At 46.8% G+C, this 1,153,433-nt stretch overlaps 2 protein-coding genes across 5 annotated transcripts; both read left to right on the forward strand.

Moving 5' to 3' along the window:
• The first annotated feature begins 14,237 nt into the window (after window positions 1-14,237).
• FHIP1B (FHF complex subunit HOOK interacting protein 1B) lies at window positions 14,238-904,228 on the forward strand. 4 transcript variants are annotated; one of them, XM_069640430.1, is made up of 14 exons: window positions 14,238-14,425; window positions 166,279-166,447; window positions 208,541-208,601; window positions 416,099-416,503; window positions 462,235-462,849; window positions 582,229-582,387; window positions 623,718-623,804; window positions 627,093-627,260; window positions 664,894-664,973; window positions 762,702-762,871; window positions 797,114-798,415; window positions 805,722-805,900; window positions 855,945-856,107; window positions 895,107-904,228. In XM_069640430.1, exons 4-14 carry the CDS (start codon window positions 416,375-416,377, stop codon window positions 895,400-895,402), a joined length of 3,348 nt encoding a protein of 1,115 aa, XP_069496531.1. In that variant the 5' UTR covers window positions 14,238-14,425; window positions 166,279-166,447; window positions 208,541-208,601; window positions 416,099-416,374; the 3' UTR covers window positions 895,403-904,228. The 4 variants fall into 4 exon arrangements, with proteins under 4 accessions (XP_069496531.1, XP_069496530.1, XP_069496532.1 ...); XM_069640429.1 differs by lacking the exon at window positions 166,279-166,447; XM_069640431.1 differs by lacking the exons at window positions 14,238-14,425; window positions 166,279-166,447 and adding an exon at window positions 17,854-18,041.
• Window positions 904,229-950,278: 46,050 nt separating this feature from the next.
• C7QH17orf50 (chromosome 7q C17orf50 homolog) lies at window positions 950,279-1,114,952 on the forward strand. Its single transcript, XM_069640433.1, has 4 exons — window positions 950,279-950,420; window positions 1,030,552-1,030,804; window positions 1,113,261-1,113,466; window positions 1,114,634-1,114,952. Exons 2-4 carry the CDS (start codon window positions 1,030,557-1,030,559, stop codon window positions 1,114,750-1,114,752), a joined length of 573 nt encoding a protein of 190 aa, XP_069496534.1. The 5' UTR covers window positions 950,279-950,420; window positions 1,030,552-1,030,556; the 3' UTR covers window positions 1,114,753-1,114,952.
• The last annotated feature ends 38,481 nt before the right edge of the window (window positions 1,114,953-1,153,433 follow it).

Genomic DNA, 1,153,433 nt, shown 5'->3' on the forward strand with positions numbered 1-1,153,433 from the left:
GGGGCCCACGCCTGCCTGACCCAAGGGAGCATGGCCCTTGCTGTGATGCCACTGTCTGTGGGTGCCGGACTGCATCCCTCCTTTGGACATCTGGGCCAGGACCAGAAACCAATATTTGGGAGCGTGGCTTTGCAGCTGTAACAACACAGACGGCGGGACACCACTGAGTGGCCTTGTGAGGGCACCTGACCCCCTGCTGACTCACAGGCAACATCAGCTCCAACACTTGGTACACTCACCTCCGACAGCATTGAGTATTGGACATCACGTTCAGCACCAGAGCTACTGGATTCATCGGAGTTGGTGTCAAACCTAGATATTCCCCGGATGGACTGTAGCACCAGTGGATTATCATGGGCTGCCACACCACGTCCTCCACTGGTGGTTTGGTCTGGCTCAGACTCCCGTTCCTCCTCTACCTCCTCCCCTGCATTTAGTGCCTAATCACCTGCACAAGGACATATGAAAATATATGTTAATTGCGTTGAAAATATACACCTGTATCACAATGCTGTCCTGCAACACATTGCTGTGCATGTTACCATGCGAGAAATCACATACACACACTATGTTCAAGAATCCGTCTGATCATGACGTATGCAGACTTGCAACAACATTCTATGTATCTGACCATGTAGCCAGTGGACACATTGACATCAGACATGGTTGTATGAAGGCACATTCTGGCCCATGCCACAGTAAACTATTGACAATTACATGCTAAATGAACATTGTCATGTGGCTATGTAACATGCTATTACATTACATGTGTACATGTACACACATATTCACAGCCAAGTGCACATCAATTACATGCCACACCAGTGTAGAACTGGCACAGGGAGTGCACAGAATGTGGACATGGCCTGGTGTCGAGTCCCAGGTGATGTGGTGCGAGTAATTACATGCACTGGGAGATAGGAGGAAGGGACAGTGACACACAAGAGGGACAGGTCCATGGACCCATGGAGTGTGTGCTGAGTGTGGGAGGTTATCAGAGATTAATTCTGACTAATATTTGACAACGGGGTCAGTGCCATAGTTGCAGCGAGGATGTGCACAGTGTTGAGAAAGGCAATGTCACTCATGTCACACTGTGAGGCCAGCTGGTAGTCTTCATGGAAGATATATGTACCATGGAACCACCTACGTACATGTGTGGGTGGACTATCTACACCATGCAGTGCATGATGTGTAACACGTGCTTCAGACAGAAGCACTTGTCTAGGAGAGCAGCGTCACTGACATCACTGATGCAACTAACCAGATGCCACGTTGTGGTAGCATGTTGAAAATGTTGTTTGTGTATGCTGGTGGGTAATGACTACTGTCACAATGCCATGTGCAATGGATGTACGACACATGGGTTGTATCCACTCTAGAGTACACTGTGCATGAGTCAGTACACCATGACATGGTTCACCCAGTGCAGTCATTCAAATGCAGGCACAAGTGCAACACAATCATACTTCTTGTATTTTTATGAAATCAACATACTCGGGATGCACAAGCTTGGTCACTCATCGTACGTGGCCTCGTAATATTCTAGGCCTCACAGCTGATCCGTATGAATGAACTGACTCACAACATGTTCATGTGGGGTGAGCATCTGCTCCTCTGGTGCCCCCCCTCCAGTTGCCAGAGCAGAGGCGTGGTTGGCACCCATCTTGGATTTGGTGCAACGGTTGATGTCATGCCACAGCTTCATGACCTGAGAAGCAGTGCGCCTCTCATACCTTAAGCCGTTAATGTCATCCGTGACAGACTGCCAATGCACCATACGCTGATCAGGTGTAAGTGTGCTCCCTTGTTGCTGGCACATGTCACGGTGGTAGTCCACGAGGATTTGGAGTTCCTCATAATTGAAGCTCCTCTTACTCGACGTGGCAGTGTCCTGTGCTGTGCCATGAGGTTGAGCCTCTTCTTGCTGTGCAGTCTTTGCCTTCTTGGCATGTGATGCAGAACCTGTGTGGCTGGGACCACTCAGGGCACCAGATGATGGACTACTAGTGGCCTGGACCATGGCATCACCCACTGATGCTGGGACAGCTGCTTCCCCTGCAGTTCCCTGACCCTGGAGTTTCGGGACAGGAGCTTTCCCTGCACATCCCTTGCCCTTTGAGAGATGGACAGCAGCTGCCCCTGCATGTCCGTGTACCTGAGGGTGGATGTCAGCAGCTACCCCTGCAGCTCCTTGACCCAGGGGGGTGGGGGCAGGAGCTTCCCCTGCAGGTCCCTGACCCTGGGAGGTAGACAACAGCTGCCCCAGCAGATCCTTGACGCTGAGGTGTGGGGACAGGAGCTTTCCCTGCATGTCCCTTACCCTTCGGAAGACGGACAGCAGCTGCCCTTGCATGTGCGTGTACCTGGGGGTGGACGTCAGCAGCTACGGCTGCAGGTCCATGACCCGGGGTTTCAGTGACAGGAGCTTCCCCTGCCGGGCCCTGACCCTGAGGGTGGGGTGGGTGGACAGCAGCTGCCCCTGAAGATCCTTGACCCTGGGGGTGGAGACCGGAGCTTTCCCTGCGGTATTACCCAAATTGTTTGTTTACAATTGTTCGAATGAACAATTGACCGAATTGAAAGGGTCACAATTGACCGAATATATATATATATATATATATATATATATATATATATATATATATATATATATATATATATATATATATATATATCAGTTTGGTAATATATATATATATATATATATGGGTTTTGGGGGGTTTGGCGTTGGGTGGGGGGTTGTGGGGGGTTTCCCCCCACATATATGGTACAATTGACCTTCACAATTCGGTCAATTGTGAAAAGGTCAATTGTCATTCGAGCAGTTGTAAAACGAACAATTCGTATACAACCTTCCCTGCACGTCCCTTACCCTTCGAGAGATGGACAGCAGCTGCCCCTGTATGTCCGTGTACCTGGGGGTGGATGTCAGTAGCTACTGCTGCAGGTCCCTGAACCGGGGGGTGGGGACAGGAGCTTCCACTGCAGATCCCTGGCCCTGGGGGGGAGGAGACAGCAGTTGCCCCTGCAGATCCCTAACCCTGGGGTGTGGGGACAGGAGCTTTCCCTGCACGTCCCTTACCCTTCGAGAGACGGACAGCAGCTGCCCCTGCATGTCCGTGTACCTGGGGGTGGATGTCAGCAGCTACCGCTGCAGGTCCCTGAACCGGGGGGTGGGGACAGGAGCTTCCCCTGCAGGTCTCTGACCCTGGGGTGGTGAGGTAGACAGCAGTTGACCCTGCAGATCCTTGACCCTGGGGTGTGAGGACAGGAGCTTCCTCTGCAAATCCCTGACCCTGGTGGGGAGGACCACAGCTGCCCCTGCAGATCCTTGATCCTGGGGGGTGGGTAAAGGACCTTCCCCTGCATGCCCCCTAGCCCTGGAGGGGGTGTCAGCAGCTTCTGCTGCACGCAGCAGTTGGCCCTGCAGATCCTTGAACCTGGGGGTGGGGGAAGACCTTCCCCTGCATGCCCCCTACACCTGGAGGGGCAGTCAGTAGCTTCTGCTGCACGTCCCCGACTTTGGCCACCTCTGCTATCTTTCCCTCTTGGGGCCTTTCCACTCATGGTACAGGTGGACTTGTACAAGGGAAGGCACGCCAAGCAATTGTCCTGGCCAATTAGAGTCAGGGGGCAGTGTACGTGATGTAGAACATACTTCTGTGGTCCAGCAAGGCTCAATATTACACTTGGTGAAAAGAAATACAGGACGCGTAACGCACAGGCAACCCACAAATCTAAAATATGTGTATGTGACACCTCGATAGCTCCTGTAAAAAAGAGAAAGCATTACGCAATACACTGGGACACTCAGCAACACTAAAAATGCATATGCGAAGCCCGGAAAGCTACTGTAATTGTAATAATAGAGGTACGCGAGACACAGCTGCACCCAAAGTATGATAAATGTGTACGCGACTCAGCATTAGCCTCTGTAAAAAGAAAAGTAGAGGTGCGTATGCGCAGAGGCAAATCTCCCACCAAAATAAGAAGTTTGTACTCTCCCAGAAGTAAACAAATTGCGTGGCACCCCAAAATTTGCAGTAATCCACTTGTCCGTCTACTGGCACGTACAGTCTGATTTGCTTCAACATGTACTTCTATGGTCCCGATTCTGGCATACTGAATGCCAGCACACAGCATGTGTCACATATGTTACACGCAGATGGCCTTTCCTCGGATTTCACGTGTCTGCGCTAATTTCAAACGTGCAAAGTAACCGTCACTCTGTATCTGGCTGCCCACGCAATAGACACGGAAGACCCACGCTTCTGCCTATGAGCCTTTAAACCTGCCTCCTACTGCCCTGAGTTGCCTCCGACCAAGCAATCTGCTGCTGCCTGCCCACTGTGTGTGCCTGTTGCCCACCTGCCCTGCATTTTGAGTACCTGCTGTCCAGCCATTGCCAGTGCCCCCGTCCTTGGCCCTGTGACCACCTCAGCTGATTCACCAGACTCCCAACGTGCCATACCACCACCAACGCTCCACAACCCATCCCCAGGACCACCTTGCCCACCCACACCTGCCTCTGGGGTTCCCATGTCTCAACCATCATCTTCTGGGGTAAGTGGCAACCCTTTGGCAGCGAGGAAGAGGGCTGTCAACTTCACTGCCAAGGAAGTTGACATTCTGGTGGAGCATGTCCTCTGGAATTATGATGCCCTCTTCAATGCACCGATGTAAAGCGGCAAGGAAGGACGTAAGCTGATCTGGGACGGGATTGTGGATGCCATCAATGCAGATGGGGTGGCATCCCGCACCTTCAAGCATGTGCACAAGCATTGGGAGGACCTCAAATCCAGCAGCCATAGCAAGGCCCTGCACTTCCTCGATGCCGGTACCACCGTAGAGAGGTGCAGGTGCCGGGTAAACATCACAAACATGCAGGTCCTGGAGAAGTTTTACCCGATGCTGCACACCCAGGTCAGCGAGTTGTGCCAATGTCTGGAGTCATCAGGTGAACATCCATGTGTTGCTAGGCTCCACAGTGCAATTGCATGTAGCTGCATGTTGTGAGTGAGCACCTTAGGTTTACAGCAAGTATGGCTCTGGTACGGATGTCTGTGTGCATGCCCCAGACAGTGCTCTCCATGTGTGCAGTGAACCATATGTGATTTCAATGAGATGCCATTTGCATTGTGTGTTGTACTGTTGACTTTCAGACTGTGCATGTGTTTTGTTAATTGTGTCTGAGAAGTGCCCGTGTAACAAGTATGACGGTTGAGGTAGTGTTGGCCACATCATGTGCATGCATGGTGTTAATGTGTATGTGTCAAAGATGGGAATATGTGACTGGCCATCACTCATGGCTGGATGCAAAATGTGCATTTCAATGTGTGACATATTCATGTTATGGGATTACAGTTGACAGGACTCTGATGTAATTGCTCATCACACTACTTGTGGACTCTCAGTTGATGTGTATGCATGACATGTGCATGGACACATGATGCATGTGTGTGTAGCATACACAATTGATTTGTGGGGAGAGTAGCATGTACCCTGATGTGAATGTCTGTTGTTCTGGACAAGCATGTATGTGCATGTATGTGGATTGCATGTATATGTGTGTGGTGGTGTAGGATGACGCTTGTTCCCGTGACTAGTGAACTTCATGTGAATGTTGATATTGCCATGCACACATTGGTGCAGTACACTGATGTTTGTGTTCTGTGTCTCCTTTTCCACAGTTGCGTCGAAAGAAGAGGGCGGAACTGCTGTGGAGCATGGCAGCAGGAATGCCTCCACGGGACAGAAGTACAAGGACCAGTCACGCCCCCAAGACAGCACATAGTCGGGAGCGAGATGGCTGTTAGTGCGCCGGTAACAACAGGCCATGCTGCTGGGGTCAAGTCCAAGAGGGTGAAAGTGGTAGTGGACTCCTCAGCAGCGTGGGGGACAGGTGAGGCAACACAGGGGCCATCCAGTGTAGAAGACGCTCTGGAGTCATCCCGGTTGGCTGGGGTGGAGGGGGAGGAGGTGGCCGTAGAAACACAGCCCACAGGGTCAGGTAGGGGTGATGAAGTGTGTGTGACTGCTGCAGTTCTGCCCCTCGGGCAGGAGGCTGTGCAGGCCACCTATGTGGTGCCTGTGCAAATTCCTGTCTGTGGGCCAGCAGATGGCACTGTATGCACCTGCCGGCATGACTTAACCCGGACCCAGCTCCAGGTGTTGGATGTTTCGACAGACCAACACCCCAATGCCATCGGCTGTTGCCATTCGGGACACTGTGGTATCCCTGCTGATCGGTGTTAGGAGGCCGAGCGGCGTCATATGTGATAAAGTGCAGGTTTGCTGTAGAGTGCTTGCACGTCATCACGATGACGTATGGCGTCTCCTCACGTGGCTAGCAACTTTCCTGGTCCAGATTGTGTTGCGTGGGCTGTCCAGTAATGCAACCCCCTCCTCGTCTTCCTCCTCTGTGCCCCAGTGGTCCTCCTGGATGCCTTCTGGCCCAGATACCACCAAGGCCCCCTGTGCACCAATCCCACCCATATTGCCACGTCCAGTGGAGCCAACATCCCTGCCTGAGTTGGGAGTCAATCGGCTGAGGTGGTCACTGTGCCGATCCAGGCACCGAAAGGAGCACCGGCAATGGAGGGAGAGCAGGCACTCATGAGCAGGGCACGGGCCTTACACCCCCGGGTAACAGCATCAGCCTGGAAGGTGTCCAAACGAAGCAGGCACCAGGTGCTATGGCAGCAGCAGGCTCTAAGAGGAGGCTCTTTTACTCAGGGCGTACCATCACAAGGCGGCAAGTACACAGCTTCAGGCAGGATGCTAATGTGGAACTGCGCAGCAGAATGTCTTCCGTGTTCGTGCACTACGGGCAGCATATAGGAGCAGAGAGGCAGCGGGCTCGGGAGGCAAGAGTGACGATGGCCAGGGCGGAGGTTGCACTGCATCAGGCATGGAGGCGGGCTGCCGCCCTGGAGACAACTTGCAGGGAACCAGAGGGGCTGGAGAGGAACATGCTGGAGGCCCTGCAAGCCCTTCAGGATACAACTGGGGCCCGTCTGGGGGTAATGGACGCAGTGCTCATTGATGCTCTGGTGCAGAGTTTGAGTGAAATCGGAGATGAGGAGATGAACTAGCCCATTGCCTATCTATAGAGTTATTATGCATGACAATGTTTTTGTTTCTTTTTTTATTTACATGGACAACTTGATTATTTATTTTTATTTCAAAGTATGATGTTAATACTTTATGATAATATATATTTTTTATTACATTCCTCGCTTCTTCGCGTTCTTTAGGGTGTGGTCTGGTTTGCTAGTTCTATTTTTAGGCTGTGCTTCTCTCGATTGCTAGTCATGTGTCTGGTTGCGTACATGCTTGTGTATTGTTGTGGCTGGAATGTTTTGAGAGTGCAGGATCCACAAGCGCGTGACAGGTGGTGGGGTGTCAACTAGACTGATGACTGTGCAGTGTAAAATGGTATTTGCTTTCACCTGTGCTGCATCACACTGCGTTTGTCTTCACTGTGTTCGCAGTGGAGGGAGGTAGGTTGACTGTGGGAGTGTTCCATGGGCAAAATCAGGGCACATGACCTAGTTAACGATGTGTGACACACATGTTGTGCATACACCTTCAGCAGCATGTGGTATCACAGATTTCCTTCTCTCAGGTGTTGGTCTACCTCTACCACTGGGTTACAGTACTGTCAGTTTTTGAATATTCCACATTGGCTGCACAATTCACCAGTGTCTGTGAGTCATGTACTCTCTGAGTGCCCTATTCTTCGCCCATGCACAGACCAGTCATGTGATAGTTCACTGACAGCTTTTCTTGCACCCAGCACACTCAGGCTGTGACACACCTGCCCATAGTTTGTGTATGTAGGTCACATTGTTGGTATGTTTGCTTCTGTCGTGGGCACACATTTGGTCACTGTGCTTTGATGACATGCCATTGTGGCATGGCCAGCAAGGCCCACTTTTAACATTCACTTGTCACGTGTGTATGTTGGAGGATGATTAAGGACATGACGTGTGTGTATGGACAGATGCTTCACTCGTGGATGTAGCTCCAGTGAATGTATATAATTATGCTGCACTCACACCACGGAGGTTCAGGTGAACAGAAATCGATGTCTGCAGTGGTTATGTGTCACACTGTCAGGGTATTCTCTGCAGGGGGTGTCCCAGGTGGTGGGTGCAGGGGTGTGTGGTCCCTTCTGGGGGGGGCTGTTAGGCAGAATCACCATTCAGTACCCTTTGGGAACACTACAAGCAATTAGGACTACAAGTGCAAGCACAATTTCACCCTTGGTACAAGCCTGTACTACACAGTAAAGTGGTAGCGATGGCTGAGCAGCGAGACTTATCTCAAGAGTTTAAGTGAGCAGTAGAACAAGTTACACAAAGGACCAACCAATACAGTGATTCAAGAAAACACTTACTCAAGGTTTCTTGGTAAAAGAATATACATTTATTTACCCAGTCAGTTAGAAAACATTACACTAGCACAAGCAGCTCAATATCACACACTAATACACCACAAAAATCCAACCGGTAATAAATTAACAAGTTTAGCTCCAAAATGAAGTGGTAGCAAAATGGCACTTCAGATACTTAATAAAGGAGGGAAAAGACAAGGTTATAAGAATAGACAGCCCAAATACATTCCTAGGCAGGGCAAAGGGTTTCAGTTAAATACAACCAGCAATTCTTCTCAATAGGCCTGGGCCAAAGTCAATAGTTCAAAGTCTTTTGTATAGGAGAGCACAATTCTGGTAAGTAACAGTTAAGTCTATGCCACAGATTTTATAAGGATTTGGATAGGCGAAAAGTTTGACGAATGTTTAGGAAAGGACAAGCCTTCATAGTTGGGGAGTTTCATGCACTTTCTCGATGGCCGAAAAGATTTCCGGACCGCGTTTGCACAGTACCTTGTCAATGAAGAAAGCTTAGCTGAGGCAGTTGTTCCTGGCAGTTCGAACAGATCTCGCTGTTCCTGAGCTTCAGTCATGGGGACAAGAAGGAGGATATTGGGAGGTTCCTGCAGGGCCCAGGGAAGAGGCTAAAAGCTGTAGCAAGACGTTGGTTTAAGGTGTGAGTGCCTTAAAGTAAACTAGCTTGTTTCCTTCCCTCAGGCTATCCAGTTTTCAACAGCACTCTGATGAAAATTCGACCAGAATAGGACGCTGTCCAGGTGGCTTGCGAGTTGGTTGTTCCCACCAAACTCAAGTGAAGAAGTTAACCTTGAAGGGCTTCTCTGTTGCCGGAGTTTCAGGCAATTCAGCCCTGCAGCATGCCTTCACCGGTCGTCCAGGCGTTGCAGCAGTCCTCTTCCTTCCTCTTCTCTTCGGTTCTTTCGTTTCAGTGGTCGACTCAGCTTTCCATGTCCCAGAGACCTGCTTTTAAACAGTTTTCCCTCATTCATTCCAGCCTGTCTGTCACTCACACAGCAGGGTGACTGTCCTTGCCGGACAGCCGGCCAATCACGCCAGAGTGCATTCAGGTCTCCTAGGAGACTAAGCACAGGGAGTTTCGGGCACCTCCCTCACATCCTGTCCACCCCAGACACTCAGGCGCCAGAGGAGGGCTTCAGCACTGAAGCCTGCCAAAGGTCAACGAACAAAGGGACCAAACCTGGTTTGGCACGCAGTGACAAACACAAGAAGGACCTTTCCTAAAAGAAATAGCGAAAAAAGATGACCAGGGTTTGTTTTTACAGATAGGTCTTGGGCGCCATATTGAAAAACATGGCTGACCCGATTTTTAGCTACCGTTGTTAGCGGTCGGGAAAAATCACGGTAGTTGATCTAAATCACTGCCACCAGCCATTTAAAGTAGCAAAGGGTAGCATTTTACTGTTACATGAGAGTTTTGACTAATGGGAAGCTAGGCAACCCCTCCAGCACTCTATAGTAAGATAGGGTGGGCTGGGTCAGTAAATTTAAAGAGACTAGTAAAGTCAATTTAACTTTACAGGCTCTGGGAGACAGTAGCCAGTCTCAGAGAAGGTATTTAAACCTTGGTGAGTCTGAAAGACAACCCTGTGCCAATGCACTAAAGGTGCTGTGTGACACACAGAAAAATATGATGCCATGGAGTTTGTTTAAAACACCATATCCAAAGAACACAAAAGTAAAACACACATCAAAATACATGAAAGAGTGGGAAAAAAAGGCTCTCACACTTTCCAGGTAAAAAATAAAATCCTAGAAATCCAGCAAAGTTGCTGCGGTTCTCAAAAGGTAAGGGAAATTAGCACATATTGAGAATTCTCCCTAACAGGGGCTGCCTGTGGGGTTGTCCCAGTGAGGTGATGGGTGCTGGCGGGTGGTGTCCCTTCTGGAGGGGGCTGCCTGCGTGGGTTGTCCCAGGTGATGGGTGCTGGGATTCCTCCTGGAAATGGCTGCCTGCGGGGGTGTCCCAGGTGGTGGGTGCTGGGGGGTGGTGTCCCTTCTGGAGGGGGCTGCCTGCGGGGAGTGTCCCTTCTGGAGGGGGCTGCCTGCGTGGGGTGACCCTTCTAGTGGGTGCTGCCTGCGGGGGGTGTCCCTTCTGGAGGGAGCTGCTTGCGCGGGTTGCCCAGATGATGGGTGCTGGGGTCCCTTCTGGAAGTGGCTGCCTGCGGCGGGTGCCCCAGGTGGTGGGTTCTGGGGGGTTGTCCCTTCTGTAGGGGGCTGCCTGCGGGAGTTGTCCCAGGTGATGGGTGTTGGGGTCCCTTCTGGAAGGGGCTGCCTGTGGAGAGTGTCCCAGTTGGTGGGTGCTTGGGGGTGGGTGGTGTCCCTTCTGGAGGGGGCTGCCTGCGGGGGATGTCCCTTCTGGAGGGGGCTGTCTGCAGGGGATGTCTCTTCTGGAGGGGGCTGCCTGCGTGGGATGTCCCTTCTGGTGCGGTGTGCCGGCGGGGGGTGTCGCTTCTTGAGGAGTCTGCCTGAAGGGGTTGTCTTAGGTGATGGGTGCTGGTGTACCTTCTGGAGGGGACTGCCTGCGAGGGGGACCCTTCTGGAGGGGGCTGCCTGCGGGAGTTGTCCCAGGTGATGGGGTCCCTTCTGGAAGGGGCTGCGTGTGGGGGGTGTCCCAGGTGGTGGGTGCTCGAGGTGGTATCCCTTCCTGAGGGGGCTGCCTGTGGGGGGTGTCCCTTCTGGAGGGGGTTGCCTGTGTGGAGTGTCCCTTCTGGAGGGGGCTGTCTGTGGGGGTTGTCCCAGGTGATGGGTGCTGGTATCCCTTCCTGAGGGGGCTGCCTGCGTGGGGTGTCCCTTCGGGTGGGATGTGCCAGCCGGGGGTGTCCCTTCTTGAGGAGGCTGCCTGAGGGGGTTGTCCTAGGTGATGGGTGCTGGGGTCCCTTCTGGAGGGGGCTGCCTGCGGGAGGTGTCCCTTCTGGAGGGGAGTGCCTGCAGGGGTTGTCCCAGGTGATGGGTGCTGGTGTCCTTTCTGGAGGCAGCTGCCTGCGGGGGGTGCCCTTTCTGGAGGGGGCTGCCTGCGGGGCTTGTCCCAGGTGATGGGTGCTGGGGTGCCTTCTGGAGGGGGCTGCCTGTGGGGGGTGTCCCTTCTGAAGGGGGCTGCCTGCAGGGGGTGTCCCTTCTGGAGGGGGATGCCTGCGTGGGGTGTCCCTTCCGGTGGGGTGTGCCAGCGGGGGGTGTCCCTTCTTGAGGAGGCTGCCTGAAGGGGTTGTCCTAGGTGATGGGTGCTGGTGTCCCTTCTGGAGAGGGCTTCCTGCGTGGGCGGACCCTTCTGGAGGGGGCTGCTTGTGGGGCTTGTCCCAGGTGATGGGTGCTGGTATTCCTTCCTGAGGGGGCTGCCTGCGGGGGTGTCCCTTCTGGAGGGGGCTGCCTGCGTGGGGTGTCCCTTCTGGTGGGGTGTGCCAGCGGGGGGTGTGGATGATGGGTGCTGGTATCCCTTCCTGAGGGGGCTGCCTGCGGGGGTGTCCCTTCTGGTGGGGTGTGCCAGCGGGGGGTGTCAAGGTGATGGGTGCTGGGGTCCCTTCTGGAGGGGGCTGCCTGCGGGAGGTGTCCCTTTTGGAGGGGAGTGCCTGCAGGGGTTGTCCCAGGTGATGGGTGCTGGTGTCCTTTCTGGAGGCAGCTGCCTGCGGGGGGTGTCCCTTCTGGAGGGGGCTGCCTGCGGGGCTTGTCCCAGGTGATGGGTGCTGGGGTGCCTTCTTGAGGGGGCTGCCCTTTCTGGAGGGGGCTGCCTGCAGGGGGTGTCCCTTCTCGAGGGGGCTGCCTGAGTGGGGTGTCCCTTCTGGTGGGATGTGCCAGCCGGGGATGTCCCTTCTTGAGGAGGCTGCCTGAGGGGGTTGTCCTAGGTGATGGGTGCTGGTGTCCCTTCTGGAGAGGGCTGCCTGCGTGGGGGGTCCCTTCTGGAGGGGGCTGCTTGTGGGGCTTGTCCCAGGTGATGGGTGCTGGTATCCCTTCCTGAGGGGGCTGCCTGCGGGGGTGTCCCTTCTGGAGGAGGTTGCCTGCGTGGGGTGTCCCTTCGGGTGGGATGTGCCAGCCGGGGGTGTCCCTTCTTGAGGAGGCTGCCTGAGGGGGTTGTCCTAGGTGATGGGTGCTGGTGTCCCTTCTGGAGAGGGCTTCCTGCGTGGGCGGACCCTTCTGGAGGGGGCTGCTTGTGGGGCTTGTCCCAGGTGATGGGTGCTGGTATTCCTTCCTGAGGGGGCTGCCTGCGGGGGTGTCCCTTCTGGAGGAGGTTGCCTGCGTGGGGTGTCCCTTCGGGTGGGATGTGCCTGCGGGGGGTGTCCCTTCTGGAGGGGGCTGCCTGCGGGGCTTGTCCCAGGTGATGGGTGCTGGGGTGCCTTCTTGAGGGGGCTGCCCCTTCTGGAGGGGGCTGCCTGCAGGGGGTGTCCCTTCTCGAGGGGGCTGCCTGAGTGGGGTGTCCCTTCTGGTGGGATGTGCCAGCCGGGGATGTCCCTTCTTGAGGAGGCTGCCTGAGGGGGTTGTCCTAGGTGATGGGTGCTGGTGTCCCTTCTGGAGAGGGCTGCCTGCGTGGGGGGTCCCTTCTGGAGGGGGCTGCTTGTGGGGCTTGTCCCAGGTGATGGGTGCTGGTATCCCTTCCTGAGGGGGCTGCCTGCGGGGGTGTCCCTTCTGGAGGAGGTTGCCTGCGTGGGGTGTCCCTTCGGGTGGGATGTGCCAGCCGGGGGTGTCCCTTCTTGAGGAGGCTGCCTGAGGGGGTTGTCCTAGGTGATGGGTGCTGGTGTCCCTTCTGGAGAGGGCTGCCTGCGTGGGGGGTCCCTTCTGGAGGGGGCTGCTTGTGGGGCTTGTCCCAGGTGATGGGTGCTGGTATCCCTTCCTGAGGGGGCTGCCTGCGGGGGTGTCCCTTCTGGAGGGGGCTGCCTGCGTGGGGTGTCCCTTCTGGAGGGGGCTGCTGCGGGGGTTGTCCCAGGTGATGGCTGCTGGGGTCCCTTCTGGAAGGGGCAACCTGCATGGGGTGTCCTTTCTGGTGGGTGCTGTGTGCGGGGAGCATCTGTCCCGCCTGAAAGGGACTGCTTGAGGGGGGAGTCCCTTCCGGTGGGGGCTGCCTGCATAGGGTGTCCCTTCTGGAGGGGGCTGCCTGTGGGGGTTGCCCAGGTGATGGGTGCTGGGGTACCTTCTGGAGGGGCTGCCTGCAGGGGGTGTCCCTTTTGGAGGGGGCTCCCTATTGGGGTTGTCCCAGGTGATGGGTGCTGGTGGGGTGTCCCAGGTGGTGGGTGCTGGTGTCTCTTCTGGGGCTGCCTGCAGGGAGGGTCCCTTCTGGAGGGGGCTGCCTATGGGTGTTTTCCCAGGTGATGGGTGCTGGGAGGGGGGCGGTGTCCCAGGTGGTGGATGCTGGGGGGTGGTGTCCCATCTGGCGGTGGCTGCCTGCGCGTGTGTCCCTTCTGGAGGGGGCTGCCTACGGGGGTTGTCCCAGGTGGATGGTACTGGGGGGTGTCCCTTCTGGAGGAGGCTGCCTGTGGGGGTGTCCCTTCTGGAGGGGGCTGCCTGCTGCCATCGTCCCAGGTGATGGGTGGTGGGGTCCCTCCTATATCAAGAAAGAGAGTAGCTTTGAGCTCGGGGATCATATTGTTCTGTTCAGCGCCAAGAAACAGGAGAACGGAGCCTTACTTTGCGCATGTGTTTGTTCATTCATGCATGCACGTTTATCCATGAATTCCTCCCCCACCCCCTGCCCCTCACTCCCTGCCAGGTGCCTCTCCCCTGTCCCTGCTTGGGTCTGAGCAGCAGCACTGAGCCCAGCATGGCGCCACGCAGCAGCGAGACGCAGAGCGTGCCCGCCGCGTGACGTCACGCCGCCGCGGGTCCGCTCCTCTAATGGGAACTGGTCGCTACTGTGAGGAACTGACAGGGGGCAGGAGAGGATGCAGCGCACTGGTACCTGGAGTAACACCGCCCCCTCCTAGGAGCCTGCGCCCCCTGCACCCCCCGCCACCTCCCTGGACTGGAACCAGCGCCCCTCCCCAGGAGCGAGCCCCCCGGAAAGCCACACGAGCCGAGCGCACTGTGAGTAACGGGGCCAGGGTGCCTGTGCTGGGAGTGCTGGAAATGCAGCTCCTCCCCCTTCTGTCAGGGACCACCCACGCGGGGGCAGCGGCACTGCCACCTGCTATGCCACCGCGGCCGAGCACTGCATCCTCCTGCACTGCCACTTCCAGCAGCGAGCCTGATCTCCACCGCAGGCACTTCCAGCCATATGTCTCCTGCTGGCTCTGCGCTGTGCTATTCAGGGCTGCATCCTCTAGTGCCAGTCCCGCACTCTGCTCTTCCATACTGCATCTCCAGCACTCCGCCCCATACTGCCACCCCTGCACCTTGCTAACCTGTCATCTCCAGCACTGCACCCTTCACTACCAGCACTGAACCCTCCTAACCTGTCATCTCCGGCACTGCACCCTTCACTACCAGCACTGATCCCTCCTAACCTGTCATCTCAAGCACTGCACCCTTCACTACCAGCACTGATCCCTCCTAACCTGTCATCTCAATCACTGCACCCTTCACTGCCACCTCTGCACCCTTCTAACCTGTCATCTCCAGCACTGCACCCTGCTAACCTGTCATCTCCAGCACTACGCCCCATACTGCCACCCCTGCACCCTGCTAACCTGACATCTCAGCACTGCACCCTGCTAACCTGTCATCTCCAGCACTGCACCCTTCACTACCAGCACTGATCCCTGCCATCTCCAGCACTGTCACCTCTTCACCCTGCTAACCTGTCATCTCAAGCACTGCACCCTTCACTGCCACCTCTGTACCCTTCTAACCCGTCCTCTCCAGCACTGCACCCTGCTAACCTGTCATCTCCAGCACTACGCCCCATACTGCCACCCCTGCACCCTGCTAACCTGACATCTCAGCACTGCACCCTGCTAACCTGTCATCTCCAGCACTGCACCCTTCACTACCAGCACTGACCCCTGCTAACCTGTCATCTCCAGCACTGTTACCTCTGCACCCTGCTAACCTGTCATCTCAAGCACTGCACCCTTCACTGCCACCTCTGCACCCTCCTAACCTGTCATCTCCAGCACTGCACCCTGCTAACCTGTCTTCTCCAGCACTGCACCCTTCACTGCCACCTCTGCACCCTCCTAACCTGTCATCTCCAGCACTGAACCCTCCTAACCTGTCATCTCCAGCACTGCACCCTTCACTGCCACCTCTGCACCCTGCTAACCTGTCATCTGCATCCTGCTAACCTGTCATCTCCACCACTGCACCCTTCACTGCCACCTATGCACCCTCCTAACTTGTCGTCTCAAGCACTGCACCCTTCACTGCCACCTCTGCACCCTCCTAACCTGTCATCTCCAGTACTGCACCCTGCTAACCTGTCATCGCCAGCACTGCATCCACCTAAAATGTAATCACAATCAGTGCACCCTTCACTGCCACCTCTGCACCCTCCTAACCTGTCATCTCCAGCACTGCACCCTTCACTGCCACCTCTGCACCCTCCTAACCTGTCATCTCAAGCACTGCACCCTTCACTGCCACCTTTGCACCCTCCTAACATGTCATCTCAAGCACTGCACCCCTCACTGCCACCTCTGCACCCCCCTAACCTGTCATCTCCAGCACTGCACCCTTCACTGCCACCTTTGCACCCTGCTAACCTGTCATCTCCAGCACGGCACCCTTCACTGCCACCTTTGCACCCTGCTAACCTGTCATCTCCAGCACGGCACCCTTCACTGCCACCTTTGCACCCTGCTAACCTGTCATCTCCAGCACGGCACCCTTCACTGCCACCTCTGCACCCTCCTAACCTGCCATCTCCAGCACTGCATCCTTCAGTGCCACCTCTGCACCCTCGAGTACTGCCACTTCTGGCATCGCCAACTTGACTGTGGTATCCACCACTATCACTTACCGCCCTAACATATTCCAGTACTGCCTCCGCACTGCTAACTATGGGGCTGTATCTTGCACTGCCACTTCGGCATATCCAGCACTCCACCCTTTGCTGCCACATCTGCGCCCTCCTGACATATCTCCAGCGCTGCACCCTCCAGCACTTCCACTAGTGCATCCTTTTAGTGTGATATCTACCACTGTCCCTTCCAGCCCTACATCTCCCACTACTGCATCATCAGCTGCCAGTTCTGCACGCTGCTGCGCTGCCACCCGTATGCTCTCCAGCTCCATCACCACCAGCATTGTACCGCTGATTGGGACATCCTACCCTACAGCACTGCATGTTTCCCTGCCTGCTCTGCATCCCTCTACGCTATCCCCTTCAGCACTAGATACTCCACTGTCAGCACTGCATCCTTGAATGTGCCATCCATCCGTCTGGCACTGTGTGCACTGCAACCAACCTGTACCCTTCAGCACTATTGCCTCCAACAAGGCACGTTCCACTGTGCACCCGCCTGCACCGCCCATCGTTCAATATCGGATATAACGGTGTCACGTTTAGCATCTAACTGGCCAGTACTGCACCACGCTGCACTGCATCTACCACTGGCCGCTTTTCATTCTCCGGCAGCGTTCCCGCTAGTCAGCACCTCCTATCAATTACTTGCTGTACTCTTAATTGTCACATTGAAGACTCTGCCTCGAGCGCCTCGCTCCCTAGAATGGGAGCCTTGGCACTGCATCTTCCACCGACAGCTCTGTGCCTTCCTATTCTGCATATTTAGCACGGCTTCTTTTCACTGTCACGTGCAATGTCTCCTTCATCACCACACAGCACTATATCTTCCTTTGCCACAATTGTAACCACCATCTGCACTGCAAATCTAGGTACCTTGAGTTTCGCAACAAATACCATGATTTCACCCTCCAACACTGCATATGTCACTCTCCTTCACAGCCTAACCCCGCATCCCACAGGACTGCACCATTCCGTGGCATAGCCAAGACTCATTCTACTGCCTAATATTGTAGCCTTCCAACTTGAAACTTCCACTGACAGATCTACACCTGCCTGTATCACTCTAGCACAGTCCTGCCTTGCACTGTGCCCCCAACACTCCTCCCTCTTGTCTCCTCGCATCAAGCACTGCTCCTTCCGGTGCCGCCTACAGCCTTACAGGGTCACACCTACACTCATTTCCAAGCCCCGCACCGCAGTGCCGTGCACCCTCCCCCCACCCCCCGACCTGCACAGCTTTACGGTACCAATCTTGCTCCATCCATGCCATCCCCTCCCCAGGCGGCAGAGCTGTAGTTCGTGGAGTGTGGCTCACTAGCATTAAACGCTGAAAGATGTTATGAGGCGGGGGTGCCCCCATAGTTTCCGCGGCCCCTGCCTCCCAGGTGGAGGGTGCGGACCAGTACTCGGGCCTGCCTTTGGATGGCAGCCTTGTGCTGTGCCACCACCCCCACCGTCCGTTCCCCTTCACGTCTCCTCTCCTTCCTGGTCACCTGCTTCCCCGTGTGCCTGTTGTGTTTGGGAAACGGGGAGGGGGCGCGCTGAGCGCAGGCAGCCCGTCGGGCTGTAATGGCGTGGCGCCGCAATCGGGTAGAGAGCGCTGTGTTTGGGGGGATGTCTATGGGCTCCGCCAGTGTCCAGTGTCCGGTGAGGCTGTGCTCGCGGGGGTGGCCGGAAGATTAGGCATTCTCTGTTCGGCGGAATTGCTGGGATCCAAGGATGCGCTGCTCGCTGGGGGTGAGCCCAAGATGATGCACTAAAGGGGTGCTGTGTTCGGTGGTGGGAGCACAGAGAATGCTGTATTCCGTGCTATGTCCGAGGGACACAAAGGCCAGGTGTCGGTGGAGCGGAGACATTCGGCGTGGGAACCCTCTGGTGCTGCATTTTGCGGGGCGCTGTGCTCGTGGACAGGTGGCTGTGTTTGATCGGATATCGGGGCGTGCGCGTTGGTGGGGCGGCAAAGGATGCCGATTTTAGTGGGGGCAATCGACGTTGCGATTGCTGGAAGCCGTGTTTGGTGGTGGGGGAGAAGATATTGTGACGGCTGGGGGAGGTCAAATGGCCGATGCGTGTGCTGCTCTGCTGGGGACGGGCCAGGACACACTGGCTCGGACGGAGAAGCAATGTGCAAGTCGTGTGAGTCCTCCCAGAGCCGCTGTGCCTCAGTGGGGACCGCGGCGGCCGGCCGGCCGGCCGGCCTAGGCGCCTGTACCCCGGAGTAGAATCACACCCAAGCAGCGCTGCTCAATGTGTAGCCCCATGAAGCCCGCCGCTTTGTGTTGCTGGTTTTTTTAAATTTTATTTTTTTAATCAAGCGCTCTATGCACAGCCACAGAACACATTACATTCCCTTCGGTTATATTTGCGCGCTTTGTATAATTTAAGCAAATATAAACGACGATTCGGGATTCAATCTGCACAGCCACAGAGCGCCAGGGAGGTATTCAGCATTGCAAGAGTGGGGGGCGGGGGGATATGGTCTCATTCGCGCCCACAAACCTCCCACCCCTGTCCCAATCTACTTTTTTTGGTAGGATTAGTGATAGATGGCATTTTAACACATAGCACAAATAATTAAAACTGCAGAATTATTGCAGATGCAGGAAACTCGTCTGTCAGAACTCTGCCCAGGCTCTTGGGGGCAAAATACATGCTAACCTCCTAATTTGCATGTGGATTGCACCAACAGAAATGGCTTGAGAACCTCCCAAGGAGCATCATCAGTCTTTGATACTTGGAGGCACCATGGAATTGACTTTAGAATACGTTGCCATAAGTAAGCCAAGTGGCAAATAACTTTGTGGTGCAAAATACCTAAATTGCGCTATTGTTATTTATGGAGCTACTCTATAGTCATACTTGTTTTTAAATAACAGCATGATATATTAACATAACCTCTGAAGTGAATCACAGAGCTGCAGATAAGACACAGTGTGATTAAATGATCTGCCCAGGATCACACACTTTGGTGAAACCGGGATGGGGACAATTTAAGCAACTGAGCACATCTTCACAGGTTTATTTGATATAGACATTAATTACGGTTTGCCTTTCATGTGCTTAAATAATACTTTATTTAAAGCAATGCCTTGGAAGCAAAGCACATTACATAAGAAACAACCCTTTCATAATTCACTTTTCACTATATACATTATTCTAGAAATATATTGCGCAATAAGAGGATGGCCCTCCCCATCCTTCATGCAAAGTTACACCCGCATCGTACAGATTAATGTTAGCCTAACAAATTCCCCTTGGTTAAAACCCTAGTCATTATTTCATGAAGTCTGAAGCATGATGCACCCTTCACACTGCTGATCACTCCCTCCCATGCACGCTTCTAAAGGGACAAAAGTCCCTACTAATAGCCCCCCCCCCCCTCCCATCAGTGCCTATTGGTTCCCATAACTCCTTGGGACATTGTCCTGGCAGCCGGGCGCCTCTCCTGTTCATAAAGGGTAAGGGTGTCCGGCTGCCAGGACAATGGCCGTGCTGAGCAGGAATTGCTCAGCACACATTGTCCTCCCAGCAGGACACCTTTCCCGTTGGGTACCTTGAGGTGCCCAACGGGAGAGGTGTCCCAATGACAAAGTCCCCGCTAGGCTCTCAAAAGAGCCCGTGGGGGAGGCAGCGTGCCCCCCCGGCCCACTTCTACAGAGTGTTAAACCATGTACTATACTTAACCTTTTTTTTTCTTTATCGTCACCTAGCTAAGTGACCTGTTTAGCTAGGTGCTTATCAGGAAATGCTAGAGTTCACCATCGTTTAGCGGCAAACTCTAGTATTTACCTAGGGTGCTGCTTGGAGACTTGGGATGGGAAGTAGACGTTTGTGTTTATTCTAAGGTCGCGGTATGAATAGTTTGGAAAAGGAGCAGCATGCCGTTTTAAAGCTATTATTTTGAACATTTCCTTTGATCGGAGTTCAACTGTCAGCTCCACCCACCTCTGGACTCTGCCCCCTCCAAACTTCGCCCCCCACCCAGTCCTTGTGGGATCCCCTGCCAAATTTTTCCCATTTTCACCACTGCACCCAAGCACACACCGTTATCCTCCCACGAACAATGCAAAGAGGTTGATGTTGCATTCGCCTTGGTGGGAAAGTATTTCCTTTACGGCATATCTGAAGAGTAACTCACAAGGCGTGGCGCTAGAACATTTACTTTCACTACGAGTATCGTGAACAGTGTGGCAGGCCTCGCCTGTCTTGCCCAGTATGTATAACCTGCGCACTTGGCCACTTTCTGGAACATACCCCATACTTTCTATGCATCCCATACCTACACCTTTATAATACACAGAATTGTCAGAGACAGTTGCTTCTTTGTGGCAGAAAAGGCTGCAGGTTTATTACAATTCCACAGTAATCAGCCACTTCATATCTACTACATGCTTGTCTTCACTGCAAAACATATTTTGGCAAGATTGTTTTTATTGCTCGGCAACCAGCCAACTAAATCACACATTCCTTGCTTTCCCCCTTATTTCCAACCAACTGCACTTTATTTCTTAGGCCAAAGCTCCCCCAACTGCAAATGTCCTCTATCCGCCTTATCTCGCAGGAGATCCTGGGCTGTAGGAGTGCCGTTCATGACTGGGGAAGCTGAGCTCTCTTCCTTTGCTCAAGCCCCCTCGTCGCTGGGCCTCAGAGGGGGCTGATCCCGGGAGAAGCAAAAATCCCTCCTGATTCTTACCAAGCTCACTTTATAGTCTTTACAGTCCAACTGGTCGCTAACATATCGCCACGACACAGATGGGTCGCCACCCATCTCTGGCTCCCCCCATTTGCGATATCATTCCATCAGTTTTGAGCTTGTGTTTGAAAAGATCTATGCCACTCTTTGACAGATGCACCCCATCGCCTTCATAATATTCTGGTGAATTCAAAATTGACCAGCCCGTGGTGGATCTGCATGAACTCCCTGCCGTTGCAAAGCTTTGCCATTGCTCCATTCAACTTCCTTTGCAACTTCTCGAACGCTGGAGAAGACTCTGCCCATCTCCGCATTTTTCTTGGTATAATCTCTGACCGCGTAATTTCGGTCCCGCCCAGGCCGTCACCCAAACTTTGGAAGCATCGCATCATTTCTCTAAGTAAGATTCCTCTCCCCGGGCTTGTAAGGTTGTTGCCACCCAGGTGTATACGCAAGACTTTAGGTTTGGAGTACCTCTGTAATAGCTTCTCAACATGATCTTCCAGATTTGCCCATTCAATCCTGGAATTCCCCACCATTCGACTTGTGTTTTGTGGTCACTTGCTCCCTTTGTGTTGTCCAACTTGACATTCTAACATAATGCTCCTGGATCAAGCCTTCCCCCTATGCTAATAGGCTATTGCTGCCACATGGTATGCCGTCCATGCTCTGGTCTTGTCATTGCGCCATGCCCACCCGAAGAAGGATCACACTGGCGCCCTTCTATGCTCTCCTTGTAGTCCTTTTCTGAAATTAGTAAATGTGACCCAACAGGCCATGTATCTCTTTGCCCTGTTTGGAGCGAGGGCTGAAGGGCCTTATGCTTTCGCTGCTTGCCCATTGATCTCTGCAAAGAAGCACACCGTTAAATTTGTCCAGAAACGTGTCCCACATTTTTAAATCCACTTTTGTGTCTGAGCCAAGTTGTACATGCTGTGCTGCATGATGTAGCCCTGCCATTTTGATCGAAACGCTCCTTGCGAACACCATTCCAGCAGGTATGACTTTTCCGGCAAAAATTCTGTTTTCCTGCTAAGGACTGCAGTCCTCTCAGCGTTGCTTTGTTCCTCCTCAGCAAAAATGCAATGGCTTCTTTTAAGTCTGTGATCTTGTCCCTAGGTAGTCTGGTCTTGCCCTCGACCATATCTATTTCTATCCCCAAAACATGTTAACCTTTTGAGGGGACCCACTGTTTTCCCTTCTGCCAAAGGCACTCCAAGCTCCTTTAGATAATAGCATCTGTTCCATTAGCTCCCTGCACTCCTTTGCCCCCTTTCTACCGATGAATAGAAAGTCATCTAGTTTATGCACAACTCTCTCCACATTTGTCCTCTGTTTCAGCATCCATTCCAGGAAGGCGCTACATTTTTCAAACAGAGCGCAAGATATTGACCATTCCTTTGGCAGTTACTTATCATAATGGTACTTTCCCTCAAATTGGAAACCTAGCAGGTTGTAACTATCTTGGCTGATGGTGCAAGAGTTTAAAGGCTGACTCTGACTGCTTTTCCTAGCAGAGCCTCCTTACCGGTGGCCCTAACCATTTCAACCACGTCATCAAATGATGCGTAGGTCATTTGGTGACGCGTCAAAATCCTCCTCCAACCCATCATTTACTGAATCCCCAGCCAGGAAAGAAAGATGGTGGATGAGGCCAAAATGCCCTTCCCCCTTCTTTGGTACTACGCCAAGAGAAGACACTTTCAAATTCTTCATGAGAGGGATGGAAAATGAACCAGCTACTCTGCCTAGTAACAACTCCTTATCAATTTTTTGTCTCGCCACTTTTGGTTGTGCTTTTGCTGACTTAAAGTTCTCACCTTCGCTGGGCCCTTTGGTCCCGGAGTAAGCATATGGAAACCTTGTGAAAACCCTTCCCACATTATCGTAGCGTCTGTGGAGTTGTGATAAAAATGTATCAGTGGGAGTATTCTGTTCATCGGGGATGGCAGTGCCGTGATGCCACCTAATGTGGTCAGATTAATTACGCTTGAGTGACTCCTTTTGCTTTGTGCCAGAGATTTTCTTCGCTCCACAAAACCCTGTGCTGTATGCGCCTGAACACTTGGAACATGCATGTTTGAATCTACACGTCTTGCCAAAGGGGCAAGACCCTTGTTCGAATTTCCAGCATATAACTTGCTCCCCCTGCTGATGGCTGGACCTCTATTCCTGGAGAAGCGTCCACTAAAGGATACTGTAATAATCAAAGATCCTTAGTCATCTTGTGTAGGTTCCATAAGTAGGCTTTATTCCATATTACACAATGTCTCTTTAAGATGGTAAGCATGAACCACTGGGTCCCATCACCCAGACTGGGCCTCTCCAACTGACATACTCTGGAACCTTCATGACAGGCATTCCTACACTCACAACCAAACATTCTCTCAGCCACACCAACATTCTGTCATGCATTCCCTAGTACCTGCATTCACACCAAGCACGTTACAACACATCCCCTTTTTATATTTCCATATGCCAATTTCTCCTTTTTATAATAAGGCTTTTCAGTCTCTGTTCTGCTCCCAAATTCCTGAGCAGCCACCATTTTTTCTATAAATCTAATGACGTCCACCTCGTCCCAGGCATTTGCGGGCCACATCTGTATTTTTAGCCTGAACCCTCTGTCGTACTTCAGCCATGCCCACACCCCCACAAGTTAAAAAAGCATCATGTATGTATTGCTCATATGCCCACAGTGCTCCAGTGTCCACAAGGGATTTTTCCACAATGATAGATGCCAACATCCTGAAACCTGCTAGCCAGTTCTGTACGGTTTCCTTCTTCTTTACCCTATCTCTCTCTTTTTTTTCTTCTTTTCCTTATTCTTCTCTGACAACTACCTTATATCTAAGACAGTTTCCTCGAGCTCAAAGAGGGTGAAACTGTTAGTGAACACTTTCTGCCAAATCCTTTCTTTAATGTGAATCGGGATATGCCACACCAATGAGTTCCCTTTCGCCCTTTGGGGTGCGAACCCTGCCATACACCTCACATTAACAGTGCTGCTGTTGACGTTGCCCCCTTGACATTGCCTGTTGCCTGGCATCATTTGACTTGACTGTAGGAGTGGCACCTCCCCCTGTGAAAATGTATTTGATTGCTGACTCGCTGTAGTGGCGCAGCCCCACAGACTGGCCCCATTCTTCTCTGCCCCCAATGGTGCCTGCCCCTGATGGTTAACTGACACTGTGTTTTCCCCAAAATTCATAAAAGTATTAACATTGCCACACAGCAGTTGTCCACTACTACCCCCACCCTATGCTTGCGAGCACTGCATTTCAATACATTTCATTTGCTCCAAGGAAGCAGGTCCCTCTGATACTTACGCTGCTGTGATGGCTGCACTCGTGATGGGCTCACTGCTGCTCTCCCTTGGGCCTTCCCTCTATGGTGCCGCTGTGGTGCCTGTAAGACCTTGTTTTCCTCCTTTGCCTTCTTCGCAGCCTCTTTCTTTTCACTGCTTCTGGCCTTCTGATAACAAAGGCATCATTGACATGGCCTTTGCTGTCAAAGTCTTCCTGTTTTTTGGCCACTGGCTGTGTTAGTGAGAATTCTAATTTCTGTGCTAATTCCCTTAAACCTTAGAGACCCCAGCTCTTTTGCTGGACTTTAGGACGTAACATTTTATTATCCTGGAATGAGGTAGGCTCTTTTCTCACTCTCATGTATTTTGATCTGATTTGGATTATCTGTTTCCTTTGTTTTTGGAGTCTGACAAACTCCATAGGCATCTCCATTTTGTATGATGACACACAGCACCTTCAGTGCAGTGTCACAGAGAAATCCTTTAGATTTCTCTTAAGGTTTAAATACCTTTTCTTGTGAGAACGACTGTTCCCAAGACTAGTAAAGTGAAATTGACTTTACTTAACTTTCTCTCTGTAGATCAAGCACACCCCATCTTATGTGGAGTACTGGGGTGTTACTTAGTAGCCCCTTTTTCTACTTACTCACATAACATTTTTTATTTTATTTATTTGCATTTATAAAGTGCGCAAATAGCTCAGAGGCATTGTGGCTCTGAATGTTATCCTTACTACTTCAAAAGGCTGATGGCAGTGGTTTAATTTTCCTACCATTGTGCTTTCCTACCGCAGGCTGAATCCTCAGCTGCGGTATAGCACCCGTGGGTGACCATTGTGTCAAAAGTGCCCCGGTCTTCTTTTTTCACCATTTCTTGTTTGTGAGGTCTCTCTTGGGTTTTACTCTGCGTGCCAAACCAGTTTAAACCCTTTTTTTTGTTTGTTTTGCCTTTGGCAGGCATCCATACTGAAACCAGCCTCTGGCTCCAGTGTGTCTGGCAGTGCAGGAAGTGAGGGAGGTGCCTGAAACTCCCTGTCCTTGGTCTGCTTGGTTACCTGAATGCACCCAGTCCTGACTGGCTGGCTGTCCTTGTAGGACAGCCACCCTGCTGTGTGAGTAACAGCTACGCTGTGCATGAATGGGACGAACCTGCATAAAAGGCAAGGCTTCTTGAACTGAGGGCAGAGTCAACCACTGGACGAAACATTGGATGAAGGAATTGTGAAGAAAAGCTTGCTGCATCCTCCTGGACCTTTAAACTGCCCGGTGAAGCCCTGCTACTGTGCTGAAACTCCTTTTCCGAATCGACAAGAGAAGCTCCAGCGAGGACGACTTCTTCCCTTGGGTTAGTGGGACCAACTAACCCTGAGACGAGTTCTTCTTTGCTGCCAGGGGTCGAGAAATCCGTAGTCTAGTGCAACGTCTGTAAGCCGGTCAAAAGCTCCAGTAGTCTCCTGAGGACCCTCCCGAAGCTGGAGGACTCAAGCTCGAGTCACCTCACCAGAGTGCTGGACTGAAGGAGTAAAGGAAGCCCAACCGGTGTCCAACATCCGCGGTGGTGCTGTTTACCGCGCGCTGAAACTGTGAAGTGTCGCTGAATTAAAAAGACCTTGTAGCTGCCGCCGACCTCCGAACTGCTGTGCAGGATTCCTCCAGACGTCCTCCCTCTTGTCCCTACGACTAAGGCCCAGGAACACAGGATCTGCAGCACTGCGGCTAGGACAGTAGCCAGCTGGATCCTCTTCTTCTAACCTAAGGTACTATTCTGACTAAGGGGTACTTACCTCTTTGTCTGTAGCTTGCTTTTCTCAGTTGAGACTTGCATTAGATGCTTTTCTAGAGTTGATCCCAGCTCTAACTTTTCACAAGTGTAACAGCTTGTGGCCCAACAGTGATTTTCTATCACAAACTCTCTAACTTTGTGCAAGACATTTTGCTATCTAGTGCCTCAGCTCCATAGACTTTGTTCCAAATTGACTTTGGCTGTCTTGGCTCCCAGCAGACTCTTCTAACCCATTGACCTTGATTCTTACTGTCCCTCATAGGTGATAGATTGATTTTGCACTAATAATGATTAGACAGGTTTTTATCTAGACTTCATTGGGGATTTAAAAGTGCTCACATGCTCTGAGAACCTTTTTAACCCTTTTCCTTCCCTTAACCTTTCCTTTTCACAACCTCAGAATCTAACAAACTACACAAGTGATATATAAATGCCAATACTGTCCTAGTAATCGAAGTCACTTCCGGGTGTAGGAAGTGTGTATGAAGCATCTCCAAAGAGTATCTACTTGCTTTACATTGATTCTGAGAAAGTGTTTTTGAATTGTTGCACATTGTCCTTTTTAAAGAGTGCTTATTTAAAACGGACTGTTAAATAATTATTTTACTAGAAAACCTTGAGTGTAAGTGTTATCTGGATACTTGTATGTATGGATTTCGATGCTACAGCTCACATTTACCCCTCTTGAGAAAAGTCTGGCTGCTCAGTCACTCTACCAGCTTGTGTAGTACAGACCGATACCAATAGGTGGGTTACCTAATACCAAGAGGACAAGACTGGTGTAGTCTCCCATAGGGTTACTGCATCAAATCTTGCCTAACACTGGTGGCAGGCGGTGAGGATTTGTGTAGAGTGGTTACATTGACTATTTGCTGTACGTGTGCCCAACTAAACCAGCAACAAGGCTACGCTCATTCAAAATGTCATGGTCATGAAGTCAGGGGCACAGGCATGCAGGGGTCGCATGCACAGGATACCTGGGCGGATACTGTCCTGGCGGCTTTGGCGCCAGGCTCATGTTCAAAAGTAAACAAGAACATCCATTTAACACCAAAAGGCTTTTATTATGGACATAGCACTTCAGATGCATTAACCTTGAACATTCCATCCATTAAGCAGGATGCATTAATCTTGAACATTCCATACATTAAGCAGCCCCAAGTATATTCTTGGGTGGGGCTGCTAATGGATTGCCTTCGCACGTGCTCACTCTCTCGGAGTGGCCGGGTGTGGCTGGTAAGCCGGCCCTAATGGGCGTGCCCATGATCTCAGCTATATAAGCTGCCCCGATCCTCAAGACAGACGCTTCGCGTTATTCTGCACTTGCAAGCAGCGTAACGCTCACCGTCGCCTGAGGTCAGACTTACCTTTGAAGATCCTACTTCCTGGACACCCTGCTTCCTGCCAGAATACTTAACAACTGGGGGAAGCTGTTCTTATCTGTACATCTCTTTGGCGAACCAAGTATTCATCTTTACGCCGAAATCTTCATCTTGGCACCGCAGCACGACACGCTCCATTGTCGACAGCAGCGCCTGCAAGGAAAAACAGAAGACAAGGTTACACATTGAAAAAACAATCGGTTTAAGTTTGCGGTTCGCCATACTTCACGCTTTCCCTTAAACCATCACTTACCTGCTGTCGAACATTGCGGTAGCATTCATCTTCCATCCAGCCACCCCTTGCGTCTCACAGCTGCATTGAGGCCGCATTTCCATCTAAGGGAAGAAAACGGAAGAGAGACATTATTGCGGGCATAAATAGGAGCAACACATAAAGACATTAAATTGAACGAACAGCATCAAAGGAGCTCAAGAAAGAGTTACCAATCATAAGGAGAAGCATAGTCACAGCTGGACTGGACTAATCCTTATCAGGGATCAGTGAAGGAACTAGATTCCATTCGATGCGCTCCTTCCAGAAGCAGCAGGACGGAGAGCTTATCTTCCATAATTCACAGGAGCAGTATCGCCACGTACCATCGCTCACAGCTTTTCTACTGAGGAAGAGGCCTGAAAGGGGTGATTCAAGTTCAGGGAGGGCTGCAACCATGCCCCCACGCCTTTGCAGAGACCAGGTGAGCGTAATAGAATGCGAAGCCTCTAATACAATACTCTCTGCCTGGGCGTTATGGAAACTTCAGAAACAGATCAGTTAGCCCTCTTACTAGGGGAATTACAGGCAGAAGTACATGTTTCAAGACAGGAAATCAATGCATTATGGAGGGATTTTATTGTAACTCGAGAAATAACTGACAAATTGGCAAGACAAATGCTACAAGCACGAGCAGGACAGGGTCCACTGCCTGGAGTGACCCATTCTTCTCATTCTTCCACACCACAACAATCAACACCGGTTCAGGTGGTTCTTCCAGGAGCACTGCCTCTAGCCCCTCCCGAACGCTTCGGCGACACAAACCAGCTCGCTGTATTTATGAACCAATGTTGCCTTAATTTCTTGTGCAGACCAGGAGCCTTTCCTAGTGACCAAGCCAAAGTGGCGTTTGTACTCTCGTATTTAGGAGGTAGTGCGGCGGACTGGTCTATACCTTTGGTAAATCAAGATGACCCTTTACTCCGGAAATTTGGGAATTTCCAACATGAGATGGAGAAATTGTTTGCCCGTCATACTTATGCACAAGCTCTGGACAACAAGTTGTTGTCACTCAGACAAGGGAGTCAAGATCTATCAACCTATATTGCAACCTTCAATCGTCTTATAGCCCAGACCAACTGGCCAGAAGAGAAGAGGGCTACACTCTTTTACCGAAGGTTACGTGGAGAATTTAAGGATGTGTTGGGGCAAGCGGTGAATCCCCCTGAGAGGTGTGCGGACTACATAGACCTGACGGTGCAACTCGATCATAGGTTGCAGAATCGGAAAATGGATTGAGCTAGATCAGGACGGTCAGTTTACGTACGACCTCGTGAGAATCAGACTAAACCACATGAACAGTCTGAGCCAATGCAAATTGGTGGATTACGGTCCCCTTACCAAAGCAGAAAGGGAAAAAAGGAGACAACAACAGCTTTGCTTATATTGTGGACAAGCAGGTCACTTCCTCCGTGACTGCACAGTAAAACCACCCAAGAAACCGGTTGGGGCAATAGACAAAACTGATGAAGAAGAAGAACAGAACTCTGGAAACACCAATGCCCGACAAGTGTAGGGGTCTGCTTATCGAGCATGAAAAAGGAATCCGTACAGACCTAACCTCTAGTCCTTCCAGTGCTTTTGGTGAATCACAAGCAACCATCAAAAATACATGCCTTGCAGGCATATATTGATTGTGGAGCTGTGGGTAACTACATTGACAAAGATTTGGCTCTCCGAATAGGCCTTCCTCTCCGACAGAAGCAGAAATCGGAAAACGTCACTGCTGTGGATGGTTCTCAGCTATCATGTGGCCCGGTGACACAATACACTGAGAAAGTCAAGCTTCTGTGTCAGGACGGGCATCAAGAGGACATTTCTATCTCATGGGTGCTCTTCAGTTCCAGATGATATTGGGAATGCCCTGGCTGGAGACCCACCATCCTAGGATCGACTGGCGAAAACGAGTTCTGACATTTCCTCATGATTGTGCCGACACATGTTACAAAAAAGATGGCACCAATCTGAAACCGAGAAAAGGAATCGTGTTGGGCCTCATCAGCTCCTTACCGCTTGAATACCAATATTACCAGGATGTCTTAAAAAAAGAGCAAGACAACTTTCTGTCCCCGCACAGACCCTACGATTGTCAAATAGATCTTGTACCCGGAGCCCATATCCCTTGCAGCTGAATGTATGACAGAACAGGAAAATCAGCATCTTAGAACTTACCCGGAGAAAGGTTTCATTCGCCTGTCCAAGTCACCTGCCTCCTTGCTTATTCTTCGTGCCTAAAAAGGAGGGGGACTCAAGAAGTTGCATCGACTATAGAGCCATCAATCAGATCACAGTAAAAAATCGATATCCTTTACCACTTATACCAGAGCTCCTGGACCAAGTGAAACATGCTGAAATCTACACAAAACTGGATTTAAGACGAGCATACCATCTTGTAAGAATAAAAGAGGGAGACGAGTGGAAAACGGCCTTCCACACGAAGTACTTTGAATACCACGTCATGCCCTTCGGGCTATGCAATGCCCCAGCGGCGTTCCAATTCTTTATGAATGATGTACTCTGTGAACTACTGGACATTTGCGCTCTTGCTTACATTGATGATATTCTTATCTACTCAAATTCCATGGTAGAAGAACATGTAGGCCTTGTCCGGGTAGTCTTAGAGAAGCTTCGACAACACCAATTGTATGCCAAGTTGGAAAAATGTTTTTTCCATGTAACATAGGTCGAGTTTCTCAGTTTCATGCTCACACCACAAGGCGTACAGATGGATACACGAAAGGTGGATGCAATCCTCCAATGGCCCTCACCAACATCCATGAAAGGAGTGCAAAGCATGCTCGGTTTCGCCAACTTTTATCGTCGGTTTATACCTGGGTTTTCACAAATTGTACATCCAATTACCTCCTTGTTAAAGAAAAATCAAAAGTTCAATTGGTCGATCAAAGCTGAAGAAGCCTTCGAGAAGTTGAAACTAGCATTTGCTACAGCACCAGTCCTTCGACACCCACGACCAGACCTACCTTACATAGTTGAGACCAGTGCTCCAGATAAGATTTTGAGGCGGGAGTATTTTACGCATGATTTTTCATATTGGAGAGCAAATGCAATTTCAAGAGAGTAAATATGAGTTTTGTCCTCTGAAAGAGAGTAAAACTTATCCAACACATGCACCCAATGCATACGCAAAATCAGACCCATCGACCAAAAGCTTTGTAGATCAAAGTTGTCTGGCTTGTGCAGAGCCCTTCACTCCACAGGCAAACGGCACATCCCGTCTGGGCACATAGTAACTGCACATCACTCCACTTGATAATGGCATATATCCTCCCTGAATATGCTAGCTACTCTTGACACATACTAACTAGTATGCCACGTACTCTGTGCACATGGTAAAGGCACATCTACTTTCAGCATTTTCAGAGATGTGCTGTTAGTATTTGAAGAGCAAATTTCTGTCATTTGCATGTGTAAATTGCACATTTAAACCGTGCGCATGTTAACAGCACATCTCTATGCATATGCTAATGGCAGACATTGTTTTCACATATTGATAGAACATGTTCTGTTTAGCAAGCCTGATATTTGTACATGTTGAAAGGACATATCTCTACCCATAGTGACCTCCAATCCCTTCTCTGCGCATGCTATTGGCACATCTCTTCTTGTCTGCTAATGTTGCGTCTTCTCTGCGCGCATACTAGTGGGACAACTCTCTGTACATGTGTGATAACTGTGTGCATGTGCACAGAGGAGATGTGAAAGCTAACAACATGCCTTCTACGCACATGCTAATGGGACATATCCTCTCTGCACATGCTAACTGCACATCCCATCCCTGCACGTACTAACTGCACATCCTGTGCAGCGACGGGATGTGCAGTTAGCATGTGCAAACTCCACATCCTGTCTATGCACGTGGCACATCTCAGCTCTGCATGCTAACGGCACATCTCGGCGCTGTATGCTAATTGCCCTTCTGTTCCATGGCATGTGCAAATGACACATCTTTACTAATTACGTACTATGGGGACATTTCTTCTCTGTGAGTGCTAACGTAGCATCTCCTCTGCCCATGCTATAACAGCACATCTCCTCTCTGCCAGTCTTAACGGCAGGGCACCCTGCTGCACAAGCTAAAATGTTGCATCTAAAGAAAGGGTGGAAAGCTAATGGGCAGGATGGCGGCCTGCACTTCCCAAGTTCCAATTACGTGACGCAGCCTTGATGGGTGTGGTGCAGAGGGAAGACTGCAGAGGAGTCGCTTCTTTCTTACAAGAAATGCAATAATGAAGAATGACCGTTCACACAATTTACTATCAGTGCTGGAAATTGACTAAATGTACTGGGGATAGATGTACCTGATTTTATTTATTTATTTCCCCCTCCCCTTTCCTTATTTAGCCTGACTCAAACATGTCCTTGCCAGCCCCCACCACAATGCCCAACAGTGCTCCCCTGGCATTCTGCTCTGTTTTGCTATAATAAATCAAGTACCGTTCGCGCTATGTAAGACCACATACTCCCTTTCAACCTGTTATTGGCATAGCCTCCGTACACATGCAGCAGCACATTTCCTCTCTGCACATGCTAACTGAGCATCTCTTTTCTGCATGCACCAGTGGCACACGGCCTCCCTGCATGTGTTATTGGCAAATATATTCAGCTCAGGCTAATGAAACCGTTCATCCCTGCACGGGGTAATGGCCCATCCCTCATGGTATAGCCCAACAGCAAGCACACGTCTTACTGCAGCCAGCATAACTTTATAAATTATACATTACAGAGCAGGCTTACAACATCCAGCAAGTAAAGGAATAATTGCAGATGTGTTGGCTCCCACCCCTTTATTTCAACACTTTGAGGGGAGAGGTGGGGGTGGCTGGTGGCTTGTGAGAGTAAGCCGACCTACGGGACCTCTCTCCCATGCAGGGGCACAACAAAACCTACATTTCGGAGGTCGGAGGGGGGGGATTAAGTCGTGATGGGAGGGGCCACTTCAGAAAATAGGCAGGGCAAACTTGGAGTCTCTGCCCCCACTGTTCTACCCAACTCCTTCCATGGTCTGATGTGGGGAACAACTATTGAATAGTATATTTTAAAGCGCAATATGCAGAGAGGTGATGGAAGACTTTCTTGAAAGTACCAGGTTTAAAGTTTTACTGCATTTGTTCAAGTACATTGTTCTGAGTACACACAGTAAAACTTTATCACTGCCAGTTTGGGGGAAAGACTTCCCTCACCTCTCTACCTATCAAAATGCAAGTGCGGACATCCAGGGGTGCACCTAGGCTAAAATGTAGGCTGAGGCTAACCCTTAAAATGTTGGGAGAGGCACTAACTTCAGAGACTGTGGAGGAATGGCAACTTACTTGTGTAGGGGCATCTCACTTCATTACTCATTGTAATAAGAATATTCTAGTGCAGCTTCAATGTTACAATCAGTTAACTGCTCTCTCCTTATAGTTTGAAACACCCACTTCTTGCAGAACCTGAAGGTCCTAGAAAGTGTGAAAATGACAGATGGTGTGCAATGGAAGACTCAATATCCTAGCATAACAGGGCATTGCAGACTGTGGGGCAGTACTGTGGACGGCCCAAGCAGCTTCAGTGGCTGGGAGCAACAGGGGAGCAAATGTAATGTTGGTTCTACCACAGTCCGCTTTACTAGAATCTCTGGTGCACTGACTGGCTGGTGACCCTATGTCTGCCTTTCAAATCAAGGGGAGGGTCAGTGCAGCAATAATGGAATTCTCTGCAGCAGTATTGGAGCCACTAGCAGAGGAACACCATTATACACCAATGTGTCCCTACACTTATTAAAACTGTCCTTTTGTAAGAGTGTAAACTTATAAGCACTCCAATTTTTGCAATTGAAGTCAGAGTGAGATTACATTATTTGCCCAGCATCACACACTTACACTAAACAGCGAAGCTGGGATTTTAACCCACTCTTTCAATTTGGGCATGGCCACCTTCTTCCGTGCTTTACTTGTAACAAAACATTTTGTTTTGGGTGTCAAGGCCTACAATAATACTGTCCTATAGAGTTTACTTGCATAGTAAAGCATCATAACATGTAAATACTTATAGCAGCATTTTGTGCCAAAATAATATCACTGTACCTTTTTATTTTCCACATCCTGCATGGAAAACTAGAAGATGCAAAAGGCAAAACATCCTGGATTTACCCACTTCATTTTCAGTGCTTTAAAAACATCCCAAAAAATAAGTTGTGCCTTAAACTCACTTAGGTTTGGAGATTTGTCACAAACTTCCAGAGTGTTCTGTATGGTTATTAAAGAATATTCAACTGACATCAAAGCAAACTTTACTTTTTGGCATATCAAGCTATTAGACGTTATGGGTATGAACACATTTTAAAAGGGTGCATGCTTTATTGTGTTGCTCGCTTAGCTGTCACAGATTTGGTCTTTCAGTTGGAAATTCACCATCATGTGTAAGAAAGGCTATGCTGCTGACAAAAGAAATGCTACAGTTCCATCTAGTGGTGGAAAGTTATGTTTTTTTTAATGAATAAATCAAAGCGTACACAGTACGCAGTAGAAAATGAAATCCTCCATATTTGCCATAATTACATGCGTAAAAGGGCAGGATACGCATGTTATCTGCAGGGCTGGTTGAGACAGATGCCTCAAAGATAGCCATGGGAGCAGTATTGTCACAACGAGACCCCGAAACGGGACAACTACACGCCGTCGCATTCTGGTCCCGCACATTTTCAGCCACCGAGCTGAACTACGCCATCACAGATAAGGAATTACTGGCGATTAAAGCAGCATTCAAGGCCTGGAGAAATTACCTTGTTGGGGCGAGACATACGGTCACTGTCATCACTGACCACCGTAACTTGCAATAGGTGAAAAGCGCCAAAGCACAATCCTCCCGTCAACTTCGTTGGGCTTTCTTTTTCATGGGATACGATTTTATTATCACTTAATGACCTGGAGTACGCAATCGGAAAGCAGACGCTCTGTCACGCATGAGTGAAGAAAAGAGACTTTTACAGCATCCGACCCCGTGGCCATAATTCCTGAGGAAAGGATTCAAACCAGAATAGCTGCCACCACGTGTGTGGATGACCAGAGAACCAGTTTGCCATCGCCGATGGATCAATCGACACTACAGGAATGGCTGTTAAAAGGTGACCAATACACCATCGAAGACAATCTACCGTATTTCCAAGGACGATTGTATGTCCAAGACCAAGAACTGCAAAAGCAAATCATCACAAATGACCACGATTCATTAGTGGAAGGACACCCAGGAATAGCCAAAACTCAGGTAAAACAAAACTACTGGTGGCCAACCTCGCAAAAAGACATTGCCCAATTTATTGAAACCTACGGTGTCTGTGCATAACACAAGTCTCAGAAACAGAACCTCGCTGGATTACTACATCCCCTAACAGTTCCACCAGCACCTTAGCATACCTTGTCGATGGACTTGATCACAGATCTTCCACCCTGCAATGGATACAACACCATATTAGTCGTTGTGGATTTATTCTCCAAAATGGCCCATTTCATCCCTTTGAAGGGACTCCCGACTGCGTTAACTCTCGCTTCTGTGTTCCTAGAGCAAATTGTTCGATTGCATGGATTTCCATCAATATTAGTATCTGATCGCGGAACTCAATTTGTTTTTGCCTTTTGGAGAAAGTGTGGTACGATTGCCAAAATCGATCTCCGGTTGTCCAAAAGCCATCACCCTCAAACTGATGGGCAAACTGAACGAACCAACCAAACTTTAGAGCAATATCTCAGATGTATGTTGCAACAGTCTGAGGATTCTTGGAAAAATATACTCTGGATATCTGAGTATGCATACAACAACTCGGTTCACAGAAGCACAGGGCAAACTCCATTCTACACTGTGCACGGAGGACATCTGAGGACATCAGTATTTGATCCACCCGATACCCTGGAAATGCCAGCCATAAAAAACTTGCATAAAACTATCACTCAGGCTCTTAAGGAGGCGACAGAGCATCTGACCAAGGCTAAGGAAAGACAAAAACTGTTTGCTGATCGACATCGGAAGGAAGCTCCCGCCTACCAGATTAGAGAAAAGGTGTGGTTAGCATCCAAATATATTCCCCTGAAGGGGCCAAGAGCTTTCCGCCCAAGATACCTGGGTCCCTATACTATAAAGTCCATAATCAATCCTGTCGCCATGAAATTGGAGTTACCATCTCACATGAAAATTGACCCCGTATTTCATGTCTCTCTCCTCAAACCAATGAAATCCAATATACGTCTTAGTTCTCCGCCAGAGCCCGAAGTAATAGATAGAGAACCAGAATATGAAGTCGAATCCATCCTGGACTCCAAGGTGGTTTGATCAAAATTGTATTACCTAATTGACTGATAAGGTTACTGACCTCAAGACCGAACTTGGGAACCCAGTGAACATGTCCATGCTCCGTGTTTAATCAGACAGTTCCATCACAATAATCCTACCAAACCAGGACCGGGAGGAGAACCACCCTTGAGAGGGGCCTTGAGGCGGAGTGCTGTCATGGTCATGAAGTCAGGGGCACATGCATGCAGGGGTCGCATGCACAGGAAACCTGGGTGGACACTGTCCTGGCGGCTTTGGCGACAGGCTCATGAACAAAGGTAAACAAGAACATCCATTTAACACCAAACGGCTTTTATTATGGACATAGCACTTCAGATGCATTAACCTTGAACATTCCATCCAATAAGCGGCCCCAAGTGTATTCTTGGGTGTGGCTAGTAATGGAATGCTTTTGCACGTGCTCACTCTCTAGGAATGGCAGGGTGTGGCTGGTAAGCCGGCCCTAATGGGCGTGCCCACGATCTCAGCTATATAAGCTGCCCGATCCTCAAGACAGACTCTTCGCGTTATTCTGCACTTGCAAGCAGCATAATGCTCACCGTCACCTGAGGTCAGACTTACCTTTGAAGGTCCTGCTTCCAGGACATCCTGCTTCCTGCCAGCATACTTACCAACTGGGGGAAGCTGTTCTTACCTGTACATCTCTTCGGCGAACCAAGTAGTCCTCTTTACACTTTCCGGAACGCCGAATTCTTCATCTTGGCAATGCAGCACAACACGCTCCATCGTCGACAGCAGCGCCTACAAGGAAAAACAGAAGACCTGGCTAGACATTGAAAAAACAGTCAGTTTGAGGTTGCGCTTTGCCATCCTTCGCGCTTTCCCTTAAACCATCACTTGCCTGCTGTCGAACATTGCGGTAGCATCCATCTTCTGGCCGCGTCTCGTGTCTCACAGCTGCATTGAGGCTGCATTTCCATCTAAGGGAAGAAAACAGAAGAGAGACATTTTTGTGGCCATAAATAGGAGCAACATATGAAGACATTAAAAAGAACGAACAGCATCACAAGAGCTCAAGAAAGACTTACCAATCATAAGGAGAAGCATAGTCGCAGCTGGACTGGACTAATCCTTATCAGGGATCAGTAAAGGAACTAGATCCCATTTGACGCCCCCCTGCTAGAAGTAGGAGGATGGAGCGCTTATCTTCCATAATTCACAGGAGCAGTATCACCATTTACCACCGCTCACAGATTTTCTACAGAGGGAGAGGCCTGAAGGGGGTGATTCAAGTTCAGGGAGGGCTGCAACCGTGCCCCAACACCTCCACAGAGACCAGGTGAGCGTAACACAAAAGTGAAGCAATTGTAACATGCCAAATATGGATAACTTCAATGGGACAGCCCTGATTGTTCTGACAGTAGATTAACTGAAAGATATGTGCAAAGCCAGGGGTCTGCCAGTAAAAGGAAAGAAATGTGAATTAATGGCAAGCTTGTTGAATCACCAAAGTTTGGGTAGTAGGCCTGTAACACCTATTATCCCAAGTAATGTGGACAATGAGGATGACAATTTAGAGTCTATCTCCAATCTGCAAGAGGAGTCCATGGAGGTAGAGGAGGCTTGTGAGCGAGCCCCTCTCTGCCTCTGCCTGCCCTTTTGCCTCAATCTATTTCCATTGGGACCCCAGAAGGTCCAACATTAAGCCCAGAATATGTTTCTCTTCAAAGACTGAGATTAGAGTTGAAGTTCAAAAAGTTGAATGCTCAAGCTTAAGCCAGGCATCAAGATATTAAACACAGGGGGAGGGAAATGCAACATGAAATGTATATGAAAAGGATGTCCCTTGATTCTGCTTCCCTTCCAGGGTCCTCTAGGTCTGCTAGCCCCAAGAGGCCTCCCCTCCCCAAAGAAGCAGTGAGTATGTATGAATCTAAACTTGATGTGTTGGATTGGCTGGGTACATTAGACTACACATATGGTTGTCAAGGAATCGGGGGGACTGATTTGGTCCCTTGGCTAATGTCTAGGCTTCCCCTGAATGGCTGTGTTGCTGTAACAGAGTTTGGTGCCGTTGAGAGAAAGGATTTTGAATCCGTGAAGCTGGCATTTATAGCCAGATTTGGGGAAAGTCCTTCCCAGTACCTTAAGAGGTTAAGGACCTTCAAAAAAATTGATGTACTCCTTGGGGTACCTGGGTATGTGAGTGTTTAAAGAACTTAGATGGGTGGGCTAAGGGTTACAGAGTGAACACTTTTGAAGGAATGTGAAATCTGTTTTTGTAGAATCTATTTTTGATACCTGCTCTCCTGAGCCGAGACAGCACTTGGCTGACTCAAAAGTGATTGATCCCAAAAAGTTAGCACAGGCTGCTGACTTGGGTAGCCACCAGAGCCACTCACAAGGACTCTGGGGCCACTCATAAAAAGGAAGAGGGAAAGCAGCACAAGAAAGAGGGAAAAGAGAATTCTAATTCCAACCACCCAAAAGAGGGCCACAAGCATAGGAAGGGTAAGTCCCATGGGAAACATATTAGGTCTAGTGAAACCTCTGGTGCTAAACAAGAGGTAGGGCAGCAGAATCCCCCATTCCAGAGAACATTTGGGAAATGTTTTATGTGGGTCTACTGATGATGTGAAAGGGGATTCCAGATGTAAGGGTAAACCTTCAGGGGCCCATACTGCCTCCTTAGCCTTCGTCCCTGAGGGAGAAGTTCATATGGCAAGTGGTAATTTTCAATTACTGGCTGAAGACCCCTTTGGAGTTCAAGCCAGTGTTTCCTTAGTGTCCCTGGGAACAACAGAATGTGGATGTGTACAACTCCATACCAGATAACACAAAAGAATATTATAAGGACAGTGTACTTGTAAATCGTCAGAAGACCCCTGCCATTAGAGACACTGGGGCAAGCATTACAGTGGTTGATTAATGTTTTTTCAAACCTGAGGATGGTTCCACTAAACTTGCCGGAGGCCCTATCCAAATCGTTCCTATTATGCCAGCCTTCATCCAGTGCAATAATATGACTGTTAGAATACCTGTCAGTGTACAGAATGAAGTGCCTGGGAGGGTCCTATTGGGGAATGATTTGAAAACTCTTGGAGTTGTATCTAGCAACCCCAGGCCTTCCAGTAAAAGGAAGCGGAAGCAAACACGATTGGCCAGAGAGGCAACCTCATGAGACTCTCGATGGGAGGTTTAGGAGATTCCTCTTACCCCCAGTCCACAGGAAGGCCACCCTTCTATTTCCATGAAAAAGAAAGAGACAAAGAAGAAATCTAAAGTCTCTGGAAGAAACAAAGGTTGAACACCTAAACCTGTTCACAGGACAAGGCCATCCCCGAGAGGACAGTCCCAGGTCACCCCAGTGACCCCCTTCCCCAGCTGAGATTGGGTGGGAAGACCAACCTAACTCGGAAGAGTCAGCTACTGGTGACACAGAGCTGGAAGTAAACCTTCCCTATGTTGGAAATCTGGATCCTAAGGACCATCCTCAGCTGCAAACTTTACTTGCAGAAGGTGGACCCTCTAGGGCAGACTTCAGCAGAGGTCAGAGAGAGTGTCGCTCTCTAGAAGGTCTTCACCAACAGACAGCTTCCCAGCTGGAAGGGCAAGAGCCAGGGAAGCATATGCTTTACTGGGAGGATGGCTCCTCTACAGTGAACCTACTGAGTCTACCCCAGGAGACTATAGGAGACTTACAAAAAAAATGAATACTTCATTTTTGCATTTAATGACATCAACAAACAGCAAAGAAAAAACATGAAGTCCGGTTCACCCCCCGCCCCCTGTTCCCCTGAGAAGCACACAGTTCCAATCAATGCATGGAATTATAGTCTCCGACATATGAGGCATGGATGACCTACCCGCATGCAGCATTTTAGCAGTCTGCAACAGTTATCGTATAATTAATGTAGGGGCCCCAGATTTCTGGCGGGCGCTCGTGCAGTGGCAAAGTCCTAGTAAACGCTGTTTCCATATCGTGACAATAAGTGACATCTTGAAGCCATAATTGTGCGTTGGGTGGGTGGCCCCCTTCCCCATGTTATGGCTATCCTTCTGCATGCCAGCACCAAAAGTAGTCCTGCGAGTTGTCTCATGGCGGGCTGTAGGTGTTTCATACAAACAAGTAGTGCAACAAGGGGACTTGCCTCAAGAAGTTATGTTCTGTTATGTTATAGGACATTTGTAAAGTGCACAGTCACCCTAAGGTATCTTGGCGCTAGAGGGCAAGGTGCACAGCTGGAACATTAAGAGCCTAAAACATGTACGTTTAAACGACTTTTCTAAAGGCCAGATGGTTGGGAAGCTTTTTGCGACGCGAGCTGCCAGGCTTTGTAGACGTTGCAGTCACTCAACCAGCCCCTTTGGCTGCGCTAGGTATAAAGAGTTACAATAGTCCAGCTGGGATAGCACCAGAGCTGCCACCACCGGTGGACGCAGAGGGGAGGAGATCAAAGGAAGCACTTTCTTAAGGACTTTGAGCTGAAAGTGGCCAGTGGCCGGCATGACAGACGGCGGCAATTTGGCTATCCATCGATGGAGATGCCAACAGAACCACACCCATTCTTTACCTTGACCGTTGGAGTAGGGGCCAAGAGAAGAGAACCTGAAGAGGTCACCCAAAGTGAGGGGTCAGGAGGACAGCCCACCACCAACACCTCAGTCTTGTCTCCGTTCAATTTTAGCCAGTTGTGGTTCATCTAATCTCCCACGGCTGCCAGGCCCCCCTGAAGGCACGACAACACCTCGACCTGATCAAGGTCTAAACGGATCAGGATCTGGGTGTTGTCGGCATAGGAGTACCACCTGACGCTGAAGGAGCGGATGAGACACAGAAGTGCCCAGATTTAAATATTAAAAAGAATCATAGACAAGGAGAAACCCTGCAGTACCCCACAGCTGAGATTGCAGGGGGGCAGAAAAAGAAGGGGGCACAGCGAGAGTCTGCGTATGATCACCATGAACGACGCAAGCCAGGCAAGCACCTGCCCAGATATACCCATCTGGGCACAGCAGGACAGTAGAATGGGGTGGTCGACCGTCCATTCTCCAACCATCTGTGATATCTTGGGCAAAACCTGCGTCCAGAACTGATGGACTCGCAGGCATTTTCATGCCAGGTGTAGGAAGTCTGCTGGGGTACCACCACATCTAAAGCATGCCTCGGTTATGGACTGAAAGTGTCTATGGAGTCTGGCCAGAGTCTGGTACATCTGGTGTACATAATTAAAATGAATAAGTTTGTACCTGAAATTAAGGGAGACCTTCTGATGTCTATGTAGTCCCAGTCCTCTTCAGCCATGCCAACTCCCATGTTTGTTTCCTAGGGTTTTCCACCCCCCCCGCCCGTCCGCCATCAGCTCGTTGTGTATTTGTGAGATCAGCCGGCCCTCTCCTTGCATCTGAATCACCCTGTGTAGCAGCTGCCAAAGTGGCGGTTGCGTCGGGAATGAGGGAAAGAAGGAATTTAACGTGTAGCATAGACAGAAATACAGAAATATATCAAGGGTAGAGTCCGCCCCACGCTCTTTCGCCTGTTGGATTGTAAGCAATTCCCTGTTGACAAATAAGTTGCCTAAGGTCTCAATGTGTAGTTTGTCCACCCATTGCAGATATACCTGCTCACTTGTCATGGGTAGCCCAGAGATGTATTTAGCTGACAGTAGGGGTGAATATCTATAGTTAATGCCATTTTTCGCTGATATCTACCGCCATATCGCGTATGTGATCAGGACCACACACAGTGTGTATGGGGAGACACGGAGTTCCACACAATTACTGCTCTCAGGAGGTTGGGGGTCATCGGAGCTCGCTCGATTTGGAGGTGTGGTAGTATTAGGTGAGTGGCGTACCAGTGTCCCAGGAATTGTGCTTGTGCTGCCCAGTAATAGCGTTCTAACTTGGGTAAGGCTAGGCCTCCCTTCTTTGTTGGTTGCACGAGCGTTGTGTATGCTACTCTTGCTGGTTTTCCAGTCCATAGTAAATCTAGAATCAGGCCGCGCAAGTGCCGAAAGAAGCCCCCTGGAAGTAGCAGGGGAACTTTTACAAATAGATACAGAAGTTTGGGTAATATAATCATTTTAACAATGGATATGCGCCCAAGTAGAGTGAGTGGCTATCTTCTCCCGCAGTGATTCTATGGCCTTCCCATAATTGTCCCGGAAAAGTTATTCACGGTTCTGTGATAGCATCACCACTAGGTACCTTACCCCCGTGGATACCCATTTGAGGGAGAACACCACGGACTTGCTGTGGTTGATTTTAAGGCCGGAGAAAACGCCAAATGTAAGAACCTCCCGCATCACTGGGTTTAAATTGGCATCTGGATCGCTGATAAAAAGGGCCACGTCATCGGCATACAGTGATATTAATTTATGCGGTCCCAGGCTAAGCCCTCTCTCGATTTGTCTTTCTCTTAGACCCGCCGCGAATGGCAAACAAAGTGAACAGTATTGCAGATAGGGGGCAGCCTTGTCTAGACTCTCTCACCATGGTAAATTTGGCTGATCTTTCTCTCCCCATTTATAATTCTTGCTGAATGGTTCTTATAGAGAAGAGATACCAGAGTGATCAAGTGGGTCCCAAGCCCTAGCTTTTGTTGAACCGCAAAGAGAAATGGCCATGCAACTGAATCAACTGCTCTTCAGCATCCAGGAGTACCGCGACTGCCTGGGATGAGGGTGCCAAAGCCTCCATTACACCAAAGTGCCGTCGAAGGCCGAACGAGGTGCTTCGTCCTGGTATGAAGCCAGCCTGGTCCGCCAGCACCAGTCCGGGCATCACCGGAAGTAGTCTTCTGGCCAGGATTTTTGCAAAAATCCTATTGTCGAGGTTTATTAGCGAGATTGACCTATATGAGGCACAGTCCTCGGGCGGCTTTCCGGGTTTATGAAGCAGTATCATGCTGGCCTTACACATCATGGGGGTAATGTTCCTTTTTTGATCGCCTCCTCGTCCACGTCTAGGAGGAGTGGTGTGCTATGGTAGAGGCGAACACCATATAAAATTCTACGGTTCACCCATCTGGACCTGGAGATTTAGACCCAGGTAGATCTCTAATTGTTGCTAGTATTTCCTCGAGGGTGATTGGTTCATTGAGAGATCCCGCAGGGCACCCTCCACCCAGTATAATTCTGTTTCTTTGAGGTAGCTGTTCATGGCTGATGGGTCCCTTGGGGATTTGGAACTATGCAGCTCCTGGTAGAAGGCTCTGAATACTTTTGCTGTACCTTTTTCGGAATGGACCAGTTCCCCACATGTGTCCTATATACATTCCACAACCACAAAGGGAGGGCGTCTATCAGCGGCAAGTAGTTGTGCCAGGATCGCTCTTGGTTCTGACCTTCACTGTATTGTCGGACTTGGTCCCCCGGGATAGAAATTGGATTTCTCTGTCGGCATTCGTCCTGAACTTATCAAATTCCTTGCAGAGATGGGCTATTGTCTGAGGTTCTCATTTGTCTGCGTACTCCCCTTCTAATGTTTTAAGCCATGTCTCCCCCACTGTGAGATCTCTTCTGATAGCCTGCAGAATACCATTTTCTTTGGGCATGCAGACTCTCTGCACATAACATTTGAGGGTCTCCCATAGAACTCAAGTAGACTTAACTGTTCCCTCATTATGTAGCATAAAGGACTGGATTTCGTCTTGCAGTTCATGGGCAAACACCGGGTCTTGGAGTGCGTTTGATTTGAATCGCTGGAGGTACCTCCCCTCTCCCACCTGTCTCGGGTGCACATTCTAGTAGTACTGGAGAGTGGTCTGAAAGTGTTCTAGGGAGGATGCAGCTATCCCTCCCCCAATGGAACCCCCCCTTCTCGGGACACTAGCAGATAATCTAACCAGGAGGTGGAGCTATTGACCCATGGACCCAGGAGTGATATGTAAAGTCACGACTTTCAAGTGACGTTGTCGCCACACGTCAACGACATTGTACGACTTGCAGATTTCCCGAATTTGCCTGCTTGCTTTGGATACCTTGCTCGAGGCCCCACCTGACTTGTTCCAGGTGGGGTCTAGCGTGGTGTTGAGATCTCCCCACACAATCGTGGCAGTTTGGAACCTGGTTAGTTGGGTCATGACCCAGTCGAATGCATTTGTGCTGTCAATGTTCGGACCATAAGAGTTAATCAGGACTACCTGCACCCCCTTGAGCACTCTGTGGACCAGTAGTGCCCTAACAACCCAATGTCATCTCTAGACATGGATATAATTCGACGTGTCACCGCTTTGCTTATCAGCATTGCCACCCCTCTGGCGTAGGATGAATAGGAGGACAAATATCTGTGGCAACCCCAATTCACACCCCACCTGCCCTGAGAGGAAGTGGCGAGATGAGTCTCCTGGATAAATGCCACGTCGATGTGGTGTCTTTTGAGGTACTGGGAGATTCTTTGAATCTTAGCCGGGTTGTCCCCCCCGCCCCAACCCCCACGTATATTCCATGTTACTATATTGAACCCCATTAGTTCATTGTATGTCTAAGATTCAGATCTTCTCCCCCATTGCCTCTATTATGGACCTGAGTGGTGCTCATTTCCTCAAATATGCCAATGAAATGGAATGGCGAAAGCCAGACTCCTTGCAACCATAACTACCCTTAACCCCCCTTCACTCCCCTCCCCCAATTCTGACCTTCCCTCCCCCACGGGCAACCCCCAACCCGCCCGTTGACATTTTCCTCCCTCTTAACCAATTCCCATTTGTGGTGCAGTGCTTGTGGCCCTAGTGTCTGGCTGAGTCTGCGAGCTCCCCTTTAGTGTAGGATAATTATGCGTCTGAGATGCTATATCAACTGGTTGAGTTTTGGATGGCCCATTCATTACTTGCAACATTGTACATTTTCGAGTTACAGACCACCCCACCTCATCCCGGGTCCCTCCTGTCCTGATCTTCTCTTTGAGGTCTTGGGGCATCTCGAGGGGAGCGCTCTCCAATCCCGTCTAGGTAGGACGGGATTGGAGAGCGCTCCAATCCTGTCCTCCGGCGAGGTTAAGAATTGAGTCCTGCCTGCATGTTGTATCCTCAGCTTTGCTGGAAATAGCATGGAATATCAGATGTTATAGACTTGCAGGTGCTTCTTTTCTCCTGTGAATGATCGTCTGGACGCTTCCACCGCTGCCGAGAAGTCTTGAGTATATTTGGATTTTGTCACTGTTGTGTTGGAGGTCTCCTTTTTCTCTTACCAGTGGAAGGATCGTGTTGCGGTCCCTGTCATTGAGAAATCGCGCATTGATGGGCCGTGGAGTTGCTCCTGGCACTGGGTGGATTGCCGGTATACAGTGTGCTCTTTCCACTACGAACAGCAGATTCTCCAAACAGGTCCTTACACAGCACCTCTACGAATTCTTCCATTTTAGGTGTGTCCTGTCGCTCTCTGATGGCACTCAAGCGGTATTGTTGCGGCAGGCTCTCCTTTCGAGATCTTCGTTTTTGGCAGTCACAGCCTTGACCAGGACCTCGAGCAAGGACACTCTGGCGGTGAGGGAGGTACTCCTATCTTCTAGCCCGGATACTCTGTGTTCCACCTCGTCAAGGCGGTCTCCATTTTTGTCAAGTCGGTGTGTTACAGCACGTTGACTTTGGAGGATAAAGAGTCCAGCTTGGGAGTCGAGCCCACTGATGCCCGCTTTGAGTTCCAATAGGATTTCTCTGATGTCCACCTCTGGAGCCTGGGCACCGTCCGTTTCTGACTACCCCGTTGGGTTGTTTGACTCCATCTGGAGTTGTGGTCTGGGTGTTCTGGTCGACCATCTGCTTTCAAAGTTGAGTTTCCGTTGGGTTTTGTTCGATTTCCCCATGCTCTCCCATTGTCTCGTTCAGGGCCAGTCTAATCGGTTCAGGGCAGGTTTTGATAGCTGTTGGTGAACATCCTCTTACGCCATGCAGGTGCGAGGTTACGGTTGTGTGTTGCGGCCCAAGTTGGCATGCAGGTATTGTTGTGCGCAGGGTCACTGTATTCGCCAGTCGTTCAGTGCACACCCTCAACTGAACTAATTTGCCATAATGTTTAGCTCCTATTCCATGCAACCGGGTTCAGGAGGGGCACTACGTTGTAGTAGACAGTCTGGGAGTAGAGCTGACCTGTATTTGTTTCTCACCGTGGGTTCTGGTCACACTGCACTCTGTCCTGTTGCAAGGATTGTGCTAGGCTTTTTCCTGATTCGGGCGCTCTGACTGCAGCAATGTTCGAAGGGCGTTGTTTGGGCACCTTCCTGCAAAGTTCAGCCTGTTCGGTCTCTCGCTCGGGGCGTGGGGGAATTTGGAGTGCTGCCTGCGTGGTCTTATGGCTGCTATGGGTCACGTACCTAGTCGCTGTAGTTTCCAGCAAGCGGTCTGTTCCTGTAGCTCGACGAGGGTTGGAGGGCGATTTCCCCCATCCCCCCACCACCTCAGCACTCTCTGGGGCAAGTGTATAGCTCAGAGGGTCTGTCGACCTTGGTTTCCTAGTCTTGTTCTGGCTAGGCAGTTGGCTCTCCCCGTGTTTTTGCCTGGTCATCTGCTGATGAGACTGGGGCAACCGGGCACTTTTGCCTGCTAGTAGGTGTTTAGGTTTTTTCTCAGAAGAGGAGTAGGCACTTTACCGTTTCTGTTATCTAGTCTGTCATGGGCCAGTGGGTGGTGTGCCAGTTTGTCGGTGTAGCCGGCTAATGGCTTCTTTGGGCGAATAGCGAGGATCTCCTCCGCCCCACATCCTGTTGTGTACCGCGTTGATAGGGGGACGGCCAGGCTCACCTGTCAGTCGGTTCCCCTGCTGCCAGCGTTTACTATTTCGTAGTTGCTGTCCGATGGTCAGCAGGGCTCTGCACTGCCTCCAGCCCCTAACTGGTGCTGGCGAGGTGGATGGTCGGTACAGGCAGCTGAGCCGATTAGTCAAGTATCTTTGGCTGAAGCGTGTGGGCTAAAGGTGTGCCCCTGTCCCTCACTGTCTTTTGGCCTGAGGCCGCAGTCCTCGCAGCTCACTGTGCAGTTGTCCCCCTCTCCAGGCCCTACACTAGGTCCAGCAGGGGAAGGGGAGAGGAGGAGGAGAGGCGGCCTGGTGTTGTAGTGGGGGAGTTTCCGCACTTCCCTCCGGTTCTGCAGTGGCAACTCTGAGCTGGCCGCAGTGTCCTCGGTTTCTGAGACGGATGGCGCTGTTTCGGTGTTCAGTATTCCTTCAGCTGCCCGCCTTTCCCCGCCGCCCTAAGTGCTCTCCTGACTGTCGGAGGAAGGCGCTGCGGAACAAGGACTCAGAGCGGGCTCCTTGATGCCTCCCCTCCTAGCAGCACCACGTCCTTGTTTGGGTATTTTGAGAGTATGGGGGGTGGCAGCCTATATTTCCACGGTGGTGGGGTTGTGTTCTCCTCCCACACTCTTGTTGTTTTCTTCCCACCAGCCCGATCGTTCATCAGGATGTCGGGTGAAGATGGCGGCCCTGGTATTGTTGTATGGGCTCTCCCAGTCCCTCGGTGCCTGAGGAGTCCTCATTCACCGGTTGTTCTGCTGTCTTCTCAGCAGCGCGGGGCATAGCTCTCCATGATCCAGGGGCACATCGTTCCGCACTTCGAGTGCACTCCACTGATTCCACAGGGGGTGGGGGCTTACTATGGTGGTGTTTCTGCTGGTATGCGGGTCGCCCTCCTCTGCGGGGCGCCCAGCTTCAGGTACCGTCACTAATACTGTGAGCACGCTGTGGCTATGGGGTCTTGACCTGGTTGGTCTTCAACTGTTCGTGCCTTTGCCTGGGCACCCTGGTTGGCTTGTGGGCCTGCTCGTCTGATCCCCGCCGGACATTGGCTCTCCACAGCACCCACTCCCACCAGCCTGCTCCGGTGCTGCAGCCGTTCCCCTGACGTTGGGATGGTTCGCGGGTGATCTTGCTCCGTTGGCTATGTCTGGGGACACTTAAGAAGCTCTGGGCACCTTTAAAGTGTTGTTATCCTCGTCTCGGGTGCGTTTATTTTCAGGATTGTGGGGAGCTAAGCACAGAGCTCAAAGCAGAGCCGCCATCTGGGTCAGGATCACTAGTGCCACCTCGACTACAGGGGATTTGTAGTGCCCCAGGAGGTGAGACAGAAGTTCTTACAGTTAGCCCATGAGATTCCTCTGGCTGGCCACGTGAGTTTCAAGAGGACCAAAGAGAGGCCATCTCTGTATTTCTACTGGCCCAACATGGGGTCTGATGTAGAAAATGTTCTGTAAGAGCTGACACACTTGTCAGACTTCTAGCAAGCATGGAGCCAAGAATGTGGCACCTTTAGTGCCCCTCCCAGTAGTGGGAGTCCCTTTTGAGAGGGTGGGGATTGACATTGTTGGTCCCCTAGACCCTCCAACATCTTCAGGCAACCAATTTATGTTGGTTGTGGTAGACATGCTACCAGGTATCCTGAATCCATACCTATGAAAACTCTTCCTGCTCAGGCAGTCTTTAAGGTCTTTCAGTCACATTTAATGTCTGAAAAACTGGAGTGATCTACACAGTCGCAACAGCCTACCATCCCCAAACCAATGGGTTGGAGGCGAGGTTTATGGAGAGCGTGATAGGTGCTTTAGAGGAATTCCTTAGGAGAAAGTGGGATTTTCTACTGCCATGCCTTCCCTTTGCTTATAGAGAAGTCCCTCAGGCAGGGGTTGGGTGCAGCCCCTTTGAACTGCTATATGGTCATCCTGTCAGAGGCTCTTTGGCCTTGATCAAGGAATGGTTGGAGAGTGCTCCTTACCTCAAGCCAGTCACTGACTACGTGCTAGTCCTCAGGAAGAGGATGGCACTCATGATGACAGAAGCTTCTGATAACCTAAAAGCAGGTCAGGCTCTGTTCAGGATTGGCATGACCAGAAGGCCAACATGGTGGAGTTCACTCCAGTCTAGCTAGTTTTGGTTATGGTACCTACAAGGCAGACACATGGATTGGACTTTCAATGTTGTGGGTGAACCTGGAGAGGTCAATTAGTTACTGGACTTGGGCAATCCCAAGGAGTCCCCTAGGCTCTATCACCCTAACCGTCTGAAGGCTTCTGTTTCCAGACCAGAACTAGGAGCTTTGCTTCTAGGCTCTGATCAAGAGGAGGAGGAGAGGGAGCCTCTCCCTGATCTCCTCAGTGGACAACCCTCAGATGAGACAATTGAAGGAGTAAACCTCTCTTCAGATCTGACACTGCAACAACAGGATGAGTGCAAGGCTCTGTTAAAACAGTTTGCCTCCCTGTGTTCACTGACACCAGGCTTGACCCCTTTGGGCCAGCATGATATTCTCATGGGTGACAGTCTTCCTGTCAAAAGCAGGGGTTATAGGATGTCAGACCATGTAATATCCCATATAAAGCAAGAGGCCGAGAAGATGCTTGATTTTGAGGTTATTAAGCCATCTACAATTCCATGGTCTAGTCCTGTTGTACTAGTGCCAAAGGCAGGAACCAAGGAACTGAGATTCTGTGTGGACTATAGAGCTCTTAATGCAGTTACCACGACTGATGCCCATCCTTTACCCAGGACAGGTGAGCTGGTGGACAAACTTGGTTCAGCCAAGTTCCTCAGTACAATTGACCTGACCTCGGCAACTCTGCATCTGCTGTTAGGTTGTCCTGCCTTGTTACAAGCACGGACTAAATATTTGTATACATTTTTAGGAGAAAGAACTGAGAGAGAGGATTTACTTTGGCACCGTTGCTTGTCCGGGAACCTCACATCGATTGTTAATGCAGTGGTGGCATTCCTGGACTCTCTTAAGCTTGAGGAGTGGATAGCTGTAAAATGGTTGCCTCCTTATTAGTTGTTAAGATCTGTCCGTTATACTTGAGACTCCGTTTGGGAGTATGGAAAAATATGTGCTTCCTTTTATACTTTTTAATGCTCTTTTAGGTCTTAATTTGTATTATTCTTGTTTTTTCTTTGTGTTTTAATCTTTGTTGATTGATTGTATTTTCTCTGAAAATGTTAAAGGTTGACTTGATTAACCAATAAAACAAAAAAAAAGTACCAAGAAGAGAGACTGGAGTATGCATTGCATGCTATGTATATCCTTCCCAGGCCAAATGGGGAAATTGACCTGGGTGAGCTGACCATCAGTACTGCGGCAGGCACTGGGGAATGGCCCTGCAGGGTTGTCTTTTCAGAATTCCACCAGGACCCTTCCCACCTTCCCAGGGCATGCAAGGGTGCGTGACAAAATGTGCCTCCACCCCTCCCCCATTTAGAACAGTTTCACCAATAGTCCAAGGTCTACAGAAAGATTTGTTATTGGATGTTCAGTGTTGTTTTAAGTAGATTTTTTGTTGTTGTGTTTGTTTAAGCTGTCATTAGTTATTGTCGTGTTGTTTTCTAATAAATGTGGGTAAATGCTTTCCAATAATAATGGGGGGTTGTTGTTCGGTCTTTCCCCCTTTACCTCCCAAGAGCAGGGTGTGCACTTAGTGGGCGTAGGTGCACAGCCACTTTGAAGGTAGTTTCATTTCGTAGCCCACTGCACGTTATGTGGCTAATACTGTATATGATGACTAAAGCGAAATCCTGCCAAACTTTGCTCGGCTCCATAAATTGCCCAGAGTAGCAGGCAATAATGCTTAATTATTGTCAGCGTAGGAAATGGGCCGGAACTAGATGGAGCAGCGCACCAGCAAAGTGTGTCTTGCTGGAGCGCTGCCGGAACTCTGCTCCTCCTGAAGCCCGCGGCTAACCCAGGAAACTCCATGGGCTGTTCCCAAGCTGAGCTCTCACGACGAACACCCAGTGCTTTTGAAGGCATTGCAGGCACGCAAGACTGAATGCAACAGCTTTGAGTCTTACATCCCATTCAGAGGCTGTCCACATTTGTGTATATGTCTTGCAATTTACAGACCTATTTTTGTTAGGGTGGGTGTTGTGACTAATAACAAACGCAGAACATAACTTCTATTACTTAGTCAAAGGGTTTCTTGCAGAATCATTAGCACAGACATATTTAAAACAGGTGTGATTTCTTTTGTTCCCAAATGCCACTTTGCTTTATCCAAATCGCCAGTCTTGGGTTCCATGAAGAGATGGTATTTCGTGATGTGCCTCGGCCACGCCTTCTGGCCTCACCCCTCCTCACAAGGAGGGAGGCGTTCCCAGAGTAATTTATTTCCATTTCCCGCACTGATTATTGTACTCCATAGTATGGCCCTTTATTGCGCACCACTCCTCTGTGTTAGTTAGGTTTGTGCTCTTTAAAAAAGCATTGAGAATGCCAGCAGTTTTTTGCTTTTCTGTAGGCATGGGAGATGCACAAGCATAATGGTACTGTGACTGGTAGCAGCTGCAAAATGGTGCAAGTACCTGGGCATATGATAGCAGTGTCTGGCAAATGCCTTTTACCATACCTATACAAAAGCCAAAACAGTTGCCTTTGCCAATGCTTGTTTTTAATAGGACTTCAGGGCATGGGTACTGTTAATACACCAGTAGCTCATGTAAAGCTCCAGTAAAACCGTTTACTCCTAGGAGACTTCTTTGAAGTAATTGTGGCGTGCACGTGCAGCACATCATTTGATGTTACAGCTTGATAAAGGGAGCCCTAAGAAGATGCATTGTTGGCGTGGGTGGGAAAGGCCAAAGGGATTAACGTGACAATGGGCAGTCAATGGGTGGATAAATAAGCAAACAACACCCACAATCCGTGTGTCCCTTCTGATATCCCATCTCCCTCCTAGCTGTAATCCAACACAATAGTTTTGGTTAACAGCCCAAACTAACCAGCACATACATACAAAGCTTGTACAAAAGACAACATTATTGCCTTTGCTTGTTTTTTTTCTTGAACTCAGGGTTGGAGACTGTATGCTGTATAACTGCACTTGCTTCATCACATGTTAAGCCTTCCAGTTCTCATTGTGCCTTCTCTATATCAGAACGCTCAAATCCTGCATCACATTGGCTTGACCATACACAAACGTGCAAAACCCACACAGTTCGCTGTAATCCGCTAGCTCACTGTGTGCACGATTTTCACCATCCTACAAACACATTCTGCACAACGCTCTCTGTTTCGGACGACAATGCAACTCTGAAACATGACCTGTTTAAACATCAGGTGAAACTCTTTCCTTCAGGAAATTCTAGCATACTCCTGTTTTCTGTGGCTTACATTAGTGGGAATTGTCCTCCCCTTGTACTCCGCTTAGATTCAGAAGGAATACTTCCCCATAAAGTTCTGACATGGCTGAAAACCTGATATTCTATTATTTGTACATGGCTTCTAGATCATCAATGTGTTATGTTATTGGGAATTTTCCAGCATACTTCTAACATTTCCATGGTCACAAAACAGTTACACGGATGGGGAGTGTAAACGGTTAGGGGAAGAAGAGGGAAAAGACAGCGTTGTGCTTAACTGTTGGTGTGTGTAGTACCAGGAGCAACTTACATCTGTGAGGGTGTGGTTTTTTTTAGGATGATAGTGATTTGTACTCCAAATGCGTTTTGTTTCCACGTGGGAGACCTCAAGTGCCGACTTGGCAGGATGCTTGGCTATTGAGTGAGTTTTAAGTTGATTTGAGAGATGTAGAGTTATGACTATTGTGGTGTGGGGGTTTTTGTAAGCAGTTTGTGTTGGCTTGGCTGGTGAGTATGTGGTGAGTGAGGGTATTTGACGGTGTGGTTGTTTGAGGGTTGTGTTATTCCTGGCAATTTCCAACATTTTTTTTGAGGTGCCAAGATCAGCTTCCCTTGTTTTGGCTGCTGGGTATTTTTTAATGAGATTGAAAAAAACATTTTTTTACCTTTTTGTTCTGGTTTGGGTGGCGTTGCAAAAATATTAGTTGACAGACTTAATGTATGATATGATAGGATATTTATAACACGCTTAATATCCTGAGGTTTCTAAGCCTGGACCCTAGGATCGAACCTGTGTTGCTCAGTGTCATCTTGCTTTCAAGGGGCGCCCATTGCCCCTGAGCTAGCCTCCCGAAACTGGCATGCTAGCAAAAAACATCATTATGAGTAAATTCCTTTTGAGATTTCCTGCAGGTTTGTTCTTCGTTTCCTGTTTGTTCCTTCTGATCTTCCTGGTGGGAATTTTGCCTGTTGGGTGGGTGTCAGGACTTCCGAAGACCGATGATGCTACATGGCCTGCACATGCATGGTATCTGTAGAAATGACCGAATGCAAAAAAACAGGTAGAAATTGCCATGCTTTTTTGATCCAATTTGGTAGGCATTTTTGTATATTTTAAGTAAATAATAGGTGGCGGAAGGGTATAAGTTAAGGTATTGGGGTGAGTGGAGGCATGGGTGTTGGCAGTCTCCCCCCCGCATTATTAAAAAAAAAAAAACAGTGAAAAAAGCAATTTTTGTTTCTCGGCCCAAAAAATTGTGTAATTTCTCCTTTTAGTTTTTTATTTTCGGTTACTTCATGGACAACCTGCGTGTATGGCATTCTAGCCCAAATCCATTAGAGTTAATGGAATTTGGATTATTTGAAAGGTTTGTTATTTGTGGAATGTTTGTTCTGCTGTGTCGTTTGTTGGGCAGGTTCCAGATAATCCGATGGAATTGTTTTATGGCAGCCTGCTGTAATTCATTTTTCTCTAGCTCAGTAACGACTTGTGCTTGAATGGCCTGCTAGTCCAAAAGGTTGTTTTCAAAAAAATCCTTTTGAGTTTTTCTGTAGGTTTATGTTTTGTTCACTGTTCCTGGTGGTGTGTGTTTTTATTTTATTTATTTTTTGGTTGTGTGCGGGGTCATCCGTCTGGTAGTGAACATTATGTTAGAAGGGTTGTGCCCGTATGGCATGCTAGTTCGAGGCAGTTCGAGTAAATGCATGTAGGTTTGTTGCTTATGTTCATTCAGGTGGGACGTTTGTTGATCAGGTGGCAGGTCATCTGATCGTGATGCTATTTTGGATTTTTCTGAACGCTCGTTAGTCTTTTGTTGTGCAGATTTCTTTAGGGACAGAGTTCCACAATTCTTCTATGAGGGGGGATAAAGCTGCATCTCCATATTTGTCTCTCTCGTAGCGTCGTTTGGATTCTATTTAACAGTCCCCTGATAAATCTGAGGATCCTTTGTGGTGGGCAAGAGGGGATTTTGAAACAAAGGAATTCCACTTGCTGACCATGCAGTGGTCTGTGTTTGATGAGAAGGCTATAAACTCAATTATATTCTTCACCAGTAGCCAGTGTAGGCTTCTCCGGCATGAGTGATGTGTTCCCTGCTTCCAATTCTTAATAGAAGTCTTTCAAAAGTGTTTTGGATAGGTTTTCTTAGTGAATTAATTTGGAATGTCTAGGTACAGGCTGTTTAAATAGTCAATTCTTGAGGGTATCAGTAGATGATGGCACATGTCCTGTGCGGGAAGCTCAGATATGGCATGATATGTCTGCTTGAACATTGGGGTCAAAGCATGTTTGTACTATTTTGTTGACTTGTAGTTCTAGAGTGAGACCACGGTCCATGCCAATTCCAAGATTGCTTTTTTGTAATCACTTTTTTTTTTTATAAAGTATTTTATTATTATCATAGTATTACAACAATCACAAAAATCAAAAACAAATCAACATAAGGACTATCATGGTCAGTCTCAATCAACAAAGGCAGTACACATATCAGCTGTGGTCAAGAGTCTTCCTTAGTACATATATCGGCGTGTAGTATATAATACCCATTGCACGCTCCCCAGCATGCAGGAGGGAGTCTTAGATCGCTTCTTCTTCCCACCTACCCCAAATTTTCGAGGCTTTGTTGGGACAACCCCTTGCCAAATAGATCCTATGCTCCATCATGGCGCACACGTCCATATCCAGTTTCCATTGATCCATTGTCGGGGGCTCCCCATTTCTGCGCTATATTACGCTTGATCAGCCCTGCTGCCGTGTGTAAGAGCAATCTCTCCCATTTGTTAGCTTCGATTTCAATAGGTATTCCCAGAGTAGGGCTTTTGGGTCCAGTGGTATGGTCTGGCCCAGGACCCTGGAGAGCTCCCCACAGCATGCATTCCAAAAGGCTTGTATCCGGGGACATGCCCACAAGATGTGAAAGAAGGTTCCCTCCTCCTCCTCCCCGCAGCGGAGACAGTTTGGGTTTGGGGCCCTTTTCCAGCCGTATAGTCGCGTCCTATGGTAGTATACCCGGTGCAGTATCTTCAACTGCACCAGTCGGAGCCTAGAGGAGATAGCAATTTCACGAGGGTGCATGAGGACTTGTATCCAGTCCTCCGGATCTATCTCTCCCACATCCGCTTCCCATTTCGCCTTGAGCTCATTCAGTTCGGGGGTAGCAAAGGAGGATATGGCGTTATATAAGATGGAAGTGCGTTTGGTGGGGATATACGCTGGTAGGATGTTACGCTCTATGGGGGTGTAGTCCAGTAGCCTTGTGTCAGCTGTTAAGTGGGTTCTTAAAGCGTGGGCTAGTTGTATGTAGTGATACCGTTCCGTATTTGGGATCTGGAAGTGTGCCTGTAGATCTTCAAATGAGGCCAGTTTCCCATTTGTGAGCATATCCCCCACTCGCGTGACCCCTGCTTTTATCCAGTTGGGCCATGGCTTTAGTTCACGGGACGCAGCTAGATTATTATTTTGCCAGAGAGGTTGTGCGATGTGGTGACTTTATTATCCCACCCAACGAACCGGTGTGCCTGTCTCCAGACCATAGTGAGGTGCGTTGTAGTTGTGGGTGGGGGGGTTCTCGGGAGGGGTTGATAAAGGATGGCCAGCGGGTCTGCATTCTGTATAGTGGCCATCTCAGCGCGTATGTGAGGTAGGTCCCGATGCCCGTGAAGCAGATCGTTAACCACAGCCAATTGTGATGCCCAATAGTAGGTTTGGAGACGGGGGACTCCCACTCCCCCCTCCAAGATCGATCTCTGAAGGGTGGTTAACGCTATTCGTGGTTGACCTCCCCCCCCATATAAGGTCCCTAAGAAGTGTCTCTGCTAGGTGAAACTCTGAGTCTGGAATTCTGTGTGGGGCATTTTGAAGGACATAGAGGTATCTGGGAAGGGTCATCATTTTAAAGAGTGCCGCTATACCCATAAGGGTCAGGGGGAGAGGTTTCCAGTGTTGGACATCGATAATGAACCGGTCTGTGATCGGTCGGAGATTGTGTTGTACATAGCTTGTCAGGTCCCCGGATATCCAGATTCCCAGGTATCGAAAGCCTTGTCGTTCAACTCGGTACGGGCATTCCTGGGGGATGGCCTGCTCTCCATCCTTCACAGGGAAGAAAACTGATTTATCCCAATTGATTCTGAGTCCGCAAAATTTACCAAAGCGGATGAGCAGCTGTGTTACGATGGGACAGGATCGAGGCGGGTCTCCCAGGTATATAAGGAGGTCATCTGCGTAAAGAGATGTACGGTCCTCATAGCCCTCTGGCCAACTAAACCCCGTCCAGGCTGTGTTTTGGCAAAGCCAAATAGCGAGTGGTTCGATTGCAAGGGCAAACAAAATGGGGGAGAGCGGGCATCCTTGCCGCGTACCTCGGCCCAAGGGAAAGGATTGAGAGGACCATCCATTTACCTTTACCTCCGCTTGGATGTTAGTATAAAGTAATTGTACCCATCCTATAAAGACTTCACCGAATCCCATACGGCGCATAATCTCCCAAAGGCTATCCCATCGAATTGAATCGAACGCTTTTTCAAAATCAATTGCCAGCAGGGCCAAAGGTCCGATTATGATCGGAGATCTCTCCATTGCCAAATGGAGACGGCGTAGATTCATCCGGGTCGATTTGTGGGGCAGAAATCCGCATTGGTCCGGGTGAATCAGGGTGGATGTAACCAGTTGTAACCGGTTCGCCAGGAGTTTTGCGAGGACCTTGGCCTCTCCATTAATCAATGATATAGGTCTGTAGGAAGCACATTTGTGTGGGGGTTTGTCAGGTTTGGGTAGGACCACGATGGTCGCTTTACATAGGTCTGGTGGGAGGGTCCCTTGTTCCCGGGCGGCAAGGTACATTCTGTGCAGGGGGGCCGCCATCTTGTCTGCTCCTAGCTTTTGCCAGGTTTCAACGGGGAATCCGTTCGGGCCCGGTGTTTTCCCCGACTGGAGCTGAGATAGTGCCTCTGAAATCTCGGCCTCTGATACGGCGGAGTCCAGATGCTCCCTCTGCTGCACGGAGAGCGTCGGCAACGATAGCTCGGCTAAGAGGGATGGGTCTAGTGGAGAGGCTGGGGCTCGGTACAAGTCTGTGTAGAACATCGAGAAGGCCTCAGCAATCTCAGCGTCAGAGTGATAGCTGTCGCCCTGTGGTGCGACTATTTCCCGGACATAGCGTTGTCCTTCGTCTCTCTTCTGCAGCCAGGCGAGCATTTTGTCCGCTTTGTCCCCTAGTTCGTATATTCTCGCTTTAGCCTGCCAGTGGGCCTGCTTAGCGTCATCCATCGCTCTGTTCCGAAGACGCTCTTGGGCGCGTTGGAGGGAACGATGGGTGTCAGGCGTGGGGTCGGAAATATGTTTAGCCTCCCTGTCGCTCACTTCCTTCTCGGCCTCTAGTATCTTTTGGAGCCGGGTGTTCCTTTTATGTGTCGTCCAGGAGAGGATTTCGCCCCTAAGCACTGCTTTGTATGCCTCCCATACAGTCACGGGGTTATCTACCGATCCTTCATTAATTTCGAAGTATTCGGCAGATATTTCCTCTAGGCAATCTATCAGCTCTGGGAACCCCAGGTAGTAGCTATTAAGTCTCCATGTTCTGGGGGGGAGGGCGCCCTGCATACATATTTCCATCGAAAGCGGTGAATGGTCCGAGATGCCCCGAGGGAGCAGTTCTGCGGACATTGCCCTATAGAGGTCAGTGTGCGATAGAAGAAAATAATCCAGTCTGGACATAGAACCGTGGGCACCAGAGTGGAATGAATATTCCCTAACATCGGGGTGTAGCTCCCTCCATACATCCCGGAACCCAAGGGCAGATGTAAAGTTGGCTAATTTGGTTGGGGTATCTGGGTTACGATTTCGGAGGTGGGAGCGGTCAGTGTTGTTGTTCATGGTGTCATTGAAATCCCCCCCTAGGATGTATATGTCAGGATGATGTTTACCTATAAGGGTGATGAGGTCATCCAGTAATTCCTGTCCCAGACCCGGTGGAGAATAGATCGAGACAATTGCCACCTTTTGACCCCAGATCGTTCCCAGGATGAACACGTATCGGCCCCTGGGATCTTGTTCTACGGTATGCTGAATAAATGGTATACGTTTGTGTATCAGAATAAGGGTGCCCCTGGAGCCCATTGTGTATCCCGCATGAAAGGCAAGGCGATAGTTAGTTCTTTGGAAGAAGGCACAGTTTACCCCAGCCAAGCCCCAGCCAAGTGGGTTTCCGTAAGGAGGGCCACATCAGGGGAATGTCTATTTAGGAATTGCATGATAAGGCGCCGTTTAATTCCTGACCCCATCCCATTCACATTCCAAGTAAGGAGTTTCAAGGACTTAGTGTGCTGCATGAGGGTATGTGAGTTTGCATAGAGGATATTTACTACGTATGATGGGGATATTCGGGGTATAGCGATTCATAAGAGATGGCGGTGTTATCTTCGCCTGTACTAAGGAAGCAGGGTTGCTTCGTGGAACAGTGCAAGACGCCCCTAACAGGGGACAGTGAGTAGTTCGGCTCATGAGCAAGTGGCAGTCCTGAAGAAACCAACAAACAATTTTAAAACTTTCCCAACACACCCCCACCCCATACTCCACCCCAACACGAAGTACCTGTCGCCCAAACATGCTGATCCTTCAACTTAAGGTGTCAGCTCAAAAACCAGACCCTTAGATAGGGTCGAAACCAACAAGAAAAAGAGAGGGGGGGAGAGGTCTAACCAGGGGAGAGTTCAGACCTTTCCCTGGAGTTCCCACCTTGCGCCCATCGTCGACTTCTTCCATGGTGGGTAACTTGCGCGTCAGTATCTGAGGCGCGGTCGGTACACCCTTGTGTGTCCCAGCAGTGCTCCAAGGTCCTCATAGGGGACTATAGTTAGTTCATTCCTCTTCTTGTTGTGCCGGTGGCTCCGGGATCTCCTGTCCTCCCTGTTCTGGGTGTCTCCTCGGGGAGGTCCGCCTCGGCCCGGGTCGGGGTCGTCCTCTCGGTCTCCTTGGTCTTGCAGTCCAATCGCCCTCTATGTGAGCCTCTGCCCACTTCCAGGCGTCTTGTGGGTCGGTGAAGTGGACAGTAGTGCCTTTATGATAGATCTTAAGTTGGGCCGGGAAGAGCAGGCCGTATTTCACGTTCATCTGAGCAAGTTGTTTCTTGAGTGGTTCAAAGGATTGTCGTGCCCTCTGCACTTCTCGGGTATAGTCCGGGAAGAAGGCGATTCGGGAGCCGTTATGGGTGATCGTCCCCTGCGAGCGTGACAATTGCAGAAGGGCATCCCTGTCACGGTAGTTGAGCAAGCGAGCGATGATAGTCCGGGGCGGAGCGCCCGGGAGCGGCTTGCCCGAAGGTATTCTATGAGCCCTCTCCACCGAAAAGAATTTTGAGAAGGATTGGGGTTCGAAGATGTCCACGAGCCACTCCTCCAGGAACAATTTCGTGCATTGTCCCTCTTCCCCCTCCGGCAGGCCCAGGATGCGAACGTTGTTGCGGCGGGACCTTCCCTCTCCATCATCCACTCTCGCCTCCAAGGCTTTCAGGCGGTTTAAGGCTTGGGACAGCTGACGGTAGATCCCGCCGATGCTGTCCTCCGCTTCGGAGATGCAGTGTTCCACGATTCCTGTTCTGGAAGTCAGCTTCTGCAGATCGTGGCGTAGGAAGGAGACATCCGCCGCCATGCTGTCTATTTTGGTCTCCATGGAGGAGCGAGAGTTGGCGATGGCCGCCATTACGTCCCGTAAGGAGAGGGATTCATCTCCCGTGGGGGAGTTTGGTCGCGTTGCAGGGTCCGCCGGGGCCGGGGTGGTAGCGACGGCAAACTGGTCCATGCTGCTCTGTGTAGATGGTTTCTTCTGCCTGTCCTTCCCCATGTTCTCGGGAGTAGTAGGGTGTCTGCTACGACGGGGCTGGAATTATTGTATGAACGTCGTTGGAGTGGTCGTACCCCCGATATATGGGATGGTGGCCGAGCAGCGAGTCAAGTGAGGGGGTATGAGTTCCAAAAGCCTTCTCCACCAGGGCCTGGGGCTTATGTGACGAGAGTACTCTAAGGCCCAGCGCCCTTTAGTGGGCCTCCATAATACGCATGGACCTCCGGCGCTTCTAGCTGTTCCCCCAAGCGGGTGGCGGTCCCCCCTTCGCTGGTACGGTACAGTCCTCAGCGGGCCCGGTCACTTACTTCTGACGTGGCTGCAGTCGCGGCGTGGTGTCCCAAAGTAGATATGAGTCAGGAGGCAGGAGCCGCACACCACCGGGACCTCAGGAGGGCCGTCATTTTCCCCCGCACCTCTCTCGCGGATCAGATCCGTTCGGGCGTCCTCCGGGTGTCAGCGAGGCTCAGCCGGTGAATAATCTCAGGTTCGGCGGTGGAGGAAGAGAGGTCCCGGGCGTCCGCCTCACGTTCTGTCTCGTGCCCCGCCGTGTCAGGTCGTCTCGGGCCTCTCGATCAGGTGGAAGAAGTCCATCCCCAGACACCGGCGGCCATCTTGGTCGCGTAGCTTCGCTGCCGGGCCTCGGCAAAATGTGGGTTTATCTCCGTCGTCTGGGCAGGCAGGTGCCACCACCTCCGTCAATCCGAGCCCGCAGCTTTATGGGCTCGGTCGCAGTGTTTATTTCGCATGAAATCCCCAGGAATCAGGATGAAAATGCAGGATTATTTTGGCGCCAGCGGGAGCTCACTCGGCTCACGTCTGCATCGTCCGCGTGCTGGCCACGCCCCCTTTTGTAATCACTTTTGAGGTTTCTTGGGGTCATTCCATTTCTAAATGCCATGGAAGCAGTTGGTGTGGCCCGTTGTTGTAGGGGGTGTGGGGCATTTGATGGTTGTTGCTGGGCACGTGAGACTGCTAGTGGCAATAAGAAGCCACACCTATTTGTAGGGTCCAAATATGATTTTGGAGTGGGAGTATTTAACTTCCTTTTTTTGTTTTTTTTAAGTTGTGACTTAAATTATTTTTTAGGGAGTAAAAAGTAATTCCCTTTCAAATTGGGGGTGTTTTTTTGGTGAGTAAATATATTTTTTAACTCTTAAAATAGCTATCCTTTTGTAATGAATACTTCATTGTACCTGGTCATTCATGCATATTTAGAGATGCATGTTCATCTTAATGTTCGGATTGAGATAAGGTAGTAATAGTATTAGCGATCCTTCCTGTGCCACTGATCGTCACATATCTGTGGAGCTGTTTGTGTGGTAGCAGGATGCCGGCTCCAATGTGTGTTTCATGTTTTCTGCAGTCCGTTTTTTACTCCCCATTTTTTAGTTGGATGTATTTGCCTGTTTTTTAGGGATTAAAAGAGACTGGTAAGGCGCTTATCTATAGCCGTGCCAATTTGCTTTGCAGATGCTTGTTGCTTTCATTCTCTGAATTCATAATGTCTTTGCCCCAGCATGCAGCTGAAACTGTTTTCACAAGTGTTAAATGACATGCTTGCCCTTTTATTCTTAAAATACTCTTAGTTGGAGAGCAACTCGGGAGGAATTAGGGTTGCTAATGTTGTATCCCCTTGACGGACAACTGTTAAGTAGCAAGCCATGGCACGCATGTTAAACTATTGCCTTGGTCAAAACAGGCAAAGTATCAGGAACTTAACGTCAAATACTATTAATTCTTTATGAAAAAGCACTTTATATTGCTTTTCAGGTTCATCAGAATTCTTTCTGGAGTCAAAATGAAGAGATCATTCAAACGGGTATTAGACCATGTGCAGCGTAGACTGTTTTAAAACCAAACGGAGTAATCAGATAGCACTTCTTCATTGCGTCTGTGGACTTTCTGCTGCAGAAGGCATATTTCCAATGAAAAGCCAAGCTTGTATAGTAGCCATGTGTTTGTGTGGCCATACCTGGGCATCCATTAATCCGATGCTAGTTTAACTCCAAAACAGTGGGGGTAGTGTGGTTCTTCTTTCCCACAATCCTTTCTTTGTGTGCTTTTGATTAGCCAAACTAAGTCCTTTTTTCACATATTAAATTCAAAGCTAATTTGGTGGTTGTGTTTGGAATGTGGTGGTGGGTGGTAGATGTTTATGTTGATATAGTGGTGATCAGAATGTGAATGCAGGGGTTTTCCTATTTGTGGTAATAGGAATGTGGTGGTGATTTTGAAGTTTATGCACTAAGGCTGATAATAATGTGAGTAGGGTGGTATGCAGTATGGCTTGAATGTGGTAGCAGTAATATGATTTTGTTAGCGAAAGTGCAGTGTGAGGGTAGTGGTGGTGATTGCAATGTAAATGGGGTGTGTAGTAATATAATGTGAATTTGGTGATTGTTGTGTGGTATCCGGTGTGTGCACTTTAAGATGCGTGTGTCGAAATGTTGTGTGCATATGTTTGTTTTGTGTGGTCCTTTAGTGGCATGGTGTTTTGGGTTCATCTATGTCTTAGGTTGGAGTGTGCATTTGTGGTGTTGGTTTAGGGTGTTGGTATGTGCATTTTGTGTGTATGTGTGATTTTATTTGAATGCCTGAGTTATTGGTGTGTCCTTGTGCTGTGTGGATTTACAGTGGCCTAGTGCGTTGAGATTCATGTATGCTTGAGGTTGGAGTATGCTTTGGTGAAGTGTATGTGCAATGGGAGTTGATATGCTATGGGAGTAGGCGTAATGTGCAGTATTGCATGTGGTTGATTTAGAGCTGCAAATGATGTGTCATGAAGAGGGGGATTGTTCAATCATTACTGTAGGATGTTTTAATCAGGCGATATCTAATACAGGGGTTCTTTCCACCCACCCCAAATCAGGCGTGCACCATTTTCCTTTATTTAATCAAGTTCTTTTTATGAATCTGGGATGCCCAATTTAATAACATCGAATCCTTGCCGGTTTCCTACCCTTTTTGGACAAGAAATACACAGGGTTGCACAGAATGTCCTATTTATCAACAACATAGAACTAATTGATTCCAATTAAATTGTTCTTCATAAAAGGCCAATGGCAAGAAATAACATACAAGGCACTTCAGTTGTCAATGCTACAGTTATGGAAATAGAGACTTTTGTAATAAATACATCACCATAGGTATCTATGCATTTAATTCACCTTGAGCGCGCATGCACCATGTAAAGAACGCACACCAGTTTAAGATGACATTTTCATTTTTTTAAAAGCACATGGACTTTCCCTGCCTATCCAATTCTCACTACTTCACCTTCCTTCAAAATACCAACCCCCTTACTCAATAGAGATGACAGAATTTCAACAGCATTTTAAATTCAATTGCAACAAACTACTGTACCATTGGGTGTGTAAATGTTCAACGTGTATGGAGACTAGATCCCTTCAGTGCTGTTTCTATTTAATTATCCTGTAAAAGTGTACTTTTCTCACGTTCAATGGGAAACTTTAAACAGCGGGTGAATGGGTAGCAAATACTCACCCTCTCCCTTTTGTCTGGAACACTTAGATTTAACAGCAGTATTCTGCTTGATGGCATATCCAGGAAGTGACTTTACTTTATTTTTCTAGGTATGCACACCTTGAGATGTCCTTTGCTCTTCTTTGCTTGCTCTAAGCATAGCGAAGGAGTCGGTGGATCTTACTATATAAAAACCATAGGTACTATTTCATTGATCTATAATTACAGAAGCACATACGCTTATGAAATATTTACTTATTTCCCCGTATATACAGTCAGTTTTTAAATGCCCGCCCTTCAGTACTTAACAGGGCCAGGATTTATTTCCCTATATGGTATCACCCCCCTCTGGATGGTTTCACCCTTAGATCATACTTGCATATGAATTTCTTTTTGGCTCGATAACAGACAGGTGGGCACCCTCTTAAGGACTGGATCAATTCTCACCCACCTGTTCCCAGAGGGGATCAGTCCGTAAGATACTATCTGCTTTCCTCCATAGCCTGCTGGGGCTTTAACTCCTACTAGGCCTCACTTTGAGGACAATGGTAATAATCTAAAATGGGTCCAATGGAGAGTAATCTATTCCTTCTTCCTTTTGTTATCAATCCTTCTTTCTCTCCATTAGTCAGTGAGTGAGTGAGCGAGTCTGTCAGTGTCTCTCCTGAGGGGAGGCTGTGTTGAATTGTATAGAACAGTAACCCCACCTTTTTGAGGTGTGTATACTTTCCCCAATATAATTGGTCAACGTATGTGATTGGTCAGTGTTCAAAAGTGGCATCACAGTGATCCTACCCCTCCACAGTCATTGGACATATTAATGAAGAAGGCAATCTGATGGGAGTAACCCTGTTTCCCTCCCATTTAATGTGATGTCATCTCAGGGATTTCTGGCATTAAATATTGCCACATTCTAAGATCATGAATTCCACACATTTGACCACTTTACTAATTTGCTCACCCGATTTCTCTCTCTGGCATGATTATCATAATAGCAAAAATAGTTACAGTTTTATAGATTTTTTCCATTTAACTCACTATTGTATTTATATTCAAATTATTTTCCCGTCTCAAAGTGACAGGCTTTGTGCAGATGTTATGACCTATGAGACACTAGCCTGAAGCATTACTTTGTGGCAAAATGTTAATTTGCATACTGAAAATGACCTTGCACAAATTTCGTTTTTTGAGCACCTAATAGAACATGTCATGCTGAACATTGCAAAAGTGAAATTTACTTTCTACAAGTTTCTGTTCAAGAATTGTGGGCTAAGTAGTGAATCTTGCTTTTCTCGAATACAAATATTAAATCAGCTCGGAGTCCATGTGCTCACCTTGGAAACAAGACGGCGCGAAGTAACACAGGTTCGATCCCCGGGTCTGTGCTTAAACCTCTGGGTATTAAGCACGTTACAAATACGCAACTAAGAATACGCAACTAAGACATATTCCGGTAACAGCGCCTCGATGCCCCCGGGCTGTGTGAGCGCTTTAAAAATGCTAAATGAAGAATAAAGAAAGAAATCACACCTGCAATTGAGTCGGTCACCGACAGAACATCTGGAGTTTTCAGTTCTTTGACTGTTAGTTCAGGCTAATCTTTACAACCCAGCGGCATGTCAGTGATAAGGCCTTTGACGTTTGGTTCTTCAGGGATTTATGACTTTTGCCACTGCCCCCCATGGACAATGTTTCAATCTGTAGATTCTTCAGATTGACCTTTTTGTTTTCCACATATTTTCTTTTCTTCCTTCCTTCATGAGGGCCAGAGGGATCAGATTAGGCACCTCAGATTTGCTGAACTCCCATTAGTTCATTATCTGAAACCCACTAGACACAGATGCAACCCATACAAATACCAGCTCAGGACGGATATCCATTTCGGCATCTCTGTGACTAAGTTGCAGGCCATTCATTATCATTATGGGTCAAGCCCCATTAATTGTTCCTTGTCTGTGAGAAGGCATGGGACCTGTTTTGCCATTTTGGGGGAGGTGGCATGAGCAGAATACAGATGCCAAGAGTTTGATGCTGGCTTCCATTAATGTGGTCCCAATCGCACTTTCAGCTTTTAAAAGGTACATTTTCCTTTTGCCCTTGATTTTACATTCCCCCCCCCCAAAATGCAGCAGCATAAAATGCAAATTCGTTTTTCATTCTTGGCACTCCTTCTCTTTCTTCTCAGGTTAAGTAGTTCCCCATTTTAACAAAAATTGCAGTTTATTTTCTGGTATTTGAAATGTTCATCTTGGGCCTCAGTCAGTGACTGCATAGCATTTCACGTGTGTTTTCACCAGTGTTTCCCAACTGCTGTGTGCAGGACGCAGCTTGTGTGTTGTTTTTAAAACAATGCCTTGCTCTGCATCTTTTCTTATGAGTTAGACTTCCCTACATTACGTAGAAATATTTAGCTCGAATGAGTAAGGTTTATTTGGTACTTTCTTACAGTCAAAAGAGGGCAAAATAAGACATGGGGTAAAGATGTAAACTTAGAGTCTGGAAAGCTCCACCTCTGATACAGACATTGGGCCTCATTACGACCCAGGCGCTAATGGGTTAACGGCGCCGTAAAAGGCTGCGGCGCCGTTAACCTATTAGCGCCTAATTACGAGGTCCCTTTGCGGGACCCGACCTTAACGGCGGGAGTAGACCAGCCGTTAAAGTAGGGACCCGCGAAGGTACCTTGGTGCTAATTACGGTGCCGCAATTTGCGGCACCGTACTTAGTGCCTTCCCCATTCCTATTGAGCGCTATGGGGCAAAAATGGGAATGGGGAAGGGCCATGGAGGAAGGGGGAATTACCGCCCCGCCAACCTTGTAATGGAGTGGTAATTCCCCCTTTCTCCATAGCGGAGTCGGTAACTTACCGGCATGGAGCATGGTGCTAATAGCACCATGGTCTTCCGCCTGGGTCGTAATGAGGCCCATTGTCCCATAGTTCTCTCATTGTGTTACAAAAGGGCCCAAGGAAAGCTCTTCTCATTATTGTCAGATCAACAAAAATAACCAAAGAACATCCAATAGTCTCAAAATCGGGACCCTCCTCCATGCAGTCCACAGTGATTTGTCTCATTCTGGTTTGGCTTTTCAGTCCATTTGACACTTCTTATCCTTTTCCCTTTCCCAAAGTTGCTACCTTACAGAGTTTGTACGACATTAATACACAAATCAGGATGACCATTGGGATCAGGGTGTAGGCCACCGAGCTTGGAGTTCTTCCGCTAGTCTCAGGCTGCAGACTGGTTTGGATGGAGGGACCCCTAACCTAGGGTCATTTCTAATGTACACCAAGCACCCTTTTCTGAGTAGCCTCCTTGTGCACAAGGCACACTCTTTCCTTAGGAACCCTTTTTTATTTCTCTCTTTCCTCCTTGTACTCCACTCCTGCTTCCTCCTCATAGCCATACTCTTGTAGCACCTACTGTCCACACTGGTTCTCCAGATGTGTAACGTATCCAACGTGCCCCCCCTTTCTGGCTCGGCCTGCTTAGACCACTTTTCCCCCTCTTGTCCACACCTGTATTAGCATGTTATGTTTTGTATATATTTATTACATCCTGAAGCCTGCATGTGTTGTCTTGTGGTATGTTGTATTGTATGGGCATTCTGTGTCGTGTTCTTTTGTATGCTTTTTATGTGTTGTGTTGCGATGTGTGTATAGGGGTATGTGCTTGCTTTTATCTTGGTATGTTGTGTTAGGAGTATTTTATGGTTTGTATGCATTGTTTGCATAGTGTGTTCAGATGGGATATCCAAATTGTATGAGTGTGACATTGCTGAATATCTCATTATGTAATTGACTCTTGGCCTAGCCTTGGTGGGAGGGAGATGAGAAGACAGGAAAGATAGCAGAGGATTAGAGAAGTAGATGAGGTGAGGTGGTTGCTGGGTGACGCTCGGAGTGTGTGGTATGTATGTTGTGGTATGTATCATGTGCAGTGTGTTAAGGTTTGCGCATTGTGTTGTGGCATGTTTGTTTGTGATATGTGATATTGTGCCTGGCAAGCGCACCTCAGATCAAGAATATTGATGCATCTAGGGCTGTGCACAGATATCTTTAGATGGCATTTACTTAGCACAAGCAAGCTAAAGAGCTCTCAATAAACAACTGACTTTCTCTTTGTAGTGTGGGCCTGTTGCAAAGCTTCTCTTCAGAAAAATGCCATTTCAGAACATGAACATACTATGTTTCCAATTACAACAATAGTTATGGATGGATGGGGTATAGGTATAGGATTAAATACCTGTGTGATATCTGGTTTTATCAAGATGCAGAGCATTTCTTCGAACTCATTTTGGATGGTTTTAGGATTGTAGGGCATGTATCGCTGCCAAGGGCATTGCAGGGGAGCAGTAAATAAAATGTTGTATTCTTTGAGGAAGATTTATGTGAACCTTTTCTAGTTGTTGCATTTTGTTTTGATTTAAATGCGACCAAAATATGTAAAACAATCAAAGGTGCATTTGGTCTTCCTTGTGGGCCTTGACTCCTGAGCAACACATACAAGCCCGGCAGTTCTTCCGATGTGGCCAGATGGGATTGGCATCAGGCTGGCGGGAAGGTGAGCGGGCAGCAGCATTTGGTGGGCTCTTTGGTGGGCGTGTGCCGCTCCTCCGTGGGGGGGATTTGGTGGATATAAACCACTCTGGGAGAGAGGTTGTCATCTCCCTTCTTCCTACTGTGGCTTAGTCGTCCACCTGTTTCACTGACACTGGACCCTAAGAGGATTTTCCCACTCATCCACCCTGTTTTATGGCATTGATGTTTACTGCAGTTGGTGGGGGCAATCACAGTTGGGGGTGGACTGTCGGGACGGCACTTTGCCCCTGGTGAGTTCAAGGTCGGCCGGTGGATTGGTTAGACGGGCATGCACCAGATGGCTTTGGGATGGTAGGGGCCCCATGGACCGGAGCATTGAGATCAAGTGGCACTTGTTACAGGTGCAGCGTGTCTGGCTTTTGCTCCCAAGGGCGTGGCAGGTATACAGGTCCACTCCCTACCATGCTACTTGTAAATGGGGGTAAGAAGAAAATGTTGAATTCTTTGAAGTACATTTTTGATGTAAACGTTTTATACTTGGTGAATTTTGTTTTGCATTCCTTCTTCATTCAATCTTTACATTAACACGCATCCGCATACAGCATTCCTTTTTCACTCACTTAGAAACTCGTATTCACCCTCGCACCCGTACAGCATTCATACGGTCACACCGTTAGACGCAGGCACCCAAACATACACTCTCTCATTCATGCACCCACAAAACAGATAGAAACTCTTACATACACGCACACACAAATACATTTATTTTATCTTCCTACATGTAGCCCTGGTCTGCATTCCGGTCCTCTCGGTCTTGTGCTCCCTTGACAAAGACTGGCCGACTTTGTAGTGCCAGTCTGGATATATTTTTTATTGTGCCATATTAAAGAATACATCCAGACTGGGCCACCAACATAAACCAGTCTTGCCATGTAAAAACAAAATGGGCATCATGAGTAAAGCAAACATGAGTTATGTTTGCTTTACTCTTGATGGTGTAAGGAACTGATGGTGGCAACAGTAAAGACAGATATACAAGTGATCTGCGTTCAAGGGTGTTTATTAACCTATATAGGTAGGTTGGAAAAATGCCTAATCTAAAATGGGAGCAAACTACGACCATCAAAACCTAATAAGGCAGTTCTACTGGCGTCTTGTCAAATAAAAGGGCCTATACTGAAAAGCAACTATTGCCAATCCTTACAACTAAATACAAAAGAGTGTGGGATATTGGTCACATGAGTGTTCACAAATGATAAGTCAGGATGTTACAGCCAGGGGTCTCCCATCCCCACATTTTGAGCACAGAACACTCTCAAGCATTCCCAGCAGGAGACTACAGTTCCATTCTCGGGTTTTAGGACGTGGTTAAGTATCTTTAGACAGAAAAGTCTCTTGCCTCCGAGGACCTGATGCGTTCAAAATAACAACATAAAAAGTTCCTTTCCGTATGTACGTTGGATGATAACTTTTCACCCCTGCACCCCCTCTTCCGGGTTCAAATCCCTCTCGAATAGCAGCCTCCCTCTGTCGGGTTCACTACGGCTTATATTCACAAGATTTCATCTATTCTGTTACATTGAGTGATGGCTTTTACCTCTGGGTCCCCCTCTTCCAGGCACAGTCCCTTCTGGAAATGTAGCCTGCCTCCGTCGGGTTCACTACGGCTTTTATTCCAAAAGATATCTCCTTTTGCATTCACAAATCTTAATGACTTTTTACACTATCCCTTGTGGACATCCCTCTGTTGGGTTCACTCTGGTCAACACAATGTTCATTGGGGCATCGCACTTCGCTCCGTTCTGCAGGCATTCCTCAGCCGGCTTTACGTTTGTCAACCACACAGTTCCTTCTGTTTTCTCACTATGCAGGATTAATTTCCCTTAGTTTTCCAATTACATGCCGGTCAAAGATTTTTGACTGTACAATGGGTTTTGCAAGACCCTTGTATGACCACTTCGACCTTTTCCTTTTGGCTCTCCTAAGGCCTTCTGGTATCGGTAGTTTCAACAATAGGGAAATCAACCAGAGTCTATTGAGTGAGCACCCACGTGGTGCCAGACCCATCTGCAACTGGTTTTCCCCTTATTTCGCAAATTGCAACTTTTGTTCAACACAGTTCAGTTTCTTATCGGTTCTCCCTTCGACTCACTGACTGTGGTGAACTGCTTGGCTTTTCTTATTTCTGGAGTCAAAGATGGTACCACGGTAGCAAGCGTCTCTCCCTGTCCTTATCAGTGTAACAGGGCTCTGTGTACCGTTGACATCTGCTGCAACACACCCTGGCTATTGTTCGCGGTCTTATGATTCCATTCACTGAGGTTTCGAAGGTCTGGATCGAAATGGGCAAGGTTGCTTCTCTCCTTGTCGCCCCTTCGATTCTCGCCACCTTTCGCCTCCTCTTGAACTGCCGAACTGTGATAGCTGTCTCGTTGTGCGGTTTGCCTTGCTCGCAGTGTGCTCTCATGCTCCACCTTTTATCCCTGTGGGGAAGGGACAGGGCCCTCGGGTGTGTGTGGTTCTGGTCAATTGCCTGACTTTGCCTGGCTATTATGTTAGTCCATTTTCTTTTGTGGTGTGCAAAAGTGTTTGTGTCGGAAATGGTGGGGTAGAGTTTCTGAGTAGCCTATGTGGTAGGCTGGGGAAAGGTGTTATAAGAAGGGGGATAGCGCGTCTCGCCGGTCGGTGTCCCCTTTCCACTCCCCGAGAACCCCCCATCCAGGTGATCCTACGTACTGGTCCACCCCCAGGAACTGGATCCAATAGTGATGGCTGTGTCCTAGCCACCTGGATGACAGATCCCAGGGCACTAGTCAGGGAGACACCTTCAGGTTTCTCATAATGACCATACAAATATGCAGTGACATGTCCTGGCATGCCCCCTCACCCACACCATGAGGGTGAGAGGGGGGAGGTGCCAGAACATCAGAACATGACATTACAGTCTCAGTTCCCCCATACCACTCCCTACCCTGCGCAGACGCGCACGCATTCATTCATTTCTTTCATTCTAACATGTATTCAAACATCCATCCAACGCATTCAAACATCCAACCATTTCTCCATTCACTTACGCACACACATACAACACTCATTCACTTGTGCACACTTACATATCCAAGCACTCGCATGCATGCATACACACAGTAATAAAAAAATAAAAAATTCTCCCTACCTTTCTGTCTAACGCTGTCTTCCACAGTGGCCCTCTGGCTCCTGCGCAGCATTAATGGGAATCCTGAATCGGAGAGAGCTTCCTGGTTCCTGAAGGCATGCGTGGGGAACCACAGTATCACTCAAACAACACCCATGGAGTTCTAAATGTGCTGGGAGGTACAGGAGATCCCCTTAGGCACATATAGGCCTGCATTCCTCAGCTTGCGTGCCCAACGGGCCATGCTAGGCTGGGGAAGCTATAATGCCCCTATCCCTTGCACAGCCCATTGGGCATGAGCGGTGGGGAACTTAACTGTCAATGTGAAGCCATGTTTCCCTTTGACAGTTATAGCCAGCCCAGGAACCCTTGTGAGTGCTTTCCCTGGACTGGCTTTGTGGCTCATTCACAAATGGTGGGTTGGCGCCCGATCACCCATTAAGGAAGAGTCGCCCCTGTGTATGATACCACAAAAACGAATGCATTACATGGTTTGAAATTAAGATTGAGAAGTAGAAGCTAAAATCAGCTCCTCTGTTTCCGGCATTGCCCAGTAGACAGAAGCTACCGCTAGGGAACAGAAGTAAGTACACAGCACAATGCGAATGTGCTTCCACATGAGAAGCACACTTTAACTTTTTGCTCATTATGTATGATCCATTATATTTAAAGGTGCCCTACTTTTCTTAATTTCCATTTTAAAACACTCAATGTTAATTTCACATATGCATGTTTTTAAAGCACGCTGGCCTAGCGAGTCAAAAGTAGATCCTGGTAACTGTTGGTGTTAAATTAACCAAACTCTCCTAGGGTAGAAGCGGGAGCAAAATGGCGATTTTTGAACCCTCGCATCCCTTAGCTCTCAAAGTCCAATTGAAGTTTAAGGCCACAAACTGCTGGCTAGACACAGACATTGCAAACATTCTTACTTTTCCTCAACTTTGGAATTCTATTTTTCATCTTGTACCTTTTGAAATATTTTTCTGGATATTGTGATTAAATATATATCAATCCAAATCATACTCTATAGAGTCGGTAGGGTCCAACAGGAAGGTGGAGTAGGGAAGGTATTGCGATGTCATAGCAGTGCCATTATAAGATTGTATTACTCGTATGATGCCATTACATTTGCGAAGAAATGATCACTGTTCTGCTGGATTACTGGGATGATTAGTGGCTAAACTTCCCACTTATACCATTATTACTTCTAAACTAGCAGTGATGCCAATCATAAAGGTAAACCAGGCGCAGCTTGGCAGATAAACATCCTTTGCCTCTTTTGGTAACCTCGACAGAGGGCAGGCTGTAGCTTCCGGAGGACTGTGCGGTCATACAGATGCAACACATGAAATTATATTACAGTGGTAACCAACCAAGGTTCTAGAAAAACAGGAACTTTAATAAAAACTAGCAATGCACACAACTAATTAAAAACACCAAAGACCCACCCCTGTAAAGGAAACACAGAGAATGCATACTTTGAGAATAAATGGCACTATGGTGTCCTAGGGAAGGGTATTCAGGCAAAAGATTTCAACAGCAGTGTACAAGAATATGTCTTTAAAAATGCAGAAAAGAGTCACTATGGTTCTTTAAGGCAGACCAGGGGTACAGGTCCTCTTCAGATACCTTTGTGTCTGCTCTTTGGGGCTCAACAGCATCAAGCCAGGCTTCTAGCCACTTTGCTGCCGTCAAGTCATGCTTTCCCAATGGCGAGTCAGTTTGAGGCACAGTCTCCCTAGTGGATCATGTCGGCATGTGAGATGGTCGAGATGATGTCTTTCTGCAGTTTGGCCCAGCCATTTAGTCAGCGGTGAGATTATGCTTTGTCTGGGTTGAGTCCGCTTTTTAGTCTGTTGCTTCCACAAAGACAAGTAAGAGATCAGGTTGAGCCGGTGCAGTCTTCTTCAATGGGTGCAGCGGGCATGTGGCGGCTCTAACAGCAGGTAAGTGATTAGAAGACCTTAGAGTGGCAAAAGCTTCACCTTGGGTCTTGTTGCATCTTGAAGTGCATTGAGCGTAGTCAAACTGGCTCGGAAAATGTCTCAAGGTGGTAAGCAGGGTTCCAAGCTTCTTCTGGACTTCATAGTTGCTGGGCTGCCCTGCCCAATCTAGGGTCTCCAAGGATAAAGCGAGTGCTTTGTTCTGCTCTTCCACTCCAGGAAGATTTCCTGGTACCCAGGGGGGGATTATTCACCATCACTGAGCAGGATTCTGGTTCTAGAGTACAGGCAACAGAGAGAACTTTGTCCAATAGCATTGTCCCCCAAAATGTACCGTTGGGATGGTTAGTGAACAGAGCTTTTCCGTGCCTTGGAGCTCTCCGTCTTCCCGTCTGTGGCAGAGGATGTGGAATAGACTGTATCTCCAACAGAGTTCCAGATGAATCCTTCTTCCTCCGGAGTCCAAAGACGAATTGACTAAGGAGAGGGGTTCCTGTCCTCGTAAAGTTCTGTTGCAGATGTGTCCAAAGCGTGCATGGTGTCCGGAGTCCAATCAGGCTGCTGGAACAAGTGTTGTTTGCCATCATACCCCTAGTGTCTTGTTGCCAGGAAGTGGTTAGGGGCAGGAGGTTAAGGAAGCCCTAACTGAAAACAAGTTGGTGGAACATCTCTCTCAGCCTACACTTCCCCTCTGGCTGATATGAGGTGGCTGCTCTAACCCCACCCCTTACTATGTCTGCCTACTTCAAAACAACCCCATTAATTAGCACCCTGGTGTGAGAATGTTCTTGTCATGTCAGGGCTGTCTTTGAAACACTGGTTTCCAGGGGACCTCCCAGATAGGGTTCCCATGCCCTGGGAGGAAGGTGTGGCCTTCCTCAGAGGGATCAAAGAAGCAGCTTCTTGGGCATTGTCCAACGTGGCTGTTGTGGAGACATCCAGGCCAGAGAGGTAATATACACCAGCTATATCATGACTGGATCACTGTTCACCATGCTGACACTACAATGACAACCTAATGCTGTGGCTCTATAATTGTGTGACACCAGTAACCACCATGCCATAACTGCACATGGCTTGTTTGTATAGTTTAGCATGCCACTGGGCTGACAAAGACTTGCAATAATAATAATATTTTAAGTCAGAGTTGCAGATGTCTAAAAAGCCATCTCTACATGTAGAACTTCGTTTCTGCAACTGTCAGTGATGCACATTGTAACGGTTGAACCTGCCCTGTTGCCACTGCAATACAGTTTCTGGAGATATCGGGAGATTGGTCAAGCAAAGGCACATGAGTGCATTATTCTTTTGTCATGTAGTATTATGAAAAGAGGGGTCTGATGATGAGCAGGCCTCCATTTGAGAAACCAGATCAGTTCCCTGTGTCATGTTAGTGCTAAACATACAAAAAGGTGCAGGCTCTCCTGCCCTCACCAGATGTCATTGTGTCACAACATTACTGTTGTGATGTCCTGACTATTTTACTATTAGTTAAACAGATGACAAGGTATATAACTGACAGGGTCTATAATGTACTAAGGTCTTCCAGTCAATAATCCTGCATATAATCAAAGCAGTCAAAGCAAGTACCTAGAAAATGGGGACATTACAGATTTTGTTACTGGGGAGTTCACTTTTGAGGCATGCCTACTGAATGGCCTTAAAGTGATGGCATGTATGCAGGAATGTCTCTGGCTGAGGTAATGGGGAGCAATTACTTTGAATTCTAGGTCTTCCCACCAAGGTTCAGTTGATGATTTGTTGAATAATCCCCATATTTTTTGCACCTGCAGAAACCATTGAGGTTTCTTGTAAAGGTGCAGTTGAGCGGTCGAACTCTTGTCTGCCTGGTTTTCTGTGTTGAATTAACACCCGTTGGTAAAGTCTCGCAATACTGCACAGAGAGGACTGCTTTCGCATTAGTGCATACGGAAGCAGTCTTCTCTATACAATATACATGTATGACGAAAATGAACCCCTTGCTATGCATCTCTCTTTGCTATAATTAGAATTGTTTTTTTTTTTTATAACGCCCTTAAAACCGAAGATGCAAGGTCGGACTGGGGCATAAAATTGTCTCTGGCACCAATGAGAAAGTGGCCCACAGTTGCAAATGGGAATTCATTCCTTTTGTGACGCTGTTTGCGTAGTAGCCAAGGGGGAGGTTTTTGATAAGATGTGATACAACTTGTGCATTTTAAAGAATATTTATTCAGTAATACTGGTCAAAACGACTAGCCCTGGTAAAGTAACTTATCAAACTGGCCCACATGGGCCAGAAAAGTGGTCAATTTTGACCAAAAAAAACTGTCCCACACTAGCATGTTGTGTTTTTGGTTCGGGCATTGCCCTATTTGCCAAGTCGGAGCCTGCAAAGAGGTTTCTAAGCATGGACCCAGGATTCGAACCCGTGCGTCGTTTTACTTCCAAGACGAGCGTATTGCCACCCATGTACCACCTGAATGAAATTTCTTGGGACGGTTGATGGAATCTATTCTGTCCACAATAATGCCATGCCTTGGTACGAGAAAGACTGCACTGAACACCTGGAGATATCTTCTGGACATTTAATAACCTATTGCGTAGGCAGTTGGCAAGTAATTTCTACGCTGGCACCCATCACGTGCCTTCTCATGTTCACACGACATGCATCGCACATGCGAGCACTCAATCATTAACCGCGTCACCTACCACCGACTCCGACCATCTCCTAATGCTGTCTATATTTGCCCGCACACAGGCAGTGAGTGGGTGGGCTTTGGACTGATGAAAAAGAAGACCCAGAAAAACTCAATTCCACACCCGCACAGCACATGCTCGCCTGCAAACCGACAACCATACCTGCTGGTCTGTCTTGCACAGCCAATCGTCTCACTAACTCGTCGCTCTCACTCCAAGCACGTGCAGGTGCCAGAATTGTACAATATGTCCTAATATAAGTCATAAAGATAAATGATGCCACCACTGAAACAATAAGGATGACCTTCTTCTGCAATATAATTTTCAGATAACAGATTGACTCCTGGGTGCAAGGGATGTGCCCTCATAGAAGTCAAAATGTAGGCAAACTGTAAACAGGCCCTGGCAAAGCCAGCTTTGGCTTTTTTGTAGGCAAGGGATAGGCATTTGCCAGGCATTGCCATGATGGTACCACCTGGCTATAAGATTCGAATAGCTGGAAAATCGTGCGAATTCCTTAACATGTGATAGTAGTGCTTGGTAAATGCTTAGTACCTTTTTACACAGGCCAAAACTATTGACTTTGCCAGTGCTTGTTTTTAACAGGGCTTCAATGGAAGGACACTCATACTGCTTATAAATCTAGTGCCTGAAGGTACACTTGGTTAAAACATGTTTTTCACGAGTAGCACTTTCACAACTGCAATTTAGCCATTAACTCTCGAATGTTTTGAAATAACACTTGCGGTTACTGCTTATTAAATCTAAAAAAATATATGTATATTAAATCTACCTCTAAAAATATCCTAGGGGGTTTGTTTAGGCTGGAGAGGGGCCGGTAGTGGGTGGGAATGGCCATAGGGGTTACCATGGCCATGAGCAGTCGATGGGTGGGTAAATAAGCAGGCAAATCTGTGTGTCCCTCCTCAGGTCTTATCTCCCTTCTAGCTGTATTCCAAAGCAACAGTTTCGGTTTATAGCACCACATAATTGCCACAACAACAAAAAACACTGGTGTTTATAGTGCTTTAGCCCCACCCAATCGCCAAGCTAAAAAGCAAATGCTGACGTTTATTGGTGGCTAAATGGATTTTACACACCTTCCGTTGTTTAGGTCTTCAGTGGGGGAAAAAGTCCATCGACAGTAAGCCTGTGCTTCAGGTCAAGGGGAATCTAACCTTTCACACCACCGGTACCATGCCTATAGAGGTTCTAGCAGGCTTTGAGAACTTCAGGAAGCCTGGTCCAGGGCCTTGCTCCCAGTGGGGAGACAGACCAAAAGCCACCCTCATTTAAGAGTGTCCATGTTTCCTCCCAGCTTTCCTGTCTATATAGAACCTGGCTGTTCGGGCCTAGGGGTGTAAGTGGAAGAGTGTGTGCTAACGTGCTCCTTTGGGCATCACTTGAATGCACCTAGGCAGTGACTGTAAGTCTCAAAGCCTGTGCTTAAGTGCCAGAGAGCCTCTGTATGCCAGCCTTCTAACGGACACTGGCGTAGCCTTCCCAGAACCCGCTAAGGCTATCAGCAGAAGAGAATGCAATGTGAACCCCCACGCCTCCTCTGAACTATTGAGTACACTTCAAGGCCATCGCACATCCACACCACGACGCAACCTATTACCACCACCATACTAGTAACGGTGTCCATGAAAGGAAAGCACTGGTCTCTTCTTACATTTTCTTCTGGTGAAACCACTGAACACTATACGTTCATCCCAACGATCACTATCACTGCTTTTTTGGGTCCTTGACTTTTCTCTTTCCCCTTTCCTGCTGCCGTTAGCTTGTTTCTTTTTTCACCCCAGACCACGGACTGGCTGCCACTCTGGTGGGCCTTACAATGTGCCTGCATATTAGGGCAAGAGCCTTAAAAAAAATTAATTGGTGCACGCATTAACATATTTAACGACAAGTGTGATCACAGATAATTAACACAGATAATTAACAGATGTTAAAGTGTAATATGCACATTTCACTCAACAGTTTTTTTTTACCCAATCAAAGAAGGTGCCCAGTACATATTTGCATCTCCCAAGAATAATCATGAACACCCCAAAAATAAACCAAGAGAGAAGCGATTCCTATAACGTTGCTGCCAACGTGTGCCCCTTTTAGTCCAGAAAAGCTGGCAAAATTCTAACGATATTCCCCAGCTTTTATCAACAGACATGCATGTGCTCTTGTGGTTCAATATCTTGCCCCCTAATGCTAGGGATCCTAGTTCACAACTCGGCTTTGGTACCGTTTGTAATGTGCAGAATGCACCAGATTAGTTGAAGAATATTCATGTTTTACTTCATGATGTGATAATGTTTTATTTATGTAGTGCTTTTGCCAAAGCACTTTACATGAAACATATTTACATACAATATCACCCAACCGAAGTTGGTACTCATTTATAGACAGTGGAAGGATGAAAGGCTGAGATGTTCTTGCCCGGGATTCGAACCTGCAGATCGTAGTAGCAAGTGCTCAACCCACTAAGCTATCTTACTGGCTAACACCCATTGGGTTGGGGAGGTGGAGCATACGCCCTCTAAAAAAAAGTGGTGGATGCTGTCCCCTACTGGGTTCCCTGGACTTGAGCCTCTACATGGGCATAGGTGCTTTAAGGACACTCTGGTGTTAAAGTGCAAAGTATAAAAAGACAACATAAAAAATAACTGAACAGTAGGTAGCTACTATTAGGTACGAATTGGTGTAGTCACACTGTGCGAGACTACACAACACTTATCTGCTTGGTATTGGGTAACCCACCTTTAGGTATAGGTCTGTACTACACAAGTTGGTAGTGTGACTGATCAGCCAGGCCGATCTAAAGAGGGGTAAATGTGAGCTGTAGAGCTATAGCAATGAAATCAGTCAATACAAGTAGTCTAGTAACACTTGCACTCATGGTTTTAGTTATAAATCATTATTTATTTAACATCAATTTTTAAATGAGCTTTCTTTAAAAAGGCAATTCATTTAACAATGTAAATATACTTTTCAGATTCAAAACTAGTTAGTAGATAATCTTTGGATATGCTTCTTACACAATTCCTACACCCTGAGGTGACTTCATTCACAAGGACAGTAATGGCATTTATATATCATCACACTAGAGGTAGCAGAAAGAATTGGTTTAGGGAAGGAAAAAGGTTAAACGGGTTCTCAGTAAATGTGAGGACACTTAAATCTTCCAATGAAATCTAGACTATCCTTTCCCAGAAATAACAGTCTAAAACAAGTTACCACCTATGAGGGAGAAACAATATCAAAGTCACTGGCCTACAAGAGTCTGTAGGGAGCCTGGCCAGCCAAAGTCAATTTGAGTCTATGGAGCTGAGGCACTTCTTAGAATCAAAGTCTTGCACAAACTTAGAGAGTTTGTTAGACAATCACTTGTAGGGCCACAAGCTGTTAAGCCTGTGGAAGGAGAGTTGGAATCAACTCTAAAAGTAAGCTACTGCAATTCCCAACTGAGAAAAACACAGCTAAAAGACAATGGGCCTCATTACGACCCCGGCGCTAAACCATGGTGCTATTAGCACCATGGTCCATGCCGTGGTCCGCCATGGTGAATGGCGGAATTACCGACCCATTCCAAGGTTGGCGGGGCGGTAATTCCCCATTCACCATGGCCCCTTCCCCATTCCCCTTTTTAAAAGCAGGCATTAAAGTGCAACCTGCAAAGGGACCTCGTAATCAGGCGTTAAGGGTTTAACAGCGCCGACACCTTTTACCGCGCCGTTAACCCCTTAACGCCTGTGTAATGAGGCCCAATGTGGTAAGTACCCCAAGTCTAAACAGAACCTCTGGTTTGAAGAAGAGTAATCCAGCTGGATTCGGTCTTGCTACAGCGGTGCAGACCCTGTGTTCCTGAGCCTCAGTCGTGGGGACAAGACTGAGGAGCTCTGGAGGGCTCCTGTGGCGGTACTTGGTAGGTCGTCAGTAGCTACAGGTTTGTTTCGGTTCAGCGGCACTTTGCGGTTTCAGTGCTTAGTAAACAGCGCCTTTGCGGTTCTCGGATACCAGTTGGGCTTCCTTCACTCCTTGGGTCCTGCACTCTGGTGAGGGGACTCAAGCTCTGGTCGTCCTGCTTCTCGACGGTCCTTCGGAGACTTCGGAGACTCTTCGAACTTCTGGCTGGATTTCTCGACCCCCTGGCACTCGGTTCTTGCAGCAGCAAAGAAGTACAGCCAGTCGGGCAAGATGGTGCAGTGGAGTTCCTCTTGGGGTTAGTTGGTCCCACTAACCCAAGGGAAGAAGTCGTCCCTTCCGGAGCTTCTCTGTTGTATTCAAAAAGGTGTTTCAGCACAGCAGCAGGGCTTCACTGGGCTATTCAAAGGTCCGGGAGGATGCAGAAAGCTTTGATCATGGTTTATTTGTTGGGTATTTCTCCCAGTGGTCGACTCTGCCTCTAGTCCCAAAACCCTCACCTTTTACGTAGGTTTCTATCATTCATACACAGCCTAGGCTGTCAGTCACACAACAGGGTGGGCCAGCCAGCCAGCCATCCAATCAGGATGGGTTGCATTCAGGCACTCCTAGAGACAAAGGACGGGGGAGTTTCGGGAACCTCCCTCACATCCTGCTTTTCCAGACACACTGGAGCCAGAGGCGGTCCTCAGGGCTGAAGCCCGCCAAAGGCAAAACGAACAAATGGCTCAAACCTGGCTCACAGCGCAGAGTAAAACCCAAGAAAGACCTCACAAACAGAAAATGGGGGGAAAAAAGAAGATGGGGGGCATTTTGACGAAATGGTTACCCATGGGTGCTGTACTGCAACTGAGGATTCAGCTGTGGTAGAATGGCACAATGTTAGGAAAATTAAACCACTCCCACTACCCATTTAAAGTAGTGAGGGTAACATAAATATGTTATGAGAATGTAGGATAAGGGGCTACTAGGTAACCCCCAGCACTCCACATAAGATGGTGTGTGCTGGACCTACAAAGAGAAAAGGTAAGTAAAGTCAATTTCACTTTACTAGTCTTGGGAACGGTAGTTCACACAAGAAAAGGTATTTAAACCTTATGAGAAATCTAAAGGATTTCTCTGTGACACTGCACTGAAGGTGCTTTGTGTCACCATACAAGTAGATGCCTATGGAGTTTGTCAGACTCCAAAAACAGTGAAAACACACCATCCAAATCAAGTCAAAACACATGAGTGAGAAAAGTGTCTCACTCACTCCAGGGTTAACATTAAAAGTCCTATAGTCCAGCAAAAGAGCTGGGGGTCTCTAAGGTTGAAGGGAAATAGCACACAAATGAGAATTCTCCTTGACAGCTGCGTAGCTTGCATGCAGCAGATTCAGGACACGGTGGTGGGGGCAGAGTGTTGCCTTGCAGGTTAGTAGCAAAGAGACTTTCCCACCAATTGGAAGCGAGCGTAGACTGTAGGCCGCCTGTTATACACTCTGCCCCACTCACGGAAGGGAGAGATGATTGGGATAGTGCCGTGGGCAATTCTCGGGCGGTATTGGGGGGGGGGCTTGCTGCAAGAAGAGCCCGCCCGGCTGCTTGCTCCCTGAGAGGTCTGGTGTAGGCAGCTGGGAAGCAGCTCGCATGCTCGTGTCCCTGCTGCCTACCAGCCAGCGCTCCTCGTGGCCCACCGGGAGGGGAGGGAGGAGGAAAGGATAACGTATTCCATCAGACACAGGGGCCTTGTTGACTTTCTCTGTTGCCGTCTATTGTGTCCCAGCCTCCCCGAGTGTAAAGAGCGATTAGGACACAATGCGGCCCATGAGTGCTCCGGTTGCGGAGGGAGGGAGGGAGGGCTGGTAAATAGACTCTTCATGAGTCTTCAAAGGCGGCCAGCGCGAATGAAGAAGTGTCTTCCTGGGGGCTGGCTCCTCTCTCACTGGCCCTGGAGCTGCACTTTGCCACCGGCGTGCGTGTGCCTTACGCTCACATCCGACCATGCTCAGTCTTCTCTTTATATCGAACGTCTGATGAATGGGCACTTACGGTATGCAAAGCCCTAATGGACATCTCTCCTAGGAGGTTCCCGGCATGCATCCATGAAGCTAGCTCAGTGGGCTGGGCGCCACACGCCGAGTTCTGTTTATAGTCTATAGGTCTCAGTGGGGATTCCAGCGGCAAGTGCGCAGCTTTCCTTCTTTCTGAGATTGCTCAGCTGTATGGACAGTGGTGAAAATGGGGAAAAGAGTATTGGGGGAACCCTCTCGTCCTTGGAGGGGTGGGGCGTGGGGGAGGAGAGGCTGTGGCTTGGAGGGGTGGTCCCAGGTCAGGCCGCAATACAGTATCACTTCTTAGAACCCAATCCTGGTGATTTTCATAAAAGCAAAGAACATTATGGGTACATAGGTATGTCCAGAATTTGAAATTTGAAACATGGCTTATTGTGTTTCAGTAAGAAACACATTTGAGAGAATAATTGAAGTTCGGATATGCAGTTTTAATTGATCACACTACTTACTCGCCCTAAGACAAAAATGTCTCTCCATTGCAGGACATATACACCAGTCTGGACTGCTACAAGTATGTCAGGCTTTGGCTGGGAAAAACCCACAGAACAGGTTATTATGCCATGTCCTTTCTAGAGAGGGGCGCCTGCTACCTTTTAAAATAAATAAATAATAATTTGCAAGGAACTTGGATTTGGTCACCCTAAGTTACCCAGACGTGGACCCCCTGCTCACTGTGCTCAGAGAGGCACAGCTTCACCTGACTGATGAGGCCCAACAAGCCTGAAACACGTGTATGGGGTTGCTGTTGGTACTTTTGTTCAGAAGGGAATTGCCATAGCATTTCGGTGTTGGACTGCCCTTGTGGTTGGGACAAAGACTGATATGCAAATGGTTTTTCCCATCTGTGGAAGGTACAGTGAGCAAAAACCGATGGCTGCAGATTCTCAAATTGGGAAAAAAACACAGAACAGGTAATCCTGCCCTGTTCTTTCTAGCGAGGGGCACCTGCTACCTTTTAAAAAAAATTTCTGTTTGTGTTCAGTTACCCATGCGGAGTCTACAGAAAGTGTCTGTTGTAACGTGGGCTGCTCACGCATGTTCAGGTCTCGCTGTTCTAAAGCAGAGTTGTCAGACACTTGCACCAGCAACCCACTGTAGAGTCTTCTGAAGCTTGCTCGTTAAAGCCGGAGTGTTGTGGGGGATGTCCCTGAGTCTGGGTCTGCGCATGTTTTGCCGGAGCTCCGCTCCAGCCCATTCCCTGCGCTGTCTATGCAGTACCATTGAGAAGGGTGACCATACGTTTCGGTGATCTTCATGATTTAATTGAGATGTACCAGTCAGTGTGCTCCCTTCCATGGACGAGTCCATGCCGCAAGGGAGGAAGGCACAAGAGAAAGCCAACAATGTACCTCCCGAATGGCAGGTCACCTACTCCTTCCTTTTCTGAACGTGTGTTTCTTTCGGGAGCAATCCCTGTCCCTCGCCTCCCTCAAACCCTCCCACAGTCCTGAAGCAGTGAGATTGTGAGTGGGCCCATGGAAAGCATAAGAGGGGCTGCAGGAGGCACTGTTCACCATCCTCCCACTGAGCCAGGTGCACTATGGGACATGTAGGATGAATGCATTGAGTAGGGCAGAATGAATTCTGGGCTATAGCTACATAAGCGTGTTAGCATTAGTGTCAGTGGCCAGCAGAGGGTGGGGACGTTTGGTAGTTCAGCATGGAAAGTCAACGTTATTTCCCACCAAGAAGCCTTCAAAAAAATAAAAACATTATACCTCCTAAAACACGCCCATCTGGCCTCCTGGAAGAGCTGGAACCGTAGTATGTATTATTCATCACAACCCTCCTAATACGCTTTGCTGGTCTCATGGAAGTCCTTGTACTGAAACCACCATTTTCATTGGCACTGGAAGACATGGAAGATGAATATGCAGTTTTCTGAACTACGTCACTCAATGTTCTCTTCTCGTCTTATCCTACTTGACCTTGCAGCTGCTTTTGATATGGTTGACCACTCTCCTCTCCTCTCTACTTTACATTCCTTGGGCTTTTCTGGTACTGCTCTTTGCTGGTTCAAATCGTATCTGTCTGACCGTTCCTTTTCTGTCTTGTGGGAGGAGCGGGGGCGGGGAAGGGTTTAAAGTCTCCTACTTTTCCACTGACCCATGCCCTCCCCCATGCCCGGTCCTGGACCCTCTCCTCTTTTACCTTTACACTTCTCCCTTGTCTTCTATTGTTACCTCCTTTGGACTTTCTTCACATTTTTACACAGATGATTCTCAGCTCTTTGTCTCGTTCTCCTTTTCTGATACCCTACACACTACCATCTCTAACTGTCTTCTTGCCATCAAATTCTGGATGAACTTGCACTTTTTACATCTTAATGCTTCAAAGACTGAAATCCTGTTCTTTCCGGCTACTACCATTCCACCTCTCATCCCTTATTTTCTCCCCTAGCGCTCTTCCTCTCTCTACATCTGCTTAGAACTTGAGTGTCCTCTTTGATTTCTCTCTCTCCTTTTAACCACACATCTCTAACATTGCCCTTTCCTGCTGTTTCCAGCTCTTTGTAAAGCCCATCGCTTTCTCTTGTTTCATGCCACTCATTGTTTTATTACTGCTTTACTTTTTTCTTGTCTCCACTATTGTTCCTGTCTTCTTGTTGGCCTTTCTGCCTTTCATCTTTCTTCTCTTTCTTCTGTCTTTAATTCTGCTATTCCCACTCTATGTGGAACCTCTGCTTGTGCTTTGATTACTTTTTCCCGACACGCTCTCCATTGGCTATCCTTTGAATCTCGACTACTGTTTTGCTTTCTTTGCATCAACAATTTGAAAATTGAACCTCATTTAAAAAAAGGATTGAAATGAAGTTTAAATTATCAAATTGTTGAAACTGTCTCTTGCTTTTAAATACCTAGGCATTTCCATGGATAACCAACTAAAATGGACTTCACAACTTGACTCTACCAAGCTTGCCGTTTTATTTATTCATATCAAACTTATAGAGTGCAACTTACGCCCAGAGGCATCTTGGCACTGCCTAAACAAGTGAAAGAAGAATGCTAGAAAAGATAGGCCAAGATAGGCCTTCAGGGATCTCCTAAAGGGCAAGTAGTCATCCACCCTCCGGAGGCCCAGGGGGAGCGAATTCCACAATATTTCCGCCCGACTGAAAAAGACTGACACCCAGCCCAGGTCAACCTAAAGCGGGGGACCTCCACCAGAAAAGCTTCCGCTGAGCGGAAGGACTAGCGGGGCACATAGAACCGGAACTAAGCATGCAAGATAAGCCACGCTGACCTATTCAGGGTACGGAAGACCAGACAGAGTGCCTTGAATTGCACTTGTTTCGTCTCCGGTAACCAGTGGAGACTTCGTAAAAACGGAAATGTGTAGCGGGGTGATCTTCCAACGCACTTTATAGGGGGACAGGTGTAGGCAGGCACACAATATACAACTAGACCCTTCACTAATAACTTGACCCACCTCTTACCTGTCTCCAAACCCACACTCTTGGGTTCGAGATTACCCTGGTGTACTTTGATAGGAAGAAGGTAAGGGTAGGGAAGATCAAGAGGTTGGGGCAGGTCGGTTCCCCGAAATACCCCTAAGGAGGAAACATAAGGTTAGAGTAACTGGAGCACAAAAAGAGAGTCGGACAAAAGGAATGCTGGTGTACGGTTCTCTTTAGTTAAACGCTTTCTTATATACTTTTCCAGTACACCAGTAGGGTTTTGTGAGGGTTTTACAAAAGGGGCAGAGCAATAAATTATGTACAGATTAATCTAAACCTACCAGCTGCGTTACTAAAAAAAAAAAAAAAAAACAAACACATAAAGAGTCCTTTAAAAATATAAAATGTCTTCAAAAATATATACAAAGTCTCTACAGTGCACTGTATTAAAAATGATTTAAAAAGACCTTACTTGCAAGACAACCTGGCCATGGCTGTCTCAAGGTCTCTGGCTGCTGTTCTCCTGATCTTCTGTCTTCCTGCGCTCCTCTGTGATGACTTTTGGGGCAGATGAAGGCAGCAGACAGTAGCTGCAGGCAGCTACAGCGACAGGCAGCAGCGGCAACAGTATGGGGGACCCCCAAAGTCTTTAAATGAGCAGGACTACGTCTGTCAGATACAGCCCAGCACTCTGAGGCAGCATGGGGGGCCACACACTACTGACTCCACCTGGGCCACGTCCGTCAGGTGTGGCCAAGGGAGTTCTGGTGGGCCACCTGTAAGGGAGGTGACACTTATTTTAAAATTAAGCCCCCAGGAGGGCAAAAACACATTAAAGGTACTCCCCTGCTATGGGGAGCGCCAGTAATTAAATGTGCCCGGGAATAAGGCCAGCTGGGGGGCAGAAGCAGTGGTTGGGGCGCTCCCGTGTCTATCAGGGGAGCGCTTACAATGCCCAAGAAGTGGTGGCCAGAGGTGCTGAGCGGAGCGTCATCAACCCTGTTGCAGTTTTTATTTTCCATTGTCCCTTGTGCTCTGCTCGCGTGGCAATGCTGTTTTTAGAGTAAAGGGACCCTTGCATGCACACGCACAAGGGTCCCTTACTCTAATATATTTGTTTTACTTTCTGATCCGCGGTGTGGCACTCGCGCCAGGGAACCGAGTTTCGTTTTTCCCATTTCTGGATCACCGGCGCAGCTTCGCGCGTCGGGGATCCTTTCATGTATTCCCAGGCCGGTGGTCACAAATTGATGAAAGGATCAAATCTAAAATGCCAAATGCACTTTTCGGTATAGTAGATTAGATCGAAGCCCATAATACCGAACAGGGGATTGGGGGTTGCAGGGGTGTCCTCCTATTCCCCACTTCAGTATTATGGGCTGCAGGGGGGTCCTCGCACATACATCAAAGGCAGTGCAGGGGACAAACCAGCAAAATCCCAAAAGATCGAATTACAAAATGCGGGCAAGTGGGCTCCTTGATTTTGTAATTCATTCTTTTTGGGATACGTTCTTTTTATGTATTTCTTCATTTTGATCATTATTGAACATTTTCCATTAGGCAATACAATGTGTTCCAAACAACAGTATAAACAATAACGAACCCTTTTATCCCCACCCTTCTTCCCCTCACACTCCCCCCACACATGAGCTACCATGACTGGCTGTCCAGTCGGTCCTTAAGACTAGTGAGTGAGTCCAAACCATGAATTATTTTCCATAATATCGTGCCTGTGCACTACACGTGCCTCCTTCGGCCCCGAGACCAGTGGCTACACCAAAACCTGAATCCACCATTCGGCTTAGAGCTTGAGACCCCCACATCCCTCTTTGAGTAACACAGCGCCCCACTCATTCAGAAAACTTTCCATGTTATCATTTACAATCGCTCTCAACTTCTCATACATAAAGATATCCCACAGTTTCCTTATTGGATGGGGCAGTTTTGCTTTTCCATTTTTGGCCCGATGCTGTCCTTCCGGCCCTTAGCATGCCTTCCACAATTTTTGGGAATCTGGAGGTTTTGGAATCAGGGGGCGGAATACCGAACAAGATCTTGAGGGGGCGTAAAGGAGGAGACACACCGACCAGGTCAATGATCCACCTCAAGATTTCCGTCCAGTAAACCTGAACGGACGGGCGCTCCCACCACATATGGTACCACATTCCTCTGTGTCCACATTCCCTTGGGCACAATGGGGAGGAGCCCACAAACATTTTGGAGAGCTTCTTCGGGGGGAGGTGCCAAGAGTGAGGGATTTTAAAGTTGTGTTTTATTGCCGCTGTGTAAAGGGAGCCCGCAAGCATTAATTTATAAACCATCCACCAGGTTTCGTCTGTTATTTCTGCACCAACCCTTGCCTCCCAGCATCATCTAAAATCCTGCCGTAACCAATACTCTATAAATCCTCGACAGAGCTCCCTTCCTTGTAGTAGCTTCACAGAGAATTTTTTCGAATGGCGTAAAGTCCCGGGAACCATCAACATGGGTCTATCAAGATACTTTTCTGACTCAGGTATTCAAAGACACTCAAGGCATTCGTCCCCAGGGCATCTGATAATGCCTCATACTCGATAAAGCTATTCCCCCTGAACAATTGAGCAACTCTCTCCAGACCTATGTCTGACCACTGCTGCGTGTTACGGTAGCCCTTGGTACCCAGGTCCAGCGGGGGGCCCACAGCGAAGTCGGGGGCGAAGACCAGGAAGAGAGGCGAGAGTTTGCTTTATTACATTTTCACAGATCCCAGAGCAAAGTCAGAGTGGGGTGAGTTCTAATGTGGGGCGGGATCTCCTTGACATGTGTCCAAAGGAGGTCTATGACGTTTTTAGGATGGGTATGCGTGTCTTCAATGAATGTCCAGTAAGTACCCATGTCATCCCGCAGGTGCTCCAACATTACCCTTTGCCTCGCTGGCTTTTAATAAAGTAATAGTCTGAAGTCAGGGAGGCCAAAGCCCCCAAAATCGCTAGGGATTCATTGTAAAGTATTTAATTCTAGGCCTCTTCCCGTTCCATATGAACTGGTGCACCATGGCCTGTAATCTCACAAAGAAGGTCTCTGGAAAGGGTGAGGGGAGAGCCGTGAACAAATCTAAAAGATCTGATCTTATTCTCTCTAGGAAAGGAGTATAATTGGCCTCTACTAATTTTTTCACATCTGTAGGGGGGAGAATACCCAAGTACGGAGAGGACGTGTTCTCAACTCTCATACTGCCTACTACCTTCCTACCTCTGGTTTCCCCATCATCTTACCCCCATATCCATAACACTTGATTTGGAGAAATTTATTTTTAGGCCCGAAAAACTGCCAAAAAACTATCTGGTTTAGGAGTTTAAGAAGCAATGTTGATAGATTTGTCAGATAGAAGAGAACATCATCGGCAAACAAGGGCAACTTAAAGTCTACCTCCCCACATTGAGTTCCCATAATCCCCTGGTGCAATCTAATGGCAATAGCTAGGGGTTCCATAACCAACGCGTACAGCAAGGGGGAAATGGAACAGCCCTGCATCGTTCCTTTGGAGATGCATGGGGAAGGAGACAACACCATTGATCACCACTTTTGCTGTGGGACCGTTATATAGCGTTGCTATACACCGCTTAACATTGACACCAAGCCCTATTCTCTGCAAAACTTTACCCATATACTGCCATTCAACGCAGCCAAAGGCTTCAGGTATGTTCCTAGGCCCCTGCGTCCGGCTTCTTGCATTAAGTTTATGGTCTTCCTTATGTTATCTGCTCTCTGGCCACCCGAGATAAATCCCACCTGATCCTCATGCACCAGTGAGGTCATCTGACGAGGCAATCTATTGGCCAACAGTTTTTCCAGTATTTTAACATCAATGTTCAGCAGGAAAATAGGTCTGTAAGACTGACACAAGGCTGGGTCTTTCCCCTCCTTGGGTATCACTACAATTAGGGCCGCTAGCATGGATTGTGGGAGGAAATCCGCCTCCAGGGCGCCATTGAACAGTTTGGCCGTGAACGGCACCAGTGTGGAATGACATTTCTTGTAGAAAAACACTGTAAAACCATCCTCCATGGGAAATGTCCCACCTTTCATACCACTAATAGTATCTATCACCTCCTGGGCGGTAATAAGCGCTTCCAGGGGTTCAGCCTTTTCCGGCGGGAGATACGGAATTGGGAGAGAGCCAAGAAAACCATCAACCTCAGACCCATCCCCATCATATTCCGAGGTGTACAGTGTCTCGTAAAACACTCAAACTCCTCCTCTATCTACGATCCTCGAGGATCCTTCCACCCTTGCTTGAACGGATCACGTCCACCCTCTGGCTATTTTTCAGCTCTCTCAACCTCCATGCCAGTATTCTGTCTGCTTTCTCACCTTTCTTCATATATTTTTTTTTCAGGAAGGATAGTTTTCTTTCAGTTTCACTGACCAAGAGAGCTTTCAGCTTTGCTCTATGCTCTTGCAGTTCAGTCCATTTCCCTGGGAACATTTGGGTTTTCAGTTTACCTCCTGGCTGAATAGCCTCAATTTTCTCTCTATGGACCTTCTCCTCACAAGCCCTTTCCCTTTTTCTCCTTGACCCCATTCCTATTAGAACTCCCCTTATTGGGCCTTGAATGCCTCCCAGACCCCAGCTGTCCCTACATCCCCGTTGTCATTACTTTCAAAGAATTCACTGATCGCTATGCGTGGGTGCGTGGGCCAGCTCTTTGTCTAGCAGCAGCAGGTCGTTGCATGAACACCTAGTATTGTGCTGGTCCCTCTGGGGCACGCCAATGCTGACCCTCTTCAGATCATGATCTGACCACAGGATTATCTCAGCAGCTCACTCGTTCCAACAAGGGAATTTACCAAGATCTAATGTATCCTCGAGAAAGTATCATGTACCTTTGAATAATATGTAAATAAAGGATCCCGACCCTGTCCCCTCGTGTGGGTGTCTGACAATCCCAGCTCTGTGTTAACCTTCTGGTAACGAGCAGAGTACCGCCGCTGTGCCATGGTTTCGCACTAGGAGCCCTCTCTCTTTCTATTACTCTCTCGGTGCAGAACCATATTAAAGTCACCTCCTATTATTAAAGAGCCCTTGGCAAAGGTTTGAATTTTACCCCTAACTGATTCCCAAAACTGGTCTTGGGCTTCATTTGGACAGTAAATGGAGACCACCGTGAGGGTACAGCCCTTTTTCTCCCCCTTAGCTATCACAAAACTGCCCTCTGGGTCTTTGAGCTGTGCCTTTGGCACGAACGGTAGCCTACTGGATACCAGGAGGGCAACTCCTTATTTTTTTTGGTTGGGCCTGCCATGATATACTTCCCTGATTGACCTGGCTTTCAAAGCCGGTTCCCTTCCCCTTAGCCAGTGGGTCTCCTATAGGAACATGAAGTGCAGTTTTAACCAATAGAATTCCCTCACCACTAGGGGCCTTTTATGAGGGGAGTTCAATCCTCTTACATATAGTGAACCCAACGCCAGAGTGTACTTTGCGTCAACCATTGTGGGGGGGGCACACAAATCTCATGTACCCCTCTGGTTTGGGGGCCTAGTGTACACTCCCCCCTGGCCTTGGTCTCTTACCTCTCTCTAATTGCATGGGTATTCTCCACTGGACTAGCCTGGATATTGGTAGTGTACGACAGTTGAATTTTGCATTAAGTAGCAACAACCTCCTAACTTACCCCTCTTCCCCCTCAGGCGACTGGATTACCTGCAACATTGATCTTGTCGCTGGACCAGTCCACCAACTACTACCCCCCCGCAGGGCGTAAGTAAAGCAAAATACCGCCTCTGAGCCCCGCCACCTAGCCCCACTCCAATAGAAAAACCACAATCCTCCCCAAATTCCCCTCCCCCCCGATGCAGGAAACTCAACCGTGCCCCCACTTTGGAGAGCTAAACAGCACAAAGGGGCAGTGCCCCGCCGTCGGGGATATGGACCGGGGTCAAAAGAATCAGAAGATAGAGTGGGAAAAAAAGGAAACAGCTAAACAGCATTACCCTCGGGCCCATCTCTCGGTCAACTTCGTTTGATCCGCTGTGTCAAATCCAGAGCACTTCTGAAGAAGCATGTTGAAACAGTTCCTCTGTGCACTCCTAAGAGGTAAGCCTCGGCCATCATTGAGTTAGTCGGGGAAGCCAGATTCAGTTTCTTAAATTTCCTGTGGCCACGGGCTCGACGCCTGTCCACAAACCTGTTTGCCTTCTGGGATTCAGTCAGCTCTCCCCCTCGGAGCTCTGGGGCGTTGACCAGAGTAGTTTCGCCCAACTGTTCCTGTGTCACCCTCTGGATATCATCCACCTATCACAAACTCCTTTAGCATTTAGCCATTTTGTTAGGGGTCAGCACAGACTTCTTCTTGTCAGGATGAATGCTGAAAAATCTTGGTAAAACGTAATGTGCAAATTTCCCCACTCTATCGGGCCCCATTTTCTCGCCAGCTCCAAGATCCTTGACTTCTCAGAGAAGTAGTGGAACCTTGCAAGAACAGACCTTGGCCGATGGTCGGTTCATTGGTGTTTCCCTCGTCGAAGAGCTGACTGACCACTGCATTGATGGCTTTCGTGATGTCACTTTGAATTTCACCTTCACCCTCCGGGAAGCCGAAGAACCTCAGGTTATTGCGGCACTCTCGATTTTCAAAATCATGCATCTTAAGGGCACACTTTTACTCTCTCCTCGCCAATTCCGAAAGCCACATGTTCATTTGGGTTTCCAAAAGGTCTACCGAGGTTTGGTTGGCTTCCAGTTCTTGTATTCAATCATTCATACTGTCCACTCTTTTGTCCCGGCCATCCAGACGATTGCTACTGACAGCCCGAAAGCCCCTGATTTCGTCCAGTAAGGCTGCCATGCTTTGACTCACTGATTGGGTCCATGTCGGATGGTGGTGTGGCGGGCATGGTTGCTTGCACCGGGGGGAGCTCTGGTCGTGGCGGAATTTTTGGAGAGAGTCAATCCAGCTCATGGGTGGTTACAGGGCAAGCAAAATTCCTGACTGCCAACTTGTGCTCTACGGCGAGAGATCTCTGGAGGCCAGTTACAAGCACCGTAGTAGTGCGGAGGCACAAACAGCGGCAGACTCTTTCCCCAAACTCTCCTGAGGGGTGCACTCAGGTAGGCGGTGGGTTGGTGGGTACAACGAGGTAGCCGGCCGTCCTCCCCTATAACCAAGCAACTTGGACAAGATGACGTGCGCAGATACCCTAGGCTTGCCACAGATTCCCGAGCCCACAAGGGATCTTGGTTCAGGGAACTCTGTATAAGCCTGGGTTGGGGCGGCCTCTCCGATTGCCGGGGTGTTAAACGTTCAAATGAACTTGCAGAGCAATCATCAAGAGAATCGGGGCCCTAGCGCCAAGAGGTGGGCCCGCCTGTATTCACCTAGGGCTGGGGTAAGGGCCAGTCGTTCCCCACTGGGTCCTCAGGGGTTGGGGGGGGGGCAGGCTGTGCTACTGTTAACTTTAACCAGAGTCCGCCGATGCTCCTGGAAGATCTACACTGGACCTTTACCACGTGGGGGTGAGAAGGCTAGAAGACTGGCTGTCCAACACCGCTCTGATGTGTCCCTGGGCTGAAGATGAGATGAGTGGGGTTAGCCTATGCAGGGCACTCCGAGAAGGTTCAGAAACAGGGCACAGGTCCGACCAGTATTGGGCTTCCCCGAAGTCAAGAGCAAGCCGTGTGGGCCTCCAGGCTGTGCTCAGGAGAGCTCGATGGCCGGAGCCCTGTGAGCTGGAGAAACTGCTCACACAAGCTGTACTGAAGGGAGGAGTGTCCCACTGCTGGCCTTGTCTGGGACCTGGGGCCTCCCTGTGCTCCCTAGGCTTAGGCAACTCTCTTCCCTGGGCTCCCCACTGTGGCTGTGTGGTATGGAGAGGAGGGGCTCTCGCACCCTCTCACCAGGGGTGCCGTTTGTTTCAGGGGTTAGTTGTCCACCCCCCTCCCTCGGGTGGTCCAGTCAGCGGGTCTGCTCCCGTCCGGTTCTTCTGGTATGTGAGGTAAGTAGGGGGAAGGGGCCCCTGACGGCTAGAAGTGTCCAATGGGGTAGGTTGCAGGGCACCACACCTGGATGTCTCCCGCACCACGCCAACTTCCTCACCTTCAGTGTGGGCACAAGGGATGGGCAGCGGTGAAGCTGCCCTCCACACTGATGGGAACTGCGTTGCTAGCTGGACCGGGGAAGATGCCGTACACACTCCTCACAACAGTTCTGTAGTTCCTGCTGCGGGGGGAGGATTGTCTCCCTCACTCCTACAAAGAGCTCCAGAGTGCACAGTGCTGGGGGTCTGACCCGCACCTTCCTGCAGGGGAGCGCGGCCTGGCTCCCTATGTCACAACCACAATGGCGCTGCCTCGTTTCCACAGACTCTTGCGGTTTAATCCTGGAACTGCTGGGTGGCTCGCCTATATGCTAAGCCCTGCCTCCTCTTCACAGCGCTGTATCTCTGTCGTTACATGGGCTACAGCTCCCGTTTCTTCACCCCCACACTGCGTCGTGGTGCAGCTTAGCCAGGGATAGGGGGATGGTCTGTCAATCTCTCTGGGGGATATCAGGGGGGACTCCACTCCCTTTAGTAGCTGCTAAGGAGGGGACAGACACAGATGTGTTACCACATCTCTGCGCCCCTGGTGGCCTCCGGGGATACGTTCTTTTAACGTACATCCTGTAAAAACCAGGGAAATATGGGCACTGCGAGGAGTAGATGTGGCCCAGAGATTTGTAGGTATCGAATCAGATAGGCTGGGTGTGCCAAGAAAAGCGCATTACAAGAATCTAAAGAGGACAGCACTAAGGAGGCGACCATCAATGCTTAAAAATGGGAAGGCAAAAATTGTAGAATTTTTCACAGTATCTTAAGATTGAAGCATGCAAAGCATGTTAGCGCACTCTTATAAACACAGTGGCTACTCTGCCCTCTCGATTTGTAAGGTGTATATAAAGCCAAAATCTTCCCTGTCTTACCCTACGGGGCAGAAATGTACGCTCCTATATTCAGTCATGAATTGGACCTAATTGAAAGCAAATCATTACAATCTTTATTTAGGTTACCGACTCGCTCTCCTGTGGAATATATTTTGTCTGAATTCAACCTATGCAGGGATAGCTGTACACTTGTGACTAGATATCTTAATTGCCATTGTAAAATGTCTGGTGGCCCCTGACTCTTCTCTGTTACAATGGATTGTGTATGGGATCTTGGCCTTAGCTCCATATATGGGAGGTAGTATTGTGGAGCAGTTATTTAGCACTGCAAATGAGTGGAACATCAGGCTGTGAAATATCCCAGCTAATGTGTGTCATATGCTATGTGAAAATTTGCTAACCTCAAATATCTAGTTAACCAAGTTAATTCTATAGAAGTACCATTTCCTCAAACTGGTATACCCAGATCTTTGCGTTTGTGCAGATTTTGTGGTAACTAATCTTTGGAAAGTGCAAAGCACTTATCGAATGTGAAAGTTTCAGCCACTTGCACAGAAGCACCTGGTTGACTCCTGGAAATGTGAATCTGTTAATTGCTCTGATATTTGGGACCACTACATGTCGGGCAACAACATGAACTTCATCTATCATGGAAGAAGGGACTTACTTTCAGAATTAATTGATGAAATGTAATTGAATGCTAATTGATTGGTAAAGGTATACATAAAAGTATGACTATATTATACCAATAAAACACCCTTATTTGCATCACTTTCAAATGCCTTTATGGCCTTACACCTACCTTTGCTCTCTAGTCTCTTTATTACCACCTCACCTCTTAGATCTCATTCTCAGTTTCTGCTGACTGTCCCTAGGTCATCCTGTGCCCAATCTAGTTTTTGCTCTTCCTCTCTCTTAGCCCCAAAACTTTTGAGTTCTCTGCCGCTCCACATTAGCTGTACCACTACCCATTACCTCTTTCGAAAACCTCTCTAACATTACTTGCTTTTGTAGAGAAGCCCCTCAACGCTCACACCAGGAAAAAATACAACCGACTAGGGAAAGAAACCCAGCACACCTCTTGCAAGGAGAGCGTTTTATTTCTACAAAAATAGAAATGCACCAGCAGAGCTCTGCTGCCACCGAATGTTCTGCCAACAGTAGTACGAGCAACATTTTATAAAGACATACAGCGTCATCAGTGACGTAATTTTACATAGGGTGCAAATCCGAATGGCTGGTTGGTGCAACCCTCTACATAGGCTACCTGCTCCATATGGGATGCCAGGCCATTGGTCCCAGCCCTTTCTGTCAATCTTCTTCCATGTGGGCTCCTCCTCACATGTCAGAATGCACGAAGTTACAATTAATTGCTCGTCAGGCAAAGAAAAAACAATACGTTCTCTTTCTCTGGCCTAACGTGCACCTGGTATTGCAGATATGGCTAATAAGAGACCTTGGGGCCATTGCTTCTAAGTAACTACAACTCGATTGAAGACACTTTGGCGCCCTCCCAAAGCTACCCACCCTCGTTTTAGCTACGTTTGTTTTATCCCTCTCGGCACCTTGCAGCGCAAATCACATTACCTATGGTGAAAGCAACTGGTCCCTGCTTTCTGATCGATCGTGGGTCTCAGAGTTTTTTGGATTGTGCCCTCTTTTTTGTGGGATAGCTTTTTACAAAGAGCTCTCAACCCCTCGTGTCCTTGCAGGGCTCATTCTTTCTGGGATATGAACACTGGCAACATGAGGCAAAGGAAGGTCTGTGAATCTCTACAGCTCTGGCCTTTCTCGCCGGTGCACATGCTACGACATGCTACGACCTATTCTCGTATGCAATCACCTACTTCCCCATGTGTGCCTTGGGGCCTGTGGTCCAAACTGCAGTGCAATGTTAGGCGTCTATTTTAATATGGCTGCTGTTATCCAAGATGGCATTTGGTTCCTCATGTATACCAGAGTAAAAAGGTACACTACCCTCCCTGCATAATAGTCCATAGTGACCCCCAACGCCTTTACCCTCCCCAAGCTCCTACTGCACAGACCTAGGTCTCTTCCTCATCCAAAGGCGCTGGGGGACTTGGGGCGTACGTCCATCCTTCCCAATATTCCCCCCTTTTGTTAATACATTAACCAACTCCAATGCAAGTCCGTTGTCCTCCTCACCCCTTCCTTCCTTTTCTAATCTTTCAGCTTCTAAATATGGGGGTGACCCTTTCTTTGGTACCCATGCCCTGCACATGTGTCACAAACTTTCCCCTGCTTGTGCATATTGCTTGGGAGTACATGTCATATAAATACACCCTAACTCCCCTGCTAAATCTACCCAATGTTCAGTGTAGTTCTCTGGATTGAGTGGAGGGACTATGGTGGTGCCTGGGGGTGATGAAGGCGGTGTTCTGTGAAAACCAAGCTACGTGAGTGGCCCCACACATTACCAAACTGCGCCACACTTGGTAGATGAAAAAAGGCTTTTTTAGTTTTGAAAATCATGTTCATTTGAACAGCTTAATTATAAACAAACAGTTCCCTATTGGATTACACGTGTTTCAACACATCAGTGTCCTTTTCAAATGAGGGCAAATAAGCTCTAAACAATGATCAATTTGCATCATATACGTAAAAAGCAAAGAAAAGTACCACATAGGTAAACACAGTAAATAAACCACAAAAATAAGGGATTTTTTTGTGAGAAAAATTATATCATCCAATTGTGTAGTTGCGAGATGACAGACATTCAGGAGGGGTGAAAGTGGTGGAGGGTTAAGGTGTCATGAAAGAAACAAGAGAAAAGCCATAATTAATACATTTGCTTAGTTCCAAATTACAGTTCATACGCGCTTGTCACAGCTATAGCATGTTTTGTGACCTATTAATACCCAGCAAATCTGCTCGAGTAGAGCCTTACCTAAAATTCATATATCTTGTTCAAATTCGAGCAGCCAAAATTCATGGGATCAATCCCCCTACAAAGTAAATTTGTGAAAATCATGTATTTTGTACTTAAATACTCCCTGTCCGGTCAGTCATGTCTTGTCCTAGTGAAGTGAGCTTGTTGCATTTAAAGAGTAGAAGCAGCTTTGGGCTGATTGTTGCGTGCCAGATGGTGCAAAAAGTCCATTCATAATGCCGTGCTGTCATGATCTCTGCTTCCAAAAGGTCAGGGTTTTCCCAACTCCCTTGGAAGCAGATCCATAACCCAGGTTCCGAGTGCCAACCAGTCCCAATTGGGACCTTTTGGACCCAGTCCTGGCGCCAGTGGCACCAGGCTCATAAATATGCCCAGTCCCAGCGCTGGAAGCGCCGGGCTCATAATGCTTCGGTGGACTTACCTTCAGCAGACCATGCTGCTTACTTGCCTGCCAGTTGAGCCTCTGATCCTCTTCTGTTTGGAACTACCTTTCCTGTTGGGTGGGGCTGGAGCCACTCCCTAGATTCAGAACACTGGAACTCTTCTGGAAGGCAGGAACTCTTTTCTTACCAGGAACTCTTTTCTTACTTAGGCGTGGCTGTGGAAGGAGACACCTAAGCACTACAGGAGGCTATTTAAACCACACCCGGTGGATGAATCTTGCTTTGCGTTATTCTGCAACCTCTGCAGCAGAACGCTCATCGTGTCTTCTGCATCCGGTCGTGGGCCTAAGGAAAAAGGCTTACCATCCTGAATCCAGTCTTCAGCAACACCTATAAAGACAAGAAAGAACAGGTTAGCTTTCCGGCATCTGAAAGGCAAAGGCTTACCATCCTGAATCCAGTCTTCAGCAACACCTATAAAGACAAGAAAGAACAGGTTAGCATTCCGGCATCTGAAAGGCAAAGGCTTACCTACTCTTCGGCGCTGCATCCCGCATCTGAAAGACAAAACAAGGTGCGTTTAAAGACATTGGGGAACTTTAATACTCACGTGCCATTACTCCTTTCCACATCTAATCCAGTGGGTATTCCGGCACCCTGCAGCCGCTCCGAACTCGTACCTGCAAAATAAAAAGACAGTTAGAGCGCATAGTGAAGCAGGCAACAAGCGCTTACTTACGTGCTTCCAGGCGCTTCTATTCATCACACGGGTTCCATCTTCAACTCACTTCAGCCCGTCATCCGCCATCGCTGGAACCCTGCAAAACAAGAGACATCATTACTAAAGACTTTAAAGACATTTGAATGACTCGAAACTTACCGTTCGTGCAGTAAACGACGGACAGCAGTCCTCTGAAGTCAAGAGGCCTGCGCTACCTATCCAGTGAAGAAACTGGTTACAGCACCCTGCCCCGAGGCAGAAGGAGAGCTTGGCATTCACTTACCTAAGACATCTTACTCTACACGTCAGGCATACAGTGCACAGAGGTCCAGCCCAAAGAGCCAACCGGGTGCTACACATCACCTTTGAAGATACGGTAGTCGCCCAGTCAAGACCGGCGCCTCTGCGAGAATCAGGTGAGCGTTACAGAACGCAAAGCCTACCGCAAAACTCTCGCCCAGGCGCTATGGAAACCTCGGATACTGACCCCCTAGCCCGGTTACTTGGGGAACTAAGGGCAGAAGTGCATGCAGCTCGTCAGGAAACGAATGCTCTAAGAAGGGAACTAATTATTTCCAAGGAGAGAACAGACCATCTTGCTAGACAAGTGCTAAAGTCACAAGCCGGACAGACCCCGTTACCCGCATCAGGGGCAAATCTTCCTTCAACATCCTCTATGAATCCAGTGCAGATCAACCTACCTGGGAATGTACCTCTGGCTCCGCCCGAACGATTTTCTGGTGACCCAAAGAGGTTTGTAGTATTTATCAATCAGTGCCGGTTGCACTTCTTATGCCGGCCAGCAGCCTTTCCAACTGATCAAGCAAAAGTAGCTTTTGTACTTTCGTACCTTAGTGGCAATGCGGCAGACTGGTCGATCCCTCTAGTTAATCAAGATGATCCGGTTCTCCATGATTTTCAAGCCTTTCAGCTTAGTATGGAAAAACTGTTCGCAAGACATTCACAGGGGCAGGCCTTGGACAATGAGCTTCTTTCGTTGCGACAGGGTAATCAAGACCTTTTGGCTTATATTGCATCTTTCAATAGACTAATAGTGGAAACTCAATGGCCTGAGAACAAAAGGATTACGCTGTTTTATAGAGGTCTACGTGGAGAGCTCAAAGACGTTTTAGCCCAAGTAGTGAATCCCCCACAAGACTGTTCGGATTATATAGACTTGGTCGTTCAAATAGATCACAGGCTGCAGAACAGGAAGGCCGATCGTTCCAAGTTTGATGCTCGAGTATTTTCCAAACCGCCAACTCCTTCCAAAGGAGTAGACTCCGGGGAACCCATGCAAATAGGGGGTCTGAAAGGTCCTCTAACACAAAGGGAGCGGGAAAGGAGGAAACAGTTGCAATTATGCCTATATTGCGGAAACTCAGGGCACTTTCTTCGAGACTGTCCGGTGAAACCTGCCAAGAAGGCAGTAGGAACTGCAGTTACCAAAGTTACAAACTCTGAGCAGGGAAACGACCTCGCCCGACAAGAATAGAGGTCCTCTTGCCGAGCGTGAAAACCAGTTCCGTGACCTCGCATTTCGTGATACCTATGGTCCTCATTAGCCCTGATAATCCGGATCGATTACATGCAATTGAAGCTTACGTCGACAGCGGTGCCATCAGCAATTATGTGGATCATGAAATGGTTTTGAGGATGAATCTAACTCTTTGTCCCAAGGCTGTAAAGGACGTCATTACTACGGTGGATGGTACGGAGATAGCCTCCGGGCCAGTAACGCATACCACTCAAGAGGTGACGCTAGTAAGTCAAGATGGACACCATGAGAAGATCGTGTTCGATGTGATCAAGGCCCCTCAGTTTCAGATTATTCTAGGAATACCTTGGTTAGAGAAACACAATCCTCTGATCGATTGGCGAGCAAGAACGGTCCAGTTTCCAGAATGTGTCTCTACTTGTCACCCTCCACCTGGTGTTGCACTGGCCGCAATTTCTTCAGAGACTCCCCAGTTACCTCCCGAATACCTAGAATACCAAGATGTTTTCCGGAAGGATCAGGCTAACTCTCTACCTCCTCATAGGTCTTATGACTGCCAGATAGACCTGATACCTGGATCTACTCCTCCTTGTAGTAGAATTTATGCCCTCACCGAGCCTGAGAACCTTCACCTTCGACAATACCTGGATCAATACCTGGCAAATGGGTTTATTCGTCCTTCCAAGTCCCCTGCTTCTTCAGCTTTGTTCTTCGTTCCAAAAAAGGAAGGAGACCTTAGAACTTGTATCGATTATCGCTCCCTGAACCAGATCACCGTTAAGAATAGATATCCGTTACCTTTGATCCCTGAACTCCTGGACCAAGTCAGAAAAGCATGCATATATACAAAGCTGGATCTTAGAGGAGCTTACCACTTGGTACGAGTAAAAGAGGGCGATGAATGGAAGACGGCCTTCCGCACCAAGTATGGGCTATTTGAATATCAGGTCATGCCCTTCGGACTTTGCAATGCCCCGGCCGCCTTTCAATATTTTATGAACGATGTCCTCAGAGAGCTCATAGATGTATGTGTTGTTGTTTACATTGACAACATCCTCGTTTATTCTTCATCGGAATCTGAACATCGGAAACACGTGAAAATGGTCCTCGAAAGATTGCGTCAACACAAACATTTCGCTAAGTTGGAAAAATGTGTTTTCAACGTGACTGAAGTTGAATTCTTGGGATTCATATTATCACCTGGCGGAGTGCGTATGGATTCAAAGAAGGTTGATGCAGTTCTCAAATGGCCATCACCATCCTCCGTAAAAGGTGTGCAAAGCATGTTAGGCTTCGCTAACTTTTACCGCAGGTTTATCCCCGAATTCTCTCGAATAGTCCAGCCCATCACTGCCTTGTTAAAGAAAAACAAACGTTTTGAATGGTCTACCGAGGCGGAACAAGCTTTCCAGGATTTGAAGACTAAATTTATCTCTGCACCAATCTTAAAACACCCTCGCCCCGAACTCCCCTACATCGTGGAAACTGATGCTTCAAGCCTTGCCATGGGGGCAGTTCTATCACAAAAGGACCCGGTAACCAATCAGTTGCATCCCGTGGCATTTTGGTCCCGCAAATTCTCGCCTCCTGAAATCAATTACACGATTACTGACAAGGAACTTCTGGCTATCAAGTCTGCCTTTAAGGCTTGGCGGCATTATCTGCTGGGGGCCCGACACACCGTTACTGTGATTACGGATCACCGAAACCTGCAATATTTGAAGACCGCAAAAGCCCAATCCTCTAGACAACTCCGTTGGGCATTATTCTTTGCCGAGTTTGACTTCATAATTACCTATCGACCTGGTACAAAGAACGGTAAAGCCGATGCCCTTTCTCGGATGGGAGTGGAAGAACACTTGGTCAACCCTAAACCTGTACCAATCATTCCCGAACAAAGAATTCTGGGTGTAATCGCCACAGAATCCATAGAGAAAGTTAAGGATATAGCCAGGCAACTTGTAACTCCAGCAGACATACAGAATTGGCATCTGCAGGGAAAGGACTTTGCAGTAAAGGACAACTTATTGTATTTCCAAGAACGATTATACCTACCCAGCACAGATTTACAGAAAAAAGTAATCTCTTGTTATCACGACTCTTTAATGGAAGGTCATCCCGGTATAGCCAAGACCTCAGAAAAGATCAAGCGCTACTTCTGGTGGCCGTCTTGGAAAAAAGATATCAGAGACTTTATAATGTCCTGTGGAGTATGCGCCCAAAACAAGAGTCAAAAGGAAAGACCAGCAGGCCTCTTACGCCCTATTGACATCCCACCTCGCCCTTGGCATACGCTTTCTATGGACTTCATCACCGATCTACCTCCATGCTCCGGATACAATACGATTCTAGTAATCGTGGACTTATTCTCCAAGATGGCGCATTTCATTCCGCTCAAAGGCTTGCCAACAGCAGCAACTCTGGCCCGAGAATTTCTCGAAAACATCGTCCGACTGCACGGTTTTCCTTCGGTTCTAATTTCGGATCGAGGTAGTCAATTTATTTCTCATTTTTGGCGAAGTTGCTGTCGGTCGGCTCAAATTGATGTGAGACTATCGGCCAGTCACCACCCTCAGACCGACGGACAAACCGAGAGGACCAATCAAACTCTGGAACAGTATTTACGCTGCATGCTGCAACAAACTGAAAAAACTTGGAAAGATATCCTTTGGATAGCCGAGTATGCCTACAATAACTCTGTCCATTCGGGAACTGGGAAAACCCCGTTTTTTCTTTTGTACGGCAGTCACCCTCGAACCTCGGAGTTGGATCCCCTCCAAGATCTTGAAACACCAGCAGTAGACTACCTGCATTCTACAATCACCCAAGCCTTTAAGGAAGCTGTTTCTCACCTTCAAAGGGCTAAAGAACAATACAAGAAAGGAGCAGATCAACATCGGAAGGAAGCCCCTCACTATCAAGTAGGGGATCAAGTCTGGTTATCCACCAAATATCTATCTCTAAAAGGGCCACGCACATTCACCCCAAGATACCTTGGTCCGTATTCCATCACTACCATAGTAAACCCAGTAGCGGTCAAGTTGGACTTGCCCCCGCACATGAAGATACATCCGGTCTTCCACGTCTCTCTATTAAAACCCGTGCAACCTCAAACCCGACTAACCAAATCTCCAAAACCTATCCTAGTGGATGGAGAACTCGAGTTTGAAGTCAAAAGCATTCTGGACTCCAAGATCTCCAAATCTAAACTATTCTACCTAATTGACTGGAAAGGCTACGGCCCCCAAGAGAGATCCTGGGAACCTGCTGAATATGTCCACGCTCCTCGCCTAATCAAAAGATTTCACCGAACATTTCCTGACAAGCCAAAACCCCCGGAGAAGCCCGGTTTGGGAGGGGCCTTGAGGGGGGGTACTGTCATGATCTCTGCTTCCAAAAGGTCAGGGTTTTCCCAACTCCCTTGGAAGCAGATCCATAACCCAGGTTCCGAGTGCCAACCAGTCCCAATTGGGACCTTTTGGACCCAGTCCTGGCGCCAGTGGCACCAGGCTCATAAATATGCCCAGTCCCAGCGGTGGAAGCGCCGGGCTCATAATGCTTGGGTGGACTTACCTTCAGCAGACCATGCTGCTTACTTGCCTGCCAGTTGAGCCTCTGATCCTCTTCTGTTTGGAACTACTTTTCCTGTTGGGTGGGGCTGGAGCCACTCCCTAGATTCAGAACACTGGAACTCTTCTGGAAGGCAGGAACTCTTTTCTTACCAGGAACTCTTTTCTTACTTAGGCGTGGCTGTGGAAGGAGACACCTAAGCACTACAGGAGGCTATTTAAACCACACCCGGTGGATGAATCTTGCTTTGCGTTATTCTGCAACCTCTGCAGCAGAACGCTCATCGTGTCTTCTGCATCCGGTCCTGGGCCTAAGGAAAAAGGCTTACCATCCTGAATCCAGTCTTCAGCAACACCTATAAAGACAAGAAAGAACAGGTTAGCTTTCCGGCATCTGAAAGGCAAAGGCTTACCATCCTGAATCCAGTCTTCAGCAACACCTATAAAGACAAGAAAGAACAGGTTAGCATTCCGGCATCTGAAAGGCAAAGGCTTACCTACTCTTCAGCGCTGCATCCCGCATCTGAAAGACAAAACAAGGTGCGTTTAAAGACATTGGGGAACTTTAATACTCACGTGCCATTACTCCTTTCCACATCTAATCCAGTGGGTATTCCGGCACCCTGCAGCCGCTCCGAACTCGTACCTGCAAAATAAAAAGACAGTTAGAGCGCATAGTGAAGCAGGCAACAAGCGCTTACTTACGTGCTTCCAGGCGCTTCTATTCATCACACGGGTTCCATCTTCAACTCACTTCAGCCCGTCATCCGCCATCGCCGGAACCCTGCAAAACAAGAGACATCATTACTAAAGACTTTAAAGACATTTGAATGACTCGAAACTTACCGTTCGTGCAGTAAACGACGGACAGCAGTCCTCTGAAGTCAAGAGGCCTGCGCTACCTATCCAGTGAAGAAACTGGTTACAGCACCCTGCCCCGAGGCAGATGGAGAGCTCGGCATTCACTTACCTAAGACATCTTACTCTACACGTCAGGCATACAGTGCACAGAGGTCCATCCCAAAGAGCCAACCGGGTGCTACACATCACCTTTGAAGATACGGTAGTCGCCCAGTCAAGACCGGCGCCTCTGCGAGAATCAGGTGAGCGTTACACGTGCCATGGTTTGCGGTTAGGAATCTATTGTCAAAGTATTTCCTCTATAGGAAATACAGTGTGTGCATATATTATGCCCGCGCATGGTAAAAATCAAATGTCGCGTCTGTTACTGTACATTTAAATCACTTGTCCATTGAGCTTAATGTTTAAAATATATTCGATCCCCGTGGAGGATGAAATCCATGTTGTGGTTTGTATGGGGTGTAAATAGAAGATTCCGAGTATTAAGGTCCCGTGTTGCATTTGCACACGAGGGTTCTCGTTCGTCTTGTGTGACGCTAGGAAGCCCGCTTAGTCGGGCGGTCCCTACCTTAGTGACTTACCTGCAATATCAGCATTCAGTCTCCGTGCGTCGGCGGGGGTCCCAAATCGCGTTGTTTAGTTATAGCGAGCATTGTCAAAACAACGATAGTCCTTCTACAGTTTCTCTTTCCCCCGGCACGTAACAGAACTGCCGGGCCCCATATTTTGGGCTCAGTGTCTACAGAGTGTATTGTGTTCAATGGGGAGTACCCCAAACTGCTTATATCTAATACTGGTTATAAATGTAGGATGTAAGAGATAACGTGAAGTCCTAATTGCCACATTTGTTTGACCAAATATATAGAGCTCAATTGCGTGCTTACTTGCAATAATAAAACCGCGTGTGGTAAAAAGCACCTCCTTACTGTGGTCATGTCTAAGAATACGAATCCCTATTTCCATGGTACTATGCTGCACTCCACACTGCCAATGTTATCTATGTCATCACATATACTCATGTCTAAAGTATGATGCAAATTGATCATTGTTTAGAGCTTATTTGCCCTGATTTGAAAAGGACACTGATGTGTTGATACACGTGTAATCCAATAGGGCACTGTTTATTTATAATTAAGCTTTTCAAATGAACATGATTTCAAAACTAAAAAAGCCTTTTTTCACCTACCAAGTGTGGTGCAGTTTGTTAATGTGTGGAGCCACTCACGTAACTTGGTTATCTCGAGAGGTGGGGTTCTTTGCCTCTTTTTACCTCGCACACCTGTGACACCACTTTGAGACCTAAAAGAGAAGACAGGAGCATAGATCACTAGGGTTGGTATCGAAATAACCCCAAAACGTGCCTTGTTTATACAGGGCTTGTTTGGGTCATCAGTTTGTACTGCACTACCTTTTGTTCCATGAGGTGCCTCTTGTACCCCAATTGAAACCATCATCATTGCGCTGCTAGGCACTACCTTGCCACAGCACTGAAGTCCCAGCTGGCACATGCAGAATATCATCACCAATACAAACATGATTACGGGGATCAACATCTTCACGATAGCCCCATCCAAGATGGTGCCCAAGATAAAACCAATCAGTCCCACAGATGCCAAAATCTGTTGGCATGTGATTGCCGAGGACGTGCAGGACCCCTATAATGTTGACGAGAGACCCGTTTTCTGTATCATTAGGGGGTATGTAAGTACAACATGGGTCCCCTATCTTTTTGCAGACCCCTCACTCCATGGCCGTGAGGAGGTCTAGTACGCAGCCCTCTAGATAAGGTGCGTATTAGATCTTTTGCGCACAGAAATCTTGTCAATACAGCCCTTTTAATTCTTCCTTGCGCACCACTTAACGCAGGCTATTTATGGCAGCACAGATATTTCAGATTTGTTCCATGTACATGCGCTGGCATAAAGTAATGATAATAGCATGGAAAATATAGTCCGCATGAGTAAAATATAATATTTATTCCATGGTCATTGCTGCTTGTGCCATTGCGGCTTATGCCGACATGTGTTTCAACCACAAGTCTTTTTCGAGGCATAAAATACAGTTTGCTATGTGCACTGGTCCTGGCTAAGTTAGCCCATAAAGTAGTTTGCAATTAGGGTAACGGGTCTGTTGCAAATTAGCTGGCGTTTGTTTTTCGTAAGTACGATTGCTGGGTTGAATTATTGTGTGGTTTCCCTCATTCAAAGTGCATTATCCAGGAGTCTATATTCAATTCGGGTCCATCCTGTAAACGCCTCTGCCTTTGTCTGGCCACAAACCGGAAAGCACATCGCGCATCAGCGGGTTGCTCAGGGATACAGATATGTGAATTGGTCAGGTGACATTAGCCCGATCACTTTTTGTGTAATGACATGTTTGGGTGGAGCAACAGCCCCGTATCCTTGAACAACCCGCTGATGAGCGGTTTGCTTTCCAGTTTGTGGCCAGGCGAAGGTAGGGACGGTTACAGGACGGACCCAAAATGAATAAATCATGGAGTTCACTGGTGACAGTCTGGGCAGCAGCAGCTTGCAAATCCACTCTTTACTTTAGCAATCCGCACAGTTTCTTGAAAGAAGCAACTGGGATGAGTCCTGGCCTGTTTTTTTTAACACTGCTCTGTTAACGATTCTATCAAGATAATACCTCCTGAGTAATGTAGAACAGTTTGTTTTGTTCACTTTGTTCAACTACTTGCAATTTGTTTAGGTTTGTATGTTGGTGTCATTAAAGCATTTTGAATCGTGAACAAGCTTTTCACGTTGCTGTAGGACACGTAGTATTGTATAAAATGAAAATTGTCTGAAACAAGGGTTGCATTTGTGCTTAATTTTCCTCTGTTTTAATAGGGGCAGCACAGTTGCAGCAGCATGGGCATTTCATACTTTCTCTGTTCTTCGAAGAAGCACATAAATTGCATTCAATGGCTTGGGGTTCTTGATATCTTGAACACTTCTGGTGTTCTATATGAAGATGTATGTTTTTGTCTCAAGATTGCATGTGTTTGCGTTTATGAAAGGGCACTATACATAGTTGGTTTTCTTAGAGAGCAAGGAATAGCCAAGCATGTGGTCTGAACTTTACTTTAACTCGCTTTCTGATCACCCACCACAATCGGGTATAATGGATACAGGTAAAAGCAGTGCTGCATATATTTTCAGTGGCACAGATTGTACCGTTACCTCTCAACAGGACTGCTATATAGTCATGCAAAGAAGCCAAAATTGATCAGCATAGCTGCTATAGGCATGTCAAGGCACAATGCCAATTATTCACAGCCGTGCTGATTGCAGCATGCCCACAATTCTTAGCTGGACTGCTATATTTTGGGACTGTACCTGCATTTCTTAATAGAGCTGTTGTAATGAGATAGCACCAACAATTGTTGGGGTTTTCTGCTGCGAGCTAAATTACTGAGCAAGAACAGTGTCTAAGCTCTTCCACCATCCTCCCCAGCTTGTAGGATCCATACTGGCAGACAGAGTTAGAAGATGGCATTGCTGTCATATACTTCAATCCCTCCTACTCCATCTTGCGCTTTTCAAATATTCTCTGCTTCTCCCATGTCTGATTACTGAGTCCCACTGTCAAAAATCTAGCACATTTCAAAGCAAAGCCTCATTATGAATCTCCTGGCTCACATGTAGGATAGTCCAAACAGGTTTAGCCTCACATGGAACTGCCAGTGCCCTAACCATATGTGTCTTTCTTAGTTAACAGCCTGTTGGGAAAGGTAGTTTAGTTGGTTAGTAATCCTGCTGCAGATATCATTGTGTAACCTGTTAGTTCAAATCCTGTAGATAGGTGAATTAATGCGTCTGCATCAGAGGTATGTGTTTAAGATGCAGGTAACGTCCAATTGTAACAGAACTGATCTGGCTTTCGACTTATTATCAAAAGGACTACTAATGATTCAGAACACACACATTTCATTGGGGATGCTATACCAGTAATGGCTCAGAACCCACACCTCATCAGGGCTGCTATACCTGTAATGGCTCAGAACCCACACATCATCAGGGCTGCTATACCTGTAATGACTCAGAACTCACACCTCATCAGGGCTGCTATACCTGTAATGGCTCAGAACCCACACATCATCAGGGCTGCTATACCTGTAATGACTCAGAACTCACACCTCATCAGGGCTGCTATACCTGTAATGGGTCAAAACAAACACCCATCATCTGCGCTGCTATACAATAATTACCAGGCTAATGGCCAAAGAAGGTTTGCACACATCTAAACGTGGCATCCAAAAGTAAAGCTGTACTAGATTTTTATCTAGAAATGGCATTTTCAACTTTTTGGATATATGATATGATATGAAAGTTTATTTATATCGCACCCATACACAAGTGACGAGGCAAGGGAGGGGTACAAGGGAGGAAAAACAACAATGTTACTAGGCCCAGTGACATTGAGAACACGCAAGTAAAGGGGAGAGGGGAGGGGGAAAGTGCAAGGGGCAGGGAAGGAGTGGAAAGTGCTGAACACATGATGAAATAACACAGGTAGTGCAGACAGCAGATGACAATTGTAGTAATTAAGTGCAGAGAATGGGTATCCGATAAGTGCAGGTAGGAGGACTGTGGGGTTGCAGATACAGACCCAAGTGCAAGGGTTGCTGGGAGGCAGTGTGGGGATGCAGATGGGTGGGCAGGGATCTGGGCCTGGATACAGAGGGTAGCCAGGAACCCAGTGCAGAAACAGACAGATCAGCAGGGTAGAGGAAGAGAGAAGGCAGAAGCAAAGGGAAGGTCTTGAGGTGCTTCCGAATCTGATGATGGTTCTCGAGTTTCAGAGAGGCAGGTAGAGTTCTACCACCAACCTGTTGCTTGGAGAAGCGACTGATCCTGAGGGAGTTAGAGGTAGGGGAGCGAAGAGCTCGTGTAGGAGGGTATTTCCAGAGGGAGAGTTGAAGGTATTGAGGACCCAGGCCCCAGAAGGCCTTGTGGATTATGCAGAGGGTCTTGAACTTAATCATTGCAGCCACTGGCAGTCAATGAAGAGATTTCAGGGCTGGTCAGATACGATCCCTGGGCTTGCACTCCTGTTCTGGATAAGTTGCATAGAGCGGAGAGTAGTAGCAGGCAGATTTCGAAAGCGGCTGTTGCACTAGTCCAGCCTCATGAGAACCAGAGCTCTAGAGACAGTGAGCCTCTGGGGAAAGGAGAGGAAAGAAAGAATACCCCTGAGGAGGTGCAGTTGGTAGTTTGACTTCTTAGAGACGTCAGAGATGTGTGGAGAAAAGGAAAGCATGGAGTCGAAGATGACCCAGAGGTTCTTAGCCCCACAGGTGGGAGCAGGAAGATGGCCAAGGGAGGCAATGAAAACAAGAGAGGAAGAGCAACTCTGAGCCTAAGCAATACAGGAGAACAAAGTTGGGCGGGGGAGAATGGGAGAACATACTAGACAATCCAAAACAGGAATTCGAGCAACAGGAAGAGAGACTAATGAGCTAAATGAGAGGGCAACAAAGGACGTCAGATGGGAAACCGAGGTAAATAATAGGACACACAGCAGGAGTGAGGGATAGAAGCAGCACAAAAGAGACATTTGGAGACCGTAAAATAAGAAACCACAGATCAACAGGAGGCAGGGAGACCTGAAAATAGAAAATGAAGACTAGAGAAAGGCAGGTCAATAACAAGAGGCACTCCAAGAAAGATAATTAAAGGATTATCAACCACAACAGAGAAAATGTAAAATCAAATATAGCCAGAGTAATGACATGAGAGAGAAAAAGGAGTTATATAAACCGATACAGCAAGATATAGGAGGCATACGGCAATAAAAGAATGCAGAGATGGGAAAGACAGAGTGACAGAGCAAAAGACTGCAAAACGTGACATGGCAACACTTAAGAGTGAGAGGCATAGCATCAGAAAGTGAAAGGCTGGGGAAACCAAGAAGGGAAGGAGAGATGGAGCAAAAACATGGAGTGGCTGTCGTGCAGGTAGTGCCAGGCAGTAAAAGTAGGCCTGAGATGCAAAGAAGTGATGCTGCTATAATGAGGCACTTGGTTTATGATGCAACTAGCTGGCATCTGTAGTAGTTGAAGCTGGGTAGTACGCACCTACAAGTTCTTTGTCACTAATGTTTTCAAACAGTTTTAATTTTACAGAAAAATTGGATAGTTGTCAGACACTTTTTACTCTCTTGCGAAGGATGAAACTCATGTTTACTCTCTCGAAATTGGGTTTACTCTCTAATTCTAAAACTTGGGAGTAAAATACTCTCACGCCAAAATCCTATCTCGAGCACTGCTAGCATGTATCTGTTCTGCAGCATCATCAGCCTGATTGCACGCCTTTCCATTTTGATCATGTTGAGGCCCTGTTCAGTGTCGTTGGCCAGCTGGATCACTTCCCACCTCACAATTTACAGCCATTTGGCATTTGCGGCAGTCTGCACCGGTAACAGTAGGGAAGCAAAAAATGTCTCTTTTCTGTAGAGTCGATTTTCATCTGGCATCTCTTTAAGCAACTCTGAAGAATCTTACAGCAGGTAGTTCAACCTCCTTCTCCGCAATGTTTCTTTTTTCACCTTTCCTGGGAGAATACAGAATATCAGTTACAGCCGTGGCATTGCAGTGGGTGTGTTGGGCACCTGTGTAGATGTCAGGATTGATAAGCCACCTCGTCCCACTATCAGATGTTCTTCAGGGACACGCAGGAGTGCTGAGTGTAGCGATGCCAGCTAGCTGGTGCCCCTCCATGATGGTAGGAGGTGCAAGAAGGCCTGCTGGCCGCACACCCAGTAATTGTCCATCACAGCTGCTGTCCCTTTCTTGAGGTCAGGAATATATAAAGTCTTGTTACACCTACTATTGGATCCCACAGAGGCTCTTCCTTCGTTATAAAAACATAGTTCATGTTCTAGGTGCTTTTGCACTTTCGCTGGTTCCTCCATTGCCTCGATCCACGTGAGATTTGCCATTTGCTCGTTCCAGTATCCGCTACATACACTGTTCATTTTGTCTATCACTTATTTTCTGATTCGTACCAGTCCTCTGGCCATACAGCTCATTGTAGTTTCCTGCCATCTGTTTGCCACGAACTTGCCACCTTCCAACTGTACATACAGTTTTTGGAAGCACTGCACACTTTTGGGGTTTTGATCAGGGGCCACCACTTCTAACCGCACTCTTCGTGCCTGGAACGTGCTTTGCAGCCTACAAAATGTTAGATGGAGTGAATATTGCGCATCTACCACAGTGATTTCCTGCGGCATTAATACCTTGGGGGGCCCCCCCCGACGCGTGTGAAATCAAGGAACACACGTAACAACTTCCATTAACTTTAGTTTTCCCCACTGAGCTCAAGCTTGCCTACAACGTGTTACTCAACTCTGGATGGAGAACATCCTCTGTTATATCTAATCCTAGCCCTCAATATTGGTCATACTGGACACTTCTAATTTGTCTTTTCACACGTTTTGAGTCATTAAAATGTGAAACGCCAGGCAGAAAACTATTATATACAAGTATGTCATAGAGCACAGGAAGAAGTGATGACGGCATCAGTGTATCTGTGAGCTTTCCCATACGCTGGTGGGATACATTGGGCAGCATGTTATGGACTGTGGTCTCAGTATAATTCACTTCACTTGGTTTAGTTAATACAGGTACATTTGCAGCAGCGAGGTGCGTAAAAAAAGAAAAACCCAAAGGAACCATTCACTACAGTGGCATTTGTTGTGTTTACATTTATGGTGTTATTTGCAGTATTTGTTCCCACCCCCTTTTTATATGCCCACCCCAAATAAAATCACATCCCAAATATATTCCTAATCCTATCATAGAAATAGCAAGAATAAAAGCTACACAGTGCATAGCACATGTATATGTAGAAGAGTACACTGTTATAAGAGAATACTGATACCAGTGAGCATTTTTCTTTTTATAAATGGAGTTGTTGTACCCTTGCATTTCTATTAGAAAAAGGAGGAAAAGGGAGAGAAAAGGAGAGAGCGAAAGAGAGACAGAGAGAGTTTGGAACTAATCCTAACATCTGGCATTACTCTGGGCAACCCTCCAGACCATCGTTCTTCACTTGCCAAGCCATTACAGAATGGGAAAGACCATATACAAATGAGGCTTAAGTGGCAGTGCAGCCCGAGCTGCTAGGCCACATCCCTTCTTCACAAGACCACAAGCATCCCATGACATGTTTTTGCCTCATTAGGCATCATTAGTGAGTATGTTGGGTCTCTAGGCCCAGCAGGCACGGGACCCCTATCTGAGCATACCCGTCCCACTCGGGGTGATTTATGCAAAACAAAGAGATGGCGGTAAGGTTTAGAATGAATCTTAAACCTCTGGAAATTGCTCTGTTCAACCCTCCACACCATCGTTCGTCACCTGCCAAGCCATTACAGAACCGGTAAAACCATATGCAAATCGGGCTTGGTCCCACCCCAAAAGGGTCAGTCCAGCCCAATCTGCTAGGCCACATCCCTTCTGCAGGAGACTGCAAGCATCCCATACCATGTTTCGGCCTCAATGGGCGTCATCAGTGAGGAGTAGTTTGGGTCCAGTGCTTTGGAGAAAGGGCCTTATAAATGAATACATACAAATGGGTTCATCGCAGCGCATCTCTGCTTTTTGACCTTCTTGCTACTGTGATGTTGGATGCCATGCAGCGAAAACCTCAGCTCTCACCATGCATTGTATTGATCCACTGGAGAGCTTGGAACCTGAATGTGAAATGTTCAGCCTCATTCCGAGGCAATATCTTGCAGATGTGTTAAACATCTGTGAAAATGGCCGTGCTGAGCTGGGCACAGTGCATTCTGCCACATGAGCTGGTGGGATCCTTTCCTATTCCTTCAGTTTCTTCCACTTATAGCCTTCTCTCAGCTGTTCACACTGAATATCATCAGACGCTTTCAATCAGTCCAAACAACCCCCACTCGCTACTCACACGCCCTCGCTGTAGGAATACAGCAAAGTGTTTCAAATACATAATCTGACACTTGGCAGTAGGGCCCTGTCTGCAAATACACACATCCAGAAAGTTTGCAGGGAGCAAATGAAATTATGGCGATTGACAGGGAGTGATGTTGAGAGTTGGATAAAGTCAGATATCTCAAGTTTCCCCTTGCCATGTGTGGGAACGCCATCCATTTCTGGGACTTGTAGGTTACCGGGAATAACAATGGAAAAGGAAAAAACAAGTCCCAGAATGCCGAAGAAAAAACTGTACTGGATCGTAGAGCATGGCAAGCAGTAAACGAGGCACGTCTTTGAGATGTGGGGACATTATTTGGACGGGACATTCATTTTGAAAATACAATCATGGAGATGCATTACTTTAATGAGTTGAATGTCAACTTTAAGGTCAACTTTAAGGTTTGTGGTGTGAGTTTGGCACATGACACCTGGAGGTTACGTTTGATAGAGTACCTTTAGTTCACTAACTTGTTTTTCACAGCAAAATGGCAAAATGTTCATTGAATCGCGAGAATTGTAATATTGTGAGTGGTCTTGTGTACGGAAGCAGTGTTTATTTTGAAACCTGTAGTGCATTGTGGGGCCCTCCATACAGTTGGACACTGTGGCGTTTCCCGTTGGAGGGGGGTTGCATGCGTACTGAGGCAGGTGGCATCGTTCTGTGGTTGTATTTCTGCTGGGGCATCTGTTGTAAGAGAGCTACACTGTACTGTAATGTGTGTAATGCAATAGGGACTTTTCTCAGGTGCAAGACAGATAACATTCTGGGATGGCAAGACTATGGGGGCATGTGCACTCGCCTCTTGGGGCATGTAGACTGTATTTGCACTGTGATTATGGGGGCATGTGCACTCGCCTCTTGGGCCATGTAGACTGTATTTGCACTGTGTGATTATGGGGGCATGTGCACTCGCCTCTTGGGGCATGTAGACTGTATTTGCACTGTGTGATTATGGGGGCATGTGCACTCGCCTCTTGGGGCGTGTATACTGTATTTGCACTGTGTGATTATGGGGGCATGTGCACTCGCCTCTTGGGGCGTGTAGACTGTATTTGCACTGTGTGATTATGGGGGCATGTGCACTCGCCTCTTGGGGCGTGTAGACTGTATTTGCACTGTGTGATTATGGGGGCATGTGCACTCGCCTCTTGGGGAATGTTGACTGTATTTGCACTGTGTGATTATGGGGGCATGTGCACTCGCCTCTTGGGGCGTGTAGACTGTATTTGCACTGTGTGATTATGGGGGCATGTGCACTCGCCTCTTGGGGCGTGTAGACTCTATTTGCACTGTGTGATTATGGACAGTGTGTTCTACGGGGGCATGTGCACTCACCTCTTGGGGCGTGTAGACTCTATTTGAACTGTGTGATTATGCACAATAAGTCCTGTGGGGCATGTGCATTTGCATCTTGGGGTGAGAAGACTGTATTTGAACTATGTGATTATGGGGGCATGTACACCCGCCACTTGGGGCGTGTAGACCTCTGTACTTTGAGGCAAGGTGCAAATGTAGTCTTTCGATACTGAGTGGAGAAATGTGCGTTTCTTGACAAGCAGTCCTGCATGTGTAGTTGAACTAAGGGAAGCAGAGTGCCTCCTGCAACATGTACCTGTAGACACATCTGCACTGAGGGAGGCTGTCTATTTTATGGGACACGCAATCACGTGGAGGCATTTTGGAATTCATGAAGTAAGGAGTGCAACACTATATTTCTCTCCAGTGTACAGTTCTACTGCATTTACTCAATGTTAGAGGGAAGTGAACATGCGTTGAATGTATCTTTGACATATCTGACGAATGTGCATGCAATTAGCATGTGACTGTATATTATATAGTGCTCATGTGTTGTGCATGTAAATTACAGCAGAGCCCTCAACTGAACACAGTTGCCTTTTGAGGTCGTGTAAGGAACTCATGGTGACAACAATAAAGACAGACACAAGTGATCACAGTTCAAGGGTGTTTATTAAACTGTAAGTGTAGGATAGAAGAACACCTAACCTAAATATAAGATGGGAGCAAGTGTCAACTATCAAATGAAAAATAAGGCAGTCCTTGTTGCGTCTTGTGAAAGTAAAAAGCCTATACTAAATGAAATCTATTGCCAATTCCTTACAACTTATTACAGAATGAGTGTGGGATAGGGTATTCAAATGAAGGAAACAGTGTTCAAATAATAAGTCAGGATGTGATTACCTTGAGGTCTCCATTCCCTGCATTTTTAGCACGGGACAAGGTGGAACTTCCCAGCTGAAGCTAACCGTTCCATATCAGCTATCGGGATCTTCGATCTAAGTCTCTTTTCAATAAAAGTCTCTCACCTTCGAGGCCTGATGCTCTCGACAAACAAACACAAAAGTTCTGTTCTACGAACACTTTGGGTGATGGTTTCACCTCTTGTCCCTCTCTTCTGGGCGCAGAGCCCTCAGAAATTGTATTCAACAAATTCACAAGACAGTTCCCTTCTCAGTGAACTTTGGGTGATGGCTCTCAACCCCTGAATCTCCCTCGGCCGGGCTCGGATCCAAAATGACAAGGGGGACACTTCTCTTCCACAATACTTCTTGCTTTCACAAATCTTAATGTCTTTTTAAACAGGTTTCTGGGCTTTGTCCTTCGTTGCTGGTTTCCCTCTGCCAGGTTCACTCTCGCCGACCTTTGGTTGTCGTCTTCCCTCTACCGGGTTCACTCTGGCCGACTGTTACAGACAATTCATCACAGGACTTTATACTTCGCCTCTTCTCATTAGCATCCCTCTGCCGGGTTCACTCTTTGCTAATCTTTACGAAACATAGTTCAAATACTAATTTTCACCATGCAGGATTCTCTTCCCTTAGCTTTTGCAATAATCAAAGACTTTCGACGGTACAAAGGATTTTACAAGAGCCCTGTAGGACCACATTGACCTTTCTTCGCCTCTTCCCAAGGCCTTCTGGTTATGGTAGTCTTTATCGTTGGGTAATCGCCCGAGTTTCCTGAGTGAGCAGCCACGTGGTGTCAGACTCCTCTGTCTCTAGTTTTCCCCCTCCTTCGTTACTAGTATCGCTTGCTTTTCAAAGTTCAATTTAGCCTTTGGCTACTTTTCAGTCAGGGTTTCTTATCGGCACTCCCCTCGACTCACCGGGTGTGATGAACTGCTTGGCTTTCTTCCTCTTTGGAGTCAAGGTTGGTACCACAGAGATGAGCGTCTCTCCCCGGCTTGGTAATCAGCGGAAGAGGGTCTTGTGTACCGTTGCCATCTGCTACAACACATGTTGGCTATTGTTTGCGGACTTATCATTCCCTTTGCAGCGGTTCCACAGGCCTTGGTTGGAAAGGGCAAGGTTGACTCTCTCATTGTCACCTTCTCAGTCTGCGCCGTCTTTCTCCTGCTCTTGAAATGCTGTGCTGAGTTAGTTCCTATGTCGTGCAGTCTGCCTTGCTCGTATTGTGCTCTCTAGCTCCACCTTTTATCCCTGTGGGGAAAGGAAAGGGCTGTCAGGTGTGTGCGATTTTGGTCACTTGCCTGACTTTGCCTGACTCTTAGGTTGGGACATGTCAGGGGAACAGCTATGGACTTAGTCCGTGATCTTTCGTGGTGTATGAAAGTGCTTGTGTCAGAAAAGGGGGACAGATGTAGAGTATCCTACATGATAAGATGGGGAAAAGGTATTATAATACAGGGGTTGGTTGGGTAACTCAGAAGGATGGGATGGATAGGGTTTGTGGAATGAACGAACATCACCAGAGTTTTTATTGTGGCCTGGACAGGAGGAATTGTGGGACTGGTAGTGTGTTGTTAATTTAGTATACTGGGGTTTCAGGAAAGAATAATCAGAGTGACGAGAAGAAGGGTTGGTAGTATTCGGGTAGAAAACGGGAATGCAGAGATTCTGGGAGATGTGGTTTTCGTGTCTAATGGGGTCTGTGCTCATAGTTGGTTTACCGTAGGGGTGGTTGGATTTTATTATGGGAGCTTCTTCTGGTGGAAGGGAGGTAGATGTGAAAATCTCAGGGACTTCGTCCTCCTCTCCGTCTTCTGTGATGTAGTACCATGTCTCATCTGGGGCATTTCCACAAGCATAACCCTGGGCTCACCTACCCAGGTGATCCTCCCTCGCTCATCGACCCCCAGGGTTGGGATCTGAGAGTGCCAGCCCTCCCCTTGCCACCTGAATAAGGGTTTCCCTAGGTTTACTTGGGAGAATACCCTCGGGGTTCTCACAGTGGATAGACTAATTTATTTTAGCCTGTTCCCCCCCCCCTTAGCACTGCAACTCACATAATACGGCCTAGTCCCTTGACAAATTCAGCCCAGCTGCTACATAGTCACTGACATAGCAAGCTACGCTCTGCACTGCAAGACTATTATAATTGTGTAAGATTGTCCCTCTCTGCTAGTAATTGAACAGTTGGATACATTCTAATTACTTGTCACAAGCAATGCAATACTCTTTTCCTTTCATGTTTTTTCATCCTGCGGTCTGCCGAAGGGCCATTCACCCCATAGGGATTCAAATCAATAACAATGGGAGTAGGTGCTATACAAATATCCAGTAACATAACCTAACAAACATATTCCAGTATAGTATTCTACACTAGAAAGGCAGAACACTAGGAAAGCAGAAAGCATTCTGGCCCCAGTAGTTCTCTGAAGGCAGTTGCTCTGTGACAAGTGCACTCACTATAATGCATCCTTGTATATGTTGCTCAATGTTGAAATTTCTACAAAGTGATTCATGTGTGATATATGACATGCAGTCATGTGGGGGAACCTATAGTGAGTGTGACTACATGAATACCTGCGATGGTTTGCGTAATTAGCAGCCATAATTCATATTGTGACATGTAGTCCTGTCCGTATAGCTGTACTGAGTGATGCAGAATGCGTGCTTGGAAATTAAATACTTTGAAGCTTCTGCACTACATAAGTCTGCAATGGGGGGCATGTTTTAGTTTTGGCGATTCTACGTGTAGCAAAATGTATTAAATAACATGTTTGCACTGCTGCACTGAATAAGGAGTGTGCATTTTGGGAAGTGTAGTCCTCTAGTGCCAGTGTACCTTGTGTTGGAGCAAGCATTGTGGCATGTGTTTTGGGCACTTGCGCATTTGATGCAAACCTTGAAATGTTATTGGAGGATCTGGGCATGTGAAGCTGTGCCTAGTTTATCAGGTTGTATTTTGCATATGAGCTGCACCTGGATATATGACGGCCAGGCAAAGCAGAACCTTAGTACAGGCTGATTGGATATTTTGTATATTTGGCTGCAGTTTCGCAATTGATGCGGCATCTCTTATATAATAGCAGTATTTCATCATATGAGGCTGGTGTGCAGTCAAAATATCGAGAAAAAAAATATTTTTTATTTATATTTATTTTTTGGCTCTCGTATATAAAAAAAAAAGGTAAAAAAAAAAGGGAGGGTTGGGGGGAAACCCCCGATTTCGAATAAAAAACGTATTAAAAAAGAAATTCGACTTTATTTTGTTTTTCAATATTTTTTTTCGATATGACTTTTGACTTTTTTTTCTCGATGTTATGACTATGAACCTATGAGGCTGCCCCGGGCTTACGGTTCCAGGACTTATGCTTGGGCGGCTGTCCTTGGGTGTATGGGAACACTTTTTAGACATATGAGATTGCGATTGATATTAATATCTTTGGGTTTTGTCAATGCTTGTTTAAACCTTACCCTGTGTTTTAGTTGTTGAACATTTAATTGGAGAGACATGGCTATTCGTGATTATGGAGCATAGTAATATTGAAATCCTTCCCGTCTGAGGTGGTACAGACAAAATTAGGTGGGCCACCGACCAACAAGGACCTACAACCAAGAGCAGAGGATTTATCTGTATTGTAAACAAACACGCTGTCTATTCATTTGGATATATTAAACTATTTACATCCATGCGCTGTATATATTCACAAAAAGAAGCAGTAACAGCAAAGATGAGCAAAAGAAAAAGCAAACCACATGTCGTTCATAGTCTCGCCGCTGGAGGAATAGCAAAAGGACAGCTTTAATAAAAGGTTGCAATGATGCAAAAGGACGGGCAGAACATAGGGGGGTAATTAATTACTATGGACCAGTCTCTAATCGCGGGACTGGGATTCGAACCTCTATTGCTCTCGGTTGTCTTGCTTCCAAGACAAGCGTGTTGCTCCTGAGCTATCTGCCCAGAACCTGGTAAGAAGGGAGAAAGAGCAAAAGCACTTTTGGGTAGATGGAGGACGAGGAACAGCAAATAGAAAGATGAGAACTCAAGATGGTGAGGGGGAGTGTAGACCAAGAAAATGGACAAAAGATTGATAAGGGCAAGGCCATCAGAAGAAAGTCAATGCATGAATACCCAAACTAGAGACCACACAGTAGGAAAGCCATTGGAGAATAGCTAGAGAAGGAGATATGTGGCAAGGGGAGGAAGCAGCAATAATATCTGCATAGCTGAATTAAAAATAGAATGGAGAGGAGAAAGAACGTAGACTGTCAGGCCAAGCAGTGAAGAGCAATAGACAAGAAAAGATCAGTGCAAGAACAAGTGTCTTGGTGACAGAGAAAGTGGGGAAAGGACATATTTCCAGCTGTTATAAAGTTGATAGCACCCGGCAAAGACCAGAGAAGAGATTTAAAAATTAAATGAGTGAAGGGCTTAAAATGACACGAAAATTATGAGCTGAAGAATAAAGAGGAAGTGACCTAGAAGGGAAGAAGATGGGATAACGGGGAAAGGACAGTTATGAGGAGACCTGTAGGGAAGAAGTGAATTTCCATGTTAGAGGAGTTACGATGACGAGAATAGCCAAGCATTCAGATCTTGATAGCAGAGAGTGGGAGTCAAGTTGACCAGTGGAGTCAAGTTGATCAGTGAAGAAGTAAGAGACGGAATGGACGATTTGATCATTATCAGCATAACCGTGACATTTTGGACTATAGGCTTGAATAATTGAGTAGAGGACAATGGTGAGTAGGGAGAATACAAGTGGTCCCTGGACTGAACTTTGTGCAACCCTGAAACCTAGAGGAAAGTTACTGTAGTAGTCGTGGCACAGTGTACAGCTGTTTGGAAAGTTAAGGAAAAAAATAGAAAGGAACATAACCAGAGATGCCCAAAGAGGAAAAGAGAAGAACAATAAATAGCGATCCGCCATGTCAAAAGCCCCAGATAGATACAAAAGAACGAAGAGAAGACTGCTTAGAGCGATCAGTAGTAGTAGGGAAATTGGAAGCATGTACAAGAGCAGTTTGTTATCTGAGTAGGGCAGAATCCAAATTGAAGAGGGGGCAGAAGTGAATTTGACTAAGAAGAAAATAAGGAATGAGAGAAGGTGGCGAATGATCAAGGGGCAGAAATTGGGTTAGTTTGGAGCAGGAGGATAAGAGCAGCATCGGAAAGGGGAGAAAAGCAAGACAGATTGAGATGAGATCCAGCAGTAGAGGAGGGCAAAAGAGAGGAGAAAGACGAGTTTAGCAGGAACGTAAGAAGCAAAGTTAAAAACAGAGTGAGTAATCGTACAAGCATGTGCTCAGGGAAACAAAAGTTCATTAAGAAGAGTAACCTGATGCCATGGATTAGGAAAAGTGAGATAATAGGAAGGGTTCAAAATTACTGGGCAGTTTAGTGCCTGCTTGTAGCCTAGACAAGCCTGGGTAGCTTGAGACTGACAGAAACCCAGAGTCACCATTTAATCCCCAGGCCAACTAGTGCCATAGAAACATACTTATGTGACGTTAAATGTGGGTGTTTTGGAATGTGTGTGAAGGTGCATTAGGACAAATTAAATCTTAATATGTCATACATAATGAACAAACGTTTAAAGTTTGTCATTCATTTTAAGTTCAAATTTGCAACTCTCTATTTACTAACTCCTTGTTCTCCAGAGATAGCTCCTGCTTACTGGGTGATGCTGGATACACTTGCTGATTTTTTGCTCCTGCTTTTTTATCGCAACCAAATGTCAATTATAATATTATGGAGTGTACATATCTACTACGATTGTTCTTCAGGGCTCTGAGTATATGAACTTTAGGGTATATGACCAGACTACCCCAAAAGCATTCTTATGTAATGAAGAAGGCTGTAAAAAATGTATTAAATAAAGCTAAAAACGGGTAGACCTTGATTTGAAGAGAAAGCCGTCTATAATTTGAGTGCTTCTCCTAACTAAAAATATATATTTCTTTTTAAATGTTTCCTGTGTGATGAGTTGGTTGAACACCCCGTCCTTTCATGCGAGGGTGCGAGCTGCTGGGGACTAGGCTGGTCCAGCTGCTACTTGATGGGCTTCCCAAAGGGGGTGGAGGGAGTGGAAGATTGCAGGCTCGCCACCCCCGCCATGGCACGGTATGGGGAGGTTGGAAACTTTTATTTGACATTCACTACAAGCAAACTTTGTTTGTAGTAAAATACAAATACGTTTCACTGTGCATTGCTGGCATTTGAGTGGCAGCATTGCACCAAATATGTGTGATTATAGTGAGATGAAAATAAAGGACCTGATGAGTGGGCACCACTTAGAATTATTAAGTATTAAATAATGAACATGCATTACCCAAAGTAGGTATGTGGTCCTGTCGCCAAAACGACCCCCATTGCACTATGAGACCAAATAACTACTTTTCTCAACTGATCTTTGGTGAAGTCATCAAATAAATTGGAAGGACCTCCTGCCTCTATAAACGCACCAATGTAAACAAAATTGCTTATTTTTTCATAATCTGGTCAATTCATTAGTCCATTAACTGGTAAGTATGCTTTGTGAAGGCATCATGAATCAAGACGCAGACAACCGATTCAAAGTTCAAGCAAAAGATATTTATTAACTCAAATGTCAGAATTGTGTAATGCCTAACTTGCTCTATACCAAGGTGGGATTTCCCAAGCTAAATAAATTAAGGATAGTCAGTAAGTTCAACTTAAATGTCTGTCTGTGTCAAAAACCTATGCTTGCCCTCACAACTAAAAGCTAAACAATGTGTAGGGATGTCAACAACAAAAGAAATAGTGTTCAAACTAAGGTTCTGAGCATCTTCCGGCTCCAGGCTTGTACTTGGCTCCCTTCCCCAAGTTCAAGACAGTTCCAACTAAATAGTCTTGGGGTTCCCTTCCACAAGATCAACACATTTCCACCAAATGATCTCGAGCTTCCCTTCCCCAATTTCAGCACAGTTTCACAAAATGGTCTTGGGCTTCCATTCCCCAAGTAAGATGCTCCTCAGGCTTCAAATTCACAGTCAAATCAACTTGTTTAGTTTGCCTTCTCTTTTATCACTTGAACAACGTTTAGGCCAACCAGCCTCAGCCTCTTGTTTCCTCCAAGGAAGGTTTCCTCTGTCTAGGCGCAGTTGTTGGACCACACGGTCCAGCCATCACAGTTCACGCAGCCGTTAACTCTTGGCACTTCATAACAGTTAATTCTTTCTCATAGGACTTCCTTGACAACATAGGTTACCTTTCTGCACCTGTGTTGTAAGTCCACTTATTCCTCTGATTCACTTTAACTGCTTCTTGCCTTTATCAACATGTGATTTTCACACAATATCCTGCGTGGTATTATTCCTGGTTTCCACCTTGCTTTCACACTATCCAATAGTGTTTTGCTTTTTGCTCTTTTCACTTTGTTTGCAAATGCTGTCTCTTTAAATTCATCTTGTTCGCAAATGCACATCACTTTGTTTCATTCGTGCAGTGTCTCATATCTTTTCCTCTGTTCAGCATTTATAACTTCTTACACGCTTGACAACTTGTTCAATATTCAATAGTTCATTTTCGGTATCCAGACCTCTTTATCGTATGTTCATGCTTTACCGCATTCGCCGTTACCCATACAATGCCCTGGAGCGCCCCAGCCTGAGTGAACCTTCCCCGTCACTCGCTGGTGTGCGGCCGCTCCTCCTTGTGCTATAGTTTCGTTTTCGGGTTCTCGCTTGCTCCTCTCTCATTCCCAGGGAGCTTCGGTGAGCTGTGCTCGCTCTCTCCAGACCTTCCAGCAGTCAGAGGCATCGACTTGTTTCCCACTCCAAACGGGGAACTCACAGCAATGGGCTCTGCTCGGCACCAGACCCTCTTGTGACCCGTTCTGGCCTGTGCATCTTTCTGGCTGCTCTGCAGTCCGTGTCCTTTTCACCGTTATCTGAACTTGTCATACTGTGGAAATGAAGAAGGCTGCTGTTATGTCATTTTGACTTGTGCGTAGTTTGCACTGATGAAGTTTGGATAGTTAGTTTACTCCCTGTAGGTGGTAACTAGCTCTTTTAGTTTATTCTCTACTTTATCGATTCATAGGTGGGTGAAGGAGGCTTTCCTTTTGATTTACATTGAGTCTGTAGTTGCTGGCTTGTTGGGTATATTTCTTTTTGCCTGCTAAGTTTTGCCATTTGATCCAAGTGCACTAAAGTGTGCAGCCCTTCGCGTTTCATGTGGGGTAGTTACAGGTCAGCCCATTTATTCTAAGCTTTTTATGTACTGTTTTGGTAGTTTGGACATGGGATGGACTGGGGTATCCAGAGTGCCAGTGATGGCCTTCTTCAGGTTGTAGAGAATGCTTTCTTAGTCTTTTGCGTGGCTATAATCTAGTGGGTTGAAGACAAACAGATTGGCAAAGGCTTTAAGAGAGAGTTTCTTCCCGTAGTCTGAAGTTAATGGGAACTGGAACTTGCTGTGGGGTGCGTTGAATTCATGACCCTGGTGTATGGAGATGAACTTCGATTTAAGGAATGATCGGACCAGAACATGTTGGAGAGGATGTATTTATGATGGATGAAACCAGACATTCTGTGTTTGACTAAGAGAGTGTGTGGGACTCTGGCTTCAGTTGTTTGTAACCTAACATTCCATTGTGTAAAGCATCTCTGGAGCTAGGATTTTACACTGTGCGTTGGTCCAGGTGTTAAGATCCCCCTTTGCCAGGATATTTCTGGATATTTTTCTAATGTTACAGTTGTATCCATCCATCCTGGGAAGGAAGCTGGGGTCCTCACCTGGGGATAGACAGGTTGAAGTTATTTGTGCTAGGGTTGGCCTTAAGAACAAGGTTTTTGAAGAAAACTGTTAAAGATGTGGACTATGACGACATTCGGGTATATCTGTGCAATATCTGTTTAATATACCACTTTTTTGTGTTGATGGTTGGTGCGTGTATGTCCACGGAAGAAGTATATTCATCCAGCAACCAGGTTTCCTTTATGGCCAAGCAGCTTTTCATATTCTATTCTATTTTTAAGATTGGATGCATGCTTACTTTCACCTGATGGTTCAGAGTTGCAAGACGCAGCTTCCAACTATGGCTTTAATTTAGCATTTGAGTATGAGGGCACCGTGTATGAAGAGTCTGAGCAGGGGGTAAAAAATTAAGCTGCAAGCTGTTAGGCAGGCATAAAGTCTCAGAAGCACAGAGTAAACCATTTCACACTCGCTAGGAGTCAATTATCACTGACCAAAGGCTAGAGGCGCGTGCAAAAGTTTTGTTTTGATTTAGTTTTAGTTAAATTGTCTTCATCCTTGAGACAATACATGAAAGATTGGTACCACGGTCTGGTTGATAAGTGGTTGAAGTGTGGATCAGTTTGTAGATGATTTCACTAATCCTGCTCGTCCCACCCAGGGAAGACACAACCACTGGCTTTTCCACTCCCTCATCTACTTTCTACCCACTCTCCACTCAAGAATATCTCTCAATAATCGGTTCCAGTGACTCAACAGGCTCCTCAGAGGCCTCTTGCAAACCCAGCATATACAATAACCTAACGCCCAAGCTGAGTAGCTACTTTCCTAAGCCTTCTAAAAATGTGCATCGAATAATGGACGGTCTCGCTTCAAAACTGCTTTCTTTAAAATCTTCATCAAAAAACCCACGGAAAACTAAGCGACCCAGACAGCTACTGCCCTATATCTCTAATATAACTTACATCTCCAAAATCATTAAAGGTAAGTTACCATAACTCCATGAACATTTTGAGACCAAAAACCTCCTCCATGAATTCCAACATTGATTCCGGACAGTGAGGGAATAGAATCCATCCTTTCTTCAATTTGGGGGATGCTAAAGAATAACATGAACAATAACAAAACTAGTGCGCTCATACTGGCTACCTCCAGAGGATTCAACACCATCACTCATGAGATCCTACTTAGGAGACGAGCAGACATGGAGATAAAAGGCATTTCCCTACACTGGATCGCAGGCTTCCTGACTGGGAGAACAGAAACACTGATCCCATTTTGGATAATCTCATCGCAACTTGACTTCTGGAGTACTCTACGGCTCCAGCCTCTTACCTCTTCTGTTCAATCTATACATACTTCTGGATGTAATGGGGCTTACTATGCACTTAGAGTGGGGGACCTAGGAATCGCAGTGGATGCAGACCGTACACTAGAACCACAGTTCAAGACCCTCATAAGAGGTTGTTTCTCCCAACTCTGCATCTTACAAAGTATCATGTTTTACCTAACCTTCACTCGGAAAGCAATGTCAGTTATCTCTCTGATACTATCTAGACTGGGTTCGCCATTACTGTGGAATATCGGATTATCTACTGCTACTGAACACACTACAAATAGTCTAAAACACAGCTTACATGTTACTATATTGATTGAAAAGACACTAAAATATCACCCCAGTACTTTGCACACTCCACTGGCTCCCACCCCGAAACGAGATCCACTTCCAAACATTATGCATTGCACACCACCCACAATATGGCAAGGGCCCAGAATCCTTCAGAAGCAAATTCTTGTTTCACCTCCTCAGAATGTCATAATTGTCTTCATTTCGATCAATGATTTTTGCAAAACGTTTTACAGTTATACAGAGAGCATCCTACCATTAACATGCTCCCGAATTGCTCCACAATCCAATCCAACTCCTTAAATCTACTACAGATGCTCGACCCCTAGACCTTGAGAAAGGCACGTATCAGGCTTATTCCAACACAGACTCCTGTCTTCTCTAGAACAATGAACGTTATTGTCTCAAGGGAGTAGTTCACCCTGTATGTCCATAAAGCATCATGCAGGGAACCTCTTCTGGGGTCAACATGGCAGTGCTTATGCTCTTTCAGGCACATGCTCCTTAGGCAAGGGGCGTAGGGTACCCAACCCCATGACAACCTTCCATGTTGGGGAACAGTCCTTTTTTTGTGGCAGTTTCAGGCCGGAGTGATCAATTGGCACAAGGTCCACGACCTTGCCCATGTCAATTGAGGCCGGCCGAATGATCACACTCGGCAAGTTTGAGCACACATGCTGATTTAGGAAGTTTCCAGTTGAAAATCTACCCTTGCACAGCTCCTAGACATATTCTTACTGATTTCCATCTGCAATCCAGGAGGGAATACATGCTTGGAACAATATTTGCACAACTGCTATTTAACTTCAAAAATGACCATCCTTCCACCACCACCTGGAGGGCCTCCACAACGGAAAAAGCACAATCATGCACAAAACAATCAAGACGACCAGGAAGATGAGATACAGGAAATGCCTACCTCTAGCACCCACAGAGAATCGTGTGGCGGTTTTTATACCACCGTTGGGGATGTACCGATGGCTAAGGCTACAAAGGTTAAATGCACTACTCAGTCGCAGACAACCTGGGCAGTACTCGTACTGGACCACCTCCATGCAACGTCACACCAAATCCAATCACCGGGATGCTTTTAGAAAGGCTGTTGCTTTGTCAAGAAGTAAAAGACTCTCTACCTCATCTTCCTCAACCGCTGCCGTCACCACACAGGCCACTCCTGTGGGGCAGAAGATCCCACTAGCTACCTTGCAAGCCATAAAATAGGCTGTTGATCCATATCTTTCCAAGAAAACAGTACTCTGTATATACTACAACATACCAGTCTCCGGTGGGGGCAGTTCCAAAGTGCTTTCGAGGCTGTAATCAAGGAGCATGAGAAATACTGCCCCCTACCTTACATTGAACTCAGACCCAACATCTTGCCCTATGCACCTGCCCCATATTATCTGTGGTTGGTTCCCCTTCCCTCCCCACCTTACTTCCTGGCCTCACCTACAAAAAAAAGCACAGTAAAAAGAATACAAATCAAAAAACACCAAAAATAAAGGTTCCTTTAGGAACCACCTTTCACAGTTAAAAAATAGAACTAAATAGAATCATATAGACTCCATCTACTTTACATTTCTCAGTAAAGTAGTTGGACTCAATATGATTATCCAACATTTCCATTAGCATTTTGCATTATGCTAATGGGAATACTGAACAATTGTATACTGGAGAAAAATGGTAAAGAACAGAAATATTTTTCTGTCCCAAATACTATTCTCTAGCATACAATAAGGATCATAATCCATGGACCTTCATAACTAGCCACGGTATCCGCAGTCCCCTTTCCAGGCCATGCATCATTAAAATAATGGCATGTGCACACCATTGTTCAGGACCGCCCTTCTGACCTTTTTACTTTTATATTTGTAACACTCCCTCATTGCCTACTTTCGGACAGTCATACGCTCATCCACGAATCACTTCCAAAAACTCTACATATAACCCTATCAACATATTAAAATTCCACACACTAACTGCCACTTAACAAATGCACATATGCATTGTGCAGTGAAAGAAGTGCATAAATAGAAGGGGCAACACGGATGGGCAAGTGCTCATGGGAGCCCAGGAGGCAAGTGCCAAGGGATGCCAAGGTGGGAGGCCACTGGCTAACTACTGGGGCGGAGGAGTCCCAAGGGTGGGATGCATCTTACCCGTAACATCCCTTTTAACACATTTTTGTCTCTCAATTTAATAGATTTTTATAAGTGAAAATGTTTCATGATGTTACATCACTGTATATAAGTTATTAGTAATTCCTCTTTTAATATATATGAAAACTATAAACCCCTTTAACATATATTTTTTGCAACTCATACTCCTGTCCATCGTTGGCAGCACATGCTGCTTATGCAAATCATCATTGAAATGCCTACTGTATGAGGCTCAACCATGAACCCAGCTCCACCAAACCACCCCTATTATTCACTGCACCTACCCGGCATCCCAGCTCGGTGTCCACTATACCCTAATAATGTGACCAATGTCCAGTGCTCATGGCTTGTAGCCATGGCCAGTCTCCAAATACATGGGGCATGGGCTTCGGCCATGCAGCAGTCCCCAATAAGCAAATCAGAGCACACATTGGTGTTTGCCGAAGGCCAGACCTACTACCTAGACACCAAATTTAATCACTAGTTTTTCCACTTACATTCTGACACTTTGGCAAAATAAAACACAAGTCAGATTTCCAAAACCTTCTTTAGGTCCTTGCTGAAACTCATCACGCAAGTTCGTTCTAACAACTGGCAAACTTTTGTGGGTTTTCGGTTATTAAACGGGAGTAAGTCAACCCACTTCATTCCTCGCATTCCATACCATAGAACATCAAATTCATGGAATCCAAGATTTTCACCCAATCCACAGTGCTCAGAATAGACATTCAGCCAATGGATCCAAGAGTCCCCCAAAATTCATACACTCTGCCTCCTCAAATACATAGCCATCCTCTGTGCTCTCACCAGACAAAACTCCTGCTACCCTCTCTTTCTGTACACCACACCCAGGATTGATTGGCTGATCCCCCGATATCCACGTACACACACGACACACACGACTGTTCCCGTGTATCTGCAGCCCCCTTTCCATGCCAGGCATCCTTAAATGACCCTGATGGCATGTCTGGTGTCCGGGGACAGATCGTCAAATCGAAGGGGCTGCAGGGAGTTTTAACTCAATTTCAGTTATTTATTCTTTAGGGTTGGCTCTGAAAAGAATCTTTGTTTTTTTTGGGTTTGTCAACAAACACCTTTTTTTCCTTGTCTTGCTTTTATGTAAATGTGAAGCAGCAGCGCCTCGGATGGTGCCGCGGCAGCCGCGGCGTGAAGCCGGCCCACACGAGTCGGGAGGCGCTGCCGAGTCCGCGGCCAGTGAGGGGAAAGGAAAACCCGCGGAGGCTAGCCGCGCGACTAAAGCCGCTACGGGAGGACCCGGCGGGGCCGCGGAGGAAGCCGCTATGTGCAGCCGCGGCGGGGCCGCTCGTCACTCACCTGTTCGCCCCAGACACGGGGGAGCAGCGCCCGGCTCGCTGGTCCCGTGCTGCTCATGACGCTGCTGGAGCTGCACGTTGCAGGGGGGGAGGGCCCAGCCTCAGGACGCGTCCCTACGCGTCGCGGCCACAACCGCATGGCCAACACCACCGCCCTCCACCAGCAGGGGAACGGGGCCTACACCACCGCCCTCCACCACCAGGGGATCGGGAAGAGCAACACACTGGGATGGCAACCCTTAAGAGAGGTGGGACCATGTCCCAGGAACCAATAAAAAGGGGGCTAACTCAAACCCTCAGGGATTGGTGGGGGCTTGATACCTCCGGCTGTGATAAAAGAGCGACCAGGATGACTAATGGGTGGTTCTCATTACACAGGACACGGGGAGGAGAGAGGAGAGCGAACCAGAGTGGTGGGCCTATCCGGACAGCGGCTCGAGATAGGACCAAGCCAGGCCCAACGCCGTTGTATTACAGGAGGACAAGATACCGGTGAAGATAACCGGGAGGACTTAACAGTTTTTCTTTCAGCATCTGCTGCCTTAAGCCAAAAATAAATATTATTTTAGCACTAGTCTGTCTCCGACTATAAATCCACCCTTCACACTGGCGACGAAGGTGGGATTTTAGACAGCGCGATGGAGTCATTGATAAAGACCTTGTCTGAGGGCCAACAACAATTGCAACAGATGCTACAACTGCAGTCCCAACAAGCAGCTGCGGATCGGCAAGCCTTTCAACAAGCCATACAGCTGCAAGGCTCTATATTGACCACCGCACAGGACAACCAGCATGAGGCCATGTCCCGTCTCACCGATGCAGTGGCCAGCACTAGAAACCAACCACTGGTGCCCTCGGCCCTCCTACAAAAGTATAAGGACGGAGAGGATCCCGCCTTCTTCTTTACGAGCTTTGAACGTATAGCCAGAAACGCACAGTGGCCTCCTGACCGGTGGGGTCAGTACGTCGCCCCCCTACTGTCCGGGGTGATGCAGGGCGCCTATCAGGCGGTAAACCCCAACGGCAACACGCCGTACGGGGAGATCAAGGCTGCCGTACTAGACCGCTTGGGCCTGGACGACGAGGCCTACCGGATCCGACTGAGGGAAACCAGGCTCAGGACCGGGGAGAATCCACGCCAGCTGTACTATAGGATAAAGGACCTAGCAGAGAAGTGGTTGTCGGCTCCAAACCCCGCTAACCAACTCCTAATCGATAAAGTCATTCTGGAACAATTCATCGAAGCCCTGCCCGGCCAGATGCAGAAATGGGTTAGGCAACACCATCAACCCACCCTGACCGAAGCCGTGGATATTGCATCGGCATACCAGAAGGCAGGCCACTTCCGACTACCAGCTACAGGGGTATCGGCCCGCACCGCCATCCCGATATCCGACCCCCATATGATTAGGGGTAACCGAGCCTTACCCATAAGATGGAGACCTCCCGATGAGAACAACAGGAGACCCGAAGACAAGAGACCAGGAAACGAGGAGAAGGCCCCAGCACCGACCTCTGGTTACAAGCAACCGCAGTGCTATGAGTGCAACGAGTGGGGCCACATAGCCCGGTTTTGTCCCAGGAGAAGAACAGTCGACCCCATGGACATCGGCTATCTGACCCCGATAGACGAGAACGGTGTCCCAGGACCATATGTGGTGGACGTTCGAGTCGACGGCCGACCATCACGTGCCCTTTTGGACAGCGGCAGCAGGCAGACCGCCATATCACCAACTGTGAGTAACGCTCCCTGCTTACCTAATGTAACCGTACCTATCCGATGCATTCATGGGGACACCAAATGTTATCCGATGAAGGATGTAGTAATTGACTTGAATGAAACCTCCTCTCCCTTGAGGGTTGCCGTCCTACCTTGTCTCCCAACCCCGGTGGTAATTGGGACCGACCTCCCCGGTTTCGGTCAGACATTAAGGGATGCCAGGGAGGGGCAGTCCCCGTCCAAATCCGATGTTACAGGAGCCGACCCCGTCTCCCAGGAACCCCCACCCGGGCGAAAGAGGAGGACCCGGATGGCATGGTGTCAGGCCAGTTATATGACCCGGCCTATCGACTGGAAGCTAGAAGACAACGAAGACACCATAAGGGGGGAGACCCTAACTGACCCCACCCTACGAGTGGCCAGAGAAAGGGCCGCCCGGGAAGGGGAACCCAACATCGCCAGAGGCCCAGGGTTTCTACTGCGACAAGGTCTCCTATACCGAAGGTATAAGGGTGACGACGACGCCATGAAGGAACAACTGGTGCTACCAAAGAGCCATCGACTTATAGTGATACAATTGGCCCACAACCATCCCTGTGGAGGTCACATGGCCTCTCTTAAAACCCAACAAAACCTACTAAAGAGGTTTTACTGGCCCGGCATATATGGGGAGGTCGCCCAACACTGCAAGAACTGCCCCACCTGCCAGTTGACTAGCGGGGTTCTACCCGCAAGGGCACCACTACAGAAAATGCCCCTCATTTCAATCCCATTCCAGAGGATCGGCATGGACATAGTGGGGCCCCTGGAACCAGCCAGCCGTGGTTATAGATACTTACTGGTCGTAGTCGACTACGCCACTCGATACCCCGAGGCCTTTCCTCTAAAGGGAACATCGGCCCGGTTGTTATGCGACCAGCTAATTCCATTCTTTGCCCGAGTAGGGATTCCCTCCGAGATAATCACCGACCAGGGGACCAATTTTATGTCGACCCTCTTAAAACAGGTATGTGGACAGTTCCAGATCAACCAGTTGAGAACCTCAGTATATCATCCCCAGACTGATGGGCTGGTAGAACGTTATAATCAAACAATCAAGAAGATGTTAAGAAGGGTGACGGGACCAGACGGAAAAAACTGGGATCGGGTGATTCCCCTAGTGTTAATGGTGTTAAGAGACACCCCCCAGTCGTCCACCGGTTTTTCTCCCTTCGAGCTCTTGTTTGGGAGACAACCTCGAACAATACTAGACCTGGTTAAAGAGGAATGGGAAACCACAGAAGAAGTGTCTTTAACCGAGTATACAGAGGAATTAAAGGAACACCTAACCGCACTTCGTACCCTGGCCCAAGATAACCTTGGACGTGCACAGACAACACAAGAAAGAAACTATAACAAGGGGAGCCGTATGAGAACCTTTAACCCAGGGGACCAGGTATTGGTACTCCTGCCCACTAGCACCAATAAACTGTTGGCTAGATGGAGAGGGCCGTACAAGGTCACGGAAGTACTAAGCCCAGTAACCTACCGGGTACACCAGCCTGATCGTACCACCCCTGAAAAGGTCTATCATATCAACCTTCTAAAAAAATGGAATGAACCTCTTCTGGGCGCCTTTGTATGCATAGAGGAAGCCAAACCGGACGAGATCCCGAACACCGTTCCTGATACCCTAGATTCAGTCAATTGGGGAGACACCCTTACCCTCGAAATGAAGACGGACATCAGGAACCGGTTGTCCCCTTATGCTGACGCCTTTTCCGCATTACCTGGAAGAACAGATGTGCTTGAGCATGTCATCAAAACAGATCCCGGACCACCTGTGAGGCTTAGACCCTACCGGATACCCGAAGCCAGGCGAACCATCATCAATTCCGAAGTGGACGAGATGCTAAGGATGGACATCATCGAGCCTTCGGTCAGCGTTTGGTCATCACCCATAGTGCTTGTCCCTAAGCCGGATGGCTCGGTTCGTTTCTGTATGGACTACAGACAATTGAACGCGGTGTCCCGATACGAAGCCTATCCGATGCCTCGGATGGACGAACTCCTGGAGGGCCTTGGAGCAGCCTGTTTCTTAAGCACTCTCGATTTAACCAAGGGCTATTGGCAAATACCCCTTCGCTCCCAGGACAGGGAGAAAACTGCCTTTTCCACCCCACGAGGCTTATATCAGTATAAAGTCCTACCCTTCGGTCTCCACGGGGCTCCCGCCACATTCCAGAGATTGATGGACATCATACTGAGACCACATACTGGATACGCCGCTGCCTACCTGGACGATATTGTGGTATACAGCCAATCCTGGGAATCGCATCTGAACCATCTGGAACAAGTAGTGGCTGAATTACAGAAGGCAGGCCTACATATCAACCCCAGGAAGACCACGATGGGAACCAACGAAACCAAATATCTGGGCCACATAGTGGGTGGGGGAGTGCTGAAACCGCAGTTGTCCAAAACACAGGCTATCCAAGATATACCGACTCCTACCAACAGGAAACAAATACGAGCTTTCCTGGGATTGATCGGGTATTACAGAAGATTTATCCCTGACTTCTCCTCGATAGCCGCTCCCTTAACGGACGCATTGAGACTCAAGGGGAATCCCAACCTGACCAACGACCCGAAGGCCTTGAACGCCATAGCACACCTAAAACAAAGGATCACGTCCAACCCGGTCCTCTGTTGCCCGGACTTCCAGAAACATTTCTTTTTACAAACGGACGCCTCAAACCAGGGCCTGGGAGCTGTGTTATCGCAGAAGAATGGGGAGGGCCTGCAACCGGTGTGCTTCATCAGTCGGAAATTGTTACCCCATGAAGCGGCTTACTCAACCATTGAGAAGGAGTGTTTGGCCATCAAGTGGGCTGTTGACTCGCTCCGGTACTATCTGTTGGGTCGCCGGTTCACTCTGTACACCGACCATGCACCCCTCCAGTGGCTGGCCCAACATAAGGACACGAACCAGAGGGTCCTCCGCTGGTTTCTCTCCCTTCAGCCATTTGATTTCGTCACATTGCACAGACCTGCCAGGTTTCAGCTGGTGGCTGACTATCTGTCTAGGTGTTCACCCTGGCCCGAACGGCCTGGGATTGGGGTGGGGATGTGTGAAGCAGCAGCGCCTCGGATGGTGCCGCGGCAGCCGCGGCGTGAAGCCGGCCCACACGAGTCGGGAGGCGCTGCCGAGTCCGCGGCCAGTGAGGGGAAAGGAAAACCCGCGGAGGCTAGCCGCGCGACTAAAGCCGCTACGGGAGGACCCGGCGGGGCCGCGGAGGAAGCCGCTATGTGCAGCCGCGGCGGGGCCGCTCGTCACTCACCTGTTCGCCCCAGTCCGGGGGGTGGGGAGCAGTGTTCACGACGGCGCCGGGACACGGGGGAGCAGCGCCCGGCTCGCTGGTCCCGTGCTGCTCATGACGCTGCTGGAGCTGCACGTTGCAGGGGGGGAGGGCCCAGCCTCAGGACGCGTCCCTACGCGTCGCGGCCACAACCGCATGGCCAACACCACCGCCCTCCACCAGCAGGGGAACGGGGCCTACACCACCGCCCTCCACCACCAGGGGATCGGGAAGAGCAACACACTGGGATGGCAACCCTTAAGAGAGGTGGGACCATGTCCCAGGAACCAATAAAAAGGGGGCTAACTCAAACCCTCAGGGATTGGTGGGGGCTTGATACCTCCGGCTGTGATAAAAGAGCGACCAGGATGACTAATGGGTGGTTCTCATTACACAGGACATGGGGAGGAGAGAGGAGAGCGAACCAGAGTGGTGGGCCTATCCGGACAGCGGCTCGAGATAGGACCAAGCCAGGCCCAACGCCGTTGTATTACAGGCGGACAAGATACCGGTGAAGATAACCGGGAGGACTTAACAGTTTTTCTTTCAGCATCTGCTGCCTTAAGCCAAAAATAAATATTATTTTAGCACTAGTCTGTCTCCGACTATAAATCCACCCTTCACAGTAAAGTAGTACTGTACCCTCTACATCTTCCCTTCCAATTTTCTTACAGGAACTGTTTCAATGCATTCCTAACATTGTAAAGAAAAATTGCATTTCCAACATCTGTGAAATGAACCTCATCTTCATGAAAAATATTCACTCTATCAGACCTTATATTGTCATTCTCAAAACATTTCATTCCTGCAGCCTATTAAAAAGCAGATACAGCTTTATTGACAAGCTTCCGCGATTCTACCATTTGTACACTGAAAAGGTGTACACATGTACATGTTTGCCTGCAGGAAACAGTTTCATTAGACTTTTGAAAAACTCCTTCAGGGCAACCTGCAAATACATTGCAGTCATAGAACGCAAACTGGTCCCTCCAAAATGTACAACTAGTATGTCTGGACATTTAAAGTGTGTACTCTGACAGAACGACATCAAGCTTGCCCAGTTCAACCCACAAATTGCATGCCACAACACTTCACTTCTTGTAATCCAATACTTTCACAGATTCCATGATTTTCAGCATACACCTTCAATGACTGGACCGAAGAATCTTCCAAAATCCATACAGTCTGCCTCCTCAAAGACATAGCCACCTTCAGTGCTCTCACCAAACAACTTCTGCCACCCTCTCTTCCTTACACCACACCCAGGAAACCTGATGTCCGCGGACATCCACGACTGTCCGCCGTCTCTGTAGTCCCCTTTCCATGCCAGGCATCCTCAAAAGACCCAGATGTGGCACGTGGCATCCACGGACTACCGCGCTGTCCGCAAACAGAACTTCCAATTGAAGAGGGTGGGGAGCTGTACACTCGGTTAGCACAGGGCAGCTCTTTTTACTTTTATGTTTGTAGCACTCCCTCATTGCCTGCTTTCAAACAGTCACACATCCATCCCCCAATCGCATCCAAAAACTCTACATGTAACAACCATGTCATCTCAGTTCAACACTTAAGGTATACTCTTGAACTCTGAGAGTACATTTCTCCTGTTTATCACAGCCATCCGCATCAAAAACTACTGTAAAACTCTCCAAAGTTTCTGTTTGCAGATTCAACAACATTTACATCTAACAAGACATAGTACAGGTATGCTTATATTTTTTTTAAGTATTTTCTCAACTCTTTTGCAAAAATATACGAATACAGGGTTCCTGCCACTTACCCTGTAATAAGCTTCTCAATAAGCATAGTCTCTTTTTTAACCACTCTAGCAATTGCCATGCATTGCAGCATTTAGCACCTCCTCGCATCAAGTACCAAATACTTACAAAGCGGCTCGTAAGAAATATTTTTTTTGGGAGCACTTTCATAAAAGTAAAAAAAAAATACCCTTTATTGCAATGCAATTGAAATACACCATCACAATTCTTATTGCTACAAAACTTCTAAAGTTTAATGTAGTTAAAAAAGGTATCTAACTACTTTAAACATTCCCTTAACGACAACACGCTTCAAACAAACATACTATCACACTTTCACGGACATAATTGTAGTAGGTTTTTTGTTTTCCCCAATAATTATTCAAGTCAATGCAACAACAGTGTAGCCCACACTAATGTTGTACCAAACATAGTACATAGAATGTACTGTTTGCGAGGGTCAAAAAAAGTAAATGTTTATGTAAATCCTACTTAACAAATTATACTGTTTTTTTTCACAGAAAACTAGCCAGACATTTCAGCTTCACTACATTATACAACTAAGTAACTGCACCAAGTGTAAACAAATACATATTCCATAAGCACTAACCTCAATTGTACTACAATCATAAATGCCACATACTTTCTACTCCCCCTACCGTACCTATAATTACCATACACATATTACTTTAATGGCTGTGGCCAGTGGCCATGCACCCAGGAATCTGGCCATGTGGGATGTATTTACCCATGCATCCAAGCCCTACCTCAAAACTGTGCAGTACTGACATGAAAACATCATGATGGCCAGAGCTTCCCAGAAAATGCACAGGGAAATGCATGAAGAATAGGCTGCCACTCATTTTTGCCGATGTTATGGGCACAGAAGGAAACTGCCTAAAACCACCATGGGAATACCCACACAGTAGTCTGAAACCATTGGGAGTGGCAATGCTGATTGCCAAAAGCAAACCCATAACTGTTGGGAATTCATTTTCTTAAATCCCAAAAAGGGGTGCAGTACCAGTACTCACCACTATCAGAAAGCCGGCGTTTTAAAACCACCAGATTTTACTTTTTGTAGAAAACTGAATAAATGAACCCAAAACATGCCAAAGAAAGACTTACTGAGAGGTGGATCCAATGTAAAGTTATATTCTGAAGTGACTTGAAGGTTTATAACAAGACTGGCTGAGCTGTGGATTTCAGCAATTTAAGTAAATTTGGACTGAAAGACACTAAAAATCTAAGTGTTTAAATTGACTGAGTGACCTACTTTGAGTGTCACATAGGTTTCAATTGTTTAAATGTCATAGTTTTAAACTTAGAATCAGCATTCTAGCTGCATATGTAAAAATGTTTAGTTTTATTTGAATGCAGGAAACTGGGGAACAGAAATGACATGTAGCTAAAAACTGGCTTAAAGAGATTCCAATTTTGCCTGGCAACTACCCCCCATCAGAAGTGAAACTTGAGTCACAGCTGTGTTCCCAGGCCTATCTGCCTTTTGCTGGCCACACTAAGGATATGCCATCTCTCTGATAATTGAATTAAGGGGAGCCCCACAGAATACAGGAGCTCTGAGCAAAGCCCTGTCCTGACCCAGGCAGATGGGTTATTGCAGACGTCGTAAATGTAGCTTCCTCTTGGCAGAAGCTGGGAGGGGCAGGGTCTCTGAGCTTGGAAGAAACTGGAAAGACTGGTTTCTGTACCATGTGACATGAAAAGACACACCTCTATAGCCAGAATATGGTTTTAGAAAAAGATGAATAACTCATAGTACGGACATGTGAAAATTATTTAAATGACACCATAATTCTTGTGATTTTTCTGCCCACATTTTAAGAGGTTTTTAGAACCGGTGGCATGTTCAGGGGGGTTTTAGCGGAAAAGAGGATATTACTCAAAATGTGTGCATGTGAAAAATCTGACACTTCATCAACTAATGTCCATACTCCTTACGCACATGTGTGTAAATTTGGGGTAATGTCCGGGATTGCAAACCAGTTAAAAAGTGCAAAATATCGCTATTTCTGAATGTAAGCCCCCAGGAAGAGCAGAGTTTGAACAGGGTATACCTCCTGTGATATGTGATGGGTGCATGTAATTTCAAACCACTGTGTAGCTATGAAATATGTATTTGGTTCAAATCTAGATTTGTGTGCAAGTTGACAGGAGGAGTGGACTTTCTGCAGGCTGTAAAATGACATCACTCTGACACAATTTAGCTCCCCCAATCAGCGGAGAAATGAAAGCTTGGCCAATGATAAGTGGAGAGGGGCTGGCTAGTGATGCTGCTCACACACACCCATTTTCAAAACACATAAAAGCAGAGAGACAGGACAGATAGGGACCTTCAAATCCATTTGCAGCTGGAAGCTCTGCCGGGAAAATCCATACTTTACCTCCATCAATCTCCAGAGAAAGCTGTGCAGAAAGATCCAGACTTTAAATCCCTCAATCTTCAGAATCCAGAGAGAGAGCAGACCCAGATCACTGTGAAGTGCAGAGACCAGAGTCCCGTCTAAAACCTGACCAGATCCATGGCGAGGCCCATTTCACTCAAGAATATAGTGTGAGTACCTAGAAAACTGTGCAGAACCAATCTTTTAGTTAAAATAATATAATCCAAGCTATTTTAATCTAAGTAGAACTGCCTCCTAACTGTCAACTGTCATTTGTAAAACTGTCACCTGTCATTTGTAAAGCTGTCACTTGTCATTTTCTAGTTGCAAGCTGCACTTGTATTTGTGAACTTTAAAATTTCAATCTGAAAAACTACCTTTATTTAATCGCTCATATCTCCGTGACCGTTTGTGCTAGAGACTTGCAGTAACTTCCATCTGGAAGCTGAGATCCTAGGCTTTCTTAGGACCCCAAAATGATAGTGATAGTCCTTGTAGTTCCTCTGTAATCGCCCCAGACGCATTCGCGAATTTTGCCGCGATTTGCAAATTTCTCCACGTGTGAAAACAGAAGCTTCTTGCTTCCATTTGCCAGAAATTCGTTTAACCTGCTAGTTACACCCTAGATCCTTGCTAAAGTGAGCCTGGACTAATATTAACTAGATACCACTCACCCTGAACCTCTAGAGGGAATTAAAAGCATTTTAACATATTTTCACTCCATTGCCAGCACCTATCAAAGCATTTTGCCTGTGTTTTAAACTTCTGTAGTCTAAGCTTGCTGGGGTGAACTGAATTACATTTAATTGCATTTCTGAGAACTGTGTGCCTTCCTCCATTTCCTTGCATTGCATAAAGGGGGGGGTGAATTGTCCAAGAAAGTGATTACATTGTCTTTTGCTGAAATCCTATCAAGTTATTTTCTGTACTGCATTTCATTCCACATTGCATCCATTGGAAACCATAAAAGTATTGTTGCTATCTTATCCATTTCATGTCAATTCCTTAGTGATTATAAAGAAGTGTGCTAGCGCCAGATTCTCCGTTGTTAATCTTTATCATATCAGATTAAGTGTGCTATTCAATTATTCATTTATTCTAAAGTGTGATATATATATATATCTATTGTTTAAATTATCAATTAAACCTTTTAACTTGCAAAACAGAACTCCTTCTTGGCTCAGTGGGGTCAGGAGCATTCCAAGAGAGGGGTGTTATATAGGGGTAGTCATCCAGAACGCATGAACTGGACATAAGGATATATCAATAAGGGTTTTCATTCAGTATTATAGACTAGGCGTTGACTTAGCTGTAGTGTTGAATTGAATCCTCTTACAAATTGGGGGCTCGTCCGGGATGTTTGGGTTAGATCTATCACTTGTGCAGATTAATACAGTGTGCCAGCTGACCAGATACACATATCCGGTCGGATCACCACGCTGTGTTACGCTGTAAAGCACTCCTCAAAGCAACGCTCTAAGGAAAAGGTCTGTTTTGCAAAAATAAAATACAAACTTCTGTAAGTCAGGACAGAGACCAATCTCTAGAATGACGACCTTAGTAGACATGAAAATAGCCAGAGAGCACCTCTTACATAAGCTATTTGTGAGAGGTGAATGGACCGAACAGGGCCAGGAGGTGTGGTTGCAGGCAATCACACCCCAAATCACGGAAACAGGGTCAGATATATGGAGAGACCAGGGTCCCTTACATGTGGCCCTGAGTGAACTATATATGTCCTCTAAGGCCAAGGATGAGCACAACAAGATGGCCAGGGTAGCGGCATATTTATATTTACATATGGGAGCCATGCAGGACAAATGTGCTGAAGGCCAAGATCTGGCGAGTAGGCAACTGCTGGCATTACAGAAGGCCCAATCTGAGCTGGACTCTTCTGAGCAGAGGCTGCTCAGGAGCCAGGAGTCAGAAAATGACAGTAGGCAGTATATCATTAAAATAAAAGAGGACATGGATATACTGCAACAGGAAAAGGCTGACCAGGATACTAGATTTCTGGCCCTGCAGAAGGAGCACCGAGACAGTTTGGACTCCTTACTGCAGAGCCAGAAAAAGCTGGAGCAACAATTAGACTTTAACAGGGCATGCACGGAGCAGGTAGCCACCCTGCAAAGTCATCTAGATAGAGTGAAGGTAGAGAGCAACAAGCTGATTATGAAAGACCTGGATACCCAGGCAGAGTTTGATGAAGAACGCCAGAAAGCTGGTGCCTTCCAAAGGCAAAGGGACGACCTGGCGGCACAAATGCAGGCTCTTAGTCAGGAAAGAGACGCCTTAGGCCAGGAAGTCTGCCATTTAAAAAGAAAAATGGAAGAAAATCACCTGGCCCACCAGGGACTGGGTGACCTCCAAAAAGAACACCAGAACTTGTTAGAGCACACCAGGAGGGTGGAGGATGCTCTAGCAAGAAAGGAGCAGGCCAATAGGGACACAGCTCAGGAGGTAACCCTCCTGCAGCAAAGACTGGCCCAGTGCTCCAGGACCAATCAGGAAACACAGAGAGAGAATGAGGCTCTCTGCCAGCACAATGATAGGCTCCAGCAACAGGTAGCGATGCAGGAGAGACTGATAGAGTCTAGTAAGGCCTTAACTGAGGAACTGAAGGCACAAATGCAGGCTCTTGCATTGCAACAGGGAGCAGGGGCGGATAGAGATGAGGTTCGCTGGGAAAGGGAAGCTCCGGAGCATAACCTCAGGAGCCCTAGTACCAGAGGCCCTCATACCTCTCAGTCACTGGACTCTGCCACCCCCATATTCCCTGGCGCACATGAGCACCGGGCCACAGGGATGGCAGACTACTATCCAGACAAAAGTATGGGGCTCATAGGCCAGTACCACCCAGGTATGGAGGGGCGGGCATCCGGGTATGGGCACCCCAGCACAGTGCAATTTAATGGGGAACCCCAGGAGAGTAGGCCCATTAAGGGCATCCTGAAAACCTCTGCCCAGTTAGGTCAGTGGGGGGGGTACCCATCAAATCCTGGCAGCAAGGAGGAATCTGAAGACTCCTCTGAACTGCGCAGGACACAGGAGACCAGGTCCCCACATTCGGCCAGCCATTCCCAGGCTCGCAGAATCCGGGAAAACCTGGAAGAGCAGACAGGAACCTCTGGGAGCAGTGCCTCTGAGTCAGAGGAGGAATGGACAAGGGTTACCCGAACCAAAAAGGCCAATAAGGCAAAAAGGGCCTTGCTTAAGGACCCCTTAAAGCAGATTAAGGCGATCAGGAGCGTCATCACGCCTTACCATAAGAACGCTAAGTATTCTGTTTGGGAGCACTTAGAGTTGTTTGAGCAAATGATGGAGACTTTCCATTTGAAGGACAGCCAAAGCTGTATTCAATATGTAAAGTGGACCTTCTCCCCGGAATACTTCAGTTTCTTTGCGGGGCTGGAGGACCAAAATCATTTAAGATGGTCCACCTATAAGGCGGCCATCTTGAAAAAAATTTCTGTTCACAGAAATCCTCAAGAGGCTCGCAAGGCAGCCTACAATTTGCAATGTGGGGAGGATCAGGCCCCACAAGAATGTGTGCAAGAACTGAAACGTGCTTTTGCGCAGACCACCAGAAGGGTGCGCACAGACAGTAGAGAATTCATTAATACATTTTTTCATGCCTTGCCCAAATACATAATGACCCAACTCGTGAGGGATTTTCACGAGAAAAGATCTTTAGACTGGGTCATTGAACAGGCTACCCGGATCTATGAGGTGCAGAAACCGGTAGATAGCAAAAATAATGCCCAGAAAAACCCCAAAGCCAACAGCACCCCTGCTGCTGCCAAGGTGGCAGAGGTAAAGGTCACCCCCGTTTTAGAGTTGGAGATGGGGGGGCCTAAAAACCTACCTGCACCTAATAATGCTAGGCCCAGAAGGTCCTCGGGCCAGTCACAGACAGGGAGCCAGGGAGGCAGCCCCACAAATGGGGTCCCTCGCTCTCATGATTATGTAAGCCCCCGTTACAAGGGAAACAGACCCATCCTGGGTTATGTGTGGACTCCTCCAGCCCAAGGGGGGGGATCCAGCCAAGCACCTAACCCAGGGAACTTCCCTCCCAACTTCCCACAGGAGGGCAGAAATTCTCCAAACCCTGGGCAGAACTTTTTCCCCAGGTATCCACCCAATTTCCAGCCCCAAAATCCTCCACCCTTCTTTCCCCAATTCCCTGAGCCCAGACAACCTAATCCGGGAGAGGGGAGGCCAAGGGTGGAGGGGTACCCAAATCTTCCCAACCAGGGGTACTACCAAAGAAGGGATAGCTACCCTTCCCGGGATCAGCCCAGGGGAGAAAACAGGGCCCCGTATCAGCCTGAGCGGGTTTCCCAGTTAGAGCGCCAGGTTCAAAACATGGCGCGGGATCTGGGTCACATACTGAGGGCTCAGCAGAGCCCTCAGATCGGCATGCCGGCGCAGAACGCACCCAACTCTGGACCTGGTGCTCCAGAACAATGACGGGGGCAGCACCCCGATAACTCACCGGTTCCCAGGGAGGAGGCACAAGGGGAAGGGGGGTGTAAAGCCTTGGAGGAAGCTTCCTTCCTCACTTGTAAACAGCCCCTGGAAACCCAGGAACCGGAAACAAAATCTCTTGCCCCTGAAAGCCTGCCTCCTAAGGAGCAGAGGGGGGGAAGGAGAAACAAAAGACCCAAACAGACTCAGTTTAAAAAGGAGGTACAGATCTTTCAATTTGAGGGAGAGGGATCCTCAGAGGATCCTGGGAAAAGGATCTTCTCCTTCAGAGAGGGGGGAACTCCTCTCAAAGAAAAATGGGTCCCTAGGGATGCAAATCCAGACTGGGGAGATGTGAAGACTGAGCTACCGCCGCCCACCATCTCATCCCAGAACCAACAGCAAGAAACTCCCCTGGTTCAAACCCATCCTGGTGACTGCCTCCAAAAAGGGGGGGGGCGGCCCAGAACCGGAGCCAGGGGAACCCACAATGGCTCTGATCTCCAGTTGCCAACTTTTTCTTTCAGATTCCCAAGGCTCTCCGCAGAATTCCGCCCAAATCTCTTCGCTAGCGATGTCCAAAACCAGAAAATTAGCCCACCAGTTGTCCAAAAATGTACATTATCTGTGCCCCCTTGAGGAGAAGGAGGGAAGATACTATGCCCCGGTACAAGTACAGGTGCAGGGTACAATTTTGGCACTCGTGGACACTGGATCTCAAGCTACCCTTCTGTCCAGAAGGGCCTTTGACGAACTGAATGCAGGAAGCGGAGAGAATTACCAAATTCCTCTCACCTCACTTCCTGGACAACTCCAGAACTTTGACGGGAAGGAAATTCCCGTTGAGGGGACTGCAGATTTGGACATTAAAATTGGGCGACACAAGTTGAAACACCCGGTCATAGTTGTGACCCCAGAGGGCACCCCTTGTTTACTAGGGAATGACCTCCTGAGAAGGTTGTCACCCCTAATAGAATGCGTAAACAAGGTCCTCTGGACCCAGACTAGCCGACCAATAAAATTAAAACAGAGTGTCAACCATGTTAGTTTAAATGGCACCTGCCACATGGTTGAACAAAAATCTGACCAAGCAGAATTTCACTTCCAGAACAACCAGATTCCAGACGTGACAGTAATAGCAGTAGGACAACAGACTGGTGATGGGGGGTCCTCTCTATTTCTGAAAATCAACCTTCCTTCCAGTCTAAAGTGGTACTCCACGCTGGAAGGAAACACTCTGAAATTCTATACTAATCCACAATCAGAAACTCCCACTCCTATAGTCCAGAAAGATGTGAAATCAGCTCAGAGCCTGGCTGATATTCAGCAAATTGGAGAGCAGTTGTTCATCCCTGTCCAATTAAATGGTGGGAAGGACTCTGTTCTCGCTCGAGTGTGTGTGAACAACGGGAAGAGCTTCATCAGCGAAGCCATGTTCCGCCAACTCCCAAAAGATCCAGCCATTCCCACATTCAAACTGATAGACAAATGGGAAATGGTCCTGGAAGCGCCTAATTCCAAACATCTCCTGCCAAGCAGGTGTATGCTCAAAATCTCCATTGGCAACAAGAGCATAGTCCACAATTGTTGGGTCGTGCGAGACGTCCCTGCCGCCTTTTACTTAGGCAGTGACATTCTCAATCGCTTTGCCATTAGTTTGGACCTAATAAACTTCAAAGCTTGGTCCCGATTAGCAGATAATCCCATGGGTTTTGATGATCCAGAAAAAGCATTTAGGTCAGCTCAATTGCTACCTTATGCAGTTGAAATTCAGATCAAAGAGGAAGTCACCATCCCAGAAAGGACCCGACAATTCTCCCTGTGAAAGCTAAAAGGGGACAAGAGTTGAAAAACCCTGATGCTTACATACATCTAAATGCTTCTCTCCAACAGCAAGGGTTGGGGGTAAACCCAACTCCATTAGTCAACATAGAACATGACACCATTCCAATAGGGGTGGATAACAGCGACTTAAAGAGTATTACTCTAGCCGCAGGCACCATTATTGGAATGGCGGTTGATGACCGACATTTTTCCATCGACTTAGTAAATGAACTGTTAGGACCAATCCCCAAGGACTGTTTTGACAGTGACAGTGATGACAATACAACACCAGACAGGATTTTTACCCGGCATGGGGGGAACTTCCTGGTGTACACTTCTTGCCCTTATGGTAAGGAAGATGTGACTTGTGACTTCAGGAGGGATGAGGTGATTTTCCAGGTCCATGAGGGCTGCCTTTCCCACCTGAAGCCTCCAGTCCAAATCAGCACTCTGATCAGGGACTTCTCCACCCAGCTGGAGGAGGCCGCTGAATTAGCCAAACCAGAAGTCTTTCAAGGCTTCAGGCAGATGGTGGAAGAGAGAGTCAACCTAGCTGATGCCTGTGTGACTCTGGAACAAAAGCAAAAGTTGAAACAAGTTTTCTTGGATTTCCAAGATCTCTTTGCGGTAGACTCATATGACTGTGGTCGCACCGACATCCACACAACAACAATCCCCACGGACCCTGGCATGACTCCTGTGTTTGTGAAGCAATATCGCTTGCCTCTCGCATCAATGGAGTCCCTTACTGAAATAATTAAGAACCTTGAGTCCAGGGGAATAATCCGTCCCATCCACAGCACCTTCAATAATCCGGTGCTGGGAATATTAAAGCCAAACGGCCAGTGGAGACTCTGCGCCGACCTCAGGGAGCTCAACAAACGGGTCCATACTTGAAATCCTATCAAGTTATTTTCTGTACTGCATTTCATTCCACATTGCATCCATTGGAAACCATAAAAGTATTGTTGCTATCTTATCCATTTCATGTCAATTCCTTAGTGATTATAAAGAAGTGTGCTAGCGCCAGATTCTCCGTTGTTAATCTTTATCATATCAGATTAAGTGTGCTATTCAATTATTAATTTATTCTAAAGTGTGATATATATATCTATTGTTTAAATTATCAATTAAACCTTTTAACTTGCAAAACAGAACTCCTTCTTGGCTCAGTGGGGTCAGGAGGATTCCAAGAGAGGGGTGTTATATAGGGGTAGTCATCCAGAACGCATGAACTGGACATAAAGATATATCAATAAGGGTTTTCATTCAGTATTATAGACTAGGCGTTGACTTAGCTGTAGTGTTGAATTGAATCCTCTTACAGCCACAACCACCACAATATAATTAAACCATATAACAAGTACAGAACAGAACTCGCCCTGAACTCCCTGTCATTGAAATGTTGTCCGTGGGCTCCAAAATTGACCGCGGACAGCGCGGCACCTGAACGTCCTTTTTTCGAACCTACAAAAACAGCCCCAGATCATCTTCATTCCACTCTCCCACCCTTTCTAGGACCTCTTTTGGCCTGCAAATAACCCAAAATGTGTTTTCCATACCTTTCCCCCACTGCCCTATTCGCAGACAAAGGCTGCTGTCCGCAAATCTAACATGGCGGCCGTTTCAAATGTTTTGATGCACCTCACGTTTTTTACCATCCAATTAGCGGGGGCGTGTGTCCGCGGATATCAGGTTGCCCCTGATTGGCTCAGAGGCCTGTCCGCGGAGTGAATAGGGAAGTGAGTCAGCGGACCGAACCCTGAATTCACAAATCTTTCTGTACCTACTTTTTGGCCATTTTGAAAAAACTACTGGATGGATTTACAACAAATTTATAAAAGCACGCCTTTGGGACCAAGCCACCCCTCCTGCCGCAAATATGGTGAAAAGCCATCCAGCAGTTTGGGCTGTGGGCGTGAGCAACATTTTTTTTTTCCATTTCGTCTATGAGGAAAACCAAACATTTTGGGACCCCCCTATAACCTTGCCCCTCTGGGTGAAACCTCACCAAACTTTGCAGGATCAATCTGAGGGGGCCATATAGGTTTTTTGCAAAGTTTGGTGAGCATTCGTCCCTGGAGGCAGGGGGGGTGGAAAACTTATAAGCCGCCCAAAAAGTGCTCTTCCCAATGGGTTGAGCAACTTAACCATAATTACACAGCCCCTACCCCAGGCCGTGTAATATACACACAAAGATTCAGTCAGTGAGTAAATAGGCCTCGTTCTAAAAATGAAATCACCAAAGTGAAAGGGTAGGGAGGCCCTGCCCACTTTGTATGAACGCCAAGAGCATATTTCGGAGCATAAGAATGAAATCCTTTTGAGCATTGGGCATATAAAGCACACTGGGCTTGGTGCTCAATTCACTGTCAGGCACAGCACCCACATTAGCAATAAAAGGTCTCCTAACCATGAGCCATAATTACTCCTCTGGAGACCCTCGCCTTCCGTGTGTGGCTTGGGATGCTCTGAAGGGAGAACTTTTCACTCCCCTAAATGCGTTCATGGCTTCTTAAAACAGTTCCTGAATGCTGATCCCACGTCACCTGAAGCGCAACTCGTGCACAATGAAAACAGCCCCTGGTGCTTAGTAAGTAGCGGCAGAGGGACCGCCGGCTCGAGAGAAGATTTTTGAGACTGCCCGGGCTATGCCCTGTTTAGGCCCAGCTCACTTAAAGCCTTGTGTGTAAGGCTGAGTCTGCCCCGACAGGGTTTAAACTTTCTACCTGCATTGGACAGTTTACTCATGGAGAGAAGTGTGGGATTAACAATGTAACCAATTTATCAGTCAACAACTTTATTTTGACCAAAATAGAAGTCACACACCATAAAACATTCAAATTTGAATAAAATGGTAATGAATTATAAAATAAACAAATACAATGAGAATAAAAACAGCTAAAACAAAGAAAGTGTAAAATGACCTCTTACACACGCAGTGCTAATAAATCTTTCACTGCGGCCATTACGTGCTTACATCTCGTCCTCCATGCCTGCACCAAAAAATTCCCCATACAGTACATTATTTCACAATCTCCTGCCAAGCAAAAAACAGTGTCATTTTGACCTTATTAACCTTAAATTGCTTAAAAAGTGGTATTGGGTATTTCCTCCTAGCGTAAAGATACACTGGGCAGAACAGGATAAAAATGCACAGTGCTTTCCACTTTATTAGGACAGAAGGGACAGGCAGGCGAATAGCTTGAATTCTATTTGTGCTTTACGCTGACTAAAGGTAAAATTCCAATACGCAGCTTCATATGAAGAGCCCTCGTCAGTTTGACCTGCATGCTATCTATGTAGCATTCAAAATCAGGTGCTGCTTTCATAGATACATAAGAAACTAAGCTAGCTGACCATACACGTTTTGCTCGAGTTTCTCTCATCCATCTATCCGTGCAGGCCTTCTTGATTAATGGTTTGAAATTTCCTGGAAATAATTCAGGCTGCAACAAGTAACCCTCCAGCCCCATGGTGGTCAGTTCCCTTCTTATGGCCTTGAACCATGGCAGACTTGAGCCACCCGGATGGGTTAGCACATCCCGAACAGCTCTACTATAATGACCCAGTTTACCTATGGTTCACAATCTAGCCCAAAGGAACACTGGCCTCATGTTAGCTTTATGTTATAGGAATTTGTAGAGTGCAGCGTTCACCTGAGGGTATCTTGGCCCTGACCAGAAAGGAGAGCCGAAAGGGAACAGACTAAGTAGCTGAAAGATTAGAAAAGATAAGTTTTTAACGCACAACGAAAAGAAAAATGATCCTCCCTTTCACGTGAAACATATAAGGTAGGGCATTACAAGCTTTTGATGCAGCCACAGAGAAAGCGTGGGAGAGCTTCGTCCAGGGAATTTGGATAGTCAGAGAGGTTTGAGAGCCGAGTGCTCTAACTGGAGTATAGGGGAGAAATGTAGCCTGAAATTATGCAGCACCCTGTTTGTAGAACGCTTTATGCACAATACAGAGAGACTTGAACAACATCCTTTTCTCAACCGGAAGCCAGTGCAGTTGACAAAGAATATGAGACATGTGCTCACCATAGGGAGGGTGGGTGAAGGCTCTAGCAGCCATTTTTATAGTAACTGAAGTCGGCATTATAGATAGGCAGGTTGTGCCAAATAGAGCACATTGCAGTACTCAATGCCGCTCATTACCAAAGAAAAGTCTACAGGAGCGTGAAAATGTGCAGGGATATATAAAAGAACCTTACGGAGGACCATCAGCTTAAAATGACCGTATTTGCAGATCTCTGGTCGGACATTGATATGGTGTTAGAAATGTTAGCACCTAAATCCTTCACCGACGAGACAGGAGAACGAAAAGGGCCCAAACTAGATGGCCAAAATTCAGAGGTCCAGTCACGCGAGGGATCTGTTGTACCCACAACCAGTACCTCAGTTTTATCAACGTTTAACTTCAGCCAATTCCTGAACGATCCATTCACCCACATCCACCAAGGAACCCCTAAGCCGAATGGCAGTATCGGAGCAGGAGAGATTGAGCCGAAGGAGAATGTGTGTGTAGTCAGCGAAGGTGTAGCATAGGAAGCCATGAGACTGGATGATACCTTCTGACAGATGAAGCCAATGCTCGGCAGGTCCAAGTCCCACAATCCCGGGACATTGGGCGCATTGACGGGCAATCCCAGGACAGATTTAAGACATTTCTGCTCCACAACCTGCTGCATACCTAGATATCGCATGCCCCAGAGTTCAACCCCGTAGAGCGCGGCCTGCCTGGCCTGACTCTTATAAATATGAAAAGTTAACACTAGCCGGCCCCACCCAATGGGCCTGAATAAATCTAGATTCAGCCACACAGCTGCTGGACCATTTTAACCCAGCCCGCCTCACCTGGTCGCTCCACGCACAGTTAGCCATTAGGCGGACCCCCAGATAATCATAGCTCACAACGTGTTCGATAGAGCTGCCTCTCAATCCAACATTGAGCCGAGGGGATTTTCTGGCCTGTGATTTACTAAACACCATTGACTGTGTTTTCAGCACATACATTGCTAGTCCATTAGCCTTGCAGAAGCCCTCAAATATTGCCAACTGCCTCCATAAACCCTTTGGAGTCGATGAAAGAAGCACTGCATTGTCAGCAAACAATAGATAGGGATTCTCTTGAATGCCAGCGAAGGGGCATCTGTCTGCTCAGCCACCAACAAATCGATGACCCTATTAATAAAGAGACTAAACGGGGTTGGGGCAAGGGCGCAGCCCTGCTAAACTCTTTTGACTCTTGAAGAGTCTTGGCCATCTGCAGAATACCTAATCATGGCCCCATTGTTTTACAATGACTGAATTGCTCTCAAGATGCCTATGGGCAAGCCCAAGGTAATTACCGCCGCCCCCAGGCCCACTCTGGGTATGCGGTCATAAACAGTCTTTAAATAAATGAAGACCGCGTAAATATTCATAGATTTTAGTACAACATACACCTGTAGGGTCAGTGAGAGCCTCAAAATTTGGTCGACGGTGCTGACCTCACTCTGAGAGCCGGCCTGTAGGTGGTGCACCGCCCCCATATCCAAGCTCCATTCATCCAGGCGACCCAGCACCGTTTTAGCGAAAACCTTTCCCCCTGCATCGACAAGGGAGATGGGCCGATAATTGGGCACGCAGCTCCTATCACCCTTCTTGTAGATGGGGACAAGGATGGCTCGAGTCCACGAATAAGGGAGTTTATTTGCTGCCAGCAAGGCATTAAAAAGCTTGAACGGATAAGGGAGCCAAATAGTCATCTCCTGCCTATGCCAGTCGATGGGGACCATATCGGGGCCCGGCGCTTTCCCAAGCTTCTGCGACAATATCCAATTAATCTAATCTTCTGAAGGGAAATCTTTGGTGGGCACCTCACATTCGTTATGCGAGCGCTTTGGATGCCCTATTAGCCAAGGCGAGCTTTGTGCCCAACATGGGGATGCCCAACCCAGAACTTGCTAGCCTTCCCTGCCTGGTCCTCCCAACTAAGGACATCAACCCTTTTATGGCCCATTTCTTGGAGCTGCGGCAAGGGTAATTGGCGCTGAGCTGCCACTTTTTTGCAGGTGGGTGAACCTCTCAATGCATACGATTCTTTAATCTGCACTCGCCCTCATCCAGTGCCCCTCCAGCCAGATGCCATGCCATTGTGATATGCGCAATGTGAATCTGGCTTTCTGCAGGGGTTTCACGTTCTGGTTTTCTTTATCTTTATGCATTGCCAGATATAGAATTTTGAATAATTTTAAATATGGAGGTTGGTATGTTAACATCTTTCTCGCCCTTGACCCAGGGCCCTACACCCCACCCACGCTCTCTCTGCACTTAACCCAGTCTTAACCGACCGGGTGCCCTTGATTATCCCCCTGCCTGTCACCCTCTCTGCACTTGCGCGATCCGTACGCACTGCGCCTGAAGATCGTCTGTCTGTCCTCCCTTGTCTTCACCGCTAAATTGCACTGGTAAAACTGCAGAAGCGCCTTCAGCCCTATTTGCTGTCTCCCAAATTATTTAATGTATTTTTTACATGCTTACTCTGCCTGTGCAGGCTATTATCATCTCAGAATTTCATGGGCTCTGAGCGACTGTTTGTTTTTCCCCCCCTTGTTCCCACCCTCCTAGAGCGTTTTGAAACACGTGCCTGTGTGTATGCGCTATATAAATAAACAATACCATACCATACCATACCGTAGGGGTGTTTTACTGCTGTTGTTTCTAAAGCCTGGCTTCAAATAGACGTATTTATTCCAACCATATGTTTTAACCCTACTCTCGAGCTCCCAAATCCCCCACCAACACATTTTTTTCTGAAACCTGTTTCTCATATGGGGTGTTTGGGCTTGCAGATTGCACACGTCGATGAACGTCCATTTAGGGTAATGGAATCCTGCAGAGAGTTCGCGTGGCTTTTCCTGCTTTTAACCAAAACTAGAGGGCTCTGTTTGCTTGGAGATCCGCGAAGACTTTGACTTAACGTTTGTCTTAAGTCTTGACTCATTTCAGAACAGCATGATGGTTAATAATACATAGACCCGCGGGTGCCGTCTCTTCCGCGTAGCCTGTGCTCTGTCGAGCTGACATTTTACATGTGTGCTGGGTGTGACGTGACTCCTACTGGTTTATAATCCCCAACGTTGAGCTTGAGAGCCACAGTGTGGTGAGCATGTTTGGAGCCCTGCTAGGAATTCTATGATTCTGTGGTGGCATGCAGCCACCTTTGAACCCTACCCAGCGGGTTGCTAAACGCTGATGAACTCGGATCTTTCAATATTACCCTACGCAGCAGGAAAGTATGCGGTTCCGCTGGTTTGGCTATTATTGGTCCATTGTGGCAAGAATGTAAACATCCCTGCCAAGCGTCAAGGGAAACAAAGTGGTGGGTGGTCACCTTAGTGTTCACTCCAGACATGAGTCCCCTCTTTGTTTTGTTTGCCCGGCTTCATTCTGTGTTCCCGCCTTCACTGTGTGAAGATAGAACAGATGAGGGGGGTGCCTTGCATGAGTTCCCACTGTGCCTCTTTTGCGGTCCAAATGTGAGAACCCCCTTGGCCCCCCACACTCCATCCTCAGCAATTTCAGGATTGTCGGACACTGCACCCCTACCACGCTCGCTATCTGGCATCGCAGATCCTGAATGGTGAGTTACATGGAATGCCCAAGCAAAAGTTAGCAGCTACCGCAACGAAATAAGAGGGTGCTAGCTCTAGACCCGAACACAGGCACCGCAGCATCGCCACGACCGCTGTCCTCAGCAAGAACAGGACTGCATTTCATCCCTGAAAGAGAGCGCAGCCCAGAGCACTCCTGCACAGCTCTTGCACCCCTGTCCAATGCCGCCTACCTATGCACATGCCTCATGTGTCTCACGCTCAACTGGTATCGGGTAATCAAATTGCGGCAAAAATGACGCCAGTTAAAAAAATTGCGGCAAAAATGCTGTGGTTTGATCCGGTAAAGCTGTACCCCATTATACCATTTAAGGGGAGCGGAAGTTGCAGGGCTGTCCCCCGCATCATTTACATGATTGTGGCAGCAAAACCAAAGCATTTTTGCCGCAATATTTTGTATCCACGGCCATTTTTGCCACGATTTTCAGACATGGAACCGCTCAACTTGGGTCTGCGATTTATGTATGTATTGGTGATTTCTTAAGTGATGCCCGCCACTTGCCAGCATCATCTGGGTAATACGAGGGGAAAGGGAAAGGCGGCTAGAGGAAGGGGGGAACTTGCATGAGAGAGCAAGAGATATCTTAGCAACTAGACCAAATGTTGCTTTCCGGGTCCGTCACTTGTACATTCAAGGCATGTCGAAAGATACCTTGGTGTTAAGCATGCTGATGGGACTCAGTGGCACAGTGACAAACAGAACGTGGTGGTGGCAAGCTCCATGTAGTCCGTACCCCTAAACAAACATCGCAGTTGTTCCATGGATTGGTGCGGCTGCTAGGTCGGGGCAGTTTGTATTGCTGCAAGTGCAGAACACCCTCTGTCTGCCTGGTTCACCTCTACCCCTTCGTCAGTCGTGCCCCCTTTCCTTAAGACCTGCCCCTTTCTGAAATGACCACCCTTCTCGTTAAGGCCCAACCCCTCATAACATTACTACGTCTTCAATTCTCCACCACCCCTTTGCATCACCACTTCATCCTTGAGTGCCTACTCCCTAAATCTCTTCTGAGCAAACGCTTACATTGTAGTGTGGTCTGGGGGGCTCATCGATTACATTGATTACGTGCCTACACATTTTGGCAATATTTGTCCTATTTAATGCAGGGTTCTTCTCTGCATCGAAGTCTATTCACAGTGTATAAGGAAAAGTTGGTGAGACTAAAAGAAGAGCATTCAAAATTCTGGAAGAACCTTGAGACTACCCTCTTCCATCCAGACGTCTTGTTTTAGCAACATTTGTATTTTTATTTGTGATTTTGTTAATAGCACGGACCGCCCGCCCCTACATGGGCATCAGAGTGCTTCACAAAAGTGAAGTAATTACATGTTTAATGAAAAATCATGACCTTGTTGAAATCAGATACACATGTATCGTGGTTCGTGTTCGATACTTGACAAAAGTCAAATTAATGTAATTTCCCTCAAAAGAATTGTGACTACATATCTTGATAGAAGGTTCCACTGTTGCAACATAACATATTGCATCTTATAAGGACGCTTTTGGCGAATCACAAGGTGATAACAGTGCAGACATACTCTAGAAATGGGGGCATGAAATGGTTATGGCTGTGTGGGTCGCTCAATGAGGTGACTGGGCGCCTCTGACAATGGCAAGTTTGAATGCCAGTGGGCCTAGTGAGGTTATTAGGCTTCCGAACGCCACATATTGAGTACCAATACATTGGGTAATAAGGCCCAGCATTACATTGCCTAGAAGAGCGAGAAAGGCGGCATTAAGCACCCTCTAAACCTTGATGATGATGCTAGTATCATTATTAGTAAGTGCTTTTTCACATAATGTGTTAACAAATAGCCATGCTCATAACACGAGGGGCAAATTGTGAACTCTTAACCCGAGAGGAAACAAAAGAGATGGAAACTTTTTTTTCTTCTTTTTTTAGATTTTTTGAGCAGGTAAATGAATGGAGGCGACAGTGTAAGAGTAAAGCAGCTGAGAGAAGTCGATAAGTAATGGAATAGCTGAGGGAGGCCGCAGGCAAGAGAGATAGCGCTAGGACACAGGTACAAAAAAAGTACAGGTGTGGGCGTGTTCAAAAGCTTGGACAAAGTGTTGGTGAGAAATGTCTTGAATAAAAATGTTATCATCAACAGCCATCCAGTAGCCACCTCTTTACTCTTTATTGAGGACCCATAGTGGGGCTAGGCGGCCCCTGCTAAGGCCCCCTCTTGCGTGGGGTCAAACCAGGCCACTTTGTTACAGTCATCTTGAAGGTGATCCCAGCAGTTAAAGGCATGGTCTAGTAAAAAATGTTATTGTCCCTACGGGTCGGCCATGTTTTTTTAAGCCTAAGTGGCTCGATTTTAGAAAACTTTCCTATGGACCTTACCCGAGTTTTCGTCCATTAAACGCACGCGAAAACAAGCACTAGGGAGCCGCCATTTTCTGATAATCCTATCTTTTCCCCGATCGCCCTGGCTGACCTGCTTTTGCGGCACTAAATCAATTCCCCCGCCCCTGAGCCTGTCATCAGCAGACTCGTACCGCCCATTTCCCAACGCCAAAGCACGTCTTGTGTCAACATTAGCTGCGCTTCAGCTAATGACGTGTCGCCATGGAAATGGCAGGATGCCTCTTTCCTCAATAAGTATAAACAGACCGTTTCACAACACACAGCAGCAGATTTTCGATTCCATTCCTCTCTCTGTGTTACTTTGAGTATTCTGTGACTCGTTTCAGTGCTCTGGTCAGCTACCTTTGCCGCTTGTAGCCCGTGTGAACAGATACCAGTACCACAGCTATAAATTATTTTAGTTTGTTTAACACACAATGGCTACAATAATGCCCTACATGTACGAGCCCGAGTATACCGAGGAGGAACTACTGGAAAGGGAAGCACGCGAAAACGATGGGGATTCGGACGGCAGTTGGCAGGACGAATCAACAGATGAAGAGCCTGGGCCTAGTCGAATGGATGGCGTCTCCACCTGGTGCACATGCAATCGGTGCGAGCTAATGCCAACTGAGGACGAGAACTGCTGCTGCCGAGAAAACTCGGGATGCCTGGCCTACATTTCGGAAGGCGAGCCACGACCGCAATGCATCACCGAGCTGCCAGACTTCAGGGCAGCCTGCCTCACACGGGCCGTGTTGAGAATAATGATGGTGCTTATGCACAAACTTCGCGCAACTGTTCGTCCTCGTAATCCGAGTAACGAGTAAGTATACTCTGCTTGTCATGCCACTCCTATTTCATGTTGTTCTACTATATCCAAAATTACATCTACATATCATTGTAACGCATGTAAGTCGTTCAATAGTGTGCATTGTCTAGATAGCATTTGTCCGTGCAGAATGCCATTAGTTACAAGAATTGTCATTGACAACAAACGTTTATCTTGGTCATTTAAAAACAGTTTGTTATATTCCTTTTCACAGGTGGTACAGGCTGGTGGCCTATCGTTCCTTTACATGGTGGCTCCACGGGAGGCTTGGACACCGCGTTCGAAGAGTGATACCCGCCTGTGCCGTTCGTGCCATTAGAGAAACGTTCCTGAGTGACAGCGGTCAGTACAGGGGATTTTCTCTCGCTGTGCTGCAACCTGACCTGTATAATCTTTAAAGTCTTGTATTTTTGTGTCATGAAAATAAGATACAACATAAAACACCACATATATTTTAACAACGGTTGTTTCGATTTTTTAAATGAATCAAGTGTGTCTCCATTCAAGGATGGACGTCCGACATCTGTGCTCCGAATGGGTGAAGGTCTGGTCGCTGTGAAGCAGGGTGGTCACTATCTATCTAAGCTAACATAACATATTCTCTATAATGCATGCACTAAATAACACTTGTTTAAAGTCTTTCAGTGGGTTATGTCTCTATAAAAGTCACACATATGTCTATACTAACAATTACCATTGGATTATACAGGCCTTAGGTTCTTGACCACTATAATACACCGGTTGAAGTGTGGGTCTGTGCTCACAAGAATCTCCGGTATGTGGCATTTGTTATTGATAAGCAACGATATACTGATATAAAGGCGGTTCGCGCCAGTGGATGCGCGCTGGCATGGGGGGCTGTCAGCGGCGCGAAAGGCCAAGGTGCCAAACTACATGTACACTTCAAAAAGTATCCCACGCCAAGGGGCCATCGGTCACATGGCCTCCTCAGACCCTGTGTCTCCAGCCAGGCCTCCCCTTGAAGCAGGCCGCCCCCCTGCAATCCACATAAGTGTGTCTCCATTCAGCAGTCTTCCTGTGCCTTATCTGCAAGCCCCAGGCCCATCCATCCCACCCCCCTCTATCAAAGGCGGTTCGCGCCGGTGGATGCGCGCTGGCATGGGGAGCTGTCAGGGGCGCGAAAGGCCAAGGTGCCAAACTACATGTGCACTTCAAAAGGTGTCCCACGCCAAGAGGCCATCGGTCACATGGCCTCCTAAGACCCTGTGTCTCCAGCCAGGCCTCCCCTTGAAGCAGGCCGCCCCCCTGCAATCCACATAAGTGTCTACATTCAGCAGCCTTCCTGTGCCTTATCTGCACGCCCCAGGCCCATCCATCCCACCCCCCTGTATCAAAGGCGGTTCGCGCCGGTGGATGCGCGCTGGCATGGGGGGCTGTCGGGGGCGCGAAAGACCAAGGTGCCAAACTACATGTACACTTCAAAAGGTGTCCCACGCCAAGAGGCCATCAGTCACATGGCCTCCTCAGACCCCGTGTCTCCAGCCAGGCCTCCCCTTGAAGCAGGCTGCCCCCCTAAGACCACGACATACATATGTCATTCATTCACAAACACACCCCTGTTTCTAATACTTTATAAACCACTTGATATGTCTCATGAGAACATCTTTGTGCTTTGCAAGTCAACTCCTGAACGTGTTACCTGGCAACCACTGAGATCTACGCTAATCTGCTAGTCGTCGTGCTATCCGTGAACTTCTGTGACTGCTTAGAGCAAACCCATCAGTGTGCTACCTGTGGCCACCCACCTATTCTCCTGCAACATACTGCTCTGCTTGCTGAATCCAACTTTTTGTTGGTCAAGGTAAGGCCATGTATCCTAGTCATATTTCGCAGATTTTTGAATTTCTATCTATTTGCGAGTTGAGTACACAATAGTGCTAGCTTCATTGGTATCATTGCTATTGACTTGAGTTTCCATTGCTATGCTATCAATAGATCTATTTATTTTCATCTGTGTCTATTGTCATCGAATTGCACCCTTCGGGGGTCCAGTCTATAATGTAAGCATGTTTCCTTTTCGTGCAAGACAGAACATCCAAGGGACGAGTCACATGTTCAGATTTTAGTCACATCATTTATACATTTCTGCAACTTGTGCAAATACTAAGCCGCACATAATGAACTGGTATAGTTCCTGCGACCAAAACGAACCTTGCATTGATCATTGTATGATTCATTTACTTTTGTATCAAATCTTTATTCTTGAAGATTGTATAATAATGTCGATATTTACTTTTCAGATTTATCAACAATGCCTGCCTGTTCGATTAGCGGTTGCCCTTCGAAGACCCATGCTAAATCTGAAGGCACTACAATGCATGTATTCCCGAAAACTGTTGATCGAATAAGAGAATGGGTCAGACATTGCGGATATCCACTGGATGAGCTGGAAAGTAGAGTCCAACAAGTCTTACAGGACAAGAGGGGTGATCGATACCGCATCTGCAGCCGGCACCTTTCCTTGGACATGTACACAACATCTTGGGGAACAAAGAAGAATAAACGGCGAACGACACGGAAATTGCTCGAAAACGCTATTCCCACTCTATTTGTCCACATTCCGCCACCGGTGAGTCAAGTGTCCGGATTTAGCTTTAGGCCTTGCGGTAGTGTGTAGGTATCCGAACGGATTAATTGATATTGTAGGTGTTCTATCCCTTGTAATAATTTCGATATTGATATGAGTATAGTTTTTTGAATAATGACATTTACCAATATACTCTTTTTCGATTTCATAACCCACAAACGCAATGTATATATATGGGAACAGGGAACTGTGCTGTATTGAGCATTTTACAAGTATTCTGTCGACTTACATGGCTATTTTTAATATTGGCATTTCATTATCAATCATTAATTTACCTTTACAACTTCTTGACTATCCCTTGAATCTGAAGCAAGAACATTCTACATCCTTGACGTGGTCGCAGTTATCAACCACTTCTAGCGCGTATCAGGTAATCTTAGTAGGCTAAACCCGCTACAGACCTATTTTATGCATGTCAAGTAATATTTTTATTTTATTGTGTAATCATTTTACCAAATGTTTGGTTAGTGCTTTCCAATTGATATACACCTTAGTTATCGTCCACTGGTGTTTGTTTTCAGTTATAATTAGTGTTATCCATACTAATGCAAGTACTGTCTTTCGGGGAGATGCTGAAGCGTCCGCCACATCTACAACATTTCTAGATGTTCAACAGCTGGAGGTATGGATACTGACCGCTCCATCGAGCGTCATCATCAGAGCTGGAATTCTTGTCGTTTGATTGTTCTACACAATGTTTCATTCGTGGTTAGCCATTGATATGTACCTGTGCTGTCGACCCCAGGTGTGTGTTATGTTTTCACTATTGTAATCCTCACTAATGCAAGTACTATGTTTCAGGCAGTTGATGGAGCGTCAACCCCTGCACTTGATGCAGAGCCTGAAATTCAAGTAATTCCAGGGGAAGTGGAAGCGGGACCATGCGTATACGAATCGGCGCAACAGCTTTCGGAAGTGCGCACTACATTTGCAACATCCATAGATATTCTTCAGCAGCACGAGGTATGGATAATGACAGCTCCATCATGCGTGATCATATAACGTGATTCCATTTGCTATACTTTCTTCCCTATTAACGCAAGTGCTGTGTTTCAGGGATACGACGAAGCTTCCACTACAATCACAACATCCAATTTAGATGATGCAGATGTAAATAAATCGGAGAAATAAGTCGATGAAATGTGATCATATTTAGATTTTCCTTGATTCTTTTGGACAAGGCATCATTTGCGGTTATCTCTTTATATGTACCTGTGCGTTCGACCCCAAGTGTGTGTTGTGTTTCCAATATTGAAAACCATACTAATCCAAGTACTGTGTTTCAGGGAGACGACGGAGCTTCCACCACAATCACAACATCTCATTTAGATGATGCAGATATAAAGGAATCGTTGAAATAATTCGATGAAATGTGATCATATTTGGATTTTCCTTGATTCTTTTGGACAATGCATCATTTGTGGTTATCTCTTTATATGTACCTGTGCCGTCGACCCCAAGTGTGTGTTGTGTTTCCAATATTGAAAAGCATGCTAATGCAAGTACTGTGTTTCAGGGAGATGCGGATGCCTCCTCTCCAATACAACCATTCATGGCAGTCCATGCAGAACAAGAGGTATGGATACTGACAGTTCCATCGAAATAGATCATCACTGGTCGAATACTTGTCGTTTGATTGTTGCACACAATGTTTAAATCGTGTTTGGCTATTGAGATGTACCTGTTTGTTTGTCCTCACGTGTGTTTTATGCTAACAATAATTTGATACATAGTAATGAAAGTACTATGTTTCAGGGAGACGATGGAGCCTCATTCCGTGCTGTCTGTGCGGATACAGAAAATATAGTCGTTGCAGCGCAAGAGGAAGGGAGGACATGCGGAAACGAATCGGAGCGTGCAGATGTTGAAGGTCGAGTCAAAAAAGTTGCAAAGAAAAAAAACCAAAAAAAGGTTAGTTACAAACAGTTCATAACTTTAAAAAAATGTTTGTGCTGGGGACTATTTTATGTTTTTTTCCAGTCAATTCTACTACACTCCATCTTGTGTTTAAACTGAACATCCCTTTTCCAATCTCTCCTCCAGTTACCCGTGGGTGTCAGAACTATACACACACAGACAGTGAAGCGAATGAGAGATGTGGCTTGCCAGACCGTGTACACTATGGAGGAACTGTTAATTGAGGCGAGGCGTGTTCAGGCTCGAGATGCTCATGTCCAATGGCCAGAACATGAATTAACTGTGTTTGGAGACTACAGCAAAGTTGCATTGGACCATAGCTACAGTGCGACCGCACCACCACAAGAAGATGTTATTGAATGTATTGAAGATAGCTCTGAAGTAGTTGCAGATCGATTTACACAATCTACACCCGCCAAATATTTGCCACCAAAAAACCTGTCGACATTGTTGTGTTCTCCCATCAATGTTGAAGTAATATATGTCGAAATGACAGAGAATGAACCAGCCGCAGTGTCCATAGACGCAGTGTCCATAGACGCATCAGAACTTGATATCAGCCATATTACTTTCCAATGTGTTGAAATCTCCACAACGTCACAGGCCGAAACAACGTTGACGCAGGATGACAGTCTAATGAAAGACAGTTGTTTGATGGAAATCATAAGTATGCTGAAATGTGTGCATTCCATTAGAGGGAAAGTATGTGGGAAGCCATTGATTAATGTGACTCGTCAAATAAAAGGCAGTAACGTCAAAATAAATGCCGCCTGTAGATTAAATCATAGGTTCTCATGGTCTGCACAACTGATGCTGGGGAAACTGCCAGCAGGCAATCTACTGTGTGCAGCTGCATCACTTTTTAGTGGCTCCAGTTTTAGAAAGTTAAGAGGCTTTCTTTCAGTTTGTGGGACTCCATTTCATTTCTAAAGCGCTGTACTACATATACCAACGTGATTATCTGTTTCCGGCCATTAGTGATGCTTGGAAAATTGAACAATTGTCTCTAGCAAGTACATTCGAAGGCAAACGATTCAGGCTAGCCGGCGATGGACAGTGCAACAGCCCTGGATTTTCTGCCAAGTACTGCACCTACCACTTTCAGGACATGGATAGTAAGAAAATTGTGAGTTTGGTGGTCGTGCAGGTAACACAATGTACATCGTCAGTGGCCATGGAGAAACTAGGATTTATAAAATCAGTGGAATATCTACAATCAAGGGGAATGCACATCGACCTCATAGCCACGGATAGACACGTTTCAATTGCCAAGACAATGAGAGAGCAGTTCCCACATATTAAACATCAATTTGACGTATGGCATCTTGCTAAATCAATCAATAAGAAAATCTCGGCTGCAGGGAAAAAAAAAGGTTTTGAAAGTATTTTGCAGTGGTCACATTCTATCACCAACCATCTTTGGTGGAGCTCAAGAACTTGTGAGGGGTCAGTGGAAATACTACTTGAAAAATGGCGGTCACTGATGCACCACTGTACCAACGTTCACCGCTGGACAGCAAATGAACATTTCCACCAATGTGAACATGGCCCTTTGTCCCCAGAGGAGGCACAGAAGAAGAAGTGGTTGATTCCATCTTCACCGACACACAAAGCCATTGAGAAGATTGTTTTCGACAAAACTCTATCAAGAGATTTGAGAGGACTGACAGAATTCTGTCACACAGGAGATTTGGAGGTGTTCCACAATATGTGCCTAAATTACAGGCCAAAGCGCTTGCATTTTAGCTTTCGGGGCATGAAACATCGCACTCTACTAGCGGTCTTGGCCCATAACAGCAATGTCGGACGTGAACAATCTAGGACTAGGGGTAAAGTAAGGATGCCTCGCTACACTAAGGTGTTTTCAAAACAAAGATAGCAATGGGTGATCAAACCAGTCTATGATGAAATGCAGTTCGACTTTGTGAAAGGCCTTATTGTTGCTGTGTTAGAGAAGCACAGATATGGAATTTTGGACGTTTCTGTGCAGAGCAGTGATCCATTGCCACCGAACATTGCGACTGTGCCATGCCCACCGAAGCACAGCTGATTGTGAAGTACAAATCCTGGTTTAAATAATTGCAATACGATTGTCTTTTTGTAAATAAATGTTATTGTACAGTGTACCTGTAAACCTAACCCCTACCTTCACCATCATGGGTGGCGAACAAGCTGGGTGTTATCTTTGAATTCTCTCTATTCACCTCACATATGTGTATGTATATATTTTTCTCATGTCTCATCTCATGTAAATGTAAATGCTGCGCCCTATTAACGGAGGGGAGGCTTGCGTATTGCAAATAATAAAACAAACAAACAATAAATCTCACTTTTAACTCAACTCCTGTGGTACTTTATACTTTCCCTGACCTTCCGCCAAAAATTAAATGTCTCAATTTGGGCTGCAAAGCTTGCAGACAACGGGGACAAAATTGGGGCACTTAGAACGCGCCAGCCAAGCGGGCCGTGGCATTTGGGAGAGAAGCCAGTTCGCATTTGCACATTGAGGCGCACTACATAGACGGATTCTAAACTTCAAGTTCTCACAGATTCCTATACTACGTGATGTTGCAAATAAAGAATGCAAAGGACAGCGCCCAGATGAGGCCCATAAGTCGCACTGGAAGTATAAGGGTCTATTGTTTTTTGACCTTGAGACAGGGACCATGCCGAAAGAACTACATTTGAAGGGAGTGCGCATTAACGTAAGAGACGATAAGGCAGATAAGGCTGAAAATTCAGAAACTAGACCGAGTTTCATTTTAGTTCAGTATACAAAAAATCGTTGTCAAGAGCACGGTCCGTTTTACAGACTGCATTACGAAGAGACACAATGGAAATTTCAAATATAATGTAAGTAAATCTTTACACGCTTTTATACCGGAATGAAGATTTAATGAATAGATGCATGAATAAATGAATGAATGAAGAGGTGGAAAAGCAAGTAAAACGTGTTCGTAGTGGGCACATGGGCATGCAGGTCCACTGGTCTCACCGATCTCGGTCCTTGCCCAGCCACTTTTCCCTGCACTGCCTACCTGCACTACGGGAGTGTCTCTGTATCCTTCAGCCCCTTCTCCCGGCATTTACCTTGCACTTGCCACCAGCTGGCCCTATTATTTAATTTGTATTCAACTAACCATGTACAGCCCTTCCGCATGCGCGATCAGAAAGACACCTGGCCTAGTAGGATCGTTGTCTGTCTGCCCTTGTTCCCCACCTACCTCGTCACGCCTAGAAACACTTGAGTATAGACGCGTTACAAATGCCATATCATATATCATATCATTCCTCACGCATGTAGACTAACTGTCGTTTATCATTGCGTGTTGGCCTCGATTTATCTCGTTACTTTTCGCATTGATTTTAGAGCCGAACATACTCCATTGAACTATCCTTGCAAGCAAATAGTTTCTGATCGGGCGTAATAAATAAAATGAGTAATATTAATGAAGTTCGGCTAGCGAGACTAATTATAATTTTTTTGTTTTCATAACAGGTATTTGATCCCATTCTGCCACTGCCATCTGTTTGAGACACCGGCGGATGGATTCTTCAGCAGACACCTGCAGCTTCGTGTCAACAACTGGAGCACGATCACCATATTATGGGACGATCGCCAAGGGCCTACATGCCCTTACGCTGTACTAGTGGCTAGAAGCAACATATCAACCTTTAGGCTGGACTAGTGCCTAGTTGGTGGAACAGCCTTGCGGTTCACCATGCTTCCAAAGTGATTCTTTTTACGAAAATGAACACCCTGTGTACCATAAAGGAACAGCGCGTGACTCAAGATGAAACGGAACAGTTATTGCGGATACAGATAAAAGTAAATAAATGGCTTTCGGAGTTCATATGGCAATTGCTGAATATTCTCTAAACATTTAATGTCAAATAAATGTACTTTACCAAATGTACCGCGTTGCTGTTTCATTTTAAAGTACAGTTTCATATTCCGAATTGTGGCGCGCTGTCTTGTGAGTTGATTTGTGTTGGTTTCCGGGTTCTGTGTGGAGTCGCGCAGAAGACGACTGGGCGCGTTTGCCTACGCAGCACAGTAACGTCACGGAGAGAGGCGGGGAATATGAATGTTTTGATAATGTCAGGCTCAGGGGCGGGGGAATTGATTAAGTGCCGCAAAAGCAGGTCAGCCAGGGCGATGGGGGGAAAAGATAGGATTATCATAAAATGGCGGCTCCCTGGTGCTTGTTTTCGCATGCGTTTAATGGACGAAAACTCGGGTAAGGTCCATAGGAAAGTTTTCTAAAATCGAGCCCCTTAGGCTTAAAAAAACATGGCCGACCCGTAGGGACAATAACATTTTTTACTAGACCATGCCTTTAACTGATTCCAAGTGAGCAAGGGTTGGAAGCATTAAACTCTGGGTGGCCTGCCACCATTCTGCAGACCCATGCCACTTCTGGTATAGTTCACTCGCTTTACATCACTTCCGGGTCGCAAGTGCGTGCGGGTTACCACCCACCTCCGTTATCATTTTCTACCAGGAACAGTCTGTTGTTCACTCCCATACACCATTGGAGTAAAGACCAGGCCTTTCAGAAGTCGTTGAGGACCCTAACTCTCCATTAGGGTGAGGACGCCTGTCGCACCTGCCCCAGCTTTAGCAGCTGGCAGTTAATCTTTGCGCATCCCGGTCAGCTAGGCTCGTCCCGAAACTCTGCCTAACCAACCGACACTTCCTGACTAATCTCCCTTCCCGATCTATTAAACCTTAATTTCAAATCTACATTCTGGTGTGGGTAGATAGATGAACCTTCACTGCTACCAGCAAACAAGGCTCTCTTTGTGGTGCCTAGGCACCTTAAGGGGCCACCACCTGGAAGTAACTGAGTTGCCCAGGCTGCGTCTCTCAAGCCTCCACTCCTGTAGGAGCAGAGGCGACTTGCGGCCAGCAGAGCAGCCTGCCTTGGTGAAAGCACCTCGATGGCCGCTTTGGGACAGGCCTGCAGGTTCTCACGCAGGGAGCCGCAGTGCATCCGTGTCTAGCTGTGAGTTTCTTGCTTCCTCTGAACCGCTTCCCTCCCCACTTTCCACTATGTTGCCCTATATAGAGCTCTTCAGTCGCTGTTTAGAACGCCAATAATATTTTAAAAAGTGATCCTGATTTAGTGATCATTTCTGTATCCAATATCGCACAGTGACTCTTGTGGAGAAACTCCTATTAGTATTTAAATCGCCTGCTTTTGATTTAGGCGGTCTACCTGTGCCTGTAGAACAGACCCGTTCCTCCCTTGTGCTCCATTGTTTGTCCTGAAAAACATTTTTTCATCATAAATGCCTAACAACATAGGCCCTGATTCATGGATGATGTGCGCCAAAGTTTAACAAATGGGTATTTGCGGGCAGAATGGCGCACAAATCCCGTTTTTATTTTTGGCGCAAATAATCCACGAATCTGGGCAATAATGTTTCTCCTGCTTTGAAGCGCTACAATAATAGCCACCATTACCCAATTTAATATTGCTCAGTTTATTGATCATGAAGGGATGGATCCCGAGTTGCCCTTGCTGATTCACTACAGTTGAGTGGCTTATTTTTTTCAGAATTATTAATGATCCGTTTACTTACCGGTAATCTCCATTACTCCTAGTCCTGCTCTTTGTTGTGTCAGTACTTACTTATGAGGGTAGCACACTTCCTGACAGGAACCCCTTTTCTGTTTATTTTATTTCCCATTGTCCCTCCCCTTTTCCTTGGAGTAGAACACTCCCTACACCCCAGCATGCATTCGTTTTCCTCATATTTCCAACTAAGATACCAAGACCCATTGCATCCCATATGGGGAGGGAGGGGCAGGTCGTAAGTACTGAGACGATGAACTAGGAGTAATTAAGATCACCGGTATGTAATCGGATCATTACATCCACATCCCACTCCCTTGTCCAGTACTTACTGATGAGGTATACCAAAGACTATGACGAAAGGTATGCTGTGTGCACACCCCGCCACCACTTAGTCAGAAAGTCTGTTTACAAAGTTCCCGCACTCTCAGAGCACCTACCAAACGAGGACGCCCTTTCTGAGTGCAAATTCACACGATAATGTCTCGTAAAATTGTTGGGATCTGCGACGGTTGCAGCCCTGTACCATAGATCAGAGTGTCTTCTGGTCTTCACGGGCAACAGCCGACTACCCGTCTGACATGCTGGTACTGCTTTTTATTTACATTTTTCCGGGTGCATCCCCATAGCAACAAAGGTACCCCCCCCTTTACGTTACGGGTGCCATGTACCGGTTTTATACCAGTATCATTGCATTGCTTCGGTCCATCTGCACACTTGTTGTGAAGCTGTATGTGCATGCGGATATTAGACTGCAACCTTGAAGCCAAGTGTGTGTGAAACTGCGCTTTGTGGAAAATATCTTTTGTATCCTTTAAATATAATTTTCTGGCTCTCGCTGATTAGTGTGCCTTGCTTTCATTTACTACTAATTCCAGGCTGGGAGCCCATTTGCTGCAACGACTTGTGTGCGCCGTAGTTCGTGTGAACTACACTTTCCAGCAACAGCAGGGATTATAGCACGTCGGCGGCGCGTTTTGAAGAGGCTGTTTTCGCTGGTTCGTACAAGATGCGCGCTCTGTGGTGTGGACATCGGTCTTAGAGCAGGTAAAAGCGTGGATCTTAATGTCTCCTGTCTCAGAACTAATATTTAAACTTCGCACCAGAAGTAGTAATATGGCTACTTTGGAACCTAATTCATATCACAAGAGACATGCAGAAATAGTTGCCCGCTATCAATCACTGGATCTTCTATCCAGAGTGACTAATATGGTACCCCGATTACCACAATTCACCACCCCCTATGACAATAACAATCAAACAAACTGAGGCACCTGATCTGATAACTCCTAAAGGAACAATGACTCCCATAAAACATTGTGAAGATACCTATATCGAGAACCCAATGCCTGGACAAATACAAAATATACCAAACACCCAACCCACTGAACATAGGGCCCTTGGCATCGAGGTGATGACTGAGCCTGATACTCATAGACCTGAACGTACCAAGATGAACGCGCCTATAGATGCTGACATTGATGCTATTAATGTCTCCTCAGACTCTCATTTCAGTATCTCCCTCCTGACCACGCACTCTTGAGTTCAACATAGGGTTGAGGTGGCAGATCACCTCGCCATATCTAAACCTGATATGCTAGCTGTCACAGAAACCTGGCTACATGAGGCAGCCCGTATGGCAGCCCTACAATCCTTTCCCACTGGGTGTAAGATCTTCAGATCCGATCGTCTATAACAAAGAGGTGGAGCGGTGGCCCTTATTGTAAAGGATCTTTTAGACTGCTACCTCGCCATACCCTTTAATCTGGAGGGCTGTGAAAACCTTATTAAAATGAAAGTCAACCCCAATCCATCCAGGAATATTTTGACTTTATATAAGCCACCCAAAAAAGTCCATCAATTTGAAAAAAAATTCCTTGCTCTCTTTAACAATATCACCAAGCCTCAATCACCAGGAATCATTCTGAGTGATTTTAATCTTTGGACCGAAAATTAACAGGAGACATGGGTTTCATCTCTTTTCTCAGCTCTTGGGACCGTTGGTTAAACACAGTTGGTCAAGGAACAGACCCACAGAGACGGTCACACCCTTGGTTGGATCTTGACACACAATCTGCATGTTGCACACATCTCCACACTTTAGTGCCCATAGTCTGATCATTTAATGGTCAACACTATAGTGTGACTACCGACAGCACCACTCAGGCTGGATAAACAGCCCACAACCCCCAAAAAGTGTAGGCATTTTAAGAACGTTACAGTCATGAAATCCTCGGCATCCTTAGCATCCAGATTACACCCTCTAGAATTGTTTGATACTGCCACAAACCTAGTTTCACATCTCTCTTCTGCCATGTCCTGTACTATAGAGGCTTTATTTCTGGAAAAGACGAAGATGATTAAACCAGAGAATATAAAGAACTCTTGGTTTAATGATATCAAACAAGCTAGAAGAGATTGTTAGAAAGGAAGTAGCGAATAAACCCCTGTAACACTCTTAAAACATATAAGGACTTCGTGAAAAAATTCAAACTTACAATCATGGAGGCAAAAAACAAGAACTATAACCTAACAACAATCAACAATGCTAAATCCAGCTCTAGTGAACATCTTAAGGAGTTTGAGGGAAACACCTCTACCTTCCCACCCATTACCAGGGATTCAGCCTGGTTTCAGGAAGTGCAAAATGAGGTTACCAACAAAATCACAGGCCATCAACGAGCCATCTTTGATAGGCAAACCAGTCTCGGGGGTTTTACTGAGGATAACAAAGTACCCCAGACACCGGCAGCTGCTCGCCAGTGCCCAAATTCGACTTTAGACACTATACAGAAGCTGAGATTCATGTCGTAGTCTCCAATTTAAAACCTACATCTTGTTTGGGAGACACCGGTCCAGCCGATATCTTTAAAGAGTCCCTTGAGTTATTGGTCCCATGGCTCACAAAGATGGTAAACATCTCCTTCAGGGGCAGTATGGTTCCATTGTCACTTAACGAGTCGTGGATCACGCCGTTATTGATGAACACCATGGATACAGCTTTGGTAAATAACTATCACCCTATAACAACATACTGTGGCGAATCAACTTCCGGGGCACCAGTGGTTCAGGGATAGATATCAGTTTCTAAACCATCAATGAGCCCCACACCTCGAGTACACCAGAAGGGATCCAAACAGATTGGAAACGCATGTAATTTATATACCTCCTTGTCTAATTTTGGTAACGTGGACAGAGCAGCAGGCTCATCTCCGCAAGGTCGTGGGTCGTTGGTTAGTTGCAGCGAAAATACAATTATTACCCATGATAAAAGGGACTGTCCTGTCAAGGTTGTATTACAACAGACTGTTCTATCATACTACATACTACTATCATACTACAAAATACAACCCACCCTGTAAAGGAACAGTGAGGACAGACAGCATCACAAAGGAATGGGATGCGCTCTAGATATTGACGGGAGGGTAGCAGGTAAAGCAATTGGTCTTAACTGTTCAAAGTTACTTGGTTTCCGGACAAACAGAGCAATGTGTCGTAAAATGTCACTAAGGGCCTTCGGGGAAGGACAAGGGGGACAGAACCACAATGTACCTTGTGCTTGTAGAAGTTCATGGTGCTCGACAGCGTTGTCGGTTCCAGGGTGCTTTGCAGCTTCTGCGACAGATTTCAAGACGGGAGACAGCTGCGGGTATCAGGCGGCAGGCAGTTCGGGGAGCGAGGCTGGACGGACTGCTGCAAGCTGGCCTATACACAGCGGCTAAGGGTCAGGAATCGTCTAGGTACTGGTTGGTGGGTCTGATGCACTGGTCGAGGCGTCTCGGATGGAGTGAGCGACTGCAGCGTGATAACAGCAGTGCAGCCTGATACAGCTTGAGGGGGCCTTGAAAATGTCCTTAAAAGTAGAACATGGTTGATGCTTGTTGGTGCACTCCTCCTAGCTTCTTCGCTGGGCTCCTGTCCTCCTTCAAGGTGGACGTCCCAAAGCTGAGGCAACGGCCTTGTCCTTTGTTCAGAGACTCTCTGGCACTTCCCACCTAGAAAGCTTTCTGGCAGAACCTAGCAGGGCATGCTGTTTGTTGGCTGGATACCTGTTCTGGAGCTGCTGGACTCGTTCTCTAAGGTCGGTATCTCCCTCTGTTCCTTGGGAGATGTTTAGGGGAGGGATCCTGCTTCCCTCTTAGAAATCCTGGGCTTCCATCACTGGTGGAAGCTATAAGGCAGACTGTACCTTCAGCCAGGGACCAAATGAGTCCTTCTTCTTACTCCTTTCGAAGTCGTTGGATGATCTGCTAAGAGATGGGCTCAGCCCTCTTTTAAAGCCAAATGGGCCCCAGTGATTGGTGCAGACTAAGCCTATCTTAATGAACCAATCCTGGGTCCCCACTGACTATCTTCTATTATGCGTGAGGTCATAACCAGAGTGCTTTGCAACAAGGAAGGTAAAGAGGAGACAACATGTACTACTAGGCCCTACCCATCTTCCTGTCTGTTGTGGATCGAAGTGTCTCTCTGCTTAATTGAGCGCTCTGTGGCTCCTGATCAAAGTGCAGGTCTCCCTTGAAGTTATGGCGAGAACAAACTTTCTGTCTCCAACAAATCACATACTCGTACCTTCCTGACGGGGTCACACTGCCGGGATGACCACTGTAAACAGATGTTTCAGACATGACATTCACAGTGTAACGGTTTTATAACACGGCACACTCCAGCCAGGGCCTCCTTCCCCTGACAATGAATGTGGCGCACAACAAAAAAAAGCTTTCTATCTTTAATCGACCACAGGTTCTTTTATTTGAGTAGGCCCCCAACCCGTCTCGTACCCACCTTCACAAACACCCCGTGTCACAATGGACTAGGAACCAGGCCGTTGTGTATGAATGAGATATTTATTAATGTTATGGTTTAATGAAATGAAATGCAAAATCAAACAATTTGACAACAGCCACAACATTGTGGCAATACAAATGCAAAGATTCCTACAACAGTTAGTTCAAAATCTCCACAATTCTCATGAATCTTTAATGGCAAACAGGAAAAATGAATTTAGAGCCATAGATAGCATTAAAGTTAAGCGCTCCCGCTGCAACACTCACTCCCAAACATTAGCTAACTTAATTCCCTTTGGATGGAAAGCAGTGGCAAGGAGTAAAAATAAAGGGAGAAAAATCGAGTTTAGAATACAGCCCACCACCGCAAGATGAGAAGTCAGAAAATAAAATGAAAACCCGATTTATGAGCAAAACGGCAGGATCAGATTTACTTATTATTCGCACAGCAGCTCACAACCACGGCGGGACAGCTAAAAAGGATATTCGGGTTGCTACACTTTTAGAAGATAAGGAAGCCTAAAGACTACTACTCAGCATTGCAGGGCAATGTGAACACAATGTAGGAAAGTCGATTTTGGGACAAAAAACAAATGCAAAAGAAAAACACACATGGCAGAAGGGAAATTCGTTTTACACAGGACGTGTGATGACAGGCAGCCATGAAAAGGGCTTGGCTGTCAAAATTGGAAATTGGTTTTACGGACAAGGAATAGAGGCACATAACAGATAGGATTCTAACAGAAAGGGGTTGCTCTCAATGGGACTACGGTTTGGGTTTTTCAATGGGACAGATGCAAATTAGGAATTCGTAGGAAAACGCACAATACACGGGCAAATTCGGTTTTTGTTACACCAAGACTAATTCTGTTGAGGCTATACTTTAATGGCTATAGTTATTAAAGAAAGGCACTTAGCACAATGTGGTTAATTTCGAATTTCAACCAGCTCAACACTGTGAATCTTTTTTATAGGTGAATTAATTGATTTACTTGAAAATAATGCTAAGGATTTATACAGACTATTGAAAGATTTATCAAAGGAATACCCTAACATACACAGGCTAATACAGATTCTTCTATTAAAAGGTGAATTAATTTTACTGGCAATTTGGGGACCTTCAATGGGATTTTCAATGCGATACAAGATTCAAAAGAGAGGGTTGTGGAATTTGGGACTGGGGTTATTTGCTGCTTACAATGTAATCTTGGGTTTGTAGGAAAACAAATTGGCAGAGAAAGTCACAAGTCCACAACGCTTGTGTCCAGACAATTAAGAAAGAGGCAACAAGGCTGCAGGTGTCTGGGAAGTGTGGATATACTGCTAGTATAATTCCACTGAGGTAAGTTCAAATTTAACACGAGCAGGTCCCAGTTACACTGCGCCAAGGACGTATGCAAATGAGGGCTTGTAGTCCAAAAGATTTATTCAATACAGGAACAGCCTGACACGTGTTACGAGCCTGAACCAGCTCTTCATCTGAGGTTTGACTACAATTAAGGAACTTATTGGTGTACCACAAATAAAAGAATTACAACATACATTGTATGTTGATTGGTGTGCAATGGGTGCAAGCTTTGCACCAGCACTTGCGAATGCCTTCATGCACTTTTTTGAACAGTCATTTGTATTTGCTAACTCTGTCTATCTTCCATTTATACATCTATGGAAACGTTATATAGATGACGTCATTTTGATTTGGACTGGTACACAAGATTTACTTCTCAAATTTGTCTGCTTCTTGAACAACAATGATTGGGGCTTACAATTACCTTTAGTCAAACTCACATTGATTTTTTGGATCTTTTCATTTATTTAACCCCAAATGGCTTGGTAACCAAAACCTTTCGTAAATCTACCTCTGTTAATTCAACACTGCATGCAGAAAGTTGCCACAAAAATCTAATAGCGAATATCCCTAAATGAGAGTTTATTCATGCCAAGAGAAATTGCTCTAATTTGCAGGATTTTGACCATGAAAGTACTCCTTATTAAATCTCGATTCCTTGAGAGAGGCTATCATAATACCTGCCTTGATAAAGCATTGGCTACAGTACGCCAGCTTAAGAGAAAGGATTTGTTAGTGCCCAAAAATAGTGATAAGTCATTAGTCACTCAGAAAATTAGGTTGATTACAAGGTTTAATTTGGACAGCCATAAAATCCATAATATTTTGAGGAAACTTTGGCACCTGTTACATCTTGACTCAGATATAGCCAATTGGCTTGACCCTCATGTCAGTATAACGTTCAGTAAAGGAAAGACTCTCAAAAATAAACTTTGTCCTTCATTCATGAGCATGCCAACTCCGACTACTACCTGGTTGAACGTGTTACAGGCTTTCACAAATGTGGATGCTGTAATATGTGCAAATTTACATTTGAAACATCACAGGTCTCCTTTGGAACAAGAGGTGATCATAAAATCAAGTTGTTCATCAATTGTAATTCTAAATTTGTAGTTTATTGTATCATTTGTACGTGTGGCCTCAAATATATTGGTAGTACTATTAGACCACTGAAGATACGTATCCGTGAACATCTATCTACAATTGGCAGTCAAGATGCGAAATACCCTCTCGCCAATCATTGGCAAAAATCACATCAACTGGACTGTAAAGATGATATTATTTTTGTGGGTTTATGTAAAGTTACACTGCCCCCTAGAGTTGGCAATCTAACCTTGAAATTACGCCAATTAGAAGCCTTATTAATATGCAAATATCATACTGTATGTCTTGGATTAAATTCGGACCATGAATTTGCTACTTTCTTGTAAATCATTTTTGTTTCATTGCTGATGTTCACTGGTGTCAGTGTAATCACTGTATTTGGGTTTCCTATGCACATAATTTGTTTGGCTCTTAGCAGCGCACTCATAAACAGTGCCTCTGTTTTAGCTAAGGTTATTATAACCCCACCCACCTCGCTTTCCCCTTCAAATTGGACTTCCTTATCATTATCCTTCTTCCTGCGGGTTCACACCCTTCTAACCATCTTGGCTAGTCTTAAATTTATCTTCTTCTTTAAATAAGGTCTTTCTTTGGCAATCTTATGCGCGTGTAAGTACAATTGTAATTGTTAACGTTTTTTCTAATTTCTCTTCTTTAATTATTAAGGTTTCAATTTCATTAGAACTTTCATCTAATTCGGCTCTCCACTTCCCGTTCATGTAAGCAAATTGGGCTTCACATTGGCACCAGCCTTTGAATTTGATGCAAAACCTGATTGACCTCTGCTTTTTGTTATACCCAACATGGCGGCCAAATTTAGTTACTATGTGGCCACGGACGGCCCATTCCTTACTGCCTCCCCTTCAGAGGCTTTACCTTTTAAGTCCCTTTTCCATGTTCGTGGTCGCGCGTTATACTCCTTGCTGTCTATCCCTCACGGCCGTCTAGGTAAGACGTTTTTCTACGATCCCTGTGTTCTTTCCATGCTTAATTTACTTCACATGCTATATTCCCTTCACTCAATCAAGCAATTGAAACCTGGTACTCTACACGTATTGAATTTACACGCATTGTAGTTACGAGCCTTGATCTATTCAATTTATGACATTTTCATTTAGTCTCCTACGATGCGGTGACTCTCATTTTAATTCTTACCTAATTACATATCACAATTCAATGGGCTTTTTCAAGCATATTGACATCGATATTGTGTTCTTTTTATTTTTCCTATTCTCATTCTAGCACTTCCGCAATTGCAAAGCATTGAGGTATGCTTTTGTATTATTTTTTGTGTTACTTCATTTTACTTTACTTCAATTTGGTAATTTCCTTATGGCATTTTTACTTCTGCAGAGGTTTCTTGGCACTGTCCTCACATCACAATTACCAGGTCCTTAATTCAAGTCAAGGTAGTACCATTGGGCTCATGTTATTTTCAATATAAGTTGAAATTCATAGACTTACAGAGTTCTTGTTTTCTGATTGCGCTGCTACAGTCACCTACAATGAAATTTAGCAATTTGTTTTCCTCTTTTTTCTGCTTCCTTCGGTTCTTGAACACCTACCAACCAATGAACTCCGACTAAATGCGGTATTGAATTTTTTTTGTTTTTTCTTGTTTACTGGTTATGTTTTATGTCTTTGCACTAATTTATGTGGAAAATGTATTTATGCAATTTGGCAAACTTACTCCTTGGTCTTGCCCCTGTATGTTATGACACCCGTTTGTCTGTTTATTTTATTTCTTTTTAATTGGTACTTCCTTTCAACAACATATATTGTAATTCTTTTATTTGTGGTACACCAATAAGTTCCTTAATTGTAGTCAAGCCTCAGATGAAGAACTGGTTCAGGCTCGAAACACGTGTCAGGCTGTTGCTGTGTTGAATAAATCTTTTGGACTACAAGTCCTCATTTGCATACTTCCTTGGCGCAGTGTTACTGGGACCCGCTCATGTTTAATCTTGGGTTTGTAATTCTGGAAAGCCATCAAGGTTTCTGGTCACTCTGGACAGCTCGGGCAATGGATCTGGTCACTGCGCTCTCCTGGATGGGGCCAGCTAGGCAAGGATCTAGTCACTGCACTATCTTGGATGGGATCACCTGCCTCCTCTCCTGTCTCCCCCGGATTTGTGTGTCTGTCTGGATCTGGAATCTATGTATCTTGCTGTGGATGGATGGATCTTGCTGTGGATGGATGGATGCCTTGTGTCTCTCTGTGTCCCCCTTCTATATTTCCCAAATGACATCATTGATTTTACAATCTTGGGGGGGGTGGGGAGTAGTCTGGATTTACTCCTATCCTGGGACAGGACAGTCTGTCGTTCCTCTCTCCGCCCCCCCGGGCCTATTGGTTCAGGGGAGAAAGCATCATTTGTCTATGACACTTCTTTGTTTCTTATGTCTACTTTTCAGCAAAAATGAGTTATGGATCATAACTCCAAACTTATAATTGCCACCGCCATAAGAAGTGAATATGCGGTTTCAGTGTGTCGCAGGGAATTAGACAAGCCGACCGCCAACCCCATGCGAGGTAGAATAGCCCTTGGCAAATGTTTGCCCTTTTCTTGAAATGCATAACAGCTCAAATTCTGCCAAAGATTACACAAGTTCATAACGTCACTTTCCATCTAGTTTTATATTTGTTCCATTTATGAATCGGCCAGCAATGCATCTTTCCTGTTCATTTCAGTTCTCAAAGTGCTAGAAACATGCACTTGGTCTCTTTACATCAGCTGAAAAATCACATGGAAAACTAGCATCACAACAAAATTATTACTTATTCAGAGTGCTGGGAAAAATGTCTTAAATTAAGAAGTCCTTTAATGTCAATCTGGAGGATCAGTCACATGTGGGGGCGATGCTGCATCCCCCACAGCAAACTCCCTCCTCCTGGCTCGGCTTGCAACAATGGACTTTTATGATGCCCTTTGAAGTTGGACAGTTCGTCTTTCAGAGGGGTTCCTGGGGGAAATCACACTTCTTGGTCGTGTACTAGCCACACTGACATTCTTTGTTCCCTCTTCCAGTTCTGCCTGCTAGTCTGGCAGGGCAGAGAATCCTCACACTCTCGGCCACCTCACATGCCATTGCTAAATAGTTCACTTACAAGCGTGACTTCCAGGTGATGCAGGACTTCCAATTGAGGTTTTTTTTCTGCCTGAGCCAAACTGGTTTTACTGGTTCTCAAGGTAGCTGAAGTCCTGTGGGGAAGAATATCATGTACATGTGTAGCCAAACCCCCCCTCCCACACATATTCACTGACATTTCTGTGCAAGCAAAAGCTGACATTTCACGACGACTTTTAAACGTAATTTTCCCTTATTTCCCTTCACATGTGTGCAAGCAATATTTCATTTACTGTTCAGATGCAGTTCTGTCGGTTTTTGAGTGAGTTTGCTTGTACTGTTGGTTCATGGACACAGAGGGGTCCTGCACACATGTGATTGGACACAGAATAAAGAGGGTAAACCATGCTGTTTATTTCATTTACAATGTTTTGAGCGCAGTGGTTCACATAAAAGGGAAACAAAAGCATTGTCGGGTTGCAATGTAGACATCTTTGCCCCTCATGTGATTTATCAGTAAGACAATGCTGTTTCTGCGATATATTGCCTAACTTTTACAGGCATGAAAGTCTGTGAAAGCGTGAAAGTCTGCTAATAAGAGTGCGGACCGCAAAGTTGAGGACTTTGTCCACAGGTGAAAAAGCATATTTGGGAAGGCCATAGAGGAGACTGGCACAGTAGTCTGATCTAGAAAGGACTAAGGAGGAGATTGCCTGTTTAGCAGTATTGAAAGGAAGAAGAAGACAGATGTTTCTGATATTCAGGAGCTTAAGTCATTGGCAGATTTGGAGATGACGAACAAAAAGTGTGATGGGCTGAAGATGACACCAAGGTTATGAGCGGAAGCAGAGTAAGGAAGGTAGTCGGGAGAGAAGAGAAGAAGAGATGGCCTGTTTGGCTGAGAAGTCGAGAACTTTTACATATTTATACATTTTCACGAAGCCCAACCCTTTTCCTATGAGATTATTTGAAAATTAAATAAGTTAACACTCAAAAGGGTCACAGGGTGCAGAGGCCAATCAGGAAATCTTTAGAGTTCCCCATAGGCCAGTCCACCCACTGGTCCCTGCCTTCAGGCAGGAATTCTGTTTTAAAGTGAATGCATTTTGGGGTGTGTTCAATGTTCCAGGAATTAGTGTGTGGGGGGGAGGTGGCATGGGAAAGAAAATGCGTTCCTGTTAGGGATGTTGCTACCCACATAATAAGTACTGGACGATGAAGGGGAACGTGGATATAAGGTGCATTTTCTATCACAATTCAACTTTTGTGTTCACTCTGGCAAATTCTTAGTGTTCTTTTTTTATTTAATTTTTTACACGCCCACAGTAATGAGACGTGTTTGTGGCACTATGTCAGGCGGGCAGGCAGTCTACTCTGCATAACAGAAATGTGAACAAGGGTCACGTTTGGAAAAGAGCGTATGCCCAGATCGAGTTGGCATGGCAAACGAGGGTATTGTTATGTTGGTGTGTTTTGTGAACTAGAGCGTGGGCAGTGTGGTGAGGCAGACTGCCAGTGCCATTGCATAGGAGAGGGGGACGATCACTGTGCTTTTCTGACACACGCAACTCAAGAATGACTAATACAAACGTTAACACTTCAATGTGTTTATTTGAGCCCCGAAGAACACCCGCGTCTCAAACACGCCACCACAAAACACTTGCAAAGAACGGCTCATGTGTCTTGCACGCGCACAACTAAAATCTCTCCCGCAAAACTGTCCTAGGACCTGCACGCCAGTCACGCACCGTGCCCACTCACGCACCGTCCCCAGGCCCCCTCCACTTTCTCCTATGAACTACTAATAGGGAGACAGTTACTGGCTTGAGGTCCAGAAGACATGTCTCGTGCTTTTCACCCCATCCAGGATACTAAAGGACTGGGCGATTGGCGATGGAGAAGAGCTCATACGCCGTGTGTGCTGAAGGGTTTTTACTGAACTAGCTAATTGTGTCTATGTAATGTTAGCGGCTTGTATAGCGCCTCACGCCACTGTCGAAGCGCGTATATCAGAACGAAGTAGACTGCATAGCGTTTTCTCCTGTTAGTCGTTTTTGTAGCGCTGCATAGCGCTGCTGGAGAAGAGAGAAGCAGCAGGAGGTTATCGCAGGCAGAGGGAATTACAACGCGTACATATTAGGTCCGTGTTCAGACAGGCGATTTCGACTTGACGAACTCGAGGCCACAAAGACAGGAGCAGGGGATGGATTGCGCGTTGGTGGGGGGCGGGGCACGGTGGGAGCCAGCGAACTAAGAGGCGCTACAGATGGCGGTTAACAAAAATGTCTCCAAAGTGAAATGAACGTTTCTTTTGTAATCCTACAAAGTACGATTTATTTCATGCAACTCAACCCGCATCCTCCGCGCTATCTTTCCCCCGGGCTTATTAGAAGCGTTCCAACAAACCGTTGAATCCATTGCCCGTGAACTGATTGCACCAGCACCTTGAGCTAGGAGGGCGGAGGGTCCAGTGACTTCTGTGAGAGAAGGGGAGGCTGGCAGCAGCCACATGCAGGCAGCCTTGGATTACAGAAATAGCCCGCAGTGACTGATGCCGCCCTGGCATGTCGTTCCAGACGAATGCTATGCCCAAAATAAAACTTCAGGGAGCACAGCTTGTCAACACTGGCGGCGGTTGCATCCAAAAAGGAAGGAAGGACACGCTCCTCCACTATGGCTAGGATCCACTTCCTGAAACAGGGGGCATGCATCATTATTTCCCCGGCTAGTAATAACCCTGGTAGAGTTCCTGTTATTGCATTATCCGCATTATACCAAGACTTTTAGTGTCCAGATCAATTTATAATTGAAGTGCCTATTGCAGTTTTGATTTATAAGAAAACAACTTCAATGTGTAAAGAGTGCTTAACAAATATACATGTTGTATAAGTCAACAGTCAAAATAGCGTTAGATTCATGTGTCATGAGCCAAGTTCATACATCAAATAACAAAATAAGTACTTCATAACTATATTAGTATTTTTTTAAAACGCTCTTTATTAGCATTTTTATAACAACCCCAAAAAAGAACCCACAACTCCCCCTCCTCCATCCCACCTGACCCCCTGATACCCTCCCCCACTTTCTTAACACTTTATTTCCAACAGTGACAACAAATTTCTACCCCCATCAACCCCCACCTCACCCTACCTTCCACCATCCAGTGTCCAGAATCGCCTACCCGGCTTCCATTCGGTCCAATGGTCACAACATGCAATTCTACTTCATCCGTCATTTCTTTGGAGATTAGGCTGGCCTACAGCCAGTTCCCAAGTTCATATCATCCCCATTCATCTCTACCCCCCCCCCTCCCTTCCCCTCTACCTGCGCCCCTTCACGGCAGGCGTAGATCATTATCCTTTGACAGGTCATTTAGCAATGGGGACCAGTGGATTGTCACATCCTCTCTTTCTGTCAACTAGATTAGTATTTAAACTAGTCCGACGTAGTGTGTCTTGCAATCTATGGATTACCTGAATCCAACATGACAGCTTTCTCTCCTTTTATGCTTCTAATGCTGGACATTCTTCAGGGGTTTGCTTATTTACATCTATTGTCTTCCAATGTATGTGGTCTAGATGGTTGTACATCTGTAGTGCACTAATCGCTTTGTCATTATTCAGTACATCTCCCCGATAATGGGCATATTCGTCACATATTTGTTCAATAAGTGTGAAACGCTTCTTTAATTTTCTGTTGCTAGGGGACGTAAAGGTTCATTATTCAGCACCCTTCTAGATGTACAACCTCAGTTGGGGGTCCTATTTCTCGTGCCAGATATATTTCAATGAGTTCTTATTGTTGAGTACCAGAGGTTATGATTCATTCCAAACCTTCCTGCCATCACCTCTTGTTTTGCATAAGTCACCCGAGTGGGATGGGTATGCCCAGACGTGGGTCCTGTGCCTGCTGGGCCTAGAGACCCAAGCTACTCCTCACTGATGAGCCCCAGCAAGGCCGAAACATTCTTGGGGATGCTTGTGGTCTTGTGCAGAAAGGATGTGACCAAGCAGTTCGGGCTGGACTGCCCCTTTTGGGGTGGCACCAAGTCTGGTTTGCATACAGCCTTTCTCCTTCTGTAATGGCTTTGCAGGCGAAGAACGAGGGTCTGGAAGGTTGCCCAGAGCTCTGCCAGAGTTTAGGATTAATTCCAGGCTTTCCACGCAATCACATCTTTTGTTTTGCGTTGTTGTTGAGTGTGACCTATGTTTTCACCTTGATGCGGGTTCACATTTAGTATCCATCATTTTCGTTTGGAAGAGAAGATGTCGAGGCCCCAATATGTTGTTATTCTTTATTTTATCTTATCGTCCCCTGATATTATTTAATGTTCCTTTAAAAGTTCTTTCGGTGGGGCGAATAGTCTAATTGACATTTACCAGCCAAAGGCTTTGATGAATTCACTAATCGCTCCTCAGATGAGCAAGAGCCGGAACAGCTCTTGGTAAAGCAGTATCCGAGCACAGGTGATTGGTCCACATGGGTGGAACAGACGGCGTTATAGTTTGGTACTGGAGTGCCTAGGGATGCCATCCTAGGCCAGGATTCCTTTATACCCCTCACCCTTATCCATCTGTACTACCTCCAAAGCGGCACAACTGTGCTTTTAATTGTATCCTGGCGAATGCTGGTGCTTTCTACTTAAACACTTTAAATTTATTTTTATAATTGTGAAAAGAAACGGATTGCCAGCACTTCATACTTCAATATAATATTTTCATGCAGAGCTGGCACAATAGTAGCAGCGAGAGCTTGGCCATACGTCTTTGCAAGATGTGCAGAGTGTACCGTGCTGGTTCAGTCCAAATGCGCATTACCAACTTGCCTGAAGCTATAAACAAGAGTGGTTGCCTGTCGGAATGGGGCAAGCTGCTGCCCCACTATGGCTTCCACCCAGATCCTAGGCCACATTGGCAATTTGCCATTGGTGTACGAAAGGTGTCAGGAATGGCTCGCAACTTGAAGACTTATTGCTCGTTTCTCTAGAAGGACTGCCATTCTGTAAGTTCTTTACAGGTTATTTAATACCATCTTGAAACATAGACTTCTACGAGGTTGACTCGTACAAATCACACTTCCACTTCATTGTTTTGAATGAACACTGTGATGTAATCTACGTCAGCACATCGATGACATTCTAAAATAGACGACCATTTTAAAAACAATGTGTTATTGTGATTTCGTTTTAATAATATTTTACACAACAGTTCAACATAAAAAGAGAAAATTTACACTTCATCCAACCAAAATATAAAAAGTTAAAAAGTCAATCAATTAAAGATTATAGATTGTTTTTGTCTCAGAAAGTATGCACTCCAAGGTTCAACCGTTTCAAGTCAAACATATGCCTGAAAGTGATCATAACCTATTAATCACATCCATTGCAGTGCTAATTTGGAAAAAAGAAGAGAAATGGGACTATGATTTAATGGTTGAATGTAACCGAATTCGCCTAAGACTAACTGAGGAAGAGGTTAAAACAATAAACTGTATTTACCAAAATGGACCCTGTCAGCTGGAATACCAACACATTCTCGAGAATTCTAAAGAAAAAAAACAAGGACTCAAAAACCGTCATTTTTCAAACACTCATGTATTTGATCTTGAAGTCCTTCAAAAAAAGCGAAAACTGAGAAGTGAAGTTAGGGCGCGTAGCAAAAATAACAGCTGTGAATATCTGAAGAAATGCAACTGGTTTAAGACACACAAAAGTATGATGATACAAAAAGACGCGGAAGTAATGCTTGCAAAAATGACAAATAACAACACATGCGAGTTCTGGTCTTTAATTAACAACATATCTGGTTCCCAATCTGCCTTGCAAACAAATATGGTAACCGAAACGGATTGGGTAACTCATTACAAGTTGTTGTATATGAAGAAAAGCGCATCACAAGATCTGCCTACCCAGAAACTAAAACACTGGGACTTGATGTTTGCAAAGGAAGACATCTACGACATAATTACTAAACTAAGTAGATCTCGTGCTCATGGCCCGGATGGGCTCACAAACTTTACTTTAAAGGAAAGCCCAGCAACATGGACTGATTTTTGTTACACCCCGTTTCTTAAAGTTACCATCGACTGTGCCACACCAGCCGGTTGGAAAAATGCAATCATTGTTCCGGTGTTTAAAAAAGGAAATAGGTGCAACCCCAAGGATTATCGACCGATTGCCTTACTTGATGTTCTGAGTAAAGTGTACGCTACACTACTGAAAAACAAACTCCTTACCTGGAGTGTGAACAATAATCGTGTTGACCAGAGGTAATCTGGGTTTGTCAAAGGGGTCGGATGCAGTTTGAATCTTTTTATTGTTGACATTTTAAAAATGGAAGCAATTAGAATGGGGCAGCGGATCTACTTAGCAATAATTGACTTATCACATGCGTTTTGATAGCATAAATCGCAAACTGTTATGGGTCAAATTAACCAAGTGGAAGTGTCCTCCGAGTCTTCTTGCTGCGATCAAAGTACTTCATACCACGACAACTATCAGAATTAGATTTGATCGATCTGGAAAATTCTCCGCTCCCATACAAACGCAATGTGGTGTCAAGCAAGACTGCCCCCTTGCTGCCTGCACCTTCAGCCTATTTATTTCGGACATTGATCTAACAATCAATAGTACGTTATCCTTTTCACCAAAGATAAACGGCCGGAATGTAAGTCATTTGCTCTATGCCAACGATCTTATCTTGTTAGATTTACCCCCAGTTGGCCTGCAGAGGAAGTTAAACGCCTTAGCAACATATGTGAGCATGGATGGATTAAGTATCAACGTAGCCAAATCAGAAATTATGGTGCTCGGAGATCTGCGAGGCCAAAAAAAAGCTATGTTGAACTTTCATTGGCACATAGACAATATACAGCTGAAACCAATAATGCTTACAAGGTACCTAGGGATGCAAATTAGTGCTAGTATGAATGACGATCCATGGGTACAATTGACAAAAACAAAATGCCGCCAACTTGCCAGTTAGGCCCTAGTGTTAAACAGGAAATATGGAAAATATTCACTTCTTCCTGCCCTGGCTTACTTTACACAAAAGGCTGTTCCGGCTATGATATATGGAGCCGAATGTGCACAAGGCTGTCCTGCTGAGCTATGGGACACGCTAGAAAATATCTTCTGGTCTAGAGTTCTCGGAATACCAAGAAACACCCCATCAGCATGTACACGATACGAGCTCAGCTTGATTTCTATAAATGCGAGAGTATGTTGGAATACACTCTCACTTTATCGGAAAATTACTATGAAACCAATCATGCCACAGTATAAAGTCTTGGAAAATCCAGGAAAACAAAATACGAATTCAGTACTAGCCCAATGGGTCCTATTGCCTGATTTGAACTCTGGTTCTGACATGCTTCACACAAATCTTGACTGCGTGAAAAAAAGACTATGGTAAAGAGACTGGTGCGAGACAACCGCCCGCAGAAGAATGTATACTCTTATGAAACATACCTAGCGAAGGCCTAAATAAGATCCTTAGTGCCTGGAAACTATTCCCAGACAGGAAGAGAAGGCGTCTTTATATGATGTTCCGTTTTAACACGTTTAAAACAAGAGAAAGAAATCAACTGTGGTCAACAAACAAGGATGCATCAAATGAATGTCGGCTGTGTCATACTGCGGACGAAACATTAAAACACCTTGTTTTATTTTGCACAGCCCTTCGTGACGAAAGAGAACTTCACTTTTGTAAACATATGATGGAAAGGACAACAATATGCGTTGAAGACTGGTGGCAGTTATTGTTCGATGAAACAGATCGCAAACTAACCATTGCATTAACTTTTTTTTAGAAGCAATGGTCATACGTCTAGAAAAGCAAGACAATGTGGGATGAGACATTATTATTAATTGGTTTTATACTTATCATCGTTTTTATTTTCCCACTGTCGCCTAGAATTCTGTGTTTAAGTGTGTTTGGGCGACCTCTTGTGTTTGAATCTGTTCTATCCAACATTGATTAAAATTTCTTCTTTTTAAAGGTTTGTAAAAACCAAAAAAAAAAATAAGTCAAACATGATTTTGTACTTCGTAAATCATAGAAAGAATTCTACTATTCATGTGCAATTAATAGAAGTTAAAAAACAAACAAGTGCAAGAACTAGAGACAGAGTCTGTCCCCACATGAGTCTTTACCACACGATCTCCTTTGAGCGCTCCAAGGAGAAACTGTCACCTTCTTTATCAAAAGAAGCCATTCTGATCGGGGTTAGAATGTGTCAATCCAAAGTCCAATGTTTGAGTGTTTGCATGTGGCAGCTCGAGGTACAGAAACAGGACATAGATTGCTGTTCTTCACCCCAGTGTAAATCCTCTCTTTGGATTTGATTTGGTGTAACCTAAATCGCATATATATCGTGCAAACTTTAGCACATGGGAAGCACTTAAGCTATACAGAAAGATTGCCCAGCCTTAGCGGAAACCTTGCATATTCCTTTTAAGATGAATAAGCCCAAGGCCTCCTAGGTCAATCGCCAATCATCTCTAAACATTTTTGTTTTCACAGCCTCTGGGTTTTCCATCAATTTTAACTCGGAGGATGCAATACGATCCAGCAGAATGCCCATTGAGCCTCAAAATAGATTAACAGATTTTACAGAACATGTAGTCCGAACTTTTTTTGCAAATCCTCAAAAATGGAATTATGAGGGGGGAGAGAAATCTATGTAGAATCAATAACTTGTTTCCACTGAAATCGGGCATTACAGGGAATCAGATTTAATTTGTGACAAACAATTGCACCAGGAATAGCACTAGATAGGAATCCAGGCTATGTCCGAGATTTACTGATGCAATGTCTAGGCCAAATAATAACATAGGCTCAATCTTTCCTTGGTAGTACCTTACAACTGGGAGGCAAGAGTATCTACATAGCTTCCTATAAATTGTCTTCATATGGGACGGACGGGGCACCATTTTATCTTTCAGCATTTTCATCCACATGTTCATAGATGATGTATTGGTTAAATTATAACCTAGATATTGTAGAGAAGCCACCTGTTCAACCCTTTCAGTCCCCAAGTACCACCACCTTAGATTTTTGTCCGTTTACCTTTAGATTATTTTTTAGGGTGGATGTGCAGTTTCTTTTGAAGGCCCAGTTGAGTCCTATCGAAGATGATAATGTCGTCCGTAAAGGCCATCCACTGAAGTTGTAGGTGACCCAATTTAACAGGAATCACTTGTTGGGTAGCCACAGCTCTTCAATATCTCTGCGATATAGTTTAAAAGGGGTCGGAGCCAGAGTGCACACCTGTCAAAGCCCTAGGTTAGTCAAAATAGGCATAGCTACCACACCTTCCTTTGTAAGCAGTACCCTCAACCTAGAGTTTTTGCACAGCAATGCAATCAACTGCACCGTTTCCTCAGTACCTTGAGTCTCAACAATTTGTTCCAAAGCAACTGCCGTTGCACACAGTCAAAGGCAGAAGACAGATCCAGGGAGGCCATATATATATATTACCTCTCTGGAATCCCTTCACAGTGTGCAACAGATGTTTCGGTATCGTGGCATTTAGAGAGGTTCCAATATGTCTATAAAATCCCACCTGAAAGCGTGACAGGATATCCTTTTCAGAACAGAAAGGTGTTGCGATCTCTTAGTAGGAGAATCTAAAAAAACCTTACTAGACAAATGGATTAAGGTGATAGGCTTGTAGTTCCCAGGATCACTAGGATCGCCTTTTTTTAAAATAGGAATAATAATGGACTCAGCCCAAGAAGCAGGAAGAATATGTGAAACATAAGTAGCATCGAAATGGGGTTTTAGAAAATAAGCCCAGGCTATGGGGTCCTTTTTCAATACAAATGGAGGAAGCCCATCTGGGCCAGGTGCCCTGGAAGGTTTCAGTTGCATAGTAGCCCATATAATGCCCTCCACTGCCCAAGGACACATACCCTCTGGATCCTTGTTAAACAACCAGTCTGAAGAATGCACATGTTCTATGGCACTATTGAATTTTTTTGGAAAAAAGGACCTCCAAGTATCTTCCTGAATAGCATGCTCTATGCTATTTACTTTATCTCCCGAATTGGGACCAAAATTCCCTGGTATTGGCCCTAATCAAAGACCTCAAAATTGCTTGGTTGTCTCTTAAGGAAAGTTGAATTTTCAGGGATTTAACCAAATGTCTGTGGCACTGACATTCCTTCTTCTCGAGTCTGAGGAACTTGTTGATAGGTAACTCCCTTTTCTTCAATAGAAAATGGAAATTCTGTCAACAACAAGGCACCTCCAGTCTATGAACGCAGGGTCGCAAGACATCTCCTAGAGGAGGCACGATTTGACCATAGAAAGCAGGGCTCATTCTGTTATTAAAAGTAAGGGTAAGCTTCTAAGAACTTTTGCCATATTTAATGGGCGTCTGTAATTGTTTTAACAGATCCCGCGATTTTCATATAAACCAGCCAGAAATAAGGCCAAGATTTGGTGGTGAATGGTGAATCACTTCCTTCACCAGTTAAATGTGTTAACAAAGTAAAGGTTACCTTGTAAGAACTTAATGAGTGCGCACAGTTATCCTGACAGATCCCGTGATTTTCACATAAACAATCCAGTAGTATGATCGAACTTTGGCGGTGGATGGTGACTTATTTTCTTCACCGGTTTAACTCATTAACATTATATTTACGGTATGCATGAACGCAGGATCTCAATTGATCCTATTATTATACTTTCAGATTGATAGTGAAAATGATCCAATTTCGTTTTCTGAAGCAAGCTATCTCGACAACTAGATTGAAATAAAGAGGACCTTTCTCAGCTTCAACCTCTGCCATAGAGGTAAGCATTTAGGATGATCTTCCATGTATGTATCTAATGAGATTTAGAACTAGGGCAACAGCATAGATTTACCTGTTTAAAAAAAAAAAGAATGTACTAATAGGTTTGGAAAAACGGAAATATTAAGGATATTGAAGCAAATGCCAGTCTCAATAGGATTTATCTTGAGGATTCTTAGCGCAAAAGTCAGCCAGGTGAATGAAAATTGAATTCTATGCGAGATAAAGATTTAGTAACTGTTGTGTTTAAGTTTTAACAAAATGGTGATACTGACTGCATCCTTTACCTATTCTTTAGATGACTCGTGAATATTTATTTATTAAAACTTTACTTCTGATGATGGGATTTACCTGAAACACGCTGAGCTATTTATTTTAAATTAATTAAAAAAGGAATGTGTATAGACACTTTACAAAACTGACCCAAGTTTATTTTGAGACTTTGGTCATGATACATGTAATTTAACACAAACGTTTGACTGTGTTTTAATCAGTAACAACGGTGTGCAGGAGATGGGGGTGTCCACTACTAAAGGAAACTATATTCTTTTTGTGATATTAGCAACCTTTTGTGCCAGGGTTGCATTTCTATCCTCCGAAGCCTAAATGCAATTAAATTTGAGAATACCTGAAATCTACACATCATAAGATCGGTGTGCACTCTGCACTAAAACCTTTGCTAGGGTAAAAGACTCCCTGCCTAATTTAGCTTGGATGCATTCTTGATGTTCAGGCAAACACACCTTCCCATTGAAAGGCATGTTTGCTGGCTGTCCTACAGTCTTGTTTTGCGCTGCTTTGCAATTCACGGCGGATTGGCTCATGCTCTTATTTATCATCAAGCACGGTGCTCCTGCAACACCATCGCAGAAGTATTGAGACTCCAAATTATGCTCCGAGTGCCCTAGCTTTTATGTGGGATGGGTCTTGCATTTTTCTTTCACTGGGATTTTATTTCAGTTCTGTGGTGAATGATTGCCTTTGTCTGCATACAGTTAACAATATCTTGTCATTCTTTTGACTCTGGGATCTTTTTCTCCCCTGTGTCTCAGCACTGGTGGAAAGGAGGTGTTTTTGGTTGGTAACATGTCTCCATGTTACTATTGTGTAAGCCATCGAAAAGATAACGGTGTAAGGCCCCTGGATTTCCCCTTCTGTCTGTGGTCAGATGCACATATTTGTTCTTACCTCTCTCGTTTGGTGAATCATTGCTTACTGTGCTGCTAACCTGATAACACCCAGGAGCCACAGCGGTGACTGTTGGGCTAGACGCCGTTATTGCAGTATATACCTTCTTCAGGGACACTGAAGCTCTGCACAAGCGGCGTGACAGCAATGCATGCGGCGCGCAGCGCCTTCACGTCGTCGTCCGGTGGCAAAGAGGCTGGAGATGCTTTCAAAATCTAACATGGTGGACTGATCGTTAGTTGCCGCTCTCCGTCTGAGCACTTGGATGACGGTGCAGAGGCCTATGCAACCTCCACTACACAGACGGTGAGCTCTGGAGCCTCTCACAGGTCTGATCTGAGACAGAACAAAATGTGTCCTGCAAATGTTATTAAGTCTCCCTTTGCACATGGACCGGAGGTGAAAAAGATTACCTGCTTCTTTACGGCGCGTGTTCTGAGTGATTCATCTATATCAACATGATTGGAATCGTATCTTTCCATATCACTCAAATCCCTAGGCTCAAAAATGATTGGATCAGTGATCCTTTCCTTGGTATCAGACTCGAACTACGATCTAGGCCCCTCTGACCAGACCTTGTTGGACGCGACAGCTGATGCTACCACTTCATGAACGCAAGAGACTGTTCTTCTTACTTCTCTTGTTCCGGTAATCACCCCAGCAATAGTGGAAGTGACTTGTGTGCCTGTAACAGTAGAAGTCTTATTGCATGGTAATCCTGATGGTCCTTTCAACAGCAGCCTCTCAGGCACTCCAGTCCTTCCACCATTGAATTCTTCACTTGATTACAATGTCACTCAATCAATCTATCAACCACCTCTATACGTATGGGAGAGGGGGTTATAGCCGCATCAACTGAAGCATCTGTTGTTCATCTAATGATTCCTCCCATTCTACTTCTTTGTGCACTACATTTTCAATACTTGAGCAATTGCTAAGTTTGTTGATTGAAAAGTGTGATGCTGGCAGTGCTACCACGAATGCTCATACTGTGATTGGATGCAACTACTAACCTCGGCCAAATCTACTAGGCCGCTGTCGAACGTAGCTTGTCTACAAGATCTCGCCATAAAAATTATGAAAGTTGAAGGTTGCGTATCTACCCTGAGAACTAGTCCTTCGCAGTGCGACTCTGTGAGCACCTCTCTCGATTCTTGTAAAGTGATTACAGTGTGCAGCTTAACAACGAGATTGGGGTAGATATGGCTTCTAATGAAGTGGTTTCTGAAGTAGTTACTCAGGTTTGTTGTAATTATGAGTCAGTGATAAACATTGCTTTCAATTTAATTGGCTGGGAAAAAGCGCAAAAAAGTAGCGTTCACTTGTGATCGATTAGACCCTGATAACAATCCCTGGCTAAGATCCCTGCTAACTTCGACTGCGGTCGAGTCGATAGAGGAAATGAGTAACGATGAAACCTAGGACTCTCGGAGCACAGCAACCTGCTTAATGGGGATTCAAGTATTTGATAAGAAGGTGGGGGGGGGGAACGGGAGCTAAGGGTACTGAATGCAAATAAATGCTCCCCAACGTGACATTCGCTCTGATGTTTAATTCCATTCATACCCGGGGCACCACTACCTTCTATAAACCGCATAGCCATAAAACTGGGCCGCAAGATAATACCTCTTCACAATAAGTTACAGAGGATTTTTGTGTAATGGAGGTACATTGTCTGTTTGAGCCTGACTCAGTGCCATTATCCACCTATCGCATATCACCTAATCCGGATAACGGACGCTTTTTGCAAAAGCAGTTTACCTATGGGAAATGTGATTGTCAAGTAGTGCATGGAGCAACTCCATCCTCCACTAACTTAACCGGGACTACAGTGTTGCCAATCGGATCCATCACCCGCTCTTTTTCAAGTGCCTTTCTGCAAAATAATAATAAGGCTGTATTAACTAGACCAGTAAAGTCTGAATCCTTACCACGCAAAAGGATACTGAAGGCCCAAAGCATGTTTCACAGGCCTAGTGTCTTTATTCAACTTGGATTGTCATTTTTGGACATTTGTAGTTATATTCTGCAATTAGAGGTAATCTCTAGCAAAAATATTAGATTTGTTGAGATACCAGATATCCAGGATTTAGCTACAACACGTGTTAATTTCTACAGTGAGACTACTATTGACTTCTTGCTAATTAATGAAGTCTATATTTATAGACTTGGGTGTGAGTAATCTTTTGTATTGGTGCCAAGGCAGTGACAGTGCCATGCCCAGTGATGCATACCTGGGAGATGAAATGGGGGCCGATCTACTGAATAGCCACAACATTAGAATTGCTACAAAAACAGATGGTACTAGAGAGATCCAGATCCCTACACACCCGGTTCATGGTGTAACAGATGATACAGCTGATTGGACATGGTTGTGTTCATGTTTACCCCGCAACTCTGGGAAAGCGTTCCTAATACTGATCAGCTGTTGTTATCCTGGAACACTCTGGGGTTTAGTCATCTGGATTAGGAAGATGGTTTATTTAATGATCTTTACTTGTTTAGTGTTATGCCATTACAAGAGACTTGGCTGATGGAGGAAGTTGTGCTACGAAATAGTTACTATTCAGAAACCTGTGGCAGTCTTTTAATAAGCTTTTAATAAGCTGTATGTTCGTTTTTTATCTGTATGAATTGGAGGTAGTCTGAGTATTTGCAGGCAAGCATCCTATCCTGTGCTACTCTCGTGGGGGAATTCGTTTAAATGTTTGGTTATTAACATTTACGACCAGCCGGGTGTGGAGGTGACAAGTATTTTGGTTCATGCTCTTGTTGATAAGTATGGCCACAACTGTTGGGTGCTTCTTCTAGGGGACTTTAATGCAAAAATACTTAGGAAAAATACAGCAGTAGGAATAGTTCCGGAGTCATGGGTATAACTAAGACCATTTGGCTTGGTTATGCCGATGAATTGGTCATCCTGGACCTTACACCCGGGGGTTTTCATCGTTCCCTGGATAATGTACAGCTCTGCTCGACTGAAAACCGTCTAAACATTAATGCTGCTAAAGCTATGGCTTTTACATTGACTATGGCACAAGAAAAGGCATACACTTAACTTGAAACTGGGATCTTTGGCCATTGAACTGCTACATTCCTCTGACTATCTAGGTGTTACTGTTGATGAGTCGTTGACTTGGGCCTCGCACTAAGCGCTTTGGAGTAAAGCACTATATAAACTCAATAAACATAAACTATCCTAAGGTTGAGTGCAAAAGTAGGCAGAGAACATAAGTGACTCATGCAGGATATTCATTTTTCGGTTTAGTCTAGTTTTATAAAACAAAAGATCTACCGGTTTTCTTTTATGGTGCAGAGATCTGGGCCAGTAAGCTTGTTAATAATCTTGAATTAATCGAAAGGCGTTGTCTGAAATGTTACTTGGCCTTCCAAGCTCTACCCCTACTGAGTAGATTTACCTTGAAAGCAAGTTGAATTCTATATGCAGCTCTAATTATACGCAGACTAAATTTATTTCTGAAGATACTGAATTCAGTAGAGGGTTCTCTGCTTGACTTGAACAGTAAGCTTATGACAACTGATCATTTGAGCAGTAATGTTGTTACTGCCTACAAATTGAATGTAGAGTCTGGTTTTTGGACACATGAACTTGGTCTATACATTTGTTGTTATCGGCATACAAAATTAAGACAGATGGACAAAAGAACAGTTCATGGAATTGATTCTGATCAATTATTGGTGGATTTGGCAGTTAAGAGCTTGACCAAGGGTTATGTTGTTTATCATCAAGCGAACAGTGGCAGTAATGGTTATCATTACGCTTAACCACATAATTACGTTGCTAAATTGTATATGCATATTAAGTTTAAACAGGCATGTTTCTTGAGAGTAGCTGGTGGTACTATATGGGAGAGGTTCAGCCAATTAAGCTGTAGACTGTGGTGATTGGGTGAGAGAAACGTACAGGCATTTGCTGACCGAGTGCCTGGATCTTAACAATGTATGTGATGCATCTCTTAAGGCTTATGGCCAAGATGTTGGATCCTTGGACTCTGATTTTAGAAGGTGATGATGTAAACTTAATCTATTGCATTATCAAAATGTGGGGAAATATTGAGGAAATATAACAAAATGTACTTGGAATGTGAGGGGATATTAGTTGATAATCCTAGTTGTTACTCCTGTTTTATTCCATACTTCTGAAGTATAAATGACACAAGACTCTGTATTTCAGAATGTTAGTTATTTGAGCCTTATTCCAAGATAGGTGTGATGAATCAACTTCCGGGGCACCAGCGGTCCAGGGATGAATATCGGTTTCTAAACAATCAATCAGCCCCACACCACTATTATACCAGAAGGGACCTGAACAGATTGGAATTGCAAGTCAATTATAAACCTTGTTGTCCAATTTTGGTAACGTGGATGTAACGGCAGGCTTCTCTCCGCAGGGTCGTGGATCGTTGGTTAGTTGCAACACAGCGAAAATACAATTATTACCCAATGATAAAAGGGACTGTTCACTCAAGGTTGTATAAGAATATCTACTTTATTATTATTACAACAGACAGTTCTAGCACACTACAAAATACAACCCACCCTGTAAAGCAGGGGTGCACAACTGATTTTGGCAAATGTACCTTATATGCTGCCTATAAAGTAAATGTGGGTGGGGCTAGAGGTGGGCGGGGCAGGAGGCCTTTTCAATCCACAATTTTTATTAAACCCATGGAAAAAGAATACTTTTTGGAAGTGTACCGGTCTTTATTTGTATTTCAAACTTACATTTTGTAGTACACATTTTCCATTCCACTGTTATCATTTCTTTCTCTGCAAAGGTCATTAGAATAAATATGCAGATCATACAGAATGAAAAGACTGCGCTCAAACATTTCACAAGTTATGTTGGTTTAGATTTGGAAGGCACAAACTCTGCCATTTTGCACAGCAACTGGCACGACTGTAAGTGAGCAATTAACCATGAGTATTTGGGAGATGAACTGTGAACCAGACATACTTGATCAGTGAGAAGCATTGCAGTGTTTCTCAGCTGTCCGTTTCTGGATCTCTGGCACCAGTGATGTTGTTCCTACTCCCAGAATAGCATGGAGATGTTGGTCAGTGAGTCTTGTCATTAGACTGGATTTATGTAGTTTCATTTGCGAAAAAATTTGCTCACAAATGTAAGTACTGCCAAACATAGATACCATCTTTAATGCTTCCCGCAACAGGTTTGGGAATTGAGCAGTGTTCAGAGACTGATAAAAGGCTAATAAAGGCATCTCTCTTTGCTTATTTTTGAGGACACTACAGCACTGAAGTTCAATCACTTCCAGTTGAAGTTCAGGTGGCACATAAGGGGCTCGCTGTGATTTGAATTGTGTGAAACGATTATCAAACATTTTGCAGTTTATTCAGGACCTTCACATGCCGATTTCATCCTACATACTTGTCATGGGGAAAACCTCTGCACATGTGGGGAAGTGTACAAGCATCCCTTTCTCCAGTTGGGCTGTCAGAAGTCTTAACTTTATTTCAAAGGCACAAACTGCCTCAGACTTCTGTGAATTTCAAATGTTTTGTACATAATGCCTCCTGGCGTCTGTTGCAGGGATAATATTTTTAATGGACAGCCTTCTCGCCCAAGTGTCTTTTCAAGCAGCCAGTAAAACCATTTTGCTCCCCAACCATGGCTGGTGACCCCATCAGTGGTCATGCCTACCAGAGTATCCAATGGCAAATTTAAATCATTGATGACTTTTTGAAAGGCATTAAAAATGTCAGCACCAGTAGTCGTGCCATGCAAAGACACCAGGGAAGCCAGTTCCTGAAATACTTTGCATTCTTTATTGAACTCCCCGAATGAAAGTTAAGAGTTGGGCTGTGTCACTTGCATCTGTGCTCTCATCAAGGGCAGCTGAAAAGAATTTGATATCCTTAAATTGCATTTTCAGTTGGCTGTAACAATTGTCAGCCATGTCTACAATATGCCGCTGGATACTCAACCGTGAAAGAGGAACATTTGTTAAAGCATATTTTTTTTCTTTACACACCGTCTCGCAAATCTCCATCAGGCAGTCTTTTACGAAATTAGCATCTGTGAAAGGCCGTGCTGACCTTGCAATAAGCTGTGCAACCTTATAACTCGCAAAGGTGGCACATTGACATTCTTTTTTTTTCTGTGCAAAAACACCCTGTTTCTTAGTCGGCTGTGTTTTTAGCTCCCCAGCTTTCTTAATTCTCGCTTCTGCCTGCAAATCCTTATATTGTGAAAGGTTTTGTTTCCAATGGCAGCGAATATTATATTCCTTGGGGACTGCTATGCGCTCGAGACAAATGAGACACGGGTACACATTCGGTTTGGACTCGATTGGAAAAAAAACTTCACTCATCCTTAAATTGAGGGTGCTCCTGATCAAGCTTTCTTTTTTTAACTGCACTGGACATTGGCTGGGGCATCTTTGAAACACAAACAGTGATGCAATGGACCCTGGGCCTGTGTACCGAGATGGAGTACCAATGGTAAAGGGCAAGTTCAATGGTACTTCGGGTAAGATACGCACTCCACTGTTAAGCTCCCACTATGACGGTCCAAGTCTAGAGTATATGCAAATTATATACTTTTTTAGAAAAGCCTTGAAGCGACAAAATAACAAGATCAGATAAAGAACATAGCCTTGCTGGCATACCTTTTCATGCACCTATTCATGGATACTTCCTTCAAGAATAGCGGGCTGCATAGCATATCAAACTGCTATATTTGCTATTCAGGTGGTGAATGCAGAGATTGGCTCTCCCTACTACAGAAGCCATTTGAAATTGTGGCAGAGCTGCGCTGCACAAATCCCACCTTTGAAACAAACATTGAGCCAGAGCACAAAATGTAGAAACCGGCACAAATTCACTGTCGGAAGCCTCAACGTTCGAGAAAAGTCATTTTTGCAAAACTACAACTGCCATAAGATGTACATGCCCTGGAAAGTTAGTTCTCAATATAGGAGGGCAGTGGCGGGGACAGTGTGGAACAGCACTACAGCAACCTTTTCAATAAAAACGACTGTGGCGTTGGGAGTGACCCTTAAGGGGAGGGGGCGTCAGGTGCACCTGCAGAATGTTGCCTTTAAGCAGGAAAAATATAAAGTTTGGCGTTTGTCTTTCTCTCCTAGAACCTACAGTAAAAGGCAAGAGGACAGGATTTTAAGTTGGCCAATTTCTATGTTTTCTACGGGATCCAGTTATGGCATGTGTTTTTGTACATGTTGAACTATGCCACTCCAAAGAAAAAAGGGGGAATGCGCCAGGAGGGTGGTTGGAGACCAGAACGTAGAATGGTGAAGGTGGCAACAGGGGAGGGAGATATGCCAGACTTAATCTGACTGCTGAGGGTGTGAAATGCATCACGTCACATTTAGTCAGAACATCGAGGGTAGTCCATGTATAGTACCCATTGTAACCATACCTCTACAGCACCACAAACCACATGTGCTTCACAACACCCTGACAACGAAATCTCACCCATCACCACAAGATGGCTACCAAACGAAAATGCACCTACGCCAAGTGACCGGTTTCTCTGAACTGATGAGGCTAATGGCAATTCACAGCTCTCTTGCTCTTTTCCGCTCAGTCCTACTAACAAACCCTGCAACCCTTCTTGCATTACAGATCCGCCAGACCGCCAACAGCCCACACAGGTGGCAACAGTGTTGGCTACTGTCATGCTCCACTTTCCTAATTGCCTCCCTTTCTAGACCCTGACTTACCCTTCATCCCGCGTGGTGCCCTATATAATGTAACACTGACGACCAGAGGCGTAAAGCGTTCCCCATAATCTAAATCCCCATTTGTCTCACCATCCTCACCCTGAAGGAATTTGTAAAATGGAGTACTGGTAGCTTGTGCAAATGGGGTACTTTATGCCCCATTGTGGTGCATGCTGGTCCCTCCAACCAGTAGCGATTTTGTGCTTGTAATAGAAAATGCAAAATTTTGAACTTTCGAACGTGCCGCAACATTTTTTGTATTTACACAAAAAGGGCCCAAAAATGTGCATGTTTTGTAATTTTCTGTATTTTGCTTAGTCAGAAAGACAAAGGAATTTCAGCTTTTGGGTATCTTGTCAAGCCTTGCCAGTGTCCGCAGGACATCATTATTATGTACTATGTCAAATGCAAAATGTACTAATTAGGGCTGTAAAATGATTATATATAGCAATAGCACCAGTGTAGCGCTTCAATGCATCAGGGTGGTAGTATATTAAACAAAGATGCACTGGGTTTTAATTTTAACAAGGACATAGTTTTATAGTCTATTTTAGATTAAGAAATGTGCACATTTAGACACGTTATTATCTCGCCATTTGAGTGATGGTTGTTGCATAGTAATTGCTATTTCATTACTTTTGAACTTAGTGAAAGATCCGAGGAAGGCACTTTTGATGGCAATGCCGGTTCAGCTCATTGATTTTCTCCTGTCTTGCATTCCAAGGGTCAAATGCTAAAGAAGGACACAGCCACAGCCCTGGTATGTAGTGAGGCCAACAGGGCTGCTTGATAGCACAGAGGCAACACATGTATGCTAAAGACGCATGCTTTGGGATGCAGGGCACCCATCAGGGTTCTCTGAAAGCTGTCATTGAATTGTAATGCGACGCCTTTAGTATTTCACCCCGGGTCAAGCATCCGAAAGGGCCCTTTGAATATGCAAGCCTATCCTTTATTTAACAGTAAACGATGCGCTTGTATTTTATGCCCGGGCACACAGATGAAAATATAGTGAAAGCCGCACCTTCCTTTACAATGTAAATGAACAAAGACTTTCCTAATGGAGGGCGGCCGATGCTGCTTGCAGGCCACACTCCATTAGGAAATTTCTGAAGCCTGGCGGGCCGGATCAAACAGCATGGCGGGCCGCACTTGGCCCGCAGGCCGTAAGTTGTGCACCCGTGCTGTAAAGGAACACAGAGGACAAGACAGTTTCACAAAGGAAAGGGATGCACTCTCGATGCACTCTCGATACTGACAGGAGGGTAGTTAGTAATGCAATCAACTGGTCAAGGTTATTTGATTTCAGCACCAAGGGAGCAAGGGGTCGTAAATGTCACCAAGGGCCTTCGGAGAAGGACCCGGTGGACAGAACCACAATGTACCTTGTGCTTGAGATGATCTTGATGCTCAACAGCGTTGAGTCGGTTCCAGGATGCTTTGCAGCTCCAACAGCTGCGGGTATCAGGCGGCAGGCAGTTTGGCAAACGAAGCTGGATGGACGGCTGCAGACTGGCCTACAGGGTCAAGAATCAATGTCATTTTGTTGGTTGGCGGATCTGGAACACTGGTCGAGGCGTCTCGGACGGGTTTAGTGACTGCAGCATGACAAGTCAGTGGCGGTTCAAGAGCTCGGCTGCCTCAAAAATGTCCTTAAAAAGAGGGACGCTGGATGATGCTTGTGTGGCACTACTCTTAGCTTCTTTGCATGGCTTTGTCCTTTCAAGGCGGATGGCCCAAAGCTCAGGAGGGTGTAAGCAGCCAACGGCCATGTCCTTTATCCAGAGACTCTCCGGCACTTCCCACCTAGGAAGCTTGACATCAGAACCTAGCTGGGCACGCTGTGCGCTGGCTGTGTACCGGTTCTGGAGCTGCTGGATGGATGCTCTGAGTCCGGTATCTCCCTCTGTTCCCTGGGTGATGTTTAGGGGAGGGATCTTGCTTCCCTCTTGGAAATCCTGGCCTTCCTACACTGGCAGAAGATGTAAGGCAGACTGTACCTTCAGCCATGGTCCAAATGACTCCTTCTTCTTACTCCTTTTGAGGTTGTTGGATGATCTGCTAAGTGAGGAGCTCAGCCCTCTTTTAAAGCTAAATGGGCGCCAATGATTGGTGCAGGCTAAGCCTACCTTAAGGAGCCAATCCTGGGTCCTTACCAACAATCTTCTGTTATGCGTGAGGCCAGGACCAGAGTGCTTTGCAACAGGAAAGGTAAGAGGTGACAACATGTACTCCTAAGTCCCACCCATCTTCTTGTCTGGTGTAGATCAAAGTGTCTCTCTGGTTAACTGAGCCCTCTGTGGCTTTTGATCAAAGCGTAGGCGTCCCTTGAGGTTTGTGGTCAGAACACACTTCGATCTCCCTCAAATCACATACATCGTCCCTCTGAAAGGGGATCCGCTGTGCAGGGGCTGCCTACGGTAAATAGTGGAGCCAGACATGCCATTCACTGTCCTTCATACAGAGGGGTGGGAACTAGCTTCAAGTTGGCACATTGCATATCCAAGAGGTGTGAGTACTACCCTCCTCTTGTCCATTCTGCGATTGAGCCCGATGCAGGCCTATTCCAATTAACTCCTATTAGTATGCGCTGCCACCAGCAGTTTAGACAATAGGAACGCAGATCCATGGAGCATTTGATATTTTAATTAGGCTGCCCATGACCGGAGGAAGGTGTTGCCTTCCCCCTTCTTGAGATGCTTTGATGTACCTCTGGCTTTCAGATTCCAGCTGAACCTGACAGGGGAGGATGGTGCCTGTGGCTGTGTCGTAGCAGACTATGCGTTTGTTGTGCGTGAGCAGGGAAAATGTGTGTGGAATGGCCATACACATTCAGAGGCTGCTCTCCCATCATTCATTTTCATTTCAAAAATCAAAAAAGCCCAGGCGACTACAAATCTTTTTATTAAATTACTCTGATTCTACAACCATATATTTTTGATGGATCACATATGGAATATTTTATTCCGAATGTGCTAGAGATGAAATTGCATCTTTTTTTATTTTTCTGCATGCTTTGCATAATGTAGATCTCTTTAAAATGTATTTGTTTTTTTGGTCAACTGTTTTGCTCATGAGATTTTTGTAATGTATAAAAAGCCTTATTGGGCTATATTATACTTACAAATAAATTAACAAAAATGAACATATTTGTACCAAAGTTCTGGGGTCTTGGTAGTCTGGTGCACTCCATGGACCAAGGATCCACTCTCCACCTCCGTTTTGACATCTAGCTAGGGTTCACTCTCCACCTCAGTTTTGACATCTAGCTAGGGTTCACTCTCCACCTCCGTTTTGACATCTAGCTAGGGTTCACTCTCCACCTCCGTCTTGACAATTAGCTACTTATTGCAGACAATCAGGCGAGCAGTTCAGCAGGACACAGTCTTTGACTACAGTTTTTTCAGTTGTGCTCCTTCCTCAATATGCCTCACTGATTACGGTGTGTCCTTCCAGGACCGGGTGCTCACTAAGACCTAGTGCTGCTTAGTCCATGCCTTGGTGTAAGGGTCTCCTGGGATCTCTTCAAAGTCACTGTCTTTACGAAACGTGCATGCTGGGATTGCTTGGCTAAGCTGCATCTTTTCCATCTTCTGAAGTCCTTGCACATATTCCCTATCGGGAACATTTTAGAGAGATGGATCAAATGTACCATGGTTTTCGTTCATGGCATGTGCTTCATCTTCTCTGAGAGGTTCAAGGGCTGGTTAACACTGCTTAGGAATGTAGGTCTTCCACGCAAGTGCGTTCCCTTCCTAAACGTTTAACATGGCTATATCATGCCACTAGCTCTGAAGTAGCTTCTACCTTTGCATCTTTGAAATCTGTTTTGGGATGGGGGTAAATCAGACTTCAGGGCCAAGGTTTCCCTTTCGATTGACCCAGCAATTCCAGACTCTACTCTGCCTGCATTGGTGAGGCATTTGGGTACCTGTTAATCTTTGCTGATTTTTTGGGGGGGATCCTTTAGGGTTTATAGTGATTTTTTCGAAAAAAAAAAGTTTCGAATGACAAAACATTCGAAAACAAAGTTTCGAAAACAAAGCTCTGACAACCTATATTTAACCTAAAAAAAATGCTTTTCTTTCTAAACCAATCCATCGACAATAGACATGGACTGGTTTCAACTGAAATGCACTTTCACATGTTTAAAAGTAGCACTTCAATGTTTTTTTGTAACGTTAAAACGTTACATGGAGCTGTCCAGTGCTGAAATTTCACCACTGGCCAGCCCCTTGTAACGTTTTAATGTCTTGTGTATATTGGTAGGGGGTTCCTCCCCAGAGCCCCCCCTAACCCCACGCCACCCCACCCCCCACACCCATCCCCCAACCCTAACCCAAGCCCTGGCCCCAACACTAAACCCCAACCCTAACCACTAATCCTAGCCCCAACCCTAGTCATTTGTTTTAAACCGATTCGGTATGATAATCAAATTTTTTTCAAAAAAATGACTTCGAAAAAAATGTCTTTTTGACAAAGTATTCACAAAGTTTGTATTCGAAACTTTGTGTTTCGAAAAAATGACTGGATACCATTCTTTAGCAATTGCATTCATGGTTTATGATGTTTGCCCTCGGTTCCAACCCCTCCCCCACCTGGAAGGGTCCACTATTGAGTCATTCTGGAGGCCAGGGGGGGGGGCTTGGCAGCTGATGAGTCTAAAGCAGTCAGGCACCCTCCATGTTTTCTATTTAAGCAATAAGCCCCAGGCTCGGGGTGCATTACCTGAAGCAGTAATTACAGGCCTGAGCAATGCAAGGGCCCTATCGCAGGCCCCAGAGCATAACCTAAAGCAGTGATGCTCCCCCCCCCCAGCGAGGGGCTTATTGCACTACGCGTAGCCCCTTCTCCGTTTCCATGACGGCCATTCAAAATTGAAAAAAAAATAAACAAAACAAGATGGGCACCATGGAATGGAAGAAGAGACTACATGTAGTCCCTTGTCCATTGCCATGGCGTCCATTGCCGGGTCTGAAACGCGCGGAAGGACAGAACCGCAGCTAAAGGGGTGGTGGGAGAGGAGATGTGGAAATGGGGGTGGAAGGAAGGGGAGCGATCCCTTACCGGTGATCCGCTGGGGGAAGATGACCGTCTCCAGCGTTGAGCAGGCACGGAGCGACGGCTATACCGTGTGATAAAGCCACCGCTCCGAACCTCATCATTGGCTGGGAGATCTAAGCCATCCCCCGCTGGCTACTAATTAACATTCTTCTCCTGTGTCTCCTATTCACCTAGTAAGGTGGGGGGGGTCTTTAGTGTTCTGCTCCTTGCACTAGCCACCTTTGAGATTTTGGAGATTGTCGATTTAATCCCTCCTATTTTAAAATACTATTTCAACTATTTATTACTTTCTAGCAACCAAGATGTGCCACTTTCCTAGCGCTGTGATATCGCCGGGTCTGAGCACTATTTACAAATTCAATAAATAATTAAAATAAAGATGGATTGCCGTTTTAATTCATAGGAAGCCTTTCATGGTCTTAATGATGGCTTTCTAAGTTTCACTTCATCTTTCCAATAGGAACAGTTTCTACTATGCTTGAGGCTTTCAGACTAACTTCGTATTAGCTGAAAATGGTTCCTTGAGAATTCAGAAAATTGTTGTTCCGTTTGGTTAGTCTAGCTCCTGGCCTGTTGGCTGCTGATTGGGCCAGACAACGTTTTCTCATGCTCGTTCTTGTATAGAGGCTTTCTTTCTGGTTAGCGGGTGGATGGTTTATTTATATACAGGGAAGAACAATGCTCTTTTGATCACAAGAGAACGTACAGTAGATATCAGATTTCACAGGAAGCTGTGAGCTTCTTACAATGGGGTGAGTTCGAGTGACATTCTGACCAGGTTGTGGAGGGGAGTAAATGGAAAAGTCACCTGGGTCAATACATGGGTGGACTACATAGATTAAAGAAAATCAACATTTAACAATTTATTTAACCAAATTAGCCCTTTACCAACCGAACACTGAGATTTCACCCGGACCCAAAACGATATACAAGGAAAAACTTGGTGGACCCTCTTTCTCTCACCTGGCAGCAAAAATTTGGAACACCCTCCAAAAACAAATACAAAATAAAAAGGACCATCTAAAATTCAGGAAACATAGCTCTTCAACCCAGAACCAAACGAAATAATCTATAAAAAGAAAAAGGATTGACGGCACCCAAGCCAAACCCCTTCACTAGGCAAAGCCCAAGAGACAGGGACCATAGCTGGAGACGAAGGAGCATTAATCACGAACTAGCACCTGACAGGACAGGGACCACTTAGAATTTTCAGGGAGGGGAGCGTGCTCTAAGAGCTGTGGGAAGTGATGCCAGGCAGTGCCCACTTACAACCAAAGAGCAACTCACAACCTTAGCAATCTCAACCCAGGGCGGTGGAGGCCCACACCGCTGTCCAGTGTCACCTGTCACCACAGATCACTAGACAACCACAGCGACATACCACCACCTTGCACAGAACCCGGCGAATGAACCACATAGGAACGATCCAGCAGACAGCAAGGGCAAAGACATCCAACGTAGATGTCCAAAATAACGAGTTAACCCCACTAACCCATCTGCTAAAACTTCAACTCTCTGCACACACCTCTTAAACCCTAAACAAACACAACCACTTCTTGCACAGCAAACCACAAGCACTTCACTACATTGCAACAACAAACAAACCGCAAATAATCTCGCACAACAAAATATGGGAGCCAACAGATCCGTAAACCGCACCCATGCTCAGTGAACGGTGCTAACCGAACTGAAGCTGCCAACGGGACATCACAAATCTCGCTCTACCTTTATCCCGCTACACCCTACTAACCGACCCCACCCTCTTACCTTTCAGATCCGCCAAAGCGCCCGGGGCCCACACCGGTGATGATAGTGTGCAGTATAAATATCCTTTAACATAATTTAACATTAGACATTTTTAAGTACAGGTAGTTGGCACGGCCCCCTGTGTCAGGGTAGTGGCCATGATGGATGAAGTGCTAGGGTGTAGGCAGAGAAATTCAGGGACAGAGGTGGGTTAGAGTCAAGGGAAACCTTTTAGCTTGAAGGCAGATGAGAGGGTAGGTAGGTCAGGAGTGTAACTCTGAGGTGAGGAGGGAGGCTTTCCGTTTTTATTATGATCACCGTTATTGCAGCTTTGCAACCCTGTGTCTTTATTTCTACTTGGATGGTCCGAAGCTGGTCCTTCTGCTTTGGTATTCTCCTCTTATGGACTGCGATGAGGAAGAGGGATATTGGGGCAGTGGCTAGATTACTTATCGGAATCCCCATTCTCCCTACTCTTAACTCTTCCTCGAGACAGCCGTTATAATTATCCCCCATAGGGTCAGTGGTTTAGCCCCGACTGTGCAGGTTTGGGCAATATTCCGGCGGTTTCTGGGTAATCCAGCCCCTTCATACCTAAACGGGAGATCTGGGCAGGACTGACCTTGAAAAGCGTTGCACACATTTAAAGCACTCTGGGTTCTTCTCAAGAATTGGGATCCCCCTCACTTGATAATGATATATGATATGATGAGGCATTTATAACGCGCCTATACACAAGTGTTTCAAGAGCTGTGTGAAGGTAGAGTAGGACTGTGATTAATAAGGATTAGCTGTAAGTAATCCAGGCATTTTGTGCTGTGAGCCCGTGTGGACTCCATTTCTACATGGCGCCGCGTCCTGTCCCCTGGTGCGCCCTATTCCTCGTGTCGGTGAAATGTTCCACTCTGCGCTGTCTCCGATGTGCCTGGGGCCCCCCAGGGAAGCAGTTTGTTTTTAGAGCCTTCTTTTTCCTTCCTTGCAAGAAAAGGTCCCTCCCTTCCTTATGATTTCTGTTCGGGCCATAGAGAGGGAAAGATGTTTGATGGACAGCTTTAGGCCTGTAATAATGTGAGCATCGGTGTAACCTTCACCAGGACCTGATGGGGCGGCGAAGGCGCAAAGGCCAGGGATGGAGACATAACGCCAGTTTCTTTTTGGAAGGCATTCGGGTGCATTTAGTCACAAAATGCAACAGCAAAAAGGTGCATGCCATCAAAGTATATGGAATGCACCATATTGTTGTCAAAATGACTAATTTGAGCAAGGGTTGTCCCAATGACTAAATTGGGCAAGGTGTGGCTGTGGCCATCTCCCCCATGTCCTGGGAAAGGCACTGAGGGAACCAAGGTGATCCCAGTGCACTGACCAGACGCCCAGTCCTGTTCGCCCCCGCTGCTTTGCACCCACCAGAGCAGCACCTGCAATAACAACTTCACAATTCTATGCGCTACCTCAGAAGGAAAATCTCTCTGCCAGTGTCGGTAATTGTTCAGCCCAGTATGCAAATCATGCAATGTACCCCAACATACCAGCACAGTGCCGAGGATCGACCCCTAAGGGGTACCGCCCCCTTCTCCTTGCATTACACTCCATGGCACCAATACCTAATAGTCGATGACTCCTCACATCGTTCCATGGCCATTTATAGCGAAAACAATATCTGGCGGGTGCCTGCAGATTCCCAGGGCAGAGTCTAGCTTGGGCGCGATTATTCACTCCTCCTCCAGTCCGTCGCCCCTCTTTGCACTCTACTTCTTCTTTCACCTTCTGCTTTTCTAACACATGGACGGATGGCCAACGATGATGCCATCAACCTGCACCTGGTCATCTACAGGTAAAACCATGACGTGTTCTTAGTGAACCCCTTGATACACCCACTGCGTCTGCTACGCTGATGAGGGGGACGCGTTCCCGCTCCCCCTCAGCACCTCGCTCGTCCCGAGGGGTCATGTGTCCAAAACCACTGCGCAGCCAATCACGCAGACCGAAATCACGACCCACGCCGTGTGAAGGCCCGCCAAATACCTGTGCTCCCACGCCATGATGGCCCAGGACTGAGTGCTACCCCTGTTCTCCACCATGCGTAGGCTTATTATGCCTCATGCCATCAGAACCCCTGCATTCAGTGTCGCCCCAGCTCTGCCATCGCCCTGTGCGAGATTGTGCCCCCTCCCCCCCCCCACTTCCCGCCCACGGCAAGCGCAGAACAGCAGGGGGCGCAGTTCTGTTGTTCGGCTGAGCTGGGCAATATAACAGAGCCCCCTGATGTTCTTGTAAAGTGTTTAAGGACGCCTTGACGCCAGCTCAGGGTTGGGTAAATGGCGTCTGTTAAAGAATCACTTCTTTAAGGCACTGTTTACAGGATATTGAGCTGGAGGCAATGCGCTCTTCTTTGGCTGAGCCCTGGGGGCGCCCTTGGGCGGCTGCACCCTCTGAGCGCACCTTCAGCCAGCGCTGCCTACACTTGTAATTACCCAATACTCATTTTGATTACATGCACTGCTGTAATAGCTGACGACCTAATGCACCCATAAATCTATCCCTCACTCGTCAGTACGTGTTCCTATGCAGAGGCATTTTCTAGAACTGTGATCAATGCATCAGCGCCCCCTATATCCTCCCCACCATTAAGAGTTACTTCTCTCAATGCTCTTGTCATGACCACTCCTTCCCTCAATATGAGCCCCACACATCTGCCTTCCAAGCCCACACCTCCGCCTTCTGTCATATACTGCATCTGTACTCAATCAGACCTTGGTACCTTGATCCCGCCACAAAAATCATCTGCTACATTATGTCGAGCTTGTGCACTCAATTCATGGGCCCTATGTCCTGCACTTGAAGAATGCCCGCCACGTAATATCACGGGGCACACCTTTGCTTTGGTTTCGGCCCTCACTCATGTGTACGCCATGGATACGGGGAGAAACCCCTCTCCAACCGCCATCAGCTCCTAACCGACCCCCACTCTGTGATTGTGTGCCATGGTTACCAGGAGAAACCCTTCTCCAAGTGCCATCAGCCCCCCACACACCACCTTAAGGCTCCATCACTTCCCGATCCCTACTGGGCACTCCAACTCTTTTTGCCCACATGTTCTGCCATCTAGCCCGCAGTACCCCTCCAACCATCGCTTCATAATCGTGTCCGACGGGTATGGAAATTATACCTTATCACCCAAGCCTGCTCCTCCCTTCTCCTACACACCTACAGGGGCTGAACTGGTCAGCAAGCACCTCAACTCATTTAATCTGCAGCTTGTGATTCGCCTCTTGGGCAGTCTGCTCTGTCATAGACCACATCCTTGCTATGAAGGACCTGTCTAGGCTCCTCCAGCGACTGCCTTTCAGACTATGAGGACATAGCATCTAGATGCGCAAGCAGATCGAGATCAGTGCTCCTCGCGTATCATGCATCAGTGTTCCGATATCGGAGTTAGGTTGAAAAGTGGGTGAATTAATTTGTTAATTTACACTTTGTGAGGAACCTGAGGGCGTCCTCACTTCTTTTTCCCTGGGATCCTCCTCTCAGGTGGCCAGGGAAAGCCTATTGTTTTTGGATCCCGACCCTGGGGGGGGTATGCGACGGAGGATCACCTGGGTGGAAGGACCTTGGGGAGTGGGGAGAGGACATCCTTCGATGAAACATGGTATTCCCCGTTCACTTTTCACACTGAACCCACTAACCCTAAAGCCTTTGTAGGTTTCTATCAGCCCTTTCCCTTTTCTTCCCTCTGAACTGTCCCCCAGAAACACAACTTTAGGACTGGGACAAGGAAGAGACGCTCTGGGAGTACACATCCTCATGTGACTAATACACAGGCATATAACAGACGAAACAGAATTATACATGCTCCTTTTATTAAACCAGAAAGTTCCAAACACCACTCTGGTACTGAGACAATGGAGAGGGCTATGGAGAAATAGTGATGTAACAACAAGGCATGTCCAACTAATGGGCTCCTCCATAGTCATGAAATTGAGCTCAATGACCCCCACCGGAGGTCACTTAACACATCTGATGGATATAAACATGCCCGCAGCACTGAGAGAAGGAGAACGGGCGGGAGAGAAGAGAGCCGGAGACCCAGGTGCCGGAAGCTGTTGGGCAGGAGAAAGAGACGCCGGGGCCGTGGTCGGTCATGAGACGGTCTGGAGGTCCTGGTATCCTCCTGAACGGGACCACGCAGCAGGAGCTGTGAAAGTCCCATTGACCTCAGCCACCGCTGGAAGCCAGGAGGGCGAGTGGTGCTCTCTATGGATGCTGCAAGGGAGAGGCAGAGATTGGGGAAGCCGGAAAGCTGAAGGAGCATTGAGAAGCCCGTTGCGAGGGACGCCAAGCACAAGGAAGCTGCCGTGTGCGACCAGTGACTGTAAAGCAGGGAAACACTCATACCAGGGTGCTTAGGTAACTTATAATGAAATCCTTTTTGAACTGAAACAAGTACTTTGAAATACTGAGTGTACTGAAAGTCATTGAAAGCACTTTTGAATGCTGCACAGAGTGAAAAGGAAGTTGAACACTCGTGAATGGAGTGAAAGCAAAGTATTACACGTGGCAGATACACAGAATGTATTGTTTGAAACAAGTATTGGCAAAGTCAAGAGAATACCAAGAATGGTATGAAAAGGAGAAACCAAGTGTTGGCCCAAAGCTATGAGGCGCCCAAGAAGTACAGGGTAAGAGGAAGTCTGTGTTGGCAAGAGCCAGAGGAATACATAAAGGTTTAACGAAGTGTATGGTGACTAAACAAGTCACGGTACAGTGTCTAAGGAAGGTGACACTGGGGAATCTACTAAACATCACTGTCAGATGGAAGCAGTGGATGATTATTGGTGAAAGCAGTAAGAAGGGGTATCAGTTGTGTGACCTGTAATGGGTGGACTGTGTGGTCCGACAACTGCGCCTAGACCTGCACGGAAAAGCAAATATAAGTATGTATAAAGAAACAGGTGTTCGGCAACAGTCTTGTATGTGAATTCGAAGTTAAGAAACAGAACTGTCTAAGTGAACTGGTGAAAGTATTGATATCAAAGGAGCTGGGAAGTGTCCCAAGGAACTGTTGTTTTTTTTAAAAGCTGGAAGAATTGAACTCTTGGGGAAGGGAGCCCCGATACTTTGTGAACTATTTTGAACTTGGGGAAGGGGAAGCTGATCCCAAGCCAAGAGCTGGAAGAAGCTCTGAACTTTCTTTTGGAGGCTATTGTTTTTGATGCTGACATCCCTACACATTGCATACAGTTAGTTGTGAGGGCAAGCATAGATTTTGGACACAGCCAGACATTTGATTTAAACTTCCGGACACAGACTATCCTTAGTTTTCTTTAGGTAGGGAAATCCCACCTTAGCATATGGCAAGTTAGGCCTCAGTCCATCCTGTATTTTAAGTTAAATAAAGCTTTTGAGAACACATTTGAATCTTTTGTCTGTGTTTACTCCATGATGCCTTCACAACTTCTAAAGGAAATCTTAACTAATACTGCTTGACTGCATGTTCAGAGAGTGCACATGGACCCCAGCTGGAAGATCCTCCACAGGGTGCATCATGGGTAATCAGTCCCAGCGCGTGATTGTGATGTATCCGCAGCACTTGGGATGGGAATTCTAGGTATAAGGAAGTGCTACTGAATTGCAGTGCTACCTCTAAATGTTGGCACTTCTCTGCCCTCAACTTGACCTTTTTCCGGTTCCTTTCTTCATTCACCTTCCTTCTGCTACAAACGATATGCAACTTTTTCTCATTTTGTGTATCTCCTGAGTAGTTTGTCCCCTGGGGGCACTCGTAAGCCAGTACAGCATTGCAATTGTGCAATAATGAGGTAAAACAAGGCTTGTGGGGGAAGTCAGTCAGAAAATGCACCCTGAGGCTTTGGACATTTCATTGAAAGTGAAGTGCAGACCCTCTGAGGCTCATCGTCTGAAAAGGCCTGGTTGTCCCACCAGCTGTGCTGGATAAAGGAACATTAGCTGGAGGGGTCTTGTTGAGCCCTTAATCTGTGGTGGTTCTTGTGTTCGGGAAGGAACATTGGTCTGAAAAACATTACCTGGATCATTGGCTATACAACATTGTTGGTCATTGGGACTAGAGTAGAGTTGCTTTCTCTCAGGATGCCATTGTAAATCACATAGTATGGCTAACCCCTATTAAGGAAAACAAAAGGGGTGATGGCTGGAAGGTTTAAAATTAAGGATCAGGTAAATGAGTCAGTCCTTGTAATGTTCCTGTATGTCATTGATTTTTGTTTGAGTTTACCCAGCACTGTTATTATCCAATGGGAGTAAATAATTCCCCCCTCCTATTTGTATTTTCAGAAATGTCACAAGTAAACGTGAAGAATTACAGCTCAAGACTCGTACGAGAGGTGCTGCACAGGTAATAAAACTGAAGTTCTCCTTACTTTTACGATAGTCCATACCGAATTTTCAGATAAATATATGTTTCATTATGTTGTAGTTTGTGGAATCTGACCTTGAAGAAGAGGCTTTTTTATGGCTCTTCGTCTTAACTTGGTTGCCCACAATGCATGCATGGGTGTAGAATTACATCGTCGCTCTGCCGCCGGTGATTGGGCTTTCCATGTCTTCAACCAATGTTATATCAGCCCCATGATTCATCACGTCTGGTTAGCCATTATATCACATTTTTAAATGTAGACTAGTCGGGTGTGCTACCGATTGCAACCACACTTTCCTCCTAGCCACCAACATTGGTGTCCACATTGCATTTTAATAGCCCGAGAGGCCCTTTAGTAATGTATTACATGGTTTCACTTTATAGGTCTATTTGCAAGTTGTATATGAATTTGTTGTGCTGTAGTTTTCTGTGGAGTAGAATATTTTTCTTGTCAATAATGCCATCTTGTTTGTACTAAGTGAATTATTTATGTCTTTGACCAATGAAATGTTTTCCTTTACGTACCCAGCCTTGCTGAAAGTGTGCTTATGCGCGCCACCTTTTATTTTCACAGGGAGTCTTAATAAGTGACAGGTGTACATTATTAGAGCCACATTTCTGACTCTGCCTGACCTAATTACAGGGACAAGGCCAATGCAAGTCAGGGGAGGTAATCCTTCTGACCTCATTCCTCATCTTCCTTGGTGTGCAGTACTTTTGTCAAAAATTACTGTGGAGGAATTATGGGATTTGTAGTTTCTCACAAAATAAACATGGATATGGGTTAGATGGGTTGTGGAAAAAGGGGGATACCATGTCTTGCCATTGGGGGATTCTCCCCCACTCCCCGAGGACCCCCAACCCAGATGATCCTCCCTCGCTTGTCCACCCCCAGGGTCAGGATCCCTTTCCCTGGCCACTTGAGTACAGGATTTGCGGGGACTAGGTTGTGAAACACCTTCTGGTTTTGTACAGTGACCATGTGCAAGAGTGTGTGTGTGTGACAGGCCGAGTTCATGCATGCATGCATGCATTTGTAATGTGCATCACACCGCGCGCGGTGTACAGTTGACATTCCGCCATACATTGTAGGTGCAACCGTGATTTACACTGACAGTGCCTGTATATTACACATGCAGCATCATGAAAATGATTGACAGCATGAATGTTACCCCATATTTTTGTGTAGCATCTTGAAGGTGATTCACACTGGCAAGGTTGACCGTATGAATGCAGTTATATATTGTGGGCCCAGCATCATGAAATTGATTTTCTGTGCCAATGCTTGCAAACAGAGAGGCAATGTTCACATATTTGTTACTGCTGCTTTAAAGAAACTGGTTTTCAGTGCCAATATCTGCATGCATTGTGGGCGTACCTTCATGATAGTGATTTCCAGTGAGAATACTCTAAAATACTGTGGTGGCTGCATCATGAAAGTGATTTGCATTGGGAATGTTGCCCTGTATTGTGAGTGCAACATCATGAAACAGATTTATAATAGTGACTCATAAATGTTTGCACTATACAGCTGCTTGATGTTACCAGTGATGAGAATCCTTGAGGCAGTATTGTTTCCTCTGTGGACATTACTGTGATATGGGCATGCTGTTAAGGTGTTGTGATGGCCCTGCTCACCAGAACAACAGAGGGCTGCTCCGCAGCTAATGAAGAAAGACATAGACACCAGCTATTCACGTGCAACCTACTTTATTCAGTATCTTAACCTAACTGCCTGTGCCCCGGAGCCCCGACCTAGCCCAGTGTCTCTTCCAGTTTCTTGGACCAAAAGGTGGCCCCTCCCCTAGCACACCGACTTGCTGGGCTGTCCCCCCTGTGCATCACAGGTGTGTTACTAATATATCTGTTCGTTTCTGAGCTCAGTCAGTTGTACAGGCTGCTCCGGGATGTTCAGTCTGTTGTACATACAGCTCTTGGCAATCAGTTCGTTGTAAATATAACTCAAGAAAATTAAGTTGTTGGCGCATGCAACTCTGGATGGTATGGTATGGTATGTCATGGTATGCCTATACAGTTCCGAGCAGCGCAGTTCATTTGTACACGTCTCTGAGTGGTGGAGTTCAGTTGTGTTTGCTGATGTGTTTGCTCCAGCTCTGAGTGGCAGGGCTGTGTCATCCGCACACACGGCTCTGTGCTGAACGGTGGAGTGCAGTCAGTGCAGAGTGAGCTTCACTCCCGCAGCCGCCCTCCCGTGCTTGGTTGGTTCCCTTGGGGGTGCGTGCATGGCATGCAGCGCGCGTGTGGTGCTCGGGCCCCAGGCCCCTCGCCACGCGGAGCAGCGAGTGTGGATCGCCTGGCTTTCCAGTGCGCTGAATAGCGGGCCCGGGAAACGAGACGCAGGGGAGCGCCGGCCGGCGCCCACGGTGTCCCCTTCCACTGGCACGGAAACACGAGCCCTCTCTTTCCACACACGGCGGCCGGGCGGAGGCACCCGACGTGAGAGCCGCCGCCCTCCGCCGCCCAGGGCAGCTGCTAGATATTGAACATCAACACCAACGTAGAATTCCACAAGACACTGGATCTCTTTTTTTTTTTACATCTTAATTGAAAAGGTTTTTACTTAAAACGTTTCGTGCATTTCATGTAAACAAACACCATTCCCACCATCACTTATAGAGGCAACATTGCACTTTTAAAGGTGTTTGGCATCAAAACTGTCAGTCTTGTGCTATTAAGAACGGTGTACAGTCAGGGTTCCTGAAGGAGAACGCGCAGCCTTGCCCAGAGTATGGACACCACTGTGTAAGCCATATTTTCACCAAGAGTGACCAACAGTGGCATATTCCCAAAGGCAGCAGTTAGTAATGTGAGTATGAAAAACTAAAATCGATTAACCACTAAAAAGAACATAGGATAGCATTCAGTGACCAACATTCTCGGCACACAAAATAAGCCGGTTTGCACAATGCTTCCTAGCAGGATAGAGATATGTGCAACACAAACGCATGGTCAAAGATGTTGAAATACCCAGAATGCTATATGGACATCGCTTAGAAGTGGCCCCTCAACCTCCACAGCATTGGAATTGAGTTCTCTTGTTAACAGGAACATATTACAATCTGATCTGCCCGAGTATATTAATAGAATAAGAATAACCTTCCCACCCCCCAGTGACTCCTATACTTGACTCTACCACACTTCTACCTTATGACTAGAACTTCAGCCCTGCAGAGCTGGACTTAGAAAGGGGCAAAGGCCAAGCGTGCCCTTCTCGCAGAGCCAGAAAACATGCGCCAAGGCCCCGACGGGATTCGAACCTGCAGTGTGTAAAGGGGCGTTGAATCGGCTGAGCTGGCTTGCTGTGGTGCTAGCATGTTATGTGCTGTTTTCTTCAACCTTGCCCTTACCAGCCTCTGCCTCTTGGTGTCACGATTTCAAAGTGACATAGAGACGAAGGTTGTTTCACACATAACTATTCTGTACACACTTAGCCCTTACTACCTTTAACTGTCCAAAAGAGCATAGTTCAGAGGATTCATGTTGCTACGGACACACATAACATCATCTTCCAATCAAGATAGGGTAGAGGCGGAAAATGTTACACATATACTCGTTTTTGTTTAAACTATTTCTATAAAGGTTCATATATTTGTCAAGTTATTTATTATGATTCGTGTACCTTATAAGTCACCTCTTTACATCTTTTAAAGCAAAACATGAACACATTTGTGCCAACTAGACTAGGAAGATGTGGTCAAGTCCCTAAGTTCTCAACTGGTCTTACATCCCATTAAACTAAAGTGTGTGATCCTGGGCAATTTGTTTTGAAGGTGACGACGGAGAAAACCCCAAAAAATGGAGAAGGCGCCCCAATAACTTTAGAAAAACAGAAAGTTGATGGCTGGAAGGTTTTGAATTACTCATAACCACGGGCAAAGCTCTGGGCAACCCTCCAGACCATCGTTTTTCAGCCTGCCAAGCCACCACAGAAGGGGAAAAACCATATGCAAATCAGGCTTGGTCCTACCCCAAAAGGGGCAGTCCAGCCCAAACTGCTAAGTCACATCCCTTCTGCACGAGACCACAAGCATCCCCAGACATGTTTCAGCCTTGCTGGGCGTCATCAGTGAGGAGTAGCTTGGGTCTCTAGGCCCGGCAGACTCGGGACCCACCTCTGGGCATACCCGTCCCACTCGGGATGACTTTAGAAAAACAGAAAGTTGATGGCTGGAAGGTTTTGAATTAATCATAACCACGGGCAAAGCTCTGGGCAACCCTCCAGACCATCGTTTTTGGTCTGGAGGGTTGCCCCGAGCAATGCCAGTGGTTAAGATTCAGTCTAAACCTTCCAGCCATCACCTCTTTGTTTTTGCTTTGTCACCCCGAGTGGGACGGGTATGCCCAGACATGGGTCCCGTGCCTGCTGGGCCTAGAGACCCAAGCTACTCCTCACTGATGAGCCCCAACAAGGGTGAAACGTGTTTGGGGATGCTTGTGGTCTCGTGCAGAAGGGATGTGACCTAGCAGTTCGGGCTGGACTTCCCCTTTTGGGGTGGGGCCAAGCCTGATTTGCATATGGTCTTTCCCTTTCTGTAATGGCTTGGCAGGCGAAGAACGATGGTCTGGAGGGTTGCCCCGAGCAATCCCAGTGGTTAAGATTCAGTCTAAACCTTCCAGCCATCACCTCTTTGTTTTTGCCCCAATAACTTGGGCAGGGTCCTCCTCGACTTCCTCCCCCCTGGGTAAGGGGGAGGAACAAAGAGAAGTGTGCCAAGTGCCGGAAAAGCCTGCGAAGAGCGAACAAAGAAAGGGGGCGGGCTAACCCCCATATAAGCGGCGGGCATCGAAGGCAGGAAGTATCCAGCCCCTCCGGCAGAAGGATGTCGCCCGCCGCAGCAGAAAGGAGTAATTCGTTTTCCCCCCACCCTACAGGAAGGACAGCTACGGCAAGGCCTGGTCGTTGACGTCGCAGGACGGCAAGGCAGTGTGGCGGTGTTTTTGCAACCAGTGACAAGACACAGACTGCGAATGAGCCATGGGAAAGCCGGAAGGGTCTTCGCTCTTCTCGGACCAGCGCCTAACGGCAGGGGCGTCTGGTGGTAACAATGAGAGGCTCAGCTTCCCCCGAACAAACGGCGCTCTCCCAGCCCAGAAACACCTGTAGGGGCAGGCGGGTCTCTGGCACGAAGGGATGGGGGAGTTGTGCCTACTATAGACTGTGTTAGGAAAATGGGGAATCAAGTTCTTGGACACGGAGCAGTCGCCGCACCTTCTGAGCTATTTTCACAAATGTTGGCTGTGTTTTATTATATGTGCGAAAATAAAATCTGCTGCCTTTTATGCCAAAAAGAAAGCATGTCTCATTCTGCACCTTACTGGGTGGGGAAAGTAAGGGGTAAAGAGAAATGAACAAGAGTAATGTATGTTGGCATAATAATGGACAAATGGCCGGGCTATGTCTCACTGTGCCTTATCTGCAGACGTTCTAATTCGAGCTATGCAAGTCCTATTTGTACATCAAACGCAGTAGCATCTAATAATTAAACCGCAATGTGTTGCGTCATGAACAAAACAGCAATATTAATATTCGTCCAGATAGAGATAGATATGGCAATACTAAGCAGCTGTAATCACTAGAAAGTTTTTTGGGAAGGCCGCTGGCACATGCACATCCACATCCCCTTCCCCCCCTTCCCTACCTTGCCCTGGGGTGGAGCACTGGCGGAGAATGAAATATGTAAGGGCAATGTTACGATGTGTGCCGTGGATGGCAATCGATCTCAGGCAGGTTTGGTGGTTTCCTACAGCAGCCCCTCTTGTAATTTGGGTGCAGCCAGTCAGGCAAGATAACAGCAGCAGGCAGCACAGCACATGCTATACTGGGCCTAGGAGCACCACAACGAGTTTGAGAGTGAATAACAAAAATTATTTTCCGACTAGATGCCCCTATATTACCACTCTTACTAGCTACACCTGGTGAGGCGACCCAGCGGTTTCCAGCCACTCGGACCCCCAAAACACAACTCCAACAGTAAAAAAAAAGTCACTTAAAAAACATCACCGTTGGCCCTAAAGTTGATCATTATCACATTTCCTGCAATGATAATTCTGCCTACTCCAAGCTCCGCCAACTCTGTCAGTTCTGCCCATGGGGCCCTTTGCTTTAAATCTGCCACTGACGTCCACGTGTCTTTTTTGAAAAAAAACTTTGTTTGCTTGACGTGTACAACACATTCCAACTGCTCCACTTTTCACAGTACAAAGTATTACCACAAACAATCGCGTTGTGTGATCCCCCTTTCATTCCCCAGTGCTGACGTCCACATGTCTTGCAAGCAGCAGAATTTCTGTAAACCATGGTGCCTTGGCATAAGCGTCACTTCCAATGTGTAATAATAGAACTGTCCGATTAAATCATGGCTACTGTCTGTAACTAAGGAGACTATTTGGGCATGTGGCCTCCTCCTATGCTTCCTATTTCTTGTATAAATACCTCACCTATGTGCTATACCCAGTGCCCTTTTTTGTTTCTCTAAGGTGCCTTGAAGTGATACCCACGCAATTTAGCACACTTTAAAACAAATAAATAAATACACACTGAAATAGTAAAATGTTGCCAAATGCATCAATGGAGCCTTTGGTATTCAAGCACTGGAATACCAGATTGTGCTATTACCAGATATAAGGATACTTACTTTACCGGCCTGGGTGCTGGAGTTCATTTCTGCATTCAGCTGGGTGGTAGACGTCAGTAGTGCATGCGCCCCTGGTTAGACAGGGTGGGGAGACCTCAGATGTACACCTTTCTTTTAGTGGGACGAGAAACGGGATGGCATTGCCTAAGTGCTGGGCATAGTGAAAAGAATAATGGGCATGGCCTGCGGGGGAGGGGCAAGCAGCTTAGCAAGGTTGTCGCCCCCCCAACAGTACATATTGCCATGCCTGCAAATCTGTATTTTGGGTCACTGAGCATGGCTTCAGGTGGTTTTATTTGCACTCTTTCGGTTTGTTGTAAATAAATCTCTCTCTGGCTCGGCTTGTAAATATATCACACTATCTTACTCTTGTGGGATGTTTTTACCCATGCATCCAAGCCCTACCACAAAACTGTGCATTACTGGCATTGAAAACATCATGATGGCCAGAACTCCCCAGAAAGTGCACAGGGAAACATGAAGAATAGGCTGCCACCCATTTGTGCCTATGTTTGTGAGCACAGGAGGGCACTGCCTAAAATCACCATTGGGCTACACACACAGTAGCCTGAAACCATTGGGAATGGCAATGCTGATTGCCAAAAGCAACCCAGAGCTGTTGGGAATTCATTTTCTTGATTTCAAAAATTTGCTAAAATCATGGCTCACAAGACCACTCTAAAGATTCAACATTCTTGTGGGGTATTCCACCTCACCACTCTACTGTAAGGATTCCCATCAAAACAATGTTGAGCAAGGATCATATACTATCAAGTAAAATCCCCTTTTTGAAATGGAATTAATTCAAGACAGATCCCAAAAATGGGTGCAGTACCGGCATTGGACACAAACCGGGGCTAGCGGTCTAAACTCTGACTGGGGACCTGTATTGCAGAAGCTAAACAGCATCCTGAGCTAGCTGGGACTTCAAAGGTTTGTTCACAGGAGGCAGTCTGATTCAATTAAAACAGTTCAAAGGGCCTCTGTCCATGGGAAGCATTCACACCAGCCCTTATCAGCAACAGCTCAGGAGATCACATGGTCATGCTAACCAAATGCAGAGTGGCCCCCTGGTCTGCTGACCTCAGTCAACACAATAGACTCTTTCCATTGAATAGGGTATGCAGATTTTAGGTGTTTATTGTCAACACACTGCTCTGGGAGAAGCCAGACATGTGATCTCTGACTCACCAAGCTTCTGGGGGCAGACCCAAACACTGAAGTGAAGTGAATTGAAGGCAAATATATGTTTTATAAGAATACTGATAACTAATTGTAACCAGATGACAGAAATGTACAACTTTGGGACCTTTAAAATGACACATTCACTCCCAGTTCAAGACTAGGCTGGTCGCTCTGTGATGTTCTGAGGCAAAACCCCGGGAATTATGAATGCTGCAAACACTGTATTTATGCTAGAGACACGATAACTTAGATTAATATGCTCAGGAAGAGGGTACAGGTCTGTGTAAAAATTTGATGAATAACCAATGTTGCAAAAGCTACCAAAAACGAAAATAAGTTGTCATTTTTGAATGCAAGCTCTTAGAAACATCAGAGTTGGAACAGAGACTACCTTATGCGATTATATGATATGTACATGTAATGTCAACGTCGTGTGTATCTGGGAAACCTGTTAGTTATGAAAAATTAATTTTCTAAGTAAAAGCAAAGGGGCGTTTCTTCAATAGACTGTAAGACTCTGACTCACTCTGACTCACTGCTCCCTTCTAAAATCAGGTCAAAGAGAAATCCTTGACCTATCAGATCATGAGTGGGTTGGGCATAGAAATTTAGCATCCACACCCATTTTCAAAAGACATAAAAAGAGCCACTGGAAGCCAGACAGGGACATTCATTTTCCAACCTTCAACTGAATTCCTACGCAGCACGCTGACGGAGAACTCCAGAATCCAGAACTCCAGAGATCCAGACTAACTCCAGAACAAAAACTCCAAAGAGCTGAACTCTTCAGCAGGCCTCAAAATCTTTTGCAAACTATTCAACCGCCGGGCTGTGCGGTTTGCTGCTTGCTAAGAGTCCCGTGTATCCAGAACCAGTACCTAGAAAGCAGTGCGGTATCCAGAACCCGAGATCCAGAACCAGAGAACCAGTACCAGAAACCGCCCGGAGTCCAGTCCCAACCAGACCAGACCGCTGTGAACAGAACCGGTGCCTGATTGACTCGCCGAGCAGAGAGATCCGCAGCTAAACTTGTTGACCAGATCCGTGACGAGGCCATTCCTTTCAAATTTATAGTGTGAGTACCCAGCTAGAACTGTGGAGAACCCATCTCTTAGCTTAAAATAATCTGATTCAAAACATTTGAACCTGTTTAGAACTGCATCATAAGAAATCGTGTGTTCCTCATGTTGATTCAAACCTTTCAAAGCACATCTGTCATTCCGAAACTGTAATTTCATTTCTGAAAAACTACCTTTACAAAATCATCTGTATCATTGGAACCGTGCATCCTAGGAACTAAGGTTAACTTTTATTGTAAAGCTAAGATTCCCAGCTTTCCAACAAGCTCTAAACCGACTTACTACTCCTTATAGCGCCTCCGTAATTGCGCTCGACGCACTCGAAAAAAAGTGCAGCGATTTGACATTTTGCTTCATTTCAACCACGTGTAGAAAGATCTGTCCTTTGCTTCCATTACTGAAATCCGTTTTCAACCTGATAATCCCTCATTAATCATTGTTAGTGTGGACCTGAACTGATTTAAAGTATCTCTCACTCACCCTGAACCTCTACAGTGAATTAAAATCAATTTTAGCATATTTCACTCCCTTGCAAATCACCTGAAAGTCTTTCGCCTGTGTTTCAAAATCATCCCTGGTGCTATATGCTTGCTAGGGGGGAACTGAATTCGTATTGTACTGTGATTGTATTCCTGAAGACTGTGTGTGTTACTTCCATCTCCTTACATTGCATAGGGGGGGGAGTGAATTGTCAGAGAAAAAGTGATCATATTATCTTTTGCTGAAATCATATCAAGTTTATTTCTGTACTGCCTTTTATTTATCTTTGCATCTCCTTGAAACCATAAAGCATTCTCAGCTACCTTATCCTCTATACTACTCCTAAATTATTAAACCAGTGTGCTAGTATAACATCATCCATTGTTGATCACTGTCATATGTCTAAGTGTCATATCAAATATGAATTTATTATAAAAGTGTGATATATATCTATTATTTAATTTTTCAAATAAACCTTTTTAATTTGCAAAACAAACCTACTTCTTGGCTCAGTGGGGTCAGGGGGATTCTAAGAGAGGGGTGCTATACAAGGGTTCATCATCCAGATTATAACTTGTCATAAAAATATATAAATAAGGGCTTCCCTTGAGCAATCCCAGACAAGGCACTGACTTAGTGGGAATGCTTGATTGGAGTCATTAACAGAGTGGCGGCTAGTAGCCGGGGATTCTGGATTAGATCTACCACTTGTGCAGCTTAATACAGTGTACTAACTGATAGGATACATAAATCGTGTTGGATCACCACGCTGTGCTACGCTGTGAAAACACCTCTCAAAAAGGAACGCTCTCAAGAAACGGTCTGTTTTGCAAAATAAAATACTAACTTCGGTAAGTCAGGAAGGAAATCAATTTCCAGAATGACGACACTGGTAGACATCAAAATAGCAAGAGAGCACCTCTTACATAAACTTTTTGTGAGAAGTGAATGGTCTGAACAGGACCAAAACGTATGGTTGCAGGCGATCGCACAACAGGTCACTACAACTGGGTCAGATATCTGGAGAGATCAGGGTCCCTTACATGTGGCCCTAATTAAACTATATATGGCTCCTAAAGCTAAAGATGAACACGACAAGATTGTCAGGATGGCGGCATATTTGTATCTGTATATGGGAGCCATGCAGGACAAATGTGCTGAAGGCCAAGATCTGGCAAGTAGACAACTGTTGGCATTAGAGAAGGCCCAATCTGATCTGGACTCTTCTGAGCAGAGGCTGCACAGGAGCCAGGAGTCAGAAAATGATAGTAGACAGTATATCATTAAAATAAAGGAGGATATGGATATCCTGCAACAGGAAAAGGCTGACCAGGATACCAGAATTCTGGCTTTGCAGAAGGAGCAGCAGGACAGTTTGGACTCCTTACTGCAGTGCCAGAATAAGCTGGAGCAACAGATCAATTTCAATAGGTCATGCACAGAGCAGGTAGCCACCCTGCAAATCCAACTAGACAGAGAGAAAGAGGAAAGCAATAAATTGATTTTGAAAGAGCTGGATACCTAGGCAGAGTTTGATGAAGAGCGCCAGAAAGCTGGTGCCCTTCAATGGCAGAGGGACGACCTGGCGGCACAGATGCAGGCTCTTGCTCAGGAAAGGGACACCTTAGGCCAGGAAGTCTGCCACTTAAAAAGAAAAATTCTAGAAAATCACTTCGCCCTCCAGGGTGACCTCCAAAAAGGGCATCAGAACTTGTTAGAGCACACCAGGAGGGTGGAAGATGCTCTGATAAGAAAGGAGCAGGCCAGTAGGGACGGTGCCCAGGAGGTAACCACCCTGCAGCAAAGACTGACCCAGTGCTCCAGGACCAATCAGGAAGCACAGAGGGAAAATGAGGCTCTCTGTCAGCACAATGATAGGCTCTAGCAACAGGTAGCCATGCAGGAGAGACTGATAGTCTAATAAGGCCTTGGTTGAGGAACTGAAAGCCCAGGCTCTTGCATTGCAACAGGGAGCAGGGGCTGATCGAGATGAAGTTCGCTGGGAAAGGGAAACCCCTGAGCATAACCTCAGGAGCCCTAGTTCCAGAGGCCTCCACCTCTCCCAGTCCCTGGACTCTGCCACCCCCATGTCCCCTGGCGCACATGAGCACAGGGCCACAGGGATGGCAGATTACTATCCAGCGAAAAGTTTGGGGCTCATAGGCCAGTACCACCCAGGAATGGAGGGGCGGGCATCCGGATATGGGCACCCCAGCACAGTGCAATTAAGTGGGAAACCCCAGGAGAGTAGGCCCACTAAGGGCATCCTGAAAACCTCTGCCCAGGTAGGTCAGTGGGGGGGTACCCATCAAATCCTGGCAGCAAGGAGGGATCTGAAGACTCGTCTGAGCGTCACAGGAGACCAGGTCCCCACATTCTGCTAGCCATTCCCAGGCTCGCAGAATCCGGGAAAACCTGGAAGATCAGAGGGGCACCTCTGGGAGCAGTGCTTCTGAGTCAGAGGATGAATGGACCAGGGTTACCCGAACCAAAAGGGCCAATAAGGCAAAAAGGGCCTTACTTAAGGACCCCTTAAAACTGATTAAGGCAATCAGGAGTGTCATCACGCCTTATCACAAGAACTCCAAGTATTCTGTTTGGGAACACTTGGAGCTCTTTGAGCAAATGATGGAGACTTTCTATTTGAAGGACAGCAGTAGCTGCATCCAGTACGTCAAATGGACATTCTCCCCAGAATACTCCAGTTTCTTTGCGGGGCTGGACGACCAAAATCACTCAAGATGGTCCACCTATAGGGCGGCCATCTTGAAACATTTTTCTGTTCATAGAAATCCTCAAGAGGCTCGCAAGGTAGCCTACAATTTGCAGTGTGGGGAGGATCAGGCCCCACAAGAATTTGTGCAGGAGTTAAAGCGTGCTTTTGCGCAGACTACAAAAAGGGTGCGCACGGACAGTAAAGAGTTTTTTAATACGTTTTTCCATGCCTTACCCAAATACATAATGACCCAGCTCGTGAGAGATTTTCACGAGAAAAGATCTTTAGACTGGGTCATTGAACAAGCCACCCGCATCTATGAGGTGCAGAAACCAGTGGAAAATAAGAATCGGCCCAAAAACCCCAAAACCAACAGCACCCCTGCTGCTGCCAAGGTGTGGCAGAGGTAAAGGTTGCCCCCGTTTTAGATTTGGAGATGGGGGGGGGGCCTAAAAACCTGCCTGCACCAAATAATTCGAAGCCCAGAAGGCCCTCGGGCCAGTTCAAGACAGGGAGTCAAGGAGGTAGTCCCACAAATGGGGTCCCTCGCTCCCCTGACTATGTAAGTCCCCGCTATAAGGGAAACATTCCAATCCTGGGTTATGTGTGGACTCCTCCTGCCCAAGGGGGGGATCCAACCAAGCGCCCAACCCAGGGAACTTCCCTCCACACTTCCCTCAGGAGGGCAGAAATTCACCAAAACCTGGGCAGAACTTTTCCCCCAGGTATCCACCCAACTTCCAGCCCCAAAATCATCCATCCTTCTTTCCCACTTCTCTGAGCCCAGACTACCTAATCCGGGAGAGGGGAGGCCAAGGGTGGAGGGGTACCCAAATCTTCCCAACCCGGGGTATTACCAGAGAAGGGATAGCTACCCTTCCCGGGATCAGCCCATGGGAGAAAACAGAACCCCGTATCAGCCTGAGCGGGTTTCACAGTTAGAGCGCCAGGTCCAAAATATGGCATGGGATCTGGGTCACATACTGAGGGCTCAACAGAACCCTCAGATGAGCATGCCACCGCAGAATGCCCCAAACTCAAAACAATGACGGGGGCAGCACCCCGATAACCCACTGGTTCCCTGGGAGGAGGCACAGGGGTAAGGGGAGTGTAAAGCCTTGGAGGAAGCTTCCTTCCCCACTTGTAAACAGCCCCTGGAAACCCAGGAACCGGAAACAAAATCTCCTGCCCCTGAAAGTCTGCCTCCCAAGGAGCAGGGGGTGAGGGGTACGAGAAACAAAGTACCCAAACAGACCCACTTTGTGGAGGAGATGCAGATCTTCCAATTTGAGGGAGAGGGATCCCAAGAGGATCCTAGGGAAAGGATCTTCTCCTTCAGAGATGGGGAACTCCTCCCAAGGAAAATTGGGTCCCAAGGGATTCCAATCTAGACTGGGTAGATGTGGGGATTGAGCTGTCGACGCCCATCATTCTATCCCAGAACCAACAATACCGAAAACCCCTGGTTCAAACCCATCCTGGTGACTGCCTCCAAAAAGGGGGGGGCGACCCAAAACCGGAACCAGGGGAACCTAAAACCGGATCAATAGACTGGGTAGATGTGGGGATCGAGCTGTCGCCGCCCATCATCCTATTCCAGAACCAACAATACCAAAAAACCCTAGTCCAAACCCATCCTGGTGACTGCCTCCAAAAAGGGGGGGGGCGGCCCAGAACCGGAACCAGGGGAACCCAAATCCATTTCAAGTTACCAACTTTTTCTTGCAGATTCCCATGACTCTCCACAGAATTCTGCCCAAATCTCTTCTCTCGGAATGTCCAAAACCAGAAAATTAGCCCACCAGTTGTCCAAAAATGTGCATTATCTGTGCCCCCTTGAGGAGAAGGAGGGAAGATACTATGCCCCGGTACAAGTACAGGGGCAGGGTACAAATTTGGCACTGGTGGACACTGGATCCCAAGCTACCGCTCTGTCCAAAAGGGCCTTTGATGAACTAAATGCAGGAAGGGGGGAGAATTACCATATTCCTTTCACCTCTCTTCCTGGACAATTCCAGAACTTTGACGGGAAGGAAATTCCCGTCGAGGGGATTGCAGATTTGGACATCAAAATTGGGCGACACAAGGTGAAACACCCGGTCATAGTAGTGACTCCAGAGGGCACCCCTTGTTTACTAGGGAATGACCTCCTGAGAAGGTTGTCACCCCTAATAGATTGCGTAAACAAGGTCCTCTGGACCCAGACTAGCCGACCAATAAAATTAAAACAGAGCGTCAACCATGTTAGTTTAAACAGCACCTGCCACATGATTGAACAAAAATCTGACCAAGTAGAATTTAACTTCCAGAACAACCAAATTCCAGACGTGACAGTAATAGCAGTAGCACAACAGACTGGTGATGGGGGGGTTCCTCTCTATTTCTGAAAATCAACCTTCCTTCCAGTTTAAGGTGGTATTCCACACTGGAAGGAAATACTCTGAAATTCTTTACTAATCCACAATCAGAAACTCCCACTCCTATAGTCCAGAAAGATGTGAAATCAGCTCAGAGCCTGGCTGATGTTCAGCAAATTGGAGAGCAGTTGTTCATCCCTGTTCAGTTAAATGATGGGAAGGACTCTGTTCTCGCCCGAGTGTGTGGGAACAACGGTAAGAGCTTCATCAGCGAAGCCATGTTCTGCCAACTCCCAAAAGATCCAGCCATTCCCACATTCAAACTGATAGACAAATGGGAAATGGATCTGGAAACACCCAATTCCAAACATCTCCTGCCAAGCAGGTGTATGCTCAAAATCTCCATTGGCAACAAGAGCATAGTCCATAATTGTTGGGTCTTGCGAGACATCACTGCCGCTTTTTACCTAGGCAGTGACATTCTCAATCGCTTTGCCGTTAGTTTGGACCTAATAAACTTCAAAGCTTGGTTCCAATTAGCGGATAACCCCATGGGCTTTGATGATCCAGAAAAAGCATTTAGGTCAGCTCAATTGCTACCTTATGCAGTTGAAATTCAGGTTAAAGAGGAAGTCACCATCCCAGAAAGGACCCAACTATTCTCCCTGGAAGTGAAAGTTAAGAGGACAAAAATTGAAAAACTCTGATGCTTATATTCATCTAAATGCTTCTCTCCAACAGCAAGGGTTAGGGGTAAACCCAACACAATTAGTCAACATAGAACATGACACCATTCCAATAGAGGTGGATAACAGCAACTTAAAGAGTATTACTCTAGCCGCAGGCACCATTATTGGAATGGCGGTTGATGACCGCCATTTCTCCATTGATTTAGGAAATTAACTGTTAGGAGCAATCCCCAAAGACTGTTTTGACAGTGACAGTGATGACAATACAACACCAGACAGGATCTTTACCCGGCATGGGGTGGATCATCCTGGTGTACACTTCTTGCCCTTATGGTAAGGAAGATGTGACTTGTGACTTCAGAGGGGGATAAGGTGATTTTCCAGGTCCATCAGGGCTGCCTTTCTCACCTGAAGCCTCCGGTCCAAATCAGCACTCTGACCAGGGACTTCTCCACCCAGCTGGAGGAGGCCGCTGAGATAGCAAAACCAGAAGTCTTTCCAGGCTTCAGGCAGATGGTGGAAGAGAGAGTCAACCTAGCTGATGCCTGTGTGACTCTGGAACAGAAACAAAAGTTGAAACAAGTTTTCTTGGATTTCCAAGATCTCTTTGTGGTAGACTCATATGACTGTGGTCGCACCGACATCCACACAACAACAATTCCCACGGACCCTGGCATGACTCCAGTGTCCAGTTTGTGAAGCAATATCGCTTGCCTCTTGCATCGATGGAGTCCTTTACTGAAATAATTAAGAACCTTGAGTCCCGGGGAATAATCCGTCCAGTACACAGCACCTTCAATAATCCGGTGCTGGGAATATTGAAGCCAAACGGCCAGTGGAGACTCTGCGCTGACCTTAGGGAGCTCAACAAACGGGTCCATACTTCCCGATGGCCTCTGCCCTACATTGACCAAGGGCTGGCCCAGATTCAGGGGTCACAGGTATTCACTGCAATAGACCTGACCAATGGATACTGGACCGTGCCTGTCAGTAGGGAGGACCAATACAAACTGGCTTTTACCTTTGGGGGCCAGCAGTACACATGGACCCGGACTCCCTTCGGATACCTCAACTCCGGCAATGAATTCAACATTTTCCTACACAAGGCCATGCCCGACCTGGGTGCGAGGGGTAACCTGGCTTATGTAGATGATGTCCTCATCAAAAGTTCAACTGTGGAGGAACATATAGCAGAGATCCGTTATGTTCTGACCCAGTTGAGGGCCGCCGGAGCAAAACTTTCCTTTCAGAAAGCACAGTGGTGTAGAACCCGTGTTCATTTCTTGGGGCATGAGATTACTCCTCAGGGTCTCTGTCCCCAAGAAAAGAAAGTGGAAGCAGTTCAGAAACTGAAAGACCCCACAACTCTGCGGGAAGTAAGGAGCCTCCTTGGACTGACTAATTACAGCAGAAAGTTAATTGAGGGCTACGCAGTGATCACTAGACCCCTGATTCATCTTTTGAAGGGAGAGGTCAAGTGGGAATGGGGTCCAGAACAATCCGAGACAGTAAGACAACTCAAAAGAAGCCTCTCGCAAGCGCCTTGCCTAGCTTACCCCGTCAGAAACAAGGAGTTCTTCCTGGAGACAGGGTTCTCTAATACGTGCTTGACGGCAGTATTATACCAAAAGCATGACAAGGTCAATAAAGTAATCTCTTATGCGAGCAAAACTTTATCCTCTGTGGAGGAAAAATTCAACGATTGTGAGAAGGCACTCCTGGCAACGGTGTGGGTATTGAAGAATTACCGCCCGTTCATCCAGGGGGAACACATCATAGTGGAGACTCCACACCAGCCTCTGCAATATCTCCAAAGTGACAGAATCCGAGCCGGAAATGTGAGTAATTCCAGAATTACTTCCTGGATTCTGTCAATGCAAGGCTTTCCTGTGGAGGTCCGATATGGCCAAAACAAGAAGAGTCCCCTCACGCAAGGTCTGGCTGACTTGCATGATTGTGCCAGAGAAAACTGTCTCGAGAACGAAAGTCTAAAAATCAAGGACAACATGGAGGCATACCTTAATTCCCCACACAAAGTCTTTGAAGAAGAAAGATCTGTCCTTTGCTTCCATTACTGAAATCTGTTTTCAACCTGATAATCCCTCATTAATCATTGCTAGTGTGGACCTGAACTGATTTAAAGTATCTCTCACTCACCCTGAACCTCTAGAGGGAATTCAAATCAATTTTAGCATATTTCACTCCCTTGCAAATCACCTGAACGTCTTTCGCCTGTGTTTCAAAATCATCCCTGTTGCTATAAGCTTGCTAGGGGAGAACTGAATTCGTATTGTACTGTGATTGTATTCCTGAAGACTGTGTGTGTTACTTCCATCTCCTTACATTGCATAGGGGGGGGGGGAGTGAATTGTCAGAGAAAAAGTGATCATATTATCTTTTGCTGAAATCATATCAAGTTTATTTCTGTACTGCCTTTTATTCATCTTTGCATCTCCTTGAAACCATAAAGCATTCTCAGCTACCTTATCCTCTATACTACTCCTAAGTTATTAAACCAGTGTGCTAGTATAACATCATCCATTGTTGATCACTGTCATATGTCTAAGTGTCATATCAAATATTAATTTATTATAAAAGTGTGATATATATCTATTGTTTAATTTTTCAAATAAACCTTTTTAATTTGCTAAACAAACCTACTTCTTGACTCTGTGGGGTCAGGAGGATTCTAAGAGAGGGGCGTTATACAAGGGTTCATCATCCAGATTATAACTTGTCATAAAAATATTTAAATAAGGGCTTCCCTTGAGCAATCCCAGACAAGGCACTGACTTAGTGGGAATGCTTGATTGGAGTCATTAACACTCTGCATATCAACAAGCTCATTCTGTAGAAACATCACCTATAAGAAACGGGCGGCGGAAAACAGCATTAATGTGTGAGGCTTTTTTGGATTAGCTCACAGTGTGAGCTGAATTTCATCTAGAGACTTCTAATATTGCCAGTGATGGCACAGTGAGCTAGAAAGATTTGCCCAGGAGAACACACTTTGCTTAAGTGGTAAAGCAAGACTACATACCAGTTTACAATTTAGGTACTTTCGAATCTGTAGTTTGTATAAATATTCTTTGCCACAGGTATTTTTGAACATTTGGTTTTAAAACACTCTCTCACTTTGGAGTACAGCGCACATATATTCCAATTGTGTTTTGCTAGCTGACCGTAACTGTTGTTTTTGCAGCGGTTTCTTAATTGCTTTTATTTGTATGGTGTATGTATTTGGCCAGATTGTCCAAACTAACACGGTATACCTAAAAATTATCCAGAGAAAAAATACAACCCGACAGAAGAAAATGCTTAATAGGGCATTCAAAGAAAAACAAAATCCAAAAGTGTTGATCAAGGCGAGCGGGGGTGTGAACAAATTGTGGTGAACCAACTAGCAACATGCTCTTAATTCAGAAGCTATGGATGAGGATTATGTTGACGGTCAAATGAATCTCCAAGCAGTGCTTCTGTTATTTTTTTAAACATAAGGCGAGCTACAGACCTAAAGAATGTCTCTTGCTGTGACCGCAGGTTCCAAGCTCTTCATGGTATGGATTGGGATTCGGTCAGACCATGCAAAGCGCCTCTACTGTGGAATTGTCTTATAGAATTATCAGAGTAGAGCCTATAGACCTATAAGAGCCAGGGAATTCATGGGTAGGGTCGAGCCTGGGGTTCTGGCCTGGCTCTTAGTGCCAATAACCAGTGGACCCATATGCAGGCAGAGTGGTAACCTAACCTGGATGTGACAAACACACCCCCCATACCGTTTCCCCCCCAGGTAGTACGCAAAAACATTGGTAGAGTGTTGGCAATAAAAAAGGCTGTGGGATTTTATTGCACGCTTATGGTCCTAACAAAACATAATCATAATTACAGTAAGCATAATATGCTGTACTTTTGAGCATCAGGTCCCGAGGTTGCGCCCATCTGGCCTGTGCCACCTTTCTTGTCCCACAACCGTGTGTGGTCACCGTTCAGTGACCTGTTTTCTATTCTCTTTCTTCTCGCCCTTTTTCTAGGGTGGGAAGGTTCTCGCAGAGAACTCTGTTGTTTGGGTCCCCGTGCAGGGACCCAAACTGGATCGCTTGGGTCCCCGTGCAGGGACCGCAAGCTGATTGTGGATTATTGCTGCCAATGCAGCTCCTTATATTAGACCCAGGGCTGCCCCAGGGTCTTTGTTGTGCCTGTGTTGCTGCCACCCGGCCGGTTGATGCCGACGGCAATAAACACACTATGTGGTGCCTGCTAACCAGACTTTTTCCTGCCCATACTTCCTGACATTGGTGCTTGGCACCTCTTGGGGAGGAAGGGCGAGGTGTTGTTTAACACCTTTCCCTTCTCTTCCTGGGCCGGTGGTGACTGTGTGTCGCTTTGTAGTGTGCTGGGGGAGAGGGAGGAGCACCACCCACCCTTTTGTTGGGCTGTTGTTCGTCCCTCTCCCCTGCCTGGCTGCCATGGGGCACAGGTTACCTTGCCTCGCCTGGTGCCTGCGGCATTGCCCAACACGAGCTGAGCCTGGAAAATGACTGCACAAAATGGGAGAGGGGTTAGGGGAGGGGCTGTGTCAGTGGCTGCGGGGGCAAGTAAATGGGCTAGAGCATCTAGGGACAAAAAAGGGGCTTGGGGAAACAAAAGGGGCCTGATTAAAAAAGGGGCTAAAGTTGTGTAGGGGCAAGAAAAGGGGTTATACAGGAGTTAGGGCAACAGAAATGACTAAAGGGGCAAGAACAGGGGCTAAAGGGGGCTGGGGCAACAAAGGAGGCAAGAAGACGGGCTAGGGTCATGAAAAGGGGCTAACGGGACAGGGGCAAGACAATTGGTTAAAGGGGCTGGGGCTAGAAAAGGGATTGAGGGGTCTGGGGAACAAAAAGGGGAAAACGACTGGGGGAAGAAAAGGGGCTAAATGGGACTTGGGGTAACGGGGGTTGGGGGCAAGAAAAGGCTCTGGGTTGAGGAAAGCGGGTAATGGTACTGGGGAGGAGGGTGAACCATTATTTTGTTGATGGCGGGGAGGAAGGGGACTGGTGGCACTCATGCGAGGGGGTGTGAATTGTGGATGGGAGAGCATGTGTGAGGGTAAGAAGGGTGGAGAACAGGGACAAAATGGGGGTGGAGCTTTGGCGGCGCTGGTGGGGACGAGGGTGTGTGGAAAACAAAAGGCTGAGGCACTTACCTGCTTCAATCTCGCTGTGCCCCTCCGCTCCCAGGAAATGCATAGACTCTCTATCCTGCCCCTGCCAGGGAATGAGGAGGGGTAGGACAGGACATCAGGCAACACTGCTTTTTCCCCCAACTTTTTTTGTTTTTGCTTGTCATTGCGGGCAGCAGGCGGGGCTCGTCGGAGCTGGCCCCTACTTTGGGCAGGCACAGACCTGAGAGGAGGGTCAGGCCAGACCCCAATTTGTGACCCCGACTGAGCCTCGCTGGAATCGCCCAGCTCCAAGAGTCTATTTACCGGAGAGGTATTGAGAAAGTGAGAGTTTATCAATTTCACAGGTCTTCAAAAGTTTTTTTTTTTTTTAAATCGGCACTGGGGCATGCTTCGGGATGTAAGTGATTTCAATCCGGCACACACCCAAGTCAACGCCTAGCATGTAGTGCACAACTGAAATCCTTATTTATTTTTGTCTAAAAGTCTTTTATTTTGAATGATATACCACATGTATCACACCCTTCTCCTGGAACACATCCCCACCCCTCCCCGGTCACACTGAACCAGGAATCGGGCTCTATTTATGTATTTCAAATTTTATTACAATATGTTTGAAAAGGTACACAACAATCACCAATGGGGCGAGGTAACACTGAATCTCTTTATACACGAGGAGTCAGTAATTCAGCACAGAAAATAATACTTTTGTGTTGGTTCAGATCAAATAGCAATGTAGTTAGAAGTTCCCCCTGCACACCCCTCAACCCCCAATAGGTAATGTAAAGAGATAGGAGAAGAGAGCAGATATTCAGGAATGGCGGAATTCAACCAGAATAACAATTCCACTTTCCCCCTTTCAACACAAGAGAAAAAACGGAATTGACTGTCAAGCTGTCAGAATGGCTTTTAAAGTTATCTTGAGAATGGACTAGGCAAAAACACCAAATATGGTCACAAGTGCTGAATTTGTTCCAAATTCGTGTGGGAGCTGTTTTGGATAGTTGCACACAAACACAAGCAATGATTTAATCCTAAGAAAACATTTGAAATCTTAAAATTCAAGTCAGAAGCAATTAAAAGCTGTTTTACATGTGTAAAATCTTGCTAAAATGAAATTTCGCGGCAAACTTTTCACTGCGCGATAATCGCGATAACGGGATAATTGCATTGATTTGGAGATATGAATGTTTGCTACAAGCTGAAGTTGAAATTGTGTTTCTAGCACAAAAACTGAGGGAGTTACAGACGTTTTAGTAGAGGTCGTTTTTTCCGAGATAGGCGCAAGAAAGGAAAACAGGAATGCGCTTTTAAATTGACAAATGGGTTTCTTACACTAGAGGATGACTATGAACAAAACCAGTACCACACAGGAACACAGTCATTTGATCAGGTGTGACTGCCCGCTGAGGAAACTCGCCTTCTTCAGATGGGAAAAGATCAGCGCAAAGATAGTTTTAACAATATGGGTTCTGGAGAAAAGATAGAATGGTTTGGAGAGAGGTTCAGACAATGCAAAGATACTCCTAACACTAAAGGTTCTGAATACAAGATAGGATGGGTCTAAGATAGGGATAAGACTATGCAAAGTACATATTCTAGTGACACAATTCTTCCTATTTATACTCACTGGATAGGTTTTCAAATGTGACCGTCAGTTCTGGTCAGGGGATGGGATCTGGTTTAGGACAGACGGCTGGGCTCATCGGACTGGAGTGTCAGCAAGGCGCTCTGGTCACGGCACGGCACAGGACTGGACTGGATCTGCAATGCACTCTGGTTACGGCACAGGACTGGACTGGATCTGCCCCTTCTGGTTCTGAGGATATTTATTTTCAGCAGGCAAGCAGTAACAGCACAGCCCGGCTGTATTATGATGCTTCCCCTTTGGTTTGTGGGGTTCTTGTTCTGGAATTTGAGGCCTAGTTGAGAATGCTTCAGCTATGAAATGGGACTTTTGCTTTGCCAAGTTTCTGGAGTCTGGAGCAAGGAAGATGTAGACTTCAGCAGCAGGGTGCTCTACCAGCATCAGGATAGTGAGTGAATCTGTCTGCCTTTATGTGTGCTGAGCTGTCTCTATGAAATGATATCATAATGGTGTGTGTGTGGGCTGGGTTAGCCTAAGCTTGCCCCTTTGACAGGTGATTGGGTCAGAGTCTGCTCTCTGTCTTGATGGGAGGAGAGAAACAGAGAGTCATCTTTATGGTGTGATTTTATGAGGCTGAGAATCCACCCCTAGCCTCTGGAACACAAAATCTACTTTTGGCAAAATACATATTTCCACACGTGCAACCTCTCTAAAAATCACATATACAGATTACATATTTTACATAGCAGCTATTCCTCAAAACCCCGTAGCTGTGGGATCTTGTCTCTGCTTTTCACAAAATTTTGCCCTTTTCACTCGGAGCACAATATCCAATTTCTAAGCAAATCTCTACAAGTGTGCCTTTTTAACATGGGAATAAGTGTATAAAGTTTCACACTTCTAGCGGAAATACATTTCGCGTATAATCATATTTCTTGCCATTTCTGTCCAGAACATGTCAGAGGTCTGGTGCCTTTTCACCCGTGCATCCAGAAATTACATTAACAATTTTAAATAGTAAGTTATCAGTCTTTTTAAAATGTGCTCTTTGTCCTTCTTAAGCAGCAAATGGTTGTTTGGCTCCACCCCTTGATCGCTCCCTGGAAGCCGAGGAGCCATCCCCCATGTTTGATCTTTGCGAAGGCCATTTACGACTGTCTTCGCCCTTCGAATTTCCTGAGCTGCAGCTGGCCATTGTTCCCTTTGCCTCTGTAGACCAGGTTCTTTCCTGCCCTGTTATTAACAGCTGGAGGAGCCTGAGAAACCTGGAAAGAAAAACCGCAGCGTTTTCCAACACAATAACGTTGTATTTATGTTTGCGGTCGCTTCAAAAGCGACTGCAAACATAAATGCAACGTTTTTAAAGCTGCGGTTTTATTTCTATGTTTTCCGGGCACCTCCAGCCCGGAAAACTTAGAAAAAAACCCGCAGCTAGTGCTTATTTAAAAAAAAAAATAAATAGCACTTACCGAGATTCAGCTGCAGCTTTCCTGCTCTGGTCTCCGGTCCCCGTCCTCCGCGTACAGCACTAATGAAGGGAAAGCCACCGAGCGGTAGCTTTTGTTTACTACAGCTGGCTGGCTTTTCCTTCATTAGTGCCGCAAAAGCAAAAGCCAGCACAGGAGGGCCTCCATTTCAAAAAATGGATGCGCCCATGTGCTTGCTTTTGCGAATTTTGAGCTTGAATAGCTCAAAATTTTACATAGGAAGTTTTAAAAAAGAGAATGCTAGTATTTTTTTTTATGTTGCCTATCTATTTTTTAAATAACATTTTTTACTAGACCATGCCTTTAAATATTCCCTCGAAAACAAAGTATCAAAATCTGAGACACTTGCTTTAATGCCAATTTTGTGTGGTCTTGTGGGTAAGCATCAACAGTGAGAACGTGCAACCAGAGAGAAAACCTGGTAGCCAAACACTTTAGCAAGATTGCTGGCCTCAAAAACACCCAGAGGGGATGGTGTGTCTACCCTCTGAAAAAAGCAGACGCTGTCCACTCGCATGTATCCTTTCCTTGTGCCCTGAAAAGCAGCACAGTCCCACAATCGGGGAAAATAACTGCTCCGGGCTCCAGGATTGTAAACTCTCTTGCCAAATGACATCCTGGGCAAATATTCATGACTCACGTCACTTGCACTTTCATCTCCCCTCCTCCGCCCCCTGTGTGGCTTTCAACAATGCTTTGCTTAATAAAAGATGGCCTTAAAAGTGCACAAACCATTGTAAAGGTACGCAAACAAATATATTTAAGGATTTATATATTTGCGTGGGTACCTTACCCTGGTTTCTCTACTTTTCAAGCCATCTTTTATAAATATAAGGAGAAATACGGTAGGCGAAACGTGTGCAATTGTGGCATTCCCCCCATTTTGATTGAGAGACTACAAATACCAGAATCCTTGCTGACCTATTTCACAGAGCCCCCAGTTTCACGTGTGTTACCTTTGGGAAGCTGGGGGCTGGGTAACTTGGTAATGTCATCTGCCTTGAGTGCCTTTGCACAGAGCGGAGCAGACTTGATCACCGAGCTGCCAGGCCGTGGCTAAGGTAGGCCGTGTCTCTAGATCCGGACAGATATTTGATGCCAGCACTGAACATAAATGTATGAACTCGTTGTTAAGTCGTGTCTCGGCCGATGCGTAGGCGGGGGACAGGAAGGCTGGGCCCGCGCTGCCAGGCCTCACATGCGCAGCTCCGGCAGGAGCATAAAACAGACACGCTCGGCTTGGTGATGTGCCCCGGAACTGCCTGCGCTTAGTGGGGGTGGGGCTTTTATTGGACGCCGTGCGTCACCGCGTAGCGGGACGCAAGGTGGACATAACATTCCTCCTTTATTTTAACTGAACAATTAAACAAAACATACATTTCTCAGCCAATGGGCTGCCCCCTCTTTATCGAGTCAGTTGTGGGGATAATTTACCACTCATAGTTTCTGAGCCTGGCTGGAGGCCGGGTGGCGGTTCTTAACCCATATCGTCCACCCCTGGAACTGGGCCCCAGTGTCCCCTCGGGCTGCTCAACTTCATTGTCCTGCTCGCCCGGTTCTGGTTCGCTCAGTAGTTCCTCGGCTCCTCCATCCCTGCTTTCTCCGCCGTGTGGGTCCTCTGGTCCCTCGTCCCTCGGCGGCTCCTCTTCTTCTTCTGGGGGACACTTGCCGTCTGTCCACAGTCTCCTTGGCACTGCTTTAAACCATGACGCATTTCTCGTCACTTGCTTCTTGCCCCTTTTTGCGGTTGACATCATGCCTTGCCGTTTGCTGATTGTCCACAGGGCTGCGTCATAGCGGGTGTCCAGTTTGGATTTGGACGGATTCCTCATCATGACCACTTGATCGCCCACTCTGTGATCGGACTGCTTGGCACGCCTCTTGACGCTCATGTGTGCGTTGGCTCCTGTCCTTCTTGACTCGGTTCGCTCATTGTTGAGCGTGTCTGGGCTCCTACTCGGGTGGTGTGGTATGGAGGACTTTATGATGGTGCCGAACATCAGGTCTGCCGGCGGTATGCCTGCCGTGCTGTGCGGTGTGACCCTGTAGTTCCGCAGGAATTGGTAGAGGTCGACCTGCCATGGGCTGGCGTTGACACGTGACGGGTGCATTACCTTGTTGATTGTCCTCGTGAAGCGCTCCACATCGCCATTTGCCTGCGGCCATCTCGGCATGATGTGGTGATAGCGGATGTTGAGCTCTTTGAGATATTGTTTGAACTTTTCCCCTTGGAAAGGTGGGCCATTGTCGCTCCTGATTCTTCTTGGTAGTCCGTGCGTCGCAAAAATGTTTTCAATCGCGGGTATGACGGCCTCCGCTGCAGTGGAGTTGACAACCTTGACTTCCGGGTACCGGGAGTGGTCGTCAATGGCCACCAGTAGGTAGAGGCCTTCCTGTAACTTGCAGAAGTCTATGCTTATTGCATCCCATCTGCCGGACCCTCGCACTGCCGATTAGATGGGCTCCGGGTTGGGCGGAGGCCCTGTTATCTGGCATGGGAGGCAGGTGCTGACCAGCCGCTCGACTTTGTCGTCTATCTGGGGGAACCATACGCTGTGTCTGATCCGGGCTTTGGTTCGTACTATCTCTTGGTGGCCCTTGTGTGCCAACGCCACGATTTTGTCTTGAAGGCTCAGGGGGACGATGATTCGAGTTCCACGGAGGATGAGTCCTTCTTCCGTGATGGAGAGGTCCTGGTGGATCGTGAAGACCCCTGTGAGGAAATCTTTCGCCTCTGCTGTCTTGTTGTGGATGTTCCGCAGGAACGACCTCCAGTCCCCTGAGATGATTGTATCCTTTATCAAATTGCAGCAGGGGTCTCTTTGTGTGGCCTCAACTATTTCGTCCAGACTGATTGCTCGAGGCATCATGGTGTGTATCATCTGGTAGATATGTTCTTCCGTCTCCTCTTCCACGTTGATTTCCTTAGGTGTTGCCGCTCTCGGGTGTCTTGACAGGAAGTCTGCCGGGTTTCCTCTGCCAGGCTGGTATGCCAGTTCGAGATTGTATTGTTGGAGGTGCAATAGCCATTTGGCGATCCGGGCCAGAGAGTGAGAGGACGTGCCCATGAATATGGGGAGCAGTGGTTTGTGGTCTGTATAAATTGTAAATTTTCAGCTGTACAGATATAGGTGGAAGTGTCGGCAACCCCATAGCACGGCTATTGCCTCTTTTTCGATGTGGGAATATCGTTGTTCCGTCGGTGTTAGTGCCCTGGAGGCATAGGCAATCGGCCTCTGTTCACCCGTTTTTGTCACCTGTGTGAGGATGGCCCCTAGGCCCACGGGGCTTGCGTCCACATACAGTTCAGTTGGAAGAGCTGTGTTGTAATAGGCCATTGTGGTGTCGGCTGACAATAATGCTTTTATGTGCTCGAACGCCTCTTGGCAGGCAGGTCCCCACTCCCACTTTGTGCTGGCCTTTGAGTTCACGAAGGGGCTCCGAGAGCGTGGGCAGATTTGGGATGAACCTCCCGCAGTAGGTGGCCATTCCTAGGAAACTGCGCACTTCCGTTGGCGTGGTGGGGGGGTGGCAGCTTGGATGTCCGCCACTTTTTGTGGGTCCGCTGATATGCCTGTGCTATTGAACGTGTACCCAAAGAATGATATTTCGTCCTTTAGGAATTCACATTTTTCTTTATGAATCGTCAGTCCTGCGCTTTCTAACCTGCCAAGGAGCATGTGGAGTCTTTTCATGTGTTCCTCTCTGTTGCTGGCATGAATTAGAATGTCGTTGCTGACATTTAGGACCCCCGGTATGTCACGGATCACCTCCTGTATTGTTTGCTGGAAGACCTCGGCGGCCGAGGAGATTCCAAAACTCAGGCGCTTGTACCTGCGTAGGCAATGTGCGTTGAGAAAGTTGTTATGTACCGGGATTCCCGGTGTAGCTTTAACTGGTGATAGCCAGCGTTCAGGTCTACCTTGGAGAATATCGTGGACCCGGAGAGGTCTGCCACTATCTCGTCCAGTATCGGGGTGATATGGTGCTCCCGTTTGATTGCTGCGTTTGGTAGGCGCATGTCTATGCATATTCTGGCTTCTTCGTGACCACCATGGGGGAGACCCAAGGCGTGGGTCCCGTCACTTCTTCGATAATGCCAGCTTTCTCCAGTGCCCTTAGTTCCTTCTCTACTTGATCATGCATGTGGAATGGCGTTCTTCTGTGCCGTACTGCTCTTGGTTGGACTGACTCGTCAATGTGTAGCCTGATCGATTTCCCCTTCAGGCATCCTATTCCCTTGAGTAGGTTGGGGTATTTTCCTAACACGTTCTTGACCTCTCGTGAGTTAGTCACTTCGCAGATGAAACTCACCAGCCCCAGGTCTTCAGCTGAGTCTCCACTCAGGAGGCATTCAATGCCTGCATTCACTACGTATATTTTTGATTGTAGAGCCTTCTCGACGTGGTTGATGGTGGTACGGAACCTGCCTACTATGGGTAGTGGGGTCTTGCACCCGTATGCAAATAGTAGCCTGTCCGTCGCTTTCAGCTCAGGTTGGGGCTGGAGTTTCCTGAACATGGTAAGTGGCATTACGTTTACGGAGGCCCCGGTGTCTATTGTCATCAGTACCTTCTGGTTCTGGATTGCCACCTGGCATTTTTGTCTTCTGAGCTTCTTCCTTGGCGTGGCGTTTCCATGATTGAGGGCTGACACCAGGTAGACTTTTCTCCCTTTCTTCCACTGTTCGTTCACAGAGTCTTGTTGGGCACATACTGCGTCGTCACCTTCTTCCTCCGTGGAGGAGTTTGTGGTTTCGATTCGCCGAGCGTTGGCCTGTTTCTTTTTCTTTCCCCCACTCCTTTCCTGGGGTGCTTGCGGAGTCTGTTGCTGTGCGCCTGACGACCTGCATACCTTGGCAGAATGGTCTTTCCTGCCATGTGGTCCCCTGGGCCGGGCAGTTACGTCTTCCGTGGCGAGGGCCTCTGCACCACCCACATTCCGTGGTTCCCGGGGATCTGTGCTGCCACCTGGAGTGCGTGTAGTTACCACCAGTCTCCTCCCTCGTGGGTTGGCGATTTGTGATCTGGGCCACCGTGGCCGATGTGAGGGCTGGCTGTAGTTTCTGAAGGGTTGTGCCCATGTGTGCTGCTCTGGCGTGAGCTAGTCCCTCTGGCGGCCCAGCTCAAGGATTCGGGTCAACGAGATGCCCTTTTCACTCAGTACCATCCTTCTCAGTTTCTCTGATTGGATACCGTTGATGAGTTGTCTTCGGATTTCCCTCTCGATGTCTGTGAATTCACACGATATCGCCAGCTTCCAGAGTCTGGTGTGGTATGCATCTAGCGTCTCCTCTTCCAGCTGGATTGTTGTACAGAATATGAAAGTCTTGTAATCTGGGTTGAGCTGTGGGAGAAAATGGGCCGTGAGGGCATCCTTCGCTTGCTGGTAGACATCCAGGCTGTCATCAATTGTCAGGGGAATGAAAATGCGTAGCACTTCATCCCCCACGTTCAACAATAGGTGCAATCTCATCTTTCTTGCAGTGGTAATGTCCTTACACTCCACAGCCATTTCAAACTTTTGTAGCCACAGTTGCCATCTTGGGCCAACCGATGAAGGGTCAGTGTAGGGGTCAAAAGGCTGGATCATCACTGAGGAGCCACCTTGTGGGCGGGCTTGCGGTGTGGACCCCGACAGGTTTGCGGCCAGTCTGGATGGCGTGCCGGGCCTGGGGGTGGATGTGCCGGTCGCCATGGGGAATGAGTGTAGTGCCTTCTCCCCAGCCAGGATCCTGTTGTTCAGTGTCGATGGCTCCTGGTGCTGTGCAGTTGCGAGTTGTGGCTGAATCCAGCGTTGTGAGTGGATCAGGAGATGATTTTGAGTTCCAGCAGTGGAGGAACGGATTTCCAGGAAAGAAGAGAAAAAAAATTATTTTATTTATTTATTGGGGTGGGTGAGGTTTGTGTGCCCCCCAGCCCCACTGTGTTTCCAAAAATGTGCTGAAGGTGCGCTCAGCTGTTATGCATCGGCACGCGTGCCGTTTTGTTTCACGTCTCTCGTCGCCAGTGTTAAGTCCTGTCCAGGCCGATGCGTCGGCGGGGGACAGGCGGGGGACAGGAAGGCTGGGCCCGCGCAGGCAGGCCTCACTTGCGCAGCTCCGGCAGGAGCATAAAACACACAGACACGCTCGGCTTGGTGATGTGCCCTAGAACTGCCACCGCGGAGCGGGGCATTTATTGGATGCCTTGCGTCACCGCGTAGCAGGACGCAAGGCGGACATAACTCGTAAAAGTTAATAGTTGGGCGTGTGACTTCAGCCTATTGCCACCAGACCCGCTTTGAAGAACCGGAAATAACCTTTTGCAAATTCTTGTGTAGAGGTACTTCAGTCACCTTGCTAACCCTCTTACCCCACCATCACCCTTCAGGGGACGGCCCTGGGCTCTATGCTCCCCGAGTCCTTCCAGCCAGGTGCCGGCCCCATTACACTCCTAGGCTGGAGTGCCACTGGTGTGTGACGGGTGCTTGCAGGTATAGCGCCTGCCAAATGAGCCTTAGGCCGCTTTCCCAGTTTACATTTCTTCACAGCATCGGATGTCAATAAAATCCTTCAATCCGTTTTCTCACGACCCATGTCAACGTAACCCTCTACAGCAAAAAAACACTCATCGCTTATTCGTGCCCCCGCACCAAACAGTCCCAGTAAAATCTTTCATGTACGCAATAAACCAGTTCATGCCCCTTTTGGATAAATGCACCCCATCCGTGTAGTACAACATTTCCATCTTCCACTGTTGTATTTCCAGGCAGTTTTCCTCTCCTTCTGATGCTGGGGGGATGTTTCTAGAAGAAGTGAAAGAAGACCGGCAGGCAACTCCCAGAGGCATGGCATGAGTGTGCAGTGCTCTACAGACATGCACCTCTGCACAAGAGGGGGGACCAGGAATTGGGACGCTCTCTGTTGCTACTGTCCACCCCAGGGGTAAGGCTGGCTCCAGATTTCACCCTACACCTTCCACTGCCCGTGACAATGGGGTCCCAACCCCTTTTGACAAGGACAAGGTTTGTACCTTGTAACAGCTTCCTCACTAAAACATTGAATGCTTTTGCAGTTCCTACTGCACATCAGTCCCTTTGTGGAATCATTTGTAAACCGTCAATCGCAGTTTTAGGAAACATCTTTGACCACCATGCCGATTCTGTAAGCAGCAGTTCTTTTACTCTCCTTTTACCCAAAGCGGTTAAATAGTTCATTCTGTAGTGCAAAACAGTTGCCTCCTGCATCAGAATCTTGTCGCTATCGATCATGTGGTTCACCACTCCTCTCATCTGGGACAAATCTAATCCCTGAATTCTTTCAAGGAATCAGCCCCATGGTAATCACAGTTGTTCAGCCTTGCTCCCGCCCGTCTCACAAAGGAGTGCCCCGCTATCCACACCACATGAATACCTACAGAATCCTTCAGGACAAAGGGGGCAGTTACACAGATATCATTGACCTTGCATCCACACAGCTAATCGCTTGCAACTATGCTAAGGCAGCAGGGAAGCAGTCTGATCACATTCAGATTCCCTACTCCATAGCTTATGATCTGTCACTGTGAACCAGCACTCAGAATCTGACTCAAGGGGAACCCTCCAGGAGTTTTCCCACGAGGAATGGAGCTCCACCGACTTGTCTTTGGTCAGGTAGGGAGTCACCCTGAAAGGCATTGGGGTAAATCTGTACTGATACAGATGGACAGCTATATCTCCATGTTTTATATAAACAAACATGGGGGCACCATATGCTCCCTTCTGTCATCTGACCGTTTCGATCTGGGATTGGGTTCTGAGCTACGGGCTCATCCTCAAGGCAATCCATCTCTCGGGGGTCCTCAGCACTGAGGCTGATTAGCTCAGCAGTTTGAATCATTTGAATAATAATTGGGAGATAAAGCAGTCTGTGCCCCTTCATGTTTTGTTATCTCTTGGTCAGCAGACAGCAATCTCTTTGAGACTTCTCAGAACAGCCAATGTTACCTCTTCGTCTTCCACTGGGGGATCCGAGGGAATTTGTTTGGGACACACCGACTATTCAGTGAGATTCAACGTTCCTCCGGACTTTCCCTCCGATTCTCTGCTTTCAGAGCCCTAAGAGAACCAAGAATGCAACTCTCTTTTTGGTAGTGTCACAATCGGCAGTATGCTTCTGGTCCTCCCGCCGGATGAAACTTTGCATATACGGACCCATTCCTTTCCTAGATTGTCACAACCTCCTTCAGACACAACAGGGCTATGTTCTCCACCCCTAACCTTGATGGATGAGGAGCTAATTCTGGCGCACCTTGGTTTGTCCACAGGTAGCCTGATGGTAATTCAGGCTGCAAGTAACTATTTTAACTAATACAGAAGCAAATTGGTTAGGTGTTGCCACGGTTTGGGTATGCTTTACCTTTTGCAAATTGCCCTCGGCAATTTGACCTAAAAATGTTTCACCTTTTGACTAAATTGACCTCCATTGTTAAGAATGCGGGGGACACCCCTGCAACCCCCCTTTGACCTACTTACATGTACATGAGGAGCAGGGGACACCCCCACAAACCCTGCACCTCATGTTCAGGTAAGTAGGTATTAGCCTATTTGACCTAAAACAAAAAGGTCAATTTGGACCAGATGCAAAAAAAGGTCAATTTGGACCAGTCAGAAAAGGTCCATTTGGTTGAAAGGTCAAATGTTTTAGGTCAAATAGACTAATACCATTGCCACTGGCCCCTGCATAATCACATAAACCCTCTTTCACAATTAATGATGATCGCTCTTCCATGTTATTTTTGGCTTCATTGGGTACTTTGTAAAATCCTGTCGCTCTAATTAGCAGCGATTGGACCTTGCCTTGACTCAGAAGAGTCTTCTTATTCTTCCTTGAACCCTGTTGGTTGTAGGCAAATGTGTTTTAAGACGTTACCCTCCTGTTCAGATGACACCAGGTAGTGGGACTTTAACATTGTGTTATCTGCTTTGATCTAGAAGCCCTTTGAGCCAATGGCTTAGCTAGAATTGAAACGCCTTTCTTGGAAGTTTGCCCTTTTGGCCTTTATATCGGTTAGTTAAATTTATACGATTTTTCACAAGGACAAGGTTGGTTTGAGAATCCAACAAGCCTTTCTATCTAAATTGGCTTCTTCCTTTAACATTAATGAATTGGTGGTTCTTCCAGCCTTCCAATTCCTCAGTCCTCGGCCAATGTCACTCTTCATTGTATTGATGTTCGAAGAGGGCTTAAGTTTTACTTAAACGGAACCAAGCAGTTCAGGAAATCTGACAGCTTATTTGTTGCCATTTGTGGGGTACATTTACCCACCCAGCATAATTCCCATCAATCTGCACTTCGGCAGCTACCAGCAGAATGGCGCCACTGGCTCCTTTGAGCGCCATTCCCTTGCATCAAAACTGCGTTTGCAGCTACAAAAATGATGGCTGCGCTGTCTTTGCCAAGCACCTAACAAAGCATCAAAAGATGACACAGTCTAATGAGCTTCCTGGTGGTCACTCATTGGCCTTTCAGGATTTTTAGCTACTCCCTGGCTTCCGAGAACCGTTAGTAATTTTATCTAAGGAAATGCACTATGCTTTTGTAAAGGTTTTCTTGTAAAACCAAAAACAAATAAATAAATAAAGATGGACCAGGGAACACACTGAGAAAGGCTTCCAGTGTGTTTCCTTATGCGCACCAAAGAAAGAATTGAAAAGCAGCGCTGCTTGGCTGCTCGCTCAAAATTTCCAAATGAAAAAGGAAATATTTTGCATTCAAATGATGGAGCCTGATGGCCTTTTTCATCTGTTCAATAATACACAGTCCTGATCCAGTGGGACCCAGCTATGCCCAGCCATATTCAGGTTGTGCTCCAGCTAAAGAAAGCATTTCCCACTGAATGAAAGGCTGTGTCAGGCAAAATCTGTGAGATCACAAACAACTTTACTCCCAGCCGTACCAGAAAAAGGCCTCACTTAGCAACAAAATATCATAGCTGAATTTTTCAAAAGAAGCCCTATTCCTCTGTACCTATGTTAATATCAGTGGACCTTTGCCTTGAACAGATTTCTGTGTAAGAGAAACTGACTAGGGCTGCAAACAATGTTTAGCATCTAGATGGAAGAGAAAACTGCATTGGGAGGTGACAGAAAAAGGGAAAATCACCACGTGTAAAAAGGGTTGCTTTTGCAAACAAGAAATAATTCTGTTTCAAAAGTGTAATGTTGAATAAGGCCCTGTCCTTGCCTAGAAATGTAAGGGGGATTTTGTTTGAAAACGTATATGGGATGTTTTATTTCAACAGACTTGCTTCTGATTCAGAAAAAAAAAATAAGTAAATAAATAAGTGCATTTACTGTGGAAGCCACAGAACAGGTTTTCCTGCTTGGCTTCAAAGGACATTTGTTTGCTGGGAACAGGATTTGCCTTCCGCCAAGGGGGCCGGCCCCTTGAAAACTATGAATGGACCAAGAGGAAGCATCTCACATGCTCGTCAGATTTTGTGGCTGGGCTCGAGACTGGTACAATAGAGATCCAGGACACTTAAGTGTGAAAGTGCAAATAACACCTCCCCTCAACTTCAACTGGGGGTCTTCACAGCCAACTCCAGAGCAGCCTTGAAGGTTATGCCCTTATTTGAGAGACAATGCTGGCCATCTGGCTCAAAAGACTTATTTTAATTAATAAACGTTAAGGTTGTTATTGCTGAAACCGGACAACGCAGTAATGCAAGAGTTTTACAGTTTAAATGCAATTTTTGTGGCTTTAAATTAAGACCTGGTAGCCTTCACTAGCATGTTGGGGACGGAACTGATGGAAAATTGTATATTCTTAGGAAAGTGTATATGGTGCCACTTTGAAATGCAATACTTACATGCCTTATGGCAATATGTACACATGTATTAAGTTCTAGAATTGTAAGTGAAATATTTCCCACCAAAAAGTGTGAAAGATTATTAGAAGGACGAAACAATGCCGTGCAGACCTGGGAGTCGGACTGCCATGCTCTGTGTGGAATATGTCATTTGCCTATGTGATTTGCACAAGTGCCACAACTGTAAAAATGTGTGATTTATGGCATAACTGATTTTTGTCAAAAATGACTGGGGGATGGCTCAGTACCTCATAAAAACACACCCTATAAAACTCAGTCCCCCCTTCCAGCCCAATCCGCTTCCAGGGAGGAGGCGACATGACATAGGCTGATTTATCCTATTCTTAGGGATAGGTCTAACTTAGTTCTGCCCCACAGTAAATCTTGTGATGTCAACCGTAGGGATGTAACGGTATAACGGTATACCGTTAAAGATACCGTGAACCACTTAATTGAACAATAATAACCGTCACATTGTTTATACCATTATACCGTTCATAACGTTAAGTGTGCTTTTCAACCTGATTTGGAAAGGCTGCAGTAAGCAATTGCTGCGCAGTCTTGGTTTTGCACTGTTGGATGTGCCGTCTGCCAAGTAGTTTCAGTTGGAGCAGTTTTTAATGCCATTCCATAAACCACACGTGCCTTACACAAAAACAATATGTTAGCAATAGGAAGAATAGATACAGTGTCAAGAAGGAAAAGGGTTTACTTTGGGGTGCCGGCTTTGGGGTTTATATATTTATAATGGATAATGTTCTCTAAACATATGGCAATTGGGGATTTCGCTGGTTCTATCATTGAATTTACATATAATAAGTCACACTGCGAAATTCACTCATCTCTGTGGGTATTCCTTGCTGCCATACCAAAGGGTAACATGTCAGTGATTACTGAACACCTTTTGGCTTGCAAGTAAACTAAAGGGAGAGGGAGAGGGGGAGAGAGAGGGAGAGAGAGAGAGAGAGAGAGAGAGAGAGAGAGAGAGAGGGAGAAGAAGAAAAAAAAAAAGCGTATACTACCATCGCCCTCCATTGATCTGTGGCATGCAGGTTATGAAGATGGCAACATGTTCATCTTCACCAGTAGCCAGTGGGGGAGCAAAGAGCCTAAATGAGCACTTAAGAAAAGCTATTCAGTTTGGTTTGCCAGTTGCAGCAGGCCTCCACCCCACCCACTCCTCTCCACACGTGTGTTTGTGTTTGGTGGAAGCAAGGCATTTCAGTGGAAAGTATGTTGAAAAGCCCAATTCTGGCCCTGGGTGCCTGGTTTTGTTTGTGATGATACATCTGTCAATTTATGACCTTTTAGAAAATATTTGTTAAGATTAGTTAACTCCACCTGCCATACCGCGATAACCATGATATACCGTAATTTGGCAAGAAGGTTATCGTACCGTCATAAAACGAATACCGTGACACCCCTAGTCAACCGCCTTATACAAGGGGGAAGCTCACACAGACAAAGGACACACACTCTTCTGATTTTTCCAGCTGCTGCGTATCCAGACATTTCATCTTCATCCTGCAGATTCCAGATCCACTGCCAGGCCAGAGCATAGCTGTCCCTATCCAGGCAGAACCACCCATCAGAACTATACCCCATGCCCAAAATCCCACTAACTCGGGGAGAAATGAGGAAACGCTGTGGTACCCTTTTGGAAAGTATCCTTTTGGGTGCACTGCTTGATTTGGAAAAGATGGATTTGGAAAGCATAGCTTCCTCAGAGACAGAAGGAAACAAATAGTGGATCAGACAAGAGACAGAGGTTAACAGCAGGTTAGATGCCTTTTGTAAACTGGCAGCAGTGATCGTAGACTGGTTTACTTTTGAATATATGATCCACAAAGCATATAGGGATTAAAGAGTGGTTGTTGTAGAAATAATAAAATAATGGAGTTATGTCGAACTGAAGCCTCATGTGACGTATCATTTTATTTTGCCTTGATTTTACTTCACTATGAGTAAGGAGGTGGTTTATGTAAATCAAAAGACTTGCTCAAACAAATTGTTGCACGTAGTTTAGAAGCAATTCGAAATTGTCAAGAGAATTCACCTTTCTGAAACCTCTGCTCAGGAATGCAGAATACAAAACCATGAAAAAGCTACACAAATGCATGGTTTATCAAGTTTAAGCTGGTTCCAAACATTATACAAATAAAGACACTTTCAGATGGTCTTGGGCTCTGGGCTTCAAAGAGACCGGTTACCATTTGTCAAAACATAGGCCTCATTAAAGAAATCCTATGGCCGAATCCACATTATAGTTTTATCTGATTTTTATGGGACACCAATGAAATCCTGTCTGGACACATATTGATATAATGGAAAAAGGAGTATGCAGGAGCTGTATCAATGCTACCTTCTATAGGGTGAAGCCAACATTTCTTCACTTCCAAACTGCATAGGAACATCCATGTTATCTGTTAAAATCCCAAATTGTAATTATTAAGCATGTTTTATCTCTGTGACGCGAGGTCTGATCAAGACAAAATAAATTGCATTTTGTAGCTTGAAATTATATCTATCAAACCATGTAAATATTCACAGATGCTGCCATGTAATGATTAGGAGGAATATTGGAAACACACATGAACACTGAAGTATTTGAGGCACAGCGATGTTCTGTATCTTCAATCGTGTGTGCTGATATCTAAATTACACTGATCTATATTTTATTAATCTCACTCGTTCACATCCAAATCAAGGTCCTAAGTACACAATTGCCTTTTTTCATCAGGTGTTAGCTTTCCCCTTCCATCTCTGTCATGAGACTGGTAAAGACCACACTTAGGCGCAATGCTGGATAGGAGTCAAGAGATAATTGCTGGCACACAGAACATAGAGATGATTGGATGGAAGATTAATATGGGGAGATGAACAACAACCAGATTGGGTGGATACAGCTGGAGGGAGAGACTGATCCCTATGCTGTCAGAAGACAGAAGTCATTGAGGGAGGGATGGCCAGCCCAGCTTGGAAATTGGTTTTCATATATCGAGCTGAAATTAGAGCTTGCTGATAGTAGATCCGGTTGACTGCTTCCCTGTTGATTCGCTAAGAATGAAAAGACACATTTAAAAAGGTAATTGAATTAAATTCATCTCAGTTTTAATAGAGTGCTATATATTACAATTCGATTACATGTGTTTCTGGTGGCTGAGTATACCGAAAGATGTCCACTCCCCTAAACAATGTCCTTTTTGTTCTCTATCAGAAGAAACAATTATTCATTTCTTGAGGTCATAGTTATAGTTTCAAATTATTTGTAAAAGCCCTGGCAAATAAGGCTGACATTTTTTTAGCCTTGATTTTTTAGAAATGTTATCTTCTAGTTTGACATTTGCTTCCATTTTATCTTTTTTAAATGTCGAATACTTTTTTGCTTTAAGTGTATACATTATTATATTATGATGTTTATGAATTGTGATGAACTGTTTTTTATCTTGTGATGCACTTTATTGGGCTAGCACCCGAAATAAGTTTTTTTCTGACTTGTGACATTGAGTCCTCTTTCAGTTTGTTGCCTGTTCATCTGAACAGTTTCCATCTACTGGGTTTCATCTTTGAGGGGAAATTCTAGTTCGACAGATGTATACCCATGGGGTGATCTTTATCTTGCTCCCCGAGACATTCAGTACATTTCTGAAATTGGCACTGGTCAGTTCAGACAGAGGCCACTGAGCCATGCACTTTATCTTGAGGATTCCCTTTTTGTGGGCAAGGCATGGATGGACCAGTGTGAGACCACCTTGAAGCCGTTTGAAAGATTAACTCAGATGTTAGGTGGCCCCTGGCCAAAGACAAAACAGTCTCACATTCCTGGGAATGGATATGTACGCAGGAAAGGGCCAATGCAGGCTTCTCAATTACAAAATACACAAAGTTGCAAATAAGGAGGTGACTATGGTTGAGATTCAGACACTCCTAGAGCAATTGAATTTTGTTGTGAGGATCTTTGCAACATGATGGGTATTTGCCCAATATTTGGCCAGAGTTGACGCCAGCATCATATCTAACCACGTGGACAATTGGGGTAGGCACTGGAGTGAAAGCTAAGGAAGATATGTCATTAACAGCAATACAGACACAAGTGACAACAGTTCAAGGGTGTTTATTGAACTTCAAAAAGGGTATGATAAACGCCTATCTAAACCTAAATCTGCAGATGGGAGCAAGCTACGACCATCAAATAATAACGCAGTCCTAGTGGTGTCTTATCAAAATAAAGGGGCCTATACTAAAAAACATATTGCCAATCCTTACCTCGAAATACAAATAGTGAGGGGAATAATGTTATGAAAAAGATAGAAGTGTTCAAAAATTATATGTCCGGTTTTACAAGCTGATGGCCTCCCTTTCCCACTTTTTCAGCATGGTATAAGGCTGTTCACTCGAGCGTAGCACAGTCTCTCGCTTCTTTAGCACGATGTTACAGTTCAATCATCAGGGCTTTCGGAGCGTAAGTCTCCTTGCTTCTCAAAGTCTCTTCACTCAAAGGGCCTGACCTAACCAAATAAACAAGTTCTTTTCCTCTTCAGATTTTTACAAGTATTCACATTGATTGAGTCATTCTCCACCCCGGATGCCCGTCAGCCCGGCTCAGATCCTTTTAGCATAACGTTCTGCACAGGCTTCCCTCTGCCAGGCTCGAGACGGTCTTTCACCTTTCACTTTATCACACAATGTTCATAGGTTATTCTTTTGGGGGTTACTCACGGTTCACCCCGGATCTCCTCAGCCAGACTCGGATCCCTTCAGCACAAGTAGTCTCCCTCAGCCGGGCTCAGAGCAATGTCAATTTTACATCAATTATCAAAGACTTTCGAATGTGCACAGAGTTTGGCTTAACCCGTTGCAGGACCACTTCGAATTCACAATTCTCTTTCTTTTAACATTCACACCCTTTTGTTTGGATACCTAACAGAGACTTTCGAATGAGCACCCACGTGATGCTGGGTCTACGGTATCACACCTTAGCTTCAAAGTTCATTCACTTATCTGCTGTTTTAATCTTCTTTATATAATGTTGCTGCTTGCACCCTTGGTTTCCACAGACCGGTCTGGTATCGGTCTCCCCTACTCACCGGCTGTGCCGACTTAACTGGTGCTGCTTTGTTGTAGGAGCCAAGGACAGTACCACAGCGGCAAACTCTTCTCCCCGCCTTGACTATCGACGCGGGAGAACCCCGGGTACCTCTGACACACAATGCAGGATTATTTAGCTTCAATTCCAGGTCTTACGTTTCCTATTCTCGAAGGCTCATAGAAGATGCAGTCTTTCGGTGAAAAGGTCAAGGGCACTTCCCTCCATGCAAGACGGGCAAGAGACTGGTCCTGTGGTCAGACAAACAGGATGTAATAAGAATTATAAACTGGTACTCCACACTTTTCCCATTTACCTTGAGCTTGCTGGGGAGTTTCACTGCAGTATTGATGGACAGAAATGGTAAGGTTAGAGTTAGGCACATTTCCTGGTATCAAGAATAATGTTGCGCGTGCCACCCAAGGACATGTCCCCCTTCCTGGCCTGGAGCACCTTTGGGGGATGATCATGCATCAGTGAACATGTTTGTTTATTTATTTGTTCACATTTTGGTCAGTGCTGGCCCTACCAAGAGCCTTCCATGGTTCAAAGGTTGAAAATGTTTTCACTATACGGTAGGAAGATTAGGCTAGCAAGTGGTAGCAGGGGAGATGGAGGGTTGCAGTTGTGAGGGGAAATGGGTATGTTTTGAGGTTTTTTCTAAAAGTGGTGATGGCGGGTGTTAGGCAGAATCCTGTGCAGTTCCCTTAGGTAGCACTACAGAAGATTAGGACTACAGGTGAGGGCAATAAATCCCTTTTGGTATCAGTCTGTACCACAAAGATTTAGTTGGTAGCTGTGGCTGAACAGTTAGACTTATCTGAAGAGGGAGATGAGCAGTATTCAGGGTTTAAACAATAGGCCTTCAGTACCTTGGAATAAGGAAACACTGACCAAAGCTTTGTATTAAAAAGGAATATATATTTATTCTATACACTTCTAGTAGAACACATTTATCACAGTTCTTAAGCAAGTAAAATTCACTCAAAGAAAGTATACACAACTCCCTAGTTAAATTGTAGACAAGTTTGAGCAGGAGTGAAAACTGAGCAAAACGGCACAGTGGAGACCAAACACAAATGGCACTCTAGCAATTTTTTTCAAGGGAGGGAAAACACAAGTCATATAGAAATATCTTCTTACAGGCCCCAGCAACACTTTCCATGAGTTTGTGAACCAGTTTAGGCAAGGCAGTACATCAGTATAGCAAATACTTAAATGAAAACTGAGCAAAATGGCACTTCACAAGGTTGAAAAGTGGGAGGAAAGGGGTGGTTGTAAGAGTAGGTACACCAACACAGTTCTAGTTGAGAAGCAATCTAGTGAATGCAGTTCTAACAAATTTAGCCAAAGTCAGTAGGCCTGTGCCAGAGTCAGTAGTACAGGGAAAGGGCCCAGGAGCAAAATGTTCTTGTAGCTGCAGTCAAGTCTTTGGTTAACGATTTTGAAAAGGTGGATGCAGAAGGTGAAAGACAATGTTAAGAGAGAGAGGCGGCCAACCCAACAGGTAGGTAAAGGATTTAAAACACCTTTAGTTCTACCACGCGGAAAGGGAAGCCTGGCGGAAAAATTTACCTTTAAAATGAAGAAGTGGCTCCTGCGGTGGTGGTTGTTCCTGGTAGTTCCTGCAGTTCGGGGGATCCAACAGAGGAAGAGAGACTCTCGTCGTGGAGGAAGGTTCGAGTTACTGCACTACCCAGGGATGAAACCAGCTGCGGTGCTGCCTGACGAATAAAGGTACGCTCCTTTAAATCCCGGTCCGGGTGGACGGGTGCCTGGCTATCCGGTCTTCGAGTACAGGGTACTGGTGATTCGACCAGGGCAGGTCCAGGAAGGGGATTGGCAAACTGGTTGGCCCCACCAGCTCAAGGGAAGAAGGCTATTTCAGATGAAGATCTTCTCTCGTTGTGTGGAGAAAAGTGTGAGACGCTGCAGCAGGGCTTTACCGGGGGTTCACTTGTTGCAGATGTCTTTGGCTTCTCTCCTCTTCGGCTTCTTAGTTCCAGTGGCAACGTCTTGCTCTTCCAGTCCTCAGGACCCTGCTTTTATGCAAAAAGATCCCCATTCATACTGCCTGGCTGTCACTCACACAGTGGAGTGGTCATCTTGGCGGCAGAACCTCCAGCCTATCAGGATAGAGTGCGACATGGGTTGCTGAGGCAACCCTGTCCAGGGGTCCTACTCCCCCTCCCACACAATGGACCCACCCCAGACTCAGTGGCGCCGAAAGGAGGGCTTCTTGGCAGAAGCCCGCCAAAAGGACGAACAAAGCATCCCCGACCTGGGTTAGGAGTTTAGAGGAAGACACGAGAAAGAGGTTATATTAAAGTGTGAAAACAGAAACAAAATATCGAGGCTGAGTACCCCAAAAGAAAATACACCGAACACGGGTTACAAAGGAACACACAAAGTGCTTTATTCTCTACTGAATTCAAATACAAAAACAGTGCAAAGTCAAATAGCTATCGGCCCTCAGTACAACACAACGAACTCCAGCGTGGTTCAATGTGTTTAGTGAGAGAGTGTACATTAGAATGCATTCGCTTTTTATACATTTTGTGGGCACTATGTCCAGCCCCACTTCGGGTTAATATTCCACTTTATACATCACCAATTCTACGGTTCGTCGCCGAATCCCAAATAACCGCATCTAACTGGTTTGTTTTTGTTACATTTAACAATAAACGTATGCATTAACTGTGTATTCTAAAGTTTCGCATTGCAGGTCTTTTTAAACATAAGTACAATGTAGTAAAACAGATGTTCTTTGTTCAATATGTAAATACATTATCATAATATATACTCGTGGATTGGTTTCATTGCGCGAGTAGTCCTTTTACACATAGGTCAACGTAGGATGAGGTCTCAGTTCATGACCTCAACAAGTAGCCTGCAGGCAGATTACATATTAGTGATGTACAGAGGTCAAGACAGCCATGTTGTATTTTGCAATGACATCGTCCAAAATTTTAGCTCACAGGGTGACTTTTCCACACAAATCCTAAAATGGCGGATCAACCTAAAATGGCGGCCTACATGGATTAAAGGTCAGGACCTTGCAACACAGATTTCTCTCGCAAGCGACTTTCGAGCAGCTTGGCGAAGGCCAATATTAAATATATTTTCCACAATAGGAGGCACAATATATTCTTCTATTCTGACAAAGGTTCTGGCAAATAAAACCTACCGGAGTAAAGTTAATATTAAAATACACCGGCGGTATGTTAGAGGCTTATCAGAAAAGGTGGTAGCCTCGAACAATGGGAAAATCCCATAGGAAAATATTTGCGGTCGAATATTTAGGGTAGTAACCACTGCCACCAGCCAGAAACGTTTGAGAGAGGGACTGTACGGTACCCTCTCGAAAATTAACATAAGGGAAAAACTATTAACCCTTTACAGTACCTCCATTGTAAGATGGTTTGTATTTGTTTAGTTCATAAAAATTGACTAGTAAAGTCAATTGGGACTTTACATATCCTGGGAGACAGTAGTCAGTCCCAGGGAATGGAGTCTGTTTGGGGGTTGCTACAACACCCCTGTGTCACTGCACGGAGGGTGCTGTGTAACACATGCGAATAAAGATGGTTCCTATGGAGGTGAGAAAAACCCCATAGACATTAAACACAAAAATAGCCTAGAACACACAAAGCAAAAATGCCCAAGAGTGGGAAAAAGAGTCTCACTCTTAGCAGGAGAAAAAAGCAAACCCTTCAAATTCAACAAAGCTGCTGGGGGACTCTATAGGTAAGGGAAATTAGCCATAGAATGAGAATTCTCCCTAACAGCGGGTGAAGTGTGGATATGAAGAGGTACAGCGAGCCACGCTGTGGCTGCACACTGTGTACATTCTTGGTTTTTGTGTGAATTTCAGTTTGTAGAGTCGAATGTGTAGACGATGTTCTCTGGCTTGTCTGGTGTTTGTGTGGTTCATTGGTTTTAGCTTGTCGTGAAGGTAAGATGGTGTTTTTTGTTATGGATGGTTTTTAATATAATGCAGAGTCCTTTGAAAGCAATTCTGTGGGGCGCGGAGAGCCAGTGGAGCTGGATGAGAGCTAAGGTGATGTGTGAATGTTTGGATAAGTGGAGGAGGAGTCTGGCTGCTGCGTTTTGTATTGCTTGCAGGGTGGCAATTGTGTTGTTGGGGACTCCAGTGAGGAGAGTATTGCCCTAGTCCAATTTGGACAGAACCAGTGCTTGGACTTCGGTGTGGAAGTAGTCAGGGAAAAGGAGATGCCTGATATTGTTTGGGAATGTGCTGGTGATCGTACACGTGGGAATTGCAGTCAATATTTGTTCACACTCATGAGGCTTACAGGGGTTGACTCTGAACTGACTGGGAAAGGGGAGTCCCACTTGCAAGAGTTGGTCACGTGGGCCTTTTGGGATGGCAAGTCCAGGGCATGGGCAGAGGCTTGCCTGACAACTTTTGCTTATAGCTGTAGGATAGCAGGAGTATCCAACCCTAAAAGGAGCCAATTCATCCTGGTGGCATTAAGGGCATAATGGCGGCTAGAAGTAATGACTGCAGGATTTCCATCACATTTGCAAGGTTGGCTGCCCTCTGATCGGTTTTACCTGTTATGTGTGTCCAGGCTTATGTCTTTCACCTTATCAGCACAATTGTTTTGCTTGTTTTCATTCAAGCTTTCCAGGTAGGAGCATTACTTTCACTGAACACCCTTGACAATGTCTACCTATCACCACAAACAATTGTGTGGACTCCATTTTTTTTTCTATGGCGCATTAATTGAATGAACAGTAACATAAACAAGTGAAAAGTTAATTGGAACAGGCCTGCGTTAGGCTTGATCGCAGAGTGGACCAGAGGAAGGCAGCACTCACACCTTTAGCATATGCAATGTGTCAACTTGAAACTAGTTCCCACCCCTCTGTATGAAGGACAGTGAATGGCATGTCTGGGTTCATTGTTTACCGTAGGCAATCCCTGCAGAGCGGACCCCTTTCAGAGGGACGAAGTATGTGATTTGAGGGAGACAGAAATCTGTTCTCACCACAAACTTCAAAAGAGGACTGCGCTTTGATCAAGAGCCACAGAGGGCTCAGTTAACCAGAGAGACACTTTGATCTACAACAGACAGGAAGATTGGTGTGACCTACGAGTGCATGTTGTCACCTCTTACCTTTCCTGTTGCAAAGCACTCTTGTCCTGACCTCACGCATAACAGAAGATTGTTGGTAGGGATCCAGGATTGGTTCATTAAGGTAGGCTTAGTCTGCACCAATCACTGGGGCCCATGTGGCTTTAAAAGAGGGCTGAGCTCCTCACTTAGCAGATCATCCGACGACTTTGAAAGGAGCAAGAAAGACTCATCTGGACCCTGGTTTAAGGTACAGTCTGCCTTCCATCTTCTGCCATTGAAGGAAGGCCAGAATTTCCAAGAGGAAGCAAGATCCCTTCCCTAAACATCTCCCAGAGAACAGAGGGAGATACCGACCTCGGAGGACAAGTCCAGCAGCTCCAGAACTGGTACCCAGGCAGCACACAGTGTGCCCTGCTAGGTTCTGCCAGCAAGCATCCTAGGTGGAAAGTGCCGGAGAGTCTCTGAATAAAAGACAAGGCTGTTGCATGCAAACACTCTCCTCAGCTTTGGGTCATCTGCCTGAAAGGATGACACCAGCCCTGCGAAGGAGTGCCACAACAAGTATCAATCAGCGTCCATCTTTTAAGGACATTTTCGAGGCAGTCGAGCTCTCAAACCGAGACTGGCTGCGCCACTGACTGTTGTCACGCTGCAGTCACTAAAACCGTCCGAGACGCTTCGACCACTGTTCAAGATCCACTAACCAGCACAGAGACAACTATTCTTAACCCCAAGCTGCCGTGTAAGCCAGCCTGCAGCTATCTGTCCAGCCTCGCTTGCCGAATTACCTGCCGCCTGATACCCGCAGCTGTCTCCCGTCTTGAACTCTGTCGCAGGAGCTGCAAAGCGTTGTGGAACTGACTCAACGCTGTCGGGCACCAAGATCATCTCAAGCATCAGGTACATTGTAATTTTGTCCCTCTTGTCCTTCTCCGAAAGGCCCCTAGTGACATTTACGACCCCTTGCTCCCTTGGTGCTGAAACCAAATAACCTTGAACAGTTAAGACTGATTGCTTAACCGACCACCCTCCTGAGTGTATCCCTTTCCTTCGTGAAATTGCCTGTCCTCTGTGTTCCTTTATAGGGTGGGTTGTATTTTGTAGTGTGCTAGAACTGTCTGTTTTAATAATATTAAAGTAGATATTTGTATACAACCTTTACTGACAGTCCCTTTTATCATTGGATAATGTATTTTCGCTGTGTTGCAACTCACCAACAATCCACAACCTTGTGGAGATAAGACTGCCGTTCCGTCCACGTTAACAAAATTGGACAAGGAGGTTTATAATTTGCTTGTGTTTCCAATCTGTTCGGATCCCTTCTGGTGTACTAGAGGTGTGGGACTGATTGATGGTTTAGAAAAGGATATTCATCCCTGAACCACTGGTGCTCCAGAAGTTGATTTGCCACAGTATGTTGTTATAGAGTGACAGTTATTTACCAAAGCTGGATCCATACGGCATGATCCATGCCTCCTTAAGGCACAATGGAACCATACTATACTATAGAGATATTTACCATTTTTGTGATCCACGGGACCAATAACTCAAGGGACCCTTTAAAGATATTGGCTGGACGGGTGTCTCCCAAACAAGATGCAGGTTTTAAATGGGAGACGGGCATGAATCTCCGCTTCTGTACACTCTTTAAAGTTGAATTTGGGCACTGGTGAGCAGGTACTAGTGGCTGCGGGTGTCTGGGGTACTTTTTCTCAGTAAGACCCCTGAGATTGGTTTGCCTATCAAAGATGGCTTTGTGATGGCCTGTGATTTTGTTGGTAAACTCATTTTGCACTTCCTGACATGAGGCTGAATCCCTGGTAATGGGTGGGAAGGTAGGTTTTTCCCTCGAATTCCTTCAGGAATGGCGCGCCTCAAACGATCTCTGCCTCAACACCAGTAAGAATGAGATTCTGCTCATTGGGACCCCGGCTCCCGCTTTCCGTCTTGCACTCTGGCCGCCCTCCTTGGGCCCTCTACCCTCGCACACCTCAGAGGCTAAAAACCTTGGGTCATCTTCGACTCCACTCTCTCCTTCTCTCCTCACATTACAGATCTTGCCAAGTAGGCCCACTTCCAGCGGCACCTCCTCAGATGTATTCTACCTTTTCTCACCTTCCCCAGTGTTAGGCAGAATTATATGCAGTACCCTTTGGGAACACCACACACAATTAAGACTACAAGTGACAGTACAATTTCACCTTTGGTACAAACCTGTACTACACAGTTAAAGTGGTAGCAGTAGTAGAGCAGCCAGACTTCTCTCAAGAGTAAGTGAGCAGTATCAAATAGTTACACAAAGGACAGCAATTACTATGATTCAGGCAAACACTGACTCAAGGTTTTCAAGTAAAAGAATATACATTTATTTCACTCTTCAGTTGTATAACATTACACTATTATAAGCAGTCTAAAAATCACACTCTTAATACACCACACCACTTCCCTTAAATTCAAGACAAGTTAAGCTCACAAAATGAAGTGGGAGCAAAATGGCACTCCAGCAATTTAAAAGGGAGGGAAAGACAAAAGTTAACAGAAATGAATCCACACCAACAGGTAAGTACTCAGGGCAAGCGAACAAGAGCGACTACAATGATAAAATCAGATAGAAAAGGCTTAGGGCCAAAGTCAATGGTTCAAATGTCTTTTGCTCAAGATAATACATTTGAAACAAAGAGAGGTAGAGTCATAGGCTACCCTAGACATAGACGTGACTTGAGGTCACCATGCATTTGCAGCGAGGCCAGGTGACTGCTGGCTCTCGAAAAGGAATATCACCGTAGACAACAGGATTGATCAATAAACAAAATATTTATTTTAACAAAAAGACATATATACAAAGGGTGCCGTAGCACATGGAAATGCATGGTCCAGTATTTTGTGGTCAGCATATTAAGTGGGTTAGTAGACAGAGGGACAAATTATTTGATTTCTTGCATTGTTTTACATTAACAATGCAATAACATTGTCGACACACTGGTAGGTGTTTCTGGTTCGGTGTGTAGTTGGTGGTGGGCAGTGGCTGTACAGGGTGAGCAGCGCTGCTAGGGTGCACCGAACTGTCTTCAGTACAAAGTAGTCGTGGTCGGGAACTTGTTAAATCGGGCGTCCTCCTAAAGTAGAGGGGGACTGTGTTAGTGGTTAAGAAGGAGGTGATGGGGGCGTGGCCAACTGCGCAATGCAGTAGACGTGTGCCTCTGGAGCTCCCGCTGCCGCGGCTTAACATCCTGTTATAAACGACTACTTAAGGATATCTGGTGACCCCAAAATACACTCTCCGGTGCGTGATACCCCAGGGCACATCTGGGGTGAATTCCAGCCTGAAACACGCCGGGGCTGCAGAGGTGGGAGCGGGGGAAGGAGACGGCGGTGCGGCCCAACGACGAACCAAGATGGCCACCGGAGCGCTGGCGCGCTTTGAGTGGGGACCGGACCATCCACACACCCTGCAGTGGTTGCCAGCTTGCATCAGGGACGGAGCTCCGGAGAACTAGTGGGGGCCGGGAGTGGCGGCGTGGCCCCGTGGGACCCCGACTGGAGGAATCAGTATGCCAGGCTCTGAGCCGCCCGGACGAGGAGAGACGGGCGCGGCCAGTTGGTCGCCGCGCGGAGACCCGTACACAGCGAAGGCAGCCCCGCCGGTGATTGCCCGACAAAACTAGACGGCCCACCATGCAAAACAGAATGGACCAGTACACGATTCCTCCATCGCAACCCCCCCCATTCTCAACCGTTGCCGTCGGTAGAGGACGACTCTGCATCCGGACTCTCCTTGAGAGACGTCATGGCAGCTATAGCAGACTCCCGCACATCAATGGAGTAGAAGATGGACGGAATCAGCCTGGATGTGTCCCTCCTCCGACACGACTTGCAGAAATTGTCAGCACGAACGGGTGAGGCGGAACAGCATATTTCCAACACGGAGGACGGGTTGCACTCGGTGCAACAACAGCTTCAAGGAGTCTCCGCCAAACTCAAAACTCTGGAAGCCAGAGTCGAAGAAGGGGAGGGAAGGTCCAGGCGCAACAACATTTGAATTCTACGTATTCCCGAGAAGGCTGAAGGCCCCTGTATGGAGCTTTTCTTGGAGCAGTGGCTGATGGACCTGTTTGACCAGCAATCCTTTTCCAAATTCTTCTATATAGAGAGGGCACACCGAATTCCCAATGGTAGACCAGTGCCTGGTGCTCCTCCGCAAACGGTGATAGCTAGACTATTGAACTATCGGGATCAAGACGCGCTGCTGCACCTTGCATGCACCAAAGGCACGAACACCTTTAACGGCTCCAAGATAGCCTTCTTCCCAGACTACATGCGGGAGGTCCAGAAGGCAAGGCAATCCTTTGAAAAACTTAGACAGTTGCAAGCAATGGGAGTCAAATACGGCCTGCTCTTCCCGGCTCAGCTGAAAATCTATCATAAGGGCACAACGGTCCACTTCAATGACCCAAAGGAGGCCTGGCGATGGGCAAAGCAGCATATCGAGGGAGACTGGTCGGCACCTCGAACCAACAGGGACAGAAATACCAGACCACCAGCGGGCCACCCTCCGGAGCTGGACCAGCCACCCTCACCGAACCAACTGGCGGAAGCTGGGGACTGACTCTGGCTGGCCCTCTGCTGGTGGGTCTGATCCCACAAGCGGGTGTAGGGCTGAATTGATACTACTGACTATGCTGGGTGGGGCCACGAAACTGTTGTAAGTCGTTTACATCATTAATACTGTGGCTAGCGGTGGCGTACCTCCATCGCACCTAGGAAAAGGCTACGGGGGCCCCCCACTAACTTCTTTAGTTTTAACTTGAACAAGGGTTCGCAAGGTTGACACCCTACCTTTTTTGAGTGTCAGCAATATTGGGGCTACAGGTACTTCGTGTTGGGATGGAGTATGGGGAGGGGGAGGGAAGGGAAAGTTATAATTTGTTTTTTGTTACCCTGGGAGCAACGCGTCACTGCAAGCTCCAAGGTTTGTTGAGGTTCATGGTAAGACGAGGCTACAGATGGTCCAGACAGTATAATACTCATTACCCCAGGCACGCACCGCAATACATCACCCTTAACGGGGATACCCTCCTCATGAAACACCCACCCAACCCTTTATCCCGATTTTTGGATGGCATCCATACAACCCCAGTTGATCCCGACTGAACGCCCCAAGTCTTTCAAGGTGCTCACCTGGAATGTAAATGGGATGGGCTCTTCGATTAAAAGGCGCTTGATTAAGCAAATACTCAGTAGACACTCCCCCGACGTGTCCCTGCTATCCGAAACACACCTAGCGGGATCAAACTGTGCTCATTTCCAACGCACAAACTACAGGGCGGCCTTCCATGCGGGATACACAATGGGATCCAGGGGTACTCTGTCTTATACACAAACGCATCCCTTTTGCCATTCAAAGCCTGGAACAAGACCCTAGGGGCCTCTATGTGCTGATCCTGGGAACGCTTTGGAATGAGAGGGTCGCTTTTGCTTCAGTGTACTCCCCAACCGGACTGGGGCAGGAGCTACTGGAGGAATTGACTACCCTCATAGGTAAACATCAACCTGATAGGTTGTTTCTGGGGTGAGACTTTAATGATGTCATGTGCAATACCACTGATTGTACACATCTCAGACAACGCAACCCGGACACCCCTACGAAGCTGTTTAACTTTGCATCCGCCTTGGGTTTCGGTGATGTATGGCGAGAGTTACACCCTGACACCAAGGGGTAGTCCTTCCACTCTGGAGCCCACGGCTCCCTCTCCAGGATTGACTATCTCTTTGTCCCACGCACAGATCTCTACAGAGCACGGGCGGCCGATTTCCTTCCACGGGGCATCTCAGACCACTCACCCCTGCTTGTGGAAATTCGCACACAGGGTCCTCCCCCCCTAGAACATGGAGATTAAACAATTACAACTGGGTTTTCCCGAGCTAATTGACCACCTTACGGAAGTCTCCACTTCGAAATTAATGATAACGGAGAACAGGACCCGGTGGTGGTCTGGGAGGCCTATAAAACAGTCTTATGGGGCGCTTTAATCTCCCGGGTGGCGAACAGGAGGCGAGAGAGACTCCAAGACATAGCAAAAGTGGAGGGCGAACTGACCCAACGCAAGACAGAACACATCCGAAACCTCTTATTGGACAACGCTAAACAAGCCTATTGGGACTCTCGAGCCAGAATCTATGAACATGGGGACAAAGCCGGCAGTATGCTAGCTTGGCTGGAGAAAAGGGATGAGGGACCACGCTGCGTTCGCGAGATTGTCACCTCACGGGTGAAAGGTGCACATCGGACGCAGAGATAGCCAAGGCCTTTGCCCAATTCTATGAAACACTTTATCGGGCTCCGACCTCGCGGCTGGACCCAACGCTCCTTAATAACATACTATTCCCAACTCTCAGTACAGCAAAGGGCGAGTCTGGACTCTGCCCTCTCAGAGACCGAGGTGGCCGAAGCACTAGCCCAACTGCAAACACTGGGCCCGAATGGGTTCCCAGTGGAAACCAGGAAGAAGCTGGGGGGGTGCCAACATTACATTTTCCGTCCATAAAATGTTCTTCACTGCCCGGGAACAGGGCACCCTCCCGCAGGACCTCTGTAAGGCCACCATTGTGGTCATCCCTAAATCTGATAAGCTCCAATCTTGCTAATCAATGTCGAGGCTAAGGTCCTCGCCAAACTCCTAGCCAACAGGTTACAACCGGTAGCTGATGCCCTAATACACCTGGATCAATGTGGCTTTATGCCACACAAATCGACCCGAATGAATCTGCGTCGACTTCACTTGGCGCTAGAGAGGGCTCCCACCATTAACAACCCGCTTGATCTTCTAGCAATCGACTTTGAGAAGGCTTTCGATTCCGTCCAATGGGATGGCCTCTGGGAGATCATGGAACGCATGGGCTTCTGGGAGGGGTTCCTGGGATGGGTGAAACTGCTGTACACAAATATCCGGGCGGAGGTCAAGGTGAATGGGTGGCCCTCTTGGTCTTTCCGATTGGGCAGGGGTACACGGCAGGGGTGCCCCCTCTCCCCCCTTCTCTTCGCTCTCGCGATAGAGCCATTGGTCATATGGCTTCGCCAGAGCACATCCTGGATGGGATTCAAGTGGCCAGAGGGACACGAAGACCGGATATCCCTATACGCGGACGACCTCCTGATATACCTGGGAGAGCCTGTCCGAACCTGCCCCATAGTGACCCGGATGCTTGTCCAATACGGGGAATTTAGCGGTCTAAAGATCAAATGGAAGAAATCAGTTTTCTTCCCGGTGAAAGGAGGGGGTCAGCCCGACCCATCTGACTGTCCATACCACATAGAACAGTTTGGCTTCCGATACCTTGGGATCTGGATAACAACAGATCTTACCAGTTATAGCATGCACAATCTTAAACCGATCATGGACCGATTCTCTAATGATGTACAACATTGGAAGCTTCTCCCCCTGACCCTCATGGGTAGAGCCGCCCTTTTTAAAATGTTTGCTCTCCCGCGATTCCTTTATGTCCTTCAAAACGCCCCGTTGCAGATCCTGGGGGCTGAATTTTGCCGGTGGAAACCCTCCTTAGGGAGCTCCTATGGGGCGGAGGACAAGCACGTATAGCCCTGGCCACACTTCAGAGGTCGGTCTGGGAGGGTGGGATCGGAGTGCCCCGCCTTCAGACCTACTATTGGGCCTCCAAACTGGTGGTGGTCAATGACCTACTGCATGGAGACCGGGAACTACCCCATATCAAAGCCGATGTGGGAGCTATGCACGACACCGATCCATTGCAGCTATTGTACCAAACCCCCCCTAGATCCTCCCCACTAACAATGAAGGCACAGATTATTACCACTTGGAGGAACGTACACAAGTTTGTGTGGTGGAGGAACAAAATATCAGCGGCGCAACCCCTATGGCGAAACGCCAATCTGAAGGAAATTGCGAAACTGAAGCCTTGGTCGTGCTGGGTGAGGGCTGGGATTCAGAAAGTGGGGGATGTCTTGAAAGATGGGAATCTTGACCCGTTTGCGGACCTACAATGCAGAATCCAGCTCCCAGACACTGAGAGATACCATCACATGCAAATGTCCCACGCCCTAAGAGTCCACATATCGACAGAGGACAATATCCCGGAATGCTCACCTATTGAACGCAACATTTTGCCTGAATATATCCCCTCCAAATGCACATCCATTCTTTATAATGCCATCACTTCCTTCGCGACTCCTGAGCTGACCAGTCTAAAGGCCAAGTGGGAAATAGATGTAGGGGATATCGACCCTGAGGACTGGATCCGGGTACTAATGCACCTACGGGAAGCCGCCATCTCCTCGAGACTCAGACTGGTGCAACTTAAAATACTGCATAGAGTGTACTATCCTAGAACCGCACTGTTTGGGTGGAAAAAAGCAACGAACCAGAACTGTCTCAGATGTGGGGATGAGGAGGGGACCTTCTTTCACATTCTGTGGTCCTGTCCCCGCATCCGAACTTTCTGGTCGGGAACTGGCCCGGATACTCTCCAAAACAATAGAAATGGACCCGAAGGTCCTAATCCTGGGAGTACCGGGGGAGCATGAATTGAATAAATGGGAAGAACTGGTATTGCATACGGCGGCCGCCCTAATCTAGTGCAATATTGCACAAAAATGGGGAGCCCCGGACTCTCCGACACTGGAACAATGGGCACTGGACAAGGACACATGTGCTATGATCAAAAGAAGGATCTATAACGCAAGAGGCTGTCCCAACAAAGCCTCTAAAATATGGGCGGCATGGGAGGAGGGATGGCCCTGATGTATATGGACTCGGGGGGGATGTTACTCTGAACACTTACAATGTGAACTGTAATCGTATTCCATAAGAATGGTGATGCAAGACATACTACTACTGTAAGACGGGCCGTGTCGGCCCCATTGGATGTAGCTGCCTCGTCTCTCTCGTGTTCCTCCCCTTTGGTTTTGGTTGTTTTGTCTATGTTGTAACCAATTGATAATAAACATGTTTTATCAAAAAAAAGAAGGAGGTGATGTTCCTAAGATTAATAGAAGGAAAAGCTGCAAAAGGTAACCTACCGGGTCATGTAAGTACCCTAGCAGTGTATTCCGCGTGCTACGGCACCCTTTGTATATATTTCTTTTTGTTAAAATAAACCTTTTGTTTATTGATCACTCCTGTAGTCTACGGTGATATTCCTTTTTGAGAGCCAGCAGTCACCTGGCCTCGCTGCAAATGCATGGTGACCTCGAGTCATGTCTATGTCTAGGGTAGCCTATGACTCTACCTCTCTTTGTTTCAACATATCTCCTAACCCTCTAGAGTCAGGCCCCCTGACTAAAAAAGAGGGTTCTGCCTATTTTTGTCTTACACAATCAAGATAATACAGTTCAGGGTAGTTCGCAGTAAAGTTCGTGGCACGGTTTCCGGACGAGGTTGGTTGGTAGAAGTTAGTTTAAAGAGAAGAGAAGGGCAAGTCCTCGGATTGGAGAAAGATTTCAAACACTTTCACCATGGCTGAACGAAACGCACAACCGGATTTGCACAGTACCTTAAAACGGAGAGGGGGCTGTAGCTGAGGCAGACGTTCCTGGTATTTCCTGCAGGCTCACGGTTCTTGAAGCGACTGTCGGACTGACAGAAGTAGGAAGACTGGAGGGTCCTGCACTACCCAGGGAAGAAACCAGCAGCAGCGCCATATTACGAATAAAAGGTGCGCTCCTTAAAACCCAAGCAGGGTCCGACCTTCCTGGCTATATGGCCCACTGTAGCTCTGTACAGCGAATTCGACCAGAGGAAGGGTCCTGGCTTCCAGTTTGGGTGAACTGGTTGGTCCCACCAGCTCAAGAGAAGAAGTTTCCTGGAGGATCTTCTCTGTCATTGGATTATGGAGATTCTGACCTGGAGCAGAGCTTCACCGGGCGGTTCAGTCGTTGTAGGGGTCCTGTTCTTCCAGTTCCTCATTGGTTCTTTCGTTCCAGTGGCGACTCTGCTCTTCCAGACCCAGAGACCTGCTTTTTATGCAGTTTTCCCCCATTCATACAGCCTGGCTGTCAATCACACAGCAGGGTGGCTGGCCTGGCAAGGCCAGTCCCCTTAGCCAATCAGACAAGAGTGCGACTTGGGTTACCAAGGGAACCCATGGCAGGGTTCCTAAAACCCCTCCCTCACATCCTGCCTATCCAGACTCTCAGGTGCCTAAAGGAGGGGTTCTGTGTGGAAGCCCGCGAAAAAGCGATGAACAAAGGGACCAAACCTGGTTTGGCGCGCATAGTAAAACATGAGAAAGACTTTAACAAAAGAAATGGCGAATAAACCTGGCCGGAGCCAAAATAAAATGTATTTGGTCAAGCGGGTTAATGTTTGAGGCTAATATAATAGGCTAAAACATTACCACGTTTATATAAGATAATCGCAGTAGAAAAGTTAGGGTAGATTCTGCCACCAGCCAATTCTTAATGTAAAGGGAGCGAAACAATGCCCCAAGGGGCACAGAAGAAAAGGGATACGAATTAACCCTTTCCAATACTCCATGGAAGATGGGGTGTACTGGGTCTTTGGTTTAAAGTGACTAAGGTAAAGTTAATGGCAACTTTCCCCTTTTCTGGGGGACTGTAGTCAGCCCCAGAAAATGGAGTCGGTGGGAAGTCTAAAAGACAACCCTGTGTCACTGCACTGAAGGTGCTGTGTAACACACATGAAACATTTGGTGCCCTGGAGTCGATGAGGCTCCAGTGCCCTAGATCACACAAAAAGTGGAAACGTACACAGCAAAACACATGTAAGAATGGGAAAAAAGGCTCACACTCTTACCGGGTGAAAAAAGAAATCCTAGAAATCCAGCAAAGTTGCTGAGGGTCTCAGTAGGTAAGGGAAATCAACAATTTATGGGAATTCTCCCTAACACCCAGAAGCTCACTATCTCCAGAGTTCTGGTTTTCTCCAGGCTGGCCTATTGCAACAGCCTCTTTCTCACTTGGCTTAACTCTACGCTTCACCCCCTTCAACTAATCCAGAACAGGACTGCGAGACTTATCCTTGGCCTCAAGCCCAGGGACCTCATCTCAGCCCTGAAATCTCTGCACTGGTTCCTGGTGGCTGCAAGGATCAAGTTCAAGACCCATTGCATCGTCCACAAGGCTTTCTGCGGCCGGGGCACGCGATATATCCAAATCTCTCTGCCTAAATACCTTCCTTCTAGAGCCCTCTGCTCATCTACCTCGAACTCTCTGATGGTCAGACGCTTCTCCAAGCTGAGAGTGGGTGGTAGATCTCTTTCCTCTGCAGGTGCCTGTCTCTGGAACAGCCTCCCTGCCCCTCTCAAACTTGAGCCAGACCACCCAAGTTCTGGAAGCTGCTCAAGACCTTCCTTTTCTCCTGTGCTTTCTGTCTATCTCTTCCTTGCCAACCTTCCTGTCTGTCCGACCTGACTGGTTGCCGGGTACCCTCAGAGTCTCGCATGTTACCAGGCCTCTCCATGACAGTCTTCCTGCACGGCCTCCGGGCATACCGCGCACTTAGGGGCTGTAACTGTAACTCCTACTGCCCCCTGCCTTACATGCACTTACCCAGAGCCGCGCTGCCTTGGCCGCACCTACTCATAGCCATGATACCCTGACAACTTCTCCCCTGCACTCTCCCTTTCCCACTTGCACTTTTGTTTTCACACTTGCACGACCCGAATGATACAAGTCCTAGTATGTCTCCCCCTTCCTGTCCTGTGGGACCTAGAAACACTTGTGTACAGGCGTGTTATAAATACAAAATCAATACATGTTTTGCATTGAAGCCACTGGAGCAAACGCACGGCGTTGTTGTTGGCACTTCCTGCATCCCACCTGTTCGGATGTAGAAAACAACCTGCCAAAGATCACACGTGTGTCCAGTCGAGACTGGCGGGTTGCCATGCCCGCGTCACGCTGTGCAGTGCAGCTGATGTAGGTGTGTGATGGGGGGGGGGGGTGCTACCTGGGACCGGAGGCCGCCGCGGAGCTTTGCGAAATTCCAGACTCCCCGCGTGCCTGGAGAGCAGAGGCGCACGGTGCCCCGCTGTGACTCATGAGCAGCAGGAGGCCGAGCCTGGACTTGCCCCGGCGGGCTGCCATGCTTGCGCAATGCCCGCCGCTTTGCGAGCGCCACGCCCCGGGACAGAGTCCAGGCCCCACCCCACCCCGCCACACCTCTAGGGACTGGTCCAGACAGGGCAGGATCGGAGGCAGAAGGCGCCGAGCCGAGCACGGACCCTCAGGACCCGCACCAGGTACTGCTGCCCCCTGGCCCCCTTTACAGCAGGCCTCGCTGCTTGGGCTCAGCAGCCGGATGTTTCCCTCTCATCTGCTGTGGCTCTTGCATTGCCTGCTAACACATCGATCCACAGAAGGCAAGGTATCTCGCTTAGGTGGCGCTGTACTTTCATGCTTGATCATGTGTGCCGACAGTGCCCGATACTCGCTTTCTGATGCCCGGATCATTTGCATCCAAGTCTTCCCTTTTAAAATATGTTTTTCTTAAATGTATATAGAAATGGCACTATTTTAGTTAAGGACACGTGTTTAAGATTACAGACGCCGTAGAGTGATTTGCGCAATCTTTCTTTTAGTGGCACATGGCCTGGCAAAGGTGCAGGAATGCACACAAACTAGGAGCATAACTCATGCGCACTTTACTACCGCGCGTGCAGGCGCATTGCTGGGGCCCACCGTACTTACACTCCTCTTCCTACAAGGTGCACATCCTTTTGGATGAGTATAGCGCTTTGCTAGAATGCCAGAGTAGGTTTGCCCGCAGAGAGTAGTGCATATCGTGACCCCCGTTATCTCGCCGGTTATTTGGGGGGCTTTTCTACCAGTGTTCGAAAAGCCTCCAGTAAAGTTAATAGTGTGCGTGTGGGTTTAGCTAGCCGCTACATTCAGTCGCACTAATGATTTCAGGATCTTCCATTCCTGGCAGAATGCGACGAAAGGGTGGCATTGAAGAGTCCACTAAAAACCAGCGCTCCTCCATTGAACATGTTCATCGTCCTCCTAGGCTGGCATTGCGACAATGACCCTGCACACCAGCCGCGTTTGCATTAGCTCCAGTATTTTGCTCAGGTCAGGGTACCCCCCCCCCCCAACCCCCAACTGTCGCTTGGTTTCAGATGATGACGGGGTCCCGTGCACCCTGATCAGTGTAATGCACAAGGCACAATACCCTGGGTCTCTAAATGGGCTTGATCCAGGCAGCAGCCTCTTGGGCCGTGTGGAAATGACCTGGCCCGTGCAGCTAGATGGAGAAATCCATCACACTGTCCAGTTCGGAAGGTGAAATGCTCTCCGTCTCTCTGATTGGCTCATTAAGCCTGCTAGTGTTGAGGGGTTGTGTATTCCAGTAGCCATAGCTTTGAGAGGCTGTTACCATAGGCCATTGGAAGTCCCATGGGGGCAGCAAATCCAGAGGGACCAAGGAGGCTAATATTTTCTATCCCATGTAGCAGGCTCCCCTTCCAATCCTTTATGTGGAGCATCCGTGTGTTGGTCCAGAGCGGTTAGCTAGCCATCCATAGTGTCTGTACATCAGGAGTATGACTGTATAGAAGCTACACGGGATGTCTTACCCCATCCTACTGTGAAGGTTGTGTCGCACTATCCTTTGACCCCTCCATTCCAAATATGACATGATTGGCGACAAGGCGCTAGTTGGAAACCCACCACATGGCTTGCCGTGCCATTCATCCTATATGTATGGCATGCCTGTGTTTCACTAGGCTATTGATCCATTCTTAGATGTATTGTGTAGGCGCGAGACAATGAATCTTAGTTACTTTGGCCTCCTGAATGTATACTTGCACGCAGCCATGACTTGGCCAGCCAGTCGGCCTACCTTTGCAGCTTGTGTACCAGGCTAGGGTGAGTAGACGGGCATTTATTAATCCTCTATGCCTAAATTTAGCCTCCGCATCCCTCCTCTTTGTGTGAGGTCTCCAGAAAGAGCAAAAGCCATTGAGACATGTATGGTTACAAAATGTGCTTTCAAGTCTGGCAATGCTGCCTCATAACCTTCGATGGGTTGGGTTCTTCTATGCTCATTGGAAAGAGAACGTGAGCTAGCTTGCGATGGATGGTTTCGCACGTTCTTAATTTTGTGAACATTTAAATGTATCGATTTATGCCATTATTTTTATTTTTTATTTTATTGTTTAAAGCGCAGACCTTGCTCGAATGCAGTGGAGCGCTGTACAGCTTGTGGGCAGCCAGCGTTTGGTCTGGCATCTTCTAACAATGGCACAGATCTGTGAGCTGCAATTTGTGAGTCGATTTTGAGATTTGTAAAATTACAGTGGGAGTATTTAGAGCTGATAACAGGATAGAGTTCCAGAAAGTGGGTGCGCAACAAGAAGAAGATTGTTTGCAGGTCCTCTCTTTACGGACGAGCTGTAATTCGAGCTGTTCGGTCGATTCGATGGGCTTCCATATATGTGGAGCTTAGCTGCCAGGTAAGCTGGTGTGCTACTCGTGACTTCTTTGTAGAATATGCTTGCAGTATTGAACAGTGTCCGGACCTGGAGAAGAGGCCATTGTAGCGTGCGCAGTCACATTTCCTTGCTCCTATAATAAGACGTGCTGAAGTATGGTGGACTGCTTTTAGGGGAGCCAAGTAAGTAGTTCGCAGCCCTGTCAGGAGGGCATGTCCCCCATCAAAGACATTTAAATCTTAGGGCACCTGGCTAGGTCCCGATTTACCCAGGTGGGTATACGTTTCATAAACAAAATAATCAGGATGAGGAGATCCAAAACAGAGGCACAGAAGTGCTAAGTGTGAATGTTTATTATATACTCACACAGGAAGTAGTAAGTAACTCCACAATTTACTTTACATTTCTTCCGATAAACACGGAAGATAGTTGAAAGACACGAACAAGGTTGGTTATGCAGTGGTGACACAAATAGGTGTAGGCCTCTGGAATATAGAGGTCAGCACTACATTTAGATACATGTTTCCTCATATATCGAGGGGGTATAAGAACCCGCTGTTACACAAAACAGAAAGTGCACACAACAATCATTGAATTTTGACAGGTGCAGGGTAGTGATGCAGTTGTGACACGTAGTTCGACACAGGGTGTGACACAGGGTGTGTTTCGGCCAAAGAAAGTGGCTTGGTTGTAGCCGTCTTTGTGCTGGCCTTCGTCAGGAAAAGGCACCAGTAGTGGTGCTGTTCGTGGTATTGCTAGGAGAGCAGGTGGGTGCTGTCGGGAAATCCACGAGGAGTGCGGGATAACCGGTGCTGGGTTAGCACTTGGTGGAAGGCTGCAGTTTCCTAAGGGCCGACGTGGTACAGAGTCTCACGGTGCCGGAGTGGGACGTAAATGGACCCAAGTTGTGGTCATGGTGGTATGCTGACGTGCTGGACGTGGACTGCGTGCGCAGTCACATTTCCTTGCTCCTATAATAAGACGTGCTGAAGTATGGTGGACTGCTTTTAGGGGAGCCAAGTAAGTAGTTCGCAGCCCTGTCAGGAGGGCATGTCCCCCATCAAAGACAGAGGGCACAAGGGCCTGCACTATGGTCCGGAAGTTCTAAAGCAGGATGAAGGTTTTGGTTTTGTGAAGGGTGGCGATTGAGAGCCAGGTCATTTGGTCCTTCTTGGCTATGTGTTCTGGAAGGACAGGCTGCTGTCCATGGTGAAGCCTAAGGTTTTGCCTGAATCTGAGAGTTGAGAATCAAATCCTTGTAGGCACATATCATTGAGCCATTGTTGGACAAATATTTGTTTAGCAGTAGAGGGGACTTGTGAGGCTGAATCCGGCCTGGGATAGTTTGTTGCAGGCAGTCTACATCCTGGACTGGGTTATAGCTATGTAATCTCGGAGACGACTGATATCCTCTGGGCTTTTTACTCTTATGCGCAACGGAGTATCAGCCACATATTGGGATCTTTGAGCAGTTTGCCCAGAGGCTCCATGTAAATGTTAAAAACGATTAGTGAGAGAATGGAGCCTTGGGGGACTCGGCAGTAGACTGGGAGTCGATTAGAATGCAACATGTTCATCTGGACGGCCTGGTAGGAGGTCAAACAATTTAAGACCGTGCCAGAGAATCCCATCTTGTCGGCAAGGAGGGAGAAGGATGTGGTTGTCACCTGTGTTGAATGCAACCAAAAGGTCAAGGATTGAGAGGAGGCATGTGTTACCTGCATCCAATATTTGGAGGGCATCATCCACTGCCTGGATGGGACTTGTCACAATGCTACACTTTTGGAGAATATCTTCGGTCTTCAATCTTCCTGAAAAAGGAGGTTTCACAAGGGGCAATACCAATCTGTCTCCTTCATTGCTCTGTACTCTGCTGACAGGAGACCATTGGCCAGACCCGAGTCACTCTGTTCAATTTCCCAGAGCATGTAGAAACAAAAAATTCAGGTACGTCCGTCTGTCTCTTGCCCACAATACAGGGAGATCTGGATGTATACAGATGCTTAGTTGAAAATCCATGCCTTTTGCTCTCTCTCTCTCCCTCCCCATTGCAGTCATAGATTGGTGGATATTCCACCCGGTTTATAGTGATATTTTCGAATGGCATATTTTCGAATGCCATTATCTCGACGCATTTTTGCCGAAAACATTTTTTTTAATATTTTAATTTTTTAATTTTATGTTTAAAATGGGGTGGGGGGACCCCCAAACACCAGTTTTTTTTTACACTTTTTTTTACTTACCAAACAAAAAAACATGAAATTTAAAAAAAAGATATTCGAAAAAAAAATTGGTGAAATGTTTTCGACATAATGGTGTTTCGAAAATATGTATTCGAAAATATGACCGGATACCATTCCACCCATCTACCCCCCTCTTCTGCTAACGGTTGCATTTTTGCTCTCTTCAGAATGTAAGTCTGTCGGCAATCCCATCCTGTCTGATGCATTTCTCCTATGAAAGGATCAAAAGATACATTGAACCCTACATTGCCAACATGGCAGTGAATTTCAATACCCATTATATAATAGCTAGTTATTCATTTAACATTCAAGAGTTTGGCATTTGAGTAATCTTTCTGTTCTGCCCAACCCTACTACTAAACATGATTTAACTGTTGGAAGAGGTGGCCAGTGCCAGTCTGAAATGACAAAACAGGAAGTGTACCACTGTTGGTGGTGGTGTCGATCCAGCCCCAGCCACGGATGTCAGCACTGCGGTGCAAGTTCCACTGCTGGATGGATTGTCCATCCGACTTCAACGAATTACGGCCGTAGTAATGACCATAACTGAAAAGAGGTTTTGTTATATTGGCCCTCCTGTCAGATAACACAATAGTACCAGTAGGCCTCCGCGTGGCATGGGAAGTCCCTATGCGCTGAACAGATCAACGTAGTGCAGGTGGCAACCTGTTCATCTCTTGTTTCCTTCTTTTCTTGTTGTTTTGGGTGAACTTGCCTTGTTTTAAGAAGTCAAACAAACTGGTGTGTCACTTATCTGGGGTGAGGGGAGGCTGAGTGCTGTCTATCCAATCCAGCCTGTTATGACCTCACTAATGTATGTATTCCTTTGCTGGGGTGCTGCATATCCAGTATGGGTGTATTCCATCTCTGGGGTATTCACAATCTAACCGCACTCTAGTTCTGAAGTACTAAAATAAGTGTTCCTCTTTGGCTTGGACTGGTACAAAAAAATAGGTCCAGTCACGAAATTAAAAGCTGGTGACATTTGCTTGTTGCCATTTGACACTGTTTGAGCTGCATCTGAGGCAACATGGTGACTAATGTGGCAAATGGTGCATGTTGGGCCAGTCACATTGATCAGCTGCACCGTACATACAGTAAACACACGTACGCTCAAAAGCATCCAAGACTAGCCCGGAGGACTGTCCGTTTGAGCTGCCCTATAGGCCTGTCTGAGCCTGGTTAATTTGCTGGGAAAGGTCCCTTATCCACCCGTAGCCTGGTATGAAATACAAACTTATAGGAGCCTTCTATTGCTAGCGGTGTTGTTTCACTTCAATCCCTGCACAAAATGTCCACAGTGTTAGGTGTGTTGTCACCTGCTGAAGGTGTGGTCTATCCTTCTCTAGTTCAGTGTGGTAGCACTGACTGACGTGTTGCATTTCTGGGGTGTTGCCCATTCAACGTTAGCCCAGATTGGCAGTACTAATTGATGTGTTGCATTGCTGGAGGGGTTGCCTGTTCAGCTGTAGTCCAGAGTGGCAGTACAAACGGAGGTGTTACATTGCTGGGGTGTTGCCTCTTCACCTTTAGTCCAGTGTGGCAGTACTAACTGATGTGTTTCATTGCTGGAGGGTTTGCCTGTTCATCTCAAGCTCAGTGTGACAGTACCTAACTGAGGGGTTGCATTGCTGGAGGGGTTAGCTTTTTCCCATTGTGGCAGTACTGAGGTGTTGTATTGTTGGAGATGTTGGCCATTCTGCTGTAGCTCAGCTCGTCGGTACTAACGGAGGTGTTGCCAATTCTACACAATCTAGCCCATTTTGGGATTAGTAAGGGAGATGTTCTGTTGCCTACTTAACTCTAGCTTAGTGCGATAGTACTCACTTACGTGTTGCAATTTAAACTCTAACCAATATGTTGTATTCCTAGTCAGTTGCTGCCCATGTTACTTTAGCTCGGTGTGGTAGAATTAATGGACGTGTTGTATTATGGGGGGGCGGGAGGGGTTTTAATGGAAATCCAGTTCAGTGGGATAGTAATAACAGACAGGCTGGATGGCTATGGGAGCTGCCATTCTAGACAGCTGCACCAATGAAGGTGGAAGGAACAGCCATGCATGTCTCGAAGGCACTAGTATTTTGCAAGCTCTGATCTGTTGGTGTGCATGAAAACCCACCTGTTTCCTCCCCTCAGGGGTGAAGCTGGTCACGAGGCTACCCGCAGATAAGGGGGTGGGGGAGCAGCCGTCCACTCTCAACTCCATGAATGTTTATAATCCAATTAGGCCAGGAATGCGAATCGTCAACCAGGACACTGAAAGCCCCATTGCATAAAAGTGTTCCATGCCTCTTATCTTTAGATAAGCCTGTCAAGTGGATAAGCTAAGCCAATTAAAACGAGGCATTGATTCGGCTTGAGTAGGCGCTGAACTTTAACCCCCAGAAGCTGCTTATGGTTCTTCCAGTATCATCTTGCCGACTGGATCCTTTCACCTCTTAAACCCTGTGACTGATCCTGAGCACACTTTCAGTTGTCTCTGAAAGGTCAGGTGGAGGCCTCTCTCCGCTGCTGTTGTGTGGGATTGTAGGGTGCGACAGGTAGAGGAAGAGGATACGTATGAATATCCCCACTCTGCAGCACCTGGCTCTCTTAACATGGGCGTCCCACAACTAACGAGAGCTCGTGCGAGATTACTAGGAATACAACGTTTGCGCCTCCCCGATTGAAGGGAAAACAGTCACCTGGCCATTATTCAAAAATATAAATCATGGCTTCTTAAGGCTTTGGGTACCCTTTACCTGTTTTGTTGAGGCAGACACTCCACGTTTATGGATTTAAATATGGGATGTGCAACTTCATCCAGACAGAGAGCCGCCTCTTGCTTTTGCAGTCTAATCACGGAATATCCGTGAGCATTTGCCTCTCTGACACATTGCTCATAAGGCGCTCTTATTTGGATCTTAAGTCTGCCCTTGTTATCAAAGATGGCTGCCGACTCTCTGCGTTCAGTCCACTGGCCTACCTTCCACAACAACACTCCTATTTTATTTTGTGTTCTCTTTGGAACCCTCCGAAGACTAGCAGCATATTGTGCTAGTCTAAACATTTCATGTCCTGGTTGACAGACTTAGCGTGGCGATCCCCTATTGACGACCCCCTACCCCCGTGTGAATACAGCATAACCACATTATTTATAATAAACCACAGAAACCATTGTAAAGTATTTGGAAACACAAGGTCACAGTTTATTTGGAGCATAACAACTTGGGGCGGTCCCAGCCACATAATAAAGTAAAATACATTTCCAGGATGACCCACGTCATTCCCTGTTTGCACTCTGCAACAAAGCGGACATACGTTTTTGGTTCAATCAGTAAACAATCTCTGGACCAGTGACATCCGATACTGTAGCATCAACTGCCCTGGAGGGGAGTCAGTGCCCGTCACTTGGATTTGGCTCGAGCCCGGCCATTCCTGAACCGCTTAAGGCGGAAGCGCCAAAACTCATCCTTGGCTAGGACCGCCCGACACTTCGCCACGCTTTGGGTGTGGCTTCCCCGCTGCACCCAATGTCCCCACACCTCTAGTACATACTCAACAATTTCTCCTATCTGCAGCCGGCCCTTCTTAACGCCACTTGAATTGCTGCGAGGAAGACATCCATTCCCTTGTTAGAAAAATGTACACCATCCGCCCTAAAATGTGACAGGAGCGAATTCAGATAGCAATGTCCAATGAAACCAAGTCCCTCAGCTCTAGCGAATTTCATTACGCTCCTGTTCAGGCGTCGCCTAGATTTTTCCATCTCTTTATGGGAAAGGGCCCCATGCCAGATCTGCCTCGGGGCAATCTCGGACCAAAATATGTCGGTGCCCGGTAGCTCCTTGGCCACGATACGTAAAGCCACCTGTACCTGGGCCAGCAAGCAACCCCTACCTAACTTGGCGAGGTCATTACCGCCCAGGTGGATGACCCGCATTCTATGTGCGGGTCTCCATCGCTGCTTCCAATGTATTGCGGGTAACAAGGAGTGCCACCTCATCCCTGGAGTACCCAGCCTTTGTCCCCTGAAATCCTAAATTGGGGCTTTCATTCCACTGCTGGGCCTTCTTGTCTGCCTGTGCTATAAAGAAACGACCAATCATCCAAACTGCATCATCTGCTGGTACAAATCATAGTGTCATCAAACATTACTTTGTTCCTGGCCCCCTAAGCCCTGTGCCCCATTCTTCACCCGCATGCATTAAGGTGGGTGCTCACCATCCAGGTCCCCTTCAAAATTCCCACCGGCAGCAGGGCCCACCTGAGTCCTCACATACAGTCTATAGTGGCCGGATTCCCATCTGCCAATTCTCCTCATAGCTGGTGCCGACATCCCCTGCAGAAATGCCGGGGTGGCTGCCCCATTCCTGAAACTGTGCGGGGACCAACCTATACCATGGATGCCCAGTGATATGATATGATAATGATAGTTTATTTATATAGCGCCTATACACAATATGTTTCAAAGCGCTTCAAGGCAAGGAAGGGAACAAGGGAAAATACAAGGACATTCTTACAGGCCATGAACAGTAAGGATGTGAAATTAACTATCGTACTCGGCCTGACATTTCAGATAGTGCAAGAGCTAAGACATAGATAAGGAAGGGAGTGGGAGAGTGGGAAGGAAATGGAAACACAGACGACTCCCGTGCCCACAAGGACGCAGACAGAACTTTCCTGAATTGGAACACAGTGAGGGGGGTGGCATCCGCATGGAATAGAAGTGAGTCTCCCCCTTTGGGTGTATTTGTTAAAACGAGCCTTAAGAGGTGGACCTGGCAGCTGTCCTGCAGAGGGCATCTCTACCCATTTACCCTTTCCCAAATTATCGGGCTACATCCCCTCATCTTAATCCTCACCCCTTCAGTCAGGCTTCTGTTGAAGAAGACGTCTACCACAACAGTGGCCCTCCCCGATCCGTCAGTTTTCCCTGCCGAGACCAGCCCACTGATCCTAAAGGCACTGAAAAATACCCATGCAAAAGCGAGCCTGAATAGTGCCAATTCGTAAGAGTTGAAACACACTCCGGCCAAGGCAGCTAGTAGCTTCAGAAGCAAATCAAATCTCAAAACACTTCACTTTCTTGAGTGTCAAAACAAGTATCGTATCGAACAAAAGCTGCTTGAACAACTCGTATTTATAAACAAACTTCCATTCTATTTCGCTTCCCTGTAATCGTGTGGGGTTGTGAATGTTTTGGCTATGTGCAGGTCATTCAAATGTAGACAATGGCCAGCTTGTATATGACTCGCACAGGTTTAAATTTGTAAAATAATACTCTCAGGGATGTCTCACTTTGCTCTGAATACATGTGTGTGCAGTCTTCTCAGAATATGTATGTGCAGCTTTCAATGAACATGTGTTTACAACTTTCAATTAATATATGGGTACTGCTTTCAATCTATATATGCTTGCATGTGTGTTTTTGGGCTGGATATGTAGTGGTCTCCACTAACAGGTACCTTGTTAAAACCCCCTGCCCTTTCACATTACACAAGTTTGCCTGTGCATTCAAAGATAAGGAATAGGTAGATAAGATAGGTTTAACACTGTGTAAAATTTTCAATGAATAGAATGATTCCTTTGTGCTAATTTCAGTTGCCCAAACATCTAATGTGTGACTAGATTCGCAACAGGTGCACATTTGCATGATATCACATTAGACAATAGTGTGTTGCGAATACACTATAGCCCGTGAGTCTGTGTCAGTATGAGCCAAGGATTCTGTTTGATAGTGCTTAATCTCACAAAAGAGCTCTGTATTTAAGACATACCAAAATACTGTGTGCTTTAAGGTCGGCTCTCCACGAAAAAATGCGGATGTACGTTGGAATTTCGAATTGGTAAATTTGTTAAATTGCAGGGGTCGAGGGGGGGCCCTCTCGGGCCCATCTGTTTCCCGTACCCCACCCCTATATTTTGTAGAAATGTGCCCAAGAATGGAGAAATGTTCACAAACAACATGCAATACTTTTTCTATTAGTTATTTTTCCAACAAAGTTTTATAGATGCCAAGATGCCAAAAAATGCAATGGTTTTTAAATAAATTACATCTTCCTTTATACTCAATAGAAAAGTGAGATACAGAGTACCATATTTAATACTGCACCTGGGTCTTTGTCTTATTAACATTTGCCTTTAATTCCCCGACCCTTTGTGCTCCAGGATTTTACTATGGACCGTCTATAGGGACAATGTGGAGCTGCATTGGGGTTTTATTTACCTTTTTAAAGTGGCTTCTCATTTCTGGAGAATCAGCAGAGAACCAGTCAGTCTGGAATTACTCCATTAGAAAGCTTTCTTTTCAGCTGGCTGTTTGGAAACCAATTTCCAACCTGAGCTGGTCATCACTCTCTCAATGGCTTTTAGCTACAGTAACATTGTGATACGTTATTCAGTTCTGGTACTCGCGTCTAATGAAAAATTGTAATTTCTATTTTTTATATAACTTTGGAATTAATTGTGCGAGCTTAATAAAATATATGATCACCATATTCTGTAGATCAGTGTGCACGGTCACATTCACAGCCTGTCCCTATGTGATGTTTATTTTCAGAGAAATATGTTATTCCGGAAGCATTGCTATTATATTCCTATTTTAAAATGCATTTGTACTTTTATGTGTCTGCTATTAGAACTACATATGCACATGATTCAACTTACTTACCGTACTTGAGTTCGGCTGTGTGTTATTGCTTAGGACCCTGCCGTGCAGTCAGTCCTGTTTTTACTTCAGTAAGTGGGAGGTTACTTGCCTCACTTTCACCTCACGCAGCATTTTATGTGCTGTGCTGTTCAACCGTGCAGCGGGCGTGCCGTCAGTTTGTCAAAGGCACACTTAAGGCAAGCCATTTGTGCCAGTCCATGCATGGACAGGGCAGGACCTTAAGGCTGCCGTGAGTAGGTCCAGGGAAGCAAATGATCTAGAATGCAGTGTATTGCTTGCTTTGGCCCCTAGTAACACTATATGGCCTAGGGGCTTTGTAAGATCCACCACTATTGATGAAACCATGTTTACAGGGAATCGGCACTGTGGCCTACTTAATACTCGCTCGTTGGTAACCCACTCCATGGATTGTCATGATTGGGTGGGGAATTGATTTTATATTCCTGACAGAGACCTGGCGTTGTGATACGTCCAGCCCTTCCATCATCCAGGCCCCCCCCCAACTGTGAATTAGCACATGTTGATCGTAAATCAATCCATCCTGGTGGTGGCGTGGCCATTATGTATAAAGCCAATTATAAAGTTGTGTGTAGTGTGCCCAAGCAGCCCCTTAGGATGTTGTGTCTTCTTGCCCGGATCTCCTTTTCCCCCACCAGAACGCTCTCTGTTCTGGTGGGTTATCGACCCCAATTTGCTGATATTTGGTGATTTTAATTTGCCTGTGAATTCGGCCACCAGGGGGCAGTTAGCTACATTTTTGGACTTGATGTCTGATCTGGGGCTCTCCCAGCTGGTGTCAGATCCGACTCACCAACTCGGAAGCACCCTGGATTTCATCTTTGCCCCTAGACTATCTACTACCGCCTCTACCCCTTGCCCAGTAGTATGGTGAGATCATGTCTTGGTGCCCTTCCCTATTTTACAAGAGGGGTCTATTCTGTTTTCTCCAAAACCAGCTACCTTTTAAACATATCTGGTTTAAAGTATCCAACAATGAGTTTGTGGCCTCTCTTAAATCGCGGTGTGGTCAGGATGGCTTGTGCTCTCTGGCTACTTTGGAGGCCTCTTTTACAGCAGTTGCAAATCTGTTGGCCCCTTCGAAATTGTGTAAACAGAAAAAGCACCCCTCCGAGCCTTGGTTCTAGTATGAATGTAGGGCTAGCAAACTACGATGTAGGCAAGCAGAGAGAAAATGGCGTGTCAACTATTCAATGGAAACTAAATCTGCTTTCCGTCACTCTCTATCAGCCTATCAAAAGAAATTGTTGAGGCAAAAAAAAGGTCTTCTTTAGCCATAAGGTTGAAGCTGAGGTTAATCAACTGAAGGCTTTATTCGAGTTGGTTCAGTCACTATCTCCCCCACTAAGAAGGGGTCTGGAACATCTTGCCTTTCTCCCTTCGTGCTACGGCTGACCATTTTAGTTTTCGGCAGCTACTGAAAACATTTCTATTCTAATCGTCTCTAAGGAAACTGTACCTCTGCTTCTAGCGCCAAGTTGCCTCCGGGTGTATGTGCGCTTAATAATTTGATGTAACATAACCTAACCTAACATTCCCATTTATCTCTAATCTTTCTATTATTATTATTGTTAGGGTATTTTTTGAGTGCATACCTAGCTTCCGGAAGCAACGGAGCGCTTTACAATCTTAGGGGGAAGAACACAGAGAAAACAGGAATCAGAGAAAAAAGGAGCTGGGTGCTAACTGGGCAGGGTGGACAATTGGCAGCAGGAAGTGAAGACAGTGGGGAGCAGATCACCAAGTCTCAAGTAGAATGGGTCGTGCAGAGCCTGCAGACCTAGGAGTTAAGGAGGAGCCATTGCTTGAAGAGGAAGGTCTTGAGATCTTTCCTGAACTGTGGAAGTGATGGGGCAAGTCTGATGTTGACAGGGAGGAGGTTCCTGAGTCTTGGAGCGTAGACAGAGAAGCATGTCTTCTGGTTCTTTGCTTCCTGCACTGTCATAATTCAAGTCTGCACATTTCCTTACTTCTGGTGGATCGCAAGCCTCCGGAGATGCCGATTTTCTCAGTGAGGTAGCTTGGGTATTTCAGAATCACAGCCTTGTAGATGATGATCAGGATTTGAAGATGATACAGGCTTGCAGTGGGGCCAGTGCTGTTCGATGAGGGTTGGGGTGATGTGGTTGAATTTGTGCAGCCCTTTAATGAGTCTTGCTGCAGGGGTACCAGGGTATTTGCCAGATGGCCTTCCAAAAGGGCATGCCACCATCCAGGTAGGAGAGGACCGAGGCTTGGACAACAGATCAGAAGTTGTTTTCTGGGATGAAGGGCTTTATTTTCTGCAGGAGAGGAAGTTGGTACCAGGTAATTTGTGTCTTCCTTGCTATGTGCTGTTTGATTTTGAGGTGTCTTGTCGATGTTGAACCCAAGGGACTTGGCACACGGGGCCAGCTGGGGTGTGAATCCCTTGAGGTTCGTAGCAGTGGATTGCACGGTGTTCAGTGTTGTTGGTCAGCAGTAGGAATTCAGTCTTGGAGGGGTTGAGATTCAGGTAAGCACTAGCCATCCAGGAGTGGATGAATGTGAGGCAGGACTTGAGCCTGTGGATGTCTTCGCTGACGGTTATCTTGAGGTAGATCAGCGTGACATCTGCGTATTGGTGCATGTGGATGTTGTGTGGAGAGAGGAGGGTTCTGAGCGGTACCATGTAAAGATTGAAGATCATGGGGGACAGGGTGGATCCTTGCAGGACTCCACAGGTGATGGGCAGAATTGGTGTTCGGGAAGAATCCATTTGTACGAACCGTTGGCGGTTCGCAAGATAGGATTTGAACTAGCTGAGGTCGATCTTGCTGATCCCCAGGTGGCGATGTAGGTTGTCGGTGAGTGTCTGGTGGTCTACTGTGTCAAATGCTGATGTCAGCAAAACAACACAATACCCTTTTATGAAGCCTTGCTTTCAGAACCAGCTTGAACACAGTAGATCTCACTATTTATGTGTCCCCTGTTTTGTGATGTACATTCCTGAACTGGCGTTCAGCTTTGGAAGGTGAATTTTCAGACAGTTTGAAGTTACCCGAAGCTACATCAGCAATATGTTTACGCATTAATTTCGTGATTTAAATACTAGACAATGTTAGTCAGAATGAAGAGATTGCAGTGCAGAATAACATTCACAATTGCACCTATTCATTTACCATGGCATTTTCCCATGAATTCATAATTTAAAGGAAGTGAACACCTTAATACCAGAGATACATTTTCTCTACACATGTCATCCAAATTATAGGAATATGCTGAGAAATCGAGTTCTTATTAAGCTTCAAGGCTGCAAAAATAAGTTGAGGCGGAGTTCTCCTGCTGATGACCACATGCTTGAGCCTTAGTATGTTTCTATATTAATGCAACCCAATCTGGGTTTTAAAGGATTTCTCTTTATTTTATGTTGGCAGAATTCCATTCCTTCAAGAAAACTTGTTCATGAAAAATGTTTGGAAAAACATAAAGGTCCCCCGGCGCAGTTAAGTGAATCTCCCCGCTCCTCTGGTGTCCTAAGAGTATCTTTGAAATTCTGACAGTCCTCCAGATTAGTGAGCATATGCGATGATGCTACCAAGCGTAGCAAACTAGATTTCGTTTTCCCATTGTTTCACGACAGATTCCCAAATGAGCCTGCTTCTGTGTCAACCACGCCACTGTTATGGCAGCGGGCGTCTGTAAACGGAGCCTTTCGTATCCATATTTTCGCAGACCAGCCATGCCCTTATGCGACTCATATTCACAATGAAAACGAAACCCCAGAATGTCTTTCAATACGAGCACAATCTTCACACTGCTAACACCAGTGCCGGGTGATGGGTGTGCTGGTTGTGATTGTTAAGATGAATTTCTGAACTCTGTCCTGGAGGGGCAGAGGTTCAGAAGGCCAGCCTAGTTTCTTGGAACAGGGTAACCTCTGGACAAGCCAGACCAATCAAGGTAGTGATCGCGGCGGTCAAGACTAGGTCTCAAGAGGGGTGACTGAAAGCCCGCAATGAGCACACAGAGCAAGGACGCTTAAAAATGACTCCAAGCAGGTGTTATATTAAAAATATAGACACATTTATTACAAGGCCTTTGTAATATTGACCATAGCAAAGAATCACGATAAAACGCAAGTAAACCAACACATCACAATCAAATACAATATATATACAATTACCGAAGGGTCTAAAGACTTTGAAGCACGAAATATGCAGACCACCTAGATGGGGAGGAAAACAGGCAGTGCAAGTAATCGTTAGACCCAGTTCGCCTTCAGAGGCCACCTAACTAGAAGGAAGTACGAGCCCTACGAAGAGGGCTCATAAAGTACCTGAAACCACAAGTACCTTGTGCTCAAAAGTACCCGCATACGCTGGTGCCAATGGGCCAAGGGGAGTCTCTTCAAGGAAATCAGGCCATTCAGGGTGGTGAACAAAGGATGGCGAACAGATCTCCGCTACTCAAGCGCGGCCTCCACTTGCGGGCAGAAGCAGAGCGCGAGTGCGAAAAAGGTGTGCTGTTTAACACAGCGAGGAAAAGCTACGGGCTACTGCAGGAGGGCGACCAGTTCCTAGCGTTGCTACTCACCGGTCCCCGATGCAGGCAGACCCAGGCTTCTCCGCGTCAGTTTCAGTGCTGGCAGGTTCAGATACGAGCAGGGGACGACTCGGCGTCGTGTAGATTCCACGGCAGCAGAAGTTAGAGTTGAGGATGTCGCAAACGCTGTGAACCCACACAGATTGTTACCACAGCAGGGCAACGGAGCGGCCGTGTGTATTTCAGCCCAAGGTACACTTCTCACTTCGGACCTGGGAATGCCAAGTGTACGAATCATGTGAGAGTGCTAAGGACTCGGAATACAACACAACCTGACGGTGGTTACAGAGCAAGACTCCTGTGTAGGCTGGTCAGTCCACTGGATGGCCTAGAGACGCTTCCGAAGGCTTACGTGCAGGAGATGATGAAGATGCCGAGAATAGTTGTTCCCACTATTCCAAAGCATCGAAGTATCAGTACAGGCCTTCTCGTTCGATCAGAGGCAGAATGGTTTCACAGAGCAACAGCAGTGGAGAAGTGCAGTCCTTCAGCGGGTCACCAGCGATTCCTCGGTTCAGCCACGTAGTTGCAGGATACTTGGCTCCTGTATCCATCGTTTATGAGAACTCGGGAGATCAACATGGTATTGGTGTTTCCAGCCTCCTCTGATCCAGAGTTCCCTTCGTGCCAAAACGGAGGGCACCCAATGGGAGATCTACTCACAAAACACTCGCACCATACGTGGACCTATCACGGACCACGGTGGTCCCAGGCATTCAAGACACACTAGACTCTCTGGCACCCAGGATGTGTATTGGGACCAGACATCCCGGCCCACATCCTGGAGGCACACACAAGGCCTGTAGAAGCCTGCGAAACCATCTGTTGTTTTGCGGGAAAGTACATGCCCAAATGAGGAAGGCCCCGGATCAGCTCGACCTGGGGAAGGTGAAGGGGGCAAGACGGGCAGCGGGCAGGACAAAGAGCCTCGTGGTCTTGCCATTTTGGAAGCCAGGCCACCATTTTGGGCTTAGCGCGAGAAACGTGCTTAAACAGCCAAAAGGAGCTCAAAACACAAAGAAACGATCGCTGCCACCAGTCCCGTCCGTGATTCACTTGCACCGTTAGTTAACAATCCAAAGAGAGTGTCTAGGGCCTGTAGATTGACTACAGTCCCAAGAGAGCAGTAACTTAGCTTACAGTGCCCTCTTGTGTCATGTTGTGCGAAAGCTGCAACATGATAAAAGAACTACGGAAAACAAAGTTTCCCGGTATTGACTGTCTTAAGGGCATGTCAGTTTCCCCGTAAGAATGGAGCGAAAGCCCAGAGGAGTGCGGCGGAAGGCTGCGCTTCTCTGGCAAAGTCTAGATCAGGGTGAAAACAACAGCAAAATGTTTAGGGGTTGCCACATGGAAGGAAAATTACCTACAATTAAGAAATCTTTCCTAACACTCGCCCCTCCCAGACTTTGGACAGGGGGAACTAATCCACCCCTGGATGAGTCTCTTGTTCAGGTCGGTTAAACATTCTGGACAACCCATCAGCATTGGTATGTTGGACACCTGGCCTATGCTCAATAGTGAAGTCAAAGCCTTGTAGACTTATAGACCACCTAAGCAACTTTGGATTCTCTCCCTTCCTGTTCATTAGCCACTTTAAGGGCTTATGGTCAGTTTGCACAGTGAAGTGGGTCCCATAGAGGTAGGGCCTCAGCTTCCGTAGGGCCCACACAACAGAGAAACATTCTTTCTCCACTGTGGACCATCTGAGCTCTCTGCCCTTAAGCTGGCGACTAATGAAACCAATAGGGTGTTCCTTACCCTTCTCATCTACTTGCGATAGTACAACTCCTATCCCAGTGTCAGAGGCGTCTGTCTGCACAATAAAAGGTCTTCGATAATCAGGGGCCCTGAGGACAGGGGCCTGGCACAAGGAGTCTTTTAAGCTGTTGAAGGCCTTCTCACACTCTTCGGTCCAAGTTACCTTCTTGGGTTTCTTCGGAGTGGTGAGGGCAGTCAGACGGGCAGCTATGGTGCCATAGTCTGCCATGAAGTTGCGGTAAACCCTGTGAGTCCTAAGAAGGCTCTCACTTGGGTCTGTGTAGTGGGGTTAGGTCAGTCTTGTACTGCTTGTACTTTACTGGGAAGAGGCTGTATCCTCCCTCCACCTACTTCATGTCCAAGGTAAACCACTGAGCCTTGTCCAATCTGGCATTTACTAGCCTTTATGGTCAAGTGTGCTTTCTAAAGAGCCTAGAGCACAATCCCGAGGTGTTTCACATGGTCTTCCCAGGTGGCACTGAAAACTGCTATATCATCCAGATATGCAAGACAGAATTCATCCAACCCATTCAACACATGATTCACAAGCCTCTGGAAAGTGGCAGGTGCATTCTTCAACCCGAACGGCATTACCCTGAATTAGTAAAGACCGTCTGGAGTGGAAAAGGCTGTCTTCTCCTTGGCATGTTCTGTTAAGGCTATTTGCCAATAGCCCGCAGTGAGGTTAAACGTGCTGAGGTACTTGGAGGCACCCAAGGTATCCACCAGCTCATCTGTTCGAGGCAAGGGGTGTGCGTCTGTCTTGGTGACAGCATTCAGAGCCCTGTAATCCACGCAGAACCTCAATTCAGAATTGCCTGCATTTGGAACCAAAACCACAGGGCTGGACCAAGGACTACTAGAGGGTTCAATCACCCCAAGATCTAACATTTTGTTGACCTCCGTCTTAATGTAAAACCGTACTTTGTCTGACATCCTGTATCCTCTACTTTTCGTAGGAACGCTGTCTCCTGTGTCTATGTTATGTTTGCACCAAGGTGTCAAACCAGGGGACTGCGAAAACAGGGGGGAAAATTGCCTAAGCAAACTTTTCACCTCAGCCTGCTGATCAGAAGTCAGGTGAGGGGCCACTCGGACACCCTCAAAGGAGCTATCTGAAGGACCGCTTTCGAACAGGTCGGGGAGAGGTTCAGACTCTCTTCCTCAACATCTGAAGCCAATAGCAGTGCTGCGATTTCGACTCTTGGGACGAAAGCCTTCATCCTATTCACATGGAACACTTTTGGAGCCTGTCCAGGCCTTCGACGGTCCACTAAATAGTTAACCTCACCCAGGGGCTCCACCACTGTGTAAGGGCCTGACCATCTGTCCTGTAAAGCTCTAGGCCTTATGGGATTCATGATCACGACTTGCTGACCAGGTGTAAAGTTGATGAGGGAAGCTTTCTGGTCGTACCAATGTTTTACCAGCGCTTGTCCTGCCTTCAATTTATCACTAGCCAATCCCATCAGAAGTACCATCCGTTTTCTGAGCCCCAGCACATAATCTACTACGTTGGTAGTGACAGGGGGAGTGGGCATCTCCCATCCCTCTTTGACTATGGCTAAGGGTCCCCGTACAGGGTGACCAAACAGAAGTTCGAAGGGGCTGAAGCCAACACCCTCCTCTGGTACCTCTCGGTAGGCAAACAGTAAGCATGGTAAAAGAAGATCCCATTTTCTTCGCTGAGGTTCTTCCAGAGCCCCAATCATGCTCTTTAACGTTCTGTTGAAACATTCCACCAGACCATTGGTCTGGGGGTGATATGCAGAAGAGAACTTGTAGGTGACCCCACATTCTTTCCACATAGCCTGCATATACTTTGACATAAAGTTGCTGCCTCAGTCAGACACAACTTCTTTAGGGAAGCCAACCCTAGTAAATATGCCAAGTAACGCTTTTGCAACTGACTTGGCAGTTACAGTCTTCAATGGGGTGGCCTCAGAATATCTGGTAGCATAGTCGACTAGCACCAAGATAAACCTATTGCCTGAGGATGTCTGCGGGTCAAGGGGACCAACAATGTCGATCCATACCCTTTCAAATGGTATTCCCACAACTGGGAGTGGTACCAATGGAGCTTGGATTGTTGAGCCACTCTTACCAGATAACTGGCAGAAGGCACAACTCCTACAGTGACTTTCTACTTGCACCCCCATCTTGGGCCAGTAGAAGTGCATGGATAACCTTTGCTTGGTCCTCTTAATACCAGGTGACCAGCAAGGGGCACTTCATGCGCCAGCTGCAGGAGGAAGGGTCTTACAGCAAGGGGAACCACCAACCTCCTATGGTCTCCTTCTGTAGACTCTGTGGCCTCACTATACAGGAGTCCACCGTCCCAATAAATCCGATGCTTCCCAAGAGGTTCACCCCCAAGCTGGGAGCAGGCCTGTCCCCTTAGGCCTTCCAGAGATGGGCACTCACGTTGGCCTTTACTGAATTCTTCCCTGTCAGGACTACCTTCTACTTACAAGTCTTTTAGTTCAGGATGGTCGTTGGGGTCAAATACTTCAGGCATCGCCAACTCCTCGTCAGGCCCGGGCGATTGACCAACTTCCTCCACCGCAGTGGTAGGCGAGTTCGGGGGAATATTCTCTTTCCCTCGTTTTGGTTTTCGTACTCCTTTGGCCTTGGGTTTCCGCTTTGGCTGGGGCAGCGTATTGGTCTTGGCCAATGCTGGCCGTGTTTGAGACCGTGTGCAGGGTCTGTCAGCAGTGTCTCCTACGAGCCCTAAAGCTCTGAGATCGTTACCCAACGAGACCTTTCCTGGGACGTTTCTTCGAAAGCTCACTGGAATCTTGACCACTGTACCATTTAAAGTAAGATTTACAGGTATTACTGGAAACATGCGAGGTGGGCCGTCAGCCAACTTAGTGGGCATCAGAGTAGCTCTGGCAACTTCCTCTGAGTCTACCAAGGTAGAATCCACTACAGTTCGACTGCACCCACTATCCCGAAGAGCTGGAGTATCTACTCCATTGATCAGCACACTGTCTTTAAAGTAGTGCTTGGTATTATCTGGAATCCTAGCATAGGCCTCTGCGACTTTAGGCTCCCAGGAACCCAGGGAATCTAAAACTACCTCAGCTTCCATCCCGCTTGGGAAGGAGTCTGAGGAGAAGGATGCTCCTGTAATCTCTTCTTCCTCGTAGAAGGAGAAGGCCAGATTAGCGGAGTGGACCCCCAAAGGTTTAACCTTACACCGGGGATCCCCCTTCACATGGTCAGTTGCTCCACAAGCAAAACAAGATCCATTGGGTCTGTTTACATAGGGAGGCTTATTGTAACCAGAGTTCTGTTTCGGAGGCTGACCTCCACTACCCTGTGAGTTCTCTTGTGTCTTACCCTTATTTTTCTTTTTGTGGCCCTTTTGAGAAGAAGATTTAGCAGATTCACCACCCTCCTTATCTTTGGACTTTTTCCCTTCCTCCTGCTTACCAGGATGAGTTTTGCCCTTATGGGACACTCGATGTGACACCCATAAATCTGCTGCAATGGCAAGTTTCTTTGGATCTATCTCCTTAGAATCCGCCAAATGCTGCTTATGCTCTGGGGAAGAAGATGCAAAAATATGTTCCAGCATGACAAGACTCATCATGCCTTGAAAGGTAGAAACCTTATAACCTTCGATCCAGCCAGTCAAGTTTTTTAAGGATTCGGTTACATAAGATACCCAAGTACCACCTTCTTTTTTCTTATACTCTCGGAATCGTTTTAAATATTGGGCAGGAGTCTTTCCAATCTTTAAAGTGAGAGTTTGCTTTAACATTGCAAAATCCGCTCGCTCAGCCTTCGACATTTCCATAATGGCACTACAGCCAGAATGGGCAGTCTGCTGACTAACCAGGCAATCTTATCAGCATTGTCAACTTGTTGAACTTCACATGCATACTCAAACGTATTCAGCCAGTCCATAATGTCATTCTTTTCCTCATACACACTGAGCAGATCTTTTGGAAACCGTGGATGAGAGGAGGCGCCAGACCCATGTCCAGGACCCTTGGATCCATTTGCAACCTGAAGCTTGGCCAGTTTCAACTGGTGACCCCGGTCTTTCTGTTTTTCTGCCTGTTCGATTTTTAGCTTGGCCATACTGAAATCAAGCTCCTTCTGCCTAAACAGCAGCTCTTGCTTCTTGAATTCAAGCATGGCCTCCCCATCGACACTGGCAGAGGAAACATTAGACATCTCATCCTCCCTGTCCTGGTGGTCGCGGTGGACCAGTGCAGTAGAACCGTCGGTTTTACCAGTGTGAGCAGCCCCACCTCCTTCTGCACTGTCCTCGGAAGTTATAGCGTCAAGCTGCACTTCTTGCCACGCCACGATTCTTTTGATCATATCCAACTTGGTGCCTTGAGAGGAGACACCTCTCTCCGCACACATCTTTTTCAATGTTTCGGATTTAGAAGCATTTAAAGTTAACAAGGTATTTGTTTCCATACTGTTAGATAGGACTATGGCCTTTTAAAAGTTATACTACGACAATTCACTACGTGTCCTGGTAGGAATAACTTGAAATGCCTTCGCCCGTGCGCAACACTGGATACCTTCAGTCGTATCCCACCGCTGCCACCAATTTGTTAAGATGGATTTCTGAACTCTGTCCTGGAGGGGCAGAGGTTCAGAAGGCCAGCCTAGTTTCTTGGAACAGGGTAACCTCTGGACAAGCCAGACCAATCAAGGAAGCGATCGCGGCGGTCAAGACTAGGTCTCAAGAGGGGTGAGGGTGACTGAAAGCCCGCAATGAGCACACAGAGCAAGGACGCTTACAAATTACTCCAAGCAGGTGTTATATTAAAAATATAGACACATTTATTACAAGGCCTTTGTAATATTGACCATAGCAAAGAATCACAATAAAACTCAAGTAAACCAACACATCACAATCAAATACAATATATATACAATTACCGAAGGGTCTAAAGAGTTAGAAGCATGAAATATGCAGACCACCTAGATGGGGAGGAAAACAGGCAGTGCAAGTAATCGTTAGACCCAGTTCGCCTTCAGAGGCCACCTAACTAGAAGGAAGTCCGAGCCCTATGAAGAGTGGAGCCTTGTGCTCAAAAGTACCTGCACACGCTGGTGCCAATGGGCCAAGGGGAGTCTCTTCAGGGAAGTCTGGCCGTTCAGGCTGGTGAACAAAGGAGGGCGAACAGATCTCCGCTACTCAAGCGCGGCCTCCACTTGCGGGCAGAAGCAGAGCGCGAGTGCGAAAAAGGTGTGCTGTTTAACACAGCGAGAAAAAGCTACGGGCTACTGCAGGAGGGCGACCAGTTCTTAGCGTTGCTACTCACCGGTCCCCGATGCAGGCAGACCCAGGCTTCTCTGCGTCAGTTTCAGTGCTGGCAGGTTCAGATACGAGCAGGGGACGTCTCGACGTCATGTAGATTCCGCGGCAGCAGAAGTTAGAGTTGAGGATGTCCCAAATGCAGTGAACCCGCACAGATTGTTACCACAGCAGGGCAACGGAACGGCCGTGTGTATTTCAGCCCAAGGTACACTTCTCACTTCAGACCTGGGAATGCCAAGTGTTCGAATCGTGTGAGAGTGCTGAGGACTCGGACTACAACACAACCTGACGGCGGTTACAGAGCAAGACTCCTGTGTAGGCTGGTCAGTCCACTGGATGGCCCAGAGACGCTTCCGAAGGCTTACGTGCAGGAGATGATGAAGATGCCGAGAATAGTTGTTCCCACTATTCCAAAGGGTCGAAGTACCAGTACAGGCCTTCTCATTCGATCAGAGGCAGAATGGTTTCACAGAGCGACAGCAGTGCAGAAGAGCAGTCCTTCAGCGGGTCACCAGCGATTCCCTGGTTCAGCCTCGTAGTTGCAGGATACTTGGCTCCTGTATCCGTCGTTTGTGAGAACTAAGGAGATCGACATGGTAGTGCTGTTTCCAGGCTCCTCATATCCAGAGTTTCCTTCGCGCCAAAACGGAGGGGACCCAATGGGAGATCTGCTCACAAAACACTCACACCATACGTGGACCTATCACGGACCACGGTGGTCCCAGGCATTCAAGACACACTGGACTCTCTGGCACGCAGGATGTGTTTTGGGACCAGACATCCCAGCTCACACACAAGGCCTGTAGAAGCCTGCGAAAGCATCTGTGTTTCGCAGGAAAGTACATGCCCAAATAAGGAAGGCCCCGGGTCGGCTAGACCTGCGGAAGGTGAAGGGGGCAAGACAGTCAGCGGGCAGGACAAAGAGCCTCGTGGTCTGGCCATTTTGGAAGCCAGGCCACCATTTTGGGCTAAGCGCGAGAAACGCTCTTAAACAGCCAAAAGGAGCTCAAAACACAAAGAAACGATCGCTGGCACCAGTCCCGTCCGTGATTCACTTGCACCGTTCGTTAACAATCCAAAGAGAGTGTCTAGGGCCTGTAGAGTAACTAGATACCCAAGAGAGCAGTAACTTAGCTTACAGTGCCCTCTAGTGTCATGTTGCGCGAAAGCTGCAACATGATAAAAGAACTACGGAAAACAACGTTTCCCGGTACTGACTGTCTTAAGTGCATGTCAGTTTCCCCGTAAGAATGGAGCGAATGCCCAGAGGAGTGCGGCGGAAGGCTGCACTTCTCTGGCAAAGTCTAGATCAGGGTGAAAACAACAGCAAAAAGTTTAGGGGTTGTCACATGGAAGGAAAATTACCTACAATTAAGAAATCTTTCCTAACACTGATGTGTGACCCCCCACATGTGTATTGCCCTTTTAAGCTGTGTGTCACTCCCAACGTGTAATGCCCTTTTAGGATGGGCCATAACTTTGTCATGGCCCAAGATAATAACAGGAGCAACTGCAGGCGCGTGCATCAGAACGGCTGCAGACTCCACCCATGAAACATCTGTTGTCTCTGTCTCTCATTCTGGGCCTGCAGGCCTACACCGTGTGATCACAGTCCTGTAGGTCCCTGCTGGTCTGGGTCCCCCAGACCAGCTTGGTGCCCAGGGTCCAGCCCAGGCACCCACCATCCAGGAAGCTGCCGGAATCACGGTGCTCCGGCAACCAGGCTGTGTCTCTGCAGCCTCACAGGGTCCTAACCTGCAACTAAGTAAGTCTAGGTGCCCCCCCCAGAACCAGTGAGGCCGGCCACATGACCGCCGCCGGCCCCACAATAATGGCAACAAAGGAGTGGAAACCTGCATTGTGCCCCTTTCCCCTGCTGTCCCTCATTTCTTTTTCAAAGGGAAAGAGGGAAGGAGGGAGAAAGGAGGAGGAGCAGCAGCATCCATTGCTGTGGGGACCTGAGCCCTGCTGGCGGATCCTCCCAAGAGGGTGCTTGTGCGGCCAGGGGAGGGCCAGGCCCCGGCAGCATTAGTCGACCAGAAAAGAGGAACAAAATGGGGCGACCGCAGCCGCAAGAAGAAATTGATCTCCTGCCTGGAGAGTGGGTTGTGCTGGCCCCAGGGGAAGACGAGGAGGTGAGTTCCCACCCACCCCCAGAGAGATTCCCTGGCCCTCCGGTGGTGAGTCTACATCAAGAAGCACCTGCTGCCGCATCGTACTAGGGAGTGGAACACCTGCCCGGTGAAGGGGAGCCCAGTGCCCGTGACCGCGCTGCACTGCTGTGCCTGTGGCCCTGGGCAGTTTTGGCCTCTCCTCGACCCTGTGAAGGGGAGCGCTCTTCCCCGCTGGGTCAGAGAGGGTGCCTGGCATCCTGCCGGGATGAAAGTGAGAAGGGAAATGGGTTTCGTATGATCCCGGGCCCACTGACGCTGACTACCTTGAAGTTCTCCTGTGTTGGAGCAAGGTTTAAAGAGGCTGCAATGCGTTCCTGGGCCCCGGCAATGAGTAGTTCCTATCAGCGGAGCAAGTGGTGAAATATCCCGGAGCTCCACAGCAGTATGCTGCACATCGGAGCAGGAAGGAGATGGCCCCCTAAAGAACCCAGGCCCTGCAGGCGGTGATGGGAATTGCAACATGACCTGCCGGTACGACGAAACAAGAAGGTACATGGCCCTCTGCAGATCCCTGGTCCGGCGGTGAAATAAAGCACATCAACAAGTTGCAAGCTGCACAACAAGCCAGTAATCCTGGCTAACGCAGTACCAAGTGGCTCTCAGCTGCACAGCACACCAGTGCCAACAGCCCATGCCTACAAGGTGAAGCAGGAAGAAGTGAGCTGACACCCCACCACCAAGAAGAAATGGTTGCAGCTCACATGAGTGCTGGTGCGCCCTACTGCTGCCAGTAAAATGACAACAACCTCTGACTGGGGGAGGGAAATGTGTGGCTTCAAACACCCTGCCTCCAGTGACACCCTGCCCCCAGCTTCCTCCCAACACTCCTGCCTGGGGGAGACAACTAAGCAGCAAGTGGCCTCAACACCCTGCTCCTTGTGTCATCCTGCTGATAGTGTTGCCCTGCCTGAATGTCAAGTGGCCCTAAGACCCTGCCCCCCGTGACACCCTGCCACAGTGGTTGCGGGAAAAGGAAAGTGAGAGCAACACTCCCGCCTGGTGGAGGAGAAGAGGTGGCCCGCCACCCAAAAGCGGTGCAATGGGCAAGTGAGGGCTGCAGGTCTGTATGAGTGCTTGTGCATCCTCCTGTGCCACTGCAGTTAAGTGACAATCCTGCATGGGGAGTGTGGCCAAGAAAAGGGGAGTGAGAAACATGCTGCCACCCCTGCCCTGTCAACACCATGTGGCGCAGCCTAGACGGCCTGCTTCCCACGTCTCGCTTCCCGCCCCAACATCAAGGGACTGAATGAGCCTTAATGTGATGCGACCCAGACGCACTGCTACCCGCGTCTTGCTGCCTGCCCCAACATCGAGGGACTTAAACGATGTGGCCCCTGGTGCCCGCAGGTTCGGCTTTGCCAGCCTTTGAACTGTACCATCAACGGACCTGGACCTGTGGTAATTACTATCCTGCAAAGACACTGGAGCGAAGTGAACTGGTCTCCTGCAGTCCTGCAAGTGCTCGGAAGAGACTCCGTAAAGGTGTTTAGATGCTGTGAGCCTGCATGTAGATTATGTGCTTGAAGTGGTCCCAGTTAAATGGATGTGAAGCTGTGCTCCTGTAGTTTGTAGGCATGCTTTAAATGGGGCCAGCAGCTAGCAATGGCGTCATTCCGTGGTTTAAGTTCCACTTACCTCTGGTTAAAAAGGGTCTTTTTAAATGTGGTAGGACTGCCATTATTCCATCAGCGGTTCACCAACCACGACTGCCACCCACTGAGTATGTTTAGAGTGTGTTAATGTGTTTTATGTCTGCAACTATCTGAGTCCCTATTTATGTATCCTTGGCATATCCTACTATCTGTCTACCCAATAATTCCCAAGTGGTATAAATGTTGTCGTTCTGTAACGGAGGATTCATGTATGTTTCAGCAGCGTTTGTTTTGTTCATTATGGAAAAGGAGGAGTGTGATGTGTGACCCTCCCATGTGTATTTCCCTTTCAAGCTGTGGGTCCCTCCCAAGGTATAATGCCCTTTTAAGATGGGCCATGACTGTGTCATGGCCCAAGCTAATAAAAGGAGCAACTGCAGGCTCATGCATCAGAACGGCTGCAGACTCAAACCATGGAACATCTGTTGTCTCCTTCTCTCATTCTGGGGCCTACACTGTGTGATCCCAGTCCTGCAGCCCTGGCCTGCCGGCCCACGCTGCGTGATCACGGTCCTGCAGGTCCCTGCTGGTCTCGGCCCCTCAGACCAGCCTGGTGCCCATGGGCCAGCCCAGACACCCTCCATCCAGGATACTGTCTGCATCCAAGGTGCTCCGGTACTCAGGCTGTGTCTCCACAGCCTCACAGGTTCCTACCCTGCAACTAAGTAAATCTGGGTAATCTGGCACACCAACATGGTGCTGGACCATCCCCCCCAGCACCAGTGAGGCATGCTGCGTGCCCGCTGCTGGACCCACAACAGTTGTGTCCCCTTTAAGATCGCAAGTCATGACTGTCATGGCGTGTCCCCAATAAAGGGAACCTATTTCCAGCAGTGTCTGATGCTTGCGATCATGGATCCCTGGACGGTGCCTGGGTGATGCCCGGCAGCCTGCCAAGCCTGCGTGATCACGGCACTGTTATCCCCTGCTGCGTGACCGCAGCAATGAACTGGCGTCCGTGTGCCACGGGAGGGCCTTATGGGAATAGCCAGATTTGTATGACTTTTGGGATGCAGAGCTGGTTGTAGGCCACGCTAGTGGTGCTTGGGTTGGAAGAGAGTTTTTTAAAAGAGGCACCTTCCAGCGGGTTTGGAAAACAGCGATTCCGATATCCTGTTGCGATGTCAGCTGATGCTGCAGATTTATGATATGATATGGCATTTATAACGCGCCTGTACAACAGCGTTTCTAGAAAAGGAGCCACGTCTGGAATGCACAGATTCCCAGTAACTCCTTTGGCGGATGAAGCTGAAGTAGAGCCAATCCCAGCCCCTTGCTAATGTTGCCTTCTCAACGTCATGCCGCGGTTGCTTTTGGTTAGTGTCCTCTGTAAACTGTAAGATTCCTGGTCGGACCGTTTGCAGACAGGAAATCCACACCCGGTGCCAAGTCAACTCCATACAGGAAAGGGAAGTAATACGCCTGCCATCCAGGGCAGGGGAGACCGCACGTGCTGCAGCTCTGCCCACAGGGGAAGGTCTCGCCTTGCGTGTGGTCGTTTTCTCTCCCAGGTAACGCTGCATCTCTCTCCCTCTTTGAGGATTTCTTTATATGGCAGCTACTTTGTGCCTGCGCCTGGAGCGGGAAACGTTTCCCGTTTTCTCGCTGCGATCTTGCAATGGGCCGTGAAAGACGGATTGCAGAAGTGTGCGTTCCACAGGGTTCATGCTTGTTAAGGTAGACTTTGAATGGCGACTTTGTTTTAGGGCATAGCATACCCATGATGTACGCTTGATGCTCGTGACATATCCCATCATTGTTTATTTTGCTTAGTGCTTTGGCAGGGAAGATATGAACATGTGCCCGGCCAGCACTGTGATGTACAGTTTCTTCCAGAACAGGGAGCCCATAACGCACACACAAGTCCTCGCAGCCATTGAGGATGAATACAGTATTGTGCTCCAAGACCATAGTAGAACCCCATCAATAACCCATAAACATTTATGATCATAACAGCCACTGGCTCAGTTGTAAGAACTCTTGATGACATCACGCCTCATACTTATTGTGTGTGTGTGTGTCATTTTGATGACTTCCGCTGTTGACCTATTACTGAGTATTTCTGCCAAACTGCTTTTCTTTACCTTTGCTGCTTTTGCTTGCGAACTCTTTCCATGTACCTTGCTTCCTTACTTTTTATCCTTTTATAGGGGGGCACTACATACCCTCTTTTTTGCCCACTCCTATTTCTCCTCTTCTCAGCCCTACAGGTAAGTGGTGGATCGGCCACTTTTACTCCCTAAAAATAGGGAATACAAATACTCCCAATAAAAAAGGGAACAGACATGTAGATTCTTGAGCCCCTGCTTTCCCCCTCACAGCTCCGTAGGTATGTTTGGATCAGTAGTGAACGTAGTACCGCAGGAAGACACTATTTTAACTGCCCGATTGGAAGAAATAAATGTGTATATTTTAATGTGCATGAATAAACTAGGTGCAAAGAAATACATATTAAAAGAACATGTCCTTTTTTTTTTTTTACTTTATTTTTGAGATTTTCATACCTTCGGTGTACAATTGCACCAACATGGTGCACAATCCAAACAACAGAAAGAGAAAAGGAAGAGAAAGAAAAGAGGAAGAAAAGAAATGGGGGAAAAAAAGAGAATACACAACATTACCCACAATCGAGTCCCCCCACAAAGCCGCTCCCCCCTCCCACATCCACTAAATCAAATACCAATACATTCTTTGATCAATGCCAACTAGATTACATTCAGGAGTATGTTATGGATCTCCGTTTCACAGCCCCATTTCAAGTTCCCGGAGTTTCGGAATCAGATGATTCAGTGCTATTTAGCAGATATGCAATATACGGCCCCAGATGTCAGGGGGGCGAGCATGCAGTGGTAGGGTTCTTATAAATTCACTCTCTACATCTTGACACTATGTTATGTCTTTTTTCCAGTCTTCAATTTTTGGCAGTGGGCCTCGGCTCCACGTCATGGCGATTCTCCTTCGGGCTAGCACCAGAAGAAGGGGGGCTGCTAGTTTACGTGACGCGGGTTGCAAGTATTTAGTAAAACCAAGAAGGGCCACTAATGGCAGCGGGGTCACCTGTTCACCTATGATGTCGGCAGTCATTTGTAAAACTGAGTTCCAGAATCGCTGTATTCCCGGGCAGTCCCAAGCTAGGTGGAAAAAGCCTGCATGTGCCGCAGCACATCTTTCGCATTGGGCCGATGCTTCTGGGTGGTGCTTGTGCTTTTTAACAGGGGTGTAGTACGTTTGGTGTACAAAGTTGAAGTGTATTAGTTTATAGCGTGTATTTACTGCGACCTTTTGAGTTTGGCGTAGGATATAGGACCAGTCTAGTTATTGACTCCTGAATGGCAGATTCCCATTTTTGCTGTGTTTTAGGGCTAGGTGACCCGGTATCAACCACAAGGGATTTATATAGCAGCGAGACCAACCTCCCCTCTGCTTGTGCCTGGATTGTGTTGTGCAATAAATCCCATGTAGGGGGTTGTTTGGGAAATGAGGGAAATATTTTGTGTAAGGTATGACGTAGTCTAAAGTAAAGGAAGACATCTAGGGAGGTGTTTCCACCCCTGTCTTTGGCCATTTGTGGGGTTAGGAAGGTGCCTTCCGGGAAGAGGTCTCCGAAAGGAGTGGATATTGACTTTGTCAGCCCATATTAAGAATACTTTTTCATTTGTGAGGGGAATGCCAGGAATAAATCTGATTGGCAATAGAGGGGAATATCTTGTGTTCACTCCATATTTAACAGCCATCTTTTTCCAGATTGTGTATGTAGACAGGACCGTGTTTAACGTGTTGTGCGGGACTGGGATCTGATTTATAATGACGGCACTGAGCAAGTCAGGTGAGGCCAGAGCTCGTTCCACCTGCACATGTGGGCGAACGAAATGAGACATGTACCAGTAGCTCAGGAAATGAGCCTGAGCCGCCCAATAGTATTTTTCAATATCTGGGAGCGCTAGACCACCTTTTGACATTGGTAGAACTAGTGTGCTATAGGCAAAACGTGCAGGTTTACCTGCCCATAGTAGCTCCAGGACTGCAGTCTTGACCTTCAGGAGAAAGGATTTGGGGAGGAGTAGCAGAATATTTGTGAATAAATACAGAAGCTTAGGGAGGATGACCATCTTCGCCAAGGAGGTCCTGCCCCATAGAGTTAGCAGTAGCGTTTTCCACCTATTAATTCGGTCCTGGAGGGAGTTTAGCGTGGAAACATAATTATCTTTGTATATCTCGTGATGATTACGTGACATATAGATACCCAAGTAGCACACCTTCGAGTTCTCCCATTTAAAACCATGATCGTCTATAAATTCAGTTGTGTTAGGGGTCAAGGGGAATACTACAGATTTGGAGTGGTTGATTTTAAGACCCGACACTTGGCCAAACCTTATCACTTCGTGCATTACCGGATTGAGGTTCTCTTGGGGGTCGCCGACGAACAATATGAGTTTAAGACCTCTTATTTGAAATTCTCGTAGTCTCGAAGCCAAGGATTCCATATTAAGGGCAAAGATCAGGGCCGAGAGTGGGCAGCCCTGTCTCGTTCCGCGCTCTAATGATATACTCGAGGACCTAGTGTTTCCCAATGTGACATATTTGTTATATAACAGAGATACTAACTTGATAAAGAAAAAAAGATTTCCTTTCGTATGGATTGTGTCTTCCCAAGTATTCCTCATCTTTGATATTCGATATCCAGTTTAAGGTGCTTCGGAATTTTTCTTTTTTCGGCAGAGGTTGCTGTGCGTCGATGCATTTGACTCGATGTCATTTGAGGGCCTCCGTTTTAAGGATGATGTCATGGAAGGCATATATAGCACATGCAGCGCCAGTTGGCTTCAGTTCCGTTTTTCCGAGTATGCTTACGCTTTGAGAAACCAGTGCACTTCTTTAGTTATAATGGCGAAAATGTCTTCTTCCTTGACACCTACTACCCCTACTCCAAATGCCAGTCTATGACCGGAAAGGCTCAGAAGGAGCAAAAGGGGAAATTGGCGGTAGGTAAAAAAAATAACAAAATCCCCATCAACTACCCTGTCTAAAAAACCTTCGGACGGGCTGAGAGGCGACTCTCCTCGAGGGAAGAGGGTTAAAAGATCCAGATCGTGGCGTGGCTCCCACCACTCATCGTCGTCGAGGAAATCTAAAGAGAGGCGCCAAAGGTCGCCTTCTTCGACTTCGTCATCAGACACATCCCCTGAGAGGGTATCTTGTCCCACAAAAGCCAACACACCGGCCGAATGGGAAGCATTTAGGTCAGAAATGCAGAAAATATTTGAGAGGCAAAAACCCTCAACAAGCTATGCTCCTACCGCGCCTTCCAAAAAAGCCAGTATGGAAAAGGCTCGAGCCAAATCCTGCACGCCCTTGAGCCGGGGTTGAAGGCCAGATCCTCATCGAGAGGCGCTGAGGCCTCGTAGAGATGAGAAATCATGGTAGGATCCTTCGAGCCGTAGGTCGAAGCATAAGTCGAGATCATCGACACCCTTGACGCCAGATGCGCCCTTGACACCGGCGGCACCATCGACGCTGGCTGCGCCATCGCCGCCAGCTGCTTCATCTAAACCAATGGCACCTTCTACACCATTGAAGTCCAAAAAGATTTCGGTAAAAGTTTTGATGACTCCTTGAGCGTCGAGTTCACAATTTCTTAAGCCTTCGATGCCAATTTCAGACAAAACATATATTCCTTTACCAAGGAAGGATTACTTCAAATCTCTCATCTCAATTTATGAGGAAAATGAACCATCAGATAATGATGCGCCATTTGGCCTTCAATATGGTACACCAAATGTGCCTGTGAGTTTTATTTCTGATGAGTCTAGATAACAAGATCTTTATGACAATTTGCAAACGGCTAGTGGGGTAGACACCTCAGCAGAGCTGGAATTTGGTAGACCTAAAGTCTGGTGGTACAGGCAACTACCACAACTTCTGAGGGCTGTGATTGTCTCATAAATGTCTTCATCTGCTTCCTTTGTTAGGGGATACTGCTTTACTCTTGGCCAAATCGCTCCTGGTTTCAGTTTAATCTTCACTCCCCCTATGCTCTTTATGCACCCTACATAATAAGGACTTGTGGTTCATTCTTTTGCTTCCATCCCTACCAGTTTATTCAAACTCTTCTGGACTGGTATTGCCTGCACTAATATGTGATAAAATATTGCTACTGGTTTGTCCCAAGGCTCTTTAGTTTCAAGGCACCAAAGCTCTCGAATCTCCTGAATGTCCTGCGCAGGGTCTTCATCTTCCCTCATTTTACGTGATTTAATGGCCCCAATGTCTGATGTGTCTGAGTATTGTGTCCTTAATTCTTGCCATACTGCTGCCCTGCCGTTTGCAAATGGCGCTCCGTTGTGCGCTGTGTTCTGTGTCGTCACTCCTTGGAACTCCGCTCTTTTCCATACGTCATCAGCTGCGTCTCCTAATATCGATACTAACAGTCTCTTTACGTCACCCACTTCCAATCTATGGCCATCCGTCATCTTGTCTATCTCATAAATCCATTTCCCAGCCCCTGCGTTCAACGATGGTAACCTAGGCTTCACATTCTCCTTGTCTGTGTGCTTCCATGGCACCTACTGAGGTCTCGCCCCTCCTCTCTCCGATAAAGGCATCTGTGTGTATGCTGTCTGTTCCTCAGGTATCCTTCTGGTCAGTCTAATTTGTCGAGGCCCTCTCTCGATCTCAATGTCTCCGCATACATCTACTGGTTCCAGTATAGGCACTCTCCTGTTATCATCATAAGCTCTAGTCAATCGTCCTCTCGAACAGGCTATGGCTGTCGCCCCCCCTCTGTCCTGGGAGAATCCCTTAGTCTAGTAATATAGGTGCTGTTTGAGGTGCAAATGTCGTCCGTCTGTTGTGCCTGCTCGTCTGAGCAACCACCCTCTTCTCCCTCTGTATGCGTCCTGAACTCCCATGACACCCGTTTGTCTGACCCTGTTCCCGTGGACTGTGATCGGTACTGCTCCCCCCTCTCGTCCCTGCTGTATTTGTCCTCGTTTTCAGACCCTGTGTCCAAGTTGCTACAGAAATCATCTGCGAAACAGTCTTCTCGATGTCAAGCCTGTGTTGGGCTTAATGCTGAGATCGATGTCTCTCAAGTCACCACTGCTTCCTCCTGCCCAGGCGCCTAGGCCTGCTCCACTTCCCTCATTTGCGCTCCTACCCCGAGAGTTTCTGCTGTCTGGTTCTGTCCGTCTGTCCTCAAATCAATTCCTTTCCGTATCCAGTGCTACCTGTGTCTTCACTGCCCTTATTGCATGCATGTCCTCCATCATGCACGCTTGTTCCCTTGCTAGTCTGTACAACATCAACTTTCGCTGTTCCCTCTCAGCTAACTTGCGTTTTCCCTGCTCTGCTATCTCTCTTCATCTCTCTGCCTTCTCCAGTTCCCTTTCCCTTTTCTCCCTCATCTCCTTTTCCGTCCTTTCCTTTCCTTAAGATCTCTCGATTCTTTCTTCCCGCTCCCTTTCCAAGTGATGCTTCTCTTCCTCCCTTCGTCATTCCCTGTCTTCCCGTTCCAGTTTCTCCTCTCTTCTTCTCTCCATGTACTTGCGCTCTAATCTCACCTCCCTCTTCTTGTCCCTTCTGTCCTCCTCGTCCATTATCTCTGCCCAATCTGTTGTCACTGTCCCTCTTCAGGCTTTCTATTGCCTCGGTCGCCACTTCTGCCTCACCATTTGTCTTCCGTTTAAGCTTTAAAAGTACCTGCGCTGGTATCCATTCTTTCGCGCTTATGCCCTTGTGCTCCTCCTTCACGCGTTGCTGCGCCTCACTGCTCGCCCCTGAATCACTTGCTGGCTGCCCTGCACCTTTCGGCTTATCCTCCTTTGTATATGGTGGCGGCCTACATGTCGGATTTGAATACCCCTCTGCTGCCCTTAGTTCCCTCATCGGATACATTCCCTGTTCATCATCTGTATCATCGGATGCTACACTTGGAGGGGCAGAGGGAGATGCAAAGGGATGGGTCCCTTTTTCCTTCACCTCCTGCTGACCTTGCGGCATCCCCCTCACCCTCTTGGAACATGCGCCACAACTCAAATATGGCCATGCATTTCGTCAATGTCTTCCCCTTGTAGATACCCTGTATGTGTCTCAATAGTGATTGCTGCACGTCTTTGGAGAAACTTCCACAAGGTGGCCATAGTTTGGTTAATTTACTCTCAGTACTGTTGGATCATTCGATGCTATATTTACATATCTTTTCCTTATAAAGTGGAAGTGTCTTACACAGGTGCTGTAGGGGTGTATCCCCCCCACACTTGCCTGCATACATATCAGTACCTTTTACCTGACCTCAAGTCAAGGGTTTCGATAGTCTGCTTTTTAGGGAAAAAGTGCAATGCAATAATAATGCTTTCCAGTGTTTACAAGCCTCTCTGGCTCTACAACTTATCAGGCGTGCACCGCGCACCGCCCCTCCTTCACAATCGCTACCTCCTCAGGCACACCCACAATCCTGCGCGTGCACCTTCCACACACCGCCACTGGGTCACCTCGTCTGCCAATCCCAAGTTTCCAACACTAGCTCCTCACTGTCTCAAGCTCTCTGTGTCCTATATGCAAACGTAAGGGTGATGTCACCAAGCTACCAGAACAGCATAGGTAAATAAAATATTGCGCGTACACTATAAGAGCACGTTACTCCCAACCCACACAAAACCCCACAGCTGTCTTCCTGCACTCCAGTCAGAGTATACCATTATTCTCTTGTGATCGAACTGCACCCGCTGCGTCGCCTTACATGTGAAACGCCTCTCTCCAGGATTAACCAGTCGAATCACCTTTTGCAATCTAGGCCAGCTCCCTTGCTAACCCTCACAGGGATACCATCATCTATGACCCGAGCTAAAACGCCCAACCCACAGGAATACCTTTCTACATAACTTTTGTTATCCAAGTCTTCAAGTCAATAGTCTAGGTTATTCACCAGAACCGCTTCCTTAAAAGGGACTTTTACCTCTGCTCCTGTCCCTACCGACTATACCAATACTAGACAATACTTCAATAATACTCGACAGTGCTAACCAATACTCCACAATACTCTGTACCCTCCCTCCCTCACACCCACAGTTGCTGTTAGACTGGGTCAATATATGTTCCATGGTGTGCTAGCACTGCTCGGCTGCTGGCTCCCCGTCAAGGCGCTCGCTTCCCAGTCTTGGTCTGCCTGGACAAGTCGCAGACTTTGGGCAGGATAATTCACAAGGGGCTCCTGACGGCCTGTAAACGGGCATGTGTTCTCCCACCTTCTCAAAATATGCGACGGTCCCGCAGCCTCTCATGTTCGACGGCGAAGGAGACAACCTGGTGCTGGGCTGTCGCAGCCAACCATACCTCTGCTACCAACTTGTTGGAACAAACTCCCAGTTATGCCAGAGGGCCACCAGGAGCTTGCAGACTCTCGGAAGGTCCAACACTTTCCACAGGACAAACAGAGGACTCAGTCAAACGGCAAGTTCAAAATGCGGTTTATTACAGCAAAACCAACAGGTATCGGTACAGGGACAGAACACATGGACATCTCAACTTCTGCTGGCTCGCAGACCAGTTTTGTACCCAAATGACGTCCGGGTGACGCTACAACCTTTCCAGAAAACCTATCGGACCACTGGATTGGGTACTGGGTAATAAACCACCTATAGTGGACACTATACATGTTAGTTTACTGGCCCTCGCATGTCAGGTGGCTGGCCTGGTCCATCCCCAAATCACTATCTATAACAATGTTGCAGTTTGAGGGTCTTACCATTGGTTCTTGCCCATTGCTACCACCCCTAGGATATTCTTGGTATACCTTTTCAAGGTAATAAGCATGACTATGTGTCTGCATTGTAACTTGTGTGTACCATCTTAGTCTATGAGAGTGCTTGTTCGTTCCGTGCACCACTTGTCTCATATTGTAACATCTTTGTTGCAGTCTTCTGTCTGGTGGCGTGAGATTGGCTCCCATTCCCAGCGCTGGTTACTGTCCATTGTCTCAGTGGGCGGGGTCACGTGTTCGGAGACCATGATTTGGAGCAGTGCATCTCTGAATTATGAGGAATTATTTGCATTTATTGCAGCTGGTGCTACTATCTTTCAGGGAATGGAATGTCATCTGTAGCTTGTGGCCTTGGCAGCGGGTCCTTTCTCACACGTTTGCTCTCTGTTCAGCCTGAATTCAGCTCAGCTCTTGCTGAGAGGCCTGTGGCTGGTTGTAGATCAAATGCTCGAATGCATTTGATCGAATGACAATATGCTCGAGTCAATTTGACTGAAAAAAAGGGTCATGTTTTTTTTTTTGGGTATTTTTTTTATTTTTTTTTTGGGGGGGGGGATCCCCCTCCAAAACCCCGTTTTTGGTGTTAGAACACCTTTCTTTACCTATACTAGAGCAACAAAAAAATATATACTTTAAAAAAAAATCGACCTCTTTGTTTTCGGTCAAATTGACTCAAGCATTTTGTCATTCGATCAAATGCATTCAAACATTTGACTGGACACCCCTGTGGCCTACTGTATTTTTCCTAAACCATTATGCGGCTCCTATAGTGTGCGTGCAGTTCCATAAGGTTATTCGTATGCAAGCTTTGCTCAGGATCTCTTGCTTCTTGCGGCTGCTGCGTTTAGCTAATGGCAAAATAATAAAGCAATGACCGTATGTATATGTATCTGTCCTTTAACTATAGAACTGTACGCTCATGTTCTTCGTGTATTTGAATGTGTGTTTGTGTCCCGAAGTGCGGATGGCATGTGTGCTTCATGTAACGCTGCTAGGTCGTGGTGTCTCTTTTGACATCAGCAATATGGCTTCTTGGCGCTTTAATCAATACTGTCAATTGAGGTGTCTTTGGTTGCAGCCTGGGGCACCTCGTCCACTCTGGGGTAGATTTATACTGCACCCGGCCTATAGGACTGGCTGAGGGGGTACCTCTCGACATACTTCTCAATCATTGGACCACTGGGAATCGGTCTGAAATAGTATGGGCGATCGCAGTGTCTCCTGGCTTTCTTCCGTGTCATGTATTTTATAGGAGGGGGAGGAAGAGGTACACTTCCCCATTTCTCTTCAACCCTTAATAGTGTAAAAGAAGGGGAAAAACATAGGTTCACGTGAACTGCAAGTCCCATAATACCACATGAACTGAGAGAAGAGGGCTTAGGAGCCATGTGGAGGTGTAGGACAGGCAAGTAGGCCGCACAGCCTTTGCCAAGGTCAGGCAATTAGCACTAAGGGCCTGCACCTGAACTTAATTGCCCCTGTGAGAGGCATAAAAGGCTCCATCAGGGAAGAGTAGAAGGAAGGAGCTGTAGCAGAAGCTGGGAGGCTAGCAGGAAAAGAGCACAAGGCTGGTACTTCCAGAGGAAGTGTGACCACTTAAGGGACACCAGGATGAGAGAAGAGCAGATTCCACCTGCAGGTTCTTTGTTGGTCCTGTGTTCACAAACCCTACCTGGCTGTAGGGATGTAACGGTATTACGGTATACCGTTAAAGATACCGTGAACCACTTAATTGAACAATAATAACCGTCACATTGTTTATACCGGTGTACCGTTCATACCGTTAAGTGTGCTTTTCAATCTGATTTGGAAAGGCTGCAGTAAGCAAGTTCTGCGCAGTCTTGGTCTTGCACTGTTGGATGTGCCGTCTGCCAAGTAGTTTCAGTTTGAGCAGTTTTTAATGCCATTCCATAAACCACACGTGCCTGACACAAAATCAACATGTTGGCAATAGGAAGAATAAATACAGTGCCAAGAAGGAAAGGGGTTTACTTTTTTTTATTTACATTTTATTTTTAAAGCGCTCACACAGCCCCAGGGCATCAGGGCGCTGTTAAAGAAATTGGTTTTGTTTATTTTGTTGCGTAATTGTTTTTGTCTTAGTTGCGTGTTTATAACATGCTTAAACACCCAGAGGTTTCTAAGCGCGGACCCAGGGATCGAACGTGTGTTTCTTCGTGTCGTCTTGCTTCCAAGGCACGCACGTTGCCGCTGAGCTATCCTCCCGGGACTTTGGGTTGGAGGCTTTGGGGTTTATATATTTATAATGGATAATGTTTTCTAAACATATGACAATGGCGGATTTCCCTGGTTCTATCATTGAATTTACATATAATAAGTCACACTGCGAAATTTAATCATCTCTGTGGGTATTCCCTGCTGCCATACCAAAGGGTAACATGTCCGTGATTACTGAACTCCTTTTGGCCCAGAAGTAAACTAAAGGCTGTAACGTAAAGAGAGAGTGTGTGTGTGTGTGTATGTGCACAAGCGTATACTACCATCAGACTCCATTGATCTGTGGCATGCAGATTATCAATTTGGCAACATGTTCATCTTCACCAGTAGCCAGTGGGGGAGCTAAAAGCCTAAATGACCACTTAAGAAAAGCTATTCAGTTTGCTTTGCCAGTCGCAGCAGGGCCCCCCCTCCCCCTCCTCTCCACACGTGCGTTTGTGTTTGGTGCAAGCAAGGGGTGGCATTTCAGTGGAAAGTATGTTGAAAAGCCCAATTCTGGCCCTGGGTGCATGGTTTTGTTTGTGATGATAAATCTGACAATTTATGACCTTTTAGAAAATATTTGTTAAGATTAGTAAACTCCACCTGCTATACCGCGATAACCATGATATACCGTCATTTGGCAAGAAGGTTATTGTACCGTCATAAAACTAATACCGTGACACCCCTACCTGGCTGTGGCTGTACTGAGAGAGACATGGCGAGATTGAAGGTCTTCCCAGGTGTGCCTAGTAACTGTAATTGCAGAACCAAAATCGTGCTGCATCCCGAGGCCTGTGTGCAAGAGCAAGCCGAGGGAGTGAGGAGTGAAGGAGACTCCCCGTGGTGGAGGCCACATTGAAGACACCCATGCTGTAGAGCAGTGTGGATCCCAAGAGTGCCTGAAGTAGTAGTAAAAGGAAGAAAGGTCAGGAAGTGGAAGCAGCCCACAACCACAGTGTTTCTAGAGCCGGTAATTGAAGTTCGGTATTCAGATTCACTGAAACATTTGTGCTGGTAACTGTTACCAGCTCCATTACCAGTCACGTAATAGCAGATGCGAGTGGAAGTTGTATGGTGTTTGTTGCTGTGAAAAATCCCAAGAACTAAGGAAATCTATCACGCGCACGTCTAAAGCAAATCAGAGTGCTCGTGTAAACGAAAAAGCTTTTCATTTCCATTGTTGGCCTTTATAAACGTACCTGAGTGGTCGTGTGTCTCCAATTGAGAAGGGAGAAAGCTCTGTTGAATCACTCGGAAATTTTAAACTGACTTTCACACTGCGCTACAAAGGATATTACAACAACGAGAGGTCACGTGTGGTCAATTATGATTCCTGAATTGAGTCAAAGTATCACTCCTTTGTAATAAAAGGGAATGCATGTCTTTACAGTTCCTTAACATTGGAAATCTCCATCAAAGAGTGGTTGCATGCACCTAAATATGTTTCGAGGGGATTGGGTCCTCCGACGTATTCCATATCTATGACATGTAATCACCACAGCTGTGCTGCTTCGGAAACTTTTTTCGGCGTCTGCGTCCTGCGTCGATGACGTTGATGCGCCGTCGTCGAGGACCTCGTCCGACGTCCGACGTCATCCGATGTGATAAGTAGGACGCACAACGCCCGTAGCCTCAGTTCCGTTTTTTCCACAAATGTGTTGCTTCGTGAATCTCGGTTAACGCCTCGACTCTTTGGAGTTCTGTTCTTCTCGGTTCTTTGAACCTGTTAGTTTTGTGAGAATCCTTCGTGTGAAGATGTCCTCTACTTCGTCTTCGACCCCGCGTCCGGGTTTCAAGAAGTGCGGGGAGTGTGGGTCCAAGATGTCGGTGACGGACTCGCACAACGCCTGCCTCTGGTGCCTCGGGGAGGCCCACGACACGGATGACTGTATCGACTGCCAGTCGCTCACGTCCAAAGCCTTACGCGAATGTAAGAAGAAGTTGTCGGTAGGTCGGGTGTCCAAGCCCCGGAAGTCGAAGTCTGCGGGGCTTTCGACGGATGATTCGTGGGGTGACTCTCCGCGTCATCGTCGGAAGTCTCGTGGTTCTCCTTCTAGGAGTCGGTCTCGCCACTCCTCAGCCTCTTCGAGGCATTCTCGGAAGCGCTGACACTGGTCGTCTTCCAGGTCCTCTTCGGAGGACTCTGCCCGGCACGTCGTTTACCCCACCAGCCGTGCGACGCCGGAGGAATGGGCTTCCTTACGGTAGAAAATGCTGGTGATTCTTGAGTCGCAGGGTACTAAGCCGTCCGCGCCCCCGAGTGGGGTCGGTCGTGAGAGGTCGAGAGACACCGCTCGCAAGAGTGGTCGGCACGAGTCACGGGAGAGGTCCCGTTCGGACAAGGAGACTCGTTCTCGATGTACCCGTTCCAGGTCCCGGTCCTCGACGCGTTCAAGACCGTGTGCACCTGTGAGGTCTTCCAGGAAGACATCGACGTCTGAGGCGTCGAGGGTGTCGACAGGCTTTCTCGAGGCTCTGGTTCCGAGGAAGTCGTCGAAGCCGTCGACGCTCAGGTCGTCGAGGGACACGCTCGGGGCTCCGGCTTCAAGGGCTGTGTCGACGCGGCCGATGCTGGAGGCGCTGCATCTGACATCGACGCCAATTTCGTCGACGCCGATCCTCTCGGCGCCGATGCCTGTTCTCTCAACGTCGGCGCCGATTCGCTCGACGCCATCGACGTCTTTCATGTCGGAGGTACCCCGTGGCACGGGGGAACCCCCTAGGAAGGCTCTGGTTAAGAGAGAGCACTCTCGGGTGCCTTCTTTTCGCCACCTGGAATATATTTCAGAGGCGGATGAGGATTCTGATGGCCTGGTTCCTAGTCAGGTTCCAGATGAAATTGTCTCGGGCCATAGTCAGTTTGACGATTTGAGGCAGTCACTGCATGATGCCAGTGGACTGGACACCTCTTCGGAGGTGGAGTTTTGTAGGCCTGAGCCTGGCTCTCATGCCGATTCCTCGTACCGGCGCCTTATGGCTAGGGTTTCTGAGTACTTGGGATGGTCTGCTCCCCCAGGGGAGTTTGTGCAGGATGATCTGACGGACATCCTTGATGTTGGTCCCCCAACTGACCCGGTACTGCCGTTCCATCTGGCTTTACAGAGAAGGGTGGCGGCGGCTTGGACTGCTCCGGAGAGTCTCCCGGCGGTGGGCAGATCCATGTCGCGAAAATACCGTCCAGCCAGTAACGACCCCTGCTACTTGACCAGGCACCCCACTCCGGAGAGTTTGGTGGTGCAGGCGGCCACGGCTCCGGCAAAGCAGGCGTCGTACCCTACCATCCCTCCTGATAGGGACAACAAACGTTTTGATGGCTGGGCGAAGAAAGTGTTTTCTTCTGGTGGTATGGCGCTTCAGGCGGCCAACTCCATTTGTGCCTTGTCTCGTTTCACACACACTCTGTGGAACTGTGTTGCGTTAGCGGCTGAACATATTCCCAAAGGGGACGAACGGGATGGTTTCCTTGCTATGGTCCAGGATGGTAAGGATGCCATGTGTGAGTCCGTTTAGTCGGGTTTGGACTTAGCTGAATGCGTCAGTAGGTCCATGGCGACGAGCACCGTGATACGCAGGTTTGCGTGGTTGCGGAAGTCGGGGTTTGCTCCTGATGTGCAGTTCCGGCTCCTCAACATGCCCTTTGACGGTGAACACCTTTTTGGCAGCAAGGCTGACGAGAGCCTTGAGAGGTTGCAGACCTCAAAAGCTGCAGCGAAGTCGTTGGGCGCTGCAGTTCGCCAACCTCCGCCTTTTCGTATTAGGGGACAGCAGTGGAGGGGTGGTTCCTTTCGCTATTACTCGTCCTTCAGTAAAGCGAGAGGAGCTGGCAGTCAAAGAGGCCAACGGAGGGGTACCAGAGGTGGACGACAGGGTACCCGTGGTGCCAAGGCCGCTCGGGCAGTTGCCTCTTTGCCGCTCCCACTCAGTCATGAGGCCATGTCCCATGGTTCGCCGGTTAGGGGAAGGCTGGCGCAGCATCTTGTAGAGTGGCAAGCCATTACTTCAGATGTGTGGGTTCTGGAGATCATAACCCACGGCTACTGTCTTCCCTTTCGGCACAGGCCTCGCGACAATCCACCGGGGAACCTCTCTTTGCAGAGTCCGGATCCGCTCCTTGCGCAGGAAATTCAAGCCCTGCTGGAGAAAGGCGCCATAGAACTGGTGCCTGTAGCGGAGAGGAACAAGGGATGGTATTCCCCTTATTTTTTGATTTCGAAGAAAGACGGGGGATTGAGACCCATCATGGACTTGCGCGGTTTGAACAAACTCCTCAGGAAGGACAAGTTCAAGATGGTTACTCTCTCTCAAGTCCTCCAGGCCCTTCAGCTTCAGGACTGGTTGGTGTCACTCGACCTCAAGGATGCTTACTTCCATGTTCCGATCCATCCCAAGCACAAGAAGTACCTGAGGTTCGCGGTTGGCGACTCGCACTTTCAGTTTCGGGTCCTGCCGTTCGGATTGACCTCCGCCCCGAGGGTTTTCACCAAGCTCATGGTGGTGGTGGCAGCGTATCTCAGGCAAAGGGGGATTCACGTCTACCCCTACCTGGACGATTGGTTGATCAGGGGAGCTCTCCTGAGCAAGTCCTGAATCATCTGTCCATCACCTGCCACTCCCTTCACAGGCTGGGCTTCTCCCTCAATTTAAAGAAGTCCCATTTGATGCCAACACAGCGGCTCCAGTACATCGGAGCAGTGCTCGACACTTCCCTGGGGCAGTGTTTTCCTCCCCAGGTGAGGGCTCTTCACATTCAGCAGATGGTGCACAAGTTTCAGCATGCCCAGACGCTCCCAGCGTTCGAGTTCTTGAGGTTGCTCGGCCTCATGGCATCCTGCATTCTTCTGGTGCCAGAGGCAAGCCTGCGGATGAGATCTTTGCAGTGGGCACTCAAGACGCAATGGTCGCAGTCCTCCGGCAGGATGTCGGACCCGGTTCAGGTGCCGCCCTCGGTCGCCCGGGACCTTCTGTGGTAGGCCATCGAAGGCAACTTGATGAAGGGGGCTCCATTTTGGCTTCCCTGGCCGGAGGTGACGATCGTGACGGATGCATCCCTCACGGGATGGGGAGCTCATGCCAACGGGCTGACAGTCAGCGGTCGTTGGTCTCCGTCGGAGTCCAGACTCCATATCAATCTGTTGGAGCTGAGGGCCGTCAGGCTAGCCCTGAAGGCTTTTCTGCCGACTGTGCGAGGAAAGAGTGTCCTGATCCTGACGGACAACACAGTGGCCATGCACTACCTCAACAAAAAGGGGGGGGCAGGGTCACTTCCTCTGTGCAGGGAGGCGATGCAGCTCGAGTTCTGGGCCATCCAGCAGGAAGTTTCGATCTCGGCAGTTCATCTGGCCGGAGACGAAAACGTGACAGCGGACGCTCTGAGCAGGCAGAGCACGATCTCTCACGAGTGGGAGTTGGCTCAGGAGATTCTACTGGAGATCTTCGCCCTTTGGGGGACCCCTCAAGTGGATCTCTTCGCCTCCAGTGTCAACCGGAAGTGCGAAAGGTTTTGCTCGCGGGAATTTCCTCCAAAAGGAGCCTTAGGAGACGCGTTTGTGGTCGAGTGGTCATTCCCGCTGCTGTACGCGTTTCCTCCAGTCCCCGTCATCCCGCAAGTGCTGCGGAGGTTACGGAAGTTCGGTTCCCGGATGATCCTCATTGCTCCGGCGTGGGCTCGGAGGACGTGGTACCCGGACCTTCTCGACTTGTCCATCTGCCCTCCACGTCGTCTTCCCTACCGAGACGATCTGCTCTCACGGGAGGGGGGTCAGGTTCTCCATCCAAAGGTCAGATCCCTCAACCTTCACGCTTGGCTTCTGAAAGGTTGAGGTATAAGGATTGGGACCTCCCTGAAGACGTGATGGAGGTGTTGCTTTCGGCCCGAAGGCCAGCAACAAAGTCTCTGTACCGTTGCCGTTGGCGTACGTTCTGCGACTGGTGCAGAGTTCAGAATGTGGATCCTTTTGCATGTGACATCCCCATGGTTCTGTCCTTTTTACTTTCTTTGGCCCACAGGGGCTTGCAAGTGGGTACCATTAAAGGTTACCTGGCGGCGCTGTCCATCTTTAAGCGCTCGTCTGAAGAGTGTTCTTACTTTAAAATCCCTTTAATTTCACAGTTTCTGAAAGGGCTCACTAATGTGTTCCCTCCGTCACCTTTCCTGGTGCCCGGTTGGGATTTAAACCTTGTTCTTAAGTTTCTTATGGGTGCTCCGTTTGAGCCTTTACATTCTTGCACTTTGAGGCTCTTAACTCTGAAAACTGTGTTTTTAGGTGCGGTTACTTCCGCTCGCAGAGTGAGTGAGTTACAGGCACTTTCAGTTAAGCCACCCTTCACTGTATTTCACAAGGACAGGGTTGTCCTTAGAGTTCGTCCTTCTTTTCTTCCGAAGGTAGTGACGGAATTTCATTTGGCCCAGAAGGTTGTTCTTCCGGCGTTCTATCCTCCTCCGCATCCTGGTAAGGAAGAGGAGAGGCTCCATAGGCTTGGTCCTAGGAGAGCTTTAAGCTTTTATGTTTCACGCATGTCCCGGGTCAGAGTGGACGATCAACTCTTTATTGGTTACGCTGGAAAGCGTTTGGGGCAAGCTGTGACAAAACAGACTTTGTCCTATTCGCAACGTCTGTGATGCAGCCACCTGGGCTTCAGTACATACATTTGTACGTCACTGTTCCCTTGATTCCATCCGAGGACAGGATCTGGCCTTTGGCAAGGTGGTTCTTTGCTCTGCTATTTGATTGGCTATTCTAAATTTTGATTCTAAATTCTTTCCCTCCTCCTTGCTCTGGTACTGCTTTGGGAGTCTGTCATAGATATGGAATACGTCGGAGGACCCAATCCCCTCGAAGAACAAGTTACTTTCTTACCTGGTAACGTTCTTTCGATGGGATGGTCCGACGACGTATTCCATATCGCTCCCGTCCTGCCTTCCCCGCTGCAGAATTTCTTTTGCGATTGCAGCTTACGTTCCGCAAGGCTTTGTGTCTGACTGGCAGTTGACTGATGTCACATGTTCTGGGGGAAAAAACTACAACTGAGGCTACGGGCGTTGTGCGTCCTACTTATCACATCGGATGACGTCGGACGTCGGAGGAGGTCCTCGACGACGGCGCATCAACGTCATCGACGCAGGATGCAGACGCCGAAAAAAGTTTCCGAAGCAGCACAGCTGTGGTGATTACATGTCATAGATATGGAATACGTCGTCGGACCATCCCATCGAAAGAACGTTACCAGGTAAGAAAGTAACTTGTTCTTCTCTTGTGAAGCTTGAACCTTGTAACACAAGAACAAGTATTTTATAAATTGTAGAAGTTGCTGAAGTAAAGAGAAAAACGAGCATTACCTAAGCCTGTTTCTATAGTGAAACCAGCCCTATTGAAATCTTACCACCTGCACTTTGAAGTTATTGAAGTTGTTTAGTTTGTTTATTTGTAAAGCGCTACCAAGCTCTAGGGTAACTGGGCGCTAATTCTTTAAGTTCAACAGTGGATCTTGTTAAAGGTTCAGTGTCTTCTGATACAAGTTTGACAAGGTTATCCAAAGCTGGAAGAGTGGCAAAACAGCTTTGGGGTAGCTACTGCAACCAAGAAGGTGTGAATAAAGCTGGGGAAGTGAGCTAGGTGCTTGTAAGAAGAATAAATCAACAATCTGTAATGGTGAGACTGTTTCAGCTGAGAGGGAAGCAGTCTGGAAGCAAAGACAGTTTATACTGGTGGCAGTAAGACAGGCAGAAGAGGCAACAGGGCTGTCCTTTTCTTATACCCTATGAAAGAAGAGTGCCTTGCTTACCCGTGGAGGTTGAAGAGTCTTGTCTTTAAATTGCCTAAGGTACCAAGGTGAAGCAGATCTATCAGAAGTGTGGTTGTCTAGGAGACTGTCAGTGAATGGTGTATTAAAAGTGGTTAAAGCAGCAGATGAATGTGGTGCAAAGGAGCCTGTCTCCACAATAACAGCAGGAGAAGAGTTTTGTCAAGAGGTTGCAACACCCTGCAAAGCAGCATCCTGACACATCTAACTAAAGACGCTGCAGAGGTGATAAACATAGGGGCAATTGTTGAAGCAGAAGTAGTGCTTTCGTCTTTGAACTCTAACAATACCACCCTTGAAGGAGGATATCCAGGATTAGCAATGGTGCTGTTTTGTTTGCTGTAATTGGAAGGGGAACATTTCAATAGAAAGATAGAGAACTGTTACCAGTGGATTTTTGTTTGGGTGAACTTTTATTTCTTTTGGAACTCTCAAGAACTGATTCAAGACTTTGCTTTCTTTTATGATCACTTGAAGAGATTGAGTTTGGACAATCCTGGGAAATGGATCTACCCAGGACAGGTGAAGGTCATCCAAGTCACTGGTTGTTTGGTAAACACTTGATTATGTTGTTTATGGTTTACTTTGAATGTTTTGTTGTTTAGTGTGATGATCAGTTTTGTGTATGCCAGGAGATTTTCCCTTAGAACCTAGACTAGGTAGGGAACTCCCTGGTTGAGTAGGCTTAGTTAGGTTTTCGTTGCACTTTTTATAAATAAAATGTTGAATCCTGAGAAACAAGCAGTTGTCTGCCTTGCATTACTGACCCCTCACAACACTTAGAGGGAATCCCCGACACATAGTCCATAAATCCATCACTACACAATTACACACCAACAGCCATACGTGACTCTGGACTCCTTATGGATACAACTAAACAGTGCGCACAACTACAATCCACCCCACATCACACGACACACACACCAACACTAACAATACCACACATCCGAGGCACTGAGTCTTACCCATACGTTTACATCACACATGCCTCCAGAATCAACTTGCACATGCAAAACAATGCTCATAGAGATGCCAGGTCCTCCTGGTTCTGAACCTATCCTTTCATCCTATCTCCACTAACACTCCCAGCCCCCCCCTCTCTTGCAGAGGCATGTGAGCCCCTAGAGACTGCCCTTGGGTGGTAGCGGTGCGCGGTTTAAATCAACATAACGGAACATTAACATGGCCCTGTGTCTGTTACCATGTGACTCACGTGCTACATTTCTATGCACACTCACTGTGACGTCTTCGTTTGCAGTGACTCCTACCAAAACACTGAATATAGGTCAAGTTGTGTCCACACTTGACAATAATTGCAAAATGTACAGCCCTTGCACTTAACTGTACTTCCTAGCCACTTAGGATATGTCAGGTGCCATTAGTGATGACATCATATGAGAAATCTGCTAGGACACCACCTACAGCCTCCTCAAGGACCTCACTGCTAAGTACCAGCTAGGGTTGGGCGATATTTTTGGGCTGAATGGTGAAGGCACGCTCACAAACGCTCACACCAGGAAAAATACAACCTGCTAGGGAAAAAAGGCCAAGAGATTCTTGCAAGGATAACATATTTTAATCACACACAAAAATAGGTATGCCAGCAAAGAACTCTGCTGCTCAAGAACATTCTGCCAAAAAATAGTACAAGCAGAAGGTTATATGGAAACACATTGTGACTAATGATGTCACATATACAGTAAAAACCTGCATGACTGGGTGGTGAGACCCTATACATAGGCAGCCTGCTCCACAGGGGATAAAAGGCAGCTATTGGGCCCAGCCCCGTCTGTCTTCCATAACATGGGGTCAGCTGGGCTCATCATCTCCAGGGAATCAAGGTTGGTTTGTAATGAGTAATTATGTAAAACAATGCTACTCTATCATTATGGTGTGCACCTGGGAAACTCTGGGACTGGCACAGGGGGAGGCTTAAGATCATGCTGACACACACATTCTTCACTCAGTCCATATCACACTCTCTGCATCCATGTTTTCCACCCTTGCTTTGGACTATAATTTATTCCACCCTGTACCTCGTATTACAAAGTGGGTCATTATGAAATAAGGTGGAATGGCTGTTTTCTTTTAGATCTTTTATGACCACTGGGTTTATGGTTGGTGGTGTGGGGTCACCTACTATCGCGGAATGTAGGGGTATTGGAATGGGGCCGTTGTGGGTGTCATAACTCCTGGTGGGCTGGGTGGGTGTTGGAGGTCTGCTTTTGGACAGGCTGTGATAAAAGTGCATTGTGAGGCGACTGGTACTGTCTTGCGGCCTTGCAGGGTGCATTCCTTCTTGGGATAACACGTATTTGCAACAGTTATGGAACAAAGGAAAGTCTCTATGGGAGCTAGCAGCCTGGGTCTCTCTCTCTCTCATCAGCACTTGGGCCGGTTCAGGTTTCTTCGTTGGGTCTGTGTTTACTGCGCAGCCATGCAGAGCAAAATGTTTCTACCATACCTACAAAAATGACACGTATGTGCGCACTAAGTCTTTGCATGTATATTTCATATTGTGTTTGTGCAGGGTTTCTTAGCACCTCCCCTCCTCCAGTACATTGCAAGTGTAGTTATGGGATTTGTTTTACTCTAAAGCGCCTACAGGGGTGGGAGAGGTTTATGTCCTTCCCCACAATGGCGAAATATGATCTATATATTTCGATATCGTTTATGTGGGTTAAATGCTCTGTTGTAAGCCGCCTACTACATGTGAGATGTCACAAACACCTTTATTCATAAGACATTGATCAAAATAAAGTGCAAATACAGGGCTCTTCCTGTTTGAGAATACACACAGCTGTGTAAATATCAAAATGTAAATACAAAATGGTAGTCTATTTACTAATGTATATATCTCGATGTTAACAATATTGTCTCATCCTATGTCGATTTATAAAATCAATATCTCCAAAACTCCATATATCGCCTATCCCAGCCATTGGGAAACATTTTTGACTGCATTTTGACATATAGCACATATGCAATATACCCTGTCTTTTATGAAGGTCTGAAAACATTTGTCAAGCATTGTAAATAATGGTTGGAGAACTACACAAAGTTGCTCTTGCACATAACAATTGATAATTTAGATGCAGTATAGGTGAAGTCTGTAAGCTTTGGCTCTGCAGAAGTTTTACATTATAACTTCCACTCGCCCTACCCATCATAGGCAATGGTGAGGATAAATGCCAGTCATAATCCAAAACGTGTAGTGGAATGCTGGCTTCAAACCCTGGCACTAAAACAATTACAACTTGTGTCCATCCAGTACATTAGTTACTCTAGTCCGGATTACTTATCATGGGTTACACGGATCTGGCTTGTTGACCTTCTGCCGTTGAGCAGAGATCTTTAACTCCGAAACCTCAAGTGAGGACGGTTCAGCCATGATCGTTTTATCTGCGTTAGTTACGTGAGTCAAGGCTGGTAATTCGCTCATTCTGATTAGCTCATCTAGCGGCTCGTATGTCAGTGATTCTGTAGACCATTCGTTTGCTGGGATTTCTGCACAGCCGCCTTGCGATATTTTTTCGTGACCCAAGCTTGGCTTGTCTGGGTCACTGCTGTTTTAGGTAGATCAAGATTTTGAATAAATTTACGAGAGCCAGTAGGCTTTTCCCCGTCGCCCGTTTTAATATTTTTGGTCTTTTTCACTCCTTTATTAGTTAACAGTTGTTCCAGCTTTATTTTGGAATATATTGTAGTTTAATATTGGGGCCGCATCAGCAGATGTTTGAGCATGAGGGGCTATGCCTTTCTGATAGTCTGATCGTTCGTTGGAACAGTGGACCAAATGTTTTTATTTTTTTCCTTTTTTAAAAACGGTTTGTCTGGATGACAGACCTCATCTTTAGGATTGTTTACAGTTATTGTATGCCGCATTGCTGATTTATTTTTATTACTCTCGTCCTCGTCACAGTTACTATTACGGCCCGTGACCGAGGTAGGTGCCGTGATTTGCTGTAACGGTGAACAGGTTACAAGCAATGCTTCTTCTGTTTGTTTGGCACTCTCTGAGTGTAGGTGCATTATGTCTGGACTTGCTCTCTCTTGATGAATCAGTTGCTGACAGTTATCACAGTCTTTCGTGCCTCTGTCTTGTCATTAGCTTATACTGTTGGGTAAGTTTATTATCTAGTGTCTCATAGAGTTTTGTGAGAGAGAAAAGGGCCAGTTCATCGACCGTAAGGATGTATCTGAATTCACTGTGTACTCGGGCCCTGCTAAATTGGGCATGATGGAAGGGGACGCCACCTTGTGTCTCGGAGTAGGTTGTGTAAAAGAAATGGATAACGCTGATGAATTTTGTTCTGAGGTAGAGAACATAACAGGAGATTGAGATACATCTCTTTTTGAGCACTCAGGATCCAGATCAGGCAAACCAATAGCTTGTATTTCATTGGCCGTATTCTTTATCTTTTCAGGAACACGGCTTTCAGGGCTTTTTAAGCTCCTCCACCTGGTATCTTATATGGTTAATCGGGGGAAGCGCCGTAGGTGACATGGTGGATATACATGGTACTTTTTCCGCTATTGTTCTTGGTAGATGTTCACAATATAAAGAGGGCAGCAGCCACGCCCCTGCATGAACTAACGAGTCTGCTGGAGTGTGAGTTAAATCTACTTGTACCACTGTTGCCTATTTGCTGTGGTTTATTTGCAGATTCAATTGCCACCCTGAGCACGGGGATAATGCTCGAAATGACAGAGAGTCTTGAACCTGCAGCACAAAATGTACGTTTATCAGCCGTCGCAGAGCGCGACCGACCATTCAATGCCACATTACTACTGCGCGAAAGTCGAAGGTTTTAGGGGTTACAATCGCATGTGTAATATGCTTCGCCATCTCTGTGGCCGTTGGCATGTCCGTTTTTAAAGAATACGGCTTTGACTTACAATAATTGATTTAAATTAAGCTATACAAACAGTTAGACCCCAAACGAAGCAATTTAATTATTATACTTTCTCCCAGTCCCACGGGCACAAGGGCGCTGTTTTCACAACATATTAAGCACCTTAAATCTTTATCCATCCCAAAAGGTTCATATAATCATTAGAGCCGACTTCCGAAACTCTAACGTGCACAATCTCCCAGACTCGCACCTGAGCCACCAACAAATAAACTGAGAGCAGACTTCGGACGTGGACCCGCAAGCACTATGATAGTGCCTAAAGAGTAGGATAAATATACAAACGTTATTCCAGTCCCACTCCCGTTCCCGCTGACAGCACTTTTCCAAGCACTTTCAAGTGTATGCGCGCTCCCTGAATATATTGAATTCTGGGAAAGGGGGGGCAGGGCTTGTGCAGATTAACTATAAAATAAGCCTAAAAATGAAGATATATAATTATGTAGTACTTCGAATGTATAGCACGGTGGCGATTATAAGCGGAAGTCTTTTAAAGTCCACATATTGTCCATACCAGTAGGTATTTCTTGCAGGTAGTGCGCAGGGGTTCTTGCCAAAGACCAAACGCCTCCACAGCCGACAGCACTGTCACCAAATGCGTATGCTCAGTGAATATATTGGATTCTGGGAAAGGGGCGGGGCTTGTGCAGTAGATATTTCTTGCAGGTAGTGAGCAGGGGTTCTTACCAAACGCCAAACTCCTCCACAGCCAACAGCACTTTTCCAAGCACTTTCTTCAAATGTGTGCCAAGACATAATCGGTAGGTTGCATGTCAGGAAGTTACATTAGCGGCACACCTGCACAAGACATAATCGGTAGGTTAGAGCTAAGATGAATTTGCAGCACAAGGCTAAAAGTCCTAATAGGTTGGTTGCAGGAGGTTACATTTGCACCACAAGGCTGCACAAGACATAATCTGGAGGTTGCAGGAATGACATCAAGTAGTGGCAGTAATTTTAATTGTTTATTTGTACAGCGCTTATACACAAGTGAAGGGTTTTAAAGTGCTTTTAGAGGAGCAGGGGAATACAGTAGTCATTCTTAGGCCTTGAGGTTTCTGAATGATCTAACAAAAAAGTAACTAGCGTACTAGGCCTGACGATATATCTCCTAGTGCAAGTACATGAAGTGTTTCAGGTGCAACCAGGTTAGGGAGGGAGAGAAAGAGGGACAAAGACAGAACTTACTAGGCATACTAAATTCAGGTCATGCAAGTGAACAGACAGAAGTGCAAGGGAGGCGGTGGGGGAACCAGTGCGGCCAGGGTTAAGTGGAGAGAGGGTACCCCTCTCATGGAACGGATGCTAAAATGAACAGGGCTGCAATGAACGGGGCAAGGGACAAGTATGCAATTAGCACGGGGGGCACACATTTGTGTGGGTATGGTATAGCCCAGCGTATAATGGAAAATCCCCCCAGCCCCGTGTGGTGGGGGCTACATTGGCAGCACCAGGCGTTGGCATAAGGTATCCCTGAGGTATATTGCTCGATCAGTGATGGCGGTTGTAAAAACTGACTTTAAGCACTATTGTGGTAAGATGACAATGAATGAAGCTTGGGACATACACTGCGCGAACACTCGGGCCGTAATGGTAGAACATTTTAATAGTAGTTTAGTGTTGGTAGATTTAAATGATTTAATGGGTGCAAAGATGAAGCACAAAGGTTCCTTATTGGGCGCCTGCTACTGGACCTGATAGGGCTATGCAGGTGGCCTGGGGTAACAATGGTAGGTGTGGACAGTCTCGTTTAATTGCCTGTAGGGCTGTACGGTTTAGTAGCATTTTCCCGAGTAACGGAATGGAGTGGGGAGGCTGGCAAGTAAGGAGAGCAAGGCAGTAGTAGTGGTAGGAAGGAAGGACTAAATGTACTGCTCACTAAATAAACGAAATCAAAGTGTGTCATGTGGTGTTCAGTGGGAGGTCAAGGTGCACGCTGGGAACAGCTGCCAGGGCCTCACACAGGCACGAGCAAACAGCAGGGAGGCAATCGGCGAGGCTGAAAGCAAAGGAGGCCAGTGAAGCGGAAGCAGGCCGGCCAGAGATAGGGCGCCTACCCGTGACGTGCGTGCGGGGCCGGGGAGCCCATGAAGGCACGCTCGCTGCGTGCCGGCCACGACACGGTTCTGTGTCAGCGCTCCTGTTTTAGCGCCTTGCTTTTTGACGGTAGGATGCTCTCTTCCGGCCATTTGTACTCTAAAAATGAGCCCGTTTTTCTATGTTGTCACCCTAGGGTCAGGTGTTCTGGGGGTGAGGAGGCCGCCCGCTCATTTGAAGGGCCCTGGTGCTGGCAAGCCGTCTGCCTAAGTGATGAAGTGATGGCGCTTTTATTAGAGGCACGCACGGCACGATCCCAGGAGGGCCTCACGTCGCAACATCCCATGCCAGGGGTATAAAAGAGACTAAAGCCCCAGACCAACAGCATTGCACACAATACATTATATGGTGACGTGGATGCGGACACCAGGTCACTTTGGCTGCGGCCAGTTTAAGCCCACCAGACGGGCGGGAGGGAGCACAGCACCAAGGCCCATCACTGTCCATGGGGCACTGGAAGACGCACACGAAAGGGCTGACATTTTTTTTAGACCTTGCACACACTGTCCATAAGACCTCATGCAGTAGGGTGACCAGATTTCCAAACCGAAAAACGGGGACGACCAACAACATAAAAGAGGAACTACCCCATGCAGTCCACCAATTACCGCCCCTCCCCCAAAACGCCTCCACAACCACCACCCAACCATATTTCCAGCACTTGTCCTATCTATAAACTGTATATGATCTCATTTGTGCAGTTTTGTCTGTGAATCTTGGCATGTTAATTCAAAATAAGCGTTTGCTCTAATTGATATCACATGGCTTGCTGTACAATGATTTCCAAGCCAGTCTCTGTGGCACAGTCAGTAAGTGTTGTGATTTGTACCTATAAGGTTGGGGGTTCGAGCCAAACTTCAAAATTCTGAAAGTGTTGTGAAAAATAATTACAGTTTTAATTACCATAGCCACCCAACCATGCAAACCCCGGACAGGGTTTCTAAAATGACAAAACTCCCGGCTCCCTGGGACCGAGGGTGATTTCCGGCAAAACCGGGACATCTGGTCACCCTACCAAGCAGGCAAACCCGCACTTGTGTTACCGGGGGGCGCAGGTACAGTTCTTTAAAAGCCAGAGTCCCTGACAACCCACAGTGCCAGCACGATGTTGAGGCTGGCTGTTGGCAGCACACTATACCTGCCTACATTTGTAAATCAAAATTCCTGAGATTTATGCCCCGCCTACTTTCACATGGGTCCGCCCACATGTCAAAAAAGTATACTCCTACGTCCCGTCCCCTTTCCTCCATACTTATGGGACATCCCTCCGTCCTGTGGGACGGGACCGGAGCTCTTTGTAAAAGCATCCAAAAATGTAAAACTTTTTTTTAGTCCTTCCTCTCTTTCTACGTGGGGCCCGGGACGCTGCAGTAACCCCGCCCATCACGGCTCTGCCCCGCGCATCGCCCATCAGTCCTTTTCTCTGCTCGTTTGGGACTGGACGCGCTTGCATCCTCAGAAGATCTTCTTCCCTTTTTTCCTCCTCTCTGGCTCTCGCTAGCGATTGTGTACTAGTCTGTCTATGTCATTCAAACTAGACTTTCCAGATTGTTCATCGTGTCACCGACGCTTCGCGAGGGCAGATCCCAGCGGTCGGAGGAGGTGTTTCAACGTACTCCTCCTTCACATTTTCAGGCGTTTATCGATGAAAAGAAGAAACGCCCGGTAAATTCTTTACTTTTCAGAGCACCCTGGCCGGGAGATAACTTTCCGGGCTCTTCCTGAGCCGGGAGGAACGTTGATCGCTCTGTCACCGGGGGTTGTCCCGAGGTGCCTTATGGGCCTAATAATTATACCAGAGGGTCTCTGTAAGGGGCCTGTGGATACCGGAGCACGCTCCAAGGCCTCTCCTGTGGGGTCTGCCTGTAGACCCTGCTCTACTGAGTCGTGGGGTACCGGAGCTCGCTCTGAGGCCTTGTTATCGGCTTCCCTCAAAAGAACCGGGGTGCGCCCCAAGGCCTCGGCTCGGTCTTGGTGTTACCGAACAGATGTTCGAGGCCCACGCTAGTAAGGCTGTTACCGGACCTGGGTCCGAGGTCCCTCGTGCAGAGGCTAAAGCGACCAACATTTCTGAGAGGCCTGCCAAGGCCTTATCAGTGAAAGTTGTTCCTCACTGTTCCTGCTCTTGTGGCGATGCCAGAACTGTTGAGGGGGAAAGGAGTGAAAGTTCTTCCTTTACCGGCAGTGCCGAGGTCCTTCCTGTGGAGGCTAGTTTGGCCACTGGTATATCACAGAAACATTCCAGGCCACATAGTGCCGGCTTGGCCGAGGTTCCTTATGTAAAGGCTAAAATTAAGACCCCTGCCCCACCGACGGGGACCCCTGCCCCACTTCCACACGTGTCGCAGTTCACCTCAGGTGATGGTAAAATGGCGGCCGTTCCCGCCACGACCACGGTGGCCATTTTGGGTGCTCACCCTGTAAGAGGATTCAATCAACACTACAGCTAAGTCAATGCCTAGTCTGGGATACTGAATGGAAACCCTTATTGATATATCTTTATATCCAGTTCATGAGTTCTGGATGACTACCCCTATATAACACCCCTCTCTTAGAATCCCCCTGACCCCACTGAGCCAAGAAGTAGTTCTGTTTTGCAAGTTTAAAAGGTTTATTTGAGAAATAAAACAAAATATAGATACCACGCTTTTATAATAAATTAATAATCGATATCGCCCTTATAAATATAATAATCAACAATGGGTAATCTGACACTAGCACACTTCTTTATAATCAATGAGGAGTGGGTGTAGGATGGATAAAGTAGCAAAAATACTTTTATGATTTCAAGGGAAAAGCAATGGGGAATAAAATGCAGTACAGAAATACTTGATATGATTTTAGCAAAAGATAAGATAATCACTTTTTCTCTGGCAATTCACCCCCCTCCCCTATGCAATGTAAGAAATGGAAGGAGATGGAAAGAGGAGCACACAGTTCTCAGGAATGCAACCAAATACAATACGAAATTCAGTTCCCCCCCAGCAAGCTTAGAGGAAACAGGTAGGAGTTTAAAACACAGGCCCAAAATGCTTTTAAATGTGATGGCAATGGATGGGAAAATGTGCCAACTGATTTTAATTCCCTCTAGAGATTCAGGGTGAGTGGGAGATGCGTGTTGGTATTAGTTCAGGCTCACTTTAGCAATGCTCTATGAGTTATTACCAAGTTGCAAACAGATTTTAACAAAAGAAAGAATGGAGCTGCTATTTTGACAAGTGGAGAAATTGAGCCAAAATCGCAAATCGCGGTAAATTTCGCGAGTGCGTGAATCGTGATTGCCGAAAAAGTATAAGGAGTAGGAAGTCGGTTCTAGGCTTGGAAAGCTTAGATTCTAAGCTTTCAGAGGAAAGTTAAATCTCGTTCCTAGCCCAAACGGTTCCAGAGATACGGACGATTAAATAAAGGTAGATTTTCAGATTTAAAGTAAAACTCAAAATGACAGGTGACAGTTGTGCAGCTTTACAAATGACAGATGACACGATTTCTAGGAGGCTGCTCTACTTAGGTTAAAATAGTTTGGATTAGATTATTTTAACTAAGAGATTGGTTCTGCACAGTTCTGCTAGGTACTCACAATATATTTTGTGCAGGAATGGGCCTCGCCACGGATCTGGTCAGGTTTTGGACTGGACTCCGGTTCTGGTCTCGGCACTTCACAGCGATCTGGGTCACTGGTTCTGCTCACAGCGGTCTGGGTCAGCTCTGCTCTGCTGGTCTAGCCTCTCTGGATTCAGCGGCCTCTGGTTCTGGATACTGCTCTGCTTTCCGGTCCGGATCAAGTGGATTCTGGGTGTAACACTGCTTTCTGGGTACTGGCAAGAGTTGTTGGCAAAAGAATTCAGACAGCTCGCCCAGCTGTGGAAGAGTTTGCAAATGATTTTAAGGTTGCTGAGGCCTGCTGAGAAGAGTTCTTAGTTTGTGGGTTTAGGCCCTTGCTCTAAGTTCTGAAGTAAAGTTCTGGTCTTTGGAGATTGATGGATTTGAAGTCTGGATCTCTGGATGTGAAGTCATCGGTCAGCATGCTCCGCAGCAAATGGAATTGAATGTCTCTACCTGTCCCAGCCGTCTCTTTTTATGTGTTTTGGGAAGTGGGTGTGTGCGTTGGTCATAACTAAACCTGCCCCTCTCACTTATCATTGGCCAATTCCTCCTCTCTCCCTTGATTGGGGGAAGGAAATGTGAGTCAGAGTGATGCTTTAGGTTTTATGGTCAGAGGAACCTCCCCTTGTCAGATTGCACACAAATCTATTTCTGACCCAAATACATATTTATCTATGCACCATTTTTCTAATATTATAGGTCCAGTTAACATATTTTCTGTAGCACCAAACCATCCGATCCCTGTCTTTGTACGATGTCGTGTCCACTGATGACAGAATTCTCCCCTTTTCATCCAGATAACGACCTCTAAACCTTTCCAGATTTTACACAAATGTGCACCAGGGATATGGGTTATAGATGATAGTGTCAGATTTTTAACATGCATACATTTGGAGTGAGACCCTATTTTCCGCTAGCAACCCCCAGAATACACCACAGGTTCCTAACGCCTCTTAAAATGTTCACAGAAAAATCACAAAAATAATGATATTACTTATATAATTCTGACAAGTCCGCACTATGAGTTATCTATCTTTTTAAAATTATGCTCTGGTCAAAAAGGGGTGTGGCTTCCCACATCACAGGGTGGAATAACTGGTTTATCCACTTCCCCCAAGCTCAGCTGCTAGCAGAGGCACTGCCCCTCCCAGTTTCCCCTAAGAGGAAGCCACTTTTACGACGCCTCCAATATAACATTTGCCTGAGTCCAGGACAGGCCTTTGTTCAACTCCCTGTAGTCTCCAGCTGCCACTCCCCTTTCAATCAACAGGGCCATGTGACCTAAGGATACAGACAGGCCTGGCAGGGAACACAGCTGTTAATCCAGTTTCAACTCCTGTCCGGGGTACTTGTCAGGCAGAATCCAGTTTCATTAAGCCAGGTTTCAGCTAAATGTCACTTTTTGTTCCCAGATTTCTACATCCAAATCAAACTGACAATTTTTACCTATACATTAAATAATTACTTCCTTCAAGTCATTTCAGAATATAGTTTTACATTGTATCCACCTCTTAGCAAGCCTTTCCTTGGTCTGGTTTTGTTTCATTTGTTCAGTTTTACACAAAAGTCTGGTGGTTTTAAAACGCCGCTTTCTGATAGTGGTGAGTACTGGTAATGCAACCATTTTTGGGATTAAGAAAATTAATTCCCCACAGTTCTGAGTTGCTTTTTTTGGCAATCGGCATTGCCATTCCCAATGGTTTCAGGCTACTGTGTGTGTAGCCCAATGGTGGTTTTAGGCAGTGCCCTCCTGTGCTCACAACATAGGCAAAAATGGGTGGCAGCCTATTCTTCATGTTTTCCCTGTGCACTCTCTGGGGAGTTCTGGCCATCATGATGTTTTCCATGCCAGTACTGCACAGTTTTATTGTAGGGCTTGGATGCATGGGTAAAAACATCCCACAAGCCTACAACTACGCCATCGGCCTCAGGTGTAGGAGTTGGTTCCGCGGGTGAACATAAAATTCCTTGTACGCATCCGTTTCGTCCAGTTAACGATTGGAACACCCGGATGCCCCTTCCGCACAATGTCTTGTTTGTTGCCTGTGGGTTCGGCACCTTTGATTTTTGTGTACACTTCGGGGGATGGGCCTGTGTGGCAACCCTCCCCTCTGCGTACCTGGAAATATCCTCCTCATGAGAGGCCTTCTCCGGCAGTTCCAAAACCATCTCCGGAGGATGCCTTTTTAGGCAAATTTAAGACGCTCATGCGTACCTCCCCATGAGAGAGTATTTCAAGGGTCTTTTTAGGGAGATATGCCCGCCTGTGCCTCCGGCTCCACCCGTTCCACCAGTGGTTCTGCCGGCGCCGCCCTTGCCTGCGGTGCCTCCACGTCCCCCGTGGACAAGACAGTGCCTGACACGGTTCAGCAGGATCCTGACCTGTCGGATGATGCGCAGGGCGAGCAGGACAGCGAAGACCAGCCCCGCTCTATTAGAGCTTTTCACTACTGGGTACTGGACATGATGTGCCTATTGGATGTTCCAGTGCCCGATGCACCTGCTCCGCAGGAGGGTGTGCTTTTGGGGGCGGTCACCTTGTCTCCTTCGGAGCGTACTGGCCTGTTCTTGCAGAAAGGCGTATTGGCAGAGGTCCGCAGGGTCTGGGAAAAGCCACACTCTGGACTTTTCGTCAATAAGAAAATTGATACGCGTTACAGGCTGCATTCTTCAGAAGAGGTGGCCCTGTCATCTTGTCTGCCCCCCTCCTCCACAGTGGTGGCCTGCAGCCTCCTCTTCTACGACGGCGACTCAGGTTCTGGGGAAAGAGGACAAACTCCTGGACTCCCTTGGGAGGAAGATTTTCGCTAACTCGGCCTTGCAGCTCCGGCAGGCAACGCGGAACTGGTGTTAGCAGAGGCGAATATGAAGATGTGGAAAGGTCTGTCAGAGTTCTAGGAGTTCATTGTGGTCGAGGAGCTGGAAGACTTTAAGGCGCGCTTATCTGACGCCAGAGTCTTGGCCCAGGATCTGCTTGAAGCCGCGGCTCATCACATCGACACGTCGGCTCTGGGCCTTATGCTGGTTGTTGACACCTCTCGACAGGTGTGGTTGCATGCCACCAAGTTCTCGAAGGAGGTACAGGACAAGGTGTTGGACCTGCTGTTTGACGGTAGGGAGCTTTTTCATTCCATAACGGATGTGGAGCTCACCAAAACGAAGGACAGCACCCAGACAGCTAAGTCCTTGTCAGTCCTGGTTAAAACCCCTTTCAGGACCCAGAGACCGCTGTCGCAGAGCCGGCCCTCCTCTGGTTTCAGGGGCTTCCGAGACCGGAAATCCCGCAGAGTGGATACTCCTTCGGGTAATTACCGCCAGAGGTAGCAATGGACTCGGTTTTTCTCCCGCTCCTCAGCCTCCTCCTCAGTTTCAGGTGGTAACACCACTGAAAAGTCTGCCAAATTAGTGTTTTCCTCGCTCACACAAGATCCCGGTTGGAGGACGCATTGCGTCTCATTGGGAGGCATGGCAGACCATCACCGAGGACAGGTGGGTCTCGTCAGTCGCTCGGGCAGGCTTCCGCTTACCCCTACCCCCTACCCCACCCTTCAACCCTCCTTTCCAGCAGTCGGGATCGCCCTCCCTAAAAGCCGAGGTGCAGAAACTGCAGGACCTCAGAGCTGTGGAACCCGTTCCTCTTGGGGAGCGAGGGGAGGGCTTCTACTCCCGGCTGTTTACGGTGCCCAAACCCATCCAGCCTGGCCTTCGCACCATCCTAGACTTTTCCCAGTTCAATCTTTTCCTACCCCAAGAGAAATTCAAGATGATCACGCCCGGCCAGATACGGTCTTCCCTGCAGATGGGCGATTGGCTCAGCGTGGTGGATCTTCAGGATGCCTACATGCATATCCTGATCTGGGGTCCACACAGGAGATATCGCCGTTTCTCTGTGGGAGAGGAGCATTTCCAGTTTCGAGTGCTTCCTTTTGGCCTAAGTTCGGCACTCCGTGTCTTTACGAAGATGATGTCGGTGATCGCGGCCTATCTTCGTCTGCAGGGTATCCATGCATATCCATATTTGGATGACTGGCTCTTGCGCAGCCCTTGTCCGCTGAAAGCTGCCTGCAATCTTCAGTCTCTCCTCCAGCTCCTGTTCCACCTCGGGCTGTCGGTGAACTGACAGAAATCTTCCATGACGGTCTCTCAGGACTTGATCTTCCTGGGTTTTCGCTGGAACACGATCGACTGCAGAGTGTACCTGACCGGGGACAGAATGGCTGATCTGTTGGCCACGTGTCAGATGTTTGCGCAGTTGGAGAGCATGTCGGCCTGGTAGTTCCAGAGGCTTCTGGGCCTCATGGCCTGGTGCGTTTTGGCGCTTCCTCTTGCTCGCCTCAAGATGAGGTGGACTTAGATGGCTCTTCAGAGTTCTTGGCTTCAGGCTGTGGATCCGGACTCCAAGTTGATAACGATTCCGGCTTCCATGAGAGCGGACCTGGACTGGTGGTCGTCTGTCAGCAACCTGTCGGTGGGGGCGGGGTTTTAGGACCCAGCTCCAACGGTCACGATGGACTCCTCCCTTCTGGGGTGGGGTGCGACGTTGGATCTTATTCAGGTCTCGGATCTTTGGTCGCCTCAGGACAAACTCCTCCACATAAATCATCTGGAGCTCCTGGCGATCTTCCTAGCGCTCAAGGCATTCAGACTGATCATAGCCAACAAGGTTGACCGGATTGGCATGGACAATGCAGTGTCGATGTTTTACATCAACAAGCAAGGGGGCACCAAGTCTCCCCCGCTCGTGGAACTGTCCATCCAGATTTGGGAGTGGGTGGTTCAGCATGGTGTTTGGCTACTTGCAGTACACATTCCGGGCCAGCTGAATGTCACGGCAGGTGCCCTCAGTCGGCGGACGATAGTCAGCTACGAGTGGGAACTGAAGGCGGAGGTCCTCTCATGGATTTTCCTGCGTTGGGGCACTCCGGAAGTGGACCTCTTCGCTACAGTGGCAAACAAGAAGCTTCCTCTGTATACCTCCAGAAACAGACTGAGAGCCTCCTCTTTGGGGGATGCTCTCGAAATTACATGGCACAACATGAGGGCTTATGCCTTCCCGCCTCTGCCTCTAGTTCATCGGACGATTTGCAAATTGAAGAACTCGGTGAACTGTTCTCTTCTGCTCATTGCCCTATGATGGCCCGCCAGGTTTTGGTTCTCAGAACTTCAACACCTGTCAGTGTATCCGCCGATCAGGTTACCGGTGACCCCCGATCTTCTTCACCAGGGGGAACAACAGCTGTGGCACCCCTCCCCACAATCACTCAGCTTGGCGGAGTTCAGGTCTTTGGAACATTTTGGCTTGTCCGCGGATAACATGCACATTATCCAGGCAGCCAGAAAACCTTTGACTAGGTCCCAGTACAAAAGCAAATGGCTTAGGTTCTGTCATTGGTGTTTAGACAAGCAGATGGACCCAAGGCGGGCTACAATTGACACGGTACTGTCCTTTGTATCCCACCTAGCAGAGTCGGGAGTTCACGCTCTGTCATGTAGAACTTATCTTTCGGCGATTTCCGCCTACCTATCTACGGACCAATGTTCTTACGCTCTGTCTAATCCAGTGGTTAAGAGACATTTTGCAGGCTTGACGCGCCTTTATCTTCCGATTCGCAGTCCGCACCCTGCGTGGGATCTAAATGTGGTCCTGACGGCGTTGTGCCATAAGCCTTTCGAACCATTGGCCACGGTGGACCTCAAACACCTCTCATGGAAGATGTCCTTTTTGGTGGCCGTCACTTCGGCAAGGCGCGTGAGTGAACTCCAAGCTTTGTCGGTGGAACATCCCTTCTTGGCTTTTCACAAGGATAAGGTGGTCCTACGGACAAACCCCGCTTTCTTGCCGAAGGTGGTTTCTGAGTTCCATCTAAACCAGTCTATTTCCTTGCCGGTCTTTTTCCTGAACCCCGCTTCAGAGGCGGAAAGGGTTCTACACTGTCTGGATGTTAGAACAGCTCTTAAGTTCTATCTTGACAGAACCTCCGAACTTAGGAGCTCTTCTCAACTGTTTGTCACCTTTGGTAATCCACAAGGTAAGCAGGCCTCTAAGGCGACCATCTCCCGGTGGATCGCGGCCTGCATTACGGAGTCTTACACCGTTCAAGGGCTGAAGCCTCCTAAATGTATTCATGCACACCTGGTGCGGGGCAAGGCAGCCGCAGTTGCCTTTCAGAAATATGCCCCCTGGGAGACCATTGCAAAGGCAGCTACTTGGGCCTCCCCATCGGCTTTTTGTAAACATTTTTGTCTAGACCTGAGTTCAAGAGCTGATGCCCAGTTTGTTCAGGCTGTGCTGAAGAACCTGTTTCAGTAAGGTTTTTTTTCCATCCACCCATAGTTCCTGTAAGGAGTGGTTGGGAATCTCCCATAAGTATGGAGGAAAGGGGATGGGACGTAGGAGTATAACCAGGTTACTCACCGTAGTGACCACCTTACTCCTAGTCCATAGTCCCCTTTCTTCCATACGCCCGCCCGCCGCCCCCTCTAATAAGGTTCCTCTGTTATTGCTTAAAGTTCTCTGACCTGGCGATAGAAAAGGTCTGATGGGCGATGCGCGGGTCGGAGCCGAGATGGGCGGGGTTACGGCTGCATGCCGGGCCCCGCGTAGAAAGAGAGGAAGGACTAAACATTTTTTTTAAAATTTTTGGGTGCTTTTACAAAGCGCTCCGGTCCCATCCCACAGGACGGAGGGATGTCCTGTAAGTATGGAGGAGAGGGGACTATGGACTAGGAGTAAGGTGGTCACTACGGTGGGTAACCTGGTTAAACTCATTTGTATTGTGATGTGACGTCAGAAATTTGCAGTTCAAATTGAAATATGCACATTTCATTAAATTGCCTTTTCACAACCACTCACATTGCATAGGACAAAAGGCATTCGCCTTCCATAAAATCAACACGTTAAAATGTGCACATGTAAACTCCAAGAACCAATACAAAGGTTTTCCCTGAATTTTGCAGTACCGAAATTGGATATTTCACCTTAGTTGTTTTTCATCAGTTTATGTAGTGCAGTGGTGAGTTGTCCAGCATGCAAACCTGATGGCTGTGGTCCAATGGGGCTGAGTGCACCTTAACCTGGGCAAAAAAAAGGAAAGCAAAAGAATCGCGCATTCGCATTGAAAGTCGGCAAAAATGAATGAAAGGTGAAGCAAAATAAACCTGCGTTATTTTGCTTCACCTGTATTATTTTTGCCATTGTGCTGGAAGTGTTACAGTCATTGCTGCAGAGACAAAGCCACACTCGGTCAGGGAGCCGCGGTGGCGAAGTCCTGCAGGCATTAAAAAAAAATAAAAGCAATCGGTGAAAACTGTCCCCCACCAAAATTCCTGAGATTCCAGGATCATTTCCGGAGACCCGGAGAAATGATTAAAATTCCTGAGTCTCCGGGAAAAATCCGGAGGTTAGGCAGGTATGCAGCACACAGGCCCTGCTGGTGTTGTGGCAGTAATCGCCACTGTACCTATCTGAGACCCTTTTGGTCGCTCGCCACCGCTCGACCCACCACCTAGATGACACTAGACCCCTCATTAACAGACAACTATACTGTACTAGCCCTTCCTTGCCCAACTTCACAATGCATATCCATGCGCTTTACACAGTGTTACTGAGATCAATACTGTATATTTTGAACAGCCATTACCCAACCATGCTACCCAATTTACCAGCACTTAAGCCTACACACCACCTACATAAACTAACTGATATGACCTCCGCACCTTGCCCTGTTCTCATGAGGAACCTTAGACTACGCGCCAGGCTCCCTAGGCTCTATGACCCTCTATCCAAACTAGCCCACAACAAGGTGACTAGGAATCCTTCCCTACACCCCCTTCAACTGAACAGCAGACTCCACCGCAAGCCCATCCGTGTCCGTAAAAGTACGCACGAATCGGTGCCACCACCCGTAAACCCAGTAGAACTTGGGACCAAGGGTGCACTAATAAACGCCCGCTCCATGGTAGCCCACGCATCAGACATTGCCGACCTGCTACATAACGAAGACCTGGACTTCTTAGCGGTCACTGAATCTTGGCTACACCCCACGGCAGGCCCTGCAATTATGCTAGCGGTACCAGATGACTACACGCTATTAAGACTTGACCGGACCACCTCTAGAGGCGGAGGTCTTGCCATTATAGCCAAAACTAAATTCCATATCACCATTGAATTCCCCACCATTGTTAGCTCCTGTGAATCCCTAACCGCCAAGTTAACACTATCTAATACCCAATCCATCTCCATTCACCTTATCTACCGGCCACCGGGCCCTTTAGGGTCATTTGAAGAAGACCTCACAGACCTATTATCAAACAATCTCAAAAACTCCTCACAACGTATCCTACTAGGAGACTTTAACCTCGGACTTAGCGACCCTGCAGATGCCAATGCCAGCACCATCAAAAACACCCTAGAGGAACTGGGCTTCACCCAGAAGATCACTGAGCCCACCCATATCAAAGGGAGAACTCTGGACTGTCTAGCAGTGCATAACTGCCCAGTCCTGGTCTCGGCCATACTTCCGCAGCCCTGGACAGACCATTACCTGATCTCGTTCACCCTTGAGGCAACCCCAGCACAAGCTAACAGCATAGCTCCAGTGGTCCATTCCCGAAATAAAAAATCACCCCTGAAAACCTGATCCCGCTAATCACACCAACCCTGAACGCCATCCAGGATCACGCCGATCCATTCACGATGGTGGACATCTATAACAAAATTATGCTTTCATCCCTCGATGCCATAGCCCCTCTGAAGCTAAAAAAGAGCATACCCCGGAAACGCATCAACTCCTGGTTCTCACCCTATCTCAAAGCCCGCAGACAGGAAAAGCGGCGCTGTGAAAAAATCTGGCGAGCCCACCCCTCAGAAAATAACAAAAAAAACTTGAGTAGTCTAGCCTCCCAATACAAAAAAGAAATTATATTGGCCAAACAAACGTCTTATAGTACGCAAATCTCACAAGCTAAATCTAACACTAGAGAGCTCTTCACAATACTCAAAGAGATTGAATCCCCGATCCAAGTGCCCGATTAATGTATCAAAGATAAAAACTGGTGCACGGGCATACAAAATCTCCTCCCTTAAGACTAAGATAAGCATCAAAAAAGAATCTCTGCTCTCCTCCACTAAGCCCAGCAACGTCACCCATAAAAAGGTTAACCCGACTCAATCATCCCCCCCAGCGCACAACCCCCCTTTTAATTTCCATAAAGTATCTACCAAAGAGGTAGAAAATACTATTCTCTCCCTCAAACCTTCAAACTGTCACGGAGACCTATGCCCGGCACAACTGATCAAGGACGCAGCCCGTGATCTCGCACCATTTATTACCAAACTAATAAATGCGTCTTTCACATCAGGCACAGTACCTAATAATTTAAAACAGTCCTGGGTCCTCCCCCTGCTTAAAAAACCGAACTTAGACCCATTCACTCCAACTAACTACCGCCCCATTACCACAGTACCGTTCCTTCTTAAAATCCTCGGCAAAATAGCATACCAACAGATCCAATACTACCTTGAGCACTTCCATCTCCTAGGCGTCAGACAATCGGGCTTCAGGCCACAGCATTGAACCGAAACTGCACTTATAGATCTCAAGGCACAGATAGACGAACTGAGAGACCAGGTTAAGACAGCACTACCGTTACTCCTTGATCTCTCGGCGGCCTTCGATCTGGTCGACCATGAGATCTTGTGCAACCACCTTCAAACAGTTGCCCACTTCTCTCAAGAAGCAACCAACTGGATCCAATCCTTCCTTAACAACCGTACAATGAGAGTCTTCTCACTGTCAGCATCAGCCGACCCTACACCTATTACTTGCGGCGTGCCTCAAGGATCTTGCATCTCCCCTACACTTTATAATATCTTCACGAAGCCCCTTTTCGATGATCTAGATAACCTGGGTATCACCTACACTAACTACGCCGATGATACCCAGATCCTCATACCGTTGTCGGGGGATTATGACAAGGATTTGGCCTTTGTTAATAGAGTGTACCTCATCATCCAGGCATGGATGGCCTCACACGGTCTATGCCTGAATGATGACAAGACAGAACTCCTTATTCTAGGTTCTACACACTACCTCAAGAAGGCGGACCAAAAATACTCAGCGTTCATAATTGACGATAACAAGATTAAGGTAGCTAAGGAGGTTAAAACCCTCGGCTTTTATCTAGATTCCACCCTTACCTTCAACAAACAAGTGAATGGAATGGCATCTGCCACCTCTTACACTTGCAAACTCATTAGGGCAGCCAAACCCTTTCTTTCCCCCACCAACTGTACCACCTTGGCCAGGGCACTGATCCTGTCCAAGTTGGACTATTGCAACGCTCTATATGTAGGCTGTAATAAATATATCTCAAACAAAATCCAAATCCTCCAAAATAATGCCCTCAGAGCGGCCCTTAGTATCCCGAAAGAAAGCCCATATCTCTGATTCCAGAAGATCGGTCAATTGGCTATCCACCAAGGACAAGATATTCCTTAAATCAGTGTCTCTGATTCATAAATGCCTCCACCAAGCAGCCCCTCAATACCTCGTCTCCAGATTTACTAGACCCACCCTCTCTCGCCCCTCAGGAACGGCCAACTCCAACCTTCTTCTTGTACCCAGGTTCAAACGTACAGTGTCAGGAGGTAACCGCTTTCCAGTAAAAGCAGCGCAATTCTGGAACTCCCTTCCTCCTACCTGCAGGGAGGACCGAGGCCCCACGCTCGAAACAATATACCTCTCCAGACCCTCGGCGCCAGGCGTCGAAGGTCTCTGGGGCCTCTAAGGGGCAGGGAAAACATTTTTCCACGCACGGGGAGGGAGGGAAACAGCGGAAAGCTCAGCCTTCCACTCCTGTAAGACCATCCTTCCACCCCAAGCAGACAGATAAACATAAATCTACTGGGACAGCAACATCCAGCAAGGGTACCCTTGATAAGTCCTCTAAGTTGCCTACTAAACTCATACCCTGTTCCAAAGAATGGTCCAGTGAGGACATAGACAGGGTCATGTCAAGAATGTCTTCCTTAGCGGATTTTTATGACAAAAACCCAGAGCATTTCCTTTCGTATGACCCTCAAGGGGCCACACCCTCAGGCTCCTCTGATCCTATCCCCCTAAGTAAAAAGGCCCGGGTCGAAAGACCTGACCCCTTCGAGGTGCAGCCTTACTCTTCTCCATACGCTACTCCTCACCCCAGATACCAAGGACAACCTTTCCCTGAAGGGGACCAGGAGTTTTCAATTATGGAGGAACTAACCGGGTCGGAATACTATGCGGAGGATAAGGACCTGGAGGAGGTAGAAGATGAGGAAATTTACAGAGTAGATTCCCCGGTAGAGAGCGAAGCCCCAGTTACCGACTCGCCAGTTGATAACCAACCCCTCCTTAATGAAGTTCTCGCTCGCGCAGCAGAACATTTTCACATCGACACCCACGGTGTACAGGAGGAAAGGGACTTCGCAGAAGAGTTGGTGGGAGAGAGGAGGCCGGTCGCTCAGACCATCCCTATCCTTAAATCCATCCAGCGTAGAATAGATCCATCCCTGGTGAATCCTAACCTCACCAGAGCCGTCAACCCCAGAGTCGAAAAACTTTTTCGGGCAGCCCAGTCTGACCCTCTTTATGTAAGAGGTCATCTTAAACCAGACTCCCTAGTGGTCACCAACACTCGGAAGAGGGCTGGGACACCCTTATCGTCGTCAGAAGCTCCTCCCGACAAGGAGAGCAAAAGACTGTACGGGTTTGGCAGGAAGGTAGCCTCAACGTCCGCCTACCAAGCAAGGATTGCTAACTCCACCACCCTGTTGGCAAGTTACAACTGCCATCAATGGGAAGAGGTCGCGGCGCTCATAGCCTCTGCTCCTGAACCGTTAAAGGGCCAGTTGGCTCGGATCTCGTCAGAAGGGAGAGCCGTGTCTGGTTGCATTTTAAAAGCAACTTTCGACGCTGCAGACAACGCAGGAAGATTGATAGCAGAAGGTACTGTTATCAAGAGACATGCGTGGTTGCGGCAGTCGGGGTTCAAGACAGAAACACAGGCGTCATTAATAGACAAGCCGGTGGAACCCGATCTATTGTTTGGGAAAGCGGTCGAAGACGCACTTAAAAATGCCAAGGACGAGTACGAGACTCTCAAATCCCTTGGCCAGCTTACCAACAAACCCCCGAACCAGAGGGGGAACAGTAATTTTCGTCGCCCACGCGGCCAAAATTCACAAAGAGGCAACTATGCCCAAGGACAGGGTACACAATGGAACAACAACCAGCAGTCTACCCAAAGTTACAGTAAAGGTAACAAGAGAGGTCGTGGAAGAGGCAGAGGCAGCCCCAACAAGGGAGGTGGCACGCCTCCGCCAAAGCAGTGACGCTCAGTTCAGGGTCCCTTCTCACGCAACCCCAGTAGGGGGACGCATTTCCAACTTCACCCAGGCTTGGGAAGGGATCACCTCAGACAGATGGGTGCTGTCAACAGTGTCCGCAGGATATTGTATAGAATTACTGCAGCGTCCCCGGAACCACCCTCCACGACAAAGAATACACTCCTTAGAACATCAGAAGATCCTTCTCGAGGAGATCGCCATTCTGCTAGAAAAGGACGCGATAGAACTCGTCCCAGGACACCAGGTAAACAAGGGTATCTATTCAACTTACTTCCTTGTGCCAAAGAAAGATTTGACAATGCGCCCAGTATTGGACTTACGGCCTGCCAACAAGTATGTCAAGCCCCAAAAATTCCGTATGACCACGCTACAAGAGGTAATCCCCCTCCTAAAAAAGGGGGATTACATGGCAACCTTGGATATGAAAGATGCTTATTTTCATATTTCCATGCTCCCAGCGCACAGAAAGTACTTGCGCTTCAAAGTGGACAGTCGCCATTACCAATTCAAGGTACTGCCCTTCGGGATAGCTTCAGCACCAAGGGTATTCACCAAGGTACTGGCGGTGGCAGCTGCACACCTACACGAATTAGGCTTCTCTATCAACGAGAAGAAGTCAAGTCTGGTGCCAAGCACCTCAAAACAGTTCCTAGGAGCAATCCTAGATACTCAGAAAGGGTTGACCTTCCCTTCAGAAGAGAGAATTCGGAATATACTACTGCAAATTCCACATTATCAGTCAGGTCAACAAATAACGGTACGCAAAGCAATGCGGTTACTGGGCATGATGGCGTCATGCATTTACCTGGTCCCCCACGCGCGTCTGCGCATGCGTCCCATGCAGGAATGGTTGGCGAAACAGTGGTCTCAGGCAAGTGGTCAGTGGGACGATCTAGTGGTCGTTTCGCCAACACTCGTACAGAGCTTACACTGGTGGACAAGAGAGAATCTCGCAAGGGGAAAACCCTTTTACGATCCAGAAGTACAAGCAGTGGTGACTACAGATGCATGCCTGACTGGGTGGGGAGCTCACCATCTCCACCACACAGCTCAGGGTCTCTGGTCTCACTCAGTAGCCAAGAACCACATCAACCTGCTAGAGCTCCTGGCAGTATTCCGAGCGCTTCGGGCGTTCGAGCCCCATCTGCTAAACTTGTCGGTGCAGATCCAGACGGACAGCACGACAGCCATGTTCTATCTGAACAAACAAGGAGGGACTTGTTCGCAAAATCTGTCCAAGCTTGCCCAGAAAATCTGGATATGGGCACTCAGACGGAACATCTTCCTGTCATCACAACATGTTCCAGGGGAGCTCAATTCCCTAGCGGATGCCCTAAGCAGAGACTCCCTCCCAAAAGAACACGAATGGGTCCTTCACAGAGATATCGTAGAAGATCTCTTCTCTCAGTGGGGTTTCCCCACCATAGACCTATTCGCCACAGGCGAAAACAAACAATGCCCAGGATTTGCATCCAGGTTCCCCCAGCCAGACTCCCAGGGGAACGCCCTGTGGATGAACTGGTCAGGGATGTTTGCGTACGCTTTTCCACCAACCCCTCTCATCAGAAAGGTGGTGTACAAGATGAACAAGGAATCGATGACGCTCATCCTAGTTGCTCCCATGTGGGCGAGACAACCATGGTTTCCACACCTACGCAGGATGGCGCTGTGCGAGCCCATCAAACTCCCAGCCTGGTACAACCTACTGTCCCAGCAACAAGGTCTAACAGTGCACCAGGAACCCAACTCAATGAACCTAGCAGCATGGCTCCTGAGGTCATAGAGTTTGGCCATCTCAATTTACCACAGAGGTGTATGGACATCCTAAAAGAATCCAGGAAACCAAACACAAGGCACTGTTACTTTGACAAGTGGAAAAGATTTGTTATTTGGTGCCAGAATAAACAAATCAACCCTGTTGATTGCACTCCTTCCAACGTGGTAACATACATGCTCCACCTGCTGGATGCAGGATTGGTTTTTAACTCTCTGAAAGTACACCTGGCAGCCCTCTCGGCTTACACCACATCCCATAACAAGGTATCGTGGTGGAAAGTACCAGTAGTTAAAGCCTTTATGGAAGGAGTAAAGAGACTTCACCCTCCTATTTCGAACCCACCGCCAGGATGGGACCTCAATGTGGTGCTAGCTAAGCTCATGGGGCCCCCTTTCCAACCCATGCATAAAAGTAGTCTCAAACACCTGACTTATAAAACTGCCTTCTTAGTAGCCATTACCTCCATAAGAAGGGTCAGTGAAATTCAGGCTCTGTCAGTGCAAGATCCTTTCTTTATTATCCACAAAGACAAACTGGTTTTACGCACACACCCTAGGTTCTCACCCAAAGTTATATCTAAATTCCATGTAAACCAGTCCATCGAGCTTCCGGCTTTCTTCCAGAACCCGCAAAGCTCGGCTGAGGTGAAACTACACACCCTTGATGTGCGTAGGGCGGTCCTCTACTATGTAAATAAGACCAGACCGCTAAGGAAAACAGATCAACTGTTTGTCTCCGTAGCTACAGGCAGAGAGGGGGATCGCGTCTCTAAAGGCGCGATCTCGAAGTGGATTATCAACTGTATACAGCTGTGTTACTCTCTTTCTGAAAGAACTCTGCCTTTTACGCCAAGGGCCCATTCTACTAGAGGCATTGGTGCCACTCTGGCTTTCATTGCAAATGTTCCCCTCGACACCATTTGCAAAGCAGCTACTTGGAGCTCCATTCACACTTTTACTCAGCATTACTGCATTGACACTCATTCCAAGACAGATACACAAGTGGGACAAGCGGTTCTAAGACACCTGTTTGCTCATGACCCTTCTCACATCCCACCTCCTTCTTCGGGTACTGCTAATCTATGCACAGCATGTGATCTAAGCAGATTCCACAAGCCTCAGAAGGGATACATTACTCACCGTAATCGTATTTCTGATGCTTGTATCTGCTTAGATTCACATGCGACCCACCCTTCCTCCCCTCCGAGAGAAGGCGCATGATTGCTTGTAGTCTTACCTTTCTGTCTATCTGCTTGGATTATCTGTACTCACGCTACTCCTCATGCTTCCTCATGTCAGAAAAAATACAATCTGAGGATCCCAGACGCGTGAGGGATCTTGGGTACAGTGGACGTCACACTAGGGATAGTATTACTGGCACGCCTGTGTCGACGCCCATTTTCGAGTTTCGAAAAACAAACTGTAATACTCCGCAGCTTCCACTAGATGTCGGCCTATGCACAGCATGTGAATCTAAGCAGATACAAGCATCAGAAATACGATTACGGTGAGTAATGTATCCCATATAGCATTGCCTATAGTGTATATGCTCTACCCTTCCTACTCGGCGTGATTTGTCCGGCACTGTAACCGCAGCTGGACCTCACCCTACTGTATGTATGTAACTAAGTTTTGCAACCGTCTTGCTGCCTCTGCGCCTGGCTACCCCCGGGTTAGGTGCGCATTATAAATAAAATACAAATACAAATCTGCTTTTCCCCCATGTAGGTGACAGGACTCCTTTCAGGAACAGAGAAAGCAGGTTTTTGCTCCTGGCCCATGCTACACAGTGGGGCTGCATGGATTGACAGATCAAAGAGGTGAAATGCAGATCGCAGACCCGCTCCTGGCCAACGCTGCCCAGTGGATCCGCAAGGATAGGCAGGTCTTTCTTGCGAGTCACGGCAGCTGCGGTCTTGGCCGCGCCATACTTCTTCCCCAGGTAGGAGTTCCCTACATATGGATGCAGCAGCGGTCCTCGCTGCGCCACTTTCTCTCACCCATGCAGGATAGCGGCCCAAGGCCACTGCAGCAGCGGTCCCTCCTGTGCTAAGACTTTTCCCCCGGACGGGCACACCAAATGCAAGGGCACAGCTGCGGTCTCTGCTGCACCGCTTCACCTCCTCCAAGACAAAGCGGACAGCCTCCTTCAATGCTCCTGGGATTCCAGCACCATGAGCCTGCCTGCTGCAGGACCACAACAGCGTGCTGACCGCTTTCGAAAATGGCTGACTCTGATTTTTTTCTATACAGCAGCATGCAATGGGGACACAGGTGCATGCGCCCGCTCCAAGAGGGACCTCGTTGTGAAGACTGACGGTTCTCGTGGTGTGAGACCTGACCAGCCATCGTGCACTACAAGGCGGGCGGTCGCAGTGGCGTGCTCCAACATGGTTGGGCTGCATATTGTGTTCGACAAACCTTTGGCATCAGTTGTTTTGGGGCCTGGGGGTGCCGGCCCGCTCATGTGAAGGGCTCTGGTTAAGCCATGGAGCTGGCGCAGCGCTGCAATGAGGCACACAGGCAGGAGTCTAGTGGCATTGACTGGCGCACAGGGAGCCGTGCACCACTTTTATTAGAGGCACCACGTGGTGGGGCCAGGTGTGCCTGACACGGCACAAGCCCACGAGGGGCTTAAGTCACAACATAAAGTCATGCGCCATAACACACGGTCACTCATGAGCCACAGTTCTTTTACAGGAAAGTCAAACAAGTGCTAGACTATAACGTTTTGTGAGTGGCGCGGGGAGTTCGTTAAATGCTGCTTCCTGTCCCGAGATTAAAAGCATGTCTTCCCAATGCGCAATACTTATTTGTGGTTGGCAGAACTTTAATTGGGCTGGGGCTAGCCTGGGCAGAGCCCCGGCATGCTCAGAAACATGGGCCTTAGGCAGGGCCCCACCGGTGCCCCCTGGCAGCCCTGGCCGCTAGAGGACAAGGCTTTTTTTCTAAAGCCTGAAGTTCTCACTCGTGTGATAGAGCTTCAGGAAAAATGCCTTTTCTCTATAATGGTGACGTTTGCACCTGCGAGGCATTCCTTTAATCAAGAGATGCCAGTGGGCCGGGGCCACCATTATAGAAGAAAAGATGAGGCCTCTGGAAGTCGAGGGCATTTTTATGTAAAGCACGAAGCTTCCACTGGTTTGAGGGAGCTTAAGGCTGTGTGGAAAAAAAAAAGGCCTCCGCTTTCCTTCCCGCAGCCACACCTTTTCAGCCTTAATGGTGCTGCTGCCCCTCGTCGATTGCTTGGTGAGGGGCAGCGCCACCATTAAGGCTCAAAACATGTGGCTGCTGTCCCCCGCCAGGCATCCTTGTAGGTAATAGATGCCGAGATCACCCTCTCCCCTAGGGTCATGGCCTAAATAGCTGGTAGGTGACCCCCTGCCATTAGGCCACGCCCTATGATGAGCCCCGGCTCGTTTTGCCGTGCCACTTAAGGCACTGGGCTTGGCATGTTTCCTTAATATGACATTACCTATCTGCATAGGCACTGATCACATGGGAGGACAGAGGGGGCATTTGCCCTCGAACTTGACATGCTCGGGGCTGGCTCCTCTTCTGCTGGGCTCAAACTTAGTGAAGTGTTAGCAAGCATCTTTCAAAATTACCAAAGCTGCTCACTTCAAAGTCGTCAGCCTTGACTGGAGGAGGTGTGGGATGGGCCAAAGCTGTGTGTGTGACCCTAGGAGAAGTAGGTAGTCCAAAAGCAGAATGCCGATTATATCTTTTAGATCTGCCTGTAAATGCTGTGGCTTTTTTCCAATTCCCTCTGCTGAATGTTTTATAAAATGTCTTTTGGAACTGGGCATGGCTACAGCGCCCTCACTTTTCTCAGTGTGGGAATGTCTGCACTGTAGTGACAAACAAAATGTAGTTCTGATCCTGAGGAGCAAACATCACAAGTTGGCACCCATGGCTATTTGGGTTTCTTTCTTGTTTTGTATTTTCCCCATTCATATTTGTGTCGAATTGTTGTAGGCGCAAGTGTATCTTTTAGGACGACGAGAGCTTTATTCCCTATATTACCAAAATGGTGTAAATCAGAGCATATCGCCTTCTCTCAGTGCCCCTCAGTCCACTTGAGTGTCAACATTCATTCAGAGTGCATAAATCATTGACCACCTTAAGAATGCTACACATAAAGTTAAACAACCCCTTGGCAAAGCTTTAGTATAGGCATTGCAAAGAGTAAGTGAGGAGTAAAGGAATGGGAGTGGTGACGAGCGAGGGAAAGGAGTTTGAGGGTGAGCTTGGGGAAAGCAGGCTAGTAAGTAGTGAAGTAACGTGTGCAGCATGCCTGATGCTGCCTGTGGATGAATGGGCAGGCAAAGGGGATTTGGGTAAAGTACAGGGGGAGGAACAACAATCACAACTGAACCTCCCTCTATAGAGTTTCATGAGTTGTACACAAACCCATATGTCAGCAACTGGATCTATTAGAAACTGTTTACAGGAAAGGCGAATGTTCAACAGGGCATCTTGCTTTTAAAGTCAAAGAAGTGGGGCCGCAGAGGCTGATCTGCAGTGGAATGTTGCAAGTCATTCCATGTCAGCTGTGAGTAGCTCATGCCAGAGAAACTTCCAATTGACCTCTAAGAAATTGTTTCTACTGGATCCAGTTGTTACGTATGGTTTGTAATAATGGAAGCCCCATCATGGAATAAAATTGTACCTGATGATAAAAATTCAGAAGGTCTAAAGGCATCCATTTTTGTGAGCAACTAGATCCAGTAGAATCCCTTTGGAAATGGTCAACTATAATTTACAGAAAGGTACTGGGCCTCCAAGTGAGATGCATGAATCAGCTAAGGTTAATGACAGCAATGATGGGTCATCACAATCGGCTTTTACTGGATCCAGTTGCCAACATACTCTTAATTTGACAATGGTGTAATCTATTCAATTGGCATAACATAATGGCCGCCCTTTTTTTGCACTATCACAAATGAATGTCATGCAATATGTAACATTCTCACTTAGTTAATTAATCACAGAGCATGCGTAGGGTCATAAACATGCTTGCCCAATGAAACATTTTGCTGTTGGTATGAGATATATATTTGCTTTCCTTTCACCTACAAAATGCATTTTATAAAATGCATTACATTTTACCCATGGATACTTTGTGAAATGTTTATAGATTGGTTCCTGTTTTTACTAAATGTTTCTGGATTGTGGTTTTTGATTTTTGCCGGTTGAATTGGGTAAAATGCAGCTTGGGGTAGGCAAAGGTAGGACACCCATAGTTTATAATGTTGCTAATAAGTGTTGCATAGAGGTAACCGGTGTAGATTGTTTGTTTTTTTCTGGTGTGGCAAAAAATATTGTTTCGCCCAGACCGCTGTCTGGCAAAGGCCAGTCCTGGAAGCCAGACACATCGCGGAATAATTTCCTGTTTGTACCCTCTCACCCTCCACAGTAGCGTGGATGGAGTTTGACCTCAAAGGAGAGATTGAGAGGTAGGGAGGCGAAGACAGACTCCAGGGCCATCGAGGCTCTGCATGGCAGTATATAGGAGAGTTCACTGGCTTTCGTAATGTTTTTCTGTTCGGAGAGCTGCCTTTCTGGCATCTTTCTATACTGTGTAGTGTGCACGGCGCGCGCTAGCCACGGGTAGTGCCAGGACCTTTCAACCTTTACAATTGAAATGGGCCGAACGCCCTTGGGGGGGCGGGGGGCGTGTAGGGGATACCCGAGCTGCTGTACTTCTACGTTGGTAGTCTTATCAAAACAGAAAACGCCGTCTTTAATTCGGTCAATTATACGTGCGCTTTACAGGACTCAAGTTTCAGGCTGCCTTTGCTGGTGTCCTCAGGGCGCCACCTCCTTGGACTTTAAAGGTATCAAGCAGCGTTCATGTCACCATGATGCTTGTTTATTACTTTTTGGACTACATTAGCACTTTGCTGACAAAGAGAGCTTAATAGCTTGTCGGTGGACATTTAGTGTTTCGGCTGCCCCACTGCATTCCTTTCTTTACTGTATGCAGACGCCAATAAATAGGTCCTGTGATAATCCACAGCTACTAACCACCTACCTCCCATTCCTTTATCTCTCAGTTCTAATCTATGACTCCCACACGTGCCCCAGACTTGTTTTCACAGCTGTAGACAAAGGGCACCCGTATATCATCTTCAAATGAGCCCCCACACGTTTTGATTGGGCGCTCTCGCTTTGGGGCACTGAACTAGTTAGTATAAAGGGTCTTTACACATGGTGACATGAACCCGTCTTCCGTCTTCCTTGTCACAGTCCTTACATGAGACACTGTTCTTACTGCGCCCTGAAAATGAACATAGCAGGTATAAAAAGGGCATCATCATAGTCGTTATCTATGTTTATTTTATCATGGCCAACGCCAGGGCCTGTTTTTTGTGTCTCTGTTGCAGTAAGCGGGTATTTGACCTTCCAGCAACGACTAAGTTACTTTCAAAAATAAAACATGCCTTTTATGAGGACCTTTTTCCTTTCATTGGTGGGTATTGCTAGGCACCCAGCAGCTCATACATGTATGTATTGAGGTGATCGCGGTACCTGTTGGGCAGTTCATTTGTTCCACCATCCACGTCCTCTTGGCTCCTGCGCTGCTCCCTTGTTTCTGGACCCCTCTGTTTCGGCTCACATGGGATGTGCAGGGAATGGGGAGCTGTAACAGGGGATACGCAGCACGGATACTATCTACCCATAGTACACCAGCTCAGAGACATGACCTACACTTGAGACAGTTTGGCATCCATCGTTGGGCAACCGGCTTATTGACACTCGTGGTTAGGGGCAGCTCCACAGTCTGATGGACTTCTCTGCAACTCGAACATGCTCCTTAACTCCTGTGTCCACCTACATGCTGTCATGGAGAGGATGGACAGCCATGCATCAAAGAGTTGCATCAACTATTATGAAAGATTTCCGGAGGAGCGGTTGCATTGGCTGTCATTCCATTATGGCAGAGATGGACCTCATTCTGCCTTCTCCGGCCTCTCTCTCAGGGGAATCCCAGGATTCTGCCCTTTAATGTTTTCCCTTGTCTCGCACAGTGTTGAAGAACCTCTGCTCAGTGTTATGGACTTGGAGAGATTAGGGCTACATTGTTTGGGATACTCTAAGGGAGTTCCCCTGTTTATTCGAAGTCTAGGAATCGGACTACTCTGCAGGTGCACCAGAAGCATAGGCATAACTTCTCAAGGTGATAGTCAGCGAAAGCTTCCTCCTTAATAAAACGTATAGAGCGATCCCTTTCTTATCTTGGATTTTGTTCAGGATGTTTTCCTCTTAAACCTTTCCACTTCCACAACTCATGATCTCCAGTGGCTGTGATCCGAGCATTTCGCGTCAGCTGGATGGGGCTTCTAACATTAAACCTCTGGTCTCCCAGGTGTTCCACAATGTCAAGGTCAGATGTCCGGTCTACTGCTTAGCACCGCCTTAGGACCTGCTCCTCATCTTAAGACACCTCTCAGACCTTCCCTTTGAGCCACTCCTTGAGGTCACCTTCTGTATGATGAGGTATGATATGATATGGCATTTATAAGGCGCCTGTACACAAGTGAAAGGGAGCATTTATGTTGGCCATTACGGCCAGGTGCTTGAGGATAAGGTTATCTTGAGCCATCCACCCTCCTTTAACCCGAAGGTCATACCATCCTTTGATATGGAGTACGAGGCGGTCTTGCCAGTGTTCAGAAGAATCACCCTCTTTGTATCCTTTTAATGTAGTGAGGGCTCTTGCAACTTACATCCAGCGTACACACTATTTGGGACATTTACAACAGTAGAGAGAGGTTGCAAATTCTACGCTTTCAAGAAAGGTGGATCAAGTAAGCCATCTCCACTCCTTAATTCAGGGACGATCTACCGGGGGTGATGGCTTCATGGGAAGAATATGTTGAGGCTTCCATTCTGGACATTTGTAAGGTGGAGACCTGATCAGTCCCCACCATTTTCCTTAAACATAAGCGCCCCTTGAGGAGTACACTCCCATCAGATTTTGGTTCAGCAGTTCTGGCTTCTGTGCCAGACTGAGCTCATTATTGAATTCACTGGTTAGTTGCCAAATCTGAATTCAGCTACTGCTTGGTGTAGGTCCTCAGGAAAGTAAGGGTCTGTTGCTTACCAGCTAGCCTTCCTCTTCCAGTCCTAGTTTCCCTACCTCCCTCCCACCTGGTGTGATGCCAGCTTGGTAGACAAACCGGTCGAGGCGCGGGGAGGCGGAAGTATTTTTAGCCCCATGACCAAAAATCCCAGAAGGACTGCGTTTCCCTTTAGTAGAAAGGAGTAGTAATGGGACTCTGTCTAAGGAGGCATTGCCTCATGCACATATGGATTGTGACTCTGTGTAGTAATGAAGATTACTGTGACGTCATTGGCCTATTGACTCTACCATCTGAGCTATTCTTTCTGTGCACAGGGTTGTAGATTGAGGTTCAAAGAGCAGGAGATAAAACTAGCTTCTGGGTGTCCGGCATCACCCAGTAGGCAGGAGCTACCACTGGGGAACCAGGAGCGAGTGCACAGAGTGCTGCAAATATAACTTCCACATAAGATGCACACTTTATCCTTTGGCCATTGTGTATGATCCTTTATATTTAAATGTGTCCCCTAGGTCCTAGATATGGCCTAATTCTTTTTTTATTTACATTTTAAAACACTAAAGTTAATGATTGCTGCGGAGTGCATGCTCGTGGGGCGGGGAAGAGAGGGGTGCAGAATAGTCCTTTATAGCACTAAGGGGGACGGGTGAAAGCAGTATTTCATATCCCACCCCAGAATTATAATCCCTGGCAATGGTGTGATTACTTGGGCGTTTGAGGGCAGGACCTGTGAGCACTGAAGCCTTCGAGACATTCAGAATTGAAGGACTGCATTTCTTGTCTTGTGATTTGACGGCTATGTGTGAAGTACGGACACGCGATGCGAGTTGCAACTTGGTAAACTACAGGGGCGGGGGGGGGGATTAACGATACACATTTCGAGGGCACTTTGGTCATAACGAAAATGCATCTCGGTGGCAAGTGTTGCACTTCAAATGAATCTAGGACAGACGGGGAATAATGGAAAGCTTGTGTGAGCTCTTATCAACTGCCTTCTGGAAATACGGACACACCGAAGTTTGAAGAGAAGGCCACTACTAAGAGCAAACTCCCGCTCTGAGCCCACTGTGGGCTTGTGCAGAAGCCTCTCCTGCCGCTTGGTACTCACACAGATGCTAAAGAGCCCGGTCCATGAGTGTCCTCCGGCTGGCCTAGCTTTTTGGGTCCCCCGCCCAAAAAAACCCGATGTATAGCCGCATTGTCTGCCCTATGTACATCTAAATAGTTCAGAACGCCCTCTGTTGAGGGTAGGGATATCACCAGGCATGCTTTGGTACGTTGCCACAGTTGGACCCTGCTGTTTTTACGCAGAGTTCGGGCTAGTAACCCCGCGGCAACTTCGCCTGCCAGTGAGATTACCCTCCCTATGGTGGGTTGGATCGCAGCAGCAGCTTGTGACAATTAGGGCGCACACAGTGAAGCACGCCCACGGATATTCTAAGTGGAAGGTAGGTCATTAGCAAAAGGCGGCACATTCCTGGAGTGAGAGTCCCTAGAAACACGCAGCGGGGCGTGCAGCGATTAGCACATTCCTATAGTGACAGCTCCTAGTAACAGGGAGCAGGGCGGCGTGTGTAGATGTGTGTGAGGTCAGGCCGGGTGCTGAGGCTCCCAGAGAAGAATGATCATGAATAGAGTACAGGCCGTTTCCCTGAGACTCCAATCTTGACACCCCTCCACACAGCCTGCTACAAAAAGTGTCGCATTGCATAGCCCCTCCGTGTGCTGAAAATGAAATTATAATTCTCGCTACACAGCGGGGCACAAAAGACGACTTTTTTTTTAGTAGAGCCTATATATGTCTCAGTGGCACTTAAAACATGTAAAGGGGGTTGCTGGAATTTGATTACGCTGTAAGATATCTGTACCAAATAAACAAAGCCTGAGTGCTCACTCTGACTATTGCTGGAAACCCCTTAAAGTAAAAGCCACAGCACCATTTACAGGACAAGGGAACTGTACACCCAGATGCTTGTGGAGGTTCAGCAAATCAATAGTTAACCTTAGCTTTCCTGCTCCTCATCTCATCGAGTACCCTGTGAGGGAACCCCTGCAGGGATTCTGCGTCATTCTGAAGTTCTGGAGCTACCTCAACTCCTGGCGACAGGGGCGGGTGGGGAGGATGGCGAGGTGGGATTCATTATTGACCTTCGCCTGTGTGTACTGTGTGCACTGTGTGAGAGGGGTTTGGGGCTCGTTGGAGACATTGGAGTATTCTCCTGGGGAGAGTCGTCAAGGGATTCTGCCCCGATTGCTTGAAAAAAACGCTGTTCATTGTCCTAACAGGCATAAGCCCCATTAGGCCCACTACGGACCGCACCCGTGGAGGTTAGAGTTGAGTTTGAGACCGGTCTCAGTTTGACAGCCCTCATACTTAGGATGATGAAATGAGCGCATACGGTTTCCATACCTCAGACAGCCCTTTATCCGAACCAAAAGATCCTGCCGCCTCAAGCCCTTAGTACCTCGCTTTGGTAATGAGTGGAGCTCATTGCTGTAAGAGAGAGAAAAGGCGAGGGGTGCGACAGTGGGAAAGTGACATTTGATCTGTCTGCATAGGCCAGTGGTAGGAGTGCATCATGCGCTTGGTATAGTCATCATTGTGCAGAAATAGGATTCTCATGTGTCTAAATGGCCATTTTCATGCAAAAGTAACTGCACAGTATTATTTTCTGGTGTCAAGACCTGGAGAGGCCGCCAACTGTTCCACGACAGCATCTAGATGGATAGCCTCCTTTCTAGGTCCTAGAATGGTAAGGGTATGTGTAGACAACAATCAATCCTCCCCTATCTCTCAGACATGTGGAGTTCCACAGGGTTCTTGTCTGTCGCCTCGCTTTTTAATCTGTATATCCACCCTCTTCTCGACCTCTTAAGTAAATTAGGAGTGCAATACACAAACTACGCTGATGACACTCAGGTAGTCATACAACTGAGTGGCTCATATACTAATGATGTCGGAATCATCAATAACATATACAAAGCCATACAGGACTGATACAAAAACAACGAGCACGCTTTTACAGCATGAGTCCTCTTTTTTGAGGGGCTTGTTGGCAAAGGACTAAATACAGAGAGAACCAAAAGAAGGGTTACCTACAAACTACCTTTACGTATCCTCACCGGAGGTCACACATCTGGGTCTCACACCACATACATGTATTCACAGACCATCAATCTTTTAACAAATATAAAGAGATGGTAGGCTCAATTTTAGCAAAAATAATTCATCAGTTTATTATATTTTCTAATAAAACAGACCATTTGGTCACATTTGCAAAACTCATTATACATAAAAAAACACAGATAAAAGAGACACTTGATCTATAGTTTGACTCTTATGTTGTGTTCACACGATACTTGATAGTCAACAATAGTGGTGTTAGTAACACAATGGGTGACTTCAAATTAGCCTGATCTTGTATTGCTAAACCGTCCCCACTTTCTTTGTGTCGACATGCACAAATACGTTTCCAGCCTTAAAGGGATGGTCTAGTAAAAATGTTTATTTAAAAAATAGATAGGCAACATAAAAAAAAATACTAGCATTCTCCGTTTTAAAACTTCCTATGTAAACTTTTGAGCTATTCAAGCTCAAAATTCGCAAAAGCAAGCACATGGGCGCATCCATTTTGTGAAATGGAGGCCCTCCTGTGCTGGCTTTTGCTTTTGCGGCAATAATGAAGGAAAAGCCAGCCAGCTGTAGTAAACAAAAGCTACCGCTGGGTGGCTTTCCCTTCATTAGTGCTGTAGGCGGAGGACGGGGACCGGAGACCAGAGCAGGAAAGCTGCAGTTGAATCTCGGTAAGTGCTATTTTTTTTTTTTTTTTTAAATAAGCACTAGCTGCGTTTTTTTTTCTAAGTTTTCCGGGCTGGAGGAGCCCGGAAAACTTAGAAATAAAACCGCAGCTTTAAAAACATTGTATTTATGTTTGCGGTCGCTTTTGAAGCGACCGCAAACATAAATACAACGTTATTGTGTTGGAAAACGCTGCGGTTTTTCTTTCCGAGTTTCTCAGGCTCCTCCGGCGGAGGAATACTGAAATCCTCTGTATTGATCATTTTCCAATTAGCTAGAATGGTTTTCCTTAGATCATTGCTAATCGGTGTGAAAGAGGACACACAGGTGATTTTATCTAGAGTAGTCGTAGTTTGTTTCGATAAACAATCTCTCCTTGATATGTTGGCGGCCCTCTTGTAGGCCCTTCTGATGATATGGGAAGGGTATCCTCTCTCTTTTAGTTTCTTTTTCAAAACCTGACTGATTTTTGAAATCATCCTTGTCAGAGCAATTCCGCCTGATACGGAGAAACTGGCCAAAGGGTAAATTTTCCCTTAATGATTGTGGGTGGTAACTGTTAAATTCTAATAAGGTATTCTTTTGGGTAGGTTTCTTATACAAACTCGTACCAACCTTATTATCAGCCATTCTCCGGATGGATAGATCTAGGAAGGGGATTTTGTTATCATTTGACTCGCATGTGAATTGTATAGACACTTCTCTAGTATTCAGCCATGTAGTGAACACTACCAGTTCATCTATAGTGCCTCGCCAAATCATAAAGATGTCGTCTATGTAGCGGTACCCGGCTTTTATCTTATCATAGTATGGATTATCCGTCAGATGAATGTGTGTGATCTCAAAGTTGTTCATGTATAAATTGACCAAGTCTGGGGCGAAAGTCGCCCCCATTCTCGTGCCATGTAGCTGTTGATAGAAAACCCCCTTACATATGAAAAAATTCTTAGTCCGTGCAATATGAATGCACTCAGCAAGGAAAGCTGACGGAGGACATTTGTCCGTACGCGTTTCCAATAGGTTATTCATCACCTCCACGCATTTGATCTGGGGGATGTTGGTGTAAAGAGACGTCGCATCTAGTGTGACCAACAAGTCTTGTGTTTCCATTTTTAACTCATCTAGAATTTTTATCATCGACGTGGAGTCCTGAACAAATGATTTCATTTTGTGCTACAAAAAATGGACTATCACCCACGTGGGGGGGATCGTGACAAGAAATTGGGCAAATTGGAACAGAAATGGATATATAATTTGGACTCGGTGAAACACGGTCTAAATCTGTATATTGGATGGGGACTGTTTCTGCAAAAATAACTCATGCAATGTTTAGGTGTACCCTTTGGAAGACGTTCATGATAATAGGACCATCGTTGAAAAAAGTTATGTTGAGTTAGTGCATTGTTTTATGTCGCTACAAGTTAGATCTGCCACTTAGTGTAGCAAAGCTCGGTCTATGCTGCCCCTTTCAAATATGTCTGTAATGAAAACAGACATTTCCAGCTCCTTTGCGCATATCATGTCACGTGACTCGCCAGACACGTGAAAGCCGTGATGACGACAAAGCGAAATAACACGTCTGTCTCTGATACCGGTGGAAACCGTTGAGACGAAAGGAAAATGATGTGGAGGTGAAAACGAGTCACAAACCTGCGATCGTAAGGTAACTTGATAATATACACAAGCAGATAGTCAGGATCTGAAATCAGATACGGTTGAATAACCGCGTCTGTGCACGTGTGTTTTTCTCTCCATTGTAGAACGTGTGAGTCGGGCGGCGATAAATATCTGCATCCCGTACTCGTAGGAGAAACGAGACTGCGGTAACGCAGAAGTCCGGCTAATTGAACTACTGCTGGTACGTAAGCTTGTGTGGAAAGACATAAGGGCAAAGATCGCATTGAGTCGTTTTTGGCTATAATGACCGTTCCGTTTCTTGTTCCTTTCTCTATCTGTAAAGGATATAGCTATAACGGTACATCGGGAGCATTGTTGAAGTGGTAACAAGTGTCCGAATGAGTCATGATGGCTGCGACAACGTAAAGAAGCGGCATTTTTAACTAGTGATGGTACGTTTTGATTAAATCAGAACTCGTCACATTGCAATGTAGATATCTTACAGCTACTTGTTGGAAAGACCATTACGAGTCCGTTGTAGTAAAACCACTCCGTTGTCTCCTTTTCTCTGTTTCTTAGTCAACTTTTGAAGGACAGTATTTGAATAGCTCAGTAAAGGCATGTTTGAAGTTGCAAACAAGTGAGTGAAAATAGGTATGTTTAACCAAATGTTTCTCTCTCTTTCTCCATATTAAGAAACGATAGGCCTAGTAATATGAGCCAAAAGAAAGAAAATCACTGTGCGGTGAGGTGACATGACAAGCTAAATAATAGGGTTGCTGTGCACTAAGTAGCTAATGCTAATGCATGGCTCCTGTATTTGTTCCTGATGTAAGCATACCCACCGAAATAGATAGAGGGGTTAAACATAGGTTCTCTGCCATGAATGCATGTACAAAAAATAACAATAGGCTCTTTAGTAAATTAAGTTCGTTTTTGTGTGTTTTTTAGATACTCCGAGACATTGCACATTTGATTGTGTAACATGTGGTACTTGTGAATATTGTGTCCTGAAGAAAGCCTTACATACACGACTAATCAACAAAACAATAAGGAGAAGTCGGAGTGGGATCAAAATATTAAGGCTGGAAACGTATTTGTGCACGTCAACACTAAGAAAGTGGGGACGGTTTAGCAATACAAGATCAGGCTAATTTGAAGTCACCCATTGTGTTACTAACACCACTATTGTTGACTATCAAGTATTGTGTGAACACAACATAAGAGTCAAACTATAGATCAAGTGTCTCTTTTATCTGTGTTTTTTTTATGTATAATGAGTTTTGCAAATGTGACCAAATGTTCTGTTTTATTAGAAAACATAATAAACTGATGAATTATTTTTGCTAAAATTGAGCCTACCATCTCTTTATATTTGTTAAAAGATTGATGGTCTGTGAATACATGTATGTGGTGTGAGACCCAGATGTGTGACCTCCGGTGAGGATACGTAAAGGTAGTTTGTTGGTAACCCTTCTATTGGTTCTCGCCATACAGGACTGGATGGCCTGTAACTCCCTGGGTCTGAATGATAAAAAGACCAAGCTCCTAATAGTGTCATCTAAAAGCACCCGGACTAAACTCAATCCTAACTATGCCATCTTCCCTATTGCGGATAATATCATCGCCGTCCAAAAGAAAGTTAAGACCCCAGGAGTTGTCCTTGATGAAGAGCTATCCATGACGTCCCACTTCTCTAACACCAAGTCTAGCTGCGGACTGATCAACAAGCGAATAGGATATATTCGCACATTTATCACTGAAAAAAACTGTGCTCTTCTGTCCCTGGCACTGATTAATTCTAGATTAGACTACTGTAATAGTCTTCTATCTGGTACCACAGTTACCAACATTCAATCTCTGCAGGTGGCCCAGAATAACGCTGTGCGTACTATTTTCAACCAATCTCGTCGCACCCACATCTCCACCTTCAGAAAAAAAACTTCATTGGCTCCAGGTTAAACATTGTATAACACAGAAGGTGTTAACTACGACGCACAAATGCCTGAGCCTCAACAGTCCTATATATCTGTCTGCACGCATCAGTATTAAGTTAAATGAGAGGAATCTTCGCTCATCTACTGCGGTCGTCCTCGAACACCCCAGATTCAGGACAGCAACGTTTGGAGGTACCACCCTTGATACACAGGGTCCCCTTCTTTGGAATACACTACCAGCTCGGATACGGCAGATCCAAAGCTACACTGTGTTCAAACGGGCCATAAAAACTCATCTCTTTAACCTGGAATAACCCGCTTATGATTCTTCTTTCCTCTTCTGCATTTTTGTGTTTGTCTGTTCTTGTCTTGTCTTAGTGTGCGCCCTGAAGCCCATGGGCATGTGGCACGTTACAAAAATTAAAATAAATAAATAAATTTAGTGACCTTTCGGCTAAATATAATGTTACAGTACTAGTGCTCTCATCTCAAAAATGGTTATTTACATATCTTGCAATGTCCTTCTCATGTAATGCAACGTGGTAGCTTTGACAACTGGACAATGCTGTTCAACATGGGTTTATTATCCCTGGTTGGCCAACTCTGCCCTTCATCCTCAAGCAGTCGATAAATTAAGTACTTCGAGTGTGTAATAATGATAATACGGATTTATTCAAACACTTTGAAACTTTAACAATCCAGTATGAAGAACTATGTTCACCAAATTGGTATTACTACCACATAAAAAGAGAACAGGTGAAAGGATAGGCGATAAGCAGGGAGAAGAGAAGTGCTGAGACCTTTTCAGCTGCTAGATCCGGTATGAGCAAATTCTTTGTTTTGGGACTACAACTTCCATCAGCCCCCGCCAGCATAATCAATAGTGAGGGATCATGGAATCTTAACCCAAAACATCCGGAGTGCCGCAGGTTGCAGAGTCCGATGGGTTTTCCTTTAGTGAACTGCACAGAAGGTCTCTCAGTTGGCTCTGCATCTCTTCAGCCCGAAGAGGAGGGAGATAGGCTCCACTATAGACTAGTTTGAAGGACATCTGTAGGAACTCTATGGCCGGTGTTTGTTCGAGGTTAGACGTTTTGTAATTTAAAAACCAACAGTTGCCTACAGCTGAGAACAAACCATTTTGGCCGGGGTATTTTTCTGAACAGTAGATGGGGTGTGGATCATCCAATCATTATGTACGATTCGACCATCACTGCATTACCATGGAGCAGTCCTGCCAATGGTGAACGCTTTTTGAACTACTCTTGGCCTCATCTTCTGTGGAAAAGACTGACCAAACTCTATATATCTTAGATGAACAATGTACAAGATCTTTAGTAGACACTCTTTTCATTTCATTTTAATCTCCTCATGACAGAGTCTTTTTTTTGGGGGGGAGGGACTGTGGATCTACATAATTATAATTGTTATTTTAGAACGTGCTTAATACTGGGGATCAGTTTCTAGGCGCAAGACTGGGATTCAAACCTATGTTGCTATGCGTTGTCTTGCTTCCAAGACAAACGTGTTGCCCCTGTGCTATCCTCCCGGCCCATGCATAGTCAGGGCTGCTGTTTCCAGTATCGAAGGAGTGGGGGTCTTGGAAGCTTGAATGTCTACTCTACCTTTCCCACAGCCCCTGTGTCTGGAGGGCTTATTGGGTTGAAGGTTGGTCTTTTTTGTGCTGGATGGGACAACCCTTTCCATTGAATTGGTCTCATTCTGGGTTTCTCCAGGACAACCAATTTCGAATCTACCTGAGCCTGTTTCAACAGTCCTCCTCTTTCAGGTCTGAATAGTTTTTGAACCAAATGGGTAGCTGCAATAGAGCAGCTTTCTGAGCCGTAACAAGCTTTAAAAAGTGTGGCCACCTATTTATTGACAGGATTTGGTGATTCTAAACACCTTTCGATGTGAGGCTCTGTAGAAAATTGGCCAAATTAGGCATTGTAAAAACAGAAAGGTACCCATAAAATCTGGGGGGAACAGGGGACACCTTGTGACTTTGCTTTATTTATTTATTTATTTATTGTGTTTTAGTCAAAGAACTCGACTTTTCACAAAATTAAAATAGCAGTACGTATTCAATCACATATATCATTACTATATAAAACAAGAGAAAAGAAGAAAAGAAAACGGAAGAAAATTAAGAAAAAGAAAAGCAGTTCAGAGTACAAAATCCTTCAATTTGGCATCTCACTTCAGAAGGCTCAGTTAACGTAAAAATGTTACCAATTCCCATGTCAAAAGTCTTTCCTGGCCTGAGCATAGCTTGTCCCAAAAAGATTGGGTATCCACCCATCATTGGGCGGGACTGCAGCAGAGGAGAGCGATGTAAAAGAGCAAGAATGGAAAGGGCTATGAGGACGGTGGGAGACTATAAATAACGGCAGTTCGGGGTGAGGCAGAGTCGCAAACTGGGGGTGTCCGAAAAGCACACGGCAATGAATATATATTTTTTTTTTAAGAGCTTTGAAGTAAACTTCACCAGTGGCACCTAGGAGAACACAAAACAGTACTTATAACATTAGGTCACAGAGTCCCAAAAATGAGTTCTCATTTGGCCCCTGGAGGCCATCATCTTTCCTACTGCTTTGGATGAGGCCATGGCAGAGGCGTAGTGATGTTTGAAAGTACCTAACCAGTGATCGGGCCGGGGTCGGGGACTAAGTCAAAAGTCGATAAAAAAACGCCAGGCAGCCAATGGGCTGCTCTTCGTGCTCGTGAGTCGTGAAAGTCATCCTCCCAACCCATGCCGGCCCGGCCTGCACTGCACCTGGGAGGGGGGCCAGCAGTGGGCCACTTGACTTACCTTTGTACGGTAGTAGGCTGAGTGACGTCTCTCGGGAGGTCGAGTCGGAGTGCTAAATGTCCTTCATCAGCTGTAATCCTTTTGGGCCCAGGGAGTGTTCATTAGGTTAGTATCAAGCTCGGACTGGCCTATAGGGCAATAGGCCTATGGAAGACGCAAAATGCTGGTGTGGGCCAGCTTTATGGCCGATATGGGCCAGTGTGATGAATTACTTCACTAAGCAGCTAGTAGTTTTGATGTTTCTTAGAAAAGAGATTATCAAAGTGGGCTTCGGACAACAACATTGTCGATACACGACAACTGGTCTCACCAAGGGAGTTGAAGTTGAATTAAATCTATCTCTTCTCTCGATTCTGAAACTTGAAACTCTCAGCGACCATACATCATTGTTCTTCGCATTTGTTGATCTACAACAAGCGTTCGACAGCCTAAATAGAACATTGCTGTGGAACCAACTGAACCTCTGGGAATGCTCACCTGATGCTCCTGCACACAAACACATCTATTCGAGTAAAAATCAATGCCCAAGGCAAACTGACCAGCAAGATTCATACAGAGAGAGGGGTTAAACAAGGCTGTCTGTTGGCAGCAACAATCTTCAAGCTATACATCTCTGACCTACCAGCTGCCTTAACAGACTTCCATTGTTTCCCTCCCAAGATCAACGGCCACCATTTGAGCTGGGTCACTTATGCAGACGATCTGGTACTGATTGGTCGCACCCAAGTTGGGCTCCAATGATTGCTCGCACGACTCAGAATTTACCTGCACCAAAATGACTTGAAAATTAATGTCACAAAATCGAAAATTATAAGCTTTGGTCGCAGAGTAGGAAAGAAAGATACATTGTTCAAATGGTATTCTTCGGCCAGAGCCTGGAACAAGTTAACTACATTCGTTATCTCGGGGTGTACTTCAACAGTTCCATAAGAGAACACCGATGGGTCGTGGATTTAACCTCCAAAATGAATAACCTGAAATTGCAAGGCACAAAACTGCACACTGACTATGGGAAGTTCTCGTTGAGTCCAGTAATCATGTTCTACCGTCAAAAAGTCGTCGCTGTTGTAACATTTGGAAGTGAGGCAGGATTCAACATTAGTCATCACATCTGGCCCGTCCTAGAAGGACTGTTCTGGCGAAGGGTTCTTGGGTTACCCAATTGTGCCTCCATAAAATCCATCAGATATGAATTGGGGCTCCAATCGCTCTACTCTCATGTGATTTGGAAATCGGTCTCCCTATTGAGAACATATTTAAGGACAATTCACAGATAGCGTATGAAATATTGGAAGGTGCAACAAACACTTGCTTACTGAAGCCATGGTTTGAGAAATTTGTCAGAAATTCTGAACGATGCTGGAAGCAGCATACAAATGCTGAAGGGGAATCCATGCCAAGCAAAGACAAACCTCAAAACCAGCTTACTGTTGACTGGCGAAGCACGATCTCTAAACAAATCTGCAAAATATCTAGTCAAATTTCCATCAAAATACCACCGTAATCAGTTCCTGCGATTTCGCTTAAACTTACTTCCAACAAAGGAACTACTATTTCGCAGGCAAAAAATCGGCATTACTAGTAGCAATTGTCGATTCTGTGGCCAAACAGTTGAATGTCTAAAACATCTAGTTATAGGCTGTACTGCCGCGACAACTCAAAGGTCCAGATTCATGGGGAAATATGCACCATTGAATAAAAACTTGTCTGAGTGGTGGTTATATCTATTGTCTGGGCGCAATTGTCTATTATCCTGTGCCGTAATAGATTACCTTGACAACATACTAGCTCCTTGAGATCTGATGACAAACACGATGGTTTATATTGATTTTGATTTTGACTTTGATCACGACATTGATCTTGATTTTGACTCTGATGTAAATTGTACTAATACTTCGCTTAGGGAAAAAAAATTAAATGAAATGAAACGATGGAGCTTAAGGAATAATGTAAAAAAAAAGTTTTGATTTATATTTTAAAACTATATTTTACAATAAAAAAAAGTAGTTTTGACCAGTGTTGCTGAAGAAATATTCTTTAAAATGCACATTGAATGTACTATTCAAACAGTGTCAAAAAAGGAATTAATAGCCATTTGCAACTGTGGCCCACTTTTCCACTGGTGCCAGAGACAGTTTTATAACCGAGTCCGACCATGGGCAGTTCCTAATCAATGCTGACGAAAAACATGAACAGAGCTAGTTTGGCATCTCCTTCAAGTGCACTGCTTCAGAGACCTCCAAGAGCATTGTGCGTCACCACTCTGGCATTGTGCACTACCTTTACACTTATTGGGTAACTCGCCCCTTATTGCACCCCAGCGCGCCCACTTTGACAGACTGTCACTTTATCCTCTATTGCACAAAGAGATTTATTTAACACTGAAAAGCAAACACGCCATGCATTTTTTTTTTTTTAAAGAAAAGTTCGATGGGGTTCTCTGCAATGGTTACGGCCGAAAGGTGAGTGACTACATAATGATTATTGTGTAATGTGCCCCGGCTTTACTAGAGGCTGTTCTCCTCGGGGTTTGTGCTCAACACAATGCAGTGCCTCAATAGTAAGGGAGGCTTCCTTTGCCTCAATTCCCATTTAAAACAGAGTTGCAGGCCTCACCGCTGACAACGTGTTCATAAGAAAGGACTTCCTTAGTCATAGTTCCGATGGTGCAAGCCACCTTCTCTGTGCGCATTATGATCATTCAACATATGTACGTGGGTCCCTTGGCGATTAGTCCAGGTATAGTGATTTAACCTACATGTTCATTGTTGAAGCACCTCAAATCCTCCAAAGCCAGGTTTGAGGTGCTTGAACGTTGTAAGGTTTCAATCCTGCAAGTGGGACGCTGGATTGGTATAACGGCCAGCATGATATACACATGAAAATCGATGCCATGCTAAAGCATTGTGCAATCTTGGCATACAAACACCAGTGGTGACAGCCTGAAGTCGTATATCTACCTAGAGTAGCATTACACGGAATGCAACGCACGCACTCATGCTTCTTAGTATGCTGAAAGATGCATCACCAATGTTTGCATTATCTAGGCTTAATGTCGCCCTTTCCAACACATTGCCCCAAGCTGGAGCTCATTGCAGTGAAAAGAAATCCTGTTTATTATTTGTACGAGAAGCAACCAGGGATGTACAAAACCTTTGCTAGTCTAAGGCACGCAGGTGAACTTTGTCTTGAAAGTGAAGGCATTAACAGAGGCACCTAAAGACTGATAATGTTCGTTGTTGTGAAGGGGGCTAGGTTCCATCGAACAAACCGGAACAATGCAAATTGCATCTATCAACATGTTACCTTGTCATTATAATTACCAACAACATTATTTTTTGTAGGTGTACCAGGTTCAAATGTGTACTTAAAATCGAGCGACTCACCGTCTCCTTTACTCCGACCTAATCACTGCATCCGCAGTGTCTTTTATGATCCTTGACATGCACTTACACGAGTATGTATATTAATAGTCTGTTAATTTATAATACTGCGAAATGAGACGGTACCTGATCTGAATGTCCACAAAACGTCTTGGTTGGTTCCGTAAATCAGGGAGCAAAACCCTGTGCTATGCCCTCTTTACCCCCACTGTTGGGTAGAAGCAGCGGAAGAGACAGTCATGTCTTGCTGTTAAACCTTGCCAGCATACACTGCGGATTGCTAACGCTGTTCCGGTGCTCGACCTTAATCCAATAGCCACCAAGACGCTAGCGGCTCTCGGGGACCAGCCATCGCCGGCATATGCATGGCAGTATGCCGAGTCCTGCTCTTCCACAGAGGCGACTGGCACGGGTCTGAAGCTTAAATGTATTATCTTTCCAAGTTTACCTGGACTGACCTGCCCTAGCAGATGGCAAGATCATTAGTCACACTGTTGTCTCTGAGGAGCACGCGTCGCTGCCTGCTGGTTTCTCCTTCCTTCTGGAAGGCTGCGCAGCATTGCACTGCGCACTCGAGGGGCACATGCTGCAGTATGTTCCCTGGCTTGGCCTGGGCACGCTCCGAATGCGCAGGCGCAGGTGTGGCGGGGACGCATGAGTGAGCCTGCGAGCAGCAGAGTTCTTGTAACAAGAATCTTGTTTACAATTACCCATGCCGCTGCTGCTGTCTGAAGTTTCAAGTTTGCACGCATCACTACACAGGCAGGCTGCAGACCGTAATCTACATGCTGCAGACTAGACACAAACTAGGGGAAACTGGGGAGGATAAATGCCATTGTATCCCCCCACTTAAAATTGTGAGGGGCATTGTCCCCCCTGCACTCCCCCATGTCCTACGCCCATGGGTGGAACATCAACAATGCACAGATTGATCTTACCATATAGACTGAGGGGTGAGCTAGTTAAAGTTACTTCAGCATTCCCCCAGGCCCCAAGGGAGCAAGCACCCCCTGATCACACGCCTTACATCTCCCAATATTTGTATAAGCTATTAACTTAAAATAAAAAGTGCATTGTAGTAGCAAGATGGGAGACATTTTTAAACATGGAATTTACAGATGATGCTTGGCTGAGAGTATGCAAGGTATCCAATTATATATATGTATATATATATGAACTACAGACATAAACTCATTCAGTTTATGTTTATAGAGCCGATATAATGCACCCCCACCCAATACAATCTGCTCCTTCTACCTAGTAAGCTAGGTGTCTGGCCCAAATTCGCAATGCCAAAAGATGACTTTCTTCACGTGTCGCTGTTAAATATTAAAATAGCAGCTTTTGGTCCGAAGTTGCATCCAAACTGATGGCAATTCCTGTAGAAGTGATACAGTGCGACCCAGTGGTTTGCCTATTGGGTGATGATCAGCAATTAACCGAAAGAAGTCCTAGATTTGTGGGTCTGTGAGTGTTTCTTGTGAATAGGAAAATTGCTGTACCCTGGATGGACAAGCCTGGCGCTAGCTTGCAAAAGCTTATAGAGATTTGACTTGGTGCCTGGAACAAGAGGACGCCTATAAAAACGAATTGTCCAATGACCTAAACCCAAAGAATATTGGTCTTTATAGTCACCAAATGTATGGGTAGAAGTGAGCATGCATGATGAATGCTGCGACCTTTCAACTGAGAAGCCTCTACATCACTGTATGTTCCAGACCTGGATACCAATCACAGATAGCCCACCTTTGATGTATCGTCATAATCCTACTACACATGTTGTTTCATCTAATGTTATTTATTTCTGATGACTTACAACATATGAAAATACCTCCAAAATAAAATTGTAAAAAGAGAGGCCAGAACTGTACCCTGGCACTACCACTATAGCTGCCTAAGGGGGTATAAGGCAGGTCATGTCTGGTAGGAGGTTATCCTTTTCATCTACAAACCTGAACATTGGGTTCCTGCAGGTGGTTCTGTGTTATGTATGGAGCACAAGTCGGGGCTTACATTAGTACATTCGTTTTAGGAGATCTACACTTTAACTATTCAATTTGAGGGATCAGTGTCCTTGCAAGTGGCAGCAGTTTGTCCAGATAGGGTTTGGGAGGTGTGAGTCTATTTTGAGAGTTGTATGGCAGCCATCCCCAAAAGCCAGTAGGGAATATAACCTGGTTAGAACACCGGGATCCCGTGGCTTGTCAGGCTCCTTCTGCTCCTTAGTGAATAGGTCTTTACCTTTAGGTATGAAAGGCAAAGCACTTGCACCCAGAGGTTTTTACTGGCTTATTTGTACACCCTCCTATGTGGGAAGATCTGGCTCAGATATGTCTACCTTTTGAAATATATTTGCCACACAAGTCCTACTAGAACTACATGAAGGATGTAAACCACCTTGCATGGTTCTGGCTTTTGGCAAGCGGTCTCCTTCAGAAACAACTTGCCTCTTTTCTAGTTAAAAACCGCTTAGCATTGGCCTGTATCATGAGCTGCAGTGGATCCCAGGGGACAAAAGGTACAAGAGCGGAGACTGGAATTGGTGCGGGAGCAGGCTTTGTGTGCCTCCTCTTCGCGTAATTCTTTCTGTGCATGTCTCGAGTACAGTGATTGGCGCCATATGAAGAAGCATGTACTGATCTCCAGGGACCCTGAATATGACTCCGGGCATCCCAAAACAGAACCCCAAAATCCAGCCCACAGTCTCTATTCAGGCAGGACTCATGATCGACCATTCTGGACATTAGTCATTACGTTCTGTCAGGCTCTCCAGTCTTGCCATGTTGAGTACTTTTTTTTTATTTTTTACCAGAGTTTGATGTTCCTCTCATGACAGTATTTCCTTTGCTTGCTGCAGTTAAACCATACCAGCGTGTGCATCTTCCATTCCACCTCTGCATTGTAGGTCACAGGATGATGGTTGCAACCTTTAGTGGGGCAGCACTCGCTCCACAGGGTGTCTGATGCTTAGGGTATCTTATCCACCTACCCCTCCCAATTTAAAGCTTAGCAGACACAAGATGGTAGGGGTGCATGCTTAACATAAGAGGACTGTTGGAATTGACCAAAGAAAAACAGGATGAGGTGTGGGTGGCTATAGTCTATATAGCACACCCTCTGGTGGAAGGTTGGAAAATAAGCAATTAATGGTTTCAATGAAGCCCATGCTAACAAGAAGTCTGTTTTAAGGCAGATGCCCTCGACATGTTCAGGACTGGGGCAAGGAAATGAAAGGATAATATGTATATATTGCAGAGTCCCCATTTGACTTCAATTTGGTCAACGCTCCAACAGATAACTACGTGATCACCTAGTCTCACACATTTTACAAGCAACCAAAGCGAGCATGGTAAAGTGTTCCAGGGGAAGAGATGCAATGGTAGGAAGGATATGGAGGGGAGAAATCCTTCCCAGAAGCAAACACAAAACTGATGCGCGCGCAGAATAAACCAATCACATGTAAAGCATTATGAGCAGCCTGGGTTAAGCGTTTCTAGAGGGCTTCGAGCCTGGTCACTTTTCACATAAATGGTATTCAGTTTTGCTGCTTATAATCTCACCAAAATTGGAATCTGGAGACATTGCATTCCAAATGATTTAGATTCCAGAAGACTGTAGGCTGGTGATTACTTTGATTTGTTCTCCAGCATGGGGTTTGGCATGGATTCACATGCTCATGAATATTCCCCGTCGTCAGGCTGGGAATCCTCGGTAAAGAAAAAACCAGTATCAGTTTCGTTTCTGATCTGTCTTTCGTAGTAGTAACCAATCACTGATCTCTGCGTCATACTGACCACAGCCAATGACTGCCCTCTACCTAAGCCCCGCCTCTGGCAGCCATCTTCAGATTTTTACCGCACGTTCAAGTGTTGGGATCCTCGTGCTATTGCTCTCGAGCGTTAGTGCTATTTTTTCACGTTTTTTTCTCAAAAACTTCGGTTTTTCGGTCAAAAGAGCCTCAAGCTCCACCGTTTCTTCATCCGATCAACGGGGACCCGTGTCGGATTCGTCTACGCCCCTCAAGGGTGAAGATTTCGTCGAGCCACGCTTTTGGAGGACTCCAGAAGTTTCTCAGGCCCATCTCGGACATGGACGACAAGAGGGCGGATGCCCTAGAGATCTTGCAGGAAGGAGAGGTGGCGTCGGACCACGCCATTACGATTGCGACAGACATCGCTGACAGTGGATTTCGCCAGTTGGGCAACGGCGTGTGCCTTAGGCGGCATGGATGGCTCAAGGCTACTGACTTCCGTCAGGACGTGCAGACCAGAGTCTTGGACATGCCGTTCGACAGAAACAACCTGTTTGGGAAAACAGTGGACGATTCCCTTCAAGCCATCAAGGCAGACACAGAGACGGCCCGGGCTCTTGGAGTTCTCCAGCAACGGCGGCCGCCCTTTCGGAGTGGCGGAGGCAAACAGGGTGCCTCCAAAGGTTCCGGCGGCGGATTTTCCAGCTACCGTCAAGCGGCCCGTTCGTCGTTGCAGGAAGCTTACAGGGGACGAGGCCAGTCAGGCGGACCCCGCCGTCGTCGCCAAGGAGGTCAAGGCGGCAAAGCCTCGTCGAAGCAGGACTGAACTGGCCGTGGGGTCGGGCCCCCACCGAAGCACCCCGGTGGGAGGCCGGCTGGCGAGCTTCGTCAGCGTGTGGGAGTCCATCTCCACCGACCGTTGGGTGCTGGACGCCCTAGCCCAGGGTCACGCGCTCGAGTTTCTAAAGAGGTGCCCGCGCGTCCCCCCTGTGGCCAGGAAAGAACATCACGTCCCTCAACTTCTCTTGGAGGTAAAGGCGATGCTCAAGAAAGGCGCCATCAAGCTCGTCCCAAAGAGTCTTCGGGGCTCCGGAGTTTACTCAAGATACTTCCTCGTGAAGAAGAAGACGGAAGGATGGCGTCCCATCCTGGACCTATGACGACTGAACAAATTCATCAAGGCACAGAAGTTCCGGATGGTCATCCTCCAACACGTCCTGGGTCAGCTGAAGGAGGGCGATTTCCTGTCGTTGTTGGATTTGGAGGATGCCTACTTCCATATTCCCATCCTAAAGGGACACCGAAAGTTTCTCAGGTTCGTGGTCCAAGGGCGTCACTATCAGTTCAGAGCCCTTCCCTTCGGACTGAGGTCGGCACCCAGGGTGTTCACCAAGTGCCTCGCACCGGTGGCGGCGCAGCTGCGCCGAGAGGGGATCCACGTCTACCCCTACCTGGACGACTGGCTCATCCGGGCGAAGACCAAGGAGCTCGCCGCGGAGCACACGGCAAGGACCGTTCAACTTCTCACGGACCTGGGATTCTCCATAAACTACGCCAAGTCCCACCTGGTGCCCGCGCAAGACGCACTGTTTCTGGGAGCGAAGCTCGACACAGTGTCGCTTCTGGCCTCTCCGTCGGAGGAAAGGACGAGGGCCATTTTGGGCAAGGTGCAGCGGATGCTGGTTGCGGACGCGGCCAGAGTGAGGTCCATCAAGTCCCTCCTCGGAATGATGTCTTCTTGCATTTACCTCATTCCACTGTGCAGGCTCCGGATGCGCCCGTTGCAGGAGTTCCTGGACGCGCGCTGGATCCAGACGACGGGCAGCTTTGAGGAGAGGATCACACTCGACGAGAGTTTCCGACGAGCGATCCGGTGGTGGGGCACCCGCGCGCATCTGACGGCGGGCATGGACTTCCAGACCCCCTGCCACCAGGAGACAGTGACCACGGATGCAAGGGAAGGGTGGGGAACGCACACCGAAAATCTGCACGCAAGAGGCCTTTGGCTCCCGACGGAGAAGTCCCTCCATATCAACGTCCTGGAGCTCCGTGCAGTGTTTTGGGCCCTCGGGTCCTTCCTTCCGTCCCTCAAGGGCAAGGTGGTGAGGATCTTCACCGACAACACCACCACCATCTTCTACATCAGGAAACAGGGCAGAACCAGGTCCCCAGCCCTGTCCAGGGAAGCGCAGGATCTGTGGCATTGGGCCGTCGCCCAAGGGATGTTTCTGGTGCCGTTTCATCTGGCAGGGATAAAAAAACACCATCGCCGACTCACTCAGCAGGGAGCTGCGCTCGTGCCACGAGTGGGAACTACGACAGGATCTAGTGGACCGCCTCTTCCGACGGTGGGGCACACCCCAGATCGATCTGTTTGCGACGGCGACGAACTCCAAGTGCCGGAGGTTCGCCAGCAGGTTTCCCCAGCCGAGGAGCATGGGCGATGCTTTCTCGTTCCCCTGGGAGGGCCTGTTTCTATACGCGTTCCCTCCATTGCCATTGCTGATCCGGCTCATCAACCAGCTCAAGAGGTCACGGTGCAGGATGATCCTCGTCGCACCTGCGTGGCCGAGGCAGATATGGTTCCCGGACCTTCTGGACTTGTCAGCGTCCCCGTCAATCAAGCTGCCAGTGGACGCGTATCTTCTCTCCAGGGAAGGAGGCGCCATCCTCCATCACGACCCGAAGTCGCTTAACTTGCAGGCCTGGCTCCTGCAGCGTTAGAGTTTGGAGGATACGACATACCGGCCGACTGCAGAGAGGTTCTTGCAAAGGCCAGGGCGTCCTCAACTCTTAAATGCTACGGACACAAATGGAAGAGGTTCTCTGTCTGGTGCCATGCACAGAAGATTAACCCTCTACGGATTACGGCCCCCCAAGTACTGCCGTACCTACTGACGCTGGCCAAAGCTGGACTGGCGCACGCGTCCATCAAGATTCATCTTGCTGCGATCTCCCGATACACCAGAACCACGGGGCGGACGTCTTTGTGGTCTCATCGTCTGGTGAAAGAGTTCATGAAGGGACTGTTCAGATCGTTCCCGCCGGTGAAGGCTCCGGCCCCGGCGTGGGAGCTCAACGTGGTGCTGACCAAGCTCATGGGACCTCCGTTCGAACCTCTGCACTCGGCTCCGTTGAAGTTCTTGTCGTGGAAAACAGCGTTTCTTGTGGCCATCACCTCCGCACGACGGGTGTGAGAGATCCAGGCCCTTTCCTGCAAGGCCCCGTACTTGACTTTTCACGACACGAGGGTAGTACTCAGGACGCACCCCATCTTCATGCCCAAGGTGCCGTCGGACTTCCACCTCAACGAACCCTTGGTGTTGCCTGTTTTCTTCCCGTCGCCTTCGTCGCCGGCTGAAAGGACTTTGCACTCGCTGGATGTGGCTAGAGCGCTGAAGTTCTACGTGGACCGCACGAAGTGTTTTCGGAAGACGTCACAACTCTTTGTGAATTTTGGACCTGTCAATCAGGGGAAGGCTCTCTCGAAGGCTTCCATTTCCAGATGGCTCTCCGGCTGTATCATGTACTGTCATTGGTTGGCAAACCGACCGCTGCCTGGCCGTCCGAGAGCCCATTCCACCAGAGCGATCGCAGCTACCACGGCTTTCCTATCTGGTGTGCCCTTGCTGGACATCTGCAGGGCTGCTACGTGGAGGTCGACGCACACCTTCACGAAATTCTACTGCGTCGATCGGGATTCCAGGGAGGAGTCCAGGGTCGGCCAAGCAGTGCTGCGCAACCTGTTCTCCTAAGGTGAGCCTGGTGAGGAGGTAAGATTTGCTTAATGTTGAGTTTGATGTAATGCTTAATGTTGAGCCTTTGCCACCTCCCGTGGTTGTGCATGTGTGTACTGCTATGTATTCTTTATTCATGAGCATGTGAATCCATGCCAGACCCCATGCTGGAGAAGGAACAAGTTACTTACCTGTAACTGTTGTTCTCCAGCATGGGTCTGGCATGGATTCACATGCGGACACTCCCGCCTACCCCTCTGCGGCTCTTCACTTGGTCATACTGCCACTTCACGTGCTACCAAATCTGAATATGGCTGCCAGAGGCGGGGCTTAGGTAGAGGGCAGTCATTGGCTGTGGTCAGTATGACGCAGAGATCAGTGATTGGTTACTACTACGAAAGACAGATCAGAAACGAAACTGAAACTGGTTTTTTCTTTACCGAGGATTCCCAGCCTGACGACGGGGAATATTCATGAGCATGTGAATCCATGCCAGACCCATGCTGGAGAACAACAGTTACAGGTAAGTAACTTGTTCTTTACCTTTCATTTTCTCACAATAAATTATTTATCATTTACAAAATGAAAGTCCCATTTTTGTCCCGTACATAGCAAAGTGCTATTGATTTTCAGACCTAGTTGGGAAGAGGCCGAGTCAGCTTCAGTTCTGATGCTTTTTAGAGCCTACATACCACCCTGACTTTCCTCTTCATTACCACAAGTATTTCCATCTGCAAACATGGTAATGCCTAAAATCTTTTAAAAGGGTATACAACCTTTGCATGCCACCCCAGTCCATAGGATCTTTTTCATGCCCATGCCTTGTATGACAAGCTCACATGCAGGTAGGTAAATGGTGGGACTGGAATGATTCTGGGTCTTGGTGACCACCACCTACTCTGTGATGCAGGCCCAATGCCCACAGGGAATATGGCAGATCGACAGCTCATACCTAGCCTCGTGTGCTTGACCAGTTACTATCATGTAAAAAATGAGAGAATTCCAGGACTCTGCGCCAGTGGATAGTTGTAACTGTTGCTTTAATAGATCACCAAAAACATTTTATACAGTTAGCCCTCTTCTTTGACACGTGTTTCGGCTTTCCATGAGCCTTTTTCAAAAATGGGCTGACATATGTACATACAAAATTCATATCAAAGTCCCAATCAATGTAAGCAACCACATTCCATACAGAAAATTTAAAATTTAAAATTCCAAACATCCATGATATCATCATATTTCGTGTAATTTCAAAAAACCAAAAAGACAGAGAAAGAAGGGTTGGTGAAGGGAGGGATTCAAAGGTATCAAGAAAATAGAACATTGTATACACACGACAAAAAACAAAATTATCAAAAACACAAAAATTACCGCTGTTGACCATAGGTGCCTTCCTGTTGGGACACCACCCTCTGTTTGCCTGCACTACTATATACCCCAGTCCTTGACAGAGTAGGGGTGCACCCTCTCGTTTCTGATTTTATAAATATTGAACACATTTTTTGTTATACTTGAGTAAAATCAAAATAATCCGATAAACAAGAATATCATTTAAAGATATTATCGTAAAGGTATATATCCCACAGGCATGCTTCCAGGGGTTTCTGCGGCAACTGTGTTTGGCTTGCTGGCCTTTTCTTTAGCCCAATCACAAGCCGGCAGGCTTCGAGAGTGGCACCAACACTAAGGCACTGCACGAAGGCACCTGTCTGTGCCTGGCTGTGCTTTCTTGGCCGCTTCACATTCTACATTCAGCAATATGTGAAGCCTGAGGCTGGGTACATCATCCATGTGCCCTTGAACTATGGGATCCCCCCTCTTAGCTATCATGTGATTGTTGACTGTTGCTCTGCCTGCCTGCTGCATCTTTCCTGACTGTGTGCCTGTGCCACTCCTGGCAATTTCTCTATCTATCTCAGATGGCATTTCTTCCCAGTTCCACATGGTCATAAACGCTAACTATTCTACCTTCCTGTGCTCACACTTCACTGTCTACACCTCTGTACTGCTGCAATACCTGTTGTCCATCAAATTTAGGTGTGTGCTCATGCAGCATTGTTTTGCTGCTAGTTAAAAATCTAATTTAGGGGTGCTGACCCTGCATTGTTTTGAGGCTAGTTAAAAATCGAATTTAGGTGTGTGCTCACACTGCATTCTCTTGGGACTGTGCTGACTGGTTACTCCCTTAGCCCTCTGTTCTGGTCTGTTTTCTGTCCCCTTACCTTCTTCATTTCCCACTGTTTCTTCCCAGTCCTGTTGCGTCTCCATGTACGCCTGCTCCCTCCTTACCGTCTTCCTCCCTCATACCTCAACTAGTCTGCCTGGTTTAAGTGTAACACATTCCGTGCCCCTCACTATGACGCTTGCAATCTCTCCTATCTTCTCTAAATGCTTCTCAATTTCCTATCCTTCACCTCTCACTAAGTCTGGCAGGAAGAAACTCAAGGACACACTGGGCTCCAACCCAGGCCTTCCTATCGCTGAAACCTACGTCAGTGCTTCTGCCAGAGAGACTTTCACTGACATCCACTGACATCCTCTTTGTCGTTCCTTCTCCCGACCTATGGACTCTTCATAGGGTCGCTCTGGTCTCTCCTTACTCTTCCTCACACATTAGTGGTGGCACCCGCTGGGGGTGGGAGGTTGTCCTTCTTGCCTTCTTCTCCACCTCCAGGGTCATCATAAATGTCTGTCAAAACGGTACCATCCTGGTACAAGGGCCTCAACCCAACCTCTTACTTTTTGATAGGCTTCTTCCTTGATTTGTCAACTTTCCACTTTCTTCCTCACGGGCTCCCTTGCCACCTGTTTCTACGGTCACCCGGGCTCCCTTACAAGCTATGCCCACCCTGGCTACCTTGCCTCCTACTAACCTCACCGCCTCTCTCACAATTGCTCCCTAGTGGCTTGCAACTGTACGAGTTCCATTGCCTACACGCATTGCACTGGCAACCTCGTCAGCCTCCACCACTATGGTGCCCTTGCCACCCACTGCCACTGGGGCTCCCTTACCCCTTGTGGCACCTCCTACACTGGCTCCCTTGCCATTTACTACTGTCCTGGCTCCCTTGCATGTACTCCCCTCACCAACATCCTTGTCAGCCCCGGCTCCTCCGCCCCTTTCTACCTCTCTCAGGCACTCTCGCCACTTACTGGAGGGCCACTATCCCCTGTACCCCCACCCCCTCGTAAGTCTTTCAAAAACAGCAAATTGCTCCACATTGCCATGCTTAACTCCTGCTCTCCTGTCAAGCACTCTTCTGATATCTGCCACCTCCTTTATCTCCAAGATCTCGATGTTCTAGCCCTTACTGAGACTTGGTTCAAGGACAGCTCTGTCACAAGTTTTAACACACTTCTCCTATAAGATCCTCTCTGTGCCCAGGCCTAATAGGCCAGGAGGGGGAGTAGCCCTGATTTTTGCTGAATGGATCCCTGCTTCCATCATTCCCACTCAGGTCTACTCTTCCTTTGAAAGTCTGGTCTGCAGGCTCTCTCTCTCGCCTTTCTCCTCTCTTACATTGGCCACCTTCTATCGGCCGCCGGCACAGTCCACCCTCTTCCTCTCTGAATGGGCTGACCTAACCTCTTCTCTCCTTTCCTCCTCCCCCCAACTTCTCCTGCTGGGCGATTTTAGCATCCATCTTGATTCTCCTGACTCCTCAGGTCGTTTTCAAACCTATGCAACTCTTCCTCTCTCCATTCTACCTTCTGGCCCCACACACACTGCTGGCCACACCTTAGATGCTCTTATCTCTACAGACACCCCTTTCTCTATCGCTCTCACTACCTCACTCTCCTGTACTGATAAATCTCTTCTCTCTTCACACATGTAGCTCTCTTCTCGTCCAACACTGGCACACCCTTCACTGCCTCCTCCCTTCACGGTTATCCGACCCATGAGTGACAGTGGCTGCATTTGCCTCCACTTACTCTCCTCGTTCTACTCCTGCGGCTGACTCCCACCAAGACACAGCCCTTTCTAACTTTTACCTCTCCATTTCCAACACTCTTGACATTCTTGCCCCCATCATGAGGGTCCGTCTGAACCCTTCCAAAAAGTGCAACTCTTGGTACGACTCCGAGCTGGTTGCCCTCAAATGAATGAGCAGAGCAGTGGAACGGAAATGGGGATCTTCAGATGCACCATCTGACAAACTGGCTTGCTGCCTTCTTCAAAGGCATTGTAAACTCTGCATCTGCTCCAAGAAAAGAGTCTATATTCAAGCCTGCATCTCGGAGGGATCCAACAACATGGCTGAACTTTTCAAAGTCTGCAAGGAAATCCTACTGCAGCCTCTTTCTCTACTGCATCCACCCAGGCCCTTTGCTCAGCCCTGGCTGCACATTTCACTGCCAAAACTCAGGACATCCTGTCCTCTCTCCCTCCCACGCACCTTCGCCTGCACCCACATCTTTTGGACCCCCCTAAGCCCACCCTCTTCTCTCCTCCCTCTCCCTTGTCACACCTGAGGCGGTCTCTAGACAAGTCCAGTCCATACAATCCTCCTCCAAACATGTTGACCCATGCCCTCCTAAAACCATCAAGGACAACATTGATTCTCTTGCTCCAGCCTTGGCCAACCTCTGCAACCTCTCTTTCGCCATTGGAGTTTTCCCCACTTGTCTCGAGCCCTCCTTTGTGCACCCTCTGCTAAAAAAAAAACCTCTGCTGACCCTTCTCTCCCACAAACTGTTGCCCAATCTCTATCACTCCTTTCCTGGACAAACTCCTCTCTCATATCTTGACTCTAACTCTCCTTCTGTCCTCTTTTCGATCGCTCTTCTACCTTCGACACGGTAAACCACAACATCCTGCTGTCCCGTCTCTGTGATACTCTGGGCATCACAGATCTGGCCCTGGCGTGGCTTGCTTCCTTTCCCTCTGACCGTCCTTCCCAGGTGGAACTTTGGTCCTTTCTCTCCTCTATCAATCTCTCTACTTGTGGTGTCCCCCAGGGATCTAACTTATCCCCTTGGTTCTTCAATGTCTACATGACCCCTCTGGCCCACAGGATCTCTACCTTCACCTCTAACTTTCAGTGTTATGCGGATGACACGCTGCTCTCTTTTAGGCTACCTTCGGCCTCTCCCTTCTCCTCGCTCATTCCGGACTGTCTGTCCGCAATTCGGTCTTGGTGTGCTGCTCATGATTTCTGCCTCAATGCCAGTAAGATAGAGATTGTCCTCATTAGGACCCCTTCTCCTGCTTTCCCACTTTCTCACTGGCCGGCCTCCCTTGGCCCTGCGGCAAAAAATCTAGGAGATATTCTACCATTTCCCCAAAGGATCACCGTCTCCAGAGCCCTGGTTCTCTGTAGGCTGGACAACTGGAACAGCCTTTTTGTCAATCTTCCTATTTCTGCTCTCCGTCCGCTGCATCTCATCCAGACTTATCCTTGGCCTCACGCCCAGGGACCTCATCTCTCTGGCGCTCACATCCCTCCACTGGCTCCCCGTGGCTGCTAGGATCAAGTTCAAGACCCTCTGTATAGTCCACAAGTCTTTCTGGGGCCACAGTCCGCACTATCTACAACCCTCTCTTCCTAAATACTCTCCTTCTAGAGCCCTCCGCTCGTCCTCCAAATCTTTGCGGGTGAGCCGTTTTTCTAAGCAGAGATTTGGGGGTAGATCTTAATCCTCTGCCGGTGCCTCACTCTGGAACAGCCTACTTGCCTCTCTCCGCCTTGAGCTGGAGCTCCTTAAGTTCCAGAAATTCCTCAAGACCTTCCTCTTCGCTTCCTCCTTCTCTCTCCCTTTCCCCTGCTAACCACCTCTTTTTTTCTCCCCTGCCTTACTCCTTCTTCCCTTCCTAACTCTGTTCAGTTTTTTTACAGACTGGTCACCTGGTTCACCTTCAGTGCCTTACAGGTCCCAGGCTCCCCCGCCAGTTTTTGCACTTGCCTCCGGGCCTCTGCACTATGTTCAGACTACTGCACTTTCAGCATACTTTCCATGAGAGGTGTAACCTCTCTGCACTTAATCCAGGGCCCTGCTGGACTGGGTGCACTTACACCCCCACACATCTCTTTGTACACTTTCTTGACCCGAATTTACTAGGACTGGTAAGTTCTGTCTTGTCCCCCCTTTTTCTCACCTGCCTAGTTTGGTTGCGCCTTTAACACTCCATGTACTTGCACTAGGAGAAATGCTGTCAGGCCTTGAACGCTCGTTATTTTTTTTGTTAGATCATTCGGAAACCTCAAGGCCTAAGAATGACTACTGTATCCCCTTGCTCCCTTCCCGCCTTGAAGCGCAGAAGGCACACACATTTTTATATATGACATCTCCATGAGGGTGATTAAAGCCTGCAACTGTACACACTGCACGTTCTGCTTATTTTCTTTATAACAACACCTTACCAAGAGTGCTGCCAGCAGGGAGGTTGAGCCTTAACATCCTGACGTTAGTGACTATGTTGGACAATCACAGCACAACACCACTTTAAAAAGCATAGCGCTTTTTCTTTCACTGTTGTGTAGATGCACATGTGAACAGTTACTTTCCGGCACGGTTTTCCTGGCAGTGGCACTCCCTCCTTCCTCTGCATGATAGGTTTCTTCTTAGAATCTGGCAGACCACACAACGACACCCGGGTACCCCGGGCACAAATGAAAACAACCTTTCTGGCTTCAGGCTGCTGGAAAAGCAAAGTTTACTGTGGTTGGTCTCGAAACCCTATATGCATTCAGATGGCCAGTCTAGGGAGCTCAGTGGAGTCTGTCCATCGCCCAGGCTGTGTAAGTTTAGGTCTTAAGAAAAGGTACGTACATTTCTGGAAACTACCTCGTTAAAAGAGTAACTGCACACTTACACAGAGTGTTATAAATAAGATGAAGTGCCAACCTGTGACAAGTCGGGGTGAAGAAAGCAAAAGCGTCATATAATTATTTAAACAATTCTTTTTTTTTTTTTTTAAAGGTTGATCAAAATGGACTGTGCTTGTCGTTCTTTGGTTCAGTGGGGAAGGTGAAGGAAATAGATTTCATGGACATTTCTGTCGAATGGACAGTTTACATTGACATGATTCTTAATTGGTGTCATAGGGGAAGGTAATGCACAAGTGACCCTCAAGCCCACTGCAAAAAGGTTAGCATGCATGTACCAGTAAAGGGACGGCAAACTGCAAGTCATATGTCCACATTTGGATAATGTTATTCTTTAGGTGTTGCGTGCTGGCTTTACTGCTCAAGCAGGCAGAAGACTTTCCTGCACTTATTTCTTTCATGTACTCTTGAGGGACTGAGACAGGCCTCTACTGTACTTGACAAAAATCGCAGCTGGGTGCAATTTGTTGGGGACTGAGAGTGCTCCTGCACAAGCACAGTTGTTGGAAACTGCCTGGGTGACTAACCTTTGGCCCCGGCTCAACGGTCTTTTACCCTCATTAGAGCTGCACCCTGCAAGGATCAATGCCAAACCCAGCACAACAATCTGGGCATAATTCCATTTGTTACCCAAAGACATGAAGGATTCAATCCCTACATCAACATATTGTTTCACTGATAAACTCAGTGTGGGAGGGTTGTTCATGATATCGATGATAACTTAAATACCAATCAAATATTAGCATCTATTTTGTAGATAAATACAAGAATTTCAACTCTAAAATTCTTCATGCCCTCCTGGCAACCTCAGTAAAAAGTGACATTCCATTTCCAACGTATTCCTTAATACATTATGCCCTTACCACCCGGCGGTACCCTGAAACGTCCCTTGATGGAGTCCACATTAGATTAGCCTGGTTGCATACTCTATGCCAATTCATCCCTGCCCCACCAATGTCTGAATATTGCTTTCATTTTAGTGGGGGCACCTGGGGCTCTGGCCGAGACCCATTGTAAAGGAAAATGCCAGACCGGAAAGGGCAAGATGCGCTCTCTATATTGAATGTCTGCCGCGTACTGCCATGATGGAAAGGGTGCCCCTGCAAAATGTTGTCTGCGCCCCCGAGAGACATTTGTCAAGCAAGTAAAAGATAATTCCACAAACTGTAACCATTTGTAGGGCCTTAACTGCAGGCTAGGCCGATGCGAAGGACATGCAGAGAAATGCACATGGAAGGTGGAACTTTTGCCACATCCAGAAGGGTAAGCGCCAGGTATTTAGAGTGTTTTACCAGGAAAAGAATTCAGTAAGTCCCAGAACATTTATTGGAGCTTTAGAACATAACTGACCATTTCAGGCACAGAGTAGAAAAATGCACTTGTGTATTATAACCTTTCATTTGTTTTCAATAATTGTATCTTGCAGCATATTTAATTTAACTAAAATAATGTGAACCATTACTCAAAGTTTCATTGTATCGTGTCAAGCATTTTTACTTGACTTTGAACAGCAGTGCATTTCGACTTAACTCCAAATGAGACATGTCTGTGCCACACCTTAATCGACTTTTGGAGCAACTAGCCCCAGCCTCAGGAATGTCCATCACAGGACAGAGAGGCCACAGTAAGGAAAACTTGACTCATTGTGTTCAAGCTTGTTTTGGCTCATAAACACACTACCTACCTGATGCTAACTAATGTATACATACAAAGGGAGCTGACACATCCATCAATTTCTGGCCCCTCATAAAAAAAATCAATTTAGCTGGAGCCATGGGACTATTTATCTGATATTCTGCGCAATGGAAAAGAAAGATATGGACATGTATTAATGTCATGAAATATAATTCATGTGTGATGGAGCATCAGTGACACCTGCAGGCCGAAATCAGCATTTATTGAACTTGCACTTCTTGTCAAACTGAATAGAAAGTTCATGTGTAGTACTATAACCCATAAATATAATTAAAAATGTGTAACTTTAGAATGGAATGTCCTAATATGAAAATGTAATCTATACATTAATATTAGGTCTTAGAACCAATAAAAATGGCCCTTGTGTATAATGAGAAACAATTAAAAAATGTGTCACACAGGGACAGGTATTGTCTTGAATTGCTCCTTCTTACATATAAATCCTAATGATCGTTATTCTGTTAAACTTGCTCATTCACTTCCAAAGTTATCTGACATAAATTAAATGCCTCTTAATAAGATTAGGAGTGACATCCCCTCCACCCTTTCAGTCATGAGACTCAGAGGGAAGAACCCTTCCTTTCAAGTCACAAGATGAGCGGAGGAGTTTAATATTATTAAATAGCTTGCACACAGATTGGAGGATATATTGGAAAAAGATATTGAAGAATATTGCTGGATTCAATTGAAAGAGGATGGCTGGGGAGAACTGAGACCTATTGGAGACTGGTTTCCAGGCAGACTGCAGAAATACAGTGCTTCAGGGAAAGATGAGCAGGCCATATATTGGAGATTGGTTTCCAGACAGGGAGTTGAAAGAGACCTTCCTGATGCAGAATCCCCAGACCCAGACTGAGAGGGGCCCAGCTGAAACTCGAAAATGGGAAGCCATATTTAAAATGTAGGAAAACTCAGTTGTAACTCTAGACAGATAGTCTTATAGTTCTGTCCACAGCAAATCCCAGGAATAAGATGGTCTTGGAGCACAAGGGAATACTAGTGTTGACAGAGGGACGGAGGAAGTGTAATACAATAATGGCACTGTGATCTCGTTTTGAATCTAAATGCAAGTGAGATTTCATCTGCAAAATGCCCAATGCATTATTGAATTGAAAAGCACAGTTTAAACTGGCAGCATTTTGTGCAACATAAATGCTGATTGTTTTTGTAAAATTAAGCACCATTTAAAATAGCATCTTTTGCTCTTGCTGGCATAGAAGGATGTAGACCATAATCTTATTATGAAACGCTATTGTCTGACAGAGTATCATTTGTCGCCATTGTGAGACGTAATTATAAACCATGTTGTGGGTGATGGGTAGATTAGAGAAGTTCTTCTATTCACATAACATTGTGTAAAACCTGTGCAGTGCTTTGTCCTGAAATTTACTGGTAGACCTATAGGTGATGTGAAAGGGCAAGGCTGCTTTAAGTTGTACCTTTTACTGGTGAATGTCATATCTTCAGCCCAACATCTTTAGATCTGGAGGCAAATGAACAACAATAGATTGAAAGCTGTGCACACACATATCCATTGAAGACTGCACTCCCATTCTCAGGGAAGATTGCACACACATGTAAGAATCCCCTTCACCACATTAAATGTTGAGAACGTATTCTCATACTCTAACTGATGGGTGTTATGGGGAAAATGTATTTTGATATATCTCAAAAGCAATGTTATGTGTCCTGTTGAAATGTTTTGGTGAAGTTAAGGATTTTGAGGGGCATTTATTGCCAAGAAATAGAAGTGCATTTAGAATGTCTAGTATTTGAGTTTAATATATACATACAATTGATTATGGAAAGTAATGCTTGCGTGTGTGTTAGGCAGAATCCTGTGCAGTGCCCTTAGGGACCACTACACACAATTCAGACCACAGGTGGCAGTACAAGTTTTACCTTGGTACAAGCCTGTACTACTATGTCAGAGTGGTAGCAGTGGCGGAGCATCCAGGCTTATCTCAAGAGCATATGAGCAGTAGCAGAGATTAAACAAAGGTACCACAATTACTGTGACTCAAGCAAACACTGACTCAAGGTTTCAGGTAGAAAAACATAAGTACATTTATTTTTAAACCCTTCCTTATAAACACAACACTTCTATGAAACTTCAATAAAAACCACACGTTAAATATACTACAACTAACTGTTATATAGTGACTGTCTGTGTTGATCTGCCATATGTGAGTGTGTGAGGTCATATGGAATGTTGCTGTGTGAATGATGGAATGTTCTTCTGAGGGTTCCATACTGAGGCAGGCAGTTAGAGCTCCCCTGCCTGGGAGATGGGGCCAGTGCTGATAATACTCCATACTCCTGTATTTACTTCCATATAACTGTACTGAAGTGTCTTGAATAAACCTAATATATAACCTAAGTTAAGCATGCAAGTCATGTCGCAACATTGGCGACGAGTATGTCTTCCTAGAAGAATCTGCGCACAAAAGAAGGAGCTGAAGATGAAGGAGCCTGCTGCGGGGGGTGCAGTAGACAGGAGGAAACAGCGGAGGTCAACACTGCCCCCACAACACAAGTAAGAGACCCATCACCCAGGGTTAAGGAGGGGAAGAGTAAGGAAGTCCCACTACATCAGGGATCAGCAGAAGTGGGAGGCCCCACGAGGTTTATAGATGAAACAGTATGAAGATGAAGTATCCCCAGGTGGAAAGTGCCCAGGAAAACAAAGCTTGTTTGTGCAGCGACGTGGCCTAAGCCCTGGTGGGGATGGGAGGACACACTCTCCTTTGCAGGCAGCCAGAGGAGTGGAGAGAAATGCCTGTTTTCTTTACAAATAAAAGGTACTGAACTGTGTTAAGACTGTGACAAATGGATGTGAAAGTTTGCCGATCCCAGAGATGAGGAAGTTTAATTCAAGAATGCCTGTAATACATGAAAAGTTCGAGTGGCTGTAATACATGAAGAGATCATATTAAATGAGGCCACAGAAGCGGAGATAGCGCGTTGTGATGTGCCGGGACTTTTGTTTATTACGGCCAACACCTATAATGTGCATATGCGTGCTGCAAGTGATTACGGATCCGTGATTGTATTCAGAGGTGATCGTCGTTGTGACCGTTAAAAATGTCACAGCTCCAGAGATGAGTACTGCGTGAAACTCACCTTCTGAATGATGACGCATTAGAATGCACTTGGGTGTTGGCGAAGTTCGAACGCTTGTGAACATGTGTTCCCAGCAAGCTCTGAATACTGATGCGAAAGGGTTCTTTCAACGATTTCAAATCGTATTATGACTGTATCATCAAGAGAATAGGAAAACATTCGAGGAATGGCCCTTGGTACGTAGCATCAACGTGCTGACATAGGCAGAGCTGTGACTCTACCCCTTGGAACGTGGGGGTGAATAAATTAAAACAGCCAAGATATGCTGCTAAGCAGGTTTGTCTGCACCAGAGTTGCGTGTAACAAGTGAAGCGCCTGCCTCTGAGTGAAGGTTACAGTAAAGGAAAAGCCATGCGTACGTGGCCAACGGCTTCTATGAAGAGTTGCCGTGTGTTCAAAGTTGCCGAAATGCATTGTCATATGGAAATTAAATCAGTCTCGGTGAACCGTGTGTGGATGCGGTCATTTTTAAAATGACAATGCCTGCAGAATCAACGGCTGTCAAGGAGTAAGGAGACAGCTGGTGGCAATCCGTGTGATTGTATCACAGGTTTGTGGAAAGAAAGTGTTTTGTGCTGTGTGCGCAGGAAGAATTAATGTTCCTGAACAGCAGCAATGTTCCAAACTGCAGCAATGGTTTTGTGTGTGGAATTGTTTTTTTTCTTCACTGGAACTGGAACATGAGGTACTGTTTATTTTATGGCATTTAATTTCTAGTGTGCAACGAGAAGTTTTCGTGGGAACTGATCTACGAGTAATTTATGGACTATGAGTAATGTGATGGGTATGTTAAAGCGCAACATGTTTTTGGGAGTAACCATTGATTAAGGAAGAAGCTCTGAGCAATTAATTGACTTTTAGTAATGTTATGGTGCATGTATCTAATGGAGTTGCATGTGGAAGAGTGAGCTAGTATAAACTTTTTGAGGATTTTCAGAAGTTCAATGGTCATTTCACAAAGGGTCAAAACTTGACCATGGACTTTTAGGACAAAGATGTTGAAACGTATGCTGTTCTACAGCTTTGAGTTGCATTTACATTATACTTCAGTCATAACAATGCATTTAAAAGCTGTGTAATGCAAAATGTTTTGTGCCTGAGTTTAGGTTGACTGTATAATGGATGCACAAGGAAGGGGATGAAGGTAATATGAGTCAGGTAGTCACTCAGAGGTAGCGCCTTTGGTTTGAGTGACGCTGTGGTTATGATGTGAGGTAGCGCCTCTGTTGTGTTTGTGTCGGGACTTTTGTATTAGCATGAGGTAGCGCCTCTGATGTGAGTGACATTGTAGTAGTACTTGGAGGTAGCGCCTCTGGTATGTGGGTCACGATTGAGAGAGGTAGCGCCTCTGGTGAGTGTGGCTCAATAGGTATTTGAGGGAGGTAGCGCCTCCGGTTAATGTGGCAAAAGTGTGGTACTTGAGAGAGGTAGCGACTCCGGTGTGCGTGGATGCAAGTGTATGTGAGGGAGGTAGCGCCTCCGGTTTGTGTGACACTATTGGTACTGAAAGGAGGTAGCGCCTCTGATGTGCGTGTCACTAGGGTATATGGTGGAGGTAGCGCCTCCAGTTCTTATGCGAAGAATTGTATTGGAGAGAGGTAGCGCCTCTGGTGTGTATGGACGACTCAAGTGTACGTGAGGGAAGTAGCGCCTCCAGCTTGTGGAACATTGTTGTGCGAGAAGTAGCGCCTCTGCCATTATGAGGTAGGGCTGGTATCAAAGTAGATTAGTGTCACGTTGGATTGTTTCCACGAATATGTATAGGAGGTAGCGCCTTCGTTTGTGATATTTTTCCTATATGTTGTTGTGCCAAAGACTGCGCTTTCTCCAGACAGTCTGTTTGGCATGGTAGACTCATATATTCTGCTTTTGGGTCATCAGTAGTCAAATTGCCGGGTAGGCAGATGGACTTGGGATGTCTGGCCAGTGTCTCATGGTGATCTGTGGTATTTGAATGTATTGGCTAAGCTGGTTGCACCCGATAGGCTGTGTCTATTTAGGTATTGTGTTTGCCTTCGGTTTGTGTGTGTGGGTCTGGTAACGGGAGGAGATGTGTTGTGTGGTGACCTTGTGTGTGTGTGTGTGTCTGGTAAGGGAAGGAGATGTGTTACGTTGTGACTTCCTGTGTATGTGTGGCTTTGGAAAAGGAGGGAGATGTGTTATATAGTGACTGTCTGTGTTGATCTGCCATATGTGAGTGTGTGAGGTCATATGGAATGTTGCTGTGTGAATGATGGAATGTTCTTCTGAGGGTTCCATACTGAGGCAGGCAGTTAGAGCTCCCCTGCCTGGGTGATGGGGCCAGTGCTGATAATACTCCATACTCCTGTATTTACTTCCATGTAACTGTAACTGAAGTGTCTTGAATAAACCTAATATATAACCTAAGTTAAGCATGCAAGTCACTTCGCAACACTAACCAATTCACTTTGTACAGTAAGTCTCAAGGTAAGTACCCTGTGTTGGAATGAACCGGTGTTAGGCACAAAAACACGATACTGCGAATACGATTGCGATCACTTTTTGACAGTTCGGTCTACTAAACAAACGCATATCCGTGGCATGAAATGCTACCGGGGCAAAAACACACTTAGCACTTGAGATACCCAGAGGGAGTTGGAGGCAAAAATCACAGGCAATATTTTGGTTAGGCAGGCAGAATCAAGAAACACTCAGAGACAGGAGTTCGAAAGTCAAAGGGCCAAAGCCATGGTCGAAAGACACCGGGGCCAGTTGCCGAAGATCATATGGTCAGACAGTACAGGATTCGACGTAGCCAACAGTACTTGGATATTGTCAATGTTCGGAAGCAAAAGTTATAAGAAGGAGGGAAGACAAGGGCAAGCCTTGGAAATGAAGAAAAAGGGATTCACCCAGTTTCCTCAACAGAACACAGTACCTTGTTCCAATGGTGCAGCTGGTGCCCTGGCAGTTGTTCCTGTTGGTTTCCCGCAGACCCACAATTCCTGGAGCTTCATTGTGAAGGAGGACATCTGAAGGGGGCCTGCACCACACAGGGATGAAGCCGGCAGCAGCGACAAGGAATAAAAGGTGTGCTCCTTAAAAACAGGAGAGGCTCTTCAGGTGGCTATCTGGACCACTACATCAGTGTGCAGCGATTTTGACCAAGGAAGAGGATCCTCTGGCTGTAGAAGATGTACTGGTTATCCCCACCAAGCTCAAGGGAAGAAGACTCCGGACTGGATCTTCTCTAAGTCGTTGAAGGGAAGATAGCACAGGACTGCAGCAGGGCTTCACCGGGACGGGGTAGTTGCAGCAGCTGTCGTTCTGTCCGCTTCTCTTCTGTTCCTTGTAGTTCCAGTGGTGACTCTCTGACTTCTAGCCCAAGAGACCTGCCTTTTATGCGAAAAACCCCCATTCACACAGCCTGGCTGTCAATCACCCAGCATGGGGGTTGTCCAGCCCGGACAACTACCCTGGCCAATCATGACAAAGTGCGACTTGGAGTTTCTAGGATACCCTGTGCAGGGGGTGACTACAGCCCTCCCTCACATTCAGCCCACCTAGACACCCAGGTGCCTGTTGGAGGGCTTCTGAACAGAAAGCCCGCCAAAAGACGGTGAACAAAGAAGGCGAACATAGTTTGCCGCGCAAAGTATAACACAAGAAGGACTTTAACAAAAATAAATGGCGAATAAACCCAACCGGAGCCAAAAGAAAGACGATTTGGTCAAGCGGGTTTATGTTCGAGGCTAATATAATAGCCAAGAACAGTACCACGTTATCTAATATAATCACGCTAGAAAAGTTAGGGTAGATACCACTGCCACTAGCCAAGTCTAAATGTTAAGAGTGAAACAATGCTCTAGGAGGTACAGATACAAAGGGATACAAATTAACCCTTTCCAGTACTCCATGGGAGATGGGGTGTACTGGATCTGTGGTAGATTGACTTGGTAAACTTAATGGTAACGTTACCCTTTTCTGGGGGACAGTAGTCGCCTTAGAAATGGAGTCGAGGGAAGTCTTAAAGACAACCCTGTGCCACAGCACTGAAGGTGCTGTGTGACACACAAAAAGAAGGGGGCTACTGAAGTGGTGTACTTCAGAGTCCACAATATCAAAAACAGATAGAAACACAGCAAAACACAGGTAAGAGTGGGGGAAAAGCTCTCACTCTTACCAAGTGGAAAAAATAAACTCCAGAAGTCCAGCAAAGCTGCTGGGGGACTCACTAGGTGAGGGAAATTAGCCATAGATGAGAATTCTCCCCAACAGTGTGAAAGAGAGATTCATGTAGGTAGGGTACATTTTGTTTTGTTGACTAATTGTTTGAGTATATAACATTGTGGTGACTTTCCTGGCATGAAGCTGGAGACACCCTTGGTTCAGATCGACTTGAATTCTTTAAATAAAATTCGAGTTTGTTTTTAAAAAACTGTTTGTTCCTTTCCCAAAATTGTGGCGTGGGACTTTGAGTGGGGACATGAGATCAGCCATGTAATCCGAATGAGATCTTATAATTTAAATGTTAAATATAGATTATAATTACAACATGGTGGAGTGAGGGGTCCTGGGGCACCCTTACATCAGAAATGGGGTCACAGGGTCACCTTCCACAGAGGTAGAAGTCATGCTGATGCCTTCTTTTCAGTAGAGAGAATTCCTCCCAGCGGTTCTTGGAATGGCTGGAAAGGGCAAAGTGGTAGGATGGGCAAATTGGTCGCTAGCCCAGGCTTTTCCACCCAATGGAAAGAATTGCTGCCCTTGAGGTTCTGTGCATTTTACTGATGCCCCTATATGAATAGCTGTTGACAAAAGTACTCGGATATTAAGAAGTCATATGTACTCTTCTCAAATGTGTAGGTCACTGCTAGATTTCCTTTCTAAAAATTATGATTTAGACTTGTACTATGATGTGTACATATCAGACACCCCTTCCTTAAAAAAGGAGAATTTACTTAAATCAAATGAACATTTCCTAACAAAAAGCCTTATGCCCTCCTGAAAGCCTCAAGGTAGTATGGATGTATAATCTTTGTTCGCTTAATTATTGATCGTTTTTTTTATACTGCGCCAGCTCACCACCTTAGTAGTCTCAAAGTCCATAAATATTGTCCAGGTTAAGGTGCATTAAGTCCCGCCTGGTCTTAATAAATGTATCATCATCCCTTCAAACAAATTTGTGGTTTATTTGCATTTTTTATCAAACAAGCTCCTTTATTGCATAAATGTATGTATTTATTTCACAGGGAAAGAAATGCATTTGTGGCACGAAAAAGCTTACAGAATGTACCATGTATAACAGAGCAGAGGACATGGGTCCTTTACAATGGTGGAAGAGAATGGGACTTGAAGACCAGATGTTGCAAGGGACGTTGGAAACATTAACCAGGGACAGGACAGGAGAGAATGATCTAGGAACGGCATGGCAGAGAAAGTGCTAAATTAAGAATGGAGGGGTGATGAAAACGTGTTGAAGGTTTGTCAATGAAGGCTTGCGAGAGAGGAAAACAGGGTGATGCAGTAGCAGACAGTGCTAGGAAAGAAAGATAGCTTTTATTTATATAGTGGTACAGTTGGAGTAGTACAGAGGGGGAGATGAAGAGCATGCCAGAGTAGGGGAGCTAGGAGAGAGAGCGGAAAAGAGAGGAAGCACAGGGGGCTGAGTGGTGGTAAGGAGGTGAGCTGCGGATGACTTTAACGAGCGAGGAGTAGAGCAGGTAGTGAGATGAGCAGATAGGTATGGTGGGGCGAGTCCATGGATAGGTGTGTCACTTCTCCCAGCCAACTTGTCCCTTCCTCCCGTTTGCCCCCTGCCCTCTGACCCCTTTACCTCGAATTCAGTGCATGCTCCCCCGCCAACTTGTCCCCTCCTCCCATTGGCCCTCTGACCCGCCAACTTGTCCCCTCCTCCCATTGGCCCTCTGACCCGCCAACTTGTCCCCTCCTCCCATTGGCCCTCTGACCCGCCAACTTGTCCCCTCCTCCCATTGGCCCTCTGACCCCTTCACCTCCAATACAATATGTGCTGCATCTGCCCCTTCCATTATTTGAGGAATCTTTGTGAAGTTCAGTCTCGTGTGCAATGGGCAGTGGTGTCAAGTGCTGTCCAGTTGATCTACAGTTTCAGCTGTTGACGAACAAGTTGCCATGGGTGTGACCAGGGTCTGCTGAAATTCAGTCCGGGTTGGTGGGGGCCCATTTCAACAGGTTTGCCCCTCGTCCCTTGCCTTTCAGTTGCGAAAAACGGTCAAAAGCGAGGCTAATAAGTCACCTAACCTGCAATGCATGAAGTGTAGATTCCCGCAATGTAATGAGCCCCCAGAGACGTTGAGGCGTTTGGTCTTGGAATGCCCGTACTTCAAATCAGCACGCTCCATGCTCTTAATGAAATTTGCAAACCCGGACTTTGTTGATTCCGCAGTCCTTGTGTGGGAAAGGTTGATGAATTGCAATTACTACCCTATAATATTTGCACTAGGTCATCTCTTAAGGGTTATTGAAAAGGAGTTGGCTTTGAATGCTTAAATGTGATGTATCTAGAAAAAGATGAATTTGACATCATGGATGTGAATTTTAGAAAGTAAAATAAATTGTTTTAGTATTGTAAATATGAAATGGACTCAATAATGAATGTAAGTTGTTTTGTAAAGTTTTATTAATCAAACACAAATAAAAAAAATAAAAAGTGAGGGTTCTGGTAATGGCAGATTATTGTAGAACAGTCTGCCAGCAGGGAGCTGAAAAGCTTTTTATTAATCGCCGTTAGACATCATGCTGCTAATGTTTGGTGATAAGAATGTTGCTGGATTCTCTAAGTGGTAGGTGATGGCCAGCAAAAGGCCGCAAAGGCAGCCTTTAAGGTGCACGCTGCTTCATGTTTAATGTACCGTATTAACTGACTACATTTCTGTGTCAAGAGACTGGCAACATGGGGCCAAGTTCAGCTGAAAGTGCTGAAAGGCCCCGATGCCGTCCCTTGGGTGACTTGTTCCAAGGCGCAACGACTCCATCAGAATCCCGAAATGAACAATCCAATGTAAGGTTCTCTATTTAAACACTTTGTGAATTCAAAATCTACAATTATTGTTGGAAAAGAACAGCCAACTTACAAGTAAGAAACTTGAATAGTGGTTGTCTTTTGTCTGCAGAAAAAAGGCATATAGGGTGTGCCTTCTGTCCACAGAACGGCGAGTTCCTGTTTCCGAGCACTGTTAAAACCAGATGGCTGTTCATTAAAATGGGGCATTTACATTATATATTGGATACAACAGAGGAAGCTGTTTGACTACCGACATCCGCAGAAGAGAAGACAGGCTGGGACAGGAGATAAGAGATGTTCTTATTGAAAAAGGGTAGGGGTTGTTGGGGTAGGAGGAAGTTGCTGAAAGTTCTTCATAGGCTGAGTGCAAAGGGCCTGTGAGGGGAAAGTCACATTGCTCTTCCTCGGTAGAATGGAAAGGGCTTGTCGTGGGAGGAGGAAGTGGGAAACAAGTGCAAGTTGCCCATTGTTCGGCCTGGTCATTCCAGCCGGGGACCCTACACAGTGTGCGTTTCCGTATTGCTCGCACACTGTACTGGGGTTGCTCCCCGTGGAGTGCCTATTAAACCCTCTTAGCCCCTTGGTAACAAGACTTTTGTGGGCCCTTCTTAATAGTTTGAGAGGTTTTAAAATGCTCCTAGCGGCAACATTCAGATGTGTGTGGCATATATACCCACTTGCTTGGAGTGACCGAGTGCAGCGAATATGTTGGACACAACACAACTTTCAGAACTGGCTGAAGAGCTTGCAATGTTTAAGGTGCCATGTTGATGAGGAACATTCTATTTGTGCAAATCTTGCCACTACTTCGTTTGACCCCCCCAACACTACTAGTGGACTTTCTGGATGTATCGTTGGTTTGGAAGAGAACCTCACTCCCCCATTGCATTGATTTTGTTTTAGGGCACTGGTTACCCTTTTTGGGTTACCGGTGCTGAGACCCTGTTTTTCCTATGGCAGCCCCCTCCACTTTAAGCAGGGTGTGGCCTTTGGGCCCCATTTTTATTTGTCGTGTGAGGTTCACTCTGCAGTTTGACGAGAGCCAAGTAGGACTTCCTAGGCACTGTGTGCTCACATATTAGAGCAAAACCGCCACTTCAAAGTTAACACCAGCCAACGAATGCTGATAATGTACTAGAACACATTTTCCATATAAAAGCAGTCATTGTGTGGTCAGATTTGCAATTTGTGCAAACCAGTTCAAAATACAAAAGAAGCAAATGGAGCAAAAGCCAGTGCAAGTCCGACGACTGGGTATCATCTGTGGAAAAAAGTAGTGATAAAATGAAAGCAGAAAAAGGAAAAACGAAGGAAAAATATAATATATAACATTGGCCCATATATGTATTTCATTATAAGTAAGGCAAAAAAAAATGTAAATGCAAACAAAATGACTCCATACCTGCGCTCCTAAATGTCGCATGAACATCCACAAAATGGTAACAAGATTTACAATAATACAAAAAAATATATACATTTTAGTACAGTGAAAAAAAGAGACATAAGTTGGCAAAAAAGACAAACTATACCTGAACCGCTTGGATTTCTAACTGTAGAGCCAGTGCAGGAAAAGCAACTCATTCCTGCAAGTACAACCAGAATGATGCCACTTTCGTGTATCAGCACAATACTGTTCAGCGGATGCCAGCCTCCTTTCATGAAATATGCTTTTCTATTGCAACACATGCCATCTTCAGTGGGATGCTGTGGGGATACTTTGTGTCTTGTGACGAATCCGAGAAGATAGCCATCTCTCCATAAAGGGGAACCACACCCTTTGGGGCTAGGGAGGTGAGCCTGCTATGCTTGACACCCTGAAGGGTACTTTAGAAATGGCAGTTTCTATGTCCCTTTTCATTTGCAATGTAGTACATGACTTTAAATTTCCCCCATTGTATTCATTGTATTGCAAAACTTCATTTTCCAAAGTATTTGGTGACTTTTATTTTTCCCAAATAGTATTTTCATTTGTGTCCCCTGCACTGTGTAGGGTCTTTGTGGACCCAAGCCATTTTCCCTCCAACAACCAGTTCTACCTGTTGCTCAATTGCAACTTTGAACGCCTTTCAACTCTTTCTCTCACTTGCCCCCACCCTATAATTTCTATTTCCCTATTGTTCTGCCATGAAGTACTTGTTGTGTCCATCATGGGTGCGGGGGTCTGGAAAGCGACCATCCATACCCTGTAATTATCCTGCCCTCTGCCATGTCACCAAGCTAGCCCCGGGCCTCTTGCACCCTTTAAGGGAAACTCCTCCATTTCCCAGTCCAGCACATAACCTCCCCTTTGGGTCCAACGGCCCTGATTTGGGATTCACACAGAAACCTGGCAACAGCCAAATAAACACTTGCTTTGTGGCTGACCCTGGAGGGGGTGGATCGACAAAGCGTGTCCTGGCAACAGCCAAACAAACACTTGTCTGGGTTAGAGGCCGGCCCTGGAGTGGGCGGGAGCAGCAGCCTTATATAAACCTGTGGAGAAGGGACTGGGGCTTTCTCTCTTTCTGTGCAGCCAAGCTCAGGAGGCCCCCTTCCACATGTACCCTTGTCTTCCTCCACATGTACCCTTGTCTTGCTCCCAGTGGCTGCGAGGATAAAGTTCAAAACCCTCTGCATTGTCCACGAGGCCTTCTGGGGCCTGGGGCCTAAATACCTTCAACTCTCTCTTCCTAAATATCTTCCTTCCCGAGCCCTTCGCTCATCCGTCTCCAACTCCTTCAGGGTCAGCCGCTTCTCGAAGCTAAGAGCTGGGGGTAGATCTCTCTCCGCGGCAGGGGCCTCCCTCTGGAACAGCCTCCCTGCCTCCCTGAAACTTGAGGAGAACCATCTCCGGTTCCGGAAGCACCTCAAAACCTTCCTCTTTGCTTCTGCTTTCTCTCTCCCTCTCCCCTGCTAATTCTTTGCTGAAACTGCACTGAATCTGCAACTGGGCCACTCTCACCGACCCCGGTCCTGGGCCCAGCCACTCTCCACTTGCACTGCCTGCCTGGCAACCCCTGCACTGCGGGACTGTCTCTGTATCCCTACAGCCCCCCCCTTCCCAGCACTTGTGTGCACTTACCTTGCACTTGCCACCAGCTGGACCCTCTTTATTTATTTATTTTATTTATTCTACTTACCTTGTACTGCACTTCCCCCCTCCCCTTCCCCATTCACTTTCTCCCTTCCCCCTACCCCTGCACTTGCGCGATCTGAATGACACCTGGCCTATTAGGATTGTTGTCTGTCTTCCCCTTGATCCCCCCTCCCTGCCTCGTCGCACCTTGAAACACTTGTGTACAGGCGCGTTACAAATGCCATATCATATCATATCCTACCCTCCTTTCCTCCTCAGCCTGCTCTATATTTCCACCAGTAGGGCTCCTGGCCTGTCTGCCCCCTTTATCTCTCCCCCTCCCTGTGTTTCTGTGCCTGTCTCCCTGTGCCTCTCTCTGTGCCTCTTTGCACCTGCCTCTCTCTCTTTTTCCCCCTCACCATCTCTACCAGCCCCACCTCCAACTCCCTCTCCAACCCTTCCCTTTCTACCTTGGTGTCCCCCAACCCCTTCTGCATCCAAGGGTACGCCCCAGGCTCCGGGTTCCATGCCAGTGGGTGTGCCTAGCTAGTCCAGTGTGTCTAATCCTGCTGGCAATGAGTTTACTCGTACGCAACGCACCCCCACTGGGTCTGTTGACTCCCTGGTCCAGAACTGTGGCCCTGACTGGGTTCTCCCACACGGCCTCTCCCATTTTGGCCTGTCTCCCAGTTCCACTGTACAGGGTAAGCAGGAACCCTCTGGAGGTGACACCCATTCTCTTAGGGGGCATGTAGACCTCAGAGAGGGGTGCAAGTTACCATCCCTGGCACAAACACCTTTATAGCATATGCAGGAGCTAACATATATGATAACCCTGTGACCCCTTTAATGTCTAGCTGTGCCAAATGCTAACCAATCTATATGGGATGCCGCAGAAAGGCGAAAAGAACAGCCTCCTGGACGTACGTCATTTTAGGAACCAATCAGGAGATGGTTTCAGCACAGCCCTTGGAGGTAAACTACGTCGCAGCACACAAAGGAGGTGTGGCCAGCAAGAAAGAGAATGTAAAATGAGGTTCCCTGTCCCACGGTGTGTACTTGGCGAGTGCAGCAAGGCCTTGTGTACAGGTAACTTGAACCACCCGACGCCATAACACGAGCAAGAGCAGAGAACCTTGGTGGGCCGAGGATAGGCCCAGAGGAGCACCGTGTGCTGGTCTACGCTGGGAGAGGCCGGAAAAAGAGAAGCTGCCGGTCGACGCAGAGTCCAGTTGAAGAGTTGCGCAAGTAGTATCGCAAAGAGAGAGGAGCACTGACAGAATGCACAACCCTCCCGAGGAGCACCGCCAATATGCAGGTATGCATTGGCTCCAACAGAATGGGAGGAGGGCTGCATGGTAAGACGGAGAGATTCGAGCCCCAGAGTGGGGAGAGAGAGAGCTAAGCTCCGAAACTGGGAAATAACTGAGAAACAAAGGTGGGGAAAGAGATAAACCTCAAAGCGGGTTGAGAATCGAGAAGCCCCAGAGTGGGGAGGGAGAAAGAAACAAACCCCAGTGTGGGGAAAGAGCCGAGAAAAGGGACAGAGAGAAGCCTTGTTGTGGGGAGAGCACAAAGAAACCCCAGAGTGGGGAAAGAAAGCAGAAACTCCCAGGGAGTGGGGGAGAGAAGGAGTGAACCCCAGATTGAGGGAACAAAACAGAGGAGAGACTCCCCAAAGGCAGAAAGACTCTGGGAAACACAATTTTAAAGGGAATCTAAGAGACCTGGCTAGAACCCCCGGATGGCACCCCAGCAGCACATGAACTGCATGCTTAGGACTGTGAACATAGGCAAGGGCCAAAGGTCCTCTTTTCCCCTGCCAATACCATTCCTCCTCTTGATTTTGTCACTTATTTTGTCATGTCTTTTCTATTTCTATTTCTCAGCCTTACTTTTGGTCTTCCTGTTTCCCTGCTAGCTGCTCTAAAATCTGTTTTTAATGGCTCTGTTCATCATCTACATTTACCTTCTACTCATGATTCTATTTCTTTGTCTTTATCCGCTCTTTGATGGATATCCTTTCATTTACGTCTCAATTTAAATTTCCTTTGGATTGTCTTCAAGTCTCTTTATGGTCTTGCTCCTCCGTATCTCTCATCTCTTATCTCTTTTTATGTTCCCTCTCGTTACCCTCATTCTCAATTTCTTTTATCCGTTCCCCATCTCCATTGGACCCAATCTCGATTCTGTTCTTTTTCATTATTGGCCCCTCTTAATTGGAATGCCCTCCCTCTTTCTATTCGCTGGGTGTCCTCTTCGTCCTAATTTCTCTCTTCTCTTAAGAACCATCCTCTTCAATCATAATGTAAAAGCGTAGTATTTTATATTGTTTGCCTTTCTCGTTTTATTGTACTGTAAGTTTGATATGTACATCGCTTTGGTGTAAGGCGCTATATAAATTAAAAATAAATACAAATAATAGTCCCCCTGGGGGTGGTGTACCGAGGGAGGATTACATGGGGAGGGAAGTCTCCCATGGGATTGGGACGACTATTCTCAGGGAACGAAATTTCCCCCCCCCACTTAATACAGCTAATCCCTTCTCAATTACCAAATTCCCCGCCCATATAAACTCTGTTGCAAGGTTAGTCATGTTAATATACTTGACAAAGTTAAAACACAAGAAAACACTAAGTATCTTACATCGGAGTTGAAAATGAGTACTGGGAGGAAGATGATCATAGAGAGTCTGAGGATCACTCAGAAGAAGCAGAGTGAATGGTCTAGTTTTTCTCAAGATGTAATTGCTCAAACGAATGCAGCCGGCCAACGCTGGAGTTCAAAAGCAACTTGACTGTGAACTCAGGGGTGAAGTTCCTCCAAACAGGAACTGTGGGATTCCTGCAGTGGGCAGTCAGAGACAAACCAAAGGGGAAGAAGTTGCGAGCAGAAGGAGAACTCGAAAGTGGTCCAAACTGGAGGGACCGTCCGTGTTGATGTCACTACATACCTCAGAGCACCACAGGCTGTGGTGAGCCGCTTGCAAAGCAGGATGTGCAACTGGGTGAGAGAGACGTCTGCAGGGCTGCTGCAAACACCACCATTGACCTTCCAGAGCTTCGAAGAACAACGCAGAGGCTGAGGAAACACTAGTACATGTGAAGAGAAGGAAAATAGATATGTGGGTTTACCATGAGTTATTGGAGGTCCAGGGAAGCTGGAGAGCGACTCCAACCATTGGAGAAAGAGGGTCTGTGCCCCGAAAGTAAATTGTGGGTCTGAGACCCGCACCCACAAGAATCATACGTTGCAAGAGGGTTGGAGACCCGGGAAATCCCAAAAGCAAAGAATCATGGTTAGCTTGAAAGTGAACCGAACGGATATGATAAGAAATTGCGAGTATGGGACCCGCACCCATATAACAAACTGAGAGCAACCAAGATAATAGGATCAGGTGTTTGGCAGGAGAGTGAACCAAACACCTGTTATACCACAGTAATCAGTAAAGCAGAGGAATCCTATGTTTGGCAGGAGAGTGAACCAAACGCATATCATAACGAACTGCAAGTCTGGGACTCGCACCCATGGGTAAGGCAAAAAGGGTCAAGGACCCCAGAGTTGGGAGACTGGAATCATATATCCCAGAAAGGCTCAACAGCCCAAAAGGAGGGAAACTGAGAAGAACTCAAGGGAAATTAGCAAAGCCCTAGCCTGGGAATCTTATACCTTTGAACATTGTTTATTTTATCACTTTTTACTACAAGAAAGACTGTGAACTTTTCTGTTGATTTAAACCACAAAGCACACTCGTTACTTTAAGAAGAGATTATCCTTGCACAGTTATTGTAGATTAATAGTGTTGGGGTCAGAACCAGGATTTTTGGACATGACAGACTGTTTATTTTCTGACTTCCTGACAATTTCACTAGTTTCCCTTGAGGTAGGGATACCCCTCTTATCTTTAGGGCTAGGGAAGCATTTTGCAACCTTTTCTTATTTGATAAAAGTATAAATCCTGAGACATGCCACCATTGTGTCCGAGCCTTACTTCTGCACCCTTACATTCCGTTTACTTTAGCAATTACAGTATACTGTCTGATATGTGCGTGAAACTGTGCTATAATTTATATATATGCGATTATTTTGACCTACCTTTACTTGCATCAAGTGGGCCTCTGGTCTTGACCATGTCAAGGTGGAGCAGAGACCCTGCCGATCTTGAGGCATGCATCCTACTAGGACGTATGCCAGTGCCAATCCTACAGCAGAGGTCGGGTGAAAGGTTTGGAGGGGGCCCTGTCCCCCATCCCCTGAGCATGCATTATGCTGCAAAACTACTGGTACTACTATCTTTCCAGCCTTGCCTTCCAGTCTCTTGTCTTGCCAGAGTCCCATCCTCTCCTTTACTGCGCCCAACTCAGCCATTCCATTCAGCTCACCGAGAGGAGAGCAGGGCAGGAGCCCCCTCCCCGCCGCCCACAAGCTGTTCCTACATTATGAAGTGATCCACTACTGCGACGGTGAGATCACACCCATCCTTACATTTTTGCTAAAATCGCCCTAAATTGTCATTCCGCATACCACAGTATAGTGGTGCTGCAATTTTTGTTGGCTTTTCATATTGCCTCCTCTACCGAAGTCTTTTGCCATATCCGCCATTACCCACAACGAGGGCAATGGCTGGCGCCTCGTCCGCATGCATCGGAAACCTCCTGTAGGCTGGCCCAGCCTCTCTAGTCAAGGATTGGCTGCTCGCCATCTTATCTGTGCCTGTCCCCACTGTCAGGCGGAAGCCGGGGGTGGAAGAAGCGCCAACGCAGAAGGGCCCAGCAAAAGGGCCTGTCCGCGACGGATCGCAGAGGGTCGCGCAGTCCCCCTGCTTCACTGTAAGCTATATCACTGTGATCCCACTCTCCACAGACGCTACGTGGGGTTCAAACCCTTACATAGTGAGCACCACAGTAGATATTGATGCGTTTCTTCTGCCATCACACACGCATAAATCTGACTGCCTCAGGCACGCATGCTTCCGCACAACGGTGCCTGCAGCTCTCGTCTCCTACTGCTTTCTACAAACTCTTATGAATGCCTGCTCCTATGTACACATGTCATCCCAACCTGCCTAACGGAATAAACATGAATGCATGTTGCATTTTATTGCCACATTACGTTTTCTAATATTTTGCATCTAGCATTACCCTGACATACTGTGATCTTGTTAACATACTGTTCCTAACATACTGTGATGTTGCTAGCATACTGTTCTTAACACTCATTACCATGCTGCATTGCTGGTAGTATACTGCTCCAAACCTACCATGCCATTTTATGTCACCAACGGGCAACATACTGCATTCAGCCTACTGTGTTATTGAGAACACATTGCGGTTAGCAAACGCAGCCATTTGGATTTATTGCCAGAACTCTGCATTTAGCCTACTATGCCTTTTTGTGGTATTGATAGTATCCCAGTCAATCTTGTATTACTGGCAGCATTTTGCATCCAGATTACTGTGCTTTTATGTGTTATTAAAAGCATACTACGCCTAGCACACCCTGCCATTTTGACTTATTGTCAGCACTCTGCATTCAGCCTACTGTGCCTTTTTGTGGTATTGATAGTATCCCAGTCAATCTTGTATTACTGGCAGCATTTTGCATCCAGATTACTGTGCTTTTATGTGTTATTAAAAGCATACTACGCCTAGCACACCCTGTCATTTTGACTTATTGTCAGCACTCTGCATTCAGCCTACTGTGCCTTTTTGTGGTATTGATAGTATCCCAGTCAATCTTGTATTACTGGCAGCATTTTGCATCCAGATTACTGTGCTTTTATGTGTTATTAAAAGCATACTACGCCTAGCACACCCTGCCATTTTGACTTATTGTCAGCACTCTGCATTCAGCCTACTATGCCTTTTTGTGGTATTGATAGTATCCCAGTCAATCTTGTATTACTGGCAGCATTTTGCATCCAGATTACTGTGCTTTTATGTGTTATTAAAAGCATACTACGCCTAGCACACCCTGCCATTTTGACTTATTGTCAGCACTCTGCATTCAGCCTACTATGCCTTTTTGTGGTATTGATAGTATCCCAGTCAATCTTGTATTACTGGCAGCATTTTGCATCCAGATTACTGTGCTTTTATGTGTTATTAAAAGCATACTACGCCTAGCACACCCTGCCATTTTGACTTATTGTCAGCACTCTGCATTCAGCCTACTGTGCCTTTTTGTAGTATTGATAGTATCCCAGTCAATCTTGTATTACTGGCAGCATTTTGCATCCAGATTAATGTGCTTTTATGTGTTATTAAAAGCATACTACGCCTAGCACACCCTGCCATTTTGACTTATTGTCAGCACTCTGCATTCAGCCTACTATGCCTTTTTGTGGTATTGATAGTATCCCAGTCAATCCTGTATTACTGGCAGCATTTTGCATCCAGATTACTGTGCTTTTATGTGTTATTAAAAGCATACTACGCCTAGCACACCCTGCCATTTTGACTTATTGTCAGCACTCTGCATTCAGCCTACTATGCCTTTTTGTGGTATTGATAGTATCCCAGTCAGTCTTGTATTACTGGCAGCATTTTGCATCCAGATTACTGTGCTTTTATGTGTTATTAAAAGCATACTACGCCTAGCACACCCTGCCATTTTGACTTATTGTCAGCACTCTGCATTCAGCCTACTATGCCTTTTTGTGGTATTGATAGTATCCCAGTCAATCTTGTATTACTGGCAGCATTTTGCATCCAGATTATTGTGCTTTTATGTGTTATTAAAAGCATACTACGCCTAGCACACCCTGCCATTTTGACTTATTGTCAGCACTCTGCATTCAGCCTACTATGCCTTTTTGTGGTATTGATAGTATCCCAGTCAATCTTGTATTACTGGCAGCATTTTGCATCCAGATTACTGTGCTTTTATGTGTTATTAAAAGCATACTACGCCTAGCACACCCTGCCATTTTGACTTATTGTCAGCACTCTGCATTCAGCCTACTGTGCCTTTTTGTGGTATTGATAGTATCCCAGTCAATCTTGTATTACTGGCAGCATTTTGCATCCAGATTACTGTGCTTTTATGTGTTATTAAAAGCATACTACGCCTAGCACACCCTGCCATTTTGACTTATTGTCAGCACTCTGCATTCAGCCTACTGTGCCTTTTTGTAGTATTGATAGTATCCCAGTCAATCTTGTATTACTGGCAGCATTTTGCATCCAGATTAATGTGCTTTTATGTGTTATTAAAAGCATACTACGCCTAGCACACCCTGCCATTTTGACTTATTGTCAGCACTCTGCATTCAGCCTACTATGCCTTTTTGTGGTATTGATAGTATCCCAGTCAATCTTGTATTACTGGCAGCATTTTGCATCCAGATTACTGTGCTTTTATGTGTTATTAAAAGCATACTACGCCTAGCACACCCTGCCATTTTGACTTATTGTCAGCACTCTGCATTCAGCCTACTATGCCTTTTTGTGGTATTGATAGTATCCCAGTCAGTCTTGTATTACTGGCAGCATTTTGCATCCAGATTACTGTGCTTTTATGTGTTATTAAAAGCATACTACGCCTAGCACACCCTGCCATTTTGACTTATTGTCAGCACTCTGCATTCAGCCTACTATGCCTTTTTGTGGTATTGATAGTATCCCAGTCAATCTTGTATTACTGGCAGCATTTTGCATCCAGATTATTGTGCTTTTATGTGTTATTAAAAGCATACTACGCCTAGCACACCCTGCCATTTTGACTTATTGTCAGCACTCTGCATTCAGCCTACTATGCCTTTTTGTGGTATTGATAGTATCCCAGTCAATCTTGTATTACTGGCAGCATTTTGCATCCAGATTACTGTGCTTTTATGTGTTATTAAAAGCATACTACGCCTAGCACACCCTGCCATTTTGACTTATTGTCAGCACTCTGCATTCAGCCTACTGTGCCTTTTTGTGGTATTGATAGTATCCCAGTCAATCTTGTATTACTGGCAGCATTTTGCATCCAGATTACTGTGCTTTTATGTGTTATTAAAAGCATACTACGCCTAGCACTCCCTGCCATTTTGACTTATTGTCAGCACTCTGCATTCAGCCTACTGTGCCTTTTTGTGGTATTGATAGTATCCCAGTCAATCTTGTATTACTGGCAGCATTTTGCATCCAGATTACTGTGCTTTTGTGTGTTATTAAAAGCATACTACGCCTAGCACACCCTGCCATTTTGACTTATTGTCAGCACTCTGCATTCAGCCTACTGTGCCTTTTTGTGCTATTGGTAGGGTTCCCTGTGTTAAAATCGCGGCAAAAATGGCCGTTTACACAAAATAACGTGGCAAAAGGCAGTGGTTTTGCCGCTGCCATCCATGTAAAGGATGACCCCTGCTCCCCTTAAATGGTATAATGGGGTATATCTTTACCAGGTCAAACCACAGCATTTTTGCCGCGATTTTGTGTAAAGGTGACATTTTTGCCGTGACTTTATTACTGCATACCATTCATAGTACATTGCATATAGTACCCTGCCTTACTGCGCCCTCAGTATAGAACTGCGCACCCAGCCCATTCCCTGTTTAACTGTGTATCAATTTGGCTATGCCAATCCTATGCCCGCCCAACCAAACTTCACACTGCATATCAAGCCCATGACTGCCAAACCTAACTGCATACACACTTCTATCCAGTCTCATCCTACACTGAACTTAGCTATGTTAGGTTGGGTACTTATTACCATGTTCCCATACTGCATTGTCCCAGACAGCACTCCTTCCACAGGCAATCACCGATTGGTATTCAGAAATGGTCTCTCAAGACTAGCATGCCCTAGACACCATCCTATACCTTGCCCAACACCCTTCATACCACCCACGTAACCCTTTCCAACTAGCCCAGACTATACATACAACCCTAGTTTATGATATGATAGGTTATTTGTTACGCGCTTAATACCCAGTGGTTTCTAATCGCGGACCCAGGGATCGAACCTGTGGTGCTCCGTGTCGTCTTGCTTCCAAGGCGAGCACGTTGCCCCTGAGCTATCCTCCCGAGACTACCAGGATCGCCACTAGAGAGCCTGCATCCTTGAATCATTCAGTAGATCACCCGTTAACCCCCGAGATCTCAGCAGACATCAAAACCAACCCCATTGTTGGCATCGAAAGGACACTGTGCCTAAGTTCACACACTAAACTACTCCATGTGCACCACACCCCCTCCTCCAGGACACCTAAAACATCTAACCCCAATGACCCTTGGCAAAATAAAAAACACAGGCCACTCACGGCCTTGAACACTAACAGAACCACTAAAGCCCCTCAACCTCTGACGCCCAAGACTGCTACTACATCCGAACTAAAGCCTCCCTCTAGCTTCAAAAGTGCCCTCATCAACGCCCGGTCTCAAGGAGCTCATGCTATTGAAATTCATGACCTAATCACTGAACAAAATCCTGACATACTGATAATCACAGAATCTTGGCTTCACCAAGCCTCAGGACCTCTACTAGCCTTGACCATACCGCACTACTATAGCTTTTCCAGAACTGATAGGACTCACACCACAGGAGGTGGTGTAGCCATCATAGCGAGGAGTAATCTACAACTCAGATCAAGTCCCATTGAAGACATCTCAGGTTACAAACTTCTGCTAGTAAAACTCGCCATGAATGAGAATACCACGATTAATATTGTAGTGATATATAGAACTCCCAGCTCGAATAGCCACCCTGAAACAGATATCCCACTACTTCTTTCATCTCTCATCAAACCCAACACAAAATGCATTATCCATGGAGATCTGAATCTAGGTTTCAATGATGACCAAGACCACAAAGCTGCAATTCTACACTCAGCACTCAAGGACATGAACTTTACCCAGCTAGTGAATGCTCCCGCACATGTCAAGGGCAGAATCCTGTACTGGATATTGTCACTTAACACCAATCTAACCATAGATTCTATCACTGCCCTTGGCTGGACGGACCATTTCTGCATAAAGTTCACCCTCATGAGTGATGAACCCCGTCCTCCCCAAGACTAAAACAACGGACACCTTCAAAGCCAGAAATCCCCGTAAGCTTACGGTAGAGAAATTCACCTCCACCCTTAACAAATGTCTCGAAACTAAATTAGTCACCAGCAATGACCCAAGTATCATTGCCGACTACGACCATAAATGCCTCACACTTACTATTGATGAAGTAGCACCTATTTCAACCAAAACGTGTTGAACCGACAAAAAAGAACCATTTTTTGTTTGATGAAGAAATAGTGTCCCTGAGAAGAATAAAACGCTCCTTTGAACATGCCCATAGCAAACATCCCACCCCTGACTCTGCTAAAGCCTTCAATGACGCCAATAAAATCTATAAAACAGCCATCATCTCCCACAAAGCTAACACATGGAACACACGTATCGGCAATGCCTCATCAGATTCTAAAGAACTCTTTGCTATTCTTAGAGAATTAGAAAATCCCATTCCAATCACGACCCCTGCCAATTCCAGCAAGGAATGGTACACTACAATTCAAGATGCACTCTCCGCTTAAAATTGCTCTGCTACAGAACAAAATTTCTACCAAGATGGTTACTAGCAGATAAAAACGCCTCTATCACCAACCCCCTTCCCACCTCCACTGAAAAACCTAACTCTCTATTCAACTTCGCCCCGGTCACCCAAGAACTGGTGCTCAACACTATTTCCAAATTAAAAGCTTCCAACTGTAAAGGAGATAGCGTCCCAGCCAGTGCTCCAGATAAGATTTTGAAGTGGGAGTATTTTACTCCCTATTTTTTAAAGTTGGGAGTAAAATTATTTTTTAGGGAGTAAAAATGTAAATCCAATTCCCAATGAGTATTTTATTAGCGAGTACAAATATGTTTTAACTAAAAAACTGAATATTTTTTGTAATATGTATTTCGAAGGGATTGTGTCCTCCGACGTATTCCTCATCTTAGATATCTCCTTCCAGCTCTGCTGGCCTCGGAAATTTTTTTCTCTAGAGGGCGCTGCGCGTCGACGTCCTTCGAGTCGATGTCCCTCGACAGCCGCTGTATCGACGTTCGACGTCATCCTGCCTATAAAGGCCGCGCGCAGGGTCCGTTGCTCAGTTCCGTTTTTCCGCGCTTACTCGGTGCCTCGGAATACCGTTGCTCAGTTCTTAGTCAGATAATCCTATTTACCTCGAGTTATTCGATCCGTACTCGATGGCTTCCTCGTCGGAACCGACAACTCCTCGATCCGGCTTCAAAAAATGTCGAGATTGTGGGAAAAAGATGTCGTTGACCGATCCTCACAGAATTTGTCTGTGGTGCTTGGGAGCTGAACACCATTGTTCGGAATGCGAGGACTGTATGTCCATGACAGCTAAGGCCCTGAAGGAGCGTAGGGGGAAGCTGGAGAAAGGTAAGACTTTTAAAGCTTCTTCTTCGTCGACGAAGTCGAGACATTCGTCTCCTCGTTACCATTCGCGCTCCAGGTCTCGGAGTGGGTCTCATCACTCCTCGAGATCGAAGCACTCGAAGAGGAGACGTCAAAGATCCCCTTCTCCGTCTTCCTCTTCCTCTGTTCCCGGGCTGAATGGGAGGAATTCCGAAAGAATATGATGAGCGTCTTCGAGAAAGCGGCCTCGACCCCCTCGAAGACTGCCGAGAGCGATGCTCTGGTCGAAAGACCCGAAGGTCAAAAACGCCGCGAGTCGCAGTACCCGGCGAAAGAAACCTCTCGAGCGCGTTTCGAACCCTCGAGCAGGACTGACCTCCAAACCTTCCTCGAAGGTTCCGTCGACGCCGTCGACGAAGGTCCCGTCGAGGTCGATGTCTTCGACGCCGTTGTCGAGGGGACCTTCGACACACGGGTCTGTCGACTCGACGCCGGCCTCGACACCGGCGTCGACGCCAAGAAAAGTCACGGTTACCACACATCCAGTGACTATCCCCAGGCCCTCGACGTCGATGGCTTCGATATTGTCGAGTAGAATTCCAATTCTGTCGAGGTCCTCGAGGCCTCCACCTCTGTTTTCGAAGCCTTCGACGTCGGCGTCGACGACATCGACGCTTTCGAGGCCAATAATGACAAGTTCGGCACCCTCTGCCTTGGAAATGGGATTTACTCCCTTTATGAGTTCAGAACAATTGAGAACTATATCCTCAATTTTAGAAGAGGGTGATTTGTCTGAACAAGACACATTTGAGTTACAGGGACCTGTAACCCAGTTAGAGAGGAATTTTCCTCTGAAGAGCGCAGATTAAAGGATCTTCATGATTCTTTACATGAGGCAAGTGGGTTAGACACTTCCCCTGAGGTGGAGTTTGCTAAGCCAGACCCGGGGGAGCATGCTGAAACCCCCTACAGAGCCTTAATGGCCAGGATTACAGAGTTCATGGGGTGGTCTGCACCTTCACAATCTTTCCAACAAGGTGACCTCACGGATATTCTTGACAAAGGCCCACAAGAGGATCCTGTGGTGCCCTTTCATAAAGCTCTTCAGAGAAAGATCATGACAAACTGGGAAACCCCAGATGTAATACCAGCAGTAAATAAAAAACTGTCTACAAAGTACAGGGTATCTTCCACAGACCCAGAGTTTTTGTCTAAACACCCATCCCCAGAAAGTCTGGTGGTACAAGCAGCATCCTCTACCGATGTCAAGACGGCTTATCCTACAGTCCCACAGGACAGGGACGATAAAAAATATGATGCTATGGCAAAGAAAGTCTTTTCAGCATGTAGCATGGCGTTAAAGTCTGTTAATGCTACTTGCACCCTTGCTAGGTTCAGCCATACACTTTGGGAGTGTGCTTCTACAGCGACTGACTGCATCCCGGAGGGAGAAGAAAGGGATGCGTTCCTGAATATTATACAGGACGGTAAAGATGCTATGTGCGAATCCCTCCAGACGGGCATTGATTCGGCTGACAGTATCAGCAGAGCAATGGCGGCAAGTACATCAACCAGGAGATTCGCTTGTTTGAGAAAGTCGGGTTTTGCCCCAGATGTGCAAGCCAGGCTCTTGAACATGCCATTCGATGGCTCTTCTTTGTTCGGGAAAAAGGCAGATGACAGTTTAGAGAAACTGCAAACTTCAAAAGCTGCAGCAAAATCCCTAGGAGCTGCAATCCGTCAGACTCCTTTTCGTCCCACAGGAACCTCTGCGAGGGGCAAGTCCTTTCGCTTCTACTCCGCATTCGGAAGAGGTAGAGGACGACCGGCTCAAAGGGGTCAAAGAAGAACTACCCGAGGTGGACGGGGTAGATATTCTAAAGCCGCAGCAACAGCAGGTGCCTCTTTACCATCGGCATCTGCATCAGCCGCCCCAAAACCACTCTGAGGACTCCCCTCACAGGACACCTGTAGGAGGCAGTTTGACTCAACATATGACGATATGGCAGGCTATCACGTCAGATGCTTGGGCATTGGAAACAGTCACCCAAGGTTACTGCCTGCCTTTCCTACGTATACCTCAGAGTCATCCACCGGGGATCAGCTCTCAGAAAGCTCCAGATCCGCTCCTCTTGCAGGAAATTTTGGACCTGCTAGAGAAAGGTGCCATAGAACCGGTACCTGTAGCGGAGAGGAACAAGGGCTGGTACTCCCCTTACTTTCTCATTCCGAAGAAAGACGGAGGACTGAGACCCATCTTGGATTTGCGAGAATTGAACAAATTCCTCAGAAAAGACAAATTCAAGATGGTCACTCTTTCTCAGATCCTCCAGGCCCTTCAGTTCCAGGACTGGTTGGTATCTCTGGACCTTCAGGACGCTTATTTCCATGTGCCTATCCATCTCAAACACAGGAAATACCTGAGGTTCGCAATTGGCAACTCTCACTATCAATTTCGAGTGCTGCCATTTGGGCTGACCTCCGCCCCGAGGGTCTTCCCAAGTTAATGTCAGTAGTGGCTGCAAGTCTAAGGAGGGAAGGGATTCACGTCTACCTCTACCTGGACGATTGGCTGATCAGGGCTGTTTCTCCGGAGCAAGCTCAGATCCAGCTAAATCACGTGTGCCACTTCCTTCACAGACTGGGCTTCTCCCTCAATTTAAAGAAGTCACAAATGATACCATCGCAGAGACTCCAGTTCATAGGAGCGATCCTGGATACTTCCCTGGGAAAAGCCTCGCCACCAGAGGTGAGGGCTCAAGATATTCTACAGATGGTTACCAAGTTCCAGCATGCCCAACGTCTCCCAGCCTTCGACTTTTTGAGGTTGCTAGGCATCATGGCATCCTGCATTTTCCTTGTGCCAGAGGCTCGCCTGAGAATGAGATCCCTCCAGTGGGCACTGAGTACTCAGTGGTCACAATTCTCAGGGAGAATGACAGACCTTCTTCAGGTTCCCGGCAGGGTGGCTCGAGACCTTCAGTGGTGGGCCTGTCAGGAGAACATTCTGAAAGGAGAACAGTTTTGGCAACCCTGGCCGGAGATAACAGTAGTCACGGATGCCTCACTCACGGGGTGGGGAGCCCACGCCAACGACTTGACCATCAGCGGTCGTTGGTCTCCATCGGAGTCCAGACTACACATCAACCTGTTAGAGCTGAGAGCCATCAGACTTGCGTTGAAGGCTTTCCTGCCAGCTGTACAAGGGAAGAACGTCCTGATAATGACGGACAACACGGTGGCCATGCATTACCTCAACAAAAGAGGAGGCGTAGGATCACTACCCCTGTGCAGAGAGGCGATGCAGCTCTGGTTTTGGGCAATCCAAGAAGGAATCTCTCTATCGGCAGTTCACCTAGCCGGAGAGAAGAACTTGACAGCGGACGCTCTGAGCAGGCAGAACACAGTCTCCCACGAGTGGGAGCTAGCTCAGGAAGTCCTTCAAGAGATCTTCGCCCTTTGGGGAACCCCTCAGGTAGATCTGTTCGCCACCAGCCTAAACAGGAAATGCGACCTGTTCTGCTCAAGGGAATTTCCTCCGAGAGGAGCTCTGGGAGACGCGTTCATAGTGGACTGGGAGTTTCCGCTTCTGTACGCCTTCCCACCGGTCCCTGTCATTCCTCAAATGATCAGGAGGTTGAGAAGATTCCGGCGAACCATGATCCTAATTGCCCCGGATTGGGCCAGGAGAACGTGGTACCCGGACCTTCTAGACTTGTCCATCTGCCCTCCAATTCGACTTCCACTCAGAGAGAACCTACTCTCACAGAAGGGAGGTCAGGTTCTCCATCCAGACATCAAAACCCTCAACCTTCACGCTTGGCTTCTGAACGGCTGAGGTACAAGGATTGGGACCTCCCTGATGATGTTATGGAGGTGTTGCTTTCGGCAAGGAGGCCAGCAACAAAGTCTTTATACCGCTGCCGTTGGAACAGATTTTGCAGCTGGTGTAGAGAACAGAATATCGACCCATTTTCATGTGGTACACCAATGGTTTTGTCCTTCCTACTATATTTGGCAAATTCAGGCCTTCAAGTTGGCACCATTAAGGGCTATCTCGCAGCGCTATCCATCTTTAAGCGTACTGCGGAAGAACCATCCTATTTCAAATTACCCTTGGTAATACAGTTTCTAAAGGGGTTAACCAATGTTTATCCCCCAAGACCATTCCAAGTTCCCCTATGGGATTTAAACTTAGTACTAACTTTCCTGATGGGTACACCTTTCGAACCTCTCCATTCTTGTTCGTTAAGATTCCTTACCCTTAAAACTGTTTTATTAATAGCACTTACATCTGCTAGAAGGGTGAGCGAATTACAAGCTCTTTCTTGTAAACCCCCTCATACAATCTTTCACAAAGACAAAGTTGTCCTGCAAGTGAATCCTAATTTCCTCCCAAAGGTGGTTTCTGAATTCCATATCACTCAGAAGATTACCCTACCATCTTTCTATCCTCCTCCTCACCCGGGGAAAGAGGAAGAGAGGTTACACAGACTAGACCCTAGGAGGGCTTTAAGTTTTTACATTAGTAGACTAGCCAGGATAAGACAGGCAGACCAGCTGTTTGTAGGTTACACAGGTCACAAGCTGGGGTTACCAATAACTAAGCAGACCATTTCCAGATGGATCATTCTAGCCGTTCTGGAATGTTATAAACTGGCAGGGAACGAGCCCCCTCAAAACCTTAGGGCTCATTCGACCAGAGGTATTGCAGCTTCATCGGCCCTCAAAAAAGGCGTGCCGGTTAAAGACATATGTGCGGCCGCTACATGGTCGTCTGTCCATACCTTTACACGTTTTTACAATCTGGATTCCTCCTCCAGTCAAGAGACTAGGTTTGGAAGGGCTGTACTGCATTCTATTCATCAATAGAAGACAGCGTGAAGTCAGTACTCCCTCCTCCGAATATAGAATACTGCTATGGGAGCCTATCTAAGATGAGGAATACGTCGGAGGACACAATCCCTTCGAAGAACAAGTTACTTCTTACCTTGTAACGTTCTTTCGACGGGATGTTCCTCCGACGTATTCCTCATCGACCCTCCCATCCATCCCCGCAGTTCTACTTCCCTTATTGTTGCAGCTTACGCTCCTTCAGGGTGATTAGTCTAGTCCAGACAGTAATACTGTGGGCTACAAAACGGAACTGAGCAACGGACGCTGCGCGCGGCCTTTATAGGCAGGATGACGTCGAACGTCGATACGGCGGCTGTCGAGGGACATCGACTCGAAGGACGTCGACGCGCAGCGCCCTCTAGAGAAAAATTTTTCCGAGGCCAGCAGAGCTGGAAGGAGATATCTAAGATGAGGAATACGTCGGAGGAACATCCCGTCGAAAGAACGTTACAAGGTAAGAAGTAACTTGTTCTTCTTTGCCCTTTGTTATTCATACACATTAAAAGATACATGCTTACTTCTTCTAATTAGGCTGTTAAAATAGTAGTTTCTTCCTGTGCTACTATGTGCACTACTGGTGCAAACATATCCATGGAGCTGTAAGGGTGAAAGCAGGAGCGCACGATTCTGTGTGTCTTTTTCCTATTTTTTGTTGGGAGTATTTTTACTCACTATTTTGATTTTTTGGGAGTATTTGCCAATTTTTGGTAAGTAAAAGTGGCCGATACACACCTTATCTGTAGGGCTGGTCCCAGCTAAACTAAGGAAAGATTGTGCACTCACCCTCGCCCCCATCATTACCAACTTTGTCAATTCCTGCTTCAACACAAACTCAGTCCCAGCCAGCAATAAAGCAGCCTGGGTCACCCCACTGCTAAAAAAAAAACCCCACTGGACCCCACAGTACCCACCAATTATCGACCAATAACGACGGTACCTTTTTTACTTAAACTCATAGACTAAATAGCATACACACAAATCCAATCACATCTCGAACAGAACCAACTCCTAGGAACTAGACAATCAGGCTTCAGGCCCAATCATAGCAAAGAAACGGCACTCCTGGATCTCAAAATCCACATGGGAAACTCTATTGTCCTGCTGTTAGACCTATCCGCAGCATTTGACCTCGTGGAGCACAATAAACTGTGCACATCACTAGCCAATGATTTCAACTTCTCTAATGATGCCACTATGTGGGTGAAATCCTTTCTTGCTGAACGTACCTCTACAGTGGCTATAGGTGAGGAAGCTGCTTATCCCATACCAGTACCGATAGGAGTACCCCAGGGCGCATGCCAATCCCAAACACTCTATAATGCCTACACAATGCTCCTTTTCTCTGCTGTAGACGAAATGGGTGTCATCTACGCCAACTTTGCAGATGACACTCAGATCCTCATACCCATTTCAGGGGACTACGACCATGACACATTAACCATTAACAAAATGTACTCCATAATCCAAAACTGGATGGTGGTAAATAGCCTCTGTCTCAGCGGTTCTCATTGTAGGATCACCAACTAAAATAGCGGCCCTTCATTCGGATTACACCTCTGTCAACATTGACGGCACCCTGATCCCTGTTCTCAAGCAAGTTAAAACATTAGGCGTATACCTAGACGCTAACCTCACGATGTCTAAACATATCAATACGCTCTCAACTTCCACGGCTTATACATCCAAACATATAGCACTAAGTCGACAATTCCTGACCCCGACCAACTGCCTCACCTTTGCTCGAGCCTTGGTACTATCCAAGTTGGACTATTGCAACGTGTTGCTACTAGGGATTTCCCCTAGCAACACGTTGGACTATTGCAACGTGTTGCAACGTGTTGCTACTAGGGATTTCCCACATCAGCAAACTGCAACCTATGCAAAATAAAGCCTTAAGGGCAGCATTAGGGATGAAAAAGTGCGATCACATCTCTAAGATCAGGAAGGATGCTCACTGGCTACCCATCAAAGCCAGAATTATCTTTAAAACTCTCTGCATCACGCATAAATGTCTTGCAAAAAAAAACCCAATCTATCTTAACAACGCCCTACAGAAAAAAGAAAACGTTAGAACACTGAGATCCAATGATAGTCAATATTTAGTGACACCCCGTTACAACAATACCAGAGCAGGGGGAAGCAGCTTTCATGTCTTAGCCCCCAAACATTGGAACTCCCTCCCAATCAACATCAAAAAAGAGACCTCCTTCCCCGGCTTTAAAAAGCAGCTGAAAACATGGTTGTTCAACCAATACTAGTGCATTGCTGAATCTATATCTGCTTAACCTTATTGTCTCAACAGTATCCCCGCCCCTTGTTTCTCTCACCTCTAGCTCACCCAGGTTCCTTCTCACCCTTGCTTTCTCTGACATGTATTTTTTAAGGTTTCCCCCTTCGCTTCTGTCTCTCTTTCTCCACATCCATCTCTTGCGGTGTCACTTGTACCTCTGTCTTTACCAGTGTCCCTGTCACTTCCCTGGCATTTGTTTGATCATCTCCATTCCTTCCGGTATTACCTTCTTCTCTCACCTCCCCCTCTTCCAGCTGGATCTAATTTCCATTTAACTGTTAATGTCTTCCTTCTCTTTGTTCCCAAAATGTCAATATCTCTCCACTGCTCCTAATTTTATCCACCTCTGTCTCTATCACTTGCCTTCTCATAACATTCTTTCCCCTCTAAACTCCAGCTCCCTCAAGTTCCCTGTTCTTCCCATCTATCTTTGTACACATCTCATCTCACCACATCTTTCTCACATTCTTTAAACTACATGCTTTAATTTTTATTTATTTTTTAAAAGTTTAATTGGTTTCAAACTAAAAACATTGTAATAACAAAAGAAACCTTTAACAGTTTAAGAAATCCATCAATTATTTTCCATTACAATCAAGATAAAAAAGAAAACGAGGAAGCAGCAAGAGACTTGGGTCAGATTTCCATCCCAAAACAATCAGATGTTCTACCCAGCACCCTCCTCTTGGAGGTAAATCTTAAGTCCCTCAATTTCCTTTATCTGCCAGATCTTTAGATCTATTCAGATTTTAAGCCAGTTATTGAGTCGGTTAATTTAAGCTTTGCCAACGTTCAACCTATTTTATGTCCTATTCGCGGCCAATCCCAACATTCTTCCAAAGATAGACATTCTGTTCCCTCCAATTAGCTTCTCATATGTTGTGACCTTTCTATGGATAGTGCCTCACATTCCATTGCAATTTGAAGGAGTGATTCCACCTGGTCCTTCTTCTTACAGAAGCGGCACGAGTTATTATCAACAACTCTCTGGTGCCGTCTAAACTGTATTACACGAGTGGGCATAATGTTCAGGGGGCATCGCATAAGGAGATTCCTGTAGAATGCAGAAGGGAATTTGCAGAGGTAAGGGGGTAGATCGTTGAGGCCCTTTTTTCCACCCACCATCTAAATGTTATGGGGGCAATAGGTCTGGCTTCGCGGGTGTTAATCCAGTCTGCCCTTTCCAAAATCTTCCAAAGTCTTCTTTACCTTGAGGGGGTTTGCCCTTAGCAAATTAATATCCACTCTATGGCTATGCAGTGTCTCACTTATTCGATCAAACCACTGGTTGAGAGATCTTTCATTAAGCCCACTTGCAGTTCTCAAGATGGTGAATGGGAGTGGGGCCTCCAACACAGTACATTTCCGATATAAAGAAATCTCCTTCCATAGGATTATGGAGGCCATTGAGAGTAATAGTAATCCATGTCGAATCTTAGCTACTGATAAAGACTTTGGGAGTCTTAGTACACTGCGCCAAAAAAGTCCCTCCATCAGGAGCCATGCTTTATTATTTAAATTGGGCAATGTTTCCACTCCGTATGTAAGGACCTGTATTACCTATTGCCTGTAAAAGGTGAAAAGTGATATAATTGAAAAGGCCCCATAGTGCCTATGAATGGCGATTCCTTGATTTGTCAAATTTATTAGCTTTGATCTTAGCCAAACCAATTGAGCATGTTCTTATTTATTTTGAGTCCCAAGTAAATGATGGTTTCAACTACTTCTGGCCGAACTTCCTCAACCCTCCATGAGAAGGACGTCCCTGGTTTCCTCCTAGCATTTGACATAAGGAGTACTTGAGATTTTTTAACATTCATTCTCATGCCATTTTTATTTAAATAGGCATTGAATGCTGAAATTCTGCGTTGAAGGCCCATGGCCGTTTGATCAAGAAAGACAATGTCATCTGCGTAAAGCACCCATGGGAGTTCACATCCATTCAACCTTGGTGGAAATGCCCGAATGGCCTCCTGTGAAATCCCTAGGTCTGACAAATACAGGCTAGATAAAATGGGAGCAAGCGCACAGCCTTGTTCAAGGCCACAAAATGTCAAGATCTTCCTGGACATCAATCCTCCTGCCCCCAATCTGATCTGTATTGATGTGTCTGTATATAAAGCCTGAATTGCCTCTAGAATGTCTGCCGGGCACTTCCAAGCTTTCAATTTGGCCCACAAGCAGTTCCTGTCTACTCCATCAAAGGCCTGATGTAAGTCCAAGAAGGCCATGTATGTTATAGAGTTGTGATCAATCGACCTTCGTTTGTAGAGATTCAGGACAAAGATTCAAGGATGTCCCAACCCCCTTTATAAATCCTGTTTGCTTGGGATCAAGGATCCCCTTTTCAGCTGCCCATAAGCTGAGATCTCGAAGGACCACAGAGGCGAAAAGCTTGCCCAATGAATTCAAGAGGGCGATAGGGCGATTGTTCTTTGGATCAACCCTATCGCCCTTCATGAACACTGGAACAACCCAAGCTTAGCGCCATTATCCCGGAACTCATCTGTTTAACATCACCTGTGTGAATAGGGATACCGCAAATTTGGCCCAGGCCTCAGGATTACTCTTCATCATAAAATTGGAAACACCATTCAGCCCAGCCGCTCTGGATGAACTACTACATCAAGCTAAAAAATCAGCCCCCTGGATTTATAGCCACTTGGGATGGGGGTATTGTAGTCAGTCCCTCAAAGATTTTAGAATAGTGGCTAACCCAAGCTTCTTCTGTAACCCCACCCATCAATAGATCCTTTCTGCCCCTGCCCCTATTATTGATGAGCTCCCACATATTGAGGGAGTTTTTCTCACAGACTGCAAGCAGCATCCTCTCCACATCCTTTTGGATGAGTATGGCCCTATGTGCTTTCACCCAGTTTTGATAGGCCTGCCTGCGTTTCTTAATTAACGCTTCTGAGCATGCTGTATTCAGCCATTTTAATGTACTCATCTCCGCTCTATATGTTAGGCATGTTTTAACTACCTCGATATTAGTCATGTTTAGGGGCCTGATGGGGTAGGCCACCCCTTCCAACCTTTTTTTTGAAGCCTCTTAAAAGCCAGGCATATTCCACCATCTTATCGTCCCTAGCAATGCCTTGGTCTAACCAGGCAGCAAGGAGAGGAATTTTCCTTGCTGGGATTTTCAGTCGATTTAGCCATCTGTTTAGCTTGACAGGGGGCATTTATCTGTGTTTATATCGGCCTGCGGGTATCTCTATGGTGATAGATAGATAGCAGGTCTTGATCACTCTGTGGTAAGTGCAATAGTGCAAACCTGGAGACCCTTTCCCCCAGGGTTGGTGATAAGAAACAGTAATGTATACAGGCTACCTGTGTGCCATTGCTCCAATTAGATGCACCTGGACAATCACCCACAGGTTGCCCATTTAACAACCACAATTCCCGCATGTTAACCTCCTCCACCCATTTTCTGGCTAACCCGTTGAGGCTCTCAAGCTGCAAGGGCAAGCCCTCTTTGGACAATAGACAGAAATTAAAGTCCCCACAGATCAACATTTCAAGATTTCCTCCCTCTATTAAAGAGTGATCCACCTTCTCCATAATCAACCTTTCACACCCCGATACACATTTATCAACAAAAGGTGAGATTTTCCATTTACATGGGACCTTTCCATTTCCAGAATTTGGACGTAAGGGTTTGGTGTAAGATGTTGACATATCTTAAAGCCTCGTTCCACTTTAATTAAGGCGAGCAAACCAGAAAAGGGTCTACCCAGCTTCCCTTTGAGAGCTGGGTTCAAATAGATCGCATATCCCTCACAAGCCGGCTTGTCCCGTAACCATGTCTCTTGGAGGCATATGATGTTGTAGCCCCCCAGAACCTTTCTCTCCTCTGTAAACAAGAACTCAAATCCACAGGTGTTCCAAAATCCCACTCTTAGAAATTCTCCAAGCTCCTCCTCTACAGTATATTCTTCCATGGGTTTTGCCAGAGCTCCCACCAGCCAGCTCCAGTTAGTCTGACCTGGAGCATCATTTCCCGATGTAGAGGTGCTGGGCTTCCCACAGTTTCTACATCCCTTATTTCTAATTGTGAAGCTTCCAAGGAGACTCATATCTTTCTTCTGCAAGCTCATTGTGGGTCTTGGTGGTTTTACTTCACCATTCCTTATTCGATTTTTTTAATGAATTTGAGTGGAAGTGATTGAGGTTCCTGTTTCTTAGCTTGGTTCCCATGGAGAGGCTGTTTCTCGACATGATTACTGTCAAGAGGCTCAAAATTATAGTGACTCAGATCATATCCCAGGCAGAGCAGTCTTTCGCTCTGTTCCAGCACAGCTTCCTTAATAAGGTGGGAATCTAAGTGGAGGATTACGCGATCTTCTCGTTCCTCCGTTACATATTCCAAAAGTCTTATATCTTCTGTAGATATAAATCTCAATGCTGGAACACACTGTAGGAGCTTCATCACATTGCTCCTATTAAGGATAAAGACCTTTTGACTCCTTTGACTTTTTGGAGGAGTTTGAGAACACTTTCTGAGGGCGATTTTGCCAGGAGTGTCCAGCACTACCGGTCGTTTGTCTCTCTTCCATTACCTTTACCTTGGGTCTTTCAACATCTGTCAGAGTTGGCCTCTCTACCCCTTTTTTTTCTTTTTCCGGATGGAGCCAAACCACTTTTTAGCTCAATAATTTTTCTTTTGGCCTCCATAGTTAGGAAAGTCAGGGCTGCAGCGGATTGCATAGAGTCCTCGCTGTTTTTCTCTTACCATAATTTTGCAATATTAATGCTTCCTGATTCTCGATTTCCCTCCAGTCAGACTCACTCAGGTTGTTCCATTTATCATCTTCTTTGTTATATATAATTTCCAGGAGATCACTGAGGCACGTATCTGACGGGAGAGTAATTTCACTGGAGCTAGAGAGTTGGCTTTGATTTAGCCCAGGCTTAGCAACTGGCTCTTTGGGAGTAGCGAGTTTAAGCAGACTCTGCTCCTTACGCGGTCTTTTAGCGATATCTGGTGAGTCCATCCGGGGGTGTGGCTTGTATGTTCCGAGGGAAGGCTCTTGATCCATTCATCCATTTTGCTAGGTGCCAGCTTAAGATTTTTAGACTTTTTTTCGTGTAACACGTCATTTTTTGTTTCTGTCCACGAGCCCCTTCTTTCGTAGATACTGATGATTTGAATATCGAGAACATGTTTCTCCTGGAAGTCTCAAGGTTAGGTATTTTAGTCAGATCGATCAGTCTTTCCTTGCTCCTTTAGTGTACGTAAGTTCGTTTCAGACCCCTCCCTTTGATTGGTCCTGGGGGCAACATTTGCATCTGCTGCTTTTCGTTCTTTCGCCTTCCAGTGATTCCCATCTTCAATAATGGCTTCCTTTAGCAGAGCTTTATCCGCCGTCTCGCTCCTGGCCAGATCACAAAGCCTTCGCTGCAATTGGTACGAGGTCTCTGCCTCGGTATGAAATCTTTGTTCTAATTTCCTTGTGAAGATGTCCACATTTGTCAGTTTCTGTTGCCACGTGTGCATTAGGTTCACTTGTTCTTGGGTTGCAGAATGTATGGATTCATACAGCATGCAGAAAGGGGATAGAGGGATATACAATGAAGCCATTACTGTATTTTGAATATTTGCCATCTCCTCCTTAGAAATTCAGCCCTCTTGACACAAGTCATTTCTTGCTTCACTGTAGTTATGCAGCATGCTACAGTCTGAGGAGGATGAACCACTTTTGTCACTATAATATTCTGAAAGCAGTCATCCTCCTCTAAACTAACCCCTGTCAGTGGGGTTTCCTCCGATGTTTGCCGTCCTTCGGGCACAATACCGATGTTTGTCAATGGGTTTTGGGAGCAATCTTCCACTTCTGTTGCTAGTTCCAATGAGGGCCTCCCAGACCCCTGCCGGGGGTTGTCCCAATCCAAACTCTGTTGCTGCTCTTTAGAGGTTGCCATTTTAGAGGGGGCTGGCTCATCCGTTAAGGCGTTTAGCCTCTCCTTTTAAAAAGGAGATGCTCCCACCCCTCCTTTCCTTAATAGAGTTCTTCGGGAGATTCTCAGGGCTGAAAATTAACAAAGCAAAATCCATGTTGCTCCCTATCCGAGCCCAAGATCCAATGTTGGACCCTTTAAACAAGTCCCTGGGGATTAGTGTCAAGAAAGTCTCCATCCGCTACCTTGGCATCCATCTAACTAGGGATCTCTCGAAGCTAACACCGGTCAACTACGACCGTATAATGGCCGAGGTCAAGACGGATATGAAGCGGTGGGGCAACATGATTTTGTCGTGATACGGACGCATGACCGCGGTCAAGATGAAGGTCCTACCGAGAATACTCTTTCTTTTTACGGTCCTTCCCACGAGAGTCCCAGACCTTGGGCTTTTGGGATCTCCAGAAATCAGTCCAAGTGTTTATTTGGCAGGGTAGGACCCCGAGGACCAAGAGAACTACCCTCACCCTCCCAAGGGAGGAAGGGGGCTTTGGTTTGTCCCGACTTTCGCCTTTACTTTTACATAGCTCAGCTTCGGGTCCTCCTAGAACATATCAAAGATGATAAGGTACATATTGGACCTACCTGGAGGACATGGCCACTCATCCTCTCAAGGTGCAGGACCACCTCTGGGCTCCACGAAAGACCATCCCGAGCAGGATTATGAATTACCCAACTCTAGGGGTACTTTGGTCCATATGGAAGGAGTGGACACTCACCGACCACCTGACGACATGGCCCTCCCCATTGGTCTCGTTCTAGGGCCCTGTATTTAGGTTGGGAAGTAGGGGATTCAGGAACGCCCAGTCCTGGTCGTACAAAGGTATGGAAAGGGTGGGCAAACTGTTCAGGGAGGGTGAATTCCTGGCTTATGAGGAAGTGGCGGAGGCGCTGGGCCTTGGAAAGATCTTCATATTTGAATACCTTAGGCTGAAGGGCATTCTGTGCAATCAGATATAGGATCAAAAGCTCAAGAGAACTCTTAACCCTTTCGAGAAAGTATTAGACTCAATCAACTCTAGGAAGGGCATGGTGTCTAAACTGTATAAAATAATGAATACCATCAACCTCACAGAGAGGAGGGGGATTCGCCATTATTGGAATGAACTGACAGGGGAGGTTCTCACAGAGGAAGTATGGAAGAAGGTCTTCAAAATAGCGTTCCATGGGAATCTATTCATGGCAGACATGGAGCACAATTTAAAGGTCCTGTAGGAATGACTTAGAGACCCACTAAAGGTATCAAAGTGGTTCGCGGGGGTGTCACCAAGGTGTCTGAGGGGATCTGGCCAGGTGGGAACAAGGGGCACATGTGGTGGCACTGTCCGCAGATAAAAAGATACTGGGAAGAATTGAGGGGATGGATGGAAGAAGTCACCAGGGACCTACTCCCACACGACCCGCTAACACTGTTACTAGGCATCCCCCCGAGGGATTCAGATTTGTACAGATACCCCAGAATGTGGGAAGCGATGCTGCGGGCAGGCTGGGTAGCCCTGGCACAGAAATGGAAGAGCCTGATGACCCTAAGCAAAGAGGACTGGCAGCATAAGCTGAAGAACATGTTCCTTATGGATAAACTGACTGCGATGGTCAACAATGACCCAGGCCCCTTTCGGGCAGCATGGGACGGAGCGAGGCAATCATGGGGATGGGAAGTGCACTGAACTTCTGAAAACTTGACGGGCCTAAAGTGGAGGGGGGGTGGGAGTCGGTGGGAGGGCGGGTGGGAAAAGATTGAGGGGGAAGCATGTGGTGGGAGGTATAATCCAGCACAATGTGGACAAATTACGAGACTCTATGAGAAATATCACCAGGCAAGTACTCTAGCACCAGTAGAGATGATTCCTAATATGGATTTGATATCGCACCATACTACCTATAGTCGAGGTCCGTATTTCGAATTTTCTAGAAAACCACAGTTAATGGGGTTGGGTTGAGGACGGAAAGGGGTGGTGCCGGGGGGCAGGACAGTTGGTTATTTGGAATGTCAGGAGGAGGACTAGTGCTGTTCCAAAGGTTAATGTATTGCAAACAAAGATTTTGCATGAATGCTAATAAAAACTCAAGTAAAATAAAAAGGAGATGCTTAGGCGCTTTGAGTATGTCTTTTTTCCGACAGGAGTGAGAGATCTGCCAATTTCGCTGCTAGGTCTGAGTTTTTAGGAATACTTGACACCTGATTTAAATTGAAATGATCAGGGTTTAGCATCTGGCTATCAGGTTTGGGTGCCGATCCACTCTCTGTTATACTTGGCTCACACAGGGAGACCAGAGGACTTTTCAAACTTGTCGGAGGAGTGTGTACTCGCGCAGGTTTTGAGCTGCTTAAATTAGGGTTCTTTACCTCCTGCTCCGGTTGCACTGACCCCAATTTAACCTGGAGACTGGTCGTGGCACCCGCAAGGTTGTTGGGATCCATGTTATCTATTACACACCCAGATTTGCAAGGATGAGTAAATAGCAGCACAGGTGCAGGCTTATAGCAGGTCAATAATTTAAATTTCAACTGCAGCAAATAAGAGCAGTGTTAGTCACACAGGGATACGGGTCGCAGAGGATTTCGGGAAGCCCAGTTTAACGCCCTTAGTTCTAGCTTAGGTTCAGAATCTAAAGCAGCAGTCAGTAGGGCTGGCCAGAGCTGGGGCGGCGCAAACCTGCAGCTCTAGCTAACCGCTATTCTTTTCTTTTTTTAATGAAGGGTACTGAGGTGTTAACAGTCCTTTAACCTTGCTGGAAAGGCTAAGAGTCGCTGTGCTTTCAGAGCCAAGCACTCTCCTGGTCTCAGACAATGAAATGTCAGGGATTTACCTGCGTGGGTGTCGGCTTACCTTCACGCTTGCACAGGAGAGCAGGGGAGGCAGAGGAGGTGGGAGCAACATGATCTCCCAAGCAAACTGCTTTCCACTCAATTAAATGAGGATTTTTTTTTTGCCCCGCACAAGGTATCACCAGATTACTTCTCCACAAAGGTATGGGGCCGTAAGTGCGGAAAGCTGTAGAACAATGTAGCCCGCTGTTCCTGCTCACACTTCGCGAACACTCGCCAACACTCCACATTTGCTCTGCATTCGCTGGAGCTAAAGCTTTTATGCGAGATACAAGAAGCTCCTCCTGCTCAGCAGAACGATGCAGGTCCACTGTAAACAAACCGCAGTTGGACTAAAACACTCACCAACACTCCACATCGCTGGAGCTAAAAAGTTTATGCGAGATGCAAGAAGCTCCTCCTCCTCAGCAAAACGATGCGGGCCACTGTAAACAGACCACAGTTGGACCAAAACACTCGCCAACACTCCACTACATGCCTTATTACTCACCATCTTCTCTCCACTCTCTTTCTGAATGACCTCAATGCTATAATTATCTTGTGTGATCCAACTTAAAATTGGGTGGCATTTTAGGGGTGAAGCCAGCAGGAGTATAACTACCTGGGTAGAATGGCCTACATTTGGCAGCATGTCTGGATATATTTTCTTACTGTGGCATGGCATTTTGTACTGGTAAAGCCAACAGGCGTATTTTCTAATATGGTAATACTGGCATATATTGATGCAGCCTACACAGACATGTATGGACACTGTCAGCATGGCATTTGTTTTATATCAAGAGATAATAACAGGGTTAATTGGGCTACAAAATCCGGAAGTGCAACTGCTGTTCCTAGATGGCAGATGGTGCAATGCCTATTTAAGAGGGATATGTAAAGAGACTGTCCTTGACTCTATACAATGTGTACAGATTGTTGAGTGTAGGTAACACTCAGGAAAGACAGCAGCCTAATAGCAACCACCTAAAGAGTTTCTCTGAGAGTTATGTGATTAGATCTCGTAGAGAAAGAGGCTGACCAAACTAACATGTGTTGACTAGTGCCATGGGAATTTCATCTGCATATTATTCACCTTAATGGCTACTGTTTGGCACATGTCGGTGGTTGTCAAGAATGCTTACGACTTGTGAGTCTGGTTGATTTGGCTGTACCCCCTGTCTATATATCGGGAGTATCTAGTAAGTTGTGATAGAACCACAACTGGTATGGTCGACCACTTTCGATAGTGCACTGTCAATCAGACCTTCTTCTTCAGGACGAACATTTCTTCCAACAATAGTCTAATAGGTCTTCCAGCTGGCCTCTGAATCGGGCAGCGCCGGCAGGATGCTTGTTATTCTGGAGACTAAATGCATATACAGTGGATAAAGAATATTGTTAAAATGAGTTGGAATATGCTGCTGTCTACTTTTGGTGACTTGCATTTGTTGGATTCTTTCATGTATTGTACTGGCTATTTCACCAGATTTTAGTTGTTGTTTGTAGTTAATTGTGATTTTGTCGAATACAATGTAACAGTGAAGATCAGACTCCTAACTGAGGTTTTTCTTTCTCTCTGCACAGTGCTGTGGCCTTTGGAGGCAGTACTGAGCGACTGCTTGTGCCTTCAGACACGATGAAGCTCTCTGAGGTTCTGCTGACCGGAAGTGATGTCAGGCTGAAAAGGTGAATTCAAGTTTTTGGGTTGGAATACTTCGCCCACCCATACCCAGATTTTATCCTGAATTGCTGCCTCTCACCGTGCATCCATGTCCTCAAATCATTACCCGTTGCGGCCTTTCTTGCCAGAGCGTCCTCGTCCTCTTCACTTGTGACATTTGCCCTTTCCAACCAGTGAGGATGAGCTGGCTGAGTAAGTTAAATCCAAGAGGAGCTGCAAACAAGGCACACCGTAATGCCAGCCTCCAACCGCAAGTCACTGCTGACCCAGAGACCTGCCTCATGGTCTTCAAAAACCACTGGTCACAGGTAAGGCCTTCTAACAGTAGGGGCAGAGTGGGACCTGGGTGGAGAGTCCTTGAGTGTAGCTGGGGTTTCTCATTATCAACGCTAGAACTGTATCAATCTAGCTGGATTTTAAAGATTGAGCAAAATTGATGAATTCTGGGAAATCATATCTTTCACAAAGGATCCCATCATTGAATGCCCCCAGCAATTGAGAGAGATTGTGAAATCACTGACACAGAATTTACCAGCTGATGGCCATCTTTTTACTTCACTTTTTACAGCAGAGCATTATCTCAAGGATTTAGTGATTCGTTTGAGCTATTTGCTGAGATCCCCTTTTGTTTTACTGCTGGAAAGGAATTGTTACAGGCCACAATGTCATAACCCATTTAGTGTCCCTAGGGCATACATGCGAATTATGTTATTTTGTCACAAGGTGTGTGTGTGTGTCCTAATTTGGCAGGTGGCAGGGGGAGGGGGGCAGTTTCTATGCCGCCTCATCCAAGTCTTGGGAACCCCAAGGCAACCTATTTATTTTTGGCAACGCACTTTGGATTCTTCCAGAGACACTCAAAAGCTTAGAGGGTTGATTTTCTTAAATATTTGTTTGGGAGCCTCATCATTATGTTTAGTAAAGCCTTTACAGACTAGGGGCCTAAACAGCCAGAATTTAAACAACGGCTGCTTATTCTTCAACTAGTCTATGTAAGGCATGCTACCTTGGCAGGCTTATCGAGCTCGGCAGAGAAAACACTCCATCCCAGTCAAGAATAACATTTTGGTCACTCCTTTACTGATCGATTGAGCCAACCCTTCCTTCAACATTGAACTATGGTACATTGTTTACTTTGAGTAATTTCCATAGATGACAAGCGACTCAGCATCTGTAGAAGCAACTTCTGTTCAAATGTGAATTACAGAAATTACTTAATTGGATCCTTTGTATCCCTGCGCCTGTGGGTTCATCTGCAAGACATACCCTGTTGCCCGCTGATACTCCTACCGCCCAGGATCTTATAACTGTGAGGACCTCTGCAGGTCCTATTTGTACTGTGCCATGATCACTTTTGGTAGATTTCACAGTGGACCCTAGTGCTACGAGGCAGGTACCCTCTGGGAGATGAAGACATAGAAAGTGTCCCAATCTTTTGTGCAACCAATTTGTTGGTTTTTCACTCTTTACTGTGGCATACCGGATGAAAGACTCGGACCAGAATACATATCTTTTAATACAGGAGTTTTATTTAAATTAATGGAAACGCCTTACTGATCCTATTGCTAATATGGAAGTTCTCTACTGTGACGAGTAGAGGGAATTTGTCCCTTCTTCCAAAGGGGGAGCCCCTTCCTGTGAGGCTAGGGAGTTGAGCCCGCTCCGCAACACCCTCCCTAGATGTCGAGGCCAGTGGGACATCACAGGGAGAAACTCCCCTCTAGGGTACAGGAACGCCCTACAAGTGCGCGCACTATGGCCTACATGACAGGCTCTACAGTGCCAGAGGCGTTTGTATATCAAGACCGGGACAAACAAACTCCTCAGCGATACCATTGTCTTAGTGAAAATGAACAGGTTACTTTAAATCTGAATATGCAACGCATTGAGATGAGTGCGTTACATAACGGGCCTTGGAAAGAGAGAGAGAAACACATAAGCAGTCTAGGGAGTGCCCTGCGCAGCATAAGTTTGAGCGAAAAGGGATCATTATATTGTACAAACTGCTCGTCCCAGTAGAACTTATGAAACAGACTTATCCTTGAAACAGATGAAACTAAGTTGTTGGGATATAAGATAGAAAAATACCATTGTGATAAGAGAGAAAAGGAGAAATAGCACTGAATCATATATATAAGGGAATAGAGCAAAGCAAGCCGACGTACAATTCCCTGTGAGAGAAAGACTATCTGAATCATAGTATCCTCCTAGATTACGTTGGAATTGATAACCAAAACTCCATAGGTTGGAAAAGAACTCCAAATGAGGAACCCAAGAAGAAGGGAAAAGTACAGAAAGCAATTGAAGAATTACAGAAATTAATCTAAAAACCTCAAGAGACTATTGGAGACATTCACATCCATAAATAAGTCTACAGATTGGTACTAAAGTATGTCAAAGAGAAGGGAGACATCATCCAGTATATAGGTTAGTTTTCGTAGTGGTAGGGTCGGCTAGGATAGTTTTGGACTATAGATGGTTTGCTTTGGACATTCATGACTGACTGATGAGCACCTTAGTTAGAAATATAGGTAGGGCCCCACCCAAAGAGATGGGGAAAGTTAGGCCTTATCCTTTTCTTAAATAAAAGCTTGTGAATCATGTCAACAATGTGTTTGTGTCCTCCTTCTGACTTGCCACACTACCTAACAAATTTAACTAAGGGTGCTCCTCCAAATTAGTCAAACTAATATATTTTGTCCTCTGTCCAAATCCTAACTTCTAAACTGGCCGTGCCATTTAGAAAAATAACTTAAAAGGGAAAGCAAGCAATTTATGCTGCCCTCAGTGTTCTTTACTCTGCCGTCTCTCAGTATTTCCAGGAATCGCTCCTATTTTCAGTCCCCACAATTATTTAATAGGATACAGGTCTCCAGACGTTATCAGTTTGTGTCCATCTTGTCAGAGTTTCAAACAAAGAAAAGGTTTTCCTCAGGCTTATAGCATAAACTCTCAAGTTCCAAAAAAAGTCAATTCTCTCAGTGATCGTAGATGCAGGGGCATTTCCTTAACCCTCCTCCACCAAATATTTAAGTCTCTCCCCAGATATTACCCTATCCTGATAGGCGTTTCACCCACACCATCTACTATTGTTAATTACAGTGTTAATTACGGTTTTGCACTTTGTTATATTGTGTGTTCTGTTGGTTCTACATTGTCTCACATACCCAAAAGGGTGGAAGAGAATTGGGACAGTAAGACCGTTGTCTTTCACAGATCTCTCACGTGGACTAGGCAGATTTGCTTTGCAGAGTTTAAGCAAGTCTATTGGGTTCCCCAATCAAAATTCGGTGTTCACCCTCACTGTCCCTAATCCAGTATCTATCTCTGTCATTCTATAGTGTCCAGTTGCAATCAGATGGCCTGAATACTACAGATTCACAGTTTGAAAACCTAATCTAGGCAGCAGGGAAATTGATGTATGTAAATTGAAGCGTGATTGTATCTAATGCTGGGAAAGATCTCTTAACCTTTCTTCTTACAGATTCAAGTTTATTTTAAAATGCTGTCTCTACTTAACAGAGTCTAAAATATTCATTTTTGGGCCATTTTCTCATGCATGATGAGGTTTATAGAGATCAATTTAATCTCGTCTAATGTCTACTTTTCTCTCCCAGATTATTCCTTTTATGAAATGGTTCCAGATTCGGCCTTGATAAAGGATATTTTTTCACAGCCATGCTGCAGTGCAATGTGACTCCGCAATGACTTAGCAAGTCGTCACTGATGCCACAATTGCCATCAAGTTACATAAGTGGAGCCATCCTTGTTCCCAATCTTAATTCCTTTTTTTCCATAGTCACAGAAGACATTAATTGGAACATCCATCCCTTGCTTTGGAATAATGTATTTGTTCTAAATAATCCTATTTGTCCTAAATCCCAATGGCGTGCAAAGGCTGAAAGCACCGGATGTCTGTGTAGGATCTGCACCAGTCAGCCCTAGAGTTAAAGGGTGTATCAGCCACTGTTACTCCCTACAAATAAGCAAATGCGCCCAAAGAAATAGAAACAGGGAGTAAAGATAATCCCAACAATAAATATGAAATGTGCATATTACAGCCTGTCCCCCTACATTTATCCATACTGCTCCATGGATATGTTTGGACCAGTAGTGCACAGAGCCACAGGAAGAAACACTATCATTACTGTATGATCTGAAGAGATAGACATTATTGACCCAAATGCACTGCGCACTGATGTTGATGCTTGTAGTATCCTGGGCCCTGATGGCCCTGGTGCCCCAAATGCACTGCGCACTGATGTTGATGACTGTAGTATCCTGGGCCCTGATGCCCCTGGTGCCCCAAATGCACTGCACACTGATGTTGATGCTTGTAGTATGCTGGACCCTGATGCCCCTGGTGCCCCAAATGCACTGCGCACTGATGTTGATGCTTGTAGTATGCTGGACCCTGATGCCCCTGGTGCCCCAAATGCACTGCGCACTGATGTTGATGCCTGTAGTATGCTGGGCCCTGATGCCCCTGGTGCCCCAAATGCATTGCCCACTGAGGCTGCTGACAATAGGTTAGGCCCTGATGCCCATGTTGCCAATGTTACCACACGGGCTGTTAGCCTCCCCTTGACCAGCCTTAACGGTGCCCTAGTTAACGCACGCTCTATCCCTGCACACACGCTTGATGTGCATGACCTTATCACTAGAGTTAACCATGACCTGCTCTTTCTATGCAAGACATGTTTACAAGACACCTCTGGACCTGCCCTCTCACTGGCCATCTCTGATGGTCATACCATCTATAGACAAGATCGGACCGGACAAATGGGGGGAGGTGTGGCCATTATAGCCAAAGACTCTCTTGACATTAGAAGAACCCAGGCAGAAATAGGCCTCAACTCAGATTACTTACCAGTCAAACTCAAAATCTCCCATAACACTAACATTGCATTCCATCTAGTGTATCGCCACCCAGGACCGTCAAACGACTTCCAGGAAGCCCGCATCCATTCGATCTCAGACAATCTGAAAAAGACAACCAAAGTAGTATTGTTGGGTGACATGAACCTAGGGCTCAACAACGCCAAGGACCCTAACGCACATGCCCTACAAAAGGCACTAGCCACACTAGGATTTGACCAAGCTATCACTAAGCAGACCTTCCAGGATTTTGCGGCATGAAATGGCAAATTTTGCGGCACAAACCTTTATTCATTGCGGCATTTTTGCGGGACATTTTGTATTAGTTGGAGGGTGTAAGATTGCCACATTGCAAGAAATAGGCAGAGTGCAAGGCTACAAGAGAGCCAGAGTATCAGTATTATGTATCCTTTGTAATAATTTAATAGGAAGAGTCCCAGATGTCTCTGGCTTGGCAGAACAGTGTTTGATTTGGCTACATTTCCGGTTTAATGTTCATGCCTATTTAATAGTATTAACTAAATTGATAATTATCAGTTGTAATGCTGAAAATATTCCCTTTCTATGTTTTCCAATCCCCCAAACACCCACACACCTCTCTCACCAACACACATCTCACCAACTCTCCATCACAACGTGCAATCCTTAACCTCTCACTCTGTCATGCAAATACTCACGTGCTATGTCACACTGTCAAGTCACAATTTGCACTGCCCAGCCCCTGCCACACTCCAAATCATACTCCCAACTCACACCTTACACTCTACAATTCCTCTCGCAATATGCAGTCCTTCATTCTTTTGTGCTGCTTCTGCATCTTGCATCCTTTCTTCCATTCTATCACACTCTTCCCTCATCCTTTTTCCCAATCTGCAGCTCACTGCCTCTTTCTGGCCAACCGCTTCCTCTCTGCTTTCTGGCTCACTGACCACACGCTCCCTCTACTTTCTGTACCTCTGCTCGCTCTCAGATTTCTGGGCCACCGCATCACTGCTTCCTCTGCTCTCTTGTGCAACGCTTCCTCCTTCACATCTCACCCATCACTCTCACTCTCTCTCATAGTTTTTTTTTAAATGTAGATTTTGACCCAGTTCCTCAAAAAATGGGGCATTTAAAAAAAGAACGGAGGATATGCTATTTTTAGACCACCCATTTTTGGAAATGAGCAGGTCACTCAAAGGTGACCGGCGCTTTTCCACAGGCTTGAGCTGTAGCGCAAATTGTGCGCTGGCCAGCTGCCTTGAATGGTGTTCTGGGTTGTTTGACCGAAGTGTAATTATTTGCGGCAGAATTGACCGTAGTCAATTTCGCTGCAAATTGATTGTCACTTCAGCCAAACGACCCAAAATGTCCCTATCACCACCACCCCACCCCCTCCCCTACTTAACTGCTTGGTCGCTGCCGCTTCCCCTGCAATCATGCGGTGCCAGATCTGTCCCTCTAACGTGAGTCGGACCCGACTCTGCAGAGTCCCTTTTTCATTTATTTTCTTTTTTTTCTGCCCCCGCCTCCAATTTTGAGGAAAAAGGGGAAAACACTTCTGCAACCACCCTAGACCATAAATACTGAACATGGGGAGCGGGTGACACCCCCACAACACATGTTCAGTATTTATAAAAAGCAATCGAATACTACTGGACGAAATAGGTCAAATTGTAACATTCGCTCGATTTTTGTCATCAAAATGGGCAGTACTTTGAATAAAATCACTCTCCCGACAGTGGTCTGCAAGCTCCCAGCCCCTTTCACAGGGACAGGCCCTCCAGGTGCCTGCCACCGTAAAATGCGACCCAAAAAATGCATTTTTATCCTGTTTGAGGAACAGAAATGCAAGTGACACAGCAGCGGTTCATACCTTAAAAGAAATGCATGACAGGGTCAGGAAAGACCCTGTCATGCAGTGGCAGCCCAACATCCCGTGCTCGTAGGGTTGCCTACAATTTCTGCACATTTAAAAGTGCATCTTGCTTGGAAATGAGGGATGCGCTTTTAAATTGCCAGAAACACAACTTTATTTGATCAAGGAGGTGAAAAAGGGCATCATAATGGGAGCTCATATAAAATGTGCCCATTCGTGTGTCCCTTGTGGATTGGGCTGCACTTTTTTGGGGCACAAATGATGATGTGTTAGTGCATTTCATTTCTTGTGTAAAAGAAAGTTGAGAACCTGGCACCCTGAGTATTATTTTTTTGAAAACAGTAATTTTTGCAGATTACTTTAAAAAAAGAAATGTAAAAAAATTAAAATAATGTTTTAAAGATGCTGTTTTTGCACAAAACGGCAGTTTTTGCAGCATTTTGCGCAAAACGGCCGTTTTCATGGCTTTTTGCGGGATCGCAAAATTGCTATAAGCTTGAGGGTCTGACTAAGCCTACACACATCAAAGGACGCACCTTAGACTGGGTGACACAACATAACCGCCCTATTCCCCACCACACCATATCTCCCAACCCCTGGTCAGACCATTTCTGCATCAACTTTCACATCGACACTTCACCAGGACCTGCCAAACCCACCATCCTTCTTCCTGCAGAGCTCTCAAGGAGCTCTAAACAACTAACCAAAGATACTCTCCTCCCGCACCTGCTCATCCCAGCTCTGCAACCTTCATTCCCCAATGATCCCACCCTCTTAGCTAACATTTTTAGCCAAATCATAACCACATCTGTAGATGCCATAGCACCCCTCAAGGCAAAAAAAAAGCAAAAAAAACTAAGCATTCCAATGCCTGGTTTTCACAAGAACTCTCAGATCTCCGCACTAAAAAGAGAGCGCTACTGGCCACCTGGAAAAAGTACCCCACCGACTCCAACAAAATGGCCATCAAGTCCATATCCAGAGACTATAAATTAGCCACCACACAGGCTAAGGCAGACTCCTACAACACCAGGATTAGCAACGCTAACTCAGGCACTAAGGAAATCTTGGCCATCTTCAGGGAACTAGAGTCACCCTCCGATCCTCCATTCACCCTTATCAAGGACGAGACCTGGTGCAACCAAATTCAAGCAGCTATGCTACACAAACTAGATACCCTACACGCTAAAATTTTAGCCCACCAAAAAGCCTTATCTGCCCTTCTAGATCGCACAGCGACACCTCCAACCTGTGACGCTCCCAGTCAAATACCTACATTTGAATTCTCTAACATGACTGAATCTGAAGTCATTGCACTCATAAAATCCATGAAGACGCCCAACTGTAAGGGAGATACCTGCCCTTCCCACATTATCAAAGACTGCGCATCAGCCCTGGCTCCCTTCATTACCGCATTCAACTCATCATTCCAATCGTCGCATGTACCGACGTCCCTAAAAGAAGCTTGGGTCAGACCTCTTCTAAAGGAACCATCTCTCGATCCATCTATCCCAGGGAAGTACCGACCTATCACAACGGTCCCCTTTCTGTTAAAGATTCTGGAGAAAGCAGCCTACCTCAGGCTCAAAAATGTATTGAAGACAACCACCTCCTTGGCCTACGCCAATCCGGTTTTCGCCCCCGACATGGCACCGAGACAGCACTACTTGACCTAAAAAATCAAATGGACGACCTAAGGGATGCAGTCAAACCAGCTCTACTCCTGCTTCTAGACCTCTCTGCGGCCTACGATTTGATAGAGCATAAAACTCTATGCCACCATCTCACTGCATCAGACCACTTCGAGTGGATTGTGTCCTCCAACGTATTCCTCATCTTAGATGTATTCCATCCAGCTTTGCTGCTCTTGGGAAATTTTTTCGGCAGAGGGCACAGTGCGTCGATGTCGTCGAGTCGATGCTCCGTCAAAGGCCTCCGTCAAGGGTGACCTCATCGGGTGCATAAGTAGCACGTGCGGCGCCCATTGGCCTCAGTTCTGTTTTTCCTCAGTATACGTTGCTTCGGACATTCTGCGCGCCTCGAGTTCTGTGAAGGATATATAATACAAAGAAGAAATATGTCCTCGTCATCGACGCCGACCACGACCCCGAGATCGGGAGTCAAAAAGTGCAAGTTGTGCGGCTCAAAAATGTCGATCACGGACCCACACCGTGAGTGTTTGTGGTGCCTCAGAGAAGGTCACGACATGGAGGCCTGTTTGAAGTGTCAGGCGATGACGGGGAAGGCCTTGCGAGAAAGGAGAGGAAAACTACAGGTAGGTCGAAAAACCGATCGAAAAGCCTCTAGCGTCGAGTCGAGATCCCATGAGGAGAAATCTCCTCGACGCAAAAGGCATTGATCTAGGTCCCGTAGCGATTCTCATCGCTCGTCGTCTTCATCAAAAAAATCGAAGAAACGACGCCAGGGGTCTCCCTCCACCTCGTCGTCAGAAGAGTCTCCGAAAAGGATGAAATGCCCCACGAAACATTCGTCTTCCGAAGAGTGGGAAGCATTCAGGGTCAAAATGATGGAGGTATTTGAGAAAGCAAAGCCTCGGTCCGCGCCTTCTTCGGAAGCTGGCCGGGAGTGTCATCGCTCCGCCACTCGCGTGCCCTCGAGCCCGGGTGATCGGAAAAGGAAGGATAGGGAACCTTCCAGCACGCTGAGCGAAAAACGCTTGAGTCGAGTCGACCGTTCAAGGTCACCAATGCCGTCCGAGACCCATCACACCTCGAAGGGAAAAACTTCAAAGACGCCCTCGAAGCAGACCCTATCGACGACCACTATGTCGTCGACGCCTTTATCGACGTCGACGCCGAAACCCATGGCGCCAAAGGCTCCAACCAAGCCAGGGAAGCCAGAAAAAGAGAAGGAGAAGGTTACAAAACCTGTAATTTCCTCAGAGCCTGGTACTACACCTCTTCCTCCTCCTCTCCCAGAGAAGGTTTTCAAGCCTCTCCCTAGAAAGGAGTTTTTCAAATCCCTGACCTCAATTTTTGAGGAACAGGAGAGATCTGATGAGGAAAATGTACCTTTTGGGCTAGAATATGGCACCCTAAATGTCCCAGAATGCTTGATCTCAGAGGAAAGCAGAATGAGGGATTTGGTGGAGTCTTTACACAATGCAATTGGCATTGACACATCTCCTGAGAATTACTTTGGCAGACCAGATCCAGGAGAGCATGCCAGTCCATCATACCGTCAATTAATGACAAAGGTGGTAGATTACTTGGGATGGACTAGACCACCAGCCCAATTCGTCCAAGATGATTTAACAGATATATTGGATCATGGTCCCACCGAAGACCCAGTACTACCCTTTCATGTAGCCTTACAAAACAGTGTGTCCAAGAATTGGGAAACTCCAGATTCTATTCCTCCGGTAAATAAATCCCTCGCCTCAAAATACCACCCGGCCAGTAGCGACCCCGGCTATCTGTCAAAACATCCAACTCCCGAGAGTCTGGTCATACAGGCAGCCACAGCTTCCAGCAAACTTGCGTACCCTTCTATCCCTCCAGACAGGGACGATAAGCGTGTGGATGGCTGGCCACGGAAGGTATTTTCAGCTGGTAGCATGGCATTAAAATCTGCCAACTCCACATGTGCCTTGGCAAAATTTTCATACACTCTGTGGGAGTGCATCGCAATGGCGGCGGAGCACATACCAGAAGGGGAAGAAAGGGAAGGGTTCCTAGCCATCGTTAGAGATGGAAAGGAAGCCATGCAATAATCCCTTTAATCTGGATTGGACACTGCGGATAGTGTAAGCAGGTCCATGGGCACTAGCACGGTAATGCGCAGATTTGCGTGGTTACGGAAGTCGGGTTTTGCACCGGATGTACAGAACCGCCTTCTGAACATGCTTTTTGACGGGTCTCACCTTTTTGGCAACAAGGCGGACGAGAGCCTTGAGAGGTTGCAGACCTCAAAAGCAGCTGCCAAATCTGTAGGAGCTGCTATTAGGCAACCACAGCCTTTTCGTGCGCAAGGACAGTCATGGAGGGGACGATCCTATTGTTATTACACCTCATATGGAAAGACGAGAGGAATGGCGAGTCAAAGGGGCCAGAAAAAGGCCACTCGCGATGGACGAGGAAAACAAACGTGCTAAGCCAACTCCAGCTGCAGCCTCTCTGCCATCAGCGGCTGCAACATCCGCCACAAAACCAATTTGAGGACTTGCATCACAAAACACCTGTAGGAGGCAGGCTGTCACAGCATCTGCAAGAATGGGGAGCCATTACTTCAGATGTTTGGGCTCTAGAAATAATAGCCCAAGGCTACTGCCTTCCCTTTCTAAAGCAACCTCAAAGCAATCCACCAGGGAGGCACCCGTTGAAGTCTTCGACCCCGCTCCTACAGCAGGAAGTTCTAACCCTGCCGGAGAAAGGTGCTATAGAACCAATACCTGTAGCGGAGAGGAACAAGGGATGGTACTCCCCGTATTTTTTGATCCCCAAAAAGGACGGACGACTGAGACCCATCTTGGACTTAAGAAACTTGAACAAGTTCCTCAGGAAGGACAAGTTCAAGATGGTTACCCTTCCTCAGATCCTTCGGGCCCTTCAACTTCAGGACTGGTTGGTGTCATTGGAACTCCAGGATGCTTATTTTCATTTGCCGATTCATCTCAAGCACAGAAAATACCCGAGGTTCGTAGTTGGCGACTCACACTATCAGTTTCGAGTCCTGCCATTCGGATTGACCTCTGCCCGAGAGTCTTCACCAAGTTAATGGTAGTGGTGGCAGGGCACCTCAGGAGAGGGGGGATTCATGTCTACCCCTACCTGGACGATTGGTTGATAAGAGCACGTTCTGCTGAGCAAGCACTGGATCATCTGAAAGTAACCTGCCACTTCCTCCACAAACTGGGCTTCTCCCTCAATTTCAAGAAGTCACAAATGACACCTTCCCAACAGCTTCAGTACATAGGAGCTGTACTAGACACATCCTTGGGAAAGAGCTCGCCTCCCAAGTCAAGGGCTCAAGACATTCTTCAGATGGTTTCCAAATTCGAAAATGCCCAAAATCTTCAGGCTTACGACTTTTTAAGGTTGCTCGGCCTCATGGCATCCTGCCCTCTTCCTGGTGCCAGAGGCACGCTTGAGGATGAGATCCCTTCAATGGGCTCTAAAGACTCAGTGGTCCCAGTTCTTGGGTCAAATGACGGATCTTCTTCAGATTCCGAACAAGGTCAGACAAGATTTTCTATGGTGGGCCTGTACAGAGAACATCCTAAAAGGAGAACCTTTTTGGCAACCATGGCCGGAGATCACAGTAGTGACGGACGCCTCACTCATGGGGTGGGGAGCTCATGCCAACGATTTGACAATCAACGGTCGTTGGTCTCCATCGGAGTCCAAACTACACATCAACCTTTTAGAGCTGAGGGCAATCAGACTTGCGCTGATGGCCTTCTTGCCATCTGTCAGGGGAAAGAATGTCCTGATAATGACGGACAACACAGTGGCCATGCATTACCTAAACAAAAGAGGAGGTGTGGGGTCACTACCCCTGTGCAGAGAGGCAATGCAGCTCTGGTATTGGGCAATTCAGGAGGGAATCTCTTTAACAGCAATTCATCTAGCCGGGGAAGAGAATATGACGGCAGATGCTCTGAGCAGGCAGAGCACGGTGTCCCACGAATGGGAACTGGCTCAGGAAGTCATTCAAGATATCTTCGCCCTTTGGGGAACCCCTCAAGTAGACCTGTTTGCAACCGGTACCGACCGAAAATACGAAAGGTATTGCTCAAGGGAATTTCCCCCGAGAGGAGCCCTGGGAGACGCGTTTGTGGTGGAGTGGAAATTCCCACTATTTTATGCGTTCCCTCCGATTCCCGTCATTCCTCAGGTCATCAGGAGGCTGAGACGTTTCGGGAGCCGCATGATCCTAATTGCCCCGGATTGGGCCAGGAGAACGTGGTACCCAAACCTTCTAGATATGTCCATCTGTCCTCCAGTACGTCTTCCTCAGAGAGAGAACCTTCTCTCTCAAATGGAGGGTCAGGTTCTCCATCCAGAGGTCAAGACACTCAACCTTCATGCTTGGTATCTGAAAGGCTGAGATACAGGGATTGGAACCTTCCAGATGATGTTATGGAGGTGTTGCTTTCGGCAAGAAGGCCAGCAACAAAATCTCTATACCGTTGCCGATCCTTTTCTATGTTCTATTCCGGAAGTACTATCTTTCCTTCTGACCCTAGCACATAGAGGTCTAAATATTGGAACAATAAAAGGCTACCTTGCGGCGCTTTCCATTTTCAAGCGCTCATCGGAAGAATGCTCCTACTTCAAAATTCCTTTGATAATACAATTCTTAAAAGGTCTCACTAATGTGTTTCCTCCTCACCCAATTCAAGTACCGATTTGGGATCTCAATTTAGTCCTAAAATTCTTAATGTGTGCTCCTTTTGAGCCTATGCACACGTGTTCTTTAAGATTACTAACATGGAAAACTGCCTTCTTAGTTGCTCTAACATCTGCGAGAAGAGTGAGCGAATTGCGGTACTGTCTTCTGGGCCACCCTATACTGTGTTCCATAAGAACAGAGTTGTGTTGAGGGTAAAACCATCATTTTTACCGAAAGTAATATCTGATTTTCATTTAAGTCCGAAAATTGTTTTACCCACATTCTATCCTCCACCCCATCCTTCTAAGGAGGAAGAAAGATTACACAGACTGGATCCAAAAGGAGCTTTAAGATTTTACATCTCTAGACTTTCCAGACTTAGAGTGGACAACCAGCTGTTTATAGGTTACACAGGAAGGAAACTGGGTCAATCGGTGACAAAACAGACAATTTCACGCTGGATCATGCTTTGCATTTCAGAATGCTACAGACTAGCACAAAAAGACCCACCAGAAGGCTTAAGGGCTCATTCCACCAGAGGCATCGCCTCTTCGACAGCCCTTCAAAGCGGTGTTCCAATAAGGTCCATTTGCGAAGCAGCAACTTGGTCTTCGCTACACACCTTCTCAAAATTCTATAGCCTGGATGCTTCCCAGTCTAGGGAGCTGACTTTTGGAAAAGCAGTGCTTTATTCCGCCATCTAAAGGCATTGGAAAAATCTGACCCCTCCTTCAGGGAAAGTATACAAAATACTGCTTTCTACAGAGGGGTAGGCTGGGAGGGCGATGAGGAATACGTTGGAGGACACAATCCACTCAAAGAACAAGTTACTTACCAACTGATAACGTTCTTTTGATTGGATGTTCCTCCAACGTATTCCTCATCGCCCTCCCAGCCTACCCCTCTGTAGATTTTTCCGGGTTATTGCTATCTCGAATCTCGCAAGGCTGATACCTGTCTGCCGGCACAATCTACACAGTACAAGATCACAGACAAAAAAAGGGGGAAAAACAGAACTGAGGCCAACGGGCACCACACGTTCTACTTATACACCCGATGACGTCACCCTCGACGGAGGCCTTCGTGGGACCATCGACTCGACGACATCGACGCACGGCGCCCTCTGCCGAAAAAATTTCCGAAGAGCAGCAAAGCTGGTTGGAATACATCTAAAATGAGGAATACGTTGGAGGAACATCCAATCGAAAGAACGTTACCAGTTGGTAAGTAACTTGTTCTTCTCAACTGACTGGATTTCCTCATTTTTGCAGGAGAGAGTAATGAAAGTCTTCTCAGACTCTGCTAACGCTACACCCAGCTCTGTCAAATGTGGAGTCCCAAAGGGCTCCTGCATAGCCCCCACACTATACAACCTCTTCACAAGACCCCTGTTCAGGATACTTGACTCTCTGGGCATCTCATATACCAATTATGCAGATGATACATAGGTTCTCATCCCCCTGTAGGGTGACTACACTACGGACCTGAACACACTTAACAGTATCTACTGCACCATTCAATCCTGGTTGGCTGAGAATTGGCTCTGCCTAAATAGTGATAAGACCAAACTCCTGCTGGTTGGCTCCCCATCCAAATTGGGCAAACTTGATAAAAAGTACCAATCATTCACTGTGGATAATATTCCTATCACAGTCTCTCACACTATTAAAACATTGGATGTGTACCTCAAACCCAGCCTCACCATGGATAGACATGTCAATGCCGTCACCTCCTCCGCATCACACCACTCCAAACTCATCAATGCCATCAGACCTTTCGTTTCACAGCAAAATTGCATCTCCATAGCCTGAGCCATCATCGGTTCTAGACTGGTCTATTGCAATGCCCTGTACATTGGAACCTCTCAAAAAAACCTCGCCAATCTCCAGATTGCCCAAAATAATGCCTTAAGGGCTGCCACAGGCTCCTCGCGCAAGGAGCACCTCTCAGGGGTCAGGAGGCAGGTACACTGGCTCCTCATCAAGGAAAGGGTGGTTTTCAAAACTCTGGCCCTAACACACAAATGTCTTCATGATCAGGCCCCTCCCTACCTGGCACACAGGATCACCAAACAAACAGCCACCAGACCATCGAGGACGGCCTATGCCAACCACATCTCAGTTCCACACACGCGCAGAGTTCGTGCAGGAGGCACCAGCTTCCCCACTATGGCTGCAACCCTATGGAACAATCTCCCAGCTCAGATTAGATCTATCGACTCACACACAGCCTTCCGCAAGGCCTTAAAAACCCAGCTCTTTGTCTAATGAGCACTTCCCCATTGGATCTGCTCCACTGTATCACCATGTAAATGAAATGTACCTGTTTTGCAATCTGATACCTAGACAAGAATATGAGTGAACAACTGTAACGTCCAATGTGGAACATCTGTAACCGAACAAATTGTAACTAAGTGAATGTATCTAAGCATACTTTCTTGGGCCACTTATTGTAACCCTCAAGCAAGCCTCCTTAAATTTCCTTTAAAGCGCCTCATTGCCTGTGGGCTGTAGTGCGCTCTACAAATACAAAAAAAGGTTTTATGCATTAGGCAAAGTTGTTAAGAGGGGTAGTGCGTGTGTTCCCCAGTGGTAACACCACACTCTGCTATCCAGGCTTTATGCCTGACATTGGTGTGCATGGAGCTAGCACACCCTTCAGATGAGAAACAGGAGCCGAAGAAGAGGCATTCATTTTGAAAATGGTGCCACCAAACTCCAAACATTGGTTTTGGTGCACAGTTCTATGGAGGAATCGGAATCTACTATATGGGTAGTGGGTGACGTGGCTGCGTTTTTCCCTAAAGCTACCCATCCACCACCCACGTGAGAGCACTTATGACACAGTTTATTGGAGATCAGTAGAAGATCCACTGACACTGCCCTCTCCTGGAAGAACTCGATTTGGATGTACTCTGTCTGACCGAGACTTGGTTCACAGCCAGCTCTGCCATGAGTTTTGACACTCTCCTCCCGGATGACTATAAGATCCTCTCGGAACCCAGAACCAACCGTGACGGTGGTCTGGTAGCCTTGATCTTCCTGGAGTGGATCCCTGCTTCTATCATTCCTATGCAGGACTACTCCTCCTTTTGAATGCCTGGTCTGCAGGCCCTCTATATCTTCTAAGTAACTCATGGTGGTAACAGTAAAGACAGAGGCAAGTGATCACAGTTTAAGGGTGTTTTTTGAACTTCACAATGGGTGAGATAAATGCCTAATCTAAACCTAAATCTAAGATGGGAACAAGCTATGGCCATCAAACAATAATAAGGCAGTCCTAGTGGCGTTTTGTCAAATAAAGAGGGCATATACTAAAATAAAACTATTGCCATTCCTTACCGCTAAATTACAAAAAAGAGTGTGGGATAATGTTCTCCAGAAAATAAAGAAGTGTTCATAAAATGATAAGTCAGGATGGTATGGCTGGTCCTCCCTCTACCACGTTTGAATCACGGGACAAGGCGGGACTATCGTGGACAGCACACTCCTGTGCCTCGTCCACACGAGGTTCACAGTTCAGGTTCAACAATATCCAAACATTCAAAGGCTAAGTTTCTTTCCTGACAAAGTCTCTTGCCTTAGAAGGCCTGCTGCTTCACAAAGACAAACAAACAAAAAAGGTTTCTTCTATACTGGGGAGATTGCTCTTTGCACAACAAAACACTAGGAAGTTGAGGGAAAACTTAGAATCACAAGCGAACCCTCACATTAAGGGTAAAACCCTTGAACACAACAAAAAGAGCTTGTGACTCAAAAATTACCACTTTCCTGTAGAGTCAGAGAATGTCAGTGCCTCTCCTCCATACACACCAATGTCATCACTGGTGGCGAACAAAAGAGATCGAGAAATGTAAAACTTGCATATTTTAATTATTATTCATACAAATACAATAAAGGTGATCAATACAAAAATTGATGTAGATAACTTCTCATCAACTGCAGTCATTCATTAGCATATTGTAAATCAGCAATTGAAGCTAAAATACAGAATACTAAAGTGTACTACCATTGCAGCACGATTCCACAAATTAGGTCCCAAAAGTGGGGGCCTAGATGGTTAAGTGGCTTATACACAGTGATAAAGCATGATAAAATTCATTTACTTACTATCCCACTCATCATCATTCGTACCGTACATCCTCTTTCATGAATCATTATTCATTCATACACAATCAATCAATTTCAACAATCATAAAAACAAGCCCAACATATTTCTTTCCTTCTAACGGGTAATTCCATAGAAATTCATCAGGGGCAGGAAAAATTGAATCATTGCATCATAGCAGTGACCAAAGTCTTCTGTTGCCACATTTGAGGTTATTCTCTTCAAAGTCTAGATACTTTGTGTGGTGGATTTTCAATTCTGTATTATTCGTAGAAAATCCAGGGAAGGGACTTCAAACAAACTCTTCTCCTACAAGAAAGCGGTACAGGAGAACAGTCTATCAATTTCTATTCTCAGTTATGTATTCAAACATTTCAAATCAAGGCAAATCACAATTCCTATGCCCGTTATGGCAAAGCTTATAGTTAGCTCTGTTTATGGTAGTTTCAGGAAATCACACATCTGGCTCAGGTTCCCAACCCCCTAAGTCTCATAATGCCAAAGAAATGGCTAAGTCTAACACCCCTAAGGTGGGTGAAAAAACCAAACAGGTGAGAAAATCAACCCCAGAACCCCCAAAGGAGTTCTTCATATGTCTCAGCCCCAAACATGAGTTCTAAAATTAACATAAAATAGGGATCACAATATAAAGAAAAAAAGAAAAGAAAAGAAAGGAGGGACAGAGTATGAGATGCCTCCCAGAGAGACGGATTTCACCACTCACAAGTTGGCAATCCCTAATCCAGCTCAGTGTGTATTATACTGGGCTTAAATTGCGCTAGTTCACAATCAACCTCTAAGGGAACTATTTGAGAGAAAGCCATTGTTTCACAATCAAATAAGGTCTTGAACTTTCAATATTTCCTGTCGTGTGTTATGGGCTCACCAGAGTAACAGGTCTGTGCTCCTCAACAAACGAGAAAATTCCCGTTCCAAATTTGGTCCAGGATCCATCTTTTTAATGGTTGCTCACCGACTCTTTGCCTGCGGTACTGGCCAGTGCTTAGTTCAAAATATGGGAGCACATTTCACTTCGAATAGAGCGTCAACTCAATCATACTTCTCGGTTCTGAAATCAAGAGTTCAGGAATTATAAGGTCAAGAACTCTTATTGGCAACATTCGGTCGAGAAGGACAGTTTAGCCCTGCCGATAACAAGTGGTAAAACATTAGGGCTTACCCTTAACTAAGTAGGAGAAAAAATCCCTTTGGAATATCCACGATTTTTCTGTCTCGTGTTTTAATTGGCTGTGCCACAACGGATTGGAGCTTGCGCTGTCACAGTCTCACTTGCGCCTCGTCCGTGTGCCCTTGTGTGTAGCACTATATGAATAAAAGCATACAAAATTACATATGCGTGTTCTTAGATATAATTCACGTGACTCGCAAAGCGTGCGTATATTATCCGTTCCTGTTTCATTTTCAAGATCTACATCGCGTCTAGTAGCTGTGGCATGTTGACTGTGTCCTCCCGTATTACCAATTACTTCCCTTTAACCGGCACTTTCTCCTTAATTAACACTCAGGTGTCCCTTGGGCTTGTGTGGAGAAGAACAAATCCACAGAATTTAACAACCCAATATCATGCGCTTCACTTACCTTCAGTTGAATCAGTAAAAAGATGTTGCGCTACAGGTCCCGTTGTGAATAGTATCATCCCAACCAGATACGAGAAGCAACCTCTGTGTTAGCTGTATATCGGAGCGTTTTTAAATGCTTTCGGGTGCCGCAAAAGAAGCCAATCAGAAAAGGCTTTCTTACGTTCCCGTTACCAGCACGTGAATTCAGAGAATCACGTGATAGCATCACTCAATGTGGGCGTATCCGAAAGGGCAATATCGTTAACGCGCCGTGCCCACCCATCTCGCCCCAAACCGGCCCGAAGCAAGCGTCCACAATCCGAAAACGGGTAGAGGACAAGAGACGACGTATGCACACTCGGTGAGAAAAAGTGTATCCAACTATACGTCCTCGATAAGAAAACGCATTTCACCCGTTAACAATAGGAACAGATTGGAACCCCCGAGGAATAAGGAGCGTGTCTGAGTATTTAAATATTGATACTGACACATATGCTAAACAGGATAACCATGTTAGACCCATGATTTTTCAACGTTGCTTCTCAGCTATCCAATCAATTATCTCATTGGGGCCGTGTGTCATGCTTATAGGCAGATGAGTAAAATTCACGTTCTTTATTTGACAGGGCAATACCATCCCAGTAGACATCATTGCTAAGTTTAGGTTAAGATAGGAGAATCCAAATAAACATACTAAATGCAAGCCATATCTCGGTGATAGGAAGTGAAAATAGATTGGAATCCCCGAGTAGTAAGGAGTATGTTTGGATACTTGTACATTGATGTGAAAACATATGTTACGAAGGGACACGTTAGGCCCATGATTTCCAACGTGGTTCCTCATCTTGGCCATCAAGTATTATGCCGCCCAATCAAGTTTCTCGTTGAGGCCGTGTGTCATACTTTTGGTCAAGTAAATGAATTCACATTCTTTTTTTGACAGAGCAATTCTATCCCGATTGACATCATTACTGGATTTTAATTTGTAGATCACTGACCAGGAGAGATCCTGTACCTGGTGAATACTCTCTACCCAATGGTCTACCAAAGGGGCATTTTTGGTCCGGTTTTTCAAACAACTTCGATGTTCATCTATACGCAACTTGACTTTTCTCTCTGTCTTCCCTACATATGTTTTGTTGAACGGGCACCATATTATGTAGATTACCCAACTGGTATTAGTTTGTAAGGGTCCTCTGTAACCAGATTGCTCTTTGCCCCTTTGATCTCCCTCCGCCGGGCTCAGATCCTTCTTGCAATTTGAGCTTCCCTCCGTCGGGTTCACTATGGCCTTTCAAATATTGCTTATATGATTCAAATGTCTTTTTAAACAATTCCCCACTGCGGACAACCCTCGACCGGGTTTACTCTTGTTGACACAATGTTCACGTGTGTACTACTCTTAATGCAAAAATAATCAAATAAACAAAAGTTTTCTCTGTGGTTTTGAACCTTAGGTGATTGCTCTTCGCCCCCAGGATCTCCCTCCATTGGGTTCACTACAGCCTTTCTTTAACACAGTTCATGTATTTGTAACACAGTTCATGCATTGCTCATTTTCATCTGAAAGCAAGGTTTTCCTTCTCCTAGCTTTCTTTCGTCGCTCTGTCGGGTTCACACTTGCCACAAATTACAGTTCGCAACTTTATTGAACAGTGCGGATCCCTTCCTTTCACTTTCTTTTGGCAACGGTTAAGAGACTTTTGATTGTACTAGGGATTTGATGTAACCCCTGTAGGACCACTCTGATGCCTTATGCCACCCTTTCCTAGGGGTTTCTGGTTCTTGTAGTTTCAAATCAGGTCCCAGTCAGAGCCTTTGGAATGAGCGCCCACGTGGCACCGTACACCTCTATACCTGGACTTCAACTGTGCTTTCTTTAAAGTTCAAAACATACACACAAGCTCCTTCTCTTGCGAATTCTTCACGTTCATAAATTTTGCCACTTGTAACCTTGGGCTCAACACAGTTCGGTTTACTATCAACTTTCTCTGACTCACTGGCTGTGCTCAACCCATTGGCTTCTTTGTTCTCTGGAGTCAGTGATAGTACCACAGTAGCCAGCTTGCCTCTTCGCCTGCTTAATCAAAGCAGGAGCCCCTGTGTACCTTTGTCATCTGCTGCTCCACACGCCAGCTGTAATTCCCGGCCATAGGCTTTCCCGTTTGGTGGATTTGCGGGTCTCAGTTGAAAAGGGCATGGGCCATTCACCCTTCGTCATTTTTCCAGGTCTCACCGCCTTTCTTCTCTGTTTGAACTGCTGGTTTGGTGTAGCTGTCTCCTCGTGCATTCGGCCTTGCTCGAAGTGTGCTTTCGTGCTCCGCCTTTTATCCCTGTGGGGAAAGTAAAGGGTTGTCAGGTGTGCGTGGTTACTGTCAATTGCCTGACTCTGCCTGGCCCTTGGGACATGTCACTTGAACGGCTTGGGTGTTAGTCTGTTGTCTGTCACGGTGTGAGAAAGTGTTTGTGTCAGAAAGGTTGGGGGGGGTTAGTTTCTTAACATCCTACAGGGTGACAAGGGAAAAAGGTGTTGTACGGTTGGTGAAACAAACAGGAATAACCGGGATTGTTACAGTGAAAGGAACAGAGGGAGTTGTGGGAAGTGGTAGTGTTTCGTCAAGGCAAACTGTGAGTTCGGGACATAATAATAAGACAAACGTAGAGAAGAATGACTGGGAGCGTTCGGGTAGGTAACGGGAAAACAAGGATTATGCGAGATGTCATATGCAGAAGGGTCGTTGGATCTGGGCAAGAATATTCATTGGGAGGAAGGGAGGCATATGTGGTTCAGCCTACAAAGGTCGTCCTCTCCTTCTTCCTCGGTGTAACACCGCATCTCACCTGGGGCATTCCCCCGAGCATAACCCTGGTTTCCCTTTCCCAGTAGTTCCTTCCTCACTCGTCGAACCCCAGGGTTGGAACCCAAGAGGGCCAGTTCTTCCCTGGCCACCTGAATAAGGGATTCCCAGGATCTACCTGGGAGAATACCCTCAGTTTTTTCACACTCTCCTGGCCTTTCTCTCACTGTGGCCACTATATACAGGAGGCCTGGGCAGGTCGTCCTCTTCCTCTCTGAGTGGGTGGACGTCTCCTCCTCCCTCCTCGCCACTACCTCTCAACATCTCCTCCTTGAAGATCCTAAATTCCACCTCAGGGCTCACAAAATTTACTAGCCTACTCGCATTGAGGAGTAGATTTTATGATGGGCAAGTACCATTTGCATGGTACTCGACCTTGCTGGCTAGTATGGGGATGTTTATTTAATTTATTTATTGTACATTTATTAGGTGCTTATACAACAAGTAAATGCGTTTAAAAGCACCCTTTCAAAGTTTGAAACTTTTACTTGACATTTACTGCAAACCAACCTTGTTAGTAGTAGCTGGGAAATCTAATGTTCACTGTGCATCACTGGCCTTTTTGGGTGGCAGCATTGTACCAAATCCGAAGTGTGCTTATGATGATATGCTCTATTTTACAGAAAACACTGGTAAATATTGTGTCACCCGTCACAAGTGCTTTTCTCGTATGGTGAGTTTGTAAACTAATGAACTCTCCCTGCAGGTCTAATGGGATTTTTCAAATTTGCAAGGCCGCCCTGGATGCTCCCTGTGCTACTTCAGGACTCTTTTGCAACCTCTGTGACTCTCTCACTCTATTATTCCCTCTGGCTCTATTCATTCTGCATCTCCTCAGACCTCCGCCTCTCCAACCCTCTCACCACTCCTCTCTCCTGGAGTGATAATTTTCTCCTTTCCTCCCACCTTCCTCTCTCTACCCCTCAGGCCAAGCCGACTCCATCACTGCCACGTAACTTCTCGGTCATCCGACCCATGAAGCGTGTGTCAGCGGAGGCTTTTGCCGATACTTTGTCTCCTCATTCTCACACCCTGACACAGCCCTATCTAACCTTCATTTCTCTATCTTGAACGCGCTTAATGTACTTGCCGCTGTCATGAGGATCCGCTTGAAGCCCACATCCAAGTGCAACTCTTGGTACGACTCAGACCTCGTTGCCCTCAAACGCAAGAACAGGGTGGCTGAAAGGACTTGGAGGGCATTAGGGGCACCCTCTGACAAACTGGCCTGCCGCCTGCTCCAAAGGCAATACAGACTCTCTGTCCTCGCCAAGAAGAGAACCTACATCCAAGCATGCGTCTCTGCGGCATCTAACAACCCGGCTGAACTCTTCAAAATCTGCAAGGAGCTGGCCAATCCTGCAGCACTCTCTACCTCTCACTGACAAGGATTCTAGACAAGTCCGATCTATGAAAGTCTCATCAAAACAGGTTCTCCCCTGTTTAGGCAAAACCATCAATGACCACATTGACACCCTTGCTCCAGCCTTGGCTGATTTCTGTAATCACCCCTTTGCCTCTGGAACCTTCCCCTTAAGCACTCCCTTGTGCACCCCCTCCTAAAGAAGCCCTCTGCCGATCCCTCCTCTCTGGCTAACTATCGCCTGATCTCCATCACTCCTTTCCTGGGCAAACTCTTGGAAAAGCTGGACATCTCCCAGCTTAATCTGCACATTGAATCTGTTGGTTGTCTCCACAATCACCAGTCTGGCTTCAGAGCTGCCAGAAGCACGGAAACTGCTCTCCTGAACTCCTGTGAAGACCTGCTCTCTAACCTTGATTCTAACCTTCCTTCTGTCCTCATTCTCCTCGATCTTTTTTCTGCTTTTGATATGGTCAACCCTGCCATCCTGCTCAATCGCCTCCGTGATAACCTGGGTATCACTCATCAGGCACTGGCTTGGCAGACCTCTCTTCTTCTGATTGACCTTCTCAGGTCCATCTGGGGTCTTTCCTCTCTTCTATCGATCTTTCCACTTGTGGTGTTCCCCAGGGGTCTAACCTTTCTCCCTGGCATTTCAACCAATACCTGGCACCTCTTGCCAACCGCATTGCTGCTTTCTGCTCCAACTTTCAGTGCTATGCTGATGACACCCAGCTCTCTTTCAGGTTCCCCTTGGCCGCCTCTTCTCCTCTCATTCCAGATTGTCTGACCGCAATTCAGGAATGGTGTGCCGCCAGTGATCTCTGCTTCAATGCCAGTAAGACTGAGATCCTCCTCATCGGCACACAAGCTCACTCCTTTCATCTCTCTCTCTGGCTGGCTACTCTGTGCCCTCTTCCTGCTCCTACTTTTGAGGCTAAGAACCGTGGGGTCATCTTCGACTCCACCCTCTGCTTCTCTCTTCACATCTCTGACATCTCTAAGAAGTCAAACTATCAGCTGCACCTCAGAGGTAGTCTTCCTTTCCTCACTTTCCTCCCAGAAGCTCAGTGTCTCGAGAGCACTGGTCCTCTCTAGGCTGGAATACTGCAACAGCCTCTTTCAAAATCATCCTGCCTCTACTCTCGGACCTCTACAACTTATCCAGAACAGGACTGCGAGACTTGTCCTTGGCCACAAGCTCAAAGATCATATCTCTCCAGCTCTGAAATGTCTTCACTGGCGGCAAGGATCAAGTTCAAGACCCTCTGCATCGTCCACAAGGCTTTCTGCGGCCTGGTACTGCACTATTTCCAGCTCTTTCTTCCTAAATAGCTTCCTTCTCAAGCTCTCCGCTCATCTACCTCCAACTCTCTGAGGGTCAGTCGCTTTTCCAAGCAGAGAGTTGGGGGCAGATGTTTATCCTCGGCTGAGGCCTCCCTCTGGAACCGCCTCTAAATCTCTCTCAAACTTGAGCAGAACCACACCCGGTTCTGCAAGCAACTCAAGACCTGTCTTTTTGCTTCTGCTTTCTCTCTTCCTCTCCCCTGCTGATGCCCTGACTGCTCCACACACTGGTCACCTGGCTACGCCATAAACTAGGGCCCACGCTCCTTCTTGTCCAGTTGCCCTTGCACTGCCTCCGGACTACCCCAGCACCTAAGGGTCTGTATCTGCAACCCTACAGTCCCTTTTATCTGCACTTATGAACCACCCACTGGCTGCCCTTTTGAGTTACCTGCGCTTCTCCTTTCCTCCCTCCTATCTCCGCACTTCTCCCCTAACACTTCTCTGCACTTGCGTGATCTGAATGACACGAGGCCTAGTAAGATCTTCGTTTTTCTCCACCTCTGTTTCTTCCTTCATATCTTGTTGCCCCTAGAAACACTTGTGTACAGGCATGTTATGAATGCCACATCATATCATATACCCAGGTGGGTTAACACACTTGCTTGCCATCTGCTCCTTCATTGAACATTGTTGGCCATTGCATGGCAAAAGTCTCAATGCCAGCATAACTCTTTTTCTAGACTGACATCTGGACTTGTGGCACTTAAAGTGGAAGTGGTGCCAGATTCAGTTCCTCCTCTGACACCAGTAGCACCTAAGCTTGCCCCACATTATGTTTTCTGTTTCAAGAGTGAGGGGTGTTTATACTGCTACCCGACCATAGGAAACTTTCATTGGCCAGCTTTAAAATGGTTTTGATGAGGGCGATGGCTTGATCGTCTTTGGCATGCAAAGTCTTGGGACAGAAGAACCTCCAGTGTATTCAAGTATGACCCATTATCATAATCATGACCCGGAGGGTAAGTGGAAAGCCTGAGAAATGCTAATAGGCTAATCACAATGTCCAAGATGGAATTTCCAGTCCCTTCCGTGGCAGCGGGTCATTCGGTGGCCTCGTCCTCCTTCCGCACAGTTGTTAAGAGTTAACTCCCCAGGGCGTCTTGCCATCATGACAAACGAAGGGATTCAATGCAGAGATCAATATTTTGTAGCAGCATTATCAATCAGAATTCCTGCTCCCACCCCGTAATGGTGATCTGGGAAGAGTCCTCATCTGCCCCACCTGTGTTTAATAAGTTGACCTTGAAGCATTTGGGGACATGGGGGACTCACCCTGCGCCTAAAAGTCTAGTTCTGCAGGGTTCTAGTGACTTCACTCCCTTCCCAACAGTGAGCCGAAAAAATATGATTCCTTTGACAGAAAGGATTTTGCTTCTGTGAGTGCAACTCTACGTTCTGCCAACATTGCCTGCATTTTGTTCAGGTACACGCATACAACGTGGCTTATGGCAGATGATGCCTGACTGAAAACAAAGCAGCCAAGTTGAACCTCAAAATTGGTCTGCCTAGATAGGTTTGTGGGAATAATCGCTGTAATATTCAGGCATTTTTAGCTGCATATGTGGAAGTTTCCCGCAGAGATCCGGCAAAACTGTTAGTCATGCTGTTTGGCAGCACACATCCAAAGGTGGAATTGTAACTGGAGAATGTTAAGGTGTCTAAAGCCACAGCCAAGTCCTTGGTGGCTGTGCCATCTTCAATGTTGTCCTTATCTATCAAAAGCTGTTTTCCCCCTATCTATTTTCTGGCTGCAACAAATGCTAAGGTGTAACAACAAAGCCAACAACCGCAGGAAAGGAGAGATGTCCAAAGAAAGTGTTCAGTATGTAAAAGGTCTGCTGCCACTTTCCCCGTCTGAACAACCACCAACCCTAAAACCGCTTTAAGTTGGACCACTCGGCCCACTTGACAACCGGTGAGAACAGAATCCAATCCTTTCTGCAGGAGTGAAGAATGGATCACCTGTGACAGGTAGGTTCTTTTGTGCAGGCAAAAACTAGTCCATAGGCGCCCCTCTGCGAGAACGAACACTGCTAAATGACCTGTTCTTTGGGAAGGTACCCACTCGAGAGTCCGCAGCCACACTTTAGCTCACTGTAGTTCACAGGAGGGAAATAACCATTTGCATGTCTGTGTAGGTCCTGCCCACATGGGGAATGCAGCACCAGAATGCTATGCATTTGTCTTCTGAACAAGAGTACCAACAGCAACCCCATGCTCGTGTTTCACGCTTGTTGGGCCTCATCAGTAAGTTGGAGCTCTGCCTCTCTGAGCACAGTGAGCAAGGGGTCCACGTCTGGATGACCCAAGGAAACTTGGGGTGACTAAACCTAAGTCCCTTAAACAATCAAAAAATTGTTTTGTTTTTTTTGTTTCTTTTGTGCACCGAGCTATTCTCTTCTGCATAGATGAAGGGTGATACTCTAGATATTTTCTAGCGCAGAGTTCAAAATTGAGGGAGTTGGGAGCTAATTTTCTCCTACTTGTAGCCTAGAAGTGCCTGTTTAGCTTAACACCAACAGCTACCAGGAGCGTCTTTTGTCTCCCCAAGCCAACTGATGCCAAACATTACAATTTGGCTCGTTGCTTGAATTTATATGTCTGACGATGTGCATGTGATTGTCATGGCTGACTTTAACAGTGATTGTCTTGATTCAAATATAGAAAACTTCAACAGTAAGAGCAAGTGCCAATCTACGGATAAGTCTAGGGGTATAAGGTTTAGGAAGGCTATGAGTGATTGGAGTCTTATGTTGATCAACGGTAATATACTTGGGGACATCCCCTCGACCCCAACATGGTCTAATGGTGTGACTTTTTCAACCTTGGATTATATCTTTATTTCCCAAGATCTTTTTAATCGTTGTTTATCAATGCATGTGGACGAGTCCCTTAAGGGTAGTGATCACAGACACCTTATTTTGATCATGGATTGGGATCTAGGTCTATTACACCTGGGGGCCCCCTCCTCTTCATGTAGAGGTGGTGGATCAGAATCATGCTCTACTCTGGAAGCCATCTCTAGCAAGAAGATTTAATAATGCTATGGAAAATGAACTTATTCGAGATGAGTTTGATTCCTTGCATCCTGATGACTACGCTATTTTTTGGCAAACAATTTTTAAGTGAGGTTTCGAAATTCTTTGTCAACCATGGTAATACTCTGAGTAAGCCTTTTATTCACTCGTTTGACAGACAGACCCAGAATAAAAAGAAAGTCTTGCGAAAAGCTATTAGACTATTAAAAAAGGATAGGCCGAAAGTATTTCTATCATTAGGAACCTTAAGCAACAATAGAGAAACTGGTGTAACGCGCATAGAATAAACAAATGGAATAATGATGCTGAGAAAATGGTTGGTACCATGGTTCGTAGGTCTGGAACTGATTTTTGGTTGTTGATCAAGAATCCTTTGATTCAGACCTATCTGCAGCTTCAACCTATTTCTGCACATGTGTGGAAGGAGCACTTCACTACCTTGTATTCTTCTAATTCTAATTATAGGACTGTTCCCAATGTGTGTTTTGGTGAGGGAGAATTGACATGTTGGAAAGGCTTGCCCCATTGATTGCCTATTAGTTAGGACTGCTATATGCTCTGCTAAATCATCGAGAGTTCCTGGGCCATATGACTTGTCTAATGTCACTTTTAAAACTGATCCGGATCTATGGGCAAATATTTGATATGACTTGTTTTTAAAGGTTATGCACTTTCCCATAATTCCGATGAAATGGAAGCAGGCTACAGTTGTCTTTTATTTAAAAAAAAAAAAAGAAAACGAAATTGGTCAGATCCTAACAATTATAGGCCTATTTCACTTTTAGACAGCTCTTATAAAAATGTTTGCTACTTTTTATTGAAAACTCCTGATCTGAGCAAAAGCGGTGAATATCATTGATCCTTTTCAATCTGGTTTTAAAATGGATGTCAACACTGCATCTTATTGCTTAATTCTGCAACTACTTTTTAAGCAGGCTAAAGAACTAAATAGGCCACTATATGTGGCCTTCTTGGACATCTGTAAGGCTTTTGATTGCATTTATAGAAATACTCTATGGAGAAAAAGGTGCGTTTGTGGGTGTCCGAGCGGCCTGCTTAATTTATTGATGGCTATCCATTCTGAAAATAGGCTGAGAGTACGCCTGCACCAGGCAGGATCCTACTGAGTGGGTGTCTGTAAATCGTGGGCTGCGCCAAGGCTGTGTGTTAGCACCTTTTTTATTTAGCCTCTACATTTCTCAAATTGGGTATGTGGTCTTTAAATATCTTTTGTTTGCAGATGACACCTTTCTTACTGATTATACCCCGATAGGTCTACAGCGTGCACTTACTGCTGTTAACGAGTACCGCCAGAATCTAGACTTGACCTTCAATCCTGAGAAATCAAAGATTCTGTTGGTTAAGCAATGTCGAAGATTGAAGTCGTCTAAGCCAAGTCCCAAATGGTTGATTTTGGGGAAAAAACTGGAAAGGGTTGACAAGTTTAATACTTGGGTGCAACACTGGCTCCTAACCCCGACCTTCAATCAAATTCCAAACCGGCACTGTCTTTGGTCCTCTCGGCAATTACCCAAATGCATTGCCTTGATGGAAAATTTGGAACATTCTCCTAATCTCCCATTTTACTATATTACCACCAGAAATTAGTCCTGAAATTGATCTTTGGGGCCGAGGCATATCTGGTTTTGGGAAACTGGGATCAGGTCGTGGGAAAGCTATGAAGAAGGTTTTTGGGCTTACCAAATGGTTTCCCTCTGCCAGCTATTCGTCACATCTTTGGCACATCTTCCTAAACATCAAGGATAGGCTGGGCTCGCTTGCGTTTTTTCCGCTGCTTTCTGGATCCTCCAGATAACTCTTTTCTTTTTTTTGTTTTTTTTGTTGTCCCTTTGGTGAATATTCTGATCTCAGCCTCTTCCTATGTCTTGAACACTTGGGGGGGGAGGTGTGTAAAGGCTCTGAATGAAGTGGGCTCATCAGGTAATTAATTGCTTTGCTCTCCTCTAAAAGTTAAGAAAAAGGTGTTTCTTACTGACTGGATCTTGAATAGAGAAAATGTAATGGTTACCTCATGTTCTGCGCTCACAGAGACTTAAAGAATGTTGGACCAATTTAGTTAGTATGTGCCAAATGGCTTGATTTAATGGAAAAGAATATATGCATATGTTATCTTCACACACTCTGAACGGAGAAATTACAATTTTAGTGGGTGTTCTCTTTAACACGGAAATTGGTGTTCTCTTAAACACTGAAAATGTTATTGCATCAAAGCATACCAAAACATATTGCATACTTGTGTACAAGATACAAAGAAACATTGTTAATCACATCCTTACATATTAGACTCAATTTGATTGTTGGATCCTGAGTTGAATCAGCTCAAGTTGAATCAGCTCAAAGATTGTTATGAGAATCATCATATTCCAAAACCATAGAATAACAAAGACACGCCTTTGATAGTATAATCGGCTCAAGGCTTGTTACGAGAATCATCATATTCCAAAACCATAGAATAACAAAGACACGCCTATGATAGTATAATCGGCTCAAGGCTTGTTACGAGAATCATCATATTCCAAAACCATAGAATAACAAAGACACGCCTATGATAGTATAATCGGCTCAAGGCTTGTTACGAGAATCATCATATTCCAAAACCATAGAATAACAAAGACACGCCTACGCGTGTTTCAAACCTCTAGGGTCGTCATCAGGGCGTAAAGTTTGATACTCTTGGCACTATAACATTTCATTTCTGAACCTTTAGAAACGAAACATTGTAAAAAAAGGAGTGACATTTGTATACCTGAAGGGAGCATAATAAACCGATAACCATGTTAAAAACAGGACAAAACAAAAGTCCAAAGAAATTATAGAAAAGACAAGACCAAAGGGGAAGAGGGGAAGACAAAGGGAACAAAAAGGCAAAAGGAAGGAGAGAAAAGAAGGGAGAGAAGAGAGTTAATAAAATACATATAATAGTTGGTCATAATGCATATATGGTGCTGTCCTGATGAATCCCATAATAATGTATAGATGAATTTTAGTATATAAAAACTCCCATTGTTGCAAATCTGTGGAACATAGCCTGGTTGACAGTAAATTTACTAGTGAAAAACTACCATCCCCATAATTCCTCCTCTGTTCTTTTCTAAAGCCACTGAGACAAGGAGGAGAGGGATTGGGAGGATGAAGATTACCAACTGGGACACACAGAAAACAGACTCTTCCCTTCCTACAGCAGACTGTCCCATTAATGAGGCAAGGCTATGTGAGGCCGCCCTCTTTAATTACTCCCATCTGACTCCACTTGTCTCTCCCGGGCAGTATAAAAGGCAGAGCAGGTAAGCACACTTTAAGCGACTCGGGGATGCTGGAAGGTGCCGGAGAGAAGGAGAGAGCTCTAGTGAGCTACAGAAGCCCTGGAAGACCTGGAAAAACACTGGCCCTGCTATTTGAGAGGAGACTGAAGGGTGGAGGAGGGAACTGTACTTCCAGAAGGCAAGCACAGTGGTAGTTGGGTGTTGCCTGGCAGTACCTACAGAAGAACTCCTCCCCTGGAGCCAGACAGGCAAACCCAGGTATATGAGGGGCAGGAGGTAAGACTAAGACTAAGACCTCATTGAAACATCACCCTTGTTGCTCCTATAGCTCCCAAAACATGGAATGCCGAAATGGGAGCAAAAGTATCACAAGGGCCTTCTGGGACCGGGAGTCCAAAAACCTAATTTTGAAGATTGCGGGAAGGGTTTGAGCCTGGCGGAGGGAAACCCCTGTGAACTTTGTGAGAAGTGTCCGAGCCCGGCAGAGGGTGACTAATGTGAACTTTTGGTGAGAGAAACTGGCACCATAGATAGTGGTCCAGCACCATTCGAAGGTCTCTGGCTGGTGCGCCTCTCCCGAAAACAAGTACCAAGACGCCTTAGGGGAGGCCGACGTGAAGTGCCAGAGTGGTTAAACCAAACCCATTATACAGTAGAAAGTCTTTGACACATTGGGGATGCAAACGTGAACCGGACTGAGTGATGTCTGCAAATTGGGGTGAACCCTAACACACCCCAGAACATTGTGGTGAATGAACTATGGCTGGGGGCTGAGATCAAGACTTAAGTAAAGGGATAGAACCTAAGGGGTCTAGAATGACATTTTGTTGGAACTGTGAACTCTGGCAAATGTGAACCCGATGGAGGGATGCCGAGATTAAGCTAAGGGAAGGGAACACCGCTTTCTGATGAGATTATGACATAGTGTTACTGTGGCAAATGTGAACCCGACCGAGGGATGGCCACAGTGAGTGGTTGGTCTGAGCCAGACTGAGGGAGGCTATCGTTGAGAGAAGGATCAGAGCCCGGCTGAGTGGGATCCTAGGGTGAACAGTAATCACCCGACATGTAGACTAGCAGAAAGAAATGTTGTTTTGTTATGTTTTTGGCATATCAGGCCCTCCGAGACAAGAGACTTTGCAAGAGGGAGACTTGGACACAGAAGGCCCTGATATCGAGGAAAAAGGAACTGTAAACTCATAATGGAGAAGCCCTGGAGTGTGCTGTGCTCAAGAGTCCCGCCTTGTTCCGTGCTAAATACGTGGGGAAGGGAAACCCCGGCCATAACATCCTGACTTATCATTTTGTGAACACTTCTTTCTTTTCTGGTGAACATTATCCCGCACTATTTTGTAGCGTAGCGATAAGGATTGCCAATCGTTTTTTTAGTACAGGCCCTTTTTATTTGATTAGACCCCACTTGGACTGTATTAGTATTATTTGATGGTCGTAGCTTGCTTCCATCTTAGATTTAGGTTTAGATTAGGTGTTTATCTCACCCATTTTTACAGTTTAATAAACACCCTTGAACTGTGATCACTTGTGTCTGTCTTACTTTGATGCCATACCTTCCTTACACCATCAAGTGTCACGATGTCCTTAATAACACAACAACTTTCAGACATTTCAAGCATTTCAAGGGTTTTTATTAAAGAACTTGATAACATTTTAGTGAAGTTTGTCACTTGAATTCATTAAATTGCCAGTTTATATTGTCCTAGTTGGCAAAACCTCCTTCATTTTTGCCCCAAATTTGAGCCCTAGAGTTCCAGGAAGTTGTAGTGGAGACAATCTTCGGGTTCTGCAGATCAGTCTCTTTGCCAACTGCAGGTACTGGATATACCTCGAAATTAGCTCGATTGAGTTTCTCCGTTCTGGCCGGTTAACTTTGTATATATATTCCCTTCCTTTGATTCTAGTTGTATGGTGTGGCGGGTCAGAAGGAGGAGACATGGCACATTGAGGACATGTTACCTTTCTTTAATGAAACTATAAGACAAAGGCCTATCTTTACTTATTAATAAAGGGAGCGCCCTGTCTATTTAGATTGACTAAAGCTGCTTGTCTGGCACCAGGAAGTCAAAGGGTATAATTTGTCCTCAGTCTACCTGACCCTATAACTAACACAAATAACTCAAAATAGGCTAAAATAATGTCTCTTTGCTGCTGGTCGTCTCTCTTCTTGCCTTCTTCCCGCTAGCTTTCTCTTTAAGGCTTTCTCCTATGACCTGTGGTTTAAGTTATCTTCCCTGATAGTGTCTTGATGTTTCTTTCATGAGCTTATCAAGTTCTTCCCATATACTTGTGCGCCTTGCATTCTCTTTAATGCTAGCTTTACGACAATTTTACTTTAGATAGTTTCTTATACTTGGGTTATTACTTGTATGTCTCTTATATACTTGAGGGTTCACAAACCCTAGGTTTTGTATGCCCACATCCAAATTATGAGTCACCCTCTCCTGTGTTCTTGGTATTGGATTCTCTCTTTTATGATTCTGTTCCCTTGACAGTCTTGGTTTCACAGTACTTGTTATACTTATTTGGGGTAGGCTCTCTCCTTTCTTCAAGCCTCAGTACCTGGGGTCTTCTCCCTTCATCCAAGGGTATTCACTTCCACTTTTGATCTATTTCCCAAACAGCGTTGTTCGTCGCGCTCTGTATTGGTTTCAGAAGTGGTTTAAATACAAGCTAAGACGAGATCAGACTCTCCGTTATCGACAGCTGCATTCACTATTCACCTCTCCTCTGCATTGATTGCTGACCTCCAGGTAATTCGCTTTTGCTGATAATCGGTATCCTTACTGCCAAATGTTTGAGGGGGAGACTAACCCAGGAAGACTTTGACGTTTTAAAGATTATTTCTTTCATGTATCAAACTCCACTTTTGTAAGCAGAAGCTTGTGCAAGGAACGTATCCCCCTCATGCGGACAGATCTGTCTGGGTGTTGCAGGATGGCTCGATATTTAACACTAAAAGATCACACATTCTTGAGTCTATCCATAGTGTATAATTGACAGTACTGAACACAATGTCAAGTTCTTTTTTGAAAATATAGGGACTCACACCTTTTGCACTTCATCATGATCAAAAAGAAATGGCAAGGTGGGTGATGCCATAGGTGTGTACAATATCAGACCTGGAAGCAGCAGTTGGAGTATAAATTATGAAGAGTTCTTTCATAGTCCCTCCTTAGAAAGTTAATTGTGGTACATTTAATTCCAGAATTCGTATTGCCCACATACTGCCTAATTGTAAATTAGGCATTACATGGGGCCGGCAGTTAAACGGGAGGCAAAAAGCTCTGTTTTTACCATCTGTCCCATTTTTGTCATGTTTCTACTGACAGACCAGAAAATAGATTCCGTGTGTTTCTCTGCTCCATGAAGGGAAACCGAAAGTATGTTTGCTGCATCCAATTTTGATGTTGGAGGAGTTGCTTGAATCCATGTGGATTACGGCCTGATTTTAACACGTGAAAAAAGAAGGTGGCATCCAAAGGTATTCGTTGTAATGCTGTCATCCGTGATAACCTGTGGTGGCTGCCAATACTGCTTTTTTTCCAGCACATCTTTTAAAAGGCACGGAAACCTGAGAACTGCCCAGATTGCATGCCTTTTTACTGACCCTACTGGAAAATAATCGCATCAACATCCCTAGCTGCTCGCTGTGTGTGGGTGGTTCTAGATGCGGTCCCCTCCGAGGACTATCTAGCTCATTTAAAATTAGCATGATGGTGTCCAACACATGTCATGATGTTTACATAGGTGAACGTACTGCATGCTGGTTTTCAGGCATGTTCTGGTTCATCTCATTGTTGCAAATGCAATTTATGCATGCTTGGGGCAATTCCTTTTCCCCGCTACCTGGAAAGTAATGGCAAATGAGTATTTTTATTCTGTGTCGTCTTCAGAGTCTAAAATTGAATTTCACAACAGGCAGGGGTCCATTTGCCTCTACTAGCAGTGAGATTGAATTGTGAGGCGTTTGGACTTCCCATCTTGGTATGTGGGAGAGGCACCTTCCAGGGTGTGTATGAGGTGAAATACTGCCTGCTCACTGCCTCACACACCGCCCCCCCGAGATGCTGTACATCCTTCCCAGAGGACTCCTTTTATTGCACTGCTCATAATGACTCGGTATACCAGAATTATTTTCAAGGGTTATAGTGGCTCTAAGAACAGAACAGCCATCACTCAAATGTGAGACACCTGAAGGTGTCTCACCCGCTAATGCCTGTGGATCTGTCATCCAGGTGGCCAGGACACAGCCATCGCTTTTGGATCCAGTTCCTGGGGTGGACCAGTGCGCGAGGATGGGGGTCCTCGGGGAGTGGAAGTGGGACATCGGAGGGTGAGGTGCGGTATCCCCTTCCAAGTAACACCTTTTCCACATCCTACGAGGTAGGATACCTAGGAATTCAACCGCCCTCCCCACCCCTTTTCAGACACAAACTCATTCTCATGGACAGTTCACTGTGAGCGACAACGGCGGACTAACACCAGAGCTGTATACCTGACGTGTCTCAGCACCATGGACCGGCAAGGTCATGCAATTGTGGATTATTACACACACCTGACTTTCATCACACTTCCCCACACAGATAAAGGGCGGAGCACTAAAGCACACTCTGAGCGAGGCAATACACACGAGGAAATAGTTGTTCCAAAGACGAAGAAGGCAAGACCGGAGAGGGTTGCAAGAAGGGAAGCACCATTGACCCATAAAAACCATTACTTTCACAAGCCTTGGAATGTGAGAAACCGAAAACCATGGAACTAAGGCTGATCAATCCTACATTATGTTGGGGGTACCCGGGGTTCTTCCGCGTCGATCACTAAGGCGGGGAGGAGCGATTGCTGCTGTGGTACTGTCCTTGGCACCTACAAGAAAGCAGCATCCGAAAAGGCAAGTCGGAGAGACTGTTACCAAACCAGCTTGCGTTTTGAACCAAGGTTGCAAGCGGCAACATTGTATAAAGGGAACATTGTATGAAGCGTTTGGAATGAACAATGCAACTGTTATTGAAAGCCAGAAAGAATTACTTGAACTTCAGAATTGAACTCTAGGGCAATTAAGAGGAGATACCATACACAGAGTGGTCTGGCACCACGCAGGTGCTCATTTGAAAGTCTGTTAGGTATCCAACTGATGCTGAGTGTGAAAGAAATATTAAGATCAAAGTGATCATGAAACAGGTCTTGCTAAACCTTGTACACATTCTAAGGTCTTCGACAATATAAAGAAACTCCAATTGGTCAGAGCCAGGCTGAGGGAGACTAATTGAGCCTTGTTTTGGTAAAGGGATCTCAGCCCGGAAGAGCGGGATCCAACATTGAACTTTTTATTTGTGAAAAGGATCTGAACCCGGTTCAAGGGTATCCAGGGTGAATACCCAAAGTCAATACTGTGAACACTAAAGAAAACATTTGCGTGTGGTTTCTGTTACAGTAGACCCTCTACATCAAGAGACTGATGAAAAGTAAAGAGACTTGAACACAGAAGGTCTTGAGTTTGTGGACTGTAAAACTGGAACTGTATCCTCGTGCCGCACAAGCCAGAGTGTGCGATTTGCTCAAGTGAACCGCCTTGCCCAGTGCTGAAAACGTGGGGAAGGGAGGCCAACGGCTTAAGTATCCTGACTTATCATTTTCTGAGCACTTCGTTCTTTTTCATGAATTGCACCCCGCACTATTTGTAACTAGTAGTAAGGATTGGGAATAGTTGTTTTTAGTATAGGCCCTTTTTATGTTGACACAACTCTACTAGGACTGCCTTATTTATTATTTGATGGCCGTAGCATGCTCCCATCTTTAGATTTAGATAGGCTTTTATCACACACCTGCAAAAGTTCAATAAACGCCCTTGACCTGTGGTCACTTGAGTCTGTCTTACTATTGCCACCATGTGTTCCTTACACAACACACAGAGAAACTCTGGGTGCAAACCTGCAGAGTTTGCAAAACCCATAGAAAGGAGTTTCCCTAGCTTACCATAAGTGGTCTTAGAACATTCATGCCTTCACGCATGCTGCTTGTGAAAAACCCAAGGGTAGCTGAGTAGGGGCACCCGATGATGAAATATGGTATCCTCTGCCCTTTTTGACCTCTTCCACATCCTATTATACAGGAGTTATTGACTTCCCAACTCCCCTCCACCCCCCTTTCCCTCAAACACTGAGATGAGGAGGAGAGATGTTGGGAGGATGAAGATTTCCAACAGGGAACCACAGACACAGAAAACATACTCTCCCCTTTCTATAGCACACTGTCCCATTAATGATGCCAGGCCAAGTCGGGCCTCCCTCTTTAATTACTTGCACCTGACTTCACTTGACTCTCCTAGGCAGCATAAACGGCAGAGCAGGAAAGTACACTTTCAGCGAGTTGGGGATGCTGGAATGTGCCAAGAATCAGGAGAAGGACCTAGCGAGCTACAGAGATCCCGGGAGACCTGGAGGAGGAGAAAACCGCCCAAACACTGGCCCTGTTATTTGAGAGGAGACTGCAGTGTGGAGGAGGGATCTGTACCTCCCAACGGCAAGAACAGGGGCATCTGTGGTTGCCTGGCGGTACCCACAGCAAAACCCCTCCCCCAGGGCAAGCAGCCAAACCCAGTTCTCTGAGGGGCAGGTGAGAGGCCCTGGCCTCTGATCAACATCCCTGTTTAGCTCCTGCAGCTTCCAATGGCAGAACATGGGAGCTGTGAATTGGGAGCAAAATTAGCCCAGTACATTTTGAGACTAGAAGTCCCGAGACCTTTTTTGTGAATTTTGAAAGGAGGATCGAGCCCGACTGACGGAAGCCTTCTTAGTGAGCTGTGAAGTGCGAAAGGAGGCTCGAACCTGACAAAGGGAAGCTTTCAGTGTGAACTGTGCTGCATGAGAGAAGGCTCGAGCCCAGCTGAGGGAAGCCTTCATTGTGAACCCTGAGAGCTTCAAAGGAGGTGAACCATGCCTGACCGAAAACCTTGCCCAACAAAGCGGTGGCAGAAATGACAGCACAGCCAGTGAGTCAGTGAGACTGATGGCAGACTGGCTTGTGTTTTGAACAAAGATTGTAAGCGGCAACTTTGTATAAAGAGAACAGTCTGTGAGGCATTTGTGATATGCGAAGCAAATATAATTGGAACCTAAGGAGTAATTGAACTTTACATTTGAATTTTGGGAGGCCAATAAGAGTGGTCCGGCGCCATGTGGGCGCTTTTTCGAAGGTCTCGTCAGGTATCCAACTGATGGTGAGTAGAGAAAAAGCAATATTGAAATTGAAGTGGTCATGCAACGGGTCAAGCTAAACCCAGTTCACATTCATAAGTGTCTGATAGTTCAAGATACATCACAATTGGTTTGAGCCTGGCTGAGGGAGACAAATTGACTTAAAAAAAGATAGAGGTGGGTCTGGGGTGAATCGTGAGCCACCCGAGCGAGAATTCTCTGAACATTGGTTTAAAAGGGATCTGAGCCCAGAAGAGGGGGGATCCTACTGTGAGAAACCTGAAGGTTTCTCCCTAGCTAGTCCCCGGGGATCTGTCATCCAGTTGGCCAGGACACGGCCATTGCTATTGGATCCAGTTTGTGGGGGTGGACCAGTGAGGGAAGATCTCCTGGATGGGGGGGGTCCTCGGGGAGTGGGACACAGGCTGTTGAGACACGGTATGCCCCTTCTTTCGACACCTTTTCCCCATACTACCACATAGGACATTCAAAACCACTGTCCCCCCCCCTATTCCGACACGTAAACCTTTGCATAATATTCAGTTCCAAGGTTATGTTTTTGCATGCCCACCCGCAGCAGACAAAGTGCATCTGCTGTTTTATTTATAATCCTCAAATCCAATGACGTGCGCAGCTGGTTCTAGCTTAAGTGCCCCTTCCTTTTTCCTATTAGGTTTTCTAGCATTTTACCGCAGCAGCAGTTCTATTTAAATCCTAATCAATATTAAATTGTCAGAAACAGAGGAGTACCTTTTTAACAAGAGATGATCATATCAAGGCACTGTTATCACCACGAGGTTCCACTTTACATCCTTTCAAACATATTTCACCACAATCTGAGGATCTTCGCCACTCATTTTTGAGACTTGAAAGATTTAGCATATGTGAAAAAAATACATTTTGGGAATTGATTACACTCGAGCATTACTTGCCTCAAAATAAGATTCCCATTGGCCTTAGAATAGTCAATGCCAGATTTTGAATATCCCTTAGACATTGATTTAGCGTCTCAATGGGAAGATAATTAAACCGCCAGCTCCAATACTATGATTTAAACTTCTCATCGAGTATGCAAAAAGGGAACATGTCCATATCATTTTATATATTGAGACCCTTAAACAAGAAAGAGAAGCAATGGAAGGACCACTTACCAGCAAAGAGAACGATTATAAAACTATGTTCTCCATTCTCCGTCAATATGAAGAGGAGATCAAATTGAGAAAATTGTGCAAATTTACTAGGAACGATAAAGACTACAGGGAGGATCGGGTGTATACATATCAGCCTAAGTATGATGAACCTCCCAGGTATAGGGGCAGTAGTGCTGACTCTTCTCCAATGAATTCAAACATAGAAAGCGATCCTGACGTACAAGCAGATACCAGTAGTACAACAGTGTCGACATTCTCCACTGCAACTAGAGGGGACATAGCTGTACCGATTCTGACCCCTTTTTTGGAGCAAATATGGTAGTTCCAAAACGGCAATTGCAGGCCAAGAAATTCCAAGACCCCGTAGTTAACAATATATTAACCCTGGGCACAGATTCAGGGACAAGCGGAGTGGGAAACGTTGGTGGAGGCACAATCCAACACCAGAACGATGCATCACAAAAGCTTGGCAACAGTTGAACCAGAGAACCAATTTAGTTTACATGTCTTCATATCAGCCATCTCCACAGAAAATTTCTCTATTGAATAAAGGCTTATCATTTGCGCCTTCATCAATAAACAACTTTACAGATATTCAGACTGATTTGTTCAAAATTGTTGGCAAACTAAAATTGAAAAAATATTTTGCAACTCAAGTCAAATAATATCAGCTATCCCAACCGCAATTGGCACCCTCTTATACTTCCATGCAAACTCTCCTAACCACTCATGTATTGATGTCTTTGGAAGACATGGTAGAAGAAACAGAATCCACAATCAATGATGTGTTAAATGAGTTAAACATAGAACAGCAATCCATGTGTATGGAAGAACTGACCAAAAAATCCCACTTTACCCTGATTTTCTCAGGAGACAATGTATGTGATACCTTCCATTAGAAATATGTATACTTTAGAAGATCAGACACTGTCTATTCACAAATCCAAACTTTGGCCTTGTAAAAACGACTTACTAACAATTCTTGCATTATCAAAGAAGCGGATAAAGGAGGTAGCATAGTGATTTTAGATTGAAAGGACTACATACAAATTGCACCAAATAATGTAAACACTCTGGGGTGTTGCTGTATCCTTATGTCAAATCCAACCACGGTTATTACAGCATCTGCCATTAAACTCATCACTAAATGGCATAGGAAGGGCTCCTGACAGATGGAGAAAAACATGTTTTGGTGGTGGAACATCCTACTATTTCTACGATCTATTTCCTTCCTAAAATGCACAAACATTATGACCAAATACCTGAGGGTAGGCCAATTATGAGCGGCAAGGGCTGGGTTACAGAGCCGATGTCACAGTAAATTAATGAAATCCTCTTAAAAGAGGCTCAGCAGACGCTGACTTATTTAAGAGATACTATACATGTACTATAAATACTTGATGAATTGGAATTTGGCACAGGGCATATATCAGTGAATTTGGACGTCGAGTCCCTTTATAGGTCTATTCAGAGTGCATTGGCTATTTGAGTTTTAACTACATATTCAGAGAGAAGTTAGCCTTCTTTCATGATCATATCGAAATGATCAAGGAATTGTTAGCTTTTGCACTAGATAACAATATTTTTCTGTTCAATGGTATGTTTTACAAGCAGCAGGTCGGCATTGTTTGTTTGTTTAGTATTTATTGTGCGCGCCAGACCCGAAGGTATCAGGGCGCAGGCAGTAGGTAGGAAGTCATACAGCTTAGTACACATGTTACATTGGTTACAAAAGTATCAGAAAAACATCAAATCTAGCAATCATTGGTTAAAGGTAACAACAGTAAGCAGTGGTAGCGAATATGCAGTGGGAGAGAATATACAGACAATCTATATATAGGAAGATGTACAGTTATTTACAGATATGGTCAGGTTCTGCAGGTTCATTTATCATCATTCTCTAGGAGTCATGTGATCAGACTTTGCCTAAATTTGGGAGCAAGCTTTGCACCTGCTCTGGCCAACATATTTATGCATCAATTTGAACAGACATATGCGCTTGTGAATCATGCTTATCTGCCTCATATACAATTGTGGCGTCGATACATTGACAATGTTATACTGATTTGGAAAGGGACAGAATGCAAATTGACTGAATTTTTGACACACCTCAATACTAACAGTTGGGGACTATCATTCACTCATACATCTAGCAGATCAAGCATTGACTTTCTAGATTTTAAAATTAACATTACCCCCACAGGGTACACAACAATTAGGAAAGCTACAGAGGGCAACTCAGTACTTCATGCCAAGAGTTGGCATAGGAAGTAAGTAGTATCTAATATTCCGAAAGTGTACTTTATAAGGGCCAAAAAGAAACTGCAGCAAGACCTCTGAATGTGATAATATTCAGTCCAGACTTTTGGATAGAGGCTGTACATCACCTCTACTGGATCAAGCAGTGATTCAAGTTAGCAAGATGGAGAGAGCTGCTCTGTTACCTAAACTAAAAGATCGGGTTTCAGACTCTTACTTACTTAGATTTAGTACCTGTTAGAATAAGGACAGTAATAAAGTGTTTCACATATTACAAAAGCATTGGCATTTATTATGCCTTGCGAAAGATTTATCAAAATATCTAGATACTACTACGTGTTACTTACACTAAGGTGCCTACACTTGGGAGCCTTTTGTGTCCATCCTATATGGCAGAAACACCAAAGACTAGAGATTGATTGACCAAAAGGCGCATTGGCGGATTTCATAAATGTGGCCATTGTTCCATGTGCCCTTTTGCCTTGGAAACAGATAATGTTAAATTTGACGGACTGGGCACACATAAGATTGAGATGTTTATTAATTGTAACACTAAATATGTCATATATTGTATCGTATGTGTTTGTGGTTCACAGTATATTGGCAACACAATTTGTGCATTGAAATAAAAGATTAGGGAACATCTGAGTACTGTCACCAGCTAGGATGCAAAGTATCCACTTGCCACTCATTGGCAGAAGCATCATCAATTAGACAACACCAAACACCTCCTTTTGGCTAGCCTTATGCAATTGACACTGCCATCAAGAGGAGGGGATCGAGAACTGAAATGGAGGCAACTGAAATCACAGCTAATCTGCAAATATAGGAATGCCCACCAAGAACTCAATACTGGCCATTAGTTTACAGTCTTTCTATAAAGTGGCCATGGCATATGGATTTACTCACTGCACTTCTTTGTCATCAAATACTATTATCATCTCATGAAAACTGTTAGCTTGTAGCTTACAGTACTAACATTGTGGATTTATCTGGATGCCTTATTGTAACAATAATGGGTTGTTTTTAGTAGAACATGAATTTATTTAAACCTGGGATGTTGTTTTTCTCAAATTATTGCATTGGCAGCCTAGGGCCTGCTTTGATATGTAAAGTATAACAATTATAATAATGTAATTAATGTTAGGCATTATTATCAATTGACGATTTCTTCCAGTGTGTATAGACACATGTAGCGTACTTTGTTTTCCTTTAGGAAACATTTGACCCATGTTCATAATCACATATAATTCCAACATTACAATACATGGTTTATTGAAACTTTGCTCGTACTTTTCGTTATCACAAGCATTTCGGTTTCGTATTCACATTAGAGGTTATCGCGCACGGGGCAAATGAGATAGGAATCAATCAAGTGAATGCAAGTGTTACTGAGCAACCTTTGGGTTTGTTTGGGCATCCTTTGACAGAAGTATCAGAACCTGTAACTTCTACTGAGTGTTAAACAAAAAGGGGGTATTCCCTAAATTTCTTGTTCACGGCGGGGGGTTGGGGAGGTTTCACTTATAAATGGTGAGAGTACATTTGTCAAAAAAAAACAAAGTGAAAAGCTACCCCTCCCTCAAATCTCCAGTTCTAGTCTCAACTCCATTTCTGGTGCAGATGTATCATAACAAATGCATAACACCTTGGTGTTCTTTTTGTGCCTACAAGACACCTTTATTTCTGCTTGTTAGGCAAACTCCATAGTGGGTCATCATATTAATTTCATACATTTCACAACAAACAATAAAATTCAATTAGCAACATTTCTCTCATACAAAATAAACCTAACTTATTCTTCAGTAAGTCGAGTTAATGTCATTTTGGTTCTGATAAGGGAGTGATAATAAGCAGAAAGCCTTTCAATGCAGTGGGGAATTTGGGATGAGGAAGGAATCCCAGTAAACTGTTCTGTTTATCATTGTCAATTTCCTGACTCTTGCAAAGCCAATATAAATAAACCAAATACAAAATACAAATTGCAGTATTTTTTTAACAAGGTGCTCGTCTGATGCTTTCCGAAGAGCATGCAGTAAGGAAATATTCTTAAAAAGGGACCTAACACATTCAGAGTAGAAGGGTCTGTGCCCTTAAGGAGTAGATAGTCTGTAAGGTATGTGAAGGCATCATGAAGTAGACTCAGACAACAGATTCAAAGTTGGTTCTCAAAAGCTTTATTAACTTAAGACAGGATGGATTTCCCTACCTAAAGAAAACTAAGGATAGTCCAAATCAAATGTCTGTCTGTGTCCAAAACCTATACTTACCCTCACAACTAACTGTATACAATATGTAGGGATGTCAGCATCAAAATGAATAGTGTTCAAAAGAATGTTAAGAGCTTCTTCGAGGTCTTGGCGTATGATCAGCTTCCCCTTCCCCAAGTTCAAAAAAGTTGAAATTTTCCATCTGTTCAAAACAACACAGTTCTTTGGGACACTTCCCAGTTCCTTTAATATCAATAATATCAATACGTTTCACCAGTTCACATAGGCAGTTCTGTTTCTTGACTTTGAAATTACATACAAGGTTGTTGCAAACCACCAGCTTCTTTATGTATACTTGTATTGGCTTTTTCATACAGGGGGCACTAAGCCTAGGCGCAGTTGTCAGACCACATGGTCCACCCATTACAGGTCACACAACTGATACCCCTTCTTGGCTGCTTCTAGCAACAATTAGTCACTGCTTCTCTTTAACAGTAATGTTTAGTTGGTTCCCCAGTGTCACACACTTCTGACACTGTATTGTGGCTTTGTTGGCCACTATGCACTTTGTTACACTTTTTTTGTATTCCTCTGGCTCTTGCCAACACAGGTTTCCTCCTAACCTGCAACCCTTGGACCCCTTTTAACTTTGTGCCAACACTTGGTTTCTCATTTCATATCCTTCTTGGTATTCTCTTGACTTTGCCATTACTTGTGTTTCATGCCATACATTCCGTGGTATCTGCATCACGCACCACTTCGCTTTCACTCCATTCACAAGTATTCAACTTGCTTCTTACTCTGTGCGGCATTCAAAAAGGGCTGAAAATAACTTTCACTGCGTTTGATATTCAAAAGTACTTGTTTCAGCATTCAAAAGTACTTGCAATAGCTTTCAGTTCGTTCGGTATTCAAAAGGACTTTGTTACAGGTTCCTGGAGCACCCTGGTATGAGTTTTGTTCTGTTTTCCACTCACCAGTCACACACTGCAGCTCCCTTCTGCTTGTTGTCCTTCGCAATGGCCCTCTCAACGCTCCTTGTTCTGCTTTCCGGCTTCCCCAAGCTTTGCCTGTGCCTTGCAGCAGCCATAGAGAGCACCACACGCTCTCCTGGTTTCCCATGGCGGCTGGGGTTGGTGGGAGTGCCACAGCTTCTCCTGCGTGGACCCTATACAGAGGGTAGCAGGACCTCTACACCCTCTCCCGGCCGCCCTCAGCCTTCGAGTCTCTCTCTCCTGCTTGACACAACTCCCAGGACCTGGAATTTTCTCCTTTTTGCATGCAGCAAGCTTTATATCCGTTAGGAGTGTTAAATGACCCCACGTTTAGGTCATTAAGTGCAATTGCCTGACTCTTGCAAAGCCTGTTGGGTGGACATGCCTGGTTCTTCCGCCTGTATACCTCCATAGCTCTCTTCTTCGTCTCAGTACTAAAGTGGTGTTTGAGTATGTTGGATTTAATAAAAGAATAATGTATAACTCAGTGTTGTCTCTGATATGTGTTTGTATCAATCAAATGAGGATATGTCTTCCTAGTGGGTATCTTCCTTGTCCCAGTATTGAGGTGGTGTTTCTGGGGGACAGTTTGGAGGGAAGAGAAGAGAAAGGGCTGAAAGTAGCTGACAAAGGCTTGAGGGATAGAGGATTCATTGTAAAAAGGGAATGGGGGATGCCATGTCTCACCTAAGGATGTCCTCTCTGCAAGTTCCCTGCACACAGGTGAAACCTCCCTCTCAAATACCCCCCCCCCTGGCCCCCAGGGTCAAGATCCAAAAGCAATGGCCTTTCCCTGGCCACCTGAGAGGAGGATCCAGGGGGAAAGAAGTGATGACGCCCTCAGGTTCCTCACAGGTAGTACCTTACAATAATGGTGTAGCTGAAGAAAGGTACCGTTTTGTTTGATAGCCCGCACACTTGTTCTTCAAGGTAATATGCATGCTTCAGATTATTTCAGATTGTATTCTGTATTTCACCACTTGCCAGCGGCTCGTTCTCATGCTGATTTTGGTGTATTTTTGACTCTATGTGGCAGTGCATTTTAGTTTTTAATGCGCATTTGGCTAGGTCTGTGTGCATAATGGTGCATTCCTCTTTAAATCTTGGCACTACTGATCCAGCCAACTCCAGTGGGTAGTTAGTGTGAATGTGTTTGGTGAGAGTGAAGATTGCTTCGTTGGAAATGTATTCCCTTGACTACTGCTCAGCTTGGCCATGTGATAGGTAGGATATTTGTTTCTATATCACCTAAAACCAGAACTCTCTTCCAAATCAGTTCTCACATTGATAGCGGTCCTGTATTCAGCAGTAGTTATGGGAAAGCCACTTTCCGATTTTTCATAAGTCTACAGGTCTACTTCACATAGTCAATGGTGGCTCTGGCTATACTCTTCAGACAGCTGGAATGTGTGCTACTTTAGGGTGGTGTTTGGGAATACTAGATCTCTTATTTGATATAAAATTTGAAAGCATGTAAGAAGGCCAGTCTGCTTTATCCATTAAAGCATTTGACACTGTTTTTCTCCTGCCTCCTACTTCTCAGGTGCTGCGTATTCTTGAAAAGCGGGGCTCCAAACCAGACCAGGTGACTGCAGATGACTTCAGCTCAGTGAGGAACAACACCTACCAGATGATGAGCCTGCTGGCTGAAGACAGGCCAAAAGATGATTCTACGCATGGCCCTATCCTTGGATTTGTGGTTTCAGAGAACATCTTGGAGCGGCTGCTGCGTTGGCACCTACAGCGGGATTTTAGTGAAGAAAAGAAGGTCGACCAGCTGAAGCTTTATGAGCTGTTGATCAGCCAGTCCCGACAGCCTCTGCTGTGCCATGGTCCCATCCTGAAGCCTCTTGTAATCTTGTTGAGTACGTTCTCCCCTGGTCCAGCATCACCCATCCTTGAAAATAACCTTGTCCTCTTGTTAAACCAACTTTGTGTGTCTATGGCCAAAGAACCGTCCATCCTGGAACTCTTTTTCCACACTTCAGCTGATAAGGGTCCTGCCAATCTCATCATCTTCTCCCTCCTGGTGCCCTTTATCCACCACGAGGGGGTCATTGGTCAGCAGGCCAGGGATGCCTTACTCCTGATCATGGCCATGTCCGCAAGCAACCCCACAGTGGCTACGTTCATCACTGAAAACTCATTCTTCTGTCCGGTAGGTTAGACCAATTTCCTTTGCTTAATGACTAGTGCTTCAGATGTTTTTGTGTACTATTGACCATTGTGTGAATGTTGAATTTAGGAGTGACTTGTTTTAACCTCGACCCTTTTCACAAACTCTAAAATGTCTGCTTGCTATCAGAGTCTTGATAGTATCATTCATTAAAAAAGAAGGCATCTACGAAACATCATAAAGCGCTAATCTGTTTAGTTGGCTCAGTTATGGGTTTCATATTCTGATGACCAGTGCAAGCAAGCACTACTCAATTGCAAAGAGAAATGCATTACTGTGTGCTGTGCTTCCACGTGTGTTTTGTCTGGCAATGTTTTGCTTTGTGCTCTTATCATTTGATGGCAGTTATGAATGACCAGGTGTTTCTGAACTCTGACCTGGTGGGCAGAGGTTCAGAAGGCCATCCTAGTTTCTTGGAACAGGGTAACCTTCTGGACAAGCCAGACCAATGAAGGTAGCATTGGGGGCGGTCAAGACTAGGTCTCAGAAGGGGTGAGGGTGACTGAAAGACCTCAATGAGCACACAGAGTAAAGAACACTTAGAAATCACTCCCAGTCAGGTGTATATATATATATTTAAAATACAAATAAATTTATTTCAAGGCCTTTGAGGTTCAACACAAAATAAAAAGCACAGTAATACTTCTAACCCAACACAATCCTATCAAAATCCATATATACAAAACCAAAAGGGGCTTAAGGGGTTAATGCACGAAATGGGCCCACAACCTAGAAAGGGAAGGAAGCAGGTAGTGCAAATAGTCTTTGGGCAGTTCTGCATAAAACACAATCCTAACTGAAAGGTAGCCCAATCCCTAAAATGAGAGGAGCCTAGTACTCAAATGTACTTGCAATGCTTGCGCACGTGGTAGTGCAGGGGTGACACAGGGTCTTTTGTAGGGGCTGTAGCAGCTGAGGAAGGTGGGAGAGGTGATTCAGAATAGGTTTCCACTATTCGTGGAGGGTCTCCCCTTGAGGCCAGACCAGGTTCCAAGAGTTGGGAATAGTTTGCTAGTTCGCACTAGCAGTGGGAAGGAGAGGGGCCATCAGGAGCCACTCATGCGTAAAAATGGATGGATGCGCTGGGGGCCACCGGTAGGGGTTGCAATTACACACCGACCCCTGGCGCACTCCTGACCAAACTTCGGCAGTCGAGTCCGCTTCGGTTGCAGGTTCAAATGCGACAATCTTGCGTCTCTGCTGCTCTCAGTGACGAAGTTACAGCGTCGATTCCCAAATGGGACAGTGGCGGTTTCTCCTCTCCTGGTGGATGGATGAGGCCAGTTCCGTTGTAGCAGGCTTCAGGGCACAGAGGGGCACAGCTGCAATGAACTTGCGAAGTTCGTCACCACGGCTGGGCGACACAGTAACCACGTATACTCCGGTCGGGGCGCTCTCTCTTTACTCCAGACCTGGGAACGCCAAGTGTACGAAACTTGGTGTGGGAGTGCTGTGAACACAGAGCTTGCAGTGTACCTGGTTTCAACGGCCTGCTTGAAACGGTGGCGGTATCAGAGCAAAGGTCCTGCTCAAGCTGGTCAGCCCACTGGTTGGCCCAGGGACACTTCCGAGAAGGCTTACTTGCCGGGTTTGATGAAAATGCCGAGAATAGTTGGTCCCACTATTCCAATGGGTCAAAGCATTTTTGCAGACCTTCTAGGGCAACCAGTTGCAGAGGGGTCCAGCGGGACGACAGCGGGAACAGGGTGTCACCGGTTCCTCGACTCGACTTCTTAGTTTCAGGATACTTGGATCCTATCCTTCGTTCAGTGAGAACTCCAGAGATCGACATGGTATGGGTGTTTGGAGCCTTATCTTATCCAAAATCTCTGTGCCAAAACGAAGAGGACCCAGTGGGAGATCTGCCCAGATAAAGACATACCATACGTGGACCAATCATGGACCACAGTGGTCCTAGGCATTCACAGCACACCAGACTCTCTGGCACCCAGGATGTGTATTGGAACCAGACAGTCCAGTCCACATCCTGGAAGCATACACACAAGGCATGCAGAAGCCCGCAAAAGCTTGGCGTTTTGCGGGAGAATGCATGCCCAAATAAGGACTGACCCGGGTTGGCTCGACCTGGGGAAGGTGAAGAGGCAAGATGGCCAAAGAACAGGATAAAGAACCTCGTGGCATGGCCATTTTGGAGCCAGGCCATCGATTAGTGCCAAACGCGGTAACCACGGTTTACTTGGCAGGAAAGGGTTAAAAATACATGAAAAGATAAGCTTCCACCAGCCCTGTCCAAGGCACACCTGCACATCTCCTAAAAATCCTTCAAGAGTATCTAGGGCCTTAAGAAATGACAGGAAGACCCAAGTGCACCATACTGGAAGGTACATTGTGCACTTGCAACATGTTGCAGAAAAGCTGCAACATTGACAAAGGACTAAGGGAAACAAAGCCTCCCAGTAATGACTGTCTTTTAGGGCATGTCAGTTTCCGCATAAAAAGTGAGCGAAAAGCCTAGGGGAGTGCAGCAGAAGGCTGTGCTCCTCTGGCAAAGTCAGACGATGGTGTTTTAACATCAGCAAAAAGTTGGGGGGTACACAAATGGAGGGAAAATTACACATGAAATGGAAAACTTTCCTAACACCAGGCCTATATAGTCCATCAAATTACCTGCCTGCATTAAAATCATAAGTTTCCAGCGTAATCTTGTCTCTCAATGTGTCAGAAAACTTTTTATTCTGTTACTGTTGTTGCTCCGGCCACTTCAATTGCACTCAATGCACTCTTTCTGGAGAATATTCTTGTGGTACCAATTGACCTTCACATATGATATTCTAGTTAACCGCAGTTCTAGTCTTGTAAAGAAAAAAATGAAAAGTGAAAGGGCTTCACTCTTTGTAAAATTCTATTGACGTTAATCTATATGTGCTGTGCTCCTTGAGTGTATGCTGTGTTTGGCTAACAAGCTGCACTGTCTGTATTCATTGCTTTAAAAGACCACACCATTTTAGCAGTCAATAATTATTCAACTTACTCCTATGTCTCCCTTCTGCCATATTCTGGAGAGATATGGCGAAAAGGTGTGGGACCAGGGAAATGTTTCTAGCAGGTAAAATATTTCCCTCAAATGAATGACCTGTGCAACTGTAAACACGCACAACGCAGCCACTCTGCTCCAGGCAATGCCGCTCACAGTCCTTTTCTCTGCGTCAACATGCAGCAGGCAGTCTCATTTTTGTTGTTTTTGCATTGCTTTATTTTCTTTTTCCTCAGATTTCCCCATTGTCACAGCGTGTCTTCCCATCCACTTATGCCGGATAAAACCAGTTTTTCCCACCTATGTCAATTCAGACTGTTGGGTTCTTGCAAAATTCAGTCCTTGTATCTTGAGTGTTTAAAGCCAAAGCACTTCTAGAACTGTTTCTGGTCATGCACTGAATCTGCAACTGGGCAACTGGGCCACTCTCAGCGACCTCGGTCCTGGACCCAGCCACTCTCCACTTGCACTGCCTCCCTGGCAACCCCTGCACTGCGGGACTGTCTCTGTATCCCTACAGCCCCCCCTTCCCAGCACTTGTCTGCACTTACCTTGCACTTGCCATCAGCTGGCCCTATTTATTTATTTTTATTCTACTTACTTTGTACTGCACTTCCCCCCTCCCCTTCGCCTTGCACTTTTTCCCTTCCCCCTACCCCTGCACTTGCGCGATCTGAATGACACCTGGCCTAGTAGGATTGTTGTCTGTCTTCCCCTTGTTCCCCCCTCCCTGCCTCGTCGCGCCTTGAAACACTTGTGTATAGGCGCGTTACAAATGCCATATCATATCATATCAAAGATCTTTCTGCCAAGGCGTTTGGCCAGTATCTTCAAAGCTGGAAAGACCTTTTTTCCCAGCAACCGCCTTAGCACTTCAAGGGCTTTTTGGAGTACAAGAAACGCTAACAGGTAATCAACCCCTCTTCCCTCTGGACACCTTCTGGTCACTTGGGCTGGGAGAGACCCTTGTGGTCCTTGTTTGCCCATGTTCCCCTTCCAAGGTATACATCTTTGTGCCAGCCCGAGGATCCCCATCCCAGGACTATATCTGGGGCCCACAGTCAAAGGTCTAAATTCAGGATTGTCCTGACAATTCCCATCTTCCGATGGTGGCTAGGTCAAGTGCTAGAGCACATTTTGGTCCTTCATGCAAACTTACACCTGTGCAATTGTTCAGTGGCAATGCAGAGGTTCCTCTTGTGCCATTGACAGTTATGACCGTGGTCCCACTCTGTTGACCAAGTCCTTTTGCTTAGAATGTTAGACAGGACTGCAAAAGTGTATAATGGGGCCTACTAGGACTACACAGGTTAGGGACATTTGTGCTCCAGCCTCCTTAAGGCATGATCATTTTGCACCCTCAGTTCAGTGGTCTGTGTTGACGTACAAGGCCCTGCCTTCCGCAATCGGTCTTCCAGCAGCATTGTCCCCTATAGGACTGTGCAGACCAATGATTTTTGGGATCTAGGAGTCTCTTATAGGTCCATGCCTCTTTGGCTTCCTGGGCTTGTCCAACTCAGCTGCAGAAAACTTTGCAGGTACCACAGGACAACATGTTCTTCTCTAAATTTCAAGCATTCATGAAGGGTTACTGACATTATCAAGGATCTGTTAGCTTGGGCGCCTTCTCCTCCATTGGCCTGACTGGTATTGGTCCTCCAGTAACTTTGGCTGTGCAGGACCTGGTGGTGATGACCATTCTCCTGCCTATAGTGGTGATCGTCTCCTCCTTGTCAGGTGGTTCTTGGCCCCCTCTGACCCAGCTGCTCCGACCCTCATGATACCACATCCTCCTCTTCAGCAGGACCCCCCCCTCTCCATTTCCTCCAGCCGCTTCTGAACTTTAGATCCCCCTACTACGGCCACAGAGGGCTCGTCGGGGACGAGGGATTTGGACACTTAGTTAATGCTGAAGACAGTATGTCTTCCTCCACGTGTGCTGTTCATAGGGTTTTGTGTCTCATTGAGGTTTTCCAGCCCCTGAAATTCTTCATGCTGAACCGAGGATGCTTTTGGCATTTTTACACTCCAGGGGTCATGAGAGGTCAGGCATCCTAATCAGAAAGACAACCTAGCCGACGCTACAAAGTTGTGGCAGAAACCACATTCCATCCCTTCTGTGAACAGAAGAGTGGATGTTGGGTATAGGATTATGCATTCAGGAAATGTCTGGTGAATTACCCACAGCCACTCTTCTCGGTTGTGGGGGCTGCCACCCTTTATTTTAAATCAGTATCTAGCAGTTTGCTATGTACCCCAAGTGAACGTTGTGCTCGCAATCAGAATTCAGCCGTTCCTAACTGAGCACAGAAAATGACATCTTGAATGCAGGTCTGTCTGAGGCTAGGCAAACTGCACAGGTTTTGCTACAGTCCGTGGTCAACCATGTTGGTATGGCCACTAGGGGCATGCTTATTGCTGGGGACTTTTGTTGCTAAGCATATATGTGGGGGACCAAATTCAACCTTGACGTCCAAGAGAAAGTGATGGACCTTCCTTTAAATAGCAACAATCTCTTTGGCAACTGATTAAGAGTTGCTTAAAGAGACCAACACACACGCTGGGAAATCTGTGGCTGTGCTGGTGAAGCTGGCACGGTAGCTCGATCATTCAGGCCAAGAGGAGTTCAGGTCTAGATCCTTTGAGGCTTCAACGTTATTAAGAGTTATATGCCAGACTGGCGGACAAGCCAATGACCACTCAGTGAAAGGAACAACAAAGGACCACCTCCACCGGGGGTTATTCCAAGACTCCTTCTCCTTCTCTAACAAGCTTAAACAAAAGCATTAACTCTATAGGGCTTTCCCATCCGTCACCATTGGAGGGAGTGGGAATCACCGCCATGGAGATCAATAATGGTGGATCTGCGAATCCTTTCAGTGATAAGGTGGGAGCTTCTCTTTCTTCCTCTTAGAATTCTCCTTCCCCTCTTCCTTCCCATCCCTCACAGGCTCTGGTCTATAATCGTAGCTCAGGATATTCAGAAGCTGATGGGTATACATGTAGTGGAAGAGTTCTCATCCACCCTTTAGGGTTTGAGGTTTCTTTTACATGCTCTTTACTGTGCCCAAACACAACCAGACAGGCCTGTGCACTAAAGATATCTATTTTTGACATTTAAGTTCTCCAGCATGGGGTCCGGCATTGATTCACATGCTCATGAAAATTCCCCATCGTCAGGCTGGGAATCCTCGGTAAAAGGAAAAACAGTTTCACTTTCACTTACAAACTGTCTTTCTCCTTAAACCAATCACTGTCTTCCGGGTCATATTACCCCCATCCGATGAAAATACTCTCCTTAAGCCCCTCCTCTGGCAGCCATCTTCAGATTTTTACTGCACGCCTCAGTGTTGGGAGTCCTAGTTTTCTCTGCAAGCTACCTCTATGTTTTTTCATGTTTTTGATGGAAAAAGGTTCTATTTTTGTTCAAAGATAGCCTGCATGCTCTCTTCTCCATCTGCCGACAGCAGGGATCCGTTGTCTGTGAATTTCAGCACCCCTCAAGGGCAAAGATTTTCAAAGTTTCCAGAAGGCCATCGGGCTTACTTCACACACTCTGTCCATGACGGAGGAGAAGGAGGGAAGATCAAGTCCTGCACCAAGTGCGGGCTACAGAACGTGTTTGTTGAAGACAAGCACCTGCAATGCCTCTACTGCCTGCATCCAGACCACAAGGAACGAGAATGCGAGATATGCCTCCGTTTCGCCAAGAAGACGACAAAGAATAGGCACAGTAGACTGGTGGTGTGACTGAACGCCAAGGCCTCTGCCCCGTGCTCCCAGCAGAGTCATGCCTCACCCAGTACGGGCCAGTCCGAGGAGCGGTCTTCTAAGTCCTTTGAGGGCACCTCATCCGTAGGGGCCCAAGACCCGGCCAAGAACCACAAGTCTGGGTCCACCGGAGTCGCACGTAAGCAGGTCCCACGGTGGACAGGGCGCGATCAACCTCACCCTCTGCCTCCATTGCCAAGGAAAAGGAAGTCATCCAACCTGGCTAAACTGCGGGAGAAGCCTGAAAAGCTGTGGATGGAGGAGAAGTAGGCTGAACTGCCCAAGAAGGTGCAATCGGCGCAGGATAAGAATTTGTCGATGATAGAGTTGGTGGCGGCTGCTCTCACGAAGGCTAAGGGGGCTGACCCTGTCAAGGCAACCCCTGCAGCACAGAAGGTATCCCTGCCCGAGGCTCGAAACCGCTGCAGTCACTTTGGCATAGTCTGCTGGCACGCCAGAGAAGGGAAAACCATCTCCGAACCCTGTTCCGGCCCCTCAGGGCTGAAAAAAAAGGGTGGGGGGGCAAGGATGGCCGTGATCCATCCCAGGCCATGGCCCAAACCATGGAAGTTTCGTCCACGGATGATGAAGACCTGGAGTCCTTACACACGGTCCACAAGGACGTGAAAGAGGAGGAGGAGGAGGATGATGATGGTGACGGCGAGGGCGCAGGGCCTAGTGTTCTGATCATGCCAGCTCAGCCAAGGGATGTCTCTCTGGACATCCTGTCGACCCTCCACACCTTGGTGTCAGAGATCCAGAAGAGGATGCCACAGGGCCCAGTTCCAGTGGTCCCCCAGACCGCTGATCAGCCACCAGCGAAGAAAAGGAAGTAGCATCCAACGCCCCCATTTCAGCCTCCACATCCTCGTTGGGCACCCTCTGCCCAAACAGACCCAGATACAGGGACGGATACGGACAACGACGACAATTTCGTTGCAGCTGGCGGTGGGTCTCCACAACCTATGGGGTCCCCACCAGATGAGGTGGGGTTATTCCATTCCAAGTACCGGGTGCCGGAATCCGCACCCAAGTCCCTGAGGTCGCAACCATCGCCAGATTTGGTTGTTTTGACGGCTGCGAGGAAATGGTCGGCTAACCCGTCCTTGTTTTCTTCAGTTCCTCCGGACAGCGAGCGGAAGAAGATGGACGCCATGGGAAGGAAGGTGATTTACACTGCGGCCTCCACCATCAAGGCGGTCAATGCACTGGTGATCCTAGACAGCTATGACAAAGTGCTGTGGTACAAGCTGGGTCCGATTTTGGAGATCCTCCCCGACGACAAGAGGATGGGGACAATCGCTCTCTTCCAGGAACGGGAGGTAGTGTCGGATCACACTATCACAGTGATGATGGACATTGCAGACACAGGGTTCTGGCAGATGGCGAACAGTGTCTGCCTTTGTCGCCATGGCTAGATGGAGGCCACAAATTTCCATCAGAAGGTCCAAGCGAAGGTACGGGACATGCCTTTCGACAGAGATGACCTTTTCTGGGAAGTGCGGCGACGAGTCCCTACAGGTCATCAAGGCGGATACGGAGACGGCCCGTTCCCTGTGCACACTCCATCAGCACTGCTCTTCTTTTCACTCCTCCAGAGGAAAGTCGAGCAGGTCTTCAAAAGGTTTTTCCTCATGGAACCGTCAGCCTTCCAGATTCACGACTCGGGAAGCCTACAGAGGCCGTTCCCAGGCCCATGGGGGTGGAGGACAGCATTGCCGTACCCATGTCACTATGGCAATGGCAGGGAAGGTGACTTTTGCCTCACGCATGCTCCCTTTGGTCATGGTGAGGGGGGATAGCTCAGGGGCAACCCGTTTGTCTTGGAAGCAAGACAATGCAGTGCAACACAGGTTTGAATCCCGATCCACGTTTAGAAACCAATCTCTGGTATTAAGTGCGTTATAAAAGAACAATTATAATTATAATGGTGTTAGTCTCTAGTCGATCCGAGTGTCGGCAGCGAGAACATGTGGCTTGCCTGGAATCCTTGGGCAAGCTAACCAGGAATCTGCCACATGGTCTTGCTGTTTACATTTGGCTCGGCCAATGAGTTCAGTAACGGCAAAGCAACAGGCCACTCTCTAAAAGACACCTGCTAAGAACTTTTCATGGCATCACCTAAAGCAGAGTGGACCTAAACAAATTACTATCCTGTTATCCTACTCTTATCACCTACAAATAAATTCAGTGAGACAGAGCTCTTACCCAAGTCCAACTTGCGCTGCATACACTGAAAAAGGCACTGGACGCACACACTCTTTGCACACAAGCCCTGATGAAGCCAAGTAAAACATGTTGGCTTGATTCATGCTATGAATCGAGAGTTTTTCTGAATAAACTCTACATTTTGAAACAAGGTACTAGTACAAAGGGCACCCCCCTTTCTTTAATACTTTAAGGGAAATGAGTAACACTCAAGTCACCCATCACATCTTAAGGGGTAGCTCAGCTGCAAATGCCCTACTTTTTCAGATATGTGCATCTCATATGATGTGCCTGAGGATATTCATTTTATCTTGTTGACCCAGTCGATTTATCTTTAGTCATTTGTTGTTTCTTCTAAATCATCTGTCTTTTCTCCTACCTAGCTTGAACATCATGACTCAGAACTATATTTGCAATTATAAATGCCATGATGAGACCGCATCTGGGAGGGTTTCCGGTACTGCTTATGAGACCTCAATTGTATGGCCTGACATTATGTTAAGGAATAGACGTAATATAGCACAGTTACAGTGCATGATGTTTGAACAGGTGACTGTATCAAAGAGGGGTGGTGACTTGATATGATATGGCATTTATAACGCACCTATACACAAGTGTTTCAAGGCGCGACAAGGCAAGGGAGGGAAAACGGGGAGGACAAGAACAACGATCTTACTAGGCCTAGTGACATTGAGATCACGCAAGTGCAGTGGAGCGGGGAGGGTAGAAGTGCCTGGGGAGGGGAGCTTGAAGGGTGGACAAGTGCAGGACAATGAATCGGAACACCACAAGTAGTGCAGCCAACAGGTGGCAAGTGTGATTGTTGGAAGTGTAGACAAGTGCCTAATAAGTGCAGGAAACGGGACTGTAGGGTTACAGATACAGACCACAAGTGCAGAGGGTACCAGGAGGCAATGCGGTTATGCAGCTGGACAGGGAGGGTCCTGGGTCCGATTTCAGAGGGTTGCCAGGTGCCCAGTGCATATATCAGACAGGCGGTCAGCAGGGGAGAGGAAGAGAGAAGGCAAAAGCAAAGGGGAAGGTCTTGAGGTGCTTCCAGAACCGGAGATGGTTCTGCTCAAGTTTCAGAGAGGCAGGGAGGCTCTTCCAGAGGGAGGCACCAGCCGAAGAAAGATATCTGGCCCCAACTCGTTGCTTGGAGAAGCGACTGACCCTCAAGGAGTTGGGGATGGAGGGGTGAAGAGCTTGAGTAGGAAGATATTTCTGTAGAGAGAGTTGGAGGTATTGCGGTCCAAGGCCCCAGAAAGCCTTCTGGACAATGCAGAGGGTGTTGAAGTTGAACCTTGCAACCACTGGGAGCCAATGGAGAGATTTCAGAGCTGGAGGGATCCGATCCTTAGGTTTGAGGCCAAGGACAAGTCTTGCAGTCCTGTTTTGGATGAGTTGTAGAGGACTGAGAGTAGAGGCAGGAAGATTTAAAAAGAGGCTGTTGCCGTAGTCCAGCCTAGAGAGAACCAGAGCTCTGGAGACCGTGAACTTCTGTGGGAAAGTGAGGAAAGGATGAATACCTGGAAGGTGCAGTTGGTAGTTTGACTTTTTAGAGATGTCAGAGATGTGAGGAGAGAAGGAGAGTGTGGAGTTGAAGATGACCCCAAGGTTCTTAGCCTCACAGGTGGGAGCAGGAAGAGGGCCCAGAGTGGGCGGCCAGAGAAAGATAGGAAAGGAGGGTGCTGGTGAGCCGATGAGGAGGATCTCTCATCTTACTGCCATTAAGGCAGACATCATTGGTTTCGCACCACTCCTGTATTGCGGACAGACAATCCAGGATGAGAGGGGGAGAAGAAGCGGCTGAGGGGAGCCTGATAAACGAGCCGAGGGTCATCTGCATAGCACTGAAAGTTGGAGCAGAGAGCACCTATGCGGTGGGCGAGAGGTGCCAGGTATTGGTTGAACAGCCAGCGAGAGTGATTCGACCCCAGGGGAACTCCACAGGTAGAGAGATAGATAGAGGAGAGGAAGAACCCAAGTTGGACCTGGGAGGGTCGGTCAGAGAGAATGGAAGTCAGCCAGGCCAGGGCTTGATCAGTGATACCCAGGTGATCACGGAGCCAGTTGAGCAGGATGGCATGGTTGACAGTATCAAAAGCAGAAGAGGGATTGAGTAGGATGAGGACAGGAGGGTGGTTAGTTTCAAGGTTGGAGAGCAGGTCTTCACAGATGTTCAGGAGAGCAGTTTCCGTGCTTCTGGCTGCTCTGAAGCCAGACTGATCGTCATGGAGACAGCCAACAGATTCAGTGTGAAGGTTTAGCTGGGAGATGGCCAGCTTTTACAAGAGTTTGGGGGGGGGGGGAAGGTTCCAGTGGCGAAAGAGTGGTTGCAGAAATCGGCCAAGGCTGGAACGAGGATGTCAATGTGGTCCTTGATGGTTTTGGATGAACAGGGAAGAACGTTTTTTGATGACACTTTCATTGATCATACTTGTCTACAAACCTTGTCAGGAGTTAATAAAGGAAAGGAAAGGAAGAGAAGGGAGGAGAGGCGGCCGCAGGAGGGCCAGAGGTAGAGGAAAAAGTAGAGGAAGAAGAGGAGGAGAGGAAGAGAAGGTTGGCAGGATGTCCTGGGTTATAGAGATAAAATGTGAAGCCAAGGCTGTGCAGAGGGCCTGGGAGGGGACTCGAGAAGTAGAGACTGCAGCAGGATTGGCCAGCTCCTTGCAGATTTTAAAGAGCTCAGCCGAGTTGTTGGATGCCGCAGAGACGCAGGCTTGAATGTGAGCTCTCTTCTTACTGTGGACAGAGAGTCTGTACTGCCTTTGGAGCAGGCGGCAACCCAGTTTGTCAGAGGGTGCACAAAATGCCCGCCATTTCCTCTCAACCACCCTACACTTGCGTTTAAGGGTGACGAGGTCTGAGTCGTACCAAGAGTTGCACTTGGCTTTGGGCTTCAAGTGGATCGTCATGACAGGGGCAAGTACATCAAGTGTGTCAGAGATAGAAGAATGGAGGTTGGAAAGGGCTGTGCCAGGATGTGAGTCACAAAAAAACATTACTGCAAAGGGAGGTTGTGTGCATTGAGACACCTGATTCTCTATCACCTAGAGGCATGAGCTGTGAGTGCAACCTGTCAACCTTTATATAAATGCAAAATGATCGGGAACAATTGTAAACTATGTGATCACTGCGCCGCCCGTATCTGCGCTGTGGAAAATGTCGATGCCACTTAAGGTGCGGCGCAGTGATCAGATAGATCACTTTTGCCCACATGCCCCGCAATACTCCAACCCCCACCCCACCCCACTTAACTGTACTGCGGCGTACTTCTCTGTGCGCAGCTGACTGTCCTGTACCTATGCAGCATCAGAAGCCGCTGCCTCCTTTAAAAAAAAAATAATAATTTAATTCCTATCCACCGCTTACCGTAATGGTAAACGGGGGACACCCCTGCAACCCCTGCTTTACTTGGGCACAGTAATGAGAGTCAGCATTTTCTAAAATGCCGACAGCGCAGTAAAAGCGCAGTCAGCATTCAGAGTCGCAGTGATGTGCCGGTTTCAACAATTGGAGCAGACTGGTCTCTATATTCATAGGTGTGATGGATCAGTGATGATCTATGTATTCATTACACATTGTTTGAGAGTTTAGTATAAAAATGGCTATCTATTGGTATATAGGATGGGAGATTTTGAGCAGAATCACAGTGTTTTGTGAATCCTGAGAGGCATGAATGAATTAGTTACTGATTTTGTGGAGAACTTTAAGATGGCACCAGATCTTTGTAGTTTAGGTGATACGTGAATTGATCACATACTTGAGACAATATGATTAACCTGTATTGGAAAGTGAATGTGACCTATTTAAACCATCTATTTATGCATGTTCGACTCACTTCTCCACTGTTGTGGAAAATTTTAAGATGGCTGCCTGATTTGTGTGAGTTAGGTGACACTACGATGAACCTGTATTGGAAAGTTAATGTGAACTATGCAAATTATACATTCAACGTACAAAATAATTGCGGAGACTGAAGACTGTGAGTCGGGACCATGTCCCAGGTGGGCGTAAGGTTCCAATTTTGGGAGAGTTGTAGATTGGCACAGAGGAAGGCCATTACTTTGTTTGCATTATTACACAATCTCTCAAAGGGTTTTGTATTGAATGTTTTGTGATCTTGGGTTAATGTATTACATATCTGATCCTTGTAAGATGGCCGCTGGTGTTCCTGCCCACAGAGTTGTATCCTGCGCTCCTTGTGGACACATGTTGTCTGACTTGAAATAGTGGATGCAGGGCACTCGACTGGTTCCTGCCTGTCCTGTGCCTTGTTGCCCGTGCGTGAGTACATAAGTCGTGGCTGTAGCTCTGCTACATATGGTGATCACTTCCGGTTCTTTGGTCTGACGAGTGGTTTTGCTGATTGTGCAGGTCACGTTTAACCTCTGAGTGAGTGTTTGTTAACCAAGACGGTTCTTGCTTTAAGCTGATGTTTACTTAAATGAAGTAGGATAAGCATGGTTTTTCATATCTTTTTGGAATATTAGGATGCTAAGAATCATAAAAAAAACTGTGGGGGGACTGATGTCCTTTCTATTCAAGGTACCTAGAAGGCTATCAGAAGGGACACACATTGGTTTCCAGTACGAGATAGAATCCTGCTGTGCACATTAGTCCTCGCGCATAAATGCTTGTCAAATACAGCCCCGAAATACCTAACTGACACATTTTTAAGGAATCTACCATTGAGACCTACTAGATCCTCATATCTCCATTGCCTAAAAATCCCCCACTATAAATTGAAAACAGCAGGGGGGTAGTTTCCCTGTGCTAACGGCCAAATGTTGGAATGCACTTCCTCCGACTATCAGAGCCAAACCGTCTTTTTGGACATTCAGATCCAAAGTAAAAGACTGGCTCTTTTCACAGCAACACTAACTCATACCTCAGTTACCTACTAACTCGCTCTGATGACCACTCTTCTATTATTTGTGACCAATTTGTGAAACCAACTTGCTAGACTTTGTAGACTAGCCACCTGCCGCACCTTGGTTGCTGTACTCTCCTCTCATCAATCGTGCAGCGATGACTATTCTCTCCTCTCATCAATCGTGCGATGATGACTATTCTCTCCTGTCATTAATTGTGCAGTGAGGACTGTTCACCTCTCACTAATTGTGAAGTGAGGTCTGTTCCTCAGCTTCTTGTATGTAATACCATTGTTGCATGTTGACCATTCTGTAGCCTGGTCTTCATGCTTTTTTTGCTGTTTTCTCTGTAACTGTACTTGTAACGAATCAACTATGTTCAAAATGCCCAGATGCCTCAGGGCTAGGTCCACTCTATAAATAATAAACGAAACTACCTGTACTGGGATGGTTTGAGATATCGTGAGGTTAGTACCATATGTAATTTAGGCTTGTGAATCAATGTCAAATTGTGAAGAATGGAGTAAAGCATTATAGTTATTCTTTGTAGGTTATCTGAAAGTAAGAATTAAGTTATGAAAATGACAGCTGTATAGCCCTTGAAGGATATTTGAGATCATATGAAACGTGTCGGGATGACGGGTAGTCTTACATTCTCGATTTTCTGTCTTAAATGCAAGCTATTAATTTATGTGAAATGTTTTTTTCTATTTCATGAGCAATTTATTTTTACTGCCTTTTTGTGAATTAATATTAGAGAACAGATGATAACTTTATCAGACAGATGACATGTCTTGTAATAACTTTTTGAAAATAATAAATTAGTCTTAACACATAACGAGGCAAAAAGTTCTTTTTGTGATCTGTTGGTTTCAACAGGCCATATTTTTCTTTTGTGAATCTCTTATCCTGTAGGCACTCACCAATTCATTGCAGTGCAATACATTGTTTGTCCTTTGATACTCTTCAAAATACATTTGGTGAGCTTCTTTTCAGACACGCATGAACTGAGGGAATTAAAATAGCGTAGCAACAGAGCGTAGACCTCTGTGTGGACGGGAAAAGGGTGAGAAGGGCCAGGAGTTATTGTGCTTCTTAAAGAGTTTGCATGTTAAAGGCATACACTAGTAAAAAAATGTATTTCAAAAATAGATAGGCCACATTAAAAAAAAAAAATCGCATCCTCCGTTTTAAAACTTCCTATGTAAAAGTTTGAGCTATTCAAGCTCAAAATTCGAAAAAGCAAGCACAGGGGGGCTGCCATTTTGTGAAATGGAGGCCCTCCTGTGCTGGCTTTTGCTTTTGCGGCACTAATGAAGGAAAAGCCAGCCAGCTGTAGTAAACAAAGTCTACCGCTGGGTGGCTTTCCCTTCATTAGTGCCGGGACTCGGAGGACGCGGACCGGAGACCAGAGCAGGAAAGCTGCAGCTGAATCTCTGGAGGAGCCCGGAAAACTTAGAAATAAAACCGCAGCTTTAAAAACGTTGTATTTATGTTTGCGGTCGCTTTTGAAGCTGGCTTTTCCTTCATTAGTGCCGCAAAAGCAAAAGCCAGCACAGGAGGGCCTCCATTTCACAAAATGGCGGCCCCTCTGTGCTTGCTTTTTCGAATTTTGAGCTTGAATAGCTCCAAATTTTACATAGGAAGTTTTAAAACGGAGGATGCGATTTTTTTTTTTTTAATGTGGCCTATCTATTTTTGAAATACATTTTTTTACTAGAGTATCCCTTTAAGTTTGTAAGCAATGAAACCATCTCAGCACAAATGTGCGGCTGTTTTCCCTGAAAAGCATAATAATCAATCTTAAATGCAGATGGGTTGGTATTCTAGCTTTTGAAAAAGTGCAATACACGATAAAAATGTGACTGTGCCAAGACAAACAATGTGTTATGTGCTTGTTAAATAAAATAGAATAGCTGTATCACAGGATCCAGATTATGGTCCTGTTGCCCTGTACCTAGCTCCGGATTCTGGATAAGCGTTCAGCGCTGTTCTACCACAAAATCGGAAATTGTATTTATTAAAGAAACATAATACAGTTATCTCTTGGGGGATGTATTGTGCAAACTGTATTATCATGTTTTGCCCAGATTAACACTAGCACAGTAATCTGCCTACCATTCATTGTCGCACGTTTCCAGGCATGCAATTGGCTAATTAGGAATTAGTATGTCTATAGGTTGTATTGCCTGTGATCATATGTTGCATTTTATATGGTCCTCAGTATTACTTTTATGTTTGAGCAATTAGGTGGTGCCGGCACCACCTATAAGCAGAAACTATTGCATTAGAGTACAGATAAGGAGAAATGGCATACGTAGAGGGACACAAAGCTTGTAGGTGTTTGGCTATGTGCCCACTCATTGACTGCCCATGGCAATGTTAATCCGTATGGCCATTCCCACCCAGTTCCTGTCCCTCCCCGCCCAAATCACCTCTTCATGGGAACTCTTTGAGCTCGCTTTAATCAAGCCTTACCATCGACATTTCCACTCGAAGTGCCTGCCAGTGTTTTTTCAAACCACTTGTCTGAGAGTTAATGACTTAATTGGAGCTGTAAACGTACTACTGGAGTAATAATGTCTTAATTAGGTCTGGCTTCAACCACTCGATTTATAAGCACTATGCGTGTCCTTTACTGAAGTCAAGTTGCAAACACGCGTTGGCAAATCCAACAGTTTTGAATTGTGTATAAGTATTAGGCATTTGCCGGACACTGCTATTAAATGCCCAGGTTTTGCACCATTTTGCACCTTCTACCATCAATGGTCAGTTAATACAATTACGGCAGTGCCTGGCAAGAGCCTTTCCCATGCCTACTGCAAGGAACTCATGGTGGCAACAGTCAAGACAGACACAAGTGATCACAGTTCAAGGGTGTTTATTGAACTTTATGGTGGGTGTGATAAACGTCTAATTTAAACCTAAATCTAAGATGGGAGCAAGCTGCGACCATCAAATAATAATAAAGCAGTCCCAGCGGCGTATTGTCAAATAAGAAGGGCCTATACTGTTGCCAATCCTTACTACTAAATTACAAAAAGAGTGTAGGACAATATAATCTACGGTTTAAACTGCCCTTGTGGCATCTTTTACGTTGGACAGACAATCGGAAGAGCAAAGGAAAGGTGGAATGAGCTTAAGGGTAATATTCATTATTCATATACACAGTACCAAATCCCCTGTCGCCAGGCATTTCACGGAAAAAAGACATACGCTTGCACAATTATGTTGTGTCATTCTTGAAGTGGTGGGAAAATTACAGCGAGGGGATGATTTTGATAAAAAACTGATTCAAAGAGAACTCTACTGGATAGACCAGCTGGATGGTAGCACAACAACAACGGTTTTTTAGGAAGGCAGGTATTCAAGGTGTATCTTAAGTATGCAAACAAATGGATCAATTAGAGTGCTCACACTCAAACACAGAAAGAGAGAGGGCCACCCGGCTCGGCGTACCTTACCCTAAGGAAGAACACCCTAACCCTGGCGGGGGTGCCTATCCCTGGGTAGCGCGTGGTGTATCGCCTATCTAACAGATATAGAGGAGTGTGCTGTCCCTCAACCTTCTATACTAGTGGCAGTGTCTGTAGGCAGACAAAGGTCGTTAAAAAAGTGAAAAGGTCTAAAAAATGGTGTTCTCCAGAAGGTTGAGCAGTGTTCTCAAAGCTGTGGATTAGATCTTGAGGCTGCTCGATCTTAAGCGTGGGTACAACCTGCGAAAGGTCAACTGTTTATGTTCCATCCAAAGTGTACAACTTAAATAGTGCCCGTAGGTCACCGTGGTTGGGGTGTGAAACAGTACAGCTGGAGAGACCACTGGTGGGTGAAGCAGTAAAACACAGCCAGAGGGCTGGAGGGCTAAAAAATGGCTCTTATAAAAATATTTAGCTCACTCGGTGGTAATGAGTGTGCTGCAGGGAATGATTTTCAGAAAATAGAGTCTCTTTTTTGGTGTAGAAGAGATCAAAGGTGGGTCATGAGAGCCCTCATGACCGAAAGGGGTCGACCGGTTTCAATGGCGTAGGAAATTCGAGCCATCTTCTTCAGGACCGTGATTAGAAATGCAAGCTGGGTTGCCGAGGTTCAGAGAGATGCTGAACAAGTAGAGAATTGCTGGTGTCTCCTGTGGGGAGACAAAAGGGAGGGGGGGGAGAAATGGAGAAAAACAATCAAGGAGGGGGAAGGGCAATTGAGGAAGACTAGCAACAATCAATGCATGCAAGCATTAGGGTGGAGGTCTTCATGCATTGGGGTGAGCATGTGGGAACAAGAACTAAATAGGTCAATAAATACAGGAGAGGTGAGGGTGCCTGAGCACCTGTGAGGAGTCTCACCGCCAAAGGGGAAGGGAAGTGGTAAAGTGAAGGAGAAACGTCTCTTAAGGTGACTGGTGGGCACCGCCGAAGGGGGATGGCGGCGTGCACACAGGTTGGTGGAAGGTGTGCAAACAGGGCAAATGCAGCGGGCCCCTGTGTGGTAAACAAAGAGGGGTTGCGGGGGCAGCAACCTCCCAAAAAAGGTGCAAGATGTGTGCCGGGGTGGAGAGCTGAAAAACCCTACCTCTGGGCAGGCGTCCTTAAAAGGAGGCGGGAGGCGATCGGTGATCAAAGGTTGCTCAAAGCACCGAAAACAGATGGAAAAAGCAGCAACTGGATGCACAGGTCAGGTATACCTGTTGGAAAAGCAAACCAAATCAAGGTGGCAGGATGGGCAGCAAAATACATGGCAGAGGCTAAATAAGAAATGGTCCATGATGCCTGGGTGTGGGCCGTACCTGTTAGAGGGCTGCTGCTTGCCTCTGTGTTGTCTGTGTGCTGTATCTAGCTGTACAGCTCAGGACTGGCGATTCTGATGAAAAAAGCCCCATCGCCTATAAAAAGAGCGGGAAAACGCGCTTGCTTCGCAATGACGCGGCTGACTCCTTGGAAACGCCTCACGCGTTGGAGAAAAGGAAAAAGAAGCCAGAGCGCCTCTCAACACAGCAGAAGAGCGCGCTCGGACTGGCAGGGGTCAGGCACTGGAGCGTGCTCTCCGTCGGTGCTGCGAAGGACCTGGTCCCTTGTGGACGAGACTAGGGAAAAGGGGGGGGTTTAGGGGGGGTGGTTCAAGGGCAACAATTGGCAACGAAAAAGATGTATAAGGATGAATGGAGAGCAGATGGGAATAAGGATGGATCAGAAAAAATGGTGTAAATTGAGAAAATCATGAGGGAATCATGAAAAAAACGTGAAATCATGAAAAAAAACACGAAAAAACCAGAAGGGTCAAACAAGGGAGGTGAACAGAGAACAGGACACTTCTGGTGCTGCAAGGAGTGTGGATTCAGAACAGCACTGCTAGTTCGTGCCATTGGATTTGTTCATTCAAGCCTTCAGAGTAGGTGTTGAGTCTATAAATCCACATCTGTTCTTTCTTGAACAGCATATTGTGATAGTTGCCGCTCCTGCGGGGCGGTGTGACTTTCTCAATGATAGTCCACTTGAACTGATCCGCAGTGTGTCTTTTTGATGAAAAATGGGACACCAAGGGTGCAGTGAGCTTGTTCGTTCTTATGCATGATCTGTGTTCGGTCATGCGGGTTCGAACTGGCCTAATGGTCATGCCAATGTACCTCAGGTTGCTGGGGCAAGTTATCATGTAGAGAACGCCCTTGCTGTTACAATTAGTAAATGTGTTCTGTATCCATGGTGTTTTCCATCCAATCTCTATCTGTGTAGTTCTGGCGGTCTGGGCGCACATGGAGCAGTTACCACAGGGCGCATGTCCCTTGATAGGTGGAGTATTCCAAAGGGTACCCTGGGTGGGCTCTTCCCTGTGTATGCTAGGTATCAGAGTCTTGACGACCTTATCTCTCACATTGCGACGTCTCTTAAGGGCAAATCGTGGAACAGAGATGTTGGAGGCGCCTGTGTTGAGAATAGGCCAAAGTCTTTTTACTTCCCGTTTGATTTTATTGAGAAGAGGTGAAAAACTGAACACAGCTGTGAAGGTGTTAGACTCTCTGGGTTTGGTATGCTGTTGTAGGGTGATGGAACGTGGAATGTTCCTGGCTCTTTTACAGGTGTCCTTGATAATCCTCCTAGGGTAACCTCTCTCGGTGAGTTGCGTTTGGAGTTGTTTGGATTGTCTGGTATAGTCTGGAGTCTGTGTGCACAGCCTTCTATAGCGCAGGAACTGCCCAAAGGGGAGATTATCTCTGAGTGCCTTAGGGTGGTAGCTTGAGTAGCAAAGCAAAGAATTTCTGTCTGTGGTTTTCTTGTAAACGCTCGAAGAGAGGTACCCACTAGATGCTGAGATGGCAAGGTCGAGGAAATGGGTGTTAAATCTATGTCTCTCCATGGTGAACTTGAGATGGGGATTGAGGGAGTTGAGCCAGGTGTGGAAAGCCTCTATATCGTGTTCTGAGCCTCTGAATATCACAAAAATATCGTCAATGTAACACCGCCATATAGTTAAATGGGCGAGATATGGATTGGTCTCAGGATAGATGTGTTGGCGTTCGAATAAATCCATATACAGATTAGCGAGGCTGGGGGCAAAAGTCGCCCCATCGCAGTTCCTGAGATCTGTTGGTAAAAAGTCTCTTCAAAGAGAAAGTAGTTCTTGGTCAATGCTATTTCTGCTAGAGATAAAATGAAGCTGGGTGGGACTCCATGCAGGTCCATACCCGAGTGTAGCATTCCGCTAAGCATTTGCAATGTCTCTTGCTGCGATATCCGGGTGTAAAGGGACTCTATGTCGATAGTGACTAGCCATTCTGTTTCAGGATTGTATGCGATGGTGTCTAAAAGAGTCAGCATATTAGTACAGTCTTTAACATAACTGGTCATTTTTGGAACTTGGTCTTTGATAAAGAAATCCACATATTGTGAGAGGGGTTCCAGTATAGAACTAATCCCGGAAACAATCGTACGCCTTAGTGGAGGTATGAGTCCTTTGTGGATCTTAGGAAGAGCATATATGGCCGGAATCCGAGGGTGAGGGGGGGACAGAAAAGCAGCTTCACGGGCGCTGATATGTCCCTCAGCTTCGGCCTCGTAGACGATGGGTGCTATCAGAGCCTGCAAGGATGGAGTAGGGTCTCTGGGTAGAATACAATAGCTATTGGGGTCATTGAGCAGGGTGTTGACCATTGTAATGTACTTGGCGGTATCCATAATGACAATGGCACCTCCTTTGTCAGCTGGTTTAATCATGATATCTGGGTTGTTTGCTAAATCTGTCAGAGCGAGTAGTTGAGGTTTAGTACAATTGTTATGGATGAATGGAATATTGGATTCAAATTCAGAGATCTTTTTGAGCAAAGCTTGTTTGAAAGTGACTGATTCAGCGGTGTTTGCGCAATGGGGTGGGAAGTACTGTGATGGAGGACGTAGGCCCGTCACGTCTTTGTTTTCATAAGTGTGGTTAGCAAAATACTGCTTCAATCGTATCTTGCGCATCATCTGAGTAACTTCGACCCGGGTTTGGAATGGGTCGTAGCGAGCTGTAGGTATGAAGGATAATCCTTTTTGTAGAATCTCTTGTTCAGGTCTGGTGAGGATATGGGTTGATTGGTTCACGATTAGTGAGGGAGGAGCGATGGTATTGCTCCTTGTCCCCGACTGCGTGTGACCACTGTTGATTGTGGATGGTTCTGCCAACGTGCGCGGTTCTGGCCTCTCCCACGCTGTCTTAAAAAAGGAACCGCAGGGGGGGGGGTGCCCTGGTTGGAGCTGCTGAACTGTACTCTCTTGTTCTGCCATTTGTTGTTGTTAGAGCTATTGCTCGAGTTGCTACTAGAACTGTTCCAGGATCTATTAGAGTTAGATCTTTGAAAATTTTGGAACCGGAGCTGTGCAGCGTCACGTCTGGCTTGTTTTGCTTCCTCAGTGAAATACTCCTCTGCTACATAGGGGTAGATTTTCACATGAGTGAAAGCTGCGAGGTCTTTCTTCAATTTAATAATCTTTCTATTCAAGTTATTGTCTTTAAACTCTTTCAGTGTGGTATCTAAAAGAATGAGTTTAGCCGAATAGGTGTCTACAGCGATTTTTGTTTTGAGTGCCTCACTTTTGTCATTCAATTCTTTCAGTAATTGATCTGTGACTGTTTTGGTAGTGTTAATGATGAGTATAAGCCAATCTCTGGTGCATTTATTGGCTATGAAAGACCAGTCTTTCCTAAATTTGAGGTTGTCTAAGAAGATGCGCGGTTCTATACGAATGATGAGGCCGTTGGGTGCAGCATGAGCCCTCAGGTACTCAGTCATAAGCACGCCGTGTAATTCGATGCGGATGATCTTCTTTTTGAGGATCTCAATATCATTCTATTCATCATTGTTAGTGATGTTCTGCGGTGTGAGATCTAGTCCCAAGAGAGATGGATTAGCTAGGATACCATCAACTAGTTCCTCTGCGAAGGCAAGATAGTGGCCGTCAGCCATTTGTCAAGGGAAGGGACAGGGAGAGAGAGAGGGAAGGAAGGGAGGTGGAGGATGGCGGGAGAGAACAATCACAAGAATACTGTGTACAGTTAGCAGGAGGGAGGAGGATCCTTCCTCTTGCGTAGGTTGAGTCAATCTATCCCAGCAACTGAGAGCAGTTGCGCGAAGCAAGTCTTGAAAACAACAGGGAAAGCTTAAAAAGCTAAAGGACACGGTACAACCGTGATCATCCTTTTAACCGTTAACAAGGAAACGTATGGTAGCACAACAACAACGGTTTTTTAGGAAGGCAGGTATTCAAGGTGCATCTTAAGTATGCAAACAAATGGATCAATTAGAGTGCTCACACTCAAACACAGAAAGAGAGAAGGCCACCCGGCTCGGCGTACCTTACCCTAAGGAAGAACACTCTAACCCTGGCGGGGGTGCCTATCCCTGGGTAGCACGTGGTGTATCGCCTATCTAACAGATATAGAGGAGAGTACTGTCCCTCAACCTTCTATACTAGTGGCAGTGTCTGTAGGCAGACAAAGATTGTCAAAAAGTGAAAAGGTCTAAAAAATTGTGTTCTCCAGAAGGTTGAGCAGTGTTCAACAAAGCTGTGGATTAGATCTTGAGGCTGCTCGATCTTAGCGTGGGTACAACCTGCGAAACAGGTCAACTGTTTATGTTCCATCCAAAGTGTACAACTTTAATAGTGCCCGTAGGTCACCGTGGTTGGGGAGTGAAACAGTACAGCTGGAGGGACCACTGGTGGGTGAAGCAATAAAACACAGCCAGAGGGCTGGAGGGCTAAAAAATGGCTCTTATAAAAATAAGACCAGCTGGATGCCATTCAGCCTAAAGGCATCCAGCTGGTCTTATTTTTACAAAGAATTTTATTTGGGGGCATTCTTCTGAGAGAGAGACTATTCTGTAGTTTTCATACTACTGCAATACTACACATAATATCAAAACCAAACATACAAGTTGATAACCTTCCCCAGGGGTTATGATGCCACAAACACAGTTTAGACATGAATACCACATAATGGAATTTGGTTCAGGACTTTACAAGAATGAAATAACGAGGGGACCATTTTGAGAAGCCCCATTAGATTGTAAGCGGTAGATGGGGATTATCATTCAACTGGATTATGACTCCCCAATTTGGACCCAGTATTATTTTTCCCTCCAAATTCTAACTCTTCCAATTCATCCTATTAAATCGTATGTAATTCGTGTCCCCATCAGTACACCTATGTTTCATATCATCTATGGGAGCCACCTGTGTTTCTCACACCTGTACATTAGGATTTGGATACTCTCCTCTGTTTCTCATAAGAACAAGTCCTTTTTAAGGCTGGAATGATCATAACGGATACCTAGCATAAGGACATTGACCTTTAATTGATGCCATCACCCATATTGGGTTGCTATGTTTGCTGCTGAACTACTGACGTTGTTTACACGTGACGTAGCTGCTCACCCACGCAGTGAGGTTACACGTACGAACGCTAGGTACTTCTAGGGTTAGCCACAGTGATACTGACTCCCGCACGTGCATGAATCTGGCTTCTCACCGCAAATGTCTCCAACTAGAGGTAAATAGACCTACATGTTAGATTACGTCATGGATTTTATTGACCTCGGAACTAGTATGAACAATAAATTCTTAGTTTGTACTAATTTGGACCTTAAAAAACATTAATTACACTGAAGCTAAAATTTGAAATGACTACTTTCCAGGTCAAATGACGGCTCGAGTTCAGTCGACTTGAGTAAAATATAGCGATGATCCCAGAGGGGATTTGTTGTACATCTTCCAGTCTCACTGTTCAATAAGAGCCTCAAACTATGTTTTCTCTGTTTAATTTCTAGACATTACGCTTCTTGACACTCCCGGCCTGGGTTACTATACTTGCTACCAAGACTGCGTTAGCTACCTAGGAGTATAGAGCAAGGTATAACACGCACCAGAGGTTTCTTTAATCATATGGTAGAACAGCCATGGGCGCACAGTTCCTAAAGTATTGCTCCTTTCTTTTAACACAGTGGAGATTCACTTGGTTGAAGTGATCTAGGATTTTGGCACTTTTGAGCATCTGAATTCTGTCCTGTTGGACATGAGGACCCCGGCGTCCAGATATCCAGGTGAAATAATACCAAATAAATGCGAGTTAGACAACTTGATAATTGAGGAATGTATATCCAACTTTTGAATACTTGATGATATTATGCTTTTTTTTATTTATAGGTACTGTTAAGAAGAACTTGGGTTGATCTTGTCCGATATATATCAAATTGTGCATTATGTAATACTTTGCAAACTCTCTATTTGGATACCAATATATATAATTATAACTTCTGACTGGAAACAGTTGACTGGTGTGCAGGGGGCGCAAGGGTTTCCTTAAACAGGACCTTCTTTTTCCTTCTATATACTACTCAGCCTTGTGCCAGGGCTGCTCCCTCGCCACGCACCCCAGCCCCCACCCATCGCACCCTGAATCATACTACATACATTTCACTTTTAACTTACACTTGCTTACAAGAAATGTTTTCTAAAAAGTAGTGCACATGTAAGAAACTTCTTGTCGATTTTCAATTTCATTTGACAGTATCCAATTAGTGTTGAACTTCGTCAACAATTTTTTCTTTATAGCCTGCTTGAGTTTCTGCCTCATGGGTAATTATTCACAAAGACCCAGCCTTCCTCAGGGCTAGACTCCATTCATCACAAGGGAGTACTTTAAATGGCTGATGAGAGAACACTGTGTCTAGGCTCTCCACTAACTTCATATTTGTCATGAAAATTGAGCTTGCATGCTGCATTCTTGCACACTGGTCGGGCTAATCTGCATCTGTGTACATCTGCAATCTATTGTCTCACCCAGTTTCCTTCCTCTTGCATACTTAATCTTCACCATTGGCAAAAATTCTTCAAAGATTTTGACAACTAGTGATGTCACTTTACATTAAGCCATTTCACACCACATCAAGTTTTTTAGTCTGCGCTTCTTACTTTTTGCTGAACACGACGACACACCAATAAAGTATATAGGGCTACACTAAATTATGCGTTAATTACTGATTCATCGTTTGTGCCTCTCTTTGCATTTCAAAATTCAGCATTTGAGGTGTAAATGAGCAAGAGACTGGGTAGGAGGTCCCAGGAACACAATCACCACTGAGAACCTCACAGTGGAGCTGAATATAAACATGAACCCCGCTACATCCAGTAGGCCCTCTATTCTTGCCCATGAAATTATTGATCAGCAGGTATGAGTTCTTTCGGACCACCTGCAAAGTAACCCTGTGCAATAGCTCAAACGTCAAATGGTTGGGATTTCGCAAGCTTCAGTCGCAGCACACAGTGGTATGATGAGAGGCCTTTCGATTGAGAGAAGTCCCTAGCCAGCAGGTGGAGAAAGAATTGCATTCTGAGTTACGGTTAATACGTTTTGCCTTGTTATGCATCAGACACATGCAGTGCGTTTGAGGTATGCATCTCTTCATACTATGTTTTCATTCGAAGTTACCTCTGCTTAATAGCTTATGTATGAGCCACGGGTTGGACATTTCACTGGATTCTGTTGAACATGCTTTGTGGTGCGACTAAGGTGAAGCTGCTGTAACTGATTTGACCTCAAAGGACCCCAAGGGGTATTACATTTGGCTAGGATCTATTTTAAAGCGATATCTGGTGGTGAACATTGCCAAAACGCAGGTGTTTGGTTTTGGCAGACGAGTAGCAATGGGCGGTGGATCCAATATAGGCCTATCCTTTAGTTACCTCTCTCTGGCCCAGACCTTCTCGCCTTGTGGGATGTAGAATTACCACATTCGAACAAGCACAGTCGGTGCAGCAGTAGCTGTTTTAGGAGGCCTTGTAAGGTTTTTGGGGTACATTCAGCACCCAAATATGACCAGAATGTATAGAACTTTATGAAAGAATGGTGTTGCCTAAGAAGATCTATGTGGTGGAGGTGTGGGAACATCAGGACTGACCTTAAACATTTAGCAATAGTTCCTAGCTGCTTCTTTATCATGGTCTTTGGCCCTCCCAATTCCACCCTCGCCAGTGCAGTGCGCATGTAGAAGTTTTATTAAATCTCACATCTTGAAATACGCGCAGCGCTTAATATTTTTATAAAGACAGAAATGTAAATCACTAGTGGAGCTGCAAAATCCACCTGTTTGTCCACATGAGTGGCTATTTAACAGTTGGGGTTGAGGAGAAATTACCAGGAAGTAAGTCGTGCATGTTACTCTATCTTTACATCTGATTTGAAAATAGAGACAGCTGCAAGCTTCCGCCTTCCACTTTCTTAACTCATAAACCTGTTTGTTGAGGCAGCAAGGGATAAAATCCATTGTGGCACATACAGCAATCCTGAGGTTAAGCATAAAAGTAAATTCCCTCTTCTGTGACCTCTTGAGAAGGCTTTGAGGATGTATGCAACTTCTTTTATCATGACCCAAATTGTTGGATTTACAGAACAATATTTTGAGAACTATGCTGAGGATTAGGGATGTAAGACCAGAGTGCACACAGTACCTTTTTTGTTGGGGGCAATAGCAGAGGATGTAAATTATGGGTTGTGGACTTTTTTGCGAAAAAGTAACCACGTTAGACAGAAGGGTTAGATGGGGTGGGATTATGGAAGGATTGCCACATGCCGTAAATTAGGAAATTGTCATTATCCCAAGTTATAGAGGCTTATTTCTAATAACAATATACATTTTGGATTTGGGGTGCATAATTTAAAGCATTAGTTTAATCATGAGGTAAGGATTATATAATGAAACAAAACATGTTAGTGAAGTAAATGTTTTATTTTGTGATATGAATAGCAAGATTGGATTTATTTGGCATTTGATTTGTAAACTCATTTAAAAAGGAACGTTTTTTAAAATGACAGCTAACAAATGAGAACCAAAAATAAGCACACCACCCAGTTACTCGAAAAATTCTGGCATAAAATAAAGGGAACAAAGACCCACTTCTCCTCAAGGCCTCAGGCCTTACACACCTGTCTCTCCATGGAAATCAAAACCTGATATTACTCGTCACCTTTCCGAGTGACTCCCAACAAGAGTAAAGCGCTCTTTGTGCCAGTCAAAGACTTGTTAGGGTGCAGAAGTAAGGCTCAGACACAATGGTGGCATGTTTCTGGATATTAACTTTTATTAAATAAGAAAAGGTTGGAAAAATGCCTCTATATACCTAAAGCTCGAAGAGGGGTTTCCCTACCTCAAAGGAAACTAGTGAAAATAGTCAGGAAGTCCGAAAAAAAAGTTGGTCACTGTCGTGTCCACAAACCTGCTTCTGACCCTAACACTAATAATCTACAATAACTGTTCAAGGATAGTCCTTTCTTAATGTAACAAGTGTTATTTGTGGCTTCAATCAAAAGAAAATTTGCCAGTCTTTTTCTGATGAAAAGTGATGTAATAACCAATGCTCAAAAATATAAGATTCCCAGGTTAGGGGTCTGCTTATTTCCCCTAGAGTTCTTCTCAGTTTCCCTCCTTTTGGGCTGGTGAGTCTTTCTGGGATATATGATTCCAGTCTCCCAACTACGGGGTCCTTGACCCTTTTTGCCTCTTACATGGGTGCGAGTCCCAGACTCGCAGTTCGTTATGATATATGGTTGGTTCAGACTCCTCCAAAACATAGGATTCATCTGTTTTACTTATTCACGTGGTTTTATGGATGTTTGGTTCACTCTCCTGCTAAACACCTGATCCTCTTATCTTGGTTGCTCTTGGTTTGTTATATGGGTGCGGGTCCCAGACTCGCAATTTATCAAATCCGTTCACTTTCCTGCCAAACATATGATTCTCTGTTTTTGGGGTTTCTAAGTGTCCCCAACCCTTTTGCAATATATGATTCTTATGGGTGCGGGTCTGAGAATTGCATTGTCCTTTCAGGGTCCCAAACCCTCTTTGTCCAATGATTATAGTCACTCTCTAGCTTCCCCGGACATCCAACGACTCCTGGTAAACCTGCATACCTGTTTTCATTCTTTTGACAGCCACCAGCGTTTCCCCACCCCCTGTGTTGTTCTTCGAGACTCCTGGTGAATGGTGGGTTGCAAGTCCTGCCTTGCAAGCGGCTCTCCAGAGCCTGTGGTGTCCTGAGGTATGTTTCGGCAGCAACCCGAATGGTCCCTCGAGTTTGGACTGTGTTCGGGTTCTTCTTCTCCCCAGAGGATCGTTCACCCCCAGCTTGACAGCATAGTTCTAGTTGAACTCCCGCATTGGCCAGCTGCATTTGTTTGAGACAAATGACATCTCAAGAAAAGCTAGACCATTCACTCTATCTCTTCTGAGTGATCCTCAGACTCTCTATTATCATCTTTTTCCAAGGTCTCATTTTCAACTTAGATGTAAGATAATTAGGGCCTCAATCTGAGTTTGGTGGTAACCCCTAAATGCGGCGGTAGCGATATTACCGCTGAATTTAAGGGTCTGCCAAATCACAGCTTTGGCTGATTTCCCCCCAGCTCTTAGCTGGGGGGATATCTGCCGAAATTTCACGCTCATACCGCCGGCGGGAAATCCGCTGGCTATAAGAGCGCGAAATGTCCCCATTGAGCCCAATGGGGAATGGGGCATTCCTGAATGGGCTCAAAGGGGAATGGGGATTTCCTGTTCCGCCAAACCCGTGATCCGGCGCTAATAGCGCCAGTGGGTTTGGCGGTAGGGCAGATAACGCCAGCGCTATTAGCGCCGGTGTTACCGCCCAACTCGTGATGAGGCCCTTAGTATTTTCTTGTATTTTAACTTTGTCAAGTTTATTAAGATGACTAACCTTGCAACAGAGTACATTTGTTCTACTTACAGGGGAAGGAGGAGGATTTGGTAATTGGATGTATTAAGGGGGATACTGCGTTCCCTGAGAATAGTCTTCCCCAATTCCATAGAGGGCTTCCCTCCCCATGTGATCCTCCTTCATTACACAAGCCCCAGGGGGACTATTGTACTGTGGATGCACTGTCCTGGCCCCTTGGGAAAGCACTGACCCTAGGGATGAAGGGACAACATCTTCAGATTCGTCACAGGCTGTTGAAACCCGCTGCTCTATCTGGTAATCCTGAAGTCTACAGAAAAATGTAATATAATAGCTTTTTCATCAAGAAGATAAAAAACATATGACAACAGATTGATGCTGCAAAACCTGCTGCCCCAGAGCTAAAAGCAAACCTGGACTGCTTTCACTCCCCTCACCCATAAGAATCTTACTGACGACTTTGTGTCACTTCAACTAACTGCATACAAAGATGGCTCCCTCCCTGCTACCATCCTAAAGCAGATCCTCAGCCCTATCCTCAAAATAGTAAAAGCCTTCAGGGTTTCCCATCTCTATATCCCGTAGTTCCTTGCGCTTTTCCCTTGCCAGCTTAAGGTCCTCTTCCCTTACCCTGTCCTCCTTGCCTTCTACTCTTTCCAGGAGGCGAATCTCTCCCTGGAGCTTTCGGGCAAGTAAGGCCCTAATTCTCTTTTTGGAAGCACCTTCTCTGATAAGGAGACCCCTCCACTTTGCTTTCGCTGCATCCCATGCTATGCCCTTCTGGACTTCACCCGTGTCGTTAAATCTGAGGAATTCTTCGATCGCTCTCTTAATTTCCTCCGCAAGACAGTGTCCTTCAGGAGGAGCTTGTTACATCGCCAGATGGATTCTCGAGGTTGCAGCCCTGACAAAGCTATGTGCATTTCTACCATGTCGTGGTCCGATCAGCTGATCGGAAGGTGTTCGCATTCGATGATTCTACTAATATGCTGTTGGCGCGTGAACAAGTAGTCTATCCTTGTTCTAGATCCATGGACTGCAGAAAAGAAGGTGTAGCCCCTCGCCACAGGGTGGGATTCCTGCCATACATCAACCAACCCCTGGTCCCACATCAAATCTATCATCCCTCTGTCAGATTACCCGCCCTGACTCCCGAGGTAGTTTGCCCTTCGCTATGGTCCATCTCCCGGTCTACCCACATGTTGAAGTCTCCCCCCACAATGAGGAGGCCCTCGGTCTTATCCAATCTCTCCCTCATGACTTCTGTCAAGAACTGCATTTGACCAACATGTGGGCAGTAGATGGATGCGCTATGGTCAATTTGGAATCCTCTATAGTCCCGAGACCACCAGCATCCTCCCATCTGCTCTACTCCAGGTCACTGGGTCCACCATTCTTATTCTCCGGTTAAGTATGATCCCGACTCTCCCCTTCTCGAGAGACCCCGAGGCCCAGAACATCTGCCCGATATGTGCCCCTGGAATACGCCTTTCTTCCCATGTATCGTTGTTGTCTCCTGCACCAGGAGCACGTCTAGATCAGTTTCGCACTTCTCTACCCTATAGAGAATGTTTTGTGGAGGAGTTCGGGCCCTTAACATTCAGGGATCCCAACTTGAGGCTCTCTGCCCGGCACCCTTTGGTAGGGTGTGCCATTCAGCGCCATTGTTTCCCCTCCCAGCCACTCAGTTTCCAGCATCACAGACTTCTTCCGTTGTACTTTAGAACTGCCTTCCCATGTTGAGGTACACATTCCCCTCCAGCCCCCTCCCCCGCTCCCCATCCCTTGAGGATTTCCTTACGTGAGACGCCCAACTTCAGGTGAGCCACCAGGGGTGAAGACTTGTCCCTTCTGCTGTCCCCAATGACACCTCATCACACCTCCCCCCGGTGGGAGTTTTGCCCTTAGAACCCTCCCTCTCTCTCAAAGAACATGTCATATTCGGGACTTCATCAATTGTCTCGTTTCTCCTTCTGTGTGGGGGAGTGTTCAGCTTCTTGAACTTTCTGCTGCCTTGCATCCTCTTCTTCGTGGACTGCAGCGCAGGGTCCCCTGTTGGTCCGATGGAGCCGTGTCTGGTTCTCCTTGGTCCATTGCCATGTCTTCTCCCTTGAGGACCTGAAGCATCTGTTGCGCTTTCTGACCACTGGTTATTCGATAGTCTACCTCTCCTAGTTAGAATGTAAGGGCGAAGCGGTAGGCCCATCTGTACCGAATGCCCTTGTCGGTCAGCCGTTGTGTAAGGGGGCGGCATTCCCTGCGGCGAGCCAACAGGTCCTGAAATACCCTGATTGTGTCATAAAGGAAGCTCCCCAGGCGCTTTACGTTTTCAAGTACTTCCATTTTTTCCCGGTATCTCAGGAAGCGCACCACAATGGATCTCGGGCCTCTAGCACTAGCGCCTCCACCTCCATGGGCTCTTTCCAGATGTACTTCCTTGCCCCCTTCCAGGTCGAACAGTTGGCTTATCAAGCCCTGTACTTTCCGTCCCACATCGTTTGCAGATTCCCCCTTCGCATGGATTGTGTCCGCCAACGTATTCCTCATCTTAGATGTATTCCATCCAGCGTTGCTGCTCTTCGGAAATTTTTTCGGCAGAGGGCGCCGTGCGTCGATGTTGTCGAGTCGATGGTCCCTCGAAGGCCTCCGTCGAGGGTGACGTCATCGGGTGTATAAGTAGCACGCGTGGCGTCCGTTGGCCTCAGTTCTGTTTTTCCGCAGTATACGTTGCTTCGGACATTCGGCGCGCCTCGAGTTCTGTGAGAATATACAATAACGAAATATGTCCTTGTCATCGACGCCGACTACGACCATGAAATCGGGATTCAAAAAGTGCAAATCGTGCGGGTCAAAAATGTCGATCACGGACCCCCATCGAGAGTGTTTGTGGTACCTCGGAGAAGGCCACGACATGGAGGCCTGTACGAAGTGTCAGGCGATGACAGGGAAGGCCATGCGAGACAGGAGAGGAAAGCTACAGGTAGGTAAAAAAAACGATCGAAAGACCTCTAGCGTCGAATCGAGATCCTGTGAGGAGAATTCTCCTCGGCGCGAAAGGCATCGATCGAGGTCCCGTAGCGATTCCCATCGCTCGTCGTCTTCGTCAAAAAGATCGAAGAAACGATGCCATAGGTCTCCCTCCACCTCGTAGTCAGACGAGTCTCCAAAAAAGATGAAATGCCCCACGAAACATTTGTCTACCGAAGAGTGGGAAGCATTCAGGGACAAAATGATGAAGGTGTTTGAAAAAGCAAAGCCTCGGTCTGTGCCTTCTTCGCAAGCCGGCCGGGAGCGTCATCGCTCCGACACACGCGCCCCCTCGAGCCCGGGTGATCGAAAAAGGAAGGATAGGGAACCTTCCAGGATGCCGAGTGAAAAACGCTCGAGTCGAGTCGACCGCTCGAGGTCATCGACGCCGTCCGAGACCCATCATACCTCGAAGGGAAAATCTTTGAAGGTCGCCTCGACGCGCTCGAAGCAGACCCTGTCGACGACCACAGTGTCGTCGACGCCATTATCGACGCCGACACCCTCGGCGCCAAAGGCTCCAGCCAAGCTGGGGAAGCCAGAAAAAGAGAAGGATAAGGTTACAAAACCTGTATTGTCCTCAGAGCCAGGTACTACACCTCCTCCTCCTCTCCCAGAGAAGGTTTTCAAGCCTCTCCCCAGAAAGGAGTTTTTCAAATCCCTGACCTCAATTTTTGAGGTACAGGAGAGATCTGATGAGGAGACTGTACCTTTTGGGCTGGAAAATGGCACCCCAAATGTACCAGAATGCTTGATTTCAGAAGAAAGCAGAATGAGGGACATGGTGGAATCATTACACAATGCAAGTTGCATTGATACATCTCCTAAAAACGACTTTGGCAGACCAGAACCAGGAGAGCATGCCAGTCCATCATACCGTCAATTAATGACAAAGGTAGTAGATTACTTAGGATCGGCTAAACCATCAGCCCAATTCATCCAGGATGATTTAACAGATATATTGGACCATGGTCCCACCGAAGACCCAGTACTACCCTTTCATGTAGCCCTGCAAAATAGGGTGGCCAAGAATTGGGAAACTCCGGATTCTATTCATCCGGTAAATAAATCCCTCACCTCAAAATACCACCCGGCCAGTAGCGACCCCGGCTATCTGTCCAAACACCCAACTCCCGAGAGTCTGGTCATACAGGCAGCCACAGCTTCTAACAAACTTACATACCCGTCTATCCCTCCAGACAGGGACGATAAGCGTGTGGATGGTTGGGCATGGAAGGTATTTTCAGCCGGGAGCATGGCATTAAAATCTGCCAACTCCACATGTGCCTTGGCAGAATTTTCGTACACTCTTTGGGAGTGCATTGCAATGGTGGCGGAGCACATACCAGAATGGGAAGAAAGGGAAGGGTTCCTAGCCATCGTTAGAGATGGAAAGGAAGCCATGCAGGAATCTCTTCAATCTGGATTGGACACTGCAGATAGTGTAAGCAGGTCCATGGGCACTTGCACGGTAATGCGCAGATTTGCGTGGTTACGGAAGTCGGGTTTCGCACCGGACGTGCAGAACCGCCTTCTGAACATGCCTTTTGACGGGTCTCACCTTTTTGGCAACAAGGCTGACGAGAGCCTTGAGAGGTTGCAGACCTCAAAAGCAGCTGTCAAATATTTAGGAGCTGCTATTCGGCAACCTCAGCCTTTTCGTGCGCAAGGACAGTCATGGAGGGAACGATCCTATCGTTACTACACCTCATATGGAAAGGCGAGAGGAATGGCCAGTCAAAGGGGCCAGAAAAAGGCCACTCGTGGTGGACGAGGAAAACGTGCTAAACCAGCTCCAGCTGCAGCCTCTCTGCCATCAGCGGCTGCAACATCCGCCACAAAACCGCTTTGAGGACTTGCATCACAAAACACCTGTAGGGGGCCGGCTGTCACTGCATCTGCAGGAATGGCGAGCAATTACTTCAGATGTTTGGGCTCTAGAAATAATAGGCCAAGGTTACTGCCTTCCTTTTCTAACACAAACTTAAAGCAATCCACCAGGGAGACACCCGTTGAAGTCTTCAAACCCGCTCCTACAGCAGGAAGTTTTAACCCTGCTGGAGAAAGGTGCTATAGAACCAGTACCTGCAGCGGAGAGGAAGAAGGGATGGTACTCCCCGTATTTTGTGATCCCCAAAAAGGATGGAGGACTGAGACCCATCTTGGACTTAAACTTGAACAAGTTCCTCAGAAAGGACAAGTTCAAGATGGTTACCCTTTCTCAGATCCTTCAGGCCCTTCAACTTCAGGACTGGTTGGTGTCATTTGACCTCCAGGATGCTTATTTTCATGTGCCGATTCATCTCAAACACAGAAAATACCTGAGGTTCGTAGTTGGCGACTCACGTTATCAGTTTCGAGTCCTACCTTTCGGGTTGACCTCCGCCCCGAGGGTCTTCACCAAGTTAATGGTAGTGGTGACAGCGCACCTCAGGAGAGGGGGGATTCATGTACCCCTACCTGGATGATTGGTTGATCAGAGCGCGTTCTGCCGAGCAAGCACTGGATCATCTGAAAGTCACCTGCCACTTCCTCCACAAACTGGGCTTCTCCCTCAATTTCAAGAAGTCACAGATGACACCTTCCCAACAGCTTCAATACATAGGAGCTGTATTAGACACGTCCTTGGGAAAGAGCTTGCCTTCCAAGTCGAGGGCTCAGGACATTCTTCAGATGGTTTCCAAATTCGAAAATGTCCAAAATCTCCAGGTTGCTCGGCCTCATGGCATCCTGCATCTTTCTGGTGCCAGAGGCACGCTTGAGGATGAGATCCCTTCAATGGGCCCTAAAGACTAAGCTGTCCCAGTTCTCGGGTCAAATGACGGATCTTCTTCAGATTCCGAACAAGGTCAGACAAGACCTTCTATGGAGGACCTGTACAGAGAACATCCTAAAAAGAGAACCTTTTTGGCAACCATGGCCGGAGATCACAGTAGTGACGGACGCCTCACTCCTGGGGTGGGGAGCTCATGCCTACGATTTGACAGTCAACGGTCGTTGGTCTCCATCGGAGTCCAAACTACATATCAACCTTTTAGAGCTGAGGGCAATCAGACTAGCGCTGAAGGCCTTCCTGCCATCTGTCAGGGGAAAGAATGTCCTGATAATGACAGACAACACAGTGGCCATGCACTACCCAAACTAAAGAGGAGGTGTGGGGTCACTACCCCTGTGCAGAGAGGCAATGCAGCTCTGATATTGGGCGATTCAGGAAGGAATCTCTTTAACGGCAATTCATCTAGCCGGGGTGACCTTTTCTTCCTTTTTTTCCCTTCGTCCATTTTAGGGAACCTCTCCATGTTGACGTGTTTTTGCGGTACTACCAGGGATGGTACGTTGATGTGTACCATAGTGCATACTCCATTCCACAACAGTGGTAAGCTGTGGTATGCCTTCGCTCCGCAGGCCCAATAGTGATCCATCAGAACTGCTGTTCCTGCACCCCCCTCAGGAATCTTTATCGTTCTTTTGCAATCATCATTTCTCCCAACATCAACTTCGAAGGGATTGTGTCTTCCGACGTATTCCTTACCTTGATAGATTAGATGATCTCTAGCTTGCTGGCCTCTGAAATATTTTTTCAGTAGAGGGAGCTGCGCGTCGATGTCCCTCGAGCCGATGTCCCTCGACAGCCTCCGTATCAGCGCCAACATCATCATGCGTATAAATAGACTTGCGCAGCGTCCATTGCTCAGTTCTGTTTTTCCGCGCTTCGTGGGCCTCGGAATCGCGTTGCTCAGTTTGTTAGTCAGAGAATATATTCTTCATTATTCCTCGAGAATACCAACTCTTACTCGATGGCTTCCTCATCCGAACCGACGACTCCACGGTCCGGCTTCAAAAAATGTTGAGACTTTGGAAAGAAAATGTTGACAGATCCTCACAGGATCTGTTTGTGGTGCCTGGGATCGGAGCACCAATGTTCGGAGTGCGAGGACTGCATGTCCATGACGGCGAAAGCCTTGAAGGAGCGTAAGGGGAAGCTTGACAGTTAAAACTCCTTTGAAAGTTTCCTCGGCAGAGTCGAGACAATCGTCTCCTCGCTGACACAGGAAACATTCTCGGTCTAGGTCTCGAAGCAGTTCCCACCACTCTTCGAGATCCAAGCATTCAAGTAAGAGACGTCAAAGATCCCCTTCCTCGTCTTCTTCTTCTGTTTCTCCGGAAAGAGTCATCTGCCCCACAAAACATAGCTCTCGGGCTGAGTGGGAGGAATTAGGATGCTTAGCGTCTTCGAGAAAGCGGCCTCGACCCCCTCGAAGACAGCTGAGGGTGATACCCTGGGTGAAAGACCTGAAAAATCTAAACGCTGTGAGTCGTTGCACCCGGTGAAAGAAACTACTCGAGAGCGTCATAAATCTGCGTCATCGACGCCATTGTCGAAGGGCTCATCGATGCATAGGTCGATCGAATCGACGCCGTCTTCGACGCTGATGCCGAAAAAGAGCAAACCCACGGCCGTCACTACCTCACAGCCAGTGGTCATACCCAGAGCCTCTAACATGACTTCGAGGTCATCGACAACCTCGAGTAGGATCCTTTCGAGTTCTTCGAGGCCACTTCCAATCTTCTCAATGCCTTTTTCGGTGTTTTTGAAGCCTTTAACGTCTGCGTCGACGACGTCGACGTTTTCCCAACCAATTATGACAAATGCAGCCCCTTCTGCTCTGGAAATGGGATTTAAGCCATTTCCAAGGTCTGATCATTTCAGACCTTTGTCTTCAATTTATGAGGAAGGGGAGGATTCGGATCAAGAAAGACCCTTTGGGTTTCAGAGATCTGCAACACCAGAACCAGAGGAATTTACCTCTGAGGAAAATAGGTTGAAGGACCTTCGAGAATCCTTACATGAGGCAAGTGGGTTAGATACTTCCCCAGAAATAGAATTTGCCAAACCAGACCATGGGGAACATGCTGAGACCCCTCACAGAATTTTAATGGCAAGAATTATAGAATTCATGGTTTGGTCTACACCTTCATCTGCATTCCAACAGGATGACCTTACAGACATTTTAGTTAAAGGCCCACAGGAGGATCCTGTGGTTCCCCTTCCCCTGGATCAATTCAAGATGTTTCAAAACAGTTCAAGTTCAGAAAAGTTCTTTTCACTAGCCAAGTTCCGCTCCAGGTAGAATACACTGTTCCAATATGTCCTTAACTTGGCAATGTGATTACCTTAACTCTAAAAGTATTTCTCACTCTTAATACAATTGTAAAAGCGTTCACAACCGGAAATGGCCCAAAATGTCGCACTCACACTTGCAACGGCCGAAATGCCTGACTTTTTTGTATTTTTTTCTAACTACCCCTTTTACACCACATATATATGTGGGAGCATATGGGATATTATAGTAATATGGAGGGTGGTGCGGTGGGTCTCCCCCGCATATCTATGTGGTGTAAAGGAGGTTTCATTAAAAAAAAAAGAAGTCTGCATTTTCGGCCGTCGCAATTATGTGTGGTCGCACTGAACACATAGATACTTCACAACCTTCTGCTTGACAAACCAAAAAGATTTTCGTAGCGTCCAACGCTGCTGCTTGTTAGTTGACAGCAGTCTGGACTTGCCGTCAACTAACAAGCAGCAGCATTGGACGCTACGAAAATACACGGTACCATGTGATTATCAGCTACACACTAGGGGTGTCACGGTATTAGTTTTTTGACGGTACAATAACCTTCTTGCCAAATGACGGTATATCATGGTTATCACGGTATAGTAGGTGGAGTTAACTAATTTTAACAAATATTTTCTAAAAGGTCATAAATTGTCAGATTTATCATCACAAACAAAACCAGACACCCAGGGCCAGAATTGGGCTTTTCAACATATTTTCCACTGAAATGCCAGCCCTTGCTTCTACCAAACACACGTGTGGAGAGGAGGAGGGGGAAGCCCTGCTGCAACTGGCAAAGCAAACTGAATAGCTTTTCTTAAGTGGTTATTAAGGCTTTTAGCTCACCCACTGGCTACTGGTGAAGATGAACATGTTGCCATCTTGATAACCTACATGCCACAGATCAATGGAGTTTGATGGTAGTATATGTTTGTTCTCTCTTTCTCTCTCTTTCTCTCGCTTTCTCTGTCTCTCTCTCTCTCTCAGCCTTTAGTTTACTTGCGGGCCAAAAGGTGTTCAGTAATCACAGACATGCTACCCTTTGGTATGGCAGCAGGGAATACCCACAAAGATGAGTACATTTCGCAGTGTGACTTATAATATGTAAATTCAATGATGGAACCAAGGACATCCCCCATCGTCATATGTTTAGAAAACATTATCCATTATAAATATATAAACCCCAAAGCCGCCAACCCAAAGTCCCGGGAGGATAGCTCAGCGGCAACGTGCGTGCCTTGGAAGCAAGACGACACGAAGCAACACAGGTTCGATTTCCCTGGGTCAGCGCTTAGAAACCTCTGGGTGTTTAAGCGTGTTATAAATACGCAAATTACACAACTAAATAAACAATTTCTTTAACACCGCCTTGATGCCCGCAGGCTGTGTGAGCGCTTTAAAAAAAAAGTAAACCCTTTTCCTTCTTGGTACTGTATTTATTCTTCCTATTGCTAACATATTGATTTTGTGTCAGGCACGTGTGGTTTATGGAATGGAATTAAAAACTGCTCAAACTGAAACTACTTGGCAGACGGCACATCCAACAGTGCAAGACCAAGACTGTGCAGCACTTGCTTACTGCAGCCTTTCCAAATCAGATTGAAAAGCACACTTAACGGTATGAACGGTATACCGGTATAAACAATGTGACGGTTATTATTGTTCAATTAAGTGGTTCACAGTATCTTTAACGGTATACTGTAATACCGTTACATCCCTACTACACACAAGTGTTTTGAAACTAGTACAGCCCTGAAGATGGTCATAGACCGAAATGCATTGGCACATGTACCAACTCATGAAACAACCCACGTATTTTTGTGATGCCTCACTAAAAATGAGATATGGGAATAGAAATGTGAATTCAACATTTCTTTGGTGAAAATTAAAGTGATATATATTTAAATATTTTTTTAACGACTAATCATTGGAAATAGTGAAGATAAAGAGATTCAGTAATTTTATTTTTTCACTCTGCAACCCCGACAAGGGTCAACTGTGAGCACCGGTTTTAACTAAGGTACAGATACCTTATTTTTTCCTAGTTTCTTTTTAAGCCACACCTTAGTCAGGATGGTTATACAACAGGTCTTCAAACCCTCTCCCTCTTAAGGAACACCTTAGTCAGGATGGTTCATTCAGAAACTTATAGTTAAGTCAGGATGGTTATACAGTGGTTCATCAAAACGCAATGGTGGAATTGCTACTTCCTTTACACCACAACCTTCTAACACATTTGCAGTACTTTTAAATCATCTTCTTCCTGGTCTGCTTGTCTGCCAGGACTAACCGCGACTTGTTCCTTTACTGGTGTACTCAGCTGCCAGGATAAAACTTCTACTACTACTGCGTGTACTCTGTGGTGAGGCTTGTTTCAAACTTTCCACACTTAACTTCTTCAATGGGGAAAGTTTAACCATCAATGGCTTTTGACTTCCAACACACTTGGCTTACAACTTATTCTACAGGTATACTGTACAAAAAGACAATGATTCTTACATTGATCTGTTTGCCATAGGCAATGCAGGTTATGGTTCTCTCCCCCTTTATCCTTTCTACAAGTAGGGCTTTTCTCCTGCGGTCTCTAATTTCCTTCTACACAGCCCATTTGCTGATGACAATGTAGTTTACAACTTTCTCCCACGTGGTATCTTGTTCTGGGACTGGTACATTCACATTGCCTTGATGTCACTCTCAGCTTTCTTTGGCTTTGGCAATGCAGGTTATAATATCCCCTTAGATCTCCCTCTCTGGGAAATGTGTATCCTCTTTGTTTTATTATTCTCTCTCTTTGGCTTCACTTTGCTTGATTATTGCCCCGATTTGGCTTTGGCAATGCGGGTTACAATATTCTCCTATTCAACATCTCTTAACAGGAGAGTTGTGCCCAGTTTGCTTTATTTTAAAGGTTTGTTATTCAAAAGGTGCATTCTTACACAACGGTGTAGTTCGGAGCGCCCTGGGGTCACCTGGGTCGGGCCAACTCACCTGTTTTTCCTGGCCTCTCCTTTTGACTCGCTGCATCGTTCGTCGGGACTTCCCTGATGTTTGACAGCGCCGGTCAGCCTACTGCTGCTTGCGATGTCTACAACTGGAGCTTCCACCGCTCCACCCGCGATCCGGTGCAAACTGCACACCGGGGCGAGATGCAGGACACAAAGAGCTCCTCACTCCCTTGGGACAGCTGGCCTCGGTACCGCTTCCCGCTGTGCATCCTCTGCATCTCCTAGGAACTCCGACCTCTGCCATGTTCTCTGCGCAACGTCCCGCTGTCAGCATAGCGACTGCTCCCACTTCTGCTTCTGCCTGCTGCTTCTCCTTCAGCTGCCTCTCTTTTCTGACCTGCACCTGGAGGGCCTTTAAATGTTTAAAGGTCCCGCTCAAGTGTGGGCATTCCAATAACTGGACTGCTCACTACGGTTTAGCAACTCTGGGTCCCGCTTCCTCGTCTCAGTACTAAGAGCATTATGGGACTCGAAGTCCATAATGTCCGTTTTTTTACATTGTTCAATTCACTCTGTTTATAGGATGCATATCTAAGGGGAGATTTAAAAGGAAGTAGGGGTTTTCCATGTTTGCAAAAAGGGTTCTCATGCTTAACACCTTGAGTAAGTCTGGGAGCGAAAGCCCTATTATGACAACATGACATTAAATATTCAGGCGCCAGGGAAATCTCATCAGAAGAGGATGAATACTGCATCTCCCCTGACGGAATCATCACATTCCCTTGACAGACTTCTCCTCCCATGTGATCCTCCCTCGTAATACCACTCCCAGGGTCAGGATCAGGTAGCGGCTGCCTTTCTGTGGTCACTTGGCAGGAGACTTTAGGCTAGGATTCTGTGTTGACTCCTCAGGATTCATCACATGAGGGAACGAGTGACTTTTTATGTCTGGCTGGTAGATTGCAGCTTGTTTGATCAAATAGTAAAAGGCAATGTCTATGGACATTAACATTGCAATCATGTTGCTTAGCCATAGCTCTGAGATGCCACTGCCCTCCAGCCTTATCTGCAGCTATCACGAGGAAAAATATAATGTAATGTTCACACTGACCCAAGGCACGAGAGGAGGAGGAGCTGGACACCATCTTCTACCAGAAACCATTTAGCTGGAAATTGGTTTCCTTCTGGTCACTGCCAAGAGGCTGGTGGCATATATATCATTCTGCAACAAAAACCAGTATTGTTTCACTGAACTATCTTCAGACGAGTTCCCCATGTAGTCATGGATGCTGATTCGCTAATAAGACCTGCCTTTTGTAGCTTTCTCTGGCTGCTGTTTTTAGTATGGGATGGTGCAAAGAGTGGCGTGGCTTAGTGTCCTCTAAACCACCACCTTAGCCCATGGGAAATGAATTGTGCTTGGTGGATCTGGGGTTTCTGGAGACTTCTGATGCAACAGCTACTTTAATCTGGGCCTGTATTTGTTCTCAACTTTTCCGTTTGTTTCCCTAAATGTGAAGCACGTGTGTTGGATATGTCATGTTAAATGAGCGTATTTACTGCACTATCACTGACAAGGTCTTGTTGCGCTGCTTGTGAAATCATATGGCATTTGCAACGTGATTAACTGTCAATGGTATAGTCCAGTGCTGCAAATGGAAAATATTTACTCTGAGAAGCTGCCGCCCCGAGCATGGGGGAGGGCAGGATGTTCTGAGGGGTGGACCTCCCAACCCAGGTCTGCAGTGCCCATATACTTAATGCAGGCAATTTGCATGAAAGCAAAGAGCATTTTGGGAACATAAGAATGACCACAGAATTTTGTATGAGCCCGCTTGGTGGGTGTACTTCAACCAGTCAGGCTGATCAAAACCCAGGATGATTCTAACGATCCAAGTCTGGGTACTGAGCAACCTGTTCCCTGACCCTCCACCCCCACATCGCTATCCCCCACTCACCTGTTGTGGTGCTGCCGTGCCACAACTCAACTGATTTCACTGATTGCTGCCATGGAAATGGAAGAGGGACTATGTGCTGGAGCCCTGACGTATAGTTCCATGACAGCCATGTTTGGTGAGGGATGGCTGCCTTTGTATGCATTAAAGGGTTGCACGCTCACCCTGACCCCTTGATTCACATAAATGTATTGCTGTTGCCACACCCAAGGTTAGTCTCGGGAAGCTAATAGCAATAAGCACCTGTTCTGGGGGCTTCACCGGGTGGTAGAACACGGGCCGTTTCCACTCAGTGAAGCCCCCAGAACGAGTGATTTAAGTATGACAACTTTCTGAGCAAGTAATGCAAACCAGCCTCTCCGCCCTTTTCATTTGTCACAATGCTCACCCTGTAAAGTACAAGACATATATGCGGACAGACTGTCAATGGATATGAGGCTTGTTCCGTTGCATCACAGAACTCATAAATTAGCTTACAAAACTGCCTTATTGCTGACAGCGGGAGCCCCGTTTCAGGGGCAGATTTTGTAAACCCCAGATGTGTGGTCCTCGGACGGGCCTTCAACTAAGCTCACACAAGACAAAGTTAGCTGGAGCACAGCTGTGTCTTGTTCCGGCCCAATTCCCCCATTGGGATGGTCTTGAAGCGCTTAGTCGGAGATGTGCGATTCTGCAGGACACCCAGAGATGGAAGTGTCCTATCAATCAGTGGTGCGCCGTGCCACTAGTAGCATTTATTTTTAAATGCGTACCCTTAGTTCAAATGATCAGGAAAAGCGCTCTGAACACAAATCTATAACCCCCTGGGTTCGAAGGATCAAGCACCGCCCAAGTCGTGGCCCCTCTGAGACATGCAGGGCTCAGAAGCCAACATCTTAAACAACTCGCAAGCACGTTTCATTTTTTCTCCACAGCAGAGTCTTTCTCATGCATGATGGCTCATTTCCAACCGAAAGGCCTCGCACGCCCCCCCTCACCTCGCAAATCTGTCACAGTTAAAGCAAGCAAGCAGCACAACAAAGCACCCTTTTGAAAGTTTTCTTTATATGTAAACCGGCTACTAGCTTGACATGCAACAAAGTGTGCTCTTATGTGGCTGGTGAAATGTTTTTTAAATCATGCATGAACGTTCTGAAAGTTTGTGATAAGGAATCTCCATATCTAACGGAGTTTATTCGACGACAATCATAAAGTTCTGAAAGAACAACAAGTAAATATATTTTTCAGGATGGCCATATTTTGCATTCTGGGACTTTTCGTTTTTCATTCAGATTGTTTAAAATTACGCTGCAATGAAATTATTTTTGGCTTAAAATGTAGATATACGGATTTACATGTTGTCATGTTCTTTCCTGTGCAATTTGTGTTTTTTACAAACAAACTCTATAAGACAGTATTATTTCAGGTTTTAACGTCAAATCCTTAAATATTTGCACCAAGTAAAGCTTGGAAGGAATGTGGTAAAGTGCCTAAATTGTGGAGTGATTTAAAAACCCCTAATTCACTTTTTAGCTAAAATGTGTGATCCTGGACAAATAATGTAATGTGATGAACCAGGAATGAGACTCGGACATGAGGGTTTTATGGTTTTGATCAAAGATTTTCATTAAAATAAGAGGATGGGGGAAATGCCTCTCTGTCCCTGCACTAGAGACGTTTCCCTACCTGGAACAAACATTAAGGATCTGTCAATGGTCAGGATGTCCAAATCAAACCCTGTCCTGTGTCCAAAGTCCTATTCTGGCCCTCACAATCTAACAAAAAAAACCTCTAAAATGAACCGGACAATGTCTTTGGCCTGGAGTGATGAAAAAGGAAAAGGTGTAACTCCAACACAAAGATTCTAGAAGAATAGAGTTCCTTATCCCAGAGGTTGGTTCCCTTCACCTGGTTTTCCCTTCCCTCTGTTGTCGATTCAAAGATATGTTTCTTGAGTTTCTCTTGTTCCACAACGCCACTGATGCACAAAACAACTCGCCTCATTGTCTTTGAGTTTCTCTTACTCCCACGATACAATTGAGTAACAAAACAACTTGGCTATTTGTATTTTCCTTGTCAGAATACCTGATGTACTCTCCTGCCAGGTTTTACGCCTTCTTCTCTTCTTGGTTTCACACACCCTTTTTACTAGTCCTGATTTTATCGTTCTCAGGACCCCTTTTACATGAGGTATTTTCTATACACTTTTCAGCCTGTCCTTGCTTGGTATACTCTCCTGCAAGGGCTTTCTCAAAAACACCCTCTTGCAACTAAATTCCTGGTATACTCTCTTGCCAGGGCTTTGCTCGGAGGTACTCTCTTGTCACTGCCTGGTATACTCTCCTTCCAGGACTTTTCTTGTGTGAGCTCTGCACCCACTCCCAAAGGTAAGATGTCCTTATGTTTACTTATCTGACACTGTGTTTGCCTGGTATATTACTTTGCCTGGGCTTTACTCATTTGTGTATTGCATACACTCATCACTTTGAAAGTTCCTTTCTTTCGTTCTGTTTTCGCCTTTAAAGAAATGCTCATGGATTTAGATGCAGCCAAGCTCCAATGGTTCCTTTTTTCCACTTCCTCCACTGAGGACACCGATCAGTGCTTTGGAGAGCAGAGAAGACCGGGCAAGTTTGACATTAGCAATGTAGAGAAATTAATAGGTGCCCGGTTGGGGTGTGTATGGGTTTTTCCTAGTTCAGGTAATGGTGCAAAAGCATAAACCGGCCAGTTGTTAAGTGGCACTGCCCCTCATGAAACGAATTCGAGGAAGACCGTATGCTGGTCTCTGCAGCTGGAGCAAAAGAACTGAACCTATTGATTTGCAATTCTCGCCACAGTTAGCATCACAATGCATTATTACCTAGCAGTGCTTATACTGGAGACGGTCGGACAGATGGCGTTGAGTTTCTGAGAGATAAGTGCCTTCGTTTTTTATTTACTTTCTACCGTAATTTTCATACCTTTATTGTGGCTACACTGAATCTGTTGGTTGTCTACATGACCATCAGTCTGTCTTCAGGTGGGCCAGAAGCATGGAAACTGCTCTCCTCAACATCCGTGAAGACCTGCTCTCTAACCTTGATTGTAATCTTCCCCCTGTCTTCCTCTTACTCAATCTCTCTTCTGCCTTTGACACGGTCAGCCGTGCCATTCTGTTCAATCGTCTCCGTGATAACCTGGGTATCACCGATCAAGCCCTGGCCTGGCTTACCTCGTTCCTCTGTGATCGACCCTCCCAGGTCCAACTTGGGTCCTTCCTTTCCTCTATCTCACTCTCTACCTGTGATGTTCCCAGGGGTCTACCCTCTCTCCATGGCTGAGCAACCAATGCCTGTCACCTCTCGCCCACTGCATAGCCGCTCTCTGCTCCAACTTTCAGTGCAATGTGGATGACACTCAGCTCGTTTTCAGGCTCCCCTCTGCCACCTCTTCTCCTTCGCTCATCTCTGACTGTCTGCTATCCAGGAGTGGTGTGCCGCCAAAGATCTCTGCCTTAATGCCAGTAAGATGGAGATTCTCTTCATCGACACACCTGTACCCTCCTTTCCTGTCACTCTCTGGCTGGCCTCCCTTGGCACTCTTCCTGCTCCCAACTGTGAGGCTAAGAACCTCTGAGTCATCTTCGACTCCACACTCTCCTTTTCTCCTCACATCTCTGACGTCTCCAAGAAGTTAAACTACCAACTGCACCTCCTTAGAGCTATTCTTCCTTTCCTCTCCTTCCCACAGAAGCTCACTGTCTCTAGAGCTATGGTTCTCTCTAGGCTGGACTACTGCAACAGCCTCTTTCTGAATCGGCCTGCTTCTACTCTTCGCCCTCTGCAACTCATCCAGAACAGGACTTGCAAGACTTGTCCTTGGCCTCAAGCCCAGGGATCGTATCTCTCCAGCACGGAAATCTCTGCATTGGCTCCCAGTGGCTGCAAGGATTAAGTTCAAGACCCTCTGCATTGTCCACAAGGCCTTCTGGGGCCTGGGTCCTCAATACCTCCAACTCTCTCTTCGTAAATACCTTCCTATTCGAGCTTTTCGCTCCTCCACCTCCAACTCCCTCAGGGTCAGTCGCTTCTCCAAGTAGCGAGTTGGTGGTAGATCTCTTTCTTTGGCTGGGGCCTCCATCTGGAACAGCCTCCCTGCCTCTCTGAAACTCGAGGAGAACCAGCTCCGGTTCCGGAAGCACCTCAAGACCTTCCTCTTGCTTCTGCCTTCTCTCTTCCTCTCCCCTGCTGATTTCCTGTCTGATACTGCACTAGTCACCTGGTTACCCTCTGATTTCGGGCCTAGGTCCCTACCCGCCCAGTTGCACACCTGTACTGTCTCCCGGCAACCCTTGCACTTGGGTCTGGATCTGTAACCCTACAGTCCCCGTACCTGCACTTTTGGACACCTGCTGTCTGCACTTACCCTTGCACCTGCCACCTGCTGGCTGCACTTCTCGTTATTGTTTTGATCCCATCTACAGCACTGCCCCCTCCCCTTTCCCCTGGCACTTTTCCCCTCCCCCGCACTTGCGCAATCTCAATGTCACTTGGCCTAGTAAGATCTTGGTCTCTGTCCTCCCTTTGTTCCCCCCTTCCCTGCCTCGCCGCGCCTTGAAACACTTGTCTATAGGCACGTTACAAATGCAATATCATAGCATGTGTTGCAGCCACTGCACGATTGTGGATGAGGTGGGGGCTGAGAAACAATATTCTGTTGTTATAACGGAGCTAGACGGTTTCATAGAATCTGGGTTTCTTCCATCCTGTTCTTTGAATCTACCTGGCTTTTTCTACCTTTTCCTTTGTGGGGTGTGTGGAAGGAGGTGATTCTCACATGCCCAACTCCCTCCCCACCATATGTATACCTTTCCCCTCCCACCCTTCTCTATTTTAGGCACTTCCCCGATATAGCGCGTGTACCTAGATCGATTCGTATCCCTGAGCTTGGAAGATTTAATTTCCCCTTTCTTTGTGTGGATTCCGTGCAAAGCGCCCCTCCCCTCCTCCATGTCTGAATTAAGTATTGCCCCGTTCTGCTGCTTGCTCAACGGGCACGGATGATAGGGGGTGGCAGCACTTAATCGCTCAATGGGCTTGCGCAACATAACAGGATCCATGGACTCCACTTTGACTCTTGCTCCATTAATCACTGAGCAGTGGCCAGCCGCAGGAGCACATGCTATGTGATCAATACGGTATTATGATATATTTTCTCTCTTTTTCTCTTTTTCCCTTCCCTAACCAATCCTCTCCACCACCAGCCCGTACTTTCTGTTATTTATATAAATTTTTTTTTTTTTTTTACTTGTGTTTACCAATGTCTATGCATAATGTCAATAGCAGTTGGATTGGAACATTTTGAAAAATAGCCCGGTTTTGAGAAAGGCTTGTTTGAAAAGACATTAAGATTCGCGAGTGCAAGAAGTATTGTAAGACCACGGGAAGTGGATTGTCCCCCTTGGCATTTGGATCCAAGCCTGACCGAGGAAGATCCAGGGGTGAAAAGTCATCACCCAAAGTCCCCTTTGAAAGGGAACTTTTTGTTTGTTTTGTTCAATACATCAGGCCCTCGAGGACAAGAGACTTTTTTTGAAAAGAGACTTAACCATGGAAGAACCTGATAACTGATACGTAACTGTTGGCTCGTGCTGGGAAGGCTCGCGTGTGTGCTGTGCTCAGGAGATCCACCTCACCCCGTTCTCAAAAAGTGGGGAAGGGAGATTTCTGGCAATCACATCCTAACTTATTTGTGAACACTTCCTTCTTTATTGAAAACCCTATCCCACACACTTTCTGGAATTGGTTGTAAGGATTTGGCAATAGGTTCTTTAGTATAGGCCTTCTACTTTGACAGGATGCCACAAGGACGGCCTTATTTTTCGTTTGATTGTCAAAGCTTACTCCCATCTTAGATTTAGATTTGGGTAAGGGTTTTTTCCACCCTGCATTTATATTTCAATAAACACCCTTGAACTGTGATAACTTGTGTCTGTCTTTACTGTTGCCACCATGAGTTCCTTACAGTACCCAAACAAATTTATTATTATTATTATTATTAAAGGGCACGAGGTGTTCACTCCTCTGAAGTCACGCCAAACTAAACTTGTTTGATTTACAGAAGATCGCCAGGGGTGGGACTATGTTAATAGCTGCATTCGCTGACACAGGCAGGCACTTAGTTTCCCCTTCTATCCTGTTTCTCTGCTTTGTAAAATGATTTGGAAATCCTGAGCTCCACACGTATCTCATATTCATGGGCTCCCTAAACTTGTCTCTCGTATCCCCAGTAGATATGGCTTTGTTCCCCAAATATGAATTAAGTATAACTCCTATAATGTGTTAGATACATTTAATGAACCACTACCACCCTTGCTGAACTTGTGGACATAGTGGCTCAAAGATTTGAATTTAGAAACATCCCCACAAATACGATGCTTACTATTACACCAGGCGGACCTGTTACTATTCATGGAAGAGGTTTGTGATTTAATGTTTTCCAAAACAACTAAAGTCTGCAAAGAGAAATTTGTTCCAGTCATGGAATCTTCAACTTAAGTCCTTAGAGCAACAAATCACACCAGGTTTTCACCATGACCATTGATTTCATAAAATAAATCCCATTTTATATTTAGTGTATTCAAATTTTATTTGTGTGGATATCCCGAAACCGTGGTGAGGGGCTATGGCTCTCTGGCATCATTCCCCCCGAAATGTCCATGTTGATACAATAGCATGATGAAGTCCCTTCCTTGGTCTTTTTGGTGGATTGTGGGGTCGCCAAGGAGTCCAGGTGCAAGCCACTGGGCCTGGGGCAGTATAGGGATTAGTCCCTGTATACTGCCACCATGTCACCAAAAGATTGAGGCTCACCACATGGGGCCAAGGTAGGATGCTGCCTCCTTAAGGGACTGTTGTGTTAGGGAAGACCTAATTCGCCGAGTTAATCGCATCACACCTTAGTCCCGCACATGACATCACCAGTGTTAATACACCAAATACATCACAATGTTATAGAGCTCATGAAGAAACGTGTGACAAAGAAAATGTGCAGGTTTGTGGTCCGCTGTTCGAGGAGAAACACTGACTTACTGCATTTCTGCACAGTTTTAGAACAAGCTTCAAGTCTTTACTCACTTGTAGACTTGGGACATTTCAGGTAGATGTAGATGTAGTCCCCATGAACCAAGCAAGGAGTGGGTGATCCACCTCACACACAAAGCACCCCTCGCTCACATATTCCCAGAGTCACCATCCAAGATGCTGGACTGTTGTTGAGACTATTTGGTCTGCAGAGGAATAGGGAGCGGACCTAAGGCAGATGCCAGTGTGGGAAGCTACCCTATCCACAGCCAAAGGTGTGCATGCACACGCACGCACACACGCTTGTAGATGGCTGGAGAGGAGAGCTGAAGCATGATACAGAAGACTGTATGAGAGGCCCAGCAGATTGGGGAGAGAAGGACCCAGGAGACCAGGGAGAGAACGATATGGGTGACTGGGGGGTGAAACACAAGGGCTGGTGAAAGGAAGACCTCTGGGTTAGTGAGAGAAAGAGTAGAGCGAGTCCTAGAGGGCTGGGGGAGGGGAGGAGAGACCCTAGAGGCTGGTGGGAGAATGGCCCATGAGCCTTGAGAGAGACAGACCTAGAAGGCTGTGGAGGGGAGGGGAGGGGAGGGGAGGGAAGGGCAGGGCAGGGAAAGACAAAGCAGGCTGAGAGGAGGAAGAGGAGTTGATACACCTTGCTCTGGATACATAGGGACAAAGAGAGGAGGTAGTGAGAGGACCCAAGGAGGAGGGGGTGAAGACGCTACCCCTTAATATAGAGATGTCTAAGGAGCAGGTGGCAAACATAGAAGGTGATCTGAGAACAGAGGTGTAATGGAGAAATAGCAGGTGTGTGAGTGAGGAGAAGGAAAAAGTGAAGAACGGGAGGCAACCAATAGGAGATGCAAGGGGAGGGGCCTGAAATGGGTAAAGGAAAGAACCCAAAGGGAATCATTAAGGAGGTCCAGGAGAAGCACAAGGACAGAGAGCCGGAGAAGGATGGAACAAGAGAAGGGCCCCCAGATACAGGCCCAAGAAGGATGCCGGGGAGGAGAGTGTTTGTGTTTGAAGGCTGTAGACCTGGACCCAGATTGAGGGAGGTGTGGGGAGGCCTAGAGAGCATCTTGCAAAGATCTTCAGGGGTCCCTGGTCTTCCTATGTCGCTCAGACTTGGTTTAAGCCCAACTCCAATCTGACACCGACTACTGAACCTGCCATCACTTTCCAGTGAAGATTTGAAACCCAGGAGTAGGACGCCTTTCCATCGTACCCTTGCTGCACTAGAACTTGCTAACGAGGCTACACACATTAGAGGCTTTATATATGTGCTGAAATGACAAGAAGAATTGCAGAGAGCTTTTGTCTGGATTTCCTGTGGGAAACCCAGCACATACCACCATATAGGTTTATTTTAGATCATTTTAGAGAACCTGGCCCATATGAGGACTGAAGGAACTTTTGCTTTGATGCATACTTTGGTGTTTAACCATCCTGGCCACGATTGAGTTTTGTTTTGTGTGCAGATTCTTGATTACAAGGGAATTGATTTGTTTTTGCTTTAGTAAGAACCCTTATTAAAAAAATTGTTGGGGAAACCAACATGTCACGTTTGGCCTATATTTGATCCTTGTACGCTTCATGATAGTAGCCATTACATTAGGGTGACCAATATCATGTTTCATACGTGTGTAAACGGTCATAAAAATCACTAGGGGTGTGTGTGTGTGTGTGTGTGTGTGTGAAGAACTGGCGTTAAGGAGGCAATCCTGCCTTCCATGGCAAGCTGTAACAGGTGTTATCGGCCTTCTACTGAGTTAAGGGCCCGAGGCGAAGCCAAGAGTGCTTAATGAGGGGGAACTACAGGTAGGCTGGAAGGCAATTATTACAATCCTCAGAAAGCAATATGGTGAAAAAGTAGTTACCAACATTAGACCAAAAGCAGATAGATCAGTAAACTGAACTGCGTGACTCAGCGAGATATGAGTGGGACTCATCACATACACAGATAGGCATAGGCCGGCTTCTGACGGAGAACAGAAAAACACTGCCACCACATACAGAGGGAGCTGGGTACCTGGGAAGTGGAGGGCATGGAAGGAGAGGACAGAAAGGAAGGCAGGCAAGAGGACCACGGAAATGAAGACCATGTCTGGGAACCGGAGGTATGATGGCAGACAGTGAAGACAAGTAGCAGAGGAAAGAAAAGGTACCAGAGAAGAGGGTATATGCAGGGGCACCAGATTTTCATGATGGGGTATACAGACCACAGAATCTCCTAGATGGCCGAAGCAAGGGGGCAGACGGACACGCCAGGGTCAAGAACAGTGACAGCAGGGAGCAAGAGGCCTAGAACCGCTCCAGCCCCATTGTCCCGATTTGAACAGGCAGTGTTGTAATTGAGCTTTATAGACCCGACACAAGGGCCTTTCCTTGAGTTATGGGGCCTGAAGACTGAGTTAAAGGTCTAAGTGCAGTGAGAGCTTTAAACAACTTTTATGGCCCGTGGACAGGGTCTAGAAAGCTATTCTAATCTGTGCCAAGTGGCCATATATGGTGGATGTGCAGTTTGATGTCAATCTCCCTTATTTTCAATACAAATACACCTGAGCAGATGTTATGTTAAGCCGGTAAGTTAGCTCAGTGGGTTGAGCGCTCGCTGCTGCGATCTGAGTGTGATCTGCAAGTCGTAGGTTCGAATCCCGGCAAGGCCAACTCAGCCTTTCATGCTTCCAAGGTCGATAAATGATTACCAATTTCGGTTGGGTGATATTGTATGTAAATATGTGCTCTGTATAGCGCTTTGGATTAAGACGCTATATAAATAACACATCATGATCATTATGTTATCAGCATTTGTAGAGCGCACGTTCGCCCAGAGGCATCATGGTGCTAGGAGCATAGAGTGTCTTTTAAGGGCTCAGAACAAGTAAGTCTTCAGAAGGTGACGGAAGACAAGATGATCGTCAATTTTACGCATTCCAGGCCCTGGCAGTAGCCACAGAAAAAGCATGTCCACCTACGCGGGAAAGTCTGACACGAGGGACTGCCACCACAGAAGCTGACTTGGATCAAATAGATCTGGATGGAACATAATGTGGGAATTTCCATAGAAGATATTCCACCCCAAGGCCAAAATACACACAGTACACGATGCATATGGACTTAGAGAATCTGCTTTCTACCACCACCAGTGAAGGTGTCTGAGCAAGGGGGACATATGTGTCCCACAAGGAGGGCGAAAAATGGCCCTGCAGCAGAATTTTGCAAAAGTTGGAGACGCTTTATAAGAAAGCGTGGCTGAGCCAGATGCAGTGAGTTGAAATAATCCACTGCGCTCAGCACAAGAGTAGCCACAACAGGGACCTGACTGAAATTTTGCCTGGATAAAAGGAAGCACCTTTCGTGCGTGTTTGAGAGTAGTAGGGATAAAGCCATCACGGAAGGGAATATAGACAGCTGTGGTAAGTAAAGACATCAAATCACTGGATATTTCCTTGAAGATAGCATCGGCAGGAGAAGCCAAGTACCATTAGAAGAAGGGGATTCCATGGGAGTAGGGGCTGCAACCGGCAGTCCTGGCCCCTCCTCAATATTTTTACGAATGGGCTCAATCTTTGTATGAAAAAAAGAAGAGAGCGAATCGCACAGATCTTGTGAGGGCGGCGCATGAGGGCCCGTCTTGGTGGGAGCGGATAAAGACTGCACCAGCTCGAACAGGACCTTGGGCTGATTTATGGCAGATTCCACCTTGTGGGAAAAGAAGCCTTTTTTGGCTTCAATGACAGCTTTTTGGTAGACAGAGAGTGAGTGGCAGAATGTGACCTTTGCTTCAGAGGAATAGTTGGTACGGCATTTCCTCTGTTTGTCTGCACCTTAACTTTCCTGCCTTAAGTTCCTCCGAGAACCAAGGTTCGGAGGGGTGGTTTTTCTGTTTACCAATATTAAGAGGGGCAAGCTCCACGTCGGCTACTGCTGTAAATGAGGCTTCCATCCTAGTAAGAGAACAAGGAGTGTCCGACTCACAGTGTGATATCAATGAGGCCACTAATTTGTTGTTAGTTATCTCAGATGCGGCTCTCTTAGGCATCACCAACGTCCGACCGGGCCTGCGAGGAGGCAACACCGTGGAGGAGCTGTGAGCTTGGTGGCCTGATGGAAGACACTGTAGTGGAGAGCAGGACAAGACAGTAAGACAGTTAAGTGGGCCTGGGGAAGAGCACTGTGTTCAGTGACGGTCAGGGTGGTGGCAGCAAGGAGTGGGGAGGTGTGTGACAGTAATGGAAGAACCTGCAAGCTAGTCAAGGGTTTTCAGTCTATACCTGCTTGTATAGCCTACAGATTATCCAATGGCTGAGCCACAGCTGCATCCTGAGGGTTAAAATAACTGGCACACACACAAACACACGCACGCGCGCACGCACGCGCTCGTTTTTGTTTCATGTGAACCAACTGGGACACAATTGATTTCATTGTGCTGTATATCCTATTCCAAGGTTCGAAATTGAGATTTGATGTGCAGGAGCTTAGACCAGCTCCTGAGCATCATCCGGCCAGAAGGAGCAACATCTGGAGTACCGGGAGCCAGTAGATAGTGTGCCACAAATCTCTGTGTCCCATGAGATGCAAATGTAAACTTTTTGTCATTTATGTATGATCTATTGTGCTCTAGATGGGTCCTGAAGTTTATTTGTAAACATTCCCAAATACACAAAGTAAATGTCACATAGTTTAGCTATGTTTGTATGACACAAGTTGGCCTGGGGAGCTAAAAGTAGCACCTGGTAGCTGTTGGTGTCAAGGTAACCAGGCTCTCCCAGGCTAGAAGCAGGAACTAAATAGTTCCCAGCAATTTCGAATCCTGTATCCACTCCATACATTATTATTAATCTAACTTGTGTTGTATTTGGGTTTATTTTGGACACCATGTTTCAAGAGAAACACATGCATGGTTGCATGCAATAGATTGGGCACCCCCTCACACATGTGCCTTACAATAGAATGTTTAACATGGACAGTGAGCTAGATGATGATCGGGATAGAGATGTGGCGCCTTTGCATTTAATGTAGAGCTGCACAGTGACGGCAAAGGTGGAGGAGAGAAATGAGGCGGCCAATAAGTATCCGAAAAAAAGCATGAACCAATTTTTCCCTTTAGTGAAAGGTAGTGAAGGCGCCTTGCACTCACCAGTGATCTTCAATCTATACATGGAGCCACTGGGAGCCCTCCTAGCCACACACTTTCACCAATACGCCATCAACACACAGCTCTACCTCAAGATAGACTACAACAAGGACATCCACAGGCTCAAAATCTGCCTCTCGCTGATCCAGTCTTGAATGTCCAGTGCATACTTGAAGCTCAACCCGTCCAAGACCAAATTCATACTCCTCACCAACAACACAGAACACCCAGACATGCAGACACCGTAAGGGCTTCACACCTGAGCTCACCTACTGTGCCAAGTCCTTTGCGTTCCACATCAACAAACACCTCTCCTTCAAGACACACATAGCTAATAAAACTCTGACAGCCTGGTATCCACTCTCCCTCCTGCGGAAAGTCACGCCCTTCCTTTCTCCAAACAGCTTTAGATCCACTCGTCCTATCCCACCTGGATGAGGGCAATGCCCTCCTCGAAGGCCTCCTGCCATCCTCCGTAGTACCCCTGAGAAGTGTCGTACACACGGCCGCATGCCTCATCAAGGGTCTATGGAGATACAACTACATCACCCGGCCCTTATCAACCTTCACTGGCTCCCATTGCATGCACAAATCACCTTCAAATCTTGCTGCATCATCTATAAGGCAGTCGCCCTCAAGCCACCCTGCTACCTTGCGGAGAAAGATAGCATCTCCGGCAGACAGCGCACCACCAGAAGCCAGTACACGTGCAGACTTGAAATCCACTGCTGCAAGAAGGAAAGGAGCAGAAAACAAGCCTCCTCTGCCTACGTCACAAGACTATGGAACCTCCTCCCTGTCAGCATCAGACACGCCCCACACTCCTACAATTCAGAAAAGAACTCAAGACCCACCTCTTCAAGGAGTCTCTCCTCTGCAACACCTAAACCATCACGTCTCCTCCCCACCACCCTGTACATCTGTACCCCTCTGTATCCTACCCCCGCTGTATATCTGTTCTGTTTCTATTGTTACCTCTGAAAAGCTCTCCCTTATGCATATTTTCTGTTGTATACCTCTGTAAAGTGCTCCGTTGCTTCTCAAAGCCAGGTACACACTTAATAAATACCATGATAATATTAATAATAATTATAATAATAAAAAGAACAAGTTCAGATGCAATGAGTTACTGCTGGGAACTAAGAATTAAAGACCAGTCCGCAGGATGCCTTGTTTATGCAACTAAACCAAGATTGCATCTTGTCTAAGGTGGCTCGTTCACATGATCTACGTCATAATAAACACATCCCAATTACTGAAGAGTGTTTAAACTTGTAAAACTTTCAAAACCCCGAACATGTGGAATAAACAATTGAGGAAATACATGTCAACCTTTGTTGTAAAACAAGACCATCATTAGATCCGTTACTGATATTCTTGTAAATGTGAGAGTTTAATCACAATACAAATTAACTTAAATTAGTGGTTTTGTTAAAACAATCCAATCTGTTAACTAACAAAAATATGCCTAGTTTTTTCTTGTTTACATGTTTTGCGCTATCCGTCACTTTCTGAAGATTGTCCTTTTACTATCACTTGCCTGTAGGCTATTAAGTAGAAGGAAGTATATTCGCTATTTCTACTGTTGAGAAACATACAAAGGACAATACATATTAATGTTTGATATGGTAAGCCTCAAACCAATCCCTATATCTCACGTGATAGGTTTTTGTCATAAGTGTGCCACTTTGTATTTTTGATGTTGCAAAATTGGTGTTTGAGGACGAATGCATGATTTCTCGGCCAGCCTCAAATTGGGTTATATATTTAGTTCTAAGCGGGAGGGTTTCTTGATATGGAAAAGGAGTAGACTTTGAGAAAATTAAAGTTGACCGTGGATTATTTTCACTGTGCTCAGTCAGCTGCAAAGACAGGTTTGTGGCTATGTGTCACCTGATTATACTCCTGCAGGCCTTGATTTCGCCTAATTGGAGGTTCAGTACTTTCCCAGTTCACTTCCGGATCACATATCCTGCTTGACTTGACTGAACCACTGCAGTTTCCTGTTCGTTCTCACAGGAGCAAGTAGCATGGATGTTCCAGTCATATCTGTGCATGTCCCATAGAGAGCCCCCATCCACAGTTGAGGCATGGAGATGTGTCGGGGAGCATTTGCTTCACAGCATTTACCATTTCCTGAGGCTGCTGTTCAATTATACTATCTGAGGTATCATCTTGTCCATCATGGCTGTCAAGTCTTTCCAGTAGAGGGGCAGTTGATTACAATTGGAGTTAACCAGATTGGGTTGTGGAGGTGACCTTTGGGGCCCTGAATACTGAGAACTATGTGGCTGAGGGCACTCTTAACAATATGCAGTTTCTGGCAACTGACTGGAACAGTGATGAAGAATTACAGGAAAAAAACATACAGAGCTGGAATGTGAGGACATTTTGAAAGAAGTTGAAAGACACTGTTATTGTTTCCATTCTCAAGTTTTATTTTATTCTTTTGGGCAGAATGGTATTTTAGCCCTAAAAAAATAAAAAAGAAAAAGAAAATCTTTGGGATCCCAGAATGCGATGCTAGCTGTCTTTCATTCAGAGACTTTCTTGGAAACTTGATATTTTCACTATGCTTTCCAGAATGCAGCATCAGGCCTCCCGTCTCTCACAGTGTCTGTTGATTGGATTGGTGCCTTCACTACATTTTCAAGAATTCAGCAACAGAGCTCTTTCTCTCACAAGGTCAGGTGCACAGTTTAGTATTTTCACTGTTTCCCAGAACACAGGGTTAAAGTGTCTTATGGATGATTTCCCATTGTGCAGCGTGAGGTCCAATGTTTGTATCCATACTTTCAGGGTCACTCTTTGTCTTGGCCTTGTCCTTGTACTTATGTATGTTAGGTTTCGGTTGTTTACTTTGAGTTTTAATGTCAGCTTTTTGACATTCACAACCGGGGAAGGGCGCACAGCCAATCAGGTGGCTGGAACAGCGGACACGAATACGCAGCCCTGCCCGCTGTTCCAGCCACCCAAGGCCATTTTTTAACGTGGGGCGGCAACATGGAGGCTCACTCTGTTGCCTCCCCACGTTAGAAAAACCCAATTCCCCTTCCTCCCACCCCAATGTACCTGTAGGACCGGAGCCTCCCGTCTGGTTGCCACCATTAAAATAGAAAAGGAACTATGTCCCTTTTCGGATGATTGTGGCCATTTTGGAACATGTTTTCCATGGCCACCGTCATCCGAAAAAGGACCTCGTCCCTTATCTATTTTAATGGTGGCAGCAATTCTTTTGTCACTTTTTCACCGACGGTAGAGGAGCTTGCGCTGAGCTCTTCTCCGGTCGGACCAAAAAAAAGAAAATATCTGCATCCCGGGAAATCACAGGGTGCAAATAGCTTTTACGCCCCGGCAGGGGGGGTGGACATGGCGTTTAACGGGCCACAGCCTGAGCGGAGCCCCTCAATTCGCTCAGGCCTACCACAGCTTGGGCTGACGGCCCATTAAATGCCATGGCCGCCACCCTGCCGGAGCATGAAAGCTACATTCTCTTCCCCAGATATTAGTCATGTCTCTCCAGCTCTGGAAGACCTCTGGTGAATTTTGTGGTTGTGTCTCCGGCACCCCTTACTGTTTTGGTACCGCTCTTTCGTGGATTCCCAGCTGTCTTGCCCCCACTGCCTCAGGCCTGCAAACCCGTCCAACAACCCGGGTTCTCTAGAGCAGTCTTCTGCTTGGTTCAGCAAAATAAAAGTCAGAGCACCTCCTGCTCACAACACTCTGAGCCAACTCTCTTCCTGGCTTCAGCAGCAACTGCCTCCATGTTGCTTTTTCCAGATCTCCACCGTTGCTCCAGCTCTCCACACCATTGAAGGCGAGTCCCATGACCTGATCAGATTGGTCATTTCTAACATTCTCGTTTCTGGCTTTTGGTCTTATCCTTTAGGAAGGGCGGTGGATATTCAATCACTTTCCACCAACTTGGATTTCATTGACATTGGTCTCTGTATCTGTTTGGTCAGAGGTTGGTGTGCTCTTTTCTGCTGCTTTACCGTAGGTAATTTAGTTTCGGCTCCCTCAATGGTCTGCTTGCAGCCCAGCATCCATTTCTGTTCCCATTTGTGATACCTCTAGGCCATTCTTCCTGTAATAATCAGCTCTGTGTGCCTTCCTTTTTCTTCAGTAGCAGTTGTCTTTGAATAGGTTAACCAAATTTTAACCTGCAACACATAGCAGCAAAATGGAACATACTTTTGAAAGTCAACTATAGCAAGTGGTGAAGGCAGAGCTGAACAGGAGCACATGGGGCCTCCTGAACTCCTTCCTGCCTCACTTCCATGGCACTGAAGGGAAGGCCAGCTTGCACAAATACTTATTCCTTTTAATAGTGTGAATGCACACTGGGAGCACTGCACTCAGTCTGTTATTTAATATTCTCCAGCATGGGGTCTGGCATGGATTCACATGCTCATGAATATTCCCCGTCGTCAGGCTGGGAATCCTCGGTAAAGAAAAAACCAGTATCAGTTTCGTTTCTGATCTGTCTTTCGTAGTAACAACCAATCACTGGTCTCTGCGTCATACTGACCACAGCCAATGACTGCCCTCTACCTAAGCACCGCCTCTGGCAGCCATCTTCAGATTTTTACCGCACGTTCATGTGTTGGGATCCTCGTGCTATTGCTCTCGAGCGTTAGTGCTATTTTTCGCGCTTTTTCACAAAAAACTTCGATTCTTTCGGTCAAAAGAGCCTCAAGCTCCACCGATCCTACATCCGATCAACGGGGACCCGTGTCGGATTCGTCTGTGCCCCTCAAGGGTGAAGATTTCGTCGAGCTACACTTCGGAGGACTCCAGAAGCTTCTCAGGCCCGGTCTCGGAGATGGCCCAGGAGAAGGGAAGCTCGACGCCCGGAAAGCTGTTCAGGGTCTGCCCTGGATGCCAGCTGCAGAACGTCTTTAAGGAGGACGAACACTCTTTCTGCCTTTACTGCCTTCATGAGGACAAGACGCACGTGGAGAAGGACTGTGCGTTTTGCGGCAACATGTCGGAACGGACCATGAAGGACCGCCATCAACGTCTCGCCAACTGGCTGGAGGGTAAAAGCCCGTCTGGCGAGAAGAAGAAGAAATCCGAGTGGTCTTCTAAGACCTTTGAGGGCGCCCCGGCGACGGGGGCCCAACATAAGGCTAAGCACCGCGAGTCCGCTGGCACCGGGAGCGCCGAACGGTCGGGCTCTACGGGCGCCAGGCAGGGCGCACCCTCCCCGGCACCATCAGCCACGAGCCAACGCTCTGGGTCGGGTAAGAGGAAGGCCGAGCACCCGGCAAAGCTCCTGGAGAGGCCCCGGTCGAGCTCTAAGGCAGAGGAGGAGCGTGGCAGTGCCCCCTCCCTCAAGAATAAGGCGGTGAGCGCACCTAAGGTGGTGAAGGCATTGATCCATCCGACCAAGCCCTCTATCGAAACGGTCGCGGCGGCCCTGGCTCAGCCTGTGGAGGCTGCACCAGTGGTGGCGACCTCGGGGCCCAGAATCTCCCTGCCTCCTCAGAGGGAGTCTTCTTTTGTGCCCATCGATAGGACCCCCGTGAAACCCTCCGTGGGGAAGAAGAAGGGGGGGCAGGGCGTCGTCGTAGATTCGGCCTCAACCTCAGAAGAGGAGCTGATCGAGGTCTTAAGCCACGGCCTAGGCGTGGAAGAAGGCCAGCCCGTCGGAATGGACCCCGACGCAGGTGACGATGACGACATCGTCGAGGATACCGACGGGGCCCCTGCTCGCCCGTCGGACTCCCCTCTGCCAGCGCCGCAAGACAACTCGGCGGCCATTTTGTTGGCCATACAGTCCTTATGCTCCGAGATAAGGACGAGGCTACCGTTACCGACGGAGGAACCTCTCCCGTCGGGGGATCCAGAACCGGGACCTTCTGGTGTTCCCCCTACCAAGAAAAGAAGGATCCATCCACCACCTCCTTTTCAACCGTCGCGCCCCGTCCAGCCCTCCTCCCCGTCCACCCGAGGGGATGATACGGGGACTGACACGGCAGCGACGGGTACGGACGACGAGGCATACGACGAGGATTTTCCGTCGTCGCCTCCCGCCAGGGCTTCTCCGCCCGACGAGATCGGATCTTTCCACTCCATGATCTCCAGGGCTTCCGAGCTTTTCCAACTCTGCCCTGAGGAGAAGAAAAAGGAAGGCTTCCTTTATCAGCGGCGCGAGGCCAAGAGGAAGACGGTCCTCGCAGTGCCTCTGTTAGACGACATTTGGGATGAGGGCCTTTCCCTCCTCAAGAACCCTTCCACGACGCCAGCTAGAAGAGACCGGTACGAGAAAAAGTACCGGGTCCCGGACACGGCCCCCCTGTGCCTCCGGGCGCAGCCTACCCCGGATTCCGTCGTCTCCGCGGCAGCCAGGAAGAAAGTGGGGGGGGGTGCGGCCTCCACATCTACTTCCCCGCCGGACGGCGAGGGAAGGAAATTGGATGCTATGGGACGTAGAGTCATCTCGTCGGCAGCGACGACGATTAAAGCGGCCAACGCCTTGGCTATCGTGGCTCGCTACGACAGGGAGCTCTGGTACAAGATAGCTCCCCTGCTGGATTTTCTGCCGGACGACAAGAGGGCGGAGGCCCTGGAGATCCTGCAGGAAGGTGAGGTGGCCTCGGACCACGCCATCACCGTGGCGACGGACATCGCCGACACTGGGTTCCGCCAGCTGGGCAACGGCGTTTGCCTTCGACGTCGTGGATGGCTCAAAGCTACGGACTTCCGGCAAGACGTCCAGACCAGAGTCCTGGACATGCCCTTCGACGGGAACAATCTGTTTGGGAAGACAGTGGACGATTCCCTTCAGGCCATCAAGGCGGATACTGAGACGGCCCGGGCCCTTGGAGTTCTGCAGCAACGACGGACGCCCTTTCGGAGCAGCGGAGGCAAGGGCGCCTCCAAAGGTTCCGGCGGCGGTTTCGCTTCCTACCGTCAAGCGGCCCACTCGTCGTCGCAAGAGGCCTACAGAGGACGAGGCAAGTCTAGCGGACCCCGCCGTCGTCGCCAAGGAGGTCAAGGCGGCAAGGCCGCGTCCAAGCAGGATTGAACCGGCCGTGGGGTCGGGCCCCCACCGAAGCACCCCGGTGGGAGGCCGGCTGGCGGGCTTCGTCAGCGTGTGGGAGTCCATCTCCACCGACCGTTGGGTGCTGGACGCCCTGGCCCGGGGCCACGCGCTCAAGTTTCAAAGAAGGTGCCCGCGCGTCCCCCCCGTGGCCAGGAAAGAACTTCACGCCCCTCAACTTCTCCTGGAGGTGAAGGCGATGCTCAGGAAGGGCGCCATCGAACTCGTCCCAAAGGGGCTTCGGGGCTCCGGAGTCTACTCGAGATACTTCCTCGTGAAGAAGAAGACGGGAGGATGGCGCCCCATCCTAGACCTGCGACGTCTGAACAAGTTCATCAAGGCGCAGAAGTTCCGGATGGTCACCCTCCAGCACGTCCTGGGTCAGCTGGAGGAAGGAGACTTCCTATCGTCGTTGGATTTGGAGGATGCCTACTTCCACATTCCCATCCTAAAGGGGCACCGGAAATTCCTCAGGTTCGTGGTCCAAGGGCGTCATTACCAGTTCAAAGCCCTTCCCTTCGGACTACGGTCGGCACCCAGGGTATTCACCAAGTGCCTCGCACCGGTGGCGGCGCAGCTGCGCCGCGAGGGGATTCACGTCTACCCCTACCTGGACGACTGGCTCATCCGCGCCAAGACGAGGGAGCTCGCCGTGGTCCACACGGCAAGGACCGTCCAACTCCTCACGGACCTGGGACTCTCCGTGAACTACGCCAAATCCCACCTGGTGCCCGCGCAAGTCGCACTGTTTCTGGGAGCGAGGCTCGACACAGTGTCCCTTCTGGCCTCCCCGTCGGAGGAGAGGACCAGGACCATCTTGGGCAAGGTGCAACGGATGTTGGTGGCCGACGCGGCCAAAGTGAGGTCCATCAAGTCCCTCCTCGGGATGATGTCTTCCTGCATCTACCTCATTCCCATGTGCAGGCTCCGGATGCGTCCGTTGCAAGAATTCCTGGATGCGCGCTGGATCCAGACGACGGGCAGCTTCGAGGAAAGGATCAAGCTCGACGAGAGCTTCCGACGAGCGATACGGTGGTGGGGCACCCGCGCGCATCTGACGGCGGGCATGGACTTCCAGGCCCCAGCCCACCAGGAGACTGTGACCACGGATGCCTCCCTGGAAGGGTGGGGAGCGCACACCGAAAATCTGCACGCAAGGGGACTCTGGCTCCCGACGGAGAAGTCCCTGCATATCAACGTCCTGGAGCTCCGTGCAGTGTTTTGGGCCCTCAGGTCCTTCCTTCCGTCCCTCAAGGGCAAGGTGGTGAGGATCTTCACCGACAACACCACCACCATGTTTTACATCAGGAAACAGGGCGGAACCAGGTCCCCAGCGCTGTCCAAGGAGGCGCAGGACCTGTGGCATTGGGCCGTCGCCCAAGGGATTTTTCTGGTGCCGTTTCATCTGGCAGGGATAAAAAACACCATCGCCGACTCACTCAGCAGGGAGCTGCGCTCGTGCCACGAGTGGGAACTACGGCAGGATCTGGTGGATCGCCTCTTCCGACGGTGGGGCACACCCCAGATCGACCTGTTCGCGACGGCGACAAACACCAAGTGCCGGAGGTTCGCCAGCAGGTTTCCCCAGACGAGGAGCATGGGCGACGCTTTCTCGTTCCCCTGGGAGGGCCTGTTCCTCTACGCGTTCCCTCCTTTGCCTCTGCTAATCCGGCTCATCAACCAGCTCAAGAGGTCACGGTGCAGGATGATCCTCGTCGCACCTGCGTGGCCGAGGCAGATATGGTTCCCGGACTTGCTGGACTTGTCAGCGTCCCCGCCGATCAAGCTGCCGGCGGACGCGGATCTACTCTCCAGGGAAGGAGGCGCCATCCTCCACCACGACCCGAAGTCGCTGAACTTGCAGGCCTGGCTCCTGCAGCGCTAGAGTTTGGAGGATACGACATACCGGCCGATTGCAGAGAGGTTCTTGCAAAGGCCAGGGCGTCCTCGACTCTTAAATGCTACGGACACAAATGGAAGAGGTTCTCTGTCTGGTGCCGCGCACAGAAGATTAACCCTCTACGGATTACGGCTCCCCAAGTACTGCCGTACCTGCTGACGCTGGCCAAAGCTGGTCTGGCACACGCGTCCATCAAGATTCATCTTGCTGCGATCTCCCGATACACCAGAACCACGGGCCGGACGTCCTTGTGGTCTCATCGTCTGGTGAAAGAGTTCATGAAGGGACTGTTCAGATCGTTCCCGCCGGTGAAGGCTCCGGCCCCGGCGTGGGAGCTCAACGTGGTGCTGACCAAGCTCATGGGACCTCCGTTCGAGCCTCTGCACTCGGCCCCGTTGAAGTTTCTATCGTGGAAAACAGCTTTTCTTGTGGCCATCACCTCCGCACGACGAGTGGGAGAGATCCAGGCCCTTTCCTGCAAGGCCCCGTACTTGACTTTCCACGACACGAGGGTAGTGCTCAGGACGCACCCCTCCTTCATGCCCAAGGTACCGTCGGACTTCCATCTCAACGAACCCTTGGTGTTACCTGTGTTCTTCCCGTCGCCTTCGTCGCCGGCTGAGAGGACTTTGCACTCGCTGGATGTAGCTAGAGCGCTGAAGTTCTACGTGGACCGCACGAAGGGTTTTCGGAAGACGTCACAACTCTTTGTGAACTTTGGACCTGTCAATCAGGGGAAGGCTCTCTCGAAGGCTTCCATCTCCAGATGGCTCTCCGGCTGTATCATGTGCTGTCACCGGTTGGCAAACCGACCGCTGCCTGGCCGTCCGAGAGCCCATTCCACCAGAGCGATCGCAGCTACCACGGCGTTCCTATCTGGTGTGCCCCTGCGGGACATATGCAGGGCTGCTACGTGGAGGTCGACGCACACCTTCACGAAATTCTACTGCGTCGACCGGGATTCCAGGGAGGAGTCCAGGGTCGGCCAAGCAGTGCTGCGCAACCTGTTCGCCTGAGGTGAGCCTGGTGAGGAGGTAAGATGCTTAATGTTGAGTTTGCTGTACTGCTTAATGTTGAGCCTTTGCCACCTCCCGTGGTTGTGCATGTGTGTACTGCTATGTATTCTTTATTCATGAGCATGTGAATCCATGCCAGACCCCATGCTGGAGAAGGAACAAGTTACTTACCTGTAACTGTTGTTCTCCAGCATGGGTCTGGCATGGATTCACATGCGAACCCTCCCGCCTACCCCTCTGCGGCTCTTCACTTGGTCATACTGCCACTTCACGTGCTTCCAAATCTGAAGATGGCTGCCAGAGGCGGTGCTTAGGTAGAGGGCAGTCATTGGCTGTGGTCAGTATGACGCAGAGACCAGTGATTGGTTGTTACTACGAAAGACAGATCAGAAACGAAACTGATACTGGTTTTTTCTTTACCAAGGATTCCCAGCCTGACGACGGGGAATATTCATGAGCATGTGAATCCATGCCAGACCCATGCTGGAGAACAACAGTTACAGGTAAGTAACTTGTTCCTTATGCTGGAATCTACTTGTAACTTCCATCATACCTCTAGGCCATGCCCTGTCCTCGTGTATCTAACAGGCATTTGCAACACACACTCACACTTGCTCACTCACTCACACACACACATGTGCTCACACACTTTCATGTCCAAGAACAGTACCACACATGCTTGTGCCTCTTTACAGAACAGAGAAAAAGATCAAAGAATCCCCCACAACAGGTCTGCCATGATAGGTTGGTGGGGGCACAGATGAGTCACTTCATAAGGCAACAATACAGTACTTAGTGCGCACAGAAAGGATTCCAGTCGATCAGTATGATACAAACTGCAGACCTTCATCGCAACTAGATATTAGCCTTGACTCTCTGGTACGTATAGCACTCCATCTGATCTTCCTTATCGCCAATTTTGTTTAACATTTACATCTGGGCCCTGATCTGTCTCATCCGCTCTTATGGGCTTAACTGTTACTCATATGCGGATGACACACAAATCCTGATCCGTTTAGATCAGGATCAGTCTGAGGCCTCAGTGTGCCTCCACGACTGCCTTAAGGCAGTCGGGATTTGGATGGATCACAATTGGCTAAAGTTGAACGGGGACAAGACGGTGGTATTGTTGGTAGGCTGCCCCCCTAACCCCTCCCTGTGGACCTCTGCTTTTGGGCCCGCTACCTTGGGCCCGCTGCCAAACCCAGTTAGTAAAGTAAAGAACCTAGGAGTTATTCTTTCCGCCTCTCTGTCGATGTCTAACCAGGTCACGGCCGTGTGCCAGTCCACCCACCACCAGATTCGAATCCTCAAGAGGGTCATGCCCCTGATCCCAGAAGCCCTCCGCCCCACTGTGGTGGCCGCGGACTATTGCAATTCGCTCTACCTGTCTCAACCGATTGGCCTTATACACCGCCTTCAGCGTATGCAGAACTTGGCTGCTAGGCTGGCTTCTGGGTCCCCTTACGGTGCCCACATCACGCCAGTACTCTGCCAATTGCACTGGCTTCCGGTCAACGAGCAAATTTTTTTAAAATCTCTGTGCATTGTTCACCGGGCTATTCATGGCCAGGGAGCTGAATTTCTGCAGCTCAAATTCACCCGATACTGTCTGGGCCGGGACCTACGTTCTGCTTCTTCCAACCTGCTTACTGTCCCTAGGTTTAACCGGGCAAGGCTCGGAGGTAGAGCCTTTTCTGTCACCGCGGCAAATCTTTGGAACAGCCTCACTGCATCTCTTAGGGCTAACGATCTTGGATTCAGAAGAGCGTTGAAAACGAATCTGTTTTAAGTCTGTCCTCTTCACTGGTCTTTCCCGATTGGGTAGCTTCCTTTCCAGCGCCATGATGCCCTTGGGCGAAAGTGCGCTTTACAAATGTCAATAACATAACATCTGAATGGAACGTCCTGGGGCACGGCCGCCAACTCACATAAATCAATTCACTACTCTACTTCATAACGCACAGCACCTCTGCCATTAGAATGTAACCGAGTCCCACGAAAACAATTCGGTCCAGCTGGGCACATAATCAGTCTCCTTGACTCGCCTACTCTCCTGACAGTCTATCACAGCATCCATCCACTAGTCAGGTCTCCATGGGTCACTAGCAGGGACTTAGCAGACGCCACCTACCTTTGTGCTGGTCCTCCAATGGTGTTCAACCACAGTGTTGTGAGTCCATACTAATGGCATTAGGCGCTATACAAATGCCATATAATATAACATGACATTGACTAACAGGGTTTGTACTTGTAACCTGTGATTTACATTGAGTGTGTTGCATAAGAGTCATTAACCCACCAAACTCAAGAGGGTCTCTTACTGCTGCAAAGATAAAACCGCTGAAGTATCTGCTGTCTCGGGGGGATAGCTCAGCGGCAACGTGCTCGCCTTGGAAGCAAGACGACACGGAGCAACAAAGGTACGATCCCCAGGTCCGCGCTTAGAACCCTCTGGTTATTAAGCACATTATAAATAACCTATCATATAATATATCTTATCATATGTTCATCAGGCATGGTCACATGGATTCATTTTGTTAGTAATGCCGTTTAGCACTCTCTGGTTAATTGATCTGTCACCCGTAATGGTGATTTTCATGCTCTGCTTTCTTATCTATGATCAATACATACAGGATGCTGCTGCACTTATATAATGTAATTAATGGATTTTCCAAATTAGGTTTTCCAACTAGCACTAACTCAGCCCCCCTATAAATTATTTTCCCCAGGTGCAACATACAGTAAAGGTGCACAAGGGTAATACCATGAAAAGGGCCATATTTCTACGCTTCGTTTTGAAGTAGACAAACGGATATTTTCACCATTTGAAGGACGAACACCAATAAAACAGATTTATTTCGGTCGAGTTTGTGTGGCCTCCAAAATGCGGAAATATCACTGTCCGAACCCCCACATCTCTCAGGAAGTTGATTCCCCCAAAACCCCCACTCCTGTGCCAGCTGGATTTAAATGAGTTTTGGCGTTTGACACCTCCCTGCTGCACCCCTTCCCAGCCCAAAACATTATCCCCTCACTTTACACCACTCGCATGCAAACAGTTTTACCCACTCCACCCCCCTTCCCCACCACAAACACGCCCGGCAGTGCCTGTCAGCTCCTGCGCGCACTTGTGTGTTCAGAGGCGTGACAGTTTGATTTAGAAAAAATGGTCCGAGCAGTCTCCAAGCGGTCTTTCTAAATCGGTTTTATTTTTTCCAGTGAAACAATCCATATGGGACAAACATGTGCAAAGTACACAGATGTGTAGCTGCCGTTCGACGATGCTTTACATGCATTTGCAAATTTGAGAATTGTTTTACATCAAAGTATTTGTAGTTTATTGGTGTAGAAATGGCAGGTTTTTGCAGCTGCTGTACCTGACACGCGGTATAATCCATTTCACGTTGCATGTATTTTTGCATAGTTAGCAGGTAATTGCAACCCAGTGATTTCCGCCACCCCCACACCCCCTGCTAATGGTGTAAATAACTTAAAAATAGTTAAAAGCACCAAGTCTCTAACATGATATCATGATTTATTAACAAAATTACACCATTTACTCGCCTTTTTTGAGTTATTTTTACCACTGTTTAAATAAGTATCAAAAGTGACCTTGACATTAAGATAACATTCAATCCGTTTTCTATGGCTTTTCCTTTTATATTTTTATTTATTTCTAACGCGCCAAAGCCCGTAGGCATCAGGACACGGAGAAAGCCCTTGGGAGCGCGCAGCAATGTAATCAAAAGAGATCTGGACGATTTAACCTTCTGAGAAAAGAGTAGTTTTCATGGCTTTTTTAAGAGCAGATAGGTTTCTTTCACATCGTAAGTCTGTTGGCAGCTTATTCCATGCAATAGCCGCTTTCAAAGAATATGAACTTTCTTTCCCCTTGACTCGACGAGATTTGGGGCGTTGCAGTCGCATAGTGTCTTTCGATCTAGTGTTCCTGATTGATGTTTGTGCGTTTTAAGGTAACTGAGTGCATTGTCGAACAAACATGTGTGCGTCAGGACATTGATTGTATACTCTATTTTTGTTTCCACAGGAAGCCAGTGAAGGTCTCTCCTATGCTGCGATATATGTTCATGCTTTGACACACTTTTCATTATTCTCACGGCATCATTGTGTAAAATCTGTGATCTCTTAATACAGCCCTTACTTGCTCTGCCAAGTAATGCGTTGCAGTAATCTAGTTTCAATAAGACTAGTGCTCTTACCAATGTAGCACAGTTTGCCGTTGATAGGAAAGGTTGTATCAGGTATATTAGCCTTCGGTAATAGTGCATGTTCTTAGTCACACTAGCAACCTGAGTGTCTGCCTTGAGTGATGCCTCAATAGTAACCCCCCAATGTTTTTACTTTACTATTTCAATTTCATGATGGTCAATATGCAGTTTTTCATAGGCTGTTCTAGTTTTTCTCTTACTTTGTCAGAGCCGAAAATCAAGAGTTCCGTCTTCTGACCGTTCAGACAGAGACCATGCAGATGTAATAATTTCTGTGTCTTTTTCGTAGTTTCCACTTATTCTATGCAGAAGTTGACTACCATCAGCATAATTAGTAAAATACTGTCCAATAGACTCTAGTAGGTCACACAGGGATCTACAAAAAACATGAAATAGAGCAGGAGACAGGCAGGCTCCCTGGGGTACCCTGCGTGTAGACTGTTCCCGAGCCAGAAGAAGCATTTTGCCAGGTAATTTTAGACTTCCTATTGCTTAAGAATGATTGAAACCATTTTACTGAGTCAGAAGAAGAATTTCCATTTTCCTGTATACACTTTAAAAGTTTAGCGTGATCTACAAGATCAAACGCCGCCAAAAGATCTAAAAGCATCAACAAACGTGCTTTGCCGTTGTCCACTACCTCCAGCATTTCCGATTGTAGGTCTATCATGGCGGTTTCGGTCCCATGTGCAGTCCTGAAACCAGACTGCCGTCGATGTAAGATGATAGATTTCTCAATGTATTGCTCGAACTGAATGGCTGCAATCTTATCGACTATCTTCAATAAGAATTGTGTGTTGGTAATGGTCTGTAATTGGAAAATGTTGTAGGGTCAAAATCGGATTTTTTTAACAGCAGGGTAACGGTGACGCTTTTCAACAAGTCGGGAACATCGTTGTATAAAAAGGAAGCATTTATAAAACTGGTTAAAAACGGCACAAAAATCTACAAGTGTTGTAAAACAATGTTACAGGGTAAAATGTCCATTTGACTGGTAGTGGGGTGCATCTTTTTCAAAATTTTAACCAAAGAATCCGTAGTAATAGGTTGAAGTGAAAAAGGAGGATTGATAAATGTTTTAGGTTGAGGAATGAAATATTATGTCTTTTTTGCATTCGCGATAGAAGATTGTGCTATATGTACTTTCTCTGCAAAAGCTATTTGTATCGCTTCACAGTGTCCGTTGTTTGGGTTGAATCGTTGCATTTGGGCTTTTGGTTTTTCTAAAGATTTAACAATCTCAAACAGTGTTTTGGTGTCATTGGTTGAGTTATAGTTTTCTGCATCATAAAAGCCTTTTTTAGCTTGAAGAGTTTGTAGTCGAGTGTAGCTTTCTAAGACTTTCCATTTCTCTTTGTCTGCTAATGATTGAGTTTTCATCCATACTCGTTCCACTTTTCTCTTCTCTTGTTTCAGAGAGGTAAGTTGTGGAGTATACCATTTTTTATTGTTTTCTTTCATTCAAATTTTCTTCTCTTTAACAGTGCTACTTGATCAATTTGTTTGCCTAGGTTTTCGATGTATTTTGAAACTAGCAAGGTGGGTGTATCTTGGTCTGATGTAGAGGCCATAGGTCCTGAATAAATGTCTGTATTTTCTCTGAGAGTTTCTTAAAGTTCCTACTCGTAACTGATTTATTTTATTGAATTTCTTTGCTTCCTTTACAGGAAGCGTTAATTCAAAAGTTACTGTGTGGTGGTCTGACCAGACACAAGGATTAATACTAGCAAGTTGTGTACTCAAATTTCTGACTGCGATCCAGTCAAGCACATTACCTTGATTGTGTGTGCATTTTTTATCACAATTTTGAGGAGAGGTGAGAATAAAGGTGAAAGAGGTAGGCATTTGTGTCCCATGTCCGTTTTTACAGGCAGGATAATCTGAAATTTGAATTGTAGAACATGGACAGTGTTAGAGCATAACTTGTGCCAACAGGGGATTTATTAAAAAGTCTTTGCAAAAACGCATGGTTTGAGCCTGTTTTGACCTTATATACAAATTGGAAAACTGTATCATTTTCATGTACATACAGAAACGAATAAGTTGACGAGCACATGACACACATTCTATTCTTAGGTTTAGTAAAAGGTCTTGATTGTCTGTGCTGAGACATGTTTCAGTCTGCAGTAACTCAACACGTACCTGGTGGGCGCTGGGTAAGTAACTAAGTGAAGAGATATTTTTCTGAATTCGGTCTGTGTCAGTGAGGGAAGAAACGTAGCAAATGTGAGTTATTCAGCCATACTAACAGTGGTATAGCTGAAATGGAAGTACATTTAATTTCAAACATCTTTCACATTTGCTTGGAAGACTATATGCGTGTGCATACAAGGTATGCACAATAATATGTGCTTTATTTGCTAAATGACCTTTATCCACAAATATGGTGGAGGATGACTTTAGTGCCTGGCTAGTAGTGTAACATAAAAAAATGAAATTTAGCATGTCAAAACCTACAAACAATATACTGGCAATAAGTCAGTGTGGTGAAAAATTGGAGTCCAGTTTTGTACTTCTGGTGCTTCATCGGGACTTCAGATATTCATACCTTTCCTGTATCACATTTCCCCCCACCCCACTCCGACACAGAGTGTGGACACCTGCTGCAGTTGCAAGCCGGTGAGGACTTGTGACCCCATTTGGCCCATAACTCTCTGTTTTTTGTCCCTCCAAGCCCCCGTCCCGAATCCTGCCACTTTCCATCTACACCCCTTCCCTCCCCAAGCTCACGCCCTACCTCCATTGTAATTAATTCTAGCGACCTGGATGCGCTGTAGAACAAGCACATTTGCTATTACACAGTCTTTCCCACCTGCTCCTACACCAAGTGTGCAGCTCCTGCTTCAGTTGCAAGATGGTGAGGCCTTGCAACCCCATTTAGTCCATAACTCCGTTTTCTGTCCCTCCAAGCCCCCCGCCTGACCCCTGCCACTCACCATCCTCAGCTTTTCCCTCCCCACTCCACCCCTCTCACACCCTCACTCCATTGTGATTGGTCCTAGCAACGAGGAAGCACTTCTACACTTGTAGAGCTACAGCATCCTTGCCCGGAAAGCCCACGGCTAAGGGCCACAAGGCAAAAACCAGCTCCCTACTGAGTATCTCCACACTGTGTTTGCCTGTGTTCGCCTCAGGACGCCCGACACAGATGACCTACAGCAACTGATAAAGTAAGTGTGGTGTGGGCAGGGAGTACAGACATTAATCCAGTTAAACCCCACAACTCTTATTATCTAACCTAATACCTTATACCACATGCATCTAGCTGAATTGTGTAAGTTAGCTACATTTTGCATCTAGCCTGAAATGTATCGCACTTGGGTGGATTGTTGGGAGTGGGAAATGTATCACACTTAGATGTATTGTTGAGGATGGGAAATGTATCGCATTTAAGGGGATTGTTGGGAGTGGGAAATGTATTGCACTTGGATGGATTGTTGTGGGTAGGAAATGTGTGGCTCCTAACTAACCGTACTAAAAACTCACCATTCTGCATACTCGCCCTCAAACGCTGAAATAAACACAACTATACCCCTACCGCACACACTTCAGAAAGATCTGGGTCAAATATTCGAAACAAAAGGATCGGATGCCTTTTTTTCTACGCCAAAAGGATCAAAAAAAGGGTTGAATTTTTTTTGTTAAGGGGGGGGTTCCCCCCAACCCGTTTTCTCTTTTAAAAAAGGGTTTTTTACATACAACACTAAAAAAAATATATAAATAATTAAATAAAAACCCATTCAACCCTTTTTTCTCGATCCTTTTGGATTAAAAAAAAGGTCATTCAATCCTTTTATTTTGATACTTTGACTGGACACCACTTCAGAACACCCAACATGAAACCATGCACAATCATATCTCAGCACCATGTGACTGCTGCCAACCGAAAACGCACCAATGCTCAGTGACCGGTTTCTCCGAACTGAAGCTGCCAGCAGCACATCAAAGTGCTCTTGCTCTTTGTCCTCTCAATCCCACTAACAAACCCCCAACCCACCTTCCATTACGGATCTGCCTGGAGTGCAACTTGTGTAAATTCAGGTGGCCATTAGTGTATTCAATTGTGGTAAAATAGCCTGGTCCTTCATAATTCTTTAAAATATTCTAGAAAAACAGGATGTAGTTTTCAAACGTGTAATGACTTATGTGATGAAGGAATATTAAAAATGTTAACCTTACGTTTCCATGCCATATCACACAAATATTCTACACAAATATTCTATTACTTGCACCTCTTGAAAGGGACAGATGCACTGCCTTCCCATCAAATGCCTCTCGCCTCCTTCACCAGCACTGCTGAAGTGAGTATTGATCTATTGGCACTGTTCAGTATTCTGTGCACCATTCTCCGCGCTTACTTGAGTCAGGGTTGGTGAGGAGACCTATGCAGGAGAAATCGTTGGACATTTAATTTGAAATATAACTTGATTTTGTTAAAAAGAAGAGACGCAAGACCAGATTTAGCCTTTCTGCACTATTGCTGATGCATGCTTCACACTTTATCAAGGCACATATTAAAGATTTGTCTGGTGATTTTTAGAAAGGAGGGACGCTCGTCCCAGGCCCCCTAGCGTTTTCGGATGATGCAGAGGCCTGGATGTGTACAGTAGGGGCTTTGGGAGGGTGTAGGGAGGAGGGGGGTGGTGCCTCGGCCATTATGTGGGGGGTGGGGTGTATGTTTGTCCTCTGGTATACATGGGGAACCTAACGCCATCTTGGATAGTAGCAGTCATATTGGAATCAAGGCCCAGTTATGTGCTAAAGCCAGGGCTGCAGGCCGTCTGCGCACACATAGAAATAAAGTACATGCATGCAGGAATAGATTGTTGAAATGCCAGAGCTAAAGAGATTCATTGGCCCTCCATTGTCTTATGTTGCTAACATTTCATATCCTAAAAGGAATGCGCCTTGCAGGGCCACAAAGGGTTTGGGAGCTCCGGCCCTGTCCCAACTCAGCGCCCAAACGTCCCCATCCCAAGACCCCCTGCATTCCAAGGTGCCAGTCTGCCCCACACCAGCAACCATAAAACTGTTCGACCCTCAGTTGATCACGATAGAACTGAAGGCAGGGATTAGTTGCCTTCACCATAAGTCACATGATTTATGCAGCAAGGTGCCGGGAGGGATGAAACAACATAGCCAAAATGAGGGTGGGAAGCTTTGGGAGGGCGCCAACGTGTCTGGAATCAAACTGTATTTAGTTAGAACCTATGGCCTCAAGGTGAATTCTTAGCCCTTGTCTGCAGTATCAGGTGCACATTGGGTTAGAGATGGAGAATGTATTGTTTTTTTCTTGCTCAACGAGCAATTATTCGTAACTTTGTGCCTGCTGACGTTTGAGGAGGAGCACACATGGATGAAGATGGACAGACAGGGCAGGGACTAATGGCCTGGCATCCCATATGGAGCAGGTAGCCTATGCAAAGGGTCGCTCCAACCAGCCATTTGGATTTGTACAGAATGTAATTTCGTCACTAATGATGCTGTGCGCCTTTAAAAAAAGTTGTGCTTGTTCCAATTTTGCCAGAACTTTCTGTGGCAACAGAGCTCTCTTGCCTGCACATTTCTATTTTTGTGGAATTAAAACTTTGATCTCCTTGCAAGTTGTATGCCAGGCCTTTTTCCCCAGTGGGTTGTATTTTCTCTGGTGTGAGCGTTTAGGGGTTTCTCTTCATGAATGTGATTTACAGTGCAATTACTACTTTACCAATTGCTGCGCTTGTTGCTTTTGGTTAATATAAAAAGCAAGCATATAAACAAGGAATCCTGCTGTATCCATGTCGATGTCTCTCGTATTTTTGCAGCGCTGCAATCTGGGTGTCCACGGACTGAAGAGAAGGCACTGTGGTTGGGCTCTCCTTTTCTAATCTCTGCTCTACTTTCAGCTCTGTGCCTGTGGATTTAGCGCCAAGATGCCTCTGGGCGGACGTTGCGCAAGTACTTTTAACATTGCATAACACCTTGCATTGCAGCGTTCCCACAGGCTCCATGACCAGTGGATCCCAAAGGTTGCAGCTGACATGTTGACACACTGGGTTGCATGACATTAGAGTAGTTGTAGTCTGCGTTGAACAGCAGTTGGGCGGGTTTCTGCCCCTTCTGTTGCTTGACTCCCATACCAGGTAGATTAAAAAAAAGTATGTTTAAAAGAAGAAAAATGATTTGCAAAATATACAGGAACAGTCTCAATGAGCATTCTCGTACATTACATTAGAAGGACCTTCACTGATCTACAATATTATGCACATATTAATTTATTTTAATTGTATTGTGTGATATAGCTTTATCTAGTAAAACTTTACACACATGCATATATACACCAAAAACATTGCGTGTTATCTAAAAAGAATTTGCAATTAAAAAATAAATTTATTGAACAACATCAATAAGAGAAAAAACATCAGTTAAAGCACGCACTTTACAAAATTCATCACTGCAATCACGAGTTGTTCACTAGGTTCTAAGAGGTTCTAAGTCCACCACAAATTTTCAGAATTTTCAAAATATGAACATTGCTTCCCGATGGTCACAAAGTGCAGAGCAGTCAATGATTACATATTTTAAAGTTTCAGTAGACTCTGTGCAGTAACGACAAGAGCGGTGTATGTTAGACAATCTGTTACAGGTCCCCAAAACATCCTTGTTCAAGAACAGATTTAGTTTCAAGCGTAGCCAATAATCCCTACATTTCTTTGTGGGATGTCTAATCAAACATTTCTGTACTCTGTTAAAAGGTTTAATATCGAACAGAAAATGGTCTACGATTCAAGACGAGATCTATTTGTAATCCAATAGTTTTCATACATTTATTTTTTAACCTTAATACAAGTGTATTCCAAATCGGTCAATGATACATCGTTAAGATCAAGAATATTCAACCAACCTGTGATCCATTGAGTTATAGAATACTTCTTAGTAGCTGCAGTCTTTGCCAAGAAACCATGGCCTCCAGTGAAACCACGCCCAAAATGTGTTGGATCGCGCCTAAAGGAATACTGGGAGGTAGGGATAAAACATGCTTCGAAATTGATTCCATTTTCGCCAATAACCTCGCCTCCCTTACCTCTGCCACATAGATCAATCATGGGACCAATATTTGATTGTACATTTTAATCACTGGGGCAAGAGAAAATCAGCCATATTTTTTGTCAAACACTCGAAGCTGGGTTGCGGCCGAGATGGCCTTCAGTTCAAGGGCCTGATTTGCCAGGACCACTGATTTAAATTCAGCCACCTGCTCCATTTTTTGGCCATCAATCTACCTGCAGAAATGTGTTCTTCCAGACAAAGACTTATGCCGATTCATAATTGGAACTTTAGATTTGGGAACATTCATGTACAAGCCAAGATCATTAAAATATTCATCCAACCCAGTTAAGGAACTTTGCAAACCCACTGCAGTATAATCTAATAAAACAACACTGTCTGCATAGAAAAGATACTGCAGTTTAATGGACTCCAATTTCGGTGCATTGGCAACAATAGTACCTAAGTGAAAACAGCAGGTGTCTACAACCTTTGTGGAACACTCCCGTCCCTTGCACACCCTGTAGTTGAAAAAACAACCAAATTCTCTTGCGTAATTTCAAAATAAAACTTTATAAAGGGATGATTTTATCATCCATGAGTCCTATACCCCAGTTAGGGTTAATTTAGACAAACAATAATTCAACATTCAATTTGTATCAGTTCATAACCAACATATATAACATAAAGTAAACTGTTTTTTACAGTACATGGTACAAATGGTAACTATTTTTCATAGTCCAGGCAACCAAAATCTTCCATTTACAATTCATGTGGCTTGTAGTAGACAGTTTGTACTTGATTTTAACTCATAGTCCGACATTCACAGTAATATGTGATATGTTAAATGCGTTTTAGAAGACAGAGCCAAAGTCTTCAAAGTACAGTATGCTTTACGCGTTTCGGGGCGAATAGAGCCCCTTCTTCAGAAGATGTCTACTAGACTTGTTTTTTCTTCAATTTATCTGTATCAACAGTAAAAAGTATATGGTTATTTTAATCATCATGATATATAGTAATACTTGTCTGTCATGACTGGATATTTCCTTATATATAATCACTTGTTAGTGTCTTAGTATGCGCTCAATTTGAAATTCAAGTTCCATCCTGATTAATATGTTCTTGTCAATCCTAAAAAATAATAAAAAAGGGGGCTATAAGTCCCTACCGTAGTGAGAAGTAAGGGTATTAGATATAAACAACCACGTTTATATTCTCAAACATATCCATTAGAAAAAGGGTATTAGTAATTACCTGATCTGCAGGTCGTAGTCAGGATTTTGGATAATCTCCCACTTTATTTAAGCTCTGTAATCCTGTAGTGGGTCTTAACAGCACAATCAGAAGTAACGTGGGCCCTGTAGACGGAAAGAGGTTCCTCGGAGGCTATTCTTACCAGTTAGAAAAAACGCTATTGAATCATTCTGTGGTGAATATAAATGTCACAAGGTTCTAACACAGTTTACCTGAAAAGGGGACGCCCTTGTGCATATATCCTGTGGTGATGCTCGTACGAACGGCAACTGAGAAAAATGGCCGTCGTAATGTTTATATTGCGTAATGACGTCAATGTGTGACAACGTCGTGACGTCACAATGTTTACTTTTGACACGATATAATGCGCGGTATTTAAAAAACAGGGTAGAGTCTAAAAGACTAAGTTGGAACCTCTATTTTTAAACATATCTAATGGTGGGTAATGTAGGTCCATTGAGCGATTACATGGATCTAAAAAACATGACATTTAAAATTATCACAGTCTCGTGATTAGAGGAAAAATCCAGCATGCTCACAGTCTATCTGTTGTTAAAAATAAATGTACATCCTCTATGTCAATTAATTACAATCGGGCAACATCTATATGGGTGTGTATATTTATTTCATCGTTTCAAATAGAAAATAGAAACTCAAGATCTATCAGGCATTGATAGTGTTGAGAACACAAACAATCTAATGACCTAGCTGTTTTTGCAACTTCAGTAACTATTCCTTAGATGGTAAAGGAGCAGTGAATGTATATTTTACCGTTAGATATTTTTATACGTCAAATTAAAAATATGTGTTAGTACAGCTAGTCATGCATGTCTTTAATCTCAAAAAAATTCAAAAGTCTAACAGTAAGCTTATAAGAAAACACCCAAATTATATTCTTCGTTCATTCCATTGGTGGAAAGACTGTTCAGTTTTTCAATCCAGTGCAATTCTCTCTGACCCATGCGTCTGCCATGGTCCCCCCCTCTAGGTAATTTTTTCACTTCCTCAAGAATAATTACTTTAAGTTGGGCTATTGTGTGTTTATTCTGAGTAAAGTGTCTAGCAACAGGAGATTTGATACTGTTGGTACGGATATTGCTCTTGTGTTCATTCTATCTTTCTTTAGCTTTCCTGATAGTTTGACCCACGTAAAAGATACCGCAGGGGCAACTGAGACCGTAGATGACTGATTTAGTGTCGCATGTGGTGTAATGATTCAATCGAATTTTTTGACCACTGTTGGGGTGCCTCACATAGCTACCCTTCATCACATTGTTGCAATTGCCGCAATTTAAGCACAGGAATGTGCCTTTCTTCCTCTTCTTCAAAGTCTGTTGTCTGTCTTGTTTGATTTTTTCTGCTTTCACCAGTTCGTCTTTGAAATTTCTTCCCCTCTTGTATGCAATTAGGGGAGGTTTCGGAAATAGTCTGTCCAGTTGTGGATCCATTTTGATAATATTCCAATTTTACTTAATGATCCTAGTAATGTGATGACTTTGGGCAGAATATCTCAAAGTATGGAGAAATGGAATATCCTTAGATTTGTTCTTATTAATGAGGAGATCCTTTCTTTCAAGTCTATCGACTTTGTCTTTAGCCTTTTCGATGATGTCGCTAGGGTAACCTCTTTGTCTATATTTCTCAGACAGCAGTTGATTTTCTTGTTTTAGTGTTGTGGTGTCTGACGTTATTCTTTTAAGCCGTAAGAATTGGCTATAAGGTAAATTATTCCTTAGGTTGTCAGGATGATGGCTCAAGTAATGTAATGAGTTGTTCACATCTGTCGGTTTGTGATAAACATTCGTGATTATTCCTTCATCTGGTCCAATCCACAGTTCAACGTCTAGAAAGTGTAGTTTGGGTTCTCCCACCTCCATTGTAAATTTAATCCGATTGTGAAGGTGATTGATGAAATCCAAAAAAGCTTGTAAATCATCTTTTGATCCTCTCCAGACGACAAAAATGTTGTCTATGTAACGTTTCCATGTTATTAGATTCTATTGCCATTGATGTACATTGAGTATATGTTTGCTCTCAAAATTAAACATGAACAAATTAGCATACGCCGGGGCCATTGAGGAGCCCATAGACGTGCCTGACCAGATGAAGGAATAATCACAAATGTTTATCACAAACCGACAGATGTGAACAACTCATTACATTACTTGAGCCATCATCCTGACCACCTAAGGAATAATTTACCTTATAGCCAATTCTTACGGCTTAAAAGAATAACGTCATACACCACAACACTACAACAAGAAAATCAACTGCTGTCCGAGAAATATAGACAAAGAGGTTACCCTAGCGACATCATCGAAAAGGCTAAAGACAAAGTCGATAGACTTGAAAGAAAGGATCTCCTCATTAATAAGAACAAATCTAAGGATATTCCATTTCTCCATACTTTGAGATATTCTGCCCAAAGTCATCACATTACTAGGATCATTAAGAAAAATTGGAATATTATCAAAATGGATCCACAACTGGACAGACTATTTCCGAAACCTCCCCTAATTGCATACAAGAGGGGAAGAAATTTCAAAGACGAACTGGTGAAAGCAGAAAAAATCAAACAAGACAGACAACAGACTTTGAAGAAGAGGAAGAAAGGCACATTCCCGTGCTTAAATTGCAGCAATTGCAACAATGTGATGAAGGGTAGCTATGTGAGGCACCCCAACAGTGGTCAAAAAATTCGATTGAATCATTACACCACATGTGACACTAAATCAGTCATCTACGGTCTCAGTTGCCCCTGCGGTATCTTTTACGTGGGTCAAACTATCAGGAAAGCTAAAGAAAGATGGAATGAACACAAGAGCAATATCTGTACCAACAGTATCATATCTCCTGTTGCTAGACACTTTACTCAGAATAAACACACAATAGCCCAACTTAAAGTCATTATTCTTGAGGAAGTGAAAAAATTACCTAGAGGGGGGACCATGGCAGACGCATGGGTCAGAGAGAATTATGCTGGATTGAAAAACTGAACAGTCTTTCCACCAATGGAATGAACGAAGAATATAATTTGGGTGTTTTCTTATAAGTCTCCTTATAAGCTTACTGTTAGACTTTTGATTTTTTTTGAGATTAAGACATCCATGACTAGCTGTACTAACACACATTTTTAATTTGACGTATAAAAATATCTAACGGTAAAATATACATTCACTGCTCCTTTACCATCTAAGGAATAGTTACTGAAGTTGCAAAAACAGCTTGGTCATTAGATTGTTTGTGTTCTCAACGCTATCAATGCCTGATAGATCTTGAGTTTCTATTTTCTACTTGAAACGATGAAATAAATATACACACCCATATAGAGGTTGCCCGATTGTAATTAATTGACATAGAGGATGTACATTTATTTTTAACAACAGATACACTGTGAGCATGCTGAATTTTTCCTCTAATCACGAGACTGTGATAATTTTAAATGTCATGTTTTTTAGATCCATGTAATAGCTCAATGGACCTACATTACCCACCATTAGATATGTTTAAAAATAGAGGTTCCAACTTAGTCTTTTAGACTGTACCCTGTTTTTTAAATACCGCGCATTATATCGCGTCAAAAGTAAACATTGTGACGTCACGACGTTGTCACGCATTGATGTCATTACGCAATATAAACATTACGACAGCCATTTTTCTCAGTTGCCGTTCGTACGAGCATCACCAAAGGATACATGCACAAGGGCGTCCCCTTTTCAGGTAAGCTGTGTTAGAACCTTGTGACATTTATACTCATCACATAGAATGATTCAATAGCGTTTTTTCTAACTGGTAAGAATAGCCTCTGAGGAACCTCTTTCCGTCTACAGGGCCCACGTTACTTCTGATTGTGCTGTTAAGACCCACTACAGGATTACAGAGTTTAAATAAAGTGGGAGATTATCCAAAATCCTGACTACGACCTGCAGATCAGGTAATTACTAATACCCTTTTTCTAATGGATATGTTTGAGAATATAAACGTGGTTGTTTATATCTAATACTCTTACTTCTCACTACGGTAGGGACTTATAGACCCCTTTTGTATTATTTTTTAGGATTGACAAGAACATTTTCATCAGGATGGAACTTGAATTTCAAATTGAGAGCATACTAAGACACTAACAGGTGATTATATATAAGGAAATATCCAGTCATGACAGACAGGTATTACTATATATCATGATGATTAAAATAACAATATACTTTTTACTGTTGATACAGATAAATTGAAGAAAAAAAAAGTCTAGTAGACATCTTCTGACGAAGGGGCTCTATTCGCCCCGAAACGCGTAAAGCATACTGTACTTTGAAGACTTTGGCTCTGTCTGCTAAGACGCATTTAACATATCACATATTACTGTGAATGTCGGACTATGAGTTAAAATCAAGTACAAACTGTCTACTACAAGCCACATGAATTGTAAATGGAAGATTTTGGTTGTCTGGACTATGAAAAATAGTTACCATTTGTACCATGTACTGTAAAAAACAGTTTACTTTGTTATATATGTTGGTTATGAACTGATACAAATTGAATGTTGAATTATTGTTTGTCTAAATTAACCCTACTGGGGTATAGAACTCATGGATGATAAAATCTCCCTTTATAAAGTTTTATTTTGGAATTACGCAAAAGAATTTGGTTGTTTTTTCAACTACAGGGTGTGCAAGGGACGGGAGTGTTCCTCAAAGGTTGTGGACACCTGCTGTCTTCACATAGTTTGGTACAACCTAGTATCAGGGTTGATATTCTCCCCTGCACTCCGCTAAGTATCTTAATACTTTTACTCAATTTAAATAAAAGTTGTGCACTAGGCAAAATTGTTTTAGCTTTTGACCAATAGTACCTAAAGCAGCTCCTATTCTCAAGATATACAAGTTTAAAAGAAACGGTGCTAGCACACAGTCCTGCCCAAGTCCACATGCCACATGGATCCATTCAGTATAGTTACCCCTTTGATTTAATCTAACCTTCAAACGGATGTCTGCATGTAGCTGTTCAAGGATACTGACCAAGTATTCAGGGCAACCCCAATCCCATAGCATCTTCCATAGACGCAAGCGATCTACACAGTCAAATGCCTTTGTAATATCCAAAAAGGCCACAAATTGAATTGTTCTCAGTCATCAATACTCACATACATTTCCTTGCAGTTGTAACGAGCAATAGGGTGAGCTACATCAAAGTCTGGGGCAAAGTGGTAGGAGGGGTTGGACGTTATTTTGCTCAGAATTATTTCTTTGGTCAAGTTTTTCTTTGGGAAATCGTTTTCCTTGTGTTGGATTTCTCACTCGCACGAATTAAAGGGAGTGTCAGTTTCTACTTCTCTTTTCTTGACTCAACTTGAGGTTGTCAGATTGACATCTGCGTGGACCCTTCCTCGCTATACAGTTATTTTAGTTTGAAATGCATCTTTGGCCGAAATGTCTTTCAATTCAATTTTCTATGACCTATGCATTTAATGCATGTTTTGTTCCTCCCAACATCGTCCTGGCAAAAGAGGGGCCTTTTAATTGTTAACCAGCCCATCCAAATGCATCAGGACCAGAGTATTTTGAAAGTCTTAAAATCACCTCTGTCTCTCATAAAAGGTGATGTTAAAGAGATATGGCATTTCAAAGCAATATGGATTTGCCATGTTCAACCCCCTGCAAAGTGTTTAGTTTTAGGCACATTAATGTTTGTAAGCAGGCTGTTCATGTCCCACTACTATCGCTGACCTGCCGAAAACAGCGACAACTAATTCTGCCAATTAACATTTCTAGTTGGTATGGGTTACTGCTAGAGTGAATGACGTAACGTTTTGACCCAGTTTCAGTGAGTGGCTCTTCGTATACCCTTCTGCTTTTGCATTGTTCATGTCTCATTTTAAAAGTAGTCTTTCTCTCCCCCTTGAACCTTCCCGATTATTTTTTTTTTACCATCCCCACCGCTTCCACACTGGTAGCATATTTTCAGTTCCTCGTTCGGGTTGCCTCCACGATAAACTAAGTCTGATCAGGAAACCCAGAACATATTTGCAAGGAAGTAACTAGAAGAGGTGCTGCTAAAGTACTGATGATATTGAAGCACCAACGTGTGTTGTAGCTCACAAGCCTGGGCTTTCTTTGCTAGCCCAAACATAGCCCCAAAGGAACAGCTCGTAGAGATTGGCAGCTGAGGAGGCGAGGCAGTGCCAAACTTCTCTCTGTCAGCAAATTTAAAGCACAGTGCCAGCAATCAATGAACCATCTGCTTTGCGGAGCATAAGCCTGGAAGTGTTTTAGTGCGGGGGAGGAGGCATGCAGGTGATGGATGCAGTGACAATAATGGCAAGTATGACAATAATGACAATGTCAGAAATGAGGAGGCCAAACGAGATGTGAGGTGGAAACACTTTGGCCACAAGCTTTATTGTAGTACAAGCCATGGTGCAAAAGAAAGCCAACCATAGACAACATCATAAGAAAAGAACACAAATATATTTTGGGGACAGAGGGATCAGGTGAGCGGGGGGGCCCTACTCCCACATAGGGCCAACTGGAGGCTGATCCCTGCTGCCCTTTATACCAAAGCTTGTGACGTTTGGTGGACCCAGCGGGATTATGCACACTGCTAAGGTGTCAACTGCCCTCTGACACTCTGCATCACATCACTTGCAAACATTCTAGCCCTGCTTCAATTGGCCATGACTTGCATTACCCTTACACTCCTTCGGTCTGATCTACTGCATGTCATCATCAGATCTGTTGGTGCATGAGATGAACACTTGCCCTGATCACAATAGGTGAGTACCTGCCACAACATAGCATCATTTGAATTCTATCATTTGAAAGTTGAGTTTTTAACAGCAAGGATCTATTCCTCAGTCCTTTCAGAATAGTAGATAACGCTAGGATTATCGGCCCTTGGTCCGAGAGGTTGATTGGGCCCCTCAATACTGATTGAATATGATCATCTGGGGATCTACAGGTTAACACGTCTATTTGCATATGTGTTGCATGCACGTCTGAATAAAAGGAGAATTCTCGCTCATTCCCATGGTGAGCTCGCCAGGCGCCTTCTACCCACAACTCCCCAAGGCTCTCTTTAAGCATTGCGGAAGCTTTTGATGATTGCACCCCTATTCTTTTCTAACAATCAATAGATACAAGTCCATAATTATATTCTCTGGGAGTATATCTCCCTCCATAAATTAGGAAACGAAGGGCATGAGGGTTAACAAATATTCCTCTTGGTGCGAATTAAATGTGTATGTGGAGCCTAGTAATTCTGTTTTCACCCATAATCCACTTTACTGTTGGAGCCCTTCCCTCTTTGCCATGTGTGTAATTGCTTGAAAGCACAACCATGCCTAATAACAAAGCCACTCCTGCCTTATTGGACAGGCCAGGGGAAAATAGCTGAACTGGATGTGACCCATATATTTATCGTCACTCATCTTTATTTAACAAATGTTTCTTGAATAACACCCCCTTCTGCGTCTGACTGATAAAGTAGATGAATAAGGCGCAACCCAGTTCTACATGACCCAACTATAGCCAAGGGTGGGTTTTTATTGTCTCTCTATGGTTATCAGGATAATTATTATAAGTTGTTGTGTGTGCGGCACACACAGCTCATTTAATGGGTTGCCATTTTCGATTGCTGGCGGCCAACCCCCCACACCCAAATACACACTTTCTGACTTAACTCAGCCCAGTCCTTAACGTTGTTCCTCTGTCGCAAGCCCCTTCGTGGTGTAGAATTGAAGCCCTGCCACATCATTGGCTCATCAATGCCACATCATGATATGTTCTCTCTATACCGAGCGTCTGAATCCGATGCCCCCAGAGTCTCCTTCTGCCTACAGCGAATATTGGCACTCTGCACTCCCATGTGCGCTTGATGAAGACTGCCCTAATGAAGCCAGATTGATTGCCTGTTTAAGTAGCTGAAAAACAGAGTTCCTCCTAACTGGAAACCTCAGTGGGGGTTGTTCATGTGGCCTCCACTACTGGGCCCTCTCGTACAACTGTAAGCAAAGTCCGCTTTTGACCTTTAGCCAAAAGTACCTCGCAAACAGAGTCAATTATTGCTTCCTACTGATCTTCCTTCCACAAATAGGCCTACTCAATCGCTTTGGGCATAAGGGCCAGAAAATGCTTAGTCTTAGGCCTAGGCCCATAGTTATAGAACAATCACCCTGTGCAACAAATGCTCGAATTTAATCACCTAAAATTCAGAAAAGCAAGACCTATTTAGTCAAAATGTTCAGCTACGAATGCCGAAACTGGTCTCTTTTGGACCTAATGTCGGGGCTATTTGCCCTTAACGTATGTTCATGTTGGCTTTGGAATGCATTGCTATTACATTCTTTGAACTGTATTTGTTTTTGAGTGATTGTTTCTTCTTTGCCCAGTCATAGATGTATTTGCAACAAGGCTGACTAGGCCTAGGGCGGCAGATTGCCAGAGCAGTGGCATTTTATTGCAGTTTATTTTCAATTTACTGGTTGTCATTTTTCACATATAAAGCCAATTTCCACAACGCTGCGACTGATTTTGAGCAGTTAGCAGTCATTCCACTCTGACAGCTAAATTCTTTTATGAACAAACCTGTATATATGCTTTATATTTTTGAAAGCTTACAGCTAGGGTGATTTAAAAAAGTATTTCTTTAAAAGGAAACTCTGACCAAACCCAGCATGCTTTAGGTATTTAGTGATTCAGTCATTCAACTCTCACAGACATATATGACAGATATAAAGCTCTTTGGTCATTCTTAGCTTCTCAAAATGCTCTTTAATATGCAAAACAGCTAAAAGCTCATTGGTTTTATTGGTGCCACTTCACATTATCTTTGGAGCGCTTTCTAATTAGTGCTCACATATACTGTGTTAAGCAATCACTTGACATGTATTTTTGAAACGGTTGCAAAAATGAAGGGTTTCCTTTCAGAAAAGTAAAGGTAACAGATGATGCATCGTTTTACAATATTAAACTCCATGCCTATGGTTAAGTCAAACATTGCCACAAGTGGCACTAACATGATGTTCAAAAGCAAGCGCTCATTTCCCTCCCCTGCCCCACATTTCAGAGGTCTGTAGCCACCCAAAAGGTTCCGCTATCTAGAGCTTATTGAGTCCTCTTTTTAGGCACTGGGTGGGTGAGGACGACTAAACACGAATTGAACAAAAGCCCACAAACCAACTTCCTTACCCTTCTGCTATGGCGAGATAATCGGATGCCTACAAACCTATTCCTGTATAATCCCTTTAACCGTCAAAGAAAGGGGAGTGAACGACCATGTATTATCAAAAATATACATATTTTAATTTTATCACAAACTCATTATGGTAAAAACAGCATTTTCAACAATTCATTCTAACAATAACATCTACTCATCCATGTGCAACTCATATTGTGGAACAACAAACAATACAAGTTCCTCTGTATGTGGGTGGAAAGATGATCAATATCTCTACCACTGCTCTTTCTAGTGTCGCCTCCTTGTCTGATGGGGGCGAGAGAAATGTGCCTACACTTAACCAAATGTGTTTCTAGGACCAAAACAATCATCAGAGAATGCACACAACTTAATTCCAATTGCATTTCCTCTTGGTGCTGTCTTCAGGGCACTTAGTCTTTTGTGTATGTTCCCATTGCTTCGTATGTCTTCACACAATGTTTTGTTTGTTTGTTTTTAGATAACTAGATGTATGACTAACATTGTGTGAAGACATACGAAGCAATGGGAACATACACAAAAGACTAAGTGCCCTGAAGACAGCACCAAGAGGAAATGCAATTGGAATTAAGTTGTGTGCATTCTCTGATGATTGTTTTGGTCCTAGAAACACTTTTGGTTAAGTGTAGGCACATTTCTCTCGCCCCCATCAGACAAGGAGGCGACACTAGAAAGAGCAGTAGTAGAGATATTTATCATCTTTCCACCCACATACAGAAGAACTTGTATTGTTTGTTGTTCCACAATATGAGTTGCACATGGATGAGTAGATGTTATTGTTAGAATGAAATGTTAAACATGCTGTTTTTACCATAATGAGTTTGTGATAAAATTAAAATATGTGTATTTTTGATAATACATGGTCGTTCACTCCCCTTTCTTTGATGGTTAAAGGGATTATACAAGAATAGGTCTGTAGGCATCCGATTATCTCGCCATAGCAGAAAGGTAAGGAAGTTGGTTTGTGGGCTTTTGTTCAATTAAAGCCACCCAAAAGGTGCAAGCATTAAATAGATCATAGAGTAGTAGACCATCTGAATGGTCAAGTGCATCAAGAAACCTCTGAAAGGATACCCAAAGCCATAGAAGGGTGAGAACAAAAGCTGTGTGCCAAAGGTACACACTGTTTCACAGCTGTAAAGGTGTCCCGTAAAGATATTCATTCAGCCATCTTTACAGAAGCTGCTCAGCGCTAAGCAGGCAAATAGCATTCCTGCTGGGGGATGAAAAGTATGTCACACAATGCATAACTGTGATGCTTATAAGTAATCGTTACATTCATTATATTTTAAATACAAGGTAGGACTTTTACTGTACTTCAAACGACAGCAGGGCATCGATACCCACACATCTCAAAAGGTTCCTTTGCATTGTATAGTCGAACCGACTCTACAGAGTTAGCAAACATTTTAACTGATCTTAAACGAAAGCTGGCACGATCCATAGCCTAAACCACACCTACAAAGGTAATATTGTGCTGGAATGCCTGGTCCATTGCTCAATTTTACTCTCAGACAATTGCACAAACAGTAATGATGTAAACAGTATGTACCAGTACATGATCTTATGTCCCGTTCCCGTCCCCTTTCCTCCATACTGCATCAGGGTCCCATCCTAGCGACGGGAGACGGAACCTTTTTCACCCGAAAAACCCTTCTTCCACTTTAAATTTAGAGGCGCACAGGGGTGCGCTACCCTGACTCTGCCCTCTGGTGCCAAACCTCAGTCCCCTTTTCAGTGTTGACGGGAACGGGCCGATTCACAAGCGCTCTTGGGTTTGGCTTCGGCCATGTAATACCATGCGCTCTTCCCCAGATACTTTCTTCTGTCTTATTGTCTTTTTATCAATCAGGTACTTGGTCATCTGGTGCCAAGCTCGTCCCCGGCGCATGTCGACTTCAGCGGGCTTCAGCAGGTTTCCAGCCTGTGAAGGGCTCTTCCCTACATCAGATCCCCACGCCCTTTGCCTCCACTGCCTTGGCCCGACCACGGATGGGAAGGTTGTACCACGTGTGGCGCACTTTCCTCACGCGCCCTGAAGAATAGACGGGCTAGGTGGAGGTAGTTCTTTGAGAGGTCGCCTCCTGAGGACCTGAAGGACTTAGTCAAACATCGATCAAGGCCCAAGGTAGGGCGGCTCTTTTCCAGCTGATACTCCTTTCTAAGGAAGTGCCTGAGCATGAGGAACCTTTCAGGTTCTTGTACCAGCACGAATACTGAGGCTAATTCAGCTACCGGGGGCCAGGCTGAGGGGTCCGTAGACTCTCCCGAAGATGGTGCGGAGGGACCAGAAGCTTCTTTTACCTGGTGTACACCCTGGTGTACACCTATGCCCTTTTACCGGCATCATGACCGAGGGGGCGCCTACACGCAGCACTACCAGCGACTTCGCCAAGGGCGATACGCCTTCCAGGCCTCGGCCTGATGTGCAGGGCAGGTCTCAAGCTCCACAGTCAAGAGTCCTGGAGGAGGCTGGGCCAAGTGAGCCAAGTACCCTGACTTCAGCACATGGCACGCAGCTCGACAAGATGGCCGATGTGCCAAACAAGATGGCCGACGTGCCAAATAAGATGGCCGCTCTTCCGATACCTCCCCAAGGAACGGTGCAGGTGAGTGAACAAGTTACAAGGTGGGACAGGGGTCAACCAGGTATGTGGCCTACAGTCTATCCATCAGCAGCGCAGGGCAGGTTCCCTCTGCAACCAAGACAGTATACGCACCACCCCCAGCAGCCGCCCGCGATCCATATCACCTGCCACCCCACCGGCCTGTGAGGACCGGTTCTTTGAAAAGTTCCTCAACCTCATGAAATCTCCTCAGGTGGGGGCCATCCTCAGGGATGCTATTAAGGACATGCTCCCTCTGGCCCCGCCTCCCCCGCCCATAGTCATTCCTCCTATGGCTCCAGTGCCGCAGGCCCTGGTGCAGCCACCGCTGCCCCAGCCGGCTCCTTCGATTCTGGCTCCCCACAGCTTTGGCGGTTCCGTACCAGCCTCATGCTCTGGTCTCCATACCCCAGCCCTCGGCGCCCAGCCCTCCTCCTACCGCACAGGACCAGCCGGACGCTCAGGTGGACATGGACAAGGAAGAAGACCCCGACACACCATCATCAACCAAGGCCTTCCACAAACGACTTGAAGGTCTGGCTGAGTACCTGGGCCTTCCTCAGCCCGAAGTCGAACATCTAGCGGAAGGTGTGTTCATAGTATCCACTGAGTACCGCCTTCCAATCCCTTCCTCTCCTCCCTTCTTCCCTCCACTCCCACAGAATGGGACAGCAACTCTGTTGGCAGAGATTCGGTCGCTAGTCAAGAGCCAGGCAGTGGAAGAAGTCCCAGCCTCCCAGCGAGGATTGGGATTCTATTGCAGGATTTTCACCATACAGAAGAAGAACCAAGCTGGCCTGAGAGTTGTGTTGGACATTTCCACCCTCAACCTCTCCCTTCCTCTTCAAAAACTCAAGATGGTTACGCCAGCACTCATAGCAGAGACATTGTGCAAGGGGGGCTGGATATGCTCCCTGGATTTGAAGAACGCTTATCTACACATCCCCGTTTGGCAGCCACATCGATCCTTTCTGTGACTCAGGATCATGGGCTGCCACTTCAATACAAGGTGCTACCTTTCAGCCTCAACTCAGATCCCTGGGTGTTTACCAGACTCATGAATGCAGTGGCAGCCCTCCTCAGGGCCCAGGGCCACCATATCTACCCGTACCTCGACTACTGGTTCGTCAGGGTGACATCACCGGAGGCGGTACACCACACTTCCTTATGAGCCCGCTCCACGACATGGGATTTTCGCTCGACCTCAAGAAGTCTCAGCTGCAGCCCATGCAGCGACTTTCTTTCCTGGACCTCATTTGGGACACGTGCTTCGAGAAAGTTTTCCCCTCGGAGGATAACATCACAGCCATCAAGAGGGCCACGGTTCACTTCCTCACCCGAGAAGTGACATTGGCTTGGTGGTACCAACACTTATTGGGACTCATGGAGTCTGTCCCTCTGGCCGTCCCCCACACGAGACTTAGGATGAGAAGACTACAGCTGCACTTCGCAACCTCATGGAATCGGGAGTGGGGCTGCCAAGCGGAACTGATCAGCGTTCCGCTTTCTCTCTACGCTGACCTCTACGCTGACCTCACATGGCGGTCCAGGGACTGCAACCTGTGCACAGGCAAACCCTTCAGGCAGCTGACCCTGCAGGTCAGCTGAAATGCTCCCTGGCGATGCATTTCAAATTCAGTGGAACGGCATGACGGCATATGCCTTCCCGCCCACACCACTGGTCCACTTGGTGATATACAAAATAAAGGAATCTTGTCACCTCAGCATCAATCTGATATCTCTGTGGTGGCCGGCAAGACCATGGTTCTTGGAGCTGCTCAGCCTCGCGGGCAGGCCACCCATTCACCTTCCGACAGGCCCAGCACATCTGTTGGACGCAGCAGTGGGGCAGGGTCATCCACCCTACACTACCGAAATTAGCCCTTGCAGCGTGGTTCCTGACGAGGTCACGCTATGGCACCTCCACCTCTCGCAGACGAACCTAGACATCATTCAGGGTGCGAGGAGTAAGGCTACCAGTAGCCAGTACAAACTAAGTGGACTAGGTTCTGTCACTGGTCAGCCTCTAAGGAGATCGGCCCCCCTTACGCACAAGTTGGACAAAGTGCTCTCCTCGGTGCTCTCAGGCGTGCAAGTGGACACATGGTGCAGCTGGGGAGCAGGTTTAAGTTGATATAGGTCACCTGGCATAAGCCCCGCCCACCTGGTTCTTTACTGGTTGCTGCTCTTTTTCACCACTTAGCAGCCCCGCCTACCTGGTGCCTTACTGGTTCCCACTCCATTCCCTACTTAAGGAGCCCTCCAGCTTCTTCCTTTGCAGCTGAGGAGCCTGGTGTAAGTGGATCTAGGTTACCTGGCCTAGGCCCCGCCCATCTGGTGCCTTCCTGGTTGCCGCTCTTTTTCACCACTTAGCAAGCCCCACCCACCTGGTGCCTTCCTGCTTGCCGCTCTTTTTCACCACTTAGCAAGCACCGCCCACCTGGTGCTTACAAACGCGCCCGACATACAATCACGGGAGGCCATCAAAGGGATGACGCGTTTCGCTACAACCTGTAGCTTGATCACATGGTTTTATGGGCACGTATTTTTACACTGTTCAAATATATTACACAGCCACAATAGTGAAAAGCCTAAAATGTTCGTAAATAAACGAAATGCGGGTGTCCTAAGGACGCTGTCCGTATTGTTCGTAGGCAAGTTGAAATTGTTCTAAGAACATGTGTCCTGGGATGTTCATAAATAAACAAAATCGGGGTGTCCTGAGAACGCTATACCTGTCCGTACTGTTTGTAGGCAAGTTGAAATTGTTCTAAGAACACATCAAGTGTCCTGGGATGTTTGTAAATAAACAAAATGGGGGTGTTCGGAGGACACTAGACCTGTCAGTATTGTTCGCAAGCAAGCTGAAACTGTCCTAAGAACACACGCGGTGTCCTGAAATGTTCGTAAATAAACGAAATGCGTGTGTCCTGAGGACGCTATGCCTGTCCGTATTGTTCACAGGCAAGTTGAAACTGTTCTATGAACACTCATAATGGTTGCAGACATTAAAAGTGCCCATATGGCATAGTTAAAATGTTTGACTCTATGGGTGTGATCTAAGGGTGTGATATGTTGCGGTGGTTGTGGCCAGGGCCTATAGTCTTGGGTGCATGGCCGTAAGGCTATAGGCCCTGGTCACAACCACCGCAGCATATCACACCCATAGTGGCTTATAACTTTGGGACCCAAGAACAAATTTATAAGCAACGAAGTTATAAGCCAGTATGAGTGTGATATGCTGTGGTGGTTGTGGGCAGGGCCTAGAGTCTTGGGTGCATGGACAAGACCAAATTTATAAGCACTGAAGTTATAAGTCACTATGGGTGTCATTTGCTGCGATGGATGTACTTATTATAATATACTTACTGTTTGGTTTAGTAACTGGAGTACATATATTAGATAAAAGAAAAGATCATGTTAGTATTGGTATTTTGTAACGACTTATAACCTTGAATAATCAACATTTGTACCCTCATATTTAGTAGATTACAAACCAGTGTATTGTGCACTTTGCTCAGTTTCTGTGTTTGTTGCTAAAATAATTGGGTCTGTGGGAAAAAAAACATGTTGGATTAAAAAAAAACTTTTTTTATTATTCTACAGTCTGTTTGTTTTCAGTGTTCGCTTGTTGTTTCTGTCTAATGTTCTATATGTTGGCTTGTTGCAGATTCTTGGAGCAGTTAGATACCTGTTGGCATATTCTAACTGTCTATTTTTTGTTATAATGAAGTGTTATTGATTTATCTGTTTGGATATTGTAAAATCTTGGGGCAGTTAGATACCAGTTGGCGTATTTTAACTGTCTATTTTATGTTATAATGTAGTGCTATTGATTTATCTGTTTGGTTATTGAAAATCTTGGGGCAGTTAGATAACAATTGGCGTATTCCAACAGTTTATAGTTTTTTAATAGAAGTTTTGTTAATGTTTAAGTACAGATTAGTTAATAAATTTTGGCTTTAAGAAGATTAAATAAGCATTTTTTTTATATATGCAGTATAGTGACCTGCATTGGTTGTGGCTCCTGCGTGGTAGATTATACCTATTGTTGGGAAGGTTTTCTTACCAAGTGATACTTGACCATGTGTGAATCCAGTCAACTTGCAGTTGTTTTTGGTACCATCTGCATTGTAACGTAGAAGCAATAGTTTTACATATTTACTATGTGTTTGTATTAGTAAGGTGGAGCGATTATCCGAATTGCAGGTAGTACATTATCTACCATGGTTTGCATTTTGTACAAGTTGCTGAAATGGAACGGATTCACAATTAGGTATGGATACATATACGAAGCGCTCATTAGGGATTTGTTCTTGTGTCACATTGTTGCAGAGAGTGCATGTATGTTTCCACATGTATGAAATCTGGAAGATTTCATTTATAGGTATGTTTTTGTTTTCCAGTACTTGTAGTATGTACATTAAACATTCTTGTGGATCTTCCTGTGAGTTTATAGTGAATTTCACCATTCCAGCACAGTAGTCCAATTCTTGTTTTATTCCATGAACACTATACTTCTTGTCAGGATTGTTTGTTACGTTTCTATGAAGTACTAACATTTGCAAACACAATTGGTCTGTACTGTGTAAGTAAATGTTGTCAACAATTGGTGGTATTTGAAATAGAATATGCATTGCTACATTTGCGTAGCAACTTACACAAGTTATATTTGAAAGTTTAAATGGACCAGGTAGTTCTGTATCTGAGTGCTTTTTTTGGACTTTGACTTCCTTCTTTGAAGAAGTACCTGGTTTACTTTCCCTAATAGGTTCTTTTTTGCTTGTGGTACTTGATGAAGTATTAGTTTCTTTTACTCTCTTTGGAGGATTTGCAGTGACATCCTGTTGCATTTCTGTTTGATTTAGTTTTCTTTTACAATGTTTTACTTTTTGTGGAACAGGATATGTTTTTAGATGGGGGTGTATAGTGAACGAAGTCTATTGTATTCTAAAATGCAAGGAATATCAGCGTTTACTTTACTTGCATCAAAGTTGATTAGAAATAGACTGTCAAGTGTACATAAGCGTGATAGTGCTACGTAGTTCATGCCTTCTTTAAAGACTGTGTTACCAATATCCATCAATGCTTTGTCTAGGGTAAGACCTTGTGATTTATGAATGGTGACTGCGTATGCAAGAGTTAGAGGAAATTGTTCTCTACGTACTTACATGTCTTTGAAGAGAAGGAATCGAGCTGTTGAGCGTCGTAACCTTTTCACTTCTGAAAGTTTGTCAAAGAGAATATTGACAAACTGAATGTTGTTGTCACGTGGGTATGTTTGAAAGCCAACAACTGTACCCAGTGCTCCATTAACTAGTCCTTGATCCACGTCAAGGTTACGTTTAAGCATTACTCTACAATTTAAGGATAATTTTAATATTTTTTCCAATCCAGCTGTGTTGGAGATTGAATTTTGTAAACTATTTAGTCTTGTTGTGGCTTGCTCACACATGGGTAGTGTCATACCATGTAAGTCTAGTTTGTCTGTGGCTCTAATTTGAATTATTGGTTGCATTTCTTTTTTTAACATTGTTTCATTGAATTTGAAACAGCTTGCAAGAGTTGGCATTAAGGCCATACAATTGACATTTTTGTGCACTAATTGTTCCATAACACCCGTAGCACATGCATTATCTCCATAAAGTGCATGAATGTGCCGGATTTTCAATATTGCTTGTGCTTCTTGAGATAGTATACCAACTCTAATACTTTTTAAGATGTTGGCATAAGTGAGATCTGCAGATTTGCTGCATGTTTTCAGTTAATTCTCTGTATTGGAAATGTTGCCAAAGGTTGACATTTCCTATGCTGCCAACAGTTTTACAGCAGAGTTTGTGTCCTAAGGTTTTAAAAATAAGCTCACCTTTCACTGGTGTCAATTGAAGATCTCCGAAAACAATAATGTGTTTTCCTCCAAAGAGCTCTTTGTAGTTTGTTTTGAGTACTTCTTGTAATCTGAGGTGAATCAAAGCCAACATTAGGTTTGAGACCAAGCTCACTTCATCTATTAGTAGCATTTTCTTTTGTTTTAATACTCTGCGTAGTTCCATTGCAGCTTCTGTAGAAAGTTTGTAATAGTCTAATTTGTTTTGGTGTTCTACTGGCAGGAGTAGTAATCGGTGTAAAGTGACACCGCCTATGTTGTAGGCAGCTAGACCTGTGGGGGCAGTGACAACAGCTGACAGTTTGTTGTTTGTCAATTGTTGAAGGAATGTGCTGATGATTTTGATTAAGAATGTTTTGCCAGAACCAGCTTCACCACTGACGTACAGTAGTGTAGCTTTGTAATGTTGGCAGGTGCATTCTTTATTTTCATGTTGTACACCATGTGAAATTTCTTTTGTTACTTCTTGAAAAATGCTATGCTGCTCATTGTTTAGTTTTGATTGTAGTATAGTTAAGTTTTCTTTATCTTCATACTGACACATGGTGTTTTCTACTTCCGTCATAGCTAATTATGCCTCATTTGCTATTAATGGCTGTCCCAGTGGTTCTTGGCGTCTTGTTACAGAAGGTTGACTACTGTCAGGAGTGTCCTTATCTAGTTGGGCCTGGAGTTCTTCTTCGTGTTGCGGTTCATTGTGCAACATTGTTTTGTAGTGTGTAAAGTTTACATCTGTTATAGTGCTTTCATTTGCTTTGAAAGCATCTTCGTAGGAGTCATAGTTATCTAGTATTTCTTCTTCTTTTCTCAGGGTTTATATTACTTTTGTATGTGAAGTTTTGGGCTATGTGGTATAGACACATGGTTTCCAAAGTGGTACTTCTGTTTGGGTAGTATGTGTCCAGCAAATTGCTTTTCAAAATGTCTTGGCTGTTGGGATCATTTTTGGCTATTGTTTCTATGTCGTCGTATGATTTCAGAACTCTCTTTCTAGATTTAGCAGGACCAAGACTTAGCCATACTATATTTTCAGATTTTCCATACAAAACAGTACCGGTTAAACGATCATCTGCTTCATAGGAGCCACATTCTCTATGGGAGAGCATTTTTATGCCCAAGCTGTATAATTTCTGAGACAGTGTTTTGTCTGATGACAGGTCATTCCAGAGGTCTTGAAGCTCTGTTTTTTCTGCTTTGGTTAAGTATGCTGTAACATATCGTGCAACTGCAGTGGAATTGTCTGCAATGTACTGCACATCTATGTTTCCATTCCATAAGAGGGCAATGATTGCATTGTAATCATTGATATATTTTCTTCTTCTGTTCTTTTTATGTAATATGTATTTTTATGTAATATGTATTTTTAGGTGATTTACCTTTAACACTATGTCTAACTGAAGACATAAAGTTGTTTACTGGACCTGTTTTTGTAACTGGTCTAGGGAAACCAAAGCGGCATTTGGTGTAGTATTTCCCTTTGTTTTTGTATTTGCGATGACAATATTTGCCTCATTTGTGTCTTTGAAATTGCAAAATTAGTGCATGAAGATCACTATTTGTGACACATTTTTCGATAAACTGTAACACAGTGGCATCCTTGTCTTGACCAAATTTAGGAGCATCTTTAATCCATAAAAGCATGTGGATACGTGGTGCTCCTCTGGCTTGGTATTCTTTTCTCCAAAAGAAGTGTTGCACTTCTCCTAGGGGAGGAACAGTTTTATTACAAATAAAGTGTAGCATAGCAATGAAGCGATGATGAAAATATCTTGAAACATTAACAGGATCTAGAGAACAAAGTTCTCCAGGTGTTAGTATATCTATGTTTGTTTCTGGTTTTGGTTTTGCTTTGGTTTTGGTTTTGGTTTTTGTTTTTGTTTGATATGTGTAGGAAATCATGTAAATCTTCCCATGCATATTCTGCCCAACTTAATGTAACAAACCAAGTGGGTGGGCCAAGGTTTCTTATCATACAACGTACATCTCCATGACGTAGGAACCAGTACTCTTTAGTACCATGCATGTTTGCTAATAGATTTGTAATACTTGATTGTAAAACCTCATCTTTTTCTTGCACTTTTTGTAATAATTGGGTAGCTGACATATTTTGAAAGTGGGTTCCTGATTTTAATGTGTGTGCATCTCCGTAACTCTGTTGCTAGTTCACTTACAAAGAGTAGGTGGAATATGTATTCCCAGATTTAGACAAAATGTGGATCTTCAGAATACGTTCGTAACGAGCAGTATTCTTATGCTGTTATTTGAATAGGTCTATCATCGTACCTTCCTCCTTTGCCAGTAGAAAAGATTTGAGGAAAAGCATGTGCTTCTATACTTTTTTCCCATATGCTGATTGATGATCCTTTTGTTTGTCACATTTGGTACGTTTTTAGTGCATCTTCTACGGTGTCATTAGAGTGTAATGGATGAATTGTAAAATATCGGATACTGTAGCAGGATCTAGAAGCTCAAATTGACCAGTTTCTGGTGATTCTTGAATTATTTCAGTGGTTTCCTTCAAGTTTTCTTCAATATTCATTTCTTTGTAGTATTAATTATTGTCTTTTAGATATTGCAAGGCTTGTCTAACTTTATGTAAGTCTACCAGTTGTTGCTAAATTTTTTTATCTTTTGTAGGTACACCATTTACTAAGATAATTAAAGATTGCTTCATTGGACGTTGCACTCCCAGAGTGTGCACATTTTGTTTTAGATCTAATGGTAAATACACTACTTTGCCACAAATGCCTTTCACCAATTCAGAGGGAGGTAATTTTGCTGTTTTTGGTTGAAGGCGTATTATTGCTTGAAAGGGGTGCACTGTTTGAATTATGATGCTCTCGTATAAATTGAGTTGTTGTAGGGGTTTTGGTAGCGGGAATAATTCCAAATTATTTGTGATAGCACTTGAAGGAGTTTGGTTGTTGTCAAGTTTTATAGTGCAGTAACTGCAAAATATTAAGGGGTCAGTTATTTCGTATTTGTTTTCTGCTATAAGGCAGAGAGCTAATTCAAACCATTTAGAATCTTCATTGTCTTCTATTTTGTATGTTAGGTCTACAGTTTTTGTGTTCCTTTTATAAAAAGTTCTGCAGCAACATACACACACGTGGTTTGGTACTTCAGCAGATGTACTTTTAAATTTCAGTATTTCTTTTTTGTATGTGTGTAGTAGAAGGTTGCCATGCGTAGAATTGTTGCTAATTTGTTGTAAAGCTATTGCATTTTGTAAGTGGCTTTCACTTCCAAAATATTTTTTCTGGATATAGTCGATTTCTTAAAGTAGGTCTTTTGCTGTACCATATAGAAGAATGTTATTTAAATTGGCTAGTGCTAAAGCAGTCCTTTTAGCATAGTACAGTTTATAGACTAGATTTCTTATAGTTGAATGATGTGTTGATATCATTTTGATATGATGGAAGGTGGTTTTGCAAATAGATCCTGAAATGCAGGCCAATGAATGTATTTGTAGTCCTGTGTACTTGCGCACTGGACAGGTACCCATATTTTGCAGTAGTTTAATTTTGATTTTGTCTTTGCCTTTCACATAATGATTGAGGAATTGCCGTAAAGACTTGAAAGGTTTTTGGGAATGTTACACATTGACGTGCATGGCCATTTGTATACTAGACGTTCTGGTTCAGTTGAATTGAGAGGTAATTCTAAGTTTTATGGGGATATTTTTGTAAGCAGGATTTCTTGTTCCAATATGGTATTATTAACTTTTTCATAACTTCGTCCACTGCTATGTATGACAATTGTATTTGTTTGCTTTTTTTTGTATGCTTCATTAAAATATGGTTCTGTGCTTGTGGTGTGACTCCACTCACCTCCACAGATATTTAAGAAGTTATTTTTGTTGACATTTCGTTTATTGAGAAGTCTTTTTTTGTAATTTAGTCATTAGTTTTGTTAGTGGGTTCATTTTGTTTAATACTAAAATAAATAACTTTCTTTTGAGAAGGATTGCACTGTCTATCAAAGCTTCTAAGATTAATTTCCTACGGTAGGTTTTAAGGGTTGTGCATGATTTCTCTCCTGTTTTTATAAGATTTTGAAGGACTCTGGCGGAACGTTTTTGCTAAAATACTTTTTTTGGTATGCTTACTTGGCACTATATCAATATTTAAAGGAACAGTTTTAAAAGTAGTGAGCTGAATTCTTGTTAATCGTTTTCTGTTTTGTTTTACATTTTGATAGAGGAGGCGAAGTTTCTGTACTTGAAGCTTGTTTTACTTCGCTAAATGACTGTATTACCTGTTTTGTTTGAACTTTTTGTACAAATTCTGCTAGAGATGGATGCTTATTTTGGACACTTCTATTTTCATTTGCTCTACTTCTGCGTTGCTTTCTACGGATTTGATTTTTGGTACGCATTCTTTAGGGTCTGTTGAAAAAAATAAAGAAAGTATGGGTTGGGGTGTTCTGCAATGTATGTGTGCTGTGTGCATGAGTGTCTGAGTATGATGATAAAGATGAATGTGATGGTGTGTGATTGTGCATTGGGAAACTACAACTAGTTGGGATGGGTATTCTTAAATGTATGTGCTACTAAACTGGGGTTCAGATGACATCATCCAGACATAATGATAATTCACTATTCTTAGAGAGGCACAGATCCACCCTACTGATGAGGTCCAACCAGACCGAAACACGTGTCTGGGGTTTCTGTTGGTACTCTTGTTCAGAGGAGAATTGCCTAGCAATTTGGTGCTGGACTGCCCCAGGGTGGGACAAAGACTTGTTGGGGATATTTCTTCTCTGTGAAAGATAGTGTGCTAAAGACTCTGGGTAAGTCTCTCATAACCAGGACTAATGTCTGGCAGAGGGACTCCCAGGACCCCCTTGTTAATTTGGGAATAGTTTAGGACATGTGTCTGGAATTTCTTTGCAATTTGCATTGAAAGAAGGACTTGGGAAGGTCACGGACATGTTTCCAAATTCTCAAGTAATTTTTTCTCGGATTGCGCAGAGACATATGTGGCTGCGTTCTTCTTCATTTGGTCCACAAATTGAGAAAGCGAGGCGCAATGTCAATAAGTCTGTTTGTGCCTTTCTAAGAAATGTTGGCATGTCCTCTTTTCACAATGAAAATATTATGTTTCGTAGCACATACATTTTTCGCAGAGATGGAGTCCATCTTACTTATGCTGGCAATCAGATTTTTCTGAGAAATGTACAAAATGCATTGCAACCTTTAATTACAGCCATCCATTTTGCAGTAGGTGTTGACCATTTCAAGTTTTTCAAAAGCAAACAAACACCACCAGAAGGCTCTTTTCAGTGCCACCCCAAAATTTTAGATGTCCGCGGACTTCTAAAAAATACACAAGGTCATGCTGTAGGGTGGGCATTACTTAGGTAGTGGGCAGGTCTTCTCGTGCTGTGAGACCGTAGTCTAGAAAGCACTACAAAGTCTCTCCCCTCTGCAGAGTACTGTGTCACATTACATACACACAACTGTGACCCCTGAAAGGTAAGGGTCATCAGCATTATGAATGGCCTGTGAGGCAGCTGGAGGGATGCGCTCTCCCACATGAGTGTCCCTTGTGGTGATAGGAGCAGAAACGGAGGATGTAGTAGAGGAACTCAACCTACTACGCACCTTGCAAGGTACAACCTTGCGAATGGCCACACCGTGGAAAGACTTTAGGTGTCGCTTCATAGTTGTCGTACCAAAGCTGTACGAACCACGTCTCCCGTGACTGAGCACCATTTTGCACTTGTTGCAGGTGACTTTGTTCGCACGCGCCTTGGGTACGTTACCATGAATGGTAAATAACCGCCACACCCAAGAGTCAAGGCGTGTGCTGGTAGTAGGGACTTCCACTACCTCATCCTCTTCATCCTCCTCTACATCCTCACTCCTGTTCCCCTCTTGAGGCCCTTGGGGAAGTGGTGGTGGCGGAGGGGGTGGGGTGGTGCTGAAGCAGATGTAGCACCAGGTGGCACTGGAGGAGCCATGGATGCCATTAGGTTTCAGATGAAAATCTGGAAAGTTGGCAGCAAAATGCACTGTGTTCTGTAAGGTAGGCAGAGACACAATGAGAATGAATTCTGGGTTGTGGCCCTTTATAGGGGTGCTGGTGCCAGCCGGTGGACACCCGCTCCGTCCGCGGATGGATCGAACACCAAAAAAAGGCTCAAAAAGTATGTACAAAATCTGGATTATTTTCTGGGACATGTGCTATGGTGATTTATTATTATAAAAAAATGTGGATTGCCTGAAAAAGTAGTTTTAAATTGTTTGCGGACAAGAACAGTGTCCGTAGTCAGAACACAAGCTCAGCGTGGGCGCGGTCACATGATGGCATTGCGTACATGTCCGCGAAAGGAACGGGTTTCCACAGGACACCAAATGCACTGAAACTGTTTTGCGCATGTGCGTTGGTGTTCTACGGACAGTGTTCGGGTCCTGAAACTAATTAAAAGTGTGACACACGTGAAACGAACAGTTACGGACAGGCGTTTGTTCTTAGAACAGTTTCAACCTGCCTACAAACAATACGGACAGGCCTAGCGTCCTCAGAACACCCCAATTTTGTTTATTTTCGAACATGCCAGGACACTTGATGTGTTTTTAGAACAATTTCAACTTGCCTACGAACAGTACAGACAGGTATAGTGTTCTCAGGACACCCCCATTTTGTTTATTTACGAACATTTCAGGACACCACCTGTGTTCTTAGAACAGTTTCAACCTTCCTACGAACAGTACGGACAGGTATAGTGTCCTCAGGACAACCCCTTTTTGTTTATTTACGAACATTTCAGAACACCGGTGTTGTCCGCGGACACCAAAACAGACTTTTTTTTAAAAAAACACAAAGGACTAAATTAACACATACATAACATTTATTTTTCATATGTACAATTTATGATAGAGAAGGGGTAGCAGAAACTGACACAAACACAGGGGAATTGGGGATTTCAATAGGATGGACAGGAGAAGATGAAGGGATGGAAGTCTCATCAAAACGTTTTTGTTTGTGGAGAGGGTTTGGGGATAATTGACTGGGATATGGAGAGGGGGGACAGGTACATGTTGCACAATGGTATCTAATTTTTTTCTTTTATATGGTCCTCCACAAAATCTTTCAAAAGGTGGACATTTGTCATGAGCTTGTTCATTTTTTCTTCCAAGCGCTAGAGAGTTTGTTCTAAAGTATCTTGTTGAGTATTGTTTTCATTGTTTGTATGGTCTGTTAACATGTGTGTATATATATATATATATTTACTTTGAACCATAACGTCCCTTTAACAAAGTCTTTTTACTCAATATATATATATACATATATATATATATATATATATATATATATATATATGTGAAATAGCCTTGTACCACAGTATAAGGCTGTCGGAGTGCACTCCAGAAAACTAACCCACGTGGTAGTTCCACACTGGACCCAGAGTAGCAAAAGACCAGCAGTCATCCAAACGTCCAAAATGTTCTTTAAAGAAATGCCATGGACAAGAGAAAAATGCGGACAACGACGCGTTTCGCGGCAAAGCTAGCCGCTTGATCACGATGAGGGTGCAGAAACAAAAGAAGTCCATTTAAACCCGTATACTCTCCATGGTGTACAAGGATAGAATGTCCTGCACAATGATAGCCATTTACTCACACGAAATCCGCCATGTTTGAGAGTGTTTGAAACCACAGTGGGTTACATTAAAAACATTAAATTGCATACAATACATTTGTTAGGCATATCCAATTGGCTGGCGATATATCGCTTTTCTCAACATGTAAACCACACATATTAAACTTCAAAAATGTCCTCCAATTGCACATGTTACATTTTTTGGTGTATTATTTTGGATGTGTGATTTTAGATGTTTATTCAAATAGGTGTGTATGTATGTGTAGTGCTCCGTGTATCGTGTTTATTTATTAATCTAAAACACGTTTTTCTGATGTCAAAGACACGCAGACAAAATACCAGTGTATTACATGGTGTTAACTAGTCGCAGTCCTGGCTAGCTTGCAATTATTATTCCTGCAATTCGAAAGCGAATTGCAAAAAGCTATGTGTCGATATAACTTGTGACATATGTTGAAAATTACCATACATCATATTGTTAATAGGCTATCTGATGAAAGTGCAAGTGCCTTAGTGCATCACGGGCTGCTTTTTACATATACCGCATGTGGAGATGCATAAAGTGCAAGTGTGTGCGCAAAATCGCAGTAGCTAACCCCCAACGGGTAATGTGCAAATAGCAATATAGCAGCATAAAAAAACCTATACAAAGGTATATAAAGTGTTTAGTGCATTCATAGCCTTAATGTTGGATCAACAAATTGTATACACACAACCGTACAAATGATGATACAATTGAAATACAAGACTGCGACGAAGGATAAAACCCTAATTAAAAAATCACACCAGAACAATAATCGTAACTAATCTTATGTGCATTAGAAGAGGGGGACACGTAAAAAACAGAGTAGAATATAACTACGGGTTAAAATAAAGTTCCTAGGTAACATAGCAATGAAATTGCTCACCCTTCATATAAAATAGGAAAGAAAACATTAAAATTAGATAGCTGGAGGTGAAAGGAAATCTAAAATTCATTCAATTACTGTCTTTAGAATATTGAATTGATAGACTCTAAAACCTACAAGCTAATGTGAGAAATAACGGTGGTGTCAACAAACAATATAGCATAAAGACCTATGTGCAATTGAAATAGATAACATAAAGTAATCCCATAAATGTCAGTCCAGCTAATGGAACTACAAATTATGTTAGACCTGTCCCAGAGAGTTACAGAAAGAAGCAAAGAGTTGGCACGGGAGGGTCTCAAAGTGAACACTCAGGACTAAATACAATTCAAGATACATGAAACAAATACAGATAATAAGTTTAGGTCCCAAGAAAAGTGTAAAGTTCCTCATCCAGATTGTGTCCCTTGGTTTTCTTAGTTTCTAGATATATATATTTCTGATGTTTGTTAATCTGCTTAGAATCACATGCTGTGCATAGGTCCGACATCCAGTGGTCACTGCAGAGTATTGCATTTTGTTTTTCGTAGTCGAAAAGGGGACGTCGACAAGGCGTGTCTGTAACACTATCCCTATAGTGACGTGCGTTGTACCCACAATCCATCACGCGTCGAGGTCCCTCAGATTGTTTTTTTCCGCCCAGCTTCTGGTCGCCTTACGCGGAGCTCCTAGAGAGACATTGCAAATACTTACTACGGACCTCGGTCCTTAATTATACTTATTATATTGTTAAAGATCCCTCCCCTCGACGTTAGCTGTGAAGCTGTTTCTCCGCCGAGCAAGTTTTCGACGGAGGGGAAGAGACGGAGGAGATCCTTCGGCGCTGCCGAACACGTGGCCTGGCCTCGCCGGCCAACATACAGTAGGGAGAGTGGGGGTTCGAACTTTTATCTTCTCTTTGAGAATGTCTTTCTTTCTCCCCTATCTTTCCCTTGGGGTTGTTATCACCAGTTATTATTGTCTCAGCTATGGAGAGGACACCTTTTAAGTTTTGCCCACGCTGTAGGGGCAAATACATTTGGAAGGACAAACACAAGCTCTGTAATCGTTGCTTGCCCCTCGATCATAAGGAGGACAGCTGCGCGGCCTGTAAGCTCTTGAAACCAAGAACTCTTAAAGAACGCAAAGTTAAGAGGTGGGCGGACTACGCTATGTCGAAGTCAGTTTCCTCACCCGCCGCCGCTGTTACAGAAAGTGACGAGGAGGGTGATAACTCGACGTCCGTTACGGAAGTCATTAACCCCCAGAAGGAGCGCGAGCGCTCCTCGACGTCCGTCCCCGGCCCTGACGGACTCGGCTCATGCCCTGCTTATGGGGATGAACACCCCGGCGACAAGGACGCACATAGACCCCATAGGCCTAAGCACACAACCCACAGCTCTTCTTCGTCGAAGACGAAGGATCCATCAGCGCCGAAGGGGACGCAGGGCACTCCGGCGTCTACCTCAGACCGTAAGGGTCTCAAGCCCCACCCGCAAACGCAGCCGCGACCAGCGATTGGGCTTTCATCAAACACGGGCGCTACCTCAAAATCATCCGACGTAACGCTCCATAGAGCGGCCGTCGAGGAACAACGCGTAACGCAGGCAACGTCGACACCAGAGCCCTCTACTGACAAACTCGTTGTCGAGAGCCTGGCGAGAATTGTTTCCGAAGACAAACGTAAGCGGACAACGAAACAAACGTCGAATACCGCACAAAAAGCTATGGAAACGCCGAAAAAGCACAAGAGTAGCCAGGAACTGCCCCCTTCATCTAAGGGCACTTCTGAACTACCGGAGGGCTTTTCAGAGGGCGACGGAAACCTTTCTTCGACGTTTTGGGAGCGTTCTGAGCGTTTTGAAGGTGAAAACACTGATTTCCCCCCTCTAGACTATTCAGGGGTCCCCCATGAGACCCTTGAAAGACTCCATTCTTGTATGGAGAAAATGGAAAAGTTTTTGGGAAGCCAAAACCCACCCACACCCAAAAGACCAAGAGAATGGCCCCAGGATGACCCTAGGGTCAAGATTCCTAGGCTGTTTCCCCCTTCTACAGAAGTATATGACCTCACTGAAGAGGAGCAATACCTCCAGGAAGATGAGGAGTGTTTGGGTGGAGAGGAAGAACATGAGGAAGAGGGGTTTGAAGAAGATCCTTACACTAGTGCAGGAGCTTTTGAAGAAGATACAGCTACCTCGCAGCCCTGGCAATCCCCATCAGTGCACTCAGACCCTGATGTCTTTCACCCTTCTCCTCCCAAGGATTCACCTATTAGAAACACCTCTCCCATAGATGACCAACCTTCACTTAATGCACTATTGCGCAAGGCAGCAGCGCATTTTGAAATAGACACAGGGGAGACTCTTCCTGACATAGACTTTGTAGAGAAAGTTATTAAAGAAAAAGCCCCTGTTAGTCAGTCTATTCCGCTCCTGGCTTCTATAAAGAGAAGAATAACTCCTTCCCTTTCCAATCCTGCCTTAGTCAGAGGGGTCAACCCTCGGGTAGAAAAGATCTTCAGCCCTTCGTCCTCTGACCCTTTGTACATCAGAGGACAATCTATTCCGGACTCCCTCGTAGTTACTAATACAAGAAAAAGAGCGGGGGTACCACTATCCACTAGTGAGGCACCACCTGACAAAGAGGGCAAGAAGCTCTATGCACTTGGGAAGAGAATCACGACGTCCGCCGCCTTCTCAACTAGGATTGCAAATAACAATTCCCTACTAGCTAGCTACGCAGATGCACAGTGGAGCAAGCTGCGCAGCGATGCAGAGGACGCACCAGAACCCCTGCGTTCACGCCTGTTAGCTATAATCTCAGAGGGAACTCTTGTAAACCAGGGCATCGTAAAAAACTCCTTAGATGCCGCAGAGACGGCTGGCCGTTCCCTGGTTCAGGGAATACTTCTCAAACGCCATGTCTGGCTGCGCAATTCGGGATTTAGGCCGGAAACCCAGGCTTCCCTGATAAATAATCCCATAGAACAGTGGTATTCAAACTGTGGATCGCGACCCCCTAGGGGTCCGCGGGTGCATCCCAGGGGGGCCCTGAGAGCTCAGCATGAAAAAAGATTTTTTTTTTTTTTTTTTTTTTAGATTGGAAGAAATGGGCAGGGGTGGCCCACATGGGCGGGCTGAAGCATGAAACTGTCTCAGGCAACAATGAAAAAGTGGCCCACAGTTGTAAATGGATATTCATTCCTTTAGTCACAGACTGGGCCTCATTACTACTATGGCGGACCAATAACAACGGTGCTGGTAAGCTACCGGCACCGTTGCTACCGTTCCGCCATAGTAAGAGTTGTGCTCGTGGGTGCTTGACAGCCCCCGCCAGGTCTGACCTCAGCTCGTCGGATGCACCGGCACCGTTATTAACGGTGCCGGTGCATCCGAGCTCCCCATTCCCATTTGAGCCATATGGGGGTCAAATGGGAATGGGGATCTACCGGCACCTTCGAAAGGGCAATTATCATGTCCGCCTAACTCGGCATGACCTAGTAATTGCCCATTCGCGGGTGCCAGACCCGGATGCAACTCCAGTGGCAGCCGTGCCGGTTTTACCGGCACAGCTACCACCAGAGTAGTTATGAAGCCCACTGTTTCAATAGTACCCAAAGGGGTGCTTTGTGTTAAAATGTAAGTAAATTGTGATATATTCAGCAACAATGGTCAACATTACTAACTGCATAGTTAAGTAACTCATCAAAATGGTCCACATTGGCCAAAATGGTGGCCCATTTTGATTGGCCCAAACTAGCATTTTACATTTTTGGTACAGGCATTGCCCTATAGGCCTGTCCGAGCCTGGCGGCTCATCCATAATGGCAAGAGGCGCCCACCCAGTGGCCCCTCACCCATTATGGAGGAGCTAAGGAGCCAGCCCAGTGAAACAGTGAGCACTCCCTCAGCTGCTTTATCCAGCTAATGGAGTGCTCCTGGGCTGGCTGAACTGTCAAAGGGAAACACTGTTTCCCTTTGACAGTTCAGTTTAGTTCCCCAGCCGCACATGCTCACTGAGCCATGCAAGTGCTGGGGCGTTTTGCTTCGCCAGCATTGCATAGCTCATTGGAAATGCTGGCTGGGGCACTGCATGTCTGTATGTCCGAGGGGGAGCTCCTGCGCCTCCTCGCACATACGGACAGAGCAGCTGGAGCAGGCCGTTTCATCACTCACACACAGGCCAATGCAGAAGGTACGTTTATGTTCATTGTTTTTATTTAAACATGTGTATGGATGCGTTATGAGTGAGTGTATGGTGATGGATGCTCATGTGAATGATAGAGTGATTGCTGTATGAATGTGCAGCGCCTTGCATATACACATAATCATGTTCATTGTGTTAGGACCAGTGGGGCCCAGGGGACAGGGATGGTATCTTTTTACCGGACATCTATCATTCAAAACCCTCTGCCTTGTCCACAAGGCTTTCTGGGGCCTGGGTCCAAAATACCTTCAGCTATTCCTCCGCAAATACCTCCCCTCTCGAGCTCTTCACTCCTCTACCTCCAACTCCCTCAGGGTCAGTCGTTTATCAAAGAAACAAGCTGGGGGTAGATCTCCGTCATAGCACTTGCAAATTGCTGGCTGCACTACCACTGTTTGTTGCCTTTATTATTTATTTATTGTTATTTATCTGTTTCTCCTCTGCTTCGCACTTTCCACTTCTCCCCCCTTCCATGCACTTTTCCCCTCACACTTGCGCGTTCTCAATGTCACTGGGCCTAGTAAGATCGCTGTTTTATTCTCCTCTGTTCCCCTCCCTTGCCTTGTCACGCTCTGAAACACTTGTGTACGAGCGCGATAGAAATAAAATATCAATGCCTGCCCCCTGGACTCCCAGCAACAATTGCAAACTGTTTGGCTATTTACCCATTTTTTGTTAAAAGTATGCTCTACAATGCAACATTTTAACCTATTATTTAAAAAAAAATTCACAGGGTGAAACCCCCCCGAACCTCCCCTTAATGCCCCTCCACTTAAAAAAGATTCACCAGCCGCCACTGGCCCTCAGACTGTGTTGGGAACGGGATGGGGGAACCGAGGGACTATGGTGGGAGCACAATGGGCGGGAACCATGGGATAGTGATGGGAGCAGAGTGGGGAGAGCCCTGGGTGTGTGATGGGGTGGGGAGAGACCAGCGACTGGGTAGGAGTGGGATGAGGGAGCCCAGCGACTTTGATGGGAGCAGGTGACGGCGCGCAATATATACTGTCCATTTGGCATTTCTGGGGGATCCCGACCTGCCCAAATTTTGCTCAGGGGGGCCCTGGCCAAAAAAGTTTGAAGACCACTGCCATAGAACAAACACATCTGTTTGGGAAAGCAGCTGATGAGGCCCTAGAACATGCGAAGAAAGAGTTTGATACCATCAAGACTCTTGACCAAATTTCTAGGCCCCCTAACAGACGCGGCTATGGCAATAGACGCTCCTTTCGTGGCCAACGCCAGCAGCAAAACCAACAGCAATTTTACTCTGCTACCAACTGGCCCTCTAACCAGGGTAACAACACCCAGTTCAGTCAAAGAGGCCAACGCCGTGGCAGAGGAAGAGGTCGCGGCTCCAGCCCCAAAGGTTCCACGCCCAATACCAACAAATGACCCGAAGATTCGGGTCCCCTCCCATGCATCACCGGTCGGGGGCCGCCTAACATCGTTCCTTTCAGCATGGGAGGGAATATCGTCAGACCGCTGGGTATTATCCACCATAGCCCACGGATACTGCATCGAATTCAACGGTTCCCCGAAGTACAGACCCCCACGGAACCGACGCATAACACCGGAACACCTCACCATTCTTCTTCAAGAAGTAGAAGAGCTACTGAAAAAAGAAGCTATAGAGGCTGTCCCCCTATCTCAGGTAACAGAAGGTATTTATTCAGTGTACTTCCTTGTACCCAAAAAGGACTTAACCATGCGCCCTGTATTAGATCTGCGCCCAGCGAACAAGTTTGTCAAACCCCAAAAGTTTCGTATGGTGACCTTGCAGGAAGTAATCCCACTGTTACCACAAGGGGATTACATGACAACACTAGACATGAAAGATGCATACTTTCATATTTTAATGTTGCCAGCGCACAGAAAATACCTCAGGTTCAAGATAGAGAACAAACACTACCAGTTCAGAGTACTACCCTTCGGGATAGCATCTGCACCAAGGGTATTCACGAAAGTACTGGCAGTGGCAGCGGCCCACCTGCGCAGGTTATCCATCCCGGTATACCCTTACCTCGACGACTGGCTCATAACAGGGGATTCTTACGAAACATGCTTCTCCAATACCCAAAAGACCGTAGACCTTTTGTCCCAACTGGGCTTCTCCATCAACGAAAAGAAGTCCAGCTTAGACCCCAGCCAAATCAAACAATTCCTAGGGGCTCTAATTCAAACAAAGGACGGCCTCGTCTTCCCCTCCAACGAGAGGGTCCAAAACATGCTGTTTCAGATCCCCCATTATGTGGCAGGTCGAGGTGACGGTACGCAAAGCAATGCGCTTGCTAGGGATGATGGCGTCATGTATTTATTTGGTACCTCACGCGCGCCTGCGCATGCGCCCAATGCAAGAGTGGCTCTACAGCCAGTGGTGTCAGGCCAGCGGACAATGGGACGATCTAGTGGTGGTCTCGCAGGCCTTGGTTCTCTCGCTACGGTGGTGGACAAAAGAAAACCTGTTATTAGGGAAAACTTTTTCCACACCCGCAGTGGAAGCCACTCTAACCACAGACGCATCCCTTTCAGGATGGGGGGCTCACCTATCCCATCAGACTGCTCACGGAGCGTGGACTCCGAGCTTAGCATCCAAGCATATAAACCTGCTGGAACTACTAGCGGTGTTCAAAGCACTGAAAGCCTTTCAGGAACACCTACAAGGAAAGACAGTGATGGTCCTCACAGACAGCACCACAGCCATGTACTACCTCAACAAGCAAGGGGGCACTCACTCTCCAGGACTGTCCAAGCTGTCCCAGAATATATGGAAGTGGGCTCTCAAACACAACATGTTCCTACTATCACAACATGTACCAGGGGAACTCAATCTGCTAGCAGACAAACTCAGCAGAGACTTCCCCCTGCCCGAAGAGTACGAATGGCAATTGCACGAAGACATCTTCTTAGACGTCTTCACGCAATGGGGATTCCCGGAAATAGACCTGTTCGCAACTCTGGAGAACTCACAATGCCAAAGTTACGCCTCCAGGTACCCCCAGAACCAGTCCAAGGGGAACGGTCTGTCGATTCAATGGTCAGGGAAATTTGTTTACGCCTTTCCCCCGACTCCCCTTCTCAACAAAGTGGTGCACAAGATGCACCAGGAGCAGGTTACCATGATACTAGTGGCCCCAATGTGGGCCCGGCAGCCATGGTTTGCTCACTTGATGGAGATGTCCCTTTCTCCCCCAGTGAAACTTCCCTGCCCGTACAACATGCTGTCACAGGACAAGGGCAGGACACTGCATCCATGCCCTCAGACCATGAACTTAGCAGCCTGGCTCCTGAGATCATAGAATTTGGACATTTATAACTCCCGCAGAGATGTATGGAAGCCATTAGGTTTTCTGGCTTCCTCAGGGAAGCCAGAAAACCTAATACTCGCCACTGCTATTCTAGCAAGTGGAAAAGATTTGTCATCTGGTGTAGAGGTAAGAGCATCAACCCGGTTGACTGCTCTCCCACTAACATTGTTCTGTACTTGACCCATTTACTGGATTCAGGTCTAGTTTTCAATTCCATTAAAGTCCACCTAGCAGCACTTTCTGCATACACCACTTGCCAACTTAAAGTGTCGTGGTGGAAGATACCAGTTATCAAGGCCTTCATGGAGGGGGTAAAGAGAATACACCCTCCGATAGCTAACCCAGCTCCCGGATGGGACTTAAATGTGGTACTTTCTAGACTCATGGGCCCTCCTTTCGAACCCATGCACAAGGCAACTCTTAAAGACCTCACTCTTAAGACTGCTTTCCTAATAGCTATCACCTCCATTAGGAGAGTAAGTGAACTACAGGCTCTTTCTGTACTAGACCCCTTCATAACAGTTCACAAGGATAAGGTGGTTCTACGCACACACCCAAGGTTTTCACCAAAATTCATCTCGAAATTTCATGTAAACCAGTCAATAGAACTACCAACGTTCTTTCAAAACCCTTCCAGCTTGGGAGAAAAGAGTCTGCATACACTAGATGTACGCAGAGCGGTCATGTTCTACATGGAAAGAACCAGACCACTGAGAAAGACTAATCAGTTCTTTGTCTCTGTGGCAGCAGGAAGAGAAGGAGATGCAGTTTCAAAGTCCACTATATCTAGATGGATTGTTCAATGCATCACTCTCTGTTACACTCTTGCTAAGAGAGAACTACCCTTCAAGCCAAGAGCACATTCCACTCGAGGCACTGGGGCTTCCATAGCGTTCATTGCAAATGTTCCCCTTGAGTCCATCTGCAAAGCGGCTACCTGGAGTTCTGTGCACACCTTTACAAAACACTACTGTCTAGACGCACACTCTAGATCTGACTCCCAGGTGGGACAGGCAGTATTAAGACATCTTTTCTCTACTGTTCCTTCTCATAACCCACCGCCAACTCCGGGTACTGCTCGCTAGTCTATGCACAGCATGTGATTCTAAGCAGATTAACAAACATCAGAAGACAATGCATTACTTACCGTAAAAGCATTTCTGATGGTTGTATCTGCTTAGATTCACATGCGCCCACCCTTCCTCCCCGCTCGGATGGAAGGAACATAGACATCCTTTTCTATATTTCTCTCTTTTCTGTACTCACTCACGTCTAGAAGGCTCCCTCAGGGCAGAAAAATACAAACAGAGGGACCTCGACGCGTGAGGGATTGTGGGTACAACGCACGTCACTATAGGGATAGTGTTACAGACACGCCTTGTCGACGTCCCCTTTTCGACTACGAAAAACAAAATGCAATACTCCGCAGTGACCACTGGATGTCGGACCTATGCACAGCATGTGAATCTAAGCAGATACAACCATCAGAAATGCTTTTACGGTAAGTAATGCATTGTCATATATATATATATATATATATAGTAATGTTACAGGTCACAGATCTCCCTGGAACCCAGATGCTTCATGGGTGTGGAGAGGTGTTGGCTCAGCAGGTTTTCCTACAGTGTGGACAACCTGTAAAAACCGACAGGGGCCATCACCCACGCTCCTTTGAATGGGTTCCCTCCCAGAGGATGGTGAATTACAGGAGTCTGTTCTTCCATAAGAGTGTTGATAAGGAAGTGGGAGCAAAGCTCTGGGAAAACTGCCCTCCACCCTCGCTGGAAGAGAACCTGAGTTTGACCCCCCTGACTTGGAACCTCAAATCATCTCATTCATGTTTAAACGGCATACAAATCTTTTGCACCTGCCAGGACAAGTTTTTGGATATGATTGGCATTGATTAAAATGATGGACCTCCCTCATATCCTTGCCGGCTGAGCAAAGGGGCGGATTGCCTGTTTGTATTGCTTATTGTGGCATTGAGACAAACAAGGGGAATTTTAGTTAAAATTGACTCAATTTTGTGGCCTTGCAAGATCTAAAGCAGGTACAGGGGCTTTAGGTCTTCTCTTTGAGGACCAGTTTCTGAGCAAGTTTATAGGATCCTACGTGGCCGTGGATAAGGCCTGCACATCAGTGCTAAGAGATTTTCCCTCCAGAGTCTTTGGCAGGGCTGGATGTATCGGGGATTATTTGTCTGGCACTTTGACAATACCTACAGAGTCCTAGGGAGGGGCCAGCCCAGTTACTGGAATTCCATTCTGCAGGATTCCTTCTTCCCGACCAGGGGCATATGCAGTTGTGGTTGCATCGCAGATGAAGGTACTCCCGGCATCCAGTAATTGCCACAGATGGCCCTGCCTGATAGACCATTACATATGGTGGGTGGTCATGCAGCAAAATGGGTATACAACTGGCAAATGATATCGGAAGATGCCTCATATTACATTCTGATTTAGATTTTTGATTATTCATACCGCGCTCCAAGACAGACTTAACTGTAACCAGGCGCAGATGGTCAACACAGCTATATCCAAGGTGTCACAGAACAAATATTATAATGTCTCTGAATGAAGTGGCCTACTTGAACAGGTGGGTTTTGAAAGCCTTTCTAAACTGACCCAATTACTGACGGGCTCTAATCTCCAGTGGGAGATGGTTCCAGAGCTTGGGTCTAAAGACCCCAAATCTCCTATCCCCTCTGGAGACAGGTTTAGAACATGGAACAGCCAGCAACAGTTTATCTCCTGAGCACAGTGCTGTGGCCAGATAATAATGGCACGCCTTTGCACTGAGATAATCAGGGGCAAGGCCATTGAGACATTTGTATATCAAGCAAGCTACTTTAAACTTGATTCAATCCTCGACCGCCAGCCAATGCAGGGATCTCCGAAGAGAAAATACATGGTCCCTTTTACCAAAATGTCCTACCAATCTCACCGCTGCATTCTGGGCCTCCTGGAGTCTGGACATCTGCTTGGCTGGAATACCAGCCATCAGACTATTACAATAGTCCAGATGAGTGTTCGTCATCGCCCCTACAACCACTGCATGATCTTCAAAGGGCAAAAAGGCAAGAACATTCCTAAGCATCCGTAAGGAATAATATACTGACTTCACCTTAACCCCCACCTCAGCTTCACTGGCAAGGTTCTCCTGCCAGACACAGCACAGGTTTTACATTTTTGGGGAAAACAGAAGTTTCTCACCGAGAATATGCGGGGAGAATGGTTGCTTCTCATCCGTAAATCTCCCCTTAGGGCAAAAAAGAACAATCTCAGTCTTTGCTGTGTTCAATTGAAGCTGGTTACTCGCCATCCACTTTAGCCGGTCAAGTGGCACAGCGAGTAGAGTGCTCGTTTTGACATCCGTGCAGAGCCTGCTGGTGCAGGTTCGAATCCCGGCAGGGCCAAACTCAGACTTTCATCCTTCCGAGGTTGATAAATGAGCACCACGCACAGTGGGTAATAATAAGCAGCGCTCAGATACCCGAGGGTTCGTAGCGCTATATAAATGCTAAATTATTATGAATATCTACCATACACTGATTAATTCTCATAAATGCGTCCTCGATGTTCTTCATCTCAATATTGATTTGCATATCATCGGCATACGAGTGAAAACTCAGTCCATGCCTCCTCAATATATCTAAGACTGGACGCATGTACAAGCTGAATATCAGTGGGGATAATGATGATCCCTGAGGGACACCACAACCGAGGACCACAACCTCTGAGGTGAAATCACAAATAGTTCCCGCTGGACTCTGTCCATCAGGAAGGATTTAAACCACACCAAGACTTGTTCTGAAGCCTTTCCCATTCTTCCAAGATGCTCCAACATAATCTGATGATCCACTGTCTCGAAAGCCGCAGATAAATCCAACATCGACAACACTGTTGATCATCCGCCAGCATCTGCAGCTTCCAACAGATCATCATGTACTACCAGCATCGCTGTCTCCGTCCCATGCCTGACTCGGAAACCAGACTGGAGTTCATCCAGCAACCCCTCTTTATCCACAAATGCTTGAAATTGAGAAGATATGACCTTCTCCAAAATTTTTGCTGGCCAGATCAAGTCGGCCACTGGCCGGTAGTTCTTTAACACGGCTGGGTCCAGATTGGGTTTTTTCAACAGGGGTTTGACTATGCCACTTTTAAGTGCATCCGGGACCCAACACTCAGACAAGGACTTGTTCCCGAATAGAGTAACAAATGCTGTAATATGTGCTGCCAGCCGCTTGGATGCACAGGCGGGCATCACAAACGCCAAGCCATTTGTAGGCTTGAGTTGGAGAATAAGTGAGTGTATCAATTCCTCTGTCACATGCTGGAATCCAAAGTATTCCTCCTGTACCCACTTCCCCAGTATTAGATCCTCCTTGTTATAGTCTAACAACCCCCCTTTGCCTCTCACAGTATCAATACTCTTCTGTATGGCTGCGGTCTTCTCTTCAAAGAAGGTATTGAAGTCGTCGGCTTGTTTCTGTGAGGGAGCAAGGGAAGCCGCAATGCATGCTGGACTACTAAATGTAGACACTGCTGCAAATACTGCCCTTGCCTGATTCCCCGCCTGCTCAATCTCCCCCTGGAGAAAGTCCCTTTTTGCCTCAATTCTGTGCAAGGTTTCTATCTATATTTTTATGACACTCCATACCGACACGGTTCCCTACTCGCAAGGGGAGAGGGAACTGACAAAGAGGTGGTGGACTTCGCCAGCAAGAAAGTAATTTCACTAACTCCTTTGCACCCTCATGGTTTACTCAGCAACCTCTTCCTTGGTCACCAGATGGGGAAGGTATGCCGTTCCATAAATCTGAGGGAAAAATTCCTGGGTGGCCTACCACCACTTCGAGATGGAGATTATACACCCCCTCAGAGATATTTAACAAAGGGATGGCTGGCACGCATATCTCGACCATAAAGACACTTATCTGACAGTTCCTTTATTTCACCCACACTGGAATTTGATTCACTTTGAGTGGGCCAAGGAACTGTGGATTCACAAGTCTGTCATTTGAACTGTGTCTGTGCATTGGTGCTTCACAGCACTGATGCGACCAGTAGCAGAAGCCCATCTAATTACAAATCCAGACACACATCCCAGAATGCAGGTTGCCTACATTTACACACGGACATGGCTGTGGCTCTCTTCCAGAATCTTGGCTAGTTTCCTTGAGCAAATGGAAGAAGTCAGAATTGTAGTCCAACTGGTGGATGCAATTCCTTTGTTTCCAGTTGCAAACTGTTTTATCCACACTACAACTACCGGGTAGGAATGCTCACAACATAAAAAGGGAATTGCATGCTCTTCTCACCAAGTTGCTGACCAGGGTTGTGGGACTGTTGGCCTCTTCCATATAGGTTATGCTCCCAGGACACTTTCATTACAGAGCCATCCAGAGGATAAAATTAATACACTTCTGGAAATGTGTATCAGACAACAATCTAGTGCCCCTGGATCATGAAGCCCTGACAGTGCTACATTGGTGGCTAGACCACATGGATGCATGGAAAAGCCGTGATACCTTCGCGTTGGCTCCAGATCTGATTATCAAACAGCATGTCAGGCTGGAGCCCTCGCTGCATTGAGCTATCTACTGGCCAAAGTGAGTCTGCACATCAATTGCCTCAAGCAACTGGCTGGGTCATTCCCCATCAGATCCCTAAACAGAGATCGAGTGGACCCCTTTATTCTCTGGATGGACAATGTATTCACAGTGTTGTACAACAACCACCTTGGATGGAAAAGATGCCGTTTTTGCGAATTGGTGGATGACTTGTGGCATTAGTTCCTAGAATTCCATCTGGCAGTTACTGCAGAATACTTGCCAGGCCTTTCCAATGTTGTCACAGACTGGACCCGCACTATGTTGTGGCCTAGGTGATTGGAACTGGAAGTTTTGTGGGCCGGTTTCAATTGGACCTGGATGCTTCGAGGCTGAATGCACACTTTGCCTGCTTCTTTAGCTTGAGACAGGACCTTTTCGCGATGGCCTTTGATGCTTTCCTACATCTTTGGGAGCAGGGAAAGAATACACCTCGTCCTCCATTCCTACGTGATGGCTTATGTCTTTGCGAAAGTGTGGTGACAGAACATGTCATTGGTCCTTTCAACCTCCTTGTGGATGATTAGGCCTGGTTTCTGATTCTTCTGGAACTTTCTGCAAATTTTACAATCCCTCTTCCCTGGAATACTAATCTCCTAAGAGCCACTGGATACTCCTAAATGGCACGCTGGAACACCCACACGAGGAAAAGGGTCACAAATGGTTTGGGATCTCTTTAAAACCCAGGCTGATGAGAAGTTATCTTGAACTTTTATTTTATCTGTAACATCTATACCTCTTGATCCTTACAATTGTGGGTTTATTCCATCCCATTACTTTCTCCAACCCTGTAAAGTTTCCCTGATAAACTACTGAAAACCTGAGCCTGACATCTAGACTGGTCCTTGGATCCTCATCTGGTATCTGAGGGCCCCTTGCAGTGCAAAGAGCTAAGTGGCTAGATGGTCGGTATGAGGTGACTCATTAGTGTTGCAAGGTTCAATTTGTCTTTTGGCTTCTGGGGTGATGTTGGGTAACTTCCTAGCAAGTCCGGTGGATAGTCTAGGGCATTTATTGAAGGTCTGGGATACTTTTCCTGGTAAAACAAGTTCTGTTAGCAGTAAATGGCAGATCACTTTCACTGTGTGTGGCTGGCCACCAGGTGGCAGCATTGTGCCAAATATCAATTGTGCTTGTGTTGGCATGCAGCATTCTACACAAAGCAATGGTATTTGTTTGTTACCCATCTCAATGGGCTGAGTGCATTTTTTGCAGGTCGAGTACGTAAAGAAAGGAAGGGCCCTGCAGGTCTATTTGGATTTTTAAGAATTAGTGCTGCCTGAGCATGGTGTTCTGTCCTGGGGGTACGGGCGTTACAGATGCACCGTTTCATCAGGGCATTACTTAGTGGACAAAGAGCCAGTGGGGGGGAACACCTGTTAGACGGTTGACCTCGAAGGGGTGTGAAGTTTAAACCCCTTCTCTGCAGATACTCTTCCCTATCCAGCGTCAACACGGTTTTGCAGCTCTCATTGGCTGCGGAGAGAAAGACTGCCTATCCCACAATGCTTTATTGGGGAAAATGACTTTGCTCCTGTGCCCTGCAAACCTGGGGCAGATGTTCAGGCATTGGGTACTGCCTTCTGCATATTTTCCCCAGAAGGGATTCATTTTATGGTTACTCACCATACTAAGACAGATTTGACCTCAGTCTTGTATCCCGCTTTTCTGATAACTACCTACATGTGTGGTGTGCTGTCCTAAGAAAAAAGGTCACGGGTCTCAACGGGATCTCCGTGCTGTCACACTTTCTTTTGGGCTTGAGAAGCCTTTGCACCCGGTATCCAGCACATGCTGGCATGCTGGAACGAATCTGTGTGATTTTCCCGCAGCTGAATAACCCGCAACGGAAATGTTCGCATGGGAAATGTACGCTATACAAAATGTTCGTACATTTCCCATGCGGACATCGATTGCAAAACAACCCCAAAACCATACAAATACACCCCCACACGCCCCCACCTACACCCACAACATACCCCCACCACCCTACTTACCTTTCCTTCCGACGCCGGTTCCCTTTCACTTCCGTCCTTTTCTTTTTTCTTCTTTTTTTTTCCGGTCAGTTTCAGGGGTTTCCCCGCAGCCCCGGATTTTTTTGAATGTTTAAAATGTTTTGTTATTTTAGTATGGTGAGTGGGGTGTTGCAGGGGACACGCCCGCAGCCATTTAAATTCTTTTTTATTTTGACCGACCCCCCCCCCCCCAAAAAAGACCTAAACACATACTACGAGTTCGAACTTTTGGTAGTTCGAACTTTTCGTGGTATGTGTTTTAGGTCTTTTGGTGGGGTCGGTAATTTATATTCGGTAATTCTGGCCGATTCCTGCTGGAACACTTGGACTGTGGAAGATGCCGGTATTAATAACACTGCATTCAGCACTCATTTAGCTAGAGGAGCTATGCTCTGCAAAACCTTTAACCTGTGTTGCCAGCCTCGGGATATCCTGAGTACAGTCTATGGTCTTCACCTTTAAGGAATTGTACCTTAAAGCTGTCAGGGAGGTAGCTTACTTTGTGGTGAGCAGGCTATGAGCAATCTCAAACACCTGCCTCCAGGTCTTGGCATATAATAGGAATTTCTATTACTTATTGTATAAGGAAGTTCTAGTTGTATTAAAACCACACAGAATAGTTGCATTCCTCACTGCATGAACATCAGCTGTAAATGCTCTTACCTTTACCTGCGTTATCGAGATTGCAGCGGGTATTTGTTGCCCATTCGCAGGTCGCGAGCAGAAAGCTTCCGGATGAGGACCCTGATGCACAGAGGTATTGGAATTGTCCTGTGGACCGTGGGGTGGTTCTTGCGCTGACTGACCACCTGCCGTTGCAGGGTCCCAGTGTTCTCGTTGTTAGTATGTCCAGCTTCCTGATTGACAGGCCATGAATTGCTTGTTGTTGTGAACTATTGCAACAAAGAAAGAGACGGAGCAAAGGAAATGACGCAGTTCATAGTGATGGCCTCATTGAACGGGATTGTATGTACCATGCGTTGCCCAGGGGACACTTGGGTTTGTAGTTTTTTGTGTCAACTTTTGCTTTGATGCTGAAATGGTTAGTAAATAAATACGAAGTAAAATACGTGCTTTCATTTATTTAATAGAACTACAACTCTTGTATACTGACAAATAATGGACATTTCTATTGTGACATAGTAAAACCCTACTGTAGCCCTTGGGAGAAGTTAATCTACGTGATAACGTCCTCTTGCTCTTTAAGGATGGCCATGGCCAATAATCATGATGCCTTCTCCTCTTCCAGATCTTGGCTACCGGGCTGAGTGCACTATACTCTTCACTTCCACGAAAGATCGAGGTCCGAGGTGACGACTGGCACTTTCTGCGGCGAGAAGACTGGATCGGCGTGTCATCACTTGTTCTGTTTATGAATTCATTGGAGTTCTGCAATGCCGTCACTCAGGTATTCTCTTGTGTACCCTGTGCCTTTAAACTTCCATTGGATCTCCAGCCACATCTTATGGCTGGTAGGCTTACAACACTGTTTTTAAACACCCTGCCTTGTACCCTTGCAATGTCTTATTCAAACACCCTACAGGGACCGACATTGCGATTGGATAAGCAGGAGCTAAAACCAGCTCCTGTGTATTTAGCATTAACCAGTGACCAGGAGCTAGTGCATAGTGTTCATTTTTCCCCATATTTGTGACCCAACGCTGTATAAATGTGTCCTAATGTTTATTTATAGTGTGTTCCCAATAAACAGACATACATTCATATAGGTTTATCTGTACAGCATAAGTTATCTTGGGAAGCCAAACGCGACTCCTGCTAGCTGTTGGTTTCAAACTAGCCAGGCTCTTCTAAGCTACAAGCAGGAAATACATCTCTCCCAGCTACCCTCAATTTCGAACCAGGCGCCTATCAAATAACTCTACAAAGGTGTCTTCATTGACGCTGGCAGCATTTTATTCTTGCATGAGCTCTGAACATACAAGAGCCATGGAAAGAGCAATTCCTCAGCCACGATAGCAGATGGTGTGGTGTCCGCAGCCACATTTAGGGAGGTGTCGCTGTAAGGAAGCCTATTGATTGGCATGCACGTGAAAGCCCACAAGGTTGTATGAATGTTCAGTCCGGCTGTGTCTACGTTGCAGGTATGCTCACTTTCCGGCTCAGTGTCATCATTGAAGGCATTTCATGCTGCCTGAGAACTGGAACGAGAGGCACATGGGCACTAGGCAATGGATCAGACAATATTACATGTAATAGAGAATATCTCTTGGAGACAGTGGTTAAATAAATGGGTGGGACGAGCAGACCAGTACAGATCTTACATGGTGCTGTAAAGCCCCAAGTCCTCCAAGGCCAGAGGATGTACTGTTGGGAAATTGATTGTTCATGGAATCGACTGAATGTATCATTCTGGCTTGTCAGTGTAATGCTCATTGTGTACATTCTATAAAAACCCAGAGGTTTCTGTGCTAGAGGCCACAATGTTAGGACAGGGATAATATACCAAGTTTCTCTGTCCATTTTTTGGTGATGAGCTGTGAGATTCAGCATCTTTAAGCACCCTGCACTGTAGCCTTACAATGCCTCCTGAGAATATCTTGACCGTGCACTTGCTATGCCGTTCTTAAACTGTCTGTATGGAGGAGTATCAGAGCCACTTAGCATTGGTTTGACCAGCTAACGGTGAATCCTGGTAAGGTTGGTCTGCAGAATTAGTACAGGTGCTGCCCTAGTTGAAACTTGCATTGCGGTGTTTGATTGGATTGTAAAGAGCTGATTCTCACACACTTGGAACATGAAGGCGAGGTGCGAGACACATGAACATGACTCCTAATTTTGTGTGACAGCACTAGAAGTCTAGAGAAAATAGCAGTACTTGTTGGTGGTAGGAGTCAAACCCAAGCATTCTGTATCTAAGTATCTGGAAATTACACACTTGCCACTAGAAAAAAAACTGTTTTCAGCATGTCCTTATCACTAGGGAAGACCAGGGAATACCTGGGGGCAATTGTGTGAGAGTCCCAATTACAGGACCTTTGGGGGAGACGTGTGATACACCAGTCAGTGCCCTTCTCTTGAAATGAGTGGACCGACATATGCCATTGGGTGACACCTGGTAAGGGGAGTAGAGAATCCCTAGGGTCAGTGGGTGCGAGTCTCACTTGTGTGATTCTTGTGGGAGGCGAGTGATAAACTAGTCAATGAATGAACACATTGGGACAACACAGCAACATCCATACACGCAAGAGGAAGGGGCAGATATGCAAGTTGTGGTCTTTTCATGTCTACAGCAGCACTTGATGTGTGCTTTGCGGATGCCAGAATTGTATGTGGACAATTGAAGGAATCATCCAGAGGACACGTCCACTCACAACACTATGACAAACCAACACAACCGCAAGTGGGGGGAGTTAAGGTAACAACAACCATGTAGGGTTGCTGAAAATGGGGAAACAACTTTAGGGGCAGTTCTGGTATAGGATATGAGACAGCAATGTTTTTCTTTGGCTTTTTAACGTTTTTTTTTAGAAGTAGAGTCTACTTCTGGAAACCAAGTCGAAAGCATTCGAAAAATAAACATAGCAACCCTGGAGCTTATTATTCCCTTTGGGCCGTAATGCCCTTAGGTACTGAAATGTCACTATGTTGGTGGTTGTGTTGTGTTTTTTCTTAAATCCTGTTTGAAATATGCTAAATATGTTCTTTGTTTCCATCCAGGTATTTAGTTGTTCCAATAAAACATTGGCGAATAGTTTCTGGCTTGAGTCCATTATCGCCAGAAGGCGATAGTTCGTTGGTATAAGTCTATCCCCCTTCTTTAGAATAGGAACCAGAATAGACTGGGTGCCAGCTCTCGGGTATTTGGCCGAACTTGAGTATTTTCATAAAGTATAGCACCAATAGCGTAGCCCAAATGGTTGGATCGGCCTTAAATAGCAGATCCCAACATTTTTCTCCAGCATGGGGTCTGGCATGGATTCACATGCTCATGAATATTCTCCGTCGTCAGGCCGGGAATCCTCGGTATAGAAAAAATCAGTATCAGTTTCGTTTCTGATCTGTCTTTCTCAGTAGTAACCAATCACTGGTCTCTGGGTCATACTGCCCCCAGCCAATGACTGCCCTCTCCCTAAGCCCCACCCCTGGCAGCCATCCTCAGATTTTTACCGCACGTTCAAGTGTTGGGAGTCCTCGTGCTTAGCTCTCGAGCTTTTGCTGCGTTTTCGCGCTTTTTTCAGGAGATTTTCTCATTTCATCCGTTAAATGAGCCTCAAGCTCCACCGTTTCTACTTCCGATCAACGGGGATCCGTTTCAGAGTTTTCTCCGCCCCTCAAGGGTGAAGATTTCGTCGAGTTACGCTTTTGGAGGATTCCTACCCGGACATGGCCCAGGGGAAAGGGAGCTCGACGCCCGGGAAGCTATTCAGGACCTGCCCTGGATGCCAGCTTCAGAACGTTTTCAAGGAGGACGAGCATTCGTTATGCCTCTACTGTCTCCATGAGGACAAGACGCACAAGAAGAAGGACTATGCGTTTTGTGGAAATATGTCGGAGCGGACAATGAAGGATCGCCACCTCCGTCTCGCCAACTGGCTGGAAGGTAAGAGCCCGCCAGGCGAGAAGAAGAAGAAGAAGAAGAAGTCTGAGCGGTCTTCTAAGTACTGTGAGGGTGCTCCGGCGATGGGGGCCCAACAAAAGGCTAAGCACCGCGAGTCCGCGGGCACCGGGAGCGCCGAACGGTCGGGCTCCTTGGCTGCCAGGCAGGGCGCACCCTCCCCGGCGCCATCGACCATGAGCCAACGCTCTGGCTCGGGTAAGAAGAAGTCCGAGAACCCGGCGAAGCTTCTGGAGAGGCCCCGGTCGATCTCTAAGACTCCGGCAGAGGGGGAGTGAGGCTCAGACCCTCCCCCGAAGGTGAAGGCCCCAGGCGCACAGAAGGTGACGTTGGCCGTGATTCACCCTGCTAGGACCTTGATTGAGGATGTCGCCGCGGCCCTGGCTCAGCCTGTGGAGGCTACACCAGTGGAGGCGCCCTCAGGTACCAGAGTCTCCCTGCCACTGCGGAGGGAGTCATCTTTCAGGCCCAACGAGAAGACCCCCACGAAGTCCTCGTTGGAAAAGAGGGGGAGGGGGTGGTGGCCGTCGTGGATACGGACACGACCTCTGAAGAGGATCTCATCCAAGTCGTGGAGGAGACCCAGCCCATCGGGAGGGATCCCGACGAGGGCGACGACGAGGGCGACGACGAGGGCGACGGTGCGGCCTTCTCTGCCTTCCCCCGGTCCACTACCCACGGGGATGATACAGGCATGGACACGACTACGATGGGTACGGATGACGACGGAGGCGACGACGGGACGTGTCCCCCGTCGCCCCCTGCCCGGGCGTCCCCGCCCGATGAGATTGGATCCTTCCATGCAATGTTCTCCAGGGCATCCAAGCTCTTCCAGCTCTGCCCCCAAGGAAAAGAAGGAGGGGTTCCTTTACCAGCGGCGCGAGGCTAAATGGAAGACGGTCCTCGCCGTACCACTTCTTGATGACATCTGGGATGAGGGGCTCGCCCTCCTCAAGAACCCTGCAACGGCTCCTGCGAAGAGGGACCGGTACGAGAAGAAGTACCGGGTCCCCGACGCTGCCCCCTTGTGCCTTAGGGCGCAACCTACCCCGGACTCGGTCGTTTCAGCGGCGGCCAAGAAGAAAGCGGGGGGGGCATCGGTCTCGACCTCCCCCTCCCCTCCGGACGGCGAGGGTAGGAAACTGGATGCCATGGGATGATGGGTCATCTCATCTGCAGCAACGACCATCAAGGCGGCAAACGCCCTGGCCATCGTAGCCCGCTACGACAGGGAGTTGTGGTTCAAGATCTCCCCTCTGTTGGACTTCCTTCTGGATGCCAAGAGAGCTGAGGCCCTGGAAATCTTGCAGGAAGGTGAGATTGCCTCGGACCACGCCATTACGTGGCTACGGACATCGCCGACACCGGTTTCCGTCAGTTGGGCAACAGCGACGAGGATGGCTCAGGGCGACGGATTTCCGCCAGGACGTTCAGACCAAGGTTTCGGACATGCCCTTCGATGGGAACAACCTTTTTGGCAAGGCGGTTGATGAATCCCTTCAGGCGATCAAGACGGAAACGGAGACGGCCCGTGCACTGGGTGTGCTCCAACAGCGACGGCCGTCCTTTCGGAGCTCCGGAGGCAGACAGGGTGCCTCCAAGGGAGCCGGCAGCAGCTCCTCTACTTACCGTCAAGCTGCAAGGTCTTCGTCGCAGGAGGCCTACAGGGGACGCGGCAAGACAGGTGGATCCCGCCATCGTCGCCAAGGTGGTCAAGGAGGCAAAGCGGCCTCCAAGCAAGATTGAACGGTCCGTCGGGTCGGGCCTCCGCCGAAGCACCCCGGTGGGAGGCCGGCTGACGAAGTTCGTCAGCGTGTGGGAGTCCATCTCCACCGACGGTTGGGTGCTGGACGCCCTGGCCCTGGGGCACGCCCTCGAGTTCCAGAAGAAGTGCCCCCACATTCCTCCCGTGGCCAGGAAGGAAAATCACATCCCTCAACTGCTGTTGGAAGTAAGGGCGATGCTCAGAAAAGGTGCCATCGAGCTCGTCCCGAAGAGGCTTCGGGGCTCCGGAGTTTACTCAAGATACTTCCTCGTGAGGAAGAAGACAGGAGGATGGCGTCCCATCCTGGACCTGCGACGACTAAACAAATACATCAAGACACAGAAGTTCCGGATGGTCACCCTCCGGCACGTGCTGGGACAGCTGGAGGAGGGCGATTTCCTGTCGTCGTTGGACTTGGATGATGCTTACTTCCACATCCCTATTCTAAAGAGGCATTGAAAGTTCCTCAGGTTCGTGGTCAAAGGGCGGCACTACCAGTTCAAGGCCCTCCCGCTCGGATTAAAATCGGCACCCAGGTGTTCACCAAGTGCCTAGCACCAGTGGCGGCGCGGCTGCGCCTGCAGGGGATCCCCGTCTACCCCTACCTGGACGACTGGCTCATACGGGCAAGGACAAGGGAGCTCGCCGTGGAACACACTGCGAAGTCTGTCCAGCTGCTCACGGACCTGGGGTTCTCCATCAACTTTCCAAAATCCCACCTGGTCCCGTCGCAAGTCGCCCTGTTTCTGGGAGCACAGCTCGACACAGTGGCGCAGCGGGCCTCTCCGTCGGAGGAAAGGATAAGGACCATCCTAGGAAAGGTGCAACATCTACTGGCCACGGACGTGGCCAGAGTGAGGTCTATCAAGTCCCTCCTCGGAATAATGTCCTCCTGCATTTATCTGGTGCCCCATTGCAGACTTCGGATGCGGCCCTTGCAAGAATTCCTCGACGCCCACTGGATCCAGACGACGGGCAGCTTCGAGGACAGGATCTCGCTCGACGAAATGTTCCGTCAGGCGATACGATGGTGGGGTGTCCGCGCTCATCTGACAGCGGGAACAGGCTTCCTAGCCCCGGCCCACCAGGTGACGGTGACGAAGGATGCCTCCCTGGAAGGTTGGGGAGCGCACACCGGGGGCCTCCACGCGAGAGGCCTTTGGTGCTCGGAGGAGAAGACTCTCCACATCAACATCTTGGAGCTCCGCGGAGTGATCTGGGCCCTCAGGTCCTTCCTTCTGTCCCTCAAGGGCAAGGTGGTGAGGATCTTCACCGACAACACCAACACGATGTTTTACATTCGGAAGCAGGGCAGAACCAGATCCCCTGCCCTGTCCAAGGAAGCCCAGGATCTGTGGCATTGGGCCATCGCACAAGGGATGTTTCTGGTACCCTTTCATCTGGCAGGGATAAAAAACACCATCGCCGACTCACTCAGCAGGGAGCTGCGCTCGTGCCACGAGTGGGAACTGCGCCAGGATCAAGTGGACCGACTCTTCCGACGATGGGGCGAACCCCAGATCGATCTCTTCGCGACGGCGGTGAACTCCAAGTGCCGGAGGTTCGCCAGCAGGTTTCCCCAACTGAGGAGCATGGGCGATGCTTTCTCGTTCCCCTGGGACAGCCTGTTCCTTTATGCATTCCCGCCGTTGCCGTTGCTACTCCGGCTCGTCAACCAGCTCAAGAGGTCCCGGTGCAGGATGATCCTCGTCACACCGGCGTGGCCGAGTCAGATCTGGTTCCCGGACCTTCTGGACTTGTCAGCGTCCACACCAGTCAAGCTACCGACGGACGCGGATCTTCTCTCCAGAGAAGGAGGCGCCATTCTTCATCACGAACCAGAGTCGCTGAACTTGCAGGCCTGGCTCCTGCAGCACTAGAGTTTGGAGGATACGACATCCCGGCCGACTGCAGAGAGGTTCTTGCAAAGGCCAGGGCATCCTCAACTCTCAAGTGCTACGGACACAAATGGAAGAGGTTCTCCGTCTGGTGCCGGGCACAGAAGATTAACCCTCTGCGGATTACGGCCCCTCAAGTATTGCCGTACCTACTGTCTTTGGCCAAGGCTGGCCTGTCTCACGCTTCCATCAAGGTACATCTGGCTGCCGTCTCAGGTTACACCAGAATTACAGGACGGGCGTCCTTGTGGTCTCATCGTCTGGTGAAGGAATTTATGAAAGGACTGTTCCGATCATTCCCGCCGGTGAAGGCCCCTACCCCGGCGTGGGAGCTCAACGTGGTACTAACTAGGCTCATGGGGGCCCCATTCGAGCCTATGCATTCAGTGCCGTTGGAAGTTTCTGTCGTGGAAGACAGCATTCCTCGTGGCCATCACGTCTGCACGACGAGTGGGAGAGAGTCAGGCCAAGTCTTGCAAGCCTCCATACTTGACTTTTCATGACACGAGGGTGGTGCTGAGGACGCACCCCTCCTTCATGCCCAAGGTTCCGTCGGACTTCCACCTCAATGAGCCCTTGGTGTTGCCAGTTTTCTTCCCGTCGCCTTCGTCGCCGGCTGAGAGGACGCTGCACTCGCTAGATGTAGCTAGAGCGCTGAAGTTCTACGTGGACCGCACGAAGAGTTTCCGGAACACATCACAGCTGCTTGTGAACTTTGGTCCTGTGAATCAAGGGAAGGGTCTCTCGAAGACTTCCATTTCCAGATGGCTCTCCGGCTGCATCATGCACTGTCACCGGTTGGCAAACCGACCGCTGCCCGGCCGTCCGAGAGCCCATTCGACCAGAGCGATCACTGCTACTACGGCGTTCCTGTCTGGTGTGCCCCTGCTCGACATCTGCTGGGCTGCTACGTGGAGGTCGACGCACACCTTCACGAGATTCTACTGCGTCGACCGGGATTCCAGGGAGCAGTCCAGAGTCGGCCAGGCAGTGCTGCGCAACCTTTTCGCCTAAGGTGAGCCTGGTGAGGAGGTAAGAGTTGCTTAATGTTGAGTTGTTGTATTGCTTGATATTGAGCCTTGTGCCACCTCCCGTGGTTGTGCATGTGTATACTGCTATGTATTCTTATATTAATGAGCATGTGAATTCATGCCAGACCCCATGCTGGAGAAGGAACAAGTTACTTACCTGTAACTTTTGTTCTCCAGTATGGGTCTGGCATGGATTCACATGCGAACCCTCCCGCCTACCCCTCTGCGGCTCTTCACTTGGTCATACTGCCACTTCACGTGCTACCAAATCTGAGGATGGCTGCCAGGAGTGGCGCTTAGGGAGAGGGCAGTCATTGGCTGGGGGTAGTATGACCCCGAGACCAGTGATTGGTTACTACTGAGAAAGACAGATCAGAAACGAAACTGATACTGATTTTTTCTATACCGAGGATTCCCGGCCTGACGACGGGGAATATTCATGAGCATGTGAATCCATGCCAGACCCATGCTGGAGAACAACAGTTACAGGTAAGTAACTTGTTCCTTAATTAATGTGTCATTCACCAATTTGATGTCACTTTGAGCCGAACGTAATCTGTTGGCAACTGAATTTGTTGTTACTTTGGCGCATTTTTGAGGTATCTCTGATGCAGCTTTTAGAGTTGTTAACCAGCATAGTGCGCCATGGTCAGAGGCGCATTTCCCTGTCTTCTGACATAATCAATTAAAGATGTGACAATGCCATTTGTCCACCTATATAACTGATCAGAGTCATTGGGCCTCATTACACGGTAGGCGGTAACCATGGCGCTATTAGTGGGGCGGCTAGGGTAATAAAAAAAGGTAGAGGGAGGGCTGCAGAGGGGGGTTGTAGGTGGTCTCCCCCACATACATTTGCGGTAAAATGTCCTACAAAATAAAATTGGTCTAAGAAGTGTCAGGAGGGCTTTCAATGCTTGAAGACCTTTGTGTCCGGCCCCTGTCCTTAGGGCACCCTTCTGAGACCCTTCATAGTACAAACTGATGTCTCAGATCCTGTAATAAGAGCAGTCCTCATAGCTAGATGAGAAAGGCAGGGAACACCCTATTTGTACATCAATCGCCAGATTAAAGACCGAGGATTCAGGTGGGCCACCGTAGAACGAGTGTTTAGCCATTATGGGGGCCCTTAGGAAGCTGAGACCCTACCTATTTGAGACACAATTCCCCATAGAGACTGACCATATGCCCTCAAAGTGGCTGATGAACATGGAGGGTGAGAATCCTAAACTGCTCAGGTGGTCCATAAACCGTCAAGGCTTTGAGCATAGGCCAAGTCCCCAACATGGCATTACTGATGGTCTGTCCAGAACGTATAACGGACTGGAATAAGAAATCCATCAAGGGGTAGATTGGATCCCTCTGTCCCTAGTCTGGGTGGTATGGGCATGGCAAGTCTTAGGACCGATGTTTCTTTTTGCTGCTTTCCCCCCCAAATACATCAATGGGACACCCTGCCTTTTGCTCTTTTATTGAACCTTTCCTGACCTTTGAAGGTAAGTGAAGCCTTTTGCCCCTCTTAACTTGCTAGCTCATCTGTTTTGGGGGTACTGATGGGTCCCTATGGTTATCAGTGCAGGGGAACTGTGTCCTCCATAGTGTAATGTTCTTGTTCATTTTGTCATGCACACCTTATGTGAAGTGTGGTAAGGACACTTTGTGTCAAAATAATCTTGTTTTTGGTAATTTTGTTGTTACTTGCATTATGTGTCCAGGATGTGTTGGTTTTTAATTGATAAAAGTTGTCTAAAGCCTAAATAAATTTCTGTATTTTTATACATTCTGCCTAACTTGTACTAAGAGTGTTGTGTGTGTGCTTAACTGAACCCGACACCACTCTCATGCCCTCCTAAGTCTAAACCTTGCTGTTCAGTCACACTACAGAGACAGAGTTTGGGTAGACATTAGTGTTTGTCCCTTCTCATCAGAATAGGGTAGCCCCTGTCAGAACTGTCCAAAGGGCTTATTCTGAAAATCCATCTTAACACCTAGCTGATTGTTTGGCCCCTCGTAACAAGCCCCCAGGACCCATATCTGATGGACTGCAACGCTTGTAGCAGCTAACCTATGTACCAGATATTGTCTAGCTCAGTAACCCCATCCCTCCTTACACCCGTTATCCCTTAATGCTGCTTCTGGTAACATGCACATTCTCTTTTTTGCTGCCCCTCCGCTATCAGTACATCATAAACATCATGCCAATTGATAATACTAAACATAAGGGATTCTCTTCTACTGTGTATACTGACATATGCATACAGAGGGAAGCTGGCGGTAGAAAGGTCTGCAGTCTGTGGCCCCAAGATGTTTCAGACTGCCACTCCCACCTTCACCCCTGTCCCGTGGATCTCCGGCCAAATGCCTCGACTCTCTGGGCCTTACAGTGCACGAGACAATGCGTGAACAGTTAAGCTTCAAAGTTATTCCACACAGGCATGTCATGGGGAACAAAAGTCATGTATTTACTTGTCCCATTAAATGAGAAGATTGAGTGTCACAGATCCTCTGGGGGTGGCTTCTGTCATTATGGGTTCTAGGTCAAATGTTCGAATGCAAATGATTTTATATATTTATTTATTTATTTGGGGGGGGTCCCCCCAAACCCTGGGTTTTGGTGCAAAAAACACTATTTTTTTACAATACGAAAATAAAAATAAAAATATATTTTTTTTAAAAAAAATCGACCCTTTAGTTTTCGGTGCTATTACTTCGACCCTTTGGCCATTCGATCATTTTGGTGTCGAACCTTTGACCGGACACCATCATTATGTGTTCATTATATTTCACCCAAGTGTAGTAGATTTATTTTCGAATGACTGTGTTGTGTTAGTTATAGTCCAAGGTTGCCATAGCTTTTTATCTTCCGACGGTATGTTAAGCCAGATGGTATGCACTGTGTATCATTTGTACTTCCAGACATTGGTGTTGCAGTAATGATTCCTGCGGGATACCTGTTTAAACCAATTGAAATTAATATTTTGGTAGCCCTGTGTTTCTTATATGTAGTCAGCCACATTGTGTCAATTTCAGTCCCTCTATATCAAATGAACGGCATCCTTGTTATCCCATCTTCACAACACCTTTGGACATTTCCAAGCACTTTTTGCAACAACCTCTGCATGTTATCCTTTTACCTGCACACTTACCCTCTACAGGCCCTGCTCTGCGGCATCTCCTAACACTGTACTCTGGTCTGTTTGCAGACCCACCTACAAACACCCAATGCTGTAATTGAACCCTGCCATATTCAACCCTCCAGTAATGGGATCTGCTAGCTCACCGGTAACATACAAACACACTGATACTGTGAAAGGAACACTTCTAGTGACATCTGCAAATGTATTGTAATGGGATCTGCCATCAGTAGTATGTGATGTGATATGATATGATAAGTCATTTATAACGCGCCTGTACACAAGTATTACTAGGCGCAACAAGACAAGGAGGGGGAAACAGAAGGAGGACAAATAACAACCTTACTAGGCCTTTGAATGTGGTTTTGAATGAATGGGAAAAACACTGAAGAATGGATTTAATTCTCGAAATTGGGTTCAAAACTAGTGGGAGCCGCTTTGTATAGTTTCAGGAAAACACTAGCAATGATGATTGGATAACTAGCAGGTAGAAAACTGAATTCTGAGGTCAATTGCAAAGAATAGCTATTTTATACGTGAGGAAATTGAGCCAAACGAAAAATCAGCGGCAAACTGTTCAGCGCGCAAGAAACGCGATTGCGGCAAAACTATAAGGAATGCGTTTCTAGCATGCACTGTTCAGAAGTTATGAAGGCTTTAGTAGAGGTTGGTTTTTCAGAAAGAGTCAAGATTTACAAATGAAAGATGCGCTTTTGAATTACAAACAGGATTTTCTTTACACTAGGGAGTCTATGAAGCCACACGCTACACGACAGCACAGCCACCGACCCAGTGACGCCTCCGGGTGGTTTCTATCTGCCGAGACGCTTGTCTTTCTTCAGCAAATATATTAGCGCAAAGATGATATTATCACTACAATTATCACAGAACTATATGGATAAGGGAAAGATTCAGGAAAACAAGAGATGTTTTACAATTCAGTTCTGGATATGATAGAATGGGGTGGACAATTCTATGCTATAGATACTCACAACTATTGTTTGGAATAGGCCCGTCAGGATCTGGTCAAAGGTTCTGGACTGGAATTCTGCTAGCCCACCGGACAGGATTCAGGGCGCTCGGTTTCTGCACTCAGCATGGCACTCGGGACACTGCACGGCCTCTGGACTGGATCTGACGGGTTGGTTCTGGGTTGCAGCTATCTGGTTACCGCTCTGCTCTACTGGTTTGGATCTCTGGGTTCTAGCAAGAGTTCTTGGCAAGAAAGCATAAACAGCACGCCCGGTTGTTCTTTTTGTTGTGCCCCTTGGAAATCTGGGGGTAAAATCAGGTATCAAGATTTTAGAAGGCCAGCTGAGAAGGGTTCAGCTTTGGAATTGGGCCTCTCTGCTTTCAAAGTTCTGGAGTCTTGGATCTGTGTTTTTCCTGCAGAGCGCTTCGCCAGTAAATCAGTTGATGGATGAATCTGTGTGTGTCTCTGGGTCCTAAACTGTCCATATTTATGTATTTCCCTAAGGGGTGGGTAGGCTAAATTATACTAAGCACACCCTCTAGGAATCCTATTGGTTAGGGTCTGTCCTCTCTCCTGATTTGAGAAGGAACACAGGGTTTCGTGATGATGCAGAATTTTACAATCCAGGGAGTACCTCCCCTTTGTTCTGTACAGTATATCTATTTTTCACATAAATCATATTTACAATAGAACCAAATTGTAACAATACATATTCACATCACAGATTTAGTAGAGCAAGTATCCGTCCGAGTCCCAGCTCACTGAGAGCTTTGGTTCAAATTTGACCGTTTTTCACACTTTTAGTTGGTTACCCAGTGTCAAATCTGTACACATTCGTCTACATATATGCACATGACATCTGGGCATAATCCTGTGAAGTTTCATATTTCTAGCATCATCATAATTGCTACAAAGTCAACATTTCGGTAGTCCTGTTTCTGAACATAGCACAGGGTTCAGAGTAGTTTCAAACAGCGGGCCAAATTTTCCTGTTAACCTATAATTTACAGATTTTTACATGTTTTTCACAGCTCTCTGAGTCTTTTTCAAATAGAATACAACTTGAGGTTTAAGATACACAAATCTGTCTGGTCCCGCCCCCAAGGTTTGGCTGGGTCCAGAGCACTCCTGACCTCTTCCTGCTGGCAATTAGTTTCTGTTGACACCCGAATTTGCATTCCCTTTCAGTCCAGGAAGCCTATTGTCTCTCTCCCAGAAAAGCAGAGCAAAATCCCCTTCTCCTTTCATTAACATCTAAATGATAGTTACTGGGCAGAGAGCAAAAGGAAGGCACCCTTTGTTGGAGCAAACTGTGGAATGCGCTTTGAAGTCCTCTGTGGCTGGCAGTTCAATTTAAAACACTTTGTTTAAAATTGTCTTTTCTAAAATAAACCTTACCTTTTCACCAAATATACACACAGATCTCTCTTAATTCCAGTCTTTTTAAAACATAGAGATTGCATAGTAGCAACCTATATTGCTTTTGATGGCAAGTCTCTTCTTTTCCACAATTTGATTTTAAGACACAAGTTTTAAACTGCCAGTATAAGTAAATGATAGCTTTGACACAGGCGAGCGGCGGTACTGCGCCCATATTCTGACATATTTTCCCAGGCAAGCACCTTTTTGAATGTGGATATTTTTGTGATGAAATGTGCTTCTCCTGACATTGTGCTTATGGGGATTCCTTAGATAAGGTGATGGTTAACAACCAGCAGGGATGTTGGATCTTTTCTGGTGTTTGGAAACCATTATTTTGCAATTTTAACAGCCAAGTACAAACAGATTTTAGAGCACTTCTGGGTTTTCCTAGCATTGCAGCACTGTCTTTTCTGGTAATTCCATATTCACTCTGTGGGCAGCCCAATGACAGGTTTTGGCAGTGTGGTCTCCTGCTCTACCACTGACACAGGCAATGTAGATTGGCAGCCTATTTGTCCGGTTTCCCAGCGCACTTCTCAGAGATTTTTAGCGCGCACCAGGCTTTTTGGCTGCCATTCTGTTGTTTCTGATGAAAGCAGCGCACAATGATGTTGCAGGGCAGAGCATAGTGGGTCAGAACATCCCACAAGCCCCCCAGCGCGATTTGGCGTAGATTGTCCATCAATGGGAAGTCACGAGACTGGGATGATCAGTCTCTTTTCTTTTGGTTCAAATGGCAAAATGGCATCATCTTTTCTTTTGGTTCAAATGGCAAACTTCTTCAGCTTTTCACATCAGGGGTGGATCGACCAGTTCTCCTCGCCCAGTCCTGATGTGAGTATTGAGCAATACCCCGGGCCCCTTGGATCTTTCCTCCCGGTCCATGGGTGGTCCTCCTTGGTTTTAGTCTCCTTGGGTTCCAATTCTAGGATGACAAAGCAAAAACATATTTGTAGACATTTCCCCCACCGCTATTAATGTAGTGTGGCGGACACATACATTTTGACAAATCAGGCCCCATTTTTCTATTGGCAATTTATTGACTATATACGGAATATTTCATATTGGGAATTCTAGGGAGCTGGAGTGACCCCTTCTGGGTTTCCAGAAGACTCCTCCATTTGCTGCAGAGTGTGCCTAGGATGGCAACACTTCAGTTGATTGATATGGACCCACTAATCTTCCCCCTCTGCCAAACTGCCTTTGGGGATGCAGATTTTGTAGCCGACTGGTGAGATTTTGTCTACAATTTCAAAAGGTCCCCTCCAGATAGGCAAAAATGTGCGCTGTTTGGCCTGGTTCCTTTGGAAATTGTATAAGTAGACCCGGTCTCCTACATGGTATTCTTTTCTAGTAGTCTTTAAGTCACAGTGGTTCTTCATGCTGTCTGCAGTTCTTTCTAGGTTTCGCTGAGCATAGGCATAAGCATGTTGAGGGTGTTTTCTGAGATTTTCAACATACTCATGAGTTGTGGAGGCATTGATCAATGTCTGCTCTTGGGTTCTGTAGAGCAGATGCTGGGGAAGCACCATCCTTCGTCCAGTCACCAGCTCAAACGGTGACATTTTACTTGCAGATGGGTAGATCTGATGGGCATTAGGACAAGAGGTAATCGAATATCCCAACTTGGCCCAGAATCTGCCACAAACTTTTTTAATAGGCTCACAATTGTTTTGTTGTATCTCTCTACTGCACCACTAGAGGCTTGTCGGTAGGCGATGTGTAATTTCCTTTTGACCCCAAGTATCTCCCACATCTTTGTCATTACTTCGCTAGTGAAGTGGCTACCTCGGTCTGACTTGATCCTTTGGGGTAGTCCAAAACGCGAGAAGATGTGGTTGATCATCAGGGCAGCTGTTGTTTCTGCCTTGCAATTTGGGGCCGGAAGACATTCCACCCACTTATTAAACAAGCATGTCACGGTCAACATGTACTTGTTTCCCCTAGAGGAGCGAATCACGGGCCCAATAAAATCGACTTGCAAATCTGACCATAGCAGTGTCAACCCCCTCTTTTGGAGAGGCACACGGTGTGTGAGGGATGTTGGCTGAAATTGTGCACACAAAAGACACCTCTTCAAGTATTGGTCGAGGTCCTGCCCCATGTGTGGCCAGTCTGCAACCTCTCTTAACATTTCAAGTGTTGTATGAAACCCCTATGACCGGCTGTGGCTGCATCATGGGCGTGACTTAGCATCAGGCTTTGGAAAGAGGTAGGGACCACCCACTGATCATGGCCAGCTAGAGATCTCCTTACCAACAAACCGTTTTGGATTCGGAACATTTTTGGACATTTCATCAACACTCTAAGGTCCTCTTTCCCTATGTAATCTGTATCCATCAGGGGAAAGTTCTCAGGGTCCTCAATGTGTTGATAAAACTTACCAATTATTGGATCCCCTTTTTGAGCCGTAATCAAATCAGCATCTGAGGTCTCTTTACTACTCCATTGTACAGTTGAGAGTTCATTGTGGGCATTTGTCTGGACCTAGTGATAGCAGGGACCTGGATTTCCCCCAACAGAGACTCGATCTCAAGTAGATCCCCTTGGATGGCTCCCATTTTGGCCAGCTGATCAGCTAGGTCATTTCTAGTTTTGTCTGGTCCCTCTACCTTAGAATGACCCTTGATCTTTTTCCAGTAGATGGTCATCCCATTCGAGTTGACAGATCATCAATGTTGTGAATTAATTTCCCATGTTTCAATGGTTTATTAGCACATAGCATACCACTGGTTTTCCAGTTAACCAGGTGCTCCATGAACCCGTTCCGTACATAATCCGAATCTGTGATTATGACCAGTTCGTTGAGTTGATGTTGGGCATGATGTTGGACAGCAGTGAGGATGGCTTGATGCACAGCCATCACCTCTGCCACTTGATTACTTCGGGGACCAATCTTGAACCCAGAGGAGAGTTCTGGGGTCTCATTCACCCAGGCATTCCCTATGCCGGCCACAAGTTCTTTTTCCCCGTTGTCAACATGGTAAGAGCATCCATCCACATAGACAGTGGGCATTCCCTCACACTTGTCTTCTTCAAAGACTTTGTGTGGGGAATTGAGGTATGCCTCCATATTGTCCTTGATTTTAAGACTTTCGTCCTTGAGACAGTTTTCCCTGGCACAATCATGCAAGTCAGCCAGACCTTGCGCTAGGGGACTCTTCTTGTTTTGGCCATATCTGACCTCCACAGGAAAGCCTTGCATTGACAGAATCCAGGAAGTAATTTGGGAATTACCAGCCCGTATTCTGTCACTTTGGAGATATTGCAGAGGCTGGTGTGGAGTCTCCTCTATGATGTGTTCCTCCTGGGTAAACGTGCGGTAATTCTTCAATGCCCACACCGTTGCCAGGCGTGCCATCTCACAGTCATTGAATTTGTCCTCCACAGAGGATAAAGTTTTACTCGCATAGGAGATTATTTTATTGACCTTGTCATGCTTTTGGTATAATACTGCAGTCAAGCATGTATTTGAGAACCCTGTCTCCAAGAATAACTCCTTGTTTTTGTCACGGTAAGCTAGGCAAGGCGCTTGTGAGAGGCTTCTTTTGAGTTGTCTTACTGCCTTCCGGACCCCACTCCCACTTGACCCCCCTCCCCCTTAAAAGATGAATCAGGGGTCTTGTGATCTCTGCGTAGTCCTCAATGAACTTTCTGCTGTAATTAGTCAGTCCAAGGAGGCTCCTTAGTTCCCGCAGAGTTGTGGGGTCTTTTAATTTCTGGAGTGCTTCCACTTTCTTTTCCTGGGGACAGAGACCCTGAGGAATAATCTCACGCCCCAAGAAATTTACACAGGTTCTACACCACTGTGCCTTTTGAAAGGAGAGTTTTGCTCCGGCAGCCCTCAACTGTGTCAGAACATAACGGATCTCTGCTATGTGTTCCTCCACAGGCGAGCTTTTCATGAGAACGTCATCTACATAAGACAGGTTACCCCTCTCACCCAGGTCGGGCATGGCCTTATGTAGAAAAATTTTGAATTTATTGCCAGAGTTGATGTATCCGAAGGGAGTCCATGTCCATGCGTACTGCTGCCCCCCAAAGGTGAAGGCCAGCTTGTATTGGTCCTCCCTACTGACAGGTACAGTCAAGTATCCATTGGTCAGGTCTATTACAGTGAATACCTGTGACCCCTGGATCTGGGCCAGCCCTTGGTCAATGTAGGGAAGAGGCCATCGGAAAGTATGGACCCGTTTGTTGAGCTCCCTAAGGTCGGCGCAGAGCCTCCACTGGCCGTTTGGCTTCAAAATCCCCAGCACCGGATTATTGAAGGTGCTGTGGACTGGACAGATTATCCCACGAGACTCAAGGTTTTTAATTATTTCAGTAAGGGACTCCATTGATGCGAGAGGCAAGCAATATTGCTTCACAAACACAGGAGTCATGCCAGGGTCCGTGGGAATTGTTGTTGTGTGGATGTTGGTGCGACCACAGTCATATGAGTCCACTGCAAAGAGATCTTGAAAATCCAAGAAAACTTGTTTCAATTTTTGCTTCTGCTCCAGAGTCTCACAGGCATCAGCTAGGTTGACTTCAACCATCTGCATGAAGCCTGGAAAGACTTCCGGTTTTGCTATCTGAGCAGCCTCCTCCAGCTGGGTGCAGAAGTCCCTGGTCAGAGTGCTGATTTGGAATGGTGGCTTCAGGTGGGGAAGGCAGTCCTCGCAGACTTGGAAAATCACCTCATCCCTCCTGGAGTCACAGGTCACATCTTCCTTACCATAAGGGCAGGAAGTGTACACCAGGAAACCACCCCCCCCCATGCTGGGTATAGATCCTGTCTGGTGTTGTGTTGTCATCACTATCACTGTCAAAACAGTCCTTGGGGATTGGTCCTAACAGTTCATTACCTAAATCTATGGAGAAATGTCGGTCATCAACTGCGGCTAGAGTGATACTCCTCTATTGGATGGTGTCATGTTCTATATTGACTAGTGGTGTTGGGTTTACCCCCAACCCTTGCAGTTGGAAATAAGCATTTAGAAGAATATAGGCGTCAGGGTTTTTCAATTTCTGTCCTCTTTTAACTTTAACTTCCAGGGAGAATTGTCGGGTCCTTTCTGGGATGGTGACTTCCTCTCCAATCTGAATTTCAACTGCATAAGGCAGCAGTTCAGCTGACCCAAATGCTTTCTCTGGGTCATCAAAGCCCATGGGATTATCCGCTAATCGGGACCAAGCTTTGAAGTTTATTAGGTCCAAACTAATGGCAAAGCGATTGAGAACGTCACTGCCTATGTAAAAGGCGGCAGTGACGTCTCGCACGCCCCAACAATTATGGACTATGTTCTTGTTGCCTATGGAGATTTTGAGCATACACCTGCTTCGTAGGAGATGTTTGGAATTGGGTGTTTCCAGATCCATTTCCCATTTGTCTATCAGTTTAAATGTGGGAATGGCTGGATCTTTTGGGAGTTTGCGGAATGAAGCTCTTACCGTTGTTCACACACACTCGGGCGGGAACAGAGTCCTTCCCTTCATTTAACTGAACAGGGATGAACAACTGCTCTCCAATTTGCTGAATATCAGCCAGGCTCTGAGCTGATGTCTCATCTTTCTGGACTATAGGAGTGGGAACGTCTGATTGTGGATTGGTAAAGAATTTCAGAGTGTTTCTTTCCAGTGTGGAATTCCACCTTAGACTGGAAGGAAGGTTGATTTTCAGAAATAGAGAGGACCCCCCCCATCACCAGTTTGTTGTCCTACTGCTATTACTGTCACGTCTGGGATTTGTTTATTTTGGAAGTGAAATTCTACTTGGTCAGATTTTTGTTCAACCATGTGGCAGGTGCCGTTTAAAGTAACATGGTTGTTGCTCTGTTTTAATTTTATCGGTCGGTTAGTCTGGGTCCAGAGGACCTTGTTTACGCAATCTATTAGGGGTGACAACCTTCGCAGGAGGTCATTCCCTAGTAAACAAGGGGGGCCCTCTGGAGTTACAACTATGACCGGGTGCTTCACCTTGTATCGCCCAATTTTAATGTCCAAATCCGCAGTCCCCTCGACAGGAATTTCCTTCCCGTCGAAGTTCTGAAGTTGTCCAGGAAGAGGGGTGAGAGGAATTTGGTGATTCCCCCCCGCTTCCCGAATTCAGTTTATCAAAGGCCCTTTTTTGACAGAAGGGTAGCCTGGGATCCAGTGCCTACCAGTGCCAAAATTGTACACTGCCCCTGTATTTGGACCGGGGCATAGAATCTTCCCTCCTTCTCCGCAAGGGGGCACAGATAATGTACATTTTTGGACAACTGGTGGGTTAGTTTTCTAGTTTTGGACACTGATAGAGAGGTGATTTGGGCAGAATTCTGTTGGGAGTCTTGAGAATCCGGAAGGAAAAGGTGGCAACTAGATATGGGAGAAGGTTTGAGTTCCCCTGGTTCCGGTTCTGGCCCCCTCTCTTTTTGGAGGCAGTCACCAGGATGAGTTTGAACCAGGGGATTTTCATGTTGTTGGTTCTGGGGTTGGATGATGGGCGCGCTAGCTCAGCCCCACATCTACCCAGTCTGGATTTGAATCCTTTGGGACCCATTTCTCTTTGGAAGGAGTTACCCCATCTCTGAAGGAGAAGATCCTTTTCCCAGGATCCTCTGAGGATCCCTCCTTCAAATTGGAAGACTTGTACCTCTTCCTCAAAATGGGTCTTTTTGGGTTCTTTGTTTCTCCTACCCCCCGACCCCCCTCTGCTCCTTGGGTGGCAGACTTTCAGGGGCAGGAGATTTTGGTTTTGGTTCCTGGGTTTCCAGGGGCTTTTTACAAGTGGGGAAGGAAGCTTCCTCCAAGGCTTTACACCCCCTTTCCCCTTGTGCCTCCTCCCTGGGAACCGGTGTATTGTCATGGTTCTTCCCCCGTCATTGCTCTGGAGCACTAGGTCCGGAGTTTGAGGCATTCTGCGCCGGCATGCTCATCTAAGGGTTCTGTTGAGCCCTCAGCATGCGACCCAGATTCTGTGCCATGTTTTTGGACCTGGCGCTCTAGCTGTGACACCCGCTCAGGCTGATACAGGGCCCTGTTGTCTCCCCTGGGCTGATCCCGGGAAGGGTAGCTATCCCTTCTCTGAAAATACCCCGGGTCTGGAAAATGTGGGTATCCCTCCGCCCTTGGCCTCCCCTGAGGAAAGTGGGGAAAGAAGGATGGATTGTTTTGGGGTTGAAAGTTTTGCGGGTACCTGGGGAAGAAGTTCTGTCCAGAATTTGGGGAATTTCTACCCCCCTGGGGGAAGTGAGGAGGGAAGTTCCCTGGGTTAGCTGCTGTTTGGTTGCCCCCCCCCCCCTTGTGCTGGAGGAGTCCACACATAACCCAGGATGGGTCTATTTCCCTTTTAGCGGGGACTTATGTAGTTGGGGGAGTTTGGGGTCCCATTTGTGGGACTACCTCCTTGGCTCCCTGTTTGTGACTGCCCAAGGGCCTTCTGGGCTTGGGATTATTCCGATTTTGTGTAGGCAGGTTTTTAGGCCCCCCATCTCCAAATCTAAAATGGGGGCAACCTTCACCTCCGCCACCTTAGCGGCAGCAGGGCTGTTGGTTGGTTTGGGGCTTTTTGCATTATTTTTGTTTTCTATGGGCTTTTGCACCTCATAAATTCGTGTGGCCTGTTCAATGACCCAGTCTAGTGATCTTTTCTCATGAAATCTCTCACTAGCTGGGTCATGATGTACTTGGGGAGAGCGTGGAAAAAGTATTCACGAATTCTTTGCTGTCCGTGCGCGCCCTTCTGGTGGTCTGCGCAAAGGCACGCTTTAATTCCTGCACAAATTCTTGTGGGGCCTGATCCTCCCCACATTGCAAGTTGTAGGCTGCCTTGCGAGCCTCCTGAGGATTTCTGTGCACAGAAAAATGCTTCAAGATGGCCGCCCTGTAGGTGGACCATCTAGAATGATTTTGGTCCTCCAGCCCCGCAAAGGAGCTGGAGTATACTGGTGAGAAGGTCCAATTCATATATTGAATACAGCTTTGGCTGTCCTTCAAATGGAAAGTTTCCATCATTGCTCAAAGAGCTCTAAGAGCTCCCAAACAGAATATTTAGCGTTCTTATGATACGGCGTGATGACGCTCCTTACCGCTTTGATTTGTTTTAAGGGGTTTTTAAGCAAGGCCCTTTTTGCCTTATTGGCCTTTTTGGTTCGGGTAACCCTGGTCCACTCCTCCTCTGACTCGGAGGCACTGCTCCCAGAGGTGCCTGTCTGGTCCTCTAGGCTCTCCCGGATTCTGCGAGCCTGGGAATGGCTGGCAGATTGTGGGGACCTAGTCTCCTGTGTCCTGGGGCGCTCAGAGGAGTCTTTTTATTCCTCCTTGCTCCCACGATTTTATGAGTACCCCTCCCACTGTCCTAGCTGGGCAGAGGTTTTCTGGATGCCCTTAGTGGGCCTACTCTCATGGAGTTCCCCACTAAATTCCACAGTACCTGGGTACCCATACCCAGATGCCCGCCCATCCATTCCTAGGAGGTGCTGGTCTATGAGCCACCTGTTCCTGATTGGTGTTACGCTCACCTGTCTCCCACAGGGGCGTCGGTCGGACCCGGACTGCTGCTGCCTCCACCCACGTGTTGCGTAGTGCAGCGATGACTGACTGGATCTGCCCTCCAATTCTTGTTTGCTTGACTCGTAGAAATATGCTCCTACAAGTGGAGATATGGATTCAGCCACTTATGGATTCAAGTGATATCACCCCCACTGTCCTCCCCTCTTATCACCACTGAAGTGCCCTCTGAGCAATCTCACCTTATATTCTTGAAGCATGAGCCCTCCATCCTGCGAAGTACGCAGGGGCGCGTTGATGACCAGTTACTTCACTGGCCTGAAGATATTGAAAGAGTTGTAGACGAATCCTGACTCCAAAAGGTCCTGGCGAAGAGCCGTAATTATATAGTTCGTAAGAGTTCAAAATGTGTAGAATTCACTCCTGTCCAAATCCTCTTTTATCTTGCAGCATTGACCCAATAAGAAGATTGACAACTGAAAGAGCTCCGGTAAAAGTCTGTGTTACCCAACACTGTCCGGTAAATAATGCCCAGGGTTAAACTTGCTGCTTTCTCCTTTTCTCACAGGTGCGGCAAAAGAAGAGGTGGCGTGCTGATGAATAATACCTCCGGCGGTAAAATCAGGTAAGCATATGGCGGCTAAAGAGATTGTCTCTGTCTGTTCTCTCTGCTCACCTTGTTGTTTCTTGTCCCCCCCTTAGGTGCCGGAATTCGGCGATGTAAAGATGGAGACAGCGCCGGATCGAAGAGATGCTGCGTGGAACGGTGAGTATGGCACGGCGTTGCTGTTGGCGATGCGACACGTTTAAAACAAAGTCTTTCCTCAGGTTTGAAGATGCAATGAATCCGGGATCAGGTAAGAAATCAGGTAATAGTCTTGTTCTAACATTTGCTTCTTTCCTTCTTTCTAGGTGCTCCAGGTTCGAGGCGGGCGTGGCAGAAGGCTGGATGCTGCTGCTGGCACGGTGAACGTTACGCTGCTGGATGCAGAATAACGCGAAGCGTGTGCTGCTCTTCGGGCGTGGTTTAAATAGCCTCCAAAGTAGTCCCAGGTAGGTATTCCTCCCCGACCACACCCCAGTAACAAAATAGTCCCTAAGGTAAAGTAGTCCCTTTCAGGCCTCACAGGGGCTTGGATCTTCTTTCAGCATGGTCTGCATCAGGTAAGTGTGCACTTATGAGCCTGGCGCCAGGACTGAACCCAGACAGCCCCTAGCAGGGGTTGCTGGATTTTCTCAAGGCAACATGATGCCTGTTCCCGGGGCTGATGGACGTGGTCTGGATGCCCGGGGGTATGCATCATGACAATTGGATTGAAATCTGCCATCCCCGTGGCCCTTGGCTCATGTGCGCCAGTAGACATGGGGGTAGCAGAGTCAAGAGATGAAGGCCTCTGGTACTAGGGTTCCTGAGGTTATGCTCGGGTGTTTCCCTTTCCCAGCGAACCTCATCTCTGTCAGCCCCTGCTCCCTGTTGCCATGCAAGAATCTGAGCTTTCTGTTCCTCTATCAAGGCCTTGCTAGTTTCTATCGGTCTCTCTTCCATGGCTACCTGTCTGTGGAGCCTGTCCTTATTCTCACAGAGAGCCTCATTTTCTCTCTGTGCTTCCTGTTTTGTTTTAGAGTACTGGGCCAGTCTTTGCTGTAGGAGGGTTACCTCCTGAGTCCTGTCCATAATGGCCTGGTCCTTCCTTGCTAAAGCCTCCTCCACCCTCCTGGTGTGCTCTAACTCTTTCATGCTCTTTTTGGAGGTCACCCAGTCCCTGAAGGGCCAGGTGATTTTCATGCATTTTCTCTTTTAATTGACAGACTTCCTGGCCTAAGGTGCCCCTTTACTGTGGAAGAGCCTGCCTCTGTGCAGAAGGTCGTCCCTCTGTCTTTGGAGCACACCAGCTTTCTGGCGCTCTTCATCAAATTCTGCCTGGGTGTCCAGGTCTTTCAGGATTAATTTATTACTCTCCTCTTTCTCTCTGTCTAGGTGGCTTTGCAGGGCAACTACCTGCTCTGCGCATGCCCTGTTGAAATTGATTTATTGCTCCAGCTTTTTCTGGCTCTGCAGTAGAGAGTCCAAACCTTCTTGGTAGGGCCAGCATTCTGGTATCCTGTTCTGCCTTTTCCCGCTGCAGGATGCCCATGTCCTCTTTTATTTTGATTAGGAACTGCCGACTTTCATTTTCTGATTCCTGGCTCCTCTGTAGCCTCTGCTCAGCAGAGTCCAGATCAGTTTGGGCCTTTCCGAATGCCTGCAGTTGCTTGTTTGCCAGATCTTGGCCCTCGACCTATTTGTCCTGTATTGCTCCAATATATAGATATAGATATGTCGCCATTTTGGCAATCTTGTTTTGCTCTTCCTTTGCGTTAGGGGCCATGTATAGTTCACTCAGAGCCATATGTAATGGACCCTGGTCTTGCCATATGTCTAGCCCTGTTGCAGTGATATGTTCTGTGATTGTGTCCTGCAACCACACTTTCTGATCCTGCTCTGTTCATTCACCCCTTACAAATAATGTATGCAATAGGTGTTCTTTAGCCATATTAATTTCTACCAAAGTCGCCATTCTGGAAATATTGATTTCCTTCTTGACTTACAGAAGTTTATTTTATTTTTGCAAAACAGACCAATTGCTTAGAGCGTTCCTATTGAGGGGTGCATTTCACAGTGTAACACAGAATGGTAGCGCAATAGGGATTATGTACTCCGTTAGTTAGCACACTGTATTAGACTGTCACAAGTGGTATATCTAATTCAGAAATCCTGCGACGAGCACCCAATCCTGTAAGTGATTTTAACCCGTACTCCACCTAAGTCAATGCCTAGCGTGTGATGCACAGCTGGAACCCTTAATTATATATTTGTGTCTATAAATTATTTTATTTCTGAATGATGTACCCTTATATCACGCCCCTGTCCTTGAACCCCCCACCCCCCAGTCTCACTGAACCAGGAAGCAGGTTGTTCTGCATAGTAAAAATATTATATTATGAATTTAAACAATATATATATCACACTATTTAATGTTTATACAATAATCACCAATGGGCGATGTTACAATCAACAATCTCTTTAGTCAGAAGGATTATGGATAAGAAAAATCATGCAGCACAGAATAAAACTTTGTGTGGGTTCAGTCAAATGCAATGTCACTCTTTCCCCCTGCACACTACTCAATTCTCCCCAATATGCAATATAGAGATGGAAGGAGAGAACACAGGTTTCAGGAAATACACACTTAAAAAATACATTTTCAATCCCAATTCCCCCCAGCAAGCATAGAAAGAAACAGGAATGATTTCAAAACAGGTCAAATGCTTTTGAATGTGGTTTTGAATGAATGGTAAAAACACTGATAAATTGATTTAATTCTCGAAATCGGGTTCAAAACTAGTGGGAGCCGCTTTGTATAGTTTCAGTTAAACACTAGCAACGATGATTGAATAACTAGCAGATGGAAAACTGAATTCTGAGGTCAATTGCAAAGAATAGCTATTTTACATGTGAGTTAATTGAGCCAAACGAAAAATCCGCTGCAAACTTTTCAGCACGCGAGAAACGCGATTGCGGCAAAACTATTTTCTTTCTAGCATGCACGGTTCAGAAGTTATGAAGGTTTTAGTAGAGGTTGGTTTTTTCAGAGAGAGTCACGATTTACAAATGAAAGATGTGTTTTTTACAAGCCATCAGCGAAACCATGTTCTGCAAACTCCCAAAAACAGGATTTTCTTTACACTAGGGAGTCTAGGAAGCCACAAGCTACACGACAGCACAGCCAGCGACCCAGTGATGCCTCCGGGTGGTTTCTATCTTCCGAGACGCTTGTCTTTCTTAAGCAAATATATTAGCGCAAATATGATATTATCACTACAATTATCAAAGGACAGTATGGATACGGGAAAGATTCAGGAAAACAAAAGAGATTTTCTACAATGCAGTTCTGGATATGATAGAATGGGTTGGATAGGATTACTTAAAGATAAGATACTGGCTATGGACAATTCTATGCTATAGATACTCACACCTATGGTTTGGAATAGGCCCGTCAGGATCTGGTCAAAGGTTCTGCACTGGAATTCTGCTAGCCCACCGGACAGGATTCAGGGCGCTCGGTTTCTGCACTCAGCACGGCACTCGGGACACTGCACGGCCTCTGGACTGGATCTGACGGGTTGGTTCTGGGTTGCAGCTATCTGGTTACCGCTCTACTCTACTGGTTTGGATCTCTGGGTTCTAGCAAGAGTTCTTGGCAAGAAAGCATAAACAACACGCCGGGCTGTTCTTTTTGTTGTGCCCCTTGGAAGTATGGGGGTAAAATCAGGTTTCAAGATTTTAGAAGGCCAGCTGAGAAGGGTTCATCTTTGGAATTGGGCCTCTCTGCTTTCAAAGTTCTGGAGTCTTGGATCTGGGTTTTTCCTGCAGAGCGCTTCGCCAGTAAATCAGTTGCTGGATGAATCTGTGTGTGTCTCTGGGTCCTAAACTGTCCCTATTTATGTATTTCCCTATGGGGTGGGTAGGCTAAATTATACTAAGCACACCCTCTAGGAATCCTATTGGTTAGGGTCTGTCCTCTCTCCTGATTTGAGAAGGAACACATGGTTTCATGATGATGCAGTATTTTACAATCCAGGGAGTACCTCCCCTTTGTTTCTGTACAGTATATCTATTTTTCACATAAATCATATTTACAATAGAACCAAATTGCTAACAATACATATTCACATCACAGATTTAGTAGAGCAAGTATCCGTCCGAGTCCCAGCTCAGTGAGAGCTTTGGTTCAAATTTGACAGTTTTTCACGCTTTTAGTTGGTTACCCAGTGTCAGATCTGTACACATTTTTCTACATATATGCACATGACATCTGGGCATAATCCTGTGAAGTTTCATATTTCTAGCATCATCACTTCAGAGTAGTTTCAAACTGTGGGCAGAATTTTCCTAATAACCTATAATTTACAGATTTTTCCACGTTTTTCACAGTTCTATATGAGACTTTTTCAAATAGAATACAACTTGAGGTTTAAGATACACATAGCTGTCTGGTCCCGCCCCCAAGGTTTGGCTGGGTCCACAGCACTCCTGGCCTCTTCCTGCTGGCAGTTAGTTTCTGGTGACACCCGGATATGCATTCCCTTTCAGTCCAGGAAGCCTATTGTCTCTCTGCCAGAGAAGCAGAGCAAAATCCCCTCCTCCTTTCATTAACATCTAAATGATAGTTCCTGGGCAGAGAGCAAAAGGAAGGCACCCTTTGTTGGCGCAAACTGTGGAATGCGCTTTGAAGTCCTCTGTGGCTGGCAGTTCAATTTAAAACACTTTGTTTAAAATTGTCTTTTCCAAAATAAACCTTACCTTTTCACCAAAAATACACACAGATCTCTTAATCCCAGTCTTTTTAAAACATAGAGATTGCATAGTAGCAACCTATATTGCTTTTGATGGCAAGACTCTTCTTTTCCACAATTTGATTTTAAGACACAAGTTTTAAACTGCCAGTATAAGTAAATGACCGCTTTGGCACAGGCGAGCAACGGTACTGCGCCCATATTCTGACATATTTTCCCAGGCAAGCACCTTTTTGAATGTGGATATTTTTGTGATGAAATGTGCTTCTCCTGACATTATGCTTATGGGGATTCCTTAGATAAGGTGATGGTTAACACCCAGCAGGGATGTTGGATCTTTTCTGGTGTTTGGAAACCATTATTTTGCAATTTTATCTGCCAAGGAAAAACAGATTTTAGATCACTTCTGGGTTTTCCTGGCAATGCAGCACTGTCTTTTCAGGTAATTCCATTTCACTCTGTTAGCAGCCCAATGACAGGTTTTGGCAGTGTGGTCTCCAGTTCTACCACTGACACAGGCAAAATAGATTGGCAGCCTATTTTTCCGGTTTCCCTGCGCACTTCTCAGAGATTTTTAGCGTGCAGCTGGCTTTTTGGCGGCCATTCTGTTGTTTCTGATGAAAGCAGCACACAGTGATGTTGCAGGGCAGAGCTTAGTGGGTCAGGACATCCCACAACATGCAGGTGCCTAGGCCCAAGTTCACGGGTGGCCAGGTGACCAATGTGTGGCGCTATCAGGACATTAGAATGGGACAGGAAGAGAGAAAGCAGAAGCGAAAAGGAAGGTCTTGAGTTGCCTCCGACACCGGAGGTGGTTCTGCTCAAGTTTGAGTGGCATAGTTTCTTAAAGCTCCAACGTGTGACGTGAGCCCTCTAACATCAGACATTGCCCTTGCACCACGTCTATTAAAATGCCTTTTTTTTTAAAGAAGGTTAAATGGCCTGCACACTTTACAGATTCACCATATCGTCCACATGCTTACGCTGTTATCATTTGGTGTAGGTTATTATGGTGATTTACCTCTTTGGTGCCTTCTCCAATGACCTTAGTCCATCATCTGCACCCTTGAATGACATGTGCAGACACTTTTGCAATCAACTCTACTGATGAGCGGTGTTCTGCCACTTTTACTCCCTTAAACTAAGCTTACACTCCCAACAAAAAAATGAGGAGTCAAAATACTCCCAACAGTAATAGGAAATAAGAGACACATAGGAGTCAGGCTCTTGCTTCAATGAACACAGCGCCACACATGTGTTCTGATCAGTGGTAGGACCCGAGCAGGTGCAAAGGAATGAGCTCCAATATTATTACTGAGGTGAAATAACCCTCATGGGTTGGCCAACCCAGCCGGTAAAAGCCAGAAGCCCAAGTGAAGGGCCTGAGTGAAGCAGCAGGTCCCTTAACACGGGTGGTGGGCCATTACCGGCAGCTGTCAGACCGCCCGACCCGCCCTCCCCTAGGGCTATATCGGCATTAGCACCTGTGTAGTTCTTAAGCAGGTGCTAAGGGTGTGAATAACTTTAAACAAGGAAATCTTACAATGTGGTGCGGTGGTGCGTTCCATTTTCAGTGTCTTGTTTTCTGTGTTGAAGACCGCAATGTCATCATCAAGGAAAATGGATTGCTGCACCACACCGCCAGGTAAGTTTTCTTTTTAAAAGTTTAACAACCCTTAGCATCCGCATATGAACTACATGTGTGCAGAAGCGTGAGGGGCGAGTGTCCCCTTCCCGTGTGCTAATGTCTAATCTCTCCTCCTAGCCTTCAAACTCCCCACCTCACATAACAGCAGCATCACACTACACATTGTCTACCGCCCCCCTGGTCCACTTGCTGACTTCCACTCCTCCATCTCACACCTCCTCTCAGGCAACCTAAAAACCTCCTCCAAGGTTATTCTAGCAGGCGGTCTCAACCTAGGACTGAATGACCCCAAAGATACACCAGCTAAATCCCTCGCAAAGGCGCTGGAAACTCTAGGCTTCTCACACTCCATATCTAATCCAACCCACAGCAAAGGTTGCACCATCGACTAGGTAGCTCACCACAACTTCCCACCCACTGTCACTGCCAACTCTCCCCTCCCATGGACTGACCGCCACCTCATCCTTTTCACCCTCTCCCCACCCAAACTCCTGAAACCGCTCCCCATGCCTCTCCCCTCCTCTACCACCAGAAGCGCACGCCTTCTCACCAAAGTGAGATTAGCCCCCTACCTCAGTTTCCCAGCTCTAATGGCCCCTTTCTCCAAAGACCCAAATGTTCTCGCCCACTCCCTGACCAGTATTCAGTCTGAGTCTATAGAAACTATTGCTCCGCTAACTGTTCGCAAAGCAAAGCCCACCAAACACCCCAACACTTGGTTTAGCCCAGAACTCATGGTTTTACACTCCAAAAAGTGCTCAGCCCTATCCAAGTGGCAAACCATCCAACTAACCTCAGACAAACCCAAATGCAACAAACTCTCCAATGAATACAAAAAAGCGATTATTCACTCTTGGGCCAACTCATTCAATACAAGAATCGCCAAATCCAACTGCAAGGAAATCTTTGCCATCTTCAGAGAGTTAGAAAGGGCCTCCAACACAAAACCCTTCTCCTTCAGGGACGTCCATGAGACTGAAGTATCCTCGATCATGAAGAACATCAATCCATCCATGTGCAAAGAAGGTATCTGCCCAGCAACCCTCATCAAGGAGTTTGCAGACCTACTCACACCCTTCATCACAGTGTTCATCAATGCCTCCTTTGCATCAGGTGCTGTTCCTCCCAGCCTAAAGGAAGCGTGGGTTCGCCCCTCCTAAAAAAAAGCCTTGACTCGACACATCCAACCCCAATCACTACAGGCCCATAACCACTGTGCCCTTCCTACTTAAAATTCTAGACAAAGCAGCCTACCTGCAAGTTCAGCATTTCCTAGAGGCCAATAACATCCTTGGCTCTCAACAATCTGGACACAGAACTGCTTGACCTCAAAAACCAAAATTATTGACATCAGAGACACAGGCAAACCTGCCCTACTCCTACTCCTAGACTTCTGAGCCGCCTCTAACTTGGTGGACCATAAACTACTCTGTCAACACCTCTCCAACCCAGCCTTCTTCTCCCCCAGTGCAGTCACCTTGATTGCCTCCTTCCTTCAAGGATGAACCATGCCAGTCTTCTCAGACCAAGCATCAGCTACCCCAGCCACCATCCTACATGGAGTCCCAAAGGGATCTTGCCTGTCCCCCACACTATACAACATTTTCACTATACTTCTTTTCAAAACATTGGACTCGCTCAGCATTATGTACACCAACTATGCCGATGATACACAAGTCCTCCTCCCCTTGTCCGGTGACTGAGGCTGATTCTAAAACCCTCAACTCCACCTATTCCACCATCCACACCTGGATGGTAGAGAAAAAGCTCTGCCTTAACAGGGATAAGACAGAACTACTACGGTTAGCCCCCACTGATTCAAGGATCAAACTTGACAACCAATACCTCTCCTTCACTATCAACAACACCACCATCCCTGTCTCCCAATTAGTTAAAAAGCTGGGAGTCTACTTGCATGCCAATCTAACTATGACCATATAAGTTAGTGCAATTGCAACCTCTGAAGCCTACTACACCAAACTCCTTAACGCCACTAGACCATTCTTCTCTAACACAAACTGCCTGTCCATCGCCAGAGCCTTAATAGGCTCAAGGCTGGACTACTGTAACGTTCTCTTCATGGGAACCTCTGCTAAGAATTTGGACAAACTCCAAACTATTCAAAACAATGCCCTCCTCGTGGCACTGGGCATCGCTAAAAGAGAACACATATCTGCAGCCAGACAGCAAGCCCACTGGCTGCCTGTCCGCCAACGCAACCTCTTCAAAACACTTGCCCACACGCACAAATCCATCCATCTCACAGCACCTCCGTACCTTTCGCACAGAGTCATCATTCCTCCCTCCAGACCCACAAGAACCTCTTACTCCAACCTATTGCCTGTTCCTAAAGTTAAACATGCCAGAGGTGGGGGTGCTAGCTTCCCATTCATTGCCTTCAGGCAATGGAACTCATTCTCACGCGCCCTCAGAGCTGAACCTTCACACCTCGCTTTCCGCAAAGCCATCAACACCAGACTATTTAAGTAAACACACATACACACCGCCACTAAGGCACCACCCAGCCACTTTTGTGTTTTCGACAACAAACAACTGTATGTTATACAATCTAGTTATGCAGTCCAATATGTAACCCTGGGTGCCAATATCACCCATGTAACCAACGTGTGCATATCTAAACACATGTATAGGCTAATGTAACTAAGCTGTTTCCCCTCTAATGAAACTAAGACATACTCTTAGGTCCCGTCCCCTTTCCTCCCTACTGCATGAGCGTCTCTTCCAAGGGACCCGAGACAAAACCTTTTGCACCAGAAAAAACCTTCTTTCCCTTTAAATTTAGAGGCGTGTAGGGGTGCGGCCCTGGGAGCATGAGCTGCCCTGCCTCCGCCACCACACCTCAGTCCCCTTTTCTGCATAGACGGGAACGGGCCGAATTCACCAGCGAACCTGGGTTTGGCTTCGGCCATGTAATTGCACGCACAGATACTTCTTCTCTTCTGTCTTTTTGTCTTTTTATCATTCAGGTACTCGGTCCTCAGGCGTCAAGCTCCTCCCCGGCGCATGTCGACTTCTACAGCGTTCAGCAAGTGTCCATCCTGTGACGGGCTCTTTCCAACTTCAGACCCCCACGCCCTCTGCCTACGTTTCCTTGGCCCAGAGCACGGCTGGCAAGCTTGTACTGCGTGCAGCGCGCTTTCCTTGAGGTCTCTGCTAGGTGGATGGAGCTCTTCCAGAGATCGCCTCCAGAGGACCTGAAAGACTTCGTCAATCATCGATCCAGGCCCAAGGTAGGGCAACTCTTTTCCAGCACATCCTGCAAGGTAGACTCCTTTGCAGGGACTCGCCCGCGTGGGAGGAACCGCTCAGGTTCTCATACCAGCACGAGTATCGAAGCTAAATCAGCTACCGGCCAGCATGCCGAGGGGTCAGTGGATGCTCCCGGTGACAGTGCTGAGGGACCGGAAGGTTCTTTTACCGGATCTTCACCCGAGGGGCCACGCCCTAGTACCGTCAACATGTCTGAGGGGCACCTATACACAGTACTAGCGGCAGATCCGCCAAGGGCGTAACGCCTACCAGGTCTCGGCCTGAAGAGCAGGGTAGGCCTCATGATCCACAATCAAGAGTCCTGGACGAGACTGGGCCCAGTGAGCCAAGCAACACGAGGCAGGCACGTGGAAGGCAGCTCGACAAGATGGCTTCCGTGCCAGACATTACAGACACACGCCCGATACCGCACCAAGAAAGGGAGCAATTGGAGGAACGAGTGTTAAGGTGGGACTGGTGTGAACCAGGTATGTGGCCTACAGCCTATCCTTCTTTTATGCAGGGCAGGTTCCCGCTGCGTCCGTATGGGCAGGCCACGCAACGGCTCCAGCAGCTGCACGCTACCCCATCAATATCACCTAGCAACCCTCCGGCCTGTGAGGACCGATTATTCGAAAGGTTCCTCAGGCTTATGAACTTTCCTCGGATGGGGATCATCCTCAGGGACGCCATCAGGGACGTGCTCCCGCCAATGTCTCTGGTGCCGCAGGTCCCAGTACAGGTGTCCCTGGCCCCTGTGCAGCCTCCGCCGCCCGCTCCGGCCCTCCAACCGATAGTGCAGGCGGTTCCGTACCAGCCTCCGCTTCAGCCTCCAGCTCCGGTCCCCACACCTCAGCCTTCGGCTCCCAGCTCCCCTCGACAGGTGCCGGTCCAACCCGGACCTCCAGGTGGACACAGATGAGGAGGAGGACCCCGACACATTGTCGTCAGCCAAGGCCTTCCACAAACGTGGGCTGGTAGAGTACTTGGGCCTTCCTCAACCCGAGGTCGAGCAACCATCAGAGGGGGTCCTCGCCCCACTGGGTCCAGCCAGTCAATCGATGCCTGGATGCCAAGTACAGGTAGATGGAGGGGGATACACTCCTGCTATCGGCCCACCCTTAGCCGCACTCCTCTGTGATCGCTGCAGCATCACTATACTCCAAGCCTCAGTCGTCCTCGGCGTCCTCGTCCGTGGCACTGCTAGGCAAGGAGGAGAAGATCTTGGAGGCGTACGGGAAGAAGCTGTATTCCAACTCGTCCCTGCTTCTTCGTCAAGCCAACACGGATGCCATGCTGGTAGCCGTTAACCAGAGGCTTTGGCGGGAAATTGCAGATTTCCTCCCAGAGCTGCCGGCGCAGAGCCAATCACGATTCAAGGCGGGACTGGATCATGGAGTCCACCGTGGCCCACATTGACACCTCTGGCCGGGCCATCTGCATTGCCATGGACATGAGAAGAATGGGCTGGCTCTGTGCTGCAAAGTTCAACCCGGATGTCCAGGAACGCATCTTAGACCTGCCGTTCGATGGGGGTGAACTCTTCCACTCCACTACGGACGAGGAGCTGGATAAAAAATAAAACGGCACACAAACGGCGAAGTCTTTATTCATCCTTAGAAAGACAACGCCCAAAACATACACCCAGTCACAGCAGCGCTCGGACAAAGGGCGTACATACAGAGGTTTCCACGGCTTCCAAGAGCGGAGGTACAAGCAACCGGACTGCTCGTTGAACCAACATCGGCGCAAGCAAAAAAAAGGGGTTGGGGGGTAAGGGCTTTTTCCAGTCCCCCTCCTCCGCAACAGCCTCAGATGGAAAGAAGCCATGATACGCCCCTCCGGGTCCACGTGTCTCCAGTGGGGGGCAGGCTTGCTCTCCATGCACACTTCTGGCCCCAGAACTTCGTGGACCCTTGGATTCTCTCCATAGTAGCCACGGGGTACCGCCTACCCATCCCAGGCTCTCCTTCCTCTTCCCCTCCACTCCCACAGATTAGGACAGCAAAAGCTTTGGCGGAGATCTGGTCTCTCGTCGAGAGCCAGGCAGTGGAGGAAGTCCCAGCCTCCCAGCGAGGCTTGGGCTTCTACTCCAGGATTTTCGCCATTCAGAAAAGAACCATGCAGGCCTGAGATTTGTGCTGGACCTTTCCACCATCAACCTGTCCCTACCTCTACAAAAATCCAAGATGGTTATGCCAGCCTTAATAGCAGAGACATTGTGCAGGGGAGATTGGATGTGCTCCCTGGACCTTAAGGACGCATACTTACACGTCCCGATTTGGCAGCCTCATGGTTCTTTTCTACGATTCAGGATCATGGGCTACCATTTCCAATACAGGGTACTTCCCTTCGGCCTCAACTCGGCCCCCAGGGTCTTTACCAGGCTAATGAATACAGTGGTGGCCCTCGGGGCGCAGGGCCACCACATATACCTGTACCTCGATGACTGGCTTGTTAGGGCTTCTTCTCCAGAAGCATTGCACCGCACTGCCCATGCTCTTATGAACACACTGCACAATCTGGGCTTTTCGCTCAATGTCAAGAAGTCACAGCTGCAGCCCACACAGAGTCTGACCTTCTTGGGGGTTGTCTGGGACACGTGCTCCGAGAGGGTTTTTCCATCGGAGCACAAGATCACGGCCCTCAAGAAGGCCACAATGCACTTCCTCACCAGAGAAGTGACATCGGCCTGGTGGTGCCAACACCTACTGGGTCTCATGGCAGCGGTCCTTCTGGCCGTCCCCCATACGAGACTCAGGAGGAGGAGGATACAGCACTTCGCAGCATCATGGAACCAGGAGCGGGGCTCTCAGGTAGAGATGATCAACGTTCTTCCTTCTCTTCACCCGGACATCACATGGTGGTCTAGGGACTTCAACCTGCGGATGGGCAAACCTTTCAGGCAGCCTACCCTACAGGTCATCACTACGGACTCCTCTCTCGAGAGAATGGGGGCCACCCTTGACAACCACTGCGTCCATGGCACCTGGAGCAGTAGTATCAATTGGCTGGAACTGAAGGCCATCTGGCTAGCTCTCCGAGCCTTCCTTCCGGGCAAGGTCGTCCTCATTCAGACAGACAACTCAACCAGCATGTTCTATGTCAACAAGCAGGGAGGTGCCAGGTCCCCTCTGCTGTGCAGGCTGGAGGTCAGCATGTGGAAATGGGCCCTGGAGAACAACATCACCTCACAGCCATTCACCTTCCGGGGGAATCAGACCTGGAGGCAGACAGGCTCAGCAGACCGGGAGCGGACAATTATGAGTGGCAATTGAACAACCTTGTGCTGCAGGAGATCTTCAGCAGACGGTGTCACCCCCGAGTGGACCTCTTTGGCACCTGGGACAACAGGAAGTGCCAACAGTTTGCCTCCTGGCAGGGGCAGGGCCCCAGCTCCCTCTGCGATGCATTTCAGATTCAGTGGAATGACATGACGGCATATGCCTTCCTGCCCACACAGCTGATGCACAGGGTAATATGCAAGATCAAGGAGTCTCTCCACCTAAGCGTCATCCTAATAGCTCCATGGTGGCCAGCCAGGCCCTGGTTCTCAGAGCTGCTCAGCCTCTCAGGGAGACCATCGTTTCGCCTTCTGATGGGCCCAGCACATCTTCTGGTGCAGCAGGGGGGCAGGGTCATTCACCCACACCACAGAAAGTGGCCCTCGCAGCGTGGTTCCTGAGCACATCACGCTAGGGCACCTCAGACTTTCCCAGGCTAATCTAGAAATCATAATGGGGCTAGGAGCAAAGCTGCCAGACCCAGTATAAGAGCAAGTGGACCAAGTTCTGCCACTGGGCAGCCTCCAAGGATCCTAACCCCCTCGCAGATACATTGGGCGACGTGCTCTACTTCTTGGAGCACCTCGCCCACTCGGGCATGCAGGTAGACACTTGCTTCGCGTACTTGTCAGCCATTGGGGCCTACAGAAACTCAGAGAAAGAGGTATTTTCTGCTTCCAACCCGATTGTCAAGAAACATTTGACGGGACTCGGCAGACTCTACCCGACCATCAAGAGGCCACACCATGTGTGGGACCTTAACATAGTGTTGGGGGCCCTGCTCCACAAACCATTTGAGTCAGTGGCGTCTGCGAAAAATCAGGCTGGTCACCATTAAGACGACTCTACTAGTCGACCTCAACTTGGCTCGCAGAATCAGCGAAATCCAGGCTCTGGTCGCCTCAGAGCCCTATACTTCGTTTCACAAGGATAAAGTAGTCCTGTGGACACACCCAGCATTCCTACCCAAGGTGCCTTCTGCATTCCATCTGAACGAGGAAATAGTGCTGCCTACTTTTTTTGCTGAGCCTAACGACGAGGCACAGAGGGTTTTACAATGCCTCGTTGTGAGGCGTGCCCTGAAATTCTACTTGGATAGGGCCAAGGGCTTCCGCAAGTCAGACGCACTGTTTGTAACCTGCGGCGGATCAAGACCAGGGGTATCAGGCCTCCAAGGCCTCCATAGCCGTTGGATGGTCTCTGCCTAAGCCACTGTTGGCCAACATGCACGCCCATGCGGTCAGAGCCAAGGCAACGGCCATTGCATTCCAGCCGCATATCCCCTGGCAAGTCATAAGCAGAGCGGCCACATGGGCCACCCCTTCGGCCTTCTGCAAGCACTACTGTTTGGACTCGGCTCTAGATCTGATGCGGCTTTCGATAAGGCGGTTCTCCGAAACATATTTGCTTAAGGCGGGTCGCCTCTCCACCCTGGGGCTACACTCAGTTGTAATCGCCTATGCAGTATGGAGGAAAGGGGACGGGACGTTAGAGTAATTATACGTTACTCACCGTAGTGACTAACGTACTCTTAGTCCCCTTTCCTCCATATGTCCCACCATCTTCCGCCTAATAAAACTGGTGTCATTAGGCAGTGTTAGTCTATTGTCGACGCGTCTATGGGGACTGAGGTGTGGCGCCGGAGGGCAGAGTCAGGGCAGAAGGGGAAGAAGGTTTTTTATGGTGTAAAAGGTTCAGTCTACCATCCCTTGGAAAGGACACCCATGCAGTGGGAGGAAAGGGGTCTAAGGACTAAGAGTATGTTAGTCATTATGGTGAGTAACTTATAATGTTTTCCTTGTAACAGCGCTTCGATGCATCTGGGCTGCTTGCGCGCTTTATAAATGCAGATAAATAAATAATCTGAAGATGAACTGTAACATTAAAAAATACATCTTTTAATTTGCCTCAATTACTAGAAGCAATGTAGGAATTACAAAATGATGCCTGTTTTATAGTTTATTTTTATTGCCTACATAAATGCCGCCATAGGTGTGCAGTCATTTTTTCGAAAAAAAAAATATCGAAAAAAAAGTTGAATTCTTTTTTTTCAAATGTTATATTTATTTTGGGGTCCGGGAATAAAAAAAAAAGGGGTAAAATAAAAAAAAAATAGAAAAAAGGGGGGTTGGGGGAGAAACCCCCCATTTCGAAAAAAAACGTATTGAAAAGGAAATTCGACTATGAACCACCGCCATAAACATTTGGAATTACTATTTCACTCCCTACATTTATTTTATTGCAACTTTAAAAAAAATAGGGAATACAATTCTTTCTGGAGGCCTGTTGGTAACCTGTGCTCTTCAAATGGTGTCTTGTGCTATCATGTGTGTTCTGCATTCACAGCACTATATGTAGGCATTGTGCCATTTGACTTGAACACCTCTGATGCCGCCTTTAGATAGTTTGTCCACATATCTGCTTACTCCGTTTTAGTGCAGAGGTTTTACAGCCTGTACACTTAAAATTCCACCTTCACCTTTTCATTTCTTGCAAACCCAAATCGTGCTCACTTCTAGCACTTCTTCGCTGGTTTTGTCATACTAGTTGGTTATGTCATGTTATGTGAGGTTTTCTTAGTGTTCCATTGCCCTTTAAAAGACTGTCAAGCACTTTGAAGCAGCCAGAATGTGACAGTTAGCACTCCATTAGACACCAAATAAATAAATAATGCACACGATTAACACTTGATTCACAGAACGTGCCCTAGCAACTGATAGTAGACCTGAGAACATAAGCTGTTAAGCATATTCCTCAGGACTGTTGTACCTAATATTTACATGCTGCCCACTTTTAACACAACAAGGTAACTGCAGCCAAGGTTCAGATGAGTAGATAGGGCTAGATTGTATAGACAAACTCCCAGAAGAGCCCAGCTTCATCCCATGAGAAGTCCTTCCTCCCGCACCACTACTATAACATCTCCATAAAGATACTAGCTGTCCTCAAGAGCTTCCAGGAAACTTGCTTCAAGCCTTTGCTCCCAGAGGAACTACAGGTCGTAACTCACCCTCATTTAAGGGTGCCCATATTTCCTCCTAGCTTTTCTGTTAATAACACTCAGCCATTCGTGGAAGTTTGGGGCCTATGGAGTAAGGGGGGGTACTTGCTCTTCTGTTCCTTTATGCACTGTTTAGGCTCACAGCGACACCCTGGCATTGTGGAAGGCTGAAACACCTACTTGCATCACTAGAGCATTTCAAATAAAAGGGAATAAGGCTGACACTATAAAAAATGGCAGACATCTGGCCTCCATCTCGTCCGACCTATCCTTTGTCTCATACATCCACATTCGCCTTTTTACACATTCTATTGAACACAGTCTGGATAGGGAGCTCAGAGTATATTTCTCCACTGTAGGTGGGTACATGTTGCTATAATTGGATAGTCTACTAAGGCAACTCATCTTCTGCCATTCTTTAACATCAACCAATAGTTTAGATTTAGTTTAGTTTGTTTATTTATATAGCGCAGCCAAATCCTGGGGTAACTGGGCGCGTAGACTTAGGCAAAGCATATGTTACATAAAGGTTGCACATACAATGTACAATAGAACATTAGAGGATGGTACAGTACAGTGAGAGAGCGACGGACCAGGGGACTAGAGCAGCGGGTTGAAAACTCGAGAGTTCCCTACTGGAAGTCGTTGCCTTCAACAGGCCGCGAAAGACACGTGGAGAAGGCCAGGTCCCGCATGTGACAACTGTTTCAAGGATGTCAATGACCCTACCGGGTGAACGGCAGAGTTGGGGAGGCGAGGTCAAGCCTGTGGTACTAGCCTTGACTCGTGAATTGGACACAGAAAAACCAAACGGAAACGTACACAGAAAGTGAGTTGGCAAGCAACCTGAGAGACCGGTGTGTGTTAAAGATTGAAGTAGCAGACCTGTGAATGAACTTTGAAATAAGGGCAGCGGTGAAATCAGCAGTACTGAGTAACAAAGTGGTCCGGTGAAAGGAAGTAGCCCACTCCAAAGTCTCAGTGAAAGGTGCTTTGTTTGTAACGAAAAAAGGGAATGAACTGTGAGCCGAAGTGGTCCTGCGGAGGACTGTAAAGAAAGCCATGCACATTTGAAAGTCTTCGGCATCCGAAAGTGGTCTGATCCCGACTGAGGGAGACCCGAAGTGTAAAAAGCTTGGTGAAGGTAGCCCCCTTGCAAGTCTTGTTGAACATTGTATGAAGAGGTCTGAGCCCGACCAAGTGGAACCTCTGTGAATTTTGTTTTGAGGTCCGAGCCCGACTGAGAGAGACCTACCTGAAATTTGTGCTGTAAAAGGTCTGAGCCAGACAGAGGGTGGCCTACCTGAAATTTGTGTTTTGAAACAGTCTGAGCCCGACTGAGGGAGACCAGTGTGAACTTTTTGTTGAACTGTATTTTGAAGCTGGAAAAAAAGACTTTAGTGTGGAAGGCCAGGCGGACTTCGATGTTTTTGAACTGCCTTTATTTTTGAGAACATTAGCCAGAGTGTGTCATCCTGTCTAAGGGGGCCACCTTCCCCCGTGCTGTCCAGCTTGGGGAGGAGAGCTGACTCAGCCATACTGATTCTTTATAGTTTTGCACATTATTCCTTTTGCATACACATTTTGTTAGATTAGAGTAAGGCCTGCCATTAGGTTTTAGTATAGGCCATCTTGTTTTGACAGACTGAACTAGGACTGTGTTATTTATTATTTGATGGTCGAGCATTCTCCCATCCTAGACGTAGAGCAAGATGGGCATTCTCCAACCCCTTTTTTCGAGAACAATAAAGGTTTTCTAAACGCAGCTTTTGTGTCTGTCTTGCTTTTGATACCATGCTTCCCTACACAGTGCCATCTTCATGTCCTTCAGGTGTGCCCGTTGTTAAAGCTCTACATGTGCCAGTAAAGTGTACTTTGTGAACGTAGCAGAGAATTGCAAACTGTTCACAATACCCTCTGTCTGGTGCTCTCTTTAAACATGTTTTCCTGTGGCCTGTATCAGTGTAAATCTAATGGGACACCTGTCTCTTATAACAACATCCGAAAACAGAAATACTGGCTTGTGAGCTACATTCTTAGAGTGGCACCTACAGAGCTACAGTGATGGCTCTCATGCCATCATGCCCTGAATACACAGTGTCATCTTCAGAAATGTTACACTGACTATCCTTATGGCCATGCCTTTCAACCTCACAATGCAGATATGCACCCCCTGTCCAGCACATTCACAACACACATTATGAGACATGTCCTGCACCTTAACAATGCCATCATAAAACTATTTACATTGAGGCATGTATCCTCTGAGTTGTGCATTCTTGCAGTGTCGTCATTAGCGCATTCATGCTTTACACTCTTGCATTGACACCATCATTCACTATACACTGAGACATATATCTTGTTGTACTTGTACTCAGTCAATAGTATCTTAATGCAGGTAACGACACCCCCCCCCCAAAACAGAGTATGTCATAGTACAGTTTCAGTGTCTTGCCCATACAATATTTCCTGTTGATTTTGATATCAATGTTTTATAAAGGGCTTTAAAAATGCTATGTAAGAATTGTGTTTGTAATTTCCCAGTATCTTTTCAGACGTTTCTTCTTATAAAAATCGTTTGACATTTTTGTGTAGATTAACATGGATCTTTTGTTCTGCTTATGATGTGGTCTAATACATGTCGCAGGTGCCTAATGAATAAATTGTTACCACTCGTCCAGCCTCTCTCTGTCTCCTTTTACCTTTTCATGTTCCCTACTCTCTACTCTCCCCTTGGCAGTTTTGCGTTTACCCGTTTCTTCATTGCTTTTCTGTCCCTTTTTTCTGTTATGACATTCTTTCCTTCTCGGACCCCTTTCCTTTCATGCAGCGTTTTTGATGGTCATATGCTGCAGAGATTGCTGTTTGTGCTTGATGTTGTCCCTCTTTGCCTACTTTAATTCATTTTGCAATTTCTTTCAAAGGTGGCAAATCCTCTGGTTCAGAATCAGCTGGTGGAATATGTTCACAATGGTTTCCTGGTGCCAGTAATGGGACCCGCCTTGCACAAGGTAAGGATCTTTCCACTGCTCTGTATGAGCCTCACCCTTCCAATAATCAGAAAATGACAGATGAAGAAGTCCCCCCCAACCCCTAAGAATGCAAGGGCTATGGTAAACCAGTGTAAATACTCGTATTCAAAAGAGCACACTGCTACCCACTTTAAATATTTAACAGAAACCCTTCAAATGTTTTTTTGGTTTGGGGGAGCAGACTTGACAGTCATGTACGTAGTCCGTCCATGTAACTTCATTTTAGAATGTTGAGGATTGGTGATGTAAAGAGAGCACTGTTCACTGGGTGTGGGGGATTAGATTCTTTCTAGAGTGACCGGGGAGAAATTATCGTATCAGGTACTTACTCTTTCATTTGCATCCCTGTTGTGTCCAGACACTGGTGACCTAGCATATTGGGATTAAGGGTATGTTTACAATGAGGAAAGATATAAATGGCCAGGTGTAGGCCAAGTAGAAACTTGGTAGCACTTCCCTGCCCTAGATTTTGCATTGTGACCTTCTAGGTTGAGTGAAATCGTGTGATCAATGCAGGTGGATAGGGATTTTATTCCCCTAGATGGGATCCCCCTGGTCTGGTTGTCTTTTGCTAATGTCTTGGATCAGGATCCCTGCACAGCAGGTCACAGCTTGTCCGAATAGCTGGTACCTCTTGATTGTTGTCGCCGACTCCAATGCACACGCTTCTCCCTCTCCCTAACATTAACTGTCTCACTATTTTTATGGCTGCTCCAGCTGGGTAGCCTTCCTTGCTATGAATATGTATCATCTGAGGTGGGCTGGCCTGTGTCTCTACATTTCCTCTCCTGGAATGCTCCCATCATGTTTCTTGTTCATGGGCTTTTACCCAATTCTTGTTCACACAGTTGCCCAATATTGTGTTACACCAAGAGATCCCCTGAGGTTTGCAAGAACACCTCTGTGACCCATTGCTGCCATGTGATGGAATATAGACTCCATCATAGTCGAGTTTTGCAGATGTAGCTTGGAGCAGCTTACCAAATGTAAAATGTTCTTTTTTATTTTAATGTTCCTATGAATTCATCATGTTGTGAAAAGGAGAGCAGGTTGAAGAGGACAAGGGGCAGATAGAGAGTGAGAGAGAGGTAGTGATCTATAGTGAGAAGGTAATAGGTAGGATATCTCTCCTTCCTGTATTTTGCATGTGGGAAGGTTCCAAGAGGATAAGCAACGGGAGGGAAATCCAGAGGGCAGTGCCCTGTTTGTGCAGCATTCTCCCTTGCAATCCAGATAACCGATACACATTGGGGCCTTCAATACCCATTCCTTTTTGAGGCAGTGAAGTGAAAATGGGGGGTCAGTAATAAAGTCTGCAGCTAGGTTGAGGAGGCCCTGGCACATTCAAACCCTTACTTCCTAATTTTAGGCAGTGGCTATCCAATGTTTAAGATAATGGTTTCAGTACAACAGCATGAACGGAAACAGAGTGGAAGTCACTGAGGAAATTAGATTGGTCCAGTTGTTGTGTGTTACATTATTAGTCCCAAATATGACGGTCAAGTGGCGCAGCGAGTAGAGCGCTCGCTTTGACATCAATGCAGATCCTGCTAACGCAGGTTCGAATCCCGGCAGGGCCAAACTCAGCCTTTCTTCCTTCCGAGGTCGATGAATGAGCACCACACACCGTGGGTAATAATAAGCAGCGCTCAGATACCCGAGGGGTCATAGCTCTATATAAATGTGAAATTATTATTATTATTATGAGTTAATACAAATAAATGAAGAACACACCAGTCACGCAAACAAATCTATAACAAGAGTTTATTTTGCTTAAGCGGTCTCAGGTTCCTCTATGTCTGGCAGGCAGCCATAGAGAAAATGGAGCCATTTATAGGGCGGCTAGATAGCCTCTTTATACTGTTCAGAGAGGCATTGGCTGCAGCAATTACAAATAGTGTATGACCTGCGTAATGTGGGCATTATCCATGGCAACACATGGATCCTCGCTCTGCATCATGTCTGTACTATTTATTGTTGTTAGAGCAATAGGTTAGAGCAAGAAGACTTTCCGGGCCAATCTTTATCTGTATGTTTTCCTTGTACCAAAAAAACGACTTTGCATTTCCACTCGGTAGGTTAATTATCTTTCCTTTGCCTAGAATTTTCATGGTATATCAGGTTTCCTCAACATTTGGTTGTACAATTAGCTTTGGAAAGCAGGACACAGGAGGACCCATAAACAACCCTTTATCTCCGTTCATGTCTGCGTTTGCAAGGCTTGAAACTGGTAATTCCTTTAGCTAATCATTCTTTACAGAGATGCATTTAGCAGCCTTTCGGGCTGTGATCATTATTCTGCAGGCAACATGTAAACCGTCATAAGTGAGCAAAGCAACCAAAATGGAGTCTAAAGGGTGCACTTCAATGTGTGCGCTTAGGCTAAAACAGAATAACACAAATTGGATGCATTTTCACAACATTGGGCAGTGATGCAGATGCAAGAAACTAGTTTTAGTCTGATAGGATTTCCGAACTGTTGTAGAAAAGTAGTGATAACATACTTGAGTTGCTACTAAGCTAGCGCTTCTCTAAGTCATTTAATACTGAGGCTGTGCAACGAGTGGGGCAAAGACAGTCAGCCCAGGACAAATCATTTTGTTATTGAAGATCTCGTTTGTTGAGCCAGATTGTTTCAAGTATTTGATTATCTTGGATCCCATAGCCCCAGAAACTGATACGAATTGCAGGTGCAGTACACTCCGATGAGGTTGATCTATTTCCTATTTACGGTGGGAATGATGGGGCTGTTTTGGCACAAAGTGCATCAATCTCGTCATTGATTTAGGTCATGAGGTTGTTGTAAGTAGATTGAGAAAGGCACCTGCCAGCGGGCAGTCTTCGGACCGATGCAGTTAACAGCTCGATGATGCAAGAATGGCAGAATGGTTGTTGTGACTAGGCATTCATTCGCTTTAAATCAAGACAATAATGGTGTAGCTGTCATGTTGCATGATCTCAAGAAAAAATAGATGTTCTGCAAGTTCTTTCCAGGCCCCTGCAAACATTTCATCATACAGAGGTCTGCTGTTAAATCACAGACTGAAGGCCATCCAGTGTATGCCCTCATCAAGGTCCACCTTTAAGTTTCAAAGAGACACAATTGTAATAAAAAGCTGCAAAAGAGCACATGGATGTTTTTGAGATGAGACCCACCTCTCTACCCACCTTCCTTCGTATTACCACCCAATATTACCTATTGAATGCTGTGCATCCCCACATTGTGCCATTATATCAGTTCCTGTTCTTTTCCCCCTCCCTCTGTAGACGTCCATTGAGGAGATGATCGCAAGCACTGCCTACCTGGACTTATTCCTCCGTAGCATCACTGAGACAGCTCTGGTCAAAACGTTTCTGCGTTTCATCCTTCTGCATCGGCATGACAGCAGCACAATCCTTGACACTCTGGTCAGCCGAATCAGCAGTAACTCTCGGGTAAGGTTTTATAGTTTTATTCATCTTTCACGTTCAGTTCTTAAGCAGTAACCTCTGGGAGAGGTGGGAGGTGAGGTCACAGGATTTACTTTTTAATGGCACTTCCGTTTCATCTTCTGTGCATCTGTGAATCTAAGATTGGTTGCACTGGATCTGTAAATCATGGATATATTTCACTTTGTATGTGCACCAGCCTGATATATATCACTTAACAGTTTTAGGGAGTTTCTTTCATTTTTATGCCTGCTACCTGTGAGACCCCCAGCACTTTTTACTACACTTTTGGATCTTTATCTTGTTCTCCTGGATGAGGGAGCCTTTTCCCCCTCATTCATTCTTTTTGCTGTGACCATGGGAACCCTGTTCATTGTATTTTTACTTAGGTTTAGAGAGTCTTGCTTTCCCCCATACTGTTTAAGGCATCTGTGTTTATGATACGATATGGCATTTATAATGCGCCTATACACAAGTGTTTCAAGGCGCGACAAGGCAAGGGAGGGAGAACAGAGTGAAGACAGACAACGATCTTACTAGGCCAGGTGACATTGAGATGGCGCAAGTGCAGGGGAGAGGGGAAAGGGAAAGTGCGAGGGGAAGAGGGAGGGGGAAGTGTAGTACATAGGATCAACAGTAATATATAAATAAATAAAACAATAGGTGAGAAGTGCAGCCAGCTTGTGGCAAGTGCAGGGGTAAGTGCAGACATCAAGTGCCAAGAGCTGGTGAGGACTGTAGGGATACATACTCAGCCCTCATGTGCCGGGGTTGCCCGGGTGGCAGTGCACTTGTGTTGCTGGCAGGGAGGGGACCTGGGCCGGAGATCAGAGGGTAGCCAGATGACCTGTGCACTTTCAGTCAGGAGTTCAGCGGGGGAGAGGAGGAGAGATAGCAGAAGAAAAGAGGAAGGTATTGAGGTGCTTCCGGAACCGGAGATGGTTCACCTCAAGTTTCATTGAGGCAGGGAGGCCTCAGCCAAAGAAGGAGATCTACCACCACCTTGTTGCTTGGAGAAGCGACTGACCCTGAGGGAGTTGGAGGCGGTTGAGCGAAGAGCTTGAGAAGGAAGATATTTAGGAAGAGAGAGTTGAAGGTATTTGGGGCCACAGGCCCCAGAAGGCCTTGTGGACAATGCAGAGGGTTTTGAACTTAATCCTCTCAGCCACTGGGAGCCAGTGTAGAGATTTCAGTCCTGGCGAAATACGATCCCTGGGCTTGAGGCCAAGGACAAGTCTTGCAGTCCTGTTCTAGATGAGTTGCAGAGGACGGAGAGTAGAAGCGGGCAGATTTAGAAAGAGGCTGTTGCATTAGTCCAGCCTAGAGAGAACCACAGCTCTAGAGACAGTGAGCCTCTGGAGGAAGGAGAGGAAAGGAAGAATACCTCTGAGGCGATGCAGCTGGTAGTGTGACTTCTTAGATACGTCAGAGATGGGAAGAGAGAAGGAGAGTGTGGAGTCGAAGATGACCCCAATGTTTTTAGCCTCACAGGTCGGAGAAGGAGGAGGGCCAAGAGAGGCCTGCCAGAGAGCGATAGGAATAGAGGGAGCAGGTGTGCCGATGAGGAGAATCTCAGTCTTACTGGTATTAAGGCAGAGATGATTGGTGGCACACCACTCCTAGATAGCGGACAGACAGTCAGAGATGAGAGAAGGAGAAGATCTGGCGAAAGGGAGCCTGAAAATGAGCGGAGTGTCGTCCACATAGCACTGAAAGTTGGGGCAGAGAGCGGCAATACGGTGGGCAAGAAGTGCCAGGTATTGGTTGAACAGCCAGGGAGAGAGGTTAGACCCCTGGAGAACACCACAGATGGAGATAGAGGAGAGGAAGGACGCAAGTTGGACCTGGGAGGGTCGATCGGAGAGGAAAGAGGTCAGCCAGGCCTAAGGCCTGATCAGTGATACCCAGGTTATCACAGAGACGGTTGAGCAGGATGACATGGTTGTCCGTGTCAAAGGCAGAAGAGAGTTCAAGTAAGATGAGGACACAGTGGGTAATGTAGTCAAGGTGAAGACCTGCTCTTACACCGATGTTCAGGAAAGCTGTTTCCGTGTTTCTGGCAGCGCTGAAGCCACACTGATGGTCAATGAGACAACCAACCGATTCAGTGTGAAGATTAAGCTGGGAGATGGCCACCTTTTCCAGGATGGCCAGTTTCACTTTTGCAACACACGGCACCTTTTATTTTCCTTAAGAATTACTGTTCTCAAGGTTAGGGGGATTCTTTTTATCCTTTTTAGCTTTTACTTTTGTGAGATCAGCACACACCACCCTATTTGGAGTGCTGAGGGGTTACCTTTTATCCCATTTCTCACTGCTCCTGTAACATTTCGGTTACAGTGACAGGCATACACTTATGGCTGGTGGCAGTGGACATGTTCTACCGACTTTTGTGCACTTTTTACTCGCAGGCTGTCTCCACAGCTGCAGTTATGCACAGAAGGTCCCCATTGACCCAAAATGGTGACTTTTTCCTTTTATCGCCATTTCATGTGTCCTTGTCCTTTCTTGGTCCTTTTCCATTCGAGGTGGGAAGGTCCGGGATTGAGTTTTTGTCTTCGGCGGGAACCCGTTGTGTTTCCCACCGAGGCTCCAGTGTGTCTGCAAGAACAGGAAGCAAGGGAGTACCCCGAAACTCTTCTATCCTTTGTCTCCTGGTGTGCCTGAGAGAAACCAGTTGCCACTGGGGAGCTTACTGTCCTGATTGGACAGCCACCCGCCTCTTTCTGTAAACTGCAGGGAGAGTTTGCAGAGGATGATTGTGAATTCCTGATCAAAGGCGAGGATCCTGAGGCAAAAGACAAATTGTCCGCTGGAACAGTGGAACCAAAGAAGATGACGACCAGAGACCCCTGCAGCCCCTTCCAGCAACAGCAAAGAGACCACTGCTGTCCTGAACCATTTTTCAAATCGACAGAGGAGCTCCCTAGATGATGGCTCCTTCCCTTTGGCTGGTGGGACCAACTGGCCATAAAACAACCTGCAAGACAAGCCAACCTCCGGCATGCTGTGACCTTCCTGGGCTGCAAACCACCAATATCTGGGGTCCTCTGACATATTGCAGTACATCGTCTTCCTGTGAAAGAATCCTCTCAGAACTTTGGTGCGCCCAGTAGGACCTGCAGAGACAAGATTCCCCTTTCTCAAAGTCTTCTAACCAGAGGGCAGGACCGAGGAATCGAGGTGGATTGACCGGGCGGTAAACGTTCATCCTTGGAGCCTGTGTAAAAGGTGCCAAAACTGCAGACTGACATTGGAGCATGAAGAATCCTTTGCTGGAAGTCCTTTCTCCCGACTGCTGCTGCAACATCCTTTCCAGAGTCCCTCCTTTTGTCACTGGGTCCACCGTTGCTGCCCTCCCTATCCTCTGGTATCGTGGGGCTCGTGGTTGTACATACCTCAAGTCATTCTGTCGCTCCTTTTCTGCTGGAGTGCTGGTTCTGGTGTGTGGGTGTTTGCCTGTACTGTCCGAGCAGACCTAATGCTTGTACACACATGGGGAACCTTTTCCAAGGTCCCTGAAACCTTTTTGACCCACAAAAGCATCTTACTTACTTGTAATCTAAGAATACTCTGGAATTTTGCCTTACCAGACTTTGAAGAACTCAAACGTAGATAGTGAATGACTGCTAAATCCGTAAGGCCTCTAAAAACATGTCTCAGTCAGTGTTCGCCTGCTATTGGTGGTGTGGTGTAACCTTTTTATTCCTACAACAAAATATTTTCTGAGTTGCTATAACAAGTGATTTTACTGTGTTCAATTAACTGTATAATTCTTCACTTAGGGTTTACTCACCTGAAGTATTGCAGTTGTTTTTTATTGTGTTGATTAGTTAAAATAGTACTTACCTGAATAACCTCACCTTGTGTATATATAAAATAAATATATATTTTTATATAACTACTAGTGTGTAAGAGTTTCTTTAGTCCTATATATTTACTGAGTTCATTGTACTTATTTACAGCTCACATCTCCCTCCTCAGATAAGCCTGGCTGCTCTGCCATACTACCAAAGCCTTGAGTAGTACAGACATATACTAGAAGATGGGGCCTATATACCAAGGGATAGTTTTATAAAGTGTTACCACAGGTAGACTTTAGGAAAACTCGCCTAATAAACAACACCCTTCACTGATTCAAAGCTATAGGGGGATAACAGTATGTGTTACATGAGAAAGGTAAGGAATCTGATAGAGAGTAATAGTATGCAATGCAAAGCTGTATTGTGTGGTTTGGTTACATGGATGGCACCTAATAGCACTGTGGATCTACTTGAAAGCACTTTAATGTAAGAAGGAAGTAGTAGTTTGGCTAGTTGAGGTGGAAATGGGAGAGCCTGAAATGGTGGAGAAACATGAAAGAAATCTGTAGGAATGACTGGTTAACATTGTTAACAGTAGTGTGGTAAAGTTAGTGGGACAAGTGCGCTGCAGTTTGCCAGCCGCTTGCTGTGGCTGTGCCTATTCTTACCTTATTGGTAAAGTTGGCTGCTTGGTGGAGTGGATCTCACTGCAGTGAGGATCCATTGCTTTTCATGGTTGGAGAGAGTGGCGAGCGGCAGACCCCACCTGAGGAAGCTACAAGAACACAACACACTGCATGTGCGCTCTGAAGTGCAGGGACAAGTGCGCTGCAGTGTGTTAGTCAGGTGAGTGGGGAGGACAATACGATCGCGGTGGAGTGGAGATTGACAAGGATCGTGAGTAATCCATGTTTTTGTGAACCTGTGCAGTATTGGTTAGTGTTAATTTTTGTGAAGCCCAAGCAGTGAAACCTGCCTGTTATTTAACGAGAAGAGGAAAAGATTAGTCTCATTAAGGGGTTATTGCAAAGGCTAAAATAACAGCAGGGGAAAATAAAAGGGCATACAATTTAAGAAGATTGCTTCTTAAATTCAATCTCTGTGCTATTTAGCTGTGGAGGGAGACTGTGTGCCTTTACTAACATCAAAGTCCATTTTCTTTTTTTAAAATGTACATGTTTATTCATTTTAAATACAATACAACACCAGATATGCAGCCAATACATGAACATAAAAGCCAGGATAATCACATTAAAGAATAGACTTTCACTATAGGGAGGAACAATTACAGAAAAATTCAAACCCAAAAAATCTGCCCCAGATTTCATCAAACAAGTTCATTTTCTTATCCCTGTATAGAATCAGTCCATTTTCTTGAACAAACCTAACCCTGTGTCAGATAGTAGCATGTTTCAAGCTGCCACAGGAAATTCACCCGTAAGGGATCCCAACCTCACCCAGACTACGAACACAATAAAATGCAAGATCATCAACCATTTCCCCCAAAGTAGTGCAGCAAACCCAGGATACAAGCGATTAGTGTTGCATTGACTCTGCGAGGAAACACTCATTTCGAGCAAGGAATGGAGTAGCTGAGAGTGGTGACTCCCCAAGTAGACTGGGTAAATGAAGAGCAGCCACCGGGAGGGGTACGTCTCCAGATGCCCAGAAGTGCGCTCTCAGATACTCCTGAACCTTTCCCATCACAAAGTACTATATGGCGAGAGGAGGAGTTGGATGAGTCCCTCAATACTAATTTGACAGCTTCCTCTAGTGATGCCTCATGGTCACCAGAACACGATGAGAGAACCTTAAGTACTCTGCACTTCGCCTTAAACTCTCTAGTAAGAGTCTTCGAAAATGATTAAGGAGGAAGTACGGACCCACTCTCAGCTACTGACAGAGACCAAAGTCAGCATAGACTCGCTGGCAGTAAAAGGGGATCAACAAATAAAGGATCTTATTAAATAAAGAGGAGTCGGCTTCACACGCTCAAACACTTGAAGGCATAAAAGAAAAACCTTTTGTTTTGGACTAATAAAGACGTTCCAGGTGACTGTGGATGGTGAGGCTCCCCTAAACGAAGAGGTGGACATCAGTCTCCCAATATGATGATTTGGACTTGTGACACCCCCAATGCCACAAAGGCAATCTTGGACGAGTTATTCAGATTGGCAAACCTACTTTGTCATAACCAGGAGAATAACGGGCAAGATTTAATCATTGTTCAAGAATGAATACCTGTGGAGGAAAACCTACACGCAGAAAGAAAGGCAGGAAGACAAAAAGGAATCGAAAAGAGAAAGGTTAAGAGCTCAAGAAAAAGAAAAATCAAAAGAAAAAGCAAACATCAAGATAAGAGCACCAAAACTAAATTGTTTTGTGCTATAAATTTACCTGCACCCTCAGAGAGAGTGTTTGGGGAACATGAACCTGTAGTGTGGAGCATGAGTATGGACAAAATGTAATCGCTAATTTTAGGTACCTCATCCCAGAACAACCCCCAGACGAACAGACAGATATGTCAGAAGGTAAAGATTGCCCAATCTTCCTTAAAGTTAAGAACTCGAAGAAACCGGAAGCAAGACATGAGGAAGAAAGAAATAGCAAGGATCAAGAAGATTTCGAGATCATAGTGGGGAATGATTCTCCCATGAAGGAAACATTCATTGAAGAACATGTGCGGGTTCAAACAGATATTACAACACCCACCCATGATGTATAAGAAACCAGAATGATGGGAATGATGCATAAAGTATTACAAGACATTCTGGGTGAGACGGTGTTAGGAGGAATGTTCATTTTAGTGCTAAATTCCTCACACCTTAGAGAACCCCAGCTCTTTTGCTGGACTTTAGGACTTTTTAATTACATTTTAACCCTGGAGTGAGTGAGACCTTTTTCTCACGCTGTCATATGTTTTGACCTGATTTGGATGATATGTTTCCTATGTTTTTGGAGTCTGACAAACTCCATAGGCATCTGCTTTTTGTATGGTGACACACAGCACCTTCAGTGCAATGTCACTGAGAAATCCTTTTGTTTTCTCATAAGGTTTAAATACATTTTCTTGTGCGAACCACTGTCCACAGTGAAATTGACTTTGCTTACCTTTTCTCTGTGGGTCCAGCACACACCATTTATGTAGACTGCTGGGGGTATTACCTAGTAGCCCCTTATCCTACATTCTCATGTAAACATTTTATGGTACTCTCACTACTTTGAATGGCTGGTGGCAGTTGTTTAAGTTTCCTACCATTGGGCTTTTCTACCGCAGGCTGAATCCTCAGCTCTAGTATAGCACCCATGAGTGACCATTTTGTCAAAATGGCCCGGTCTTCTTTCTATGCAATGTTCTGTTTGTGAGGTCTTTCTTGGGCTTTAGTCTGTGCGTCAAGGCCGAGTTGAGCCCTTTGTTCGTTTTGCCTTTGGCGGGCTGCAGCAATGAAGGCCGCCTCTGGCTCCAGTGTGTCTGGAAAGGCAGGATGTGAGGGAGCTTCACTAAACTCCCCTGTCCTTTGTCTCTAGAAATGCCTGAATGCAACCAGTCGTAATTTGCTGGCTGGCTGTCCTTTAATGACAGCAACCTAGGCTGTGCATGAATGGGAGAAACTTGCTTAAAAGGTGAGGGTTTTGGGACTAGAGTCAGAGTCGACCACTGGGAGAAATACCAGACAAAGAAACCGTGCCCGAAGCTGCTACATCCTCCTGGACCTTTCAATTGCCTGGTGAAGCCCTGCTGCTGTGCTGAAACTTTTTTTCTGATCAACAAGAGAAGCTCCGGAAGGAACGACTTCTTCCGTTGGGTCATCTTCCCTGATTGGCTGTACTTCTTTGCTGCTGCAAGAACCGAGTGCAAGGGGTCGAGAAATCTGTAGTCGAGTGCAACGTCTGAAATCCGGGTAAAAGCTCCAGGAGTCTCCTAAGGACCCTGAAGATTGCAGGACACAAGGCGTGAAGGAAGCCCTACCGGTATCCAAAATCCGCTGTGGTTCTGTTTACCGAGCGCTGAAACAGTCAAGGGCCGCTGATACGTAGCTGCAGACGACTTCCAAATTGCTGGCGCAGGAGCCCTCCAGACGCCTTCCCTCGTGTCCCTGCTACTGAGGTTCAGGAACCCAGGGTCTGCACCGCTGGAACAGGACAGAATCCAGCTGGACCACTCTTGTTCAAACCAGATGTACTGTTTAGACTTGGAGTACTTACCTCAGTGTCTTTTTTGAGCTGTCCTTTTCTCAGTGGAGACTTGCATTGGCTTACGTTAGAGTTGATTCCAACTCTGCTTTTCACAGGCTTAGCAGCTTATGACGCTACAAGTGATTTCTACAAAACTCTCTAACTTTGTGCAAGACTTTTTTTATCTAAGAAGTGCCTCAGCTCCATAGACTGTGCTCCAATTGACTTTAGCTGTCCTGGCTCCTTGCAGACTCTTCTAGTCCATTGACTTTGATATTTCTGTCCCTCATAGGTGATAACTTGTTATTGCTGGGAAAGGCTTGTCTAGACTTCATTGGAAGATTTAAGTATACTCACATGCCCTGAGAACCTGTTTAACCTTTTCCTTACTCTAACCTTTCCTTTCTGCAACCTCAGAATCTGCAAAGTATAACTAGGGATATATAAGTGCCATTACTGTCCTTGTGAATGAAGTTACCTCTGGGTGTAGAAAGTGTGTAGAAAGCATAGCCAAAGAGTACCCACTAACTTGTGCTGATTCTGGAAAAGTATTATAAAGTATATGTGATTGCTAAAAATTGATGTTAAATAACTATTTATAACTGTAACTTTGAGTGTTAGTGTTACTTGGCTACTTGTATTCGCGAATTTCATTGCTACAGCTCTACTGCTCACATTTACCCCTCTTGAGATAGGCCTTGCTGCTTAGTCACACTACCAACTTGTGTAGTACAGATCTATACCAAAAGTCTGGTTACTGAATACCAAGCAGGTAAGTGTTGTGTAGTCTCACATAGTGTTACTAGATCAATTCTTACCCAACAGACGGGAAGATCAGATGGAGGGTTTGATACCGCTGGGGAAAGGTCATTTGTAAAAAGAGGTACCAAAACAAGCTCCACTTGGAAACAATGTGAAGATAAGATCGGTACGGAACACATCCTTGGAAAACAATGTGGAAATCCATTGTAATTTGAGAAGGAATTCTCTGCAAATGCACTCAAATAATCAAACTCCAGAAGATATTATTACCAAACGTGAGGTTTCTGAGGCATGTGGATCTCCTTAGAATCACATGCTGTGCATATAGTTCGACATCTAGTGGAAATCGAGTATTGCATCTTACTTTCGAAGATCGAAAGGGGATGTTGACATGGGCGTGACTATGACACTATCCCTAACGTGACGTGTGGTGTACCCAAAATCCCTCCCCCGTCGAAGTCCCTCAGATAGTTTTTTCCACCAACCTAGTTGGTCGCTTATGCTGAGAGTTTTATATTGCTAAATAAATTTCCACGACCTACGGTCGTCTAGTCATTTCCACGACTGCTTTGTTAGTTTCCTGCCGCCGCCGACATCTAAAACTGCTCGGTGACTGTCGACCGCGTGGCCTCGGCCCTCCGGCCAGGCCCTTACAGTAGGGTTCGAGGGGCCCTGGGTTTATTCCTCTCTTTAAGAATGTATTTCCTTCACCCCTCTCTTTCTCTTCTTGGTCTGGCTGCCGCTAACCTCTGCTATGAAGAGGACTTTTAAATTCTGCCCATCGTTTAATGGCAAATTTCCCTGGAAAGACTCCCATCCTTTGAAACGTGTGTATAGGCACTATACAAATAATCAATCAAACCCATTGGCGATGCAATCAGTGTCTTCCTCGTGACCACGACGAGCGCTCATGCAAGACAAAACGGTGGGCATCCTACGCTATGCAGGCCGAAAACCTTTGCCCCGTCAGCACTGTCGCTTCGGACGACAGGGAATCTGACGGCAGCCATGGCTCTGAGTTGGAAGCCATCAAACTCTCTGGGGAGCCTGCGTGCTTGCAGATGCCCGTCCCAGGCCCCAACAGACATGTCACCGGCAGTGTATTGGGGAGATCACACCCACACACCACGTATACGCAAGCACACAACCCCTAAAGCCCCCTCGACAGAGTCGTCGAAGAAGCGCCCAACGCCCACAGGACCGGTGCAAATTTCGACGGCACCTGCCGAACCTCGCAGTTCGATGCCCTCCATGCAAACCACATGTGCAGCATGCAACTGGGCATCCATCTGGTACAGGCGTTCCCACTATAAGATCCTCACAAGCGCCGAAGGAACCAGTGGAGTCACCGACCCAGACTGCGCCTTTAGGCACGTCGAGACCCTCTATACAGCTGCCGAATTTTCAGAAATCATTTTGGCAGTCAAGGAGTACAAGGGCATCCCCTCTCGTCGAGAGGACTATTCTGAAGGCTCTCACTAAGGCTGTATTAGGAAAGTTTTCCCCTTCTGGGAAGCCCTTCCCTCCTCCTGACCATTCAGCTTCCTTGCTATAGACTAGGGAAAGGTTTGAGCAATACATGGAAAAAATATCCCAGTTCATTAAATTTTCAGGCTGATATATTATACCCAAGAGACCTAGGGAAGTGGACTCTTGCCCCATCCCCTCCAAATTGCAGAAACTCCCCAGCAACACCAAGAAGACATCTTGCAGGTCCCAGATGATCCAACTTAGGAGGATTCTTATGAAGAGCTTAACCCCTTTTATCAAGACCCAGCTGATCAGGACCCAGACTTGGAACCAGGTGGAGGAACAGGGTACGTGGCTTACACCGACACATACCGCCAACCCAGATGCCATCTGTCCCCCTTCTACTCCTCCACAAAGTCGTCACCTGTTGACAACCAGATGTTGTTCAACTCCATTTTAAAAAGAGGAGCTGACCATTTTAAAATTGCAACGCACAAAGCCGTTCCAGACTCAGACTTCGTGGAGGATATCCTCAAGGAGAAGGCTCCAACTAGCCAAGCCATTCCTTTACTGAATTCTATAAAGAAGTGCCTGGCCCCTTCCTTGCTGTGCCCGTTCCTCACATGGGTAGTTAACTCCGGGGTTGAGAAATGATTTCACCCTCCGACCCCCTCAACATCGGGGATCATGCCACACCAGACTCCTTGGTTGTTACGACCACTCAGGAGAGGGCGGGGGTACATCTGTCCTCAGCAGAATCCCCTCTGGACAAATACTGCAAGAAGCTTTACGCCCTGGGTAAACGGGTCACTGCCTCTGCGGCCTATTCCGCAAGGATCGTTAATAACACCACGCTCCTAGCAAGTTAGTGATGTCCAGTGGGGCCTAGTGCAGGATGGTCTTCAGGATGTTCCAGCGCCCACACGATCGCACCTGCTCGCAGTCGTGGCAGAAGGCAGACCAGTAACCCAAAACATACTGAAGAACACACTGGACTCTGCTTAAACTGCTGGACGCCCCCTCGCTAAGGGTACTCTGCTTAAAAGATGCCTGGTTAAAAAAACTCTGGGTTCAAACCCGAAACTCGGGCCTCTTTAATTAACAAGCCACTGGAGGATTCCAACCTTTTTGGCAAAGCGGTTGACAACGCCCTAGAGACGGCAAAGAAGGCACACAAGACACTTAAGTCACTTAGCCAGATCATGGCTAAACCCTTTCACCAGCGTGGAGGCTCTAACGCACAATAGTCCTTTTGTGGCCAATCCTTCTCGTGATCGCCCCAGGGGCAATACGGCTCAGGAAATAACTCCTGGTCCTCATGTCAAGGCTCCTCTGATAATTTCCAGTACCAGCAAAGAGGCTCTCATAGGGGCAAGGGTAGAGGCAGAAACTCTACCCCCAGCGGCTCCCCGTCCTACACCTCAAAGTGACTTGCTGGTCCAGGTCCCCGCCCACGCTTCCCCAGTCGGGGTTGCCTGTCTTCATTCATCCACGCCTGGGAAGGGATCATTTCAGATCAGTGGGTACTTAAGACCGTTGCCCACGGGTATTGTATTGAGTCTCTCCGACCACCTCGCTACCACCCACCGAGAAGTAGACGCCTGTCGCCAGAACACCTGCGCATCCTGCTGGAAGAAGTTCAGGTCCTGCTGGAAAAGGGCACTATCGAAGTCGTCCTCCCTTCTCCATGTAAACAAGGGTTTTTATTCAGTGTACTTCCTTGTACCCAAAAAGGGTCTGACAATGCGCCCTGTTTTAGACCTGCGCCCTGCAAACAATTATGTCAAACCTCAAAAGTTCAGGATGATTCGTACGGTACGTGCAAAACAAATACCCAGAAGACGGTAGACAACCTACGATTCTCTATCAACGAGAAACATCCAGCCTAACCCCAAGCCAAGTCAATCAGTTTCTGGGGCCCTCATTCGGACAAAAGACAGGCTCGTCTTTCCCTCCGACGAGAGGGTTCAAAACATGCTGTTCCAGATGCCTCACTATGTAGCCAGTCACCAAGTGACTGTACGCAAAGCTGTGCGACTGATGGGGGTGATGGCTTCCTGCATGTACCTAGTTCCTCACGCTCGTCTGCACATGCGCCCCATGCAAGAGTGGCTGTCGAGCCAATGGTGTCAGGCCAGCGGCCAGTGGGACGATCTAGTGGTTGTCTCGGCAGCCCTTGTTCAGTCTCTGCAGTGGTGGTCAAGGGAAAACCTTCTGCAGGGGTAAACCTTCACCACCCCCGCAGTAGAAGCCACTCCCACCACAGACGCGTCTCTAACGGGGTGGGGGCCTCACCTCCTTCAACAGACGGTGCACTCGTGTGGTCTCCAGCAGTAGCATCCAATCACATCAACCTGTTGGAACTGCTTGCAGTGTTAAAGGCCCTGAAGGCCTTCCAAACACACCTCCTGGGGAAAACAGTTCTAGTCCTCACGGACAGTACTACGACCATGTATGATATGATATGGCATTTATAACGCACCTATACACAAGTGTACTACTTAAACAAACAAGGGGCACCCACTCTATAGGGATATCCAAACTGTCCCAAAACATTTGGAATTGGGCACTCAAACACATGTTCCTCCTTTCACATGTTCCAGGGGAACTCCATCTTCTGGCAGACGTACTCAGGAGATTTCCCCCTACCCATAGAGCATGAGTGGTGGCTACGGGGGGACATTTTACTCGGCGTCTTCGCAAAATGGGGCTTCCCAGAGATCGACTTATTTGCCACTCTGGAGAACGCCCAATGCCCAGATTACGCCTCCAGGTACCCACAGAACTGCTCCAAGGGGAACAGTCTTTGGATAACATGGTCCAGGAGATTTGCCTACGCTTTTCGCCCCCCCAACTCCCCTGCTCAACAGAATAGTGCACAAAATACACCAAGAACCAGTCACAATAATCGTGGTGGCCCCTATGTGGGCCTGCCAACCTCTGTTCTCCCATCTCATGGCAATGAAAGTCTCTCCTCCCAGGAAGCTGCCATGCCAGTACAACATGCTGTCTCAAGATCAGTGAGAGACACTACACCATGCCCTCAAACTCTCAACTTAGCAGCCTGGCTCCTGAGGTCATAGACTTTGGGCACATTCAGACCCCTCAAAAATGCATGGACATACTCGAGAGGCACGGAAACCTACCTCCAGACATTGCTACTCCAGCAAGTGGAAGTGATTTTTTCTCTGGTGTAATGTCAAGGGCATCAATCCTATTGATTGCTCACCTAAAGATATCGTCCTATACCTAACTCACCTGTTAGATTCAATACTGGTTTTCAATTCTCTTAAAGTCCACATAGTCGCACTTTCAGCGTACACCACGTCCCAGGGCAAGGTTTCATGGTGGAAAATTCCTGTAATGAAAGCCTTTATGGAAGGGGTAAAGAGGCTTCCTCCCCATATCGCCAACCCAGCTCCCGGATGGGGCTTGAATGTTGTTCTTACCAGACTAGTGGGGCCTCCCTTTGAACCAGGCCACAAGGCTAGCCTTAAAGCACTCACCTACACGACCGCCTTCCTGGTGGCGATCACTTCTATAAGGAGAGTTAGTGAACGCCAGGCTCTTTCAGTTCAGGACCCATTCATCACGATTCACAAAGACAAGGTGGTCTTGCACCCACACCCTCGCTTTGTGGCCAAATATATCTCAAAGTTCCATGTAAACCAGTTCATAGAACTACCAACCTTTTTCCAGCACCCCACTAATGTGGAAAGAAGCCTCCAACTCTAGATGTAAGTAGAGCGGTTATCTTCTATCTGGAAAAGACAAAGCCACTTAGGAAGACAAACCAGTTCTTCGTTTCAGTGGTAGCTGGTAGAGAAGAGGGCCCTCGCTCTAAATCAGCTATTTCTAAGTGGATCATAAACTGCATCACACTGTGTTACACTCTTGCCAAAAGAGATCTACCCTTCACGCCTAGAGCGCACTCGACTCAGGGCACAGGGGCTACCTTAGAATTAATTGCAAATGTTCTAGATTCCATTTGCAAAGCTGCAACCTGGAGTTCTGTACACACTTTTACACAGCACTATTCCCTGGATACACACTCTACGTCTAATTCTCTGGTGGGGCAAGCGGTGCGAAGAGATCTCTTTGCTACTGTTTCTTCAACCATCCCACCACCCTCTCTGGGTACTGCTCACTAGTCTATGCACAGCATGTGATTCTAAGCAGATCCACGAGTATCAGAAGACATGCATTACTCACTGTAATAGCATTTCTGATGATTGTATCTGCTTAGATTCACATGCACCCACCCTTCCTCCCCTCGTGGAATAGAAGGAACATGGACTTCTACACCTTCTCTCTTCTGTACTCGCTCACGCTGACTATTAGACTCTCTCAGAGCAGAAGAAATACAACCTGAAGGACCTTGAACAATACACGTCATGTTAGGGATAGTGTTACAGTCACGCCCATGTCGAAGTCCCCTTTCGATCTTCAAAAGAAAGATGCAATACTCTGCGATTTCCACTAGATGTCGGACTATATGCACAGCATGTGAATGTAAGCAGATACAATCATCAGAAATGCTATTACGGTGAGTAATGCATGTTTTATCCTTGAACCTCTGTTCTCTGCTGATGGCAACGTGATAATGAATCGAAGCACTATCCTAGCTTTATTAAATACTGTTCCAACATTAAGAAGCATTTTGACGAAAGACATAGCAAGAGTCGGCTTATTTCGAACAATAAGCTAGAAGTCTCAGCATTGGATATACCGTCTAAGCTAGTCCGAGAATATCTCTTTGCCTCAATTGACAAAATTAGATCTAAAGGCTATGACCTGAGGCCTGGGTTGGGCATCAGTCAAACTCAAGATCTTCCAACCATAACAGTCCCATGCTCCCAGGAAGGGGAGTCACAGAGGAAAGTAATATGGCTGAAAGACAGTCAACAAGTGACTGCAACAGACTGTTCGTGGATTTTGAATACGTTATCCGACGCAGAAAACCCTGAGGCAAGAGTAAAGAGACTTGGTTTTTGATATTCTTAGTTGGACCTCCTGAGGTTTTGCCCATCTTAATCAAATAATACTATAACTCGTTAGGTGGAGTTGACTTGATAATGCTGCAAGAGACATTTCTGATGAAAGCAGATGGATGGCTAAATCCTAAATCAACAGGATGCGTTAAGAGGGATTTTTGGGAGACCACAGGAGGGCTACTTGCAGCGTTAAATTGAAGGGTAGCTAAGTATATGGTAACAGTAATTACTTTCCTTCCATGTGTACAGGAGTTGCGTATATCTTTAAAGTGGCATAATGTAGAGCTTTTTATTATAATTGTCTACTGTAGTTGTGGGGAATGATGCAGGCTCCTATCATTAAAAACATTTTAACAGAGTGGTATGCAAAACAGACAGATAATGATGTAATTATACAGGGGGACCTGAATAGGGAAGGATAGTGCAAAGCAAGTACAATCTGGAGGAAATGCAAATAAACTCATAAAGGCGAGGGAATGGAAAATATTCTTCAAGAGATGGAACCTACTTCCTCTAAATGACCAAGTAAAAGGTGACAAGTGGTGCGGCAAAAGTGATCTGTGGTGGCGGGTTTCTACAGTGTTTACTATTGGAGGTGTGGGTTAAGCCTGTGAGCTCACTGCAAGGACTTTAAACCTCACTGACCCGCGGAACCTGGAGCGGACAAGTGGTGCAGCAAAAGTGGTCTGTGGTGGTACGTGGGGGCAGAAGGAGCTGTGAGGGGCGACCCTTTGATGGACTTTCCAGGTATTGTGGTACAGTATTTCTCTATTGGCATAGCTTGGCAGCTTTGCGCTAAATACTTACTCTTAATGTCAGCGTGACAATCTGATGTGCTGTTATGCACTGTACGCGCCCTCTTGTTGGAGGCATGGTGGACAAGAAAATACCAAGGCGACTGTGGAGCTTCGCCCTTTCACCTTCCTTACTGTATTGCATGCTACAATAGAAAAGGGGGATCGAGAGCCAAAGAGGAGAATAATTGTGTAATTGGTACACCCGGTAACTGCTGTACACGTGGCCCTTTTGAGTCGTGTGCATCTCCCTCATCGTCCTCCCTGGAACAACGTTCTGCAATTTTCCTTAGGGTTTCAAGGATGTAGCTCATCACCTCATCCAGCCGTGCACTATATTAAAGGGACGACAATCACAGACTATTTTAAAGTTCCAAATACAAACATTGTGAATAAACCGGTGGGAGTTAAAATAATGGCAGGACTGGACAGAACTCGTATGAATGAGCTTCATTACCTCATTCTAATCGAGCATGTGGCTTCAATGTTTTGTGAAGTAGGAAGAGGCTAGGGGAATACAATAATTAACCATACGTGTGATTCCCTCCATTCATGGTTCACCGACTGAACTTACTAACTTTATGGAAATGAAGATGGGGAGGATCAAATAACTAATGTACAAAGAAACAGTAGTTCTCACGGAACAAGTAACATCCGCCACACATTAAAAGAGGTGCATGAACAAATCTGTCTGACCTCACCAACATTGTCTGCGCTAAATATGGTTTTGAGCTTGTTTGTTAGGCTTTGACAATATATGGGATGAGGTAAGGGTGCACTCGATTCTAAGAAAGTGTAATCCCAACACCTATTATTGTTATAACATATTCTGAGGAGGAGAAGGAATGGAACAAATGATCTAATGAAGTGGCTTAGAGACTGGGGTGTGCACCAAAATTCAGAACATGAGGATATGGCATGTAAAAAGGGGAGAAGGAAAGCAAATGGAGTAGGTTTGGCAATGAAGAAATACAAAAATATGAGGGGCTAAAAAGAAAAATACCAATATGCGGTCCTTCATCACAGAACTGACCCCCTGGGTGTCTTGGGGGGGGGGTTGGGTGCGTGGGGAGTAGCAGGGTGGTACAGGTCATTAGAGGGGATAGTCATTGATACCCTCTGCTGGATGAACCTATGGGTAATAATAGACCAAAGAACGTAAATCAGGATCCGGGTGTAGTTAATTCTTTAGATTTGGGGAGACAAAAAGGGGGAGAAGTATTACCTCAACAGGAAACTGTACAACCAGTTCAAAAATGTACAGAAAAAAAATGAGAATAGAAATGTAGTTGATGGTGCAACGGGGGGAAAGGATCGACCCACTGTATGTATAGTAAGGAACTCATGGTGGCAACAGTAAAGACAGACACAAGTGATCACAGTTCAAGGGTGTTTATTAAACTGTATGAATGGGTGAGAAAAACACCTAATCGAAACCTAAATCTAAGATGGGAGCAAGCTACGGCTATTAAATAATAAGGCAGTCCTAGTGGCGTCTTGTCAAATAAAAAGGGCCTATGCGAAAAAGAACTATAAGGATCCTTGGTTTTCAAGTCTTGTTCACACCAAGTGTCTTGCCCCGAGGGCCTGATGTATCAAAATATAAAAACAAATAGTTCCTTTACCCGATTTCAGGACCCTCTGTGGTTAAGTCTCTTTCGGTAAAAGTCGCTTTTCTCTGAGGGCCTAATGTATCCAGGAATAACAAAACAAAGTTCCTTTCTGTATGCACGTTGGATGATGACTCTTCACACTGGAATCCCCTTCTTCCGGGCTCAGATCCTTCTGCAATGTTAGCCTCCTTCTGTCGGGTTCACTATGGCCTTTTCTCCGATTCTTTCACTTGTTGTATTCAAGAGCATCAATGTTTAAAAAAAAAAGTTTCATTGCCGACATCCCTCAGCCGGGTTCACATTTGCCACTGGTATAGTTCGTCTTGCTTTACACAAATCTGGATTTGTTCCCCTTTGCTTTCCTCTGGGTTATGGGTCAAAGACGTTCGAATGTACAAGGGTTTGTACTCGACCCTGGTATGACCACATGCGTCGGCCCTCCTAGGGCTTTCTGGTATCAGTAGTTTTGACAAAAAGGGGACCGGTCAGAGTCTTTCGAATGAGCGCCCACGTGGCGCCGGGCCCCTCTGGGTTTTCAAAACAGTTCTATAACACACCAAGTCTTTTGTTCCTTGATTCACATTACAACGCCACTTGCAACCTTTGCTCACTCACAGTTCTTTTACTATCGGTTCTCCCTCCAACTCACCGGCTGTGATGAACCACTTAATATTTCTTGTCTCTGGAGTCAAGGGCGTTACCACGGTAGTAAGCGTTCCTCCCTGACTTGGTTCAGTGTAGGAGGGTTCCGTGCACCATTGACACCTGGAACGCCACATGCTGGCTGTTGTTCCTGGCCTTGAAATTCCTTTCTCAGAAGCTTTGCAGGTCTGGATCGATAGGGACAAGGGCACTTCCCTCCTGGACGCCCCTCGGTTCTTGCCACCTTTCTCCTCCTCTTGAATGGTCGTGCTGTCTGCCTTGCTCAAAGTGTGCATTGATGCTCCGCCTTTGATCCCTGTGGGGAATAGAAAAAGCAGTCGTGTTTGTATAATTGTTGGCAATTGCCTGACTCTGACTGACGCTTGTGTTGGGACATGTCAGGTAAACGGCTTTGTTGTTAGTCTGTGGTCTTTCACGGTATGAGAAAGTGTTTGTGTCTGGAAAAGGGGCAGGGTAGAGTTTTTAAATACCCTGCCGGGCGAGAATGGGGAAAAAGTGTCATAAGAAATTATATCCCTCGTCCTAGGGTTTGTGGTGGGCTCGGAAGGGTGGATTTTGTAGGGTTTGTGAAATGAGTTGGAGGGATTGTGGGAACTATAGTGTTTTGTCACAGTCGACTGGGAGTTTGGAAAATGATGATCAGAAGAACAGGGAGAAGAATGGCTAGGAGTACTCGGGTAGGTAACTGGAAAATAGGGACTGTGGGAGATTTAGTTACTTCCGGTAACGTTGTTCAGGTTCCTTATTGGTTTCTCAGACAAGGAGGGGTTGTTGAATTTTGATAAGGGAGAATGACTGTGGGAAAGGGGTTTTAATTTGGAATAGCCTAAAAAGGCCTCGAGGACTTCGTCCTCCTCCCTGGTGTAATTCTGCGCCTCACCTGGGGCATTACCCTGAGCATAACCCTGGGTTCCCCTACCCAGGTGATACTTCCTCGCTCGTCCGCACCCAGGGTTGGGATCTGAGAGTGCCAGCCCTACGCTGAATAAGGTATTCTCGAGGTCTGCTTGGGAGAATACCCTCAGGTTTCTCACAGTATGTCCACCCAAACAGGGATTGATCTTCTGGGCCTGAATGGCCCCAGCAGATTGAAAGTTAATCAGACCAAAGTAGATGGAGATACTACTACACAATCACCGCGTCTGATAATAGGAAACAATGAAAACAAGGCTTGTATCACAAGGGTGGAATTCTTGGGCAAGGAGGATCAAGGGGAAAATAACCCGATTGAAGGAATGTGAGGAAAGGCAGGGGGGAATCATTCTCTCATTGTACAAACTAATGTTGTGGCTCAGGAATTAGGACCCCGGAAAGACAGTGGCGAAGCATGTGAATTAAGCAATAAAATGGGTTACCAGACGTATGGTGGGAACATGGATTCAAGGGGTGTAACGTGGAAAAAAGAGTTGGCAGGTCTGCCAGTGTGGAAGGGGGTATGGGAGGGTGGTATAACTTTGGCCCAAGTAGGCAAATTAGGATTGGACAGAACATCTAGGTGCACTGGGGAGGAGGAAGTGAATAAAGATGGAAAGTTCGAGAGGAGGGGTGAACAAGGTCTTGGAGAATGTATAAATCTGGGGGATTTATTAAATCGTATGTATAATCCAATTGGAAGGATACACATGAACCCACAGGTTTCAGGACATTAATGTAGCAATTCACTAGAGGGGATACCTCATTTATCTTGTGGTCAAGGAAGTACAGAGGTTAATCGAACATCAGCTGGCACTCCCAGAAATGTAAGAATTGCGGAAACTGAAGAGGTGATATACAATCGCCCAATTAAAAGAAATCATATGGGACGAAATCCGGAGACAGACCAGCACGTGATAAAGGGAGCTCAATTGATGCTTACCCACACTTTTGGTAGAGGACAGAACATATGCTTAAATAGAACCTATATATTTTAGCTGAAATTCCTAATCTTAGGGCCTTTCTCCTGGATAAAGGAGATACAAACTGCTCTATTCTCCATTTTAACTCAAAATTGGTGCATGAACTTGTACTTTCAGAGCGTGACAGATGTCAGAATTTGGGCTTTATCGTGTCCCCAGTGGATTTGAGAAGCTATAGATGCTTGAATCGACAAGTACGCAAGCTAAGAATGCACATGTAACAACAGGGGCTGGGGGGGTAAAAGTAGTCTGGGAAAAATTGATTGGGTAGCTGTTCTCTCAGCCCTGCAACATCAAGGGAACGTGGGACATTGGGGCTCAAGAGAGTATAGGTCGAGTTAGGCTAGGGAAATTGGAAGAAGTATTGACCATAAAAAGCCTCACCCTGGTAACATGGAACATCAGGGGTTTTGATAAACGAACTCATGACTTGAATTTGATGGAAAGTCTAAAGGACTGTGCTATCGTATGCTTGCAGGAAACATGTGCTATGGAAGTTTGGAATGGTTATGTATGTTTTCAACAACAGGCAATTAGACAAAATGCTGGTCGGCCCTCAGGGGGTCTATGCATTTGTGTCAAGCAGGGGGCGAGAATTAAGGAAAAAATGATGTCAAGTGAACATACAGGTATTGTGGGGTAGTGTTGGAGGTGGGAACGAATCTTGGTTATAAAAACATCTTTTGATCAATGTGTACTGGCTTCCCCCCCATTGCAAAATAGCTGTTATGTTGGGGATATCGGAAAAACTGTTGGTAACCATTAAGATAGAACTGCCGGATTCGGAAGTGATAATGGTGGGAGATTTTAATTCGCACTGCTTGCCTCGGTCTGTAGCGTTGGCCAAAGAATGGGATTCTACAAGCCTGTATTCACAATTACAAATTGAACAAGGTAGATACTGGGGGGAGTTTTGGGAGGGTTGGGGCCTATACATGCTTAATGGACACACTGTGGGAGATATGCCTGTGAAACTCACCTGGCATAGAAAATAATCTTGTTCTTGGTTGGACTATGTGGTGGTTTTGAGGGGCGTACGTTGGGTAATAAACTCCCTGCAGTTAATTAGTAGCTGGGTGAGAGATCATGAAATAGTCTGAACTTTAATCTTAAAATCCCAAATTCAAATACAACTAGTAAAAACATAGTAATAAACAGCCATAAGAACAGGGTTAGTTGGAACCAGGAAAGTATGAAGACCCTTAAGGGGCTGATGAGAGAAATTTGGGATACTACCACACTGCCGAATAAAATGAATGAATTGAGAGTGGAGAACTTCCCTAGATTCATTAAAGAAAAGGTGGGCAATTGCATCAGGGACAAGGTAAGGGGAACGCGTTCTAACCGTCCTCACTTTTATGTGAAGGAGGACCAATTGAGGAAAAGGGAGATGTGTAGGAAGATTAAGGAAGTAAGTATGGGTTTCCTAGCTGAGATTGCAAAGATCTCCCTCAATAAAGAAAGAAATGCAAGCCTATAAAATGTGTCTTATTAAGTAGTAGCCCGTCCAATCTTCATCTGGGGAGCGGGGTGGGTGAAGGAGCCCCCTCTACTTGATAAACGCCACACAATGGAAGTCTACTGCATCACCAGTCTTGTAATGGTGACTTAGCTCAACGGGTAGCAAATACCACGAGATGTACAGGAAGTGCTAAGCAACCCGGAATCCTGATGGCACCTCATCGCTAGTTAACTGTGTCCGTTCTTATTCGGGGTATTTGAGCTAAGTCACATCACAAGATTGGTGATGCAGTAGACTGTGTGGAGTTTATTCAGTAGAGGGGCCTCTTTCACCCCCCAGGTGAAGATTGGACGGGGCTACTACTTAATAAGACACATCACACACATGTTTGTGTATTCTAAAAATTACTTATCCTCCTGATGAAGGCTGCTCACTTATGACAGTGCAGTTGGTGACAAGAGGGCCGAAACACACTGTATCGACCTTCCTATACAGCGACCACCAGCACTGCTTTAACTAGGACAGGCCCTAAACAACAAAGAAAATGAACTGGAAATAAGACACTGTAATATCAGTGTGCAGATTATGTGTCTAAAAAAGTTATATGTTGTGATTTGTATATGAAATATTGTGTGGAGGCCCCTTTTGTGTCTGGGCAAATGAATGTGTATAAATGAATTGTATACAAATGTGTTCCTTTTAAGAGAGATTAATACAAGATTTGTTGGTACTAAAAAATAAAACAAATGTTTTCATGAAAAAAATAAAAAAGAGGGGAGTGTGACAAAATATAGCCTTGACAATTTTCGCTGTGTATCTACAGCATTAATGGACATAGAAAGCAAAGTATTTGCAAGATGTCTTTTGAAAGCAATAGAAGAGTGGTGTAGAGATACACAGAGACTCCCCAAATTCCAGACAGGCACTACGGGGACTACGGGTACAGAAGCGGTCTGCTTATTCAATCATTAATTGATGAGGCATGTAGGGAAGGAAAGGACCCCATGTATGTGGCAAGTGTAGAGTTGAGCCTGGCATTCGACACAGTCGATAGAGCAAGACTCCCAGTAAAGCTTTCTAAGTGGGGGATACCTGCATACGTACCAGAGATTCTGATCGAACTGCATAGGGTTACAGTGATAAAAGTAAGGTTTAATATGAATGGAGATGTCTCTAAATCTATAACCACAAATCTGGGACTGAGGGGTGTGTCTTGGCCCTAATCCTTTTCAATTTATACATCTCGGATCTTGGCGATCATTTGAAAGAAACCTCTTGTCGCCCCTACGATAAATGATGAAAGGTGCTTCTGGTGGCTTACGCAGACGATATCTTGCTCATAGATAGAACACCAGTAGTCTGGAAAGATTTCTCGCACGTCTTGTAGGCTATGCCTCACTGAATATCTTAATTCTCCACCCAGAAAATCCAACATAATGTGTTACAAAGGAAGGAAATATAAACCTGTTGACTTCCAGTGGTTGATTGGTGGTACTCCAGTGTCGGTTGGTTTCTCAGTGAAATATCTGGGGTATGGACATACTAGGCCAAAAGAGTACAATAATCTCAAGAGGGACTTGTGGGCAAAGGGCGTCAATTGGCGGCCCAAATGCCCTATATGGGGGGAAAAAAGCATCGTCAATTCACGTTTCTACCACTCCTGCAATTTTACAGATCCAAGGTGATCCCCGTGATATTATAAGGCTTGGAAATTGGCCGTTGGGTCGAGAATTTGGAATTACACAAACTAGAAGGGATGATTGTAAGGGCAGCATTATAGTTGCCTAATTGTGTACCCTTTGGACCCTCCTACTATAAAGGAAATTATTGATGGGTGAAAGAAATTCCTTGTATGGACTAATGGGTCTGCAAATTGAGAATGGAAGGGGCGGGGGACTTTTGGCTTTTCAAGGCTAATTGTCAATCCATCTTGCAACACTATAAGGTGCAAATAGAATTATTATTCGCAAATCCGGGAAAAGTAAAAATCTAAATGTTAGAGAAAGACTGAATATGGATAGGCAAAGCTAGGACCAGGTATGGCTTATATAAGGAAATAAGAATGGACCCATAAAAAAGGCAAACTCTTTTGAAATACCTTAAACAGTGTCTGGATAGACGTTACAGAGACATATTCATGAGGTTTAGATTTAATCTATTGCACATGGGTGAGGTACTATCAATTCCAGGCTAAAGGGGGAGTGCAATGTGTAGGTTTTGCAGATATTCTTTTGAAACATTAAAACATTTAATGATTTCTTGTCTGTTAATGCAGAAGACCAGGGAAGAACCCCTTAGCAGATTTGTTTATGATATTGGTTCTCTGAACTGTAACATTTTTTGGAGGTATATCTTACAAGGCACTGCATCGATTTTATCAATTGGCGTAGTTCAATTTTTAAAGAAAGCAATGATTGAATAACATTTTAAAATGAAGTGTCTTATAAGGTGGAGGATTTCTTAATTATGAGTTGCGACAAGTTGGATTGCAGACATTTTGTTTTAACTAATAATTTATTTCCTCTTTTTTCACTTGAATGTATTTTTAGTGGTAAGAAATTGAATTATGAAATGTATTTATGTAGTGTAGAAGGTTTTTGAATAAAACCAATTTACAATTAAAAATAAAAGTGATTTGGTGGGTAGTGATACCTGGCATCCTGGCCAACAATCCTCCAGAATCAACTTTATTTTTGTAGCTGAAAACCTGTTTGAGAACTGCCAGTGGTTTGAGGTCCAAGACCGAACGCCAAGTGACCATTGTATACTTTGGGCCTCCTTTGTGGTACCACATATTCTTTGAAGTAGATTATTTTGCCTGCAGGTTTTTGAATTAAACATGCAGTACAAGCATTTTCAGAAATGATTAAAAAAAGGGCTGGGTGAGCTCTGGGGAAACAATAAGATATGAAACTTGAATGCCAGCTAACTTCCTGGCGTATATTTACATATTTTTAATTTATAGTGAAACAAACCCTTTTTAGTTTTGCATAGACCAAAGTTATTTAATAAGTAGATTCAGTGCCTGAAACAAGAAATGAGGCGTAACATTAGAAAATGTAAAAAAGAACAAGGAGATAGTAGGATAAAAATGATTCTTATGAAACATGTAGCAACGATATAAAAAGAAAGTTAAGTCCTGTTTCTCGGCAGTCTGCCAATTAGAGGGAGACACTGTGTTAAAAAGCCTATTGAATTATTATTTTTTTTTCTTTTTTTGTGTTAACTGAATTAACAGTTTTAACAAAAGATCACATTGTTTGATTGGTTTGGAGGTGGTGATTCCTCATTTTTTCTTGATATGTGTTCCAATTTACTAGGGATAAGTCCTTTAAAGCCTATTGAATACATCTGATGCTACCTATTGGGGATAGGTAAATTCAAAAAGCAATTTCCAAATGAATACTCAGACCGTCTCCATTTCGGAAACTAAATGAGTCGATCATTTCGAAACATCTGCCCCAACCAATATAGATAAACGATTTGTCACCCAAACAGAGGACTGGAATATCGCGTTTGACACCTTAGATATTGAACTCATGATTGGAAAAAAAAAGTGGGTTCAGGGCTCTGGGATCCAACAGACTCTGTAACCTAGTGTTAAAAGCTGATAATCATAATCTCAAGAGCTAAGAGTGTGGGCAGAACAAAGTGGAGTTATAAAAGCAAATCAAATTGTTTTTAGGGTAGAGGTGGGCATTACATTGGCTGTTCGAGTTATAGACCACATACAACTAGCATGTGTACTGAATCCTATAGGGGTCATCACTGATTCCCCAGTGATGATGTCCTCCCACATGGCCAGGCGATGGCAGCCACTACGTGATCCTTAACCTGGTGGTGGTATTATGAGGGGGTATCATATGGGAGGTGACAACTATCGGGAGGAGGTGATGACTACTGCATTAGGAGAGACGCAGTATTCTCCCAATCCCCCCTTATGAAGAAAACCCTATGACACCTAGGATTCTGATGGCATACTGTCATTATGCACAGAATACCATTCACAACTCATATATACATAACACACACATAACATTTCCTGTCTCTGATGTTTTTGTGCTAACCAAAAATCCTATGGACTCCAACTCCCATAAAGCCTCAAGTTCTGAGACAAAGAAGAGAAAGAAGCAGTTCATATGAATCAAGGAAACACTAAGCTGAACATGCAGGCTAGTTGTATTGAGGCCCAACTGTGTGGTACATTTACAAATCGGGTCCGCATCGGAAGAACAGAGAGAGCAGAACGGTTGAAGGAGGAGGCAGAAACACAGGAGAAGGCAGCAGCACGGGAACAGACCATTCTGGGGAAAGCAAGTGCTTTCAGACTGCTGCTTGCAAGCAGTACTTACTGGTAAGGTGCAAGGCCACAGAGGACGCTACAGGCACCGCGGTAGACCCGCTCAGGATCCGGCAGCAACAGCAAAGCTACCGGGAGCGCCCTCATATACATAAGCAACAGGCTTACCGTTGGGCGAACGCAGAGCCGGCAGGATAGCTGAGAGAAGGTCTGCAGAAAGGAGAACACTGTCCCAAAGTGAAAGCTTCACAGCAGCAATGTGCCACGGGTTGGTAAGGCTGCCAGACACTGGTGAGTCTGCCCAGAGATGTTGGGGACCCCGGGGCATAGCGACAGGCATGTGGGCCATTAAGAACTTATTTGGAATACCAACCAAGTAGAAAACAAATCCAGAACTTGAACAAGTCTCCACATATGCTATGTTATGTTTTTTTTGCATTTGTATAGCGCCTTATGTATCATTGGTATGATCTCAAAGCGCTGGTAGGTTGAACGCCCTCGGGAACCGCAGTTCAAGTCAGTTGAGAGAGAGAGAGAGAGTCGTAAAGTGCGTGGGTACACCAGGTATGTGTGCAGCTGGTGTGGTTGTTGCATGATAGCTGCTTCTTAGCAGTAAGTGTGGTGCTGAGGAGATCAGTTGAATGTGTTAAGTTTGGTGGGTTGACATACAGACTGAGTTATGGCTGCGTTAGGCCTGAGGAGACACCTAAGCTAGCCGGTGTGTGCTAGCTAGCTGTGTTTTATTAGGATGATGGGTGGTTTCATGGGTCATGTTAGTATGTGAAGAGCTTTACCGAATGTGTCATAGTGAGAAATTAATGTGGAGAAAGTTGGAACGAATAGTACCTCTAGCCAAGAAAGTATAGACAGCAAAGCAATAAAACTTTTCTATACTGAAAGACAGTGAGAACATTAAAATAAGTCCTGGTGAAAGAAGCACATCAGGCGGTAAGCATTTGGGGATAAGATACCTGGCAAAGAAGCATACTAGGGGATTTGCAAGCCCCAGAAAGTGATTCCTGGTAGGGGAGTACTCAAGGTAACCCATTTGAAATACACAGAGGAATAAGACATTAATTTATTTATTGCCTTTATAATACGCCCAAACCCATGTGTGTCACGGCGTAGTTACAGACATCTTTTTATGAATGAACTTAATTCCAATCAGTGCGTTAAACAATAAGTACAGTGTAAGTAAGTACAGTTGCAATCCAACAGATAGTGCTAGGTGCAATATTAACATTTGCAGAGAAGGTTCATAATGCATAAAATGCGATAGAGACAGAGACTGATGGGAAGGTAACCATGGGAGTGTCGGTTGGTAGACTAGTATTTATTAAATAACCACGTTTTTAGGGATTTCTTGAAGCAGTGGTGAGAAGACTCCAGTCTGGTTTGTAGCGTGAGAGTATTCCAAATTTTGGATGCCATTACTGGAAAGCTACTTCCCCCTGCTCTAGAGCATTTGAAGCGTGGGGTAGAGAGGTGATGTTTGCTATATCTGAGTGTTCTGGAGGTCTTATTCAGTGTTAGTGTTGTTGAGGTAACTAGGTGCTTTTTTTGCTAGGCATTTGTGGGTGACACATAATGTTTTGTGAATGATTCTAGCTTTTATGGGTAGCCAGTGAGCTTCTCTCCTGATGATGGAGATGGGGTCTGATTTTTCTTTTTGGAGTCCAAGGGATGCTTGCAGATCTTTATTTTATCAACAGTTGCAATTTAGCGAGGTTGGCATCACAGGTACCTAACATAAGTATATTGCAATAGTCCAGCTTTGTTAGGATGAGAGCCCTAGCTAGGGTGGTGCAGTTATTTGGCGTGAGAAATTGTCTACTTAAGGCAATTAATTTAGCGGTGTAGGAAATGGCTGAGGATAGGACATTCACATGTTTGGACATTGTGAGGTTGGCATCTAGGTACCTCCTAGCGTTTTGTCTTGTTTTATCACTGGGATGGGGGTACCATCAATGTTGATTGCTGAGTAGTCAGGCTGTAGAGAATTAATTGTGGCTTGGGAGCCCACATTGAGTAGCTCCATTGTGAGCAGATACTTGGAAGGAGAGTATACCAGGGGTCTGATAAACCTACTAAAGACTTCCTGGCAGGGGAGTATACAAGGTTCTTCGTAAGAAGTGGTTGCTTGACAGACACTTTTGCTTTCCTTAGAAAGTGGTTGCTTGAAAGAGACACTTTTATAATCTTTAAAGAGTCATTGTTTGAAAGATATATATAAGGGGAGATGTTGGACCTGATGGTATTCCTAGGTCGCAAATAGTAGTACCTAAAAGTCATAAAACAATTGTTTTAGAAATTGCTCATTCACATCTGACATGTGAGCATCTAGGAACAATTAAAACCCAAGCCCAAATTCTATTTCCCAGGGATATGTGCCAATATAAAGAATTGTGTCAGTACTTGTGCCCTTTACCAGAAAATGAGTACCCAAGTACCTCCCTCAGCTCCCTTACAACTCTTAGCTATCATAGATAGCTTACCAACAGCACTAAATAAACTGAACCCCGAATACTCGTACTTCATCATCAACGGTATCCCAGTCCCAGTCTTGCCTTCTGTCAAAACGCTTGCAGTCTATCTGGATGCCTCACTAACACTAACCAGACAAGTCAACGCCATCGCCTCCTCAGCTGCATACTCCACCAAACTCCTAAATGCCTCAAGACCCTTCCTATCGCCAGACAGCTACCTGACGACCACACGCACCATGGTGGGTGCAAGGTTAGACTACTGCAATGCTCTATTTACCGGTACCTCAGCCCACAATCTAAAACAAACTGCAAACCATCCAAAATAATGCCCTAAGAGCTGCCCTCAACCTCCCCAGCACTGAACACATATCAGCTGCCCGTGATACACACAAAGACTGGTTGAACCGACATTCAAACATGCCAAAGCAGGTGGCTCAAGCTTCCCAGTCATGGCAGCGAAGCAATGGAACTCCCTCCCACTCAAACTCGGATCAGAAGACCCCTACTGGGCTTTCCGCAAAGCCATCAAAACCTGGCTTTTCACTTAACCCTCCTTGATTCATGCATCCAACCACATCCCGACCTCTGTAGCCGTATGCATGTGTTCCTATGACTATTGTATTTACTTCTATGACTGTATGCAACACTGTAACTATGTTTACCATCTATTGTGCCCAAGGGCCTCTTGCAACTGGTTCTCCCCCGCGGCCTAATTCCAGAGGGCTTGTGCGCGCTATACAAAAGAAGAAGAAAAATAATATATGCATACCTTTTTCACGTATAGGTATGGGTATAGTTGGACCCTTACAACTATTGAAGTTTGGAAACTGATACGTATTAGTGATACTGGACTACACAACCTGTTATTGAAGCTTTTCCCTTGCGGAATAATGCCTCACAACACATTTAATTTCCTTTTTTTCAAGGGTTGGTTTCCTGAAAGAGATCTTGACCGATCAAGGGTTTACTTTGAGTAAACTCATGTCTAAGGTGAAGGAGATTCTTCAGATCAAAACTTTGCGTACTTCTATCTATCAGCCCCAAACTGATGGTTTGGTTGAACGATTCAATAAGACCATAAAACACATTTTTAAAGAAAAGTGGGTGGAAATAATTGGGATGTTATGACACCATTGGCCTTTTTTGCCATTAGAAAAACTTCACAATCTTCCACAGGGTTCTCCCCATTTGAATAACTATATGGTAAAGAACCCGGAGATGTTTTAGATATGTTAGGGGAAACGTGGGAAGAATCAGAGAAAGCCTCTATACCGTTATCCCAAACTGCTCAACAGTTGAAAGAACGTATGGCATCTATTCCATCCATAGTACAGACTAATATGACTAGAACTCAGGAACAAGAGAAGTATCATGATAAGAAAGCTGTGTTAAGATATTTTTCTATTGTTCAGAAGGTCTTAGTCCTCCTTCCCTCTTCAGAAAATAAAATGCTCTCATTGGCATGGTCCCTATGAGATTATAAAACAAACAGGGCCTTCTAACTATCATGTTAAAAAATGTAAACTCACATCTATCATGTACATCTTCTCAAAGAATGGCAAGACAATCCTGTCAAAGGCACTTCAGTGATGTGAACTAGCCTTGTTATCTGATGAAAATGACACCAATGCTTTAATCCATCCAGATATGGCAGAAATTCAAAAACAAGATGCAATGGATCTTTTAGAACAGTTCCCTGATGTTTATAGAACAGAACCATGAATAGTGAAAGGGGTGTATCATTATATCAGTACCCCTCCAGGAAATGTTATTCATTTAAAACCTTATTGAATACCTGAGAGTAGAAATAATATAATTCAAGAAGAGTTGGAAACCATGTTAAAGGGCAATCTCAAAGCCCATGGTCTTCCCCTATTGTGCTGGTGTAACGCTCACCTAGTATCCACGGGGACGTCACTCAGCCTGTTCTGACCTCTTACGACCTCAAACCCTTCCCTGGAGTCTACTCGACTGGAGACTGGGCCTGAAACACAGGATTGGTAGAGTTTAACTCCCTATTGTCTCTGTGTGCTTCAACCCCTTCTTCCCCGGGGTCCAACCCTTCCCTTTGATCCACAGCTCACCTTGTTTTCTTGGAAAGTGTGCTCTCCATCCTGCTTTCAGCGCAGGGGCGCGTTGATTGATGCAGGCTTGTTGCTGCCTGGTTACTTCACTGGCAAGAGTCTGACAGGTAAGTATAATGAGTCTTTTTAACAGTTCTCTAACTTCGTTCCTTTCCTTCCTTAGATGATGGCCGGCGTACGGGGATGGCGACGTGCTGCTGAGATGAGTAGCGCTGAAGGTGAGTGAGAGCGCGATGCAACCCTTTCGTATTGAACCCGAGTTCTTTTTCTGTGTCTTTTAGGTGCCGCGACGTTTTCAGCGTGGATGCCGGTTATGAAGAAGAAATGCGGTTAGTAAGCGTGGTATGCGGCGCTTCTAGATCTTTCTACGCTAACCTGGAGTGTCGTTTGAAGCTCATACAGTCTTTAAAAGTAAGCGAAGATTTGCTGAATGCTTGCTAATGCCTTTTTTCTATTCTTTTCCCTTTTCCTTAGGAAGCGGCGTGCTGGGATGGGAATGACACCACCGAAGATGCCCGCAGAACAGAAGGAGCGATGAATGATGGGCAGAAGCGCCGCAAGGTAAGGCTGTTCCTAACGGTGTTCTTGTTCTTGCAGGAGCTGAGCGCAGAAGAAAGATGCAGGCCTACTGGAGACTGATCCGAACATGGTGAGTGTCACGCTGCAGGTGCAGAAAACACAAAGCATGTTTCTCAGCCTGGGCATGGCTTAAATAGTCTCTGGGTATCCCAGGTGTCTCTGGGCTGAACCACACCCAAAAGACTAGACTGCACATGCAGTTTTGGGAACCGAAATATGTGGGGGCATCCATCTTGTCCCCATCAATGCACTACAAGTCCAATCCCCAATGTTATCCTATGGGAGTGAGTGAGTCTGGTGCCACAAGCGCCAAGTCTGACTCCAAGTGGGTCTTTGAGGGATGGAGAGACCCTTGAGGTCCATGTAGGTGATTGTGGCCTGGCTCCAGCCTGACATCTTGAAGGGCTGGGGACATGAGGGGCAGGAATCATGACAGCTGGTAGCTAAACCAGATCAATCGTGGAGATTTTGCATTGATTTTTAGAAAAGTCAATGAGGTTTCCTAATTTGACAGTTATCCCATGCCTAGAATTGATGATCTTATTGACAGGTTGGGAACTGCAGTGTATATCTCCAGGATTGATCTGACTAAGGGATATTTGCAAGTTCCAGTTAATCCCGTAGATAAGCCAAAAACTGCTTTTTCCACTCCCATAGTTATTTTTCAATTTAAAATCCTGCCTTTTCATTTACATGTTGCACCAGATACCTTTCAGAGGTTGATGGATCAAATTCTTCAACCCTATGCTTCCTTTTGTGGAGCATATATTGAGGATATTATCAAGAGCAAATCTTGGAGAGAACATATGTACCATCTATATTTGGTTACTGGAACCCTGTGAAAAGCAGGATTTACTGCAAATCCAAAGAAATGTCGTCTCGCTAGATCTGCAGTAAAATATCTTGTTTTATTTTTGTAGGGAATGGTCTAGTTCAACCCCAAACTGAAAAGGTAAAAGCAATGAAAGAAACCGCTCCTCCAAAGACAAAGAAAGAGTTGAGAACCTTTTTAGGGTTAGTTGGATATTATAGACGGTTTATTCCTATTTTCTCGTCTTAACCTCTCCTCTGACAGATAAACTCAGAAAATCAAATGGCGTCCTGAAGATCCATTATGTTTTGACAAACAAACATATTTTGTGCAGTGAACCTGTTTTGAAAAAGGGAGAAATCAATCGGGAGTTCATCCTGCAAACGGATGCCTCGCATACAGGTCTAGGTGCAGTTCTGTCAGAGTCATCATGGTATAGAATATCCTCTATGTAAGCAGGAAGTTATTACCCCGAAAGAAGAATTATGCGTCTCTTGAACTTGCAGCCCTGGCCATTACCCACCTCCAATATGAATTGACTGGTAGAAGGTTCCGATTTGTCACAGACCATGCCCCATTAGCTTGGTTGAGCCATCGCAAGGACACTAATGCGTGTGCTGGTTTCTTGTTTCACGACGGAACTTCAGAAAGGAAAAGAGCATGTAAGGGCATGTGATGAATCCTACTGCAGTTTTCCAGCCCTCTTCTTTTTTTTACAGGTTAATGGGCTTGTAAATCAGATTTAACTAGCATCATGGGATGTTCAAGGAGTTAAGGGATGTTTATACTGCCTTACTCTTGTTTGCCGATTGGTGCGGTAAAGATGGACAAAAGAAAAGTGGGGCTAAGCAAGTTGCTTGCTGCCTTTATCCATTTCTTCAACAATTGTGGCCTTATTGCCAACTTGTCAAAATCATAAATTATGTGTCTGGATCAGAGAAAAAGTATGACGCTGGAGTACCACATAAATGTTGTGCTCCTGGAAAGGGGCGGTCATATGTCTACATTGGGTTTGTTTTTCATATTACTTCTACAATATCCAGTATGCAGATCCAAATGAAGCAATCTTCCAGGGCATAAACAGTCTTATATAGGAGTCTGGGCAGCACCTTCTCTGAAATGGTGAGGAAAGTGCATGTTGCCAGGACACTAACTCGTTAGACTGGGCATAGGTCTGGGGCCTGATTCTGGGTAAGCATTTTGAGGCAATTGAGAAGAGATTTCTGAAAAAGATCTTTGGGAGACCCGAGTTCCACTGCCAATTAATTTGTGCGTAATGGGGCCCGTATAAATTGGATCTCCCTTAAGATGTTATTGAGGTTGCATTAGCATGGCTGTCGATATGGAAGACGCCAAGGCGGTCACTATGCACAGACATCAATGAAGAGATGTATGCCATTCATAGTCATGAGATAATACCATTTTAGTGATATGGTGAAGGTTTTGTACAAGTTAGGAAAACAGACCTGGTAAAGGGGACCTACCTCTGTTCTTGTCCAGCCGAAGAAGATTTTAAAAGCAACTGCGCTGCCAGAACTCAGAAAGTCTGTTTGGCCGAGGCTGTTCAGATGTCCTCAGTAGTAACGTTCTAGGATCTAGTGTAGGTGGAAAGACCCTCCCTTACTTGTAAGTGATCCAGGATAAAATGCACAGGAACCTGAAACCTTAAAAATAATCTCTCAAGATGGGTGTTCTTGGGATGGGTGAGGATGTAACCCACTTCCTCTTTTTGTGCCCCTGTTACAGGACCCTATGTAAGTTATGGCTAATCCATGTTACACAGGACCTTTATGCTAATTGTAGAGATGTTAATGTTAAAGGTATTTGTACCGTGCACCGTCACCACTGGTGTGGTCCCCAGGCGCTCTTGCATATCTGAAAGAGGAGGGGTGGGGGGTTAGTAGGGTGTAGTGGGAATAGGAGAGTGAGATTTGTGATGTTCTGTTGGCAGCTTCAGTTCGGTTTTCACTGTTCGCTGAGCATGAGTGCAGTTATCAGGTCGGTAAGAATTCCCATGTGCTTTATGTGTTGTCTGTTGTTGCATTCTGGTGAAGTACATGCGGATTGCTGTGCAGAGAAGTGGTTGTATTGGTTTCTGTGTGAGAAGTGTATGTGGAAAGATGAGGTTTCTTTATAGTTGAGGTTAGGTAAAAAAAAAGGTTGCTCCACATCTATGGTTATCCTGTGAGTTTGGTATTGTAGTTTGTCTGTCTAGTTTGCAGGTATGATGGGGAAGCAATTTTCCTCTGTGCTACTTTTGTGGTTTATGTACCTGGTTCAAGCCAGCGTGTTAGCCCACCCCGTTTTTGGCTCTCCTTAATTTAGAGGATTCTCGTCCCATCCTGCCCATTCCGTGTTGGTGGTCCTTACCTGCCTATGTTTCCTGTGTGGACTTAACGGTATGTGGACATGGCGTCCTCCCCCTGCTATCCTGGTCCCTCCTTGCCCATTCCCAGGTGGGATCTTGACCTACCTAAGTTTCCTCTTTGGTATGGCGGTCTGCGGTAATGGCAGTTAGGGAGGATGGGCTCCCTCTCTGGATTCTGGTTTCTTACTGCGTATATGCTTCCTAGTCGTTTCCTTCTGGTTCTGGGTTAAAGAGCCAAGTTTTGAGTAGTTTTCTGAATTGAAGATGATCCCTTGTGTTACATATATTTGTGGTAGCTCATTCCAGGTTATTGGTGCCAGGTGAATGAAAGATGATCCTCTGAATTTTCTTTTGTTGTACGGTTTTGGTTCTAGACGGATGTCGTTGCTTGATCTGAGTGGTTTGGTTGGCCGATAGACGTTTTTCTCTTTTAGGAACTCTGCTACTTGGCGGTGGATTGCTATGTGCTTTATGCACATTGATTTGAACTTCATTCGCTGTTTTATTGGTAGCCCGTGTAGCATTTTCAGTGCTGGTGTAATGTGTTCTCATCGTGGTAGTTTAAGCAGGTGTCATGCCGCAGAGTTTTGGATGCGCTGGAGTTTTTTAAATAATCGTTGTGGCATTTTTAGGTATGGGCTTTTGGCGTAGTCAAGTCTGGGCATGATGAGAGCGATGATGGTGAATGTTTTGTGAGGGAAAGAGAGGAATGGTAGGATCATTTTTACTGCGTGTAGAGGAAGGAGCATTTCTTGATTATAGCGTTTACTTGTGGCTCTAGCGTTAGTTCATTATCCATAAGAAATCTCAGGTTCTTTACTATCGTTGATGGAGCTGGTGCTGTACCAAGTTCCGTCGGCCATGGGATGTAGTGATTGTGATTGTTTTCTCCGCTTTTGGATATGATCATTTTTTCTATTTTGCCTGGGTTGAGTTTGAGGTTGTTAGAGTTCATCCAGCTGTAGAGTTCTTGTAGGCAGCATTCCAGTGTTGTGTTTTCTTTTTGTCTGTATTTTGTAGACTATTTGTGTGTCGTCCGCATAGTTGTAGCATGTGAGGCTGTGTCTTTTAATGAGCTTCATTAGTGGAGCCAGGCATATGTTGAACAGCAACAGGGAAAAAGATGATCTTTGTGGTCCTGCACAGGTGGATTCTCTTTAGGTGGTTTTGAAAGGTTTGATCCATATGGTTTCTGTTCTGTTTGTTAGGAAGGATTTAATCCACAGAAGGGCTAGGTCATTGATTCCTATTTCTTCCAATCTCCCGATGAGTATGTCGTGGTTGGCTGTGTCAAATGCTGCAGAGAGATCCAAAAGTATTAGAGCTGTGCTTTTGTCCCAGTCTGCATTCACCTTTAGATCGTCCCAGATTGAAAGCAGTGCCGTTTCCGTTCTGTAATTTAAAATCAAAAAGGTTACAAAAGATTCCTAGTTTGACGCCGGGGAATAAGATACCAATGCTGGAGAACTGGAGTTTATATGTAAGCAACGTTCTCCTTATACGGGATGACCATTATTCTAATTTTAGAGATTGTGTAATTTTGCGATCTAATTTAGATGATCAATCCCGGTTATTGTAAATTGCAGACTTCATGACAAAGGCAGTGGCATGTGGAACCAGGTTATTGAATATAAGTGTATAATGATATGGGGATTGCTCGTTGAAGTGTAAGTGGTTGCTACATGTGAATTAAGATTGATGATCCTTATTTTAAAGTGTCTAGGGTTAAGATGACAGGATTTGTTGGACTGTTTATTAAGTTTTGTATAGTCCATTTCATAAACCCCCTACCATCCCCTTTTCCCTGTCTCTTGTCAGCTATACCCCCCACCCACCTGTTACTACCCTCTCGAAGGGGTGGGGGAGGGGTGTACACTCTTGTCTCCTAACCCCTTTGCACTCTAGCCTCCCCTTGTCCGATTTGCTGTCTTCTCCATCTTATTCCCAACCTCCCCAGAGCTTCTCGTATTTCTGCAGACATCCCCTATTCCTATACACCCCCTGATAGCATCTCTGTATGGCATCCATTCCCGACCGCCGGGCTCCCAATGTCGGGGCCTCCTGTCCCATCCACTTCTCCGCTATAGCGCGTTTAGCCACTATGCATGCTATGTTAGGACCTGATGTATTTTTATGTGATGTAATTACTCCCCTCTCTATCATGTGTTTTAATGTTTTTTATGTGTATGGTTTTATGCAATGTTAATTCTGAAATAAACGCGATACTGATGATGATGGTTTGCCACAGACATTTGTGTTCAGCCCGCAGGGCACAGATTAAAATCCATTTCATTGTCCCTTCTGAGATCAATGAATTGAATACCCTGAAATCGGGTAATAACACCACGTATTACAGCGCTTGGAACCAGGAGGAATCTGGAGTGAAGCTCTATAATAAATGTGATGATATAGCTTCCAATGTAATAACACATATCCACATATAGCCAGGTTCTTCACCTCATTCATGAATTGTGATGGTGCATCTTCTGATCTTATTGCTCATATATATGTGCCTTTTGAGCTCAAGTGGTCTATTTTTGTGTAGCATAATAGCCTTTGGCAGATAATCCAGTGTCACGTTATGTCTCCTGGGGAATGTGTTAGTGGCCCATTCAGTCTTCCTACAGATAGCCATGTTTCTTTGTATCGAGGGGGATTATTTTCTTATTTTCGCACACAATCCTATTGCAGGTATCTCACAGTGTCTGTCTGTATTGGAGACGGAGGGTAATGAGGATTGGTGTAACGTACAATGTGGATTTGTCAGTCTTTTAGGGTCTGTGGCATGTTGGCCTCTTCTTGGATTTTTTTAAATAGTAAGCATTATTGTTTGAATGCGCAGTGAAAGAACACCATGTCAATCGAGTGTCCATGATTTTCCTCTGCCAGAATTGGACACCTTTCTGTCAATTACTGCTGACGAACGCTGAAGCTATTAAGCCTAATGTTTGGAAAGACTAAGCAGATATCGAACAGCACAGCACAGACCCATGAGTAAACTAAGATTAGGGTTGGTATGCACAAAGACCCTGACGTTCATTACTGCCCCAAAGTGATCATTAAGTCCATTTCACTGGTTATTTTCAGACGCAAGGTTTTTCCTGTACTTATATAATTGGTCCAGCCACCTGCCCGTGGTTAGGACTTGAATGCGAACAATATGTTTTACGCAAGGCAGGCAATTGCCTGCAAATTCATAGTCCATCTTGGAATGCTTTTGTATCTCTGTACGAAGCACACTTTCTGACAGTGATGATGAGGAAGTCTTAAGAAGCTACCTTTCACTCTTCCCAACAACCCATTGTGCTTGCTAGTGTGTGCTTTGTAGCCCAGCACAGAGGTCCTTAATGTGTCCTTTGCACTGTTTTTATGTACCCAGCTGTGTATGGTGTCCCTGAGTCTCTTCAAAACTCTCCTGAATTTGAATTGTGAAGATGTTTTGCTGCAGCTCGTGCTCAGGTAAGTCACTATTATTTCTGGATAGTTTGAAATATTCCATTTCCTCACAGATTAGATGTTTTTACCTGGAGTCATTGCACCGAACAGGGATGAACAGTAAGGTGATGTACCTGCGGTAGTGTGACAATGTAGAATCGGGTTGTGGCAGGATGTGTGCATATGGGATGTGAATAGAGGCACTGAAAGAGAGCATGTAAAGTTTGATTTTAGAAGCAATGGTATTATCAGATCCCTAAGGAGGTGACAAAAGTAGCAACAGAGCCAGCTGTAGAGAAGTAGGCAGCATCCATTTTCAAAATGTTCTGTGAACCTTTTGCCTGTGCCTGGAGTAGACCTGCACAAAGTCCCCCACAAAGGAAATACACTGATGTTGCGTACTTTTAATTGTAAATGGGCATGAGAAAATGTACATTTGTTTTTGGGGAGCATGCAATTTTGCGTTGGAGTACACATATGCTCAGACAGAAACAAAGATATTGCAGTAGGTGCACATATTTTTCCAATTTTCTTCCAAAATGATTGTTTTTTTGTGCGACGCCTGAGCATTTAACACTGACTTTGCTGCTGTATAGGTCTCAAAGATGCACATAAAAGTGTGGGTAGAGGTGCTAAAAAGACTGTGATGAGTCAGAACTGCGAGATGGGCAAGTAGATGGAGTTTTCTCACAAGTATTAATTTTATTAAATAATAAGGGTGAGACAAATACCTATATTTCCGTAACCTGACAAGGATTTCCCTACTTGTCAAACTAAAGGACCTAAAGTCCAACTCACCTGTATTTCCTTGCATCTCCTTTGGATCTGCTGCTTCTGTTTCTGCAGCCGCTGAGATTTCCTTGGCACATGACAGCTACGTTTAAACTCCTGCTGCTCGCGCTTCTTATAAATGGAGCCTTCCCTGCTACGCACGCACTCCGATGAATGCCACAAACCGAAGTAGTGTGCATTCTCTCTCCCTCGGGACAGCTGGCTCTTCTACCGCTTCCCGAAGCACGTGCTCTGCATCTTACAGGATTCCCGACTTCTGCCACTTCCTCGGCACAGCGCCCTGATGTCAATACATCATCGGCTCCGTCTTCTGCTTCTTCCAATTGCTTCTGCTGCTCCAACTGCTCTCTGATGACCTGCACCTGAAGGGCCTTTAAGGTCCCGCTCACGTGTGTCTCATTACACTAGACCACTCACTACTGTTTGATAACTCTGGATCCGTCTTCCTCGTTTCTGAACTAAAAGCACCATGGGCCTTGAAGTCTGTGATGTTTTTATTCATTTTAAGACTGTTTAATTAACTTTAACTTTGACTCTAGGACTTTTGTAGTCTCTGGAACTCTGACTAGAATTAAGGGCTCTGACCCCAAGACTTGCATACTTTCCCACTTAGAGTTTTGCTGACACTGCAACCATCTTAGTCTGAGGGGTTCTAGTCTAAGGGATTGGGATTAGGGACTGGCATTGATTACCTCCTAGTCCAATGGGCTTGGACTCAGACACCCCCCTAGTCTAAAGGGCTTTGCGCCTTAGAACCCATAATCTGAAAGGCTTTTTGATCTAGTGACAGAGCCTCTGACTTGGATACCCTTCTATTCCAGTTGGCCCTTATTCTGAAATGGTTTTGGCTGATGCGCTCTGACTACGTGACCCTCTGTGGATCTCTTCTACTAGTGTTCTTCAGACTGACACCTGTGAGAAACCTGAAGGTCTCTCACCCACTAGTCCCCAGGGATCTGTCATCCAGGAGGCCAGCACACGGCCATCGCTTTTGGATCCAGTTCCTGGGGGTGGACCAGTGCGGGAGGATCACCTGGATGAGGGGTTTTCGGGGAGTGGAAGTGGGACACTGGATGGCGAGAGGCGGCATCCCCTTCCCTGTAACACCTTTTCCACATCCTACCAGGTAGGATACCTAGGAACTCAATCCCCCACCCCTTTTCCCAACACAAACACTTCTCACGGACAGTTCCCCGTGAGCGACAACTGACTAACACCAGAGCCGTATACCTAACATGTCCCAACACCACTGTCAGGCAAGGTCAGGCAATTACGGATCATTTTACACACCTGACTTCAATCACACTTCCCCACACGGATAAAAGGTGGGGCATGAAAGCACACTCTGAACGAGACAAAACACACAAAGAAACAGCAGTTCCAAGATGGCAGTTTAATACAAGGAGAAAGATGACCAGACCAACGTTGCAAGAAAGGAAGCACCCCTGACCTATAAAGACAGTTACTTTCAAGAGCCTTGGAAAGTAAGATAGTGAAGACCTGGAACTAAGGCTGATCAAACCTGTACAGTGTGTCGGAGGTACCCAAGGCTCTCCTGTGTCGATAACCAAGGCGGGGAGGAGTGATTGCCACTGTGGTACTGTCCTTGGCTCCTACAACAAAGCAGTGCCCGAAAAGGCAACACAGCCGGTGAGTCGGATAGACTGATACCAAACCAGCTTGTGTTTTGAACCAAGGTTGCAAGCGGCAACATTACATAAAGGGAACAGTGTGTGGAACGTTCGGAATGAGCGAACCGGCTGCAATTGAAAGCCAAAAAGAATTACTTGAACTTTATAATTGAACTGTGGGAAAAACCAAGAAAAGATACCATACACCGAGTGGTCCGACACCACGTGGGTGCTCATTCGAAAGTCTCTGTTAGGTATCCAACTGAAGCTGAGTGTGAAAGAAATATTGAGATCGAAGTGATCATGCAACGGATCAAATTCGAAAGTCTTCGATAGTTTAAAGTAAATCCAATTGGTCCGAGCCCGGCTGAGGTAGACTAATTGTACCTTGTTTTGGATGGGGATCTAAGCCCGGAAGAGGGGGATCCAGGGTGTACCCCCAAATTGAATACTGTGAATACTGAAAAGACCATTTGCGTGTCTTTTTTGGTACAGCAGGCCCTCTGCGTTAGGAGACTTATGAGAAGTAAAGAGACTTGGGGCCTCATTACGAGGTGGACGGAATGGGTTTAACGGCGCCGGTAATGGTGCTGGTGCCGGTAAACCCATTCCGCCCTATTACGAGGTTCCCTTCGGGACCCGCTCTGAACGTCTGGTCAGACCAGACGTCCTTTGCGGGTCCTGCAAGGGGACCAGGTAGCTAATAACGGGCTCGTTATTAACGGGCAAGTTATTAGCTCCCTCCCCATTGAGCCCTATGGCAGCCAGGCCCTTATTAAGGGCCTCTGGGTCGCAGAAACCTGTTGAATCCCCTGCTAAAAGGTCTCACCCTGGTGAACCACCGCAAGATCCAACTACGATTGAACTATATGACCCGGACACAGATCATGAAAACCTCTTTGACCAACAAGCCGCAGACCCTTATTATAGAGATAATAAGGAGGAGGGTGACCCTGATACAGACATGTACATCATAGGCTCACCAGTGCATCAAGACCCCCCCTATTGTACATTCACCCATGGACAATAAACCTCTTCTTAACGAGGTACTTATCAAAGCGGCAGAGCATTTTCAAATAGCTACCCAAGAGGATCCACAAAACAAAGATTTTGTGGACGAAATCTAGGGAGACAAGGAGGTGGTTACTCAGTTTATTCCACTTCTAAAGTCAGTCCAGCGGAAGGTACAACCCTTGCTGGAGACACCCAATCAGACGAAGGTCGTAAACCCACGCATACAGAAACCTATCAGACCTGCTGTACATTAGGGGCCAGCTAAATCCTGACTCGCTAGTTTGTTTGTTTGTTTGTTTGTTTGTTTGGAATTTATTGTGCGCACCAGACCCTGGAGTATAAGGGCGCAAAAGTAAGAATATATACAGCTTAGAGCATAAGTTACAGGTTACAGTTACAAGTTACAGACATTAGCGGTTACAGAAATTACCAGTTACAGGTGCAAGTTTTCAATTGGCAGTTGCTGTCGTTAGCCAGTTAATTACAATTTGCCTGAATTTGGAGAAGGAGTGTTCTAGCCTCGCAGTAGTGGGTAATTCGTTCCACAGTTGAGCAGCTTTGACTGGGAAGCTAGCTCCGCCTATGGTGGTCAGTTTAAAGCGTGGTACTTGTAGGCGATTGGTGTAAGCAAGTCTGGTTTGTCTTGTGGGGTGTGTTCTGGTGAATCTGTCCTTAAGGTATTGTGGGGCTTTGTTGTGTAGGGATTTGTATGTGAGAGATGCAGTTTTGAGTCTGATTTTCTCGAGGGTGGAGAGCCATTTGTGTTTCCTTCTTATTGCTGTAATGTGTTCTCTCCTGGGGACGTTCAATGCCGCTCGGAGGGCCTTGTTTTGCTGTATCTGTATTTTGTTTATGATAGATTTATTGGCTCCTATGTACAGTGCGTTACAATAATCAAGTTTAGAAATGATGAGGGCTCTGGCTAATGTTAGACAGCTGTGCTGGGAAAGGAATTGTTTTCCTGCTCTAATGAGCTTACATGTGTAGGCTGTCGAGGAAGCTAGGGAGTTTACCTGTTTGGAAAATGATAGGGTAGAATCAAGGTATATCCCTAATGTTTTAACTTCTTTGGCAACTTGTATGCAGTTCCCATCTATGATAAAGGAAGAGTAGTTTGTGCTTAGTTTTTTGATGAGGGGTGCGGTGCCTAGGATAAGAAGCTCAGTTTTATCATCGTTCAGGCATAGGCCATGGGTTGCCATCCATGCCTGAACGATGCTGTATATTTTGTTCACCATTGCTAGATCTTTTTCGTAAACCCCTGTGAGTGGGAGGAGGATCTGGGTATCGTCAGCGTAGTTGGTATACGTGATACCCAGAAGGTCCAAATCATCAAACAGGGGCTTAGTGAATATGTTATATAGCGTTGGTGAAACGCATGATCCCTGTGGCACACCGCAGGTAATAGGGATGGGGTCTGCAGCTGCTATAGGTGAGAAAACCCTCATGGTGCGATCACTGAGGAAGGATTGTATCCATGCTATAGCCTCAGTGGAGAAGTGTGCTGCTGAATCTAGGTGGTTACATAGGATTTTATGGTCCACTAAATCAAAAGCGGCCGATAGGTCTAGTAGTAGTAGGAGGAGTGCTGGTTTACCAGAATCTCTTACTTTGTCTATTTGGGCTTTCAGGTCAATCAATGCAGTTTCTGTGCCGTGAAGAGGGCGGAAGCCAGATTGTCGGGAGCCTAGTAGTTGATTTTGTTCCAGGAAACTCTGGATTTGTATATATGCCACCTTATCCAGTATCTTCAGAAGGAATGGTACCGTAGTAATAGGTCTATAGTTAGTGGGTATGGTGGGGTCTAGAGTAGCCTTTTTTAAGAGTGGGAGCACCCAGGACTCTTTTAAGTTACTGGGGATAATGCCTGTGGTAAAGGAGGCATTAATTAACTTGGTGATAAATGGTGCTAGATCTCGTGCGGCATCTTTGATGAGTTGTGCTGGACATGAGTCTCCTTTGCAGTTGGACGGTTTTAGACCGAGTATTACTTTCTCTACTTCTAGTATGGAGACTTTGGAGAAGTGGAATTGCGTAGTGGGTTTGGAGTTAGGAAGTGTCTTGGTAGGCGGTAATCTATTGGGTGCTAGGGTCTCACGTTTTAGTTCTATTTTCTTTTGGAGGTTTCGGACTTTGTTAGAGAGGGCTTGCTGGATTTCGGAGCACCACTTTTTATCTTTAAGACAGTTGTCTTGAGGTGTTATTGGGTTTTCCAGTTCTCTGAGTATGGCGAACAGTTCTTTAGTACTTGATTTGGCTTGTGTGATTCTGTTATTGTAGGTCTCTTGTTTAGCTAAGATGATTTCTTTTTTGTAATGAGAAGAGATTTTAGCTAATTTCAGTTTATTTTCTGGGCTGGGGTTAATTTTCCATGTATTTTCCCATTTCCTTTTTTCTAATCTCAGATTTTTTAAGAGAGGGGTGAACCAGTTGTTCAAGTGGTTCTTTGGCTTGCTATTTCTGAGCTTGAGTGGTGCGATGTTGTCAAGAGTTATGTTCATGATATTGTTAAATTCTTCCACTAGGCTATTAGGGTTGAGGCTGTCAGGTAGAGCGTCCAAAGTGGGCATGATGCCGGGGAGTAGTTTGTCTAATGTCATGTTTTTTTTGTTTCTGGTAAGTGCAGGAGGTGCACATGGTTGTTGCAGTTTAGGGGTGGCAGTGTCCAAGGAGAATGAGATTAGATGGTGGTCTGACCAGATTTGGGGTGAGATGGTGAGAGTGTCTATATTGCAGTTGTGGTCAGCAATCCAATCAAGGGTTCTCCCTTTGGTATGGGTGGGCTCAAGCACTCTTTGTGTGTAGCCCAGTTCTGTTAGTGTGTTGGAGGCTGCTGTGGCTTGTAAGTCGTTGATATCATTAAAGCCAATATTAAGGTCGCCTAATAATATTGATTGAGTAGTATCTTTAAGGTTTTCTGATAGGATGGTGGTTAAGTCTTCTATGAAGTTCTTGATTGGACCTGGAGGTCTGTATATCAAGTGAATGTTAAGGGTTTGTGAGTTAGCTGTAGGTGTCTTGGTGGACATTATCTCACAGGATTCAATGATTGGTGAGGGGGTGAGTCTCATCTGGAGTTTAGTTTTGACGATGATGGCTAGTCCTCCACCTCGAGTTACTACAACACGAAAAAGAGCAGGTACTCCCCTAGCTGCCTTGTCAGCCTACACCACCTCCCTCATGGTGGAGGGTGCCTGTCATTAAAGCATTCATGGAGGGGGTAAAGAGACTGCACCCTCCAATTTCTAATCCGCCGCCAGGATGTGATCTCAATGTTGTTCTCCCTAAGCTCATGGGACCTCCTTTCGAGCCGATGCAAAAGTGTAGTCTTAAACACCTAATTTACAAAACTGCCTTCTTAGTGGCTATTACTTCCATAAGAAGAGAGTGAAATACAAGCTTTGTCAGTGCAGGATACTTTCTTTGTTATACACAAGGATAAGCTGGTTTTAGGTGCACATCCTAGGTTCTCCCCTAAATTCATCTCGTAAACCAGTCTATTGAGCTAAGGGCCTTCTTTCAGAACCGCACCAGCTCAGCTGAGGTAAAAATCCACACACTAGATGTGAGGAGGGCGGCCCTTTACTATGTACACAAGACCAGACCGCTAAGGAAAACAGACCAACTGTTTGTCTCCATAGCTACAGGCAGAGAAGGAGACCACATTTCCAAAAATACCATCTCCAGATGGATAGTCAGATGTATACAATTGTGCTATTCATTATCAAACAAAACTCTGCCTTTCACACTGAGAGCTCACTCCACAAGGAGCACACGAGCCACCCAGGCTTTCATTGCAAATGTCCCTCTAGACAATTTGCTAAGCAGCTACATGGAGCTCAATACACACTTTCACTCAGCATTACTGAATTGACACTCATTCCAAGACAGATACACAGGTGGGACAAGCTGTTCGCACATGAACCTTCTCACATCCCACCACCTTCTACTAACACTGCTCGCTAATCTATGCAGAGCATGTGATCTAAGCAGATTCCACAAGCCTCAGAAGACCTACCGTAACCAGAATACCATGGGAAAAGGCGAAGAAGGGTCAAAGTGTTCATACAGAGGTCTTGTAAAATCTTCTTTACCATCGAAAGTCTTTCACCTACAGATAATTGTGAACGAGAGGGAAATGAATCCCGCTTGGTGAAACTAGCGCATGAACTGTGTGTTGTAAAGGTTGGCAAGAGTGAAACCGGCGGAGGGATGCTAATGAGAAGGGGCAAAGTCTAAAGTTGATGGTGAACTGTTCGGTAATAGTTGGCAAGTGTCAACCCGTCAGAGGGATGCTAACAAAAAGGGGAGATGCCTGAAGTCCCTATGAACAGTGTGTTGACAGGAGTGAACCAACCGAGGGATGTCCACAGTGAACTGTTTTGCAAAAGGTGGCCAGAACGAACCCGGCAGAGTGTGGCCGACAAACTGGGGTGAACCTTGAGGAACTGTTTAAACCAACATTAAGATTAACGGGGGTGGGAGGGGTAAGAAAAGTCATAGTGAACCCAAAGGAGGGGGAGGCAGATGTCTAAAGGAGTCCGAACCCAGCAGAGGGAGATCCAGGGGTTGGAAAACCATCACCCCAACGTTCATTTGGAAAGGAACTATTTGTTTTGTTGAAACCATCAGGCCCTCGAAGGCAGGAGACTTTTTATTAAAAGGAGACTTAACCATTGAAGAAACCCGATAGCTGGTACGGAACTGTCGATTCGTGCTGGGAAAGCTCGAGTGTGTGCTGCTTTTTTAGTATAGGCCTTTTACTTTGACAAGACGCCACAAGAACTGCCTTATTTTTCATTTGATGGTCGAAGCTTGCTCCCATCTTAGATTTAGGTTGAGGTTAGGCGTTTTTCCACCCTGTATTTACAGTTCAATAAACACCTTTAAACTGTGGTCGCTTGTGTCTGTCTTTACTATTGCCACCATGAGTTTGTTACACCGCCCATTGACTACTCAAGGGCTGACTAATGCCTCTGGCCATTCCCACCCAGTTGCTACCCCTCCCCACCCCAAATATCTCCCCATGGGTACTCTTTGAGCTCGCTCAAGGCAAGCCTTACCATCAAACTTTGCACTGGAAGTGCCTGCCAGAGCGGACTTCCGAGAGTTAATGACTTAATTGGAGTTTTAAATGCGCTACTGGTGTAGTATAAATGTCTTAACCAGATCTGGCTTCAGCCACTCTTATTTATGCGCACTATGCATGTCCTCCACTGAAGCCTTGTTAAAACAAGCATTGGCAAAGCCAACAGTTTTGCCTTGTGTATTAGTATTAGGCATTCACCAGGCACTGCTATTGGGTGTCCATGTACCGCACCATTTTGCATTGCACCTACTACCATCAACAGCCAGTTAAAACCACTATGACATTGCCTGGCAATTGCCTTTCCCATGCGTACACAAACACCATGTTAGACAGTTGTTCTGAAGTCCAACTAAGTGCTTAGTAAAACCATTCAACTGAGGCAGTACAAGACTCCACTCTTAGAATAAGGCTGTACCACCTGAGTTCAGGGTAGCGTAAACAGAGCAGCCAGGCTTATCTTAGGGGGGGAGAGAGGGCTGTTGAATCAGTACACCTATCCAAACTCCTTGAGTGCCTTGTTAATTCACAAATCTCATCATTCGTATCTAGCCTATCCCTCCTTCCTCCGACTCAGTCTGGTTTCCGCACCCACTATTCAACTGAAACAGCCCTTACCTACATATTTAATTTTCTTCTCACTGCTTGCTACTCCAAACACTCATCTATTCTTATTTTACTTGATCTCTCCGCTGCCTTTGACACTGTAGATCATTCTTTGCTCCTGGACTCTCTCTCCTCCCTTGGTCTGAGTGTGTCTGTTCTATCGTGGTTTTCCTCTTACCTATCCATCCATTCCTTTGCTGTCTCTTGGGGCCGCAACATTCTCCTTTCGTCCATGGCGTTCCTCAAAGTTCAGTCCTTGGCCCCTTTCTATTTTCCTTATATACTTCCTTTCTTGCCCCCATTATCTCATCCTTTGGAGTGTCACACCACTTCTACGCTGAAGACACCCATCTCTTTCTATCCTTCTCGTCCTTCTCCTCGGATATTCACCAGACTCTCTCACACTGCCTCACTGCCATCAAGTCTTGGATGACCTCTCACTTCCTCACTCTCAATGCCGAAAAAGCGGATGTCCTATTCATTCCCGCAAACACTCTCATCTCCAATCTCCTCCTTCTTCCATCTATTTTCCTCCCTCCTGTCTCTCAATCTATCCCTCTGCCTGCAATCTTGGCATTTACTTTGATTCTAATCTCTCCTTTGACCATCACATCTCCCTTACATCCCGTGCTTGTCGATTTTCTCTCTACAACATTCGCAAAGTCTGCCCTTTTCTCACGTTCCACGCTGCAAAACTCCTCTTCTCCTCACTAGTCTTATCCCGACTATTCTATTCTGTTCTGTTCTGTGGTCTTCCCCACTCACGCCTTGCTCCTCTTAAATCTATCTATCATTCTTCATTTCGCTTACTCTGTCTTCTCTCCTACCATGACCCAATGTCTCCTTCCCTGGCCTCTCTCGGCTGGTTGCCCTTCTATTCTCAACTTAAATACGACTTGCTCTGTCTTGTGTTCAAATGTCTCTATGGCCTTGCTCCTGACTACCTTGCATCTCTCCTTTCTTTTTACTCTCCATTTCGCTCCCTCTGCTCTACAAATCTTTTTACACTCAATGTCCCCCTTGTGCCCAATCCCACTTCCACTTGTTCCAGCTCCCAGTCCCTCTTCACTGAAACATGCTTCCCCTGTCTCTTTGCTCCATTACTTCCTATCCTCTGTTCCGTTCCTCTCTAAAAACCCACCTGCTACAGTCCTCTAATTGATTTAATCTGCTTATGAACACTGATTCATTTACTCTTATGAACGCAAATTGATTGTTACTGTTTATGAACACTGATTGACTGATTACTCACAGGATTGCTAATTGATTGTTACTATTTTGAACACAGTTTGAATATTATCGTTTATGAACGCTGATTTGCATTCTGATTCATTATATTGTTGACTGTACTATGTAAAGCGCTTTGGATAAAGGCGCTATATAAAACACAAGAAATACAAATACAAAGAAACACTAAAACACTAAGTATTGTAAAAAATAAATGGTTTATTTAGATACATTAAGGCCCAGATAAATTCTGGGGGAAATAAGTACTATCACATTATATATAACCGCAATTATAAAAATACAACACTATGCTTGAAGGTGCACAGACCAATGCATATAACCTTATTTGGAAAACCTAACAGTAGTTTTTGGGAAGTCGAAACCAATAGTTACTTTTAGATTACTTGCAGTGATACCCGGGTAGTAGACTATATAAGTTGTACCGTGACGCTCAGCAGGACATCATATAGTCATATCAACGGGACGATATACTTTTCTGATCTAGTGAAACACAGATTCTTGGAACAGTATAAACCTATAACTCTGATTCAGGATAACACAGTTGTACTCAAGTTAAGGAAACCCTTTTGATGTAATATTCAATTACAGTTGCTTTTATTTCACAGACTAAAGGAAGCAATAACTTTAACTTATTTTAGGATAACACAGTTATACTCGATGTAAGTAAAACCTAGACACTTGCAAAGGTAGGTGTACACCTAAGATTCTTTTTGTGTCTGTCTAAAACAGACCACTAAAAGAAAAAAACATTGTTACTCTTTATGAATGATTCAAAGTTATTCTAGGTATGTAAGACCTAATGCAGACTTATTCTGGACAGGCTAACAGCAAGTCAGGGGAAGCAAGACCCAGTTGGGGGACACTCATACATTTATCCTAACAGGAATAGTGAAGTGAAACCAACAGCATTACTTTTGGCGAAGAGGCACAACCAATTCACGGGTGAGTAAAATCTCCTTATATCTACTATTCAGAATGGCAGAACATTTCTAAGGTAACTAAAATAACCTTATATCTACTATTCAGAATGGCAGAACATTTCTAAGATAAGTAAAACAACCTTATATATACTTTTCAGAATGGCAGAACATTTCTAAGGTAAGTAATAACTTTTGTAACTTTTCACTCTCAGAGCTACAGTTACCAAACAACTCTTTTACAAGTAAGTAACTTTTAAACACTTTTTCTCCTTTCTAGGCAAAAGGCCCAATGCTTTAAAAGTCTTTCCCTTATTCTTGGAGCATGAGTGTTCCCCCAATCACATAAAACACCCCAAAACTACTCAGGAATCACAAAAGACTTAAGATAAGTAAATACCCAAGCCAGCACAGTACCTCAGCACAGAAGACGATTTTGCAGCAGGAGGACTTCAGGATCTGCAGCCAAAAACCTGGTCAGTGGATTGTGACTGAAAACAGGACCTTGGAAGCGATTTTGCAGCCGGGATCAACGGGGAAGGCTCTAGGCATGGTTTTCCTCGCAGCTGGATGTGGCTCTGTAGATTTGACGCCTTTTTCAGGAGCACAGAAGAAGACAGAAAATAGCTGGTCGGATTCTGTTATTTGCAAGGTCCAGCACTCTGGTGAGGGGAATTTTCACACTGGAATCATACCTCTGGAGATCCAGCAGGACGGCCACAAAGTTTCATCAAGATTCAGAATTCAATTTCAGCGAGATTCAGAATTCAGAAGACCGTGCACCCCACAATGGCTCGAGGTCCCAAGGTATTGGGGCATTGCAACCCCTCCAAGGTCGCAGAACAACGCAATATGGCTCAAAATGCAGGAGTCTAGTGAGTCTCACCAGGCTCTGGGCCGGGGTCGTCGTTTTCGGAGTCCCCAGGTCGATTGGAAGGAAGGGCTACAGCAGGCTCTGGTTACACAGCAGGTTCTCCAGTCGCTGTAAGCCGTCTCAGCCGCTTTTCCTTCATTCTCTTCGGTTTTGGTTCCAGTGGTTGACTACCTCTTCAGCTTCCAGGATAAGACTCTTATGCAGAAACCCAGCCAATCAAACAGCCTTGCAACATTCAAACTTGGGTTGGCAATCCTTTCAGGACAGCCAGCCTTCCAGTTTGAAATGGAATCTCGCACTCGGGCTGGAAGACAAGGGGCTGCAGAGTTTCAAACTCCTCCCTCACTTCCTGCCTTCAGACACTCTGGAGCCTGGGCCTGGCGTCCACAGGACTCCCGCCAAAGATAAGAATCACACAAAGGAATTTCCCACCCTGGATGTCAGGTGAAGGAACAGGAAAGGACAAGGAACACTAACATGGTGAAAAAACCAGACGGGGGCCATTTTGGTAAAATGAGCACCCATGGCTGCCTTTACCGGGGCTGTGCAAACAGCCCACGGAAAAGGTGCACTGAATTAATAAAAAGGTTCACTGCCACCAACCATTAAAGGTAAGTTTATCCTTGTAACATAAATGTTACATTTAAAATGAGAAAGGGGCTCCTCAGTAACTCCCCAGCACCCCACATAAGGTGGGGGTGCAATTCTCACTTAATATAATGTAAAAGGGATCCAAAGATCCTTTCTACCCTTGGGATCTCTCGTTCTCACAAGGTTAGCCAGGGAAAGTTGAAAAGGGAGCCACTAAGGCAACCCAGCAACAATAGGCACTTATTGCAAAAATGTTGTCAAAGAGGATAACTTTTAAAAGACACTATGGAGAGTCTAAAAAAATGACAACCATAAAAAATGTAAAATACTGGAAAAAGGTTCCCACTCACTGTGGTATAAGGAAAAATAATCCACCAGTAAAATCAAAAAGTTCTGGGATTGACACAGGTCAGGAAGATTTATCATTACTATGAAAATCTTACCTAACATTCCCAAACTGTTGGCATTGCCAATGCTTGTCTTCTGATGTGGTATTTTCCTGAGGTGTTGGACACGGTTTATAGTGAAAAGGTCGAATGAAAAAAAGTCGAATGCCAAAATCTCGAAAAAAAAGGTCGATTTTTTTTATGACGTTTTTTATTCGAAATGGGGGGGTTCCCCAAACCCCCCCCCTTTTTTTTTTTTTTGTTTTACCCATTTTTTTTATTCCCGGACCCCAAAATAAATATATAATTAAAAAAGAGGGAATTCGACTTTTTTTTTTTCGAGATTTATTTTTCGAGATTATTGTCATTCGACTTTTTTTCGAGATTTTGACTGACCACCGTTGGATACTGTTGGGTTGTGGTGCCAGTTCACAGCCAATATGAATTGCTGCAGACAGTTAAGGTTTTCTGTGTGTTTCTTTCATGACCGTGACTTTGTCACAATAGACAGATGAGCTTGTTGTGTACATTTGGCGCCAAAGTCTGCTTGAGATACTCCTGAGTGGGTTACAGCCTGCAGAACAAGCTAACATGATACTTTAGCTTTTGTTCATTCTTGTTTGAGGATTGCTCACAATGTCATCTATATTTGTGGCTCTACGGTTTTATTTTTGACTGTTTCAGAAAGATTTGATTATTTTGTTGACCCATGTGTGTGCTCTTTCGAAGTCCAAATTGGGGTGAAAACACAAAAAAAACGAATAGTATTTATAACTTTAGCAATTGTTATCTGCCCATGTGTATTCATCTATGTATTCATCTATGTGTGGCCTCCCTTCACTCTTCTGGTACATGACCTGGCCAGTTTAGTGTAGCTGTGCACCAGACCTCTTTTTTTTAGGTTTCTGTCCATTGTTTTGTTTTCTTCAAGGTGGCGGTGTTCTTGTATCTCTGATGACAGTATTTCTGAAGACTATGCTTTGTGAGAGCCAGAACTCTGCCACTCTCTCTAAACCGGCATGCCTCTGCTATTTTGGAAACATTACCCAATCCGCTCTTGCAAAAAGAACAGTCAGTTGCTCAACGTTCTTTGTGAAACTACTGGCAGCAGCAACAAAAATACAACTGAACGATTCTGAACCGTATGAGACATTGGGCCTCATCACAAGTCTGGAGGTAACACTTAAAAGTGGCGGTAACAGAATTAGCGCTGCCAATACCGCTTTGCTGGATCATGAGCTGGCGCGAATACCACTGACTGTAAAATCAGCCAGCGCTGTTACAGTCAGGGCCATTACAGCCGGCCACATGAGACGCAAACATAGCCATATCACAAGACCATGTTCGGCGGTAATAGCGCCGGAAACACGGCGCAGTTACCTCTAGCTTCTAGCTTGAGGTAAATGAACACAGATGCCTGAAATGAAGCCATAGGTGATCCCAATCCCCCCCAGATGGCTGCATAGGGCACACCCGTACCCCAAACACTGTTTCCAACACCATTCTGCCACTGTGAGCTGGGTCAGGCAGCTCCTCGTGCTGCACCCGGAAGTAGAGAGGCAGGACACCCATGCAGGGCACAGGGAGTACAGGGGGAGGAGCAGGAGGATGAAGAGGAGAACCCAGGCAAGCGTGCACCGATCCCCAGGGTTAGGCCCTCACCCTGAACCCTCACCGACAGTCAGTTGGTCACGCTGTACCGCCTCAACAGGGAGACCATAGCAGAGCTGCTCCCCGCAATAAAGGACGACATAGGGGGCAAGATCAACATCCGGACAGGTGGGCCCTCACTGCTGAAGCTAGTGTCTGTCCTCCAATTCCTTGGAACTGGCACCTTCCAGCACTCAGTGACCATGATGCACGGCATGGCACAGCCCACATTCTGTGCAGTGTTGGGCAAGGTGCTTGAGGCCCTCCTGTGGCAAGTGCAACACCACATATATCACCCCAGCCCAGGTCAATGCCATGAAGGCACAGTTCTGTGCCATTTCCCAAATGTGATTGCAACCGTGGACTGTACCCATGTTGCACTGGTGGCTCCCCAGGCCACAAAGCAGTGTGCCATAACCGTAAGCACTATCTCTGCCTGAATGTGCAGGTGACCTGCAACCCCAACCTGTACATCATCCATGCAGTGCCCGCTACCCTGGATCCACCCACGATGCCATGGTCCTACAGAAGAGCACACTGCCAGGATACATGGAGAGGCACAGAGGACAACAGACCTGGATAGTGGGTGAGAAGAAAAGCCAGCACACATGCACTGTGAAGCACATCCTCAAATGGGTGGGAATGTGTGAATAACTTCACAAAGGATGGCATGACAAGCAAATGCGAAATCCGTACTTGGTCACCTCCTGCACCAACGTCACAGTACAGGCCAGGGAGCATGCACATGTCGGACTTACCTGCATGTAGAAGCTGCTGTACACATACAGTAGCAACTATGAACACCAACATGTCTACAGCTACCACAATGCAACATGGACTTACCAAAGCAATGCTGACAAATGGCCACATCGCCATGCACAACAACCACCCTGCCAGTACCACATCCATGCACCCATGTGGGAGGGCCCATGGGTAACCCAGCATACCACATGCACAGTGGAAATACACTGCCACATGACAGCCACCATGTCAGCTGCACATGTCACCAACATACACCAACAATGCATGACACGAGTGACACAGCATGCACAGACATAGAATCGACACCTGACTTAAAATGAAGGCCCATTTGCATGCCCAAGTTGTCCATTGCCCTGATATTGTGTAAGCCCACCCCCAGACCTTACATTGTGACTAATGCCTGTGCCTCCCCCCCAACCCCCCATGCAGGTGACGCTGGATATCCACAGCTGCCCTGGCTAATGACCCCTGTGTGTGATCCACAAACAACGCAGGATAATGCCTACAACCATGCTCACAGCAGGACCCTTGGGGAAATCAAGCGTACCTTCAGCCTCCTGAAGGCACATTTCCGCTGCTTCGACCGTACCAATGGAGCCGTGATGTACACTCCACAGAAAGTGGGTACAATTGTGCTTGTGTGTGCCATGCTGCACAATATCTGCCTGAAGAGGAATGTTCCACTACCCCCTGACGTCGACATGCCACCCCCAGAGGATAAGGATGCAGTGCCTGTGGCAGAGGCAAATGCATGCATTGCCAGCGATGACCTGATGGATGGGAGATTAGACCGCCAGGGATGGATCACTTTTACATGGCACAAGCCATACACGACTGTGACACTCACCTCTATTAATGAACATGACATAATCGGGAAAGTCCACGCATTGATGAAGTTTAACAGTTTTAATGTAATGAAGTGCCCCAACTATTACACCTCCCACCGCCAACTCCCCAGCACACTATCCCCCCACCACAAATTTCCCAGCATACTAATGCCCCTCCCACCAATTCCCCCGCACACTATATCCCCTCCCACCACCAACTTCCCAGCATACTATCGCACCTCCCACCACCAACTCCCCAGCATACTATCTCACCTCCCCCAACCAACTCCCCTGCACACAATCCCCCCTACCACCACCAACTCCCCAGCACACTATCTCCCCTACCACCACCAACTCCCCAGCATGGCCACTCATGGCAATTGGTGATCAGAGTTAATTACAAAACACTTGTATATAGGCGCAATATAAATAAAATATCATCTCATATATCATAAGCGTGGCCTCTCCTCCCCCCACACCCCCTGCCAGCCCCAGGTGATCTTGGGCACAGAAGGCGCTGTGACATACGCCTCAGTTTGCCCTGCTGTGACTCCTCTGTGAAAGTGGTAAAAGTGGAAGGGATGGAGCCTGGCCACCGGATATGTTGGTGTTGCACTAATGTGCTCTGGCGGATGGCCTCTGCCAGTGCAGAGACACCTTCGGTCATCTCCCTCATCCGCTGGACGTATAGTGTCACAGCAGCGTACTGGCAGTTGTCTCTGCCCAGTTCTTTGCAGTGGCCCGCACAATCCTGCGGGAGGCACCTTGGATGCTGTACCTATGGCCTGCAAGTGTTCGGAGTGTGTGTGCCCTATCGCCTCCATCGCCCTCTGTATCCACTCCATCTCATCAAGCCTCTGCAACACTGTGCTGATTGTTGATGTGTACCGTATGGGAGGGGGGCTGTGCAGTTGGCCAGGTCTGTAGTCAGGGGAGCCGTAGGATGGGGTGTCGACGTCCGGCTCAGGTGTGTGAGCATGCTGCCGGCGATGAGGCTTTCAGGTGTTGGGCTACACTGCTGGCGATGAGGGCTTTCAGGTGGTGGAATACACTGCCGGCGCCAGGGGTCTGTGGCCCTTCTGCATGTGGTGACACCGGGCCGTTGTCCCCGTGTGTTTTCACAGTCACCCAGCCTGGCCTCTGTGTCAGACCCTCCAGCTGTGGGAGTGGGTGCAGTGGGCCTTGCAGTGGAACTTGTGGGCTGTGGGGTGGACGAGGGCCTGGCACTGCTGGGTTGCGGTGTCTCTCAGTGAGAAATCTGTCTTGGTGTAGGCTGTCTGCACCTTTGCTGGTTGTCGCTGGTGGTGGCGGACCTTGAGGGCCTGGATGCGACACTCCCAGATGGGCCTGCCCCCTCGTCCTCCTCGATGCCTCTGGCGATGCATGAGTGCCTGTAGGGGACATAGGAAATGTTGTCAGGTATTGTTCCCCTACATGTGTTTGCATGCAATGCACATTTGCTATGGTACAGGGTGGGACCCCACACATCTGGGCAGATGGTTGGTCAGGGGTGGTTGCATTTCAGTACAGCATCATGGGGATGGTTGCAGCAATGAGTGCGTGACACATGGCCAGTTGGTCTTTGGCCTGTGTGGGGGGCGGGGGCAGGGTGTCCATACTGGGGCAGCTGATGTTTGGCATACATGCTTGTGGTACTTCATGCACCCACATCCACGCGCCCAGGGAGGGGATGTGCGTTAATTTCGCTGCATGGCCCGGCAGTAACTCTATTTCCACTCAGCGGAAATTGTGGCGGATTACCGCTGGTCTTGTGATGAGGCCCATTGCCTTTGTTTTAGATTACGATATGATTAACCTAACCATGGGTAAATGTCAAAGGTTTTGCATAAAAAAGCTTAGTATGTGCTCTCAACCAATCCTTACTTGGATCTTGCCTTGGTTACAAGATTCTGGTCAGGTTTTTAGGTGTTATCATATAGGTAGTAAAACTGAGAACATTTCAGACGGAGACTCTCCCCTCTCTATCAAATAAACTGTATTCTCGTGTCTCCAGGAATGGAACCCACACACTTTTTCTGCGCCCCAGTAAACATGAGATGAGTAAGACTTTGGTCACTTGACAGTTGAGATGAGGCGAGTCTTTGGTACTTATAGTAACAAACTACCAGTGACTCCCTCTGTTCTTAGCTCTAACTCTGCATTGATAATGTTTTAACCGTCTACAGCTCCCGGATTTTGGCCTCAGCCAATATACCACACTTGGGCCCCTGCTCTATTTCCAGACTCCTCTGGAAGCTTGTATATTTGAGATAAGTTTCAAATAGGGCAGAAGTTGAAAAGTTAGAAGTCTCATGTTCAGTCGTTAGGCAGTTCTCTTTCCACCTTTTGAGAAACTAGTCACTGCAGATTTTGTATTAAAAAAACCTTTGTACAGGTAAACCAATCTATAAAACCAGAGATGACATATTTCTTCAGAAGAGCCTTCTCATGCACAGTACCCGCATGTTCTTACCTTGAAGCTAGTGAAAATAGGGAACATTTTCAAATTTGTAGGTTGCGACCATTCCTTCTCCAACGATTCCAGCTTCTGTCTTTACTCCATGATTTCATTATAGTCTGGTTCTGTGTATTCTCAAGCTTATCCCGCAATTACTGCCAAGGGACTGCCAGTTAAGAAAGTTGGCAACTGCTTTTCCAGCAGGTCCTCTTAGTGGAAGATATGTGTTGGGCTTGTGTTTCAGTCGGACATTGTGGTCCTTTATTCTGATATGTCCAGTCTCTTGAGGTATAATTTTCTTCATACTCATTTAGTTTCCTTACAGTGTAGTCTCTACGTAAAAGGAGAGTGGGAGGTTCCCCAGATAAATCTGTTTTAATGTATCTCTGGTCTACACCATCTTATTAAAATGTTGTCCATCCAAAACTGCCAAAACACTTCCACTGTAAATCATCCATGCACAGTGTTCCTCAGTCTGGTGGCTGCCTTGCGCATTTCGATCAAGCTGCTTTCTGACCTCTACTCCTCACTCCTCAGATGTCACTTGGACATTAACATCTGGTAAGGTTTGCAACGTCATTTTAAGGTTTCTATCGTTCACTTCAGGCAGGGAGCTGGTTAATGCTTCATATGCTTCTTCTCTGGATTCGAGACACAAGCGCACTACTAGAGGTGCCTTACTGATCGGGCAACCCTTCCACCGGAGTATAAGGGACACCTTCCCAGTTACTCCGAGGACACTCCTTGCAATGATTAACCTAGACTGAGTCTGCAATTCAGCCAAACACAAACATCTCTAGCATGGGGTCTGGCATAGATTCACATGCTCATGAATATTCCCCGTCGTCAGGCTGGGAATCCTCTGTAAAAGAAAAAAGTTTCAGTTTTGTTTCTAAACTGTCTTTCTCCTATAAACCAATCACTGAGCTCTGGGTCATACTGCCCCCACTCAATGAGTTCCCTCTACCTAAGCCCCTCCTCTGGCAGCCATCTTCAGATTTTTTACTGCACGTTCAAGTGTTGGGAGTCCTTGTGCTTCGCTCTTGGAAAAGTCAATTTTTTCGGTCAATCAAGCCTGTGTGCTCCATCGCTTATTCTTTCTATTAACAGGGACCTGTTTTTTGGCATCTTTCATTGCCCCTCAAGGGCAGAAATCGTTGAGTGTTCTTCTTGGAAGCTTCCAGAAGTTCTTCAGGCCTACACCGCATGGATTATGTCGGACGAGAAGGACAGCGCTTCCCTCTTCAAGCTTTGCTCTGACTGCGGTTTGCAGAATGTCTACATGGACGACAAACATTCCCAGTGTCTGTACTGGCTGCACCCGACGCATGAGGAAGGGGATTGTGTGATTTGCCGTGGCATCACGAAGCGCAAGATGAAGGATCGACACAAACGTTTGGAATCGTGGCTGCAGGCCAAGGCTTCTGCCCCGGGTGGTACCCAGAGGCATGCCTCTCTCGGATCCGGCAAACCTGAGCGGGCTCCTAAATCCTTTGAGGGCGCCCCACCCGTGAGGGTCCAACATAAGGCCAAGCACCGCGAGTCCGCTTCCGTCAGGTTCGCCGCTGCTGCGGGTCCCACAACGGTCAGGGTGCGATCATCATCCCCATCTGCATCGATCTCCAGTCACCACTCTGGTTCTTCGTCCAAGAGGAAGTCGGCTAACCCGTGGAAGCTGAGAGAGAATCCGGAGAAGGCCAAACAGGAGAAGGTCAAGCAGGGTACGGTGTCTGGCCTACCCGCGACGGAGAAGGCCAAAGTAGACAAGGGGTCCGGCCCTGAAGGAGAAGGCCAAACAGGACAAGGTGTCCGACACGGCCGCGAAGGAGAAGGCCAAGCAGGACAAGGGGTCCGGCCTTTCCGTGAAGGCCCAGGTAAAATTGTCCCCCTCTATCGGGGTTGTGGTGGTGTCACTCTCGAAGGCCGTAGGGGTGGACCCGGCCCTGGGTACCCTGACGACCCGACCCAAAGAAAGGGGGGGGGTGGTGAAGGCCTCCAAGGAACTGGCATTTCTTCGGCCGACGAGGATGAGATCCTTTCCATCCACACCAACCATGGAGACGATGACAACAAGGGGGACGTTGGGGAATCACCCCACGACGGGGGTGACGATGGTGACGGCGACGGGGCTACCATCGATGGAGACGAATAGCCCAGAGATGACCAGGGCACATGGCCCAGCGTGCCTACCCCCCAGGTACCGCTGAAAAATCTTTTACTAGACCTCCTTTTGACCCTCCACGTGCTGTTGTCGGAGATACAGAGGAGGATGCCGACGGCCCCTCCCCCCGCGGCACCAGTTCCGCCACCCCGACACCGGGGAACCGCTGGCCACGAATAGGAGGATGCATCCCACACCTCTGTCACCTATCGCCTCCCTCTCCCCCGTGGGAGACGGAATCAGACACACCGACAACGGGCACGGATGACAATGGCGGGATGGGGACCTCCTGTCTCCTTCCAGGGTCTCCCCACCAGACGAAGTAGGATCCATCCATGCAATGATCGCCTGAGCGTCTGAGCTTTTCCAGCTCATGCTGGAACCCGTTGGGATGTCCTCCTGGCCCCCTTCCGCTCCTCTAAGGCCATCATTAATGTCTATGCTAATGGGACCGTCTTGGTCCAAGGTCCTCAGGCCAACCTTCACCTCTTTGATAGACGCTTCCCTCGCCTCATCAACTTCCTTTCCTCTCCCGCTGTCCTCCCTCCTCTGTCCTCGGCTACCTTGCCTCTACCCCCCCTCCATGCCCCCTCTCGTGCTCCTTCTTCACCTCCTTCTTCTACACCTTCGCAGGGCGTACCTCTGATCTGTAACCCTCCCCGGAAGTCCTTCAAGGCTGGCAACCTTCTCCACATCGCCACTCTTAACTCTCGCTCTGCCATCAAGCATTCCTCTGATATCTGTCGCCTTCTTGAGGAACTGGACCTTGACGTCCTCGGTCTCACTAAGACATGGTTCACAGCCAGCTCTGTCACCAGCTTTGACACACTCCTACCTGACGGTTACAAGATCTTCTCCGTGCCCAGGCCCAACCGTGCAGGTGGGGGTGTTGCCCTTATCTTCCCTGAGTGGATTCCTGCCACTGTCACTCCTACGCAGACCTACTCCTCTTTTGAATGTCTTGTCTGCCGACTCTCTCTTTCTCCTAGCCATTCCCTTACTGTGGCTACTATCTATCGGCCACCTGGTCAAATTTCCTCCTTCCTCTCTGAGTGGGCTGACCTCTCCTCCTCACTCCTGTCCTCAACCACTCAACTCCTCTTTCTTGGTGACTTCAACATCCACCTTGATGCCTCCTGTCCCCCCACTGGACTCTTTCGTGACCTCTGCAACTCTCTCTCACTCTCTATTCTCCCTTCTGGGCCTACTCATTCTGCAGGGCACACTCTTGATGCTCTGATCTCTTCTGACCTTCCCCTCTCTGTCCCTCTCTCCACTCCTTTCTCCTGGAGTGATCACTTTCTCCTAACCTCCCACCTCACCCTCCCTACCCCACATGCAAAGCCACCCTCATCATTGCCACCCACCTTCTCGGTCATCCGGCCCATAAAGCGCGTGTCAGTTGAGGCTTTCGCTGCCACCTTCTCGCCCCCCCCTCCTCCTTCGGCTGACTCCCACCCTGACACAGCCCTCTCCATGCTCCACTCTGCTATATCTGATACTCTTGATATCCTTGCCCCTGTCATGAGAATCCGCCTGAAGCCCAAAGCCAAATGTAACTCCTGGTATGACTCGGATCTCGTCACCCTAAAACGCAAGTGCAGGGTGGCTGAGAGGAAATGGTGTGCTTCATGTTCATCCTCTGATAAACTGGCCTGCCGCCTGCTCCAAAGGCAATACCGTCTCTCCGTTCTCACCAAAAAGAGAGCCCTTATCCAAGCCCGCATCTCTGCGGCATCCAACAACTCGGCTGAACTCTTTAAAATCTGCAAGAAGCTTGCCAACCCTGCTGCAGTCTCTACCTCTCCTGTCCCCTCCCAGGCCCTCTGCACTGCACTGGCCTCTCACTTCATCTCAAAAACTCAGGACATCCTGTCCTCACTCTCCTCCTATCACCTCCCTCCCTCTCTTCCCGGCTCTTCCTCTGGCCCTTCTGCAGCCACCCCTCCTCCCTCCTTCTCTGCCTTTCCACTTTTTTCTGCTGACGAGGTTTCCAGACAAGTCCGATCTATGAAAGTCTCGTCTAAACAGGTTCACCCCTGTACGGCCAAAACTATCAAGGACCACATTGACTCCCTGGCTCCTGCCCTGGCTGACTTTTGCAACCACTCCTTCGCCTCTGGAGTCTTCCCATCCCCCCTCAAGCACTCCCTTGTGCACCCTCTTCTTAAGAAACCCTCCTCCGACCCCTCCTGCCCGGCTAACTATCGCCCAATCTCTATCACTCCCTTCCTGGGCAAGCTCCTGGAGAAACTGGCCATCTCCCAGCTTAACCTCCATGCTGAAACTGTTGGTAGTCTCCATGACCATCAATCTGGCTTCAGAGTGGCCAGAAGCACGGAAACTGCTCTCCTGAACATCCGTGAGGACCTGCTCTTGAACCTTGACTCCAACACTCCGTGTGTTCTCATTCTGCTCGATCTCTCTTCTGCCTTTGACACTGTCAACCATGCCATCCTGCTCAACCGTCTCCATGATGACCTGGGTATCACTGGTCAGGCTCTGGCGTGGCTGACCTCTTTCCTTTCCAATCGACCCTCCCAGGTCCAACTTGGGTCCTTCCTCTCTGACATCTTTTTCTCCACCTGTGGTGTTCCCCAAGGATCTAATCTCTCTCCCTGGCTGTTCAACCAGTATCTGGCACTCCTTTCCCACCGCATCGCCGCTCTCTGCCCCTACTTTCAGTGCTATGCGGACGACACCCAGCTCATTTTCAGGCTACCCTCGGCCTCCTCCTTTCCTTCCCTCATCTCTGACTGTCTGTCTGCCATCCAGGAATGGTGTGCCGCCAATGACCTCTGCCTTAATGCTAGTAAGACTGAGATTCTACTCATCGGCACACCCACTCCCTCCTTCCCTGTAGCTCTCTGGCCAGCCTCGCTTGGCCCTCCTCCTGCTCCTACCTGCAAGGCAAAAAACCTCGGGGTCATCTTCGACTCCACACTCTCCTTCTCTCTTCATATATCTGACGTCTCTAAGAAGTCACACTACCAGCTGCACCTCCTCAGAGGTATTCTTCCCTTCCTCTCCTTCCCCCAGAAGCTCACTGTCTCCCGAGCCCTGGTTCTCTCGAAGCTGGACTACTGTAACAGCCTCTATCTTAATCTGCCTGCCTCCACTCTCCGCCCCCTACAACTCATCCAGAACAGAACTGCGAGACTTGTCCTTGGCCTCAAGCTCCCAGTGGCTGCGAGGATTAAGTTCAAAACCCTCTGCATTGTCCACAAGGCCTTCTGGGGCCTGGGGCCTAAATACCTTCAACTGTCTCTTCCTAAATATCTTCCTTCCCGAGCCCTTCACTCATCCACCTCCAACTCCCTCAGGGTCAGCCGCTTCTCGAAGCAACGAGCTGGGGGTCGATCTCTCGCCGTGGCAGGGGCCTCCCTCTGGAACAGCCTTCCTGCCTCCCTGAAACTTGAGGAGAACCATCTCCGGTTCCGGAAGCACCTCAAAACCTTCCTCTTTGCTTCTGCTTTCTCTCTCCCTCTCCCCTGCTAAATTCTCAACTGAATCTGCACCGAATCTGCAACTGGGCCACTCTCACCGACCTCGGTCCTGAGCCCAGCCACTCTCCTCTTGCACTGCCTCCCTGGCAACCCCTGCACTGAGGGACTGTCTCTGTATCCCTACAGCCCCCCCTTTCCCAGCACTTGTCTGCACTTGCCTTGCACTTGCCACCAGCTGGCCCTATTTATTTACTTATTCTACTTACTTGTACTGCACTTCCCCCCTCCCCTTCCCCTTGCACTTGCGCGGTCTGAATGACACCTGGCCTAGTAGGATCGTTGTCTGTCTTCCCCTTGTTCCCCCCTCCCTGCCTCGTCACGCCTTGAAACACTTGTGTATAGGCGCGTTACAAATGCCATATCATATCATATCATATCATGAAGGAGGAAAAAAAGAAGGAAGGTTTCTTATATCAGCGCCTGGAGACAAAGAAGACCGTCCTTTCGGTACCCCTCCTGGACGACATTTGGGATGAAGGGCTGGCTGTGATGAAAAACCCCTCGACAGCCCCAGCGAAGAGAGACCGGCTGGAGAATAAGTACAGGGTGCCAGACTCTGCATCCTAGTGCTTGCGATCTCAACCGCAGCCGGACTCGGTGCTCTAGGCGGCCGCCATGAAGAAATCGTCGAGTTCAGTGTCTTCTTCGTCTTCCACCCCTCCAGACAACGAGGGGAAGAAATTGGATTGTATGTGTAGAAAGGTTATCTACTCGGCAGCGGCGACGGTTAAGGCTGCCAATGCCCTTGTGATCGTGGCCAGATACGACCGGGAACTGTGGTTTATGCTGGCGCTGCTCCTGGACTTCCTCCTTGATGGCAAGCGGGTAGAGGCTTTGGAGATCCTTCATGAAGGTGAGGTGGCATTGGACCATGCCATCATGGTGGCCCTAGAAATTGCGCACACAGGGTTCCGCCAGATGGGAAACCGCATTTGCCTTCGCCGTCGTGGCTGGCTCAAGGCCACCAACTTTAGACAGGAGGTCCAGACAAGGGTTTTGGACATGCCCTTTAACAGGGACAACCTGTTCTGGAAGGCTGTGGATGTATCCCTCCAGGCCATCAAGACGGACACAGAGACAGAATGTGCCCTGGGCATGCTACAACGACGACGACCATCCTTTCGTTCCTCAGAGGGAAGCCTAGCCGGTCTTCGAAGGGTTTCGGTGGGGATCCTCCTCTTACCACCAGGCCTGCCGCTCCTCGACCGAGAAAGCAAACAGGGGTCGTGCCAAGGCCTTCGGGGCGGATGCCGTCGTCTTCCGGGACCGCAAGGTGGCCCGTCGACCTCCAAGCAAGATCGAACTGGCCAGGACGTCGGGTGGGAGGCCGGCTGGCGAACTTCATACGTGTGTGGGAGACCATCTCCACTGACCGTTGGTTGCTGGACGCTCTCGTCCACAGACACTCTTGAGTTCCAACGAAAGTGTCCTCAAATACCAGCGGTGACTTGGCAGGAAAACCACATCCCTCAGCTGCTGCTGGAGATTCAGCCCATTTTGAAGAAAGGGCGATCTAGCTGGTTCCAAAGTGGCTCTGTGGCTCGAGAGTTTACTTAAGGTACTTCCTCGTACAAAAGAAGACCGGTGGATGGAGGCTCATTCACGAACTACAAAAATTGAACAAATATATTAAGTCCCAGAAGTTCAGGATGGTCACGCTGCAGCACGTGCTCGGCCAGCTGAAGGAGGGAGACTTTCTGTCATCGTTGGACCTAGTGGACGCTTACTTCCACGTCCCCATCCACAAAGGACACCAGAAGTTTCTGTGCTTCATTGTCCAAGAGAAGCATTACCAGTTGAAGGCACTTCTCTTCGGACTGAAGTCGGCGTCCAAAGTCTTCATCAAGTGCCTGGCGCCAGCGGCGGCCCATCTATGACTGCAAGGGATCCACGTGTACCCATACCTGGACAACTGGCTCATCCAAGCCAGATCAAGGGACATTGCCATCGACCACTGCTGACGGAACTGTGGTTCTCAGTGAATTATGCAAAGTCCTACTTGACTCCATCGCAGGGCGCTCTGTTCCTGGGATCCAGATTCGACACGTTGGCCTGTCTGGCGTCAACGTCAGAGGAGAGGATATCGGCCATCCTAGGCAAAGTACAACGGCTGTTGACACTGAGGGTCTCCACGGTGAGGACCATCAAGTCTCTACTCGGCATGATGTCGTCATGCATATACCTGATCCGGCTCTGCAGGTTGCAGATGCGCCCTCTACAGGAGTTTCTCGACGCCCGTTGGGTCCAGGTGTCCGGAGGCATCCAGAACAGGATCGTGCTCGACGAGGAGTTTCCTTCGAGCGATAAGGTGGTGGGGGGAATATCAACTGGGGCACGGATTTCCAGAGCCTGCCATACCAGGAGACGGTCACGACGGACGTTCCCTGGAAGGATGGGAAGCTCACACCGGACGTCTTCACGCCAGAGGCCTGTGGCTGCCGGAGGAGAAGATGTTACACATCAACGTCCTGGAACTACAGGCAGTGTTTTGGGCCCTCAAGTCAGTCCTGCCGTCCCTTAAGGGCAAAGTGGTGAGGGTCGTCACGGACAATACCACCACAACGTTTTACATCCGCAAACAGGGGGGGGGGGGGCACCAGATCCCCAGAGCTCTCCAAAGAGGTGCAGGACTTATGATGTTCCTCATTCCTTTTCACCTGGCAGGAGTAAACAATACCGTCGCTGACTCTCTCAGCAGGGAGCTGCACTTGTGCCACGAGTGGGGGCTTCGGCAAGATCATGTGGACAACCTTTTCCTCAAATGGGTCAGTCCCCAGATCAATCTGTTTGCGACAGCGATGTGCACCAAGTGCCGGAGGTTCGCCAGCAGATTCCCCTAGCCGGGGAGCATGGGGCATACATTCTCATTCCCTTGGGAAGGCCTGTTTCTATATGCGTTGCCTCCTTTGCTGTTACTTCTTCGAGTCGTCAATCAACTCAGACGGTACAGGTGCAGGATGATCCTCGTCTCACCAGCGTGGCCGAGGCAGATCTGGTACCCGGACCTTCTCAGCATGTCAGTGTCCCCTCCAGTCAAGCTACCAGTGGTCGCGAATCTTCCCACCAGGGAAGAAGGCGCAATTCTGCACCACGACACAGGGTCGCTGAACCTGAAGGCCTGGCTCCTACAGCGTTAGAATTTGGTGGCTAAAATCTTCCGGCGGACTACAAAGAGATTCTCACCAAGGCCAGGGCGTCATCTACCTTAAAATGCCACAGACACAAATGGAAGCGCTTTACTGTTTGGTGCCGTTCACAGAAGATTCATCCTGTGACGGTCACAGCCCCTCAAGTATTGCCGTATCTACTGTCATTGACTAAATCGGTGCTGGCTCACGCCTCCATCAAGATTCATCTGGCGGCTATTTCCCACTACACCAGATCTCTGTGACGGTCTTCTCTGTGGACGCACCATCTGGTTAAGGAGTTTATCAAGGGACTGTTCCGCTCGTTCCCGCCTGTGAAGGCTCCGGCCCCATCGTGGGAGCGCAATGTAGAACTGACTAGGCTCATGGGGGCACCATTCGAACCTATGCTTTCAGCTCCGCTCTGGTTTCTGTCATGGAAGACTGCTTTCCTCGTGGCCATCACCTCTGCAAGACGAGTAGGTGAGATCCACGCCCTGTCATGCAAGTGGCCTTACTTGACTTTTCACGAGACAAGGGTAGTGCTGCGGACGCACCCCTCCTTCATGCCTTCATGCCCAAGGTTCAGTCGGAATTTCATCTCGACAAGCCCTTGATGTTACCTGTGTTTTTTCTGACGCCTTCGTTGCCAGCTGAAAGGACTTTGCAGTTGCTATGTGGCTAGAACGATGAAGTTTTATGTGGCCTGCACAAAGAGTTTCCGGAACACTTCTCAGCTTCTTGTGAACTTTGGTCCTGTGAACCATGGGAAGGCCCTGTCCAAGGCTACCATTTCTAGGTGGCTCTCTGGCTTTATCACTCACTGTTACCGGTTGGCAAACCGACCGCTGCCTGGCTTCTGCAGGGCTGCTACGTGGTGGTCGATGCAAACCTTCACGAAATTCTGCTGCGTCAACAGGGATTCCAGGGAGGAGTCCAGAGTCAGCCAAACAGTGCTGCGCAACATGTTCGCTTGACGGTGAGCCTGCTGAGGAGGTAAGAGATTGCTTCTGTTGAGCCTTGCCGCATTCCCTGGTTGTGCATGTGTGTACTGCTATGTATTCTTTATTCATGAGCATGTGAATCCATGCCAGACCCATCCTGGAGAACAACAGTTACAGGCAAGAACTTGTTCCATATCATATCCATGAAAGCTCTGCAAATTCATCAGGGGGTTTTTATAAAGCTGCAATGTCCTTGTCGCTCGTGATTTCAACAAATAGCCACCATTAAAATAAGCCACCTAAATGAACTAAACAAGATGCCATTAAAATCTCAAAACCCAAGTCTTCCTAAAAGCAATATCGGTGCTTCTGTAGAACCAGTGTGCAATCGAGAAGGGTTGTCGCCAAACATCTGCCAGCGAAGGCTAAGCAGTACTGTTCCTTTCCTTGGCCAGGACAGGAACTACTTCATGTAACAGTGTTTCATCACTGTGCCTGTGTATTACACCCTGGGAGTTGTGCATGCAGTACAATAGCACAGCTGAAAAGGACAACTGTGACAATCCATTTTGACAACATTCGCAATCACCCATCCTTTACTAACATGCTGCATTGCCTCAAACATACAACCCTGCATTTGACTGGGGTTCCTGCATGTGTGAGTGCGCAAGTGCAATACAGTGCGTGAAAGAGACGGAAAAAAGGTCAGAAGGGAGGTCTTCATACGAATATATAAGGGACCTAAATTGAGATTGGATAAGCAGGACCGAACACCAGCTCCTGGGGATCCAGCATTAACCAGTGCTCAGGAGCTACTGCAGAACCAGGAGCTAGTGCATAGTGTTCCGCAAATCTAACTTCCACATAAGATGCAACGTTATCATGCTGTCCCTTATTTATGACCCATCATGCTTTAAATGCTGCATAAATGTGTCCTAATGTTTATTTATAGTTTGGTCCGAAAAACGGAGTTAAATTCATGTAGGTTTGTTTGGACAGCATCACTTGCTGGTGTCAAGCTAACCAGGCACTTCTAAGCTACAAGCACGATCTAAATGGCTCCCAGCTCCCCTCAATTTCGAGCCATGTGTATTTGAAGTTGATATACGTCAACCTAGAAACGGTGTGTGTGTGTGTGTGTGTGTGTATGTGTGTGTGTGTGTGTGTGTATGTATGTGTGTATGTATGTATGTATGTATATATATATATATATATATATATATCTGAGGCTTGTGGAATCTGCTTAGATCACATGCTGTGCATAGGCCGACATCTAGTGGAAGCTGCGGAGTATTACAGTTTGTTTTTCGAAACTCGAAAATGGGCGTCGACACAGGGCGTGCCAGTAATACTATCCCTAGTGTGACGTCCACTGTACCCAAGATCCCTCACGCGTCTAGGATCCTCAGATTGTTTTTTTCCGCCATACTGGTCGGAAGCATTTTGCGGAGTCCCCTGGCCTTAGCCATACTTTTGATAAAATATTGATAAATTTTCATCCTTTCCCCACCCCAACGTCGAACTTCGACACTCGACGCCGGCTTGGAGAAGAATTCAACCGTCGGCTGCTGCACAATGGATTTGGGCCTCGGAAGGTCTCTGGCCTCGGCCCTGCAAGTAGGGAGAGTGGGGGGTTGGACATACTCTACACTCTTGGTATATAGGTACATCTTGTACATTTCCTACACTTACCAGCCCGCTGCCTCAAGGTGCGTATGGAGGGTACCCCTTTTCAATTCTGCCCCAAGTGCAATCGCAAATACCTTTGGGTCGACAGGCACGCCACGTGCAATCTCTGCTTGCCGAGGGACCACCCTGAGGCGAACTGCAGAGCGTGTAGTAGGTTTAAACCTAAGACACTTAAGGACCGTTCGACGAAGCGTTGGGCCCACCACGCCAGGCAGGCAGCCATGGCGGCGGAGGGCGCCTTCAGCGATGGCAGCGACGCCGTGCTTTCGGATGGCGACGGCATTACGGCATCTAAAGACAGCCGAGCGCAAGTCCCCGACCTCGGAAGGTCGTCCGACAGGGCGGCTATGGGGAAGACCCCCGGCGACACAAGCGCTTCACACACCACTCACACAAAACACACGAAGTCCAACCGAGACTCGACGACGTCGAGTTCTCGGAAAGAGGCACATAGAGAACGGTCCGAATCGGTGTCCTCTGGGCGTTCTCGATCGAGATCGCTGCATGACTCCAGGCAATCATCCATTCTTGCCAAAAGTGCCTCGCTCCCTAAGCTAACGGAAGTTCGATCGTCGGAGGACGAAGACGACTTCCACCCCCAGGCCACTCTCCAGGAGTCGGAGCCCGCAGACAAGATCAGCGCGGTCCCACGTTCGAAGGACAGGGACTCTACCCCCGATCCTCGACGCCAGGCGTCGAAAACCTCCGGAACCACAAATGGACAGGGAAAACACTCTTCCACTCACAGGGAGTGGGGAAAACAGCAGAAGAAGCAGCCACTGCACTCTTCCAAACCTGTAAAACACTCCACTCCTCTTAAACAGACAGACAAGTCTGCTGCTATTTCTAAAACCAACAAGTCTACTCAGGGTAAGTCTCCTAGACTTTCTGAGAGAGTCATTCCCAGTTCCAAAGAATGGTCGAGTGATGACATAGATAGGGTCATGTCAAGGATGTCTTCTTTGGCAGACTTTTATGATAGAAATCCAGACCATTTCCTTTCATATAATCCACAAGGGTCTACACCCTCAGGCTCTAATGATCCTATCCCCCCGAGTAAGAAGCCCCAGTTTGAGACACCTATGAGGTCTTCGGACCCCTTTGATGTACAACCATACTCACGGCCATACTCACAGTATCAAGGTGAGACTTCCTTTGGTGAGGACCAAGAATTTGGCATGGTAGAAGAGCAAACCGGGACGGGCTACTATGGGGATGATGAGGACCAAGAAGAGGAAGACCCTGAAACCTACAGAGTAGATTCCCCGGTAGAGAAGGAAGCCCCGGTTACCGACTCCCCTGTCGATAACCAACCCCTCCTGAACGAGGTTCTCGCACGAGCAGCAGAACATTTCCATATTGACACCCACTGTGTTCAGGAGGAGAGGGACTTCGCCGAGGAGTTAGTGGGAGAAAGGAGGCCTGTTTCCCAGACCATCCCTATCCTTAAGTCTATTCAGCGAAGACTAGACCCGTGCCTGGTGAACCCGAACCTCACCAGAGCAGTCAATCCCAGAGTTGAAAAACTTTTCAGGGCAGCCCAGTCTGACCCTCTCTATATAGGAGGACATCTGAAGCCAGACTCCCTGGTTGTCACTAACACTCGTAAGAGGGCTGGAACACCCTTGTCATCGTCCGAAGCTCCTCCAGACAAGGAGAGCAAAAAACGATATGGTTTCAGCAGGAAAGTAGCCTCACGTCCGCCTATCAGGCAAGGATTGCAAACTCCACCACCCTGTTGGCCAGCTACAACTGCCATCAGTGGGAAGAAGTTGCGGCACTCGTAGCCTCTGCACCAGAACCCTTAAAGGGCCAGTTAGCACGAATTTCAGCAGAGGGTAGAGCCGTGTCTGGTTGCATTTTAAAAGCAACTTTTGACGCCGCGGACACCGCAGGCAGATTGATAGCAGAAGGTACTGCTATCAAGAGACATGCGTGGTTACGGCAGTCTGGTTTTAAGGCAGAAACCCAGGCATCATTGTTGGACAAACCGGTGGAAGCCGATCTGTTGTTTGGTAAGGCGGTCGAGGACGCGCTGAAGAATGCCAAGGACGAATATGAGACACTCAAGTCCCTTGGCCAACTAACCAATAAACCCCCTAACCAGAGAGGGAATGGAAATTTTCGTCGCCCACGCGGCCAAAATTCCCAGAGAGGATCAAACTATTCCCAGGGGCAGGGTACACAGTGGAACAACAACAGTCAACAGTCTACCCAGGGTTACGGCAGGGGTAATAGGAGAGGACGTGGTAAAGGCAGAGGCAGCCCCAGTAGAGGAGGTGGCACGCCTCCACCAAAGCAGTGACGCTCAATTCAGGGTCCCTTCTCACGCAACCCCAGTAGGGGGACGCATTTCCAACTTCACCCAGGCTTGGGAAGGGATCACATCAGACAGATGGGTGCTGTCAACAGTATCCGCAGGGTACTGTATAGAACTACTGCAGCGTCCCAGGAACCATCCTCCACGACAAAGAGTAGACTCTTTAGAACATCAGAAGATTCTCCTCGAGGAGATCGCCAATCTGCTAGCAAAGGACGCGATAGAACTCGTCCCGGGACACCAGGTAAACAAGGGTATTTATTCAACTTACTTCCTTGTGCCAAAAAAAGATTTGACAATGCGCCCAGTATTGGATTTACGGCCTGCCAACAAGTATGTCAAGCCCCAAAAGTTTCGAATGACTACGCTACAAGAGGTAATCCCCCTCCTAAAAAAGGGGGATTACATGGCAACCTTGGATATGAAAGATGCCTATTTTCATATTTCCATGTTCCCAGCGCACAGAAGGTACTTGCGCTTCAAGGTGGACAGTCGGCACTACCAGTTCAAGGTACTGCCCTTCGGGATAGCTTCGGCACCAAGGGTATTCACCAAGGTACTGGCAGTGGCGGCTGCACACCTACGCAGGGAGGCAATCCCGGTGTACCCTTAACTGGACGACTGGCTCATAATGGGGGAAACCCCAGTAATTTGCAGGACAAATATTCAAAGGACTATCAACCTCCTCCACGAATTAGGCTTCTCAATCAACGAGAAAAAGTCAAGCCTGGTGCCAAGCACCTCCAAACAGTTCCTAGGAGCAATCCTAGATACTCAAGAGGGGTTGACATTTCCTTCAGAGGAAAGAATTCGGAATATACTACTGCAAATTCCGCAATATCAGTCCGGTCACCAAATAACGGTACGCAAAGCAATGTGTTTGCTGGGCATGATGGCGTCATGTATTTACCTGGTCTCCCACGCGCGCCTGCGCATGCGTCCCATGCAGGAATGGTTGGCGAAACAGTGGTCTCAGGCAAGTGGTCAGTGGGACGATCTAGTGGTCGTTTCGCCAACAATGGTACAAAGCCTTCACTGGTGGACAAGAGAGAATCTTGCACAGGGGAAACCCTTTTACGATCCCGAAGTACAGGCAGTAATCATTACCGATGCATGCCTGACGGGGTGGGGAGCTCACCATCTCCACCACACAGCTCAGGGTCTCTGGTCTCCCTCAGTGGCCAAGAACCACATCAACCTGCTAGAGCTTCTGGCAGTATTCAGAGCGCTTCAAGCGTTCGAGCCCTACCTACTAAACCTGTCAGTGCAAATCCGGACGGACAGCAAGACAGCCATGTTCTACCTGAACAAGCAAGGAGGGACTTGTTCGCCAAATCTGTCCAAGCTTGCCCAGAAAATCTGGATATGGGCACTCAGACGGAACATCTTCCTGTCATCACAACATGTTCCTGGGGAGCTCAATTCCCTAGCGGATGCTCTGAGCATAGACTCCCTCCTAGAGGAACACGAATGGGTTCTACACAGAGAGGTCGTAGAAGATATCTTCTCTCAGTGGGATTTCCCCACTATATACTTATTCGCCACAAGCGAAAACAGACAATGCCCAGGATTTGCATCCAGGTTCCCCCAACCAGACTCCCAGGGGAACACCCTGTGGATGAACTGGTCAGGGATGTTTGCGTACGCTTTTCCACCAACTCCTCTCATCAGGAAGGTGGTCAACAAGATGAACAGAGAGTCGATGACGCTCGTCCTAGTTGCTCCCATGCGGGCAAGACAACCGTGGTCCCCACACTTACGCAGGATGGCGGTGTGCGAGCCCATCAAACTTCCGGCCTGGTACAACCTACTGTCCCAGCACCAAGGTCAAACAGTGCATCAGCAACCCAACTCAATGAACCAGGCAGCATGGCTCCTGAGGTCATAGAGTTTGGACATCTCAATTTACCACAGAGGTGTATGGACATCCTAAAGGAATCTAGGAAACCAAACACAAGGCACTGTTACTTTGAGAAGTGGAAGAGATTCGTTATCTGGTGCCAGAGTAAACAAATCAACCCAGTTGATTGCACTCCTTCCACTATTGTTACATACATGCTCCACCTGCTGGATGCAGGACTGGTTTTTAACTCACTGAAAGTACACCTGGCAGCCCTGTCGGCATACACCACTTCCCATAACAAGGTCTTGTGGTGGAAAGTACCAGTAGTTAAAGCCTTCATGGAAGGAGTAAAGAGACTTCACCCTCCTATTTCAAACCCACCACCAGGGTGGGACCTTAATGTGGTGCTATGTAAGCTCATGGGCCCCCCTTTTGAGCCCATGCATAAAAGCAGTCTCAAACACCTGACTTATAAAATGGCCTTCTTAGTAACTATTACTTCTATAAGAAGGGTCAGTGAAATTCAGGCTCTGGCAGTGCAGGATCCCTTCTTTACTGTCCATAAAGACAAACTTGTTTTACGCACACACCCTAGGTTCTCACCTAAGTTTATATCTAAATTCCACGTAAACCAGTCCATCGAGTTTCCGGCTTTCTTCCAGGACCCTCAAAGCTCGGCTGAGGTGAAACTACACACCCTAGATGTGCGTAGGGCGGTCCTCTACTATGTAAATAAAACCAGACCGCTAAGGAAAACAGATCAGCTGTTTGTCTCCGAAGCTACAGGCAGAGAGGGGGATCGCGTCTCTAAAGGTGCCATCTCGAAGTGGATTATTAACTGTATCCAGCTGTGTTAATCACTCTCTGAAAAGACTCTGCCTTTCACGCCAAGAGCCCACTCTACAAGAGGCATTGGGGCCACTCTGGCTTTCATTGCAAATGTACCCCTTGACACCATTTGCAAAGCAGCTGCTTGGAGCTCTATTCACACTTTTACTCAGCATTACTGCATTGACACCCATTCCAAGGCAGATACACAAGTGGGACAAGCGGTTCTAAGACACTTATTTGCTCATGACCCTTCTCACATCCCACCTCCTTCTTCAGGTACTGCTCGCTAATCTATGCACAGCATGTGATCTAAGCAGATTCCACAAGCCTCAGAAGGGATACATTACTCACCGTAATCGTATTTCTGATGCTTGTATCTGCTTAGATTCACATGCGACCCACCCTTCCTCCCCTCTGAGAGAAGGCACATGGTTGCTTGTAGTCTTAACTTTCTATCTATCTGCTTGGATTACCTGTACTCACGCTACACCTCATGCTACCTCATGTCAGAAAAAATACAATCTGAGGATCCTAGACGCTTGAGGGATCTTGGGTACAGTGGGCGTCACACTAGGGATAGTATTACTGGCACGCCTTGTGTCGACGCCCATTTTTGAGTTTCGAAAAACAAACTGTAATACTCCGCAGCTTCCACTAGATGTCGGCCTATGCACAGCATGTGAATCTAAGCAGATACAAGCATCAGAAATACGATTACGGTGAGTAATGTATCCCATATATATATAAGACTGACTCCTTTTGTGTATATTACTGTTTCAGATCTTCTGGTAAAATAAATTAATATTTCTGATCTAATCGATAGTTAGATAGTATGAGTTAAATGTGTAATTATATGGTTTAATTATTCATGCTATTCACATATAGAAGGTTTCCTGTAGATCTCCCTTATTGAGTATATGTTGGGGCTTTCTATGAATGATACACACCCCTGTAAAACTGGAGTTTAGTATATGCTTCGAGAGAGAGAATGTTGAGTTTGAGTGGGAAATAATGTGAGCAGTTGCAGCAAGGAGAGTGTGTAGGCTTAAGTGGTAGCGACTCTGTTTTTTGACAGCTTCTCAATGGACTTGTCTTCTAGTGCGTGTCTTTCCCAGTTTCTCAGCTCTTAACTGTGTCCCTTGCCTGGGAGAGTTTCACAGCCTTCGCCTTTTTCGCCCATTGGGTCCTGGCCTCTCAATGACAGGTTTGTGTGATGGCACAACCACTCTTGCTCCTTAAAGGCCAAAGTTCAAACCATACATTTATTGCTATCCTTGCGATAAAGCCAACTAGGGCATAATACTAAATTAACATAACCCTACATACACGATCCTTGACACTGTGTCGCTGTCTCGCCCGCGCCATACTCTGACACTGTAGCAAGGTTGTTGGGGCCAACTCTATTATGTCTACTAAGAGCAGAAAAAAAGTCAAGAGACCACCTTAGACAACCTGCTGACAAACATTTCTGATATTGGGGCATATAAAACAAGGTGCACCTCCATTCGTAAGTTGCCCAGGACTTTACAAATTGGCGCATGGAAAAACCTTTTTGAACATAACATCTGCAAATAACACACACTCCAGCCTGTGTGGTAAGTAGAGCTACTCCCACTTATTGTGCATAGACTGAGTTCTAGTTTCATACCAGCTTGCTTTTGTGTGGCCAACTCTCATTCCTATTATTAGGATGAGTTCATAAAAAGTTAAAAGAATAAAACACACATTTTACACTATTTTTGAACCTTAAGCCATAGGAAAAGGTGCAGATTCTGCCACGCCTAATCTACCAGCATGGAGTCCATGGCTGCCTTGCTTTAGACAATCATCTGATATAGAATGGTGGCGTGGTCGTGCTGCATTGGAATTTTGTGGCTTTAATCCGCTGTTACTCGGAACCTGTTCATGAAATATATTCTCGTTATTAATTGCTCATCTTGTATATATATAACATTAACAAGAGAGTGGGAGTTTGGGAAAATAAATGTAGCGAGCCTGGTTGACCTGGGAGGGTGACAGTGTGTGTGCGCCTGTTTTATAGACAAAAACAACCGTGCTGTTCCCAGCATTGTCTGTGGGGAAAGACAAACTCTGCCTGTGTACATTGATTTGACTGCAGCACAGTATGGCCTATTTTTATCCTCGTTTAATCACTGGCCTCCAGGCTGGAACACACTTTAAAAGTCATTTTTAATTAATTCCATCTATAATTTGTGCAGCTCTCAGGCATTGAGGTGTAAGCTTAATACGGTCTTATTGTATAAACATCCTGGCAGGATTTAAGCATCTACAAGTAACCTTTCAAAAGGGATTGCTTAGGGAGGGAGCGTGGTGGCTGTTGGGGAAAAGGATGTATTTAGGTCAGCCACAAGTTAATTATTTCCTAATAAAATATGAATTGTTTCATTTTTTTGGCTCCAACAATTAGATGGAGGTAGAGGGTAAACCCTTCTGTATGGTTTCTTTTGGTGTGTTTACTTCGGTGTACGGAAAACATGCTATCCACTTTGGTTGTGTTTAGAGTGAGGAGATAAAAAGGGTCTCCTGTAAGGTGCCAAAATCTTTTCCAATAACCTACCCACCAACCGCCGGGGAGTGTACGGTACAGAGTGAATGAGAACAGGACATTTTGGGACAGTCTCTGTGACTTTTATGGCCAGCTGCTGCCGCTGTGTGAGGCGTCAGTGTGGCCTGCACATACCCGTCAGCTGCCTCACCTGCCATGCATGCCCTTTGCACGGCAATAGGTGTCAAAGGATCATCTTCCTGAATCAGCCGATAGGTACGCAGGCAGGTGCTAGAAAGTGTCCTGCCCCTCTCCTGCAGATCTCCTGGGCAGCACATCCTGAGTTCTTTCACACTATTTGTAATGTGGAGCAGATTCATTACCGCGAGTCTAGGAGTCGCCCTATCCAAAGTCTCAGCTTCAGTTAATGCTGGTTGTTTGCTGTGCAAATCTTTTGCACAGCAAGCATTTGAAAGAGACATGTTATGTCAAGCAATAAGAACATGTAGGTGGGTTTATCCGAAAAGGATCCTCTGGGGTATATTTACGCCTTGAACTTTGTAAGGCCTTTAGGACATTTTACAGAGATCTCAACTTGGCCAATGTCAAATGCGAAGTAGTCACCCATTGCCGGCTTGCAGTCCAGCGTTTATAATGCGTACAGGAATGCAAAATGAGGTGTATTAAAAACAACAGGATTTACAGAACTTATTTTAGAGCTTGGTTATACCTACCTTTGAGCAACTAGAGTGTGAATAGTGTTAGTAGGTGAGGAAAGTGGGCAGTGGTTTGGCTCCGTTAATAGGGTGGGTAGCTTTAGAATTCTCATATTGGTCGGTCAATTTCTATTTTGATTATTGATGTACAACACAAGTGAAAACAAGTATATCTAGATCCCCATGGATCTTTGTGCATGTTAACATGTGTATGGTTAAAACACTGGATGGGCACATTCTGCCCTTTATCCTTATGCAGCCACAAAATGAGTACCATTTAATAGGCTAATAGTAATATTTACAGTTCAGTGACGCTCGTGACACTCACTGTGATACAGTGAAGTTTGATCCTGGACACCTGGCAGCTGGCAGCTCAGTACCCACATTGTTCAGACCACTTGAGCCTTGCTCTTGGAGCCGAGGGCACCAGTTTATTTAATACCATTTTATATAATGTTGAGAGGAGCCGTCGACCTCCACTAGAGTGACCTACATATACCAATTTAGCATTTTCAGGGAGTTCACTGGGATAGTCTGGCCACTGTGCCGCCACTGTAGCTCGTATCCTATAGTATTGCATGAGCGCCACTGCTGTGCCGGCATGTTCACGCCGCCATGTTTGTGGGGTGATGAAACCCCCTTCTGGGAACAAATCTGCCACTGCTCTGTAGCCCAAGTGCTCCCACTGCGAAGCCATGGTCCTGTCCCATGTAGGTCCCAGTCCGGGGAACTTCCACAACGGAAGCCATTTGTAATATGGCTGTGCCCCAGTTTTAGAGAAGATGGAGCGCCAAGCTAATATCGTAACGGCCACAGGGTCAAATGTACAACTATCTAATAATTTTTGGTCAAGGATCAATGTTCTGGGATCTGACTTGCCTGCCGCCAGTTTTTCCAATTTGACAAGGGGCAGAGGTGACTCTTCACCATACCAATAGGTAGAAAATTGGGCCTGTGATGCCACCCAGTATAGCTCAAGATGTGGGGCCTTAAAGTGCTCTTTTTCATAAGGAGGTGTCATATCAGACCACTTTTTTCAGACGACTCTTGAGTGCCACAAGAATTGTGCAAATGACCTATGTATTCTAGAAAAGAAGGATTTACCAGGCCAGAGAGGGACGTTAACAAATGCATATAGAAGCTTGGGCAGTATTACCATATTAATCATTGAAAGTATACACGCTGCCGTGATTGGGAGCAGCTTCCACTTAGTCTGCCCTCCACATGTCGCTCCACAACCTGATAGTTGTCACGCAGGAGGTTGGATCTCTCTCTAGACACCACCCCTCCAGGTACTTGATATTATCTGGGTACCACTGGAGGGGGACAGACATCCCTCGGTTCTTTAGTGCCACTCGTCAGCGGGAAGATTTCCGATTTTGAGTAGTTTATTGTGAATCCAGCAAATTCACCAATCTGATATATGATATGGCATTTGTAACACGCCTATACACAAGTGTTTCAAGGCGCGACGAGGCAAGGAAGGGGGAACAGAGGGAGGACAGAGACAGCGATCTTACTACTCCAAGTGACATTGAGATCGTGCAAGTGCAGGGCAGGGGAGGGGAAAAGTGCCATGGGAAAGGGGAGGGGGCAGTGCTGTACATGGGATCAAAACAATAAGAAGAAGTGCGGTCAGCAGGTGGCAGTTGCATGGGTAAGTGCGGTCAGAAGGTGGCAGTTGCAAGGGTAAGTGCAGACAGCAGGTGTCCAAAAATGCAGGTAGGGGGACTGTAGGGTTACAGATATGTATATAAAGAGGGGTTCTACAGCGAGCTAACTATCAATGTCGCACAAGGTTGGAGACTTAGCCAAGCCCTGAGTGGGTTTAAACAATCATCTTTTTCAACATTACAGGGCTTGCGGTAGCGGCCCTGTAGTTATAGTTAGTTGCTCATCTCATAAGAAGAGCACTTTTTGGGCGGCTTATAACTTCGCTCCCCCAGGACGAATCCTCACCAAACTTTGCAAAGAAAAGTATATGGCCCACTCTGAATTTTTTTGCAGAGTTTGGTGAGATTTGATCCAGGGGGGGGCAAAGTTACAGGGGGCTCCCAAAATTTCTTTTTTCCCATAGACATAATGGTAAAAAAACTTTGCTCACGCCTACAGCGCAAACCACTGGACGGATTTTCACAAAATTTGCGGCAGGAGCGGCGGCTTGGTCCTGAAAGCGTGCTTTTGTTAATTTGGTGAAAAACCGTCCAGTAGTTTATTTTTTAATGACCAAAACGTGAGGCAAAAAAATGTGTGATATCTATGTCAGCTCCGCGGACTCACTTCCCTGTTCGGTCCGCAAACTGGCCTCTTATTGGCAGTACTGTCCGAGAACTGGCCTCTGATTGGCCAGTAAATTTGCAGACTTTTGCGGAGTCCGCGGGCATAGGGAAACGGCCGCCGATTGGTTGATGAGAAAATGTGGAATGCGTCGGTTTTCCTGAAGCACCCGCCATCTTGGATTCGCAGACTTTTTGTGGTCCGCAGTAAAAACATTTTTTAAGAAGCACCATTTCACTTGTCAAACTCAACAATCAATCTATGGGGATGTGGGGGGGTGAGGATTGGATTGGATATGGCCATAAAAGCCAAAAAACAGGTTGTTTCACCCCTGAAAGTCTGCAAATGCTCCAGGTGTCCTGGGGCAGTGCTGTGGTGTTCGCATACACTTAAGATGTCCTATGTCTGCATTACAGGGTTGGGGAAAAGCAGTTTTTGGATGGCTTATAACTTTTGTGCCATCCAATAAAACTGCATGTAATTTTGCAATTTCATTCTAGAACTAATCCTGAATGGTTTTGCAAAGTTTTGTGGGATTCTGTCAAGAGCGGGGGTCCCAAAATATTGTAAAGGCATATAAATATGGTGTCATTTAATGAATCTGCACAACATTTGGCAAAACGATTTTGGATCTAGATATAAATGGTTTTCTAAAGTTTGGTGGGATTTCCTTAAGGGGCGGGCGAAATTAGAGGGAGGGTCTTAACATTTTTAGATGGCTTATAACTTTGTTGCTATTTGATGAATGTGGACAAAGGTTTTGAGAAAGATTATAGACCCAACCTTCAATGTTTTTGTAAAGACTGAATAGATTTTGTCAAGTTGGGGCTAAGTTATATGACTATTGTATGTACATACATTTTGACATAAAATTATATCATCAATGATATTTGTGATGTCATCTTTGATGTCCTGGGTGTTAGTCTTAGCAGTGCACGTTGGTGGCACTTTATGGTTGCTTAGCTTACCATAACTGGCGAATTTCAGGGGTTTTTAGATTTTACTTGTAACCATAACGTCCTTTTAACGTTTATTTACTGAATTTCATAGGTTTTTATTAGTGCAACTTAACCATAACGTTCCTTTAATAAAGTTTTTTTCATTGAATATATAAAAAGATGAAATGGTCGGGATTACAAAAATATATCAAGTTTTATTCCATAACACATCATAAAAAGTGTTTTGACCCGTTGGTCACATTTGCAAAAACAGAACAACATAAAACACACATTATCACAAAACTGGTTATATGACAATAGTATCCTTTTTACTATACTTGTGTATCAAAATGTACACCAAAGCTAAAGTGATGTTAGTAGCCTATGGGTGACTTGAATCGGTACAATTCATGCTTAATTTTGAAAAGGTCCCCATAATTATTGTGTCGACAGAAAAGAGTCTGTTTCCAGCCTTATCCTTGAACACACGTTTGGGCTATGTCAGTTATTCAAAGGACATTTAGTCATCCATGTAAGGCTTTCTTCAGGACACATAAACCCGAGAGTGTAAGGGTATTGGATGTCGTATTGGAAGTCCAATTGCATTTTCTCCCAGCATATCTATAATAAACCAAAATACAAATGTTTTACCGACCAGACAACACTGTTTATCACTTACGTTTCATCTCACAATGGGTAAGGCAATTCTATCAACCTAAAAACAAGTTTCAGTGCGCATCATTTGTTATTTATTAAATGAAGGGTTTGAGGCCACATTATTTGCCCCTGTGATGCTACTACACAGTCAGATCAAATTATTTGCATTACAGCATTTGTGCCCGAAAAGGCGGGCCATCATTATTTAGTTTTTTAACGAGAGGAAAAACAGAAGACGGGGAGAGGTGGGGGGGGAGAGAGGAAGGGAGGGGAAAGGCAAGATGTGAGTGACCAATCATCTAATCATTGACTGTGCACATTGTGACTACAAAACGACAATGAAGGGCCAAGGGTGCGTACCTCCAACTATTTACGCTGATAAATGCCAATTCTGCAGCCAAACACAAGGGGTGGGGGCCGCACTGTGTCTAGTAATAGTGGGGCAGCAACAACAAAGTAGGCAGGCATCACATAGCTCAATCACCGTTTGGTGAATCTAATGTGAACACCATTACGTGTATTATTCGGTGAGCGCCTACCTGATTACACACGTCAGTTGTCATAACAAGATGTGGCATGCATCAGTAGTTTTCTTATTTTGCCTTGAATCTCAGATTCGTCATTAACAGCGCGCCCAAACTGTGTGGAGCTGGACAGGGCGCGGGGGAACAGAAAAAAGAGGGAAAACACGTTTATTTTTCTGAACGTGTATTTAATGTCCGTTAGCTGACACAAGTCTTAATGAGAATACAACTTACTTGTACATAGAGTTATTTTTCTCGGAGCGATGAACTGGATCGCGGTGCATGAATGCTAGTCAGATCCTGCGGTAGCCACGTGATCATGTGGTGTGACTAAAGAAGGCGGCTGCGTCAGGACATGTTGATCAGGAACGACTAGTCCTTCACCATTCTAGCGGACGCATTGTGCTATCGTGATGGCACAGCCATATTGAAGCCACGGGTTACAGATACAGACCCAAGTGCAAGTCTGGCTGGGAGTTAGTGCTGGTGTGCAACTGGGCGGACGGGGACTTGGGCACAAAATCAGAGGGTAGCCAGGTGACCAGTGCAGTTTCACACAGCAAATCAGCAGGAGAGAGGAAGAGAGAAGGCAGAAGCAAAGAGGAAGATCTTGAGGTGCTTCCGGAACCGCAGTTGGTTCTCCTCCAGTTTCAGAGAGGCAGGGAGGCTGTTCCAGAGGGATGCCCCAGCCGAAGAAAGAGATCTATGTGCGTAATATCTCAGAGAATCGGGTCTAGATACGCCTGTGGGTCCTTAACATACAATAATACATCATATGCATATAGCAAAATTATCTCAGGGGGGGGGGCAGTAAGGTGGATGCCACGTTGCTTATGGCAGTCTCGAATGAGGTCCGCCATTGGTTCGATAGCCAAGGCAAAAAGGATTGGAGACAGAGGGCAAATTGTTCCTGAAACACACAAATCAACCAGCACCCTAGCCAGCGGGCGAGTATATAGTAATTTGATGTAGCAGAACATTTCCGGGCCCATTCCCATTTTCCCTAGCACTACCAGTATGTACTTCCACGAAACTATGTCAAAGGCATTTTGGGCATCAATGGTCACCGCCACCGCCTCAGCTGTTGGGTCTACTCTGGTCATGACATTAAGCAAGCGCCAGATATTAAGCGATGTGGACCTGCCCGGAGCAAAGCCGGCCTGATCGCTATGGATAATGTGGGGTACGCTAAGGCTTTTGCATTTTGGTATCCACGTTCATAAGCGAGATAGGCCGGTAGGATCCACACTCATTACTTGGTTTATCAGGTTTACGTGGAATAGTTATAGTGGCTTCCCGCTGTGATTCGGGTAGAAGGGAATTGCGTAGTGACTCCTCCCAGACCTCAAGGAGCGGGGGGCCAGGAGGGCTGCATATTCATGCTCAAATTCCACAGTTAGGCCGTCGGGGCCAGGAGCCTTACCTCTGGGCAGATTGACAATTACTGTAAGGATTTCCTCTACTGAGAGGGGGGCACGTTAAGGCGCCAGAGTGGTATCCCCCCTAGTAAGGTGTGTATGCCTTGTGCTCCACGTAGAGGATCTGAAGTATATAGGGACTCGTAGAAGTCACGGAACACCTTGAGTATGTCCTGCTCCGCCCAATTGGGATTACCCTGTGCATCAAGGATGCAATCGACTTGGGTTCGCCAATATTCAGCCTTCACTAGTTTAGCCAATGTCCTCCCCGGGCCTCTCCCCAACACCGTATTTCCTAGCAGCCAATGGGTGAGAAACATATCAGACCTCCCTCTGGGCATGGGTCCCAAACTGCTCCAATTCTGAATGTATTTGCGCCAGCACCTGTGGATCTTACTCTGTAAATCCTTCTATAGGGCCTTGAGTCGATTTTCACACTGATGTAGATCATTTCTGGTAGCTTTAAGAACCTTTGCTTCTCTAGAGATCGCCATGCCCCTTACATAGGCCTGCCACCTTATGCCAAGGAATGTGGCATCCACAGTATTGCAAGCAAAGAAGGTCTTGATATCCGACCTGATCTCAGCTTTAAAGTCTATGCCTTTCAGTGCTTTGGATTTGACTCGCCAGGAACACCCTGAAACAGAGAGTCTATCCATTCTAAATGACATTACCACTGGGGAGTGGTCGGACAGGGTGCGCAGCATTATATCTATTTTTATTTATTTATTTATTTTTTATTTACTTTGTTTATAATTGCTTTAGCAAGTTTTTACAAAACTGTTGCTGCTCATCTAGGCAGAGCCACATAAATGGAGAAAACCAGACGAAAGACAAAACTAAAAGCAAGCAGACAAGGCGGACTTATAGTCGACCGAGCATGCATCCAGTTTATCGTGCCGGAGAGCGTTCCACTGCGTGCCGGAGAGCGTACCACTGCGTGACTCTTTAATGGAGACCCTCTCACTTCAAGGTCTTAAAGAGCGAACGCCGTTGAAGAGCAAAGGGTGATCATTTCGAACGCGCTCTCCAGGATTTTAACAGTCGCTATAGTCCATCTCATTTTCTCCCCTGACATCAGCCTGTTCTACCATGTTGAGTCTTCCTCTTCTAGAAATCCTGAATAATCTGTGCGAAGGTTGGTCAGGTATGTGGCTCTTACGTTTCTTAGCTTTGGGCATTTGAGGAGAAGATGTTTTATTGTTTCTGTCTTGGAAGGTTCTGAACAGAAATGACATGTATTGATATTTGATTGCGTCCTGATCGCCATAATTTCGCGCGTCGGAAGGAGATTGAAACGCGCTCTCATATATAATTTCCTTAGCTGTTGGTTGGGGAATTTGGTACAGTATGGGATGGGTTCCTTTAGTCTGTTGAAGTTTGGCGGCAGATCTTTAGTCAGCTTATTTGTTTGTGCTTTGTCCAGAGTCTCTATCCAGTCTTGTGCCTCGAGTTTCAATTTCACTCTTACTGGGTTTGTTTTTAGATCCTCTTCTGTGCAAGCAATGTCAGTAAGCATTTCTTTGAGCCTGTACATCCATTTGTTCAGTATGGTTAATTGACGGTTTGTTATTTCCTCGGCTATGATCTTACATACAGAAGGACTGTCTGGAATTAAAGTATTTCTAAACAGTTACATTGCATTTTGGGCCACCGTCGCTTCCAGTGAGAGCAAGCCCGACTCTCTTCTGATGATATCCATTGAGGTTGAATTAGGCAGTCCAAGGACCGTCTTCCAAATCAGGCTCTCTAATTTCCGCCAGATGTCATTTGGCATGCTCAATGTTGCCCCCATGCCATAGGTTAGGGTTGGCACCACTTTCCCTTTGTAAAAGGATATCATTGGGATTAAGGAGAATATGCCGTATTTTCTGTCGATGATTTTCATTTGGGCGGCAAGATTTTTCGATTTTCCCCATAGCACATTTTGCATTGTTGATTCTTTTGCTGAGTGGTCAATATGAACTCCTAGATATTTGAAGCTAGAGACCACTTCGATTTCAACTTTATCCAGTGCCCAAGAAAATCGTGCTTTGGTCTTCTTTGCACTTTTACCCAGGATCACTATTTTCGTTTTAGATTTGTTTATTTTCAGGTTGTTCAGTTCCATGTATTGCGCCAGGTTTGTAAGTTGGCGTTGAAGGCCAATTTGGGTTTCATCTAATAGGATCAAATCATCTGCGTAAAGAAGATGCAATATGTTTACCTTGCCCAGCTTGGGTGGAAACGCTTTGACTGTGTTCCGAGTCTTTCATGTCTCCTAGGAAAGCATTGAAAAACGCCGGGCCAGTGGGCAACCCTGCTTCACTCCTCGTTCCGCTGGTATCTCTCGTGACAGTAGGCCTTGATTGTTTAGGTAAATTCTTAGTTTAGTATTGGTGTGAAGAGCCATCATAGGTTCCAGTATTTCCATTGGGCAGTGCCTTTTTTTCAGTTTGCTCCACAGCATTTGCCTGTCAACTCTGTCAAAGGCCTGAGATAGGTCTACAAATGCCAAAAACACAGTTGGTGAACCCTGCTTGACCTTCGCTTTTAGCAGATTGAGCATTAGGATGTTTACTGACATACTCCCTTTCTTCAGGAATCCCATTTGAAAAGGATTGTGTGCCGGGGAAGTTCTTGCCCAGTTACGGAAGTGGTTCAGGAGGAGGGTAGCAAATATTTTGCCTATTATGTCTAATAGAGCGATGGGTCTGTAATTACCCGGGTCTTCTCTGTTCCCTCGTTTAAAAATCGGGAACACCACCGCGTTGGCCCAAGATGTTGGGATAGATCTTGACTGACCGCACTGGGCAAAGATCGTGCTAATGAGGATGGTCCATTGATCAGGGTTCTGTTTTAGGCCAATGTTGCAGAGGCCATCTGGCCCAGGGGCTCTAGATTTTTTTAATTTGAGGATGGCACACTTTATGTTGGCTCTCGGAGACAGATCGATCCATGTAGTTGAAGCGGGTCTTTCGAACAACGGGGCGTGATGTGATGGAGCCCTGAACAGATTTTCAAAGAATGTGGCCCACACATTTTCGCTCACTGTGTTTTTTAATTCTATTATATCTATATTCAAAAACATTGATACACAGGGCCATGACATGCACCAAGGAATAGAAAGTGTACTCCCTTGCATGCGGATGTAAAAGTCACTATGCGTTACTCAAGGCCAGAGAATCCATATGAACTAGTAGCTGTCAAGCCACCCCTTAATTGGGGCCTCGATACCACACTTGTTCTGTCCACAGTACGGCCAGGAATTAAGTTCATATACCCCCACCCTCATAAAATAGGAACCCCAATGTAACCAGCCAATATCCTTGCTATGACATCATAGAACTCTGGGGACTCAACATTCGGATCATATGTATTCGCAAATAGTAGTTCAATGCATTCCAGGACACAATGGATGATGAAATATCTCCCCTCCGGGTCCACATACACCTTTTTCTCAGAAAATTTCAAGGATTTATATTTGAGTATCATGACTCCCCTAGATTGCGTCGAGTAGAAAGTAAAGTACCCATTTTCTCCCCAGCAGGGAGCTATACCCCGGCATATCCCCATCCTGAGCATGTGTCTCCTGCAAAAGAAGAACATTTACATTGGAGGTCATTACAACCCCGGCGTTAAGGGTTAACGACGGCGTTAACCCTTAATGCCGGATTCCCACTTTAACGCCTGCTTTTGGCAGGCGTTAAAGTCCATGGCGCTAACCCGCCATGGTGCTAATTACGCCGCCGTAATTTACGGCAGCGTAATTAGCGCCTTCCCCACTCCCATTATGCCCTATGGGGCAAAAATGGGAATGGGGAAGGGAAAATGGGAAATGGGGATTTACCGCCCCACTCACCTTGGAATGGGGCGGTAAATCCGCCATCCACCATGGTGTAAACATAGTTTACACCATGGTGGTAATGTTGGCGCAATTAGCGCCTGGGTCGTAATGACCCCCTTTGTCTATTTACATAGGCCATCAGTTTCTGTGATTTTATTTGAAGCTCGCCAATCCCCTAATATTCCAGCACATCACATTTAACCTCACTGCAATAATAATTTGATGACAATATACCTTGCATGGTTTTCCACACTGTCTATTCTGCCTGCATAACTCGGAACAACAACATATGTGTACTCAATTGCCAAAATTCTTTTCAGGTTTTCAACCAGCTTGTGCGAAATGTGCAACCGACGCTTAGATACACTTTAAGACATGTTTTAAACACAGATCCCAAACCCTCCCTACCCACCCTCACTGCCACCCCCCCAACCTGCAGTGTAAAACCCTCCTCCCCATCCCCTATTGTCATGGCCATGAAGTCAGGAGCACAGGCATGCAGGGGTCGCATGCACAGGAGGCCTGGGTGGACATTGTCCTGGCGCCTTTGGCACCGGGCTCATGAACAAAAGTAAACAAGAACATCCATTTAACACCAAAAAGCTTTTATTATGGACATAGCACTTCAGATGCATTAACCTTGAACATTCCATCCATTAAGCAGGATGCATTAACCTTGAACATTCCATCCATTAAGCAACCCCAAGTGTATTCTTGGGTGTGGCTGCTAATCGATTGCCTTCGCACATGCTCACTCTCTAGGAGTGGCAGGGTGTGGCTGGTAAGCCGGCCCTAATGGGCGTGCCCACGATCTCAGCTATATAAGCTGCCCCGATCCTCAAGACAGACGCTTTGCGTTATTCTGCACTTGCAAGCAGCGTAACGCTCGCCATCGCCTGAGGTCAGACTTACCTTTGAAGATCCTGCTTCCTGGACATCCTGCTTCCTGCCAGCATACTTACCAACTTGGGGAAGCTGTTCTTACCTGTACATCTCTTTGGCGAACCAAGTATTCATCTTTACACTTTCCGGAACGCCAAAATCTTCATCTTGGGACCGCAGCACGACACGCTCCCTCGTCGACAGCAGCGACTGCAAGGAAAAACAGAAGACCAGGTTAGACATCGAAAAAACAGTCAGTTTAAGGTTGTGCTTCGCCATACTTCGCGCTTTCCTTAAACCATCACTTACCTGCTGTCGCACATTACGGTAGCATCAATCTTTCATCTGGCTGCGTCTCGCGTCTTACAGCTGCATTGAAGCCGCATTTCCATCTAAGGGAACAAAACAGAAGAGAGACATTATTGCGGGCATAAATAGGAGCAACATATAATGACATTAAACAGAACGAACAGCATCACAAGAGCTCAAGAAAGACTTACCAATCATAAGGAGAAGCATATCACTGCTGACCGGTAGCCGGCAGTCGTGCAAGGCAGGAGACTAAGGCTCCTCCTGACAGAGCGCAACTGGCGCCGGGCACTGGCACGCTGCTCAGGCATTCGAAAACTCACTTTGCTCACTACGTTAACCCCATCCTTCTATATGATGGTAAGTACAGAGCTTATCTTTAGTTGTATTCATTATTCATACGAGGCGCATGACTCTTACCCTACTCATACCTACAGTCTGCTGTGTGCAGTATTACATTAAGCCTGTCACACCATTTGTCGGATTGTACTGTTCTGTATTACTTTAAAGTGTATACCATATGGTGTAGTATTGTATTACTCCTGCCCAGGTTGGCGACTTTACTCTATGTCACCCTATGTATACGCTCATATTGTCACTTCCTACAAGTCACATGCATATGACGACACCTACTATATTACCTGCTTAGCATTCTTTGCTTGCCTGCTGCTGTGCCCTGGGTCCTGCATTATTCGCACTCTGCGCTGGGCCACGTTGTATAACTTTACATCCACCTGCATCAGCTTCTCATTGCCTGCCTGTTTAATTTGTTGAATAGTGCCTGCACACGTGCATACAGCGAACTCGCACATAGCATATCCTATTTGATTCCGACCCGCCTACCTGCACTTGCCATGTTCACTAACTATGCCTGAGACAGCTTCCTTTCAAAGTATCTTAAACTGTATCTGATTTGCCTATCCTCATATGCCATGTTTACTAAATGTTTGAAATAGCTCCTTCATCAAGTATATCTAAATTGCATTTGACCTGCTTATCTGCATATGCCGTTAGGGTAGTTCCCCTCCTGTAACAGTTCACCTCTCTCACCACCCTACCTGTATCTGAATAAAAAGAGAAACTTTACAGTTACTTTATCAAATGGCCCATGCGCCCATGTTTTTCTGAGAAAGAAGGAAAGACTCGTGACCCCTCTCCTCAGCTTTCCAAAGTGAATTTAATTTTCAAATTTGTACTTGTTTGCAAGTGCCCCAGGTGATGACACGTGTTTCGACGTTTACTCGTCTTTTTCAAATCAGGGCTAATTGTTTTGCAAATTAGCAAAATCATAAAAAGCATGTTGTGCCATTTGCATTTCATGGTGTATACAGTTTTAGCACGCGTTAACAATGTGCAAGATAATCAATGAACAGCCATACGCATTTTATATAGTTTCACACAGTAATTAAAGTGTAACCCCATTCAAAAATGAACATAAAAGAAATATTGGCCATTAAAGGAGGGGTAATGGGTAGGAGTGGTAGGGATTGGTAGAAGAAACATGAAAAGAAAATAATAAAATGGAGAAAAATGCAAAATTGCATTATTTAAAACGTCTCAACATTGTAAACATTAATCTCATAAATTCATTTCTTGCTGTTTCCTTTATCATATTAGAGATACTTGGCACATTTGGTATTGAGGTATGGGAGCTTACCCAATGGTACTTGTCCACGTCTCTATCTCTTTCTTATGCATCAAGTCACGGGTTGAATCCCAAGCTGTTTGGAAAAATATATATATATGTGAATCCGGAATATATAGATGTTTATTTTCTTGAATGGACCACTTCTCTTAAACTAAAGGTTCAGCTTATTGTTTTTAAGTTGAACGTTATATAGGCGGAATGCTGGGTTAAAGTACTCCTAACCTTGACTGTGAGACATTCTGCTTTGCCAGTTACAAATTCTTAAATAAGTATGGAAAACCGGGTTTCCATGTCTCCCTTGTTGTGGGCCAATTCATAAATAGTAACGTGATGTAAGAGGCTCAAATGTTTTAAGCTTCTACATGTCCAAATGTGTCTTCCTGGCGAATAGAAGGTCCTTAGCATTTGCCTTGATAACACGGCATTACGAGATTGATTAACTAGTTCTTAAGCACACTCTCTGTATCTGTTATAAGTTATTGCGACACGAGCAAAAAGCGTGTCTGTTAGTGTGCATCAATCTTAAAAAGTGTGTACACGCGGAACCCCACATACGCGCTTACCTTCTTAGTCCTGTTCTCATACGAATACGTCCTCCTGAGCTTCGCGGGCTTGCCGAGCTCCGTATTGTAAATACTAGTGTTGCCTAGCAATATAGTCCTACTTCCAGTTCCCCTAGCGGCGGTCATACTTTGGGCAAAATTTAATTGTGTTGGTGGAAATATACGAGTTCAATGGGCATGTTTTGATTTTTGTTGAACATACCCTAATGTGTTTAATTCAATTTCAGGCTTTTCACGCAAAGTCTTGGGGAGTTGTGATAATAGATGGAAAAAAGCTTGAAAAAGTTACGTGATTCAAGTTCCCAATTTCTCTTGTTTCTATGTTTGCACTACTATGTTAATTAATGCTGCACATTCTATTTGTAGATAAATGTGCTAAAAGTTGTGTGCTGTGTTGGCGGGTATTTGTTAGTGCCTTTCCTCTTAGTGATTGCTGTTGCTCGAATGTAGCAGAGTAGTTGGGTACTGGTTGATACTGTAATCTAGTCTAGTAGTACTCCTATTTCCCAATACCATACATTACCAATTATTCTCTTTAGCTATACATCATTGTTTATTCCTGTTAAAGAAAAGAAGCCATTTTGTTGTCGGAGTTCAGGCCCCTCTCTACTGAGCGAAATATGCATATCAGTTTTGCTGCTTCTTGTCTGAGCTTCATTTCCTGATTTCCGCCCCTTGGGCCTAGTACCACATGTTTAAGACCAACAAATCTCAGTAGTTTCTTGTCAGTTAACTGGTGATTCTTTTGCCAGTGTTGTGCCAGTGGAAAGTTTGTGTTTTGACTTCCAATACTCGATAAATGCTCTCTTCACATAGGCAAATTATCGCATAGATCACATATTTAGTTTTGCAATTAATCTGGTCTTCAATTTTATGTGTGATTCCATATTTGTCTTTCAAAACTGGTGTGCTGTCACATGCATGTTTACACATTGAACATGTGCCACACTTGCAAAAGCCTTTGGGAAGTGGTGGCAGCCATGTTGTTGGATTGATATCCCTAATCTCTGGAAGGAAAGACGGGTTTAAAATATTCTTGATTGTTTTGGCTCTTTTGTAGATCATAGATGGCCGTGCTTCACGTTGGGGTCTAGTTGTAGCAAATGCCAATTTTTCTTGAGAATTCTTTGTAGAACAGCGTTATCATCACAATAAGTAGTAATGAAACTTATTTTCTCTTTGTCTGTTGAATCCAGTCTGTGAGTGGTAAGGGTAATTTCTCTGTTCAATTGCATGACTTTCTCTTGAGCTTTCGCTATAGTCTTCTTTCCGTAACCTCTTGCTCTGAACCTCCTTGTGAGTAATTTACATTCATTTAAAAGAAAATCCTGTTCAGAGCAGTTCCTGCGGGCTCTAATAAATTCGCCTTTTGGTATGTTCTTAATTACTGGGTGATAGTGGCAGCTGGTAGCTAATAAGGTTGAGTTTGCTTCTGTACTCTTTCTGTAGGTTTTTGTTTTTAGAGAGTTGGATGATACAATATTAAGATCTAGATAGTTAATCTCTTTCGCGCTTGAGTTCCCGGTGAATTGAATCCCCATAGTGTTTTGATTGGCTCTTTTTCTGAAATCTTCCAAGTCATCTTCCTTCCCTTTCCAAATGAGCAAAACGTCATCTATATAACGTGTCCATAGTACCACATTTGATTCATAAGACTCATCCACATAAATGTGCTTGTCCTCATACATGGCCATTGTCAAATTTGCAAGAGCCGGGGCATATTTAATCCCCATTGCCACCCCTCTGGTTTGTTTGTAAAATTGTCCATCAAATATAAAGACATTATTTTCAAGTGTCAAAAGTAACATCTCTTTGAGCATGCTTACTGACTGATAGTTAGAGGCTGTTTCCTTGGAGAAAGTATAATCAATAGTTTCTATGGCAGTGTCATGTCTTATGGATGTGTAAAGAGATCCCAGGTGGATAGAAGATAATCTTTTTGCCATTCAATTGGGGCTAATTTGTTGATTGCTGCAGTTGTATCTCTTAAGTATGATTTAGTTTTGGGGGCCAGTGGTCGTAATATTTCATCAATGTAATGTGCCATATTCATAGTGGCCCACCCTATTCCACTTAAAATTAGTCTGCCTTCCGGGATTGTTTCTTATTCTTTATGAATCTTTGGGAGAAAGTAAATTGTGGGGAGGATTGGCTTTTCATGTCAAGGAAAAATCTTTCATCATCTGTAATGAGTCCTTGTCTGTGCCAAGTTTGTGATTGCATCTTTTAATTTTGCTAGTATTTCCAGTTTTGGATTGGATTGCAGTTTAGTAGCAAAATGGTGTGTTTAAGTGGTACATCCCCATTTTGACATAATCTTCTCGTTGCATCACTACTATCTTTCCTTCTTTATCTGCTCCTTTTATAACACATAGGGCACTTGCAAACGAGTACAAATCTGAAAAGTAAATGCACTTTAGAAAACTGAGGAAAGGGATCACAAGTCTTTCCTTCTTTCTCAGAAAAGCGTGGGCACATGGGCCATTTGATAAAGTAACTGTAAAGTTTCTCTTTTTGATCAAACGGAGTTGAGGAACCAAGTACTCCGTAGTTACTATTCCATGCGACTAGTAATAAGGAAATTCATACATCACCAAAGAATACAAAAAATATATTAAAAGGCGGCGAGGTCCCCACAAAGGAATACCCACCAAAAAGAGGTTCCTCACACTTTGTGTATCTGAATAATACAGCAAATCTGCCTTATCATGTTTCTCCAAATACCACCCGTCCCTGTACCTCTACATAATCTACTCTACCTAGCACTCTTGGTCCTGACGCCATAACTGCCATCTTATTGTCGACAATGTATTTGCCAGCGATTTACACTGTCCTGCTGAGGACTTTCATAAATACTTAGTTAAATTTTGTAGCCCCACCATGACATCCACTCCACCTCTAACAATAACTATTTTACCTGCGACCCTTCACAACAACCCCCCAATTCAGTCTCATCTGGATACCAGACCATGCAGTCTCCATCAGAGAAACCTAAAATTCTGTGCTAGACTCCCCAAAATATACGAACCCTCAGCCAAATCCTCCAGCCTACTCTCATTTAACAACAATAGAACCACGAGAGACCTGTCGCTTAATACCAATAACCCATCCCATAACACATCTAACACCAAGCATCCATCTAACACCCCTCACACCAGTAGGCGGCCCACTCGGAAGCCCAAATCCCAGCCAAAATACCACCATAACGCCAAACCACCACCAGTAGAATCTACCGAGTCCAGCATAAGAGGAGCCCTCATAAATGCCCGGTCCATGGTGGCCCATGCTACGGAAATAGCAGACCTACTCCTAACTAAAAATATGGACTTCTTCACCATTACTGAATCCTGGCTTCACTCGGCAGCAAGCCCAGCAATCATGCTAGCCATCCCAGAGGACTACACGATCCTCAGAATAGATCGCACCAAATCCCGAGGTGGCGGCCTCACCATAATCGCTAAAACTAGTCTAGATTTGAGACTAACCTCCCCACAAAACTATGACTCTTGCAAATCTCTCACAGCCAAGCTCCCTATCGCCAACTCCCAAACCCTGACTATTTACCTCTTATACAGACCCCCCCTTTAGGATCCTTTGAAGAAGACCTAACCAATATCATATCGGACAATCTGAAAAACACCTCACAATGCCTTCTCCTAGGAGACTTCAATTTAGGACTCAACACCCCCTTAGACCATAACGCTACACACATTAACGATTCCCTTGTTGAACTAGGTTTCTCCCAGAAAGTGACAGGTGCAACCCATACTAAAGGCAGGACCCTCGACTGGATAGCAGATCATAACTGCCAGACTTCCATCACCTCTTTGACACCCCAGATTTGGTCAGAACACCACCTGATCTCTTTCACTATTGAAGCTACACCCTCCTCACCTCCCGCCAACAGTATAGCACTGGCCATTCCCAACAGAAACTAACAAAATATTACTGCTGAAAAACAATCTCCTTTGATCCTCCCCACCTTGAACTTACTTCCTGAACAGACAGACCCTTTCACTTTGGTAGTGGAATATAACAAAATAATGACTTAATCGCTAGACATCATAGCACCACTAAAACTTAGAAGGAGCAAACCTAAAAAACATGTGAATACCTGGTTCACTCCTCACTTGAAAGCAATCAGACTAGAAAAACGAAAAAGTGAACAAATCTGGAGACATGATCCTTCTGTCTCTAACAAAAATAACCTTAGGAAAATAGCCACCCTTTACAAAAAAGAAATTATTCTCGCCAAACAATCGTCCTTTAAACTTCGCATCTCAAGCTAATTCAAGCACTAAAGAATTGTTCACCATTCTTTAAGAGATAGAAACGCTCATTCTTGCCCCCGACACTTGTCTGAAGGATAAGCTATGGTACACTAGTATGCAGAGTGCCCTATCCAATAAGGTAGCAACACTCCAAGCCATGATCAACAACAAAAAAGAAACCCGCCGCCTTGCCCCCAAGCCCAACAACACCCCGTGCCACTGCCCCCGCACACTATGCCGCCTCCTAATCAACCACTATCCTGCTTCAATTTCAAAAAAGTATCCATCCTAGAATTTGAAAAAGTCACCCTCACTTTTAATCCTTCTAATTGCCATGGCGACCCCTGTCCAGCCCAAATTATAAAGGACGCTGCACGCGACCTGTCCCCATTCATCTCAAAACTCATTAACGCTTCCTTCTCCACCGGCACATACCCAACAATTTGAAACAGTCCTGGTTTCTCCCACTACTCAAAAAGCAAACTCTTGACCCCTCCATACCGACGAACTACTGCCCCATCACCACAGTCCCCTTCCTGCTTAAAATTCTGGACAGGGTGGTGTACCTCCATATTCAACAATATTTCGAATGCAACCACCTCTTAGGAGCACGTCAATCTGGTTTCAGACCCCAACACGGGACCGAAACGGCGTTAATTGACCTTAAGGCATAAATCAACGTGCTGAGAGACAATGGAAAGGCAGCACTACTGCTTCTACTTGATCTCCGAGCGGTGTTCGATTTAGTGAACCATAAAATCCTATGGAACCACCTGGATTCCGTTGCCCACTTCTCACAAGAAGCGATAGGATGGATCCAATCCTTCCTCGACAACAGGACTATGTGCGTCTTCTCTCCCTCAGCATCCGCTGACCCCATACCTATCATATGTGGGTTGCCCCAGGGCTCCTGTGTATCTCCAACCTTGTACAACATCTTCACAAAGCCCCTTTTTGATGATCTAGCCGGCCTGGGTATCAACTACACCAACTATGCCGATGATACCCAGATCCTCATTCCGTTCACGGGAGACTACAACAAGGATTTGGCCTTTGTGAATAGAGTGTACCTCATCATCCAGGCATGGATGGCCTCTCACCGTCTATGCCTAAATGATGACAAAACGGAACTTCACATCCTCAGCACCTCTGCAAACCTTAACAAACTAGGCCATAACTATTCCAACTTCAGAATAGATGACAATATTATCACAGTAGCCAAGGAAGTCAAAACCCTTGGATTCTACCTAGACTCTACACTGACTTTTAAAAAAACAAGTCAACTCTATGGCCTCATCAACGGCTTACACCTGCATACTTATCAGAGCAGCCAAACCCTTCCTTTCTCGCAACAATTGCATTACCCTAGCTAGAGCCCTTGTTTTGTCCAAACTGGATTATTGTAATGTCATGCCCTATATCTAGGGAGTAATAAATACATTACCAACAAGGTCCAGATTCTTCAAAACGACGCCTTGAGAGCTGCCCTATGCATTTCCAAAAAAGCCCACATTTCTGACATTAGAAGAGCCAATAACTGGTTTTCCACGAAAGATGAAATCCTACTCAAAACAGCATCCTTGACACACAAATGCCTCCACCATGCCGCACCACAGTACCTCATAGCCAGATTTACAAGACAATCTTCTATCCGCCCTATGAGAACTGCCAACACCAACCTCCTAACGGTACCCAGATTTAAACGCACAAAGTCTGGCGGAAGTAGCTTCCCGGTCAAAGCTGCCCAATATTGGAATTCCCTCCCCCCCTGCCCCTGAGGGAAGATTTACCATTCCTCCGCTTTAGATCTAACCTTATACACTGGATCAAGGAAAAGGACCTCTGACCCTAGACTCTGTATGCCCCTCTCCATATGTTTATACTATGTATAGTAACAACTGTGTTTCTACCTCACTGAGTAACCAACCTGCTTCCAGTCTTTCCTGTACAAACTACTTGTTCTACTGGCTTACTTACTACTTTGTATAAATGCATATTCCGGTACAGCATTGTAACCTAAGCTGAACAACCTTCTTGATGCTTATTGCGCCCGGATACCTCCGGGTCTGGCGCACATTACAAATATTAAAACAAACAAACAAACATAGTCGCAGCTGGACTGGACTAATCCTTATCAGGGATCAGAGAAGGAACTAGATCCCATTCGACGCCCCCCTGCCAGAAGTAGCAGGACGGAGAACTTCTCTTACATAATTCACAGGAGCAGTATCACCACGTACCACCGCTCACAGCTTTTCTACTGAGGGAGAGGCCTGAAGGGGGTGATTCAAGTTCACGGAGGGCTGCAACCGTGCCCCAACGCCTCTGCAGAGACCAGGTGAGCGTAACACCCATCCCCCCAACCATACCAGAACCCAACAAGGCCACAAGGAATCTATTGATCTCAACAAATACTGAGTAGATGCAATGGGGTTAACTGTTGCTGCATCAGCACATACCACAAAAAGAAAAATTGAACCGCATGCAAACGTGAAGGATTGGCAGCAGAAAATTATAGAACTGATACTATATACTCATATAATAAGCGGAGGCATCTTACAATATCTAAGGAGAAAGCAGTCAGTCTGACAAATGCTCAACAGCAGGATCCTCCTCGGGATTACCAATTGGGATCATAGCTGCAAAAAACTTTAGTGCTTAATTCGGAACTGTAAAGAAATGAAGTTTACCACAGAATTGGAATCGTAGGTGTGCCGAGAACAGCACTGCATTTTGAATGTTACGTTCATGCAACATTTTCTTAACCCCTATAAACTGGTGACATTCCTGTTGTACTGGTAACGAGAAATCTGGGAAGATCCAGATAATTTGAGTGCCCAGGCGCATTTCCATCTGGTCTCTGGCCAGGCCCAGTAGGTGGTCTCTGTCCCCATAGCTTAAGATTTTTCTGATAATGGGCAGAGGAAAATCTCCTGGTTTTGGCCTGTGGGTGAGGGCTCGATCGGCCTGCTGACTGCAAAAAAAGGGGATAACTGCAGATATCCTTACAGTTCTTTAAGCAGAGGTTCCACGGCCTGCTTCATGCCCCCAGACAGTGCATCTTCCGGGGCCCCTATTATGTGTATATTGTTCTTGCACGATCATGATTCCAGGTCATCACATACATTTTTCACAAGCTTCAGATCTTTCGCAAGGGTAGCCACTGTATTTTGGAGCAATTGTACATTATTGTTACGCTCACCTGGTATCCACGGGGACGCCACCAAGCCAGTTGGTCGTTGGTGTCCTTCCCAATGATTCCCTGGTGTGGTCTCAGTGTTGATGGGATTCCGCCTGGTTGTCGGAATCGGTGGGCTCTCCGCCCTGCACTCTGGGCAGGGGCGCGTTGTCTTTTGTGGGCGCGGGCGGTCCAGTTAGTTCACTGACTGCTGCCCTTGTAGTGTCTTTCAGGTAGGTCTTACTGCGATTGATGGCGTCATAATTCTTGCATGCCTTTTCTCTGTTCTAAATTCTCTTTTTTTTATCTCCCTAGGAGCGCGGAGTGTCCGCTTGGAGAACTGGATATGCTGGTTCTCACCGAGAGATGATGGCGCGCTATAGCGCTATGATGCGGTAAGGAGGCACTTTGCGTAGCGCCGCTGTGTCTTGTCTTCACTGACCTGTGCTTTTCTCTTTTCCTAGGTCGCAGTGAGTTCCCAGCGCAGATGGAGTTCCGGAGCTATGCCGGCCGAAAAGCAACCAACCAGGTAAGTCTTTAAGTGCTTTGTGGTTGTAATGTCTCCACTACCTCCTTTAATGATGTCTTCCTCCTTTTCTCAGGTCCTTCGATCCGGGCGGTGAACTCCACCAACAGAGCCTCTCAGGAGCTGCGAGCAGTGAAGGATGATGAATGCAGGTAAGATTCTGCTGCTAACGATGTTCTTGGTTTTTCTGCAGGTCCGGAATTCACCAGGCTCGTGAGAAAGCTGGACACGGTGAGCGTCACGTTGCTAGAAGCAAAGTAACGCGAAGCGTGTTGTCTTGTTCGGGTGTGGTTTAAATAGCCACTGTAAAGTAGTCCAGGTAAAGTAGTCCCTAGACCACCACACCCAAAACACTAGACCGGATAGCTTGGTTCTAGGAATCAAGCTATGTGGATGCCTCCATGTTGGCTGAAAGCCTAAATAAAGTAGTTCCTCAAGCAGATGTCTTTCCTTACTGATGAGCCTGGCGCAAAAGGCGCCAGGACTGGCCCCAAGAGGGCCTGAGAAGTGGATGCCAGGCCTTATTAGTGATCCGAGCCCTGATTCCACCTGGCCAATGGGTATGCCAGTGGGAATCAGGGCTGAGGGTCGTAACAATTATCATCTGTTGCCCCAATCCTCACCTCCGCCTTGGTTATGCATACCACTTCCTTTGCCAGCTGCGAGCGCATGGAGGCAACATTTTCCGTGATATCATCCAGCTTCTCGTGCACCGCAGCAAATCCCTTGGCCATGGTTTCCATCATATGCGTGAGATCTGTAGAAGGTGCCTGTCATGATCCCTGCTTCCAAGGGGTCAGGACTTGCCCCACGACCTTGGAAGCAGGCCCATGACTCTGATCCCAGGAACCAGCCAGTCCCTATAGGGACCCTCTGGACCTTGTCCTGGCGCCAGTGGCGCCAGGCTCATGATGGTGACTGGTCCCGGCACAGGAAGCGCCGGGCTCATATTAGATAAGAGTGCTTGGTGGACCTACCTGTAGCAGACCATGCAGCTTACTTACCAGCAAACTGGTCTCCTGATCCTTCTCTGCCTGGAACTACTTTTACTGTCTGGGTGGAGCAGGAGCCACTCCCTGGAAGCAGAACACAGGAACTCTTCTAGAAATCTGGAACTCTTTTCATACCTGGGTGGGGCCGTGGAAGGAGACGCCTAAGCACTACAGAAGGCTATTTAAACCACACCCGATTGGTTTCACGTGCTTCGCGTTATTCTGCATCTGCAGCAGGACGCTCACCATGTCAGCTCCAGGAAACCTCCAGCTCCAGATCCTGTGAACACGAAATAACCTGCTGGAATCCAATCTTCAGTCTTCTTCAGTCTTCTGCAGCTTCTGCAAAACAAGGCACAGGTTAGGCAAAAGTAAAGACAGCAAATATACTTACCTAATCCAACGGCAGCATCCAAGGCGCCTTTTTCTGCCTTTCTCTTCCGGCATCCGACATCTGCAAAGAGAAAGAACATCGGTCAGTAATATTCAACGACAAGTTCTGCTTACCTGTGTTGCGCCTGTTCCAACTCAGCTCGCGCTGCATTCCGGCACCTGCAAGGCAAGATACATCGGTTAGTAACGCTTAGTTACAAGACTGCTTACCCGTCGCTTTCAATCTGTTCGCGCTGCACATCAGCACCTGCAAAGACAAAAGAGACATTACGGAGCATTCTCCAGCGCTAGTGCAGTCTTTCTACTTACGTGTGCCATTAGAAGGATAATCTTCATCGTCGTCCCAGCATCTGAAAAAGGAAAGGCATAGACTTTACAGACTTAAGACTTTTAAAGGAGAAGAGAACAATGCGAAAGGAACTTTAATACTTACAAGGCACGCTCGTGCATCAACGGCGTCTTCGCTCTCAGCAAATCCTCTGCTATCAAGAGGCAGAGCTCGCATCCAGTGAAGCAACTGGATCCAGCGCCCCTGCACAAGACGCAGGATGGAGAGCCCGGCATTTACCTATATAAGGTAAGCGCAATATCAACCCAGTTCCACGGGGAAAGAAAGGGCGAGAGGGGCTAGGAACTTTCCGAATCTTCCAAACACTAATACCTTGGTTTACCCTTGCAGACATCTCACTCTTCAACTTAAACTGTCGGTGGGAAGGGGGCCCAGTCCGGGAGCAAAGCGAACCCTGCGCCTAACACTGAAGACAGTATCCTCGCCAGATCAAGACCGGCGCCTCCGGGGGAACCAGGTGAGCGTTACAGAACGCGAAGACTTACCACAAAATTCCCGCCCAGGCGCAATGGAAACCTCAGACACAGACCAGTTGGCCCAATTACTCGGGGAGTTGAGGGCGGAAGTACACGCTGCACGTCAGGAAACAAATGCCCTCAGGAGGGAGTTAGTGGTCTCCAAAGAGCGAACAGACGATGTGGCTAGACAATTGCTGCAAGCCCAAGCTGGACAAATTCCTCTACCAACCCCAAGTGGGGGCCACGCTCCTCCAGCTTCCTCGAATCCAGTACAAATCAATCTACCAGGAAATATACCTTTGGCTCCGCCCGAACGCTTTTCAGGTGATTCAAAAAGGTTTGCTGTGTTCTTCAATCAATGTCGCTTGCACTTTTTGTGCAGACCCGCCGCTTTTCCAACGGACCAGGCTAAAGTGGCCTTCGTGCTCTCTTATCTCAGTGGCAGTGCCGCAGATTGGTCCGTTCCTTTAGTGTCTCAAGATGACCCCATTCTCCATAACTTCCAGGACTTCCAAGCCAGTATGGAGAAACTGTTTGCAAGGCACTATCAGGGACAGGCCTTGGACAATGAACTTCTTTCGCTACGACAGGGCAATCAAGATCTTCTGACTTATATTGCATCATTTAACAGACTAGTGGTGGAAACCAGATGGCCGGAGGATAAGAGGATCACACTGTTTTACAGAGGTCTGCGTGGGGAATTAAAAGACGTTCTGGCTCAAGTGGTAAACCCTCCACAAGACTGTTCCGAATATATCGATCTGGTAGTGCAATTGGATCATCGACTTCAGAATCGGAAAGCCGATCGATCCAGATTTGAAACCCGACTTTTTTCAAGGCCACAAAGTTCTACAAAAGGAACTGATTCCGTGGAACCCATGCAAATAGGGGGTGTAAAAGGACCTTTAACCCAAAAGGAGAGGGAAAGGAGGAGACAACTGCAATTATGCCTCTATTGCGGAAACTCAGGGCACTTTCTTCGAGATTGTCCAGTGAAGCCCAAGAAGAAGATAGTAGGGGCGTCTGATAAAGGTACCGAGAATTCTGAGCCGGGAAACGACCTCGCCCGGCAAGTGTAGAGGTCCGCTTGCCGAGCGTTAAAACCAGTTCTTTGACCTCGCATTTCATCATGCCCATGGTCCTCGTGAGTCCTGAACAACCTAATCGTATGCATGCCATTAAAGCATACATTGACAGTGGCGCAATCGGGAATTACTTGGACTGTGAGCTGGCCGCCAGGATGAATCTGTCTCTTTGTCCAAAGACGGTGAAAGACGTCATTACCACCGTGGATGGGACGGAAATAGCTTCCGGACCCGTAACTCACACCACCATGGAAGTAACGTTAGTAAGCCAAGATGGGCATCAAGAGAAGATCGTGTTTGATGTGATCAAGGCCCCTCAGTTTCAAGTCATCTTGGGAGTTCCTTGGTTGGAGAAACACAATCCTCAAATTGATTGGCGAGCAAAGACAATACGGTTTCCAGAATGCGCTTCTACCTGCTACCCTCAGCTCTCCACCAAACTAGCTGCAACTGTTTCTGAGAGTCCGCAACTGCCTCCTGAATACCAGGAATTCCAAGATGTCTTTCGGAAAGACCAAGCTAATTCTTTGCCTCCTCACAGATCATACGACTGTCAGATAGACCTGATTCCCGGATCCACTCCTCCGTGCAGTCGGATTTATGCCCTTACTGAACCTGAAAATCTCCACCTAAGGCAATATTTGGACCAGTACCTGGCTAACGGATTCATCCGTCCTTCGAAGTCCCCGGCCTCCTCAGCTCTGTTCTTCGTGCCAAAAAAGGAGGGAGACCTAAGAACGTGTATAGACTACCGTGCCCTGAACCAGATTACAATTAAGAACAGGTATCCGTTGCCATTGATTCCAGAACTACTTGACCAAGTCAAAAACGCCTGCATATATACTAAGTTAGACCTCAGAGGAGCCTACCATTTGGTGCGAATAAAGGAGGGCGATGAATGGAAGACGGCCTTTCGTACCAAGTATGGACTGTTCGAGTATCAAGTGATGCCCTTCGGGTTGTGTAACGCACCGGCCGCATTCCAGTTCTTTATGAATGACGTGCTCCGTGAACTCATTGATGTGTGTGTAGTTGTATACATTGACGACATTCTGGTTTATTCGTCCTCTGAGGCAGAACACCGAAAACATGTAACCGCAGTACTGGAGAGGCTCCGCAAACACAAACTTTTTGCAAAATTAGAGAAGTGCGTCTTTCATGTTACGGAGGTCGAATTTCTGGGATTTATTTTGTCACCTAACGGAGTTCACATGGACTCGAGGAAAGTAGATGCAATAATCAAGTGGCCCTCACCATCATCTGTAAAAGGGGTTCAAAGTATGTTGGGCTTCGCCAACTTCTATCGCAGGTTTATTCCAGACTTTTCTCGGACAGTCCAACCCATTACAGCTCTCCTCAGAAAAAACAAACGTTTTGAATGGTCTACCGAGGCAGAACAAGCCTTTCAGGAGCTAAAGACTAAATTTACCTCAGCCCCGATTTTAAAACATCCCCGCCCGGAACTACCTTACATCGTCGAGACCGATGCCTCCAGCCTTGCTATGGGAGCAGTGCTTTCACAAAGAGATCCAGAAACCAACCAGTTGCACCCCGTTGCGTTTTGGTCTCGTAAATTATCAGCCCCAGAAATCAATTACACCATTACCGACAAGGAACTGTTGGCTATTAAGTCCGCCTTTAAGGCCTGGCGGCATTATCTCTTAGGAGCCCGACACACAGTCACTGTCATTACTGACCATCGTAATCTACAGTATCTTAAATCAGCCAAAGCTCAATCCTCCAGACAACTTCGCTGGGCATTATTTTTTGCCGAATTTGATTTTATAATCACCTACCGACCAGGCAATAAGAATGGTAAAGCGGATGCCCTCTCTCGAATCGGAGTAGAGGAACACATGGTTAACCCTGAGCTCGTACCTATTATTCCTGAACAAAGAATCCTGGGTTTGATCAGCATGCAATCCATTGAAGAAATTGAAACCCAGGTTAAACAACTTGTAACTCCAACGGACATACAAAAATGGCAGCTTCGGGGGGAAGACTTCACAGTAAAGAACGACTTATTATACTTCAAGGAACGACTTTATCTACCCTGTACCAGCTTACAAAATCAAGTCATCTCTTGTTATCACGACTCCTTAATGGAAGGACACCCGGGTATGGCCAAGACCTCGGAAAAGGTCAAGCGTCACTTTTGGTGGCCATCTTGGAGAAAAGACATCAGAAACTTTGTCATGTCCTGTGGAGTGCGCGCCCAGAACAAGAGTCCTAAGGAAAAACCAGCAGGCCTCTTACAACCACTTGAAATCCCACCTCATCCCTGGCATACCCTTTCCATGGACTTTATCACCGACTTACCTCCCTGTTCCGGATACAATACAATCCTGGTAATCGTAGACTTATTTTCAAAAATGGCACATTTCATCCCACTAAAGGGGTTACCGTCGGCAGCAATCCTGGCTCGAGAATTTCTTGAAAACATCGTTCGGTTGCACGGCTTTCCTTCAGTTTTAATCTCAGACAGAGGAAGTCAATTCATCTCCCACTTCTGGCGGAGTTGCTGTCGGTTAGCTCAAATTGATGTGAGGCTTTCCACCAGTCACCACCCACAAACCGATGGTCAGACCGAAAGGACCAATCAGACTTTGGAACAGTACCTACGCTGCATGCTGCAACAGACAGGAGGAACTTGGAAGGACATCCTTTGGATAGCCGAGTACGCTTACAATAACTCAGTCCACTCTGGAACCGGAAAGACCCCGTTTTTTCTTTTGTATGGTAATCATCCTCGAACCTCTAACCTGGATCCATCTCAGGATCTTGGAACACCAGCAGTTGACCACCTAGATTCAACCATCACCCAAGCCTTCAAGGAAGCTACTAGCCACCTTCAAAGGGCCAAGGAACAATACAAGAAAGGAGCAGATCAACATCGAAAGGAAGCCCCTCAATACCAAATTGGAGATCAAGTCTGGTTATCTACCAAATATTTACCCCTAAAGGGACCACGCACCTTTAACCCAAGATACCTGGGACCCTACTCTGTTACTGCCATAATAAATCCAGTAGCGGTCAAGTTGGATTTACCCCCTCGCATGAAAATGCACCCAGTCTTCCATGTTTCACTACTAAAACCCGTTCAACCGGAAACCCGATTGACTAAATCTCCTGAACCAATCCTAGTTGACGGAGAACTTGAGTTTGAAATCAAAAATATCCTGGATTCCAAGATCTCCAAATCAAAACTACACTACCTGATTGACTGGAAAGGCTACGGCCCCCAAGAAAGATCTTGGGAACCTGCAGAACATGTACACGCACCCCGTCTAATCAAGAAATTTCATCGGACATTTCCTAACAAACCAAGACCTCCGGAGAAGTCAACCTTGGGAGGGGCCTTGAGGGGGGGTGCTGTCATGATCCCTGCTTCCAAGGGGTCAGGACTTGCCCCACGACCTTGGAAGCAGGCCCATGACTCTGATCCCAGGAACCAGCCAGTCCCTATAGGGACCCTCTGGACCTTGTCCTGGCGCCAGTGGCGCCAGGCTCATGATGGTGACTGGTCCCGGCACAGGAAGCGCCGGGCTCATATTAGATAAGAGTGCTTGGTGGACCTACCTGTAGCAGACCATGCAGCTTACTTACCAGCAAACTGGTCTCCTGATCCTTCTCTGCCTGGAACTACTTTTACTGTCTGGGTGGAGCAGGAGCCACTCCCTGGAAGCAGAACACAGGAACTCTTCTAGAAATCTGGAACTCTTTTCTTACCTGGGTGGGGCCGTGGAAGGAGACGCCTAAGCACTACAGAAGGCTATTTAAACCACACCCGATTGGTTTCACGTGCTTCGCGTTATTCTGCATCTGCAGCAGGACGCTCACCGTGTCAGCTCCAGGAAACCTCCAGCTCCAGATCCTGTGAACACGAAATAACCTGCTGGAATCCAATCTTCAGTCTTCTTCAGTCTTCTGCAGCTTCTGCAAAACAAGGCACAGGTTAGGCAAAAGTAAAGACAGCAAATATACTTACCTAATCCAACGGCAGCATCCAAGGCGCCTTTTTCTGCCTTTCTCTTCCGGCATCCGACATCTGCAAAGAGAAAGAACATCGGTCAGTAATATTCAACGACAAGTTCTGCTTACCTGTGTTGCGCCTGTTCCAACTCAGCTCGCGCTGCATTCCGGCACCTGCAAGGCAAGATACATCGGTTAGTAACGCTTAGTTACAAGACTGCTTACCCGTCGCTTTCAATCTGTTCGCGCTGCACATCAGCACCTGCAAAGACAAAAGAGACATTACGGAGCATTCTCCAGCGCTAGTGCAGTCTTTCTACTTACGTGTGCCATTAGAAGGATAATCTTCATCGTCGTCCCAGCATCTGAAAAAGGAAAGGCATAGACTTTACAGACTTAAGACTTTTAAAGGAGAAGAGAACAATGCGAAAGGAACTTTAATACTTACAAGGCACGCTCGTGCATCAACGGCGTCTTCGCTCTCAGCAAATCCTCTGCTATCAAGAGGCAGAGCTCGCATCCAGTGAAGCAACTGGATCCAGCGCCCCTGCACAAGACGCAGGATGGAGAGCCCGGCATTTACCTATATAAGGTAAGCGCAATATCAACCCAGTTCCACGGGGAAAGAAAGGGCGAGAGGGGCTAGGAACTTTCCGAATCTTCCAAACACTAATACCTTGGTTTACCCTTGCAGACATCTCACTCTTCAACTTAAACTGTCGGTGGGAAGGGGGCCCAGTCCGGGAGCAAAGCGTACCCTGCGCCTAACACTGAAGACAGTATCCTCGCCAGATCAAGACCGGCGCCTCCGGGGGAACCAGGTGAGCGTTACAGTGCCGAAGTAGTTTGGTCTTGGTCAGACTAAGGTTGGTGCGACGGCCCTGGCTCCCCACGGGGGAGGGAGAGGGGGCGACCTTAGCATATTTATCCATGGCACTGTTTTCCCCCACTTCCGGCACCTCTTGTCATGCTTGGCGGGTTTGTGGACCCCACGGTGGAGGGTCAGGCAGGCAGTGGAACAGTCAATTACCAGAGGCACCATCTGAAAATATCAGGATGCTGTGTAACTCAATATCGGGCCACAATCTGACCACCGTACCACGTGACCACTGCACCTAGCGTGGTCTCGGTGCAGGCTCTGGCCCGCTCCTCCAGTACCCCAGCCCAGCACCCATACAAACCTTGCACAGAACCACTAAGAAGTTCTGTCTCCACAGTGTGCACAATGACTGGACTCCGGGGCGCAGGCACAGAGCACTCCATCCAGTTGTTATTGGGCCTCAAGATATTCACTGGTACCCCGTGGGTACCACTCACCCGTATGATTACTGCAGAGCCTCCGTGGGGTCATCGTGCTGGATACCAAACCCTAACGCTGTCATGGAGAGCAGCTTCCCACCGTCCCATATGGCCTGCAGTTATAAGGGAGGTAGCGTATGACCCGGGGGCCCAATGTCTTGTATGATGGCATGATATAAAGACAAGATCAGCAGAGGAACGCTCTCCACACTGGCCAGACCCGCCGTCACACCCACAAATGCCAATTTGCCACAAAAAAGGTCAATGCTGGTGAGAGCTTTCCAACAGGCCAAATTTGACATCGTATTTGTGCAGGAAACCAAATACAAGTGAGGCGAGTAATTCACCACAAAGGGCAAGCAGCTAAGGGGAACAATATGGGCATCTGGGCCAGCAAAGAAGGGAGGAGTGAGGATTCTCTATAGAGCTCCCTGGGGCTGCAGATCTCACATACGCATAGCGACCAGGATGGCAGATAACGAATTGTACATGCAACCATCAGGTCAAGGGAAGTTACCCTGTGTTCGGCCTACAGCCCGAACGCGTACCAATTAGAATTTAGTAGGGGTCTCTTTGCTTTATTGGACAATGAGAGGACGGGAGCACTGATTTGTGGGAGTGACTTTAATCTGGTTATGATTCCAGCATTGGACTGGAAATCCTATACGGAGGGTGCGATTCCCCCACGAGATAAGGAATACTTCCGAAGTCTGGTAGAAGGACATTCCCTGGTGGATTCCTGATGAGCCAAACACCTGCTACAAAAAGCATACACCTTCTACTCCCCCCTGATCCCCGCCCCCCACACAACACATTCTCCCGTATGGATTATATATTCCTAGAAGGGGAACTAGAACCAGTAGCTCATCTATCGAAGTAGTGGGTTGGTCTGACCAGGATATGGTAGTGACCAGGTTAGTCCTTGGCCCAAGTAGGATAGTAGACAGACTATGGTTAGGTAACACACTCTTCAAGGACCGGCCCTTCAGGGAAATGCTAAGCACGGAGATAAAGATTTCTTTAAGCGGGACGACGTGGGAGACATACCACGCTCAACTGTATGGGAGGCGGCAAAAGCCACAATAAGAGGCTTATTGATCACAGAAAGGGCATCAGTTAAGCGAACTAAACTGCTGAGGGAAACACAGTTGAAAAGGGAAATAAGTGAAAAGGAATCTGCCTCAGAGAAGGATGGGGGAGAGGTGGCCAACACCCTAGCAGAGATCAAAGAGTTACAACAGGAATTGAAGGATGTTTGGCAAGAAAAAGCCCTAGCCCACCTCAGATTTGTCAAACAAAGGTACTACGAAAAGGGAGACAAGGTCCACACCTTACTTGCAGCTAGACTACGGAAGCAAAGAGCAGAAAGAGCCGTCAATAAGATTAAATCTTAATTGGGAGTCACGATTGACGACCCGAGTGATATAACAGCGCGTTTCACGCAGTTTTATGAACAATTGTATATGTCGGAGTAGAGCAGAATTCATGACCTACATCACATTCCCCCCAGCCTGCAGACTGTGACGGGCTAAACGCCCCGATAATGGAGCAGGAGGTGGATAACGCCATCTCCAACTTAAAAGCAGGCTCAGCTCCGTGTCAAGAGGGTTTCACCCCGGCCTATTATAAAAGGCTAACAGGCGCCCTGACCCCTTCCTGTCCCATTTGTTCAACAACACGATAGCTACTGGAAAACTTGCTCTTTTAGGGAGGCAAGAATAATAGTGATCCTCAAAAAGGGGAAAGACGGACTTCATTGCGGCTCATATAGACGATCAAATTACTGAATCTAGATGCAAAGATGTATGCCAGCATCCTAGCTAATAGGTTAAGCAGGGTCGTCCCACATTTAGTACACAGTGATCAGTTGGGATATGTGAAGGAAAGGCAGGGTATTGATAACGTCCGGAAAACCCTAGACCTTATAGCATCAATCCAGTGTGGCGGCGTGGACCCCACCCTGATTTCAGTCGACGCGGAAAAGGGTTTTGACCACGTGGATATGCAGTTCATGCTCCAAGTCCTTAAAAAGCCAACATGGGACCGGGATGGATACGTGGGGTTCTTGCACTCTACAACAACACAAGGGGCAAAAGTAGTGGTCAATGGGGTGGGTTCTCCCCCCTTTGCCCTGACAAGAGGGGTCAGGCAGGGCTGCTCCCTCTCGCAGCTGGTTTTTGAGTTGGTCATGGAGCCTTTGTCCCAGATCATCGGGAGCAACACCTCGATAAATGGCCTCACAAAATTCGGGAAAGAATATAAATTAGCTCTATTCGCTGGTGACGTTCTGGTCTGTGACTCATCCCTCACAATCCACCCCATTGCTCTTGGGCAGAATAGAAGACTATGGTGCATACTCAGGGTTCCGCATGAATCGAAAACAAAACAATTGCTCTCCCACTGAGGCCCAAGTACACCCACCCGGACTCAAATCCAGCATCATGGTGTCTGGAAGTCACCAACAACAGTCTGCACTACCTGAAGACCTTTATCAGGCCGAATTACAAACCGCTATGGACGACTATAAAAAGGGACATAAGGAACTGAGCAAAACCAAAGCTTTCTTGGGCAGGGACGTTCACAGCCATAAAAATGAATGTGCTACTGCGGCTTCTCTTCTTGTTCCAGTCGCTCCCAGTAGCTCTCCCTAACCTCTTCCTTGCCGAAATCAAGAGCACTCTTTTAACATTCCTATGGGAGGGGGAAGAGGCCCTGAATTGCATATAGCACCCTAATCCTCCGCAAAGATAAAGGAGGCACGGCATATACAGAAATCCAAGAATACTATAAAGCAACGCAGCTGCGAGTACTCGTAGATCATGTACTGGAATCCAAAAACAAACAGTGGGTCCACCTAGAGAATGGCAGCCTAACTCCTGTCACCTTAGGCAAATGGTTTTGGGCCCCTCTGAAATTCTTCCCAAGCAAGGTGCGAGAACATCCAGTTCTGGGGGTGCTATGGACAATATGGAAGAAAAGTACAAGCATGAGTGGAGTCACAACTTGGCCCTCCACTCTCAGTTGTATTTGCCCGCCCCCTATCCACGCACCCGATTAGAGACCTCATTCCAGACCCAATTCGATTCCACCCCAAAACGAACAGGGATTAGTCAGAGCAGGCCGGATGTGGAGGGAGGGGGCTTTCCTATCTAGAGACGAGCTTGAAATGGCTCAACAGGGCTTAAAGATTGGCCTCTTCCGTATCTGCAACTCAAGGGAGTTCTCACAGATCCACAGTGGAAGACATAGCTAAAACGCCCCCTTAACCCCTTCGAGAACATCCTGAACACCCAGTCAGGAACCAATGGGCTCATTGCCAAAATGTACCGGGTGCTTATTGAATGGGCCATCTGGCAACCCCTGGTACACAGTTGAAGTGGGAAAAGGCCCTGGGGTGGGAAAATAATCAAGAGGGATGGACAGCAATCTTTCGAGCAGTTTGGAGGTCTTCAATAGCTGTCCAATATAAGATGCATAACTGCAGGATACTTACGCAATGGCAGCTAACCCCCCAACGCTTAGCCAAAATAAATGAAGGTATAAGTCCATACTGCTGATGTGGATGCTCGCAAATCTGCACATGTTGGCACCAGTGGTGGGTGTGTCCCAGCATGCAAGTCTATTGGAAGTAGATCCTGGGGTGGGTACATGAGAGAGAGGGGATAGATGGAGAATTTACCCCACTCCTAATACTGTTTGGGGTTGAGCAAGTCGATGGAGAATGCACGGTCCTTCCCCATCTGCCCAGAAACCTGCTACTGGCAGCGCGTGTGTGTGTGACTGAGGTGGTAGAGTACTGTCTTGCCAGCAAAGACAGAACAGTTGCGTAAGGCCAAGGAAATTTACGAGATAAAAAGCCTCACTGCGGCACTACTGGAGTCACACTCGCATATCGATGCACAATGACTGCCCTTCCTTGAGTTTTGGGAAACCAACAGTACGGCCCCTTGAACTCGTGAGCAGTCGATCCCTCAAATGGATTCTAGAGCAACACCCAGACTGCAGAAACCCAAACAGATTGCTCCATTCTGTTTGTTCAGAGTGAAGTAACAGTACCGTCAGGAAAGGAGGCCTCCTCTTAAGGGGGGCCTAGCTTTGATGTAGACATGTGACCAGAAGACCCTTATGGATTCTCTCATTACCCGGAAGAACTTTAGTTTGAGAGGGGAAGGTTCAGTTTGATTTTGCAGTTAAAAACTCTTGATCATGCAATTGCCTAATGCGGAAAAAATTAATGTACTTGCACTGCACCTTTTGATCATAATAAAAATATATTTGAGAGAAAAAAAATGCCATTCAATCGCCATCTTGAGTCAGAGCTTATCCATGCACATGTTCAAACCGGGGTTTTAACTGAACAAGTTAACTGAAACAAAAATCGAGCCATAACAAAAAGCTCAAAACAAAAGGTCAAATTGCCCCAACGATCCACGGGTCACCTGTCACTCTAGGTTGGGCAAGTACTGCATGTTGCCCATTGCCAAGGCAAATTTATGTGGCACTTCTGCAATGTTAGAAACAAGTTTGTCTCTGGTGTTGGGCAGCGTCCTGAGAGTGGAGGCCCTTGTTCAAGTCTGCAGCAGGAGTTTTCCTGTGCTGCGACCTTTATGGACCTTCGACCAAGCGGACCGCTGCATTTTTGGTTTGTTGCTCTCGCCATCTTCCGGGGTTTCAGGCAGGGAACCCTCTTCTCTGTCTGGTGGAGAGGAATTCAGAATCCCCTCTGCATCTTCCAAGCAAGAGATGTTACGGGGAGACCCTTCAAACCTGAATTGTAAAGCAGTAGGAAACAGCCAACAATATTTTATGTTCCGATCCTGTAAAAATATGGTTATTGGCCTCAAATCTCAATTGTATTGTGGCAGCTGTAGTTCTTGAAAGATCTGTAGAGGGGAGCCTTGGAACATTAGTTAATCTCGGGTGCGGCCCACTGCAATAGTTTCTTCCTTAGTCATGTAGAAATTGACCCTGTGATGACTTTGGGGAAAGCATCCGAAGTTGCACCTCTGCGAGTGCGCACTCTGTGCGTGCTGCCAAATAGGAGCATAGATTTTTCGAGATGCAGCAATAGGGTGTGGAACAAATCATTCACATATTGCCCCAAAGCTTGGTCCGAGACCGATGAAGGCACTCCCCGAATGCGCAGGTTGTTCCTATGGGCCTGGTTTTCCATATCCTCCTCTTATGCTCTAACATGTCACTTCTCCTTTCTAAGCTCTGGATCTTTTGCTGGATGTCCGTCAGAGTGGTGTAATGCTCCAGGACCTGGTCTTCCGTCTCTGTCATTCTTTGCTCCAACTCCACAACTCTCTGATCTAACCTCTCCAATTTGGTGGAAGTCTCAGACATAGTTACGAAACTTGGATTTGATGTCCAGCATGAATGCTTGAATATCTTCTTTGGTGGCCAGCTGGTCAGTGAGATGCTTGTGGTACTGCGATGGAGATTTCCCAGTGTCTGCTTTCTTTCCCTTATCCGGAGACGCCAGCATCGTGGAGATGTCCACATTCTTCAGCGATTTTGAGTGCTTGGACATTGTAGCTCCCACAAAAGAAAAGGGAGGCAGGGTGTCGCCGCCCAGTAGATGTCAAATTCTAGTTAACGTGTGCAGGCCACAATGGATTTGGACCAGCCAGCTGTCACCCGGGAGAGCTCTCAGATCCAGCAGGCTGTAGAGTCTGGGGCTACAGTGACAGAGGCTGAATGCGGGTCCACAGGAAGGGCACCCCCTGCAGAGGAGTATTCACTCATTGACAGTTCCCCCTAGGCCTCCCTCAGTATAAAGGCAGCAGAACCCACCGTTGGTGGGATTGGGGGGGGAGAGAACGGAGAAGTCCTTCCTGTAATTCAGCACCTATAGCCCAAGGAGCACACTCAGCAGACACAATCTTTTAAGGAATCAGGATAACCCATCTATGATTCAAGCTGGTTAGTCAGGCAGAGGGGGAGCCAGCGCTCAGTCTGGGCCGACTGCCCTCCCTGATGCAGAGCGCAGCCTCTGATAAAGCCGCCGAGGTGAGGCCCCACCGGGTGGGAAAGGAGGTAGCCAGTAGCTAAGAAGAGAGGAGCGGGCTCATCGCTCACCGGGGTCTGCGTCACCTCGTCTGTGGAGTGGGCCATCAATGTTGTTGTATGTGGCCACTAGTAGCCGCAGGATGCTGCTGCTAGCCGAGGTGCAACAGCACCATTTTGATTCACTTTCACTGCGGCCTGGGTGCCTGTACCGCTCCAACGTTCGTCCTCCACACTCTGCGCCCACAGCATCCTCATTTCTCCAGCCGTACCTCAAGCGTACCCCCGCATTATCCTGGGCAGAGGAGTGAAATCGGGGGTGAGAAGCGCCACAAAAACATTATTAATACAGGCTGTATGCGGAGGCCATCATCAGCATCGACGGCGCCACTGGCCACGCCCCAAGTTTTAGTCTGTTTAATGTCACCCATGCGTCCTCTTATGCAAGGCAGGTTTTTATGTGTGAGGGATTTGTTCTCAAATTGATTGTAGTTTTGGAGATTTGTGTGTCATCTGCACAGATGGCACCCGTATGGTTGAGGAAGTGACGTCAAATAGGAGTGTCATGTAGATGTTGAAAAGAAGAGATGACCGTGTCAATCCTTTCAGTTCTGTTAAGGCCAGAGGGCAAGATTGGGATTTGAAGTGGGGGCAAGAAAGTGCTTGTGGTGTACTTTTTTATGCTTCTGGTTTTATGGTATTTACGTGTTCTACATTTCCATCTGTTGTCACTTTGCAGAGAAGTTTCAAGGGTTTTCATTCTTTTTTTTGGTAGTTTACAGTAGGAAATTATCAGATATTTCAGTGAAATGATATGCTCTGGTCAGAAAAGGAGTTTGGGGTGTGGCTTAAAAGCCGTCTCTCTTTCTCTCTCTCTCTCTCGTCTCCCTTGGGATGCCCACTCTAGCTCATGCGTTTGTAACCCCTGGTTAGAGCTACTGATTAGTAACCCCCTACTGTCTAATCTCTGGTTTTATGAAGAGGTTGTTTCCCTGAATACAGGCTCACGGACACCCTCAGAGACTTCCTAGTTGTCCTTACTTTAGCCCCGCTTAGTGCTCTGCAGGGAGTTGCAAATAGTGCTTGCACTTACTCTTTTGGATCCATCTAAGACCAGTCACGCTCACTCTCAATGTGCCCTTTGTGCGAATCCTGAGACAGAAAGAGTGCAGACACAGGATTAATGCTTCCAGGTTGCGTTATTGAAATAATAAAGGGGTTGGAAAAAACACCTAACTTGCCCTATTTCTAAATGGGAGTATTCTCAAGCATTAAAGCAAACCATACTTCAGTCGTCATGATGTCAAAATAATAGTGTCTACCATCCTGTGTCAAAACCAAAACAACAATCTAATCTGACCCTCACACTTAATATACATATCTCACCAGGGAATAAATAAACAATAATTGGCCGCCTCTTTGCAGCCTCCTGGGGCTCTTATGTCTGCTTTGTTGAAAGTAAATGTCACTTGCCAGAGGGACACTCCCCTTCCCTTGTCCTTTCTACTTATGCCAGGGGGACACTCCCCTTTCCTTGTCCTTTCTACTTATGCCAAGGAGGCACGCCCCTTCCCTAGTCTTATTTAACTTCTGTGGGTCTTGAAACCCACTGTGCCATGTGTTACCTAGGATTCTCAATTCCTAATGTCCATATTAAGTGTCCTGGGATAAACTGTTTCCCCAGCCAACACTCAACAAAGGTATCCCTTTTTGTGACTTGTGTCCCTCCTTGTTCGTTGGGATGATTCAGGGATGTCTAGGGGGAGGGAGGGCGACAATAAATTGTTAACAGGCCATTGAACACTTCTTTCAGCTGCCCGCCCCTCTCCCCATTGTCCAACTTCCTACCTCTTATCCTCAGCGTGGTCTCCTGTCTCAGCTGTCAGTTGTTCACGGGGTACTATTGCAGCCAGTTCCCCTCACTGTTACACTCACTGCATTGCAGGAAGGCTGCTCCCCGCTTGCAGCAATGTGGCTGGTCGTCCATCGGGAAAATATGGGCGGGGGGGTTGTTACGCAGTGTCCGGGAGGCTTTTCCCCCCGATATACAGCTGATTCCGTCTAGCTGTCAGCCCGCTCCATTTCACCAGAGCGATTTGAGCCGCTTCACAAGGGTGCACCAATCCTTGGTGCCTATGTTCCAGTGCTCTAGGCACCTCTGAACCTTGGACTCTCCTTCTTGCGTAGAGCTGTCCCCTGCCCCTTCTTCAGTCCTCCGATGGAAGCTTGACCCGGTCCGTTTCCCCCCTTGCCTCTGGTCCCAGGCTCAGGGTGTGCAGAGTTTCTCCATTTCGGCAGGGCGCTGTTTCCTCCCTTGTGGACCGGTAACTTTGTAGCCTTTCAGCGAACGGATGTTGCCCACCTCGCTGCTTAACCACTTCATAGGCACACTTTAACCGTGCCTTGTTCAGACATAGGCGGCACTGAGAAGTCCTGGTTTTGACCGGCTCTGGCACATCCACAGCAGTCTGTCGCCCGTCTCCTCAGTTCTAAAATTGTTTTTGATTTTTTTCCTTAGTAGGGTCTTCCTTCTCCTTCTTTTTTGCTGCACTCTCTCATCCTCTTCGTCCAATATCATGAACACCACTGCTGCTGTTAGTTTTTTCTTTCTGCCGCCACAACTCTTGCTATTTCTGCGACCTTTCCAACCTCTACTGCTTCTACAACCACCTAACAGTGGTCCCTCTTCTCTTTTTATGGGAAGAATATGTCCAGTGCTTAACCAAAAACTAGAATGCTGCTGATGCTTCTCACTTGCATGCATGCAGTGCTTCTTCGTCCATTTAAAGCACCAGGTGAACCTCCCTTGTCCATGGCCGGCGTTAATACTTGGGGCAGTGTTCGCTTTTTGAAAAAAAGTAACGTAACCCCTAGGTTCACAACACCTTCTACTCTGCCTTTATTCCCCTTCTCAATTCCTCCCCACCAACCTTCTGACACTCTGATGTTTCACACCGCCTTCATCCTGCCCCCACGCTTTGATGTTAACCATTCTCCTTCTCCTTTCAGTCTGCAACTACCACTCCTCCTCTACTGCTACTCCTCCCACCCTACTACTCTTCTCACGCAACAACTACTACTCCTACATGACTTCTCTCCTCCCACTACCACCACTAATTCACTCTCATTATTACCACCACTCTCCACCAGGGTTTGATCATTTAAATTCAGTGACAAGGAGCTGAAACCAGCTCCTGGTTGACGGGCATCACCCAGTAGTCCGGAACACCCACTGAGTACAAAGTGCACCGCAAATCTAACTTCTACAGGAGAGACAAACCTTTACTTTTTCCACATTATATGTGATCTATTATTTTTAAATGCATCCTAATTATAACATTCTCAAATGCTCAAAGATGATTTCACATATGTATGTTTTTAAGGCACTTGTTGGCCTGGGAAGCCAAAAGCAGCTCCTGATAGCTGTTGGTTTCAAGCTAACCGGGCTCTCATAGGGTAGAAGCAGAAGCTAAATAGGTCTCAGCCATTTTGAACCCTGCTCCTCCTACATCTACTCTCCTCCTCCTCACACTACTGCTCTCCTCCTCCTACTACTCTCTACCCACTACCACTCTCCTCGCACTACACAAACACCCTCCTTTCACCCAGTACCATTCGATTCACATTCACTCCTTACACTAACGTCTATTCACCTGCCACAACATGCACACTCATTCTAAAGCACCCTTGCACTCACCAGGCCAATACTTAATCTTTATAAAAAAAACACACTCTGCCACTTTTCCCTTCCTCCTGCTGATCTATTGGTCCACCGGACCTCACCCGGATAACCCACCTGTCCCCTGCTTATATTTCCCTCCCTCTTCCCTAATTGGCTAGCTTTCCCGAGCGAAAGCTGATCTATCTCCTCCTCCTGGAGGTGTAGGACTATACTAGGGGGATAAGCCACACCCTGAAGGTTTTACATTTAAAAAAGACACTATATAGGGAGCTAAACCCCATCCACTTTCTCAGCACAAGCTCGCTGCATAACATAGTTAATGGTGGCCCGGTATGGCAATGTTCAAGTTTGTGTTTCGGTTCCCCCAGTAAGGCAAGTTCTCCAGTGATCCTCGGGTCTATCCCAACATTCCTAGGTGGTCTAGGTGGTAAGCTTTTGTATGCGGGTGTCCGCTGATGCTTCTGGATGACCCCACTCTGTTTCCCTTAACGTCTCCCTTTTTACATGGCTGGACTTTGACTCAGCCTGCCTCGTGTCTCTCTGGTGCCTCGAATGCCCATGCGAGCTCTCACTACTGACACGTCTGCTAAGCAGTTCATCTTGGTGTTTGTAGTTTTTATTCTCCGCTCTCCTCGCTCTTGACAATCTCTGCAAATAAAAAAAACACTGGCAAACATTTTGGCAACGAGGTATGGCATGTACTGCTAACATATAAACTGGCGTAACAGGGATATGGTTTGAATTCCCCCAAGTTGCCTTCACCCTCAGGGTTAGGACAGGCTGTGAACTGCTTTGTGGTGAACTGTGCCAGCCCCCTCTTGACAAGGCCATGGCACTGCCCTTGTCACACAATATTATCCAAATTTGTTTTCTTGTCATTTTATCTGTATTTCTGTTTTTCTGTGTAAAAGAAATGAGTTGCACAGCCGTTGTCCAGCATTGCACGACTGACGGCAAACTGAGAAAAACAAGAGACCCTCAAATGTTTCTTTCTTCAGTTTTTATAAATACATACTGGCAGGCATGAGAGTAATGTCCATCTGTATTTGTGTAAAAATCTGTAAAAATTGAAAATGGGGAGCCTTAGCTATTATAGGATGTGGTGAGAGCTCTCATGTCTACTTTAGGTACAACTAGGATGAACATGTTTTTAAATTAGTTATTCTGTAATGTATTGTTGAGATCAACCTTATGACTTTCCTTGAGCCCAAGAAGTTTGCGGGTTAGGTTTCGCTCCTTCATTGACCACAGAACGCTGCTCCGAATTCCCCCAAAAATATGGGGGATTTTCCAGTTTGCTCTTCCACTCCTGTCATGCCGGATACACCTGTACACCCATGCCTCATCCCTTTTTCCACAAACTTTGGGATATCCAGTACCTCGGTTCAAAGAGGGCATGTGCAGCACATTCGTTTCAGAATTAGTGTAGCGCTCCAAGGAGCTGAAGGTGTGAGCCATGTTCTATCCACGTCCGGTACCCATCCTGAGTCATATTCTCTGCGGGATAGGCGCGGAACATGTAATCGTAAAAAATCAACTATATTAACACTAGGCCTGACACACTGTAATCAGTCCTTTTGGAATTATGCACAAAGTGTCTGGTATTAAGCTTTACATATCCTATGCACTGTCTTATTTTTTCGATAGTAGGTCCACCTCTGCCTTCAATTTATAGGCCCAGACCATCTCTGGGTCCTAATTATTATTTTTATTAATGCTTTGGTTTACTACAAAGCTTTCATTATTACACATCAATCTCACCGATTATTATAATTTCCAAAAAAGAGAAAAAAGAAAAGAAATTAAACATCTTTCAAAGTGGAAACGTCTATCAATAATTATATAACTCTAAAAATCAAGGCCTTTTGTTCGCCAATTATCAAAGAAGTCCATTGTGGCTCTGGAGTAAGCGATATTGCATGAATTGCCAACATGTCCCAATATTTTGTCCTCATAGTGGCTAAGACTTGACAATTAGAAGATGATATAGAGATTCTTGGTACGAGTGGTCTTTGCTGTGCAAATCGGCTGTTTTCTCGGTGCCAGCACCTCCCTCGTCGGTATCAGATTTAACCTTGGTCGCAGAAAGAGGTAACAGAACTTTGCGCAAGGAAATTTCTGAAGGTAGTCGGGTAATTAATTTAAGGCACGATTCTCGGCTGGGCAATTGAAGGATAGTGTGTATCTTACCTTTTAGATCCTGCATCTCAATCCATCCATTCCATTGGATTTGTTTCTTATTCAACAAGGGGTTGAATTTAAGGGTTTCCAGTGTACAACCCAGCGCTTCGATCCATTGGATGCATTTATGTTTCCAGCCATTGAGTATCACATTCTGACAGATAGGCATGATATATAGCAGGATATCGATTGATCGAACAATATCATCAGCAATGGTTTTGCGAAACAAATCAAGCTATTTCCACAGTACCATTTGAGTGCATTGATTGAGTAGCAATCTTGTATCTAATCCGTGGTACTGGGAACGATTGCGGTAGGGAAAGCACTTTTTGCCAAAATAACCCCTCCAACAATTCCCAAATACACCAGGTTAAATCAAGGGCTGCTTCAGCGCCAAATGTCAATATAGGGACCACCTTCTGCCAGTAGAAAGTAAGCACTGGAATCGGGGAAAAGTTCCCATATTTCTTAAGCAAGATTAAGGCTTGTCGAGCCAAAGCCTCCACCTTCACTCTCAGGGCTACCTCCCACTCATGTTCGCTGATGCTGGAATTGATCCAGACTCCCAGGTATTTAATCGTTTGGATCTGCACCAGTTTATTGGGGAGCAAGAATAGGGAAAGCTTGTGTTCTCCAGCATGGGATCTGGCATGGATTCACATGCTTATGAATATTCCCCGTCGTCAGGCTGGGAATCTTCGGTAAAGAAAAAATCAGTTTCATTTCTGAACTGTATTTCTCCTAACAACCAATCACTGAGCTCTGGGTCATACTGTCCCTAGCCAATGACTGCCCTCTACCTAAGCCCCTCTGGCAGCCATCTTCAGATTTTTACTGCACGCTCAAGTGTTGGGAGTCCTCGTGCTTAGCTCTCTAGCTTTTACTGCGTTTTTCGCTTTTTGGAAGAGTTTTACTCTTATTTTTCAGTCAATCGAGCCTCATGCTCCATCGATCATGCTTCCGATTAACAGGGACCCGTTTTTTGTATTTCTTCAGTGCCCCTAAAGGGCGGATTTCAGCGAGTTTCTTTGTGGAAGCTTCTAGAAGATTCTTCAAGGCCTACACCGCGTGGAACATGTTGGACGAGAAAGATTCCCATTGCCTTTTCAAACTTTGATCCGACTGTGGTTTGCGGAATGTTTACATCGACAACAAACATTCAAAGTGCCTGTACTGCCTGCACCCGACACATAAGGAGGAAGATTGTGCATTTTGCTGTGACCTCTCGACACGCACGTTGAAGGATCGGCGTAAACGTCTGGAGGAGAGTCTGCAGGCCAAGGCCTCTGCACTGGGTGGTTCCCAGGAGCATGCCTCTCGTGAATCTGTGAAAGCTGAGCGGGCTTCTAAGTCCTTTGAGGGTCCCCCTCCTACGGGGGTCCAACAAAAGGCCAAGCACTGCAAGTGCGCTACAGTGGGGAGCACCGTTGCGACGTGCTCCTCGGCGGCCCGGGCACGTTCGACATCCCCAGCAACATCGGTCTCTAGTCAACGCCCCAGATCTTCATCCAAGAGGAAGTCGGATATCCCGGGCAAGCTGAAGGTGGCCCCGGAGACAACCAAGTAAAAAAAAGAGCAAACAAGGTACGGCGTCCGGCCTACCCTTGGCGGAGGAGGCCAAAGGGGTCCGGGCCTCCGACCCGACCCCCAAGGAGAAGGCCAGACAGTACAAGGAGTCGGGGCAACCGCGAAGGCCAAGCAGGACAAGGGGCCTTGCCTTACCGTGAAAGCCCAGGTACACCAGACAAAGGCGGCTCCTTCCATCGAGGTTGTGGTAGCATCCCTTTCGAAGGCTTTGGGGCGAACCCACAGGGCGCCCTTCCGAAGGCAAGAGTGTTTCTCACTCCCAGGAGGGAGACTGCATTTCAGCCCATTAAGAAGACCCCGGAGAAGAAGATGCCGATCATCTCCCCGAGACCGTCCCCTCTGGACGCGAAGAAGGGGAGGGAGCACTTAGAAGTCTTCAAAGGCACGGATATCTCCTCTGCTGAGAAGGAAGAACTCCTCTACCTTCAGACCATCCAGGAGGAGGGTGGCGATGAGAGAAACGTCGGAGTCGTGCCCTACGCCGAGGGCGACGACAATACCGTCGAGGAAGATGACGGAGGGCCTCAGGACGACGAGGGCTCTAGCCCTGCTCCTACGCCCCAACCTGTCTCTACACCACAACAGCCCCCTAGGGACCTTTCAGTGGACATTCTCTCCACCCTTCATACTCTTGTATCTGAGATATAGAAGAGGATGACAGCCTGGGAGAACCGTCCAAGAAGAGGAAGAAGTATTGTCTGCCTCCTTGCCATCCGTCGCCACCAACCCTCCCGCTCCTCGGCCCAAGAGACCAACAGGGGCCGCTCCAAGACCTTTGGAGGAGGACGTCGTCATTGCCAGGGACCCCATAGCGGCCCGTCAACCTCCAAGCAAGAATCAACCGGCCGGGACGTCGGGCCCCCACCCGTGCACCCCGCGGTGGGAGGCCGGCTTGCAAACTTTGTCAGCGTGTGGAAGACCATCTCCACCGACCGGTGGGTGCTGGACACAGTCTAGATTTCCAACGGAAGTATGCCCAAATACCACCGGTGGCCCAGCAGGAAACCCACATCCCTCAGCTGCTGCTGGAGGTTTGGGCCATGCTAAAGAAAGGGGTGATAAAGCTAGTTCCAAAGCGACTCCGGGCTCTGGAGTTTATTCAAGGTACCTCTTTGAGCGAAAGAAGACCAGGGGCTGGAGGCCCATTCTCGACCTACGACGACTAAACAAATACATAAAGTCCCAGAAGTTCGGAATGGTCACTCTTCAACACGTGCTCGGACAGCTAGAAGAGGAAGACTTTCTGTCGTTGTTGGATCTGGAGGAAGCATACTTCCACATCTTCATTCACAAGGGGCACCACATGTTTCTGCACTTCGTCGTTAAGTGGAAGCATTACCAATTCAAGGCCCTTCCTTTCGGGCTGAAGTCGGACCCATGTCCAGGGTCTTCACCAAGTGCCTGGCACCGGTGGCGGCCCGTCTGTGCATACAAGGGATCCATGTCTACCCTTACTTGGACGACTGGCACATCCGGGCCAGATCAAGGGACATCGATGTCAACCACATAGCGAGGACCGTCCGCCTACGGACGGATCTGGGGTTCTCAGTGGATTATGCAAAGTCCTGCTTGACTCCATCGCAGGACGCGCTGTTCCTGGGATCCCTGTCAACATGGTTTCATACCATCGGAGGAGAGGGTAGCAGCCATCCTGGGCAAGGTGCAACGGCTGCTCGCTCTGAAGATCGCCACAGTGAGGGACATCAAGTCTCTGCTCGGCATGATGTCATCATGCATTTATCTCATCCAACTCTGCAGGTTACGGATGCGCCCACTGCAGGAGTTCCTCGACGCACGTTGGATTCAGGTGTCCGGAAGCTTCCAGGACAGGATCGCGCTCGACAAGGGGTTCCGTCGGGCAATAAGGTGGTGGGGCGTGCGCTTTCATATGACCGGAGGTGCGGATTTCCAGGCCCCACCGCACCAGGAGACGGTCACGACAGACGCTTCTCTGGAATGATTGGGAGCCCACACTGGAAGTCTTCACGCCAGAGGCCTGTCATTGCACATCAACGTTCTGGAGCTAAGGGCAGTGTTTTGGGCCATCAAATCGTTCCTGCCGTCCCTCAAGGGCAATGCAGTGTGGGTCTTCACAGACAATACCACCACAATGTTTTGGTGTCCAGTCATTTTTTCAAATACTAAAGTTTTGAAAGGCAATCTTTCAAATCTTTTTTTTCGAAATTCCATTCTTTCGAATGACAATTTCTTTGCAATAAATTCGAAAGTTTGCCTTTCGAAACCTGGGTTAGGGTTAGGGATGGGGCTTGGGTTAGGGTAGGGGGTTGGGAGGGTGGCGTGGGGGTTGGGGAGCATGGGGGGTCCCTCCAATATACACTAAAACCTTGAAACGTTACATGGCGCTGTGCAGTGCTGAAATGACAGCACTGGATAGCTCCATGTAACGTTTCAACGTTACAAAAAAAAAGCACTGAAGTGCTCCTTTTAACATGTAAAAGTGCATTTCAATTGAAACCAATACATGACTATTGTCAACGGATTGGTTTCGAAAGAAATGCACTTTGCATGTTAAACATAGCATGTCACAGCTTTTGTTTTCGAAACTTTTGTTTCAAAACTTTTGTTTTTCAAATCTTTTGATTCGGAACTATGACTATGAACCCAATGTTTTACATCAGGAAACAGGGGCACCAGATCCCCAGTGCTCTCCAAAGAGGCGCTGGACTTATGGCACTGGGCCATCGCCCAGGGGATGTTCCTCATCCCTTTTCACCTGGCAGGAGTAAAGAACACGATCGCTGACTCTCTGAGCAGGGAGCTCCGCTCTTGCCACGAGTGGGAACTTTGGCAGGACCTAGTGGGGAATCTTTCCTCAAATGGGGTAATCCCCCGATCGAACTGTTTGCGACGGCGACTAACACCAAGTGCTGGAGGATTGCCAGGCGGTTCCCCCAGCAGGGGAGCATGGGTGACACATTCTCATTCCCTTGAGAAGGCCTCTTTCTGTATGCATTCCCTCCGTTGTTACTTAGTCATCAGTCAACTCAGGTGGTGCCGGATGATCCTCGTTGCACCGGCGTGGCCGAGGCAGATCTGGTACCCAGATTTTCTCATCATGTCAGCGTTCGCACCTGTCAAACTGCATGTGGTCTTGGATTTTCTCGCCAGGGAAGGAAGTGCCATTCTTCACCACGATCCAGGGTCTCTGAACCTGAAGTCCTTGCTCCTGCAGCGCTAGACCTCAGTGGCTACGATCTCCCAGCAGACTGAACAGAACTTCTCGCCAAGGCTAGAGCATCATCTACTTTGAAATACTACAGGCTCAAGTGGAAGAGATTTGCTATTTGGTGCTGTTCCCAGAAGATCGACCCTCGGGTACTTCTATATTTGCTGTTGTTGGCCAAATCGGGGCTGGCTCACGCCTCCATCAAGGTTCATCTGGCTCACGCCTCCATCAAGGTTCATCTGGCTGCTATCTCCAGCTAGCCCAGATCACCAGGACGACCTTCCTTGTGGTCGCACCGGTTGGTTAAGGAATTCGTCAAGGGACTATTCTGCTCTTTCCCGCTGGTGAAGGCTCCGGCCCCGGTGTGGGAGCTCAATGGGGTACTTACTAGGCTCATGGGACCCCCGTTCGAGCCTATGCATTCGGTTCCACTCAAGTTTTTGTGATGGAAAACAGCTCTTCTCATGGCCATCACCTCTGCACGACGAGTGGGTGAGATTCAGGCCTTATCCTGTAAACCACCTTACCTACTTTCCACGAGACAAGGGTGGTGCTGCAGACACACCCCTCCTTCATGACCAAGGTGCCATTGGACTTTCATCTAAACAAGCCCTTGGTGTTTTCTGTGTTTTTTCCGACGCCTTTGTGGCCGGCTGAAAGGACGTTGCACTCGCTGGATGTGGCTAGAGCGCTTAAGTTTTATGTGGCCCGCACAAAGAGTTTCCGGAAAACCTCTCAGCTCTTTGTGAACTTTGGTCTTGTGAACCATGGGAAGGCCCTGTCCATGGCTTCCATTTCCAGATGGCGCTCTGGCTGTATCACCTACTGTCACCGGTTGGCAAAATGAACGCTGCCTGGCCCTCCGAGAGCCCATTCCACCACGGCGATCGCTGCTACAACAGCGTTCCTGTCTGGTGTACCCTTGCTGTACATCTGCAGTGCTGCTACTTGGAGGTCGACGCACACCTTCACAAAATTCTACTGCGTTGACAGGGATTCCAGGGAGAAGTCCAGAGTCGGCCAAGAAGTGCTGCACAACCTGTTCGCTTGAAGGGGAGCCTGCTGAGGAGGTAAGAGATGCTTATGTTGAGCGTTGCCACCTCCCGTGGTTTGCATGTATGTACTGCTATGCATTCTTTATTCATGAGCATGTGAATCCATGCCGGACCCCATGCTGGAAAAGGAGCAAGTTACTTACCTGTAAGTGCTGTTCTCCAGCATGGCTCCGGCATGAATTCACATACGAACCCTCCTGCCGGCCCCTCTGCGGCTCTTCTTTTGGTCCTACTGCCACTTTACGCACTACCAAATCTGAAGATGGCTGCCAGATGAGGGGCTTACGTAGAGGGCAGTCATTGGCTAAGGGGCAGTAGAGCTCAGTGATAGGTTGTCAGGAGAAATACAGTTCAGAAATTACACTGAAACTGTTTTTTTCTTTACTGAGGCTTCCCAGCCTGATGACAGGAAACATTCATGAGCATGTGAATCCATGCCAGACCCATGCTGGAGAACAACAGTTACAGGTAAGTAACTTGTTCTTTTTGTCGCTCCTTGTTGGCCAGAAAAAAACATTGTTTGAGTTTTTGCGGTATTTATAGTTGGTCCGTTATCTTGAATGTGTATTGCCAGCACGTTCAATCGTCTTTGCAGTCCAATTTGGGTCTTATTGAGAAGGACTAAGTTGTCGGCATAGATCATCCATGGTACCATTACACCATTCAAAATGGGTGGATTGGCTCTAGCTTCCTTCTGGTGAGCTGCTATATCCAAAATGTATAGATTTAATAAACCTTCCACTAGAGAGCAACCCTGTTTCAGGCCGTTCGAGGCGCCAATTTATTTTGTAACAACTCCAAGTGCTGACAAGCTCACCTAGATCGAGGTGTTTGTATAAAGAGCCTGTATCGCGCTTAATAAATCTGGGGGGCAATTTCAGTTCCGTAGTTCATTCCATAGAATTTCTCGGTCTCTGCTATTGAACGCCTGTTTTAAGTCGATAAATACAGCAAACAGCTTGGTTTTTGATCTCGGTGTTTCCAGCTTTAACAAATTGAGTATCATAAGATTGACATTAGTGCCAACGCCCTTGACAAACCCAGTCTGTCTGGGATCCCTTTTGTTGTTTGTTTTCAGTTGCCCATGTGGTCAGTTGCCGGAGTAGCATAGAGGCAAACTATTTTCCCAGCGGGTCCAATAGGACTATTGGAAGGTAGTTTGTGGGTATCGCCCTATCCCCCTGTTTAAAAATCAGTATTAGAACCGCGTTTTTTGAGGACCGGAGAATCTGCTTGGGTTCCAGTATTGCCTCAAACATAGCATGACAGAGGTCTGCCCAGGTGTCTGGATTGGATTTTAAAATCGCATTAGTCAATCCATCGGGGCCTGAGGCTCTTAAGGCTTTTAGCTGTTTTATTTGGATCAACAGCTCTTCTCTGTCCTATTCAATTTTCCATTTTGCTTGTTTGAGGTCCAAGTGTTTTACCGACATAAATCTCACCGGGGTGCACGGGTGGGGGCCCAACCCCACGGCAGGTTCAATCCTGTTTCACAGACGAAGCACCACCTTGGGGGCCTTGCTGACGACGATGTCCTCCTCCAGACTTGGCACAGCCTCTGTAGCTCTACTGGGCCGACGAACAGAAGGGTTGCCGGTAGGACGAAGTACCACCACTGAGTCCTTTGGAAGAACCTTGGAGTTTTCCGCCAGAGGTCTGAAATGACGGCCGTCGCTGTTGAAGCGTGCCCAAGGCATGAGATCTCTTTATCCACCTTGATGGTTTGCTGCGACATAGGGGCAACTTTGATATAATGTCCTTCTATGGCAAAGCCTTAATATAATTCTGTAAGTTTGGCTCGTGCCTGTGTCGATCCAAAGATCAAGAACTCGGTTTAATTAGCATTGAGGCAAAGGCCATTCATTATCATCCAAATTTGAATTAAAAGGTCTAGGAGGATGCAGCAAGCTTCGTTGACTGTTTCTTTGTCGGGTATTTCCCCCAGCAGTCGACCCTGCCTCTAGTCCCAAAACCATTGCCTTTTAAGCAGGTTTCTCCCATTCATGCACAGCCTAGGCTGTCAGTCACACAGCAGGGAGGCTGACCTGAAAGGACAGCCAGCCAATCAGGACTGGTTGCATTCAGGCACTCCTAGAGATAAAGGAGAGGGGAGTTTCGGGAACCTCCCTCACATCCTGCCTTTCCAGACACATTGGAGTCAGAGGCGGGCTTCAGGGCTGAAGCCTGCCAAAGGCAAAACAAACAAAGGGCTGAAACCTGGCTCAACGTAAAACCCAAGAAAGACCTCACAAACAGAAAATGGCGAAAAAAGAAGACCAGGTCCATTTTGACAAAATGGTCACCTATTGGTGCTGTAGTGCAGCTGAGGATTCAGCCTGCGGTAGAAAAGCACAATGGTAGGAAAATAGAACCACTGCCACCAGTCATTTAAAGAAGTGAGGGTGACATAACATTTTTTTCATGAGAATGTAGGAAAAGGGGCTGCTAGGTAACCTCCCAGCACTCCACATACGATCATGTGTGTTGGACCTACACAGAGAAAAGGTAAGTAAAGTCAATTTCACTTTACTATTCTTGGGAACTGTAGTTCACACAAGAAAAGGTAGTTTAACCTCATAAGAAATCTAAACGGATTTCTCTGTGACACTGCATTGAAGGTGCTGTGTGTCATCATACCAAAAGTAGATGTCTATGGAGTTTGTCAAACTCCAAAAACAGTAAAAACACATAATCCAAATTAGGTCAAAACACATGAGAGAGTGAGAAAAAGGTCCCACTCACTCCAGGGTTAAAATTAAAAATTCCTAAATCCAGCAAAAGAGCTGGGGGGTCTCTAAGGTTGAAGGGAATTAGCACAGAAATGAGAATTCTCCCTTACCGGACGGGCTCGGCGCGCAGTGCGGTGACACTGACTAAACAGAAGCATATTGCCTCACAAAAACACTCAACGCCCAATATCACCAATTTCACACATTAGTCGAAAAGGGAAAAGTCTTTGGTGGAACACGTAATCTCAGCAAGTGGCTCATGTTAAAAAAAAACATCACAAACGCTGAATGTAACTGTTTCTGCACTGAAGGTTACTACTCATACACAAAAACATAAACCGCAGGCACGGAAACAAACCATTTCAACACTAATTGAGACGCAAAAGCCAGGTTACATAGATAGTAGTTCTTGTTTAGTAGATATACAAAAGAAAAAGAAACAGACATGTTAGTAGCAGTAGAAGGTCCGGGGGAAAAAGTGGTTTTCCCACTACCAGCCACACTTTCTAGTGGTGCTTGGACAAATATAAAATGGCCTCATTTGTTTTAGTGTTGGACGAGCATCCAATAAAACATAAACACATTGTACATGAGGAGGAAATCCTACCTAATAAAGCTAGAGTAGAACCTACACCCATTTATGAAGAGCCCATATTCATAGGAGGTGGAAGAGCTTGCTAAGGGAAGGCCCATGCACTGAGCCGATTGACTTTACTGTCCCATCCCCAGACATTATGGATGACCACATATCATCACCCATACATAATCACATTGTATATAATGACCGCCTTAAAAAGTCTGCAGATTGTTTTCAAATTGAGACTCAAGAGTCTATTGAAGACACTGATTTCAGGGATGATATCCTGAATGAGAAAAAGCAAATAGGACAGTATATTCCTTTATTACAATTTGTCAAAAGAAGATTAAACCATCCCTTTCTACTAAAGCTGTTAATCCATGCATCAAAAAGCTGTTTAAGCCTACACCAACAGACCCTCTTATTCATCAGAGGCCATCTCAAACCTGAATCACTTTTAGTCACTATTTCCTGTGAAAGGGTTGGGACACCCTTAGCCACTCCCGAAGCACCTCCCGAGAGGAGAGTAAAAAGATGTATGCCCTGGGTAAAAAGGTGGCAACATCAGCGGCTTACGAAATATGTATCACCAATAATACAGCTCTCATGGCAAGCTTTAGTAGAGCACAATGGGACCACATGGAGGATCTATTTAATAGAGTTGATGAGCCCTTGAGTCCAGAAAGGCTTAAAACACTAGCAGAGGGCAAACAACCGGCTAACACAGTGATAAAAACACGCTTGATGCCACAGAGACGGCTGGTAGAATAATTGACAATGGCACTCTAATTAAAGGCTTATGAGTTCTGGTGTTAGACTGGAAACTCAGGTCGCACTGCTAAACATGCCTGTAGAAGACAATGGGCCTCATTAGAAGTATGGCAGTCAGGAAATAGTGGTGCCGGTCGCACCGTACCAGCACCCTTTTCCGGACCGCCTCACTACGAGTTGCAGTGCTGGAATAACTGTGACCGCAAACGAGACCCACAGTGCCAACGTTGCCGGCAACGCTGTGACCGCGAACAGCGATTGCACCTAGAACCCGTGCCTGAAACACTGGAACAGGGGTCGTACTGGCACATTCGGAGTACTGCCAACACTGAAACATCTGCATAAAAAGGCTGGTGCCACCGTGATCACCACGCTTGACACACCGGCATCGCTGATCAGGGAAATAGCAGTCCCAGGAGTGCAGCAACAGGCCACAGATGGCCATAATCAGCCCAGCTTCACACCATTAGCACTGAGAATGCTCGAAAGGATCACACACACACCCCATAGACCTCCCATCACAACCATGCTGGCAGCTTCAGTAGCAGTTTGGGAGCTGGGGGCCCTGCATGCAGGGCTTCAATATGAGCATGATTTGGAAGAGGCAGAGGAGGCGGAGACGCAGCAGGAGAAGGAGGAGGATGATGGCCATGCCCTTGAACAATGGCCAGCAGTTAGCACCCCACAGGAAGCCACCCATACCCTGCTTAATGGCCACACCCTGGAATCTGAATGAAGCACAGATCCACACCCTGTATAGGCTGGAAAGGGAGACCATTACACACATTGTTGATTTGATCCATGATGACATCTGCAGCCTAATCAACATCAGGACTGTAATACCCCCCTTGCTCAAGGTAGTGTCGGTGCTGCATTTCTTGGCCACTGGCATCTTTCAGCACATGGTGGGAGAGCTGCCCGCGTTATCGTGGGCAACGATTCCCTCAAAATCAATTCAGCCTGAGGAATAACTGGTCCTCTCCTCAAGGAACCAGCAGCTACAACACCCCATACCCCACACGGGGGCAACTACGTGGTAAAGGAAGGGGCCGAAACTCCACCCCTAGAAGCTCCTCGGCCTTAGGCCAGAAATAACCCGCAGTTCGGGGTCCCCTCCCATGCATCCCCAGGCGGGGGCCGGCTAACATTGGTTTTTTCAAGCATGGGAGGAAATAACTATAGACCAGTGGGTGCTAAAGACCGTCGATACCATCGGATACTGTATAGAGTTCAGCTGGACCCCACAGTTCAGACCACCACGGGCAGAAGCCTGACGCCAGAACATTTGCGAATCCTGCTACAAGAAGTCGAGACCCTGCAGGAAAAGGACGCCATATAGGGCGTACCTCTTCTACAGGTAAACAAGGGTATTTATTCAGTGTACTTCCTTGTACCCAAAAAGGATCTCACCATGCGCCCTGTACAAGATCTGAGCCCAGCGAGCACATTTGTGAAGCCCCAAAAGTTTTGTATGGTCACCCTGCAAGAGGTAATTCCCCTGCTCTCACAGGGGGATGACATGGCAACATTGGACATGAAAGATGTATACTTTCATATTTCAATGTTGCCGGCGTACAGAAAATACCTCAGATTCATGATTCAAGACGAGCACTATCAGGTCAAAGTACTGCCCTTCGGCATAGCTTCTGCACCCAGGGTATTTACAAAGGTACTGGCAGTGGCAGCAGCGCACCTGCGCAGACAATCCATCCCAGTTTATCCTTACCTCGACGACTGGTTGATAACAGGAGATTCCTACGAAAACCTCCCTGTCAAATACCCAAAGAACTGTAGATCTTTTATTCAATCTAGGATTCTCTATCAATGAGAAAAAATCCAGCCTAGATCATAGCCAGGTCAAACATTTCCTAGGGGCTCTAATTCGAACAAAGAATGGCTTTGTCTTCCCCTCCAACGAGAGGGTCCAAAACATGCTGTTTCAAACCCCTCAATATGTAGCCAGTCTAGAGGTGACTGTACACAAAGCTATGTGACTGTTTAGAATGATGGCGTCATGCATTTATTTGGTTTCTCACGTGCACTTGCGCATGCGTCCAATGCAGGAGTGGCTCAACAGCCAGTGGTGTCAGGCCAGTGGACAATGGGATGATCTAGTGGTTGTCTCGCCAGCCCTCGTTCTCTCGCTGGGGTGGTGTTCGAGGGAGAACCTCTTGAAGGGGAAATCCTTCACCAACTACAGACGCATCTCTCACAGGGAGGGGTGTGCACCTGGTTCAACAGACAGCGCACAGAGTTTGGTCGTCAGACATAGCATCCAACCACATAAACCTGCTGGAACTATTAGCAGTATTCAAAACTTTACAGACACAACTACGGGAAAGACGGTCATGATCCTCACAGACAGCACCACAGCCATGAACTATCTGAACAAACAAGGGGAAACTCACTCTCCAGGCTGTCCAAACTGTCACAGAACATTGGAAGTGGGCTCTCAAACACAACATGTTGTTGTTGTCACTACATGTTCCAGGGAAACTCAGTCTTCTGGCGGACGTGCTCAGCAGAGATTTCCCACTACCCATGGAGTACGAATGGCGATTACACAAAGACATTGTCTCCAACGTTTTCGCAGAATGGGGCTTCCCAGAGATCGACTTGTTCACAACTCTGGAGAATGCTCAATGCCAAGATTACGCCTCCAGGTACCCCCAGAACCGTTCCAAGGGGAACTGACACTGGATAACATGGTCAGGGAAATTTGTTTACGCTTTCCCCCTGACTCAACAAGATAGTGCACAAGATGCACCAGGAACCAGTCACAATGAAATTGGTGGCTCCCAACCCTGGTTCGCTCATCTGATGGAGATGTCCCTATCCCCTCCAATGAAACTGCCTTGCCCGTACAACATGTTGTTGCAAGACAAGGAGGCGACAATTCACCCATGCCCGCAAACATTGAATTTAGCGGCCTGGCTCCTGAGGTCATAGAGTTCGGGCACCTGCAACTCCCACAGAGATGTATGGACATACTCAGGGAGGCAAGAAAACCTAACACACAATATTGCTATTCCAGTAAATGGAAACGTTTTGTTATATGGTGCAACTCTAAGAGCATCAACCCCGTTGACTGCTCTCCCACTCATATTGTTTTGTACCCGATTCATTTGCTTGACTCAGGCCTATTCTTTAATTCGCTAAAAGTTCACTTAGCTGCTCCTTCAGCCTACACTACATCACAACAAAAGGTGTTGTGGTGGAAGATACCAGTTATTAATGCTTTCATGGAGGGAGTAAAAATAATTCACTCTCCCATTTCTAATCCAGCTCCCGGATGGGACCTAAACGTGGTGTTCACTAGACTGATGGGGTCTCCTTTCGAGCCCATGCATAAAGCAAGTCTCAAAGATCTCACCTGCAAAACTGACTTTCTTGTAGTCATTACTTCCATTAGGAGAGTCAGTGAACTACAAGCACTCTGTTCTAGACCCCTTTGTAACAGTTCACAAAGATAAGGTGGTTCTGCGCACTCACCGTAGGTTTGCGCCTAAATTAGTTTCAAAGTTCCATGTGAACCAATCCAGAGAACTACCAACGTTCTTTCAGAACCCCTCAAACATGGGAGAAAGAAGCCTGCACACACTGGATGTACGCAGAGCAGTCATGTTTTACATGGAAAGAACTCGACCACTAAGAAAGACAAATCAGTTTTTTGTTTCAGTGGCAGCAGGTAGAGAAGGATCCCCTGTCTCCAAATCTACTATCTCTAGGTGTATTGTCAATTGCATCACACTCTGTTAAACTCTTGCCAAGAGAGAACTGCCCTTCAAGCCTAGAGCACATTCTACTCGGGGCACTCGGGCTTCCATAGCATTCATTTCAAATGTCCATTTGCAAAGCGGCAACCTGGAGTACTGTACACACCTTTACAAAACACTATTGCCTAGACAATCATTCTAGGTCTGATTATCAGGTGGGACAAGCAGTACTAAGACATCTTTTCTCTACTGTTCCTTCTCACATCCCACCTCCAACTCCAGGTACTGCTCGCTAGTCTATGCACAGCATGTGATTCTAAGCAGTTTAACAAGCATCAGAAGACATGCATTACTTACCGTAAAATCATTTCTGATTATTGTATCTGCTTAGATTCACATGTGCCCGCCCTTCCTCCCCGCTCGGATGGAAGTAACATAGACGTCTTAACTTCTTTCTCTCTTTTCTGTACTCACTCACAATAGTCATAGACTCCTTCACGGCAGAAAAAATACAATCTGAGGGACCTCGACGTGTGAGGGATTTTGGGTACACTACACGTCACATTATGGATAGTGTTACAGGCCCGCCCATGTCGACGTCCCCTTTCGATTCTCAAAAGACAAGATGCAATACTCTGCGGTGACCACTGGATGTCGGACTATATGCACAGCATGTGAATCTAAGCAGATACAAGCACCAGAAATGCTTTTACGGTAAGTAATGCATGTCATACTTCAATATTTCAATGCTACCAGTGCATTGAAAATATCTAAGGTTCAAAATGAGTCCAGCACTTTATCAATTCAAGGTTCTTCCGTTTGGGATCGCATCAGCCCCTCGTGTGTTCACAAAGGTGGTAGCAGTGCATCTACGCAGAGTGTACCCTTATTTGTACGACTGGCTATTAACAGGCCAAACACCGAAAAAATGTCAACAATATAAGCGGAAAACAATAAATCTTCTGCATCAGCTGGGCTTTTCCATCAACGAAAAGAGGTCAAGCCTAATTGCAGCCACAAAAACAGTTCATTGGAGCAGTAATTCATACAAAATACACCTTAATCTTTCCCTCCAACAAGAGGGTCCTACTACAGCAAATCCCTTGTTATACGACCTGTCGTCAGTTAACAGGAAAGTAACGCGCCTACTCGGTATGATGGCATCCTGCTTCTTCAATGTGCCACATGCAAGGTAACATTTGCATCTATTGCAAGGGTGGTTGGCAAAGTAATGCATAATGATCACATGCAAAGGACATTTGGGACAATCTAGTGGAATTTTTGCAAACAGTGATGTAACACTACAGTGGTGAACAAAAGAAAACATGTTAAAAGGAATACTGTTTGTCAACCCTCCAACAAACTACACAATCACAACAGATGCGTCACTCTCAGGATGGGGAGCCCATTTTCTCAACCGTACAGTGCAGAGGGAATGTGGTCAAAACCACTTTCCAAGAAACACATCATTGTACTGGAATTGCTAGACGTTTTCAAGGCGCTACAAGAATTTCAACATCACTTAATGAGGAATAATGTACTGATTATAACAGACAGCACATCATCCATGTTTTACATCACAAACAGGGTGGGACTCACTCCCCAAGTTGTCCCCACAAGCACAGGAAATCTGGAAGTGAAGACGCCACAGAGGAATAATCTCCAAACACATTGTGTTCCAGGGGAACACAGTTGCCTAGCAGACACACTAAGCAGAACCACAAAACAACCCTCAGAACATGAGTGGGAGTTACATTCGGACATACTGAACAACATTTGTACACACTTTGGGGACAACAGGCAAAGATATGTTTGCCACACAAAAAAATAATTCCTAAATGATGCCTCCAGGATCCTGCAGAAAGAATCCAAGGGGAACGCACTGGATCAGTTGGTCAAGGATATTTGCATATGCTTTTCCTCCAGCACCACTCTTGAACAGAGTAATCCACAAAATGCACTGGGAGTACTTGACAATGATTCTAATAGCTCCAATGTGGGCATGTCAAACGTGGTATTCCCACCTCCTCAAGATGTCCTTTTGCCCATCCTTGAAACTAACATACCCTTACAACATGTCACAAACCTCTGACGGAAGAGCAGTACATACACTAGATGTTCGAAGGGCTGTCGTGTACTACTGCAACAAAACTGAACCACCCAGAAAAACAGAATAATTTGTTTTGTGTCTCTAGCAGCCGGAAGAGAGGGGGATCCTGTCTAATTGCTCGATGGATTGTAAAATGTATAGAGTAGTGTTCTACTTTATCAAATAAAACACTTCCATTTACGCCTAAAGCACACTCCACGCGTGTTACAGGTGCTACACTAGCACTCATTTCATACATTCCGCTGAAGGCTATCTGCAGAGCAGCTACATAGAGTTCAGTGCACACTTTCACAAAGCATTACTGTGTTGGCACACAAGCCACAAATGAGTCACAGGTGGGTCAAGCAGTATTAAAACATGTATTTGTCTCTATTCCTTCTATAAACCCACTGCCTTCATCAGGTACTGCCGTGTGGTTCTAATCAGATCCACAAGCATCACAAGACAAACATTACATACCTGTAATCATCTTTCTGATGCTTGTATGTGCTTAGATTCACATGCACCCACTCACCCACCCCTCGGTAGGAGTAGGCGGTTTCATAGACAACTGTTTTTGTGGGAGGGTTTGAAAACAATTCTTCACATTCATATTCCACTATAAATTTCATGAAACCTCAAGTGAGACAAATAACAATCTGGAGGACGTCAACGCGTGCCAGATCATGGGTACAGTACATGTCAGAGTAGGGATAGTATTAAAGAACGCCCCGTTGACATCCTCAAACGTAAATCATTTAGTACTCTGCACTAACCACTAGGTGTCGGCCTATGCAAAGCATGTGAATCTAAGGGGATACAAGCATCAGAAAGACAATTACAGCTTTGCAATGTTAGTCATGTAGCAAAAGACTAAGCCATGTGACCTAAGTCACACATACCACAGCACCACCCAGTAGCCATCACTGGATAACGCCATATACTAATGTCCAAAGGAAAACATTGAAGTCCCAGTAGTGAAAGGGTAAAGAGGGGATTTATCTTAGATAGTTATTGTTATTTCCATTTGTAAAGCACAACATTTACCACAATGTGTTGTCTTGGCACTGGGTCCATGTTAGCTAGGTTGCGAAGCAGAAGAGGCACATTTTTTGAAAGAGCCAGGTCTTTAGAGCATGTCAGAAAGCCAGGTGATCTGTAACGGTTATAATCAGGAGAGGGAGTCTGTACCAAAGTCTTAAGGCTTGTGTTACAAATGCACATCTGCGGGCTAGTGATCTGTTGAAGGAGGCAGTTCATTGGACTTAGTTCCCTATGCTTTGCATCGCAAGTATAAAGGGTCGACGAGAGTGCCTGTGAAGAAGAGTCTCAGACCTGTACCTTTGCAGCATGTTACCGATCGCAGCCTGATTATCGAATCTACTCTGTTTTCCAAAAGTGTCTTTCTTTTCAGTAGTAACTGCAAGTCCTTTATGATATCCACAAGTGTCTTTCCTTCCAGAGGAAACGGCAATCCTTCTCTGACACATGACTTCCTTCCCAGTTGGAACAGCAAAGCCTCTCCGATAGGTACTTGTGAATTTGCTTACCAGCGGTCAAGCGGTTGCAGGGGCCTGGAGGGTTCTTCTTACGAGTTGAGCTCCCTCCCTGCCAGCTTTCATTGTTCCTGGGAACCTGAGGAAGTCTGTATATCTATCAGAGACTACCTTTTCACCTTTACTCCTGGGCTTCCATCATCCTAGCACCTTGACCCCTCTCCTCCCTGTGCATCACTTTTGTGGTTTATCATCTTCCTAGTCTTGCCATTGTTGTAGACCAGGGATTTCATTCAGGTCCTTTGTAGAAACCATATATACAAGGCTGCTGATGGACTGGGTATCTTCGGGCACCCTACGTATATACATTCCTCAGCCATCATCACTGAAATCTCCGGCCCCCAGAGTCAACGCAGTCTCATCACCCAGTCTCCAGTACGGGACTTTGTCAAAATGCCTATAAGATTCCGGAATTTTACTGTAAAACACATAGTATTGTGAATGTTTGTGCTGAGGAAGGTCAATCGGTTTGGTGTTCAAGTCCTATCATTCTGCTGTGCTATGATGATCTAACACTGGTGTTCAGTTAAAAATGCATTATTGCCATGTTTCTTAACTCCAGGTATCTCATCCCTTGCAATCACGTGATGCTGAGTCAAAAGAGAGCTGTTAAGGACCTAGACTTCTATGGCAAAACAGCAGACAAGTTTCTGTCCTTGATTCCTAAGTGCTGCCAGAATGAAAGATTCCCATCCCCAGACCGAGAGGAGGAGCACGCCACGTGGTCGAAAGGTGAGATGCGCGTAAGGCGTTCTAGAGTGTACACCCACGTTCCTTCTTTCATTTAGTGGCTAAATGTTTAGTATTTTGGACTAATCCCCCCATCATCCATCTTGCTTGTCTTAGGTGTTTTTTGAGTTCTAAGAGCAGTGATAATTTTAAGAATTGCTGAGAAGTGTAAAGCAAGCTGTTTGGGCCGAGTTCCATGTTTGGGGGTGTTTATGTCCCATGTTATGGGACCATTAAACTTTGTACTTTTTCCTCTTGGTTTTCTAGGACCGTTTGACTTTATTTTTATGGTCAGGGGACTTGTCAATTGGTAAGTTGCACACTTCCTATCTCCTTCCCAGGTAATGGTAGATGGGAGTGAGCAGCAGCTGTAACTTCCTTTTATTGTTGTGTGTGTTTTCTACTCATTACACAGTATATATACACTGTTCTCTTCCTGGGGACTGCACACATTTGAAAATGAAGGTCTTGAGGGTGGCCGCGGGCGACGGAGAGAGGTAGCTGTAAAAGTGGTTTGCTATGCCACTTTCACAATAAATTGTTTTTAATGTTTGTAATTCTGGCCCATTCAGTGTAAGAGTTCTCATCTGACGTGTGTGTATCTCAACTATAATATTGCCTTGCACAGGAGCCAATTCCAATGTTCTGATTTTGTTTGGGATGAGGGGAGATGCCCATCTGGACTTGGTTGAGACCACCAACTCATTCCACACAGGCTACTACTACTCATTGAGTTACCAGATGGAAATTTGTTTTGGATTTTCTCCCCTTTGACTATGATGTTATGTTTTGCCCTTTGTTGAAGGCCAATATAAATCTGTGCTTTTAGTGAAGCAAGAAGGTAAATTCTTTTCAAAATGTATCTTAAGTTATTACAAAACGCATAGCCACATATAAAGTGTTGGTGTATGTGTTGATTCTGTAAAGAATGAGAAGGTTGGTATGAACTTAGCGGAGTAATATACTAACATTCCAGCAAAGTCATTAAGTCTCATCCAGCACAAAGACTTTTCAGTTGCTCCTTGAAGTTATGCTTGCGGTTGGTTTGCTAGCAGAAGTCACTTCCTTTCAGAAGTGGTAGGCAGGCACAGTTACAATATCAATACATGCAACAATGAAATAATATAACGTGGTTTAAACGGGGCCCACACAGTTATGTTCAATAAAAAGATTAAACATAAACATTGAAATGAAAACCAAAACTCAAATAATCAAATCTGATTATCCTCCTAATAAACGTATTTCCCCCTAGGAATAAAAAAGTTGGACATGTAGGTGGTGCTTCCTGTGACCATAAAGCCATAAAGGCGGACATGGAGACGACACGTGCCCTAGACATGCTACAGCAGCGATGGCCGTCCTTTCAGTCCTCAGGAGTCAAGTCTACCCGACCTTCGAGGGGTTTCGGCAGGGGCTCCTCTTCTTACCGCCAACCCTCCCGCTCCTCGGCCCAAGAAACCAACAGGGGCCGCTCCAAGGCCTTTGTAGGAAGACGCCGTCGTCGTCAGGGACCCCAAGGCGGCCCATCAACCTCCAAGCAAGAATGAATCGGCCAAGACACCGGGCCCCCACCCAGCTGGGAGGCCAGCTGGCGAACTTTGTCAGCGTGTGGAAGTCCATCTCCACCGACCATTGGGTGCTGGACGCTCTCGACCAACGGACACACTCTAGAGTCCCAACAAAAGTGTCCTCAGATACCACCGGTGGCCTGGCAAGAAAACCATGTCCCTCAGATGCTGCTGGAGGTTCGGGCCATGTTAAAGAAAGGGTTGATAGAGCTAGTTCCAAAGCGGCTACAGAGTTTACTCAAGGTACTTCCTCGTGCGAAAGAAGACCGGGGGCTGGAGGCCCATTCTCAACCTGCAACGACTGAACAAATACATAAAGTCCCAGAAGTTGTGCATGTCACTCTTCAACACGTGCTCAGACAACTGGAAGAGGGAAACTTTCTGTCGTCGTTGAATCTGGAAGATGCATACTTCCACATCCCCGTTCACAAAGGACACTGCAAGTTTCTGCACTTCGCCGTTCATGGTAATCATTACCAACTCAAAGGCCCTTCCATTCGGGCTGAAGTTGGAGCCCAAAGTCTTAACCATGTGCCTGCCGCCAGTGGCGGCCCATCTACGACTACAAGGGATCCACGTCTACCCTTACTTGGATGAATGGCTCATCCGTGCCAGATCAAGAGACATCACCGTCGACCACACGGCGAGGACCGTCCGCCTACTGACGAAGCTGGGGTTCTCAGTGAATTATGCAAAGTCCTGCTTGACTCCATCGCAGGACGCGCTGCTCCACCATCGGAAGAGAGGGTAGCGGCCATCCTGGGCAAGGTGCAACGGCTGCTAGCTCTAAAGATGGCCATGGTGAGGGCGATCAGATCTCTGCTCGGCATGATGTCGTCATGCATTTACCTCATCCAGCTCTGCAGGTTATGGATGCGCCCATTGCAGGAGTTCCTCTGCGCCCGTTGGATTCAGGGGTCCGAAAGCTTCCAAGACAGGATCGCGCTCGACAAGGGGTTCCGTCGGACAATAAGGTGGTGGGGCGTGCGCTCGCATCTGACCGGAGGTGCGGATTTCCAGGCCCCACCACACCAGGAGACGGTCACGACAGACGCTTCCCTGGAAGGATGGGAAGCCCACACCGGAAGTCTACATTCCAGAAGCCTGTGGCTGTCAGAGGAGAAGATGTTGCACATCAATGTTCTGGAACTACGGGTGGTGTTTTGGGCCCTCAAATCGTTCCTGCCGTCCCTCAAGGGCAAGGTGGTGCGGGTCTTCACGGACAATACCACCACAATGTTTTACATCGGGAAACAGGGGCCACTAGATCCCCAGCGCTCTCCAAAGAGTCGCAGGACTTATGGCACTGGGCAGTCGCCATGGGGATGTTCCTCCTTCCGTTTCATCTGGCAGGAGTAAAGAACACGGTCGCCGACTCTCTGAGCAGGGAGCTTTGCTCTTGCCACCAGTGGGAGCTTCGAGAGGACCTAGTGGAGAACCTTTTCCTCAGATGGGTCAGTCCCCAGACTTGTTTGCGACGGCGATGAACACCAAGTGTCGGAGGTTTGCCAGCAGGTTCCCCAGCAGGGGAGCGTGGAGGGCGCATTCTCATTCCCTTGGAAAGGCCTCTTTCTGTATGCGTTTCCTCCGTGGCCATTGTTACTTCGAGTCATAAGTCAACTCAGTCGGTACTGCTGCCGGATGATCCTCGTCGCACCGGCGTGGCCGAGTCAGATCTGGTACCCAGACCTTCTCAGCATGTCAGCGTCCCCACCAGTCAAGCTGCAAGTGGTTGCAGATCTTCTCGCAGGGAAGGAGGAGCCATTCTTCATCACAATCCGAGGTCTCTAAAACTGCAGGCCTTACTCCTGCAGCGCTAGAATTCGGTGGCTACGATCTCTCGGCGGACAGCAAGGAAGTTCTCGCCAAGGCTAGAGCATTGTCTACTTTGAAATGCTATAGACTCAAGTGAAAGTGATTTGCTATTTTGTGCCGTTCTCAGAAGATTGACCATCTGAGGGTTACAGCCCCTCAGGTACTTCCAAATTTGCTGCTGTTGGCCAAATCGGGGCTGGCTCACGCTTCCATCAAGGTTCATCTGGCAGCTATCTCCTGCTACACCAGATCACCAGGACGACCCTCCTTGTGGTCGCCCCGGTTGGTCAAGGAATTAGTGAAGCTACTATTCTGCTCGTTCCCATCGGTGAAGGCCCTGGCTTGAGAGCTCAATGTGGTACTTACTAGGCTCTTGGGACCACCGTTCAGGCCTATGCATTCTGTTCACTCAAGTTTCTGTTGTGGAAAACAGCTTTTCTCGTGGCCATCACCTCTGCATGACGGGTGAGGGGGGGTTCCAGTCCCTATCCTGTAAACCATCCTACTTGACTTTCAACGAGACAAGGGTGGTGCTGTTGACGCACCCATCCTTCATGCCCAAGGTGCCGTCAGACTTTCATCTAAACAAGTATGAGTGTTTCCCTCTTTTCACTCACTGGCTCCTCTAGGCAGCTCCCTTTTGGCTTCTCATCTGCTCCTCGCACGGCTGTCCAGCTTCTTGTGTCTCTATTCTTCCTTCGTGTTCTTCCTTCGCAGCGAACAGAGAGATCACAGCTCTCTCTCCTGGCGTTCTGTGGCCAATAGAGTGCCTCATCGTCTCACAACTCCTGCTGAGTGCACCCAAAGAGGAGGGCTGGCAGACCTTCCTGTGGCAGGCCTGTGCCACAGCGTCACTCTCTGCAGCCCAACATGGCTCTCAGCTCCCATGTCTTCCGCTCCTCTCGCTCACCAGCCAGCTTCTCTTCAGCTTGTGCTGGCAAGCCCCACAGTTCTTCTGGTTTCCTTTCCGTGCTCTACTTGCTGTGCAACCGGACTTCTTATTCTTAAACCCATTGGAATTGTTAAAGACCTTCAGGTATGGGTCATTTAGTTAAAATGCCTGACCTTCATGAAGCCTATTAGCTGGACATGCCTGGCTACTCCAATGATACATTTGCATAGCCGTCTTCTTCGTCACAGTAACAAAGTGGGGTTTGGGAAGATCTAAACTAAAGGAAGTGTGCATCATTCTTTGCTGTCTCCTACTCGTCTTGGTACTTGACTGATGTATTTTTGCTTTAACAACATAATGTGAATATGTGTTTTATCTCACTTAAATGAGGATGTGTCCTCCTAGTTGGTTTCCTCCTCATCCCAGTGTTGAGGTGATAATTGAGGTGATAATTGTGGGTGACATTTCAGAGGGAAGAAAAGGGGAAGGCGCTGATAATAGCCTACAAAGGCTTGCGCGACAGAAGGTTTGTCTTAGAAAGGGAATAGAGGATAGCATGTCTCACCTAAGAATGTCCTCTCCCCATTCCCTAAATTCCTTCAATCCAGGTGATCCTCTCTTGCATATCCACCCCCAGGGTCGATATCCAAAAGCGATGGCCTTTCCCTGGCCACCTGAGAGGAGGATGCAGAGGGGAGAAGAAGGGAGGACACCTTGAGGTTCCTCACTGTGGACAAGCCCCTTTTGTCCAACAAAAGGTTCTTCACTTTCCTCAAGACACAGTCCTCAAAGGTTCTCACAACACTTCCAACTGACAAGCAGGGGGTACATCCCAGGCCCTCTTGCCTGGAAGAGTTCTCAAAAAGTTCACAAAGCAAATGTTCCTTCACTTGGAAACTGGTATATTCTCCTGCAAGATTTCCCAAGAGTACATCAATGTCAAACAGAACAAAACTCTTCCTCTTCTGGCTAGAGGACAGCTTGGCAATGCTTGCTATCTCCTGGCTCTTGGCAACACTTGCTCTCTCTTGGCCCATGGCAATAATTGCACTGGTTTTTGACAGTTCGGTATTCATAAAACTTGTCTGCACTTCGTTCACTCAATCGTGAGTGAAATGATCTGTGCAGCACACGCGGACAACATCGGAGCTCCCAGGAGTCATTTTCTTGCCTCAAACTCACAGGGTAAGTTGTTTCTCTGTGTTCCGTTGGCTGTGCGTAGGACCTCCACATGTGCAACTCCTCCCGATCAGGCACCCGACCTCTCTCGGGTCGCCATCTCTTCGGCCACGCTGGATTTGAGCCACCATGGCTCCTGAACGTCCCTGGTGCTATCCAGCCAACAGAGACAACTATGCTCCTTTCACCATATCGGCCTTTCGCTGCGCAAGCTCTGCAAGTGGGACAACGAGAGGTACAGACTATCTCAGGACCCGCAGTGGCCCTGGCGTCCTCTTCCCTCACCGGCTTCTCCTGCTCGTTCCCCTTCTCATTAGTCTGCACCTGAGAGGGATATTTATACCGCCCAGTCTTCCTCAGGTGTAGGTGATCTCCACTCATTAGCTGATTATCATGATCTTGCTGCTCTGTATCCCTCTTTTTCGTCTCAGTACCAAAGTGATGGTTTGCCATCTTCTTCCCAGTACCAAAGTGGTGTGTGTGCCTATGGTTGTCAATGGGAAAACAGAAAAGGGACTTAAAATAGCCCATGAAGGCTTGTGGGGAATGGAAGGGACATCATGGAAGGGGAATACTGCGGCTCATCTTTGGGCACCTGGTCTCCTCTCCCCAGTTCACCTCCCCCAGGTAGTCCTTCCTCGCAAATCCATCCTCAGGGTCGGGATCTGGCAGCTTCAGTCTTTCCCTGGCCACCTGGGTGGAAGCTATTTCATGGAAAGGAGTGAGGATACTGTTACGCTCACCTGGCTCCCACAGAGGCGTCGATCTGGACTGGACTGCTGCGGTCTCCACCAATGTGACGCGTAGGGCCGAGATGACGGACTGAACTGGCCCACCTAGATTCGTTTGCTTGGCCCGTAGGAATATTCTTCTGCAAATGGAGAAAGGGAATTAACCACCCGTGGAGCTGAGCGTAAATCCCCCCGCCCCGCTGTTCTCCCACTGATCAACTTGGATGTCCCCTCTTATATTTTCACCTGATAATTTGAAAAGATGAGCTCTCCATCTTGCATTGAGCGCAGCGGCGCATAGATAACCAGTTGCTTCACTGGCTCGAAGGAATTGGTGAGTTCCAGGACAATATTGGCTCCGATATTCCCAGCAAGACGCCGTAAGTATGTAGTTTGTAAGAGTTCAAATGCCTGACTTTCACTCTTGTCCGATTCCTTGCAGGTTGCAGCTTGACCCTACTGAAGCGTTCCTCGTGGCAACCGGTAATGCCACAAGGAACTCTTCTAAGGATTTGTATTATCCAACACAGTTCGATAAAATAATGTCCATAAGTAACCTGTTGCTTTCTCCCTTATTCAGGCGCTGAGAGAAAGTATGAAGTCTCGGGGAATAATGCCTCTGGCGGAAAAATCAGGTAAGTCTTTTGTGGTGAGGAGGGTTCCCCTTGTTAGTCCCTTGTTTCACTTTGCTGTCCTTTTGTTTCCCCTTAGGGGCCGGGGTTCGGCTAGGATGCTGTGGAAGCTGCGCCGAACCGTGAAGAAGAATAGTACCCCTGGTGGTAAAATCAGGTAAGTCCATGGGGGGGGTATTCCTCTGTGTATCACCTTGCTGTTCTTGTCTTCTCCTTGGGTGCTGGAGTGCGGCGGGAACATGCAGGAGGATGCGGTGAAATGTGAAGATGCTGCGAAGGCCGGTGAGTTCAGTTCAGCGCTGCAGCAGGCGAGGCGACGCGCATAAAATAACTTCTTTCTTCCAGCTCAAAGGCGCGATGGATCGGGAATTCAGGTACGGATCAAAGGTATTGCTCTTGTTCTAACCTTTTCTCCTTCTTTCTCCCTTCTTCTAGGAGCTCCAAACTCGAGGCGGGCGTGGCAGAAGACTGGATGCAGACTTGCAGGCACGGTGAGCGTTACGCTGCTGGATGCAGAATAACGCGAAGCGTGTGCTGCTCCTCTGGCGTGGTTTAAATAGCCTCCAGAGTAGTCCCAGGTAAGTATTCCTCCCCAGCCCCACCCGAGTAAAAAAATAGTCCCTATGTAAAAGAGTCCCTTCCAAGCCTCGTTTGGCTTGGGGCTCTTGCAGCATGGTCTGCATCAGGTAAGTTTGCAGCATGGTCTGCATCAGGTAAGTTTTAATCTATGAACCTGGCGCCTATGGCGCCAGGACTGACTCTCCATATGAGCCTGGCGCCATAGGTGCCAGGACTGCACCCAAGCGGGGATTGTTGGGCTTGCTTGGGGAAACTTGATGCCTGCTTCCGGGGTTCCTGGACTTGGTCTGGGTCCCCGTTGGTAGGCATCATGACAGATACCCTCAGATTCCTCACAGTGGTTGCAGGTTCAGTCCTCTCTTCGTGCAATTTGTCTGATTACTGTACACAGAGCTCACAGCTATGCTTAAAAATAAATGGGCAGGTATCCAAGCCACTGACCTTAGGTAGGGGCATTAGGCACGGATGTCCACTTTCACCTCTTCGCAATAGCGTTAGAGCCGTTGGTGGATTTGCTCAGGGACAGGCATGCCGGATAGGACATATGGATTGATAGCACACAAACCTGAGATTGTGCCCCTGTATGCCAAGGACATCTTAATATTTGTCAAGACTCCGAATGACAACGTGGACCCGATAATGCAGGATGTAACCTGGTTTGGGAAGTACTTGAGGTTCACAGTAAATTACACTAATTCAGAGATGTTCCCCTCACAATAAACTGGTACAATTTAATATGGTTCATGGACGGGATAAGATACCTTGGTACCAGGATCAGAAGGTCCAGTACGTCCCTTCTGAAGCATATGTGTGTGAGAGAGTGACAGAGGTATATGGGATTGAGATTGGAGTAACTGTTTCCGAGGCGGCGTGACAGAACCGTTGAAGTTCTAATTTGTACATGGTGCCAAGCAATTGAAATAAAGTTTGGAAAAAATAAATAATCCCCAAAAGGTCAAACTAACATTGTGGAGATATGACTGGATTACGACTAAATCTGATTGCAAAAAATATAAATTATTTATTCAAATCAAAGCCTATGAGAAAAAATGTAATACGTTACTGCCCTACTTGGAAATGTTCCCTGATGGGAGGTGGAGGAAGCAATTCCTTAGGCTTCGTTTTCACTATCAAACTCTTGGGAACTCGCAATAATATAAATAGGGAAAAAAGATCCTGCAGAGTTTGCAATGTTGCAGGAACATTGTTAACTTTGCAGCATTTGTTAGCTCAAAGTACATTGCTAAAAACATTAAGAATTAGGCACTTTGATCATTTGCTTATTCATTTTAAATCAGTCTCATCTGATGCACTTTGGTCTTAAATCATTAATGGGCCCGGAACATCATACAAAATTGCTAGCTATACGATTCTTAGATAAAGTGTTTTTAAATATAAATAGAATTGCTATTCAAATGGAATTGCTCTGATTTATGACATAGTTATATATATAAAATGTATGAATGTTGTGTTTTAGTGCTAATTTAATTGTAAATGTTTTATTATGTGTACTCTTAATTGTCCAAGGCTCTTTGAGCCAAATACACAAATAAAATAAAATAAAAAATAAAGAGCCACAAACTCTGGCCTTGCTTCCATTTAATCAGTGTGGCCCTCTAACAAGTGACCTTTCCCCAGGATAAAAAATGAACCATGACTCGGGTAACCTGTTCTGAACCTATGTCCATGTCTCGGCGTGCTACACTCAAACCAAACGTGCAACACCTGCATCTTGAAAAAAAAAAGACTACCCTTAACCAGTGACTCAGACAGGAAAACATAGTACATAGTGTATCCCACCCAGACAGGCTGAGTATCCCCAAGGATCAAATGGTATTGATGAAGCCACAGATGAAAAACCATCAGAGAAAATATATAGGTGAACTGGAGCAGGGTGAGCATTTCAGTCTCACAGCTGGATAGCACTGACAGTATCACAGCAAATATATGTAAAATGCTAGAAATCAGGATGGGAGATCCGTGGACAGCTGTCCAGTTTTGAAGCTATTTTATTTTGCCTTCAAATTGATTTTGCACAGATAAATAGAATTAAACATTTACAAGACTTTCGATAAGCACGAAAGTACGGACAGACGTTTTTTGCAAGGGAAATACAGGTGAGTATAGTCCTCTTCAATTGTTGAGAGACAATTTCCACAGTGGTGCACGAGTATACAATACAGGTAAGTAGTGACATAGAACTTGTGCAGGGTGTGACCCAGGACTGTGATAGGTCCGGGGGTATTCAACAAAATAGTGTACACAACACTATCTATCAAAACATATATACAAAGGTTGTGTTACAAAACATCGACACAGAGGTGTTTCGGCCAAACAGGGCTGGGTAAAAGCCCGTGGTGGTGGTGGCCTTCATCAGGATGATCACTGGTAGTAGTACTGTCCGTATAGGTAATCTGTGTGGGAAGGGAAAGCTGTCGGGATCTCGGGGGATTGATGATTTTATTAAACAATTAATGAATAATGGCAGATTAGAGCCTTGAATACACCGGTGGTGTATCTAAAAACAGCTTACCGTCTGCAGTGGTGCAGCAGGGACGCTGTGCTTGGAGTCCTCTTATGGGTACCGGACTCTGGAAACCATGTCTGCAGTGAGCATGGAAAGACTCGTATGATTCGGGTCTCCTCGGCCAATAGGTACAGCCTTAGGCCTCTAGGAGCTGTAAGAGAATGGATATAACGGGTCATTATCTATGTGCTCGAGGAGGACAGTGCCAGTGAACGGCCGGGTCCAGGCACATCCAGCATGGGATCGTGCGGTACGTGACTGGAGACACCAGTGGTGTGGGTGCCCACTCAGTGGGTTAGTAAGGTCATGGTATTTAAAAACAAGGGTCTCAGATAAAGTACCTGTTAGAGCCCTGCCGACTGTGATGTGAGCTGAGAGCTGGGTGGTCCTGGCTGTGGTCTCAATTAGTAAAATCATGGTATTTATATACAGGGTCTCAGATAAAGTGCCTATTAGAGCCCAGCCGACTGTGATGTGAGCTGAGTGCTGGGAGGCGATGTTTGTGGTCTCAAGAGTGTTGATTTTATTTAAAGTGTTAAAAAAACATTCACAGTAAAAACGAGTGGAGATTGCAGGTGCATCTCTTGGTAAAACTGGGGTGTCAACTATCGCCTCGGTGTGTCAAATGGTGCGAGGTTAGTATGGAAGTGTGGCTACCCACGAGGTGATTTATAGAGAATGGCAGTGATCCACAAGATAATAAAGGGCACTGAGGGAAACACAGCAGCGCTGAGCGTGCTCCAGACTGTGGCGAGAGAGTCTCAAAACGTTTTACAGTGCACAGAGAGTAATTTTGGAATGTGAAACCAGCAAGGTTTTGTGGGGAGCGCTGGGAGTGCCTGGTCCATCACGCACAAAAACGAAAACATGAGATAAAATGGCAGCGTGTCTTACCGAATGCGAAAAATGGCGACTGTACTCCTTGCGGCTCTGGATTCTACAGAGGTGTGGTGCTGTCACTGTTAAAAACACTGTACCTGCCGGGCATCCAGCAAATGAGGTGCTGGCTAGGTGCAGGGGTGGACCAATGGTTGCAGCGCGAGCTAACAGAAGTAATAGGTTGGGAGTGTTTGACCAATGGGATGCGGATGCATCAACAGTGCCACAGCTATATGAGTATGGCCCATGGAAATGACAGCAGGGCCCCTAATGATGGATGGTACCTGAAAGTTGATGGATACAGGTGGTGGTGGACCCCGGAGGGTGCTATGAGGGGTAGCCTTCTACCTGATTGGTGGTGGGAGTGCTGTTTATTTATTTATTTATCTATTCGCATTTGTTTAGCGCACATGCAGCCCAGGGGGCATCGTGGCGCTTGTTACAGATATGATTTGTTGTACATACATTGAAGTCATTAATTAGTTGCAGGAGAAGATTGCAGCTATGAGAAATGGCTAGTTGTGCATACATTGAAATCATTACTTAGTTGCAAGAGAACGAGAAATAGCTACAGGAGAGGGAGAGAGGAGATAGATGAGGAGAGCGTAGTGAACTAGAAGAAGAGGAATTCGTTAAACAAGGTGGTTTTCAGCTGTTTTCGGAAGGCAATGAGAGAAGTTTCTGCTCTGAGCGTGCTAGGTAGAGCGTTCCATAGCTTAGGGGCAATGTAAGGGAAGCTTATTCCCCCTGCTCTAGCTCGTTTGATGCGTGGGACCCTGAGCTGGTTGGAGTGGCATTGCCTAGTTGGTCTGGAGGAGCGAGATCTGACTAGGGTGTCAGACAGGTAAGAGGGTGCCGACAGGTTGATACATTTGTGTGCAATGGTAAGTATTTTGAATGTAATGCGATCTTTGACAGGTAGCCAGTGTGCTGCCTTTCTGGCTTGTGCAATGTGGTCCCTTTTTGGTATATTGAGAGCTACTCTTAGAGCATTATTTTGTGTTGTTTGGAGTTTAATGAGATTGGAATTGGAGGTGCCAGCCAGTAACACATTACAATAATCTAGTTTGGCTCCAATGGTGGCTCTGGCGATAGAGAGGCAATTATCTTTGGTTAGGAAAGGTTTGATGGCATTGATGAGCTTAGTGCTCAAAGCGGAGGCAGAAACAATGGAGTTGACTTGTTGCTGTTGCTAAGGCTGTACGAGCCCTAGGGTGATGGCTCGCACAATGTTGACAATTTAAACACACCATTTTATCAAGAAGTAAAAGAGAGAAACCATGGAGTCCCAGGTTACACTGGGTGTATAGTGACTATTGGAAGTAACCACAAGCCAGACAAATGGGAAAACCAAATTGGAAACCAACACCAAGCATTAGCTAAATAGCTCAAATATGCATGTTGCAACTTTCCTTTACATGGTGCATGTATCTCAGCAATCCGAATGAACAAAAAACTGTACATAAACATTAGTGGTGCATGTTGCAGCTGGTTCTATAGAGTACACGAAGTACAAAATAAGGGCACTACTGAATATGTCGCCTGTGCCCAGTGGCAGGCATCTGATGTCTAAATAGAGATCTAAAAACCACAGTAAAGCCCTTAGTAGGAGTCAATCAATCCCAGAAATGTTTCCACTCTACAGTGATATTAAGGCCAGTTCTGACTGTGTCCAGCCTGTGGACCCATTTTTGCTCAAGCCTGGTGAGTGCTGGATTGATATTGCCTCCTCTTTTTTGATGTTGGAGTTGTTGCAGAATAGTCCATGTAAGTTCCTCGTGGGTGTGGCCCTTTTTGGTGAAATGTTCCACTAGAGGTTTGTCTTGTATTGAGTTCCGGATGCAAGAACAATGTTCGCTTATCCTTTGTTTTATGGGTCTAATGGTCCTCCCAATGTAAATGAGGTCGGAGGGACATCTGATCACATATATGACGTTATTGCTTTCGCAATTAGTGTGATTTTGCATTGTCCAAATGAAATTGTTGTAAGTAAAGGTCTTGCTAGTCTTGGTGTAGCGACACGCGACGCATTTTCCACATGAGTAGTGTCCTACTACGGGCGGTAAGCCCCATAGTGTGGGTTGATGTTTCTCTGGTTCCAGAAATGTATGTACCAGGGTGTCTTTGAGGTTCTTATTCTTCTTAAATGGAAAAAGAGGTTTTTTGTCCAAAGTCCCTTTGTTTTTTATTAGATGCCAATGTTTGTTTATGGTGGTTTTTACCAGGTTACTCATGGGGTTGAACGTCGTGACACAGACAGTCCTGTCTATGGGGTCCTTGGTCCTAGCCGTTAAACAAATGGTGCGATCGGTGTTGGCTACCCTTTTCCGAGCCATTTTGAGCTAGTATCACAGCAAATAAAGCACTGGTTTGGACATTTGGGCTGCCATTGGCCCTGGTATATAGTTACCGCAGATTTGAGTAATTAATTGTGCAAGACTCGCTGCTCCCACACCACAATTCTGCTGGCACTCTCTCAAAATGGATGATGTAACACCTAGAATTTTCAAGCTGCATGCCGTCTTGGTCCTGGTTGTATTGGCCTTTGAGCTGTTTCTCTAAAATCACTTGGTCCCGACCTGCTGCCTTAGTGGAAAATCACATATTCAGCAAGACTAACATAACATAGTGCAACATAGCATAACATAGGAGGCACACTATAGACCGACAAGTTACCAAACAGGTGAACGCATTGGCCTCATCCACGGCTTACACATGCAAACTAATACGAGCTGGGAAACAATTCCTATCAGATGACAGCTGTCTTATCCTAGCTAGAGCCCTCATCTTATCAAAATTAGACTATTGGAACGCCCTTTACATAGGGACAACCAAACAAATCATCAATAGAATCCAAGTGCTCCAAAACAATGCACTTAGAGCGGCACTAAGTATCCCTAGAAGAGTACATATCTCAGAAATAAGACGTAAACACAAATGGTTATCCACCCAAGAAAAAATCAACCTCAAATCTGCCTCCCTTATCCACAAATGCTTAAACAACAAAGCCCCCCGCTACCTCTCAGAACGCTTCAACAGAAAAAATCCCACTAGACTTACAAGGACAGTCAGCCCAAACTGCCTACTAGTGCCCAGATTTAAATTAGCCCTATTGGAGGATCCAGCTTCCCAGTCAAGGCAGCGCAATTATGGAACGCCCTACCTCATGCACTCGGATCTAACCAAACGTTCAACAACTTCAGAAAGAACACCATAAAATGGCTTACTGAGAAGGAGATTTAATGACTCTCTACCATTGCACTTCCACATGTACTTCACCTGATACGCAATGACCTGCTATATTGCTCGTTCGCCACCGACCTGCTATATTGCTCGCTCACCATGGATTTGATTGATTGTCTGCACTTGTTTTACCTTGCAAAGTCAAGTAATGGCCACTCTACATGCTCTGTAACCTGTAACTTGTAATGTATGTAACCAAGCTGTAAACTTCCTTGTTCTCTTGCGCCCTGCTACCCCAGGGTCCGGTGCGCACAATAAATAAACAAACAAACAAACAAGTTATTTAACTTTACCTGACCCAATGACACTTATTGTATTGCCCTCAAAAGGATAAGGGCTGAGAGTGGACCTGCTGGAATTTGAACCTGTAGTGAAATGCATCAGTCCACTCGCCCTCATATGGTTAAACAACATTTGTATGCAGTCCTCTAGTAGTTGATATTCCCGAGTGTCCCATTGGACTCCTTGTCTTTCCAGGTTCCACTAGCAAGGCCTATATTGTTGCTGTTGCATATAATGGGTTCCAGTTTCTGTTGGTGTTCTTCAACTTAGCCAATTCAGTATAGTTCTCTGAATCCTACAAAGCATCTCCACCTGAGCATGCTTTCTAACCTTGGTGACCGTACGTCTGGCCATTCCACTTAATGGTGATCGCTTCGGATGGCAATGAGTTACGTCCCACCCGCCCCCTTTCCTCCTGCATGACTTTTAGAGTTGGATGACAACCTCTATCACAGGTAGGCACTCCTCCATAAGCAAGCTGATGTAGGCCTAATCAAAATCTTGGCAAGAGATCCACATTGCACTCTCATTGGGGTTCCCCTTGGTTAAAGTGAGCGTTCATTGCTTCATTATGTGTCTATTGTTAAATTGTAATCCCAGCGCAGTTCCACCTACCTGTACTTCAACTAAGTTCCAGTAGTTGGTGCTATTTTGTGCTAGATCCAAGGCATTAAGATTTCCATCTCCTCTGTCCCCAAGCCGTATTAGCCGCTCCCTTGCCTGGAAAAAACATGGATGTTTTTCCAGTAACATACACTATGCCAAAAAATCCCTGACGAACTGACTTTGCCTCTAAAAGCTGGAGGCAATCAAATGCTGTCCACTTGCCAGGTTGCGGTCTTTTTTCCAGCCTCTCTTGGTGCCATTACTCCCATTAGAAGCAGCAAGCCCTGGCACCGTGTGTGAAGGCTGAAGCAAGACACAGACAACAGGTTCAAAATTCAAACAAAATTGGTTTATTAACTCAAATGTCAGGATGGATTTAGACCTAACTAGCCGTATACTAAGGAGGGATTTCCCTACCTTTAAGAAACTAAGGAAAGTCTTAGTCATAAAATTCAACTTAAAGTCTGTCTGTGTCCAAACCTGATCCTTGTCCTCACAACTAAAGCTAAACAATGTGTAGGGATGTCAGCAATACAAGAAATTGTGATTGAAACACATTCTGAGCTTCTTCCAGCTCCTAGCTTTTCAACTCCCCTTCCCAAAGTTCAAGAAAGTTCCACAAAAGTCTCAGGATTGCTTTGCCAAAGTTCAAAATAGTTCCACAAATCCTCTGGGTTCCCTTCCCCAAGTTCAAGGCAACACAGTTCCAAAAAGGGTCTTGAGGTTGCCGTCCTCAAGACAGCACCAAAGTTCATTAAGTCTCAAGTTCCCCTTCCCCAAGACTTCAACTTGCCAACTTATTCTTAGTGTCAGTCTCAATATCCAAAAACAACTCCAGATCAACTTTACACTGCTTCTGGATTTGATTAACCGTTCAATCAGATTACTTCTTCTTAGTTCACCTCAGCAATGTGTTTGGTTTTCACAATTGAGGGTTCCTTGGTCTAAGCGCAGTTGTCAGACCACACGGTCCACCCATTACAGGTTGCGCAACCCGCAACCTTAGGCTCTCTAGTCCACACAGGTCCTCTGTGTCTGCCACTGTGTGAATGTACACACTCACTTGGCTTCTCCTTATCAGCCTCTTGGCTGTGCCAGAATGTGTCATGTATCCTTTGCCAGTCTTTGGCCTTGCCACACTGTATTGATGCATACAGTTCACTTCATGGTGGTTTTATTCCTTCACCACCTTGCTATCGTGCTCTCGCAATTTTCCATACTTGCTTTCTTGTCTCATACTTTGCTTTCAAATAGGCAATATCTGAATTTCACATCCATTTGTCATCAAGTTCTAGTTTGCCAAAAAGTTTTAATTCAGTTTGATATTCAATATTTGTGACTGTTTACTTTGCCGCTTGCATTTTATATTCTCCTTAATTTTCTCCCAGCCTGTTGCTTCGCTTTTGTTTCATTGTGCGCATGCTGTTCCATTCATTCAGCATTCGTCTTGCTTCACCGCAGCCCCCAGGAGCGCCCCGGTTCCAGTGACTTTTCCTCTTCACTCACCGGCCCCTGGCGTTCCCCGTGGGCAGCTGCGCTGTTCAGTTTTGGCTCCGCCTGCTGGCTTTCCTTCAACCGCGAGCCCCGCTCGCACTTCAGATTTTCTTGAGTTCCTGCCGGCAGCTCCGGTTCCTCTCCGCAGACGCTGTCGGTCACATTGCTTCCTTCTCCTTGCACTTAGCTCTGGCTGCGTATCTCTGACCACGGAGGCTCCCACACCTGTAGTCTTCTCACAGTCTGCTTGGCCCTCCTGCAGCCCCCGACATGGCTGACTCCTCGCATACAGGATTCCCTGCTGCTCTCTATGCAGCTGGTCTCCTCCCTTCTTATACACCTGCAACCACTTGACAGGTTGCAGGTGTGTTTCCCAATTGTAATTGCGTGGTTGCAATTAGAGGAGAACATGGGACATTGCTGACCTTTGCAATACTCTGCAGGCCTCTTCCTAGTCTCGGTACTAGAGTGGTGAAATGGCTCACTAGTGTTTACAAATCGTAGTCGCCTTTTCCTCGTCCTACTACTATAGTAGATTGAATGAGGGAAAATTAGGGGATATGTTTTACAATAGCCCATAATGGCTAGGGGAAATTTAGTTTGGTTCTCATAAGGGAAAGGGGGATACCATGTCTCGCATGTGGACTCCACCCAGGTGATCCTCCCTTGCTTCTCCTCCCCTAGGGTCAGGATCCAAAAGCAATGGCCTTTCCCTGCCACCTGATAAGAGGATCCAGGGGGGAGTAGGTGTGAGGATACCCTCACGTTTCTCACACGTGTCACACCTCCCCTGGACCCGTCAGCTGCTAGACAGGGCAGCTTTGCAGGGGTCACAGCAGCACTGATACCGGCAGTGCACCCCAAAGAACTCGAAGGAACATAGGAGTTCCTGATCTCTCAAAACTGGTTTCACTGAGATGCCTGCCCTCTGGGGTCCACAGTGTCCAAGAATGAACCTCAAGAGTTCCCCTCACTGATCCCCTGCACTCAAACATATCGAGCAACTGGTTCAGTCTCCAAGCCTAGGAGCCGCACAGTGTGTTGTCATCCTCCTAGACTTCCAAGCCACACCTGCCTCACACCGTCCCTACACTTTTGGTGCTGCCTTGTTTACCTGAGAACGTAGTTTTCACATTAGTTTGAGCCAATGCTTTCTTAGCCCCTTCAGCTTCTCACAGCGAAGATGATCTTCCTGGCGACTATCATTTCTGGATGGCATGCGAGTGTGATGCTGGTCCAAGGAAAATGGTACTTTTAGAGATGCCCTGTTTTTTTTTTTTTAATGTAGTCTCTGGGTATAATTTTTTTTCAAGAATCATCTTCCACTGGTTTATTTCTCCTCCAAATCCTTTGTAGATGGAGGCGAGCTTTTATCCCATTGTTCTAAAAATGGTCCTAAGCTTCTCCATGTCCCAGGTTTTAAAGAAGGAATGGGGATGATAGACCAGGCTTTTTGCCTGTTTTTCACTGTTGAATAGATGTACAACTTTTGAGAAGCAACAGTTATTTATTATTTTCATAGCTTTTAGGACAACATTTGTTAGCGTGGACCTAGGAATTCTTTGGAAAGTTTTAACCAACCTAAAAATCCATACAACCGTTTTGCAACCAACACGCAGACTGTATTGCCATAGCTCAGCAGTTGTGAGGTTAGGCCAGGGCCGGGAAAGGACAAACTCATTTCCGATTCATACTGGTGTTTAACTGGGGTGCGTTTTCGCCCCATTCGGTTTTTGTTATATATTAACAAACTTGTTACTAGAATCTGAAACACTGAATTCGATGCACAGCAAATACCGAAACGAAGGGTTGGCATCTGTTATATGCCGACGATGCAGTCATTATTTCAAAAATTTAAGGGTGGATTAAAGAAGCAAATGCAGATTTCATATTGTGGTAAGACCTGAAGCAGTTAGTTAATAACTCCAAAACAGCGCCCATGGTCTGTCACCCCTTGAGGGACCACAAAATGTATATTTCAATGGAAGGAAACATAACAGAAGAAGTGAATTATTTGGGAGTAAGATTTCAAAATAAAGTGTCCTAGTCCGATCAGATCAAGAAAAATGAACTAGTCCTCCAGAGATGCTCAGTGGTTTTGCGTCAATTGTGTTTCTTACTGGGCAATAGGCTTCCATTGTCAACTCCTAAAAGTATACAAAGCACAGGCTGCCACTGGGGGATATTATGACCCGAGTTTACTACTGTGCATTGAAAGTTTTTTTAACGGTTTTTGTACTTCCAGTGACCACCTCTGGTATGCTATTATTTTTGGAAACTCGTCTAAGAGCCATCCGCTTTGTCATTATGGTTAAATCTCTTTTTCATTAGCTTTGTTTGCAAAGGAGGGATACATTGAAGTGGTATAGAGTGGTTATGTGCGGGTACAACCTCGAAGTGGTATACACATGTTAAACCTTATTTAACAGGATTGGTCTATCCCACCAAGCTTGTGAATCTTTTAAAGGGGTCAGAAATGCGAGGCGGACAACTTTGTGAAGATTTCTCAACAAATAACATTTTATTATAAGATAAGGTTGATGAACGCCTCACTATCCCTACTTGATGAGGATTTGCCTGACTAAAATAAACTAAAAGAAACACTCTAACAAATGATATCTGTCCCTCACACTTGCACATATTGAAAAAAAACAAGGAAATACATAGCAATTCTCAACAAACAATAGTGATTGAATTTGACATGTCACCACAGTCTCTCTTTGTAATTTGGGCAAATTGCCCTTCCCCAAATTTAAACATGGTTTGGTTTCACAGTTAAAGAAATCAAAACAAGGAAATCCTGATTTGCAATAATGTTCAACCACAGTTTGTTTCCTTTTCAATTTGGCTATAATAAAGTTTCAACTCGGTTTGGTATAGTTCCACTTTGTCAACAAAAGTTCCAACTTCACTTGGTAGTTTCAATTTGTCAACAGTGAGTTTCATCTTAGAAAATAGAAGGCCCCTTTTCTTCTTTGAACACTTCTTTAGTTCATCAATAGCAATAATAATTATCTTGGTCGGGACTGTTTTTGCCACAAATGTCTTGAGTAGCTTTAACTTGTCAACAGAAGGTTTCATCTCAATTTGGTATACCTTTAACGGCTTCAGCTGGTTAATAGAAAGTTCCCATTCAATTTGGTATACCTTTAGTGCTTCTATGTCCTATCATCGATGACGGTTTTTTCGGCTGGTGTTTATCTAAACAATTCTATAAATATCTAATAACAAAGTTAGGTTTTCTTATTTGTATTTATTTTTTTATTGTTATGGTTGGAAAGATCAACCTTTCAATTATTACCATACAAGTTAAAACAACAATAACAAGTGTTAAAAAGTGAAAAGGAAAATCAATTAGAACAGATAAAATTGATAAAAACAGATTATGCTAGTGCATAGTTTTGAGAAATGCATAAAATCACACAATTTGAGCAGTTCAATAATTACTACTTTGTAATGAGCCATTCATGTATTTCTTTGTGGAACCTCTTTAGTCACCAATGTCTTATAGTCGAGTATGGGCATTTGTTACATGTAGCATGCAAAATCAAAGCAAAGTGATTTGAGAATTAATAAAGAAATTGAGGAACAACCTCAATCCAAGTTGGCTAACCCAAATTAAGAGACAACAAAAATGTCATGGCTGCAATGCTGACACTTATGCATTCCTCATTAAAGACTCTGAACCATACAAATCACAGGTTAAATTTGTGTAATCTTTGAACAGAGACTGCAAGAAAAATATTCTCTTTGATGACAGAGAAGGGCAGACTATGCGCAAATGCTTTAAAGTCTCAGACTTGTTCGAGTTTTGACAAAATCTACATGCACTGTCCACTCTGGCAATTTTTCTTTGTTTTAAAAAGACTTCTCTTGTTGGCCACAGATTTAGGTAAAATCACAGAAATAAGTTTCTGTAGGTAGGACAGGTGAATTTCATTAGATAGGACTCAGGGTCATGGAGGCTTTTTATCTAGAAATGTTCACTCTTAAAGTGTTGATAGATCATGCATTGTTCTCCTGTTGAGATCCAGTCATAGTGCCATAATTTGATCTTTGCTCGAGCTGGATTGGTTTTAAGAGACGAGATTGAGGCATCCGCGGCTTCCATTGTCTCCAAGTTGTCATAAAATGATCCTTAGCTAAGATTGTGGGTCATCAGCCAGTAAGTTTGTTTCCAGAAAAAGGCCCTCTCGTGTTAACCAGAAAGTCTTTTCCTTCCAGGCTCTTGTCTCTGCACCATAGATGATAATGGGCACTACCTTTTGATTGTAGTATTTAATTAAGGGTGCAGTGGAACATTTACCATACTTCTAGTGAATCATTTGTGCTAAGATTTTACGCCTTAGTCCCACACAATACGGCAAGTCAGAGGGATGATTATCAGTGTTGAGGCCTAAATGGCTATACTCATTAACTACTTCAATAGGTCATCTGTGCTATTGCCATAAGTAAGCGCATTTGCTGATCTGATGCAGACTTGCGCAAATCAAGATCTTTGTTTTGGCCAAGTTTATTAGCAACTGATTAGCAATAGCATAATGCTCTAATGCTGCTAAGAGGTTTTAAAGACCTTTAGGATTCTTAGACAGGAGAACTAGGTAATCTACATACAGAAGCCAAGGTACAGCACATTGGCCAAGTTTGGGAGTGTCAGAAACAATGTTTGGAAAGTGCTGACCCATGTCGGATATGAAAAAATTTAACGATGCAGGGGCCAGGATACAGCCTTGCTTGAGACCTCTGTAGTTGGGTATAGATCTTGATAACCTTCCATCTAGAGACAGGCATATTTGGACTGATGTATTGGAATGTAACTGGGAGACCAGAGCCTGGATGTGGGTAGGACAGACTGCTGCTGTTAGTTTATCTGTCAACAGTTTACACGATACAGAATGAAACGCAGTTTTAAAATTCACGAATGCCATGTAGACCGGTTGTTTGGATTGCTGCTCATGCATTGTTATTGCAGTTAAGTATAGCGCGTTAATGGCAGTGCCTAATCCCGGGGCAAAGCCTGTTTGGAATGTGTCATGCAGCTGCTCAGTAGACAGCCAGTTGTTAAAATCCCTCAATATAAGGCGAGCAAATAATTTTCCTGGGGCGTCCAACAGGGCTATAGGCTGAAACATCTTGGGTCGCCCACGATCTTCTTTTTTGCATATAGGAATGATGATGGATTTTTGCCATGACAGCAGAATCTGTTTATGCGCCGCAACATTGACAAAAATATTCAAAAGAATAGATGCCAGGCATCAGGATGGGCTTTCAACATAGTATTGGTTAATTCATCAGGATCTGGGCCCTCAAATTGCTCAATTTAGATATCTGATGGATAAAGTCGCCTCTATCAAATTGAATGCTATCTTTGTGATTCTGCACCTTGCTGTCTCCTGCTGCCGATTGGTTGTTGGGCGTACCGTGTTTGATAGTATTGTTCCCATTTCTCTTCTTGCACTGCAATAATTTGCATCGAGATTTGGGTGGCGTGGGCAGCACGATTTAACAAGTCCCAAATGGACACCATATTCTTTTAAGCTAAGGCGCAGAGCATTTGTTCTGCATCTTGCTGCATAATTAGGTCTTTGCAAGATTTAAGCCAGTTTTTGTATTGTGTTCTGAAATGTCTGGTGTCCTTGACTCGAGAGACAGGCTGACCAGGTTTCTTAGCCAAAGGTGAAATTGGGTCTTTCTTTTGTGCATCTCATGATCTTAGGTGTGCTTATGCGTATGTGTTGGATTAGCTAGAATGGACGGTTGTAGCTCGAATATTTGTAGCGCAGCCATCAGATTTAAGGACTTCAGAATTTAATGATTTATGATGACCTTCTATATAAGTGTTGAAACGTGTCAGTGATTCTGGGGACCACCTGAACCTATTCATACCGCTAGAGACAGTGAGAGCAGTTGGATAGAAGTTAGGAGATAGAGGGCACGACCATTGCCAGGTGAATGAGAGAGGTTTGTGTTCACTACATTCTTGAGGAATAATTTGGAAGTGCTCAATTCTTGCAAACAGACACCGAGTTGTGATGATGTAATCGATAATGACGGTCTGTTGGCATCTCTTCCAAGTGCTCTGCTGAGGTATATCTCCATGATTAGCTCCGTTTAGCATTACAAATTGTCTCTCGTCCATAAAAGCTAACCAACGCTGAGCAATTCATCAAATTTATGCAGCCTCTTAGTAAGACAGTGAAGGTTGAAATGCCCTGCCAGAATCCCATAACTTCTAGCCCAGTCAGCAATAATTAAATCCAAAGTATACACCATATGATATGATAGGTTATTTATAACATGCTTAATACCCAGAGGTTTGTAAGCGCAGACCCGAGGATCGAACCTGTGGTGCTCTGTATCGTCTTGCTTCCAAGGCGATCACGTTACCCCTGAGCTATCCTCCCGAGTCAGTGTCTCGAAGGAAAGACTCTGCATCAATGCTAGAATGGTTCCAGTAAAGATTAACAAGAGCCAACACTTCAGAGGGAGTTCTAATTTTAACCAGTTGAATGAACATGCTAGGGGTAGCCCACAGTTCCAACTTTATTTTTAACTGCAACCAAAAGGCCAGCCATGGGTCTACCTTTGGCTGGATTTTTGGCTGGCAGCAATGAGATGGGATAGCATCCCATACGGGGCCTCCGTCAACCAGATTTCTTGTAAGGCTATTTTGTCAAAACAGCTCAGCGTGTTAATAAAGGAGTTTAAGAGGTGTTTAAAACCCCTACTGTTCCAACTCGCAAATTTTACAAATTCGCTGAGATGGCGACATGAGTTGTTAGCTCAAGTTAACATTTTTTGATTAATAAGCGCATTTAGACTTCTGTAGAATTTCTTCCTGTCAAATTGTCTTGAAAGCTCCCTGTGTGCAAGTGACTTCCATGGGACGATAGGTACCAGTGTTGACGTTAGTTTGTATGATCGCACATGGCCTTTCTTGCATAGTAGAGGTGTGAATGGATTGGTTTTGGGTATGTATGCAGCCCAGTTGGTATAGTTGTGATTTTGCTTGCCATCGGATGTTTAGCACTAAGCCAGATTGAATCCACAGTGCTGTCGGATGGTTTTGTTGCAAAAATTCTACTTGGGCTATGTCCGAGGAACATAAGTCCTTGAGGCCGTCGATGACGCTAAAAATATTCAAAATGCTGGTACTATTTAGATCATACACTGGATATGATCCACCTCTGCAGTGCAAAATTTGATTTTAGAGTGTTGAAGGAGACTGAATAGATGTATTGCATTGCCTAGCAGCCTTCTGTTGTAGCTGTCTTGTATGAGCAACAATAACATGGCGCAATGAGGAAGGCTGATTTTCCACCCTGGACTTGGAGAGTGAGCTTCAAATGGCTTGGTTGGGAGGAGTACTAAAAGTCAACTCTTGCCGTTGCTGACTCTGTCTCAAGGGGAGAATGATGTGGCCAATTTGGGAACAAGGCAAATGCAGAGCGCATATTTGGCGATCGACTTAGCAGTCTCGTTGCGCCTTTGCTCTAATGTGAGAAACTCGTAGTTCTAGTGGCTCCTGAATTCAGATTCATCCCTAATTGTATCACGGGACGGGGCCTGCGAGGCTTGAGAAATGGGCTCATCTGCTTTCTTATTTAGAAGTTCTGCTTCATATACTAGGTCATCAAGATGCTCGTAGCTTAACTCATCAGTATTTATGTTAATGGTCGCTGAAAATGTGGCACTTTTTTGAGGAATTTGTTTAGAGCAGCCATGGGTGCATATTTCTTAGTTATTGCGTTCTTCGCTATTAAACTTTGTTTGGCAGGCATGGTTAGGGACTGAATGAATTTGTGCAAGCCTGATTCAGTCATGCCCAAAGGCGCTTTCATATTTGTGTTTTCTTCACAAAGTTACATGTTTTGTCAGTGGTCTTCGGCCTGGTGAAGATTGTGAATGCAGGCTTTATAGAGGGAGGAGGAGCTAAAAGTCCAACCGAGGGACGAGATTCAGGGACTATGATAACTGAGTCCTGCAACAAGGGCAGCAGGGAGGTAATGACTCCCTCTACTCTTGTCTCTTGATATGCCTCAGGGCGTATTGTAGTCGTTTAATTAGCAAGGAGCAGCTCTTTTGTACATTGCACCTGGCGACAATGGATCTGTGAGTTTTGTAAGGAATGATCTAACAGTTTCGTCAGCATGGAAGTTTGCTTATTAACTTTCATGTCGAGATTCTCAAACAATTTGGACAGAGACAAAAGGGCCTTATTCATGGCGCAAAGTGTGACTTCAACAAGGGGCAAAGAGGGTACTTGGGAAGGAGGACCTCTGCTTGGAGTAGGGCGAGTAAAGGATATAGACCAGGCAAAAGAGCTAGAGTTGGTTAACATTACAGGTGATTGAGATAAATCAATCGGACGAGGGCAGAGCATGTGAATGGGTGAGAAATTACAGGCAATTGACCCATCTGCTAAATCTGGAATGCATTTGTTCACATCAGTTAATTCAGGAGCAATTGTATCTGTGGCAGAAAGAACATTTTAATCATTACCGGACAAGATCTGCAGGTTTGTTTCCGTCTCGTGCTGAAATGGGAGAGGCAGAGGGATCGAATTTGCGTGAATTTGGGCTGAGGTCACAATTTCAGACGAGTGAGACTCGCTCAAGTGGTTGGAAGGAGCCGGGGGCAGATCCATTATAAGTTGATTGGTACACGGGCCTGGATCAAGATGTGAAGGTGGAGCAGGTGAGGTGAAACCAACAGCCAGAAGTGTGGCGGGGGGTGGATAAATCCATTGCCAAATGTGTGATATCAGAGTGTAAATGAGTGTCCGATTTAGTAAAGGCAGAGGAAAGATTCACCACAGTAGTTTATTGTGGAGCCTTTACAGTGCACTCTGCACTGCAAAAAACTCTATCAGTTGTTCGTGATTGTGAGCGAAGACGCAAGGATGCAGCGTTTGGATGGAACAGTCGGCGTGTGTTTTGTTTGCTTTTGCAACTTTTTGATTTCATTGGGGCAGGGCTTGGCACACTTCAGAGAGTAAGTGGCAGACATGAGGAAAGTGTTGCGAGTGATTTGCTCAAATGAGAGCAAATTCTAGAAACCTCTTTAGAAATACAGTGTTAAAACAACAGAAGTATGAATAAATATGAAGCATTAAATAATAACCTTGCATCAGTCACAAGCCCAACTGCCTAACTGCCCTCTTCAAAGCACTCTCGCAATGTGTGTGCGCGAATGTGGGCGGCCTCCTGTTTTTGGGTCCAGTTGCTGATGAATGGGCGGAGCTTACCACTCGCAAGTGAACCTCTGACTTGGCGTTTTGATCGGTCCCTCCAAAAAGTCATACATACCTTACAGGTATAGCTGGGAAATGGTTAATCTCCATTGCATGGGATGAGGGGTCAAAAAGTGCTTACCTGTTTGAGAAACTTGTTAACCATTGTGTCCTTCCCTAACCTTTTCCTTTTTGACACCAAACTCAGTATTGCTCTAAATGTACCAGTGATATATCAATGTCCACAGTGTCCTAGTTATTGAAGTTACCCCTGGGTGTAGGAAGTGTCTGTATGCCATCCCAAATGGGTATCTACTTATTTATTGAAACGGAGAGTGTGTATTTTTGAAGTATATGTAAGTGTTACATATTTGCTCCCTTCTAACGAAGGCTTATTCAAACTGACTGTTAAATTAATAAATAATTGTTTGATCAAGAAACCTTGAGTGGAAGTGTTATTTGGATACTTGCCACGGTGAAACTCTATTTTGCAACCCTACAGCTCACATTGACCCATCTTGCCAGGCCCTCACTCTGCCACCTTCTCTTCCCCACCTATCAGCAGAGGTGAGAAGATTCACAGCAAAATAAGGCACATTTGCATGCCAAATTCCACACCATCTTCACATCCCCAGTTTGGGACTGGTTTATAAAGCTATAGGGCAATGCCAGAAGGGTCTGCCCAACAGGGCAATGTGGGCTGGTTTTGTAGACCAATGTGTGCTAAATTGATAAATCATTGAACCTGCATCACACAATCAATCACATTAAATTGTGTCCTTTTTCAGTGCTGTTGCATCATTAGAGATAAGCCAGAGTTGCTGCTCTATCACCATTTCTAGATCATTTATATAGCACTCACCAACATAAGGGCATCTAAGCTCTTGTGGTCAGCAGAGGTGAGAAGAGAAGTGGCACAAAGTCATGGGTGGCAACAGCAGGGAAATTAGAACAGTGTTATTTCTCCACCTTCAAGCCATCAGATCGGTGATCAGGGTGATGTTTTCAGGCAGGGAGTTGCATAACTTCACAGCCTATTCCCGAAGGACCATCCCCTAGCCCTCACTTATTAACAAAGTGGAATTGCCATCAAACCTCTTTTACGTGAACAAACGGAAGCTGCAGACGTGAAGTCCCACATGCACTGAAGTGCTGAGCCAGAGGGGGATTTGTAGGTCAGGGGGAGTCTTGCCAGAATTGGAAGTCAGTGAAGTCTGAGATGGACTGATGAAATGATGTCACGCCTTGGGACGTTTGTCACAATCCTGGCAGAAGAGTCTAGATGACCTCTGGAACCTCCAATAATAGCACAGGCATTAGTGGCACAGCTAACTTCGTCATAGCTTCAGAGCAGAGCGGATGGATTTGACACAAAAAGCATAAAATGTTAGATGGTAGAGCTGACTGCTCCATGCAGGTTCATTGATACTGTGGAGTCATAGGTGGCTCCAAGAGTTTTGACCTTCCTCCGTTTGGCTATGTTAAGACCACCAGTGGGAAATTGATTATATGATTGGTCTGCTTTAATCTGGGCCTGTTAAGAGTACAATAAAAGCAGCCTGCATTTAGCATGATTAAGACTTATTCAGCTGGCCTCCACCCACTCTTACACAATGTCAAATCGATTTTTAACATTTGCACCGTGTCCTCATCTAGTCTGAAGATAAGTCGTCCCTTCCCGCAGGAGGAGATCATGTACAGGTTTAACAGACTCACTATTGGTGAAGGTCAGACCCATTGAGGTACACCACATTCTCCAGCATGGGGTCTGGCATGGATTCACATGCTCATGAATATTCCCCGTCGTCAGGCTGGGAATCCTCGGTAAAGAAAAAACCAGTATCAGTTTCGTTTCTGATCTGTCTTTCGTAGTAATAACCAATCACTGGTCTCTGCGTCATACTGACCACAGCCAATGACTGCCCTCTACCTAAGCACCGCCTCTGGCAGCCATCTTCAGATTTTTACCGCACGTTCATGTGTTGGGATCCTTGTGCTATTGCTCTCGAGCGTTAGTGCTATTTTTTCACGTTTTTTCTCAAAAACTTTGTTTTTTTCGGTCAAAAGAGCCTCAAGCTCCACCGACTCTCCATCCGATCAACGGGGACCCGTGTCGGATTCGTCTGCGCCCCTCAAGGGTGAAGATTTCGTCGAGCTACGCTTTTGGAGGACTCCAGAAGTTTCTCCGGCCCGGACATGGCCCAGGAGAAGGGAAGCTCGACGCCCGGAAAGCTGTTCAGGATCTGCCCTGGATGCCAGCTGCAGAACGTCTTTAAGGAGGACGAACACTCCTTTTGTCTCTACTGCTTACATGAGGACAAGACGCACGTGGAGAAGGACTGTGCGTTTTGCGGCAACATGTCGGAGCGGACCATGAAGGACCGCCATCAACGTCTCGCCAGCTGGCTGGAAGGGAAGAGCCCGTCAGGCGAGAAGAAGAGGAAGAAATCCGAGCGGTCTTCTAAGACCTTTGAGGACGCCCCGGCGACGGGGGTCCAACACAAGGCCAAGCACCGCGAGTCCGCTGGCACCGGGAGCGCCGAACGGTCGGGCTCTACGGGCGCCAGGCAGGGCGCACCCTCCCCGGCACCTTCAGCCACGAGCCAACGCTCTGGGTCGGGTAAGAGGAAGGGCGAGCACCCGGCAAAGCTCCTGGAGAGGCCCCGGTCGAGCTCGAAGGCCCCATCGGAGGGGGAGCGAGGCAGTGTCCCCCCCCCCCTCAAGGATAAGGCGGTGAGCGCACCTAAGGTGGTGAAGGCCTTAATCCATCCGGCCAAGCCCTCTATCGATACTGTTGCGGCGGCCCTCGGGGCTCAGAGTCTCCCTGCCACCTCAGAGGGAGTCCTCTTTTGTGCCCATCGATAGGACCCCCGTGAAACCCCCGGCGGGGAAGAAAAAGGGGGGGCAGGGCGTCGTCGTAGATTCGGCCTCAACCTCAGAGGAAGAGCTGATTGAGGTCTTAAGCCACGGCCTTGGCGTGGAAGAAGACCGGCCCGTCGGGATGGATCCCGACACAGGCGACGACGACATTGTCGAGGGTGCCGACGGGGCCCCTGATCGCCCGTCGGATTCCCCTCTGCCAGTGCCGCAAGACAACTCGGCGGCCATTTTGTTGGCTATACAGTCCTTATGTTCAGAGATAAGGACGAGACTACCGTTGCCGACGGAGGAACCTCTCCCGTCGGGGGATCCTGAACCGGGACCTTCTGGTGCTCCCCCGCCCAAGAAAAGAAGGATTCACCCTCCACCTCCTTTTCAGCCGTCGCGCCCCATCCAGCCCTCCTCCCCGTCCACCCGAGGGGATGATACGGGGACTGACACGGCAGCGACGGGTACGGACGACGAGGTGTACGACGAGGATCTACCGTTGTCACCTCCCACCAGGGCTTCTCCGCCCGACGAGATTGGATCGTTCCACTCCATGATCGCCAGGGCATCCGAGCTTTTCCAACTCTGCCCTGAGGAGAAGAAAAAGGAAGGATTTCTTTATCAACGGCGCGAGGCCAAGAGGAAGACGGTCCTCGCGGTGCCTCTACTGGACGACATTTGGGATGAGGGCCTCGCCCTCCTCAAGAACCCTTCCACGACGCCAGCTAGAAGAGACCGGTACGAGAAGAAGTACCGGGTCCCGGACGCGGCCCCCCTGTGCCTCCGGGCGCAGCCTACCCCGGACCCTGTCGTCTCCGCGGCGGCCAGGAAGAAAGCGGGGGGGGGTGCGGCCTCCACATCGACTTCCCCACCGGACGGCGAGGGAAAGAAATTGGACGCTATGGGACGCAGGGTCATCTCGTCGGCAGCGACGACGATTAAAGCGGGCAACGCCTTGGCTATCGTGGCCCGCTACGACAGGGAGTTATGGTACAAACTGGCTCCCCTGCTGGACATCCTACCGGACGACAAGAGGGCGGATGCCCTGGAGATCCTACAGGAAGGCAAGGTAGCGTCGGACCACGCCATCACTATTGCGACGGACATAGCCGACACTGGGTTTCGCCAGTTGGGCAACGGCGTGTGCCTTAGGCGGCGTGGATGGCTCAAGGCTACGGACTTCCGTCAAGACGTACAGACCAGAGTCCTGGACATGCCGTTCGATGGGAACAACCTGTTTGGGAAAACAGTGGACGATTCCCTCCAGGCCATTAAAGCGGACACTGAGACGGCCCGGGCCCTTGGGGTTCTGCAACGACGGACGCCCTTTCGGAGCAGCGGAGGCAAGGGCGCCTCCAAAGGTTCCGGCGGCGGTTTCTCCACCTACCGTCAAGCGGCCCGCTCGTCGTCTCAGGAGGCCTACAGAGGACGAGGCAAGTCTGGCGGACCCCGCCGTCGTCGCCAAGGAGGCAAAGCCTCGTCGAAACAGGATTGAACCGGCCGTGGGGTCGGGCCCCCACCGAAGCACCCCGGTGGGAGGCCGGCTGGCGAGCTTCGTCAGCGTGTGGGAGTCCATCTCCACCGACCGTTGGGTGCTGGACGCCTTAGCCCGGGGCCACGCGCTCGAGTTTCAAAGAAGGTGCCCGCGCGTCCCCCCCGTGGCCAGGAAAGAGCTTCACGTCCCTCAGCTTCTCCTGGAGGTAAAGGCGATGCTCAGGAAGGGCGTCATCGAACTCGTCCCAAAGAGGCTTCGGGGCTCCGGAGTTTACTCGAGATACTTCCTCGTGAAGAAGAAGACGGGAGGATGGCGCCCCATCCTAGATCTGCGACGGCTGAATAAGTTCATCAAGGCGCAGAAGTTCCGGATGGTCACCCTCCAGCACGTCCTGGGGCAGCTGGAGGAAGGAGACTTCCTGTCGTCGTTGGATTTGGAGGATGCCTACTTCCATATTCCCATCCTAAAGGGGCACCGAAAATTCCTCAGGTTTGTGGTCCAAGGGCGTCACTACCAGTTCAAAGCCCTCCCCTTCGGACTACGGTCGGCACCCAGGGTATTCACCAAGTGCCTTGCACCGGTGGCGGCGCAGCTGCGCCGCGAGGGGATCCACGTCTACCCCTACCTGGACGACTGGCTCATCCGAGCCAAGACGAGGGAGCTCGCCGTGGAGCACACGGCAAGGACCGTCCAACTTCTTTCGGACCTGGGATTCTCCGTGAACTACGCCAAGTCCCACCTGGTACCCGCGCAAAACGCACTGTTTCTGGGAGCGAAGCTCGACACAGTGTCCCTTCTGGCCTCCCCGTCGGAGGAAAGGACCAGGTCCATCCTGGGCAAGGTACAGCGGATGTTGGTTTCCGACGCGGCCTAGGTGAGGTCCATCAAGTCCCTCCTCGGAATGATGTCTTCTTGCATCTACCTCATTCCCATGTGCAGGCTCCGGATGCGCCCGTTGCAGGAGTTCCTGGACGCGCGCTGGATCCAAACGACGGGCGGCTTCGAGGAGAGGATCACACTCGACGAGAGTTTCCGCCGAGCGGTCCGGTGGTGGGGCAACCGCGCGCATCTGACGGCGGGCATGGACTTCCAGACCCCAGACCACCAGGAGACAGTGACCACGGATGCCTCCCTGGAAGGGTGGGGAGCGCACACCGAAAAACTGCACGCGAGAGGCCTTTGGCTCCCGACGGAGAAGTGCCTCCATATCAACGTCCTGGAGCTCCGTGCAGTGTTCTGGGCCCTCAGGTCCTTCCTTCCGTCCCTCAAGGGCAAGGTGGTGAGGATCTTCACCGACAACACCACCACCATGTTTTACATCAGGAAACAGGGCGGAACCAGGTCTCCAGCGCTGTCCAAGGAGGCGCAGGACCTGTGGCATTGGGCCGTCGCCCAAAGGATGTTTCTGGTGCCGTTTCATCTGGCAGGGATAAAAAACACCATCGCCGACTCACTCAGCAGGGAGCTGCGCTCGTGCCACGAGTGGGAACTACAGCAGGATCTAGTGGATCGCCTCTTCCGACGGTGGGGCACACCCCAGATCGACCTGTTCGCGACGGCGACGAACTCCAAGTGCCGGAAGTTCGCCAGCAGGTTGCCCCAGGCGAGGAGCATGGGCGATGCCTTCTCATTCCCCTGGGAGGGCCTGTTCCTCTACGCGTTCCCTCCTTTGCCACTGCTGATCCGGCTCGTCAACCAGCTCAAGAGGTCACGGTGCAAGATGATCCTTGTCGCACCTGCGTGGCCGAGGCAGATATAGTTCCCGGACCTTCTGGACTTGTCAGCGTCCCCGCCAATCAAGCTGCCGGTGGACGCGGATCTACTCTCCAGGGAAGGAGGCGCCATCCTCCACCACAACCCGAAATCGCTGAACTTGCAGGCCTGGCTCCTGCAGCGCTAGAGTTTGGAGGATACGACATACCGGCCGACTGCAGAGAGGTTCTTGCAATGGCCAGGGCGTCCTCGACTCTTAAATGCTACGGACACAAATGGAAGAGGTTCTCTGTCTGGTGCCACGCACAGAAGATTAACCCTCTACGGATTACGGCTCCCCAGGTACTGCCGTACCTGCTGACGCTGGCCAAAGCTGGACTGGCACACGCGTCCATCAAGATTCATCTTGCTGCGATCTCCCGATACACCAGAACCACGGGCCGGACGTCCTTGTGGTCTCATCGTCTGGTGAAAGAGTTCATGAAGGGACTGTTCAGATCGTTCCCGCCGGTGAAGGCGCCGGCCCCGGCGTGGGAGCTCAACGTGGTGCTGACCAAGCTCATGGGACCTCCGTTCAAGCCTCTGCACTCGGCCCCGTTGAAGTTTCTGTCGTGGAAAACAGCGTTTCTTGTGGCCATCACCTCCGCACGACGGGTGGGAGAGATCCAGGCCCTTTCCTGAAGGCCCCGTACTTGACTTTTCACGACACGAGGGTAGTGCTCAGGACGCACCCCTCTTTCATGCCCAAGGTACCGTCGGACTTCCATCTCAACGAACCCTTGGTGTTGCCTGTGTTCTTCCCGTCGCCGGCTGAGAGGACTTTGCACTCGCTGGATGTGGCTAGAGCGCTGAAGTTCTACGTGGACCGCACGAAGTGTTTTCGGAAGACGTCACAACTCTTTGTGAACTTTGGACCTGTCAATCAGGGGAAGGCTCTCTCGAAGGCTTCCATTTCCAGATGGCTCTCCGGCTGTATCATGTACTGTCATCGGTTGGCAAACCGACCGCTGCCTGGCCGTCCGAGAGCCCATTCCACCAGAGCGATCGCAGCTACCACGGCGTTCCTTTCTGGTGTGCCCCTGCTGGACATATGCAGGGCTGCTACGTGGAGGTCGACGCACACCTTCACGAAATTCTACTGCGTCGATCAGGATTCCAGGGAGGAGTCCAGGGTCGGCCAAGCAGTGCTGCGCAACCTGTTCGCCTGAGGTGAGCCTGGTGAGGAGGTAAGATTGCTTGATGTTGAGTTTGATGTAATGCTTAATGTTGAGCCTTTGCCACCTCCCGTGGTTGTGCATGTGTGTACTGCTAGGTATTCTTTATTTATGAGCATGTGAATCCATGCCAGACCCCATGCTGGAGAAGGAACAAGTTACTTACCTGTAACTGTTGTTCTCCAGCATGGGTCTGGCATGGATTCACATGCGAACCCTCCCGCCTACCCCTCTGCGGCTCTTCACTTGGTCATACTGCCACTTCACGTGCTTCCAAATCTGAAGATGGCTGCCAGAGGCGGTGCTTAGGTAGAGGGCAGTCATTGGCTGTGGTCAGTATGACGCAGAGACCAGTGATTGGTTATTACTACGAAAGACAGATCAGAAACGAAACTGATACTGGTTTTTTCTTTACCGAGGATTCCCAGCCTTACGACGGGGAATATTCATGAGCATGTGAATCCATGCCAGACCCATGCTGGAGAACAACAGTTACATGTAAGTAACTTGTTCCTTCATCCTTCTTCCTTTTTTATCCTCAGGGGGGATTAGGGGGAGTCTAGTATTCTTTCCACACATTGGGAGTACGAAAAAGCCTAGATGTAAGAGTAGGGTACAATTTCCTTAATGGAGATTGTATTTCTCTTAGGACATGGTTGTTTACTGTCATATGTCCCTTCTAGTAACCCCTCAATCATTGCACACATAAGACTATACCAATGGCTCTATATTGGGGAACTCCTGAAGGTTGTACATCCACATAGGTGAAAGGAACCTAACTGCATCCCGTGCAGGCACTAATGCTCAGTGATGAGATGAGCACAGTTGGAGATTCGACAGCTGTGAGAGGCAGTTTTTCATCCAGGCACTAGGTGGCAGGGCACTCTACATAGTGTGAATAGGAAAGAGCTATGAGTAGCAGTCACCACATTGATAATTGTATCCAATTCAAACCCTCCTATGGTTTCATCTTGGATATTTATGCTCTGTTAGTTATTTAGCTGTATTAAGACTGCGTATTTAGCCCTTACCAATGGAAGACATTTTTTAAAGCTATTTCCAGCTGAACTACTGATCTCCTTAAAATGCAGGTGTATAGTCTAAGACGTGAAAGATGCATGCCTTTGTGAACATTAATTGATGAAGATTAAATAGTGATTTGTACTGAGTCAAGTTTTAATGTCCTTTTATCTGGTATCCTGGGTTAAGCAGACCAGTTTGTGTGCCCTCATCCTTCTCTGATTTCATGAGTTTCCTCTGTTCTAGTTAACTGATTTCTTTTTATCTTCTGTCTAGGTCAGGGAAGCCCAAGCATTGACACATCATCAGTAACCACTGTTCCAAAGCCCTCAACGCCGTCCCGGTTGGCTTTCTTTATGCGGCAGCAGAGCTTCAACACAGAGACAACTCCAACGCCACGCTCCCCAGGGCTGAAATCACCAGAGACGCCAGTGGGAAGCCCCCGTCATGGACCTCTCAAATGGGAGGAGGTGTCAGAACTGGAATCTAACTACCTTGAGTACCTGCAAGAGGCCAGGGCTAGCATTGATTACTGTGTGCAGGCTTGCAGGACATGGTCTGCACCCTACGATGGGGATGATCCCAACCCTACTAGCCTCTCCCTCCCGGCCTTAGACGAGAACTCCATAACCATGAGTGTGAACTACTTTGGCGCAGAGCAGCGGGGAAATGGCTTGCTGCGCCACTCTTTTAAAACTGGCTCAGAAAGCGGAGACTGTGACATTAGGCTTAAAGTTTCCAGTAACATCACCCCTCGGACTAAAAAACGGAGTTTACAGGAGGCAGCGGTACACAGGCACAGGGTGATGCAGAACAGAGAGGGCGAGGGGAGCCCCGGGGATGCTACACAGGATGGGAACGACTCAAGCACTTTAATTAACGGGTCCCATGGAACTAGCACAGGCTTTGTAAACCGCCTAAGCAGAACTGAAGGGAATCGGCCAGATAAGGCTGATGGAGATCTGGCTGTGAAAAAAGTACGAAGGGACATAGGGGAGAAATATCATGGAGGAAGAGATGCACCTTGTCTATCTGAGAGAGATAGCAGACTAGAGTTGGAACCCTTGCCAAATCCACTGGAAACAAATTGCAACTCACTGACCCACGGGATCAATACAAGTAAAGGGCAGTCAACAGTTGCTGAAAATGGATCCAGCATGCTTGATGTCAATTCCTGTGGTCCAGAAAGCCCCCCTGTGCTACCTCGTCAGACAATGTCCTCCTCCGCCACTTTGGAGCATCTGGAAACCATGGACCACCTGCTCGATAAGCTATTGGACAATGCACCCACAGAAACCAATGGGGCAACCCTTAATATTGAGAAATTCTCCAAGGAACTAGAAGAAATTGAAGGACAGATTAACAATGGGGAGATAGGGAAAGACAGCCCATTGACTGTATCAGAGGCTCCCCTGTCATTTGAAGAAGAGGAGGCCTACCAGAAGTTTACAACCCTGCCTGGCAGTGAGTCACCAGCAAGGGAGACTAGTCGGGGGCCAGCCAAATTAGACATTTTGTCACAGATCCTCACAAGTCCTTTGCGCACGCTTGGGCAGCCCCTCAGCCAGCCCTTCACTGGTAATTTTCTTCTATTTTATTTAATGATTTGCGTCATACTTGTCTATAGTTTGTAGTTCATTTGCCATATATATTTTTAGTATCTTCTTGTAAGCCATTTTCATGCCATATTCTGACATTAGTTTCTCTGGTAAAGCATAGGACCTGCTAAGGCTTCCATAATGGAGCACAGCCTTGAGGACCATGGACGAATGGTGTGAGTGTGAGACAGATTGTCCAATTCTACCTTCTCTTTTAATTTTTAAAACCTTTACGTTTTATTTGGATTTTCGCATTCACAAAAGTCAGCTCACACATACGTTTCAGCATTTTAAATACACAATTTACAAATAAATATATGCTGTCTTTGTAATAAGTTAGTATCCATGATTTGTAAGTAAATATATTCAATCAAGTAGAAATAGGCAGGGTACTTGTGCCACAGAAATGACAATATGCCTAAAGCCTTCCCCCTTCCTTTATCATATCAAACCTTTGCGGTCTTACAAATTATTGGGATCAGGCACCTTGGGCTGCTTTCCTACATGGAATGGCATTGTGTAGGTTCACCGCTTTATCTGGGATGCCCATTGACGACAGGCTAATAACTCATAAAAGCCATGACAGTATGTTCAGGGTGGATTTTATACATAAATGCCCTTTGGCATCATCATGAGCATGCAGGTGTATGCTTCATCTAAGTTGCTACATACTGTTCTGGATCGCCACTTGTAGCAGGGATCTCTTCAAGCCGCAGGTGTTTCACACTTTGCTGGATGCCTAGTTTGGTGCATGCAAGCAAATCCTCTCTCTCTCTCTCTCTCTCTAATATGTAATCTTGTGAAGTGCTGCATTCTGTGAAATGCCTAGTAGCACATGGGGACTCGATACATGTGTATCCATGTATAAATTATTTGGGTGGTCAAGAATGTTTTTTGTGCAATATCAGCAGGCAACGCGCAAGTCAATACAAATACACCTACCTTTCAAAGTAGCTCCACTGTGAATCCAACATAGACGTGTCCAATTCCAAGTCAAGAAATCAGATTCTTGGGAGTACAAATGAACACCGTGAATGGAATAGCATACCCTTCAATTGATAGGGAGCAGTTTGTTTCTGAAATGTTAAGACCCCATCAGACGTTGTAGCCTTTGACATTATTGACAGTCGTCCTGCGGTTGGGAATTGTATCCTGCATTTAATTGGTGCCTAATTCCATATTGTACCTGATTGTGTGCCAAGAATGACTGTATGTTTGATGGTTGTAGGCTTGCGGGAATTGCGTGGAATAGTAGCTAGTAATTATTTAAGCAAAGGTTTTGAAGTCTTTACAGTAATGGTAACACACACATTTTGATGACTGGGGCATTCGCAAATGCAGACCCCAGAGTACTCTTACGACAAATTATTTTTCCTGTGTTTGTGCATTTTAATGTGCTTTTAAACGGTTGTAAACATACCTATTTCTGACTGAATGCTTTAGTATTGATTGCCACTACACGTATTCATTGTGTCTTTATGCTTAGATTACATATCCTTTTTCCCTTCTCTGTTTTTCCTTGCCGTCAAAGCCTTTCTTTAACCATATGACCCCAAATCCCATTACACTCTATGCAGGCGCATCTGTACATCATCTTAGACGCCCCTGTTTGCTTCGACTTGCTGGCGCGAAGCCTGTTAAGGTCTGTTCAGGCTTGATTACTGTGGTTGGCGCGCCACGTTGCCGCTTTTCCTTTCCTGCCCTGTCACAACCTTTTCTTACTTTTCACTCAGTTGTTTGTCTCTACATCAATTGATAAGTCCGAATTCTTTCCATTTTAAATTTCTGATTTTACACCTGTTCCTAACGGGCTGGCCATAGCCTATTCATGGCAGCCTTTTTCCAATATACCAAGGAAGCCTTGTTTGCTTACAGCAACCATGGCTCTGTTTCTCTCAGATCACTTAATATAATCTGATATCACAATATTGCTAAAACTACTATTACTAAAACTCCTTGCCCATTACATACCACTTCTGGCCTCCAATCCCTTTTAAAATGTGCTGTTATTAATGCCAGATCAGCCATTTCTAATGCCTCTGCTATTTTGTACCTCATCCTGGACTCTTAGATTTGCTACTGATCATGGAAACATGGTTCACCGAAGATATCCCTACACTGTTCCATGCCCTAGTACCAGAGGATTACTCTTTTAAATGGGTTGATAGAGATGTTTTGTGTGGTGGCGGAATTGCCATTAATTTTAAATCGTATCTCTCTGTGCTTAATTTCGAGCCCCTCAAAAATGATGCCTTCTCAATTCTTCTCCTTCTTGATCAAACTATCTGCTACTGACTTCAGTAAAGTAATTTTTGGGTGTAGAGCCCCTGGGCCTACCAGTAGTTTTCTTTCTAGCATAAGGGTCTTCTTGCCTCCCCAACTTTTACTAACCATAAACTACTTGAATGTAATTTTCGCCCGTAATTTAGCCTTGTCTATTAACTCCACCCCTTCTGTATCTTGTAGTGATCATTTTATTGATATTGTATGCTAAAAACGACTCCTCGCACCATCTCACTTTATGTAACACGGTTAATAACCTCTCCTGAACATCATTTCAACAGACCTTGCTACTTCTCTTCCCGCTGCTCACCTGAATGGCAAATGCACTCCTTAATGAATGTGTAATTTCTTTTAGGACTATCATCAATGCAATCACATTTTCTTCTCATTCTCCCAAGAAAGCTTCTAACCCATGGTATTCTCAGGATCTTAAGCTACTTAAGCATCAGTATAGGAAAAAAAGCAAAATTGTGGCGCAAAACCAGAAATGCAAAACACTTACAGGATGGCCGTGCCCACACTGCACTTCTCATTTATAGAAAAGGCATCTTGTTGGCCAAAAATGACCTCCTACAAGCCCGCATTAATCCTGCCATTAACATGTTCATATATTTAATCCCCCCCCCCCAAGAGTTTGCCAGCAAATGCGATCCACAATCGAACTGGCTAATGAATTTAACAATTCTTTCCTAATAAGATGAATATAATTCATAACAAGTTATTAAAGGAGGTTGCATTAGATAGGTTTAGTGCAGCATCCGACTATTCCCCTGCGTTTCCTTGCCCTTTTGTATTTGTATTTGTATTTGTTTATTTATATTGCGCAGCCTGCCCACGGGCATCAGGGCGCATGTTTGGAAGGGTTACAATGAGAAGTTACAGAAAGGCAGTTACAGGAAGGCAGTTACATATTACAAAGTATAAATATACATAGGGCAAAGAAATATACATATATTTACAAGGTAGTTATATATACAGAAGTGATAGGATTGGTACAGCATGCAGTGAGTGTTTACAAAAAGGAGGCTGAAGCTTCGTCTTGCTCATAAAGCCATTGTTTTGCTCTATTTTTGAAGGATTGAAGGGAGGGGACATTCCTGAGATCATTGGGAAGTGAGTTCCAGAGCTTGGCTGCCAGGACTGGGAAGCTCGAGCCTCTGGCAGTCTGGAGCTTGAAGCTAGGAATGATGAGTGTATTAGCTTGTGCAGATCTTAGGGGTCTGTGGGCTGTGTGTTGTGTGAAGCGCTCTGACAGGTAGGCCGGTGCAGCGTTGTTCTGTGCTTTGTAACTAAGAACCAGTGTTTTGAGGGCAATGCGCCGTGAGATGGGGAGCCATCGTAAATTGCGTCTAGTGGAGGAGATGTGGGAGCGCCTAGGTATATTAAGAGCAGCCCTGATGGCGTAATTCTGGGTTACCTGAAGTTTGTCAATGTTTTTTGACTAGTTCCCAGGTAAAGGGCATTGCAGTAATCAATTTTGGATAAGATGAGAGTTCTGGCAAGGATCAAGCAATTGTCCATAGATAGGAAGTGGCGGCAAGCAGTGATTAGTTTGCACGTGTGCGCAGATGCTGAAACTACTGAGTTGGTTTGTCTAGTGAGAGAGAGGGTCGAGTCTAGATAAATACCAAGTGTTTTAGTGACCTTGATAATGTTACCATCAATGATGAAGGCATCATATTTGCTGTCAAAAAAAGTATCCTGCCTTACGAGGACCTGATGTATTCAAAATAACAAACAAAAAGTTCCTTTCAACGTACGCTGGGTGATAATATTTCACCCCTGGGTCCCCCTCTTCCGGGCACAGACCCCTCTCGAATATCAGCCTCCCTCTGTCAAGTTCACTCTGGCTTGTATTCAAAAGATTTCTCTGTTGCATTCACTTGTTGATGGGGTGCCGGCTTTTCACCCATGGATACCCCTCTTCCGAGCTCAGACCCTTCTCGAATATTTACCTCCCTCTGTCAGGTTCACTGTGACTTTTTCTCAAAATTATCACCCTTGGATCCCCTTCTTCCAGGCTCAGATCCCTTTAAAATCGCAGCCTCCCTCTGTCGGGTTCGCTACGGCTCTCATTTATACGCTTTCTCCTTTTGCATTCACAAATCTTTAGGTGACAGCTTTTCACCCTTGGATCCCCCTCTTTCGGGCTCAGACCCTTTTTGAATGATCGCCTCCCTCTGTCGGGTTCACTATGGCTTGGTGTCCAAAACAATGTCACCTTTTGCATTCAAAAATGTTAATATCTTATTAAACAGTTCACTGTTGAAATCCCTCTGTCGGGTTCACTCTTGTCAACTCTTGCCAGTTTCACATTTCTTTCTGTTTTCTCACTATGCAGGATTCATCTCCCTTAGCTACCCAATTACCTGCAGGTCAAAGACTTTCGACTGTAAAGGGGTTTTGCTAGACCCCTGTATGACCACTTTGACCTTTTCCTTCCGGCTCTCCTAGGGCCTTCTGATATTGGTAGTTTAAACAAACGTGGGATCAAACAGAGTCTCTCGAATGAGCACCCACTTGGTGCCGGACCCCTCTGCAGCTGGTTTTCCCTTAATGTTCACAGTTCTTTGAACTTTCCTTAATTTGCCATTTGCGACTTTCGTTCAACACAGTTCGGGTTCTTATCGGCTCTCCCCTCGACTCACCAGCTGTGTTGAACCGCTTGGCTTTTCTTGTCTCTGGAGTCAAGGCCGGTACCACAGTAGCAAGCGTCTCTCCCTGTTCTGATTATCAGTGTAGGCGTGCTCCGTGTACCATTAACATCTGCTGCAACACACGCTGGCTATTGTTCACGGTCTTACGATTCCTTCCACAGAGGCTTTGCGTGTCTGGGTAGGAAAGGGCAATGTTGCTTCTCTCCTTGCCACCCTTTCGGTTATCGCTGCCTTCCTCCTCCTCTTGAACTGCCGTACTTGGATAGCTGTCTCGTTGTGCGGTCTTCCTTGCTCGTAATGTGCTCTCGCGCTCCACCTTTTATCCCTGTGAGGATGCATGTGATTCTGGTTATTTGCCTGACCCTTGTGTTGGGACATGTCAGGTAAATACTTTTGGCATTAGTCCGTTGTTTGCCACAGTGTAAAACAATGTTCATGTCGGGAAATGAGGGGGGTAGAGTTTCTAGATCTTTTAAGGAGGAGGATGGGGAGAAGGTGTCATAAGGACAGGAGTGGTTGGGCAACTCAGAAAGGCGAGATTTATAAGGTTTGTGAAATGAATAGGGTGGATTGTGGGAGCGTTAGTGTTTTATCAAAGTATATTGGGAGTGTTTTATCAAAGTATACTGGGAGTTTGGGAAAGCATAATCCAGAGGGACGTGGAGAAGAATGACTGGAAGTGTTCGGGTAGGAAACCAGGTAACAGGGATTCTGGGAGATATGGTTTTCGAGTGCACCAGGGTTTCTAATGGAGGGGATGTCAGATTCTGGTACAGGAGGTTCATTGGGTGGAAGGGAGAGCGAGTTGGTACAGCCTATGAAAGCCTCAAGGACCTTGTCTTTCTCATCCCTTTCTCCGGTATAAAACCGCGCCTCACCTGGAGCATTCCCCCAAGCATAAGCCACAGGGTTGGGATCTGGGGTTGGGATCTGAGAGCGCCTGCTCTTCCCATGCCACCTGAATAAGGGATTCTCAAGGTCTGCTTGAGAGAATACTCTCCGGTTTCTCATAGCCCCCTGTACTAGAACTGCGTCCAGCCAACACGTATGTGAAACCACAAAATCTTTGCATGTCAACACTACGAGAGGTAATTCCACTCTTAAAACAGGGGGATTACATGGCAACATTGGATAATAAAAGATGCATACTTTCATATTTCAATGTTTCCAGCAAAATTAAGTGTGCTTCCAAATATCAAACAGACACTACCAATTCAAAGTACTCCCCTTCGGCATTTCATCAGCGCCAAGGGTGTCCACAAAAGTACTAGCATTGATAGCAGCACACATGCGCAGAGAATCCATCCCAGTGTACCCTTATCTCGACGACTGGCTCATAACAGGGGAAACGCCACAAATTTGAGAAAACACCCAGGCAACAAACACCCGGCGGCAAAAGCACTACTACTACCCCTGCCACTAAACACACATCCCGGGGCAAAGAGTCGACGTCGTCAATCAACCGCCCAAGTACGGCGTCAAGTGGGAGGTCTGCAGAATCCCTGTTCTCTGGGCACTCTAGGTCCCGATCGCCCCATGATAGGCCCCGTAAGGCTAAAGACAAAGAAGATGGGTTGCCAGACATTTGGTCGAAAAAAATTGGTCGACCAGACAAATGGTCGAACCAATTTGGTCGAAAACCAAATGGTCGAATTTTTTTTATTTTTTTATTTTAACCCTTTTTTTTATTTTTTTGTGGGGGGTCCCCCCCCAACCCCCTTTTTTTCTCTAAAAACCCCTTTTTTAACTAAACGAAAACCCGAAAAATAAATATATAAATAAAAAAAAAAATTCGACCATTTGGTTTTTGACCAAATTGCGTCGACCAAATTGCAGTCGACCAGTTTTTTTTCGACGAATTGACTGGACACCAGAAGATGCTGTCCCTAAAACATCATCAGACGAGGCGGCGGTCTGCTCCATTGCCTAAAGTTGACATCATGCGTCGAAATCGGCTGGAGGGTCAAAACAACACTGGTTTAGAACACCTAGTCAAATTAGTCTACCAGTCTGTGACTGCCTTCTCCCAAACCTCACCCACGACAACTTTCTCCTCATTCAGCTCGGGCAATTTCAGTAAGCTATACAATTTCTAAGAGCTGGAAGTTGACATGATTAACCTCTGCAAGAAAGAAGGTTATCTCTTCATGCCCAGTTTCCTTCTCTTTATATGCCTATTCGTACAAATTAACCATTGAAGCATACAGTAGGCTGGGCGTTGCACCTATCGAATGTGCATAAACTGTCTTAATATGCCAAATATGTGTTATTTTCCCTCACATTCTCTACCACTCAGCTCTCCCATAACCTTATTGTGTTTTTTCTTCTTTCCATCTCCTTGAGCAGGTCCTTTTGTCACTGTCCTGTTTGCCAAGCTGGAGAACATGATGCAGAACTCACTGTATGTGAATTTCCTTCTAACTGGAATCCTGTCACAGCTTGCTTGCCACCCTCAGCCCCTTCTCCGATCCTTTCTGCTTAACACCAACATGGTCTTCCAGCCAAGTGTCAAGTCTCTGATTCAGGTACGAGTTACCAACGCATGCCTTGTTTTGGGGGCTGTTTAAGGTTCATTACTTTAGCCTTTGCAAGCTCTGTTTTCTGTCCTCTTTTGTGTGTACACTGTGTCCAGCGTCGCAATCTTTTCATCCTAGAACACCAATTATGCACCAATTGGTGTGAAATAGATTAACTGTTAAGATGTCTTTTTGGCAGACTCTTTCAATGATTTCATTTGGTCATCCCAGGAAGAAGTTCTCTTTCTAAAAACCAATAAATCTCTGTACAAGAAATGTATCGTTTTTGTTAATAAATGTCAATAAACTGGAATCCTGTCACAGCTCGCTTGCCACCTGCCACTCAAATGGTGCCCCACTATGCAAATGTATTCATGGCATAATTAGCAACTGATTTCCTTGGCACCTGTGACTGCAGACCTTTGAAATACCTGCGCTACATCGATGACCTCCACAGGATCTGGACTGCTAGGGCACAGGACCTCCTAAACTTCCACGGACGTTTTAATGAATTTCATGCAACCATCAACCTCAAACTCTCCTGAAAAATTAAATTTCCTCGACACCACCATAACAATAAAAGATGGGCAGCAACAGACCACGGAATATCACAAACCAACTGACAGTGACAGCTACTTGAAGAGTGACAGCTTCCACATAGTTTACACAAAACATGCCACAATATTCAGCCAAGCATTAAGATACAATTGAATGTGCTCAGACACCTTGAGATTAGAGTTCATAAACCATGGATACAACCACAGAATTGCGAACAGCCAGATTCACAGGGCAAAACGGATCCCCCGGAACAACCTCTTAAAATACAGAGCGAAACAAACGCAAACCCGAAAGTCACATACAATCCAAAGCTGGAGGCGATCTGCAAGATTGCTTAGGAACTCCAACCTATACTGCAGCAAGATGAACTTCTGAGAGAAGTTTTCCCTGAGATGTCCCTCCTTGCTTTCAGACAGACAGCCAATCTGAAGGGAATGATGGTCAGAAACAAACTAGAAAAGATGCCTACCCTGCCCACATATCAATGTTTCGGACACAATCAAAATATACCCCACACAGGGCAGGACTACAAAATTATGGGACGGTTTACATGTGCATCTAGCAATATAGTATGCTTGATTATGTGCATCAAATGTCCCAGACGTGGCCACTATGTTGGGGAAACTAGTCAACCTCTACACAAATGCATGAACCTCCATTGTTTTGTCTGAGGCGATGTACTAAAAACGAGAGTCCAGTGGGTTGAGCATTTTTCAGAAGCTAATCATGCCCTTGATGATCTCAAGATTGCTGTAATCCGGGGTATTTTCAGGACTAACAAAGTCAGAAAGACCCATGAATTCAAATGCATGCAAATCACCAGTGGTGATAGTGCGCGGTACAAATATCCTTTAAGATTAACACTGGCAGGGGGATTGAACAGATATCGCGGTTTCATGAGTCACTATTCCAACTAACAGACTTTCACTTGTTCCAGTCCTAGGGCGACTGGAATCACATGTAGAGCTGACGATTTGCATAATATTTTCCAAAGCCGTTACCAGACATTAAGCTGCCACTGCACCAGCCCCACCAGTATCCCTAAGGCAATGAATTGTTACCAGACTCCCTCCAACCCAGCCCCATCTGCCCTCAAAATGTCCCAGCTGAAAAGCTTCCCAGAGACTTGCCGGGGCCCTTGTCAAACCCCACCCTTTCCTCTTGATTGTGATGTAACACAATCCCCATATGGTATTTGACGCAAAGCTACCACACTGGGCTCCACGGGTCACAGGCTCAATACATAAACCAGCTTTATATTCCCTCTTTCAGACTTCAAGTGGTACAAGCCTGATATGTTAATGAGTGCACTACCACTGATCTTGTAAAGGGACTGGCCTGAGATAAGCTTCAAATGGGCTGCACATACAATGACTGGCACCTAACCACGCCCCTCCTGCCTTCCTCAGAGCACACTAAAAGGGTGGGCTGTTTTTTTGTTTCTTTTCCCTGCTCTCCAGTTTCACGGACCTCTGCCCCACTTAACACAGTGTACCATTTAGACCTTGAAGATCACAATGTGTGGGGGAGTTGAACAGCCAACATGCCTTTCTGAGCAAAACTACAAATCGGATACAGACAGGCACAGATAATAATGCTGTGATGTTTTTCTCCTCTTCTTCTCCATTTGATTTGAAATTGGAGCTTCATCACTGCAGCATCGCTTGACCGGGCAGTTCAACGGTCCAGGAGGGTGCAGCAAGATTCTCTTTCAGTTTCCTTCATCAGATGTTTTGTCCAGTAGTCGACTCTGCCTTCAGTCCAAGAAACCTCGCCTTTTATGCAGGTTTCTCCCATTCATGCACAGCCTAACTGTCACTCACACAGCAGGGTGGCTTTCCTGCAAGGACAGCCAGCCTGCCAATCAGCACTGGGTGCATTCAGGTAACTGCGGAGACTAAGGACAGGGAGTTTCGGGCCCCTCCCTCACTTCCTGCCCTGCCAGACACACTGACGTCAGAGGCGGGTTTCAGTACCTAAGCCCACCAAAGGCAAAATGAACAAAAGGGTTAAACCTGGGTTGGCGCGCAGAGTAAAACCCAAGAAAAACCTCACAAGCAAGAAACGGCAGAAAAAGGAGACCGGGCCATTTTGAAAAAAAGGGGCACCCATGGGTGCACTTCTGCAGCTGAGGATTCAGTCTGCGATAGAAACGCACAATGGTACGAAAATTTAACCACTGCCACCAGCCATTAAAAGTCTTGAGGGTGACAAAAATTGTTACATGAGTAGGTAGGAAAAGGGGCTACTAAGTAACCCCCCAGTACTTCCACATAAGATGGGGTATAGTGGACCTACATAGGAATAACAGGTAAGTACAGTACATTTCACTTTACTACTCTTGGGAACAGTAGTTCACCCAAGAGAAGGTATTTAAACCTCAGGAGAAATCCAAATGACTTCTCTATGACACTGCACTGTGTCACCCTACCAAGGTAGTTGCCTATGGAGTTTGTCAGACTCCAAAAACAAAGAAAGAGTCCAAATCAGATCAAAAATACACAGAGAGTGATTAAAGGGTCTCACTCACTCCGGGATAAAAATTAAGAAGTCCTAAAGTCCAGAAAAATAACTGGGGGTATCTAAGGTTGAAGGGAATTAGCACAGAAATGAGAATTGTCCTTAACACTCATGCCCCCAGACTAAGGGACAGGAGGATTGAATCCACTCCTGGATGAATTTCCTAATCCAGTTAGTCATACTTTCTGGAGAGACCATCAGCATTTTGGTGATTACACCCTGACCTGTATTCTTTGGTGAAATCAAACCCTTGGAGGCTGATTGACCACCTTAACAATTTAGGATTCTCCCCCTTCATCTGCATTAACCATCCCAAGGGTTGGTGATCTGACTGAGTAACAAAAGTAGAACCATACAGGTATGGCCTAAACTTCAGAGACCACACAATGGCAAAACACTCAGGTTCAATAGTTGCCCACCTTGTCTCACGGTCCTTCAGTTTTTACTGATGAAGCAGATAGTGTGTTTCCTGCCTTTCTCATCCAGTTGACTCAGAACTGCACCTATCCCTGTATTAGAAGCATCTGTCTATAAAAGGAAGGACTAGTTGTAGTCCGCTCTCAAGACTGGAGCTTGACAAAGGGCTTTCTTCCATCCTTCAAAAGCCTTAGTGCACTCCTCATTCCACCTGACCTTCTGGGGGAATTTAGGTGAGGAGATCACATTCATGGGAGAAGCTATGGTCCCATAGTTCTCTATGCTGTTCCTGTAGCACCCAGTGAAACCTAGAGAGGCTCTCACTTACGTAGGGGTGGCCCAGTCTTGTACTGCTAGGTAATGGCCTCATTTCACCTCCTCCTACCTCATGTCCAAGGTAGACCACTTTACTCCGACCAATTTGACATTTACTAGCCTTTATCGTCAGATGGGCCTGTTCAAGAGCCTGCAAAACATATCTACGGTGGTGAAGATGCTCTTCCCAAGTGGGGCTGAACACTGTAATGTCATCCAAAGTATGTCATGCAGAAGTCCTCCATCCCATTCAAAACTTAATTCACCATCATCTGGAATGTAGCAGGTGAATCTTTGAGATAAAAGGCATAACATTAAACTGGTAGAGGCCTCCTGGGGTAGAAAATGCAGCTTCCTCCTTGGCATGGTCTGTCAGAGTTATTTAGCAATAGCCTGAGGTCAGGTCAAATGTACTGAGGAACTTGGCTGAACCAAGTTTGTCCACCAGCTCATCTGTCCTTGGTAAAGGATGAGCATCAGTCGTTGTGACCGCATTAAGAGCGTTCTATTCCACACATAATTCTTTGGTTCCTGCCTTTGGCAATAGTACAACTGGACAAGCCCACTGACTTGTAGACGGCTCTATAACCCCAAGATCAAGCATCTTCTTAACCTTTCCTTTATGTGGAATCTTTCATGGTCTGACATTCTCTAACCCCTGCTTTTGACTGGGAAACTATCACCATTGAGAATATCATGCAGGCCCCAAGGGGCCAAGCATTGTGATAGTGAGAACAGGGAGGCATACTGATTTAACAAAGCCTTGCAATCCTCCTGTTGTTGCAGCCTCAGATCTGAAGAGTTTTACTCCTTCAATTTTCTCATCTAAGGGTTGTCCCCTGAGGAGATCAGGGAGAGGCTCACAGTCCTCCTCCTCTTGGTCAGAAGCTAGAAGCAAAGCTCCTAGTTCTGGTCTGGAAACCTAAGCCTTCAGATGGTTAGTGTGATAGACCCTAGGGGCCTCGTTAGGATTGCCCAAGTCCACTAAATAATTGGCCTCTCCAAGTTTACCCACAACCTTGAAAGGTCCAATCCATTTGTCCTGTAAAGCCCTCTGTCTTGTAGGTACCATAACTCGAACAAGCTGGTCTGGAGTAAACTCCACCATGATGGCCTTCTGGTCATGCTAATGTTTGACCAGAGCCAGACTTGCTTTCAAGTTATCAGAAGCTTCTGTCATCATGAGTGCCATTCTCCTCCGGAGATCTAGCACATAGTCAGTGACTCTCACTGGCTTGAGGGAAAGAGCACTCTCCAACAATTCCTTGATTAGGGCCATAGAGCAGTTCAAAGGGGCTGAAACCGACCCCTGCTTGAGGGACTTCTCTATAAGCAAAGAGAAGGCATGGCAGTAGAAGGTCTCACTTTCTTTTAAGGGTTTCCTCTAAAGCACCTATCATGTGCTCCATAGTTCTGTTAAACCTCTCCACCAACCCATTGGTTTGGGGATGCTAGGCTGTTGAGAACTTGTAGGTCACTCCACAGTTTATCCACATGCTCTACATGTAGTGGGACATAAAATGTGACCCCTTGTCAGATATGACCTCCTTAGGAAAACCAACCCTGGTAAAGATACCAAGGAGGGCCTTAGCCAATGCCTCAGCAGTAATAGTATGGGTTCAGGATACCTGGTAGCATGGTCTACCACAACCAATATAAATTGGTTGCCTGAAGAAATTGGAGGGACTAGGGGATCAACAATATCAATCCCCACCCTCTCAAAATGAACTCCCACCACTGGGAGGGGCACTAAAGGTGCCACTTACTCTTACATCCCGTCCCCTTTCCTCCATACTGCATGGGCGTCTCTTCCAAGGGACGGGAGACAGAACCTTTTTCATTAGAAAAAAACCTTCTTCCCCTTTAAATTTAAAGGCGCGCAGGGGTGCGGCCCAGGGAGCATGCGCTGCCCTGACTACGCCCTCTGGCGCCACACCTTAGTCCCCTTTTCTGCGCCGATGGGAACGGGCTAAATTCACCAGCGCTCCTGGGTTTGGCTTTGGCAATGTACTTCCACAAGCAGATACTTCTTCTCTTTTGTCTTTTTTTGTCTTTTTATCATTCAGGTACTCGATCCTCAGGTGTCACGCTCCTCCCCATCGCATGTCGACTTCCACAGGGTTCAGGAGGTGTCCATCCTGCAACGGGCTTTTCCCAACTTCAGACCTCCACCCCCTCTGCCCACCTTGCCTTGGCCCAGACCACGGTTGGCAAGCTTGTACAGCATGTGGATCGCTGTCATCGAAAGTGCTGAAGAACAGACTAGGCAGGTGGAGGGAACTCTTCCAGAAGTCGCCTCCAGAGGGACCTCAAGAACTTTGTGAAACACTGAGCCAGGCCCAGGAGGAGCTACTATTTTCCATCGCACCCTGCAAGGGAAACTCCTTTCCAAGGACTGTCCCACGTGGGAGGGACCGTTCAGGTCCTTGTACTAGCGTGTGCACGAGGCTGCTAAAGCTAACGGCCTTCTGCCCGAGGGATCCTCGGATCCTCCAGGTAGCAGTGTTGAGGGACCAGAAGGTTCTCGTACCGGATTGTCATCCGAGGGGCTCCGCCCATGTACCAGCAATATGGCCAAGGGGCTACGCCTTAGTACCGGCAATACATCCGAGGGGGTGCCTGAAAGCAGCTCTACCGACCCCCGGGTCGAGGGTGTTGCACCTACCGGGACTAGGCCCGAGGAGCAGGGTAGGCCTTGTGATCCACATACAAGAGTCCTGAAGGAGGCTGGGCCCAGCGAGCCAAGCAACATGTCACAGGCACGTGGCAGCAGCTCGACAAGATGGCCGCCGCACCAGACGGAGGCACCCGGCCGACTCCATTCCAGGAGTTCGAATAACTAGTGTCAAGGTGGGACTGGCCTCAACCAGATACATGGTCTATAGCCTATCCTTCTTATGCGCAGGGCAGCTTCCCACTGTGTTCATACGGGCAGGGTATGCAGCGGCTCCAGTAGCCTCTGGCTACCCCATCCGTACCCCTTACTCCCTCTCAGGCCAGTGAAGAGGGGTTCTTCTAGAGGTTCCACGGGCTCATGAAGTCACCTCGGATGGGGGTTATCCTCAAGGACGCCATCAGGGAAGTCGACTCCTCAGGCGATACCGACTCAGCCGATTACTCGGGCGATTCCGTACCAGCCACCGCTTCCTCCTCAGCCTCCGGTTGCAGTTCCTGTGCCCCAGCCTCCAGCTCCAGCTACTCCTCCACCTCTGCAGGATCCTCCTGATCCGCAGGACATGGATAAGGAGGAGGATCTGGACACGCCATCTTCAGCCAGGGCCTTCCACGAACGTCTTGCTGGGCTGGCGGAATACCTGGGCCTACCCCAGCCCGGGGTCGAGCAGCCGGCAGAGGGGGTTCTGGCTGAAGTCCTCACGCGACACCCTTCTGCCAAAACGGGGATTTCGCTGCAGACCGATGTACTCTCCCTGGCCAAGAAGGTTTGGCTTAAGCCCCACTCGGCCCAACCGGTCAATCCACGCCTGGATGCGAAGGACAGCCAGATGGAGGGGGATACACTCTTTTCTCTGGCCATCCTCAACCACCCTCCTCAGTGAGTGCTGCGGCATCAATATACTGCAAGCCTCAGTCGTCCTCAGCCGCCTCCTCTGCGGCTCTATTAGGCAAGGAGGAGAAGCTCTTGAAGGCGTACGGAAAGAAACTATTCCAACGCGTCCCTGCATCTTCGTCAGGCCAACGCCGATACCATGCTGGCTGCCGATAACCAAAGGTTATGGCGGGAAATTGCGGACTTTCTCGAACTCCCTATGCAGAGCCAATCACGTTTTAAGGCCGGGCTGGCAGAGGTCAAGCTGATGGCACAGGACCTCATGGAAAACAGGACTTCAATCTTGTGCTTACAAAGCTCATGGGGGGTGGCTTTCAAACCTATGCACAAAGCCAGTCTTAAACATCTCACTTATAAAACAGCTTTTCTAGTGGCTGTTACATCGATTAGAAGGGTGAGTGAACTACAAGCACTGTCAGTACAATATCCCTTTGTTCTTGTTCACAAGGACAAAGTTGTGCTTCGCACACACTCTTGTCTTTCTCCAAAATGAATCTCAAAGTTTCATGTGAACCAATTGATAGAACAACTGCATTTTTCCAACACCCCACAAACTGATGTGGAAGGTTTGGTTCCTCATGAGGTTCCTGATGACCTGTTGTCTGGTCATAGCCAGATGGAAGACCTGCGTCCATCCTTGCATGACGCCAGTGGTCTGGACACCTCCCCGGAGGTTGAATTTGGCAGGCCTGAGCCTGGTACACACGCTGAGTCTTCGTACAGGCGTCTCATGTCGAGGGTGACAGAGTACTTGGGGTAGTCTGCTCCACCCGTGGATTTTCTGCAGGATGGCCTGACAGATATATTGGACCAAGGTCCACCCACTGACCCGGTGCTGCCATTTCATATGGCCTTAGACAGAAGGGTGACGGCGGCTTGGACTGCTCCGGAGAGTCTACCGGCAGTGAATAAGTCGTTGCCGAAAAAATACTGTCCAGCCAGTGGCGTCCCCGGCTACTTGTCTTTGCATCCCACTCCAGAGAGTTTGGTGGTGCAGGCAGCTACGGCCCCAGCAAAGCAGGCTGCGTACCCTACCATCCCTCCAGATAGGGACGACAAACGCTTTGACGGTTGGGCGAAGAAAGTGTTTTCATCTGGAGGTATGGCTTTCAAGGCAGCCAACTCTGTTTGTGCCTTGGCAAGATTCACTCACACTCTGGAATTATGTTTCTTTGGCGGCTGAACATATTCCCAAAGGGGAGGAACGGGATGGTTTTCTTGCCCTCGTTCAGGATGGCAAGTATGCCATGTATGAATCCGTTCAGTCGGGTCTGGACGTGGCAGACTGTCAGCCGGTCCATGGCGGCGAGCACCGTGATGCGCAGGTTTGCGTAGTTGCGGAAGTCGGGCTTTGCTCCTGATGTACAGTCCCGGCTTCTCAGCATGCCCTTTGATGGTGACCATCCTTTTGGCAGCAAGGCTGATGAGAGCCTTGAGAGGTTGCAGATCTCCAGAGCTCTAGCGAAGTCGTTGAGCGCTGCAGTACGTCAACCTCCACCTTTTCGTCCTAGGGGACAGCAATGGAGGGGAGGTTCCTTTCGATACTACTCTTCCTTTGGTAGATCGAGGGGAGCTGCCAGTCAAAGGGGCCAACGTAGGAGTACCAGAGGTGGAAAACCAGGTACTCAAGGTGCCAAAGCCACTTGGACAGTTGCCTCTTTGCCCTAAGGCACTGCCGCAGCCGCTTCAGCTCAGTTAGGAGGCCATGTCCCATTGTTCGTCAGTTGGGGGAAGGCTGGCGCAGCATCTTGTAGAATGGTGTGCCATTAATTCAGATGTGTGGGTTCTGGAGATCATAGCCCACGGCTACTGCCTTCCTTTCCGGCAGAGGCCTCACGACAATCCACCGGGGAAGCTCTCTTTGAAGAGTCCGGATCCGCTCCTTGTGCAGGAAATCAAATCCCTGCTGGAGAAAGGCGACATAGAACTGGTGCCTGTAGCGGTGAGTAACAAGGGATGGTATTCCCCATATTTTTTGATCCCGAAAAAAGACAGGGGATTGAGACCCATCATGTACTTGCGTGGTTTTAACAAGCTCTTCAGGAAGGACAAGTTCAAGATGGTTACTCTCTCTCAAGTCCTCCAGGCCCTTCAACTTCTGGACTGGTTGGTGTCTCTCGACCTCAAGGATGCTTATTTTCATGTACCGATTCATCCCAAGCACAAGAAGTACCTGAGGTTCGCGGTTGACAACTCACATTTTCAGTTTTGGGTCCTGTCGTTCGGATTGACCTCCGCCCCGAGGGTCTTCACCAAGCTAATGGTGGTGGTGGCAGCGTATCTCAGGAAAGGGTGGACTCACGTCTACCCCTACCTGGACGATTGGTTGATCAGGGGGTACTCTCCCGAGCAAATCCTGGATCATCTGTCAGTCACCCGCCACTCCCACAAGCTGGGCTTCTCCCTCAACTTAAAGAAGTCCCATTTGACACCTACCCAGCGGCTAGAGTACATCGGAGCAATGCTCGACACATCCCTGGGGCAGTGTTCGCCTGCCCAGGTGAGGGCTTATCACAATCTGCAGATGGCGAACAAGTTTCAACATGCCCAGAGTCTCCCGGCGTTCGGGTTCTTGAGGTTGCTCAGCCTCATGGCATCCTGCATTCTACTGGTCCCAGAGGCCAGGCTGCGGATGAGATCTCTGCAGTGGACTCTCAAGATGCAGTGGTCGCAGTCCTCCGGCAGGATGTCGGATCACGTTCAGGTGCCGCCCTCGGTCGCCCAGGATCTTTTGTGGTGGGCCGTCAAAGGCAATCTGATGAAGGGGGCTCCATTTTGGCTATCCTGGCCAGAGATGACGATTGTGACGGACGCATCCCTCACGGGATGGGGAGCTCATGCCAGCAAGCTGACAGTCAGTGGTCGTTGGTCTCCATCGGAGTCAATCTGTTGGAGGTGAGGGCCGTCAGGCTAGCCCTGAAGGCTTTTCTGCCGACTGTGCGGGGGAAGAATGTCCTGATTCTGACAGACAATACAGTGGCCATGCACTACCTCAACAAAAAGGGGGGGGGGGCAGGGTCACTCCCTCTGTGCAGAGAGGCGATGCAGCTCTGGTTCTGAGCCATCCAGCAGGAAATTTCGATCTGGGCAGTTCATCTGGCCGGAGATGAAAACGAGGCGGCGGACGTTCTGAGCAGGCAGAGCACGGTCTCTCACGAGTGGGAGCTGGCTCAAGAAGTTCTCTTGGAGATCTTGGACCTTTGGGGGACCCCACAAGTGATCTCTTCGCCACAAGTGTCAACCAGAAGTGTGAAAGATTCTGCTCGCAGGAATTTCCTCCAAGAGGAGCCTTAGGGGACGCGTTCATAGTGGAGTGGTCCTTCCCACTGCTGTACGCATTTCCTCCAGTCCCCGTCATTCCACAAGTGCTGCAGAGGTTACGGAGATTCGGTTCCCGAATGATCCTCCTTGCTCTGGCATGGGCCAGGAGAGCGTGGTACCCAGACCTTCTCGACATGTCCATCTGCCCTCCACACCGTCTTCCCTACCGAGACAATCTGCTCTCACGGGAGGGGGGTTGTGTTCTCCATCCAGAGGTCAAGTCTCTCAGCCTTCATGCTAGGTATCTGAAAGGTTGAGCTATAAGGATTGTGACCTCCCTGAAGACGTGATGGAGGTGTTGTTTTCGGCAAGAAAGCCCGCAACAAAGTCCCTGTACCGTTGCCGTTGGAGAAATTTCTGCGACTGGTGCAGGGTACAGAATGTGGATCCTCTTCAGTGTTCAATTCCTGTGGTTCTGTCTTTTTTGCTTTCTTTAGCCCACAAGGACCTGCAAGTGGGTACCATTAAAGGTTACCTAGCGGCGCTATCCACATTTAAGTGCTCGTCTGAAGAGTGTCCTTATTTTAAGATTCCTTTGATTTCTCAGTTTCTAAAAGGGCTGACAAATGTGTTCCCACCGGCTCCTTTCCAGGTACCGGGATGGGATTTGAACCTAGTTCTGAAATTCCTAATGGCTGCTCCTTTTGAGCCCTTACATTCTTGTCCTTTGAGACTGTTGACCTTTAAAACTGTATTTTTGGTTGTGGTGACTTCCGCTCGCAGAGTGAGTGAGTTGCAGGCACTTTCCGCCAAGCCACCTTTGATGGGGTTTCATAAGGACAGGGTTGTCCTTGGGGTTCGTCCTTCTTTTCTTCCGAAGGTTGTGTCGGATTTTTGAGCCAGAAGGTAATTCTTCCGGCGTTCTATCCTCCTCCGCATCCTGGTAAGGATCCTAGGAGAGCTTTGATCTTCTATCTTTCACGGAGGTCCCGGGTCAGAGTGGACGATCAGCTATTTGTGGAATACGCTGGAAGGCGTTTAGGTCAAGCAGTTTCTAAGCAGACCTTGTTCCTATGGATCATCTTGACAATCTCTGAATGCTACCGTCTGGCTGGAAGAACAAGTTACTTTCTTACCTGGTAACGTTCTTTCGATGGGATGTTCCTCCCACGTATTCCACATCGCTCCCTCCCAGCCTGCCCCTCTACAGAATTTCTTTTGTGATTGCACCTTATGTTTCCGAAAGGCTTTCTGTAGTCATACTGGCAGAAGATTGGTGCCACACGTTCTGTGAAAAAACTACAACTGAGGCTGGAGGCGTCGTGCGTCCTACTTATAACATCCGGTGATGTCGGCTCGACGGAGGCCCTCGAGGGACAGCGTATCTACGTCATAAACGCAGGACGCACAGGCCGGAAAATTTTCGGAAGCAGCACATCTGTGGTGATTACTGTCATAGATGTGGAATACGTCGCAGGAACATCCCATCGAAAGAACGTTACCAGGTAAGAAAGTAACTTGTTCTTCTGATGCTTGTATCTGCTTAGATTCACATGTGCCCACCCTTCCTCCCCTGAGAGAAGGTGCAAAGATGTTATGAGCTTTAGCTATCTGCTTGGATACACCTGTACTCCCGCTACTGTTAAGGATTTCAATCAGACGACGCACAGCCTAGTCTCGGCCTAGTATGCAGTGCACGATTGAAATGGTTATGTTGTTATGTTAGATTCAATATTGAGATGGTACATCACTCCTATCACACCCCCTTTTCAAATACCCCGGGTCAAAATGGACCATGAACCAGGCTGGTTGGTAAAATATAATATTTATTTATTTGAAAATGAAAAGAAATCATACAATTTTTAATGTGGGCCAGCAATCACCAATGGGTTGATAATAACAATAGGAATGTACTTAGTTTAACCTTCTATTGGCACATCTACAAATCACCAGGTAATGGGCGCACTTTTTGATTTTAGGAAAGATAGCACTCAAGTTAGAATTTCCCCATGCAATGTTCCCTCAACCGACAAATAATCAATTCTGAGTGGATAAACAGAAGCAGTAGGTAATCAGGAATGGCAAATGAAAACAGAATTGAAATCTGCCCTTCCCTCCCCAAATAAGAGAGAAACACGGATTTGAAACCCTGGCAATGCTAAAAATGACACTTGGAAATGGATGAATAAATTAATGAATGTGTGCAAAAACCTTGAAGCAAATATAATTCCTCACTAAAGCAACAATGTGAAGGTGAAAACAATCACAAGCAAAGGATTAGCACGAGCTTACAGTTCGAAAATGAGTGGCAGGTTTTGAAACCAGTCCGATCACTCGAAATAGGATTAATAGCTTAGGATTTACACAAGGCAGAAGAGATGGCGCTAGCACAAGAAAACAAAGATAGGGTTTCAAGAATGATTCTGACAAAATTACAAGTTGTCAGGATAAGGATAGGATGACTTAGAGAGGGGAACTAAGGGCAAGGCAAGGTATACTATGGTTTTCTATGGTTCCTATTGATACTCACAGTTCACTTTAGTTTTTGGATTCTGGACAGTCAGTGTTCTGGTCACCACACGGATCTGGTCTAACAAAGGACAGCCAGGCAAAATCAGCGGGACAGGATCAGCTGAGCAGGGACTGGTTACCGGGTAGTACTTCTGGACTGACAATTCTGGTCACTGGATAATATAGGTCATCAAGGTAGCAGGATGGCAGCAGCATGCAGTGAGTGGCAGCAAGCCAAGCTGGATCAGGATGCCAAATGTACCACAGTTTTCCCCTTGTTAATAGGAAATATAGTGGTTTTCATAATTTGAGGCCTTGCTGGAGCAGGATCAGCAATGCTTGGGTTTTGCAGTGGGCCCTGGAATAGGATCAGCAATGCTTGGCCTTGTAGTTGGGATCTAGAGTCTGGATAGATGGAACAGGACGTCGGCGCAGGAAAATCAGGAAGAGTGTCTGTCTAGAGTCTTGTCAGGGACCCTTATTTATAGTGCAAAATGACCTCATCAAAGTATAGGCTGGGCAGGGTTAATTACGCGCGCCCCTTAACTACTTGGATTGGGCAGGGGTGCTAGTCTCCAGCTTGCTCTCAACTGGTTGGATTTCTAAGGGAATGATGTCAGGTTTATGAGGTGAGTTTTACAATGTCCAAAAACTCCCACATTTACTTTACGTAAAATCCGATTTTGCCAATAATATACATTCCTACAATTGCAATCTCTTAGCAATTTATACACACAGGTTACATATTATGTGTAGCACATATCAGTCCAATCCTCAAGTCTGTGGGACCTTGTTTCGCCTTTCTGATACATTTTGGTACTTTTACACATGAAAGATTTGGCCAAAAATTCCATAACTTTGTACGCAGATGTGAATTATCCCCGGGGTCTATGTACAAAATGTAATGTTTGCAAACATTACTATTTTCCTTGTAATCTGTCCTATTTTGTAACTTCTGTTCCCCATGCAACAATGAGTTGTACAAAGTTTTAAAAGAAAGCCCATCAAATTATATTTCAGACTGTGAACTTTTTACATTTTTACTAATTCTTGCTGCAGAGAAAAAAAGTCTTTAAAGTTTCTTTATATAGTCTTTGTGAACAAATAGCAGTTCCTTTGTTGGGTCATTTTTTTTTCTTTAACTTCAACTGCTGCCAACTGTCATTTCCTTCAAGGCAAGGTAGGGGTTTCTCATCTTAATTGAAGGTTTTATTGCCCCTTACACTTGACAGGTTAGTGTTCCATGACTTCTATTGTCCCAGGCTGGAGCACAGACGAATGTCTGATGAGCGTGTGAACTTTCTTTGTCCTGGCCCATTCAAAGTTTTTCAAGATGGCAATTATCACTTACGTGTCCTGGATTTTTGGTGTATCTCCCTTCCTTGGGGAAGTTTCATGGCTGGCAAGTGGAATGATTGGTTTTTCTGAGAGCTTGCAATTCCAGCCCATGTGTTTAAAACTCTTTAATTTCTTATTTTGGGTCCTGAATTAAAACAAACCTGTGAAAGAAGATAGCCTATGTGTGTATTATCACCACTAACATAATCCCTTTACATTGCTAAGTAAGCAGGCTTTCATTCAACAATGTATTTTAAACAGGCCATTTTTTTTCTTCAGTCTGCAAAGCCCATTTTTCTACATGTGTTAAAACTGCTAGCATTTCTTTCTTTAAATTCGGTTTGGCAGCTCCACCAGGTTGCCCACACTGTCTTTGCAGCTGTAGTCATTTCCTTGAATGCAGGAGTTTTATCTAAAGCATAAATACATTTACACTTGGCCTGGCTCAGAGAGTTAAAGTTTCTTTGAACTGCTGAGCCTGGATACTTTTTGGAAAGAAATGAACGCGTGTTCCCGTGCGAGTGAAAGTGAAGTTGCTTATTGATTTCTCTCAGAGTTGGTTTGACTGGGCCTGTCACTCACGAATTATGCCTGGTTTTGGTGAAGCACAGTGAAATATCCTGGGCATGACAGGGCCTTTTTAATCACAGTGGTTTCAAAATGAACAGATGGAATTAGCGTAAAAACATAATTTTTAAAGGGTGAAAAGGTTTCATTTTGAAGGGGATTTTGGCTTTTGCAGCAAAGGAACGCTGCTTTTTCACTTGATTCCATTGATAGGTTTCAGAACACACTGGCATATTTTTTCAGTGTGTCCCCTTGTTCAATTATGCCTGAATTGTGCTAGGCAGGATGGTGCAGCCATCTTTTTGTTGCTGCCAAAACACAGTTTTGAGGTCCTGGTGCGCACAGGACCCAAAGCAGCCAGGTTGCTGTTTCTTGCGCAAATGCAGTTTAGTGATGTCGGGCAATGTCGATGAGTGGGTTCATGCAACCTCATGTAAAAAAAAAACAATCTGAGGCACCTCGACGCATGAAGGACCATGGATGTCACACTAGGGATAGTATTACTGGCACACCCTGTCAACGTCCCTTTTCGAGTTTCGAAAACAACAACTGTAATACTTGCAGCTTCCGCTAGATGTCAGCCTATGCATAGCATGTGAATCTAAGCAGATACAGGCATCAGAAATACGATTACGGTGAGTAATGTATCCCATAAATATATTCAAGGAAAACGCTTTAGCTGCAAGGACATTAAGGTGAGGACCTAACACAAAATAAAAAATAAAATATAAACTTTGCGCCCCCATCAGTGGTGGCATCACTAATTACATCATCTATGATGTCACTGGTGACATCACAAATTACATTACAACACTAACCAGTCATAACCAGTGGCCATGGCCTTTAGCTGTGCCCACTGTATATTTTAACACATTAAGGAGCCATTAGCCATGACCTCTCGCTATGGCCAGTGGCCACTGCCTTCAGCCATGCTTCCGGTTTATTTTAACACGTTGAGGGGCCACTAACCATGGCTGTCCATGGCTTTCGACTGTGTCCACTGTACATTTTAAAACATTAATGAGCAACTAGCCATTGCGTTTGGCTATGGCTAATAGCCAAGGCCTCCAACCGGGCCCACTATATATTGTACAACACTAACTGGACAGTATCAATAGCCATTGGCCAGGCCCACTGTATATTTTAACACATTACGAGGCCACTAGCTATGGACTTCATTGGTGTCCACTGTATATTTCACAACACTAACCAGCCACTAGCCATGGCCTTCAGCTGTACCCCCTGTATGTTTTAACACATTTAGGGGCAGTAGCTATTGCTTTCAGCCATGGTCAGTGGCCACGGCCTTTGGCCGTGCTTACTGTATATTTTTGAAACACTACCTGATCACTAGCCATAGCTTTTGGCCAGGGCTAGTACATTTTAAAACACTACCAGACCACTAGCGGGCAGTGATTTTTCACCCCCGGCCTCATGGTATCTGTTAAAATTACCAAAAACATTTTTTATTACTTGTTTGCCATAGCCACGGGTAATGGCCAACATCCTTCTACTAGGTACCACATCGACCAATGTTGCCAAACTGCAATTACTCCAGAATAAAGCCCAATGTGCAGCCTTTGGGTTAAAATGGAATTAACATTTCGAATGGATTGTGTCCTCCCACGTATTCCTTATCTTTGATATTTCCAATGTCCATCTTTGCTGCTTCGGAAAAAGAACATTTCAGCAGGGGGCGCTGTGTGTCGATGTCTGCCAACTCGATATCCCTCTGGGGCCTCTGTCTCGATGTGGACGTCACCGAAGGTATATGTTGCACGGGCAGCGCCCGTTGGCTTCAGTTCTGTTTTTCCACGCTTATGCTTCGGATACGTACGCGCTTCGTTCCTTGAGCGGAATAGCTTCAATAATTTCTTTGAGGAAAATCTCAAATTCTTCAATTGAATTTGAGAGAATGGCTTTGTCATCAGCGTCTTCCACTCCCAAGTTGGGTTTCAAGAAATACTGTGACTGTGGTGCGACGATGTCCATTACGGCCCCCCATAGGATTTGTCTATGGTGTCTGGGATCGCAGTTTGAGGACTGCCTGTCCATGACGTCGAAAGCCCTGAGAGAGCGCAGTTAGGAACCAAAAATCCCCTTCAACTCTGTCGACGAAAAACAAAAAACTTCAGACGTGTCTGGAACAGTATCTCCTTGCTGCAAGAAGAACAAACGATCCCGATCACGTAGTGGTTCACACCACTCATCGTCATCTAGACATGGAAAGAAACGGTGCCATAGATTGCCATCTTCCTCGTCTTCCAGTTCCTCACCGGAACGGGTCGTTTGCCCCACTAAATCTGCCTCACCAGTCCAGTGGGAAGAGTTTAGATTGAAAATGTTAAAGGTGTTCGAGAACTCGGCCTTGTCCCCCTCGACTACACCCAAAAGCCATACTCCGGTCGAAAGACCTCTTAAGCATAAAAGCTGTGCGTCTTCGGACCCGGCAGCAAAGACTGCTCGAGAGCAGTTGTAAGATCCCTCGAGTCGAGGAAAAGTCCCCTCGAGGAATGAGTCGTCGACGCCGGAAGACTCAAAATCGACACCATCAGGGTCGAAAGCTGCGTCATCGCCATTGGTGCTGATAACTTATGAGAAGCCTTCTACGCTTCGAGTTCGTCTGTGCCACATGTGCCAAAGCCGTCGACGCAGCCTTCAAATCCGTCAACGTCGACAGTCTCGATGATATCGGCGGCCTTTGACCACTTATAAGATATATGCTCCTTTGCCCAGGACTGACTATTTCAAGTCCCTCTCTATTTATGAGGATGCAGAGGAACTTCTGATGAATCTAGAACCTTTGGTCTACAGTATGGAACACCCTCAGTGCCTGAGGCATTAATTTCAGAGGATTCTAGAATTAAAAACTTATAAGAAGGCCTGCATGATGCCAGTGGGTTAGACACTTCACCAGAGGTGGACTTCGCCACGGCAGACCCCAGTGACCATGCATAAGTTACATACAGACAATTGATGTCAAGAGTTATGGAGTATATGGGTTGATAGAGACCAACGCCAGTCTTTGAGCAAGATGATTTAATTGACATTTTGGACAGGGGACACCAAGTGGACCCAATTGTGCCATTCCATCAAGCCTTACATAGGCATCTGGCTACCAACTGGGAGACACCTGAGATTATTCCGGCTGTCAACAAGAAGTTGACTTCAAAATACAGAGTTTCAAGTTCTGATCCATTTTACTTGTCGAAACATCCAACACAAGAGAGCGGGGTGGTTCAAGCTGCCACCTCAACCAGTAGACAGAATGCCTACCCTATTATCCCTCCGGATAGGGATGATGAGCGTTACAAAGCCCTGGCCAAAAAGGTTTTATCGGCTGGGAGTATGGCCTGGAAATCTGCTAATGCCACGTGCACGTTGGCAAGGTTTACTCACACCCTTTGGGAGTGCATTTCCATGGCGGCTGACGATATCCCCGAAGGGGAAGAGCGAGATAGGTTTTTAAGCATTGTCAAGGATGGGAAAGATGCGATGTGCAAATCCCTCCAGACTGTTCTCAACTCTGCTGACAGTATCAGCAGAGCTATGGCTGCAAGTACAGTTATGCGCAGGTTTGCCTGGTTGAGAAAATCAGGATTTGCCGCAGACTTACAATTCAGACTTCTGAACATACCCTTTGACGGCACTCATTTATTAGGAAGCAAGGGTGATGAGAGTTTGGAGAGAGTGCTAACTTCTAAGGCAGCAGCCAAATCACTTGGTGCTGCAATCAGACAACCTCCAAATCGGCCCACGGGTACACCCTCGAGGGGTAAGTCCTTCTGTTACTTCTCCACATTTGGAAGGGGCAGAGGACAGCCATCTCAAAGAGCACAAAGAAGATTTCCCTGTGGTGGACTAAGACCGCAACAGCATTGGCTGCCTTACCTTCAGCCACTGTGTCAGCCGCCCCAAAAGCTCTCTGAGGACTTGATTCACAAGACTGCAGTGGGAGGCAGACTGTCACAGCATCTGATATAATGGCAGGCTATTACTTCAGATACATGCACATTGGAAACAGTTGCCCAAGGTTACTGCCTACCCTTTCTGCAAAAACCTCAGTGTCATCTACCGGGGAACAGCTCTTTGAAAGTTCCAAATCTGCTCCTTATGTAGGAGATATTAACTCTGCTAGAGAAAGGTGCTATAGAACCAGTACCTGTAGCAGCGAGGAACAAGGGTTAGTACTCCCTGTATTTTCTAATCCCCAAGAAGGACAGGATTGAGACCCATCTTGGACTTAAGAGCCTTCAACAAGTTCCTCAGAAAGGACAATTTGAAGATGGTAACCCTTTCACAGATCCTTGAAGCCCTCCAGTTTCAGGATTACTTTCATGTGCCGATCCATCACAAGCACAGACAGTACCTGAGGTTCGCCGCTGGTGGTTCTCATTATCTTTTTCGGGTTCTGCCATTTGGGCTGACCTCCGCCCCAAGGGTGTTCACCAAACTGATGGTGGTTGTGGCAGCAAGTATCAGGAGAGGGGGAATTCATGTTTACCCCTACCTAGACCATTTGCTGATCAGGTCCAGTTCCCCAGAACAGGCCTTGGAACATCTCAGCTATACCTGTCACTCCCTTCACAGACTGGGCTTCTCCCTCAGCTTCAAGAAGTCCCACATGATACCATCACAAAGACTCCAGTTCATTGGGCAGTCCTGGATGCATCCCTGGGAAAAGCCTTGCCACCAGTGGAGAGGGCTCAAGACATTCTGCAGATGGTGACCAAATTCCAAAATGCCCAGCTCGGCCTCATGACATCCTGCATTTTTCTGGTGCCAGAGGCTCACCTGAGAATGAGATCTCTCCAATGGGCTATCAGGACTCAGTGGCCCCAATTCTCAGGAAAGATGTAAAATCCCGAGCAGAGTCTCACAGGACCTTCGGTGGTGGGCCTGTCGGGAGAGCATTCTGAAAGGAGAACCATTTTGGCAACCATGGCCGGATATAACAGTAGTGACAGATGCCCCACTCACAGGGTGGGGAGCCCACACCAATGACCTAACAATAGCGGTCGCGGGTCTCCATCGGAGTCCAAACTACATATCAACCTGTTGGAGTTGAGAGCAATCAGATTAGCGCTGAAGACTTTTCTGCCCTCTGTGCAGGGAAAGAATGCCCTAATAATGACAGGCAACACAGTGACCATGTACCACCTCAACAATAGAGGAGGTGTAGGGTCACTACAACTGGGGACGGGGGCGCGGGGGAATATATATATATATATATATATATATATGTACAAAAATTGGGAACTCCTGGACGACGTAATGGATATTTTGCTTTCTGTCATGATGCCTACCCCCGGGGACCCAGACCAACCCCAGCAACCCCGGAAGCAGGCATCAAGTCATCCCAAGCAAGCCCAACAACCCCTGATAGGGGCTATTTGGGTGCAGTCCTGGCGCCTATGGCGCCAGGCTCATATGGAGAGTCAGTCGGCGCCAGGCTCATAGATTAAAACTTGCCTGATGCAGACCATGCTGCAAATTTACCTGATGCAGACCATGCTGCAAGAGCTCCAAGCCAAAAGAGGCTTGGAAGGGACTACTTTACCTAGGGACTATTTTTTTACTCGGGTGGGGCTGGGGAGGAATACTTACCTGGGACTACTTTGGGGGCTATTTAAACCACACCCGAAGAGCAGCACACGCTTCGCATTATTCTGCATCCAGCAGCGTAACGCTCACCGTGCCTGCAAGTCTGCATCCAGTCTTCTGCCACGCCCGCAGTTTGTAGCTCCTAGAAAAAGGGAGAAAGAAGGAGAAAAGGTTAGAACAAGAGCAATACCTTTGATCCTTAGCTGAATTCCCGATCCAGCGCGTCTTCGAGCTGGAAGAAAGAAGTTATTTTTATGCGCATCGCCTCGCCTGCTGCAGCGCCGCACTGAACTCACCGGCCTTCGCAGCATCTTCACATTCCACCGCATCCTCCTGCATGTTTCACCGCACTCCAGCACCTAAGGAGAAGACAAGAACAGCAAGGTGAGCCAAGGGAACACACAGAGGAATATTAGTTACCCCCCATAGGCTTACCTGATTTTATCACCGGGGGTACTATTCCTACGGGTCGGCGCAGCTTCCACTGCATCTTCGCCTTACCCCCGGCCCCTAAGGGGAAACAAAAGGACACCGAGGTGAAACAAAGGGACTAACAAGGGGAACCCTCTTCACCACAATAGACCTACCTGATTTTACCGCCGGAGGCATTATTCCCCGAGACTTCATACTTTCTCTCAGCGCCTGAATAAGGGAGAAAGCAACAGGTTACATATTGACATTATTTTATCGAACTGTGTTGGATAATACAAATCCTTACCAGAATATTACCGGTTGCCACAAGGAACTCTTCACTATGGTCAAGCTGCAACCTGCAAGGAATCGGACAAGAGTGAAAGTCAGGCATTTGAACTCTTACGAACTACATACTTACGGCGTCTTGCCGGGAATCTCGGAGTCAATATTGTTCTGGAACTCACCAATTCCTTCGAGCCAGTGAAGCAACTGGTTAATCTACGCGCCCCTGCGCTCAATGCAGGATGGAGAGCTCATCTTTTCAAACCATCAGGTGAGACTATAAGAGGGGACATGAAAGTTGATCAGTGGGGAGAACAACGGGGGTTGGGGGATTTACGCTCAACTCCACGGGTGGTTAATTCCCTTTCTCCATTTGCAGAAGAATATTCCTACGAGCCAAGCAAACAAAGTTAGGTGTGCCAGTCCAGTCCGTCATCTCGGCCCTACGCGTCACGTTGGTAGAGACCGCAGCTGTCCAGTTCATATCTACGCCTCTGTGGGAGCCAGGTGAGCATAACACTTTCCCCCAGAAGGCCAGCAACAAAATCTTTGGTACCGCTGCCGTCGGAATACATTCTGCAGCTGGTGTGGAGATAATAACGTTGACCGATTTACATGCAATACATCGATGGTGTTATCCTTTTTGTTACATCTGGCTAATCTAGGGCTCCAGATTGGTAACATCAAGGGATACTTGGCGGCGCTTTCTATTTTAAAGCACACTTCAGATGAAGTTTCTTACTTTAAAATATCTTTAATAGTACGATTTATAAAGGGACAGACAAATATTTTCCCTCCAATCCCTTTCCAAGTCCCAGGTTGGGATCTCAACTTAGTGTTGAAGTTTATGATGGGGCTCCTTTCCAGCCATTACACTCTTGTCTTTCAAGGCTACTAACCCTAAAAAACATCTTTTTAGTAACAATTACATCTGCCCAAAGGGTGAGTGAGCTACAGGCTTTATTCTGCAAGCCTCCTTACTGTCTTTTGCAAAGATAGGGTGGTACTGAAGGTGAAACCTACTTTTCTTCACCAAATTGTCTCTGAGTTTCATCTCACACAAAAGATAACTTTACCATCTTTTTACCTCCTCCACATCCTGGGAAGGAAGAGGAGAGACTTCACGGGCTTGACACTAAACGTGCACTGAGCTTTTATGTATCTCGAATGATAAAGTTGAGACAGGATGACCAATTATTCGTGGGCTATTCAGGTCACACATTGGGTATGGCTATTACCAAACAAACACTATCCAGATGGATTATATTGGCAATATCAGAATGCTACAGACTGGCGGGAAAAGATCCTCCAGACGGCCTACGGGTTAATTTGACCAGAGCCAATGGCAACTTCCTCTGCTTTACAGAGGGGAGTACCAATAAAGGAAATATGTGCGGCTGCCACATGGTCGTTTGTACACACCTTCACTAAACATTATAGTTTAGACTCTTCCTCAGGTCAGGAAACTGCATTTGGCAAAGCAGTTTTGCATTCTGTGCACACTCACACCCATGGAAACTATTCAAGTGTCATATACAATTCTGACTCCCTCCTTCAAATATTATGAACTGCTTTGGCAGTGTATCAAAGATAAGGAATAGGTGGAAGGACACAATCCATTCGAAGAACAATTTACTTACCCCTGGTAATGTTCTTTTGATTGGATGTTCCTCCCATGTATTCCTTATCGCCCCTCCCAACCTACCCCTCCGTACAATTTCCCTTGCGATTACAGTCTGTGCTCTCTCAGGAGGAGTAACCGACGGGTACAAGATAAATCCTTCACTCGTAAAAACGGAACTGAAGCCAATGGGCACTGCGCGTGCTACATATGCCTTGGGTGATGTTGACATTGAGACAGTGGCCTCCGAGGGACATTGATTCAACAGGCATCGACGCACAACGCCCACTGCTGAATAAAAATGTCCGAAGCAGCACAGCTGGATATTGGAAATATCAAAGATAAGGAATACGTGGGAGGATCATCCAGTAGAAAGAACGTTTCCAGGAGTAAGTAACTTGTTCATCTCACATCTTAGAAGAGAAGTTCATTGGCCCCATGTCAAGCCAGAATCCTATTCAAGATTCTAATCACTGCCCATAAATGTATCATGAATGATGCCCCCTCCTATCTGAACACAGTGTAACCCAAAAGATCTCAACTAGGTCTTTAAGATCTTGTACCAGCACTTACCTGAATGTCCCAAGGTTCAAGAGTAAAAGGGCGCGAGGCTCTAACTTTCCAGTAGTTGCACCAAAGTTATGGAACACCCTAATGATTCACATCAGAAATTAACCTTCGCACCAGCGTTTCAAGAGTTTGATCAAAACTTGTCTATTTGACAAATTCAATTAGGCCTTTCCTTGTACGACACTATCCACATTATGCTTGTAATATGACTGTATGACTTATATCTGTATGTAACCTAATTTGTAACTAGCTAAGCTTTCAAGTAACCAACGCTGTGACACCTTTGGGTTTGAGCGTGTAACAAATGCAACAAATAACAATACAATTAGAGTTTCCTGTTTTTAGTGTTTATATTTTCTTCCTTCTAGAGGTGTTTTGCAAGTGTTTTCAAAACTTTTCAGAATCTGTGTTTATCAGTGTTTTCCCATGTGCACCCTTCAAGCAATCACGGATAACTGTATTTTTCAGTGTAAAAACACAAATATTCTTTTATTGTTTCATTGCTTGCATAAGTAGGTTAACATCTCTCATGACTGACTGCAAGAATAATATATGCCAAGGTTTGAGAGGTTTACCTCAAAATCCACCCTAATGCAACCATCTCTCAAAGACATTCAATCACAGTCTGATTTTGAATGGTTTTGACAGTGGTACTGTTATGTGTAAAAGATGGCAGGCTCTGAGTACTCACAATTATTTTAGGCAACGCGCAGTGAGATGCAATTATTTTCAAAGGATCACACTCTTGGGAAATGTTCCAATAAATATGCTGGCAACGTATACAAGGTGCTCACTTTTAAAATCCAGCAGTCTGTTGTGAAATATTCCCTGGAAAACAAAATCCCAATATGAAACAAGTGCTTGTCGTCTTGTGGGTAAGCGTCTGCACTGGGAGCATGACAACCTGAGTAAAATCCTGGTAGCCAAATACACGAGCAAGCTTGCCAACCTCAAAAAAACAAAGGGGTTGTGTCTGTCCTCTGAAAAAAAGTTACGCTGTCCACCCCCTTGTGTCCTTTACTTGTGTCCTGAAATGCAGCCACAATCGGGGGCAAATAACTGCACCAGTGTCCAGGATTGTAAACTCTCTTGCCACATCCTGGGCAAATACTCATGACTTACTTGCCCTCTCATCGTTTCCCCGCCTCACGCCCATGTCTGGCTTTCAACAATACTCAGGTTTTTATAAAGAAAACTTGAAAAATACACATACCATAGTGTCACTCAAATATATCAATCCTTATAGAACTAGGTTAGTCTAAAAGTGTATAATTGTGGCATTATTCCCCTAATCTTGACTGGGACATTGCAAATACCAAAATGCAATTCAGCAAAAGGCAAATAAATAATCTCTCAGAGAGCAGTGGGAAAATAAGAAAATATAAACCATACATATATATATGTATATATATTCACTAAAAAAAACTTTAAGGGGACGTTATGGTTAAGTTGCGCTACCAAAAACCTATGAAATTCACTAAAGGTTTTTTACAAACGTGACAGAATACAAAAGTCTCATTATGGTTCAAAGTAAAACCGAAAAACCCCTGAAATTTGCCAGTTATGGTACGCTAAGCAACCATAACTCCCCACAGCACTGTGCACTGCTAACAGTAACTCCGCAAGTGGAACCCATGACACGCACAATACCGCAAGATGTACCTAGGTGGGAAAGGTTACAGAAAATACGTTTCAATAACCAACCTGTACCAAAAAATTTCAAAAAAGACAAATAAAATGTGCAAAGTACTACACAAAGGTACGTGTTCAAACATGACATTTTAATAAAATGTTACTTATGTCCATTTGTACCTATACTGTCAAGCTACAAACGCTGAGATTTTGCATTCGCTGTGAGATAAAAAAAAAATGCCAACTACAGGAAGAGGATAATTCAGTTATGAAATGAAAAAGGAAGGGAGAATGAAAAAAAAATTATGTTGCGTGATTTCAAAGAAGACTAAAAACGTGCAAAGATTTACACAAAGCTATGTGGAGAAAGTTAACGTTTCAAATAAGAAATAGTAATGCTAAAAAAGAATGAGTGCAGTCATACACTACAAATCTACAACCTGGGCACTCTCCAATATTACTGCAATAATTTAATAGCGCAGAAAGATAATATGACAATTATATTGGCACAATTAGATGTGCGGTAAGAGAACAATAAAGCGCGGTTCGCTGCAGAGTGGGCAAAATTAAACGTACACAATATTTACTGCCTCCATTCTGTTTGTGCAAGTTACACCAATGTGTTTGCATGGAAGATTCTTCATATACTTATATTCCATGTCCCTTACAAACTTTTAAAAACATAACGTTATCAATTGCTATCCTTTCATTCCGTGAATTGCCAGTAAGTTTCCCTTTTCACTCAAGGTCAAAAAACAATTGCCCCTTTATACATTCACTCAGATGCGCAGGCGTATTGAGTGATTAACCAAAAAAGCAACTCAGTGGCCTTCACGCCAAATACATTCTTTCTTTGAAGCAACATATTGCAATCCAATTATGAGAACCGCTACTCCCACACACATCCCGAAGCGATGTTTCCAGCAAACACTGCAGGAACTTCCATTTAAATGTATCACTTTGGTGAGAAAAAAGCTCCGCTTTTTCATTTTGCGCTTCCACGCCCCATTCCGCCCCCCTCAAAGGTCACCTTCTGAAATACTGTTACATGAGTGTGTCAAGTCCAATGCAGTCTTCTTTTCAATGTATTACTGGCGATATTCGCGTACACTAAAACATGAATAAAACGTAAACATTAGAACCCACACGCAGTAATTGCTCGTGGAACAGTAAGCAGGAACTTCCATTTAAATGTATAACTTTGGTGACAAAAAAAGCTCCACTTTTTCTTTTTGTACTTCACATCCCTTTCCGGCCCCCTCAAAGGTCAACTTCCGAAATACTGTTACATGAGTGTGTCAAGTCCAATGCAGTGTTGGTGCCGATGTGTTACTAGCAATATCCGTGTACACTAAAACATGAGTAAAACATGGGGGGGGGGGGGGGCACCGAAAAAAGCTCACTTACTTTACGCTGTTGTAAAACCTATCAGGGAATGAGTCACATGTTCACGTGCACAAACTTTTTCCCCCATTCATTCCAAGGGGAAAAGAGACGTTTTGAGAACCTCTGCCCCTTATAACTTGCGCCCCCCTGCACCAAACATCATCAAACTTTCCAAAGAAAGTCACAGTGAGCGATACAATTTTTTTTGCAAACTTTGGTGACGATTCATCCAAGTATAGCACAGGTATAAGGCAGTCAAAAAGTGTTCTTCCTATGGAAACAGAAACTCCACCATAGCCACTAACGTGCCTGTCTAATATGCTGTAGTGGTTGTTGGCTGGACCTACAGATTTGGATATATGTCTGCATATATTTGAATGTATACGTGTACATTGGCTTATAACCCCACTGCTTATAAGGTCGTTGCTGGGTGCATGGCCAAAGGCCATGCACCCAAGACAGTACACCCTCCCCAGAACCATCTGACATGCTAACATATGCTACAGGTGTATGAATTGCTCTAATATGATGCAGTGGATGTGGGCAGGGCTGAGGGTTTTAGGAGTATGGTGTATGGGGTACAGCCTGCAGCCATGCAACCAAAACTGTACATCCTGCTCACAACCACCTCAGTGATGTGCAGTAGTACGGGTGTATTGATAGGTGTAGTTTGCTTCACTTGTTCTGGCCAGAGACTGCACTCCTAGCTGTATGTCCATAGATATTACAATGTGTGGGTGTGCACTGGCTTACACCTCCAGCGCTTATAACTTTGTTCTTGGGTGCTGTACACACTCCCCACAACCATGTAATCCTTAGTCAATACTACAGGTGTATCCATGGTTGTGACATGCTTCGGTGGTTGTGGCCAGGGCCTACAGTCTTGAAAGTATGGCCTACGGCCTGCGGCCATGCATCCAAGACTGTAGGTCCTGGCCATAACCATGGTGGCATACTAATCAATAACAGACCCATAGGAAAATGTAATGTAATAACGTCATGTACTCAATTTGAATGGTCAGTAACACAAAGCGTGTCCTTCGAACATTTTCAAGGTGCCTCTACACAGCACGGACTAAAATACTACCCTTTTCGCACCCCTCATTTTCTGCATGTACAAATATCCTGAACAAGGCGGCAATGGAGAATACATCATTAACAGTTGCCGCCCAAACAAGTATAGTATTTCAGTCATCTCTTACGCTCTGAACCTCTCCAAGCACTGTAGGAGAGCTAAACAGTTTCCAAAACTGCATTTCGCCTTTGGTGGGCACCGGGCTGTCTTCGGATCCAAGATGTTGGGCGCATCCACACATTCTAACACACATCACGGCTCGCTGTAGCCAATCGGTGAAGACGTTGTGTGTCCGCGGTCATGACGCCACCCCCCTGGCCAATTGGTATCTTGTCCGCGGAGCGAGCAAGGAACTGTGACCGCGGAGCGGACATACATATCACTGATTTTTTTAGACATATTTTTTGTTCGTTTTAAAGGAAACTACTGGACAGATTGGCACCAAATTTACAAAAGCACTCTTTTGGGACCAAGCCCCTGCCCTTGCCCCAAATTTGATGACAATCCGTCCAGCGGTTTGGGTCGTAGGCGTGCGCAAAGTTTTTCCCCCATTCAGTCTATGGGAAAAAAAGATGTTTTGGGACCCCCCCTATAACTTTTGCCCCCCTGGACCAAACATCACCAAACTTTGCAAATAAATTCAGAGTGGCCCATATACTTTTTTACGCAAAGTTTGGTGAGGATATTGTCCAGGGGGAAGCAGAGTTATAGGCCGCCCAGAAAAGTGCTCTTCCTATGGAAACAGCAACTTAACCATAACTACACAGCCACTACTGTGGCTGTGTAATATATAACAAAAGGTTATTCTAGTATTTCTTGCACATGCAAGCTGGATCCTCAATTCTCCAAGTATTAGCAGCTTTAACCAGCAAGAGCTGCTCTTTTCATGTGGGCTGCATGGCAGCTTGACCTTTGGAGGGCAATATTTTTTGACAGTAGCACAGTTTTAAAAAAAAGAATGCAAATGCTGTGTGTTATGAGCTATTTTTTCAAAATATATATTTATTGGTTTTTGTACATACATTGCATCGAGTGGTTGCGAGTACATAAAGAGCGCTGCGAGCAGCGACGTTGAGCTTCGAGGTACAAGTAGTAGAACAACAAGGACAATGTCCTTCATAACAAAACAACAGTAATAACAGGTCAGGGGACAGTTCAAGGGGAAAGGCAAGCGGTTAGTCTAGCCCTAGTGGGCGGTGATAGGTTACAAGTGGGCGAAAAGGGATCCTTGTATGTTCTTTAGGCACTGGGTCATACGTGGGTGGCGGTGAGCGTCAGATTGTCCGGGCCTTGATGCGTTATTCCTGGGTTTAATAGCCGGCAGGACCTTAGGCCAATCTGTACCTCTGCTTCTGCGTTGTCCCCTCTGTATTTATTCAATTTTGTCCATCCATCATAGGGAGGGGGGTTGTCGTGCCAACCCTGGGAATTTCTGGGTGTAGTCCAAAAAGGGAGCCCATGTTTGGGATAATTTGTCTCTATTTCCGAACCGGAGGGCAGTTATTTTTTCTGCTGCAATTATGTCCCAGCATTTCGTCCACCACATTTGTACTGCTGGGCCCTCTGGATTTTTCCACAGCCTAGCTATGGAGATTTTTGCGGCCGTCAACAGGTGGGAGCATAGTTCTGCTCTGTGCCCGGAGAGGGGGAATTGGCCCTCCCCGCTTGATCCCAATAGAGCGATGCCCGGGTCCCATGGGATGGTGAGTCCTGTGATTTTCTTGATGTGATCCAGCACTGATTTCCAGAATTGAATAGCCTTGGGACATGACCAAAACAGATGGAAGAGTGTGCCTTTGTCTGGGCATCCTCTCCAGCAAGCCGGGGGAATCGTGGGGTTGCATTTATTGAGTGTCTCTGGGGTCCGATACCACCTGAAGCATATCTTGAATGCCCCTTCCTTGTTGGAAACACACTTCGAGCTTCTGTTTGCTCTTGTCCAGATATGGTTCCACTCCTCCAAATCGATAGGCCTCCCGATGTCATTTTCCCACTTCAGCATATATGGTTCTTTGCGGGATGGGTCTGTTCTGTCCAAGAGCTTGTAGAGGGTGGAGATTCTGCCCTGTGGCGGGGAGCCTGTGAGGGTGAGTTCCAGGGCTGTAAGGGCCCTGCTTCCGTGACGCCTCATCTCCCTGCTCGAGAGCCAGTGGCGGAGCTGGGTGTATCTGAATCTTTCGCTCTCCGGCACGTCGAACTTTGCCTTGCAGGCCTCGAAGTCTAGGGGGTTTCCTTCCTCGTAAAAATCTTGTATCCTCTCCAGTCCTCCATCTTTCCATCTCCTGAAGTTCCTGGGGTTACAGCCCGGGGTGAATTCTGGGTTTCCCCAAACCGGGGTGAGTGGGCCCGTCGTGCCGCGGAGGTTCCATAGTCGTGCCGCTTTCTTCCAGCTCCTTACTGTGTTTTCAGTTGCCGACAGAGGACCCGTGCCCTTGTTTGCGCTGGGTTCCTTCAGGTGTGGCAGTGAGGTTATTGGGCTTGGACTCCAGGCCTCCTCCAGCTCCAGCCAGCGGGGCTTGGAGGCGGCGGGGAGCCAAGCGAACGCCGACGAGAGCTGAGCGGCCAGAACATATCTTGCAACATCGGGTGCTCCCAGACCCCCCCGTCTCCCGACCCCGGAGCATGATCCTTCGCGGGATGCGCGGCTGTTTCCCCTCCCAGATATAGCTCATGATGTTCTTTTGTAACTTCTGGATCTCTAGCTTCGGGATTGTGGTGGGTATGGCAGCACACTGGTACAGGAGTCTAGGGATGAGGTTCATCTTCAAGGCCGTGATTCTTCCAAACCAGGAAATCTCCTGTTTTTGCCAGCGTGTGAGATCGGCTTTGAGTTCTTTCAGGAGTGCCGGGAAGTTAGCTCTGTATATTCTGCTTAAAGCGACGGGAAGCTGGACCCCCAGATACGGGAGGTTCTTTCTGGCCCAGGGGATCTGATATTCCTTCTCCAGGTCCGATAGTAGCTGGCTAGGAAGGTTGATGCTTAATGCTGTGGACTTGGTAAGGTTAACCTTAAAACCCGAGGCTTCCCCGAATTCTAGCAGTTCCTTCCATAGGGCTTTCATGGATTCCTCTGGCTTGGTTAAGGTGAGGAGGACATCGTCGGCGTACAGGGCGGCTTTATATGTTTGGGACTTGATTGCCAGACCCTGGATCCCTGCATTGTGGCGAACCCTGATCGCGAATGGCTCCATGGAGAGGGCGAATACCAGGGGAGACAGGGGGCACCCCTGTCTAGTGCCTCTTGAGATTTTGATCGGTTCGGACTTAGCTCCATTCATTCTGAGGCTGGTGGAGGGATGTTGGTAATTTGCTCATGCCAATTTTATGAAGTTTGGGCCGAAGCCGAAGTGTGTGAGAGAGTTTCGGATGTAGCCCCAGTCAAGCATATCAAAAGCTTTGTGTGTGTCCAAAGATAGTACCATCAATGCCTGCCCCCTCCTATTGGCAGATTCGATGACATTGATGGTTCTTCTTATATTATCATGGGTGCAGCGGCCGGGTATGAATCCTGTCTGATCCGGGTGGATAATTGATGGAAGCAAGGGGGCCAACCTGTTCGCGAGGGTTTTGGTGAAGATTTTTGCGTCATAGTTCAAAAGGGTGATAGGTCTATAGGAGGCGCACTGGCTCCGATCCTTTCCAGGCTTCGGCAGGAGTACGGTTATTGATTCTTCCATTGAGGGGGTGGTCGTGCCTGAGGAGAGGAATGAGTTGAATAAGGTAGCCAGGTGGGGAGATAGGATATATGAAAATATTTTGAAGAATTGGGCTGTAAGCCCATCTGGGCCAGGGGTTGAATTTTTCAATTTAGATATGGTTTCACTAACTTCTTCTGCCGCGAAGGGGGCCTCCAGGGCCTCAGGTTGTGGGGATGGGGCGGCAATATGTGCTTCTGCCAGATATTTGGCTTGTGCTGTTTCGGCCGTGGGAGCACCCGACATGATCGTTCTGTGATGGGAAGCCATGATTTCAATTTTCTCTTTGATGGAGTAACGAAGAGTCCCTTGCGCATCCGCGAGGCTATGGATGAGGTTTCTTGTTCGTAGCTTTTTTAGTTTGTGGACCAGGAGCCGGTTTGCTTTGTTGCTGTGCACATAGTAAAACTGTTTAGTGTATGTTAGCGCCCTGGCCGCTTTGTCGGCCAGATGCATTTCTAGGGAGCGTTTCGCCCTCTGGAGCATGCGGCTCGCTTTCCTGTTCGGGCCTCGTTTAAGGATGTTTTCCGCTTCTGCCACCTCCGCTTCAAGTGCGTCTTGTTGCAGCTTGCCAAGTCGTCTGAGTCGAGCTGTGCAGTCGTTCGCCGTGCCCCTGATGACAGGTTTCATAGCGTCCCATATCGTGGCCAGCGAGGAGTCTTTGGTGGTGTTTTCCCTGAAATAATTTTTGAGGGCTTCTGCAATTTCTGTTCTGATTGCGATGTCAGATAGAATGTGGTCTTGCAGTTTCCATTGTCTTTGGGGCGGCTCCGGGAGGCCTGATACCCTCAGGTTCAATATGACTGGAGCATGATCCGAGAGGGCTCTGAGCCCGATTTGGATGGATTCGACGCAGGGTATGAGGATGCTTGAGATTAGAAGCAGATCGATCCGTGAGTGACCCAGGTGAACGTGGGAGAAGAAAGTGTAATCCCTTTCTCCCATGTTGGCCAGTCTCCACACATCTATAGTGTCAGTTTCCCTTAGGAATTCCGCCATGGCAAGGGCTTTGCTGAAATCCTCTTTCGATGGAGGGAGCGATTTGTCCAGGTTTGGGTCGGGAGCCAGGTTGAAATCGCCCCCTATAAATACGCGACCATCTATGAAGGCGGCAAGTATTGGTAGGAGATTCCGGGGGAATGTGCTTTGCCCGGTGTTTGGGCAGTATATAGCGGCGATCGTGATGGGAAGTTCTAACAGGAGGCCTTTTAGCAGGAGATAACGACCCTCGGGGTCCCGCTTGGTGGTGATATTGGATAAGGGTAAGTCCCGGCTTAGCAGAATGGCAACCCCTCTCTTCTTGAGATCCGCAGAGGCGAAGAATCTTTTGGTGTAGCGTTGAAAGGTTATGCGGCGTTCGTCGCTCCTGAGGAGATGAGTCTCCTGCAAGCAAATGATGTCGGGTGCCAGTTGGGTGAGCCTATGCTCCACGGACTTCCTTTTCCTGGGGGAATTCAGACCCTGAACGTTCCAGGTCAGGAGCGAAAGTTCCCTATCTGGCTGAGACATTATTGGCTGGGTTTGATAAAGACTTTACCCTGCGTCTTTTGGATTGCGGAGCTAGGGACCCCTCAGATCCGGCTGGCCCCTTCGCCGCTGCCTTGGAGCTATCAGGCAGAGAAGAGAGCGCATCGTCAGCTTGTATTTTGTCCGTCATTTCCCTCTCGCCACCCGCCCGAGCTCCAGTCCATTTCCCCCTGACCAAGGAGAACCAACAACATAAACTAGAACAGAACCTAAAACAACAAACAGATAAAGGTATCCAGTCCAGCCTCTACCAACAGGGCTGTCGGCTGGGCCACAGACGCCATCTGTGTCGGAGACCAGGGGGTCTCATGCTGTAGTGGTGAAGATCTTGCAGCTTGAGAGATCGCGCCGCCGGCTGCCTCGGCCAACAGGCTTGTTAAGTTGGAGGATCACTCCACAGCGACCCGGATGGGCTAGGTGGTTGTGAGGCTCTAGGTTTAAAGTCTAGGCTCCCAGGGGGCGGTCAGGCGGCTGCTGTATGGCTCTGATGAGGATAAGCTTGGATCTGGGCCGATCGGGTTCTCAGTGAGTATTGGTGTTTTTCCCCCTTGTCAGAGGGCCGCGTATCCTGTGTCGACCAACCACCCGGGACCAGGGGCGGAGAGCCCCCCCCCCACAACACCCTCGGGGGAGCGGGCCGGGCCCTTTTGGACCTCCTCCTCCATGTCCGGGTTCATAAACGCTGCCGCTTCACGTGGAGATGGGATTTGCTGAGATTTTCCCTCCCAAGTGAAGGAGAGGCCCGAAGGGAAGCTCCAGCGATAGGTGATCTTGCGTTCCCGTAGCCAGTCAGCCATGGGTTTCAGAGCTCTTCGTTTGGCTAGGGTAGATGCGGATAAATCTTGAAAAAGGGCTATCTCTGAGTCGCGGAAGTGGATCTGACCCATGGCCCTGGCCTCCTGCATAATCTCCTCCTTGAGCTTATAGAAATGGACCCTGACCAGGACATCAGTCGCCCCGCTGGGTCTCTGCCTGGGTCTAGCCCTGTGTACTCTGTCCAGCTCCAGGGGGAGTCATCTGGGAGGGTGATGATGTGGCGGAGGAGATCGGAAACATAGGATGGGAGATCCTTCTCCGAGACTGCCGACGGGATTCCCCGGATTCTGATGTTGTTCCGCCTCGAACGGTTTTCGGCATCCTCTTGTCTAGCTTCCAGCGCCTCACACCTGCACTCCAGGGCCCTAATCCTGTCTGCCCCCTCTCCGATCTCAAAGTTCTGCTCGCATAATGTAGTCTCAATCTCCTCGGTTCTTGCCTCCACCTCCCCCACTCTCTTGTCCAGCTGGGCAATTTGGGTCTTGACTTCTTCAGTGCCCTTCTGGAATTCCCTGGTGAGGGCCGATAGAAGGTTCTGGAGATCTGCCTTCGTGACCGCCTGTGATGCTTGGTCATCAGGGAGGCCATTCCCCGCCCCAGCTTCAATGCGCTCACCCTTCTTGCTTTTTTCCCCCCCAGTAGGCATGGTTAAAAGTGTAGAAATGTCAGTCTGCTTGGCGGCTTTACCCGATTTGGACATGGCACTCTGGAGCAGCCCCTGCAGCTAGGACAGGGGTGGGGGGGGGGGCAACCAGCCAGGCGGCAGAGCGTCCAGGTAGGGCGAAATGCGGCAGGTGCCGCCTTACCTTGTGGCAGTGGTTTAGGAAGGCTGCCTTCCCCCTCTGGGAGTGAGCCAGAAGCGTGAGGCGAATGGAAGTCCAGGAGCCCGGAGGTGTGGAGCAGAAGCTGATGGGTGCCCCAGAGCGGGTACAACTGCAGGGTTGGAAGCGTGGGGAGTCCTTCGAACAGTGGGACCCCAGGACTTCAGGCCGAGTCTCCTGGCTGCGGTTTCAATGCCACGGGGAGTGGAGTGCCAAGGTTATTGAGGGGTTCAAGGGCCCCCGCAACGGAGGAGGGAGAGCCTTAGGTGTTCTGCTGATGCGGTGTGAGGAGGGGGGTCGTCAAGTGAGAGGATCACCTTGTTTCCAGAGATGGCCCCCCCCCGTGAGCTATATTGGAAGATGCGGCCTCCGTGAGCCCCGAGGCTGTTGAGGGGGAGGATCAGGCTGCGGAGCGTCTCCCTCTGGTGACAGGGGCAGGGGGGTGCAGCCTGAGGGGGTTCCGCGAGGAGTGACCACGATGCAGCCCCTGGGCGGCTGTTAAATTAAGGCCCCTGACCGGGTTCGAAGCTGGAGGCCCGGGGGCTGGGTCCAAGTTGATCCGCCGCGGTCGGCCCTCCTCTGGGCCGGCTCGGTCCGCTAGTGGCTGCAGGAGTTGCCCCCACCGAAGACAGGGCAGGCGGGGGCCGCCGCCTGGATTTATCCGGAAGGAGGGAGAGGGGGAGCGAGTTTTGTTTCCTGTGTTAAGGAGTCCTTGCATCATAAGACAAAATCACATTATTTGAACTTATTGCGACCTTGTTTGGTAGCCTGAGCTCAAGGGGGCGGGATGTCATTGAGCCAGAGCCTTTCTAAGCCTACAGAGTTTCTGCATTTCTGTAAAGGGAGTGGGTACTCTCAGAAAGGCATGTTCCTGCATTCATTCACAAGTACATTGGTTTTATGTTGTACATATAAAGCAAAAACCCCCACGTTAAAACGGAAAAGGTTGTGGCCACACATGCTTGGTACTGGGAATATACACTGCATTGCTTCATGTAGCTCAACTAAACTATTGTAGGATGGGTCATAATGTGCCAGAAATTCCTCAACTGATGCATTTGATTCGTTGGCCGTACAGTGAGTCTTTATTTCCATCATGTTTAGCTTCTCTGTGCCATTTCTGAGGTGTGGGCGGTGCAAACTGATGAAAGTCAGCACATCTCTATTTCAAAAGGAGAATTATGGCCTTGTCCCCTTTGCGCACTGTTAGGCAAGATTGTGTCTAGTACCCTTTGGGAGACTACAGGAACCTTGACCTCCTGGCAATAGGAACCCAACCTTTGGTATAAGGCTGTACTACACAAGTTGGTAGGCTTATCTCAAGAGGGTTCAATGTGAGTAGTATGGTTTTTACACAGAGATTCACAGTGACAAGTATTAAAATAAGCTCTTACACTCAAGATTTCTTGATTAAACAATTATTAATGTATTTAACAGTCAGTTGAATAAGCCTTCTTGGGGAATTTGGGTGAGGGGATCACATTCAAGGGAGAAGCTATGGTCCCATAGTTCTCAATGAAGTTCCTATAGTAACTTCTGAGACCTAGAAAGGTTCTCACTTGGGTTTGAGTAGTAGGGATGGCCCAGTCTTGTACAGCTTGTACCTTGCTAGGCAATGGCCTTATTTCACCTCCTCCTACCTTATGTCCAAGGTAGACCACTTTATTCAGACCAATTTGACATTTGCTTGCCTTTATGGTCAGCTGGGCCTGTTCCAGAGCCCGCAATACATAGCCTAGGTGGTCAAGATGTTCTTTCCAAGTAGGGCTGAACACTGCAAAGTCATCCAAGTATGCCATGCAGATGTCCTCCATCCCATTCAGAACCCGATTCACCATCCTTTGAAATGTAGCAGGTGAATTTTTGAGTCCAAAAGGCATAACCATAAACTAGTAATGGCATCCTCGGTTTGAAAATGCATTTTTCTCCTTGGCATGGTCTGTCAGAGCTATTTGCCAATAGCCTGATTTTAGGTCAAGTGTACTGAGGAACTTGGCTGAACCTGGTTTTTCCACCAGCTCATCTGTCCTAGGTAAAGGATGGGCATCAGTCGTGGTAACTGCATTAAGAGGTCTATAGCCCACACATAATCTCAACTCTTTGGATCCTGACTTTGGCACTAGTACAACATGACTAGCCCATGGACTGGTAGATGGCTCTATTCTCCAGCATGAGGTCTGGCATGGATTCACATTCTCATGAATATTCCCCGTTTTTAGGCTGGGAATCCTCAGTAAAGAGAAAATCTGTTTCAGTTTAATGTCTGAACTGTCTTTCTCCTAACAACCAATCGCTGAGATCTGGGTCATACTGCCCCCAGCCAATGACTGCCCTCTACCTAAGCCCCTCTTCTGGCAGCCATATTCAAATTTTTACTGCACGTTCAAGTGTTGGAAGTCCTGGTGTTTAGCTCTTGAACCTTTACTGCGTTTTGTCACTTTTTGGAAGAGTTTACTTTATTTTCCCGCCAATCGAGCCTTGTGCTCCATTGATCTACCTTCTGATTAACGGGGACCCGTTTTTCGAATTCTTCAGCGGCCCTCAAGGGCGAATTTTATTGAGTTTCATTGTGGAGGCTTCCAGAAGATTCTTCAGGCCTACGCCGCATGGACCATGTCGGAGAAGAATTATTCAACACCCCTGTTCAAGATTTGCTCCGGAATGTCTTTTTGGACGACAAGCATTCCCAGTGTCTTTACTGCCTGTACCCGATGCCCAAGGAGGAAGATTGTGCGTTTTGCCAGGAGATGGTCCCTCGCAAGATGAAGGATCGGCACTGTCGGCTGAACGAGTGGCTACAGGCCAAGGCATGCCTCTCTCAGTTCTAAGAAGTCTGAGCAGGCTTCTAAGACCTTTGAGGCGCCCTTCCCGCGGGGGTCCAACAAAAGGCTAAACACAGCGAGTCCACTTCCACCGGGAGCGCCGTAGCAAACGGCTCCTCTGCGGCCAGGACGCATTCGAGGTCTCCTGCTTCGGTCACCAGTCAATGCTCAGGGTCCTCAGCCAATAGGAAATCAGACCGTCTGGGCAAGCTGAAGGAGAAGCCCAAGACCGACCAGCCAGGGAAGGCCAAGGGGGATCGGGGCACAAACCCCCCCCCCCCTAAGGAGAAGGCCAACGAGGACAAGAAGGCCTCACAGGACAAGGCTCTGGTCCTGACCGCGGAAATCCAGGTAACCCAGCGAAGACCCAGCTTTCCATCGAGGGGGTGGCGGCGTCTCTTGCGAAGGCCACTGAGACGGCTCAGCAGGGCGCAACCACGAAAGTGAGGGTATCCCTTCCTCCCAGGAGGGAGGCTGCCTTCAAGCCCATAGAAAAGACCCCTGTGAAAAAGATGCCAGTCATCTCCCCAAGACCTTCCCCCTCTGCAGGCGAAGAAGGGTGGGCCAGTGGCCCACCAGGGCTCGGATATCTCCTCTGAGGAGGAGCTCATCTGCCTGTAAACCATCTAGGAGGAGCCCTATGACGAGCGTGCCGATGAAGGCAACGACGAGGGTGACGACGGCAAGGGTACCGTTGAGGAAGACCAGCACAGCGGCAAGGGCCTGGGCTCCCAGCCGGTGATCCTGCTGCCTATTCCGCCTCCACCTCAGCTGCCACCCCCACCTCAGCTGCCCCCTAGAGACCTCTCGGTGGACATTCTCTCTGCACTGCATACTCTGGGGCTCGGAGATACAGATAAGGATGCGTATTGCGCCGGCGGCTCCTCCCGCGGCGCCGGCGACAGCCGACCCCCTGCCAGTGAGGGAGCCTCGGTCAAGAAGAGGAGAGTACACCCTCCACCACCTTGCCACCCTTTGCCCCCCCTGAGGGATGAGACAGACCCTGATATGGTGACGATGGGCACGGACAATGACAGTGGGATGGGGGACCTCCCGACGCCACCGCCCAGATCTTCCCCACCGGACGAGATGGGCTTGTTCCACGCAATGATCTCCAGAGCTTCGTAACTCTTCCCGCTCGCTCCAGAGGAGGAGAAGAAGGATGGATTCTTATATCGGCACTGCAAGGCCAAGAGAAAGACCATCTTCTCGGTCCCACTCCAGTATGACAAAGGTAAGTCTCTCATGAAGAACCTTTCTACGGCCCCGGCGAAGAGGGATCGCCTTGAGAAGAAGTACAGGGTGCCGGACTCTGCGCCCAAGTGCTTGCAGGCCCAACCGTCTCCGGACTCTGTGGTGTCAGCGGCAGCCAAGAAGTCGTCCTCGGGCGCTTCTTCCTCTGCAGCATCCACCCCTCCGGACAGCGAGGGCAAGAAGTTAGATGGCATGGGACGACGGGTCATCTATTCTGTGGCGACGACCATCAAGGCCGCCCTCGCCATCGTGGCCTGCTACGACCGGGAGCTGTGGTTCAAGATCGCTCCCATCCTGGACTTCCTTCCCGACGACAAGAGGACGGAAGCGCTGGAAATTCTGCAGGAAGGCAAAGTGGCCTCGGACCACGCCATCACGGTGGCCACGGATGTTACCGGCGCAGGGTTCTACCAAATGGGCAACAGCGTTTGCATTCGTCATTGTGGCTGGCTCAAGGCCACCAACTTTCATCAGGACATTCAGTCGAAGGTGTTGGACATGCCCTTCGACGGGGACAGTTTGATGGGAAGGCTGCGGATGAGTGTCTAGAAGCCATAAAGACAGACACTGAGACGTCACGTGCCTTGGGCACTCTTCAGCAACGGAGGCCATCCTTTCGGCCCTCAGGCAGCAAGTCCCAAGGAGCTCTTTGGCCTAGGAAACCAACAGGGGCCGCTACAAGCCCTTCGAAGGAGGACGACGTCGTGGTCACCAGGGTCCCCAAGGCGGCCCTTCAACATCCAAGCAGGATTGAACCGACCGTGGTGTCGTCCCCCACCCGTGCACCCCGGTGGGAGGCTCGCTGGCGAACTTCGTCAGCGTGTGGAAGACCATCTCCACCAACCGTTGGGGTTCTGGACGCTCTCGCCCACAGACAAACCCTGGAATTTCAACTGAAGTGTCCCCGAATACCACCAGTGGCCCGGCAGGAAAACCACATCCCTCAGCTGCTGCTAGAGGTGCCGGCCATGTTAAGAAAAGGCGCAATAGTGTTCGTCCCAAAGAGGCTCTGGAGTGTACTCAAGGTATTTCCTTGTGAAAAAGAAAACAGGAGGGTGGAGGCCCATCCTCGATATGTACGTCGACTAAACAAATACATCAATCCCAAGAGTTCTGGATGTTCACTCTTTAGCACATGCTCGGGCAGCTCGAAGAGGGAGACTTTCTGACGTTGCTGGATTTGGAGGATGCGTACTTCGATATCCTAATTCACAAGGGACACCGCAAGTTTCTGCGCTTTGTGGTTCAAGGGAAGCACTACCAATTGAAGGCCCTTCCCTTCGGATTGAATTCGGCGCCAAGGGTTTTCACCAAGTGCCTGGCGCCAGTGGCGGTGCAGCTGCTACTGCAGGGATCCACGTCTACCATTAGTTGGACTGGCTCATCCGGGCCAGTTCGAAGGACATCGCCGTCGACCACACGGCGAGGACCGTTCGCCTGCTGACGGAGCTGGGGTTCTCAGTGAACTATGCAAAGTCCTGCTTGACTCCATCGCAGGACGCACTGTTTCTGGGATCCCGACTCAATACAGTGTCGTGCCTGGCTTCTCCGTTGGAGGAAAGGTTAGCGGCCATCTTGGGCAAGGTGCAACGGCTGTTGGCACTGAAGGTCGCCACGGTGAGGACATCAAGTCGCTGTTCGGCATTATGTCGTGCATCTACCTCATCCGACTAGCAGACTACGGATGCACCCACTACAGGAGTTCCTCAGTGACCGTTGGATACAAGTGTCAGGAAGCTTTCAGGACAAGATCACGCTCGACGAGAGCGTCCGTCGGGTGATAAGGTGGTGGGGAGTTTGCGCTCATCTGGCCAGAGGTGTGGATTTACAGACCCCACCGCACCAGGAGACTGTCATGATGGACGCCTCCCTGGAAGGATGGGGAGCTCACACTGGAAGTCATCACGCAAGAGGCCTGTGGCTGCCAGAGGAGAAAACGCTGCACATCAACGTGCTGAAGCTACAGGCTGTTTTTTGGGCCCTCAAGTCCTTCCTACCGTCCCTCAAGGGCAAGGTGGTGCAGGTCTTCACGGACAATACTGCCACAATGTTTTACATCAGGAAGCAGGGGGCACCAGATCCCCGTCGGTCGCCAAAGAAGTGCAGGACCTATGGCACTGGGCCCTCACCCAGGGGATAGTCCTCATTCCATTTCATCTGGCAGGAGTAAAGAACACTGTCGCCGACTCTCAGCATGGAGCTACGTTCTCGACAGGATCAAGTGGATCACCTGTTCCGCAGATGGGGCAATCCCCAGATCAATCTGTTTGTGACAGCGACAAACACCAAGTGCCAGAGGTTCGCCAGCAGGTTTCCCCAGCCAGGAAGCATGGGGGACGCATTCTCATTCCCCTGTGAAGGCCTGTTTCTGTATGCGTTCCCTCCGTTGCCGTTGCTTCTTCGACTCATCAATCAACTCACAGTCCCGGTGCAGGATGATCCTCGTTGCACCAGCGTGGCCGAGGCAGATCTGGTACCCGGACCTTCTCAGCATGTCAGCGTCCCCTCCAGTCAAGCTTCCGGTGGTCGCAGATCTTCTCGCCAGGGAAGGAGGCGCTATTCTGCACCACGAACCAGGATCACTGAACCTGAAGGCCTGGCTCCTGCAGTGTTAGAGTTCGGGGCTAGAATCTCCCAGAGGATTGCAAGGAGGTTCTTGCCAAGGCCAGAGCATTGTCTACTCTAAAAGGCTACAGACATAAATGGAAGAGATTCGCTGTTTGGTGCTGTGCACAGAAGATCGATTCTCTACAAGTCATGGCTCCACAGGTACTACCGTATTTGCTGTCGTTGGCCAAAGCGGGACTGGCTGATGCCTCCATCAAAGTTTATCTGGCGGCTATCCCCCGCTACACCAGATCTCTGGGACAGTCGTCGTTATGGTCACACCATCTGGTTAAGGGGACTGTTCCGTTCGTTCCTGCCGGTGAAGGCTCCAACTCCAGCGTGGGAACTCAATGTGGTGCTGACTAGGCTGATGGGCCCTCCATTTGAACCTATGCAGACAGTTCCACTGAAGTTCTTGTCGTGGAAGACTGCGTTCCTCGTAGCCATCACCTCTGCACGATGAGTGGGTGAGATTCAGGACCTGTACTTTAAACCACTTTATTTGATTTTTCACGACACAGGGGTGGTGCTGCGGACGCACCCCTCCTTCATGCCGAAGTTGCCGTCGGACTTTCATCTAAATGAGCCCTTGGTGTCGCCTGTATTTTTTCTGACGCCTTAGTCGCCGGCTGAAAGGACTTTGCGCTCGCTGGATGTGGCTAGAGCGCTGAAGTTCTACTTGGACCACATAAAGAGTTTCCGGAAGACGTTGCAACTTTTTGTGAACTTTGGCCCTGTGAACCATGGGAAGGCCCCCTCCAAAGCTTCCATTTCCACGTGGCTCTCTGGCTGCATCACCCATTGTCACCGGTTGGCAAACCGACGTTGCCTGACTGTCCGAGAGCCCATTCGACCAGAGCGATCGCTGCATTTATTGCTTTCTGTCTGGTTTGCCCCTGCTGGACATCTGCAGGGCTGCTACGTGGAAGTCGACGCACACCTTCATGAGGCTCTATTGCGTCGACAGGGATTCCAGGGAGGCATCCAGAGTCGGCCAAACAGTGTTGCGCAACCTGTTCGATTGAAGGTGAGCCTGGTGAGGAGGTAAGAGATGCTTATGTTGAGCCTTGCCACTTCCTGTAGTTGTGCATGTGTGTACTGCTATGTATTCTTTATTCATGAGCATGTGAATCCATGCCAGACCCCATGCTGGAGAAGGAACAAGTTACTTACCTGTAACTGTTGTTCTTCAGCATGGGTCTGGCATGGATTCACATGCAAACCCTCCCTCCTACCCCTCTGCTGCTCTTCTCTTGGTCCTACTGCCACTTTACATACTACCAAATCTGAAGATGGCTGCCAGAGGAGGGGCTTAGGTAGAGGGCAGTCATTGGCTGGGGGCAGTGTGACCAAGAGCTCAGTGATTGGTTGTTAGGAGAAAGACAGTTTAGAAATTAAACTGATTTTTTACTTTACCGAGGATTCCCAGCCTGATGACAGGGAATATTTATGAGCATGTGAATCCATTCCAGACCCAGGCTGCAGAACAACAGTTACAGGTAAGTAACGTGTTCCTTAACCCTAGATCAAGCATCTTCTTCACATCTTCCTTTTTGTGGACAGTCACCAGTGAGTGTGTCATGCTGGCCCCAAGGGGTCAAGCCTGGTGTCAGTGAAAACAGGGAGGCAAACTGAATTAACAGAATTGTGCACGCCTCCTGTTGTTTCAGAGTCAGATCAGAAGAGAGATTAACTCCTATTTTTCCATCTAAAGGCTGTCCCCTGAGAAGGTCAGGTAGAGGTTCAATCTCCTTCTCCTATTGATCAGATGCTAAGAGCAAAGTTCCTAGTTCTGGTCTGGATGCATATGCCTTTAGGCGGTTGGTGTGAAAGATCGTAGGGGCCTCCTTGGGATTGCCCAAGTCCACCAAATAATTGACCTCTCCAAGTATGCCCACAACCTTGAAGGGTCCAATCTATCTGTCCTTGTAGATGCCATAACTAGAACTAGCTGTTCTTAAGTAAACTCACCATGTTGGCCTTCTGGTCATGCCAATGTTTAACCAGAGCCTGACTTGCGTTCAAGTTATCAGAAGCTTTTGTCCTCATGTGTGTCATTCTCCTTCGGAGACCTAGCACATAGTCAGTGACTCTCATTGGCATGAGGGAAGGAGCACTCTCTAACCCTTCCTTGATTAGGGCCAATGGACCTCTAACCGGATGACCGTAGAAGAGCTCAAAGGGGTTGAAGCCAACCCCTTCTTGAGGGACTTCTCTATAAGCAAAGAGAAGGCATGGCAGTAGAAGGTCCCGCTTTCTTCTACTGGGTTCTTCTAAATCACCTATCATGCTCTTCATAGTTCTATTAAACCTCTCCACCAATCCGTTGGTCTGGGTATGGTAGGCTGTTGAGAACTTGTATGTCAATCCACAGTTTTTCCACATGGCTTGCATGTGGTGAGACATACAATCAGTCCCCCTGTCTGAGATAACCTCCTTAGGAAAACCTACCCCGGTACAAATACCAAGAAGGGCCCTAGCCACTGCCTGGGCAGTAACAGTTCTCATAGGTATTGCTTCAGGATACCTGGTTGCATGGTCTACCAAAACCATTTTAAATCGGTTGCCTTAAGATGTGGGAGGATCTAGGGGACCAACAGTGTCAATCCCTACCCTCTCAAAAGGAAATCCCACCACTGGGAGAGCCACCAAAGGTGCCATGTTCTTGACTCTACTCTTGCCAGAAGTCTGACAAGTGTGACAGCTTCTACAGAACTTATCTACATCAGACCCCATCTTGGGCCAGTAGAAATATAGTGTCATCCTTTCCTTGGTCTTCTTAAAACTTAAGTGACCTGCTAAATGAATCTCATGGGCTCACTGTAGAAACTGGTGTCTCACCTCCTGAGTCTTCTGTAGTCCCCTGGGGTAGACTCGATAGACTCACTGTAAAGGAGGCCATCCTCCCAGTACAGCCTGTGCTTCCCTGGCTCTTGCCCATCCGGCTGGGAAGCTGCCTGTTGGGGAAGTCCTTCAAGAGTAGGACACACTCTTAGACCTCTGCTGAAGTCTGCACTACAGGGGCCACCTTCTGCAAGCAAAGTCTGCAGGATGGTCTTTAGGATCCAGATCTCCAACAGGGAGAAGGGCATCTTCCAGCTCTGTTTCACCAGTAGCTGGTTCACCATCCTCTGGTTGGCCCTCCCACTCAGCCTCGGCTGGTGGAGGGGTCACAGGTGTGACCTTGTCCTGTCCTCTCGGGGATGTCCTTGTTCTATGTAAGTTGTGATACCTTTCTTCTTTTCTGAGACCTTGGGTTTCCCCTTTGTCTCTTTCATTGTCCTGGAATTAGAAGGGTGTCCTTCCTGTGGACTGGGAATTATAGGTACTTCTGTAACTACCCACTGAGAGTCATCTAAAGTTGCCTGTCTGGCCAGTGTAGTATGCTCCTGCTTTCTTCTACTGGGAGTCCTAGGGGTGCTTGATAAAACTCCAAGAGCTTTTAAGTCATTCCCCAACAGGACTCTCCCAGGGACCTCATTTTGTACACTGACTGGTATTCTTACAGTCATGTTGTTGCACTGGATGAGATCTGGTGGTATTGGAACCATCTGGACAGGGCCTGCAGCGGTATCAGGTAATATTATCCCCACCAAAAATATCGCCGTACATATGGTCGTCGGGAACGGCCATAAGCGATATTTTTGGGGGGGGGGGGTAAATGGATGGCAGGGTTGCGGGGGTGTCCCCCGCTCCCTTTTAAAATATATGGGGGTTGCGGGGGTGTCCCCCGCAGGTTCCATGGGGTAATATCACGCAAACAATTTTGTATGGCGATATTTCTGCGGCGATATTATCACATGGAACCCCTGCAGCAAGCTTAGTAGGGCATTTGGGTGCCTTAGCAACATCCTCAGGTTTGAAAAAAGTTTCATCCACCACTGTAATGCTGGCCCCAGAGTCTCTAATGGCAGAGGTTTCCTGACCACTCACAAGTACACTGTCCTTGTAATATCTAGAATAGTTATACACATCTACATTCTGCTGTTCCCACAGAGCCAGGGACACTTAAGAAACACTGGCAGAGACTACAATGGGTTCTTCAGCCAATAGATGAAAGTGTTCTCTTGCCATATGAACGTCTCCCTCAGGGATGAAGGCTAAGGAAGCAGTGTGGACCCCTGAAGGTTTACCCTTGCATCTGGGATCCCCTTCCACATGGTCAGTTGACCCACAAGCTTAACATTTACCAAATGTTCTTTGAAATGGTGGCTTCTGCTGACCTCCCTCTGGTTTAGCACCAGAGGTTTCACTAGACCGATTTGGTTTCCCATGTGGCTTACCCTTCTTATGTTTGTGTCCCTCTTTTGGATGGGAGTCTTTCATAATTCTCTTTGTCATCTTTCTTGTGCTGCTTCCCCTCATACTTTTTGTGAGTGGCCCCAGAATCCTTGTGAATGGCCCTCTTGGCAACCCACAAGTCCGCAGTCTTTGATAACTTCTTGGGATCAATCTCATTGAGGTCAGCCAAGTGTTGTCTCAGCTCAGGCAGAGCAGGCATCAAAAATAGTTTCCAACAAAAAACACGATGTTTCATTCCTTAAAAGGAGTTTACTTTGAAAAACTTAGATGGTTGGGTTAAGGGTTACAAACATTCACACCCCCAGGTAGCCCAAGGGGTACCATACGTCTTGTTGAGGGTCCTAAACCTATTAAGGTACTGGGAAGGAGTTTTCCCAAATCTGGCTATCAAAGCCAGCTTCACATTCTCCTACTCGGTTTATAGTCATTGCATCGAATGCAATAGCATCGAATGCCATACCAGAGAAAAAAAAGCATAGAAAAAAAAGCATTGAATGCATTTTTTCCATGTTTTTTTTAATGGGGGTCCACTCCCCTACCCTTCTTTTTTAACCTTTAAAATCCATTTTAATTCAACTAAAACCTTTACCTTTTAAAAAAAAAGCATTTTAATGCTTTTTTTTCAATGCTTTTTTTTCTCTGGTTTGGCATTCGATGCAATGACCAGATACCCTCATACTCCAATCTTTCAAGTTCCCCCACCTCCATTACAGCATCAGTTGCAACCTGGGGGATCCTAGACAAAAACAAAGGACTCAACTGATTCCCTGTGCGACCCTGAATCCCATGATTGTATTCAAAAGCATCCAACCAATCCAAAATATCAAGTTTCACATCATACATACTCACTTCTTCTTTGGGCAGGCAAGGCCTCTTGGAACTGGAAGACCTAGAGGACTCTGGGAGGGAAACAGTTTCAAGAGACGATTTCTTCATTTCAAGATCATGTTGCATTTCCAATTCTCTGTGTTTGATGTCCTGATGCTTGGCTTCAGCTTGGGCTTGTAAACTTTTAAACTACAAATCAAGTCTCATTGTTTCAAGGGACACATATTCTGAACTCGGTACTGTACCTTGTGGGGTCCCAGTGGATACAGTTTGAGGCAACTTCCACTGATTCTGCTGCTGGAACCGAAGTGCCAGGGAGAGGAACACCAGATTGAGTGCATCACTTTTAAGTTGGACCAGAGCTCCAGGAAGATCCTCCGGACTCACAGGAAGCAGGACTGACCAAGCCTGAGCCACCTCAACAGATTGTTGGACCCCAGATGCAAGGAAAGACCATAGAGATAGCCGAGAACCACAGTGGTGCTATTTGCTGAGACACAAGGAGCTGAAACAGCGAAGTGCCGCTGAATTGAAGTTTGCCCTTTGCTGCTGCAGACCTCCCTATTGTAGTGCAGGAGCCCCCAGACGTCCTCCCTCTTGTCCCCACAACTGAAGCCCAGGAACAACAGTATCTGCACAGGAACAAAAGCCAGCTGGAACCATTTCTTCTGCCCGAAAGTACTGTAAAACTAAGGGAACTTACCTCCTGTTGTGTAGCCTTACTTGTTCTCAGTTGAGACGTGTCTTGGGTGCTTTTGCAGAGTTGCTTGCATCTTTGCCCCTCACAAGCCTCCCAGCTTGTGGCCCTACATTGATTCTACTTTTTCTACAAAGACTTCTAAAACGTTGTGCAAGACTTCTTACTTACCTACAAGAAGTAATTCAGCTCCCCTACTGACTGTTAAATAAATTAATAATTGTTTAATCAAGAAACCTTGAGTGTAAGAGTTTATTTGAACACTTGTCACTGTGAATCTCTGTGTAAAAACCCTACTGCTCACATTGACCCCTCTTGAGCTAAGCCTGGCTGTTCAGCCACACTACCAACCTGTGTAGTACAGACTTATACCAAAGGTTGGGTTCCTATCGCCAGGAGGTCAATGTTGCTGTAGTCTCCTGCACACAATCTTGCCTAACCTGCACCAGATAATAACCAACCCTAAACTTGATTTACCAGCTTTGGGACTCATCAATAAGCTTGGTTAATAAACCAAGGGGTTCATGCAGGGACCAACCTTCTCCATTTCAGTGACTCAACAGACAGCACAACATTTAACGGAAATGCTTGAAATAACACTTTAAAGCCACTGAGAATACCCTTCACAAAAGCGGATCAGTCTTATGCGCATATGTCCAACGCTGCCAGAAATGTAGCTGCCCAACACAAACTGCTAGGTCATGCCCACTTTGCATCCACAAGGAGCATTTAACCCAAAGTGTAGGCATGTGATGACCAGCATTACTGCCTCTTTGGATGTTTGTCAAGTGAAGATTGAGCCCCTAGAAACTGAGTGTGCTGTCCATGTCTGGATACCTCCTCCTAAAAACCTCCTGTTCATTCATCTTCAAGTAAACTCGGATCAGCCAGCACCATCACTTGGTGACACTCACCAAGCTCTTATGATATATGAACTTTTGATTTTACATTCATCATTAACTTATTTCACCATGTGGGATTTACTGTAAACAAATATTTGTACCAGTAAGACATGTGCTTTGATGTTAAATTCTATTCTTCTTTCGAAATTGGCTTTTATTGCCACTTGAAACGATAGCACAAGATGAAGCAGAACTCTATTGTCATTCTACAGTGAAATGAGGTATCACACAGTCTGTTGTATCCCTGCCATGTACTGCTTACCATGAATTACCCTTTGGCTAATCTACCACAACCAATTTATGAAGTGGTGGGTAGTGGGCCGACAGCCTTCTGGTTGTTCTCTGAAGTTACCTTTGTAATTGTGATTGTTTATTTGTAAAGCGCTTATACACAAGTGAAGTGCTTCAAAGCGGGAAGGGAACAAGGGGATATAGTCGTCATTCTTAGGCCTTGAAGATTCTGAAGGATCTAAACAACAATTACTAGTATACTAGGCCAGAGGCATTTCTACTGATATAACTGTGTGAGAAAAGATTGGAGAGAGGGGCGGGGGAGGGAGGAAGAACATACAAAGACAAAACGGGTTGGCTATCAGCACGCCTATGGATGAGTATTTCAGGCACAACGAAGCTAGGGAGGTGGGCCAGAGGAGGACAGGACAGACAAACCTGCTAAGCCTAGTACATTCGAAGTCGTGCAAGTGCGCAGACAGGAAGTGCAAGGGAGGGGGGCAATGGCACCCAGTCCAGCAGAGGCCATGGTTAAGTGCAGAGTGGTTGCCACTCTCATGGGATGTATTCCAAGTGCAGGCAGACTACGGAGTCCCGGAGGCAAGTGCAGGACTGGCAAGTAGCCTGGGACCTGTGAGGCTCTGCAGGTGTCCAAGGCGACCAGTCAACGAACTGAGCAGCTTGGGGAAGAGAATGAAGGAGGTAAGCAGGAGAGAAGAGAAAGTAGGTTAGCAAGGGAGAGAGGAAGAGAAGTGGAATGTCTTGAGGAGTTTCCAGAACTTAAGGAGGGCCAACTCAAGATGGAGAGAGGCAGGGAGGCTGTTCCAGAGGGAGGCACCTGCAGTGGATAAGGATCTACCCCCAGATCTCTGTTTGGAAAAACGGATCACCCTCAGAGAGTTGGAGGAGGCAGAGGGGAGGGCTCTGGAAGGAGAGTATTTGGGAAGAGAACGTTGTAGATAGCAATGGTCCTCGCCCCAGAAAGCCTTGTGGACTATGCAGAGGGACTTGAACTTGATCCTTGCAGCCACAAGGAGACAGTGGGGGGATTTCAGCACCGGAGAGATGCGGTCCCTGGGCTTGCGGCCAAGGATACGTCTCACGGTTCTGTTCTGGATAAGTTGAAGAGGTCGGCTAGTAGAAGTAGGAAGTTTGAGGAAGAGACAGTTGCAGTAGTCCAGTCTGGAGAGAACCAGGGCTCTGGAGACAGTGAGCCTCTGGGGGAAGGTGAGAAAAGGTAGAATACCTCTGAGGAGGTGCAGCTGGTAGTGGGACTTTTTGGACATGTCCGAGGTGTGAGAAGAGAAGGAGAGAGTAGAGTCGAAGATGACCCCCATATTGTTTGCCTCACTAGTGGGTGAGGGCACAGGACCAAGGGTGTCTGGCCAGAGTGAAAGTGGGAAAGCGGGAGCAGGGGTCCCAATGGGGATGATCTGTCTTACTGGCATTTTCGCAGAAATCATTAGCAGCACACCAGGGCTAAATTACGGACAGTCAGAGATGAGCGAGGAGGAGGAAGAGGCAGAGGGTAGCCTAAAAGAGAGATGTGTTTCATCCGCATAACACTGAATTTGGAGGTGAAGGTAGAGATCATGTGGGCCAAAGGGGCCATGTAGACATTGAAATACCATGGGGATAGATTAGATCCCTGTGGGACACCACAAGTAGAGAGAGTGATAGCGGAGAGAAAGGACCCAAGGTCTACCTGGGAAGGACGGTCCAAGAGAAAGGATGCTAGCCACACCAGGGCCTGATCAGTAATGCCCAGGGTCTCACGGAGATGGGAGATCAGAATGTTGTGGTTTACTGTATCTTTTATGTTAAATAGCTGATGGTGTCACATTTTGCCACTAGAGGTATTTGGTTGCAGAATAAATTGTGACACGTTTTTCTTCCTCTTCAACCCTGACAGGTATTGGGATCAGTAAAAAACAAAATTGAAGCCTTTGCCGCCTCCCAAGAAGATTTCCCTACTTTGCTGTTCAAAGCCAAGAAGTACCTGATCGCGCGAGGGAAGCTGGACTGGTGTGACTCTCAGAATGTGGTACCCACCCTGCGGCGCTCAGAAACCTTAGGTAAAAACAGATCACATGGCACTATGGCTGTAGAGCTACGTAAGAGTGGTAATAAATAATCTTGTATTCTGTGATACCTGTAAATACCTCTGGTATGACATTTGATTTAGGAGTTGTCATCGGGGTGAGTCATTGCAATGTGGTGCCAATCATGTTTTTTTAAAAACCTTTCTTTATTGAAATTGTCATACCACAACATCATACTACAAACCCACAAATGAAACCCAACCTCCACCCCACCCTGCCCCAAATAACACAGGAAGAGCACATTACTTACAAAAAAGGGGAAAAAAATCAAGAATGTCTGTGGCGCCCCCAACATAGGATAACACAATCCCCTCGAAACACATGAAGTCTGTAACATAACTCAGGTCTCACCATGAGCAAAGATAAAAGGAAAACACAATATCCAGACCAAACCCCATCCTTTTCCCCGACCATAGGGTTAAATACCAGTCACAAACCTCACACCCAGCCACTGCGCACATCTACGGCGAATGGGCACAGTAGGAGATTAGTCATTTCCCCTCTAAGTCAGAGACGACCGAGTCTTTGCACATATACGACCACAGCGGGCCCAGTAATGCAAGGGCCTACTCCGGCTGGCTAGTGTGGATGTATATGAGGTCTCAGCCTTTAAGCAGTTAAGTCATTCCTGCACGTTGGGTGCTCTAGGTTTCCCCCAAGCTTTTGGCTATCAGCTACCTTGCGACAGTAGAGCCCATGCCCAACAGCTTCCTGTCAGCCCTGGATCGAGTGTTGAGCCATGACAGAAATCAGGATTCAGGGGAGCAAGAGGGGCAGTCAGAGACCATTGTACCCATAAACCCACGCATTTGCTCCCAGAAGGGTCAGAGATACATGCAGCCCCACACCATATGCATAAAGTCCACATGGCATCTAGATGATCTATCTGGGTAGTACTGCTGCAGCTGAGCCGGGTATAGTAAAGCTAAGCAGAAACTTATAGTATATCAAGCGGAACTCTGCGGGACATGATGCAAATCTTTTTCCAGTTCTCATCTGGGAACTCCACCCATTTCGGTTTTGCCTCCTGCTCCTAGGGCCTTGAAGAGTTTGTAAAATGAGGAGACTAACATAGTGTGTCCTGGAGGATTAACCACGAATTGTACAAGAGAAGAACCCGGGGAGCCTCCGGAAAGTGAGGCCAGAGGCCCTGAAGTGTCTCCCGCAGCCTGAAGTACAGCAGCACATTCACTGCGTTCCAGTCGTCCCTTCCTTTCAGCACGTCTCACAAAATGATTTTCCCATCCTGTAAGACATCCCCCAGTGTGTCGGACCCCCAGCCTCTTAAAATGGAGCTTGAAGGCCTTCTCGTGAATGACATCTATACAGTGCACAGCATAAATTGCAAAATCTGGATAAAACAGTTTGCCGCCTCCCCCCAGAGAAAGAGCCTGTTCCCAGGCCCTACTGGTGGTGTACCCCACCCCTACCAACCGCTCTCTTCCTCCCCCATAACATTCCCCGTAGGTCATCCGGCCATGTTAGCGCCTTTTCCAATCTAGCATGGGGAAACTCAGGCTATGGGTGCCACCACCACAGAGAATATTGCATCTGAGCCCTGAGATATTAATTATACAGATCAGGGTACTCCAAACCCCCTTCAGCAAGCGTTAGGGTTAGAGTGTCAAAGAAGACCCTAGCCCATCCCCCGCCAACCCCACCATCATACTTTTTATCCAGGTCGAGAAATTAGCTGGGGGAATGAATGTAAGTGTCCCCAGAAACGCACCCCCGTTAGTGATTGGCAATAATGGACACACCCCAGAAGGGGAATGAGGCCAGGACCAAGTGCGGGTGAAGTCAAAAGAGTTTATGTAATTCAATATAGGGCATGCAAAGGACTCTGCAAACTCCGAGAGCGCTCTGTCTGACAATAGCAAAGACAGTCATTTATATTACAAATGCACGTCATGCATGAGGTAAGCTATAGGGGCCACAGAGTCTCAGGGATTGGGTGGTGATGGCTAGGTGGTATACAATGTATACAGTTGCTTCTCCAGGATTGGCTGACGTTGGTGCTGCGCCACGTGGGGTGAGAGGTCAGCTGGGCTCATCGGGGTATAGCGCTGGGCCGGACATGCCTTGTAACAACGATTAATAGTTAAACTAACATTTGCCCTTTTGGCCACACATTCCCACCCATTCATCACACTTCATGTGTCCTGTTGAGTTGCAACTCCTGGAAGCACTAACCTTGGAGCAATACTTGGCCAGGAACATTGATATGCGGTCTGGAGTGTCTTAATACATCAGTTTGGGAGGCACCTTAGGTTCAAGCAATCAGGTCCCATGGGTGTAGTCAGGGGCATGGGCGGGGGTGCTTGACTAACCATCCGTGGCAATTTTGGTGAGGGTTGGTATTATGATCTGTTGGTACACGTGTGGGTGCCCCCCTTTCTAGGGTCATTAACTCGGGGTCGATGGAGGTACTACTGACCCGTGGGGGGCATGTGACTGGTGCCTGAAAGGCGGTGGGATTTAGGACCAGGTAGCTCGTAAGTTATGGAGTCGGGCTGTGGCGGCCTCTGACACGGGGGAGGGTGGCGGATGCTTGAAACGGGTCCAGCAGGGTCGGGAAGGAAGGCAGGGCTGTGCCGTTTCAACACCGTCTATCTCGAGAGGGCCTGGGCAGGAGGAGGGGGAAATGGCCTTGCAGCTCCGTGCGTGGCATCTTGCACTGAGGTGGTTTTACTGTAGTATGGGTGAGGGGCGACTAACAACACATGGGGTTTCTAAAAGCCCTCATATGTATTTGTATTTACATGGAATACTTAGCTGAGGATCATACTTTTTTACATAGCATTTCACATCTACAGTTGACATACGAACATGAGGTAGTGTCAGGCAGGTGTGTATAAAGAGTGTATAAAGAGAGCAACACAAGTTATTATTCACAGTTATCAGCTGTCCAGTCTTTGTATATCTCTTCATTACATGTAATATCGGTTGCACAGTTTTCTCTTTACCCATTCTCCTTTACATTAGCAGCGAACGTTAGTCAACAAGGCACATATTACATAAATGGTTTCTACATGTTGCAAGGGCTTTCGGGTGGGTATGGGTGCGAGGCGCCATGCCGTCTATAGCTTGGGGGCTTGGTACAGGGGTCAGGGCCTGCAGGGTTTGGGCTGATCTCAGTTACATCCTAGTGTTCTCGTTCATAGCTGGGGCAATGATGTACTGTGGAAGGTTGACAGCTACAGTGTTTTATTTTGTTGTTCGCTCGCGTCTGGTGACTCCTGAGAACGAATCTTCAGCGGATCTGCCATGCAGTGGGAGGTGGGGGAAGTGTGGGCCTCTGTGAGCGCGGTCAAGTGGGGGTCACTCTGCAGCGTTTAGTGTTTCTGCCTTGGGTTAGATATGCATGTTTCTAGCAAGATGGGGATGGCTTAATCCAAGATGGCGTCTATTCTCTGCCACATTACGTGGTGGTGCAGCCCCAAGTGTCGGCCTGCAGCCGCCCCGCCGCCTGGGCCCGGGAGGCCGGGGGGCTGCCGATGTGTCATGGGTCTTAACCAGGGTGGGACATGTAGTGGGAGGGGGGTCCTGTTGACCTACCCTTCCCTACAGGAATCACTGGCACATTGTTGAAAATGTTGAGCAGCTTAAAGACCACCACCATTTTAGCAAGGGCGATTCGGGCCCCTGCAACTGTGGGAGGCGGATCCATGTCTCCACCTTACGTTCCAGTTGCTCTAGTACCTTCACATAATTGTCCGCATAAAGTGTGGTCGGGCAGTTTACACCATTATACCCCTGTAGTGGATTTCCAGAGGACACCACCCGAAACCATCCCCAACGTCTTCGGCAGCACTTCCGATTTCATCCAATTTATCTTCAGCCCCGAGCATTCACCATATCGGCCGATCTCTCCCAGACCAACGGGCGCAGATTGTGTTTGGGGTTCTTGACATACAAAAGCATATCATCTGCATATAGCGCGATGGTCGAGACATGCACATAGATCTTAAACCCCCTATGGGCACGGAACTCTCTTATGTGTCAGGGCAGTAGTTCCATCGCCAGTGTAAAAAAAAATAGGGGTCCCCTGTTGACACAATCTATATATTCTTTATATTGCGCCACTTGCCCAAAGGCCTCAATGTGATCAGAGACCACCTGATTCGTTAGTACACTGGCTCACGGTGCCGTATAGAGGAGCTTAACCCACCGAAGATATATCAGACCCAACCCTGAGCACAGAAGGACTTCAAACAAAAAGGGCAGCTTGACAGAGTTGAAGGTCTTTTCAGCGTCTAGAGCAGTGACCAGGATGGTGACTTGAACGTCCACATTATGCATCAAGGTGAATAAACATTGTAAATTATTTTGGGTGGGCCTCCCAGAGATTAATCCAGCTTGATCTGGGAGGACCAGAGCCGGCATATATGCGGAAGGAGTCTGCAAGTAATTTGGAAATCATTTTTTTATCAGTATTTATCAGAGATAAGGGCCTATAGGAGGTGCATTGACGGGGATCATTATCATAATTCAATAGAAGTTTTACAAGAGCCGCCCTCGTAGACTGTGGTAGTACCCCAATGGCAAGCAATGCTTCCTACATACTGTGCAGATGGGGAACCAGGAGATCTGCATAGTCCTTAAACATTTCCACAGTTTTGCCGTCCATCCCGGGGGATTTTTCATTCGGAAGGGACATGATCACTCTGTGTATTTCCTCCTCAGACGGAGGTTCATTCAGCAGATCAGCATATACGGGATCTAGCCAACCCAGAGCGATTTAATTCAGGAACTGCCTGGTCTCATTGTGCAATACCCGCGTCTGAGTGAAATATAGGCGATCATAATAATCATGGAAAACTGCATTGATCCTCCTGGGGTCCCTCACCAACTCCGGAGGAATCCTCAACCTCGAGGGCAGACCCCTGATGCCGCTCCCGCCTCACCGCCCAAGCCAAAGTGTGGCTGGACCTATTGCCCTCGCCGTAAGCAGCCGCTGCCACCGAGAACCTCTCCTCTCTGCAAAACCAACAATGCCTGCTCTGCCCTCTTCTCCCGCAAGGTGCCACCCATATTTGGCTCTGAAATTGTGGAAAAGCATCCCTGAACCCTTGAGGTTGGAAACTAATCACTCCACCTTTAGGAAGGTGTTGAAGACTCACCTTTTCAGATGAGAAATCGGGTGACGATGCCTTTTAGAGGCCTTCTGGTGGTTAGTAGACCCTCTTAAATGTCGTATGTCACGTAGTATCTGTTGTGTATGTTTAAGCACCCTGATGCCCGTGGGCTACCGGCGCTCTACAAAAACCAAATACATACATACATACATGCATACATACATACATACATACATACATATCTGCTTCCTTGGAGATACAGCAGCCTCTGATATAGACTTTGAATGCTTCCCTAGTCAACCTGGGATCAGCCTGATAAAAGATCTGTATGTCTTCTCGATTTCATCTCTGAACGATGTGTCTCGCAGATCACGTGCACTGAACCGCACCAGAGTGCACGGGCCACCTGTACTGGTCGAGAGAAGGAAACGAGCACTGGGGAATGATCCGACAACGCCTGAGGCAATATTTCTGCTGCGGTCAGAGACCTAGCTATATCCGCTGTCACCATAACAGAGTCATTTCAAGATGTGCTATTATGTACCCTGGAGTAAAACGAGTATTCTATCATTGTGGTATTGAAATACCACCAAACATCCACCAATCCACCATACTATGGTATTCTGCTATGTCTCCGCATGCCATCGCAGCCCTCAAGAGTACCTGATGAATTGAAGCTGAGAGGTCAAGAATCAAAGACAATGCCATGTTAAAGTCCCCTGCCCACACAATTTCAAAGGAGGGACATTTGTGAATATGGGATGCACACCTGTGGATAAAGTCTGGGGAGTCAACATTTGGGGCATAGATATTAATAATGAGAAGCTGCATACCTAAGCATTCGCCCGCCGGTAGAAGAAACAGCCCCTCTGCATCAGCAATCTGCGACTGCAATATGCAGTCGAAAATTCAACGACCTATAGATATAAATGGAGACCCCTCTGAAGTGGGACTAATAGAAGGAACCATACCTACGTACCCCCCACCCCAAAGCCCAGGGGAGTGTTCCACGCTTAGCTAGATGGGTCTCTTGAAAGAACAACACCTTCACCTGGTGTCGTTTTGCCTGGTTCATGATCAGGTAGAATTTCTTACCATTTGTCAGCCCCCAAATATTCCAGGACATCAATGCAAGTTGCTCAACTGCCCCCACCTTTCATGTTAAGCAAAAGCGTTGTGTAGGACCCACCATCGCCAGAGTTGTCAAGACTGGAGCCCCTACGGGTGCCCTGCCCTCCCAGTAACCCAAAAGCATACATACGTATCCCGTATTTGATCAAAAGAAGCATTAGTTCTGTGCTCAACCTAACCAGAAACCTCTCACCCACACCCATACATGCCAGAAACACAAACAATAGTGGCTGCACACTGCACCCTCCCACAAACCAGTCACTCTGAAAAAATTACGCCCAAAACTCACTGGCATCATTGACCCCCGAACACTCCCCAAGCCTCCTTAGAGAACAACCCACTTCAACACCCGCAGTGGCGGCGGAAGAGGGGAGCTGTCGGCAGCAGCATTAGCTCCCGGTGGCAAAGGCTCAACTCAACATATGTCCTTCCCCGAATGTCAGGGTAATGGAGCCACAACGATGTACACACCTCCCCACTGAGGCCTCAGAAAACAGTAGTAAACCCGCAATTGTAATGAGAGCGTATAGTATGTCAATCAGTGGGGCGAGCGACGAGGCGAGGCGCCAGGGTCAGGAAGTCCTGAGCCGAAGCACTCAGCAGTCTCGGGTGACGTAAAGAACACTGTTTTGCCCTTGTGCACCACTCAGAGTTTGCCGGGAACAACATTGCATACCTGACCTCCTTCCGCCCCAGGATGTTCTTTGCTGCCTGGAAGGTTTTCTTCTGCTCTTGCACTTGTGGACTAAAGTCAGGGAAGAGATGGATTGTCATAGAACATAAGCGAAGCTCCCTTTTATCCCTGGCGGCCTTTAGCAAAACGTCCCCATAGTAAAAAATTCTAGCAATAATGGCATGCTCAGGTACCCCATGGGAGGCCTGGTAGCCAAGTAGCGATATTCACGCTCCACCAGGAAGATTTTTGAGACAGGAGGGACCTCAAGGACTTCCATGAGCAGTTTCTCAACAAACATTCCATATTGTCAATGGCAGTGGATTTGGGCACCGCCAGGATACGCAAATTATTTCTTTTCGATCTACCTTCCAGGTCATCGTTCTTCAATATGACCTTCTTTACTGCCGGCTGAAGGAGCGCCACCTCTCGCTGCAGCACTGCCACTTTACCCTCCCCATTGCTGATCCTTTGCTCCGCTTCCATCATGCGCTGCAGAACTTATCAACCTGTATTGCGGAAACGTCGAACTTGCAGGTGAGGGCATCGATTTTTGTTCCAAGGTTATCTGTACTGTTCTTAAGTGCCAATAACGTCTGGTTGAGAGAAGAGACATCCGGCTGGGAGGAGTCTGGTGTGGGGGTGGAGGGCGCCTGAATCTGCTCAGCCCTTGCAAATTGATCCATCTTGGCCTGCTTTTTGGTGTTAACCATGGTCGGTGGGATATACAGTATTCTCAATCTCCTGATTTCGCCACAAACCCATAGGGTCTCCAGCTCACACCTGCGCAGGGCCCCTCACCTCAGGGTAGACCGCTAAGTGGGCCCAGGAGTACACAACAGGAGGGTCTGGTCAGTCTTGCACCCAGCTGGGACAGTCTCTGATAGGGCCCGACCTGCTCCGATTAGGACCACCACAAGGTCCAGGATGTTATGAGGGTTGTCAGCAGTGCACAATATGCAGGGCCCGCTGGCAGCAGGGCCGGCCTGATGCCGTCCAACGGTTCCCAGCGCAGCTGCTCAACCAAGCACTCACCACAGCACAGCGAAGATCAGGAATACAGCATGGCAGGCGAGCGCCTCCCCCCCCCCGATGAGAACAATGAGGGCACTGTGGGGCAAACTAGATCTCACTGCCCCCCTCGTCTCAGAAGTGCCAAATCAACTCTTGGGGAACACCCAGCACCGGACCCATCCACCCGCGGACTGATTATTGTGCCATGTCCAGTCCAGGATATAGTGTGTGCCAAGTCAATTATTCCACTCCCCAGGAAGAGGCCAGCTACAGTGTGTGCATAATCCCCACAGCAGCAGGCCCCACCAGATTCAGGCACCCGGTAGAGGGAAATCCAAGTTGTGAGGTGACAATCCTACTCTCCTCGCAGCGACCTCTCCATACAGCAATGGGGCACCAGGTGCAGCGGTTACCAGGGCAGTGGCCTGGCATGAAGAGTGCTTCTCCACCGCTAATGCTGGTCCGGGCAGCTCTGCGTCCCCTCCTCCAGTGCCCACAGGCGCCCGCGGGAAGTTGAAGGGCGGGCCATACAGGGGGGGGGGGGGGCAGAGGTCTCTAAACAGGAGCCCAGGTGCTCCGGGCTACACCCCCACCCAGCACAGTAGTTGTCCAGCCAGGCACGCCCCCCACGCCAGAGGCACCCAGGCAGGCCTGCAGATCGCTGACCATAATGGATACAATCAGGATAAGCAGGGGATAGCCTCCCGCAGCGCCGTCACATCAAGCCCCGGACCTGCCAGAGGGGGCATGCTCCAGCCGACGCACCCCCCCACTCCCCACCTCGGGCTCACCTGGACGGGCCTGGTCTCCGATGCACTAGGCCGGGGAGCGCACCCTCCCGATGCAACCACCAACAGGACACCCCCAGGCAGGGCACAGAATGCAGCCGGCACAGGAGCTGCAGGCCCATTAGACCGGGTTTCCAGCATCCCGCAAAATGTTCAGTGTGGATATCTCTACTCCGACGTGCCACGCGACCACCAGGCCCTATCTGGCCGCTCCGGGAGATGCTGGGGTGTTTAGCCGCTGAGTCGCCGCCTCCAACTCCCACACACCGTCTGATCGACCCACAATTGATTTGTGGAGGTGTAGGGTCTGATTAAGCAAAATAGTCTGGCAGGATATACAAGCCTTTGTCTGAACTTTTTCAGGCTGTGACCATTCTGCAGCTGCAGCCGCGCAGCATGGCCCCTGGTGCCAATCATGTTTAACAGTGGAAAAAAACATGCTTTAAAGTTTATACTTTCCTTTAATCTGATCTGTCGACATGTACATTGGATCTGTTGCCTGCACATACAACACCTCAATCGTACACTGATAGGTTGGTACTCACATTAGTAGGGATTCTTTAACATCTGTTAGTATAGTGGGGGGGAGGTGAGGTGTGAGGGTAATTCTCTTCAGGATTGAGTTGACTTATGTATAAGAGACATCAAATATCTTTTCAGCAAGGGGCGTGGCTTGGCGGCCATACAGTGAGGCAGCAGAATCTCAGAGCTCCCGAAAGATCCTACGTGTAAATCCATGAAACCGGTCTGATTCTCTTAGAAATTCCAGGAGAAGGTGTCGGAGCGCGGCAGGAGCAGCTAGACCGAAAACCGCCATGTGAGGAAGCAAGGGGCCAGCACACGGCAGCCTGCAACAGAGATGACAAGCGTGGGTACCTAGATGGTGGACAGAGACTGGCCAGCCTGAAGAAGATGCAGAGAGAGGTGGACAAGTAAGCGACAACAGGAGAAGCCGGAGTGATGACGTTGGAGAAGAGGCACAGGCGCGGCGCAAGCTCCATACAAGCGAGTACCAACAGTCAGCGGGAGAGACAAAGCCGACCTGTGGCTAGATACAGCATCGAAAGGGGGTTGACGTTGGAGAGAGGCGCATGACCGTCTTATAATACAGTTGAGCGGACCGCTCCGAAGGCGACCTCCAGAAAAATGCGGAAAGAAGCTGGTGAGCATCAGTGTCATTTTTAGGGGGGGACAAGGGTGTTCCCCCTCTCCCCCCTCCTCAGCCCAACTTTTGTGGCACACCATTTTGTCCCACTCATTTGGCAGGGGCCCCTTTTATTTAGATGTCATTTCCCCACTAATATTTTCAGCAAATTTACTCCACTGCAGGTAAGCCTCCCAGAACTGGGCAGGCGACCCTGAGGGGAACAAGCCCAAAGGTGGCGAGGGCGCTCGTGGCACTGAGCAGTGGCCCCCCTCATTCCCAAAGCAACTCTTTAAAAATGGGCAGATCGGGAAAAGCCTACCGGCACAGTGGGCTGCCGTGAGTGGCCCTGCGAAACACGCTAATGAGGCATCTCGCTGAAGCCGCAGGCCAAGAGCGGCAGCAAGAGCAGCTTGCCTAAGCCCTGGCGGGGGTCTCCAAACAAGCAGGGCTAGCAGAAGCCGCACCTCTCCCAGGAAAGCAAAAGCGGGGACATAGGCAGCACTGCACACAGAGGAGGAAGAGCGGCCAGCGCAAGGAAATCAGGAGCAGTTGGGGGCGCACTGTGGATGCCGACCTCCCTCACCCAGCCCCCTTGTGGAGTAGGAAGGTAACAAGACACAGTGTTGAACTTGGGGTAGGGGAGAGGAAGTATAAAGTGCCAAATCATCCTTAACATGATCCCGGTATTGCCCAGAGCGGCAGCAGCATGAGGCACCTCCCGTGCCCGGTCAGTGGCCATATTGCGCCCTGGGAGAGAGGGTGAAGTACCTGCCCCGGCACTGAAGGTTGGGCAAGAGCAGCCCAGCACATCATACGGAATAAGGAGGATGCAAACACATGGGGGTAGAGGTGGGGGTGCGTGGCGAGCACTGGCCCCCTTTTCCCTCGGCCCCCCTAGAGGAGTCAAAGAAGACTGTAAGGAAGAGCGGGTTCTAGAGTACAGTGACCCAACCAAGATAATTCGGCTGGAGAGCGAGGTTCTGGGCTCCCAGCTCACTGAGCTGGGCTGTGAGACCTGACCAAAAAAAGGACTGGTGCACAGAGGGAAGAGGCCTTGGAACTAGCACAGCATCCACGCTGCCCCTAAATCTGACCAGGTGCGGTGGCAACAACTAGGGCTGAAACAACAATCAAGAGATCAGCGATATGCCAGACAAGTAACGTGGGAGCAAGGGCAAGCAGACCAGCATGGAGTCCTATGCCCATAAGAATGAAAACGGCCTGCACACTTCAGCAGACACGGGCGCAACAAGATCGGATCAGCAAGCAGGGCGCCAGGAAGATGGTCCCATCCTAGAGACGATAGCAGCACTGAAGACAGCACTTGGGCACAAAATGGACGCGGTAATCGTGGTTGTGGGCCTGCTACGACAAGACGTTAGGGCCCTGGGAACCGAATGGGCACAGCAGAACAGCAAGTGCAGGATCACACGAACAGTATTGCAAGGGCCCAATTCCAAATCTCACACATGCTCAGATGAATACAAACCTTGGAGCATTGAGGATGCAGAGGGTAGGGCTCGACGAAACAACATCCGTCTTATTGGCCTACCTGAGGGATGGGAGGGCAGAGACCCCACAAACTATAGAAAACCTGCTGCAAGAGGTGGCCGCGGGCACACTGTCGTAGGGCTTCACAGTGGAAGGAGCCCATAGATGCCTGGTCAAAAAGCCCCCTCCCGGCGCCCCGCAGAGGCCCGTGATAGCCAAAATCATGAACTTCAAGCACCAAGAAAAGATCTTTACCTTATCGAGAGAAGGTGGCGCGATCACCAGGAACTCAAGGCTTGCAGTCTATCCGGACTACACTGTACACAGGGAAAGAGCATGGTTCGGACCAACGAAGGAGTGCCTTAGGAAAGCAAAATTACGATACATGCTGCTATACCCAGCCAAACTAAAAGAGCTACACAACGTTAGATTCCACTTCTTTGAAACCACCTAAGAGGCCCATGCCTGGATGGACCAGCAAGACATAACCCAACTGGAAGCCAGAAACAATAATAACAATGGCAAGGCACCTTCATAACCACATGAGCAAACATGCCCGGAGAGACCTGGAGGAATATAGATGGACGTCAAAATATGGAACTAATACCAGAACGATTATGCAGTGGAAGACAGAGAAAGGACAACCCTGAGGCTGCCTCGACAGTTGCCACATCGAGCAATCCCCTGGAACGCCTGAAAAGTTTACGATGCCAGTTAGGAGGCTTTGCGCTGTGGCGGGCCATTTTCAGGAAACTGGGACTGTGCAAGAGAAGCACCGTAGCCTGAGCAGGGGGAGGGTGCCTGGGCGTTTGTTAAAAGTTCAAGTTTGTTGGTTAAAAGTTGGAATGAGAATGAGAGAACACACCACCTTCAAAGAGCATTCTGAAGGTGCACAGAGCAAAAAGGTACACACACAGGGGAGAGTGAAACCATATGCGACAATTGAGAAGTAAATGAAGTCCGATCGGCCCTCCTACTGAAGGCCAAAGAGGATATGGAAGCGAAACCAGGAGCAACGGGTACAAAGGCAAGGAACCACGCAGAAGCAGTCAAGAGGGCGAACATGCAAAACAAATAGGCCCATGGGAAGAGACATGCCACATTAAGAACTGCCATGGTAAATCCTGAAGTGTTTTGTATAGCCACTTGGAACGTACGGGGACTGATTAACTATGTCAAAAGGCTAAGGGTGTACGCATGGCTAAAAAGATCGAAAGTGAAAGTGGCAATGCTACAAGAAACACACCTGACAAAAAAAAACAGTCTAAGATGGCAAGAAAGTGGGGAGGGGGAAAATACGGATCAACCTACTCTATATGCCAGAGGGATACTAACGTGGATAGCCCCCAATGTCCCCTTCCAGCTCATAACAGTGGAACAAGACAAGGAAGGTAGGCTCGTAATAGTACATGGACTATTAGAAAATAGAGAAGTGTGCTTGGTGAACACATATGGACCGAACCATGATACCACCTGGTTCTTTAGAACACTTGCTCCCCAACTCTCCCCATATAAAGGGGCAACATACATCTGGGGGGGGTGACTTCAACTGTACACTCAATCCGACGTTAGACAGCTCAGACACCAAATTTAAGAAACCAGCGCCATCAGCAAAAGCCTTGCGGACACTCTTAAACCAGCTGAGGCTGGAGGACATCTGGAGAGAGACACATAACGAAACCCGCGGGTACTCCCCCACATGGCATGCATACACGGATAGACTACATCTTCACTGGGACGGAAACCCTGGGCGAATTCACACGTGTAGAATTTAAGGCAAGGTCCCTTTTGGACCATGCCCCGTTAGTGGCGACATGGAGGTATACAAACAATGGGGCCCCTACACCAATGTGGCGATTGAGCGCGGAAGCACTACTGGATAGTGAATTCCAAGAATACATGCAGAGGACCATAGAAGAATACTTCCAACACAACACTGGCAGTGTAGATAAGTCTGGAACTCTGTGGGATGTCTTTAAAGTAGTGGTCAGGAGTGCGGCAGTAGGGAAAACGGCGGGTCTCAAGGGGAGCATGTTAATAGAGCTGTCTGATATAGAAAGGAACATAGTGGGGGCAGAGAAGCAGGCTGGATTAATGGGTGGAAACAGCCAAATTAATATCAATAAGACTACAGTGTACTGCCACTTGGGAGAAACTGGGGAAATTAGATTATGGGAAATATCCATAAAAACTACATGCTGAGGGTGATAAACCAGGCATACTCCTCTCCTGGCTGACAAGGCAAGAAATACAAAGAGACCTGATAAATGCAATACATAACAAGACAAGGGAAATTGTTAGAACTCAAGAGGACATTAAACAGGTGTTGTCGCACTTTTTTACGAAGAACTGTACTCTCCGAATCAAGGTGCGGAACCTGGGAAATACAGGAGGCCCTGACCCAAATAGAATTACCAAAACTAACAGAAGAACAAGCAGCAGTACTTGACGCCCCACTAACAGTAGAAGAACTCGAAACAGTAATTGAAAGCCTCCCAACAGCCAAGACCCCAGGACCTGATGGACTACCCGGGGAGTTCTACAAGAAATACAAACAAATAATAGTACCCAAATTGCTAGAGGCCTACGAAGAGGTGTATACACAGGGCCAACTACCGGACAGCATGCTAGAGTCACTAATAATACCCATTCTAAAACCCGGGAAATCGCCCCTGGACTGTGGCTCATATAGGCCACTCTCTATGATTAACCAGGATAGAACCCTAGCTAACAGGCTAAAACAGGTCATACATACCCTGGTGCACTCGGACCAGACGGGATATGTCCCAGGACGTAACACCACGTGGAATCTGAGAAGACTCATATCATAGACCAGACCAATCATAGATAGGAAGAGTGTGGTTGCCTCCCTAGACACGATCAAGTCCTTTGACTGAGTGAATTGGGACTGGCTCCTGAACATACTCGAACATTTTGGGATGGGTGAGGGCGGTGAATCAGGCTGATGAACATGGACCCCAGGGCTAGGGTCAAAACAGGCAGACACATCTCAGCGTTATGGGGAATATACATAGGCACGAAACAGGGTTACCCGCTGCCACCAATGCTTTATATACTGGCCCTGGAACCACTTGCATCCTTCCTCAGGAAGGAATATGGCGGCGCAGGAATAAGCATAGATAATACCACTCATCTAATTTCGTTATATGCCGCTGACATGCTCCTGTACGTCAATAACCCAGAAGATAACCCGCCATACTTACTAGTAGCAGCATTTTCTAAGTTATCATGCATATCCATTAACAAAGAAAAATCCTCCTTGTACCCCCTGACGGCACTTAGGCAGATAAATATAGACCACCTACCTAGGCTGGGCTTGAAATGGCCGCCAACCTTCTTCTGATACCTAGGAATAGATATACACCACGACCCAGCAGCATCACACAAAGCTAATACGCTGGTAGCACTCGGGAACATCACAAAGTCCATAGCATTCTGGAAGACGCTGCCCCTGGGGATATCCCGGGCAGGGCAGAACTGCTGAAAAGGATAGTACTCCCCCCGTCTTCTCTACTATTTCACTAACATACCCTACAATATACTGGGAAAATTCTTTAGGCAACTGAACACAATAGGAAGGGAATTCCTGTGGGGGAGAGGGGTGCAAAAACAGATTGGCATTAGGCACACTGCAGAGAGACTACGGCTCAGGCGGGATCAAACTACCCAACATTGAGCTGTACTACCTTGCAGGGTAGCTGCAGTTTGGGGCACTCTGGCTGGGAGACAAGACCTCCAAAGACACACTCCTTTTACAGCCCGCACTACAACACTGTTACCTGAGAGCTAATTCCCTCTACCTTAGAGACCCCCAGCAGCTTTGCTGGATTTTGAGGATTTTTGTCCTGGAGAGAGTGTGACCCTTTTTTTTCAGACTCTCTCATGTATTTTGATATGTGTTTTACCTTTGTGTTTCCTTTGGTTATGGAGTATAACCAACTCCATGGGCATCATCTTAGTCATTTGCGTCACACAGCACCCTCAGTGCAGTGACACAGGGAAGCCTTTCAGGCTTTCCCAAGGTTTAAATACCTTCCCTGGATAAACTACTGTTTCCCAGAACAGTGGAGTGAAATTGACTTCACTTAGTCCTGTACATTTCTAGTGCAAGCACAAACTATCTTCCTATAGTGTGCTGGAGGGGTTACCTAGTATCCTCTGTGTCTAGATACTCATGTAACAATCAAATGTTACCCTTTCCTCTCGGAATGGCTGGTGGCAGTGGTTTTATAACGAACTACCATGATATTTCCTGACTGCAAACTATTCTTAGCTCCGGTAATGTTAAATCGCGGGAGCCATGTTTTTCAAGATGGTGCCCAGCCATCGTTGATCAAAATGGTTCCCGGTCTTCTTTTTTGGCCATGTCTTTGTGGAAAGGTCCTTCTAGAGTTTTTCTCTGCACGCCAAACCAGGTTTGGTCTCTTTATTAATTCGCCTTTGGCAGGCTTCAGGAGTGAAGACCGCCTCTGGCTCCAGAGTGTCTGGGGTAAGCGGGAAGTGTGGGAGGTGCCCAAAACACCCTATGCTTTGTCTCCTAGGAGACCCAAATGCACTCTGTGATGATTGGCTGGCTGATTGTCCGGCAAGGACAGCCAGCCTGCTGGTTGAGTGGCAGCTAGGCTGGCATGAATGGGAAAGAACTGAATAAAAGGCAAGTCTCTTGGCTTGGCAGGCAGAGCCGACCACTGGATGAAGGAACCAAAGAAGAGCTTGAAGAAGACGGCTGCTGCAACTCCTGGACCGTTGGTTTGCCTGGTAAAGCGCTGCTGCAGGTCCAAATCATCAAGTTCGCATCGACAGAGAAGCCATGCAAAGGACGACTTCTCCCTATGAGTTGGTAGGACCAATCAACTCCCAAGTAAGCCACATGGACATCTATCTCGGAGCTGCTTGCATTTCCTCAGAGTGATGCAGGAAGCCATAGAGCCAGGGAGAGGGACACAAGATTGTGTGTGTTACTTGTAAGCTGGCCAAAAGCATTTGGAAGATCCTCTGGACTCCCATAACATCGGACGGACAAAGCCTGACCCCCCTCAGCTGAGTGTGGGACCTCTGAAGCAAGGACAGTCCACCTTGGCAGCCAGAACCAGCGTTATTAGCAGTGTGGTAGCTGAAACGCGAAACAGCCACTGAAATGGAAGATTGCCAGTTGCAAGCTTTTGACTGTCCCACTGCAGTGCAGGAGTCCCCCGACGTCCTCCCTCTTGTCCCCACGACTAAGGCTCAGGAACAGCTAGATCTGCAGGAACTGCCAGGAACAGAAGTCATCAGCTCCATCTTTTTCTTCATTGAAAGGTATTGTAAAACAAGACTGAGAGAACTTGCCTCTTCCGGTGAAAGTGCTTGAAACTTTTGCAACTCGCAGGCCTAATCATATTGTGACCCAAAATATGATTCTTCTTTTTACAAACTACTTCTAAGAACTCGTGCAGATACTTTTCCGTTTAATTACCAGAACCGCTTTATCCTACCCAAGACTTTAGCCCATTGACTTTGGCCTAGCCTATTGAATTGAATTGACTCTTCTGGTGAACTCAAAGTATCTACACTGTCTAAGAATTATTGTAGTCTTTTATGTTCTGATAACCTTTGCCTTTTACTCCTCTTGAAAAGTATTGAAGTATATTTGTGTGTTATTATATAATTGCCTCCTTCTAATTAATGTTTTATAACTGACAGTATTTATCAAAGAAACCTTGAGTATAAGAGTTTATTTGAACACCTGTGATTGTAAACCTCTGTATGACATCATTACTGCTCACATTCCCCTCTTGAGATAAGCCTGGCTGCTAAACACGCTACCAAAACTGTGTAGTACAGACTTATACCAAAGGTTGGTTTACTTACACCTGTAGTCCTAGTTGTGTGTAGTGTTCCCAGAGGGTACTGCATACAGACTTTGTCTAACAGCTACATGGTCAGATTTGCAGGGTAGAGTGATGTTCTAAACCTAGCCCGGGCCACTCCTACCTTCCTTAGTCGCTGCTGGTGGACGGCTGGAGCTGCCACAGTGGGAGCCACCTTTTGCCTTGAGGCCCTTCGCCACAGGGGCTGCCGGGCAGGGGGCTGCCCAGGGAAGTTGGTTAAGAGTGGCAGAACGACCTATCAGGGTAGTTGGGAGGTGGGCACTAGGACCAGGAAGTGAAGGAGGGCGCTTAGTGAAGCACCAGGCATGCTAAGTTAACAAATTCATCCAAACACATACACAAAATAAGGAACGTTCACCAAAATGGCACATAGAGCTCTTACTAGGATGGATGTGGTGTGGAAGTGGCTCAGCGAGGACAGAGACCGAGGGATGGACCCTCTTTGAGCACCGGGCCTCACGTCCAATCACAGCACAGATGGAAGGGCTGGGAGGTGGGGACTAGGACCAGGAAGTGAAGGAGGCCGCTTTGTGAAGCACCTGGCATGCTAAGTTAACAAAATCACCCATACACATACACAAAATAAGGAAAGTTCGCCAAAATGGCACAGGGAGCTCTTACTAGGCTGGGTGTGGCATGGAACTGCTGAATGCCTTTCTGAAAAGTCTGCTCCAGTTCTTACTTTACCTGGAATTGTGTTCCACACTTCTGAAAAGTATCATTGGTATAGCTGACTATTCCTGTATTAGAAATAGTGTTGGAGTTTATGACCAATAGGGTTTTACTTGCCTTGAATAGCTGTTGCCATTCTAAAACTGTAACATTGGGGTATGCTTACCTTTTGAATTGCTTAATGCAATTCTAAAACAGTCTTACTGATTTCTTACTTATCAGTGAGCAGCGGATTGCCCCTCTGAAAAGTATGTAAGTTCTTTACTTGCCTTTGAACTCTGTTCTGAAAAATAATAGGGGTGGTACTGTATCCATTCTGAATAAGTTACATGTGTTGCAAGGTGTATATTCGTAGCAGTGTTGTTATAACTAGGTGATTCTTAAAACTGAATAACGTTGTAGGTTATTACCATTAGGGTCTGCCTCCCTTGAATTACGTACTGTATCCTAAAAGTCTAACTAATGTGGTATTAGTCCCCATAAATAGCTGATGCCATTCTAAATGTATATCGTTAGGTTTTACCCAGTTGTATACTAATTGACCTTTTCACAATTGACCTATTGACCTCGAGAGAATTGACCTCGGGAAAATTGACCTGATTTAGAAGGTCAAGTAGGACATATATGCGGGGGGAAACCCCCTACAAACCCCCCACCCTTTCCAAATTCCCTGCAAACCCCCCACCCAATCCCCGTATATTATTTATAATCCTAAACCAATCCAATACATATATAAATGACTCAAATAATATAAAGGTCAGTTGTGCAGAAGGTCAATTAGGACCACTATAATTAGGTCAATTGTGTAAAAGGTCAATTGTAAAAGGTCTATTTGGGTAATACGATTTTATTCACCTTGAACTGCATACTACTATTCTGAATAAGGTTATACTTTGGTTTGCATACCAGAAGTATTGTGTTGGTTTTTATAATTGTGTGTATGGGAGGCACTCGAGAGCCAGCAACCAAGATGGCTGCCGCTTTCTGAGCTCCGTCGGAGGTGAATTTGAGGAGGAGGCCCATGCCCGCTGAGAACCAGCGGCGGAGTAGCTAATGGGCAGCAGACCTGCATGAAACGCTGCTGAATGCATGGCTGCAATTTGAGGTCGAACAGTTGCAATGTCTTCAGAAGAGGGCCTGGAGTCTGTGCGGCCCCCTTCCGAAGTGGGCAAGCACAGTGGGGCACTGGATGAGTCAGCGCAGGGAGTGGGACCCATGGCCTTGCGGTGGGGGACAGGTCGGTGGTCTATCAGGCCGGTGGCTGATGAGGTGGAGTTGGTGGAGCGGCCCCACCTGAACTGAATCAGCAGGGCCTTTGCAGCTGCCTTGTATAGACCAGCACCTGTGTGGCAGCGCAGGCTGAAGCGGGGCATTTTACTGCCTGCTTTGCCGCCGCCCGGGGGTGGGCACTGTTCGGGGCCCTGTGTGTGATGCTGGATAGGAGACATCGATCCCAGCAACGGTGAAGCTGCTGATGTGTGGATGGTGGAGGCGGGACCCGGTTCCCCGGTGGTGTGATTTAGAGCCCTGGTCCTGAGCCACAGCACAAGAACTGGGTAGAGGGGCTGGAGGTCTGGCTGGGCCTCTGCAGGAGCAGATTGGAGCCCCCTGGAGGGGCAGCAAAGCTGTGATAGCTGGTTCCTGTGTGGGGAAATTAGGGGAGCTCCTGGGCAGCTGTTATCCATGTAACTCTGCAGCACATGGGCAGAGATCGATGACCAGCCTATAGTGGTCCCCCCCACATTGACGCTAGAGGAGAGCTGGGGCTCTGCGCCTCACAGCTGGTGGTTTGGTGTGCCTTGGGTCTCGGAATCAAATCAGGGGCCAGTTGAGCACCTCTCATTTGCTTTGGAGCTGGCCGCTGGAAGTGCTACTGAGTCTGTGCGGTTGGGTTCTTCCGCGAGGTAATTTGTTGTCATGGCCCAGACCGCTTATGCTGCCGCCGACCAAGTGAGCAGGACCAGTGGGAAGATTCTGGGCTGATATGAGCATACTAGCATACCAGAGATTGGGGCCGGGGGCAATTGGGCAGCAGAGGAAGTGCTGCAGTGTGGGTAGCGAGTGGCCTTGCTGGTGGCTGTTGTCTTAAGGAGGGCGAGGCACTGTAGTTCAGATCACAGGCGGGCCTGGGAGCAGCGCCAGTAAATGAGAAGCAGGGACGCCTTTTGTTCACACAGAATTCAGGGCTGGCGCTGCATAAGGGCACCATGGCTTTGCCTGGGGCCATCGGGAGCGCGGAGGATGTGAAGCCTGGCTCCAACAAAAATGTCTCTTGAGAATGCTACGGGGCAGCCCTCTGAACTGAGTTTAGTACTAGCTGAAATGAAGAATGAGTTTGTGGCAATAAATACGAAACTGGGTGGGATGGAGTATAAAATGGACAGAATGCAGGACAGAATAGAGAAAGAGAGCAGCCGACTCCGAGAAGCTGAACATAGAGTTGGCGTGCTGGAGGATACGAGTAGTGAAGTAACGGCTGCTATCGGTGGTCTGCAGAAGGAGGTGAAAGACATGAGAGATAAAAATGAGGCTTTAGAGGCGCAATCTCGCTGAAATAACATCAGAGTGGTAAGGATCCGGGAATCGGTGCCAGCATGCAATATGAAACAGTTTATGGGGTCCTTTATTAAGGAGGTCATCGTCCACAAGTGCCTCTCTAATGACGCCCCTAAATACCTGGCAGATAAATTCAGCAAACACGTTTCAGCCAGACCAACGAGAATGCTATACTCTCATTGCCTATCCATCCCCAAATTCTCACTAAAAAAGCAGGCGGCTCCAGTTTCCCGGTCCTAGCAGCCAAACTATGGAACACCTTACTGTTGTAATTAGTGTTGGCTACAGTTAGTCGCTGGGACCTGAGAGGTGATCCACAGGCTGAGTACTGCTAGGCTCAGGCTGGTTACTAATAAAGGTTCTTCTCACATCCAGTGTGTACCTCCATTATTACACTTACCTGTGAAACTTAGAGCTGAATCTTCCTTTTCGGACCTTCAGAGCCTCCACCAAGTCCTGGCTGGCCAACAAGTACTCCTCCACTGCCTGACTCACCCTCCGCCTCACCCACTGCCTCATCACTGTATCATCTTAAGTTTGTTTCCTTCTGCCCACCATGTAATCTGGTCACATGCACTTACTGTCATTATCTTGTATGTACATGTGTAACTTGTTGTAAACTGCTCTAAGTCTATGGCGCCTAGTTACCTCAGGGTTCGGCGCGCGGTACAAATAAAGAAACTAAACTAAACACAATATAAATAAATTATAATTGTAATGATGCTCTTTCCATTAGCTACATTCATTAATTAGTGAAAGATATTAAATAGATGATGGTTCACTAACCTCACTTAATTGATTGGCCGCTGCTGAACTCCTTTTATCCCATGTTCTATTCATATGCAGTAGAACATGTTCTACGTGTGTTCCCTGCTGATTTGAGTTACTGTTAGACTCTGTAACCGTAAATGAACTTGTGTCAGAGCTTCTGATCTAAAAAGCGCATAGGTGCAAGCCTTGATGCATCGATACCTAAATGCCAATATGCGATTTTCACAAAACGTACAAACATATTACCTCTCTCGTCCACAATGGAGTTGTGGATTCAATGTGTAGGAGGGAATGCTCTTTTTTTTTTCTCTCTTTGCCTAAGTGGCGCTCCACTGTGTCCCTGCGTGGCGTTTGGCAAACTCGATGCTAATCCGAGAAAGATGTAGAAAGGGGACCAATATCACTGGAAATTGAGCTATCATCAGGCTGGATGGCCATTGTCACACAATTTGAGCTTAATCATATGGCTCATGATTGCACTAGTGATGAAAGCCCTACTTCCGTTTGTCGGAGACTGGCGCAGATTGTGGAGGGGTTAGTCTTCAGTGCTCCTGGCTAAGGTATAGCCTGTATTCATGGGTGTTTTAATGAACATACAGAGACGCCTAAATGAAGCATTTTGGAATTATTGAGGTGGAAACTGGTAACATTTCTAATAAATGCCCTAATTGACTACATCAGGGTTGGACAACTGTAATCACCTGGTGTTAACTTGCAGTCAGTGCTATTTTGTTTGCCCTTGCTTCATTGTCTGTGTAGAGCAATATTTGCTCAAAATGTTTTAGCCAGTTTAAATACTGGAATGGTAAGATCACCTGACAGTCTACATTGCGTGCTGACTTGCGGACTGTCTCGTTGCTGGGGCAACGTGATGCTGCACCACGCGTTACAGCCCCGTTTCGAGCCTAAAGTTGTACACACATAAATCCCTGGAGGGGCGGGGAATCTGCTGTGTCATTTTGCGCCACCTAGCACTTGGCTCAACCAAAAGTGTCACAGTGAATGGGCACCACGTCCTGAGAATCACCTGGAACTTGTCGCCAGTCAAAGCGCAGAGAGTTCCTTAGTTTACGAATTTCACTCAGTATATAGTTGGTATGCTCCCTGGTCACTGCCATTCACTGACTGAGGAGAAAATTGTATGCAGAACACACCCCTTTGGGGACTTGCCGTGCACTTTTATGCATCCTTGCAATCGGCTTGACCGAAAGTGTCATGGTGAATGAGCGTTACGCATTGTGTGTCACCTGGAACTTGTCGCTGGTCAATGCACGAAGAGTCCCTTAAATGTAGGTTTACATGTAGAGACGAGACAGTACTCAGATACTCCTCAGGTGCCTGTGAGTACCAAAGAATGAGGAACACAGCTGCAGAGGGAAAGAAAGGATTAATTGCCTGCTGTTGCTAGAATGTGGAACATCTAGACCATTTGCTAAAGGTAATTATCTTGTGAAATGCCAACAAGCGAACTATACAGGTACACAATTATTGATTTAACTGAGCTTCACTGTCAATTTAAAGAATCCATGTTGCCTGAAACAGGAAGGCAAGTTCCTAGAGATAGAATAGATTACAAGAAGGCAATGGCATAACCTGCAAATGAGGCCGGATGTTTCAGAGACCAATTCCCCTTTAGCAGACATTCCAGTGAGGACTGTTATGAAGTTGCTAGAAATTATGCTATCAAGCAGTCAACTTGTTAATCACTTCCGTCCATCATGACTGCGCTCCAGGAGTGATTATGGTGTTCATGGTCACAAGTGACGATATTGAGGTCGTGGTGTTGGGCGCCTCTTCTGAATCCTGTTCTTGGTCCTTCACCTTCTGGGAATCCTCACTGGGTGACTTTCCTATTCCAGGTATGGTAGTGAAAAATCTTGGGGTCTATCTTTCTGCTTCTCTGTCAATGCGTCGCAGGTAAGTGCAGTGTTGCCAGACTGGTCACTTCTTACATAGGGTCCTTCGAAAGATCCTGCCTTTTCTTCCATCTTCCCTTCGCCCTCCAGTTGTGGCTTCTCTTATTTCTAGCAGGCTGGGCTATTGTAATGCTCTTTACTTGGCCAAGCCCTCGGGCCTAATCCATTGTCTACAACTGCTGCAGAACCTGGCGGCTCGGATAGCCACTCCTAATGGTTCCCACATTAGCCCATTGAAACAAAGAATATTCTTTAAATCTCTATCTTGTTCACCGGGCATACTACCAGGCTTGTGTCGATTTCTTGTGGGATACATTCACTCCTTATATTCCCTGCCGGCCTCTTCGGTCAAGCAGTGACTTTCTGGTCGCGGCCCCCAGATTCTATCTTCAAAGAGTGGCCAGTCAAGCTTTTTCAGTGGCTTGCCAGTAAGTTATGGAATGCTCTCCCTTTAGCATTGAGGCTCACACTGAAAAACCTGCACTTCCGTTGCCTATTACAAACTCTGCTCTTTCATTAGTCCCCAAGTTTGATGTAGTACTACTGTGACTATCCTCGTGCCAAGATGCCTTCAGGTGTACCTGCGCATTCTAAATCTGAGTAACATAATATAACAGACTCTGTGGGGTTTAGGACAATATAACAAAAGTGGTAAGTACATTGTCAGATACAAAGCTCAGGTGATCATCACCACAGACATATTGATGATCGTATGTGGACACTAGCTGAAGATGAGTTGTATGGTATACAAAATTGCAGACAAAAGATCAGTGTACTTGACTTAATGACCCCGAGTCTAGCCTTAAATACATTACACCAGCATGGTGTTGCTGAACAGGACAGCAATGCTACAACATTATACATTCCATGGGATGAGGAGCAAGGGAAACTTTCTGCACAACTATATGTAGAAGTACAATCCATTTGTCATTGGGCAAAAACGCAAATGATTAACGTAATAGTGTAACATGTACAAGACACTGACACCAATTTCACACATATGTTAAGGTGCAAATAACAGTTCAGTCTTGAAAGTAGAATCAAGCAAAACAGCCTTTCTGGCATACATTCTTTACAAGAGAAAAAATACAGATTACATGTCCCGGTAAAAACATTTACTTTCCAAATGAGTTGTTCTTTTTTCTCAGTTGTTACAAGGTTTTGTGGACGTGTTTCAACCTATAATACACGTAGCGAGGAAGCTCTGACAAGCATCATTATTAATGATAATCATTGTTCCAAAGTGGGCAAGACCACCATTTTTTTTATCCTCTGATGGCATCACCAGTCCTATTCACGATGATTCACATACAGTTGCACAATTTGTCATCCAAACCTAAGATCACTGAATTTAGGGTTAACTCCGGAGGCATTACACTTTGGAGATTTAAACATCAGCGCAGAATGCATGAACATTTGAAAAGAAGCCACACCCCAACCACAAGGACCGTTCTTTCCATAAACCGGGACAGATTTGTTCTTTAATGCTTGTAGAAGCTGCTCTTTTCACTATTGTAGTCAACTAGTTGAATTTATAAGTAATAGAGAACATATTCATGTATTCAAGAATCCTGTAATTCAAGATTTTCCAGACAAACTAAATACAGTTATTGTTCCTACTTGGAGGCGTACCCACTCGCATGAGGACCTGCAAATTTACCTCTCTGCCCTGAACACTCTCAAGTACACTCTCGAAAGAGTGACAAGGGAATTCTACCTAACCCTCGTTGACTCTCACTCCAACCATCCTCGCTGGCTACAGGGCACCCTAAACTCACTCACTACAAGGTTCCATCTTGTATCCACTCCTCTTTACACGCTACACCTCGGTTCTTGGGGCACTAATCTCCTCCTTTGGGTTCTCATATCAACTCTTCGTGGACAAAACCCAAATCTTCTTGTCTTTTCCTGAACTCTCCTCTGACCTCTCTATCAAAATTGTCTCTGTGCCATTAAATATTAGATGGCTTTGCACTCTCTGATTTTAAACTCTACTAAAGCATTGGTGGTGTTCTTCCCTTTCAAAAGCTCTCTCTCATCTCGTCTCTGCTTATTGTGAGGGGTCAGCAATGCAAGGCGGAAAACTGATTGTAGTTTTCTCAGTATTTGACATTTTATTAATGGAAGAAAATGCAAAGAAAACATAACTAATCCTACTCTACCAGGGAATTCCCTACCTGGTCTAGGTTCTTAGGAAAAAGGTTCTCCTGGCATGCACAAAACTGGCCCTCACTCTAAACAACAAAACATTTAAAATAAATCATAAACAACATAAATAAATGAATTTACCAAATAACCAGTGACTTGTATAACTTCCACTTGTCCTGGGTAGATCCCGTTCCCAGGAATGTCCAAAGTCAATCTTTCACAAAAAAAAAGTAAAGTCTCGAACCAGTTCTTGAAAGTTCAAAAATAAGCAAATATTCACCCAACAAAATTCCACTGGTAACAGTTCTTTCTTAGTTTGTTGAAAAGTTTCCTTTCCAATTTCCACAAAGATAACCGCACCAAAGGTAATCCTGGATAACCTCCTTCCAGGATAAGCTTGACAAAGTTCAAAACAAAAGTACCACTTTGAATGGATTGTGTCCTCCCACGTATTCCTCATCTTATGATAAAAATGTTCTCGGCAGAGGGCGCTGTGCTCGAGGTCATGGCGTCGATTGTCCCTCGACGGACTCCGTACTCTGTCGACGTCACTGATGGTATAAATAGCTCGAGCCGCGCCCGTTGATTCAGTTCCGTTTTTCCAATCGCTTCGCTATCAAGAACGGCGCGCTTGAGATTTTGTGTGAAGAAAATGTCTTCCTCGACTCCTTCGACACCCAAGACTGGGTTTAAGAAGTGCGTAGATTGTGGATCAAAAATGTCGATGACCGGATTTGTCTCTGGTGTCTCGGTTCCAGTCACCGGACCGACGACTGTGGTTCCTGCCAATCCATGACCGAGAAAGCTCTTCGTGAGAGGAGAGGTAAACTGTTGGTGGAGAGGGAAGCCTCTAAGAAGGCTACGTCCAAAAAACATAAGAAAGCGACTGATTCGAAGGAATCGGATCGCCATAGGCATTCAAAGAGATCTCGATCTAGGACTAGATCGAGACACTCTTCTTCCTCGTCCAAAAAAATGAAGAGGAGACATAGATCTCCCTCATCATCATCTTCCGAGTCGACCGAAGAAATTCGATGTCCGAAAAAATCGGATTCTCCCAGAAAATGGGAAGAATTTCATAAAAAGATGATGGAGGTATTCGAGAATGCCGCCCCGACCCCCTCGAATGAACCTCGGAAGAGCCATACCCCTAAGGTCGCTCCATTGGACGACAACGACAAAGGGAAGTCTAAGGCTACCTTCGTAAAAACCGGTAGTGTTGAGTATACTCGAAAAACCCGAGTCGACGACAAGTCGTTGAGGACTCTTCGAGAGTCGAGCACCTCTCCGGTGCCATATAAAAAACATAAGTCGTCGAAGGCTTTGACGACTTCGACACCAACGGCGTCGACCGTTTCGGCATCGAAACCAAAAATAACCTCGACGCCTGTATCAAAGTCATCTACGAAGTCATCGAAGATTCCTTCGACAACTTTGAAGGATTTTTTCATTCCTTTGACGCGTATGGTAGAGGAAGAAAGAAGATTTACTCCGTTGCCCAGGTCAGACTTTCTTAAGTCCATATCCTCAATTTATGAGGAATCTGGCTCGGAGGAAGAGGAAGTCACTCCCTTTGGAGTTTCATATGGCACAAAACAAGTTCCTGAGGAACTCATTGATCAAGAGTCCAAAATGAGAGACCTGAGTGACACTCTATATTCTGCCAGTGGAATTGACACCTCCCCAGAATTAGAGTTTGCCAGACCTGATCCTGCAGAACATGCAGACTCAGGGTACAGGAGTCTTATGACCAGAGTAATTGAGTATATGGGTTGAGTTAACACTTCACCCGTTTTTTAACAAGATGACATGACGGATATAATTGTCAGAGGTCCTCAAAAAGATCCAGTTCTCCGCTTTCACAGGGCTCTTCAGAGGAGGGTGGAGAAAAACTGGGAAAAGCCTGAGAGCATTGCTGCTGCAGATAGTAATTTCCCCAAGAAATACAGACCAGCTGGTACGGATCCTGAATACTTAAACAGGCATCCGACTCCAGAAAGTCTAGTTATTCAGGCAGCATCCACATCAAAGCAAACTGTACATCCCACTATCCCTCCAGACAGAGAGGATAAAACAGTTGATGCCTGGGCACACAAAGTTTTCACTTCAGGCAGTATGGCCCTTAAATCGACAAATGTCACCTGTACCCTGGCCAGGTTTACCCATACCCTGTGGGACTGTATTTCGGCGGCGGCTGAGCATATTCCGGAAGCCGAGGAAAGGGAAGGCATCCTGAATATAGTCAAGACGGGAAGAAGGCAATGGGGGAATTTCTCCAGTCTGGACTGGATACTGCTGATAGTATCAGCAGATCCATGGCTGCAAGCATTGTGCTACACAGATTTGCGTGGTTGAGGAAGTCTGGGTTTGCACCAGACGTGCAAGCCAGACTCCTCAACATGCCCTTTGATGGCTTGAGGCTGTTTGGCAGTAAGGCTGATGAAAGCCTAGAAAAACTTCAGACCTCGAAAGCGGCAGCTAAATCGCTTAGTGCCTCCATGCGCCAGCCTCTAAAACCCTATTCCGGCTCATCTTCCTGGAGGGGTTGTTCTTTTCGTTACTACTCCTCATTTGGTAGAGGAAGAGGACAGGCTTCTCAAAGGGGCAAAAGAAATTTCCTTCGTGGTGCACGAGGAAGAGGTGCAAAGTCAGCCTCAGGAGCGGCATCTTTACCCTCAGCCACTCCTGCAGCTGCCTCCAAATCCCTCCGAGACCTTGTTACACGAAACACCAGTGAGAGGCAGGATCTCTCAGCATCTGAAGGAATGGCGGGGCATTACCTCAGATGCTTGGGCAGGCACTGGAAACAGTAGCTCATGGTTACTGTCTCCCCTTCCAAAAAAGGCCTCAGAATCATCCACCGGGAGCCAACTCTGTAAAAACTCCAGGCCTGCTCCTGTTGCAGAAAATGTTAACCCTGCTAGCGAAAGGTGCCATAGAACAGGTACCTGTAGCGGAGAGGAACAGGGGTTGGTACTCCCCATATTTTCTCATCCCAAAAAAGGACAGAGGACTGAGACCCATCTTGGATTTAAGAAACTTGAACAAGTTCCTCAGGAAGGTCAAGTTCAAGATGGTCACTCTTTCTCAGATCCTTCAGGCTCTCCAACTCCAAGATTGGTTGGTATCATTGGACCTTCAGGATGGTTGCTTTCATGTGCCAATCCATCCAAAGCACAGAAAGTACCTTAGGTTCGCGATTAGCAACTCTCATTATCAGTTTCGGGTTCTGCCATTGGGGTTGACCTCCGCCCCAAGTGTTTTCACCAAACTGTTGGCAGTTGTGGCAGCGAGTCTCAGGAGAAGGGTATTCACATCCACCCCTACCTGGACGACTGGGTGATCAGAGCAAGTTCTCCAAAACAAGCTCAGGAACATCTTTCGATCACTTGCCACTTCCTCCACAAATTGGGCTTCTACCTCAATTTCAAGAAGTCCCATATGATACCATCCCAAAAACTCCAGTTTATCGGAGTAGTCTTGGATACTTCCTCGGGAAAAGCCTCGCCTCCCGAAGTGAGAGCTCTCCACATCCAGCAGATGGTAACGAAGTTCCAGAATGCCCAACGTCTACCGGCCTTCGATTTTCTCAGGTTGCTCGGCCTCATGGCATCCTGCATTTTCCTAGTACCAGAGGCCAGGTTGAGAATGAGATCCCTTCAATGGGCACTCAGAACTCAGTGATCCCAGTTCTCAGGGAGTATGTCGGATCTTCTGCAAGTCCAGAGCGCAGTTGCTCAGGATCTTCTATGGTGGGCTTGCAACAACAACATTCTCAAGGGAGAATCTTTTTGGCAACCATGGCCGGAGATAACAGTAATGACGGACGCCTCACTCACGGGGTGGGGAGCACACACCAACGATCTGACAATCAGCGGTCGTTGGTCTCCATCGGAGTCCAAACTTCACATCAACCTTTTCGAGCTGAGGGCAATCAGACTAGCGCTAAAGGCCTTTCTGCCCTCTGTACAGGGAAAGAATGTCCTGATAATGACGGACAACACGGTGGCCATGTACTACCTCAACAAAAGAGAAGGAGTAGGGTCACTACCACTGTGCAGAGAGGCAATGCAGCTATGGTCCTGGGCAATACGAGAAGGAATCTCTCTATTGGCAATTCACCTAGCCGGAGAGAAGAACACGGCGGCAGACCCTCTGAGCAGGCAGAGCACGGTCTCTCACGAGTGGGAGCTGGCTCATGAAGTCCTTCTGGAGATCTTCGACCTTTGGGGATCTGTCCGCTACCGCTATCAACCGGAAGTGCGGGTTCTCCATCCAGAGGTCAAGACACTCAACCTTCATGCATGGTTCCTGAGAGGTTGAGATACAAGGATTGGGATCTTCTGGATGACGTAATGGAAGTCTTGCTTTCGGCCAGAAGGCCAGCAACAAAATCTGTGTACCGATGTCGCTGGAACAGGTTTAGTAACTGGTGCAAAGATAAGGATGTAGACCCTTTTCAATGTGGCACTCCAGTAGTGCTTTCTTTTCTATTACATCTAGCCAATCTGGGGCTCCAGATAGGAACAATCAAAGGATACCTTGCTGCGCTGACCATTTTCAAGTGCACCTCGGAAGAGGTTTCATATTTCAAAATACCATTAATCATTCAATTCTTAAAAGGGCTTACTAACGTATATCCTCCAGTGCCTTTTTATGTCCCAACTTGGGATTTAAATTTAGTACTAAAATGTTTGACTTGCATACCTTTTGAGCCTCTGCACTCCTGTCCATTGAGGCTTCTAACACTAAAAACTGTCCTTGTGGCCCTATCATCACCCCGCAGGGTTAGTGAACTTCAGGCTCTCTCATGCAAACCACCATATACTGTTTTTTAAAGGATAAGGTAGTCCTTAAGGTTAAACCTTCCTTTTACGAAAGGTAGTTTCGGACTTCCAATTGTCACAAAAAATAATACTACCAACATTTTATCCTCCTCCTCATTTGGGCAAGGAAGAGTAGAGACTGCACAGACTAGATCCCAAGAGGGCTCTTAACTGTTTGTGGGTTATACTGGTCATAAACTGGGTTTATCAGTAACAAAACAGACCATATCCTGCTGGATCATTTTGGCCATAATTGAATGCTACAGATTGGCGGGAAAAGATCCACCAGATGGGCTTCGAGCCCATTCTACAAGGGGAATGGCTACTTTTGCGGCTCTAAAGAGGGGAGTCCCGGCAGCAGATATTTGTTCAGCTGCAACTTGGAAAACAATGCATACTTTTATCAAGCATTACTGCTTGGATACGGCCTCCTCCAATGAGGGGTTATTTGCCAAGGCAGTTCTGCATTCTGTCCATGAAAACTGTAATTAGTACTCCTACCTCCAAAATTGCCACTGCTATGGGAGTCTATCATAAAATGAGGAATACGTGGGAGGAAACAATCCATTAGAAGAACAAGTTACTTACCAACTGTAACATTCTTTCGACTGGATGTTCCTCCCACGTATTCCTCATCGACCCTCCCATCCTACCCCGCAGTACAGTTTACGTTTTCTTACACTTTTCTCTCACGAAGAATGTATCTATCATGGGGCACGCCTGAGTGTTCAACAATATATGTTCATCGAAAAAACAGAACTGAAGCAACGGGCACGGCTCGAGCTATTTATACCATCGTCGAGGGACAATCGAGGATATGACCTCGAGCACAGCACCCTCTGCCGAGAATTTTTTTTTCCGAAGCAACGAAGCTGGAGATAACGATTTATCATAAGATGAAGAATACGTGGGAGGAACATCCAGTCGAAAGAACGTTACAGTTGGTAAGTAACTTGTTCTTCTGCTTCAACAACTGTCCATCTTTTAGTAACCTCTGCAGCATCTTTGGTATAACTTGTCAAGATGCTTCTTCTAAGAGGATTGCTTTCCTCTTGGCAACTCCTTTCGGCTCATGGCACTGTGCGGGCCAGCCCCTTTGCTTCACAGTATACTACTGCTTCAACCACCTTCAATGTAATGTTTTCTGACAATATTATAGACAACCACAGTTCTGTTAGTTCTACTGCAACTTGGTACTTTAAGGATGTATTAGACAACTTAAAGACCAGACTCTTCAACCTCCACAGGTAGGCAAGGCAGTCGTCCTTCCTATGCCTCAAGAAAGGGGCAGCCTCTTTGCCTCTTCCGTCTGTCTTACAGCTACCACTAGAATCTGTCCTGGCTTATAGACTGCTTCTGATGGAGAATTTCAACTATAAAGTCTTGCGTTCCCTTTCATTTATACAGAATGCTGGTTTAGCGTAAATCGGGAATCGCTGTCATTCACATGCAACCTTTCTTTGTTTTTATATTCCTGTAACAATTCAGGAAAGTCAGCTGCTACCTTTTGAGTGGTTACAAGCAGCATTCTCCCTCTTAATTGGAGACACATGACCACTCTGGTAAGGTTAATTATTACAACAATGGAACATGAAAGATTTTTCTTAGAAACAAGCACTTTAACTTGTTTTAAGGTGTGCAAGATACATTTCTTTTGTCGTTTAGACTTCAACAGCAACCAACAAGGTTTACTTGCTCTTACTTCTAAGAAGGTTAAATGGAGGTGGTTACAGTTACTGGCAAGGAGTTAGTAGTGAATTGGAGTATGAAGCTTCACTCACTGGCTCCAAAACAACGCGGTTGCAGCCGACTTCCTCTTCCTGACTTTTCTTCCTGCTAATACTGCTTTGGGCACTCTTGGGACCCACATCCTTCTGCAGCACGGATGTCCTTGATCCGGCCTCGACCACCGTGAGTCACCTTCTCTCCTACTTCCCTCGACTTGCTTCTGCACACAGGCTTCGGTTAGCTGCACAACTTTAGCTCTGCAGTCAGAGCTCTTGGGCGCACCTGGCGAAACCATTAACTTCTTCCTTCAAGTTTCTCTCAGTGCAGCCAGACCGGGTTTGTTAACACAGGACCAACTCTGAACCTGCAGGTGAAATCTGCTCATCTCTCGTCCCGGCATCCCTTAAGTGGTCACACTTCTTTGTGAACTGCTAGCCTCGTGCTCTTCGCCTTCTGCTACTACTGCCAACCTTCCAGCTTCTGCTCCAGCTTCTTCCTACTGCTCCTTCCTGCTGCAGCCTCGCAGGCAATTCACTTCAGATGCAGGCCCTAAATGATAATTGCCTGACTCTGGCAAAGGCTGTTGGGCCTACTTGCCTGTCCTTTACTTCTGCATGCCTCCTCAGTCCTCTTCTTCTTCAGTCACTGAGGGATTCTGGGATACGTAGTTCATTGTAAGAAAATTAGGTTTTTCCAATTCTTTAATTTGGCAAAAGGTTCATCAGAAGGGAGGCACTACGGGGAAAATTAAAATGAGGTTTTTCCCAGTCTTCCTGATCTGTTCCCCCACCCCTCTCATAGAATTCTCACGCAGTACACCACCCCCAGGGTCAGGATTGGAGAGTGCCTGCCTTTCCCTGGCCACATGAGAAGGGTCACAGACCAGGTTCCTGTGGAAAATCCGATCAGATTCTCCACACTATCCAGTTCCCACCTTACACTCTCCCCTACTCTTTTAGCTAGAAAACTCGGCATCATCTATGTCCCTTCTCACACCTTCTCTACTTTCATCTCCAAAACTGGAACATCAGCTCGCCTCAACCTCCTAAATATTTGAAAAATCAGGCACCTCCTACCTTTCAACACCGCCAAGCATCTCTTAACCACTCTTGTCTTCTCTAAACTGAACTACTGTGCCAACGTTCTCTTTGGTCTCCCAAACAATGCTTTCTGTCCTCTCGACATGCTCATTAACTTCGCTACCAGGGCCCTCTCTGAACTGTCTCACTTCACACCTACTTCCTCCGACCATCAACAGGCTGGATGGCTGACGATGAAAAACAGGGCCAGATTAAAATGTCTTCTTCTGGTTCACAAATCTATCTATTGTAATGTATGACTGTATCTATCCTCCTCTGTCAGACTCTACAAGCCTTATCGTAATCTGTGTTCTGCCTTCTCGACTGCCCTTGTGGCTCCTCGCCCTCCCTGTGCTTCCTCTCGCTTCCACTCCTTCTCTCTTCTTGCTCCACTTGCATGGAATTCTCTTCCCCTGGACATCTGAGAAACAGTCCACACAGATTTGTGCAAAACCAAACTAAAAGCCTTCCTCCTTGCCTCTGAGTTACCCTCTTAACCTACCTCTCATCTGCCTGCAAGCTAAAAATTTTCCCTTGCCTCTGACCTACCTCTGTCCCCTGCTTCCACTCCAGCACTTCACCCATCATGGTCACATCCCGAACATATCTGGCCGTACCACCTACCGGCACTTAAAAATGTCCAATGTTCATTGTCCTTAATCTATGTATGTCTACTTATGTATTCTCCCTGGTGACTGTTCCATTACTCCCCTCCACAACCTGGTCAGAATGTCCCTCACGCTCGCCCCATTGTAAGAAGCTCAATGCTTCCCGTCAGATCTGATTTCTTATCTATTGTACATTATTTTGTGATCAAAAGAGCATTGTTCCTCCTGTATATAAATAAATAAATACTTGAGCAAATCTTGGCAAGTTAAGAATTTAGCAGTACAAACTAGTTTAATTCCCTCACGTCCCCCTGCAACATTGAATAAATGTGGGAGTGTGCTTCATTTATTGCTATTATTTCAGTTTGGAGGAAATATGAGATTCACCCGCTGCGAACAAAAACACTTTATAGATTTACACCAGGACGTGGCGGCAATGTGGCCTCACCAAAGATTATTACTTAAGAAGTCGTCTAGTTTTCCTTGCAGCCAAGGAATGGATGTGCTGACTTGTAAAGATTGGTAATCCATGGCAGAAAGAAGAGTTGTTTGAAGCTGTGTAGAGAAAACTAAAAAGAGTCAACAGTTGTGTGTTGCCTTTTAACACAAACAAAAAGGAAATCCTATTGCTAGGTCAGGCATTACTAGGTGCTTAGGCCATTTAGTTAGTTGTGTCAAACACAGGTAACATGCTACACCGATAGCTTTTTTGGGAACATTCCATTGTAGGAAAAAGCAAAGCCAATGCTTGGTGCTCAGTACGTTAGCTAAAAATACATTGTGTATTACACAATAAAGACCAGAATGTTAGTGGTTCACACAATTCTTAGACATGATGTGGTTGCATTCCAACATCCTCCCCCCCACACTGTGGGATGTACTGCTTTGGAATATACGAACAGCACTAGTCTATAATCATTTCTGCAAGTTACTTATTTGTTACAGGGCTTTGGCTGTGCCGATAGGGAGTCGTTCCTGGCACAGCAATGGCAGCTGTCCATTTTAAACCTGTGGAATCAGTTCCTAAACCCAACCATAAAATGGAAAGACTGAGCACCGCATGTGAAACTATAACCAATATGTGGTGGAAAAACTGTTGTAGGTTAAAAACATTGTAATTGTTCCTATCCAAAGCCTGTTGTCATGGAGATGCTGCTTCATGGGACCCACCATTTACAGTTTACATTCATGTGTGCACAATAAATGTACTATAAAAAAGGAATTGAATTGGCATATTTCCAAAAATGTGCTTTAACGTGTGCCTGCTCTTTTTTCAGTTTTTCAGACATAATCTTTCTTTAACGTGAAAGAAAGACCTGAAGTATGTTGCTTGTGGCCTGGAGGATAGCTGGGGGCAACACGTTTATCTTGGGAGCAAGACAACGCATAGCAACACAGGTTCCAATCCCGGGCTCGCGCTTAGAAACCGGTTCCAGTAGTAAGCGCATTATAAAAGAAGAATTATTTTTTATTTTAAAGTGTGCTACCTATGGCTGTACAGCCTATATAGCCAATTTGAGGTTTTGTGTCCAAGGGGAGGTAGCAGGGTTATTTTTCGATCCCGTGAAGAGGGAGAGGAGGGCACCACTTATAAATTCAGTCTTTCAGTTATCGGATAAATTAGATGAATTGATTCCAATACTTAAAATGCTTTCGCCTGGAGCTGCCAGTCCGAAATGGTCCTATAGCACAAGGACCTGTCCAAACATATGATATCCAAAAAACAAAGTAACTCTACTTTGTTAGGAAAGGCGCTTCACAGTTTGCCCCATTTGGTTGCTGCTGATTGATCTGCTGTGTAAAGTTTTACTCTCTTTACATAATGTCGGATGCAATTGGATGCGTAACCCTCTTGGGATGCGTTGGCTTTTATGGTATATCCATAGCGTTATTGCATGTACCTTCTGGTTGATTTCTTTTCGAATTAGGTACTCCAATTGTTTAATCTGTTGTTTAGGGTCTTGTCGTTTAGTACTGCCAGTTCCAAAACCACTGTCTTTTATTAGACCTAATATGACATCCGCTTCTTCAGATGAAAAGCCCAATGTGTCTGCCCTGTTTGTGGTCAGGGCTTCGATGTCAGTATATGACATCTTTTATCCGTCTCAAACTTAGAGTTCTCAATTTGTAAATTACAAAAACTCAGGGTTGTGTGCTCCACCTCTTTTTGTGCTAAGAAGAAAATCGAAAATGTGAAGAGGGGGAGGAGGGCACCACTTATAAATTCAGTCTTTCAGTTATCGGATAAATTAGATTAATTGATTCCAATACTTAGAATGCTTTCGCCTGGAGCTGCCAGTCCGAAATGGTCCTATAGCACAAGGACCTGTCCAAACATATGATATCCAAAAAACAAAGTAACTCTACTTTGTCATGTGACACTGATTTTGCCTAAATACCGCCCTGGTGAAGGTTCTATCCAAAATGCATTGGCACTAGCGTATTATGGGCAAACTGAGATGTAAACCCAGTGTGTGATTTGCAAAGACAAGTTATATTAACGGATATTTCAGGAATGTGCATTAAACATTTCCTGTAACAAATCATACTGTTTTGAATTTATCACTGACTTATGGTCAAGACTTTTATGCAAAATTCACAGCATATCAATCAGCAGCAACCAAATGGGGCAAACTGTGAAGCGCCTTTCATAACAAAGTAGAGTTACTTTGTTTTTTGGATATCACTTATTTTTCGATCCCGTCACTCAACCTAGACACCTTCCATTGCAGCTACCAATTTCGATTCCTGTGGCATGCTCTTTGCAAGAGCTCTGGGAAAGTTTTCCAGGCTGAAATGTGTTATGCATGCGGTTTGCAGTTGGAAGTACTAGATCAACACAGGAGGCTTTGGTTTCTTTATCATTCGTTGTTAAACCCCTTTTTTGGAACACAGGGCAACGGAGCATGCTAATGGCCCCCTTACGGTTTCACAGCCTTTACGTCAGTCGGCATTCATTACTTTTAACATGCGATGAGCATGTGGGCATGAGCATGGTGGGCATCGAGAGGCTGCCCTATTCTGATCAACCGTTCAAGCACTAATGTCTAGCCAAGCTCTACCAAGGTGGTGAGTCTGAACCAGCAATGCTTGGACGTAAGAGTGTCTGAAAGTGGTGAAATGATTTAGTTAAGCACACACGGAGTACTCTAAATAACACAAGGTAGACAGAATATATACAAATACAGTTATATTGATATAGACCTTGGACAACTCTTATGAACCAAAAATCACAGATCAGTAAATCACTAAACATACACTATGATATGCACATTCACATCTTCTGGGCTCCAGCTACAGAGCACCAACATTTTACTTTTTAAGTCAGAAAATCCGCAGTAGAACATTGCAGTGTAGCAAAGTAGGTAAGGGAAAATACAAGGTAAGTATTAAACTAATTTGGGAACATGAGATAAAAATAAAGGAGTTAAAGCATCATATGCAGCCTTGTAGTTGGGTCTACACTTGGAAAATACTTCCCTCGCTAGAAGAGATGGGGCTTAATGCCCTTAAAGTCCCAGTTAGAGCTTTTGCAGAAGGCTAGGAGTCTTAAAGGTAGGCTGAACACGTGTTGGCAAAGCCAAAACATAGTTTGTATGTTTTTCAAGTTACGAACAGTAGAAGTAACATTCTTAGGTATCCTCTCCCAATCCCACCACTTTAGGGGGAAGCCCAGTAGGGGTATCCCAGACCACACCTCCAACAATCATCTTCAGGCAAGGGAGAGGAATGGTTCGGACTTTATGCCAGTTAAATGCTATGGAGGTGGGGGTAGACATGGGTAAGTTAAATCACCCCTTGTACTCAGGGTCCACTTCTGGGGCTCTTGAATTTGCTGGGCCTGCTTGCTTGGTGATTTGGTTCCATGGGGGGAGGCCCAGGAGTCGCTGATGCAGAGGTCCCTTTCGGCTTTGGCATTTATGTACAGCTAGTCGGCCAATGGGCGCTCTGATGAGACAGTTCCTGGACCGGGCCGCTAGACGACTCTTGGCATGATGAAGAAAGGACCACCACGTTTATAATGACCTCAGAGGACTCTATGCAGGCAGACAATAGCATTGACCACCAAGATCAAATGGTGGAAGTCGACCCTTTGTGTTTGAAACAAAGAAGCTGGTCCTGCAAGTGCCCCGTTTGAGCTGGAGAGCTGTAATTGCAGGGTGAGGCCACTTTTTTCACAAGTCGAGGGTCTGCAGAATCCCAGGTCAGAACGCAACCAATGCAGCTAGTCCCCAGGATGGTTCAGGATCCTCAAGCATGCGTTGAGACTGGTTCTTCCCACCAGTCCTAGGTTTGAAGCACTGATACAGGCCTTTTGGAGATCAGCAAAGCAGCAGGGCTTTGCAGACTGTTGAAGAGGACAATGCTGGTTGGCTGTAACAACGTGTTCTGGGTGTCATCAAAGGGGTCTTGGTTCCAAGGACAATCTGAAGAATAGCTGGAATCCTCCTTTTATCTTTTACCTTAAATTCGAGCTGGAGTCACCCCCGAGCCCATCAATGCTAAGGATATGCATCATTCAAACTGGCAGGGGCAGTGCAATCCTGCAGAGCCACAGGCCACCACACATCTGTCCAGCAACAGACACATCTGGCTAGAATGTGAACTGGAACCAGACAGTGCCAGCCTCCATATGCGGCCACAAACACACACTGCTGCTTTGCCTGGGAAAGCAGAAGCTTTGCCTGGAAAAGTGCTCAACATACATGGCAGATCTGGCCCTGGGAGGGCAGATGACTAAAAGACAGAAGGCCAAGGGACAAGGCTAAATCTCCTGGCATGGCTATTTTAGAGTATATGATACTCTATAAAGCATTATGGTGGAAAAAGCAAAAGTGCACGCAAAACTGTAAAGAAAACATAGTATAAAAACATCCATTGCTGTCAGCCTGGCCTGGACACATCATGCGAGTAATGATAAAGCTACTAAAATCAAAGAGAAAGGAATACAAAATTTCCTTACCATACTTCACTGTATGGTGAGGTGTATTTGGCTAAATAAACAGGACATTTCGTGATGGAGGACAGAGCCCCTGACACTGATAGCCATAGGGACTGATCAGTGCCCCAAAACAGATAAGCTTAGCAAGGGAAAAGCAAAGAGGCTTCACTTACCCCCAAAATTGTGGTCAGCTTGAAAACAACAGCAAAAGGTTGGGGGAGTTCCATAGAAGCATAAGGAGGGAAAGCAACAAAAAGAAAATCTTTCCTTACAGGCATGATTACACCTCACTAAGACCGCCACCACCACAAAGTTTTCAATTTAATTAGAGACTCAAACTTTAATGGTTGTCGTAATTGGACTGCCAATTCTCCACCTCTAGATGTGGATAACATGTAATGGTGGATGTTATTTATTTGTTCTTTCGTTGCTGTACGTCTAGCATAATCTGCATATTTTCATTGAATTTATATGTGTATATGAAATGAATGCCCTCTCTTCTTTACCTTGCAGTTAAAAGTCGGAAGCCGTCCATTGGAGAGCTGATCTTGCGCCACACCAATAGCCCGACCAGAGCTCGGCAGGCTGCCCAACTTGCTTTCCAGCACATGAGGGAAGGACAGGTGTTGCATGCTTTGTCTGGGACCTCCATCTTCAAGAGCTCAGCTGAGAAACAGAATGAGGCCCTCAGGGTGAAGAACGCAGTGTATTGTGCAGTCATCTTTGTAGAGTTCCTGAAGGAGCTGGCAGCCATTGCACAGGAGCACGCAGTGACGTCACCGTTTATACTAGAGTCAATGGAGGAGTGACCTGTCAAGTCTGGTCCAGAGTTTATAACATCCAAGAGACCTGTGGTCACTGAGTGGTTTATCCTCTGCGTTCCATTGAGTAGTGACTGTTCAGTGAGTGAGAGGAGCTGAGCGTGCACGCGTACCATCCAAGTGATGTCACTATCCAGTTAAATGGGCAGAAAGCAGAGGAGCCCGGAGTACCTTTGTTTGCCTGCTCTCTATCATGCAAGAGGAGCTTTCTAAAGAGTCATGTATTGGAGTGTGCAACACAGCCATCTTCCTGCCTTCCCCGTCCTCATACAAGAGGCAGATAAACATAACTCCAATCAATCACACCACCTTCTGGCGCATCGAGAGAGCAACTTCTTGGGACCACAATCACCACACAGTTGATGTTTGCATGTGAGGGGGAAAGAAAATAAGCAGGAAGGGGAGAACCGGAGCAAACGTTGCCACATTACTCTTCTCCTGCCATTTGGTCAAGTGTGAAAATGAGACTCTGTGAATGTTGCCAACTGTCAAACTTTTTTTATAACAAGGTGTTTCTTACTTTCAAAGTTGATGGAAGAAAAATGGCTGGCTAGTTGAAGCTGCCTGGCGGTAAAATGTAAGAAAGGCCAACTACCTACATTCACGTCTTTATGCACATATCATACAAAGGCTTATCCATCTACTTACTGATACCCATTTGCTTTTGGAGGAAGGACATCAGCTTCCCAAGAATCTGTTCATGACATGAAAGACAGTCCCTCTCGAGCTTGCTCATGGTTTAGTATGGAGTGAGGTTGAGTAAAGGGGGATAGTATATTTCTGCCTCTCACTTTTACCAGTGTATGTGTATTTCTAAGGCTGGCAGCACTGCTAGAAGCAACACATAACACATGCTTGCAACCTGGACTTTATTTTCTTGTGGATCATCCTTCAAGCTGGAAGTGGTCCATGTGCAGCTGCTTCTTGGGGCGGAGGAAAGAAAGCCCTGCGCCCCCAGCTGCCATGTACTCTGAAGAAACCACTGGGTGTTGATGCCCAGTTTTTTTTATAAAAAAACCTGGAAAACACTACTGACTGGTCCTGCGTTTTAGACTTGTATATGTACACCAACATCTAGTACCATCACCAAAAAAACTGTTTTAATGATAAGTGTGGATGGGCCAGAACATTTTTTAATTTATTTAAAAATGAATGTTTTATGAAGAACATGTTATACACTGTTCATGTATTTGTAAATTATTCCATATGTACATAGATATGCTTTATAAATATGACCAGCCATGTCTGGTCAGAATCGATGTAGTTCCTGGGCAGAGATTCAGATCCAATACCCGTCGGACCTCGTATGCACCTAGTTGCACCGGTCATAGGTGCTGTAGTAATATCCACACACTTGATGATGCATTCTGTCCCCCCCATCCCCCCGACCTATAGCCTCTCAGGATGGTGGGTTGTCAGCAGGTCCATGTTTTTTTAAATGATCCTTCTGTAAATGTCCTTTCACATCTCCTCTCCCGCAAACCCTCCCCCACAAATATAGGCCAAAAGTCCTCTGGCACTGTAATCAATGCCTAAAGCTTTTATGCCCGCTGGTTGCTTACTCATAATCCGAGCCTTTTCAGTAGGGTTTATTTATATCTCACTGTTGAATGAATTCTCATCTCAATATCGTAATCAGTCCCACCCTTGTACTGTCTCTGTGTTTGTTAGCAGAGCGTTGCATCTAGCGGAGGTGATATTTGCCTTTGGTCACCCCATTTCAAAATGAAGCGAAGACTAGTGTCTTGTCCAACTTCCTCTGTATTTGCTGGGCCTCTGTGTGATGGAAACCTGTTTGCCTTCTAAGTGCTGGCAATAGGTAGGTACTGGCAGGCTATGAGCAGCTGTGATCCTTTTATGTGGAAGGTAAAATGCTGTACCTCCCCCCATGGGTAATATGTTCTCTGAGATAGCAAGTACCTGCCTTCTTTTTCAGTTTAAAGCACTGCTATCCATTAGACCAGAGACAAGCCTGGAGACTAAGTAGAGTGCAAGGTGTTGCTAAAGGCAAGGAATTGTGTAGATAAGATGGGCCTATTGGTGTTTTTCTCCTATCTGTGTGTATGCAACTAGGACGTTGGCATATTTCTTTGGAAGAAATACAGTATCATTTTGACTTCGTTTGGCTTCTCTAATTTATTTTTCTATAAATGTTGCTTGCCAAGCATCTTAATTGTTGCTGCATCATCTCATCCTTAGCATGTGTGCTAATGTTAGACAAGGTGTCCCGCAGGAATAACGGTGCTGTGCAAGTACTGCTTGAGTGTCGTGATCTCTGTAGAACCTGGAATGGAATCCCTCTTTACTTAATTCGTTCAATGGGCCCCCGTTCTCTGTTTCAAGTTGTAAGTTGAAGGCCATTTTAGCCAGATTAGTGCAAACAATCAGTACCAAAATCTTAAAAGGATAATTCCTTTATTAAGCTGACACATTTCTTTTATATTGGTGCACTTTTAGGAAAATGGAGGACCCTTCATCGGGCAGGCCTTTTTTTACATTGGGATTTGCAGACAGAGTGATCAAAAAGTTTGCATCTGCCGTAGTTCTCAAGCAAGAGACTGCAGAGTCTGTCGCACCACACAGCACTAAGTCAAGAACAGGGAAACAAAGGGAACTAAAAACCCTTCTTCACATAGTAGGCAGCGCCAGTGCAAGAATAGTCAACACAAGGTAACTTTGAAAGTAAGTGTTGCCGACGCTTTATTAACAGGGCAACCAGAAAATTGTAATTGTGACAGACAGACAATGTTACACCTATTAGCCCTGATTGAAAAAGGCAAAGCAATTGCCGAAACACGTGTCTCAAAATAGGGCACATCAAATACACACTTACTTTCAAAGTTACCTTGTGTTGACTATTGTTGTGCTGGCGCTGCCTACTATGTGAAGAAGGGTTTTTAGTTCCCTTTTTTTCTGAATTCATAATGCAGAGCAATGGGTGGTCTCCGTTACGTCACTAGGCAGATGACACCACTCTCAGGCGCAGGACAAAGACAAGTTGATAGACCAAGACCCCTATTTCGTGAACATTAAGTCAAGAACAGGTCTGCACCATGTCCCGCATGTGAAGCTAATACTCCGACAAGTGCACAAAGAGTATAGCCCTTTCATGTTACCTGCAGTGTAAAATCCTAGCAATGCAACTGACAAAAACCCATGTCGTAGCTAAACAACAACGGGGGATTGAGTCTTTGTGTTGAATCCTCTTTGGGTCCATACATGATCTGAAAACAAACCAGCTCTAACGTTTCTGCGCTGGCTCCCACTGAAAGATCACACTAATCTCTCCATGGCCACATCCGGCATACCTTTCTGAGGTATTTCAACACTCCTAAACAATGGCTTCCAGACAGTCATTGCTCCTACCGTTTGATAGTAGTTCTCCTTGCTCATCAGACGCTCGAGACTTGCAGCATCCATGCCTATTCTCATCTCTGCTACGGAAGATATACCCACACCAGGCTTTGATATTGATGAATATGAGTTCATCAATATCATCATGAGATGACCCTACCAGCAGAAATCCTCACCTGCATCTTCCTCTTGGAACCTCTAGCTAACATTCGATGGACCAGATCTGTTCTACCTAAACTTGCATCCCACCCCAGTCTTCAAAGCATGTGCGCAAGTCCCACTATGAAGTAAACCGAAACCCTGACAACGAATGCCACCCCAAAACATTGCAAAAGAACTGCACCATGGGGAATTGAGGGACCATCCTTTGACGATTGCTTACTTCTGCTTTCCTCATGAAAAGTCAAGAGTCCAAACTGTAGGCAAGCCTGGATGGCTAAAAAAAGAAATCAATTTGAAAAACATGAATCTTTTGAAATTTGGGCACACTTTTTGCACTATGTGTTTAAAACCAATTAGTTAGTAAGCGTTCTATGAAATAATTTGCAAAAATAAATTTGCGCATCTTTTCCAGAGTTAGGCTGTGTAGCAAATGGTGGTTAAATATCAGATGTGCAGAGAAGTTCTGTATTGGCGAATAGATGGCCCATAAGTGGCATGCTGCTGTGTACATAAGAGGGAGTCTTTCACCACAAACAGGAAATCAGAAAACGAAATGTTATGTCAACTCTTGGCACAGCTCATTTCTATCAGTGAAAATAAGCATTGATATATACGAGAACGTGGTTCAAAGATGCTTCTACTTGACGTGATGGCTTTGCCGTTTTACACTTTCATTTTTACGGTATCATGACGGCTAAAGTGCCTTTGGGATGACAATCCTTGACAATAAGAAAATCCATTTGACTAGCATAGGTAGGATGGTAAAGACCTACTCATGCAGAAAGAAACAGGATTCTGTTTGTAGTACAGTAATGACCACATACAGAGATCCATGGATATAATGTATTATGCGTTCCTGAGGGTTCTGGCTAACCCTGGCTTTTTCGTTCCATAGGATTGCCTAACTCAGCCTGACATTTTACCAAATCTTCAAGAAAGTCATTTCACATCTCAGAAGGGACAGCACTCTTGTCTTTTCAGATCTAGGTGATTGGCTGATAACATTTCTCCTAATCTCAGGCGGATGTGCAAGCTATATCACTCCCTGGAATTCTTGGTTAACTTGAAGACCAATTGATGTCACTCATTCAGGATCATCTTCATTGTGGATGATCATGGGCACTCAAACTAAGGAAGCTGGAGTTGGTATGGCCCGTCTGTTACAAGATGTCTGCTCCATCCTGACTCTTATCTGGCCGATCGATATTTTCTTCATTTTTTTAGTTCTCATGGCCTCATATAGAGAATGGGTGCCAGAAGCAAGACTCTGCTCACGGTCCTTGCAATTTGTTCTAATGTCTCTGTGTGCCCAGTATGGGCGAGACTTAGAGGAACGGCTAGCACTGTCAAATATGTTCATCAGGATCTGCTCTGGTGGACCTCTGCATCCAGTCTAATCCATGGAAAGCCATTTCATTAGCCTTGCCAGAAGTGACTCTTTTGATGACGAGTCCACTTTTGGTTGGTAATCCCATCTGTTTTGATCTGTTCAACAGTCATTGGAAAGTTTTCCACAACACCCTTTAGTAACTGAGGACAATCAATCACCCTAATTGTTTACACAATGCATTACTTCAAAAAGGGAGGTGATGTGTGATTTCTCCTTCTGTGCAGGGATGCCATGTCAATCTGTTTTTGGGCTCTGCAGGAAGGCCCGTTCAGTGGCTGGTGAATGCCTTCAGCAGATGAAAGGTGATCTTTTATGAATGAGTACTGCACAGGGTATTGATGAAGAGCATCCCTGTGACAGGGAGACATCCTCATGCTAATCTGTGCATCCACTGAGAACTACATATGCCCCTTTTTCTGCTCCAGGGAATGTCCACTCCGAAGATCTCCGGTTGTGGATTGGCATTTCACTTTCGTGCATTGTTTCCATTCTGCTGATTAACACTTCCTTTTCCTGGTAGCTGGGGCAGTTCAGAGAAGCCATTATCCTTGCGGCACTAGACCTATCAAGAAGGACATGTATCCCTCTAAGGAGAGCTATTCACTCCTATTTTAGGGGTGGATGGACCAAAACTCCTCTGTTCTTTTTAAAAACATTTATATGTTCTCATTGTGATGTTAACAACCCATAAACCTTTCACTAAGGTTATTTATACCTGTACGTGGAACAAAGATTTCCAGTTGGTGCTGTAATAGGAGTATTGAAGATGTGTTGTTCATGTTTGTTAGTTCATTTCGGTTCGTCTTGACCTGGAAGTGCCTCCATATATAAATATGGTTAAGGGCTCCTATTCGACCTGTAGTAGGGTTCATACCTTGCAGTCTTGCAAGTTCTGAAATAACTGGTTAACTCATTTCTGCCAAAGCCTTTTATTGTTCTGTCTAATAGGGGCTCCTTTGGGGTTTTTGTTTTTTTATCCCCTGAGGTTTGTCACTATGAAGGTTGTCCTCCATCTTTGGAAGGTCCAGTGCAGCAGTTTCTTATTTAAGGTATTGGTGTGTTGTACTCTCTTGACCACCATTCTGATTTAAGGTAGTGCTTTGGGTTTCCAAAGATGAGGGATTAGTTGGTGTAGCGGTCCCACTGGTAAAAGGTTTCCAAGTGGTAACTGTTAGCATGCCATGCATTGACAGGTCAGTGTTTTATTCATACATATTAAGTGAATTCATGACTCAGTTTGGACAATTCCCTACTGTTGTTAAAAGGAAAACATGTCATATAGTACCTGTCTGGGGGCCACATATTGTCTGTGAGACGAGCCTTCCTGCTGCTAACCTCAAGTTAATAGATACCTATCACTAGGTAGCAGTGCAATGTGAAAGACCACCTCAGACATGAGGTCAGTTATGTACAAATACAGTAGTAAGTACGCCTACAAACCTTTCTAGCCTTATTTACCTTTAAATTTGATTTGTTGCATTTCAGTATTCTGCATTTTAAAGCAACCTGGTCCACCACTTTGTCTTCACTTGTCAGATCCAAAGTCTCCTGTATCTTGAATCTCGAATTCTCTTAGCAGTTCTGGAGCAAAAGAGCAGTAACCGAATGGTATGCGCCATCCACAAGACACAGTATGGTTCAAAATGTAAAGCTAATGTACACGCTTGAATACTATACAAAATCCCTGCGTGCTTGTATCTCTTTACAGGAGTGGAGCACATTTGACCCAAGCAGTTCATACTGATTGCTACCCAACATTGTGCAATTAACTACATCTGTCTGGAAGGGCCTTCTCTAACCTCTTTGCCATCAAGGCAATGACAGATCCCTTTGAAATGTCTAATCTGCTGTTCTAACCCCCCTCGGCATAGCCATGCAACTCTCCTGTTGTCGGGCCTCAATTTTGTACCTGCCCTTTGTGCTTTGATAATTGATAATTCGCTCATTCAGTTCTTATCATCTGTTTGCAACCATCTGGCTAAAAAAATGGTCTTATGATGCTTCAAAGTGGCACTTTATCCTTTAATTTGATCATGGAAGGAAGTTCAACTCTGTTGGACCTCACCATGCCTTTGTTTGTAATTCCCTGATAGGTTTAATAGTAATTGGGTAGTTTCTTGGGACCCACTTCTGCAAGCTTTCACAGCTGTACCAACCTCCTATAAGTCCGTCCTTCCACAAGTGGGCTCTGACTGCCACGGTGCTGCCATTCAGAAAGTGCATCCTTTTTGAGATTGCAGCACCTAAAAGCATGCATGGACCACTTTCAGTGTGTTTTTGAAACCTCTCCATGCAGAGGTTGCGCAGTTCGGATGTTTAGCTGCATAAAGCCATTTCTAGACTTGGTACCTATTCAACTGCAACTCACAAATTGTTTTATTGTATTCAAGTATTTTAAGCTAGCTTAAAAGTGCCCTTTTAAAAAAGTGCAAGGCTGTTTTTCTATCTTCCATTGTGTTACATTTAAGTTTACCTGGCGTGTGTGTGTTGATTTCTGTATTTCAGTTTTAAGAGTACATTTTTATTAATATATGCAATAACTCAAGTCAAACGACTGCAAAGGTGTGTGTGTGGGAATGTAAAAGAAGAGCTGCTGCCCTATCTATGTTTGAAGAACAGTGTGAGGCAATAGACCGCTGCAATAATTAATCATAAAACTTTTCTGTGGTACGAGGTTATAGGAAGCTTATCGAAACTAAATCGCTCTGCGAGTGAAAAACCTCTGCTCTCCTACCAGGGTATTTAAAGATGGAACATTTTGACCTACCTTCCACATTTCTTTCTTCTTTTATGTTCTCCAAAGTTGTTCCCAAGATTCATGTGTTTTGAGTCTTAATGTAGAGGCAGGAAGTCTTTTACTTAGTTTGGGAACTAGCGTTCACATACTGATGGGATGCATTAGAACCTTAACCCCTTCAAATGCTTTGCAGACTACAATTTATTTGGGAGCAGTATGTCTTTCTAAGGTTTGACTTTTTAGAAATGTTATACTTTTTAAGTTTGCAGCTCATGCATGATGATTGCATACTGATAGTTGCAGACTGATAGGTTCTCCAGATCATGGGGCCTGTCCTATTTATTAACCGATTCATTTAAAGGAACCCTTAATTAGTAGGACATTGCCTAAAATGGGGTTTGCAAGGGTTGCACCTCTGCAGGGCAGAAATAACGCTGGCTGAGCACAGGTGGATGGTATTTTAAAGAAACAATATCCCTGTCCAGTACTCCAGTTTCATGTCTTGTAAGAACTCCATTCCTGACCTGGAATCTTAGTCATCTTGTAGCAGGTTGCATCAATAAAACATTGTATTATGCTGCTGGTGAGCCTCCAGCCTTACTAGTACAGGGAAGACTTCCCAATGTGTCATTCCCCCTTGACCCCTGATTATATTCCTGTTTGACCTGCAAATATTGTCATTCTAAACATTTGATATTTTTTTAGGGAGCCTTTTGTTATACCATGTCTGTCCCAGAAGCACCCAGGCCTTTTTGCCCAGACTTTAATTTTAAGTCTCCTCTTCCTGCCTTTGTTGAGTTCAGAATGTGTCAACTTGTTTGGTTATGTTGCGCATGTCACTCAGAGGTAGAGCACACAGAACCTCTGGGCCTGTTAGATCTGTCATGTTCTTAATGGGTAGGAATCTCTTGTTCCCAGGAAGACTTCTAAATAGGTTGCACCGCAGTGGCCTATCTGGGCTTTTTACTGTGTCCTTCCATCCTTTAATCAGCAGCGCATTGTGATGACTGCCCCATTGGCATATTTATTTAATCATATGGTCTCTCAGCTGTATTTGCATAAGAAAAGATTTTTTAGGGAGCGATTTGTGTTTGGCATAAAATGTTTTAATTCAGGTTAAAAAAAACAATCACATTTAAAATCTCAAAATAAATAGTGATGTGGAAACCTATTAACCGTGTTTCTGGTCTGGTTCATATACTGTTCCCTAATAATGCTTTGATTCATGCCTACAGTAACATCGCCAACATACTTGCCAGAGGTTCAGCAAGGAAGGTTTGCACGCCACATATATTAGTTTCTGGAGTGTTCCCTTGAAAAAGTAACTAAAACTAAGGTTAGTTCTCGGCCTCTCTCTCGCTCTTTGACTTCGAGACAATTCCCTAACACATGGAAAAATGGACGTTGCACTCATTTGAGGACTTTTTTTAAGAATGCAAGTTAAATTCATGAGTTGAATGTTATTGTTGTCCCAGTGTGATCAATATCTCTACTGTTTGATAGACAACATTTGTAGATTTCTGGTCACTGCCCTTTACTTACTGGTACACAAGAGTGAAATCTAAACAACGTGGGCAGGGTCACTAACAGTAAGTACACCCACTTTCAAAAGTGCATACGACGAAACAAATCCCTCTCTGCACTGAGGAAGGAAGTACTGAATTTAGTGTCTTGATGCATGTGTCAAAAGAACAAGATGTGTAGATGGATTACTCTTTTTATATATCATTCTCTACTCTGTAAGGAGTCAGAAGCAAGAGTCGGACACAAAGGTGATATCTTTTTGGGTAAAGACTTTTATTAAATAACAAAAGGCCTCTCTTTCCCTATATCCAGGAGGGATTTCCCTACGTCAGAAGAAACTAGTGAAATTGTCAGGCAGTCCAAAACTATATAGTTAGTCACTATTGTGTCAGCAAACCCTACCTCTGTCCCTGCAACTAATACTATAAGATAAATGTGCAAGAAAGGTATGTTCTCCAAGTCTAGTAGTTCACAGTATTTTGTCAAAACAGAAAAGTACTCAGCTTCGCTGGAATTTAAGTAATAAAAGAAAATGTTCCAAAATACAGTATTCTAGGGCTAGGGTGGCGCTCCTTTCCCCTTGACTTCTTACTCTCTTTTAGCGCTGTATAACATATGAAGGATTGTCTGTTGTGCCCCCTCTTGGTACCCTGCCACCATAAGGTCTTCTAAAAGTGGGGATTCTCTTAATGTGTTTTATAGTCATAGATATCCTGCTTTTTGGTTTCTTGTATGGGAAGAAGCCCAGACCTCCAGGAAAATGGTTTGGTTCTTCCTCTTGCCAAATTAGGGCTTTTCTTATATTAATTTTAGTTTTTACTTCTCATGTGCGTGCGGGTCCCAGACTCACACTACTGTGTTATAAGCGCTCAGCTTGGTCGCTTATATTTTTAGACACACTATCTGGTTTCTTTCAGGGTTCCAGATGTCCCAATTCTGTAAAGATAGAAGAATGATTCAAAGAGGGCTCACTCTTCTGCCAAGTGTCCGACTCCTCCCAAGTTTGCTTTAGGATCCCAGACCCTCTTTTGAGGTGCGATTCCTTGACTCACACAGTGGCACTGTCTCCATTTGGTTCACTCTCTTGCCAAGCAGACAATTCTCTCGGGCATTCCTCACAGTCTCAGACCTTCTCTTTGAGGTGCGGGTCCTCCATTCGCACAATGGCACTGTCACCCCTTGGTTCACTCTCCTGCCAAGTAGACAACACTCTTTGGCTCCTTCAGAGTACCAGCCCCTCTCTTTGCAGTTCACTTGCTCAGTCCTGTGCCTCCCTGGACCTTGTGCAGCCACCGGGCAACCCACGTACCTGTGTCTTCACTCCAGGTTGACAGAGGTCTGTTCAGAGATTCCGCTGCTTCCCTGGAGGCTCTGGTCGCTGTCGGGACTATGTCTCGGTTGGCAGCGGTTCGTTTGGCGTCTGCTCCTTCCCGGCTGGGTGTCCTCTCCCCTGGATCGCTCGCTGGTGCAAATGGAAGTCTGGAGGTCTCTCACCGCAGTAACATGAGGAGTCTTGGCGTCTGGGACCTCTCTTGCGTTCTTCCCCTCCGTGCTCAGTTTGCGAGGGGCTAGGCCTTATCTCGCTCTCCACTTCCCAGCTTGCGCCTGCAGCTGAACCTGAACACCTTTGAAACTCCTGCAAATTATACTGCTTCAGGCCAATCACTGATCTTAGGAGACTAGATTGCTCATTCTGTTTCTTACACATAATCCTTGTACTTGCAATCCTCTTTCTCATCCCAGTACTAGCCTTAAAGCTATGTGTTTGATATCTGGAAGTCTTTAGATTCTCGTATTTGTTAAGCCAGATGGAATACATTGGCAATACAACATGTAAGTTCTATCTGAACAGATATAAGAATGATTTAAAGAGGGGGAAGGAGTGGGGTTTATTACATCGTTCAGATACTGCGTTCCCGGCTTGTCCTGGTCCCCATTCTCAGTGTGGAGTTCTTTCACCACATAATATTTCTCTTGTGTGTTCCCAACAAGAGCAATAGTGTACTATGGACGTACTGCCCTAGTGCCCAGAAAAAGGTCTCCCTCTAGGGAAAAAGGGGAAACCTCCTCGGATTCGTCACAACTCTACATTTTTGTTGTATCTAAGGCAGTGGTACCCACCCTATCACCTCACCTCCGCAATGTTTTGTCCTACAACTCCCATCAGCCCAAATCAGCATAGTGAGTGGTGCAGGATCATGGAACTTGGTTGGCTAGCACCTTCACCAAGGCTTAGTGTATGATTGCTCGAGGTTCAGGATCAGTTCAACCAGACTTGGTGAAGAGGTAGAAGGCATCTTAACCTAAGACAAGCTTTAATTCAGGCAGGGATTCCCAAAGTGTCTGTACTCCTTTTCAGGCTCCCTTCCACCACCTGTTCTCCTTCTCTCATCTCTGTCTGTCTGCTATCCAGGAGTCGTGTGCCGCCAATGATCTCTGCCTTAATGCCAATAAGACAGAGATTCTCCTCATCAGCACACCTGCTCCCTCCTTTCCTGTCACTCTCTGGTCAGCCTATCTTGTGGCTCTTCCTGCTCTCACCTGTGAGGCAAAAAGCCTTGGGGTCATCTTCGACTCCACACTTTCCTTCTCTTCTCACATCTCTGATCTCTCTAAGAAGTCACACTACCAGCTGCACCTCCTCAGAGGTATTCTTCTTTCTCCAGAGCCCTGGTTCTCTCTAGGCTGGACTACTGCAACAGCCTCTTTCTAAATCTGCCTGCCTCTACTCTCCGCCCTTTGCAACTCATCCAAAACAGGGCTGCGAGACTTGTCCTTGGGCTCAAGCCCAGGGATCATATCTCTCCAGGACTGAAATCTCTGCATTGGCTCCCAGTGGCTACGAGGATTAAGTTCAAAACCCTCTTCTGCATTGTACACAAGGCCTTCTGGGGCCTCAATACCCCCAACTCTCTCTTCCTAAATATCTTCCTTCTCCAGCTCTTCGATTATCCGCCTCCAACTCCCTCAGGGTCAGTCGCTTCTCCAAGCAACGAGTTGGTGGTAGATCTTTCTTCTGCTGGGGCCACCCTCTGGAACAGCCTCACTACCTCTCTGAAACTTGAGTAGAACCATCTCCGGGTTCCGGAAGCACCTCAAGACTTCCTCTATGCTTCTGCTTTCTTTCCTCCTCTTCCCTGCTGATCTCCTGGCTGAAACTGAAACTGCACTGGTTACCGTTCTACTCTCTGATCTCGGGCCCAGGTCCCCTTCCCGCCAGTTGCACACCTTCACTGCCCCCCTGGCAACCCTTGCACTTGGGAACTGTTTCTGTATCCCTACAGCCCCGTACCAGCAATTGACACCTGATGTCTACACTTACCCTTGCACTGAACACCAGCTGGCCGCACTTTTATTTATTGTCTTCATTTTACTGTTATCCTATGTACTGCACTGCCCCCTCCCCCTTCGCCACCTCCCCTGCACTTGCGCGATCTCAACCTCACCTGGCCTAGTAAGACTGTTGTCTCTGTCTTCCCTCTGTCCCCCCTCCCTTGCCTATCCGCGCCTTGAAACACTTGTGTCTAGGCGCGTTATAAATGCCATATCATATCATATATCATACTCGGGCGGCAACTGAGAAACAGTGCCCATAGTTAGGTTGCACAATCTCATGATCCTGATTGGGGAAAAATAGTGGTTAGTGTGGCTTTCATTTATGCAGGAACGAGGCCCACTGATGTTTTGTCATGTAATGTAGTGGTTTGTATAGTGGCATACCCTCATGGAAGGACCCTCGGATTTTTGATGCAAGAATTGCATGAATAGGAAAATGAGTATGTTATTATTTATTGTATTTAGTTCTTTCAAAAACTTTCACAATTTCATTTCCAAATTCACTTATAAAACCAATCACAGAAATTTCACATAAATATTATTCTCCAGCATCGGGTCTGGCATGGATTCACATGCTCATGAATATTCCCTGTCGTCAGGCTGGGATTCCTCGGTAAAAGAAAAAACAATTTAACTTTCAATTTAACTGTATTTCTCCTCTAAACCAATCACTGTCCTCTGGGTCATACTGCCCCATCCAACAACGGGTCTCTCCCTAAGCCCTGCATCTGGCAGCCATCTTCAGATTTTTACTGCTCGCTTCAGTGTTGGGAGTCCTCGGGTTGCTCTCAGAGCTATTTGTACATTTTTCCACGTTTTTTCACAGAAATGTTGGATTTTTGTTCCCACCATAGCCTGTGTGCTCTTTTCCCCTGGCGCGCCGGCAACGGGGACCCGTTGTCTGTGAAGTTTTGCGCCCCTCAAGGGCAAAGATTTGTCGAAGTTTCTGGAAGGCCATCTTGGGCCTACTTCACGCCGTCCGGCCATGATGAAGGGGGAAAAGGAGGGAAGGACCCTCTTCAGGCCTTCACCAAATGCGAACGTCTTCATTGAGGACAAACATCTACAATGTCTTTACTGCCTGCACCCGGACCACAACGAGGATGGGTGTGAGATATGCTTGGGCTTTTCGAAGAATACGAAGAAAGACAGGCAGAGCAGGCTGGCGGCATGGCTCAATTCGAGCAAAGCCTCTGCTCTGTGCTCCTAGCAGGGTCATGCCTCGCCCAGGACCGGCCAGTCTGAAGAGCGGTCACCTTCTGGGAAGAGGTCAAAGTCCTTTGAAGTCGCCCCATTCGTGGGGGTCCACGATAAGGCCAAGAACCACGAGTCCGATTCCACCGGGTTCGCTGATGATGCAGGTCCCAGGTTGGATAGGCCGCGGTCACCACCGCCTCCATAGCCAGCCTGCCATCGAGCTGCTCCTCTAAGAGGAAGTCGTCCACCCCGGGAAGGCAGTGGACGTATCCCTTCAAGTTACGTGAGAAATCAGAAAAGCTTAGGCCGAAGGAAGAGAAGAAGGCTGCGCCGCCCAAGCAGGCTCCACCAGAGCAGCCAAAGTCCTCGACCACTTTCTCGACACCTGCTGTGACGACCATAGCGGTGGTAGGTGCCGATCCGATGAGGGTAGCTCCTATGGCGCAAAGGGTATCCCTGCCTCCCAAGCACGACACGGCTGCCGAGACAGCAGCAAAGGCTGCAAGCACTAGTGGGGGATGAGGGCGAGACACCGGGCCAAGTCCTGGTTCAGAGCTCTCAGGGAGGGAAAGGGGAGAAGGCGAGGAGGCCCCAAAACAGCCCCCCAAGGTTTGTGTTCAACCATACGATCCACGAGGATGACTGTGGCGCAGGGCCTAGCGCTCCATCGTTTCCTCCGACAGCCGAGGCACATATCCATGGACATCCTGTCGACTCTCCACACCCTAGTGAGAGATTCAGCAGAGGTTGCCCCCAGCACCGACACCTGTGGTGCCGAAGGCCGCCAAGCAGCCTCTGCATAAGAAGAAATAGCATCATCCGATGCCTCCACATCAGCCTCCTCCACCATGCCTGGCCCGACTCCATGAGTGGACCCGGATAAACACACGGACACTGGTACGGAGACAGCCACGGAAACCAACGAAGATGAGGATTTCGTCCCGGCAGATGAATTGCTGCACCTGGACGCCCCTAAGTCTCTCCACCAGACGAGGTGGTATCATTCAACTCGGTGATCTCCGGGGCTTCCGAGCTGTTCCAGCTTGTGCCCGAGGAAACCAAATAAGAGGGCTTCTTGTATCAGCGACGAGAGTACAAGAGGAAGACTATCATGGCGGTACCCTTTCTGGAAAACATTGTATTTCGGTGCTGGACTGCCCCTGGGCAGGACAAAGACTGATATGCAAATGGATATTTCCCATCTGTGAAAGGCACAGTGAGTAAAAGCAGTGGCTGCGAACTCTCAAGTGGTTAATAACCACTGAACAGGTTATCATGTCTGTTCTTGCGAGAGAGGGGCGCCCGCTACCTTTGTTAAACTATTTGTTAAGGAACCTGGGATTGGTAACCCTAGGTCTCCTGGGGGCAACCAGACGTGGTCTCCCTCTCACTGTGCTTAGAGAGGCATCAGCTTCACCTCACTGATGATCCCCAACAAGGGTGAAACACGTGTATGGGGTTGCTGGTGGTACTCTCGTTCAGATTGGAATTGCCATTGTATTTCGGTGCTGGACTGCCCCTGGGCAGGACAAAGACTGATATGCAAATGGATATTTCCCATCTGTGAAAGGCACAGTGAGTAAAAGCAGTGGCTGCGAACTCTCAAGTGGTTAATAACCACTGAACAGGTTATCATGTCTGTTCTTGCGAGAGAGGGGCGCCCGCTACCTTTGTTAAACTATTTGTTAAGGAACCTGGGATTGGTAACCCTAGGTCTCCTGGGGGCAACCAGACGTGGTGTCTCCCTCTCACTGTGCTTAGAGAGGCATCAGCTTCACCTCACTGATGATCCCCAACAAGGGTGAAACACGTGTATGGGGTTGCTGGTGGTACTCTCGTTCAGATTGGAATTGCCATTGTATTTCGGTGCTGGACTGCCCCTGGGCAGGACAAAGACTGATATGCAAATGGATATTTCCCATCTGTGAAAGGCACAGTGAGTAAAAGCAGTGGCTGCGAACTCTCAAGTGGTTAATAACCACTGAACAGGTTATCATGTCTGTTCTTGCGAGAGAGGGGCGCCCGCTACCTTTGTTAAACTATCTGCATAAGAAGAAATAGCATCATCCGATGCCTCCACATCAGCCTCCTCCACCATGCCTGGCCCGACTCCATGAGTGGACCCGGATAAACACACGGACACTGGTACGGAGACAGCCACGGAAACCAACGAAGATGAGGATTTCGTCCCGGCAGATGAATTGCTGCACCTGGACGCCCCTAAGTCTCTCCACCAGACGAGGTGGTATCATTCAACTCGGTGATCTCCGGGGCTTCCGAGCTGTTCCAGCTTGTGCCCGAGGAAACCAAATAAGAGGGCTTCTTGTATCAGCGACGAGAGTACAAGAGGAAGACTATCATGGCGGTACCCTTTCTGGAAAACATTTGGGAGGAGGGCCTAGCCCTTGTGAAGAAACCATGTACAACTCCAACCAAACAAGACTGGCTGGTGAAGAAAGTGCTTGAGATCACAAGCGTCGCCGGACTCGGTAGTGTCGGCTGCCGCAAGGAAATGTTCGGCTAATCCGGCTTTATCAGTCCTCCTGGACACAAACTTTCATCAGGACATACATGCAAAGGTGCTGGACATGCCCTTCGATGGAGAAAATCTGTTCGGGAAGACAGATGACGTATCCCTTTAAGCCATAAAGACAGATACGGAGATGGCATGTTCCCTTGGCACTCTTCAACAGCATAGCTCGTCTTCTTTTCGCTCCTCCAGGGGAAAATCGAGTAGATCATCCAAGGGATTCTTTACATCATAAAGGCAACCTCCCCGATCCTCCATACAAGAAGCCTACAGGGGTCGCTCCCAGGCCTACGGTAGCGGAGTTCAGCGTTGCCGTCACCAGCAGGGCAGGACACCGGCACCTCAGCAAGCCTGAATTTACCAAGACGTCGGGCCACCACTCATGCACCCCGGTGGTAGGCCGGCGGAAGGAGGTTCGTCAGCGAGTGTAAGAAGATCACCACCGACAGATAGGTGCTGGATGCTCTCGCCCAGGGGCACACCTTTGAGTTCTAACGCAGATGCCCACGTATTCCACTGGTTCACGGTCAGGAGCTTCATATCCCTCAGCTCCTGGAAGAAGTGTGAGCCATGTTACGGAAAGGGGTGATGGAACTCGTTCCCGAACGGCTCTGGTCCTCCGGAGTCTATTCCAGATACTTTCTGGTAAGAAAGAAGACAAGGGGGTTGGAGACCCATCCTATTCCAGCACCGTCTGAAGAAGTACCTGAACTCCCAAAAAATCAGGATGGTCACTTTGCAGCACGTGCTCGGCCAACTGGAGAAAGGGGATTTCTTGACGTTGTTGGACCTAGAGGATGCGTACTTCCATGTCCCCAAGAGAGTTTGTGAAATGCCTGGCTCCGGTGGTGGCCAACCTGCCTCTGCAGGGCATAAATGTATACCCATACTTGGACGATCGGCTGATACACACCTGCTCTCAAGAACTGGCTGACAAGCACCCAAAGGGGGCCGTCTGACTGCTGACGGAGCTGGGATTCTCTGTAAACTATCCTAAGTCCTGCTTAACGCCAGGCAGAACGTGCTATTTCCCTGCGCTAGACTCAATGCTGTGGCTTACCTGGAGTCACCCTCAGAGGAGAGGCTAGCAGCCATTCAAGGGAAGGTCTGTCTGTGCAGGTTGCAGATGCGACCCCTACAGGAATTCTTGGGTGCACATTGGATTCAAGTGTCCAGGGGTTTTGCGGACAAGATTCTTCTCAACAAGGAGTCCCAGCGGGCGAATGAGTTGTGGGGGGTGTGCTCCCACATCACCCAGGGGACGGGGTTCCAAAGCCGCCATAACAGGAGAAGGTCACCATGGACGCCTCTCTGGAAGGTTGGGGGGCTAACAACGGACATCTACACACCAGAGGTCTGTGGCTTCCAGAGGAGAAGGATCTTAACATCAACATCCTGGAGCTACGGGAAGTGTTCTGGGCCCTCAAGTCTTTCCTACCGTATCTGAAGGGCAAGGTGGTGAGGATCTTCAGGGACAACACCACGACCATGTTCCACATTGGGATGCAAGGGGGCACTCGATCCCCAGCGCTCTCCAAGGAAGCTCAGGACTTGTGGAGTCAAGAACACCATCACAGACTCCCTCAGCAGGGAACTGCGCTCCTGCCACCAGTGGTAACTTCATCAGTGTCAGGCGGACCACCTGTTCGTCAAATGGGGCAGAACCCCCGATCGGTCTGTTTGCCATGGCAGTGAACTCCAAATGCCAGAGATTTGCCAGCAGATTCCAGCAACCGAGGAGCTTGGGGGATGCGTTCTCCTTCCCGTGGTAAGGTCTGTTTCTGTACGCTTTTCTCACATTTCCTCTCCTGCTACGTGTGATCAACACACTCAGACAGTGTCGATGCAAGATGATACTCATCGCCCCAGTGTGGCCGAGGCAGATTTGGAATCCGGACCTACTCAGCCTGTCAGTGTCGCCTCAAGTCAAGTTGCCAGTACTTCCGGATCTGCTCAACAGAGAAGGGAGGTGCAATCCTTCATCACGACCCAGTATCGCTGAGCCTGAGGGCATTGCTCCTGCAGCCATAGAGTTTGGAGGTTATGGGTTCCCAGCGGACTGCAGGGAAGTCTTCGCCAAATCCAGGGCCTTGTCGGCTCTAAAGTGCTATGGCCATAAGTGGAAGTGTTTTGATACGTTGTGCCATTCGCAGAATATTGCCCCTCTGAGGGGCACGGCTTCCATACTTGCTGTCCTTGGCAAAAGCTGAACTGGCTCACGCATCCATCAAGGTACACCTGGCGGCCATCTCATGCTACACCAGATCCCCAGGTAGATCCTCACTGTGGTCGCACACACTCGTCAAGGAGTTCCTCAAGGGGCTTTTCCGATCTTTCCTGCCTATGAAGGCTCCTGGCCCACCAAGGGAACTCAACCTGGTCCTTATGAGGCTCAAGGGGCCACCTTTCGAACCTATGCATCAAGCCCCACTCAAGTTTCTCTTGTGGAAAATGGCTTTCCTTGTGGCCATCACCTCTGCCAGACGTGTGGGTGAGGTCCAGGCTCTATCCTGCAAGCAGCCATATCTGACTTTCCATGGATCGAGGGTGGTACTGCATACGCACCCCTCTTTCATGCCAAAGGTTCCTTCGGAGTTCTATCTCAACAAGCCCTTCATGTTGCCTGTTTTCTTCCCAAAACCTTTGTCGCCTGCTTAGAGGGCCTTGCATTCGCTGAACGTTGCTTGTTCCTTGAAGTTCTACGTAACACGCACAAAGAGTTTTCGGAAGACTTCTCAATTGTTTGTGAACTTTGGTCCATGCCAGACACATGCTGGAGAACAATAGTTACAGGTCACATTACCTGGGTCATGATATTAAGTGGCATCAAGTTATAGCCTCCTCCAGAAAAGAGGCTGTATACAAGATTCCAAAGCCAAAAACAATTGCGCAAATGAGAGCATTCCTTCGTATTGTGGGTTACTGTAGACAATTGGATTTTAGGGTATGCCGAGCTAGTGAAATCCTTAAAACTGTACAATATTTCTACAATGGTCTACCAAAGCTGCAAAGCTTCTTTTTATCCAGAGATAAAAAGAAGGCTGCCTGAGAAATTGTCTTTGCCCGATTACAAGAAAATGTTTACTTAGTATTGCATAAAAAAGGGGGGTTTGCACTTGCAGTGTTGACAAAAGGGGATGGTGCCCATCAAAATCCAATCACAAATTATAGCAAAGAACTGTATCTAGTAGCTGCTGACATGCCAACTTGTTTACGGTCAATAGTTGCTGTAACAGTGCACAAATCAGAAACTATAGGGTTGGGTTCTCTTTTAGGAGTGGCAGTTCCAATACTGAGTAGTGTTTTTACTATTGAACTCCAAAACACAACATGTCTATTCCTCTAGGCAAAGATATGAGGTCTTGCTGTTGAACTCTTCCAGCATTATTCTAGACAGGTGTCCTGTGTTAAATCCTGCATCACTGCTCCCCACAGCCCAGGATGGGGAGCCCCATGAGACAAATATCCATGACTGTCTTGCCATCAAAGACTATCTTTCTACTCCCAGAGGGAAACTGAGTGACACTCTTACAAAATACATATTTGATTAACTTCATAGATGGGCCTATGTTACAGAGGCCTAAGTTGTATTCCAGTTGTGGGGTGTGCAGGATGTGCCCCAGGAACGGTCGTAGAGTGGGTAACTAGCCATGTTACCTCAGCATAGGTCAGAACTCATAGCATTTACTAGAGCATGCAAATTAGCAGAGTAACGGACAGTGAATATATATACTGATGCCCCCTATGCTTTTGGAGCGGCCATAATTACTGACATTTGTTGATGCAAAAAGGCTTCCTGATCTCCTCAGGATCCACTATAAAGAACCACTAATATGTCAAAGAACTTTTGTATGCTATTATGCTTCCTACGCAGCTCACCATATGCTGGCTACCTGCCATTAGATAATGAAGTTAGTTGTGGTAATAACTTTGCTGATTCCACTGCCAAACTGGCAGTAGCAACAGACTCTCAAGAATCAATATACACTACCAATGTGAAAACCCCTGGAACCACCTCCATTTAAATCTCTGGAAGAACTTTGTTATGCAGGTAAGCAACCCTCCTAGTAAAAAAAGACAGTTTGGTCCACAAGGAACAAAAGCTTCATGATGATTCCTTCTGAAGAGATGCTCTGGGTCGATTCATAGCTCCGAAAAACACTGTTTGGGAAAAGGCGGCTGTCATGGCCACTAGTCAAGGGGCAAGTCCTTCCTCATCCCCAGGGTCCCATTGGACCCAGTCCTGGCACCTCTGGCACCAGGCTCATGTAAAAGTGTGCTCTGCACTCTCTATGCCAAGGGCGTGTGCAGCTGGGCCAGGGCGTGGTCATAGAACAGAACTGGAAGGCACGTGCTACAGTCCCAACAAAGGGAAAGGTGGAGTCAGTTGGCGGGGCTAAAGGGAGGGGCCTGAGCCAGCCTATATAAGGACAGCCCATCCACGTGCCTTCGCTTCACGTTATTCTGCTTTTGGCAGCGTAACGCTCTCCGCTGTGCTTACCTCTGCACCACTGGATTCCTGCAGCCCCATCCTGAAGATATTCCTGAGGGCGCTCCTACTTGCAGTCTTCTGCTACATCGCCGTGCGTGCCTTTCACCCCAACTACTCCATCGCTGAGGGGGTTCCTTACCTGTTGCCAGCCGCTACATCGCTGAGTGCGCATCTTACCTGCTCCCAGCCGCTACATCACTGAGTGCGCTTCTTACTTGCAACTCATTGCGGCCGGAGCCGTACTCTTCTTCTTACCTGCATTCTATCACGGCCGGAGTCGAAGGCTTCTTTCTCACCGCCATTCGATCGCGGTCAGAGTCGGGAGTCTTCATCCTGCAACCGCGAATCTTCATTGAGGATCCGGACACCATTCTTCATAGTCGGCCTGCACCTACGAGGAAATAAGAACACACTCAGGTTCAAACTCGTATGCATATCGAACGCACAGCCGCATCATACAAGAGACTAGAGATCCCTTATAAAGACCAACTTACCTGTCACTGTTGAAACTCCATCAGCCTCGAAGGTCCTCCGGCCTCTGTTCGGTCCCGATTTTCTTCTCCGTACCTATGGAAATGGAATGAGACATTGCAAGAATAATTATTAGACGAAATACAGACAGTCTAATCGAACAATATTCATAACAAAAGACTTACCTTCTAAGTGGATTGGTCGCAGCTGGTCTGGATTAACACTCCCACGGACCAGTGAAGTAACTTGGTCTGTTCTATGCGCCCCTGCTTGGATAAGCAGGACGGATAGCTCAACATTACAAAACTACAGGTGAGTTTTTATGTGAAAGCGCTTGCACACCGTATTTTGGCACGAAAGGGTTGGGGGAAGTCACGATATCCCCACTCCATTTTCATTGCCTTTCCTCTTCACTCAGGGGAAACACCCATCTCCCGAGCCACAGGTCCAACCACTATCCAGAGGGGATGGTGATTCCGAGGAGTCAAGTCAAGGGAGGGTTCCAACCGTGCCCCAATGCCCCAGCGGAGACAAGGTGAGCGTAACAGAACGCAAAGCCTCTCCAAATTTCCACCTGGGCGTTATGGAAACCTCTGAAACCGACCAGTTAGCCCAACTATTGGGAGAGCTACGGATCGAGGTGCATGCCTCGAGACAGGAGACTAACTCCCTTAGGAGAGACCTTATTATAGCCCGAGAACGAACAGATGACCTGGCAAGACAAATGCTTCAGGCACACGGAGGACAAGTCCCATTACCCAGAATTACATCAACTCTGTTGCCGCAGCCCGCACCACCAGTACAGGTGGTACTCCCAGGGGCGGTTCCACTTGCTCCCCCGAACGCTTTTTTTGGCGACCCGAACAAATACGCTATGTTCATGAGTCCGTGCCACCTCCACTTTTTGTGTCGACCAGGAGCCTTCCCTAATGACAGTGCTAGGGTGGCCTTTGTGCTTTCTTATTTGGGAGGCTGTGCAGCTGATTGGTCCATACCATTAGTGGCTCAGGATGATCCAATACTTCAGAACTTTGCAGAATTCCAATGGGAGTTGGAAAAACTGTTTGCCAGACACACTCAAGGGCAAGCATTAGACAACGAACTACTGTCTCTGAGGCAAGGAAATTACGATTTATTGACTTATATTGCCACCTTCAACCGCCTCGTAGCACAGACCAACTGGCCGGAGGAGAAAAGGACCACACTTTTACCGAGGGCTTCGTGGTGAGTTAAAGGGGATGTACTAGCTCAAGTTTTTAACCCACCTGAATGCTGTGCAGACTATATCAACCTAACTGTGCAGTTAGATCACCGGTTACAAGACCGAAAAATGGACCGCACAAGAGCCGAAGGGCGATCAGTCTACATAAGGCCTTGGGACACTCAGACCAGGGGCCATGAAACCCCTGAACCTATGCAACTAGATGGATTACGGGCTCCCATTTCTAAGGCTGAAAGAGAAAAAAAAAAAGAGAACAGCGGCTTTGTTTATATTGTGGAAAAGCTGGACATTTCTTACGGGATTGCCCTGCAAAACCCCCCAAGAAGGTGGTAGGTTCCACGGACAATGACAGCAAAGACAAGGAACAGGAGCCGGAAAACTCGGACGCCCGGCAAGTGTATAGGTCCACTTGTCTAGCGCAATCAAGAAAGTTGTAACAACCTCACACCTGGTTATTCCAGTATTAATAGCTCACCCCCAACAACCATCGAGAGTACATGCTCTAGAAGCCTACATCGATAGTGGTGCGGTGGGAAATTACATCGATCAGGGGTTGGCTGCACGGATAGGCCTTCCGCTTTAGCGAAAACCACACAACCACACTCAGAAAATGTCACTGCCGTGGATGGCTCTCAGCTGTCTTCGGAGCCAGTAACTCAACACAGCGATGAGGTAATGCTGACATGTCAGGATGGTCACCGGGAAAGCATTTCATTTGATCTCATAGGGGCCCCCCAGTTCCAAATGATTCTAGGAATGCCGTGGCTGGAAACCCATAACCCAAGGATCGACTGGCGCACCAGAAAGCTGACCTTTCCTCGAGAATGCACCAAGCGCTGCTACCTTAAGGATGTGAGGAGATTACAGCCCAAGGAGAAACCCATCCTGGGAATGTCGGGCTCCTTGCCTTACAAATATCAAGACTTTGCGGATGTGTTACAAAAGGAACAAGCCAAACCCTACCACCAAACAGAACTTATGATTGCCAAATCGATCTGGTGCCTGGGGCACAAGTTCCCTGCAGCAGAATCTATGCTCTGACTGAGCAGGAAAATCAGCATCTACGAACATACCTTGATCAGTATCTAGCTAATGGGTTCATCCGCCCATCCAAGTCTCCAGCCTCCTCAGCTTTCTCCAGCATGGGGTCTGGCATGGGTTCACATGCTCATGAATATTCCCCGTCATCAGGCTGGGAATCCTCGGTAAAGAAAAAAATGGCAGTTTTGTTTCTGAACTGTCTTTCTCATAATAACCAATCACTGGTCTCTGTGTCATACTGCCCCCAGCCAATGACTGCCCTCTATCTAAGCCCCTCCTCTGGCAGCCATCCTCAGAATTTTACCACGCGTTCAAGTGTTGGGAGTCCTCGTGCTATGGCTCTCGAGCTTTTACTGCGTTTTGCGATTTTTCAAAGAGTTTAATCTCATTTCTTCACAGCCTTTATCTCCTTCCCCTGATCCTAGGGATGACACGGGAACAGAGATGGCCACGACGGGGACGGATGACGACGGTGGTGACGACAGGATGGGCCTTCCATCACCACTTCCTCGAGCCTCCCCGCCCGACGAAATTGGCTTTTTCCACGCCATGATTGCCAGGGCATCCAAGCTCTTTGAGCTCTGCCACGAAGAACAGAAGAAGGAAGGCTTCCTCCATCAACGACGTGAGGCCAAGAGGAAGACGGTCCTCTTGGTCCCTTTACTTGACGGCATCTGGGACAAGGGGATGATGCTCCTGAAGAACCCATCCACGACCCCTGCCAAGAGAGACCGGTACGAGAAGAAGTACCGGGTCCCGGATTCCGCCCCCTTGTGCCTTAGGGCGCAGCCGACCCCGGATTCGGTCGTCTCGGCGGCAGCCAAGAAGAAAACGGCAGGGGCGACAGCTTCAACCTCCCCTCCGGACGGCGAGGGGAAGAAACTGGACGCCATGGGATGATGGGTCATCTCGTTGGCGGCGACGATTAAAGCGGCCAACGCCCTCGCGATTGTGGCCCGCTACGTCAGGGAGCTTTGGTTTAAGATCGCTCCTCTGCTGGACTTCCTCCCGGACGACAAGAGTGTGGAGACCCTGGAGATCCTGTAGGAAGGCGAGGTGTTGTCGGACCACGCCATAACGGTGGCCACGGACATTGCTGACACCGGTTTCCGCCAGTTGGGCAACAGTGTTTGCCTTTGACGGCACAGCTGACTAAGGCGACCGATTTCCACCAGGACGTGCAAACCAGAGTTTGGACATGCCCTTCGACGGGACCAACCTGTTTGGCAAGACAGTGGACGAGTCACTGCAGGCCATCAAGGCCGACACGGAGACGGCTCGGGCATTGGGGTTTTTGCAGCAACGTCGGCCGCCCTTTCGGAACTCCGGAGGCAAGCAAGGTGCCTCCAAAGGATTCGGCGGCAGCTCCTTGACGTACCGCCCGGCGGCCCGCTCCTCGTCACAGGAGGCCTACAGAGGACGCGGCAAGTCAGGAGGATCTCGTCATCGTCGCCAAGGAGGCCAAGGCGGCAAGGCTGCTGCCAAGCAGAACTGAACCAGCCCTTGCGTCGGGGCCCCCACCGGAGCACCCCGGTGGGAGGCCGGCTGGCGAAGTTCGTCAGCATGTGGGAGTCCATCTCCACCGACCGATGGGTGCTGGATGCCCTGGCCCGCGGACACACTTAAGTTTCTAAAAAAGTGCCCCCGCATTCCTCCCGTGGCCAGGAAGGAAAACCAGGTCCCTCAACTGCTGCTGGAAGTAAGGGCGATGCTGATGAAAGGAGCCATCGAGCTTGTCCCGAAGAGGCTCCGGGGCTCTGGAGTGTACTCAAGATACTTCCTCGTAAGAAAGAAGACTGGCAGTTGGCGACCCATCCTGGATCTTCGTCGTTTAAACAAGTACATCAAGGCCCAGAAGTTCCGGATGGTCACCACCAAGTGCCTAGCACCAGTGGCGACGTGGCTGCACCTGCAGGGGATCCACGTCTACCCCTACCTGGACGATTGGCTCATCCGAGCAAGGACAAGAGAACTCGTCGTCGGGCACACAGCGAAGACCGTCCAACTGCTCACAGATGTGGGACTTTCCATCAACTTCCTGAAATCCCACTTGTTTCTGTCGCAGGTGGCACTGTTTCTGGGAGCCAAACTCGACACAGTGGCGCGATTGGCGTCTCCGTCAGGGGAAAGGACGAAGGCCATCTTGGGCAAGGTGCAGCAGCTGTTGGTCATGGACGTGGCCAGGGTGAGGTCCATCAAGCCCCTTCTCGGCATGATGTCCTCATGCATCTACCTTGTGCGCCTGTGCAGGCTGCGGATGCGTCCACTGCAAGAGTTCCTCGACGCCCATTGGATGCAAGCGGCGGGCAGCTTTGAAGACAGGATCTCGCTCAACGAGACCTTCCGCCAAGCGATCCGGTGGTGGGGTGCCCGCGCGCATCTGGTGGTGGGTACGGACTTCCAGACCCTGGCACATCAGGAGACGGTGACGACGGATGCCTCCCTGGAGGGATGGGGAGCGCACACTGGATATCTCCACGCAAGAGGCCTTTGGTCCCCGGAGGAGAGCTCACTACACATCAACGTCCTGGAGCTCCGAGCCGTGTTCTGGGTCCCCAGGTCGTTCCTCCCATCCTTCAAGGGCAAGGTGGTGAGGATCTTCACCGACAACACCACCACAAAGTTCTACATCCGGTAGCAGGGAGGCACCAGATCCCCAGCCCTATCCAAGGAGGCCCAGGATCTGTGGCACTGGGCTGTTGCCCAAGGGATGTTTCTGGTACCCTTCCACCTGGCAGGAATAAAGAACACCATCGCCGACTTACCCAGCAGGGAGCTGCGCTCGTGCCACGAGTGGGAACTGTGGCAGGATCAAGTAGATCTGCTATTCCTACGATGGGGCAATCCCCAGATCGACCTATTTGTGACGGTGACGAACACCAAGTGCCGGAGGTTCGCCAGCAGGTTTGCCCAGCCGATGAGCATGGGCGATGCCTTCTCATTCCCCTGGGACGACTTGTTCCTGTATGCATTCCCGCCGCTACTGCTGCGACTCATCAACCAACTCAGACGGTCCAGGATGATCCTCGTCGCACCGGCATGGCCGAGACAGATCTGGTTCCCGGACCGTCTGGACATGTCAGCGTCCCCCCCAGTCAAACTGCCGACGGCCGCGGATCTCCTCTCCAGAGAAGGAGGCGATCATCCTCCACCACAACCCGGGGTTGCTGAACTTGCAGGCCTGGCTCCTGCAGCACTAGAGTTTGGAGGGTACGATATCCCGGTGGACTGCAAGGAGGTGCTTGCAAAGGCCAGGGCGCCCTCAACTCTCAAGTGCTAGGGACACAAATGGAAGAGGTTTTCTGTCTGGTGCCGGGCACAGAAGATTAACGCTCTGCGGATTACGGCCCCTCAAGTGCTGCCGTACTTGCTATCGCTGGCCAAGGCAGGGCTGTCCCATGCCTCCATCAAAATGCATCTGGCGGCTATCTCCCGCTACACCAGAACTCTGGGGCGCTCATCCCTGTGGTCCCATCGCCTGGTGAGGGAGTTCATGAAGGGACTGTTCCGATCGTTCCTGCCGGTGAAGGCTCCGGCCCCAGCGTGGGAGCTCAACGTGGTGCTGACCAGGCTCATGGGGCCGCCATTCGAGCCTCTGCATTCGGCACCGTTGAAGTTGCTGTCATGGAAGACATCGTTTCTTGTGGCCATCACCTCCGCACGATGAGTGGGAGAGATCAGGCCCTATCCTGCAAGCCTCCATACCTCACTTTCCACAAGATGAGGGTGGTGCTGAGGACGCACCCCTCCTTCATGCCCAAGGTGCCGTCAGACTTCCATCTCAACGAGCCCTTGGTGTTACCTGTTTTCTTCCCGTCGCCTTCATCGCCAGTCGAAGGCTTCCATTTCCAGATGGCTCTCCGGCTGCATCATGCACTGTCACCGGTTGGCAAACTGACTGTTACCCGGCCGTCCGAGAGCCCATTCGACCAGAGCAATCGCTGCTACCACTGCGTTCCTATCTGGTGTGCCCCTGCTGGACATCTGCAGGGCTGCTACGTGGAGGTCGACGCACACCTTCACGAGATTCTACTGCATCGACCGGGATTCCAGGGAGGATTCCAGAGTCGGCCAGGCAGTGCTGCGCAACCTGTTCGTCTGAAGGTGGGCCTGGTGAGGAGGTAAGAGATGCTTTATGTTAAGTTGATGAAATGCTTAATGTTGAGCCTTGCCACATCCATGGTTGTGCATGTGTGTATTGCTATGTATTCTTGTATTCATGAGCATTTGAATCCATGCCAGACCCCATTCTGGAGAAGGAACAAGTTACTTACCTCTAACTGTTGTTCTCCAGCATGGGTCTGGCATGGATTCACATGCAAACCCTCCCTCCTACCAAAGAAAGAAGGGGACCGCAGGACCTGCATAGATTATAGGGCGTTAAACCAGATTAAGGGCTTTTCGAGTACCAGGTTATGCCCTTTGGGCTATGCAGTGCACTAGCCGCATTCCAGTTCTTTATGAACATCGTACTCCACGAACTGCTAGACGTCTGTGTCCTTGTTTATATCGACGATATCCTCATTTATTCGACATTCAAGGAGGAGCACGTGGGCCATGTAAGAGCCGTTCTGGCAAAGCTCTGTAAGAACCAATTATTCGCTAAACTAGAAAAATGTTTTTCCACATTACAGAAGTGGTGTTCTTGGGCTTTATGCTTACCCCACGAGGGGTACACATGGATACTCGTAAAGTGGAAACAATTCTTCAATGGCCATCTCTGACATCAATCAAACGAGTGCAGAGCGTACTCGGGTTTGCCAATTTCTATCGGCAGTTTATTCTGGGATTTTCGCAAATCATCCACCCTATCACTTCTTTGCTAAAAACAAATAAAAGGTTTTCTTGGACCTCCAACGCTGAAAAGGCATTCCAGGATTTGAAATCGGCTTTCATTTGAGCCCCTTTTTTCCAGCATCCTTGACCCGATCTGCCTTATGTGGTTGAGACCGACGCCTCCAATGTGGCCATGGGGGCGGTGTTATCACAGAGAGACCCAGACACCGGATATTTACATCCTATAGCATTTTGGTCCCGCAAGTTTACAGCACCTGAGAAGAATTATGCTATAACCGACAAAGAACTATTGGCAATCAAAGGAGTCCTTAAAAACTGGAGACAGTACCTCCTGGGGGCTAGGCATACTGTCACCATTATCACAGAACATCGCAACTTGCAGTATTTAAAGACAGCCAAGGCCCAATCATCTTGTTAGCTTCGCTGGGCTCTCTTCTTCGCGTAGTACGATTTCATAATCATGTACCGACCTGGAGTGCGGAGCGGTAAAGCTGACGCTCTTTCTCGAATGGGCGATAACCAGAACCAGGATGCATTTATACCGTCAGAACCAGTACCCATTATTCCGGAGGAGCGAATTCAGAACCAGATTGTAATAACCGCCTGTTGGGAAGAATTAAAGACCGACCTCCAATCGCAAATGGATCAGACCGCCCAACAAGAATGGTTAAATAAAGGAGATCAGTACTCTGTCATGGACAGTTTACCCTATTTTCAGGGGAGACTATACATTAAGGATAAAGAAACCCAAAACAAGATCATCGCCAGCTACCATGACTCACTAGTGGAGGGACACCCCGGAATTACTAAGACACGGGCCAAGATCAGGAAGAATTATTGGTGGCCAACTTGAAAAAAGGATGTGTCCCAATTAATTGGACCTGCGGAACACAGCAAAAATCTCAAAAGACCAGCCCTGCAGGATTATTACGTCCCCTAAGCATACAACCGGTTCCTTGGCATACTTTGTCCATGGACTTCATTACAGACCTACCTCCTTGTGACGGCTTCAACACCATTTTACTAGTGGTGGACTTATTCTCTAAAATGGCACACTTTACTCCACTAAAAGGACTTCCTACTGCTGTAATCCTGGCCACTGTGTTCCTGGAACAAGTAGTCAAATTGCATGGCTTCCCCTCAGTACTAATCTCTGATCGGGGGACACAATTTGTCTCAGCCTTCTGGAGGAGTTGCTGCAAGATAGCGCAAATTGACCTCTGCCTTTCTACCAGTCACCATCCCCAGACCGATGGTCAAACCGAGAGGACTAACCAGACACTGGAGCAGTAACTGCGGTGCATGCTGCAACAGACCGAAGGATCCTTTGGCTAAAGGAATTTGCTTATAATAATTCTATCCACACTGGCATGAGACAAACCCCATTCTACATCATGCATGGTCGGCATCCCTGGACATCTTCCTTTGACCCACTTAATGAACTGGAAATGCCGGCAATTACCTCCCTACATAAAACTATTACTCAAACCCTCAAGGAAGCAACCAAGAGCTTAACTAAAGCCAAAGAACAACAAAAGAAGTTTGCTGACCGGCATAGAAGGGAAGCACCACACTACCAAATCGGAGATGAGGTATGGTTAGCGGCCTGAAATATCCCACTAAAAAAAGGGCATTGGGTCTTCCGCCCCAGGTATCTAGGGCTCTACCCTATAAAAGCCATCATCAACCCAGCCGCGGTAATACGGAAAAGAAAGAAAGAAAAAAATAAATAAATAATAAACATTTTTTTAAAAAAAGCTTAATGTCAGCTCACAGTGTCATACAGTTATCTCAGTTCTCAATGAAGGTGCATTTCCTAATACTCAAAAAGAAAAAAGAAAAAACAACTCCCCTTCCCCCCCCCCTCACTTAACTTGGCACCAGTTTGTTTTTCGCAATTAGAGCGTCGAGATGTTGATAGGGCAATGTTTCTGACTCCAGTGTCTGACCACACAGTGCTCGCTTGTATCAAGAGATTTTCCCTTTTTTTTTTTTCTTTTTTTCCAGTCACTGCCACCTGGGCATTGGATTTCCAATAGGTCTCCTCAGGTTCATCTGATAGGGACTCATTATCTGGCGTTAGGTGTCGACTTTTAAAGTCCATCCATAGGGTTTCACATTGGGCTGCCCTTCCATGCAGAGCGGCCGTTATGGTTTCCATCAGGTAGATGTTGGTAGGGCAATCCATTCACTCTTCCTAGGGACTGTACCGGATTTCCATTTGATCACCAGGAGGGCCCTGGCGGCCAGGAGTAGGTAGGGGGTCAGGCCAGTCACTCTGTTCCACTCGTCCACATCTCGTTCCAAGGCAAAGAGCACCAGGTAGGGGTCAGCATCTCTCTGAATACCATCAATTTCCTTGATCCACCCCAGTACTTCCAGAAAACTTTGATGCGTGGGCAACCCCACCACATATGCCAATAATTAGCCGTTTGCCCACATTTCCTCCAGCATGTCGGACTCATTGACTGAGACATTTTGGATAGTCTGAGGGGGTCGTATTGCCACCTATGCAGAAGTTTGATGGCATGCGATTTGTACTGGCACGATAGCGATGTTCTAGTGGCAGCCCTGCACATTAGGTTCCATTGCTCTAGGTCTATTTCTTCCCCAAAGTCCTTTTCCCACCTAGCCTTCAGGGGATCCATGGAGCCGTCTCCCGCTGCTATTAGTTCCTGGTACATTATTGATATGAGACCTTTCCTCTCCACTCTAGAGTCGAATATTTTCTCGAATGGGGTCAATTCTCTGTTCAGTTTGTCCTTCCATTCAGCCTTCGTCAGGACCCCTTTCAGTTGGATTTATTGGAATGTGGATAGTGTACCTATGCCCAATGCTTCCGTCAGTTCCGGGAGGGAGATATAGGAGTCCTTCCTCTGGAGCTGGCCCACTCTCTCTAAGCCAGCCTCGTACCAGGATTGGTATCTGCCAGCCTCTGGTATGCGATCGTTCATGCCAGGAGACCATAGATGGCTGAGAGGGGATGGCCAGGTGGTGATCCCGCGCATCTCCCGATTCGCACGCCATACACTCCAGATCGTGCTCAGTATAGGATGGCCCTTGATTTTCCGTAGTATCATTTTGTGCGGGGTCCATAGCCATTCTGATACTGTGGCCGGTGCAAAGTAATGATTGTCCATTTGGACCCATTGAAGGTCATTGTGTTCTCTGAGGTGGGGAATCATGACTCGTAATTGGGAGGCGATGTAATATGATCTCAAGTCCGGGAGCCCAACCCCTCCTCTGTTCTTGGGGAGTATCAATGTGGTGTATGCAATTCTAGGTTTTTTCCCCTGCCATATAAATCTCATCAAGATCTTCTTAGCTTCCATGAAGAACGATTTGGGTATTTCGATTGGTAGCATTTGGAATGGGTACAGGAAGCGTGGGAGGCATGTCATCTTAATCGCGTTGATGCGGCCAAGCCAAGAGATCGTATGTTTTCCCCATTTCGTAAGGTCCGCAGTGAACCGCTGGAGGAGTGGAGGGAAGTTAGCTTCAAATAAGTCATTCAGGTTCCTAGTGATCTGTATACCCAAGTATTGTAGAGTGAGGTGTTCTAGCTTAAGACCTAGCGGGCGAAACTTAGGGTCATTTTCTGTCCTAGTTCCCTGAAGGGGGAATAGAATGGATTTTGCCTTGTTCACTCTAAAGCCAGAGAATTGGCCATACTCGTCCATTAGTCTAAGGACTTGGGGAATTGACTCTGTGGGATTGGTCATGTGTAAGAGAATGTCGTCCCCATATAGCGCTATTTTATATTCCACTGGGCCTAGTCGGATCCCTTCTATCGCAGGGTCAGATTTTATCATTTGTGCTAGGGGTTCTAATGAAAGGGCAAAGAGGATCGCAGAGAGGGGACATCCCTGTCTAATCCCTCCTTGTAATTCAAACCAACGGGAGTATTCCCCATTTACGGCTATCAATGCTGTAGGAGATGTATATATCGCCCGTATGTCCCTCCTAGTTTTGGGGCCTATTCCAACCTTCTGCAGAACGGCTCCCAGAAAATCCCACTTGACTCTGTCAAAGGCCTTTTCGGCATCAATTGATAGCAGGACGGGGTCCCCAGGGAGGTCGTGGGCCACATGAATGAGGTGCAATGTTTTGCGCATGGAGTCGGCTCCCTGTCTCCCGAGTATGAACCCAACTTGATCTGAATGGACCAGGCGGGGCACAAGCGTTTCTAATCTAGCCGCCAATACCCTGGAGTAAATTTTGCCATCAAGGTTGAGAAGGGAAACAGGGCGATAAGATCCGCAGCTTTTGGGGTCCCTACCCTCTTTGGGAATCACCGTTATCAAGGCTTTTTTAAAGGAGTCCGGGGCCTGCCCTGTCTCTAATATTACATTAAATAGAACCGAGAGGAAAGGGGCTAGTTGTTTGGCAAAGGTCTTATAGAAACCAGCGGTATAGCCATCTTCACCCGGGGATTTACCTAGTGTTAGCCTTTTGATCGCTTCGTGCACTTCCTGTTCATTAAGTGGGGAATCCAGAAACTCAGTTTCTGCGTTCGTTATCGTGGGCATAGGGATTGAAGATAGGTAGGCTGATGGGTCAGGTTGGCCTGGAATTATCTCAGAGGTGTAGAGTTTCTCATAAGATTTGGCAAAGGATTCTGGGATATTAGGTGGGGCATGGGGAGGGGAGACAGGGTCCTCGATGATTTTGTTCACTCTACGATCAGCTCTCTGTTCCCTAAGTCTGGCGGCCAATAAGGCATCGGCCTTATCGCCTTTCTCATACAATTTCTGTTTTAAAAATTGCAATTTACGCACCACTTGATTGTGCTCCAAGAGCCTCAATTCTTCCCTTTTCAACTGTGCAGTTTTCAATTTGTCAGGGTCAACTCTATGTTCATTTTTCATCTCTGCTTCTAATAGACCTATATCGGCCCTCAACTTTAGCTCTGTTATTTTCCGTTCCCTTTTCTTTGCGGCCCCCTACCGTATTAGAGTCCCTCGCCATGTGGCCTTCCCTGCCTCCCAGATCACTTGTTTGGAAACCTCCCCATCGTCATTAATTTTAAAGTACTCTTCGATTTCGGTCTCCATCGTCGCTTCGAAAACCGGGTCCTTCCAGAGGGTTTCATTGCACCGCCATTTCCCTCCCATGGTGGGTAGGTCCACCCAAGAAATGTCAGCCTGCACCATGTCGTGGTCTGACCAGGTTATTGGAATAATATCTGAGTGCTGTGTGGTTGGTATGAGGTCGTTCGACATGTATATATAGTCAATGCGCGTAAAAGTGTGGTGGGGATTTGATTAGAAGGTGTATCCAGCTCCACCGGGATGCATTATTCTCCATATGTCCCCCATGTTGTACAGGTCCATTATCTCGACAAGGTCGGTGCGTCCCTCTTTAAGCTGACTCCTTGTGTCTGGATTCCCCGGTTTCCAATCAATACCTGGGTCTGCCCATTGGTTGAAGTCGCCCCCCAGAATTATGTGCCCCGTTGCCTCCATCATTATTTTTGGGATTACACTCTGTAGGAATGCAGTCTGACCAATGTTTGGGGCATATACAGTGGCAATAGTCATTTTTACTCTGGCTCTTTTCCCCGTGATCAGGAGGGCCCGACCAGCCACATCAGACCATGTCTTTTCTACCTCTAAATGGATGCCCCACTTGAGCAGGATGCCAACCCCACCTTTTCTCAGCGGGCCTGAGCCCCAGAATTCCAGACCCCCCGCTTCCCGATGATGCCTCTCTCCTCCCCCTTGGCAAACTTGGTCTCTTGCACGAGCATTATGTCAATGTTGGATCTGCGGAATTCCCTTGCTACTAATGACCTCTTAGTTGGAGAGTTCAGCCCTTTTACATTAATGGACGCCACTCTGAGTGAGTCTTTCTTTTTTGGGTTATCAAAAGACACCATCTTCGAGTGTCTCTGAGGTGTCTCTCAAGACTGTTGGCCAGACAATTGCTCGCTTCTCAAGGCTCATATCAACGTTGGTGTTGCAAACGAATCCAAATGGTGCTTTCATTATTCCCACATCCCTTTCCCTCATAAGTTGTTGAGGCTCAAGGAAGCCCAAGAACTGAGGGTGCTGCATCAGCAGCTTTTGACGGCGTCCGAAACAGACTTGGTGACAGTGTTCCGTCCATTGTCGGACCATCAATGGGGACCGTTACCTCACGGTCCCATTCAAATTTTCCATCCCAACATAAGGGTGAGCCCACTTTCCCCCCTCGCTTCATGTAATACAACAGTGGTAACAACAATAATCATACAAAGATATAACAATATAACGTTACGTGAATTCTCGGGGTCGTCTCACTCGGGTTCCTACCCCCCTCTTACTTCAGAGGGGTGTTCTACTTCCATTGTCCCCCGAGCACTTGACGTCCCAGCTCTCGGTCTCCATACGACCAGCGTCCCCTGCTTCAAACATGGGTACTAGTGCTTCTGGTCATGGCATTCAGGAGGAACATCCTCACTTTTCGTTATCGGGTGTGTTATTGGGGCGTCGGTATTTTCTGGATCCTTTTACTCTTTTGCGCCTAGGTCCCTGTTGTTCCCATTGCATTCCGTCTCGTCCGTCATCCCCATTTTCGTTGTCTTTCGGGCCTGTATTCAGAAGGTCGGCGATGCATTCTTTTATGTCATCCTCTGATCTAAGGACGATTTTCCTACTTCCGAGTTCAAAAGTTAGTGAGAACGGGTAGCCCCATCTGTATCGTATGCCCTGTTCCTTGAGCCATTTTGTCAGGAGGCTCCAAAGGCGTCTAAGTGCTAACGTAAGCGCAGATAGGTTCTGAAAGATCGTAATTTGAGCCCCTCCCATCGTGAGTGGGCCTCCGAATCTGGCCTTCTCAAGAATCCTAGTCCTGTCCTGGTATCTGTGAAATTTGGCCAGGACCGAGCGGGGGCCAGCGGGGGGTCCACCAGCTCGGTGTATTCTTTCAGTTTTGGGCTCATCGATTTCTTCATCGGCCGTTAGAATTTTTATGATATTGTGGATCGTGTCCTTGAGATCCTTTTCAGTTTCCCCTTCACGTTCCGGGATTCCAAAGAAGCGCAGGTTATTCCTTCTTTCCCTTTTTTCTAAATCGTCCATTTTAAGGAGCATCTCCTCTTCCTTTTTCTCAATGTTCCGTATCCTCATGTCCATTTGTATCTCGAGTGTATCGATCGACGTCTGATTGTTTACAACACCCTCCAATCTTTATTCGAAGCTCTCCATTCTCTGGGTGATCTTATCGATTTTGCCACCAAGGTTGGAGCCCATGCTTTTGATCTCACTTAGTAGTGCCGCAATGTCCCCCCTAGTGGCCGCGGCTCCCGCCTCCGAGGCCTCCAGCGACATAGTGGAGATGTGGCGAACAGTCGGAGAGGATGGGGTGTATGCGAATCTGGAAAGTCTGTCGCACGTTCATAAAATGAACCCACCGTCAGAGGAGGCACACGCCCCTGGATCAGGGGCCTTGCCCTCTGCGGGGTCGCGTGGGGTCCTAAGCACAGGACAAATTCGGATGCTTCGCTTGTGATGTCGGGATGGTCTTCAGTGCGGCTTGGGTTCTGCGTATCACCAGGCCGCGGTTCCTCTTCCTCAGGCCGTTGACTCAAGCGCAAGGGCGCTCCTCACGCGTATTCAATGTGGGGCCTAATAGTGTCTGGGTTCGGGGGTCTAAGGCACGATGGTAGTGTGGTGGCGTAGATCTTCGTGCTCCTCGATCAGGGCTTCGGTCCGGGGTGAGAGGAGGCACGCCCCTGAGTGGGGGCCTTACCCTCTCCAGTGTGGCACCGGCGATTAAGTTCTGGGGGCGTTCATACACTGATACAAGGCTGTCATTCTAGGCGGCAAGGCAGGGTGCCACCTACTAACTCGGATCCTCACCCTGTAACCTGATGTTAGGGGTGGGCCACAGTCTATGACCGACAAGAACGAGGGTTTCCGCTCGGGATTCTGACGGCACGGTGTTCCTGGGGAACGAGCGCGGTAAAGTGGCTGGACCCTCCTTAATTACTACGTTCCGTACCAGAGGGGCACATCCATCCACATTCAGCGGGGGCTGGGAGATTCGCCTTCCAAGCACCGCCCACATGATTAGTGGGCGCAGGAAGTCTTCCGCCGGATTGCCGTGACGCGAGGGCGCGGTCTCACTGTTGCTGCTGGGCACCTTCGGGCCTAAATGTTCACACGGTGGTATCTCCGCTTCTACCGGTCCGATTTTGATCGCGTTTGCTCCCAGGTGAGGGGGGCCCTCATACAGCTCCTCAGCACTTCTTAACTGGTGGGGGGGTCGTGAGACGGGGGCTCAGGTCGTCTCAGGGACCATGGGTGCTGGAGCTCACGCGGAGGTGGTATTCATCCGTGCGCCCCCTGGTGGCCACGTCCCACATTTCTTTTTTAAAGCCTGTGAATCCTGAGACAAGAATTACACAACCACCGGAACCCGAAATTATCGAAGGAGAACCTGAGTATGAGGTTAAGGACATCTTGGACTCTAAAATGGTGCGGTCAAAACTGTACTACTTAATCGACTGGAAGGGTTATGGACCTCAAGATCGCACTTGGGAGCCTGTGGAATTTATCCATAGCCCTCGACTAATCAGGCGGTTTCATCGCAATAATCCCACCAAGCCTGGACCAGGGAGAAATTTGCTCGTGAGAGGGGCCTTGCGGGGGAGTGCTGTCATGGCCCCTAGTCAAGGGGCCAGTCCTTCCTCATCCCCAGGGTCCCATTGGACCCAGTCCTGGCGCCTCTGGCTCATGTAAAAGTGTGCTATGCACACTCTGCCAAGGGCGTGTGCAGCTGGGCCGGGCCTGGCCATAGAACAGAACTGGGAGGCACGTGCTACAGTCCCAAAGAAGGGCAAGGTGGAGTCAGTAGGCGGGGCTAAAGGGAAGGGCCTGAGCCAGCCTATATGAGGCCAGCCCATCCAGTGCCTTCGCTTCGCATTATTCTGCTTTTGGCAGCATAACGCTCTCAGTTGTGCTTACCTGCGCATCACTGGATTCCTGCAGCCCCATCCTGAAGATATTCCTAAGGGCGCTCCTACCTGCAGTCTTCTGCTACATTGCTGTGCGTGCCTTTCACCCCAACTACTCCATCGCTGAGGGCGCTCCTTACCTGTTGCCAACCGCTACATCGCTGAGCGCACTCCTTACCTGCTGCCAGCCGCTACATCGCTGGGCGCGCATGTTACCTGCTCCCAGCCTCTACATCCCTGAGTGTGCTTCTTACCTGCAACTCATCGCGGCCGGAGACGGACTCTTCTTCTTACTTGCATCACAGTCGGAGTCAAAGTCTTCTTTCTCACCGGCATTCGATCATGGTTAGAATTGGAGTCTTCATCCTGCAACCGCAAATCTTCATTGAGGATCCGGACACCATTCTTCATAGTCGGCCTGCACCTACGAGGAAATAAGACCACAACAGGTTAGAACTCATAGGCATATCGAACGCACGGCCGCATCATTCAAGAGACTAGAGTTCCCTTATAAAGACCAATTTACCTGTCACTGTTGAAACTCCATCAGCCTCTAAGGTCCTCCGGCCTCTCTTCGGTCCCGATTTACTTCTCCGTACCTATGGAAATGGAATGAGACATTGCAAGAATAATTATTAGACGAAATATAGACAGTCTAATCGAACAATAGTCATAACAAAAGACTTACCTTCTAAGTGGATTGGTCGCAGCTGGTCTGGATCAACACTCCCACGGACCAGTGAAGTAACTTTGTCTGTTCTACGCACCCCTGCTAGGATAAGCAGGACGGGTAGCTCAACATTACAAAACTACAGGTGAGCTTATATGGGAAAGCTCTTGCACACCGTATTTTAGCACGAAAGGTTGGGGGAAGTCACAATATACCCACTCCATTTTCATTGCCTCTCCTCTTCACTCAGGGGCAACACCCATCTCCCGAGCCGCAGGTCCAACCACTATCTGGAGGGGAAGGCGATTCCGAGGAGTCAAGTCAAGGGAGGGCTCCAACCGTGCCCCAAAGCCCCCGCAGAGACCAGGTGAGCATAACAGCAGCATTATCTCTACTATTGGTTTGCCCCTGATTTTACATCTCTAGTATACAGCCATTTTGCAGACAGGATATAATTTTCTCCAAAACAATGTTGACAAGACAGTTCCAACCGCCCTGGGAGCACATGCTCCCTTTTGTGGACCTTTTGTGAACATTCAGGTTGATTTATTTCCAACTGCCACACTACAATAACTTTCATTATGTATTGGATGTTCCAGTAATTTCCATCAGGGTAGAGGTGTAAGCATGGCAACGAGCAGATGTGATAGATAACTGTGGCAATTATCTTGTTGTTGGATTTCATACCATGATTTGTGGTCCCATTCAACATTCTGTCACGGTTTTATAACACGCACACTCCAGCCAGGGACTCCTTCCCCGACAATGAACCTGGCGCACAATAAAAATGCTTTTTATCTTTAATAAACCACAGGTTCGTTTTGAGTAGGCCTCCAACCCAACTCGCACCCACCTTTACAAACACCCCGTGTCACAATGGACTAGGAACCAGGCCGGTGTGTATCAATAAGATATTTATTCATTTATTATTTAATGGAAAAGGAAAAAATATTCAAAATACAATTTTACAGCAGCCACCAAGGTTGTGCCTACAGAACAATTTGTTCAAAATCCTAGAACAGTTCACATGGGTCTTTAATGACAAAACAGGAAAAACATCTTTAAAGCAAATGATAGCACCAAGGTTAAGCACTCCCCCTGCAACACTCACCCCCAAACATCAGCTAACTTAATTCCCTTTGAACGGAAGGCAGTAGCAAGGTGTAAGTATAGGAAGAGACAATCAGATTTGGAATACTGTCCACCACCCCAAGATGGGAAGTCAGAAAAGAAAGTGAAAACACGTTTTCGGAGCAAAGCCGCAGAATCAGATCTGGATTATTTCTCACACAGCTATGGGACAGAATGAAAGGAAATTCGGGTTGCTACACTGGAGGAGATAGGGATGCTTAGAGACTACTAATCAGCACACAGAGCAACTTGGAAAGAAGGTAGGAAAATCGATTTTAGAAAGAAAGCAAATGCATAAGAGAAATACAAAAGTCAAATGGAAATTAGTTTTACACATGATTTGCAATGACAGGTAGCTAAGGAAAGGGTTTAGCTGTCAAAATCGGAAATCGGTTTTTAAGGACAGACAGGAGCACATAGCAGGTAAGATGCTAGCAAAAGGGATTACTCTCAATGGGACTATGGTTTGGGGTTTTCAATGGGACAGATCAAGTTAGAAGTGTGTGGGATAATGCACTCAATGCATGGGCAGAATTCGGTTCTCAGCACACAGACTAATGATTTTGAGGCTATACTTTAATGACTATAGCTATTAAAGAAATACACTAGGCACAAGGGGGTTAATTTTGAATGTTAACCAACTTACACCATGAATTTTCTTTTTAGGGGAATTAATTGATTTACATCAAAAAATAATGCTATGGATTTATACATACAACTGAGAGATTTATCAAAGGAATATGCTAACATACACAGGCTAGTACATATTCTACTATGGGAAGGTGAATTAATTATACTGGCAATTTGGGACTTTCAATGGGATTTTCTATGGGGTTTTCAAACGGGTTATGTTGCAAAAAGGAAAGGGGTATGCAATTTGGGACTGGGGTTGTTTGCTACTTACAAAGTAAGCCTTGGTTTGGGATTCTGTAAAGTCAGTTGGATCACAGGACCTTCTGGACAGCTAGGCAAGGGGTCCGGTCTCTGCACTCTCCTGGATGGGATCAGCTGGACAGCTAGGCAAGGGGTCTGGTCTCTGCACTCTTGGATGGTAAGGTTCAGCTTTCCCTCCGTCCTCTTTCTCCTGTCACCCTGGATTCTTGTGTCTCTGTATAGTACAGTCCCCCCCCTTATATAGCACAAATGGCATCATTTATTTTGCAATCTGGGGGAGTATAATTACTCTAACCCTGGGATAGGACAGCCTACGATTCCTCCCTCCGCCCCTGTCATCATTGGTTCCAGGGGAGGGAGCATCATCTGTCTGTTTGTCTTTTATTATGGTTCTTGTTCTCTGGTCAACTTTTAGCAAAACTGAGTTATGTATCATAACTTCCAACTTTTACTAGACATCGCTATAAGAAATAGATAGGTGATTTCAGAGGTCCATTTTGGAATTAGGCAAGCCGGTCGCCAACTCTGTGCGAGGTAGCATGGCCCCTTCGCACCTTTTTGTCCTTTTCATGAAATGCGTAATAGTTATCACTCTGCAAATGATCAAGTATATTTATAATGTACATCTCAATCTTTCCACCAACTGTCATGTTTGTCCAATTTTAAAATCAGCCAGAAACGAGTCTTGGCTGGCCTTTTCAGTTCACAAAGTCCTAGAAACATGCGCTTAGTCTCTAAAAATCCACCTGGAAATAACATGGAAAAATATCATAAAACTAAATTATTTCTTAGTCTGCGTGCTGGGGAAAACTGCCTAAAATGTATACATCCTTTAATGTCAATTTGGAGGATTGGTCACATATGGGAGGGCGGTGCTTCACCCCCCACAGCCAAATGTCTCACCCTGGATCAGCTTGCAATAAAAGACTTTTATGACACCCTTTGAAGTTTGTCAGTTTGTCCTTGGGAGTGGGTGCAAAAGGAACTTGCACTTCTTGGTCAAGTACTGGCCACACTTGCTTTCTTTGTCTTCTCTGCTAGTACTGCCTTCTAGTCTGGCACAGCAGAGGATCCTCATGCCCTCCGCCACATCACATGTCATTGCGGAATGGTTCAATTATTGGTGCGACTTCCAGTGAGAGGTCAGGGTTTCAATTGAATTTTGTGCCTGAGCCCAAAACTGTTTGTGCTGGTTTTCTGGGCCTCAAGGTGATTGAAGTCTTGTGGGGAAGAACATAATGTACATGTGCAGCCAAACTCCCACCCACACACTGACATTTCTGTGCAAGCAAAAGCTAACCTCTCACATTGGCTTTTAAATGTCATTTTGCCTTATTTTCTTTCACACGTGTGCAAGCCGTATTTCATTTAATGTTTGAAATGCGGTTCTGTAGGTCATGGGATTTTCTTGTAATGTGTCCTTTTGAATGGGTTTGCAGTTACTGTTGTTTCATGGACACGGAGGGGTACGGCACAGGGTTCTTTGATGTGACTTGAAATAAAAAGGAAAAAGCCAAGCCGTTTTGTCCATTCGCAGTGTTTTGAGCGCTGCAGTTCACATGAAAGGGAAAACAAAAGCCATGTTGGGTTGCAATGTAGAGATCCTTGCCCCTCATGTGAATTAACAGTAAGACAAGGCAGTTCTTTCAATGCAGTGCAATAACTTTTTGTGATGCTGATGAAATATAGCAAACACAGGGCCATTGTTCAATGCAGTGCATAACTTCTAGTTATGCAGATGAAAGAGAAGCAAGAGACAGGATTGAAGTGGCCAGATGCCCTCCGATTGGTTTTGCTTTTTAATTCATAATACACTAAATCGTAAAACCCAAAGTTCAGAAACATTCACAAAGAGCTCTGGGGGCTCCTCTACCGAGAACAAACACGACCAAATAACCTGTTCTATGGGAAGGCTCAAGAGGGTCTACAACCACGTTTGGCTCACTGACCCTTTGCAGAGGAGAAATACCCATTTGCATATCGGTCTGGTCCCACCCACTTGGGCATTCCAGCACCAAAATACTAGGCAAATAAGAACAAGAATACCAACAGCAACCCCAGACACGTGGGCCTCATCAGCGAGGTGAAGCTGTGCCTCTCTAGGCAAAGTAAGCAAAGGGCCCACATCTGGATCAGACTGATAAGCAAATGGATATTTTTCCTCTGTGAAGGGTGATGTGATCTAAAAAGTGCTTGTAGTCCATCATGAGCGTAAGAAATTCCATAGAACAGGTTATTTGAACCATGTTCATTCTCAGTAGAGGGGTTCCCACACTCTTGTTTGTTTTGTAAAGCTTGGAGTTTCTCCCTAAGTAACTACGGGTAAACCAGACATGGACCCCTTGCTCACTGTGTCTTAGAGCGGCTCAGATTCACCTCACTGAGGAGGCCCAAGTAGGCTAAAACACGTGTCTGGGGTTGCTGTTGGTACTCTTGTTCAGAGGAGAATTGCATAGCATTTTGGTGCTGGACTGCCCCTGTGGGTGGGACCAGACTGATATGCAAATGGGCATTTCTCCTCTGTAAAGGGTGCAGTGAGTTAAAACGGGGTTGCAGACCCTCCTGAGTGGAAGAAATTCCATAGAACATGGATCATGTTCGCTCCCAGTCAAGGGGCTTGCACACTCTTGTTAATGTCTGATTTCTTACTCTCATGTTAAGAGACTTGTTTATTCTGTCAGCCAGGTACATGCGCAGGTGAAGGAAGCCCTCCCAAAAACTCCTACCGAACAGTGTTATTCTCTTCAACCAGAGGCCAGTGTGATGCTCAGAAGCTATCAAAGGAACTCTACCCTGGCTCCCAGATGGCGAGGACCGTTCCGTGTGATCCTCACTATAAAGCAAAACCAAAAGTTGATAGCTGGAAGGTTTTGAATAAATCATAACCACGGGCACAGATCTGCTCAACCAGACCATCGTTTATCAGCCTACCAAGCTATTACAGAAGGGGAAAGACTATATGCAAATCAGACTTGGTCCCACCCCAAAAGAGGCAATCCAGCCCGAACAACTAGGTCACATCCCTTCTGCACAAGACCACATGCGTCCCCGGACAGGTTTTGGCGTTGTTGGGCGTCATCAGTTAGGAGTAGCTTGGGTCTCTAGGCCCAGCAGGCTCGGGATCCATGTCTGAGCATACCCGTCTCACTCGGGGCAACTAAAGCAAAGCAATACAGTGTTCAAGGTGCGCAAGATTCTTACCTAGATTCACGATAGTCATTGCAAGCACTCAGTGATGCCATCAAGTGAGTTACATGCGCAAGACATGTTTGTTGACTTTGCTACTTTATAGTTCTGTGCAGCCAGTCTCTACACTGCAACTGTAGCCTGTTCCAACACATTATGGGCCAAAGAAGGCATTTAACATGTCTCAAATGGTGACTGCGTCAGATATTGAGTCCTGGCCCTGCTACCGGAGGAGAAATATTTTGACACGGCAAGGCCTTTGGCCCTGTTGGAAGCTGGGGTTGTAGAAGTGACCTCTTTTTAGGATCTTACCAAACCAGTGAAATGTCAGCCGGGTCAGGGCCCTCATGCATGTGAAGTACTTCCTAACTGGCTCTCGGATGAAAAGGCTGCTAAACAACCTTCATAAATCGCCCCTCCGGCAGTGCTGAATGTCAGTAATATGGTAAGCAATAGCTCTGAGCCTGTTGCGAAGACTGTTATATTTATTTTGCATTATAGAAGGAGGGGTCAGAGATTCAGAGGGCTGTTACCTGGTTCAGGAATGGGTCCTTAACTGCAGCAGAGGCGAGCGTTCTCAGCCAAGAGGTGTACTATGACAATTATACCAAAGTAGAAGGGTTGAATGACCAGGTGGGTTGATTAGAACATGCAGCAGGAATTATCACTGGGCACAGTTGATGAATACTAAAATAAACATTAGGGGCCTCTTTATGATCAGTGCTTTCTGCACCATTATCTGGAATGTACTGGTTCAACTGGTGAAAGGAGATGATGCGTCAGGGAGAAAGATGGAATGGGATGTTGACTGTGAAGTAGTGCAAGACTATTTAAATAGCCACCTTCTCGGCATCAAAAAAGAAGTATTACACAACAGCTGGCCAAGAATTCTTGATAATGACTCTGGAGTTCTGCAAGGCCTGTGGCCCTGGAGAGACCTGTGGAAGTACGTCAGTTGGACCTGCGAGCGAAGACACGATATATTCAAAGCCAAGGGTCTGGTGAAAGGTCTAAGGGCCCGACAAGAAAGATCGTTCCTGGTCCATGGGCAGGATGCAACTGGTACTGGGTCACTCACGAAGATGACCTGGAAGTCCAGCCGGGTATTTATATTCTGCCCTTGGGACAACCCCTGATTTATAGCTAGGGATAGACTCCTTGTAACCCCATGTAAGGAGCCGCAGCGCTCTCTGCAGAGTGTCGCATGCATGGCACCTGCCCTGGTGCCTCAGGGACTGGCTCTGGGATCGAAAACTGCGTTTCCCAGAATCCCGAGCAAGGACATGGCAGACATGTCACCTGACCTGCAGCATCATGACGTCACCCTCGGGATGCGAAAGTCATGCCCTGCTACAGGGATTTAAACCCTGCTCTCCAGAGCCCCCTCTGTAGAAATCCTTTTACACAGCTAGAGTGGTCAGTTTGATGTTTTGTCCCCTCAGGGGTAAAAAAGGTCAGTTACATTGCATTACATACTGTCACCTAAAGTATTTCCAAGATGGTTTAATAGTTTGTTGCAGTTATTTCCTGAGGTTTAGATTACAGATGTGAAGAAGAGTTTGCAGATGTACGTATAATTAAATGTTTATTTTTTTAAATCACGGGGAAAGCAATGCATTTTTGGGACAAAAACATGTACAGAATTTACCATTGAAAACAGAGCAGAGGACATGGATCCTTTACAATGGAATGAGAGAATGTGACTTGAAGACCAGATGTTGCGCAGGCGAAGGTGGAAACATAAACCAGAGCCGTGGACAGGACATAATGCCATAGGAACAGGATGGTGGAGGAAGTGCTGAATTAAGGATGGAGGCGTGATGAAAAGATGCTGTAGGGTTAACTGTGAAGGGTAGGGAGAGAGGAAAACGGGGTGTTGTAGTACTGTAGAGAGCTAGGAATTAGGTATTTAAGAAAGAAGGAGGGCTTTGAAGTTGGATTTAAATAGTGGTTTTAGTAGTACAGAGCGGGAGAGAAACAGCATTCCAGAGTAAGGGAGCGAGAAGAGAAATAGGGAGCGGAAATGAGAGTGAGCACAGGGGGTTCGAGTGGTGTGCTGAGGATGATCTTAACGAGTTGAGGAGGAGAGTAGTAAGTAATATGAACAGATAGGTGGAGTGGGGTGAGTCCATGGAAAGATGGTGAGAAGAAGTTGATTCTTTGCCCTTTGTTTCATAGATAGCCAGCCAATCTGGCGACAGGCAAAGGAGATAGAGCTAAAGCGAGACAGGTTGAAAGGTGTGCACACAGAGGTGAAAAAGCATAGTTGGGAAGGCCATAGAGGAGACTGGCACAGTAGTCCAATCTAGAAAGGACTACGAAGATTAGCTGTTTAATAGTATTGAAAGTAAGAAGATGACAGACTTTTCTGGTATTGAGGAGGCTGAGTCTGGTTGCAGCGGCAGATTTGGAGAAGAAGAGTGAGAGGTTGTGTGATGGGTCAGAGATGACACCAAGGTTACGAGCAGAAGCAGAGTAAGGAAGGTAGTCGGGAGAAAAGAGAAGAGGAGGAGAGGAAGGCATATCTATTTTTTTATTTTATTTTGAGCAATTAGGAAACATTAAATCCTTTCGCACATATAAACAATCTATAAATACATTAAAATACAAACAATATTTCATCAGATAAACAGCAGAATTACTTTTCATTTTGAATGTCACACAGTATACTACGATTCATTCATTCATGAATCGTCCATTTTCTTCTGATGAGCGGTCAATTATAAAAGGATACATTGCCTTAATCTTAAGCCATATGTGAAAAGCAGCAGCTGTGATATCATATGAATCCCCACAATAGAGCATGCTCCAGAACTGGTCTGAGCAATAATTTACAAATTTGGCATAAGCCTGTATTTTAAAGAGCACTGAGAACTCGACAATCTGTGAGGACATGCCGTGCTGATGACATAATCTGCAGAGGCGCTCCTCTCTTTTCCTCCCCTTCCATGCCCTAGTGTATCCCAAGACAGGGAGAATAGCGAATCTCAGGTGGAATATGAATCTGATGAGACCCGGGAGGTATAATGTAATAAGATATTGACGCGGAGAGTCTACAAATTGACCCTGCTGACAATACACTGCGTACCTGCTCAATTTCACCAATTTACTGAGGGATGCGATACAGTCACAAATGCAGGATTTTTTGCTAAGCTTGCTCAGAAATACGGGGACATTGCATACATTTAAGCAGGCTAAATTAATATCTAAACAGTGTGACTAACCATGCTCTCCACATCCTTGAACCAAGTGCTTTTAGAGCAGAGATTACCACGGTCCTGTGTTAAGTATTACAAAGAGGAAGTGGAGCGCCAATTGAATTTGATATCGACCCAGAGCTTGGCTGCCGCCACTTTCCATCGAGACAAAAGTGATTGTAAGCCTAGCTCTAAACGCAGGGCCTCAACTGGAATGGAAGTAGGTAGATTAAGAATCAAACGCAGGATTCCGGCCTTTAGTTTGGGAAGCCACAACACTGCCTTCAGAGGGAAGACTTCTAGGACATATAGGATGGTCGGTATGATCGACATCCTTTATGCTATTACCAAGGCTTCAATGGATCTGCCCCCATTATCGATGATAACCCTCCTAATAACCAACTACTTGGCCTAGCTTTTGGTATTATCCCTTCCTCCAAGTGGGCCAAAGACGACAAAACTGAAACCTGCACGCCAAGATATTTATAATCCTTTGCAGGATCAAGATGAACACTGTCCAGGAACCAAGAAAAGCGCCCTTTACATTTCAGCCTTTTGCTGAAGATCATAACCTTGGTCTTTGAAAGGTTAATTTTCAGACCGTTGATTTTAGAATATGCAAACAATGCATTTAATGAACGCTGAAGCCCCAAGGCAGTCCGGTCAATGACCACTGTGTCGTCTGCGTACCTAAGGCAGACTGTTTCCTCTCCTCCAAAATAAGGAGAAAAGTTGTGAGCCTTTTTAGAAACTGTTGCAAGTCCAACACATAAAGATTGTATAATAGGGGTGCAAGGACACACCTCTGTTTAAGGCCTATATTAGTGTGATAAGACCCTGACAGGGCGCCCTCTTGCGTTAGCCTAACCCTGACCCAAGTGTCTGTGCACAACAGTTTAACAAAGTACAGTGTGTCATCTATTCCCCAAGCTACCAATTTCTCCCAAAGGCGAGATCGAATCACACTATCAAAGGCAGCACTATAATCTAGAAAACATATATACAGTGGCATGTCAGGATATGTATGGGTGTCCGATATGAGTGTCTGAAGAATCCAGATGGAATGGGGAGGTGTTACAATCCTTTCTGAAGCCAGACTGCTGTGGGCCAAGTAATTTTTCTCTTTCAGCCCAGTTGTTCAGCTTCTGTAATAGTAGGCCCGCAAAGAATTTCGAGCTGCATCTGGAATTTCTAATAGGAGAAAACAGGAAGAGTCAGCTCGCGAGCCCAGTTTGAAAACAGGGACCAAAATCGAATCTCGTCTAAATTGTGGGATCACCCCGGTCTCACAAATATTCAGCAAAACAGCCCAAAATAGGGGGGCCTTCTCTTCATCACTGCATTGCAAAGGCCGTCTAGGCCAACAGCTCAAGAGGACTTGGAGTTCAAGATCGTTCCCTCCAAGTCTGCATTGGGCACCTGATGCCAGACAGTGATTTTGATCATAGGGATAAGTGGAAGGGCACCACTCGGTTCCTCAAAGCAAAAATAGAGGTCAAAGATGTATCTACCCCAATCTGCCTCAGTAACGCAACAAACTTGTATTCCTTGGTATTATCTCGAAAGGTGCCCAACATATGCCAACATTTCTTGGCATCATGAGTAGTGATCCACGTGAGTTGAAGCTGCCATATTGCAGAAGTATAGCTGATTTTATGGTCCTTTAGCCAGGCCCTGTATTGTTTTTTAGGGTTTTAAAATGTTTACTGCTTTGTCGAGGGAGAGCCTATGGAAAGAGCAGTTCCAGAGATTACAATAGTCAATGTGCAGCCGTGGCTGCTAAAGCAAAACCACCCTCTGTTCATCCCAGGTAGACAATAAAGTCAGGGTAGAGTCACAGTGGACTAAGTACCCTAACTAACGGCTTACGCCAACCACATAAAATTAATCAACCGTTGCTCCCCAATGTAGTGCACTAACCACAGTTAGTACAGGGGTAGGTGTATAAAGCACAAAGGGGCTTGGCACAGGATCTCAAAGGCATAGCCCGCAGCACTCTATCTCCAATGAAAGTGTGACCCAGACCCAGAGTGCCTAGGTAAAACTCAAGATGTAGGTAGAAATTCCAAGGCACGGTCACAGAAGAACCTTCAGACCAGAGGGGATAAGATGGAAGGAGGTGAAGAGAACACCTCTCGCAGGGGTTGGGGGGGGCAGAGCAGGGGCCAGGCAGGGTGCGGTTTGCACTCACCACCTCCCCACCGCAATGCAGCCAAAGCTCGCCCCTAAAGCCATCTGCGCACACCAATTACCTGATCTTCCTCACTGCAGGATAATGTACTGGGCTCCAACCGCCATTCACTAGGCAGCCCGTCCCCGCTTCAAGCCGGCGCTGTCCTCTGGGAGCGGAGAATCGAATCCTGGTGGCAGCAGGAGAACAAGTCCGCCAAGCTGAAACCGGACAACAGTGGCGTTTGTAAAATTAGAGTAAAGGACCCTCAGAAATGTAACACTGCCAACAGAAAGGAGAAGAAAGGGCAATCGAGAAGCCACCTCCAGCACAACTCTATGAAGGCATATCATGTTTGGCTGGGAAGTAGAGAACTTCAGTGTTAGTGGAGTTGAACATGACCAAGTGAGACGCCATCCAATATTTTATGGCGGAGTGCCAGTTTGAACTTTTTGACAACAGCTCCAGAAAGTCATGGAATGTGCCCTGACTTTTGAGTGCCAGAAAGTCATGGAATGTGCCCTTACCTCTGAGCTCCAGAAAGTCATGAAATGTGCCTTTACCTCTGAACACCAGAAAGTCATGGAATGTGCCCTGACTCCTGTGTGCCAGAACGTCATGATATGATATGATGTGGCATTTATAACGCGCCTGTACACAAGTGTTTCAAGGCGCAACAAAACAAGGAATGCGGAAAAAAGGGAGGACGAAATAACAATTTTGCTAGGACTTTTGTCATTCAGATCACGCAAGTGCAGGGAAGGACGAAGGGGAGAAGTGACAGGACGAGGGGAAGGGGGAAGTGCAGTTAACTCACAAGTGCATCCAGCGGGTAGCTCATAGGTGCAGAGAGAAGGGACTGTAGGGATGCAGATACAGACCCTTAAGTGTTGGGACGCCCAGAGGCAGTGGAAGGGCAACTGGACATGCAGGAGCCTGGGCCCAAGTTCAGAGGGTGACCAGGTGACCAGTGCACAGAGCAGTCGGGTGCATCAGCAGGGGAGATGAAGAGAAAAAGCGGAAGCAAAAAGAAAGGGCTTGAGTTGCTTCTGGAGCCGGAGGTGGTTCTGCTCAAGTTTGAGCGAGGCAGGGAGGCTGTGCCAAAGGGAGGCCCCAGCCGAGGAGGTAGATCTGCTCCCAACTCTCTGCTTGGAGAAGCATCTGACCCTCAGAGAGTTGGAGGTGGATGAGTGGAGAGCTCAAGAAGGAAGATGTTTTGGAAGAGAAAGTTGGAGGTAGAGCGGTCCCAGGCCCCAGAAAGTCTTGTGGATGATGCAGAGGATCTTGAAGTTGATCCTTGCAGCCACGGGGAGTCAGTGAAGAGATTCCAGAGCTGGAGGAAAACGGTCCCTGGGCGTGAGGCCAAGGACAAGTTTTGCAGTCCTGTTCTGGATAAGTTGTAAAGGTCAAAGAGTAGAGGCAGGAAGATTTAGAAAGAGGCTGTTCCAATAGTCCAGTCTATAGAGGATGTGCCCTTACCTCTGAGCGCCAGAAAGTCATGGAATATGCTCTGACCTCTGAGCGCCAGAAAGTCATGGAATGTGCCCTGACCTCTGAGTGATGTGATATGAGTCATTTGTAACGCGCCTGTACACAGGTGTTTCTAGTCGTGGCAAGACAAGGTAGCAAGACATAGTGAGGACAAACGATCTTACTAGACATTGTGTCATTCAGATCATGCAAGTGCGGTGCGGGGGGTGCAGAAGTGCAGAGGGAGGGACAAAGGGAAGTGCGGTCAGGGCAGCAATTGCTCTGAGTAAGTGTAGCCGGGGGAGCCAGCTCACGGAAGTGCAAAAAGGGGGTGGACTGTAGGGTTGCAGATGCAAATCCTAAGTGTGCGGCTGCCCGGAGGTGGTCCTGCTCCGTTTGAGAGTGACAGGGAGGCTAGTCCAGAGGGAGGCCCCTGAAGAGGAGAGGGATCTACCACCAATTCTCTGCCTGGAGAAGCGTCTGACTGTCAGAGAGTTAGATGTAGCTGAGTGATGGGCTCGAGAAGGAAGAGGTTTAGGAGAGAGTTGGATGTAACCCTGCCCCAGACAGCCTCGTGGACAATACAATGGGTCTTGAACCTGATCATTTCAGCCACCGGGAGCCAGTAAAGAGATTTCAGGGCTGGAGAGATACGATCCCTGGGCTTGAGGCCAAGGACAAGTGTTGCAGTCCTGGTCTGGATTAGTTGCAGAGGGTGGAGAGTAGAGGATGGCAGGTTGAGAGAGAAGCTGTTGAAGTAGTCCAGCCTACAGAGAACCAGGGCTCTGGAGATGTTGAGCTTCGGGGGGGAAGTGAGAAAGTAAGAATACCTCTGAGGGTGTGCAGCTGATAGTGGGACTTCTTCGAGGGGTCTGTGATGTGAGGTGAGGAGAAAGTGCAGTCGAAGATGACCCCAAGGTTTTTTGCCTCACAGGAGGGTGCAGGGAGAGGGCCTAAGGAGGGGGCTCAGAGTAAAAGGGGGAAAGTGGGAGCAGGGGTCCCAATGAGGAGGATCTCTGTCTTGCTGGCATTGAGGCACAGATCATTTCAGGCGAACCATTCCTAAATCATGGATATACAGTCAGGAATGAGCGAGAGAGGAGAGGAGTCAGCGGGGAGCCTGAAGGAGTGCTCAGTGTCATCTGCATAAAACTGAAAGTTAGAGAAGGTAGAGATGATGTTAGCTCAAGGGGCCACGTGCAGGTTGAAAAGCCAGGGAGAGAGGTTGGAGCCCTGGGGAACACCACATGTGGAGAGAGAGGTGGTGGAGAGAAAGGACCCAACTTGGACCTGAGAGGGATGGTAAGGCGAGGGCCTGATCAGTGATGCCCAGGTTCTCTCAGAGATGATTAATCAGGATGGCATGGTTGGCTGTATCGAAAGCCGAGGAACGATCCAGTAGGATGAGGACAGAAGCAAGGCTAGAATCAAGATTTGTGAGCAGGTCTTGACGGTTGTTCAGGAGAGCAGTTTCCGTGCTTCTGGCTGCTCTGAAGCCAGACTGATTGTCATGGAGACAACCAACCGATTCAGTGTGGAGAGTGAGCTGGGTGATGGCCAGCTTTTCCAAGAGTTTGACCAAAGAAGGAGTGATAGAGATTGGGCGGTAGTTTGCCAGACAGGAAGGATCGGCTGACGGTTTCTTCGGGAGGGGTTGCACAAGGGAGTGCTTAAGGGGAAGGGGAAAGTTCCAGTGGCAAAAGAATGATTGCAGAAATCGGTCAAGGCTGGAGCAAGGGTGTCAATGTGGTCATTCATGGTTCTGGCGGAGCAGGGGGAGCACCTGCTTGGATGAGACTTTCATAGATCGGACTTGTCTAGAAACATCATCAGGAGAGATCACAGAAAAAGAGGAGAAGGGAGGAGGAGAGGGAGAGTCAGCCAGAAGAGGGTCAGGAGAGGGATAGGAGGTGGCGAGATGGGCCAGGATGTCCTGGATTTTATTAGAGAAGTGAGAGGCCAGAGCCGTGCAGAGAGCCTGGGACGGAACAGGAGAGGTGGAGACTGCGGCAAGATATGCCAGCTACTTGCAGATTTTGAAGAGTTTAGCCGTGTTAGAGGCCGCAGAGATGCTGGCTTGGATGTAGGTTCGCTTCTTGGACAGTACAGAGAGTCTGTATTGCCTTTGGAGCAGGCGACAGGTCAGTTTGTCAGAGGATGTTCCAGATGCCCTCCACTTCCTCTCAGCCACCCTACACTTGCATTTTAGGGTGGCGAGGTCTGAGTCATTCAGACGGATACTCATGACAGGTGCAAGGACATTGAGAGTGTTAGTGATAGAAAGAAGGAGAGAAGGTAGCAGCAAAGGCACCCACTGACACACGCTTCATGGGCCAGATGACCGAGAAGGTTGGTGGCAGTGCTGGGGTAGGCTTCACCTGGGGGACAGAGAGTGTCAGGAGGGAGGAGAGCAGAAAGTGATCAGTCCAAGAGAGAGGAGTGGAGAGAGGGGGATGTCAGAGGAGATCCAAGGTGTGCCCGGCAGAGTGTGTCAGACTAGAGGGTAGAATGGAGAGAGTGTTGCAGAGAGTGTGGGAAGAGCGCCGAGGAGGTATTGGAAGCATCCAAATGGATCTTGAGGTATCCAAGCAGGAGAAGTTGAGAGGTAGAGGCAAGGAGAGAAGATGAGGTCAGCCCATTCAGAGAGAACGCGATTGACTTGGCCAGGTGGCCACAGTTAGAGAGAGGCCAGGGGAGATAGAGAGCCTGCAGACCAGGCATTCAAAGGAGGAGTAGGCCTGTGTAGGGATGGCAGAGGCGGGGGACCCACTCCGGAAAGATCAGGGCTACTCCACCTCCAGGACGGTTGGCTCTGGGTTCAGAGAGGATCGTATGGTCCTTAGGGAGGAGAGTGTCAAAACTTGTGACCGAACTGGGCGTGAACCATGCCTCTGTGAGAGCAAGGACTTCTAGGTAGAGTTCTTCAAAGAGGTGACAGATGTCAGAGGAGTGTTTCACAGCCGAACGAGAGTTGAGAGTAGGTACGTGGAATGCCAGAAAGTCATGGAATGTGCCCTGACCTCTGAGTGCCAGACAGTCATGGACTACGCCCTTACCTCTGAGTTTAGGAAAGTTATGGAATATACTCCTAACTTTGGGTGCTGATAAGCCATAGAAATTGCCCTTACCACTCTGTGCTGAAACAGCAAGGTCTGTTCCTTTACCTTTGAGTGCCTGGAAGTCATTACATGTAATTTAACCTTTGAGTGCTAGACAGTCATTAACTGTGCCCTTACTTGAGATGGCTGGAAAGTCATGAAGTGTGCCCTGTCCAGTCATGGAACACGCACTTACCTTTGTTGCAACATCGTCAGTGTACAGTTACCTAAATCCAGAAAAAGTCCCAGCATGTGCACTTACATATGAAAGATAGTTACAGAATGTGCACTTTCTGTGCCTCTAAGTGCTTGAAATGGATAAATGTGTTACTTACCCTAGTGTGAGGGTGGGAGTGGGGGTGGTGGCGGTGGCTATGATATGGTACTTCCGTCACGGACACATGGACTACTGCCTGGTGGGGAATCGGATGTGGGCAGTGGTGTAAGGCAGGCATGTTAGTGGCGTCTTACTGTTGTGGTGGAGAAATGAATGAGGGCTCCTTTAAGGAGGATGGACGAGGGACAAGGGGAGGGAGGCGGGAGTAGGGAGGAAGGGGAGGGTAGAGGGAAGAAGGACACTTGTGACTAAAGAATAAATGAAGAGGTTGAGATATCCCGAGGCTCCTGTGTTCCTTTGTGGGGGTTTGCTTGGGGCCTAACACTTACCCCCATATAGGGGATGTTATGTATTGCTCCTATAACTGAGAGCATGTTATCCCTTTAAGAGTACAAGTCATGACTTGAGTCTATGCAAGTGGCATCTGCAGGCACGTGGGGACACTGCAGTGGAGACCCAGTTAGCGGCAACTCCTGTCTGTGTCATTCTTTGGTGTGCCTGTCCGCCGTGTGACCACGGCCTATGTTTCGGCCCAGCCAGTGTGCCCACACAGCGGAGGCTGATGTTTGCTGGGTGCCCCCAGGCCCGGCGTGCAGCCTGGAAAACCAGAAGCTGCATGGGTCCCCCCATGGTCCGCTCAGCTGCATGCTCGCAGATTCATACATTGACCGGTGTTCCTAGTAACCGCATAGCTCTCAACCATTTGTCTTGCAAAGGCGGGTGAAATCACCCGATTTTGTTTCTGGTGGGTGAGACGCCCATTGGAATGAATGGGCGTGCAGGAGGCCTGGCGGGTGAGTCAGCCCTTTGCAAGGCGGGTGACACCCGCCAAAAGCGGGTGAATTGAGAGCTATGTAACCGTGTCCCGCTCCGGTGACCCGGAAGCGGAATTTAACAGGGGAGATGCTATGGGGGGGGGGGCAGAGATTGACATGGATTTTATTTAGTTTCTAATCTGGTAGATCACTCACAGGATGAGCACTCTCCCGAGACCCTGGGCCACCCTGCACCTTGGCCTAGTTACCCCTTCATCCTTCAGATGTTCATTGTGTATTATTGATACAGAGCTTAGAAGCAGGAGAGGTCGGGCATTAAGTGCCACATTAAAACCGGATGATATTGTTTTTTTTTGTGTGGAAGGTTGAGCTTGAACCAAGCCAAAGGTGTCTTTATACATCTGTGAATGAAGGCGACATAGCAGTCAAACTGTAAGACCCAAGATGGCTTCTGCGTTTTCAAACGCACTAACCTTTGACCTCTGAAACTGAAGCCATGGGCCTCAATGTCGTCGTGTTTTTCATGGAGGGTGGGGCGGGAGGTGCTGCTGCTCAACCTGTTACTTTTACATGAGGCAAAACCTGTCTGCATCCCCCCACTTCCCGGTACCCATAATTAGGCAATAAAGAAGGGTAGGGCTGGCGCCCTCCTGCTTTGCAGGAGCCCCGCGGGCCCTGGCCACAGCAGCGTTGCAGGATGGAGCAGAAGACGTCACAGTAGCCGGGGCTGGACGGGCCCTCCGCATTCTGACCTCCCCGGGAAGGTGCAGTTTGAAACATAACATTCTAAACAGTACAGCTGCACCTCGCCCAGGAAAGGGCGGCCCTGCACTGCTCAAGCCTCCGCCTGGGTCTCACATGTGTGGCTGAGGGGTGCCCGTGCCAGGTGAGTGAGTGGGTCTGGGGAGCACACGCCTTGCGCTGCACGGGCCATCACATCCACGTTTACTATAGCAACTGGGCAGGACTCTGGGGGCCCTCTTCAACGCTCGGTCCGTGACTTCACTACACCCAGTGATAGGCACGAGAAGAGGGCGGTCAGAAAAAGCAACAAATGCGCCCAAAACGAAATTGCAATGGCGAGTTATTTATATTTCAAAGAAAAGCGGAATCGGCGCTAGGTGATTTTTTTTCCTCGACACCTGGACTAGGACTAATCTGAATGTAAGCATTGGACACATATGGCGGGGTCCGTTTAATCGTGGACAGGGAATTTATTTATTTGTTGTATTCATTTAACACTTGTATTGCGCGCCAAACCCTGAGGCGTCAGGGAATAGTACAGAATGAGCGAGGCAGCAACGTAGCTGTGCGAGCACTAACCCAGTGTAAGGGGCACTGACCACAGGGCCAGCACTAACACAGGACAAGGGGCACTGACGTCTGGGCCAGCACTAACACAGGGCAAGGGGCACTGACGTCTGGGCCAGCACTAACACAGGGCAAGGGGCACTGACGTCTGGGCCAGCACTTACCCAGTACAAGGGGCACTGACCTCTTGGGCAGCACTAACCCAGGACAAGCGGCACAGGCCTCTGGGCCAGCACTAACACTGGACAAGGGGCACTGACCTCTGTGCCAGCACTAACCCAGTGCAAGGGGCACTGACCACAGGGCCAGCACTAACACAGGACAAGGGGCACAGACCTCTGGGCCAGTACTTACCCAGAGCAAGGGGCACATACCTCTGGGCCAGCACTTACCCAGTGCAAGGGGCACAGACCTCTGGGGCAGCACTCACACAGGGCAATGGGTACAGACCTCTGGGCCAGCACTTACCCAGTGCAAGGGGCATTGAGCTCTGGGCCAGCACTAATACAGGACAAGGGGCACTGACGTCTGGGCCAGCACTAACACAGGGCAAGGGGCACTGACTTCTGGGCCAGCACTAACACAGGGCAAGGGGCACTGACGTCTGGGCCAGCACTTACCCAGTACAAGGGGCACTGACCTCTTGGGCAGCACTAACCCAGGACAAGCGGCACAGGCCTCTGGGCCAGCACTAACACTGGACAAGGGGCACTGACCTCTGTGCCAGCACTAACCCAGTGCAAGGGGCACTGACCACAGGGCCAGCACTAACACAGGACAAGGGGCACAGACCTCTGGGCCAGTACTTACCCAGAGCAAGGGGCACATACCTCTGGGCCAGCACTTACCCAGTGCAAGGGGCACAGACCTCTGGGGCAGCACTCACACAGGGCAATGGGTACAGACCTCTGGGCCAGCACTTACCCAGTGCAAGGGGCATTGAGCTCTGGGCCAGCACTAATACAGGACAAGGGGCACTGACGTCTGGGCCAGCACTCACCCAGTGCAAGGGGCACTGACCTCTTGGGCAGCACTAACCCAGGACAAGGGGCACAGGCCTCTGGGCCAGCACTAACACTGGACAAGGGGCACTGACCTCTGTGCCAGCACTAACCCAGTGCAAGGGGCACTGACCTCTTGGGCAGCACTAACCCAGGACAAGGGGCACTGACCTCTGGGCCAGCACTTACCCAGTGCAAGGGGCACTGGCCTCTGGGGCAGCACTAACCCAGTGCAAGGGGGACTGACCTCTGGGGCAGCACTAACCCAGGACAAGGGGGGCTGTCCTCTGGGCCTGCACTTACCCAGAGCAAGGGGCACAGACCTCTGGGCCAGTACTTACCCAGAGCAAGGGGCACATACCTCTGGGCCAGCACTTACCCAGTGCAAGGGGCACAGACCTCTGAGGCAGCACTCACACAGGGCAATGGGTACAGACCTCTGGGCCAGCACTAACTCAGCGCAAGGGGCATTGACCTCTGGGGCAGCACTAACCCAGGACAAGGGGCACAGACCTCTGGCACAGCACTAACCCAGGACAAGGGGCATGGCACAGACCTCTGGCACAGCACTAACCCAGGACAAGGGGCACAGACCTCTGGCACAGCACTAACCCAGGACAAGGGGCACAGACCTCTGGCACAGCACTAACTCAGGGCATTGGGCACATACCTCTGGGCCAGCACTAATCCAGGACAAGGGGCACAGACCTCTGAGCCAGGGCAAGGGACGCAGACCTCTGGGCCAGCACTAACCCAGGACATTGGGCACATACCTCTGGGCCAGCACTAATCCAGGACAAGGGGCACAGACCTCTGAGCCAGGGCAAGGGGCGCAGACCTCTGGGCCAGCACTAACCCAGGACATTGGGCACATACCTCTGGGCCAGCACTAATCCAGGACAAGGGGCACAGACCTCTGAGCCAGGGCAAGGGGCGCAGACCTCTGGGCCAGCACTAACCCAGGACATTGGGCACATACCTCTGGGCCAGCACTAATCCAGCACAAGGGGCACATACCTCTGGGCCAGCACTAATAATGGGCAAAGGGGCACATACTCCTGCACTAAAACTAATCCAGGGCAAGGGGCACATACCTCTGGGCCTGTACAAAGTCAGTGCAAGGGGCACAGGTCTGTGGTCAGCATCAATACTGGGCGGAGGAGCCCATACCCCTGCACTAACACTAATCCATGGCAAGGGGCACATACCACTGGACCAGCAATAATCCAGGACAAGGGGCACATACCTCTGAGCCAGCACTAATCTGGAACAAAGGACACAGATCTCTGGGCTCTGGGCTATCACTAATCCAGGACAAGGGGCACAGACCTGTGGCCCAGATCTAATCCAGGGCAAAGGGCACAACTACTGGGCCAGCACTAGCCCAGGTCAAGGCGCACATATCTCGGGGCCACCACAAAGTCCAGGCAAGGAGCACATACTTGTGCCCAGCATTAATACTGGGCAAAGGAGCACAGACCACTTGGTTAACACTAATCTAGGTCCAGCACTAACCCAGGGCAAAGGCGCACTTACCTCTAAGTGAAAACGAACCCAGCGCAAAGCGGCACACACATCTGAGCTAAATGTAGCCCCTGTTTTTGTTTCTGGCCCGGCTGCGTCCAGTATTAAAAATACTCTGGACCAGAACTGGAACACATTGGCACCACTCCACCATCCCAGACCAGCTGTTCTGGTGAGGCGCTGAGCAAACTCCAAATTAAATGGTTAATACAGGAGATGGGCTACACCCCAAGTTCTTAGATGACTAATGGACACAGACACCCTAGTGAATTTTTATAGGGATCCCAGCAGGGACCCCTCTTTATTAAAAAACATTTGATCTTTGAACGTTTACCCTAGGATTCCCCTGGCGTGAACTCCATCTAAGCGGGGACTGGCTACGTCGGCTCACTCTTCCTCTCCTGGACCCTTAGGCCTGCTACAACCAATCCCCCTCATAACCTAAGTTATCACCCACATGGAGTGTGAGGCCAGATGATGTCCTCCATGGGTGGTCCCATCTTGCTACGCGGCCTCTGGCATGCCGCCAACCTATCCTGCTACCTCACATCAGAGTACCTCTCCTCTACCCTCTATTTAATATAATTGCCACCTAAACGTTCCATCCCTACTTAAAGTTTACCCAGCTTAACATACTCCCTAATAATTACCCCCCCCACACATTTAACCTACTTTGGCGATAAATAACTACACACATACTATACATATATATATTCACATACTACATAAACACAAAAGACACTATGTCACAATGTGGTGACTGCTGAGGGTTCATTGCGTGCAGGCTTCATGCTGCTGGCTCGGGGGTAATGCTAGTTTCCCCACTGACTGATAACATGCCCTATGAAGTTTGGGGTCTGACGCCACAGTTGATGCCTGGGGTCTGGCCCCTCCTCTTCTTTCAGGGTGGCCCCGTCCACAATGTGGCGTCACCACATTCCCCGTGCAGTTTGTGCTTCTCAAACAGTCCTAGGCAGCCCTCTGTGTAAGGTGGGGGTCTGCCCACACCTCACCACAGTGCCCCGTGGTATTGTTGTTAGTTCTGAGTAGGCCCACCCACATCACCGTTGTGATCCGAGCACCATTTTTGTTTTTGGCGGCGTCCCAATTGCATGGGGATGCCACCAAGTCACACTCACCACTGATCCTGCGGCTTCCTCCTGACCCACCCCCTGCGTTGAACAACGCATTGTTGAGGGGGTGGCCAGGAGGAGGCTGCACCAGCCCAGTTTGCATTATTCATTATTCATTTAACGATTCAAGGATGTAAACCTTTCTACCTGGACATATTTCTCAAATATATATCTGTGTTAATTTTTATGCTCCCAGAATGGTTTTAGATTTTATGCACAGCTGCCAGGCACCCTCATTGGTGGTATTTGTTCTGTTCCTCGTTATTCTGGGAGCATTTCAAAATGTGAATATGCGTGTACCATACTGGCCTTCTTGGAAAATAAGTTGTAAAATGATTCTATGTTATGATAACATGCTTTACTCAGTGTAACCAAGCCAAGTCTATCATTCTTATCATGATTACAGTATATACTGAAAGTGACCAATTAAATATAACATTGTGAAATTTTAATAAAAGCCACTTTATAACGTTAGTAAAATTAAATAATGTCAATTTTAATAGCTTCCTTTGCAGAGGATACACCGATTTGCCTCTCAAAATGTCTGTCCTTCTTGGAAAGTGTCACTTTCAGATTAAAAGCAACAATTTGTTTCTTCTGTGAGCACCAAGCCAATGTTTAAATTTGAGAGCCGGCCATTGGCTGATTGGTAATGCCTATGTATCTGCACATTTGTTACCGAATGCAAAGACACAAAAAACTAAAATCGGAAAATAGCAAATGCAATTCTAGACCTTGCAGCCTAGTCACTTAGTCCCTTACAACGTCTGTCAGAACCCCAGAACCCCCTGCAGATTCTATTTGCATCCCTATCCTCTCCACCGTGCAGACAGTGCACCCGCAGCATGACGGCAACATCCCTGCAGGGCACACACAATAACTAAGTATGTCTCCAAATACCATCTGTCATTCTACATTTCACCGTAAAAAACACAGCACCCTACCCTTTTGCTGGCAGCGTGGCACTCAGATTTTAGCAACTCTAGCAAAAACAAATCTGATGATGTGTCTCTCACTCACTTAACCTCTGCTATTGGCATACATCTTCCTAGCTCTATGTTCTGTCTCCACCTGCCTCCATCCCTCTGTCCATCTCCACCCCTCTTCCTTACTGATGTGATTGCTGTTTAAATCTCTGTTTTCTGCCCCACCTGTCTCCAGCCCTCTGTGAATCTCCAACCCACTCCCGTTGTTATTTTTGCTGTTTTTCTCTCCATTTTGTCCCCCACCTTCCGCTTCTCTGCAGCTCCATGCCTCTGCTTCCTGTATTTGTTTGCTGTTTTTGTTTCACTTTTCGGCCCGCACCCACTTCTAGCCCTTTGTGCCTCTCCACCCCCTCCCTCCCTGTCTTTTTTGTTGGTTTTACCTCTTTTCTGGCCCACCTGCCTCAGCCCTCTGTGCACCTCTGCCCGTCCCCTTCCTGCTTTTTTGCTGTTTCTGTGTCTCTTTCGTACCCTCCATCGGCATTCAGCCTTCTGTGCATCTTCAACCTTCTATTTTCCCACATTTTGTTGTTTTTGTCTGTTTGTTTTCTGAACCACCCACCAGCCTTCTGGATGTCTCCCTTCCCCCGACTTTATCTGTTCCTCTTCTGCCCCCTGGGCTCAGTAGTAGGCGGTCACTTGCTCTCTGCTACTGGCTAATTTCTTTCTATCTTTTTTTCAATTTTCTGCCTCCACCTCCCTACAGCCCTTTGTTAATCTCTATTCCTCTCCCTTCTGCTCTTTATAATTCCTCCTTAGAGCGTCACCACCCGGTGTCCAAAGCAGAGGCCTCACGAAGACAAGGGCAAATCTGATTTGTCCCTTTTCAGGCGTGGAGGACTCGGGACCATGTGAGAAACCAGAAGGTGTCTCACCCGATAGTGCCCCGGAGTCTGTCATCCAGGTTGCCAGGACACGGCCGTCACTTTTGGATCCAGTTCCTGGGGGTGGACCAGTGCTGGAGGATCACCTGGATGAGGGGTCCTCGGGGAATGGAAGTGGGACACTGGAGGATGAGACGTGGTATCCCCTTCCCAATAACACCTTTCCGTCATCCTACCAGGTAGGATACCTAGGGATTCAACCTCCCCCACCCCCTGCTCCGAATGAAACACTTTCTCATGGACAGTTCACCGTGAGCGACAACAGACTAACACCAGAGCCGTGTACCTGACATATCCCAACACCATGGACAGGCAAGGTCAGCCAATTATGGGTTATTACACACACCTGACTTCATCACACTTCCCCACACGGATAAAAGGCGGAGCACAAAAGCAAACCACACGAGGAAACAGCAGTTCCAAGATGGCAGTTTTATACAAGGAGAAAGACAGCAAGACCAGACAGTTGCAAGGAGGGAAGTACCTGTGACCTCTTAAGACTGTTATTTTTGTGAGCCTTGGAAAGTAAGAAGCCGAAGACCAGGAACTAAGGCTGATCACACCTGCACAGTGATGGTACCCAGGGCTCTTCCACATGGATAACCAAAGCAGGGAGGGGTGATTGCTGCTGTGGTACTGTCCTTGGCTCCTACAACAAAGCTGTATCAGAAAAGACAGCACAGCCGGTGAGTCAGAGAGACTGATACCAAACCAGCTTGTGTTTTGAACCAAGGTTGCAAGCCGCAACATTGTAAAAAGAGAACAGCATGTGAGGCATTTGCAAAGAGCGACGTGGATATGATTGGAAACCAAATGAGTAGTTGAACTTTATAATTGAACTTTGGGAGGCCAAGAAAACATGCGATACACAGAGTGGTCCTGCGCCACGTGGGTGCTTATTCGAAAGTCTCTGTTAGGTATCCAACTGATACTGAGTGTGAGCAAAAAGAATATTGAGATCAAAGTGGTCATTCAGTGGGTCAAGCTAAACCCATGCACAAATGTCTTCAATACTTTAAAGTACATCACACTTGGTCCAAGCTCTGCTGAGGGAGACTGATCGAGTGAAAGAAAGGGCTCTGAGCCCGGCTGAGGGGGATCCAGGGTGAACCGTGAGTCACACGAGAAACAAATATCTGAACATAGTTTGAAATGGAGCTGAGCTCGACTGAGGGGGATCCAATGTTGAACTTTTGTTTTGAAAGGGATATGAGCCCGGTTGAGGGCAATCCAGGGCGATCACCCAAATTGAAGACTGAAAAAGGAAAAGAACATTTTTGTGTTGTTTTTGTATACCAGACCGGCTGACTCAAGAGACTTGCAAAAAACAAAGGGGCTTGGACATAGAAGATCTTGAACTGTGAAAATGGAACTGTACCCTTGTGCCGCAGAAGCCTGAGAGTGTGCTTTGCTCGAGTGAACTGTCTTGTCCCATGCTGAAAACGTGGGGCAGGGAGGCCAATGGCCTGAGCATCCTGATTTATAATTTTGTGAACACTTCTTTATTTTTCATGAACATCACCCCACTTTATTTGTAAATTAGTAGTACGGGTTGGCAATAGTTTTTTTTTAAATATAGGCCCTTTTATTTGGACGAGACTCCACTAGGACTACATTATTATTTTTTGTTGGTGGTAGCTTGCTCCCATCTCTAGATTTAGTTTTAGATCAGCGTTTATCTCACCCTTTTGGATAGTCAATAAACACCCTTGAATTGTGGTCACTGGTGTCTGTCTTACTGTTGATATCATGCGTCCCTTACAATCCCTACACCAGACACCTCTGGTAAGAGAAATGCCACGGGCCTCGCCCTCCTTTCTTTACACCCATCCCAATTCGCATAAGGCAAAGCAAATTACTGACAGCACTGTCAACATCATGGACTCCTCAACACCCTCATCCACATTCCAAGTCCTACCAACCTGCACAAGCTGAAGCTGACCTCATCAAAGCCGGCTCAGCAATCGCACAGGCAGCTGATACTGAAGACACTATTACCAACCACAACTTGGACACACTCTTCATCACTGAAACTTGGCTCATCCCCTCCTTGGCCCACATCTTAGATATCCACACCCCTGATAGCCACAACATTCAACCCAGGGACAGGGAAGATTCACCATCATCCACAAATCCTCCTGGCCCGTTGCCAAACTAGAAGTAGCCACTATCAGATTATCTGAAGCTCCCCTCTGCCACTTCAACCTCATCTGCAGGCCAACCAAACCCAATACCTCCTTCATTGGTGACTTTTCCAACCTTGTCATCACTATGTCCCTCACACACCCCACAAGCATCTTCATTCTGGGACTTCCCAGTCAGCATGGCCACCAAGACTATGAAGGAAACACTGCTTAGACTGTTGGAAATGAATGAACTAATTCCAGCACACAATCAACCCAACCTACATCCAAGGGAACATCATAGACATCTTCACTGCTGTACCAACCCTCAGTTACAACACACCCATCCCCCTTGACTGGTCTTATCATGTCACAATTACCTTCACTATCGTTGGTGTTGCCCCAATCAACTGCACACAACCTCAAGCTACAAGCAGACACCCGCACCCTCAGAGACGTCCCTATAGAAACACTAATTGATAAGCTCAGAAATCTCAGTTCCTCCCCATCAGTACCCCAGTACAAGGCTAGCAACATCCTACTAGAAGCTCTCAGCAACCTCTTGAACACCAACATTAACATATGCACCCTAAAGAAACAACGTACTATCAGACATGAACCATCAGCCCCCTGATGTACAAAGGAACTTAATATCAGCAAAAGAGCCATCCAAAAGCAAGAGAAATTCTGGCACAAGTCCAAAACCTCATCTGACCAAAACAAACCTAGGAATTTTGTAATGTCATTCCATTGAAAAAGCACCACAATAAACATTGTTTTTATTTGCAAGATATGCGACAACGTCTACACCAGCAACATTGCACAGACTGCCCCACTCATCCCACAGAGCAAAACAATGACATTGAACACCTTCAAAACTCTATTCATGGAGGACATGACTAAGACGCTAGCATCCCTCAAAGCTACCTCCTACTCTGGTGACATCTTTCCGTCCTCCACCTACAAGACAATCCCCATGGAAGCATTCCATCCACTCCTGGCTATGGCGAATGCATCCCTCACCCAAGGAACATTTCCTACTACCCTGACGACTGGACAAATAGTGAAAGCGTCATTAGAGCAAACAGTTCAATAGTTTCCCATCACCTCACCTCCAAATGTGTAGCACATTTTATTCACAACCCACCCCGGAACATCTTGTTATTAATAAAGCAACATTTGTGCTGACTGATGGAACTTTAATACATTGCCATTGGTCAGCACCATTGAGAACGGGACACAAGACACCCTGCAGCTGGTGGGAAAGGGGACATTCACACGATACTTGTTAGATAATGACCTTTGCGGACTCTGTGGTGGATACTTTGAGGGATGCCCCCCTCGTCTGGGCTCAGGAACATACTGTCTGATTGGTCCTCCCAGGAAGTGTCATGATCTCTGCTTCCAAAAGATCAGGACTTGCCCGACTCCCTTGGAAGCAGACCCATAACCCCGGTTCCGAGTGCCAGCCAGTCCCAAATGGGACCTTTTGGACCCTGTCCTGGCACCAGTGGCACCAGGCTCATAAAGATGCCCAGTCCCAGCGCTGGAAGCGCCGGGCTCATAATGCTTGGGTGGACTTACCTGCAGCAGACCATGCTGCTTACTTACCTGCCAGTTGAACCCCTGATCCTCTTCTGTTTGGGACTACTTTTCCTGTTGGGTGGGGCAGGAGCCACTCCCTAGGTTCAGAACACTGGAACTCTTCTGGAAAGCAGGAACTCTTTTCTTACCTAGGCGTGGCTGTGGAAGGAGACACCTAAGCACTACAGGAGGCTATTTAAACCACACCCGATGGATGAATCTTGCTTTGTGTTATTCTGCATTCTCTGCAGCAGAACGCTCATCGTGTCTTCTGCTTCTGATCCTGGGCCTAAGGGAACAAAGGCTTACCATCCTGGAATCCAGTCTTCAGCAGCACCTGTAAAGACAAAGAAAGAACAGGTTAGCACTACGGTCTTCAGTGGCAGCGCATCTCTTACCTGGTCCATCGGCTGTCACCAACGCCTCGCGCTGCATTCCGGCATCTGAAAGACAAAGGCTTACCTACTCTTCGCATGCTCCGGAGGTCTTCGCACTGCATTCCGGCATCTGAAAGACAAAAGCTTACCAGCTCTTCGCACGCTCCGGAGGCCTTCGGCGCTGCATCCCGCATCTGAAAGACAAAAGAAGGTGCGTTTAAAGACATTGGGCAACTTTATTACTCACGTGCCATTACTCCTTCCCACGCCGAATCCAGTGGGTATTCCAGCACCCTTCAGCTTCTCTAAAGCTCCGAACTTGTACCTGCAAGATAAAAGGGACAGTTAGTGCGCATCGTGAAGCAGGCTACAAGCGCTTACTTACGTGCTTCCAGACGCTTCTATTCCTCACGCGGGTTCGATCCTCAACTCTCATCAGCCCGCCATCCGCCATCGCTGGAACCCTGCAAAACAAGAGATATCATTACAAAAGACTTTTAAGACATTTGAAGTGCCCAGAACTTACCGTTCGTGCAGTTAACGACGGACAGCAGTCCTCTGAGGTCAAGAGGCCTGCACCCTTATCCAGTGAAGAAACTGGTTACGGCACCCTGCCCCGAGGCAGATGGAGAGCTCGGCGTTCACTTACCTAAGGTGAGGGCGTTAACCTTTGGGGTTCTATAGGAGAAGAGAAAGGGAAGAGGAGAGAGGCACCCAATAACCCCAGTTCATTAATCCCATATTTTCTATCTGCAGACATCTTACTCTTCGAGTCAGACATACAGTGCACAGAGGTCCAGCCCAAAGAGCCAACCGTGTGTTACACATCACCTTTGAAGATACGGCATTCACCCAGTCAAGACCGGCGCCTCTGCGGGAATCAGGTGAGCGTTACAGGAAGCCACTCCATCAAGTGTTCCTTTCCCACTGCTGCCTGGCGATAGGCATCAGCGGTCATGTGACCGGCACATTAGTACAGAGCCACCCTCCGCGCCACCGTGCAGGGTGGCTTGTTTGACTGACCGCCCTGCAGTTACCTTACCCAATTCTGGTTGTCTTAATTGCCGTATGACGAGTAAATTGAGCCTCCTCCCCCCTTTGCACATCCCTGTTGTTGTGGTCACGTGTTTAAAGTGAATAGTTCCCAGATCCTGCCCGCTCAGAGGGATTTCCCACTATGCATATTTGCGATTGTGCTATTTATGTTCCTCCACTCCTTTAGCTAATTATAGAGCAATGTGATGGCCCAAGTTTGCATCCAATGTATCATTACCCCTTACCATTCCTGGTGAAGTGCTTTATACAGTGTGTCTGTGGCTCAGAGTATCTGTGTTATTCCCCATGTAGCCGCTCCCACTCTTCTTTACTCCCGCAGTTGGTAGGTGCGTCTATCTGGTGCTGAATCAGGACCTTTAACACTTTCCCCTCTTCGATCAATCTTTCGATAAATACATCTGCCCCTTTCATCTCCTTTTCCTTTTCTTTATGCACCCACACCCTTGTTACTCATGTCATGTCCCCCTCTTCCTTGTACCCGTCCAAGTATCAATATTTTTTTCCCGTCAGGCGGACACTTAAGCCATAATGCATGGTAATTCTCAAAGTCTGGTGGTGGTACTGAAAATATTATTTCTTCTTCACTCTCTCATTCACACTAGGGTGTTCCTCACCTCTTTGAACTGTATAAAATTGTCCTCGTACACCTCTTCCCCCTCATCAATCTACTTTACTTCTTCTGTATGTCCCATGAACAGAGCACAAGGACAGATGTGCCAGACACCCTCCCTTTTTTGCTGTCACCTTGTGTGGCAAGAATTGCTTTGGCGTTCTTGAGAGGTGTGGAATCAGTGAGCACATGTAACAGGTATCATTGGTGCTCCCCCGTTCCACTTTCTTAATTTCCCCATACCATATATTTTCTGAGGCCAGATCTACCCTTCCCCGACAGTGTTTAATATTTTCAGTGTGCTAGACACACTTCTCTTAGTGCATGTTTCCCTATGACCACCAGCAGATGGGCTCAGTGTATCCTTATGTGCTATATACCAGAAGAGAAGTAGAAGACAGAAAACAAGGATGCATCACAATATAATACTTTATATTGCCCCACTCTTCTCATCAATCCCAGCCCCTCTTCTTTTTCCTTGTCCACCGTCCTACTTCATTGTGGGTTTCCTGTAACATCTTATTATAGTACAAAATGTTAATGTAAATTGGGTTATACTTCCCGTCAAGTCCCTCCTCCTCTTTCCAACATGTCGTCGGCATCTCGTTGAACATGGGTGTGATGTATCCATGCTCAACGTTTTTATCTTCACTGCTGTGGGTGTTGTGAGAAACCAGAAAGTGTCTCACCCACTAGTCTCAGGGACTTGTCATCCAGGTGGCCAGGACACAGCCATCATTTGGATCCAGTTCCTAGGGGTGGACCAGTGCGGAAAGATCACCTGGGTGAGGGGTCTTCGAGGAGTTGGGGGAAAACAGCCAATGGTGAAACGTGTTATTGCCCCCTTTTCTGTACATCTACCCCATCCTATTTTCTAGGATATTCTGAAATCCCAGCTCACGCTCCCCCTTTTTACACAAACACTAGGCAGAGGAAGAGGGTGACTGAGAGTAACCAGACTAACCATCTCACATCGTACTGGACATGTCCCATTAATCAGTCAGGCCCTTTACCCTAGGTGCATACACCTGATACCAGTTAGCTCTCACATGAGTAAAAGCCAACACCTAAAGACACACCCTCAGCAAGGCTGAGTACGAGCAAAACATCTGGGATGAATACACACTTACTGGAGCAGAGCAGCGGACCAAGAGACAAGAGCAGCGGGCCAAAAATCCCAAGGGTTCCCTACTGGAGGTTGTGGCCTACGACAGGCTGTGAAAGACACGTGGAGAAGGACAGATCCCACAAGTGAAAACTGCATTGTGTTTCAAGGACACCAGCAACCCTCCTGGGTGAACGGCAGAGTTGTAAGTGTTGTAAGGTCTGAGCCTGGCAGAGGGAGACCTTTGTGGTCATTACGTTGGAATACAATTTTGAAAGTCCAGAAAGAAACTTTAACGTGGAGGGCTAGGCTGGTCCTAATCCATGGTTTGGAACTGCTTAGCGTGTTAGAAACTGAGCCACAGTGTGTCATCCTGCCTACAAGGACAAGCTTACTCTGTGAGGTTTAATGTGAGGAGAAGAGTTGGTTCAACTACCTTTACTTTGAACACTGATTTTTCCTTTGCATACATTTCTCCTTTTTAAACTTTTTTGTACAAGAGATAGGGCAGGCATTAGGTGTTTGTTAGCATAGGCCATTTTGATTTGACAGACTCCACTGGGACTGTTTTGTTTATCGTTTGATGGTCGAGACTACTCCCATCTTATTCATAGGGCAAAATAGGAGTTTCTCCAACCTGAACATTTTCAAAAAAGGTTTTTACAAATTGCATCCGTTGTGTCAGTGTCAGACTTGTGATACCATGCCTTCCCGACAGTGTTAAGAAGATTACTTTGAATGGAGCACAAAACCGAGGCTCTTTCCACTTTCTTACTGTGTTTCGAATGAGAATCTTATCCCCTGTATAGAGTGGCTATGTTTTTGGAAATGCATGTGTTGCTTGGTGCGCTTGTAGATTGCTGGACCTGGCAGGAAATGTAGTGAGGCAACTTGGTCATCTCAGTCAGATAGTTTTACCTTTCCTTTCCAAAGATTTCTGAGATAGAGTTAGCGTCTGAAATTGAACGTGAAGGAGGGACAGGAGCATGCATTCTCCTTCCTGTTACAATATCATGCAGAGTCAGGTGGTGATCCACAGAAGGTGTGTTACAGAAGGGCAAATAGTGCAAGAGGAAGGCAAAATGCCAATTCTGACACACAGTATTTGTTAGTGTAGCCAAGCCATTTATCCTTTCCACAATCCTGTTCCTCTGCTGCTAGTAAACTGTGCTAAGATTGTGCTTAATTGCTTGGAGACGCCTTATCTCCTCAAAGAGATCATTGGCAAAGTGCAGAACATTATCTGATCTTATCTCCTCACATTCGCCCCATTTTGTGAAAACTTCCCTCACTAGAAACTTTTCTGTGGATTTGGCATCATTCTTTGCACAGGGTCCCCCCTCAAGCCAACGTGAAAATAGACAGACTACTGCTATTGGGTACCTGTAGGAGGCACAGCTCTCCTGCATTCTACATACAGGTGTCAGAAGGGCCCGTCCGGCCGTGGTATAGTTCCCCTTAAGGTTTTAAATGTGTGACCGGACAGAAACTGTTTGTAAATGATACAATTTCCCACAAAATCATTTACTCACTCATGCATGTTTGGAACGTTTGCCGCTTTGTCAACCATTTTGTCCCCCATTCATACCCTGTCTTGTTTTCCTGTATGGGCGGCCCCCTTTTATTATTGCTACCTCCACTGGAGCTTATAATGCCTCAATCAATTCCCTTACTAGTTCTGCATGTTGTATAGGAGAACCATCCCTTCTTTTAAATCCCCTCCTTTTTCACCGTGCCAGTCTGAAATAGATAGTTGATGTGACATAGGCAGAAACGGAAACAATATCTGTTGCATGCCCCTCCATCATTTCTAGTGCTCTTTTCATCACCACCAATTCTGATGTCTGTGCTGTATAATGCGATTGTAGCCGCTGCTGGGATGCTATTGCATATTCCCCATTTATGCAGCATACCACTCCCACACCAGTATGTCTCCTTCGTGTCTCTGGGTCAATACTTGAAGACCCATCAACATAGACCATGACTGCACCTGCTATTTCTTCCTCTTTTACCTGTACGTCCCCTTCCATCCTGTTCATATGTGTGTGCTGCACAGTCATGTATCTACTCCCCTTCCTCTATTGGTTCCACTAGATAGACTGCTGGGTTTACCCTTCAACACTGTACCACCTCTATGGCTGGGTTTGTCAGTATGAACTCAAATCCCAATACTCTTTGGGTGGTCAATGTGCTTTTTGATTTCTCAAGAATGCCTCGTGGCTCGGTACGCGGTACAAATAAATAAACTAAACTAAGAACAGTGAATAGTGAGTGTTCCATGTACAATACTATGGGACACTGCATGGTAATCGTTGATGCCTTCTCAATTGCAAACGCTGCAGCCACAAGCAATTGTTCACAAGTTAAGTATCCCAGCATTACTGGGTCTGAGCTTGCACTGTAGTAAGCTAGTGGTTGAGGTCTCTGTGGTCTCTTTTGTGTGAGGACAGCCATGATCACTGAAATTTCTAATGTGTGCACCTTTTGAAACTTTACATTCATGTCCCTTAAGGTTGTTAACGTTTAAGACCATTCTATTGGAAGCTCTAACATCAGCCTGTAGAGTGAGCGAGTTGCAGGCACTCTCGTCCAAGCCATCCTTTATTATCTTCCACAAGGATATGGTTGTTCTACGGGTTAAACCTTCATTTTTACTCAAAATCCTTTCTGATTTCCACATAGGACAAAACATTGTTTTACCTTGTTTCTATCCCCCGCTCACCCTAGCAAAGAGGAGGAGAGACTGCATTGGTTGGATCCTCATAGAGCTTTAAGCTTTTATATATCTAGAATGTCAAAACTCTGTATTGATGATCAGCTGTTCATTGGCTATATGGACCACAAATTGGGTCAGGCTATCTTTCAGCAGACCTTGTCCAGATGGATTATTCTGGCCATTTCAGAATGCTACAGGTTGGCAGGGAAGTATCCTCCAGAAGGTTTAGGAGCCCATTCCACTAGGGACATGGCTACCTCTACAGGGTATCGGGTATTAATATTGCCACATATATGGTCGCCGTTAATAATATCGCCGGGAAAATGTTGTGGTGATATGATTTGGGAGACCATATATGCGGCGATAGGGGCAAAAAAAAAAAAATTTGAGGGTTGCAGGGGTGTCCCCAGCATGTTCCATGCAATAATGTCGCCACAAAAAACGACCATTTTTTGGCGATATTTCTGTATGCCGATATTTTTGTGGCGACATTATTACATGGAACCCTCTACAGCCCTGCAAAGGGGTGTCCCAATAAAAAATATTTGTGACGTGTCAACGTGGTCTACTATCCACAAGTTCACAAAGCTTTAGTGCCTGGAATGTTCCCTCGGTCAGGATGGTAGTTTTGGTAAAGCATTCCTGCACTCGGTTCATGAAAACAATTAAAATACAAATTCCACTCCCCCCACCAAATCAAATACTGATTTGGCAGTCTATCAAAGATGAGGAATACGTGGGAGGACACAATCCATTCGAAGAACAAGTTACTTACCCCCGGTAACGTTCTTTTGACTGGATGTTCCTTCCACGTATTTCTCATCACCCTCCCATCCTACCCCACATTAGAATTTCCTGTGCTATTACAGCTTTCATTCCTTCAAGACTGAGTATGGTCATTCCCGTAGTTATGCAGGTATTTCTGCTGTAAGGGAAAAAACAGAACTGAAGCCAACAGGCACTGCGCGTGCTATATATGCCTTCAATGATATCATCCTCGAGACGGAAGCCTCGAGACGGAAGGGTGGACCAGTGGGGGTGGAGTGGAGGTGGGACACCGGAGGATGAGATGCAGGTAGGATACCTAGGAACACAACCCCCCTTTCCCAACATGAACACTGTTTCACGGACAGCTCACTGTGAGAGAAAACAGACTAATACCCGAGCGGTATACCTGATATGTCCCAACACAAGGGTCAGGCAGAGTCAGGCAATTACTGATAATTATACGCACCTGACTTCCATCACACTTCCCCACACAGATAAAAGGCGAAGCACGAAAGCACACTCTGAGCAAGGCAAAACACACAAGGAAGCAGCAGTTACGAGACAGCAGTTTAACACAAGGACAAAGGCGGCAAGACCAGAAAGGGTTGCAAGGAGGGAATTGGCCATGGCCTTTTCAGAGGAAGAAAACCGTGACTTTCATGATAAGAAACATAAGGCCAGGAATTAAAGAGGAAGAAAGGTGCATTGTGTGTTGAAAGTACCCGGGGCTCACCCGTATTGATAGCCAAGGAGGGGTGCAGCGATTGCCGCCATGGTACTGTCCTTCGCTTCGACAACATAGCCGCTCCAGCCCAGTCAGCACAGCCGGTGAGTCGGGGAGACTGATAGCAGAGTGATCTGTGTTAGAACCGAGGTTGCCAGCGGCAACATTGGATGAAGAAATCAGCAAAGAAGAGAGAGTAAGGCATATGTGATGAGCGACAGAAATATAATTTAGCATCTGTAATGCTCACCTTGTATCCACGGGGACGTCACTCAGCATGTTCTGACCTCCTACGACCTTGAACCTAATGAGTCTTTAAACAGTTCTCTAACCTTTGTTCCTTTCCTTTAGATGAAGGTCGACATCTGGGGATGGCGGCGTGCTGCTGAGGTGAGTAAACTAAAGGTGAGTGAGAGCGCGATGCAACCCTTTTGTAATTGTATTGAACTGAGTTATTTTTTTCTGTGTCTTTTAGGTGCTGCAACCTTTTTCAGTGCGGATGCCGGTTAAGAAGAAGAAATGCGATGAGTTAGCGCGGTTGCGGCGCCTCTAAATGTTTCCACGCTGACCTGGTGTGTCTTTTCCCTTTTGTAGATGGCTGAGAAGTTCCGGAGATAAGGTTCCCCCAGAGCGGCTGGGATTCAGGTAAGCGTTTGTATCTCGTACAGTCTTTAAAGTACGCGAAGATTTGCAGAATGCTTACTAATGCCTTTTTTTCTGTTCTTTTCCTTTTCCTTAGGAAGCGGTGTGCCGAGATGGCAATGACACCGCCAAAGATGTCTGCAGAACCGAAGGAGCGATGGAAGATGGGCTGGAGCTCCGCAAGGTAAGGCTGTTCCTAACGATGTTCTTGTTCTTGCAGGCGCTGAGCGCAGAAGAGAGATGCAGGCCCTCTGGAGACCGATCTGAACACGGTGAGTTTCACGCTGTCGGTGCAGAAAACGCAAAGCGTGTTTCTCAGCCTGTCCGTGGCTTAAATAGTCTCTGGGTATCCCAGGTGTCCCTGGGCTGAACCACACCCAAAAGGCTAGACGGCATATGCAGTTTTAGGAACTGAAATATGTGGGGGCATCCATCTTGTCCCCATCTATGCACTACAAGTCCAATGCTCAATGTTATCCTATGGGAGTGAGTGAGTTTGGTGCCACAAGTGCCAAGTCTGACTCCAAGTGGGTCGTTGGAGAGATGGAGGGGCCCTTAAAGGCCATGTAGGTGATCGTGGCCTGGCTCCAGCCGGACGTCTTGGAGGGCTGGGGGCACGAGGGGCAGGAATCATGACAGCACTCCCCCCAAGGCCCCTCTCAAGGTGGCTCTTCTGTCTGGTCCTGGTTTGGTTGGATGGTTTTGATGAAATCGTCTAAGCAGTCGGGGTGTATGGATGTACTCACAAGGCTCCCATGTCCTGTCTTGGGGACCGTACCTCTTCCAGTCTACTAAGTAGTATAACTTGGATCTGACGTACTTTGATCCAGGATGTCCTCGACTTCAAATTCTGGCTCCCCGGTGAGTACTACTGGTTGCGGTGGTGTTGCTACCCGGGTCCCAGGTTGAACAGGTTTAAGGAGAGACACGTGGAACAAAGGATGATTCTGCATGTTTGCTGGCAAAGCTAGTCTGACCACCACAGGATTTATCACTGAGGTGACAGTGAATGGACCCAGGTATCTTGGACGGAAAGTTTGGGTTCCTTTAATGGGCACATGTTTAGACGCCAGCCAGACTTTGTCTCCCACTTGGTAGTTGGGGGCCTTTGCTCGGTCTTGATCAGCAAACTTCTTTTGGCGATTCTTAGCTTGAATTAGGTGTTCAGCTGCTCTTTTAAAGGTTTGAGAAATGGTTGTGTGTAGGGTTTTGATTTCTGGCATTTCCAAGGTTGTAGGAACGTCCAACTCAGAGGTACGTGGATGCCTGCCATACATGGTATAAAAGGGTGTCTGCCCAGTGCTGGTGTGTAGGGAGTTATTATAAGAATATTCAGCTATCCATAATAGCTCGAACCAGCTTCCTTCTGCTTGGTGTAACATGCAACGCAGATACTGCTCGAGCGTTTGATTTGTTCTCTCAGTTTGACCATCCGTTTGGGGATGGTGACTGGAGGATAGCCGGATGTCGATCTGGGCCATAGAGCAGCACTTTCTCCAGAAATCAGATACAAATTGAGTACCCCGGTCTGAGACCAAAATGGAAGGAAACCCATGGAGCCGTACGATGCCCTCAAGAAATACCTTTGCCAGAGTGGAAGCGTTTGGGAGCCCCTTAAGAGGAAAGAAATGTGCCATTTTTGAAAACGGGTCCACGACCACAAGAATAGTGTTAAACCCTTGAGTGGGTGGTAAGTCAGTAATAAAATCGAGGGACAACGTGTGCCAGGGTGCTGGTGGGATTTCTAATGGTTGTAAGAGCCCCGCCGGTTTCTGCTTGGACGACCTGTTTTGAGCACACACTCCACAAGATAGGATGAATTGAATAATGTCTTTACGCCACATGGGCCACCAATAATTTCGTTTCACCTTGGCCAGGGTTTTGGCGATTCCGGGGTGGCCCTCGATCAAAGAATCATGATAACTGGTCATGACTTGCTCTCATAGTTCTTGGTTTGGTGAGAATAAACGATTCCTGAAGTAGGGCAACTGGTCTTTTATTGTGTAATGTTCTCCTTGTGCACTCCACGCTTGTAATTGCTCCGGGCTAATCAGGTTTTCGATTTCTTCAGGTAATTCTTTCTGAGTTATGGTTGTTGTGATTCCTAGCAGTTTTTCACTCGGGATGATTGCTATTGGGTTAGGGGTCTGATACCCTTGCTCTTCCATACCCATACGGGAAAGGGCATCAGCCTTCCCGTTTTTTACCCCTGGTCGAAATGTGATCACGTAGTCATATTCAGCAAAAAAAAGAGCCCAACGTAGTTGTCGTGAGGATTGGGCCTTTGCCGTTTTTAGGTAATGGAGGTTCCGGTAGTCAATTATTACGGTGATTGTGTGTCTGGCACCCAAGAGGTAGTGCCCACATGCCTTAAAGGCTGACTTAATGGCCAGGAGTTTTTTGTCCGTGATAGCGTAATTGAGTTCGGGGGGGGGGTGAATTTACATGACCAGAAGGCAACAGGGTGTAACTGGCCTGTTTTGGGGTCCTTTTGTGAGAGGCGTCCGTTTCCACCAGGTATGGGAGATCAGGGCGAGGGCGGCGTAAGATTGGGGCAGAAGTGAATCTTGCCTTGAGTTCCTGGAAAGCTTCTTTGGCTTCTGTTGTCCACTGGAACCTTGTATTGCATTTCCTTAGCAATGACGTGATGGGATGCACGATTTGCGAAAATCCCGGGATGAACCGGCGGTAGAAGTTTGCAAAACCCAGCATACTTTGGACCCCCTTGAATGAATTTGGGGATGGCCAGTTCAGGATAGCATCTACCTTATGTACATCCATTCGGATTCCATTCGGGCTGAGGATGAAGCCCAGAAATTCCACCATCGGGGACGTGAAATGAGCACTTTTCGAGTTTGACGTAGAGCTGGTGCTGACAGAGTTTCTCCAATACGGATCTGACGTGTTTGACGTGGTCCTGCTTAGATGCGGAATACACTAGGACATCGTCAATGTACACTAGAGCACAGACATCGATCAATTCCTGTAGGACATCGTTCATGAAGTATTGAGATGCAGCAGGCGCATTGCAAAGGCCAAAGGGCATCACTTGATCTTCGTACAAGCCATATTTGGTGCGAAAAGCGGTTTTCTATTCGTCCCCTGTTTAATGCGCACAAGGTGATATGCACCCCTGAGGTCTAGTTTTGTGTAGATTTGGGCATCTTTGACTTGATCAAGCAATTCAGGGATCAGCGGCAGAGGGTAGCGTTTTTTTACGGTAATCTGGTTCAATGCGGAATAGTCGATGCACGTTCTCAAGTCCCCTTCCTTCTTCGGTACGAAGAATAGAGGACTGGCTGCTGGAGACTTTGAGGGTCGGATGAACCCGTTGGCCAGGTATTGGTCAAAATAGGCCTTCAGGTGCTGGTTTTCTGGTTCCGTAAGTGCGTAGATTCGCCCACAAGGGATTTGTGCGCCGGGTATCAGGTCGATTTGGCAATCGTATGGTCTGTGCGGTGGCAGGGTATTAGCCTGTTCTTTCTGAAAGACATCTAGAAAGTCTTGGTATTTACTTGGTAGGGTGCCGATTGCTACAGTCGCAAGCGTGGAGGTTCTGGTATCTATTGGTTGTTTCCCTTGGCGATAACATGTGTGGGCGCAGTCCTCGGGAAAGGTCAATTCTTTTGCTCGCCAATCGATTCGAGGATTGTGAGCTACCAACCATGGCATTCCTAAAATCAACCGGAACTGTGGTGCCTTAATGAGGTCGAAAACAATAGATTCTTGGTGTCCATCCTGACACAAAAGGGTTAAAGCTGCAGTGCATTGGGATATTGGACCACAAGCTATTTCCGTGCCATCAACAGTGGTAACAGTATCGGTGGTTGATTTAGGGCAGAACGGAAGCCCCATTTTTGCCGCAAAATCCTGGTCGATGTAATTCCCAACGGCTCCACTGTCTATGTACGCTCTTACTGCGTGCATCCGAGATGGTTGTTGGTGGTTGACCAAGACCACAGTGCAAAATGGGAAGTCTGTAGTTCACTTTCTTCGCTCGACAAGTGGACCCCTACACCTGCCGGGCTTGGGAGTTTTCCGATTCTTTGATGGTATCTTCCTTCTCCGTGGCCCCTACCATCCTCCTCGGTGGTTTCACAGGGCACTCTTTAAGGAAATTACCTGATCTTCCACAGTATAGACATAACTGTTGCTGTATCCTTTTATCCCTTTCCGCTTTAGTCAAGGGGGATCTGACCCCCCCGATTTGCATTGGTTCTCCTGAGCCTTCCGTTGTTCGGGAAACATTGTCCTTTGAACGCACATACATAGGGCGAGGGTCCGGTCTGGTTCCTATGATCCAGTTGAACAACAAGGTCAATGAATTCTGAGCAGTCTTTCGGGGGTTCACTACCTGTGCGAGAACATCCTTGAGCTCCCCACGCAACCCCCGATGAAATAACAAGGTTCACTTCTCCTCAGGCCATTCTGCTTCAAGTACAAGTCTGTTGAACGTGGCTATGTATGTTAATAGGTCTTGATTCCCTTGACGTAAGGACAGAAGTTCGTTGTCGATTGCATGCCCACGGGTACGACGGGGGAACAGCTTTTCCATCTCCTGCTGAAAGCCCCTGAAGTCATGCAGCAAAGGATCGTCTTGGGCCACAAAGGGTACAGACCAGTCCGCGGCGCTACCGCTCAGGTAGGATAGCACAAAAGCGACCCGTGATTGGTCGTTCGGAAAGGCCCCTGGTCTACAAAGGAAGTGCAGGCGGCACTGGTTCATGAACGTTGCGAACCTCTTGGGATCCCCCGTAAATCGTTCGGGCGGGGCCAAGGGAACTACCCCAGGAAGGGTTATCTGAACGGGGTTGGCTGATGGTGTTGGCATTGGGGGCACGCTTCCCGGCAATGGTGCATGCCCTGCTTGTGACTGGAGAAGTTCCCGGTTTAAATCATCAGTGCATTCTTTGGCTACTATCAGCTCTCTCCTCAGGGTGTTGGTCTCCTGGCTGGCTGCATGTACTTCGGAACATAGCTGCCCCAACATGAGGGCTAACTGGTCGGTTTCTGATGTTTCCATGATGCCCAGGTGGATTTTGATGTGAGGCTTTGCGTTCTGTAACGCTCACCTGTTATCCACGGGGATGTCACTCAGCCTGTTCTGACCTCCTACGACCTCGAACCCTTCCCTGGAGTCTACTTGACTGGAGACTGGGCCTGAAACACAGGTTTGGTAGAGTTTAACTCTCAATTGTCTCTGCATGCTTGAACCCCTTTTCTTCCCCGGGGTCCAACCCTTCCCCTTGGTCCACAGCTCACCTTGTTTTCTTAAGTGGTGTGCTCTCTGTCCTCCTTTCAGCGCAGGGGCGTGTTGATTGATGCAGGCTCATTGCTGCCTAGTTACTTCACTGGCGAGAGTCCGACCGGTAAGTATAATGAGTCTTTAAACAGTTCTCTAACCTTCGTTCCTTTCCTTAAGATGAAGGCCGACGTCCGGGGATGGCGGCGTGCTGCTGAGGTGAGTAAACTAAAGGTGAGTGAGAGCGCGATGTGCCCCTTTTGTAATTGTATTGAACTGAGTTCGTTTTTCCTGTGTCTTTTAGGTGCCGCAACCTTTTTCAGTGCGGATGCCGGTTAAGAAGCAGAAATGCGGTGAGTAAGCGCGGTTGCGGCGCCTCTAAATGTTTCCATGCTGACCTGGTGTGTCTTTTCCCTTTTGTAGATGGATGAGAAGTTCTGGAGATAAGGTTCCCCCAGAGCGGCTGGGATTCAGGTAAGCGTTTGTATCTCCTACAGTCTTTAAAGTAAGCGAAGATTTGCAGAATGCTTACTAATGTTTTTTATTCTGTTCTTTTCCTTTTCCTTAGGAAGCGGCGTGCCGAGATGGGAATGACACCGCCGAAGATGTCTGCAGAACAGACGGAGCGATGGAAGATGGGCTGAAGCTCTGCAAGGTAAGGCTGTTCCTAACAGTGTTCTTGTTCTTGCAGGCGCTGAGCGCAGAAGAGAGATGCAGGCCCTCTGGAGACCGATCCGAACACGGTGAGTGTCACGCTGCCGGTGCAGAAAACGCAAAGCGTGTTTCTCAGCCTGGGCGTGTCTTAAATAGTCTCTGGGTATCCCAGGTGTCCCTGGGCTGGACCACACCTAAAAGGCTAGACTCCATATGCAGTTTTAGGAACTGAAATATGTGGGGGCATCCATCTTGTCCCCATCTATGCACTACAAGTCCAATGCTCAATGTTATCCTATGGGAGTGAGTGAGTTTGGTGCCACAAGCGCCAAGTCTGACTCCAAGTGGGTCGTTGGAGAGATGGAGGGGCCCTTAAGGGCCAGGTAGGTGATCGTGGCCTGGGTTCAGCCGGACGTCTTGGAGGGCTGGGGGCACGAGGGACAGGAATCATGACAGCATCTAAAGAGTGAATTAACTTTTGAAACCCCAAGATAAAACATACAGAGTGGTCCGGCACCACGTGGGTGCTCATTCGAAGGACTCTGTTAGGTATCCAACTGAGAGTGTAAAATTGTGAACTGTGACATCGAAGTGCTCCTGCATCGGGTCAAGCCAAACCCTGTGCACATTCAAAAGTCTTCGATAAGAGATACGAACTGCAATTGGTCTGAACCCTACTAAGGGAGACTAATTGTGAAAAGGGTATCTGAACCCGACTGAGAGGGATTTGGGTTGAACCGTGAGTCACCCGAGAAAAGAGATACAAACAGTAATTGGTCCCAACCCGGCTGAGGGAGACTAATAGTGGAAAAGGGATCTGAGCCCAACTGAGGGAGATGCAGGGTGAATCGTGAGTCACCCAAGAAGGGGCTGTGGAAGCAAAAGGGGATCTGAGCCCCCTCGGCTGAGGGGAAATCCAGGGTGAAGAGCGAATCGCCCTAGGTGAATTCTTGGAAAGAAACTTTTTTGTTTGGTTGATACATCTGGCCCTCTGAAGCCAAAGACTTTTGATAACTTTAGAGACTTGGGTATAGAAGGTTCTGATGCTTGTAATGGAACTGTGTCCTTGTGCCAAAGAAGCCCAAGAGTGTTCCATGCTCGAGTGAACTGCCTTGTCCTGTGCTGAAAACATGGGGAAGGGAGGCCAATGGCCTGAACATCCTGACTTATCATTTTGTAAACACTTCTTTCTTTTTCATGAACATTACCCCACACTATTTGTAACTTAGCAGTAAGGATTGGCAATAGGTTTTCTAGTATATGCACTTTTATTTTGACGAGACTCCACTAGGACTGCATTATTATTATTTGATGGTCGTAGCTTGCTCCCATCTTAGATTTAGGTTTAGATAGGCGTTTATCATACCCTTGATGAAGTTCAATTAACCCCCTTGACTGTGGTCACCTGTGCCTGTCTTACTTTGATACCATGCCTTCCTTACATAGTCTTCACATCTGTATCTTTGTGGCTGCCTATACTGTGCCCTATCTCTTAACTGAAAGGTACTCCTTTCACCACTTCTGCCCTTAAAGGGTTTACTATCCCAACCAGCTTCTTGGCTGGGACTGGTACTAGCTCTTTCTACAGTTATTGTTCTGCTAGGAAAGGTCTCCCTTCTTCTTTGGCAGGGAGCATAATGGACATTCTTATCCTTCCCTTTCTGTCTCTAGCTGAGAAGTTATTCTTGCCTGGTTCCTGTCAGGTACCAGAGTTACTAGTAGGCGGCGCTCTTTTAGAGTGCCTATTCTCTCCTGATTCCTTCCTTTGCCCATCCCTGGGGGTTCTACCCAGGTGATCTCTGCCTACAGACCTGTAAGTAGCTGTTACAATGTGACTAAACTGAAGTTTACTTTTTTGGTCACTGGGCAGTACTGCGAGGCATCTGAAGACTTCTGGTCTCACTGATTCACCTTTTATTAGGGGCATAAGTATCCCCTCTATCATGGAATAATTGCCCCCAGCTATTGCCAGCCCTAAACATGTTGCTGCTTCTGCTCCCTGGGAGTTCAATATCTCTTCCAGAATGGAGGTAAGTGCTGTAATTTTAAATGAAGGTACAACCAACTATACACCGAAACCCAAATATCACTGTGTTCCATAGGTTGATTGCAACCTGTTGGCATTATAATTGCTAATGCCCTCTGCAGACCGAGGAGTGACCTGAGGGCAGGTTGCCTCTAGCTGGCTAAGGATGATGCCCTCCTGCCTTCTGCCGACTGAGGAGTGACCTGAGGGCAGGTTGCCTCTAGCTGGCTAAGGATGATGCCCTCCTGCCTTCTGCAGACTGAGGAGTGACCTGAGGGCAGGTTGCCTCTAGCTGGCTAAGGATGATGCCCTCCTGCCTTCTGCCGACTGAGGAGTGACCTGAGGGCAGGTTGCCTCTAGCTGGCTAAGGATGATGCCCTCCTGCCTTCTGCCGACTGAGGAGTGACCTGAGGGCAGGTTGCCTCTAGCTGGCTAAGGATGATGCACTCCTGCCTTGTGGAGTAAGTGCCCAAAAAGGCTTTGAGTGTCTGGAATGGAAGTGTTCCTTCCTCCCCTGCTGTTACTGGTCTGGGTGCTGCTTGAGCGTGGGCAGTGTCAAGAAATCTCACCAGAATGTCACAGTGATATACCCGGGTATATGGGTAAAGTGCCTCCCTATTTGGGTGGAATCTAAAGATGTGTTCTAAGCTGAACGCTTCCACAGCAAAATGACCATATCTAGCCCTTGTGGTGGAGTATATCAAGCCTCCTTGAAACCAGTTCTGGTGGTCCAAGCTACTTCAGGATACCCATAGGGTGTATACTGTATTTGATCTAGATCCCTCTTAATGTGTAGGGTCTCAAACACGTCTCCTGGCGTGGTGCCATGTGTCTTGATATATGTGAACAGTGTTTCCCCTGGCAATCATCCAGGTACAGGCACTGCCGCTGTAAAGTTGGTGTTGACATTCCTAACACCTCCTTCCTGTAACCACCTGGTTACTGCACGTAGCAGTTTACAGGTATAGGGACATCAACCTGTGGGTTATCCATTTCTGTTAGCTAGATAGCTTGCTTGAAAAGACCCCATGCTCTTCACTGGAATGTGATTTAAGCTTTGTTCTACACTCTGCTGTTCACCAGAGTATGTATTATTCTTTGTAACACCAGGCCTGTAGCAACCCCTGTAGCCCCTCTTCAGTAGCTACGTGGGGAGAATTTCATTAGGGACCAATGTCACATATTTGTATTGATAGTCCACTGCTCACACAATCAAGTAACCGTTCATATGTGTATTAAAAGACATGACATATCAATATACAATGCATTTAGATAAATGCCCCATTCTGTAAGTTCATGTTCAAGTACCTCTCACTCAATAATGAACCCTCAATGAATGCCTCTTGTACTCTCATGTAAAAAAGTAAATCTTTTAATTATGAGAAATACGTAATAAAGAAACGTTGCTATTATTATTGCCACACTGCACAACATACTTAAAATGCAAAAAGTAATTAATGAAAAAGCTGAAATCATGGTCATTGCCTTTAACTTTAATCAAGACTAAGAGTGATCAACCTTCTCCAAGAAATCATAGTCACCTTAAAGACCAACTAGCTGCCTCACTAAGCCATGCTAGGCGACCTCACAATTCATGCTAGGCAATCTTTATAGAAGCACCTGCCTCACCAAATAATGATCGGCAACCTCATAGAAGCACCTGCTTCAATCAATACCTCAATACCTTTCACAATGTCACATCGATGAAGGGTAAAACAAAAGCCTCTCATACTCCTCTGTAGAGGGTAGCGAGTTGGGGGTTTGGAGAGGACTGGATGCCTAGAGAAATCTTGCACAATTCAGGAAAATGCCCACGAATGTCAACACATTGGCAAAAATATCAAGAGCCACTTATCAAAGCACCATTCTCTTCATCAAAAAAGCATGAAAATAGGAATAAATGCTTAAAAATGAATTAAATGTCCATTGGGATTAATAGTGGTTAATGGTTCCAGCATTTAGCTAATCCAGAATAAGATCTGTTAATAGGTGGTGAGTTGTTTACCCTTGGGGTAGAAAAACAAAGGTATTCCCCATGCAGCTCAATCAAAATCAGTTCTGCTCAAAAGTCAATAGGCAGGGTCCTTTGGGAACTCAAAATGCCTCAAAACAAAACAAAACCCCCAACAGCCCAACATCCAGCTTAGCTTTAAAATCCAGCCATGGAAAAGAGAGGGAGTTGACCCCTCCCTTCTGGAAAGCCTCTGCTTCTCTCCGTCCTCCAGCCCGTCATCATCTGCCCCCTTGTCTTCTTGCTAGCTTTGGTGCCAAACATCTGTGTGCAGGGCTTGAAGCCTGTCTTACTGTGAAGGGTGGAATTATAGTCGGAGACAGGCAAGTGCTGAAACAATATTTATTCTGGTTTAAGGCAGCAGATGCTGAAATAATAACTATTAAGTCCTCCCGGTTAGCTTCACCGGTGTCTTGTCCTCCTGTAGTACAACGGCGTTAGGCCTGGCTTGGTCCTACCTCGAGCCGCTGTCCGGATAGGCCCACCACTCTGGTTCGCTCTCCTCTCTCCTCCCCATGTCCTGTGTAATGAGAACAACCCATTAGTCTCCCTGGGCGCTCTTTTATCACAGCTGGAGGTATCAAGCCCCCACCAATCACTGAGGGGTTGAGTTAACCCCCTTCTCATTGGTTCCTGGGACATGGTTCCACCTCTCTTAAGGGTTGCCATCCCAGTGTGTCGCTCTTCCCGATCCCCTGGTGGTGGAGGGCGGTGGTGTTGGCCATGCGGTTGTGGCCGCGATGCGTAGGGACGCATCCTGATGCTGGGCCCTCCCCCCCTGCAACGTGCAGCTCCGTCAGCGCCATGGGCAGCATGGGCCGGCGAGCCGGGCGCTGCTCCCTCGTATCCTGGCGCCGTCGTGAACACTGCCCCTCCCCCCCCCGGACTGGGGCGAACAGGTGAGTGCCGCGCGGCCCCGCCGCGGCTGCACATAGCGGCTTCTTCCGCGGCCCTGCCGTGTCCACCTGTAGCGGTTTTAGCCGCGCGGCTAACCCCCGCGGGTTTCCCTTTCCCCTCACTTGCCGCGGACATGGCAGCGCCGCCCGACTCGTGCGGGCCGGCTACACGCGGCGGCCGCCGCGGCACCAGCCGAGGCGCTGCTGCTTCACACATCCCCACCCCAATCCCAGGCCGTTCGGGCCAGGGTGAACACCTAGACAGATAGTCAGCCACCAGCTGAAACCGGGCAGGCCTGTGCAATGTGACGAAATCAAATGGCTGAAGGGAGAGAAACCAGCGGAGGACCCTCTGGTTCGTGTTGGGCCAGCCACTGGAGGGGTGCATGGTCGGTGTACAGAGTGAACCGGCGACCCAACAGATAGTACCGTAGCGAGTCAATAGCCCACTTGATGGCCAAACACTCCTTCTCGATGGTTGAGTAAGCCGCTTCATGGGGTAACAATTTCCGACTGATGAAGCACACCGGTTGCAGGTCCTCCCCATTCCTCTGCGATAACACAGCTCCCAGGCCCTGGTTTGAGGCGTCCGTTTGTAAAAAGAAATGTTTCTGGAAGTCCGGGCAACAGAGGACCGGGTTGGACGTGATCCTTTGTTTTAGGTGTGCTATGGCGTTCAAGGCCTTCGGGTCGTTGGTCAGGTTGGGATTCCCCTTGAGCCTCAATGCGTCCGTCAAGGGAGCGGCTATCGAGGAGAAGTCAGGGATAAATCTTCTGTAATACCCGATCAATCCCAGGAAAGCTCGTATTTGTTTCCTGTTGGTGGGAGTCGGTATATCTTGGATAGCCTGTGTTTTGGACAACTGCGGTTTCAGCACTCCCCCACCCACTATGTGGCCCAGATATTTGGTTTCATTGGTTCCAATCGTAGTCTTCCTGGGGTTGATATGTAGCCCTGCCTTCTGTAAATCAGCCACTACTTGTTCTAGATGGTTCAGATGCGATTCCCAGGATTGGCTGTATACTACAATATCGTCCAGGTAGGCAGCAGCGTATCCAGTATGCGGTCTCAGTATGATGTCCATCAATCTCTGGAATGTGGCGGGAGCTCCGTGGAGACCAAAGGGTAGGACTTTATACTGATATAGGCCTTGTGGGGTGGAAAAGGCAGTTTTTTCCCTGTCCTGGGAGCGAAGGGGTATTTGCCAATAGCCCTTGGTTAAATCGAGAGTGCTTAAGAAACTGGCTGCTCCAAGGCCCTCCAGGAGTTCGTCCATCCGAGGCATCGGATAGGCTTCGTATCGGCACACCGCGTTCAATTGTCTGTAGTCCATACAGAAACGAACCGAGCCATCCGGCTTAGGGACAAGCACTATGGGTGATGACCAAACGCTGACCGAAGGCTCGATGATATCCATCCTTAGCATCTCGTCCACTTCGGAATTGATGATGGTTCGCCTGGCTTCGGGTATCCTGTAGGGTCTAAGCCTCACAGGTGGTCCGGGATCTGTTTTGATAATATGCTCAAGAACATCGGTTCTTCCAGGTAAGGCGGAAGAGGCGTCAGCATAAGGGGACAACCGGTTCCTGATGTCCGTCTTCATTTCGCGGGTTAGGGTGTCTCCCCAATTGACTGAATTCAGGGTATCAGGAACGGTGTTCAGGATCTCGTCCAGTTTGGCTTCCTCGACACATACAAAGGCGCCCAGAAGAGGCTCATTCCATTTTTTTAGAAGGTTGATATGATAGACCTTTTCAGGGGTGGTACGATCAGGCTGGTGTACCCGGTAGGTTACTGGGCTTAGTACCTCAGTGACCTCGTACGGCCCTCTCCATCTAGCCAACAGTTTATTGGTGCTGGTAGGCAGGAGTACCAATACCTGGTCCCCTGGGTTAAAGGTTCTCATACGGCTCCCCTTGTTATAGTTTCTTTCTTGAGTTGTTTGGGCACGTCCAAGGTTATCTTGGGCCAGTGTACGTAGTGCGGTTAGGTGTTCCTTTAATTCCTCGATATACTCGGTTAAAGACACTTCTTCTGTGGTTTCCCATTCCTCTTTAACCAGGTCTAGTATTGTTCGAGGTTGTCTCCCAAACAAGAGCTCGAAGGGAGAGAAACCGGTGGACGACTGGGGGGTGTCTCTTAACACCATTAACACCAGGGGAATCACCCGATCCCAGTTCTTTCCGTCTGGTCCCGTCACCCTTCTTAGCATCTTCTTGATTGTTTGATTATAACGTTCTACCAGCCCATCAGTCTGGGGATGATATACTGAGGTTCTCAACTGGTTGATCTGGAACTGTCCACATACTTGTTTTAGGAGGGTCGACATAAAATTGGTCCCCTGGTCGGTGATTATCTCGGAGGGAATCCCCACTCGGGCAAAAAATGAAATTAACTGGTCGCATAACAACCGGGCCGACGTTCCCTTTAGGGGAAAGGCCTCGGGGTATCGAGTAGCGTAGTCGACTACGACCAGTAAGTATCTATAACCACGGCTGGCTGGTTCCAGGGGTCCCACTATGTCCATGCCGATCCTCTGGAATGGGATTGAAATGAGGGGCATTTTCTGTAGTGGTGCCCTTGCGGGTAGAACCCCGCTAGTCAATTGGCAGGTGGGGCAGTTCTTGCAGTGTTGGGCAACCTCCCCATAAATGCCGGGCCAGTAAAACCTCTTTAGTAGGTTTTGTTGGGTTTTAAGAGAGGCCATGTGACCTCCACAAGGATGGTTGTGGGCCAGTTGTAGCACTATAAGTCGGTGGCTCTTTGGTAGCACCAGTTGTTCCTTCATGGCGTCGTCGTCACCCTTATACCTTCGGTACAGGAGACCTTGTCGCAGTAGAAACCCCGGGCCTCTGGCTATGTTGGGTTCCCCTTCCCGGGCGGCCCTTTCTCTGGCCACTCGTAGGGTGGGGTCAGTTAGGGTCTCCCCCCTTATGGTGTCTTCGTTGCCTTCTAGCTTCCAGTCGATAGGCCGGGTCATATAACTGGCCTGACACCATGCCATCCGGGTCCTCCTCTTTCGGCCGGGTGGGGGTTCCTGGGAGACGGGGTCGGTTCCTGCAACATCGGATTTGGACGGGGACTGCCCCTCTTTTGTATCCCTTAATGTCTGACCGAAACCGGGGAGGTCGGTTCCAATTACCACCGGGGTTGGGAGACAAGGTAGGACGGCAACCCTCAAGGGAGAGGAGGTTTCATTTAAGTCAATCACTACATCTTTCATCGGATAACATTTGGTGTCCCCATGAATGCATCGGATAGGTACGGTTACGTTAGGTAAGCAGGGAGCGTTACTCACGGTTGGTGATATGGCGGTCTGCCTGCTGCCGCTGTCCAAAAGTGCACGTGATGGTCTGCCGTCGACTCGAACGTCCACCACATATGGTCCTGGGACGCCGTTCTCGTCTATCGGGGTCAGATAGCCGATGTCCATGGGTTCGACTGCTCTTCTCCTGGGACAAAACCGGGCTATGTGGCCCCACTCGTTGCACTCATAGCACTGCGGTTGCTTGTAACCAGGGGTCGGTGCTGGGGCCTTCTCCTCGCTTCCTGGTCTCTTGTCTTCGGGTCTCCTGTTGTTCTCATCGGAAGGTCTCCATCTTATGGGTAAGGCTCGGTTACCCCTAATCATATGGGGGTCGGATATCGGGATGGCGATGCGGGCTGATACCCCTGTAGCTGGTAGTCGGAAGTGGCCTGCCTTCTGGTATGCCGATGCAATATCCACAGCCTCGGTCAGGGTGGGTTGATGGTGCTGTCTAACCCATTTCTGCATCTGGCCGGGCAGGGCTTCGACGAATTGTTCCAAAATGATTTTATCGATTAGGGGTTGGTTAGCGGGGTTTGGAGCCAACAACCACTTCTCTGCTAGGTCCTTTATCCTATAGTATAGCTGGCGTGGATTCTCCCCGGTCCTGAGCCTGGTTTCCCTCAGTCGGATCCGGTAGGCCTCGTCGTCCAGGCCTAAGCGGTCTAGTACGGCAGCCTTGATCTCCCCGTACGGCGTGTTGCCGTTGGGGTTCACCGCCTGATAGGCGCCCTGCATCACCCCGGACAGTAGGGGGGCGACGTACTGACCCCACCGGTCAGGAGGCCACTGTGCGTTTCTGGCTATACGTTCAAAACTAGTAAAGAAGAAGGCGGGATCCTCTCCGTCCTTATACTTTTGTAGGAGGGCCGAGGGCACCAGTGGTTGATTTCTAGTGCTGGCCACTGCATCGGTGAGATGGGACATGGCCTCATGCTGGTTGTCCTGTGCGGTGGTCAATATAGAGCCCTGCAGCTGTATAGCTTGTTGAAAGGCTTGCCGATCCGCAGCTGCTTGTTGTGACTGCAATTGTACCATCTGTTGCAATTGTTGTTGGCCCTCAGACAGGGTCTTTATCAACGACTCCATAGCGCTGTCTAAAAATCCCACCTTCGTCGCCAGTGTGAAGGGTGGAATTATAGTCGGAGACAGGCAAGTGCTGAAACAATATTTATTCTGGTTTAAGGCAGCAGATGCTGAAATAATAACTATTAAGTCCTCCCGGTTAGCTTCACCGGTGTCTTGTCCTCCTGTAGTACAACGGCGTTAGGCCTGGCTTGGTCCTACCTTGAGCCGCTGTCCGGATAGGCCCACCACTCTGGTTCGCTCTCCTCTCTCCTCCCCATGTCCTGTGTAATGAGAACAACCCATTAGTCTCCCTGGGCGCTCTTTTATCACAGCTGGAGGTATCAAGCCCCCACCAATCACTGAGGGGTTGAGTTAACCCCCTTCTCATTGGTTCCTGGGACATGGTTCCACCTCTCTTAAGGGTTGCCATCCCAGTGTGTCGCTCTTCCCGATCCCCTGGTGGTGGAGGGCGGTGGTGTTGGCCATGCGATTGTGGCCGCGATGCGTAGGGACGCATCCTGATGCTGGGCCCTCCCCCCCTGCAACGTGCAGCTCCGTCAGCGCCATGGGCAGCACAGGCCGGCGAGCCGGGCGCTGCTCCCTCGTATCCTGGCGCCGTCGTGAACACTGCCCCTCCCCCCCCGGACTGGGGCGAACAGGTGAGTGCCGCGCGGCCCCGCCGCGGCTGCACATAGCGGCTTCTTCCGCGGCCCTGCCGTGTCCACCTGTAGCGGTTTTAGCCGCGCGGCTAACCCCCGCGGGTTTCCCTTTCCCCTCACTTGCCGCGGACATGGCAGCGCCGCCCGACTCGTGCGGGCCGGCTACACGCGGCAGCCGCCGCGGCACCAGCCGAGGCGCTGCTGCTTCACACTTACTTATACTATCTGGGCTCCCACTGTCGCACTCCTACAATCACTTAAGTTGTCTACAAGGAGCGGGAGAGACCTGCTCCACAGCAGTGGTATCAGTGAACAGCATTGAGTTTGTATAAACTAGCCATGGTCTGCTTAGCTCATCCCTATCCATCAGCAGCTTAAAGTTGTTCAGGGAGGTTTGTAGTGTTTCAGCGGTTTTGTAATTCCTTCATATTGCTATCTCTTGTTTACTATGTATCAGAACACTTGGCGCTAGTCCCAGAAAAGGCTAGAGAGCAGTACATGGCTTTGTTTATAGAAAAGGACTATAGTGTTCCAGTTTCCCACAATGAACACTGCTTTAATATAATTTTACCTTTGCTAAGGCAGATATTGCATTCACTAAATATGAAAGCATTTGCATCGAGGCAGAGCCTAGAGTTCAAAATATATGGCACATTCAGCATGGCTTACATGGTTAGACACAAAATTACATGTCAAGCTTTGGACCTTGCCATTGGAGGTCATCAGGACTCCACACCTATTGCAAAAGAGAACTATGGGAGTAATGAGAAAAACACCAATCCTTAGTCAGCTACTAGAATGTGTACTCAAATCACCAGTATGAATTGAATAGATATAATTGAATGGAGGAATAAGGACAATAAAAGGCTGGCATTTATCTCCCTGGAAGTTAGTACTGGAGTTTGGGGAGGAAGCACACAAGGCTGTTTTATTTGAGAAGGAACAGTTCTTTTAACCCATTAAGTGGCACTGTTTGGTCAGAGGCCGATGGACAAGCCTCTAAACCTCTGAAATTGTCAGGCTCGTTCTGCAGGAGAGATGAACCTTGTGTTTAAAGTGATGCATGAGAGGTAAGTCAATCCTCGAAAAGTGAATTCTGTGATGGGAGGAAAAGCGAATTCTGTGATGAGAGGGAACCCTGAATTTGGAATAAAGCCTTAAATATGACTGAACCTCAACTTGGAAGCAAAGCCTAAAAGGATAGGGAACACCTATAGTGTAGCAAACCTTGACGAGGGAGTGAGCTACTGGAACAGAGGTGCACCCAGAACTGTAGTGAGCGCCAAAAGTGGAATGAGCCATGAAACAGAGGTGCCTCAGAACAGATGTGCGCCTGAAAGATAAGGAGAACTTGAAACAGAGGGAAACCTTAGCAGCAAAACTGAAACTAAAACTGCACTCTTCAAAGAGGGAGACTGGGGGAGATCAGTGAAGCCTTGGGTCTTTGTGAAGAGACTGTGAACCTACAATTGCGAATTGTGTGCAACATAGCCATGTAAAATGCATGAGAACATTTAATTTTCCATGGCACTGCTGCATTGTTCTGAACTATTTTCCCTTTGAGACCACAATGAAGAACTTTAATTTGAAGCCTATCTCTGGCCTCATTCTATCCTGAAAGCAAGTATTCCACTTCCATTTGCTTAGGAAAGTACATCCTTTGTTACCTTTGTGGTTTTCCGCTCCAAAGCCCTGGCCTTACTCATTTCCTGCATTGACAATGACAGTTTCATCACTCAGAATCTCTGAAAGGACTCGGTGCCCACACATCACCTCTCTGATCAAAGAGCTACACTGGGTCCATACTAGAAGTCATAATATAATTCAAATCCTGGTTCCTTCTCTGCACACCCCAGAATAGCCCACCAAACTATGAGCCAGTGCCACACAGAAACTAAGAGGGCAAACTTCCTCTCTCTGAATATCCCTAAATTCATGAATCACTAGTCTCTACGTCAGTTCTTCTTGAACTCACTCCCTCCAGATATATGAACTCAACCCTCCATCTTCGACCTTCAGTAATAATCTATGGAGTGTTCTTCTGCGTCATACTAGCAGAAGCTGTTCCCTCTCCCATGTGCACACCTACTTGTGTTTAGCCAGCTTTCCCTCTAGCCCTTTCTTGCTACTTGCTTTTTCATGAATGTGCATGTATGCATGTATGTATGAACATGGATTTATAAAGGCCAGACCTAGCTAGCAAGCAATGGAATGCTGAACAAAATCTGGGCTGAAGTGAAGGGAAATGGGCTAGGAATAGGAACAGATGAGCGTGGTTGGGGTTTAATTAGGTGTTGTTGGAAAGGAAGGGTATTTGGTTCCTTCTTGAAGCAAGGGATACCTAGCAATTGTCCGGGATTAGTTAATAGTGTGTTCCTTATTTCGGGGGTGTTTCCCATCTTCCTCTTTCTGTCTTCCTCCATACCTCCATCCTTTGTTTCTCCCTCGATCGCTAGCCTTTTTGTATTTAGTTCAGACCCAATCCCATGTTCCCTCACATTCCCCCCTCACAAATTCCCCCCAGACATCATGCTGGTGTGCTCAGTAATCATAAATGAAAGATGCCAGGCATTTGTATGGTTACATTGGTTTTGTTCTGTGCACTTTACGTTCAGTGCTCAATAGTAGCAAGGTATTTTCTATGCTTCTAATTGGTTTACTGCAACTTGGCACGTTGTAAAACTTCAAATGAATAATTAAATACCTCTTGAGGAACCTTATGTAAGCACAACACATGGCTAGTCTGACTATGCTTAACTATAAATATGTGATGCCTTCATTATATAAGCTGTTGGTCTAGATGTGTTCATTTATAATGATCTGTTCAGATGTGAGCCCAATAAATAACAGAGAATAAAAATTAAGTTTAAAACACAAGCAGTCTAAAATCACTGTTGATAGTTTGCATGGTGATGATGACAAGGGCATCCATTGATATGAAATGTGTCACTAGAATATGCACACATGTCTCTTCTGTTAAGAGTTTTCAGTATTAGAGTGGGATACCTTTCATCAAGCATTTCAAGTGACAGGTGGCCATGCCCCTTTACCACCCCCCATAACCCCTGTACATTTGATGATCCCCAAAAAAGTGTATACATTTTATATAAACGTGATAAGAGCTGCGCTGTGGTGTATATAACATTTGATATAGGTTTACCAGAACCCACTATATATTTAATTGAACCCCAATACATTTGAAGAAACCCCCAAAATGTATATAAATGTTTTAAGAATTGTGTATACATTTGATAAGAATTCCAATGAATATGATATACAAATTTGATTTAGAATTATCTGAACCCCTATACATTTAATTGAACAGCAATACATTTGATGACCTCCAAATATTTTATATACATTTTATATGTATTGTATATCAATTTGATAAGAATGACAATGAGTTTGATATAAAAATTTGATATAGATTTATCTGAACCTCTATAAATTTGAGATGAACCCAAATACATCTGATGACCCCAAAACATTGTCTATTAATTTAATATGGATTTTATATACATTTGTTAAGAATTACAATGAATTTGATATACAAATTTGATTTAGATTTATCTGAACCCCTATACATTTAATTGAACAGCAGTACATTTGATGACCCCCAAATCTTTTATATACAGTGTATATGAATTTTATATACATTTAAGAATTACAATGAATTTGATATAAAAATTTGATATAGCTTTATGATGAGCCCAAATAAATCTGACGACTTCCAAAGCATTGTATATATATTTTATGTAAATTTGATAAGAACCCCAATACATTTGATGACCCCCATTCTGATACATTTTGCAATTATATTTAGCTATTTGGTTGATGGCCAGCACGTTTAGGATGTTACGCATATTTATGAAGACTTGATAGCACAGCTTACAGTAATATTTATTCATTTCACAACAGCGATACATAATATTTATAACTGTTATATATATACATATATATATGATAACTGTTAATAAATGCATTTGTCTAATTGTATTTAGAGTATAACGACATTGGTTCTAGGCTCGCGTAATACGTGTATTCTAGATGTTACTGCAAACAACGGAACATGCAGTCTTTAAGTTTTGCAGGGTGGGGTTCACCTAAACAAAAACAGCTTAAGATGATTCGGAGGCTCATCGGAGGGTCGCAAGAGACAGCACAATTGCTACCCCCTGTATGGGATGTGGGCACAATCTGATAATCCTTAACAAGGTGTTAACATGGCCTTGAAAAGAGACTTGGGATCATGGGGTGGCACACTGAAACAGCAGTTGGGCTGTTCCATGGTGATAACGATGAGCGGACCCTTTGAAGAGCAACGTCTTATCCGCACTCAGGCCACAACCCTGTATTGGAGCACATGTAGAGATAAAGCAAGAGCAGCTCCTCTGCAGGACAGCCCTGCAAAACTTGACTGGCGTCTGACCCAGGCTAAAACCCTCCTGTGGAAAAGGGTAAGCCAAACATTAAAATAGCTACAGGCCCGGCCATGTGTTATTAAAATATAGTTTTAAAAAAATACTTTCTTTATTAAAACTTTATAACATGCGAAAGACAAAAACAGTATCGTAAATGAACCAATAAACATCATATAGACCTCATATCCGTATATTTATACAGCTATTATAATAAGCATGAAAAGCAGAAAAGGCAAAAGAAAGAGGACAGGGAGAGAGAAAGAGAAGAAAGAAAGAAGAAGGAAGAGAAAGAAAAATTATATAGTTATTTTAAACCTCTGATGACAATTGATCTATAGACATTTTGAGATCGTGTTTTTAAAATCCAAACTTTCTTTTTTTAGGCATTGGGATCTCTTATACGGAGATAGCTGCTGGATTGGGACTATGAAGATAACAAGTCTTTGGAGCCTTTGACCGCTGTGCATGATGCTGTACTGATGCACATGTACAGACAAAGCTCGGTAGCTGCCCACATTGCTGGACATAACTACCAGATATAATCACTACATCTCTAATGGACAGCCCTCCTGTGAACATGAGCAAGAGACTGTTCCTTAAAACAGCCAGAGCACATGCCTTATGTTATTAGTCTATAGTTATTTCAACCTTTTAAAGACATGCTGAGAACGTGTTTTAAATCAAAACTCCCTTGTACTCTCTTTAAAGTTACAATGGATTCCACATGTGGGGTTGCACGGCCATCGGTGGGGGATCCAAGAACTGGGGCTAACACCATGAAAGGGAGCCTACCCACCGACAACAATACGAGATTCATTAAAAGAAGTCAGAGTACATCGGCCACTGGGGACCAGCTACAGCGTGGAGAAGGCTACATCGGATCAGGGTTGCTTTTTTCCTACACCAGGTGCCCCTACAACAGATCAGAGTGGCTTTTCCATAGGGGCTGACCTGCATGATGGGGACGCTGCAGGTTGCAGCCTTATTTGACCAAGGGGCCCTAGAATCGAGACCCCTACAGCAATACAGGATGTCTTTATGTCGAGCACTGATTGGTGTCCTAAGATCAAAATACCCATTTGTTGTAGATAGACAGTTCCTTAACATGTGCAACCCGTTACTGGATGTGTAGGAATGGGGTTGGGACAACTTGCAAGTCCTGTGCATCATGCAGGACGGTGTAACATGTAGGCTTAAAATGACCCTTCGAGAGCATTCAACAGCCTGAGGTAAAACTAAGCTCAAGAAAGAGATGGGATGTGTAGATACAAAAGCGTTTTAAGTGTTCACTCACGGAAAAGACAAAAGCCACAAGCCTCGGGAACAGAACCATGTTACAAATTAACGTGTTGTAGAAGTAGGGGCAATGTCTAAAGGGCCTGCTTGAGCCACAAAAGAAATAAAAATGCGCGTAGCAGTGGGACAGGTAGTACTACGCTTCCAAACGTCATTGCTATAGACTGTGCAGATGTATCTCATGTTCAGGCTATAGCAACAACAGACGACTGCTATAGCCGGGTGGCACACATGCATGTTCAACAGAGCGATAACACAGCCCGAGGTGTGGTAATCATCAACGATGACAAGGCTGTGATGGCATGTAACACCTTGATTGATAAAACACAGTTTACACTGCTAAATAATGGGCAAAGTATAACAGGTGTTAGTTATCAATTAGAAAATAATATTGGTAACTATTAAGATCAAATTATAGGAAATACTGTTGTCTATGCCTCGATGAACCCATCCCATCCCATACCACCACCACCAAACCCCAGCATGATTATTTGCCAGCACATATTGGGTCAATTTACCAGTATTAGCCTGATCTCCCTGCATATGAAAACTACAGCCCATGGGAGGATGAGGCTGTATGTGTGGGGGCTTGTGATATGTCTGTTAATGAGGGTGTGCAGTCTAATTGTATAGATGCAGCGCTGGGTACTCTGAGGGCCTATGAGTTACAACCCTCTATTATTATGTGCACTCAGGAGTGTTGTGAAATGGCTTACAGTCTCTTCCAAACAACCCCTGAGGTTTCTGGGGTGCCTGTGCATTTGTCTATTGAAACTCTAAAGAGAAAATAGAACTGTGTCAATGATTCAGATTTTGGTCCTGATTCATGGAATCGGGTGCAGAAAAGTTGCAAGGGCCGCGCGATGAGAAGGACTATGCGCTAAATGTGGTGCAGAGAAATATTTGTGTGGCACGCGTATTCATGGATTCCCATAGGCATCACTTGCTGTTGTGCAAGTAACAGCAAGCTGCGTGCGGAACGTCCCCAATGTGCCTCCACGCACACCAAAAAGCAAGGAAATGCCAGATACGGCGCAAGCCTCCGCACCAACCCTTGCCCAGCATACAGCACCCCCAGCTAAATCGTGCGTAAACACCCTGCTATCCGTGGGCGCATCCCATAGAAAACGTATGCCATGCCATGCAAGGGCAGCCCCTACACAGCTAAATCACGCACCAACACCTCGCAATCCCCAGACGCACCCCAGCGTAATCGCGCAAAAACACCTTGCAAACCCCAGCCACACCCCATAGAAGACGCATGCCCTCCCACGCAAGTCCAGCCGCTACACCAGCCAAATTGCACACCAACACCTCACAATCCCTGGTTGCACCCCAGTGTAGTCGTGCGTACACACCCCACAATTCCCAGTCGAACCCCAGCGTAATCGTGCGTCACCACCTCGCAATCCCTTGCATGCAGCCCCCTCCAGATGGGACATCCCCAACCCAGCTCCCTCACCTGTGCCCCCCCTTCAGGCAGCCCCCACCAGATGGGACACCCCCCACCCCAGCCCCCTCACCTGTTTCCCCCCTTGCAGGCAGCCCCCACGACCCAGGACACCTCCACCACAGCCCCATTACCCATGACACCACCCTGCAGGCAGCTCCCACCAGACGGGACACCACCACCACAGCCCCCTCACCTGTTGCTCCCCCTGCAGGCAGCCCCTACCAGATGGGGCACCCCCACCACAGCCCCCATTACCTGTGACACCACCCTGCAGGCAGCCCCCTTCACAAGGGACATCGCCTGCATTCTGTACCCTGACATTGTGACACATCACTGCAACGATTGTGTGTAGTGTACCTGGACTGTCGTGTTGGGACATCAGCCAGAATATCCTGAGGAACATGTATTCTGCAAACCAAAATCAAATGACTCACCCGTGGCACATCCATTAGTGTGGCATCTGCTCACACACAATTGCTGGCCGTATCCATCTCCCAACATACACATGTGACAAGTGATTGTGAAAGTGACACCCTGCTGCCCATGTGACAATGTCATGTCATCAATTCCCAGGGACCAAATGTTTAACAATGACACAAGCAAACATACAATCAATGTGTGCCACAAGAACAAACAATGGATTGGTGGCTCACAGCCTGAGCCTCATTGAGCTGCTATTCCCAGAAGAGATTCCACAACAAACACATCACCGGTCCGGGCATGTGTGAAGGACATGGCAATCGGAGAGTGCACGACTCATAGAGGCAGCTGCATTGGTCAGCCACTGTGGAATATAAATGCATGCCACTAGTGTATTGCAGTGTAAGAGGTTGAGGAACACCTGACATAATGAACACTGTAGAAACACATGCTGGTGAAGGGTGAAAGCACTACATGTGTGTCACACAGCATTAAGTCAATAATGTGCCATTATCCTGAACATGTCACCTCCCACAGTCAACCCACCCACCTCCCTACTAAACACAGTGGCCCTCATTACGACCCTGGCGGAGTGGGTTTACGCCAGCGTTATTCGCGGCGGACCCGTCCGCCCTACTACGAGTTCCCGTAGCGCCATGGAACGTTTTCCGCCTGGTTTTTCCGGGCGGAGAAATCCATGGCGCTACGGGACCTTGATGTTAATTACGCCACCGTATTTTGCGGTGGCGCAATTAACGCCTTCCCCACTCCCATTATACCCTATGGGGCAAAAATGGGAATGGGGAAGGGTAAAATGGGGAATGGGGATTTACCGCCCCGCCAAGGTCGGCATGGGGCGGAAAATCCGCCAACCTCCATGGCGCTATCGGCAGCTTTCCGCCGTGCTCCGCGGTGCATTTAGCACCGCGATTTCCGCCAGGGTCGTAATGAGGGCCAGTGAGGGCTAACACAGAGTGATGCAGCACATGTCAAAAGAAATACCATTTGACAGTGCACACCCATACTTCCACTTCACACCCCAGGACCGGTCAGCCACATGTGCATACTGCCCTCGGAAAAAAACCAGCAACAGTACACATGCATGTAAGCAACCACACACATGGCTACTAATGGTCAGAATCCGGACAACTAAATGGACTACCAAACATGCACACAGAAAAAAGAACTGCTACAAACAATGACTGTGAGTACATAAAATAATATATTATACAGTTTTATTATTTGCATACAGACTGCAAACAAAAATACAAAAAGGGTCCATGAAAATTATTAAAGAAATAAACATCCACATCTGTAAACATATATGTACAATCCGAAAATAAAATAAAAGTCTGGTGAAAAGTAAAAGTGAAACACACCATAAAAAATTATGTATGAAATAACCAGGGAGGATTGGCGAATTATTCCACTCCAAAACAAAACAAAGTCAAAAGGAAACTTACACCTACAAAACTATGTACAAAATAAATGGAGTATTGTCCAAAATGTCAGCTCCAAATTATATAAAAATAAAAGAAACTTACATCTACAAAACTATGTACACAGGCAGCGGGCTAGTCCTCCTCGCAATGTCTGGTCCAGGGCATCATCTAACACTGCGTCCAATTCCCCCAGGCGGGCCTCCGTTCTTCTCTGGAGGGGCTTGCAGGGCCTCCAGTATGGTCCTCTCCATACCCTCCACCACCCTGCAAGTTTCCTCCAGGATGGCAGCCCGCCTCCTTCCCAGACGCAGTGCAATCTCCGACCTGGCCATTGTGACTCTCGCCTCCCGAGCCCACTGCCTCTCTGCCCCGATTTGCTATCGTAATGCACAAACACGGAAGACATGCTGTTTCTGAGTTCCACATTTGCATCATGCCTGGCGTCGGATACCTGTCCCCTCGCGATGGTATGCCCTGAGTACATTAGCCTCCTCCTCAGAGCCTGCTGCTGCCCGAGCTCCCGGTGCCTGCTTCGTGTGGACACCCTCCGGGCTGATGAGATTACCCAGGGGTTTCTGGCCCGTGCCCTGCTCCTGAGTGCCTGCTCTCCCTCCATTTCCGTTGCGCCTGTCGTTGCTGGGATCGGCATGGTGACCACCTCATCTGATCCAGTGTCAGTGGGACTGGTGCACATGGGGCACTGATGTAATCTGGGCCGGAAGGTGCCCCGGAGGATGACTGGAGCATAGAGGAGCAAGACGAGGAGGGGGGTCACATTAGTGCACAGGCCATACTCGCACATGCAAGACCAGGAATGCTACTAGCCAGTTGAGGAGACGTCAGACGTCATTGTGATGATGTGCAAGCACCCAACAGAAATCCTGCACGTCATCATGTATGTCACCGGAGTGCCTCCCAATACTGACCAGCAGGGGTACCACTCTGTCCCGAATGTAAACAGCTGCCGGCATTGGGATGTCGGTCTGGGTGGAAGCATCCGACACCTGCGGCTGGGTCTGGGTTGAGGCATGCCGGCAGGTGCATACAGCTGTAGCCGCTGTTCCAGGGACAGGAATTTGCATACGCACCGCCACAGTGACTTGCACAGCCTCACGCCCCTGGGCAGGACTACAGTAGTCCAACCCACCTCACCACCCCTGCCTGACCCCATGCCCTTGGTTACTACGGCCCCCTCCTCCTCCTCCTTCTCCCCTGTCATCCTGAATGGCTCCCGAGTGTCTTCCGCACTGGATGGGCCCTGTGTTGGCTCACTTGTTCCCACGCTGCCGAGGAATCCACGACCACCTTCGCCCTCTTGGACTTCCCCTCAGCAGATTTGGCCGATGGTCCAGACGCAGCACCAGCCCCCTCGCTCCCCCATGATCTTGTGTCCAGGGAGTGTAGCTGGGCCTTGCACCTCTTCCTGGTGGAGGCATTCCTGTGGCCTTGCTCCACAGCACCGTCTCCGCCCTCTTCTTCCAACGCATCTGCAGATAAGGAGACATAGAACACAAACATCAGGGTACTGCACCAATTTGTACTTGGCGTCAAAGAATTTCACATGAAGTACACTATTAAAGGGTACAACCCTCATCCCCCTCCACAACACACATGTACATGCAATGTACATACATGCACAGACATGCCTGTCCATCATAACAATCACATCCATGGACATGGCACTGTCACAACCTATCTATCGTGCATGCTACACACACATGCATCACGTGCACATACACATGGCATACACACACATCACCTGACAGTCCTCAAGCAGTGCAATGAGCAATAACATCAGAGTACCTTCAAAGGCAATCCCGCACCGTGACCACGTCAGACATTGTAATGCACCTGTTTCATCCATCCATGAGTGATGGCCAGTCACACAATCACCTCTTTGACGTATACACATGACCATCATGCATGCAAATGAGGTTGCCTACACCACCTCATCTGTCACACATGTCACACAGGCCCGTCTCAGACACATGTAACAAACCATGTGCACGTTGTGAAATGCAACAGTACAAAATGCAATGCTAATGTAACTCCATTGAAATTACACATGGTTCACTGCACACATGTAGAGCACTCTCTGTGACATGCACGCAGACATCCGTACAAGATGCATACTTACAGTAAGGCCAAGGTGCACACTCCCAACATACATGAACAAGCACATGCACTGTGGAGCCCAGCAACACATGGACACTCACCTGACAACTCCAGACATTGCTGCACATTGCTGACCTGGGTGTGCAGCGCCGGGTAGAACTTCTCCAGGACCTGCATGTCGTTGTTGTTCATCCGGCCCCTGCACCCACCTCCGTTGGCACCAGCCTGGATGAAGCGCAGGGCCTTGATGGGGGTCCTGGATTGTAGGTCCTTCCATCGCTATTGCACGTGTCAGAAGTCATGGGATGCCACTCCCTCTGCGTTCATGGCATCCACAAACCGGTCCCAGATCAGCTTCCGTCCTTCCTTGCTGACTTGCGTTGGGGCGTTGAAGAGGGCATCATAATGCCTCAGGACCTGCTCCACCAGGATGTCAACTTAATTGGCACTGAAGTTGACAGTCCTCTGACTCGCTGCAGTAGGATTGCCATTTAACTCAGATGATGGTGCTTGAGACATGGCAACCCCTGAGGCAGGTGTGGGTGGGCAAGGGCGTCCTTGGGCTGGGCTGTGGAGCGGTGGTGATGTTCTGGCACGTTGGGAGTCTTTGGAATCTGCTGAGGTGGTCACAGGGCCAAGGACAGGAGCATTGCAATGGTGGGACAGCAGGCACTCAAATTGCAGGGCAGGCGGGCAGCAGGCACACACAGTGGGCAGGCAGCAGCAGATGGCTCATAGGAGGCAGCTCAGGGCAGTAGGAGGCAGGTAAAAAGTCTCACAGGCAGGAGCGTGGGTCTTCCGTGTCTATTGCATGTGTAGCCGGAAACAGAGTGACAGTTACACTGCACGTTCAAAATTAGCGCAGACACGTGAAATTAGAGGAAAGGCCCTCATCGAGCAAGTTACGTGACACATGCTGGGTGTTGCCATTCAGAATTGGGATAAAGAAGTGCATAGAAGAAATTCCAACCATATGTGCTTTTTGGAGTGGACGGACGAGTACATTACTGAGATTTTTGGGGTGCCACGTAATACGTTCACTACTGTGACAGTGCAAACTTCTTATTTTGGTGGGGGATTTGCCTCCACGCACCTGTACGTGTAATTTTCTTTTTCAGAGGCTAATGGTGAGTTGCATACGCATTATTCATACTCTGGGTGCCTCTGTGTATCGCGTACCTCTATTATCATCATTACAGTAGCTTTCCTGGGCTTCGCGTACGCATTTTATGTGTTACTGGGTGCCATAGCGTATCGCGTAACGCTTGTTCTTTTTACGGGAGCTACTGAGAAGTCGCGTACATGCATTTTTGATTTTTGGGGTGCCTGTGCATTACGCTTACCATATATTCTTTCCACCTGGGGTAATATTGAGCCTTGCTGGACCACTGAAGTACGTTTACCATCATGTACACTGCCTCCTCACCCCGATTGCCCAGGACAATTGCTCGGTGTGTCTTCTACTGTACTAGTCCATCAGTACCATGCGTGGGAAGGCCACAAGAGGGAAAAGTGGCAGAGGTGGCCGGGGTAGGGGAGAGCTGTTGTCCCCCTCAACAGGGTCAGGGAGCTGCAGGGACAGCTGCTGTTGTCCCCCGCTAGGGTCAGGGATCTGCAGGGGCAGCTGCTGTTGTCCCCCCCAGGGTCAGGGATCTACAGAGGCAGCTACCGTTGTCTCCCCCCAGGGTCATGGATCTGCAGGTGCAGCTGCTGCTGTTCCTCCCCCCGGGGTCAGGGAACTGCATTGGTACCTGTGGTCCCCCCCTCCAGGTACATGAACACCCAGGGGCAGCTGATGTCCGTCCCTCAAGGGGGAAGGGACGTCCCCATAAAGCTCTGGTCCCCACCACCCAGGGTCAGGGATCTGCAGGGACAGCTGCTGTCCCCACCACCCAGGGGCAGAGTCCTACAATTTTAGCTGTGGTCCCCCCCAGGTACACTGACACCCAGGGGCAGCTGATGTCCGTCCCTCAAGGGGGAAGGGACGTCCCCATAAAGCTCTGGTCCACACCACCCAGGGGCAGGGACCTGCAGGGGCAGCTGCTGTCCCAGCCTCAGTGAGTGATGGCATGGCCCAGGCCACTATTGATCCAGCATCTGGTGCCCTGTGTGGTCCCAGCCACACAGGATGTGCACCACATGCCAAGAAGGCAAAACGTGCACAGCAGGAAGAGGCTCAACCACAAAGCACGCCACAGGACACTGCCATGTTGAGAAAGAGGAGCTTCAATGATGAGGAACTCCAGATCCCTGTGGACTACATGCGCAAACACCACCGTGACATGTGCACGCAGCCAGCTCAGCGTATGGTGCACAGGCAGCGAGTCATGGATCACATCAACCCCTTAGGGAATGAGCGGCGTACCGTTGCTCAGGTCATGAAGCAGTGGAATGACCTCCACCGTTGCACCAAACACAAGCTGGGTGCCAACCTCGCCTCTGCTCTGGCAACTGGAGGGGGTTCACCCCAGGAGCAGGAGCGCATCCCACATGAAGAGACCATGAGCCAGTTAATTCATGTGGATCAGGTGTAAGGCGTGGGAGGCCTGCCAAATTACGAGGACACGTCGGTGAGTGATCAATTATGTATATCATGTGTATGTGTGTGTTGATAGGAAATGTGGCATGAATGTGTTGCTCATGTCCCTGCATATGAATGACTGCGCTGGGTGAACCATGTCATGGTGTACTGATCAGTGCACAGTGCATACAACATATGCGCCATACATCCGTTGAACATGCCTTTCTGACAGTATTTATCACCAACCGTCATGCAAATTAACTACATTTTCAACATGCCACCACAACGTGCCATCTGGTCAGTTGCATCATTGATGTAAATGACCTTGGTATGCTAGACAAGTGCTTGTGTCTCAGGCACGTGCGATGCATCATGCACTACATGTTGTAGATAGTCCATCCACACTTGCGCATAGGTGGTTCAATGCTGCAGATTACTTCCATGAACACTCGCAGCATGCCTGCCAGTGTGCCATAAGTGACATTGCTGCATTTGTCAACACTCCGCACATCCCCTATGCAGGTATGGCACTGACCGTGCTGTCAAACAATAGTCATGTATCATCCCTGTTAACTTCAACACTCAACACACACTGCATGGACAATGCCCCTGTTCCTCTTGTGTGTCTCTGTCCCCTCTTCCTATCCCCAAGTGCAGGCCATCACTCACTCCACATCACACACCTGGGACTCCACAGTCAGGCCATGTCCACATTGTGAGAACCCCATATGCCAGTCATATACTGCTGTTTCATGTAATTGAAGTGGACTTGGCTGTGATCATGTGTGCACGTGTTCAGAGGTACTGTAATGGCATGTACCATAGTGACAGGATGAATCACATGTTGCAAGTTATTGTCATTAGTTTGCAGTGCTGTGGGACCTAATGTGCTTTCAGAGATCCATGTCTGTTGGCTTTGGGTCCACTGGCTACATGGTCAGGAACATGGGATGTTCTGGGAAGTCTGCAATGCCAATTTGTGGAAGCCTATTGAACAAAGTGTGTGTCTGCCAATTATGGCATGGTAACATGCATGGCAATGTGTTGCTGGACAGCAATGTGATACAAATGTATTGTGTCGATGCCATTAACAAGATACTTCATGTCTTTATATGTCCTTGTGCGGTTGATGAGGCACTAGATGCAGGGGAGGAGGTCGAGGAGGAACGGGATTCTGAGCGTGAACCAACAACCAGTGGAGGACGTGGTGTGGCAGCCCATGAAAATCCATTGGTGCTCAAAGACCATCCTGACTCCGATGAAACCAGTAGTTCTGGTGCTGAACCGGATGTCCAGTCCTCTATGCTGTCGGAGGTGAATGCATCAAGTGTTGGATCTGTTGTAGCTCATGTGTCTGCTGGGGGTCAGGTGCTCGCGCAGGGCCAGTCAGTGGTGTCACATCCATCTGTGGTGGTTACAGCTGCAGGGCCACTCTCCACAACATTGGTTTCTGGTCCTGGGACAGTTGTCCTGGGGAGGAATGCAGTCCTGCAGCGGCATCACATCAAGGGCCATGCTCCCTTGGGTCAGGCAGGTGTGGTTCCGCACACATGGTGGACGTATGCGTGGCCCACACCTGCCTGACGCAGGGGGAGTGGGAGCAGTCAATATTGCGTGTTGCACAACAGGGTGCTGCCTATGAGTTGCTGGCTGAGGGCATGGATAGGGTGGCCAATTTCATGATACCACCAGAAACGCAGGTAGAGCACCAGCTGCAGGCATGGCGGTCCACATGCTGCTCACACAGGCTACACTTGGAGTCCAGCAGCACTAGCCTAAGGGCATCCCTGCTTGCAGAGGATCAGGCCCACAGGGAAGCCCTGAGGCAAGAGTTGTTGGCCCTCAGAGCTTCTGTGGAAGTGTGAGAGGCAACCCGCAGTACACAGTACCAACAGAAGATATAACTCTTGAGTCAGACCGTCTCAGAGGAAATTCGTGCATCCCGTGAGGTGTTGCATGAGGACCTCTGAGGCTTCATGTTGCAGATGCACTCATCAGAGTGCTGTCTAGCCGCTTCCACCGAGGACCAGGCCAGGGCACTACGTGGTCAACCTCCCTTACCATGACCACCTTCTGATTCTACACAGGAAGGTGGCCGCAGCAGAGACATGCCTCCCAATCGAAGATAGCCATGCGGTCCATGAGCCCATGGAGGGAATTGTTTTTGCCACATCCACCCATGTGGGAGTTGACATGCACGATTGCCCCTCACCCCCTTGGTAGGCCCCCCCTGTCCAAGATGGACATTTTTATTCTTTGTTTTAATAATACATGTTTTCTCTTATACACCCCTATGGCCATATGTTGGTGTTTCTTATTTAGTTTTACACTTCCCTGTTTTTCTTTTTCTATTTATCATTTGTATCTTGAATACCCCTAAGGTGTGCCATAAGCTCCTCAGGGACTACTACTGTGCAGTGGTGTACGTGCAGGCATGCCTAGTAGAGCCAACTAGCATGGTTGCATGGTGGTGCACAGGATGGCATGTGCAGGTAATTCTAGGTTTGTAGTTCCGGTACACATGTGTGCTGTGTCAATGGTACTTCAAAATAGCTGTTTCAATATTTTATCCCATCTTTTTACAGTAAAACATGATGTGGCTGTGACTGTTGTCCCGGCGGAGACCCCCTGCACCATTTTAAGTCCACACTCCCTATTCCCTCCAACAGTCACTGTGCTTCCTGTACAAAATTAGGAGACGGGAACTGGTGAAGGTGATGTGGGACTTACACCATGCGGGCACAGTCAGCGGGTAGGCTTTTGCATTGTCTTGCATGTTGAGCATGATTCATTGTTGCACATGTTTGCTGCATGTGTTGGTTGTCTTATGTGTCCTTTGCATGCTGACATGCCATTATGGTAATTGCTTTGGGGCACTTGTCACTGTGTAACCTACCTATGTGTATTCCTCTATGGGTGCACCAACTATACTGGGCAGCATGTAATTGCACATCTGAAAACCTGGTCATTTACTCCTTGATCTGTCATTTCCTTTTAATTGCCTCTCAGTGTCACTCTCTCCCTCTCTCCTTCTCTCTGTTGTGGTACACTGTACTCCCGTACTAATCACTGTCTAGAAACATTCACACTGGGGCTCCCTGTGTTGCTCCTGCACTGTGTGTTGTATGCATGTTTCCTTTATGTGATGTATACTGGTAATGTATGTGCATGTTGTTTGTGCTGTGACTCTGCATTGCAATCCATTTCGGTAAAGCGTTTCCCGATGGTGTGCATAGTATGCAAGGCAGGTGAGTTCAACGGACAGGTAACACTTGGGGGTGTTTGCATAGGCGTGGGGCACTGTGTGTGTTCACTGCAAGTTGACTTACCTTGTGCTAAATCACTATTGCTTGCAGGGGTTAGTATTGCCACAGGGGTCATTATAATGAGGGTTATGGTCAGGTTCTACAGACGGATTGCTGGGCCACTGTTCACTGATTATGATCACTGTGGATTCTATCTATGTGTCCTGTTTTCATGGTTGTTAAGGTGTGTGCAGCAGGGTCAACTGTTTGCGGAACGTATCAGGTGCAGATATCTGTTCTGAGGTGTGCCTCATTGAACTTTTTTTCTCAGGTCTAATGATTCACACCTTAGATCACTAGCAGGGTTTTTGGGATTAGTGATGTTTGCCTCATCTGGAAGTTCATAAATCTGGGTCAAGGATTACTGTACTCTACGGCATTGTGAAGCCACAAACATGTGTGATAGTATGTGTGATGTTTGGTGCAACTGCACATTAGGGTTTGTGTTGTTAATGGGGTTTCTCCATTTCCTTGTGCATGCATCCACATGGTTTATGCAGCTTCTAGTGCAACGCGTCTGGGAGCATGGTGGTGTTGCATTGCAATGGATACAGCATTACAACATTGCTATGTGGTGACACTGAAGTCTGCATTGACCATGGGCTGGTGGTTAGCAGTGTGCGTTGGGCATTATTTATTTGTGGTTTGAATTTCATTTTGCTTTGTGTTATTGGCTTATGTCTTCCGTTCCAGCTCCATCGGTGTGCAGAAGTACTTTGGGCCATCAAGCAGGGTTGTGGCATAGGTGTAAGAGGTAAGTTGCACTAAGATTGTCAAGACATCCACTGTAAATTCTCCACAAAATGCTTTAGAGTAGCTATGGTGTGCAGTCGTAGCACATATGTATTGTTAATGCACATGAGTGACTGAACCGACTGGTGACAGGCTCTTCAAACACAACCCTCTGCATCTCCCCAAGCCCTGACACTCGCCATCCTCTGAATTCTTTCTCCTCATTCCCTCCTGTTTCCCCAGAAGTAGTGGATAGAGTTGAGAATTACATGAAGGTGTCATCCCTATTGGTGTACATCTCCTCCTACAGAACCTTCAATGCCAACATCTCCTCTCTGTGTAATGCTCTGGGGGATGTATGCAGACACTCCTTTCCTGGTGTTTAGTTTACATCCTCCATCAGGCACTCACCATCGTAACTCTGACATATGTACTGCCTTCCGCAACCACAATATTCTGGGGCACAGCTGTATAACCCTTGCTGGAGGAACTGCTTGGCAATTTTGTCCACACACTTATGTACACCCCGAGGGCATTTGTGGGGATGTACATCTACACAAGTGCGGATTGAATCACGCCAGGGCAACAGACACTGCTCTACAGGGATCACATGATGAATGTTGGCATCCCTCCCTTCATTATGGCCTGGTGTCCTCATCATCCTTGAGGTCTCATATGCTTTTCATGCAGTGATGAATTCAATCCTCATTTGGATGATCCATGAAGACAGTGGACTTGATTAGGTAATTTCAAAAGTATCAATTCTGTAGATGCCCCATACTGTGTCCTTTCTTCTACCCTGCTTCAGCCGCCACCTGTGGCATCGTACCCATTCCTTTGCCATGCATCTTTGACATATACATTTGACTGCGGCAACGCATATTTGAAGCATGGTCCAACTGCTCCATGTACTATGATGAGGACGGACTACTCTTCAGCACTGTTCCTAGTGACACACTGGCAGACTGATCCACCATGTCTGCCTCACAGCCACCCTGGACAGGTGCTCTCAATATGACCTTTGATTGTGCTCCATTTAGAAAATTGCATGTCCCAATTGACTCGACTGCAACATGCCATTTACTCTGTCCTTCCACATGTGCTCCCTGTCTCTACAATCATCCCAAGGCAGGAATGTTGGATTATACTTCTATTCCCCCATTCACTTACTGCTTCATTTTTAGTGTGCTTGTGAAGTATTGTGAGTTGCAGCTCTTGATGCATACTCCACGACATCAGGCTCAGGTGCTATGTTACACGTGCTGTGGTACTCTCTATGCTACACTACTGCATCATCGAACTCCTGAGTGTTCCTTGTTCTACCCTGCGACCCCTACAGCTTAGCCAGATAATGTATGCGTGACTCGTCAGTTGACTCAGGGCCAGGGAGAACGTCCCACTGGCAATATGAATGCTTCTGAGGATCACAGACTCTGCACATATTACATTGTGATACAGGGATATCCTACACAGGGATCTCTGTGTCCCGGTACCATCTTCAACACTTAATGATGATTTACTAGGCTTCTGTACTCCTGCATTCCTCCTGCAACTACCTGTGTGTGAGTCTTAGATATTGGAAGGGATGGTGGTGGCTCAATTTGATCTGCCTGATGCCTTCTGTGTGGTAGACTCACTGTCCCCATTCACATTGAGGAAGTACTCCTTAGGGTCACATTGGACATTATTCCTTTCTCTTCTTCACTTCTATCTCACACTATATTACGTGATATTGTTGCAGTAGCATGCATCATGCCCATGTGGGTTATGTGTCGTTGGTGCCTTGACCCACCACATGTCTCATGTGAATTACTGTGTATATGGTGCACAGGGTTAATGGATCAAGGTATGGTGTCGTTAACCTCATTACTTTCTGGCCACCCATGCCATGTGCACTACGAATGATTTCTTTCTTCTATGGCTCTTTGTGAGTGTTGCGCTAACAGGGATGTGATCTATTCCAGTAGTGATTCTACGTGTACATGTCTGACTTTGCATGTGTGATTGGTACTTTCACCTCTAGATCGTAGTGTGATCTGGATGACACAGTACTTTATTTCAGGCTAGCATCTGCCGCATCATCTTCTTCACTCATATCTGACTGTGTGTCCATGAATCAGTCATGGTGTGCTCAAAACACCCTCTGCCTTGATGCCAGCGGGACTGGGTTCATTTGCATGGTGCCACAGAACCAGCTTTCACGCTTTATCTGTGGTCAGAATCCCTTTCCCGCACAGCCACACCAACCTGCACAGATATTACTGATTGTGGTCATGTTTGCCAGAAATCTGTCCTTCTTATGTCCCATTTCTGTCATGTCTTTGGAGAGGAACTATTTGCTACACCTCCTCTGAGGTACTGCTACTTTTCTCACTTTACCCCAGCAGGTCACTGTCGCCACAGGCATTTGTTTTGCAATTATGCATTACTGCAACTGCGTCTTGGTCAACCTCCGTGCTTGCAATGCACACCCTCGGTAATGCATTCAGAACATGCACGCAAGGAATATGCTTGATGTCAAGACCAGGGACCACATCTGTCTGCCAAAGATTGTCCTCCACTGGCTAGCAGTGGCTGAGAGAGTGGAATCATATAAATTATGCATTGTACACAGGGATTTGTGGGGCCTGTGTACTACCTATCTACCAAATTGCAATCCTCAATGCTGTCCCTCCAGAGCCATGTCGTCATGTTACTCCTACCTTCTTCAGGTGTGCCAGTTCTGCAGCACATTTTTAGAGGGTGATCTTTGTCGTGAACAGGGGCCAGCCACTGGGATACCCTTCCTGCCACCCTCTGTTTTGGGACTCATGTCCACATGTTCCTGGAACTCTGCAGGAGTTTCCTCTTCTACTCTTACTTTTCTCTCCCTCTTCCCTGGTAAGCGATCCCTCTGCTCTCCAGTGGAGTAACTTTGCTGAAAATGTTCGGGGGAAATGACATCTGAAGAAAAGGTGCCCCAGCCAAATGAATGGGGACAAAATGGTGGGCCATGAAAGTTGGTGGGGGACAAACACCCCTGTCCCCCCTAATAATATTATGCCCATGCTGCTCTCTTACACTCGCCAGACTATTTTTATTGCAGCTTGATGACTGGATGCTTGATGTACCTCAGGGTCTCAAAGGCTCCTGTCACCCCCTGGCAATGTTTTGTGTACTTGCCTCCGGGAACAGAACTAGTGTCATCATCGCTGCACCTGGCTAATTCCCATAGATAGTTACATCTCTGTACACTTACCCCAGACTCCACTGACTGTACACCTTGTTCCCACACTCCAAATGGCAGTCCCCTGTGAACGTCTGTGCGCTGGCTCCTTCGGATTGCACCATGTCTGTACGGCATCTGTGTGTTCCACCCTCTCGTCGGTCACTGCAGGGTGGCACACTCATGCAGTTGATGTAACTGTAGCTTCATCATCAGACATAATCAGTGTTGCCACCACTGTTGATTGTATGACATGCACAGAGACAGCCTGGAGTGACTATTTTGTTTGCAGTAATGCAATGGCACTGTAGGAGTGTTATTTTTCAGCCCTTGTTCCATCCATCCTTGGGGTCTTTGGGCACCGGCCTTGTGTATCAGGCATTTCGAGATGTACATTTCTACGATGTGCCATTCCATGATACAGTATTCTGATCTTTTTAGATGACATATTGGATAGGTGAGTGACACAGAGGTGACTTACTGGGAGGGTTTGCATGTTGGGAGTAGTGTAATTGTGTTGGTTAGAGAGGATTGTCTTTTAAGTTGTAAGGGAGGCATGCAATTTTGCACATCCAGGGGCACATGCTCAGGGTGGTTTGGGGGGCACAGTTGATTGGCCCATTGTCATCATTGAATAGCACCTGGAATGTGGCATGGTCGTGTGCACTCTACAGGGGATGGAGTTTAGGTGAAAAAAGTAGCCACAAGCTTGGTACTGGCAGCCTCTCCAGGTGCCTGTGGGTGTGGATGTGGGGGCACCACCATGTCCACCGGTACCACACTCCATGTTGCAACATGGTGCAGGACACATGCTGCCACAATGATCCTGCAGACTACTGGTGGTACATATAGCAACTCACCACCAGAGTGGTTAAGGGAGCGGAACCGTGACTTGAGCTCTCCGACTTCTACCATAGGGTTCAGACCAAAAGACCAGTGCAGTGTTGGATTAACAAAAGAGACTGATGAGCCAAAGGATGAATCCAACTATTCACGGCATACAATTGGGGAACCTGATATATTTAAAGACTGCATGGGGTTGTATGTATAGGTTGAGGAAGTTGAGTCTCTGGCACCTCTCCCGGGTCCCAATTTGGATTGCGCGAGGGGCCGGGAATTGGGACCTCGATTGGGTGAGCGAAGTATTTTGCTTATTGATTAGTTCAGGCTCTGATCTTAATTCCAATCCCCTGCTAGACAATCGTCATTTAATTCAAAGACCATGGTTTGCTTTCCCTGGCGTAACAGTGCTGGAGAGACCTCTTAACGGACGTGTATCTGGACTTCCACTCCCCCGCGTCCCTCTGGGGTGATATTTCATTCCCAAGATCACCGCTCTCTAAAGGGGCTACTGGTCCTCTCGTATGTTGTCTATTATTTATTCCTACAACTGTTATTTCCTTCGTTATTCCCACCAATGCCTTTTGTTCCAGATTTAATACCACTGTAACTAAAGCAGCATCGGGAATATCATCAAAGTGTATTAATAAATCTTGTTTGGTTGCACACCCCACGCCCTAGCGCTATTAAGACACACACATGTATTTTGTTATTTTCCACTAACGTGGCCTCCTTCGGCCTCCCCAATAGCCTGTGATGTCTGAGGTTAGCGATTTCGATCACACAAGTGTAGGATTTAATTTAGGCTGGGTTATTGAATGCTTCAGCAATGGTTTAGTCATCAATGGGTCTTTATTTGAAGTAGCCTTTCCTGGTGAGAAAACCCATTTCGCGGCATTGTAGTTTTTAAAGTATAGGCATACGACATAGCGTTCTATAAAAGTGAGTTTCACAACGCTTCTCAGGTACAATTTTTCCCGCAAGAAGCAAAAAATAAACAGTATTCACTTATTCCAAAATAAAAGCGGGGAACAGAGGATTCCCTTAAATAACTATAAAAACTCATAATAGTAAAAAGACAGTTGAAAGGTGCTTAGTAGAAGGACTCGTTGTACAGCCACAGAAAAATCAGGAGCAGCGTGTCAAGCAGAAACAGCACTCTTGGTCGCACTCTCTGGTGTGCGCGAGAGTCACGATTTAAGCGTTCATACGGCTATGGACGGCGCTTTGGGTCACATAGTGTTAAAAAAGCAGATATAAGTGCCCAAATAGAGTATGTGGAAAAGGTAAAAAAGTGTAGATAAATCAATCCAAGGAAAATAGATGGTTCCAGTTGGTCAAGGAGAGGTGCGTAGTAGAAGGACGCGTACTTCTCAGCAACAGGAAAATCAGGAGCAGAGCATTCAGCACAAGCATCACTCTTGGTCGCAATTCTCTGGTGAGTCTTTTAAACAGACAGTGAACCGCTAGAGCACGCTCGCAATTAACCGGTATAACAGGAGTGATCTAACGTGTGAAGTTGAAAACACAAGCACTGTTACAGTCGGGGGTGGATATCCAGTTCAGAAGAACTGTAAGGAAACTGAAAAATCCTTGTAATCTTCAGACATTCCAGGCTGGTTATAGCCAGACATGATCATCCTAACATCCCACAACCCCAAACCCCACAGCCTGATGCTCCTGTGTACTTAGAAAGGGTGCAGACATATCAACAGGTGTATAACATATTTGCACATAACCTATCAAGCACTTTGGAGGTAGAGGTAACACCATTAAAGATATTTGTGAGATGTTCTAAGGCAGTGAGCAATATAATACAAGAGATGTCCGATTTCCATTTAGGTGCATACTACGTTTGAGGTACTGTCTTTTCAAATGAATACTCATTATTATAAAGGAGAAGAAATGTTGAGCACATATTTATGGTATTTCATCTGCTATTATTTTTGTTTTTGTTTTGTTCATACTTCGAACTTCACAAACGGTATGTGAATTTTTGTTTTGAATTTTTGTTTTGATTGTGTTATTTGAATTTCGAATTGGCGCTAATCGTAATTGATAATATATGATTGGCTGTTTACTTTATACATGTTCTTATGCTGATGACTATGTAAATTATGCTTATAACTATGTGAATCATGTATCAGTGCCCTAAAGCCCAGAAGAGAGACTATGTCCGAAATGCATTGGCACCTGTTATTATTTTGTCACTGAACAGTCAGGCAGACCTTATGCCTCTATTATTAAAATCTGAAAAATGAAAAGTGGATTTTCCACCAACACAGACTGGATTGAAATTTGTTTATAAGTTCGAGAGGATTCTACTTTTTGATTTATATTGCAAGTAACTCCTGTAGGAGTACAGGGAGTGAGCACACCTAGAATCAGATTTTTACTTTTTCGACTTGTATACACATACCTTGTGCCAAGGTAACAAGGTGTGCTCCAAGATATACTTTCGAGTCATTATTTAATTAATATTGAATTTATTCAATCATTGGTGATGACCACCCTACTACATCTGGCCTCTAGAGGGCTGCCATCCACCCAACTGTTGAATTTCACAGGCCACCCCAGCCATTTCACTAGATAGTGTTTCATAGAGCTTTGTCCTTTACTAGTTATGCCTTTTTCCTCCTCGAACAGCTTCAACTAAGTAATTGATTAGTCTGTATATATATAAAGACCATCCCGGAGAGCCACTACATCTCTGATAATGATCTCATTGCTGTAATTCTACTCATACCTCTTTGTAAAGATGGCCTTGAGTTTCGAGATCTGAACATGACCATCCTTCTTAAGGGAAGTTCTTGCCTCCTTTTCATAAAGTCTTTTAGCAAGCAGGTTTTTCTAGACCGCCAAGGAATCCTGTCGTGTTAGAGCTACGGGGGTAGTTGTATAAATCTATTATGTCTGTTGTCATACACATTTATAAATGTGGTTAACACATCCACATATCTATGAGGGTTTTTAGCTGTGAACAAATGCCAGATCTGTGTTTTAAAGGTTTGTATAAAACGTCCTACAATGGCGACTTTAACTTCGGAATGTGTTATGAAATGCTGCACCCTGTGTTGTTTTAAAGGGATCCATAGCGGTTTATTTGGAAACTCCTTACCGGCATCTGTCTGTCGTTTAGCTTGTATTCACCTGCTGTTAAATACGCATTTAAAAGGCACTGCTACACTGGGTCACATCTTGCCTTTTAAAGCCTCAACATAGGCGTATTTTGATAGGACTTTGGTGATGGCTAGAATATATCTAAAGTCATTATTGTCTACCTGGCACTGGCTCATATCGATAAGATCAGCTGCCATTGTTGATCAATGTCGCATATCACAGTCATTCATTGTTTAAAATGTTTAAGGACCGGCTTGTGTAGCGCCTAGGACTCTTACTCTGATAGCCATGTCTTGACAGCACTCCTTGTCACATTCTCAACATCAGTTCTCAGTTTATGATGAAATCCCTCAACTCCTCCATAACTACAAACACCCCCTTCATCATAGTATATTTTGGATAGCTTTACGAAGGATATGTTTACCCCATAGCATTGGACATAAAGGCACAACTACATTTTACAAACAGCAGATGTTTTTTCACATTTACAATAACAGATTTTTATTCAGATTTACACCATCAGATTTGTATTAAAATTTCATATCTGGGTTTATTTTCTGCTGTACAGTTACCAATCAGGCAAATTCTGTCATAGGCTCAATTACTTCTTACACACTCTGCCGTTCACTGCGTCAATAAACAACCATACACAGTATAGTGGAGGCTGATAGAAATTCCTACAGCTCCCTATCAAACAGCCAATATCCTTTAATGGCTAGGAAATGATGTACATGTCATACACCACCAGCTTCAATAAAGTTCCATAGGTAGCCTTAAATCGTTGAAACCACCTTTGTAATATTTTCACCAGTGGATGTCCATTGTAGGGTGGCGTCTGTTGGAACATTTTAGAGATGCATTGTTCCACCCCTTTCCCAACCCTTAGCTGGGTTGAAGGCTGTATTAGACACATAGTTTTTACAAGACGTTTAGGGCTCAACATGTAGCATATTTTATGTAACAAGTTATCTGTGTAGGATATATTCAAACCTTAATGAGCCTCCTGCTCCGGATTGTCAATTATATGCTTGTTACACCATTTGCAAAAGTGTTGTTTTAAACATGTTTTCACCAGTATGGCTGTGTGCCCTGTTATGGTGGACAATTCATGTCAAGCGGATCCACTTTTGGATATGGAGGCTCCTAATAATATTTCTCAATGCCCACTGCAGTCCCTTGAAATCTTAGCTGTTAGTACATTTCAAGTGGCTGAGTTGTCAGAACAAAGTTTAAGGTCTGAGGAGAAAGCTAGTCAGGCTGAGCTGTGGGAGTTGTAATTCAAAAATTTGATCCAATCACACCTAACATTATGGTTTCACCTTCATCTGGAGGGACCGTAAGGCAAAGTCATGTTGGGTCTCCAATATCTGATATTGAACTGGGACCAAGTACTTTCTGGGCTGCCAAACCTAAATCCATTCCATTTAAGGTCTCACATCTGAGTAAATTACAGCTGCCATATATTGCAGATAAGACTAAGAGATAATTGGTCTTGGACCAAAGGAACCTTATTATCACCAATGTTTTCTCTCCATCAGAGCCTCAATCTAGGGACGTCCTCAGAAATATGGTACTGGCCTGGCTGCAACAAAGAACTGGACCAGTGAATGTTAGAAGCTCCGACCTAAAGGCTCTGTGCAGGATGAACCGTCCCAGCTATTTAGCTAACTGCAATTTTTGTATGAACATGTCACCTGAACTAAAACTCATTGTAGATAGTGGATAGTGTTTACCCTTGTCCTGAACTGGGTTTTGACTCTTAGTCTATCTGTGCTTGCCTTATAATGATGCATTAGTTAATGTGTCATTTGTATTGTACTGATTTGTGTGTGTGTGCTGAGGCCTATGGACATGTTGTGCTTTATAAGAAATAAAACAAAACAAACAAAACAAAACAAGCCCCGAATGGCTAAGATATCAGTCCAGTTCACAACGGTTGTGACCGCATCATCTTTAACACTATCAGTCTCTATTATCGAGATACATTGCTTAGACAGTCTATTATTGAGAATCCACAGGTTTTACATTATATTTGAGCAGCAAACAAAATAAATATTGACAGTATCTGCTACAGCTTGGCTCGCCGCATTGCTGTCCATTTTGTCAGCTAGAGGCTGTAGACAAAAATAGAAATGCATGGTTTGAACACCGGGCTAGGTGTCACGCCTCTAAAAAGGTACAAATGTTTGCTTTCAAAATTAACCCACCGGCTGAAATTACCTCTGATATCGACGATCCATGTCCATCTGTATTCTCTGCATTTTGAGGAGGTCTGGGTCACTCTCCTCTACCACATCTCCATCATTATGCATGATCAGAGACTTGTATGCATTGTCTTCAGACTCCATTTTAGCATGTTGCATATCTAAACATGATAGTACAGGGTCTATGTGCATTGGCTGCTCAAGAACTATGGTGTCAGCATTGTTAGCCATTTGTAAACTAGCCATATCTTCGGCTGCACTCGCCTGAGCATTTTGAATGATTTCTCCAACAGACCGCCTCATGACAGTGGCGATGAGTGGTGCCTGACTGCCCACACAAAGTGTAGACATGTTCTCACTGAGTTCCCGATCTTCACGGTCAGCCATGAAAGCCTGTGAGTCAGCCATTGCACCAAGGCTGTTGCATCTTCTCCTAAGTCAATAAGGTAAATAACTATCATTGGGTCCACTGGTACTGCCAGGGACGCTGTTTTTCCCCTGTCGTAATCGTAACTGTAGCTGTTCATAATTGCAGTTTCCTTGACACTGCTCTTGATAGCCCTGAGAGAAGAGTGCATGTGTTTTCGAGGCCTACAATAACAGCTATACATCTGTATTGTGAGACTATGCCCCTAATAGTGGCATAGCCTTATAGCAACCTATAGACATATGCCTATTCAGCACATAGACCCATTCAAACTATAGGGGTGCTATCAAAGTTGTATTATTATATGAAATTAATTGGAATTCTTATCAAATGTATATACAATTCATATAAAATGTATATCACATTTTTGGGTGCATCACATTTATTGGGGTTCAATTAAATGTATAGGGGTTTGGGTAAATCTTTATCAAATGTTATATACACTACAGAAGGGCTCTTATCACTTTTATGTAAAATGTATATTCCATTTTTTGGGCGTCATTACATTTATAGGGGTTCAATCATATGTATAGGGGTTCAGGGGCGTGATAATGCGGCATGGCCACCTGTCACTTGAAACACTTAATGAAAGCTATCCAACTCTACCACTGTTGTCTATACTGTGTTGTTGACCACCATATTCTGTGGGGTTTAATTAAAGGCCCCAAACCAACAGAACTGAAGGGCCCACTGAAGAAATTGCCTGCCAGCCTTAAAAAAACTGTACACTAAAAATGGACCTATGTGGGTGTCTTTCTGCAGTTGAAATCCTGAGAAAGCTGAAGACAAAAATGTACTCCGAGTGCAGATGGTAAAAGTACATCATATTGCTGGCTGAGAGAGAGAAATTTTCATTGAAACTGCCACCCATCAAAATGTGGTGCACTGTGAAAACTCAGCCCAACTGTTCAGCATAAAAACAAACAGCAGATAAATAAAACAACCTGCAGTCCAGCAACCTCAAACAGGATGGCAAATGGCATAGCCAGTGCATGACTGGAATTTGGGAGGAGCTGCAATCAAAGGAAGCTGAACTCTGTAAAAATGTAAAAAAAAAAAAACAAGGAAATAGGATGTTTTCAGATCGAAATGGTTCCACTTCAAACAACAGGATAGGATGCATCACAAGGCCGGAATAACTCATTATCTGCAGTGGGGGATCTCTGTGTAGCTCTTGCTTCCCAAGTATTGACGACCTGCAGCCTACCAACTTCAAACAACAAAGAGTCTAATAAAAACACAGTGGACAGGGGCAGATGAGGTGAGCTGGCAAGATAAAATGATGTAAGAGATTACATCAGAAGGAATTGACATTTGGCTTGAAAATGGGAGGTTACACCAAGTGTTAGAGGCATTTTACATGACCCAAACAGCAAGTGAGGAACATATTCGAATGGCTCAACTCACGGCTCATTTATGTTTATATTTGCAATTAGCTGAAAAGCGGTTGCAAATAAAAGAGACCAGTGTCTTGAGTCAAACTGAAGTTCTAAAAAAGGCTCTGCACTCATGTGAACAAATGAAGGAGAAATGGCTACAGAGCTACATTTTGGAGGTGAAACATGAAGTCTCAGAACAACTGGAAAATGAGTTAAAACCCATTTGCAAGCCAGTGCAGGAGCGAGAAACAGTTTGCTACACTCCAAGACACATATAGGGAGTGTACAGAAACCGTAACCCACATTCAAGGTAAATTACATGATCAGATGGTTCATAGTAGTGCATTGCTGGATAAAATAGTGGCTTCCAAGCAAATCCTCAAGGAATGAAATATGAAAATAATCAGTTAATTATAAATCGGATGGACTCCCAGAATGAATTTGACCAGTTGCACCAAGATTTAAAGGCTTTAAAAGGACAGAAAATTCAAATGGTGAAAGAAAAAGAAAGATTACAGCAGGACAATAGTGTCCTGTTACAAAATGTAAGCCAATTGAGCATGGATACAGAGAAGGGTGAGCCTGGGTTCCAGGAACTCACCAATGTGAGGGATGAAACAACAGAGCCTCTAGAGTGTTTGAGGTATGCAGAAGCTGACCTATTTCAGGCAGCCCATGATAGAGATGCTCAGGAGAAAGAAGTAGTCGGTCTCACTGAGAAACGCCCCGGGAACAGGTGCACATTTTACAACACACTAAGAGGGAGAATGAATCACTTTGGCATGAGGTGCAGCAAACAAAAGATCTATTGGTCGCTCAAAGCATGGTGTTTGAGACTAACCAGGCCTTAGTGTCAGAATTGAAAAGCCAGCTCTCTGAATATCAACAGGAAATCTGGACAGAAAAAGGCAAGAATGAAAAATTAAATGAGGAAATTAGGAAATATGAGCAGGCACTGAGGCACACTGATCAGTCAGGGTATAGGGTAGGCTCTGCTGATCAAAGAGAGATATCCCTCCCATCAGGGACCTCAGGCCAGGTATCCACCATTTCCCAAACACCAAGGGGAACTGACCTCATTCATACTCCTTATAGAGAACAGGGCGACATGAGGTAGTTGGACTTACCCAGGCTTAGCCCAATTGATCCAGAATGCTAGTTCTTGTTTGATATTGATGAGTATTCCTCTCTACCACACAGAAGGGAAGGGGCCGGACCAGCGTGTCCTGGGAGACTTCAGACAATGAAAACTACTATGATGTCACAGAGATAGATTGGCTGAAGTTGAGGCTACAAAGAGGCCACCTTGCCCGCTTTGCTGAAGGAGAAAAGCCAGACACTCACCATAGAAAGGGTTTTCTAAAAAGCTCTGTACATTAAAGCTCTGTACATTCAGGGAAAAGGGGGAATTCCCAGAACTCCCTGGAAGGAGGGAGGTTATAGGCCATAAGAGCTTCCTGACCATATACCACAAGAATGCCAAATATTCCATATGGAAGCACCTGGAACTTTATGAGCAGATAATGGCATGGTTTCAGATCAGACATTATGTGAATTGCATCGCATTTGCGAAGTGGACATTCTCACCTGAGTACTCCAGTTTCTTTGCAGAACTGGTGAACCAGGATCATTATAAATGGTCCACTTATAAGTTGGCCATTTTAAAACATTTCTTCTCACACAGAAATCCTGATGAGGTCTGTAAGGCTGCATATCATTCGCAATGTGGGGAGGATCAGGCGCATAGGGAGTTTGTGTAGCAGCTAAGAGGTGCATTTGCTCTGACTCCCTGGCGGGTGAACACAAATAGTAGGGAGTTCATAACTACATATTTCCATGTACTCCCCAAATACATAATGACTCGGTTGGTGTGTAATTTTCATGAGCACAGGACCCTAGATTGGGTAATTGAACAAGCTACCATGATCTATGAGGTCCAGAAGCCCACTGAGCGTAAAAACAATCACAAAACCCCAAAGCCATCTAACCCACATGCTGCTGTGAAGATGGCTGATGCGAGAACTACTCCTCCCTTTGACCTGGAGATGGGGGGGCTAAAAGTAACCCTTCTGCCAACAAGCAAAATGGAAGGCAGAAGGGACCCCTGCCCTGGCCCATTCGAATGGTAGTCAGCTAGTGGCCCAGAACACTGATCCTTCTGACCCTTCCACCTTTCTAAGCCCTAGGTACAAGGGTACCAAACCATTCCTGGGGTATATATAGACTCCCCTGGCCCAAAGGGGGGAGCCAATCAGGTAAGTACTGCCCCAGGAAACTTCCCTCAGGAGAGAAGTGGCACACTGCCTCCCAACCTGACATTTTCCCCCAGATATCCCCTGAACCAGAACTTCCAAAATAATCCTCCTCTCTCCCCGATTCCAGGACAATAGATTCCTGAACCCGGGAGAAGGGCGATTCAGGATGGAAAATGATCAGGGAAATTTCCAGTACCCAAGCTACTCCGGGAGAAGGGACAGTTACCCTTTTCCAGAGCAGCAGAGATATAACTCGGGACCTCCCAGAAAAGTTCTCGCAGCTGGAGCGACAGGCCCAGCAACTGATCGACGACCTGGGGTGCATGCTGAAGGCTCAGTCCAACTCTCAACCTAACCCTGCCTTCCAGAATTCCCCAACCCCCAGGGTTGATGCCTGGGGGGTAAATGATGGGCGGAAACATCTGACAAACTGCAGGCTCCTGAGGAGTGGGCCCGGGTGGAGGGGAGATGCTAAGCCCTAGAGGAAGCTTCCTTTATCACCCAGACAGAACCCCACAGAAACCTCTCAGCCTGAAAGTGACTCTTCTACCCCCAGAAAGTTAGAACCCAAACAGCAAAGGGTAAGTAGAAGAACCCACTTTGTGGAAGAGCTGGTGATTATCCCCTTTGAAAGAGGAGAGTACTTGGAGAACTCAGCTATGCAGACCTTGGAATGGATTGTGTCCTCCCACATGTTCCTCATCTTATGATAGTTATCCTTCCGGCTTTAGCTGCTTTGGAAATGTTTATCCGACAGGGGGCGCTGTGTGCCATCTCGTCAAGTCGATATCCCTCGAGGGCCTCTGTTCCACTGTTAATGTCATCATCAGTATAAAAAGCGCATGCAGTGTCCGTTGGCTTCAGTTCTGTTTTTCCGAGCTAACACTTCGAAGAATTACGACACGCTTTGGTTCTTCAGTGAACTTTGTCAGCTATTTTTGATCAACGAAAATGTTTTCCCCATCGGCTCCATCAACACCTAAGACGGGCTTCAAGAAGTGCCAAGACTGTGGATCGAAGATGTCGATCTCCAACTCCCACCGCATATGTCTGTTGTGTCTTGGTACCGGTCACCGTACCTCCGACTGTAACTCCTGTCAGGCGAGGAACGAAAAGGCTCTGAGGGAGCGTAAAGGGGAATTGGAAGTGGGGAGGTTGCCTTCAAAGTCTCCTTCAAAGATCTCAAAAAGAAAGACTGATGAGTCGAGAGATTCTCCTAGATTGAAAAGATCTAAAAGATCTTGATTGCGAAGTCAATCACGCCATTCTTAGTCTTCTTCTTTGGAAAAGGCCAAGAAATGGCATCACATGTCACCTTGAACCTCTAGTGATTCCTCGGCTGAGGTAATCAAATGTCCAACTAAGTTGGACTCCCCAGTATAATGGGATGCGTTATGTAAAGAAATGCTTAAAATTTTCGAGAATGTGTCCCGACCTCCTCGAAAGAAAAGCAGAAAGCCCATGCTCCTGTCGATCTGCATCAAGAGGGCAAAGGGAAGTCGAAGACGAAAACCTTTGAAACTGAGTCATAAGCCAGAACAGCATCGAAAAAAATCTCGATCCAACGGGAAATTGTCGAGGGTTTTGACAAGTCAGGAATCCAGTCCATCGAGGGTTCCTTCGAAAAAGCATAACAAGTCGAGAACGCTGACGCCTTCGCTAACACAATCAGCGTTGGATCCGTGGACACCAGTGTCAAAGTTGACTCAAACAAAATCGACTATGACTTCAAAGTCATTGGCAACGATTTCCTTGAAGTCATCAAAGCCAACAGTAATCCAGGAAAAGGTTTTCAAACCCTTGCCAAAGACAGATTTCTTTAAAGTCTTTAATCTCTATCTATGACGAATCTTCAGATGATAGGACACCACCATTTGGGTTACAATATGGCACCCCTAATGTGCCAGAGGAATTCATCTCAGTGTCAGGGTCCCATATTTTCCACATTTGAGACATTCCATCTGGATGTGGGCTGCTGCCTAAATTTTAGACTGAGTACTAAAGGGGAAGCACTGTTGTTGTAGAAATGGTATGATCTTTATGTTAAAGGAATTTCCTTAATGTTTCCTTCAGGATCCCTTTGTTTCCTCGGGGCACGATGGAGGCACTGTGCCGCAGTGTTGATTGGCTGGGGCTGAGTGTAAGGTAATTAGAAATTATTTTCTTTTAACGATTCTAAACTGCCTTTCATTTTGATAACCATTGAAGCAGGTCACAGTTTAATTAGCTCCAGTAACCAGAGACAGACATCATTTAAAGTAAATCTAAGAACTTGAAATCTGAAGAAGTAATCTACAGTCTAGGTCCAGTGAAGCAGTGAGAACCATCTAAGCTGTCCAGGTGAAGAAGAAAAGTGTAACCTCAAGCAATAGATGAAGAAAGCTAAGTGAACGTTATTTTGCCTTCCAGTTTTGTCCGTAAGAAATACTGAATTTGCTTTTCAATTATAAACTAGAGGAGAAAAAGCAAGCGTGTCAGTAATGAGATGACAATTTGATGTTCTTATTTTGTAACGTTACCGGTGCTGAGTTTTGCTAGTTGTAGTGTTAATTCACGGCACGCGTTACTATTTAACCCCTGCGTGCGGGAATTCTGCGTCGCGTCTCATCTTCTGCAAAACGAATTCACTGATGGTTTATTTAAGCACGTTCAGTTTCTAACATAGTTAACTTTCATTGTAAGATTACCGTCACAGTAGTGCGAGGTAGTTTTTCTCATCGGGATCTTCACTAGAGGAAGGTAACTAACATTTCGTTATGCGGGCGTGTGTGTCTTTTCTCTGCCGGAAATCAGCAGAGTTTATTTATTCTTTCTTCAGGGACATTACGCCGCTATCTGCGAACAGCGTATGGCAGCAAAGAAAAATTAATTGCGTTTCAGAGCAGCTGATGAAGGAGTTTGTTCACCGTTTGTGAAACCCATCTCACGTTAGTGCGCTGAGTGACGCAACGTGCAACAGCATGTGAAGGCAGAATTTTATGACCATTGAAGTTTCCGTGAAGTAAAAGCACATAGTCTTTATGGAAATCAATTTCCGGGAGAGTGTTGAAAGTCCATTTAAAGACTACTAAGTGATTCAGAAGTAGTTCATTTCTGGGCTGTGACTCAGAGATATTGGCAAATAATAGCTTTTCTGAATGTAAGACTGGAATCAACTGTATGCTGTAAGATAAAAGACAGAAGCTTAAGCTGAAGTGATTTAGGAACAGAACTGCAATTACCATAACCAACATCAACTTGAGGGCCTATCAGCTAGAAATTCATAGGCAGCAGTGATGCAGGGAAGGTTGGGAGGTTACACTGTTAAGACAGTTAACACTTGTAGAGAAAAGGGCATACAAGTTTTAATGTGTTTGTGATTGCCTTTTAGGTATCTTCAGTGCAATCCATTTGTTGAGGAAATCCAGGCCTAGAAGACACCTTGTTATTTTCTCCACTTCCCTTTTCCCCTTGTGTTTGCCAGCCGAATAGTTATAATTCAAAGACTGTTGAGTCGGCAGGCTTAGGGGGTCTGGTGGGCTATCATCATTCCTGCAGGAATTCCTAAGCTGGACCTGACAAGAAGAGTTTAGGTTAAAAGACTTGTATGATAACCTTCAATCAGCCAGTGGTATAGATACCTCTCCAGAACTGGTATTTGGTAAACCCGATCCTACTGACCACACTGACTCCTCATATAGGAAGCTAATGTGCAATGTGATAGAGTTTTTAGGTTGGAGCAGGCCTACTCCTTCTTTCGAGCAGGATGACCTGACAGATATTTTGTATTAGGGTCCCCAAAAAGATCAAATTTTGTCATTTCACATTACACTGCAAAAAGAGGGTCTCAACAAATTGGGAGACACCAGGGACTGCGGCTGCAGTAAATAACATTTTTGCTACGATTTATAGGCCATCCAACAGTGACCCAGAGTACTTAACAAAGCATCCAACATCAGAAAGTTTGGTGGTTCAAGCTGCTCCATCTACTAAGCAATCAGCATAACCCTCTATCCCTCCTGTGGGACTGCGTAGCTATGGCGGCTGACCAAATCCCGGAAGGTGAAGAAAGAGACGGCTCCTGGCTATCATCAAGGATAGTAAGGAGGCAATGGGGGAATGCCTCCAGTCAGGTCTAGATACTGCAGACAGCATCAGGAAATCCATGGCAACTAGCACTGTGTTGCACAGATTTGCATGGTTGAGGAAGTCCGGATTGGCACCAGATGTAAAGTCTAGACTCCTCAATATGCCCTTTGACGGCTCAAGGCTGTTTGGCAGCAAGGCTGATGAGAGTTTGGAAAAGCTGCAGAGCTCGAAAGCGGCAGCTAAATGCCTTAGCCTCAACACCCCTACTCCGGTTCATCATCTTGGAGGGGTAAGTCCTTTTGATTCTACTCCTCAATTGGAAGAGGAAGAAGACAAGCCAGTCAAAAAGGTCAGAGATGTTTCCCTCATGGGGAATGAGAGAGAGGTGCTGAATCAGCCCAAGCAGCGGCAGTTGTACCCTCAGCTGCTGCTTCAGCCACCTCAAAATCACTCTGAGGCCTTGACTCACAAGACCCCAGTGGGATCAGACTTACTCAGCATCTGAAAGAATGGCAGAGCATTCATTTAGAAGCTTGGGCACTGGAAACTGTAGCCCACGGTTACTGCCTTCCTTTTAAAAAAAAGGCCTCGGGATTATCCACCGGGGAACAACTCTTTCAAAGTTCTGGACCCGCCTCTTGTGCAGGAAATTCTGACCCTGCTAGAGAAAGGTGCTATAGAACCAGTACCTGTGGCAGAAAGGAACAAGGATTGGTACTTCCTTATTCCCAAGAAGGACAGAGGATTGAGACCCATTTTCGACTTAAGAGATTTAAACAAATTCCTCAGGAAGGACAAGTTCAAGATGGTTACCCTTTCTCAGATGCTTCAGGCACTCTAGCTTTAGGAATGGATGGTATCTTTGGACCTTCAGGATGCTTACTTTCATGTGCCAATCCATCACAAGCACAGACAACCCCAGAGGTTCGCCGTTGGCGGTTCTCATTATCAGAGTTCTGCCATTTGGACTGACCTCAGCCCTGAGGGTTTTCACCAAGTTGATGGCGGTGGTGGCAGCGAGCCTCAGGAGAGGGGGGATTCACGTCTACCCCTACCTGGATGATTGGTTGATCAAGGCCACTTGCCTCAAAGTATCACTTTGGGCGCAGGCCCCTTTTTTTGGAATGGCAGTTGATGCCCAACATTATTCTATTGATTTAAGTAATGAAATCATGGGACCAATCCCAAACGACTGTTTCTACTTCAGTAGCGGTATTCCTCCAGAAAATATTCTTTACTAGGCATGGGGGGAATTTAATGGTGTACTCTTCTTGCCCCTACAGGATGGAAGAGGTGACCTGTGATATGAGGAGGGAGGAGGGAGTGTTCAGAGTCAAGGACCACTACTTCGAATCCCTGGAACCTACTGTCCAGGTCGACACCATCAAAAGAGATCTCTCCACCCAACTGGAGGATACCACTGAAATATCCGAGTTCTTTCCAGGTTTCAAATCCATGGCAACTAGCACTGTGTTGCACAGATTTGCATGGTTGAGGAAGTCCGGATTGGCACCAGATGTGCAGTCTAGACTCCTCAATATGCCCTTTGACGGCTCAAGGCTGTTTGGCAGCAAGGCTGATGAGAGTTTGGAAAAGCTGCAGAGCTCGAAAGCGGCAGCTAAATGCCTTAGCCTCAACACCCCTACTCCGGTTCATCATCTTGGAGGGGTAAGTCCTTTTGATTCTACTCCTCAATTGGAAGAGGAAGAAGACAAGCCAGTCAAAAAGGTCAGAGATGTTTCCCTCATGGGGAATGAGAGAGAGGTGCTGAATCAGCCCAAGCAGCGGCAGTTGTACCCTCAGCTGCTGCTTCAGCCACCTCAAAATCACTCTGAGGCCTTGACTCACAAGACCCCAGTGGGATCAGACTTACTCAGCATCTGAAAGAATGGCAGAGCATTCATTTAGAAGCTTGGGCACTGGAAACTGTAGCCCACGGTTACTGCCTTCCTTTAAAAAAAAAGGCCTCGGGATTATCCACCGGGGAACAACTCTTTCAAAGTTCTGGACCCGCCTCTTGTGCAGGAAATTCTGACCCTGCTAGAGAAAGGTGCTATAGAACCAGTACCTGTGGCAGAAAGGAACAAGGATTGGTACTTCCTTATTCCCAAGAAGGACAGAGGATTGAGACCCATTTTCGACTTAAGAGATTTAAACAAATTCCTCAGGAAGGACAAGTTCAAGATGGTTACCCTTTCTCAGATGCTTCAGGCACTCTAGCTTTAGGAATGGATGGTATCTTTGGACCTTCAGGATGCTTACTTTCATGTGCCAATCCATCACAAGCACAGACAACCCCAGAGGTTCGCCGTTGGCGGTTCTCATTATCAGAGTTCTGCCATTTGGACTGACCTCAGCCCTGAGGGTTTTCACCAAGTTGATGGCGGTGGTGGCAGCGAGCCTCAGGAGAGGGGGGATTCACGTCTACCCCTACCTGGATGATTGGTTGATCAAGGCCACTTGCCTCAAAGTATCACTTTGGGCGCAGGCCCCTTTTTTTGGAATGGCAGTTGATGCCCAACATTAGTCTATTGATTTAAGTAATGAAATCATGGGACCAATCCCAAACGACTGTTTCTACTTCAGTAGCGGTATTCCTCCAGAAAATATTCTTTACTAGGCATGGGGGGAATTTAATGGTGTACTCTTCTTGCCCCTACAGGATGGAAGAGGTGACCTGTGATATGAGGAGGGAGGAGGGAGTGTTCAGAGTCAAGGACCACTACTTCGAATCCCTGGAACCTACTGTCCAGGTCGACACCATCAAAAGAGATCTCTCCACCCAACTGGAGGATACCACTGAAATATCCGAGTTCTTTCCAGGTTTCAAGCAGATGGTCAAAGAAAGGATCAATCTTGCTGATGCCTGTGAGACCGAGGAGCAAAGACAAAAGCTGGAATAGGTTTTCCTGGAATTCCTAGATATCTTTTCAGTTGACTCATACTACTGTGGATGCACCTCTATTCATTCAACCACCATAACCATGGACCCCAAGATGGCTCCTGTATTTGTCAAACAATCCCAGTTACCTCTCGCGTCCATGGAATCACTCTCAGAGATTATTAAGAACTTAGAATACCATGGGATAATTTGTCTGATCCAGTAGTACACGTCGACCCAAACCCCCTTTGGATACATAAACTCCAGCAATGAGTTCAATGTCTTTCTATATAAAGCCATGCCTGACTTGGGCAAAAATGGAATCCTGGCCTTCGTTGATGGTGTTCTGATCAAGAGCTCAACTGTGGAGAAACATATAGCAGAAATCTGCTATGTTCTAACACAGTTGCAGAAAGCTGGAGCAAAACTGTCCTTTCAGAAGGCACAGTGGTGTAAGACCCAAATGAACTTGTTAGGTCACGAGATCACCCCTGAGGGTCTTAATCCCCAGGCAAAGAAGGTGGAAGCATTGTTGAAATGAAAATACCCTACTACTCTGTGAGAAGCCTTCTTGGACTCACTAATTATATTAGAAAGTTCATTGAAGACTATGCAGAGGTCACTCAACCTTTGGTCCATTTATTAAAGGCCGGAGTCAAGTGAGTGTGGCGTCCGGATAAGCTGAGACAGTTAAACAACTGAAAATAAGCCTTTCCCAGGCTCCTTGTTTAGCTTACCCCATAAAGAAGAAGGAGTTCTTCTTGGAGACAGGGTTCGCAGATACTTGCCCAACAGCGGTGTTGTATCAAAAGCACAACAAGGTCTACAAAGTCATCTCCTATGCAAGCAAAACTTTGTCCTCTGTGAAGGAAAAATTCAATGACTGCGAGAAGGCACTCCTTGCAACAGTGTGGGCATTGATAAATTACCGCCCATTCATCCAGGGGGAGCACATCATTGTCGAGACTCCTCACCAACCCTTGCAATATCTCCAAATTGACAGAATACGGGTGGGGAATTTCGGTAATTCCAGAATTACTTTCTTGATTCTGTCCATGCAAGGCTTTCCTCTGGAGGTCAGATATGGTCAAAACAAGAAGAAACCCCTAGCGCAAGGGTTGGTGGACTTGCATGATTGTGTTCAAGAAAACTGTCTTGAGGAGGAAAGTCTAATGACCAACAACAACATGGAGGCGTACTTAACTTCCCCACACAAGGTCTATGAAGAAGACACGTGTCAGGGGTTGCCCACAGTTTATGTGGATGGGTGCTCCTACCATGTTGATAACAATGGGGAAAAATAATTAGTGGCTGACATTAGGATTACCTGGGTGAATGTTACCCCGGAACCCTTTGCTGGCTGCTTTGCTGGAAGTAGTCAGGTTGCAGAGTTGATGGCCGTTGACCAAGCCATTCTCACTGCAGGGAATGGGCACCGTGGAAACACCGGCACCATGCGGTAATGGTGCTGGTGTTCCCACGTACGTCTGCGGCCGGTGGTCTTACGTCCGCCAGGTCAGACCTGGCAGGTGTAACAGCAACTGGCCAAAAAACTCGTAGTTAGCCGGTCCAGAAAATGGTGCCGGTATGGTTTTACCGGCTAACTTGTAATGAGGCCCACAGACTCTGATTATGTCAGGAATGGGTTCATGAAGCACCTTATTAACTGGAAGAATTGAGGCATGCTTTGTGCCAACAATAAAACCTTAAAGCATGCCAAACTGATCCAGTCAATTGATGATCTGGTGACCTCCAATGAGATGACCATCTATTGGAAGAAGATAAGAGTTCATTAAGAGTGTGAATGACCTGGCTGACCGGCTGGCTAAAACCAGAGGCCTGCAGGGAGATTTCATAGAAACAGAATCTCTGCTGGAGGAAATCCAAGTTGCTGCTGTCACCAGGTCACAAACTTGTGTGAATAGTGAACTCTCGTCTGCCCAGTGGAGTAAAGATACCCGGATGCAGATTGGATCACTGCACAGAAAGAGGACCCAAACATTGGCAAATTCAATCAACACATTGAAAACCCTGTGAGTTTTCCTCTAACGGAGTCGGATTATACCGTTAAGGAGGATCTCTGGGTGTTGAACTTTTCCAAAATGTTCTGAATCCAAGGCAGTTTGTTGGTAAGGAAAGCCCTGTCTGGCTGTTACCAGTGCGCGGTACCTACCTCATTCTGAACCCTGATGTTGAGCCACGGCCATGGCGTGCCCACTGCCGGTCCTAGGGGGTTTCACACGACAATAGAAATCTTGCGCAAGGTTACCTACTGCCACACATGGCCAGGACTTCAACACTTACCTAAATGGGTGTCCTGTGTGTGCTCAATTTCAACCCAGTTCACTCACACACGGATGTCCCCTACAAAAAAGGGGAATGACAGTGCCTTGGTCAGATTTGCAAGTCGATTTCATCAGGAAAGTAAGTCGATCCTCCAGAGGAAACAAGTACATGTTGACTGTGACATGCAAAGTGGGTAGATTGTCTTCCAGACCCGAATTGTAAGACAGAGACAGCTGCCGCTCTAATGATCAACCACATCTTCTTTCGTTTTGGCCTCCCGCAAAGGATTGATTTGGATTGAGGAAGTCATTTTACCAGTGAGATGATGGTGAAGATGTGGGAGATTCTAGGGCCTACTGCCTGGCCTAAAGAGGGGGGGGGCGAGAGGGAGAGAGATATAACAAGACAATTGTGAGTATCTTAAAGAAGTTTGTGGCAGACTCTGGACCCAGTTGGGACATCCGATTACCGCTTGTCCTGATGGCTATTCGGTCTACACCATCTTCTGCAAACAAATATGGCTCCATTTGAGCTTATGACTGGACGAAAAATCATGTTACCTCAGCATCTGCTCTATAGAACTCAGGAGCAGACACTGATAAATGTGTCCAACACTCATGAGTACATTGAAAATTTAAGGAAGCACCTCCATCACGCTTTTGCTTGTGCTCAGCGCAATTTAGAAAAGTCGGCTGAAGGAATGAAGACCTGTTATAATCTAAAAACCACCAAAAAAAAGTATGAAGTAGGTGACAGGGTTTACCAGTACAATTTTCAAAGGAGCCGGGCCAACGAGCGGATATTTATTCCGTCTTGGCATGGCGCCTTTGAAATTGTAGATAAAATATCACCTGTTGCCTACAAGATCCGCATTCCAAAGGAGAACAGACAGAAGAAAAATGGGTCCATATCAATCAGTTAAAAAGATGCGACAAGCATTACAACTGATTGAGGAGCCAAATGAAAGTTGAATCAAGGAACCATCTATGGGTTGAACAGAAAGAATAAAAAATCGGATCGAAGCTATGTATATATAGATACAGGGAGTAATTTACTTAGTGATCATTGTAATAAAAAAGAAAATAAATGAATAAGGTTTTGTGAAATGGTGAAAATGTCTTGTGTTATAGTTGTATGCTGTTGTTGTTTTTGTCAATTCTGTGTAAATATTCTGGGGAAATGTGTTGTGTAAAAGGTACTGAACCTTTCTTTTCTTTCTGTTGCTAGCTAATTAATTTCATTCAATTCCAGCCTGATGGCAAGATGGGAGTCCTGGGAGGACCCCGGGGACCACAAGAAGAAGGAAGAAAGAGGGTGCTGTGCTACACCCCCCAACTCAAAGACGGAAGTGAAGGCCAGAGTGCCCACTCCCTAAAAAAAGAAAATTGAGATGGACGGGCTACAACAGAAAGAAAAAAAATACAAAAAAAAGGACTTCAGATGAAACTCAGCCCTGCTCTTCCCCATAAAAGAATCATGGAAGAACCGGGGGTGGGGGCATGCAGGGTTTAATTAAAGGCCCTAAACCGAAAGAACTGAAGGACCCCCTGGAAAAAATAACCCAGCAGCCTTCAAAAACCTGCACACAAAAAATGTTCCTATTAATGTAGACTATGTGGGTGTCTTTCTGCAGTTGAAATCCAGAGAAAACTGAAGACAAAAGTGTAAACCAAGTGCAGATTGGAAAAGAACATCACATTGCTGGCTGAGAGAGAAATGCAGCATTTTCACTGAAACTGCCACCCATCAAAAGATGGTGCACTGTGACAACTCAGACCCACTCTTTAGCATAAGAACTAACAGCAGATAATTAAAAATATATTTTATAAATGACAGAAATAAACCACACTGTGCAGCTATCCTATTTAAAAAAAAATATATGTGTGAAAAGAAAGAAGAAAGCCACTGATGCAAAAGGAAAGTGAATCCTAATCAGTGAAATGCACAGTATTTAAAGAATGAAGGCTGATGTTATGAAATGCAATATGTGAGTTCCTTTCAGCCAAGGACAATCAGTGAGCCTCTGGGCAGAATTCACAAATGGCTTTCCCCACTGCAAGCCTGGCTCTTGCATCCCAAGTATCTACAACCTGCAGCCCACCCACTTCAAACAACAGGATGGCAAATGGCATAGTCAGTGTGTGGCTGGAATGTTGGAGGAGCTGCAATCAAGGGAAGCTGAACTCTGTAGAAAATACAAGAAAATAGGAGGTTTTCAGATCAAAATGGTGGTATACTTCAGATAACTGGACAGGATGCCAGATATTAGCAGGGCCGGCCTCACTCATTATCTGCAGTGGGGGATTTCTGTGTAGTTCTTGCATCCCAAGTATTTACGACCTGCAACCTACCAACTTCAAACAACAAAGAGGCTAATAAAACACAGTCCAGGAAGCTCTGGTCACATGTTGGCAAGGCATGGCAAATGGTGGGAGACAGGAGAGCTCCAATTTGCATACACATGTAGATGTTCTATTAGTTTAAAAGGACTGTTATAACGTATGCATTTTTCTCAGCAACCACAAGTCGTACTGCATTCATTTATGTGTCGTTTTTAAGATAATTTCCAGGCAATGTTGTTGAAATAAGTTCATACACCTGTGACTTAGGGAATTGTAATGGCAAACTAAAATGTGTTCCTGGCTGCTCTGAAAATGTCTTGAATTTAAGAGGTGGCGAATTGCTGGAGGGTAAAATTAGGTATTGGGAGAGTAAATTGCATGTTCATAACTATTATGCTCTTCGTAAAAACAGCAGAAAATTACCACACGCCCGTGCACCATGGTGCCAACCCAGCTGTCGTTTTATTGAATTCCCCATGATTAGCTGAAGTGAAATATATATATATATATATATATATATATATATATATATATATATATATATTATGGCAGTTAATAGTAAATTATGATGTTCTGCCACATGTAAGACACGGCCCAATATTGAAATCTGGATGTGTCATCACCGGTATATAAAGTGGATGCACTATGAGGGGAGGCGGGGAGCTGCTAAAAAATACCAACTGACAGTCACAAGGAAATTGCATCTGTGTGGAGCTGGATATTACTGGGGAGGCCTGAAAGCTGACTGGACCCTATGGTGAAAAGCTGGGGAACATCCTTGAGAGTGGTGTGACCAGACACCCGTCTTGTCCTTGAAGAGGGTCCTGAAATGCAGTTGGCTTTCCTGAACTTTAAAAAGAGGTTTGCAATTTAAGTAGAATTGAGCAATTTGAAACCAAAAGGTGGGGGGAATCAACTTGCCTTATATCCTTTGCCTTTATAGTGGGTGGGAGGGGGTCAAAACTGTCTAGATCCTTAGCCTATTTGACTGAATATAATTAAATTAATTCCCATTGAGCAAAACACTCTGGGGTGATTTTTTGTTAAAATTCAAAATTAACAAAGCTCATTCCCGGTCTATGCTGGAAATGATAGCCTGTAATTTAATTGGATAATCCTATTTGTCCTGTGACTCCGACTTCTTTAAGGAGGAGGAGTGTCCTGGTTCCTATGCAATCTTTCTGTCTAGCTTCCCCAACACAGGCCTTTAAGTGGAGGCGGGTCTGAAATCCAAAATTCCTAAATCATTTCACTTTTTCTGTCCGACTTCCCCAACATAGACCAAAGTAGGAGAGGTGTCTGAAAAACAAACTGCTAAATCACCTTGTGTTTATTTTAAAGGAAATGTGCACAGCACTGCATATGAACATTGATTTTGTTCATTGACCAGTGTTGATTATTCCTTGAAGTGAAATCTGTATAAAGCAAAGTATTGTGATTTGTGTTTTCCAAACCAACTTGTGTGATTTATTTATGTAACAAGAAGTTAAATTGCGTGCCACAAAGAAGATGGTATGTGTAGTTTTAGTGCGATCTCAATTACCTATCAATCAAATAAATATACATATATTTCCTGTGCACTGGCCTGGCTCTTGGCTCATTGGTGGTACAGGAGGAGGGATCCAAATGCATGCAGTGAATCGGAAATAGGGCTGAACAAAGAATTGACATTCAATAGTTTGTTGTGTGACACCTTGATTGGGGAGGGAAGGAACTCCCCATGTTGAGGGTAGCCTCTCAATAAACCGTTACAATGTGTCTAACAGCACTCAGGCTTTTCTGCACATCCCAGATGTTACAGCTGTGTATCCATGCCCATTGGGCTAAAACCTCTGTTGCTCAAGTTAAAGCAGCATGTGTGATGTTATTATTGGGCAGTGAGATCATGTATGCAAAGCGCATTTTGGTCCGAGGGGGGAGTTTGTAAACGGACCAACCAGGTAAGAGATTGATCAGATTCCACCAATGAAATGGAGGTGTCATTGTAGTAAAGTGAACATACTGTAGATAAGGCGATGCACCCCCACCATCATTATAATTCTGGGTAAAAGAATAGCATCAGCTTTCTCCAGCCTCTGAGGTTTCTCGTTGGTACCCAGCACAAATAACTACAAAAATATTGATTCTTTAAAATAAAGACATCAAAATATCCTCTACTATAAATAAGAAAGCTGAAATAAAGAAACAATTTTATTAGTTGATTAAAAAAATCATGAATTAAATTTAAAAAAAGAAAAAACACTCCTGGCAAGGAGCAGTATGGTCTGGAGCAGGTGAGAACAGTAGATGAGTATTTAAAGGTCCTGGGCTATATACGTAATTCACCCTACTAATTTTCAAAAGTATCACTTCCCGGATAGAAATTAGTAATTGCTAAAGAAAAGGTGCTGAGTTAAACTTGGGTGAATATTGTGGATTTTTCCATTAATACAAATGTAATATGAAACAACAAAAAATTACTTTCGAAAGAATGGATATATTTGATAAGAAATCCTTTTTTAGGATGTGCAAGTAAAATAATTACTGTTATTTTGTTATTTTTACAAACTTGAATTTTGAAATGCTTTTGTCTTATTTTATTTGACTTTCTTAGTTTTTCGCTGGGAGGATAGTTCTGGAGCAACATGCTCACCTTGGCAACAAGACGCTTGCCTTAGAAACAAGATGATGCCGTGTAATGTGGGTTTGATCCCCCTTCTGGGGAGGAGTCTGGCATTCAGCTCAATACAGATCACCAATATAGTAATTTGTACAATATACACACACGTTCAGTGTCAAATCAGTTTATTTTACCCTCCACATTTTGACAGCTTCATTTATTTTCTGTATAGGCTATTATTCAGAGGATATTATCTGATTTGAGTTCTAAAGAGGAACCGTTATGTGTTTGTGAATTAATACTGTCTTCATCTTGCTCTTGGGCTCAGAGTCACAGACAGGTGACTTATTGTACCCTCAGAAATGTTGGCTATTCAGAGCAGCTATGGGCGCTAAAAAGATAATACGCAGGGGCTTTAATTCAATTAAACCACCCACTAAATCTGAATGGTTCCAGGAGCTGCTAAGGGTGTCTCTTATAGAAAATATTCTGTGGGGTAGACAAAAGAAATTGAGCTTTGGTCACGTTTTCTTGAAATTGGTATATAATCCTGGATTGGAATTGGTAGTGGTGGTCAGGATTCACTTGGATTTCTTGTGATGCTAATTTCATACTGTTTTACTTGTTTATTGTTCAATTATCTGTTTTATCTTATTGAAAAGTGTGAATGTAAATTTAAAAAATACTGCTTTGATCTGAAAATGATAGTGAGAGTCCTATTTGGATTATGGTGAATGCGCTCTTTCTTGCCAGCTACAAAAATACAAGCAGCAGCTTAATCTTCCCTACCTCATCTTCTATAGGGCGTCATTATAAGTTGGGTGGTGCAGTAAAAATGCTGCGACAATACTGGTATTGCTGCATTACCGCACCGCCCATCTACGGCTTTGGGGGTAAGATGGAGGAAAAGCATCCAACAGGAAGCTGGAGGTAATTCAACCACCTTATCACCGAAATTACTGCCGGCAGTATTACAGATGGCGGTAATACCACCGAAATCCCTCATGGAGTCCTATGGACTCCAATTAACGGGGACTAACACCGCCTATCAATACTTAAAGTAATTTGGCGGTAATACAACCGGACCAAGTGGCATTAACGGTAATACAGTTTGGTGTTATCTCTGCGGATTTACCGCCGAGATACCACCACATTTATGAGGCCCTCTTGCCATTACTTCCCAGTTAGCAAGGAAATAGGAGATTCTGCTTTCTGTGTTTTTACCCTCGGCATAAAAGGGCATAAAATGGCAGTGGGATCCAGTCTGCAGTATTCACCTGGTTTCCTCTCTGTTCCACCAGTGACCATGGCACGAGTTAGGATTCCTGAGGTGCCCCTGGAAGACGAGTTAAACGAGGATGATGACAGCCGGTTCCGAGAATACCGCGGTAATGTTAGATTCACGGCATTTTCATGCTGCCCGGGTTGCTGTGCTTTCATCAGGGCACTGTGCAATCGGGTCAGGAAAAAGCGCAGCCTGCCTTTCCAGCATTCCCCAAAGAAGTGGCTGATATCCAAAAATAAACACACCAAACCTGAGCAGAAGGACAAATGGTAAGGTCCCCTCTAAGTGATGTTTGAGCAAGTTATGCAATGCTGAATAACGTATCTTAATAATATAAAAGTGCAGATGAATGTTTGTCCGATGCCGTCATGCACAGTAGAGGCTGCCCGAATTCACAGAATGCTCCACTGGAGGGAGCTGCTGCCTCAGGAAATACAGTGGTCCAATTTGCATAGTTTGGCCTGTTGTCACCTCTAGAGGGTGCTTTGGCTTAGGATATATAGTGGTCCTACTGTGTCAATGAAAATATGCACTTTGACCCGTGTACACAGACCTGTACACTATTAGACAATATCATAGTAGTTCCTCCCAATAACCTTTATTTTTTTGACAAAATGTATTGGTGATATCTGTATTTCATTCAATGGTATTGGCGCTCATTACCTTTTTGACGGTAATTACCATTACCACCACTTGTAATCATGCAAAATCCGACAAATCACAAGTGGTGGGGTGGCGGAGTTAGCCCCCCATTTTATGACTCTTGGACCGTAGCTGGTATTTCTGCTACAGTAATTCCTCCAAAGAGCAGGATATATTTCCTTCACATCATCGTCAAACACGTAGTATGGTGGGATGGCAAGAGAACAGGTAATTCTGTTAACACCACTTCTTTACTGCACCACCATACTCCCAATCAGCATCATTATCTTAAGGGAAATGCAAAATTTACAGTGTAATGCAACACGGCCAACAGTGACACGTGAAATAATTACCCCATGAACATCCCAATTGCCCGTGGTAGGCAATGTAATCTTAGTTTGTGTATTAAGGTGTTTTATTCCTTTGATCTTAATATAAACAAAACAGCCATATCAGACCATTCTTTTTTTTAAAAGTTTTTATTGATACAACTGATATAAATCAACTTTACAATATATTTTATGAAAGAAAATTATGTAAAACATAAAAGTAAAATTTTACACATGAAATCAATCCATTTAAAATTTGATAATACATTTCAAATAATTTAAGACCAGACATCACAAGCTATCAGGATCAGAAAATACTCACCATAGAAGACAGTGGAAAACATAACACACATAAAGCAATCCATACATTATTAGATATGCAGAGCTATCAATAAATGGAGACCAGATACATTTGTACGTACACTGCAAATTTCACCTGCAGTGGGAGATCATCTCCCAGCAGAAAGTGTAAGCAAGTCTTGCATCCAATCTGCACTCTTTGGCCATAGAGCTTAGCATCTGTTCCCTGCCCATGATCAGGGCCCTATCTAACCATTTCTATGTGGAATATGAGAGGGCGGGGCTCAGGGGGACGCCACCGTAGACACCAGGCAAAGGAGATCCCTGGATCCACACCCAATTAATCTTCTCAATCCTTTGCAAAACTTCCTCCCACAAGGCTGTGATCTTCTCACATGTCAAAAACATGCGTAGGTGTGTGCCTCTTTCTTTCCTACTGAACCAGATGAGATCAAAGGCCTATTTATTTATTTATTTTATTCGTAAAGCGCGTGAACACAAGCCCAGAGGCATAGAGGTGCTGAGACAGAACAAACAACGGATCACAGATAACAAGTCAGGAGCTAAGCAGTAGGGAGATCAGCCTAGTTTGCAAGTTCTCATTCTAACGGGAGTCCAATACAAACTGTCAATGATATGCTGCGGTTTGTCACCAGGATACAAACCTGCTTCCTTCTTATAGGTTTCACACATATTTCCACCCGGTGATGGCAAGTTGTAGGGAGCTTCAGTATTGTGTTCCACTTGGCCTTACTTCTAGGCAAATGTTCCTCTTTCTGGCATAGACCAATAAGCTTGTACATTACTGATTCAGACAGCTGGTAAGAGAGGGTGTCGCGGGAGTGCGTAAGAGGTTCTTACTTCTTGTATCAGAATGGAGGGAAAAGTAGTAAACCAAATCTAAGGTGGGTGAGCCGCACTCCTCATTTACCAAATATTACTAAGTGTATACATAATGTGCAGTGGTGCTACTATCAGATAGAGCGAATATCGCATATGATCAATTTATCTGTCAAGAAAAGTCTCAGGATGCTGCACGCTTCATGTGTCACAAAACCACAATCAATGCCGTAAATATTTATCTCTCAAGCAAGAAAAGTAAGAGACTGATATATCGAAAATTCAATACAATACAAACCAAAAAGATGAGAATGTATTTTTATATCTTTCAAAGTATGAAATATTTAAGAATTCAATTTGGACTAAAATGTCTCACAGAAAAAATCTCAGAAATGTATATGTTACATTTGAATTCGGAATAGAATGTCAATACAACGTTCATAAGAAGCAGATTCCAAAAATAAATATCATCATGAAAATGAACAATGTATCGATGTCAAACAATTAAAGCAATTATTTGTATAGCAGTAGTTCGAACCCTCTACTTATTTCTTTCTCTACGTGCTTCGGGTCTACAGTTTTCTTCAGGAGATATGAAGCTTCCCCACTTCCTACAATAAGTAGAAAAGGAAACGGCATCAATAATCAATAACATGTCTGTGTCACAGATGGCACAGAAAACCAATCTAATTCTTTGCGATAATTTAATGGGTTTTATTTTGTAATTGTGTAGGCCCTAAGGCCGTCTCTCTCTCTTTTTCTCTTGCTCATCTCCTGTGGGAGTTCCTCCCTCACCCAGGCGTCTGTAACTCCAGTTAGTGCTACCAAATCGTAACCCCTACTGTGGAATGGCTGACTGTGACTACTGATGGCTCCCTAGGTGCAGTCTATCTAAACTCCTTCAGGGACTTCCTAGCTTCCCTTATTTATTTATTCACATTTGTTGAACGTGCAACAGCCCAGAGGTATCATGGCGCTTGTTACAGACAATTTTTCTTAGTTACAGGTAAATTGACAATTGCATTTTTCAGTACCGGCAAGAAAGTGGGCAATGCATGCAGTGGGTTGGGTGAAGAGGGAGATTTTGAGTTTTTTTCAGAAGGCACGGAGAGAGTTTTCAGCTCTGATGTCCACGGGTAGAGAGTTCCATAACTTGGCGGTTATGTAGGGGAAGCCTAGCCCTCCTGCTTTAGCCTTGTTGATGTGTGGGGTGTGTAGTTGGTTGGCGTACTCGAACAAGAGGTTAGTGTTCTAATCGGAAGTTGCCCTGTGGTATTCAGACTACTTCAGTCACAGCCATTCACCCCTTCTCCGCTACACTCACTACCACTCCCTCCGTGTTACTCCTACCACAGTCCTCCATCTCTCAGATGTTTCATTCCTCCTCTGCTCGCCTCCACCCTCTGATGTTCCCACTCCTCCCACTTCACTCACTACTCGCCCTCTCTGCTACTGTTCCTACTTCCACTAATACACTCTTCCTCTCCCTACCAATCTCCTCCTCCCACAACTACAGCCCTCCTCCCACTACTACTATCCCCTTCACAATAACACTCTCCTCCTAACCCTACTACTGAAACACCCACCTTTCACTTAGTACCATTTATTTCACATCCACCCCTTACACTAACTTCCTGTGCTCACTCGCTGCACAGCCATGCACACTCACTGCAGAAGCACTTTCACTCCTAATTCAATATCTCACCTGCCCCAATGATCTCCTCTACAAGCTGCCGCTCCTTCCTTCCTGTCGCTGGTCTCTTAGTTCTGCTCCACCTCTTAACCTGACCACACCCGAATAACCCACACTTCCTGTGTCCTGTACCCTGATTAAATTGCCCTGCCTCTGTACCGGTTGGACAGCTTTACCTGGCCAATCCGTACCTGTCTTCCCATCCCGGGATGTGGATGTGCACGGGGGAGTCTTCAAAATGGGGCTAATCCCTGCCCACTTCCAGCTCATGCGCTCGCCGTGTAATGGCCATTGTGTGATAGGAAATTCAATGTCCAAGTTCGTGTTTCGGTAAGTTTGGGGAAACAGTCATTGGTGGTCTAGGGGATTGCTGCTTTTGGATACAGACTGGCCGGAAGACTCTGCCGGTTCCACGTGGTGGGTTTCTGCATTGTCGCGGTGCACAGCTGTGGCCTGTCTCCCTTCTTGGTCGCTCTCTCGCCAGGCTGTTGCAGCTGGTCTCCGCAGCACTGTGGTGTCTTTGCCGTTGTGTTCTGTGGGTACGTCAGGCAACCTGGTGTTCTGATTTTCTCTTCCATGCCCTCATCGTGTGGCTTGGCTGTATCTGCAAGCAACAGAATACCCTGGTGAGCATTTGTACTTAGAGGAAAGACTGGAGACAAAGGTCTACATACCAGCATGGTGGCACTAGTGGGGGGGACAGGAATTGGGTCCCTCTCTGATGTCTCTGTCGTCCTCAGGGGTAGGGCTGGATGTGCATGGCTTTCTGCAAGGCCTCCCACCGCTGACTGAGGGTGGTAAGCTGACTGTGCCTCATTTGGCAATCTTATATAAATAATTCACAATAACTAGCTGCTAACTTGTCGTTTTGTATGGTAGTTCATACTCGAGCAGAATCATGTGTGTGGTGATAACACATTGGTTGTTAATGTTCAACTCCTGCTATCCAAACATGTCCTTCCAGATCAATCATATATAGATATCTTGTTATTTCCACTTCTTCATGAGAAGTTTGGATCTTGATAAAATGTTCCTCTGTTTGATATATGTATTTTTTCAAGTCACAATTGGGACATTACTTAGGAAAATTACTATCGTAAAAATATCCACCAGCAATGGTGAAAGAGAGCACACCTTCAAGTTGATTATTACCGCTATTGGATTTGTCCTCAAATGGCCTAAAATGAAAAAGTAATCCCTGCCATTAGACTTGGTACTACTTATGTTAAGAACATATTGTAATCGATCGTGCAGTAAAAATACCTCTAATATGTTGTCTCTCTGCCTGCAGCAACCCCGGTAAATGATGTCATGAAATCTTACCTCTCGTTCGCGTCTTCCTTATACGAGAGCACAACCTTTGGGTCTGCAGATGTTTTGGACTACAAATCCCATCAGCCCTAGCCAACATAGACAATGGTGAGGGTTCATGGATATTGTAGCCCAAAACATCTGGAGAACCAAAGGTTGCAGAATCGGTATGCAGTGAATTTATCGAATAAAGAATAACAATTACAGAGAAGCAATTTGGTTGAAAGAAATACCGAAAATTACTTAAATATATATATGGGGTGGGTTAACGAGTAAAAACAGGTGGGTAGGAGATTGTAGAGGGGTTATCAATATATGGAAACAGGCCCCTCCCCCCATACAAATCCCTATTCTTTCGACCTAATTGTTTCACTGTAAAAGTTTTAGTTATTTTCATTAAAATCTGGTAGACCCCACAGACAGACTCCAGTACTAGAGTGATCCTGAGCATCATATTTTATTGGTACTGTATGTTAGTTAAAATCGTCTAAACAAAACAACGAAAATCAAAGTTCGCACTCATCCCTTTCGGGCTCAAGGAGGAATTTGTTGATCCAAGATATTTCTTGTTGTTCCAAACATTTTATAATCTTGCCCCTCCTGTCCCGTGGGATTTTAACCATTTCCAATACTAAACCTCATTACTGTGCAATTGAGCGTTGTTGTTGTGCAAAATGGAATGCTACTGGTGACTTGGGATTTTGAGTCCTAATATTTGACATGTGCTCCATCCATGTCAATTCTACGGATGTATACGATTTGTTCGTATCAATTTGCCCGTGGCCGATTTAGGCGTCTTTTTTTTTTTTTACTGTTTTGAATGCAAATATATGCAGGGAGAGGAAACCCCCTGCAGCCCCCTGCCCAAATCCCCCTATATTATTTATTACCCCAAAACCATCCCCTTACATATATTTGCGTTCAAAATAGCGCCAGAAAATGTGGCCAAATCGGTCGTGGTCAAATCGGCCCCGGCCAAGTTGGGTAATACCAATTTCACACATCATTTTGTAAGTCCAACATTGAAAACACAACAAGGGCTCCTTAAACAGTAAATCAGACTTAGATGAAGCAAAATGTAGCTTCACCCTTAAGTGAACTCACAGCTGCCACGCGCTCAGGATGGTCTTTTCTAAATGCAGTGGCGTCGCCAGGAATAAAATTTAGGGGGGGCACAGAGGGGGCCAAAGACAAAAGTAGGGGGGCCACAGACAAAAGTGGGGGGGCGCCTATGAAAGGTAATGTGAGACGTCACCAGCACTCCTGCAGAAAGTCTTCAGTGCACACCAACTACCCACACCCCACTGCACCTCCCCTCCAATCAGAATGCAGGCACAAACCGTTCAGTGAATAATGGTCCATCATAGCAGTTTCGTGCCTACATTCTGATGGGAGGGGCTGCAAACTGCTCTGCACACTATGGAAGTCGCTGTGCAGAAGCCGGGCAGGAACACCTGAGAAGTGGCTTGTTGTACGTGATTGGGAAAGGGACACAGCCCCTTTAAGAACGGACACACACTGGGAGGTGGGAGGAGGGCGGAAGGGGAGGGGGCAAGGGAGAAACGGGCAGTTATGTTGTAAGGGAAATAAAGAGCAGTCAACCCTGATGATGGCTCTGTGTCTCCGTGGTATGCATGGGTGCTGATGGCTGCTGACAAGGCCGACACGAACCTCTGTGTGACGGCAGCAGTTTGGAAGGGCCCGTGTGCCCTGCAGGTTAGGTGGGCCCGTGCGCCTGGCAGGTCGAGTGGGCCGAGTGCCCCGCGAGGGAGCAGAGGCCTGTGTGCCCTGCGGCAGTGTGGAGGCCTGTGTGCCCCACGAGTGAGCAGAGGCCCGTGTGCCCTGAGGCAGTGTGGAGGTCCGAACGCCCCACGAGTGAGCAGAGGCCCGTGTGCCCTGTGGCAGTGTGGAGGTCCGAACGCCCCACGTGAGTGCAGAGAAGAAGGAGCAGTGGCCCGTATGCCCTGCGGCAGTGTGGAGGTCCGTGTGCCCCACGTGAAAGCAGAGGCCTGCGTGCCCTGCAGCAGCGCAGCGGCCCGTGTGCCCTGCAGGTGGACAGGGGCCGATGCGCCCGTTACATCGAGAGGGCCCGTGTGCCCAGCAGCCTGGAAGGGCCATGTGCCCGACTACCTGGAGAAGGTCCGTGCGCCCACAGCCGGAGAAGGGCTAGATAACGGAGCGGACCTGTGCGCCCGACCTACTGGCCCGTTTCACTGTGCGAGAAGGCAGTGCACCCGACTTCCCCGAGAATAGACATCCGGCGCCGAAGGAGTAACCTGCACCATACAGCCGCCTGACGAGAGAGCGGGAGACAGCCGTCCCTGCACCCTGACGCCGCCCACCAGACCCGGCCACTGTATCTTGACTGCCCGGAAGCAAGGATGAGAGCGGATCGAGGGAGCAGCATCCGCCGCTGAACAAGGTATGCCGGCGGGTAGAAAATAAAGACATGGGGAGAAAGTGCATCCCGCGTCTCCCATTTGTGACACTTGTGAAAGGATAAAGACCCGTGGGGAAAGCGCATCCCGCGTCTCCCATTCATGACAACAGTGTATGCACATAAAAACGTGTGGGAAACGTGTATCCTGCGTCTCCCACTTGTGACACTAGTGAAAGTAAATAAAGACACGTGCAGAAAGTGCAGCTACGTGACAACTCCTCAGAAACAAATAAAAGGAGGACGATAAGGCGGGCCCACTCACGACCCACGAGCGCCCCTACAAAGCCCAAACAACAGCAAGGACACACGCACCAAAGGTGCACCCCGCTGCCCGGAACTTTACCACCTGAAGCCAGCCGCACCAACGCCACCACCACTCCCCAGAAAATAAGAGGCCCACCCCTACACCACCAACGGAAAGGACAACAACCAAAAAAAAAAAAAAGAAAACGGTACAGTGACAGAGAGCGCACATGCCACCAGAGCGCCACCATGACTGACCAGGCACAGGCAGCCGCAGCCGCCGGGACACCACCAGTCACCAACGCCAACCTCACCTCACATGCCAGCCTCATGAGAAGACCGAGCCCTTTCGCATTAAATCCTCACCACGACCAGGGCCAGCGATGGGAAGAGTGGGTAGAAGAATTTGAGGACTTCGTAGGTGCCATCGGCACACAAGAACCCCCCAACATACTCAGTATCTTCGCCAATGTCGCAGGGAGAGAAATCAAAAATATCATACGCACCATTCCCCTACAGGACCGCACCACATATGCGAAACTCCTGCAAGCCATTAATGAGAAAATTGTCATTTCACCCAATAGGGACTATGAACGGTACACTTTTAACCAATGTGGTCAACTCCCTCACGAATCAATAGGTGAATTTGTCATCTGCCTTCATAGAAAGATAACGAAGTGTGACTTTGCCAAATTTAACGATGACGAGGCCATCCGACTCCGAATAATTGAAGGGTGCATATCCTCCATGTTCAGGAAACATCTCTTAAAAAAGCCCCTCTCCCTAAAAGAGGTACTGGACCTAGCCAGAGTGTATGAAAGAGTGGATGTCCAGGCCGCAGCGATCGAGAATCCGAAAAAGGGCGACATCATTGCCGCTGTCAGCCCCTACACCCGATACCCACCCACGCAAAACAGGGCCACTCCTAGATACCCCACTCAACGGACCCACAGTGACCGCCAATGCTACCGCTGTGGATTCGAATACCCACACAGAGGACCATGCCCTGCCATCGGCCAGCGCTGCTTAAGATGCAGAATGGAAAACCGCTTCCAAGTGATGTGCAAGGAACAGCTTCCTGAAGGAAACTCAACTCGCCAACGAGCTGCTAGCCGCACAGCAGACACACATATCGAACAACAACGCCCTGTCGAAAAGACTCTGACATACACCGCAAACTCCTATCAACGCCCGAACACCGTCAGAGCACTGGAAGGGCTCCAGATTGAGCCAGACAGGAGAGATCACGAACTATACGACATGCACCAGAGAGAACCAATGCTACCACTGGAACACGGAACGATGTACATGAAGGACCCCCTGCCACCTCGTACACAAGACACAGACCTATACACCAACTCCCCACCGAGACACCAGCTAAGGGAAGACGAACAAACCTACTACTTCCAAGATGGCTACGACAGGGAGTATGTCCGACTCCTCAGCGTCAACGTCGAAGATGCCTCAGCTCCCAAAGTGACAGTCCAAATGGGGAACACCATGAACAAGTTTGTGGTCGACACAGGGGCGACAGTAAACGTCATGAATGAGGACTTGTACCATGACATCGCCTCTCTGTACCCCCTTCGAGAATCCAAAACACACATTTTCCAATGGGGAGCAGCCCTACCCATGACATCAAGGGGACAATTTCAATGCAACCTCACACACCGAAATCTTACGTTAACATCCACGATCCACATCATCAAAAGCCCAGCTGTAGGGCGCTGCCTTCTCAGCTACTGGACCGCCAGCGCTCTGGCACTGATTGACCTACACTACGATCGGTCAGAAATAATAAAGGGATACCCCTCAACGCGTGACAATATCATGGCAATTTCAGGCCGACCCCTCATGAAAGAAGACCTCAAACATCAGTTCCCCAAACTATTTGAGGGAGTGGGGATGCTCAAGGACTCACCCATCAAACTACACATTAACAATAACATCACGTCGGTGCCACAACACCCCCGCAAAGTGGGTTTTCACCTCCAGGAACAAGTATCCAAGGAAATCCAGCTCCTCCTCCTCAATGATATCATTGAGAAGGCAGAAGGACCAACACCATGGGTGTCCCCAATAGTCATAGTGCCAAAAGAGAACGGACGCTTACGCATATGTGTCGATATGCGCATCCCAAATACAGCCATCCAGAGGGAGAGGCACCCAGGCCCAAGCCTGGAGGACATGCTGATCAGATTAAATCAAGCGAGACACTTCTTAAAGCTGGATCTCAATCAGGGCTATCACCAGCTCGTCCTGGATCCAGACTCAAGACCCATCACCATGTTCGCAACCCATGACGGACACAAGAGATAAAATTTTGGTATCTCATCCGCTGCGGAGATTTTTCAAGAGACGATCAGACGCCTGATAGCATCTGAGATGAACGCCCCTAAATTACAGTGACGATATTCTAATTTTTGGGAAGGACCAAGAGCAACATGACAGTGCCCTAATGCCCACCTGCAAGAACCTCCAAGAAGCAGGATGGACACTAACTGAACCCAAGTGCGATGTCAACAAGACCAGCCTCAAATTCTTCAGGCACATATTTTCTGACAAAGGAATTACAGCCGACCGGGATAAGATCAAGGCCATCATCGACCTCCAAGCCCCCACGACGACGGCAGAACTGCGCTCCTTCTTAGGGATGGCAGGATATTGTGCACGCTACCTCCCAAACTATGCCACAATCACCGACCCACTCCGCACCCTCCTGAAGAAAGACCAACTCTTCGTCTGGGACGCACCCTGCCAAGCGGCGATCATGACCACAAAGGAAAGCCTCACCAACAACTGCCAGCTAGCATACTTTCACCCAGAGTGGCACACCATCATTACGGTGGATGCCAGTCCAGTGGGACTCGGGGCCATCCTTGCCCAGACCGACGCCGAAGACAACACCCGGCATGCAGTGGTGGCATACGCCAGTCGTGCTCTATCACACACAGAAAGAGCCTACTCACAAGCGGAGAGAGAAAGCTTAGCCGCGGTATAGGCTTGCGAGAAGTATCACAACTTCATCATCGGCCGGAGATTCACCCTGGTAACGGACCATCAGGCACTCCTCTCGATATTTGGCAACCCCAAAACCAAAATGCCACTTCGAATAGAACGCTGCGGAATAAGACTACAGGAATACGACTACGTCATAATCCACAAACCTGGGGGAGAAGCCAACCCAGCGGACTACCTGTCCAGGCACCCCACGATGAACAAAGACGACACCCTAGCCTGTGAGGCCGCGGACTACATCTCCTACATGTCCTCAAATGCCATGCCACCGACGATCTCAATTGCAATGTTTGAGGAAAGAAGCCAAGCCGACCCCACGATCAAAACTGCTGTCACACTCACTCGCTCCAACAAATGGAGAGAGCGCCAAAACACAGGAAACAGAGGGGAGGGAGCAGACAAGAAGGAGCTCGAGCGAATAGCCAAAGTGCATGAAGAACTAACGGCCACAGACCAAGGCATATTGCTTCGCAAAGACAGATTAGTAGCCCCGAAACACCTAAGGAAGACCCTGGTAACACTAGCCCATGAGGGTCACAGGGGTATTGACAACACAAAACGAATCCTTAGAAAGTACGTCTGGTTTCCGTACATGGACGTGATAGTTGAGGACATGCTGATGCACTGTAGACCCTGCCAACTGGCCGCAAAGGGGCCAACCCTAAACCCCCTCCAACTAACCACACTTCCAACAAGGCCCTGGCAAAGAGTTGCAATGGACTTTTACGGACCCCTGGAAGAAGAGTACTCCAGGTTCCCATTCATCAAGCAAACACTGTCGACGTCATTCACGGAAACATCACCCATCATAGATGAACTATTCAGTGAGTGGGGCATCCCAAACGCTGTTAAGACAGATAATGGATCCCCGTTCCAGGGACGAGAGTTTGCGAGGTTCGCTGATCACCTAGGGTTCCATTACCAGAAGGTTACACCCCTCTGGCCCCAAGCCAACTGGATGGTGGAACGATTCATGGCCACCATCAAGCTGACCAGACAGAAGGCTGCAGCAGAGAAAACACCCCATACACAGGCCATCTGTAGCATGCTCAGAAGCTACTGAAACACTCAACATAATGCGACGGGAAAGCCGCCCGCCGAACTCATGGTAAGATATCAACCCCGAACACGCATTCCCCCGGTGGGAAGATTATACACCAGAGGAAGATGCAACCATCAGATAACGGGATGCCGAAAAGAAGAGGAAAGCCAAGCAATGGGCCGACAAAAAAAGGAGAGCGAAATAACATCAACTAGAAGTAGGACAAACCGTCCTAGTGCGGCAAACTCAACGGAAGAAGACAGACATGCGCTACAGCCCAGAGCCCCGGGTCATCGCGGCCATCAAGGGACCCATGATCACAGCGACTGGGGAAGCAGGGGGCATCACCCGGAATTCCCCATTCTTTAAGAGACTATATCTCGAAGAACCAGAGGCAACAGAGACAGCAGCAGAAGATTCAAGTGGAGAAGACGAAATAGAACCCCTGTTAGAGACGACTGGTGAAAGCAGAACAATAAAGAAGCCAGTGAGACTCATCGAACAGATGTAACTGGACTTTCATGTTAAGCACGGTGGAGGTGTTGTACGTGATTGGGAAAGGGACACAGCCCCTTTAAGAATGGACACACACTGGGAGGCGGGAGGTGGGCGGAAGGGGAGGGGGCAAGGGAGAAACGGGCAGTTATGTTGTAAGGGAAATAAAGAGCAGTCAACCCTGACGATGGCTCCGTGTCTCTGTGGTATGCATGGGTGCTGATGGCTGCTGAGCCCCCCCACAACAGCTCATGTTCATACCAAGATCACTGCTAGCTTTGAGACAAAAGGAGAGTATTAGTCGTGTGATATGCAGACATTTGCCTTAATGAGTGTCACAAATAACACCACGAACATGTGAACAGTGAACATGGTCACTGCTTGCCTTAGGTAGGGTGGGCACAGGATTTCAGAGGGGGCGGGGGGCACTGGCACCCAGCTCCCTCCCTAGCGACGCCACTGTCTAAATGGATCACATTTCATAGCACATTTCATAGCCCCCACATATAGAAAAACTGCTCCTCCCAGAAATGAATTCCACGTGCTTCTTGTGAATGAATCCCGGTGCCGCCCAACTTAAGCACATGCACATGTTTGCACATGCACATGTTTCAGCTACGGTTGTTACATCCACATTCAGAAGGGGCAACGGGTAAACACTTTCACATCTGGTATGGTCTCACACGGGTTTTGGGGGTTTAAGTTATTAAGATAACGGGATATAGCCTCCCAGTGACACACTCCTTAAATAACCTTGGTAAAATACGGGACTGTATGTTGCCAACGTACGTACCAGGGCTCGATTCTGTACTCTGTGGGGCAGGTCTAATCAGAGCCACCCCCAGCACTCACCTCCCCCTCCACCCTCCCCCTTAAGGTTACACATCACTAAACATACTTGAAGGGCAGGAAAGGGGCATTTAAACCACCTAAACATCCCCTGCAAGGGACCTACTGAAACAGTAGAACGGGCAATATAAAAAGACGGAAGTGCAATGTAACATAATGTGAAGTACCCACTTCCCGCATAGCCGTCACACCCCACACTGGGCCATCCCAGGTCCTGTATTGTGGTACCTGTGACTGAAGTGACCTTGCTGCTTCGGCGGCCCCCCAATCCATACCCTCTCGTCTGCCCTCCACCAACCCCCCCACCTGAAATAACAAACTGACACGTTTGTGGATGTATGGGCCGCAGTTTCTTTATTAAGCAGGAGGTAGCTTACAGGTGCTCCGGTACTCGAATTCGGTAGTACTGCTTCAGGATTTTCTACTCTGAGCAGCACACTTTTACATTCCCCACTTGTTGGCGAGCAGCATCCGTAGAGCGGAACTGACGCCGTCACTTTTCACTTTACTTTACTTCACTTTACTTTACTTTCCCACTTTTCTTCTTGTGAGCCAACTTGCTGGCGAGCAGCATCCGTTAAGCGGAACTGACGTCGTTACTTTACTCCACATTTTTCGATGGCTTTACTTTGCCGGTGCCCCTTTTACCACTTTCCCAGGTGCAGGATCGTTAAGTTTCTTCTCACCCCTGTTGTCAGCCCCCCCTTTTCTCCCTGTGGGCCAGGTGTAAGTGTTCTAAACTTTCTCTTTACCCACCCCTTCGTACCCCGACCCCCAGCTTTTTCCAGGTCCCTATGTTATTCCTCTCCCCCCTCTCCCATCCCCCGGTACCTACCTCTGCCTTTTCCACCCGGTCTCCATGGCCACTCCTCGCTCCCCGTTAATTTTGTGACTTACCATCTTGCATGCCCCCCTTAGATTTCTTGTTCTCCCTCGTTCCACCTTCTCTTACCGCCATTGTCTGCCCCTCGCTCCCCTGGGGTTTCCCCCCCAACCCAGACTCCCCCCCGTTAGCTCCCCCCGGCCCCCGACCACTAGTCCTCTGCCAACTGAAGTGGCTGCGCCTGTTTTTGCATACATGTCCCCTTCCCCCCTTTTGACTACTTGGATTCCCTTGCACCCTGTTTCCTTGTGCCTACGAGGCCCTACCTTCAGTTGCATAGCCCTCCGCCACCAACCTGTATCCTTGCACCTGTCCGCCTCCCACTCCTCCCCACCACCCCACATCTCCTCCTCCTTCCCCGTGGCTTGCTGAATTAAGCACTCCGCTGCCATCAAACTCGGCTACTGCCTGTCCCTTGTGGATTCCAGCAGGCCTACCAGCCTGGAGCACCATGTACCTCCACTGCAACAATCCTGCAGAAAATTCAAACACATATTAATACATTTCATCAATTAACATTTCCTGTGCCTATCTGTCGGGTGGGTGGGTGGATCCTTTCTTGCTCCGTGGTGTTGGGGATTGAGGCTGCAAAGGGGATGTCCTGGCTCAAACCACCCCTTACCCACCTCTTCCTCACACCTTGTCTCCCCCCACCCGCTAACTGAAGCTTGGCGCCCTCAGGTCGGGGAGGGGGCCCCTCCCCACCCTCGCTGCATGACCTGTAGCTGTAGGGGGGATGGGATCCCCTTGTACTCCCCGGAATGGTTGGTGGGGGGTGTCGGCTATGGCGGGGTCTGGCTTTAGCCCTCACTTTGTTCGGCGCATCCCCGGGCTGTGTCCTCACAAGGCTGGCATGAGATACATTGTGTGTACAGCGTCCCCAATGTTATAAGAGCCCCTGGCTCCATGCATGAGTAGTTCAGAGGGTACGCCTGCTTCTCTCCCCAGCGGGGCACAGGCCTGAGGCCCCCTTACCCTATGCCCACTTCAGTGTTAATGCTGGAGTCGCCAGGAGAGAGTCCAAGCTGGAGAGCGCCTCGACCCAGCTAAGACTGCATCGGAGCAGGGAGGTTCAGTCATTCAGCAGAGAGTCCGAGGCCGTGCTGTACCAGCGTGACAGTGCTGCAGATCCCAGAATGATGATCACGCTCACCTTGCGTCTTCATCCCCAGGAATTCGCCCACGCTTTAAGGTACAATGTGTCCTGGTGGTTAAAGGAATCTTTCTTTTTAAATAATAGCCTTCGTGGTTACCTGCCATCGTGGGCCCTGTCAAGTGCTGCAGGCCACATTATATGCATTACAATATAACACCAAAACAGCAACACTACTAGAAGACACTCAAGATCCTGAGTCCTAGATATGTCTTCTTTTCAATTGCTATTTATTATTATTTATGGAGTCACACATGGCTTAAAAGTGGCAAAGATCAAGTGTTCAATGGTGTTCATTAGCAAAGTTCCAAACTCTGCTTTTCTGAGGTTTTGAGACTGCAGATGGATCCGATTACTAGACTACCTCTACGCCCCATGAGCACCCTCCACGCTCGCCCCGGCTTCCCTATTTCCCAGGGGAACGCTGCTCTCTAAGCCATGCAATCTTAAGGGGAGGACCTGAAGTCTTATCTACCTGACACCCTTCTCCCTCATCCACCAACTACTCCCCCTGCCTACAACCTTCACTACCTCTTCTTTTATTTTTTTATTTTTTTTATTTTATTGGTTTGTCAACCTTTTAAAAAAGAAGAAAACAAATGACACATCAGCATCTTCCCTCCCTCCGTCCCTCCTGTTTTCGGTAGCAAGTCCAATTTGTCACATGGGACTCCGTTGGCCACAGCCTCAGTCAACAAGTCTTTCTGCTTGTGTTTGAACACTCAGTTTACTTTCAAATCGTCCAACCGAGTTTTTAGCACTTGGAGAATGTTTAACAGGGCAAACAATACTGCTCTATTAGATCCTTCAAAAAGAACTTTCCACCACTCCTCAATGCTCCTTGTTCGATGAACGTTGATCACTGGACCAAAAATAAGACCTCTTTGGTGCTGAAGTTCCAGACATAACATGATCAGATGTTTTAGGGTCTCTTTAGCATTGTTAGAAAAACGGAACTTGAGGTTGATTTCGACATACTTAGTCCAAGTGCCCAGGCGTTCTTTTGTTGGCAATGTGTTTAGTCTAAAGCGCATGTATAGCGCTCTAGCATGCTGGTTTGGCAAGCGAGTTAAGTAGGTGTGGCATCGGCCATACGCTTTTGCTTCTCCTGGTACCTCGTGCATCAGTTTCGATTTGAGTCTTAAATTGCAGGTGTTAATCCGGTCTAATCTCCAGATCTTCCTCTTTGCCATATCTGGATGTTCTATTAGCATCAATAGAGTGATGCCATACTCGTTTAGCAGGTCTTGACAAAGGCGATTCCATTTGGAGAGGATGGTGTATTCTTTGTCTGTATCAGGTTTGTGCAAGATACGAATTTGGGCCGCCAGAGCCTTCAGCATGGTTTTTCGAAACAAGCTCAGTAAATTCCATGATACTCGTGCGTGAATTGAAGTGAGGCCCAGTTCGTACCGTATACAGATAGTTGAGTTACCTTTCGGAAGATGTAACACTCGGGTCCAGAAAATGTTTTCGAGTGAACTCCACAGGTCACTTGTACACCCAAAGGCATTTACCCCTCCATAGATTAGAGCAGGGACGACTTTTTTGCTGAAAAAACATGATGATTGGTGTTAACGAGAACTTTCCGAATGTTTTGTTGATCAGCAAGGCTTGACACGCCAATTGCCGACACTTACTTTTGGCCACTTCAGCCCACGGAGCATGGTTCCTGCTTGCACTGATCCTCATGCCTAGGTATGTGGTGTTTTTTTACGACCTGGATTCGTTCCTTAGCGAGGTACCAGTTCATCTTCTTTCTTTTCCCGCTTGGACCAGATAATCTCTCCAGGATTAGGATTTCACATTTTTGTTTGTTAATGTGAAGCCCTTTGGATGTTATGTAGGTGTTCAAAAGATTCAGTTTGCGCTGAAGACCTATTGGGGTCAGATCTACCAGAATAAGGTTGTCAGCGTAGACTAAGTAGTCAATGGGAGTGCCGTGAATTTTTGGAGGAAACATTGTTGCACCGTGAAATGCCTCCTTTACATCAGCAATGAACAAGTTGAAGATAATTGCTGCCAAGGTGCAGCCTTGTTTCACACCCTTATATGAGTTGATTGGGGTGGACAACGTGCCCTTCATGTCTAGTCGGATCTTGATGGAGGTATCCGTGTGTAATTCACGAATTGCTTCCACTAAACTAGGAGGACAATTCCACTTGGTCAGTTTTTGCCACAGCATCTCCCTATTGATACTATCAAAAGCGTGGGAGAGGTCTATCAGTGCCAGGTAGGTCTTTGAGTTCGATCTAATTGCTTTCATCTTGAGTAGATTCAGTAGGAGCAAGTTTAGACCGCAACCAACCCCTCTTACAAACCCTGCTTGTCTTGGGTCTATATGGTTGGAAACTTCGGCCCATTTTAGGAGTTTTTCTTGGAGGAGGGTGGCATAGATCTTCCCCAAGACATCGAGGAGCGCTATAGGTCTATAGTTTTTTGGGTTGGTTCGGTCCCCCTTTTTAAATATTGGGACCACCACAGTGCTCTTCTATGACTTAGGGGTGGAGCGACTCTTGACAATTCTTCTGAATAAGGTGACACAGAAGTCTGCCCATTGGTCCGGATTACGCTTGATCGTATTGTTCGTTAAACCGTCGGGCCCTGGAGCTCTGGATTCACGCACGTTTTTAATTGCAAGTAAAATGTCCTCTCTCTCAAACACGAGATCCCATTGTTTTACGGCTGTCGATTCGCAGTCTACAGTTACTGCGCCTTGCAAAATAGGGCTGTGTAAAACTCTGCCCATTCTTTTTCTGTGACTGCGTTGGCCTGTAATGCGTGTTGAGGTGCCAGGGTGTTGTTTATCAGCTTCCAGTACTCAGCTGAGTTTTTTCCTTCCATTTTTGTCAACATGTCCTCTGAATCATTTTGAAACATGGTGGCCGCATGTGTTTTGAGCCAGTTTTTATATTTTTGCTTGATCGCCCTTTTGCTCTCTCTCATAGTTTCGATGTTTAATCCTTTTAGTTTCCTTAGGTCTTGTCTCATAGATCTTTTCCATTGCAGAACGATCTCGTCGAATTTATGTTTTGGTCGTAACTTGACGTGCTTCAAAGTGTGCTTGCGTTCTTCAAATTGGGACAAGAGATGTTGGTATTACAGGCCCACTGTGTTCTTCTCGAAGTTAGATGAGATAACTGATACTTCAGTGTCAAGAAGGTTTAGGCGAATCCTGCTAGAGCCTGTACTCCCTGCATGCAGCCAGCTCTCTTGGACGCAGGATTATAGTTGTTAATTGTGAGTTGTACCATGTCATGGTCACTATGGTTCGTTTTGAGGACTTCTAGATGCAGAGCTTTCTTATGGATATTTTCGGAGACAAATATATAATCGAGGACCGAGTTTTGATCAAGCCGTCTCCACGTTGGCTGGGCCGGGATGTCGCCCGAGGTGTTGCCATTTAACATCGACAGCCCGCGAAGATCCATTTCCAGGCACCATTGGAACGCTATTTGTTCCAAGTGACTTTTCTTTCTGCCGCAAGGTTCTGTACTTGGAGTACATATGATGTTTAAGTCGCAGCATATAATCCGGTCTAGCGGGTGTTCCTTTTTGAGTAAGTTGTCAATCACCGCTGTCACTTGATCAATAGATGACATTGGCCCTCATTACAACCCCGGCGCTAAACCATGGCGCTATTAGCACCATGGTTGGTGCCGGTGTTGTAACGAGTCCGCCATGGTGGAAAGGGGAAATACCGCCCCATTCCAAGGTTGGCGGGGCGGTAATTCCCCATGGCGCCATGGCCCTTCCCCATTCCCATTTTTGCCTCATAGGGCTCAATGGGACTGGGGAAGGCGCTAATTACGGCACCGTAAATTACGGTGCTGTAATTAGCTCCTAGGTCCCTTTGCGGGTTGGTTTTTTAACGCCTGCTAAAAGCAGGCGTTAAAGTGCAACCCGCAAAGGGACCTCGTAATCAGGCGTTAAGGGTTTAACGGCGCCGACACCTTTTACGGCGCCGTTAACCCCTTAACTCCTGGGTTGTAATGAGGCCCATTGCATCTTTCGACAAGTGATTTCAATATACATTGATGATATGTAGGCGCGAGCCCTTGGTCTTATCTTTCTGTGGGACGCCGATTGTAGACACCTGAGTGAGCGGGGTTAGACTAAGGGATTTCAATAGTCTGAATCCTGACGCTTTTCTGACGGCCAGCAGTAGTCCGGCCATAGGTCGGCCCTTTTGTTGCCTAATCGCTGGGTTGATTGCTATTTCAAACCCTTTTAAGAGTGGCTTTTCACCGAGCCATGTTTCTTGTAAACACACAAGGTCTAGCTTGGTTGCCCACAGTGTTTCAAACAGGCGAGTAAAGCCTCTAGTGTTCCAAGAACCCATGGTACAAGTGCTGATGTCCTCCGATGCCTGGTGTTAATTGGTCGTGTCTGTTTTAAGAATGCCACCAGCCAGGACCAGTCAACCGCCTTGTGCGTCACGTTTTCTTTTAAATTATCCTCATCTCTCGTGGCACGTGAGCTCTCCACTCCGTTGACTGTTATCCTTATAGGTTACCCAGTATATGGTGTCTCAAAAGAGTCAATGGTGGGAAGATTTGTGGTCAGCGGGGCCTGTGTCAACATAGCAGATGCTCTTAGCTCAGTTTCCTGAGACCAGGCTCGACTCACTGCGGAATCTGTTCTGCTGTGGGATTCGACCTTAAGCACATTAGGCCGAAAGCTTTCGTCTACTTTTGATATGTCGAATTCCAATGACATCAGCACAGGACCGGCATCAAGCAGTGCGGCTGCTATAAGTTTAGACTATAGATGCAGTATCAAAGCGTTGTTTTTCTTTTCATCGAGGAATTCGACAATCTTCAGGTCCTCGGATTCGATCGCTCTTAGGCTTGGCATCAGATGACAAAGCCATAGTACGTTGTGACGATTTAAGATTAGATCGTCCGAGGATTCAGTGGGTTCTAAAGTAAGCTGATGTAGGGCTTGAGGCAAGAGGATTTGAGGCTTTCTCCCTTTCACATTTGGGATTTGGCGGTTCAAGGTGATGTTATTCCACGTGTCTGGTTGGGTCTTTGGCTGGCTACGTTGAGTTTGAGTCGCTCTGTTTTCTTGTTTTACGGTCGCTTAGTGAGACGTTGGGTGCTGGAGGCACTGACCGACTGTTGGCAGGCGGCTTGTTGCTGCCAGTCAGGTTGACTGTGGCCGCTTTCTCACTTGACGATACACAGGAAGTGCTGAACTTCTCTGCCAGCAGTGTTCGTTTGGCAGCCAGAGTCAGAAATTTCAGCTCCTGAGCGACTTTTGCTGGTTGAGGCAAGAGCAGTGGGTGAATCAATTGGCATGATCTTGCATCTTTCTTCGGGTAGGCTTTGTCGTTGGACCCCTCGTTTATGACTTTCAGCTGAGGAATGCTTGACTCCTTACCAGCGCCCAGAACTGGGTTGAACTCAACCTGGGCGTTTTGAGGAGATAGGCCTGTTTGCGTCGTAGGAAACCCCTGTACAGAAGCCAAATTCGAGACAATGGCAGTCTCTTCTTCGTCTTTGTATATGGATACATTCATCAAATCGTCGGAAACGTCACTAATATAGGTGTAGGACCCTTCTGGTTCAGTTACAACTGCTTTGGAGGCTTTTGCGGACTGCCTTCTTTCGAAGAATTTGTCTTTGGTGATAGGACCATTGACAGTTACGTTCACTGTTTTGATGTTGCGCAGAAATCTTCGAGAGTCATTACCGCGTCTCACTTTCCTTGATTGTAAGTTTTTTTTTTTTTTGAAGGGCCACTTGGTGCTTGATCTTTGAGGGTGGCTACCTTGTGGGTGTCCGCCATGTCCTTAAAGATGTAATATAGGGCAGTCATATTGCCTGAGGCGGCCTCTTTTGCAGGTGGCGTTTCTTGTGCGAGCAGCTCCTGATTGATGGTTACCTTTGAGGTTGAGGCCGTTTGTGGGTTTTGTAAGGCTAGATTGGCGGCAGCCAGAGATTCCTTTACAGCCCTAACAAACCCACTGCTGTACTGGGTTGCCTCTACGCTTATTGGGTTTTGAGGTTTTTGTAGGGAGGAGCTTCCTTGCTTTACTGTGATTACAAGGAGAAAACCAGGATCAGAAAGCGAAGTTGTGTTGACGGTCTTCTCAGCCGAGAGAGAGGCGACTGCCTATACCAGTGGGGCATCTGCGCCTTTTAGGGGCGCAACTGCACCTCCAAGCAGCTTTGCTTCACTCTCAGGATTGTTAGTCACGGGAGTCACCTTGTGGCTATTAAGGGTCCGAGCCCTGACAGGAGATGACCTAATTTGGTACTTTGCGCAGTTGGCTTGAGCAGCTACCCCAACGTGCTCCCTTTTTTGTTGGAAAAGGTTCAAAGCTTCTTTTGCTACCTCCGCCAAGAGTTTTTTATCCGTATTTGCGTTTTTGGTGTGGTCTGTCATGACTTCAAAGGCCGAGTCCGCATTCCAGTGTATCTCCTGAAGTGCTTCCTTGCAGTATGTGTTCTCATTTTCTACACTCCGTAGTTTACTGGTCATTGCCGCCACTACAGACGAGAGGTCTTTGATGTTCTCGTTGAGATGCTCGTACAATGTGATAAATTGGGCGATGGATATAGACATGGAAGACATTATCAGTGCCTGTAGGTCTTTCGTTTGTTGGACAGATCCCAGGGCGCTCGATTCAATGCCTCCAGGCCGTGAGCCTCTTCTCCTGCGGTTTACTGGGCATCTGATCTTTGGGAATGGACGTTCCATTAGTGAGGAATCTGAAGAGACTTGATCGGAAGTGGGATCGCTTGTCAACAAGCGCGCGTCACTTGTGCCTTCTTCCAGTGGGGAGAGCTCAGATGGCGAGGTCAAGGAATTTTTTTAACAGTTGGTGGACATTTTGACCTTTTTGTTCTGCGAGCATCTAATTCTGGGTGAGATGCTCTCATCGGTCTCCTACGTTTGATTAGACTTTTAGCCCTAGGAGGTTGAGACTGTGGTTGCTTAGGGGGGAACCGTTTTCCCCAACAGTCTTCCCCTTTTCCAGGTCCTGCACATCCTGTGTGGCCGTCCCTCCGTTAGATGCACTATTGTGGTTTCTTTCTTTGTTAATACGCATGAGGTCTGCCAACAATTTGTTGGCGACCTGCAACAAGTTTCTTCTCTCGATGCCAAATGAGGTTTCAGCAGTGGAGAGGTGGGTCCTGGCAGGTTGCAGCCGAGGGCCGTCTTGGAAACTCTCTCCACCACTTGCCACGTGTCCCTGTGGGAGGCAGAACACAGTGGCCTCGTTCTCACTGACGGAGCCACCATCTTCTCCTCCGCAAGGGACAACAGCACAAATGAAAGGCAGCATTTCTCCTAGACTGCCCATGTTGTCCACAGCGCTATAGAAGCGACTTCGAGGAGACTCTAGGCTTGCACTTTTAGGGGTTCTGAGATCAAGGCATTGCAGCTTGGGGTGTCAGGTACCACCTCCAGACATCGTGCGAAAACGCTAGAACACTGTTGCACACTGCTTGCAGACACAGAGCGCCCTCGGTCGCTGCGTGAATGAATCAACAAGTCGCATAGCTGGCAACAGACATAGTGTTGGTAAGTTCGCTGAGTTCGGCGTGCGCCAGAAGGGCAGTCACGCTGACCCCACTCCCCCCCCCGCATACTCTGCCATCGGCAGCGTACAGACCACACCAGCATCCATTTCTACAAGTCTCGGGGGCACATTGGGATCAGGCTGCGCTTCAGTCAAACAAGTGCCATCATTAGTTGTAAGTACAGTGTCATTCGTACATATCACAGAGCCTCCTTCCGTGTTGGTACTTACTTGTTGTACGAGCGTGGTTGCCGGTTTTAAGTAGGCAGGTGATGGGCTTGGTGAAGCACCCGGCGCTGCAGGCAGGGAGGAGGCCGTGAGACTTCTTTGTGCACGAGTTTTTGAAAATGAAACAGCCTTCAGGCTGTCTCTCATGGTTGTGCAATTCAATTCAGTTGGGGACAATGAAAGGAGTTAGTCCACTGATTCCACGGACTTCCTCGGACTCCTTAGACTCTGCACTGACTCCGCGCCTGCTCCGCGGGGGAGTCGAGTCTTTGTAGAACGCAGGCACGCCGAACACAGGCACGCCCACAGCAGTAGAGGACAGTGTGGACAGACTGAGTAAACAGCATTCAGTTCAGACAGCTCCTTCGACTCTGCACTGACTACCTCTTCTCTTAGCTCCCCTCACTTGTGTGTTACTAACCACTTTCTCTTCCACTATCACCCTCTACAATATCTCCCCAAACCACTCTCTATTCCATTATCATCACCCTCTACACTCTCATTTGAAAAGAACAAATCAGATATTGGAAGAACAGACAGCCACTGTCTGCACTCATCGTGCTACAAACACTTTTGCCTCCACCTAAACTAAAGACTAAAGTTCAACAATATCAGAGTATGAAGAAAGTACTGTACACACAGTACAGACATACTATATCGTACAGTTCAGGTGATTCAAGGGACGCAGATTATCGAAATAACAATACTGCCCCAGCATGTATTGCTTATTCCCAATCACCCCGCACTCGATATGCTTGTTCCTCACTTTCACATTACCCCACCTCTGGGGGCCACTGCAGTTAACATACACATGTCGCTAGGCAGGGGAGTTGCTAGGTCTGGAAAAGACCAGGGGCTAAGCTGATGTCGGAACTGTTGGGACTGGGGGCTAGTTAGTCTTTTGGCTGTAGCTCCTGAGATTCTATCAGGGCTACAACCAAAAGATCAGGGGCTATAGCCCCTTTAGCCCCCCCCTTAGCAACGCCCCTGTCGCTAAGCACTGAACTGTGGTCTTCAAAGCCCTGCAGTATTCCAAAGTACCACCATTGTTCTCGTTATGGTCCAATCACTGACCATAGAGTGAAATAACTTCTACCAGACCTGGCCCATGGGCCCTGATGCCATAGCTTAACAAAAGGCCGACAGCCAACCCCCTGATGGTGGCATTTCAGGAAAAGGTGCTCTGCTTTACACCAAGTAATGTACTGTTCAGCCAGAAAACTCTCTCCCTTTCTTCTTTACATTACTACAGTGTGTCATGCGTACATCCTACATACATTGTTATGTTACAGCATGTTATACCGCTCACTGCTGACAGTGTCAATTGGATGGTCTGTATCCCTCCCTATTAGGTGAGGTCTTTGTCACTTTCTATCCCTCTCTCCATTCTGTAACCACCTGCATTGTGGTTTGCCATGGTGTGGTGAGCTAAAATATTATAACACGTCATACTATTATTTTCCTGTTAAGAGACAGAATTGGCCTGCTTGAAGAATGAGGACTTCATCTGCTCCATTCCTCTGAGAGCATTGCACATGATACATCTTGCATTCATTATGTTCGATTATGTACTGAAACTGGGAATTATTCCATGCTTCTTGCCCTCTCGCGTGCTTTCTTCCCCCTCTCTGTCCATGTGGTGCACTCTTTGTTATCTCTCATTGTGTTCATACTGATATGTGATGTGCTGTAACTGGAATTTATACTGCACTTCACACTCTCTCTCTCTCTCTCTCTCCATATTCCCCTCACTCCCTCTAGCCCTCTCTATCTTGATCTTTCTCTCTCAGCGCTGTGCACTCTGTCATCTCTCTCTCTCACTCGGTGTGTTATACTATTGCCTGTAACATTTTTACACTCATAATAATAATAATAATAATAATTTAGCATTTATATAGCATTACAAACCCTCAGGCATCCACAGCGTGCACTGCTCAGTTATAGACCTCAGAAGGATGAAAGGCTGCGTTGGGCCCTGCCGGGTTTCGAACCTGAGTCAGCAGGCTCTGCACAGATGTCAAAGCGAATGCTCTCCTCGCTGTGCTGTCAGACCAGATATACAACACTGTGCATCACGCTCTCACCCTCAATCTTGCTCTTTCTCTCTCCATTTCTCATTTTGGTATACTCTTTTTCATCTCTCTCTCTATTCTGTCTCTATGCCCACCTGTCTCTACTGTCATTCTCTCTCTTTCCCTCTCTCCTTTCAGATGTAACATACTGCAATATGTTCTGCTATTAGGTGATGTGCTAACAATATTATAAAATATCAATATTATAAAATAACATATTTTTCTTAACAGAAGTCCATGGGAAGAAGGAGGCACTGGCCTGCACCATAGGGTCAAAGAGCCCCCCTCCCCTGGACCTTTTCTGCCCCTGACACGCAGCACCCGGTATGCAGATGCTTCACAGGAAGCTATGGTCCTCATTACGAGGTTGGAGGTAAGGGAAAAACAATGCTGGTAAAGGATTACCGGCATCGCTTACCGCTCCGGTCTATTATGACCCGCCAACCCGCTATTAGCGGCACCCTAAATAACGGTGCCTCTAATAGCGGCATGGGCGCGTACACACGCCCCTTTGAGGAGCAAATACCGGCATGCCGGTAATAGGAGGACATCACAACCCACGCGGACATGCAAATACCGGCATCCCGAAGCCAGTAACCAGGGGCTGAACGATGCCGGCCATACAGGCATCGCGGACCACCCGCGAACAGTAATCAGCAATCAAGCCAACTGCCACAGGTGCACACAATCACCACAGGTGGAGTCAATGGAGGATGGGCCAGTATAAAATGAATACACCCACACACTACACCCCTTCCTACACGAACATGCTACCACTAGCTGTTGCAATCATGGCACTGGAGGACATGCCTATACTGCTACAACTACAGCAACAACACCAACTACAACAAAAACTATAGCGGCAACAACAGGCAGCACAGAGGAGACGCAGGAGGAGAAGGAGGGTGAGACAGGCCCAGCAATTACCACCAGCGCAGCCAGCAGTGCCTCGTAGGAAGCCACCAATCCCTCGCATCAGACCCAGGCCATTCAACCTAACCCCTGAGCAGATCCACACCCTGTACCGGTTGGACCGGGACACCATCACCACCATAGTGGACATGATACACAATGACATTGCCATCCTCATAGAAATACGCACTGCCATCCCCCCGCTACTAAAGGTGGTGTCTGTGCTCCACTTCCTGGCCACAGGCACCTATCAACACACAGTGGGGCAGCTGCATGGCATTTCACAACCACTATTTTCACGAATGCTGAACCAAGTGCTGGATGCCCTCCTGAAGCACGCAAGCACCAACATATCCCTACCACGGACTGCCCAGGAGATAGCCGACACCAAAGTAGCTTTCCATGCACTGGCAGGCATGCCCAATTGGTTTGGTGCCCTGGACTGCACCCATGTGGAATTGGTAGTCCCCCATGCCATAGAGGTGGTGTACCGCAATTGCAAGCAATACCATTCCATCAATGTGCAAATGGCATGTGACTCCGGCAAGATCATCACACAATGCTGCGTCCGATTTCCGGATCAACACATGATGCCATGGTGCTGCGTAACTCCACGCTACCCTGTCACATGGAGTGACATGCTGGACCACTTGCCTGTGTGCTTGGTGAGTTGCCTGAGTGGGCCATGGCAGTGCAATGGGCTACTGATGTGTAGGGATGCATACTCCACCTTGGTTCGAAAAGGGGGTGGGGGGTGCATACTCCACCTAGTTGCAAAAGGGGGGGGCTGCATACTCCACCTGGGTGGCAATTGACGGTGATTGGAGAATGCATGCAGAGCAAGACACTCCTGACCTGAATCTCCCAAACCCAAAATGACACATCACTGGCAAACATTTTACCAATTATGCATATCGATGACAACAAGTAAGAGGCACAACCACGCCACCATGGGTATGTCAAGAAATGCATGACTGAACAGGATTGCAACTGTGGCAATGTGGCTAAACATTGTTGTACAACCACAGTACATCTGCCTCAGCATGCATTACTTCACCCTTCATCATCTATTGAACGCCATTCAGACTACCACACCTCATAGCAGTATAGTATGCATCTAGTGAACATTCTTGCATACGTACAGGGACATGTGCATGTCCACACCAAATAGCTGCGGCCAGGACTGTGCCTCCTGAAGGTGGTAGCTCTGAGTGACTCACACAGACCTATTTGTATTTGCTTGCAGGTGATGGAGGATATCCCTTGAGGCCGTGGCTACTTAGCCCTTTCGGAACCCGCAGAACAGCCATGAAGAGGAGTACAATCGTGTTCACACCCGTGCCCGTGTTGTGATTGAGCAGACCTTTGGCCTGTTGAAGGCACGTTTCCGCTGCCTATGCAGGTCTGGTGGGGCACTCCTTTATAGGCCTGAGAAGGTCGCAAAGATCACCATGGCCTGTGTCATGCTGCACAACATGTGCGTCTGGAGAAATGTACCACTGCCACCTGACATTGACATGCATGCATCGGGTGAGGATGATGAGGATGGAGACGGAGGTGAAGTAGCCCCCCTGCCAGTACATGATGCACGGGATGGCCATGCAGAACGCCAAGCACTGATTCACGAATACTTCTGAACCACAGGGACTATGATAGACATGTGTCAGTCAGTGACACACTGGGTCCATGTGGACATGCACACAGGGATTGTTGGGAGTTGGCCACTAAACACTGTCACACATTAAATGGATACACGCAAAATTAACAATGTCCAGTCATTGAATGTTTTTTCACACAACGGGTGTATTAGTTCAAACAGCAAAAATGTGACCACTTCCCCCTGACCCCCAGTGAACTCCCAAACCCACCCAATAAACCCCAAGAACCCCCAGTAAACTCCCAAACCCACCCAACAAACCACCAAAACACTCCAAATACTCCATTAAATGATCCCCTTCACTCCCAACCATGTGTCCCACTCCCATTGTCTGCCCACACTACTACTGGGACTTTTTGCTGTCCGGGGCGGCATCTCGGAGTGTCGTGCACTCCTTCGGTCTGGTGCACAGGGCTGGTGGGGGACTGAGGATGCAGGTGTGGTGGTTGTTAATGCGTCGGAGGCAGGTTCCACACCTGTTCCAAGGTGTGGCACTGCATGTGGAGCAGGATTGAAGTGAGTACTTGTGTCACTGCCCCCAGACAGTCCCTCATGAGCACAGCCGACGCATTCACAGCGGCTGTGTTTGCTGCAATGGCCGCTGTGGTCCCCTCAATGGCAGCGGCGATTCCCCACCTGGTCTCCTCTCCATCAGCAATGTACTGCCGCAGGAGGTCCAACATGGCCTCCTGTTGGGCCTCCACCCTCGACAGACGTGACTCGAGGGTGTTGGTTGGAGCTGGAGTGGTGGGTGGTGCACTGACGGGGCCCGCATTCTGGGTGCTGTCCTCCTCGATGGTGCTCAGGTCCGAGTCATGGAGGCAGGGATCAGCACTGCTGTAGGTGGGTGACGGCTCGATATGGGGCTGGGGGGTGGGCCGGGGGCTTGGGCTGGGTGGACATGTCACTTTTGTGACTCCCTCCCGGTCCACATTGCCATCCAAGTCATCCTCGGTGGTGGCCGGCGCATGTAGGGACTCCCCTCCAACTTGTGTGGGTGTGGGATGCTGGGTCTGAAGTGTGTCCGGCACACTGGCAACAGGTGTTGTTGGCTGTGTTTCAGCTCGGTCAGAAACACTGCCTGTGGGTGTGGCCTGCTTGTCTGCCATGGAGGTGGTGTTGGCGGTAGCCCTTTTCTTTTGGTGGGACGTGGATTCCCTCGCAGTGTTCTCTTGCCTGGCATCTTCCTCATCGGTGACTGGGGGGTAGAAGAGATGCAGGGCATCAGTGATGGTGTTACATGCCAGAGACATACAATTGTGCTGTTCAATATTCATTCATCCATGCATTCATGTCTTACAGGTGCGTCACACAGGGTGTTCTTAGGGGGCATTTTGGCATTCACTGCATGGCAGGTGGCATGCCATTGATTTGGGGTTTGTGTGATGTGTTACATGGGCACGGTCCAGGTGTGTCGGCCGTGTGTTGGTTATGGGACTGGCACTCAGCATGCATTTCTGTGTGGAAGGGTTTGGGCCACAGTGTGGACTTGGATATGTTAATGTGGGTGTAGGGACGTGCATTGCCTTGCCTGGACTCTCTTCCACATCACTTGTGCTACGTCATGGTTTCCCCTACAGGTTCACTCACCTCCTTCTGGGGATGATGCCGCACCCATCTCCATCTCCCCGAATCCCTCGATCGACTCTGCATCGATGAAGCTGCTTGTGGTCTCCTTCCAGGGCATCATTTTTGCAGGAGAGTGGGGACCCCCGCCTGTGGCCATAGCCGCCCTCCTGTTGCCTGCCATGATGTTGCGGACCCTCAAGCGGAGGTCGTCTCACCTCTTACGGCAGTCCCTGACAGTACGTGGGGTGTCCCCACAGCCGACACCTTGCGGGCTAGATGTTTTTTTTCTTCTGCTGGACCTCACGCTTCATGTCATGGGACTTAATGAGGTCTGCATGTGCAGCAAGAGTGTCCGCTAACATGTTCAATTCAGCGTCGGAGAAACGCTGTTTCCGCAGCCGGGGGGTGGTCTTCCGGGTAGCCTTGGACATCCTCAAAGTATTGCCACAGAGCTCAACAGGTATCAACTGGTGGTTAGGGAGAATGGCAATGGATTGTGTTTTTAAAGATTGCTGCCGTGCCATTTCCCGTTCCCACGCGATGATGTTATTTCCAGGTCTGGTTTTACGAGCCCGGTATTAGCATGTTGGTATTACCGGGTCGGTATTAGGGGTTCCTACTAGGCGGTGCCGGTATCGGCGGGTCCTCTGATGGTGCTATCGGGGGGGTTGGAGGGCCTTTTGCGGCATGCCGTTATGGCCATTACCGGCATAGGGGTTTGCGCGTGCTCGGGCACTCATGATCACCCGCTATTAGCGGGCTCATTCGAGCACGGACCCGCTCGTTCCGCCATGCCGGTAATGACCCAGTTTTTACCGCCCAACTCATAATGAGGCCCTATGTCTTTTTAGTGGAACTTGGGACATGGCATAGGAGAGCATGGGGGTGTCTGCTTCCATCTTTGAACTTGGATTTGTAGAAAAGCATGAAGACAGCGATGCTGGAGGCCCCACCCTTGTGCCCCACCTTCTCCTCACCCACCCCCGCTTCAACTTCTGCCTTCTTGTCACCCACCCCCAGTCCTGTACTTCTGCCTTCTCAACCAACCCTGACATTATACTCCCTGCCTCCTCCTTACCCACACCCACTTGTGTGCCATCACCACCTTACCCAGCCCCACCCTAGTATGCCTGCTATCTGCTTTCCCACACCCATGCAGATCCTGCTGGGTCCTTTGGCAACACCGACTTTCACCCCACTTTTCTATTTCATACCCCATGTGTCATGCGCCCCTACATCATTGCGCTGACGCGGAAGAATCTAGGTGTCCCATTGCCATGCACAGAAAACTATTTCAGCAGGTGACAAGCAAGTATTCATTTGTAAGCACTGCCCGGATGGCTTTGCCGCATAGTGTTAAAATATTTGTTCAGTTTTGAGAAGTATGATCAGTGTTCAAGCAAGTGAACTTTGATGGCTAAGACAACAAGCTAGATAGTCCTATTCTCCCTAAGGCCACCGTCCTTGCATTTGTGCATGTAAGGTTCGAGGGTACCACACCCAACTTTGGAAGACTAAAACTAATTTTTGCAGATGCAAATGTGGAACCATGCCCCCTCTTCACCCTCCCCTTCACCCTCCCCACCCACGTTCTCCCTTCCCCATTAGTCCCCAGACAAGTCCTCCCTTCCCCATTAGTCCCCAGACGAGTAGCAACAATCAACCTTACCCCCTGTGCCTGTGCCCCTGTACGCCACCCACAGCTCCTCCCTCTGCCCCATCACCAGTGCCAGATGTCAGCCCTCTCTCTGCCAACTCCGACTGTTCTTCAACTTCCCCTCCATCAGTTATACCTCATAGATAACTGTTTGCTTTTACACTTTACCATACTGTGCTGCACTTGTGTTCTTGCTCCTGCAATAACATATAGCAAACAGTTCTAGCATGTACTTTTTAACTGTACTGTGTTTTTTTAGAATATGTTGAGATCATAAGTAGGCCAAAGAAATATCGTTGGTGCCAACAGTGTTTTTCCTGGAGATGTAATGACCTGGAACCGAGTTTGAGGTACTCTTTATGTTGTGCCTAGATCAACTCAATAAGATTTAGTTCAGAAGATTTCAGTGAGTTTAAACTCAAGTGATCCCCTCTTCTCCCCTAAAGGCTGCTGCCGAGGATTGCTTGGGGTTATTGCACTGGAGCAAGCATCATTTGTGGGTATCCTCTGGTTAATGTTCTCATGCGTATGGCAAGTGGCCCTGCATAATATTCTCTTCAAAGGAGGTTGTGTACCTTATGCCTTCAAAATCAATCAGGGACCCTGGGCCCTTCTTGGAGATCCCACCCTAGGCCCGTACTTTGATTGGATGCTTTGGCACTGGCTTGCTTGAAAAGTCTTTTTTTTTGTAAATGTTTTTTTTATTGCATATGGTTACTAGAACATTTTACAAAACAATCTTAAAACCTCAATTACACACCATAAAAAGGATAGCACATTCGATAAACAACACTTAGCGCTCAAAATCAAAAAATGGAAGTAGAAACAAGAAATCAAAAATCACATATGGTAAAACCTATTAGGCATATAAAACAGACCTATGACAAAGGAGCACAATTAACCACATAATTTCTGTGTACACAAATCAGTCCAATCCAGTCATGATTTCACATTTGATACCTGAACTTCAGCTTTTGTTCGAGATGTTTCATAGCTGTTTCATAGCCCGAAATCAACCTGTCCCAGAAGTGGTCAAGCAAGAAACCCTCCAGCCCCATTCCAAACTTAGCAAAAAACATTAATCTAGTGGGCCACGTGCCTTCACATTCTGTCAGAAAATGCTTAAGGGTTTACTTTCCCGGATCTGAACATACCTTACACAATTTCAATGCATTGTGCCCCTGACCCCTACTGTGCAGAATCTCCCCAGTGTAGATTACATTTAGTCTTATTCGCATGAAGTCTGTCCGAATTTTCCAGATCGGAAACTTAAACAAATATCTCGTGAGTGTCCCTAGCTTCTTATCTACTTGCATAAGAGAGTTATGGAGAGATCGGGATCTCATCGACTGAATAAGTGTCGATCCAATCCTTTGTCTCCAAATCCCTTTTTACCTTCAGAGGATTCTGGACCAAAGTCTCGACAGTTGTTTCCACTCCCGCGATGGCACTTTCTGTTCTTTTTTCCAGTGCTCCCAACATCTTGGATTTCCCTGAAAAGAGGTGGATTCCAATGTCACCATATAAGGACTGTTCCTGGTTTGTGATTATAAGCCGGTATGATGATATAGGTTTCCATTTGGCCTGGATTCTCAATGATTTCAGGCCCAGTTTGAATCTTACACTTGCTATTGGGAGACACAATGGAAGATTAAGGACACTCTTCCAAATCTTCCCTTCAAGTTTTTCCCATTCTCCAGCATTGGATCTTTCATGGATTCACATGCTTAGAATATTCCCCGTCGTCAGGCTGGGAATCCCCGGTACATTAAATAGACCCTTTCCCGTAGGAAAACTTTTTCGACGCTTATGCGTCCTATCCACCTCGTTTTGTATCATGCGTGCCCGAGCCGTCAGGACGCCATGATATAAATACAGGATCCGCCCCCGCGCTCCCTCAGATTTCAACCGTCTTTCAAAGTAGTGGGATCCTCGCGGTTACTGCTAATTGAAGTTAGATTGTGCTTTCGCTTCGGCAAAGTTACGTTTTGAGAATATGTCCGGAAAAGCTTTATTTCGCCCTTGTGCGACATGTGGACTCAAAAAAGTCTATGAAGGTGATGCCCACATGGATTGTATCTACTGTCTCCACCCGCACCACACGGCGGATACATGCGAGATATGCCAGGGTTTCTCCCAAAAAACCCTTAAAGACCGGAAAAGAAGGTTGGTCGACTGGCTTAACGACAGAGCGGGTGCCTACCCGGCATCAGAAGTTGGCTCCACGGCCTCCAGGAGCAAGTCGGAACCTTCCTCGAAGAAGGTGAGGCCTGTCGAAAAATGCCCTGCGGACAAGCATGCGGGGAAGCATGCTGGGTCTTCCTCATCACACAAAAAGTCCTCCTCCTCCTCATCCTCTAAGACGGAGAGGCAAGCGGCATCAAAATCCTCCTCAGGGGACCGTCCTAGGTCTTCCGTGAGTCGAGACGCTTCAGCAGGGAAGTCGGCAACGAAATCGGCTACGAAGTCTATAGGCTCGGTGCCGGCGACTTGCTCGTCGACCCCGGTATCGCTGACGATACCTATTACTATTCAGGCAGCAGCGGTGGGGATTCCTTCGTCGACGGGGACTCAATTTATGGCATGGCAGCCAGAAGTTTGCGACCCGGCCCCCCCTGAGGTCCTGCTGCAAGACACGGCCTTGCCGGGGTCGTCGGTGGAAGGAGAAGGTGACATGGTTATGCAGCCGTCGGACTTGGGCCTACGGCCTTCCAATACGTCGACGACGAGTGCGAGTGGGGGTGTGGTCCCTCTATCCTCGACGTTGCTGACCCCCCAGACGGTTTTGTCTCTGGATGTGCTTAATACACTTCAGAAGCTCCTGCAGCGGCTGGATACGCAGATCCCTCAGCCTGGCACTTCATCGTCGATATTCTCTGCACCTTCCGTCGACGAACAAGCTCAAGCAGCTCGCACGACGACCAAAAGTCTGTCGGCCTCCCAGGTGGTGAAGGATCGTCCTCGAGTGCAGGAGGAGGGGAGCTATCGGAGTCCGATTCTATACGAGGTGACTCAGGGTCGGACATCTCCCTGTCACCGTCGAGAGACCCAACATGGAATTCGGATGTAGAGGTAGAGTCTACGAGGAGCCAGGCACAACCATCTCCGCCGGATGATGTGGGAGCCTTCCATGCAATGATGGGGAAAGCGTGTTCTGAGTTCGGCTTAATTCCGGAGGAGCAAAAGAAAGATTGTTTTCTTTTTGATCACATGGGTCAAAGGAGGAAATCGGTATTTGCCATCCCAATCCTGGACCACGTATGGCAAGAAGGCCTCAAGACGATGCGTCATCCGTTCTCGGAACCGGCTATTAAGGGGCGTATTGAGAAAAAGTTTAAAGCCCCGGAGTCCACTCCAAAATGTCTAACATCACACCCACTGTCAGACTCTGTGGTATCAGCGGCAGCGGCTAGGAAGGCCAGAGTACAGCAAAAATGTTCAACCCCACCAGAAAGCGAGGCAAGGAGACAGGACGCCTTTGGGAAAAAGGTGCTCTCAGTCGGCGCCACGACGGTAAGAGCAGCCAACTCCTTGGCGATTGTATCGCGTTACGATAGGGAGATGTGGCATAAAATAGCCCCTATCCTAGAACACCTGCCGGAAGAACATCGCAAAGCAGCCATGTTACTAGTATGGGATGGTGAGGAGGCCTCGAACCATGCAATTAATATTGCGGTGGACCTAGCAGAGTCTGGGTTCAAACAAATCAATCATGGCGTAGTACTTCGTCGACAAGCGTGGCTCAAATGTACTACTTTTAGACCTGAAGTCCAGTACAAAGTTCTAGACATGCCATGTGAAGGAGAACATCTGTTTGGAGACAAGGTTGATGAAGCCTTGAAGGGGATGAAGGAAGACACGGATACCGCTAGGTCTCTGGGCGCTCTCCAGACAGGTAGAAGTTTTCGCTCTTTTCGCCCCTTCAGGGGTGCCTCCGGAAACTCCCGCTTTGGAGCCTCTAGGGACCGTGGATTTAACAGGCCCTCATACTCCTCACAAGGTTACAGACGGGCATCCCAGTCGGCACGTAGAGGCAGAGATTATCAAGCCTCTAGACGTCGAGGCTCGGGTCCCTCGTCGACGAAGGACAAGCAAACCAGCAACCAATGACGGCCTTCGGAACGTCCTGGGGGGTCGAGTCTCTCATCATATCGACCAATGGGAATGCATCACCACAGATCGATGGGTTCTGGACACGATTCGCATGGGTCATGCGCTGCAATTCGAAAACAAGCCTCCAAGTCTTCCGCCAGTGTTTTCGGCCCAGCCCCACCTTCGAGTTCTAAGACAAGAGGTGGCGCTTATGCTACAAAAAGGAGCGGTAGAACGGGTTCCTGTGGCACAGGAAGGACAAGGGGTTTATTCCAGGTTCTTCGTCGTCAAGAAGCCAAATGGAAAATGGAGGCCCATTCTCGACCTGAGGGTACTCAACAAATGGCTAAAGAGCTCAAAATTCAAAATGCTAAAGCTCCAGGAGGTTACCAGGTCAGTGCAACCCATGGATTATCTGTCGTCGCTGGATCTTCAGGACGCATATTTTCATATCCCAATACGTCCACGACACAGGAGATATTTAAGGTTCATCGTTGGGCGAAAGCATTTTCAGTTCAAGGTCCTCCCGTTCGGTCTCAAGTCCTCCCCCAGGAAGTTCACCAAGTGCTTGGCCCCCATAGCGGCCCATTTAAGGAAGGACGGTCACCATGTCTATCCATATTTAGACGACTGGCTGGTCAGAGGCTCGTCCATGGAACAAACACGAAACAGTCTGGAGGCCACGATGTCCCTCTTACAGGAACTGGGCTTCGCGATAAACTTCAGCAAGTCCTCCGTAGAGCCTTCGAGGACCTTGGTCTTTCTAGGAGCAGAGTTTCATACGCACACAAGCCTTGTAAGACCATCCAGCGAAAGAATACAGAAGCTACAAAGCAAGGCGTCGGAATGGAGATGCGGTACCAGGGTGTCGGTGCGCAAATACATGTCCCTGCTAGGGACCATGTCGTCCTGCATTCCGTTGATAAACAACTGCCGTCTGTTTATGAGACCTTGCCAGGAATTTCTAGCGGACCGTTGGACGCAGAGCCAAGGTCGCTGGTCCGACAGACTGGTCATCGACGAACAACTGGTACAAGCACTCCGCTGGTGGAGAGTTTCTACTCATCTAACGAAAGGAATGCCTCTGGTGGAACCGGAGTTCCAGAAGACGGTGGTGACGGATGCATCGCTGAGCGGATGGGGAGCTCATCTGGAGACGTTACAAGTACAAGGCCGGTGGTCGTTACAAGAGTCCTCCCTGCATATCAACCTGCTAGAACTGAGAGCAGTGCGGTGGGCTCTAAAATCTTTTCTTCCTCAACTGAGAAACTCTGTGGTGCGTGTCATGACGGACAACACGACTACAATGTTTTACTTAAGAAAACAAGGAGGAACACGTTCCAGGTCCCTGTCGATGGAGGCACAGAAAATCTGGCATTGGGCCCGGCAACACAACATGCTAATCTTGGCGTTCCACCTGCCAGGTGTGAGAAATGTGGAGGCAGATGCCCTCAGCAGGAAAATGAACGAAGTTCACGAATGGGTGCTGAACGACCAGCTACTACAACATGTATTCAAGAAGTGGGGACATCCTTCCATCGATCTGTTCGCGACGAAGGACAACAGGAAATGCCCGCAGTATGCAAGCAGATGGCCTCAGCAGGGCTCACTGGGGGATACGTTTTCCTTCCCATGGACGAACAAATTCCTGTACGCATTCCCTCCATTTCCTCTTATCCGGAGGACGTTGCAATGGATCCTCAAGTACCCATGTCGGGTGATTCTGGTGGCCCCGTATTGGGCCAGACAGGTGTGGTTTTCAGACCTGCTGCACATAGCGGCGGCGGAGCCAATGAGGTTCAGGAAGATCCCCAACCTTCTGTCTCGACAGGAGGGTACCGTTTGGCATCACGACCCGGACAGCCTCAAGTTGACGGCCTGGCTCCTGACTTCGCCGAATTTGGTCGGCTAACGATTCCGGAGGAGTGTCGTCGTATTCTGCAAGCGGCAAGAGCACCTTCCACAAACACTTCATACTCGTACAAATGGAGGAGTTTCTGTCAGTGGTGTGTGGATCAACCAGGTTTGGTTCAGCAGTCGATTACGCCGGAACAGCTCCTTCCATACTTGCTGTTCTTAGCTCAAAAGGGCTTATCGGTGTCGTCGATAAAAGTACACCTGGCCGCCATCTCCAGGTTTACGCGTCAACGGCATTCCGCACCATTATTCAGCGACCGCCTGATTAAGCACTTCCTTAAAGGTTTGTTCAGGAGTTTCCCTCCCGAGAAGAGATTTCCTCCGGTGTGGAGCCTCAATCTGGTGTTAGCGTCTCTTATGAAACCTTCTTTTGAACCAATGTCATCATCGTCTCTAAAGTTTTTGTCGTGGAAATTGGCCTTCCTGGTGGCCATCACTTCAGCCCGACGTGTTTCGGAAATCCAAGCTCTAATGGTAGACCCACCATACTTAAGATTTTTCAAGAACAAGGTGGTCCTTGCCACTAACCCACAGTTCATACCGAAAGCGCCTTCAGTGTTCCATAAACATTCCTCTATTGTCTTACCTACATTTTTTCCAGAGCCATGCTCGGGAGCGGAGCGCACGTTACACACATTAGACGTGAAGAGGGCTCTCAAGTTTTATCTTCATCACACGCAACCTTTCAGGGAAACGAGGCAATTGTTCGTGGCCTATGGTATGGGTGCTAAAGGCAAAGCCATTTCAAAGCAAGGACTGTCAAGATGGGTATCGTCTACCATTTCGTACTGCCATTCCAAGGCTGGGAAGCCTCTTCTGCGACGCCCAAGAGCTCATTCCACTAGAGCGGCGGCATCGTCGACGGCGCTGTGGTCTGGAGTCCCTCTGGGGGACATCTGCATGGCGGCTACCTGGGCGGCTACACACACTTTTACCCGCCATTACTGCCTGTCACAACAACATGCCGAAGATACTCGGATGGGACAGGCGGTGCTTCGACACCTATTCCAATAAGGTAAGCCCCGGTTGAGGGGTTTGATCTAGTTGCAATTATGATTGAATATTGTTTGTTCTCTAGGTTAACTATTGCCGATGGGTATACAACCATAGGGAACTGGCATTGTGAGGGAAGTATGTGAGTTTGCATGCACGCCTCCTCTTTTCGGGATGGTACTGCTATGTAATCTATTCTAAGCATGTGAATCCATGAAAGATCCAATGCTGGAGAAGGGATTAGTTTCTTACCTGTAACTCCATTTCTCCAGCATTGGTATCTTTCATGGATTCACATGCGCCCGCCTGCCTCCCCTGGCCATGCAAACTGGTTCCCCCCCTACTTTGGGGGCCGAAATCTGAGGGAGCGCGGGGGCGGGTCCTGTATTTATATCATGGCGTCCTGACGGCTCGGGCACGCATGATACAAAACGAGGTGGATAGGACGCATAAGCGTCGAAAAAGTTTTCCTACGGGAAAGGGTCTATATAATGTACCGGGGATTCCCAGCCTGACGACGGGGAATATTCTAAGCATGTGAATCCATGAAAGATACCAATGCTGGAGAAATGGAGTTACAGGTAAGAAACTAATCCCTTCCACTGACCAAAGTGCTGGTTTGGTCTCCAGGACATAGAGGATGATTGGAACAACTTTGGCTAGGTAGAATTTGATTAGAGGGATGAGTGAAACACTGCAAAACTTCAAAAAGAACTTTCATCATTTGTGGCACTAGTTGCATTGTTTTCCTTTTGAGCTTTTCCTCCATTTTTCTGATACAAGGAGTCGAAACGACCCTATATCCCAAGTACTTAAGTTCTTCCACCATTGGGATACTTCGGCCTGACAGTTCCCAGTTGGAGCGTACTACCCTCTTATTTGCATGTCTGAAAATCATAATTGATGATTTTGAGGGATTTACTATTAGCCCATTCACTTTTGCATATTCTCCCTATTTGTCTAGGAGACGCTGCAGTCCCAATTTGGTGTTATCCAGTAGGACCACATCGTCACCAAAAAACTTTGTTACCATTGATTGACGGACTGCCTAAAGCTGCCCCAGCTAGAAAGTCTCCCATATTAGATAAGAAGAGGTTGAAAAATAGCGGGGCTCCTAGACAACCTTGGCGAACTCCACGTTCAACTTTGATGGAGTCAGAAAGATTACCTTCATCGTCCAATCTCACCCTAATGGTTGTATCATTATGCAGCTCTATTAACATAGAGAGGAAGCCGCCAGGGATGCCCCACTTCTTGAGTTTGGCCCAAAGGTGACCCCTGTTGACTTGGTCGAAGGCCTTTAAGAAGTCTACCCATGCCCCATAGAGATGTAGCTCCCCTTTGTTCCTAGTATTTTCACTCAGAATATGCAAAGTTACCCCATTTACTGCAGTTGACATGCCTCTTCTGAAACCCGTTTGGTGTTTGGACAGGATATTGTTAGATTTGACCCATCCCTCCCATTCTTCAAGGAGAGAATTCTCATAGAAATCTTGCTATCTATGTCAAGGAGGGATGATTATTGCTGATTTCCATGATGGTGGAAATGTACGTTTAGTGAGGATGTCTCTGAAAAGCCAGCAAAGCCCTTTGGCCCAAAGTGTACTGTTGATCTTCAGCCCTTGATAAGTAAGACCATTTGGGCCTACCGCTTTTGAACTTGAAGAAGACAGGATTGGATCTTCCACAGTCTGTTCCTCAATTGATAGGGCCCATCCAGTATCTTTTTTTGTTATATCATCAATCCTCCCCTCCACGGATGCAAAATTGGGTGTAAAGTAATTAACCCACACGTCCTCTGCCACCAAATTACATTACTAGGGTGATCTTCAGGTTGATGGATGACGGACCAGAAATTTCTCGAATCCCCTTCCCCAATTATTTTTAACATTGATTTGCCGTCCTGCTGAAGGCGATAAGCTCTTCTACTGGATGACCAATATTTATGGGCCTGACTCAAAGCTTTCACCGCTTTCCCCTGTTCTTCCATGCCTCGATTGGAGGACTTTATCTTTCTCTTCTGTTGGTTCAAGAGTTATTTCTTCAGCCATGTCTCCTCATCAAAGACATGACTGTGCACCTTCTTTTCCGACCTTCCTACATTACTTGGTGGACAGATGGACCAAATATACCTGACAAAATTTTCACATTTGCAATTCAATTGCCAGGTTGATTCTGGAATCGATGCCAGAGCAACATTCAAATCACCACCCTCCTGATTGTACTTTATCAATCTCAGTTTCCCTTTTCTAGCTGTTAGAGGCATATTTGACTGACTGCCTTTGGGTAATATCTGAGACTGTCAATTCTAAACGGGAGTGGTCGCTCCCCCCCTCCTCCTCTATCCTCAAATTTAACTTTCTAGTGAATAAATCAGCTGACATGAAGATATAATCTAATGTTCACCTAGAATTCCCTCAAGACCATGTTGTGGCAGATTGTGTTTCCCCGTTAGGGCCTCAGTTGCCATTCTCAGGCCCCAGCTACTCAAAAACCCAACCCAACTTTTTCCATTTTTAGATATGTTACAAGATTTCTGGATTATGTGATCTTTGGTGAGTGGAATACACTGTGAGTTTAGATCCCTTGCCAAAATTATGTGTTCTCCCCCAAATGAAAGTTTGATCTTTTCCAAAAGAATAGAAAGATCTTCCTGAAAGAGTTGAATTTTGGCACAGGCAGAGTTCCAGTATATATTTATCACAGTCACCTCAAATGCTTTTTGCTGACCCTTAAGTGAAAAAACACATGCTTGAAAGCACATGTTGTCAGAGGCAATCTCTTTCATCTTCCCAATGGTTGCATTTTTAAATGCCATAAGGAGTCCCCCTGCTGGTCTACCTCTAGATTTTTGGAGTGCTGGTTGTAAAAATACGGCATATCCTTTCACTGCTACAGGGTTCACTAACCAGGTTTCTTGAAGTATAACCACATCCATTTCTTTGAAAAGTATTTATTTCATTTTCTTTGATGTGAATGTGTTAAAACCCTGTGTATTCCAACTCCCAAGATGGAGGCCTGTCTGACTAAAGGGACTGAGTCACCACACCCAATTTCTGAAGGACCTGCATGATGATTTCTGGTATCAGGGCAATAGTCTCATCTTGGGGCTTTGACTTGATATCCTTTCCGCCGGTTCCCGCAAAACTTCTAATGGATGTGCTCACCCTTTCAGGAAGGGAGTAAAGAGGGCTCCGCCCCACCCTTGCGGATTTCCCGCAATTTGGGAGGCACATATGGGGACACCAATAGACCTTAGTCCATCAGTTCCCTTGATGCTCCCAAGATGGCATCCAACGCTTTGAGTGAGGTTAAACCAACTTCAACCAAAAGCGAATTCTGACTAAATGGAAATCTGTATCTGTATGGAAACTCAATATCCAAAGATTCAAACAGATACAGATTCAACACCTTTTTAAAGTGTGATAAGATTCCGGTTCTACAAAGAGACTTATAGTTCTGCTTTTTAGCAACTGAGGTTAACCACATTTTTGGCACTGCAAAGGCTGAGATGACTTCATCTTTTTTTCCTTGTAGGTGAGGCAATAACTGGGGAAGCAGGTTCACCTGAGTAGTTTCCTTTAACTCATAAGATTTGCCAGACTCATTTGAATAGTGTACAAGTACAGTTTGTTTCCCCTCGCCCTTCTTCACCACTTCTTACAGTTTTTTGTCTTTAACATCCTTGTTCAGTTGTTTTAGGAAAATTGGTGCAATATTGCCCTTCAGTCCTCCTGAATCTTTAGTATCCAGATTTTCTTTTGAACAATAGGATTGATTGGGTCATTTATTAAATAGGAAGATTGGTGCTAATGGCAGCACTGCTTTTTTTGCTGCTTGGCCATTTTTCCCCCCAAAAAAGTTCATATTTTCCATTGATGTATTGTCTTGGCTTTTCTTATGTTTTGTCATGGGCTGCACTTTCCTTTCCTGCTGATCCACTTGAGTATCAGTTTGAAGCCCTAGGCCGATTTTTGTAATTATTGCCTCTTGTCCAGGTCTAGCTACTTCGGACTTGCTTTTCTCCTTCTGGATCTTGAATCTTGGATCCTGCGTCCGCTCCCCAATCGTGCAATCTGATGGCCTTCTGGAGGGGAAGCAGAGAAACTGGAGAATTCATCCTTCGACATATCCCCCTTTCTTCCTGTTTTAGAGAGGGCCCATTTGTGTCGGATTCTTTCACTTTGCCATGCTTTTGATTCTTCGTTTTCTTTTTTGATTCTTTCATTAACCTTTCTCTTGTTGTGTGTTGTTTCTTCTCTCTGGCGTCTTTCCTCCTTATCTTCCTCCTTCCCCTGGAGTTTTGAGTGCCCCACTCTGGCCCTGCATGCGCTGGGCCCTCGACCATATGGTCCACAGCTGCTTGCACATTCTGTTGTGGGTCTTTCTTTCCCTCCGGTGATCCCTCCATCACATTCACCAGCCTTCTGAATTCCTCCAAGACTGAATCCGATAGGAGTGTATCGTTAAACAGAGACCCTGAGTCTGGCACTCCCCTCCCCTCCTCTAGATCTCTGCCCACCGGACTCTCTGGTTTCCAATAAAGTAGAAGTTCTTGCAGAAGTGCAGTATTTGGTTCTTCTTCTTTTCTTTGCTTTAGCAAAGATGTTTGGATTGCAGATATATCCAGTCCTTGCTTTCTGACTTTCAGTCTCACTTCTTTCACAGCTGGGAATAAAACCGAATTAATAATGTTGGTTACACCAACTAACGTTGAATCACAGTTGCCCGTTTCCTTACAAAATTCAATCCGTGCCCCTGCTTGTGATTGCACTTCTGTTTTTAGCAACTCAAAAACAGAGACTAGAGAGTTTAGAACAAAGTGGAGGGCCGAGAGTGTTTTGTCGCTTGCTTCACTTGAAATGCCAGCCAGCTGAGAGGCTCCTATGGGTGAGATTATGAATTGATTTGTTGGAGACTCTTCGCAGCCCTCTACCTCACTCATACCTCGCTGGACAGGTTGAACTAACTTTGACTGTTCGTTCATTCTTACATTTTTTACCCATTCTGTCAGGGAGTCCCTCTGAAGAGGGGGCGTTCTAATTCCTCTGATTCCCTCTTGTCTCATTTGTGGCGGATAAACAGAGAGCACGTCTTCCCTATCATTGGAACTCTTGCTCCGTTTCCTTCCGAAATGGGTTGGATTTTTTGGGGAATTTTCTCAGTAGTCACTGTGAATTCCAGGCCGCGTTTCCATGACTCCCTAATTTGTTGCTGATATTCATTTGCTGCTCCCCCCCCTGTGGTGTTTGAGGGGCCTTTTCTTTTTGTGCTTGGTTTGGGAATTTTGAGTTCAGTGCCATAGAGTTTTTTTTTTTTTCTTTTAAATTTTATTTTCATTTTTAACAATACAACAATACATTAAAAACATCAAGGTGATATAAAAATAAACTATATACAAGATTAAAAATCACTGAACACAAATTCCACCCCACCTCCCAATCGTAGAATTCACATCCGAACATATTCAATTGTCATTTTCAGTATATTGAAAGAAATCTCCCCCATATCTTATTAAATAGCATTTTCTTGTCTTGTCTTTTGTATAAAAACTTTTCCACATCAGCCAGACTATGCATTTCATGAAACCAAACATCTTTGTGTAAGGTAGTAGCAGTTTTCCAATTCCTTAAGATGTTTTTTTTTCCAATCATGGCACCTCTATATAACCATTTCTTCTGCCATAGAGTTCTCACGTGCCAATGGAATTTGCAATTCACTTAAGGGGCCATGTTCACTAGTAGAGTTTTCCCATTCAGGGGCCCTTTTATCCTCTAACAACAGTGTGCTTCTCAGTTTCATTTCTGAGCCTAGCACTGGTCTCCCTCTCCCAATCTCTTTGTTCTGTTTTGCCAATTTCAGTACTTCAGTGTGACAGAACTGGCATTGAGTCTATGTCAGATTGCATTCGCATCAATTCACTATGAAATTGAATGAGTACGGATAGCAGAACCTAAGCGGCCCGGCTCGAGCTGATGTCCGACACAAGGTCTGAATACTACAAAAGAGCCGTGTAGTACTGCAGTACCCAGTCTTCCGGAATCTTGCTGGAGACAATAAAAAGGCGACTCAGTTCTAAAGGCTTCCAGACGCAGAAGCGAAAACATATACAACGATCCCTAGCCGCGCTTTTTGACACAGCTATGAAAAAAAATGAAGCGGTATGAAAGCGTGGGCGGGCCACAAAGTATGGATGTTGTCCTGACACCACAGATGAATTAGAAAGAACCCCCGGCTTCCCGCTTCTCGCTTACCGCTTATAATGTCTGTCCGCGTGATATTGTTTTAGTGACTCCACAGCTGTTCCCCCCAAGAATCAGGATGCAGACTTCCCTTGTCTCTGCTCGAAGTCACGAAGACACAGAGACTCTGCAGCAGACTCCGCAGAGTCAGAGTCTCTTTATGCTAAAGTGCACTGAACAGCAAAATAGGACTGCAAACTCGGGTCCACACGGCTCCAACACCAGCAGTAACACAGAGTCCCCGACACAAAGACTCTGCAGCAGACTCCGCCTTTTTTCTCCTAAATACCATCTGGATGAATTTTTCGAGGGCAACTCTGATGTTGCCCATGGACAGGACATCTGCAGAGTCTTCCATCTCCTCCATTGAGAATTTCACATTAAGTATCCACTTTTCTTTATTGTGGTTACTAATTATATGGCGTACACTGTGGAGCATGAATGCATTGTTATAATTAGGTAAATTAACACTGCCTTGCACCGATGTCTGAAGTGAAGGACAACAAAAGTGAGTGTTACTGCATCCTGAGTGCAGTGAGATAGAATGGGTGAGTGGGATGAGGTAGTTGTGAATAGGGTGAAGTATAGTGAGTAAATGGGGTAGGTAGAGGGAGTGAGTGGGGGTGAGGTAGAGTGGGTGAGTAGAATGAGGTAGGGAGGGTTTGGTGGGTGGGATAGTGTAGGCATCTATGGTCAGGTAAAGTGGGCGAGTGGATGAGTGGGGGTGGTAGAGTGGGTGAGTGGGGTTAGGTAGGGTGGATAGGGGTGCTATAGAGTTGGTGAGTAGGTTTAGTTAGGTTGAGTTAGAGAGGGTGTGTGGGGGTAAGGTAGATTTGGTGGGCAGGGTGAGGTAGTATATGGGCTGCGTGCCAATCCAACACCATGTGAGTGAAGACTGCAAAAAAGCAGATGAACTTTCACACATCCCTATAGGTGACTGTGTACTTGACTCAGGTATAAACTTGTGCCCGGGCACCATGGTTTCGGTCTACCACCATACCATAGAAAGAGTAAAGTGGTGCAGTACTTTCTCTTTAGGCATAACAGGGATGGGGAAAGGAATAAATCAAGCAGAGGTCACACTATGAAGCGGTCTTATATCAGGACATCTGTCTGATGGTATTGCAACATGTTGAATGCCTGAGGTGTCTTCTCACGGCAAGCAGCTTCCAAGTAATGAGTTCATCCAGATTTTTCCAGCATGGTCTACTACCATTCTCAGCATGTACCTTATAGTCTTATTAAACCTTTCCACCAAACTGTCAGTTTGAGGGTGATAGAATTAAGTCCTCATGGTCTTGTGTTTTAAGCGATACATAAATTCAGCCAAAGGCTTAGACATGAAGCTTCTACCCTGATTTGGACAAGAGTTCTTTGGGAAAGACAACGTTTGTGAAGTAGGGTACTTAGTACCTAAGGGTGTGGGCTCTAAGAAAAAAAGGCTGCTGGGTATCAGGGTGTCTCACAAAGACACTGGGAAAGACCACTAGACATACATGTATTTCAGGATAGTGTCTTTATTATTGTTTTATAGACACTGGGCACAAAGTTAAATGAAAGGGAAACTCTGTTGGGGGCAGAAGCATGAACAAACTAAGAAAAATGCAAGGGAAATGTTGCCCTGTTAGCTCTCCCCCTTTTTCACAGTGTTCTCTACTACCCCTTACACATTTGACATATTTATTTTATTTATTTATTTGTGCTTTTATAGAGCGCAACCAAGCCCTGAGGCATCTGGGTGCTTAAGGATATGGTTACAAGTTGGCATGCTGTGGTTGTTGTGTTACAGTCATGCCACAAGACTTACATCAATGTTATGCTACGTACAGTTTTTCATACTGCACGTGCATTGATTAATACATTACATACAGTTTACATGCAAACTCCTTGCGCAAACAGCCACGTTTTTAAGTCCTTGCGGAATGACCAGAGCGGCAAGTTCGCTCTTAGTTTGCATATATGTGCCTGAGAAGAATGCTAACATCACTTAAAGTCTTTCCAAGGCTCCCTTCTTGAACTATTGGCACTATCCACGTTAGCTTCATGTATGTTTTCCCAGGACCAAATACATGTTCCCTTTGGCAATTGGGTTCCCAGAACCACCATTTAGGTTATCTCCTCTGCCCACTAGTTCTTCCAAAGAGAGTTTCAAAATAAAAATGAAGTTCACAAATCAGTTCTTTCCCCTTTTTCCAGAAAGCGAATGCCTTTCTGCTTTAAGTAGTCTCTCTCCAGGCACCCCACGCTTGTCAATCACTGTCCCTGGCACAGAGTTGCTTTGATGAATGATGTCTAAGTGGGGAGTGGCCTTTTCCCCCTAGTAGGCCACATATCAGATTAGGTTCATTTATTTGGGCTGCAGTGAATTTATGGGAAGGTTCTTTTTGGTATCTTCCATCTTGGTCCCCAGAACAGGCTGCTCTGGAGGAAATTGGAGCCAAAGCCTTTCTTTACTAAATCTATTTGGAGCAGTCTTATATTATCTCAGCTATCATGAATTTTGATCTTTCCATGGATGTGTTCAGCAATGAGCTTCCGTACCTTTATTTGGTAGGATTAGTGGCTGGATTTCCAGAGAAGGACCTTTTCATTACCTGTATAGTCAACATCAACAACTCCGGCCCCTGCATCTTTTAAATGTTTAAAAGTCCTGATTTTGGTTCCATTGTCCCATATGTTCCTGTGGGGACCACAGTTTGTAGGTCGATCTAAATTAGGGACTTTTCCCTAGGTGGTATAGTACTGTTCTATGCATGATCTAAATCATAGAAAGCTGCTTAAAAGGTAGCACTGGTATGTAGCCTAGCCATATCAGAGAGGCTGATAATCTTCATTGGTAGTCCTTTCTGTGACTTGATTGGTTTAGGTTGAACCTTCTAGTTAGGTTTGGTTCATCCCACTTCTTACACCTTATGTGATAAGGTCAACAGTACACACAACTCAATGGGTAATGAGATACATGTCTATAGTTCCTATGGGTTTCTCTACAAAGGAAAATTATGCTATTTTCTCTGAATCATTTGAAGAAAAGATTTTTGAAAAGGAAAATCAATAATGTGCCAAGGTCTCAATATCTGGAAGGGATATTTGTTTCCCTCTGGCTCATTTCCTAATCTCCCACATTTGGCAGGTGTTAGCCTCCAGTAAGCTTCTTGACACCACAACCAAGTCTTAGCACCCAGCATGCTTCTTGTCCGCCAAACAAAGTCTCATGGATCTAGAGCTCAGCATGCTTTTTGACAATCTCAGGATTAGATTGCCCAGTTCACTAGGCTTGAAGTCTCCAGGATATAGTGTCAAGCTCCCTATGCTTGACTGGTTCAAAGATATGGTACGTGCTCGCTTTCTCAGCCAGTGCCAGATATTCTCCCTCTTGGGTGGATAACCCTTATGAGCCAGGTTTTCTCCTCAGAGGTCTGATTGGACTCTTCTTGGTTCTCTGTGGAATTCATATTCTCTCTTCCTTCCATCTACAGGTAGGGTAAGATTCTAACACCCCCTCCCCTTTTGGGGGTGCCATTTTTCAGCCTGAAGCCCCCTTTTCAGCCTTCACTCCTGCCCCTTACTTGCATTCTGTCATCTTCCATCAGCAAGGAAAAGAGGATTAACTTCCTGCTTCCTGTTTATATGTGTTTCCTCTTGAACTACTTCCGGGGTGCTTTGGGTATAAAAGCACTTTCCATTGGGTGCCCATTTGCCCGGCTGTCTTGAGAAAAGGGGAACAGAGCTAAGGTTTACTGCTATATCTTTCTCCATTTCATTCTTTGTTCCTTGTTATCCCCTGTTGACCACAGGGTGCTACAAACATGACACAAACCGGGCATACAAACAACATCCAAATCAAACTCAAGCACAACACACCCCTAAAACAGCTAATCACATACACCTGCATTCTGCTTAACTGCCACTCTACACCTGCAGAGAGACATGAAATCAGTGGCCATCAGCACACACCTCCACAAATATACTCTTCCTTACAAAAACATGACTCAAACTCCACCACACTCCTATTATCCCTGACATGCTGCCTCCAAAATATATCATCCACCACGGAGACCGGCCACACAAAAAAGGTAGCAGCATTGCATTATATGTAAATAGAGACACGCACTTAGAAATCCCACCCCCATACATTTCCTTTGAAGCACTCTCTCTCAACTGCTTCCCTTCATCACACCCACACCCAACTTGTAATCCACCTCATTTACCATCCCTCCACACACAATCCCTACTTCTACACTGACTAGACTGACTTCACAAGTAAAACCCACACCTCCCCTGCAACAATATCTCCCTTGGTGAATTCAACCCCAGTAGTGCCCATCACAACACCAATCTCATATTAAACACTATCCTCACTCCACTTACACCCTATGATCTCACACAATGTATCACCTTCCCAACACACATCACTGGCGACATCCTGGCAAGCAAAAAAGACGTCTCAGTGGAAAATCGAATCTGGGTATTGTCATCGAACCACATTGCTATCCCCTTCATGCTCACTTTACCCTACAAAATCCCCCCACCTTCTACACATAACCACCGCCCCCGCCAAATAAACCAAACACATTATGGACAAAGCCTTAGCACCACTCACACTACTCCTCCCACCGACACATGCCTCTGTTCTACTAAACAAATACAACACCATCATCACACAGGCACTCAACACAATGGAACCCCTCCACCCCTTCCAATCTGACCTCCGACCTGGACATAGCCCTGACACTGCTAGTCTTCACATCCTTGATGACCTCCACAACATAACTGACAAAGGACACACAGCACTACTCGTACTCCTTGGCCACTCCACAGCCTTTGACATCATTGACCATACCATTCTAGACATCCTAGCCCACAGAATGACACCCTCCGGCACCATACTCAACTAGTTCACCTCCTTCCTCGCTGACAGGACACACAATGTCTCCATGCCCCTTTATCCATGACACCCCACCCCTATCAAGAATGGGGTCCCGCAAGGTGCTTCCTGTCTCCACTTCTCTTCACATATATGTTAAATCCCTTGGACAGACAGTTAGCAAACACAACGTCCATTTCCACCAACAAACAGATGACACACAAATATACCGCCAAATGGCATCACCTTCACAATTGCACACCTTCAAATACTGTCTCTCCACCATCACCAACTGGATGGCCATGCACTTCCTCAAACTCAACCCTCCCAAAACAGAATATCCCCTCATCTGATTCCCCCACTTCCCCCCTGGCACAAACCCGACCTCACCCCATGGATCTAAGAACTCGCCACAGACCTCCCACACATACCCCTCTCCACACCTGTCACCATCGACCCCCAACTTTCTTTCACGCACCACATAGCTGCTGTGACCAAATAATACAACTTCACCTCCTGCGCAACATCAGACACATCCTTCCCCTCTTCCCCCTGAAGACTTGTGTACCGTAGTCCATGCACTGGTTCTCTCTAAGCTGGACTACGGCAATGCTCTCTCTACTGGACGCCCCACCAGCAAACTTGCCCCCCTACTAATCCTATGAAAACGCAGATGCCAGACACATCTTCCACCTACCCAAACATTCACGCATCACCCCCACTGTTGCCCAGCTCGACTGGCTGCCGTACCTCAGTGAATTGCATTCAATGGACTCTGCATTGTATTGAAACCCATCAAACGCACAAACACCAGACAAGCCAGCCAACACTGTACACACATTCCACTTTACAAACTCACATGCGCACAAAAACAAGCATTTACCCACTGGGCCCCCAGGGCATGGACCACCCTACCTCTTCACATACACACTGCATCCTCCATCGCCACTTTCAGAAAGAGCCTCAAAACATACCTGTTTCCCCACAAACAACCCCATCCCTCCACCTCCCCTGCTAGCACTTGTCTCTCGTAATCTTCCTCTCTATCCTGAAAACATTCTGTAACTTCTTTTCCAACTCCTACCTTTTCAAACGATGAACCATGTAAGGTGCTCCGAGACCCTTTGGGTAGCCAAGAGCTAAACAATAATTCAAATAAAATGAAATAAATAGGTTTTTATGACAGTCTGAGGATTATAGTGCCCAGCTCCATCTGCTTGACTCTTTCAGGGATCTAGTGCCCAGCTCACTATGCTTGACTGGCCCAGAGATATGGTGCTTTCTCGCTTGCCAGATACTCTTCTTCTTGGGTGGATTATCCTTGCGAGCCAGGTTTTTTCCTCAGAGGTCTGTTCAGACTCATCTTGGTTCTCAGTGGAATTCCCATTCTTGAGGTCTGTCTCTTTCCTCAGAGTTCTCAGTCTTATCTACTGCCTGACCTCTCTCAGGTTACTCATGCCTCTCAGTTCTGCCAGGGTTCTCAGCTCTCCTAAGCCATTGAGCTCTCATAAACCATTCATATCTCCAAAGATCATGAGCCCCTGAACCTCTTTCCCACTCCCTCCCTCCATCCCCACTGACCTGTGGGACTGGAGCTCTGTGCACTCTTCCTGTCTTCTGGTGCCTGTGCTGATGTCTCAGTCCAGACACACCTCTCTCACTCTGATATGTTAAGCATTCAGGTGGAGTGCAGTAATTACTTTAAGGTTCAAGTGTCCACCTATTAACATATCTATAATGGGACCCACCAGGACACACACATCTCACTCTCGCCCAGCTATACCCACCACCTGGTTCTAACTGGCCGATATTGACGATATGTCAATGCCCGAAGGTCCTAAGCAACCGGGAATATCCGTCGGTTTTGTGGAACAATGTGCGCCGCTTTGCTGAATTAGTGCAACGTGAAACTGCCACTATTAACCAATATTATTGGTCAAATGCATTTTTTTTAAAGCCAATTTTCCCAAATTCACATAAAAGTGTGCCTGCATTTACTACTATAACAGTTTTCCATGAGTCGTCACATGTTGTGATTTGCAAGTGGTGGCCACTTTTGTTTGGTGCCCAGCCCTTATTTATGTCTCAATCCCAGCCTGCCTTTCATACAACATCATACCAACTGCAAACAGTGGTGTAGCACAACATTTGGGGGCACCCGTGTGAGCCATGCTGAGGTGGCCCACTACTCCTCCACAGCTCGGAAACAAATCGCGGGTCATGCTACTGCTTTATCAGAGCTGCCCAGTTAAAATAAAGTCAAGCAAAACTAAGAAATGACTAGACTGGCTGCACCAAAAAGCCTCTCTGGCCACAATTAACACATATCATGCCTGCTTACACTCTGCATGGATGACCATTATGATTTATGATATGATATGATATGGCATTTGTAACGCGCCTATACACAAGTGTTTCAAGGCGTGATAATCCCTACACAATCCCCACACAATCCCTGCCATACATCACCCGCCCCAAAACCCAAAATTAGCTCCTGCGCCCAGAATTACCTCCATGCCCCTCTTCCTTGTCCCAGTGCCTATGTATGAGGCACCTTGCCTCATAGGTACGTACTAGGATGAGAAAGAGTGGGACTAGGAGCTAGGAGTAATGAAGATTACAGGTAACTAAGCCAGGTTTCGTTGTGCCACTGAACACAAGCACACACACCATTCACCATACACACACATGCACACCCATCCACCCATACATTTAAGTGTGTACCCTTTCACCATATAGGCTTAATTAACCAGGCAGCCACCCATACATTTAAGTGTCCACACTTTCATCATATAGGCACACCGAGGCAGCCACACATACATATAAGTGTGCACCCTTTCACCATACACTCACACAGGCACACCCAGGCAGCCACCCATACATGATGCACTCACTCATGCATGCACATTACATTATACATATACACACACACACTTACATGCATGCACAAACATTTAAAGAAAATACATTTGACCTTTAATCCGTTAATCCATGGAACAAGGCCTTCAGCTCCCTTCAGCAGCCAGGAACACTTGGTCCCGTCATCTGCAGAGGATCTTGAGGCCTCCATGTCATGGGGTGGAGGTGAGCCCTATTACTTCAAAAAGAAATGGTTTCTTTTTGAAGTCACTCAGACTTCATACAGATATTATTTCGGTTAAAGGACCAGACCGTGACTGCAAAAATAAACTATTTATTTTTTAAGTCATAGGGCTTTCCTCACCCCATTACATGGAGGTCTCCAGTCTGGAGGCTTCCATGCCATGGGGTGCCATGGGGCGGGTGCAAGATTTTCTTTTTGAAGTCACTCTGTCTTCACAAAGAAATGATTTCCGTTACACTGTACACGGTAACAGAAATAATTTCTTTATCGAGGCAGAGAAACACTTTTCCGAGGGGGCTCTCGCCAATGACTGCAAACAGTCCCTGTCACATACAATAAGGAAAGAAAAGAGGATTGTAGGGTAGTAATAGGATTAGATAGTAGTTTGCGTTTGTGGGTTGCCGTGGCATCCCGCTCAGGTGTGCCATGTTATGTTGTGTTATGGTTAAGTGTCCACCTAGCGCTATGTAAAGCTAGCTGACATACCACAACGTCACATGGGCAATCATGATTTATGACAGATGTATTTAAAATCGGTAGAACAATATAATATGGCTTTCGTGCCCTGCCAGGAGGGCGAACATGGCCTTTAACGGCCCGCCATCCCCAGTTAAGGCAGGCCCGAGAGCAAAGCGAGTGCCTCAGCTCGGGCTCTGGGCTATTAAAGGCCATGTCCTTCCAAATGGCAAGGCATGAAAGCCTTCGCACTCCGGGGCTTGTCCGGGGTGCGAATGGCTTTCACAATTTTTTTATCCGGAGATCCATGCTGCTAGCGAAGCCGATCTGCCGATGAAAAAGGGAAAGAAGAAAACAAATAAATAAGATGTCTACCGCCATATTGAAAAGTGAGTAAGTCCCTTTTCCATGGCTATGGCGGCCAGCCGAGAGGAGCTCTGGGACCGGAGCGCAATGCTCCCGTCCCACAGGTAATTGGAGGGTATGGGGAGGCAACAGCAAGAGGTTCCCTGCGTCTCCCCGCAATAAAAAAGGAGAAAAAAAAAGTGGCACCCGTGGCAGGGCCTCGGGGTGGCTGGGACAGCGGGTGGGGTTTGTGTATTCTCGCCCGCTGTTCCAGCCACCTGATTGGCTGAGTGCTCTTCCCCAGATGCAGATGTATGTTTTTGATTGATGCTTAAAGAATCCAAGTTGGGCTATTTCCCGGAAGCTCAAAGGCAAGCTATTCCCAAACCGAGGGGCTAGGTACCAGAATGCTCTGCCACCCCCATAAGTCTTCTTACATCTGAGTGTGAATGCCAGACATTGGTTGCCGGACCTCAGAAAACCGGCTGGTTGTAGGTTTGCAATTTTCTCTTTGATGAAGCATGGCCCTTGATCAATAATGACTTTACTAACAATGCTCAGGTCCTTACACTCAACTCATAAGGGCACTGGCATCCAGTCTAGGTCTTGTAAAGCTAGAGCGATATGCTAACTTTACTATAAATTTAGCACCTGCCTGGTTGCGGCCTTCTGCAAGGCAGGAAGGCCTAGGTACCGAGCACTGGCATAGTCCTACCTAGACATGTATAGAAATAAAAGAAACCCAAGTGTGTAACAGATGCCACCTGGGCATTAAGTAACATTCGTTGGTCAAACTGAGGATTCTTACCTTTTGAACCAGATTGCCAAAGAGATGCAACACCACAGTCTTTGATGGGCTGAGTTTTAACAAGTTGGGATGCATCCATTGGTTAATGGCAAGAAAGCAGGTTTGAAATCTTGGGATCAAGGGTTAAGAATAGAGAAACTTAAAGAGGAATTTTCTACAAATACAATTCATACATTTTCTTTGCAAAGGCAACTCTACTCTCAAGTTTGCAAGTGTTTCTTTAGAACCCTGGTCATTCACACGAACTAACACAGCTGGGCCAACCTCTTCAAGGCATCAGGCTTTCAATAAACACCCTTCTTGAAAAGACCAACCATGATGTTGAAAGTCCTCAAGGGGGTATTACATGAAAAGCCATTCCAGTGCTGGGACAGGTTCCACATAGACTTTAAAACAGTAACATTTCACCATTTGGGGATTCAGTCAAATTTGCGTGTACCAGAACTCAATGACCAGTTGATAAAGCCATGTAGGATTGTGGCCAGGGGTTCACTGCTGCAAGTGCTTTGAAAAGGTTTCATGGGCTTGCATCTCTTCTGGACCCTGAATTTCTACTGGTTTTTATTAATTTCCTAAAATCTTCATTAGTGAGAGTTATGCAGCTGCAGCTCAAGGCGATTCAGTAACCCTTACACCAAACTCCATGTACTGAGCTTCCCTGTCCTAGCTTCCAAACTGTGGAACACTCTGCCAACCCAGATAAGAATTGAACCTTCGTTCCTAACGTTCAAGAACAATGCCAAAGCTTGGCTGCTCACCCAGAAAGCATGAGGTCCCTCACGTTAGCCTAGTTCTCTACCTGCAATATATCCTATCTGTGTACATATGCCACACTGTATCGTTCATAACCTGTAAATTCTGTATTTGTATATAACCTGTAAATTTGTACTTGTGTATAACTTGTACATTTGGTATTTTTGTATACTCTTGTTGTAACCTTTACCTAAGATTATGCGCCCGGTTGCCCATGGGCCTGGTGCGCTTTACAAATAAACTAAACTTCAAACTTCAAACTACTACAATTTGTAAATAATGAAGGTACTCCCACAGTAAGAGTTGCTCAAACTGTATTAAACAGAACATGCAGTAAATCAATTTGTATGACTGCTAAGTCAGGCAAAAGCTAAAACTCTATTTTAATAGCGGCATCCCATTCATTCATACAAAATACTTAACTAAGATTGCTGCCACAGGGCTGGAAGACGGGGCGCCAAGCCGAGCCCCTCTTCCATTTCCATGTCAGTCCGGGAGGCTGGAGCGGCAGCGGTGGTTGAGCCTCCACCAAAACAATAAGGTGGGTGTAGTAGGGAGGTGGGGAGGTGATCGAGGGAAAGGGAAGGTGGAGGGAAGATGGTGAAGTGGGGGAGCAGCCATCAGGTTGATTAGAACACAGGCTTAGATTCAGCCAAGTATCCAAGTAACCTGATTGGCTGGTTTCCCCGCCGTGGCTGCTAATGCCAGTTAATCAGGCAATGCCAGATATGTCAAAGAAAGAAAACACAAATGTGGGCTAGAATATACATTCAAGAACACTCATTACGTTGCCTTTGAAATAATTGCAGTAATTAAATGCAATCCCACAGGAAATAACACCAATGCAGGCCAGAATGCCCACATTATTCCAGTAAAACATGCCATGCCATTGTAAGAGAAAACGTCCATGCTGGCTGCTGCACCAACAGCAATAGTGCCACACACACATTGCACACATACCACATACACCTACACATTCACATGCACACGGAGCACCTATCATGCATGTATGAAAAAACACATACATACATAGTATTATACTTACCAGCCATCGCCCTCGCCCTCAGCGCCAGACCGCATGGAGGAACGGATAGCCCATCTCTTCGTCAGCGTGTGTGAGGATGCATGCTATTGGTGCACAGTTGAGAGGCCTGTGGGTCCAGGCTTCCTACCCCACACTGGCCTCCCTATGGTTTGCTCTGCATCTTTTCAGTAGACCCCATTGGGCTTCGCAAAATAAAACATTCCCTGTAGTTTAGAGACACGCCCTGAAGTGGCATTGTGTTGCTGACACCAGGCCAGGCGAGACATGTTCACCTAATTAAAGGGGGTGGCACCCTTTTGCCCCCAATGACCAGCCACCACTGAAGAGGTCCCTTCCGTGCAATTTATGCCTGGGATCAAAACGAGCTCCTGAGTATTCTTCAGGCCAGCACCTTTGTTAGATGGGTTCGCCTGTCATCCGTGTTTTCCTTGCAGGATCCAGGGTGATTTCAACTGGGACTCTCCTGATTTTGTCACAAGGTTAAATCCCTTGCTAGTTAATGAGCGGTTTCCCATCTTGCCTGACACTGACACAGCGCAGAATAATCCTGAGGTGTGGTGGAGCAACGGATCACCTGTAAGATAACACCTGGCTTGACGCTTCAATAAAGCTTGCTGCAGCATTTGTGACTCCCACCTTTCAAAACTGGTCCTCCCTCTGTATTTCAGGGAAATCTGTAGGGGAGGACTGGTCCAAGAAGACCCCCCTCGCCTACGCTTTCTCCCCAGGTGAGGACTATGGGTCCTTTGGGCGTCCCCTCATGCTACCCGGGCCCAGGTGGTGGAGGGTTCACCCACTGGAGACATTGCCCGCACGTATTAATTGCCCACACGTTTTAAAATTTAGCGAGGCCTAGAAACCATTTTGTCTGGTAAAGATGGTGTGAGCTCAGCGCACTGTAGCGCGGCCCCCACCCTTGGAGGGTTTCAGTCCTCCTTGTTGCCGCAGCACCCTGGTAGATCCGCTGCGAGCACGTTCCCACGAACAAGACGGACATGAGCTAGTGTAATACACTAACATTGTAACAGTTCACCTCCCGCAGTGTATCATCGCTCCCAGCATGACCCGGCCAACAGGCCTAGGCAAATGAAAAGAACAGTAAACTGGTCGTTATATGACAGACAATCTTTGCATATTAATGTTGAGACTACTTGCAAAGGATGCTTTTCTTCCATAAAATCCCTTATATTACAAAAGCCTGTACGATGTATAATTACAAGAGATCATGCTCCCATGATATAAGCAATGGTGAGCCTATACCATTGCAGTTGGGTACTAATAATAACGGAACGCACCAGGAATCTGTTTGTTACGTGTATGACTGGAAAACTTACACCCCATGGGCTCGCGCCATAACTGAACTAATGCTGCTAGAGGACACAAGAAAACGAATGTAACCATACAAAGGGCCCATGTGAAGAACGCACGAGAAGGCACATGTCATGTGTGCATGTCTAGGCCCCACATACGCCACCACCGTCACGGACAAGGGGCGGGTTACTTTCTATGTTCTCCACCAATCCTAACTCTACCTCACTTACTGCAAATATATATGCATATAACTAAATACTGTACTTGTTAAAACATAATGTATGAATAAGGTACTCAGACTGGGTATAATCAAAACACATCCAGCAAAGTTTAAATGCATGTCTTGTAATGTTTTGAATAAGTATTAGAGAGTGTTCAACTGTTTGTGATGTCTTTACCTAAATCGGCAACACACGAGGGAGATACCTTTGTGAAATATGTGCAAGGCCATTCCCCCTCCCACCCTACGAAGGCTGCCAAGGCATGAGAGCAGAGACCGCGCCGCGCTGCGTTACCTCCCCCAACCAGACTGGAGTCGCTTCAAAGATTTGTAACCCCCTCTGTAGCACCCAAGGCCACCACCTGCCACATGCATTATTTACAGCACAGCAGTAAACCTCTGCCTGACCACACGCGCCCCCTCGTAAACCTCACAACCCACCGGACCATCTTAGACTTATGGCCCTGTGCAATCAAGACACCCAACACTTTGACAACCCACAGCGGAACATCCATAACAACTTCTAACAAGGCAGAAAGACATGTACCGCCCGTCCCAGGCCCTGAAGCTTAGCCCCTCGACCTATGGCCCCGGTCAACAGGACACTGGTAACCATGCCCTGACGTATTATCTCCAGTCCCCTCACAAGGTGCATTCCTCCTGTGTTGCATTAACCTGTTGTATAACCTATCGAAAGATTTACTAAAGAAGATAATACCAGAATGTTTGAATGACTGCGGTGTGCACGGCTTAGGGCTAACAAGTCAAGAAAAGACATTCATCTCTGCCACTGGCCGCGATGGCCCCACAACACCGCCTGGATGAACTCTGCCACCCTGCCAGGTCCAGCCCAACCCACGAGGCTGCCCAGTGACGTCTTCCAGCCAAAGCCAACCACATCACAGCAGCACCTATAGTTAGTCATCATCACCCAATCCCCATGAACTTGTGCCCCCTATAGTGTGTAGGTTCTTATGACGTTTTTTGTAAATATATACGCCTGTCTTTGCTATTGTCAGACAGAGCGCTCTCGGAGTTTGCAGAGTTCTTTGCATGCCCTATTCTGATTGATAAACTCCCATTTACGCTCACCCGCACTCTGTCTTGGCCTTATTCCCATCTTGGGAGAGTCCTTCATTGTCTCTCATTGCGGGGAGGATCGTGCTGTTTGGGGACGCTTGCCTTCAGTGGTGACCCCGATAGCGTGATTTTATTTCTTTCTAAACTCGTTATAACCGTCCCCTTTTTGGCACGAGAATCTCCGGTCGAAAAGGGATACGCACGGTGAGCCGGCTCCGGGAGGCTGCCCGCCAACGGCGACCGGTACACTAAGAAGTGCGCACTCAATAGAGAACGGGTACGGGATCCCGGTTGAAAAATCCCCTTTGAGTACCGCTCGCCGGAGTCGGGGCTGACTGTTGAGCTGACGGCGACACTGCCTGGACGGACCCAGTTTCGGAGACTATCGGTTCAAGACGGGCACGTGAGTACTGAGTGTGAGCGATTGTAAAGGGAGCGGGGAGAGAAGTGTAGGACAGGGAACGAAAAGGGGATACGAAGAGACACTAAAAGATTATTCTAAAATTTCCTTTCTTTTTCTTTGCATATGGCCATTAGGATTACGAGGTGAATAAGAGATAGAAGTGACGGGAACCTAGCTCCGAAAGGGGGTGGAAGGTGGCGCCGCATAGTGCTATATTGACTAGTGCTGGGAATATATGACGAAGTGAAATATAAGATAAAAGTGCTCAGCAAAAGGGGGCACTGAGAATATATTAGTGATCGCTATTACTTCTTTCTTTTCTTTTTCTTTAAGGGTAGGGGGAGGATAAAAACAAAGATTAGCACGAACTTGGGAAGAAAGTAAGAGAAAAGGGGGCCTACTAGGAGGGGAAGAGCAGGTTAAAACATATTAATATATGCACATGCGCATTCATCTATCTAAGTAAAACAGACAGGGACAGCCGGCTAGGGAGGAAAGGGAGGGCAGCGTGAATGGTGTACTGAGTGTTACCAAGAGGTGTGTGCACCTCGTATGTGTCAGGGGACAATTTGAGGTTGCGAATGTGTAAAACGGCTATAAATGTATAGTTGTCAAATGGTCATGGTAAGTGTGACCGGATGAAACTTTTTTGAAGGCAACGGTGGTACAGTGACGTGAGTGGGTACCTTTTTTGATTTCCGGGTTGCTATTGTCAAAATAAATGATGGGTTGCTCTTGTATGTGTCCCCCAAAGAAAACAAAGTAGAAATTGTGTACAGTCAGTTTTGTATTGTGCAGCCAAGGGAGGGAAAGCCCAACCGAGCATAACATTGAATGTGAAGTAGAACACGAAAAATAATATTGATACTACATTCACATTGGAGTTGCAGACACACAGAGACACATAAGCACTAGGAGGGCACACAGAAATGGGGGCTGAAACACCCTTATCACATATTTGTAAAAGTCTTCCAGGGTACGCGGAGCGGATTAAGAAATATCACGACCAATGGGTAACTGAGTTGAAGGGAGAGGGGCTACCCCAGATATGGCCAGAGGGAGGGTCATTTGACAAAAGCGTTCTGGATATGGTGATGACATGCATTTTCTTGAAGTACAGAGGGAAGCAGCTGCAGAATAGGAGGGAAATATTAGATCTTTGGCGGTTATTTGAAGAGGTACCACCGCCTAAAGTGCCAGCACCAAATCCTGATCTCCCATCCACTACAGACAATCCACTGATGATACATAAAGATATCAAAGAAGTGCCAAGTGTAGCGCCACCAGTAGAGGTAATAAGTTTATATCCGATATTAAAGAAACCTGTACCCGCAGAAGGATACAGTGATCCAACGTATGTACCTCCCCCGACAACTACTACACCCCACCGGCCCACTGCACCCCCACCATATGAAAGTACAAGGGAGCGAGGCCAGGCGAGTACACAAAGGGTGGACATAGAGAAACTCACAGATGATTTACAGTCAAGACTCTCAATAGCAAAAGATGAGCTCTCAAGAATTAAAGACATGTGCGGACAAACAGCACTTAATGTGACTAGATCAGGGCTCACGTCTAGAGCGCCAGGCGAGACAAGAAGAGCTGAAGAGGGGTGGAAGAAAGGTGAGATACTGTTCAGAATTGAGGAAGAACCAACCCGAATAATTGAAATAGAGACACGTGAGGGAGATCCTGACAATGATGAAAGGCCTATGGGGGATAGAGAGGAATTACTATGCGATATAAGGGACGAATTAGAAGAAAGTGACAGATTGAGCATGGCTATGGGAGAGGGAAGCGAAGGGGGGGATGGCACATGTTCAGTGAGAACACTGGACGATGAGTGGTCGGGACGACTAAGGAACAGAGTGGGGAAAATGGCATCACTAGAAGCATCAGCACCCACATCGGGTCCGGGTGCCATAAAGAAAGGGAAGCTACAGCTCCCGTTGATACACAGAGGAGGAGGGAGACCTAACTATATCCCATGGGCACAAATGGACAAAGCCAACCTATTAAAGCTATTGCCCCCGTTATCAGGAGGGGCAAGTAAGTGGATATACGCCTTTGAAAAGCATACTGCTGGGGTACCCCTAGCTGTAGGAGATGTGAAAAGTCTGCTCGTATCAGCGGTGGGCGATCAGGCTGAAAGAGTATGGGTTAAAGCCGGTTTCCCAGGAGTTACGTTAGATTGTGACCGCCATGATGGGGCCGCCTTCAACACAGTGCGGGCTAGGGTGTGGGACGCCTTGCGCGAAACATTCCCAGATACACCGGACTTGCAGTCGGTGATGCAATGTACCATGAATGAGGGGGAGGAGGCTATGGATTACATTTTTCGGGTTCAAGAGATGTGGAGAGCGGAGACGGGCACGCCCTGGTATCAATCGACATCTTTATTTTACTTCATTATAAAAAGAGGGCTCCCCAAGGAAGTGCAGAAAGCGCTCGACAAGATTGCAGGCGTTGAAGCGAAGGGATGGCCAGAAATCCAAAGCATAATAATACACCATTGTAAAAGAATAAAGGAGAGGGAGAAGGAGGTGGCACAGAAAAGGTTGGCGGACGAAGCAAAGTTAGTACAGACAAAATTGGTGAAGGTCGCAGCAGCAGTAGCTGCACTCCCACACAGCAGGGAGGGAGACGATGAGGAGGAGGGGCTGATAGCAATACAAGGAAGGATGGCAGCTAATTGGGCGGGAGCAGGACAGCGGCAGTGGAATGAGCAAGAGCAAGGTGGAGGTCCGCAGTGGCAAGAGTGGACCCCTCGAGGGGGACGAGGTGGGTACAGGGGCCGAAGAGGAGGCGGAACGGGATATGGGGCAATGGGAGGAAATGGATGGCAGGGCCCTAGAGGTGCACAAGGAAGTTGCTGGAACTGCGGGCGATGGGGGCACTATTCTAGAGAGTGCAGAAGCAGACCCAATAACGGGTTCCAAGAGGTAGAACAATATGGCCATCCCCACCCGGGAAGCCCATATGGCCTCCCAATGGGGCAACAACAATTAAGAAACCCAAGCCAAGGTAATGCCAGCCAGCAACAGGGACTCCAGTATAGAACACAGAACGGCCCACAAAACATGCCTAACAACGACAGCATACAATATACACCAGGCAACCCTTTCGCGACAGCAGCAAACGGGGCCCCCGCACCAGCACCTTACAACGGCATGTCAGTGGTCTCAGGTAACGTATTCAATGAAGGGGGGGCGATAAGACACCCCGCATAGGACAGCCCACAGAGAACACTTGCGTGTCCAGTTCTATCTACCACCCACAGTGCAGCAGAGGAACCATTGGTAGGGGCGCAGATAGGAGACAGGCAATTTGTATTCATGGTTGATTCGGGAGCGGAGAAATCATGTGTCAGAGAGGGCCGGTTCCCGTTATCTAACAGGAAGTTAGAGACGCAGGGGTTCTCTGGGGCTGTAATTGAAGTTCCTTACACAGAAGTTTTGGATGTAACCGTAGGGGGCAAGACTGTAAAGGCACCCTTACTGTATTACGAACAGTCCCCGATAAATTTGCTGGGGAGGGACCTTATGAGTAAACTTAACATGACCATATCATTTACCGAAGGAGGAATAGTGTGTTCTACACCCGGGATATGCCCCTTGCGTGCAATGTTGGTAGTGCAAGCCTACACAACCACACAGGAAATACGAGGGCTGCCACAAAATGAAGAGATGTTTATTGAAGGGCTAAAGACTTTGGCCCTTATAGTCCCAGAGCTAAAAAGCATGGATTGGAGGATTCCAGCAGAATTCCTCTTCCGCCCCATAGTGTGTCCAAATGCAGCACCAGGATCAGTGGTGTCGTTGGATTTGCACGCTGTGCAGGTATCAACGAAACGGATCGCTGTGATTGGAATGGACAGAGAGGGATGTGAGTGGCGCACCGTGCTGTGTACAAACGCCAACCTCGCCCTACGCGAGGTAACAGATGAGGATCTCTTTTTAGACACAGAAGCAGATGGTGAGATAGTAATGGAAATAGCGATGCCCTGTGACATTTTGATCCAAGCCAGAGAGATCCCCGTCCAATTGATGGCAGTGGTAGGAACACCACCGTCATTTTTTGATGACGACATGAGGTTAGTACCAAACAGATTATGGACAACAGGCCCCCATGATGTAGGGCTGTTGCATGGAGTACAACCTGTGATAATAAAACTAAAACAAGGAGCTATCTTACCCCGAGTCAAACAGTATCAATTGTCCCGTGAGGCTGAAGAAGGGATAAAAGAAACGATAAAAGCACTACTAGTACAAGGGATAATAGTGCCTTCAAACTCACCATGTAACACATGTATTTATCCAATCAAAAAAGCGAAAGGGGGGTCTTGGAGGATGATACAGGACTTACGCCCCCTCAATGATGTAATACAGAAAGAGTTCCCTCTAGTCCCGAACCCTGCATCAATACTATGCAGTATCCCAAAAGCAGCATCACATTTCACAGTAGTGGACTTGAAAAACGCATTTTTCTCAATACCCCTGGCGGAAGAGAGTAGATATCTTACAGCATTTACACTGGGGGGAAAAAGATATGAACATTGCAGACTGCCACAGGGATACTGTGAGAGCCCGAGCATATTCAACCGCATATTGCATGAAGACTTGGGAAACCTATCAGTAGAGAGTACGATTATTCAGTACGTGGATGATTTATTGGTGTGTGCACAAGACGAAGCGACATGTAGAAAAGATTCAACAACGCTCCTGACTTTACTAGCCAACAAAGGAGACAAGGTAGACAAGGAGAAGCTACAGTATTGCTTGACTGAGGTCCTATACCTGGGACAGCTCATATCAAAAGATGGAAAGAGAATAATTCCTGACAGGGTGGAGGCAATAAGGTCAGTAGGAGAGCCCACGACAGTGAAAGACATGCAGAAATTTTTGGGGATGTGCAATTATTGCCGAGCATGGATACTAGACTATGCAGCATACACCAGGCCCCTCCTACAAGCACTCAAAGAAGCACAACAGGAGAATGGAAAAATAAAATGGTCAGAAGAAATGAGCATATCGTTTCAATCACTGAAAGAGCTAATTTCAAGCGCTCCAGTACTAGCAAACCCTGATTATGGACACGAATTTTACCTATTTTCCCATTGCAAAGGAACACTTATGACAGCAGTACTAACACAAAAAACATCCTTAGGACACAAGCCCCTGGCGTACTATAGTGGTACTTTGGATGCCGTGATGCAGGGTCATTTCGCGTGCGAACAATCACTCGCAGCAGCCGCATTCGCGATTGAGAAAAGTGCCACAATAGTAATGGGATGTCCTGTGACATTGTTTGTGGAACACTCATTATTTGCAATACTTGAAAGATCGAAAAGCACACTGACCACACAGCGGGCAACAGCATACGAGATCATATTGTCCAGCGCCAACATCCACATAGTGAGATGTAAAACAGTGAACCCCGCCACATTCATTACAGAAGCGTGCACATTAGAGGATATGCAAAATCACGACTGCGCAACCCACACAGGAGAAGGAGGGGATGACACAGTGGTGTGTGAAAACGCTCTCAGCGAGGGGGAAGTGTACTTTGTGGATGGGTCCGCATCAATTGATATGGACACGGGAGAAAAACACGTCGGCATGGCGGTAGTGAGATTAGAGGAAGGTGAGTTTGAAACATTAGTACAGTACCGCCTCCCGTCGCATTACTCTGCACAGGCAGCAGAACTGATTGCGCTCATAGAAGCACTACATGCAGCGAAAGGCTGTGCAGTAACAATATACACAGACTCAGCGTACATGACAACGACAGTACATGGAGGTCTAGCAAGATGGGGCCGTAGGGGATTCAGACGGGCAGACGGAACACCAGTGCAGCATGCAGAATTGTTAAAAGAATTAATTGAGGCCCTACAAAACCCTACTGCTTTAGCAATAGTGAAGTGCCAGGCCCATACAGCCAACACAGACGTTGTGTCTTTAGGGAACGCGGCAGCGGACGCTGCCGCCAAGGAGGCTTCCTATTTTCAGAAATACGACACAGGTGAGTTTATGATCAAGACCACAACAACCGAAGAACTGTCAGAAGGGTACAACATGATGTCCTTATCACAAATACTAGAATTACAGCAAGGAGCGAGTGCAGAAGAAAAATTTACATGGACAAAACGGGGATGCAGCCAATCAGGAACAGACCTACTATGGCGGCAAAATAACTCAGGGAAAGTGGTAATGCCACTGCAGTTACTAGAAGTTGCATTTCAACAGCTGCACTTCCCAGCACATAACACTAAACAGCACATTGCAGCAGAAATACAGGAAGAATGGTTTGTGCCCTGTCTCCAGGAGCATGTGTCTCGATTGGCAATGGAATGTACAACATGCCAAATATACAACTCAGGAATGACATTACGCACACTCCGGGGAACAATTCCAAAACCCATTGGCCCCTTCAGAGAACTGCATATAGATTATGCAGACATGGGGGAAAGGTGTAATGGCTCGCGGTACATGATCGTGGTGGTGTGCCCATTTTCAAGGTGGGTGGAAGCGGGACCATGTGCGCGACCTGATGCCAAAAGCGCCGCCAAGTTCCTAGTAAGGGAGGTGTTCCCGCGCTGGGGAATTTGTGACGTGATTAGCTCAGACAACGGCTCTCACTTTGTGAATGAACTCTTCAAGGAAGTGGCCACATTACTGGGTATAAAACATAAATTATGTTCGATTTATCATCCCCAAAGTAATGGCGTAGTGGAAAAGATAAACGGCCTGTTAAAGGGCAGGTTATCAAAACTATGCTTCTCATTGAAGAAAAATTGGATTTACTGTCTACCCCTGGCGCTATTTGAACTAAGAAATCAGCCAAGCAAAGACCACCATTTGTCCCCGCACGAGATCGTGACTGGGAGACGAATGAACACAGCACACTCTCCACTGCGCGAACACTCAGATGCTCACAGAAGCGCCGCAATATTGGGAGATGAGTTCACAGACTATCTAAGAAAATTAACAAGGGCAGCGCGCGCAATATCAAAGCAACTCTCCCCACCCTTCACTAGAGAAGAGGGAAACATAACAGGACCTGTCACGGAACCAGAGCACCAGCTACAGCTGATGCCAGGGGACTCAATTTATGTCAGAAGCTTTGTACGTCGGTGGAATGCACCACGATTCCATGGTCCATACGAGGTAGTATTTTGCACGCCCACAGCAGTGAAGGTAAAGGGCTTGCGGTACTGGGTGCACTTGACCGACGTACGAAAAGCATACAGCAATGTACAGGAGGAGATAGATGAGGAGGCATAGACAACAGCAAACAATGCAAATGAGTAGGATGTCTAAATATCGACTTGCGTGAGTGTGTATGTCAGCACTGGAATTGAATGAAATAATGACTGACAAGGATATCAAAAAAAAAAAAAAAAAAAAAAAAAAGTGTGTGAGATTTCCTTTTTTTTTATCTTGTTGAGTGGTATATAATTAATGAAATAATACTGTTACAACTTCTATATACCCTTGTCTGTGAATACCCCTCCCCCACATCCCCACCCGCTTCCATTCCCCGTCAAATGTATTGGCACAGATGGTGCCAACAAAACGTTTACATGCATGCACTTAATGCACTTTTATATCTCAAACAGGAGCTTCCATGGCATCTAACGGGCAGCCTGCAACGGATAGAATTAGTAGAATGAGAGATTTAGTATATGAGAGATGTAGATATTCGTATGAGTGTGGATTATCAGTATGCATCACATTGTTTTTTATGATAATGTTTGGCTTGGTTACATATTGGTTTATAGCGTTCATCTCTATCGAGATGTACGAGGGGGGAGGGAGTAACAACACTACTGGATCAATTAACAGTACCACCGGGCCCAATACAACTGCAGGTGTCAATACCAGGGAAGGTGATTTTTTGATATGGGACGGAACTAAACTTGTGTGGGGGTATCATACCACACCATCCAGTGTTGTGGCCTCACAAAGAGAAAAGCCACAAGGTGGAATACAGAGCAACACAGTGTCTCCACCAGGGGTATCCACTTACAATGCCCACAGTCTCAATGACCGAAACCCGTCTGCCATATCATGGTTATATAACACCCCCACCAGCCAGCTTGCCCCCACCCCAGAAAACAATCTGCCAGATAACGTCAGGAAAGAAAACGATAAGCTACTAGCAATGCACGAAATATTATATGATGAATGGGCCAAGGGGGGCGGGAATGAGAAAGGGGGGTCTAGTTTGTCCACTGCCCAGGGGGGTGGGAAGTACATTAGTAACAAGAACAACAGACGAAAGAGAGAAGCAGGGAGGAGAAAGTACGATGAGTACTATGGGCTAGGTCTAGATGAGATGGAAGACCCACGACACCCCCATCAAACAAATAAGTGGTATGCAGACATGAGTGCCACAGCTAAACAGACAACAAACGAGAGCTGTTATGTCTGTTCCCTCATCCCCCATGCATCAGGTACACCCAAAGTGTTGTTACCTAAAGAGCTGCCTATTGTGGATGCCCAATGTCTCCTTCATCTCACGCTGTGCAGAATTAAGAACACCTTCCAGGCACACGAAGTGACTTTTCAAATGCTGCAGAACGAGAAAACGTGTTACCCAAAAACGGCAGGAGTAGTATGTTTGAAAGAACCATTTTTTGTGATAGAAGGGACACTTTTTTCTGACAACAAGCGGAAGGATGAAGAAGTACTGTGCAAAGCGGAAGCACTAAGAGGTGTGGCACCGGATAAATTGCAGTGGATAGAGGAAACATGTACACCAGTATGGAGAGAACACATTTCAAAGCTAACTTGGGTAACTGCCATTGAAAAGCCGTTCAAACTGCAGAGCGAAATGGACTATAAACTGTGCTTTAAAGGAGAAGGGAGAACCCCCATGGGAACAAACAAGAACTGCAACAAGACCCTCACCATCCCAGACCTAAGGAAAGGGACAGCGGCCCTGATGGACACGTACTGGGTGTGCGGCAAACAGGCATACCTACACCTCCCCCAGCCATGGAGTGGCAGTTGCTCAATGGCCACTCTGCACTCAGCCCTAATGGTGATACCAGAAAGCCACGTCGATGGGACACAGGAACGCATGCAGAGTGTGGCTCAACCAACTGCAGAGACACAAATATATGTCCTGTCTTCTGGAAACAAGGAAGAAGTGCTGACCCGTAACAGGCGAGCATCAAATTACATATCAAAGGCATCATCATAACTATTGGCTCAGATCCCAGACAAATATCGATTATTCAGCTCAGCAGAAACATTTTTTGCCTCACTCGTCTCAAGTGTCCAAGCACGGGCAAACGCAAAATGGCTCCAGATAACACGCTGGGAATTGATTCAGCTGGCGAACGACACTGAAGAAGGATTCAATATTATCAAAGTTGAACTAAGAGCTTTACGACTAATGACCATGCAAAACAGGTATGTTCTGGACCTGTTGACGGCGATGGACGGTGGTGTTTGCCGAAAAATAGGAAGTGCCTGCTGCACTTTCGTACCTTCTGAAGACGCAGAGAATGGCTCCCTGTCCCATGTGATTGAAGCAGTCCACAACCTAGGAGAAAAAATGAAAATGGAAGGCGGAGCAGAAGCGAGTACATGGTTCGACAACATCTTCTCCTGGGTTCCCTCATGGCTTGGAACAACTGTGAAATTTTTAATACCAGCTGTTGTGTTCCTCCTTCTACTTTTTTGCCTGTGCCAGGTGGGTCTTCGAGTTTGTGCTAACGCAGTACCAAATGGTGCAATGATGATGGTGACAATGGGCAACTCACACGGTACAATAAAAACGATGCAAGAAGCACAAGTACAAACAGGGATAGATAACTCGCCCAGGTACCAACTGGTGCCTATATACCACGATAAAGATATTGTAGATAAGTTGTGGCACACCACCATCCAAGAGCCCCGTATACTAGAATGGTATGAGGAAGTTTGGGTAGATTTGGAAGGAGATGGTGGGTGCATATATCTAATGTGTACCCCAGATGAATATGCCCGGAGAGGTGAGAGCTTAAGGGGGGTGTGCAGAGCATGGATGCCCATCAAAGGAACTCCTGCATGGGATGAGGCGGTGATGGACGAAGCAGAATGTAGGAGGATAGAAGATTTAAAGAATTCGTTACTTTAGTAACGAAAGGGGGGAAATGTAGGGGAGGACTGGTCCAAGAAGACCCCCCTCGCCTACGCTTTCTCCCCAGGTGAGGACTATGGGTCCTTTGGGCGTCCCCTCATGCTACCCGGGCCCAGGTGGTGGAGGGTTCACCCACTGGAGACATTGCCCGCACGTATTAATTGCCCACACGTATTAAAATTTAGCGAGGCCTAGAAACCATTTTGTCTGGTAAAGATGGTGTGAGCTCAGCGCACTGTAGCGCGGCCCCCACCCTTGGAGGGTTTCAGTCCTCCTTGTTGCCGCAGCACCCTGGTAGATCCGCTGCGAGCACGTTCCCACGAACAAGACGGACATGAGCTAGTGTAATACACTAACATTGTAACAGTTCACCTCCCGCAGTGTATCATCGCTCCCAGCGTGACCCGGCCAGCAGGCCTAGGCAAATGAAAAGAACAGTAAACTGGTCGTTATATGACAGACAATCTTTGCATATTAATGTTGAGACTACTTGCAAAGGATGCTTTTCTTCCATAAAATCCCTTATATTACAAAGCCTGTGAGATGTATAATTACAAGAGATCATGCTCCCATGATATAAGCGATGGTGAGCATATACCATTGCAGTTGGGTACTAATAATAACGGAACGCACCAGGAATCTGTTTGTTACGTGTATGACTGGAAAACTTACACCCCATGGGCTCGCGCCATAACTGAACTAATGCTGCTAGAGGACACAAGAAAACGAATGTAACCATACAAAGGGCCCATGTGAAGAACGCACGAGAAGGCACATGTCATGTGTGCATGTCTAGGCCCCACATACGCCACCACCGTCACGGACAAGGGGCGGGTTACTTTCTATGTTCTCCACCAATCCTAACTCTACCTCACTTACTGCAAATATATATGCATATAACTAAATACTGTACTTGTTAAAACATAATGTATGAATAAGGTACTCAGACTGGGTATAATCAAAACACATCCAGCAAAGTTTAAATGCATGTCTTGTAATGTTTTGAATAAGTATTAGAGAGTGTTCAACTGTTTGTGATGTCTTTACCTAAATCGGCAACACACGAGGGAGATACCTTTGTGAAATATGTGCAAGGCCATTCCCCCTCCCACCCTACGAAGGCTGCCAAGGCATGAGAGCAGAGACCGCGCCGCGCTGCGCTACCTCCCCCAAGCAGACTGGAGTCGCTTCAAAGATTTGTAACCCCCTCTGTAGCACCCAAGGCCACCACCTGCCGCATGCATTATTTACAGCACAGCAGTAAACCTCTGCCTGACCACACGCGCCCCCTCGTAAACCTCACAACCCACCGGACCATCTTAGACTTATGGCCCTGTGCAATCAAGACACCCAACACTTTGACAACCCACAGCGGAACATCCATAACAACTTCTAACAAGGCAGAAAGACATGTACCGCCCGTCCCAGGCCCTGAAGCTTAGCCCCTCGACCTATGTTCCCGGTCAACAGGACACTGGTAACCATGCCCTGACGTATTATCTCCAGTCCCCTCACAAGGTGCATTCCTCCTGTGTTGCATTAACCTGTTGTATAACCTATCGAAAGATTTACTAAAGAAGATAATACCAGAATGTTTGAATGACTGCGGTGTGCACGGCTTAGGGCTAACAAGTCAAGAAAAGACATTCATCTCTGCCACTGGCCGCGATGGCCCCACAACACCGCCTGGATGAACTCTGCCACCCTGCCAGGCCCAGCCCAACCCACGAGGCTGCCCAGTGACGTCTTCCAGCCAAAGCCAACCACATCACAGCAGCACCTATAGTTAGTCATCACCACCCAATCCCCATGAACTTGTGCCCCCTATAGTGTGTAGGTTCTTATGACGTTTTTTGTAAATATATACGCCTGTCTTTGCTATTGTCAGACAGAGCGCTCTCGGAGTTTGCAGAGTCCTTTGCATGCCCTATTCTGATTGATAAACTCCCATTTACGCTCACCCGCACTCTGTCTTGGCCTTATTCCCATCTTGGGAGAGTCCTTCATTGTCTCTCATTGCGGGGAGGATCGTGCTGTTTGGGGACGCTTGCCTTCAAATCCCAAGGGGTCCTTTCGGGGAGGTGGAGGGCGAGTCGGCCAAGGTGGGAGGTCACGTATGATGGGTGAGGCGGTGGATGCCTGCGACTATGGGGGAGGGGGCACAGCTGTGCCAGGATGTTGGTGCTACTTTGGGTACCAAAACAAGCATTGGGAAAGCCAACAGTTTTGACTTGTGCATGCATAGTAAGCTTTAGCTAGGCACTGCTATTAGATCCACAGGTACCCGCACCATTTTTCAGCTGCTTCTATCATTGGCCACTACATAAATTCCACTACAGCTGTGCCTGTCAAGTGTCTTTTTCCCATGCCGACACAAAAGCCCAAACTGTTGGCATTGCGTATGCTTGTTTTTAAAGTGCTTGTTTTACTGGTTTCTCGCAGTCATGTTATCCCTACCTTATAGTCAAACCAAGAATTCGCTAAAGTCCATTACACCACCTACATCTTGAAAATGCAGATTGCCAACACTTACGGGGTCATCACAAGTTTGGCGGTAACCCTTAAATGTGGTGGTAACGCTATTACCACTGCATTTAAGGGTCTGCCAAATCACGGGTTTGGCAGGATTTACCCCAGTTGTGTGCTGGGGGTAAATCCGCAGTGAGTTTGACAATTTTCGTGCAATTACTGTGCGGTAATACCGTTGATGGTAGTCGCGATGGGCCCAATGGGGAATGGGGATTTCCCAAATAGGCCCAATGGGGAATGTGGAATTCCTGTTCCGCCAATCCCGTGACCCAGCACTAATAGCGCTGGACCCGTTGGCCGGTAGCGCTATTAGCACGGGAGGTATCCCGGCGGGAATACCGCCGGTATACCGCCCAACTCGTGATGACGCCTTAGTATCCAAGATTCCTTCTTTCTATTATTATTATTATTATTATTATTATTATTATTATTATTATTATTATTATTATTTTAAAAATGTGGCCTTGGAAACAGGCATCCATGTTTCCTTTCTGTGACTCCTCATATTAGAAATTAAAATAGATAAGATCGGGAAGCGAAGGTGCTCTCGCTAAAACCCTGGCCTGCTCTCTCCCATCTCTAAATGAGCTCTGGGCATGAGCTACAACCAGGGAACAACAAAAAAGGTACAAAAACGCCCTTTCCATCAGTCTTTGAAAAAATATTCTAAAGTTTTCAATGCACACAACCCACTGCAAAATGTCCTCACCAAATATAACTTGAGTCGCGTACTTATTCCGAAAATGTGCAGAAACAGAGTAGTCCTGTAATGTAAGTCCTTCATTCTTTATTGCAGGTAATTTAGCATTTTTATATATTTGTAACTTTCACGTTATAAAAATCAGGCCTATAATTACCACAATGTATGTTCAACCCCACATAAATGGTGAACACTGTTTCCATGTCAACCAAGCAAGCCCAACACAGACTAGTCTGGACTGTTTGGTGCAAAACCGACGTTCATGTAAAGTTATTTACTTTGGAGGAGGCTCAGATGTGGGGCGCGGGGGTGCGGGGGCGAGGCTGGGAGCTTTGAAATGCTAAAGGACCAAAATTAAGTAAGCTGTAGCCCCGTGAAGCCCTGCTGGGATATGACCATAACGTTTTGCCAAAGCCCTTGACCAAATAGAGCAACCTTTAACTAGGAAATCACAGAGGCGGACCTCTGTGATTTACACTTTAAAGAATAATGCCTTTCTCTGTTTCCAGAGACACAGATGGGTAACGCAGTATTGCAATTACCACAAGTGTCCACTTTCTTTTTCATAGAATTTAAACCCCTGAAACATAACATTATGGAAATAGAAACTAGTGGGCAAAACTCATGTCTGCCTGAAGCTTAACGCGAGGCGTATTACACTGGCAGAGTGCCTTCTACATCTGGCATTTTGGGATGTGTTTCAGTGTCCCACTCTGACGGCCTCTTCTGGTCCCCATGCGCGAGTGCCAAAGATCGTTCATCATGCACTGAAAGTGCTTATGCACTTAACAGCATTAGTCTCCAAAAAAAACGTACATGTACAGGAATAGCAGCTTTTGCTATTTTGGAAAATGGGTGGGAATGGGAGGACATTCCTATACATTTCACTGCGCAATGGGCGTTAAATGGGTGGGACACATAGTCAAACCACCATGTATCCATCCTCACATGCCAACCTGCATTGAAAAGCTTTACAACAAACCTGCATCCAAAGCCCCTGTTTCAAGCTTTCATGTTAAAGCTCTTATTTTAATGACAATAGTTTCGGCTTTATAGGTAGCGCTTTCAGCACCACCTAATAGCCAGAACTAAAAATGGAGTTGTGCGGCTTGTAAGGAACTCATGGTGGCAACAGTAAAGACAGACACAAGTGATCACAGTTCAAGGGTGTTTATTAAACTGTAAATGCAGGGTGGAAAAACACCTAACCTAAATCTGAGAAGGGAGTAAGCTTTGACAATCAAACGAAAAATAAGGCATCCTTGTGGCGTCTTGTCAAAGTAAAAGGCCTATACTAAAAAAAAAAACTATTGCAGAATCCTTACAACCAATTCCAGAAAGAGTTTGGGATAGAGTTTTCAATAAAGAAAGAAGTGTTCATAAATAATTAGTCAGGATGTGATACCGGGGGTCTCCCTTCCCTTAGGTTTTGAGCACGGGACAGAGTGGATATCCTGAGTACAGTACACACTCGAGCTTTCCCAGCATGAGCCGACAGTTCCGTACCAGCTATCAGGTTCTTCGATGGTTAAGTCTCTTTTCAATAAAAAAGTCTTTTGCCTTCGAGGGCCTGATGTATTCAACAAAACAAACAAATAACTAGTTCCTTTCCAATTGGACTTTGGGTGTTGACTTTTCACCCCTGCATCTCCCTCGGTCGGGCTCAGACCCCTAGGCTTCCCTCGATCGGGCTCAGGAATTTTTTTCCATATCTCCCTCGGCCAGGGCTAGGAATCAAATGCTAAGGGGGACAATCCACTTCCCCTGGTCTTACAATACTTCTTGCATTCACAAATCTTATGTCTTTTAAAACAGCTCCTCAGGATTCACCCATTTTTGTCAACATCCCTCTGCCAGGTTCACGCTTGCCAACTTTTGCTAAACAGTTCACTGTGGACATCCCTCGGTCAGGTTCACTCCTGTCAACATACCCTATTTTGTAACTTTAGACTTTGCCCCTTCTTGTTAGCATCCCTCCACCGGTTCACTCTTGCCAACCTTTGCAACACACTGTTCATGCACTAATTTCACGAAGCAGAATTCATTTCCCTTTGCTTCACAATCATCTGTCGGTCAAAGACTTTTGATGGTACAGATGATTTTACAAGACCACTGTATGGCCACTTTGACTTCTTTTTGCCTTTTCCCAAGGCCTTCTGGTTTCAGTAGTTTCTACCATCAGGTAATCGGTCAGAGGTTCCTGTGTGAGCACCCACGTTGTGCAGGACTCCTCTGTTGTTGGTTTTCCCCCTTTTTCATCAGTAGTTTTTTAAGCCTGTCACAGTTCAAATTGGCCGTTTGCTACTTTCTGTTCAACACAGTTCGGTTTCTTATCGACTCTCCCCTCGACTCACTGGCTGTGATGAACCACTTGCTTTTCTTTCTCTTTGGAGTCAAGATTGGTACCACAGAGACAAGCGTCTCTGCCTGGCTTGGTAATCAGCGGCGGAGGGTCTTGTGTACCATTGACATCTGCTGCAAAACACGCAGGCTATTGTTCACGGTCTTATGATTCCATCAGCAGAGGTTTCACAGGCCTTGGTCGGAAAGCGCAAGGTCGCTTCTCTCCTTGTCACTCGGTATGCGCTGTCCTTCTCCTCCTTTTGAAATGCCATGCTGAGTTAGCTCTCATGTCGTGTGGTCTGCCTTGCTCGTTCAGTGCTCTCGTGTTCCACCTTTTATCTCTGTTGGGAAATGGAAGGGCCATCAGGTCCGTGTGGTTTTGGTTAGTTGCCTGACTTTGCCTGACCCTTTCTTTGGAACGTGTCAGGTTAACAGCTTGGATATTAGTCAGTTGTCTGTGGTGCGCAAAATTGTTCATGTTGGAAAAGAGGGAGGTTGGTGTTTCTAAATGTCCTATGTGGTAGGATGGGGAAAAGGTGTTGTAGGGAATTATAACCCTTGTACTGAGAGGGTTGGTAAACTTAAAAGGATGAGTTTGGTAGGGTTTGTGAAATACATGGGATTGACTACTTGGGAGGATACCCTCGGGTTTCTCACAGGTTTCTCACAGGCTGCACCATTTAAATGAGATGTTCATTTCATTTTGCCAGTGGGAACCTCCCTCCCTTTACAGCAAATGGTATTTCCCCATGGCCATTTTCCTTCCAGAAGTCATTGCACCTCGAGGACATCTTTGTTGAGGGAGCCTGGATGACTGATCATCGTTTATGTTAACTTGCCTGTTAGAGCGACACAATAGAAACCTTTTAGTCTATTACGGCTATTGTATAGTTCTCAGCGGCAGTGGAGAGGTTTTTGTATTACTGCTGGAGGTATGGTGTTGCTGATTGTGGAACTTGACACACATGGTAAAAATACCACTGGTGGAACACAATTTCCTGCCTTTCAAGTGGCTAAACTAATACAGAAGGGGTTATAAAAAGCATCTCCCCAGTGTAAAACATCTCTGGCCATAACATACTTCATTTTCAGAGATGGGAATGGGTAAATTTGCAGCAGCACATACCACATCTCCATCATAACACTGCAGTGTCGTCACCACAACAACACATGCCACGCAATGAAGTAGCTAGCCATGGGTTAGGCCCTTTATAGAACTAGCTTAATTCTGTTGTTTGTGGGTGACAATTGTCCCAATTTATCCAATGGTAGTTTCTTCTGTCGTAGTGTCTCAGGTCCCAACACTGAATCCTGCAGGAACAGACGAGAGTCCTCCAGACCCCTCCGCAATAAATACATCTAATGGTTAGACATCTTAATCTCACTAATTACTCCCTTAAATTGACTTCCCTTCTTCCTATAATTGCCCGACTCCCTCCGTCCTTTGCTTGGAGGTAACACTCAGAAGAAGACTATTTGTAGTTCTGACTATGCTCTCTTGCTGTGTTCTTAATATTATTGCATTGCTAGAGTTCTTTATTCAATTGGCTTCTGTTTGTCCAACTCAGTCTCTTTGTAGTTAACCTTTTAAAAACATATGTAATATTTCCTCAGACTATCTCCCACTGTGACCTTCTTTGAGTATGTAGTGAGCTTTTATGTATTCTATAGTTTCTTTAGGCTTTCAAGAACAAATGCCCTTTTCTTCAAAAATTCTCCCTTACTTTTCTCTTTTCTTTTAAAAGTAGGACATTTTTAATTGTGCAGGGCAGTGGGTTTCCTTGACCTTCCTCGATCCGCGTTTCGAAACGAGCACAATCTTATTTTCATACATTCAATTTCACTGACGCCTCAGGAGCGACGCCTCAGGAGCGACGCCTGGTCCTTTCTCTCACAATTGCATGCTGTGCAGCTTGCCTGGAGTCTTTACACCACACGTCGCTGGTTCTTCTCCCACGCTTTAATGACACTAAGTTGCTTTTTTAGGTCCCTTCCTCTTGCGCAAACTAACAAAAGCTCTGTCATATTCCAACTGTTTACATTAAAACAGATGATCGGGTGCTCGTGACTCCCTCAAGTCGGGTCCTACTTCGCTACTATTAGTTGCGGGACTGGCTCGCCTCGCTTTTGCAAGAACAATAAACGTTTACAATTTAAACGTTAACTTCAGCAAACAAATGTCTAGGAATTAGGATTAACACTTTTCTTAAGGCAGTTCCTTTTGAGACACTCAGTGAAAATTCAATTTCAAGAACGTGCCATTACTAAAATAGCTTTCTTTCTTCAAAACATAAAATCACTTATCTGAATCTTCAATCCCTCGATCTCTCTGGCAGTTCTACTTCTTGTAACCTGCTTCTCACATCTGTTAAACTTCAGTTTCTTAATTCTTTCTCAGGAGCCTCATGTAGCGGTGACCTTCCTTGAGCTTGACTTGAATGAAAGACAGTTTGACACCCTTACAGGTGTTCCAAACTCGCCTCACAAAGATTCCTGGACCAATCATTGCTGCGCAATTAAATCACAATCTTATATTGGGACAATTCCTGCCGTCTGACAGTATTGGTAAGGGAAAGAACAGACTAAAGCCAACTCTACTCCACAAGAAATAAAACTAAAAACGTACATCTCCCTTGAACCTCTACACTTGTCCCATGCCCTTAGCTTTCTTTTAACTAAGAAATTCAATGGGAACCTGGCATGGGGATTTGCAGCAACATTACGATTACCACTGGCAGTAATGTCTTTACCCATTGGTAAATTTGCAACCAGCTGTTATCCAGCAGCTCTGCCCTCCAGATATTATTGTTGCCTTTTGTAATTGGCATATGGTAATTGACTATTAACATCAGCAGTATTCGTATGGCCTTTTCCAGAATGAGGCCCTTGAGGTTTAACGTTGCCTGTTAAGTTTGGTTCTTCTTTCCAAAGAGAATTGTCTTAGTAGTGGTCCTGACTTCAGGTAAGGCATTCTTTGAATGCATTGTGTCCTCCCACGTATTCCTCATCTTTAGATATCTTCCCTTCCAGCTTTAGCTGCTTCGGAAATGTATTTTCGGCGGAGGGCGCTGTGCGTCGATGCAGTCGTCTCAATGTCCCTCGAGGTCCTACGTCTCGAGGTTGACGTCATCACTGGTGTATATATAGCACGTGCAGCGCCGTTAGCTTCAGTTCTGTTTTTCCGCGATAGCTAATGCTTCAAGAATTATGGCGTGCTTTGGTTTCCTCTGAAACTGTGACATTATCGAGAATGGCCTCGTCATCGGCATCATCAACCCCGAAGACTGTGGGTCTATGACAGGTAACGCATTGAAGAAGCGTAAGGAGAAGTTAGCAGCCGGTAGGCCCCCTATGAAATCCCCCTCAATGACACTGTCAAAGAGGCATTTGTCTGATGAGTTAAGAGGCATCTCTCCTCAGGTGAAAAGGTCCAAGAAACGCTCCCTTTCCAGGAGCGGTTTCCGCCATTCCTCGTCTTCATCGAAAAAGAAGAAGAAATGGCCCCACGGGTCTCCTTCCACTTCCTCTGATTCCTCACCTGAGAGAAAAATAGCCTGCCCCTCGAAAGGAGAGAACTAAAAGCCATGCTCCTGTTGCGCTGTCAAAAGCCGACAAGAAAAAGGTCAAGTCCAAATCCTGTGCGCGCTCGAGCCCGGGAAACAAGCTGGAGACCCCTCGAGAACCGTCGAAGTCTCTACTCAACGACAGGACCTGTCCTTGTCCGTCCACGCCAAAATTGATGAAGCCTTCAACGCCATCAGCGTCAAAATCATTGACGCCATTAGCGTCAAAGTCATCAAGGTTCCTGAGGCCCTCATTTCTGAGGAGTCCAGATTAAAAGATCATTATGAGAATCTACAGTTAGTAAGTGGCAAAAGCACACCGCTAGAGCTGGAATTTGGCAAGCCAGACTCGGCAGAGCATGCAGATGCTTCATATAGACAACTTATGTCCAGGATCATTGACTTTTTGGGATGGGGCAGGCCTGCTCCTCCATTTGAACAGGATAACCTTTGCTGACATTCTTGATAAGGGGCCTCCGAAGGACCCTGTACTACCTTTTCATATTGCTCTACAGAAGAGGGTTAGGGCAAATTGGGAGGCACCGGAGACAAGTAAAAAATAAACTCACCAGAAACTACAGGCCCTCGAGTAGTGATCCAGACTGCTTATGTAAACACTCAACACCAGAGAGCCTAGTAGTTCAAGCAGCTACTTCAAAATCCAAGCAACCAGCATATCCAACCATACCGCCCGATAGGGGCGATAAGCATTTCAATGCAATGGCAAAAAAGGTGTTTTCTGCTGGAAGCATGGCGCTAAAATCAGCTAATGGCACTTGCGCTCTAAAAAAATTCTCGTTCACCTTGTGGGACTGCATTTCCATGGTGAGCACATTCCCAAAGGTGAAGAGAGAGACAGCTTCCTGAACATTATATGGGATCGAAAAGAGGTGATGTGTGAGTCTCTTCAGTCAGGCTTACACTCTACAGACAGCATCAGCAGATCCATGGCAGCGAGCACAGTGATATGCAGATTTGCGTGGTTGAGGAAGTCAGGATTTGCACCGGATGTGCAGCCCAGACTCCTCAACATGCCCTGTGACGGCACTCAGCTGTTTGGCAGCAAGGCTGACGAGAGCCTGGAGAAGCTGCAGACCTCGAAGGCGGCAGCCAAATTGTTTGGCACCGTTATCAGACAGCCACAACCATCACACGCAGTGGACCTGCTTGGAGGTGTAGGTCTTTTTGTTACTACTCCTCTTTTGGTAGAGCAAGAGGACTGGCTGGTCACAGGGGCCAAAGAAAGTTCCCTTGTGGTGGATGGGGTAGGTGCCAAGTCCATCTAAGCAACAGCTACTTTACCCTCAGCAGCTGCTTCAGTCACCTCAAAACCTCTCTGAGGCCTTAATCCACGAAACCCCCCCGGTGTTGGCAGACTCTCTCAACATCTGCAAGAATGGTGGGGCATTACTTCAGATGCATGGGCGTTGGAAACAGCTGCCCAGGGTTACTGTCTACCCTTTTTAAAAATGCATCGGGATCATCTACTGGGGAGCCACTCGTTCAAAGTTCGGGATCCGTTCCTTTTGTAAGAAATTTCAAGCCTGCTAGTGAAAGGTGCTATAGAACCAGTACCTGTGACGGAGAGTACCAAAGGGTGCTACTCTCCCTATTTCTTAATACCCAAAAAGGACAGAGGATTGAGAGCCATCTTGGACATGAAATACTTGAACAAGTTCCTCAGGAAGGACAAGTTCAAGATGGTTACTCTTTCTCAAATCCTCCAGGCCCTTCAGCTTCAGGACTGGTTGGTGTCTCTCGACCTCAAGGATGCTTACTTTCATGTGCCTATCCATCATAAGCACAGGAAGTACCTGATGTTCGCTGTTGGCGGTTCTCAATATCAGTTTCGAGTTCTGCCCTTTGGGATGAATTCTGCCCAAGGGTCTTCACCAAGTTGATGGCGATGGTGGCAGCGGGTCTCACAAAAGGGGGTATTCACGTCTACTGCTACCTTGACAATTGGCAGATCATATACCATTCTCCCAAACAAGCCCTGGAACATCTCAGCGTAACCTGCCACTCTGTCCACAGACTAGGCTTCTACCTCACTTGCAAGAAGTCCCACATGATACCATCTCAAGGACTCTGGTTCATTAGAGCAGTGATGGATGCATCCTTGGGAAAAGCCTCACCACCCGAGGTGAGGGCTCAAGACATCTGCAGATGGTCACCAAATTCCAGAGTGTCCAGCGCCTTCCAGCCTTTGACTTTTTGAGGTTGCTTGGCCTCATGGCATCTGCATTTTTCTGGTGACAGAGACTCGCCTGAGATTGAGATCCCTCCAATGGGCTCTCAGGACACAGTGGTCTCAGTTCTCTGGCAAGATGTCGGATCTGCTTCAGGTTCCAAGCAGGGTTCCACAGGATCTCCTGTGGTGGGCCTGTGAGGACAACATTCTGAAGGGAGAACCTTTTTGGCAACCATGGCCGGAGATAACAATAGTTACGGATGCCTCACTCATGGGGTTGGGAGCCCACGCCAAAGACAGTCAGCAATCGTTGGTCTCCATCCGAGCCCAAACTACACATCCACATTTTGGAGCGGAGGATGATCAGACTAGCGCTGAAGGAATTTCTGCCCTCTGTACGGGGAAAGAATGTCCTGATAATGATGGACAACACAGTGGCCATGTACTACCTCAATCAGAGAGGAGGTGTAGGGTCACTACCACTGTGCAGAGAGGCAATGCAGCTATGGTTCTGGGCAATTCAAGAATTAATCTCTCTGTCTGCAGTTCACCTGGCCAGAGAGGAGAACACAGTGGCGGATGCTCTGAGCAGGCAGAGCACGGTCTCCAACGAGTGGGAATGAGCTCAGGAAGTCCTTCAAGAGATCTTCACCCTTTGGGGAACCCCTCAAGTACAACTGTTCGCGACCAGTGTCAACCGGAAATGGGAACTGTTCTGTTCCAGGGAATTTCCCCCAACAGGAGCTCGAAGGGACGTCTTTGCAGTGGACCCAGAGTTTCCACTCCTGTACGCGTTTCCTTCAGTCCCCGTCATTCCTCAAGTAATCAGGAGGTTAAGAAACTTTGGGAAATCCATGATCCTAATTGCTCCGGATTGGGACATGAGGACGTCATACCCGGACCTTCCGGACATGTCCATCTGCCCTCCAATGCATCTTCCACAAAAAGAGGACCTTCTCTCGTGAGAAGATGTCGGGTTCTCCATCCGGAGTTCAAGACATTCAGCCTTCACGCATGGTTTCTGAGAAGTTGAGATATATGGATTGGGACCTCCCAGGTGACGTAATGTAGATTTTGCTTTCGGCCAGAAGGCAAGCAACGAAATCCTTTTACCACTGCCGCTGGAACAAATTCTGCAGCTGGTGCAGAAAAAAGAAGGTGGGGCCTTTTCAATGCAATACACCTATGGTGTTGTCTTTCTCATTACAACTGGCAAATCTGGGGCTCCAGATTGGAACCATCAAAGGATACTTGGCAGCGCTTTCAATCTTCAAGCGGACATCAGAAGTGGTGTCATATTTCTAGATGCCGTTGGTTATACAATTTCTAAAGGGGCTCATTAATATCTTCCCTCCTTCATCATTTCAAGTTCTAGTTTGGGATCTGAATCTTGTATTAAAATGTCTTATGTGCTTTCCATTTGAGCCGCCCCACTCGTGTCCATTGAGAATGCTGATCTTATTAGCCCTTTAACATCAGCCTGCAGGCTGAGCGAGTTACAGGCCTTATGTAGTAAACCAACGTTTACAACCTTCTACAAGGATAAAGTTGTTCTAAGGGTTAAGTCTAATATTTCTCCCGAAAATTGTGTCGAATTTATACGTCTCTCAGGAGATTGTGTTGCCAACATTTTATCTGCCTCCATATCCTGGCAAGGAGGAGGAAAGGCTACACAGGTTGGATCCAAAAGGGGCACTTTTACATTTCACGTATGGCTAAAATACGTCAAGATGGCCAATTCTTTGTGGGGTACACTGGACACAAATTGGCACTGGCGTTCACAAAGCAAACATTATCCAGATTGATAGTACTAGGTATTATGGAAGGCTACAGGCTTGCAGGAAAAGATTCCTCAGAAGGCCTGAGGGCCCACTCCACAAGGGGCATGGCTACGTCTTCTGCTTTACAATGAGGGGTGCCGATTAAATGACATTTGTGCGGCAGCCACCTGGTCTACTATTCACACATTCACAAAACGTTATTGCCTGGATTCCTCTTCAGGCCAGGAAGGAGGATTTGGAAAGGTGGTTTTACATTCTGTCCATGACAAATTAGGAGAATAGTCTAAAAATGTGTATCCCTCCTAGAAAACGCACACTGCTTTGGGAGTCTATCTAAAGATGAGGAATACATGGGAGGACACAATCCATTTGAAGAACAAGTTACTTACCCCTGCTAATGTTCTTTCAATGGTATGTTCCTCCCACATATTCCTCATCGCCCCTCCCAGCCTACCCCGCAGTAAAATTTCCATGCATTACACCTTACCCTCCTTCATTGTCTGAAGCTGTCTTGGACCCGCTAATGCCGGTAATTCTGTAGGAAGAAAGCAAAAACAGAACTGAAGCTAACGGCACTGTGCGTGCTATTTATACCAGTGCTGACACCGACCTGGTGGCGGAGGGCTGTGAGGGACATCGAGTCGACTGCACCGACGCAAAGTGCCTTCTGGCGAATTTGTTATTTTCGAAGCAGGTAAAGCTGGAATGGAAAATATCTTAAAATGAGGAATACGTGGGAGGAACATCCAATCGAAAGAACGCTACCAGGGGTCAGTAACTTGTTCTTATAAGGGGTGGGACGTCCTGTCAACGGTCAAAGAGGGATAACTACTTCTAATGAATGGTAACAACTTTTGATGGGTGTTAGTAATGTATAATTGATGTATCTATCCTAATGAGTGAGTCTGAGACCTCATAAAGAAATCCTGCCTTCAAAACAGCTGGGATTTCAAGATATCCCTAACTGCCTATGTTTTACTCTTCGCAGGGTACAGAAGGCCAGTGCCAAGGCGGTGCATTGCTCCCTGTTGGATAGCCCGCCATCAGGCGACATATGCCCCGACTGTCAGATCCTGTCCTGCAAAGCATGCCAGACACTGCACGTGAACCCAATGTACATCCAACATTGCATCCTCGACCACTACGACGAAGCTGGCGGTCCTTGTGTCAGGGTCACCCCAGAGCCCAAGCCAGGTACGAGTCTGTTTTCTGTGTCAATAACAGCACATACAGAAGGCAAGCTTGTGCTGTCCATCTACAGGACGTTCTGGAACACACTGCCCTGCCCTCTTATAATTGCATCACGTTGTCACTCTCTGTTTAGCATTCCGCACTGTTGTGCTCTAAGTACTGGCACTCTTTATCTAGCACTGCCCTGTTCTCATATGTTTGGTTTAACAATGCCATGGCCTAAAAATAAATCTCCTATCATCCTGCACAGCACACACCTCAAATACACACCTAATCCAAGTCCACAACCAGGGCAACCAACTGCGCTTCCACAGGACCACACATCAGCACTACATCTCGCAAATCCACATCCTTACGATTACAAGCAAACATCTGTACAAGACAATAGACACACCCACAAATGTGAACATCACTACAAGTTTCTTGGCATGCCCTCGCTCACATGTTATTTCTTTCTTTAATTAGTGTTAACTTATACTTCTACACGTGTTGCACCACCTGTTGCGATGGGTCTTTGGGAGGATTTTTCGATCTTTAAGGGTGTATGATATTTGAAAACTGAATCTAAAAAAAATGAAGATGACAGGGTAATTCAAACTTCTCTGGTGCCTGTCTCAAAATTCTCTTTTTTCTAATATCTGTCTAATATTCTGGATATAATAGTCCCAGAGGCGCATTTCTTATTGTGTTCACGCGGGTTCCCCTGATATTAAGGTCCTGACAACATTTAATGAAGTGGGAGGGGGCATTTAATACCATGTATTCTGTTGTGGTAGTCCATAATGTTATTGAAGCTTTCTACTGTCTACTGTCTGCTGGCAGATTGTTCAAACTAAAAGACATTTCTGACCAAGGAACTTCATAGGTTTGCCAAAGAACTGTTATGACTGTGGGCGAGTGAGATGGTAAGGGGTTAGTGTGTGTGTGTGTGTGTACATGATGCAGGTGGGCGAGGGAGGAGAAGTATGAGGCAGAACAGGTACTATCAGGTGGTCATTGGGCAATGGGGTATTCCTTGAAGAGCAGCGTCTTGAGGTTCTCCCTGAAGTGAAAGTGAGATGGTTCTGGTCTGATGAACCCTGGTATGTTATGTTGCCAGGGCCCATGTGCGAGTTAGTAAGAGTCCAGTGTTTTAATGATCCTTACGTGTTTTTTTTCTCCCTTTTTTAGGGGTTCACCCGTCACAGTCCAGTTCCTTCCTATTCTATTTTCCTTCAGATTTTGACATCCCCGCAGCACTCACAGACTTAGGGACTGCAGCGTTGCACGCCTTCAACGGGACAACCTGATATGGGAATTCTATCTCTAATCACAAAATGCAAATACATTTTTGAAAATTGCATATTTTTCATAACTACTTTATCTGGTCAGTAGTGTCACCTACTATGGAGGAAGTTAAACAATGTCATACAAAACAGTTAACTTTTGGCCTTAGTTATGTAATAAATGAACAAGTGCTACGATTTATGATTAAAGAAGAAAAATCACCAAATGTCACTGGCTCAATAGTATTTCCCTGTCTTAGTTACTGGCCAGAAATCCATACACACTTCTACAAAGACATTCTATTGGCCAGAATTATTCCTCAAAGGGGAGAAGTTAGCGTTCTGATATCCTGCACCACTCAAGGTGCAGCTCGGTGGTGGGCTCTATCAAAGTAGTTGGACCAGCCCATAGCATTAACATCCATGTGCCCGCACACCATTCTATCAGAAGAAAGTATTTGGATGTTTTAATTGCTTGAATCATATTGGTAATCAAGTATTAAAATTTCCTACATGTTGATCACAAATTTCATGATTGCCATTGATTTTTTAATGTCTCTGGGCATTACATGCTTTGGCGATTACCACTTTTTCAAAGGACCAGTGAACACAATAGAAAAGAAAATTGGGAACATTTGCAAAGTTGACTGCCTAGCATGTTCTAATAATTTAGATACCTTAACAAAGTACATAAAAATGTCAATACAACTTAACTGAAACGGGCAAATACTAGCTCATCCTCACAGCGATATCCTTCCAAAACCGGAAGTTGCTGAAAGGCCATCTTCATTAAAGAATAGCACCAAATAGTCAGGCATATCCGTAGCACTTGCCTGCTCCAGAGGTCATAGTAGAAATATTTAAGGCAAGTAGAGTAACCAATACAAAGCCGCTGTCTTCAGCTCATCTGATGTTTCATCACAAATGTAAAAAATTCTATTGATAAAATCATCCCAGCTATTGGTACTCAATCTTTAATGTTGTACCAGAATGTAATGACATTTTTGAGCTTTCACTGACTATTCATTTTTGAAGATCATGCTAAATATCCATCATCCAATATATTCATATGATCTCATGCTGAACAAAGAAGAACAAAATACAACAAAGACCAACAGAAAAACTAGACAAAAACAGGGCCTCTTCTACATCAACACTCTAAAAACAGATATCTAGGGACATCTCCCAAATAATCATATACAAGCGTGCACACTGTGTGTGTACATCGGTGTGCTGTTAAATGTCAATACCAATACTTTGATTATGCCTCCACAAACCTACCAATGGTGTTGCGTCATACACTGCTAAACACAACACGCTCACAAATGGTTTTGGAGAAAAAGATCAAATGTAATTGAGAATATAACTAAAACAATATGTACTTCATACTCTCAAGCACATAATCAGTTGATGATGAAATTTAAAAATATTGACATCCTCTCTAAACATAGCGAAATAGAAAATATGAAAAGAAAAACCAACTGAATAAAAAAGCACCTCTACAAATACCAAAATACATACTACACATTTAAACAAATGTTTCTTCATAAAATGTTTCGGAAATATTTTGTTTATGTGTAAGACATTACAATGGCAATAATAATTTTAAAAAAGTGTTTTCTGTAGTAAAATCTAAAAGTGGGAACTGAATGATTTCCTGGCAATAATTCACAAAAATCAATGTGATTTCTGGGAGTCCTTTGAACACTGAGAAATATCATCATAGATACATGTTCCAGAACAGATATTCCTTCATCTCAAATGGTCCATTACATGTTAAGTTCTCGTCCCAAATGCCTTTTTTTGTGATTTGCATTGGTGAAACAATCTAGACAGTTAAGAAGAAGAATGTGAAATCTAGTGTTATCAGGCACTTGGCAGAGTGGCAGCATACTGTCTGTCATCTGAGATGCAAGGGTTTGGAATATGTACCAGTTCACTCCCGGGAATGGGCAGAGAAATTCAGATTTGCAAATGATACTATTATTGGATTTACACAATTATAAGCTGCTACCCTTTTGGGATGAATAAATATCTAGACAGGAATATGTGACATTTCTCAGCGTACAAAGAAAAACAAGGAATCGCATGGATTATTGGGCATCGTTGTCATAAAAGCTCCTGCTTTTTAACTCTCCAACACAAAAACTGTTTTGATTATTATTGGCATTTTAATGCCCTACACATATTAAATCATTTTTCCAAAGCTCTTTTATGGAGAATTTTTTAAAACAATGTTTGTTATTTCTGATATTTATGAGGTGGTTTTTATTCAATTAGTGATTTTTCTTTTCTTTCTCTATTTTTAAAACTCATGGTAATATTTTTCAGTGACAACACCAACTGGTTTTGTGCTTGAGAGCACAAGGCATATATAATTTTAAATTACACCTGTATGCAAATAATTTGTATCTTTTTGTCCAAAACCATTCAGGAGTCCGTCAGGTTTCAGTAGCTTGTGGTGTAACATCATTTTCCCAAAGATAACAAAAAATTGGTAGGATTGTAAATGGCAATTCTGCCATGGGGCGTGATCAAAGTATTGATATTGACATTTGATGACACAATGATATAGATAACCAGTGTGTAACAGTCATTAGAATTATTTTTGAAGTTTCACTGTAGGAAATCTGTTTTGAGAGTCAACATGGAGAGAATACGCTCTTTTCCTTTTTGTCTGTTTTTTTAATTCTGTTCTGCGTTAGATCATATGACTGAATTGAATGATGAATACATAGTGTAATCCCCTAGAATTTGCTGAATGTGTGCTCAAAGATCTTTTTATGTTTGTGCGCACTGCATTAAGGAATGAGTACCCTTATGAGGAATGATATTATCAATATTGTTTTTTCATATGTGATGAAACAGAGTAGCTGAAGTCAGCAGCTTGGTATATGTATTTCTGTGTTTCTCTACTGCCAATGAGTATTTTTACTGCATCCATGGCAGCAGGCGAGTGCTCCTGAAATGCCTGACTGTTTGGTGTTGCTGTGGTCTCTACTAAAGAGGGATATTCAGAAACTTCTGGTTTTGGGAAGAGAATGCTGTGAGGCTGAGCGAGTATTTCTCTGCCTCAAGTATGTTGTAGCAACATCTTTAGGGAATACTTAAAGGTAGCTAGCTAACGGACAGCAATACACAATTTTGCTTTAGTACATTATGTTACTTCAAACATTTAATAAGACGGTAACCCCCAAAACAACTTATATCTGGACATTTTATACAGATGGCAGTAAGTACATGCAAGTCATGAAATGTGTGATTAACGTGTATGAAATTTGGATACTTGACGACCAAGATGACTAATGCAGCATATTGAAACATGCCAAACACTTGTTCTTATAGAATGGAGAGTGGGCACTGGATTTAATTGGCTAACCCATTTTCACAGTAGAAGTTAATATCAGAATCCAAATATTTAAGAATTAGGCCATATCAGAATCCAAATATTTATGAATTAGGCCACTCAACATCTGGTTTTGTATGAATTTATATCCTTCTCTAAGAACCTAGGAAGGCCTTTAAGAATTGCTGAATACTTATTTGGGATATGCGAAGCCTCGTCTTTGCCTAAATACCCATTTCTGATTTTTTAAAGGGAATTCGTGAACGCTTGTTCCACCTTCGATCGCAGTGTAGTCCCAATCCTATGTAGGTAGCTAAATGCATTATTACCTCAATCAGTCAGACATATTGGCATACTGATATTGATAAGCCCCCCAGAGGTGATCTGTGGAAGATCTTGAACCTACTGGTAGCTACTTTCAGTGCTTTCACATTATAGAACCTGTATAGGGGTACGAAACAGTAGACAATGCCCATTTGCTGATCCAATTTTAATAGCACAAAGAGACTGAAAAGAGTGTCTACTGGATGCTAGGATATTTGATCTTTGTTTGGCAAATATATATCGGAAGTATTAGCTGTGTCTAATTTGATCCCCCCTGGTGGTAGATAATATTGATATGCAAAGGTCACTAGTACCCAGTTGGATTGCAGTGTCAATGCAAATGAAATGAAATTTCATGTACAAATCAAAAAGCTATATTGTGTCAATATACCATGCCCCCACGCCTGCCCAAAAATAAAAATTCAAGACAGGAAAAATGAAACAAATGGTGTATGTATTCCCCAGGATGGATTATATGGAATTGTTCAAGTACTGTCAATGGCGCGACTGTACGGGAGTCCTGTATTGGATTTTTATGGGAACAAGTTTAAGGATATGCACGAAACTCAATGTGTTATTAAAGCTGCATTTTTAAAAGATTTTAATAAATAACAATACAAGTATTTTAAATATGTTTGTGCATTTGTTATTGTCATACATGACACACTAAGTATATTAATAACATGAAAGAAAATATGTATGAGTCTATAAAAACCTATTTTCTTTTTATTTATGTTCCGACTCCCACGGGTTAGATGGGATACACATAACCATGTTCCCCCTTTCTAGAAAAGACAACTAGTCCCTTGGCATGGAATACCTTCTCATAATCAACTTCTACTGGTGCAGGGGTCTGTAATCTTTGACTCTACAGATTTTATGGACCACAACTCTCATCAGCCACTGTAGTCCATAGTGGGGGATCAAGGGATGTGTAGTCTAAAACATCTGGAACCACATGTTGCAGACCCCTGGTCCAAGGGCTCTATTGAGCACCACCAGTAGCGGCCAAACTGGACATTGGGCCTCATCACGAGTTGGGCAGTATCCCGGTTGCTAGCGCCCACCCATCAGGCTGTATTACCGCCAGATCATGGGTTGGGCGCTAATCGTTACTCCCCATTCCCCATTGGGTCCCTTAGACCCAATGGGGTATTTTCGGCACAATTACTGCCGTTGCTCTGAACTGGGGGTAAACACGCCAGACTCGACATTGGGCGGAGCAGTAAATGCGGCAGTAACACTGTTACCGCTGCATTTAAGAGCTACCGCCAACTCGTGATGCGCCCAATAGACTAGTAAGAGATTATTCTACTGAATGGGAACTCTGCCGAAAGTTTCTGGACAGCAGGTAGGAAAGAGGAATATGCCTCTTTTGTACCTAGCAGTGGGCCTTGCACTATGCAATTTGGCCCTTTCTGTACATATGCAGTGGGCACAGCCTCGCGTAAGGCGACCCCTTTGTACAAACGCAGTGGGCCCTGCCATTGTGCCAGTTGAGTGTCTTAATTTCCCCTGATTCTCATTCGCAGCCATCTCTGATATCTATAACAGTGTTTATTCTTTTCATTCATCTGATGATTGGGCCTGGAAACGAATAGCAAAAGCCAGGATAATCATTTACAATGTGTATATTCATTATCATTAGTAATATGAGACTCAAACCACAACCCAGGCTCCAGGTAGTGACACTCTGTGTATTTGTAACTTGTTTGTTTTGGTTTATCCTGCTTTTCCGTTCAATATTGATTCATTTTTGCACCTTGGTTGATTTACTTGACCTATGTATCTAAGAGATTTTGCATCACATATGTACACATGTGCATAACATAATACAGGTAAGTATTTCAGAGGCCTGATCTGACACTCGGTTGAAACTACATTAGCAGCACATGGACTGATTCCAGAGATCTGGTCTGACAGGGTACTTAGTAGCATGCAAGGGAGCCATTTCCGGGTAGGGAGGATCACTTTTAAATCATAGAACATTTGAGAACTGGTAGCATCAGGGCCCTCTGTCTTGGAATCATGCTTTGATTGTATTAGGAGTAACGCATCTTCCTTCAAGGCTGTTAATCCTTGATGCCGTTATCTAGCCGAGTGAGACAAGGTCAGCAGAGGACGGACAGAGCTGCTCAGCAGTGAGGACTAGAACAGAAGCTTCCCTTACTAACATGAAGGACGCAACACCAGAAGAGTATGCATACGCACGTCTGCTCTATTTCACAGCTACATAGGAACTGCCATTTCCGTTCTTGACTCCTCCCTCTCGCTCCCGCTTCCCGCCAAGTGTCCCTGTCTCTTCCCTTAAAGGTGCAGAGACCCGTGACAGAAGCCATGCCAGAACCTCCACGCTCGGGACTGGCAGGGAACCAATTCTATGGCAAGACAGGAGGCTCCTATTATGCATTACAGTCTTTACTCTGAAATCACAGCAGCAAAGAAAAACTTTTACAAAACAAAAAGTTTCAACAACAGAACAAAACAGAGTTCAAAGTCAATGTAAGGGGGAACTCCCCAATCCATCATGGAGGACAGGTCATACCCTGCAGGAGACCAATGAGCAGGGACCCCCTTCTATATAAGTCCTTTACTCCAAAACCAACTCCTCTTTCTTTGCTGCTGACACCACTTACTCCTTTCAGTTGTGTCTTGCTTGTTAGTCAGTAGTAGGCCTTAAGGGTTTAAATAATGTATATATTGTAAGCCGCATGTGGCCGTTGCTTTTGTTAATGTGTCTTTTATTAGAATGTAGCAGTGACTTTTATTATGTCTGTAACTCATGTTTCATGGGCATTGGGAAATAAAGAATGACGAAAATGTTTGCTCGCGCTTGTGAACTTCTGGGGATTAAGCGCTTTTAAAACATATGTGAGTGTCATTTGGACCCGTACGCTCCGGTCGAGCGGAAGCCTTGGCTTCTCTCCCGGCGGGCGCGAGCATAATTTATTAGTCTCTGGCCTCTTTTCGTTCCGCCTGGGAATTCCAGGTGCAGTGGATTTAAGGGGTGAGTCCCCCTTTAGCCTCCCGTTGCAGGCAGGTCGGAAAGAAGCTCTTGCTTCAAACCTAGTGCGCGCAAGTCTATTGTTTGAATTCGTGCCCTTTAGGGGTTTTACGGTCACCTGGGGATTATAGGTGCTGCAGGTTTTTGGGCTTGGCTTGCCTTTATGGCCCTATGTTTCGTGTCCATGCTTGACATTTTGAAGTGTAACAAAGGCCTCTGTTTCAGTTCAGAGGCAGGATAGCTCAATGATAGAGCTGCATGTCTCCCGCCAAATACAGTGCATGTTTATTTATTTTTATATATTTTTAGAATATATATTTTAAGATTAGATATTTTAAATAATTATATTTTACAATGTATGTATTTTGATTGAGTGTCACCTTTTGGCTCAGAGTTTGGAGCATGGATTTCCTTATGGGGATATTGTTGGTTCAAAACCTCTTCTAGAAAGGGCACAAGGGCAACCTGCTGGTCTTGGAAGCAAGCCCACACAGAGCAACAAAGTTTTGAATCCCGGATACTCCTTAGGCGCGAACATATTAATATTAAAAATATAGTTCTGTCTAAATGTTTGATACTTTTGTAACCCTGGTGCCACAATAACATTTCCTTTCCTTTAGTGCCAGAAAGAAAGAAATTTATACTGATAGACTGTGTGTTTGTTAGGTCAAAAATTGACCCACCAGCGCAAGAGCCTGATGCGCTTCCAGTCTGCAGCTTTGTTGAAGTGCTGTAAATGGTTAGGTCGATGGCAGGTTTTGCCTGTGTTCTAGTGCAAGATTGCCCCCCTCTTCTGGTTGCCACACACTGCTAGGGTGAGCAGTTGAGGTGCACTTGATCAGTGTATTCCTCGCTTGAAGTTGGCAGCTTTGTTTGGTTTCTGCATATGGCATAGGTTGTTACTTTCACTGTAAGTGTGCCATAACTGGCTCGGTGACAGGCATTGCCTGTGTTCTATTGCGAGGTTCCCTCTCGTGTACTACTGGTTGCCACCCTGCTCGGGTGAGCAGTTTGAGGTGCACTTGCTCAGTGTATTCCTCGCTTAAATTCTGCAACTTCGCTTGTGTGCTGCATATGGCATTGGTGATTACCTTCACTGTAGGTGTGCCATAACCTGCTCTGTGGCAGGCTTTGCCTGTGTTCTACCACAAGTTTCCTCTCGTGTACTGCTGGTTGCCGCACCCTGTTAGGATGAGTAGTTTTTTTCCTGTTGGCAGTAGCCCGAATGGCTCAGTAAGCATCAGTTTTTTAAGGGTTCGGATCCCTGTCGGCCGTAACCCCACTTTCCTAGGAAAGGATTACTTTATATTGTTTGTTATATTTTTTATTGATTATGTATTTATTATTATTTATTCAGTACTTCAAAGAAAAGAGTGTTTGTTCCCATAGGTTAGTTGTTTACAGGACAACTCAGTCCATTACTTCCTTAGGGTTTCTGCTCCCCAAGAAGGGATCAGGGCCTTAATAAGGTGTTTTAAAATATCCTAGATCTACTCCCCTTTTTCTTTTTGAATAAAACAGTTCTGGTATCCTTTCTTTGCTCAGGAATGGGAAAGACCCTAAGAAAAGGGTAGATGTGGACTGGAAAGATGGTTATGATGAGTTCAGTCGATTACCTAGTTTCTGAGCTGGCTGAAGAGGGAAATAACAAATATTTTCCCTATTGACATGCAAGAACTGCAGGGCTTGAGATACAGCCGGGGTCTGCCTGCTCGACAACACCAATTCCTCGATTCTTAAGAGCGGCATGTTTTCCCTCACTTGGCATTCAATGAAGTCAATATTGGGATCTTTGCGGTGGCATAACAGCTCTTTAGTCTTGTAAATAAGACAATGTTGAGCAACCCTGGTTTAGCCCCATACAGTGTTTTTAAAACATTGCGGGCGTGAGGGTGAAGGATCACCAAAAAGGTAGCTTTATAGAGGCCGCCTCTATAGCCTTGCTTCCCAAGGCTTTGCTTTTCCCGCTAATACAGCTAGTGGGGTATACAATCTCTCCTCTGCTCGAGGAGTTTAAACCCAAACTTTTTGCCCTCAGGTGAGTTTATTTAGTGTTGCAGTTTTTAAGTTGACCCTTTTTCCCTGGGGAAGCCAGTCAGGCTTGCACTTTCATGCATGCAGAGGTCCATGCCTCAGTTTTGAAGGGACAGTGTTCCCTCTATCCCTTCACAGCTTTTCAGTTGCTGTGCACGGTAATTATCCCAGGAACCCTGACCTCGCCCCCCCCTTTTCCTGAGGGTTTGCTTAATAAAGTTACACATCTGAGGGGAACGCCTGATGGTTTTTGTCTCTCCTGTTAGCAGAGGTTTTTTTTCTCGTTCATGGCCAGTGCAGAACTCACACTGGATATTTTGCTTCCTGTCTCTTTGCTTGTTCTATTTGACAATTACTGGTATTTCACCAGGTTAGCAGAGCTGATGCTGGCTCACCCCGGCTCCTTAGAGGCCCGGATGATATGCTTGTTTGGTCAAGGTCTTTCAATTTCCAACCTCCTGTAGAGTTAGCGGGGCCCCTTTCTTCAGTGTTGGGGGTTTGGTTATAAGTGCAGGAGTTCTTATTAGAACAATGTAAGGTGCTCAATTTCTGCACTTCAAGGTGGACTCCAGGCTTTGCATCCCTCTCTATTCTATCGCAGGGTGTTGCAACGCCTCGGCATTATCATTCCCGCAAGACTTTGTCTGTGCGATTGTTCGATGGCAGGGAGACACTTTGTTAGTGATTGAATTGCTTCGCTGCCGGCATGGTAGATAGTCTCTTTTTTTATTGCCTCTGGGGGTTGTTTGGAATAAGATGCCAGCACAGTGTGCTGGGGGTGCCAGGTTAAGTTCAGATGTTCACAGTCGGAGGGTAGTCCTCCTCCAGTAAGCAACTTTGTTTTAACGGTTTAGAGCTCAAGTTTTCTCTTTGCAAGTTCTGCCTCTTGGGGCAAGTTTAAGTAAATAACCCCATATAGTGATAGCAGAATACTTGTTCAAGGACTCAGGTTGGGATTGCATTGGGTGATTTTTCTTTCTATCACTCCTCCTGAGGCTCTCTCTGACTTGTCAGGTCCCTCCAACTGGTCCTTAAGGGTCTGTTTTATGGCTTGGTGCATTTAGCTCTCCCTGGTGTTTTTCAAGGATTTCACAGGAATATCTCTTTTGTCATCTTTGTTCCCTTGTTGGTCTGCTCTTAGTAAGGCTACTATTAGCAACTAAATACTGGAGTTTAGGTGTGGCTCATCTCTTCCATCCCGCTTCTGCATCCAGAAGACGTAATGCATTTCTGGTATATTGGTTTGGGAAGGTTTGATGATTCAGGTGTTACATTTGACTAAGGGCAAGTGTGTCATTAAGGGCATACCTCAAGGTACACACTTACGGGTGCTCAGGGCCATCAGGTCTATTTGCATTTAGGTTCCACATAAGCTAGGTTTTTGTTCTATGACATGTTATGAAAGTGTCCCCTTTCTCCCATTGGGACCTTCTAATGAAGATTTGTCTTCCAACACTGTTTCCCGGGATGGTAATGTGGTATTTCTAAGCTTACCAGAAGATGGTTTTACTTCAAGTGTTTTATTTGGTTTTGTGTTGAACACAGAGAAGCTCAGCACTCCTATTGCCTTTTCTTTTTTTTCCGGCTATTCCTATACTGAAGTTGGCACATCTTCCTCGTTCTTTGCAGTTACGACTGCTATGCCTTCTAGGACAGTTCCTGGGGCGGTCTTAGCCTATAGCAAAAAATTGTGCAATCAATTCATTAGTAAAATAGAAACATTCAAAACATTTCTTCTTGTTTTATTGTATTGTCACTATTGTATGATCAGGTGGCAATTAATATGATGCAAGGGCTTCAAACTTGCATAATAGGAGCCTCCTGTCTTGCCATAGAATGGCTAATCCCCTCACTAGCATGAGAAGGTGGTTTAGATTCTATTAAAGACAAGGAGGCGAGTATTAGCCCACCCACCCATCCTTGATAGGATATGATATGGCATTTGACCTGTTCATTTGACCTAATAACCTGTTTGTATTTGTAAATATGCTTCTCTCACTCTGTACCTGTTATATATTGTAAAGCGTTTTGGGTTAAAGCGATATATAAATTAAATAAACATAACATAACATTATAGTGCACCTATGTACAGGTGTTTCATGAGAGAACATTTTGGTTTGTTGTTCTTCCCATCCACCCACCCTTCTTTGTTTGTTGTTCTTACAGCTTCGGGCTGAGATTTTCGGTGGAGAAACGTTGGTAATAGTTACAAGATGTGGGGAGTGCAAGATTTAGGAATTTTAGACAAATCATATACAGAATTTTGGGGGATTAGTATTTAAAGAGTAGCCAGTTGCGGTGTCCTATAGAGGTAGCTGGTTTCAGGGATTGAGGACAATCTTGGTGTTTAATTGGCCTGGGGTCATTTGTCCGGGTTTACAGCAGGAGGTCGGGCAGCATGTGGGGGAGGTGTGGCTCGGGGGCTTTGCTAGCAGCTTTAGTTGGGCAGGGCAGTGCACAGGTGGAGCAGGATGGTGGGGCAAGGGGAAGAGTGATAATAATTAATAAAGCATAATTAAAACTTTAGCAGGAAGGTTCCTGTATTAAGAGTATACAAGTTAAGTGTTACCTCCCCCCACCCCACGCGTGGTTTCCCCGGGTAGGTTTGGCTCAGGGGTTTATTTCATCTGGGGTAGAGCAGCTAGGGGCTTAATTTGGCGGCCAGCTATAGTATTTCTGGTTCGCCATGGTGGGACAGGGGTCTAAGAAGAGAAGAAGGGATTGGTGGATGCCCAGAGCCTGAGGGAGGCTTTGGAGATCATTAGTAGGGCATCTAAAGCCCAGCTGGAAGGGGCTGTGGGTGAGGTTACGGGTGAAAGGGAGGAGGGTGGGGATAGGCCACAGCAGAGAGCAGCGGCAGATGGGGCTCTCGCGGCAGTGGTGGCTTGCAGCCCCGCGGCGGGTAGAGGGGAGGTCTGGGAGTCTAGGGGTAGGAAGATGAGGAGGGAGATTGACGGGAGAGCGTCCGGGGGGGAGTGCAGTTGGGAGAGGGGTCGGAAAGGGGTTTGGGGGAAAATGACCAGGTGGACAGTAGGAGGTTGCAGAAAGGTACAGGGCGTTTGGGGGGTGAAGGTGACGGGGTGCAGATAGGGCTAGACAGGACAGAGGGGCAAGGGGGGAAAATACCTGCAGAAGAGTGCGGGTGGGAGGAGGAGAGAGCAGTCCCCTTCGATGGGTGAGGTTAGGGGGGGCACAGAACGGCCCCCCCCAGCTAGGAGGATTTCGGGCGGAGGGCACAGAGTAGCCTCTGCTATTGCAGAGGTAGAATATGGAGAGGGTTTAAGAACGGCCCCTCCACGAACTTCGTGAGGACAGTCTAGAGGGCATGGCCCCTAGCTAGGAAGATCACAGGGTGGAAGAGAGGACCCCTCGCCCGAGGGAAGAGGACCAGGAAGGGGTTTCTGTGGCCCCACCAAGAAGTTGCTGACGGAGTGGCAGGGGGGATGCCCCAGGCTCACAAGAGGAGGATCTGCCCGGCCCGAGCAAGTGCACGCAACAGCAATGGTATTACATGGGCGATGATGAAGGGGTGGAAGAATACAGGGGGCAGTGGGAGGACGAAGGGTACAGTGCTGTAAGGAGGAGGGTGAGGTCAAGAAGGGGCCTAAGATGGGAAGGGGAAAGACAGGAGCAAGAGGCCTGGGTGGCAAGAGGTCAGGGGGATAACTGGCTGGGTGAGACTGTTGACATGTTTTGTCCCCGCAGCAGGAGCCCAGTAAGGAAGGAGATGGGGAGCGCTGGAGTGAAGGCCAGGCTTCAGACGGGCGATGGCAGGGCAGAAAGAGGTGAGAGGGAAGGGGACTGGTCAGCAGCACTGCAGAGGGGGGACACAAGGTTGGGGCAGAGAAGGGAAGGGACAGGGTTGCAAGGGGTGAGGAGAGAGATTGGCGTGCAGGCTATGGGAGCCTTGGTGGGGGAGAAGGAGATTTCTGCGGTGGAGGTGCAGACAGACAGGGTGATTGAGCCCTTGGCACCCGAGGTACAGGTTACAAAGGAGAAAGATGCAGATGGAAAGGGAAAGGAGAAAAAGCTGCCAAACATGGGCATTACGAAACCCCTGGGAGCACATTTGATGACAACGACAAAGGATAAGATATGGGCAGGGGAATTTGTGGATGTGTTCAAGCTGCTTCATAGGGAGGTAAGAGCCAAAGAGGGTTCTAAAGAGGAGGAGAGAGAGCTGGCCTCGTGTCCAAAGATACCAGTGTCGATCGAGAATTGGACATCAGCTTTTATTGTCTATGCGAGTGTCTATTGTGAGAAATTTCCAGAGAGATGGGTGGCTCTGTTAAAGTACATGGACTTGATTAGAAAGGCATTCACGAGTTTTGGGGGCTTCTCGTGGGTGCGTTATGACGAGAAGTTTAGAGCAAGTTTGGCAGAGGACAGTCAGGCGGTTTGGGGGGAGATAGATATGGATCTCTGGTTGCAATGGATGGCGCCAACGAGGCCAGCTCCAACGGTACACACGGCAAGCGACTTACCATGGCCTTACCGGCCCTTTCTTGGTCACCCTGCTCCAGAAGGGGTGGGGGGAGGAGGCAGAGGTCAGCCCTCAGCAGCATGTTGGGCGTTCAATAAAGAAGGCTGCACGAGAATGATGTGCAAATTTAAAGACGAGTGCAGCAGGTGTGCGGTCGGCATCCGATTGCACATTGTTTTCAGGCAGGGGACGGAGGGAAAGGGCGAAGAGTGGGGCAAGGAGGTTGGGGGGAAGGACCGCATGCCAGTTAAAGTGGGGGCTTCCTGTAGGTGGGGCATCAGTTTATTGGAAAGGGAGGGAGTCAAAAAGGTTGGGGAGAGGTTTTGGGGGCGATCCCAAGAGTGTAAGAGAGGGGTGAGGAGGAAGACGTTTAGGTAGGGCGGGAGAGGACCTACGGAGGGGATGTAACTGTGAAAAATGTTAGGGGGTGGTGGCCATTGTAGGGAGGGCAGGGAAGATGATGGCGAAGCCCTCATACTTGCCGCACGACAAGGTGAGCAAGCTTTGGGGGGACGTGAGAGGGTTATGGCGGCACAGAGTAAATACGGAGAGACCGACGGAGGTTAAGAGGATATCGCAACTCCAAGCTTACGTTAGTAGCCCCGGTTCGCAGGGGGGGCAGGAGACAGGGCACATGCTCGGGCGGGAATTGAGTAAGCACAGCACGGGAGGGACTTGGCTCGTTTGGCCCTTGGTGCAGTTGGGAGAATGAGGAGAGGTGACTGCATGGACGGGGGTGCACGAAGGCCCCTGGTGCAGGATGGAAACATGGTGTAATTATGCAAGGTGCTGGAAGAGTAAGTTATATGTATTGGACTGCATGGACGGGGGCGCAGTTTTGGCCCCTGGTGCATTGGTGGAGGGGAGTAAGGAGGAAAAGGGCCTGCATGGACGGGGTGCACGTGGGCCCCGGTGCAGGGTGGGCAAAACGGGGCAAAAGTAGGAAGGTGATGGAGGGTAGGGGTGGCAAGGGTGAACAGGAGGGTAATAGGATAGAGGAGGAAGTGGGTCTAAGTGTGGGTAGGTGAATTGTTTAAAGGATGGGTGTTAAAGGTGCGAATTATAGGGGGCCAGGTTGGGAAGGACCGGAGGGGTGTTTCCGTAGTGGGAATAAGGAGGTGGTCAGGTGAGGATGGGTTGTCTGAGGAAGGTGTTGTAGCGGTGGGGGAAAAGGCGTAGGAATTTGGAACTCATTTGTTTAGGAGGGGTGCGGCATCTGAAGGAAGTCAGTTGGGTTTATCTGAAGATGGGGTGAAAAGTTGGGGGTCGGTAGAGGTCCGGGAAGTACAAAGGGTATATTAGGGACTTGGTTAAAGGGGCTGTTTGAAATACGTACTAGGGGCGCAGGGGAGAGCTGAATGTTGTGGGATGGTCAGGACTGGAAAGTGACATTGTAATTTCTTTTTCAGATGCAGTGCGGATTTGGATTGTGGGCCCCTCTATTGTTAAGTGGGCGGGGAAGGAGGCGGAGAAAAGGGTTTTTGGCACCCAAATGGGGTGCAGCTACAAAGTGGCGCTGGTAAAGGGGTCAGGTTTAGGGGGGCTTTGTTGGGATCAGCTGCTGCCTATGTTGGCGGGGTTGAAGGAGCGCTATGGGTCTCCAGAGGGGGTGATAATTCATGCAGGGGAGAATGACCTAGTAAGAGATACAGTTGAGGCTCTGCTGAGAAAAATGAAGAGGGATTAAGTATGGGTCCGGGATATATGGACCAAGGCTAGTGTAGTGTGGACAAAACTGTTGCCGAGGAGAGTATGGAGGGGAGCGGTAAGTGAGGGTGCAATAGAGCAGGCGAGGAAGGGTATCAATAGAGAGATGGTAAAATTGTGTGGCTTGGCGAACGTGTTGGTTTTGGAGCACAAAGAAATAGTATATGAGGACGTCAAGATTTTTCAGGAGGATGGTGTTCACCTGTCAATTTATGGGAACAGTTATTACCTTGTGGATTTGACCTTACAGGTGCAAGAGATAATAAGGAGTTGGAAGTAGAAGGAAGTTGGTGGGGGTGGGGCAGAAAGAACACCTCAGTGGAGGGTTTTTCTGTTGCCGGGGGCATGGCCCATTTTAGAGCAGGGGGGAGTGAAGCACAATGGGGGAATAGTGCGCAAAATGATGGTGGTGGTGCTGTTTGCACCAACGGGCTACCGTGGGGAACAGTTATTGAAGATGGAGGGGCATGACCTCGGGGAGAAAGCGGGACGCCTTGAGAAGATGGTAAGGAGACAGTAGGGACCAAGGGATAGGTAGGGAGGAAGTGGAACTGATTTAATTATTTAATTGTTGGAGGGAATTGAAAGTGTTCTATTATTACATTTAGTTTGGTTGTTAAAACATCTTGTGTTAGTCTGTAAGGCCAGGGACCCAGATTAGCGGTTATTTGTGAGCTTTGGCCTGTCACATTAAAGACACCTTTTCCACTACAAGCGAGTCTAGGTGTTTCTGTGCAGTAAGCCCAAAGGAGAGTTTTTGCTGTGTGATATGCAGACATTTGCCTTAGTGAGTGTCACATATAACCCTGCAAACAGAGAACACGGTTGTTGTGTGGCCCAGCGGAGTGTGGGTGGCCAAACACACGTGCACACACACACGCATGCACAGAGGAGTCAGACACGATGTTGCCGGTTGCATCACCCGGCGGCAACTGCCGCACGGACTTACTTTATTCTATAGCGCATGTGCGGGCCCAAACGAGGCTCGCGCATGCCCAGTGCACACTCGGGACGTCACATCCCTTTTTATCTTTAACAACAAACAACAACATGAATTTAACTTAGTAAACCTTAACTGGAGCGACCTCGGAGCAGGTTTATTCCCGTCACTTACTGACGGCCACGGATCTCCTGACCTCAGTCCCCTGAGTCTAACACATAGTCCTTGAGAAGGGCAGGCGGTCTCCTGGACACTCTTGAGGGATACCTAGACGTGACTGTTGGGGTCTCCGTGCTTGCTTCCGCCGCTGGGGCTCCGATGTTCATGGGTTCCTCACCCAGCTCTTCAGGGCCTCCTTCCTGGGTGGGCACGGCTTGGGCACTGGACATTCCTGTTGATGTGTCCACCTTCTTGAAGAAAGATACATTACGCGTGACCGTACCGCGCTCACAGGCGGCTGTCACCATGGTCCCCTTTACATGGGTGACCTTCCAAGGGTGCAGTTCAAACGGTAGAGCTAGCTTTCCTTCGGGGTGACGGTTCTTGACTAGCACTGAATCTCCGACACGGATCTCCTTGCCCTGCAGACCGCAACTGTCACTTTCCTTCTGGTTGTGTATGGCCCGCTCTTGTCGTACCTTTTCATTGTCTATGATGCCCGGACTCCTCCCCTCCATTTCAGGTATCATTCCTCTGGGGCAGCGCCCAAACAGGGCCTCCGCCGGGGCGACACCCGTGGACTGATGGGGTGTGGTCGGATATTCCATCAAGAACTCCACTAGCTTCTTCTGCAGGTCGTCACCTCCGTTTGCCGAGATCCTCAGCACTTTATTCAGGGTGCGCATCATTCTTTCCGCTTCTCCGTTAGCGCGAGGCCACAGTGGCGATACTCTGCGGTGCTGGATTCCCCTATCACGGAGGTATTGCGCAAATTGGTTGCCGGTAAACGGCAGTCCGTTGTCGGAGCAGAGCATCTCTGGAAAACCGTGTGCCGCAAACATTCTGTCGAATGCCCTCGTGGTGAATTCTGTTTCCGTTGATTCTACCACTTCCACCTCCGGGTAGCTTGACCATTGGTCAACGGCCACCAGGAAATACATGCCCCGACCCGTCGAACCAAAGTCTACATGGATTGTCCCCCACGGCTTCTCACTCTGCTCCATCAAGCTTATCGGGGGAGCCCCTCACCCGGGGTCGCCGCCTGGCAAGCCAAACACCTTTTCAAGAAGCCCTCGACCTTTTCTTCTAGATCCGGAAACCACACCTTTGGTCGTAGTCTCGCTTTCGTTTCGACCACCCCTTGATGTCCGATGTGTGCCAGTTCAAGCACCCGCTTCCTTAGTGTCTGCGGGATTACAATTTGCCTCCCTCTCAGTAGCAGACCATCGTCGGAGATTGAGAGCTCCTCCTTCACCCGCCATAGTGCCTGAAGATCTCTCTGGGCCTCCTGCTGGCGCCGGGAGTTGTTGCACAGCATTTCCTTCCATTCTCCACTTCTAATGGCTTCTTTAGTGATGTCAAAAACTTCATCCTTGGATGACTCAGAGGCAATGGTTGCTCTCGACAACGCTACGGGGAGCGCCCCATCCACCACATTACAGAGTAGACCCTGGCAGTCTGACACCTCTCCGCCTTTGTTGGTACCTCCAGCATTGGGGTGACGTGACAGGTAGTCCGCCGGATTGTTGGTGCCTGGCCTGTACATTAGTCGCACCCCGTACTCCATCAGGGCCAGCATCCACCTCTCTATCCTTGGTGGCGGCTTCGAAGATAGACCCGCCAGAATTGGTAGTAGGGACTTGTGGTCTGTTACCACTATCACCAGCTTTCCCAGAATATACAGGCGAAAATGGTGGCAGCCCCACAAAATGGCAAGCGCCTCCCTCTCAATTTGCGAATATCGCATTTCAGTATCAGAGAGGGCCTTGCTGGCGTACGCGACAGGTTTCATGTCTCCTCTTCCGTCCGGCTGCAAGAGCACTGCCCCCACTCCCACCGGACTGGCATCGACGACAATCTCCGACTCTACGGCGGGATTAAAGTAGGCCATAGTGTCCCCATCCGACAGGGCATTCTTGAGTGCCTGAAACGCCTCCTGCTCCTTACCTTCCCACTTCCACACCGCATCACTTCTGGTCAGTGCTCTGAGGGGTTCTGATAAGGAGGCCAGGCCCTTGATAAAGCGTCCGCAATAGTTCACCATCCCCAGGAAGCTTCTTACCTCCGTGGGGGATGTTGGCGCCGCTGCCTCCCGAATGTCCCTGATCTTTTCCGGGTCCGGTGACACTCCCGCTGCGTGAAATATGAACCCAAAAAACCCAATCCGATCTTTGAGGAACTCACATTTCTGGCGGTGCAAGGTGAGGCCTAGGTCGCTCAATCTCTTGAGTGTGCTCTCGAGCCTTCTCATGTGCTCGGCTTCTGTGTCCGCAAACGCCAAGATATCGTCACTTATGTTCAACACCCCTTTTAGGCCTGCGAGTGCCCCTCTTATAGTGTTCTGAAAAACCTCCACCACTGAGGAGATACCAAAACTCAGGCGTTTAAATTGATAAAGCCCCTCGTGCGTCATGAAGACGGTGATGAACCTAGAGTCTTGGTGAAGCTCAAGCTGGTGATAGCCCGCTCGTAGATCCAATTTCGAAAATACTTTCGCTCCCTGTAATTCGCCAATAATATCGTCCAGCGTTGGCGTGAGGTGCCTCTCCCTCTTAATGGCGGCATTGGGGAGACGCATGTCCACACAAATCCTCACCTCCCCTGTCTGCTTTGGCTTTGGCGCCACTACTATGGGGGATACCCAGGGTGTCGACCCTTCCACCCTCTCAATAATGTCATTGTTGACCAGCGAGCGAAGCTCCTCTTCCACCTTCTCTCTCAGGTGGAACGGAATCCGCCTGTGCTTCAGGGCGGTCGGCCTGATCGTATTATCAATGTGCAGCCGCACCGGTGGTGCTTTCAACTTTCCAACCCCTTCAAAAATGCCTGTAAATTTGTTTAACATTACCTCGATGTCCATTTGATAGACTGCCATCGTGAAATGGACCAAGTTCAGGGCCTCGGACGCTGCGCAGCTGAGCAACGAGTGGTGGCTCACGTCCGTAACGAAGAAACATGCTTTTATGGTGATACCGTCCTTGGACACGGGCGCTATAAACACGCCATCAATGGGAAGGGGGGTGTTCCCTCCAAACGTAAAGATCTTGGCAGTTGATGTACATAGCGCCGGAGGTCCCGGAATCCGCCTATAGTGGTCTGCGGCCAGCACACAGACCGATGCACCGGTATCGATGAGCACTTGCGTCGACACCCCTTGGATGTCGACTACGCATTTAGGCTGTCTCTTGTTCTTGGCACCTGAAGCAATGTTTGAGATGAAAAATACTTCTTCTTCTTCCTCCTCCTCCTCCTCTTCTGCCATGTGCAGCCTCTGTATCTCCTGCTCCAACGCCGCGATGCTTCGCAATTTTCTTGATCCACCGCCACGTGCTCTGGCTGGGCCTCTCTGCACTGACACCGGGGCGGGGGCGCGACACATTCAGGCATAATGGCCAGGTCTATCACATCTGCCACATGACCTGTCCTTGGCAGGACATTCCTCTGAGTGGGGCAGATCATAGCCGCATTGCTGGCAAATGCTGTCGGACCCCGCAGTCGAGCGACTTTCCTGCTTTCTCTGCCCCCACTTGTCTCTAGACATCGACGGTTTCCCCATGGCGAATGCTTCCTCCGATGCTCCTGGACGCACCGCCGCATCCATTTTCGCACCTCTGGACTCGGCCAGCTCAAATGTTCTGCCACTGTCCAAAATCTGCTGCAGGGACCAGCCTGGTTCTCTTAACACTTGTCTCCGCAGTTTGCTGGAACTGCAACCCTGTAGAAACTGATTACGTATCATGCACTCATCATTGTCCCATCGACAAGAGGTGGCCATCATTCGAAGCCGGAACTGGTTGAGCGACGACTCCTCTCTCTGCTTTTCCCCACAGAAGAGGAACCTCTCGTAATCGACATTCGAGAGCGGTATGAAATAGTTCTCAAGCGCCTTCTTCACCTCAGCGTATGTGTCTACCTGCAAGTTGAGGGACTCGTAAATGCGTAAAACCTCTAAGCCTGCTGAGTACAACAAAGTGGTCCTTTTTGCATTTTCATCGTTAATCCCCGTTGCTGTAAAGTACATATCCAGTTTTTTGATCCAAAGCCGCCATCTTGGGCCCAACTTCAAAGGGGGTCCTGACACATCAAATTCTTGCATGGGTAGCAAGGCTCCCTGTTGTGCTCTCGCCGCCACCGCTGCAGTTTCTGTCTCTCCATCACTGTCTGACATGATCACAGGTCGCACAGGCACCTCCTGCTGGGCTGGAGGCCGCAAACCTGACTTTGGAGGGTCTTGCACGTACCTTCACTTCTCTTACTGCGTGTAGTGGCCCCCTTGTTGCATTTTGCTGCTTTCAGGTCCCCTTCGTGTGTTGCCTGCCTTCAATGGGTCATCCTCTGGGCATGGAGGATAGCCAGAAATTCCAAAAATTGGTCGAAATGGAGCTAGTGGCCCACAAGCACCTTCTCAGGCCGCTACCACTGTGCTCCTGCTTCTAAACGTCGCCGGAATGCACCCGCCGGGTCCGTGACTCATCCACTGTGACGTCGCTGCTATAACGTGCTATGTGTTTCACGAGCGCTCGTGCGGCATCCCGCCTCGTCGCCAGTTGTTGTGTGGCCCAGCGGAGTGTGGGTGGCCAAACACACGTGCACACACACACGCATGCACAGAGGAGTCAGACACGATGTTGCCGGTTGCATCACCCGGCGGCAACTGCTGCACGGACTTACTTTATTCTATAGCTCATGCGCGGGCCCAAACGAGGCTCGCGCATGCCCAGTGCACACTCGGGACGTCACAACGGTCACTGCTCGCCTTAGGTAGGGGGGCACAAGGTGGTACAAGGGGGAGGCACAGGATTTCAGAGGGGGGGCCCAGCCCCCCTAGCGACACCAATGTTCCTAGCACACATTAAGAAACTGCGCAAATGAAAGTATACAGCATGCTAAAATCCTGGATCCATTGAGAAAGACAAGCAAGTCGTGCTGGCACATCACATGTAAACTGAACCCAGAGAGGAGCTCTACACACTGGGAGCCAACATTTAAGAGCTCCTCAAAGGCATTCAGAGAGTGTACACAGAAATGCATGTTGGAAGGAAGGAGTTTGACCTCCTAGCACAACTTCATATTGTGAACAGAGAACAACTTCATAATGTGAACGGAGAGAAACACTATCATCTGGACTCAGAGTTCCCTGAACCACTTGAAAGACTGATTTCTTTGAGGTGAATCACAAAAGAAAAGATGCCTGTTAGAACGTGAAGTCATCGGTCTATAAAAAAAAAGCTACAAGACCCCAACAGAACCGTGTGTCCAAAGGTCCACTTAAACATTTGAGAAAAGAGAACGCTTGTCCCATTCCAAAAGCTAGAATGAAAGTTCAAAAGCACGAGAACACATTCTCTAAACTGGTGTTAAATAAAAATAATCACACTTTATGTTCTGTATTATGTAATCATTTTTCAGATTGCCACGCCCACTACAAACGAAAATGCATGCAGGTCAATAACGCTTCTGGCCTTCAGGAGTGACCTGAGGCCTTTGGGCAAATGGCGCCATATAAGAAATAGATAGATAGATAGATAGATAGATAGATAGATAGATAGATGCACATATAGATAGATAGATAGATAGATAGATAGATAGATAGATACATAGATAGATAGATAGATAGATAGATAGATAGATAGATAGATAGATAGATGCACATATAGATAGATAGATAGATAGATAGATAGATAGATAGATAGATAGATGCACATATAGATAGATAGATAGATAGATAGATAGATAGATAGATAGATATACATATAGATAGATAGATAGATAGATAGATAGATAGATAGATGCACATATAGATAGATAGATAGATAGATAGACAGATAGATAGATAGATAGATGCACATATAGATAGATAGATAGATAGATAGATAGATAGATAGATAGATAGATAGATAGATGCACAGATAGATAGATAGATAGATAGATAGATAGATAGATAGATAGATAGATAGATAGATAGATAGATGCACATATAGATAGATGCACATATAGATAGATGCACATATAGATAGATAGATAGATAGATAGATAGATAGATAGATAGATAGATAGATGCACATATAGATAGATAGATAGATAGATAGATAGATAGATAGATAGATAGATGCACATATAGATAGATAGATAGATAGATAGATAGATAGATAGATGCACATATAGATAGATAGATAGATAGATAGATAGATAGATAGATAGATAGATACACATATAGATAGATAGATAGATAGATAGATAGATAGATAGATAGATAGATGCACATATAGATAGATAGATAGATAGATAGATAGATAGATAGATGCACATATAGATAGATAGATAGATAGATAGATAGATAGATAGATAGATGCACATATAGATAGATAGATAGATAGATAGATAGATAGATAGATAGATAGATAGATAGATAGATGCACATATAGATAGATAGATAGATAGATAGATAGATGTTCTAGCATAGAAAACTGCATTTTGTAGCCAAGTTCCAAATGTCATGTCATGTGTTTTAAGGTAGGCCTAAATGACAGCCAGAATTAGAATTCATAAAAAGTGTTTTAATACCATTTCGCTATCATGGTAAGTTTCATGAGGTAAAAGAAGTTCAGAAAAAGATACGCATATTTCCTTGACATTCGTACTCTCAGCTAAACACGATAGTACCTTTTCTCACAGTTCTTAGCTTACCTCCCAGTCACTTTCTATGTTCTCTCAGACACACCTCTGTGTCAGAAACAGAACTAAACAACTCACTGAATGGTGGCAGCCATCTTGAAATGTTTTGCACCACATATGCCAAAGTATCTGCTAGATCCATTCATAAGATCTCGCACTTCTTTTTCTCTTATAACTCTTTTATATTGTGTTTATATGGTGCTAGATTCTTATTTCTTTAAAAAGAAAACGGTTTCCAATTTGTTTAGTATTTGCAATGCGGAAATAGAATGTTAAAAAGCAGTACGTTGCATATCTTGCTAATTAATATGTGGTTGCACTTGACCATATTCATGAAATGTTTCTTTACATTAATGAAAGCAGTAGTTCAGAACTGTGAATCAGAAATGGAAGGGCGCTTGTTTTCTTTTCCGATGACTTCTTGTTCTGCGTTTGGATGGCTGCCATCTTGATACGTGGCACATTTTTGTCAGGGAGTTATCTTGTTTATTTTAATGCTGAGATGAACATTTCTGTCACTCTGATAGAGTTCATCCAAATATCACCAACACATTGACACCTCAATTAACGATTAGTATTCATTAAAATTACATAAAAACAGAAAGACAACAAAAAAGCATTAAAAATGACCTGAATTCTTTCGTCCGAACTTTTCCACTTTGATTAAAACATGAATTAATGTAAAAGCATATCCTACATCCTGCCCATTAACAAATATTGACTATGCCTTCACCATTGTTGTGATGCCTGATACGTTACATATTCTTTTCACATATTCTTTTCTAAGTTATTTATATTATGTGATATAAACATGTTTGGGTCTACTTGGTTGTAAATATTTGACCTTTTCACATTTGACCGAATTCATTTGGCTCTTTCGTTGGTCGAAAATGCAGGTGGAGACCCCCGCAATCCTCCCCTATTCCCTAACCCCACCCCATATATATATTTAATAAAATTGGACTGAATTTCGACCAAAAAACCAATACATAAATTAGGTCAAAAGTAAAAGGTCAAATGTTGTTCAACCAAGTATGCTAATACCATAAACATAATATTGCCTCACTCATAAATACATTGCAGTCACATCTGAGTTTTTCCCATGTGATACCCAAGTGTGCACCCCCACCACTGTTGCAACAGGGAAATACCCTAATCGAATTTGGCAAAACAGGTGTTGCTTATAAAGTGTGGGAACACAATTAAAGTTGTATAGATCGCTCTTTGTATTCTTCCAAAGCTGTTTTATATTGCATGTTGTTCCAATCACATTCAAACAATATTTCCAGGATCCCCACATTCCTGTGAAGTTTAACCTGCCAAAATACTTCATCTCAACTCATCCTCCATAATATTATGTCAAAACTCCCAGTTTATTTTGACGACCCAGTCAATATGCAGCGTTCTTGTTAGTGGGTTTTGGGGTGAGTCAGCTGGCCTTGTAATGATCATTTTAGTGTCTTCTTTGAAGGCCAACCACCTTATCCCCAGTTTCAACTAGACTGTAGCATTGGCTCTTTTCCAAACCCAGTCTCAAACATGTCTGTCTCTGTATGTGCATTAATTCCCTATACACCATAGCCTTACATTATCACCTGCAACACTTTTTATAATATGCCTCAAGCAATGGGCCTCAGCTCCTCTAGCAAATCTCATAGCATCCACACATACCTACTTATCTCTGTCTAATGTCTGAGATATTTGGTTAGCCCATTATAAAGTTGTAGTAATATATAAACCAAATATTTAGAACTCATTTCATGTTCCAACAGTCTTACCTCCATTGAAGGCGAATTAGTGTTTGATTCAGTAATACGTATCATTGGCACACAATGGTTATGTAGCCCGGGTCCTACCACTCTTTGGTGGAAAGAGTCAAATTTGCATTAAGGCTCTAGGGAGATTAGATACATACTTGTTAAAAAAAAACAAGAGCTAAAATGCATCAAATTGCGTAAATTAAATGTGTACATTTTCTCTGCGATCTTACCTAGATTCCTCAAAGACGACATCCTCATCCAAGTATCCATTTGAAAATATTTAAGAATATAAATGGAGAAACAATATCACAATTCCTGAATGTCTTAATTTTGACCCTGGTGTAAATTGGTCCACTTTGGCCCTCATTACGAGTTTGGCAGTAAATCTGCTGATTTACCACTAAAATCATTTACTGCAACCGCCACTCCCACCACTCCGGGATTGCCACGGGATTATAAGTGGTGGTATGGGGTTGTAAAATGCCATTGCTGGAGTCCACAGGGTTCCATTGGGATTTTTGGTAGTTTTACAGTGAAAGTTCTTCACGGTACATCTGCCAACTTTTGTCCTAAAGTGGAGTATTTGCTGCAGCATCAAGCCAGAGGTAAATCCTCTATGACAAGGTAAAAATGAGGATTCCAGGGTGTAGTGACAACAGCAGTAATTCCGTTACCACCCAAAAAGGTATCAGGCCCCTTTTTCTCAATTTGGTGCAGTGAAGGTGCTAAACAGCACGATTCACTGCACCAAAAGAGGAAGCCCAGGCTCCACTGCTATTCTCAAGTGGGCCTGGCGTCCTCGTAGAGCACGACAGTGCTCCGTGTGGATTGCGCCTGTTTTAAGGTGTTACAGGCGCAATAGGCGCAATCCAATCTCGGCAGCATTTTTGTAAAATAACTACAGATTTGTTATTTTACAAAAATGCTGCTGAGAACACAGATTAACATGTTCCTGTACACCAAAGTGAGCAGCTTCAACATTGCAGGATGTTGAAGCTGCTTGCTTGGGTGTAAATGAAAGTGTTCATGTACACCGCACGGGTGAATATGAACACTTTCATTTACACCAAACAAGGGGCCCTATTCTCATCCAGGTGTTAAGTACTGAAAAGGACGTTAAAAGGCTTAACAACCTTTTCAGTACTTAAGACCTATTCTGAAGGTGGCGCATTCTTCCGAAGTCTGAAGGAATGCGCCACTTTCAGAATACATGTGGCAGTTGCTGGGATGGGTTGGAAACCAACCTAGCAACCGCCACATTCGTAAACTGGCTTATTGGAAGCCTATTCTTGTGGCACTTCCGCCAGTTTAATATGTGCGCTGAACTAGCGCACATATACGGTACCCTTTTGGTGCCGTTAAACTGGAGGAGTGCCACAAGAAGCCTTGTTTAGTGTAAATAAAAGTGTTCATATTCACCCGTGTTGTATATGGACACTTTCATGTACACCAAAGCAAGCAGCTTCAACGTTGCATCCTGCAACACTTTCATTTACACCAAATCGGCAGCTTCAACGTTGCAGCATGCAACGTTGAAGCTGCTCGCTTTAAATGAAAGTGTTCATGTACACCGCACGGGTGAATATGAACACTTTCATTTACACCAAACAAGGGGCCCTATTCTCATCCAGGTGTTAAGTACTGAAAAGGACGTTAAAAGGCTTAACAACCTTTTCAGTACTTAAGACCTATTCTGAAGGTGGCGCATTCTTCCGAAGTCTGAAGGAATGCGCCACTTTCAGAATACATGTGGCAGTTGCTGGGATGGGTTGGAAACCAACCTAGCAACCGCCACATTCGTAAACTGGCTTATTAGAAGCCTATTCTTGTGGCACTTCTGCCAGTTTAATATGTGCTCTGAACTAGCGCACATATACGGTAACCTTTTGGTGCCGTTAAACTGGAGGAGTGCCACAAGAAGCCTTGTTTAGTGTAAATGAAAGTGTTCATATTCACCCGTGTTGTATATGGACACTTTCATGTACACCAAAGCAAGCAGCTTCAACGTTGCATCCTGCAACACTTTCATTTACACCAAATCGGCAGCTTCAACGTTGCAGCCTGCAACGTTGAAGCTGCTCGCTTTAAATGAAAGTGTTCATGTACACCGCACGGGTGAATATGAACACTTTCATTTACACCAAACAAGGGGCCCTATTCTCATCCAGGTGTTAAGTACTGAAAAGGACGTTACAAGGCTTAACAACCTTTTCAGTACTTAAGACCTATTCTGAAGGTGGCGCATTCTTCCGAAGTCTGAAGGAATGCGCCACTTTCAGAATACATGTGGCAGTTGCTGGGATGGGTTGGAAACCAACCTAGCAACCGCCACATTCGTAAACTGGCTTATTGGAAGCCTATTCTTGTGGCACTTCCGCCAGTTTAATATGTGCGCTGAACTAGCGCACATATACGGTACCCTTTTGGTGCCGTTAAACTGGAGGAGTGCCACAAGAAGCCTTGTTTAGTGTAAATAAAAGTGTTCATATTCACCCGTGTTGTATATGGACACTTTCATGTACACCAAAGCAAGCAGCTTCAACGTTGCATCCTGCAACACTTTCATTTACACCAAATCGGCAGCTTCAACGTTGCAGCCTGCAACGTTGAAGCTGCTCGCTTTAAATGAAAGTGTTCATGTACACCGCACGGGTGAATATGAACACTTTCATTTACACCAAACAAGGGGCCCTATTCTCATCCAGGTGTTAAGTACTGAAAAGGACGTTAAAAGGCTTAACAACCTTTTCAGTACTTAAGACCTATTCTGAAGGTGGCGCATTCTTCCGAAGTCTGAAGGAATGCGCCACTTTCAGAATACATGTGGCAGTTGCTGGGATGGGTTGGAAACCAACCTAGCAACCGCCACATTCGTAAACTGGCTTATTGGAAGCCTATTCTTGTGGCACTTCCGCCAGTTTAATATGTGCTCTGAACTAGCGCACATATACGGTAACCTTTTGGTGCCGTTAAACTGGAGGAGTGCCACAAGAAGCCTTGTTTAGTGTAAATGAAAGTGTTCATATTCACCCGTGTTGTATATGGACACTTTCATGTACACCAAAGCAAGCAGCTTCAACGTTGCATCCTGCAACACTTTCATTTACACCAAATCGGCAGCTTCAACGTTGCAGCCTGCAACGTTGAAGCTGCTCGCTTTAAATGAAAGTGTTCATGTACACCGCACGGGTGAATATGAACACTTTCATTTACACCAAACAAGGGGCCCTATTCAAATTCAGAGGACAGTACCCACAAACAAAAAGCTGGCGGAAAGCACGAGGCAAGACCGCCCACAACAAAGAGCGGCCAACAGAGAGAGAAACGACCCGAGAGAGAAAACGAACGGACGATTCAAAACTCAACAGCCAGAAGAAGGGACACAGATCCCCGGCAGGAATACACCGAGAGAATAAGACACTGAGCGAGCCCATGGGAAAGAACAGGCCGCAAGCGCTAGTCCCCACAAGGACCAAGATGTCTTAAGAATTGTCACGTGGAATGTCAGGGGGATGAACGCATATGTCAAGAGGCTAAGGATTTATACCTGGTTGAACAAAACAAGGACCCACATTGCACTGTTGCAAGAGACGCACCTGACGGCGGAAAAACAGGCCAAAATAAAGAAAAAATGGGGAGGCCAGATGTATAGTGCAACATACTCCAACTACGCTAGAGGAGTCATAACCTGGGTCGCCCCGGGCGTCCCATTCCAGCTCATCAACCAAGAGAAAGACGCAGAAGGGAGAATCCTGGTAGTCCATGGGATGCTAGAAAATCGGGAGATATGCCTCGTGAACACCTATGCCCCTAACCACGACGCTACAGCCTTCTTCGGGACGCTCCCGCCCCGGCTGGCCCCGTACAGGAATGCAACGATGATTTGGGCAGGCGACCATAATTGCACACTGGACCCCCGGCTGGACAGGTCGGACAATAAGCACAAGAGAGCGGCGCCGCCAGCGAGAGCACTACAACAGACACTGGACCGGCTCGGGGACGTCTGGAGGAAGGTACATGGGGAAGAGAGGGGATACACGCATTATAGTGCCCCACACAAGACATTCACACGGATAGACTACCTGTTTACGGGCAAGGAGACACTGGGGGAATTCACTGAGGCACACATACACGCGCGAACCCTATCTGACCACGCCCCCCAGATGATCACATGGGCGCACACACACAGGAGAGCCCCTATACCAACATGGAGATTGAGGGCAGAGGCATTATTGGACGCGGGCTTCCAGGAACACATCCAAAGCGTAATAGAAGATTATTTTGAACATAATGAGGGTAGTGTGGAAAGCACAGGAACGGTCTGGGAGGCCTTCAAGGTGGTAGTCAGAGGGGAGGCGATGGGGAAAATGGGAGGTCTCAGACGAGAAACCCTAGCACAACTAGATGAGTTAGAAAGGAGAATCGAGAAGGCTGAGAGACAAGCGGGGGAGAAGGGGGCGGAACAAGAGAACCTCACCACCCTGCGACAACAGTGCGTGGAGACCTGGGAAAGATTGGGACGGCTAGACTATGGGAAATATATACAGAAACTACATGCTGAGGGGGACAAGCCTAGCAGACTCCTGGCCTGGCTAACCAAGCAGGAGACTAAGCGGGAGCCAATTAATGAAATTCAGAACAGAAAGGGAGAGGTGATAAGATCCCAAGAGGGAATAAACGAGGTGTTCTCGCAGTTTTACGAGGACTTATACTCCAGGGTCCAGGAGGCAGAGGAGGGGGACCTGAAGGAAGCCCTCGCGGAAATTAGACTCCCACAATTGACGGAGGAGCAGGCCCAAATATTAGACGCCCCTCTCACTGTAGAGGAACTAACGGAGGTAATCGCCCAGCTCCCGACAGGGAAATCTCCGGGGCCAGATGGGCTCCCGGGGGAATTTTACAAACAATATAAAAATGACATAGTCCCGAGACTGCTAGAAACACTAGAAGAAGCATACGAGAAAGGAAGACTCCCGAGTAGTATGTCAGAATCTATAATAATCCCGATCCTTAAACCAGACAAGCCCCCCCTTGAATGCGGTTCCTACAGACCGATTTCCCTAATAAACCAGGACTCCAAGATCCTGACGGCGGCACTAGCCAACCGCCTGAAAAGAGTGCTACCCACCCTGATCCACACGGACCAGACAGGGTACGTGCCAGAACGGAACACGTCCTGGAACCTGCGCAGACTCCACTATGTTATAGAAAGGACAAACCAGGAGGGAGGGGAGTGTGCTGTAGCCTCACTGGATGCAATCAAAGCATTCGATTCGGTGGGATGGGACTGGCTCCTGGGAACGCTCACCCACTATGGGATTGGACAAGGGTTTACAAGATGGATAGAACTACTATACAAAGACCCGAGAGCGAGAGTCAAGACGGGTAGACAAGTTTCTAGGGAATGGGGCATAGAGCGAGGCACAAAACAGGGATGCCCCCTGTCCCCAATGTTATATATCCTGGCCCTGGAGCCGTTCGCAGTATTCCTAAGAACGGATTACAAAGACACGGGCATAGAGATAGACGGGGAAACACACCAGATATCCATATATGCAGACGATATACTCCTTTACATACAGAACCCACGCACCCACCTGCAGGACTTACTAGAGGCGCTGCGCGCGTTTGGTAGGTTATCTGGAATAGTGGTCAACAGAGAAAAATCCTTGCTGTTTCCCCTGGCAGGCCTACGCGCAGTGCCGTCAGATCAATTACCGCCTCTGGGCATCACATGGGCCCCGAACACCTTCAAATACCTGGGAGTGGACATCTATCACGACACCATGGAAACACACGCAGGTAACACACAAGTAGCTTTAGACAAAATTGAAAAGGCTATGAAATTCTGGCAGACGCTACCGTTGGGCATGATAGGCCGGGCGGCACTACTAAAAATGACAGTCCTACCCCGACTCTTATATTACTTCACGAACATCCCATACAACATACCAAGGCCCTTCTTCAAGCGCCTACACACTATGGCGAGAACCTTCCTATGGGGAGGGGGGCGAAACAGGGTGGCACTAAGCACACTACAGAGAAGCTATGAGTGGGGGGGCATCAAACTCCCAGATTTTGAATATTACTATTTGGCAGCACAACTCCAATTTGTGGTGCGATGGCTGGGCGAGGAGACCTCAATAGATGCAATAATTATTGGGCCAACACTCCGGAGGTATTACCTGAGAGAATTATTATGGGTCAATGCCGCCCAAGCCAAAGACCTACCCAAAATAGCCCAACTAGGCCGAACACTATGGAAAAGAGCCTGGAAGACACAGGGCATACGAGACCCCTGCTCAAGACATATCCCACTGGCGGGGCTGGTGGACACCCGAGTGGCCAGCCTGACCACGTACAGGGCACAATGGGAAGACAAAGGTGTGGCCCAAATTGGGGACCTGTGGCGTGACGGACAGTGGGCTGAATTCCAGACCCTGATGGACGAACAAGATGTACACAGGGGCCAATTCATCCTGCACAATAGCCTAGTTCGGACAATAAAGAAGAGGTGGAGCACTATGCCAGAGCCTGAGGACACCGAAGGGGTACTAGAGGCATGGTACGATATATCCGAAGGAGGTCATACGGTGTCCAGACTCTATGAGCAAATACTGGGACACACCAACAAAAAGACACTAACAGCACGGATGAAGTGGGAAGAGGAACTGCAACAACCCTTCGAAGACGAGGAATGGAACAAAGTCCTCATGTACACAAAAAAGGTGTCCAGAAACGCCAGGTTCAGACAACTGCAGATATACATAGTACATAGAGCATACCTAACTCCCAAGAGAATGTCAAAGATGGGAGAAGGACAAACCCGGAGCTGCCCGCGGTGCGGAGACGAACAGGCCGACATGGTGCACATGTTCTGGTCGTGCCCGCAAATAGCAGACTTCTGGAACACGGTGAGAGAAAAGGCGTTGACAGCAGACATACGGATGCCAGCAAGAACGCCAGCAACATACCTATTGGGCCTGTTCCCAAGGGGGCACCGGCAGATGACACACGTGGCAAAAATGAAGGATTTAATGACAATACTAGCGAAACGCCGCATAGCGATGGCATGGAACAAGAGCGAAGGCCCCTCGAAGGAAGGATGGTGGGCCGACCTACAAAAATGGGCAATAGCAGAGACGGCAGTCTGGGCGAGAGCTACACAAAGGGGAGAGAGCGACAGCGGAGCCAGACTACAAGCATGGAACTCCCTGGTGCAAGACCTGTTTGGCAGCGGAGGCGAGGATGATACGACTGACAATAGCGATCCAGGCGACTCAGGAAACGATGAAATTGAACCGCCCACGTCGGGAGGCACTACATAATTCAGAGGAAGAGAACTAACGGGAAGAAAGAGACGAGGTCGTGACCAGCGCGGACTCTGAACAGTGCAAATCCAACTGGGAAAGACCAGCAAACACATGCAAGGACAGGACCAAGGGAAACTCCCAGGGAAAGGAGGGAGGCCACCGGGAGACCGGCCCCTCCGCTACGAACTTGACAACGGCCGGCGCCGGCCCCGAGGCGGCAACGGACCACGAACATACTGCGGCAGCCTTTGGGGAGAGGGAGGGGGGGAGGAAGGGGGAAAGGAAAATGGGAGGGTGACTTTTGTTTCTGTTTTGTCTGTTCTCTCCCATTCCTTTTATGTTGTAAAACCAATAAAAAGAAGTTAAAAAAAAAAACAAGGGGCCCTATTCTCATCCAGGTGTTAAGTACTGAAAAGGACGTTAAAATGCTTAACAACCTTTTCAGTACTTAAGACCTATTCTGAAGGTGGCGCATTCTTCCGAAGTCTGAAGGAATGCGCCACTTTCAGAATACATGTGGCAGTTGCTGGGATGGGTTGGAAACCAACCTAGCAACCGCCACATTCGTAAACTGGCTTATTGGAAGCCTATTCTTGTGGCACTTCCGCCAGTTTAATATGTGCTCTGAACTAGCGCACATATACGGTAACCTTTTGGTGCCGTTAAACTGGAGGAGTGCCACAAGAAGCCTTGTTTAGTGTAAATGAAAGTGTTCATATTCACCCGTGTTGTATATGGACACTTTCATGTACACCAAAGCAAGCAGCTTCAACGTTGCATCCTGCAACACTTTCATTTACACCTAATCGGCAGCTTCAACGTTGCAGCCTGCAACATTGAAGCTGCTCGCTTTAAATGAAAGTGTTCATGTACACCGCACGGGTGAAAATGAACACTTTCATTTACACCAAACAAGGGGCCCTATTCTCATCCAGGTGTTAAGTACTGAAAAGGACGTTAAAAGGCTTAACAACCTTTTCAGTACTTAAGACCTATTCTGAAGGTGGCGCATTCTTCCGAAGTCTGAAGGAATGCGCCACTTTCAGAATACATGTGGCAGTTGCTGGGATGGGTTGGAAACCAACCTAGCAACCGCCACATTCGTAAACTGGCTTATTGGAAGCCTATTCTTGTGGCACTTCCGCCAGTTTAATATGTGCGCTGAACTAGCGCACATATACGGTACCCTTTTGGTGCCGTTAAACTGGAGGAGTGCCACAAGAAGCCTTGTTTAGTGTAAATGAAAGTGTTCATATTCACCCGTGTTGTATATGGACACTTTCATGTACACCAAAGCAAGCAGCTTCAACGTTGCATCCTGCAACACTTTCATTTACACCAAATCGGCAGCTTCAACGTTGCAGCCTGCAACGTTGAAGCTGCTCGCTTTAAATGAAAGTGTTCATGTACACTGCACGGGTGAATATGAACACTTTCATTTACACCAAACAAGGGGCCCTATTCTCATCCAGGTGTTAAGTACTGAAGAGGACGTTAAAAGGCTTAACAACCTTTTCAGTACTTAAGACCTATTCTGAAGGTGGCGCATTCTTCCGAAGTCTGAAGGAATGCGCCACTTTCAGAATACATGTGGCAGTTGCTGGGATGGGTTGGAAACCAACCTAGCAACCGCCACATTCGTAAACTGGCTTATTGGAAGCCTATTCTTGTGGCACTTCCGCCAGTTTAATATGTGCGCTGAACTAGCGCACATATACGGTACCCTTTTGGTGCCGTTAAACTGGAGGAGTGCCACAAGAAGCCTTGTTTAGTGTAAATAAAAGTGTTCATATTCACCCGTGTTGTATATGGACACTTTCATGTACACCAAAGCAAGCAGCTTCAACGTTGCAAGCAGCTTCAACGTTGTATCCTGCAACACTTTCATTTACACCAAATCGGCAGCTTCAACGTTGCAGCCTGCAACGTTGAAGCTGCTCGCTTTAAATGGAAGTGTTCATGTACACCGCACGGGTGTATATGAACACTTTCATTTACACCAAAGCGAGCACCTGCTCGCTTTAAATCAAAGTGTTCATATACACCATATAGGTGTACATGAACACTTTCCTATACACCAAAGTAAGCAGCTTCAACATCCTGCAATGTTGAAGCTGCTCACTTTGGTGTATAGAAAGGTGTTCATCTGTGTTCTCGGCAGCATTTTTGTAAAATAACGAATATGTGTATTTGTTATTTTACAAAAATGCTGCCGAGATTGGATTGCGCGCATTAGATCTAAAAACAGGCGCAATCTACACAGATCACTGTCGTGCTATACTAGGACGCCCAGGCCCATTTGAGAATAGTAGCGGAGCCTGTGCGTCCTCTTTTGGCGCAGTGAATCGTATTGTTTAGCATCTTCACTGCGCCAAGTTGAGAATAGGGCCCAAGGCTTCTTGTGGCACTCCTCCAGTTTAATGGCACCAAAAGGGTACCGTATATGTGCGCTAGTTTAGCGCACATATTAAACTGGCGGAGTGCCACAAGAATAGGCTTCCAAAAAGCCCATTTACGAATGTGGCGGTTGCTAGGTTGGTTTCCAACCCATCCCAGCAACTGCCACATGTATTTCGAAAGTGGCGCATTCCTTCCAACTTCGGAGGAATGCGCCACCTTCAGAATAGGTCTTAAGTACCGAAAAGGATGTTAAGCCTTTTAACGTCGTTTTCAGTACTTAACACCTGGATGAGAATAGGGCCCTCAGTAACGTAATTACCGCCACATTTTTACAGCATCGCCGAACTTGTAAGGCCCAAAGTCGTATGTTTTAAAATTGTATTTATTTATTTATATTTGTATACCGTACTTAAACTTTTACAAATAAATTAATATTTCGTACAACTCAAACAAATTATAACACAATTAAACAATTATGATGTGCTCAATCAATATATAGTATTGATAACAATATAACAATCAGTTACACAACTGTTATTGGAAATGTAATTCAAATTCTTATTCTAAAAATTCATATTCTAAAATACAGTTCACATATATTATTACTATTACTGTTGTTATTATTATGCCCAATCCTAGATAGGAGGGGGGGCACCATACTTTCAACACAACACAACAAAACACAACAAGGCCTTTATCATTAACTTACCTTAGCCTTAAAAAATCCAAAATAAGATAAATACACAAATATCCAAATTACAAAATAATATTTAAAAAGCCATGTGTTGAAGAATGGCTAGTACATGTGCAGCTCCTTTCACGTTTTGAGAAGATTACATTTGGTAAATGGCATAGAGAAGAAGCTTATAGAGAGCAATGGAGTGCATTTAATGAGGTTTATGCTTGATACTCTGCCAGAGCAAGTTTTACTGTGTATCATGTTTTAAGGAGGGGTGGGATCGAGGGTAGGGGGGGAGGTAGGAAGGGTTGATGTTTGTCGTGTCTGGAGTCTTGTGTTTATGTCTACGCTGTATATTCTTCTGATGATAATTTGTTAATAATCAGATTATTTTTCGATATTGCCTTTCCTGTTAGTTGTATTCTTTCTGTACTTATTACTTGTAAATAGTTTTGCCTGATTGGTATTCTGATTGTTATCCTTATGTACAGTTTTATAAACATGTTATGGTTGATAATAATCTAAATTAAGTGTTTTTTAAAAATAAACAATTAAATATTATAAATAGTAAAACTGCAAGACAAAGTCTGCATATTATTCTCAAACCTAAACTCTTAATCAACTGATAAAGGCAGCGTTTCTAACATAAATATTCTCAACCTACTATTCCAGAAATCTGGAAATGATCGCTTGGTAACAGTTTTTTAATCGTACCCCACATCCTGAACAAGGCAAAATTCACCCTTTCATTCTCAGTATTGAGACAATATGACCAGAAAGAGTCTGTTTTAATAGTATCATGGCAATGTACACATTTACCCAACGTTGTCCTATTAAGGGATCTTAACCCAGAGCACTCAGTAAACAGATGTTTAGCAGTTTCTAATGAGAGCTTACTTTTACAAATAGGACATCTGCGTGCTTGACGTGGGATATTGTACCTGGCCCCCTAGATACATAATAACGGTAGCTGATTAATTCTTAACGTCATAAGAAATAATCTAAGAGCACGGCTCGGGCACGTGTAACATATCTTTGTGCCTTATGGTAAGTGTGTGTTACCAATCCCACTTCTACATGAGACTTAAGACTATATCGATGTTTGTAATTTTCTGTCCAGTCCCACGGTCGTAATTTCTTTGTAAATATCCACTTCAAAGTAGCAAATTTAGTACCCTGCCTAAAATCAGGGGTCAAAGCCATCTTCTCAAAACATTTTGCCATACATCCAGTAAAGTCGTTACTTTTACTTTTTAACTCAGAACCCCTGGTGAGGGCCATTAATGACAATAGTTCACATCTCGGGTGTTTTCAAATACAATATACCCTGCCTTATTAGGGCCTGACTTTTTAAAGATGTTAAACCAAGCTCAAGCCTAATATATTCAATTGACGTAGATTGTGTTTATGTTGTCTTGCAAATTATACAAGGGTAAAGAAATTATTTGTCATTATAACCACAGAGATAAAACCTGTCTGGTACACTGGCACCACCATTTTTCCTGTTTCACTATTGCAGTCATATATTAAATAGCCATTTGATATTAATCTGCCCGTGTTCAGCTATTCACATTCCTTTCTGGTTTCACAGGCATACAGCTCGATACAATTACTTTTTTATGTGTTCGTCCTGAAGGCCTCTATGTTCGGTTTCACTGCTAGGGCTTGGGATGCAAAGGTGATTCAAGCTCTTTTTCAGGTTACACTGCCACTTCCAACTGGGCCTGCATAATACTAGGCCTCACTTCCAATTTGGCGGTGCTTCAGTATTTCTCGCGTTTAGGACCAGGGCCTACATCTTCATCATTGTACACTTTCTTATCACTAATGTACTTCAATATCACTCATGCCCTATACCTGGCCTATCTACATTTTCTTGACTGCTACAAACAGCTATATTTGTTATTCCCACCCGCGCATGTTCGCTGTTGTGGGCGCTAATACATTTTCCTGGGCCTTAACTGTTTGGACAGGTGTCAAGAATCGTGGTTGTCGTGTGGATAGAAAAAAACCTACGTCCCCAAGTACCAGCCAGAGAGAGAGAGAGCACTCACTGGCCAGTCATTGAGGCCGCATGAAACTGGAACAGCAGCGCTGGGACTCCCGGTGGCTGAAAGGGAAAACAGAACAGGTAAGGCACAATACAGAAGGGAATGGAACACAAGCGGGCAATCAAGCTGTGACCTACCTAGAGGAGACCTGGGGTAAGTGTGGAAGCGGGGAAGGATACCTTTCTCCAGAAGGACCAGAGGTGCTTCCCCACCCTAGGCGCTGCGGTAAAGGAATAAAGTTCCAGTGACCTGTGAAAGCCCAGGAAGGGTGGAGTGCATGGCAGCCCCAACAGAGGTGTAGGCGTGATGATCCAAGACAAGGTGTTCCTGTCGCGAGGAGTTGCGCAGGTAAATGCCAAAGAAAACACGAGGTACAAAAAGGGCAATCCAGTAGCAGTCCGTAAAAAGTCTGAGGTCAAGCACCGAAAAATTCCAGATGCAATAAATCCAAGGGTGATCCAAAAACACTCCAGCAAAGCAGAGCCACAAGATCATTAAACACCAGTAAATCCAAACAACAAACAAGAATGAGTAAAAAAAACACAACGCTGCACTAACTGGCCCACGGACACAGCTGAGAGGTGGCTCGCATAGCGTCTTGGTTCATTTTATACAGGTTGCCGTGGCAACGGGTCACATAATGCCTTACATTGCCTGCTAGCAGCTGCAGGCGCTCTCCGAGTGTCCTGCAGTCGCCAGGGCAACTGCCAGCGAGACTGCGCATATATCTTCAGCTTCTACTCCTGCTTCAGTCTCCATGCCTGTCTTCAGCTTGTGTAGGGCTCCTATTATGTGTGACAGGGACACGTTTTCTGCATCATTTGGGGAATGTATGTGCAGCATGGCAATCCAATGTTCTTGCACACATCCCCCTTCATGGCTGTCAACAGGTCCAGTATGTATCAGGTCCTGCAGGGCCGTAATGACCCGGTAATTGCTCATTCGTGGGTGCCAGAAAAAATCGCAAGTTTGGCGGCAGCCAGCCAGTTTTACCGGCAAGGCTACCGCCAAACTTGTAATGAAGCCCAGTGTCTTGCACTTACTTACTGTTGGTTCCCACTGCAACAGTCCCATGTCCTCGGAAACCAAATTCATATTTGTCTATGGCTTGCACATTTACTGGAGTTCTTTTCTTTCAATCCCTGTCAATTTTGACACATACGTGGCCCAAATGGTGAGACAGTTCTTGTTTATGTTCCAGAATATCTCTTCATCGAATCCCACCAGCCCCCTGCTGCCAGTTTACTACTGCCTCCTCCCACCTGTTCGATACACACAACACTCCGTCCATCTTCAGCAATGGGCGTGCCTTGCATGGTGTCCTTTTCATCTTTTGTGCACTTTTTCTTATCTTTGTCCATCATTACATCTCATACTCTGTGCCCTTGGAACATGCTTCGTACCCGACACAGTGCCAAATGAACTAAACACTCAGCTTCTAGGGGTGGCATCTCTTGGGGTACTAATATTTTGGGAGCCCCTCATGCATGCAGGATGAGAGAGGAAACATAACAGCTCCTATTTGAACTTTGCTTCCCCACTGAGTTCATGTGACTGTACCAAATGTTACTGAATTCTGGATGATGTACATCAGTCATTGTATCAAATACAACCTCTGTATATTGGTCATACTCCTTGTCTTCCTCAACCCCTCTTTTGACTTCCATTTCCATGTAACTATCAATTATCCAGGTTCTTTTTATATTTAATAACTCATTTTGAAAAACATAATTTCGAACAGTACTTTATGTAAAATCTTCTTGTTCTGTACACCCTATAATACACCCGCCCTTTAAATGTCCCAACCATCTAAACTGGCTTAACGAATAC

Source organism: Ambystoma mexicanum, chromosome 7q, assembly GCF_040938575.1.
Source record: "Ambystoma mexicanum isolate Mex_15411 chromosome 7q, UKY_AmexF1_1, whole genome shotgun sequence".
In the NCBI taxonomy this organism is placed as follows: Eukaryota; Metazoa; Chordata; class Amphibia; order Caudata; family Ambystomatidae; genus Ambystoma; species Ambystoma mexicanum.

Excerpts from the sequence above, each read along its gene's own strand:
- FHIP1B (XM_069640430.1), top strand. The coding sequence starts at position 416,375 with ATGAGCTGGCTGAGTAAGTTAAATCCAAGAGGAGCTGCAAACAAGGCA. Across the intron at positions 462,850-582,228 it reads AAAACTCATTCTTCTGTCCG|ATCTTGGCTACCGGGCTGAG; the intron begins GTAGGTTAGACC and ends CTCCTCTTCCAG. Across the intron at positions 664,974-762,701 it reads TTGCTGCAGCTCGTGCTCAG|GTATCTCATCCCTTGCAATC; the intron begins GTAAGTCACTAT and ends TCTTAACTCCAG.
- C7QH17orf50 (XM_069640433.1), top strand. The coding sequence starts at position 1,030,557 with ATGGCACGAGTTAGGATTCCTGAGGTGCCCCTGGAAGACGAGTTAAAC. Across the intron at positions 1,030,805-1,113,260 it reads CCTGAGCAGAAGGACAAATG|GGTACAGAAGGCCAGTGCCA; the intron begins GTAAGGTCCCCT and ends TACTCTTCGCAG. Across the intron at positions 1,113,467-1,114,633 it reads CACCCCAGAGCCCAAGCCAG|GGGTTCACCCGTCACAGTCC; the intron begins GTACGAGTCTGT and ends TCCCTTTTTTAG.